At 46.4% G+C, this 1,130,324-nt stretch overlaps 2 protein-coding genes and 1 long non-coding RNA gene across 9 annotated transcripts; all 3 read left to right on the forward strand.

Moving 5' to 3' along the window:
* The first annotated feature begins 48,524 nt into the window (after positions 1-48,524).
* On the forward strand, positions 48,525-714,905 carry MFHAS1 (multifunctional ROCO family signaling regulator 1). Of its 5 annotated transcripts, XR_011280404.1 has the most exons (10): positions 48,525-51,952; positions 320,638-320,764; positions 511,126-511,180; positions 543,098-543,176; positions 596,485-596,550; positions 656,948-657,007; positions 667,369-667,431; positions 668,093-668,201; positions 676,564-676,620; positions 713,733-713,799. XR_011280404.1 is itself a non-coding variant. In XM_069626262.1 (9 exons), the coding sequence occupies exons 1-9, from the start codon at positions 49,099-49,101 to the stop codon at positions 713,906-713,908; spliced, it is 3,537 nt and encodes a 1,178-aa protein (XP_069482363.1). In that variant the 5' UTR covers positions 48,525-49,098; the 3' UTR covers positions 713,909-714,905. The 5 variants fall into 5 exon arrangements, 4 of the variants coding, with proteins under 4 accessions (XP_069482363.1, XP_069482364.1, XP_069482365.1 ...); XM_069626262.1 differs by lacking the exon at positions 668,093-668,201 and having other exon boundaries at positions 713,733-714,905; XM_069626263.1 differs by lacking the exon at positions 668,093-668,201 and having other exon boundaries at positions 596,488-596,550; positions 713,733-714,905.
* Positions 714,906-788,802: 73,897 nt separating this feature from the next.
* ERI1 (exoribonuclease 1) lies at positions 788,803-979,574 on the forward strand. 3 transcript variants are annotated; one of them, XM_069626266.1, is made up of 8 exons: positions 788,835-788,991; positions 821,508-821,671; positions 837,376-837,592; positions 858,612-858,695; positions 884,550-884,642; positions 926,726-926,835; positions 946,316-946,430; positions 979,029-979,574. In XM_069626266.1, the coding sequence occupies exons 1-8, from the start codon at positions 788,926-788,928 to the stop codon at positions 979,269-979,271; spliced, it is 1,092 nt and encodes a 363-aa protein (XP_069482367.1). In that variant the 5' UTR covers positions 788,835-788,925; the 3' UTR covers positions 979,272-979,574. The 3 variants fall into 3 exon arrangements, with proteins under 3 accessions (XP_069482368.1, XP_069482367.1, XP_069482369.1); XM_069626267.1 differs by lacking the exon at positions 884,550-884,642 and having other exon boundaries at positions 788,803-788,991; XM_069626268.1 differs by lacking the exons at positions 858,612-858,695; positions 884,550-884,642.
* A 64,823-nt stretch (positions 979,575-1,044,397) lies between these two features.
* Positions 1,044,398-1,057,262, forward strand: LOC138511065 (uncharacterized). The gene is made up of 4 exons (XR_011280569.1): positions 1,044,398-1,044,682; positions 1,045,113-1,045,229; positions 1,048,415-1,048,590; positions 1,056,855-1,057,262. It is a non-coding gene; the product is annotated as an uncharacterized lncRNA (long non-coding RNA).
* Positions 1,057,263-1,130,324: the final 73,062 nt, after the last annotated feature.

The raw sequence follows: 1,130,324 nt of genomic DNA on the forward strand, positions 1-1,130,324 counted from the left end.
GGGTTAGGGTTAGCGTACTTTGTATGCACACTGTAAAATAACATTTATTTACAAGAAGACAATCGTATTACAATTATTTAAACCGGGATTTGTACTTCACAACCAGCCCTCCTTTGGGTGGACATGGCACAATGGCAATGTTGGGTGGCAATAGATCAGTGCACTGTACAGAAACGTTCAAAATTCCATATCTGTGCTTCTCTAATAGAGCAAAAATAAGGCTTTTGACAAAGTCAAACTCCGTTTCCTCATAGACTTGTTTGATCACCCATTGCTTACTTCTTTTTGAAAAGGCCTTAGTGTAGCGAGGCATCCTTACATTACCCTTAGTCCTAGATTGTTCACGGCCGAGATTCTCGTTATGGGCCAAGACGGCAAGTAGAGTCCTATGTCTCATGGCCTGTATGCTGAAATGCAAGCGCTTTGGCCTGTACTTTAGGCACATATCGTAGAACACCTCCAAACCTCCTGTGTGACAGAATTCTGCCTGTCCCCTCAAATCTCCTGATAGAGTTTTATTGAAAACAATCTTCTCAATGGCTTTGTGTGTCGGTGAAGATGGATTCAACCACTTCTTCTTCCGTGCCTCCACTGGGGACAAAGGGCCATGTTCACATTGGTGGAAATGTAGGTTTTCTGACCAGCGGTGCACGTTGGTACAGTGGTGCATCAGTGACGGCCATTTTTCAAGTTTTGGAGCTCCACCAAAGATGGTTGCTGATAGACTGTGACCACTCTGAAATACTTTCCAAACCTTTTTTTTCCCTGCAGCCGAGATTTTCTTATTGATTGATTTAGCAAGATGCCATACGTCAAACTGATGTTTAATATGTGGGAACTGCTCTCTCATTGTCTTGGCAATTGAAACATGTCTGTCCGTGGCTATGAGGTCGATGTGCATTCCCCTCGATTGCAGATATTCCACTGATTTTATAAATCCTAGTTTCTCCATGGTCACTGAGGATGTACATTGTGTTACCTGCACGACCACCGAACTCACAATTTTCTTACTATCCATGTCCTGAAAGTGGTAGGTGCAGTACTTGGCAGAAAATCCAGGGCTGTTACACTGTCCATCGCCGGCTAGCGTCAATCGTTTGCCTTCGAATGTACTTGCTAGAGACAATTGTTCAATTTTCCAAGCATCACTAATGGCCGGAAACAGATAATCATGTTGGTATTTGTAGTACTGCGTTTTTTAAATGAAATGGAGTCCCACAAACTGAAAGAAAGACTTTAACTTTCTAAAACTGGAGCCACTAAAAAGTGATGCAGCTACACACAGTAGATTGCCTGCTGGCAGTTTCCCCAGCATCGGTTGTGCAGACCATGAGAACGTATGATGTAATCTACAGGCGGCATGTATTGTGACGTTACTGCCTTGTTTTTGACGAGTCACATGAATCAATGGCTTCCCACATACTTTCGCTCTGACGGAATGCCCACATTTCACCATACTTATAATATCCATCAAACAACTGTTGAATACTATGTATTTGCCCTCTTTCATTAGACTGTCATCCGGCGTCAAAGTTGTTTCGGCCTGTGACGTTGAGGACATTTCACCACATTTGAAAGAAATATCGCTGCTATCAAGATTGATGTGTCAGTGAATGCTACTGCTGGTTCATTCTCTGTCATTTCAACATCTGCTACTTCAACATTGATGGAGAACACAACAATGTCGACAGCTTTTTTGGTGGCAGTTTTTTGGCGGGTGTAGATTGTGTAAATTGATCTGCGACTACTTCAGAGCTATCTTCAATACATCCAGAATCATGTTGTTGCGATGCTGCGGTCGTACTGTAGCAATGATCCAATACAACTTTGCTGGATTCTCCGGACACATTAATTTTATTTTCTGTACATTGGACATGAGCATCCCGAGTCTCAACACGCCGCATCTGAATTAATAGTTCCTCCATAGCCTCCATAGTGTAAATGGTCTGGCAAGCAACATCTCTCATTCGCTTCACTGTCTGTGTATGTATAGTTTGTAGACCCACGGGTAACTAGAGGACAGATTGGAAAAGGGATGTTCAGTTTAAACACAAGATAAAGTATAGTACAATTGACTTGAAAAAAACATATAAAATAGTCCCCAGCACAAAGGAAATTCTAAAGTTATGAACTGTTTGTAACTAACCTTATTTTTGTTTCTTTTCTTTGCAACTTTTTTGACTCGACCTTCAACATCTGCACATTGTTGCTCCGATACGTATCCGCATGTCTCCCCTTCCTCTTGCGCTGCAACGACTATATTTTCTGTATCCGCATAGACAGCACAGAATGAGGCTCCATCGACTCCCTGAAACATAGTATTTTCATTACTGTGTATCAAAATATTGTTAGTATAAAACACACGTGAAGACGAACACACATGTACATCTCAATAGCCAAACACGATTTAAACATTGTGTGGAACAATCAAATGACAAGTATTCGAGCTCTTATGACCTAGTTCGATGGAGCTGTCAGTATCCATACCTCTGGCTCTGCATGGACTGCCACGAATGATTATATTGAAGAGGAGGCATCAGCAACTCCCTGAAACACAGTACTTGCGTTAGTATGGTTTTCAATATTGTAAACATAACACACACTTGGGGTCGACGGCACAGGTACATATAAAGAGATAACCACAAATGTTGCATTGTCTAAAAGAATCAAGGAATATTTAAAAATGATCAGATTTAATTGACTTATTTCTCTGATTTCTTTACAGCTGCATCATCTAAATGGGATCTTGTGATTGTAGTGGAAGCTCCATCGTCTCCCTGAAACACAGTACTTGCGTTAATAGGGAAGAAAGTATAGCAAATGGAATCACGTTATATGATCACGCTCAATGGAGCTGTCAGTATCCATACCTCATGCTGCTGAGGAATATCTAGGGCTGTTGTCAATATGGTGCGCATTCCGAAAGCTGTTGCGCCGATTCGTATCCGCATGGTCCCGCTTCCACCGGAATTACTTGAATGTCAGGCTCCGCATCAAGTGCGTGGGTTGACGATTCAAAAACGGCCTGAAACATAGTATTTGCATTAGTAAGGATTACAATATTGAAAACACAACACACGCTTGGGGTCGACCGCACAGGTACATATCAACGGCTAACCACAAATGAAACATGGTGTAGAACAATCAAACGACAAGTGTTCCAGTCCTGATGATCACGGTCGATTGAGCTGTCAGTATCCATACCTTGTGCTGCTGAAGAACATCTAGGGCTGTTGTCAATGTGGTGGACGCTTCAGCATCTCCCTGAAAGACAGTACTTGCATTAGTATGGATAACACTAATTATAACTGAAAACAAACACCAGGGGACGACAACTAAGGTGTATATCAATATTTAAAATTGCCATGTAAGGAGACAGAATACTTGAGTAATGCGCAATATAGCACAGTTACCTGTACCCATTTATAGATTTCGTTTGTGGGTTATGAAATCTAAAAATAATATATTGATAAATGTCATTATTCAAAAAGCTATACACTCATATCAATATCGAAAGTATTACAAATTGGAAACAACACCTAAAATATTAATGAATCCATTCGGCTACCTACACATTACCGCAAGGCCTAAAGCTAAAAACTGACACTTGACTCACCAGTGGCGGATTGTGGACGAATAGAGTGGGGATAGCGTTTGCGAAAAATTTTCGTGCCGATCGCCGTTTATTCTTCTTTGTTACCCAAGATGTGGTGTACATGTTCGAGGGAAAGTGCCGGCTGCAGATGCGGTATCGATCATCCCTCTTGTCCTCAAAGACTTGTTGGACTCTACTTTCCAGCTCAGCCAGTGGATATCCGCAATGTCTGACCCATTCTCTTATTCGATCAACAGTTTTCGGGAATACATGCATTGTTGTGCCTTCAGATTTAGCATGGGTCTTCGAAGGGCAACCGCTAATCGAACAGGCAGGCATTGTTGAAAATTCTGAAAAGTAAATATCAAGATTATTATAAAACCTTGATGAATAAAAATGTCATAAAAAAGTAAATGAACCATACCATGCTCAATGCAGGGTTTGTTTTGGTCGCCTGAACTATACCAGTTCATCATGTGCAGCTTAGTATTTGCATAAGTTACAGAAATGTTTTTAATTATGTGACTAAACTCTGAACATGTGACTCGTCCCTTGTATGTTCTGTCTTGCACGAAAAGGAACCATGCTTACATTAAAGACTGGATCCCCGAAGGATGCAATTCGATGACAATTGACACAGATGAAAATAAATAGATCTATTGATAGCATAACAATTGAAACTCAAGTCAATAGCAATGAGACCAATGACCATAGCTCGATTGGGTACTGTAAGACCCCGTGTCTCCAGGCAGGCCTCCCCCGAGGCAGGCCACACCCCTGCAATCCACATAAGTGTGTCTCCATTCAGCAGTCTTCCTGTGCCTTATCTGCACGCCCCAGGCCCATCCATCCCACCCCCTCTATCAAAGGCGGTTCGCATCCGGGGATGAGCGCTGGCATGGGGAGCTGTCACGGATGCAAACGGCCAAGGTGCCAAACAGCATGTACACTTCAAAAGGTATCCTACGCCCGGGGCCATCGCTCACATGACCGAAATATGACTTGGATACATGGCCTTACCTTGACCAACAAACAGTTGGATTCAGCAGGCCGAGCAGTATGTTGCAGGAGAACAGGTAGATGGCCACAGGTAGCACACTGACGAGTTTGCTCGAAGCGGTCACAGATAGCACGGCGACGAGCAGATTAGCATAGATCTCAGTGCTTCTCAGGTAGAAGGTTCAGGAGTTGACTTGCAAAGCACAAAGATGTTCTCATGAGACACATCAAGTGGTTTATAAAGTATTAGAAACAGGGGTGTGTTTGTGAATGAATGACGTGTGTATGTCGTGGTATTATGTTTATTGCAGGGGGCGGCCTGCCTCAGGGGAGGCCTGCCTGGAGACACGGGGTCTGAGGAGGCCATGTGAGCGATGGCCCCTGGGCGTGGGATACCTTTTGAAGTGTACATGCTGTTTGGCACCTTGGCCATTTGCGTCCGTGACAGCTTCCCATGCCAGCGCTCATCCCCGGATGCGAACCGCCTTTGATAGAAGGGGTGGGATGGATGGGCCTGGGGCGTGCAGATAAGGCACAGGAAGACTGCTGAATGGAGACACACTTATGTGGATTGCAGGGGTGCGGCCTGCCTCGGGGGAGGCCTGCCTGGAGACACGGAGTCTGAGGAGGCCATGTGAGCGATGGCCCCTGGGCGTGGGATACCTTTTGAAGTGTACATGCTGTTTGGCACCTTGGCCATTTGCGTCCGTGACAGCTTCCCATGCCAGCGCTCATCCCCGGGTGCGATCCGCCTTTGATAGAGGGGGTGGGATGGATGGGCCTGGGGCGTGCAGGCAAGTGTGTGGGTGCGAGGGGCCATCAGGCCCCTCTCATCCTTTACTTCTCAGTAGAAACTCGTACCAAGTGCCTCCAGTAGTGGGTTCGCCCCTTGCCCTTATGTGATGTTAACTTTGGATGACATTTGCGTAGATGGGAACACTGAGCAGGACACGGGGCATCCATTTTTGTACCCCCTTTCCACTCCATCTTAGTGACCAGGCCTCACTGCGCAGAGCACATGGCCCCCACCCTCATTCCCACTCTGACTGGAAAACTCCAGAGGTATTTGCAACAGCTAATAAATGTAACACATCACTCTTCCTCTGAGATCACGGTCCTGCATGTGAACCAGCCTGAACTAAGCACATAGCTCGTTCATCTCCACAAACGTGTCCTTGCCCATGCACCCTCGCCAGTGGAAACTTACTGCCATTCTGACCCTGTGTCCCTGCAAGGTATTCTCTTCATGTGCCAGACCACTGACCACGCCATGATGCCCACCTAGCAGATCCCCAACTAACATTAGACCCCTACTGCAGCATATCATTGCCTATCAATAACAAATGTAACATACCGGAGATTCTTGTGAGCACAGACCCACACTTCAAACAGTGTATTATAGTGGTCAAGACCCTTGACCTAAGGCCTGTATAATCCAATGTTAATTGATAGTATAGATATATGTGTGACTTTTATAGAGACATAACCGACTGAAAGACTTTGAACAAGTGTTATTTAGTGCATGCATTATTGATAATATATTTGGTTAGCTTAGATAGTGAACATCCCGCTTCACAGCGACCTGAACTTCACCCATTCCGAGCACAGATGTCTGATGTCCATCTTTGAATGGAGACACACTTGATTCATTTAAAAAATCGAAACAACCGTTGTTAAAATATATGTGGTGTTTTATTTTGTATCTTATTTTGATGACACAAAAATACAAAACTTTACACATTGTACAGTTCAGGTTGCAGCACAGCGAGAGAAAATCCCCTGTACTGACCGCTGTCACTCAGGAACTTTTCTCTTATGGCACAAACGGCACAGGTGGGTATCACTCTCCGAACGCGGTGTCCAAGCCTCCCGTGAAGCCACCATGTAAAGGAACGATAGGCCACCAGCCTGTAGCACCTGTGAAAAGGAATGAAACAAACTGTTTTTAAATGACCAAGATAAGTTTAATAAACGTTTGTTGTCAATGACAATTCTTGTAATTAATGGCATTCTGCTCGGACAAATGCTATCTAGACACTGCACACTATTGAACGACTTTCCTGCGTTACAATGATATGTATATGTAATTTTGGATATAGTAGAAGACCATGAAATAAGAGTGGCATGACAAGCAGAGTATACTTACTCGTTACTTGGATTACAAGGACGAACAGTTGCGCGAAGTTCGTGCATAAGCACCATCATTATCCTCAACACGGACCGTGTGAGGCAGGCTGCTCTGAAGTCTGGCAGCTCGGTGATGCATTGCGGTCGTGGCTCGCCTTCCGAAATGTAGGCCATGCATCCCGAGTTTTCACAGCAGCAGCAGTTCTCGTCCTCGGTTGGCATTAGCTCGCACCGATTGCATGTGCACCAGGTGGAAACACCGTTATTGCGACTAGGTCCAGGCTCTTCAGCTGTTGAATCGTCCTCCCAACTGCCGTCTGAAGACCCATCGTTTTTGTGTGTTTCCCTTTCGAGTAGTTCCTCTCTCGGTATACTTGGGCTCGTACATGTAGGACATTATTGTAGCCATTGTGTGTTAAACAAACTAAAATAATTGATAGCGGTGGTACTGGTATCTGTTCACACAGGCTACAAGCGACGAAGGTAGCTGACCAGAGCACAGAAACGAGTCACAGAATACTCAAAGTAACACAGAGAGAGGAATGGAATAGAAAATCTGCTGCTGTGTTTTGTGAAACGCTCTGTTTATAATTATTGAGGAAAGAGGCGTCCTGCCATTTCCATGGCGACACGTCATTAGCGGAAGCGCAGCGAATGTTGACACGAGACGTGCTTTGGCGTTGTGAAATGGGCGGTACGCGTCTGCTGATGACAGGCTCAGGGCGGGGATATGATTTAGTGCTGCAAAAGCAGGTCAGCCAGGGCGATGGGGGAAATGATAGGATTATCACAAAATGGCAGCTCCCCGATGCCTGTTTTCGCGTGCGTTTAATGGACGAAAACTCGGGTAAGGTCCATAGGAAATTTTTCTAAAATCGAGCGACTTAGGCTTAAAAACACATGGCCGACCCGTAGGGGCAATAAAACATTTTGACCAAACCATTCCTTTGAAGAGCACGGACCTAGCTTCGGGGTGCAACAGAGGGGTGTACAATCATAGGGGGAAGAACAGGTTTAGGAAGCAGAGAAACAAGGCAGTGGGGATCTAACAACAGAGGAGGGAGGGCAATTGTAAACAATAGATATACAAGTAACTAGGGGAGGAGGCAGTGGTGATCGGATCACCCAGTGTCAGGTATGGTGAAGAGTGGACGGTGTATGAGCCTAGGTGTTAGGGAGGAGCCATTCCTTGAAGAGGATGGTCTTCAGATCTTTCCTGAATTGTAGTAGCGAGGGGGCGAGTCGGATGTTGATGGGGAAGAGGTTCCAGAGTCTTGTGGCATAATCAGAGAAGGCTTGTCTTCTGTTTTGTTCCCTTCCTTCACTGGCCGAGTTAAAATCTGCACATGTCCTTCAGGTGCATCGTAGGCCTCCTGAGATGCTGAGTTTCTCAGTGAGGTAGCTTGGGGACTTCTGGGTGCCAGTCTTGTAGGTGATGTAGAAGGATTAGAAGGCGATACAGGCTTGCAGAGGGAGCCAGTGCAGTTTGATGAGGCTTGGAACTGAGTGGGCATATTGAGCCCAAGAACTGAATGATCATAGTGTCTGATATTCCCTCTTATTCAAGGTAGCAGATATGATGCACAGGGACAAGTTTGCATTGCTGCACACAACTTAAGGCCACGGTGCACCCATCCAACTCCATTACGGCTAGCTTTCCCATGCCTGACAATTTACTGAAAGCGCCACCAACCAGCAGACTTTTTATGCATCTCTCAATTTTCTTACGGGACAGTCCTTCCAAATGCTGAATTGGGCGGGACACAGGTCAGGTATCCCTGGCATGTAACCATCATTACTACAGCCCCACGGGGTCTTCCAGATGCAACAGCCGGTTAGAAAATATAGTTTATCCAATGACTAAACCGCTTCAAAGATGCATGCCCTATCTTCAGGTCTTTGGTTCCAATCATGAAGTCATAGCTGGCTGTGCCTGCTGCAGAACTATGTCCTGCAGGTTACAGGCTCAAAGTTCAGCCGGTGCTACCGAGGCTGCCCATCTCAACAGGTTCCAGTAACCACAGGTCACAGCAGGGCAGATATCCTTTAAATGTACATGTAGTTCATCTTAGTCTATTGCTTTTGTATATGTTGCTTAGCAACCTGTTCGAAGTGCTGTAAAAAGCACTTTATGTGGTGTCGTCCTTAATGGGACGCCCCCACATCTCCTCGGCAGCTCTATTACACCTCTAGAGGTAAAGTAGCAGCCCATCCCAGAAGCCGCCTCAATGCAGAGTGTATGGAACATGGCCAGCATTTCTCATGAGGGCAACCGCATCTGTATGAAGGGCGAAGTGCCTACCCTTCGTTTAAGGGCAGGGTAGCCCCACTTCTTGTCGTGTCAGGGGAGAGCCAAGCGACTGAATGGGCACTAAGCATGAACTCCCCCTCACCCTTCTGGGCTGATATGATGCTCACTGCTGAGGAGCTGGAGAAGCGTGCATTGCTGAGAGGGAATTCAGGCCGCATTGCTCCCAGGTGGGCACTCTCTGTGAGCTCCCCCTTTCTCTTGCCGGGGAAGCGGCTGATGTTCCCAACTTTCCGAGGCACCCCCAGCCTCAGTTCCAATTGCTGTGGGGAATGGCCCTTTCAGATGGTAGCAGGGCACAGCCCCAGCACTTTAGACCACACAGAGGAAATACAGCTGATTAACAGCCCTACTTCCAATCCATGTGATTTAGCTCAGTGGATTAATGTACCTGCTGCATGGCTATGTTTCCAATCAGCAGATCAAAGGTTATATTCTAGCTGAGCTGACCTGGCCTCTCACTTCACATCAATAATCACTTTCAGTGTGATGGTGCTGATGGAGGATTGCCCATATATTTGCAATTTTGATAGAGTACTTACTCATTTTTGTGTGAGACAGCTGCTATACCTCAGCTGGGAGACAGGTTATTTATATAAAGCGCGCAGCGCAGACTTACTGACAATTCACATCATTTAATTGGCAGTTAATAGAAAAGCTGCACTACATTAATGGGTCAACGCAAGCACATCTCGGGGCACAACACAATATGCTACTTCCTGCACTTTTCTGCAGGACTCTTGTAGTAGTAGCAAGGCGTTATGAGATGGCGCAGCCAGATGCCGCTGCTTTAATAGACCAGCACTGATATTTTCCCAAGAGGCCCCTGCTTCTATGCGCTGACCTTGACATTGGCAAACATGTTCAGCCAAGCTGCTATTGGCACAATGTTGACTGAACTTCTTGTGTTTAATGTGGCCATGTCAAAACTTCACGGCAAGGTAGTGCAGTGCCAGTGTTCACTTTGAGGCTCATCACAGAGGCCAGGAATTGAATGGGCATGAAGTCTGAAATCCCTATTGAATCTTGCGGGGTGGTATGCCCACTGGTATAGTGTACCTAAACACCTTTTGCAACCTCTCCCCCTTCAGGTCTTCCTATTTGAGTTTTACTGCTCCATCCCTTTTATTTTTTTGCAACATGGTACTGTACCCCATGGGAAACTTGCTATAGGGCCCTCCCTCTGTGCTGGAAAAACAGTCCAAACCGGTTTCCCTTTTAGTGCCTGGTGCCCACCTCTTAGAGCGTAGAACAGCTTGATAGAGGGTTCTCCATGACACCATCCTGCCTTTGGCAGACAAGGACATCTTGTGACACATACACGGCTGCACTGAGCAGCGCTATTTAACCCCTTAAGTGCCAGGCTATTATGCAAGTCACTTGGCACTTAAAATATGCGGACATAAGAAAACATGAAACGGCGAAAACTATCGCTATTCATTTTACTTACTAGTATCATAAGCTTGAGAAGGCAGACTGTGTCTATCTGTTCCCTAGCATCAGCTCTCTCCGGGAAACCTCCCTCCAACCAGCACCAAACAACTATTTCCTACCCTAGCTTCCATTTTAATATTGTAAACAAAGCTCTGGGCAATTCCAAAATGGAACTGTGAATGCACCTGTGTTATCGTGAGCAGAGCACATGGTGACTTTGGGGTATTATCGCAAGCTCGCTGCAAATGATTGCTTAGTCAGGAGCAGAGTCAAGGTGAATCTCAGCGTTATCAAGAGCAGAGCTGTGAAGGAGTCTGAATTTTAACGAGAATAGAATTATTCGTTGAGACTTTAGGAGACAATTATGAGCGCATGCTGGGTTTGGGGCAAAGCGTTGATTGCTTTTGGGGATTCGGGACAGGAATGGGAGTCTGGGAGATTTCTGACGCATGTCTTTCGGCGACTTGCTGTTATCAAGACGAAAGCCATGATGTTACAGCAAACAAGAACAGCACTTTAACTGTCTCGTCTTCAGAAAAAAAGGGAATGAGACTTTTGAAATGTCTCTTTCTTGACCACCCCAATAAACACGGACACGTCACTATCACTTTCGATGCTTTCAGGCGGCAGAGATTACCGGGCACTGCAAACAAATATTTGCCATTATTCCATTCATAATGATGACGAAATACTTATTCCGCTGTGGAATGTTCTAGGGACGGAGTCCAGGCAACACGTGGGAACATGTGGGACATTGTGAATTTATACGATGACCTTATCACATTTGCCTTCAATAAGGGAGACTTGTACGGTAAATGGGTGGTGTAACACCTCTATATACACACAGCAGTTTCTTCTGGTGAATGTTTTGAGGGAATCCCTTGCTGGCCCATATCTTCCTGAAAGGCCTAGCTTGCATTCTACTTTCCGCGCCATTATGACTTTAGATATGATTTTGGTGGGGTGGCATCACTGGCCAGCACCCACACATTGAACATTGTTCCAGCACCACTGCCCCTCCTAAACCCAAAGGTGGGGGGGTGGATGGGGGTTGCACATTGAGTTTGGGTGCAGCCCAGGTATCGCAGGCCCTGATCTGACAGGTGGCTGACCTCAGTTCATGAGAACTGCTTTCAGAGACATACTTGCTAAAGACTGAGCATGAGCTATGTTTACCCCTTTTAAGGACAGAGGCCATAGAGCCTGGGGGTAGGGGCGGGGCGGGGCAGCTTTTCCTTCCTGTGGCAATCTGCAATGTTCGTTACTTGAACACACATATTATTTGATATCTTCACATGACAATTGTGTTGGCTCTTCTGCATATGTAGGCGTGCAGATTTCATTTGGCTGGCGTACTGAAGCAATTTCTATGAAATAGTATGTATATAGAAAAATGGCACTGTGATTATGTTTGTAAAGGGAACATTGATTGACAATTTCCTCTATGTGCTGCAAATGACAGAAATGAAAATAAATGAATTTATACAGTTTCATTATTTTTTACAGAATAGGATTAGACTTCTGGTGCAACAGTGATATGCAGAAAAAAGGGTCTTATAATAGCATTAGTGCCCCTCTAACTCTGGGGAAGGTTTTTATATGGTAGAAATATAAAAGCTGTGCACACTGCATTTGGTTCAATTTACTGGACTTGACCTACAGGAATTAATTCCCTACACTAGACCCGGCTCAGCTTCCACCTCCCCTGGCCTGGGAAACTGACGGGGTGGGCACACTCTCCCGACACTCCCGTGCCATGTCGACTCCTGCAGCGGGGACTCCATGTGTCCACTCCACCTCACCAGGTGAGTCCGCTCTGTTGTACTGCGCTGCCTTCCCCGATTTGCCCTGGGGATTGGGAGACCTAGGCAACCTGGTTTGTGTGGACTGCCCCTCACACCAAACCCGGCCCGGCGACTCAACAGACCTTGACACCCCGCCTAGTCTGGTCCCAGGGCGGGTTGTCTTACCCCAGAGCTGCACCATCTTCTTCCTGGGTCGCAGCCCAGGTCAGAAATGCTGGTTTCCATGGCCTGCCCCGACTGGTCCCGGGGCGGGCCATCATGCCACCAGACTGAGACCACTGCAACAGTCTCTCAGGCCCATATAGCCGGCTTGGGCCATGGCCGTCCATCTATAGCCAGCCAGTCTCCAATTGCTTTGCCTCCTTCAAACATTCGCCCCATGTTTCTATTTCAATGGTTCTCTTTCTTTCTAAATGCTGGTGGCAGGTACATGTGCGTCTGTGACAGAAGAGGCCTGCCTATACTCTACACTCTAGGAAGATTCTAGGTGCCACGCGCGGTACATCTAGACCAGTCAGGTAAGTGAAGTACATTGAAGGAAGGGCAGTACGCTTCTGAAGGTGACAAACCCCAGCGCCATGCCGCTCTCGACGCAAGCAAAAAAATGGATTAAGAATGATATGATATGGCATTTATAACGCGCCTATAGACAAGTGTTTCAAGGTGCGACGCGGAAAGGGAGGGGGAACAGAGGGAGGACAGACAACGATCCTACTAGGCTAAGTGTCATTCAAATCGTGCAAGTACAGGGGAAGGGGGAAGAGGAAAGTGCGGAAAGGGTGGAGGGGTGGGGACAGTGCAGCAGTAGGGCCAACAGGTGGCAACTGCAAGGGTAAGTGTAGACATCAGGTGTCAAGTGCATGTGGGGGACTGTAGGGATACAGATGACAGTCCCCAAGTGCAGAGGTTGCCAGGGAGGCAGTGCGGGTGTGTAACTGGAGGGGGAGGGAACCAGGGACCGAGATCAGAGGGTAGCCAGGTAACCAGTACAGTTTCAGCCAGGGGTTCAGCAGCAGAGAGGAGGATAGAAAGCAGAAGCAAAGAGGAAGGTTTTGAGGTACTTCCGGAAAAGGAGATGGTCCTCAAGTTTCAGGGAGGCTGTTTCAGAGGGAGGCCCCAGCCGAAGAAAGATCTACCACCAACTCGTTGCTTGGAGAAGCGGCTGACCCTGAGGGAGTTGGAAGCGGATGAGCGAAGAGCACGAGAAGGAAGATATTTAGGAAGAGAGAGTTGAAGGTATTGAGGCCCCAGGCCCCAGAAGGCATTGTGGACGATGCAGAGGGTTTTGAACATAATCCTCACAGCTACTGGGAATGTGAAACCTTGGACGTGGGTAAACAGTCCAAGGTTCCATTACAACACTTCTCCCTTCCATGGAAGAACAGAACGATAATAAAAGAAAGGGAATACAGGGAAACACAACAATGAATGTCAAACTATGAACATGCAAGTGCACAGCAAAATGAATAGAACACATAGTAAGAACTTACTACAGTAAATGACAATGGATAAGATGGGCATGGGTTGACCACATCCTACGGCACACCGTGAGCCACTGGCTCTCCCTAACACAATTGCATGCACTTCATCAGAAACATGCCATTCAGCAAACTCCTGCACTAACGCCTGGACACCAATTACATTTGGGTAACAGTACCTCCCTTCCTAGACCTCCACTGCACATAGTCCTTGAACTTGATGGGCGGCAGCCTAATTCTTGTAGGGCGACCCTACACAACACATTGATTTGACCAGGCCCCTTCTTGATCAATCTGCATAGGCGTGATAGAAACCAGAAGCCCTCCTTCAGCCCCATTAACATCTCTTCCTCCACAAAAACTAACATCCACTCTCCTTTCCTCATCAATACCACACCTCCCCCTAAAATACTAGTTGGAATGCCACCTTCTTTAGGACCCCACACACATCCCTCAACAGGAACCACTGGGCCAGAATCAGCCCCCCCTACAGTACCACAATCCTCCTTTTACTACACCTTGCCCCATCATCCAATACCACATAGCCTGCACCCACCTTCACCACAGCGCGGGGAACCATGTATACACTGGCCCCTTTTGGCACACACCGGGGATTTTGCACTCAAACATGATCGCCCACTGACACATTAAGGGGCCAACTTCCTAACTGCTCCTCCCTTACCCTTTCCTGTCATAGACGCACCCTTTCCAAAACTTCAACCATGTTTACATTGGTGCGGAAACCTCCACCCAAAGCTGCAATTCTCAACTTGGAAACCAGGTTTCGTACCCCACATAAGTTCAAAAGGGGAATGTCCAGTAATAACCGATGATGTATGCCTGTATGCCGACAACACTTCAGACACCACCTCGGTCCGGATCAGACCGTTGGCCACCGCTAACTGTATAGCTCCCTTGACAAAAGGTTCATCCTCTCCACTAAACCATTGGCCGATGGATTGTACAGTCCAGTCTGGTGTTGCCTTATTCCCAACTTCCTCAGAAAATCTTGCATACAAACCGACTCAAACTGCACCCTGTTATCAGTAACAATGCTGACCAGCACTCCTTCCCTCTCAAAACTCTTGCCCAGAAATGACACAATCTTCCCAGCAGGGACCATTTCCACTCAACGTGAGGTATGATCAACTTAAACCATGACAAACCTTAACTCTCCTTCCAACACATCCATGGTACCCACAATGTCAATCGCAAACTTTGACCACACATCTTCAGGGATATCCACGGGATACACGGGCTGCAGTCTGAGTACCTTACTCTTATCACTTACAGCACATGCTGTGCAATCTTTCACAACCATCTCAGCCTCCTCATCCATCCCTGGCCACCAGTACGAATCCTACAACCTTCTCTTCATTAATGACCTTCCCAAAGGTCCTTCGTGTGTCAAATTTACCAACTTGGACCTCAGACTAAACGGAGTGACTAACCTGTCCCCACTCACAGGCATTCTGACAACTCACGCCAAATATGCTTGTATCGCGTTCCTACTTTCTTGCTATGCAGTTCAGACACTGCGCCTCTCCGCCTCTGTCCGATCCATGTCGATTCGGGATCTACGGCACACTCGCTGTCCCACTCGTTTTTGTCTATACCAGGAAACACACTGACCACTTGTGTATTTTCCTCAAGGTCCTTACCACCACTAGACAAACTAGGCAAACTAGATAAGCAATCTGCCATGGCATTTTTATCTCCCGGTATGTACTCTACTCTGAAATTAAACTCCTGTAAGTCAGGCATCCATCTAGCAATCCTGGGAGAAATTGAAGACATGCCCTTTGTCGTCAATACAAATGTGAAGGGCTTGTGGTCTGTCCGGACCACATACGGGATGCCCCAGAGAAACGTCCTGAAATGCTTGGACACCCAAACAGCAGCTAATGTCTCTCTCTCTTTGATGGCATAATGCTTTTCTGTGCCCTTAGCACCCTAGAGGCAAAAGCTATGGGACAGTGTTTCCCGTTCTCCTATTGTTCCAGCACTGCCCCCAAACCCACATCACTGACATCCACAGTCAGCATGGTGCTATTACTTAGATTAAATTAACCCAGAGACAAGGCATCGTCCATGTCACTCTTCAAATCCACAAACTCTTTCTGACAACACTCTGTCCACTCGGATTGGGCACTTCTTTTAATACTGCTCGCATGTTCACTGTTTTCTCTGTGTATAAGGGAATGAACCTAACTTAATATTCGGTCATCCCTAGGAATGACCTGAGCTGCTCTTTGTTCTCTGGGGTAGGTGCTTCTCTCATCACCCTTACTAACTCCTCCTTGGGACGTATTTCCTTCTCATCCAATGTGTGACCCAGATAAGTTACACTAGGTATCCCCACATGGCACTTGACAATTTCACAGTTAAACTACTTTTCTTCAAAACACACTTCATTTCAATCACTCTGTCATCATGTTCCTTGCGATCTTTGCCCCATACTAGTATGTCGTCCTGGAAATACTCAACACCTGGCACACCTCCAAATAACGTCTGCATGAGCCTCTGAAATACTGCGGTTTCCGATGCCAACCCAAAGGGCATGTGACAAAATCGATATGCCCCGAAAGGCGTGAAAAAGGACGTCAGGGCACGGGACTCTTCGTTCAGATTTATCTGGTGGTAAGTGGAGGATAGGTCAAACGTGGAAAAACACGTTGCATTCCCTACAGATGCCAGGAGCTTGTTAATGTTGGGTAAAGGATGGCGGTCAACCTATATGTTGGCGTTGAGTTCTCTTAGGTCCACACACATTCTTAGATTTCCATTTGCCTTGCGCGCCAACACCACTGGTGACAACCACTTAGAGCATTAAATCCCTTCAATTATACCTGCATCCTTAAATTTTGTAAGTTCACTTTTTAATCCATCCCTGGCCATCACAGGCACCTTCCTAACTTTGTGAACCTTGGGCACAGCACCCCTTTTTAGCATAATTTTGTGTAAAAAACCATTCAGCCTGCCTTCCCAACTTCTCAGAGAATACAGTGGGAAAAGCATCTTTAAGGTACTCAGCGGTTATGATCCTCCCAATCAATGTCCCGTTACCGCCCTCTACACATAACATGGAAATAGGTTTCCCAGGACGTATCTCTATCTCTAAAGGTTCTTGCTCGTCCCAAACCAGGACTTTGTCAGACGTGTGTGCAACATAAAGCTTTCCCTCCACTGTGCGCCCCTTGAACTCAATATTGGCCCACTCGTACCCTAGCACCCTTATGGGTACACAACCATATGTGTACAGATTTATGTCAGAGGGAATAAGGGAGATCACTTCCCTACCGTAATTCTTGACGTATAGCTCTGGTGACATCATGGTGTAGGGTGACCCTGAATCCACAAGCATTTGCAGCTGAGCACCATTGACTGTTAGTGTCATGATTCACTGTATTCGGCCCTTTTGGTCTGCCTGGAAATCCCAGCGTCGCCTTGCAGCATCCATTTTTCCTCCCAACATGGCCGCCGCCTCTATTACGAGGCTGGAATGCAACGGTCTAGGCTTTTTGGAAACTCCCAAGGCATCATCACATAAGCGCCGCTCGCCCATGTGTTGGTGCATCTCAACGCTCGGTTGTTAGCTTTCAGCCGTGCTCAGCGCTACTATTATCTCCGCTCCTCTCTCTGTTCCCTCCTGGCAGTACCGTCCTCTGACTGTGCCGCCTTCCTCCTTGTGCTTTCTAGCTCCACTGCTCTCTATGCTGTGTTGCCGCTTGCCTTACCCTGCTTCCTGGCTCCGCTGCTCTCTAGCTGTGTTGCTGCTTGCCCTATTCTGTGCTCCTGGCTGCGTTACCTTCCTGGCTGCGTGGCCGCCAGCCTCACCGGTGCTTCCTTGCTTTGCTGCCCTCCTGGGAGCGTTGCTGTGACCATCTTCCTTTCTGCTATTATGGACTACCTCTGTATGCAGATTACGTTCTACTCATTCCTGGTTGCCATTGAGTGGATTATTTCCTGGACTCCTTCCTTCTTGGAATTGACTGCAACTAGAAAGAACAATAAGAACACCTTGGGATGTATCCCTGTGGGATTCCTGGATTCTGGGCGGTTTCCCTGGGTGCTAGCCTGCCTGGTCTTCTGAGCCAGCAGGGTCGCGTCAGGGGAGGCGCGCCCTTTTCTACACGAAACACAAAACTCAGACTACAAAGAAAAAAGAGAAACCCACCACCAAGAAGAAATCAGTAAAGACCAAACAGGTGAGCCAAGAGTTACAAACCTCTAAATCTGACAGTTAGGGTGGCCCATGGCCCTTTCTTTTGTGCATCCACCACACTCAGCAACACTCATTCATGCAATCCTTCACGCAACACTCCTTCACACACTCCCTCACTGATATACCCTACCACACCATCTGAACCTCCTTCAGCATCCATCATCCTCACAGTTTGTTTATCCTCTGTTAGTGTCCGGCACATACGTGCAAAGTGCCACCTTCTGCTATGATTGTATTAAGCAGTGTAATAAAGCTGTTGTAAAAGACTACAGAGCTCACCTTGACAGATCGATGAAACCAAATGGGAGGACCAATGCAGCCGTGAAAGTTTCCCTGAGACAGCCCTGACCTCTCCTACCCAGGATAAAGTAACCCACGAGAAAGGGCAGGACCGCCAGGGAAACCCTCTAATGGGAAGAAAACCCTGGTCGAATCCCTCTTCGTCTGGATCGGGAGGAAGTTGACGTAGAAGCTTCCCCGACGGATGGCAGAAAAGGATTTCACATGGGAGGCTTCTCCTAAGAGTACGGGAAAGGGAAAATTAGAAGAATGTTAGAAGAGGGAAAAAGTAGAACAGTGAAGGGGAAGCAGAAAGTAATCCTCTCACCAACGAAGGAACGAAGTTGGAGGAAGACTGTTCAGAACTGGAGATCGGATGTATCGTGGAGCAGCGGGAGACTCTGGAAGGAATGGACCGGTGAGTAGGCTAATTGGAGAGAGGGGGGAGCCCTAAAAGGACTAAACTTACTCTAACGGAAGTCTAGGTGAGACGGGAAACAAACAGGTCTGCCGGATTGATCTGAATGAATGGTGTGCAGGCGAAGGCTGAAGGGAGATTCTGAATGAGGGGAGAGAACAGAGTTAGCAGAAACAGAAGGTACAAGTAGTTTTGACTAGTGGAGGTAAGTAGAAGTTACAGAAGCGAACTCACGGAACGCCAAAAGCAGAAGTGACGCGAAGCACCATCCGCTTCGATTCCAGATAAAGGATCACGTGAGCAGTTGGCCATACGTCGAAGAAACGTGCAAAAACTGGACCGCTGCAGGTAGCACAGGGAATCTCACGGGCATCCATCTTAGAATTGCTCGAAAGCAGAGTGCCGCACAAACGGGTACGTGCCCACAAAGACCATTTGCAGCGATGTGTAACAGTATGCCCCCTCCTTCGGGGGGGGGCCCGGGTTTACCCGGATGAAGTAGAAAGAAACGCTGCACAAGACGAGGCGCATGAACTCCAGAAGCCGGCTCCCAAGTCCTTTCAGCAGGCAAATAACCCTTCCAATCGGTCAGGAATTGCAATCGACCATGACGGAAGCGTGAGTCACAAATAGCATCCACCTCAAACTCGGGACCACCGTCCTTGGGAATCGGAGGCGGTGGAGAACCCTCATTCCAGAGAAAGCGATCTCGCACAACCTGTTTGATCTGAGACAGGTGAAAAACCGGATGTATCCGAAACCAAGAGGCTGGCAAAGAAAGTTTGACAGCAGCTGAGCCGATTCTGGATAGAACCAGAAATGGTCCAAAGTACCTGGGAGACAGTTTAGACGGAACCAGGTGGCGAGGAAGGAACTTGGATGCCAACCACACCGAGTCTCTGATGGTAAGTTCCCGATCGTCACGACGGTGCCGATCAGCATTCCTTTTAGCTCGATCCTGAGCCATCTGTAAAGATTGCTTAGCCAGTTTCTACCCCTCACGAATGTCAGTAATCAAAGAATCCACACCTGGGCAACCAGAATCAGAAGGAGACACATTCGGAACAAAGGATGGATGGTAGCCATAGGAACAAAAAAAAGGACTGGTCTGGATTGCCGAATGTCTGGAATTATTGTAAGCAAATTCCGCAAACGGATGCAGCTCCACCCAATTATCCTGAGCAGCCGAAATAAAGCACCATAAATAACCTTCGAGGGTTTGATTCAACCACTCCGTTTGCCCATTAGTTTGGGGATGGTATCCGGAAGAGAGGGCACATCTAATGCCCAAAATGCAACAAACGTGTTGCCAAAAGAGAGAGGTGTATTGGGGACCTCGGTCCGACACGATGGTATCTGGTAATCCATGGCGAGAGAAAATATCAGAAAGGAAGATTTTTGCCATGAAATGTGCACCAGGTAGCTTTCGCAAAGGTGTAAAATACGCCATCTTGGTGAAGTAATCGATGGTCACCATGATTGCAGTCTTATTTTCTGATAGGGGTAGATCTGACATGAAATCAGTTGAAATGATCTGCCAAGGCCGGTCTGGAATAGGCATTCTAGCTAGTAATCCCAAAGGTGGTGATCGAGGAGTCTTAGCATGGGCGCAGATTTTACAGGCTGCAACATAGTCCCGGATGTCAGATCTTAAAGATGGCCACCAAAAATGCTGTTGTATTAGTTCTAAGGTGGAGAGGAACCCACGATGCCCTGCAGCTCGTGAGTCATGGCAAGTCTTCAACACTTCCAGTTGTAAGGAAGGGATGGGAATCAGTACTTGAGTTCCATTAAAGTAATATTCAGTTTCCTTGGTAAAATGATGGGTCGAAGCAATACTTTCACATAACGCTTTATTAAGATTAGTAGCTGTTCGTAATTCTTGAAGGAAATCAGTCAGAACTGAAATGAATTGTGCATTGGAAAACATCTTTTCGGAGCAGAAAGTGGATGTCGGGGAATCCTTACGGGATAAGGCATCTGCCCTCAAATTATGTTTCCCAGGCCAGAAGGTGAAACATTCTATCAATCAATCCGATAGGGCAGAAACAAATAAGCCCATCGGGCCTGTCTACTGTTAGTGGTATAAGCATTCTGAAGAACTTTGAGATTTTGGTGATCCGTGCGCACCCTAACTGGATAAGGAGATCCCAAAAGTAGATGTCTCCATTCTTCGAAGGCACGCTTAATAGCCATCAGTTCTTTCTCGAGAACAGAGTAGTTCAGTTCTGCCGGATTGAAAGTCTTGGATAAGTATGTTACAGGTCGTTCATCCCCCTGTTCTGACTGTTGTAAAAGAACAGCTCCTAAAGCATTCTGAGAAGCATCTGTTTCAACAATGAATTGTTTGGATTGATCTGGGGTGATCAAGATGGTTTCGGAAGTAAACAATTTCTTCAACATGTCGAATGACTTCTGAGCCGATTCATTCCAGGAAAATGAGACACCTTTCTTGAGAAGTCGAGTAATGGGAAGAATGATTTCTGAGAAACATGGAATAAATTTCCGATAAAAAATTTGCGAATCCCAAAAACCTCTGGATGTCTTTTATCCCAGCAGGAACAGGCCAGTCCAATACAGCTGATACCTTTCTAGGATCCATAGAAATTCCCTGAGATGATAACACAAATCCCAGGTAGGTTACTTGTTCCTGATGGAATTCACACTTCGACACTTTACAGTAAAGGCGGTTTGCTTGAAGACGTTCCAATACAGTGTTCACATGTTGAACGTGATCTCCCGGTTTGGTGGAATAAACAAGGATATCATCAAGATAGATGATAACAAATCGGAATAATATGTCAGCAAATAGATGGTCCATGAAGCAGAAAGAAATAAGCCCATCGGGCCTGTCTACTGTTAGTGGTATAAGCGTTCTGAAGAACTTTGAGATTTTGGTGATCCGTGCGCACCCTAACTGGATAAGGAGATCCCAAAAGTAGATGTCTCCATTCTTCGAAGGCACGCTTAATAGCCATCAGTTCTTTCTCGAGAACAGAGTAGTTCAGTGCCGCCGGATTGAAAGTCTTGGATAAGTATGCTACAGGTCGTCCATTTTTGTATACAGGGAAGCCCCTCGAACTGCTTCAATGATGTCCGTAATGAGAGGCATGGGATACTTGTCGGCAGTGGTTATCTTATTGAGTCCTCTGTAATCAATACAAGGACGGAGCTCATCAGAGTCTTCTTGGGAATAAAGAAAAGTGACGCTCCCGCCGGTGACACTGATTCGGTGATAAGACCGTTACGTAGATGGGTTTGAAGATATTCTTTCAGAACTGACTTTTCACGTTGAGAAAGAACATACATACGACCAAACGGAATGGGTTGGTCTGGAAGTAAGTCTATGTGACAGTCATCCCTTCTATGAGGAGGCAGAGTAGGGAATTCGGGGTTTTCAAATACCGATCGGTATCGCAAATGACATTCAGGAATCTCTAGTTGATTTATGGAGGATACCGCGGGATGCAGTGTCTCTTCAGAAGGAATGCGGGTCCCCACCGACTCTTGAGAAAGACAATGGTGGACGCAATACTCTGACCCCAGAAAGAGGGTCCCAGCAGACCAATTTATGAACGGGTTGTGAAGTCTTAACCAAGGGAGCCCCAGGATGATAGGGTAATGGGCAGTCCTAATGACATTGAAGACTAGGGTTTCCTTATGATTTGCCAGCATGCACGTAAGCGGAACGGTCTATTCTTTAATAGGCCCAGAGCTTAAAGGACTACCATCCACTCCCTGAATGGGAGTGACAACAGTCTTTGGCACCTGAGGAATCCGGTGTTTCTTTGCCCAATCATTATCCACAAAGTTTCCAGCCGCTCCGCAGTCAATCAAAGCAGGGATTCCCGGTATAATGTTCTCAGATAATATCAGAGACAAAGATACTACCACCATGGACTGGTTAATAGGAGACTTGTCGAGTGACATACTTGTCTGATATGGGGAAGAATGCTTCTGTACGCTTACCGGTCTTCCCCTAACGGTAAGGCTTTGAAGTTTCCCAACTTCTGGTTCGGAGAACGGCGTGGAGGGACTAAGTGGCAATCTTTCAGAACATGAGAGGAAGACCCACAATACATACACAGCTTTAAGGACCTTCTCCTCTCTCTTTCGGTAGCAGATATCGGTCCTCGGACGGTCCCGATCTGCATGGGTTCTTCGGTTTGCGAATGAGACTTTTGGATTGCTGGGGAATACTCAGACTGAGATCGAGTTCCTTTGCTCTTTTTTTTCTCATATGTCGGTTCATGCATACGGTAATCGATTTGCATGGTTAGTGTGATCATATCCGCCAAGTTAGCTGGGTGAGGTACCTTAGAGACCTCATCCTTGAGTTCATCTGTAAGGCCTCTCCGAAAAAGAGTAAGAAGACCTTCATCGGGCCAGCCCAGTTCGGATGATAGTTGTTTGAATTGCGTAATATACCACAGTAAATCTCTACTGCCTTGTTTTAGATCGAGAAGCCTTTCTTGAGTGGCTACAGAGATTTCCTTCCTACCAAACATAGTTTTGAGACTGTTGCTGAAAGCGGAGTAGGAATCAAGAATAGCATTGTTGGAGGTAACTAGAGGGGTTGCCCATGATAATGCAGGCCCAGAAAGATGTGAAATCATATAGCCCACCTTATCTTTATCCGTAGGAAAAAAACGAGATTTAAAGGTAAATTGGATTGTGCAGCTGTCGAGAAAAATTCCTTAAGTTTATATGGGTCACCATCATACATGACTGTATGTAATGATGATGGGGGAGTGTCAGAAAAGGCTCTGGCCACTTGATGTCGCAGTTGTGCATTGTCCTGTTTTAAGGATTGCAACTCTAGGTACATGGCCTGCACTGCCGCCATTAGTTGCTGCATTTGTTGTTCCATTTGGGATATCGACTGTCAATATTATGGTGTTGCTTACTGTTATGATTGTATTAAGCAGTGTAATAAAGCTGTTGTAAAAGACTACAGAGCTCACCTTGACAGATCGATGAAACCAAATGGGAGGACCAATGCAGCCGTGAAAGTTTCCCTGAGACAGCCCTGACCTCTCCTACCCAGGATAAAGTAACTCAGGAGAAAGGGCAGGACCGCCAGGGAAACCCTCTAATGGGAAGAAAACCCTGGTCGAGTCCCCCTTCTTCTGGATTGGGAGGAAGTTGACGTAGAAGCTTCCCCGACGGATGGCAGAAAAGGATTTCACACAGGAGGCTTCTCCTAAGAGTACGAGAAAGGGAAAATTAGAAGAATGTTAGAAGAGGGAAAAAGTAGAACAGTGAAGGGGAAGCAGAAAGTAATCCTCTCACCAATGAAGGAACGAAGTTGGAGGAAGACTGTTCAGTACTGGAGATCGGATGTATCGTGGAGCAGCGGGAGACTCTGGAAGGAATGGACAGGTGAGTAGGCTAATCGGAGAAAGGGGGGATGTCATGATCTCTGCTTCCAAAAGGTCAGGGTTTTCCCAACTCCCTTGGAAGCAGATCCATAACCCAGGTTTCCGAGTGCCAACCAGTCCCAATTGGGACCTTTTGGACCCAGTCCTGGCGCCAGTGGCACCATGCTCATAAATATGCCCAGTCCCAGCGCTGGAAGCGCCGGGCTCATAATGCTTGGGTGGACTTACCTGCAGCAGACCATGCTGCTTACTTGCCTGCCAGTTGAGCCTCTGATCCTCTTCTGTTTGGAACTACTTTTCCTGTTGGGTGGGGCAGGAGCCACTCCCTAGATTCAGAACACTGGAACTCTTCTGGAAAGCAGGAACTCTTTTCTTACCTAGGCGTGGCTGTGGAAGGAGATACCTAAGCACTACAGGAGGCTATTTAAACCACACCCGATGGATGAATCTTGCTTTGCGTTATTCTGCATCCTCTGCAGCAGAACGCTCATCGTGTCTTCTGCATCTGATCCTGGGCCTAAGGAAAAAGGCTTACCATCCTGAATCCAGTCTTCAGCAACACCTATAAAGACAAGAAAGAACAGGTTAGCATTACGGTCTTCAGTGACAGCTCTTCACTTACCTGGTCCATCGGCTGTCACCAACGCCTTGCGCTGCATTCCGGCATCTGAAAGCTTACCAACTCTTCGCACGCTCCGGAGGCCTTCGGCGCTGCATCCCGCATCTGAAAGACAAAACAAGGTGCGTTTAAAGACATTGGGGAACTTTAATACTCACGTGCCATTACTCCATTCCACATCTAACCCAGTGGGTATTCCGGCACCCTGCAGCCGCTCCGAACTTGTACCTGCAAAATAAAAAGACAGTTAGAGCGCATCGTGAAGCAGGCAACAAGCGCTTACTTACGTGCTTCCAGGCGCTTCTATTCATCACACGGGCTCCATCTTCAACTCACTTCAGCCCGGCATCCGCCATCGCCGGAACCCTGCAAAACAAGAAACATCATTACTAAAGACTTTAAAGACATTAGAATTACTCGAAACTTACCGTTCGTGCAGTAAACGACGGACAGCAGTCCTCTGAAGTCAAGAGGCCTGCTCCCCTTATCCAGTGAAGAAACTGGTTACAGCACCCTGCCCCGAGGCAGATGGAGAGCACGGCGTTCACTTACCTAAGGTGAGAGCGTTAACCTTTGGGGTTCTACAGGAGAAGAGAAAGGGAAGAAGAGAGAGACATTCAATAACCCAGTTCCTTAATCTCATATTTTCTATCTGCAGACATCTTACCCTTCAAGTCAGACATACAGTGCACAGAGGCCCAGCCCAAAGAGCCAGCCGTGTGTTACACATCACCTTTGCAGATACGGTATACGCCCAGTCAAGACCGGCGCCTCTACGGGAATCAGGTGAGCGTTACAGAACGCAAAGCCCACCACAAAACTCCCGTCCAGGCGCTATGGAAACCTCGGATACCGACCAGCTAGCCCAGTTACTTGGGGAACTGTGAGGATGTGAGGCTGGAGCGGGACACACGGACAGGGGAGCCCGCTATGCTGCGGGCGGGCGCGACGCTGGGGGCGGGCGCCGGGAAGGTCTCCCTGTTGACGGGAGAGCCTTGTCGGCGTCCCGCGACAGTGCCGGCATTACAGCCGCGGCGCCGCGGGTGCTCACAGCCGCAGCGCCACGTGTGCCCGCGAGGACCGGGTTCACTGGCGCTGCGGCTGGGAGACCCGCGAACGGAGTGTACTTCGGCGGCCTCCGGCGGCGAGCGGCGGCGAGGCTCGGGAACTAGAGGGCCCGACGCGTGCCGACCGCTCGGCGTCGGAGGTGCGCCAGACAGATGGGTAAGAACCCATAAGGGGGAATCAACCCGAACCCCGTCCTTACCTAATGCAGGGCAGACACCAAACAGCAGCATGGGGCCTCAGTCAGGACGGGCCTCCGGGAGGCAGTCCTCGAGGGAGACACCATATTGGGGGGGCGGGGCCAATGAAGGGGGAGTGGCTGACAACAGGGAGGGGAAGCCAGAACCAAGCAGCCAGACTAAAGGAGGAGGTGGGGAGGAGGCAGCGCTTTTTATAGAGGGTGGGTGTCTAGAGTCCCCACCAATCGAACAGGGGGGGAGGGAAGTTAATCCCGATTGGTCCTTTTTCCCTCCAAACACCAGGTATAAAAGGGACTGGCCTAATGGCATTTTTGTTGCTTTTTGCAGGGAGAAGGAGAGGAGAGTGAGAGCAACTGGTGGGCCTATCCGGGTCCGTGATAGTAGGAGAAACTTAAAGAGAAGAGGAATTCCTGGTGCCTTTTCCCTCACAGCGAAGTAACTGTGGGGTCAACCTGGAGTCCAACTACCTTGGTTAAGACATTGTGTAATAAAGGTCTACAAAGCTCCACTTTGGCTACTGTCCTGATTCCCACAAGTGGTGGTAGATCTTTATTACACAATGTCTTAACCAAGGTAGTTGGACTCCAGGTTGACCCCACAGTTACTTCGCTGTGAGGGAAAAGGCACCAGGAATTCCTCTTCTCTTTAAGTTTCTCCTACTATCACGGACCCGGATAGGCCCACCAGTTGCTCTCACTCTCCTCTCCTTCTCCCTGCAAAAAGCAACAAAAACGCCATTAGGCCAGTCCCTTTTATACCTGGTGTTTGGAGGGAAAAAGGACCAATCGGGATTAACTTCCCTCCCCCCCTGTTCGATTGGTGGGGACTCTAGACACCCACCCTCTATAAAAAGCGCTGCCTCCTCCCCACCTCCTCCTTTAGTCTGGCTGCTTGGTTCTGGCTTCCCCTCCCTGTTGTCAGCCACTCCCCCTTCATTGGCCCCGCCCCCCCAATATGGTGTCTCCCTCGAGGACTGCCTCCCGGAGGCCCGTCCTGACTGAGGCCCCATGCTGCTGTTTGGTGTCTGCCCTGCATTAGGTAAGGAGGGGGTTCGGGTTGATTCCCCCTTATGGGTTCTTACCCATCTGTCTGGCGCACCTCCGATGCCGAGCGGTCGGCACGAGTCGGGCCCTCTAGTTCCCGAGCCTCGCCGCCGGAGGCCGCCGAAGTACACTCCGTTCGCGGGTCTCCCAGCCGCAGCGCCAGTGAACCCGGTCCTCGCGGGCACACGCGGCGCTGCGGCTGTGAGCACCCGCGGCGCCGCGGCTGTAATGCCGGCACTGTCGCGGGACGCCGACAAGGCTCTCCCGTCAACAGGGAGACCTTCCCGGCGCCCGCCCCCAGCGTCGCGCCCTCCCGCGGCATAGCGGGCTCCCCTGTCCGTGTGTCCCGCTCCAGCCTCACATCCTCACATACCCCCACCACAGATCCAGGCCGGTCGGGCCGGATCGGACTTCTGGATAAGTAATCCGCCACCAGCTGAAAGCTGGCAGGTCTATGCAAGGTAACGAAGTCGAAGGGCTGGAGGGACAGGAACCAACGTAGAACTCGTTGGTTGGTGTCCTTGTGTCTCGCCAACCACTGTAGCGGTGCATGGTCGGTATATAACGTAAACTTCCTCCCCAGTAGGTAGTATTGCAATGAATCCACCGCCCATTTAATGGCGAGACATTCCTTTTCGATAGTGGAATACGCCAACTCATGCGGAAGGAGCTTCCGACTGACAAAACAGATTGGTCGCAGGAACCCGTCTACCTCCTGCGTCAGGACCGCCCCCAACCCCATGCCAGAGGCATCCGTCTGCAGAAAAAAATGCTTCCGGAAGTCCGGGCATACCAACACCGGGTGGGATGATATACAGTGCTTCAGCCCCTCAACGGCCAGTATGGCTGCGTGATTGGTTGACAGGTCTGGGGAACCCCCGTTTTTCAACGCCTCGGTCAGTGGCGCAGCCAGGGAAGAAAAACCGGGAATGAAGCGTCTATAGTACCCTATAAACCCCAAGAAGGCCCTAATTTGTTTTCTGTTAGTCGGTACTGGGATCCCCTGAATAGCCTCGATTTTGGACACCTGTGGTCGAATCACGCCGCCACCGACTATATGTCCGAGGTACTTGGTTTCCTGGGTCCCTAGTACCGATTTCACTGGGTTGATGTGGAGTCCGGCCTGGGCCAGGGTGCCGACCACCTTGCGTAGATGGGTTAGATGGTCATTCCATGATGCGCTGTATATCACAATGTCGTCCAGGTAGGCCGCAGCGTATCGGTCGTGGGGCTGTAAGAGGACGTCCATCAGCCTCTGAAAGGTGGCCGGAGCCCCATGCAACCCGAACGGTAGCACTTTATATTGAAAGAGTCCCTGGGGTGTAGCAAATGCGTTTTTTTCTTTGTCAGATTCCCGTAGTGGGATCTGCCAGTATCCCTTGGTGAGGTCCAAGGTACTGAGGTAACGGGCAGCACCCAGCCTTTCCAGCAGTTCATCCATCCTGGCCATGGGATAGGCTTCGTATTGGGATATCAGGTTGAGTTGCCTAAAGTCCATACAAAATCGTACAGCCCCGTCTGGCTTGGGTACGAGTACGATTGGAGAACACCACGCACTGGTTGAGGGTTCAATGATATCCAACCTAATCATCTCCTCGATTTCTTTCTTAATGATCAACCTTCGGGCCTCCGGGATCCTGTAGGGTCTCAGCCGGACTGTCTGTCCGTTTAGGGTTTCGATACGATGCTCCATTAGGTCGGTCCTTCCAGGTAAATGGGAGAAGGTATTGCGGTATGGTTTGAGTGTCTCCCGTATCTCGTTCTTCATGTGTTCAGTGAGTGTTTCACCCCATTGCACCTCATCCAATTGGCCGGTTGCGTGTAACAACCCCGTATCTTGGGTGGCCAGAATATTGACCGGTGCAGGCTCGGTCCATTTCTTTAGTAGGTTTATATGGTAAACCTTATATGATGGGCTTCGGTCAGGTTGGTGTATCCGGTAATTCACTGGTCCCACCACGTCCTTCACCACATAGGGACCTCTCCACCGAGCCAACATTTTGTTCGTACTGGTGGGTAGTAACACCAGTACCTTATCCCCTGGTTCTAGCTTTCTTAGGCGACAGCCCTTGTTGTATGTCTTCTCCTGTCGGTCTTGGGCTATACTCAGATGGGATTCCGCTAGTCCCCTTAAAGTAGATAGATGGTTCTTAAGGTCCTCAGCGTACTCGGTGAGGGATGTTTCCTTAGTGTTTTCCCAATCCTCTTTAACCAGATCTAGGATTGTTCTGGGCTGTCTTCCAAACAGCAGCTCGAATGGGGAGAATCCTGTTGAGGACTGGGGTGTGTCCCTTAATACCATTAGGATCAGGGGTATGACTCTATCCCAGTCCTTTCCCTCCGGGCCTGTTACCCTCTTCATCATTTTCTTGATTGTTTGGTTGTACCCCTCCACTAACCCATCCGTTTGGGGGTGGTAGACTGAGGTACGCAGCCTTCTGATCTGTAGTCTTTCACAGACTTGTCGCATGACAGCTGACATGAAGTTCGTACCCTGATCGGTGAGGATTTCGGTGGGTAGGCCCACACGTGCGAAGTAGGGGATGAGCTGGTGACATATCTGGTTAGCCGACGTCCCCTTTAGGGGGAAGGCCTCAGGGTACCGGGTGGCATAGTCCACAATGACCAGCAGGTATCGATATCCACGACTGACTGGCTCTAGCGGGCCTACCAGATCTATGCCTATTCTTTGAAAGGGTATGGTGATCAAGGGCATCCGCTGCAGAGGCGCTTTGGCTGGCTTTTCCCCACTCGTCAACTGGCAGATTTTGCATTCCTTACAGAATTTCGCCACCTCCCCATAGACCCCCGGCCAGTAGAAACATTTTAGAATGTTTTGCTGTGTCTTTAGGGAGGCCATGTGGCCGCCACAAGGGTGATTATGTGCCAACTGGAGGACAATGCCCCTGTGTGTTTTGGGCAGGAGTAGTTGTTCCCTCCGTGCACCTCCCTCTTCCTGGAAAACCCGATAGAGTAGGCCCTGTCTAGATGTAAAACCGGCTCCCTTGGTCAGGTCTGGGTCCCCATTAGTGATGGCCCTTTCGCGGGCCAATGTTAAGGTAGGGTCCGTCAGGGTTTCTCCCCGGATGGAATCCTCATGGTCCTCTGGGTTCCAGGCTATCCGTTGGGTGGCATACATGGCTGCGCACTGAGCAAGGCGAGCTTCCCTTCTTTTCATAGTGGGTCTCTCTCGTCCCTGGGTGTTCGGGGGGATGGGCTCCCTGGCAAAGGGTGCTTCTTCCCACCATCCCTGCTTTAGGGCTTTGATAGTCTGGTGGAAGTGGGGTAGATCGATCCCAATCACCACTGGGGCGGGTAAGGAGGGGAGGACGGCAGCTTTCATCTCTGTAATATTAGGGCCCACTTCTACTGTTATGGATTTCATGGGGTAGGTCCTCACATCCCCATGTATACATCGAATGGGGATACTAACATTGGCGAGGTAGGGAGAATCACTTACGGTTGGTAGTACCGCCGTCTGTCGACTTCCACTGTCGAGTAGGGCTCTGGCTTGGTTCCCGTCTACCCGGACGTCCATCTCGTAGAGACCGTGGCACCTTGGTCGTTGCTCTGTCCTCATGAATCTGATCTCCATCGGCTCGGTGCCTCTCTTCCGGGGACAAAACCGGGCTATATGGCCCCACTCGCCACAGTCATAACATTGCGGTTGTCGATATCCCGTGGACAACTGGATAGATCGTGGGTCGGGACCGCTCCTTTTCTCCTCGGATCCAGAAGGGCGTCCTTCCGTTGCTCTCCATTTGGGAAGCCCTCCTCGCAGGCTCTTGGTTGGGAGGGGTTCCAACGGTGGCATCGGATTGCGAATGGGAGATATGCCTCCAAGGGGTTTACCCGCTCCCCCTGCCTTTTGGTAGGCCGACGCTATGTCCACCGCCTCAGATAAGGTGGGCCTGTGATGTTGTCGGACCCATCTTTGCATCGGAGGGGGTAGGGCCTCAATGAACTGCTCGAGGGTGACTTTATCTAAGACATCTTGGAGGCCTGTTCCCGGTACTTGTAACCATTTTTCGGTAAGATCTTTAACCAGGTAGAAGAGTTGTCGGGGGTTCTCCCCCGGCTTGAGTTTAGTGTCGCGCAACCTCATTCTGTAGGCCTCTTCGTCAAGTCCTAACCGGTCCAATACCGCCTTTTTGATTTCAGCGTAAGGCGTGGTTCCGTTTGGGTTAACGGCCTGGTAGGCACCTTGCATGATGCCGGACAAAAGGGGAGCAACATACTGGCCCCAGCGGTCCACAGGCCACTGAGCGTTTCGGGCGATTCTTTCGAAGGTGGTGAAAAAGAAAGCCGGGTCTTCGCCTTCCTTGAATTTTTGCAACACTGCGGAAGGGACCATGGGCAGGTTTCGGGTGCCGGTGACAGCATCCGTCAGGTGTTTTATCGTCTCTTGGTGTTTGTCCTGAGAAGTGGACTGCAGGGTACCTTGCAATTGTATTGCCTGCTGAAAGGCTTGGCGATCAGCGGCCGCCTGCTGGGCCTGCAGTTGGAAGAGCTGTTGTAACTGTTGTTGCCCTTCTGATAGTGTCTGTATTATTTTCTCCATCGCGTTCTCTCTATCCTGCCGACTACGCCACTTGTGGGAATCAGGACAGTAGCCAAAGTGGAGCTTTGTAGACCTTTATTACACAATGTCTTAACCAAGGTAGTTGGACTCCAGGTTGACCCCACAGTTACTTCGCTGTGAGGGAAAAGGCACCAGGAATTCCTCTTCTCTTTAAGTTTTTCCTACTATCACGGACCCGGATAGGCCCACCAGTTGCTCTCACTCTCCTCTCCTTCTCCCTGCAAAAAGCAACAAAAACGCCATTAGGCCAGTCCCTTTTATACCTGGTGTTTGGAGGGAAAAAGGACCAATCGGGATTAACTTCCCTCCCCCCCTGTTCGATTGGTGGGGACTCTAGACACCCACCCTCTATAAAAAGCGCTACCTCCTCCCCACCTCCTCCTTTAGTCTGGCTGCTTGGTTCTGGCTTCCCCTCCCTGTTGTCAGCCACTCCCCCTTCATTGGCCCCGCCCCCCCAATATGGTGTCTCCCTCGAGGACTGCCTCCCGGAGGCCCGTCCTGACTGAGGCCCCATGCTGCTGTTTGGTGTCTGCCCTGCATTAGGTAAGGAGGGGGTTCGGGTTGATTCCCCCTTATGGGTTCTTACCCATCTGTCTGGCGCACCTCCGACGCCGAGCGGTCGGCACGAGTCGGGCCCTCTAGTTCCCGAGCCTCGCCGCCGCTCGCCGCCGGAGGCCGCCGAAGTACACTCCGTTCGCGGGTCTCCCAGCCGCAGCGCCAGTGAACCCGGTCCTCGCGGGCACACGCGGCGCTGCGGCTGTGAGCACCCGTGGCGCCGCGGCTGTAATGCCGGCACTGTCGCGGGACGCCGACAAGGCTCTCCCGTCAACAGGGAGACCTTCCCGGCGCCCGCCCCCAGCGTCGCGCCCGCCCGCGGCATAGCGGGCTCCCCTGTCCGTGTGTCCCGCTCCAGCCTCACATCCTCACAGGAACTAAGGGCAGAAGTGCATGCAGCCCGTCAGGAAACGAATGCTCTAAGAAGGGAACTAATTATTTCCAAGGAGCGAACAGATGATCTCGCTAGACAATTGCTACAGTCACAAGCCGGACAGACCCCGTTACCCGCATCTGGGGGAAATCTTCCTTCTACATCCTCTATGAATCCAGTGCAGATCAACCTACCTGGGAATGTACCTCTGGCTCCGCCCGAACGATTTTCTGGTGACCCAAAGAGGTTTGCAGTATTTATCAATCAGTGCCGGTTGCATTTCTTATGCCGGCCAGCAGCCTTTCCAACTGATCAAGCTAAATTAGCTTTCGTGCTTTCGTACCTTAGTGGCAATGCGGCAGACTGGTCGATCCCTCTAGTAAATCAAGATGATCCGGTCCTCCATGATTTTCAAGCTTTTCAGCTCAGTATGGAAAAACTGTTCGCAAGACATTCACAGGTGCAGGCCTTGGACAATGAGCTTCTTTCGTTGCGACAAGGTAATCAAGACCTTTTGGCTTATATTGCGTCTTTCAACAGACTGATAGTGGAAACTCAATGGCCTGAGGACAAAAGGATTACGCTGTTTTATAGAGGTCTACGTGGAGAGCTCAAAGATGTGTTAGCCCAAGTAGTGAATCCCCCACAAGATTGTTCGGACTATATAGACTTAGTCGTTCAAATAGATCACAGACTGCAGAACAGGAAGGCCGATCGTTCCAAGTTTGATGCTCGAGTATTTTCCAAACCGCCAACTCCTTCCAAAGGAGTAGACTCCGGGGAACCCATGCAAATAGGGGGTCTGAAAGGTCCTCTAACACAAAAGGAGCGGGAAAGGAGAAAACAGTTGCAATTATGCCTCTATTGCGGAAACTCAGGGCACTTTCTTCGAGACTGTCCGGTGAAACCTGCCAAGAAGTCAGTAGGAGCTGCAGTTACCAAAGTTACAAACTCTGAGCAGGGAAACGACCTCGCCCGACAAGAATAGAGGTCCTCTTGCCGAGCGTGAAAACCAGTTCCGTGACCTCGCATTTTGTGATACCTATGGTCCTCATTAGCCCTGATAATCCGGATCGATTACATGCAATTGAAGCTTACGTCGACAGCGGTGCCATCGGCAATTATGTGGATCATGAAATGGTTTTGAAGATGAATCTAACTCTTTGTCCCAAGGCTGTAAAGGACGTCATTACTACGGTGGATGGTACGGAGATAGCCTCCGGGCCAGTAACGCATACCACTCAAGAGGTGACGCTAGTAAGTCAAGATGGACACCATGAGAAGATCGTGTTCGATGTGATCAAGGCCCCTCAGTTTCAGATTATTCTAGGAATACCTTGGTTAGAGAAACACAATCCTCTGATCGATTGGCGAGCAAGAACGGTCCAGTTTCCAGAATGTGTCTCTACTTGTCACCCTCCACCTGGTGTTGCACTGGCAGCAGTTTCTTCAGAGACTCCCCAGTTACCTCCCGAATACCTAGAATACCAAGATGTTTTCCGGAAGGATCAGGCTAACTCTCTACCTCCTCATAGGTCTTATGACTGCCAGATAGACCTGATACCTGGATCTACTCCTCCTTGTAGTAGATTTTATGCCCTCACCGAGCCTGAGAACCTTCACCTTCGACAATACCTGGATCAATACCTGGCAAATGGGTTTATTCGTCCTTCCAAGTCCCCTGCTTCTTCAGCTTTGTTCTTCGTTCCAAAAAAGGAAGGAGACCTTAGAACTTGTATAGATTATCTCTCCCTGAACCAGATCACCGTTAAGAATAGATATCCGTTACCTTTGATCCCTGAACTCCTGGACCAAGTCAGAAAAGCATGCATATATACAAAGCTGGATCTTAGAGGAGCTTACCACTTGGTACGAGTAAAAGAGGGCGATGAATGGAAGACGGCCTTCCGCACCAAGTATGGGCTATTTGAATATCAGGTCATGCCCTTCGGACTTTGCAATGCCCCGGCCGCCTTTCAATATTTTATGAACGATGCCCTCAGAGAGCTCATAGATGTGTGTGTTGTTGTTTACATTGACGACATCCTCGTTTATTCTTCATCGGAATCTGAACATCGGAAACACGTGAAAATGGTCCTCGAAAGATTGCGTCAACACAAACTTTTCGCTAAGTTGGAAAAATGTGTTTTCAACGTGACTGAAGTTGAATTCTTGGGATTCATATTATCACCTGGCGGAGTGCGTATGGATTCAAAGAAGGTCGATGCAGTTCTCAAATGGCCATCACCATCCTCCGTAAAAGGTGTGCAAAGCATGTTAGGCTTCGCTAACTTTTACCGCAGGTTTATCCCCGAATTCTCTCGAATAGTCCAGCCCATCACTGCCTTGTTAAAGAAAAACAAACGTTTTGAATGGTCTACCGAGGCGGAACAAGCTTTCCAGGATTTGAAGACTAAATTTATCTCTGCACCAATCTTAAAACACCCTCGCCCCGAACTCCCCTACATCGTGGAAACTGATGCTTCAAGCCTTGCCATGGGGGCAGTTCTATCACAAAAGGACCCGGTAACCAATCAGTTGCATCCCGTGGCATTTTGGTCCCTCAAATTCTCGCCTCCTGAAATCAATTACACGATTACTGACAAGGAACTTCTGGCTATCAAGTCTGCCTTTAAGGCTTGGCGGCATTATCTGCTGGGGGCCCGACACACCGTTACTGTGATTACGGATCACCGAAACCTGCAATATTTGAAAACCGCAAAAGCCCAATCCTCTAGACAACTCCGTTGGGCATTATTCTTTGCCGAGTTTGACTTCATAATTACCTATCGACCTGGTACAAAGAACGGTAAAGCTGATGCCCTTTCTCGGATGGGAGTGGAAGAACACAAGATCAACCCTAAACCTGTACCAATCATTCCCGAACAAAGAATTCTGGGTGTAATCGCCACAGAATCCATAGAGGAAGTTAAGGATAAGGCCAGGCAACTTGTAACTCCAGCAGACATACAGAATTGGCATCTGCAGGGAAAGGACTTTGCAGTAAAGGACAACTTATTGTATTTCCAAGAACGATTATACCTACCCAGCACAGATTTACAGAAAAAAGTAATCTCTTGTTATCACGATTCTTTAATGGAAGGACATCCCGGTATGGCCAAGACCTCAGAAAAGATCAAGCGCTACTTCTGGTGGCCGTCTTGGAAAAAAGATATCAGAGACTTTATAATGTCCTGTGGAGTATGCGTCCAAAACAAGAGTCAAAAGGAAAGACCAGCAGGCCTCTTACGCCCTATTGACATCCCACCTCGCCCTTGGCATACGCTTTCTATGGACTTCATCACCGATCTACCTCCATGCTCCGGATACAATACGATTCTAGTAATCGTGGACTTATTCTCCAAGATGGCGCATTTCATTCCGCTCAAAGGCTTGCCAACAGCAGCAACTCTGGCCCGAGAATTTCTCGAAAACATCGTCCGACTGCACGGTTTTCCTTCGGTTCTAATTTCGGATCGAGGTAGTCAATTTATTTCTCATTTTTGGCGAAGTTGCTGTCGGTCGGCTCAAATTGATGTGAGACTATCGACCAGTCACCACCCTCAGACCGACGGACAAACCGAGAGGACCAATCAAACTCTGGAACAGTATTTACGCTGCATGCTGCAACAAACTGAAAAAACTTGGAAAGACATCCTTTGGATAGCCGAATATGCCTACAATAACTCTGTCCATTCGGGAACTGGGAAAACCCCGTTTTTTCTTTTGTACGGCAGTCACCCTCGAACCTCGGAGATGGATCCCCTCCAAGATCTTGAAACACCAGCAGTAGACTACCTGCATTCTACAATCACCCAAGCCTTTAAGGAAGCTGTTTCTCACCTTCAAAGGGCTAAAGAACAATACAAGAAAGGAGCAGATCAACATCGGAAGGAAGCCCCTCAATATCAAGTAGGGGATCAAGTCTGGTTATCCACCAAATATCTACCTCTAAAAGGGCCACGCACATTCAACCCAAGATACCTTGGTCCCTATTCCATCACTACCATAGTAAACCCAGTAGCGGTCAAGTTGGACTTGCCCCCGCACATGAAGATACATCCGGTCTTCCACGTCTCTCTATTAAAACCCGTCCAACCTCAAACCCGACTAACTAAATCTCCAAAACCTATCCTAGTTGATGGAGAACTCGAGTTTGAAGTCAAAAGCATTCTGGACTCCAAGATCTCCAAATCTAAACTATTTTACCTAATTGACTGGAAAGGCTACGGCCCCCAAGAGAGATCCTGGGAACCTGCTGAATATGTCCACGCTCCTCGCCTAATCAAAAGATTTCACCGAACATTTCCTGACAAGCCAAAACCCCCGGAGAAGCCCGGTTTGGGAGGGGCCTTGAGGGGGGGGTACTGTCATGATCTCTGCTTCCAAAAGGTCAGGGTTGTCCCAACTCCCTTGGAAGCAGATCCATAACCCAGGTTCCGAGTGCCAACCAGTCCCAATTGGGACCTTTTGGACCCAGTCCTGGTGCCAGTGGCACCAGGCTCATAAATATGCCCAGTCCCAGCGCTGGAAGCGCCGGGCTCATAATGCTTGGGTGACTTACCTGCAGCAGACCATGCTGCTTACTTGCCTGCCAGTTGAGCCTCTGATCCTCTTCTGTTTGGAACTACTTTTCCTGTTGGGTGGGGCAGGAGCCACTCCCTAGATTCAGAACACTGGAACTCTTCTGGAAAGCAGGAACTCTTTTCTTACCTAGGCGTGGCTGTGGAAGGAGAGACCTAAGCACTACAGGAGGCTATTTAAACCACACCCGATGGATGAATCTTGCTTTGCGTTATTCTGCATCCTCTGCAGCAGAACGCTCATCGTGTCTTCTGCATCTGATCCTGGGCCTAAGGAAAAAGGCTTACCATCCTGAATCCAGTCTTCAGCAACACCTATAAAGACAAGAAAGAACAGGTTAGCATTACGGTCTTCAGTGACAGCTCTTCACTTACCTGGTCCATCGGCTGTCACCAACGCCTCGCGCTGCATTCCGGCATCTGAAAAGACAAAAGCTTACCAACTCTTCGCACGCTCCGGAGGCCTTCGGCGCTGCATCCCGCATCTGAAAGACAAAACAAGGTGCGTTTAAAGACATTGGGGAACTTTAATACTCACGTGGCATTACTCCTTTCCACATCTAACCCAGTGGGTATTCCGGCACCCTGCAGCCGCTCCGAACTTGTACCTGCTAAATAAAAAGACAGTTAGAGCGCATTGTGAAGCAGGCAACAAGCGCTTACTTACGTGCTTCCAGGCGCTTCTATTCATCACACGGGCTCCATCTTCAACTGACTTCAGCCCGGCATCCGCCATCGCCGGAACCCTGCAAAACAAGAAACATCATTACTAAAGACTTTAAAGACATTAGAATTACTCGAAACTTACCGTTCGTGCAGTAAACGACGGACAGCAGTCCTCTGAAGTCAAGAGGCCTGCTCCCCTTATCCAGTGAAGAAACTGGTTACAGCACCCTGCCCCGAGGCAGATGGAGAGCACGGCGTTCACTTACCTAAGGTGAGAGCGTTAACCTTTGGGGTTCTACAGGAGAAGAGAAAGGGAAGAAGAGAGAGACATTCAATAACCCAGTTCCTTAATCCCATATTTTCTATTTGCAGACATCTTACTCTTCAAGTCAGACATACAGTGCACAGAGGTCCAGCCCAAAGAGCCAGCCATGTGTTACACATCACCTTTGCAGATACGGTATACGCCCAGTCAAGACCGGCGCCTCTACGGGAATCAGGTGAGCGTTACAGGGGAGCCCTAAAAGCACTAAACTTACTCGGAAGTCTAGGTGAGACGGGAAACAAACAGGTCTGCCGGATTGATCTGAATGAACGGTGTGTAGGCGAAGGCTGAAGGGAGAATCTGAATGAGGGGAGAGAACAGAGTTAGGAGAAACGGAAGGTACAAGTCGTTTTGACTAGTGGAGGTAAGTAGAAGTTACAGAAGCAAGCTCACGGAGCGCCAAAAGCAGAAGCGACGCGAAGCACCGTCCGCTTCGATTCCGGATAAAGGATCACGTGAGCAGTTGGCCGTACGTCGAAGAGACATGCAAAAACTGGACCGCTGCAGGTAGCACGGGGAATCTCACGGGCATCCATCTTGGAATTGCTCGAAAGCAGAGTGCCGCACAAATGGGTACGTGCCCACAAAGACCATTTGCAGCGATGTGTAACACCTTCCCTTGCACCTCCTACAATCCAAGGTCCAGGCTGGGCATAACTTAGCTCCTGTAGGATGTCCTCTACAACCACATTTCCTGCACACTTCTCTCGTCGCAAATGTCCTTTTGTTGTCTTTACTGGAAAAGTTCTCTCCTCTGCTAAATCTTCCTTTTTATTCTCCAATTCCTTTCTTGGCCATCGCTGCATGCACAACAGCTGCTTGGTTCTCTTTTTCATTCCTTTCACTCACTTCCTGCACGCTCACTCATGACTCTTCAATTGCCCTCGCGATTTCGAATACTTTCTCCAGTGGAGGGTCTCGATCGATTCATAGTCTTTCCCTCACCTTGGCATTACTTGTCCTCATCCTTACTTGATCTCTTATGTATTCTTCCAGACCGCCTGTGAACTTTCAGATGGCAATGAGCATACTGTAAAGACTGGAGGGGGCTTATCTGTACTCCTGCACTCTATATGGCAGAGTAGAAGCACAGAGCACCCCAGACAAGATTCTCTAAGTGGTAGCAATGGACGATCAATCAAGGCTTAGCTCTCAGGAGGTGATGCAGGCTGATTCTTAAGTACAGTGTAGTCCCCAGGCCCCCACAAAGGAATGTCAACAAACTATGTTAGTGATAACACAGTTCTTTACATAAATAAGGTTCAAATAATATACATACACTATAACACACTTTATGCTCAGGCAATACTATAATGATAAATATGTACAATATCTATGTGGTACCACAATTAACTCTTGAGTCCATTAAAATGCACTAACTGCTGACAGTCTCAATGGCATACAAATCAGATAGTAAAGTGAATCAACAATAGACACATGAAGGAAGATAAGTTGGGTTAAACAAATGGCAGAATATTTGTCCCGTTACCCAGACACAGTTCTGTGTGAGGATCCCCCCACCTAGGCAACCTCTAAATAAAGTGTATCAACAAGCCCAGTCCATATATTGTTTAATATATTCTTGGTTCCTTCTAAAAAGGTTCTACAACCCCAATGTACCTGGTTTAGCTGAGTTCTTTGATGGGTCGTCGACAGATCCTTCTTGAGTGAACTCCCTATAAGGCAGGAGCCATGGTTAGTCGAGATTCCTTGAAGAAGAGGTGAACAAATGTCATTGAGGCAGCAGCTTCGGTCCTTGCGGTTCTCATCGACGATCGGTCATGGATATCCTGCAAAAATGAGGCGTGCGGTGCACCTCAATGACACAAGTTTGTGGCCGCAAAAAGTACTGAACGAAGAGTGTAAGCCCAGCAAGGGCGTCAGGTTGTCAGTGTTTGGCGTCGGTGATCGGGACTCGACCACAGCTGGCTTTGGATCTTCGTCAGTGTCTTTGTGGACTTTGGGTGGCAGGAAAACACTGGCGGATTCTCCTTGGTTCGCCGGCGACCTTGACTTTCTCCGGCGGGACAAATCGGTTGACCGAGATAAGCAAGGGAGTCCTTGATTTCAAAGTGTCTTAGGCAATGTAGCGTTGCGGCTCCGGTCGACGAGGTTACAGCTGACCTCCAAACCTCGGTCGACGGCGATGGTCGTCGATGGCCTCGACGTCCTGGCGCTCCACTTCAGATTCCTCGGCAGTCCCCGTCTCCGGTCGGCAGCCTTTCGATGATTGACTTCCAGGAAGCCTTGGTGAAGGTTAGCTGGTGCACAATGTCCCCTCATAGCTCGGGAAGAGGTCTCCTAGTCAGGTCCTCTCTTGGATCAGTCCTCGACTGCACAACAGCTTTCAGATTGCGTTGAAGGAAAACAACAGCCATTCTTCTTCTTCCGGTTTGGCTTCGAGAGTAAGCATCAAGTTTCGACTTCAGCTTCTGAACGATTCTAGTCAGTGAGAGGTCCCCAGATATACCGTTCAGTCTCTCATTCACATTGCTGAGCCAGGCTCAGGCAGCCAATCATTCAGAAGGGCATTCAGCACGCAGGCAGCCCATCAGGCTCACAGTGCATTAAGGCCATTCTTCTCCATCCAGACACTCACAACAAGGAATGTGGATTTGGACAAGCAACCAGCCATTCAGCATTCCACACTGCATTCATAACAGTTTCGGGCAGGGCTGTCTCAGTCATTGTGTCACACACCAGAAACCAGACACCCATAACATGAAATGTATATTGGTCACACACTCCATTCACCCAGGTCCCACCCCAAGGGCGTACCCACAACATACAGTCAATGGGAAGGCTCCAGCCAGTCTGGCCTGGACTTCCCCACAATACCATATATGGAACTTCCACCCAACAGCCAATCAGGGGAAGGGACAGAGTCAGGGCTTCCCAGGACTTTGAGAAAACAAGGGAATAGGCAATAGAAAACAAGATGCCACATGGGCCATCTTGTCTCCTATCAAGAATCAACTGAGTCCAATGTTAGGGACTGGGTATCCCAAAATGAAGGATACTCAGAGCACCTGTCAAATTCAGCATGGAGCTGCCACCAGCCCATACCCTGCTCTGTGGGTCACACACAGGTGCCCAAAAACATACACTAGGAGTACAGGGTTGTACCCCCACCCATGGGTACCATAAGGGTATCCCAAGGGTCTGTTCACCAAACCAAAAAGAGGAAGAGCTGCACTGCCAGGAGTCCCACATGGACTCCTGTGCAGAAAATAACACATAACACATATGATAAAAGGACGACAGGACAAGGAAATGGAGGCCCTATCCCTCCAATGCATTTCCAGCATCACACGTACGCAAGGTGGTGATGTAGGCATCTATCGACTCACCCACTGCTTGGCCCTTGAGAAGAAATGGTACCTTTCTAATACTATATTTGGTCTTTTTCCGAAACGCCCTTTGAGTTTTTGAGTGCACCAGGAACACGTACGTCCTCTCGAGGCAGGTGTCTAAATACGCGTAGCCCTTCTGCCCCCAAACAATTTAACAAGGCTGCTTCTTTTTCATCATCAGAGTATTTGGCACCCCCTGCCGCCCTCAGGTACACCTTACAAGCATCAATTCAGAGGTCCCATGCTTTGGAGATTCCCCTGGGCTAGGCATGAACGAAGGAGGAGGGTGGGCGTTGCTTTGCTGCATTGTGGCATTGACGGCAACTGTGAACTCCTGCTGGAGGTGGGCGTTGCCTTAATTCAAAGTTCAATTTCTACTGCTATTACCTTGCACCATGAATTTAAATTGGTCGTAGGTCCTTAGTGAGATGCTTCTGCTGTCATTGTGGTGTAGGTTCCCTTCACTCAGATTTGAATTTCTGCTTCCACTCCAATTTCACCACAGAATTTCATTTGCACTGCTGATCCCTGGTGAGATGCACAGCCAAGTGTTTCCTTCCACTTTGACTCCCCTGTCGTTCCTGGAGTTTGTGGATAAGGAAACCAAGATTTTGCACAGCTAAGCGTTTCCTTCCACTTTGACTCCCCTGTCGTTCCTGGAGTGTGTGGATAAGGAAACCAAGATTTTGTTCGTGTTGCCTTGGCGACGCCGTGCGTGAGCTAACACAAATAGGGCCTTTCCTCTAGCCCTACCTGAAGCGTTGCACAGTAGCGCGAGGTTAATGGCGCTCCCGCAGGGCTTTTGTCTCTATGGGCTCGCGCTGGGGGTAACAGGGGTTTTCCATTCCTGCACCCTTTCTGTTGGCGGTCTCCGGTGGCCGCCTCCGTGAGCCGCCCACCCCCGTGCTACAGAGACACGGAGACAGCAGTGTTGTCGGTGTGGGCTCCCCGGTGATTGTGTTGTCACCGGGAACGCCCCCTTTATTTAACAGCGCACGCGACGGAGTGAACGTCACTCCGTCGCGTGCATACCCTTAAAGGGCCAACGCCACACTCCTCCTTTTCCATAACAACAAATTGGAAACAGGAGTACCTAACTAGCACACATCTACATAACACAAAACTTTGTCAGTTTCCACAAAAACCCCCATTTATTGACAGCCACCCCGGATCCCCCTTGGGTGCCTGTCCTGGCCTGACCATTAACCCCCGGTCAGCCTCGCCGACTCAGTCCGTAATATAGTCAGTGAGACGGGCAGGTTTCCCACGCCCTGTTCTCAGGGGGTACCTCCTGCCACCGTCCCTGGCTGGTGTCCCTGGACCGGGTCCGCCTCGAGCCGGAGATTCCACGGCGGGACCTTCTCCCCCACCTTCATCCAGAGCACCTTCTCCTTCTCGGCTGTCCGGGCTGTCCACTCTGGGGTCGCCGATCTTCCGGAAGAATGAAGCATTCCTGGTTACCGACGACGTTCCATCTGAGGCTGTTACCATCGAACCCTTGACTGCCACCACGTCTAAAGGAGCGGGTTCATACGTGAGGGACAGTTTTCCATGTGGGTGGCGATTCCTCACCAGCACCTCATCTCCCAGCGCAATGTGTGGGGGTCTGAGGCCCCTCCGGATATTCTCCATTTGTGTCCTGACCTGTCTGCCCTCTTCGACCTGCTCATTGTCGATGACGGCAGGGTCTCTGCCCCCCACTTCCGGTATGACATCTCTCGGGCACCGCTGGAAGAGTGCTTCCGCCGGGGCCACCCCCGTTGAGGAGTGAGGGGTGGTCCGGTATCCACGCAGGAAGATGTACAAAGCCCTCTGCAGACACTCTCCTTTGCCATGAGCAATCCTGAATACCTTGTTGAGAGTGCGCATCATGCGCTCGGCCTCCCCGTTGGCGCGAGGCCACAGTGGGGTGACCCGCCGGTGTTGAATGCCATACTCCTTCATGAGCTCGGCAGAGCTCTCGCCTTGGAATGGGGCTCCGTTGTCGGAGCACAGCACAGAGGGGAGGCCATGAGTGGCAAAGATTTTCTCCAACGCCACCACCACGTTCTCAAACGCCACTGAGTCTATGAACTCAACCTCCGGGTACCTAGACCACTCGTCCACCACCACTAGAAAGTGCGTACCTCTCGATGTGGACCCGGAGTCAGCGTGCACCACTTCCCACGGTCGAGTCCCTCGGGGCATTGCTTCAATGGATGGTTCCTTCTGGGCCGGTGCTGCAGCCTGGCACCACACACACGAGGCCACAAACGCTTCCACCTTCCGCTCCAGTTCAGGGAACCACACCTTCTGACGGAGGCGAGCTTTGGTCTTGGGGGCCCCTTGATGACCCTGGTGCGCCAAGGCAATGACCTGTGCTACTTTGGTCTGGGGCACCACGATCCTTTCCCCTCTCAGTAGCAGCCCCGACTCCGAGAATGTTAGTTCCTCTCTCACTCTCCACAATTGCTCGAGGGCAACTCGGGCCTCACATGTCCTTCATTCCACAGCCTCCAGCACTGTCTTCCAGGTCCCTTTCTGCATGGCTTCCTTCAGGATGGCGAAACATTCATCGCCTCTCGACGCAGCCTCGAGTTCCTCCACCTGCATGGAGTTAGGGGTGGCAGTCTCCACGACCAGGCAGACGTGATCGTCGGCTTCTTCCGCCGATGCCGACTCCTGTGAGTCACCTCTGGGGTGTCGAGATAGGTAGTCCGCCGCATTGCTAGCACCTGGACGATATATCAACGACACTCCATACTCGAGCAGGGCGAGCATCCAGCGCTCAATTCTCACCGGCGGGCGAGATGACGAGCCCGCCATGATCGGCAACAACGGCTTGTGGTCCGTGACCACGGTCACTGGACGCCCCAGAATATAGAGGCGGAAGTGCCGACAGCCCCACAGCACCGCCAGGGCTTCCCTCTCAATTTGGGAATATCGTTGCTCAGTGTCGGAAAGGGCCTTACTGGCGTATGCTATGGGTCGAACCTCCTGGTCTTTCCCCACTTGCGTAAGCACCGCCCCCAGTCCATATGGGCTGGCGTCCACCACGATCTCCGTCTGCAGGCTCGGGTCGAAGAACGCCATGGTATCATGCGCCGCCAACGCCCCTCTGATATCGTCAAATGCCGCCTGTTCCAGAGGGCCCCACTGCCAGGTGACATCCTTCTTGGTGAGCGATCTCAGCGGCTCCGAGCGGGACGCGAGATTCCTGATGAAGCGGCCACAGTAAGTGACCATCCCCAAGAAGCTCCTCACCTCTGCAACATTCTCAGGCGGGCGCGCCTCTTTTATGTCCCTCACTTTGCGGGGATCCGGGGACATCCCATCCGCCTTAAATACGAACCCAAAGAACTCGATCGTTGTCTTCAGAAATTCGCACTTGTCCTTGTGTAGGGTGAGGCCCAGCAAACGTAGCCGTTCAAAGGTCTTGGACAGGCGTGAGAGATGCTCCGTCTCTGATTTGGCATACACCAAAATGTCGTCGCTAATGTTAAGGACACCATCAAGATCCGCCAATGCTCCCCTTATGATGTTTTGAAAAACCTCCGCTGCGGAGGACACCCCAAAGCTCAGTCTCTTGTATCGATAGAGACCCCGATGTGTGGTAAATGTAGTAATATAGCGGGACTCGGGGTGCAGGACCGCCTGATGATAGCCGGATCTCAGGTCGAGCTTGGAAAAGAACTTCGCCCCTTGCAGTTCCGCTATGATGTCATCGATGGTAGGGGTGAGGTGTCGCTCCCTCTTTATGGCCTTATTGGGAAGCCGCATGTCCACACAGATTCTCACGGCATCTGGCTGTTTGGGCTTGCGTGCGATGACGATGGGAGACACCCAGGGGGTGGGGCCTTCAACCTTTTCAATTATGTCCAGCCCCACTAGGTTGTCAAGTTCACGATCCACCAGATCCCTGAGATGGAAAGGAACCCGTCGGTGTTTCAGCGCCACTGGTTGGATAGATTCGTCGATGTGAAGCCGGACCGGCTCACCCACCAGCTGTCCAATGCCCTCAAACAGGGATCCATGTTTGGCCAGGAGGACCTGAATGTCATCTAAGTACACTGAGTAAGCGAACGTGACGATACCCAGCGCCTCTGCCGCGGCACAGCAGAGCAGGGTGTTGTCGCTCACCGGTGTGACATAGAACCTGGCCCGTATGTATGAGTCACCATATTGCACATCAGCCACGAATACTCCATCCAGAGGCAAAGGCCGGTCCCCGACGAAGGCGAATATGCGTGCCTTCGGCGCAGTCAGCGTGGGCGGGGCCTGCATGGTCCTATAATGCTGGCGGGCCATTACATTCACGGATGCGCCAGTGTCTACTAGCATCGGCACAGAGTCTCCATTAACCAGCACGTTGCACCTGGGCTGTCTCTTGGAGCGGGACTTCAGCATGCTCACACTGGACACGAAAAATACGTTTTCCTCGTCCTCTTCCTCCTCCTCCTCATCCTGAGGGGCCCCTTCGTCACCCTGGTCTACCTGGGCAACGTTGGACGTCCTTTGGGGCCGGAAGAAGCCGGCTCGAACTGGCCCCCTCGGTACAATCTTGGGGGCTGCAGACCTGCACATTCTGGCGAAGTGGTCAGCGCCTCCGCATCTACCACACTTGACCCCCGTTGCAGGGCATTCCGCGGGGTGCGGGAGATCGTATCCACACTTCGGGCACGAGGCATTCGACCCCGGCGTGCGCGGGCTCTGAGTGTTCATGGGGCGCCTCACCCCGCGGCCTCTTCCGACCACGCAGATCTCCTCCGTCTTGGCTGGGCGAGCACCAGCTTCCATCCTGGTTGTCCGCAATTCCGAGACTTCATGGCACCTTCCCAGTTCTAGGATGCGAGGAAGGGTGATGCCAGGCTCGCGCAATATCTGGCGTCTCAGTTTCCCAGAGCTACACCCCTGAATGAGTTGGTTGCGAATCATGACTTCAGGGTCGTTCCAGGCACACGGCGCTGACAATCTCCACAGCCGCCCAACGAATACATCCAGAGTCTCGTCATCTTTTTGTCGAGCCGTTCCCATGAGAAAACGTTCATAGTCCGCATTGGCCATCGGCAGAAAATGATTGTGGAGTGCCTCCTTCGCCGCCGCAAAAGATCCGTCTACCGGCTGCAGGGACATGAATACCTCGTGCACCGCTGGACCAGCGGAGTACAGGAGAGTGGCCAGCTTGCCGTCGTCACTTGTCTCCATTGTGGCCCTGAAATACATCTCCAGCCTATCCATCCACATCTTCCACCTCTGTCCCAGGCCTGATGGAGCACCCGAGATATCAAACTCAGGCATTGGCTGTAGGGACCCGGGTGGTTTCGGCAGAGGAGCAGGAGCAGGCGCAGGAGGCACAGCAGCAGCAGCTGCAGGAGCAGCAGCAGCAGCAGCCTGACTCATGGTGGAAAGCGCACAGGCACCCCAAAGGATTGAAAAGAATGGGGCCGCAACTCACCACCAGCCGTGCTCTCCGTGGAAGTGTCACTCCAGCTAGCATGCAGACAATGATGTGTCCAAAAATTGAGTAGAGGAAGAGACCCCTAGTGCAAACAGCAGGTTTCCCATGGAGCCTCCATGCCTCTGCTCGGTAATAGCAGTGAAAACGTCGAAATTTTCCTCTGGAACCGACATGTGCTGTTTTCAGCGACCATCCGCCGCTGAAATTCCCAAAAATTGTGTCCGGATGGCTCACCGACGCTTCGTTATGAAGCCGTGAGTCTCCGAGGCCTATTGATCAAAATGGCCGCCGGCCGCGTGTGTCGCTTCCTTCTCCGCGGTCGGAGTTCGTCGGAGCGTTCACATACGATCATCTGCGCTCCAGACGAACATCCCCGCCTGTCCCAGGAAGCGATCCGGGCCTCGTCGCCACTGTTGGCGGTCTCCGGTGGCCGCCTCCGTGAGCCCCCCACCCCCGTGCTACAGAGACACGGAGACAGCAGTGTTGTCGGTGTGGGCTCCCCGGTGATTGTGTTGTCACCGGGAACGCCCCCTTTATTTAACAGCGCACGCGACGGAGTGAACGTCACTCCGTCGCGTGCGTACCCTTAAAGGGCCAACGCCACACTTTCCTCTACCCCTTTTGGTAGCGGGACCTGCAGGGGAGAGTTGCTGCGTTCACCTTTTCTGTGTGAGGCGGAGTGTCTCCCTCGTCCTCCTCTCTTCTTCTGTCCACACGCAGGGACGCCAGCCTCCTGCTCTCTGGGCACTGAACCTGGTGGTCCCGAACGCCGGAGTGCAGTCTGCTTAGGGGGGGGGGGATTCCTCACAATGGCTTCTGGGCTCACGAAGTGGATCGGGTGAACCGAATACTGTGTGCGTGGTCCTGCCTGCCGGGGTTCGTCATAGGGATCCTCGTCACCAGTGAAGGCAGGGCGGTACGCTTCTGAAGTTGAGAATATAGTATATTAGCTGACGAACGTCAGCACCCTGCCGCTCTCACCCCAAGCAAAAGAACTGATTAAGAATGTGGAACCTTGGACGTGGGTAAGCAGTCCAAGGTTCCATTACAACATACATAAACTAAAGAAAACCTTCGTTTGTGTCTGTGTCTTTATTTCCTGTTAATACCCTCCATCCTACCTTATACTTGAATGTATATGTAACCCCACACCTAGCCCGAGTTACATAATGCGAGTCTCTTTACCCTACAATGAGAACTGCGCAGCATGGGAGGTAAACGTTGGTGTTCGAATTAACAGTATTTACATTGCACAGCTATCTTTGGACGCACGTTTACATGTAGGGAAGTGGACTTGGAAGAGACAAAAGTCCTCGTTGTTTTCTTTGGTTTAGAAGCATGCTTGCTTTGGTAAGGCTGCTGCGTCATTCCGTTACGCATGATTCACTGCTGCCGCCGCTGCGGTGAGGTCATCCCGCCTGCGTTGGAGGCCAGCCTTGCTGTCGTTTGGGTTTTGCTCCAATATTGAGAACCCCGAATACCACCATCGTGGGTAGTCATACTACTGCGCTCTGTGTTGTGTTATATGAAGGGCTTTAAATAAAGTTTTTTTTTCCCATTTAAAAAAAAAATCCAAACACTCTCCGATCCCTCCCTGCCTCCATATGAGATCAGCGGCCCCTCCCCGCCAGTGTGTCTAGAGAGAGAGTGGAGGGCGGAGGCGGCGGCAGGGGAGGGAGGGAGGCACAGCTGCCGGGTGAGTCCTTCCAGCAATCACAGCTCTGCTCTTCCCATGTTCTGTGCGCCCCCTGACCTAGGGTGACCGGCGCTCGGAGGAACACCCTTGCCCGGCAGTATGCCGCCCGAGAGCGGGGAGGAGGGCAGTGCCCGCTTGTTGTCTTTTCGGCGGTGAGCATTTTTCATCAAATTCTTTTTGTTTTTTCCCCCCATGGCACACCGCGGGGAAGGATGCGAGGCTCGCCGGGCATGGTGGCCGCTGCAGCAACCTACAGGCAGGGGGAGGAGATGGGCAGAGGCTGCCAGGGCTGCTGCCTCTTCCGCCCTGCTGCCAGCCCAGCCGGTGAGCATCCTCATCCTGCACCCGCTGCAGCAGCAGCAGCACCACTAGGGGGTCATCCGGGTGGGTCCTGCTGCAGGGCACTGGGCGCCCCCTGCCACCGCCCAATATGTAGCGGGCACCTGCACTGTCCCTCCAGCCTGTTTTGCAGAGGGTGGCCGAAAGGCGAAGCTTGCTGCTCTCCTCGCAGGGAGGATCAGACCCCCCACCACCACCACCACCCAGCTCATCATGCTGATGATGTCTGAGACTGACAGCAACCGGCAGACGGTGAGGCTCTGGAGGGATGCCGCGCTGAGGTCCAGGAAGCTGCGAAGCAACCTACGGCAGCTGACCCTGAGTAGCAGCAACAACCAGAAGATCATCTTGCCCTCCAATCTGGGCGACATCGAGGTGCTCAACCTGGGCAACAATGCCCTCGAGGAGGCCCCGGATGGCCTGGAAGGGCACGCCTTGGCCAACCTGCACGTCCTCATCCTCCGGAGGAACAAATTCCACAGTGTGCCCTCCGCTGTCTTCGAGCTGGGCTGCTTGACTGAGCTGGACATGAGCCACAACCGACTGTCCAGCCTGACGGAAGCCGTGGGCCTTCTGGGGCAGCTGAAGAAACTTTGCCTCAGCCACAACCAGCTGCAGACCTTGCCTGCTCAGGTGGGTGCACTCCAGCACTTGGAAGAGTTGGACATCAGCTTTAATCACATCACCCACCTGCCCGACACCCTTCCGGACTTGGGCAGGCTCAGGACCCTTGACCTGGACCATAACAAGTTAACCACCTTTCCACGACCGGTCTTGCAGCTGGTTCGCTTGGAGGAGGTGGATTTTTCTGGGAATAGGATCTGTGGCTTGCCCGAGGAAATCAAGGCAATGCAGTCCATCAAAATCCTTTGGCTGAGCAGCACCAAGATATCCGCCTTACCCGAGACATTTTGTGAACTGAAGAGCCTTGAGAGCCTTATGTTGGACAACAACAACTTGAACTCACTGCCAGAAATGTTTGGCGCTTTGCAAAAGCTGAAAATGCTTAACATTTCTTCAAATCTCTTTGAGGAGTTTCCCAGTGTCATTTTGCAGCTCAAAGATCTCGAAGAACTATATTTAAGTCGTAACAAATTGACAATCGTTCCTGAACTGATCTCTGACCTGACCAAACTCTTAACTCTTTGGCTTGACAATAACCGGATACGGTATTTACCGGACTCCGTTGTGGACCTCAGCAAATTGGAGGAACTTGTGTTGCAGGGTAACCAAATCGCAATCCTTCCTGACAACTTTGGGAAGCTTTCAAAGATCAACATATGGAAAATCAAAGACAATCCTTTAATACAGCCTCCCTATGAGGTGTGCATGAAGGGCATCCCATACATTGCCGCGTATCAGAAGGAACTCGCTCATTCCCAGCCCGCAGTCAAGCCCAGGTTAAAACTGGTGCTCATGGGCTTGAAGGATGCTGGGAAGACAGTTTTAAGGCAGTGCTTGATTGACGGTCGGAAGAACACTGTTGTACAGCAGGGACACAAAGGGATAGAGGTCACAAACTGGACCGCGGATGCTGAACGGGGGCTCACTTTTATTGTGTATGATTTGGCCGGAGATCAGAGTTATGACTTGATCAAGCCCTTTTTTCTGTCTCCCGGTGCTCTATATGTCTTAGTCGTCAATTTAAAAGCCTATGTTTCGCAGCACTTTTATACATATGTGGGTTATTTTTTACACTTCATGAGTGCCAAGGTCCCGCATGCGGTTGTGTGCATTGTGGGAACACACGCTGATCTGTGTGAGGAGGTGGACCTGGAAGAGAAATGCCTGGACATCCACCATCAGATAGCCCTCCAGGAGAAGAAAAGCTCCGACTTTTTGCATAGCCTTGCGCAAACGGTGGATGAAGCTCTTAGCCAAGACTATGATATCCGCACATCCAGCCCCCATGCTGCTTTCTATGGGGTCAGTGACAAAAACCTGCGACGCAAGAAGGCCCACTTTCAATATTTGCTCAACAGCCGGCTGCAGATCCTTTCCCCTGTCCTACGCGTGAGCTGCCATGACTTTTCCAACATCCGGCGATTGAAGGAGAAGCTGATGTCGGTGGCGGAGCACCGGGAGATCTTCCCAAACCTGCACAGAGTGCTTCCCAAGTCTTGGCAGATGCTGGAGGAACTGCACTTTAAGCCTCAGGAGTTGTGGCTTACCTGGTGGGACTCGGCGAGACTGGGGTTGCAGGCCGGGCTCACAGAAGACCGGCTACAGAGCGCCCTCTCCTATCTGCATGAGAGCGGCAAGCTGCTTTACTTTGAAGACAACCTGACTCTTAAAGAGTATGTATTTCATAATCTAACAAGACTAATTGACATCTTGAATGTCTTTTTTCAGAGGGACGCCACAGTTCTCCTTCAGAAACTTCTTGGCGATACCAACATGGATGACCTGCGGGCCACCCAGCTTCATCACTACGTGGAAGGCTTCCTGCTCCACGGCCTCCTGCCCGCTCACATTATCCGGCTGCTTCTGAAGCCGCACATCCAAACCCAACAGGACCTGCAGCTCATTCTGGAGCTTCTGGAAAAAATGGGCCTCTGTTACTGCATCAACAAATTGAAGTGCAAGCCGCTGAATGGTGCCACCACCTGGTACAAGTTCCCGTGCTATGTGAAGAACGAGGCGCCCCATGCCGAGGCGTGGGTGTACTGCACCAGTTTGTCCGGGCAGTCTTTTGTGGTGGAACAACTGCAGATTGAGTATGGATTCCCGTTCCTTTTCCCGCCTGGGTTGTTTGCACGCTTCAGCGTCCAGATGAACCGGCATGTGGTCCAGCGTTCAGACGGGCGCTTCCAGATCTTTGCCTACCGGGGCAAGGTCCCGGTCGTGGTAAGCTACAGGCCAGCCAGGAGTTCGCTGCACACGGATACCCTGTCCATCTCCAGCCATGCTTCGTTACCAAATATATGGACTGCTTGGCAGGCCATCACACCTTTGCTGGAAGAACTTAATGTCCTGCTTCAGGAGTGGCCAGGCCTGTACTATACAGTGCACGTCCTGTGTTCCAAGTGCCTTAAACGAGGGTCACCAAACCCGCACGCTTTTCCAGGTAAGGCCTGTTTCCTATAGTGTCTCGCAGTGGAATGAGATGTTGCTGCCTATTGCAAAATGTCGTCCCAAAATTGGTTTGTCCAGCCCCGAGGCAAATGTCCTTGCCTTCACATGTTTCAGTATATGAAGTGTGCACAGTTGGGCGTTGAAAAAGGTGCGGGCTGTTGTGGTGTAATTTTTTGCAGGGTTGTTTGTTGACCCTCTGTGCAGGTTTTCGTTCGTCAGACTAGGCCAGTGTTGTGTGGTGCAGCACAACATAACTTTCCCAAAGTACGTTCTAGTTTTCACGAGGTAGTGTGGGTGGGGGGGGGGCGGCGCTAGGCAGAGGGATAATGAAGTTAAACTACTTACTAACAAAGAACACAGGAGATTTGTCTGTAGAGTTGATAATACTTGGACGGCTTTGCCAGAGGAATATTCCCAAGTCTCAAAGTAGTGGCCAAAACAATTCTGCTTTCTGGCCCTGTCTTGAGGCGAAACAATTAGTGGAGGCAGTTTTTTGGTATCATTGTCCCTTTCACTTCCTACATTCCTCTTAGAAAAGGCCTGGAAGCTCACTCATTCGTGTGCGAAGGGATGGTCGTCCCGTTTTCTGTGGTTCTGGCCTGTTTGCCAAATGACTGCTTTCACAGGCAGAAGCTCTAATGGTGGCGCGCGCATTGACTCTGATCTATTAAGATATAAACATGAAACCTTTTACAGGGGAAATGTTTTTCAAATCGTGCTGTGGGGAGATGCAGAGTGGCGCCACTGATGACCACGGCATCCAGTCCAGGATGGAAGGGTTGCAATGGTGTGTGTGGTCCGTCACGCACCTGATCCCTGCACGCAGAGAAGCTGCGACGTCACTCTTCAGTCTAGCACGAGAACAATGGGCCTCCGGGGGAGGAGGCTCGCGCATCAGCTCGGCCTCCGGTGCTTTTTCTCCTCCGAAGCCACGTGACCTGAACAGGTTTCCCCCATTAATGAGACGAGTGTAAGGAAGTCACGCTCGCCACACCCCGCCGCCTTTTCAGCGCATACCTACCTGGAAGACTTTCAGTTGAGCTTTGGCGACATGTTATCATTTTGTTTACTTTTCCCGTTTAGCCCGTTTTCGACTCAAAAGATGAAAACGAGCATTGGCAAAGCTAACCGTTTTGGCTTTCGTATGGGGTACACATTTGCCAGGTATTGCCATAATGACACTACTTGGCTTTGAGGTGGCAACAGCTGGAAATGTTGTGAGCATTTGGGCACATGGTAGAGCCTGACAAATGTCTATCCAATACCTGTGCTGAAGCCTAAACTGTTAGCTTTGTCAGTGTTGTTTTTTTTTTAAGAGGACTTCTGTGCAGCCAACGGATGTGAGGACACACATATTACTCATAAATGAAGTGGCCGTAGACACACTTGGTTACGGCATTTCCTTAGGCATTTCCATTCCACCAGTAACTCGGTACAGCAGCACTTAACACATTAACTCCGAGGACAGCTTAGAAATCACTTTGGCAGGCCCTATACAGCCAACGTTTGCTTCAAAATGAGGTCCCAGAGGAACTGTTATGTCAGGGGAAGGGCAGGAAATTGAGTGGAATGGCAACGGGAATTAGCATGGCCACAGGCAGTCAATGGGTGGGTAATGCTGCCCAAACACCATGAAGCTGTGTGCCCTCCTTTGATCTCCTTTCGATTTCGAAACCTCAATTTCAAGAGTGTTTCAGATTCCCAAATCTTCCCGACTGCTCCCAAAATTGAAGGAAATAATGTGCCACAAGCGGCCCAGCCCTCACAGGGTGCCTTGCTCCATCTGTGGTGACAGCCCCAGCTTAGAGGGCGAAATTGAATGCTGCCCGCAGGGCACCTGACCGACGAAACTGTACGAGACCCAAGAGCCTCTCCTCCCTTCAAACTTTGGCTTAACAAATATGTCAAAGCGTGGAGGAAATGTGCGCATGCGCACGCTGGTCACATCAAACGTGTGCTTCCTGTACACCGGCACAGGTTTTCGTACAGTGCTTTATCTTAGCAAGTGGTCGAAGTGCATGAAAAGAAGTAGTGGAACTATGTTCGCTTCTGGCTTGCCCTGCTCCCCACAAACTGCATCACCAGCCCCATCCCCCTCCCACGCATAATTCAACCCCCAAGCTCCCCCAAACAAATGTTCCTGGTGTTTTGTAAACAAACGTTCAGTGCAGTAGACTGAAGTGCAGGTTTCAACTGCTTCCTACACTTGTATGTTAAAAAGAAACCATTCCGGAATGTTTTTTCTAAAATAAAAGTATAGGAACAGTAAAAAAGGGAGCACTGCTCCCGCCCACTTCGACCACTGATCTTAGCATTCTTGAATACAGTGACACACCAGTTTGAAACAGCAGCTCGGACAATACGTCCTATGATGATTTGGATGAACTAAAATGGCGTGCCTTAATTTTGTGTGCTCTATTAGCGCATGCTTTCTTCTCCTCAAATCTCTCAAGTGTTGAACGGATGCTCCAGCCACCAGTGGAAGCCAGCACTGCACGCTTCTCCTTTCTTCTTATGACTGTGTTCAGCTCTCTAGCCAATCAGCAAGCTTAGAATGGAGGCTGTAACCGCCTGTAAAGGCTGCATTCTAAGCTTGCCATTGTGATGTGTAAAATTGGGGCACTGGGCAAGGAGGAGACCTAGGCAAATTACACCAAGGAGCCCCATTTTTGGCCGACCATGTAAAATAAGGGCCAGCTGGAATGCAAAAGGCGATGACGATGAGTATATGACGAAAAAAGTCAGGATGGTCTTATCCCAAAGGAATATCCCTTCTCAATGTGCGGGTGGTTTGGTTTCGGGAACCTTTGAAAGTCTGACTGCATCACCTCCCCTCCTCCGGCGTGGCATGTTTACCGGGGTCCTGAACCCTCTTCTTCCATCTAGTTAGTTGTAGGCTTTCTGGGATTCCTGACTCTGGCACTATATAAAGTTCTGCATGCTGATTGGTCTGTGTGTCAAGATCACGTCTTACCTTAGTATTAGAGGACATGGTCTTGTGATGTATAATGCGTCCAGTCCCCTGGACAGCCAAAGAAACTCAGAGGATGAAAACTGGTTCCCAGGCCTGCCCAGATGGCACAGAGCCAAAATGCGGGGTAAAAACCTGATGCTTGAGCACGCAAAGCCAACTTGAAGGAGCAGCAGCAGGAGGCAATGAAGTAACGAGAAGGAAAGGTCTCGGAGGGTAACCCACAAACAGGAAATCAGAGGATTGAGGAGCAAGGAGCAGGGGGAGCGAGGGCCAGGACTAGGAAACAGAGAATCAGCCTGTGCACAATAATGAAACTGTTGCGACACGTAACCTGTCGGGAGCGCTGTGCATAAGTAGGTCTGCGGCCCCTTCCGGGTTTCCGGAAAGGAGGACGACACATAGCATGATGACGTGATGCAACGCTCCATGATGGAGTGGGAAGCATCGCCAGCGTCTCCATAGAGACCAGGCAGCAAGCCCAGGGCTGCAGCGATGCACCATGACACTGTGGCTGTCTGGGAGAGCTGTAGAGGGGTTGCCTGCTCAGATTGCTCGAACTCCAGACTCCTTCCCTAGCCCTCCCTAAGCTCTTGGTGACCGTCCTTTCCAGGCCATGTCTCTGCCTAGGGTCGGCCTTGCCCACTGGAACCTGCCACTCCTCGCTGACTAGGCCCTGGTTTTCATCTCTTTATTCTTCCTCACTTCCCTCCTACCCCCTCTGTGCCACTGTCACCCCTGATGTGACTGGTTTCATGACACTCCCGGACCCTGAGGTGCCCGCCAGTCCCAGGTCCCGGAGAGGTTCCTCCTCCTCGCCTCCCTTTTCCACCACTTCCACTCTGCCTGGAGCCCAAGGGTGCCACTCCCTCCACCTCCTCAGCTATTACTACCAATACTCCCTGTCATCCTCCACCACCTGCCATGTCCTGATGTTGCCCCTTCCTCCTGGGTTTAGACCTACTGTCCCCTCTGGTTTATACTCCACTGCCGATGCTGGCTATCCCCTCCTTCTGGGTCTCCCCTAATGCCACTGCACTTCCTGTTTGCTCTCCTCCCTAGATGTTACACTCTCCTCCTTCTGGTCACTCTCTACCACTGATGTTATTAGTGTCCTATCTCCAATTTCTTCTGATCTCCACTCTCCATCCTTGAGGTTACTAGCTTCAACTTGCCATCACCTCTATAGCCTCTTCCCGTCCGCCCAGTCTTCACTGGTCCTGCTCCGTTCGTATCTCCAGCCTCCTCCAATTCCTACCTAGAAACTAGGGCAGGCTGAATTTATGTGGTGGTCACTACTTCCCCAGGGTGGGCCTTATTCTGAGTGTTTGCAGTCCTGATTGGACGAAGGCTGGTGGTAGTTAACCTCCCTGTGCACACCTGGGACTAATTTGGAATAATGGGGTTGGCCCTATATCTGGCCCCTCCGCAGTTGTGTAGTTCGGTTTGTCTAACAAATGGGGTGTGAAGCTAATGTATTTGGGCCCACCGCAGTGGCATTAACATCTGTAAATGCCCACACAGCGCTGCTGAGTGGGCATTTACAGATTTTGCATGGGCCTTACCCGCTCGGGCCTCACCCTGTCTACGCCTTGCCCCTCTGCCATCTTGTATTTTAGACGTGCTGTTCCGACTCTTCCCTGGGGAGCAGCATGGGACTGGGGGCTGCACTGTTTCTAGTATATGGGTTACTGACTGTGGACATGTAGGGTATGCCCTCTGTATTTTTTTGATTCTTTGAGTGCGCGTCCGCCAGATGCTTGGTTTCCTGAGTGTGCGTGATACTCCCTGTGAGGGGCTGCTCGCGACGAGTCTTGGTCATGAATGAATAATGTGTTTTAACTGCCGTGTTGGTCCCGTGTTCTGTGTTCAAGTGAGTCCCTTTGGGCCGCCAGATGACGTCTCCTCCGATGAAGACACAGAAAGGTTTTGCATTAAAGGAACGGTTCCCTTCCAAGCTGACGATTTGGGTCTGGCTAAGTTGTGTTGTAGACTCTCACCTGTTTGGTGGGGCGGGGGGGGGGCAGGAGGGGGCCTTTCCATATTTGACATGTTATTATCGATTTCCAGCTGGACTTTCCCTGATTGTGCAACGGAGTGGGTCAGGATAGGACCTGTACGAGAGCCCTGTGGCGAGACCCTGTGAATGCCACCTACTGTGTGCCCGCGAGCAGGGAGTACTCCAAATACTGGCTGGGGTACAACATGCACTAGGTCGGCTGGCGCCTGGCCCCCAGCCCAGGTAATTCCCAGAATGAGTCAGGAGCCTTTTGTCCTCGGGCTCTGTTGTGTGCTAGAGGACCTGTTCCCACATTAGAGGCACTCGCCTTCAGCTCTGGACCACACACTTGGGCAGCGGTCACCTAGCGCCCATTAGTGCGCTCTGGTGCAGGCTCTAATTCTTCTGTAGTGGTGCCAATTATACAACTTATTTTGGTCATCCCCCATACAGAAGTATTATTTCAAGCTGTATTGTTTCTGTTGCAGTTAAATTTAGTATGATCCTGAATGATGTGTGATGAGAGCGTGTTACAAAGATCATATTTTTGTCCAAATACCATTTTGGCTTACTGCACAAAAACCCAGACTCATTTAAAAGTGGAAAAGGTCGCTTTAATGTGACAGGCCAAAGCTTACAATCAAACGCTTAACTGGCTCCATGGCCTAACAAACTAAAGAAATATTTTAACCACCAATTAAATAAATTAAACATTTTCATTTTCATTTTCCCCCAACAATTAAATAATTAAATAACCCAATTCCTCCCTAATGATCCCTTGGATCCTACAGTCTTCTTGCCCCTTTTCCAGGCGTCCCGCTTTCTCCCAGGGGCCATGCCCCTCCAGGCTCAATACCTGTTCCCCCGGGGTGAACTGCTTGTGCAAACAGCGCCACCCCATCCTTTCCCGTGTCATTCCCCCATTGTGCTTCCCTCCCCCCACATCAAAAGGGGCCATGCCCCCGGCACCAGAAAAACCCTCCCCCGAGGAGTTCTTTCTGCCCCACCCCCCCCAAACTTTTCTACCTCAAACTTTTTACCCAGTCTCCCAGCCCAGAACCTAAGAAGAGCCACACCCGTATCCCTCACCAGATCATTTTCCCCAGCAAAACTAATCCCCCCCATCTGTAGGCCCATAGCTTTCCCTCCCCCCAGCCAACATAGGAAGCAACTAATCCCAGCCCAGCCCCCCAAACCCGGACATTTTACCACAACATCTTTATAGTTGCACCCCAGTTGCCTGCCAACAACCCTTTTCTCGGCTTCTTTCCCCGCCCACTTAACCCTAGAATGTCCCAAAAACCAGATTTTTTGACATCTGACCGGACCTCCTAGCAGCATCTGAAAAAGAAATTACAAAATCACTTACAAATCAACAACATCCTAATAAATGCAACACTCTTGCTACCTACTGAAAAAATTCTATAAAGACCTTCCTTTTGCCCCGGTCCCTGACATACCCTTTGTATCTCCCTTACTCCCAGCGTCCCAACCTTTTCACCTACTCCTCTTAATAGCCCAGCCTGCTACTTTCAGATTCTGCACCCCTCCTGAATGAATGAGTTCCAACCTCCTAACCTTTCCCACACCACTAGTAACACCTCCTCAGTACCCTATCCTCTCTGGCCATCTCCTTAACCTTCTCTGGAAACACCTCAGGTCTTCTCCTCCCGTCCCCCAATATTTCGCCCCTTTCCCTAACCTTTATACAATACACCTAAACCCACTTAGACCCCCTCTTTCCTCTAAACTATTACCCCCCTGCTCCCCCTTTGCCCCCCCACCTTCCATCACCTTATTAGTATTGGCCCTGCGTTGCCCCCCCCTGCACCGGGGGCCCACGTGCACCCCCGTCCATGCAGGCCCTTTGCTTTATTGCTCCTCCCGCCACTGCTCCAGGGGCCAAACCTGCACCCCCGTCCATGCAGTCCCTCCCTTATCACTCATTTCCAAGATCCTCGCGTCCATTACCACCTGTTTACCCCTGCACCAGGGGCCCTAGTGCACCCCCGTCCATGCAGGCCCCTTTTCTTCCTTACTCCTCTACACCGCTGCACCAGGGGCCAAACCTGTGCCCCCGTCCATGCAGTCCATTCCACATAAATTCCTCTTCCAGCACCTTGCTTCGTTGCTCCACTTCTTTCCCCCAGCTGCACCAGGGGCCCTAGTGCACCCCCGTCCATGCAGACCCAGCTCATCACTTCCCCTAGCTGCACCAGAGGTGCTCCCGCACCACCGTCCATGCAGCCTGAAGCTTACTCACCTTGTCGTGCGGCAAGCGTGAGAGCTTCGCCACCGTCGTCCATGCCCTCTAAACGACGGCCACCGCCCCTTAACAATTTCCACAGTTACATCCCCCCTGCGGCCCTCCCCTACCTACGCTTCTTCCTCCTCGCCCTTTTCCTACCCCCTTTAAGTCACCCCCAAAACCTTTCATCAAACCTTGTGCCCCCCCTCCTTTTACGTTAAACTGAGCCCAAACTACCAGCACACCCCAATTTACCTGGCATGCGGTCCTCCCCCCCCCCCACCTCCTTGCCCCGCTCCTCGCCCTGCCCCACTGTCCCCTGCCTGAAAACAATCTGTAACTGGATGCCGACCCGCACACTTGCTGCACTCGTGTTTAAATTTGCACATCCACCTCGTGCAGCCTTCTTTATTGAACGCCCAACATGCTGTCGAAGGCTGTCCTCCGCCCCCTCCCCCCGCCACCTCATGGGCAGGGCGACCAAGAAAGGGCCGGTAAGGCACAGGCAGCCCACTTGCTGTGTGCAATGTCGGGGCAGGCCTCGTTGGGGCCATCCATTGCAGCCAAAGATCCATATCTATCTCCCCCCAGACCGCCTGACTGTCCTCTGCCATTCTCGCTCTAAATTCCTCATCATACCTTACCCAGACAAAGCCCCCAAAACTCGTAAAAGCCTTCCTTATTACATCCATATATTTAAGCAGGGCCACGCAACGCTCCGGGAATTTTTCACAGTACACACTGGCATAAATGCTAAACGACGACGTCCTATTCCCAATAGTCACCGGGACCCTTGGGCGTGAAGCCAGTTCCCTCTCTACCTCCTTAGACCCCTCCTTTGCTCTCACTTCCCTATGGAGCAATTTAAAGACCTCCACAAATTCCCCCGCCTGAATCTTCTCCCTGGTCGCTGCCATCAAGTGCGCCCCCAATGGTTTTGTTATCCCCATGTATGGCAATTTTTTCTCCTTTCTTTTCACTTCACACTCCTTATCTTTTCCGGCTTGCACTTCGAGCACCAATGGCTCCACCACCTTGTCCGTTTTGGACCTCCACTGAGCAAATGCTCTTCTCAACCCCCGTGGCTCCAATGGCCTGCACCCCAACTTCCTTCCTTACACTTTGCAGTCCGGACCCTTCATCCCCTGTCCCCCTTCTTGCGACCCCTCTCTGCCATGCATATGACCATTCCCTTTCCCGCTCACCTCTTTCCACACCTGCCGCCTGTGGTCTGGCGTCCACACCGATTCTCCTCTTCTCCTTTCTTAGAGGGCTCCTACTGTGGGGACAAAACATGTCAGCACACTCATCCAGCCAATCGTTTCCCTGACCCCTTCCTCCCCGTCCACCCTGCACTTCCCCTTCCATATCCCACCTCAAGCTCCTTCTCTCCTCCCCCCTTTCCCTTTCCGCCCCATAATCTTCCACTTCCCATTGCCCCACATATTCCTCCCATCCCACTTCATCACCCCTTAAATACCATTGCGGATGCAAGCTCATGCCCGAGTTGAGTTGATGATCTTCTTCCGAGCCGGGGCGTCCGCCCCGCCACTCCTTTGGCGTCTTCTCGGCGGGGTTGTGGAAACTCCTGCCTGGTCCTCTTCTCTCGGGCGAGGCGTTCCGTCCTCCACCCTGAAATCCTCATTGCTAGGGGCTGTGCTGCGCCCTCTAGGCTCTCCTTGCGCTGACCGAGGAGGGGCCATACTGAAACCCTCTACCTCCACCTGACTAGCGGGGGCTGCGCAGCGCCCTCCGCCTTCCTTCCTCCTACCCGGGGGGGCCATTCCGTGCCCCATTCTAACCTCCTCAAAGGACGGTGACCTCTCCTTCCTTCTCCCCCCTGCACTCTTCTGCAGGTATTTACCCCCTTCTCCCCTTTGCCCTGTCACCCCCCTCTGCGCCCCTTCACTCTGATTCCTTTGAGCCACCTCCATCTGAGAGTTCCTACCTACCCTAGAACTAATACTCGCTCCCTCCCTCCCTGGCTGCCCACCCGAAATCATTTCTCCCTCTGACACCCTCCTATCTAACTCCTTCCTCAACTTCCTGCCCCTGGTTTCCCACACCTCCCCTCTCCCCGCCGATGGGGTGCAAGCCACCACTGCCGCGAGAGCCCCATCTGCCGCTGCTCTACGCTGCGGCCTACCACCACTTGTCTCCTCCTCCCTCGCGACCTCTACACCAGTGACCTCCCCCACTGCCCCCTCCAACTGGGCTCTAGATGCCCTACTAATTATTTCCAAGGCCTCCCTCAGAGCCTTAGCATCCACCAGACCCTTCTTGCTGGCTCCCTGGCCCACCATACTGCACTACTTATATGGTTGCACTACAATATATGTAGCCACTTGAAATTTTTTTCCTAGTTAACCTAAGCCCCTGAGCCAAAATTACCCGTGGACCTATACCCAATTGAACAGCTAGCCTTGAACCTAGTAAATCAGCCCTTCGCCACACCCAACGTTAATATGAATTCCCCAATAGAATGCTCCAAATTATTATTAATTAATAAACAATTTTTTTTAAAAATTTTTTTCCTATACTTACCCCCTAAAATTACAGGCCAACCCCCTAACCCCCAGACCTGGCAATAAGGTGGCACCAGCCACAGAAACCCCCCCAAAAACCAGAGGCCCAACTAACAGGGGCCGATATGCGACCGTGTCACACTGCCCCCTGGCGGCGTGTAAGCCCAACCGCCTACAAACAACAAATGGACGCGGCCCCTTTAAAGGGAGCACACTGCCCCCTACGGCACGCGACGGCCACCGCGCGCAGCCTTCCTTCCTCAAAGCCGAAACCACACGGGACCGGGAGCTTCCCCCAACAACCGACCCGTGCGCGGGAAGGCACAGAAACAAATGCCCGCTGAACCCACCCCCACTCCCAACGGCCCGCGTTCCCCTGCACCGTGCCGAAAACCCCCCCCACTCCCTGCAGCCCGGCCGAAAATGCCGCGTCACGCTGCTGTTCCTGGACGAACAAAACCCCTACGCCCACACACCGACCACGGGAACCAGAGCCTGACAAGTAAGGGGGGTACCTTATCTACGGCACCCCCGGCTATAACCCAATTGAAATTTATTATTATTATTTTTTTTTTTACTAACTATGACTAACCTCCCCCAACTTCTAAAACCCTGTCCCTCTCACCTACGCTAATCTGCCGCCGAAGGCCCAGCTCCTCAGGGAAGGCTCGGGAGCAGGCGACAGGACTGATACAATCATCAAGTCCTAACCGTCGCCTGCCTCCCGAACCTTCCCTGAGCCCTTAAATACCCCCCCAGGAGGCGCTCTGCCCCACGGCCACTCGCTGGCCATGTGCAGCGCCAAAAACTCCCCGGGGGGAAACGCTTCGCGTTCCCCCCGGGACCCCCCTTCCCTTTATCGGCGCTGCGTTTCCAAGCTGATAACCTCAGTAGGCCTTTTAGGGTAGTCAATCGAAACAGTAGGCCAGGCGGTTATAACGTTGAACAACTGCCACTGCATTCATTTCACTTCCAGGCATTGAGGAAGGTGGAGCGCGCGTTAGAGTGTGACATGGGAAGGTGAGCGGGAAGGAGTGGTGGGTTGCCCTCTCCACCCTCCCACCCGTACGCATGACCCTTCTGTCTGACTTTTTCTGACATAAAAGCCAATAGGAAGGCGGAGGCGCTTCTCTTAGGGTGACCAGATTTAAAACGTAAAAAAGCGGGACAGGGCAACTAACATAGAAATAGGACTAACTCTTGAAAGTGGCTGTAGCGGTTGGAGAAGGAGGTTTAAGTGTTAACAGTGAATAAACACATATCATTAATTTATCACAAACTACCACTATCTTGAGTCGTAAAACGCAGAAAGTCTTCTGTGTGAGTCTGTGCATTCATGCCTGCCTGCTATGAAGACGTACTGCCAAAAACCGGGACAACTGCATTTTCCAATGGGAATATAATCTGGAGAAAGGGGGAGAGAGCACCCAATTCCAGGCCAGTCCCAACAAAACCGGGAAGTCTGGCCACCCTAGCTTCACTACCCCCTGTTGCACGTTGTCACGCCCATACCCGGAACGCTAAGGCAAATGGGCAATTGCCCCCAGAGATTGAAGGGGGTGTCCTATGAAGGGAAGGCCAGCATTGTGGAGTTAAGGGCACGGGCCACTACCTCTGTGATTCATGCCCCAGGTGCACCATCCATCAGCCCAGGCCCAGGAGCATTGTGGGTAGAAGAGAAGTGGTGAGTCTGCAACCCCACACCTCCAGCCACGCGCCGGATAGGGGCCCATCCATTGTAAAACTCAGGGTTACCTCTATTGTAATCCAGAGCACAGGGAGCCTCGAGGGTATCCAGGGCTTCAGAAAAGGTTTTTACGTTGGAGTAAATAAAATAAAAGTCATTTTCATTCCCTGCGGGGATGTTTTCTAAGGCAAGTTCAACTTTTTTTTAGCAATGAAAATGATATCTTTTTTGAATCTATGCTTTTTTTGCACATAGAAACTCGTGCTAATTAAAAGATAATGATGGGTTATTTATATAGCGCCTTAATCCAAAGCCATAAAAATACTCCCTAACCTCAAATTGGCTCTCCGGGTGAAGCATAAATAATAGTCGGGCCCCATCCTCTGGCGCTTCTCTGCTGGTTATCATTGATTTGAACGTCTCCCTGGATCTCTGTGGGTGGGTGCAGGGGCAGCCCCTCCTCTGTGTCGCAGGCCTACTGTATATTGTTGGGTGTGATTTTAGTCCAGGCTTATTTTTGTTTTGAGCCCAGTTGAAAGGATTCCTTTTTTTAGGGAATCGGTGTGTGGTATGCGGCTGAGGTGATTTTTTAAAAAAGCAGCAGGAAAAAAACCTTTGCCACAGGTCTGTGGGGGAGGGTGGGCAATGGCAGTAGCACACGCAACGCCCTTTCTCTGCACTACCCCATGGAGCGGGATCTGCCATGATGGGATAGCCACTGTGCTGGGAACCCCTCTACCTGGAAAAATGGCCTAAAGCATGCGCCTCCCATGCATGTGCAGAGCCCAGTTTTTTGAGCCCCCCCACCCAAAAAGAAGCCAACCGGAAGTGTCTAACACCAATGGCTCAAAGCTGCTGCGTTGAGGGGCTTCTTACTGCTGGGTCGGCTATGGGCAGAATTGATGGATAAGAGGAAACTGTGCGCGGGGGGGAGGTTAGGATACAGGAATATTTAGTTTGTGGAACGCCCACACCAGCACCCCATATCCTGCTCCACTCAGTTCCTCATAAGTTTTGAGGTTGGTTGTGGATGAGCAAACGAGCAGAGTGAAGAGATGCGTCCTAGAACCGCACCCTGGGAAGCAAACTCCTAGTGATTTGCACATCTCCCAACCCCTTCCCTTCTTACTCCAAAGAGTAAATGTAACCAGTGTTGGGTGAACCAAAGTAGCAATTGACCAATAAAGCTGTAGTGACGTATTACTGTAGAACGTTTTTCCTGATTTTAAGCACATGGGAGGTGGTTGGGAGCCACGCGTGGGTCACCATTAATGGGTGGACAACTGGTGACCATCAAATGCAGAGATTAACTACTCTGACACTTGCAATAAAACTGAATCAAAAGAAAAGGGTCAAAGCATGCAGAAGCCGAGCTAGGAGCTCCTTCTAGCATGTGATTGGCCCGTTCCAGTGGAAAACCCTGAATTATTGGGGGCACACAGTTGGCGTAGTGTTGAGGTGGGGGAACCAGGCCATGTGCCGACCAATGTTCCCTCTAAATATTTTTATCTATGTGCGGAACTGCTTTGCTGTTGTGCGCACATTATTTTCCATGTGCGTAACTGACTAATGAGGTAAGCCACTTTGTGAGCATGCGTATTTAGTGAACTACTGTTGCAGAAGAGAGTTGGAAAGGAATTTCCTCTTCCCAGTCACTACAATTCTTGACAAATCGTACAACACTTTTTCCAAACACATAGGCTAAAATAAAATGTCATATGTGATTAAACAGAAAACTCATCAACCAGTCCAAGACTTCCACATCTGCCATGGTTCCTTGCAAATGTTTTATGCCACTGGAAAATCACTAATATGTACTACAAAACACAAATATCTCTTGTCATAAACTGATGTAGCTGTCAAGAAATTCTGACAGAATACATGTGCTAAATAATTAATGGCAATTAAAAGCAATGTTACAAAAACATACTGATAGGAGTTCAAGTGCCACTTTAATGATTAAGTAATTCAAGGGCCAGAATTACATTCTTCTAATAATGTGTGTAAGGATGATTATTGCATCAGAATAACTGCACCTCAGAATATGATTTAAAAAAAAATCCTGTGCCTCTGCTTACTATCCACATTCTGTGTCCTGTGGGTAGTGTTAAAACCAGCCTTACAGCTAAAAGACATATAGACCATCCATTTTTACTCCCTGAAAAAATGAAAATGTGCCCAACAAAAACGAGAAACAATGAAAATGTTGTTGCTTCAACCCACAAAGCTCCAATGATCTTTTTTCAAATTGGTGACCAGTAGAGCAGTGGCATAGGAAGGAACTCTAATAATATTAACGCCTGATCTCAACAGGAATTTTATGGGGAAGAACATCTTTTAATAAGCAGAAAATATACCTATTAGCAGAGCTAATTACTTTTTTACTCCCTGAAAAATCCTTTGATTCCAAGTAGGGAGCAAAATCTGATTGGAGCCCTGCTTATAACCCTGACATAGGAAGTTAAATGACAGGGCACATTATAGTTTTGCCCACCCTTCCACACCACAGCCTGGATACAATTAAATAAGTGCCTTACTGAGGTTTATTATGGAGCCCTTCTGAAGAAAGTCACATATATATCCCTTTCCAGTTAATAGCATCAATTTATCAGAGATACAACTGATTGAGTGCCTTCTTCTATAACTATGGATCCCTCTTCTGTAATTCTTTGTTATCAGTTAAATAAGATGGAGGGGGATGCTAGAGACGATACATACAGAGCAAATGGTTATATTGAAAAGCCCTCAGCAGTTGAGCATAGAAAGAAAAAGAAGGAGCTGTTTAGACGGGTACTAGAATTTCCTATCCTTTAGCAAACAAGCAACACATTTCCTTCAGTGTACTGCCGAAACGTCTGATTTTGTTTTTGAAATCTGCTGCTTTGTTCATCAGCCGCAAGGAGTGATGACATGTGCTTTTCCACCCATACCCTTCCCCGGCCCCTGCGTTAGCCTCCAATACAAGTTGATAGAGCACTGTAAAAAGTGAGGGACTGTAGTAGTAAACACTCACTGGGATATTTGCAGACCCACAATACTTTGCAAGCAAAGCGTATTTAATTAATCAACATATTATGTGCATTTTAAGAATGTCATGACTCTGCATGTACGCAATTCTTTTGCAGCGCATACAAGATTGTTTGCAACATACTCCACCCTTATATCATTGTGTAGGATTAGACAGTGCTCAGTGAAACCTTTTTTTTATAGCAGCGAGTTACCATAAAATGTGTGAAGGCCTATGCCCAAAGGAACTCTGTACACTTGGAAACGAGGCAGACTGCGTGAAAAGCATTCTCTTGTCTGAATATCTGGTGCCCTGATACTGTGGACGAGAAATCCCAGGCATAGTCCATACCCATTATCCTTTGTAGGCAAAGTAAATTATATTGCACTGTTGCTCTCCACGTATAAGGTAATGTTAGTAATGCAACAGTAGGAGACACAGAGCATCACATTTGTCTTCTCAAAATCCTTACAGGGCAAATTAATATTTGAGTTTCATAATGTGTTAACTTGCAAGAGGGCCACTTCAAAACACTTGCGTGAAATATGTACAAAGAAGAGGAAGTCTGGGATAAGGTTACACTTCCATGTAGCCTGCTTACAGTCAGTATCCGATATTTGAACAGGTAGTTTGAGTGTATTGTGTGGGTGATGCGTTTGGTAAGGCACAATGAGTAACAGAAACTCTGGCATGTGAATGTTATTCATATTATTCATATTACAAACACACATAAAACAAGTGGATGTAGGTATACATTTGCTAATCTTTCGCAGAGCCAAGAGAGGAAGAGTCAAGGTTGTCAGGTACCATCTTAATGTGTTCTGGGGCAGCAGTTATAGTCATAAGGTAAAAGTGTGGCAGTAACAAGCTTAGGAGTCATGGGTGGGGAGGAAACATTATTCTGTTTATTTGTGCAGGCATATATTGGTTAGATTCTTCTGCTCACGGAGCTAGTTTTTCATTTTAGTTTTTAGCCTCTTATGTGTGTATTTTGCTGCTAGGGTTTTTGGGTGTTCACGGTCACTCTTGCATAGTAGCGTAATGCAAATGAGCTTGTGCCTTATAAAAAAAAATGAATAGGTGAGAATGGTCTGTGTGCGCTGCTAAAAATCTTCTGAGCGGTACCCAGAAGGAAGTTGGGCAAGCGCACATGCGCACAGCTTAGAGGGAACACTGGTGCCGACTAGTGGGGTGGTGCACCATATGCACATGAAACGGGTTCACACTGCAGGTTAGGGGCGACACTGGGCGCAAAGGACCCTTGACCGCTCTGAGTGCGCACCTGGCAATGCTGGTGGGAGGGGCGTGGGCTAGATCTATTTATTTATTTATTTGTTTGTTAGGCGCTGGAAGCCCGCAGGCATCGGCAGGATCCGTCTGGCAGGGCCTTGTGGAGGAATGTAAAACCCTTTACAGGTTTGCAGCCCTTCTGTTCCTAGAGGAGGATGAGGCGGCACAGCTTTCTATGCCACCTCTGTGATGCCCAGATTCGGTTTGTCTCCACTCTTCCTTTTAGGTTGGTATTCGCGTTTGCCTGTGCACAGAAAAAGGGCGCCAATGGGACAAGTTTCCAGCACAGCACCTCAACACAACTATTTTAATAATAATACATATGTACATAAGTTCATTGAATATAAAACATGGCAGAGAAAAGAATTGTTTAATTGGTGCCATACAAAAAAAAAAAAACTAAATAACCATGAAATCTAGTCGCCCATTCAACACACAAGAGAATGTTCTCTACGGTTGTTGCTGTTCAAGTCTGTTTCATGATTAGATATTTTTCTGTATACATGTGAATGTGCCCAAGCGGCCTGTGGCTTCTTTGGTCTTACATCGACAGGTTTTTGTTTGTGGCGTTGTTTGCCGAATATTTTCAGCCCAAAAAACTACTAAAGTTCTAAATGTATAAATAAAGTTTGAAAAAAAAAAGAAAAGCCATGTAGGTGGGGGGCTCTCCACCACCTTAACCTTAAAAAAAAAAAAAACCTCATCGACATTTAAAAAAAGTTTTATTAGGTGGGTACCCGCCAACCACTGCTTCCCTGTTATCTAGTCCCTGTTCCCCACCCCCTCCTCCCCCATGTAACATTGTCTTACCGTCTTCTGGGTTATGGGCAACCTGCCGTTCCGCTTTATACCTTATTTTTTTTCCCCTCGTTTGGCCATTGGTTGGATTTTGGCCGTGGGAACATGGACATTGTTAAATGTATATTATTATACATGGCAGCCTGCAATTCCTGGAGTAATATTTTTTTATTACAGCTTGGTTGTGACATCACTACTGACCAGGAATAAGAAAATGACATCGTTACTTCTCTATAATCAGTTTGTGCAGTTCAGTTATGACATCACAACGCCCGCTGCTTATGCCAACACTGAGCAGAATTCCAGCAGTCACTGCAGAACGTCATTAAAGCCATGGCACGTTTTTCAAATTCCTTTCCTGTAAAATGCCTTTCTGGAACACTTCACAGCCATTCATTAATTGATGAGGAGCCGTTTATGGTAGTATGTTTATTGTATGCATTGCCGGAGTTTAACACATTGAGAGCAAGAATCTATCTGCTTGTTATTACTTATTTTAAAGTGCAAAACGCTTTAAAAGCATTGCATGAAACTGGCCAGAGCATTTTTTCGGCACCACATTAGATGCCGCACTTTGGGGTTTTCTTCATGCAGAGTCTAAATTGATTTTATGTACTGGCAACTTGAATATCTCTTACATTAGAGTAAGCCAGCTGCCAGATAATTAAAGAGGATGAGTGTGTGGCCATGTACTATAGAAATAAAGCACCCATTACCGTACCTAAAAGCACCCATTACCGTACCTAAAAGCAATGTTGCAAGTCACGTTGGCTTTCCGTGACCTTCTAAAATAACTTTTCCTTCAGCCTAGTTCGGTCCGGGAACTCCTTGGTGACTTGCAATATCTTTTATAATGCATTTGTTTGTGTGTGTGTGTATATTCCTTAACGTGAGCAAGCGGTTTGTTACCGCGAATCGTGTCGTTTTCGTGTTGTTTTCTTTTCTGTCCTGGACATTTAATTTATTAAAGAATATTTTTTGGCTTACATTAATGGTTTGCTGCCTCAGTGTTTTGCCACGATTCCTGCATGCAAGACCGATTCCTGGAGTGCCTTCCACCTTCCCTGCACTCTTGTACAGGGTCTACCATATATATATATATATATATATATATATCATGACATCCTCGGGGTCGCACAACTCGCACATCAAAGCACCATTACAGACAAGTGAACAAGCGCCAAGTGGTGCGCGAAACGCGTCTTGTCTAGCAGGATGGCGTCCTGCCTCTTGATTTTTTTTTTTGTCACAGACCTACTGCGTGACATTTTGTTAGTCCCTTTTTAAAAAAATAAATAAACAGCACGTTATTTAACACACGCTGAGTCGGTTTTTCTTCATCTTACTGACTCTTACCTGTGGAGATACCCGTGTTCGCCTGGAGTGCGGTTTGTTTTCCTTTCTTTATATATATATATATATTGCAAGTGATGGGGGAGGGGTTTCCCTTGACTGCTTAACCTGGCCACGTATAGAGTGGCGAGTACCTTACTCCTCCTAGTACCTTACTCCTCCTAATACTGGGTGCATAAGAAACGTACATGGCATCTCAACCTACAATCCAATACCTTTCTGTGTTCTGGCCCCCAAACGTAAAAAGTGTTTTTGCCCACACCCCATCAATCTAAAACCTTCTTGGGATATTGCCCAACATCTATATATTGGCAGGTCCTAAAACGCACCTTGATAGCTTTGAACCTTTTTCATAAAATACTAACCGGCTCTCTTCCACCACCAATGCTTCAAAATAAAACGGATGACTTTCCTTTGAGCTCAGAATCCCCTCCGAGGCTACGCTGTTGCCATCCCAGTTCTGAGGCTGACGTTGCCTCATCCTTGCCTATATACACACCAAAGTAAAGAATTGTACATGCAAAGTCTCGCGTGTGTGTCGCTGTGAAGGCCTGTGAACAGTGCTGTCATTGGGCCGGATCTTCCCGGATCAGGGAAAACATGTCTGCCCCCCCCCCCCCAGCTGAGACCCGGCTCCCAATCCCGGGGAATCCATGTGCACTTCACATTTATTTCCGAACTCAGCGTTGCGTTTTCGTCAGGGTGGAATTTGAATCGTGGTTGCTAAGTTGAGAGGCAGGACACTTCCCCACTTGAGGGTCTGAGCAGGACTGCTCTGAAATACTATGTCAATGTTGCACTCTACAGGAAATATCGGGGTGCCATTTTTTTGGGGGGTTTAAAAGGTGTGCACGTTCTGTACTTTGCTGACATTGTAAGACATTCTATTTTCTATGTTTTTGTGCTTCATCTACTGAGAGGCAAATGTTTATGGGGGTGACTAAAATACCCCCCACCCACACTGCTCTGCCTCTTACACCCACGGTAGGTGGTATCCCCAGTAAAAAAAAAAGTCTGTTTCCACCATTGCCTGTAAGCACTTGCACAACAAATGGCCCCGTAGGACTGGTGGTACACATTGTGGTGGGGTGATCGGCACTTGCACAACAAATTGCCCCATAGGACTGGTGGTACACATTGTGGTGGGGTGATCGGCACCTGCACAACAAATGGCCCCATAGGACTGGTGGTACACATTGTGGTGGGGTGATCGGCACTTGCACAACAAATGGCCCCATAGGACTGGTGGTACACATTGTGGTGGGGTGATCGGCACTTGCACAACAAATGGCCCCGTAGGACTGGTGGTATACATTGTGGTGGGGTGATCGGCTCTGGCCCTGCAGCAATTGGATGAATTTGAATGCACGTTTTGGCAATGATTCACTGTGTTGGCCTTCTTCATGCTCAGCTCTTTAGTAATTTGGCTTAAGCTAGTAGAGTTGGTAACGCCAGTACAGTTCTCCATGTGATGTACCTTCATTGTCCCTCAGTGTTCAAGTATTCCATTTATATGCACCTTTAATTTGTCATTTATGTCCTCTCCTAATAGCTGCTCCCCCATTTAAAAAAAAAACATACCAACTTGTCATGGTCCTTGTCCTCCCGGTGTTAGTTATTTTGCTTTCCCGTGTCCTTTCTCCTTGCTGCCGGTTTTGATTAGCAATTTTTTTCATTTCCTCATTACATCCATTTATTTTTTTGTTTGTTTTGGTCGGTCTTCTTTTTTATATACAAAAAAAGCCCATTGAAGTGTTTCGTTGTACGCTTCTATTTATCTTATGGGAGCACACCACACACTTAGCCTTCTTCTCCCGCAAGTGGGCACGTAGGTTTTTCTTTCAATGCCCACTATGGGAGCACGTCTATGCATTAGGCAAAGCCATCTGTGTTGGCGGGAAGGACGGCTTTTCACAAGCTGCCCAGTTGCAGTGGAAACGGTTGCCGTGAATATATATCTGAAGGGGGTAATTCACACAAAGCTGAGGTCTTATGCAACATCTGATGGCGTCCCATTGCTCTGCCCAGGATTTGACTGGAGCAGGGCGCTCTCGACTTGTTGGGTGCACTAGGCCCACTTTTAACGGGGAAACGCACCCGGTGTATAAGCCTCCCTTTTTTTGTAATTTCTTTTTTTTTTTTAATTGACAGATCAGGTCATAGCATAAGGAATATGACATCTCCATGACAACTCCTACTTGCAGATGCTTTTCCTTTGGAAGTATGTATGATATGGAGATAATGATGTTTACCTTTTATTTTATTTCTATGGCGCCAAAGCCCGCAGGCATCAGGGCGCATTACAAGAAGACAAGGACAACAGAAAAGTGACGGGACAGTAGAGTAAGATTACTGGTTCTGAGTAGATTACATTACATGGACATTAGAATGTATGCAGGTCCTTTATTTGAAGAACAGTTTCTTCCTAAAGGATAGGTATTTCGATTCTAGGCTTAGGCTGTTTGGGAGCTCGTTCCACTTCCCACTTTTCCACGTTCCACATTTGTGATGGACTAACTGTAAAACGACGGTTGTCCTTGATGCTGCAAAGGCCCCAAACTGAAGTCCCATTCACATGAAAGGCAGGATTTTTCAATACTGACACAAAAACCGTTTTGCATGTGTGATTGCAAATGAAAACGGGAGGGCCCTCTGAAAAAGGCCTGCCTGTCATCACCCAAAGAAAAGCAGCATTTATTTTGCAAAGCATGAAGAAAAATCAAAGGTCCCTTTCACATAGAAAAACAGGATTTTTAAACACTGTCACAAAAACAGCTAGGCATGTGTATTTACAGTTTAAATGTGAACATTTTACCACTGCTAACAGAAAAATGTCAGGAAAAAGACATGGTGTGTGTTAACAAAAATTAATATACAATATGTTTCGTATACAAAATACCCGTGACATTTTAAGAGCCTCTTTGTTTTCCATGGAAAAATGTCAGCCCAAGGCAAACTTTTTTTGTTTTGTTGCACAATTAGTTTTTATTCTGTTTTACAGGAGAACATAGTATTACAACAGTTAAACGTTGTCGTTTCCGACACCAATTTACATGAAACCACAACCACTGATAGCAATTATCCCCCTGAGCCCACCCACCCCCATTCCCACCTGGTACTGTATGCTCATTCTTATTGCAGTTTCCAGGCCCAAGGCGGTCGCACAGCCTACCTTCCGGCACCCTTACCCCGCTTCCATTTCATCCCCCTTGTTCCCCCTCTGAGAGGTGTAGAGCTACTCCAGTCCACTACTACTTTCGGGTAGTTCTCTCCTGCAATTCCACATCCCCCTCAGAACACTCATCACCGCGTCTGTGTGTCCGGCATCAAATATCTAACCGTGAAGGAGTACCACTCCATTTCTGTCGGTACCGGCTTTCCGTGAAACCCTGCCGTAATTCTTTCCATCAAGTAAATGCTCTTGGCTACATTGATCCATTCTCTCTTACTGGGTGCATGCTCATCTTTCCATTTGGTAGCAATGCGTGCTCTTTTGGCAGAGCTGCTGCCAATATAGGGCGCCTGGAGTATTGCCCCTCATCCTCCTCCATTCCAAACAAAACCAGAAGGAGAGTTGTATCCCTTCCAGATCCCTAACCAACTGAGGACCTCATCCCAAAAGACCTGTACCCTAGGGCAAGCCCGCCAAATGTGCCAGTAGTCTGCCCTCCCTTCACAGCCCCTCTGTGAAGGGAGGGAAGGCATCAAATCTTAGGTGGGACGGGTCATCAGAATTCTTAATTCTCAAACACCTGGAGTTCTCCCCTCTGGTGCACTTATGCTGATGGTGGCCACAGCTGTTTATTTCTTGACTCCCTAGTCGACCCACTCAATCTTTATATCCGCTATACTGTGTGAATCAACACTGGAGGACTGTGAGCCTGATACAGTCTCTTCTCCAAACGTTAGCAGCTGATGGGGCTGCTGTCTAGAGCCAGGTAGGCATGGCCCAACCTCTTTATTCATCAGGCTTGACGATGACTGACTCTCGCCACCATCACCGGCATGTTGCATGCCCTCACAACTGGCTGGGTATACCCATCCACAACTAGTTGTGCCAAGCAGCGTTCCGAGCATCTTACCAACGGGTCACTTTGGGGTGCATTTTGTACATGTGAACAATGACGTTTAAGTACTGCGACTGTCCTTCAAGGCACCAAGGTTTACCCATGGCATGGGAGTCTGATGACCGAGAGAGGCCATCATACTATCTTACATCTTCTAAAGCGACCATGTATAATCCCACACTTGCCAGTACGTGAGTTGCTCGTCCATTGGCTGTGCTCTGAAGCAGCAGCCACCATCCCTGTGAACATCTCCTTGGATGCGTTTCCGGCGGTTTGGCCGCCGCTCGTGCATGTTGGTTATGCAGATCTAGCGCTACTTGGTCGGCTTCTTGTGTTGGGAGCTGTGGGTGTATACTTCCATTGTAAAACGCTCCCCTGCCTGGCTTTAAGCCTCCAGGTTTCCAATGGCTTTATCCGTGGGTGCAAAAGGTGCTGGTTGAGTTGGGGTTTGTTTAGCAGATGACGCAAATTCGCTTTCAAATGGCAGGAGGGGGACTACTTTTAATAGAAAATACAAGCTGTCCGGCATTTGTGAGGCGCAGCCAACCTTATTTTTTTTCTCAGGGGAGACAGCATAATCAAGGTTGGTAACCACTGCTTTAGTGGTAGAAAGAGGCAGCTTTGGTGTGGCGCAAAATAGAACACTAGAAAGAATGCAGAGTTTTTTCGAATTCAAGGTTGCAGTCTGATTTGTTGACATATCGATAATTTATAGGATGCTCTCCGCATAAAATAGTGTATGCTTTTATTCTAAAAGTAGGAGAGCGAAACGTATGCTTTATATTATAATTGGTTATTCATTCCGCACTTGATACCAAGATGTTTTTAAGCGTGGACCCGGGATCGAACCTGTGTTGCTCTGCATCGTTTTGCTACCAAGGCGAGCGCCTAAAAGAGGAAGCATCCATCAGGGCCTTCACCCCATACGCTTGCCATCTTCAGCAGAAAGCAGACTGTTGGCCCTTGCAGAAGGGAGGTGTCAAAGGGCACCTTTTGTGTGGCAAAGGGAGTCCTGGGGCCACTTTGGGTCTTCCATCCAGGGTCCCGATTGATTAGTGACTTTTTAGAGGTACAAAAGTAGCACTCGATCACCCTGGGTCGAGCCTGGGTGGTAGCAGTGCGCTTTATCAATCAACATAATATGACCTCAATATCGGCAAAGTATATGGATGTGGAATGACACCTCAAAAGTGTAATTTGTGGAAATTGAAAATGCGCAATAAAAGCTGAGTAACATAAATCGTGCATAAAGCTCTATAAGAAGACCTTGGAGAGGACTGCAAGTAGTCCCTCACTATTAGCAAAGTATTCTGAGGACAAAGGAGCCCATACATGTGTCATTCTGGGAAGCTCGAAATTCGCCTTAAAATCGGGGTAATGAAGTTCTGCATCTCCGAGGAGAGGAGCAGATTTGCCCCTTGAAGGTGATGACTCTTGACCTTCTTGCCCCATTACTTCTCTCCTCTTGTGTCCATGCATTCACCTCTATGTGACCAGTCTGTTGTCCTGATGCAGCTAGCTTGGCATTGCCATATCGTTTTCCAGATTACAGGTTGGACATTGCCTACTTTCCATCTGGGCAAGCCTGCATAATTCAAGGGTCACTCTAGCATATCGTGTGTCCATCACACATTCATGCACTGACTCGATTTGGTTTCTTTGGTCAAAGTACTGAAACACACCATGCACCAGTAATGCTCAAAATGTTCAAAGCAGGGCCTAAGTGTCTTTTCTGATCAGCACTTTGTCTGAGAATTTGACTTCTGCCCTGCAGGAGTGCAAGGATAAGTAGAGGCTAAAACACCCACTCGGCCCTCGCACTTCTACAAAACAACAGCCAACACAATCATGAAGGTAAAACGGGTATAGTCAAGAGATATACCTTCCTCGTTTTTTGTGGTAACATGGGATGAGGGAAGGCTATACACTCAGGGTGTGAACGTGGTTCAATAGTAACCGAAACAGTGAAGTATAACAGTCCACAATAAAGGAATGTCCAATCAAGGTTCTATAAAAAAATATAATATATAGACCCACAATTAAGCAATATGGCCCGAGCGGCGGGGGCATTACCGACTCAGGTAATGCCCCCGCCGCGAGGGTCATAATGCTATTAGTACCCCGGCCCGCATTATATGCGTGACCGGGGCACTAAAAGCATTTTTTTCTGTCCCAAAAAGCCGCGGCGTTTCGGGACAGAAAAAAAAAAGACGACCAAAAAATGACCAAGAAAATGGCCGCCGGGAAAGGGAAAACGGGAGCCGTTTTCTCTTTCCATGGCGGCCTTCGGGAGCGGACGTGGGGTTGGGAGGGGAAGGGGGGAGAAAAAAACCAAAAAAAAAACGTACCTTCGTCCCTGCCAGGGGACGATGGAAGCCTCCAGCTGTGTGGAGGTGCAGAGTCTCCACACTGCTGGAGGCTGCCATCATCCCCCACCAGGGACGCAGGAGCAAGAAGGTAAGTGGGGTGGGGTAGGGAGGAGGGAGGGAAGGGGAAAAAAAAGAAAAAAAAAGCTTACCCGAGTCCCCAGCGGGGGGCGGAGGCAGCCTCTCAGCCGTGGGGAGGCTCGGAGCAGGGATGGCCCCGCTTCGAGCCTCCTCATTGGCTGAGGGGCTGCCACGCTCCCGCCGAGGACAAGCCAGCTAGAGTCCCGGCCGAGAATCAAAGGATTATCGGCCGGGTAAGGACCCGGCGAGAGCCAATCAGAATGCGTGTTGCATTCTGCTTGACTCTCGCCGGGTACTAATATACAATAACAACTAACAAGAAAACACTGGAAAAATCCACCCCTGTAGAAAGGACACGGAATATGCCAACCTCCTCCTCCTTCTTGATAGGCGTCTTCCATCTCCCATCAACTTCCTTCCTTCTCCTGCCACTCCTCCTTCTGCCACTGCCCGGCCCGTCAACACCTCCCAGTACACATCATGGGAAGAGCTTGAAAGATGGCAACCACCTTCACTTAGCTACCCTCAAATCTTGCTCTGTCATGAAGCACTCCTCTGACATGGGTCACCTCCTTGAAGACTTTGACCTTGACATCCTTGCTCTCACTGAGACATGGTTCACTGCCAGATCTGTCACTGTCATTGACACACTCCCCCCCCCTGAAGGTTACAAGATTCTCTCCAAGCCCAGGCCTAAGCAGTCTGAAGGCGAAGTGGCCCTGATCTTCCCTCAGTGGGTCCCTGCTACTATCATACCCACTCGGTCCTACTCTTTCTTTAAATGCCTCGTCTGCAGGCTTGTTGTCTCTCCTATCCTCTTGCTGACTCTCGCCACCATCTACAGGACCCCTGATCCAGTCTCGCCCTTCTTTTCGGAGTGGTGTGACCTCACCTCTTCTCTCCTGTCCTCTACCTCCAAACATCTCCTCCTCAGAGACTTCAATATTCACCTTGACTCTCCCGATGTGCTCATTGAACTCTTCTGCAGCCTCTGTGACTCTCTTTCCATCACCCTTCTTTCCTCCGGTCCGACCCACTCAGCCAGACACATCTTGGATGCTCTCATAACAGCAGACATCCTCATGTCCAAACCTCTCATTACACCTCTCTTCTGGTCGACCATGCTCTCCTTTCCTCTCATCTGGACCTCTTGGGTTCCCCGGCTAAGCCTCTGTCCACACTGCCTGTCTCCTTCTGTTATTCGACCAATGAAGCAAGTGTTAGTTACTGCTTTTGCTGCCACTTTCATTCCTCCTCCCAATCCGGCCACTGACTCACACTGACACTGCCCTTGCTAACCTCCACCTCCAACACCCTGGACATCTTTGCCTCTGTCTTGAGGATCCGCATGAAACCAGCCTCCAAGCGTAACACCTGGTATGACCCCGACCTAACCTCTCTGAAACGCAAGTGCAGAGTTGCTGAATGGAAGCGGCTGGCTTCAAGCATATCCACTGACAGACTGGCATGCCGCCTGCTCCAAAGGCAATAGAGACGCTCCATCTGCTCGAAGAAGAGGGCCCATATCCAAGCCTGTATCTCTGCGGCCACCAACAACATGGCTGAACTGCTCAAAATCTGCAAGGAACTCGCCAATCCTACTGCAGTCTCCACTTTGCTTCTGCCATTCCAGGCCCTCTGCACTGGCCTCCCACTTCACAACCAAAACTCAGGACATCCCTTGCTTCCCTCACCCACCTCTACTCTCCTCCTTCACCTGCTTTCAGGCCTCCCACTCCCCTTCCCTCCTCCATCTTGCCCATAGCACCGGACAGGGTCTCTAAACAAGTCCTCTCTGTGAAAGTCTCCTCCAAACAGGTGTTCCCCTGCTCCTCTGGAACTATCAAGTACAGCATTGCTTCTCTTGCTCCAGCTTTGGCTGATTCTGCAATCGCTCCTTTGCCGCAGGCTCCTTCTTATTATCCCTCAAGCGCTCCCTTGTGTACCCTCTCCTTAAAAAGCTTTTGGCCGACCCTTCCTGCCCGGCTAATTACTGCCCTAGCTCCATTACCTCCTTCCTGGGCAAACTCTTGGATAGGTTGGCCATCTCCCAATTGAGCCACCACACTGAATCTGTTGGGACGTCTCCACAACCACCAGTCTGACTTCAAAGCAGCCAGAGGCACGGAAACTGCTCTCCTGAACACCCGTGAAGACTTGCTCTCAAACCTCGATTCCAACTCTCCTTCCGTTCTCATCCATTTTGATCTCTCCTCTGTCTTTGATATGGTCGATCATTCCACCCTTATAAATCGGCTCAGTGATAGCCTTGGCATCAGAGACCTGGCACTGGACTGGTTGATCTCCTTCCTATCTGACCGACCTTTCCAGGTTCAACTGGGCCCTTTCCTCTCCTCCATCAAACTCTCCACCTGCAGCGTCCCTCAGAACGATATCCTCTCGCTGTGGCTCTTCAACAGCTACCTTGCCCCTCTGGCCTACTTGATTGCCGCCTTTTCTACTCACTTCCAGTGTAATGCGGTTGACACGGAGCTCTCCTTCAAGCTTCGCTCCACTTCCTCCTCTTCTTCCTCTCATTCCTGATTGTTATTCAGGCATGGTGCGCTGCTAACAATCCTTGCCATAATTCCAATAAGACAGATCCTTCTCATTGTGACCCTTACTCTATCTTTCCCTCCTACTCTCTGACTGCCCTCCATGAGTCCCCTTCCCCTTCCCCTCCCCCTCTTGTGAGGCTATAAACCTTGGTATCATCTTCAACTCCTCTCCTTCTCTCCTCGTATCGCGGACCTTGCCAAGAACCCCACCACCTCGGAAGCATTCTCCCTTTCCTCACCTTCCCCCAGAAATTCGATGTCTCCAGGTCCTCTCTAAGCTGGACTACTGCAACTGCCTCTTCCTCAGTCTGCCTTTTATCCTCCCTTTGCCCCCTTCAACTAATCCAGAATAGGACTGCAAGACATATCCTTGGCCTCAAGCCCAGGGACCGCATCTCTCCAGCCCTAAAATCTTTCCACTGGCTCCCAAATTGCTGCGAAGTTCAAGACTCTCTGCATCATCCACAATGCGTTCATGGTCCCGGGATCCCGAAAAATCCAATTCTCGCTCCCTAAATACCTCCCTGCTAGAGCCTTCCGGTCTTCTAGCTCCAACTGTCTGCAGATCAGATGTGGGGTGTAGATCTCACTCTTCGGCAGGAGCCTCCCTCTGGAATGGCCTCCTTGGCCCTCTCCGGAAGCTTCTCATGACCCTCCTTTTCTCTTCTTCCTTCTCCCCCTCCCCTGCTAATGCCCCCCACTGCTGCACTGACTGGCTGCCTGGCCCCTTCGGAGTCCTACAGGGCACCCGGCCCTCCTCGCCCAGCCTACCCCAGCACCCCAGTCTCTCTGACACCTCCCCAACCTGCACTTGCCTTTCTGGGCCCCTCTTCTCCTGACTAGACTGGCTAGGTGTGCATCATCCCTACCGAGCCTGGTCCACCCTCACCCTCGCCCTTAGGATGCGGTCCTCACTACCTGCATCCTCTGGCACTTGCCCAACTGGCCTTCCGTTAGCACTGCCTAGCCACAGGGGCCCTCTCTTCCCTTTCTGCCCTCTGCACTTGTATGCCTCCACTCTCCTCTGCACTTCCCTCCCACCTTAGCATATCCCTCCACGTCCTGCACTCCCCCCTACATTCTTCCCCCCTGCACTTCTTGTTAATGCACTTGCACAATCCGAATGACACAAGGCCTAGTAGGAACGTTATTGTCGTTTTCTCCACTGCTCCCTCCCAACCTCTCCTTTTGTCTTGTGGTGCCTTGAAACACCTTTTGTTGTATAGGCGCTTTATAAATACCTAATAAAATAGATACGCCCCAGGAAGCACTATTGACGAAAAGCACTATTGACGAACCCCATCACAGAAGCAGCCTGGATGGAACACTACAAAGATTTTTCGGATAACGCTCTTTGAAGTACTGTTGTTAAATATTCAAAAGAATCAAAGTCGGATGGTGCCGACTTTACCTCAGAATCGATCCTTGTGATCATTAACAAACTTAGTAATTCATGAGCCCCAGAGTCCATGGGTTGACAAATGCAATGTTAAGGCAAAATCCTGTGCACTGGGCTACATTTTTGTCTGTTTTGTTCTTATACATTGCTGAGGCAAGGATGATCCCAGTGTCATGGAAAACATAGATAACTGCCCCCATTTATAAAATAAAAGGCCAGAGGTCGGATCCAGCTAACTATCGCCCAATAGCATTGCTTGACGTGGCCGGGAAGATTTTTGCCACACTACTTTTGAAGACCTTATCCCAATGGACATTAACATCTTGCTATAGGTGACGAGTGGCAATTTGGCTTTGTAAAGGGGGTACGGATGACCCTTAACATATTCATAATAAACATCTTAAAGGCACGATCTGAGAGAAGTAGAGATAAAATGACGTACTTGCCTTTTGTTGATCTAACTCAAGCTTTTGATACCATCAAGCGCACAGCCCTGTGGAAAAAGATGGATCAATGGGGCTGCCCAGGAAACATCATGGAGCCAATTAAAGACTTCTACTCAGACGCAATGCTAGGGGTAAGGGTTAACACCCAGGGCGCATTGTCAAGCCCGATATTTACGACCAAGGGACTGAAGCAAGGGTGCCCGTTGGCTCCTGAATTATTCAACCTGTTTATATCGGATATTGACCAGGCTTTTCTCTATATAAGATGCTTTCCACCGAAGCTGGGAACAGAGGAAGTCGGTCGATTGCTATTTGCTGATGACATCGTTCTAGCCGACAAAACGCCAGTTGGCCTTCAGAGGCATCTAGATGCTTTGCAAGCATATATTTCATCGTTGACTTGCTGATAAATCCTGCGAAGTCAAGGATTATGGCCTTTGGCAAACCTACAACTAGGAGAAAGGACAAAGCAAAAGCACGGTATTTGCAAGGAGAAAAAATACCAGAGGTAAAGTCCATCACCTATCTGGGGGTTTGTTTAAACCCCAGCGCTTGTGATGGACCCAGAATTAGCATCCTTGGAAACAAAGCAAATACCTAAGCAACACAAGGTCGAATACTTCTGAAAAAATGTTGTGGTTTCGCAATGATTCCGTTAGTCAACTTCTACTGGATGAAAGTTACACCTAAATTAACATATGGTGCTGAGAATTCCTTTAACTTTGATCCTAAAAATTGGCAAATAATTGAAGGTTTATTTTGGAAGAAGGTTCCAGGTCTCCAAAAGAGTGTTCCAATGCAGGCTACACGGATGGAACTTTGCCTAATGTCACTCAAGGCAATTGTGACTTTGAAATCCCTCCAGCTTTTTAGGAAATGCATCGAAGACAAGCCGAGGGGTGGCTTTAGGGTCCTACATAAAGCCATAAGAGAGAGCTCGCTAAGATAATGGGAAAATATGTGTAAATGTATGCTATTCGACCTGGGAGAAACAGAACTATCACTCATCCAAAATCCCGATAAGGCAAAAAAAACGATATAGACCGTATTGGATTCAGACCCATGACGAAAGACAGGTTTTTAAGCTAGACGAGGAACAAAATGTAAATTGTCTGCTACAATATCTACAGGTCTTTCCTAATTGGTTCTTGAGGTCTCCATTTTTGAGAATTCGTCTGAATTTGTTCCCGACCAGGGACATTTTGAGACCTTGGAATCGGGGTGGGGGCTTATTGACCTGTCGTCCGTATAAAGTAGTCTCATCATTAGAATCCCTCAATCATTTAGTAATGTCATGTTCTGCAACAAAAGATCTAAGGGTGAAACTTATGTCGGAAGTAGTCCAGAAGTATGGATATAGAACTAAAGAAACATGGTGGAAAATCCTATTAGCAGGAGAGCGAGTTTCAATTACTTTGGCATTTGTCACCCTGGTTATTGCTTTTTTAAAGAAAATTGAACTATTAAAGTTTGCACCTCTCAATCAGGATGGGTAGCAACTAAAAAGACTCAATTTTATAGGGAATGTGCATTAAATGGACATTTGAATAGATTTAACTGTGATTTATATATGTTGGATGAAATGGCTTAAAGGTTTTTCTTTGTATAACCATAAATAGCCAATAATAAATAAATAAAATAGACTAAATGCAGTACTCTGGCTAATGAGACGGGAGAAAAGGCAATTAAGACCACAGTGTTCAAAAAGGGATATGTTCTGTGGTGCAAAAAGGGATAAATGTGACCTAACCAGTCTCCAGGGTCCAGAAATTGACCGAACTGGCTGTTTGCAGTCAATCGTACCTTTTGTGGTTATTGGCGGCCCAACAGTGCCGAATCCGATTACTTGGTGCTGTGCGAAGATAAGGAGAGGGCAAAATGCAGCAACCAAGGCTCCTGCTGGTTCAAATGTGTAGAACAGTTCTTGAAACACGCTCCTAGCAGTTCAACAGCAAAACGCAGTAGGATCCTGGCTGTCTTGGCTCTCATGGTGCTGTGAGTTCCAATCCATGGGCTCGGGGACAAGATGACCTTTTCTCATGCTCCTAAACACTGGGGTGGCTGGCACACAACTGCAGGGGTCCTTCAACACAGTGAGATCCTGGTTACCGCTCTAGCTGTCAGAGAGGCCAGTCCTGTTCCAGCAGCAGATAACCCCAATGATCCCTGGGGATGGCACATGGCTCTCCTTTGCCTTGGAACACATCCCTCCACCTCACAACTGGATGTCTCTGGAAAGGACTGCTCTCTCAGCAGGGTCCAGTGAAATCTTCTCAATTGCTGATCCAAAGATGCTTCGAGATGATTCAAAGAAGTGGTGTGTGAACCCTTCTCTTAAAGGTGAACGCCCACAGACAATTGGACTAAAGCTAGCCTGCTTAAGGGGTCCAATCCCTGCTCTTGAAATGAGTGGACTTTGTCCTTCTGACATCACACCCAAAGTGCTTTGTGCTACAGGACGCAGAAGGGACAAGAAAGGGAGGCAGAATTCTACCCAAACTGTATGGATCTCTCCCTGGCTGCACTAGCCACACTTCTTTCTTTCTCAATAGAAACAAAGGCCTTTAGACATGCAATCACTTGTGTGAGGCCTGTTTCTTTATGAATGGGTGTGCTCCTTGATTCCTGTTCCTAGGCCAGTGTCCTGTGGGGTGGCTGTGCCTGGGAGAAGGGAATTACCTGGCAACACAGAGAGACAATCCCATCAGGCTACATTCTTGCCAGTAAGGCACGGTCTAGCCTGTCTGTGGGAAAACACATAACCCTTCTACAGCTGAACTGGGCCCACAGGGCTGACCCATGGGCAATATCAATTTAATGTTAATGGGATAACTTAGAGATGCTTGTTACCATACCCTAACTGAGGTATGGCTTAGGATCTTCAGATTTGTGCAGTTTTTGGAACCAGGGTGCACATCTTAAATGCAGCACCTGCGCTGCAGAGACTTGGATGTCATTTCAGCTGTCAAGAGGGCGCCTGTGATCTCTGAACCTGCTCTGTGCCATTGGTAGAGCAGGGGCTGCAGACCAGGATACTGATGCAGCAGGGCACATGTATACAGTATGCTTTTGGCATGGAGTTTATGAAAGGGAAATCTGGTTGGCAGATTCCCCTTTCAAAGATGGAAGGGACCACATAATTGTATTTAATACAAATCAAAAAAGCCAGGGCTTTCTAATCCTTGCCAGAGGGCAATTCATCACACTGATACACCTGCTTCACTAATTGCTCTATTATCCACAAATGTTTACCTTCCTGCATAGTCTATTCTTTAATGGGTCACACTAATCCCTCAGGCTGGGCAGTCCTATTAATATTCTGGTGTTTGACCTACGGTATAAATTGCAGGTAGTCCAGGGCAAATGAGCCACCATTGCCCAACTACATCTCAAGCCCCTCAACTATCCAAATATTACATGGTTTACTAATCCTATTCCCCAAATCGGCCTTGTAAAACATTCCAATATGTCCCATATACATTAGAGTAAACCATTAATTCTATGGTCCAACAGGAGTGACATGCACCAAGCCAATCACAAAATGTTCTTCATGCCCGCTTTTCCCCACCCCCTTCTCCTTTTGCATGCATTCCCTCTTTCCAGCCTCTTTTCTTTACCCTTCTCCTTTTCCTTCTGCACTCTAAGGTCAGGCTATCCATAGCATTGTGCTCTGAGACTACTATGGTGGTGATTTGATGCAGTATATGTAATGTCATTTTTGTCATTTGTATGGTGCCTTTTCCCATTGGTATGGCCTCAAAGCACTGTTGGTTGAACGTCCTCATCCAAGGTATGGGAAATTCATCAGAGGAGTTTAGAATGTAAAGTGCATTTTAGCCACTACAAAAGTAGTTGGGGTGGGGGGGGGCAAGAAGTTCCTGGTAGCTACCTGTGTCGAGCTGGCATGTGGATTGGTGCCGAGAGGTAGTCTGGAGAGTGTACGAGTACAGGGGGCTCATTATGTGTCCAGCTAGACCAAATTCTTGTTGTGGGGTTAGCTCCATTGTTATGGCAGAGTTTTTGTGCGATGTGTCTATACTCAACATGCATCTAAATTTAAAATGGGGGAATTCAAAGCACAACAAAATTCAACACGGAAGCTATGCTCAGCATGCAGCTAGATTTAAAACTGGGTTGAATTTAAGGCGCCGCTGAATTCAACATAGTGGCTATACTAAAAAAGCAGCTACTAAATCTGTACAATTCAAGTGTGATGAGATTCAAAAGCAGCGGCTGCCAAATCGGTACGTTCTATCGTTCTATGGTATCTAAATTCAAAAGCTGCCGGTAGAAATTGTAGCGCAGCTGAATTCAAAAGCAGCATTCACTAACTCAGTACATTCTAGAGTTACTAAATTTGACAGCAGCGTTAACGTATGCAGCAGCCAATCATGAATGTGGTGCGATCCACGCCGCAGCATAAAGGGGTGCACTACTTTTGGGACACCTTGGTGGGTGAAATGCAAAATGTTTGATATTTAATGTAACAAGCCTCCTGTTGGAACACATTGGGGAGCACTCTGCAAGTGTGGCACAATACAGTAGTGGTAAGAGTCAATAAAGACTTCCCTTACCTGGAAGAAGCTATAGATGGATAGCGAGGCGACTGACGGGGCTAGGGTGCCAGGTGAACAGGGAAATGGGGATGGTAGGCGCCCTGTGAGGAAGATGGCCCTGCGCCTGTGCTCTTGCAGGCGCCGGGGGAAGGCTGCCCTGGGAGCAGTGTTTAAGAAACGGAGGATGGGAGGGGAAAGGAAGAAATCCACAAACCAAAAAAGCACTAGACCACAAAGACAGGGCACGCTAGGAGCAGACCAGCTCAAAAAATGTATTAGAAATCAAAGTAAAACGCATATAAATCCCTCCAAAAGGCGCTAAGCAGGCTTTAAAACTCTGTACCAAGTGTTTTTTTTTTTTTGTGCAGGATGGCTACCGGTTACTCATTAAGAAACTGTTCACATATCTTGGGCCTCTGTCATAAATATGGAGCATTTAACAGCTGAATCGTCGGCCATACAGGCAAACTGGTGAACCAGCCACTTTTAATCTCCAGAAATAGGCAAATGCTCCCAAGAATGAAAATGGGGAGTAAAAATACTTTTTTTTAACATATAAATATATATATATATTTATGTTGGCGCAGTGCCCCCATTACCCTTTCAGTTCTACAGATATATTGGGATCCATAGTACCAGTGGAGAAGTGCCGCAGGAAGGAGTTCTGTTATTGTTATTACTGCCCAATTAGAAGTGGAACTTTTTGACCAGCTTTTTTTCAGTGATGCGAAATTCTAAGGAAGGGGGTTCCAAAGCTGGGGTGCGAGGGCAACCCTGAAAAGGAAGAGCAGCCAACTTGCTTGTACTTGATTACAGGAACCTGTAACCAACCGTTCAAGGGGAAGAACCAGCGAGAGGGAACAGGATTATAACGGTGTAACTTAATTGTAAGGATGTAGGAGCCGCCACCATAGAAGGCCGGGGGAATAATGCACAGTTTAAAAACACTATGCATTGATGTACAGTGAGAAATTCAAGCTGACGTCAGATATGCGTAATCTTCCGGTATCTGAACACCTGTTAATAATCGAACATCTGTATTCCAAAGGAGAGGAAGGCCGTTGATAAAATACTGGGATTTCACACGTGCAGCTCGTTGTCCTAATCTAACCATGAGGCAATGTTCGCAATTACTACAGTTGTTCGGTAGATTGTGGTATTCGCTAAGGCATGCTCTGCCAGCTTACACTAGGCCAGGGTCCAAAGTTCAGGCCTTCAAATTGTAGCCAATGACTCAGTTTTCTCTTCGAATGGCCCACTGGCAACTACGACACTCCAGCTGTAGTGCCGACCCTTCTGGCTTTCATGGGATAACGGTTCAATGCCGCTTGGCGTGCACAAGACGCTAGCAACTGGCAGAGCCAACCACCAACATTGCATTGCATCGCAGCTGCAGCGTTACCCTGCTGGCAGGAACCAATACAAATGTGCATGTTGGTTTTAAATCTTCTACAGTTTTTGGCAGTGCTCTTCAAATTGCACCATTTGTTGCTAAACTAGCATTGGGTTACTTGGCCGGGTTGGGGGGAGGCAGGGGCCGCGTGAAAGTAAGTTTGCTCCTGCCTGACAGTCTCTGAAGGATGCCCCCTAACCAACCATTTGAAATGTTCTCCCCGCCGGGCTCGGACTGGCCCGTAGGGCAATGGGCCCATGGCCGAACAAAAAACACAAAATGCTGGTGTGGGCACGTTTTTTGGGTCAAAGCGGGCCACTTTTTTATGCCCAATGTGGGCCAGTTTGATGAGTTAATTCACTCTGCGTCTATTCGTTTTGACCAGTGTTGCTGAATAACATATTCTTTAAAATGATCAACTTTCATCACACTTTATCAAAAAACTCCCACTTGGTTACTATTCAAACCGTGTCACAAAAGGAATGACTAGTCATTTGCAACTGTGGGCCACGTTTCCATCGATGCCCGAGGCAATTTTATGGCCGTGTCCGACCCTGCTCGCCACCCTAAACGTCAATATAGTTGTACCCCTGCCAGTCACGTACTTGTGCGTTTATCCGTGCCCTAGTCCCCGGCCGATTGCATCTTTGCTCTTTGGTTGACACACGCCACGGTCTTTGACACGGCTTTCTGGATAGCTTACCACGTCACTGGGTATTCCCCCCCAGGGGACTACTCATGAGGTGACTCGCGCTCAGTGCTCTTGGGCAACGCCGCCAGTCCTCGTTCGTTTCCACGCGGAGGATTCCCCAATTGCCGACCACCAGATTTTAAAGCTAATATTCTAATGCCGCTGCAAGAAGTATGTTGTTATAAAAGGAGTCCCTCTGGAACTCGCCATGCATTCATACTAATGGCGTCGAGTACCCCTGGAACGCTGTAGTCAATGGCTACAAAGGGCCTACGCGCGGCGGAAGCAGACCTTCCTGCGTCATGTAGTGATTCGCCCCGTGTGGGGTCAGGCATAGTGCAGTGGTCTGCCCGAGCGCATTCTCTTTGCCCTGGCAGTGCAGGCCGCAGCCTGGAATGTGTTTATTAGAAGGACTGTTTTCAAAGCCAGTTGTAATCCGTTAGCCTTCAGCTCTGTTTCGAGCAGGACCAGCTTTGACAATTCCCACATGCGCCATAAGGGCTGTGATTTATCTGCATCTCCGCAGACCAAGCAAAGCCTCGCTCGCGTTTATAAAAGCTGCTCGCCATTGTCCGTTCAAGGCAGTTAGTTGCTGCTGCGCGGACCCTCTTGGCGGTGACTTGGTGTATTGGTTTACAGCCTTGGAAAATGTGCAGCAAATGCCTGCCTCAGCTGAAATGTCCGGGGCCATGTAGCAAGGGTCATACTTCCTACTCGCGTTGCATAGCTCCAAACCCGCCCTCTGGGTGTGTGACCCTTCAGGCAGCGATCGCTTTTTAGAGCCCCCTCCTTGAAATAGGCAAAAAGCAGAGCAATGTTGGTTAGCAGTAATGCTTTAAATCTAAACCTTAGGTGTTTTTGTAAATTCCCTTGAATAAAAAATTACACGTTCGCCCTCTGCCCAGCCCTGCGCCGACTGGTTGCATGGTTACCCTCAGTCTCAGTGGGTACATGGCTCCTCTGGACCGGTCTCCCCCGCACTTCCTCTGGGCCTGTCACGCACTAGGGGCTGTAACCATAACCTGTACAGTCCCCCGCCTCCTTGCACTTATCCAGAGCCGCGCTGTCCTGGCTTCACTTTTCCCTTCCCCCACTCTCCTTGCACTTCCCCCGTTGCCCTTCCCCTGCACCTTGTGTTACCCCACTTGCAGGATCTCAATGTCACAAGGCCTAGTAAGAGATTTTCCCTCCCTTGTCTTGTTACGCCTAGAAACACATGTGTACAGGCGCGTTATAAATGACTTATCTATTGGCATTTCAATAGACTACACTGGTTGCTATTGTTGTTGATGCAATCCTCTGCCTTACTTACAACCGTTTCATATAAAAAGGGCCTCAAGCCTCAGGGGGGCCCCAGCAGCTGCACCCATGTCAGCAGTCTTGTAACACTGCAATATACTAATTTCTCAATTTTCCTTCTGGGACTTAAAATGTGCGATTTGCAGCGCTCGCATTACAAGCTGTACTTTCTCTACCCACGGCATATACAGAAGTGTTAACATCTCATTGCCTTTGCCTTCTAACACTGGTTCCTCCATATCAGCAACTTGCTGACAAACAAGAGTTTAAAGCTCTTCAGTGGGCATTTAGTGTTTAAACTGCCTGCTGGCTGGCCGTCTCGTGATAGATAATCAGCGGCTATAAACCTGATCTTTGTCGCCATTGTAATGTATGCACCCCACGGATGCCTCAGACTGCTTTCGCTCTAAGCAGGGAGGCCTCCCCCAACCATCCTGTTGAAATGGGCCCCTACACATTTTCGGCTTGGCAGCAGCCTTCCCTGTTGCAAGGTTAAGTTGGCCTGTGTAACCTACAGCGAGAGACCAGTTTTCTGTTTGTTTATCACTCCGCATCCACTGTGTTAGTGTTGGGTGCACCCACCACAACAAGATGCCAATTTTGCACATAATAAACAGAAAAACAGTTTTGGGACTGCAAAGAAAGTCGTGTTTTACAAATATTGGGTGCACGTATTCAAATCAGTTACCAGCCATTGGTTGAAGGAGTACTCCTCTATGTGCTGGATGGAATGCTAATGCAAACAGTATATGATCTACGAGAGCATGCTTTCATATAACATATATCCTAACACTCAAATATTCATATGGGTGGTGGGAGAGAAACAACCTTTAGAACTAGATTGTATGCAAAATAAACAAAAAAAGTGCCTTGGGAAAAAAAAACTCTAAGGTCAACATACCTGCACCCGCTCGAAGATGTGTCCAGTGAAAGGACTGCTCAAAAGTTACATTTTTTTCTAAATTAATATAGATTTACTCACAAAGATGCATAATAAGCAGCAACACTTTCACAGAATAAAAAATTAAAATAAATATTTTACAATGTTTCTGGAAAAAACAAGATCATGACATTCAAATAATAAAAGATTAGAGAACTAAAATTGGTTCATAGTTGTTTAAATATGTAAATACAATTGTAAATGAAAGTTGTAATCCTTGAGTTTAAGGCCTCGATTTTAACTCTTTTTAACTCCACGCAATTCGAGTTAGCGATTCTTCTTCAGTAGTAGATCTGTTTGTCACTAAAAATATGTTATTGAAAATTCATGTTACTTGCTATTTCTCATCACTTGTCTCTATATACAGAGATAATTATTTAAATTAATAATTTCTCCAGTGATGCCCTCTGTGATGGAATCATTGTGGTTATACCCTGCGCAACAGGGGGCTCATAGTTAAGGTGTACTTGCTTGAAATGCGATTGCTGAATTTCAGGGATTTTGTTGCGTTAAATCTGATCTAGGACTGTATTTTCTTTGTGTTTGATGGTCGGGAATACTCCCATCTTTGTTATAGGGCAAGATAGGAGTTTTTCAACCCCTTTTAAACCATCAATAAAGGTTTAGAAACTTGCAGCTCTTGTGTCAGTGTCTACATGTGATTCGATGCCTCCCTCACACTGGTTCATTCAGAGAGAACTCTGGAACATGGCTCACTCTTGTTGTTTTCAGTATACAAGCAGGCTGCCTATTACAGTTTTCACCCTTTTCAGCTGGACTGAGGAAGGAATGCTAAGGAGTGTTTTGGCTGCCCTCCTCCGCCCGATCTTTTTGCAAAATCCAGCCAGTGGGCCAGAGTATCTGTGACCTCCCCATCCCCCCCACCGGTAAGGTCCTGACAAGCGTCTGTCCTTTGGCCCCTCCTGTTCCTGCTCTACGCCTCCGCTCTTGGCAAACTTTGCTAGTCTTCCAGGCTACAATATCATCTAGTTGCCAGTGTTACCCGAATCGCTGCCCCCTTTTGCTTCTTTGCTCTTTAGGCAGTCACTATTGTGAGCGTACAGCCATCTGCTCTTCGTCACTGTACACCTTTCTTTGCCAGATACTCTACACCACTAACATTGAAGGGTTATTTCATTGGTACTCTGTTCCTTTTAACCAGTGATATGAGACCACAACGCTTTGTCACTTCAGCTGCTACAGCCTCCCGGTTTAACCTACTGAACATCTCTAAAGTATGTCCCCATCTCACCTTTCACTCTGCCAATACACTCATTTCCCCCCTTTACTATCGCAAGAGGGATTTCTGCTGGACCTGCCTCATGGAGCACCCCTCCACACCCTTTTTCCTCCCAACAAGTTATTGCCCTTTGTTCCCCGTGTCATCAACAACATCCGTTGATCCTGACTCGCCTTCACATATAGCCTTTTCATGGAGTGGCAATCCATGCTAAATTGTTCCCTATTCACGTTCCTTCTTGTGTTTAAACCCATCTATTGGCTAGCCCACGACCTGCCCGAATCTAGTTCTCACAGCTTACCCCCTCACACTTTCTACTCACAAGCTTTTCTCAACTGAACTGTCCCCTATCCACCCTGTGCTCACTTTCACTCCTTGTTCCCCTCCATTGGAACTCCCTAGACCTAGACGTAAAGCACTTTCCAACCGCGAGTGCCGTGAACTTCACCCTTAAGAACCACCACTTCTCGCGGGATGGATCCCAGAGTCTATGTGCCATCATTCCCAAGTCGGGGATACCCAGCCACTATCCCCACCCAACAGACAGCATCGCTGTTCTTCTATCTTTCAATAAGAAGAGTCTAAAGTCTGTCTTTCCCCACCCCAGCTACTGTTTCAGGCTCCGTCCTTGGCATGAGCTGGTTAATTGTATTTCAATACGATGTCATAATTATTTTAAGCACCAAGCCACACGGCTGCTCCAGCTAGCCATATATCCTTTGTACCAAAAAAGCTCAAAATGACAGTATTCTTCCCCGTTAGTCTGCAAAGCTGAGTGCTTAGAATGAATTTCATAATGTTTCTATGCAGGACAAACCAAGATGGAGAAAACAATGATCATTTTAAAGTCTAATGCGCTTTCCTTATTGCACTGAATGTGTGGCTAGACCATCACCAACAAATCATTTTGTAGTGTATATTGTGGAAAAATTCCCGAAACCAGATAGATATATTTTTTATAGATGTAGTACCTAAAAAGAAAGTTCTAATAAGCGAATGATGAAAAAATGCAAGGAGAGTGCAATAACTATGGGGGTAGTACCAAAAAGGGAAGATCAGGGCTTCCCACATCAGTGTTCTAATAATACATTAGAAAATCACATTTCAGTTAATACATACATGTATTGAAAAGGAAAACCCAAAGAGAACTCAACGAGGATGGCCCAAAAGAATTGTATATATTTCTGCTGATTTAAAAACAAAAAAATGCAAATGCTACCTGTTCTTAGTTACCCGGTGGAACCAAAATAAATTCAAGGAAACTGAATGCACGAAAACAATGTGCGAGGCCAGAACCTAATTGCCAAGAAATGTTGAACAATGCACTTAAAACGATCACATCAAGTTTTATATAAAATGAAAAGGGCAGTGACAAAAAGTAGACCAGATGAAGTGATAAAACTATGTACAGAATATAATACATCAGTCATCGGGATACATGTAAATCGCTGTCTGTATTCCGACCATTGGCCAATAATGTTTGGAGCCAGTGAATCCTTTGATCTCCATTTATTGCAAGGTGCACCGAATAAACCACCTCGCCTCGGGCGGATCTTTTAGATGCATGTGATTAGGGTCCGCAAGATGCAAGTCCCTAAAGTGAAATGAAAGAGGGTAACTAAGAGCAACATTGCGTATTGCACTTAAATGTTTTTGAATATAGACTTTAAATATTTCTATTGTAGAACCGATAAAACCCAGCCCACACGCCTAAGCAACCCTATAAACCACACAGTTGATGATGCTTTCAGTAGTGTATTCCTTAGGGTTCTTCTATTTTAATGACAGTTTGGCTGATATTGGGCATCCCCACATTTGTGGAAGCCTACGGTTCCCAATTGGCACCTTGCTGCACGCCAGGATGGGCCAACTGGGAGCTAAGCTATAACCTACCGTAGTTTGTGAAAGAAATTGTCTGGATTGTTGGATAGGATGGAAGCTAAATTGGGATCCACTAGCACCACAACCCAATGGTTGGCAAGGATTCGTGCAATATCACGATGGTAGTTATTACATTCAGTGTGATACAGCAAATGTTCATGTCAGATTTCTGCCCGGAGGGCCTATTGTGGTACAGTGTTGTTTATTATTGGGTTTAATAACTAAGAGATGATTGTTTGACATCCACTTTTAACAATGCCGGTTATAAAAGAAGAATAGTAGACCAGACAAAACCCTGCTTTGCTGGCCTACTTGCTAGTGGAGGAACAATGCCTCTTAAAGCAAAGTTGCTCACTATATGGCACACTACTCAATAAATAGTGTGATGTGCACTCTCGTTGTAAACGCTTTGAACTCTGTGTAGGCTCTCAGTGGACTCCAGTAACTTGGCTAAAAGCATATGTAGTTCACATCTTCAAAAGAGGGGAAGGTGAAACGGGCGCATTCTGGCCCATTCTCACTACTGGGTCTGGCTAATCACATCTTTGCAGCCATTTTACTGAGAGGCGTGGCAGATTGGCCTATCGTTTTGGGATGATATCAAAATTGCACATCGGGTATAGAAAACCACCAGGAACAAGCATAATTGTTTTTTTCATGTGAAATGAGGATCTATTAACAAGTCTGCTATGTTTATTAGTTGGGATATTTTCTCTTTTAGGTATGTGTTATTGCTCGTTTGTTCTTTTGGGCAACTAGAAGTTTTAATCATGGATAGATGTTATTCTTGTATTGATGTGAAAGGTTTCCAGTGATTTGTCTCTTTTTATTTGTGAAACTATAACACAATAACAAAAATGGAAAAGCATTTATACAGCTGGAAACCGTAATCGAGTGTCCCTCATTTACAATGATGGTTAAATCTAAAAGTTGAGAAGAAAGCCGACAACGTCCACCTTAATTCCGCATTCACATCCCTGGGATTAAGGTAAGCCTGGCAAGCTTTCAGCTCTTCCGAGGAGCTGTCCGAAATCAAAAACAGATCTCATTTCAGCCAGAGGACTGCATGGGAGACGAGGTGGGGCTCTGCCCCGTAGTCTCCATTTCAGCCAGAGGACTGCATGGGAGAAAGGGTGGGGTTCTGTCACGTAGTCTCCATTTCAGCCAGAGGACTGCATGGGAGAAAGGGTGGGGTTCTGCCGCGTAGTCTCCATTTCAGCCAGAGGACTGCATGGGAGAAAGGGTGGGGTTCTGTCGCGTAGTCTCCATTTCAGCCAGAGGACTGCATGGGAGAAAGGGTGGGGTTCTGCCGCGTAGTCTCCATTTCAGCCAGAGGACTGCATGGGAGAAAGGGTGGGGTTCTGTCGCGTAGTCTCCATTTCAGCCAGAGGACTGCATGTGAGAAAAGGTGGGCCTCTGCCGCGTAGTCTCCATTTCAGCCAGAGAACTGCATGGGAGAAAGGGTGGGGCTCTGCCGCGTAGTCTCCATTTCAGCCAGAGGACTGCATGGGAGAAAGGGTGGGGCTCTGCCGCGTAGTCTCCATTTCAGCCAGAGGACTGCATGGGAGAAAGGGTGGGGCTCTGCCGCGTAGTCTCCATTTCAGCCAGAGGACTGCATGTGAGAAAAGGTGGGCCTCTGCCGCGTAGTCTCCATTTCAGCCAGAGAACTGCATGGGAGAAAGGGTGGGGCTCTGCCGCGTAGTCTCCATTTCAGCCAGAGGACTGCATGGGAGAAAGGGTGGGGCTCTGCCGCGTAGTCTCCATTTCAGCCAGAGGACTGCATGGGAGAAAGGGTGGGGCTCTGCCGCGTAGTCTCCATTTCAGCCAGAGGACTGCATGTGAGAAAAGGTGGGCCTCTGCCGCGTAGTCTCCATTTCAGCCAGAGAACTGCATGGGAGAAAGGGTGGGGCTCTGCCGCGTAGTCTCCATTTCAGCCAGAGGACTGCATGGGAGAAAGGGTGGGGCTCTGCCGCGTAGTCTCCATTTCAGCCAGAGGACTGCATGGGAGAAATGTCCTCCTCAAGAGCAGGTTTATCTTATGAACTATGTTAAGCACTCCACCTTAAGACTATACTCCAGCTCTTAGCAATACCTTACGGCAATTCACTGTTTAACGTTTTCCGTAAAAATACAACTACAAATATTCCTGAAGCGATTGGTTAAGATCTGGGCAAACACAAGCTGTGATTATAACCTAAAGGGATCCTCCCTCCATTCCTCTTTCTCAGGATGGAATGGGAGGCTTGTGGGGGCACCACCAGGAAACCATGGTGCCCCATTCTGCAAGTCTGAGATATTGGAAAAAATCTAAGGAGAATATAAATGTTTTATGAACAACTTGTATGACAAATAAATCTCTCTGTTCTCAATATGACCAAAAGCTCAGTGCGTGCATATATTATAACTGAACCTTGGAAAAAACTCGCCAACTTTTCTAAAATATATTGGCAAAAGTTAAATGGTTGAACAAGAAACTGCTCCAGCACTGCCATCTTTGATCAGGGCAATACAGGAACGCTGTCCACCTGACCCCCTTTTCGGGACCTCGGTTCAACTGCACTCCATTCTCCCACCCCCTACCCCCCGGAATTGTCTCAAAACGTGTGTGCCCTTTTTTCCCCATAGATGGCAGACCTGAGTCCGTGAAATAAGTGATTTGTGTGCGCACCTTCTGGCGAAGGAGTCTATGGCACCTTGAAAGCATATGCATTGTCCCATGCGCGGCTGCTAATCTCCAGTTAGCCGAATAGAAAGGATCAGAACCGGCATTCTGCGCCAGTTTGGGCTTCATCCAAAGCAGTAGACCTTTGAACATAGGATGAACGATATTTCACAAATAAATTACTAAAGAGAGGCCATTTGGCCCTTCTCTCCAAATATGTGGTTCCCAGACTTTGGAAGAACTTTTCAGTGGAAGAACATGAGGACATTTCAGCTGACGAGGCCATATTTGCATTGGCCAGCAGGCAAACTGACCTCTGGTTCCAGCCTCTGAGCACTGCCCCGTCTGGCAGGGAGCGAGTCGCTGCACTGTCCTCCAGCAGTGCAAACATCCAAGTAAAGGGACCCAGAACATCCAACAGTTTATCTTGCTGCTTTCTCAATGCCTTGTATATAACTGTGGTTGGGCAAGAAGGCCACCATGGAGTGAGTTACTTCAGGCATCTGGGGTATCTTGTCCTTTAAAACCAGAATGGGGAACTCTGAACGCAAGTGATTACATTCCTCCTTCCCCTCTGGCCTCCTGGCCCATTGTATCATGAAAGTGGCCCCTGACTGCGATGGACACCGCTCTGCAGAACGCAGATAATGGATATTGGCCGGATTGAAAAAGAACTTGTCCTGCCTTTTTCCCCTCCAATTAGGGTCGGGCATCGTGCTGGGTGAAGACTACCCGGAAACACAAGGAGAGCTGGGCAGTCCAGCCCTCCTGTTTCAGAGTACATAGACATCAGGCAGCCCGCACTGCACGGTTACACCAGGGGATGTCCTTTCTTTTTTTCTGACCCGAAGTGCTGATACCTGCAGGCAGCTTGTGCAACTGTGCAACATGGGCTGCCTCAGGTGTCAGCGTGGCTGGAACTAGTTTGGGTTGGGCCCTGTCACTGGAGCCATTTCTGGAGACTGCTGGTACTCGGCCCGGTCTAGCCCCGGCCCACTTAAAGCAGTGTCTCCCTCAGTGTCACCCAAAGTGAGCATGCCGCCAGAATGTTGTTGAAGTGCAGGAAGGCTGAGCAGTCTACAGGTACGGGTGTGAAGAGGGCACAAAGCAGGCAACCACCGGAGCAGGCTGTCCCCCTTAGAGGGGGGGGGGAGGGAACACACACACACACGCACACGCGCGCGCACGCACACGCACACACCCCCCCCCCCCTCTCTCTCTCAACAAGAGCAGAGTGTGTGTATACAGAACCGGCTTGGGTCACTCACGGGCTGTCTGTGCTCATGGATGTGGTTTTGTTCACAATGTGTTAAATAAAACAGGGCATTCTTTGATGCTGGTTGAGGTCGAGCAGAATGATGATGCATAATGGGAAGCCCCGTCGTGTTTGCCACAGCACAGAATCGGAATGTTTTGTAGGCTCGTCATCTTGTTTTCACACTGGAGTTTTGGCAATGGCGCCTGAAATGGTCCCATGAATCCGATGCATTCTGGATTCATGTATTCCTTGCTCTCCAGCAACGCATTCCCCGCCCTCCCAGAAGTAGGAGTAAGATCCAGACACGGGTGATGGACCCGTTTGGACGAGATCCCCACCGTCCCGCACCCCGTGGCCGCCCTGCTGAAATGAGCAGGCCTGGGAAATGGCCGGCGCGCCCTTAGTTGCTTCTGCTTCTCTTGGCTAATTCCCAGTTTCTCATCCACCCCTCGGGTTGTGCTCGGGCCTCCTCCTGTGACTCCTTGAATGCTTGTTGTGTTTTGTGCTCTTGTAGAGCTCGTTGTTGCGCCGTAGCATGACTTTTTTTTGTAATTGTTGTTGTAAGAAAGATGCATTTGAATGAAGGAACTGCGATAGGCCAGGCCCGGATCTTTAAACGCAGGTTGCGTATGTTATCCCTTGTGAGGTGTGGCGCGAGGCCCAAGGTTTATCTAGCCCGATTAATAAGGACCCACGCTGACACTGCACGGTGTCATTTGGTGGCAGTACAGGAATGTTTACTTTGCCCTGCAATGATGCTTCCTTGTTTTGCTTTCGTATTGCTCAATGCAGGGGAGAAGCTTCCCAGTTGCCAGCTGTTAGCCCTGGCATAAGCACTCGCATCGTGGCATGAATGCCACTTCTGCGCATGCACAGAGCGCGCCATTTCATACTCGCCGATGGTGAATTATCGTTCACTTTCAGGAAAGGGCCAATTGAGTAACCTTTTAAAAACTATACATGCAGGGATGGACCGGGAATCCAAAAAGGCCCTGGAAATAATGTTCAAAGTGGCCCAGGGTGCACAGGCCTACTGGGAAATCTCCAGAGTTCCCTATACGCCAGTCCACCCTTGTATGTATGCAGTTTCGCGCTCTGAAACACTTGTGTATGAGCGCAATAGAAATAAAATATCAATTCAATTGTCCGTTTCTGGCAATTAAAAGATCACCGGGGAACGCACTGGGGGAGGAGGGATAGCTCGGGGGCAACACGTTTATCTTGGAAGCAAGACGATGCAGCGCAACACAGTTTGGAATCCTGATCCCGCTCTTTGAAACCATTCGTTGGTATTAAGCGCGTTATAAAAATACTCCTCGTACCCGCCCCCCACAGTCACACGTGAGGCTGCGCTCTGGCTTGGATTCTGGAAACGCCGCATGTGATCTGGCATCTCTGATAAGAGACTTTTATTTGGCCCCATGACCCCCCTGTCCTCTTCGCATGTGGATGGACCCCGGCTCTGGAAACCCCACAATTCCCAAATCCTCAGTGGAAGAGGAGATACGCGATGGCTCCTGTGCCTTTGCTTGCCCGTTCCCTGTTGAAGATACTATAGGATAGCCCGGCTAAGCTGCAGAGCTTATGACTGTGTTCTCTAAAGACATAGATATATGAGGAGAGGCGTAGGCAGGGTAGGGCCTGAGGGGCAAGGCCCACCCAAAGTCTGTAAATGCCCACTCAGCAGCGCTGTGTGGGCATTTACAGATATTTTTGTCAGTGCAGTGGGCACAACTACATTAGCTTCTGGCCCCATTTGCTAGACAATCCTGGCTATGCCTCTGTATATGAGACATCCCTACTCAGCTGCTTGCTACCCTTAAATTACAACTGCGTTTAAGTAAATGGGCCAATTGAGATATAAAATTGAGGTGGAACTTTTCTGTGGGTCTACAAGTCTTGCTCACACTCTATTTCTGTGTGTGGGTATTGTGAGGGGTCAGCAATGCGAGGCAGACGACCGTTTGTTTGATATTTGTACAATATATGTCATTTTATTAGAACAAAAATATTATGAAAATACCTCACTTGCCCCAGTCTACCGTGGGTTTCCCTAGCTAACCTTCTTCAAGCACTGCACGTACATCAACTGGAACCCTTGGAACCGCAATGCATTGAATACAGCATCAGACCATGCGAGCCCCGTCTTGAAGCTTACTCGCTGCTGGTTCACTGCCTGGATCAATGCCACTTGCTGCATCTTGAACGCGGTCCGACCGCTTGGACAGTGCAGCGAAGCCCAGTTTCACCATGTCAAACCGCCCAAGATGAAGACTGGGGTACTATTGAGCATTCCTGTCCCCTTGTTCAAAAGGACCCCTTTTGGGACAATAGTGACTGATGAGCCCCCTTTTCTTGCAAAGACCTATCCTTTTAAGGGATGTTGCTGCACCTGCCTGCCTGGCCACCCCTTTTTAAGTGGCCAGAGTGCCATGGCATACATGTTACGCAGTTCCACAAAGGTGGGTGTTTGTTGGTGTTTTTCTAGTTAGTTATTTGCATGTAATTGTTAAAACGAAATATGGGTGGGTTGCTACTGTCGCACCCCTCTTGAGAGTGTAGCATGCCTCTAGCCCACATTTCCACACAAGGCAAAGGAGGTCTATCTGTCGGGCGGCATCTGTTTTACCGTTGTGATTGGGATCACTGCTGGTGTAGCAATGGCGTGGGGCTAAGTAGGCGGCTTAGCCACTGCTCACGCCTGCACTCCCACAAAGCAGTAGGCATTTCATCACCCATGGATTCCGTTGATTGACCCACTGTGGTGGGAGACTAGGTGGGATGACCCACTGCTATAGGCCTACGGAGCATGCGTCCTCGTGTTATGGCCAGCCTGGGCCTGTGCTTGAGGTGTTGTCTTGGTGTCCCATGTCCGCTGTAGAGGCGCATGGGTGAGACTGCCCGAGTTGGTCAAGCACAAGGAGTGAAACCATTAGCACCGTTGTTTTGCAAGGTAGGTATTCGACGTGCAGGGCGCATGATTGAACCTGACCCACCACGGCCCGGTTCACTCATACGCCCTCCATGTCAATTTCTGGAGGGACATAAGTGAACCTAGCCTGGTTGGGTCTGGCCTCCGAGGTTCACTTAGAAGCATTGTTCCCTTTATTGTATCCTGGTGGACAGGCTAATTTGAAATACTTTTCTGGAGGTCATGGATTCGTGCAGATACTTGGTATGGATTTCCATAGTTTAGTTGCTAGACTTCTTGGTGTCTTCCGTTGACGTGTGGGCAGAGGCGTAGCCAGGATTGTCTAATAAGTGGGGCCTGAAGCTAATGTAGTTGGTCCCTCCGCAATGATATTAACATTTGTAAATGCCCACACAGCACTGCTGACTGGCATTTACAGGTTTTGGCTGGGCCTTGCCCAATCTGGCCCTACCCTGTCTAATCCTCTGCGTGTGGGACAATTACTACACCAGTGTCGCTGCATTCAAGTGTTCCGGCCAGTGCATATTGGATGAACTGATTTTCTGCAGCTTCTGGGCACCTTCAGGGGAAGGCCCAGTGGGCAATACACAGGGTTTTGTGCTGAATTCTGTGTTCTGCTTGGAACCAACGATTTTGTTTCCCACAGTGCCTGGTCGATGTGCTCTTATCCTTCGTGTCGTAGACTGAGCGAGTTTTCTACTCGTTGATTTGCCAGTGCAAGCGTACGCCCCAAGCGGGTGTAGTTTAGGGTGGTGCACTGCACGAGCAACTGCACCCTTCAAGTTGCAATTCATGTGACACTTCTAGTCCAAAAGCCATTAAATATTGCACATGGGCCTAGTTGCCTTGCAGCCACCCATTACTGATTATGACTGTGCTGTGCTCCGTCCCCGGCCGGCCCCACGCCTTGTTTCGCCGTGCTCTGGGCTGCGCCGGTGGAATGCATTAAGAATGGCGGCAATTCGTCGTCTGTAATGCGGCTGGACCCCTTTGTATCGCCGCGAGGAGCCGTGCCTGCGCACGTGCCCCCTTCCCCCGCCCGCCCTCCTGCTTCCAGCGACGACAGCCCCGCTCCTCCTCCATGGGCCTTTTAGTTTGGTCAGTGAAGCACGCTGCAATGTTTGGCTTTTCTTTTTCTACTTTTGAATCGCACGGGTCTGCCCACGCCGGAGATGACCCATTAGCGCCCGTGGTCCGCGCTGAACTGTCTTTGTGTTCACGGCTGAGGTGGTTGTGGAGCTGCATGTTCCCATTACGTGGTTTAAAGGCTTGCAAACATCGCGGTTATGCAAGCCAGTAAGTGGCTTTGCCCTGGGCGTGCATCAGTCTACTGCCTGGTCTCCAGTCTGTGCTTTTTTTGAGGCGCGGGCACCATATGAAGTCGGGGTTCATTGTTCCCTGCCGACGCATTTTTTTGATTTCTTGCTGAGTTGCTGCAGTGCCCATTTGTGTATTTTTTTAAGAAGCTTTATACCACAGGAAGCTCCAATAGATAGTTAACTACAATCAAGGTTTCTGTGTGAGTTCAAAATCCTGTATGTTCTAGTCTGGCCCGCCTCTCCTGGAATGGTTTACTTCTGCCACAGGACTCTGCCACACGGGTTGCTTCCAGGGTCGGACTGGGACAAGAAATAGGCCTGGGCACCCAAAAAAAAGTGGCACACCCCTCGCCTCATGACCCTTGACCTCTGACATCCTGGGAAGCGGTGAACACGACCTTTCACCCCTTGACAAACAGGAAGTGGCATCAAATAGCATTGGTCCTAAATACACTAAATTACTGTGAATCCAAGCAGACGTCCACGGCCAAATGATATGTTATTGTATAGCACTTACTCCTAAGCTCTTTTTTATAGAACAAATATGCATACAATATCACCCAACCTGTGTTGGTACTCATTTATCGACCTGAGAAAGATGAAATGCTTTTTGAAAAAAAATAAATGGGAAAACATATTTTTTTCAATTTTTGATTTCCAAACTGTCCCAGGCATGGCCAGAAACCGGCCCCCACTCCCCAGAGACTATTTCGGAACGGCCATGGGCCGAAATCCCGAGGGGCCAATCCGACCCTGGCTGCTTCAGTGCACTCATGGTAGGGTGACCAGACATCCCGGTTTGGCCAGGACTGTCCCCGAATTGGGCGCTCTGTCCCTACTTTCTCAGGATAAGTTTTCCATTGGAAAATGCAGTGGTCCCGGTTGTTGGTAATTGTAATTGTTTATTTGTAGAGCACTTCTACAAAAGTGAAGTGTTTCAAAGCGCTTCAAGGAGGGACGGGAACAAGGGAATACAGTCGTCCTTCTTAGGCCTTGAAGATTCCAAACCAAGTAGGTCTTCATAGCCGTCAGGCAGGAATGCACAAGCTTACACAGAAGCAATTCTGCATTTTGCTAATTAAGGTGGTGGTAGTTTGAGATAAATTAACTATAATATGTGTTTATTCACCAATAACACTTATGCCTCCTTCTCCAACCACTACTGAAGTGTAGTGCCTTGACAGCCACTTTCAAGAGTTAGTCCTACTTTTATGTTAGCTGTCTTGTCCAGGTTTTGTAATTTTTTAATCTGCTCACCCTAACTCGCGGGCAATGGAAGGTGACACATGCAGGTAGTGAATCGATTTCTGACAAATGTGCACCCTAGCAATGCACTTAGATGCCGAGCCTGTCTGTATGTCCGTGTTTGTAGCAGTGTGACAAAATGACTACTTCTCGGCATGTGTACCGGGATGCGTGATCGATAGCAATCCTATACAAATGCCCCATGCTACTACAAAACCAGCAGTGATCTCGGGCATAAAGGTGAACAACATCAGTGGTACACCTCCTTCCGTGATTTAAGGTAGCATGGGCCAAGGACAGGCGATGCTCTTTAGGAGTGTGTGTGAGCTAACATAGAAGCATGCAAACGACTATAGTACTGTGACACCAAAATAAACAAATGTCCAAGCAAGGTACTATAAAACATAGGAGTCTGCGTTTCAGCGGGTGGTGCTTGTGGGAAGCCAGTGTCATGATTGATGTATGATATTAATATTGATATTGATGTTTTATTTCTATTGCGCTCGTACGCAAGTGTTTCAGAGCACGACAAGGCAAGGGAGGGGAACAGGGAGAGCAAAACAGCGATCTTACTAGGCCCAGTAACATTGAGAACCCGCAAGTGCATAGGAGAGGGAGAGGGGAAAAGTGCATGCAAGGGAGAGAAGTGGAAAGTGCGGAGCAAAGGTGAAACAGATAAATAAATAAATAATAAAGGCAACAAACAGTGGTAGTGCAGCCAGCAATTGGCAAGTGCTAGGTTTAAGGCAGCAGACAGGGTAGGTCTGATAAGTGCAGGAAGAAAAAGGGGGGCTGTATGGGTACAGATGCATACCCCAGTGCAAGGGGTGGCCCGGAGGCAGTGCGGGGGGTGGCAGGGTGAGCAGGTACCTGGGCCAGGAGGACAGAGGGTGGCCAGGTGCATGGTGCCAAGAGAGAACAGATCAGCAGGTGAGAAGGGGAGTGAAGGTAGAAGAAAAGAGGAAGGTCTTGAGGTGCTTCCGGAACCGGAGATGGTTCTCCTCAAGTTTTAGAGTGGCAGGGAGCTGTTCCAGAGGGAGGCCCCAGCCAAAGACAGAGATCTTGTCACATCGTGGGGTAGATGGCGAGTCTGGGATCGGTATCGACGTGGTCCGCCGTAGATCCGGCCGTCACGTTTATTTTTCCCCTACGTGCTTGCAGGTCTAGTCTTTCTCCGCTCGCGTACGCGACCGGGAGCTTTTAGCCTTCTGCTTCTGGGTCGCGTACGCGTTGCAACGCTCCCTGGTTTTTTGCTTGCTTTTGCCACGCTAGGAAGCCTTCTGTGTTACCTCCGCACGCTCCTGCTGTTTCTTTCTTTCCTTACTTTCGTTCCTTTTCCCTTTTCTTCCCGTCTCTCTCTCTCTCTCTCTCTCTCTCTCTCTCTCTCTCTCTCTCTCTCCTTCGTCCCGTCTGCCCTCCTCTTTTCTCTATCTACTTTCTCTATCTACTCTCACTCTGCTCTACCCTCCTTCCCTCCTGCTTTAGGTCTGCCTCTGCCTTCCGCTGTGGTTAAACATTTTTATCATCCCGTGTACTGACCTTGCCTGCTATTTGGACTGCCTCTGCCTCCTGTTATTGTGAACCGTCATCTTCCCGTGTACCGACCTTGCCTGCTATTTGGACTGCCTCTGCCTTCCGTTATTGTGAACTGTTCATCTTCCTGTGTACCGACCTTGCCTACTCATTGGACTGTCTTCGCCTTCCGTTTATGTGGACATTGGTCCTTCATGTGAAGCTTACCCAACCTGCTTACGGATCACAACCTGAAATCTTCCAATAGGGGTTTTTTGTGCCTTTGGCTTTTTCCCCTCATCCGACGGTCACGGAGGATCTTTCACCGCCTAACCTATACGGTGTCGCGGTGGCGTCCTTTCGTGGCCGTCCATATCTTCATAAAAAAAAAGAGAAACCAGGAAACCAGGAAGGAAAGAAAATCAGGAGAAAAGACAGAGGTGAGGGGGAGGGTTTTGAGACTGAAACTTCATTTGAAGAAGAGGACATTGCTGACCTTTGTGATAGATCTACCCCCAGCTCGTTTCTTTGAAAAACGACTGACTCTGAGGGAGTTAAAGGTAGAGGAGCGAAATGCTCAAAAGGGGAGGTATTTGCAGAGGGATAGCTAAAGGTATTTTGGATCCAGGTCCCAGAAAACCCTGTGGACAATGCAGAGGGTTTTGAATTTAATCTTTGCATCCACTGGGAGCCAATGAAGGGATTTCAGAGCTGGAGAGATATGATTAGTTGCAGAGGGTGGAGAGTAGAGGCAGGTAGATTCAGAAAGAGGCTGTTACAATAGTCCAACCTAGAGAGAACCAGAGCTTGGGATAGCATGAGCTTTTGGGGGAAGGAGAAGAAAGGCAGAGTACCTCTGAGGAGGTGCAGTAGGAAGTTTGACTTTTTAGCAACATCAGAGATGTGGGCAGAGAAGGAAAGTGTGGAATCAAAGGTGACCCTGAAGAGAGGGGGGGGGGGCAGATAAGATAGACATGAGAGGTTTTGAAAGCCTCTGGGAAGGTACCATGAGAAGGATATATTTATGATGGAGCAGGCAACGCTGCCAGCACAGGTCTTTAGAAGGTGAGGTGGGCAAGAATCTCCAGGCCAGCCAGAGGGAAGGTTGCAGAAATCGGTCTGGGTAAGAGTTGTGAATGAAGAGAAAGTGATGTGGTGTCTTATATGTGGATGTTGGTGAGTTCACTTATGCACCCAATGACCGGCTGGTCCATCTGGGCACAATCCTACCAACGCCACTTTTAGAATCGCAGAGATGGAGAATGTTGAGCAGATCTTATTTTTCTGGCTGAATATATTTACCAGAACTCCTAAAATGTCCAAGCAATCTCAGAGATTCCCCCTTGATCGAAATCTGTCACAAGCAGACAATCCAAAATTGCAGGACTGCTCACGGTGGCAGAGGCGAGATGGCCCGTGTGAGCGGCCCTATCACAGGATAGAGCTCGGGAGTGTTGTGTAAGGATGCACTTTTGCAGAATCATGTTTGATATCCTTGACAACGTTTGTACAGTTTCGTTGAATCAGCGTAGCACTGCGTACAAGGGTCAGAGTAACACGGCTGAAGCACGTGTACGGTAAAAGCTCTCCAGGGGCTGCGTAGTCCTTTAACTTCAAGCTTGACTTCTGCTCTGTTTCTTGGGAAATTGTGTGTAAAACGTCAAAGAAAGAAATGTTCATTTTTTAACAATGTGAAACCTAATCCGCTCTTGGCGTCTGTGACATGGTTTTGAAAGGACCATCTTTCAGTGTTTTTCAACTGCTGACCTTTCTAAAGATCCGAACGTATCTTTTTCGTATCATATCTCGCCGCGCCATTGAACACTTCCCTACACAACAAAAGAACCATCATTAAGCACAGACCCAACACGCGTAAACCGATCGCCACACAGAACCACACCGCTCGAGCGTTCCGGAACCGATATCGGCAAGATGCGCAACATTCTTATCCATTCAGAGTAGACCCTGGCTAAGTCTCTCTGGACTATGCTCCAAAACCATCTTCTGTCTCTTTATGTGGTAAGCAGGGCCGGCCTTGGGGCGTGGTCGCCCGGGCGCCACTGCCAGGGGTACCCTGCCATTAGCCCCCCGCCACGGCGGATTGGGGGAGTTTTTCAAGGTCTCCGTCGAGCTGGTGTGGTGGGAGAAGGCGTGACAGGTGCCCTATTGAAATTGAATGTGCTGTGCTCTCTGGAGCATGGGGCATTTACAACAATAGGGCGCTGATGATTTTTCATCAGCGCCTATTGAAAAATTGCCCAATCCCCGCTACTGCCCCACAGGACCAGGGGTACACGCGGGTAGGAGGAGGGGTGCCACATGCTGCCCAGGGTGCTGCCGCCACTAAGGCCAGCCCTGGTTGGTAAGGGTAAAACATGCAATATTTCCAAATTCTTATTTTACTGCTGCGAGTTGCACATACAAAACCTATGGAGAAATGTCCTATGCAGACAACACAACAGAAAAGCAACCATCCGATGCTCATTGCTCTGCTCCCACTAACTGAACTCGCCGAGTTTTCCTGCAGGTCTCAAAGCGCCGAGAGACGATGGGCACGTGTGCTATGTGCAAACCAGTAACACAACCTAAGACGTGACTTTCAAAGAAAGCGCTTTCAGTGCTCTTTGGCTGCTGACCTTTCTAGAACGTCCAAAAGCAGTATGAGTTGGAAGACCGAGTTCTGAGGCCACCTCCTTCAGGCCAAGAGAGCTTGGAAGTGGGTGCCAGAGAGCGCTGACTGGCGCTATGACGCCGACATTTAAACGCGAGAGCAGACTGCAAGGAGCATGTCACTCTAGCGAGTTATGGAGAATAATTCGTGGTGGGCAGGCCAGCTCTCTTGCGAATGATGGCTTCCACCAATGGGAAGCCTAGACCATTAGACCTTATTCTCCAACCTAGGAAATGGCGTTGAATGGTCGCAATACAGCGCGCACTTCATCCTCAATGCTGTGCGTTTTTAACGTGACGTCGCAGAGAGCAGCTGTAAACTTATTTTAATCCTCAGTCTAACGTCGCAAGAAAAGTGAATTCACCTTAACTGTATCCATACCTTGCTTGCCACTTTGGCTTCAATTTGCAAAGAGGTGTTCAGACACACTACTCCTACATACAAATATTTTCAAAGTGCAGTTTCACAACACATTTTTTTTCTTCACTTTACACAAACCTAACACATGTATTGCACAACGGGCCACCGAAAAGGAATGTACAGCATTCATTTTTCTTCTTGCAATACATAATGTCCCATTCGTGAGGGGGAAACAGCCATGCCCACGCAAGCTGCACCATGCCTGTACTACTAAGAGTAGATGTCATGCTCTTGAGAATTGCAAGGCACTTCAGCAATGGGATATCTCGCGCTTCTAAAGTACTCCGCCTCGTGGTGTGTCATCATGTCACCAGAACTCCTCGGTGGCAGTATAGGTCCATGATCAGGGGTGGGCTGCGATCCAACGGAGTACCTGCAAATCATTTGCAAAGTGGCCCCATAGTACACGCTTTCAGCAAGCCCCACCCTCTCCCTATGAGAAAATGGCGACAGCACAAAAGAGGCCCAGGGTGCAGAGGCCTACCGGAAATGTCCAGAGTTCCCTATAGGCCAGGCCACCCCTGCCCATGATAACAGTTGTCTATTGTTTTTTTTTGTCTATCCCTCTATATTCCTGGATTGATCCAGCCGGTTCGTTCGTCTCGCCCAGAAAGCTATATGAGCAATTAATCGGCTTTATTTACATACATTACGTGTACATTGCCGCAGCCACTGGGACCTTTCATCGTTTGTTTCTTTAATGGAGCCAGTGCTTCTGTTGGCTCCTCTTGGTGGAACATATTTCAACTAAAGCATTAGTAGCTACTGGATGGGATGGTGGATATCTACCAATGCGCTGCAATATTCATTAGACGGAATGAAGCTGCAGAGAGGTTTCCGTGTGCTGGGAGGAGCATATGCTGGGATCGATCTATGCAACTGATTCCGTCCACTCCCTTGCATGTGCAACCTTTATAAATGGCAAGAACGTATAGTGCAGCTCTCCGCTCCAGTCCTGCAGGGACACATTCAGCGCTCGGGTCTAGTCTCCAGCTGCAGAATCGACTTGTTTGCACGTTCAGCCTGGATGCAAACAGATCAGTGTGGATCAGTCCCCTTAACTGGTCCAGCTGTTGGAATACTTCCTTGTTGAGTTTCCATTCGCTGGAGTCTTTCAGGTGATGTGAGTTCCAGTCCGCCACTACGTTCAGGGTCCCGGCAAGGTATTCAGCTGTGACAGATATTCCCGTCTGTAGGCAATAGTGGCAGAATTCCTTTGCTAATCCTGCAAGAAGTCTGGCTTTTTTACCTCCCAGATGATTTGTTTATCTGACTGCCAAGATGTTGTTCATTTTAAGGAATATGCAGCAATTGCCTTTTTGTAAAAGCTTTTATTGTGAAATGACCCAGCTAACTGTTCCAGACAGTTTATATGAAGCTGTAGTTCTCCCGAACTCCATTTGCCTCCTGGCTCCAGAGTGCCGCACCGAGCTCCCCAGCCTGCTAGGCTGGCTTCTGAATCTATGACCAGGTCGGGCCTGTCTCTGAAGATGGCACGGCCGTTCCATGCGTCCATGTTCTGTAGCACCAGACTAACTCTGTGTTCAACTCCTGATCTAAAAGTATCGTTTGGTGAAATCTCAGGCCTTGCTGCAGGTGCCTGATCTTTAGTCTCTGTAGGGCTCTGTAATGTAAGGGCCTGGGAAAAATGGCCTGAATGGAAGCAGCTAACAGGCCAACTACTCTCGCCAAAGCTCGGAGGGAGATTACTTGTTTGTCGAGGCAAACTCTTATCTCCTTCTTGATATTCTGTATCTTCTTCACTGGGAGTTCCAGAATCGCTCTCTTCATGTATACTAACGGTGTCGTCTTGAATTGCCATTCCCACTGAATGCTAGAACGGGTCAATACTCTGCATCCACGGGGATAGGCATCTTCAGGTCTATCCTTGTTAGCCATTCGTCCTTCCTTAGAATGTCTCTGTGTATTAGCCAACTGTTTTAATTCTATGAGCTTTATGACTGGCTAGACCTTTTCTTTCCTGTGTACCAGGAACATATTGCTCACGAATATGGGGGTTTGCGTGCATAGGTCGATGGCCTCCTTCCTTTTCAGCTGTATAAGCCTGTTGTGAATGAGTCTTTGCTCCACCTGTGACATAAGGATGGGGCTCGGGCTCGTCCCTTGGATTGGATATTGTATAAACTCTAGCTGCAGCCCTCTGGTCATTTGCAGCACCGGTGCATCGCTGGAAAGCGTGCCCCAGTTCTGCCAGTATCGAAACATTCTCCCTCCTACTGGAGGGTAGGTTATGGGTCTCGCCTGTGCTTGTTCCTTCTAGTCTTCCCACTCCTCTGCCTCTGTGACCACTTGGAAATCTCCCTCTGGCCGGGAAGAAGGAATGTGGTTGCCTCAAATCCCAGTGGTGGGCTGTAGTGCCCTGAGGCCTTCGAGAAGACCCAGTGATCGACTGCTCGACCTCTGTAGCGGCCGGTCCCAGCAAAAACTCGGCTCGGGGATCTTCTTTATTTCTTTATGGAAGCTTGTGATTTTGCTAGTGTGGTGTATGTCCCCACAAATCTCCCCATCTCTTTACCAAAGGCTTCTCCGAATAGTACTCCTTGCGCAGTGTGAGAAACCTGAGGTTGTCACACCCGCTAGTCTCCACAGATCTCTCTCCGGTGGCCAGGGCACGGCCATCACCTTTGGATCCAAACCCTGGGGGTGGACCAGTGCCGGAGGATCACCTGGTTGAAGGCTCCTCGGGGAGTGGGACACTGGATGTGATACGCGGTATGCCTCTCTTCCCTGCAACACCTTTATCCTATCTGATGGTATATTTAGAAACTCAACCCCCCCCCCTGTTTCCTGCACGAACGCTTAAACGACCTAGTCATGACATTCCCTGATGTATTCTGTAAAAAACCAGGGAGAGTACAAGGTACTTATCAATATATCAGAACTCCAAAGGGAAAACTGGCCCATTTTAAACCCTGCAGACTCTCAGAAGCCTGAAAACAAATAGTGGTAGAGGAAGTTAAAAGATGCTGAGGGCAAATATTATCGAACTTTCTTCCACCCCATGGTCCTCCCCTATTGTATTGGTAACCAAACCGGATCATTCGCTGCGGTTTTGCATAGACTTCAGGCCGGTTGACACCATCTCCACGTACGATACCTATCCCATGCCGCACAACAATGAATTAATTGATGAACTAGGAAGTGCCGTCTTTTTACCGACCTTCGACTTGACATGGGGATATTGGCAGGTCCACGTACATGGACCTGATAAAGAAAAGACAGCCTTTTCAATGCCCTTAGGACTATTCAAGTTTAAAGTCCTCCCTTTTGGCCTGCATGAGGCCCAAGCAAATATTTCCAACGGCTTATGGACAGGATATTACAGCCCTATTCCAATTTCTGTGGGGCTTACATTAACGGCATAGTCATTTACAGCAAGACTTGGGAAGACCATCTCTGCCACCTGTATACCATCATGAGAGCCCGGCTTAACTGCCAATCCATCCACATGTAAGCTAGCCCACTCAGCCGTGAAATACCTCTGCTTCTTTGTAGGGAATGGCAGTGTCCAGCCCCAACGAGAAAAAGTGAAAGCTGTCCTAGATACCCCCACACCTAACACTAAGAGACCTCAGGGCGTTCCTAGGATTGATTTGTTATTACCGTAAATTCATTCCTAATTTTCAGATAAAAGAGCTAGATTAACCGACAAATTAAAGAACGCTGAACCCCAGAAGCTTCATTGGACTGATGAGGATGGCATGTGCTACAATCACTTAAAACAAATCTTGTGCCAGAACCCAATCCTAAAGGTGGTAGATTTTTCAAAGGAGTTTGTGTTACAAACTGATGCCTCTCACATGGTTGGGAGCAGTTTTATCACAAATTTGTGATGGATTAAAACATCTTATCCTATTCACCAGTTGAAAACTCTTCCCTCGTAAAAATAACTGCTCCGTATTGGAGTTAGAGGCCCTCGCCATCAAATAGGCAATCGCTCATCTAAAATGCTACCTTTTGGGGAGGAAGTTCATCCTTGTCACAGACCATTCTGGATCCAGACCCTGGGGGTGGACCAGTGCGGGAGGATCACCTTGGTGAGGGGTCCTCGGGGAGTGGGACAGCGGATGTGAGACGCGGTATCCCTCTCTTCCCTGTAACACCTTTATCCAATCCTATCCGATAGGATATTTAGAAACTCGACCCTCCTGATCTCTTTTTCCTGCATGAACACTTTCTCACGGACAGCCCGCTCTTGGAGAAAACACACTCCCACCTGAGCTGTGTACATGACATGTGTCAATACTAAGGTCAGGCAATTATCGACAATCACTCACACCTGACTTCCATTACACTTCCCCACACGGAGAAAAGGCGGAGCACCAGAGCACACTCTGAGCGAGGCAAAACACACTAAGAACAGCAGTTTAGAGTTGGCAGTTGAAAGAGGGGAGAAAGACGGCCAGGCATGAGAGGCTTGTGAGAGGGGCAACACCCATGACCTCCTTGACAGGAAGCTCTTACTCTCAAGAAACCTTCAAGACTGAAACCGTAAAACCAGGCCAAAGAATAATCTATTGTGTGTTAGAGATATGGAGGGTCCTCACGCGTAACTGACCAAGGCGGGGAGGAGCAGCAGACGCTGTGGTATCGTCCATGGCTTCAAGGACAAAGATGCGAAAGAGAACAGCACAGCCAGTGCTTTGGGGAGATAGGTCTTTGTTGAAGTCAAGGTTGCAAGCTTCAACATAGTAAAGTGAGCGCTGGAAGGAACATTTTTAAATGCGTGTGATGAGATACGTGAGTGAAGCTAAATTGCTGGTGAATTATTGAACGTTAGAAGAAAAGATACGATACTGTTGACAGTGGTCCGGCACTGTGAATGTGCTCAATCTAAGGTCTCTGTACGGTATCTTGACAAAAGGAAATGAAAGCAGAAGATCGATGTGAAGTGTAAATTGTGTGAAGTGAATCAAAGTGGTCCTGCGACGGTTTAAGCAAAACCCATTGCACATTCAAAAGTCTTCGATCTGGTTTTAAAAGAGGATCTGAGCCCTCTCAAGGGGGATCCATGGTCCAAGCCCAAATGAGGGAGACCAATCTTGAACTTGTGAAAGTGAAACCTTGACACAGGAAACACACTTGTGTTTTGTTTGCTACATCAGGCCCTCTGCATTAAGGGACTGTCATTGCAAGAGAGACTTTGGCAGAAGGCCCTGATGCCTATGTGTTGAACTGTTACCTCGTGGCCAAGAAGCTAGAGTGTGTGCAAAGTCCGCAGGTGCCGCCTTGTCCCGTGCTGAAAACGCGGGGAATGGGTGCTAACTGCTCAACTATCCTGACATGTCATTTCTTGAACCCTTTTCTTTTGCATACATTGTTATCCACACCATTTTGTATTTAGAGGTAAGGATTGGCAATAGGTTTATTAGCATAGGCCCTTTTATTTTGCCAGACTCCACTAGGACTTTGTTATTATTATTTGATGGTCGCAGCTTGCACCCATCTTTAGATTTAGGTTAGATAGGCGTTCTACCAACCCATTGAAGTTCAATAAACACCCCTGAGCTGTGATCACTTGTGTCTGTCGTCACTCTTCATATCATGCCTTCCTTACATGTGGCACCAAGTCACTATTGTTGCTATTCCCGCGTAACGAGGCATCACTTTTCTGCCAAAGTGTTATATTCATACTCCAAAAAAGGCAGCAGGCGCTCCTCTCCAGAAAGGACATGGCATGATAACCTGTTCTGAGATGAGTTTGCAGCACACACTTTTTGCTCATTGTACCTTGCACAGATGGGGAAATTACCATTTGCATATCAGTCTTTGTCCCGCCCACATGGGCAGTCCACCACCGAAATGCTATGGCAATTCCTCTATGAACAAGAGTACCATATTCGCCTGTTCTTGGCATTCCACCGCAATCGACGCTCAGCACCTAAGAAAATGTAAGAGTTCATTGATCCCCGCCAGGATATTGACCTGTGGCGTGCAGTGCCCCAAACTCACATCGCTGCATCGAGTGCTCAACCCCTGAGCTATCCCTGCTATTGAAACCAGGAGTTTAAAATTTTAGAGCCGTGTTTGCAAGCTTTCCGCTATTTAAAGGAGCCCTGTGTTAGTGCACGTTTCATATTATTCCCACTGTATCTTATCGTATGCAACGGGCAAATATAGTACTGCCGATACAGACCTTGCTCACTAACCCTGAGGACCCTCAAGTGTCCTTAATACCATGAAGTATCCTCCCAACTGGCTGCGGTTCTCTTAATTCCTCTGTACAATCAATACCCTGCTAGCCACAGGATTGCAGGGTCCGGCGCTGGCTGTTGAAGCTTAATGCTCAGTAGCCCACCATGTTAGCTGGTGTTCCGCCCCTTTGGCCGTAACATGCTTTCTCTTAGTTGGCCTTTGGAAAACTGTCCTGGCACTGAAAATGCCCTAATATCCTGCAAGTGGCCCAGGCATCCATAGTGTCTTGTACTAGTAAAGGCCTGGTGACCGACAAAACACCCGGTAACAATGTGCATGCTTTCCACTTTTGGACCCTTGAATAGTACATAAAAACTATATTTTTAAATGGTCAGTGCACTTAAGCTTTCCACCCAATCTTACAGCTGAGCCTGTACCCCGTAGGAGTGCCCCACACCTTACCAACATTCTGGCCACTTCTGCAGTGCTCATGGTCATACTCCTGAGACCAACCTGAGGCGGTCCTCGTCAACCTCAGATTATCTCCATTCCCTAAAACAACACATAAATATATGTTTATTGTTAAACATTGAACCCATTCCCAGAAAGGTGGGCGCTTTACAATCCTGTCTGCATTTCTTAAACCGCTGTGAATGCATACTTGCCAACCCTACCGATTTAGGCGGTAGATACCGCTTTTTAAGCAGTCCTACTGCTTTGTCAACAAATACCGATTATTTTTTAAATTTTTTACCATTTTTTTGCCCACGCCAGCTCGGGGGAGTCTTTCAAGGGCTCCCTCGAGCTGGCCTAGCGGGAGAAGGCGTGGCATGCAGGCTTTTGATGTAAAAAGGCACCCATGGCGGTGGGTTAAATACGCCCCTCCGCCGTGGGTGCCTTTTGACAAAAGGCGGCATTAGCCCCCCACCACCCCAGCTCAGGGGAGTCTTTCAAGGGCTCCCCCGAGCTGGCGTGGTGGCAGAAGGCGTGGCAGGCGCCTCTTTGTCATTGAATGCACCCGCGGCGGCGGGCTCATTCAATGACAATGGGCTGCTGACATGCCCTATTCCTATCATTACCTCCTGGCCTGACTATTTTTGAAACTTTAAGATTCCTAGTGATTTTTGGTCACAGAATGTTGGCATGTATGTCAATGGGCAAACATCTCCCGTGTTTTACCGCGCGCCGGGACGCCAACTCGGGTCAAGAGGACAAAAGGCTGTGACCTTTCCAACCACCCGCCTGTGCGTTTCTGCAACCTTGCCTGTCTTTCCAAAACCCCGCGAAAATGCGCACTATAACCGTGGCTCGCTAGACGTGCTGAGCGCAACCTTTTTGCCATAAAGTGAACAAAGTGGGCGCGTAAACCGTGTTACTATTACATATCATTTGTGTCGTGGCAGCGCACAGTCCATCCCTTTTTGCATAAATCAACCAAGGCCTCGTCGACCGCACCATGACAGTACTTATTTAATAACATTCTCTGAACCACCGTAGCCTTCTCTAAACCCCTGTGGTCCTCCTCAAATCGTGGGGTACTTCAGCCACCGTAGGCCTAGAGCGCTGCACTGCATCCAAAACAAGCAGGCAACTGGTGCACATTATTTTTTCTGCTGCAAACGTGTGATTGATAGAAGGCATAACTGTATTCGCAGCAATCCGTGCTGGCCCAAAAAAGTAGCCAAGATCCTTTCTATTTGTTTACGTTCACCTTGCCCCCTCTCCTATTTAGTGCGGGAAAACGACTGGTTTTCAACCATACATCTTTCTAACTTTTTATAGTGTTTATTTCTAACACGGCTGGATGAAATCGCCATTTTATATTCTCTTAATTTACAAAAGAGCATTTAAAACAAGCGCTTGTCTAAACAAAGCGCTGCGTTTTCCTGCGCCTGTCGGCTCCCACCTGGAACTAATGCTCACACCCCCGCGGTGCTCCCCCAATCGGGAAATGCTACTTTTCAAACCATCCCCACCTGCCAATATTCAAAACGAAATGTCTGGCCAAATTGGGAAAGTCGGAACCAACCAGACTCCAGGGGCCACTGTTGAAACGCGCCTCAGTGTGTGGGGATAAAAATATCAAGAGACGGCCAGCCACCCGGGAGCTAAAACACTAAATGGCCACTGAAAAGCTATCAATCATAATGTGTACTTCATTGTTAGAACTCCTCAACACGCTGAGTGCCAACTAACCGATCCTCTGCCCCCTGCCCTTGAAGCCAGCCACCGAAACCTTTACCTTAAATCTTAAAAAGGGGGTGCAAACAGCGTGGTGCAGTGTTGTCCAACCATTTCCCGTCAACACTTGAAATATACAAAGCAGATGAAACACTGAAATTGTGTCGATCCAGTTTGAGCATGCCTTTCCAGGTATCGGTCCTCCATGCTCCCATGGAGAATATTGTAATGTTATCCCCAATCTCGTGTTTGCTGGCACTCATTGCAAAAAAAGTCAAAACTTGCGGACTTCAACCGCCGGAGCTCAACCTGCTGAGCTGACTAACTAGCACTGCACACCTGGTCCCTTAGCAAACATAAAACAGTTCCCGAAACCAGTGGGGCACCAACAGTCCTTACCCTAGCAGTGTGCCATATGTACATAAAACGTACTTGCCCATCCACACCCTGATTTTATGGGTGACAACCCCCAAACAAAGGTATACTTTGAATGGCCGCGATCAATCACCACAAAACGTTTGAATGCTTACAATCGGGGCTTTAAGTGGGCCGGGGCCAGGCCACTGCAGTCTGCAGAAAGGACTCCCGAGCCCACCCCCGGCTAGGCCCAGCCAGCCGACACCTCAGGCAGCGGTGTATAGGCTGCACAGTTACACAAGCTGCCTGCAGGTGTCAGTACTTCGGTTTAAAAAGAAAAGGCATCGCCTGGATACTTCCTCCTCGCTGGTCACAAACCGCGTCCATCGAAAACGCTCCCCTCCCTCCTCCAGCATTCTGAGAGCAGAATTCCACAGGTGAGGGGCTCACAAAAACGGGCCCTCCTCGCCCATAGAGGAGCGGACTTCATGTGAGGGCTGCGGAAAAGTGAAAGAGCCACCCTAGCCCCTACCTTATGAGACCGGATGTGCCGGACCGGGGATGCCCCTTCCGCCTCCGAGGGGGACGAGGGAGAGGAGGAGGAGAAGTGTTGGATATCCACGGGAGGGGTGGCCAGAGGGGCAACCCTCTATGTAGGCTGTCCCTCTAGCGCCCCCTTCGGGAGCTGGCCAGCCTCTTAGTAGCAGCTTGCCATCCTAACCAAGGGCATTGCCCTGTTCTAATGGTCACCTTTCTGTGTGACAACCTTCTGTCTTTAGTTTGGGCCATGAAGGGAACTTTTTTCTTGGAAGGTTTAGCCATGGCCTTGCGGGCTGTCTCCGGAGGAGGAATGCATCTCTTGCTTTTGGGTGCAGACGCTGCAGTTCCGTGGACTGGCGGCGGCTGATTTAGTGCAAGAGAGATAACAACGCCATGAACGTCAACCTTGTTTCTCCGGGCTGCGAAAATTGTGGAGACAGGATGTCTGGCTGAAGAACGATGGCCCTTAGATATAGCGAGAAACCTTTGTGTGGAGGGAACGCGCTAAAAAAAACAGGACCGTTTATTCCGCTGACAGATGAGTTCCTGCTAGAGGTCGGCCTTTCGGAACTATGAGTTTGGAAGAGGCCATCCTTTGCGTGAGTGCAACGCAGTGACTACTTCCAGGCCCACTGCGGTAAGGACAGGCGCGGTTATTTCATCTCTCCGACAGTAACTGGAGACGTGTTGGTATTAATTATGTACACAGAAAACACTGAATGCATTGCAAACAAACCGAACACGATGGTTGTAATTTGCAAACGGTCTGTAGCAAAAATATATCAAGATAGTTCAGCGAGTTTAGTGCTTGCTCCAGACATCGGTGTTAAGCCTGCAGCTCTCTGGTTCAATGCCCTCATTCCAAGGTCAATACATTGAATACAATTTAAAACTGGTAATAATAACCTAACACTTAATATTATAGCATGTATATATGTGAGGAGTCTGGCATAACCCCGGCATCCGTCCATTTTGGACCCAACACATAACAGTAGCTCATTCCCTTTCTCCCCCAGAAAAGTGTAGAATGAGTCTTGTTTTGCTTTTTTGGCCTAAACGGCCGCAGATTTATTTCAATAATAACATAAAACCACACTGCACACATTAGTGGAAAACACTCAGAAGATGCGGCGACTGCTCCGTGTCCAAAATAACTTGCTTCCCCCTTCCTTCCCCAAGAGTCCCGAGTAGGCTCAACTCTCCCAACCTTTCCGTCCGAGCCTCTCCTGCCCCTGCAGGCGCTCTTGGACGGGGAGAGTGCCGTTACCTTGGGGGAATCTGAGCCTTGGTTGTTCCCCCCCCAGATACCCCTGCCGCTTAGGCTCCAAGGGGCGCTGGTCTGAGAAGAGCGAAGACCCTTCCGGTTTTCTCCTGGCTCATCCGGAGTCTCATGTGTTTGTTCGGCCAAACACCGCCACACCGCCTTGTCATCCTGCGCCGTCGATGACCCGGCTTTTGTGCTTGCACTGTTCGTAGGGTGGGTGGTGGAAAACGTAAACTCCTTCCGTTGGATAGCGGGCGGGCGTCCTTCTGCTGTGGCTGGATGCTGACTGCAGTAAGGAGCCCGCTCGTTATAAAGGGCTAACTCCTCCCCTTTCTATTGTTGCCCTTCGCGGGCTTTCCCAAAGATTCGCCGCGCTTTTCTTTCGCGGGCTTTCCCCCTGTTTTGCCGCGCCTTTGGATGGCGCCTCCCCTTCTTCCAGGAGGGGAGGTTAGGGAGAGGACACTGCCCGGGTTATCGGGGGTGCCTCCTCCATTTTGCTGTGCTGTTGTTCGTCGGCACTGGCACAAAGTGCGTTATAACAAATTGGCACCCGGGGCGGAGGAGGGAGCCAATCGGGTTTCTCGGATCTCACTATCCAATCCCGCGTTCCGTGCAACCTGAAGGCCGCTCACTCTCGCCCGTCCCTTCCCTCCCCACCTCACTTACCTAATTCCTTTTGTGGCGGCTCCACTACCGCCACTCCGGCCTCCTGGGCCACTGTGGAAATGGAAGAGGGGCTCCCCGTGGGGCCCGGCCTTCCATCTCCACGGTGGCCATTTTAGGTTAGTATTTTGATTGAATCAACGGGGCACTGCAAGTGTTTCCCGTTCATGCAAACAAAATACATTGCGGTCAGCACCCCAGATTTTCGATTTGAAAACCCGGGGTGCTAATAGCAATAAAAACCCCATCCAGCCGGATCAAATGGTAACAGTGCCCAGGCCAGAGGTCGAAGTGGGCGGGAGCGGTCGGGAGCGGTGCCCTTATACTTTTTATTTTTAAGTTTCACTGTTCCTATACTTTTATTTTACAAATAAACCGTTCTGGAATGGTTTAGTTTTAAAATAAAAGTGTAGGAAGAAGTTGAAGCTTGCACTTCAGTGCACTTCACTGAACATTTACTTAAATAGCAGGTGTGTTTGTTTGGGGGTTTGAATTGTGTGTGGGAGGGGCGCAGAAATGGGGTGTGTGGAGAGCGGAGCAGGCCAGCAGGGAACATAGTTCCACTACTTCTTTTTGTACACCACAACCACTGGCCCAGGCCCATCATTAAGGCCCTCGCTGTGCTTTGGCCTGTAACTTGGGCCCTGGGCCATTAATTACCACCCGATCCGACCGGGTTTTAATGCTCTATTATTAATAATAAAACAAATGAAATTGGAAGTAGAAAGGCTATTTTGACACCATGGACAAGCTCTTGCAGAAAAGCCAAACCGTGTGAAAACTTTCATTTATTCAAACCATAAAGAACCTTAAAGTGATTGTGGGGAAGTGCTAATAATCCCAGAAGAGCATCTGCTGCGTTACTGAATAAACAAAGTCTCATCGATTCCACGTTCATGATGAAAGTATCAACCAAATCCAAGACAAACGAAACAACCCGGCTTATATCACCTAACCTTCCCCGGCCTGTCATGTGACGCAGCTCCAGAAAGCAAAGGCTGATAGGTGGGAGAGGGACAGTGCGTGACTCCCAAACCCAATTGAATTCAATAGAAAAGGGAGGGAAGCTCCCTCCCAATCAGGGCGCAAGCAGAGTAGTTTGAGCCAAGCAAGATTGCGGGAAGGCAGCGTGCAGGTCGCCTGGAGCCAGAGGAATAACCCTGGAGCTGCTGTACGGAGGCCAATGGATACCTACCTGGCTGCCGCCCGGTGAGGATGATGCTCGAAGAACAGCATGAGAATGCGTAGGAATGCCTAAAGGGGTGCGGAACACCCTGAAGAGCACCTGTTAACCTAAGGAGTGCTCTGACCCAAGAAATCTGAAAGGCGTCTAGAACCCGAGCGCTGCTATGAAGCACCTAGAGTTTGAGGAACCCTTGAGATGGGAGGATGTGTAGGGAATTTAATAGAGGCACTTGAGACCGAGAAGCGGCATGAAGTTGGCAAAAGCCCTGGAACCTGCTAGATCCTGGTAAACCGAGAAGGTATGAAAGGAGTATAGGCATGAAAGGTCCGACTGAGAGATTTAAGTAATAGATGGAGTGAAGAATAACCAGACTACATATAAGACCTCTGTATAAAATAATACAGGCTGAGACAAAATCACTATCCATAGCATGTGCTGGGGGTCCTAGTGTCCTGTATAGTTGAGCTAAGCTGTTTGGGCCAGAGCAAGATTTGTAGATATCCTTACAAACATCTCACTTTTCTAAATTGCTGTAAGCATAATCCTGGGCCGAAGGGAAAAAATGTGAGCTCTGAGCACGTCGGTGCTGTGTCAAATAATGAAAACCCGGTCCTAGGCAGTCCCGCTACGCCTGACGTTGGGGCCGGGAGGACACACGTGCAGCTTTGATGTGCGACAGACGGTTAATTGCATGTACTTTGGGCAATGTTGGTTTCTCGCTCACGCTGGAGAGGCGTGTCAGAAATAGCCGCCCCTTTTTCAGTTTGTACGAGCCCTATCATTGGAGCCTTGGCTGCTTAGGACCACCACATGGGCCAGATTCTCTAGCTGAGACTCTACCAAGCATGTGGGGCTGGATTGGGATACACTGAACCCTCGACGCGCGAGTTCACGTTTGACACTGCTGACAGCATGCAAGAAGGGGGTTGTGTGTGTGAGGACAGATCAGGTTTGGGTTAACAGGTAGTATAGCTCAGTGGCAACACGCAGAGCAACACTGGTTCGAATCCCGGGTCCACGCTTAGAAATCTCTTTGGTATTAAGCAAGCTATAAACAAAATTTCTAATTATATAATTATAAAATAAGGGACAGCAAGAAAAATAGCCTAAGGATGGAGGAGTATCAGGAGGTATAAAGGGGGAATTCCTACTGAGTACCTAATGCCTGAGTATCAAGGTTCCTTGGATCAATTATGACCTACTGTCCAAGTCCAGAAAGCCCTTAAAATAAAGTGTTACGTTCTAATGGATGGCTCCTTTCAGGCTGCTTATTGAGCCAGATGTTGTTGACCTTCAACAGCGGGTCCCCTTCCTTGGCTCCCGTAGTCATCGTACCATGCCTATGAGCTTTCTTTATTTCCCCTGGCCTTAGGGGATTCCAAAGACTTTTACCCCTCCCACCAAAATCCCCCACCCCACTGAGAGGCTTATCAGAGTGTTATGGTATTCTAACCCAAAAACCGGGGATCGCCTCCTGAGGTGGAGCCTCCAATAGGCTCCGTCTTCACCATCTTTCTCTGGTTCCCTGGCCGCTGACAGAGCCTCTGTTGGAGCACTCAACAGGCTAGCAACGGGTCTTTTGTCCTTACTGGTTTTTGGCCCTGGGCAGCATCTGGACTATGGTGTCCAGCAGACTCTCTACAACTTCCTTCCCCTGTTGCCTCACCTGGGTCCTGGACTGAGCTATAGCTGATAAAGTAAGGTCTCCCCTCGCTCATTTCTGCCTGGCACCACTTCCTGTCCTTACTCTCTCCTGGCAAGTTCCTCTCTGCTTTTTCTATACTCCTCCTCTTCCCCAAAGTACTTGCTAGCATGAATGATTGGCAAGGCAATGTATTCATCAAGACCTTGCTATCTCAATAGAGGCAAACCTTAGGCGCCCGTCTTCTCTCATTTGTTTCATTTCTGCGTATGTGGGAACCACAGGATTACCCTTCCCATGGCCCCCCTTCTGAAAAAGAACTGAATGTTTGAGTCCCCAAGTCCACCATTTGTGGTCCGGCAGAAGCTCTGGCATCATCGCACAGCTCCACGTGCTATCTCTGATCAGGCCAGGGGATTGCTTTCTCTCTAGTTGTATGCATACCTTGGGGTTGAAGGCACCTGCACCGGCGCACCTGTGAATGTACGATGAGCCTCTCCCTCCGTTCCCCGGGTACTTAGCGTAGCTCGCAAGCTGTCCATGAGTCTGTGTACCATAGAGTAGAGTATCTCTGAGCCGCGTGGAATCCATGAGCTGCATGGCTTCTCTGCTGAGTGGGAACCGACAATTTCACCCATGCTGCATGGTGTGCTGATCGTGGCAGTGCAACTGCTTGTATAGCTCCCCTTGCCTCCCTCCACCCGCCTCCCTGCCCACCCCTGTCCAGTGATTGGCCAGGCTGAGGCCTATGTTTAATATGGAGTTGCCAGCGCTCCCTGCATGTCTGATTCCATCTCGGCATTGCATGTGAGCGTGGCACTCCAGGTAAGGCTGGGCATGGGCTGCCTCCATTTTGGCCAGCAGTGGCCCACGCCATGCCCCGAAGCGTCCCTCTCCTGCGGCTCCTCTTCCCTCCCTCCTCCCGCCTCCCTGTCCACCCCCTCACCCCTATTGGTCCATCAAGGCTCTTAAGCCACCTTCCGAGGGCAGCCCCTGCCTGGCAGCCCCTACAGCTAAGGACTCCGAGGCGAAGGACGGATACACGAAGTGTCTGCAGGTGTCAGCAGGGGAAGCCAAGGAAGCCAGCAGACACCAACAAAACTGTGAGTGTGGCAGGGGTGGGGTGTAGAGCAATCACCCTACTCCAGAAAGCCCCTGTCACTCTACCTTACGTTCCATAGCGTAGACTGCCATAGACTTTAATAATATATACTTATGAAGACTTGTGACCACTGTAAATGGAATGTAAATGTTGCCATGAGATGAATATGCTAGTGCCACACATGTATGGAACTGAACCCTAGCTTGCGTCGCACCTAGATAGTTGTGTGATTGCTAGCATTTGCCACACTCGGGATTCTTGCCTTTAGCCTGCGCCGCATCTAGATAGAAAGGTGACTGTTAGCATGTGCCACACTCGTATGGAATTCTGAACTTTGGCTTCCGTCGCTTCTGGATGGAAGTGTGAGTGTCGGCATGTGTCGCACCCAGATGGAATCCCCTAATTGCAATATTAGCATATGCCACACTTAGATGGAATTTCTCAAGTTTAGTCTGCGCCAGATCGAGACAGAAATGTGATTGTTAGAATATGCCACACTTAGAATTATGAACCTAGCTTGCGTCACATCTAGATAGAAATGTGACTGTCAGCATGTGCCGCACCTAGATGGAATCCCACAATTGCAAGGACAGAAAGGCCAACTAACCAACCAACTAACAATTCCATCCCTCTGCATACACCTCTCAAACTCTAACCAAACAACCCCAAGCCTAAAAAGCAGCAATCCGCACAAACTTCACAACAATGCAACAACAAAACAAACCACACATAGACTTGCACAACAGCACACGACGACTACGGCCCACAAAACACCCCAAGCCCAGCCAACGGACCCACCGGGCTGAGGCTGTCAACAGCACATCACTGCACTCTTGCACTTTTCCAGCTTATTTCCACTGACCCACCCCCTCTCCTCCCCTTTTTCAGAGCCGCCAGAGCACCAGGGGACCACTTCGGTGGTGATAGTTAAAGGACATTTGTACCGCGCACATTAACATCAAAAGATGGGGTATGTTGGTCTCTATGTGAAAATTCGATGAACATTAGTTGCTTAAAAGCAACTAAAATGGATGGCCTCCCATTTGGGCCCTTCACATGAGCCCCAGACCCCCGACAGTTTGTCCTCTGACCATGAAACAGTTGAAGGAGGAGATGGCCACATTGCAATCATTCTTCTTGATTTCCAGTTGCAGATTTGCTTACTCGCAAGCATTGTGTGATCCTGGGCAAATCCCTTTAGCCGTCTATGTTTCGGGCCTGGAGCAAAGGGAGGAGAGCTGCGCATAGCTCCGGATCCAGGTAGAAAAGATTAGTCCATTGTTTCCTGTACTGGCAATATTGCCGGATAAGGTGAGTGAGACATAGATGGCTAAAGGACGAGGGTTCCACACTGAAAAGGCCGCATGGTTGGCGTCACTCATTTCATGCAGCTTAGCAAGATTTTGGTTATTGTTTGGCCATCGGTGGCTTATTTTTGTTTTTGTTTTTGTTTTTACCACAACCTTTTCAAACCACTTTTGGCTCGTTCCCCAGACTGCCTTCCCGCTGCCTTGTTTTCTTTCTTGTGGAGTAGCCAGTTTAGTCGTCCGAAAGCTACCAAGTTGTGCTATTCTGAAGATCTAGGAATGCAACGTTATTTGGTTGCCGCTTTTCTGCATACAGTGACATCAGTACTCATCGGACACATTGTCGCGTGAGAGACGCAGTTTGGTAGATAGTTTGTCCTGGGCATTGACTGCAACGTGATAACCGATAGCGTGGACAGTCGAGAATGTTCTCAGAAAGGATACAGCAACATAACTAGTGGCTCATAGTAGAAGCTGATGCCTGGGTGCGTTTTCATTGAGGCGCCCACTCTCGAGCACGTTTCTGAAGTCGCCAAAATCAAGGCCTGGTCTCAGCTTTGAAGGGCCCGAGTTCCTGAATTGCAAACAGGTACGTATTGTTTAGAGGTTTCGGACAGGCAGAAAATACCAATGAAAAAGTGGCCCACGTTTGATAATGGCAATTCATTCCTTTTTTGACATGTGATGTCACTTGTGCATTTTAAAGAATATTTATTCAGCAACACTGGTCAAAACTACTAGCTGCTTCATGAAACTGGCTCACATTGACCAGCAAAAACTGGCCCACACCAGCATTTTGCGTTTTTTGGTTTGGTTTTTGGTTTGGTTTTGGTTCCCTATTGTTCTAAGGACCAGCTCGAGCCTGATTGTTTATGCTTTTTCGGTATTTCCTGCTTCTATGTGCGCTTGCTGTAAGGCGTGCCATAGTGTTACTGACCCATTGGCCATTTGGCATGGAACCTAGGAGGTACTGATGGTTATTTTTAGTCAGGGCATCTTTCTTAAGACTTTGAAGCAATTAAATGTAGCCCGCAGCAGCGCGCGCACCTTTGTTCAGTTTCGGATTTGTGGGTTTTTTGTTCTTCTCGACCCTCGGAAAGGAAGTTTCCTGGTTTTGGAAGACCACAGATTCTGTTATGAGGCATCTGATCTTGAATGGGGTCTTGGGACTAATTTCTGCTGCAACTACCAACCTCAGGCCAGGAGCCTTTGAACGAGATGCTGTGATGTCATACATGCCAACATTCTGTGACCAAAAATCTGTAGGAATCTTAAAGTTTCAACAATAGTAGTTGGCATAATCGCAGGAAATGATGTCGCATCAATTTGACCCAATGAAATGGCAGCCATGACATCACAGAAAGTTATGGTCATTGAACTTTGACCTTATGACATCACAGGAAATGAGCTCAAGTGACATATGGCCTTGAAGAGATCACAGGAAAGTTTAACATAATGGTTGGGTACCCCCTTGTGTATAGCCGAAAACAGTCAGAGGCACCTGTGAGGTGCATACATTACAAGGCAGACAGAGAAATACAGGTTCGGGTTAATAGCCGCTGATTATCACAAGATGGCCAGCCAGCAGGAAGCTGAAACAGAAATACCCACTTAAAAGCTGTAACTCCTATGTCAGCAAGTACATGCTGTGGAGGAACCCATGTAAAAAGTCGAGGTATAAAATGTCAGGCCCTTAAAACCTGGCAGGCTAACCCCTGTGACACCACTAAGGATATCTTTCGATCCATCGCAAAAAAGTACAAAGACTCCATATTCAAAGCCAAATCAGAAGCCTAAAACAATAGAATCTCCTCGGCCAACTCACAAACCAAAGAACTCTTTACCACTGACAAAATCGATAAAGATGAAGCCTGGTGCTCCAGCATACAATCTGCTATGCTAAAAAAAATAGACCTCCTCCAGAATAAAATCTCAGACCATTACAAAGCTTTACCTAAACAGAACCAGCAGAAGCAAACCCAACACAAAATCACAGGCATCAACCCTCCTATATTCTCTTTCACTGAAATATCTGAGGTAGATGTTTTAGATATCCTTAAACATCTCAAACCTTCGCTATGCAAGGGCGATGCTTGCCCTCCCAAAATCATCAAAGAATGCGCTGAGCAACTCGCTCCTCTTATTACCGCCTTCCTAAACGCCTCATGGGTCTGTCCACTACTAAAAAAAAAAAAAAAAAACTAGACCCCTCTCAACCTAATAACAACAGTCCCGTTTCTTCTTAAAATCTTAGAGAAGGCTGCCCACAGACAAATCCAACGGTACCTCGAAACCAACTCAATCCTAGGAAAGAGGCAATCGGGGTTCCGCAAAGGACACGGAACAGAAAGCGCCTAACTAGATCTAAAAAATCAAATCACCACCATCCTTGATAAGGGCAAGCCTGCCCTACTTCTGCTCCTAGATCTCTCAGCAGCGTTTGATTTAGTCGACCATAACACCCTCTCCAACCACCTGACGCATGCAGCGCACTTCTCCAATCACGCAGCAACGTGGATCACTTCCTTCTTAGAAGGCAGAGCCATGAAAGTGTTCTCCAATATCGCCAACGCAGAGCCTACTATCATACACTGTGGCGTCCCCCAGGGATCCTGAACCACCCCCACGCTCTGGAATCTATTTACAAAGCCTCTTTTTGATAAACTGGATGCTCTTGGGATCACATACACAAACTATGCTGATGACACCCAGGTGCTCCTTCCCCTCACCGGGAGCTATCTCCAAGATGCAACAACCCTTCAAGAAATGTACTCCACAATCCAAGCTTGGATGGCCACGAATGGCATATGCCTTAATGGGGATAAAACTGAAATCCTCATTCTTGGTCAAAAATCCACTCTAGCCAAACTGGGTCCGACCTATCTAAACTTCTGCATTGACAACTGTGTCATCCCAGTCCTGTCCTCAGTTAAAACGCTCGGAGTCCACATCGATGCTACACTATCCATGGATAAACAAGTTAGCGCCATTGTGTCGGCCTCTGCTCTGAGTACCAAACTTATCAATGCCATAAAGCCATTTCTAACAAAAGACAACTGCCTCTCCATTGCCAGAGCCACCATAGGAGCCAAATTGGACTACTGCAATTCCCTCCTAGATGTTACATAAAAAAAACATAGCCAGACTCCAAACCACCCAAAACAACTCTCTTAGAGCAGCTCTCAATATTCTTAAAAGAGAACACATCTCTCAAGCATGAAAAACTGTGCACTGGCTACCAGTAAAAGACCGAATCACTTTTAAGATTCTCTCCACCACACACAAATGCATCAACTTTATCGCACCCTCTTACCTATCTGACACTCTAGCTAGAACCCAATCTACAAGGCCTACCAGATTAGGGTACACCAATCAATTTACAGTGCCACGAATCGCTAGGGCAAAGGCAGGAGGATTAGGATTCCCTTATCTGGCACCTAAGCTATGGAACGCACTCCCCACAGCCCTCCGAGCTGAAACCTCTCTCCATGCCTTCCGCAAAAGCCTAAAAACTGCACTCTTCAATTAGCTGCTAGCCATTATCTATACAGCACCCAGCTATGCTATCTGCACCTATCATAACAATGCCACTTCCTTTTATGTCATACGTGAATGTAATTAAGCTATGAACATTTACTGTAACCAGCGCCACAATGCCCACGGGCTGCTGTGCGCTTAACAAATGTGAATAAATAAATAAATAAAACACTACTGCATACCCCAAGGGAAGTTACGGCCACAAAGGCTCCCGTAAATGCAGCTTGTAAGGCAAGCCCCAGAACAAAAGTAATATAGAGAGACATATATTGCTGATATAACTGCTGGCTGGCAACATGGGTCAGTTGCTGGGGGCCTCCCTGATGGCCCCTTTCAACTGAAAAGGTTGACAGGCCCTGATGCCGTTCCTTACATGCCAACCCTCCCGATTTAGGCGGGAGAGACTCGACTTTTCAGTGGAAAATATTGCTATTTTTCACTATTTCCCTCCTAAAACAAATGTAGCTCCAATGCATTTCTATGGGAAAATGTAAGTCCCCCGATTACCCTGATGAAATCTCCCTCCCAGGTGCGTCCAAAGGTTGGCATGTATGTCGTTCCTGCCCTTGACAAATCAAATATTTTTTAAAAAGTAACTCATTTACCTGCCTCCGAGAAAAGATGTTTGCAGCTGTGTGTATACAGCACAGATGCTGGGAAGTTCACTTTTCTGCTGTGAGAGGCAGATCACCAGCTCTGAGCAAACACATTACATTATCCCATGGCACGGTGAGCTCAGGCGGGCTGGTAGCTCTCAGAGGCACGGATCATGTGTGCTTGCTTAAAACAATCCCTCCTTTTTAGAGTATGGTCGTTCCAGTCTGCAGTGGCTTGGTCTATGCATCCAACAACACTCCCTTTCGGCAAAGGAAATACTATATGCACTTTATTTTAATCACGCAGCAACGGCCACGTGGGCAGGCAATGCATTTCCTCTCTGTAACGCCTACTGCCGTGTTTGGCAGTGGTTGAAGTGTACGAAAAGAAGTAGTGGAACTATGCTCCCTGCTGGCCTGCACCCACTCCCCACAGACCCTATCGTCACCACACCCGCTCCCACACACAATACAAACCCGCACACACTTGCACCTGCTGTTTAAGGGAACGTTCAGTGTAATGGACTGAAAGTGCAAGTTTTAACTTCTTCCTACACTTCTATTTTATAACGAAACCATTCCGGAAATTCTTTTTAAAATAAAAGTATAGGCACAGTAAAACTTAATTTAAAAAAGTACAGAAGTACCGCTCCCGACCGCTCCTGCTCACTTCGACCACTGGTGTTTGGACAGCAAATAAAAAAGCAAAGTCGTACACCTGGGATTAAAACCTTAATCTCCCGGCGAGCCAATGCTTGGAGTTGGGGAGCCCAGACATTTGTAAGAGGCGCACAGAATGAACAGGAGCCCCCACGTTCTCACAAACCTCTACACTGGGGGAAATGCAGATCTTCAGGTGACGCCTACACGTTTGCTAAAGAAACCCTGGTGTCGTGCTGTGATGCTCTGACACTTGCCCAGACCTCACGGTGCCCAGGCCCGGGCCGGGCAGAATGTCTGTTTACCGTCATCCGTGGCCAGGCAGCAATGCAGTCATCAAATTAATAGCCCATGAATCCCGGATGCTGATCCCATTGTTCACGCTGGACAGGGCTGGCTGTGCCGGAGGCAGGCCGGCCCGGAAATCAGGCGGTTTTCATAACAAAATCTGTAGGCAGTAGGACTGTGTAAAAAGCAGTAGCCTACCGCCCAGGTCAGTAGGGTTGGCAAGTATGTAATGATGTTAAGGGAAATAAGGTCACTTACGCTGTGCCCTAACTGTTACTGAGGAAGGTAAGGGGTTAATCCTTAATGAGGGAAAGAAGAGCTGGACCCATTGCTATTCCCCATTAAATTGGAGTTGATCTGCTAACCTGTCACGAATCCTCATTGTGAAAGCTATACCCGACCCTGGCCAGGGTTGACCTTTTTTTTTACAGTTTGTTGTGCTTGAATTTCGCCAGCTGTTCCCTGCCCTCATGGTGGTAAATTACCTAGGGTTTGCGCCAGGCCCTTTACTAGCGCGCTCGCCCCACAGGTGAAGTCCTGCTTGTCAAGTGAAATGGGCTCTCAAGCCTATATGGTTGAACGGCTAGACCCTCCTATGTGTATAGCCATGGGCAGTAATCATGTGAGGGCGGTCATGGCTAGGAGTGGCCCGAGAAGGCAGCGCTTCCGCAAAAAGAGCTGGGACTCGGGGGGAGGTGGGGGGAGAACGAGAGGGGGGCTGTAGTGGATGTTTCAGGGAAGAACTCGCTGCAGCTGCAAGGAGTCACCATTCAGAAGGATCTTGCTGATATCCAGTCCTAGTCAATCCGGTAGTTCTGCCCATATGCCTTCGGCCCTGATGGAGGTGGTGCCCGCTCCATCTAAGGGTATGGATGCTGTGATTAGTGGTGCAGTTATGCCCCGAAAATAAGGAGTCTAATGCCAGTGTAAACTGGTGTTTTATTAAAGATGAAATCATGCACCATCTGAACCAATGTAAGTCCTATTAGGATTTTGGCAAGTGGGCGGGCTCCTTTGATAAGATTATCTCACACGCTTCCTTGAATAAGAGTGATAAGGCGTGCCAATGTGATTTGAGAGCGCCAGCGGTCAATGGGAGGGATACAGCATATGTCAAACCACTGTGTCTAGGGGTTCCAGTGAGGAAAGTCCCACAAACGAGATCAAAACATCTCGGCTTAATAGCAGGTCCCATGGTGGAAGGGGCGAGAGGGGTATGTGCACCCCCAAATCAAACTGAAAAGCGGATTAATCCTTCGCCAAGAATGATCATGGCTCCTCGCCGGAGAGACCTTTGAGTCAGGAAATCGGGAATGCCTGTAATATCGGCTGTCTCTCGGAGAGATTTGGCTTTGGACTATAGGAACATTATCACCACCTTGTTGAAAAGCCGCAGAGAGTGGAATCTGGAGAGGCGCTCGGGAACAAGGTTTTGTTTTGGCTTAATTCTAAAGTGGGCCCTGGTTGTGTAAGAGGTCGAGACTTTAGACTCCTGCAAAGGATACATATTAAAGAATGGTGCACTGGGGCCAACACTGACTGTATTGTTATTGGCTGTGGCCAGAGCAGCCTTCCTTCATTTCTGAGTCCATCTAATAATTCGACAAATGTACCAATTATTTTGAATGTAAGAATTGTGCTCAATTCATTTTAGTCAATAGTTATTTGGTGTTTCTTGAATTGTTTCTCTCACATAACTAACTCTTGATGGACAGCCCTTTTTTTGTAATCTGTTATATGTTTTTGTTTGTGCTTCTATGCCTACGGGCTCTGTTCCAGCGCGTTTTAAATAAATAAAGGAAAATAATTCAAGGGCTTCGGAAACCTAACAAAAAGTGCCAACATTGTCATGCATTTATCTGACAGTTGTCAAAATGGAATGGGGAGAATTTTCCCCAAGGCGCTAGACTGATGCATTTTTGAGTGAGGTGCTCTGAGTAAGAACGCAATCGGGGCCAGCAATGCGGGTGCAAAAAGTAAGGTGCCTTTTGCAAGGTGCATGGACCTTGGCTGCACTCATTTCTAAAATAGCATTTCCTTAATGGGACCCTTTCATTGCCAGTTCACTGGCTGATATTAAGTGGTCGTTTTCAGAATGTACCTTTCGCTCTAGAACTGCTTGTGCTGTGTATTGGAAGAAGATGAGCCTTCTAGATCTGTGGACTGTAAATGTAACCATTAGATGATTGTACTAGTTGGTCGCGCTTGCCCCATATACATGAAATACAAGCGCAATAAACAATGGAAGTCTGTACAATGATTCATTATCCAAAGAAATGGGTTTATTGTGTTCCATTATTTTTCTGATCACAGCCAACCCGTGTTTCGACACAAGGTCTTTTTCAAGGCGGTGTTTGCAGATTGATCTTGCCCGTTGTACTGCGGGTAATGCTTGTCACAAAATCCCTGGTTGGTTTGATTATCAGGCTAGGATCTTCTCTTAAAGCTCTTTAGCTTATTCCCTCAATTAGTTTCAAGGATATAGCAGATTGTCCTTTCTTATTTCTTGATATATATATATATGCTCCTTGGAATGGAGGATGTCCTGTAAGGATTCATCCTTGGCAACTCGCGTCTGTGGACTGTAAAGGTACGCGTCTTAGCGGTGAAGGAAAATGGAGCCCTTAGGCATAGAAGAAAAATGGCAATTGCTCTGTAGCGGGGCTATTCTGGAGACCAGGGCTAGTGCCATCAGTCATTCCTTTCGCTCACCCAGTTAAGGATCAAGGAATTCCCGCCAACTAAGACATATTTAACAGCGATCTAATCCCCTAGGCTAAGCTGCATATTTTGCAAAACTCTCCTTAAGCCAATTACCCTTTGAGACATTGACGCCGATGGGCATATGGTGGAGACATGTGCACAGCAATTGGGCTCCTGTGTCGCACGCGTTGAAACCTGGTTTGTTCCTCTGTTCATATTATCTAAGGAGGGGTGGGGTTCTCAATCAAGCACCTGTCGCATGTTTCAGATCTGCACCCTGAATGTTCCCAAGCATGTGCCGGTGTTTCAGTTTGCAATGTCTGAGATATTGAAAATGTCCGCTAGAAGCTGACCCGTGGCCGAACCGAAAAACCACAAAATACCGGTGTGGGCCATTTTTTTGTTCAAAGTGAGTTCTTTCACTCCACGGCTAGTGGTTTTAACCAGTGTTGCTGAATAAATATTCTTTAAAATGCACAGTTTGCATCACACTTTATAACAACAACAAAAAACCTTGGTTACTATTCAAACAGTGTCACGAAAAGGAACGAATTACTGTGACCCACTTTTTCATTGGTGCCCGAGACAATTGTGTGGCCCAGTCCGGCCTTGCTAGAAGCTGGGTATGGAGTGGAGGCAGATGCTCTCGTGTGCCGCACTCTTCCGCAGGCAGAGTGGCACGTTCTCTTGCGCAGAGTGGGGATGGTGGCGCATTTCTAAATATGCAAACAAACGTTTTGGCTGCAAGGTATCCTTCGCTTGATTTGATGTTAGTTTTGGCCAAGTGGTGTCACTTGACACCACAGAGGCAGTGTTGATGGTATAGAATAATGTATGGCACTATTAGAGGAGGAATACGGTGCTTTGGCTATGTTGGTGAAATGGTCATCTGTTTGAAAAGCACTGGTATGATTGCAGCTTTCGGCTTTTCCTCAAACAGGAGTGTCTTTCTTCTTCAGCCGCTTGATGTGTAAGCGGTACAGCGTCCCAGTGCACAGAATTAAAGTACTTGGCTTTTCTCATTTGCATTTCTTTTGTACACTAAAACTAAAGACTGGTAGCCAGGGCTTTAAGTGGGGTAAGAAATCGAGGGGGGGGGCTCGTTTGTGGGCGTGGCTTGTGGGAGGGGCGTGGCCTAAAAAGTACACATATCGTAGGGTATACACACAAATATATATAAATGTTATATATTTGTGTGCGTACCTTACTATGGTTTGTGTACTATGCAAGCCATCTTTTCTAAAGATAGAGATATGTAACATAGTTCTACGTTTATAAAAGATGGCTTGCAAAGTACACACACCATAGTAAGGTACACACACAAATATATAACATTTATATATATATTTGTGTGCATACCCTTCGGTTTGACTAGTTTTCAGGCCATCTTTTTTAAACATTTCAGGTTTATAAAAGATGGCTTTGAAAGTACACAATTCAAGCCATCTTTTAAAAAGCTTTGACTACGGACAAAATTGTCCGTCGGCAAAGCTTTATAAAAGATGACTTGAAATGTGTACTTTCAAAGCCATCTTTCATAAACTTCGAAATATGTCGAAGAATCCCCAGGTTCGCTGAGGGTTAAAGACGCCTCAGCGACCTGGGGAAACAAAGGGACAGTAACTGCCTCTGGTGACCTCTCGCGCGAGGGGTCACCAGATGCAGTTACTATGACTGACGGAAGTGGCAGCCAGTCACAGCGGTCGCTGTGGTTGGCTGCCACTTCTGTCGGCTCGCCTGACTTCATTGCAGGCGCATCTCCCGTCGCGGCTGCGGCCGCGACGGGATGATGCATCCCGCCAATGTTGCAGTAGGACGGTAGCATTCAGGGTCGGATTTGGGCATAAAATTGTCTCGAGCACCAATGGAAAAGTGGCCCACGGTTGCAAATGACTATTAATTCCTTTTGTGACAGACTGTTTGAGTAGTAACCTAGGGAGCGGGGGCTGATCAAATGGGATACAAATGGAGCATGTTAAAGAATATTTATTCAGCAACACTAGTCAAAACTATTAGCCGCATTGTGAAGCAACTTATCAAACTGGCCCATATTGGCCAACAAACAGGCCCACACCAGCATTTTGTGTTTTTGGTTCGGTCATTGCCCTGTTGTCCAGTCCAAGCCTGGTAGTATTATGCTATTTTTTGATAAAGAAAAGTTACCGACCAGTAGTCATTTGATTTCATTGGGATTATTTGAAGAAAAATGTAATATGTAAAAGGACTAATGTTAAACAATACCTGTACAAGGGATTCTCTCTCCTATCATACTGCCAACACTGTCGTCGTTGTCAGTAATGGCCGACTATTTATTGTCCTGAAACTACAGATTTCCTAGGAAAGCATATGCTGTAGGAAGCGTATGTACGCATTGATCTAGATGACGTATTTTGTCAACTTTGACCCCTTTCTTGAAGTTTATTGTTCTTTGTGGTAATCCTTTCTAAAACACAAACTAAATGGTGCAAGGACGCATTTAACGAGTTCCCTGTGTGTTCTTTACTCTGGTGCCAAGAAACTGGTCTGTGTGTGCACAGGTGCCCTGCTGGAGGCGGATGCTGTGCGACAATGCCTCCACACAGTAGACCACAGTGCTGTGGTGATAGGGTGACCAGATTTAAAAAAGTAAAAAACTGGGGCACGACTACTAACAAACAACTAACATAAAAGTAGGACTAACTCTTGATAGTGGCTTTAGTCCCCCTCGCGGCGGAACACTAGGCGGACTGTAGCGGGGCGCACGCAGTTCGTGGCGCTTCGGGGGCCTTGGGTTTCGGAGGCGGCAGACGGAGTGCGGGCCCCCGGGGGTTTGGGGATTGAACGTTGGAGTGCGGTCGGCGTGTTTCGGGTCGGTGGTTGGGCTGTTGAGAGGTGTTGCGCGGATGGCGGTTGCGATTGGTAGTGGCGGGAGTAGCGGAGCTGGGGTCGGGGAGTGAGTTGGTGGGGGGCGTTTGTTTGTGGTAGGGTGGCTGTTGGTGTGGATTGGCTGGGTGTGGTTTGTGGTAGGGTGGCTGGTGGTGTTGGATTGGGGGTGGTGGTTTGTGGTTTGGTGGCTGGAGGTGCGTGTGGTAGTGTGGGTGTCGCTCGGGTTGGTCGCGGTGGGTTGGCGGCAGAGCGCAGTGCCTCGCCTGAAGCGCATGTGTAGGCGTACGGGCTGGGGTCTCGCGGGTCTGCGCGCCGATCTCCGGGCTCGCTGGGTGGTGTGAGTTTGGGGTGTAGTGTCTGTTGGTGTGGATTGGTGGGGTGTGGTTGTTTGCGGTGGGATTGCGGGTGGCTGGTGTTGGATTGGTGGGGTGTGGTTGTTTGCGGTGGGGTTGCAGGTGGCTGGTGTTGTTTTGGGGTTGTGGTTGTTTGTGGCTGGAGGTTCGTGTGCGAGTGTGGGTGTCGCTCGGGTTGGTCGCGGTAGGTTGGCGGCAGCACGCGGTGCCTTGCCTGCAGCGCATGTATAGGCGTACGGGCTGGGGTCTCGCGGGTCTGCGCGCCGGTCTCCGGGCTCGCTGGGTGTTGTGAGTTTGGGGTGTAGTGTCTGTTGGTGTGGATTGGTGGGGTGTGGTTGTTTGCGGTGGGGTTGCGGGTGGTTTGTGTGGAAGTGTGGCCTGTGTGTTGATTGGTGAAGGTGGTGCACATCATCCTTTAGGATGGGGAAGCGCCTGCGTGGGTCCGCCCACGCGTTCGTTAATTAAGAAGAAGAAGAAGATAGTGGCTTTCAAGGCACTTCAGTGGAGTTTGGAGGAGAAGGGGGTTTAAGTGTTACTGTTCAAAGAAACACGTATAATTAATTTATCACAAACTAACACTATCTTAAGTTGTAAAATGCATCATTTCTTCTGTGCGATATTCTGTATTCCTCCCTGCAAGCTATGAAGACCTACTACAAAAAACCGGGCCCACTGCAGTTACCAATGGGAGCATAATCTTGAGAAAGGGGGACAGAGCACCAAATACTGGGACAGTCCTGGCAAAACCGAGACATCTGGTCACCCTGTGTGGTGACCCATGCTTTGGCAGTCTATGCGAGCACTGGTCAGTTGATGTGAGTTAACATTCCTTGCAATTCATCTCACAATGCCTGTTTTAAAAAATAATGAGTGGGAAATGGTGCGGATGCCCCCCCTCTACCGGTGGATTCTGCCATTGAAAACACCCAGCCGCCATATTGACAACATAACGCACTCCCTGGATTATCCCTTTGGCCGCTCACTCACAGCTGTCAGAGGTGTGGTCATCCTATCTGACTGGACCAGAGTTCAGGCTACAGCGGGCACACATTTCTTTCCTCAACATGCGCATTGTAGAAGTGCTCGCGTGGCGTGAGCTGCCCCAAGTTCTACGTATCCCAAGCCGTTTCAGGGACCAGGCAATGTGTGGGTGTAAGGCCAAAAGTTTACGATGCTGCATTTACAATGAACGCGCCATGTTTTCAATGAACATGTCTTCCTATGGAGTTTTCCGTTAAATCCATTTACTTTTTTTTTTTTTCTTCCTTTTTTTGTGTGTAAATGTGACCATTGATGGTGTTGTGGGTTTTAAACCGTGCACCGGTGCCATTTGCAGGGCCTCCAGGCACTCTGCCCCATCTGAGCGAGAGAGGGAGGTGAGTTAGCTTAGTTGGGAGGGAGAGAAAATGCAAGATGGCGGTGCTGCCCCGCTTATGTGTGCAGTTTGGATGTCGCTGGGTACTATGTGTGGGTCTCTTTAAGGTGGTCTGTCTGAGGCATAGAACAGTGGGGCCTTGCTGCCCAGTTTACTCGCAGTTGTTAGCAGGGACACCTTGAATTGTCTTCCTGCTACAACACTGAATGGAAGCTCAGCTCCATTAGAACATGTACCTTTTATTTTATAGAATAAGATTTATTTGTCTCTTCAGGGCCATTTCACAGCCACCAGGACTAGGCAGGCGGGCAATTCCAGCTCCCCCATTGGAGTTGCCTGATCTCTGGAGAGAGTTGGCAGGATTGCCTGACATGGAAAGACTTCTTATAACCAAACCGACATGTCAGCCTAAATGTAACACTTTCATCTACTGCCAAACCCACTTCCGGGTTGCGGGTGGATCCTATCGTCTTCCCGGGAAGTACCGCGAGCTGTACAGGAGTGGACACTGTGACTTTCTTCTGAACGGTCAGCAGGGTTGCTTGAGTTGCTTGACCTCTTATATTCCACTGCTTTCTCGAAGGAATGATCTGTGCAGCGCCCCAGCATCAATCTCCGTTAGACCATCCATCCACGCTTCCGTCTGCTTTCAGGGGTGGGTAGATTTGTCGATTTAAAAACGGAGGACTACGAGTCGCACAACGGCTGAACGAACGACGCCTCATGCCCCAATAAGGAAGGAATTGAGAACTCTGCAGAGTGCTCTCCCGATGCAAGCACCCTACCGTGGTGGCGTTAGCATATGCATGACCCCCAATCTCAATTTATGAATACACATGTTTCCAGCCTCCTCGTCATACACAGGGCCTTCAATCCAGAAGTGCCTGATGCTTTCCCTTCCCCTAACCATGCTTGGGATCGGGCACGTCGGTTGGCCATGAGGACAAGTGAACTAACCTAGTTGCAGTGGTGGTTCCGCAGGCTTGGGTCTGTGCTCTTGCTTATTGCAGGGGGGCGCAGGTAAGGGGAGATCTTCAACCCTCATTTTAAACTAACCATACCGGAGGGTGGGGGGGGGGACGGGACACACTTCAAGTTGCAGACTACTACCCAGACAAACGTCGCTGGTCCCTTGGCATGAATGGCAGTTCTCTATACACAAAACACCCCCTTTTCTTACTGGCCAAGAGTGAATTGTACCACGCCTGTGTGCAGATGTTGTGGCATGCCATGCTTGGAGTCAATGACCACCTGGGTGTGCTGTGCCTTCCTCCAAGCCTGCCGGGATACTGTCTGCCCTTGCCCCAACTTTTGCTCACACTGCACCTCGCCTCCATTATATATGCCCCTCCCATACACCCAACCTCACGGCAGCAGGATTAAAAGTCCAATCTAGAAAATGCCCGTCTGAGGTGTTTTCTTCAAAATACTTTGCACATAAATAGCGACAAAGTGACAAAGCCCTAAGTAGCCCCAAATTGGCCTACAGACGCAAGAACATTTTATCCTACAAGGCGGGGCATTTTGTGGCCAAATTGTGCAGGACATTGCCAAATTTGGCCACGCTTCTCAGCCTAGTAATTTACATGCTTGCATTTTGCAAGCGTTTTAAGTGGGGTGAGACATCTAGGCGGGGGGGTTGAGGGGGCTGTAACGAGGGTAATGAAGGACATGGCTTCAAGTGTCCTCAGCATGGGACAATACAAATAAAAAGTGTCTTTCCTCACTACTTTTATTGTCCCGTGCTGGGGATCTGAACCTGGGCCCTGCAGGTGACAGTCCAGTGTTGCATTGCACTGTGCTTTTTCATAGCTGCTCAATTTTTTTTGTTTAATTCAATAGACTGCTTGACATATAAAGCCCTTGATCAATGTTGAGGGTGCCAGGGCTCAGGCCCGGCTCACTTAAAGCCCTTCCTTTTGTTTTTCCGCGCCTCCCGCTTCAGTTAATGGCTTCGGTTTACTTTGGAAATGAAAGGTGAGAGGGGTCCTTACTGAACTCTTAGAATAGAAACAAAAGGGGAAAATGGCGTAGCCTTGCTGGAAGGCTGTGTGTAAGACAAGCTGGCGAAAGCAGTGTCGCGTTTGCATGCGGTTAGTGCATGCAGGGGAGAGGGGGTACTAGCGGGTTCACCCAGCAGCATATAAGGGGCTAGTTGGCATTTGTAGTTTAAGATGGAAAGTAGAATGGTGAACATTATAGTGAGGGGGTATAAACATTCAAGAAGCCCCACATGCATCAATCAAGGAGCACTGTATATAAAGCAGCAGTTGATTAAGGAGCAATATAAATGAGGGGTGTGTGTGCGTGCGCGTGCGTGTGTGTGTGTGTGTGTGTGTGTGTGTGTGTGTCTTTATATATCACAGTCGTGGTACAGTATTCATGAGGAAGCAGTCAACCAAGGCACAATATGCACAAGGCAGCGATCGAGGATAGTACAAGCAGAAGCCACCACAGAATATTCATTACAAAGGTTTCAAGTTGCCAGTTCTGTGTGAAACCTATTGAAGCTGAAGCGGGAGTCACCAGGACATGTGGGTGATGGAGCAAGATAAGAATTTGAACAAGACGAACCAGACCGGCAAGGATAGTGTTGAGCTCAAATTTTAAGGTAATGGACTCGATGCACATTTACAATATTTAACTTTCACTAAATGAATCCCTAAGACACCCATCCTTGAATTAGCTGATGTGACTGAACCCGTATGTTTAGCTGGCCCTTCCAGGGATGTCATTTGGGGGCACCAGGGGTCGCAACTGCAACCCTCTGGCACTGCCTTTGCGACCCCTGGCTATAGCGAAGGGCTTGGATGTCAAAAAGAAATGATTTCTTTTAGAAATCGCAGCCCGCTCTCCCAGGACATAGAACCCTCCGGTTCTTATGCACTGCTGCGCATGACAGGAAGCAGAGCTGGTTCCTTGCGTGCGTGCGTGCTGAAGCATGGCATGCCTGTAGAGGAGGAGCAACGGATTCGAGTAAGGTAAGGACAATTATTTTTTGAATTGTAAATATGTGTGTGTGTGTGTGTGTGTGTATATTATGTAATGTACCTGTGTGTATATAGCATGTAATGTGTGTGAATGAGTGCATGATGGGTGGGTGGGCTTGTATGAGTGAATGGGTGCTTGTGTAAATGAGCAAGTTAATATGTGTGCTTGTGTTAAATATCTGGATAACTTACTGGTAACCTTCATTACTCCTACTCCCACTCTTCCACATCCCAGTACTTGCCTATGAAGCACCTTGCCTCATACATACGTACTGGGACAAGAAGGAGGGATGTGGAGGTAATTGTAAGGAACTCATGGTGGCAACAGTAAAGACAGACACAAGTGATCACAGTTAAAGGGTGTTTATTAAATTGTATGTGCAGGTTGGAGAAACGCCTAATCTAAACCTAAATCTAAGATGGGAGCGAGTTACGACTATCAAATAATTAAGGCAGTCCTAGTGGCGTCTTGTCAAATAAAAAAGGGCATATACTAAGAAAAATCTATTGCCAATCCTTACAACTAGATACAAAAGAGTGTGGGATAATATTCACAAGAAAAAAGTGTTTGCAAATGAGAAGTCATCGTTCTTCGCCTGCCAAGCCATTACAAAAGGGGAAAGACAATATGCAAATCAGGCTTGCTCCTCCCACTCCAGAAGGACAGTCCAGCCCGAACTGCTTGGTCACATCCCTTCTGCGTGAGACCGCAAGCATCCCTAAACATGTATCTGCCCCGTTGGGCCTCATCCGTGAGGAGTAGCTTGGGTCCCTAGGCCCAGCAGGCACGGGACCCACGTCTAGGCGGTTACATGTGATTATGTGGAATCGCAAAATAACGAATCCAATTACAACTAATAGCAAAATAACAAATTCCTAAATAACAAATTCCTTTTTCATTTTTTTGGGGACGGGGGCTCCCACAAATCCCCCTTTTTTTGTTCCTAATACTTTTCCCCCACACCCAAACCACTATTCCCACATTTGTTACTTTGCAGGAGTTATTTTGGATTTGTTGTAATTGGATTCGTTATTTTGTGATTCCACATAATCACTGCTTACCACCTGGGTATACCCGTCCCACCCAGGGTGACTATAGCAAAACAAACGGGTGATGGCTGGAAGGTTTAGAATTCATCCTAACCTCCGGCATTGCTCTGGGCAACCCTGCAGACCATCGTTCTTCAGCCTGCCAAGCCACTACAGAAGGGGAAACACCATATGCAAATCAGTCTTGGTCCCACCCCAAAAGGGGCAGTCCAGCCGAACTGCTACATCGCATCCCTTCTGCACGAGACCACAAGCATCCCCAGACATGTTTCGGCCTCATTGGGACTCATCCATGAGGAGTAGCTTGGGTCCCTAGGCGCAGGCGGCACGGGACCCAGGTCTGGGACCCAGAAAGTAGAGCATGCACATAAACTGCAGGTCTTCCCGCTGGTTTTGCCCGGTCAAGATCCCCTTCACCTTTTGGTTTACTAAATGTCTTGGGAGGATAGCTCAGGGGCAACACGGAGCAACACTGGTTCAATCCCCGGGTCTGTGCTTAGAAGCCTCTGTGTATTAAGCGTGTAATAAATAACCAATTACAATTATAAATAATGTATATGTGACCAGTTTCCAGTGTAGTTGATAGTTTAATGTTTTTTATGATTGAAATGTGTAACTTCAATTTGACAAATTGAAGCTGCTCCCATATGTTTGACTATAAAAAAAATAGCTGCAAGCAGTAGCAAGTATGACTAAAATGAAGCACTTCGGCTTCCATTTCATTGTATTTCTCAGCTATTCACTTGCTACTCTGACGTCACTGGGAGAGGCTGTTTCAGAGAGAGGGTGGCTGCATGTCCTCACGAGGCTGAGCAGAGCGGCAGACGCTGTCCCGGAAATAGAGCTCTCTTCAGGCATGGTGGAACAAGAAAGGCTGGCATGGCCCAGATTTCCCAGCGCGGGAGCTGCTGGCCTTGCCGTTATCCCACTAGCGCAGTCTCTGCATTTTAATATGGGTTGTCTGACACGTGTTTGCCCGTTCGCAGTCATTTTTAAAGAAAGCCCAAGACTGGAAAAGTGTAGCATGGCGTCCGTGCCACCCAGCCACCAGACCGCTGTGTGCAAGCTCCAGGAGCTCAACCCCTTGTCTTGGAGTGCAAGTGCGTCCAGGTGAGCGGATGAGATTCTGGAAAGGGACTCCTTTGGGTGGATTTTTAAACCAGTGAAAAGGCCGGTACTACCTTATCTTGTTGATGAGTCGGTCCTCCGGTAACACTCAATAGAGGGCCTTGCCCCGTTCGGGTGTCTGCTCTTCCAGGGTGCGCCAACGACTTCAGAGGAGCGGGCCAGAGTGTACTGCCTCTGGTCACAAAAAAGGAGGAGTATATAAACATGCTGATGGCAAAACAGCAACGATCTTGTGAATATACTAACGCAGGACACTCGAAGGAAGGGGTTATTTGACTGAGAAGAGAGTACTTCGTTTCCTGTTCCACCCTAGCTCTTGATAGCACTAGTCTCAGCATTCAGTAGTGGATAAGTATTTCTAAAAAGTAGTTGATAATATCTATATTAATAAAAGTAAAACGTGTGGGTTTGTGGCTTGGCTAAAACATGTGTGGGGATGTTCCACACCGTTTCACCAATCTGGAACACATTTTGCATATTTACCTTAGCACCCCGCAGACATTACTGGCTACATGACATTTGGACATCCCGACCCCTTTACCCGGATTTCAGCAAAAGTCAACATTTGTTTGTGGGTTTGTTATTTGGCGAAGCGTTGTTCCTTATACAATTCCACACCGTTTCACCAATCTGCACCACATTTTGCTTAGTTATCCATCAGGACCCTTCGAACATTACTAGCTACATGACATTTGGGTGCCCTGCCCCTTTCCCCGGATTTTAGAGCCTTCACTTATGAGACGGTTGCCTGAAATCGGCGAAACGTCAATGTGGTCGTAGAAGGACCGGTCCTGACACGAGGAACAAAACTCAAAAAACGCAATTCAAGGCCCTACGATGCACAGTTTCTGAGATAGCTGCACCTCAACGAACTGCACCACGCCGGGGTGAGGCGTGGTGCAGGCGATAGGGGTGAGGCGATAGGTGGGGAGAGAGCACAGAAGGTACAACTAAGTAGCAGCACACAAACTCTGTCCTCCCTTACCCCCGCCCCCAATGTCTGCTCTGGGGTATATCAGCCAGCCACAGGCGCCTATTCTCAGTGCAGTTTACTTCAGGGTGAAAGCACATCAAGGGATGAGTGAATTGGAACAGCGACCTACAGGATCATTTTATTTTCCACAATTGATGACAGTGTTATCATGTCTGTCTGCAGAACCCGTTCGGAGGACGGGTACTTTTGCTAGTACCTTAAAATTGAATACAGCTCCTGCCTAATAACAATCGATAGATAGTGCGGCAATCAATATACGGTGGCGAGAGGGACCAGACTGCTTGTACAGCCCCTCAATAAGGGTACGGCGAGGCTGTTTGATGTAAAGAGACTGCGCAGCCATTAGTTGTGCCACTGTGGCACTGATGGGGCGAGTGGATTCTGTTCAATTGTGCTCCAATTTGAGCAAGCAGACTCCATTTTGATTCAGTTCAGGCTCTTAAATTGTGCTCCAATTCGGTTTGTATAGGTCTACAAATTAAAACATTTTCAATCTGTTATTTTTCTCTGAATCTTGCTCAGTGTTTTCTTGCATGTACCATTTCTTGAAATTATTTAATGTGATTTTTTTTCTCTCATTTCTATGTTCACATAGTCTGTCTATTTGGGTGCAGTTTCCATTCAACAGCCTTGTTGCTAGTGATACTTTTGCTTAAAAATAGTTTGGTGAAAAGACAAGCTTTTTACCCCAAGAAAAGGTTGAAAATTAACCTGTTTCCTAACTCGTTTGCATTTACAGCAGAATGGCTTTGCCTGCAGTGTTTCACATCCTGGGATTTCTTTCTTTGGCTTTGAGAGAACCATTGCAGGATTGTGAGGGGTGACTGCGTCTTCGTTCGCCATACCGTAGAGGGTTTGGCCTTGTCCATGGAAGGGAGTGGCTTAGTCTGGTTATGACGCATTGATGGGAGTCTGTGTCGCCAGTGCCACCGCGCGGTTGCAGCCAGAGCAGCAGTCCTCTGCCCTCTGGCAGCAACAGGAGGACTCCTCTGCCCACTTTCCATCCTGATACTAGCTACAGGCCACCGCGGCGCGAGCACGTCCCCTTGCGTGACTGCCTTTTTAACTTCTAAAATGATTCTCCTGCAACATCGAACATCCCCTCCAAGTTGCACCTAGAAATATCTTGAAATAATCTCTAAAGTGCTCCCAAATCGTGGTTGCCCTACCACATCACCATGGCCAGCCTTTTTCCCCTCAACACCTCACAAACTGGCAAACAATTGGAGGGGTTGTCACTATATTGCTTTTTTAATTTAAACAATTTAATATCCCAAACAACTTGTGTATGTGCATTTTTTTTCATTAAAAAAATATTTAAAAAAAGAAAATCCCTGGTCTCCCGGTGGGTAGACCTGTTCTACAGGCATCACAACGCTGTGTGAAGATTCATTCCTCATGTTTGAAAAGGGCAACCCGCCAGAAAACCACTCTATTAAATCTATACAGCAGAACCAATTGGCACAGTACATTTTTTAAAATATTTTCTATGGTCGAAAAGTACTTCTAGAAAGCATTGTCCCTCCAGGTTTTCATGATCCCGGTCTTACGAAAAGGCATGCCTTTCGGAAGAGTTTTCAAATATTCAAGGCATCAATTAGTTTTCAAAAAATGATTAGCAGTTTGCTAATTAAACTATATTTGATTAACAAACAAACCTATTTGACTAGCAATCTTGTACTCATATTTTTAATGTCACCAGGATGGATAAACGGAGCAACATTTATGTGTACCACTTAAGTAAGCCATTAGGGAGAGGAGTCTGTAAATGTAAAGGTTTGCTGCATGAATGGACATTTGTAAAGAAATAACTATTCTTGCCTAGCACTCCCACACAGATCTTTGGTGCTTTGAAGAGTATGGGAGATTCTCTCTATCTCTCTATCTCTCTATCTCTCTATCTCTCTCTCTCTCTCTCTCTCTCTCTCTCTCTCTCTCTCTCTCTCTCTCTCTCTCTCTATCTCTATCTCTATCTCTATCTCTCTCTCTCTCTCTCTCCCTTTGAACTTGCACTGAACAGAAAGAAGGTGGAAAGAGCCATAAGGGCAAGAGAGGAATGCAGGGTGAGTTTGTGCTTTCATTGAACATGGTAATGTAAATAGCTACCTTTGCTACACAAGTGTCAATTTAATTCACAAACCTACAGAATTGCATAGCAAATTGCTATGTCACGCTACTTATTTTATGCCATCATATTATTGGGAAATAAATCCCAACCAAGGTAATATTCTTCTGAAGAGCGAAATAAACAATGAGTGAGTAAATGCCAAACATATTTAAGTGAATCGGTAAAGCTGGACTTGGTGGACTACTGCCAAATACCCTAAGGGTTGAGGGGCGAGGTCCTATGCCGCGGAGGAGGTATTTTTTTCACGTGGGGGCACATAAATAGTTCCTCCGAATTGGTCCAAGCAAGTGATTCTGAAACCATTTAGGAAGGTTCTTCCTCGAGAGATTTTCTTCCTAAATAATGGGGTTGCAGTGGTGCATTTTTACAGCGCAAATTTCAGATAAAGTAGGTTTGAATAAGCCAATCAATTTGCAATCTGTTCTATAGGGGCAACACTTGGAAAACCTTCACCAGTAGATTCCAGGTTACCAGCAATACACAAGTGTGTTTTGCAACAAATTGTGTATATCATTCTACTTATTGCTTTCTATAGCGCTTTGCATACATAAAATTGTATAAATTTAAGTTGGGAGATGGCCATTATATATTCAAAAGAAGAAGGGATGGTTTACAAGTAATACAAAATGGAGAAAGAGTGGTTAAGGACCGAATGTACGGGGTAAGAAGTTCCAGTGTTTTAGTGCTAATGGTGGAACAAAAACGAGATTGGGCGCACAAAGGATTGGGGACAGATAGAAAGTGAAGAGGTTTAGAACAAAGAACGGACAGGAACCTACATGGAACTAAGGGAAGATGTGTAGTGGAGGCCCGGCCATGAATCTATTGAAAAGCCATGCATATAAAGTAAAAGAACAAGTGTGAGTCAAAGGGTAAGACAAGAGATGGATTTGAGCAAGGGAGGGGTGGAAGTATGAATGGAAAGACACAAATAAAACCACAGATGTAAAGATAGCTCTTAGAGGAGCAAGACGATGGTGAGACCGAGCAATAGTTAAGATGTCCTAAGACCAAAAGGCTGTTAAAGATTTGGTTTCTTGAAAGGGACAAGGCTTACGAATGTTAGAGAGGGTAATGTGAGCTGCGGGATACATTAGAAATATGGTTTTGAAAAGAGGGGGGGTGAATCAAAGATAGCTCCAGACGTCTGTGCAGAATGACTGATGGGAATAGTGGAGAGTGGGAAAGAAATAGGAGAGACAAAGGGGATTGAGATTGAGGAAGCCAGGAAAAATTCTATTTCAGTCTTGAATGCATTAATGTGAAGAAAGATGGAATGCACCAAAGATTGGATAGCCAGAAGACTGCAAGAGATGGTGAGGCAAATCGGAAAAAGAAAAGGATTTGGGAGTCATCGGAATGCTAGTGACAAGACAGGCCAAACGACTTAATAATAGAAACAAGGGAAAGTATAGAGGAGAAAAAGAAGGGGACCAAGAACATAGCTCTGAGGAACATCATGCAGTAGAGGAAATGTGTCCACCCCAAGACACTGAGAAGGAACTATCGGTGGGATAAGATTGAAACCATTGACAAACCGAATCAGAAAACGGCAGAGATGCACGGGTCTGTAGTAAGTAAGGTATCATCCGCTGGATCTAGAACAGCTGATAAATTGAGAAGAACAACAATCTAAGAATGCTTTGCATGACAAGCACAAATGATTTAATCAGTAGCGGAGACAAGAGCAGTTTCAATAGAATGTAGAGGACGGAAGCCAAACTGAAGTGGAGAAATTGGAACATGCTGCTCAAGATATGTTGAGACCGGTGTAAACAATTTATTGCAATATTTTAGATCGATAGGTGAAAGGAAGGCATGGGATCAAGAATAGACAGACACAAGTGATCACAGTTCATGGGTGTTTATTAAATTGTATAGGTACGGTGGAAAAACACCTGATATAAACCTAAATCTAAGATGGGAGCAAGCTACGACCATCAAATTAAAATAAGGCAGTCCTAGTGGCGTCTTGTCAAATAAAAGGGCCTATACTAAGAACAACCGATTGCCAAAATATGAAAGAGTGTGGGATAGGGCTCACAAGAAAATAAAGAAGTGTTCACAAACAATATGTCAGGATGCAGCAGTCGTGGTCTCCCTTCTCCATGTTTTGAGCATGGGACAAGGCAGGACTCCGGAGCACAGCACACGCTCGAGCTTGCCCAGCACAAGATGACAGTTCTGGGTTCAGCTATCGGGATCTTCGATGGCCAAGTCTCTTGCTCTATAGAAAGTATCTTGCCTTCGAGAGCTTGATGCATTCAAAATAACAACAAAAGTTCCTTTCTGCTTGTATGTTGGGTGATGGGTGGTTTCACCCTTGGATCCCCCTCTATGGTATTCATGAATCTCAATTTTTTACAGATCAAGGCAGACAACCCTCTGCCGGGTTTACTCTTGTCAACACACAGTTCCTTTGGGAATTTAGACTTCACCCCTTTTCATCGGCATCCCTCTTTCAGCTTCACTCTTGCCAATCTCAGTTCCTTCCAGTTTCTTATGATGTGGTATTTACTTCCCTTCTTCATGATCATCTGCCAGTCAAAGACTTTTGACTGTACAGAGGATTTAAGTAGACCCCCATATGACCACTTTGTCCCTCTTCTCGCCTTTCCCAAGGCCTTCTGGTAATAGTAGTTTCAACAATCCGGTAATCGCTCAGAGTTTCTCGAGTGAGCACCCACATGGTGACTGGCTCATCTGCAGCTGGCTTTCCCCTTTTACATTTACAGTTCTTTGTACATTCTGCAATAAGCCGTTTGTTACTTTTGTTGAACACAGTTCAGTTTCATTATCGGTCCTCCCCTCGACTCACCGGCTGCGATGAACCGCTTGGCTTTCTTCGCATCAGGAGTGAAGGCCGGTACCATGGTAGCAGGCGTCTCCCTCTGTCCTGCTCATCAGTGTAGGCACACTCTGTGTACTGTTGACATGTGCTGCAGCACATTTGGGCTATTGTTCGCGGTCTTACAATTCCTTCCATTGAGGTTTCGCGGGCCCTGGTCGGAAATGGCAAGGTCGCTTCTCTCCTTGTCACCCTCTCGGTTCGCGCCGTCTTTCTCCTCCTCTTGAACTGCCATGCCGGAATAGCTGTCTCGTTGTGTGGTCTGCCTTGCTCATATGGTGCTCCCGTGCTCTATCTTTTATCCCTATGGGAAAGGGAAAGGGCCGTCAGCTGTGTGTGATTCTGGCCAATTGCCTGACCTTGCCTGACCCTTGTGTTGGGACATGTCAGGTAAACGGCTCTGGTGTTTGTCCGTCATCTTTCATGATGTGCGAAAGTGTTAGAGTTGGAAAATGGGTGGGGGGGGTAGAATGTTTGAATATCCTATTGGGTAGGATGGGGAAAAGGTGTTATAAGAAGGGGGATACCGCATCTCACCCATCTGTGTCCCACTTCCACTCCCCGAGGACCCCCATCCAGGTGATCATCCCTCACTGGTCCACCCCCAGGAACTGGATCCAATAGCGATGGCTGTTTCCTGGCCACTTGGATGACAGATCACCGGGGACTAGCTAGGGAGACACAGTCAGGTTTTTTACACAGGGTAGAAGAGATATTAGACGGTAGCTAGAAAGAGTAGTTACATCAAGAGTAGGGTTGTTCAAGATTGTTAGGATTACAGTATATTTAAAATCGGAAGAAATTATAGACATAGACCGAAGTATTGAGGAGTGAAGTAAGAAAAGTTAGTGTGTAAAAATGTTGAGAACAAGAGATGACGTGATAGGATCAAGCGGAGATGCAACTGGGTGCGCCCGGGAGAGATATTTGGCAGCATCAGAGTCAGAGGCATGCAGGCTGTGCCTGAAACAAGACCAAGAATCCGGTTGCAACAATATATGGCAGCATTTCTCTGTAAAACATTCATGCTGCCAGTATTGCCAATGTAAAACATTCTCATGCTTACTGTGCCCAATATGATAGCATTGCCCTAAACACGTTTGCATGTGTATAGGGCAGCCATTGTAAAGCACATTTTCTTGGTGCCCATGCCCACACCCCGTGCACCCCTGCCCCACACAAACACCACATTCCACCTGGTTCTGCTGCCCCACATGCCAGCTCAGGATCATCGTCGCCTATACTGAAAGAGTACTCTGGGAGAGAAGTTGATGGCACTTCCCTACCCGAGTCTTCCTCTAGAAGGCCCGTGGGCGGACACGTGGCCATTGTTGAAATTGACCTCTCAGTAGCATCATATGGGCCATGCAGCCTTGCTCCCCCCCAGTGCCTGCATGCCTCAATGTGGGACAGCGCCCCCACATGAGGGCTGTCAGAAACTAGGTGATTATTCTGTCATTCACAGTCCTCCAGAAGTGGGGTTCAGTGCATAACTGAGACAGTTGTGACCGCCTGTGCATAAGAGATGCGGCTGTGCCCCAACTCCCATTAGGCACCAGACACCACATTCTCTGTCCCTCTTCTCCTCTTACACCAACGTGAGGCCGCAAAAGCAGTTAATTGGAATTATGGGATTATCTCTCCAGGGTTTACATCTGCAAGAAGACAATTGGATATGATTTAAAAATATAAGTTGAGAAAATTCTTTATGTACTGGCTCACTCTTAATTCAGAGGTGACTAACTCTTAAAAAAACAAAAGGCACAAGAAGAACGTTTCTCTTGGCCACTTAGAACTATAGTTTTTTTATTCGTGTTTCCTTTGGTTTACCAGTTACCATCCTAGGTTAATTATAGCTATGGTGCCTGTGTTGATAAAATGATTTGGAACAAAAACAGGAAATTAGTTTGAAATCGCAATGTTTTCTTCCGTCAACTGAGAACCGCAGACAAGCACTCCAGTCCGTGGGTTGCGTGGCCTAGCACACTTTCAAAATAAATGCTGCGACATGGGTTTAGGCCTAGTCTCCTTTCAGCTGCACACAGAAGGGCCTGCAGTTGGCACGGCATTACCGACACTGGAGGAATCCTCCCTGAAAGAAAACGACTACACGCCCGTTTGATAAAACCAGTGGCGTCGCCAGGAATCAAATTTAGGAGGAGCACAGAGGGGGCCAAAGGCAAAAGTAGGGGGGCACAGACAAAAGTAGGGGGAGAACATGGTCACTGCTCGTCTTAAGTAGGGGAGGCACAAGGGGAGGGCACAGGGTTTCACAGGTTGGGCCCGGCCCCCCCAGGCCCTCCCCTTGTGACGCCACTGGATAAAACCGCTCAATTCCGTTTATTTGTATTCCAGCTAAGCAATTTCTTTGTTGAATCTCAAACTTTGTGTGCAGATGTACCCAAGTCCCTCAATTGAGAGAGAAACCTGGAAGAAAAGCGTTCGACTGCAGTGTTGTGATATACGCTTTGACGTAGAAGCGTTGACTTGTGCTTGTCACATGATCAGTGTGTTTTCCTAGTCGCCTCTTTGCTAAATAGTCTATGTGCAATGGATAACAAGATAGAAGGTATACACGCATTTCACTGCGGTATTTTTCATCGCGTGTTTTTTCATCGCCGTTTTTATTTCGAAATCTTTTTTTTTTTGCGGGGGGTTAAAAAATTAAATATATGGTTGTGGGTGTAAGGGAATTAAAAAAAAAAGGGTGGGGGCTGGGGGGGGTAACCCCCCCCCCTAAAAAGATAGAGTTTTTCGAAAAAAAAGGCAATGAAAAAACCCGCGATGAAAAATACAGCGGTGAAATAACGTAGCACCAGATAGAAAGGGGGCTGAACCTCGTGTATGTTATGTTATTTTACTTGGATTTATAAAGCCCACTGCTGCCGTTTGCATGGGCTTCAAATGTTTTAGAGGATCCGAAAGGGGGCTGGAGATTGGTTAGTGGCTAAAAAGGGAGAATGCAAGGTAACTTCAGCGTACTTGCCAACATTCTGTGACCAAAAAGATGTAGGATTTTTCAAGTTTCAAAAATAATACTTAGCATAACAATGACATCACAGGAAATTACAAAATATACATGGTTGGCACCACTGGAGCATTCTAAAATGTACAACCCATCAAACGGCACTACATGGAAAGATGCTCCTATGTTTAAAATGTATAATTGTGAATGGTAAGTTAACACCCAATTTAAATTTTCTAACTTCACAGAAAAAAATCACACAGAGCTGGTAGGCAACGTTTGCCACTGCTCTGTAGCAGCAGCCTGGGCAGTACATATGTACTCCTGCAGTGCAGGTTGAACACTGAACAACATGGGGACTGATACCCTCCTCAGTCTGATAGGCAGATGCTGTGTGATGGTGGTACGCTCTGCCACTTACCTTCACTGGTGGTTCATCTAAGGTCTGTCCTGGCAAGAGTGCAGGGCAGAATCATGTAGCTGTCAGGTCAGTGTAATGAACTGAGCTCATCACTCACATTTATCACTTTCCCGCCCACCGCACAGACAGATTAATTGCCTTCGAGTCACATACATTACCTGCCACTGTAAAAAGCTGTAGGATCTGTCACCCTAATCTGTAGGCGGTAGGACTGCTTAAAAAGCAGTAGCCTATTGCCTAAATCAGTAGGGTTGGCAAGTATGCTTCAGGGTCAGCTCGTCCACAACGGGTGAGGATGCGCCAACCCACCAAAATCCTCACCCCTTGTGAAGGAGCCGTGGGTTAAACTGTCAAAGGGAAACCTGGTTGGAATGGGAGTCGGGGGTGGGTCAGGGGAATAGGAGTACTGGGGACAGGGGTGGTGGGGTTGTCCCCCCCCTGTGACACATCTGGGGATTACGGGCAGGGAGGAAACTGGGGTTGTGGGGGTGTCCCCTGCATTAGGGAAAAGTACAGAAGGCGGTGCAACAGAGGGGAAGACGTTACATGCAGCGCCAAAATAGGGTCTGGGCAACCGGGCTTTGATGAAATCGGCCTGCGGGGAGGGGAGGGACGTAGAACCTGTACTTAATGAGCATGTAAATGTGCATGTGCTGATGTGGGTGTTAGAGGGGAAAGGAGAGATTTTTTTTACAGGCCATCTATGAAACTGTATCATAGATGCACCTGTAAAAATTGTCATGCCACAGTAAGAAATGGGGACATTGTCTACATCAAAAGGCCAGTCTAGCCATATAATAACACTTATCGTGCTTGCAGCAAGCATCGTAAGCATTATTAATTACGTGGCTAGACTACCATATTGATGTAGCCAGTGTCCCTGTTACTGCGGAATAACATTTTTTACTTGGCATCTGTGATAAAGCAAGCATGATAAGCGTTATTACATGGCTAGACTGGCACTTTAGTCATCCAGTCTAGCTATAATATCTTACTATGGCATGGTATTTTTAACTGGGCATCTATGACGAAGCAAACATGATAAGTGAAATTATGTATCTGGGCTGGTCTGCATTGCAGCAGCTAGTTTGAACAAATGTTCTTGTTGTGGCATGGCATTTTTAATAGCAAAGCCAACAAGAGTATGTTTTAACATGTGCATACTGGCATATACTGGCAGAGCCAGCTTGGACGTGTTCTTATGGTGTCATTACTATAAATTATAGTATAATTGATCTATAAATCAATAAAACAAACTGGCACAATGTGCAAAAAAACGGTGCATGTTCTTATATAGGAATACTGGCATATATTGGGGCAGCCAACATGAAAATATATGGGCACAGTCAGCATGAACATGTTTTTTTATACAGGCATGTGTTGTTGGAAAAGGCATTATAAACATGCATTGGGAAATGCTCCTGTGAACTGTTGGTGACCTGCATCTATTGGATTTTTTCATTCATTACTCTACAAATTCGACGGCAAACTCTCTCTCTTTTATACCACTTTTTCACAGAAAGTGTGTTGTATCATGCACCATTTTAGCCGGTTATTCAAAATATTTTCCCAGGAGGAGAACTCGCCAACCCTTGCTTGTTTCGGACGCTCTCGCAGATTTGTGCCAAATATTTACACCCCTCCAGTTAAAAACATTCACCGGGCGCTAGTGGGTGCTTTAGTGATGAATGCGAGGTTGCGTGATTGGCCAGCGTGTTTTCCCACAGTCTAATTACATGTTTCCTTTAAGCCGTTTCCACCGGGCGCGCGCGGATCTGTGTAGTTGGTGGCGGGAGAAAGCCGACTGAGGTTTACACGCCCTTTCTCTACAGAGTGGCGCACTCCTCCGTCACAGTCCAGCTACGCATCTGCCATTTGAGAACAGAAGTGCTCAATGAACAGGTTTAAAAGTAAATAGACCAGAATTGGGCCTTAAGGCACTGCCTATTATTAACTTGCTCGACCCAGCGCGCGCTCTTATATTCTGTGCTGCGTATTTCACCAAAGAAGGTAAGAGTGAGCTCATGCTGCGGCTAAACAAACCCCATCAGGATCCGATTCCCTGGACTAGAAACTGTCTACAAAACAAACAGCCTGGAGGCAGCAGACGTAGCTGCCGCTTTCAGAGTGTTTAGCTGGTTGCTGTGACAGTTCCACTCAAACACTGCCTGAAGTGGTCACTCCTCGAGCACCTGACCTGGTCTCACTGGGGAAGAACCGGGTGCACAAGGCCTGCTGGGAGCTGTGGCTTTGTCGTTCCTAGTTCAGTGAAAGGACATGCTGGACCCAGTGACGGGTGCCTCTCCCAGTTGCCTCCCCATATCTCCCCCTCTCCTAGTCTAGAGTTTGGAGGAAACCCGGTTCTGCTATTTTCTGTTGTTGCCACGTTTTGTCCATCCCATAACGCTTTCCTAATGGCTGCTGAGGAGGTAGAAGAGGGACAAGGGATGAAAAATCTTCCCAGCTGCATCGCGTCAACAGGAAATTCCCAACATGGGGCAAGCAGGAAGAGGCAAGGGTGGGGAAAGAAGCGGCAGCAGTCACTGGACCCAGAAGGCTGATCTCCCCACCGCACGTGGCTCTAAAGGCCACACCAATCTATGGGCCTCATTCCAAAATTGGAGGTAGTCATGGCGCTATTTGCGCCATGAATGCCTCCAATAACGGTACCGCACTGGTGTGGTCCAATGGGGACTTACCGGTGTAGTCCGACCTTTGCTGGACCGGTAAGTCCCCATTGAAAAAGCCATTCCCCATAGGGCTCAATGGGAATGGGGAAGGCGCTAATAACGGTACCGCAGATTGCGGTACCATTATTATCTCTGAAGTCCCTTAACGGGTGCCGTCCATAACGCCTGGTCAGACCAGGCGTTAAAGGAGGGACCCGCTAAGGGACCTCGTAGTAGGGCGGTAAGGGATTACCAGCATCAGTCGCCTTACCGGTGCCCGATATCCCTTACCGCCCTACTCGGAATGAGGCCCTATGGGTTTACCGCCCCACCCCTGTCTACATCAAAAGAACATTGTGGAGGACTGGCTCAGAGGAGCATAGTGTAAGTACTTGTGTTTATTCTATGGTTTGGTTCCTTTTCTTGGTCTCCGTTGCTGCAGGGCTCCCGTTGTCCTTTGTTGCTCCCAGTTAGGATTGTAACCCCACTCCCTAATGCAAGAGGAGTACTGCACAGATGAGTACCAAGCTGAAAGTACTTCTGCAGTAAAACCCTTGTTGTTGAAAGCAATCTAGGCTCACCGGACAAGCTACTGAATGTGGGAAGAGATGTTTGACCAGGATCACCGGACTCTTCTGTGGTTCTATTGGGATAACATCTTCCAACATGGTGAACACTTGGTCAGGCTAATGGCTCTTCCCAGACATGCCAGCCTTTTAAAGGCACCTTCCCAATATGTGACTCTTGTTTAACAGAAGTGCAGGTTTAACAGACTCCCCAATTAAAACTTACCGGAAGGGCGCCGTTGGCTTAGAAAAACATTTTGTTGACAAATCGTGTGCCCTGAAACATTTTTTTTTTTTTAGTTGTGGTGTTGTATGGAATGCACCTGAACCCAAAGGTATTGGCGCACTGCAACAATTATCGAAAGAAAGCACAATTCAATACTAAAACCAATGGCCTGTTAGTTGCAGTGTCTCCAGGGAAACGCATCCAGTGTCACTAACCAAGGGAGGCGAAGCACCAATATAGAAGCCTGAAGGCAAAGACCCCAGTAATGATGTGGATTGTTTTGGCTGAAAATAAAGGCAACCTTCTTTTAATGATATTATTCTTATTTATAACCAAGGCCACGTGACACAGCAGTCACGCCTAGAGGGTCTAGGATGAAGGTACTTCAAGCACAGGAGGGGGAATCTATGGGTAATGGGTTGGGTCATGTTTCCATGGACCACTTTTCTGCAGAACCTCATTAATTCCCCTTCTTGCAACCCCAGCCATCCTCCTCACCGCATCTGCCGGCCACCAATTTAACTGCTCCCGTTCCTTCTCTTTCATCCTCTCACTGTTTTTCCCTTCTGCAGTCGCACACCAGTGGTCGAAGTGGGCGGGAACGGTTTGGGAGCAGTACTCCTCTTCTTTTAATTTTTTTTAATTGTGTTTGACTGTTCTATACTTTAAATATTCCGGAATGGTATCGTTTTAAAATAAAAGTATAGGAAGAAGTTGAAACTTGTGCTCTGCACTGAGCGTTCCCTTAAGCAGCAGGCGCATGTGTTTGGGGGTTTGTATTGTGTGGGAGGGGGCGTGGTGATGGGGTTTTTGGGCAGTGCGTGCAGGGCAGTAGAGAACATAGTTCCACCACACTTCGACCACTGTTTCACACCCGAACCATACTAGGTTTTGTTCAGCACAGGGTGTAGTCCCTTTCTCCTGCCTTTGGGGGCGTGGCTAAAACCACGTGGCCTCCTTTTTTGAGGTTTCTGTGCTGCCTCCCCCTTTCCTATTTTTCCATACCGCGTCATCCGACTTCATGGTCCTGCCTGGCTCCCTTACAGAGTAATTGGAGCTGCAAAAAGGTTGTCTGCGGCATAAGCCATGAAAAGATGACCCCGTCCCCGGCTCACAATGTCGGGATGGAGGATGAACAAAAAAAGATCTGTACTAAAGGGGCATGGTGTTTCAACCCAAGTTAATTTCCCTACTCCAAATCACAGGAGCCCACAGTGGCTGCACCATGCGACCGTCAGTGCCTCAGCATACTGCTTTCGTGACCTCGATGCTTCCTCATAAGGTCATCCCCCGGGTGTTCTACATGTCTTTTGCCTCGTCTTTAGGTTTCAGTAAGATCAAGAGCCTCAAATAATGCCAGGGATTGGCTGGAGCCTGCTCCTCATTAGCTCCAGGTTGTGTCATTGAATAGAGATGTGCGGCCCCACCTTCTCTTCAGGTTTCCTCATCCTGTTTCATCCCTCATATATGTTGTCGCTCCCTGTGTTTGCTGTGTTCCGTCTATCTGATTGATTCAGGCCCCATTGGCTGAGGGCTTCAACGTATCGGCTGCCATCTTGGAATCAGGTGGACGCATTATGGTGGCAGGGTGGGTCCGCGACTTGGCATTCTATTCTGCAGGTGAGCATTCTCCATTCATATGGCACTATTTGCTCTGTGTACCCGCTGCCTGCTTTCTCCCTGGTGTCCTCGGGTAAATGCTCACTATATTTCCCGGTTCATGATAGTCTGCAAAGTTGCCAGGATCCAGGATACCTGGTGAGAGCGGGGTTTGTGGGCTTGTGGCCTCTGTGCTGAAAGGCCAACGCATTTTCTGTGCGGGTTCTTTCCTCTCATTGTTTCCGTCTTGGCTCCTTGACCCAATGCACCCACTGGGGCTTTCATTTGGCTTTAATTTATGAGACCCTGTGTTGCTATCATCGTAATACTTACTATTGGCCGTCAAAGGAGGGGTTGCCTGCTCTTTGGGGCTGGACAGGGTGGGTGTACTCTGAGGGATAACTCCTCTGCAAACTCCATTGGTCGCATTACTTGGCAGTTGACGTCTCCTGGCCACCAGGCCCCCTCTGTCCTTTGCTGCGATCCCCTTATCTTTCACAGCCTACGCAGGAGACTTGGTGGAGTCATGGCAGCCGGCACAGAAGATCTGGATGGGAGGTATTGGCATACTTGACCTAAACACATTTGATCAAATTTTCTTTGGACCGTTTTTCGGTCAAATTTAATTAAATATATATATGGGGGTGGGTAAGGGTATAGATTAGGTTGAGGGGAAGTGGGGTAGGGGTTTGCGGGGGTCTCCCCCCACATTTTAGACCAAATGTTAATGAGATCTTGCCAGAAAGGATCATTTAGACCGCATGAGCAGACCCCACCTTTGCAATAGCAATTGACTCTTGACGCATAAGAAATGGTTTGTTATGTGCACGTGGAGAGTTTTTCTATTATTAGCTAGTAGCTTCCAACTTGAACTGTTTGCTCTTATGCTAGAGAATGTTGACCCACACCATAGTATTTGTGGAAAAGCCATGCTATAGAAAACACCTTGTTAAATGCAACACACAAAGGCAGACTGACGTCTTCGCCCCATCCTGCACCTGGAGGCTCCGAGTCTAGTGACGATATGTGAAGAGAGCAAGCGGCATTGAGCATCGCTAGTGTAACCTACACAACCTACTAAAAAATCGGAGTCAACCAGACTACACGTATGACGGCAAAATGAGGGGGGGTAATACTCCGCTGTGTGTCTTAAATTGAAACGAGATTTTGTTTTACAAACTGTACTCCAAAATACGCATTCCGCAAGAAGACTACCTCTTTGCATTGTGCTAGTTTAGAGATTTCTTGCCACCAATAAAACCATCACTTCTACCGACCTAAAGTAGAACTTTAGTCTCCTTGCCACTGCTTTCAGGATATCTAGAAGCCTAGCCCCTATCTGAAAGGCCTTTGTTGCCACCGCCCCTTCTAGATGAATACCCTCTACACTGAGATCTCCCAAACCCTGCCTCATACATGACCCACCCAACCCATCGGGCCAGGGCCACGGATGAAACTGGCCCGTGTGGCTTCTGGAGCAGCATGAACGGCACAGAACACTTGCGGGGCCTACTATTCACTGTCCTAGCCCAGGGGTCTGTGATCTTTGGCTCCCTGGATTCTTTGCTCGCGTGCATAGTCCATGGTGAGGGAGCATGGGAGTTGTAGTCCAGACCATCTAGAGGGTTCCAGGTTTCAGACCTCTGGCCTAGCACCCCTGAATAACCTGCAGACTCTGGGGTGCTTCCTAGCTATATAATCTCGCCCTGCCAAAATAGCTGACCTGTGAGAGTTAACTGTTCAACAGTCGCTGCATACTTCATCTACACTGGAAAGGAAATTCAGAATAAGCATTACACACTGAAGTGAACCGACTGCTCCTTTCTTGACACCAGCTACTCCAGATAGGCCATGCTGATGCATAGCTCTTGGCAGTACTTGGATTCCCTGAGGAATCCCTTGGCCTCTTGAAAGGCCTCAGACTACATTTACTCAAGAACTCTTCCATGCTAAGAGGCCCTTGGCAGATCAGCAGGTGCTGTTATTACTGACCCATCGGTAGCTGATCGCCTAAGGGAAAATTATTAGAAAATCTACAGTGTGTTCAAGGAGACTCCGGGAACAAGGCATTTGGAATGAGGTCACCAGGGTGCCAAATTTTCCCTGGCCACTAGCCATTGACTGGTGATAATTGACATTTGGGGTAAGAAATGGTGTGCTGGAAGTATATGTAGGATTGAGGTGGCAAATGACTTTTTATAGGCGGCTAGTAGCTTGCAACTTGAAATGTATACCCATGAGGGCAGTATTGCCAGCCTTGTGGACTGGCTCCTCTTCTGAATTCGGATTCTGGGGATCATTATGAACTGGGAGAGTGCATAGTCTAACGTCGGAGCCCCCGCTTTACAAAAACCTCTCTGTTCGTTGCATCCCTCTCGGTCTCTGGCCTCCAGCTGAAGAAGCTCAGCAGAACGGCGTTGAGCCTCGATGCACTCGGATCTGCCCCAAACTGGTCCTGAAGCTTGCCCTCCGATTCCGACAAATCAACTGGCCTATCATCCAGTTGCTGCACTCTTGGAGAGATCTAGAATTCCAGTCCAAAGCCCCAAGGGTGGGAGGTAGTATGTCTGGACTGCAATCCTGCACTGGCCATTGATGCCAGAAGCCCACTACTGGCATCCTTCACACTGGCCTCTTAGCCTTTGCCTCCCAGGTGTGCGACATACCCCACTGTGGGGCTGTTGGCCGGCCTCCACAGGATTCACTACTGCACGCTGCCTCCGTTTAAGCACTTCATCACAAATGACCCAGCTAAGATCTCCTCCTTGGGCAAACTGCCCCGTTGGGGACACTTCCCCACAATGTTGTACGTGCATAGCCTACTCATCTGATTCTCGGGTCTCAGTGGCCCAAAAGGGGCCCTGCTGTTCCTTCCTCCATGTTGCTCCAACTATTGTGGCAGCTATTCCTTGTCTTGTTTGGTTAGTGGTGATACTTGGGAATATGTTGACCCCCTTGCATAGGGCCTGGGCTTTCAACTGCTGGAGCCAGTCGTGCAAGGGACCCTGAAAGACTGTCTGAATGGAGGATGACCGTAAAGCCACAAGTCGAGCAGTCTCTAATGGTAACTCGGCCATGCCAGTTGTCGGAATCTCCCTCTGAATAATATGCACGTTTTGAATTGGAAGGTTTCGGTAACAGACTGGGTAGACCAGGAGCCCAAAAACCGTGATCTGCCAAACGGGCCTGAGATGTGCTCTCTATTAGTTGACCCCCAAAGCTGAAGCTCGGTGCCCACTCTTCACGCTAGCCTCGCCAACCGGGTCCGCCTTGAAAAGCATGTCACTTCAGGTGTATGCTTTACCTTCTCAAGTGGCAGTAAAACACCCACTTTTTAAAAATTCTTTGTATGTACAACCAGCTGCACTTTGGCATCCCCCCCCGTACCTCCTGGTCAATTTAACAAAACCATTTCCCCTTTTTTAAATGGGGTTCCTTTCCAGAAAATAAAGATTTGATGCTCCTGCACGGATGCCTTTACACCAATGCAAAGACGTCCCATTGACCTGGTACCAATAATGTCACACAAGGATGTGCATGGGAGGGATTTTCAGGGTTGCACTGGGGGTCGGTTAAACGCTATCTGAATCCTGAACCATCTGGATCACCTTATGTGCCCACTGAAATCCTTCTCCAAACGTGGATAAACCAAGCTACCGTATCCCCTTTCCACCCCCTAGCCATGTCCATGGCCTGCACTGAATGCTGTTGCCTGCTGTAACGTGGGAGTGGCCACTTCTCCACAACTTCTACTGGGGCAAAATATCTGCATATGCTGCTTGTCTTGCCAAAGGATGCCATTCTGCCCTATTCAGATACCTATGCTAGTGTTGGAACTGGTTTATTTTTCTTCTGCCACGTTAACCCCCAAACAAAACCTTGGACTAGAAGATACTCTGCCTTAAGATCTGGGCTTCAGCCCGGGCCACAAAGGGGACTACACATGTCTAAGTTCCTTCATGAACCGGTCTCTAAACAACTGGTTCTGTGCTCCAAGTCCTGCTGTCAACCCTGCCAGACATCTAAACTACGAGCCTATACTGAGTAGGGGTGTCACGGTATTAGTTTTATGACGGTACAATAACCTTCTTGCCAAATGACGGAATATCATGGTTATCGCGGTATAGCAGGTGGCGTTAACTAATCTTAACAAATATTTTCTAAAAGGTCATACATTGTCAGATTTATCATCACAAACATAACCAGGCACCCAGGGCCAGAATTGGGCTTTTTGCAACATACTTTCCACTGAAATGCCACCCCTTGCTTCCACCAAACACAAACACACGTGTGGAGAGGAGGAGGGGCGGGGGGAGCCCTGCTGCGACTGGCAAAGCAAACTGAATGGCTTTTCTTAAGTGGTCATTTAGGCTTTTAGCCCCCCCCCCGGCTACTGGTGAAGATGAACATGTTGCCATTTTGATAACCTGCATGCCACAGATCAATGGAGTCTGATGGTAGTATACGCTTGTGCGCATACACACGAACACGCACTCTCTCTTTACGTTACAGCCTTTAGTTTACTTGCGGGCCAAAAGGTGTTCAGTAATCACGGACATGTTGCCCTTTGTTATGGCAGCAGGGAATACCCACAGAGATGAGTAAATTTCGCAGTGTGACTTATATGTAAATTCAATGATGGAACCAGGGAAATCCTCCCTTGTCATATGTTTAGAAAACTTTAGCCATTATAAATATATAAACCTGAAAGCCCCCCACCCAAAGTAAACCCTTTTCCTTCTTGGCACTGTATTTATTCTTCCTATTGCTAACATATTGATTTTGTGTCAGGCACGTGTGGTTTATGGAATGGCATTTAAAAATTGCTCCAACTGAAACTACTTGGCAGACGGCACATCCAACAGTGCAAAACCAAGACTGCACAGCACTTGCTTACTGCAGCCTTTCCAAATCAGATTGAAAAGCACACTTAACGGTATGAACGGTATACCGGTATAAACAATGTGACGGTTATTATTGTTCAATTAAGTGGTTCACGGTATCTTTAACGGTATACCGTAATACCGTTACATCCCTAATACTGAGCGGGATCACTACGAGTGTTTCCTTGGTGAGATTAACTCGAAGTACTCACAATCCTCCATCTGCATGAAATTCAGGATTTAGAATTATCATGGCTTTCACAATTCCCGAACTAACTTAAAACACAGTTTTAAAGTAAGCCATTACTATACTTTTTTACCACCAACAAACGCCCTGTTCCCCAAGGATAAGCCCCGCCTCCTTGGGTGGTCAGCGCTTCTATGCTTCCACTTGGAGCAATCCTGTAAAATACCTAATCTATGCTGAGGACTGGCAACTTCTCTTTAAAGTTAAGAATCTCTCTCAACAATGCTCGGACCTCTCCCGGCCTATCATTAATCCAGGAATGGGTGGGAGTAAAAACTAATCTTAAAAGCTAATCCTAAAAGCAAAGAAAAATGATCAGAAACCAAACAAAATCGTCCCTTTCCAGCAACCAATTTGGGATGACCTCTGACCCCAGCAACTTGGGCAGAAAACCTGAAGATCCTTTTTGGTGCAACAATGTTTTCCGCTCCATAAATTAACTCGTGGACCAAAACTGCTTGCCTCCAATTACACCACTTGAAAAAATCCACCCTTTCATGACCAGGGATCAAAAGATGGACTTGATCCAAGCAATAGTGGTAGATATGATGGACTGGAACAGCCTGTATCTAGGCCTTGGAAAACAGCTGCATATCTGCTCCTAATGGCTTTGAATGGTGCAGTGGAACAAATATTTGGCCTCAAGTAACGCGATCGTGCATCAGGGGCCTCAGAATCCTTTCATGTCTTCCCATCAATAAGAAGGTCCTCCTCAAAACACTGATTCTGATCCATAAAATGGAATAACCATATAATAGCCCCCCACCCCCTAACGGATCAGGAACACTGACAATACCAACCGAGCCAACTCCTGTCTGCATTCCACTGCATTTATGGAAAATCATGTTTAGCCATGTAAGCAAAACCAAATCAGACTGCTTTTGATGCATGGCGTATCATTGAAATGCCCTCATCCTATCCATTTAAGAAGATCAAAACCTAAGCAAATTCAGACAAAATGCTACAAGATAAACCATTCGATGGTGCGAATTGCCCCTGGAAACACCTTCCTACCATCTGACGGGCACCTTAACCGGATTACTCCAGACAATTCCCAAGAAGATGTTCTCTGTGCTGTGAATCAATCGTTGTTTTCCTGTATGGTCTACACTATTTAGAATGAATTCCGTGCCTTTGTTTCAACTTTCCTCCTGCCCTTTTCTCGCTCCATCTTTCCCTTTTCTTTGAGTGCTCTTCTGTGTATCCTTTGTTCAAACAAAATAAATAAATGGAGCATTTGTATGAATGAGGAGGGAGGAGGACCTTCATGCTCGACTCATCAGAAATGTCGACGGGGTCCCCATTTGCTTTGCTTCTTCTTTATCAAGGGTCTTGTGAGCGGACCTACCGGGTGCAACCGCTGAGTCCTGGCAAGGCTCTGTCCACACCCTTCTTATGGACATACTACTTTTGGTATACGAACGTCAGTATCTTGGAGTCCAGCTCTGATGTGTTGGCCACTTGGTCATTGATGTCTACACTCCACCATTCCTCCCGCAGCATACTCTGAACTACGAAAGCCAGAAACGTTCTCTGTTTTCTTTGAACTTAATTTGCTACACTCGGGCAGGGCTTCCAGCTGCATGGCCTGGAGTGCATTATCGTATCCAGGTCAAATATTACTTCACTTTCGAGATAACTAACTAACTAAATATTTTTTTATATAGCGCAACTCTCACCCAAGGGTCTCAGGGCTCTCACATGGACAAAAACAACAGATACCAAAACATAAAAGCAGTTTAGGAGAATTGCAAAGTAATTCTTAATTAAAATGGCAAGCCCTGTCATAAGGAGAGGCAGGTCCTATTTAATGAAAGCAGACATTATTTGTCATTAGCCTTCAAACAGAAAGGTCTTCAGCCTTTTCCTAAACTGTTGCAGCATTGCACATTGTTTCAGGTGGATTGGGATCATATTCCAGTTTCTTGGGCCCCAGACTGCAAAGCTTGCTCCGCCTAGTTTTTTTGTGATCATGCGTGGTTGGGTTAATAGCATCTGATTATAGGAACGTAGGCTACGTTGAGATGTTACCATTTTTATTCTTGCTTTATGATATTCTGGGGCACTACCAAGTAGACATTTAAAGACTATGACTAGTCCCTTAAAGGTCAGCCGTTGCTCGATGGAGAGCCAGTGTAGTCTTTTTCCGTGTTCTGTAATGTGGGTTTGACGATTCAATCCACAAACCGCCCGGACTGCTCCATTTTGAATTGTTTGAAGACTCTTTATATTAGATCTGGTGTGCCGATAAAGAGACTATTACAATAGTCCAGTTTGGTATTTACAATCGCAACTGCGATTGATGCCCTATTAGCTTCAGATAGATAAGGACGTATCTGCCAGAGGAGATGTGTAAGAAAGGTGCTAGATGATTTAAGATAACACACATGTTTTTGAAAAGTAAAATGGGCATCAAAAAACAAACACTCTGAGGGTTTTAACGTATTCAGATACAACTATGTTATTGCCATCTATCTCAAAGGACTTATAGGAGTCAACCTCATTTTTTAGCCTGTGAGGTGTACTGATGATCAATAGCTCTGTTTTTTTATTGTTAAGAGCCAGAGAGTTCAGGGCCATCCACTTTTGGATTGCCTCGTAGATTCTATTAATAGTTAGTAGATCGTCTTTATAAACCCCAGATAGTTTGATGACTATCTGGGTTTCATCGGCGTAGTTTGCAAATAATATGCCCATGGATTTTAGCATGTCACAAAGACATTTAATATATATGTTAAACAAAAGTGGTGACAGGCATGATCCTTGAGGGACACCACATTCAACGGGGACATTCTTTGATTTCGACGAGCCCTTGGTTACACAAGCACTTCTAGGACCAAGAAATGATTTTAGACATAATACAGCTTCAGGAGAACGGTGACCTATGTTTAAAAGTCTATCTGCCAGAAGATTATGATCAACTAAATCAAATGCAGAGGATAAGTACAGCAAGAGCAAAAGAGCAGGACTTCCTTCCTCTACAATTTCAATAATACTGGCCTTCAGATCTAGGAGTGCTGTTTCTGTTCCATGATTAATCCTGAAGCCAGACTGCTCATTTGCCAAGATCTTGTTAATTTCAACACATTTTTGTAACTGAGTGTATTCCATTTTATCAAGGATCTTGAGAACAAATGGAACGTTATTTATTTTATTTTATTTTTTTACATTTTTAAAGCGCGCACACAGCCCACAGGCATCGAGGCGCTGTTACAGGAATTGTTCCTTTGTGTAGTTGCGTAATTGTTTTTCTCTTAGTTGCGTATTTATAACGCGCTTAAACACCCAGATGTTTCTAAGCGCGGACCAGGGATCGAACCTGTGTTGCTTCATGTCGTCTTGCTTCCAAGGCGCGCACGTTGCCGCTGTGCTATCCTCCCGAAGCCGTTGGTATTGGGATGATAATTTTCCAGGACTAAGGGATCCAAGTGGTCCTTCTTTAGAAGTGGAGTGATCCAGGCCTCTTTAATAACATTTGGAACAACTGCCTCTTCAAAAGAACGATTTACAAGTTCCGTAACCCATGGTGTGAGGAAGGAAGCAAATTCTTTAAAAAGTGTTGAGGGAAATATATCCCCCTTACACGATGTTGGTTTGGGCCCTTCTATGATTGCCAAGACCTCCTGTTCAGACATCTTAGCAAAGGAGAAGGGTTCTATCTCTTGATCCTGTCCTATCAAGATTGAAGTTGTTGTGTCTTCAACTAAGGATTGTGATATAATTTTTTCCTTTATGTTGGTTTGGTGGAGCTGCGTTTTTTTGCAGAAGCTATCCAATATGTCTTGACACCAGTCATTGTTAATATTTATTCTAGGTTCTATGGCAGGGCCTTTAAGTTCCTTTAGAACCAGAGAAAGTTCTTTGGATTTAATGGAAGCATTTTCAATTCTTTCATAAAGAAATAATTGTTTAGCTTCCAACGTAGAGTCCTTATATTCCTTAGCGGCTATGTTATAGGGCGCTAGAGTAATAGGCGAGGGATGATTGCGCCACTGGCGTTCACATTTTCTTTTCTTTTTCTTCGCAGAGATTAACTTTGGTGAGAAGCGATGTTTATATCCTTTGTTTCTCTAACTGCTTCTCCCATGATTGTGGATCATGACTTTGTTGCCTAAGTCAACCTTGGACTTCACTGTTCCCTCTGGGTCCATGTATAATGTGCACTCAGAAGAAGGTGAGCTTGCTTCCCTTTTGAGTATTGAGTGGTATCTGTACCACCCTTGTGGTCTTGCAATGCTCACGAAGGTCCAGCCTGTCCCTACTGGCCTATTAAGGCTCTCTTTAGCTTATTAAAGAAATTTGGGGCATCAGAGGAAACTGCACGCCCACCTGTACCCACACAGTGGGGTAGAAATGTCCCCTCTTCTGGATGTAGCAGCTTCCCACCTAACAGCGACTAGAGTCTATTGACCCCACAGAACCGTAGGCTCCTTGATCACCTAAGCATCATCGGAGCTTGGGCACGCTCTTTACAGCGGTCTGGGTTGTGGTCAAAATGACTCCCAAAACTGCCATTTTCTTGCACACCGACTTCAAAACCTCTGTGACTGCTCTCCTAGCTGACAGATCCACTGACAAGCTTAGCACCCTTTTGAAAGATTAAGCTATTTCGCTATCCGGAAATTGCTGCTTCTCCTCCAAATCAGAGAAACTGGTAGTGTGTCAGGGCATTAAGTGCGGGTAAGAAATCGAGGGGGTCCCTCATTTGGGGGTGTGGTTTTCAGGATGGGTGTGGCCTGAAAAGTACACAATCCATAATAAGGTATGCAAACAAAAATATATATACGCATGTATATATTTGTATGCATACCTTAGTATGGATTGTGTACCATGCAAGACACCTTTTTATAAACATAGAAATATGTTACATATTTCTATGTTTATAAAAGATGGCTTGAAAAGTACGCAAACCAAAGTAAGGTATCTACATAAATAGATAAATGCTTACATTTATATATTTGTTTGCGTGCCTTACAATGGTTTGTGTACTTCAAGATGGCTTGAAAAGTACACAAACCATAGTAAGGTATGCACACAAATATATAGCATGTATACATTTGTGTGCGTACCTTTATGGTTTATATACGTTTCAAGACATCTTTTTTTTAATACTTTTCAAGCCATCTGTTTTTAAACATTCTATGTTTTTAAAAAATGGCTTGAAAAGTATGCAATTCCAGCCATCTTTTATAAAGCTTTGACAACGACCAAAGTCCGAGGCGTCTTTGTCCGTCGGCAAAGCTTTATAAAAAGATGGCTTGAATTGTGTACTTTTTAAGCCATCTTTTATAAACACAGAAATATGGCACTGAGTCCCCAGGTTCACCAAGGGTCAAAGACGTCTCGGTGACCTGGGGAGGGGGAGAAACAAAAGGACACTAACTTCCTCTTGTGAACCCTTGTGCAAGGGGTCACAAGAGGAAGTTACAGCGACTGACAGAAGTGCCAACCAGCCACAGCTGCGGCTGGCTGGCATTTCTGTCAGCATGCCTGACTCGAAAATGGCAGGCGCATCTCCCGTCACAGCTGCGGCCGTGGCGCGCCAATGTGTCCCACCATGGTGGGACCGGGCGGGCCCCAGCAGGGCCCCGGCTCAGCCCCACTATTTGGAGACTGCCAGGGCCGGCCCCGGTCCATTTGGAGCACTGTAGCCAGTCCTTTAACAGTGTTAAGGCGACCCGACTTTGGAAGAGGGCCAATAAAGTGCACGCCTTGGATGGAAATGGGTTCCTGCCAAATCTGTCCGGGGTCCCTCCGCAAGGCTCCTTTCTGACGTGTTCACCTCTATTCACCACATCTGAAGGGATAATTTCCCCAAGATCTTGCTCCGTGTTTAATAGCAGGGAGGGGACAGGACCCCAAAAATAGAGCACAAGCTGCAGAGAGAAACGCAATTACGGGGGCATGCGGGTCTTGCCACGAGCCACCTGCCCACCTCGCTGCTATAGTGATTGAAAAAATAATTGCGCTGAGAGCAACAGATGGAGTTGGGCAAGAACTCAATGTGTATGGAGACTGGACCGATGACTCGGGTGCAGTGAGTGCTCGAAGTGGATGTGGAGCAGGGCTCCTCTCATTTTCTTTTATTACGTTTTACGCTTCCTATACGTTTATTTTCAAAAGAAACCGGTCCAGAATGGTTTTGTAATAAATAAGTGCAGGAAGTTGTTGAAACTCGCACTTGAGTGCGCTGCACTGAACGTTCCCTTAAACAGCAGGCACATGTGTTTGAGAGTTTGCATTGTGCGTGAGGGCATGGGGGGGGCGTGGTGATGGGGTTTGTGGGGAGTGGGTGCAGGCCAGTAGGGAACATGGTTCCACTACTTCTTTTCGCACACTTCGAGCACTGGGTGAAACACTTCACAATTTCCAATTTGCAGAATGTATTTGTTCAGAGTTTCATGATGGGAGCGCCTTTGTTTTACCCCTGCTGTCCATGGACTCCCCCCGAAACTTCCGACCTATATGTCTAGCGTTTCTGGCACCTTTCCTTGTCTGGCAGGTCACGTGCCGCACGTCACGGAGCAAAAGCGGACTTCCTTGACATTTACTGATCTTAAAAAAGGAAAAGGGATTCCAACGAAATTCTCTCCAGCTAGAAATGTAAACAAATGGCGACTTTTTTTTCAAGCGTGTTCTTTCTTTTCCCGTCGAACGGATGCTGTCTCGTTGTTTTCAAAGTTTCTGTTGCTGGGGACTTTTGGTTTATTCTCAAATAACTTTTACATGCAATTGTACTGAACCCTATTGGATTTAACTTTAGCTTCAAAATAAAAGGAACGTGTACTCCTTCAGAGCCATTGCGACATCAAGGCCCTCCTAGTTGTTTTGCCACTGTGTGCTCCGGTTTATTTTCTCGTTCAGGTTTTTCCTGTGTTGTACCTGTCTACGTACAATTGTTTTTGTTGTGTTAATGTTTCTTTTTCTCCTGAACACTTGTTTGCAGCATGGCCCTGTGCAGTAATATAATGGCGGTACAGAAGTAATCCTCCTGTCTGCAGAGGAATTTAACAAAATGTGGCATTTAGAGATTGGGCCTCATTACGAGGACGGCGGGCTGCCGTCATCCTCGTAACAACAATTCCGCCTCCTGACTTCCCGGTGCTACCAGGACATTACAAACCCCGGCAGAGTGGGAAGTTGGACGGCGGATTTGGTAAGTCCCCATTCCATGGATTCCGATAGGACTTCATGGAAATGGGTTCGCAGAAGCACCGGCACCGTTGCCGGGGCTTCTGTGGCAACTCTGCAGGCGGGTGCCGTTGCGCCCGGCAGGTCAGACCTGCCGGGCATAACGGCCCCCGCTTGCAGAGTCGGAGTGTGGCGGGCTGGAAAGGGTGCCAGTATGTTGCTACCGGCACCCTTATTTCGGACTGCCACACTCCTAATGAGGCCCAATGACAGGCTGGAAACTTTGTGAACCTGCAATTTTATCCATAATGCCCCATTTGGTAGTTGTAGAGGGAACAAACCTTGGCGGGAAGAAATGTGAATGACAAAATAAGGACAGAAATGGAAAAATAATGAAAATAAAATAAAGAGGAAGGAAAAGAGGGTGAAGGACGCGGGAAAGTGAGGAAGCTATTGGCTGCAAAAGCAGCAATAAGCCTGAACCTCTGTATGCAGCCCCCAAATCACACGGGAATCTACTTTGCTGCTATGTAATCCGTAGAATTCATTGAAGCATCACCTGTATAGTCCTCAATGAAAGCATAAGCAAGTCCAATATTCTAGTGCAAATCAGTACGAGGCCCGAGTGTGTGCACAACTGGCATATTTCTACTTTCGGCTTTAGTGATATGTACGTTCCACAACGGTTGACATTTTGTGGCATAACCTACTCCCATATTACGTGCAGGTTTGTGTGGCTATAACAAGCTGCGTGTTTGTTTAGGAAGTCTGGTCCGATCTATCCCAATTCCTAATGCTGGACTTTGGGCTGCCTTAGGGGAGGGGTCCGATTGTACATAGTTGCTGTCAGCGAGGAATACATTGGCACATTACTTGTCAGACATGGCACACCGTTCTCCTCTTACATCTTTGGACATTGCAGCCTTATCTAATGCTGCAAGAACCTCAACACTGAATGACAAGGGGGGTCGGAGGAGGTGGAGAATTGGCCTCACTTAGAGGGTGTGAAGGAAGGATTCCTGCTCTCCCGGAGTACAGGGTTGAGTAGTGGTTTTCAAACTCAGCCCCACACTACTACTAAAATAGCAGTGTTCTCAGAATGAAAGCGGACAGGGTACAACCTGAATGGCATACCTCCTACGGCTCTTTGAGGTAGTATGGGCAAAAAGCAAGCTATGCTAATCAAGACGGGGTAAGCCAGTATGCAAGCATCCAAATAATAATAGTACTGTGGTACCAAAATAAAAGAAATGTCCAACCAATGTGTCATTAAAAAAAACTTGAATTGCAGTAAAATGACATACTTAAAATTCTAGCAACCCACCCTTGTAAGGCAATACACAATTAATGCAATCTTTTGGGTATGAAACTTTTAAGATCTAACCTAGCGTCTTCAGTGTCTCTAGTGGCCATAAAACGAGGCCAAGGGGACAGAAACACTGTTTTATACTTTTTCATTTTGTTTCAGGGGCGCAACTGCGTCAAACTAGGGTTCTGGTTGCTCTCTGTTGGGTGGAGCCAGATTTAAGTGGGTCAAGCTAATTGATGTGATGCATCAATGACTCAAGGGTCGAAGAAGCTTGGGGACAGAAATGTGTGGTTTGAAGGCTCGGCAATGACCCAATTATGGACATGCAGCGACTCCATTTCAGTAGTGAGCCGTCTCGACCTGGTCCATATACATGCTGCGGTTCTGTAACAGCAATCGACTTGAAGAAGATGGGGAACAGGCAGGCAATATCGAGTCGACGGCTTGAACTACTCAAAGTGGTTCCAGAAATTAGAATGTCAAAGCAGGTTCTTGGGGTCCTTGAAGCAGCTGGCAGGGTCTTGAACTTATTCTCAGTGGTTCAGAGATGCAGGGAGAACCCGAGGCTGCTTCCCTTGTCCCTGTGATGCTCTGAGGGCCGCTCCAGGCTCTGAGTAAAGGGTAAGTCATTTCTGCTCTTCCCAGTCCAGACGATTGGCAGGAACTTTTGCAGGTTTGGCAGTCCTGTGTACTAGTGTTCCAACAACAGAGAAGCAGGCTGTTAAGGTGTACGTCTCGCAACTTGGACGTACCTCTGTTTCCGGATGACGTCCGCGTTGGGGAAGCCAGTCTGAAATTCGGATTAACCAGTAGAGAATATGGTACAAGGAAGCGGCCTCAGCCCCGTCCTGATAGTACAGGATTGGACGGGGACCACCCCCCAGCACCAAAGATCTTCTTCTTGTAGTGACCTTGGTTGCTGTAGCTGGCATAGGCGAGACGGGCAACCAGGAAGTCGAGAAGTCCAGAGAGGAGAGAGCTCCGTAGAATGGCCCAGGGGAGAGAGCTCAGAAGATCGCCAGGAGAGCCAGAAACACTCAGTTCAAAGGAGTTCCAAACAACAGTCAATTTGCAGGCTGTGGAAGGATGGTTAGCCAACTTGACGGAGAGAGTCCAGGCCCAGGCACATCCGGAAGGTGTTGAGGTTAAATTGGAGCAGGCAAGTAGACTGGTACCGCAGCAAGGCAACAAGATAGAGACACCAAGGAGGCGGCAGATTGACCTCAGGAAACCTCAAAGGATTTAACCAGGGGAAGGCAGTAAGGGAATAACAGGGAGGCCAGATAAGGAATAGGGAGCAAAACTGGGAAGCGGGTATTCCAGGCAAAAGGAGGGAACCAGGCAGGGAAACCAAGCAACAGAAGGCAGTGGGTCCGGTGGGAAATGCTAGAGAACCAGGCTGAAGGGCTGGACGGCCTGGCAGGAAAGCAGGGACCCAGGCGGGCAAAACTGGAAGGTCTGGTAGTGGAACAAGAAGACCAGGCAAAGGAAGGGCAGGGATCCAGGCAGAGAAGGGAAGCAGGGCTGCAGAGTCAAACAGGAGCCGGCAGCAAAACAACGGTGAGTCAGGAACGAACCGCGTTAAGACGCGATTCGTTCCTGCACCCGATCGCTATTTACGGCCGCGGTGCGGAACCGAGGCTTGGAGCGCGAAGAGAACCACGCATGCGCCGCGGTCCTTCCGAGGCGAGAACGAGGCTTGAAGCGCAAGCCTTCGATCGTCTTGGTCCGCGGCTCACGCGTGCGCCCGTAGCCTGGACCACACAGCTGATTGGGGCATCGAAGAGTCTCCCTCCCACTGATCCGATACCTAGAATAGAGCTGCCAAGGAACGTAGCGACCCACAGCCTTCCAGGTACGTGTCCTAACACCATAACCCCCTCCAGAAAGGCCAGGAGCCCGAGGTTTCCAGGGATGACGGCGATAAAACTCTCTCACTAAACGAGGAGCATGGACATTACCCACAGGTTCCCAAGTGCGATCACAGACAGGGTAACCCTTCCAATCGACCAAGAATTGCAATCTCCCCCTAAGGTAACAGGAATCACATATTTCTTGAACTTCAAATTCTGGCATACCCTCAACCTCAATGGGTGCTGGACGTGAAGGGGAACGACCATAAGGGTCGGGGCGATAGGACTTCAACAAGGAAACGTGGAATAGTGGATGTACACGCCAGGACGTGGGAAGGGCCAATTTGAAAGCCACCGGAGAAACCCGTCTGATTATTTGGAAGGGACCAAGAAATCTAGGAGCCAATTTCAATGGTAAGTTACGGGCCGGTAAGTACTTAGAAGATAGCCACACCCAATCTCCCACTTGAAATTGAGGCGCAGGACTCTGAAGTTTATCGGCGGTCTTGCTCATGCATTCTTGTGCCTGAGCTAGGGTACCAGCTGCTCGAAGGTGGAGGGGCTGAATCTCGGCAACCAACTGATCCGCAGACGGGACTGGACTGAGTTGAACAGGAGAGAGAGGCAGCAGCTTGGGATGAAGTCCAGAAGAACAGTAAAGGGGGCTGAATCCGGTTGCTGAATGGACAGAATTGTTGTAGGCCACTTCGGCCAACACAAGGTGAGAGGCCCAATTAGATTGAGATGCGTTTGTGAAACATCGCAGATACTGTTCCAAAGTCTGATTCGTCCTCTCAGTCTGCCCATTAGTTTGAGGGTGATGACCAGAACTAAGAGCTCGATGAATTCCCAGATGTCGACACAGCTGGCCCCAAAAGGCTGAGATAAACTGAGAGCCCCGATCCGAAATAATCTTCTCTGGTAACCCATGCAGGCGAAAGATGTTTTGTAGGAAAGAGTTAGCCATCTGAGTTGCTGTTGGTATCTTCTCAAAGGGAATAAAATGGGCCGTCTTGGTAAAACAGTCCACCACCACCATGATACATGTGTTGCCTTCGGAACTTGGTAGGTCCACAATAAAATCTGTGGCGAGTGTATGCCACGGATAAGGCGGCCTTTCAGTAGGATGTAATAAGCCCAAAGGTTTCCTGCGGGGAGTCTTGACTTGGGCACAGGTGGGACAGGATTCTACGTACTGCTTGACCTGAGTCACCCAACCAGGCCACCAGAATTGGCGTGCTATCACTTCTTGTGTAGATCGAACTCCTCGGTGTCCCGCAACCTTGGAATCATGTAAACCGTGCAATATTGCTTTACGTAGAGCTTCAGTAGGTAAGTACAGTCTATTTTGGAAGAGCAGCAGGCCTTCTTTCTCACGCACTTGTGGATGTGTTAGCAAAGCAGACCGTTTGGAATCCACTGACGTTTCTTGGGCTACTCTCTGTAAGAATGGTACCAAGGCCAGAAGGAAATGTTTCGGGGCCAGCACTGGCTGATCTCTGCCTTCATGTTTGATGTCATCCTCAAGGGATCGAGACAATGCATCTGCTTTCACATTCCGAGAGTTCGGTACATAGGTGATGTTGAAATCAAAATGTGAGAAAAAGAAAGCCCAACGGGCCTGCCGAGAAGTCCTGCATTAAAGAGATCGTAGAAATTATAGATTGCGGTGGTCTGTGCGTACCTCCATGGGAAATCGGCCCCCTAGAAGGTGGTGACGCCATTCTTCAAAAGCGGTCTTGATGGCCAGAAGTTCCTTTTCAATAACGTGATAATTCCGTTCGCTGGCCGAGAGTTTCCTGGAATAATATGCTACTGGGAATTCCATGTTCAATCTGGATCATGTTGTAACAAAACAGCCCCAATCGCAAAGTCGGAGGCATCGGTCTCCACTATGAACGGTCTATCCTCCCGGGGATGACAGAGTATCGGGGAGGTGCTGAAGGCCTCCTTTAACTGTTGAAAAGAAGTCGAGGCTTCTGATCCCCACTCAAAACCCTTCTTGGTACTGGTTAAACTGGACAGTGGAGCAGTCACCTTAGAAAAAGCCGGTATAAAACGGCTATAGAAGTTGGCGAAACCGAGAAAGCGTTGGAGAGAACGTCGGTCCTTGGGATTCTTCCATTCCAAGATAGCACAGACTTTTGCCGGATCCATATTTATCCCGGAGGCACTGATCATGTATCCAAGAAATTCGATGTGATCCTGATGAAACAGACACTTTTCTGGTTTCGCATATAGATGGTTCTGTTGTAGTCGCTTAAGGACCTCCCTCACTTGAGTAGTGTGTTCCTTCAAGTCTTCAGAGAAAACCAGAATGTCATCCAGGTACACCCATACAGAAACTCTGATTAAATCAGCGAATATATGATCCATCAGACGCTGGAAGACAGAGGGGGCATTACATAGGCCGAAAGGCATCACCCGATATTCGTAATGGCCCAATGGTGTCTTGAATGCTGTCTTCCATTCATCTCCAGGCTTTATGCGCACCAAATGGTAAGCCCCACGTAAATCTAGCTTGGTAAACACTCGGGCTTTGTGCAAGGATTCCATAATAGTGCGAATCAAAGGAAGCGGGTATCTATCCTTTCGGGTGATTTCATTCAGCTGTCTATAGTCGACGCAAGGCCGTAAGGTACCCTCCTTCTTCTTGACAAAGAATAATGGAAACCCGGCGGGAGAATTTGAAGGTGCGATATAACCCTTCTGAAGACATTCCTGCAGATATTCTCGTAGTACCTCCCTCTCTTGGGACGTCAAGGAATACACTTTACCATGCGGAATCTCTGAATCTGGTAACAGGTCTATGGTGCAGTCCAATGATCTGTGAGGAGGTAGAGGAATATCCCTAGGTTCAGAAAAAACTTCTTGAAATTCGGTGTACTCAGATGGAATTGAAACGACAGAATATAGACCGATTCTGTTCTCCCCATCGGTCTGTGTTGAAGCGGGGGCAGTTGTTTGAATGGGGTCACAAATACAGCATTCCTTAGAGCAACGATCAGAACAGAACACCAACGTTCTAGTCTCCCAATTAATGTTAGGATTGTGATGCAACAACCAAGGTAACCCCAAAATTATGGGGTACATAGGTGTCTTAATTACATCAAGTGAAATCCGTTCCCTATGCCCTTCAATCTGTAGATGCAAGGTTTCAGTATGTTGGTGAACAGGGCCTGAAGACAGAGGAGTCCCATCGATTACCTCCACCATTGAGATGCGCTTCTTTTCAAGCAAGGTGATTCCATTTCTGGCCACAAAATCGACGTCAATATAATTACCAGAAGCTCCGCAATCCAACAAACCTAGCACTTCAACTGGTTTGTTACCCGACCAAGAAACTTTAATATGCAGAGCCATGAGAACCAAAGGCTGCATGGGCTGTCTCTCCTGTGTCTTCACTGGAAGGTCTGGAAAAGAAGAGGGGCCTGACGTAGCCTTCCCTACATACGACAGGCCATTTAGTTTTCCGACTTTCGGAGTGGTCGAAGCGGGCAGGTACTGAGGTAATGTCCTGAGGCCCCACAATACAGACACAACCTGAGATCTCTTCTTCTCTTCTTCTCCGCCTCTGATAAGGGGCCTCTGACGGCTCTGAGTTGCATCGGTTCTGGCACCGATTCAGTGGAACCCGATGCCTTGGATAGAAGATTCGGGAATCGAGTAAGTGTTTTCTCCGAACGCCGTCTCTCATTTCTTCTCTCGGCCAGCCTGTGATACATTCGTAAAACCTGTTCTTGGAGAGACTGTAAGGTATCTGGTTCTGGAATATGAAGTAGCTCATCCTTGTACTCTTCTCTTAAACCCCTTCGGAAGAGTGTCTTCTGGGTTACCTCGGGTCATTGAGAATCGGTGGCCAATTGCCGGAAACGACTGATGTAGGAAATAATATCGGTTGACCCCTGTTCTAAGTCCATAAGTAGGTTCTGAGCGGTAGCCGCAAGGTTTGGTGATTGAAATACTTCCAAGAATGCTTTCTCAAAAGCCACAAAATCTTCGGGAATGGGACTCTTGGCTACCACCAGCGGGGTTGCCCAGGCCAATGCATTTCCAACTGAGTTTCCCAAGATATATCCAATCTTGGCCTTGTCTTGATTGAAATGCGTTGGATGGCACAAAAAATGAATCCTGCAATGGTTACAAAATTCGGCCACTTGGCGAGGATCACCATCAAACTTAACTGGACTAGTCTGAGCCATTACAGACTCTGCAGAGATGACTGAACTAGCCCCATGTGCCACTACTTGCTGCAAGGTAAGATTCTCTTGACGTAAGGCTGACATCTCAGCACTTAGGGCTCTGATTTTGTTTCTTAATTCTTCGGTTTCATCCATCTCAGAATCTGAACTGGTGGTAAGGCTTCTTAATCTGTTAAGGTGTACGTCTCGCAACTTGGACGTACCTCTGTTTCCGGATGACGTCCGCGTTGGGGAAGCCAGTCTGAAATTCGGATTAACCAATGAGAATATGGTACAAGGAAGCGGCCTCAGCCCCGTCCTGATAGTACAGGATTGGACGGGGACCACCCCCCAGCACCAAAGATCTTCTTCTTGTAGTGACCTTGGTTGCTGTAGCTGGCACAGGCGAGACGGGCAACCAGGAAGTCGAGAAGTCCAGAGAGGAGAGAGCTCCGTAGAATGGCCCAGGGGAGAGAGCTCAGAAGATCGCCAGGAGAGCCAGAACACTCAGTTCAAAGGAGTTCCAAACAACAGTCAATTTGCAGGCTGTGGAAGGATGGGTAGCCAAGTTGACGGAGAGAGTCCAGGCCCAGGCACATCCGGAAGGTGTTGAGGTTAAATTGGAGCAGGCAAGTAGACTGGTACCCCAGCAAGGCAACAAGATAGGGACACCAAGGAGGCAGCAGATTGACCTCAGGAAACCTCAAAGGATTTAACCAGGGGAAGGCAGTAAGGGAATAACAGGGAGGCCAGACAAGGAATAGGGAGCAAAACTGGGAAGCGGGGATTCCAGGCAAAAGGAGGGAACCAGGCAGGGAAACCAAGCAACAGAAGGCAGTGGGTCCGGTGGGAAATGCTAGAGAACCAGCCTGAAGGGCTGGACGGCCTGGCAGGAAAGCAGGGACCCAGGCGGGCAAAACTGGAAGGTCTGGTAGTGGAACAAGAAGACCAGGCAAAGGAAGGGCAGGGATCCAGGCAGAGAAGGGAAGCAGGGCTGCAGAGTCAAACGGGAGCCGGCGGCGGAACAACGGTGAGTCAGGAACGAACCGCGTTAAGACGCGATTCGTTCCTGCACCCGATCGCTATTTACGGCCGCGGTGCGAAACCGAGGCTTGGAGCACGAAGAGAACCGCGCATGCGCCGCGGTCCTTCCGAGGCGAGAACGAGGCTTGAGGCGCAAGCCTTCGATCGTCTTGGTCCGCGGCTCACGCGTGCGCCCGTAGCCTGGACCACACAGCTGATTGGGGCATCGGAGAGTCTCCCTCCCACTGATCCGATACCTAGAATAGAGCTGCCAAGGAACATAGCGATCCGCAGCCTTCCAGGTACGTGTCCTAACACAGGCTTTGCAAGCAGTAGGCCACATCAAACGTTCCCTTAAAGCAGTTGGTGGGGTGGCGTGGGGCAAGGGGGCAAGGGATTGGGAGAACGTCTGCACCCTCCTTTGAGATACTGATCTTTACACCAATGGCGGGGGACTTTGGACTGATTTTACACCACCTAAATTCCCATGAAATAATCTTCTTTTTAGAGAAATTTTCAAGATGAGCCCACAGATGATTAATTGAAGGGGACTCTCTACCCGCTATATAGTCAGTTTGCCGCTGTGGATTGGTCAGTTTCAATACTTCTGTAAGGGGCCAATACTTGCTGCTGGAAACCAGGGTTTTGCTAGCTGATGTCCGCTCTGGCCTGCAGGAAGTTAGGATGGTGTCACATGAAGCAAGTGCGGCCTGGGCATTTTTGTGATGGCGGGTCCCTTTTCCTGGGCTAAGATCTTCTTTTAATCTACTCTGCCCCCACCCAAATCCCTCGCCCTGTCTAAGATCAAAAAGACACCATTGAGTAATCCCCCTGGTGTGACTTGCCAATTGTGTTGTGCCGCAGATGGCTTCAAAAATCCACAAAGGGAGTAGTTGAACTGTGCTTTATTAAACTTTTAAACCCCTCGCCTGGTAAGGCTGGGAAGGTTGAAACTAATGGCGTCCCTACGGTTCTCTCGACCTCCCAGTGGGCTCCCTCCAGCCTAACCTCTGACTCCCTGACCCTGTCGCATTCGGCAGAGCTCCTTATGAAGCGCACGCTCTCACCTTACCCCTTTTGTTTTGTCTTGTTCCTCTGGCAAATTGTCAAGCCTTCTCAGCGGAGAACAAAGGACCATTCAGGCTGGGCCCAAAATGTTTTGCAGGTTAAACCCGCAGCCACGGACCACAATACACAAACTCTCAAACAGTTGGAGAAGTCGCAGGAAACCAGGTGATCATGAAATCAGGCAGGGGTTTGCTTTTATAACTCTACCTTCTTATAGGCCACTTTCAAACTAGATTGTTTTATTTTTATATTTTACCAGGCCTCAGTTATGCACAATTATATATGATTTGGATCATGGGCGCCCGCTGTCAGAAATCCAACAGTTTAGGTGTTTGCTCGAGCCTCACACTTTGAGTGCGATGGCAGAGAGGGCCGACAGCGTCGTTCCTAGTTTACTGACTAGTAATCTTCATTACTCTGAACCCTACCTTTCATAGTCCTCATCCTAACTTCCTCCTTGCTCCCCGTGACCCCAGGTGCTGCTGCCAACGTTTGCTACATTTAGGAGTTCTGGGCATAGGGGCAGGTAGATGTGGGAGTACGGGGTGTAGTATGTGCACCTCCCGAGTTAGGGAGTTGGTTTTATTAGAAGATTATTGGTAACTGAATATACAAGGAAGAGTTGGGCTCGAAGTTAAGATTATTACTGGTGAAATCGGGTTAGCGATCGCGCTGAGGTTGATTTGATATGGAATTTGTAGAGCGCAACGTATGCCCAAGTGCATCTTGCTGCTAAATGACAAAACTGAGAGTCAACAGGTAAGCCGAACATCGGAACAAACGTGTTTTAAGAGCTCTTCTAAAAAGAAGATGGTCCTCCATAACTCGAAGAGAAGGAGGGAGGGAATTCCACAGTCTGGCGGCCGCAATAGAGAAAGCCCAACCCCCAATCTGAATAAACCGGGCCCGAGGAACAACTAATCACAGCTGGGACGACGGTAGTGTCCGGGCAGGGGCATATCGAACACATTTCTTTTGAATATACCCTGCTCCCTTGCCATGGTGTGCCCAATGGACAATGCAGATAGATTTAAAAGAAATACACTTGTTAACCGGGACCCAGTGAAGGCAGCGAAGAATGGGATTGACATGGCAATAACGGGGAGCAGAGGTCGCCACCTTAGCAGCCGAGTTTTGGAGGACCTAGAGTCGGTGAATCAAATAAGCTGGTGGCTTCAAATACAAGGCATTACAGTAATCCAAAGTAGACCGAAACAAGGATGCAACCACTGGAGCCCTGAAGAGATTGGCGGATATCTTGACGTCCAAGTCTTTAACCATGGTAACAGACACATGAAAGGAACCAAGAGAAGATGGCCAGAACAGAGGGGTCCAAAGAGCAGTGTCATTCAGCATAAACCAACTGCAATTTATACAATCCCCCACAGCTGCCAGGCATGCCCTATAACAAGATGCAGTTTCCTCGGAGGAAAGATCGAGGCGCACAATGATTTGAGTGTCATTGGCGTAGAAATAACAAAGGAAGCAGTGGGAGGAGAGGAGTTTGGCCAGAGGCTGAATGTAGATGTTATACAAAATAGGTGCGATGGCAGACTCTTGGGGGACACCACAGGTGAGGGGGGGCAGGGGCAGACCGGAAGGAAGGAAAGGAAAGAGACTGAGCCCAGTCGGAAAGAAATTAACCGAAAAGTGCCAGCAATGCCTGCCAAGGCGAGGCGCTTCAACAGGACTGAGTAGTTGACCGTATCAAAGGCGGCAGAGAGATTAAGTAAAATGAGAGCTCCCACGCCGCCCTGATCCCGGAGGTGCTTAAGGTCATCCACAACAGCGGCAAGCACTCCCTCGGTCCCGTGCCCAGGACGAAAGCCCGACTGAGAGACATCAAAGAACAAGGAGTTTTCCGAAAAAGAGCTACGGCACGGGACCAAAAGGGATTCAAGAAGTTTGGCCAGAAAAGGAAGAAGCGAGATGGGGCGGAAAGTAGCTAAAATAGAGGGATCCTACAAACGTTTTTTCAAGAGAGAAATAACCAACGCGTATTTAAGACTAGCAGGAATAGTGCCTGTGCTGAAAGAATGATTAATGGCCTGAGTGATAAAAGGCGCAATGGAAGGCATAATATCCTTCAGCACAGGTGACGTAGCTGTCGTAATGTCCTCATCAGAGAAAGTAGGGAAAGAGGACCACTGAGCGCCCAACTCCAGCACGAGAGAGGTACAGGGGGGCTGCATCAGCTGCACCCCAGAGGTACCGACCGATCTGTTTGCGAATGGTGTCAATTCTTTCCACAAAGAAGCATGCGAATCACACCGGGTCGGAGACTGGGCAACAACCGCCAGAGGAATCGAAGAAAGAGCGTACAATACTGCACAACTCTCTTGGCCGATTGAGAGAATCCTCAAGTTGTGAAGAAAAATGAACACATTTAGCTTCACGAACAGCCTTGAAGGATGTAGAGGAGGCCTGCCGCAGCAAAAGCCTATCTTGGAACTATGGGTGATATCTGTCACGCAATGCAGTGTGACTGGTTTCCTGTAGCTTGTCTATGATCAGGTCTGCTTGTGAAGGTCAGCTGTCCCTTTGCTGGAGGTGTTCTTTCCTACAGGCACACTTTTTGCTATACTGACCATTCGTAATATATTCCGAAAAGCAGTGTGTCGAATTACACTGGTAACTCAAGGCGTTGACCAATACTCGTTGCAGCTGCGGGCTCCATTCTTTTCAACTCGTGCAAAACCGGTTCTGGGAAATGCGTAGTTTTGTTCTTTTCATCGGAATTTATTCCGCTGCACTCGTGCAACTCGAGTCTTTCCATTGCTCTCTACTGAGCACTCACTGCACCCCTTATTATCCCCATCACCTAAATATAATGCAATGTCTGGAACAAGAAAGTCCCAGCACACAGGAGCGTGTTGCCAGTGGGAACATTCCAGAAGAAATCTCTTTAGTTTAGCGTCCTTTGATTTGTATCGTTTTTATTTTGCATTCAGCATAGACGGTTCTTTAATGGGGGTTGGGAATGCTGGCTGCCGATGAGCTCAGCTAAGCTGTGCAACAAAAAGCAATCGGAGGATTATTTTCTTGTAATGGCAAAGAAAATGAGTTTCTGCTGGGACGAAGTAGAGTGGGGAGCATGTCCGGTAACTAATTCTATGCTAATTCTATGCTAACATTGCTTTATGTTATCTTATGTTGATTGGCATTTATATAGCCCCTACTGCCTTTGGTATGGCCTTGAAGTGTTGTGAGGATAAACGCCCTTTAGAAGACCGTAGTCTGAGTTGAGGTAGTGAGAGGAGTGGTAAAATGTGTGTGCACATTTCTAGCCTGATCAAAGATAAGTAGGGAATGGCGAGGCCCCTAACAGCAGCCCATATTGACAGGTGTGGGACAGGTGCTGTCTCAAATTATCAAGCGCGACAAATTATGTGAATAATTGGACCACATTTTTTCATGGTGCTCAGTTGTATTCTATGGTTGGTGTCGCTCAGGCCGATGGTGATGTATGTTTAGTTTAGGGTGTAGTCAAATCGTGTGCATGTCACGTGCGAGGCTATGCGAAATGCAATCTAAGTTAGGAGCCCTAGAGAGACGCACTCCCAAGTGTGGCAAAATGCAGACAGTGGCAGTATTGAAACACTAATCTAAAATGGCAACCTAGACCTGCAAATGAGTGTGTCAAGTACAAACAGTGACAGGATTGAAACATAAATGTAAACTTGGAATCCTAGGCCCGCAAAATGCAAGTGTGGCAAGTACAGTGGCACGGCTCAATGAACATGTCCTTTACCTGGAAGTAGCTGTAGATTGATAGCGTGGCATCCTGCGGGGCTGGGGTGGCAAGGCGAACATGCAAATGGGGAAGGTGAGCACCCACAGGTAGGCACCCTTTGCCGGCTGCACTGGAAGGTTGGAAGATATTTTGCTTCTGTATCACGTGGTGAGGGCCCTGGCTAATCATGAGTGCCACGGGGCCAGCATGCAACGGGATGGTGTAAGGAAGGCAGGGGCCCTCATTAGGACCCTGGCGGTAAGGGGTTTGCGCCAGCGTTAGCTGCGCCGACCCCTTACCGCCAACTACGAGTTCCCATAGCGCCATGGTCATTTTTCCGCCCGCTTTTTGCGGGCGTAAAAATCCATGGCGCTATGGGACCTTGGTGTTAATTACGCCACCGTAATTTACGGTGGCGTAATTAACTCCTTCCCCACTCCCATTGAGCCCTATGGGGCCGAAATGGGAATGGGGAAGGGTAAATGGGTCAATGGGGACTTGCCGACCTCGGAATGGGGCGGTAAGTCCGCCATCCGCCATGGCGTAAAGGGACTTTGCGCCATGGCGGAAAAGTCCGCCGACGGCGGAAAAAATCCGCCAGGGTCCTAATGAGGGCCAGGGTGTCAAACAGTAAAACAGACACAAGTGATCATAGTTCAAAGGTGTTTATTGAACTTCAATGGGTTTGTAAAAAGCCTATCTAATCCTAAATCTAAAGATGGGAATAAGCTATGACCATCAAATAATAATAACACAGTCCTAGTGGTGTCTTGTCAAAATACAAGGGCCTATACTAAAAAACCTATTGCCAATCCTTACTTCTAAATACAAATAGTGTGGGAAACAATGTTTATGCAAAAGAAAAGTGTTCAAGAAATGATCTGTCAGGATATTCAAGCCATTGTATTCCCTTCCCCACATTTTCATCACGGGACAAGGCGGCACACTCGAGTTTAGCACAGTCTCTGGCTTCTCTAGCATGAGAATGCAGTTCAAGACTTCAACATCGGGGTCTTCTGTGACAAAGTTTCTTTGCCATTCATAGTCTCTTATTTCAGAGGGCCTGGTGCAATATGACAAACATCAAAGTTCCTTTCTTCTTAGGATTTCACATATAAGAATTCTCAGGTGATTTTATGTTCATCCTGGGTCCCCCTTTGCCGGGCTCAGACCCACTTTAACACAAAACCTTCAATCGGTCTCCCTCTGCCCGGCTTGGACCAAAATCATGTATTTTTCCAAACTTTCTCTATTCCACCAAAATTGAAGACTTTCGACTGTGCGCAGGACCACTTCAATTTACATTTATTCTTTCTCTTTCAATTGGTCTCCCTCTGCCAGGCTCGGACCAAATTTATTTACTGTTATTACTTCTCAGCTGGATGCCTTGTAGAGACCTTCGATTGAGCACCTACGCAGTGCCAAAAATGTGACATCACTTTGCAAATGTTTTTTTTTAGTTTGAGGGCTACCTGTGTGCCAAATCCGCCAGTTTGTGAAAGAGTAGCCATTTTTTTGTGCAGGCGAGTAGAGTAATAGGCAGGGTTCTGGACAGGTATGTAAGCAGGTTCACTGAATAAATGTCATGAGATGATCACGGGCACTTGGTTGTAAACTTAGTCATGTAGAAACCCTAGCCCTTCACCTCCACCCAATGCACAATTTGGCGAGGCTGTTTTTAAATCCTTTGGGAATCGGATCATTATACAAGGTAGCGTCATAATCTAAGCGGCATGTGTGTCAATTAAAAGGGATTGTAGCCAATCGGAGAAATGAACAACACAGAGAGTTTGATAGAGTCGTATGGTGTCTTTATTAAGATTTAGAATTTTCAGATGTTGGTTAGCTAAACACCCACAGGCATCATGCTGTATCCAGGTTTGCAACATTGTGTTACTACTGAATTCTGCAATTGTATTTGCTCTTCCCTCTTGCTTATCCACTCTTTTCGACTGCTTACTCTCTGTTCTCTCCTCCTCTCCCTTTCTCCCTCCCTTTTTCTATCTCCTCCCCTTATTTTCTTCTATGCTCTTACTGTACCAGAATTGTCCGTGGACCTAGTATGATAGCAACTTTGCCTGTCTCCTCCCTCCTCCCCTTAATTGTCCCCACCCCCAGCACTATCTGAAATGTCATCAGGCCTGGGACGCTAGTCGCTTGTTGTGTTCCACCCTCCCTTTCTGCACCCCTCTCCCTCACCTTTTGGTTTTCTCCGGCTCTACCCGAAATGTCGTCGGGCCTAGTACGGTAGTCGCCTGTCTGTTTCCATTTTCCTTCAGACTCTCCCCCTCCCTTCCTTATCTGTGTCTTAGCTCTTGCACTATCTGAAATGTCGTCAGGTCAAGTACGATAGTTAATTCCTCATCCTTACAGTTCATGGCCTGTAATAATGTCATTGGGCCTCATTAGAAGTTTGGTGGTAGTCTTGCCGGTACAACCAGCAGGCTGCTGCCAAATTTCCGAAAATTTCCGGTGCCCGCGAATGGGCAATTACCGGGTCATTACAGCCCTGCCGGACCCGGTAATTGACCTTTCGCATGCGCCGGAACAGAATACTATCATATCATGTCATGGAAATGTTAATGAAATAAGGAAACCTTTAATAAACCAGTGTCAAGGATGACCATCTGTGATCCCCACTGAACGTGGTGCATTTTTCCAACATAAAAAGTATTCCGCCTAGTCTGGTAAGCCTCTGTCCCTCAAACAGTGTGATATTCTTACACCCAAACTTCAAAAGTGATAGCCAACCGAAGTCTTTGAGTCCTTTCAACTCCAGTCTAACCCTAAGCTACAGAAGAGTTTTCAAAGTGTGGCCATACACCTGTCTTTTGAAAGGCCCTCCCTATTCTATGAATAAACCTATACCAGACGTTTTCAAGAATGGATGTCCCTAGTAACTTTCAGTTGGGGTCTTTTCAGAATGATGTCCTTTCCATGGCACCATTGTTCAAATTGGCCTTGCCCGGTTCTCGATGGAATAAACCACTATGTGAACTCTGGTCCATTGTATTCTTTTCCCCTCCCAAAATCTGGTTAAAACACAGTTCTTATGGCTAGGTTCAACTATTACTTTCAAGATCGCCAGGCTCTCTGTTCTGTTGCTCCGGGGTATTGCCAAGTGGGGTTGAGGGCGCTATAGCCCCGGGTCTTTTGGTTGTAGCCCCGGATAGAAGCTCAGGGACTACAACCAAAAGGCTATAGCTAGCCCCGAATCCTGCCAGTCTCGACATTAGCCTAGCCCCCGATCTTTTCCAGACCTAGCAACACCGCTGTTGCTTAATGTAGCGAAACTCTCTCCTGTCTCTTTAAGGGATTCTCTTCCCCAACGGCCGCCTCTTTATGCGTGAACTGTGATTTCTGGCAGGGTTCTCCGCGACCTCCGGTCCCCTGGATTTCTGCGAGATATTTTCTACCGGTTCTTTCCTGTTCTGCCCCCTTATGCATACTCATGGGTCCGCCTTAGCACATTCGATGGATGGCCCTCTTCGGGGCATCTTTCCCTTCTGTCACGTCAGTTCAGAATGGGGAACCTAAAAATGACTATAACCTAGTTCTGTACGGATTATATTTGTCAGGGCCCAAATTGCAGGCTGCGCCAAAATCCCAGCTTCACTTATTAACTGAAGTGTCTGACCTTGGACACATCAGTTTCTCCTACTCTGCCTATCTGCCAACATGTTGCGTTTGTAGAGGTTATTCATACACTTTTTTGAAAGACCATCATAGTTTTAACTGACTATATTGTTGCTCCACTTCAACAATAAAAATGAACATTAAAAAAAATGTGTCTCCTTGTTCAGTTTTTGTAATGTAACTTTCAATGATACACTCGAGACTGAGGTTCCGGGCAATGTCCATAGAAAAGCACATTGGCACACCTTCCCCACATGTCTGTTTGCCATAATGGACCACGCAAAGCCTGGAAGCTGCCCGTGTTTAGGTCTTGGGCCATTTTAGCTTTGCATATTTCCGTGCCGTCTTTTTCCCCAAAGACTACGCGACTGCCTGGCTGCTTTGGGCCAGCACCCGGAAGCATATCTTATCGGGTAGTAGAAGGAACATGCAGGCCGTTATGTACAGGCGGACGGTAACCATGGTAACCGTTCCGCCGCTTGGTTAACAGGAAGTGAGGTAGCCTTGTGGGCAGGTCAATGAATTGCTTACAGTGTCGGCCTCAAGTTCTTATCTGGAAACCCTGGTTACGCAGGACTCCTGACGTGCGCGCTTTTTATTTGCTAGCATGGGAGAAATCGCCGCCTCAGTCCGCCACATAGTGAAGACTGCATCGCACACCGCTTTGCTAGTTATCGGGCCAGACTGGGATTCTTGGCAAGATTGTACCGTGCGCCCAGAATTGCGTCCAGATTTGTTTGGTATGGCAAAAGCTTTCCCTTATAAGGTAAAAGTGGCCTTTCGAGATTACGTTCCCAGTGGCCGAAGTGTATGAAAAGAAGTAGTGGAACTATGTCCCCTGCTTGCCTGCCTCTGCTCCCCAGACACCCCACTGCTACGCCCCCATTACATGCAATACAAACCCCCAAACAAACGCACCTGCTGTTTAAGGGAACTTTCAGTGCGGTATACTGAAGTGCAAGTTTCAACTTCTTCCTATACTTTTACAGTGGAATAGCGAAAATCGCAGTGCAAGTGCGAAAATCGCACGAAAAGCAGCGCACATCGATTCATGGAAGGCCGTGCGTGAGAAAACCATCGGATGTGCGCTAAAAAAGTGCGCGGCGCACGTTGGCGCACAGGCCATCTAACAGCGTGCGCCAGGTCAGCGAAAATCGCACAGGCCACAGCGAAAATCGCACATAGCGCGGCGCACACAACAAAAGTAGGCGGAACACGGGGCGTAACACTCGGAATGGGGAACAACTTGCCAAAATGTGGGTGTCACGGGGGAAGTACAGGGTGCAAGTGCGCGGAACGCCCACACGCTCGCCTACAACACGTATTCATGGAATCGAATAGGGCAAAAAAGCGCACGGTCAAACCAGCGCACAGGCACAAACACGACCGCCACAAGAAAGCAGGCGGTAGCGTCTCAGCGCCTGTAATAAATATGCGCTAAAAGGTGCGCCAACAAATAGCACCTATATACAGCCATGATGAATGTCCTATACTGTGGCCCTCCAGGACAAATGACGTGCAAAGGGGTACCCACAAACACGGACACCCGCTTACTGAAAAATAACGTGTGCGTGTATTCCGGGGTGCGCAGGAACTTTCACACGCGATTTGGCTGGGTACGTGGATCTCAGGGGTGTGCGGGAAGTCCCACACGCGATTTGGCTGTGTACGTGGATCTCAGGTGTGCGCGGGAAGTTCCACACGCGATTTGGCGGGGTACGTGCGCGGGAATTCACACATGCGACTTGGCTGGGTACGTGGATCTCAGGGGTGCGCGGGAAGTCTCACACGCGATTTGGCAGGGTACATGGATTTCAGGGGTGCGCGGGAAGTTCCACACGCGATTTGGCGGGGTACGTGCGCGGGAATTCACACACGCGACTTGGCTGGGTACGTGGATCTCAGGGGTGCGTGGGAAGTCTCACACGCGATTTGGCAGGGTACGTGGATTTCAGGGGTGCGCGGGAAGTTCCACACGCGATTTGGCCGGGTACGTGCGCGGGAATTCACACACGCGAATTGGCTGGGTACGTGGATCTCAGGGGTGCGCGGGAAGTCTCACACGCGATTTGGCAGGGTACGTGGATTTCAGGGGTGCGCGGGAAGTTCCACACGCGATTTGCCCGGGTACGTGCGCGGAAATTTACACATGCGATTTGGCTGGGTATGTGGATCTCAGGGGTGCGCGGGTAGTCCCACACGCGATTTGGCTGGCTACGTGGATCTCAGGGGTGCGCAGGAAGTCCCACACGCGATTTGGCAGGGTACGTGGATTTCAGGGGTGCGCGGGAAGTTCCACACGTGATTTGGCCAGGTGCGTGCGCGGGAATTCACAAACGCGACTTGGCTGGGTACGTGGATCTCAGGGGTGCGCGGGAAGTCTCACACGCGATTTGGCAGGGTACGTGGATTTCAGGGGTGCACGGGAAGTTCCACACGCGATTTGCCCGGGTACGTGCGCAGGAATTTACACACGCGATTTGGCTGGGTACGTGGATCTCAGGGGTGCGCGGGTAGTCCCACACGCGATTTGGCTGGGTACGTGGATCTCAGGGGTGCGCGGGAAGTCCCACACGCGATTTGGCAGGGTACGTGGATTTCAGGGGTGCGCAGGAAGTTCCACACGTGATTTGGCCAGGTACGTGCGCGGGAATTCACACACGCGACTTGGCTGGGTACGTGGATCTCAGGGGTGCGCGGGAAGTCTCACACGCGATTTGGCAGGGTACGTGGATTTCAGGGGTGCGCGGGAAGTTCCACACGCGATTTGGCCGGGTACGTGCGCGGGAATTCACACATGCGATTAGGCTGGGTACGTGGATCTCAGGGGTGCGCGGGAAGTCTCACAGGCGATTTGGCAGGGTACGTGGATTTCATGGGTGCGCGGGAAGTCTCACACGCGATTTGGCAGGGTACGTGCACGGGAATTCACACACGCGACTTGGCTGGGTACGTGGATCTCAGGGGTGCGCGGGAAGTCCCACACGCGATTTGGCAGGGTACATGGATTTCAGGGGTGCGCGGGAAGTTACACACGCGATTTGGCCGGGTACGTGCGCGGGAATTTACACACGCGATTTGGCTGGGTACGTGGATCACAGGGGTGCGCGGGAAGTCTCACACGCGATTTGGCTGGGTACGTGTATTTCAGGGGTACGCGGGAAATTCTACACACGATTTGGCTGTGTGCTCCCAGGTATTCCCTGTACACCCTCCACGGCCCCTGCAGGCAGCCGACACCACAGGGGACTACCCTGCACACCTGCTCATGTCACCGAGCACCCCCACCCCCCAGCAGTGCAGGGGCAGCCTCCACCAGGCCCCCACTCATGGCCCCTATCACCCCCACCCCCCAGCAGTGCAGGGGAACCCTCCACCAGGCCCCCACTCATGTCCCCCTGCACCCCCACCCCCCAGCATCCAGGGGCACCCTCCACCAGGCTCCCACTCATGTCTCCCCCCACCCCCCCAGCAGTGTGGGGCACCCTCCACCAGGCCCCCACTCATGTCTCCCACCACCCCCACAGCATCCAGGGGTACCCTCCACCAGGCCCCCACTCATGTCTCCCACCACCCCCAACCCCCCAGCAGTGTGGGGCACCCTCCACCAGGCCCCCACTCATGTCTCCCACCACCCCCACCCCCCAGCCACCATGGGCATCCCCCACCAGGCCCCCACTCATGTCTCCCACCACCCCCACCCCCCAGCCACCATGGGCATCCCCCACCAGGCCCCCACCCCCACCCCCCAGCCACCATGGGCAGCCCCCACCAGGCCCCCACCCATGTCCCCCACCACCCCCACCCCCCAGCCACCATGGGCATCCCCCACCAGGCCCCCACTCATGTCTCCCACCACCCCCACCCCCCAGCAGTGCAGGGGCAGCCTCCACCAGGCCACCACCCATGTCTACCACCACCCCCAGCCACCATGGGCATCCCCCACCAGGCCCCCAATCATGTCCCCCTGCACCCCCACCCCCCAGCATTCAGGGGCACCCTCCACCAGGCCCCCACTCATGGCCCCTATCACCCCCACCCCCCAGCAGTGCAGGGGCAGCCTCCACCAGGCCCCCACTCATGTCTCCCACCACCCCCACCCCCCAGCCACCATGGGCATCCGCCACCAGGCCCCCACTCATGTCTCCCACCCACCCCCACCCCCCAGCCACCATGGGCAGCCCCCACCAGGCCCCCACTCATGTCTCCCACCACCCCCACCCCCCCAGCAGTGCAGGGCCAGCACCACCAGGCCCCCACTCATGTCCAACTCATGTCTCCCACCACCCCCACCCCCCCAGCCACCATGGGCATCCGCCACCAGGCCCCCACTCATGTCTCCCACCCACCCCCACCCCCCAGCCACCATGGGCAGCCCCCACCAGGCCCCCACTCATGTCTCCCACCACCCCCACCCCCCCAGCAGTGCAGGGCCAGCACCACCAGGCCCCCACTCATGTCCAACTCATGTCTCCCACCACCCCCACCCCCCCAGCCACCATGGGCATCCCCCACCAGGCCCCCACTCATGTCTCCCACCACCCCCACCCCCCAGCCACCATGGGCATCCCCCACCAGGCCCCCACTCATGTCTCCCACCCACCCCCACCCCCCAGCCACCATGGGCAGCCCCCACCAGGCCCCCACCCATGTCCCCCACCACCCCCACCCCCACCCCCCAGCCACCATGGGCATCCCCCACCAGGCCCCCACTCATGTCTCCCACCACCCCCACCCCCCAGCAGTGCAGGGGCAGCCTCCACCAGGCCCCCACCCATGTCTACCACCACCCCCACCCCCCAGCCACCATGGGCAGCCCCCACCAGGCCCCCACTCATGTCCCCCTGCACCCCCACCCCCCAGCATTCAGGGGCACCCTCCACCAGGCCCCCACTCATGGCCCCTATCACCCCCACCCCCCAGCAGTGCAGGGGCAGCCTCCACCAGGTCCCCACTCATGTCTCCCACCACCCCCACCCCCAGCCACCATGGGCATCCCCCACCAGGCCCCCACTCATGTCTCCCACCCACCCCCACCCCCCAGCCACCATGGGCAGCCCCCACCAGGCCCCCACTCATGTCTCTCACCACCCCCACCCCCCCAGCAGTGCAGGGCCAGCACCACCAGGCCCCCACTCATGTCTCCCCCCACCCACCATGGGCATCCCCCACCAGGCCCCCACTCATGTCTCCCACCACCCCCACCCCCAGCCACCATGGGCATCCCCCACCAGGCCCCCACTCATGTCTCCCACCACCCCCACCCCCCAGCAGTGCAGGGGCAGCACCACCAGGCCCCCACTCATGTCCAACTCATGTATCCCACCACCCCCACCCCCCCAGCCACCATGGGCATCCTCCACCAGGCCCCCACTCATGTCTCCCACCACCCCACCCCCCCAGCAGTGTGGGGCACCCTCCACCAGGCCCCCACTCATGTCCCCCTGCACCCCCACCATCCAGGGGTACCCTCCACCAGGCCCCCACTCATGTCTCCCACCACCCCCACCCCCCCAGCAGTGTGGGGCACCCTCCACCAGGCCCCCACTCATGTCTCCCACCACCCCCACCCCCCAGCCACCATGGGCATCCCCCACCAGGCCCCCACTCATGTCTCCCACCACCCCCAGCCACCATGGGCAGCCCCCACCAGGCCCCCACTCATGTCTCCCACCCCCCACCCCCTCCAGCACTGAGGGGCACCCTCCACCAGGCCCCCACTCATGTCCCCCTGCACCCCCACCATCCAGGGGTACCCTCCACCAGGCCCCCACTCATGTCTCCCACCACCCCCACCGCCCAGCAGTGCAGGGGCACCCACCACCAGGCCCCCACTCATGTCCCCTATCACCCCCACCCCCCTGCCACCAGGGGCAGCCTCCACCAGGCCCCCACTCATGTCCCCTATCACCCCCACCCCCCAGCAGTGCAGGGGCAGCCTCCACCAGGCCCCCACTCATGTCTCCCACCACCCCCACCCCCCAGCCACCATGGGCAGCCACCACCAGGCCCCCACTCATGTCTCCCACCCCACAGCCACCATGGGCATCCCCCACCAGGCCCCCACTCGTGTCTCCAACCCACCCCCACCCCCCAGCCACCATGGGCAGCCCCCACCAGGCCCCCACTCATGTCTCCCACCACCCCCACCCGCCAGCCACCATGGGCATCCCCCACCAGGCCCCCACTCATGTCCCCCTGCACCCAGGTCCTCACAATCCCCAATCATGTGCGTTATGGTCAGCCTCCACAGCCAAAAGGCCCTACCAAGTAACCCATTCACCCACATGGAAATGGAAATTACATGTTACACCCCCAATGTTCTTAAAGCAAATGAACCCATGTCCGTCACACACAATGGTTGCAATTGAATGTGAAAACACCCAACATGACATGCATGAAACCAATGAGATGATACCACACAGTGAAGTATGAAAACAAAATTGTATTAAAAAAAATTGAATGCAAATGAAATGAAACAAACTACAATGGCAATGAAAAAAAGATAAGCTGCATGTCTGTCCAAAAAAATCTAAACTACAAATCCAAATCCAAAAAAATGTTGTTCAAAGTCACATTAAAAATAAAATCAATCCGAGAGAGAAAAATAAATGCAAAGACCATTGCTCCATGGAGAATAAATAAAAAATAAAAAAATAAAACAATCCAATGAAGAACTATGTACAAAACATCCAAGGGTCCATGAGCACAACTGAACAAAGGAAACCTACAAAAAACCCTAACTAAAATCCAACTATATACAAAAAGTGGAGCAGTGTCCGTCGACTCCAAATCATAAGAAGAAACAAAGGAAACCTAAAACTAAAGAACTATATACAAAGGCGACGGGCAAGTCCAGCGGCTCACTCCGTGGTGTTCCGGGCCAGGGCATCATCAAACTCCTTGTCTATGTCCCGGAGGCGGTCCTGTTCCATGGCCCCGAGGGTAAGCAGGGACGACGCCATCTGCTGCTCCAACCCCCTGCGGATTGCCTCGAGGCACTCGGCCCGCCTCAGGGCCCTCCGCATGGAGTTCTCCGCCCTGACCATCGTGAGCCGCGCCTCTTCTGCCCGCCGCCGCTCCGCACCTATCTGCTGGCCCAACCCCAGCCACACGGAAGACACTTCCTGTCCTGGGTCCTCCTGCCCTCCGGCCGATGCCTGCCCCTCCAATGTTGATGGCCCCGAGCCATGATGCCTCCCACGTTGACTCTGCTGCTGCCTCCGACGCAACTGCCTCTGCCAGCACGACGGCATCCAGGCTGATGGAATCCACCAACGCCGTCGTGCACGTGCCCTGCCTGATGATGCCGGCACATCCTCCATCTGCTGGGGTACAGTTGCTGTGGTGTCCACCCCTGCTGGACCTCCGACTCCCGACTGTGGCAGGGATGGGATGTCCACCGAGCTGGCTGCATTGGTCAGGGCAGGTCCACAGGGGGCCCTGGTGGCATCTGGGCCGGAAGACGGCAAGGAGAACGACCGGCGTATAGCCTCCACAGAGGAGGAGAGGGCCGCCAGATTGGCCGACACATGCAGGAAACCCCTGAACATGGAAGATCCCGATTGGGCCACGTCGGCACGGTGCTCTTCGTGATGATGTGCGTGCTCCTCCCGGGAAGCACGCACGTCATCACGAATTGCACCCGCGCGCATCGCGACCCCATTCAGGACCTTCTCCATACGGACACGGGTCCCCTCGTCCACAGGTGGAGGGGAGTCAGGTGACATGGACATCCCCTCTACCTGCGGGCGGGCCTGGGACGGGGCATCCCTGCTGGTGCATGGTGGTGCACTCACAGGGTCAGGGACAGCGACATGCACAGGCCCCTCCACGGTGACCTGTGCTGCCTCCTGCCCCTGGACTCCACCACTTGCACCAGCAGGGATGCCCCCACCAGGCCCCATATGTGCCTCAGTGGCGGCCTCCTCCTCCTCTGTGGAAACAACCAACCTGGATGGCTCCTCACCGTCTTCTGCCGTAGCAGGCCCCTGTGGGGGCTCACCCACCCATTCCGCTGCAGCCGTGGGGGCATCCCCGCCGCCTTGCTCCACAGCGCCGTCTCCGCCCTCTTCTTCACTAGCCGCTGCGTAGAGGGAGACATAGAACACAAGCATCAGGGTACTGTTCAATGGTCCCCTAGACAGGAAGCAATAGCAGATGAGTACCACTGTCAAAGTACACTTCCATCATGTCCCTCCACAACACATGGGTCAGTCCAGGCAAAACACACACAGTAACAGGCATGGTGCATGCCATGGACATTTCCATACATGTCCAATGGACTCTTGAAACATACAATGATATGGAACTCACATGCATCATGGGTCATGCCTATCACATGCACACACTTCACCTCAGTCACATCCATCTGGCCTCATACACCCCAAACACAGCGGATACAAGGGTAACTAGGCTGCATCAGTGAATCTGTGCATTGTCACACACATGTGTCATGCATCCATGGCATTCACAAGTCACAGACACGCAGGTCAGGCACACAGACATGGCTACCATATATGTACCCGGCATCAGCACACATCCCTCACCCCCACCCATGTCTAGGAACAGAGACTGGCATGCTCTCATGTGTAAAATCTGCATAGGGCTCCCCATTTCGCATTTAAACACATGCAACAACCATGTGGTTCACACATCACTGTTCGCACATGCATTACCATGATGTCCCTGCACACATACATGCATACATGGCCTATGTCACACATACAGGCAAGTATCAGACAACCAGCACACTGCAACATGCCCTGTCTCACACAGCAATGCTTGGACACTTACCGCTCAACTCCAGACGGGTCTCCCTCTCAAGGATCTGGGCGTGGAGCGCTGGGCGTACACGTTCCAGGACCCTCATCTGGATGGAACTCATGCGGCCCCCCTCCACGAGGCGCCGGGCCTTCACGAGGGTCCTGGACCTCAAGTCCTCCCAGCGCTTCTTGATCTTCTGGACGTCGCGGGTTGCCACCCCCTCCGCGTTGATGGCAACCACACAGTCGGCCCAGATCCTCTCCCGTACTTCCTTGCTGGCGCGGGACGATCCAAAGAGGGCATCATACTGCCCCAGGACATGCTCCACCAGGACACCAACTTCGGTGGCAGTGAAGCTGGTGCCACTCTGCCCCTCTGGCCTGGGGTTGCCACTGGTGCCAGATGTGGAAGTGCCCGACATGGCAACCCCAGAGGCAGGAGTGGGTGGGCAACTGGGTCCTGGGGCTGGGCTGTGGAGCGATGTAATCCCAGTCGGGAGTCTTCTATTCCAGCAGGGGTGGACACAGCAACTGGACCCCTGCAGATGGCTGATGTGCAGGCACCAAATGGCAGGGCACGGTGGCAGCATGCAGGCAGGCAGGCAGCAGCAGATGGCACGTGGGAGGCTGCTCGGGGCACTGGGGGGCAGTAATTCGGCCTTCTGGGCAGGAGCGTGGTCTTCCGTGTGTTTTCGCGTGGCCAGCTTGATACGGAGTGATTTGGCACGTGAAAATCCTGCACGTCAGCGTGAAATTCGAGGAAAGGCCCTTAGCGCGTCAGCACGCATACGCGATTCTATTGGACCAAAGGCCCTCAGCGCGTAAGCGCGTCTGTGACCCGCACGGGTGTTTCCCTCATAGCACGTGATGACGGAGCACACGTGGAAAGACTGCACGTCCGAGTGTCAGCGCGTGTAATTGGACAAAAGTGCGCGTACACGCGATTGGCCTATGTACGTGTATTTCAGGAGTGCGCGGGCACTTACACACGCGAGTACATCAGCGCACGTGTATACCGGGGTGCGCAGGAATTTCCACACGCTATTGGCCTGGGTACTGGATTTCAGGGGTGCGCGGGAAGTTTCACACGCTCGCCTACAACACGCGCAAAGAAACACGTACGCCAGTAGGAAGCAGGCATACGTCGACCCGCGACGCATAAATTTGCGCGCAAATAAAATTACAAGCTCAGACGCCAGGATGAATATACCGTTCCTAGCAGCAGTGGCCGTGGGCTACCAAAGGAGGAGGAGGATAGTCAGGGCCAGAATATTCACACCCAGAACCAGCCTTTTCGGGATGCCTGATGACCAGGTGTATGGGAGGTACAGGTTTCCACCACACATAATACTGGACCTGGTGAGTGAGTGGGAGGATGACCTCACATCACCCACCCTGTGCTCCCAAGCACTCAGCCCCCTGGAGAAGGTCCTCAATGTACTGCACTTCTTAGCCACTGGATCATTTCAGCGGACAAGTGCCATAGTGGGTGGGGTGTCACAGGCCACGCAGTCACGCTGCCTACACCAGGTCTTGAACATCATCACTGCACGCCCATCAGTCCGCAGGCACATATACCTGCCCAGAACACCTGCAGAAAGGCATGCTGCCGCCCTGGATTTTTACGGTGTGGCACGATTCCCCAAAGTGCAAGGTGCCATCGACTGCACCCATGTGGCTCTACGTCCCCCCAGGGCATCTGAGCACATCTATAGGAACCGCAAGCACTGGCATTCCATCAACGTGCAGGTAGTATGTAATGCCAAGGGAATCATCACCTCAGTATATGCCAACTATCCCGGGTCCACCCACGACAGCTTCATTTACCGAATGTCCACCCTAAGCCGGGACCTAGAAGCTGGGCGGCATGGCGATACATGGCTGCTTGGTGAGTATGAATGCCACTGCACATGCATGCATGTCAGATACTGAGCAAGGTCACAACCCCACCAATGATACCAATCACCACCTCCACAGGGGACAGTGCCTACCCTTTCAGCCCCCACATGATAACGCCAATTCAGAACCCCACCACGCCACCCGAGGTAAGATATAACACAGCCCACATTGCAACCCGGGGCATAGTGGAGCGCACATTCGGAGTGCTTAAGTCACGCTTTCGCTCCCTTGACCGTTCTGGCGGGCAGCTGTTATACGCTCCCCCAGTAGTGTGCAGGATCATAGTGGCAGCATGTGTCCTGCACAACGTTGCAACACGCCGGGGCCTGGCCGGTGGTGACCCCACATCCCCAACCACATGCACGGCCGCTGCGCATGGGAGGGGAAAGGGCACGGGGGAGGCAGCCCATACACAGCTAGTGGCTAATTACTTCACATAGAAATCACACCCCTGTGGAGTGCACACTGCCCTGGCACATACCATCTGACAATCAATGATGACTCAACCTGACACTGATCCTGAATGTCTGGAGAATCAACCGTCCAAACCATATCAGCCTGAGATTGTTCACCTGGAAGTGTTACAATGTGTGCATCCCTACCTACACAGACACCACCAATGCAGTTTCGTGAAAAAACACATTCATGCAGCTAAAATGAATACCCACTTGCAAAATGCAACATGAGGACAGTGCCATGTCACCCAACCCATCCCCAGCGCCGCCACACGACACACCGTGCCATGTCATGCTATGTGCAGGTAAACAAAGTAATCCCCACCACATGACACAAGTGTCACAATGTACAGTGTCCCTAATTGAAACTCGCGACACCTGAAATGCTCACAGTAATGCAGGACCAACAACACACTTGAGCAGGTATTTAGCAATAACACTTATCAGCCACTGACCCTCTAAACTACCATTAACATGACATTACGAATGTAAGGAATTAGTAGTCTCACCACCTCGAAATGCCTGCACTCCTACCACTTCCAACTGTACAGTGTTGCCGCCATGTAGAGTTGTAGGTGCACTGCTGCCAACATGGACACCATCTCCAAAGTACAGGGCCTTGTGTAGACATGAGGAAAGGACCTGCAAATTAGGAGGTAGACACGGATGATGAGTTACACATCAATGCAACATGCAGTGTACAACACAACAGCAATATGCACTAGGAATGTATACACAGTATTGACTAGACTACCCACACATGTAGTGGGAGTCCAATGTCACCATGTACGTCAATGTCACTTGGGCACACCCTTTGCAAGCCCATGGAAACGGGAAGCAGGAGGGGTGTGTGTGACAAAAACCCAAGCATCTGAACCAAATACATGACAAGCCTGCATGTGCCCAGCCACAATGCAGCGTATGCCCACAGGAGCCACAGAAGGCAACACATTGTCCCAAAAAATAAATGTAAAGAAAAAAAAAAAATAAAAAAATATAAAAATCAAAAATGGCCATTAATGGGCCCGGGGGGGTTGGGGATGCCACCCAGGAGGTCCGAGGACAGGGTGCACACCAAAACCCACCTGTGTGGATCTTGCGAGGAAAAAAAACACCTCCATGGGCTCATGGCCCACACGGCTACCCTATTGTGGGAGTATCACTGCTGTCGCTATTATCACCCTGTGCAGCTGCATCCGGAGGTGGTTGCACTATGGGAGGCAGCCCACGCAAGGCCCTAGTCTGTTCCTCCATGGCTGCAAGCATGCGGGTGTGGTAGGTCTCGTTCTGGAGGATGAGTGTGCGGAGGTCCCCATGCAACAACTCACGGGATGCCCGGACCTCCGCCCTAGTTGCCTGCATCTCAGCTGAGAGCGTACGGGTGAGACGCTCCAGCTGCTGTTCTGTCCTTCGTTTTTGTTGAAGCCTCAAGCTCAACAAGAGTCGTCCTGAGGTGAAGGAGCTCCAGCCTCAGGGCTTCCCTGTGGCCCTGGGACTCTATGGAGATGGCTTCCTGCAGAGTCGCCAGTGCCGCCCGCCTGTCCCTGTTGGACGCCAACATGTCCTCCCTGTGTGATTGGCAGATGGAGTCGGTTGCCTGCTGTAGTCGCTCCATCAGCCTTTCGGGGGGGACAATGGAAGTGGCCACCCTATCCATGGCCTGAGCCATCATCTCTGATGATGCTGCCTGTTGGGTTGCCATACCGTAAATGGATTGCTCCCATGCGGTATTGCCAGGTGGTGTACGGCCACCACGTCGACGGGCACCACACCTGTCTGGGTCAAGGCGAACTGCGCCTTGCTGTGCCGGCACTGCCTGAGGCTGCAGGACTGCATTCCCCCTCTGATCTGCTGGCCCAGGAACAGGATCAGATGTCGCGGAGTGTGACCCTGCATCCGTAACCACCAAAGGCGTAGCTGCCAACACTGACATCCCCATTGAGGGTTCTGACCCTGGTGCAGGTGGGTAGGACAGAACAGAATCCCTCCCAGGAACACTCACCTGCGACGGCACGTAGGTCTCATCATCCGAATCAACACCTGAGTACAGCTCGGGGGAGGTGCAGCCAGAGACACCTCTTGAGAGCACGACCTGCAGCACTTGTGGGTTCTCACCCACCACCACACCACGTCCCTCACTGGTGGTCGGTCGGCCCTCGGACCCCTCCTGGGTCTGCACCATCTCCACAACCCCAGCAGTATCAGGTGCGTCTTCCCCTGCAAAGACATAAAAGCAAACAAATGGAAACAGGCATTAGCACCATGGCACACAATGAGGGCTGAGAAGCAACAGAACCAGTACTTGATTGACACATGTCCCACATGACCAAAACCCTCCCATGCATGCACCCTCACTGCGTATGAAGGGCAGGCAAATGGCACACACTGATGACACCAAGATGGAAGATGAACACATTTTCTGCATGCTGCCTGGCAGTGGCATCACACATTGGCCTGTGATTGCCAGGTGAAATACACATGCCATCACACAGATGGCATGTACCATTGCTATTGAGTGAAGATGGAGAGGAGGGCAGCACTTATTCATTCAGTCCAGTTCCCACATGTAATAGCTTTTCTAATTCAAACAGGTCTGATTTTTCACCTGGAGCTGCCAGTCCAAAATGGTCCGATTGCACAGGGACATGTGTGAACAAATGATATCCAGGTAACAAAGTCACTCCACTTTACCATAGCCATGTCGGACATGTGACTACAGGACTGAGAAATGCCTAGTAAAAGTGGTGGAATGCAAACAATCTGCCTGAATGAACAGAGAAAAATAAGCAACAATGTTGTGGCAAGGTGACACTTCAAGGGCAACTGGCGTGCTGTTGGGCTAGATATCTACTGTTGGCAGAAGGGATACTGCTATGGCCAAATGCTGCTGCGCAGAATGTATTGCATGAAGCACATGGGTGACCCAAACGACTCGCACATGGGTAACCCAAACGACTCAGGCGCACACACCCTCACCTGGCGCACAAACAGAAGCCCTCACACACACGGGGTGCGCAGGAAGTTCCACACGTGATTTGGCCAGGTACGTGCGCGGGAATTCACACACGCGACTTGGCTGGGTACGTGGATCTCAGGGGTGCGCGGGAAGTCTCACACGCGATTTGGCAGGGTACGTGGATTTCAGGGGTGCGCGGGAAGTTCCACACGCGATTTGGCCGGGTACGTGCGCGGGAATTCACACATGCGATTAGGCTGGGTACGTGGATCTCAGGGGTGCACGGGAAGTCTCACAGGCGATTTGGCAGGGTACGTGGATTTCATGGGTGCGCGGGAAGTCTCACACGCGATTTGGCAGGGTACGTGCACGGGAATTCACACACGCGACTTGGCTGGGTACGTGGATCTCAGGGGTGCGCGGGAAGTCCCACACGCGATTTGGCAGGGTACATGGATTTCAGGGGTGCGCGGGAAGTTACACACGCGATTTGGCCGGGTACGTGCGCGGGAATTTACACACGCGATTTGGCTGGGTACGTGGATCACAGGGGTGCGCGGGAAGTCTCACACGCGATTTGGCTGGGTACGTGTATTTCAGGGGTACGCGGGAAATTCTACACACGATTTGGCTGTGTGCTCCCAGGTATTCCCTGTACACCCTCCACGGCCCCTGCAGGCAGCCGACACCACAGGGGACTACCCTGCACACCTGCTCATGTCACCGAGCACCCCCACCCCCCAGCAGTGCAGGGGCAGCCTCCACCAGGCCCCCACTCATGGCCCCTATCACCCCCACCCCCCAGCAGTGCAGGGGAACCCTCCACCAGGCCCCCACTCATGTCCCCCTGCACCCCCACCCCCCAGCATCCAGGGGCACCCTCCACCAGGCTCCCACTCATGTCTCCCACCACCCCCACCCCCCCAGCAGTGTGGGGCACCCTCCACCAGGCCCCCACTCATGTCTCCCACCACCCCCACAGCATCCAGGGGTACCCTCCACCAGGCCCCCACTCATGTCTCCCACCACCCCCAACCCCCCAGCAGTGTGGGGCACCCTCCACCAGGCCCCCACTCATGTCTCCCACCACCCCCACCCCCCAGCCACCATGGGCATCCCCCACCAGGCCCCCACTCATGTCTCCCACCACCCCCACCCCCCAGCCACCATGGGCATCCCCCACCAGGCCCCCACCCCCAGCCACCATGGGCAGCCCCCACCAGGTCCCCACCCATGTCCCCCACCACCCCCACCCCCCAGCCACCATGGGCATCCCCCACCAGGCCCCCACTCATGTCTCCCACCACCCCCACCCCCCAGCAGTGCAGGGGCAGCCTCCACCAGGCCACCACCCATGTCTACCACCACCCCCAGCCACCATGGGCATCCCCCACCAGGCCCCCAATCATGTCCCCCTGCACCCCCACCCCCCAGCATTCAGGGGCACCCTCCACCAGGCCCCCACTCATGGCCCCTATCACCCCCACCCCCCAGCAGTGCAGGGGCAGCCTCCACCAGGCCCCCACTCATGTCTCCCACCACCCCCACCCCCCAGCCACCATGGGCATCCGCCACCAGGCCCCCACTCATGTCTCCCACCCACCCCCACCCCCCAGCCACCATGGGCAGCCCCCACCAGGCCCCCACTCATGTCTCCCACCACCCCCACCCCCCCAGCAGTGCAGGGCCAGCACCACCAGGCCCCCACTCATGTCCAACTCATGTCTCCCACCACCCCCACCCCCCCAGCCACCATGGGCATCCCCCACCAGGCCCCCACTCATGTCTCCCACCACCCCCACCCCCCAGCCACCATGGGCATCCCCCACCAGGCCCCCACTCATGTCTCCCACCCCCCAGCCACCATGGGCAGCCCCCACCAGGCCCCCACCCATGTCCCCCACCACCCCCACCCCCACCCCCCAGCCACCATGGGCATCCCCCACCAGGCCCCCACTCATGTCTCCCACCACCCCCACCCCCCAGCAGTGCAGGGGCAGCCTCCACCAGGCCCCCACCCATGTCTACCACCACCCCCACCCCCCAGCCACCATGGGCAGCCCCCACCAGGCCCCCACTCATGTCCCCCTGCACCCCCACCCCCCAGCATTCAGGGGCACCCTCCACCAGGCCCCCACTCATGGCCCCTATCACCCCCACCCCCCAGCAGTGCAGGGGCAGCCTCCACCAGGTCCCCACTCATGTCTCCCACCACCCCCACCCCCAGCCACCATGGGCATCCCCCACCAGGCCCCCACTCATGTCTCCCACCCACCCCCACCCCCCAGCCACCATGGGCAGCCCCCACCAGGCCCCCACTCATGTCTCTCACCACCCCCACCCCCCCAGCAGTGCAGGGCCAGCACCACCAGGCCCCCACTCATGTCTCCCCCCACCCACCATGGGCATCCCCCACCAGGCCCCCACTCATGTCTCCCACCACCCCCACCCCCAGCCACCATGGGCATCCCCCACCAGGCCCCCACTCATGTCTCCCACCACCCCCACCCCCCAACAGTGCAGGGGCAGCACCACCAGGCCCCCACTCATGTCCAACTCATGTATCCCACCACCCCCACCCCCCCAGCCACCATGGGCATCCTCCACCAGGCCCCCACTCATGTCTCCCACCACCCCACCCCCCCAGCAGTGTGGGGCACCCTCCACCAGGCCCCCACTCATGTCCCCCTGCACCCCCACCATCCAGGGGTACCCTCCACCAGGCCCCCACTCATGTCTCCCACCACCCCCACCCCCCCAGCAGTGTGGGGCACCCTCCACCAGGCCCCCACTCATGTCTCCCACCACCCCCACCCCCCAGCCACCATGGGCATCCCCCACCAGGCCCCCACTCATGTCTCCCACCACCCCCAGCCACCATGGGCAGCCCCCACCAGGCCCCCACTCATGTCTCCCACCCCCCACCCCCTCCAGCACTGAGGGGCACCCTCCACCAGGCCCCCACTCATGTCCCCCTGCACCCCCACCATCCAGGGGTACCCTCCACCAGGCCCCCACTCATGTCTCCCACCACCCCCACCGCCCAGCAGTGCAGGGGCACCCACCACCAGGCCCCCACTCATGTCCCCTATCACCCCCACCCCCCTGCCACCAGGGGCAGCCTCCACCAGGCCCCCACTCATGTCCCCTATCACCCCCACCCCCCAGCAGTGCAGGGGCAGCCTCCACCAGGCCCCCACTCATGTCTCCCACCACCCCCACCCCCCAGCCACCATGGGCAGCCACCACCAGGCCCCCACTCATGTCTCCCACCCCCCAGCCACCATGGGCATCCCCCACCAGGCCCCCACTCGTGTCTCCAACCCACCCCCACCCCCCAGCCACCATGGGCAGCCCCCACCAGGCCCCCACTCATGTCTCCCACCACCCCCACCCGCCAGCCACCATGGGCATCCCCCACCAGGCCCCCACTCATGTCCCCCTGCACCCAGGTCCTCACAATCCCCAATCATGTGCGTTATGGTCAGCCTCCACAGCCAAAAGGCCCTACCAAGTAACCCATTCACCCACATGGAAATGGAAATTACATGTTACACCCCCAATGTTCTTAAAGCAAATGAACCCATGTCCGTCACACACAATGGTTGCAATTGAATGTGAAAACACCCAACATGACATGCATGAAACCAATGAGATGATACCACACAGTGAAGTATGAAAACAAAATTGTATTAAAAAAAATTGAATGCAAATGAAATGAAACAAACTACAATGGCAATGAAAAAAAGATAAGCTGCATGTCTGTCCAAAAAAATCTAAACTACAAATCCAAATCCAAAAAAATGTTGTTCAAAGTCACATTAAAAATAAAATCAATCCGAGAGAGAAAAATAAATGCAAAGACCATTGCTCCATGGAGAATAAATAAAAAATAAAAAAATAAAACAATCCAATGAAGAACTATGTACAAAACATCCAAGGGTCCATGAGCACAACTGAACAAAGGAAACCTACAAAAAACCCTAAATAAAATCCAACTATATACAAAAAGTGGAGCAGTGTCCGTCGACTCCAAATCATAAGAAGAAACAAAGGAAACCTAAAACTAAAGAACTATATACAAAGGCGACGGGCAAGTCCAGCGGCTCACTCCGTGGTGTTCCGGGCCAGGGCATCATCAAACTCCTCGTCTATGTCCCGGAGGCGGTCCTGTTCCATGGCCCCGAGGGTAAGCAGGGACGACGCCATCTGCTGCTCCAACCCCCTGCGGATTGCCTCGAGGCACTCGGCCCGCCTCAGGGCCCTCCGCATGGAGTTCTCCGCCCTGACCATCGTGAGCCGCGCCTCTTCTGCCCGCCGCCGCTCCGCACCTATCTGCTGGCCCAACCCCAGCTACACGGAAGACACTTCCTGTCCTGGGTCCTCCTGCCCTCCGGCCGATGCCTGCCCCTCCAATGTTGATGGCCCCGAGCCATGATGCCTCCCACGTTGACTCTGCTGCTGCCTCCGACGCAACTGCCTCTGCCAGCACGACGGCATCCAGGCTGATGGAATCCACCAACGCCGTCGTGCACGTGCCCTGCCTGATGATGCCGGCACATCCTCCATCTGCTGGGGTACAGTTGCTGTGGTGTCCACCCCTGCTGGACCTCCGACTCCCGACTGTGGCAGGGATGGGATGTCCACCGAGCTGGCTGCATTGGTCAGGGCAGGTCCACAGGGGGCCCTGGTGGCATCTGGGCCGGAAGACGGCAAGGAGAACGACCGGCGTATAGCCTCCACAGAGGAGGAGAGGGCCGCCAGATTGGCCGACACATGCAGGAAACCCCTGAACATGGAAGATCCCGATTGGGCCACGTCGGCACGGTGCTCTTCGTGATGATGTGCGTGCTCCTCCCGGGAAGCACGCACGTCATCACGAATTGCACCCGCGCGCATCGCGACCCCATTCAGGACCTTCTCCATACGGACACGGGTCCCCTCGTCCACAGGTGGAGGGGAGTCAGGTGACATGGACATCCCCTCTACCTGCGGGCGGGCCTGGGACGGGGCATCCCTGCTGGTGCATGGTGGTGCACTCACAGGGTCAGGGACAGCGACATGCACAGGCCCCTCCACGGTGACCTGTGCTGCCTCCTGCCCCTGGACTGCACCACTTGCACCAGCAGGGATGCCCCCACCAGGCCCCATATGTGCCTCAGTGGCGGCCTCCTCCTCCTCTGTGGAAACAACCAACCTGGATGGCTCCTCACCGTCTTCTGCCGTAGCAGGCCCCTGTGGGGGCTCACCCACCCATTCCGCTGCAGCCGTGGGGGCATCCCCGCCGCCTTGCTCCACAGCGCCGTCTCCGCCCTCTTCTTCACTAGCCGCTGCGTAGAGGGAGACATAGAACACAAGCATCAGGGTACTGTTCAATGGTCCCCTAGACAGGAAGCAATAGCAGATGAGTACCACTGTCAAAGTACACTTCCATCATGTCCCTCCACAACACATGGGTCAGTCCAGGCAAAACACACACAGTAACAGGCATGGTGCATGCCATGGACATTTCCATACATGTCCAATGGACTCTTGAAACATACAATGATATGGAACTCACATGCATCATGGGTCATGCCTATCACATGCACACACTTCACCTCAGTCACATCCATCTGGCCTCATACACCCCAAACACAGCGGATACAAGGGTAACTAGGCTGCATCAGTGAATCTGTGCATTGTCACACACATGTGTCATGCATCCATGGCATTCACAAGTCACAGACACGCAGGTCAGGCACACAGACATGGCTACCATATATGTACCCGGCATCAGCACACATCCCTCACCCCCACCCATGTCTAGGAACAGAGACTGGCATGCTCTCATGTGTAAAATCTGCATAGGGCTCCCCATTTCGCATTTAAACACATGCAACAACCATGTGGTTCACACATCACTGTTCGCACATGCATTACCATGATGTCCTTGCACACATACATGCATACATGGCCTATGTCACACATACAGGCAAGTATCAGACAACCAGCACACTGCAACATGCCCTGTCTCACACAGCAATGCTTGGACACTTACCGCTCAACTCCAGACGGGTCTCCCTCTCAAGGATCTGGGCGTGGAGCGCTGGGCGTACACGTTCCAGGACCCTCATCTGGATGGAACTCATGCGGCCCCCCTCCACGAGGCGCCGGGCCTTCACGAGGGTCCTGGACCTCAAGTCCTCCCAGCGCTTCTTGATCTTCTGGACGTCGCGGGTTGCCACCCCCTCCGCGTTGATGGCAACCACACAGTCGGCCCAGATCCTCTCCCGTACTTCCTTGCTGGCGCGGGACGATCCAAAGAGGGCATCATACTGCCCCAGGACATGCTCCACCAGGACACCAACTTCGGTGGCAGTGAAGCTGGTGCCACTCTGCCCCTCTGGCCTGGGGTTGCCACTGGTGCCAGATGTGGAAGTGCCCGACATGGCAACCCCAGAGGCAGGAGTGGGTGGGCAACTGGGTCCTGGGGCTGGGCTGTGGAGCGATGTAATCCCAGTCGGGAGTCTTCTATTCCAGCAGGGGTGGACACAGCAACTGGACCCCTGCAGATGGCTGATGTGCAGGCACCAAATGGCAGGGCACGGTGGCAGCATGCAGGCAGGCAGGCAGCAGCAGATGGCACGTGGGAGGCTGCTCGGGGCACTGGGGGGCAGTAATTCGGCCTTCTGGGCAGGAGCGTGGTCTTCCGTGTGTTTTCGCGTGGCCAGCTTGATACGGAGTGATTTGGCACGTGAAAATCCTGCACGTCAGCGTGAAATTCGAGGAAAGGCCCTTAGCGCGTCAGCACGCATACGCGATTCTATTGGACCAAAGGCCCTCAGCGCGTAAGCGCGTCTGTGACCCGCACGGGTGTTTCCCTCATAGCACGTGATGACGGAGCACACGTGGAAAGACTGCACGTCAGAGTGTCAGCGCGTGTAATTGGACAAAAGTGCGCGTACACGCGATTGGCCTATGTACGTGTATTTCAGGAGTGCGCAGGCACTTACACACGCGAGTACATCAGCGCACGTGTATACCGGGGTGCGCAGGAATTTCCACACGCTATTGGCCTGGGTACTGGATTTCAGGGGTGCGCGGGAAGTTTCACACGCTCGCCTACAACACGCGCAAAGAAACACGTACGCCAGTAGGAAGCAGGCATACGTCGACCCGCGACGCATAAATTTGCGCGCAAATAAAATTACAAGCTCAGACGCCAGGATGAATATACCGTTCCTAGCAGCAGTGGCCGTGGGCTACCAAAGGAGGAGGAGGATAGTCAGGGCCAGAATATTCACACCCAGAACCAGCCTTTTCGGGATGCCTGATGACCAGGTGTATGGGAGGTACAGGTTTCCACCACACATAATACTGGACCTGGTGAGTGAGTGGGAGGATGACCTCACATCACCCACCCTGTGCTCCCAAGCACTCAGCCCCCTGGAGAAGGTCCTCAATGTACTGCACTTCTTAGCCACTGGATCATTTCAGCGGACAAGTGCCATAGTGGGTGGGGTGTCACAGGCCACGCAGTCACGCTGCCTACACCAGGTCTTGAACATCATCACTGCACGCCCATCAGTCCGCAGGCACATATACCTGCCCAGAACACCTGCAGAAAGGCATGCTGCCGCCCTGGATTTTTACGGTGTGGCACGATTCCCCAAAGTGCAAGGTGCCATCGACTGCACCCATGTGGCTCTACGTCCCCCCAGGGCATCTGAGCACATCTATAGGAACCGCAAGCACTGGCATTCCATCAACGTGCAGGTAGTATGTAATGCCAAGGGAATCATCACCTCAGTATATGCCAACTATCCCGGGTCCACCCACGACAGCTTCATTTACCGAATGTCCACCCTAAGCCGGGACCTAGAAGCTGGGCGGCATGGCGATACATGGCTGCTTGGTGAGTATGAATGCCACTGCACATGCATGCATGTCAGATACTGAGCAAGGTCACAACCCCACCAATGATACCAATCACCACCTCCACAGGGGACAGTGCCTACCCTTTCAGCCCCCACATGATAACGCCAATTCAGAACCCCACCACGCCACCCGAGGTAAGATATAACACAGCCCACATTGCAACCCGGGGCATAGTGGAGCGCACATTCGGAGTGCTTAAGTCACGCTTTCGCTCCCTTGACCGTTCTGGCGGGCAGCTGTTATACGCTCCCCCAGTAGTGTGCAGGATCATAGTGGCAGCATGTGTCCTGCACAACGTTGCAACACGCCGGGGCCTGGCCGGTGGTGACCCCACATCCCCAACCACATGCACGGCCGCTGCGCATGGGAGGGGAAAGGGCACGGGGGAGGCAGCCCATACACAGCTAGTGGCTAATTACTTCACATAGAAATCACACCCCTGTGGAGTGCACACTGCCCTGGCACATACCATCTGACAATCAATGATGACTCAACCTGACACTGATCCTGAATGTCTGGAGAATCAACCGTCCAAACCATATCAGCCTGAGATTGTTCACCTGGAAGTGTTACAATGTGTGCATCCCTACCTACACAGACACCACCAATGCAGTTTCGTGAAAAAACACATTCATGCAGCTAAAATGAATACCCACTTGCAAAATGCAACATGAGGACAGTGCCATGTCACCCAACCCATCCCCAGCGCCGCCACACGACACACCGTGCCATGTCATGCTATGTGCAGGTAAACAAAGTAATCCCCACCACATGACACAAGTGTCACAATGTACAGTGTCCCTAATTGAAACTCGCGACACCTGAAATGCTCACAGTAATGCAGGACCAACAACACACTTGAGCAGGTATTTAGCAATAACACTTATCAGCCACTGACCCTCTAAACTACCATTAACATGACATTACGAATGTAAGGAATTAGTAGTCTCACCACCTCGAAATGCCTGCACTCCTACCACTTCCAACTGTACAGTGTTGCCGCCATGTAGAGTTGTAGGTGCACTGCTGCCAACATGGACACCATCTCCAAAGTACAGGGCCTTGTGTAGACATGAGGAAAGGACCTGCAAATTAGGAGGTAGACACGGATGATGAGTTACACATCAATGCAACATGCAGTGTACAACACAACAGCAATATGCACTAGGAATGTATACACAGTATTGACTAGACTACCCACACATGTAGTGGGAGTCCAATGTCACCATGTACGTCAATGTCACTTGGGCACACCCTTTGCAAGCCCATGGAAACGGGAAGCAGGAGGGGTGTGTGTGACAAAAACCCAAGCATCTGAACCAAATACATGACAAGCCTGCATGTGCCCAGCCACAATGCAGCGTATGCCCACAGGAGCCACAGAAGGCAACACATTGTCCCAAAAAATAAATGTAAAGAAAAAAAAAAAATAAAAAAAATATAAAAATCAAAAATGGCCATTAATGGGCCCGGGGGGGTTGGGGATGCCACCCAGGAGGTCCGAGGACAGGGTGCACACCAAAACCCACCTGTGTGGATCTTGCGAGGAAAAAAAACACCTCCATGGGCTCATGGCCCACACGGCTACCCTATTGTGGGAGTATCACTGCTGTCGCTATTATCACCCTGTGCAGCTGCATCCGGAGGTGGTTGCACTATGGGAGGCAGCCCACGCAAGGCCCTAGTCTGTTCCTCCATGGCTGCAAGCATGCGGGTGTGGTAGGTCTCGTTCTGGAGGATGAGTGTGCGGAGGTCCCCATGCAACAACTCACGGGATGCCCGGACCTCCGCCCTAGTTGCCTGCATCTCAGCTGAGAGCGTACGGGTGAGACGCTCCAGCTGCTGTTCTGTCCTTCGTTTTTGTTGAAGCCTCAAGCTCAACAAGAGTCGTCCTGAGGTGAAGGAGCTCCAGCCTCAGGGCTTCCCTGTGGCCCTGGGACTCTATGGAGATGGCTTCCTGCAGAGTCGCCAGTGCCGCCCGCCTGTCCCTGTTGGACGCCAACATGTCCTCCCTGTGTGATTGGCAGATGGAGTCGGTTGCCTGCTGTAGTCGCTCCATCAGCCTTTCGGGGGGGACAATGGAAGTGGCCACCCTATCCATGGCCTGAGCCATCATCTCTGATGATGCTGCCTGTTGGGTTGCCATACCGTAAATGGATTGCTCCCATGCGGTATTGCCAGGTGGTGTACGGCCACCACGTCGACGGGCACCACACCTGTCTGGGTCAAGGCGAACTGCGCCTTGCTGTGCCGGCACTGCCTGAGGCTGCAGGACTGCATTCCCCCTCTGATCTGCTGGCCCAGGAACAGGATCAGATGTCGCGGAGTGTGACCCTGCATCCGTAACCACCAAAGGCGTAGCTGCCAACACTGACATCCCCATTGAGGGTTCTGACCCTGGTGCAGGTGGGTAGGACAGAACAGAATCCCTCCCAGGAACACTCACCTGCGACGGCACGTAGGTCTCATCATCCGAATCAACACCTGAGTACAGCTCGGGGGAGGTGCAGCCAGAGACACCCCTTGAGAGCACGACCTGCAGCACTTGTGGGTTCTCACCCACCACCACACCACGTCCCTCACTGGTGGTCGGTCGGCCCTCGGACCCCTCCTGGGTCTGCACCATCTCCACAACCCCAGCAGTATCAGGTGCGTCTTCCCCTGCAAAGACATAAAAGCAAACAAATGGAAACAGGCATTAGCACCATGGCACACAATGAGGGCTGAGAAGCAACAGAACCAGTACTTGATTGACACATGTCCCACATGACCAAAACCCTCCCATGCATGCACCCTCACTGCGTATGAAGGGCAGGCAAATGGCACACACTGATGACACCAAGATGGAAGATGAACACATTTTCTGCATGCTGCCTGGCAGTGGCATCACACATTGGCCTGTGATTGCCAGGTGAAATACACATGCCATCACACAGATGGCATGTACCATTGCTATTGAGTGAAGATGGAGAGGAGGGCAGCACTTATTCATTCAGTCCAGTTCCCACATGTAATAGCTTTTCTAATTCAAACAGGTCTGATTTTTCACCTGGAGCTGCCAGTCCAAAATGGTCCGATTGCACAGGGACATGTGTGAACAAATGATATCCAGGTAACAAAGTCACTCCACTTTACCATAGCCATGTCGGACATGTGACTACAGGACTGAGAAATGCCTAGTAAAAGTGGTGGAATGCAAACAATCTGCCTGAATGAACAGAGAAAAATAAGCAACAATGTTGTGGCAAGGTGACACTTCAAGGGCAACTGGCGTGCTGTTGGGCTAGATATCTACTGTTGGCAGAAGGGATACTGCTATGGCCAAATGCTGCTGCGCAGAATGTATTGCATGAAGCACATGGGTGACCCAAACGACTCAGGCGCACACACCCTCACCTGGCGCACAAACAGAAGCCCTCACACACACACCATGCACATGGATGACACACACATGCATGTGCACTCACCGGACAATGCCTCATAATCAGGCAGATCTCCCACGCCTTGGATCTGTTCCTCCGTGACGTAGGTCCCAGCGACTGACTCATGTGGAGTGAGTTCCATGTCTTCTACTGGAGACCCACCTCCAGTCACTAGAGTTGCGGCATGACTTGAGGCCAGCTTATTCTTTGCCCTGCGCTTTAGGTCATTCCAGCGCTTATAGCAATAATTGGCTGTGCGCCTCACGATTCCAAGGGCACTTACGATGTCCGCAACGGTCTGCCAGTGTGCCTGGCGTTGTGCAGGTGTGGTCTTGGATCCTGCAACAATGACCATCTCGTTATCATGTGCGGACACATACTCGACAAGTGCATTCAGTTCGGCATTCGTGAAGCTGGGCATCCTCGACGGGCCGGATTGCGTAGCCGTGTCTGGGGCATCAGCCTGTGCCGGACGAGCACTCTTCCTCTTCCGCTTGGAAGGTGGTGGTGATCCTGAGTGTCCTGCGCCGCTCTGGACACTAGGGGCAGGAGCCCTGGTGGACTGTGTATCAGGAGTGTGGGATTGCACACTCAGCATGGGAGTTGGTGCAGGCATTGGTTCAAGTGTAATGGTGTCAGGGGGAATGTCAGCAGGATGGACTAGGACCGACACTGTCCTGGCTGGGTGTGTGAGAGCTGGGGTGGATGGAGCCGCAGCTGCCCCTGCAGCCTCTCCACCCTGCCTACTTGGGGCAGCAGATGACCTTGCTGCCCCTGATCCACGTGGCCTGATGACATCAACGTGCACCAGCGCACGTGCCATAGGCCTGCTGACCTGGAAGTCAGCCATGGAGTCAGCCAGGTCTGGTGCCACAATGGGCTGGTCCAACAAGGGCTGAGCATGGATGGTGTCAGCCACATCAGCCTCAACCAGGGGGGGGCATTATGGGTGCCCTTGACTGGTCCTCCACACATGGGGGGACAGGGTCACCCTGCAAGTAACGACCACGTCCCCTACCGGAACCACCATGGCCACCACTTGTGGCTCGTCCACCTTTGCCACCCTTACGGAATCCTCGCCTCCCAACCATGGCACTGATGTTAATGTGCGTATGGGAGTGGCTGTAAACTATTGTCCTGGGCAATTGGGGGTCAAAGGGGTTGGGTACCAGATGGTAATTGTACCCTAGTGCTCTAGCAAGGCTGAATGTGACCCCTGGGGAAAGATGACGGGTCACGCAACGCACAGGAAGCCCAAAAAAGGGAGATGACGTGCATGCAACCCCTCCTAGACCACGTGTGCCGAAAAAAAAACCTGCACTACGCTGTGGCACCCAGTAACACAAGAATGAACGTATGCGTGTCACACGCAGCCTAGAATGACCTCTGAAGGGGTAGGCTACACACGGGGCAAGCACAGATGTTAGATACGTGCGTGACTCACCGTCTGCCAGGAAAAAGAGCGTGAAAAAGCAGCACGTTTGGTTGGCAACACCCCCGCCAAAAGAAGATTTGTACGCTGTCTGAGGAGACAGGACAACAGTAGAAGGGAACACTGTTTGAGGGAACAGGCCCAGGAAAACCAGAAAAAGAGAAAAAGCTGTCAGAGGTAACAGGGAGTACGAACTTGAAACGCTGTGAAGTAAATCACGTGTGAAACGACAAGAAGTACAGAATTCACCCACTCGCTCTCCACGAAAAGCACGTACAAGGAAATGGTGTTCTACACGTACCTTTTATGCAGGCCCACACGTCCAGCGTCACTTCCGCGTGTACGCGCTAGGGCCATTTCCACCAATTACAGCTTTGTCACTTCCGCGTGTACCCGCTGTATCCACCAATTACACGCTTTGTAACTTCCGCGAGTACCCGCTGTTTCCACCAATTACACGCTTTGTCACTTCCGCGGTTATGTACTGTTTCCAACAATTACACGCTTTGTCACTTCCGCGTGTACGCGCTTTTTCCACCATTTACACGCTTTGTCACTTCCGCGTGTACGCGCTATTTCCACCAATTACACGCTTTGACACTGGGACGTGTCTTTCATTTTTTTAACACGCAACATTTCAAACGTGTGCCATATTCAACGTGCATGTGACTTCATAGACCCGCAAACGCTGGTGGCCTTTGGGCCAATGAATGTACAGACGTGTGCTGACGCGCTTACGCGCTAAGGGCCTTTCCTCGAATTACACGCAGACGTGCAGGATTTTCACGTGCAAAATCACTCCGTATCAAGCTGGCCACGCGTTCACACACGGAAGACCACGCTCCTGCCCAGAAGGCCGAATTACTGCCCCCCAGAGCCCTGGGCACGCTCCCACCTGCCATCTGCTGCTGCCTGACTGCCTGCTGCCCACGTGCCCTGCCATTTGCTGCCTGCACATCAGCCAGGGGTGCTGTTGCTGTGACCACCCCTGCTGGAACCGAAGACTCCCGACTGCTTTTCCATCGCCCCACAGCCCAGCCCCAGGACCCAGTTGCCCACCCACTCCTGCCTCTGGGGTTGCCATGTCGGGCACTGCAACATCTGGCACCAGTGGCAACCCCCGGCCAAGGAGGCAGAGGGGCACCAGCTTCACTGCCACCGAAGTTGGTGTCCTGGTGGAGCATGTCCTGGGGCAGTATGAAGCCCTCTTCGGAAGGTTGCGCGCCGACAAGGAAGGACGGACTCGGATCTGGATGGACATCGTGACTGCCATCAACGCGGAGGAGGTGGCAGTCCGCGACTAAGAACGTGTCAGGAAGCGCTGGGAGGACTTCAGGTCCAGGACCCTCAACAAGGCCCGGCGCCTCCTGAGGGCAGCGGATGCTAAGGGGCGCCAGGGCCACTTGTCGGAAGATCAGATGAGGGCCCTGGAACGCATATCCCCAGCACTCCACGTCCAGGTCCTTGAGAGGCAGGCCCGTCTGGAGTCGAGCGGTAAGTGTACATGCATACTGATTGTAAGCTGTGCGTGTGGTGTGCCAGGAGTGTGCAGGTTGAACATGTATTTTTATGTGGGCAAGTAGGGGGGGTGTATGGCCGTGAGGGTGACACATGCGAGGGGTCTCATGTGTGACACATGGATGGTGCTTGTGTGTGTGGGCTTGCATGGCACAGGATGTGGAGGAATGATTGTCAGGTGTGACATGGATGTCGATCGGAACACTGCGACAGTTGGCGGAGGTGTACACATGCATGCAAGTTTGGTGTGTGTGCATGTGTAGTGTACTCCCTATGTTGCATGTGATGTGTGGATGACCTTTGGCTGCTCATGCTGTTGTATGTGAATGGATGGTGCTGGCTGTTGCAATATGCCTGTGGTATGGCTCATGTGTGCAAGTTGAAATGACGTGTGTTGGGGATTGTGATGCCATGTCTGAGGTTTACCAATGCCACTCATGTATGACTGTCATGTGTGTATGAGTCCATTGGACAGTGCCCTGATGCCTGTGTTTTCTTTCTCCCTGTCTGCAGCGTCAACTGATGAAGAGGGCGGAGAAGGTGCTGTGGAGCACAGCGGCAGGGGTCGCACCACCAGCCGGAGACGCAAGGCCCGGATCCCCTCCCAGGTTCTGATCTCATCCGGTGCCGTGTCCCAGGCCGCAGCTGCCGAGGCGAGGTCCAAGAGGTGGAGGTTGGAGTTGGACTCCTCGGCAGCAGAAGGGGCAGCTGGGACCCCACAGGGCCCAACGGAGGAAGATGGCACGGAGCCATCCAGGTTGGTGGGGGGTTTGGAGGAGGAGGAGGCCGTGCAAGCGACAGAGGCGGGGTCTGGAGGTGGGGATTCCGCTGGTGCTAGTGGTGCAGTGCAGGATCTGGGACAGGAGGCAGCACAGGCCACCGCGGAGGTGCCTGTGTGCAATCCTGTCCCTGCTCCTGTCACTGCATCATCTTGCACCAGCGGGGATGCCTACCTCCAAACCCGTTCTCAGGGAGGGGATTGGCTTACAACACCTGGCCTTCCTCTCCCTGCGGATGTGGCTATCCTGCACCAGGTTGAGCCTGTCCAGGGTGGGGTGTGTTGCGTCAACGGGCCATGCGAGCTGACCTGCAGTCTTTTCATGATGAGTCTGCACGTCTTCTTGCATGGCTCGTTGACTGCGTTGACCCACTGGGACAGCTCACCAGGGTTGGATTCCTCCGTTTCCTGGACCTTGTGCCGACCCCCTCCTCCACGGAACCCCCTATGCCCCAGTCGTCCTCCATGCCATCTTCCCACCCATGTGTCACCTCGGTGCCCTGTGGAGCTGCCTCCGACCGTGCGGCCAGGCTGGTGGACAACAGATCCCTGCCACAGTCGGGAGTCGGACGTCCAGCAGGGGTGGCCACATCAACGACTGCACCCCAACTGGAGGAGGATGTGCAGGCACCATCGGACAGGGCACATGGACAGCAGCAGCTGCAGCAGCAGGAGGCTGTAGGTGGGAGCCACGATAGCTCGGGGCCTTCAACATCGGAGGGGCAGGCTTCGGCCGGAGGGCAGGAGGACCCTGGACGGGAAGTGTCTTCCGTGTGGCAGCGGTTGGGCCAGCAGATAGGTGCGGAGCGGCGGCGGGCGGATGAGGCGCGGCTCACGATGGTCAGGGCGGAGAACTCCATGCGGAGGGCCCTGAGGCGGGCCGAGTGCCTCGAGGCAATCCGCAGGGAGTTGGAGGTGAACATGTCGGCCTCCCTGCGGACCCTCGGGGCCATGGAACAGGACCGCCTCCGGGACATAGACGAGGAGTTCGATGATGCCCTGGCCCGGAACACCACTAAGTGAGCCGCTGGACTGGCCCGCCGCCATTGTATATAGTTATTTAGTGATAGGTTTCCTTTATAGTTTATTTTTATTTGGAGTCGACGGACACTGCTCCACCCTTTGTATATATTTCCATTTTAGATAGGTTTTTTGGTAGGTTTCATTTCTTGGGATGATGGACCCTGAATACTTTGTACATAGTTGGACTTTGGATTTGGATATTTTTTTTTACTATGGATATTTTTTTCCATGGAGCAATGGTTTTCATTTTCTTTTTTCCCTTCATTTCCTTTTTATGGACTTGAACTTTGGAAGACATTTTTTAGGATTATCATTTATTGATTTTAATTTGAAAAGGGACCGCCAGCTTGATTTTGTTATTTTTTTTACTTGTGTATTTTGTATCATTTTGATTGCCATTACTGTTGTTATTAATACATTATTTGGATTTTTTCATTCTTCAATGTGTGGTTTCATCTCATTGTTTTCATGCATGTCATGATATGTGTTTTCAGGTTCACTTGCAACCATTGTGTGTGTGTGAGACACATGTGTTGATTTACATTGTTTCCATTGGAGTAGTATCATGGGTGCATGTAATACTTGGTTGTGTCTTTGGGCTGTGGTGGCTGGCCATGAGGCCCATGCTTGAGGATTGTCAGGGCCTGTGGGCAGGGGGACATGGGTGGGAGCCTGGTGGGGGATGCCCATGGTGGGTGGGGGTGATAGGGGACATGAGTGGGGGCCTGGTGGGGGATGCCCATGGTGGCTGGGGGGTGGGGGTGATGGGGGACATGAGTGGGGGCCTGGTGGAGGCTGCCCCTCAGAGCTGGGGGGTGGGGTGGTGGGAGACATGAGTGGGGGCCTGGTGGAGGCTGCCCCTGGTGGCCGGGGGGTGGGGGTGATAGGGGACATGAGTGGGGGCCTGGTGGTGGCTGCCCCTGCAGTGCTGGGCGGTGGGGGTGGTGGGAGACATGAGTGGGGGCCTGGTGGAGGCTGCCCCTGCACTGCTGGGGGGTGGGGGCGGTGGGAGACATGAGTGGGGGCCTGGTGGAGGCTGCCCCTGCACTGCTGGGGCGTGGGGGTGGTGGGAGACATGAGTGGGGGCCTGGTGGAGGCTGCCCCTGGTGGCTGGGGGGTGGGGGTGATAGGGGACATGAGTGGGGGCCTGGTGGTGGCTGCCCCTGCACTGCTGGGCGGTGGGGGTGGTGGGAGACATGAGTGGGGGCCTGGTGGAGGGTGCCCCTCAGTGCTGGGGGGGTAGGGGGTGGGAGACATGAGTGGGGGCCTGGTGGAGGCTGGCCCTGCACTGCTGGGGGGTGGGGGTGGTGGTAGACATGGGTGGGAGCCTGGTGGAGGCTGCCCATGGTGGCTGGGGGGTGGGGGTGGTGGGAGACATGAGTGGGGGCCTGGTGGAGGCTGCCCCTGCACTGCTGGGGGGTGGGGGTGGTGGGAGACATGAGTGGGGGCCTGGTGGAGGGTGCCCCACAGTGCTGGGGGGTGGGGTGGGTGGGAGACATGAGTGGGGGCCTGGTGGAGGCTGCCCCTGCACTGCTGGGGGGTGGGCGTTGTGGGAGACATGAGTGGGGGCCTGGTGGAGGGTGCACCATGATTGCTGGGGGGTGGGGTGCAAGGGGACATGAGTGGGGGCCTGGTGGAGGCTGCCCCTGCACTGCTGGGGGATGGGGGTGGTGGTAGACATGGGTGGGAGCCTGGTGGAGGCTGCCCATGGTGGCTGGGGGGTGGGGATGATAGGGGACATGAGTGGGGGCCTGGTGGAGGCTGCCCCTGCACTGCTGGGGGGTGGGGGTGGTGGGAGACATGAGTGGGGGCCTGGTGGAGGCTGCCCATGGTGGCTGGGGGTGGGGGTGATAGGGGACATGAGTGGGGGCCTGGTGGAGGCTGCCCCTGCACTGCTGGGGGGTGGTGGTGGTGGTAGACATGGGTGGGGGCCTGGTGGAGGCTGCCCATGGTGGCTGGGGGGTGGGGGTGGTGGGAGACATGAGTGGGGGCCTGGTGGAGGGTGCCCCACAGTGCTGGGGGATGGGGTGGATGGGAGACATGAGTGGGGGCCTGGTGGAGGGTGCCCCTCAGTGCTGGGGGGTGGGGTGGGTGGGAGACATAAGTGGGGGCCTGGTGGAGGGTGCCCCTCAGTGCTGGGGGGGTGAGGGGTGGGAGACATGAGTGGGGGCCTGGTGGAGGGTGCCCCTCAGTGCTGGGGGGGTGGGGGGTGGGAGACATGAGTGGGGGCCTGGTGGAGGCTGCCCCTGCACTGCTGGGGGGTGGGGGTGGTGGTAGACATGGGTGGGAGCCTGGTGGAGGCTGCCCATGGTGGCTGGGGGGTGGGGGTGATAGGGGACATGAGTGGGGGCCTGGTGGAGGCTGCCCCTGCACTGCTGGGGGGTGGGGGTGATAGGGGACATGAGTGGGGGCCTGGTGGAGGCTGCCCCTGCACTGCTGGGGGGTGGGGGTGATAGGGGACATGAGTGGGGGCCTGGTGGAGGCTGCCCCTGGTGGCATGGGGGTGGGGGTGATAGGGGACATGAGTGGGGGCCTGGTGGTGGCTGCCCCTGCACTGCTGGGCGGTGGGGGTGGTGGGAGACATGAGTGGGGGCCTGGTGGAGGGTGCCCCACAGTGCTGGGGGGTGGGGTGGGTGGGAGACATGAGTGGGGGCCTGGTGGAGGCTTCCCCTGCACTGCTGGGCGGTGGGGGTGGTGGGAGACATGAGTGGGGGCCTGGTGGAGGCTGCCCCTGCACTGCTGGGGGGTGGTGGGTGACATGAGTGGGGGCCTGGTGGAGGCTGCCCCTTGTGGCTGGGGGGGTGGGGGTGATAGGGGACATGAGTGGGGGCCTGGTGGTGGCTGCCCCTGCACTGCTGGGCGGTGGGGGTGGTGGGAGACATGAGTGGGGGCCTGGTGGTGGATGCCCATGGTGGCTGGGGGTTGGGGGTGATAGGGGACATGAGTGGGGGCCTGGTGGTGGCTGCCCCTGCACTGCTGGGGGGTGAGGGTGGTGGGAGACATGAGTGGGGGCCTGGTGGAGGCTGCCCCTGGTGGCTGGGGGGTGGGGGTGATAGGGGACATGAGTGGGGGCCTGGTGGTGGCTGCCCCTGCACTGCTGGGCGGTGGGGGTGGTGGGAGACATGAGTGGGGGCCTGGTGGAGGGTGCCCCTCAGTGCTGGGGGGGGTGGGGGGTGGGAGACATGAGTGGGGGCCTGGTGGAGGCTGCCCCTGCACTGCTGGGGGGTGGGGGTGATAGGGGACATGAGTGGGGGCCTGGTGGAGGCTGCCCCTGGTGGCTGGGGGTTGGGGGTGATAGGGGACATGAGTGGGTGCCTGGTGGAGGCTGCCCCTGGTGGCTGGGGGGTGGGGGTGATAAGGGACATGAGTGGGGGCCTGGTGGAGGGTGCCCCATGACTGCTGGGGGGTGGGGGTGCAAGGGGACATGAGTGGGGGCCTGGTGGAGGCTGCCCCTGCACTGCTGGGGGGTGGGGGTGATAGGGGACATGAGTGGGTGCCTGGTGGAGGCTGCCCCTGGTGGCTGGGGGGTGGGGGTGATAGGCGACATGAGTGGGGGCCTGGTGGAGGGTGGCCCATGACTGCTGGGGGGTGGGGGTGCAAGGGGACCTGAGTGGGGGCCTGGTGGAGGGTGGCCCACAGTGCTGGGGGGTGGGGGTGCTGGGGGACATGAGCAGGTGTGCAGGGTAGTCCCCTGTTTTGTGGGCTGCCTGCAGGGGCCATGGAGGGTGTACAGGGAACACCTGTGAGGACCCACCCAGCCTAATCGCGTGTGTAACTTCCCCCGCAATACACGTACCCAGCCAAATCGCGTGTGATAATTCCCGCGCACCCCTGTAATACACGTACCCGGCCAAATCGCGTGTGATAATTCCCGCGCACCCCTGTAATACACATACCCAGCCAAATCGGGTGTGATAATTCCCGCGTACCCCTGTAATACACGTACCCTGGCTAATCGCGTGTAAAACTTCACGCGTACCCCTGTAATACACGTACCCTGGCCAATCGTGTGTAAAACTTCCCGCGTACCCCTGTAATACACGTACCCTGGCCAATCGTGTGTAAAACTTCCCGCGTACCCCTGATATAAATGTTACCCGCTTTGCGTTCCTTGTTTGGCAGCCCTGTAAACTGGTCCATGGTTAGCGCAGCCCTTTGCGATGATTTAGCGATTTTTTTTATGGTTTTTCCTTGCGCAATGGTGTTCTTGGGGGCGTTACTGGCGCTGCTGCAGGGCCGCTGCGATACTCTGCGCCACGGCTGGTTTGGGAGCCTAAAATCCATGAATACGCTGTGCGCGGAAATCGGTTTTAGCGCACGCGCCTGGCGCAGACAATCGCACGCGGACACTCTGCGCCAGCCGCTTGCGACACTTTTCTGCGAAATTCTATGAATTACCATGTAAATGTATAGGAACACGAAAACGTAATAAAAACAAGTAGAAGAGCACCACTGTTACACGCAGATCTCATCTGTCCACAGGTGTGATGGCCACGCCAGATTCATTGCAGTACAATTATCCTAAATAGAAATTATTTGCATTGCATGTGGTTGCCCAGAAAACATAGCGTGGAGCAGGGGTCAAGTCCTAAAAATGTAAGTGGGGGGACTCATCAACAAACTCGATGGGACGTGACGACGTCGCCAGAAATTAGCATATCAAGGTGAAATATGCACATTTCATTAAATTGGCTTTGCATAACCACTCAAATTGCACAGGACGAATGGCATTTGTCTTCCATAAAATAAACACACACACAAAACCAAAAAGGATATGTTCCTCTAATAGTGTTTTTCCAAGAACCACTACAAATGTTTTCCCTGGAACTTGCAGTACCGAAATGGGACATTTCCCCTTTAGTTATTTGCTGTTTTTCATGAGGTTATATAGTGCAGTGGTGAAGTGTTTGGCCTGCAAGCCTGACGACTGTGGTTCAGTCCCTGAGGTCTGCTTTAATTCAAAAGTTCAAAGAGGACATTCAATGTTTCTCATTTTAGCTGGGGGTGGGGGGCGGGCGGGGCTGAGTCCAACCTCTGAAAAAAGTGGGTGGACTCAGTGCACCGACGTGTACCCTCGACTTTAACCCTGGCATGGAGATGTGCAACTGGGAGACCATACCTGCGCTATTTGGTGTCTGGGTGATTTTCAAGAATCGGAACAGAAAAGATCATCAAAAAGGTGTGACCACTATGGAGTTAGCAGTGGTCTTGCAAAGCAAAGGTGAACCTGGAGCAGGGAAGGCGTTGGGGCCTTCAACATTTTCAAATGAAAGGGGAATCAGTGGGAGCCCCCACTTGCAACCGCTCCCAGGTGGCCAATCAGCATTCTTATAGTATGGCAATCGATTTCTTCATTTGCTGGGAGACCGCCATGTGCACGTTCCAGCACTCGCATTACAAGCTTCATTTGCTGGAGCCGTTGCTAGGGGGCAGAGGCGTTGCTAGGGGGGGCTGAGGGGGCTATAGCCGCAGGTCTTTTGGTTGTAGCCCCGGATAGAAGCTCGGGTGCTATAAGCAAAATGCTAGCTAGCCCCAAGTCCCACCAGTCCCAACATTAGCTTAGCCCCTGATCTGTTCCAGACCTAGCAACACCCCTGCGGAAAGGCTTCAGCAAATGAAGTTTTTAATGGAAGCGCTGCACAGCACACATTTAAAACCCAGAAATCAGCCCATGGGTTAATATCCGCTGATTATCACTAGACAGATGGCCAGCCAGCTGGGAGCTGAAACACTAAATGCCCACTGAAAATCTATACATCCTTCTTTGACAGCAAGGAGCTGATGAGGAGAAACCAGCGTTAAAAGGAAACCAGATGGAATAATCTGATTTAGTGTTTCAGGTCCCTGGTGGCAGTCACGTGATAATCGGCAGCTATTAACCGCTGGGTGGATTTCTTTGTCTCCGTTATAATGTACGCACCGTCCGGGTGCCTCTGACTGGTTTTGGCTCCATGGGCCTCCCCCCAACCATTATGTTGAAATGGCCCCCCCCCCCCTCATCTTCAGCCGGGCCTGACCTGGAGATCAAGTACCATTATTCGAGGAGGTAAAGATGGTGGCACACAGGATGTGCTGGTTAGTATTTGACTTGCACCGTGTTTTAAACGTTTGTCTTGTGTGCCAATTGGTTTACGGAATTGTAGTCGCCAGTGGACTGCCTTGAGGTGGGGGGGGGGGCGTAACAGGGTTTACAAAAGGCACTGATTGAAGCTGACGTGTGCCATCATAGCCTGTGATGCTTTCAGGTGGTCCCTGCCATCTTTATCTTTGACAACAGGAGTTTGGAGCTGAAGCTCAAGGTTTTTGTTTTTCCAATTAGAAGTACCATACGTCTCAGTGTGCAAAGTGATTGCCAGCTGAAAGGGTCGGGGCCAACGGGGGTCATGAAGGATCCTTTGTTTTGGCACTAGTCTGGCATCTTGGCACCCAACGATTATCCTCCTGGTTTACGGAAAGGGACATTCAAAAACGTCATCTGGCAAGGAAGCCTTCATACTTGAAATGCCCGCTTGACCACAGCCCCAGTCTATCATAAAACCATGCATTGACTTATTGTAGCACTGCACAATGCTACCTATGATACATATTTCTATGTTTATGAAAGAGGGCTTGCAAAGTACACAAACCATAGCAAGGTACGCACACACATTTATAACCTTTATATATTTTTGTGCATACCTTTTTATGGTTTGCGTACTTTTCAAGCCATCTTTTTGTTCTTCAAATTACGCTTTATTAACTTTTTTTTAGAACAAAACAATCCGCACGCATCAGGGAGGATGACGGACTAGGTCAAAACACTGTTACAAGGGTCATAACATCTATTGGTAAGACCAAACTAGTCTGCGGCCTTGAGCCGTCAAAAATAACTAACAAACCCCTTAACCCTCCCTGTCCTCCTCACCACCCTCACTCCCCACCCCCGGGCTTTGACTCTTTCCTACTTTAACTCCCTTTGAGGGTTGAGCATTGACACTGTTCACATAAGTTACTGTCCCTTAATGCACTGGTCACTTTCGGGGGGCCCCTATGTCGAGTTTGACCAAATCTGTTCACCTTCCTAAGTGCTATTTCCCACCTATTCTCCTTACATTTCCCTGGTAGTGTGCTGATGCAGGCTACTTCTGTTGTCACATATTTTTGGGCAAAGTCACCCCATGCCATCTCCAGCGATTTCCCCCAACCCCATGAAGCACTGCTTTTATTCATTCCATGGCATACATGCTTTAGGCCACACAAATCCATAATTTTTTTACTTTAGGGGTGGGGGGTGTGGTTTGGTGTATATTTTTCCAACGGGTCGTTAAGCGTGCCCTAGCCGCTAGTAGTAAGCCTGCTACCATTGGTGGGAGTCTAGAACACTCCCCCTCCATTTTCTCTAGACCAAACAGGACCAACAGTGGAGTGTTCTCTCTGACGATCCCGTCCAGTTCCCTGATCCACCCCAAGATTTCATCCCAAAACACTTCCACCTTAGGGCACCATGACCTCATTTGCCAGTAGTCTGCCCTTAGCCCACATTCTCGCAAACATAGGGGGCTGACATTCTGATACATCTTCCAGAGTCTAACCGGGGTGTACTGCCACCTCTGCAAGAGCTTGATGGTGTGGAGTTTGTATTGGTAGGATATCGAGGCTTGAGAGACACCCCTGCAAAGTTTATCCCATAGAGGAAGGTCCAGCCCCCAGCCCCCTTCCATGTCTCTTCCCCCATCTTTCCCTGGACCCCTTGCCTGACTCTACTAGGGCCCTATACATGGCCGAGATGAGACCCTTCTCCTCAGTTCTGGCGTCTCAGAGTTTCTCGAATGGGGTGAGGTCCCTCTGAATCTGCTCCCTCCAGCCCTACCCTGTCAGTGCCTCCTCATGTTTTTGGATAGTAATGAATCCCCTCCGCCCCCAGAGCTGTCCCACCCTCTCCAAGCCCACCTCAAACAAGGACTGGAATCTTTGTGGGTTTTGTATGAGGTCTCTGACTCCCAGAACCCAGATATGTCCCAATGGTGAGGGCCAGGTCGTCGCACCCTCCATATCTCTGCATTGTTTCCAAATATACTAGACGGTTCCCACAATTGGATGTTCTCTGATCCTACGTGGTATCCTATTTTTGGGAACCCACAGCCATTCCCCGACAGTCGCCGGGTGCATGTGTATATTGTCTAGGGCGACCCATTGGAGATCATGCTACGTTTTAGGTGAGGTATCAAGACTCGGTTGTGCAGCCTTCTAATTGATTTTCATATCTGGGAGGCCCACACCTCCTTTTTATTTTGTGATGGTGAGGGTTCCCGCTGGGATCCTCGCCTTTTTCCCCTGCCACAGGAATTTCAGGATGGTGCCCTTGGTTTCCCTAAAACATGAGTCTGGGATCTGAATGGGTAGCATTTGGAACAAATGGTGGATCCTCAGGAGGAGGACCATTTTAAGGTTGTTAAGGCGGCCCAGTCAGTAAACCAGGAGCTTACTCCACTGTTTCAAGTCCTCTTTTAGTTTGGCCATCAGTGGGGTGAAATTAGCCTTGTATAAATCTCCTACGTTCCTAGTAACATTTATACCCAAGTACCTAAATGGTTGGCATGCAGGGTGACATGCATTCCTAGATTTTCAAATCTGGCTACGTTTAGGTCTTCGTTCTTGTCCAGCGGGAGGAGGACCAACTTCGATCTATTGATCTTGAACCCTGATGTGCTGCCATATTGTTCGATCAGTTGGATCGCCATTGGCACTGAGCTTAATGGGTTCGGAACATGTAATAACATGTCATCCGCATATAATACTATTTTGTACTCCTGCCCTCCCATACAGAACCCCTCAACTCTAGGTTGCCCCCGATCCTTTGTGCAACAGGCTCCAGAGAAAGTGCAAAGAGAGTCAGGGAGAAGGGCAGCCTTTCCTGGTGCCTCTCCCCAGAGCGAACCGCCACAAGCACCCACCGTTAACGGCGACACAAGCTTTAGGTAACGGATGCACAGCTATGATCCCTCGCTGGAGCCTTTCCCCCATGCCACATTTAACCAAAACCGCTTTTAGAAAGTCCCACTCTACCCTATCGAATGCCTTCTCGGCATCCACTGAGAGGAAGGCGGGGTCACCTGCTACTCTTGTTGCTTCGTATAATAGGTGCAGTGATTTCCACATCGTGTCCACCTCCTGTCAGCCTTTGAAGAAGGCCACCTGGTCTGGGTGGATCAGTCGGGGCATGTACTCCTCGAGCCTGGCCGTGAGCACCTCAGCGTATATTTTGGTGTCAATATTAAAGAGAGAAATGGGATGGTATGCCCCGCATGTTCTCGGATCCTTCCCCTCCTTGGGTATTACCGTAATGAGTGCCTATGAATAGGATTCCAGGGCCACCCCAGTTTCAAGCATGTCATTAAAGAGCTCTGTCATGAAGGCCAGTAGGACTTCAAGGAATGATTTGTAAAACCCTGCTGAGAGCCCATCCACACCCGGGGCCTTTCCCAGTGGCATTCGCGCCACTGCCCGTCTAATCTCTTCCTCAGTTATGGGGGCCTCCAGGTCCCTGGACTCTGCTCTGGACAGCTTGGACGAAGGGATATCTGCCAGATATGTGTTAATTCTTCCCTCTTAATTCGAGGACTCTGATTTATAGAGAATCTCATAGGAGGCAAAGGCCTCTAGTACCATTTCTGGTGATGACACCGGTACATTATCTTTCCCCATGACTATCGAGACACACCTCTCTGCCCATTGTCCCCGTAGCCTGGCCGCCAAGAGTGCGTCCACCTTATCATAACATTTTTGCTTGAGAAATTGCAAGTTCCGTATAATTTTCCCCTCCTCCAGTAATCTCAGCTCTTCCCTCTTCCCCCAGCTTCCGCCAGGTATTCTTCCCGTCCCTCTTCGTTCTTCGGACGACTTTGCCAGCTTGTCCAGTCTGTGAACCTTCTCCTGCAACTCCCGTTCAATAAGGATCCCCTCCCTCTTTTTCTTCGCTCCTTTTCTCATAGGGATTCATCGCCAAGTCGCCTTCCCCACCTCCCAAACTACTCTTTGCTACTTACCTTGTGTGAATTATAGTGAAGAATGCCTTAATTTCTGTTTGCAGCTCATCCCGGAACACTGGGCCTTTTATCAGGGATTCGTTACACCGCCATCTCAAGCCCTCGGGATTGTTCCATAGCCAGTCCAGGTCCACTGTGACCAGCTCGTGGTCAGACCATGAGATAGTGTGAATCTCCGAACCCCGAGCAATGCCCCAGAACTCCCTGGAGATATAGTCTATCCTCGTGGAAGTTCCATGGGGGGTGGGAAGAATGTATAGCCCTTCTCCTCTGGATGGAAGTGGCGCCAGGTGTCCCTTACACCATGTAGTTCTAGTGTCTCCCCGATTTTCTCAATGAACCAGCCTCGGGACCCCCCGTTCCCTTATGTTCCTTGCCTCTCTGTCCATAGCCAGATGCGCTCCAGTGTTGAAATCACCTCCCAGAACCACGTATCCTGAGCTTTCACTCAGTATCTTGATGAGAGTGCCTTTCATAAATCTCAATTGCCCCTGGTTAGGGGCATAAATCGTGGCAAATGTGAAGTTCACCCTCCTAATACTTCCTGTGACCAGAAGTGCCCTCCCCTCCATGTCTGACCAGACCTTTGCTTCCACCATTCTGAGTGCTGTACTAGGATGCCCACTCCCACTTTCCTGCAGGGGCCGGAACCCCAGAATTCCTGTCTCACCATGTCATTCTGGATCCTCCGTTCTTCTCACTTCATGAATTTGGTTTCCTGAACAAAAAGTATTTCCAAATCTGATTGACGGATTTGCACTGTCCATCTCCCCTTCTTTTTCCGGTATCCCAAAGACCGTGAGATTATTCCTTCTTTCTCTGTTTTCAAAGTCATCCATCTTTAGGGTAATTTTAGCTTCTCTGCTCTCTATTTTGGACATCCATCCATTTGTGTTTCTACTATGTTGAGAGGGGACGGATTGTGCTCCACCTCCTGAAGTCTCTCCTCTATTTTATCGATCCTCGGTGTGATCTTATCAACCTTCCCACCAATATCTGCTCTCATGCTTTTGATCTCGTCCATTATTGTGGCCATGGAGACTTCCTCTTCCCCCGCCATGGTTCCCCTTTGCTCAGCACTCCTTGTGTTAGCCCTCAGGGTATATCCATAGCCTGAAAGCCTCGATGCCCAGTCGATGTGTCACCTCGCACCACTTCACACACTCCTTTGGGTTTGTTCCTGCCTCCGATCTGTTGTTGGAGGGGCTTCATTGGTTTTGCTAAGGTACAGCTCACAACATGAAGACCCCGATAATCTTGGGCAATGCTCCGTGTCTGGTGCCCCTGTGGGCAGGGCGCTCCTCTCCCCCACCACGGGGTGCCGACCTCTGCCTCTTAAGGGGCATCCTTTCTCATGCTTTGTCAGTGTGTTGTGACTGGGGAGGGTCCCCTCCACCCATAGTTCCTGGTATGTCTGCGCCAGTCTCTTCGTTCCACCACCGTAGCCTATTTAAGTCCTGGGTGGAGCACCCCTTGGGTGAATTCCTCCCCCTGTTGCACCCCCTTGCAGTGTTTCTGGGGTCTGACCCTCCCCTGCTTGCTTGGCCTTGTGACCGCCCCTCTCTGCTGTCCTGTGTAGTTGCCCTTCCAGGCCCCGAAAGTCATCTTATAGGACATGGGGTCATCAGCCAGTTCACTCCGGGTGCCCTTCAGCCATGGCAGCTCTTTGCATGTCACAGCCCTCGGGAGGCGGGCCCAGTGGTCGAAATGGGGGCGGGAGCGGTCTGGAGCGGTGCTCCTATACTTCTTTTAATTACATTTTACCGTTCCGGAATGATTTCGTTTTAAAATAAAAGTGTAGGAAGAAGTTGAAACTTTCACTTTCAGTGCACTGCACTGGATGTTCCCTTAAACAGCAGGTACATGTGTTTGGGGATTTGTATTGTGCTTGGGACGGGGCATGGCGATGGGGTTTGTGGGAGCGGTGCAGGCCAGTAGGGAACGTAGTTCCACTACTTCTTTTTCGTACAGTTCGACCACTGGGCAGGACCCGTTACTGGGGCCACCACCTACCTGTGTCCATGTTCACCTAGCACCCAAAGACAGTCTGAGGACCCTATGAGGTCCTCCGGCATTCTCCTCCCACTCAGAGCTTCAGGCTTGCTCCACTCTCTGCCCACTCCAGCCTGTAATTTTGTGGAAGGCTTGCACATTCCCTCCCCTTCCCCCGTGCAACTGTAAATGTCTGGCTATCTCTGTATGTCCCAGGGGGGCGGTGTGGGCACCTGGGAGTGCACTCTTCCTGTCCCAACCTGCCAGCCTCTGGAGCTTAATGCCGCACTGCGCAGTGCTGTGGGGGAGGGGGTTGTCTGTCCGAGCTCCCAGCATGATGATTATATTATGGGACTGGGGCCACCCACCTGCGGATCACTGGGCCGGTGGAGCAGGGCGCTTCAAGTGGAACGCTGCGTGTTCCTCCCACCAGGCTGCGTGATGGACTCCAGGCCTCTCACACTGCCCGCCCTGACCGCAGCGGGTGGGGAAAGCTCTTCTCTCCTTCCTGCTGTCTGCATGGTGGTTAGGATCTCCGCTCCCTGGCCACCAGTCTTTCTGGCTTTTTCACCCCAGGGGACTGGAGGATCTCTGCCAAACTGTCCCTGCAGTCTTACTTCTTGGGGGGTGGGAGAATCGGGAAGTGGGGGCTCAAGCCACTTTCCGGACCTAACATATGAGGAGCACACGTTTAGGCGTTTCAACATCTGTGCGCTCCCTGGTGGCCTATGCAAGCCATCTTCATTAAACATACAAATATTTCTGTTTCTAAAAGATAGCTTGAAAAGTACACAATTCAATCCATCTTTTATAAAGTTTTGACGTCGGACAAAGTCTGAGGCGTCTTTGTCCGTTGGTAAAGCTTTATAAAAGATGGCTTGAATTGTGTACTTTTCAAGCCATCTTTTAGAAATAGAAATTAGCACAGAGACCCCAGGTTCGCCAAGTGTCAGACTCCTCAGTGACCTGGGGGGGTAAACAAAAGGACAGTAACTTTATCCCTCGCGTGGGGGGGGGGAGGGGGGTGTCACAAGAGGAAGTTACAGTGACTGACAGAAGTGGCAGCCTGCCACAGCTGGGGCTGGTTGGCACTTCTATCAACTTGCCTGACTTGAAAATGGCAGGCAAATCTCCTGTTGCGGCTGCAGTGAGATGTTTCCCACCGATGTTGTCTTGGGACCGGGGGGACGCTGGCAGGTATCCCAGTTTAGCCCCAATTTTTGGAGACTGTCGGGGTCTGGCCTCGGTTGGGCCAGGCCCACTTAAAGCGCTGAATTAATAGGCTTGTTTTCATCACAGTCCTCCCTGCAATATAACGTAACAGGTTCTCATGTAGCGGGACATCTGCCTTCGGTAATTTGAGCAGGGGCTTGGGTCTCTTTTAGGTGGTTGATATGCAGGATTTCAGGTGGAAGAGGCAGTGCAAGGGGATGATTAATTTGGTTGTTTTGTGTGTCCTTGCGATTGTATGTCACGGTTGCATTTGAGTTTCCTTCCGAGCTTCCCCCACATTGCCCTCAATGATGAGAAGTGATCAGAAATGGCCTCGAAAGTGCATGCCCCTCACCTTCCGTGTTTGCTTGTAGGGCGGCATGATGTAGTCCATCCTGGAGAAGGCTAGGGGAGTGGCAGATCAGAAAGAGAACGGCTTCTCTCGCCAGTGCCGGTCTCTTCTCCCATTCCTCGGCTGCCGCACCAGCGTAGATGTTGCCAGTTTAGTGGCATGAATTGCTGCACTCTCCTTAATGCTCAAGTGGCTCCGCCCAGGGTCCACACCAGTGTTCAGTTCACCCTTCACTCGCGCGCCTGGTCTGGTGGCTGTCTGCAAAGTTATTCACTGGTGAGTGTTATGGGGATGGGGCTGCCGGCCCCACTGTAGCGAGGGCAGAGGCATAGACATGGTGAGGCCCAAGCGGGCAAGGCCCACCCAAAATCTGTAAATGCCCACTGAGCAGCGCTGTGTGGGCATTTACAGATGTTAATGTCACTGTGGTGGACCCAACTACATTGGCTTCAGGCCCCGCTTGCTAGACAATCCTGGCTACACCTCTGAGTGAGGCTGGGCCATAAAGCAGCCGGCACAGCATGGCTGCAATAATGGACACAGAGCCTAGATTACTAGTGCAGGAACTGCCGCGCGGGAAACCGCTCGGCCCTTTTATTAATCGGTCACCCACACGTGACCAGGCACACGTGACTCGCTCGCACCTCGTGGTGTCGAGCTGAGCTCATAACATCGAGGGAAGGCACATATGCCCACAATATACTCCCCACAATGCTTCCTGTGCGATATATATCACACGCATGGCCTTTTATATCGTCTGGGAGCATAATCGCAATGCACATGGTTAAATGTGTATGCATTACATGTGTACACACGTGCATCTGCCTAGAAAGGTGCCTTATTTTACTGACCTCTGTTTGATTAGAAACTGCACTAAAAAGCTTAATCAATGAGGCACACTGTGCCCGTGTAACCTCCTATCTGTATGGGTACCCATCTCTCGTCCCACACTTTCTCTGGCTGTGAAGTGTCTGTCGAAATTACCCACCACAACCTCGAACCCAAATATCGAGCTCTTCCGTGGCTGCGTGAACTGCTACATAACGGAGCAACCCTATGCGTGCCACTTGTTTGTCAGTGTTCGGTCTTCAAATAATCCCCAGGGTGGGAAGTTCCTCTCTGCCAGTTCTACCTCTCTGCTTCACGGGTTTCCAGCATACTGCGAACCACCGGTATCTTCGCTCCGGGTGCATGTCTTTCTCGCTGTCATTGCTGCACACACATTCACACCACACACACCCGCTAGGACCCCTTTTGCATTTTCCGTGGTGAATACCTTGTTCAGGCTATTGAATTTCGGGGTGGTCATTGTACAGATCTCCAGAAGAGCTTCTTGGTATGTCCTTCTTCCCCTTCTGATTTTGCTCCTCATCGAGTAACCCTCTGCGTTCGCTGCACTCTCCTCTCAACAACTTTTTTTGTCCGATCTTATACACCGTCTTTGATGCCACAGATTATATCCCCCTGTTCTTTAAATTCTATCCTGAGTGTCTGTCACGCACATTGCCACCCTGTACATCTTCCCTTTGTCCCGGATGTAATATGAGGGGATGTGGGTGTGCAGCATTGTTTCATCCTTACCTGGACTGGCAGAGTCGGTTGTGGACATTCAGTTCACTCCGGTGATTGTTTAGGCATGGAGTGAGTGAATGTGTCCATCTTGGCTTGTGCGGTCATTATGTGTGCCCTATCCTTGGTCATGTGTGTTATGGCAAGTGTTTTGTCACAGTTTCATGTGTCTTTCAGTGGTGGCGGGTCACCCACTTGGGACGCTTTTGTCATTGCCTTCAGTCCAAAGCAGGTCCATGCACCTATTCCAACTCGGCCCACTAACTTTGTGGTCACACGTGCCTCTAAATAAAGTTCCTGGTGGGATCCTCTTGCCTCATCTTCACACCGCCTGCGTTTTCCATGGAAAGAAACCCATCTTGCTGTCCTGCTGCTCAGTAGCCATCCAGGAGTGAGAATACGCCCTTCCGTTGGGATTACCGTTCTCTCCGCATATAGATTGGGGTTCATCCGATTGCACCATTGCCCTTTGCGTTGTCTGCTGCTCCTCCTGTGTCCCAGGCTTGGGGACAGCGCCTGGTATAATGCTCTGCACCCACTCCTCCAGAGGTTACCACCCAGGGTCGGGGCTCCCTGCCTTCTTCCATACCCTTAACAGCAAAGCCTGAGCTGGCGTTTTCTCCTGCTTTTTGGAATATAATTATTGGTACTCCATATCTGGTCCAGAAGCTTGCCCGGGCTTGTTCCAGTTGTTCACCACCCTGAATCCTCAATAGATCCGTGTGTGAAGGCGTCCTGCTCGGCGCTTTTTGATGATTTGGCTGGATGGGCTGTAGAGCTACGCGAGTTACAACTGCTTCATTCAGGCACAAGCCACATCCCCGGCGTCAGCTTGACTTCCCTTTCAGTAAATTTTCTTTGATGCTAGAAATTGAACCTGCACATTATTTATTGTAACAAAGTGCCCTACCTTACTGTAGGGTGGTGGTAGTGGACATCCTGGGGCCCTCCTTTAGAGCCACACCCAGCCAAGTTGATGGTGACGGATCATGGGAGTCGTAAGGCAAAACATCTAGAGAGGCAGAAGTTGCCCAACATTGCTCCATGTGAGGGATATGGTGACCAAAGGAGCAGGGTACTGTTGCATACTACATAATGCAGGGCCTGGGAGAGGATGTCTTGCTCTACCCAAACCTCGCCCATGAGCTTGGTAGGGACTTGCCACAAGGATCTAACTATTAGCGTGGCCCCTTTAAAGAAGTTGGTTCAGCCAGTAGAGCTGCAGGGAGGTGCATGATTAACATCTGTGGAGAAGGAGTGATCTTCCCAAATGTGCTCTTTCCTAGAGGACTTTCGCGAGCCAACTTGTTACTAGCATTGCGACTCACAAACCTACAATCATCATTCAAACATACATTACTGCGTGGGTCCAGGAAGGAGGAGAACATTCAGTGCCCGCTTTCTGTCAAATAATCCCTCCAGTTACATGCGTCATCTGCAGGTCCAAGATCATGCACAGTCTCTAAAAGGTGGAGTCTGTAGAGAAGGAAGAGGCAACCTAGAGAAACTAACATCGAGGTCCACCCAGGAGAGATCTGGGGCCAATCAGGCACCAGAATACGCACATCTGAAACCCATAGCCCAAAGACCAGCTCCGCAGCAGGACCGAGAGCGTATAAACGGCAAACAGAGGGACGGGGTACTGTGTGACTTTGAAGAGAGTGGAGACTAGGAAGAGGAAAGGTGGCTGGAGGAGAGCAGACCGCCTTAAGAAAAGGAAGAATGAAGAAAGGAGATGGGGAGAGAAGAAAAACACCCTGAGAACGGCAGTGCTAACGTAGGAGGAATCGAGAACCTCTAGGAGGAAGGCATAGTAGGACCAGAAAAGAAGATGAAGTCTGGAAATGGAAAGGGAAATATTCTTCATCAAATAACCAGTCAGAGTAGTTGCTTAACGCCTTTATTGGCAAATACAGTGAAGCAGACTTGACAGGACAGCACTCCTTGGACCAATCCAAAACACAGGAACACCCCTCCAACATTGGCTCTTCTAGCGTTCATTCCCATTAGCTTCTTTTGAAAGGACGGCCTTATTTGAGACTCTTTCACTATTTTTCTGCCTGGTCATCCTTCAAAGAGGTGTTCATTGTCAATTCTCCACCTCCTGGGCCATGACGATTGACCCAGTCTCATATTTGCAAGAAGCTCTCCTTGGAACGGGTCAGCCCCTTCAAGTTCCAACTTCATTTGTGAAACCTTCAAATTGCAAACACGCTGATATAACAGTATAAATTCAAACGCACTGCCTTGGAACAGCCTTGAGTGAGTAATATGAAAAAAGAACCCTGGCTTACTAAAGCCAAACGGACATGCGCATAAAGCGAGGATTGGTGCAGAATACATGGCAGTACTCGCTCTAAACAGGCCTGTCGGTTAATCATCCCCTAGGCCTGTTCTACTAGTAGCAGCAGCAATGTATTGTTTTGCAGATACTTTTGCTACCTGTGTATCATATAGATGAATGCTAATTCTGTGGATTATGCATCATTCCATTCATGATACCTCATTATACTTGGAGCGAGAGGGAAGGTGTAGCAGATATAGCTCACATCTGCCAGAGTGCCCGCAGTATGGGCACTTGGTGGCACATTGAGGACATGATATGAGCTAAGAGCAAGGAAGAAGGAGGCAGAGAAGACTAGGAAAGCATAGATTAAGTATGCTGAGGAACAAATGTAGAGTCCCGGATCCCTGCGCTTCTTTAGGAAGGATGAAGATCCACACAGTTGTTTGACTGAAAAACACTTGGGTTTTATTATTGTAAAAAAGACTTTTAGTCTTATGTGATCAGCCGACACGTGTTTCGACCTCTAGGGTCCTTTTCAAGGCTGATGTATTCAGAATGAAGCCCGGTGGGTCCTGTGCTGTCCAGACCTGTATAGGACACAGAAAGTAGATTTGTATAGCTGCCCTCTGTGGGTCGAGGCCAGGGTAGGATTGGCCCCTTGGCCTTTTGGCCCGTGGCCGGGGCGAAATCGTCCCTGGGGAGTGGGGCCGGTTTCTGGTCATGCCTGGAAAAAGCCTTTCATCCTTCTCAGGTCGATAAATGAGTACCACCACAGGTTGGGTGATATTGTATGCATATTTCTTCTATTAAAAAAAAGAGCTTAAGCGTCAGTGCTATACAATAACATTATCATTTGGCCTTGGACATCTGCTTGGATTCACAGTAATTTAGTGTACTTCGGGACAATGCTATTTGATGCCACTTCCTGTTTGGTCAAGGGCTGAAAGGTTGTGTTTCATCGCTTCCCAGGATGTCACTGTGGGGTCAGAGGACATCACTTCTGGTGATGTCATCAGAGGTTAAGGGTCGTGTGGCGAGGGGTGGGCTACTTTTTTGAGGAGAGGGGTGGGCCACTTTTTTTTGGGTGACCGGGCCTATTTGTTGCCCCAGTCCGACCCTGGTCGAGGCTGATTAGGAGTCTTGATCAGAGCAGCATACGCGCACCAATGGAGCACTAACAAGCCTATCAGGACTGCTAATCGGCCTATAGAAGATGGAGCTGAGATGGACAAGCAAAGGACCAGAAACAGAGGAAAGGGAAGCCGAGTGGGTAGCGGAAGTGTTCCATGTGAAGGAGTGGAGAACATTCTGGAATCTGAAAAGACGGGTTGTCAGAAGAGAAGGGTCACTGTAAAACAAGCTGCGTTTCTGAACAGGACACAATGTCTTCAACACTGTTGCCAAAATCTAAAGAATCCCACAAAGCAGCTTCCTTCCCTGGCTGTTCAGAGTGAGTTACCCTAGATGCATATAAACTTGCTCATGTACGCCCCTTAACCAAAAAACGGGCGAATAACCATGTAATTATCAAAAATATACATATTTTAATGTTTATCAAAAACACATCACATTCACAATACATTTTTCTTAAAAACAACACAAGAGAGTGATCCGAACACAGTATTTTTATACTTTGACCCACAGGCACAGCCTCTTGCCCGTAGAAAGCAGGGAGGGCATAAACAACAGTGGTGGTCAAAGTATAAAAATACCCCATAGTCCGGTATAGGAAAGGTTTTTGAAGTGTCAGCTTCTATGCCATTTGTAGAAGTTGTGGAATATGTATACACACAGATACGTGGTTCAGAATGTGTTTGGATCACTCTGTTGTGTTGTTTTTAAGAAAAATGTATTGTGAATGTGATGTGTTTTTGATAAACATTAAAATATGTATGTTTTTGATAATTACATGGTTATTCGCCCGTTTTTTGGTTAAGGGGCGTACATGAGCAAGTTTATATGCATCTAGGGTGACTCACTCTGAACAGCAAGGGAAGGAAGCTGGTTTGTGGGATTCTTTAGATTTTGTATTTCATTGTCCTCACCCACACAGCCCCTAAAAAGAGGACTATTGTAGCTCATTATAATTGAGGGTTCAACAGCGTTGCCGCCATTTATCTCCCAGGCAGAAGTGGCACATTCATTTTGTATTTGATTCGCGTGCAGGACACTATAGTTTCATAACAATAATAAGTGCCGCTCTATATGGTCTCTGCTTCATTTAAAACACAAAATATACAGCATTTTACTTACAAATCAAGCATGCTCACTTGCAACACATATTGGCCAGTGTGCGTCTCCGGAAACATCGGACATTATTTTAAGATGTCCAATCTTTTGGCGCATGGATTCAGCAACCTCCCAATGAGTGGGTTAGAGGACAGTGCTACAATTCTCTGCAATTGCATACTCTGATGCCATTTTATTGTCCCTGGAAAAGCCTTTTCTTTGGATTTTCACTCAAAAAACGGATGGCTATTGTCTCCACTCTACATGCTCCACCGTGTTCATTGTCCTAACATTTCCGAATGCGGCCTTAATTTCGGGAAACATCACTCAGCCGTCTATCTTTGCATGTTCCTCGTCTCATTGAACTCCCCAAGAAGACCCCCGCCCCCTCTAGCGTGTCACCATCATTCTGACACTGAAGTTATGAGGCTGGCGGGGTTATTATTTCAAGCGTGACTATGTACTCTGGGAGAGGGGTTTTAGGCCTTTGGGAAACACTGAAGTAGATTTCTGGGCCCCGCCCCAGATCAATTGGCTAACACAGGCGTGCAGAGGCGTTGCTGGGGGGCCAAAGGGGTTATAGCCCCAGGTCTTTTGGTTGTAGCCCCGGATAGAAAAACTGAGGGGTTACAACCAAAAAGCTAGCTAGCCCTGAGTACTGACAGTCCCGACATTCGCGTAGCCCTGGATCTTTTCCAGACTTAGAAACACCCCTGCAGGCGTGTGTTGCCCTGATGGGCAAACGTTTCAGCAGGGCCCATTGAGCGCAGCATCTGAGAAAGTCCGAAAGCGGTTTGAGACTTCACTCGGCCTGCCAACCATCATGCTATGGAGGGTGAAATGAGCACCGGGGGCTCTCATGGCTCAGGCTGTTGGTTCTGTGACTGATGAAGCCCATGCCTCGCATAACCCCATAGCACTTCACTTTGGATGCAGGACCCGCACGCCCGCCCGCCGCCGCCATCATCATCATCATCATCATCATCATCGTCGTCGTCGTCGTCGTCGTCGTCGTCATCATCATCATCATCATCATCATCTGATGAATCCCCCATCCGTGTTGCACACATTGCACAATGCACCAATTTGAGAGATTGAAAGAGAGGGAGAAACCGGCAGGGTTGAAAAGTGATATGGGAGCTGTTTGCAGAGGCCAGTGGTAGGACTGTGGGGAGGAGGAGACTGCGTTATGCTGCCTTGTTGGTCCTTTTTTATGTTTTTCTACGATGCCTAATGCTTTGTCTTTCATGCCTTGCCAAGTCTTATCATAGCTGGCTCGGCCATATTGCCATCGGTGGCTTGATTGTTTGCACCCCTCACTAACTTGCTCACCATTCCCCTTTCTACTTTTCCGCAATTTGGCTCCCAGTATCGCGACTCTGCCCACTGAGATTTGCTCCAATGTGTCGAAGTGTAAATGTGCCCTTGGATGTCAAATTTTAATCTAGTCCCTCTAGGGTTTTGCTTCCTGGTATCCCACTGTGATGTTTGCCCTCTGGTGCCAAATGCAATTAGTTCCCTAACATAACTTTGCTCCTCAAGGGCCTCATACCATGCTGCATTGTTCCTCAAGCCCCGACCAGGACGTGACCCTCGCAGGAATCCGTACTCTGAACTCTTTGCGTACTGGTCTTACCCACGGCCTACTTGGTAGTGACTGCTGGATGATCCCTAGGTTTTCATTCCTCAACATGTCCCTCAACTTCAATCCATGTCAAGTCACTTCACATTGTCCATTCCCAGAGATCCCACAACAGGGTGTCTCAGTTAGGACATATCCTAACAAGTACCTTACCCAAAGTGCTCCACTAGTGACGTCACCATGGACCAACCAGACGCATGCTCCATGTTGCTGACTAGGCCCTGCACTACCTTCCTGAACTAACATTCCTAACCTCTACGCTCAAACACACTACAGGCCGACCAACAAGGTCACTCACACATTGCAATTGAATAACCCTCCCAACAGATATTAACGAAGAGAACGCTACACCACTACAATCAGCTAACGTATCACAATCCCAGCCAATGGCCAATGCACCGAGCACCAGGGTCACACGAGGCTCCCCTCTGGACACCAATTCCTCTATGCCCCCAACATTGAAACAGACCCGCAAACTTCACACCTGCAAACATCAAACTAGCAGTAACGCTATTTGGCTATTTCGCTCTCCCTCTCCCCGGCACCCTAACACCCCCTCCCCTGTTTAAGACCCACTGGAGCCCGAGCAAATGAAAACATTGTGCAGTATAAATTGCCAGAACCTCACATGATACGGGCCACTCATCAGTGCTAGGAGCTTGGCAGAAAGCCGGAAGGTAGCTTAATGGACATGGGGTGCTATAGGATGTCTAGACGTGCTAACACATACACTGAGCTTCAGCAGTGGTGAAGCAAAAACTACCATGCTTAGGTGAGCGGCTTGCCACACTATGAGCGGATGTTTCTAGGCCGCTGTTAGCGGTCTCCCAATCATGCAAAGGAGTGGCACGATGACTGTTGTTTTTGAAATTCAGATTTTGTTTGCATATTAATGCAGTGAGCTAAAAGTGGAGCCAAGACAGGAGACTGGTACATGGGAACGGTGCTCTCCTTCATAAACTATTCATAAGGCACAGTAAATGAGTTGGATGATGCAGAATGAGAAGGCTGGGACGGCGCTTGGGATGAAGTCTCAATATTTTGATTACACTTTGTCTGGACTCACAAAATGTAGTTAGCTTTACGCCTAATTGTCCCAAATTAATCAATTTTCTGTTTTTAATTCCATTAAACATTTCTTGAATCATTAAAATCTGGCTTGAACCAGCTTTTTTTTAAACCTTTGAACCACAGTCAATCCCTTTTTTCCCAGAATCCCTACCTCCAAATCATGAGACCGTTTGCGGGGAGGGGCTGAACGGTCAGTCCAGTTGCTTGTATAGTGATTATGCCTCTCTGGGACTGCTTCAAAGCGGTGTAAGAGGAAAGAGGAACCACGAGTTAGGGAGGAAGGAACCCGCCATTATATCCTCCGGGATGTGCCATTGTCACCATAAAGCTTTTATAACTCATTGCCTGTTACAAGGATTGCAACAAGGACGTGATAGGCAGGAGCTAAAAGGTGCTCCTTGTTATCAGCCACCACCCAGGAAGCAGGAGCTGCTACCTCGTTGGAATGAGGAGCTAGTACCTAGACATCTGACTTGCACATTAGATGTAAACTGCATTTTTTTTTCATTTACATCTGTTCAGATACAGCACGATATCAAAGAGCAAAAAGAAGTACAATACAGTCCCCATACAACCAAGCAAAGCAACTCTAATACACACATTCAACTGTACAAAGAGCCCACAACAACACAACTAGCAACAGAAAGGAAAGAAAAAAAAAACACACACAAACCAGTTGGGCACAATCACACAACCAGACCAGAGCCCAACAGCAGTCATTCAAAAACTACCCGTACAGATCATTAAAGGATGACCAAATCCCCCCCCCCCCAAGCATTTCGGAGCAATCTTTTTTCTTGTACAGCACTTTCTCATATGCAGACAGTATAACCAGAACATGTATCCATTCATCTATCTGATGCTTTTTCCTGGTGTTCCACACCTTTAGAATCTGCTTCTGCGCAACCACCGGCGCTCTAGCCAACCACATGCTGGGGCAGTAAGCTGTTCCCCTGCTACGTCCACTCAACCACAGCATTATATGCTTCGGACATCTTGAAATACTTGCATCCACAACCAATTCTAGGCAATGGTCCCTCCAAAACGCCTCCACTCTAGTACAACCCCACAACATGTGCAGTAATGTCCCTCCCGCCCTGCCACCCAACAACGAACATCGACCTGAAGGCCCAAGGAACTCATTCTATCCGGGGTCCAATAAAGCCTCCCCAAAACCTTCTGTCTTGCCAGCCTCAAGCTAAGATCTGACTAAGAGCCATTCCAGAACTTAAAAAGCACATTGCATTCCGAAAGGCTCTGAAGACTTATTACCTATTTTGTTAGGACAGCAGTGATGTTTAGTCACTTGCTTACAAAATCTTTGAATCGATACTAGTGTCAAAAATTGTTGATTTTCACCATGTGATACATCTGCGCCCAAATACGATTAATTTCCTTCGGTGCACGTAAATCAAAGTTCAGCATGGTAGTTTCTCTAATTGCCCCCTCCAAGTCACTTTCTGACAAGTCACAGTCGAGCTCCGTAGACCACTTGGACCGTAAACGATCCCACGCAGAAGAGACCTCGGACCCAACTGGCATACATAGAAGAACGGACACCACCATCCGTGGCAGACTGTCAAACATCTTGAAAAGATCTGGTTCATCAGCCAGCGGGGCGCGCAACATACCAATCCGCTGAGACAATGGAGTACACAAATACATATATCTGCGGTTCTCACTCATAGCAACATTTTCATGTGACCCATCAAGCTTTCATTCCAGATGTGTCCTAATTAATGCTCCTTTATACACATTATCAAATGCACTGTTAAGGTCACACGTTTCTGGCACTAGGTAGCCGAGGCGTCAGAAGTAGCCCCTGGAAGCTATTGATGTCAAGGGTATCTAGTGTGTATATATATTTCTGAGGCTTGTGGAATCTGCTTAGATCACATGCTGTGCATAGGCCGACATCTAGTGGAAGCTGCGGAGTATTACAGTTTGTTTTTCGAAAGTCGAAAATGGGCGTCGACACAGGCGTGCCAGTAATACTATCCCTAGTGTGACGTCCACTGTACCCAAGATCCCTCAAGCGTCTAGGATCCTCAGATTGTTTTTTTCCGCCATACTGGTCGGAAGCATCTTGCGGAGTTCCCTGGCCTTAGCCATACTTTTGCTGTTATTATAATTATAATTCTTATTCATTCCCTTCCCCACCCCAACGTCGACCCTCGACCTCGACGACGGCTGGAGAAGTCATCGACCGTCGACTGCTGCACGACGGATCTGGGCCTCGGAAGGCCGCTGGCCTCGGCCCGGGCCTAGTAGGCCGCTGGCCTCGGCCCTTACAAGTAGGGAGAGTGGGGGGTGGTACATACTCTTCACTCTTGATATATAGTTACATTTTATATATTCCTACACTTAGCAGCCCGCTGCCTTAAGGTGCGTATGGAGGGTACCCCTTTTCAATTCTGCCCCAAGTGCAATCGCAAATACCCTTGGGTCGACAGGCACGCCACGTGCAATCTCTGCTTGCCGAGGGATCACCCCGAAGCGAACTGCAGAGCGTGTAGTAGGCTTAAACCTAAGACACTTAAGGACCGTTCGACAAAGCGTTGGGCCCACCACGCCAGGCAGGAGGCCATGGCAGCGGAGGGCGCCTTCAGCGATGGCAGCGACGCCGTACTTTCGGACGGCGAGGGCATTACGGCGTCGAAAGACAGCCGGCGAGCGCAGGTCCCCGACCTCGGAAGGTCGTCCGGCAGGGCGGCTATGGGGAAGACCCCCGGCGACGCAAGCGCTACACACCTAACACACACTAAACACACTAAGACCAACCGGACCTCGACGACGTCGACTTCCCGGAAAGAGGCACAAAAAGAACGGTCCGACTCGGTGTCCTCTGGGTGCTCTCGATCGAGATCACCTCACGACGCAAGGCAATCATCCACTCTTGCCAAGAGTGCCTCGCTACACACATTAACGGAAGTTCGATCGTCGGGAGACGAAGACGACTTCCACCCCCAGGCCGCGCTCCAAGATACCGAGACCGCGGTTAACACCAGTGAGGCCCCACGAAAGCACACAGATACCTCTCCAGACCCTCGGCGCCAGGCGTCGAAAGTCTCTGGGGCCTCCAAGGGACAGGGAAAACATTTTTCCACGCACGGGGAGGGGGGGAAACAGCGGAAAGCACAGCCTTCCACTCCTGTAAAGCCATCCTCTCACCCTAGGCAGACAAGCAAACACAAGTCTACCCTTGAAAAGTCCCATAAATCATCACCTACTAAAGTAATACCCTGTTCCAGGGAATGGTCCAGTGAAGACATAGACAGGGTTATGTCTAGGATGTCTTCCTTGGCTGATTTTTATGATAAGAACCCAGAACATTTTCTTTCATATAACCCTCAAGGGGCCACACCCTCAGGCTCCTCCGATCCTATCCCGCTAAGTAAAAAGCCCCGGTTCGAAAGACCTGAACCCTTCGAGGTTCAGCCTTACTCCACTCCATATTCTACTCCACTCCCCAGTTACCAGGGACAAGTTTTCCCTGAAGAGGACCAGGAGTTTGAAATTATGGAAGAACAAACCGGGACAGATTACTATGCAGAGGATGAGGACCTGGAGGAGGGAGAAAATGAGCAGGAAATTTACAGAGTAGATTCCCCAGTACAAAGCGAAGCCCCAGTTACCGACTCTCCAGTTGATAACCAGCCCCTCCTTAACGAGGTTCTCGCTCGAGCAGCGGAACATTTCCACATCGACACCCACGGTGTACAGGAGGAAAGGGACTTCGCGGAGGAGTTTGTAGGAGAAAGGAGACCGGTCGCTCAGACCATCCCTATCCTCAAATCCATCCAACGAAGAATAGATCCTTCCCTGGTGAATCCTAACCTCACCAGAGCTGTCAACCCCAGAATTGAAAAGATTTTCCGGGCAGCCCAGTCTGACCCTCTGTATATAAGGGGACATCTTAAACCAGATTCCCTAGTGGTTACCAACACTAGAAAAAGGGCTGGCACGCCCTTATCTTCATCAGAAGCTCCTCCCGACAAAGAGAGCAAAAAACTTTACGGGTTTGGCAGAAGGTAGCCTCAACGTCCGCCTACCAAGCAAGGATTGCGAATTCCACCACCCTGTTGGCTAGTTACAATTGCCATCAATGGGAGGAAGTCGCGGCGCTCATTGCCTCTGCTCCAGAACCGTTAAAGGGCCAGCTGGCTCAGATCTCGGCAGAGGGGAGAGCCGTGTCTGGTTGCATTTTAAAAGCAACTTTCGACGCCGCTGACAACGCAGGGAGATTGATAGCAGAAGGTACTGTTATCAAGAGACATGCGTGGTTACGGCAGTCGGGATTCAAGACAGAAACCCAGGCTTCTTTAATAGACAAGCCAGTGGAACCCGACCTATTGTTTGGGAAAGCGGTCGAAGACGCACTTAAAAATGCCAAAGATGAATATGAGACTCTCAAATCCCTTGGCCAGCTTACCAACAAACCCCCTAACCAGAGGGGGAACAGTAATTTTCGTCGCCCACGCGGCCAAAATTCACAAAGAGGCAACTATGCCCAGGGACAGGGTACACAATGGAATAACAACCAGCAGTCTACCCAGAGTTACGGCAGGGGTAACAAGAGAGGTCGTGGAAGAGGCAGAGGCAGCCCCAACAAGGGAGGTGGCACGCCTCCACCAAAACAGTGACGCTCAGTTCAGGGTCCCTTGTCACGCAACCCCAGTAGGGGGACGCATTTCCACCTTCACCCAAGCTTGGGAAGGGATCACCTCAGACAGATGGGTGCTGTCAACAGTATCCGCAGGATATTGTATAGAACTACTGCAGCGTCCCCGGAACCATCCTCCACGACAAAAAGTGCACTCCCTAGAGCATCAAAGGATCCTTCTCGAGGAGATCGCCATTCTGCTAGAAAAGGACGCGATAGAACTCGTCCCAGGACACCAGGTAAACAGGGGTATCTATTCAACTTACTTCCTTGTGCCAAAGAAAGATTTGACAATGCGCCCAGTATTGGACTTACGGCCTGCCAACAAGTATGTCAAGCCCCAAAAATTCCGTATGACCACGCTACAAGAGGTAATCCCCCTCCTAAAAAAGGGGGATTACATGGTAACCTTGGATATGAAAGATGCTTATTTTCATATTTCCATGCTCCCAGCGCACAGAAAGTACTTGCGCTTCAAGGTGGACAGTCGCCACTACCAATTCAAGGTACTGCCCTTCGGGATAGCTTCAGCACCAAGGGTATTCACCAAGGTACTGGTGGTGGCAGCTGCACACCTACGCAGGGAGGCAATCCCGGTGTACCCTTATCTGGACGACTGGCTCATAACGGGGGAAACCCCAGGAATTTGCAGGTCAAACATTCAGAGGACTATCGACCTCCTCCACGAATTAGGCTTCTCTATCAACGAGAAAAAATCAAGTCTGGTGCCAAGCACCTCAAAACAGTTTCTAGGAGCTATCCTAGATACTCAGAAAGGATTGACCTTCCCTTCGGAAGAGAGAATTCGGAATATACTTCGGCAAATTCCGCATTATCAGTCAGGTCAACAGATAACAGTACGCAAAGCTATGCGGTTACTGGGCATGATGGCGTCATGCATTTACCTGGTCCCCCACGCGCGTCTGCGCATGCGTCCCATGCAGGAATGGTTGGCGAAACAGTGGTCTCAGGCAAGTGGTCAGTGGGACGATCTAGTGGTCGTTTCGCCAACACTCGTACAGAGCCTACACTGGTGGACAAGAGAGAATCTCGCAAAGGGGAAACCCTTTTACGATCCCGAAGTACAAGCCGTGGTGACTACAGATGCATGCCTGACTGGGTGGGGAGCTCACCATCTCCACCACTTAGCTCAGGGTCTCTGGTCTCACTCAGTAGCCAAGAACCACATCAATCTGCTAGAGCTTCTGGCAGTATTCCGAGCGCTAAAGGCGTTCGAGCCCCGTCTACTGAACTTGTCGGTGCAGATCAGGACGGACAGCACGACAGCCATGTTCTATCTGAACAAGCAAGGGGGGACTCGTTCGCCAAATCTGTCCAAGCTTGCCCAGAAAATATGGATATGGGCACTCAGACAGAACATCTTCCTGTCATCACAACATGTTCCAGGGGAGCTCAATTCCCTAGCGGATGCTCTAAGCAGAGACTCCCTCCCAGAAGAACACGAATGGGTCCTTCACAGAAACGTAGTAGAAGATCTCTTCTCTCAGTGGGGTTTCCCCACTATAGACCTATTCGCCACAAGCGAAAACAAACAATGCCCAGGATTTGCATCCAGGTTCCCCCAGCCGGACTCCCAAGGGAATGCCCTGTGGATGAACTGGTCAGGGATGTTTGCGTACGCTTTTCCACCAACTCCTCTCATCAGGAAGGTGGTGTACAAAATGAACAAGGAATCGATGACGCTCATCCTAGTTGCTCCCATGTGGGCGAGACAACCATGGTTTCCACACCTACGCAGGATGGCGGTCTGCGAGCCCATCAGACTCCCAGCCTGGTACAACCTACTGTCCCAGCAACAGGGTCAAACAGTGCATCAGGAACCCAACTCTATGAACCTAGCAGCATGGCTCCTGAAGTCATAGAGTTTGGACATCTCAAATTACCACAGAGGTGTATGGACATTCTAAAGGAGTCCAGGAAACCAAATACAAGGCACTGTTACTTTGATAAGTGGAAAAGATTCGTTATCTGGTGCCAGAATAAACAAATCAACCCGGTTGATTGCACTCCTTCCAACGTTGTGACATATATGCTCCACCTGCTGGATGCAGGGTTGGTTTTTAACTCGCTGAAAGTACACCTGGCAGCCTTCTCGGCTTACACCACATCCCATAACAAGGTCTTGTGGTGGAAAGTACCAGTGGTTAAAGCCTTCATGGAAGGAGTAAAGAGACTTCACCCTCCTATTTCGAACCCACCGCCAGGATGGGACCTCAACGTGGTGCTAGCTAAGCTCATGGGACCCCCATTCGAACCCATGCATAAAAGTAGTCTCAAACACCTGACTTATAAAACGGCCTTCTTAGTAGCCATTACCTCCATAAGAAGGGTCAGTGAAATTCAGGCTCTGTCAGTGCAGGATCCTTTCTTTACTATCCACAAGGACAAACTGGTTTTACGCACACACCCTAGGTTCTCACCTAAATTCATATCCAAGTTCCATGTAAACCAGTCCATCGAGCTTCCGGCTTTCTTCCAAAACCCGCAAAGCTCGGCTGAGGTGAAACTACACACCCTAGATGTGCGTAGGGCGGTCCTATACTATGTAAATAAAACCAGACCGCTAAGGAAAACAGATCAACTGTTTGTCTCCGTAGCTACAGGCAGAGAGGGGGATCGCGTCTCTAAGGGCGCTATCTCGAAGTGGATTATCAACTGTATACAACTGTGTTACTCTCTTTCTGAAAAGACTCTGCCTTTTACGCCAAGGGCCCACTCTACTAGAGGCATTGGTGCCACTCTGGCTTTCATTGCAAATGTTCCCCTCGACACCATTTGCAAAGCAGCTACTTGGAGCTCTATTCACACGTTTACTCAGCATTACTGCATTGACACTCATTCCAAGACAGATACACAAGTGGGACAAGCGGTTCTAAGACACCTGTTTGCTCATGACCCTTCTCACATCCCACCTCCTTCTTCTGGTACTGCTCGCTAATCTATGCACAGCATGTGATCTAAGCAGATTCCACAAGCCTCAGAAGGGATACATTACTCACCGTAATCGTATTTCTGATGCTTGTATCTGCTTAGATTCACATGCGACCCACCCTTCCTCCCCTCCGAGAGAAGGCGCATGATTGCTTGTAGTCTTACCTTTCTGTCTATCTGCTTGGATTATCTGTACTCACGCTACTCCTCATGCTTCCTCATGTCAGAAAAAATACAATCTGAGGATCCTAGACGCGTGAGGGATCTTGGGTACAGTGGACGTCACACTAGGGATAGTATTACTGGCACGCCTGTGTCGACGCCCATTTTCGACTTTCGAAAAACAAACTGTAATACTCCGCAGCTTCCACTAGATGTCGGCCTATGCACAGCATGTGAATCTAAGCAGATACAAGCATCAGAAATACGATTACGGTGAGTAATGTATCCCATATATATACACACTAGATACCTATATATATATATATATATATATTACAGAGTGGTACATTTCAGAGTGTACCACAACACCGGAAACGCTGCAAATATTAAATAATTAAATAAAGGGTAGTGGGGTAAAGGGGTTAAAATGGGTCGAGGTAAGGTTGGGGAGGTGTTTTAAGGGTTAAAAAAAATAGGAGGGTTGGGGGGATGGAGCCCCCAAATAAAGAAAATAAAATAAATCGGAGTTTTTCGGTACTTTGTCTGTGATTAAATGTACCACTCTGTAATTGTGGTCGGTAAGATCACATATAACCAGTGTCAAGCTAACCAGCTCTTCTAGGCTATGAGGAGGTGCTCGATGGCTCCCAGCAGTTTTGATCCCCGGTGTGGCTGCCGTTGTTTTGTTGTTTGCTTGTCTGCTAAAGGTAGTTCACGCCATCTTTAGTGCACTTTATGCAGCCATGTGATTCTCATCTTTACCCTGCACTTTGCTCTCTACGTGTTCATATTGAACTGTGTAGAAAGTTTTAAATGTAGGTGTGGCGGGGATTGTGCAACTTTACAGAAAAAAGACAACGCGGTGTACCTTTAAAAATCTACTTCTACATGTGTATGTAAGAACGGGGAACAATGGAGAATGCTGTCATGTGGAGATCTGTTGTTACTGGGCAGATCGCGCGTTGGTATGAAGGAGACATTGGGCCTCATTATGACTACCGGAGTCATGAATTTTCCGGCACCCGTCAATGGGCAATTACCGTGGCATTATAGCCCCAGCGGACACAGTATGCCGGGCACCGGAAAAAAATTACTTGCCATTCCCATTCGACTCAATGGGAATGGGGAGGACGGATGCACCGGCACCATTCATGAATGGTGCCGGAGCATCCGTCAAGGTCTGAGAGCGGGTACCTTTCCGCCCGCCAGGTCAGACCTGCCGGGCTGAAAGGCACCCGCTCGCAGAACTCGTAGTTTGCTGGTCCGGAAACAGTACCGGCAAGCTTACCGGTACCGTTGTTTCCGGACCGGAAAACTTGTAATGAGGCCCATTATATTCCCAACAGAATGAGCGAAAAATCGGACATTGGAAAAAGCTGTACATTTATGTTTCTTTAACTGGATTTTTAGAGTAGGCGATATTGCCAATGCTGTTAACCTTTGATAAGATCACCTTAGTAATATTTAGTTTTGAAAAAAAAAATCTGGATTCGTTTCCCCCAATTGCGTTTTTTAAAATGATGATATTGGTCCTTTTGAACTGCTAGATTGGCCTAATTGCTATTACTGTTTTAATGTTCAAATTCTTTTTAACTAATCTATCTTGACTGTTTGTGTATAACACGAAAGGCTCGACCTGGCCGAAAGTACATATGAAATACATTCAAAATAATTCACAACAGAGTTTATTTGAAAATAAATTAGCAATACTTATCACAAAAAGAAATGCTAGCTTTGTAAAGCTCGGCTTTGGAGGAATTTGGCACCATTAATACGTCTGTATAAAGTGTTCTCCCTGTCCAGCGCCTTTGTGTCTCTGCAATGTGTCCCCCACAGCCCCCATTCGTTACATCGCAAATCCCGCGTGCTGCTCTGATTACTTACCGATAATCTTCATTACTCCTAATCCTACTCTTCCTCGTCACCGTACTTACCTCATGAGGCCCCTGCCTCCGACACAGGACCTTCTTCTATTTCTTTAAATCCCTATAACTCCTCCCCCACATCCACGTCACTCAGTTTCATATTACCAAGCCGGAGCATGGGACCTTCCCCGCAGGGAGGGTGAGGAGGGTCGTCAGTATTGTGACGAGGAACAGTAGGACTAGGAGTAATGTAGATTACCGGTAAGTAATCCGAGCATTACCTCCACGCCCACTCTTCCTCGTCCCAGTACTTACCTCATGAGGTATGCCATAGCAGCAACGGGGAAAAGGACCCAATGAGACGCAGAGCCAAAAACAGTGCAGCAAAACACACACCCACAATAACTCTTAATTCACATCCCCACAGACAAAACTCCAACCACGAAGGAACCAACCCCCGAGTCGGAGAAACTCCACCCATAACGGTTGGTGAAAATGCCTAGACCAGCCAAGGCGGCAGCCATACAAATCTCTTGCAGAGAAAACCCTCCTTGCATCGGCCCAGGAAGCCGCCAAACCCCTGGCGGACCACCCCTGATCATGCGCAGGCACAGGAATGCCAGAAGCCACATATGCCCTGGAGATCACAACCCGGAACCACCGGAAAATGGAAACCACAGATGGGTTATGCCCAGTCCCAGCCGGACCACAAGCAATCAGAAGACTATCAGATTGGTGGAAAAAAGCAAACCTAGCCAAATTCTCCAACACGTCCTACACGTAATATGTTTGATATCAATTCCGGAAAAGGGCTCAAAAGGAGGCCCTTGAAGGAACCATAATACAAGAGGGAGATCCCTCTTCTGCACAAGGATGGGAAGAAGAAAAACCCTGGAGCAACTTCCCCACCAACACCTCCCCATCCAAGTGACCATCAGAGTTCCCCAAAAGGAATTTCATGGAGGCCCACTGTTAGGAAAGATTTCGTAATTGTAGGGAATTTTCCTTCCATGTGGCAACCCCTAAACTTTTTGCTATTGTTTTTAACCTTGTTCTTGACTTTGCCAGAAAAGTACAGCCTTCTGCCGCACTTCTCTGGGCTTTCGCTCCTTTTCTTACGGGGAAACTGACATGCCCTTAAGACAGTCAGTACTGGGGAACGCTGTTTCCCGTAGTTTCTTTTATCGTGTTGCGGCTTTAGTGCAACATGACACAAGAGGGCACTGTAAGCTAAATTACAGCTCTCTTGGGTCTCTAGCCTTCTACAGACCCTAGATACTCTTTTAGGATGGTATTTGATCGGTGCAAGTCATTCAGGGACTCGAATGGTGGCAGCGATCGTTTTGTTTATTTTGAGCTCCTTTTGGCGTTCTGAGCACGTTTTTCGCACTGAACCCAAAATGGTGGCCTGGCTCCCAAAATGGCCAGACCACGAGGCTCCTTTGTCCTGTCCACTGACCGTCTTGCTCCCTTCACCTTCCCCAGGTCGGGCGACCCGGGGCCTTCCTTATTTGGGCATGTACTTTCCCGCGAAACGTGGTTGCTTTCGCGGGCTTCTACATGTCGTTTGTGTGCCTCCAGGGTGTGGGCTGGGATGTCTGGTCCCAATACACATCCTGGGTGCCAGAGAGTCTAGGGTGGTGTGAATGCCTGGGACCACCGTGGTCCGTGATTGGTCCACGTATGGTATGTGTGTTGATGAGCGGATCCCCCATTGGCTCCCCTCCGTTTTGGCGCGAAGGGAACCGTGGATAAGAGGGAGCTGGAAACACCACTACCATGTCGATCTCCTGAGTTCTCACGAACGAAGGAATACAGGAGCCAAGTATCCTGCAACCCAGAGGCTGGACCGAGGAATCGCTGGTGACCCGCTGAAGGAATCCTCCTTTGCACTGCTGTCGTCCTGTGAAACCCTTTCCTCCTTGGATCGAACCAGAAGGCCTGTACTGGTGCTTCGACCTTTGGAATAGCAGGAACAGCTATTCCCGGCGACTTCATCATCTCCTGCCAAGTAAGCCTTCGGAAGTGTCTCTGGGCCATCCAGTTGACTGACCAGCTTACAAGGGAGTCCTGCTCTGCAACTGCCGCCAGGTTGTGTTGTATTTCGAGTCCTTGTCACTCTCCCACGCTTCGTACGCTTGGCGTCCCCAGGTCTGAAGGGAGGAGTGTACATTTGGCTTGAATACACACAGCCGCTCCGTTGTCCTGCTGCGGCAACAAAACTGTGCTGGTTTCGTCGATTGGGACGTCTTTTTGCTCTACACGACTTCGAGGCGTTCCCTGCTCTTCTGAACCTGCCAGCTGCTGAAACTAACGTGGAGAAGCCTGGGTCTGCTTGCTTCGGGGACCGGTGAGTAGTTTAGCTAGGATCTGGTCGCCCTCCTGCAGTATCCCATTGCTTTTCCCTGCTGTGTAAAAACAGCACCCTTTTGGCCGTACTCGCGCTCTGCTTCTGCCCGCTGTGGAGGCTGCGCTTGAGTTGCGGAACCTGTTCTCCTTCTGCTGTGCACTAACCCGAACTGCCTGACTTCCTCCGAAGAGCTTCCCCTTTTGCCCGTTGGCACCGGCGTGGCAGGTACTTTGAGCACAAGGCTCCACTCTTCGCAGGGCTCGGACTTCCATCTAGTTAGGTGCCTCTGAAGGCGAACTGAGTCTAAAGCGTTATCGCACTGCCTGTTTTCCTTTCCTTTCAGGTGGACTACATATTTCGTGCTTTAAACGCTTGCGACTGTGTATTTGTATATATATTGTGTTGATATGGTATGTGTTGGTTTAATATTGTGATATTGTGATTTTCTCGCTACGGTCGTTGTTTTAAAGGCCTTAAAATAAATGTGTTTATATTTTTGATATAACACCTGTTTGGAGTAGTTTGTAAGCGCTCTTGCTTTGTGTGCTCATTGTGGGCTTTCAGTCACCCTCACCCCTCTTGAGACCTAGTCTTGACCGCCGCGATCGCTACCTTGATTGGTCTGGCTCGTCCAGAGGTTACCCTGTTCCAAGTAATTAGGTTGGCCTTCTGAACTTCTGCGCCGCCAGGGCAGAGTTCAGAAATCCGTCTTAACACCCACCGAGAGCGAAGCCTGGAAAAAAACTGCCAAGCCCCTGTCAAAACCCCTCCTGGAGGAATCGAAGGATAGCAGAGAGGCCAGAACGCAGGGGAGAGATCCCAGACCGCCCATACCAGTCTCGGAAATGGCCCCAATGCATGCCGAACACCTTCAGAGTGGAGGGTCTAAGAGCATCCATAATGGACTAAACTACAGGATCTGAGAACCCCTGAGACATCAGCCTAGACTGAGCAATAGTCACACTGCCCATCGCATCCGGTGGACTTCCAACCGCAGATCCCCTTGAAGGGGACACAGCCACCTCGGAACCAGCCAAGGTTCCTAGGACCGAAGCTCCAACAGAGAGGGGAGCCAACTCCGACGGGACCACAACGGAGCTACCAACAACACAGTCACCCTGGACACTTTGATGCGCCAAACCACCCGGGGCAGAAGCGGAATAGGTGGAAAGGCATAAAGGAAAACCCCAAGGTCACTGTACAGAGAGGGTGTCAATCCCCCAATCCCCTCGGCCTGAAGCCGAGAGCAGAAGAGGGGAACTTCTGCTGAGGATGCAAACAGGTCTAGAACCGGGGACCCTAATCTGACACAGATCACCGCAAAGACCTGGGCCGACAGGACCAGTTCCGCAGAGTAGTGAAGCCGGCGTCTTAGAAGATCCGTTTGAACATTGTCCACCCCTCTGATACATGAGGCCACCAGAGACACCAGATGAGATTCCTCCCAGGTGCCTATCAGCGCTGCCAGAGCATTCAAGGAGCGGCCGGAACCCCTTTTGCAGTTGACATATGCCAAGGCCATCGTATTGTCCGATCAGACCAAAACCGCTGACCGTCCAGCAACTCCTCAAAGTACACCAGAGTTTGGATAATGGCACAACTCTTGCCAATTGGATGATCGCTGGCTCTCCCCAGATCTCACAACCATTGAGCTGAGAGGACACCCAATGTAGACCCCCCCCAACGCATTCTGCTGGCGTTGGTAGTAAGAGAGGCCACAGGAGGAAGGACCATGCACACCTCAGCTTGTAGACCTGGAACCCCCCGCCACCATAGCAAGGAGACTTGCAGCGCTGGGGACACTGAAAACAAAATTACGAAAGCCGAGATGTCGGGAGCCAGTGGGAGAGAGTATAAAGACACCAGGGGATGTAACTGAAGAAGGGCTCAAGGAACTGGAAAACACGCAAGACACCACGTGCCCCGTAACTTCAGCAACAGGCGAGCCGAGACATATTGCCTTCTGAGAACCCAGCCCAGAACAGCCAGCAAGCGTCCCCCCTGCACAACATCCAGAGTACGTTCCGCAAAGCCCCCACGTTGAAGCGTTCCGTCCGGACAAGAATTGCAGGGCCTTGAGACCCATAAGCAGGTGACACATCCTAGAAGGCATAGGGACCAGGAACACCCGCAAGTAGAAAACTTGACCCTGAACAGGGAGAGGAACAGGCAAGACGGTAACCCACAACAACCATTCGGAGAGAACGGATCCCATGGTCAACTACTTGGACCGTGAGCTGGTTACCAAAGTCCTAACCATGCAAACCTGGACAGGAGGAGACAGGAACGGCAACTGATACCCCCCTCCGGAAGGAGCCCATTACCCAGGAAGCCGAACCCCACCGGTCCCATACACCTCCGATAAAATAGAGACGAGGAGCCAGGGAAAACTGCCAGTCACTGCACTTACACCAGAGGAAAATCATAGGACATTGAAGCAGGCCTGCGCGACAATATAACAGCATGCTTGTCAGCCCACAAAAAGATCCGGCCTATCAAAAGGAAGATACAGGACAACCAGAAGTCCAGCAGACCATGGCCTCCTCAGCCGACAGAGGAGCCATCAGGCTGGCGTCAAAAGGGCAGAGTACTGTCACAAAGCGGGGTAAAGCAATCCATCCCGGATAGCAGACATCAAAGGCAACCCCCTACCTGGGGTATGCCTATACTGGAAAAACCCACTGAAGTGACATCCCCCTCCACCGGCAACAGGGGCTCTGAGAACCCCTCTAAGCACAGACATGTGCCACCATGTGCCATATCACTTCCCACAAGTCTGAGAGGAGGCGTGAAAGCAACACGTCGGCACCGGAGGACCTAGGCCCTAAAAGAAGAGACACTGGGAAACCCCTGCATGGCTGTTACTTTCATGATGCATTTTCTATAATTCCAATGCCGGACAAGGGAAAAGAAAATCATCTCCTTTGACCTTCCCTCGCGCAGTTCAGAGGAAGAAGACAGGACAAGGAGCCTGCGTCCATAGCTAGCACAGACCCAAACACACCACTAACTCGCCACATGACTGAGGGGTGGCTTGAGCCCTGAATCCAGTAGCTGTTAGCCCCATTCTCTAAATTGTTTCAATGCGTCGGTCTAGGAAGGATGAAGGGCTGAGTCAGCACCGCTGAGACTCGAACCCGAAGTGTAGACTATGCCAGGCCGGTACCCTTCCGGCCGCTTGCAGACATGTCCAAATCTGCGCCGTTTTCACTGGCTGCACGCAAAGAATGCAGCCAACATCCGGTGCACCCTGGGCTCTGTGTGTCTGAATAATGGGGGTATGTGACATGCCTGTGACAGAACAGAGCCCCTGCACTTTCAAAGACTCTCTGCCACTGTCACCCCACGACAAGAAGCAGAGAGGCCTCATAACAAAAGGGAAGGCTTAGCCCATAATACCAAGTGCTTGCCATCATTTCCAATAAAGATGTGTACACAAAGCACGAGGAAACGGCCTGTCGAAGGAGTCAAGATGGCCATACCAGCAGGAGAGGGGAAAAATATCAAGCGCAGTCCTCCCCTCTCCCTACCTTCCCCCAGAGAATGCAGCTAACATCCGGTGCATCCTGGGCTGTGTGTGTCTGAAGAGCGGGTGGTATGTGACATGCCTGCGACAGAACAGAGCCCCCGCATTTTCAAAGACTATCTGCCATTGTCACCCCACCACAAGAAGCAGAGAGGCCTCACAACAAAAAGGAAGGCTAGCCCATACTGGCAAGTCGTGCTTGTCATAATTTCCAATAAAGATGTGTACACAGATCACGAGGAAATGGCCTGTCGAATCAAGATGGCCAAAACAGGAGGAGAGGGGAAAAACGTCAAGCCCAGTCCTTCCCTCTCCTTACCTTCCCCCGGGCCGTGCAGGACCCGGGACACAATGCTCACGCTGCGGTCCGGAGCCCAGCAAAGATCCGAGCGAGGCTATCTGGCTCAACTGTGACCCCAAGCCCTGCAGGGGGCCCAGGAGCAGCGCCGCACCTGAAGGAGCCGAGGGCCCCGCCACACAGCCCCCTCGGGGGGCCAACAATCGGTGCTCCCCAGTGCCCCGCACCTGGAAGAAAAAGTCCAACCTGCCGGGGGCAGTTAAAATTAAACTGAGTGACGTGGATGTGGGGGAGGAGTTATAGGGATTTAAAGAAATACAAGAAGGTCCTGTGCCGGAGGCAGGGGCCTCATGAGGTAAGTACTGGGACGAGGAAGAGTGGGCGTGGAGGTAATGGCCTGCGCCCTGCAATGCCGCCTTCAGTTATGTTGGAGATGTCTTGACCGTCTTTCCTATTGCACTTTACAACACATGTTTTGTCACTGGCCAACAAAGAGCGTCTCCCCACCCCCTCACCTCCCAAGACCCACCATGCAAAAGACTGCTTGCGGCGAACGACTGTGGATGTGATTCAACGTGCCCACAGACAGATAATAGGGCGTAAACTGATTGATTCGCAGCTCAGCACGGGCTCATATTACGCCCCTTTCTCGCTTGGCACGCCAGCAGGCTCAGGCTGGCCTATAGGATGGCGTGAACCGGTTTTGTAGGCCGGTTTGATAACTGGGTGCACTGGGCAGTTGATGATTTTGACCAATGTGTGTAGCTCAGCATTCGTTAAAATGGGACCAGTTCCAAAAATGTATCCACAGGTAACACACGCTTTTATTGTATTTTTGGCACCCGACCTTTTTTCTTGCTTGATTCCGACTCTGCTTACTGTGCTCTGCCTGGGGAGCTTCTTCCCTACAGATAGAAGATAAAGGATGCATTCATGAATAACAGTGTGCACCGGACATAATAAATAAAAAAAAAGCAGCAGCAGTACAGCGTTTTGAGTTCCTTGCAGGCCTCGCGTACTTTTTACACCCCCCTTGTGCTCCTGGTTACACCAGAAAGAAGCAACTTCACCTTTCAACCCGTTTCTCAAAGGCATAAAATGGTTTGTTCCAGTGCAGCTGGGAAAGGGTTTCTGTGGCAACCTGCGCAGTTCCTCGCCATGAGGTAACGTAAGCCAGGCCAGCCTTGCGCAAGCGCCTCCTCATTCCTTGGGCTTTGCTGTGATGATATTAGAGACGGAGACCCCGGCCTCTGGGTCCAGAAATAGTCCTCGCTCTCACCCGCGCCTTCATTTCCAGAAGTTCTTAACCTTCTTCACCTAAAGGTCTTCGAAGTACTGACTACGCTGTATACGGAAGTGTCCTCGTGCTGCAACGGGGGTAATTTCAGAGTCCCAAGGCAGCTGCGTGCGCACATACAGGCGAATGTTGGCACCCCCAAAGTTCAGCATAACCTGTCCCCGCCGAGCATTGCGAGGGCAGCATAGCCGTAGGGCGACCAGACGTCCCTGTTTTGGTGGTCTGTCCCCCTTTCTCAGGATTATTTTTCCATTGGAAACAGCAGTGGTCCCGGTTTTTGGCAGTAGGTCTTCATAACTGTTAGACATGCATGCACTCTCACACAGAAGAAATGTGTCATAATCTGTGCTGGGCCTGATTATGGCTATGAGTGTTGTGATGGTGGTGATGTCACTAACATTGGTGATGTCACCAACATTCTAGGTGGAGTGTTGGTGTGGTGATGTCACTGGGACTCTAGGTGGAATGTTGATGTATGTTTGGTGTGCAAGGTTCTACTGGTGTCAGTTGGACCTAAGGTGCTGGGCTAGATGGATGTCCCAGTGCTGTCTCTACTTAAGAACGAAGAGAAATAAACCTACATGTAAACTTACCTTCTGGTGTTCCTGATTGGTCAAGGAGGCACATTTATATCAAAATGCTGCATTTTACAACTTAAGATAGTGTAAGTTTGTGATAAATTAATGTGTTTATTTGAACAGTAACACTTAAACCCCCTTCTCCTTTAACCACTACTCAAGTGTGTAGTGCCTTGACAACCACTTTTAAGAGTTAGGGCCTCATTACGAGTTTGGAGGCAGCCATGCCCTTAAGAAGGCCATGGCTGCCTCCAAACTTGGGTCCGTGGTCCCTGAATGGGGAAATACCGGGCCATTCCGACCTTGGAGGGCCCGGTATTTCCCCATTTAGGGAACACGGACCCGGACCATCCCCATTCCCATTTGAGCCCCCATAGGGCTCAATGGGAATGGGGAGCATGCTAACAACTGTCCTGTTAATGATGGGCCCGTTGTTAGCATGCTGGACCCCTCGGGGGACCCGCAAAGGACGTCTGGTCTGACCAGATGTCCAGAGCGGGTCCCGCGAGGGGACTTTGTAATAGGGCGGTATGGGTTTACCGGCGCTGGCAGCTCTACCAGCGCCGTTAAACCCATGCCGCCAGGGTCGTAATGAGGCCCTTAGTCCTACTTTCATGTTAGTTGCCCTGTCCCGTTTTTTTACCTTTTAAATCTGGTCACCCTAAGCATAGGTGTGTCGTGTTCCTGATTAGAGGTGGGGGAGCCAGAGATTTCATGGGTAGGACCGAGCCTGGGAGAAAGGCCTGGCTCTAGGAGCCCACCACGGGCCAAGCCCTGGTAACGGCTGCACAAAACACTTTTACCAAAGCGCTGTACATGAAGCATATTTGCATGTCGATAAATGTATACCAAAGTTGGCACCCGTTTATCTACCTCGAAAGGATGAAAGGCTGAGTTAGTCTTGCCAGGGGGAGAACCTGCATATCACACACATCACAGCAGCAAGTGCTCAACTCACTGAGCTATCTTACCAGATTTTGTACAGAATTAGGACGCTCCCTGTTATTCTTTAGTATGAAGTTAATAAACAAAGTGATGATGACCTTAACTGCTAGTAAGTACATGTAGGACATGTATTGTGTGCCCTCGTTAATGGCCCAACATGTCATCCTCACAATTGTGACGGCCGAAATGCGCGACTTTTTTAAACACCGCCTTTACACCACATATATATATGTGGGGGGGTATGGGATATTATAGTAATATGGCAGTGGGTTCGGGAGGTCTCCCCCTCGCGTATCTATGTGGTGTAAAGGGGTTTAATTAAAAAAAATAGAAAGTCCGCATTTTCGGCCGTCGCAATTGTGTGTGGTTGCAGTGATCACACATAGATCCTGCGCCCTCTGCTGCATTGTCATGGGCAGTGTTAATGAAGCCTTAGTTCCTGCAAAAAGGGGGAGAATGGGCAGCATTCCACGAAATTCAGAGATGTAAGTGTAGTATACATCATTGGTGCCATACCACTAGTTGTTACATTTCTTTTTACAGTGTGTACTTTTAGTTCAAAGGCTGAAGAAACGCATCCTTGATGCTTTTTCTTTCCCCTGAGCCAAATATAGAATTGGCCTTCAAGCACTGCCAGTTTCCCGGTTCTCAGCTAGGGAGACGCGCACACACACACATAGCGTTTGTGGCTCTGCAGGTCTTTATGGTGCTCAGGTTGCAAACACATTTCTTTTATCAGTGACAGTCAGCGCCTTTCATATGCATGCTGGAACATTTCCAACTCAGAGCTTGCAAAGCACCAGTTACCTAGCAAATCCGTGCTAGTTAACGTGAGCAACACAGAGCGGCCATTTAAAAATGAGTTCTCTAATATTTTGATATGCAAAACAATAAAGTTGCTTTAAGTCACTAATTGAAGGTTTTCAACAACATGAATAACCTGAGAAAAACGGACAGACTGTCTCCACGGCAGCACAGTGCAGCCATGGTAAAAAAAAAAACTGCGCTGAGAGATGCTATGGCAGAAGAGGTTAACAGCTGTTGGATGGAGGAAGCCAGGAGAGTGGTGGAGATGGACGTGCTGTACTGGGCAGGGTACGTTTGGGTCAGGGGGCCGAAATAAAGGCAGATGCGAGTGCGTTTTCTTTGTTTTTCTTTTTTAAATAGAAGTGGGCGAGCACCCTTTGCGGCTCGTGGCCGCCCCCTGCTTTGGGCAGCACTGGCCTGAGAGGGGGGTAAGGCCAGAGCCCTACATGGGGCTCGGGCCAGCCCAAGCCCCGCCGGGCTCGCAAGGCTCTACTCCCGATGGTGGTGGTACTCAGTGCTGGTCATTGGGCCGGCTCTCTGCGGATCCGAGATCCGGCACCAGATGTGTAGCCAGATCTCGGGATCCGGCCAGAGTCGGCCACCCAAGCCCATGAACCACGCTGGAAAAAAAGAAAAAGAAAAAAAAAAAAGTGTCAGCGACTGCAGCATTGCCGTTTACCGCGGCTTTGGCACTGATGTGTAATTCACAATGCTCACTACATGTACAACTGAAAGGAGTCAGTTGTACATGAAGCGAGCATTGTGCTTTACACACCAGTGCCAGAGCAGCGTAAAAGGCAATGCTGCCCTCACGGGCGTTTTTTTTTTTCGTCTTCTTTTTTTGGCACAACAAAATTAGCCAGGGCTCATCAAGGGGGCCTGGCCTAACTGCAGGGGTCCTGTTGGCCCGTTAGGCCACGCTCCCCCGAGGCGCCCCGGCTCAATGGGCCACTGGCACCTCTGCCAGGCAGCCTTTGGAAAGGGTGTTGATCTCTGCATTTATTTTCTATAGGCTTGCCTGGCAGGGGACAGGGCCTCGCCTATTCAGCCTTAATGGTGGCGCTGCCCTTTGCCAGCCAGCGAATCCGCAGGACCTTCAGTATTTAGAAAGCAAGGCCTCTGCTTCCAGCGGCCTCACGTTTTCTCCATAATGGTGGCGCCGGCCCACGTGCCTCACTTGATTAAAGGGATGCCTCGCAGGTGTGACGCCACCATTAAGGCTGAAAGGCATTTTTTTCTGGAGCCTGAAGCACATGAGCGAGAGCTTCAGGCTTCAGAAAAAAATCCTTTTCGTGTAGTGGCCGGGGCTGGCAGGGGAGATTAGTGGGCCCCACAGGGACCCGCCTCAAATCGAAATTTCGGAGCCTGCTGGGGCTGAGCCCCGACAGGCCCCATCCCACTTAAAGCCCTGGCCGGCGGTAAAAGGCAATGTTGCCTTTGTGGGCGCTTTTTTTTCTTTCTTTTTTGAAGTATTTATCTGACTGGATGGCCACTACCAACCCCGCCCCCTTTAGACCACGCCCCCCTGCCCCCCATTTCCTCCCCCACCCCGGCACATGTGCGATCCCCCGCCACATTTTTTCCATTTCCACCACTGGTGGCACTCCGTCTGAAGTGTTACTCAAGTCCGTCTTCATTTATAAAAGTGCCCCTTTTTCTTGTTCCTGACTTTCATTTAAACCAAGCAGCCCCCTTATACCAGACGTCAGAGAGTCAGTAAATCCTAATACACTGCGCTTCTGCTTCAAAATGTAGACTCCCACACCCGGGACCTGTCTTTCTTATGACAAGTTTGGTTAAGGGTTAGGCTTTTCCTTTCTTTTATTCCTTCCAGAGCCAGAAGAATAGCTCATGGGCAGAGTGATGTTAAGCAAGATGGGTCGATCGCCTGGGGGGGAGTCCGGCATTAAGCACAAAATAAATCTATATTTATAAAAGTGAACGTTTGTGTGTTTGTTTGTGGCATTGCGAAGCGTTGTTCCTTATACAATTCCTCACTGTTTCACCAATCTGCACCACATTTTGCATAGTTACCTGTTGGGATTCTCCGGACAACACTGGCTACATGACATTTGGACACCCCTCCCAGTTTCCCGAATTTCAGCAAAAGTCAAAATGCGTTTGTGGGTTTGTGGCTTGGCGAATCGTTGTTCCTTATACAATTCCAAAACGTTTCATCAATCTGCACCAAATTTTGCATAGTTACCAGTTCGAACCCTCCAGATATTACTGGCTACATAACATTTGGACACCCAACCCCTTTCCTCGGAGTTCAGCACTTTCACACATGAGACGGTTGCCTGAAATCGACAAAACCTCAATGTGGTCTTGGAAGGACCGGTCCTCAACCCTAGAATGCATGGTTTCTGGGAAATTTGCACCGCAGCTAACTGCGCCACACCAGGGTGACGCAACAGGTGGGGAGGGAGCACAGTAGGCCCCATTATGCAGCAGCCTCCCCCAACATCTGCTCCGGGTATGTCAGCCGGCTACACAAGCCCATTCTCAGTGCAGTTTACTTAAGAGTGCAAAGCACATCAAGCGATAAGCGAATCGGAACAGCGAGCTACACGATCGTTGATTTTCAACAATTTATGCAAGTGTTGTCATGTTTGTCCACAGAACCCGTTCGGAGAAGGGGTACTTTTTGCTAGTCCCCAATAAAAATGCAGGACTACAAGTACCATAATGCAATTGGACGTGAACCTGCAAGCCAGGACTGGCTGACCATTTTGTACCTCACACCCTGAATCTTGAAATATCTGTATATGGCCCATTTGTTTTCACACCAGAAAAGTTGTGTATGTATTGTTTCATACAAGTGTGCATCTTGTTGGGCATAGCCTGCCTGGTGGCCCCATGGGTGGCCCCATGTCATACGCGCCACCTTCAGCCAGTCCTGTTTTCACATTACATGCCAAGTTTCATTTTATCCATTGTAAGTATAGGCCTACAAGTCCCAGCATGTATCTGTCACTTCGGACATGGGTCCAATTTTGCATGTTGTGAGCGTGGGGAAAAAAGTGTGCGTGCAAGTACACATACGTTTTTAACACATTGTTTTCATGTCAACCAATCAGGCACATCACAGACTAGTTTTACAAAGGTAGCGGGCGCCCCTCTCTCGCAAGAACAGACATGATAACCAGTTCAGTGGTTATTCACCACTTGAGAGTTCGCAGCCACTGCTTTTACTCACTGTGCCTTTCACAGATGGGAAATATCCATTTGCATATCAGTCTTTGTCCTGCCCAGGGGCAGTCCAGCACCGAAATACAATGGCAAATCCAATCTGAACGAGAGTACCACCAGCAACCCCATACACATGTTTCACCCTTGTTGGGGATCATCAGTGAGGTGAAGCTGATGCCTCTCTAAGCACAGTGAGAGGGAGACCACGTCTGGTTGCCCCCAGGAGACCTAGGGTTACCAATCCCAGGTTCCTTAAAAAATAGTTTTACAAAGGTAGCGGGCGCCCCTCTCTCGCAAGAACAGACATGATAACCTGTTCAGTGGTTATTAACCACTTGAGAGTTCGCAGCCACTGCTTTTACTCACTGTGCCTTTCACAGATGGGAAATATCCATTTGCATATCAGTCTTTGTCCTGCCCAGGGGCAGTCCAGCACCGAAATACAATGGCAAATCCAATCTGAACGAGAGTACCACCAGCAACCCCATACACATGTTTCACCCTTGTTGGGGATCATCAGTGAGGTGAAGCTGATGCCTCTCTAAGCACAGTGAGAGGGAGACCACGTCTGGTTGCCCCAGGAGACCTAGGGTTACCAATCCCAGGTTCCTTAAAAAATAGTTTTACAAAGGTAGCGGGCGCCCCTCTCTCGCAAGAACAGACATGATAACCTGTTCAGTGGTTATTAACCACTTGAGAGTTCGCAGCCACTGCTTTTACTCACTGTGCCTTTCACAGATGGGAAATATCCATTTGCATATCAGTCTTTGTCCTGCCCAGGGGCAGTCCAGCACCGAAATACAATGGCAAATCCAATCTGAACGAGAGTACCACCAGCAACCCCATACACATGTTTCACCCTTGTTGGGGATCATCAGTGAGGTGAAGCTGATGCCTCTCTAAGCACAGTGAGAGGGAGACCACGTCTGGTTGCCCCCAGGAGACCTACGGTTACCAATCCCAGGTTCCTTAAAAAATAGTTTTACAAAGGTAGCGGGCGCCCCTCTCTCGCAAGAACAGACATGATAACCTGTTCAGTGGTTATTAACCACTTGAGAGTTCGCAGCCACTGCTTTTACTCACTGTGCCTTTCACAGATGGGAAATATCCATTTGCATATCAGTCTTTGTCCTGCCCAGGGGCAGTCCAGCACCGAAATACAATGGCAAATCCAATCTGAACGAGAGTACCACCAGCAACCCCATACACATGTTTCACCCTTGTTGGGGATCATCAGTGAGGTGAAGCTGATGCCTCTCTAAGCACAGTGAGAGGGAGACCACGTCTGGTTGCCCCCAGGAGACCTAGGGTTACCAATCCCAGGTTCCTTAAAAAATAGTTTTACAAAGGTAGTGGGCGCCCCTCTCTCGCAAGAACAGACATGATAACCTGTTCAGTGGTTATTAACCACTTGAGAGTTCGCAGCCACTGCTTTTACTCACTGTGCCTTTCACAGATGGGAAATATCCATTTGCATATCAGTCTTTGTCCTGCCCAGGGGCAGTCCAGCACCGAAATACAATGGCAAATCCAATCTGAACGAGAGTACCACCAGCAACCCCATACACATGTTTCACCCTTGTTGGGGATCATCAGTGAGGTGAAGCTGATGCCTCTCTAAGCACAGTGAGAGGGAGACCACGTCTGGTTGCCCCCAGGAGACCTAGGGTTACCAATCCCAGGTTCCTTAAAAAATAGTTTTACAAAGGTTCCCATCTGTGAAAGGCACAGTGAGTAAAAGCAGTGGCTGCGAACTCTCAAGTGGTTATTAACCACTGAACAGGTTATCATGTCTGTTCTTGCGAGAGAGGGGCGCCCGCTACCTTTGTAAAACTATTTTTTAAGGAACCTGGGATTGGTAACCCTAGGTCTCCTGGGGGCAACCAGACGTGGTCTCCCTCTCACTGTGCTTAGAGAGGCATCAGCTTCACCTCACTGATGATCCCCAACAAGGGTGAAACACGTGTATGGGGTTGCTGGTGGTACTCTCGTTCAGATTGGAATTGCCATTGTATTTCGGTGCTGGACTGCCCCTGGGCAGGACAAAGACTGATATGCAAATGGATATTTCCCATCTGTGAAAGGCACAGTGAGTAAAAGCAGTGGCTGCGAACTCTCAAGTGGTTATTAACCACTGAACAGGTTATCATGTCTGTTCTTGCGAGAGAGGGGCGCCCGCTACCTTTGTAAAACACATCACAGACTAGTTTGCATGGTTAAGTGTGAAGAAGAGGTTTACCCAGTGCACATTTACTTTGGAGTAGTGCAAAACTGATGGGCTTTGACATGATGGCGCAAATGTTTTCCCCATTATGAATTTTAAACCATCTGGGAATGTCCGGCCTAAAACTTCTATCTTAATAACAAACACATCTAAGGGCCATTGTGGGGATGGGGTTACTAACGGGCCATTGTTTCGCTTTCCGTCCGGCCTCAAGATCCCTTTACTGAAAAGACCCTTTTTGATTTCACCATCGTGCCTAACCTCCCTGAACTCAGGTCCAGTGTTGCCTAATCGCCCTGTAAATGGCATTACCGTGTTAAATGCCCAATGAACAAAAGCTGTCTAGAAATCTGAGAGAAAATCCTGAATCGCATATTGACAAGTTCCACACTGGCTCCGGCATGTGTACAGGGCTGTCTTTCAGTGATTCGTCCCAATGTTATCTCTGCTACTAGACATAATGACCTAACTAACTCCAAATACGATTATATTACTGTTCTTACTCTGAGGCCAAATTCCCCTATGCCGACGATTACAAGTATGTCCGGCAACCTGGTGAGAAATTGCAGGGGATCTTATTGGTTCAACCACTGAATCTGTCAAAATCAACAAATCTAATTCTACGCCACAAATGGAACCCCGAATTCTTGCCAAAAGTGATAGGAGTAGTGGAAATTGCAGTCCTTGTGCCAGTTCTACACTTGAGACGAAATGAGGATTTGACCCTTCTTGCGACTACCACATTATCCCAGAAGGGGTGCTGTCCCCTATGGCAGCTAGCATTGATCCTGTGGGAATACTTTCATGGAATATCAACGGAATGTCCTCCAAATATTTAGACCCCGATCGGCATGATCTAATGATTCGAAACATGCTAATATGCCTCCATAATCATAACACTGGCTATATCGTACTATTGTATTGTCCAGCTACTAAGTCCATTCGGGGCAGAGCCACGGGTGGTCTCCTGATGCGGGTCCATGTAAGTGTAGGTATCTTATGTGAACAGATTACTATAAATCCCCGGATCGGCTATGCATGGCTCTTGGTCTCAAGGGGGGCTCTCAAAATCTACATTTTAAATATTTAAGGCAAAACTACCGAGCAATGTATCAATTAGAGAAAGCCCTTTTTTTAAATTTCAAAACTTTAATTAATGCGGGGTGATTAAATTTCCAAAAACGAAGACAGTAGTCTGTTCAGCTGATATGGCCCTTGATGACGAAGCTTGGGGAAGTCGGCTCTGCAATCTCCATTGCACCTTTACCCTTTTGCAGAGATAGTTCGGTCAATTGTGTACTCATATGGTCTACGAGCGTGCAATGTACAAATGGCTGAAGACTCCCCAGCCCATCCTACTTTTCGTACATCAAATAAATCTAGTGTCATTCATTTCATCTTGGCATCTGTGAATACTTGGGGTCTGATATACTCATTGAATGTTGTGGAGCGTGTGGAAAGTGATCATGATCCTTTCACTGCAAATCTTACCCCTACTGATTGGTTGAATCATTCGTGCTGTATCCAGTGTATCTCTACATCAAATGATATATCAAGTCAGAAACCTAAGAGATGGTCTTCCATTATTGCTGAGCGGAAGCTTCCCTGCTAGAATAGTCTTGTGGCCAGGTTGTTTCACATCTTGACGAGAGAAAATGGAGTGCACCAGGCTACAACTAATGAGGTTCGGGGTTGGTATGATCAAGACTGTAGAAGAGCAAAAACTGCCCTTGCCTATGCTCTTAAAAACCAAGAAGGAAGCAACAAAGGTGAAGTGAGTCTTTTGAGATACGATTACAGAGCTTTGTTAAGTACAGAAGAGGCAGAGCATGCAGAGGCCCAATGGACAGCACTGCGACTGGCAATACACTCGCGGATTAGCAAAGATTTGTGTCGCCTAGTGAGATCAAGACTGACCTTTGCTGAGAGACCAAGTCCAGGTGATATTTCACCGGATGCATGGGCCAATCATTTTCGGACTCTGTATTCCCTAACCCAGAGTTCAATTTCAACATCTTGGCATTAGCAGGATTAAAGGGGTAAGACCCTGTTGAATATCCATCTCAGGCTGCAGTTTTCACCCTCCCTGAAGTCGAGAAAGCTGTCCTTTCCCAACATTACGCTAAAGCTCCCGGCCCTGACTCCATTCCAGCGGACATTTGTAAGAGCGATCCGGGTATATGGAAACCTTTCTTGACCACATTTTGTAATGAAATCAATAGTTCCCTGACTATGCCCGCCAGTTGGGGGTGGGTGGGGGGGTGCAATTATAATTCCAATACATAACAACAGAGATTTAGATTCTCCTTTAAATTGTAGACACATATCCCTCATGGACTCACTTGCAAAAATATATGCGAAAACGGGGCAAGTCCTAAAAATTAAAGTGGGGGGACTCCTCATCAAATGCAATGGGATGTGACGTCACCAGAAATTAGCATATCAAGGTCAAACATGCACATTTCATTAAATTGGCTTTGCATAACCACCCATATTGCACAGGACGAATGGTATTTGACTTTCATAAAATGAACACACACACACAACCAAGAGAGGATACTTTCTTCGAATAGTGTTTTTGAAAAAGGTAAAAGGTGTGCATGTTTTAAACTCCAAGAACCAATACAAATGTTTTCCCTTGGACTTGCAGTACCGAAATGGGACATTTTACCTTTAGTTGTTTGTTATTCTTCATCAGGTTATATGGTGCAGTGGTGAAGTGTCTGGCCTACAAATCTGGTGACTGTGGTTTCGATACCCGTGGTTGGCTTCAATGCATAAATTCAAAGAGGACATTCAATGTTTGTCATTTTAGCTGGGGGGAATGAGTCCCGCCTCTCAAAAAAGTGGGCGGACTCCGTCCCCCCGCGTGTACCCTCGACTTGAGCCCTGTGCGGAAATCTTACTGCAGTGTTTTGAAAAATGGCCCGAGGAACATAACATTCTGTCCTATTTGCAGGTAGACTTTCGCAAGGGAACATGACCAGGCTTTTAGGCTGAATCTAATTGTGCAAAAATGTTACATTCTCCAATCCCAACCCATTTACCTGGTGGTTATTGACCTCCAGATGGCCTTTGACCCCCAGACAGCCTTTGACACTTTTCCAAGAGAGAAACTATGGAAGGTTTTGTCCAGTTTACAGGTACCCCCTTCTCTTAGTAACCCAATCATGGCTCTGTAGTCCTGTAACTATGCTCGCGTCCGATGGGGCCAAGCGGGCGAGCTAACTCATTCTTTCCCTGTCAACCGAGGTGTAAGACAGGGCTGTGTATTGGCTCCCTTGCTACTCCCGCTATACAGCAACGGCTTAGCCACAGATATGGCCGCAGTATCATTAGACACACCGAGGTTGTACCCTGTTAAGTGGAGTCTTTTACTTTTTGCCGATGATGCAGTGCTGCTGTCCAAAAGTCCTGCTGGCCTTCAACAACAACGTGTGACCTTCAGTACACTGTGTGCGACCAAAAGCGTGATTATAAACGCATCAAAATCAAACGTTATGATGTGCCGGGCGACTTCCCTTATCGCCCCCTGCCCAAATTCTATCCGAACAATACCTGGGACTATTGTTTGGCAATAATCTGAAGTGGGCTAAGCAGGTTGAAATAAAAATTAATAAATTCCTGCACCATCTTTGCGTTTTTGTTCATTTTCCCAGCTGGCTCCTTTGCACTAGATTGCTCTTCCCATTTCCTTCCGTTCTGTTTCTGTTTACTCTGTATTTCGTGACTCTTTAAGATCCTACAAACGTACTAGAAATTTAAAGTGGTCTGTGGGCAAGCTAAATCTTATTGTTGTAGACAGTAATAAATATCTAGGCTTGCCATTTTCAGGAAACCTAGGAAACTCTATGGAGTCACTGAAAATGTGAACATTGGCCTCACAGGCATCAGTTTTGATGCGTAAATATGGGAAGTTTACCACAAATCACGTAATGATCTTTTACAAACAAAAAGTGATTCGAATAGTTTCCTATGGCTCCGAAACACAACTGCCCAAAGCAAGGAAATATTGGGATCGCTATGAAGGAAACTTCTGGAAGACAGTCTTTAACCCTTTAAGTGCCATGGGTATTTCTCCCCAGTGCCAGGGCCTTTTTTGGTGATTTTGGTATGTGGCCATTCAATGGCTTGTAACTTTTTTGTTACATGAGGTATCTCGGCCAAATTTGGCTCCTTTTTTTCCCACATGTAGGCGGTCGTAACGCCACCCAGGAATCCTAGGTTGCTGTAGGGGGGTGAGAGAAAATAAGCAAAAAGGGCGAACATTTTGGGTTTTTTCAAAAAATGGCAATAAAATGATGTACAAAGAAGCCTGTGGTTTTTTCCTTGTAAGAGCTAGGAACGAATGGTTTGCTGTGCTGAATTCCCCAATTTCCTGGCTTTCAAGAACAGGTTGAGTGGAAATTGCGCAAATTGCCCCAGTTTTTATTAGCCACAATCCCCGACAAAGTGTGATATTTGGTGGGGAAAAAACACAAGGTTCACTTTGTCTGGGGTTCTGGGTAATAAATTCTGGGCCGCTTTGCGCAAGTCAGACCTCTGCGCATTCCCACGGGTGTCCTCTTTTGGGAAATGCATGGGGTTCCCTGTTTTCCTTGCTGGCTTCGACACCCTAGGGCCAAATCTGTAGGTTGCCCACATGAACAAATTGTGCTGTGGCGAAAGGCTCGGGGTTACCAGCGGGTTACCCTTTTCCTTTTGCGCCCCCGGTAGGTGCACCAACACATGTGATGTACCTTTTTCGTCGGGACACTGATATCTGTTGTTGGCGACGAGTTTCGGTGAGTGGACACAGGGAAATATCTCTGAAATTGGCTGGAAATTAAGACAATTCTCAGACGTTTCGCTCTGGCCACTCACCGAAACACACCGCCAACAACACGTGGCCTACCTTCCCACGTCCCCACACGTGTCCCGATGAAAACGGTACCTCACATGTGTGGGTGCACCTACCGGGGGCGCAAAAGGAAAAGGGTAACCCACTGGTAACCCCAAGCCTTTCGCCACTGCTCATTTTGTTCATATGTCGAAGCCAGCAAGGAAAACAGGGAACCCCATGCATTTTCCAAAAGAGGACACCCATGGGAACCCACACATGGCCAAATTGGAGGGGCGGCCCGTATCATGTAGCCCTCCCCAGGGGCAGATATGGTGGGGCTTTCCTGCACTCCTCCCTGGGCTCAGGCGTCAGTTCCTAGGAGCAGATATCTGGTCCCAGGGAGGGCTGCATGACATGGCACCCACTCCATTGCGGCTGGGGGCGAGGGGGTCAATGCCCCATCCCATTAGAAACTTCCCAGACCTTTTGGGGTGCCCCACAGCCCCCCTAAAAAGCGTTCCACCATTTTCCATTTTTGTCTTTGTTTACGAAACTTCCCTTGGTGCAGAGGGGCACATTGGTGTGCCAATCTGGCCCGGGGTGCCCAAACCCTACTGCCCCACCCACTCGGGGGCCTGTCCCACCATTTTGGGGGGTCCTCTCCCCCCTCACCCCAAATGGGTGGCAGGAGCACCTCATGCAGGCCTCACTGGGCCTCCTACAAACGGCTGCGTGAGATACACCCCCCCTCCATTTGGGGTGGGGGGAAAGGGCCCCCAAAAATGATGGGACAGGCCCCCCAATGCATGAGGCAGTAAGGTTTGGGCACCCTGGGGGAAGATTGGCACACTAATGTGCCCATCTGCGCCAAGCGAAGTTGTGTAAACACAGAAAATAATACAGAATCGTAGGCTGCTTTTTAGGGGGGGCTAAAGCCAACCTAAATTGGCAGCGAATGTTATGCTACAATCGGGGGGTGGCACTCACCCCCCCACCCCAAATGGAGGGCCCCACCTCATGCAACCCTCCCTGGGGGCAGATATCTGCTCCTAGGAAGGGGCATCTGACGCCAGGGAGGGATGGAGGAGGTGGGGCCCACCATTTGGGGTGGGGGGAGAGGGCCATCCCCCGTTACAGTATAACATTTGCCGGCAATGTAGGGTGCCCCTCAGCCCCCCCCTAAATAGCAGCCTACAATTTTGTATTTTCTTTGTTTACCCAACTTCGCTTGGCGCAGATGGCCACATTAGTGTGCCAATCTGCCCCCATGGTGCCCAAACCCTACTGCCCCATCTATTGGGGGGCCTGTCCCACCATTTGTGGTGGCCCTCTCCTCACCCACACCGAAAGGAGGGGGGTCACATCATGCAGACCTTTCTACGAGGCTCAGGGAGGGCTGCATGAGGTGTCCCCCCCAGCCATTTGGGTTGGGGGGGAGGGCCACCACAAAAGGTGGGGCAGGACCCCCAATAGATGGGGCAATGGGGCAGTAGGGCTTGGGCACCCCGGGGCCAGATTGGCACACTAATGTGGCCATCTGCGCCAAGCGAAGTTGGGTAAACAAAGAAAATAATACAAAATCGTAGGCTGCTTTTTAGGGGGCGCTGAGGAGCACCCTAAATTGGCAGCGAATGTTATACTACAACGGGGGTGGCACTCACCCCCCACCCCAAATGGAGGGCCCCACCTCATGCAACCCTCCCTGGCATCAGATAGGGAAGGCCCCACCTCATGCATCCCTCCCTGGGGTCAGATGCCCCTTACTAGGAGCAGATATCTGCCCCCAGGGAGGGTTACAAGGGGTGCCCCTTTCTACTTCGGTTGGGGTGGGAGGGCCACCCCCCCTTTCAATCAGTAAAAAATCCATGGTGGCGAGTGGTCCCCCACCCCTACCCCCACCCCCTTTTCACATCATTTTTTTACATTCCCTGGGGGCAGATGGTCAGCCATCTGCCCCCAGGGTTCATGTGCATGTACCCCCATGCTTTGGGGGCCAGGGGGGAGAGGGCTGCCCCCCCAACTCACAAACAAATCAATGGTGGTCCAGTGGGTTGCTCGTCACGGATCAGCACTCTGCGCTGATCCGTGACCAGCAATGCGTCATATCAGTGATGTCCTTGGAAAGGGGAGAACCTCCCCTTTCCAGGGACACCACTTTTTGTCATATCCCTGGTGGTCTAGTGGGCCCAGGGCCCCAAACCCCCTCTCACCTCCCCCCATCCCTCGATTTTTTTATTTTTTATTTATTTTTTGTTGTTTTCACCCCTGGGGGCAGTGATCATCTGCCCCCAGGGGTCTCTGGTGCTGTGGCCCCATGCTTTGGGGCCACGGGCGGAAGGGAGCCGCTTACCTAGGAAGCAGCCCCCTCTCCCCCCGCGTCACAAACGGATCTGTATTGATCCGGTGGCATTGCTGCCCGCGGATCGCACGCCCTGCGCCCGATCTGCGGGCAGCAATGACACACAATGGGTATCGTTGGAAAGGGGGGGATTGAGCAAAACAGAGTGCCTAAACCGACGAGCCGGCTCGTCAGTGGCACTTAAGGGGATAAACTACCAAGCTGCGCTCCGACTTCTCTCTTGCGATATGAATTGGGTGCTATCTCAATCTACTGTCAGGTAATCTGGAAAATGTTTAGCTTTTTTAGAAAATGCCTAGTAGGTGCATCGGCGAAAAATGTTCTAAACACCATAGCACATTATCTGTTGACCTCAGTTGATAAGTTTCCCAATACCTGGTATAAGTGTGTTTTAACTGCACTGGATGATGCCAATATATCGTTAGAACTGCTGATCTTAAATCCAGCTAAAGCAGAGTTAGTGGTATATCGTCAAAATGCAAAATTTGTGTAAAAAGAATGCTGACTACTCTACTTTAACATTTGGTCATAAAAACTTAGGAGCAATGGAAAAATATCTGCAAAGTGTCCTTCAAGTTATATTAGATCACAAATGTTGAGAATACGGTTACATTTATATACAACAAATGAAATTCTAACTAGACATGGAATTGTACCAAAAAATCAAAAGTGGTGTTTTTGTAAAAACAATAAGTAGACAGAGTCCTTATCTCACCTAGTAATTAGTTGTCCTGTGTTTAAATTTTCTACTGCAAAAATATTTTAAGAACTTACTACATCTTTACTGGTATTGCTCAGAAGAAGAAATTTGGGGGTTTGTAGTAAATAGTGGTAGAACATCAATGCATATTGCACTGGTTCAATTTATGTCTGCTATTTTGCCAAAGTGAAATTTTCCCCCTATGAAAACTGCTTGTATGCTTTCATTTGTTTTAAATGTTCTGTAATTGAAATTTTACCTATAATTAGGATGATGAAAATTGTTTTGTGTACTAATTTTACATGAAATATTTGAAAGGTTGAAACTCAGCCAAACAAATAAAAAAATAAAAAATGTACTTCATTCAGGCTAAATTTGACAGTATGTTTTGCTCATTATCATTCATTGTATATACCGTTTGGTCCTATGTACAGCGCTTTGGGTTAAAGTGCAATATAAAATACAAATCGTCGGTTTCTCCCCTCTAGTGCTCCTTCTGCACCAGTAGCCCTCGAACTGGGGTACATCAAAATCAAAATACAAGGTCATGATCCAACCCCTGTTATGTTTGGCTTAAGATCTGGACCTCGGATGAACCTTCCCCTTATAGAGAGGGCCTTGTGGATGGTCCATCACTGGATGGCGCAAAACCCTTACCGTGGCTGATATGTGACTCTAGACCTTGAGCCCTTGTGGTCCAGACCATCCAGTTTTAGGCCACAGTCCAGAACAGTTCTCAAGGGGACATTGTATGACTAGGCTTTAGGGACTAGGGTAGACATCTGCTATACAGGCCGATTATCAGCAAGTCATTCAATGATTAAATCTAACTTGGCCATGGAGCCCCATTTAGACTACGCGGTAAGAATTAAGAAGCAACCCTTGATTATTAAATTCCGACTGGGCATTCATCCCCTTGCCAAGTTTACTAAACACTGGGAGAAGGGAATGTCTGCTTTTTGCCCAGTATGTGTGGCCGTAGTGGAAGTTGATATGCATTTTATGTTGTCTTGTCCCCTATAGGAAGCTTTGCGAAGTAAGTGGCTAAAACCTTTGCTAAGCCAGTATATGATTGAAACCAGGAGAGGGGCTCTTACACTATTTAAATGATGTCCTTCAACCATGCTTGTTAATGCAGTCTCAATGTTTCTATTTGCTGCTTTGAGAAATAGGGAAGACTTTCTCAAACAGCAGCAGACAAATGCTTCATGTGGCACAGATTTGGTATCTATTGACGTGGAGTATCTTTGCTTGACTGTCTCCAGCCATTTGACTGGATTAGACATTTGCAACTTTTCCCAGAACTCTATGTACTGTGATGTCCTTCTAATCTGTGATAATTGAGGTGGGGGGGAGAGGGTAGATGAAGGTCTGGGGGTTCTGATCATTCAGTCTTGTAGCATTCCAGAACAGGCCAGTGCCAGGGAAGTCGGGAACAAGAGAGAGTACAAGCAAAGGTATAGCAGCCAAGTGCAACACAAGTACAAAAGTCGCGTAGAGGCGAGGCTGAGGCCTCTCCTCCCAAGTGCAGGAGCGAACCAGAGGATCGACACGTGCACCAATGGCAAAGGAGGGCATGGGGATGGGCCAACTCCATGAAACGGTGGCCATTTTTTTAAATAGTATTTTCTTTTGCTCTGATGGTAAGATCATCTTTGCCTCCCCCCTCCCCACCCCCGCCATCCTGAGCCTGCAAGCTACCCCACCTGCTACTGCCTGCTCTGCGGCTGGGCTCCCCCTTTTCTAAACCTGTGGTGAGCCCAACTTCCCGAGCGTCCCAGTTGTCTCCCTGTAATGCCTGTGCAGTGAGACTCTGCTTCCGAGGGGTCATCGTAGCTGATGTGCTGCACGATTTCCTTAGCCTCGTTCTGACCCCCCTCGCTCCTTCTCCCCCCTGCCTGTTTACTGTTGCCCGTTTGAGCCTCTGGTCTGCCGCCTTATCGTTTCCTGTGTGCCGCTCCCCCCATTTTCTTTTTCCTGTGTGCCCCGCCTTATTATGGTCCTGTGTGTCCCGCCCCCCACCCACTTTATTTCTTTTCCTGTGTGCCCCCGCTTTTTCTGGTCCTGTGTGCCCCCAGCTTATTATGGTCCGGTGTGCCCTGTCCCCCCTTTTTCTTTTCCTGTGTGGCCCTCCCCCGTTTTTCTTCTGTTGTGTGCCCCGCCTTATTATGGTCCTGTGTGCCCTTTCCTCCTCCCCCCCCCCTTTTTGCTGGTCCTGTATGCCATCCCCCACAGTCGATAATCAGCCATTGACGAGCAATAACGCGCAAAAGCTGAAGGCGATTCTTTAGCCGAGCTGTGCGATATGGGGCCATGTCGACGCCACGCTGCTGTGCAGTGCTTTCAAACATAAGCCACGCGAGCCTCGCCAATAGCTCATTGAATACTTAGAATCCATGAATCTGTCGAGAACGATGCGCCTATGTCATGCTCCTAGCCGATGTGCTCGTGCGCACGTCATGATGTTGTAAGGCGCGTGCCCGATACAAGGTTGGAGTGTAGCATTGATTTCATGTGTTATTTCCCTTTCCCTGTCTCTGTCTGAGGAGGGTTATATGTCGGCTTGCGTCCAGAAGATGCGAGTGCGGCTCGACTCCGGCCTGCTGGATACCCGTGGTCATGGTCTGATGCCGGGGCAATGGCTATGCGTTTTATGGGGGAAAGTCAGTGGGAAGAACTTGGCAATTCCCTGAAGGGTGTGAGAAGACCTATAGAGACTTATCCCATTGGGATTATTTGGCCACCCGATTCTCAGCATCTGGGAGATGGTTGGCCCAACCATGGAGAAGGACTCGTATGTTAGCGCAGTGGGGAGGGATCCTCTGCGTCAAGGCTCCTTTGGACGCCTTTCCCTTCCAATGAGACCATTGGAAAGCATTGCCGCCAGCCCTGTTTCTCACTGAAATATGGAGGCATGCGCTGAAGTGCGAGACTGGGCCTGCAGGTAGAACGCCGTAGTACGTGCTTTATTTTGGTTGGGAGGTGGCATGCCGATGCTAGAGTTGTGGATTCAGCGTGTAGACACACACTTCTTGTGTGGCTTTAAAGCCGCTTTTATGTTGGGGATGCCACTCGCCTAGCCCTCATCCCTTTCCTTATCGAAAAGACAAGACCATTTTAGTGATGCGCAAAACCTGCATATTCGCTCCCCTGGGATAGACCACTCCTTCCAGTGGTGCCCAGTCCACCCATGCCAACATGTATACATCAAAGAAAAGGACCCATGCCAAGGAAGACTCCATGTAGTACCTGGACGTGCGCCCAGTGGCGGAGCCTGGGTGGCGCGCAACCACCCCACCCAACCCCAGGTACACCATGGGACTCAGGGCGCCGCCCAGCCTCCCACTGGCACCCTAATCCCCCCCACCCCTGTCTGGTACCAAAACTTCCTCCGCAACTGCGTGCGCCTCCAGCCAGACCCTTTGGTTTACGGCTGAGACCAAGCAGACACACTGGCAGTGGACCAGCCATTGGGGGAAGTGTTCTAGTGATACCCCTGCTTGCATGTGCGATTTATTTGGCAGACCTTCCAGAATTTTGCGGCATGAAATGGCAAATTTTGCGGCATGAAATGGCAAATTTTGCGGCACAAACCTTTATTTATTGCGGCATTTTTGTGGGACATTTTGTATTAACTGGAGGGTGTAAGATTGCCACATTGCAGAAAATAGGCATAGTGCAAGGCTACAAGAGAGCCAGGGTATCATTATTATGTATCTTTTGTATTAATTTAATAGGAAGAGTCCCAGATGTCTCTGGCTTGGCAGAACAGTGTTTGATTTGGCTACATTTCTGGTTTAATGTTCATGCCTATTTAATAGTATTAACTAAATTGATCAGTATCAATTGTAATCCTGAAAATATTCCCCTTCTATGTTCTCCAATCCCCCAAAAACCCACACACCTCTCTCACCAACACATCTCACCAACTCTCCATCACAACTTGCATTCCTTAACCTCTCACTCTGTCATACAAATACTCATGTGCTATGTCACACTGTCAAGTCACAATTTACACCGCCCAGCCCCTGCCACACTCCAAATCATACTCCCAAATCACACCTTACACTCTACAATTCCTCCCGCAATATACAGTCCTTCATTCTTTTGTGCTGCTTCTGCATCTTGCATCCTTTCTCCCATTCTATCGCACTCTTCCCTCATCCTTTTTCCCAATCTGCAGCTCACTGCCTCTTTCTGGCCAACCGCTTCCTCTCTGCTTTCTGGCTCACTGACCACGCACTCCCTCTACTTTCTGTACCTCTGCTCGCTCTCAGATTTCTGGCCCACCGCATCACTGCTTACTCTGCTTTCTTGTGCAGCGCTTCCTCCTCTGACCCACTGCTCTCCCTCTGCTTTCTTGCCTATCACTTCACATCTCACCCATCACTCATTTTTCGAATGGTACATTTTGACCCAGTTCCTCAAATAATGGGGCACTTAAAAAAAGAACGGAGGATATGCTATTTTTAGACAACCCATTTTTGGAAATGAGAAGGTCACCTTATTCTCAAAGGTGATCGGCGCATTTCCACAGGCTTAAGCTGTAGCGCAAATTGTGCGCTGTCTAGCTGCCTTGAATGGTGATCTGGGTTGTTTGACCGAAGTGTAATTATTTGCGGCGGAATTGACCGTAGTCAATTTCGCTGCAAATTGATTTGCACTTCTGCCAAACAAGCCAAAATGTACCTTTCACCACCACCCCACCCCCTCCCCACTTAACTGCTTGGTCGCTGCCGCTTCCCCTGCAACCCTGCGGTGCCAGATCCGTCCCTCTAACGCGGGTTGGATCCAACTCCGCAGGGTCCCTTTTTCGTTATTTTCTTTTTTTCTGTCCCCGCCTCCAATTTTGAAGAAAAAGGGGAAAACACTTCTCAACCACCCTAGACCAAAAATACTGAACATGGGGAGCGGGTGACACCCCCGCAACACATGTTCAGTATTTATAAAAATCGATGGAATAGTACTGGACGAAATAGGTCAAATTGGAACATTCGATAGATTTTTGTCATCAAAATGGGCAGTACTTTGAATGGAATCGCTCTCCTGACAGTGTTCTGCAAGCTCCCAGCACCTTTCACAGGGACAGGCCCTCCAGGTGCCTGCCGCTGTAAAATGCGACCCAAAAAATTCATTTTGATCCTGTTTGAGGAACAGAAATGCAAGCAACACAGCAGCGGTTCATACCTTAAAAGAAATGCATGACAGGGTCAGGAAAGACCCTGTCATGCAGTGGCAGCCCCACATCCCGTGCGCGTAGGGTTGCCTACAATTTCTACACATTTAAAAGTGCATCTTGCTTGGAAATGAGGGATGCACTTTTAAATTGACAGAAACGCTACTTTATTTGATCAAGGAGGTGAAAAAGGCCATCTGAATGGGCGCGCATATAAAATGTGCCCATTCATGTGTCCCTTGTGGATTGGGCTGCACTTTTTTGGGGTGCAAGTGATGAGATGCGTTAGCGCATTTCATTTCTTGTGTAAAAAAAAAAAAAAATTGAGAACCAGGCACCCCGAGTATAATTTTTTTTAAAACATTAATTTTTGTAAATTACTTAAAAAAAAAAAGTAAAAAAAAATGTTTTTTTTTAAAGATGCTGTTTTTGTACAAAACGTCCGTTTTCGCGGCATTTTGCGGGATCGCAAAATCGCTATAAGCTGGAGGGTCTGATTTGGGCACAAAGCAGTGGTATATTTCTTTTTGTTCTATCCCTACCATGCTCTATTTAGGAACTGTATGTGAATGAGTGTACTGCGCCCATGACCACAGTAGTGGCCTTGAGAGGCCCGAGGTTGTCCGAGGAGTGGCTAATTGTGACCCCGCCAGGGTGTGATCAGACCTTGGTCTGTGGATATAAAATAAGATTTTGGGGCATGGGAAAGGGGGACAATGAACTTAGTGAGGGGGAACAAATAAAACAAGGAGGCGCATTTCTTATCTGTGATTAGTTATTGGTAAACGTGAGCGAAAGATTAAGGAATGAGTATGATATGATAGGTTATTTATAACGCGCTTAATACTTAGAGGTTTCTAAGCGCGGACCCGGGGATCGAACCTGTGTTGCTCTGTGTCGTCCTGCTTCCAAGGCAAGCAGATTGCTGCTGAGCTATCCTCCCGAGTAGTCAGTTTTACAAGGAAGACTTAACTGTGATGGCAGTTTCTAGACCAGACGATACCTAGAGCTCTGGCATCAGCCTGCCGTGGATGCTCATGTAAGGAAAGAGGGAAAAGGGAGGGCGGTTCCCAACAGACCAGTGGTAGACGCTAGAACAGTAGCTGCTGTTTGCTCCACATGGTTTAAGTTTGTATTATTAATCTATTGTATCTCTGTGCATTGGATCTTTTCATAAATCTGTTTGTAGGGTATTAAAAGTATGTATTTATATATTGCAGTGTGTTGTTTGTAAGCTATAATTCTTTGTACAATAACATTTGATGAGGATTCTGATGGAGAGCCAACAAAGGGAAGTTCTGCAATTGGTGCAAATTGGTCCATCAGCGGAAGAGTTGTGAACTTAGGGTCTGGTCTCTGGTGTATTCCTTCCGGGATATCTGGGCCACCAGAAAACCGGTCCAGGGCCATATGCCTTGTGTGCTTGTGAGGGGGCTGGGCTTCAATGCCTATGCTGTCTGCACCCAACATACACCCAAACAGCCCGCCCCATGCCTAGAGCAAGATGCTTTGAGCTGTACCTCTGCTTGTGAACTCGGATGGGTGCCTCAGCAATGCCATCAAAAAGCCGCTGAAGGGTATGCCAACGGCTCGAATGCAAACCTTTTTCTACAGGAAATTGTCTTTGTCTAAGGGGGGAAGTGCTACTTTATACCACAAGGCTGTCAGGACTATACCGCACTGATGCCCCAAAAACGATGAAACCAGGTATGTAGTTGTCTTTCAGCTTGGCAAAATGTCTGTCTTGGGTTGATAAGCTATGTATAAAGGAGCAATGCTCTCTTAGACAAAGGCAATTTGCATTTGAGCTCATTTGCATACCCACGATGTCTTGCTGACGTGGCTTGGCAATGGAGGTGAACTTCCAGCAGTGGCTACTAGGTGGCATAGTGTAATGTGTGACTTGGCTCAAATGGACTCTCTATTTATATATATATATCTCGTTATGGTTAAGTTGCGCTACTAAAAACCTATGAAAGTCACTAAAAAAACTTTAACAGGACGTTACGGTTCCAAGTAAATCCGGAAAACTCTTGAAATTCGCCATTTATCGTAAGATAAGCAACCATAACTCGTGCCACCATTGTGCACTGCTAAGACTAACACCCAGGACATGAAAGATGACATCACAAATGTCATTGATGACATCACTGATGACATCACATGTCTGGCTCCCCCTTTTTCCTTTACTGACATATCTAGGCCACATACTTTTAGCAAAACTGCTATTTATCTTAAAACGACATCAGCTAAGGCCATCCCTCCTCCCCAAGAAACAGCACCACTGCTGTAATGAAGGAGCATGAGAAACACTGCCCTTAGCTTACAAATAACACATGCACAACATTTTCCCCAGTCCACCTACCCCTCCATATTACTGTTTAGTGCCTCTTTCCTCAGTTCCGTCCACAATTTTCGTTCTTAGCTGTCCTCCCAAAAAACAAACTGTTGCTTTATGATCCACCTTTCACAGTTAAAAAATGGAACTAAAAAAAACGCATAGACTCCATCTACTTTATTCACCAAAGGTAGCAGGCGCCCCTCTCTCGGAAGAACAAGGCATGATAACCTGGTCAGTGGTTGTTAACCACTTTGAGAGTTCGTAGCCATCTGCTTTTTGGTCACTGTACCTTTCACAGATAGGAAATATCCATCTACTTTATATTTCGCAGTAAAGTACATAAACGCAATAAGATTTTCCAACATTTCCATTTGCAGTTTCTGTTATGCTAATGGGAATATTGTACAGTAAGGGCCAGCAGCCAAAGTTATCAGCCCAATCGAAGTGAGAGTGCATAACAAGGTCTCTGGATCATTACCCCCCTCCACCCCTAAAATGGGGGATGTATGCCATTAACAATCTAGATTTCCAAAGCAGTAACCCATGCTACTAAAAAAGATGATTTTTTTTTGTCCGAAAATCCTTTTCCAATTTGGCCACCATAGAAAGGGAATGCGGGTATTCCATACAGGGCCCCTCTTCGCTTTCCATTGCAGGCTGCAAAAAGCAAAAAGGAAACTCTGTGACCATATTACCGTGAGCACATTTTTCTTCCCTTTCAAATGTATCCTAATGTGGAACAACTTTACCACAAAGCCAGTCCCAGGTGGACATGGCCACTTTAATCCTATGTTTCGTCCCTTCTGGTAATGGCCAGTAGCCACATTGTCCGGATCATGACCTTATACCATGACCCTGACATTCTGGCCATTGCCCATGGTTACAGCCTACCCCTCAGTGACTGAAGCTGTACCGCTATTTTTTTTAACTCTTGCCAAATACGAAAACACTGCCACATCTCCAACACCATGCTTTTCGGTCGTTGCCAATCAGTCTTATGCAAATTTACTGTAAATCCACCCAGGTTTTTTTTTTTCTAAACTGGCAAAAGAATACACAAAGGATTTCTCATATTAGGTGTGCACAAAATCCCAACAAACTTTGTAAACTCATTCGCAATCACGTCAGAAGTGTTCCAACCATCAGCATTAATCCTCACCTCCCCACACATTGTTTCAAAAGTTTCACAAGTGCAACGGTCAGAAAATATTATTATCCCGAGGGTTCGACCATGTATTCTTTTTCCAAACGTTGCTCTATCGCAAAAATGTTCATTGCACCTTACCTCATTTTTCCTCTTTTAGACACATACGAAATCTGACAGCAGAGCGTGTCCATCTTGTGCTAATCTTGTCCATTGCTGCATCTGCCTAAGATAAATTGCCCTGACGTCACTAAATCATATGGCCCGCCCCTGACCCTCACATAACCATCCATAGTGATATTCAACACCTTTCTCGATGACGTTCCTCTCCAGCGTAGCCAAATGCGCCCATAAGCACCTACGTGCCGTGACGCAGAACCTGAAAATGAACACACATTGACTTACAACATAGCACATCACAATTTGAAATAATAAACCGTTTTTTAAAAGAAAACAGTAACACTTTACAATTTGTAAAGTACTTTTATTTCACAATAAAGTGTCCGAGAACATTGGACTATTCCCATATGCAAGCAAATTGCAAATTTGTTTCTGCACTCGTGATCGAAAATGTTAATCGTGAGGCACACGTTGTTCTTTTCCCATACACAAAGTATTTGTTTGCGATAAAGGAACCGCTTTGGTCGCACAGTGAATTCCAGGGCGTCAGGCATGAACTTGGGCCTAGACCACCATAAAAGATGTTAGGTTACTCCTAAGCACCAGTGCAGCGTACGGACACATGGGCCCTGCACGATTGTCCCACAAAATAGTCACGATGATCCAACCGTTCATGACTACATGCACCTGGCGTACAGAAAATCCATCACTTGGCATCTGGAATCCATGGCAATCACAGTAAGGCAGCATGTAACTATTTGGAAAACATAACAGAAAATACGTATCAATACACAATCTTTATTACAATACATCTATTGATTTCTTAATTCGGCATCCAGTTTTAACTAACGATTACTACACACAGAAAACAATTTAAAAAAATACAAAAAGAACGTGGAAACTGATACACAAATCAATGTGGTCATGACATTTTCAAGAAATAGTAGCGTTGAACATGGGTGAATCTAGTGATAGTCTACAAGCGCCGAGATTCTGCACTCCCCATAACTAAAATAAAATGACAACTACACAGAAAGATAGTATTACAGTTACATTGCCAAAATTAATGTTCAGGTAATAAAAAATTAAATCTTGTTCCGGTGTAGAGTCGTCAAAAGCAAACTTACACGATATTGACCGTCTCCATTCTCTTCGTGAAACTCGGACAGCAATGTGCTTGCACCAAAGAATCTTCATGAACTGATATTACATGTGCCTTACAAACGTTTGGAATGCATAACCTTATCAAATGTTCTTATTGCAAACTTCCACTCCCTGCATTCTTACTGAATATTGCCTTTTTGCTCAAGTTCAAAAAACAATTGACCATATGGGTTCAGTCCCATGCGTGGGCCTCCTGAGCTCGCAACCAAAAAAGCAAAGCTACTGACCTTCACTCGGAATCCAAATACATTCTCACTTAGCAACAACATGGCTCAACGCATTCATGAGAACTGGTACTCCCATACATTTGCAGACCAGCTGTTTCCATCAAACACTGCAGGTGGCTGCCTCAGATTTCAAACTCTAGGGCGCCAGTCTGACTGCTATATTATTTTAAATACATTGTAACACAGACACAGTAATTCTTCGCCTGTACTTTACAGACATTATATTGAGCAACAACTCCAAATGTACCTTATAACTTTTGTGACAAAAACACCACTTTTTTACTTCCTGCTGCCACATCCCATCCCAGCCTCATTTACCCTCACCTTCAGAGACAGTATTTGATAAGTTTAACAAGTGCAATGTTGTGTTTTTTTATATGTTTTAGCAGCGATGTCCGTGGACACCAAAACACGGATGAAAGATGGCAGGCGCATCGGAACAATCTGACACACTTCACGCTCTTCACCATCCAATGAGCGAACGTGTCACATGTCCGCGGACATGACGCTGCCGATTAGCCAATCGTTATCTTGTCCGCAGAGCAAACAGGGAAGTGTGACTGCGGAGCGGACATAGATATCACACATTTATTGAGACCTACCTTTTGATCATTGGAAAAAAAAAGTACTGGACGGATTTTCACTAAATTTGTAAAAGCACGCGTTTGGGACCAAACCGCTGCTCCTGCCGCAAATTTGGTGAAAATCCGTCCAGCGGTTTGAACTGTAGCCATTCAGTCTAAGGGAAAAAAATACATTTTGGGACCCCCCCTATAACTTTGTTGCCCCTGGACCAAACCTCACCAAACTTTGCAAAAAAATCAGAGTGGGCCATTTACTTTTTTTGCAAACTTTAGTGAGGATTCGTCCAGGGGGAGCGAAGTTATAAGCTGCCCAAAAAGTGCTCTTTCTATGGAAACAGCAACTTAACCATAACTACACGGCCACTACCATGGCTGTGTAATATATATGTTGTTTGCCAGCCTGAAATGTGACCTACATTTTCTCTCCCTAAAAATCCTTTCACTCCGAACTTCACTTAATAGGGAGTAAAATACAACAAATCCTTCTCCGATTTCCTGGAAGCAGGTCATTTGTCGCAAGCACAGGAAATGGGCCGGAACAAAACGGAACACTGCTACATCCCCTAGACCCAGGGGGCCCAGACACATTTGGTGCCTGCATACAGACACTGCTGAAGTCTCACATACAGTTTTGCATCTGTTCAAACTGGTATATATGTCCTGAAATTTATAGACATCTCTTTATTAGGGTGAATATTGTGACCAATGAAAACACAAGAGTCCATAATTTGCTTAAAATGTTTTCTTAATGAATCACTACAAGACATGTTTAACATTTTAAATTGTGGACATTATTTTGTTTGCATAATGCTCTTTGCTTTTATGTAAATCGCAGGATTGGGTTCTATATAGACATCTTTAACATTTTAAATTGTGGACATTGGGCCTCATTACAGGTCGGGCTGTCTGGAATGAACAGTGGCAGTAAACCTGCAGGCGGACATGGAAACACCAGCACCATCCCGAGATGGTGCCGGTGTTTCCACTTCCCCTCCATTCCCATTGAGTCCCACGGGACTCAATGGGAATGGTGATTTACCGAATTCCGCCTCCGGAATTCCCGGGACACCAGGGCTGTAATGCCCTGGTAATTCTGGGAGTCACAGAGGCGGAATGGTAATACGAGTCCGGCGGTAACCAGGCGGGTTTACCGCCACGGTTACTGCCGGACTCGTAATGAGGCCCATTATGTTGTTCCCATAATGCTCTTTGCTTTTATACAAATCGCAGGATTGGGTTCTATATAGGGATACTGTATTGCGCAACCTGGCCTGGGGGCCACTCCCCTTGTCCATGCACCCTCCTTCCCAAAGTCCTGCCCCTCTTAAGAAGTGACGGATCCCCCAATAAATGTTTTCCATTTCCAGCACTGTATGGTCCCTTTGAAGTGGGGAGGGGAGGAGGATGGGGAATTGCTGCAAGTGTACCTACCCAGATGATGGCCAAAGCAGAGCAGGTCTGTTCCAAGCGGCTGCTCCTCCCAGCCCGCCTTTCCTTGGTGCTGCGCTGAAGGTGCCGGACTGGCTGATGCCCACATCCTTTGGCTTCTGCTGTACATTTTGGATAAGAATGGAATGCAAGAGTTCTGTCAATAAATAGACTTGGGGGCCAGGATTCTTTAGTCTAGACTTAGGTGCAAAGTAAAGCTGATCGTCAGCCAACAAGAGTCATGCACTCTTGGCAATTGTGAACCTCCTGTTTGCTTTCTTCTGCACAGCAGCCGTTCCAGGCTTAAGTACTTTGTGTCCACCAGAAGTAAGGATGGCACAAAGAGAGGCCATCCGCCATTCAGCACCATCGCGTTCCTGCCAAGGCCGCAGGTGGCATCTCCTCTGCATTCAGACACACCTGTTGCTTTAATCTTCTGAGCTCAGTGGTCGAAGTGGGCGGGAGCAGTCGGGAGCGGTGCTCCTATACTTCTTTTAAATAGGTTTTACCGTTCCTATACTTTCATTTTAAAAAGAAACCGTTCCGGAACGGTTTCGTTTTAAAATAAAGGTGTAGGAACACATTGAAACTTGCACTTTCAGTGCACTGCACTGGATTTTCCCTTAAACATCAGGCGCATGAGTTTTGGGGTTTGTATTGTGCATGGGACGGGGTGCATCAATGGGGCTAATGGGGAGTGGTGCTGGCCAGTAGGGAACATAGTTCCACTACTTCTTTTCGTACACTTCGACCACTGTCTGAGCTCCACACACGGGCACTGCCAGGGGTGGTGTTTCCTGGACTAACAGACTGCTGATTCGGATCTTCTCTGCCTCGTTGAACAGACGCCATGACCCATCATTTAGTGGGGGAAACTTGTGTTGTTGTGTCCAAATAACTAGCAACATCATTTTGCTCCTTTGAGGTTTCAGTTCGAGGACCTGCCGCCTCCTGTCCTTTAATGTGGCAATACACCTTCTTATGTAAAAACAAGCTGCTGTGACTGCACCATATTACTGCGCCAGAAGAAAATAACCCTGAATCCAGGTAGGGTTATGTGATAGGAAGGTTTAATTAAATTGCCCTATAGATTTCACGTGTTTCAGCAAGATGCCTTTCTCAAATAAGGGCAAATCTAGATGCAATAAATCATAAGTGAAAATGGTACGTATGCATTCAAAAAACACCATATTCCATGTCACATTGCAAAGATCAAAAATGGGAAAGTCAAGAGAAAAGTGCAGTCAGCCATAACATAGAAAAGTTCAGCAATTGACATATTACCCATATGCATTTCCATTAGAGTTAAAAAATGACAGAAAGGGTGGGGATAGGGGAGGATGAATAAGGGTAGAGAAAATCAGAGATATATGAAAAATGAGTGAGTGGTTGTGATGAATCCATTTTGTGCTAAATGTGCAGTAAGGTAAAGGGTCCTTTCTTACCCAGCATTGTTTCTTGTAACCATTACTGAAGATGTAATAACGGGGATCAATCCCAACTGCGAGGTAGAAGGATGGGAGAGGGAGGAAAAACAGTGGCGGTTTTTATCATTAGTTATACCAAGTCTGCTCATTGCGTTCAGTTTCAGTTCAGACCTAAAGATCCTGATCTTGTTGTGTCAGGGGGCAAAGCTCGCGCTGCCCATGGCTCTATTTAAGTGAAAATGCATTTTTAGAACCATTCAGGGTTCTTGTTGCTTGCTCTGCCCTTGGCTCTATTTAAGTGAAAATGCAGTTTTTGAATGCATTTTTAAATACATTCAGGGTTCTTGTTGAGATACACCATTACTGTGCAAGCTACATCGCACTTAGGTATCAAAGAGTCATTGTTTAGTACTAATGCGTATGAATATTTTAAGCACTTCTTTGAATGTTAAAAGCCATGAACTGGCAAGTGCGTTACTAATTACTGCCTTTGTCTCCATGTAAATGAAAATGCATTTTTGAATCCATTCGAAGTTCTTATTGAGGTGCACAGTTTCTGAGCATGCTATATTGCACTTGGGTATCTAAACAAGTCATTAATTGGCACTCGTGTGTAAACAATGTTTTAAACACTTATTTCAATGTGAACTGCCATAAGTGAAGTGGCAAGAGCGCTACTGTATTAACACAACCATGCGTCCGTATATTGCAATTAATGCATCTAAATACGATTGGATATGAGGGTGGGTGGGCTACCATAGATCCCAGGGTTTACCTGAAAATGTCGTTTCCGCGTGCTGTGTCGTGGCGAAGTAGAGCTGTGATCCCTGCTTGTTGTCATGTAATGAATGGTTTTCCTGGTAACTTGGTCCCTTGTTTGTGTCAATTGGGACTGTCTGTAAGTGTATGCGTTAGTGTCGGCCATGTTGGAAGGTGTTCGGGCGTTGTTTTAGAATAGGAAAAGAGAAATAAAAACGCCTAGGCGTTGTACGTCCTGATAGTGGACAGTCACTAGAAAGGAATAAATGTGCGTAACAGATCGTCTATTACCTGGAAATGTAAGGAAAATGGTAGGGGCAAAGTTTGCTCAGATTCTGTTTTGGCTGCTATCTGAGATTTCAACATCCAGAGAGCCAAGGTTGCAGGCCCCGGCAGTTGGCAAAGCACCTTTTTTTTTTTAAATTAGCATTATTCTTTTTTATTATACCTCTGATGCATGCCACAGCCCCCCACACACTGCCAGAAACACTGACACGTTGGTCATTCGCTTTGCTGTTTCAGCCCCAGGGAATATGGCTGCAATAGCTTGCAAATTAAAGTAGTACCTGCTTATATCACAGCAGCACCCAGGCATATGATAGCAATGCCTAGCAACGTAGGGAACGTTTATAGTACACACAAGCCAGATCTATTGGTGTCGCCAATGCTTGCTTACAATGGAAAGCATTGGAAGCCTCCATGGGGGAGGTCAGGCCTTTCCATGTAATGCTGTAAATAGCACTTGTCAAACCCTTGGATGAAAGGACGTTATGAGTGGCGTGACCTTTTTCTCTCACAGTTCTCCAATTCCAATGACCTTTGCAATGGTTTTATTTTGTTCATAAAATGATATAGCTCTTTGGAGATCGGGTCCTGTACTGAAAGGCAGCTATTTTGCTGGTTTGCTTACAGGACATATGATAAATGCAGCAGCCAACGATGTATAAAGAAAACTGCTTTCATTAACACATTACGTGCTTCTCAGAAGCGACTTTATGTCACAACCTTAGGAGAAGTGGGACATTATCATGATTTTATTTTTTTAAGTTCAAGTTAACATTCCTCTTATTACTTTGGGTCGCTTCCGTAGGGGACATATGTATGCCTTTGTTCCCATCTAACATTTCAGATTAAAGTCATTTCTCTACCACAATGGTTAGGGGCGGCCACTCCGATGGCCTGGAATGATAGTGTGAATCTCCAGTGACAGCCTGCTTTCCTTCATGACCAATCCGGCACCTCCTCTGGCCGCCATCTTTTGTTGACCCTCGGCCCTGTTCCTCGCAACCCCTCCCCCCACTCCCCTCAATACACGGGCCCCTTCCGTCTGGGACAGACACAGACCCACCTCACTTACATGGCTGCCACTGCCTTCCTCTCTGCCGCATTGCCCTGCAATACCGGCAAGTAACGCGGTGTCCTTTAGCGCTTCCTAACAGCACATCTGATGGGAGTGAACGTTTCTTTGCTCACTCTTACACCCCCCCACCGCCACATGCACTCATGTTTGCCTTCAAAGTGACTTAACTGTAATGAAGGGCAGACATTACGGCATCTGCTATGGCCAAAGAGTGCTGTGCCACACGTGGATTTAAATAAAAGGCTATTGTGGGGTGTTGGAGAGATTTCATTATCACGTTGATAATGCACTCAGTTTACATAAACGTTCACATTTGAATATTACATGGCCTGCGGTAGCGGCCATGTAGTTATGGTTAAGTTGCTAAACCTAGAGGAAGAGCACTTTTGGGCGGCTTATAACTTCGCTCCCCTGGACAAATCCTCACCAAACTTTGCAAAATAAGTATATGGCCCACTCGGAATTTTTCTGCAAAGTTTGGTGAGGTTTGGTCCAGGGGGGGCAAACTTATAGGGGGGGTCCCAACATTTATTTTTTTCCTATAGACATAATGGGAAAAAAATGTGCTCACGCCTACAGCCCAAACCGCTGGACGGATTTTCACCAAATTTGCGGCAGGAGCGGCGGCTTGGTCCAGAAAGCGTGCTTTTGTTAATTTAGTGTAAATCTGTCCAGTAGTTTCCTTTTTTAAACAACCAAAACGTAAGGCAAAAAATTAGTGATATCTATGTCTGCTCCGCGGACACACTTCCCTGTTCGCTCTGCGGACAGGACACCGATTGGCCAATAAACTTGCGTCTTGTTAACAGTGACAGGATACCCTAGAATCCAGATACGCGCCCCCGGTCCCACCACTTTTCTCTGCTGCCGGAATATTTTGTAGCAATATGTTGTTTCAACCCTCCCGCTTGTTTCAGCCCCCATTCCTTACCGCAACCCTTTACGTGCTAAAGGCATCTATGGTCACCCCAAATTCCCATAAGGAACCATTGAAGGCTCCGCCAACCCCAGCACTTAATATATGCCAAGTATTCTTACTTGGCATATATTAAGACAAAGACAGAATGTTTTCTCTATTGTACCTGGAAAGAAACTGCAAAGCATTTATAATGACCATTCATTGCTTGCTTTAAAAGGATAAGTCACCTTTGTTTGTTTGGCATTTACGGACCATAGGGCGATCTGACTTGCTCCAGGTCCTGCGATTTATCATGTTTGCACCCACCGTCTGTTGAAGGGCAGGTCCCATGACTCGAGGAAGTGAAGTCTGTATCAAAAGAGAAACTCGCAAGTTTTTGTTTCTTTTTTGTCTGGCTGGGAAGCTGTGTGAACTGCGGCAGCACCCCCTTGAGCGTCTTGGGTGCGCCTGATGTTCTACTTGCGACACCCTCTTTCTGCTGCGCTACTGTACCTCAAACTGGGGTCTGCTGCTGACGAGATAGGAGCAGAGTAGAAAATGGGCCAGGAGGGGACAAGCTCTTTTTTGCCGGAGCACCGCTCTGTCTCGGTCCACCCTCGGTCCACTGGCGGGAAATCTACTGCGGAACCCGAGCGTTCTACCACCAGCAGGCTTCCGAAGACTTCCCGGCAAGACTGAAAGTTTAACTTAAGAGCTTTGTGCAGAATCAAGCCTCACATCCCTTGCCAAGTGATCCAAATGGTTATATGTCTTAGATTCGCAGATATTTTTTTAATAGGTTGATTATTGTGAAAAATGAAGGGTAAAAAGCCCAATTTGTATTAATTGATCAGAAGGGTTTCGTGCTGAATCACTATCACAGACCTGTTTAAAATGTAAACTGTGGTCACTCGTAAGTTCCCAGAATGCTATTTGCTTTTATGCAAATTGAGATGATTGGGTTCCTTGAAGAGATTGGCTTATCCTCTACTTGGGTTGGGGCTCTGCCTCTCTACCCAGCCCACGTAGCACCCATCACCCCACAAAGGGAGGAGTGGGGGTTCCCAGTGTACATATTTTCTGCAGCCTTCCATTGGTCCCTGAGACAGCGCGTGGCAGGTCATATGCTTCACCACCTACTCATCTTCCGGTCTGTTTCCACTCCACACATTCCAACACCCAAGTGCCAACAGCCACTCTTGGTGAAACTGCCCCCCTTCCTGCATACTCTGGTCTTATATACACATCAATTCACCCAATGTTTATGACACAGGTCCTCCGCTCTGTAAATCAATGTTAAAAAGTTTTATATGAACATTGTTTTCCCTGTAATTTTCATTAAATAAACTGTTAGAGCCTGTAGGGGTTTTAGTGTGCTGTGCAGCTGGGCGTTTTAACCAATTTTACTGGCCCAATGGTCTTCAAATTTCCCATTTCTCACTAACCGCCCAAAAATGTTACTCCTGGCACTACTCAGTTTGCTGTGTAAAGTCATTAATTGTGTTTCATGAATGTGTGCCATGCCACTTCCTCAACTCACTAAGCGGGTATAGTACTGACCGAAACCGTGCAAACTTTATTCGCTCAAAGAAAAGACACCACAAGCAGCAGAAGTTGAAACTTCCCTGACATACAGAAAATGTACAATATGGGTATCGGAGCAAGTGCTCCTCGCACAAAGAACAGGATTGAAACCTTCCATTACACACTGGCCAAACGCATCGTGGTCAGCAACACTGTAAGTTACTATCGCACACCAAACGGGTGCAGCATGGGAAACGGCAGGTCCAAATCCCTACACAGGTGCACATAAATCATAGTCTGGGCTGCAGTGCTGCAACGTTTCCAAAATACAAGCTTTCTTCACACATACAGCACATACAGTTACTAGATGCATAGGACGAGCACAAGCTTCCCCCACAAAGAGAATAACGGGCAAAGGCACAGCTTCGGTAGCGTCAGCACGGGCTTTCCTCAAACAGGTACCACATAAACCAAGCTATTGCAATCTTTCCTTAAAAGCCCACCAGGCACTGCGTGGGCAGAGCGCGTGGACGCTTTCCACAAATGGTGCCACAAATGGTGCTTCGTGTGCAGGATAACCAGTGGCGTCGCCAGGAATCAAATTTAGGAGGGGCACAGAGAGGGCCAAAGACAAAAGTAGGGGGGGCACAGACAAATGTAATGGGAGAACATGGTCACTGCTTGTTTTAGGCAGGGGGGGGCACAAGGGGGTCACATGGTTTCACAGGGGGGGGCCTGGCCCCCCCAGGACCCACCCTAGTGACGCCACTGAGGATAACTACAAGCTTCCCTGACAACCACTCATGCATACTGCATGGACAGGGCGAGTGCAAGATTTGCTCCCAAGCGGACAAAACATACAAGAGGAAACCTCTCACAAACGGTTTGGCATGGCCAAGTGTAAGTTGCCTCACAAAAAGGTCAATGCAAACGTCCCTCACAAACAAGTACAGGTATCAAGTGGACAGGACAGTGCATGTTTCCATCACAAGCACCGTTAAGTATAGCATGGACAAGTATATTGTTTCCCTAACAAATGGGCACATGGACAGCATGGGCAGGACCAGGCAAGCTTCCCTCACCAACAGATGCATTATGTGATGGGTCACTGCAAGCTCCCTCGCAAACTGGTACAAAGTGGGTGGGGTCACTGCAGGTCCTGTGCAAACGGGTACTGGCACGCATTCCAGGGCCAATGTAAGTGTCCCCTTACAAATATGCACAAATACAGCATAGTCAGCGCAACGGTTTGGAAGGGCCTGTGCACACGTCAATCAAATTGGTCCATTTATGGCACAAACAGGAACAGTGCAAGCTTCCCTCTCATACCAGTACAGATATGCCATGTGCAAGGCCAGTGTGGGTTGTCCTCCTAAACTGCCCAACAGACAAATTACACAGTATGGACTGTAACAGTGCAAGTTTCACTTGCAAAGAAACAGGTACAACATGAGCTCTAGAGCGATGCAGCCAACTAGCTCCAAAGCATGTAGAGAGCTCTCCTTTCACACGACCCTCTACCCCAATCAGCAGCTAACCGTGCTGGCTGGGAAGTGGGGCAGGTACAGGGGTTGCACTCTGTAAATAGCTCATTGCCAGACTTACTTGTGTGGGAGTGGAAAGGCCTGATGAAGAAGAGGCGGTGGTAGGCACAACTGTTGTTGGACTGCACAACACACACACGCACACTACCATTGCTCATTGCAAAACGTCTCCACTCCCAAGACTGCCCAGTATGCTCACTAGCCAATTTCAGGATGTGGAGGAGGTGGGAACAGCCAGCCAGCTGGAGCATATGTGACCATTTGGAGGGCATGTCCACTGCAGGCAAAGTGCAAACAGCATGCCCTATGTTCACTGTCACCCCCGACCCCCCACGCCCCACCCGCCACCCCTGCTGTGGCTTATTAGTTGCTCCGGCCCTGCTTTTAGCATCAATTTGGAGGGTCACACCTTTCTTTCAACTATCAAATTGCTATTATGACTTTCCAAAATGTTTAATACTTTTCACTGTAAGTTTAATGTTTGACCAGCAATTAACATCAGAAGACCCACATAAATATTTGACAGGTTGAGTGCTATGAATTCACTGTCAACATGCACATATTCTCAGGCAACATGCTTATCTTGGATTCGTAACCGGCACTGGATATAAATATACTCGAAAGGATGCAAGGCTTGACCAGAACCGGTGCTTATGGCTTTGAAAGTTAGCACAGAACATCACAAATTAGTTGGGCATCTTTTCTTTTGTCACTTTGCAAGAAATGCCAGAAAATGCTTGTAGCTTTGAATTCACCCAGATACAAATAATGCCAACTTTCAAATGGCATGTGTGCCCAAAATAAAGTCCATTTATTTATTAAGTAGTTTTAAATTTGCATGAATAAATATGCCTTACTTTCGCTTGAGAGCGAACACTGCAACAAATACATTGTGGAAAATACTCTGAGTCAGCCAATCCAGCATTGCTTCAAAAGTTACATCCGGTTGTTCCTGCTAATGAAAATGTTTCCGAGTAAATGTGCTGCAAGCACAGCACACTCTGGCCTATTCCGAGTTTGCGTGGATAGGGCCCTTTTCATTGCTGCTGCACTTGCATGAAGCCCTTAATCTCCACCATCTCCCTCCTGCTCCTACCCTGTGGGTGTACTTTGCCTGGCCCATGCTCTCTGCTGACAGAGGTTCCTGGAGGGTTCTCCCGTGACTCGTGATTTACCTGGTCCTGACCACATGGTTTCAACATTTCTTCTTTCTACGCTTTTAATTATGCCAGAGCATGTACTGTGCTGCTCAAGAACACGCGCCAAAAGGCAATAGCCCTGTTTCCACTGCCATGTTGGAGACTCCTAGAAATGTGAGCACTGTGATTTCTAGCAGGGCACACTTTATTGCAGCTACTTTAACTTGGATTGGTTTGCATGTCTTTTGTAATTCATGAAAGCAGAAGGAAAATGTGCTTTTTGGTGCCTCCTGTTGGCCAGCACCCAAGGCAGCTGCCTAGGGCTGTCCCCAGCCTTGGGTATAAGAACTTCTGTAGTACAGTGGACCATGCTTTCTTTTCTTTTTGACTCATTCACAGGCCCAGGCAAGTTGGGAGGGGGGAGGGGAGGGTTGTCTAGGCTGCTACCACGAGGGAGGAGCCAAATTGTCTTACAAGTAACAATGGCTGCCACTGGGTAATAGAGGAACAGTGAGGCCAAGAGGCAAAAGGACACTGCGTATAGTGGCAGCATTTTTGCACCAGCTCAGTTGCTGGTTTTACACAATGAAGCTGCCAATACAAGGTCAGACTGGGGCAAAATATAGGGCCGGGCACCAATAAAACAGTCACCTATAAGCACAAATTGCTTTTTACTGTTTTGCCACACTTTGAGTACCCAGGCTACGTTTTTGCTTACATCTGTTAAAATAGTACATTTTAATGCACATTGGCCACTAACATCAATCAAAAGTGTAAGTTGAATGAATATGTCACACTGTCCCCCGCAGGCCAGATTGGCCTGCCCTTCTGGCACTGCCCTTCTGGCACTGAGCCTGAGTCTATGTCTGCTCTCAAAACGTTCAGGAGGAACCACGTATAGAGTAGATTGTTCCCCTTGTGTTGTTGGTGTTGAGACCTGTACTTAGAACGTTTTCATCATATACCTGACTTTGAGGGGCGTCTCTAGAATTCAATATTGGGGCAGGGGTAAACCAGGGGGCACAAATAGAAGCTACGGTGCGGGGTGGTGCCACATCAAATTAGGGTCAACAGGCCCAACTGGTTTTAGTAAACATATATTTTATCAAGCTGGTTAAAAAAAAGTAACATTATGCAAGTTAAGAGTATGTTTAATACAATATACGTTTCGCATCTACTCACTATAAGCCCTAAAAGGTTAACTCCTGTTCAACGGGTGCAATAAAGCCCTCAAATAAAATGCCACGGGCATTTAGTGTTACAAGTGTTTTTACTGTGTGGTTTTTTATTTAATACAAGTCATCATTTGTTCCTTTACCTTTAAAACAATAAATGAAACATTGCATAACAAAAGAAATTAAGTCTGCAAATACCACCCGCTCTTCTCCTTCCTGATGTACCTTCAAAGTCCAAGCTCCAGCGCCCTGAATGGCACCCCAGCCAAATGTGCATATTACAACTCCAACATGACTCTTCAACTGTCTTCCTTTAAAGTGTTTAAACCAATAATCCACAGCAATGTTCCATCCAATGTTGTTCCATTATTTCATGTTTAATGTTATGTTATAATGCATTTGTATAGCGCTTTATGTTCCATTGGTATGATCTCAAAGCGCTGTGTGTTGAACGCCCTCGGGGACCGTGGTCTGTATGGTAACTGGACTTTCCATCGAAAATGAATTAATCAAATACATTTCCATCGAATTGTATTCATTGAAAATACTTTCCATCGAAATGCATTTTCATTGAATACAATTCGATGGATTTTAGTCTTAGGTTAAGGTTAGGGCAAGGGTTAGGGTTGGGTTAGGGGGTGACCTTGGGGTTTGGGGGGAACCCCACCACATTAAAAAATAAACACTAAAATGGTACATGAAGCTGGCCTGTGCCGAAATATTTAGAAGTTTTCAGCCCTGGACAGCTCCATGTAACGTTTTAACGTGTAAAATAAATGCATGGAAATGCTATCTTTTACATTTAAAAGTACATATCCATCGAAACGTGTCCATTTCTATATTTGATGGACACATTTTGATGGATATGTACTTTTACATGTAAAAGATAGCAATTCGATGCATTTACATTCGATGCATTTCCTTTGATGGATTTCCTTTTTGATTAAATGTTTTCGTTGAAAAGACCATAAACCGGTCCGTATCAGTTGAGAGAGTAGTGTAGCATGTAGTGCTTGAGTGCACTTGGTATGTGAGCAGCCACAGTGGTTTTCGCGTGTTGGCTGCATTCTAATGCAAAGTGTGTTGCGGTGGATGTGAGAGATCAGTGTAATGTACGCAGCAAGGAAGGTGGTTTCCGACTATGCATTCTCGCCGCCGTGAGGCATGTGTGGGAGAATGTGTGCCGCTCTGGTGATTTTCTTTTTTCGCGGGGTATAGCTGTGTTCTACCAGGCTGTTTAGGTGTTTTATGAGCGATATAGGTATGTGCACAATAACAATAATAATGATATGACATGTTTACCTGGTGTTCGTAGCAGATACCTCTATCGTATTAAGTGCTGTAATGAGCTGTATTACCTAAATTAATGGTAATGTAAAGTGATTTTGTATGGAACATCTCCGAATTGTGTGGTGGCCTTGTGACGAGATGTTTTACCAAAACAAAAGAGGGGTGGTTATAAGGAAGAGGCCGGTACATAAGCATATGACGTTGCGTATTGTAGGACGGAAGTACCAGAGTCCCGAGTGCTGGCATGGCTCTACGTGGTTTGTGCTGTTGACATTTGGGTTTGCATTCTATCTCGAAGGAAAAGCTCAAGACCCAGTGGTAGAGCTGCTGGCAGAGCACAGTATGTGATGGAACCAACGATGTGGATGGCGGAGTTGTGATCTGCTCCCCAAGGTTTCTGTGGTTGGAAGGGTGCTAACGGACACAAATCGTCAATGTGTGTTTTGTTCCTTGAGCATAGTTTGAAGGTACTAGTAGATTGAAAGGTCAAGGAAGTGGGAGGTGGTTTACGGCTCCTTGGGAGTCGTATTAGAATTTAAGGGTTATACTGGATCAGTAGAGTTCAAGCTGCGTTGTTCATCTGGATGATGTGGCGTTACTGTTCTTGATCCCATTTTATGATCACTGTGGGGAGTTGTCAGGATCTTGTGTTATGGGGGAAAGTTGGGGAGGCTGAACCATGTTCCGATCTCCAAGGTGTTACTGAAAAGTGTTGTTTACAGGCATTTTGCCCAAGTCAGTGAGGCTGACCCATATGGGTCAGCCCCGATTTCCTCCTGTTTGCCAGGGTGGTGCTCTGATCATTCTTTTTGTCCAGTTTTCTGATGGCTTCTATGTCGTTAACATCTGAGTGGTCCTTTCCTGGGGATTTCCACAATCATACTGGTTCATCTGAGTGGCTCTGGTGAGTCTTGCAGCCGCAACCTGGCATGGATAGAGGTTGAACATTCAGCCTGGCCAGGCCTGCAGAGGGTGCCATGCTAGTTTGTTTGTTACGATCAAGTGAACAGACACGTTTTGAGAGATTTTCTGAAGACTAGGTGATTGTCATCTGTGCAGAGGCACCTGACATTGAGTTCCACAAGTTGCTTGATCAGGAAGAGAAATCTGATCTTGAAGGTACTCAATTCAGCAACTTCTGAAGGATGAAGGGCCAAGTCGACCGTGCCAGAATTCAAATGTGTGACTTTGGGTTGTACACATGTCACCCGTGAACACTTAATTTTTCCAAAATCATGCAGCCAGATTTCCTCCTTCTTTTATTATTAATAGGGTGTTCATTGAGCACGGGCCTAGCTTTGGAAGCAATGGATTGTTTTACATGTCCTGGGGCCAGGGGTAGTGCAGATTACAAGGGAATACTAGATGGCGAGAAACTTGGGAGCAAGGGATCTGCAAGAAACCAGAGGATGAAACTTAGGCGGGGGGAACAGATCGCCCAGTCTCTGGTGAGGTGGGTTGTGAAGGGTGTGTGGACCGAAGTGTCAGGGAGGAGCCACTCCTTGAAGAGGAGGGTCTTGAGCTCTTTCCTAGTTTGAAAATATCTGCTCACACTACATCTGTTCTGCAGTCCCTCTACTGGCTCCCGCTAAACAGTGAAGGGTTAGCTTGCAAACTTTGGGCTTGACTAACTTGCAGGGAATCCTGAGGTCCACCTTGCAAGGTAAAATGTGTCCAGGATAATCCAAACATAAACATTTCCGAGGCTGTTTTAGGTGCAGCTAGGTTAACTGCATGGAACAAAGGTTGCCAAATATTGAATGTATAAAAGAGGGCGGTGGTTGGGGTGATTGAGGTCATTATGGCATCTCTTCTGCATGAGAGAATCCTTTACTTCTGCTGCTCATCAACTCATTCGCCTTGTGCTGCACTAAACCTCATTTTTTCTGTTGTGGGCATGGGGGGCTGCTTTCAATAATCCTGCACATGAAGCAGTGAATATTAATTTGTTAGCTGGGCCCTTCCACTTCAGCCTACCCTTAAATGGTTGTAGTCGTGTGTCAGAGCGGCGGGTGCAGTCAACTAGGGTGGCAACATAACTACATGTCACAGAAATACCTTTTTCTTACCGGCAATATCCCAACAGTGTGGAAGAATGGCCGAGGGCACAGGACTAACCCGCTGCTGCTGCTTTGAGCTCTTGAACATCTGAGCCCCGAATTGCACAACTCAAGTCCTTTCTTTCAGCACATTTCATTCTGCACTCTTCACCAGCATTTTTGGTTTTAGTTTCAGACACCAAAGCCGTAATCTCATTGCAAAGTACCAGAACGCAATGAGATGATGAGCACTGGCTCAGCATCTCACACCTGACATGCCCTAATTTGAGAAGTCTCTAAACTTCCCACTGGTTAATACACCTGATGGTCACCTGCTCTTAATTGCTGTTTGAGAAAGACTTGAAGCCTGTTGTGCATACAGGCAAGAGCCAGCATACCTTTAATGAGAAGACATTATTCATGGTTCAGATACCTAATGGTATGCACTCATCAAAAGACGGGTTGCTTTTAACTGAAATGGCTATCGCTCCCAGCTCGGCTTCAAACAATATATAGTTCTAGATGGTGTTTAGCAGAATAGACATCACTCCCACCTGAGCTTCAAATAATCTACCACCAAAAACAGTCCCTTTAAAAGAAGAGAGATCACTTATAGCTCAGTTTCAAATGATAGGTAGCCAAAGGCAGTCTGTTTAACAGATGAGGTCTCACCCGTAGCACTGAATAAAGAGGGAAATGGGGCAATGGGGGCATGAACCTCACTATGCCTCTGCAGAAATGGTTACAATGTTCAGTTTCTGGGTGTACATCCTACACAAGACTGTGCCAAGTGTCAGTGGGGCTAGAGATGAAACACTATTTGCTTTAAATTACTTATAAAAAAATAGTGCTGTAAATGCAGTGTTGTGCTAGAGGATGGGCTGGGCGTTTGCTCATATTCAGGGTGGAGGTGGGTGGATTTCTGCCCCCATAATGAAATCAAAAGTTGACACTCCTTAAGGTAAGTTAAGCGCAGACATCCATCTTAACAGGCTTCATGGCGCTGAAGAAGAGAGAACCCAATCGTAAAGACAATTAGGCTACACATATCACCCTCCTATTCCCTAAGAAGCAACCTTCATCACTGAAGAAACAGGAAGGTCTTCAATGTATGTCTAAAATCAAGGTGATGAGGAGTACTCTGGGGAGCCACCCGCAGGGAGTTCGAGTTTTTCAGCCTGGACCAAGAAAGGTCACCAACCCCCATTTTTCCAGCCTCAATTTGGGGGTAACCAAGATATTTTCTGAGGAGGAATAAAGCACCCTAGAGGGTGAATACTGTTTCAATTTACTCCCGTAGAAGCCAGACTCAGTGAGACATTCAAAGTGCCTTGAATTTTATACGTTTGTCCACAGGAAGCCAATTACGAGCGCACAAGGCTGGCGAGATATGATCACTATGACCTCAATTCATCAGAATCTCTGCAGCAGCATTTTGTCTCGGGAGGATAGCTCAGGGGCAACATACTCGCCTTGGAAGGAAGACGACACGGAGCACCACAGGTTCGATCCCCGGGTCCGCGCTTAGAAACCTCTGGGTATTAAGTGTGTTATAAATAACCTATTATATCATATCCTCTGAAGTCTACGAATGGGTGACTTCAGGATACCCAGGACCAGGAGAGCCAGGTCGCACTTAGAGTCTGACCGTTCAGGAAACACTGAATTGAGCACGTCAGAGAGGCACACTAGCATTTCAGTTTTTGAACATTAAATTTAAGCCGATTTTGAAACATCCACTGGTTAATCTGTTTTAGGCATGTCCCAGCCTTATCCCCTTGTGAGCCTGCAGCTTCTCCCATACGAAAGATCTATTGTGTCATCGGAATAGATATAAAATCTCATACCAAATGTTCGGAGTTTGATGGAGCAGTCAGACAAGCAAAAGGCATCTTTAGGAGGATAGCCTTTAAAAAAAAAAAGAGGGGACACAATCACATTGTATTTGTGGGTGTAGTTCAACAAAAAACTAAATCTAGTTGAAGAAAACTTTAGTTTAAAGACAACTGGTGAATTTCAGTTTAAGATCATGCTACACTTTGGACCTGTCACTTTGTTTTAGTTTCCATGGCATTGTAGGCTGCACATTTAGAAAACCATAGTGTGCCCAGCATGTCGAAGTATGTTTTTAATATAGATCACCCCAATGATATTCAGGGCCAATCTATTCCCATGTTGCCTGCTTTAGGCCAGAAAAAAAAGGATGAGTAAATAAAGGGAATGAGCACCTTTACCACTCCTGAAAGTGTTCTCTTCCAGTTGCGGGCAGGGCACCAATTGGAGGGCAGAGAGACGACAGTTGACCCTCTTTTCCACCCATAGGCTCGCCAATGCTGACCTTTAATCAGCCCCTGAATAGGATCCTCCCAGCAAAAACACATAAGCCTCTTGTGTGCCCTAGAGAGAGAGAGAGAGAGAGAGAGAGAGAAAAAACACGGGTTCACATGGATTTTAAGACCATTGTGCTAGGCAGTGACGATGATCTAGATGACTTGAGTACTTCTCAGAGAAAATAGATCTTTCGGGAGCTATGGTGGGGAAGAAACTGATTTTGAGACATTGGAAAACGTCTGCTCCTGTTACAATTGAGATGTGGGTTGCAGAGATGCATATTCTAGCAGAAATGGAAAGAGTGTTGTATCAAAGGCAGAAGAAAAGTGCTTTATTCAACAAGATCTGGGGTGCATTTCTTTTATTGTATTAGGCCTGGTTTTTAATAGGTTGGGACTCTTTGGGGGGTGGGTTTATATGTATATAGTTTGTTTTTCCTTGTTGTGATTAATGCATATTGCTTTATTATTCATGTTTCTCAATATTGGAAATTTTTGAAAATAAAATAAAAAAAAAAAAAAAAAAGCGGAACGTGAAAGACACACTGTTGAATAAAATCAAAGATTTGATGTACATAATGGCCAAACATAGTATAGCTATGAGGTGGAAAGATGCTAAAGAGCCAAGCATAGCCAGATGGCGGCGGGAGTTGGAAACATGGATTACAGCGGAAACAGGAGTATGGGAGAAGGCACTAAGTGACCAAAAAGCCGATGCAGGAATAGATATGCAGCGATGGATAGCGCTAACTGTGACATTGTTTGCAAATGAGAGGGAGGAGGAGGCTGCAGAGACCGCACTGTGAGAGAAGATGCAATGTGATTGTGAATATAAAAGGATATGCAGCATAGGCTAAGTTGGTGGGAGTAGTGTTAGATGCAGCTAAAGTGTTGACACGTGGATGATATACAGGGTAATATTGTGTGGTTTGTTATTTGTTGTTACAAAATAATAAAAATATTTTAAAAAGAAAACTATTATACAGGTTTAGATATGCGTGAAGGAGGAGGGACAGGGAGATGATAAAAGTGACTGTCTTGATGGCTGTAAGTTAGTTCCTGGGCAGACTCACTCTGTGGGTGACTTCAGGAGCAGAAAGGTTGGTAGCTGTCTTCCAGGCTGAGACGGGGAGTGGACGTGATAAGAACTCTCCTATCCTGTCCAGTAGACGGAAAAAGGGGAATATCGCCAACTGAAGCGGTGAAGAGCTATCCTGACCTTGCGGTCCAAGAATCCACTGACCCCAACAGATCTAGGGTGTGAAGGGCACCAATATAACAATCCAGGTGCTATGTGATGACTAATGTCTTTCTGGGGCCGCCCTATGACCGATATGCAGCAGTTGTCCCTTTAATGCAGTAGACAATGGAGATTAAATGTGTAGATGCCAGCTACAAGAAGTTTGTGCACAATATGTCTAACACTACTTGGGAAGGACCAGCTGCAGCTGCACATAGACAGTGGGTTTATCAGACGTGTACAGAATTCGGTTTCTTCCAGAGCACAGATTCAGCCAAGCAGCCTTTCACTGGTTTCCCTTTGAGCTATCATGTCCAGCAGTGTACTGATCTATACGGTCCGGAATGTAATTTTACAATGGTTGTGAATGCTGCCCAGCAAGCCAATGAGAATTACGGTGGCTGTGATATACAGGGAAGGCGCATTGCCTTTCCCAATAGCGGGATTGATCCATGGCACGTGCTTGGATTGGTTCGAAGTACCAGTCTGGATCTACCCATTGTGTTTATGAATGATGCAGCTCACTGTGCTAACATGTATCCTGAGCATGTGGAAGATTTTCTATGTCAGTGAGAAGCACTCGACAGTACATCTATTTCTTGCTTAGGCTATGGCTGCAGGATTAAGATTCGAAAGTCAACATGGCAATATTGGAGTACGTGCTGTATTTTCTGTCTTTTGGGATATGAGCACCTGCAAATGTGACAGGACATAAAGTGGTAGGGATTTTGAGTAACTATTTAACCTGTTCGGTGGAATTGAGAAACCTTCTCAAAGTGCAGCATGGTGCTGTCTCATTACGCTTTAGCCACTTCCAGCTTGTAAAGTCGGTTGGTATTGTTGTATATTCAGTGTCCTAATTTTACCTCCTTTTGTTGATTTTTGGCAAAGTAAATTTGAAATGCCTCTGTGCTGTCGCTGAATGAAATTGTCCACGTTGCTGTGACACTGAACTATTTAAAGCACCCATTGCGATGTCACTGAAGCATGGTGTCCTCACTCAATGTGATCTCATTTGTGACATCACACCGACAGTTGGCCTTCCCAGTGGGGCCACTCTAGGGACACTGGTGCCGCATGACCCAAAACTAACACAAATGGTTAAATGGCAGAAAAGGTAATTGTTCCTGGGACAAAACTAAATATATTGAAAAGTAATAAAAACATGCATGGTTTGATAAAAAAAAAAAAAAGAAAGGGAATGTGTGACGTCACAAACACTCCTGCACAGAGGCTTTTGTGCGCACCAACTACCCACACCCCACTGCACCTCTCCTTCCATCAGAATGCAGGCACAAAACCATTCAGTGACTAATAGCCCACCATTAGCAGTTTTGCATGCTATATTCTAATTGGAGGGCCTGGTTTTAGCTGCAGAGGGAACTCTGTTCACCATTTATTTCTGCACAACGGTACACTATCCTGTTGTTCAGCACCTGGCTTGTGTTACGTTGACCGTGAATAGAGAGCAGCCCAGCTGAGGTGGGGACACAATGGGTGGGGCTGGATTTCAGTGGGGGGACCCAAGCCCCCCCTAGCAATGCCACTGGTCAGGAAGCTATGGTGCAGGAAGAGGGGCATTTTTTTTATTGTTGGCCACTGTTTCCGTTCTGTACTTGAGCGCCAGTGGCAGCGCCAAAAAAGCTAAGCCCGGGAAACAGGGTGTCTGGGGTTGGTTGGTTGTCAAGAGTGGGGCCAATCCGGCTGCAACGTTGAGTTGATAAATAACAGCAAATTCTACCCTTGCCGATCATAATCTGTGGAGTGCTGTCCTTGTACATTTTAACAAAGTAAACCAACTATAAAAGCGCCTCCTTCCTCTTCTTTCGGGCATGAAGGGTAAGGTGACAGGTAGCCTTTCAAGTCATAATGGGGCTGTGGAAATGCCTGAACGGAGCTCTTGCAAAGTTTGTCCCCACGGCAACGTCGCCTGTGCTTGCTTCAGATGAATGGACTGGAAGCAGAAACCGCCAAGTCCTCATGCACTAGTCAGTGGCTGTCCAAATTAGTATATTTGTCCTGCAATTTACAGACTTTTTTTTGTTAGCGTATTTTTACCAATAAAAAGAGCAGAGTTTAACTTCCATTACTCACTCAAATGATTTCTTACTGAATCACTATCACCGGTATGTTTGTCTTCTAAAAGTGTGGGCATTCGTATAGTTCTAAAATGCTCTTTGTATTTATGCAAATTCGCCATGTTTCAGTTCGTTGTAGAGATGTGACCCGTCATGTGACCACGCCCCTAAGGAGTTCAGGGTTCCCAGAGTACATTTTGTCTACTTTCAGCACTGGAAATGCCTCATGCTGAAGTACTGCCTAGTACTATTCCCACGTTGCCTTTTCCAGTACAGATTGCAGCCTTGCGCCCCTCAAAAAGCAGTAAAGCGAGACTCGACGGGGAGGTTTTACTAACATTTTAAGACGCCTCGATATATACAATGCCCGCCTGCGCCCAGGCTAATGTGTACAAGTTACGTACATACGTGTCTGTAGAGCTGCGAGTAAAGCGCAGAGTGCGTGCGCTGCGTGGCTCTCTTGCGCGCGCCTGCGTCTGATGCGGAAGCAGATGTGGTTGTGTTTCAGTCAGGGGAATGTTGCTGATTCAGCACGTTTAAGCCGCGACTCCTTCTGTGGTGCAGTCACGCACGTGCCTTCGTCCGATGTTTACGTAAAAGGAAATCTCATTTTAGGTCTATTGTTTTGTTCGTGGGTGGGAAGGCAAGGTCATCCTCACTCTATACTCTAATGTGCTGCGGTTTTTTGCGTTTCTTGGTGGCTTTTTTTATTTGGATCTATATTTACCGAGCCTGGATTCCTCCCTCGGCAAAAACCCTGCTCTCCCTTATGGATAGAGTGGACAGATTTAGCATGAAGAGTGCTTTCCCACACAATAACTGTGCCACACTATTTACATTTCTTTTTCAAAGAAATTGTATTTGAAAGCAAATTGTGGCAAAATCAAAAAATGGTGTGGTGCCCTAAAATGTATACCTTTTTCGGCTTCACAAGAGCCTTTCTCAAAACAAATACGCCATGATTTCAAGTCACATATTCTGGCCACATATCCAAAACGTGGTAATTATTTTCAAGTGGAAAAAGTTCCACCATATCTTGTTGAAAATTCATGGGTTATACTCCCACCTAACAGCTCGTTACACTCTCTGCACGTCGGACCGACGTGCAGAGATTTCAAATACAATTTCTCTGAAAAAGAAATGTAAACAGTGGCGCAGTTATTGTGTGGGAAAACACTCTTCGTGCAACTAACCACAGAGGTCAGGGTTTTGGTTCCTCTGTAGCCTTCCACACCAACGCAACACGTCCTTACGGAAGTGACATTAGGTCGCAGGCATAAGAAGTTGTACCCCGGACTAACCCCTCAAACTTGGCCATAGTAACATAAAAGTAGGACTAACCGTTGACAGTGGCTGTCAAGGCACTACACTTTAGCTTTTGGAGGAGAAGGGGGTTTAGGTGTTACTGTTCAAATAAATACGTATTGTAATCAATCTATCACAAACAAACACGATCTTAAGTTTGAAAATGCAGCATTTCTTCTGTGCAATATTGGGCATTCCTGGCTGCAAGCTATGAAGACCTACTACAAAAAACTGGGACCACTGCAGTTTCTAATGGAAACATAATCCATAGCTCTCAACCATTTGTGTTGCAAAGGCGGGTGAAATCACCCCATTTTGTTTTTGGCGGGTGAGACGCCCATTGGAATCAATGGGCGTGCAGGAGGCTTGGCGGGTGAGTCAGCCCTTTACAAGGCGGGTGACACCCGCCAAAAGCGTGTGAGTTGAGAGCTATGCATAATCTTGAGAAAGGGGACAGAGCACCAAATTCCGACACAGTACCTACAAAACCTGGACATCTGGTCACCCTATTTTAGTTTCACAATGCCGTGCTAATCATTGAATGCGTGGGGCTTTACAGGATGCGTCCAAAAATTAAGCCGTTCGCTTCTCCATAGCGAGTAGTATATTGATGTGACCTGGGCAGGCCTTTGTCCTTTGCCCCTGCGCGGTTGCTGCCGCCATCATGTTAATGATTGTTTAAAATGTAGCTGGGCGTCACAGCAGAGTGCTGCCTTCTGCCTTAAAGTGAGAGGGCTTAACCTCCCGAGCCTGGTGCTGGCAGCGTCTATGTATGTTAATTATGTTCTTGGTTTTTATACCATGCACCACTTCCATTGGCGTGTTCTGCCGGCACACTGGCAGATCCGGAAGAAAGCTCACAAATCCCTTCCAATTGTGGTGTCTACAGCAGAAGGAAATCCACACATCTGTGGCAAAGTAAAACATGTACCAGGAAATAGTTGTCTAAATCAAAAGACATCGAAGCTTTGGGCAGAAGAAGTAGTCTTGTGTGTAGTCGTGAGACGGGCCAAACTCACTGAAACTGTAGCAACGTCAGTTCTGCCCCCAGCATCCTCAAATGCAGGAAAACGCCTTACCGTTGATTTGCATGCATTCATTGAAAAAGGAATGCACGGAGAAAGGGGATCCTATCCTTCCTATATATGTGTTTCGTTTTTAATGCATACATACCAAGGTTTGCCCAAGCTCTACATATGCCATGGCTCATTGCTGGCAATCCGGGAACATGGGCCCATGAAAGAAGGGCAAATCACGTGGGGCACTGAGGAGGCTTACTGTGTCTGTGGCTCCCTTTTTCACTCCTGGCTTTCCCACTCTGGTAGGTTGCTCGTAACACGGTCATGGCTCACTGGCACTAAGCCTCGGTTCTGAGCTTGTAAGGCTGTTGCACTAACACCCCCCTCCTCCCCATGATCGTCCCGCCCCAACGCTCTGTAAAGAAATAGTATTTCGCACACTTAAGTCATTCATGTCACAATGTCAGGCGAGTCCGTCCACGCCGTAGAAAGAGAGAAGCAGCGCTTTTTCCGGCACCCTCTGTTTCCATGGAGACTTATTTCTTTGAGCAAGTTTTCCTTCCAGGAATGGACGCTCACTCTCGAGCATCTTTTCGGTGAAACCATTATCACGGCAAATGTACTTTGGCATTGCTCTTAATCACTTGGATTTTGGGCCGTGCCACAACTCGGGTGATTAACACCAGCTCAACGGACTTTGACGGCCCCCACTGTGTTCGTGCTGTTGCCTCATGCTGACTTGAAACCGATTCGTACAGGTACAGCCCACCACCCAGGTGACTATCACCACAGTAGATCACTAGCTCTACTGTGAGGGAATGGTTTCCCGCCGAGACCTGCGAGCCCTATGCTAGAACATGGAAGAGGCAAGAGAGGTGCACAGTATAGGGCATCCTAGTTCAGAATTGTGGACTGTTCAAGGTTATGGGGAAGGCCTGGTCTTAAGTGATGTCTAGAATATTATGTGGTTACAAGAATTGGGGAAGGTCACTCAGGTGCTGGGGCAGCGATGGCCAAGGCACCAAGGAGAATCCTCCAGAGCAGTCACAACTATGCTCGCAGCAATACAGTATCATATATGAGACATAGAAAACGTGGGTGTCTCTGCTTCCTACGTATTATTCCTCCCGTTTACCTGTAAACAAGATATGTTTTATCTTCTGTGTGACTAGCGTGCCAGGCTCTACTTCTTAAAATACTGTACATATGACACAGGGCGCACCCCTATGAAAATTTAGTAAAGCCTTCAAAGCAATGCTGTAATTGGTTATTTGTAAGACGCTTCATACCCAGAGGTTTCTATGCGCGGACCCGGGGATCTGTGTTGCTGCGCGTCGTCTTACTTCCAAGGCGAGCGCGCTGCGTGGCCCCTGAGCCATCCTCCTGGCCTGGTAGTAGCGATCGAGAGCAATGCAGCAGTCTGTCTTTTATAGGGCATTGTTATTGGCAGATGTATGTCTAGGGTTGGCCCAAGCATGATGGATTGGGCTATGTTGCTCAGGTCAGGATAGGGAAATCATGTCCTTGTAGAAAGCCGTGTTGTGTGTTGGTCTGGGTGCTTGGCAGTGGGAACTCCTGCCCCACCGGGGCCTACAGTATGTTTGGGTCTGATGACAGGCAGAAAACTTTTGGCCAAGCAAAATGCACCATTTCGATTATAGGCTCTCCTTGTGCTGCACAGCAGGGGGCCTTAATTTGTGAATTGTGGCTTGTGGCATTCTTACCTGAAAGATGATCGTAAGGTTTTGATCTTTTTTTGCCCTGACTGTGCATTCATATTTGAGACCAGATTAATTTTCAATATAACAAAAGAATACTACAAATACATTTTTGGTATTTACCGCTCTCACATCTCTTTGATTTTTATTGAGTAATCAAACATTTCTTTAACTTCGGATGTTTTTTGACTAATTGGAAAGTCCTTTCTATTTCTGCATCACATTTTGCTGTATTTTATTGCTGACTGACACCTTGCCCCTCACTTTCGTGCTTTGGCTGCTGGTGCCACCTACGCCGCCATGCGTTCAGCCTGAGCCGCGGGCTCAGCGGCTCTTGGACCTGATTAGCGGACGGCTTTGCAGTTGCTTTCCTTTCAATCCTGGCTCCTGCCTGCCAACGCTTTACCCAGTGCCTTAAGTGGCACTACAAATCGAGCCGGGGCCCATCGAGGGGGCGTGGCCTAACAACGGGGTCTTGGTGGGCCGTTAGGCCACGCCCCCTTGACGAGCCCCGGCTCAATGGGCTACTGGCACCCCTGCCAGGCAGCCTTTTGTAGAGATTAGCACCCTCTCCCCTACTGGGGAGAGGGTGCTGATCTCGGCATTTATTTTGTATAGGCTTGCCTGGCAGGGGACAGCGCCTGCCTATTCAGCCTTAATGGTGGTGCTGCCCCTCGCCAGCTGGGGAGGGGCAGCACCACCATTAAGGCTGAAAGGGTGAGGCCACTGGAAGCAGAGGCCTTTTTCCTAAATACTGAAACTCCCGCGAATGCGCGGCAGCTCCAGTATTTAGAAAGCAAGGCCTCTGTTTTTTCCATAATGGTGGCGCCGGCCGACGGGAATCTCTTGATTAAAGGGAAGACTCGCAGGTGCGGCGCCACCATTATGGCTGAAAGGCATTTTTTTCTGTAGCCTGAAGCTCTCGCAAACGAGCGAGCGCTTCAGGCTGTAGAAAAAAAATGCCTTTTCGTGTAGTGGCCGGGGCTGCCAGGGGAGATTACTGGGCCCCGGCAGGGACCCCCCTCAAAACGAAATGGCCCCGGCCCACTTAAAGCCCTGGCTTTACCATATCCAATTCCTCAGGATGAGAAAAACGAGCCTGCGCAGGAAAATCAATGCTTTCCCGGGGGCTTCACTGCCCTGGCAGGTAGTGGTGCCGTTGGGGGCGTCGACAGCTGCACAGCACATGGTTCAAAAGTGGAAATAGGTTTTGTTCTTTAAAAAAACTATTCATACAGTGAATTCCACTGGGCAGATAGCCATAATGCCCATACCATAATGTCTAGAATGTCCATGTCAGTCATTCATATAACAACCATTCCAATACCACACGTTTTCCCACTCTTGAAGTTCAATCTAGTAATGGGAACCAGCATGTGCAGAAATGATCGAATTCGAAAATACCTACTACACAATTACCGCATTTTTTAGTCGAATTTGTTACGGATTTGTGTACATTTGTAGTAAAATATAGATGGGGTGGGGTAAGTGAATAGGTTAAGGGTAGGAGGAAGTGGGGGTTGAGGGAGGTCTCCCACCCACAATATTTTTTTAAAAATGTAACCAAAAACATTCGGTCATTTTGCAGTAGGTATTTCATTTTCAATAATTTCACTGTAATCCAATGGAACCTATGCTGCATCCAATCTGCCCCTCCCACCATCCATCAGGTCAACATATTCCAACCTCTATATCACAGTCAAGAACGGATAAATATGGATGCCTCTGTAAATATTCCTAGGGATCACTTCTTTGTGAGTGACTCCATCCAAATATTGTATTAGCTTATCACAAATAGACCGAACAAGTTCGGCGTGTTAGGATAACAGTCTTGACTTGATCCAAATGTTTTCTTGTTGCTGTGCTGAAAACATTTCTCACAGTTGGTTGCGTCATCCTCAAATAATGATTGGCCCTGCCTTGGCTCTCCACAAACAAATGATAGTTCTCTTTTCTGCTATTAGTATTGTATGGATAGCACACTTCTCAATAGATTTAACATGCCATAATTGTGCGCCCTCCGCAAACAAACAACATTTTGGGGAATCGGAGGATACACAAGAAAGTGTTCTTATACATTTCTGAATTATTTTCCACAATGTTTGCACTCGAAGGCAAAGACAAACAATGTGCCCCATAGTTCCTGTGGATTGGCAACTCCGCCAGCAGGATGGAGTCCTTCAGACGCAGTTTGTTCGATGCATCCTCTGCAGAATGCTATATCGGGATTCTCTGAGTATGATCGAGACATCGTGATCAAGTTTCGCAAGGCAACCGGCACCTCATATTGCACATTTAAAGTGGAGAGCAAAGAGGATCCTGATGTATTATCTGGGAGTAAAAGCATATATAGGGACTTTATATCCACATACCTCAAGTCTGGATCCTTCACCATCTCTTCCCAACATATTAGTTTGCGTGCCATGGTAGCTAGGTCAACTTCATACTGTACGTCAATCTTAAGACATCTGTAGAACAGCCAATTTGGGTTTTGTAGGTGTGCCCTTTTCACATCGTACCACAAACTGGAGCAAATCCGGGCCATCATGAACCTCATTAATAGTTACTCTGACTAGTTCACCTGCGACCTTAATGTGCGATTATTCCTTCTGATGTTGAACCCTAGATCGAATGGTGGTGCTTGCTGGTGTGAGAAACCACTAGTCCCCGGGATATGTCGTCCAGGTGGCCAGGACACGGCCATCGCTATTGGATCCAGTTCCTGGGGGTGGACCAGTGGGGGAGGATCACCTGGGCAAGGGGCCTTCGAGAGTGGAAGTGGAACACCAAGGGTTGAGACGTAGTATCCGCTTCCCTGTAACGCCTTTTCCCCATCCTACCCGGTAGGATATTCAGAGGCTCCCCCCCCCTTCCCACACAAACACTTTCTTACACGATTACAGACAATGGACTAACACCAGAGCCGTTTACCTGAAATGTCCCAACACACGGGTCAGACAGAGTCAGGCACTTAACAATAATCAATCACACCTGACAACCCTTTGCCTTCCCCACAGGGATAAAAGGCAGTAAACGAAAGCACACTTCAAGCAAAGTCGAACATACGGGGAGACAGCTGCACCAAACTGGCAGTTCAAACGGAGAAGAAAGACAGGGAGACCTGGAAGGCCGACGATGGAGGGGGGAGTTGCCCTTTTTACCTCAGACCCTCAAAGCCTCCGAAAGGGAAATCATAGGACCGGGAGCTACAGCTGGCATCAGCTGGCATGCAAAGTAGCAGACATCAATGGTACACAGGGGCCTTCTGCTTTGATAACACAGCCGGAGAGTCAAGCTGGCTACTGTGGTACTTTCCTTGACTCCAGAGAACAAAGAAGCCAATGGGTTCAGCACAGCCGGTGAGTCGGAGGAAACTGATAGTAAACCGAACTATGTTGAGCCCAAGGTTGCAAGTGGCAACATTCTGAATGCATGGAATCTAAGAGAAAGAACTTGTGCATGTGTTTGAACTTTAAAGAAAGCCCAGTTGAGGTCCAGGTGCAGGGGGGTCCGCCGCAACATGGGGACGCTCATTCGAAAGACTCTGACCGGGACCTGTTTAAGGAACTACAAAAAACAGAAGACCCTAGGAAAGGGTGGCATGAGGTGTCCGAGTGGTCCTATAAGGGTTACGTCAAAGCCTTAATACAATCGAAAGTCTCTGACCCGTTGCCAGAGGAAAGCTGGGGGAAGGGAACCCCGATTTCCGAAAAGATTGTGAACTGTGGAATAAGGCAAGTGTGAACCTGACAGAGGGATGTCGAGAGAGAGGAAGGAGGAGGAAAACCCTGCTTTCTGATGAAAATTAGCAATACATGAACTGTGTTAGTAATAAATTAACTGTATTAAAGAAAGGCTGTAGTGAACCCGACGGAGGGAGGCCCAAACTGCAAGGTGGAGACTAATACACCCGTGAACATTGTGTCGACAAGAGTGAACCCGGCCGAGGGTTGTCCACAGTGAGAAGTTGTTCAAAAGGGCATTATGACTCTAGAAAAATGCAAGCTGCACTTCAAAGGCCGTAGTGAACCAGATAAAGGGAGGCCCGAGTTGTAAGGAGGATCCAAGCCCGGCGGAGGGAGATCCTGGGGCGAAGAGCAATCGCCCAAGGTGCTTGATCACTGAGAGAACTTGTGAATCAACAGGCCTTCTAAGGCAAGAGACTTTTGCAGGAAATAGACTTAGCCCCTGAAGGTCTTTGATATTGTTGAACTTGAACTGTGAACCGCATGCTGACGAGGCCAAGGAGTGTGCAGTGCTTAAAACTTGGGGAAGGGAGACCCAGCCATACCATCCTGACTTTTCATTTTGTGAACACTTTTTTTTCTTTTCTGGTGAATATTATCCCACACTCTTTCCGTAATTTAGCAGTCAGCATTGGCAATAGTGTATTTTTTTGTTTTTTTTGTAGTATAGACCCTTTTTCATTTGACAAGACGCCACTAGGACTGCCTTATTATTATTTGATGGTCGTAGCTTGCTCCCATCCTAGATTTAGGTTAGGCGTTTATCTCACCAATTGTAAAGTTCAATAAACACCCTTGAACTGTAATCACTTGTGTCTGTCTTTACTGTTGCCACCATGAGTTCCTTACACTGTTTAAAGGGGACATGCTGTGTGTCCAAAGTCGAACCCCCGATCTTCAATGGATCTTAAATGATCAAAATTGAATAACTGAAATGTGTGTTGAACTTAAATGCTCAGGTTGGCCCCCACTTGGTCATGCAAAGGTGCAAAGCTAGGGGCCGTTTTAAGCACACCACGGGAGGTTAACCTCTCCACCAAAACGGCCACCGAACTCCAAAATCTGAAGTTATTGTAAGAAAGGTGTAAGGAAGGCGTGCTATCAAACAGTAAAGACTGACATAAGTGATCACAGTTCAAGGGTGTTTATTGAACTTCAATGGGTTGGTTGAATGCCTATGTAACATAAATCTAAGGATGGGGGTAAGCTACGATCATCAAATAATAATAACACAGTCCTAGTCGAGTCTCTGTCAAAATAAGGGGCCTATACTAATAAACCTATTGCCAATCCTTACTTCTAAATACAAAAGTGTGTGGGACAAAAATGTATGCAATAAAGAAAAGTGTTCAAGACAAAATATGTCCGGACGGTTGAGCAGTTGGTTTCCCTCCCCCACATTTTCAGCACAGAGCAAGGCAGCATGTTTGAACTTCGCACCCACTCTGGCTTCTCGGCCACTAGGATACAGTTCAACGCATAGACTGTGGGGCCTCCTGACAAAGCCTCTTTTTCAATAACAGTCTCTTCCTGCAGAGGGTCTGTCGCAACAAAAAATCCCAAAGTTCTATTCCTTATAAGGATTTTCACATGTACAGGTTCTCGTTCCTAATGATCATCTGGGTCTCCCTCCTTTGGGCGCGGACCAGGGACCTCCTTCGTTCGGGCTTGGATCCTCTTTTTATCACAAAATCAAAGACTTTCGAATGTGCAATGGGTTTTACTTAAACCATCGGAGGACCACTTCGATTCCCTTTACACACTGTTCTTACAATCTTCCATTTTCGTTTCTCTTGGCTGAATACCTTACAGTGACCTTCGATTGAGCATATTCACGGTGCCGGACCACTCTGTCAATGGTATTGTATCATTCCTTCTCAAGTTCAAACATTCATTGAAATTCCATTCTGAAATGGCCGCCCACAACTCGATCTATGTTGCCTAGCAACGTTTGTGTATTTTAGTACACGTTTCCGCCGGCAGGATGAAGGAGCCGGTGCAGCCCTTCCGGCGAAGGGCCACAGCTAAGGGCCCCGTTTAACGCCTGAATCTTCATTGCTGCTCTACACACAGAGAGGGCAGGAGCCCTTCTTCCTTTTTCACAACTACCCGAAACTGCAGGAGCAGCCTTCCAGACGCCAGCCCTCTTCCTTCAGCGCCTCTGGTCTCGCGCTCAGACAGGTTTGAAACCCTGATGCTGATACCTGCTTGTTATTTCTTAGCACAAATCACTGTGCGCATTAACTGCTTACATACCGAGCAAACAAGTGAAATTTCATTCTGAAATGGCCACCCACAACTTGATCTACGTTGCCTAGCAATGCTTGTGTAGTTTAGTACACGTTTCCGCCGGCAGGCGGAAGGAGCCGGCTGCCGCCCTTCCGCCGAAGGGCTGCGGCTAAGGGCCCTGTTTTGTGCATGGGAGTGCGGCGAGCTATCTTCCTTAGCTCCACAGTACGAAAGATACGTCGTCACCTAAACCTCACAAACTCTCAAGGCACCTGGATCCACCTTCATCCGTGGATCCATCGAACTTATCAACAACACTGCATGGTCGCACGCCTCAACTAGATGAGCCGTTGTATAACTCTTGGTCACTCCACCCTTTGTTACTTTGCGCCCGACAGTCATGCTGCTGCCTTTGCTGCTGCAATATTAGCCTCGCCGCAATTGCTCGTTTCAACCCATTGCATATGACATTGTTTCTTACTGGGTTTATGGCGTCTGTGCTACGTTCAGCAGTGCTGACCGGTTGATGCTACCTTCATTAGTCCAAGTGGCGCACCCATACCGGTACCCCACCCTATTTCATGTAAAAATTGCATAAACGAATCCATATGCCCTCTGTTGTTTCATGCCTAAGAAGTGACTCTATATGCTCCATCCTGCCTAATGTAGCTCAAAGCGTTGTTTCACTATCTGTTCTGACTTGAGTGTCGTGTAGACCGATGAGTCCTCTGTCCCCAAGTGACGCACAGGGGAACTTAATAGAAACCCGCTGTGCGACCTTTGAGGCCACAGGTGGGAGATGTCTTCCCAGATCCACGGAGCCTCTGGAACACCGATGCTGCTGTCGAGAAGGAACGGGGTTAAGTACCAGGCAATCACAACACAGTCAGATAAACAAAAGGATCTAAAATGTCTTACCTATTTGGTGTAAGGGTAACCCAGGTAACCTAGTAGAGAGGCTCGAGGCTCAGTTGATGCGGCGGTCCCTGGAATGGTAGAACCGCAGGTTAGCGTGGATGAAGGGCTAGCCACCTGTAGGAGAGAGGGCTTGACTTGAATCCCAAAAAGGGAAAGGGCGTAGAAGTTCAGCAAGGTAACCAGGGATGATCCAAAGGCAAGTCGAGGTGAAGTCCAAAATCCGGCAACAGGTCAACAGTTCCAAGCAAAGGTACCAAAGGGGTGTCCGAGGGAGTCCGAGGTAGAGTTCCGTGATCAAGACAGCAAGGAGCAAGTAGTAACGCCAAACAGGGTCTGAAGCCAGCTGAGAAGCAATGAGTGTTCTGTCTCTCAGACCTTTATACGGTGTGTCTGGGAGTCATGTGACGTCTCTGGATCATGTGACGTCCAACAAGGACACGTGACTCTGGATCACGTGACCGACGTGGTGACGTAACACCGCCCCTTCTGGCATACGCTCTCCAAGGCAATTGCCAATGCAGAAAGGGCTGCAATCGAGCCCGTACACCAAAGCTGGTACGGGGTTTCCGGTTCTTTGGGTTAACCGAATCACCTGAGCCTGGAACCGTGGGAGGGGATGGTGGAGATATGTGAGCAGTGTTCTGATGTGTAGCGAACTGGTGTGCAGAGGATCGTCTAACACTATCACTCGCTAGCAAATTAATTGGATCGTCACTTACTGCACCTGCTTTTTATTTGTCATAGTGCCTTCCTCAACTGTATCACTTGCACTGTACTGACATAACTGCAAGCTGCCTCACCGATTATGTTGCCCTGCTTGTACTCCTTAGAAATGTTCTTCGCCTACACCTAGAGATTCATATGGCACCCCATGCCGATTCAACCAAGTGGTACCTTTTGACTCATTTGTATGATGCTTCCCCTAATGTATATTGTCTTTAGTAGGGCTCCGCACTATTGACCCTATTGCGGCTTTTAGAAAGCAATGACCCATAGTCTATGACTGTCTCCTATGACCAACAAATCTAGTTTTAGACCCAAGACCAAGAGCCACCACCTTTACCTCATTGCAGCTACACGTCTAAGTGCAAAGTACCTCACTCTCATCCCAAGTCTCACCCAACCATTTCAGGTTGGTTAACCTTCATTATGTTCCTGTTCTGTCTTATCCCGAACCTGTACTGGGAACCACTACATCGGTTATAAAAATGGCCTTTCTAAACTGGCTTGCCCCCGGCACCACCCCATCCCATGCACTACTGTTTCTGCCCTTGCTACCACCATTCCCACCTGCCACCAACCACGCCCCTGTCACAAGCCCCAATGTCACCACATATGCCAACACTAATGACACTAAACATCCCACCACTACACATACACTGGAACGCTCCCAGAGACACCACAACTCTGCAGAAAACCACGCTCTCCCTATTTTGGGCGAGGAAAGACGCCTTTGCTGAAGATCACGAACCCTGTATCGTGCCAACTGCCTCACACATGAACATATATCACCGCCTACAGCGCACACCCATCAACGCAAACCTAAATTTAACACTAAACAAAATCCATTTCCAAAACCTACCTCCCCCATGACCGCTGACACCCTTAGGCAGGGGTGTTGCTAGGCCTGAAAAAGATCTGGGGCTAAGCCATCGGTATTCAAACTCTGGGGCGTGACCGCCCAGGAGTCCGCGGGTGCATCCCTGGGGGGCCCTGAGAGCGCAGCATGAAATATTTTAAAAAAAGAATAATCATATTTTTTTTTTTTTAGATTGGAAGAAATGGGCATGGATGGCTCACATGGTCGGGCTGAAGCATGAAACTGTTTCAGGCAACAATGAAAAAGTGGCCCGCAGTTGTAAATGGATATTCATTCCTTTAGTCACAGACTGGGCCTCATTACAACTATGGTGGTAAGGTAACAACGCTACCGTACCACCATAGTAAGAGTTGTGCTCGAGCTCCTCATGCCCATTAAGCCCTATGGGTCTCAAATGGGAATGGGGATCTACCGGTACAGGCACCCGTGAAAGGGCAATTATCAGGTCCGCCTAACTCGGCATGACCCAGTGATTGCCCATTCGCGAGTGTCGGACCCGGATGCAACACCGGCGGCAGCCGTGCCGGTCTTACTGGCACAGCTACTGCCAGGGTTTTAATGAGGCCCACTGTCTCAATAGTACCCAAGGGGGTGCTTTGTGTTAAAATGTAAGTAAATTGTGATATATTCAGCAACAATGGTCAAAATTACTAACTGCATAGTTAAGTAACTCATCAAACTGGTCCACATTGGCCAAAATGGTGGCCCATTTTGACTGGCCCACACTAGCATTTTACATTTTTGGTACAGGCATTGCCCTATAGGCCAGTCCGAGCCTAGCGGCTCTTCCATAATGGCGAGGGGGCGCCCACATAGTGGCCCCTCACCCATTATGGAGGAGCTAAGGAGCCAGCCCAGTGAAACAGTGAGCACTCCCTCAGCTGCTTTTTCCAGCTGATGGAGGGCTCCTGGGCTGGCTGAACTGTCAAAGTTTGACAGTTCAGTTTAGTTCCCCAGCTGCACATGCTCACTGAGCCATGCAAGTGCTAGGGCGTTTTGCTTCGCCAGCATTGCATAGCTCATTGGAAATGCTGGCTGGGGCACTGCATGTCTGTATGTCTGAGGGGGAGCTCCTGCGCCTCCTCGCACATATGGACAGAGCAGCCTGGAGCAGGGCGTTTCAGAACCCACACGCAGGCCAATGCAGAAGGTACGTTTATGTTCATTGTTTTTATTTAAACATGTGAATGGATGCGTGTATGCTTATGTTATGAGTGAGTGTATGGTGATGGATGCTCGTGTGAATGATAGAGAGATTGCTGTATGAATGTGCAGCGCCTTGCATACACACATAATCATGTTGATTGTGTTAGGCCCAGTGGGGCTCAGGGGACAGGGATGGTATCTTTTTACTGGACATCTATCATAGATGTCCAGTAAAAAATGTCACGCCTGCCCCCTGGGCCCCCCGGCACCAATTGCAAACTGTTTGGCTATTTACCCTTTTTTTTTTTAAAGTATGCTCTACAATGCAACATTTTAACCCATTATTTAAAAATAATTCACAGGGGGATTCCCCCCCAAGCCCCCTTTTATTGGCTCGGGCTCCCTCACTATGCTCGGTCGCTATGGCATTTTTTGTGGAAATAGTTATGCCGCTCCACTTAAAAAAATCACCAGCCGCTACTGGCCCTCAGACTGTGTTGGGAACGGGATGGGGGAACCCAGGGACTATGGTGGGAGCACAATGGGCGGGAACCATGGGATAGTGGTGGGAGCAGAGTGGGGAGAGCCCAGGGTGTGTGATGGGGTGAGGAGAGACCAGGGATTGGGTAGGAGTGGAATGAGGGAGCCCAGCGACTGTGATGGGAGCAGGTGACGGCGTGCAATATATACTGTCCATTTGGCATTTCTGGGGCGTCCCGACCTGCCCATATTTTGCTCAGGGGGGCCCTGGCCAAAAAAGTTTGAAGACCACTGGGCTAAGCTAAAGTCGGGACTGTCGGGACTTGGGGCTAGCTACCTTTTTGATTGTAGTCCCTGAGTTTTTATCCGGGGCTACAACCAAAGGACCCGGGGCTATAGCCCCCTCAGCCGCCCCCTAGCAATGCCTCTGCCCCTAGGCAGTCACCCTCAACCACCTTTCAAGGCGCCCTCATAAATGCACGCTTGCTAGGAGCTCATGCCATTGAAATACACTACCTTATTACGGAATAACAGCTTGACTTCTTAGTAGTCACTGAATCCTGGCTTCACCAAGCATCTGGCCCCCTTTTGACTCTCGCTATTCCTCCAGACTACACCATCCTTAGAACTGATAGGACCCATTCACATGGAGGTGGTGTTGCCATTATTGCTAAGAACAAACTCCAGTTTAGACCCTGCCCTATTGAAAATACTGCAGGCTATGAAATACTGCTCGCCAAATTTCCTATACATGAAAAAACTACTATTAACCTAGTAGTGATCTACAGATCCCCAAACTTCAATACCAATCCAGAAATATACATCCCTTTACTACTAGCTCCACTCATAAAACCTAATACCGAATGCATCATCCTGGGAGACCTGAACCTAGGTTTCAATGACAGCCAAGACTCAAAGGTTGAAGCACTACATTCCTCCCTGAAGGATATGAGCTTTATCCAACTAGTGAATGTCCCTACTCACATCAAAGGAAGAACCTTAGAATGGATCCTCTCGCTTAGCACAGCTATAGCCATTGACTCTATCTCTCCTCTAGCTTGGACCGACCACCACAACATCAAGTTCACCCTCAGGCCCATTGAACGCCCATTAATCAAACCCAAAATAACCAATTCCTACGAAACTAGAAGTCCCTGTAAGCTTACTCCTGAAAATCTAGTGCCAGTGCTCTCCAAAGCATTAGATACCGTATCTATTTCCAGTGACAAACCTTGCCTACTAGCAGACGCTTACCACAACTGCCTCACCTCTACCATCAATGCTGTAGCTACTTTTACTACCAAAGCTAAACGTTCTGACAAACGATCATGTTTCTGGTTTAATGATGATCTAGTTACACTCAGGAGAACCAAATGTGCTCTTGAACATGCCTACAGAAATCACCCCACTACAGAGTCTGAAAAAGCTTTCCAGGAGGCAAATAAATCCTACAAAACAGCCATTATCACCTTCAAGGCCAATGCCTATAACGCTCGAATCAGCAACGCTGCCTCCAACTCAAAAGAATTATTCTCAATACTGAAAGAATTGGAAAATCCAGCCCCAGTCACAAACGCAACTAACTCAAGTAAAGAATGGTGCACCACTATTCAAGATGCCCTAGCAGCTAAAATTGAACTACTCCAAAACAAAATTACAACCAAAAAGCAACTACTAGCGGACAAACCCCCCTCTGTCAATCACCTTCTGACCTCTCATGAGAACACCAACCCCCTTTTCCACTTCACCCCAGTCTCCCAAGAATTAGTGCTTGATACCATATCCAAATGTAAAGCTTCAAATTTCAAAGGAGACTCCATCCCTGCGTAAGTAGTCAAATCTTGTGCCCACACTCTCACTCCTATTATAACCAATTTGGTAAATGCTTCGTTCAATACCAAATGAGTCCCAGCTAGTAAGTATTAAAGAAGTATGGGTAACTCCCCTTCTAAAAAACCTACCCTTGACCCCTCTGTGCTCACTAATTATAGGCCAATAACAATAGTCCAGTTTCTTCTTAAAATCCTTGACAAAATAGCCTACAATCAAGTCCAAGCACATCTAGAAAAGAACCAACTCCTTGGAACCAGGCAATGCAGATTCCGTCCTAATCACAACACGGAAACGGCCCTCCTGGACCTTAAAATCCAGATGGATACCATCAGAGACACAGAGAAACTCTGTATCCTCCTTCTTTATTAGATCTTTCCGCAGCGTTCGATCTGGTGGACCATAACAAACTCTGCTCCACCCTAGCCAAAGACTTAAACTTCTCCGCCGACGTTACCATGTAGATCAAATCCTTTCTTGTGGAACAAACCTCTAGGGTCTCCATAGGTTAAGAAGCTGCAGACCCTATCCCTGTCCCTATTGGTGTACCTCAAGGCTCTTGCCTATCACCCACACTCTATAACGCATACACTAAGCTTCTCTTCTCAGCTGTAGATGATATGGGTGTCATCTGCACCAACTTTGCAGATGGCACCAAGATCCTCATCCCACTTTCAGGGAATTACACCCAAGATACTTCGACTATCAACAAAATCTATGCCATAATTCAAAACTGGATGGCTTTAAACAGCCTCTGCCTCAATGATGAGAAGATGGAGCGCTCATCGTGGGACCCCTGTCTAAAATAGCTGCACTTCATCCTGACTACTCTTCTAGCAATATTGATGGCACTATGATACCGGTACTGAAACATGTAAAAACCCTAGGTGTTTACTTGGACGCAAACCTCTCCATGACCAAACACATGAACACTCTCTCATCGTCTACCTCTTATACTGCCAAACTAATTGCCCTAGGCCGCCAATTCCTGACCCCCACCAATTCCATTACTTTGGCCAGGGCTTTGATCTTATCAAGACTTCACTACTGCAATGTATTATTACTTGGAACATCCTGCTCAAACCTTTATAAACTACAGCTAATACAAAATAAAGCCCTGCGGATCGCTCCTTGGAATAAGAAAATCTGACCATATCTCCAAGACCAGAAGAGACCACTACTGGCTGCCTATTAAAGCTAGAGTCATTTTTAAAACACTCTGCATCACCTTTAAATGCCTCCATAATAATGCTCCCATCTACTTGAACCAAGCCATAGCTAAAAAAAGAATCTACTAGATCCCTTATATCCAATAACCACACACTCTTAGCAATCCCCTGTTACAAAAACACCAGAGCAAGTGGCAGTAGCTTCCAATGTCTAGCCCCCAAACACTGGAACACCCTACCTCTCACCATCAAAAATGAGGAAGCCTTCATGAGCATCAAGAAACGGTTAAAAACTTGACTTTTCAACCAATTCCAATGAAAACCACCACCATGCTATCTGGAAATAGGACTGCACTTGCGCTGTACCGCTGCCTATTGTAATAGTTTTGCTTATTTATGTTTTTCCCTTTTTTATGTATGTTTTTGTATGTTTGCTCTGCCCAACTGTTAACATCAGTGTTGCACCACTATTTGCAATTATCTTGTACTTGCACTGTTGCTATCTCTACTGTAACTGCGCCGGAATGGCCTTTCTAATTAATGTTTCAAATAAGCTGTCTGTAACCTTGCTGTGATACCTAAGGGTCTGGGCGTGTAACAAATGCAATAAATAAATAAAGCAGTTTAGCTTTACGCGTGTCTTTCATCACATGCGTTTAAGTTCCAGCGCTCGTTATGCAATGTTGCCGCTTGCAACCTTGACTTCAACACAGACCGGTCTTGCATCCCTTTCCCCAACTCACTGTGTTGATCGCTCTGATATTTCTTTGTTCTTGGACCCAAGGATGATACCATGGTGGCTGCGCCTCCCCTCCTTGGTTAGTTACACGCGAGGGCCTTCGGTATCTCCGACACACAATGCAGGATTCTTCAGTCTGGATTCCTGGCCTTATGCTTTCTGCCTTGAAGGTTTCGTGAAAGCAACAGTTTCTTGACAAAAAGGTCAAGGGTATTTCCCTCCTTGCGAACCCTTTTGGTTAACCATCTTTCTCCACTGGTTCAGCTGCCAACTCAAAACTGCTGTTCCTTCATGTGCTTTGCCTCGCTCAGAGTGTGCTCTCGTGCTCCGCCTTTTATCCATGTGGGAACGTTAATGTAAGTCAGGTGTGAGTAATCGCCAGTAATTGCCTGACCTTGCCTGACCATTGTAGTTGGACATGTCAGGTATACTGCTCGGGTGTGAGCCTGTTTTCTCCCACAGCGGACTGTCTGTGTGGAAGTGTTTGTGAAGGTGTGAGTCTGTGTTCTCCCAGAGCGGGCTGTCCGTGTGGAAGTGTTTGTGAAGGGGAAGGTTGGGGTCAGGGGCGAGTTCCCACATAGCCTATATGGTAGGATGGGGTAAAGGTGTTGAAGGGGGAGAGATACCGCATCTCGCCATCCAGTGTCCTCCCTTTCTCCCCAAAGACCCCTCACCTAGGTGATCCTCCTGCACTGGTCCACCCCAAGGGTCTGGATCCAAAGGCGATGGCTGTGCCGTGGCCCCCTGAGAGAGAGATCCACCAGGGCTAGTGGGTGAGACACCTTCGGGTTTCTCACAAAGGGAAGAAATCAAAAAAAGTTGTCCTAAATCGTTGCACCCATTTCATTAAGATGTCACAGTAAAGAGATATAATTGTGACAATTTTACCTAAAAATCACAAATGTTTTTTTTGTTATCCCAAAATACAGTCACAACGTTCTACTTTTTTTTTTTTTTTACCTAACTCATACCCAACAATAGTTTCTTGCTGCCTCGTCACTGTGCCCCCTTCCTCCAGCCTCTGGATTTTTGTCTTAGAAAGAATTCTCTTGTGTTTTTTCAAATTCATGATTTTGGGCGTGTTCATTCAGCTTTTTGAGCATTCTGTTTTTCATTCATTTGGGTTACCAGTGCCTGTGCATTTCTTTTTCCTTTCCCATCCTGATGGCGAGCTGGAATTAGTCTTGGATTGATAGTGCCACCTATCGCTGGGCGCTGGCTGAGTGTGAAGGGGCTCCATATCAAAGGCCGACCCCAGAATATCCTGTTGTGCCGCTCTGGCTGCATAGATGTCTATGCATTACTTGGATCACTAGGTTTCAAAGCTCCAGTCTTCATGCCACCCACCCCACAAAATAATGCCCTGATCACACTATTTAGTAGGATATCTATTATCTCTCTAGGAGCCGTTCATCTTGCAGTCGTCGCTCTGCCCCTCATCTATATTCCCGCAAAGTCAGTTGCTCTTCTTGTTTCTTTAAAGTCTTAGGTTTGGAAAAACCAGGAGGCATTTGCAAAAGTGGGAAAAGTTCACAATTGATCTGTTTACATTTTAATTTTAAAATAAAAGTTCTCTTCAGTTTCGCTATCATATCCTTATGGACCGAAAAGATGTATAAAAACGTAAAATATTCAATGAAAAGTAAAAAATTACACATTCTATATACACATACTTGTGCATTTTAAATGTCTTCAATACTTCCTTCCATATGTTGGAAGCTGCTGCTGTCACTATTGAATTTGCCCCAAATAAAGTCGACCAAAATTGGTCCATTGGGATTTCCTCAATTAATGCGACGTAATTAATGTCATTAATGAATGCGATGTCCTGATTTATACATGGAATGGGCCCCCCCACACACTCACTTTTTGATGCCTTTCATAAATAATGCAAGGTTTCTTTGTGCAACTTGTTTCAGTCTTTGTAGCTGCCTGCCCTGCACTATCTTACACATTGCACATTTCAAAGGGAATTCTACAAATGTAGTAGCTGAGAAAGGGTCCTCTGTTTTAAGTAGCTCCTATATATGGTTTGCTATAGAGGAAGAGTCTCCTCATAGCACGTGTGGTCCGAACTGTGCCCCCTATGCACTAAAGCCCCTGGAAGAACTTTATTCTGAGTTTGTCAAGTAAAGGGGCTTGTCACATCTTAGTGTTCGTTGTAACAACCTATGATAACCTGTGATAAGCCTGTCCTTTAAGAAACTGCACCCTTTACATTGATTTACTGACATGGTTTCCTTTTTTCTGTCTCTTCCTCCCTACAGGCGAGTTACTGAGTCAGCCCAGGCCCGAGGGAGTCACGGAGATCACCTGCCCGAAGAACGGCAGCGAGAGGGTGAACGTAGCCTTGGTCTTCCCGCCCACCCCGACGGCGATCAGCCCTTGTTCCAAGTGAGCTTTGAAAGATGCACAGATCATTATCCCACCCCATCCCTCACCCCCATATCAGGGCAAATCTGACATCGAACGCACAGGTAGAAATGGAAGGATAACTGATGCAGTGGTTGGGAAGCCTGTCCAGGCATGCAGGCCCATCGCAGCCCCCGTTCTGTGCGATCCGGCCACCTCCAATTCAAGGCGGAAGATATAACACATGGCAACTTTCTGTTTCCACTTTAACTTAATTGGGCAGTTTTATGTTTCTTGGTATTGCCGGTTAGGGACTGTATTGTATGCTCCTTGGTATTGCCGGTTAGGGACTGTATTGTATGTTCCTTGGTATTGCCGGTTAGGGACTGTATTGTATGCTCCTTGGTATTGCCGGTTAGGGACTGTATTGTATGTTCCTTGGTATTGCCGGTTAGGGACTGTATTGTATGTTCCTTGGTATTGCCGGTTAGGGACTGTATTGTATGCTCCTTGGTATTGCCGGTTAGGGACTGTATTGTATGTTCCTTGGTATTGCCGGTTAGGGACTGTATTGTATGTTCCTTGGTATTGCCGGTTAGGGACTGTATTGTATGTTCCTTGGTATTGCCGGTTAGGGACTGTATTGTATGTTCCTTGGTATTGCCGGTTAGGGACTGTATTGTATGCTCCTTGGTATTGCCGGTTAGGGACTGTATTGTATGTTCCTTGGTATTGCCGGTTAGGGACTGTATTGTATGTTCCTTGGTATTGCGGGTTAGGGACTGTATTGTATGTTCCTTGGTATTGCCGGTTAGGAACTCTATTGCCATTTAGAACCAAAGAAATGTACCTGGGAAGGAAAATGCTGGTAATTGATTCAGTGCTGATTTTTAAAATATGTGGGCCCTAGTTTTATTTTGCAAACTACATTTCTGTGATCTCTCACCATTTGTCTAGATTTTTCTTTTTAGTTTTGGATCCTGGGTGGAAATTTAGCACAACCTGGAATCGTTCAGAGCTAATGTGTACTAGTAAAAGGTGCTGTGTAATGCAGTGGACAATGGCCAGGGAGAATAGCTCAGGGGCAACGTGCTCGCCTTGGAAGCAAGACGACACGGAGCACCACAGGTTCGATCCCCGGGTCCTAACCATAACCAATTAGATCATATAAATAACAAATCATATCAGAGTGCTAATCACTTCATACCCCACATTAGTGGGCTGGCAAGGGCCCGGGACCTCGTTAAAGTGCCCTATGGCAGCCTATAATAAGCAGCGTGATTGAGCTGGCATTTTGGGGGAAATAGACCACTTATGATATGATAAGTTATTTATAACACACTTGATACCCAGAGGTTTCTAAGCACAGACCCGGTTATGGAGCCTGTGGTGCTCCGTGTCGTCTTGCTTCCAATGCAAGCACGTTGCCCCTGAGCTATCCTCCCAAGCAGAGGTGTTGCTAGGGAGAATGGGGGGTGAGGGGCTATAGCCCTGGGTCTTTTGATTGTATCCCCCAATAGAATCCCAGGGGCTACAACCAAAAGGCTATAGCTAGCCCCGAGTCCTGACAATCCCGACATTAGTGTAGCCCCGGATCTTGGCCACACCTAGCAACACCCCTGCTCCCAAGTACATATCCTCCCAGAAGTACAGAGACGGGTATCTAACGTTCAGATTGGAGACCCGATGTAACCCACGGGAGTGTATGCGCGCCACGGGACAGGCAAAGAGAACTGCGCCAGGTCCCCTTTTTTCTACTTCACAAGTGACGTTCTTGCAGCCCGCAGCTGCCTTCCAACATGGCCGCGCTTCCTCTGCAAAGCAGGCGTCCTTTGAAGTCAAGGTAATGGTGCGAGTGTGCAGGCGGTGCTCGTGCACTCGCTGCCCTCGGGGGGGAGAAGCATGACATTGCAAAAACGCATTCTCATGATTCGAATCTAAAAATGGACTGCTAATGTGCAAGACCCTCACCGCCTACATCTCAGTCTCCCAGAGAAAGTGCTATCGCAGATCTGTGGGTTCATAAAGGGTCGGATTGGTGCCCATCCAGGTCAGTTATATGCATGGCATGGTTACATGTGATCTTATCGAATAAGTAAACAAAGAATGAATTTTTAAGATTCCAAAACATAGAGAAAAAAAATAACGAATGTGGTTTTTCGTTGACCCCAGCCCCTGCCCACACACAAGTATTTTTCCCACCCCTTAAACCACTTTTCCCGTTCCCAACCACATTCAATTACCCTTCTATAATTCGTTATAACTATTTTCATAGTTTTGGCGTTCTCCAATATTGCATTCTTTGTTATCAATTCGATAACACCACTGCATACTGCGTGGCATTTAGGGCTAACCACTGGTATCAAGTGCTACCCCCGACAATCCCCTTGTTACCCCCCATGCTCCCCTTGCTACCCCTGGGATACAGGCCGTCGCGCGTAGACGTAATGAAGTGATTTATGGCGCAGTGAAAAAACATTGTTGCCTGAAATAAATAACAGTTTTTGACAGTACGCGAGTGCGGACTCCTGCACCTTTTCAAAATTACAACCGTCCAATGGGAAACACCCCCCGACCGGCTAAGGGGGCTATAGCACCGGGTCTTTTGGTTGTAGCCCTGGATAGAAGCTCAGGGGCTGCAACCAAAATGCTAGCTAGCCCCGAATCCCGCCAGTCCCGACATCAGTTTAGCCCCTGGTTTTTTCCAGAGCTAGCAACACCCCTGCCTGCATGGGTGTGACTTTTGTTCATCGGCTGGCATGAGCAAGCGAAACATTGTCTACTATCGCACTCACCATGGCATTTTCAGTTACTGTTGTGTAGGTAGCCGCATTTTGTTCTGTATGATTTCAGTGCGCATGCGTGCACCATCTGTCTTTGCAATTTGCTTAAGTGGACATTTTTAGATCTTAAACCTGAAACTTCCATGTATATTTCATAAATGACACTGTTTTCAGACTGTGCCATTATTTGGGCAACAGTAATATCTGTTCATTATGGTACTAACAATGGAAAGATTGTTAGCCAGCATAGTATAGACACCTAGATAAATAGCCTTCATGGACTTATCCAACACATTCTGATGCATATTTATTGAATATGTTCAGGTTGATCTGCATGTGGTTTGGTGCTTTGCAAATGCCCTTTGGCTGTGTCTATAAAAGAAAGCAGTGCAGAAACCTTATGTTGATGTAAAACAATAGATTTGATGGCAGGAGAGGCGGTCTACTTGGTCAATTGGAGAATGTGAAAAGAGGACACGTGACCAAATGGTGTGATCCTTGGCAAATCACTTTTCCTCATGGGTTCTTATTTTCTTAACTGCTCAAATTGAGACCACTTAAGGGAATCATGTCAGTGTTCCAATCAACAACATGAACCACTTACCCCTAAAATGCCCCACTGTAACACCCACAATATGCCCACTACAGGGTCCTTTATTTTACTTTTACCACTGCTAGGGGCACGGATAACCCAGTGGCTCAAAGCTGCCCTTAAGCAAATAAACCTACACTTTACATATGTCCATGTCACATGTCCATATGATGGACACACAAGGCTTTATTTTACATATGACTATACAAAGCATATCAGGCTGAACTCTCACAGAATGGTAGTACTTGGATGACTCAGGCTGTACTCAGAATTATGAGAGAAGTGATTGGGCTTGTGAGGATGTACCAGACTGTACCTTGCACATGATGCCTATATATATATTTTTTTATTTTGATTTAATTAACATTTTTAAAATGCTCACACAGCCCGCGGGCATCGAGGCGCTGTTACAGGAATTGTTTTGGTTTTTAGTTGCGTAATTGTTTTTTTTTGTCTTAGTTGCCTATTTATAACGCGCTTAAACACCCAGAGGTTTCTAAGCGCGGACCTGGGGATCGAACCTGTTGCTTCGTGTTGTCTTGCTTCCAAGGTGCGCACGTTGCCACTGACTAATTCCTCCCGGGACATATACATATATGGCGAGCGGGGAATAGCTTGCCATAACATGGCAATGCTTGGGTATTGTTAGGTGTGACCCTCCCATGTGTATTGCCCCTTTAAGGGGATGTGTCCCTCCCACGTGTGTTGCCCCTTTAAGATGGGCCATGACTGCGTCATGGCCCAAGATGAATAAAGGGAGCCCCTGCAGGCACGTGAGACAGAACGGCTGCAGACTCCATAAGAGGTTGGTCTGAGTGCGTGTCTCCTTTACAGATGGAGGCCTACACGGGGCGGCACAGGCCTGCAGGCCTGGTTGCCATGGGACCCTCGTGCCAGGACGGTGGCAGAGGTCCGCATGGTCAGGAGCCTGGCAGGCTGTGCCCCCCCACCCCGATGGCGCTGGTGTCCCATAGGGCCACGGGGCCTGCCCGATGTCCATGGTAGGCCCCAAACCCCCACAGGCACTGGGCCTGTGGTGTGCTGCGAGGAAACAGCACCCCGGGGCGCCTGCCGGATGGCCATGGCAGGCGACCCCCAACAGGTATGTGAGGCTGCACTACCCCGGGCGCTGCGGCCGCATTTAGCATACTGTGACGATACCTGGCATGTGACACAGCGGTAACTGCCCATAGGAGGTTGCACTGGCAAAAGAAGGACGTTCTACTGGCCTATGATGTTTCTACTGGGTGTGCCCTTGGCATGGCATGGCTGCAACCTTGGCATATTCAAGCGCAACCATATTTAATGTGCGGCTGGAAACTAAAGTAGCCTTTTGTCTCTTGCATTAATAGTGCATTTTGAAGGTTTCTTTTTACATGGGTGATGTCACTGGGGCACAGGGTCCTACGTGAACACTTCCTGTAACATAATCCGGAGCACAGGTCATGTGACGACCCTTGCTTTGTCATCAGGTGCGCCATGTCACTTCCGCTAACCCTGGTAGTTTGTTGAATTGACGCCACTGGCAAGTTGTGAATGATGGCCCACTTCGTATTTCAACTTCTGCAAGAGACATGGGTGTAGTTTTCGCCCCAGCGGAAGTCCAATGTCACTCTACATTACGGGCAGTAGGATTCATGGGACATGCTGAGAGGCAAACCTACATGCTCCGAACCAACCTCTAGCGGCTGCTACAAATTGCATGGCTCACCTTTTCCATCGTGTGTGCGCCCATGGTCTCTCCCAGTACGAGTCCTAGCATCTACGTGCCGCTTCACGTGCATCACAGCATCCGGTATTGCAGGTGAGAGTTGCTGCCGCAACCTGTGTGCTGTTTGGCTCTTAGAGAAGCGGCACAGTGCACTTTATCACCGGGGGCAATTTGACACGGAAAACCTACCAAATGTGGCAGTGTCCGACTATTCCGCACCCTATTACGTAACTGGAAGAGTAGCTATTTTCGCAACATAACATGTATGACTGACAAAACATCCGAGGACCAGCACCATGTGGCTGTCAACAGTGCAGTGGCTGCATTATGTGTGATTTGTGTGGTGGTTTCATGTAGCACGCATACAGGCGCTGCACTTATGAGGAATGCGCACGCTAACTTTTCTGCTCCTCATTTTTCGCGAAGAACCCTCTGCAGGTTTGCAGCATCGCTCTGATACCTAAGTCCTGGTGCCTCCTCAAAATCTGATGGATTGTGGGTGTGGGGGGAGAAGGAGGGAAAGGGTACGCTGGCGGCAGGGGAGCCGACTTATGAATTTCCCGGGGGGGGGGCGAAATACAGGAAGTGACATCACTGGCAGTTATATGACCGCAAATTTGCATGTAGTCGCGAACTTGGTGCAACGGCGCGCGCGGGGGGGGGGCGGATGTTGGTGCGCGCAGCGCAGAACAGTGGAAACATTGGCTAGCATGCACTTTATATACTAAAGTCAAGAAAGAAGGAGATTTAAGCCTTCCAGTTGCATTCCAGTAAGACATCACTGCCCCTACTCCATCGCTCTATAATCGTTCAGCAACACAACTAGGATGGGAGGATGAAATGCTTGCTAAACAGAAGGTACAGCTGCAAGGTGGAGTACCACCACCAAATAAAAGTTCCCAATTCAAGGGAAACGAGAAGTAAAGACGTTTCCCGATTAAAAACTACCAAGCAAGACGTGTGTGGTGCCATAGTTCAGTAAAACATCAACAATTCAAACTTACAACAGTGCTGCTGTAGATTGGCCAGCCACAAGTGAAATTTGCTAAGATGTTACCTCTGGGTAACCAGATAGAGTTAGGGATGTAGCTTAATCTTAAACATTTCAGTGGACACATCAGATGTGCTGCTGAAGTATAATGCAATCCTGGTTGAAGTATAATGCAATCCTGGCTGAAGTATAATGCAATCAGGTGTGGTTTCAGACTTGGGGGGGAGAGTGTTAACTGCTTTTAACATTGTAGTTTACCAGAAATTCTGGTAAAGTAGTGTACAATGTTAAAAAACAGTTACCCAGGCTCACCATGCACCCAGGTGATGTTTGGGACTGATGGAAGCACTTGCGTCTAAATGTTGTAGCCATGGTTGTCTCCATGTTTTAAAAACTCCCACTTTCCAGGTTTTCAACATTCATTTGAAACACCCCTTATTCACAAAATGAAGGAGTCAGTAAAAAAGCCAATGCTGAAAAGCCTATTTCGCACAAGTAGTAAGACCCAAAGGGGAGGAGCGACTGTATAGCAGACCATGCCAATGTAGGATACTCCAGGATTACCTTCAATCAAAATTCACCCACTGCAATGTTCCTAAATTCAGATTGCAGAGTAGTGTCCGACTGAACCTCAATCAGCTCTTCCTGGGCATCAAATGAATGATGCACCACCTCCTCTGCCAGAAAAGTCTGCATCACCCAGTCATTAATGCCAGCATTTACTTCAGGGAACTATTCATCAAAGCTGGACTTTAATGTTGCTAGGTGGCTTGCCCAGCTCCAACTGTTCTTTTGCAAAGGTCTAGCTTCCTCTTGAAGGCAAATACGTTTTTATTCATTCTTTCCTCTGTGTTCTCATGTCCACAGGAATGCCCCAAAGGTGGGATTGGAGTTTCTGGGGTGGTGACTTCTAGTGGTCTTAGTTTCCTTTATAAAATACACAAATCACATAGTATGTCAACCAGACAATGTATCATTGTATACAGCTTAAAGGGGGCCACCTGACCCAAAGCAGCACACTAGGAGATGTATTTTGGAACAATCAACATTGTAAACACACCTCTAGTTTAGATTGTAAAGAGTGCTTGTGCTGCAATTACAAGCACCCAGTTAATAAAGTCCAGACTTAAAACACTTGATCAGCATTCAGTGAGTAAAATAACCTTATAAAAATAAAATGCAGTTTTGCGTAACATTAGAGAATTTTGGGATTATCAGGCACTGGCAAGTGGGAATCTGCTGTTGCTGTGGGAGAAGTGAGACTTGCAATGGCGACAAATTTAAGGTTAATAGCTGCTGTTTATCACAAGATAGCAGGCCAGCATAGATCTTAACCACTGAATGCCTACTGAACAGCTATAACCCCTTCTATGTCAGCAAGAGGCTGATGTAGAGGAACCAGTGATAGAAAGCAATGAGGTAATTATACTGTACCATATCCCGTGGGAGGTGATGCCCCCCCAAGACTCAGTGAAGGCCCCTCGTGTCAAAAGGTTGAAAAGTCCTGCCGTCTCAGTCCCCACAGTCCTAACTTCTCCCCCGCTTAGAGTGGAAGCAGTCTGCGGCACACAGCTTGTAATGCAAATCACACATTTTAAGTGTCAGGACAAAAAAAAGAGAACTGAATACGTTGCTGAGGTAAATGAGTTCTGACTGGCAACACTGGTTATACCGTATAGCACCACATTATCGCACCGCCCAACTATGAGTTTGAGGGCAAAGGTGGGGGAAAATCTTCCAGCAAGAAGCTGGAGGTATTTCCTCCACCATACCGCCCAAAATAGAACAATTTGGGATATTACCACCAACAAAATTACTACCAGCAGTAATACCGCTGAAATCCACCATGGAGTCCTATGGACTCCAATTAATGGGGACTAACGCTGCCTACCACCACTTGTAATCCGCAGTAATACCGCCAGACCAAGTGGCAGTAATGGTAGTACAGTTTGGTGGTATCTCGGCAGATTTACAGGCCACACAGAGACATCACCTCTCTCCATGTTGTCTTTTATTGTAAAGTGGATTACCAGGTTTCAGACCTGTAAAATACCCCTGTCTCCTCAGGTGACTCAGACCCCCACCATTCCATCCTACATAAACTTGATGCCGCCAGGCTGTTCTTCTAGTCTACTTTTATTCTACCCATGTAGATCCAGGAACGTCATACTCCTGTTACTTTCATGGATTATATTACTTCCTGTTCCTTAAAGCCAGGGGTCTTAAACATGTGGCTCTCCAGATGTTTTGGACTACGACTCCTATGATCCATCACCATTGACTATGCTGGCTGGGGCTGATGAGCATTGTAGTCCAATACATCGGCAGAGCTAAAGGTTGCAGAAGCCGGCGTCCAAGCAGAGGCCTGGAACTCCATACTGCCACAAGCACCTTATCATTTGACTCTGGCTCTGAAATAGAGACTTTATGCCGGCCCTTTACCCACAAACACTGGTTGTTAATATTATACCTTGGAGCTGCACGCGTTAATAGCACTAGTGCAAGAAACGTTCAGGACGGGCAGTAAAAAGACTTCTGTGGGATTTATGCGGCCTATGAGTTCACAGGGTTTGGTTGACCAGGGAATAGCACATGAGGCATGGAGTTGGGACAGGATGGCAGGTTAGCTGCTGGCAACCTTTCAGGTGGCAACCGTAAACCCATGAAGAGGGAGCGGAGATGTGCAGTGCTTCTTTGCCCCCCTGATTCTCTGATTTGTCAGAGCTACATTTTCAAAGCCTCTCTCTGAATGGAGCACGAGTGCATTCATCTCTCAGTTGACTCACACAGTTATTGTTCTGTCTGCGTCTTTCATTTGTTATAAAACAGCACCCAAGGTTGGTGGCTCTCAGGGGGTAGGGAAATTGGGACTCTCCAAGGACAATGAACTGGCAGCCAGGGGTTTTTAGCAATGCGTTACTTTTGTAAACAAAATGAACCCCCAAAAAATCTTTTTTTTGTGACTGCACCAGTAAATCATCAAGAATCGATGACTGGGAGAGAGGCTGCAGGAGAGCGATTCCCCCTTATTTGTATGGTACAGTAGCACAGATAGGAGAAAGAGGTTGGTTGGCTCTCCACTTACATCTACCTGTTCAGTAGCACACCTGGGAGTGGGTAGTTGAACTGGCTTTGGGGTCCCCGTTTCTCTGTGATAGCATACTCTTGAGGGCATACTTTTTTAATGAACATTTAATTGCAACTGCATGTGTATACCAAGTGCTTAATTTGTAAAACAGTAGGTGTCTGTGCCCAAATATGTTCTAGCACTTTTGTGACACTTGGGCAGTTCCACACCACTGCTGCCACCCAGGATCGGACTGGGACAAGAAATAGGCCTGGTCACCCAAAACAAAGTGGCCCACCCCTTGCCTCACGACACTTCACCTCTGATGATATCACCGGAAGTGATGTAATTTGACCCCACACCAAAGTGACATCACGGCAAGCGATGATACACAACCTTTCACCCCTTGACAAAATTGCAAGTGGCATCAAATAGCATTTTATTTATTTTTTATTTCGCATTTTTAAAGAGCTCACACAGCGCGCAGGCATCGAGGCGCTGTTACAGGAATTGTTTGTTTTTTCAGTTACATAATTGTTTTTTTGTTTATTATTATTATTTTTTTTTGTTTTTTTTGTCTTAGTTGCGTATTTATAACACGCTAAGCGCGGACCCGGGGATCGAACCTGTGTGTTGCTTTGTGTCGTCTTGCTTCCAAGGCGCGCACGTTGCCGTTCAGCTATCCTCCCGGTAGAACAGCATTGTTCCTAAGTAAACTACACTACGAAAAATATGGTTATGATTTCACTAAGGTGATATACATTTCATACAAGAATGGATCCCCATACGTATCATTAATATCTGTGTGTATAGATCCATATTGTCAAAATACTGTGACTCCAAGCAGACGTCCAAGGCCACATGATAATGTTATTATATAGCACTTACCCTTAAGCTCTTTTTTATAGAACAAATATGCATACAATATCACCCAACCTGTGTTGGTACTTATATCGACCCAAGAAGGATGAAAGGTTTTTGAAGAATAAAAAATGAAAAAATAAATTTGAAAAAAATGAATTTTTCCGTTTTTATTTTTTCAAACCGGCCCAAGCATGGCCTGAAACCGGCCCTTACTCCCCAGGGACGATTTCGGCCCGGCCAGGGGCCAATCCGACCCTGCTGCCACCACCCATAGTGCGACAGAGGCCGGGCCGGGTCTTTGTGGGGCCTCAGGCTCCATTAGGAGCCTATTCATGAAGACAAAAAAAGCACACACCTTCTTTTGCCGCAATGAGCATCATCCTAATGGAGCCTGAGACCTCACAAAGGCCCGGCCCCTGTCGCACTAAGCATGTGTGGCAGGGGCCGTGGATCGGGCTCCTGCTTATTAATGAAGCAACAGCCCGACCCTTTGGTCATTTATCCTCTTTTTTTTTTTTTGTTTTTCAAACTGTGGATGTGCGCCCCCCCTGGGCATGAGGCTGCGGCCCACTAGAGGGGCGCGCCCCACAGTTTGAATACCGCTGCGCCTAAACCCTCCCCTCCAGGACCATACACCAATATGAGTCCTAGAGGGGAGGGCTTAATCGCACATTTACGCGATTATACCCGGCCAGAGAGAAGTGATGCAGTATCGATGGAAAGGGCCATTGATACTGCATCACTTCTCTCCTGCCGGGGGGGGGGGGGCTCAGCCCCGACTTGATATTGCCGGGGGGGCCCGGGCCCCGGAGCCCCCGCGTACTCGGCGCCCCTGGCTGTCAGAGGCGTTGTCTTTTTTGGCTCTGGGTCTTTTCTAGACCTAGCCCCTAGTCCCGACGTAGCCCCGGATCTTTTCCAGACCTAGCAACACCCCTGGCTGTGGGCTGTGTGAAAGAGGTTTTATGGGTATGTGGGAAACGGCAGTGTCGGCATTTAGGATTCTGGCCCCTGCTCCGACTGCGTGTCAAATGCCTTGCCCTGCCCCCGATGGGCAAAAGTCCCAGCAGGCCATTGAGCACCTCACCTGAGCGTGTTAGTCAGGGTTGAGGTGGCTCTCCGCCTTCCATACAACATACTGAGGAAGGTGAAGTGGGTGATGAGCCCTTTACCTGAGCCACACAACTCTTAACATGTAGCTCAGGGTAATGAATGTAGTTTCCAGACTGCCCTTCTCTCTCACATTGCCAAGGCGCTCTCTCTTTCTTCGCTCTCCCTCTCTCTCCCCAAACAGACCTATGCAGAACACAACGAGCATCTGCGAGTTGACGGAAGAGAGTAAAGGGCAGCCTGGAAACTACACTCATTCCCATGAGCTCCATGTTAAGAGTCCTGCAGTCTGTTAGATCTCAGTGTCTTCCCTATGGAGAACGGATACTCCCAGGTTTTTCTGTCTGGCCCATAGAAATCAGACCAGCACAAAGGAACAAGGCCCTGGTACTAACCATCTGCCCCATCAACACTACACATTTCCCATCTGCCTTGCCCACTGCTGACCCAGGGACGTCATTTAGGGGTCGCCAGAGGTCGCAACTGTGACCTCTGAGGTCTCCCTTGCGACCTCTAAAAAATATATTTATATAATGTAATGCAAGCTCCTGGGCCGTGTCCAGCACCATGAGGCTCTTTACTTCTGAAGTGGCTGGCTTTCTTTTTCAGGCCCCTTAATCAAAGAAGAAAAATAAGAACAGGAGTGCCACAAGTCTAACAGTTTCAGCACTGACCCTAAATAAGAAAGAATAGGAATACCAAATAATGTGTCTTTCTGGAATTCTATACAATAATTGCTAGACTCATTAAAGGTATATTTCAGGCACATTTCAGGGTGTGAGTCACTGATTTAGTCTGTTCTTAAACCCCTCAACTCAACTTTTCATTCTTCTGAGGTCGATAAATGTGTACCAACACAGGTTGGGTGATATTGGGTGTATATTTTGTATACCTAAAGCACTTAAGCATTAGTGCTATATAATAACACATCATTATCATTTGGTCATGGACGTCTGCTTGCATTCACAGTCATTTGGTAATATGGGCCTATACACACTGATCTTAATGATACATATGGCGATCCATTCTTGTAAGAAATGTACATCACATTATAGTGATATCGTAACCATATTTCTCCTAGTGTACAATGCTGTGTGATGCCACTCCTGTTTTGTCAACAGGTGAAAGGTCGTGTTCCATCGCTTCCCGCGATATCAGTTCGGGGTGGGGTCAAATGCCATCAATTCCTGTGATGTCATCAGGGGTCAAGGGTCATGTGATGTCACTTAACGCTACCCCTGGCATTTTGGTGAAATGATGTCCCTGTGCTGACCCCCCCTGTGTGATGGCACGAGTACTGCTCTGCAAGAGTGCAGAGACGAGTAGTGGCTAAAGGGCATACTCGTCCTCACTTTACTGCAATAAAGGCGAAACAGTTACAGCCTTCTAATCTTCAAGAAGGCTGTAAACTGGTACAGGAGCACTCCAAACAGTAGTACCGTTGTACCAAAATAAAAGAATGTCCAAACTCAATAGGATCTTAAATTAAAGTAACAAAAAATGCACACCACTAATTAATAAAAGCACTGCTGGCCCAACCATGTGAGAGAAACCCAGAGAAAGCAGACCTTTTTAGTATAGGAGGTGGGGGGGGGGGGGCAAAGGGGCACATTGGGTTGGAAGACAGGGGTGCTCTTGCATATTGCGCTGGAAATATTTGCCGAAGTCAATAAATGTCTTTCAGAAGTTGGACATGGGTGCTCCAGTCACTAGGAGTCTTTAAGGTGGACTAGCGAGGCATGGCCTTTTCGATTTGCCTTTAATTCTTGGTCTTGGGGCTCAACTGGAGCGAGTCACACTTTTCAGTGGCCAGCTCTATCTGGGCATTTTCAGCACGGAGCCAGGTCAGGGAGCAGCATTAACTGGATCAAACAATGCGGTGTGGTTTAGCAATGGATTTTGGGTCGATGATGCTGGTAAACAGCAGGCGATTTTGGGCCAGCAGCACTGGAACACTTGGGCGCTTTGGATGCAAAGGGCCTGATTACAAGTATGGCGGTAAGGCAACAACGGCGCCAGTATCGCCAACTGCACCATTGCTACCCTACCGCCATACTAGGAGTTCTGGCCGCGGGGGCTCTTGCAGCCACCAGGTCTGACCTGGTGGCCGTACCGGCACCCTCGAGCAGAACATGATGGTAGCACCGGTACCACTATTAACGGTACCAGTGCTACCACCTTCCCCATTATCATTGAACCCTATGGAGTACAATTGGGAATGGGGATGTACCGGGCCCGGCACCCGCGAAAGGGCACTTACTGGGTTCGGCTGGGCTGGAATAGCCCGGTAATTGCCCATTCGCGGGTGCCGTACCCGGATGCGAGTTTGGAGGTAGCCTTTCCGGTAAAACCGGCAAGTCTACCTCCAACCTCGTAATGAGCCCCAAAGAAGTTTCCACTTCTTTGGCGGTGAGCAGGCTCGATTGGCTCAACACTGCATCACAGTACTTCAGCAGCAACAGCTTGGAGCTTGAAGAAGCTGGTAACCAGCCAGGTGGTGTTGAGTTTGGGATGCCAGAGGACTCCGAGCTCTGCTGTAACCACATTTAAGCTCTTCAATATGGATACAGCAGTTCAGTGAATCTCAGAGCTGTGGAGGAGGTGGAGCGTAGAGGTTGGAGAAGAATCCTGCAGTTCCCTTGCATCAGCTTGGGTGGTGTTGTCGGTGCCCAAACCGTCATTGAGATGGTTTGGAAATGCATTGGGAGCCAGGGGTCGCTTCCTTGTTTATGTATTTTGTATTGGTGGATTTGCACCACGTATACCTGCCGGGAGGACCACCTAGGAACCCTGTATCTGGGCATAGACGAGACTACAAAGGACGCCAAGAAAAAGACTCGCTGAAAAGGAAACGTTTCTAAACTTTACAAGGGTATTGGTTTGCAAAGGTCCAACAGAAGCAAGTTCCACAACTTCAGGCCTACAACTGTAAATAGATTAGGAAGGAGTTTTCTTCACACGTGTACATGCGCCACAAAAAAGCTCTCTAGCGCTGAGAAATGGTTGACAATTGCTCAAAGTTTATACTCAGTCTGAGAATGAACGGGGGATGCGAGAAACGCGAGGGACGCAGGAATTTGTAGGAGGGAGTTAACCCATGACGTATCGAGCACAATACCAAGACTGGAAGATATTTATAACAATAAGGTCATTGCCCTGATTTTATAAAGGCAGAGTTTATGCCAAAACACCTGTTATCACATAGGGCCAACCAAATCATAAGACCACTACTCAAATAAACTTTGAGCAACTTTCAACCATTTGTCAGTGCTAGAGAGCTTTTTGTGGCGCACGTACACATGTGAAGAAAACTCATTCTTAATCTGTTACACGAAGTAGAGGAACTCGCGTCTCTGTCTATCTCTTCACACTCATGCAACCCCTCCAAGAGATTTAAAGAGTAAATAGGACGCAGAGGTCAAGAAGTTGATATCCCCAAACAAGTTGCTCACAATTTCTTACAACTGTAAATAGTATATCACCACGAGAGTGGAATCGAGAACGAGGCACCACCAAACGACTCTTGACCTCTGATCGAAGAGAACAGGTTGGACAGTATCGGAAAGCGTTCTTACATAGATCAGGAGGAGCCAGACCATGCAAGAACTGGATCATAAGGCACAGTAATTGGAACATAATTCTGTGCTGGACAGGTAGCCAGTGGTGTTGCCTATGATGGGTAGAAACCTTGGCAAATGTGGGAAGTTTAAAATTAAACGCACAGCAACGTTTTGGACAGATTGCATCTGGTGTAACGGGTTCTTAGCAATACATTTGTAGAGACTGCTAGCGAGGTCAAGGTAGCAGTTTATAAGCGCTCCCAACACTTGAGTATGTAACACAGCAAGTACGAATTGGAGAGCCTTTCTTGGTAACCATAACCTATAAAAAGATATGATATGGCATTTGTAACGCGCCTATACACAAGTGTTTCAAGGCGCGACGAGGCAGGGGGGGAACAAGGGGAGACAGACAACGATCCTTCTACGCCAGGTGTCAGTCAGATCGCTCAAGTGCAAGGGTATAGTCAAACGACTTCAAGAGACAGAGAGAGACATACCAACATCCCACAAAAACCCAATCTTCTTAACCTCTGCACCAGGCCAGATTTCTCGGGTACTAGTACACCCCTGCGAGATAGATGGACAATGAGAAACAAGCCTTTGAACCGACCCCTCCTACTTCGCGTTCAGAAAGTACCCCAAGACTCGCCTGTTTCGCGAATCTGCCATCCCTGGCTATACTGCTGTTATTGCACCTTGCCTGACTTGCACCCCTCGTAACCAGTGCCTAGATGCTCATGGGCTTTGTGCGCTGCTATAAATACAAACATAAATAACCAGTAAGCCAGCAAGAGCACCTTCGAAGCAGCCAGCCAATGGCACATATGCTCCAGCTACGTGGAAGCTGGGTCACGGCGGAAATATGTGAAACTGCTCTGGTACCTGCCCAGGACCATGGGAAGGCACTCGCTCTTCAGCAAAGTTTTCTGTCAGTTGGAAAAGCAGTTGCAAGGAAAGCACAGAGGTCTGTGCAGCATTTCAGAGTCCCGAACATCGTGAGTGACCTCCAGTGCACAGATCCAGGCTATTGGCATGGAGCAATAGAGGCGGGACTTCCGCCTGGTAGCAAGGTGGCCACCAGACATTTTCCGTTTGGGAGAACAGACGAGAAGGTGGAGGCAAATACATAACGTTGGATCAATGAAAGAGCACCTTAGAAAGAGAACCTTACAAAGATAGAGCATAGCTGAGCAACTGAGGCATTAGAAGAGCAACCGTTAGGAAAGGCAGGTGCCCATAAAGAGATGCCAACCTTAGAACCAGATTGTAGGGGAGACCATAGTGGTGGATGCCACAGTTAGAAGGCGAGTTGGTAGAAGTCGCTAACCAGTATTGCAGACAGAAGGAGCCTGATCCAGACAGGTGGCGAAGAGACCAACACAAGGAGCAAAGGAATCTAGGCAGCAGGGCCAGTCTGGGCTCCTTTCCTGGAGGGCGGAGAAAGGCACAGCAACTCCAAGGTGCCCTGCCAGGGAGGACCCTGAAAGCTGTCAAACGGCTAACCTGGAAGTTTCTGGAACCTTCAGGAGAGCCTGCAGTAGCTAGGTCCCCTATGGCGGCCTAGACCGTGGGTCAGGCCCAACGGCAGGTGTGAAGGGCAACATATCCCTCCTGAGTGAGAAGGGGACCATAATTCTTAGGAGAGCGAGAAAGAAAGTTTAGCAAGAGCGTATAGAGGTGGAGGGCGCTATATCTCACTCCTGGGCCAGAAGGCTGCTAAGTACCTTAAAGTAATGAATGATGTAGAAACGAATGGTGGTAAGGGCACCCTATCCTTTATACCTGTTTGACATGATGAGGGAGAGAGGGCGGGGCAAGAGACCCAAGTGGTAAGCCAGCTGAGGACAACCCTTCCCACGTCGTGAACGGAGTGTACTATAAACCTGGATCAGAAAGCAGTGGGTCCGATTCTATCATTCTGGCGTCGGTTGCAAACATCAGCAGGGCACTATACCTTGTGGAGAGGACCTGGTGGCCAAGAAACTGCTGAATGCTATGGACTTTAGTAAACTTGGGAGACATCTAGTCTCACAATAGGAGTAACCCTGATACTTTTTGATCCCATCCCGATTCTTTTGAGTTAGACCAATCCCAACAAGGGCATCCTTGTTTTGTCATAAACATCTAGGCCCCCATAGGCTTGTATCCAAATCCCTTCCTATTTGTAGAGTGAAATGAAATTAAATTATATTTTAGTTATATCGCGCTCGCACAAGTGTTTCAGAGAGTCAATAACGTGTTGGGGCCTAAAACCTTGAGGCTGTGCATTAGATTAAAGCACCTAACATGTCTGGGGTTCCCTGTGGTCTTGTGCAGAAAGGGATGTGACGTAGCAGTTCGGGCTGTACTGACCCCTTTTGGGGTGGGAGCAAGTGTGATTTGCATATGGTCTTTCCCCTTTCTGTAATGGCTTGTCAGGGTGAAGAACGATGGCCTGGAGGGTTGCCAAGTGCAATTGCCAGAGGTTTAAGAAAAATTCTAAACCTTCCAGCCACCACCTCTTTTGCCTTGCTTTGTAAAGGCATTCACTGACCTTTCTTGAAATAGAAGAGTCTGGAATCCAGCACAGGTATTGAAGCTGATAAAATGGGAGCTGGTTAATAGGCTTATGCAGCCTCTGGATGAGTCTGTCCATGATTATGCCTGCATTCCTAACCTTGTCCAACGGCTGTGGGGTATTCGCCCCCTCAAAGCATTTTATATAATAATATCAGTTTGATATAGTGCTTCATGATGGACTCCTCTCACTTGCTAAACTGGTGATTGTAATAGTGCAAGCAATGGCCCTGCGGTTTTAATCAACCATGCACGGGTGGAGGTCTGAGACAGTGCTGCCGGGATTCGAACCTGTAACTGCAGATTGCACAAGGTCTGAGGGAAGTGCTGAGCTTGATCCTTGATCAAAACCAGGAATTTCATGAATCGCTGCCGATGTTGCGGTACCAAATATGGTTTCAATTAAGGTGATTTCGCAGTCCAGGTTTGTGAGCCCTTGAACGTACCTTTCACATCTCGATGATGTGATACACCAGTCAGTTTAGTTGGGTGATGACCTGGGTATCGCGTGCATGGATGAAGTAGGGATTACTTTAAGCAGCAGCTTAACGCAGCTCCTTGGTATCTGGCATCATCCATTAAGCAGGAGCTACCTCACGGGAATGTGGCGCTAATCTGACGCGTGCTGCAAATCCATCTTCCGCACAAGAGGCAAACTATAAAGTTAGGTCCGTTATATAAATGACCTATTCTGGTTTAAAGTTCTAATAGACGTATCCTAATGCTCCTTTAGGCTCATATGCCGGTAAGATAGCTCAGCGGGTTGAGCACTCGCTGCTGCGATCTGAGCGTGAGCTGCAGGTCGCAGGTTTGAATCCCAGCAAGGCCAACTCAGCCTTTCATCCTTCCGAGGTCGATAAAGGAGTACCAATTTCGGTTGGGTGATATTATATGTAAATATGTGCTCTTTAAAGCACTTTGGATTAAGGCGCTATGTAAATAACACATCATTATCATTCTTAAACAGACAGATTTGGTCACATGGGTATGTTTCTATGGCACCAGTTGGCCCAGGAAGTCAAAAGTAGCCCTTGGTAGCTGGTGGTGTCCAGCAAACCAGGCTTTTCTAGGCTACGGGGAGGAGCGAACTAGGCGCAGGCACTTGCAATTTCGAGTCCTGCGGGTAAAAAGCAAGAAAAAGGGATCTCATTAATTCAACCAGTGGACACAACTAAATATTAACTCCTCATACGTATGAGGCCTGTGGTGCCCCACAGGTTACGTTTATGCAATCTGTTTGTGCCACGAATTGTTCCTCGACACCCAGACCATGGTATAGCTTCATCTGTGTGTGAAAACTAGCCCAGGAGGAGATGGGGAGCCCCTGACCAGAGTGCGAAGAAATTGGGCAGGGAGGGTCAGCGGGGAGGGCAGTAAGCAAGCGTTCAGAAAGACCCCTGCTTTCTGCGCATGGGACCCCCCTCTGATGGCGGGATATGTGTCCCTAGCGTACATGCTGCTGCAATAACGGGCTGTAGATGAGGGTAGACCATTGACCGCTAGTGATCCTCAGGCCAGCAAAGGGAGGGCAAGCTGAATATTTCTCACTGTTTGTGGAGTGTTTCTTTGGGTAGATTAAATCAGGCCGCCCGGTTGTTCCAGCCTTTTAGAACAAGCGTCCTAATTCCCACAAGTGGCACCAGAGTTTCAAGTAGAAAACGAGTACAAGACCCCTTCTGTGGTGACCACCGAAGCAAGAGGCTTCCTCGTGTAACCTTTGGTTTTTCTTTTTTATTTACCAGAAGGGCTCCTCGGGTAAACTTCTCCTCCCACCCGCCACACAGCAACCTCCTCCTGCTCCCATCCATGGTGAACTGTTTGTTCATTTAAAACAGGTTCATAATGTGCCGAATCGGTCCATCCTTCAAGAGCATGGCAGCAAGTTGGGGACGGAGCATGGTTGGGGGCAAGGGGGCGGCGAGAGAAGCCGGGGGCCCAGAGGTATTACAACGCATGAAGGAGTAGTTGGTCACGAGGACCCACCAGAAGAGGAAGCCACTTGTTTCAGAGATGCATAGCCAAGGGGGTCCCAAAGAGTGGGAGCTTGAACAGCAAACCCACGTCATCCCACGCCATGCCTAGAGAATGTTACTATGATCAGGATGGCACGGTGCCGCGATCCAAGGAGTGTTGGTGCTTGGTTCCTCTCTCGCAAGATGCCGAGATCCAGGGAGGGTTGAGATTTGAGGAGTGTTGCAGGGGGGTGCGTCCCTCGCACCCCCTTTCCACACTGTTGCATGTATTGCAGTCGCTGCTCTCTGCTGCCCTAAACTGTATAGGGGCAATGCTGTTTTGTAGGTACCAGTGTCTCCCACTGTACCCATCTAATGTATGCCTGTAACTCCTACCGATGCGCAGTGCTCCAATGCTAGGACCGCGCTCAATCCATACCCGAGATAAGAATACATGGATGCGCTTCCCCAGGGATCATCAAGGATTGCTTTCTGAGTGAGGTAAAGAATTTAGCATTCGATGCACAATGGCACTGGACCCATTGTAGTTGACCTCGCGGACGCGAGGCGTGATCATGACGCTTCATGTTGTGGCGTATCGTACAATTCTTCCAGCAGTGTTGCTCTGCTCTGCAATACCAACTCGCATTCCTATGCTGTCTCCACAACAGGAGCTACTAGTACCCTATTTGCCTCGGGGGAGGGCGGGCTGTGGTTTAAAAATAGGCATTTGTTTTTGAACTGGTGAATCCATCTGTTAGAATTGATTTGCATTTGCTTTGGTTCGAATAAGTAATCCTTCCTCTGCATGCTCAAGCGTAGCAACACAATGCGGCAACGTACTGCAAAAGTGAGACGGATTGCTAAGAAGGTCCTGCCTGATTTGAAGATGAAGCATATATCGCACTTCCTGTGCATGTGATTGGCCAACACTTTTTGGGAGTGGCGGTGATGAATTGTATTCTGCTCTGCAGGAGTACAAGGATGAGTAGAGGCGAAAGTGCCCACCCAGCCCTCACACTTCTACTAACCAAGAGCCAACGCAATCTTGAAGGTAAAACAGGCACAGTAAAGAAAGATGCCCCCTTTGCCATTTGTGGTAATCGTGGGCCGAGGGAAGGCTATGCTCTTCAGAGGGGTGTGAATGTTATTCAGTATCGATCCAAACAACAAAGCATACCAAAATAAAGGGAATGTCCAATCAAAGGTCTATATAAATCGATATACTTTAATAAAAAACACACTAAAACCCCCACCCTGAGGAAAGAACAGAGAATAAGTAAGTATAACACAATGAAGCACTCGGAATAATTAATCAGGTGTGTAAGGCAAGTTAAAAAAAAAAAAAGACATGGGGCCTCATTAGGAGTTTGGAGGTAGCCATGCCGTTCTTACCGGCATGGCTACCCCCAAACCTGGTACCCGGTCCGGGTCCCAAAAATAGGGAATTACTGGGCCATGCCGACTTTAGCGGGCCCGGTAATTACCTTTCGCAGGACCCGGACCCGGTACGTCCCCATAGGGCTCAATGGGAATGGGGAGGATGCTAACAACGGGCCCGTTAATGACGGGCCCGTTGTTGGCATCCTGTACTGCTAGCGGGTCCCGCTCTGCATGTCTGGTCTGGCCAGGCGTCCAGAGCGGGACCCGCTACAGACCTCGTAATGTGGTGGCCCGGAATGAACGGTGCCGGTCCCTTACCGGCACCGTTCATTCCGCGGCCGCCAGCCTCGTGGTGATGCCCAATGTTCTTTAAAAAGGATACGTTTCTTGGATGCAAAAAGGGAATTGGTGACCAAATCAGTCTCTAGGGCCCAGAACTGGACCAAGGGGGCAGTTAATAGTCATTAGTACCTTTTGCAGTTCTTGTCTTTCGACAGCGCTGAACCGGACTTCAAATCGCTCGCGCAGCACCAAGAAGATCAGGAGAGTGCAAAGGGCAGCACTGGAGCATCCTGGTGAGTCGAATGTGTTAAAGAGTTCTTGGAAACACGGCTGCAAGCAGTTCAATGGTGAAAACACTGGGATCCCAGCTGTCTTGGCTCTGAGGGGGCTATGAATCCCAAATCCAGGGGCAAGAGGAGTTATTTTCTCGTGCTTCTAAACATGAGGGAAGCTTGCACAGAACTGCAGGGGTCCTTCAACACAGTGAGGTCCTGGATAACACTGTGGCTGTCAGAGAGGCAGGTGCCAGTTCCAGCAGCGGTTCACCTCCACCGGTCCATAGGGCTAGATAGGGGACCGAGCTGTCCTCTGCCTTGGACGCTGTCTTCCCCTCACTGTCAGAGGACTTTGGAAAGATCAACTCTCCCAACAGAGATCCAATAAAATCTTCTTGAAAGGTTGGAGTCCAAATGATGATTTCAAGATGATTCAAAGAAGTGATGGGAGACTCCTTCTTTTAAAGGCAAACCCCTGCAGGTGATTGGACGAAAGCTAACCTGCCCCAGTGGTCCAATCCCGTTTCTTGAAAGAAGTGGTCTTTTCCCTTCTGACATCACTCCTAAAGTGATTTACTCTAGTGGAATTGGAGGGGGCAGGTAGGAGCGGGAGAGCGGCATAGAGAAACAAGATTGCGGAAGTGTTCCGTTCCTGCACTGTACAAAGCCCTCCTGTCTACACTACCCCTGCCCGTCCCTTCTCACCAGGAACAACAGCCTTTAGAAATTCAGCACATGGTTGTGGCTACTCCCTTTGAATGGGTGTGCTGCTTTGATGTCTTGGCCCAGGACAGCTGCCTGTTGAGGGGAAGTGTTGCGGTGAGTGTTAACTGCCTTCACAACGAGATCAAAGTAAAGGCATGGCCATTCAGGTTCCTGTCCTTTCATTTGGCAGGCTCACCCCATCTGGCCAGGATATGCATCACCGTCCACAGCAGAGCTGACTCACAGGAGCACAAAAATGTGTGATATCAAATTGGATCTGGCAGTAATAATTATAAGAATACCATCCATCGTACCCTAACTTGGGTATGGCTTATAAAGATTATACTTCCACCAGGTGGGACACTCATAATTATAGGGTTTTGAAATGGGGGTCATGTCTTAAATGAAGCCCCTGCGCTGCATAGACTTGGCTGTCACTGCAGCCGTCAAATTGGCACCTGTGACCTGCAACCCTGCCCTGTGCCACTCGTAGGGCAGGCTGTGCAAATCAGGCAATTTATGCAGCAAGACACAAGTACACACTATGCTTTTGGCATGGAGTTTATGGTAGGAAAATCTGATAGGCATGTTTCCCTTTCAAAGATGGCATTACCCTCATTGTATTCATTTAATAAAAAATAAAAAGAAATAGGGCTGTCTGTGATTGTTCAGCATTGTCAATCATGTCCTAGTTTTAAAAATATATAAATCTCACTCAAAAGGGAGATGCTGTGGGCATGCATCCTTGCATATGGTTCCTCCTGCAGAATCTACAGATGGTTTGGCATTAGTTACAGCTGTTTCTATTTATGCAGATTGATCGTTGGGTAAAATGAAAGTTGCCACCATAGACCGGAAAAGATTCAAATAAATGGCAAAACTGTTGATCTATGTGAAATAAGACTCCAATGGCCATGAAATATTACTTGCCAATGAATCCCAAGGGCCATTAACTCTGATATGGGCCGCATCTAAGCATTCTGACTTCACAGCGGCCAGTGCATACATTTGACCTGCCTCAAAGGCGCCTTTCTTGGCCCCTCTCTCTCTCAGCAGCCACACCAACACACAGGTAAAGTTAAACAATTGTGACTCCTTCAGCTGCTATGCGCCACTTGCTTGGTGGCCATCTTGGATTGTGTTTCTGTCTAGCCTGGGGCACTGAGCATTATTTACTTGGAGACCATTTTGGGGTGGAGTGCTTTGATTCTTTGGACTGTTGTTTCTCTCCTTTGTGTCGGAAACTGGAAGATGCGGGGAGGGATCTAATAGACGTGTAGACCTTTGGAGAGGCCTCGATTGCATTTGGATATTGGCTGTTCCGTTTTTCCTGTGCTTATGATAGATATTTTCTAGGTGAAACTTACTCTGTTGACATTTTTATCAGGTGCTGGAATCCTCCCCCTTGAAAGTGCTGTAATGACTGTTAATATACCCCAATTTAATGTTACTCTATTTATGGATTTCAGAAGGATGAACAGCAGAGTCGGTCTTAACATTTCGGTGTTAAGAACTGAACATGGGTCATTTTTATTCACCAGGCCAGCACAAGTATCAGTTAGCTGATCAAACCTATGCAAAAGAGAATTAACGTGCCACACAGAAAAGTTTTAACTATTTTCTTTATTTTCGTGTCTCTTTATTTGACACACCAAAACCTTTTCTTTTGTGTACATTACTTTTTAGTTACATATGGCGCATCCCTGGGAAGGTTACGTATTGTAGTGGCTGCTTTGGGGCATGGATTAAATGCATCCTCTCAGCAGCAAAGGTCTTTTAATTGTCTAAATAAGCCAGCCACTGCCTAGTGTGCACACCAGATGACAACTCTATCACTTGGCACCTTGATTAGGAAAGTGGAGTTCATTGTGTGTCACCATGCAGACAGTAAGTAGTCCATGGCAAATGAATGCAGTGATGTGTGCAGCAATTATTTGTGCGCTGCACAAGTCGCCACCCTGTTGGTTAATGGTGTCTATATGGTGCTCATTTATGTAACAACACGTATACCTGTTTATGTCTGATGTGCCCAATGTATATTCAAACAAAAAATCAGGATGGGAGACCCACAATTTTGAGATTCAGGATAATTTTAGGTTAATCTCTGAATTTTGGTGATGATACATATAATATATCAATTGTTAGCATAATAACAGACGGAGGGACAGTTGTACTTTTGATATGTAGGTGTACCACTAGGTACCACCCTCAACAGTGTGGAGGGTGCAAGCCTTCTGATGGTGCAAGATCTCTTGGATACACAGTTAACAAGGGTTTATAACAAAAGAGTGAATGCAGCCCAGGACCTCAGTTGGTCCATGGGTATTGTCATAGGGAAAAAAATACAACAACAGGTGGGTACAAGTATTCAAGGGGTGGAGTTGTGTCATGGATCGACACTGTAGTGTTTCGGCCACAGGGTACGAAGACTGGACGTAGGTGACTGGGATGGCCTCGTTCAGGATGGAGGTGAAGGGATGAAACACTGTCCGTAGGGTATTGTGAGCCGACAAGCGGTGCAGCGGTAAGGGCTTCTGAGAGTCTTCAATCATGCGGGAAGTCAGGTGAAGGCGGTGGCCCAGTGGCCACTGTTGCTGATGGAATTAGTCCAAAGAACCGTATCTGGAACTAGGGTCTACAGATGGCGGTAGCGTCAATCAATGGCGCCAGCAATTGGTTACTGGAGCAGAAGCGTCTAGCTGTAGCGTCGCAATAGACGCTTCTGCTCCAGTAACCAATTGCTGGCGCCCCTGGGCCACCCCCTTCACCCGACTTCCCGCATGGTGGAAGACTCTCAGAAGCCCTTACCGCCGCACCGCTTGTCGGTTCACGATACCCCACGGACAGTGTTTCATCCCTTCACCTCCATCCTGAACGAGGCCATCCCAGTCACCTACATCCAGTCTTCGTACCCTGTGGCCGAAACACTACAGTGTTGATCCATGACACAACTCCACCCATTGCATACTTGTTGTTGTGTTTTTTTCGCTATGACAATACCCATGGACCAACTGAGGTGCTGGGCTGCATTCACTCTTGTGTTATAAACCCTTGTTAACTGTGTATCCAAGAGATCTTGCACCATCAGAAGGCTTGCACCCTCCACACTCTTTAGTGTGGTACCTAGTGGTACACCTACATATCAAAAGTACAACTGTCCGTCCTTCTGTTATTATGCTAACAATTGATATATTATATGTATCATCACCAAAATTCAGAGATTAAACTAAAATTATCCTGAATCTCAAAAGTGTGGGTCTCCCATCCTGATTATTTGTTTGAATATACGTTCACCCTCCTGGGCATATCAGGACCTAGCCAGGCACCCTGTACTATTATCTGATGTGCCCAATGTCCATACAAGAGCACACTGGACTGTTTTGTGTATGTGACTCTGGTGCCCACACTTAAACACATAAAGCAATCAAAGAAGTTGCCTCAAGTGTGTAAATCCCTAGGCCCAACACCCTTTCTACACTGCCACACCATGATTTTCACGAGCTGCAGGCCAGCACGAATAAGAGATGCTAATGCCAGCTCTGTTAGGCAAAGCTTGGGCCTGCTCTTTTTTCATGAAATAACCCCTGAGGCCTGTGCAATGGTGGGGAGGCAGCGGCTGAGGAACTGTGGGCCTTATACCATGCATCAGAAGCCGGTTTTGTTTAAAACGCTTCATTAGCTTCTTTCTGGTCAGGCTAAAGTTTGAAAGAGTTACAATCCTTTCTGTGCATTGTTTATTGGGTCTCTCTTGTGCAGTATCCTGCCTTGTCTGTAGATATAATTCCCTAAAGTTGTTTCTGTATTAGGGCTGGGCATGCCCATACTGAGAACCAGCCCTTCCTCCTCTAGAATTTTTCATAAACAAGAAGAAAAAGAGCCCTTGCACCCCATTTGAGTGGCTGATGTTGCAGCCATTTTATACTCACATCCAAAAATGTTAGCTGTCCAAATGAGCATGTATGGTTCATGGTTACAAACATTTTAATGTTAGGGTGAGTATCGTGAACCGTGATGTGAGCACCAAGCCATGCATCAGTTATGCATTTAGAGATTCACACATACAAACATTTTAACACAGACTTGTTTATCCAATGTAGAGATCACTGATCACTGTTCTAGTCTTGAAATGCTCTGTGATTTAATGCAAAGTATACAGGAATCCTCATTGGTGCTATTTGTCCCCTTTCCCACTCTGAGAGGTATTTTGAAAGAGTACAATGAGAGTGGACCAGGCGGTCCATCATGGAATGATAACCTTCTATCAGAACATAAATCATATGGCTAGTCTAGTATTGCCCCTTTGCGAAATACAAGTGAGTTGGTACAAACAGAACACCCGCAACACAGGGCCAGGTCAGTGAGCCCTTAGACCCTGGCAGGCTGGTCATCCCGCAGTGTGCCAGTACGGACAGTTTGAAACTGCATTCAGGCAAGGCCTTCCCTAAGAGCAGGTGACAGAAACAACATTTACTTGGGCAGAAACAGCTGTGTTTTCACATTAGAATTCTTCTGTAAAGTACTTGAATTACAATGTAATGAAACCAGCTTCATTTGTATAGCAATTATTTATTTATCTTGAGGAGGGGTTTTGTCGCACGACAGAGGTGTAGTTTTGGAGTGACGTGTGCCAGTCGGTGGGGGCAGGGGGGTGCATTCTGATGTTTTGCCCTGGGTACCAAGTTGGCGAGAATCTGCCCTGAGTGGACTCGCTCCCAGCAGGCAGCATTTCGTTATCTCACTCTCCGATTTTTATTTCAAGCGTGTTGACGTTGAAGGTCAAACTTGGCTCAATTCCCAATTATTCCCGGAAATGAAAGCCACATCATCTCGGTTACCGAGGTTGTCAGGATGAAGCAAGAAAAGCATGATTTATTCATTGTTTGGAAGAAACACTGAGCAGTCTAGCTGGAAAGGAAGAAACAAAATAGAAACTTGGGAATTCAATTCCGGGTTCTGGGCCTCTCTGCTCCTGTGGCCTTTGCTCCGAGACCATGACCTCTTGGTCCTATGGATTCCAGACAAGTCTCGGAGGAATGGCATGACCTCGCTGGACATGTGCTAAGAACATGAACATTAATGTTTAAAATGGGGCTTCACACAGGGACGTCAATTGACCAACATGCCAGAGGTAGCGGAAGTGACATCACATGTCCCTTGACCTCTGATGACATCACATGAAGTGGTCATTTGACCGCACAACCCCACCCACCACCGTCCCCTGAATTCACATCACAGGAAGCGATGGAACACAACCTTTCACCCCTTAACAAAACAGGAAGTGGCATCACATAGCATGATTTTAAGTACACTACGAAACATATGGTTATGATATACATTTCATACAAGAATGGGTCACCATATGTATTGTTAATATCAGCGAGTATAGGTCCATTTACCAAATTACTGTGAATGCAAGCAGATGTTCAAGGCCAAATGATAATTATGTGTTATTATTGAGCACTTACTTGTAAGCACTTCATATAGAACAAATATACATACAATATCACCCAACCTGTGTTGGTACTCATTTATCAACCTCAGCAGAATGAAAGGTTGAGTTAACCTTGCCGTGAGCCGAACCTGCAACCTGCAGAGCGCGCGCACATTGCAGTAGCGACCGCTTAACCCACTGAGCTATCTTACCGGCTATAGCTATCAGAAAACGAGGCGCTCTAGAAACACAGAACCCATATGCTGCTGGCCACAGCCCAGGAGCCTCAATACATTTTTTTAGGGGTAGTAAGGTATACCACCGGGGTAGCAAGGGAGACCCTGGGGGTCGCAGGTGCGACCCCTAAATGACGTCTCTGGCTGCACATCTAGTGAGCACTGTGCAACGTATCTTTGCAGTACAAAGTAGGGAAATATTATTCTGACAAGGCACATGGGTTTCTGCGATTGCGGGCTTATGAAGAAAGGGGTGTGGGTTTAAGGCAGCATCATGTGCAAAATACCTGCAAATTCCATCTGGAACCGTGCTCCTCTCAATCAAATGGTTCCATGGGCCTACTAGATTGTGTTGCTTGGGCCTGCATTTCTCACTCCACATAGAACTCACGGATCACACACACTCCCCTAATCAGCAGCGACTTCCTAACTTCCATGGATCATGTCTTGGTGTTTGGCCTAAGTCATTAGGGTTTTGGGTAAAACCCAGTCTACCTCTCCATTAGTTACAAGAATTTACCCCCTTGAGTTGATCGTACCACATCATCAGGGGCCGCCGTCTTCTTTTTTCAGAGCAACGCCCAGGGGACGTTGACATTGTTTTTTTTTTTTTTTTTAAATCAACCATTTCCTGTCGACCTCTGTGCCTGTAGCATACATGCCAACCCTCCCGATTTAAGCGGGATACTCACGATTTTTTCCGTGAAAAATATTGTTATTTCTCACGTTCTCCCACCTAAAATAATTATTTCCCCAATGCATTCCTATGACAACACTTGTGTCTCCCGATTTTTATGACAATCTCCCTCCCAGGTGCACTGAATGTTGACATGTATGCAGCGCTGGCGTGGGCTGGCTCCCTCCGAATCCGAGATCCGGCACCAGATGCGGAGACGGATCGTGGGATCCGGCCAGAGTCAGCTGCCCCAAACCCCTGCTCTGCGTTGGGGGGGAAAAAAGACTACTTTGATACAGGTCACAGCTGCAGGAAAAGCAAACTGTAACTTCCTCTGGTGACCCCGTGCAAGGGGTCACCATAGGGCGTTAGTCCTCAGCCACGACCCGGTTTATTTATTTATGCAATGTTTCTCGTATACATGGACCCGGATTATTTATTTATGCAATGTTTGTCGGATTCCTATATCCGACAAACATTGCATTAATAAATAAATATACAGGTATCCGACAAACATTGCATGAATAAATGAATACCCCTATTAATATTGAACAGCCACCCAACTGCTTTCAGAGAGGAGCTGCACGAGCTGTGCTGGCATACCTGCCTCATCTCCTCAGGGCTTTTATGCTCTTCTCCGGAGTCTCCGGCTTTCTGGCTGTTCAGGACACCACTTGACAAATGAGCCATAAATGAGCAATACATATTCTTCATGTATTAAGCATGCTGCTGCTTGAGCGCGAACACCATGCAAAAATGCATGATTGTGCAATCTGGCTCCTGGTGCTGAACGTTACATGACTGTCCCTGAAAATCCAGTGGTCTCGTTGTCAATTTTAGTGCCGAAAATGGTGTATACGCTTACATTCCCATTTTGAAGGGGAAGCAAGGCATTGTGAAGTCTGGTGAGGAAGAAAACAAAAGTGGACTCATTTACCAGGTATTCCTGTTTCTATTGCAGTTGTTAGCTTGGGGAAAAAACTGCCCTGTTTTTTTAGCACTTTTCAATGTTTCTTTGTAGTCGTGTTTTTTTTAAATATGTGGACGTGGCGGGTGGGCGGAGCTTGGGTGACGTAATTTTCTGGGTTTTTGTTTCTCTAATGTAGGCAGGTATGTGTGCTGGGTGTGGTTCAAGTAAAAGAAAACGTTACTTATGACGAACAGAAATCACCCTGTTTGAATAGTACCTCTGGGTGATTTATTTTTTATAAAATGGGATGCAAATTGTGCATTTTAAAGAATATTTACTCAGCAACACTGGTAAAAACTACTATCCGCATAGTGAAGTCACTCCTCACCAGTGCCATGGAAGTGGTTTAAAAGGGAATTGATATATAGTTTGAAAAAGAAGCAGCATGAAAGAAATAGCGCTGTTTAAACTATTATTTTGGACATTTCCTTTGATCGGAGGTCAACTGCCTGCTTCGCCCCCTAAGCCCTGCCTCCTCTGGCACCACCGACCCCAAACTCTGTCCCCATGACCGCCCTTGTGGGATCCCCCACCATTTTGTTTCCATTTCCACCACTGCATGTATGCTGTCGCCAGATCGTTAAGTCCTGGCCGCGTCAGACTGATTATTGATGTATGAATCGGGAATATCATTCTTCTAAAGTGTTGGGTTCTGTGGCCAATTGTGACTGACAAGTTGTTATGTCGTAGCCAAGGCAGTCATGTTTTGCCCTTCTTTGGCCATCACCAGCACTTCCTTGGTTTCTGAATGTGTCCTCTAGCTACCCCAGATACCTGGCAACGGGCCTTCACACGGTGACGGAAGTACTAACCACAGATAAGGCAGCCTCCCACTCGCCTTGCTCCAAGCCAAATGCTGTGGATGTCCTGTTCGCTGGATTTAGAGAAAATGTATGTTCAGGGAGGTAAGGAAATTAACACCGCTCTGCCCCTTGGCGAGGCACATTTTTGGTAATACTTCGATCGTGGCGGCAGACTTGAACGCAAGATATTTGTCTTCTCTCCACTTGGGGGCTGCCCCAATACAGGATATCGCAACCTGTACCTTGATACTTCTCTTTTGGTGGCACTTCCAGCGATTGCCAGCTGTTCCACTTTACAATGGTAGCGTGCTGGCCTCTCCTTAGTCCTTTAGCGATTACCCATGCAATCTCAACAACTCTAAGCATATTTAACCCTAAAAATATCAACTCTACCGGTGTACCACTGCTCGCCGTCCCAAAAATAAACGTTTTGTTTGTCAACACTTTCAGATCATCTCCAGATACTGCTTCCGAACAGTCTTCCAAACCTAAAAAAAGTAAAATAACTAATTTTAAATGATTAAACATCAGTAGTTTAACAACCACAACTTCATACCCAATCATAATAAATAAACACCTAACCTTTAAAGTATCAAGTTACATCTGGAGGAAGGCCGAGCAATGCTGCAAAAGAAGGCAACAATGGTGGCATTAAAAGGCTTTCATTCAGGATTCATGGTTTAAGGTGGGGCTGGGCAAACTCCTGCAGGAACTAGGAAAATTACCTAAAAATAATCCGTAATCAAAATGTGGAAAAGTGTCACGGATGGGACAACACAAAATATGGTTCTCCAGGTGCTTCCTGTGCCTCCAAATGGTGACTTATTGCCACATACAATCATATCCTAGGCATACAAGAGTCTCCCCCTCCAAGAACACCCAACTCTGTGATCTAAATCCAAAAGAGATGGCCCGCATTAAAGTTCAAGCCTTATCCTAACAAGTTCTATAGCCCCCTGGCTAACCCTGTCCTATAAAAGGAATGTTCTCCAGAATATGGGCCAAAAAATGTGTTTACAAACCTAAACTTTCAATGTCCAAATCTATTTTTAGCCACATCCTGCTTTCCCAATTGACCCTGTGCACCATCGAAGGTCCCTCCTTCATAACAAAGCTTCCTGGACCTACAACACCCATGACCCTTCTTGCATCCTGTCTGTAAGCCATTTGGAGCACTGTGATTTGCCTACACAGGGTCATTTGACTGACTGGATGTTTATCATTTTTTCTTTCCTGCTTTGTCAGTGGACTTTGTGCACCATCTGAGGGCCCTGCATACAAGACTGAGCTCCCCGGGCCTGCAACACCCAGGAACCTGCCTGCATCTAGGCTGGAAGCTATCTGAAGCACTTTGAGTAGCTTCCATAGGATAATATGATCTGCTGCCTCCCTTACTGAGTCCCCCATGGGGTTCAGCCCGGATGTCTACAGCCAATGGCCAAAACCAGCAAATGGTAAATCCCTTTTTAGACCTGTTGGGCTGTTGAGGGACTAGGACCAGAAACCCTGCCGAAGGCAGTACTTTGCCTTACAACTCCCTTTACCTGACTCCCGATTCCACACATAGGGATCCTCCATCCATTGACCGTCCGTTCACAGCGGAGCTGCTATTAGCTCACAGGACCTAGGAACATAGTTGTTTTGGGCCTGTTAACTCTCCTATAGCCCAACTCTACCCCAACTCTGAACATAAACTGGCCTCTTCTCAGCCAATAATCCCCCTCAAGCAACTAGCCTCACCGTCTTGGACTGCACCTTTCTTCACTGTCTTCACTTGCCTATTTCTTCTACTCCCCACCATGCACCTTGACTTCCCTCCATTCTTTGTTGTACGCATCCTTCTCCTTAACTTCTCTCTTAGCTTTGAACCTCAACTTGGTGTAACTTCTGTCTCACTCTCCTGCCTTCCTATCTCCCTCTTTCCCCTCCACACTCGCATTCCTCAAACACAATGATCCTGTTCTCCCAGGATCTTCAACCTAATCTATCCCCATCACCTACCGAACATAATTTGCTCCACTCAACATCCTAGCAGTCTTTCACTTGGCCTCTGGAATGGACACAAGAACCCTGCATCTCCCCTCTTGACTCTGCAACACTAGCAGCTCTCCTCACTGACTCTGCTACCTTCTCCCACTCTCCCTAGCCTGTTGAGCAGGGTGGCGGTGTGGGGTTCCTTACCAATAAGGCCCTCAACACTGCCACATCTATCTCTGTCTGACATCACTTTTTCCTCTTTTTAATATGCCACTTTTCAATTCCTGCCTCCAACTTCTTTCAGTGTGCTAGCTCTCTATCTACCACCATAGTCCTCAACGGCTCCTTCTCCGATCCAAACCTTCTCCTTGTGCCAATTCTTACTGACATCCCCATTGTCATGCGCATGGACTTTAAGCTTCCCAGGCCTTCTGCTGCTACCTGGCTTTAACGTAACCCCCTCCTGTCTGAACACTTCCCCCTTGACCAGCCTGCCCACTCTAGTGGGAACACTCTTGACCTTGTTTTTCTCTGTAAATCTCTTCTCTTTCAATAACCTCTCTGCCTCTGATTACTCTATTGTTCATCTCAGGCCCTCCAGCCTTTACAAGTGGACATTCAGGCAGCATTCTCTTGCCCCTTATCTTGATGATGTGCGTCCCTCTCCCCTGTCTCTCCCTTGTATGCTTCTGCAATTGACTATGATTTTCCTGACTATGACTATGCACCAAGTGGTTTAGGTAGAAATTACCTAAAAAAAAATTGCCGCATTGACCAAAGGTTGTAAAAATGCTACCACCAAAGGTTTGAACACCAAAACCTTTGGTGGTAGCATTGAAAAAAAAAACGGGGGCTGCGGGGGTGTCCCCCCGCATCGCCCCGCTCACTATATTTCATGGTATAGTGAGCGGGGGCTGCCGGGGACACCCCCGCAGCCTTCCGTTACAAAAAAAAAGAAAAGAAAAGGACCCTGCAGTGCCGATTCCCGATCACAGAAGTGAAGGGGAACTGGTGCTGCAGGGAACCAGCGTGAAGATAAAGGTAAGTGGGGTTTGTTTATGTTGGGGCTGTGGGTAAGGGTGTGCTGAGGGTGTGGGTGGGGGGTGTGGGTGTGAGAATGTATGTGTGTTTGCATGAGAAAGGTGCAAACCTTTGGTAGTTCGCACCTTTCTCATGCGAGCGATTTGCCCGCAGTACTTTCAGCCGTGGGCAAATCACTCGGATTCCACCTAGTAGGACTCCCTTTGACCAGCACTATCCTGCACACACATTCACACCATCCTGACATCAACCGTGCATCACTTCTGAGATTCAGACCCTGAAAACGAACATGCACTATGACCTACGACAAAGGTGCAAATTACGGACCCCTACCCTTCACCTTGCCTAAATAAAAATCATCTTTGCACTGGACTCTATCCAAGCCTCCCACTACACAAATCTAATCATCCCTGCAAACTTTCATCTACCCTCCAAACTTTGCTCTTATCTCCCAAGCCAAAATCCATTGCTGCGTCCCTTTCTGTTAATTACTTGTCTCATAACTTTTTCTTCAAAATCTCAAATATTCGTGATTTTCCTATTCCTCATCTCTTCTACTCTTGACTACTTTCTCCTATCTCTCCTATTGAATTGGCACCTATCCTTTACAGCGCCAGCCAATCTTGCACTCCTGTCAACCTCTTTGCTCCCCATATGGTCAAAGACTTGACCTCAATCACCCTCCCTTATCTCTGAGCTTTTTAACCTCTCTGCTGGAATCCTCCCTGCCTCCTTCAAATCCACAACTGCCCAACCCCAATTGAATCTCCCGCTGACTCAATTGTCCCAGAAAACTATCACTTAATTTCCTTCCATCCCCGTTGTTCAATATCCCTGCTTCCCCATTATTTAAAGGTCCTTGAGTGGGTGGTCTTCAGCTGGATCACTCTGTTCCATGTAGATAATGGCATGGGAGATCCATTTAAATCTGGCTTTGGTGGTAAACACTCCATCAATACAGCACTGCTGCATTTCTCCAACTTTTCCTGTGATGCTTACCACTCCAACCTCTGTTATATACCCTTCCTTTTGGACCTTTGTCACGTTTGACACTGTCTACCACGCATCACACTCCAGGACTGTGAGTTTTGCAGATCTGATCTCACCTGGTTTGCCTCTTACCTGGAAGGTTGTTTCTTTAAAATCTCCTTGAACTCATAAACCTCTGACCCCACCCCTCTCCATGTCGGCGTCCCACGCGGGTCAGTCCTTGGACTTTATTTGCTCTTTGCCCTCCATTCATCAGCCATAGGAAGTCTTATCTTGTCCTTTGGCTCTCATGATCACCTCTTTACTGATGACATTCTAGTATTGTTCTCCCTTCCCTCCTTTACTGCAGCCTTCTCAGAACAGATTACCAACTGACTCAGTGCAATTCGTCATTGGTTGGCTCTCTGGCTTAGTATGCTGAACTCTTCTTAAATGGAATTCCTTTTCTGGCTTCCAATGGCATCTCTACCCCCTTCCTGCATGACCTTCTTGCCCCCCCAACCAAGGGCTCGCAACCGTTGGTCCTTTTTGGTAGTTACCTTCAACTGAAACAATTCATCAGTATTGCTGCCTCTGCTGATCTTATTAACCTCGTCAACATTCTACAAATGTGTTAATTTCTCACTAACCACTCTACGAAACCTCTAATCTGTACCCTCATGCTCAACATCCTTGGATCCACACCTTGCCCTTCCTATCTACTCCTTCCTCCCTCTAGGCAAGGTCCTCAACTTTGATATCCGCATACTCTACAACTTACCTAGGTTCTCCCCCTCTTCTACCTACCGACAACATGCTGATTGGCTCTTCATTTACAGCAGCTCCTTTTTCAACGTCCTTCTGCTAGGCTATAAAGCTATCCATGGTCTTGTGCCTCAGAACCTGTCTGATTGTGACTCTTTGCTCGCCATCTCTCCCTCTTCTGCACTCAATCTCATTGTCCCATGCCACCCCGTTCCCCTCCTCTCGCTTATGCTTTTTCTCCATACTCGACCCGCTCCGCTGGAACTCGTTGCCCATCACAATCAAAGCCAGCCCAATTGTGGATTTTTTCAAAGCTCAAATTAAGCTTCCCTTTCTTGCTAAATAGGGAACACCCTCTGCCACTCCCACATCCTTCCAACCTGCCCTTACCGCTCCTGCCAGTGACGCTTAATGGTGTAGTTCTGTATATGTATACAGTACTCCTCTTTAGTTTGAAACATTTGCCCCTTTCGGTAGATGTTACATTTGTAAGTCACCTGTTACTTATATTTGTGTCTGTTTTTGTCTCTGGTATATATATTTTTTTTTGTTTTTATGGCTTTTGTTCACCCTAAAAGTGGCCCAACACTTGTTCTCATCTGGCTCTGGTTGCAGTAAAGCCTCTGTCATCTGTAAATGTGTTATTGTCAGTAATATCTGATCGAAATGACATCCATGTTCTTCAAATAAATAAAAATGAATACACATTTTGATTGACCAAATAAATGCAAGATGCTTCCCTAAGCATTGTCCCCCCAGGAATACTAACCACTCCGACGTCACCAGCTTCTCCTTTTTCCAGCACCTTCTTCCCTCAGGCCTCTCCACATCTCGTTGATCTCAGCACACAAAACTATGAGATCTCTCTGTGGCCTTTTCTTCACAAACATAGTCCTTGAGCATCTCAATGGCATCTGGTTTTCAACCCACATTTCTCGTAATTCGTTTATGGCTCTTCACCGCACTCCGTTCTCGTGGGCCGCTCCACAGTTCTCATAGCTGCAGTGAGTTTTTCTCCCTTTGCCCTCATGCTCCTTTTCCGTCAGCTAACAGTTTGTCTCTCCTGCTAGGCGTTCTTCTCCTCGAAGCTGCTTGGCCAGTGCTTGGTGCTCTCCTGTAAACCTTGCTCTGAGTTTCCTTGCTCTGAGTTTCACTGTCTCCCCAATAGTCCTGGTGGTCTGGTGACTGTCGTGCATCTGCCAAAGCTTCCCTTGCTTCGTTCAATAGGCAGCCTGCAGGTGCATCCAGGGAATGGTGAGGGGCAGACCCGCTTCCTTGCAGCCTTCCCTTGGTGGGTGACTTTGTAAGTCAGCCCAGGATTGGTCTTCCCGTTGGTGGACCCATTTCGGGGCTTCAGTTTGGCATTCTAATGGGGCTTTGTTTGGGTTACATTATTGTTAAGCTTCTGCTATTGAGCTGGATCTGAATTGCTGGAATTGGGTTTAATTGCTGCCCCGAAGGATTTTAATATGCGGTGGACCATTAGCGCCACCTTGGAACTGCTTGTGAGTGCATCCTGGGATCAGCAGCGGTCTGGGTTCACGAATGTTCCAAAATGTACCATTGCTTCAGAGATGCAGCTATGGGAAGTTCACTGAAAGTTTGGGTTGACTTCTTCTGCGGTCTGAGTTTGTTGACGGCTTGCGGCTTGGTTCTCCAAAATCTTCCAGTCATAGCCAGGGTTTGCTGGTACTTGTAGTCCACCGTTTCTGGTTGTGGGATCCTCGCAGTGTATATTTGAATTCCTGATATCGGAGGTGGTTGGGGAGGTGAGCCCAGGGATTCTGTTACCTGCCCCACCAACCCACTTCTGGGTGCCTTTGCCCACTCATTGTCAAGGATGTGTTTTCTCTAACTCGCCACACAAAAAAGAAAGAAATGAAACTTGTCCTCTGAAGAGACACAGCCAATTTGCATGTGTGCCTTTTGAAAAGGATTAAACATATTAACCTGCAATCCAAAACACAACTTCTAATTAAATATTTAAGTATTAGCATGAACTTTGGTGGGTCACATATTACTTTCCCTTACACATACCTGCAGAACTATCCACCCGCTCATCCAATCACTAGCACAGCAGGAGTAAAATAGGAAAGATCAACAGTCGTCAATGATTACAACATTAACCAATACTGGATCATTACATCACAAAGTCCCTCTTCTTCCACTGCTTGTTGTACAAACTGCACATAAGTGGGTTCATCGCAAAATAATCTGCTCACAAACAAAACACACGTACAATTGGTGAACTAACGGCATGGAAGCTTTAGCTTAGGACTCCAAACAAGTCAATAGTACTTAAAAGTTCAGATCTTCGAACAGTGCGAATATGGCGAAGATTGACATTTAAGCACTAAACATAACATGAAACCACCAATGTTGGAATCTTCACAAATGGCAAGTAAAATAATAACCTCGGCACACATGTATCCAGCAAACCAACATACCTAGCAAACTAAGAATATGTTCTTAAACGCACAGTAGTACCACTTAAGTAACAGTGATATACATTTTAAATGAAATTACTCCACAAAATACATTCCAACGTAATCAAATGTGTGGTATAAAACTTGACAGTACATAACTGTGAACCTATGATAATGCTGGCTGTGCACAATATATTCCAGCATTGCCCTATTACAGGTTTTTTTGTGGCCAGTGTTTAATGCAGGCCAAGATCGCCATTGTAGAACACATTGTAATTGTGTCCTGCCCCCCACACGCACACAAACCCATGCCTGGGCATACATACACCTGCCTCGCATGGCTCATAGGACTTGACAAGATCGCCCCAGCAGACGCTTTCTTGGATTCCTATGGACCCTGGTCGCTTGACTTGAGAAGATCGCCTCAGCAGATGCTTTCATGGATTCCTATGTACACTGATGGCTTGACTTGAGAAGATTGACTCAGCAGACGCTTTCATGGATTCCTATGGACCTTGATCACTTGACTTGAGAAGATCGCCTCAGCAGACGCTTTCTTGGATTCCTATGGACCCTGATCGCTTGACTTGAGAAGATCGCCTCAGCAGACGTTTTCATGGATTCCTATGGACCCTGATCGCTTGACTAGAGAAGATTGCCTCAGCAGATGCTTTCATGCATTGTTATGGACCCTGGTCGCTAGACTTGAGAAGATCGCCTCAGCAGATGCTTTCATGGATTCCTATCGACCCTGATCGCTTGACTACAGAAGATGGCCTCAGCAGATGCTTTCATGCATTGTTATGGACCCTGGGCCCTAGACTCAAAAAGATTGCCTCAACAGATGCTTTCATGGATTCCTATGGACCCTGATCGCTTGACTTGAGAAGATCGCCTCAGCAGACGTTTTCATGGATTCCTATGGACCCTGATCGCTTGACTTGAGTAGATAGCCTCAGCAGACACTTTCATGGATTCCTATCGACCCTGATCGCTTACTCCTCATAGTGCCTGCAGAGATCGAAGCCCTCATGGACTCCGTTTCTGGCAGTGCGCCAAATGGGGACCAGCAGGGCCTCTGTACTTAAAGGCAGTAAATAGGTGATCATTCTGTCATGCTCCATAGATGGTTGCTGGGTCTGAAAGAGAAGCTACGACCTATGCATAATGGGAGGGGCTGTGCCCCAAACCCCATTATATTTATTTCTGGTTCACTTGTTAGGCGCTTATACAGGAAGCAAATACTGTTTCAAAGCGCCCACAGGGCAACAGGGAGGGGACAGAGGATGATAGAAAATGAAATTACAACAATGTTAACTAATTAAATACAACAATATAAAAAGAGACAATGGGGAAGATAGGCAAACCTACTATGCCTTGTGAGTGTTCAGAACGTGCAAGGGGAGAGGGGTATGGGCTAGGTCCTGTCGTGCTCATTGAGAGCAGCAGGTGAAGTGCTATGAAGAAAGAAAGGTAGGTTCAACCTCCAGTGGTGGAAGGTGAGCCGAGGCAAGTGCAGGGGATAGACGGCAGCAGGGAAGATGAGATGTCCGAGGTCCTGGCCCGAGGATGCATAAGGGCCCTGCACACCAATCAAGCTATTGTGCGATTAGCAGGGGAGAGTGGGAGGGAATGAAGAGATAAAGAGAAAGGTCTTGAGGCTTTTATGGAATTTAAGGAGGTCCAGCTCAAGACGCAGAGGAAGGGGGAGGCTGTTCCAGAGAAGGGAGCCCCCTGAGGAAAGTAATCGACCACCTGCTCTCTGTTTAGCAAACCGCTTTACACACAAGGAGATGTTGCCAGAGGAACTTAGGTGTCTAGAGGGGGAACATTTAGTCAGAAAGAGTTGCAGATAGAGTGGTCCCTGGCCCCATACAGCATTGTGAATGATGAAGAGGGATTTGAATTGAATCTGGGCTAAGACCGGGAGCCAGTGAAGACTATCTAAGGCAGGAGAGATGCGGCCCCTGTGCTTGAGGCCAAGGATAAGTCTTGCAGCCCTATTCGGGATTAGCTGGAAGGGTCGCAGAGTGGACAAAGGTAGATTAAGGAGGAGGCTATTGCAATAGTCCAGCCTAGAGAGAACCACAGCCTGAGTAACATTGAGCCTCTGGGGGAAGGTGAGGAAAGGCAGAATTCCTTTCAGAAGGAAAAGCTGAAAATGGGACTTATTGGCAATGTCCTAAGTATGAGGGAGGAGGCAGAGTGAGGAATCCAAGATGATTACAAGGTTTCTGGCTTCCATAGAGGGTGCCGGGGTGAGAGCCCAAGAAAGAAGGCCAGAGTGAAGGGAAGAAGTTGGGAACTGGGGTCCCAACAGGGAGGATCTCTGTTTTGCTGGCATTGAGGCAGAGATCATTAGATGTACACCAGGACTGGATGGCTGAGAGGCAGTCGGGGATGATGCAGGGTGCAAGGGCATCTATAGTAAGTTTGAAGAAGAGTTGTGTGTCATCAGCATAGCACTGGAAGTTGAGGGAGAAGGAGAAAATGAGGCGTGCCAGCAGAGTAAGCTAGATGTTAAACAGCCAAGGCAAAAGAATTGAGCCCTCGGGACACCACAGGTGGAGAAGGAAGTAGGGGAAGAGATGGTGCCCATTATGACTTTAGAAGAGCGGTCAGTTAGGAAGGAGGTAAGCCAGTCCAGTGCCCACTCTGAGATACCAAGAGTGTCATGGAGCCTTTTTATGAGGATGGAGTCCTACACTGTGTCAAGTGCAGAAGAGATATCAAGGAGGATGAGGACAGCAGGGGGAGTTGAACTCAAGGGATGCAAGCGGTTCTTCAGGGGTGTTCAGAAGAGCGGTTTCCATGCCTCTGGATGCTCAGAATCCAGATTGATGGTCTTGGAGACCGCCAACAAGTTCAGTATGGGAGTTAAGTTGGGGCAGGGCCAGCTTCTCAAGCAGTTTCCCTAGGAAATGGGTGATGGAGATAGGGCAATAGTTGGCTGGGCAGGAAGGGTCTGCTGACGTTTTTTTTTAATGAGGGGGCGCATAAGGGAGTGCTTGCGGGAGGATGGAATAGAACCAGTAGCAAAGGAGTGGTTACAAAGATCAGCGAGAGCAGGGGCAAGAGAGGAGATGTCCTTGATGGTTCTGGATGAGCATGTGGCAACCTATTTGGAAGGGAAATTCATGGAGTTGACATCTCTGGTGACTTCTTCCGTAGAGAGAGAGGCTTTTCCATCCAGATTTTGTGAGAGAGGGTGGATAGGTGATAGTGTAGCAGTTGGAGTAGATTGGAGAGATGGAGAGTGCCATCTCAGAGCAAGAGGAAAGAAGTGAGAGGCAGAGATAAAGAGTGAAGGGAAGTGGGGGGTGCTGCAGTGCACAGTTCTGACCTTAACTCACAGGCGGCAAAGTGGATGTTAAGAGTAAAAGTCAAAAACATTTTCAAAAACAATGCAGGATGTGAGCACACCTAAGTTTTTTTTTTTTAAACTAACGGACACAAAACAATGCAGGATGTGAGCAACACCTAAATTCGGTTTTCAAAAAGAATGCAGTATGTGAGCACACCTATATTCAAGTTTCAAAAACAATGCAGGATGAGAGCACACCTAAATTCGTTTTTTAAAACGGACACAAAACAATGTAGGATATGAGCACACCTGACTTGTATTTTCAAAAACAATGCAGCATGTGAGCACACCTAAATTTGGTTTTAAAATTAACAGACTCAAAACAATGCAGGATGTGAGCACACCTGAATTCGATTTTCCAAAAACATTGCAAGATGTGAGCACACCTAAATTTGGTTTTAAAATTAACAGACTCAAAACAATGCAGGATGTGAGCACACCTGAATTCGATTTTCCAAAAACATTGCAAGATGTGAGCACACCTAAATTTGGTTTTAAAATTAACAGACTCAAAACAATGCAGGATGTGAGCACACCTGAATTCGATTTTCCAAAAACATTGCAAGATGTGAGCACACCTAAATTTGTTTTTTAAAACTAACAGACACAAAACAATGCAGGATGTGAGCACACCTAAATTCGGTTTTAAAAATAACAGACACGAAACAATGCATGATGCCTAAATTCGATTTTCAAAAAGAATGGAAGATGTGAGCACACCTCAATTCGGTTTTAAAACTAACAGACACAAAACATTGCATGATGTCAGCACGCCTAAATTCGATTTTCAAAAATAATACAGGATGTGAGCACACCTATATTAGATTTTCAAAAACAATTCAAGGATGTGAGCACACCTAAATTCATTTTTTAAAACGAACAGAAACAAAACAATGGAAGGTGTGAGCACACCTAAATACGATTTTCAAAAACAATGCAGGATGTGAGCACACCTAAATTCGATTTTCAAAAACAATTCAGGATCTGAGCACACCTAAATTCGTTTTTTAAAACTGACACAAAACAATGTAGGATGTGAGTACACCTGAATTGTATTTTCAAAAACAATGCAGGATGTGAGCACACCTAAATTCGATTTTCAAAAACATGGCAAGATGTGAGCACACCTAAATTTGTTTTTTAAAACTAACAAACACAAAACAATGCAGGATGTGAGCACACCTGAATTCGATTTTCAAAAACATTGCAAGATGTGAGCAAACCTAAATTTGTTTTTTAAAACTAACAGACACAAAACAATGCAGGATGTGAGCATGCCCAAATTCGATTTTCAAAAAGAATGCAGGATGTGAGCACGCCTAAATTCAATTTTCAAAAACAATGCAGGATGTGAGCACACCTAAATTCGTTTTTTAAAACCAACGCGCACACAAAACAATTCAGGATGCGAGCACACCTAAATTCAGTTATTTAAGACACAAGTACTGCAGCACAGCAGTATATAAGTGGAAGCAGTGGAAGTGAGTGATCAGGAATTGAAGACAATGTAAGAGTTTTTGACTATGAAGTACAAAGGGAAGAGTGCCAGCTGAGCCAGATCAGTGAGAATGTCAGGGGAGCACAGGCACAGAGTCCAGGATAGCTGACCAGCCTCCATTGTGTACAAACGTTCGGTCATATGGATGCTGAGTTACCCTCTCTCCCTTCTGGGAGCATTGCAGACAGGCACTCTGACGTCCTTCCTGGCATCATTCCTTATATAATGTGATCCATAAGTCAAGCTGAATACTAGCCTAATTTGGTGATTTGATTTTGTTTTTTTATTACCATTAATATTTGTTGAACGGTTAGTAGCCATTGGTGCTTGAAACAGAAACTCCTTACATGGAAACAGACACCATCCGTGAATGCAAAGATGATTTGAGCCTCGTCTGTGAAGAGGCGGGAGGAGAAGCCAAGGGAGCGCACGAGCTTTCTCAGGGAGGACGTGTAGAGTATGACGAGGAAAAGGAGCCCCTGTCTTGTTAACGCATTTCCCGCCTCCTGGCCTGCTGCAGGGTAATATGCTGCAGTTGGGGTCTCTTTCTTCCCTTTCTGAATCGGGCATGTGCTCTGCACTCCATCTTCCCTCCAGGCAAAAAGAGCGAGTGAGGAGAGGCACGAGCTGAGGATTTGCACATTTAAGAATGTGACTTTAGGGCAGGGTCCGTGTTTTTTCTAACTTGTGTGACCAGTTGACACATCCAGTTTGGAAAACGGTTTTATGAATCGAACGGTCTGAAATTAGATGAATAGAATAAAGCTTTTTTTCCCATTAACGGGTGAAAGGTCACAGCCATAATACATTTAAAATGTGTCTTGCTGTTTAAAAATCATTGGATTGTCATCAATTTGTAATTTAAAAAATCTTAGGAAAGTGTGTTTTTTTTAATATGGCGTGTTCAAAAAACGCGCGTTCCGCCTTCCATAGATAGACTGGTGGATACCGAAATATTGATGAATCCCAAGTGCTTTTGAAACTAGTGCGCCACTTTGAAACGAAAGATGTTTTGCCTCCATTGGGCGGCCAGACTGGCGTTCCTTAGTTCTGACGCACTTCCGAGCTCCGGCTGCAAGAGCTCCCCTCCCGTTTATCTTGTTTTCACTGGTGCAGTGCAAACACAGAGAGAAACGGGGCAGCACAGGGGTGGGCCCGAGCTCTTCTTGGCCTCTAGTGGCACGGCATGGCAACCGGAAGGTGATTAGTTGCCGCGGGCTCCAGACACAGCAGTGAGTGGTGCCACAGACAGGCTTACACTGGCCTATAGGGCAATACCAAAAACGCAAATTACGGATGTGGGGCAGTTTTTGGGGTGACAGTGGGCCACTTGTGTGGCCAATGTGGGCCAGTTTGATGGGTTACTTCACTATGCAGCTTATAGTTTTGACCAGTGTTGCTGAATAAATATTCTTTAAAATGCACAATTTGTATCGCATTTTATCAAAAAACTCAGCCCTTGCGACAGTTCAAAGATTGTCACAAAAGGAGTGAATAGCCATTTGCAAGTGTGGGCCACTTTTTCATTGGTGCCCGAGACAATTTAATGGCCCAGTGCGACCCTGGTAGAAAGAGAAGAGTCATAAACTACCTCTGTTTTAACCGTGTGTGGGAGGTAAGCAAAGAGGTGCAGGGAGCTAGTTTTAGCAAATGCTAGCTATAGAGGGTCACAAAGAAAAAGTTTTCATATAAAATGTATTTATTCATAGATTTGTACACACATCTAAAGACCATAGGTTCATAAAGAAAAGGTAGAACCTAGTGAGGATTCATTTAAGCCAAAGTAGGCTTAGCACATGATTTAAGCTGTTTCAAACATCACAGTTTAAATGGGTGAGGGTTAGTAACAGATTGTGCCAGAGATTCAATACTACTTAAAAAATAGTAGCATTCATTGTCGACACAAAATTATGTTTCCAGTCCGTGATGGAGTCAGCCTTCACGTGGAAGTAGAGGTGTTTGTTTTGGTGAAAGGTCCGGACTTTCATCAGGACGTGGTTCAGAAAGGGGGGTGCCTAGATGGAGAGATAATGTTTTCTAAAAAACATATGTTGGAAAAGTGTAGAGTGACCTAGAAGAAACCTGCGTTATCAGGGCCTACCTTGGAATATCAGCGGTTAAGCTGGTAAGTAATATGTAGAGCCTGCGTTGTTGTCGAGGCCGGGGCTTTAGCTTGGGTCTACAGGAGAAAGTTGGTAACAATTAGTTACCTTAAATTGAGTTTGTTCAATATTTATAGAGATTAATAAGAGGGTGGCATACCTTAGTTGTAGATATGCTCAGGTCCGGGAGTGGGCCTGGAGTAACGGATTGAATGCCGTTCTGGCCAGTGATCAAGGAAATATGTGCACTGGTTAGGAGTAAAAAACCCAATTAGTAAGGTTTTGGACTGAGGCGGCAAAGCAAGTGAGATGATGCCTTCAAAGTTAAGTGCACAAAAATTGTGTTGGAGAAAGAAGAAATTGACTATTTGAAAGACTGTTCAAAATGCCGTGATGGTAATTGAATAGTGACTATGCAGGTTTTAAGGCTAGCTGTGGCTCGTGGTTGGTGTAGTGTGTTTAATAGCTGTCTGTGATGACTCCATTAATGAGCGTCGAGAGTTGTGGTTGGCAGAATACAGCGATACCTAACTATCAAATAGCTAGTGTGGTTGCTTGGCAGCAGTGGACTTAACCAATGTGAATCATTAGCCCAAAATATTTTTAATTAAGACTATACAGAGACACTATGTGCAGCAGCTGGCTAGACAAGGTGCGTGTCCGGTATTAGTCGGAAAACTTACCTAAAGGTTTAGAACTGCGTTGCTCCAGCGGCGCCGTGTGTTTGCGGTGGAGAGCTGTTGCGAATGCGGAGGTAATGAAAGGAAAACCTCAACATGCTGCGCGCGCATGCGCATAATGGAACACTACCTGATTAGGTATGCGCATGTGCGGGAGGAGAAGCTATCGGTGAATAGGGCTCGCATGCGCGGTGAATCGGTAGGACATGGCCTGCATTAATGTGCGTTATCACTGTGCTTTGTATATGTTAGGTGAAACAAATGTGTCACTCTGGCTTTCTACTATGAAAAAATCGCAATTGATTGCAAAAGGAGATATACAGGCAATTACAAAGCAATTGAATTGGCGGAAGGCATAGTGTAGACGTGGGTCACATCAACATGTACCAACAAACTTCCTCATAATTAACAGATTGTTGTTATTTGATAGCGGATGGAATATTTGTATATAATTAGCAAATAGATCGGCACATATACGCATATATTCAAGAGTGATAAAAAGTCGTAATTGTTTACATGAGAGAACATTTATCAACCTTTAGTAAACAGTTTGCATAATAGAGACAGCAAGAAAAAGATTGAGATTATAATGTGCCAAGATGATGGCATTGAGGTTGTATTGGGGTTAGGGAGGGTATTGTAAGGTTATTTGAAAAACAGGTTCCATTCAATGTCGACATTGAGGCCTTGTTTGACTGAGTTCAAGCGATAAATCCATTGTTGTTCCAAATTGCGCAGTGATAGGTCTCTATCACCTCCTCTAAAAGGATTTTTAGCAATTTGTAAAACGAACCAAAACATGTCGTCGTGTGTGTGCTTTTCCTTTTGGAAATGTGCTACCATTGGTTTATCTGGGATTCCGTTCTTGATACATGAGCGGTGTTCACAGATACGCTGTCGTACCTCTCGTTTGCGCTTGCTGATGTAGAGTAGTTTGCATGGGCATTGAATGGCATAGACTGTCCATTTACTTTTGCAGTTTGAAAATGTATTGAAAGTCCAAGATTTGCCATTTAATTCGATAGATTTCATATCTTTGGTTAAACAACAAATAGAGCAGGATCCGCATTTGTGATGGCCTTTGACCGGTTGCAGGTTCCACAGGGTGGTCTGGCTTTCGGTGGATTTAATGGGTTCCGTGTAGGTGTTAACTAATCTGTCTTTGAAATTTCTGTTTCTTTTGAAGGCAAAGCGAGGCTTGGGTGGTTTAAAAGTTTCTGTGTGTAGAATACTCCAGTGACGTAGGTTGTTTTTCTTGATTTGGTTACTCAAGGGAGAGAAGGTAGTGACGCAAGTCATTTTGTCTTTGCACAAGTCACGCGGTGTTGGAGAGAGACATGATTCTCTGCTTCTGTTTTTGGCTCTTTTTCTTGCTTGGCGGATGATATGGCTCGGGTATCCTCTTTCTTTGAGTCGTAGGGAAAGGTCTTTGCTGGTTGCGTCGTAGTCATCTCGGGTAGTGCAATTTCGCCTGAGGTGTAGAAACTGGCCAAAGGGAAGGTTGTCTTTAAGTGCTGTCGGATGAAAACTGCGAAACTCGAGGAGAGTGTTCTTGGCTGACGGTTTACGATATAAAGTGGTGGCCAAAGTGTTGGTAGAGGTTTTGTATACAGTCAAATCTAGAAACGGTATGGAGACTTTATCTGATTGTATGGTGAACTTTATGCAGATGTCTTTGCTATTAAGCCATGTGAAGAACTGTTGCAGTTCGGCTTCGTTTCCTTTCCACGTCATGAGTACATCGTCGATGTAGCGTACCCAGAAACCTATCTGGTCTCTGGAAGGGTTATCTGTGCTGTAGATAGATTTAGCTTCAAACGAGTCCATAAAGAGGTTAGCTATATCCGGTGCAAAAGTTGTGCACCGGATATAGCTAACCTCTTTATGACCAGATAGCTAACCCTTTCAGAGACCAGATAGGTTTCTGGGTATGCTACGTACTCATGACGTGGAAAGGAAACGAAGCCGAACTACAACAGTTCTTCACATGGCTTAATAGCAAAGACATCCGCATAAAGTTCACCATACAATCAGATAAAGTCTCCATACTGTTTCTAGATTTGACTGTATACAAAACCTCTACCAACACTTTGTTCACCACTTTATATCATAAACCTTCAGCCAAGAACACTCTCCTCGAGTTTCGCAGTTTTCATCCGGCAGCACTTACAGACAACCTTCCCGTTGGCCAGTTTCTACGCCTCAGGTGAAATTGCACAACCCGAGATGACTACAACGCAACCAGCAAAGACCTTTCCCTACAACTCAAAGAAAGAGGATACCAGAGCCATATCATCCGCCAAGCAAGAAAAAGAGCCAAAAACAGAAGCAGAGAATCATGTCTCTCTCCAACACCGCGTGACTTGTGCAAAGACAAAATGACTTGCGTCACTACCTTCTCTCCCTTCAGTAACCAAATCAAGAAAAACATCCTACGTCACTGGAGTATTCTACACACAGAAACTTTTAAACCACGCAGGCCTCACTTTGCCTTCAAAAGAAGCAGAAATCTCAAAGACAGATTAACACCTACACGAACCCATTAAATCCACCGAAAGCCAGACCACCCTGTGGAACCTGCCACCGATCAAAGGCCATCATAAATGCGGATCCTGCTCTATTTGTTGTTTAACCAAAGACATGAACTCTATCGAATTAAATGGCAAAACCTGGACTTTCAATACATTTTCAAACTGCAAAAGTAAATGGACAGTCTATGCCATTCAATGCCCATGCAAACTACTCTACATCAGCAAGCGCAAACGAGAGGTACGACAGCGTATCTGTGAACACCGCTCATGTATCAAGAACGGAATCCCAGATAAACCAATGGTAGCACATTTCCAAAAGGAAAAGCACACACACGACGACATGTTTTGGTTCGTTTTACAAATTGCTAAAAAACCTTTTAGAGGAGGTGATAGAGACCTATCACTGCGCAAGTTGGAACAACAATGGATTTATCGCTTGAACTCAGTCAAACAAGCCCTCAATGTCGCCATTGAATGGAACCTGTTTTTCAAATAACCTTACAATACCCTCCCTAACCCCAATACAACCTCAATGCCATCATCCTGGCACATTATAATCTCAATCTTTTTCTTGCTGTCTCTATTGTGCAAACTGTTAACTAAAGGTTGATAAATGTTCTCTCATGTAAAAAATTACGACTTTTTATCACTCTTTAATATATGCGAATATGTGCCGATCTATTTGCTAATTATATACAAATATTCCATTCACTATCAAATAACAACAATCTGTTAATTATGAGGAAGTTTGTTGGTACATGTTGATGTGACCCACGTCTACACTATGCCTTCCGCCAATTCAATTGCTTTGTAATTGCCTGTATATTTCCTTTTACAATCAATTGCAATTTTTTCATAGTGTAAGCCAGAGTGACACATTTGTTTCACCTAACATATACAAAGCACAGTGATAACGCACATTAATGCAGGCCATGTCCTACCGATTCACTGCGCATGTGAGCCCTATTCACTGATAGCGTCTCCTCCCGCACATGCGCATACCTAATCAGGTAGTGTTCCATTATGCGCATGCGCGCGCAGCATGATGAGGTTTTCCTTTCATTACCTCCGCATTCGCAACAGCTCTCCACTGCAAACACACGGCGCCGCTGGAGCAACTCAGTACTAAACCTTTAGGTACGTTTTCCGACTAATACCGGCAACGCACCTTGTCTAGCCAGCTGCTGCACATAGTGTCTCTGTGTAGTTTTAATTAAAAATATTTTGGGCTAATGATTCACATCGGTTAAGTCCACTGCTGCCAAGCAACCACACTAGCTATTTGATAGTTAGGTATCGCTGTATTCTGCCAACCACGACTCTCGACGCTCATTAATGGAGTCATCACAGACAGCTATTAAACACGCTACACCAACCACGAGCCACAGCTAGCCTTAAAACCTACATAGTCACTATTCAATTACCATCACGGCATTTTGAACAGTCTTTCAAATAGTCAATTTCTTCTTTCTCCAACACAATTTTTGTGCACTTAACTTTGAAGGCATCATCTCACTTGTTTTGCCGCCTCAGTCCAAAACCTTACTATTTGGGTTTTTACTCCTAACCAGTGCCCGTATTTCCTTGATCACTGGCCAGAACGGCATTCAATCCATTACTCCAGGCCCACTCCCGGACCTGAGCATATCTACAACTAAGGTATGCCACCCTCTTATTAATCTCTATAAATATTGAACAAACTCAATTTAAGGTAACTAATTGTTACCAACTTTCTCCTGTAGACCCAAGCTAAAGCCCCGGCCTCGACAACAACGCAGGCTCTACATATTACTTACCAGCTTAACCGCTGATATTCCAAGGTAGGCCCTGATAACGCAGGTTTCTTCTAGGTCACTCTACACTTTTCCAACATATGTTTTCTAAAAAACATTATCTCTCCATCTAGGCACCCCCCTTTCTGAACCACGTCCTGATGAAAGTCCCGGACCATTCACCAAAACAAACACCTCTACTTCCACGTGAAGGCTGACTCCATCACGGACTGGAAACATAATTTTGTGTCGACAATGGAATGCTACTATTTTTTAAGTAGTATTGAATCTCTGGCACAATCTGTTACTAACCCTCACCCATATAAATACATTTTATATGAAAACTTTTTCTTTGTGACCCTCTATAGCTAGCATTTGCTAAAACTAGCTCCCTGCACCTCTTTGCTTACCTCCCATACACGGTTAAAACAGAGGTAGCTTATGACTCTTCTCTTTCTGCTATATGATGCCTTTTTGAGTCAAGCCCCCCTTTAACAAAAAAGAAGGCCCCTAGCCCACCCCTCTTCTTCCAGTGCGACCCTGGCCACAGACCAAGGGATCGCCAAAAGCCTTGACAGCTGATCGATAAGGTAGACTGCAGGTTTATTATACCACATTGGGGTGGGCGGAAGACCAACAAAACAGGATTGCCTCTGAAACAGTGTAAAAGGACTAGGAGATGACATATGAGCGAGAAGTAAGTGTGAGTCCCAGCCCCGCAAAGGACTGTGGTCTCAGTCGAATTGTGCTACTTTCCAACTGTTCATAGTCTTGGTTGACCAGCCCAACTGGATCAAGCAAAGTCACTTGGTTTTTCGGTGCACAGGGGTCCCGGTCACATGCAGAGAATGCTGGCCCTGCTGTGTATTGGTTGCCTGGCTTTCAATTGCCAGTTGGTGTTGTTTCCCGGACTGTCCTGAGTGTATTTTCATGCTGCAGTCATTATTCAGGCCCGCCGGCCCACGGTGAGTCTCCCGAGGATTACTGAGCCCTCCTGGTTCAGATTCTCCACAAGCATATCTTGGTTTCTCTTCCTTGGTTGGATTTGCCTCTCCAGCCAGAGTCCGGGTTATGGCTCGTGGCCAACCTATGCATTCCTTTCCTTCTTTTCTCGTTGGTTCTACCAGGGTCTGGGCCCCGGTTAGCAAGACTCTCCACTACACTTTGCCCTGCACTCTGGCTGAGCCCCAGCAGAGGCACCACCCTGCTTGACACCTGCCTCTCAACACCTCGTTTAGCCTCTGGCTCTCTGCTTTTGGCCTCTGTCTACTTTCACCACCCTTCTCCATCCCGGTTTCCTTGCATCCGATGACCTTCTACTGAGCATGACTTCTTTTCTCCGCTGACCTCCTCCTTGAACACCAATGTTTGTTCCTCCACCTCCATCCTCTCTCTGATGTTTCTCCGTACCTCCTCCGTAAGGAGCCCCTCTTCCCTTTCCATAGCGGCTGTTCTGCGCAGAGAGTGCAGCCGCAATAAAGTAAGCTGGGGGGAATTCAAAATAAAAAAAGGAATGGGGGTGTGGGGTGCAGATGGAGGTGGGGGGAGCTGGCCGTCGCTTGGAAGCAAGACAACACACAGCAACACAGGTTCGAATCCCAGGCTTGACCATGGAAACTAATCCCCAGTATTAGGCGCGTTATAAAAGAACAATTATACAATTAAAAAAGGATTCCTAGTGGTCCAACGCCTAGGATGCTACAGTCGCCCCATCGAGCTGTAGCACCGTCTTGAGATGGCAGGCTCTCGAGTCACTGACGTGGTCTGTGCAGAATAGCAGGCCTTTGAGCTGTGCTGCATAGTTTTAGTTGAGTACGGGCACCATGTGAAAGCCCCAATACCACTAGAAACGGGAATGAGCCGTAATGGTACAGTCAAGGCCAAGAAGTATCGAAAGCTCAAGATACAGCAGCTATGATCTCTGCTCACAGGCTCCACATAGGTGGCCTGTGCGCTCGCTCCCTCCTTCCCTCCCGCTATCGCTCATGTTAGGACCCCGACATTTCTAAGCACTAGGCATCTCAGCTGCTGCAAAGACGCTTCTGCCCTCCCAGCACCAAGATGGCTCCATTCAGAATGCCTTGCTCTCTTGTGTGGGGGGACCAAGTCTCCCTAAATCTAGGTCCATTTGCTCTGCCCTTTAAACTGATTTCTTGTCATTCAGAGGCTGCTTACTGATTTTGGTGTTGGCGGTCCGTTTGCTCTCCGATAGCCTTCAGCTCCTGGTCTCTATCCGCAGGTCAGTGACAGCCAGACTGCCATCAAAAGGGGCAGACTGTCGCAATCTAAGACAAACTGCGCTTATGCCAAGCCACCGGGGCACGCAACTGTAGAAGTTTGCCAAGATAGTCTTCTGCGAAATGTATTTCTTTTGCAGAGAAATATGAATTTTGTGAAAATGCTGTGCACAGTCTCTTCCTGGACAGAATTTCCAAAGGCTCTGTGTAGCTAAAGACTTACAGGTTCCCCTAATTCATTTGCATGTGTATTGACATCACTGTGACATCACAGAAAATGTCACATGGAGGGACCTCAAGCTCTGATGATGGAGGGGCTTTTGAGAAGCTACTTTACAAGAAGTAAACCTGGGGCCAACCTTTGAGGGGTGCAGTACATGAACGGCCAGGCCTGGTATTCTGTATTGAGCAGTACCTTAAGTGAGTTGCCTTGTGTTTGCGTGCAGTGTGACATGAATCAGTCCATCTCTTTCTGGCAGACAAGGCACAGTGAGATCAAAATGATGTTCCCATGATCACTTAATTTAGTTAAAGGATGAAGCTGGATTTGAGACCAGAGTTTCAGGGGGTTGGGGAGTATTGGTGTCAGTACCGCCTGTCCTCTGCGCACCTTTTCTTAGAGTTAGCCTCTTTAGCCTGCCGCCTGGCACATGGTTTGACTTAGGAGCCACTCCCATGTTCCTTGGCACTTGGCCTTGTGCCTTCACGGATGTTATTGTTTGCCTTTCAAGAATACTACATTCTATAGAGATTACTTGCAGGTGCAGTTGTTTTGTTCCCATAATGAGCATAAACTACATCTACCAGAATGCAATGAAGCACTAGGCCCGATAAAGGCCTCTAAATTTTGTAGCTGTACTTTCAAGACCTAGACTTATAACAGAACATACTATCTCATTTGGTTGTCTAGTTGTAGTCGTTGTGTGACAGGGCACGCAGCATATATGCTGTGAAGAAAATGCAAACTGCCACAAACAAGCAAACACGTTTTGTTGTATCAAATAAGTCCATCTGAAAATAGGACACTTTAGAGGGGCTTTTTGTGTGACAGATTGTGTCTTGAAAGAAGGTGTGGATTTGGGTATTTAACTTTTGCTTTGTGTGACCCCGTTCATAAGACAGTACCTCTTTCATAGCTCGTAGCTCATCATACAAGCATTATACCTGAGTAGGGTCTTGTCTGAAACAATGATTAGTCCACTCTGCCATCACTAAGGAAGAGCCTTCTGCTAAAAATGCTCTCCTGTAACAGTGTTGTATTTGTGAGTCTCCAGTGGGCCACAAAGCGTTGGTGGTTGGGGCGGGGGCTCCACAGCATCACAGCTGAAGTGTCGGGGGAGTGTTGACGGGTCCTTATGGGGGCCAAAGGAGAAGGGTCCCCTGGCGGTAAGAAGCCTTCCCCTGAGTATGGGCCTCATCACGAGTTGGGCTGTATTCCCGGCTGTAATACCGCCGACTGTAATAGCCCTAGAACCGACTGGTCCGGTGGTATTACCACCGGATCACGGGTTGGACCGTAACGGTAAATCCCCATTCCTGATTGGGTCCATTGGATCCAATGGGGAATTTCTGGTGCTAATTATGCGGGCTAATACAGCCGGCGGTAATACAGTCGAAAACAGGGGCTTTTCACCTCCAGAGAAAGGCTGGAGGAAAAACAGCCCATTTAGCGCCCAACTCGTGATAGGGCCAGCCCTTAAATGCGGCGGTAATACCGTTGCCACCGCATTTAAGGGTTACAGCCCAACTTGTGATGAGGCCCTATGTCTCCAGGCCAGTTAGAATGCTATCGTCACAGGCCCCAGTGCAGCAGAACAGACTGCCCAGGCTTGCGGCAGGCCCCGAGCTCTTTATTTTAAAAAAGTTGGATTTGATTGCCATGTTTTATCAGATCATCTCAGAAGACTGACTTGGCAATAGGAGCAACTCCGAGACTACACAGCCAAAGCACTATAGTAGCTAGCACTTTAGGCAAACGTAGATTACCATAACCAACCGCTATGTACTATGGACGTACAACAGTGCTGCAAGACGTGCTCAATAGAGTGCATTTTTAATTCTCAACCTGTCTTTTGAATACAGACAACACTGCCATACTCTCTACAATGCAGCGTTTTATCAACACAGTACACTACTTTAATTTTCCCACTTCAACCGCTGCTTTTTCTGTTGCGTCGCTTCCAATAATGTCACCGAGGGCCTGATTCACAGTGTTTTCCTACTGGAGTGCGCCATTATAAAATACTTATGTTAATCAGACCCTATAAATGTGAAGTACAATTGAACGCAGTCTGCTCGTTGAGGCGCAGGTTGCTCCCGCACGGCACAGAGCTGCCATGGGCCCAGGAGCTCGCCCAGAAATCTGCATTATTGCACGCACGAGTAACCCACTCTCCAGAGAGCTTTCAGAAGACTTGGCACTGGAGCCTGCATGCAGAAACTGACACAGCCTCACGTACGGTGTTGCAGCTGTGCAAACTGATATATATGTCCAGCAATTTACAGACATCTCTTTATTGGGGATAATATTGTGACCAATGAAAACAGAAGAGTCCATTATTCACTTAAGAGTTTCTTACTGCATCACTGTAAGACAATTTTAACATTTAAAATTGTGAACATTAATGATGTTCCCATGATGCTCTTTGCTTTTATGCAAATCGCCAGGATTGGGTTATATGAAGAGATACTGTGTTGCAACCTGGTCGGGGGCCACACACGTAGCCCCATCCCCTCCTTCCCACAGCCCCGCCCCTCCAAAGAGGCTGACAGTTCCCCCACTAAATGTTTTCCATTGCTAGCACTGTGTGGCCTATATCCTACATGCATAACAATCCTGCAATTTTACCAGGGTTTTTAATGCTGTGTCTTGGCTGCGAGAAACTGTAAAGGTAATTTAGGCCAACAAAAATAATCTCTTTATAAAAAAGGGTTGTTCCTGTAAAATAAAATGTTTTGCCTTTTTTGTTCCTGTTACTTAGCAAAAGGGCCTGAGGCTGAATGTGAAAAAGAGGTTTTGGAAAGTGAAAGACTGACCTTGGGAGAGAAATTACCCTACGATGGGTATCATTGACGCGCTCGCCGTGCGGGTGTACGTACGTGCGTACGCTCGCCGTGTGGTGGGACGTTTCTTTCTCATTTGCTGGCCACATTTACCACTAGCTCTTGCAACGGTCGAGCAGGCAGGGGAAGATGTATTATTTTACCATAGCGGGACCATCCCCTAATTTGCCCCCTCCTCTATCCCATGCAGAGTCAATAATTACTTTCCCATTCATAATAAGCACAGAGACAATGTATATTTTTGGGAAACAAAAGATCACTTTTATTGCAGTCAAGCAAACAAATTGGGGGCGGTCCCAGCCTCCTTTGACAAAGCAATGTCCCTACAGCACTTTTTAAGAAAGCCCTTTAGATTTGCTGTGTTTGCAACAAGATTTATTGTCCATGGGTGACACTTGACACTACTTCCGCCTCTGGTTAGCAACTGCCGGGCAGTAATAGACCCACGGCCACTGCATACAGTTGACAAAGAGCCTCAACTGTCTGTAAGGAAGTCAGTGCCCGTCGAAACCCGAAGCTGGCTCGAGTGCGGGGACTTCAAAAAAGTGAATTTGGCCCAGCAGCCCCCAGCCTTATAACTGCTCCCCTGAGCCAGTTTTGGCCAGCCCAAAGGAGCACCACTTCCGCCTCCATCAGGAGAGGCATTAGTTACCCCTGGGGGCTCGGCCAGATGGGCAACGCGCTATTCAGGCTGTCCCTCTAGCACCCCTCCAGGGGCTTGCCAGCCTCTTACCATATATTTCTACAGCCTTCAATGGGAACATCCAAATGTGAACGTTTTACGTGACATTTGAAATCTACTTGTTTTCCTTTATCATTACTGGTTTATTTTATTTTTTTACAGCCCTGGGCCAGCATCTGCGTCAACAAATATATTGGACCAATGAAGACTAAAGAATTACTCTGCCCCCTAAATCGCACATTTTTATGTGTGCCGCCAAGGTCAGAGTACCAGTTCCTTTTCTTTTTTTAGTTTTAGTTTGAAAACTCGCTTGTTAATAATTTCCCTTTTTTATAGCACGTATGAAATAACTCGATTGTTTACACTGCTGTACCGAGTTGCACGTCCAGCACACGGTGGAAGTCATGCTACATAGCTAGGGTGACCAGATTTTCAAAACAAAAAACTGGGACGGCCAACAACATAAAAGAGGGACTACCCCATCGCAACCCACCAATTACTGCCCCTCCCCCAACACGCCCCCACAACCACCCCCAACCATATTTTCAGCACTTCTCCTTTCTATAAACTGTATATAATCTCATTTGTGCAGTTTTGTCTGTGAATCGTGGCATGTTAATTCAAAACGAGCGTTAGCTCTAATTGATATTACATGGCTTGCTGTACAATAATTTCCAAGCCAGTCTCTGTGGCACAGTCAGTAAGTGTTCTTTTTTCAAGTTAATTGATTTTTATTGAAAGTTAAATAATTAAGTAGACATTACATACAGCAAGTAGTATGAAAAGTGAAATACATCATAGTAAATATAATTGATGATGCTGTAGTTAACTACATACAATATTAAATATAATAAACCTCATAAAAATATGAAGTAAAACCATAGCATGGTTTGGGACGAACAGGGGAGGACGGACACGACACAGTAAGGGAAGAGTAGGGCGAGGGAAGAGCAATACATGCAATAAAAGGAGCATTTTATGCTAAGTAATCCCTAAAGGCATTCCATTTGTTATGAAACTTAGGTAGAGTTTTTGTTGATAAGGCATACATTTTTTCAATTCCGTGAAAAGAGCAAACAGAGTTCCACTATAAATCATAAGTTAATTTTTGAGCATTTTTCCAATTAGTCACAATGAGATGGAAGGTAAAATATACCAAAAAATTAAATAAATCAGACAAAGTAATATGTGACATATAGGGATTTGCTACAGCTCCAATCATGAAATTACATAATGCGAGAGGTTCCTGAAACGAAAACATTTTTTGTAAGCATTTCCATATATGAGTCCAAAATGTAAAAATAAAATTACAGTTAAAGATTGAATGAATAAAATCTGCGGGAGAAGATTGGCAGGACCAGCGGGTACTTTGACTGGAGTTAGACATTTTGGCAATCCTTTGTGGTGTAAGATATGCTCTATGTAGTATGAAATAGTGCGATTGAGAGAGATTTGCAGCAACGGAAGTGGGAAAGCATTGCAGCCATATCTTAGTCCACATTTCTTCAGTGATTTGTAAGTTCCAATCAGATTCCCACAGGGTATAGAGTTTAGCGGTAGTATCAGTGGGCTGATTGAGAATGGAATAGAATTTGGATGCTTTGGTGGAGTGAGAGTACAAAATTAGTTCTAAATATTTTGAGGGAATTTTATGTGTATAATGAGGAGTAGCTTTAGCAATAAGTTTAGTGAAAATGGAATAGGTTTTAAAATCTGATTCATTTAAATTGTAGTAAGTACAGAGGTCTTGGAACGGTATAGGAGCATTATTCTTAAATAAATGTGAGTCTAGGAAAATTCCGGCTGAGTACCATTTATGTAGAATGCCAAGTTTGGGTTTATGAGAAAAAACTTTGTTAAACCACAAGAAGGCGCTGGAGATATCTTGAATATTATCACATGTTGTAATTAAGGAATTTCATACTTGTTTGAAGGAGTATAGAAGGGGAAGTTTTTTGATTCCAGGCCATGAGGATATTTTGAGAAAGTGAGTAAAGGACAAAGGAGTGATGAGTTTTGATTCCAAAAGAATCCATGAGGGGGTGTTAATAAATTGGGGTTCAGAAGTTAAACATAAGGTAATTTGTCTTAATAAAAAGGATTTCTGGTATTTAAAGAAGTCTGGAAAATTCACTCCCCCGGAAGGTTTACTGGATTTCAACTTATTGAGAGCAATTTTGGCAGATTTATCTTTCCACAGGAATTGAACTAACATTTTGTCTATTTTTTTAAAGAAAGAATTTGGGAGTAGTACTGGCATCATAGAGAGATAATAGAGAATAATGGGCCCAAGAGTCATTTTAATAGTGTCCAGTCTGCCCCACCAAGAGAGGAACAAAGGAGGCGAGTGATTAATGGATGAGTTAATGTTATCAATAATCATATTCTGGGTTAGGTTAAAGGTCGACTCGAGGTTATTAGCGATAGGGATCCCTAGGTATTTAACAGATGAAGTACACCATTTCATTCCAAAAAGAGGTGTGTTTGCTAATGTACATGAATTTGTAAGGGGCAAGATTTCAAATTTGTCATAGTTCAATTTATATCCAGAGACACAAGCAAATTGATCTATACTAGACATAAGTGCTGGGAGGGAAGAGTTGGGATCTGATAAGTAAAATAGAATATCGTCCGCATAAGTAGTGAACTTAAAAGTAAAATCTTTAATCGTGATACCTTTAATGCCATCATTGATGGTAATAATTTGGAGTAAAGGTTCTAAAGCTAAAGCAAAAAGGAGTGCGGACAGTGGACAGCCCTGTCTAGTGCCTCGTGAGATGGGAAAAGCTTTAGTGAAGATGTTATCAATAAAAATCCTGGTTGAGGGAGATTAGTATAGAAGTGACACTAATTTGATAAAGGTAGGGCTGAACCCGTGCCATAAGAGAGATTGAAAAAGAAAAGGCCAAGAAACTCTATCAAAAGCCTTTTCAGCATCTAGAGCAAGGAGGAAAAGAGGATCAGTAGAATCTTGCGCATGTATAAGAGTATTGAAAAGAATTCTTGTATTGGATGAGGCAAGCCTTCCTTTAATGAAACCTGTTTGATTAACGTTAATTAGTTTATGCATAATACCGTCCAGACGGCAGGCAATTATTTTGGCTAAGATTTTGGAATCTGAATTAATTAGTGAGATGGGACGGTAATTTTTAACCAAAGAGGGGTCTTTGTCTGGTTTGGGAAATAAAATAAGAAGTGCTTCTCCAAAAGAGCCTGTGCTATAGCGTGAGGCAAGAAAATGATTGTAGAGTTCGAGAAGTTTAGGAGATAGCAGAGATGAAGAGGAACGATAAAATTCTCTAGGAAAACCATCTGGTCCAGGTGCTTTACCGATTTTAAGATCTAAAATAGCTTTATGTATTTCTTACAATGAAATTGGGTTATCAAGGAATGGAAGATCTATTGGATGTTCGTTGATCTTTTTATTAGAGCTCAGATATTTAAGAATATTGTCGTTGAAAATTGTTTGATCTGCCGAGTAAAGGTGGGAGTAAAACTCAAAAAATGCGTCATTAATTTGTTGCGAATTAGAAACTCTGATATTTTGTTGGTTAACTACCGAAGTTATGACATTTTTTTCCCTTTTAGATATGTGGCTAATAATTTACCCGATTTATTGGATCTGCCATAAAAATTAGCTTTGGATCTTAATAAAGAGGAGCAGACTTTATTTGTACTATATTTGTTGAATCCTATATGTTTTGCAAGAAGGGATTTGAAGGAGTCCTCTGTGGGATTATTCTGTTCTAATGACTTGATGGAGCAAATAAGGTCTTGGGAGAACTTTTCATTTTGTTTTTTTCTTAAAGGATGTATAGCTTATAATGAATCCACGCAATGTGGCCTTAAAGGCATCCCAATTGTTATGTATAGATGTATCAAGGGGATTATTAAGGGTAAATAATTCAGTAATAAAGATATTCATTTGTTGAATAAAATGGGTCATTCAGTAAAAAGGAGTTAAATCTCCATCTGGATGAATGGAAAGGCAAGGGATCTCATTCCAGGACAGTAAACATAGGGGCATGATCAGAAATAATAATGGGGCCAATTTCAGAATGAAGAATTTTGGGTGCAAGAGGGGAGTTAATAAATATATGATCTATTCTTGAAAGTGATTTGTGTGGAGGGGAGAAAAAGCTATATTCTTCTCCTCTGGATGGCAGAAGCGCCAAGTATCAACAAGGGCAAGATCTTCTATAAAATGAAGGAATTGTTTGTGTGATTTTGTATTGATAAATTTGGATGGGGATTTACGGTCAAGGGTAAAATCACAAATTTGGTTGCAATCTCCGCAAATAATGAGACGATCAGAATTTTTGCTGGAAATAGTGTGTTTTAAATAGCTCCAAAATGAGGGGTCAGGAGTATTGGGGCCGTAGATATTAAGAATTGTGACTGCTACCTTGTTGATAATAGAGTCAATAATAGACCATCGTCCCAAGGAATCATGTTGCTGATCAATTAACTGAAAGGACATTTTTTATGTATGAGAATACTAACTCCACCCTTCTTATCAACTGCAGGTGCAAAAAAGGCATGCTTTACCCAAGATTTAATCAATTTATTATTTTCTCCTATCGAATCTAGGTGTGTTTCCTGAATACATGCGATGTCAGGGTTACTTTTCACTAGATGGCTAAGGATTCTTTGTCTTTTAATAGGGTTGTTAAGCCCTTTAACATTCCAAGATATGACTTTAATACTCATAGCTCTAAGGTGTTATGCAGTGATATTTAAAAAATCAAAATAAAGAAAATTGACATATCGAGACCAATGACAAAATGAAATAGAAAGAATAAGGTCGTAATTATTTGAGTCCGTTTGTGTACATTGGTAGTTAGCCTCTCTGATATAACAATATATTTGATATAATACAGATGAGAGCAGGGTATGGAAAACACATGAGGAGAGGTGAAAACCAGAACAAACAAATATTTGATTCTAAAAATGGTAACAATCGTACAAGACAACATAAAGAAATGAGTGATCCTGAATTTGAAATGCAAACCAAACAGGAATCTGTTAGGAGCTGCCGTAGAAGATAGCAAGACGGCACACATTGCATTAAAAAGGCGGGCGGAGTTAAATCTATATGTCTGACAAGATTGGGCTAACTATTGATAAGTAGATGAGAACAACATCTGAGCAAAAATAAACAAGGAGTCAGTAAGTGTTCTGACTAGTACCTGAGAGGTTGGGGGTTCGAGCCAAACCTCCAACTTCAAAATTCTGAAAGTGTTGTAAAAAATAATTACGGTTTTAATTACCGTAGCCCCCCAAACATGCAAACCTCGGACGGGGTTTCAAAAATTAAAAAACTCCCGGGACCCTGGGACGGAGGGTGATTTCCCCGGACTGTCCCAGGAAAACCTGGATGTCTAGCTCTCCACTCCCCCGCCTTGAAAGCAAATGAATCTCCCGCCAAGTCCCTCATACGCCCATTCACTTCTTTGGGCCTCTCGCCCGCCAAAAAGAAAATCGGGTGTTTTCACCCGGCTTGGTGACAAAAAAGGTTGTGAACTATGCGCACGTGGTGCAGGCTTGTCGCGTGAACCGTGTTTCAGTGTCGTAGGTCGTTCTGATAATACTGGTTGCACAGCGCCCCAAACTCTACGTTAGAGATATGATTACGTCTTTATTTCGTTTTATATGTCAGTTACTTAGCAATGGTCGATTTAAAGTCCAACTGAGCAATGAAGGCCCGTAGTTCTTCACTTGTACAAAGGCACATTCTCATCATCTCTGGCCTAAGGCAAGTGTTGGGATAGAAAAAATGATGATCAAAGCCCTATGCTTAAAAAAAAAAAAAAATGTGCCTCTTCACAGGCCAAAGGTGTCAAAATAATGATTCCGCGACTCCCCCCGCAGAGCAAGTTTTTGATATTGTGCATTCTTGGCACAGCAGCTGTCCAAGACCAAAGCTCGGCCGAGACAATGTCTGCCCAGTGGTCAGCCCGAGGCTGCAGCTGCGCTGACATTCCGAACAGGGCGGAGTCTGAAAGGTGGAAGGGCAGGATGTGCGTACGGCACGCAGTGCACGTCAAGTCCAGCCTCACGCGCCAAGCTCATTGGTTAAACAAGGAAAGGGCGCTCAGGCGACCGTATACATCCTCTCCGTGGTTACAACAAATAGCCAATGACAAAATCAGCTGGGGTGTCGGTGTTATGGTGAAAGCATTTTCTCAATGTAGGCACACTTAAGCAGATATATATCTCGAGGGGAAAGCAGGAAGGGTGCGGAGAAGGCGCATGAGGGGTGGATGGATTAATTAGAGATAATGTGGGATTTAATAATTTCGTCCTGCTATTCATGAGTGATGTCCCCCTCAGCCTCTTTAACTCCTACCTTTTACCACAGCACTTTATTGCCCGTCCTGCTGTAAAGAAATTAAAATAAATGAACTAATGCCTTTGTGCACTGGTGGCCCAGGGGAAGCCTTGTTGCCCAGGAAGTGGCAGTGGCCTGCAGGGGGGTTGCCCCAGATTGCTTGGGCAGGGGTCTGAACTGCACGCTTGCTTGGCATGTTGGAGAGTCGTCGCCACCGATCTGCGGCCCAGGGGTCCCGCCAGAGTTTGGCGTGGGGAAAGCGTTGAGATAACATAGTGGCACGGTAAACTGGAGCTCCGGGTTACCCGAGATTTTCTGTACAAGTGGACTCGGTGAAGGGGTCTGCAGGGGCGGGGCTCTCCAATGCAGGGTAACTTTTCTAGGGTAACTGTATCGTCAGATTTGGTCCTCTTGTGCAGTTATTGTGAGTGGTGCTTTTAGTGTGATTGAGAATTAAGTTCTCACTCTGGAGGTGATCCATATGTTACGCAGCTTAGTAGTGGATGCATTAAGGATGGCAGAGATCAACACGCAGCCCCTATTGTCTCTGTGGTTTGGTCATTTGGGTTTGTTTTCAACTCCTCAACCGCCTTCCAAGCTTGTATGTATATTCTATGCACCAACTGCCAATAGCCGCTCGGTTTCACAATGTTTCATCTCTTATTTCTCAAGGCCTGTGTGCCTCACGTCTGCTCATTGGTTTCCCACCTTAATTGTGGTTGCTTCCTTCTGGTTGGCCTTCTAGCACTGTTATTGCGCCATTTTGCTCATCAGGCCTTGTTCCAGGTACAAATCTCCCTTTTTATTTCAAAACTCCCTGTTTCACTGGTCCTTGTTTTTTTGTTCTTATCCTTCCACTTACAAGTGTGTTTTATTTTTCTGTATGGGGAACAAAATCCTTATATGGCAGCTCTTAGCAAATGCGACCGAATCAAACACGCGCAAGACAGAGCAGAAGCAGCATTGCTCCAGGGGCTCTGAATGTGGTTGATGCGGGGCGAAGACGGAGGTTGCATGCCGCGGAGATCCAGTGGTGGGAGTCTGGCTACAAGGCGGCATTTAGACTGGCAGTTCTTGGGAGAGCTTCAGTTCTGGTAGAATGTGGGAAAGCTGCCTCGGACCCGGGTGAAGGGCGGCTCAAGCTTCCATCTGTGTGATGATGCTTCTCCACAGAGCACCACGCGTAGCGTGCGTCTATTTTGAATATGGTTGCTACAGCACTCCTACTTTAGTGGACAGGGTCAGCCTGGTTGGGCGGCGTCTGGAGACCTTGCCTGCTGTGCATGTTGACTGGCTTGGCCTGTGGATGTTCAGGAAGGTTCAGATTTACATGCAGAGCTTGATTGTTTTTTCCTGGGCTGGTAGCCGTTGGAAGCCTTTGAGGGAGAGTGTGGCGCAGGCCCAGCATCGGGAAATGAAGATTAGATTAGACTAGCCGCATTGTGGTGTTTAGTGTCTGCTGCCTACATCTGTGCTCTCGGAGGCCAAGTATACGGATCACAGCAGTCCAGCTGTGGGGGAATTTGGGGCATTGACCTTGGTTTGACAGTTTCAGAAGTATACGAGCTACCACCGTGTCCTCACCTGGGGATGGAGCGGGTGGGTCCTGGTTCTAAAGGCAGAGCTGATGTGTGGGCCACTGTTAATTGGTTGGGTGTTGGCGTAGACCCACACACACCATTACGAGCCGACAAGGAAACTTGGTTATTATCTGGTGTTAACCAGATAAAAAATGCATTTACAAAAATCCAAGAAAGGAATCTTGTGCCCTTGCTTGGTGAACACCTAAATTGGTCTGTCGCACGCTTTGGTTATGGGCCGTCACGGCCACCAAAGCCCCTTTCTCGTGGACTGAACGTCTTTGGTTACCGTAGTAAACTGGGTTAATTATGTTTGTCGGCCAAAGTTTGCTTGTTACTCGCCCGGGGGTCTGCAACCTGTGACTCTACAGATGTTTTGGACTTAAATTTCCATGGTCCCTCGTCCGCGACTTGGATGGGTATAGCAATTTGCAGTTTTAGGCCAAAACAGCTGGAAAGCTAAATGTTGCAGACCCCTTACTCGAACCGTACTTGAGGTCCAAGCGCCCATTTAGTTCTACTGTTCCATGCTTTTACAAACACCAAAGCATCACTTTTCATGACTTGGTCTCTCTCTCTTGTAACTATTTTTCCTATTGTCATATAAATAAAGCATCTTAAAGGATGCTATTTGCTTAAGAAGGGTCCTTGGCCTTCGGACATTGCACGGCTGCCTCATTTACTATGCGTTTTAGCTCACTGAATCATGTATAATGTGCAGATACTTTCTAGCGCGTCCTGATATTGTGCATGTGGTTTCCCCCTTTGCAGGAAGTATGCTGGCGGAAGGCACCACAGCGAGCGGTTTGTCGCTGCGGAGGGGTTTGGATAAAGGCGGCGACTCCATGGACCATTGTTCGCATCTGCTGGCCCATCACATAGTGACACTCTACCTTGTGAACTTGGACAGATGAGAGGCACTGGGAGGCTCATGACGCAGAGTGCCGGGAGGACACGTGGACAGCGTCGTAACCCACCCGGAGCCTCGGGACTGGGATCCTCCATGGAGGAGATGCTGGAGCTGGACACTTGCGGCTTCTCAGGGACAATGCTTGCCATGCACTTCCAAGCCATAGGGCTCCATTGATTGCAGCCGTGGCACTCGTTATCGAGTGCAGGTGAAGATCCTTGGTGACTGGGGTCCACAATGTCTATACAGGTGGCAGTATTTAGAGGTCTCCGGTTTCAGCTGGGTTAAATGTGAGTGGTGGAAGGCCCAAATGTTTTCGTAAAGCGTATACAATACAAACAAAACTGTACGGGCACTTTTATTTTTATATTGTATAAATCTGACAATTTTGCATTCATATCATGTAAAGCTTCTAGTATCAGTTACCAGGTGGTGAGGACGTTTGCATGCAGACCACGCACTCTATGACCACGGCAAAAGTTTCCTTATTTTGAGATGCACTGGCATAGTTCATGACGCGTTGGAAGGCGGCCCATTGTGCATCAATCATTGCAATCATTCCATGGCTTGGTACGTCTACATGCCCAGTGGCTGAAGGCTGTTCATCGTAGTCCATACGGGGACAAGCCATGCCCCTCGGGCGCACATGCCAGTCTTGCGTCTCGAGAACGGGCACAGTTCCGGTTGCTTCGCTTCTCAATGTATCCAAAGGGACTCGTCCTGAAGATTTCGCTATTGTGCTAATAAGGAGGGGTGTTGCACAGGTGGTGATGCCCCACTTAATTCAGGAGGCTGATACACAGGTGATGGTGACACCCTTAAATCAGCTTACTTTGTGGCTGAAGGAAAGGTCGTCACAAACCTATATGGATCCCTGCTAGACAAAAAGGTTTGCAATTCCAGAACATGTTGGGCAGGTGTATGCGCAGAGAGGCCGAGGAGGTAAGTGTACAATGCTAAGCTTATCTTCCATGAGGCATGTCAAGGCATAACGTATCTGCTGGGCTGGTGAAGAGTCAAGAGTCTAAAAGTTGAACTTCATGTCTCGACCAAAATGTTTTGATTTGAAATGCTAGAGCAAAGCTTCTACTAAATTGGCTCCTCCAGACATCATGGGGTATGCTGCACCTCCCCGGTGCATTCGTGCCCAGGCTGGGTACAGTGCCCCCTGCAGCAGAGCGTCTACCTGCACTATACATCCTCTTCTCGTGATCACTATAGACCGGCATGGGTTGTCTACCGCCAGGTCATTTCAGGAGCCAGTAGTAGTGGAAGGTACTGGGGCAACTGGTTGCAACTGATAATCCTGCCAAATTCCAAGTTCTGTACCTCCATGCTGGCGCCCTTAAAGCTGGGCAGAGGAGAGCGCAGAATAAGGATTGGCTTTAGAGCTGGCTTTTAAAAGACCTTCTTTGGGAAATGAATGCTGCGCTCTTTTTGGTTAGAAGACTGACCTTGTGACTCTCAAATGCCAATATGAGGTAATTTCAAAATGGAGTCAAGAAGGACATGCTATTGGTGTGATGCGTAAGCAGTGGACGTGCAAGCGGTGGAGGCCTTTGCGCACCTTCTGGCTCTGCAATGGGCCTACTTGGGTCATCCAAGAGTTGTCTAGCAGTTGCTAGTAATTCAGCAGACTGTCCATTCCACTGGTGACCCTGTGTGCTGCGACCTGTCCAGAGTAGGATGTTCTGCACAATTCACTGACTAGAAATGCAGCTTCAATATCACTATCCTGCTTTCTGGACATTTGGGGATTCCGGAATTGCAGAGTTTGTGTCCATTTTGCAGGGGTCTTCAACCTTTGGCTCTCCAGGTGTTTTGGACCACAACCCCTATCGACCCTAGCCAACATAGTCAATGGTGGGGGGGTCATGGGAGTTGTAGTACACAGCATAGGGCGAGCAGCAGGTTACAGACTGGCAGTTTAGGGGGGGAAGGTTGTTCACTATATTGTTTCTCAGGATCAGACTCCAAAAGTAACGGCTTCACACCAAAAATGGGGCCTTCTAAGATAAGTTATGCCATTGAGGTGTTGCACGGCTTGTGCATAGCAAACTATGTTCACTGTTGGCTTCCACAATCATTTTGGTGCATGCTTTAGAAAGCCTACAATATGTATTTTTGGTTTTGAACTTTTGTCAAAACTACTCAGACCGTCATTTCACATTGAAATGCAGATCTCTGCTCAATTGTCTCTTGCAGCTCCTGGCACAAAAAACGTATTTGTAACGCTGTTTTGTGAAAGCAGGCCACTTAAGGGTTGCACGGGGGTTTGTGTGCCAGTCTGCAAAACCAGGGCACGCTCAGAAAGAGTTGGAAATTAGATCCCCGACATTAGAGGCTACCACGATGGTCCTAAATATATGCAAACCCTTCACAAGTTCCTCAACACACTCGGGCGCATCAAGGAAGACGTGGCAATGGCACTGTGCTAGCATGCAACCTCGCCTGCCAAGCCGAATTCTCGGGAGCGTGATCGTGTCACTATGTCTACTCAGTGGCGTCGCTAGGCGGGCCCTGGGGGGGGGGGGCAGTGCCCCCCATCCTCTGAAATCTCTGAAATCCTGTGCCCCCCCCCGCCCTACCTAAGGCGAGCAGTCACTGTGTTCTCTGGTCGTGGTGTTATTATTTGTGACACTCACTGAGGCAACTGTCTACAGACCACACGGCAATACTCCTTTTGTCTCAAAGTGAGCAGTGATCGAGCAGCTTGCATCCCCTCCCATCAGAATGTAGCTCAAGAAACTGCTAATGATGGGCCATTAGTCACTTAATGGTTTTGTGCCTGCATTCTGATGGGAGGGGAGTGGGTGCAATGGGGTGTGGGTAGTTGGTGTGCACAAAAGCCTCTCTGCAGGAGTGTTTGTGACGTCACACATTACCTTTCATAGTTGCCCCCCCACTTTTGTCTTTGGCCCCCTCTGTGCCCCCCCCCCCCCTAAATTTGATTCCTGGCGATGCCACTGTGTCTACTGCTGCATGAAATATGCGCGAAGACTAGAACGGAAGAATTGGTTTTTCGCAGGAAATGTTTTCGTTGAGCAAAAAGCTGAGCTAACAACCACCGCAAACATGGCGACCCCTAAAATGACAGACCTACAGATCCCGGTGTGAGGTTATTGGCTGTCGTAAACTGCGCCCAGTCCCCTTTGCTCGCAGGCTGTCTGACCGCGCCGTGTTCACACCCGCATATCCTTCGGCATCGTCACCTGCTTGTGCAGGCCGCATGCGCTGGCCCCCGGGGCGAGGCATTCAAGGGCTGCAGGGAGAATCCCTGCGTTCTATGCAATAGTCTTGACGTCTGTATCCTTAGTGAGCCAAGGTTATTAGGCACATCATGCATATACACCAATGCTGTGCACAGCACAGACATCAATGTCTTAAAAAGCTCAATGCATTTGAATAGTGTAAGTGGAAAAATGGTAGTTTACTTTAATAATTTGTCTAAATACCTTCTCTGATACTTTGCACCTGTAAGATTGAACCTAAAATTATTTGCAGGTTGTCCTCTTAAAAAAAAGAGCCCCATTACGTCGCCTTTGCATTTGTTTGCTCTGCTGGTATTTAGGGAGTAAGAAAAGCTGACACCCAGTCTACATCCAACTGCTCTCTGCTTAGGGCACAGTTTTATGCATGCCAATATGTGTCAGTCTTTCTATTCGGGAGCTGGTGGTCCAGTTCTGCCTTTTCTTTGCATATTGGAATGTCGTTCCATTCCCCCACCTCCTCCAATATAAATCCAGGCTAAAAGCTCTAGCATGCAAAGTAAAAACCAGGACTGGACTACCATCTCCTGGGTGGAATGGGTCCATTTGGCATGTTATGCATTTATTACTCAGCACTGGTGCAAATCAAAATGGTCTTGTGCACATTGAGGGAGGACCTTGCACGTGAAGGAACTATGTACAGGCCTGGCTTTACTTTTGTATGGAAGGATGCTGGGCCGCACGTGCATTGCGAAGCCGACGCCATCCAGAAGCGTACCGTGCACACACACATGCCTGGGATGCACTGCTCCACATATCTGCTTCATTCAACCGAAATTGCTCCATTTCCTGTCTGATTACAAAAATAAATTATTAATGCAAAGTTGCAACAGTGGTCACTGGTGTTTTGGAAAGGTTTTTCAATGTTGGTCCGCACCTCTTTGCTTGTAAAGGCAAAGCATTTCTTCAATATGAGTTGGGGTCTTGTCAAGATTTCTGAAAAAACTATAATAAAACATATTAAGTTATTTAAAACTAGTGTGTTGTCTCTTTCCTATAAATCGTTGAATAAATACGTGTTCCTCCTAGGAAGTGACTCTTGACTAGACTGTGCTTTCTTGCATAACCAACCAACCACAAATGGACATCTGGAGATTTGGTTCCCTTTTTCTGATGAACATTAGTCTGATCCACTATGAATGATGGCTCTTGCTGCGCCCCTACTACCACAAGCTTGCAGCCTTCATCTAAGCCCATGGCACCTTCCCAGTTCTCTCAAAAACGAACCTTTTTGGGATTTTCCTTTCCTCCAACAGAACACAAACTGCTTTACCTCCGACATTGGCACAATGCATCACTATCCGGACAAGCCTTGGCATCCTAATGCCAGCACGGAGATGAGTGCAGTATAAATTCATAACATACTCTATAGATCTAGGACCACATTTCTTGTGCACAGTTTGAGACATTGGTACTAAACATTTCTAACTAGCACAAAACGCAAGAAACACACCAGTGCACATGGAGTTGGGGTTATTTGCGGCTGCTCTTTTCTGAAGGGAACGGATGCACCTCCCAAAGTGAAATTCACACGGCTGTGCTCCAGCACTCAAACCAACATTCTAATATTTGACTGAAGATAGAGTACAAAAAGGGTACTCAACACTCCTCTCTTCCATCATTTCAACACTGTTCACCTGAAGCAAAGTTGGGAGCTTGTCTGTTGTCGCTTTCCTTTTTAATTGAACGGATTTGTGAGTACGAGCCAACTGAGACTGATGTTTCCTTGAAGATAGTGTAGTGAAATCAACATTAAAGTAAGCAAAAGACCCTAGGGTGTCGCTCCTTCTGGCACCTCCCACCGCTGATTCTATACTAGGATTAGAACCCCCGTATTTTACAACACATCAAGGATTCCCTGTTCATTGAATGACACAGGAAGATGTTCACACTGGGATAGTAGCAGAGTTGACACCACACACAACGGGAAGACCCAGGGAGGATCCAGGGGTGGGGTAAATCAACAAAATGGACTGGTCTTACTCAGGGAGGCCTTACCCTGTCTTGCTCAATGAAAAGCTATCTGGAATTTAGAAAGCCGTTTGTGTGCTCACGCGCCTACTATATCATTCCATTGAATTCTCGAAGTAGTATTTGATAAAAACGTTTATGGTCACAAAGCTTCTCCACAAAATAGAAATACTGTGCTATTTATCGTCATGGAACAGTTTAAACACAAATCTCAAATGGTTTTGTTATCGTTACATCCAAAAGTGAATCCTGTGGTCGGCTGACACGTGTTCCCAACAGAAAGTATTTTTCAAGGCATAAGTTCTGAATCGTGAAGCAATTTATATGTGTGATTAAAAAATATAAAATAATGCGATGATGTTAATATATCAATATAAGTATATGGTGGTACCTAAAAGTAAAGAAACCATTATACAGATGAAAAAAATATACCTACATGACACAAATTAAAATAAAACATTGTTATGTGTAATCATATACGACAGCCTAGGAAAAACAGGAGAGCAAGAGGAGAGAACGAAAGATGAAAGACATGGTTCATTAAATGTTAATTATTGAAAATGTACTTGTAAATCATTATGAAGGTATAGGGCTTACCCCACAGTGTCCTAAGCTACGCCTTGTTCATAATTATCTTGATAAAGTAAAATATTGAAATTAAGGGAATTAAATCATACAGTATTCTTACATTTGTAATTGAAAACACAAATTCAGGATCATAAACTGATTCTTTGGAAATCATTATTGAACACTGGTAAATCGCTAATATAATCTAGGTCAAAGTGACTCCCCCTTGGATGTTTTCTTCCTAATGGAAATAGTAGCACTCTTATGTTCACATCAGAAAGGATGTTGAAATTCCTGAACAGAAAATAAAATAGATATGTCGTGCTGGTACCTAATCTATCGCTCGCTAAACAAGTATTCTCCATTGTAACATGTTCCTAACAGAGTGCATATCTAATGAAATAAGGGAATCTAGAAATAGATCATTTCGAATGTCTTACCTTAAAACTTTGGATGCTATTCATCCAGGCTGTTAATCAGCAAAGGTGTTGGTGTACCGCGTGCATTGCAGCCGTCATTTTGTATATTTATACTGTGCTGGATGATGGCATTGTGTAAATGCGTGACATCATCCTGCGGTGACATTGTTGTCATCAAGCGCCGGCTATGTGTCACTGTGATTAGTTGTAAACATGTAGTGTACAATTATGTACAAATATAAGGGAATGCATCAGAAACCTTTAGGTGTGACGGATATATATTATCCTGATATAAGTGTCTGTTGATACAATCAATTAACGTTGTATTTGAACATAAATGTTTTATGTTTTATTATTATTATTATGGTATTCAGTCATAATGTCGAATACAATAATGTCGAAAGTCAAAATGTCGAAAATATTTAGTCGAAAATAAAAATGTCGAATTACAAAAATGTCGAATTTTTTTCGAATTAATGTTTAAATAAATAATTAATTAATTATAGTTTATAAAACATAATTTTTTTAAATGGTTAAAGCTATATCCATTGTGGGTGGGGGGATGGGGAGGAGGGGGGGGGGGTTGGGGTAGGGGTTTGGGATGGGGTTTTTTAATAATTAATTATTTAATTAATGTTTTATGAAATAGTTTTTTAAAAAAAATTAAAGGTATATCCATGGGGGGTGTTGCGGGGGATGGGGAGGAGTGGAGGGTTGGGGTAGGGTTTTGGGATGGGGGGCTTGGGGGGGGACCCCCCCAATAAAAAAACGTTAGTATGTGTGACATTATACATAGTTATTTTAACATTGGTTTTTCGATTTTTTTTTCGACATTTTATTTTCGAAATAATGACTTTTTCTATTATATGTATGTGTTTTCGACATTTTTGAATTCAACATTTTTGAATTCGACATTTTTGTAATTCGACATTATTTTTTCGATATTATGTCTATAAACCATTATTATTATGTGAATGGACATTATCTGTAATGACTAGAATAGTCCTATATGCAAATTCTTATGTATCTATAGCATCAGGACAAAAATGCCATTTGTTCGGTGTGTAGAAAAGGAGGATACTGGTATACTTCCAATGAATATCCTTTTGACAAGCTGGAAATAGTAAGCAAACAATAACTACAACATCATAAATGTTAATCTTTTTCCACAGAGTGTTGATCATAAAACATGCAAAATTCTTGTATAATTATAGAAAACTGAAACTTTGTTATCTGTATTGAGTCCAATTGGCGTACTCCTGGATTCACAAATCAGACGTGCTTCTTTTTAAGTTCATGGTTTCTTCCTCTGTGCTTGAACATGTCCCAGCCCCAGAAATGTCTGATCTTCTTTATGACCATCTTGATGCTCTTTGATCCAATGCGCAAATGGTGGCATCTTGGTGTCCTGACTTCCAATCATTCCTACATGCTCTCTCATACGGAACCCAAGTTCCCCAATAGTACTCCAAAGTATTTTTTTATTACAAATTAAAAAAAGTGCGTTTACAACATATTTCGGTATACAGTTAATCAAATCTTGTTTTTAGAAAATCTGGCCATTATTCATTCTGAGTTGTTTGGCATTGTTTGCAGCAAATGTACACCTAGAACGGGTCCCACATTTATAACAACATTGTACATGAAGCCAATTAGTGTTCACTATGTTAGTTTTCATAAAACCTGGGCATAATTTGTTACATAGGGTGGGTGCCCTGGTATAAGTAATAGTGGGTTTATCTTTGATATACTCTAAAATCTTCATCCAATTTAAGTAATCGTCAGTATTTCTATTGGGGTTGACCGAGGGGGGAATTGAGAAATTGTTATGTTATGTTAATGAAATGTATAAAGCGCATGTTCACCCGAAGGCATCATGACGCTCACCTAACAGATATGGGCCAGAGAAGAGACAACAGGAGTACTCCTAAGAAAAGACACGTCTTCAGAGCAAGACGAAAGGAGAGATGGTTGGTGGTTGCCCGCAGCGAGTACAGAAGTGAGTTCCAGGCCTTTGCTGCGGCTACAGAGAAGGCACGACCGCCCATACCAGAAAGTCTTACCTGAGGTAATTAAATCATCAGAGCAGATTGAGAGCGCAGAGCTCTGAGGGGAACCTATGGAGAAAATGTAGTTTGAAGGTATTCAGCTCCAAGTTTATAAAAAAGCTTTATGGACGATACACAATGACTTAAACAATACTCGCTTCTCGACAGGGAGCTAATGGAGCTGGCGGAGAAGGGGGGACATATGTGCACCAAAAGGAGGTTGCAGTACAGCTCTAGCCGCAGTATTCTGTAAAAGCTGCAAGCGGCGAAGGAGATAAGCAGGTTGGGCCAAATAAAGTGTGTTGCAGTAGTCAATTGGGGCTGTGGAAGTCATCAAAATACAAGTTGTATCTCAGAAACCTGCGGAAGAAGAGTGTTTAAGGGAGAGGTTACAAAGTGGGGGCGGAGCTTGTCAGCAGGGGAGCTCATTCCTTTTTCTTTTGTAGATGTGGCAAAAGGGAGCGGTAGGTTCCCCAGATCTGGATCTGCAGCAACTGCATGGTGAAATTGGTGGGGAAGAGGGCTGCAAAGAGCGGTTTCGGTACACAGCTCGGGTGCAGTTATGCGGTTGCAGTATTGAGATGATGGGGGTAAGGGGTTTGAGGTGGGATCAGTTGCTCCCCATGTTGGCGCCGTTTTTGCACGCGGTGAGAAGGATTTAGTCAGGGAGCCAGGGGTGGCTCTGATAAAGAGATTTGGCCAGTGGTTTCACTTCATTGGACAGAGTTTATGCCTAGGAGGGTTTGGACAGGGGCAGTTAAGGAAGGGGCAGTGGAGCCCACATGGAAGAGCAACAGGGAGATGGGGACATTTTGCAGGTCCTGGGGGTGCATGCAGTAGCACACCAGGACATAAAATACAAGGAATTTGATTCATTTCGGGAGGATGAAGTGCATCTGTCGGTGATGAGTAATGAATATTACTTGCTGGATCTGAGGAGGGGGGTGGAAGAGTTGGTAAAAAGATGGAGGTAAAAGGGGAGATGGCGTTGGGGGGGAAAGAACACCTCGTTGGAGGGTTTTTCAAGGTGCTGGGGACATGGTCCTTTGGAATATGGTTGAGGGAAGCAAAAGGGGGTATTAGCATGGTAAAAGAGGTGGTTAGTGCTATTTGCATGGACAGGCTAGCCCGGGGGTACAAGAAGGGTGAAGAGGTATGGAAGAAGGATGGGTGTGGGCCGGTTACCAGTCATTTGGTCGAAAAAAAAGGTCGACAGGACAAATGGTCGACACCATTTGGTCGAAAGCCAAATGGTCGAATTTCTTTTTTTTTTTATTTTCACTTTTTTTTGGGGGGGTCACCCCACCCCGTTTTTTTTCTAAAAAACCCTTTATTCCCCTAATCGAAAACCTAAAATATATATATATAAATTAAAAAAAATTCGACCATTTGGCTTTCGACCAAATGGTGTCGACCATTTGTCCTGTCGACCTTTCTTTTCTTCGACCAAATGACTGGACAGCGTGTGGCCCGGGGGAGAAGTGTGGGAAGAAGGGTGAGAGGACTTGAGGAGAGGGAACAAGGGACATGAAGTAATTAAGGAATTATTGAATTAATTGTTTTGGTTCATTGTTAACAGTCAGTAGTCTGTAAGGCCAAAGAGCCAGGTTAGCATTTGTTATAAGCTGTGGCCTTTCATATGAAAGCAACCTTTTTCAGTAATCGCTAGGCTGGGCGTTTTGTGCAGTTTAGCCAAAGGGGGGCCCCGGGGCGCATGTGTACGTGCCCCCCCCCAACCCTGGGTGATTTGGTTGCTGCACCCTGGGCAGCGAGCGAGTTTCTGTCCAGAGTGCCCCCTCCCAGCGATAAATAGGGGCAGGCACGGTTCGGGAGCAAGCAACGGTTGAGTTTGTTGTCGTGCCTCCCGCCCTCCCTCACCGTTTTATAGGAATCATTTAGGGTAATTTTTTGCAGGGGGGGGGCATGGGTAGAAGGGGTTGTGTGATCAAAAGGGGGGATGGTGGCGTTGGGGAACAAGCTGGGGCATTAGGGGTTGAAGTTGATGTGTAATGTTGCTGATGTGGCCGGTCAACCGGGCTGCGTTAAACAGGAGGAAAGGGGGAGCAGGGCACATGGTCCTTTGGAGGATAGTTGGGGGAGAGGTATGGAAGAAGGAGGGGCATGGCCTTGGGGACGAGATGGGGAAGACGGGTGAGAAGAATTGAGGGGGAGGGGAGGGAACATGGAACATGAAGTAATTAAGGAATTCATTCATTGTTTTGGTTGATTTTTAGCGATTAGTAGTCTGTACGGCCAAAGAGCAAGCTTAGCTTTTGTTGTAAGTCGTGGCCTGTCAAATTAAAGCAATATTTTCCACTACACGCAAGTCTGGAGGTTTTTGTGCAGATTAACCCAAAACATTTTTAAAAATGTCTTTCAAATGCAATTGGCAGAAGTAATTTCAGCAAAAGGGAAGCTTTGAAGCCACTCAGTCATGCTGCCAATGAATGAGCCCCTTTTACCGCAGCGAGCACAAAAGGAAGTACTCTGCGTAACTCTGCCCCTGGGGGAAAATCCTTTGATTTGTTCTATTTCTATTTCTATTCATGTTTCCTCGAATTGTGTCAAGCCGCTGCCAGGATAAATATTGTGTTTCCTCCAGAAGAGTTCTAGCATTAATATCTCAAGCACCGTGTGTGCATTCCACTCCAAAATTAAAAGCTTGGTACTTTATGGAATGCAAATTCATTTTTGGCAGTGTCGGAATTGTACAGATAAACGAAAAATGTGCACAGTGAGTCATTCTATGAGACAAGAGAGACCGCTCCCGCCAACATTTTTTAACTATGAGAGAAGTCTTAGACCTGGAAGTAAGCAGTCTTGTCTGGTGAGGTGATTTGTGGCTGCCTCGCTGCGTGCTTAGAAATCGGGGTCTCTGTTTCATGCTCCAGCTTTCTGAAATGGGTCCCGTTATGTAACTCACCTGTGTTCGTAAAGCATTGGCCGGGAATACTGTTTTATTCAAATAACCCCCACAGGGAAAACGTTTAACTGATGCAAAGATCTTAGTGGCTTTATCTTCTCAATTGGCTTGAGCATGGGTGCGTGGATAGAAGGGTGTGTGGTAGTCTCGGGAGGATAGCTCAGGGGCAACGTAGTTCGATCCCCGGGTCCGTGCTTCGAATCCTCTGGCTATTAAGCGCCTTATAAATAAACAATTACAATGACATGCTCTCTTGCTCACATTCTTTCTGTATTTCCTTGGATCTTTTTTAGGAAGTTGCCACAGTCTCTTAATGTGCCCAAATAGAAGCCCCTCCTTCTTTCTTGGCCATTGGGTAAGGCAGTGTTATAACATCCTGCCACTACGTGGTGTAACGTAGGGCGAACGTGATGTTATGAATGGATTAAAAGGGCTGCCCCAGTCCAAGGCGGTGCTAGTTATATCACCAGATCTCCACGTGTGTATATTCCTTAGACCCAGTGCTTTAAGTGGGCCGGGGCCGGGCCCCGGCAGTCTCCAAAAAGTGGGGCTGAGCCGGGGCCCCCAGTCCCACCGCACGCAACATTGGCGGGATGCATTATCCCGTCGCGGCCGAAGCCGCTACGGGAGATGCTCCTGCCATGAAGTCAGGCTAGCTGACAGAAGTGACAGCCAACCACAGCGATGCTGTGCCTGGCTGCCACTTCTGTCAGTCATAGTAACTGCCTCTGGTGACCCCTCGCGCGAGGGGTCATCAGAGGCAGTTACTGTTCCTTTGTTTCCCCAGGTCGCCGAGGCGTCTTTAACCCTCGGCGAACCTGGGGATTCCTCGACATATTTCGAGGTTTATAAAAGATGGCTTTGAAAGTACACATTTCAAGCCATCTTTTATAAAGCTTTGCCGACGGACAATTTTGTCCGTAGTCAAAGCTTTATAAAAGATGGCTTGAATTGTGTACTTTCAAAGCCATCTTTTATAAACCCGAAAACATGGCCTGAAAACTAGGCAAACCGTAAGGTACGCACACAAATATATATACATGTTATATATCTGTGTGCGTACCTTACTATGGTTTGTGTACTTTGCAGGCCATCTTTTCTAAACATAGAAATATGTAAGATATTTCTATGTTTAGAAAAGATGGCCTGCAAAGTACACAAACCATAGTAAGGTACGCACACAGATATATAACATGTATATATTAGGGTGACCAGATTTAAAAAGTAAAAAACCGGGACAGGGCAACTAACATAAAAGTAGGACTAACTCTTGAAAGTGGCACTGTCAAGGCACTACACTTATGTAGCGTTTGGAGGAGAGGCGGTTTCAGTGTTACTGTTAAAATAAACACATTTTATAATCAATTTCTAACAAACGAACACTATCTTAATTTGTAAAATGCAGCATTTCTTCTTTGCGAGCTATGCCTGCCAGCTATGAAGACACACTACCAAAAACCGGGACCACTGCAGTTTCCAATGGGAACATAATCTTGAGAAAGGGGGACAGAGCAGCAAAAACCGGGACAGTCCCGGAAAAACCGGGACGTCTGGTCACCCTAGTATATATATTTGTGTGCAGACCTTACGATTTGGGTGCTTTTTAGGCCACGCCGCTCCCAGAAGCCACGCCCCCAAATGAGGGCCCCCCCTCTCGATTTCTTACCCCACTTAAAGCCCTGCTTAGACCAGGCCTCCCGCAAGCCAATGTATGGTGCCGCGGAATCACCCCATGTAGCTAAAGGACACAGGCTCATAAGCTAGTAGAGCTGACCCCCGGGACACTGCGGGGGAATAAAGGAGGGAGGCGGCAGAAAGGCGCGCCCTCCCCCTCGCCTTTTCTTTCCTCTGCTGCCTCTTAAGCAGAGCCTGAAACAAGGGGCTAGGGAGGGAAGCCAAATGGTGCTAATGGGCAGGTGGTTGCAACAGTTAGTTTGGGGAAACAAACAAGAAAAGTGATTTTTACAATTTACAACTTTGCAAAAGTGAAAGAGAATCTTAACAAACACCAAGCTCACAAGCACAATGGCACGTCCCCAAAAAGAAATAATAGCAAAACGGGACACCAGCTTGCTAGAGTAGGCTGCAGCTGGAGAAAATGAATTCAGCTGGGCCTGGGTCAGAAAGAGGATGGGCAGAGATTCACAGAAGATGAAGACGGCAACAACAGGGAAGAAGACATGATGCCTGCCAACAAAAAGACATGTGAGAAGAGGGGAGCAAAGATGCAGAGAGGGCCGCAATAACAAACCAGGAGGTCGGAGGAAAGAAGCACACTGAAAGGAAGAAGAATAAAGGTAAAAATGCAAAGAAAATGGGGAACATGTTTAAAACAATGCTGTTTGAACACAAATCACTGCAAGAGTTTGAATTATTGAGAAAGAATTGAAAAATGGTGGCAGGTTTAGGCACAGCTAGGGGGTTAACCAACGCTAAGGGGCATGAACAGATACCACAGGCAATAGGGGAGTAGATGGGGAACGCCTGAGAGCCTGGGGGGGCGGGAGGGGGGGGCAGCACCTGCCACAAGTGAGCAAGGTAACCCCACAGCCAGTGGAGAGCTCATGCAGAGCACGCCAACAATCGCCACAAATGCACAAGTAAACAGCATAGCCAGGGGAGCACCCACCCAGAGCACACCAGCAATGGCAGCAACACACGGTGCCAACAGCCATTGGTTTAGCAATGAGGAATGCACCTTTAACGGCAGATAGCATAAATAACAATGCAAGAACTATGACAGGCCCAGCAAGTTATGGGGCATATATCACAACATGTAGGAGGCCCACATCAGAGCATGAACCACAGAACAAGTTTAAAAGGACACTAGCCTGTACATAGAATTGAAAGTAAAAGAATACATATGGAGAAAAGAGTTCATAGAAATATTTACACTGTTAGAATTCAAACAGAGAGGCTACGACGTAGTGAAAGAGGATAGGAATGAAGAAGACTAAAGCACCACAAAGGGAACACCGGTGGAACAAAGCGTTAAGAAATGGTTGAGGGCCTGTTCTATATTAGCAACCACCATAATGGGAAAATTCCCAGAAGAAGGGGTAGCACTCATGGCATACCGGGACAAGACCCTAGAAGTCAACGACACCTTTGGGGTAGAAGCTTAGCTTAATTATGACAGGGAGCTCAGGATGTGCATGGACAGATCCCCAGAACTGGGCTGAAGCTGATGCAAATGTATACATCCGTGAGGTATTAAAAACGAGATTTGTACCAACCAGTACAAACACAGGGCAACAGGCAGGAAAGGCCTCACAGCCAACCACAGGTAGAAGCGATGAAAATTACCAGCACCACAACAAGGGAGGACAGCCCTTTTGGAAGAAACAGCTCAGGGGGCCTAGGTCAGATACCTGCAACACAAACCCATCAAAAATGCACACCCCCAATGGGAATACCAAACTATTGGGTTACTGCACCCAGGGGAAGGACTGTAGATACAGACACCAGTGCAGCAGATGTGGGGGTGAGGGGGGATACCGCATTACCAAATAAACAAGAACCCCCCCCCCCCAGAACCTCAAACACAGGACCCCTAAATACTAGGCAGACATTGGCCTATCACTCATCAAGGAGCAGGCAATGGAGGGATGGCTGGACACATACCCCGACAGGCAAACCAGCACCTAGTTACATGAAGGCTTCACCCAGGGCTTCACAATACCATTCAAAGAGCACAGCTCAGTTGACATCCCACAGAACCTGAAATCAGCCAGGGAAAACCCAGAAGCAATGAGAGGGACAATCCAAAAGGATTACACCACCTGTCACTTCCCCCAGGCAGGTCAGTGAATGACGGCCTACCAGAGATGGACACAGCAGAGTCTTACACCACCTGTCACTTCCCCCAGGCAGGTCAGTGAATGACGGCCTACCAGAGATGGACACAGCAGAGTCTTACACCACCTGTCACTTCCCCCAGGCAGGTCAGTGAATGACTGCCTACCTCCAAGAGATGGGTTGTAGGACAAATGATCGAATCTAAATGGTTGACAGGACAAATGGTCGATACCAAAAGGTCGACAGGTCAAATGATCAAATTTTTTTTTTCACATTTTTTTTTTTGGTGGGCCCCCCAACCCCTTTTTTTTTTGCTTAAAACCACTTTTTTTCCCTAAACGAAAACCTAAAAAAATATATATAACTAAAAAAAAAATTCGATCATTTGTCCTGTCGACCAAATTGTGTCGACCTTTTGACTGTCGACCCTTTGTCTGTCGACCATTTGACTAGACACCCAAGAGATGGACACAGCAGAGTCTTACACCACCTGTCACTTCCCCCAGGCAGGTCAGTGAATGATGGCCTACCTCCAAGAGATGGACACAGCAGAGTCTTACACCACCTGTCACTTCCCCCAGGCAGGTCAGAGGTCAGTGAATGACAGCCTACCAGAGATGGACACAGCAGAGTCTTACACCACCTGTCACTTACCCCAGGAAGGTCAGTGAATGACGGCCTACCAGAGATGGACACAGCAGAGTCTTACAACAGCTTTCAAGAAGCAATTGGATGAATCAAAAAAAGCAGGAAAAGGCGCACTCCAAGGTGGACATAGAAGCCGCCTTCAGGTTACTACCAGAACAATCCAGATCAAAGCCATTGCTATGTTTTCAATTCGAAAACATGATATATGTGGACAAGTGCCTTCCCATTGGCTGCGCTATCTCCGGCGCTTTCTTTGAGAACTTTAGTTGTTTCCTCCAATGGGCTCTCCAAAGACACATGCCGGAGGCCGCCATGGTCCACTACCTGGATGACTTCTTAGTCAAAGGGCGCAGGGAATCAGACAACTGCTAGATGGCGCTAGAGAAAATGATAAAACTTAGAGAGGAATGGGGCATTCCCTTAGCCCACGAAAAAACAGCAGGCCCTTCCAATGTGATACCCTTTTAGGCATTGAAATAGACACTGAGTTAGGGGAATGCAGGATTCCCAAAGAAAAAATAGAAAGCCTACTGAAGACAATCAGGAGTTTAAAACGGAAGGACAGAGGCAGCATCAGAGAAATACAGTCACTGGCTGACAGTGTCAACTTTGCAGCAAGGGTGATACCGCAAGGAAGGGTCTTTTCTAGAAGTTTAGACCTAAAAACCAGAGGCTTCAGAAAAGCACAGCAACACATAAGATTGGGAGTAGAGGTCAGAAAGGATTTAACGACATGGGAAAACATTTTGAAGAATTTCAATGGGGCAGTCTTATGGCGCACGGCACTCAACATGGAGATGAAAAGAGTATTATTGACCGATGCTGCCGGTAACAAGGGTTTTGGTGCAATTTCAAACAAAAGTTGGTTTGCGGGCCACTGGCCAAAGGCATCGCAAAATCATGGCTTGACCAGGAACATAACGCTTCTAGAAATCTTCCCCATATGGATTGCCTTAAAGCTATGGGTCGAAGATTTGAGCAATAAAGAGCTGGCAGTCTGGTCGGATAATATGGAAGTAGTTAGCATCATCAAAAAACGAACAACATCATGCCAATTGGTTCTGAAAGTACTAAGGGCAATGACCACAGTTTCTCTGAACAATAACATAGAAATAAATGCAAAACTCTTTGCCGGAGCAGAGAATGATATTGCAGATGCTTTATCTCACCTACAGTGGGTTACATCCCAGTGCGACCAACCAGACGCAGGCCAGATGATGACAAGAGTGCCAAAAGAGGTTTGGGAGGTTCTGACAGGGAACTGTTCAAATCAGCTGATTGGTCAATGCCGAACGGCTTGGCCCAGAAGGAGAAGTCAGGTGGCAAACGCACCTCAGAGAAGGGTGCCAATATAAGCCCACTCCCTGTCAGACATCCCGAGCCCCCCCCCCCCCCAGGGGTCTTGATAGAGCTAGCCAGCAAGACTTTAGCAAAGAAAATGGCCAAGCAATGCAGTAAGTTCCTGACTACATTAAAATAAATAACAGATGTTGCATACACAGAAGGCATAAATGAGAAGGAAGTTAACGCATGTGTAGCATGGGCTTATGCCAGAGTAAGAAGAAAGCATGGGCTAGGATGCACTTGTCAGCCATAGCACACTTTGTAAAATTGGCTGGGGGGAAAGACCCAACACACAGACCACTGATAGATTATGCTTTTAAGGGGTGGGGAAAACTTGAAGACTCAACGAAAGACAAAGGATGCCCCCTGAATTTTGAAAAATTAAAAATAATGCTAAACCTGGGTGAAATAGGTTCACACATATGTGAGACTAAACTATTCGGAGCAGCTTTTGCACTGGCTTATTCTGCGGCCCTCAGGGTCAGCAAATGAATAGTCTCTAATACAAGGGTACAAGGGCCAATGATGGTTTAGCCATGTTAGACGTGCACACGCAGCGGGACTGCATGACAATAGAGATAAAAAAGACAAAAACAGGGAAAGGTAGGTTGACCAACCTATACTGCATCGAAGGCAGAGAGAAATGCCCGATATGTACCACAAATGATTTCCCCGCCACTTGCCCCCACCTCGGGGGCCAGTTCTTAATACACAGAGATGGCAAGGCCCTCAGCCGGTTTCCATTCCAGGCCATCCCCAAAAAAGTTATTGCTAAGGCTAGCTGGGACACCACAGAATATGGAACCCACTCCTTCAGAATAGGGGTAGCAACATCTGCTTGGATTGGGGTCATGGGGCCATATGGTGTCAAGAAAATGGGGGTCTGTAAATCGGGGTGTTTTAGAAGATACATAAGGCCAGAGCTAATTTAACATATATTTCTCAACAGATGAAGAAGTCCCCTACAAGCTGCCCTGGCTCGTGGGGCACTCCTTTGTGGATTGGACAGAAAGGTGGACCGAGGAAACGAGAGAACAAAATGACCCTTTAAAAACACCATCACGTCCTGGTGGGGCAACCGGGGCATGAAATGGGATGACATACACAAGAGACTAGAAGACCTAGTAGGTTTCAGAGACCCTCGTGAATACCTAGTAGTACACCTGGGGGGCAACGATCTAGTAGAGGTAGGAAGCAAACAGCTAACACAGGACATCTGTGCACCCCTAACAGGGAGGGGAAGAAGCTGGAAAGAAACTGAGATATTTATGTCGGAAATATTGCGCAGGAAACTATGGAGAGGTGCCTCATCAAACAGCGCTACTGACATAGCTAGGAAGAAGCTGAACAAAAGCATAGAAAGACTTTGCACAAGCATGGCCCTGAATTTCATCAGGCACTGGAGCATGGCCTTCTCTGGCCTGGAACCATTTCACAGAGATGGAAACCACCTGGCAGTGAAAGGGATGGAGCTATTTCACACAGGGATCCTGAACGCTTTAACTACAAGGGGGTGTAAGCAGAGCAAGGGTCCTTTTTGGAGAACCCGAGTGGCCGTGATGCAACTTGGGTGTAGCAGCATGGGCCTGGAAGGAAACTGCCACCAGGCACAGGAGTGCTGCACCAGCCAATTTACAGGTCCCAAATACACAGACCTGGGAGCTCACACTGGTGGCATCCTGAGAGCAAGGAAGGGCAACTTTTGGTTCCTGGTCAAAGTGCCCAAAAGTACAGAACTAAGAAGACACTACACACCTGTTTGTTTGGGAATATCCATAACACTCAGGTATGTTTATTAGTATTATGGGCCTCATAATTTGGCAAAGTGGTAAAATTGGAGATAACTCAGTTACCTCCAATTTGACCACTTGCCGCTATACTCGTAATGAGGCCCATGAGAGTGGTAATTCGGCCGATTTCTGGAGGAAAAGTGGATGATGTACCTACCTCCTGTATGATGCTGGAGGGGAATCCTTCACTTTTCCTCCAAACAATCTGCGGAATTACCACTTGTAATTCCACTAGTGGTAATTCTGCCAAAAATCCCCAATGGAGTCCATGATTTATGCCACCTACCACCACTTGTAATCCCATGGTGAATCCACAGGACCAAGTGGTGGTAACTGTAAATCCGTTTGGTGGTATTTCACAGGATCTACCTCTGAAATACCTACAAACTCGTAATTAGGCCCTATGTATACTAAAAAGCCACTGCCTTTTTATTGCCATCACAAAAATGTTTCTGAGTGATGTTTTATGTATTTACTGTTATAGGATAAGTACAAATGGATGTTGTGTCCCATGGGTCTAGCGGTTCCTCAGTTTATAACAATTTGGCGCCAAAGGTGGTAGGCCGAGCCCAGCGGCAATTGCAACACCGCTGGGCGTCACTGGTGCACAGAGAGCCTCTGCGGCAGCAGAGCGCCTTCAATGAGAAAGGAGCAGGGTGAGAAATCCCGCTGCGGTGAGGCACCAGAGAGTTAGTGCAGGATGGCATAACATACAATTATGCAGGGGCGAGTCACATGCACTGCTCCGAAATGCTGCCAATTGCAGCATGTAAGTCAGGCCCTGTGTTGATAACATAGAGAGCAGAAATAAAAAAAATATGAATCTCTGCTACCCAAGCACATCCTCTTCCATTAGAGCAACAGCATGCATGTTCACCGCTCTGAAGGTGCCACCCATTCTTCACAACAAGGGCATCCAGCATCTGCAGGATATCCGGCTACTGGAGGTGAGAGAAGCGCATCCGCCTATAGACATTGGTGTCAGCGGCTCAGCATAAACAGAGTGCTCATACAACACTTTATTCTCACCTTCCATTTATGATGTCCTGACAAAGGAGTGATGAGGTCGGCTGAGGTAGGGAGGAGGAGGAGGAGGAGGAGGATGCATTATAGTCTACTGACTGTGGCATTGGGGAGTTGGGAATTCTAGTCTTTCGGCTGGGCCAGACTTGGGGGGTGGGGTGAGAAGGAAATGGCATAATGGAAACGGAAGTTAGCATTGAGGAGAAAGGAGGAATACAGGTTGTTCGTTGCTGACCGCTTGAGTCCATATCTTCTTGGCCTGACGCTGTGAGGGTTAAGTGAGACCCGGGAAAGAGGAAGCTGACATTGGCGACAGTGTGTGAGCCTGCGCTGCAGCTGGTCATGGAGGCCTTTGTCCGGCTGCTCATCTATTGATCATACGCACCCGGGGTGCAACGATTATTGTGTGCGGGCGGTACACGGGTGATGCATGGAGAGAGAAGAGGCCTCTGAGGGCGGCCTGGCAGTCCCGTAGCCGCGTTGGTGAGGCTCCATGCTACAGTTGGTCACCGTGCCCTGCCTAGCAGGTGGCCATTTTCGAAAGTCACACAGGCCTACAGAAGGAGAAGGTGAGCGTTTTCTCAAAGGGGTGGCCCAGGAATCAGTTGACGGGACAGCCACAACGAACATTGACACTCCCTAGGGGATATATGTTATTCTGATTTATACCGCTCTCTGATACCACCCAAGGGCAGTCTCCAGGCACTCACATGGATCTGCAATGGCGGGGTTGGTTAGTGAGGGAAGAATGATAGGATAGGTCCAGAACCAGGAGAAACTGGCATCTGTTTGTGTTGGCTTGCAGATGGTAATTTGCGCGCACTGGCTTGTTGGATCTGTACGGGTATGGTCCAATGCCTGGGATGTTTTCTGTGTGGCTGTTTGTTGTGTTGGGGTGTGTCTGTGTGTTTTATGTGTAGATTGGCAGGTTTTAAAGGTTGTGCGCACTGGCTTCTTGTGTCCATATGGGTGTGGTCAAGTGTCTGGATTTGTTTGTTGTTAGTGTGTGTTGCTTGTGTTGGGTGTGTGGCTAGCCCAGTGGGCGTGTATAGTGTTTGGGTGGTGTGTTTGTGGAAGAAGGGTGGTTAATGCTTTGACTACACGCTAAACGTGGCTAATATACACTACCTTATCTGTTGTCTCAAATTACTATTCTCCATAATTCTATATAAGTGTGATTCATGGTTTCTCAATTCTATCTAAATATGAACCTTGGCTAAACTTCACAATTCTGTCTAAGTGTGACGCATGGTTAATCCTCACATTTCACTCTACGAGTGATGCATGGCTAAACTTGACAGTTCTATATAAGTGTGATGTGTGTATATATATATATATATATATATATATATATATATATATATATATATATATATATATATATACACACACACACACACACACACAAGTTCACCAGTGTTCTGGCCCACTATTATACTGACCCATCAGCAAGGACCGACACACATCACATCATGTCTGACCTGGATATCCCTGTCACTGTTTCTGGCACACCACCAGTACAGGCACAGCAGAGGGTTCAAGAATCCCGGGCAGTGCAGCTACCAGGCGTGTTTGATGTCACAGGCATCAGCAACATGGGGCCCAGGTATGCCAGGTGGTTCATGGATTTTGACTTATATGTTGCCTCTATGGGGCCCAAGGAGGATAACAAGCAACAATGCCTGTTAAAGCTGGCAGCAGGCCCGACCACCAGAGACATCATCAATGAACTACCGGATGACTCTATAGACACCATGCAAGGGTTGAAGACTGCCCTCACCAACTACTTCACCATACACACAAATGTGGATTATGAGAGAGACATTTTTCACACCACAAAACAGCAAAAGGGTGAAACAATGGATGCATTTGTAATGAGGTTACAAATCAAACGCAAACATTGCGACTTAAACAATTACTCCAACACAGAGATGTTACACTCCCAGATAATCGCTGAATGTGAATCACAAAACTTCAGAAGGCAGCTCCTGCTAAATTCGAAGATGCTGGAGGAGATCTTAATGCTGGCAAGAGCAGAATTAGCAGTGGAATCACAAGTGGAAGCCATGGGAAACCCGAAGAATTTGCATTCGCACCCGGAGATGGTGTAGAAATTGATGGGGACATCGCCAAAAACCCAAGGGGAGCCATTTTGTTACAGATGTGGATACAATTTTTCCCAGGACGGCACATGTCTGGCACTAGGGCAGCAGTGCTTGGCATGTGTGGGGGAAAATCACTTTAAGTCTGTCTGCCGGATGTCCAGAAATTCAGGGAAAGGGGACAGTGAAGGCGGCAACATGCCCAGGCCCAGGCATAAGGTGCCAACCACGGCATTGGAGGCATCGCAAATTGCAGCCCAAGTCCATGGAAAATACGGAGGAGTATAACGAGAGGAGGATTCAGGAGAAGACAAGAAATTGAATGATCAGAGAAGATACTGTGTCTCGACTTAATGACCAGTGAGACGTTCAAGACGCCATGTAAGATACCTGGTTGAGCAGTCACCGTCAGAAACGGAACTCAGTTCCTCAGGATGTGAGCAAAGGCAGAAAGGATACTTATATGCTCTGGGCAACAAACAGACCACAGAACACAGTCCCATGTTGCTCATGCACCTTAATGTTTTTCGGAAGACAATGGTGCCACGGTAAATGTGATTAGGGAGCACGTGTATAAGACCTGCCCTCACGCACCGAGACTCCGCCGATCAGAAGTGGACATCTACCCATATGCTTCCAAGTCCCTACTAATGTGCCTCAGTTTGTTTGAGGTAACGTGCCGGTACAAGACACAGCAAAGGAAGATTCCGATCCACGTGATGTCATCACGACAGAATGCGGGTGCATCCTAAGCTTTAAGACAGCCATTGGCATGGGTCTAATTCATGTACTGCACAGGCTGATGGTCAACATGTACATTGACACAGTGGACAAGATCGACCAGTTGTTCCCAACACTTTTCAAGGGCATAGGCAAATTAAGAAACAAGCAGATCAAGCATCACATTGACAAGGATGTCCAGCCAGTGCCAATGTTGTTCCACTGGCTGGACAAGGATGTCCAGCCAGTGGAACAACATTGCAGGGGCATTCCCGTCAACTTACAATGACAGGTGGAGGAAGAACTCCACAAACCTCTGGAGCAGGACATCATAGAGCCAGCAGTGGGTCCCACTCCGTGGGTGTCGCCCATCACGCCCACGCCAGAGAAAGGCTCTGAGGCCATCTGGCTGTGGGTAGACATGAGGTGACCAAATCAAACCGTCTACTGAATAGTACTAAGGTGTTTTCCAAACTGGACAGATCACCCGCTGGTCCTAAGCCCGGAGAGCCGCTACATCACTTCGTTTGTGATGCACCTTGGCCTGTACCAGTAGAAAAGCCTGAGCTTTGGCGTCTCTTTAGTGACAGAAATATTCTAGGCAGAAATAAACAATGTGATAAATCACATTCCCGAATTGCATCAACTACAGTGATGACATTCTAGTATTTGGTACGAGTGTGGAGAAACATGATGAGTATGCATGGCATTGGAAGTAGCAAGCAAGGATAGGTGTGAATTTCGAAAAGTGACCCTACGAGTTTTTGGGCACATTTTCTCATAGAAAGGAATGACACTAGATCATCAGAAGGTGGCAGCACTCAATGTGACTCTGCCTCCTACAAATGTCTCAGAGCTTTGGTCTTTCCTGGGGCTGGTAAGATATTTCACGAGATACATGAAGGACTTTGCCACTATTAGTGAACCGTTGAGGGCCCTCATGAAGCAGCAGGTAACATTTCACTGGTCGACTGCGTGTCAAGAGGCATTCACAACCATTCGCCACTGCATCGCAGAGGCTGAAAATATGACATACTTTGATGTTGAGAGAGAGACAGACTTGACCGTAGAAGCAAGTCCTGTGGGACTGGGTGCCATTCTGGCACAAAAGGCAAAAGACAACTCACAGCAGAGACCCGTCATTTCTTACACCAGCAGACGCCTGTTGAAAACAGAACGGGCGTACTTGCATACTAAGTAAGAAAGTTTGGCTGTCGTTTGGGCCTGTGAACATTTTCATTTATTCCTGCACGGGAAGCCTTTTACGATAATCACAGATCACCAGGCATTATTGTTTCTCTATGTAAATCCCCAAGCAAAAATGCCACCTCGAATTGCTTGATGGGGCCAGCGGCTGCAGGACTATGCTTTCAACATAGGCAAAAAGCTGTGGGGAACCTTTTTAATGGACACTCTTAACAGAGGACCTCACCGCCCTTGGTATAGATAGTGATTGTCGCATGGATTGTGCAACAACGGAGAAAAATATGGTTCCTCTACTCCGTTTTAAAAGCTAAAAATGAAGAAGGAAGTTGCACTTATTCCTTCATGCGCCAGTTTCAGTTAAATGAAAACAAGAAGAGACTCCACTCAATTGGAATGTAATAAATAACACGTGTTTCAACGGTCTGCGCCGTCTTTCTCAAATCAGGGCCAATGGTATTGGTTGTAAATATTGAACGTGTCTTGTCAGCATAGCAAAAATATAAATTCACGGGTTAAATCCCAGCCTCTGCAGTCGAAAATTCCGTCCGGAATTGTATGTAGCTCGCATTTTTGACTGCAGAGGCTGGGATTTAACCCGTGAATTTACATTTTTGCTATGCTGACAAGCCACGTTCAGTATTTACAACCAATACCATTGGCCCTGATTTGAGAAAGACGGCGCAGACCTTTGAAACACGTGTTATCACAAAGGGCACTCGTTCTAAATAATACAAATTCACAATAATTACATTCCAATTGAGTGGAGTCTCTTCTTTTTTTCATTTAACTGAAACTGGCGCATGAAGGAATAAGTGCAACTACCTTCTTCAATTTTATGCTTTCAACATAATTCACCGGCCAGGAAAAGAGGCCAATCCAGCTGATTTCCTATCCCGTCATCCGAGGAAGCTGATGCACTGGATGTCACAAGTTTCTCCCCTTCTCACCTGTTTCTCTTTATTTGCGACCTTCTTGGAAGTGGCTTCCTTCTTTCGTACTGTCCGAGACTTGTATAGGCCTGGGCGCGGGTCTTCGGATTCCAGCGTGAGTTCTCCGGCTGTCCTTTGCCGGGTAGCGTTCAATATCCAGGACTTGTAGCCAGAAGGAAGATAGAGTTCCAGGCTAGGAGCGAACCAAAGCGCCGTAGGACCGAGCACAGGAGTAATCCAGGAATAAGCCGCGGATAAGAGGTAAGGAAGGAAATGAACGGGGGTCCAGGAATAGGAAGAAGGGAAAAAGGGAATCAAAAGAGCACGGAAGTGGACTCCGACCACACACGTCTAACTACTCCAAGCAGTAGCATTGAGACGCGCAGAGCCGCGGGGGCGTGGCTGTTTTCTAGGAAGTCGAACGTGATGCGCAAGGGCTGGTGTGCAGCGTTTCGGAACTGTCGGACATGTTGGAAGGACCACTGAGTTCATACCGCGGTGCATCATGGGCCATGAAGTCCAGAATGGATGAATTCGGGGTTCATGACAGTATGCCTCCTCCTAAGCCCCGCACCTCTGGGTTTGCCTGGGTGGATTCGATGATATCTTTGTATTAAACGGGTGGCATTCTAGTTTGAGACAGGTTCCCAGGTGCGCTCGTTGGGAGGATATCCTTTCCATTCAACCAGATACTGGAGTTGACCTCGTCTGCATCTGGAATCACATATCCTGGAGACCTCGAATTCAAGTTGATTATTGATGATTACAGGGGTAGGTCTTGGAGCAGTCCGGGTGGATTGCACAAATGGTTTTTACAAGGAATAGTGGAAGACCGGGTGAATCCTTTTCCACGATTCTGGAAGTTGGAGTCGGAAGGCCACTGGATTAATGATTTCCTTTATAGAGAAGGGCCCATAATACTTGGGAGCTAGTTTATTTGGTCGCAGATGTCGAGGAAGAAGTTTCGAAGACAGCCAAACCTTATCTCCCACTGCATAAGAAGGGCTTGGTCTCCTTTTGGTGTCTGCATATCGTTTGACATCTATTCTGGCCTTTTCCAGTCGTTCCTTGGCATCTTTGTGTACGTTGACCAGAGTTTCAATCTAGGAATCGACCGCAGGAACTGGGGTAGGATGTGGAAGAACAAATGGTAGAACTGAAGGATGAAATCCTTTACTGCAAAAGAATGGACTAGTCTTGATAGCTGAATGATCTGAATTGTTATAAGCGAATTCAGCCTCAGGAATCAAAATTGAGCAATCATCCTGGACCTTGGTGGCGAAACAGCAAAGGTACTGTTCTAGGGTCTGGTTGACTCGTTCAGTTGCTCCATTGGTCTCTGGATGATATCCTGAAGACAACGTGGGCTGGATTCCCAATATTTGACATAGTTGTTTCCAAAACTGGGATATGTATTGGGGTCCTCTGTCAGAGATGATCTTGGAAGGTAGTCCATGAAGCCTAAATATGTGTTCCAGGAAAATTCCATCCAATTCAGATGAGGATGGTAGCTTGAACAAAGGTGTAAAGTGAGCCATATGTGTAATCAAATAGATGGTAACCATTATGGTTGTGTATCTTCTGGATGGGGGTAATTCCGCGCTAAAATCTGTGGCGATGATCTCCCAAGGTCGTGTTGGCATTGCTGGTTGGTGTAAGAGGCCTGCTGGCTTTCTGTTATCATGTTTATTTTGGTTGCACACTGCACAGGATTGGACATAGGTTCTTATGTCGTCTATCATCCTTGGCCACCAGAATTGCCTCTGAATAAGATGGAGGGTGGAGGTGATGCCTCGATGTCCTGAATGGAGGGTATCATTGCATAGATTCATAATCTTATGTCTCAGTTCTTGTGTGGGTATTGCCAGCCGTGTTTCCTTGAAGAGAAATCCGTCGTTCACCATGAGGTTCCTTTGATTCGTCCCTTTGTATTCCTTCCAGAGTTCGCAAGAAGGTGTTTTAGCACAAATGTCCTCCAGGAGAGAAATGGCTTGAGCTACAAACACGGTGTCAGGAAACATCTTAGGAAAGGTCCGTGCTTCGAGGGGCTCATAATCAGGACGTCTGGACCAGGCATCTGCAATGATGTTATGTCTTCCAGGAAAGTGGTGAATTTTAAATTGATATTGGGCAAAAAAGAAGGCCCAACGGGCCTGACGGCTGTTTCTGCACTCCAGGGACTGTAGGAATTGTAAATTTCGATGGTCCGTACAAACTTATACTGGGTGTTTGGCACCCAAAAGAACATGACGCCAGTCGGTGAAGGCTTGTCGGATTGTCTAACAGCTTCTTCTCCCGGACGGAATAATGAGTCTCGCTGGGAGTCAAGGTGCGGGATAAGTATGCAATAGGATGCTCCATCTTGTCCTCAAGTTCTTGTTTCAAGACTGCTCCAATGGCATAGTCTGATACGTCTGTTTCCACCAAGAAGGGTCGATCTATGTCAGGTTGAGCTAGGATTGGAGCTCGAGTGAATTCCTGTTTCAGTTGTTGAAAGGCCGTCTCTTGAGCCGTGGACCATTGAAACGGAATGTCCTCCTTTAAAAGTGTTACAATGGGATGTTCTTTGTCAGAAAACGGAGGTATGAATTTTCTGTAAAAATTAGCAAGTCCCAGGAAGGATTGGATCTGTTTTACAGTAGTGGGAGCGGGCCAAGACAGGATGGAGTCAACCTTGGAAGGGTCCATTCCGATACCTTTGGAACTAAGTACAAATCCAAGATAATGAAAGGTTGATACATGGAAAAGGCATTTTTCAGGCTTGGCCAGGAGCTTGTGTTCACGTAGGCGTTAAAAAACTGCTTTTACATGTTCTTGATGGGCCTGGGGTTCATTGGAGTATATTAGTTTATCGTCCAGATACACAATGACAAAAAGGAACAGCATGTCAGAAAAAACCTGATCCATGAAACGTTGAAAAACTGCGGGGGCATTGGCGAGACCAAAGGGCACTACCAGATACCCAAAATGACCAAAGGGAGTTCAGAAGGCCGTTTTCCACTCATCGCCTTCCCTTATGCGAATGAGATGGTAAGCACCCCTGAGATCAAGTTTTGTGAAAATGACAGCACCCCTCACTGCCTCCAGAATGTCCAAAATAAGTGGTAGCGGATAGCGGTCCTTGAGTGTGCATTGGTTGAGGCCACGGTAATCCAGACAAGGTCGAAGTTCCTTAGTGTCTTTTTTAGGAACGAAGAAGAGGGAAGCACCGGCTGGGGATTTGGAAGGTCGGATAGTACCATTTGTCAAATTGGTGTCCAGATAAAATGAACATTCTCCCGAAAGGAATCACCGCAGATGGATCTGTATCAATGGCAGAATCCTCTGGTCTATGTGGTGGGAGAGCTTGAAGAATTGCTGTTGAAAACACATCTGAGTATGTTTGGTATGCCTGAGGAATTTGGGTAATGTTGGATACAGTTACGGATGGTTGCTGGTGCTCATAGAAGTCCGCTGAAGGACCTTGCAATGTGGCAAGAGATAAACAATGCGATATACAATGTTCTGAACCGAGAAACAATGACCCTGCTGCCCGATTGATGTATGGATTGTGCTTCTGTAGCCAAGGCATGCCTAAAACCATGGGGTAGTGGGCAGATTTTATGATGTCAAATCTAAGTATTTCCTTGTGGTCCTCGGAAGGCACCTAGTTGCATGGGTTCTGGATCTGAGGCTTGCGAAGCAGCTGTTTCCTTTGAGCAGGGATAACCTGTGGCTGCCTTTGGGGATGTTGATTTAGACTTCCTTTTCTCTGCCTTTCTTTCCTGGATCCGGAAATGGATCTGTAGGGAGATGCCCATGAGAGCTTGGAAGGAACTTGGGCGAGCTACTCTAGCTAATCCGTCCTTTATCTCGTCATTTAAACCTCTTCGAAAGAGGCTGAAGCTGACTTCTTGGGACCAATCTGCTTCTTTTACTAGCTGTTTAAAGTGTGTCACATAAGTGAGCATATCCTGAGTCCCTTGTTGGAATTCAAGCAGTCTTTCTTGTGCACTATAAACGAATTCTGGACGATCAAACATAGCCTTAAAGGCTTCCACAAACCCATCGTAATCATCCAGGAGAGGATCACCAGTATTGAATAAGGGAGTTGCCCAGGTTAAGGTATTACCCGTGAGATGAGATATCATGAATCCGACCTTTGCTCGTGCGGTGGAAAAATAGTACGGTTTGAAGGTGAAATGTACTAAACAAGAATCAAGGAAGACACATAGGGTTTTTGATGATCCGTCATATTTGTCCACTACTCCCCCTACCAGGACACTTTCCTTGGTTTCAGAGTCACGAGATAAGACTAACTGCTTTAATGCTGCATTCTCAGCCTTGAGGTTTTGGACTTCAGTGGTTAATTCTTGCATACCTCTCCTAAGGTCTTGAACTGCGGCTTCTATATCTGCTTTTGTATCAGGCTTGAGGCGTCTCAATCTGTCACAAGTTTCTCCCCTTCTCACCTGTTTCTCTTTACTTGCGACCTTTTTGGAAGTGGCTTCCTTCTTTCGTACTGTCCGAGACTTGTATAGGCCTGGGCGCGGGTCTTTGGATTCCAGTGTGAGTTCTCCGGCTGTCCTTCGCCAGGTAGCATTCAATATCCAGGACGTGGAGCCAGGAGGAAGATAGAGTTCCAGGCTCGGACGGAACCGAAGTGCCGTATGACTGAGCACAGGAGTAATCCAGGAATAAGACACGGATAAGAGCTAAGGAAGGAAACGAACGGGGATCCAGGAATAGGAAGAAGGGGAAAAAAGGAATCAAAAGAGCACGGAAGTGGACTCCAACAACACATGTCTAACTACTCCAAGCAGTAGCGTTGAGATGCGCAGAGCCGTGGGGGCGTGGCTGTTTTCTAGGAAGTCGAATGTGATGCGTGATGCCGGTGTGCAGCGTTTCAGAACTGTCGGCCATGTTGGAAGGACCACGGAGTTCATACCACGGTGCATCATGGACCATGAAGTCCAGAATGGACGAATTCGGCGGTTCATGACACCGGAGCCATCAGTGGCAGATTGATATATCAGATACCTGGTGCAGCAAGCAATACCGCAAGGGGGGATACGGTGAAGCTGACTCAGGAGACCGAAAGAGATGTGGCCATACCAATAATCATAAAAGGGCGACAGTCGGGGAGGTGGAGGAGAGCAAAGGAGAGAGGTTGTCTTGAGTCTGAAGAAGTGAAGGACGTGGACAGCCTCCTACAGGTGAAAGATGAATTGGCCATGACAGACAAGGTATTGTTGCTTAAGGGTAACAAGATAGTGGTGCCCACACCTTTGAGGAGAGAGATGGTGGAGTTGGTGCATGACGGACACCGAGGCATTGTGTCGACTAAGAGGATGCTACAGTAGAAGGTGTAGTAGAGGGCTTAGAATGCCCCACAAGTTGTCTTATCGCACCAACGAGGAATCTGAACAGGCTACGAATTGCTGAGCTTCCAAAAGGGGTGTGGGAGGAGGTGGCCGTCGATTTTTTCTGACGCATTGAAGGGGGTAAATATGTGTTAGCTATGAATGATGAAAATTCACGATTCCCTAAAGCACAGATGGTGGCTTCCATGGTGGCCCACCACGTGATACCAGTGTTGAACAGAATATTTACAGCATATGGCATTCACAGGCAGGTAAAGTCTGAAAATGGCTCCCCGTTTACAAGTCAAGACTTTAAGACATTTTCAGAATACATGGGGTTCAGCCACAGGAAGATAACCCCCTGATGGCCTCAGGCAAATGGAACAATTGAGCGATTGATGGCAAATTTGAAGAGAACACTTCAGATATCATATCAGATGGAACAACCTCATGAACAGGTGCTACATCAGTTGCTTTGGGACTACTGGAGCACGCCACACAGCTCCACAGGTAAATGCCCTGCAGAGGTAATGTTTGGCCTCACTATCCACATGCGGCTACCACAACAGACAAAGGAGTCTGAGAAATATGCGGAGGGTGATGCCATTATAGCGAGGGATGTGGTTGCCAATGAAAATATGAAGCACTATGCTGATACCAGGCAGAAGGCAAAGGAATCATCATTGATGCTTGGAGATGTGGTTGTTGTGAAACAACCAAGAACGAGCAAGCACACTGCCACGTTCCACGAGGATCCACTGATCATAACAAGGAAGAAAGGTTCCAAGACCACAGTGGAAGGGGACCAACACCAGCTGACACAGAATTTGTCACACTTCACGAAACTGCCAATGAATGACCAGAGGCTGAGGAGCAGAAGTCGCAAGCAAGAGACCCGGTACTCATCGAATGACTCCTATCAGGGTGATGGTGAGGACTCAGACCGGGCCGAGCGAGATGACCCTGAATCTGTGTCCAGGTCTGGACATTCTGAGGTGAGGTATGAACGACCTCAAAGGGCGAGAGTAAGGCCCAGTAGACTCATTGAGGAAGTTGGGTAAAGAGACACAGTTGGTATTTAAATGGGTGGGGGTTTGTGGCATCAGGGAGTTGGGAGTTGGACATTTAGTCTGCGGAACATGGGGAGTGGGGTGGGAAGGAAATGATATAAGGGGAACGGAAGTTAGAATTAAGGAGGAAGGAGGAATAAAGGTTGTACGTTGCTGACTGGTCGAGTCTGCTTCTTCTTGACCTGACACTGTTAGGGTTAAGTGAGTGCCTGGCAGTCCCCAGAACGAGGGTGCTGATACTGACCTGTGGCATCAGGGACGTAGGGCCAGTACTAGATATTAACAAGGACCCCAGCCCCTTTATACCAGCCCAGACCCTTAATTTCATATGACACGTACACCGATTACACTAGGCCCAAGGTGGGTCTCTGGTGTGAAATACTGGACATGTTTTTCACTGCTGGGATGATACCAAATGTTTGATGCTGTTGTTTTATGCAGGTAGTGAGGCTCACCTACTCTTTAAAATGATCCCACAGGACGATGGGTCGTAAGCTGATAATAAGGCTAATTTGACAAACTATTTCTCCCCAGTGTCAATGTTGTCTTTGAACGATTTCAGTTATAACAGGCACAACAAGACCTGACTGAATTCTTACGCGTTCTATACCAGATTATGTCAACCTGGGTTTATGTGTGCATTCCAGGACGAGGAAGGGGAAATGTGTGGATAAATATTCCAGAAATGCTCCTCTTAGCAACCAAGGACATACATATTGAAGGAATCAGGACTGTCACTAATCTGTATATTGGAATTAGGTATGGCCAAGAATTGGCGAACACAAGGGCAACTCACATGGAGGCCATGAAAGACATGAAGCCTGAAACAGCGCATGCAGCCAAGGTGATGAAATCAAAAGGCTCCATAGCCAGAGGAAAGCGAGATCAGCCGCAGCAACGTTAATACACCTCGAAGACATCGTGTGAACAGTGTGGTGGGTCCCTTTCACATCCCCAGGGATGCCGGGTAATGAGAAGACAATGTGGGAGGTGCAGCAAGATGAATCATTTAACCAATACGTGCAGGGCATTGTGGCCTCCCCCACCATTCTAAAGGTTGCTGGTCCATATGAGCGGATGTCCAGCAAGAGTGGACATTGTTTCCCAGGATATTTAAAAAGGAGAAGAGACTGGGGAAGAGAATTTCGATACAGAGGATGTGTTTTTCATCTCAGCCATTTCCTAAGAGACACCAGCGAAGCGGAGGCAACCACCTTGTGCAGTACATATGTTCCAATATTCCTGTGCTTATTGACACAGGTGCATCCGTCAATGTGATGACAGAACAATTTTACAAGCTATCACCCATGCCATTCTGGGCGGTTCCCAAGATAAGAATATTCATGTCTGGAGGGAAATATCCTCTATCTTTGGAAGGGGCATTCTACACTCAGGTAGTAAATGACCGCCTCTCGATAACATTAACATTCTTTGTCACATGGGCAGCTACTGGCACTTTACTGAGCTGTGACACAACGGAGGATTTGGGGTTGGTGTATTTTGTGTTCAACGTGTAAGCAATGGATATCGATAACCTCTGTTTTGAATTAAATGACATATTGAAAGGAAAAGGATGCTTGAGAGGTCAATTGGTGCAGTTGCACAATGTTGACACAATTCACCTAATAGTCCTACGATATCAGATCGATGTATCCCCTTTCATTTACAAAAACATTACTGGAGGAGATAAGACAGTTGGAATTGGCGGGCATTATTGAGAGTATTGATAGCCACACACCACTGGTGTCCCCAATAGTGATTGCGGCCAAAAACGGAGGGCCGCACGTATCTGTGTTGATATGCGTATCCCAAATACAGCAATACGGAGAGAACTTCACACTATGCCAACTCTTGACGATATCCTGGCAGATCTCCACAAGGCCAACATTTTTTCCACCAGAGACTTGTGGTCTGGCTGCCATCAAATTCCTCTATACCAGGACTCAAGAGCGAGAACTATGTCTTCCTTGCATATTGTTTCGATACAAGAGGGTGAGTTTTGGTACATCAGCCGCAGAAGTGTTCCACCACATGGTGAGAGGAGTTCTAGTAGGGCTATATGGAGGAATAAACGGAAGTGATGATGTGCTCATAGTTGTAAAGACTAAAAAAGGAACACCTGAAGCTACTGAAAGCAGTATTCCTGAGATTACAACAAAAGATCTCACAGTCCATGAGAGTAAATGTCGGTTTATGCAATTAAAGTTCAGTTTTTCATAACTATATTCCAGGACACTGGAATATCGACTGATACTCAAAAAGTGGAAGCAATAAAAATGTTTGCACCCCCTAGATCCGCTGCTGAAATTAGAAGTTTCTTAGGGATGATACCTTTTTGTGAGAGGTTCATTCCCAACCTGGCTATGAAAACGGAATCTCTGAGGAACTCAATTAGTAAAGACTCTGGGCCTCATTGCGAGTTAGGCGGTTAATCGGAGTTAAAACCTCCCAAAAAATAGCCCTGAGGAATTACTGTTACCTCTTGGTCAGGCGGAATATCCACCTGATTACAAGTGGTGGTGGCGGTGTAAATCCACATTTATTTTGGGTCCATTGGACCCACTGGTTTTATTTTTGTGGAATTATCATGGCGGAATTACCGCTGAAATGATTCCGCCAATTCTGCCGATTTTTCTGCATTGAGTTGGAAGATTTACCTCCAGGGTTTTGCTGGAGGTAAATCCGTAAAATTGGTGGTAAGTCAGTTATTGCCAATTTTACCACTTAGCCTAACTCGTAAAGAGGCTAACTGGAAATGAACTGCAACCACCCATAAAGCATTTCAGGATACCAAGTCGGTGCTAGTGAAGGACACAACGCTGGCATTTGTAAATCCAAATTGCAACTCAGAAATCATAGTCGATGCAAGCCCCATATGGCTGGGGTGGTGTTAGCCCAAGTGGATGCGAGCGGGCTAAGACGTCCCATTGCTTTTGCCAGCAAGGCGCTCAGCCCCACAGAAAGACATTACTCACAGATGGAGCGGGAAGCTCTAGCAGTATTGTGGGGCTTCCACATATTTGTATTTGGATGTCCCATCAGGGTGGTCACTGATCACAAGTCCTTTCTGCCTGTACTCCACGTATCGGCACTGCGACTTCCACTCAGGTTAAAAAGATGGATGCTGCAGATTCAGGACTACAGGCTCACTCTGCATTTTGAAGCTGGGGCAACAAATCTGGCTGACTATTTATTACGCCAAACTACAAAGTCTGGACAGGTTTCAACAGGTAAAGGGATAGGCCATCGCTCTTGGATCCTGACCGTGGAGACACAGAAGCAAGGGAAGATCATCCGGGTGGAACGTCCTTGAGGATTGGGAGTGGGAAACTCTTGGGCAAGACATGGTGTCCCCCTTATCCCATTGATGACAAATCTAACCATCCCCCGTCCTTTATGGGCTATTACAAGCCAGCCCCCCTAATTTTTCGACACATGATTTTTGACAGAACTGGGGGATGAGGAAAAGGTGAATAGGTGTTATGCACACCAACAAGCACCACTTTGGTACTGAGATGAAGAAGAGGGCCTCAGAGGTGTACCATTGCAAAGATCAGGCATGTCTTGCTAATTCACCTAACTATAGTCAGGCATTAATGAAAAGGACTCGCACCAGCAAACCCTTTACACAACTCCGTTGTATAAAAGGGGTGTGTGCAGGAAGGAGAGGAGAGAGAGGTGAGACGCTGATGGGAGCCGTGGTGAGCTGTGCTGCAGCTGTAGAAGCTTTTCCGAGGTCCGAAGCGGTCGTATTTCCTTCCATTTAAAGGGCTGCTTGTTCTCCTGTGGCGCTGAAAGAGCTTGAGAGTGTCAGTGTGTCAGAAAAAAACACATTGGAAAGAAGCCACCAATTTTATGGCCTGCACGATGTAGAAGCAGACTTCAAAGAGAGCCGGTGAGTTTTTCAGAGCGAGAAACCTGGTGATACTGTAAACGCGATTCTCATGTAGTGAACCGCTATTGTTAATGAAGTCTGAAACTGGTATAGTGTAGCGTAGTGGTTGCCTGCCTTGTTAAAGGAACAAGCATGTTTTTAAAAGTCTCTGAACATTATTAATTCTTCCTTTTTGAAGTGGTCGCAAACCTTAAAGAAATGTTTTCGGAAGTCTCCAACAAAATAATGAAAGCACTGAAAAGCCACGCACATTGAATACCGAACTAAAAAGGAAAGTTAACATTGAAGCGAACCACCAAAATACTGAATATTGAATGAAGCTGAATATGATGCATTTTACATGACAAATCAACTCAGAATTTAATGCATATTGAATACAGAATTAAAAAGAGAATTCCCACTTTAGCAAGTTAGGCCTTAAACCATCCTGACATATAAAGAGGAAGTTCGCTCAGAAATGCTATTGACCCAATCGACCAGGCATGTATTTTTAAGCATACTGTAATCGATCTTAAAAAACGTCCTATGCATCTTACCTTAGTTTTCCTCACATTTACACATGCGAAACAACGGGTTGGGGGCCACCATCTTGACTAATCGTATCCGTTCATACATCGCCCTAAGTTCAAGTGCCCTTGCAGCAAAAATATAGATTTCCCGCCCCTCAAACTGACATCACTTGTCCCAACGATATGCTCCACCTATTTGCATGATGGTCGTGGCCAGCAGAGCCAAGCATACCCTGTTATCCCCCAGGCCATAACGTTACCTAATGCAGAACCAGGAAGATAAACACACAAATCCTCTCACAGCGCAAAACGTTTCTTTCTTATAACAAATAGAAGAAGAAAACATTTATTTTGAAGAAAACAACAATAGTCTGCAATGTAACAATGTAACAAGTAATTTTATTTTCCACATAACGCTCCAAAAAGAAGATTATGTCCATAATAAAATGTATATCTTAAGCCAACAGAAGTACTAGCTAGCGAACATTGCATGCTTCAAATTTTTTATATAGGCTCCTCATGAGACACCAATTGCGTTCAGCGATCGATTAAACCCTGTGTTTAATTTCTTCTATGTTCGCTGTGTCCTTATGTTACATCGCCGATCTTTGATGAACCCACATGGTGTTCCATTAGTCAGAAGATAAGGAGTTGTTTCACTTTCAGAAGCAACTCCTTCACATCAGCTTGTTTTCACATCATAAACGCTGACAGGTTGCTCCCTATTGCTGCTAAAGCTAGAGGACAGATTGGTCCCTGCTGATCGTCCCACATAATGGTTATCAAAAAAGCGCTGTTGATGATTTATTGTGCAATGTTGTTTGAAGAATCCATCAGACGGTAGCTCGAAACTGTCATGTGCAGAACGGTAGAATATAGCTATGTAAATGACAGAATAAAAGAATATATTTCAGTAGCCGTTTCATAATCGAATATACACATTAAAATGTTAGCTAACAAGTTACATTATAATTCAGTACCAGACGAAAATTAGTGAGCAACACCAACACCACAGGGAATTAACACAGAGATGTCAAGACTGGGGAGCAGGTCACACCATAGCGTGCAGGGAAGTGCACAGAAGTAGTCAGACCACCAAATGCACCCGTTTCCCTTAGAGGCCCCTACCTAGTAGAGAGATAGGAACGTCTTATGTTGAACCACAGACAGAGGGCATTATAATTGAAGTGGAAAGAGTAGCGAGCAAACAGATAACCCAGGGAGCCCAAGGGCACAGTGAAAAGGTTCTGGCCCCACCTAAACGGTGCCCAGAGATGCGATGGTGGCTGCACACTGGGATATGCCACTGGAAAAAGCAGTGTAGACATCATTAGCCTGAACACAGGTTGTGGGTGCAGGTGTTTGAGAAATCATGACCACAATATAGGCCACCTAACAGCCTTAAACCAAGTGGGTCCTTTAAAACGAGGTAACAGTATCTGAGATGGATGGGGGTGCAGATCTTACTCATACATCAATAATCAGACAGACTCAGGAAGTTGGCAAACATCATCTGTTTTAATAACAATTCTTTAAAACAGGGAGTACAGTGGACATCTACGGACGCCGCATAGCTCGCTCAACGAGTTCTCGAAAACATTTCATTAAAAAACACAACTTTATACAAAAAATGTGTCATAAGTGACGTCATACTACGTGGCAAAATAAGAAAACCTACTAGGGGATATTATAGGCTTAATAGAAACAGATACATATATTTTCTATGGGGTATGGGGGTGTGATTGGGTCTCTAAAGTCAGGTGGACAACTAAGCCCACCCCAAGTGCAAGTCATCTTCTGTGTCAGACTAATACACGATGTTCTATTGGCTTCTCAAACTATAGGGCTCCTTGATACGTGGCCCTCTACAAATGGTTGGCACGCTTCTACCCTTTCTGGAATATTCCACTCGCTAGCATCATGCAAGCTGGTACCCCAGGTGCTGGGGGGGTTGGCCTGGTCATGCCTCCCCACCCAATTAGCCCAACATCCATCATCACTCCTGCAGTCTGCCATTCAATTAAATGTGTTTGAACTCGGACTTGAGAAGGCTCACTGTGCCTGAGAATAAAAGGGGAGTGAAGGCATGGCCTTATCTTCTGGTCTCGGTGTAGCTCGCCCCAGAGTTTATTTTCATCTGACCATGTGACTGGAGGCCACATTTTGAGCTCCTATGTTGCTTTTAATAATGTTACATGAAGAAACCTTGACACTTCTAGTGTTTTTCTATTACACCTCAAACAGGAGCTCAGCTCACTTCTCACGTTATTGGCTCTCGGCGGTCCCGACTCTTGACATCCAGATTCTGTACAATCCTATATATATACATTGGCGCATCAAATGCAATCTATTCACTACATAGCCAGCCTTATGATTACTTTGTCTACTTGCGTACAATTGTAAATGGTTTGGCATTTTCTTCAGTGCTACTCCGCACGTGCAATCTTCACTTTGCTCCCGAAATGTCGCTTAATTTGCTACTTCATCATCAGATTCTATAAGGTCTATATCCTTTCTTCATTGGCATCTCTTCTGTGTGTGTCATTTCTGCTTCATGTGACGTCACCAGTCTTCTCTTTCATTCACTTTCACACTTCTTCCGGAACTTCCTCTAGAAGACCGTCATATCTCCGCGTTTACATGTAGGGTTTTCTCAATGGATATCTTGTTTAAAGGACTCTTTGCAGTATAGGTATCATTACTGGCCTTGCGCATGTTGCAATTTCCAGCTGCCAACATATAGGCAGGATGGGGGCAGGACTTCCGGTAGGGGTACTTGGCTTCTCCTCTACACTCCCCCCCTCTGGTTGATTTATCGACCACTCTCCCATCAGTCTTCACATCTAGACATCCTGTTCTGAAGAAGTGCTTCTTTGGAGTCCATATCTTGATCACTCCTTTCAGACATCCTGCTTATTTCACATGTTCATCAACACTCCAGGTCATAAGACTGTATTGCTCATTCGGGTTGCAGTAAATCCATCTTCCCATATACTTCTTGTGGTTCTTCAGATACAGGAACTTTGTTCGTTCAGGAGCATGAATACTGGCCTTTACATAGTTTCTGATTTCCTCATCTGTCAGCTCTTTGGGTCCAAGCCCAGACTCAACATCAATCATGATCTTCATTCCTACTGCCTTCTTTGCTGTCTTCTTGCACTGTGTGATTGTTATCCTGATCACACAGAATCCAAACATGATCATCACCAACAGGGCTCCAAGAAACTTGAAAATATTCGCCATACATTGTGAAACCCATGAGATGATTGACGCAAACCAGCTGTCATCAGCAATGTCTTCCATTTCATCTTCCATCTAGACGTGCAAGTTTGTCAACATCGTTATGGCCTCTTTCAAGGTCCCATTCTCTTCATCATGAGAAGGTATGAATGTGCAACGTGATTCTCTGATTTTGGCACAAACACCTCCATCCATTGCAGTAATCATGTCCAATACATATCTGTTCTTAAGAGTCATCAGTCTTATGGCTCTCAGCCCTTCCTTGATCTCATTGAATCCCTTTTTGGTAGTATTGCTTGTCTGCATAAGCTCCCATCTGGTTATCTGTAACCATTTGCCATCGTCTGGTTCCCTGGCATGAAGATTGTCATGAACTCTGCTGAAGTCTGGCTGAACAACCTGTGTTCAAACGGAATAGAATTGAAGGCTTCTATTGATGCAGCTGATAAATAATTCACCCTCCTCGTTCGATTGAAGAATCAACTTGATCTCCTCTTTCTCAGGTGAGTATCTGCTTTTGGAAACTCACCAATGTTTAGGTCACTTTTTTGGAATCACTAATGCTTGAACATGAACAAGCACTATAGAACACAGTCCTCCCCAGTCTCTGGACAGCTTCATGTATGCTCTGGATCCAGAGGCTCAGCAGTGATCCATTATCACTACTGTCCCATCCTTCATTCCTGGTACATCGAAGATTCGACCGCACTGCTGATTTTCTCCAACTCTTCTTGTGCCATTATTTCTGAAGCATAGCTCTGCACTAGCCAGAGGCACCATCTGCAACAGGCCTCCTTTATCTTCAACCCATGTCAGCAATTGTGAAAGCCTCGGCCATAGAGGTTTGCATCCTTTTTCCACACGATCTATAACAGGTTTGTGATGTCCTGTTACTGCCACAGCTCTGCATACGACTATGCCTTCTTCCCAGCCATCTGGAGAAATTACTGTCCCCTAGATCTGCATCTGGCATCCTTGCATCTTCGTATTTTGTCATCATTGTTTCCTTGGCAATTGAGCTTCTTGTATATCTCCCATCGGATTCCTGCTCACTTCATTCCAGGTTGCTCGTATCTTATCTGATCTCTGGTGTGTGCTCTTTCTCTTGTCTTCAAATCTTGAACATAATCATCTTCTTCTGGGGCCGACCATTCCGTCACCCATACCAAGGATACTGTTCGCCCCTGGAACTGACCTCTTGTATGGCAGAGTGCAAGGTGAGTCAGGCAATGAGATGTTTGGAGGTCTATTTCGATAGCTATGAATATCTTAGACTTCCCCATAGCAAAAGGTAGGAGAGCACATACATGGCAATCCTCCTCAGAGGTTCTCTTTCATAACTCCTTCATGTGCTGTACTGTATAGATAATTATTTAACTCATAGTCATCTTCCCTTGCACTGCTCTTGGGTCTCTTTCTTGCCAGAAGAATGTATGCATAATGTTCATGGAGTATATCAGTCATCATCCTTCCTACAGGGGGAATCATAGGAACAGTTGTCAGAGAAATGGGTGACCTTACATGTGTTACTGGTGTAGGGATAATCACATATGGCCTCGGTCTCCTTGCAACATCTATCTCTGCATAGGTCACCGGAGTGGGGAGAATCAAAGGAACTTCTACTTTTCTGGAACCAACAAGGTAAGCAGCATGGATTAGCAGAAACAGAAAAATAATGATAAATGCTGAGCATACATATATTATGCACCAATATATGAGACCCTACCACTGGCATCTCTGTACACGATGTTGAGTCTGCTCATTTTCTGGAACTGCATTATTCTCAATAATCCACATCAAGCCTGTGTATTACTTTTTAAGGAAGGAAAAAAACTTTTTTAATCAAGCAGCCTTGTTAGCTGCTCAGGTAGCTGCCAAATTTGCTCAATTATTGCTGCCAACAATCTTCTAATCGCAGGGCCATTCGTAGGATCCTGCACAAACGTGTGGATGTCAGTGCTACACTCAGCAGGAGCAGGGTAAGCTCTGAGTATAATAATGAAGACAGCGAGAAGGAGTCTATGGACATCAACGTCAGATAGAACCATTAATCTGACCAAAGAGAAACTCAGTGAGGAAAGAATCGGGGAACTGCTCCCTCTTCCACTCGTCAAAGATAAAATAAAGATGTGCAATTTTTTAGTATATCAGTACTTTCTGAAGTGCCATAGAAAGGATTCCTGTGGCTTAAGAACAGTTATTTTCTCACTCCTGCTAAAATATATATATAAAGAGTGTCTGGGGAAAGCCACAGTCCAAATGCACACTTGCATTTATATAATCAGCAATCTTAGTGTCCTTCTTCCTCGTCATCGATCAAGTCTGCACATGCTGAACTGCTTCTTCTTGTCTTGCTTCTGAATCGGGTGGGGGTGTATCGGTCTCACCAGCATATGGCTTCACATTGCCCAAGTGTATTCGGGCATGCTTTTCTTGAATTTTTACTGCTGAGGGAGTAACATCCTCAACAATGTAAGGTCCACTAAAACGAGGCTCATGCCACTTCCTCAAAATGCAATCTCCAGCAAACAACTTAGGTACAGATAGTTCTTTAGGTCCAGTTGCTGAATGGTCTTCATCTGTGTCCTGAGACCAACACCCCTTCCGCTTGAGTTGATCTGAAATGACAGAGATACTAGCGGTCATACATGTCAAATACGCACGTAGATCATTTCCTAACAACTCTGCAGTCGTTTGGGCATCACTTCTACTCCTTGAAGGAGGAGACAAAGGGCGTTCACATTTGCCTTCCCGTCACTAACTCATGGGGTGTGAGGTGGTGGTCCAACCCAGGCTGATTTCATAATGCATACAATGCAAGGGGCAGGCAATACAGCCATCCCTTTTCAGTGTCAATGTGAGTTTTGCAATTCTTTCCTTGAGCAGACCGTTGAGTCTCTCGCATATTTCATTAGCTTGTGGGTGGTAAGCAGACGAAAACATATGTTTTATGCTAAGCAAAATGCTAATCTGTTTGAATACTTCATTAAGAAAATGGGACCCATTGTCGGATCTCAGCACCTCACATACTCCCCATCTAGGAAAGACTTCTCAGACTAAAAACTTGGTAGCGCAAGTGGCATCAGGGTCTGTACATGGACCAGCGTCTATCCATCTCGAAAAGGGGCACACCACCACTATCATATACCTATATCATATGTAAATGCTGAAAGGGACCATTCAGTCGAGGAATCACTCCTCTGATTGTTGGCAGTGTGTGCCCAGTGGTAAACGTTTTTATCTCGCATCGGAACGAAGACGCAGATGAAGAGGCCTAAAGGGTTGCATATTCTCCTTATTATTCTAGTTTTGGTACTCCAGACGTACGTAAAGGAAATTGTCATGATTATGATTATAAACAAAGGATTTACTCATTTGTCTAGAACACAGTTGATGGAAGTTGAAGGCAGCGCTCCACAGGAAGAGAAAGAGCTATGGACAGGGTCTCATATGTGCACTATAATCAAATACACATGCTTTAACATAGTTACACAATCCCAGAAACTGCTGCATTTGCTTTATCATGTGCGGTTTTGGTGTTTTCATAATCGCCTCTGCCCTTTCAGGCGTAATTTTCTTCCCTTCGTGCAAATTAATAGGCCTATATACATCACCTCCTCCTGACAATATTGCAATTTCTCCTTATCTACTTTATATCCCTTTTCTGTAAGGATGGTCATTAACTGAATGGAATCTTCTCTGCACTCATCTTCTGTCATGCTACAAACTAAAATGTCATCTACGTACTGCAGCACAACACTTGGCAAATCAATATTGCTTAGGTACATCTGCAGGATTCTGTTAAAGATCGATGGAGTCTCACAGTACCGCTGGGGTAAATGGGTACTCTTCAGTTTAGTCTGACAAAACGTAAATGACGTAAGGTCTTGAGAGTCCTTATGCACCGGGATTGAGAAGAACGCATTTTTCAAGTCAATCACCATGAAATATCATGCCTCTGTAGGGATACTACATAAAATCATTGCAGGATTCAAAACTAAAGGAAACTCTGACTCTACAATCTGGTTAATTGCTCTCCTGTCCTGAATTAATCTCCACGGCCCCCCTTTTGATTTTTTCAGAGGGTACGCAACAGTATTACACTGTGACTCTGGTGTCACCAACATACCCTGTTCCATCATAGCTGAGATAGTCTTAAAAATACCCTCATCAGCCTCTCGAGACATTGAGTACTGCCTTGCTCAAGGTAAAATTGCTCCTGGTTTAAGCTTAATCTTAACTCTTCCACCCCCCTCAATAGGCCTACGTCATAGGGGCCTGTAGTCTATAAGGAGTTTGGTACTTTCTCCATGTCCTCATCAAAAAATGCTGGGTGTTTCTGCACTATCACCATTTGCTGTGGGATCTCCCTCCTCTTTATTCTGATCCAGTATGTAGTACTCATCTGGAATATTACTTCCTCGTCTGACAAATCATCTTTAACATATCTTTGTCTGTGACGTCAGTCAATCTATACCGTCCCCCAATGGCAATCGCTGTTCTCCATGGCCTGCCCTCGTCATCAAATCCTTCAAGCATGGCCAATTCCCATTGCATTAAGACTGCCTGCAGCTGTAAGGAAATAATCTGCCCCCACTTCTTCGTCCATAGGTAGCTGTGGCCTGAACAAAAACTCATCAGATATCCTCATAATCTTTACCACTAAGCCAGGTAGCCATGTCAGCAAAATGCATAACCCATAAAGACTTCTAGCTCTAATGGCATTCCTCGCAGAGCTATTTGCCATGTAAATGCCATGATAAGTTTGCCCACCTATAAATAATGTATCCATGGAGTGGAACACACTATGCCTTCATTAGTGAAAGAAATCGTCATGTTAAGCTTCGTCATTAAATCTCAGCCCAGAATATTAACTGGTGTCTGCCTTGATTACAATCATGGAACAGACATGTCACACTCTCCTATTGAGACTGGTAATTTATCAGTAAAAGGAACTCTACTTGTAGCTCCAGAGAAACCCTGAGCATTCATGGCATTTCCTGATAACAGATACTTTCCCTATCGTATACATGAGCGAGTTGCCGCAGTGTCTACTAAAAGAGTAAAGGATTTATCTCCTATGGTAACATCAACCCTTGGTTCTTCTTGAGGATTCAGTGTCACCGATAGTATTGAACACATCAAGTCACCCTGTGAGCTGTCATATTGTGGGTACATGCTTATTCCCGTGCCTGTAAAAGGTCTTCCTCCCACAACAGTGACACCCCCTACTCTAGGTGTCAATAACTGTCCTCTGCTGTATTTGCATGGGTGCGTGCTGTGACTGCCCTTGTGGCAGATTCAATGGTGCTTGCTGTGGTTGCAAAGCCTGTTGTATTTGCAGAGCTTGTGCTTGATACACTGTCTGATCTTGGGCAAAAACCCATCCCTATTTTGTGAGCTATATGCTGGAGGATAAGCTGTCCCACTCTTGAGAAATGCCCATTCTGTACATCCCCTTGGCTGCCACATGTTCACGCAATGTGCCCTGTCATGCCACATGTCCAACATATAGGAGGGAGCCTGCATATTCTGAAACCCCCCCTTTGTTATTTTAAAAGCCACCTTGATTATTCTGAAAACCACCTCTTCCTCCAAAACCCGTTCCTCTACCTCGTAGCGAGAACCCATTCCCACCTTGATCTGTTTGGCGTTGATTATTTGCCAGTGACATACCCACTGCTTGCTGCATTCCCAACCCTTCTCCGCTTGTCAGTACCTCACCTTCTATGGTGTACTTTGACATTTTTTTATGTTCTAACTTTACCTTCCTCAAGTTTCCTAGCATCCTCCTTCTTCTTATTTATCTCTTGCAGCTGCCTGCAATGATGTGTGATAGTCAACTGTATCTCTGCCCATGGCCACTAGTTTCTTAAGCTGTACCTGTATTTGTTCTGGCAATCCCTGACACAGAATGTGGTAAAATACTGGCACTGATTTCCCCCATGGCTCCCTCATTTCCAAGGTCCACCGTTCCTGAATACTTTGAATGTAAGCAAGCAGATCTTCGTCATCTTTCATCTTATGTGTCATTTTAGGCTCTAGGGTTGGAACCTGCCAGTGCTGAGCTCCAGTTATATTGATCATGAGCAAGATCACAGGAGTGATTGTAGGGGTTTAGCCCAAGCCCCTGTTTGGTTGGATAAGAAAAATGGTGGTCTCCTGGTTATCTCGCTTTGGAAGTTAGTGAAGTAATTACTGTGACACTTTGTTCCATACGAATTGGTTCGTTTTTATTAGTGGTGGTTGTACTTGCATTTATTACATACTCATAGTTGTTTTTGAGAAACACTGTTTCAACCTAGATAAGCAAGTTAGGTCAGCCGACACGTGTTTCGACCCGTACGGTCTTTCTCAAGGCATTTAATTCTGGTGTGTGCCCTCTGTGGGGCTCTGTTAGAATGTGGACTGTCCTTACGTCAGTCCAGGCTCCTGTTGGGCCCTGAGTGCTTCTCTGTAGTCCTCGGCGGGTCGAAACACGTGTCGGCTGACCTAACTTGCTTATCTAGGTTGAAACAGTGTTTCTCAAAAACAACTATGAGTATGTAATAAATGCAAGTACAACCACCACTAATAAAAACGAACCAATTCGTATGGAACAAAGTGTCACAGTAATTACTTCACTAACTTCCAAAGCGAGATAACCAGGAGACCACCATTTTTCTTATCTTATGTGTCATAATTGCACCCATATCTGACGTATCAGGATACTGTACCCTGAGCGCTTTTCAAAACAGCCGCCCTACAATTACTGAATTGCACTCCGTCATGCACTGTGTTCTGTGCCGTGACACTTGAATAACCTGCTCTCGTCCAAGTTTCATCAGCCCTTTCCCCAAGAATGGCTGCTGGCAGACCCTTAATGTACCCTAGAGTTAGAGTATTTCCTCCTGTCATTTCTTCTAGCTCATAAATCCATTTTCCCACACCTGCTGTTAAACTAGGGAGTTTACACCATAAATGATCCTTGTCCATCTGAGGCCAAGGGATATACTGCAGTCTGGCCCCTCCTTTCTCCAATAAGGGGAACTGCGTGAACTTAAATCCGCAATTGGCTCCCATCATCTGCCTACCCATAGTGGGGACAATGGTTCCTGATTGCCTTCTACCTGGCAATGACCGCAGCCTGTTCACATATGGTGGCGTTTTCCCCCCTCTCACTATGCTATCTTCCTTTAGGTCGCTCTGGGTACACCATGGGGCCGGGCATCATATCTTTTGGTCTCACTTCCTTTTCTGTCTGTAGACATCCCTCGGGACTGCATGCACTCTTTCCCTCCTCCCCTCTGAAGGTTTCTCTGTCTTCGTCTGACATATCTAGTGCCCAACTAGTATGGCTTTCATCTTTCTCTTCCCTATTTAAAGTCAGCCTGTCTAAAGACAAGCCTCTGTGCTCAAGGCTAAACAGGCTTCCCTCCATGCCTCATGACTGGGCAACTATAGTTCAATCTTCTTTTCCCCTGTTTCTCGATTCCCCTTTTGCCCTCACCTCCTGATCAGCTTTATCGATGCTATCTCTGATGCTTCCTATCTTGGAATTCTCATCTAGGTTTACCCTAGACAGTCCTGGCATTGCTCCTTGCGACAGAAGAAACTCCTCTATGTCGCCCCATGATATTACTGAACTTGGTTCAATCAGCTCTTTCTGAATGTGATCAATGTTGCATGCCCTCTGTCTCCTTTTTCGCTCCATTTCTTCATCTAATTCCCTTCGCTTCTTCAGGTAGTGCGGCCAGCAGCTGGCAAGTGCAATAATTAAGCACAGACAACGGGTGTCTAGTAAATGCAGGTAAGGGGACTCTAGGGCTGCAGATACAGACCCCAGTGCAAGGATTCCCAGGAGGCAGTGCGTGTATGCAGCTGGGTGGGCCCGTATCTGGGCCTGAATTCAGAGGGTAGCCAGGTTCCCAGTGCAGAAACAGACAGAGATCTGCAGGGGAGAGAATGAGAGAATGAGAGAAGGCAGAAGCAAAGAGGAAGGTCTTGAGGTGCTTCCAGAACCGAAAGTTGGTTCTTCTCAAGTTTCAGAGAGACAAGGAGTCTGTTCCAGAGGGAGGACCCAGCCGAAGAAAGGGATCTACCACCAACTCATTGCTTGGAGAAGCGATTGAACCTGAGGGAGTTGGAGGTAGATGTTATGACGTTTAAGAGTTATCCAAAATTGGGACAACATTTAAACTTATGTCGGTTCACGGAACCCTTACCTGCTGGAAAGTAGATGCTTGTAGAAGGAAGGGGAACTTTCCTGACCTCACTCCTGGCCCTGAGGTGGGGAGACAGGGCAGGGGTAAGGCCGGGGAAACCCTCCTGTGGAAGAAAACCTGTGAAGGTAGGGGACTGGGTCCCGGGAACAGGTGACGAATAGATGCAGCAGTAGACTGGACAGTCTTGGAAGGTGGTCAAGTAAGTCTTCTAAATATCAGTTTCCAACACAGCACCCACAAGGGAAACTGAGCAAAGGGAAAAGGGTTAATTTAGCTGTGGGTCTAAGCAATACGCAGCAGGAGATTGTAACGCGAATGTTAAACTAATCAGGAAGTAGGAACAAGTAGTATCACAGAATTCTTACCGGAGATAACTTTTCACCACGTTTAAATTAGAAGCTTGATGCACATGTTGCATTAGTTGAATATGATGAACGTGTTGCGTAGGTAATGCAGTAACAGCTTGTGTTCTGAAAGAGAAGGAAACGCTCTGCCTTATACTTTGCTGCAACCGTTCCAACTCAGAATGTACTAGGAATGGGTAGCAGGATGTATTGCTTTGAATTGGGGACAATGAGGAACGCATAGCGTTTAATTCGGCTGCTGAGGCAGTAATATCTGCCTGTAACATGGTATGAAGAGATACCATGTTAACTTTATAAGGGTTAAAGAAACGTGTATTCACTTTTTCAGAGCGACTGTGCTGTGAAGGTGAAGAGGATATAGCGGGCAGGGAGAGAAAGGCACAAGGAAGGTGGGAAGGGTGAGTCGGGAAGAAAGAAAAGGAAGAATGCATTTACTCAATAGGTATTTCGGGCAGCGTGGCATGGAGTCAAGATTGTAGGAACGCACAGTATGAAAACCTCACAGTGCTTTTAAAGGAATGAATGTGTGGAGTAACTGCGGCCATGATTAAAACCAATAGAACGTGGAAGGTGCATGTAAAATTCAGACCCATTGGGAGTCATATTGAAATGGGGGAAAGGTTTATTTATGACGTCTCCACAAGTTCCATAAAGAATAGCGATGTATGACAGTAGAGGAGCGAAGGGCCTGAGTAGGAAGGTATTTCCGAACGGAGAGTTGAAGGTATTGCAGACCCACGTCACAGAAGGCCTTGTGGACAATGCAGAGGGTCTTGAACTTAATCTTTGCAGCCACTGGGAGCCAATGAAGAGATTGCAGGGCTGGAGGGATACGATCCCTGGGCTTGAGGCCAAGGACAAGCCTCGCAGTCCTGTTCTGGATGAGTTGCAGAGGGCAGAGAGGAGTGGCAGGCAGATTGAATGTAATGAACTGGCAAAATTACTTCCTACGAAGGGTCTGAGGGTTCAGGAGTGTTTCCCTATGACTTTGAAAGGACTTCATTTCTAGTGCCTGATGTTTTGCAAACATGTAAGTATGGGATTTATGTAGGTATTTGGAGTGTGCTTCTGATTTTCCATGAATCAGTGTTCCTTCCTTGGTCACTAACCCCAGAGAGGGCTTCATGAGCTCTAATTTGGGGAGTGAGTTCACATAGGTTGCTCATATAATGGCCCACTGCCACATAACTGGGTCCAAGAGAGGGTGCCCAAGGTATAGTCCCCATATCGCCCTCCAGATCCATCATCGACTGGCACTGGGAGGCGCCTGCATCCTTGAATCACCCCCTTAGTAGGCCTTAGAATTAATTAGTTTGAGGGCTTCATTACATATGAGATGGCGAATAAGCGAGCCAATGCCAGATCTATTCATAATTTAGATCAGGGGGATGGATTTGGTTCTGAAAACCCGGTTGCTTTCTAGCTTGGTCTGTTCAATTACCAAGAAGGGTATAAGGATTTGTGTAAGGAAGACTGAATTCATAATCAGGGTACTCAAAGAAGTGAAAAGCGTGGTTAAGGATTCCTGCCTGTGCACTCAACATACTGAGCATCCTAGGTGGGTTAAATCCAATGTTTATGTTGGGTCCATTGAAGTCTATGGAGGGGAATGGGGATTGCCATGAGTGTGAACTGAGTCCATGGCGGGTGACACCTGCCAAATGCAGGTGAGGTGAGAGGTATGGTTCCTGAATCCCAATAGGATTACAAATCATTGAACATTCAATCGTTCGGTTCTTTTTACAGCTTTTTTTCCTGCCTGCATCGCTGTTTACCCCTCATAGAGGAGGGTAACGGGAAACAGAATAAAGACATGAAAACTGGATCTATATATATATATATATTTTTAAAAGTTGTGTTTGTGGGTTTGTATGTGGCGTTCTTGGGGACGTACCTCCTCATGAGCGGTGTGGTCTGGTGTCATGACTTTTGTATGGAATATTCTCTATTTCATTGGCGAATTAATGCAACTATTTCTGGCTCGATAGGTCATCCCGTTCCCGAGATAATTAATTGTTCTTTCCACTTTGTTTTTTTTTTTTTTGGCATTACGTTTGTGGTGTTACACTGCCACCTACAGGTCATTTGCAGAAAGTGCTCATCATTGTGCATCAAAGCTGAAAACATGATCAATACCTGATTCATTTCATCAAATGGAATTTCTACAATTTGAAGATGACATAGTTGAATCAGTTGGTTTGAATCAGGTTCCATGATTAACAAAAAGACTTCTTTCTTCTGTATTCTCTCATTTCATTAATGCTTTAATCCCACTAATATATTTTTACAGAAATGCCACGAAAAAAGAGAGCAGTATTTAATCCCACCCAAATCAAAACAAATGATCAAAAGCTGAAACATGATCAATGTTCTGAAGAAGGAAGATCTCAAGACCATGAAGCTGATAGAATTGAACATGCTTTCAGACAGAACAATGAAAGTGCTGAAGAACCTAAAGCAAGATTTACTAATCAGAGAATGTGTGCTGCTGAAAAACGAAGCAGCGAAACTGCTGAAGAAACTGAAACATGACTTGGTGTTAAGAGAATTAGTGCTGCTGAACAACGAAAGGAATGAAATTGCTGAAGAAACTCAAGTGAGAATTCCTGATCTGAGAATTTGTGCTGCTAAAAAACAAAGCAATGAAACTGCTGAAGAAACTGAACTAAGACTTACCGATCAGAGATTTAAAAAATCTGAGAAGCCGGGTAGTTAAGCTAGCATTGTTCTAGTTAGTTCTAGTTATTATGACTGACAGAGTACAATCTGAAATGTAGGGTTAAAGTTTAGGTGACAGATAGATAGTTGGGCAGCCACCATGCTAGAACTATCAGGCTGTCCACTAGGCTGGTAATGTATAGGAATAGGATGACCTGGCAGGCTCATCCCGGTATATAGGACAATAGGGCAATACTTTAAAGGCCACTTGCCAAGCAACTGTTGGCAGATTCTTTGGCCCAATGAAGGACCCACTGACCACTGTCACTAGTTAGTTCCTACAACTATTGCTGCCCCAAAGTGCTTCCAAATGGTGCTCCATTTGCCATAAATGATTTCAAAAATACACACCCAGCTAATACTCAAATAGTTCACAAGTGCATAACTTCCAACCAAAGAGCGTGGCTACTTTTCTTTTAGTGTGTGGGCCTATTTTCTGTCCTCTTATGAACTTAGACCTTGTGATCAGATCCATATGAACATAGCTTGGACCCCTGGCAGAGACTGTGCAGTCTAATGGGGGTAGAAGTGACCATGTGGTATAGGGAGGGAGCCATTAAGTTGTTGCATACGAGTTGACTTGTTGAGGGTGGAAGTGGGGGGGTATAGGTACTTTTATGTATTCATTCGATGATTAATGCTGACAAAGATTTACAGAGCAGACTGAAAGCATCAGAGAAGCAGCATCCCAGAGCCACCTTCAGACATGACAGAAGAGAAGTTTGGGGAGCCAAGCGATGGCTCTAGTAATGGCCATGCCACTGGGATATGCATAGTCTAAAGTGTAACTGCACAGACACCCACAATAATCATGAACTTCTTTAGACGTTGATCAGTTGGTTGAGTAAGGTAATACTGAGTGACAAATGGATTCACTGTAAGCTAACTCTAAATTATAATCCCATGCAGTAAATTAAAAAGTATTTATTATTTTATCGATTTACCGTCTACCGATACAAGATGGTTTCCTACTCAGTTGGGCCATGTGCTTTTATGACAATCCCCTAGGAAATCGTCACTGCACCATTTCTCTCATCCATGGGAACACAACCCACATTCAAAATCTAACTGCTGTCCGTGCCCAGCGCCATATTGCCCCATAATGAACCATATCAAATGTACTAACAAAAATACATATTCGGTAACAATATCAATATCTACCAACTGTACCTATATATATATATATATATATATATATATATATATATATATATATATATATATATAGTCAAGGGATAAACTTTAGTTAAAGTACAATTAAGGCGTCTAAACGTAATGCTACAAAGCCCTTGAAATTCAGCACACTGGGAAACTCAGGATGACCCAAACTCAGAGTTCCCATTGATTTCCCCCATAATGCCATATCCCCATATGCCATTTGGTATCGCCATGTGAATCCCTTCTCTTATAATATATGTGTGCTCTTGGGCTTTGCAACAGGGGTTTGGCAGGTCGGGAGTTTCCCAATGAGCTTGATTCCAAGAGTATTTTTGTGTTATGTTTAGTCAGCTTTGGCCATGCCTCTGTATAAGTCCAGGGACCGCATCTCTCCTGCCCTAAAAAGGCTTCACTGGTTCCTCGGTTGCTGCACGGATCAAATTCAAATCCCTCTGCATCATTCAAAAGGCTGTCTGGGGCCGGGCACCACACTATCTGCAACTCTCTCTTGCCAAATACTCTCCTTCTAGAGCCCTACGCTCCTCTGGCACCAACTCTCTGTGTGTAAACAGAGGGCAGGAGGCTGCTCGCATTCCTCAGCTGGATCCCTACTCTGGTACATCCTCCCCCTCCAGCTGCGTCTTGAGCAGGACCTTCTGAAGTTCCCAAAACACCTCAAGACTCTCCTCTTTTCCTCCTCATTCCCTTCTTCCCTCCTCTGCTAATACCACAGTTGCTGTGATTGGTGTCTTGGACCCTTATGCACCCCCGGGGCCTCTGCCCATTCACACCCAATCTCCCCAGCATCTGTCTTCCTTTATCACTTGCCTCGGCACACCCTCCGCACTGGAGATTCGCACTTTCCACCTAACGCGGCTCCTGGTCACATAGCACTTGCCATACCTTGCACTTCATCTGTGACTCACCTTCGAGCACGGACATCACACCACCTAACCCTCTTCCTTCCTGCACTTGCATGTTCTGAATACTCACAAGACATAGTAGGTTCGGCCGCCCCTGCCCCATAAGTATTTTTTGTATTTGATTGTACTGCTATCCCATGTTCCTTCCCTGCTGCCCTGTGGGCGTTTTGAAACAGAATGTATTTCCTGTATAAGTGCCTAGCAAGCAAACAATTAATAAATAAATAAATTCATTGCCCGATCTCGTTTTCTCTGGCAGCTGCGATTATCGGACTGAATAACCGCGACTAGGGGAAAACATTTGTGCTGAAAACTCGGTACCTAGCCCACCTTCAACTCCCAAATTTCACATGGTGCCCCCACCCCACACCTCTAGCATGATGCCATTTAAATGTTTTTCTGCCTCCAATCCATTCTTCTGCTTTTCGTTTTCTGATATTCGCAGGAATAGCCGTGGCTATCTATTGGATTCGAACAAAAATATATGGTGGCTTTTTTATTTTGGAAAAGCCTCTCTGCCACAATGCATCATGCAGATAGCACTATTTTTGGAGGGAAGGGGGCACCCCTTTTCCGTCAAATATTAAAAGCTTCTGGACAGAATAACCCCAAACCACAAGAGGATTGCGAGTCAACGCTTCATGTCCAAGTTGTTTCAGACTGGGTTGAAATGCATCCAGTGGTTTTCGCCGTGAGCTTGAGCAAAAATTGACCTTTTTTGTCTATAGGAAAATTGGCTTTTTTTGCAGTTCTTTATAACTTTCTTATTTTTTAACAAGTCTTTACCAAACCAAATTGTCTCCAGAATGTCAGCTAAATCTATTGCATGGTTTAAAAGTTATTAGCAATTCATTTTTTCAATTCCGTATTGACTTCACAACTCACCTTAACTTAGACAGCAACACCCAATACAGTACACCAAAACTATGACTTAAGATGCCTTTACTTTGTATAACAAATTCATGGCTTTTTCATGGTTCGTGAAAGCATGTGTTTGTCCATCTATCACCAGTGTCAAAGTGGCAGGATACAGCATATAAAATTGGATTTTAAACTCCCTGGCTCTTTGTTTAACTTAATTGAACCACTTTTCTCCACCACTGCCTTTCCATAATCATTAAAAAACATAATTCTGCGGGTGTCTCCCCACATAACGTTCCACAATTCTCAAGTTCGCTTGATTATCATTTCTTTAACTGGGAACCGCAAAAATGTAACTATAAATGCCCTTGTAGGTTGGCATGGGCTGGCTCTGGGGCCTGGGTTCAATGAGCCCGTTCAATGTCTAATACATTTCCTGGTGGAAGGTCCAAAAGTTGAGATAATGCTTTTTGAAGAAATTCAATTGGTCTTCTAGTTTCCACCTTTTCCAGAAAGCCAGTCATTCTAATATTAGACCTCCTAGAGTCATTGCCCTTCTCAGTAGATCTATAATTAGAAGCAATTAATAAAACAAGTCAGTGAAGCAACTTTCCCTCTGATATACATATACTGTCATCTGAGCTAGAAACCCTTTCCTCAAAGTGTTCAGTTTTTGTCCACCATACTGTAAACTTCTTTCATTTCCATTACTATCTGTCTGATCTTCCCAATTGATAAAAATATCCCCTCCATTATCTCCATCAAGTAATCTTCATTGGATGGCCCTTGCCCGGTGTACCATTAAAGCATTCTCTGTCTCATCCTTAAACCTTTTGCTCGGGTGTATCTCACCATTCAAAGAGTTTGTTTGTCCCCCTGATTCTTCCTCTGCGTCCCTCACTCTTCTAGCTGAAGGGGGTCTCCCATCTCCACGAATTGAGGCATTATCAATGTTTGATCAGGATATTCAAGAGGTAGGTGGAGCTAAACTACTATGCAGTGGCTCTCTCTGTTGGCAGTCCCAGAATCCAAAATGCCTTTTCTTGATGTGGGGTTCATGTCCACTCCATGTTTTCTCAGAAGCTCTTAGAGCAGCTCAATGTCAGGGGCCAAGTTGGGTATAAGTCTTTGCAGTAGATTACCATTCCTGAGGAGCTGCTTCCTTCAGCTACTGCCTGCAGGGTCACGGCTGCGTGAATATTCTACAAGTTGGTTGATACCCCTTGTCTGAGAATATGTGTGAAACAAAATGAGTACCTTTCCGCAGGAACGCAGAGATGAATAGTGGATAATACTCATAGTTAGCCCCACACTACTACTGAACCAGCAGTAGTAGCGGCTTGCCCCCTCTTGAACCTGGTTCGACTGTGAGGAATGTGCAGAGAATACCAGTTCAATACTGTTGAACATCCCAGGACAAAGAACAAGGTACTGTTAACATGGCCTGTACCCCAGGTCCACTTTCTGAGACCATAGTGACTTCATAATCCCCTTTTCAATTATTTTCTTGAAAGACATAGGGGCTCATTACAAATAAGCCGGTAAAACAGCATTAATACCGGCGTGCCAGTGTTACTGTTACAGGTGGGGCTATTGTCGGAATTACTGCTGTATCATGAGTCCGAGGGCGCGCGCGCATCCCCCTGCCAGAAACTACAGCAATTTGCCAGTATAACAAGCAGATATGTGCTGATACCATCACAAAAACTAGTAATTGGTGCCAGAATTACTGACAGCAGAGTTACCCGTGCTGGAATTACCCCCAACAGTATTTCCGGTGCTGGAAATAGCATCAATGACAAAAGAGGAAGCTTGCAGGGGGCCATCTTGATAAACACAATCTACTCTCAATCTCCCATTTCCTGGTGCCATCCAGTGTGAAAGGAGACAAAACCCATGTCAGAGAAAAGGAAGGCACGTGTCCCTGACATCAGCATCAGGAAACCAAAGTTTTCCGAGGCAGAACTGACATCATTGGTGGACACAGTTGTCCAGCACGCTGATGAGCTTTTTGGGGCTGGACACTGCAAGACAAGCGAAACGCGGAAGACTGCCATATGGCGTGCAGTTGCGGACAGCGTGACAGCCATGGGGACTGTCCCCCACACACCCAAGGACTGCCACAAGTGCTGGGGATGACCTCTGGCTGAGGGTGCGCAAGATCATCGGAGTAAACACACAATGTGGCATGAATGAAATGCAAGGCCGCAGACGTGACACCCAGAATACTAACAACATGCTTATCTCTTCTCAACAGGCACACAGTCCTCCAACAGTGATGGCCCAGCACCGTCATCAGGCCGAGCAGCTGCAGACAGACCTGCAAAGGCAAGCAGGCCCAGGCAGCAGTGCAGTACAACTGCCACGTCGCAGGCACCATCAGCCCAAGCACCATCGCCACCCACTGCTGCATGTGGCACTGCTGCAACCAGCACACATGTGGCCAGTGGCCCCACTGTCCCTCTTGTGCCCTCCACTCCACCATGGGCACAGCAGCCACCAGGCCATCGTGGCTGTGTTTGCCACAGAGGAGGAGTATGACGAAGGAGCAAAATACCCCTCTGCCTGTTACAGCTCCTTATCACTCCACAGCCCCTTCCCACTACCACTGCCCAGCCTCCATAAACCATCGCTGCATGCATGTGTGCAATAGAGGCCCAGAAGGGGGAATTTACCACCACTGCACAGGATCAGCTCTTATGAGGGAGTGCATGCAGGCCTCTAACTACAAGAGTGCAAAGTCCAGAGGCTGTGCACCTGCAGCCCTCCTCACCCTTGCACAAAGAGTGAGGGAGAGTAAGGAGATTGCCTCCTCCACTGTGGAGGTAATGGGACACGCAGTACCACTCTGCCTGGACAACATGCAGGCTAAGGGGTCAGACCCACCCACGTCGATGACCACCACTGAGGGCTCCCAGCAAGGCCACCCAAGGGGCCGGTCACAGAAGCTATGGCCTGCACAGAGGTCTGGCAAGAGCCCCATGGCCAAGAGAGCCTGCAAGTGATGACAGTGACACTGACCGGGAGCTCTACTGGGTGTGTTTGTGTAGGGGTGTGTGTGGGTAGAGCAGTGTTCGGGTAGAGGAGTGTGTAGGTAGGAGTGTGTTTGGGTAGGATCATGTGCGGGTAGGGAGGTGTTAGGGTGGGGATGGGTAAGGGCGTGTGTTTGGGGGGTGTTCACATTTCTGTTAAATACATTCTTTTCACTTGAAGCAATGACTGGACATTCCATGTATTCAAACAAGTGTTTACTGTGATTGTGCATGATATACAGGAAGGTGCAAGGGAAGTGCTGAGCGGAGGGGTAACTCAGAAAAAGTTCTCAATGAGTTCTTGCCGCCTCATGCATCCATCCCTGACCTCAATGCGCTCAGTGCGTGGGTGCACTTGACCGACTGGCACAGCATCATCATCCTCTGGGGGAGGAATGTACAGATCTGGGGGCAGGGGTATGTTGCGCCTGATGCAGATAGTGTGCAACATTGCACAGGCCAAAACAATCTGTTCCACCTTCTCTGGTCTGTACATTAGCGCACCTCCAGACATGTGCAGGCACCTGAATCGTGCCTTGAGGAGGCCAAGGGTCAGCTCAATCACCACCCTGGTCCTCAAATGGGCACAGTTGTATGCCACTTCCTGCGGCGTCTGTGGATTCCTCAGAGAGGTCATCAGCCACGGAAGCAGTGGGTATCCAGAGTCACCTACAAGGTGGAGAGACACAGGTCTAAGTACTGTTGGCATTGGAATGGCCAGTCTGTGCTGCATGTCCCATTTCACATTGTGCTACAGTGTTTCACATTCCAGTTCTCGCATGCGTATTGCACTGCTCGGAGTGTTGTCCAAGGACATGTATTTGGTGACCCTAGGTGGCCATGTCTGATCATACACTGCCTTTGCAATATGGGAGGTGGGAGGGTGGTGTTGCATCCTGGTCCATGGAGGGCATTTAGTGTGGATGTCTCATTGGGGTTGCAATGGCTTGCTCATTGACTGCTACATCTCAAGTCATGTGCGACTGCTGTGTATTGTGGCCTGTCAATTTAGGGGTGTGCTGGTGGGGCCTCCATGTGCAGTGCACATTCCGGGCATGCATTCATTAGATTGTTACATCCCCTCCCTTGGCTGTCACTCAAGCTGCAAGATAGATGGAACTATGTACTCATCCAACACACAGGCCATTTAGCCTCTGTGGCGTGCCAGGCACGCTGGCAGGGTGCGGTTCTGCGTAGTGGATTGATCCTGGGAACTGGGCACAGTAGTGCATGATGGTGAGGTTGGCGTCACAGGTCACCTGGACTTGAGGGAATGGAACTGCTTGTAGACCTCCTGTGAGGCGTGGGGGGGTACCAGCTCCACATGTGTACAATCCAATACTGCTACTACATTGGGCATGCCGGCAATGGCATGGAGCCTGGCCTTGGTGGCGTTGAGCCAGGGTTCTGGGGAGGGCAATGTGTTGGCCCAGAAGGGCCTCCTGCATCTGCACAAGCACTCTGGAGAATGCAGGCTGCGATATGCCATGCAGCGGGCTCACAGAGTGCTGGAATGTGCCAAAGTCAAAGAAGTGCGGGACCGACAACCGCTTTACCAGTGGTGGTCTGGGTGTCTGATGCCTATCCTATTCCCTATGCAATGCCTTAAGTGGCACTGCTAAATCAGCCGGGGCTCATCAAGGGGCGTGGCCTAATGGCGGGGGGTCGCCTGCTGTCTCATTAGGCCATGCCCCCTTGACGAGCCCCGGCTCAGTGGGCTACTGGCACCCCTGCCAGGCAGCCTTTTGTAGAGATCAGCACCCTCTCCACATGCGGGAGAGGGTGCTGATCTCTGCATTTATTTTCTATAGGCTTGCCTGGCAGGGGACAGCGCCTTGCCTATTCAGCCTTAATGGTGGCGCTGCCCCTCGCCAGCTGGGGAGGGGCAGCGTCACCATTAAGGCTGAAAAGGTGAGGCAGAGTCCGCTGGAAGCTGATGCCTTTTTCCTCAAGACTGAAACTCCTGTGAAACTCCCGAGAATGCGCGAGAGCTTCAGAATTTAGGAAAAAGGCCTCAGCTTCCAGCAGCCTCACGTTTCTTTCCATAATGGTGGCGCCGGCCCACGGGCATCTCTTGCTTGAAGGGATGCCTCGCAGGTGCGGTGCCATCATTATGGATTAAAGGCATTTTTGTTCTGAAGCCTGAAGCTCTTGCACACGAGCGAGCGCTTCCGGCTTTAGAAAAAATCCTTGTCATGTAGTGGCCGGGGCTGCCAGGGGAGACTAGTGAGCCCAGCAGGTCCCTGCCTGAAAATGAGATTTTGGTGCCTGCTGGGGATCGGCCCTGGCTGGGCCCGGCCCACTTAAAGCCCTGTCCCTATGTCCTCCTGGATCTGTGTGAGGAGTTCATTGATGGTCTCCCTGTCAAGGCAGTACAGGGTGATGATTTGTGTATTCATGAGGGTCCATGGAGGATCCCTTGTGCGTGGGATCACTGCACGCCTCCTCCTTCTTGCCACCTGCATCGCCATCTACATCCTCCTCCTCCTCTGCTGGGCCTCCTGTGGCCACTGCTTGTACTCCAGCTTCAGGAGCTGTAAATCAGCATGTAGGCCCTGCAGGTCCATATTCGCAGCAATGAGTGGCGAACTACTGTGGGTAATACCGGCAAACACATACTCGTACTTTGCTGGTATCACTGTTGTCCCAGTAATAAAAGTGCAAAGGGTCTTGGACATCCGGTTGTCTGTTGCCGAAATTACCGGCAACAGTGTTTCCGCCTACTTGTAATTTTCCAGTACAGTAGAAGTGCTGGTAAACGGTATTACTGGCACTTTTAATGAGGCTCAAAGCCTTTACAACCGGGACATTGCTGCAATTTCTTCCCTGACCACACCCACTCAAGTACCCGGAGTGCTATTCAATGTCAATTCAGCATGTTCTGTGTTCTTTCCACAGAGGTGGGTTTTTATTGGTGTTTTTAGTTAGTTCATTGTATTTTTGGCTGTTTAATTAATATATATATATGTGTGTGTGTGTGTGTGTGTGTATAGAACATGGACACTGTTTGATTTCGGAGTCGTTGCTGTTTGGGGTGCTACTGTTTTCACCTCAAAACGCCTCCTGAAGATATAGGGGATGCATTAGGATCGCCGCTGGTCTTGTAGTAGTGTGAGGTTGTGTGGTTTAGACATACTCCTCTCTATAGTCCTGCATTACAGTTGCTTCGTCACACGCAGTGCGTGCATTTGGGTAGTGTCGCATATAAGAGCAGACAGGTACCTAACACCTCTGTTGTGTGTGCGTCTTTGGGTGTCGGCACTTATAGTCATCACAACACAAGCTCAGTGCAACATCATCCAATTCAGAAAATAGTACACTCTGACAGCTTGGTCTTTGCAAGTGTGCTATAAAAGGCTTTACAGGTGTACAGAACGTCATAATAATGTTACTCTTGAGTCGTGAAAAAAAATGTGCGTCATTTTCTGTGTGCACACCCGCTTCAGGGAGTCAAGCACCGAAGCAGGATGTCAGTTCCGTTATTTTAAATTAAAAAGAGGAAGCCAGCCTTACTGGAAGGTGACGGAAAGGGGCTGGGGGATATGACGGTGGAATGTACAGCCTGTTGCAGACACTGGCTGCCGCCAGAGGCCCGTGGCGCCGCCAGTAAATAACCCCACACGCCTGTCATCAATTCACAGGGACCTGGATAGTCACCTAGCAATGCGCCGCTCCAAGGGATTACACTGTACCCACTGGTTCATAAATGCGTGGGGCGGTGCCCCCTCCCTCCCCAGCCCGCATCTCACGCGTTTGGTGCCGAAACGTGCCTGCAGAGCTCGTTGGCAGAGTTTTTGTTTTGAAAGCAACGTGTGCTTCCCCTGAACCCATAGCAACGGCAACAAACACACCCGTGTTATCAGTGAATGGGAGGCCGCCGTGGGGAGGGGGGAGCCTGGGAACCCGATGGCGCCGCCGGCGGCCAGGCGGCAGGCGTCGGTACTGCACCCTGGGAGCCGGAGCATCACATGGGGGAAAGCCTCCCTGTTTGCATTGCTCGCTCTGTGCCGTGCGGGCTGACCGAGCTGCGGGAATGCCCATCTCGTCTGGAGCGGAAGGGCATCTCGGGGTTGGCGTGGACACGCGCATCAAATGGATCCCCGACGGAGGCACAGACTTCCAGACCCCGAGGGAGGGTAATTCCTACCTGCAGAGGTGAGTCGCCGCGCACGCACTGCTGTTTTTTTAATTGGGCTTTAGGGATGCGGTCTACTTCGTTTCTATGGCTGTCATTCATAACTGTGCCGGCCCGGCGCATTCACAGACCTTTCTTATTCCATCCAGCCTAACATATAACCTCTACCGAATTCAAAAACAACTTATAGTGCTTCGAGGCCAAAACAAAATAGCAGTTAGGTACTATATAAATATCTAAATAACATACCATAGGATATAATGGGTTATGGAAAAGTGCTGTAAAAAGAATGATTTAGGGAACACCATGTCACAGTCTCGGGAGGATAGCTCAGGGGCAACGTGCTCGCATTGGAAGCAAGACAACACGCAACAACACAGGTTCGAACCCAGGGTCCACGCTTAGAAACTTCAGGGTATTAAGCGCGTTATAAATAACCTATCATTCGCTGGACCCAGTGACACAGAGGTGCACGCTGATGCTACATTCTCAGTTGCTGTGACGTGTCTCATCGTGGTCATTGCTTTTTATGGCACGCAAGTTTATTTAGGCAGAATAATGTGTTTCTCCTGGTTGATGCCAGTAGTGCAATGTTCAAATTCCCATTGCACTATGGATGAACTGTGCCAAGACTGTTGTGGGAAGTTGAAAGGGTTTGAGGCTGGGTTATAGAGATGCCCAGCATTGAGGGCGTGACTGCTAGTTCTGTTTTATTCCTTGCAGGATCCGTAGGTGGTGATATATGTTGCCTGTGAAGTGATACAATTTTAATTTGGATAAAGGACTGGTTTATTTGATACGTTAACGATTCTATCCTTCTGCATATTTGTAATCGTATTGTTCTAAATGTCTAAGAGGTTTGTATGAACCACCATACATTTAATAAACCTGGTCTAACTTTATTTACACTGACCCGTGGCCCGCTCAACTATCTGCGATGCGGTTCGCTCGATAGCGCAAAGGTAAAGCGGGGAGGGGGTGGGGGGGTTGGCACCGTTGAACTCAGGGATGAAATCAGAGTACATTTGGGGTTCTCGCAGTGATTCTTCATCCAATAGGGAGCCTCGAATCCTCGGTCACGTGTCCATCTTATTCGTGGGGTTTCTTCAGCCTGCCCGGCCCCTCGCGGGCCTATTCATAAAGTGTGCGCAGGCAGGGACACTGCCCGGCTCCAGCATGATCCAGAAAGTTCTACTTTCTTTAAAAGACCCAACTCACGTCCTGTCCCTTTGTGGTTTTGCAGGGCTGTGCTCCAGAGGCGTTGCCAGGAATCACATTTAGGCGGGGCACAGAGGGGCCCTAAAACAAAAGTAGGGGGGCCACAGACACAAGTCGGGGGGGGGGCAGCCTATGAAAGGTAATGTGTGACGCCACAAACACTCCTGCGGAGAGGCTTTTGTGCACACCAACTACCCACACCCCATTGCACCCCCCCCCCCCCCCATTAGAATGCAGGCACAAAACCATTCAGTGACTAATGGCCCATCATTAGCAGTTTTGTGCACGGCATTCTGATGGGAGGGGCTGCTGCTGCTCTGCACACTATGGAGGTCGCTGTGCAGAAGCTGGGCAGGAACACCTGAGAAGTGGCTCGTGCTCATGTTCATACAGCTGCCAGAATGCATTCCAAGATCACTGCTAGCTTTGAGACAAAATGACAGTATTTGCTGTGTGATATGCAAACATTTGCCTTAGTGAGTGTCACAACACCGCAAACAGAGAACACGGTCACTGCCTGAATTAGGGGTGGGGGGTCCAGGATTTCAGAGGGGGGGACATGGCCCCCCAGACCTCCCCCTGGCGATGCCACTGCTGCAGGGATGTCATTTCACCAAAATGTATGGGGTAGCGGAAGTGATGTCACACGACCCTTGACCCCCCCAATGACATCACAGGAAGTGATGTCATTTGACCCAACCCTGAAGTGACATCACGGGAAGCGATCGAACACGACCCCTTGACAAAACAGGACGTGGCATCATATAGCATTGTTTCCAAGTACACTACGAAAAATGTGGTTACAGATCACTGTAAAGTGATATACATTTCATACAAGAATGGATCACCATATGTATCATTGATATCAGCGTGTATACTCCAATTTACCAAATTACTGCTAATGCAAGCAGACGTCCAAGGCCAAACGATAATGATGTTTTATTATATAGCACTTACGCTTAAGCGCTCTATATGGAACAAATATACATACAAACCTGCCGATCACATGCACATTGCAGCAGTGAGCACTCAACCCACTGAGCTATCTTGACGGCTATAGCTATCAGAAAACCAGCCACTCCAGAAACAAAGCGCCACATGCTGCTGGCCCAAAAAGCCACAAGCAGCTGGCCGCAGCCCAGGAGCCTCCTTTTTTTAGGGGTAGCAAGGGAGGCCTCGGAGGTTGCAGTTGCGACCCCTAAATGACATCCCTGCTCTGCTCCAAGGGAAGGAGTGCATAACTGGAGAGTTGCGGTGGCATTCTTGGTGCTTTCAGCAGAGTTTTGAGGAGTTTTGTAGAGTTTTAGGAGCCAGGATTAGTTTTGTGTCTAGTCTGTTTGTCTTTGGTGTATTTCTGTTGTGTAAACATGTTATGTATTGTCACCTCCTATGTGTATGTGATTGTATAGTGTGCGCACACAGAAATAAATCTGTTGATGATGAAGGTATTTTTGCTGGCCAGGGTGTGTCCCTTTGTTTTACTGTCTGTTCATTGTGTTGTTAGTTTCCCCATATTAAAAAAAAGAAAAACAAAACATTGCTCTTTCCTTTTGTGCATTTTCAATTTTCTTTCTCCTAAAAAAAAAGGAAAAAGCCCAATACAGATTTCCTGTCCCTCCGCCTATCTCCTATCTAAAAACATCCAAAAAAGTTTTCCCCATCCGGTTCCCCCCTGTGTATTTGTTGTTGCTGTCCTTTTGTCACGTCTCCGCGCTTGCTGTTCTGTTGGTTTGCTCCCTTGCTGGCCGTGGAATGTGCTAGGAGCCTTTCCCTTGTCCCCGCCGCTGGAGTGGGTGTTGGTGGCAGCTGGGTCCCTAGTGGGCTCAGGTGAGGCAGGGGACTTGTTCGTCTGCTATGTTTTCTGTGCCTCTAGCAAACATGGCTCATCATGGCCGTCGCCCCCGGGGCATGGCCCTTGCCCTTTCCTTTCTGCCTCCACTTCACACCTTTGCAGAGGGGCAGCTTAATGACTGAACAGCAGCTCACAGAAGTACTGGTGGCCAGACAGACTGGCTGCTTACTGCGTCAGCACTGTACTGGATTATCGCCCCTTCCCACGGGTGAATGGTCCAATGGCAAGCCCCTAAACACCTGAGCGGCTGATTGTCCACTGTCTGTTTCCATGAGGACTCTTCTAGATGCCTGAGTCACTGAGGAGGGTGTCCCTCAGAATCTCCTCCTTATAAGCTGCGCCTGCACCTTTCAGCGGGTGTCAGGGCTGTGCTGCCCATTGATGTCACCAATCGTCTTGAGCTTGCGATTCCTGGTGTAGTTGGCAACATTTGCACTGGTTGGTGTTCTTCGTGCTGCCTGCCTCCTTCCTCCAATTGACACTGCAGGCGCTGTAGCAAAGCAACAACTCATGTTTCTACAGCGTCTCCTCCTCGTGGTGTTTTCCGCAACTCCTGCCCCTGTTGAAAGCAGGTCCCTCACCAGCTCTACCACATCAGCATCCCCTGCCAAGGACTGAGCACCCTATCATGGTGGTCAGGCTGGGCTCAAGCAGGTACACAAGAGGGAGAACCTCACTCAAGGGTGGAGAGGGACAGCTAACCCACTTGATGGCCTCCGCGAAAGGTCGTAGCATTGAGCAGACAAAGTGTAGATGGCATTGGCATTGTGTCAACATGCCCCATCTAAAGATTTGCTGGGAGTGGTGCAGCAACCTTGGATGGCATTGCACTGCTCACAGAACTCGTCAAAGTAGAGTTCCAACAGGTGGATACTGAGGTCTTCGGGCTGTGCAGTGCAAACCTGTGGCGCACCAGTGCAGTGCATTGCTGGTATGATAAGCCCCGGCTGAAACGTGAACTGATCTTCTGGGCCACAGGAGCCATTCTTTTCACAGGCGCATATTGTGAAGGGCATGCGCAGTGCCGGGCGCGTGCATAACCATGCCAGTGTGTACGACAGCACACACATTGATCCACTGCTGAAACAAAGCCCAGGGGCAAACTATGAGGCCGTAGCTACTACGCCTCCCCTCGCCCACCTTCTCACACACGTCACTGCTGTGGCTTATGCCATGAAATGCTTGCACTCACACTTTGCCTGGTGCGGAACTGCATACACCTGTTGCACCCTGGCATTACTCTGGGACCGCAAGGAAAGGCCATTCAGCCAGTGTGAGGCGACAGCCATGTAGTCAATGTTTCGGGTTCCCATGCCCAGGGTGAAGTGGACTCCTGTAGTATGCACCCCACTGTAGCTGTACCCTCATTGCATAGTTCCGGAACCACCCTGTGAGAGAGTAGACAGTGTTTGGGACCTTCTCCGCAGCACTTCTATGGTATCTCACAAATAGAGTAGGGCAAGTAGCGTATTGACAACGCTATCGCCAGCTGCTGTCTGTTATGCGCCTTGTGACATTCTTGGCCAGACCCCAAGGCCTCCACAACACTGGGCTGATGCAATGGGGGATCACTGCTAAGCAGCACGGAGGCACAGCGGTAGGGCTTGGTATCCCGCTCCCATGCACTGACGGAGCTGCGCGGTATTCCGGGGTGAATGTGCAGGTTGGGGGAGGCCTGCTGCTTGGCAGATGGTAAGGAGAGTGATTCACCGCATCTGTTTTGACTTCTTTACATCTCTCTGCAGGGTGCTGCAGCATTCGGGAGCACATGGATGTGGCATACAAGTTGCTCCCTGTCCTCCCTCAGCACGCCGTTTCCCGCGGGAATTTGCAAGTGGCCAGGTTCGGTTGCTGTGTATTCTGTGTGAAGTATTGCCAGACTTCTGACCTTGGCTGTGGGCTTTCAACACGTAGGCTCTGCTCATCTGGGCACATTGGTGTTGGTGGGGTTCCGGATGTCACTCGATGGTGCTGGTGGGGTTCTGGATGTCACTCGATGGTGCTGTTCTGGATGTCACTCGATGGTGCTGGTGGGGTTCTGGATGTCACTCAATGGTGCTGTTCTGGATGTCACTCGATGGTGCTGGTGGGGTTCTGGATGTCACTCGATGGTGCTGTTCTGGATGTCACTCGATGGTGCTGGTGGGGTTCTGGATGTCACTCGATGGTGCTGGTGCTGTTCTGGATGTCACTCGATGGTGCTGGTGGTGTTCTGGATGTCACTCGATGGTGCTGGTGGGGTTCTGGATGTCACTCGATGGTGCTGTTCTGGATGTCACTCGATGCTGCTGGTGGGGTTCTGGATGTCACTCGATGGTGCTGGTGGGGTTCTGGATGTCACTCGATGGTGCTGTTCTGGATGTCATTCGATGGTGCTGGTGCTGTTCTGGATGTCACTCGATGGTGCTGGTGGGGTTCAGGATGTCACTGGATGGTGCTGTTCTGGATCTCACTGGATGGTGCTGGTGGGGTTCTGGATGTCACTCGATGGTGCTGGTGGGGTTCTGGATGTCACTCGCCCTCTTGTGTTAGCTGCAGTGCCCTCTTCCCGAGAACATCTCATAAATCCTCACTTCAATTGTTCATATGTTTTCAAAAACAACTCATATCATAAAAACCCTAGTCCATTAAAAAAAAAGTGTATAATTTTACTTCCACGTATTAAACATACACGTGTTAAGTACAGGCAATAGAATCAATTCCAATCTACTTAATTTCCATAAAAATGAACAGGATACATTTCTTTCATAAGTATTCCAAGTGATTCAAATAATGTTCAACTTGGTTAGGAGTCCTGGGTTTAACTCTACACATTTCTGGCAGGTAAACAGCCCTTCATCCGGAGTTGGCGGCCCTACACATTCTGCACTGTACAGAAAAATCCAAACACACACCAATTAGAACCCTATGAGGAACCTAAAAGCAAACCAATGACATTTTTCAGACTCCTCTGCTAGCCATTCCTACTCATACTTACCTCTCATTTGATCATTAATACATTCTCTCCCAATTTGAGAGGCCTTAATCCACCAAACTATGGATATTTGCAAGTTCTATTTTTCATAATCCAATTTCAACAACAGTGGTAACTACAGTCCAGCGGCAGCATTTAAACAAAAATGCTCGAACTGAAATGCCAAATTCGAGAACGAAGTGTCTACTTGATCACTCATAAAAGCAGGATTCAAAACATAATGGCATCCTTTATGTAATGTTTCAGCAGAATAAAGGTGTCTTAGGGGCACTGTTGTGCAGCGACCAAGACGGCCACATACAGCTAGAGTTCTGGCGCTGCTACCCGGCGATGTCTATGGTTTTGGTGGTCCCAGTCAGACTGTGTGACCGAGAGCGGTTCATTTAACGCAGAAGCGCTGGTAGTGGAGAGACGATCACCATATCCGGGCGGCGTTGACTGGGCTGCTGAACGACGACCAGGGACTTGTGGGGCATCGGGCTGCGCTGGCCTTGTCATGCCACCCAACTGAGCGTCGGTTTGCAGGGGTCGGCGAGCCGCTGTGGTGGGGAGGCCGCTGGAGAGCCCGAGCAGCCAGTCCGGACATTTGTGGTAATCTACCGGCCTGAATTGCAACAATGGAGAGGCATCTGAGACCCAAGGGAGACGGAACAGTGGCCTGCAACTTCGGGAGTTTAGGAGCGGCAACTGCTATAGCCCCAGGTCTTTTTGTTGTAGCCACGGATACAAGCTCAGGAACTACAACCAAAAGGCTAGCCAGCCCCAAGTCCCGACAGCCCCAACATTAGCCTAGTCCCAGACCTTTTCCGGACCAAACAACACCCCTGCCTGAGCGGTAGGTGCGTGGGGTGAATGAGTCGGGGTAGACGTTTAATCGAGTTAATGGTAGCGAGATGGGGACGCTGTTGTATTAAATTGTACGCTGTTCCAAGCTTCAAAAATAAAGTTTTACAAAAAGAATAAAAGGTGACTTGGTCTCAAACTCAATCTGAGGACACAACAAAAGATCAGACCTTGCAACTATCAAGATAGATTCATGTTCTGTGCACAACTCTCAGATTGATCATAAACCTTTCCCCACTGAGACCCTCTTCTTACCCCTAGCTCAGTCCCCTCTCACAGTCCTTGCAGTAGCGTTGATGGACGGTCAAATCATGCTCTCTTCTCTCTTTCTATCTGTCAAAATGGCTCCCAGTGGAACGGGACCCAAAAGAGGACCTGGGTTCTTTTTTGCAAAGTGTCTCCATATGCCAACTTGTAAGCATGAATAGCATCTTAATTGTGTGTGCTACATGCAGCAATGAAACAATATGCATTTCCCAGAACAGAAGGCCCATGGTGCAGAGCGCAAGTGCAATTCTTCACGGTATTAGCTCTCGGGCAAAGTTTGCCCTAGTTAAAAAAAACATTTGGGCGATATTAGAAAACCTTTGCACAATTATAAGTGCAATTCTGCATGATATTAGCAGTAGGGCAACGTTTGCCTCTTAAAGCAATGCATTCTTGCACCAGGGCAAGGTTTGCCCTAATGCTAATACGGAAAACCTTGCCCTGGTGCAAAAACGCATTGAAAGTGCATGCGTTTTGCACTGTGGCAGTTTTCGCCCTGGTGATAATGCCATGGAAAATTGCACTTCCAATGGTGCAAAGTTTTCTAATGTGGCCCCTGTTGTTTTTTTTGCAGTACGTCAAAGTTCGCCCTTGTGGTAATACCATGCACAATTACACTTGCAAGTATCTGTAATCTGGTCCCAGGAAGTCTCCAGACTTCTATCCGCCAGTCCAGCACCGCTCTCTGATCTGTGACTGGAAGGCTGTTTCTCAAGAGGCTGTGCACAGCTGGGGGTAGGCTTCAATTAGTACTACATCCTTTATATCTGTGGTGTCATTATCCTCCTCCGCTGTATCGCCTGATTTCCAGCAGCAATACCCGCTCCCGTCTGGATTCCGATAGATCGTCATGCATCTCATTGTCTTGATCACCATCCATCTCTTTGTCTTGATCATCATCCATCTCTTTGTCTTGATCGTCATGCATCTCATTGTCTTGATCACCATCCATATCTTCGTCTTGATCATCATCCATCTCTTTGTCTTGATCGTCATGCATCTCATTGTCTTGATCATCATCCATCTCTTTGTCTTGATCATCATCCATCTCTTTGTCTTGATCATCATCCATCTCTTTGTCTTGATCATCATCCATCTCTTTGTTATTATCATTGTTTTCTGACTTGCAAATGGATGGGTGCGCCAAAGCTAGAGGCGTGGAATCATCAGTGTCTGCCTACTGTTCAACTACACAGTGCGCCTCAACACGACGAGGATACCGCCCAACTGTATTTGCGTTACCGCCTGATCATGGTTTGGGCGGTAACTGTAATTCCCCATTCCCCACTGGGTCCATTGGACCCAATGGGGAATTTTCGGCGCTATAGCGCTGCGCTAATTGTGCCCGAAAATGGGCTTTAATTAGGCGCATTTTCCCCCAGCTTGGAACTGGGGGTAAATGCTGACAGACTCATGCTGTTACCGCCGCATTTAAGGGCTACCGCCAAACTCGTGACGAGGCCCACTGTGTTGCTCCATCCTGATCTTTGGTAGATAATATCCGCAGCCCTGAGATTGTGGAAGAAACTGGCAGTGCCACGTCCTCTGTAAATCTTGGTGGCCATTCACCATCCTGGTGGAATATCTGTACATTTCCTGGACCTCAGAGTGACTTCTGGCTGGGGTGCGGAACATGAGTTGGATGACACCTTTAATCGACCTCATGAAAATCAGGCATCCCCACCCAAAGTCTATAAGGCTGTTAGCACATAGGGCTGGTAACAATAGTTATCTGCACTTATCAGACCTCCCCTGTCTGCTGCCTTAAACCCAGCACTTGCCAATTGCTGGCTGCACTACCACTGTTTGTTGCCTTTATTATTTATTTATTTATCTGTTTCTCCTTTGCTTTGCACTTTCCACTTCTCCCCCCTTCCATGCACTTCCCCCCTCCCCCTCTCCCATGCACTTGTGCGTTCTCAATGTCACTGGGCCTAGTAAGATCGCTGTTTTGTTCTCCCCTGTTCCCTTGCCTTGTCGCGCTCTGAAACACTTGTGTGCGAGCGCGATAGAAATATCAATATCAAAAATACACAAGCTAAGTTATGTATTCATCTATTACCATAGCCCATTAGTAGATGAAACGTGGTTTTATTTAAATGGCAAGGTTGTCTTCATAATGTAAGCAATAAATGCAAAATAAAATAGAAATACAAACAAATGTAATTAAAAATCAGCATTCATTAGTATTAGGGTATTTATTGAGGGCGGACCTGGCTTCTGGAAGCAATGGAGCGCTTTACAAACTTGGGGGGAAGAACAGGTGTCATTAGGTGTCGGGTAAAAGCAATTAGTCTCTCAACAAGAAAGTGGGAGCGTTTTCTTACAGTTTAGCTTTCGCTTTGGTGTGTTAAGTAGGGTGTGTCGTTGGTCGCATGTCCTCTACTCTCTCCAGTAGTCCTCGAGCAGTGTTCTCAAGGGCCTCAGAAGGGCCTAAGAAGTGGTGACGTTTCCCCTTTGCTTGGACTGCACCAGTGGACGGTTGGAGCTCAGAAGAGCGCATGGTGCGCTGGCTATATCAGCTTTACCCTTTCTTTTATTGGGTGCGTTTGCTGTGTGTGTGCTTTATGTTTTTAATATTCCCTAACGGAAACCTTTTTGCATCACCCTTCTTTTAATGTAATGCATTTTTAATGTAAATTATTTTGCACCAGCATAATATATATCAAATACTGTTTTAGCTAATGTGTGACTGTTCTTACTTGCGCCTGGCACTTACTTTGGCAGTGCTGCGGGCATTAAAGTGGTTATAGGATTAAGGAATGTGTTTGTGTGCAGTATACCCTGGAACTCGAGTATGGACAAAGTATACAAAGAGCGCGCACACACTTTGGGTCCCCTTCCATTCTGAGTATTGTGAAGAGGATAGCAGCACAATATCCCACTAATGGGGAAGCGACTAAAAGGTGGGCAAAATGAATAAAACACATAGATGAGGGGAATCTCATGATTAATGAAATTGCCCATCTCATACAGGATGTAGACGGTTGTATAACTCCAGGCCTCAAGCGCCGGAATCCTGGCAGGTTTTCAGGATATTCCTCATTAATATTCATTAATTCCGGATTCCGGCCTACGAGGCCTGGGGTTGGACAACCCTGCGCCTCAGGAGTCCCCCAACACAATAGCACGGAATCACCCAGGGACAAATGGGGTGTTTCCACTGGACTTTGTCCTGGGTATAATTGTATAATCACCTCTAGCGGTGCACTATCCCATATAGATTCAATAGTTTCCCAGGAACTCGCCCCTCGCGGTGAACTTACCTGAGAGCAAGGGAAGAGATCCCAGAAACGTAAAGTAGAAGCAATGCGGGACTTGACCAGGGATAGCTCTCTGAGCCCTATGGCCTCTCTGCCCACCCTTTTTAATGTTGGGAACTCATTGCCCCTTTGCAAAGTGGGGGGCATAGTTGGACTATTCCGGTAGAGGTGCTTGGCACTTGTCAAACTATGGGATGTCGCCCCCAACGGGGCAACAGGAGGCGTGCATAGTTGGTGGGCACTACGGTGGGAATTGATCAGGGAGCCGCGAGCAGGGAATATACATGCCCGCTAGATTTTGCTATTGGAAATAGATCTGATTTACTCTCTAATGAGGGTAGTGATGGGGCATTGGAAAGGTAAGGGAAAAGGCCCAATCGACTATTGGAGAGTATACTGGATAGCCTAGGCGCTCAGGGGAGCAGGAGTGCTACGAAGAGTGTCGGGACCTCTTCCTAGTGTTACTCCAACGCAAAGCCGATGATGAAGCCCTACGCAGGGATTAAATACATCTGTGGAAACAAGTGAAGGTCTTACAAGCAATCGTGGATAAAAATGATGCTACTTTGAGAACAGCCCCTACTACCGAAGTAAATCAGGTTGCAACTGCAGCATTAATTAAAACAACCTCTATTGTTGATAATGTGATCAGGGCAATCAATGATTTCACTGCAAAACACAAGCCTGTGTAATTCTACATAGGAAAGGTATTAGCCCCGACCAATTGGGGATAGCGGTCGGCGCTGCGACCAAAGCTTGTACGATGAGAGGGGCATGAAGCGTTGCATTTACTTGGCGAATGTCCCGAGGGTGGGTGTTGGATTCAAGGAGATGGTGACTCACTGATTAATGAGGTCACACACTGAATCAGCGCGAGGAGTGGCTGTTGCAGTATTATCCGCGATGACATTGTGAGCTGTAAGCGGGTATCCCCAATTGGTCCCAATCGGCTGGATTATGTTAGAGTGGAACTAGCCAGGCAGGGTAAACCCAGGGAAGGCCCTTTGGTAAACATCATCCATGGACCATCCGCTATCACTCAAGCCCTGTCCGAACGCAGAACTGAACTATTGCAGACCCCGTTGCTGCAAGGGTGTGGGGGTAGTGACACTATACGTCCGAGACACGCCACCAGCTCCTCACATTGTTGGTAGACTGGCCACCACGGTCCCGCCTCAGACCCACACATAACAGGTGGAGAGGGGGTGGTGGGCGGCGTCGTTGTTGCACCTCTTGTACTGGAATGTTGCAGGCCAAAGGAGACATCTGTCCGATGAGGACTGGCTGGCTTTTGTGAGGGCACATGGGGTGATCTGTTTGAAAAAAACGCGGGCAATGGAGGCATTAGACCACCAAGGATATACTACATTTGCTAAGCCGGCTAAACAAAGCAGAGGGAGATCAAGTGGGGGTGTTGGTGTATGTGTGGATCCTGCATTGTACCCCACAGTAAAAATGATTGATGGACTTTGTGACCAATATTTGAAGTTATATATCACAGGTGTGGAATGGACTGAATGGGCAGTAATTGATGTATATAATCGCCCTACCACGGAAGGTGGAGATAGGCTTTTTGATATGCTGAAGGCTAGAGTTGAATGCTGGAGGGAGACGCACGAATTGCATCCTAAGATCCTAGTGGCGAGATTGCAACATGCAGATAAAACCATTGGAAATAATGGAAGGATTGAGTGATGAAGAGGATGACCTGCAGTGTGTCGGGGAATTAAATGCAGAGAAACCAAGAAGAAAACTAAAATTAGCAGAAGAGGTCACCTGTTTGCTCTTACTGCCTAACATGAGGGTATGTAATGGCCATTTACTGGGGGACCAACCGGCCCAAACTACATTGCAGGCAGTCTGTCGCTCAGGTTTAATTGATTATATTCTAGTCAATTTAGAAGCCTGGAGTGCAGTTAGGGAGTTTCGAGTCTTATCGCGTGCCGAGAGTGATCATCATCCTCTTATCTTAAGCATTGATTATGCATTTGTGGGAGCAAGATGCATGCCGCCTAATCAATGTAGTGTTGCTATGCAACCAACAGGTCATGCCAGGTGAGCGATCAAATGGGTTAAATTGGATATTGATATCCTCTTACCAAACATATATAGTCAAATCGTGCTTTTCTTGGAAGCATTTGCGACTCTTCCAGAGGACGAAGCTCCTAACATAATACAGGGTTTCAAAATATAATCAAGAGTTTGGGTGAGCACTTCTCGGCACCGAGTACTGCGGTCAAGAAGCAGATCAACAGGCCTACCCCGTGGTACGATGGGGACTGTCGCAGGGCCAGACGGGCTGTGATTATTTGTGCCAAGATGTCTAGACAAGAGGCACACAAGCAGTATGTGAAGCCAGGGCAGTGTATAAAGATGTGGCTAAGAATAAAAAGGAGACATTTACCCAAGATCTCTGGGAAAAACTGCTCTCAGCCGTTAGATGAAAGGACTCGCAGAGCGTCTGGACACTCCTGGGCAAAGGGAAGCCACAAGAGATTGGTCAACTGGAGGGAAGTATCCCGTAGTCTGTGTGGCATAACCACTTTACAGTTCTCTTCCAGGAAACCAGGGCACCCACCAGCTGGGCAGTACAGGATGTAATGTCTAATTCTGCTATGAATGCAAATCTGCTGAAATTGACTGCGGTTGAGATACACCAAGCCCTATTGAGACAGAAAGTTGGCAAAGCCCCTGGCCCTGATAGAGTACCAGTAGACTTCTTTCTAAACGAGCCTAAGATATGGATGAATTTTCTCGGTAAAGTGTTTCATGCTACACTGGAACTGAGGACGGTGCCCCTATCATGGACAGGATCTGAGATTGTTCCTATATATAAGAAGGGCTCTATGGATGACCCAGGTAACTACTGCCCTATTTCCCTGCTCGACCTGGGCGGGGTTGGGAATCTTTGCAAGATGTGTGCTGGGTCATCTCGAAAACATGGATAGAAGAAAATCATGTTATCCACCATCTTTAGGCAGGCTTCCAAAGCTTGTTTACAGTAGACCAATCTTTACGCCTTAAACTGTTGCTTGATAAATTTGTTGGACTAAGGAAGATGTAGTTTTACGCATCCTTCATCGGTTTGCGGACAGCCTTTGACAGGGTCGGCATGTCCAGGTTGTGGGGAGCACTGGTAGATCTTAACATCCCTGGGGTTTTGCTGGGGCCAATTCAAATGTGGTATGGCAAGAATGAAGCAGTAGTTTGCTGGAATCTATATGGGTCCATTACAACGACAATAGATTTACAGATGGGCATACGACAGGGGAGCGTCTTGGCACCCAAGCTCTTTTGCTTATTCATCAACTGGGACATAGATGATCTGTTAAGTACTCCTGCTGACGCACCAAAGCTAGCCCGCGTCAGCTACCCAATCATGCTTTTTGCGCTTGATGTCGTATTGCCATTCCCCACACATGCTGGGCTTAAACTACAATTCCAAATTTTTGAGCAAATCTGTGCTAATAGTGGCCTATCGATAAATGCCCAAAAAACTAAGACAGTGGTGCCCAGGGGTGCCAGGGCAAAAAGAAGAATTGGAGTAAGCCTGGCTCTGGAGGGCCATGTCATTGAGCAAGTGGTCAGTTATGATGACCTTGGCCTTTGGACAACAGATCACTGTAAGTGGACTTCTCAAATTCCCCAGGCAGTTGTGCAGGCAGATATAGTGGTGCATTTGGAAGGTTTGCAAAGGACTCAGGAAGCGGGGCGTGCAGCATCATGCCTGAAGCCTAAAAACTGCAGGCAAGACAGGCTGCCCTTTTTGGGGCTGAGATATGAGGTGCTGGTAATTGTATGAAACTAGCAGCTTTGTAAAACATGTTTTTAAAGAACATTTTAGGCTCACCGCATTGTGCTCCAAGCATGCACAAGGATGTCTAGGATTGAAAATGTACAAATCAAGACCTGTGTTTCTCTGGATCAGCATTTGATCCATGCCAAATTTGGCAAAATATAGCGAAGCATTAACATGTACTCATTGATATTTTTCATACCTCTCTTTCCCCAACAATCTTCCCCTTGTCAAACCTGTGTCATCCTTTTGTTGTTTTTTTATTTCTTATACTTTTTTTTAGCATTTCTGATTCATCATTTACTATTTATTATATTTTGTACTTGAAATTTCGTATCATTATAGTCATGTTTTTGATGTTTATCTTATCATTCTTTTTTCATCAACTTCTGAACAACTTAATGCTTTTCCTAACAATTGCTAACTTTTCTATACAAGGTGCATCTTGACATTTAATGGGTGTTGGTTTAAATCTTTAAATCTGCTTTTGTAACTTCCAGACATCTTGTAAAAATTGATGTGGTTGATAACACTAGCCCAGTTTTGAAAAAGAACTAAGCACGGTCGAAACACGTGTCAATTGAAACAATAAAGTCAAATGGACACATCAGTCGATGACTCTGTTACGGTTATTGAATTAAGATACAAGTCTAGATACTCGCTGAGGAACTGGCACCTCACATGGGCACTACAGCCTATACCTAACATGAAGTCAATGGTGGTAACCTCCCTCTGTGGGCTGAGGACCTGCGGCAGAGGTGCGTGTGACCTCCAGGCCCCAGAATGCAGGGAAATAAACAGGACTGGACAAGCTAGTCACACTTGAAATTGAAAAATGTGAGAACTTTAAATGTGTTTGTACTTAGAAAGCATAAGAACCTCATACTTCAAGTAGCTCTTAATATGGACCCAATCTCAGCGGCAATTCGTATCTTGGAATAATTGCTGTTTAAGTAGAAACATTGAAACCACGTGACACAATATTTATGCACATACCACTCCCTAGATGCCACGGAAACCATTTTGCGTCAGAGATGCCAACTGACTCCATGTCACTGTGGTGCTGTGTCAGAATACTGATTTGCTTTTTCTGATGTATATAAGTCAAATGGTTTTGTGTGCTAATTTTTGTCTTTGACAATATGGCCTTTTTATTTGGGGGTTCCACACCCCATAACTCTTGTCTGCTTTGCTTTCCCAGGCCTCCCCCCCTTCCATTCATCTTTAGCTCCTTCCACCCAACCCCCATTGCTTTCCTCTTTCCTACTAACATTTAACTGACCTTTTTTGTTTTAGGTGCATTTTGGTGGCACAATAACCAAACTATGGTCAAATTCATTGCTACAGAGAAGAGGGAGGCAAAGGGGTGTTAGGAAACAAAATATCTAGTTTCCATGGCAACTGGCAACGATGTGGCATGAATTGGCCAAACTATAACATGCTATTTCTTGTTACACTCTGCTACATGAACCAATGGAGCCTTAACTTTGTGTCGCTCAATAAGGAGCACCTTCGTCATTTAGACGCAGGCCTGGTTTTTCATGTGAAGTGTGGCCATGTCCAGTGTTCTCACCTTCTTCCTACTCCCTCTGCCCTTGCAGAGACGCATGCTCCTTGGCAGCCCCAGCACAGCCATGGACCGCTCCTCCATTTCCCTTTGCCCCCAGCCACCCATAAGCAGAATCACTGAAGTGGTTTGCCAAGGGCCAGCCCCACCGACTACACATCAATTCTGTTTTTAAACAAAATTACATTTGAAAGGATCCTCCACCCAGCCCCACTCAGGCAGCACCCCTTGCTCTGTCTAATGGCAGGAAACCACAACAATAGTACATCGCACTCAATGTTTCTGTTTGTTTAATGCTCCCTGCTTGTCAACACCACAAGCTCCCACCCGCTGCACGCCCCTCTTTCCAGACATGCAGGATCCATCAAGTACAGGCAGTGGCTAATGTCCTACTCTGCTATTTGTACTTATTGTTCTAGACTGCCTGTCATCTTTCTCCTTTGCAGCCCCATGAGGCATGCTGCAGTGCCTCCCTGCCTCACTACAAACCCTAGTCTACCCTAAGTCTCTGTAAACCCACCCTACTCCACGCCTATCCACAACACTGTATGACTGCCTACACCATCCTACTCTAGGCTTCCCGCCCCTAACATTCCTTACCCCACTGCTGACTACCCTCCCACACTCATACCCTACCCCTTGACTGCCTCCCACAACCCCATACCTACCTACCCCACCGCATGCCACCCACTCTATCCCAATCTCACCCCATTCTTCACAACCTCACATCACTGTCCACTCAGCAAACTCTACTCACAGCCACACTGCACTACACTAATCCCACCCATTCTACTCCACCTCTGCCCAATCTACCATACCTCACAGTTCCTTTGCCCTACTCTACCCACACCCGACTGAACTCCTTTACCCCTCACTCCTTTACCCAATACTCAACCTAACCCAGCCATTCAACACCGTCAACCCTATGCCAATTCATCATATGCCCACCTCGCCCCATTCTGTCCACACCACTCTATCCCCAGCCTGCTTCACCCATTTTATCTCTACCTTTCCCCACTCTACCCCTACCCCTTCTACAACCACCTACTCTCCCCTACCACACTCTGAACTCACCCTACCCCACTACTGTATCCTCTTTACCCCACTACCATTACCCACAAAACTCTAGTTTATCCCCCACCCACACTACACCTACGTATCCTACTCTACCCCACGAAACGTGGCCCAACCCTATCCCAACTCTACACAACCCCCTCTACCCTCACCTCACCTAAAGTAAACCCTCTTACTTTATTCCTATCCTACTGTACCCCAACGCATGTACTCTACTCTACCATACCCCACCACTCCACCCAACTACTCTACCCCACCCCACTACTATAGCCCTGCTCCCTATCCAGTCTGCGTCACTCACCTTACTCCACCTCACACAAATGAAACCTGACCCAAACTACACCCATTCACTCTACTCCTACTGCACTCTGCCCTACCCCAATAAACCCACACCCTATCCCGCTAAACCCATACCCTACCCCAATCACCCCCACACTCTACCCTACCTCTCTGAAATCTACACACATCTTAACCCAACACTACCTACATCTCACACCACTTCACCCCAGACGTTCTATCCCTATCACACTATACTGCACTATACCCACACCTCACCCCACTGTACTCCTCCTACTCTACCCCCTAGTGCTCTACCCCAGACAATCCTCCCCAGACAATCTTCCCCACCTCCTTTACCCCACCCACTCTGCCTATACTGCACACTACTCTGCCCCACCCACTCTACCCTTCCTCCCCAACTCTACCTCAGCCTTTCTATCCCTGATCCACTCTCCCCCAACCCCACTCTACCCCCCACCCACTCATCCCCAAACCTTCTAACACGCCAAATGTTCGCCACCTACTCCACCTCACCCACTCATACTCACCCCTCTATCTCCACCTCACCCCACTCTACCTCTACCCCACCCCACCCCCTACTCTATCCACATCCACTCTATCCCACCCCACTCTACCCCATCCTATACTACATTACCCCACCCCATTTTACATCTGCCTTATTACCATACCTCAGTTTACCCCATCCACTCTACCTTACCCACTTTATGCCCACCCAATCTGCAAGCATTCCAGCCGCACCCCACTGCACCCCTAGCCTACTACTCTATCCCCACCCCACTACTTTACCCTATCCCACTATTCTAGCCCACTAATACTCTGCCACCCACTTTGTCTCTCCCACTCTACCCATCCCTGGTATTCCATCGAGGTAGAATTCGTAGAATTCTTTCCACCACATTTTACTGAACATGTATGTGGGTGGGTGGGTTAGGGAAATAGTAAAGGAAAAGGTAGGGGTGATTGAGAGGGTGTGTAGGGGTCTCCCCTTGCATACATCTGCGGTAAAAAAACAATGAATTCTTCCTCAATAAATGCTAGACCTGTCCACTGCATTTGATACAGTGGGCCACTCCATCCTTTTCTCAACACGTTCCAACCAAGTTGGAATTCGAGGTAAACATTTCAGTGGTTTCGCTCACGGGCAGAATGCAAGCTGTAAAATGTGGCCCCTTCGTTTCGCCTTCAGTTCCAATCACATGTGGTGTTCCCCAGGATTACTCTTTATTACCACTTTTGTACAACCGTTATATACTGCATCTAATGACTTTTATCCAGAAATGATGCAGATGGTATTTAACTTCAATTTAAGGTTTCAAGCCCCAAAGAACCTTTTAGTCAACTTCGACTGTGTTGCACACAAATCAAATTCTGGTTGACTAAGAGTAATCTCCGGCTTAATCCCTCCAAAACAGAGGATGTCTATTTTGGCCCTAAGCACCTTTTAACGCCTTTAACGGGACCCCCGTGACACCGTCCACCACCTTCATAGATCAGCCTTGCTCCTACGCTGGTGAACAAGGTAACGGATCTTGACATCATCTGGGATGTGGAGATGACCGTATCTGATTAGATCAATGAATCAGTCAGACGCTCTTTCATTCGTATTCAGCTATTTAAACGCTGATCATGCACCATTAGGCGGAGCAATGGTCAATTCAAAACTCGACTATGCAAATGCCCTTTTTACAGGACTTCTGAAATATCTGGGCTGCTATCCTTGTTTTCAAACTACCAAATTTCCTCTGCCAGATGCAACCTACACTGGTTATCTATAGATCTTTGTATCATCTTCAAGATTCAAAGAGTCCATGGGCTGTCTCCGCTCCGCTGGCTGATACAATTCAACAATTCCAACCTGCTTGCTCACTCCGCTCTTCTGATTGTTCCCAAGAGCCATTGTATTACCAGAAGCGACAGTTGCTTTTCAGTTATAGGCCCACAGGTGGGAAATAATCTTCTCTCTCTTTGCTCCCTCAATTCACTTGACATTTTTCGTAAACATCTGAAAACCTTTCATTTTTCCCAATCTACTACTGCCTGCTCCACCAGCTTCTGGTTCATCGACCTAGGATTATTTAAGAACTGATCCTCTAAGCAACACCTGCACGCAGATGCAGAGATTTCTCAGCTTGGTATGCACAGGTATGCATAATCTGAATGTCACAAGGCCTACTAAGATCATTTGTTTTGTCTTCCCTCTGCCCCCCCCCAGTCTTGTTGTGCCTAGAAACACTTGTGAACAGGCGCCTTATAAATATCTTATCATATCATATGCACAGATGAATATCCTTAAACTCAAACCCCAAAACTACTCACTCTACCACTACCCTATTCTACCCCTACGCACTGTACCACACTCTACTTTATTCCCCTACCCCACACTGCTACTCTATCCCCACAACTACAGCCCTGCCACTCAACCCGTCCACTCTTTCCCCACTCTACCCCACCCACTGTATGTCCACACACTCTATCCATACCCTGCTCTACCCTCACCTCACCCAAATCTACCTCCACCCCATGTGCTATCCCACTCACTCTTCCCCACCTACTCTATCGCACCCACTCCAGACCTGAACCCACTTTACATCACCTCACACCACTCTATCTGCACCCACTCTTCCATGTCTCTCCCACTCTACCCCACCATTTCTATATCTATCAAACTCTACGCCCACCACCTTTCCCCACTGCATGCACTCTACTCAACCCACTCCATCTCACCCCACTCTTTCTCCAGCTCACACCACTCTACTCACTATGTGGAAATCTTCCTCTTCTAGCTTGCAGCTGCAGTGTTCTCACTGTATTAAAGGCACTGCAGAGTTTACCAACCTCAAATAAAACCAGAACAGGTTTCCTGCTACGGTGGCCACAGGACAGCATGACATGGTGGCAAATCAAGACTGTCCAAATCCACTCCCAGGAACCTGCATGCTCATTTCAATGCTAATTCGTAGATCTATCAAATCCTATAGGCCTTTTAGAGGCTAGGCCAACATTTCAGAACAAGATTATCCATTGATCAGCTGGAGGTAAATGGAAATTTGACCTTATTTATGGAGATATTGTGTCAATAATACAGAAATCAAATAGCTCACGGGCTGCCGGGCTGGATCGTACATGCAATGCCCTCCTGAAATTGAATGCTGAGGTTTGTGAAGCTGCACTCCATGTATTATTTTTTAACATAAGCCAGACAAATCTAATACTCAAATCATGGCGAGACAGTAATATTATTCCAGTCTATAAAAAAGGGAAACACAGCACGTCTGTAAACTAGGTTATTGGCGATGATTGACATACCTGCTAGAATCTTTGCAAGAATTTTGTTGAACAATTTTACCAGTTGGAGTGAAATGAATAATATCCTACCGAAACATCAGATTGGCTGTTTGAAGGGTGCATCTACAATCCACAATTTGTTAACTTTAGTCTCACTTTTGGAATATTCTTGGAAATGTAGGCAACTTCCAGTCTGTGTGGCCTGTATAGACTTCAGCGCAGCTTTTCATACTGCCCTATGAGGCAGGTTGTGGAAGGATTGGTATCTATAATTGTCCAGCTTTACACAGTTACTCGAGTATGTGTGAGACTGGATAACATTGGCCAAGTAACCAACTGAATACCTACCCTTTGTGATGTAAAACAAGGGTGCATACTTGCCCCATCTTAATTTAATGTACACCACTCTGATTTAAATTCTTCGTTGGATGTGTCAGCAGGGAATGCAGTTGAGTTTGGCAATCTTTTAGTATCTTGGCCTGGTTACGCTGATGACCTGGCTATATTAGATTACACCCCACGTGGATTACAGGCTAAATTGAATGCATTAGAAGCATATGACACTTTGAATGGCCTCCAAATAAATACCGAAAGAACTATGATTTTTTAGGGTTCCATCTTCATTCATCCCCAGATATATTTTTAGGGAGTTTTTGCCTAAATCATTTTTCTGAAAAAAATCTAATCAAATTTCTTTTTTTTATTATATGGGGGGGTTACTCCCCCAAACCCTCCTTCGCCTTTTATTTATTCTCTATCCTACCTCCATCCCTACTCCATATATGCCATTACCCACCTACCCAAAATTAATCTGTGAGTTTTTTTCAGCAGAAATTATTTGGCAAAAATCTTTTCAAAAAAGAAAACCCGGATGGATGAACATGGTACCGATTTGTAGACCGAATACATTTAAAACAAAAAAGCTTGGTTGGAAGCTGAAGGGTATGAGTGTTGAGCTTCTTATAAATATTTGAAATTGTGAATGGTGATCAACTGAAGTGGAAGTTGCAGTGGGAGCAGATACAAAATAAAGTCTCCCAACAATTGGGGGCTGTGAGAAGCCTGAGGGTATCCTCAGACCTATTCCCCTTGGATACTCTACTCATGTGGCCAGGGAAAGGCCATTGCTTTTGGCACCTGATCCTGGGGGTGGAGATGCGAGAGAGGATCACCTGGTTGGAGGGTCATTGGGGCTTGGGGAGAGAATAGCCACTGGCGAGACATGGTATACCCCTTTTCCTTATGAGAACCAACCTCACCTTCCCCTGACTTTTATGGGCTGTTACAAACCTTCTCCCCTAATTTTCTCTCATTCAAATCACACTAGTACTGGGATGAGGAAGAGGCGACTAGGACCAGTGAACACTAGTAAGTCATTTCACCACTCTAGTACTGACACGAGTAAGATACCTGCAGACTGCTGTAAAGGTCAGGCTTCTCCCGAGTGCTCCACTAATTACAACCAGGCAATTGACAGTATGGACTCACAACCACAACCTGCCAAGTGGCTGCAAGTGTATAAAAGGTGGAGCCAATAAGTTGGAGCAAGCGACCAGCAGGAGAGAGCCCAGGCCGATCGTTGTAGGCCTGGTGGTGAATCCTGCATCCCAGGAGGCAGTCGAGGTGGGTCCTGCAGGAGAGACAGGATGCCGGTATATGACCCTAAGAGACTGTGGAGCCAAGGGCCAGGTGGGCTGCGAGAAGGCCACAGGAGTGGGAGCCTCATTGGTCAGAGGTCCGCAGCCGGAGCTGCAGACACAGAAGAAAGAAACAGTCACTGACATTGCCGAGAAAAAGTAGAGCTGCCAGCAACATGCAGAGAGAAGGTGAAGTGGGAGCGGGGCTCGCGGTCAGAGGAAAGCGTATTGGTGGAACAGAAGCCGAGAGAACAGCCACACAGAGGAGACGCCAGGGACTGGTGAGTGAAAAGGGAAGAGCAATCGAACCATGGTGCTCTCTGGGGCTGCGGGGAAGCCAAATGAGATGCCGAATGAATGGAAAAGTATGCACAAGATTAAATGATCCCAAGGCAACGGGTTGAGAGGAAAATCAAGGACAATATAAAGTGCAAACAGCAGCGTGAAAGACCAAAGTTATTGAATACCAAACTAAATTAAGTATTTTGGCAAAGCTACATATATCGCACATTGAAAGCAAAGCACAAAACGTATGAAATACAGTGGGAAGCAATTATGAAACATTGCGAGAAAGTATGAAAGCAAGGTGGTGAAGGAACAAGAGCACCACAAAGTGAACTGGATGCGAAAACACATTGTGACAAAGTCAAGAGACTGCCATATGAAAGAACACAGTGTGGAAAAGCCAAGAGGCTGTCAAGGAAAAGCCAGGTGAGTGTGAACCATCACACAGGTACAGATACAGAAGAACCTGTGTGGGATAAAGAGCCTAAGGTCCCTAGTTGCGTGACCTGTAATGGGTGGACTGTGTGGTCGGACAACTGCGCCTAGACTGGGGATACCCTATTTGTGAAAGCCAAAGAGGTTGCTAAAGCAAAACAGGAGACAGCAATCTCATTGAACTGTTTAGAAACCAGAAGGAGTATAAAGTTGATCTCGAATTGTCTTGATTTGTTGAACATTGAAAGATTGAGAATAAGTAAAAGTTGACTGTCTTGAACTTGGGGAAGGGAACCATGAGATTCTGTGGAACTGTCTTGAACTTGGGGAAGGGGAGCTGAAAAGTAAATCAGGAGCTGGAAGACGCTCAGAACTTTATTTGTAACACTATTTCTTTTCTTGCTGTCATCCCTGCACATTGTTTAGCTCTAGCTGTGAGGGCACGTATAGGTTTCGGACACAGACCGACATTTAAGATGAACTTTCTAACTCAGACTTACCTTAGTTTCTTTAGATAGGGAAATCCAACCTTAGCATAGCGCAAGTTAGGCCTTAAAACCATCCTGACATTTGAATTAATAAATCATTTCTGTTTGAACTTTGAATCTGTTGTCTGTGTCTTTGTCTTGCTTCATGACCTCTTCACAATGGGGGCTACTCTGTTCAAACTGCCCTCACTATTTATTGTGCTAAAATCTTACCTTGTTTACTCTATGGAGTTGAAGTGTGGGGCAGTACATATATGACTGTGCTAAACATATTGGATGGAAAATTGTAAATAATGTGTTAAGATTGCCTATTTCATTACCAATAGGTTGTATACGATTAGAATGTAACATCTACCATTTGGCGATAATTGCGTAGAGACAATATCTACTGTTGTGTAAGAAAGTTAGGGGTATGGAGCATTAGCCAATATTCTATAAGACATTCAAACTCTGTCCTTTTTGGGGACGAGTAGTATTGGATGGCTGATGCAGAATAGCAGGACCCACTTAGGACCCACTACAGTTAATGTTAGACACATCAATAACGGTGCCTGTCTATAAATGCCTGATAAAGAAACATTTTTAGATTATGTTATGGAGGTCTTGGTGGTAGAATTATCCTCTAAAATTAATAGTGGCCATTTTCTTGAATACTGCATGTCAAGAAATCACATTCCAAAATACTTGGTGGCCTTTCCAGACAGCAAAACCGTTAAGCAATGCTTACATGTAACATGGTCTGGAGATTATGGGTGCAAGAAGAGGTATCCCCCGTAGAGAAAGGCTTTGCATACTATGTGGTGAAACCGCTATTGAGACAAGTGTGCACCTGCTAATCGAATCTGCCAGTTTGGAATATTTGCGATTTCATTTTTTGGGAAAATATATGAATGAAATTCACATTGTAGAAATATCATCTATGGAAGATATTTATGAAAGGTAACGACTGCACTCTTATATTTCATATCATGAAATGTAGTGACTATGCATTTTAGATGAATTGTAATATGCCGAAGTTTTAATTCATGTGGATTATTTTATGTGTATACATGTTAGTTTTATGGCTTTTAGCTTCTTTTGGAAGAAGGCAAATTGTGTGTGTGTGTGTGTATATATATATATGATGGATTGGTGGATATGTGGATGGTGTGTATATAAAGTCTAATTTCTGACTATATTTAGACGTAATAAAAAATATATTCAATCGAGTTAAGCACACCTGAACCCAGGAGTTCCTTGCAATCCAGCCAATCCTTGGGTAGGGTTAATTGTATTTCCCAGCTGATCTTCCCCCAGCCCACTCTACCCCCACTTCACTACTCTACACGACTCACTCTACCCCATAAACTCAATGCTTGCCAAGTCTACGTCCGCTTCACTCCACAATAATCCAATTTCACCACACTCAACCGTCACCTCAACCCATACCTCTACCCCACCCGACCCCACATCTCTAGCGCACCACACTCTACTCTAATCTCACTCACTGTACCCCAGAACAGTGGTGCTCAGAATTGTGGACACCACGGATACTCTGACATGTTTCAGACCACCTGGTGGGTGTGTGACAAACCTCTAGTGTTTCACAGTGCACACCCGGGAGGATAGCTCAGGGGCAACGTATTCGCCTCGGAAGCAAGACGACGCGGAGCAACACAGGTTCGATCCCCGGGTCCGTGCTTAGAAACCTCTGGGTATTAAGCACGTTATAAATAACCAATTACAATACAATTACACAGCGTTACACATCACAACAAGACACTGGACTTGAGGAAACTTGCCATAGTAGATCCCCTGCAAGTTCCACTTAGAAGGGAAGATATGTCATTGGCCCCGGAAGGCTGCCCTAAAGCTTCATCCAAGCCAAACTAATCCGTTCGAGCAGATGAAGGGTGGCGATGCCCGTCTGTCAATGGTTTGACCTTCTCAGAGTGAAAGGAATGGTTCGCCTAAAATTTTTATTGCAAAAATAGACAGGCATTATTTAAAAAAATATACTCGCACTTTTTTGTTTTTTAATTCCTATGTAAAATTTTGAGCAATTTTGAGCTATTCAAGCTCAAAATTTGCAAAAGCAAGCACATGGGTGCATCCATTTTGTGAAATGGATGGCCGCCTGTGCTGGCTTTTGCTTTTGCGGCACTAATGAAGGAAAAGCCAGCCAGCTGTAGTAAACAAAAGCTACCACTGGGTGGCTTTTCCTTCATTGGTGCTGTACGCGGAGGACAGGGACCGGAGACTACAGGCAGAAAAGCTGCAGCTGCATCCCGGTAAGTGCTATTTTTTTAATAAAAATAAACACTAGCTGCGGTTTATTTTCTAAGTTTTCCGGGCTCCTCCAGCCCGGAAAACTTAGAAATAAAACCGCAGCTTTAAAAACGTTGTATTTATGTTTGCGGTAGCTTTTGAAGCGACCGCAAACATAAATACAACGTTATTGTGTTTGAAAACGCTGCAGTTTTTCTTTCCAAGTTTCTCAGGCTCGGAATAGCCTGAGAAACTTGGAAAGAACAACTGCAGCGTTTTCAAACACAACCGCGTTGTGTTTCTGCCTAAATCTGCTTTCCCATCTGCTTTTCCCAGGCAGAAACACTGCAGCATTTAGCATTGCAGAAAACAACCGCGTAGTGTTTCTGCCTAAATCTGCTTTCCCATTTGGGGCTCTAGGGCTCCCGTGGGGGAGCCCTAGAGCCCCAAATGGGAAAGCAGATTTAGGCAGAAACACTGCAGCATTTAGCATTTAGCATTTCCCATTTGGGGCTCTCGGGGCCCCCCGTGGGGAGCCCGAGAGCCCCAAATAGGAAATCAGCTGTAGGCATAAACACTGCAGCATGTAAACACAACCGTGTGTGTTTCTGCCTGCCTTGGCTTTCACTTTGGGCCTCCGGTGTTGTTCTGCGGGAGCACCGGAGACCCAAAGTGAAAGCCAAGGCAGGCAGAAACACACGCGGGTGTGATTGAAAACGCTGCGGTTTTTCTTTCTGAGTTTCTCAGGCTCCTCCGAGCCAGAGGAGCCTGAGAAACTCGGAAAGTAAAACCGCAGCGTTTTCAAACACAATAACGTTGTATTTATGTTTGCGGTAGCTTTTGAAGCGACCGCAAACATAAATACAACATTATTGTGTTTGAAAACGATGCAGTACTTGGAAAGAAAAAATGCAGCGTTTTCAAACACAATAACATTGTATTTATGCTTGCGGTCGCTTCAAAAGCTACTGCAAACATAAATGCAACATTTTTAAAGCTGCGGTTTTATCTCTAAGTTTTCCGGGCTCCTCCAGCCCAGAAAACTTAGAAAAAAAAACGCAGCTAGTGTTTATTTTTATTAAAAAAATAGCACTTACCGAGATGCAGCTGCAGCTTTTCTGCCTGTAGTCTCCGGTCCCCGTCCTCCGCGTACAGCACCAATGAAGGAAAAGCCACCCAGTGGTAGCTTTTGTTTACTACAGCTGGCTGGCTTTTCCTTCATTAGTGCCGCAAAAGCCAGCACAGGCGGGCATCCATTTCACAAAATGGATGCGCCCATGTGCTTACTTTTGCAAATTTTGAGCTTGAATAGCTCAAAATTTTACATATGAATTTTTTTTAAAAAAAGTGCGAGTATATTTTTTTTAATATTGCCTATCTATTTTTTAAATAAAAATTTTAGGCAAACCATTCCTTGAATCATGGTTCCCTGTCCCCCAGGGTATTCTGTTGTCTAGCACCCACAAACAAATCACACCAGAAGATGCGTTAGTTCACTAAGCACAGAATACAAAGAGGCAAGTAATCAGAGCCTGATTTCTAAAACATGTTTCCAACTGGCATGTGCAAAATGTTTGAACAAATTAGAACAAGCATTGGCAATGCCAATAATTTTAGCTTTTGTGTGGACATGGGAAAGGCATTTGTGAGGAGCTACCATAATAGGATTAACTGGCCATTCATGGTAACAGCTGAAAAATTGTAAAAGTACCTGGGCATATAATAGTAGTGTCTGGCAAATGTCTATACACAAGCTGAAACTGTTGGCTGTCCCAATGCTTGTTTTTAACAGTACTTCAGTGACGCATACTGCTTATAAATCAAGTGGCTGAAGGTAGACCTGGTTAAGACATCTTTATTACACCAGTAGTGCGTTTACAGTGCCAATTAAACAACTTACAGAAGACGGCTTTGAAAAAATACTGGCAGCCACCTCGAGTGCAAAGTTTGATTGCAGGACTTGATAAAGTTGGCTCAAAGAGATCCCAGGAGTGTGTGTTATGGGCAGGGAGGAGTAGGAAGTGGTAGGGAATGGACAAAGGGATTAGCAGGCCATAGCCAGTCAATGGGTGGGTGCATAACCAAACAACACCTAGAAGCATTGTGTCCCTCGGCATATGCCATCTCCCCCTAGCAGCGATGCCCTAATGAAATTGTTTCGGTTTATAGGTGGCGCTAAAGCACCACCTTGTACCCCAAACTAAAAAAATTGTGTAATTTCCACATCCTCCGATTCTCAGAATGCTGTTACACTGGAAGCGTTTGCCCTTTGTGCGCTTAGAGTGTGCTCATCCTTCACCAGAAAGGAATGTGCACATGTTCTGCTGGGTGTTTTCACAATGAACGCCATAGCATTGTATGACTGGTCCCCCTGGTGAATCAGGGCTGGGGAACTTGAACCTTCTCTCTGCTGTACAATGAAAATCCAAACATGCTAGTGTCTCATTCTCGACTGACAAAATAGCCCACTGTGGAGTATTGATTAGCAACTCCCCAACTGATAAAGCACAAGAAGTTACCTCGAATTTAAAAATAACCACCTTGACATCTCAAGGTAACATTCTTGTATTCAAATATAGCAAATTTACTTGTGTGCACGTAGTGTCATTCTATCAGCAAAAGGTTGTTCCCATAGTCACGTATGGAGCCGAAACCACATTCCCTAAATCTGATCAGTTTTGGAACAAATTGGAGTCTAAATTTTGGAAACGGCTACTTAACTTGCCTAGAGGCACCCCTACCATGTTGCTGCGATTTGAACTTGGGTTGCTTTCATTACACGTTCAAGTTGTTTGGAAAATGTGCCAATTACTGAGAAAATGTCTGCTTGGTCTCTCTAATCAAAACAGCCTTTCTCTTTTAGCGAACCATTTATTGACTTCTAAGCTAATATTTCCATTGAAGTGGAGGGCTCACATAATTCATGCCTTAGAAGATGCTGATGTGACAATTGATCTTTTGTTAACAAACCCTTTAAGAGTTAAAACTAAGTTATATCAAGCTGATTGGCGTCACACGCAGGAAAAATGCTTATTACTGGTTGACTTTAATAGGAATCTATTTGGTCACAAGAAATTGCGCACCATGGCTGATTATCTTGTTAAATGTCCTTCTCCCCAATTGAGAGCCGACATTTTGAGATTTCGTCCCAATTTATGGCCAGTCAATGATATATTGGCTAGAAGAGGGATAATTAAAAAGGAATTGGCGTTTTGTCGCTTTTGCAAAAGGAAAACGGTTAGGGAAACTCTTCAACACATTATTGGTGAATGTGAGGTTTTCTCTGCACAGCGCCTGATACTCCTTCGTTGCATGCCAAAAATGATTGTTTTAAAAACTAATGAAGAACTCTGGCATGAGAGATTTTCCACTCGTAAAATCTCAGTCAGAATATGGACAATGAACATTTTAGATTTAGCTTTTTCTCAGATAATAGACGCCAATTAAAGTGACAGGAATGTAAACGCTTACTTTGGATTTATGTGTTTAGTGTACTTAATGTAATGTATTTTTCATTTGCAATTTTTACATCATGTGAAATCAATGTACACATTTGTATACTTATTTTATGTAATTTTAAATATTTTTGTATGATTATTTGAAAGGTTGATCAGCCAAACCAAATAAAAAAATAAAAAATAAAAATAGAGCACTGTTCCATTTGCTTTCTTTGGGGAAGCTGATGTCCAAATATATCCAATTTATTTTTTCGCCTGGGATTTCATCTGAACATGTTGCTGGACCATTCCTCCCTTTAATGATGTAAAATTAATTTGAGCTTAGATCCCAATTTCTCCCTTCATGGTTAATTAACATTAAAATGCGATGTCACTGCAGCGCCACTGAATTTATATCAGTAAAGTGGGAACTATATCCCAGAGACTCTGCCTCGGCAAGCTGGACCATGTACTTGTTTTAAAGTGGCAAAGCTGCTAGCTAATTTGGGCATAGACATCTTGAAAGTATGTTTTGGAGTGGTAATGTTCACATATATTTCTAAAGTCTTTTGTACATTCTTGCAACTAGCACATTTGCACAGGTTCACATTTCAAATGCAACGGTTCTACATGTCCCATCCACTGGTTCTTGGCAAGCCAGTCCCAATGTCTGTAAGGCGACGAGACTGCGCACCTGTACACTTTCTGCCGTCAGAGAAACTGAGTGCACGCAGTCACTCTCCTAAAGTGGCAAAGACAGAGACCGCTTGATTGTCTTGCAAGGCAGTCAAGGGAGCTACATGTTTACCAGAACAATTGCCATGGCAACTTGCCCCACACACCAGACCTCCACCTTTCTAGGCCAAGCCCTTGTGATCTAAACTAAACTACAGACGATTCTTCCAGAAATTAAAATCAAATGTATTCTCTCTCGTAAGTCTATCATTGGTGCAGATATATTGTCCTTGCTGGATACATGTATCAGTGGATTGCAGAAGGCTCCTGACTAGACAACGGTCAGAGCCGCCATTTTCCGTCACACACGTCAGTATGTTTCCATTAGTTCTTATGCGAGATCCCAGTCTACACTGAACCACATCACCTGACACTGATGGTGTCTCCTGCATGTGGTACCTGCCCCTTTAAGGGCACACACGCGGCGGAGTGACGCAACTCCGCCTCGTGTGTTCGTAATAAACAGGGCGCTGCCGCGATCACAGCAGTGCAACCGTAGAGCCCGGACAGCAAGCATCGCGTGCAGTGTGCTCTGTGGCTGGGGGCCTCATGGGGTCCGCATGAGTACACGGGCTAGTTGCAACACTGCTCACAACAGCTGACATAACGGTTTTCATGTTTTGATTAAACGGTGCAAATAGTCCCAAAGAAAAAATTTGAAGATTGGGGAAACACAATATACATTAATTAATCGAGCACTGCAATGAATCTGTGCATATTGGCGGAAAAGAAAGAGGTTGCAGGGGTTGTTAAGGGCTGATTATATATGCACACTAGTACATTAAAGCACTCACACGATAAAAGATGAGGACTAACTGAAAAAGAATTGCATCAGAACAGGTGATGGAGAGGTATGGGGAAATGACAGTTGTGGGGCGCTATTTCATGAGTAAAGTTAACAAAAATATCTATCATAGAGGTATAATCTTCCATTCAAGAAAAAAATAGTTAAAAGTTTACATTCAAATTTGCTGCTGGTGGGGGGGGGAGGTGGGTCCTCCTCTCCAGCGTGTGATTAGGAGCAATGATGGCAGACGCCTCACTCTACTGAGTTCCCTGGCCAGTGATTGGCCATTCCCGGGAGTCGAACTCACAGCACAACAGGGGAGGGAGGAGCTTCCACGCTCCCGATCTACAGTCTCTTAAGTTGCTACTGGAAGGCAAAGGTCCCTGTTGCTGGGAAAAATGATTTTGTTACGGGTCGTGGTAGCTCGAATTGTCAGAGAAGGGCTAGCCAAGAGATAAAATGATATTCAAAGGTTTGTGGCAGACATTTTTTTAAGCCTGTTTTTTGTGAAATATGTTGTTTTGTTGCCAATATTTGTTTATCTTATTTGTAGTGTGCATGGACAGGGCCCATAGGCATACGTGCGCAGGGACACACATGTAGAACAAGACAGATTAGGACAAGAAGGCAGGGATTGTGTGGGCAGGGGTGTCCAGCAGAAGAGCAGTGTCTTGAGTTCAAGCCATCAGGTCAGTGGGGGGGTTTAATTCCATAGCCCGGGGGCAGTGTGGGCAAAGGAGCGCTGTGCAAATATGGCCAGTCCTGCCTTGGGAATGAGCAGAAGGTTTGAGTTGTTTCATCTCAAGACCCTTCTTTCTGGCAACTGGACCAGTTTCTGAGCGAGATATCTAGGGACATTTCTGTGGAGACATTGGTGTGTAATACAAAGTGTCCGAAAGATCACTCTCTTTTCCACTGGGAGCCAGTGGAGATTCCTTTGGAGATCTCTCCAGGTGGTGGTGCAGGGAGTGGGGGTTCAAGAGTTAAAAGTGTGAAAGTATACATTGTTTTAAAATTGCAATATGCCAGGAACCCTGGGGGAGCAGTGGGGCCTCCATCAGCTGTTGGTCTGAGAGCAGGACCTTTTAGGTCAAAGGGATTGGAGGTGGTCATGAGTCCAGGGGAAATGACAAGAGAGTCTAGGAGGCCCGGATGAAAGAATAGGGAAACAGGGAAACCATGGCTATACAGCGACTCTGCGGGCAGAGAGAAGGAGCCGTGAAGGATACGAGGGAGTGGTCATGATTTTAGGGAGTGGTGTCTGCTATGCGGATTCAATGCTTTATGAAGCGGTTTGCGGCATGTTCATGTTTAGTCTCTATGGTCAGAAGGCTGCGGTTGTGGAACATGTAAGCCAACCATTACCTCCAAGAAGTGTGACCTTTTGTCACATTTCAAAGGCGTGCGTGGTTCTTGCAGCTTCTCTCCCAAAGAAATATATTTTGTAAATGTATTAAAGAGTACACTTACAAGTGCAATACGTTAGGGAATTATCTGGATTTGATAATATATATGTATTTTTTGAATTAAGATATATGGTTTATTACAAACCTTTATCTGTAAAATCCATAAAAGACAATACATGAGGGAAAGTAAAAGATAAGCCCATTTCATCATTTTCACCATTTCCCTGTAATCTCAGCTTTTACCGTTGAGAATATCACTTTTTAAAAACCTATTTCAAGCACTGAATCGAGCCAAAAATGAATGTAAAATGTTCCCCCAAAAGGATCATCGTCCACCAATCATCCACTGACTACGTTTTCTTTCCCCCTATAACGGAGTCCGAACATCTAGTTCTTGGCCTCGTCAACCCTGTGCATAACAATACAATATGTTTCAATATTTCCTCCTTCCCCTCTATCTCACAAGATCTACAAGTTAAGCTACCCGACATTTTTTTATAGGCCTCTTGAATGTCTTTCATCGGAAAAATGTTCAGACGGAATCTCAAGGATTGATGGCGATATATCGGGCTCTGAAATTTCATCAGGTATCTCGACAGATTATTTGCCCTACTTTACATGCATGTTCTTGCATATATTTAATGTTTCTTACTAGATTGTTCCGTCTGAATCCAGTCCTGCTGCCATAACTTTCTCTTGACTTTAGCGAGTCTTACAATTAGTAAATCTTAAGGGTGTTTCCAGATGAACAAGAATTTTCTTGCATTTTGTTTTCCACTGTTCAAGTGGGAAGTCCTCTTACTTATTTATTTACTTACTTATTTATTTATTTATGCATGTATTACAGTGCACAAACCCTTGGGGATCTCAGCGCTAGTTTCATTGGGGTGCATTAGATACGTACATTAGTTGCATTGGGTTGCAACATTAGAGGTTACATTACTTGAAAAGAGGTGCATGAAAGTTACATTTTACAATAGATAAGTTAAAGGGGGTGGGGCAAGGCAGAGGGGGATGCAGTAGTCTTAGTGGGGGTATAGTCAGTTGAACAGCCAATTCTGAAGGTTTCTGTGGAAGGTCCAGTCAGCCTTTCTTTTCTGAGAGCAAGTGGCAGATTGTTCCAAAGTTTGGCTGCCATGACCGGGACGCTCTTACCCCCTGCTGAGAAGCAGATGAACGTGGGGGACTTCAGGAGGTGAGAGTTGGACGACCTCAGAGAGCAGGTAGGGGTGTATTTCTCTACACACCATGACCGCTAGGTCGGGGCAGTGTTGGAGAGACAAAAGGTGGACCAGGGATAATTTTTTTAATGGAATCTATTCCCTGATGGGCAACCAGTGTGCAGCTCTCCTGTCTTCCGAGAATTGGTCCGGTTTGGAAAGGCCAATGACCATTCAGGGGGTGTTATTCTGGATCATCTGGAGTTTACTTGGGTTGTGTTCGGATGTGCCGGTAAATAAGGCGTTGCAATAATCGAACTTGGCTCCAGTGAAGGCTCTTGCTATTGTAAGGCGGTTAGGAGTTGAGAGGAATATCCTGCTGGCATGAAGCAGTTTGGCTGTGTAGGCCACTGCTGATGCGATTGAGTTCACGTGCCGTGAGAATTTGAGTTCAGCATCCAGGTAAACCCCCAGGGATTTACAGTGGTGGAGTTGGTGATGTGGTTACCATCGATGGTGAATTCTTTGTAGGATGGATCAATGTAACGCAGTGTTGGGATTGAGACGACATTGAGTATTACATTTTTTCATCATTGAGACACAGTTGGTGGGAGGCCATCCAGTTTTGAATGAGCTCATAGACGGTGTTTATGGCTCCTGAGTCCTGGGCGGAGAATCCGGAGAGTGGGATAAGGAGCTTCGTATCAACAGCATAGTTTCTGTATGAGAGGTCTAGAAGGTCAAGGTGGGCGAAGAGGGGTTTAGGGTAAATGTTATAGTGAGTGGGGGAGACATAGGAACCTTAGGTGACTCCACAGGTGACAGGAGAGGGTTTGGCAGAGAAGTCGCTCAGGAAGACACAGGAGGATCTGTTGGCTAAGAAGGGTTCTCACCCAGTCAGAGGCTGATGGCGAGAAATTAGCTTTTGAAGTGAGCTGAGAACAGAGGATATGGTAGTCTATCGAATCGAATACTGCAGAGAGGTCTAGCATCATCAGAAGGGCTGGTTTGCCAGTGTCTTTGATGGCATCGATTTTATTTTCAGATCTAGTAGGGCAGTTACAGTTCCATGATTGGGGCGGAATCCTGGTTGGTGAGTGCCCAGAATATGGTTTTCCTCTAGATGTTGTTGGACCTGGGTATAGACAACACGATTGAGGATCTTCAGGAGGTAGGGAACTGTGGTAATGGGTCAGTAGTTTGTTGAGATGGATGGTTCTAGGGAAGGTGTTTTGAGTAGCGGTAGGACCCATGCTTCCTTCAGGGAAGTTGGCACTGAGTTGGTGGAGAAGGATGCATTGATAATGTCTGTGAAGAGGGGAATGAATGCCTCGGCACAGTCTTTGATGATAGACACTGGACAGGAATCGCCTTTACAGTGTGATGGTTTGAGGCTCTTGAGGACCCTGGAGACGTCCATGTCTGAGACTTGGTGGGAGCTGAACGGGGTGCTGGAGTGGGACCGTGATGGGATTGGTACTGTGGGTGGTGGTGGTTTGGTGAGCATGGTTAGTTGTTTGGCAGCAATTTATTTCTTTGCATTTAGGGCGGTTTGGACTTTTCGCACCAGGTGCTGTCTACTGTCTCGTCTGGCCTTGCGGGGGAGTGGGGGAATTCTAGTTCCCAGCAGATGGTGAACAGTTCCCAGGAGTTGGAGGAAGCATTGCTAATTCTAGGATTGTAGCTATTGGCTTTGGTGGCATGGATTTCCTTTTTGTAGTTGTTGGCAAAGGAGGAGAAAAGGGCTTTGGAGGCAGAGGAGGGTTCTTTTATCCAGGCTACCTCAGCGGTGTGCTTATTGGCGCAGATTTCAAGGAGCTCAGGAGTGAACTAGGTGTTTTTTTTTAGAGAGGGTTTGTCTTTTCTGAGTTTGAGGGGGGCGAGCGTGTTGACTGCCTGTGCGAGAGCATGTAGAGGTCAACTAGTAATGCAGGGTCTGTTACTGAGGGTGGTGGTGGTTGTGTCACGATTGCAAGTAGCAGTGCAAGGTTAGTTGGGTTGAGGTTTTTGGTGCACCGAGCCATGCATGCAGGTTTGGCAGGGTGAGCGGTTCTGGGGCGTTTTGAATGGGGGATTTCGAATGCTATGATGTGGTGGTCCGACAATGGGCAGGCGTAGGTGACGGGGTGGGGATGTTGCAGTTGAGGTCACTTAACCAATATAAGGTGCAGCCTTGGTTATGGGTTGGCTCGCGAAAGAGAACGTTGTGCAAAGCCGCCATTGGTTAAATGCCAAGGCTACGCTGGTGGCCAAGGTATCAGCTGGGTCGTTGAGCCCTAGGTTGAGGTCCCCAAGGATTATGATTTTGGACTCGGGTTTGATGGAGATGAAGATACGCTGCATTAGGTTGACTTCGAAGGTGGGGCTGGGGCCAGGTGGATGATGGACATGGAGGAATGTGATGGAGTCGGTAGGCGACATGGAGCTCTTAGTGAGTAGGGATTCACGATTGGGGACGACATTAGTTTGCGTGACTCGGATGGTGAGGGTGTTCTTAAAGATGAGGGCTACGCCACCTCCTGTTTTTGCGGGTCTATCACATCTTAAGGTGTTGAAACCAGGGGGGATGGCAATGGATGGGGCTTCGCAAGCAGCTGGATGGAGCCACTTTTCCGTGATGGGCAGAGTATTACAGCACCTGGGCATAGCATCTCATACGGTCGAGGCATTTCCAACATAATGCATTGCCTGTATAAAGATAGAGATTTCCACACCATTATGACATATATTGAAATCAAGGCCAATTCATGTCTGATAACTGATGTCGGAACTGTTCTCGGAATACAGAGGATTTGTCTCCAAAATGTGCTCTCTAGCAAGAATCATGTCTCCCACGAGCAGGACAAGAATGCTTCCGCTCCATAAGTCCGAATCGGAATGTCATGTTCTTTATAAAATTACAATACAGGGCAAATTGAGAACTTCCCACACTTTTTATGGATTATCATTCCTTGGGCTGTAAGGCTCTTGATTTTTGTTCTCTGCTGTAATTGGCGAGGGATGTCATTAATGCTGGAGTTTATGCATGTTCCCAAGTATGTGATCTCGTTTATTTCAGGCAGTTCCGTCCCTTCTAACAGACATTTAAAGGGCCGCCTATGTTTTCCTCTCAATGAGCGCAGGACCAGTATATTTGTTTAAACCGCATTTATCTCTAAACCATTTTTTGTGACATACTCCTCCTGCAAGCTGGCTAGTCTTTGTTGGAGGCTTATCATCGTTTCATCTATCAATACTAGATCATCTGCGTACAGGATCCATGCCAGGGGATGACCATTGACTTTGGGTGGAAAAGCTGGAACGGAATTCAGTGTTTCCTTTAGGTCAGAGAGAAACAGATTTAAAAGAGTTGGTGCCAATGGGCAGCCCTTCCTCAGGCCTTTGGATGTTGGAATTTCTTCAGACAGCAGTCCTTGAGAATTCAGCCTTATCTGGACTCTGCTCGATGAATATAGGGCCTTGATTGCTGACAACAAGTGAGAAGGGCAGTTCCATGCCTCTAATTCTGACCATAAGATGTTCCTATCGGCACTGTCGAAGGCTTTCTTTAGGTCAATAAAGGCCAGATAGATTTTAGTGCCGTTTTTTATTTAATGGCTTTAAATTTTAAAAGGTTTAACACGAGCAGATTTAAATGTGTCCCCACACCTTTTACAAACCCTGTTGGACGCGGATCGCATCTATTTGCCAGAGTTACCCATCCCTGAAGATGTCATAGGATTATGGCCGCAAAAAGTTTCCCCAAGACATCCTGAAGGGCAATAGGGAGGTAGTTGTTAGGATCCGCTCTGTTACCCCTATTGAATATTGGGACTACAATCAAACTCCTCCTGGAATCTGGTACCACTCCCAGTCGCATGACCTCCTTAAATATTTTTGACATGAATGGGGTCCAGAGTTCCGGGGCAGCTTCAATCGTTCCATAGGTCAAACCATGTGGACCTGGGGCTGTTAATGAATTTGCTCGAGTAATCAGGATCTCTAAATCATTATCATCAAATGGAATTAGCCACGACCCGCCCTCTCTATTTTTTATTGAGCTATTTTCACTTTTGTTTCCTTCATCGGGCCCAAATAGTTTGGTATAAAATGATACCCAATTGGCCTCTCTCACTGCATTCACCATTTCATTGGTTCCACGGCCAGGATTGATATTTGGTTCAAGACGTATGCTTAATCTTCACAGATGCAAATTAGAAAAGGCCAGGTTTTCAATTCTTATTAATTCGCTATTTATAGCACCAGACTTATATGCCCTTTCGGCCACTTTGTCTTTCGGCCTTTGTGCAGCATTGGTTCTTGCTGATTTCTGTTTACACAACTAGTGACGGCCTAGCTGTCTGTTTTATTGGCCATCACGCAGACTCTAGATGGAATGCGGTACAGTTTGCATACTTGCCTCCGCTGGGCACTGTCTGAGCCAACGGCCTCCTAAATCCAGTTACTCAGCAGGATACAATACCAAAAAAGCAAGAATGTGATCCATTGTTAATACGTTACAGCTGAAAATTGTTTGATCCTTGTACTATTTTAGTGTAGAAATTTCTTGTTGGCCTAAACTTAAAAGCAAAAATCCTGTACTGTCTTCAGAGCATTTTTGTATTGCGATGTTTTTGAGGGTGAGGTTTTGCTGATAGAATCTGCTGAAACTGTTTGTCAATTTCTAAGTACCCCGCCCAGGGATGTCATTTGGGGATGGCTAGGGGTTGCACCTGCAACCCCTGAGATCCCCCTTGCTACCGCTGTGGTCGCCCTTGCTAAAAAAATGTTTTTATACAAAGTGAAGCTCCTGGGCTATAGCCAGTGCCATGTGGCTTTCTTGTTCAGGCTTCATAAAAAAGGGGGTTCCACACAAGTTTAACACTTTGAGCAGTGACCCTAAATAAGAAAGAAGAGGAATAACAAATAGAGTCTTTCTGGAATTCAATACAATCACATTCATCGTGATTGAGGCACTGGGGCTCAGGGTGCAGGTATGGCATTTTATATTGGGTATGCCCAGTAAAGAATGCTAGCACGGTCCGCTGGGATTCCTAGTGCCTCACATGCAATGTCAATCCCGACCCCTAAACCCCCAGCGTCTCACATGTACACACAATAATGTGAGGCGCTGGAGTGCAATGAGGAAAGGAATGCAATTTATTAATGGGCATCTGATGTCCAGTAAAAAAATACCATGACTGGGCCCCCCAGCACCTCGCACCCACACGTGTGCCTGTGAGGTGCTCGGGGCCTCTGGGGCATGGCAGTTTTCCTTGGCATCTATGCCCAATAAAAAATGCCATGGCTGTACCTTGAGACCCCAGCTACTGACAAGCATCTGCCCCCTGAGCCTCCCAGCACCTCGCAATAACACATAATCACATTTATCATTAAGGTGATTATGTCTGAGCGCAAGGCGCTGCCGCACCATGCAGCAGGCATGGCATTTTCTACTGGGCATGGTTGAAAAAGCAAGCATGATGAGTGTTATTATGTAGCTAACCAGCAATTTATGAATGTGGTATGACATTTTATATTGGGCAGCTTTGATAACGCAAGCATGATCAGTGGTATTACAAAGCAAGACTGGCATTTTTTATTCAACCAGTCTAGCCATTTCTTACGGAGGCATAACATTTTGTATTGGGCATCTTTGATAAAGCAAGCAGGATCAGTGGTATTATTCTTACTGTGGCATGACCTTTTGTATTAGGCATCTTTGGTAAAACAAGCATAAGTCTGATTATGTAGCTAAACTGGCTTTTCAATGCAGCCAGTCTAGTCATTTCTTACAGAGGCATGACATTTTTTTTTTGCGTTTTTGGTAAAGCAAGCACGATAAGTGTTATTATGTAGCTCGACCAGCAGTTAAGTACAGCCAGTTTGGACATGTTTTCATACTTTGGCATTCATTTTTAATGGTAAAGCCAACTGGAGTATGTTCTTACGTGGGGATACTGGCATATATTGGCAGAACAAACATGGACATGTTTTCTTATAATATCACTACTGGCATTATGCGCAAAGCAAACATGAGTGTGTTCTTATATGGGAATACTAGGGTATAATGGTACAGTCAGCATGGAAATGTGTGGACACAGCCAGTGTTTTATACTGACATCTATTGCTCGAAAGTCATCATGAAAATATGTTGGAAAAATGTGCTTCTAAAAAGTGTGCTCTAAAATGCACCATTTTAACCCATTATTTAAAAATCATTCTAGGGGGGAGAACCCCCCCGCACCCAACTTTTATTGGTGCGGGCAACCTCACTATGCTTGGTCACTGTAGCATATCTGGGACATATATTTACCCCCCTCCAGTCGAAGAATTCACCAGCCGCCACTGGGCGTGAGAACGTAAAATAGTTGTGGTAGAGGCCCTAGTGGTCTGAGATCTCCTCACCCGATATAGTGGGGGTGTTGGAATGAAAAAGTAGACTTTAATGTGATTATATCGTTAGTGAACTTCGTTTTTTGTGATATGGTTTGTATCAGTTAGAGTAGATTGAGGTGTGACATGGGAAGGGTGAAAGACCTGTGCATATTTCTGTGTGTGGGAGAGGAGGGATCAGTGTGGGCTGTGAGTAGAGGGTACGGTGAAGGGACACAGGTTTGTTGGGGCAGTTCAAGGGTATTGGTAACATTGCAAAAATATTGATGAGAAAGAGTAGTTATCTTGGAGCCAATAACTCTGTTGGATTGTATGTGTAAGGCCCTTCCGTTGTATCGAGACAAGATTATTAAATATCATCGGGAATAGTGCACGGAAACAAAGGGAGGGATATTTAAGCCACAGTGCCAGTTGATGTTAACCAGCAATCATGATGGACGTTGCTCACGTGTGGCAAAGATAAGTGAACGAACAGCAGAACCAATTGAAGAAGGGGGCTATATGTAATCATTAGCATGTAAATAGGAAGCAGCCAATGAAGGTGTGGGATTAATACTTCATATCGATTACATCATGAGTGGAGTGAAGATTTGTCTGCTTAAAACCCGAATCTTGTACGAAAGACGTCAGAGAGCTCTGTGGCAGTGGATTCATAATACCCTGTCGCCTTTCTCAAAAGCTGGTGCACTGAGTCTTTTTCCCTAGAAGTCGTATTTTCGTGGTCTGATTATTGGGAGTTGCCCCACAACAGCAGTAAGGTATGATGGAAGGGAGACCAAAATACCGAAAGACGTTAGCCATGAATAGTCTGGCCAAACGAGAAGCAGAAGGCAATCCTGAACATGGCACAAATATGGCGTATTTAGTGAAGTAGTCCACGACAACCTACACGGTATCATGACCCTGGACATCTGGTAATTCCACAATGAAGTCCATTGATATCATATGCCAGGGTTTATGAGGCACCGATAAAGGACGCAACAAACCAACTGGTCTGGATCTGGCAGATTTGCATTGGGCACAAATAGCACACGTAGTGATGTAATCCTGCACATCGCGAGACATGTTAGACCACCAAGCCCATCGCCGTAGGGATTCCAGCGTCTTCTTTTGACCTGGATGTGCGGCAACCACAGAATCATGAGCCCATTGAAGTGCCAATAAACGAGCCTGACCAGGAGGTATGAAAATACGTTTTTGAATGATGGGTAACCCCTGAGACAGATCCATATTAAGTTCCTGAACCTCCTTCGGATGTTTGATTACCCATTGCGCAATGACATCCCGTAAGGAAGGCTGTACCATCCATCCGCAAATGACCTTGTCTGGGAGAAGCATAGGAGGTTCGGATTTGGACGTGTTACCCGCCGAATGGAGACGTGAAAGTGCGTCAGCTGATACCTAAGCCCTGGCAGGACGATAGGTGATGTGAAACTGATATTGAGAAAAGAATAAGTGCCACCTGGCCTGTCGGGCTGTGAGACATTTCATAGATTTGAAAGCCAAAAGACTTCTGTGATCAGAAAACACAGTGACAGGATGACGCGCTCCAAGTAGATGATGTCGCCACTCAGCGAAGGCATCCCTGATGGCCAACAACTCCCGTTCCGTGATGGAGTAATTCCTTTCGTAGTTTGTTAATTTACAAGAAAAGAAGGCAACGGGATGCATTTCCCCAGTCTGTGGGCATTCTTGGGACAAGACTGCTCCAATAGCGGTACCGGAGGCATTCGCTTCCACATAGAAGGGTAGATCAGGATCGTGGTGTTTAAGTACAGGAGCGGAGGTAAAGGCTGATTTCAATTGGTCGAAAGCCTGTTGTGCCGCAGATGACCAAACGTAGGGGGTTTTGACACTGGTTAATGAAGTTAGAGGCGCTGAAAGAGCAGAAAATCCATGAATAAACCGTCTATAAAAATTGGCAAATCCCAAGAAAGATTGAAGGGACTTAACCGTCTTGGGTGCTGGCCAATCAAGTATGGCCTTAACTTTGGACTTGCTCATACGCACTCCTTGGCTGGTAAGATCATATCCCAGGAATTCCACCTCAGAAGCGTGGAATATACATTTTTCAGCCTTTACAAATAAGTGATTTTCCCTCAGGCACTGAAGTACGGTTTTGACATGCTGAACGTGTTCAGTGAGATTGTGAGAATGAACCAGGATGTCGTCTAGATAAACAACGACATATTGGTCAGATATGTCATGAAATAGATCATTCATGAAAGCTTGAAAGGTAGCCGGAGCATTGCAAAGCCCAAAGGGCATCACCAGGTATTCGTACGGGCCATAACGTGTCTTGAATGCCATCTTCCACTCATCCCCCTCTCTCATGCGGACCAGATTATAAGCCCCTCTGAGATCCAATTTGGTAAAAATCTGCGAGGAACCCAGTTGATCGAGAAGAACAGAAATCAATGGAAGCGGGCATTGATTCTTTATGGTGACTGCATTCAGGGCTCTGTAGTCAATGCAGGGACGCAGATCGCCCTCTTTTTTAGGTACAAAGAAGAGTGGGGACGCTGCCGGTGATTTGGATGGCCTGATAAATCCCATAGCAAGTGCTTTATCGATGTATTCTTTTAACACAGCATCTTCCTTCAGGGTAAGGGAATACACTCTTCCTACAGGAATCTTTGCCCCAGGCATTAAGTCAAGGGGGCAGTCATAGACCCTATGGGGGGGTAGTTTTTCAGCCATGCCTTTATCGAACACATCCAGGAAGTCGGCATACTCTGTGGGAACAGAGGGTAAATTGACAGTAGTCATCGCCCCAATGTGCAGGGAAGAAGAGGCAAGGGCATTGGTAAGGGTGTTCTGGATAACACCATGCAGAGCCGTGCACTGAAGATTACATACAGTAGATGGAAACTGTACCTGGTGTATTACCCAGTCAATAACAGGATTGTGGAAACGAAGCCATGGAATACCAAGAATGACCTTATAAGCCGGAGCTCTGATAACGTCAAATGTAATGGTCTCAGTACATCCGTCATTGGTGCACATGACCATGGGTACCGTCTGATGAGTAACCATTTCAGACACGAGGATAGAACCGTCTACGGAATTGACTGTCTCAGGTTGTTTTTTGGAAACCAAAGGGATCCCTGTAACTGAGACGAAACCATGATCAATGTAATTGCCCGTGGCACCTGAATCAACCACGGCCTGGGCCACAATGGACGGACCGGCTGTCAAGGAGAATGTGACAGGGAGATGGATGAGTTGAGACGAAGCAAAACAAGATGAGTCCTGACTTGAATATCCCGACGTAGGGACTCTATCTACTGTCAGGATTTGGCGTTTCCCGCCTTTCTTTTGGGCTTTTTTGGGCACTCTGGTAATAGATGGTCAGAAGCACCACAGTACATGCAAAGATTGTGAGACCTGCGATACTCCCTTTGAGTGGGCGTTAATGGACGCCTAACAGCACCGATTTGCATGGGCTCGGGAGGAGGCAGAGATGTTGAAACCGCTTCCGCGGTGGGTAGCACTGGGTTAGCCCTTTTCTCACCACGCCTTTCTGCCTTACGGGCGTCAACTTGTAGTACCAAGTCAAGCAAATCCCCAAAGGCTGTAGGTACAACGGGAACGGTGGACAGAACATCCTTAAGTTCCTCAGAAAGTCTTTGATAAAACACTGCAGCCTTTTTCTCCTCGGGCCAATCAGTTTCAGCATCCAGCTGGTTGAAACGAGCGAGATAAACCAACAAGGAGGAATTACCTTGTCGATGTTTGAGTAATTCCAAATCCGTGGCCTGGGTAGTGTATCGGGTATCAAACACTTTGCTCATCATGGAAAGAAGAGTATCGCAGTTGTACAATGCATGACTATTGGATTCAAACAGGGGATTGGCCCAGGCTGCTGCAGTACCACCTAAGTGAGAAAGGACAAAAGCCGCTTTGGTAGTGGAAGTAGGAAAGGAGACAGGACAACATAGGAAGTGCAATTTACACTGATTAATAAACGTCCTGTATTGTTTGGGATCTCCCAAAAACCTTTCCGGAGGAGCCAATGGGAACTGGGTTGTAAGCAACACAGGAGCGTTTTCATGATCGGGTGCTGGAAACCCAGAACCTGAAGCCATAGCCCCAGTGCCTGCCTGTGCCGCTGGAGTAGTGACGAGAGACTGAATTGCATCCATGCGTTGGCGCAATGCTTCTTGTGCACTTGTCAGATCGGTCCGAAGATCCGTGACCATCTGCACAATTTGATTTAAAGCATCAGTAGTCTCAGTCGACATTTTCTTCGAGGCTGCTAATTCTGTTACTCACCGAACCGGAAGGAGTACTTGATTCCAACCTGGATCGAGATGTGAGGCGAGCCGTGGAAGTCTGCAGAAAACCCAGGTCCCCTGATTTCAAAAGAATCAGGCTTCCTCTTAGAGAGGGGCTCTCTTTCACGACGTACCACTCTGCTATTATGTAAAACAAGACAGAGTAGTCTATAATGCAAAAGAGCGGAATTGAGCGCACCACCAAGCAATGCTGCAAAAAAATACAAAAAAAACTGTTTTGAGTATAACGCCAACTTGGTGTGAAAAGGTATACAATTATTGAACACAATAGAATCGCTGGTACCTGAGATAGTGGAAATGAAGGCCTTGAGAGGAAGTCCCGTATCAGTTCAGTAAAGTGTTCAGAGTTCCAAAATGAGGGATGACAACGAAAGGATAAAATAACAAATGGGAAGGTTAGTATAGGTAGGACAACCCGAACGGCACGAGGGACGCACTAGGACCCGGTTGGTGCAAAACTGGAAAGCGTTCGTACTGCACTTTAGTGGAAAATACACATCATCTTCACAGGATGTAACACAGTCAAATAAGTAGGTGAGGTAGAAGTAAATCCTTAATTAGGCAGGGCTGGAAATAGGATTAAACTGATAGAAGACTGAATTCCGCTGGAAGCAAGGCGCTTGCTGTAAGAAGAAAACTGAAGACTGGAATTCCGTTCTCAGCGGGGAATGAAGTGCTGAAAACCCGGCAGGAGGACAGGCTGAGCGGGGAGCTCAACAGGGGCTCAGCAGTGTAAAGAGACTGCGAGCGGATTCACAACCAAGGCAATAGATACCGAAGGACAAATCCAGGAAGCAAAACAGGAGACATAAGCCAAGGTCTGGTAACGGTAGATCAAATACAAAGCAGGATACTCAGAGTGTGATCCGAATGGAACAAGCCGTAGGAAGGCTACGAAAAGGAACGCCGCAACAATCAATTAGCAGCAACGAAGCTCCCGCGGCTGACCGCTTTTAAGGAACAAGGAGGCGTGGCTTCCGTGAAAGCGAGGCACGTCTGATCAGCTGACTAGCAGATCTACGTGACCCAAACAGTTTCCAAGGCAACTTGTAACGCTGCCAGAGCGAATTCCCTGCTTGCGAGATACTCCGTGGGAACGATCTTTTCGGTAATGTCCTTTGTTCCTGCCGTAGCGCATCCATCATGAAAATGTGCATTACAGTGCAACGTTGAAATATATTGACTTTGGATTTAAAGATTATGAACCTATGTTTTACAGTGTCAGTGGTGGCAAATTGTGTAGCCATAAGCATAATGAAAGTATGTCAAAGTGGCAAAGCAATAATATATTTTGGGTACAGACATAATGAAAGTGTGTTTTACAGTGGCAATGCTGGAATTTATTGTGCGCACAAGCATCGTGCAATAGTCATGCAGTGGCGATACTGCAGACATTGTAGTTGCATTGATCCTGAAAATGTGTTGCAAAATTATCCAGTATACTGTTGGTGACCTGGAATCTATTGCAATTTTTAATTTGTTGCCCTACATAACAGAATGTTTAACTTTTTACCAAATTTCTTTCAGTGTGCTGCAATACCCGATGATTTCAATGCATTTTCTTTTAGAATGTCTTAGTGGGAGTACCCGCCAAACCACCTTTAGTTGGTTTGGAAACCCTCCATACACAAGTATTTCCTGCCAAATTGGGGAACTATTTATGCCCCTCCACTCATGAAATGCAGATATATTGTGACCTTTGTTCTGAACAGAGTCAGAGGTCATAATAGAAATGTTTTTATGTGTTTATTTATTTACTAATACAAATGTACTGTTTTAAATGTGTATGGTGCCAACATCCAACCAGGATTTGCTTCAGGGTTCAATGAAATGAAAACAAGCATTGTAAGAATTCCATTCTTTTTACAAACAAAACATAAATCTGTGGGCCATAACATTTACTGATAAGTTATACCGACAAGCTACGGACAATTTGTTAGTATAATAACTGGCTTTACTCAGTGCCTAGAGGTGCTCTAGAGGTGTTCTGGAATCTTCTTGGAGAGTAACGGGCAGAAAATATCTTTCTGTAAGCCTAGTGATTAATATGCATTTCCTTTTTTAGTGATCTTTCAAATCTTTTGTCGTTTTGATCAAGTATTGTATCCTTTGTGATTTTGTTCCAGAGTCTCTGTCCCTGAGCTACTAGGGACCTATTGGAAAAAGTTTTTCTCTTAGAAGAGATGGGCTCAATTTTCCTGGCAGTGAAATATCTGACAGTGGAAGATCCCAAGTTTTGGTCAGAGTGCAATGTTTGCAGCATTTGCACATGTATAATCGGCCTTTTTTTCAGAACGTTTTCAGTTTTCTGCAAACGGTTTTTAGTTTTATGTGTTTCTCCATGTAACGCCATTTCAGATTATGTAGATCTGGTGATATGTGATCATGTTTATTAGGACATGAAATGAGTCTGTCTGCTCTGTTCAGAAAAGAATTGTGATTTTTTGAAGAGTTGTTTGAGTGAGCCGATATAGAGGGCTTTGCTTTAATCCAATTTGCTAGAAATTAAGGGTTGGACTGGCTCAACCTCCTGCTTGCTGGTTAATAGAAGCAGGAGTTTCTTTCAAGTTTAGATGTTCACATAAAAGAGGATTTTCAAGCCTTTTTTACGGCATAGTCTCTCTCAGTGATGTTGCTAGATTTATAAAAGATCCTGCGGTTACACAAATGTCGGGATTGTCGGGACTCGGGGCTAGCTAGCCTTTTGGGTGTAGCCCCTGAGCTTCTATCCAGGGCTACAACCAAATGACCCGGGGCTATAGCCCCCCCACACTCCCTCTAGCAACGCACCTACTGCACGTGGGCAGCCTTATCACACAGTGCCTCTCCCATGCTACTCCAGCTGCCTTTCATAGTCTCTCTTTCTCCCTCGCTCCCTCTCTACTCTCTCTGCACTCACTGAGGAGCATGGCTGCGCTTCATTACTGTTTGTCTCTCTCCTGCTTGTTCTGGGTCTTTAAGTAGGTTTTGGTAATAAAGATAAGCACAGCATTCCCATGTACACTCACAGACACTTCACTTGAACGCGGGACGTGGCAATGATATTTGCAGTTGGGATTGATCCCCATTATTACACTTCCAGTAATGATCAAGAGAAATAAAGTTGGATAAACCCCGATTTGAGAAAGGCACCTTGCCAAAACATGTGTAATTCATAGGGCAGATCAATTAAACTTTCTTATCACACAACAGCAATTGGACTTAGTCTCCAGCATAAAATTTTTTTTTAAAATTTATTTAATTTTGTTTTTTTTCTGGCGCAGTAATAAGGTGTGACCACAGCAGCCTGGTTTCCTAATTAAACTAACGGAGTTGAGGAACTCGAAGTCTCCGTTCTATGGCACACCAATGCGACAGTGCAAATTTCTGCATTTAATCAGGTTGCGGGGGTTCTAAGTGATATCAACCCAAAAGTTCCTTCAAAATCTGTCCAACTCACAGATACTGGGCAATAACGGTCAGGGGGATAGATGGTATGGGGAGGGGTGGCTAAGAGAGGTGCAATGGGGGTTGCTGCGCATCAACCACTTGACATTGCATTTTAAAAATTGGCCCCAAAAATCAATAGTTGCTTTTAAATTTTCTACAAATAAGGTGTGAATGATAGGATATGTACAGAGCTTGCAGGAGTATGCTCTGCCAGAGGTGGTGGTGGGGATGCAGCTATCCCTGGTGGGGTGCGGGGGTAGGGGAGTCTCCAAGTGTGGTCCTCAAGATCTGTTAGGAACTCTAAGGTCCCCAGAGCATATCTTTCTCTCTGCCCTCTTCATGTCCCAAACAGCCTCTCAAGCATCACAGAGACACCGACATACATAAGGGGTCAGAGGCCAAAGCACAAGAGTTGCTCTGGGAGTGGTCATGCCAGGAGCCATCCCAAGAAAATCTATGTTTCTCTTGCCCTTACTGGGACAAGCTATTCCATCCAGAACCCAGTTGCAAGACCTCCGCACAGCTCCTTTCTCCTGAAAGGGTATTCTTCTCAGTAGCCGCATCAGGAACAATTCAGAGATTGACAACAGAAGGACAAAGAGACATTTCCCAGCAGGCAGACGAGAGCCTCATCATAGCATAATCACCATAGAAAAGGGGCCAGATACCCTGAACAATGTCTTTGCAATCTGCTTCGGTTTAAGGACGTCCCCTGCCTGAATCTTGGGAAATGCAGGGGGTAACCAAAAGGGCTGGATTCCTCCCCAAGCAAGAGGAAGATGGGCCCACGGGAGGTATATAGGGATCCCCTTGCCAACATCACTCAATCCTTGCCCTGATGCAGGAGACCATCACATGGGTGACGGTCAGGATGCTGGCCCTTTAGATGCCATAAGAGCCCTGTGGTTTAGAAAGATATATCAATCCCCACTTCCACCATCATGCTGGTGACCCAGTAGCAAGCAGACCCTCATGAATAAGCAACATCACAATAGAAGTACTAGCTCTTCAATGGACACAGCCCCTGGACCTGGGGAGCTGAGATAATATAGAATAAGGGAGATTGGGATCTCCCCAGCCTCAAAACCCAGGTCTTTAGCTTCTACTGAGGTTGGGGCTTTTGTAGCTACTGTTGTAAAAGATTGAATCTCCAGAGATCAAAGGCAATCACACAGGCTGATTAAAAGAGTTACGGTTACTGAGAGCCAGAGCTATATAAAAAAAGCCCACTTCAAAGAACCAGAGATGTTTACCCACAGTCACACATTCCAGTGTGTGATACAAGGTGGCCAATTCGTTGTTTAACAGCAGACTTTTAATTTGCAAGGGAAGCTATTGGGTGCATCCAAACCCAGCCTCTCACCAATTTAAGGGCATAAGTGCAGACCCTAATTGAAAGCCCAGTCCAAGGGGTTGGCTGCAGGACTATTTATACGTTGACCCACAGTCAGTGTGGCCATTGTAAGCAGGAGACGAATGTGTGGTCAGAGGGAGGACCACCAGGCAGGAACGATATTAAGGAAGGAAGCGGGGGGAAAGGAGACCCTGTGAAGATGCTAGTTGCAAAGAACAGGAGGTGAAGTTCAAGCGCCGTTTAGAGTACAGGACTGAAGGGGAGTTCCAGATAGGTAGATAGTGCTGCAAACATCAGAGCAAACCAGAGACCCCGGTGAGGGGGAAGAGTTGGAGACTACAAAGGATCTGAGAGATCTGCAAACCACAGAAAAGGACAGAACCCGCAATGTGAAGCAGAGGCCCAAAAGAGCAGGGGAAAGCAGGAGAGCACAGCGTAGTCCTGAGGGGACAGAGTGGGGGGTGGCTGGAGATCGCAGGTGGAGAGGAGTCCCAAGAGACTGAGGTAAGAGGCATGTTAGGAATGTCCAGGGGCAGGTGGGTGTAGGGTTGTGACCAAAACGAGTAAAGCTCACGAGCCTCACACAGTGAATGTCACAGGGAGAAAATAGGTGAATATCAAAGGGGAGCAAGAGGTAGTTATTGGGAGGAATGACTTGAGTGTCAGAAACTGGAGAATGGTGAAATTCCAGAGGCGGTTGCAGGAAGTGGCAACAGGGGTGAAGAAGAGGGGGCCGGTCTAACAATAGGGCTGTAGGCAGGTGCCCAAAGTGGCAAAAAATGCAAAGTGGTTAAGAGACCAATTTAGGTGACCCCTTGGAAATGTAACAAGTTAATTAAAGAGCCAATCAAGAACTAGTAAGAACAGGATGAGAGAAGACCAGACATCAGTTGGGGTCTGTGGAGGTCAGAGGACACTGAGGGAAGTGTATATGTACCCAAATATTTCAGGTAAGGCATAAGCACAATGTACGTGACCACCCTCTTATCCTACATGCTCTCCTCAGTCACATCAGTGGTAAGGTAAGCCGCTACAACTTCTTCCCCAGCTGTTATGACTTGGATATCAAGAAGCACAAAGGAGAGCAGAGAAAACCCATGGATCCACAACTTGGGATGAAAGAGGCTTCTAGAGAAAGTGTCCCATGAGGGAAGTGGACAAAAGAGAGGAGATCCCTTTATGAAGATTTTGCCTCATACTGGCTGACTAAAAATGTTGTAGGTGGAGCTTACTTGAACCCTACATCCATAGGGCTAGATCAAAGAAACCTGCAGAATTTTACTTAGTGGAAAGTCTTTAGAATCGATCTCTATTAGATCCTAGCTATTTGATTAGTTATCCCTCCCTGTTTGTCATTTTGGCCAAAATATGTGCAAAACCAAAGTAAAGCCATTTGATTCTGAGTCTAGTGCGGGGATGTCATTTCACCAAGATTCCTGGGGTAGCATAAGTGACATCACACAGCCCTTGACCTCTGATGACTTCACAGGAAGTGATGCCTTTTGACCCCACCCCTAAGTGACATCACGGGAAGCGATTGAACATGACCTTTCACGCCTCGACAAAACAGGAAGTGGCATCACATAGCATTGTTTCTAAGTACACTACGAAAAGATGGTTACGATATCACTGTAAAGTGATATACATTTCATACAAGAATGTATCACATATGTATCGTTAATATCAGTGCGTATAGGCCCATATTACCAAATAACTGTGAATGCAAGCAGACGTCCAAGGCCAAGCGATAATGATGTGTTCTTATATAAGCGCTTCATATAGAACAAATATACATACAATATCACCCAACCTGTGTTGGTACTCATTTATCAACCTCAGCAGGATGAAAGGCTGAGTTGGCCTTGCTGGGAGTCGAACCTGCAACCTGCAGATCACACACACATTGCAGCAGCCAGCGCTCAACCCAGTGAGCTATTTTACCAGCTATTCATATCAGAAAACCAGCCACTCCAGAAACAAAGAGCCAAATGCTGCTGGCCACAGCCCATGAGCCTCAATTAAAAAAATAATGTTCCTTTTTTTATTTTATTTTAGGGGTAGCAACTGCAACCCCTAGTGACCCCTAAATGACATCCTTGGTCTGGTGTGTTGTCTGGTGCATTATTCACTGTCAGGTATTTGAAAGATCTCAAAGACCGCTCTTGCTGGAAGCCTGCGGGGAGACTGACCACCCTCATTGTTTTGTTGTTGTGGTCATACTTTATAAGGTGTGACCCAGTGGTGCTACCAGCAAGGAATCCAGAGCGCTTCCAGCTGTGAGCCTATTTTCTAAGGGGTTTGAAATACTTTACATGTGGTGATTGGTATTGGAGGCACTCATTATTCTGTTTCCACTAGTTGATCCCGTGGTGCTGTGTAGATGAACCTCGAATTAGCTTTTGCAATGCTGTCTTATCTTCTCCTCCTGGCAAGCGTATTTCCCTAAACCCTCTTTACTCATTGTGAGAAGAAGGTACTATGTTTTTTTTGCATGTTTCCTTCTTTGTTCCTGGGAAGGTCTCATCTGCTGAGGAGAGAATCTAATAAGAGCCAAAAGCAATGCCATGTTTTCAGGAAAGACACAGAAAATATATAATTATGACAGGCTCTAAATCATGACCCTATCAGGGGGTATGGGGACCCCTGCGGGAAGTGGGTGCCTTGAATTCTGCTAATGATACCACTCACAATCAACTGTGGTGGTCAGAATAAGGACTAGGACTCAAACCTTCCATTTCAACTCAATCATTATTTTACAGAAAAGGTAAAAGGGCCTGACTTTCCCAAAACTATGGTGGTTCCTTACCTAACCAAACAAACTCGTTTGCTCATCAGTCACCAGTGAGTCCCAAAAGAAAGATTTGTCCAGTTCAAACCTAACCTATGCTGACCCTACCACTAACAAAATAACTAAGACACTGGAGAACGGCTCCCTTCTCCTGTGGGTTGTTCTGCAACATTTCACTCTAATAAAGTAGTGAAGATACTTCTGGGTTACTACTTTTATCAAATCATATAATTCATCAATGGGGTTCTTCCATCTCTCTCTGAGGCTTTGCCCTCTTGGTGCTTTATTCACTTTGTTTATTAGTTTCTATTGGTTTACTTTGGTTGCTCTGCTACTCAACAAACCTGAGACGCTCTCTTGATTCACTGTCCAATCCTTTCCCTGTATGGGGCAATTACTACTATTCCAATTATCACCTTCATTCTTCTTATATATTTCCCCTAATGACCTTTTGTATCAGAGTATTTGCTCATATAATGCTTTCGCCCTCCTCTACTCTTGTTTGCCAGTGAGAAGAGTATGAGTAGTTATATAATTTCCATTCTGTCTCCACTCTGGTTCCTCACTGGGACGAGTCTGAGTAACTCAATAATGATTCTAGCTTTTCTTAGGTAGCTGTTCTGTACTGGGACGAGTATGACTAGGAATAACAAACTAAAGGGCCTATAGGGCTGGACTCCTGAACCTCTGACACCCCAATTAAATGTGAAACTCTGTGAAGAGAGGAACTCTACTTGAATGGGGGGAAGCTAACCAATCGCTGTCTGTCCCTGCAAAGACTCTCGCTTTCCTTACATGTGTGGGTGTGCTGTCCCTAGTCAGCGCTGGTGAGCCGCCTATCTAGGTGAAGGACAGGAAGTCATTTTCCCTATCTACTTACTTGTAAAAACACTATTCTCCAGCATGGGGTCTGGCATGGATTCACATGCTCCTGAATATTCCCTGTCGTCAGGTCGGGAATCCTCGGTATAGAAAAAAAACAGTATCAGTTTCGTTTCGGATCTGTCTTTCTTAGTAGTAACCAATCACTGGTCTCTGGGTCATACTGCCCCCAGCCAATGACTGCCCTCTCCCTAAGCCCCGCCTCTGGCAGCCATCCTCAGATTTTTACTGCACGTTCAAGTGTTGGGAGTCCTCGTGCTGTAGCTCTCGAGCTTTTGCTGCGTTTTCGCGCTTTTTCAGGAGATTTTTCTCCTTTTTCGGTTAAATAGAGCCTCAAGCTCCACCGTTTCTACATCCGATCAACGGGGATCCGTTTCGGAGTTTTCTACGCCCCTCAAGGGTGAAGATTTCATCGTGTTATGCTTTTGGAGGATTCCAGAAGTTCCGAGACCTACCCCGGACATGGCCCAGGAGAAAGGAAGCTGGACACCTGGGAAGCTGTTCAGGACCTGCCCTGGATGCCAGCTTCAGAATGTTTTCAAGGAGGACGAGCATTCGTTATGCCTCTACTGTCTCCATGAGGACAAGACGCACACGGAGAAGGACTGTGCGTTATGTGGGAACATGTCGGAGCAGACCATGAAGGACCGCCACCTCCGTCTCGCCAACTGGCTGGAAGGGAAGAGCCCATCAGGCGAGAAGAAGAAAAAGAAGTCTGAGCGGTCTTCTAAATCCTGTGAGGGCGCCCCGGCGACGGGGGCCCAACAAAAGGCCAAGAACCGCGAGTCCGCGGGCACCGGGAGCGCCGAACGGTCGGGCTCCTTGGCTGCCAGGCAGGGCGCATCCTCCCCGGCACCATCAACCACGAGCCAACGCTCTGGCTCGGGTAAGAGGAAGTCCGAGAACCCGGCGAAGCTTCTGGAGAGGCCCCGGTCGATCTCGAAGATTCCGGCAGAGGGGGAGCGAGGCTCGGACCCTCCCCCCAAGGTGAAGGCCCCAGGTGTACAGAAGGTGACGATGGCCTTAATTCACCCTGCTAAGACCTCGATTGAGGATGTCGCAGCGGCCCTGGCTCAGCCTATGGAGGCTACGCCAGTAGAGGCGACCTCAGGACCCAGAGTCTCCCTGCCACCGTGGAGGGAGTCGTCTTTCAGGCCCATTGAGAAGACCCCTACAAAGTCCTCGTTGGGAAAGGTGGGGGAGGGGCAGGTGGCCATCGTGGATACGGACACGACCTCTGAAGAAGAGCTCATCGAAGTCGTGGAAGAGGCCCAGCCCATCGGGAGGGATCCCGACGAGGGCGACGACGAGAGCGATGGTGTCGCCGACGAGGTTCCTCAAGAGACCTCGCGCCCGTCATTTCCGGCGCCGCAGGACACTTCGGTGGCCATTTTGTCAGCGATTCAGTTCTTATGCTCAGAGATAAGGACAAGGATGCCCCTCCCCCCGACGGAGGTACCTGAGCCAGACCCGACGGGGGAACCGGAGCCAGGACCTTCGGAAAGTCTACCGCATAAGAGGAGGAGGACGCATCCTACGCCACCTCTCCCACCTCTGCGGCCTGCTCTGCCTTCCCCCCGGTCTACTACCCATGGGGATGATACAGGCACGGACACGGCTACGACAGGTACGGATGACGACGGAGGCGACGTCGGGACGTGTCCCCCGTCGCCCCCTGCTCGGGCATCCCCGCCCGACGAGATTGGATCCTTTCATGCCATGATTTCCAGGGCATCCAAGCTCTTCCAGCTCTGCCCAGAAGAGAAGAAGAAGGAAGGGTTCCTTTACCAACGGCGCGAGGCTAAAAGGAAGACGGTCCTTGCCGTACCACTTCTTGTTGACATCTGGGATGAGGGGCTCGCCCTCCTCAAGAACCCTACCACGGCGCCGGCAAAGAGGGACCGGTACGAGAAGAAGTACCGGGTCCCCGACGCTGCCCCCTTGTGCCTTCGGGCGCAACCTACCCTGGATTAGGTCATCTCGGTGGCGGCAAAGAAGAAAGCTGGGGGGGCATCGGTCTCGACATCAACTTCCCCACCGGACGGCGAGGGCAAGAAGCTGGACACGATGGGACGACGGGTCATCTCATCCGCAGCGACGACTATCAAGGCGGCCAACGCCCTGGCTATCGTAGCCCGCTACGACAGGGAGTTGTGGTTCAAGATCACCTCTCTGTTGGACTTCCTTCCGGACGCCAAAAGGGCTGAGGCCCTTGAAATCCTACAGGAAGGTGAGATTGCTTCGGACCACGCCATCACGGTGGCAACGGACATCGCCGACACCGGTTTCCGTCAGTTGGGCAACGGCGCTTGCCTGAGACAATGAGGATGGCTCAAGGCGATGGATTTCCGCCAGGATGTACAAACCAAGGTTTTGGACATGCCCTTCGACGGGAACAACCTGTTTGGGAAGGCGGTTGATGAGTCCCTTCAGGCCATCAAGACAGACACGGAAACTGCCCGGGCACTGGGAGTGCTTCAACAACGACGGCCGTCCTTTCGGAGCTCCGGAGGCAGACAAGGTGCCACCAAGGGATCCGGCAGTGGCTTCTCCACATACCGCCAAGCGGCAAGATCTTCGTCCCAGGAAGCCTACAGGGGACGCGGCAAGTCAGGTGGTGCCCGTCGTCATCGACAGGGAGGTCAAGGAGGCAAGGTGGCATCCAAACAAGATTGAACCGACCGTGGGGTCGGGCCCCCACCGAAGCACCCCGGTGGGAGGCCGGCTGGCGAGGTTCGTCAGCGTCTGGGAGTTCATCTCCACCTACCGTTGGGTGCTGGACGCCCTGGCCCAAGGGCACGCCCTCGAGTTTCAGAAGAAGTGCCCTCGCGTTCCCGTGGCCAGGAAGGAAAATCACGTCCCTCAACTACTGTTGCAAGTAAGGGCGATGCCAAGAAGGGTGCCATCAAGCTCGTCCCAAAGAGACTTCGGGGCTCCGGAGTTTACTCAAGGTACTTCCTCGTAAAAAAGAAGACAGGAGGATGGCGCTCCATCCTGGACCTGCGACGGCTGAACAAGTACATCAAGGCACAGAAGTTCTGGATGGTCACCCTCCAGCACGTGCTGGGACAGCTGGAGGAGGGCGATTTCCTGTTGTCGTTGGACTTGGAGGATGCGTACTTCCACATCCCCATTCTAAAAAGACACTGAAAGTTCCTCAGGTTCGTGGTCCAAGGGCGGCACTACCAGTTCAAGGCCCTCCCGTTCGGATTGAAGTCGGCACCCAGGGTGTTCACCAAGTGCCTCGCACCGGTGGCAGCGCGGCTGCGTCTACAGGGGATCCACGTCTACCCCTACCTGGACGACTGGCTCATCCGGGCAAGGACAAGGGAGCTCGCCGTGGAGCACACTGCGAAGACCGTCCAGCTGCTCAGGGACCTGGGATTCTCCATCAACTTTCCAAAATCCCACCTGGTTCCGTCGCAAGTCACCCTGTTTCTGGGAGCCAAGCTTGACACAGTGGCGCGGCTGGCCTCGCCGTCGGAGGAAGGGACCAGGACCATTCTGGGCAAGGTGCTGTGTCTGCTGGCCACGGACATGGCCAGGGTAAGATCTATCAAGTCCCTCCTCGGGATGATGTCCTCCTGCATTTATCTGGTGCGCCTTTGCAGGCTTCGGATGCGCCCCTTACAAGAGTTCCTCGACGCCCGATGGGTCCAGTCGACGGGCAGCTTCGAGGACAGGATCCCTCTCAACGAGACGTTCCGTCAGGCGATCCAGTGGTGGGGTACCCGCTCTCATCTGTCGGCGGGCACCGACTTTCAGACCCCAGCTCACCAGGTGACGGTGACGACAGACGCCTCCCTGGAAGGTTGGGGAGCGCACTCCGGAGATCTTCGCGCGAGAGGCCTTTGGCTCCCGGAGGAGAAGTCACTCCACATCAACAGCTTGGAGCTCCGCACAGTGTTCTGGGCCCTCAGGTCTTTTCTTCCATCCCTCAAGGGCAAGGTGGTGAGGATCTTCACCGACAACACCACCACGATGTTCTACATCCGGAAGCAGGGCGGAACCAGATCCCCTGCCCTATCCAAGGAAGCCCAGGATCTGTGGCATTGGGCCGTCGCTCAAGGGATGTTTCTGGTGCCTCTTCATCTGGCAGGAATAAAAAACACGATCGCCGACTCACTCAGCAGAGAGCTGCACTTGTGCCATGAGTGGGAACTACGCCAGGATCAAGTGGATCGACTCTTCCAACGATGGGGCGAACCCCAAATCGATCTCTTCGCGACGGCGACGAATTCCAAGTGCCGGAGGTTCGCCAGCAGGTTCCCCCAGCCGAGGAGCATGGGCGATGCTTTCTCGTTCCCCTGGGACGGCCTATTTCTTTATGCGTTCCCTCCGCTGCCGTTGCTGCTCCGGCTCATCAACCAGCTCAAGAGGTCCCGGGGCAGGATGATCCTCGTCGCACCGGCGTGGCCGAGACAGATCTGGTTCCCGGACCTTCTGGACTTGTCAACATCCACACCAGCCAAGCTGCCGACGGACGCAGATCTTCTCTCCAGAGAAGGAGGCACCATTCTTCACAACAACCCGGAGTCGCTGAACTTGCAGGCCTGGCTCCTGCAGCACTAGAGTTTGGAGGGTACGACATCCCGGCCGACTGCCGAGAGGTTCTTGCAAAGGCCAGGGCGTCCTCAACTCTCAAGTGCTACGGACATAAATGGAAGAGGTTCTCTGTCTGGTGCCGTGCACAGAAGATTAACCCTCTGCGGATTACGGCCCCTCAAGTATTGCCGTACCTACTGTCATTGGCCAAGGCTGGAGGACTAGCTCATGCTTCCATCAAGATACATCTGGCCGCCATCTCACGATACACCAGAACTACGGGACGGGCGTCCTTGTGGTCTCATCGACTGGTAAAGGAATTTATAAAAGGATTGTTCCGATCATTCCCGCCGGTGAAGGCCCATGCCCTGGAGTGGGAGATCAACGTGGTGCTGACCATGCTCATTGGACCCCCATTTGAGCCTATGCATTTGGCACCATTGAAGTTTCTGTCGTGGAAGACAGCGTTTCTCGTGGCCATCACCTCCGCACGACGAGTGGGAGAGATTCAGGCCCTATCTTGCAAGCCGCCATACTTGACGTTTCACGACACAAGGGTGCTGCTGAGGACGCACCCCTCCTTCATGCCCAAGGTGCCGTCGGACTTCCACCTCAACGAACCCTTGGTGTTGCCAGTTTTCTTCCCGTCTCCTTCGTCGCCGGCTGAAAGGACTCTGCACTCACTGGACGTAGCTAGAGCACTGAAGTTCTACGTGGACCGCACGAAGAGTTTTCAGAAGACATCACAGCTGTTTGTGAACTTTGGGACTGTGAATCAAGGGAAGGCTCTCTCGAAGACTTCCATTTCCAGATGGCTCTCCGGCTGCATCGTGCACTGTCACCGGTTGGCAAACCGACCGCTGCCCGGCCGTCCGAGAGCCCATTCGACCAGAGCGATCGCTGCTACCACGGCGTTCCTGTCTGGTGTGCCCCTGCTAGACATCTGCAGGGCTGCGACGTGGAGGTCGACGCACACCTTCACAAGATTCTACTGCGTCGATCGGGACTCCAGGGAGGAGTCTAGGGTCGGCCAAGCAGTGCTGCACAACCTGTTCGCTTAAGTTGAGCCTGGTGAGGAGGTAAGAGATGCTTAATGTTGAGTTGTTGTATTGCTTAATGTTGAGCCTTTTGCCACCTTCCGTGGTTGTGCATGTGTGTACTGCTATGTATTCTCTTATTCATGAGCATGTAAATCCATGCCAGACCCCATGCTGGAGAAGGAACAAGTTACTTAACTGTAACTGTTGTTCTCCAGCATGGGTCTGGCATGGATTCACATGCAAACCTTCCCGCCTACCCCTCTGCGGCTCTTAACTTGGTCATACTGCCATTTTACGTGCTACCAAATCTGAGGATGGCTGCCAGAGGCGGGGCTTAGGGAGAGGGCAGTCATTGGCTGGGGGCAGTATGACCCAGAGACCAGTGATTGGTTACTACTAAAAAAGACAGATCAGAAACGAAACTGATACTGATTTTTTTCTATACCGGCCTGACCACGGGGAATATTCATGAGCATGTGAATCCATGCCAGACCCATGTAGGAGAACAACAGTTACAGGTAAGTAACTTGTTCCTTGGTTCACAACTGGTCACTACTAATGTGTTATTCTTTACTGTTGTGTCCATTTTTAATAAAAACTTTCAGCCCAAAAATGTATTCTTGTATTCATGAAAGAAGGAAAGAAAAAAGAGAAAAGGAATGAATAAAAGAAAACAAAATGAATCGTTGGCAACAGAAAAGAAATGTAGGTGGAGGAAGAAAACCTCCACCCAGAGGTCTTTTTCCAATAATTTTTTATCTGGTGCGTGTTGTTAGTTCACACATATCCTTAAAGTCTACCGGTTTCTGTGGGTTTGTATTACTTGCACCACCTTAGTCAGGACGCTAGGTTCAGAAAGGTACGTTGGAACCTTCTTGATTTAAGCACTCTATCTGCCATGCTGTAACCCCATCGCTGTGGTTGTTCGTTGTTGTCGGGTTTAGTATCCTCTGCAGAGGACAGAAATGAAATAGAAAATAGAGAAACACAGAATGTTTTGCAGAGGTTTTTATACATTATTTTTTTAAGCAAATGGATCATATTATCGTTTCTATGTGCATTTTATTGCACAACAGAGTTATACCATACTACAGATACAGGCACACGCACATGGGATCCTGTCAGTTATCCCCCGAGCATGTTTTGTGCATACTCAGAATGAGTGCGAAATTACATGAGCAGTGATGATGCTCTCCTTTTCACATCATGGATAGACCTTGAGGTTTTCTTCCCCCACCTACATCTCTTTTCTGTTGCCAATGATCCATTTGATTTTCTTTTATTCATTCCTCTTCTCGTTTTTCTTTCCTTCTTTCCTTCAAGCCCTTAAACCTCTCAATGCATGAACATATGCAGACCTTAGATTCCAACATGCATAAAACAATGCCTATGAAAAGAGAGGTTTTCTGGAATAATTACATCTTTTTCTATGTACCACCCAAACAATGTGGACCATCTGGTGAAAATGGAAGAATAGCAAGGAAATCATGGTTCATTTACACTCAATTATGGTAATCTTTAGGGTCTGATGTATATCATTCAACCATAAGAACATTAATACTTTTCTTTATCACACAAGAACCTTTTGCTAATGTGCTTAGCTGAATGTTACAACATAATTTTAATTGTTTTCTAGTCTTTTGTTTGAGAAGAATCATTGTGTTCTATATTTCTGGTGCAATAAATAATATGATGGCCTATGAGATGTTTTTGTCATACGTGGGTTTGCTCTATGCGAGTATGTTTTGAATAACAGGCCTTTCAAAATCTACTCGACCAGTCACATAGCCGTTTGAAGGGCCTTGCAAAATCTACTAAACCAATTGAATAGTTGTCATTTTTTTATGCAGGTCAAGTACCATTTGAATGTTGCTCAAACTTGTTTTTGAGTACAATGACATTTTGAGAAGTTTGAAACTTTTTCTGACATTTACTGTAAACAAACTTTGCGTGGCTGGCCTCTGGGTGGCAGCAGTGTGCCAAACATGAAGTGGGCTTGTTGTGACATGCACCATTTACAGAAAACCCTTGTAAAATGTTTGTCACTCGTTGCCAAGGATCGAGTAAATAGGTAAACTGAGTTACCCGACATGCAGATCTCATGGGCTTTTAAAGAATTTGTGAGGCCTGCTTGACAAGTTGATGAAGACACTGCTTTTTGTACAATGTTTTCTATGGTTTACTTTGCTGGGAATCTGTCAGGAACTGAGGTCCACGTAGATTTAGAATACCTCAGTCCCCAAGCACCAGTCAGAGAGAGAGTAAATGGACTCGCTGACCGGTTTGAGGCCACACGTGGCAGGAACAGTAAACTCTGTTTCCCAGGTGACTGTAAGGAAAAAACAGGCAAGTTAGACTTAAACAAACAATCTTGGTTTGTTATGTATCCTAATGTAGAAACTATAAGGGCACCTAACAATATGGAGACTGGAGGAAGAATAGATGACACTGATCCCCTCCTTGTGTCTGTGAGAAGTCGTGGTGAAGAATACTATTAAAGCAGCAGGATAGTTGCTTTACCAAGACAGCACTGAGGTGCCACCATAGGGTGAAGAGGATGGCAGGGATCCTGATGAGGGAATGGTTTGGACAGAGGTAGGGCAAAACAAGGGTAAATGTTCAAAGGGTCAATTCCAAAGAAAAGATCCAGTGCAATCCAAAAATCCAAGAGCCAAGGTCAGGGCAGTTTGTGGTAGACTGCCTTAAATAGACGCCAACTCCAAATGGGAAAACCAGGTAGCAAAATCCAAGAAACGTTGCCCGGTCTGAAATCCAAGTAACAAGAAGCAAGAACAAAATGGCAAACGATGTGGAAGAACAACAGCTGAGAAGCGTTTAAGCAGCGTGTTTGACGTCTTTTTATGCTGCCGGCTGTTTGTCACATGTGCGCATGATCGACATGCAGGAAGGCGCACGTAATCGGGAAAAAAATTAAGCCCCGCCCCCGCACACGTGATCGCTCTGCCCGTGTAGATCGTGCAACGGGAGCCCGGGGAACTGGCTGCTGGGACGTCCGTATATGTCATGGCAGCTGCCAATGGCAGCGACGCCAGCACGGAACCACGGAACCCCAGGACGTCATCCGCTGCGGGACATGGGGTTTTATGGTCAGTGGGGGTTTCAGTGGGAGTCTTCAGATGCGCCCATCATGTGAGTGTGCCCTAGTGCTGGAACATGATGAGGGGCATATGGCCTGACCGGGCACAGGACGAGAGGGACGCATGACAGAATCTTAATTGGTAAACAGTACTAATATAAATCTATTATCTGTATTCAGACGCTATGTACATCTAGGTAACATCAATCAAATTCTGTACATCTAGGTAACATCATTCAAATTCCAATCTCCAACCAAAGGGAGTGTGGGAGGGAGTCTCATGCAATTCACATAAGAATTAATAATAGATATATATATAGAACTGCAAAAAAGAGGAGGCAGTGTCTACTACTGCCCTATTTTGTAAGTATGCAATGTTTTGTTGCACTCCCACTGCAGGTCTCGTGGCTGCTTCAATCCATGCATGTGAAGGCTACTGCTAATAGGAAAGTTATGTATTTGGGCACTGCTAAGCGCAGAATGGTTCCTCGTAGCTGCTAAGCGCAGAATGGTTCCTCGTAGCCACCAAAATTGGTGGAAAGAGGACTTGACAATATTGTTGATTTGAGGAACAACTGGCAGCTTGTTGTCAAATGATACACACAGATTGTCTACCATTTTTAGAGTAGAAGGTGTACCCCTTGAAGGGCACCAGCCATTGGGAAATAAAGTAGGTTATTGGCTCCAACCAGCTGTACCTCCTTTTTCCCCCATTGAAAAGCAGTCAAGTTTGTTGCATCCTTTTTTGGAAGCATGTGAAGCAGTTTCTGGCTTGATGGCGGTCTTCAGAGTGCTTTTTGGTAAGCAGCCGCATATGTTTGGCATAGATGTGGAAACTGGTGTAGTTCTCAGTGATACCTGCTGCAAGAACAGGCATGAACATATTAATAAGGGGAGACTAGAAGGGTGATCCTTGAGGATCTCCTTGAGGATCTCCATGCGAGATGTTAGTGGTCTCAGAGGAGAAGGATTCCAGTTGGTCCAGGTGTGTTGGTTTGATAATAAGGACTGGAGCCATCACAAAGCCATACTTTGGATTCAGCATGTCATCATGAGTCGGTCAAGGAACAAGACATTGTTGGTCACATCAAAAGCCATTGAGAAGTCAAGTCTGTGGCTAATGTTCAGGGGTTTTGTTGCTGTTCCCTCAAATCGGCGGAGAATAGTTTGGAAGTTTGTGAATTTGTTTTTTCCCCCAGATTGGCTAAAAATTGTGAGGTGAAAATGATTTCTAAGATTTTAGCGGTGCATGAGAGGGCAGAAATCTGACATCCATTTCTTGTGTCTTAGTATCGCTGTTTGTTTTTAAGCAGTGTGGAGATGAAGGCTTTTTTTTGTTTCGGTGGGACTGTGCTAGTGCATAGGAAGTATTAATGAATTATGAGATGAGTGGGCAGAAAACCTTACTGCCCGACTTTATCATTTTGACCATGTAGATGTCAAGGGGCTGTGTAAAAGGTGTGAGATTTCTGATTGGGGTTCCTCCATTTGACTTACCCATGCAGGCATGAGACACAAGGACAGTCAATGGACAATCAACATTGCCCTCTGGAATGCAAGATCCCTTTGCAACAAGACTGCTGCTGTTCTGGGCATGTTTTTGCGACTTAACCTTCAATTCCTCTGTATTACCGAAGTTTGGATACCTCTTCACAACTCTACTGTATCTGCTTCCCTCACTACCTCCTCTTCCTCCTTCTCTCATGTCTCCCGTCCCTCTGGTCATTGTGGTGGCATCGGTCTCCTCCATCACCCTAATTGTCTTTTCTCCCCATCTACTGCGCCCCTTCCACCTTCCCTTCCTTTGAATACCTGTACAAATCTTTCACATCTCCTCATGCTATTTCCTTTCTAATTGTCTATAGACCCCCTGGTCCCCTCTCTTCCTTCTATGATGATCTTGACCACCTTCTCTCATCTTCCCCTCCCCCTCTCCCCTTACTGTACTCGGTGACTTTAACCTACACCTCCCCTCTTCACTACAACCATCCCCTCTTTTTTCCATTCTTGACTTCTACCTCCTTTCTCCCCTCCCACTCACTCCTCTGGCTCCACTCTTGACCTAATATTTATCTCAGCCATCTCCACCTCCCCAGTTTCTACCATCCCCAACTATCTTTCTGACCATGCTCTACTTTCCTTCTCTCTCTCTCTCCCCCTTCTCTCTGCCCCCTCCCCCCTCTTCCTCCATTTCTTTCACTAGACGGGATCTCTGTAACTGTAACACTTCTCTCTTCCTTGACTCCTGCTCTTCCTCCCTCCCCCTCTTTCTGACTTCTCTTCTCTCTCTGCTGATCTGCTGATGAAGTTTTATCCTCTCTGTCCTCTATTTCTTCTAGTCTCGATCAACTTCACCCCCCTTCCTCTTTCCACCCAACCCGTAAACCCTCTCAACCCTGGCTATCTCCTTATCTTCTGTCTATGCGTTGCCTCCTCCGTCGCCTTGAGTGACGCTGGCTCAAACTCCGCTCTCCTTCTAATCAATCCTCCTATTTCTCCTACCATTCTCTCTATGGCTCTTGCCTTAGCCTTGCTAAACGTACCTACTATTCTAACCTTCACCAATCCCAAGACTCCCAGCCTCGTCGTATCTTTCAGCCATTATCTTGTCTTCTTTCCCCTCCTTCTCCTGACCTCTCTGCTACTTTTCCCCTCTCCCCTTCTGATTTTGCTGACTTTTTCTCTTCTAAAATATTCTCTCTTCGCCAAAACATTCTTTCCTCCCCTTCTTACCCCCCTCCTCCCCTTCAATCTCCCCCCCTTCCTCTTACCTGTCTGACTTCTCCATTGTCACTCCTTCTGAAATCTCCCTCATCCTGTCCAAAACTAACCCTACTGCTGCCTCCTCTGATCCCCTCCCCACCCCGCTGATTCCTAAAATCTACCCTCTCCTCGTTCCCTACCTTACCTCCTTCTTCAATATCTGCCTCACCACTGCCACCTTCCCTTCTGCTTTCAAACATGCTACTATCATTCCTATTTTGAAGAAACCCCCTGCTAACCCCCTCCTTGCTTCCAACTTCCACCCAATCTCAATTCTACCATTCCTCTCTAAGCTTCTCAAACTTTTAGTCTACTCTCAAATCTCTACCTTTGTAACCAATCTCTCTCTTCTCCCCCCTTCCCAATCTGGTTTCCGCCCTAAACACTCTACTCAAACCGCCCTCACCTATGTTCTCAACTCCCTCCTTACTGCTCGCTATTCTAAGCAATCCTCTGTCCTTGTCCTCCTTGACTTCTCTTCGGCCTTTGATACCATTGATCACCTCTTCTTAACACTTTCTTCTTTTGGTATCAGTGGCTCTGTCCTCAACTGGCTTTCCTTCTACCTTTCCAACCGCTCTTTTGCTGTCTCCTGGGGTGGTCGTACCTCTTCCACTCTCCCTCTGGACTTCGGTGTTCCCCACGGCTCTGTTCTTGGCCCTTTCCTTTTCTCACTCTATACTTCTCTTCTCGCCCCCATTATCTCCTCTTTCGGCATATCTCATCATTTCTATGCAGATGACACCTAGCTATTTCTTTCCTTCTCCTCTTTCACCCCCGAACTCCACCATAATCTTTCTCCCTGTCTTACTGCTATTAAAAACTGGATGTCTTCCCACTTTCTTTCCCTCAACTCTGAAAAAACAGAAGTCTTATTCTTCCCCTCCAACGCGCTTCCTCCCCTACCCCCCCTCCTTTTATTCTCTTTCCTCCTACTAACCTCCCTATCTCTGCCTCTGCTCGTAACCTTGGCCTCCACCTTGACTCTATCCTCTCCCTTTCCCATCATATTTCTCTTACATCTCGCGCCTGCCGCTTTCACCTGTTCAATGTTCGCAAAATCTGCTCCTCCCTCACCTTTCATGCTGCTAAAATCCTAATATCTCCCCTTATTTTCTCCCAACTGTTCTACTGTTCTTCTCTCCTCATTGGACTCCCTGCCTCTCACCTTGCTCCCCTCAAATCCCTTTACCACTCTGCTATCCATACCCTCTGTCTTCTTGCACCTCTTGATTCCATTTCCTCCTCCCTTTCTTTTCTTGGCTGGCTTCCCTTTCACTCCCAACTTAAATTTAACTTCCTCTGCCTAGTTTTTAAATCTCTTCATGGGCTAGCTCCCCCTTACCTTTCCTCTCTCCTTTCTTTCTACTCTCCTTCTCGCTCCCTCAGATCCGCCGATCTCTTCCTATTCACAGTACCTCCTTCCCCTTGTGCTTCCTCTTGTTTCCGTTCCTTTCAGCTTCTAGCCCCCCATCACTTGAACTCTTTACCTCTCTCCATCCGTTCCATTTCCTCTTACCCCTCTTTCCGTGCCTCCTTGAAATCTTTCCTTCTTCACCCCCTGCCCTAACTCCCCTCCTTCTCCTATTATCTCCCTCCTTTATCTCTACCCTCTTTCCTACTTCCCCTCTTCTTCCCTTTCTTTCTCATCCCTCCTTCCCTCCTCCTGTTATCTCTTCTTCCCCCGCTCTGACCTCTTTTTCTACTTCCCTTTCTTCTTCCTCTTATCTATTCCTCCTTTAGAACTGGTCAATTGATCTACATACTGTTTTTGATGATTTGTTTCATGTCTTTGTAACTTGATGCTTCTTGTTTACTATGTATTCTTGTTGTTGTATTGTAAAGCGCTTTGGCGTAAAGCGCTATATAAGCCTAATAAATACAGATACAATGTGAGACTGCTTGCATTTCCATGGGAGCCCTGGACTCCATCATGCTGCCCAATATTTAGGGCCTGCCACATATTGGTGATCCAGCTCAGTGAGCGCTAGATTAAACATAGTCTATTGCTTGTGGTAGCAGTAGCTTTCATGATATAAAACACAATGGCACCACCAGTTGCTAATTGTGTTATGTATGTTATAAAATGGGAGTGAGCATAGCTTTCGTTGACATGTCTGCAGTGCTATAGATAAGATTTTGACGTGGGGTTATTTTACACCCTATTTTTGTAAAGTTGAGAGTGAAATGATTTTTTGGGGAGTAACAAAAGGTTCCATTCCCAAATGCATTATTTTTATAAGCGGATAAAAACATGACTTAACTGGAAAAAATATAATGTTTGTAACCTAGTTATTCATGTACACTCAAAGATACAATGTGTCCTCTTCAGGCGGGCATTAATAGTAGTTTCTCCTTATGTCACCGCGTGTACTACTCATACAAGCATGTGCATGGAGTTGTGTGTTTGAAAGAAGGAAACAAGCTCTTATGTGTCTGTATCCTATTTTTTGTTGTGAGTATTTGTACTCCCTATTTTTGTTTTTGGGGTGTATTTGCCTATTTTTAGGGAGTAAAAGAGGCTGATACACATTGTGTCTGTAGGGCGGAATGTCTGCCCGAAAGCAAAACATCCTGCCGATTTCTTCATTGGAAATAATCCAGAATCTGCGAAATATGGTATTTCATGCTTTCTTGCAGTTTATATTTACATAAGGTTATTGACTAACATAATTCATATTCTTTTCCACAGGTACTTGGATTCTCGCCCTGAAGCCAGAAAAAGATATATTGAAGAAAGGTTGCAGGTGAGATAATGCATTTCGAACCGCGGCACACATGATGGAATATTCATAACAACCAAGGACGGGTTCATTTCTTAAATCAGCTTAAAGATCAACACCATTCTGCGGCAGGCCTTTATGTTTGACATATATCTACAATAGAAATTAATTCACAGCTGGGTGACATTGAGATCTGCTGCCTTGAGTGCAGTTAGAAGAGCTAGGCATGGATCAGTGACAGGATCCAGGAGGGAAGATAAAGTCATATTTCGGAGAACATCTTGGAAAACAGGATCTGTTCACATAGAGACTGGACTCGCAGTGGAACAGTCATGCTTCCTGGACTGGGGGAGAGGCTAACAAGATCTGCGATTCATTGGCTTTCTATCTCCGGACATGTGCACATAACTTGTGGACAAACTGCTATGCTTTCCTAGTGCCCTCCTTCTTCTCCACAGGTTCTTACACATACCTTCTCAGCCTCCACCAGTGCTTTTTCCTGCCTTTCCCTGGCACGCTTCTAAGGCCTGCCCAAATTGTTGAGCAAGTCTGGCTTTCCTGTAGACTCCTACCCAACTACCCTCATTAAGGAAATCCCCCGTTTTTTTCACAGCTGTGTAAGATGTGGATCTTTACTTTGTGACAATGTCCTATGTGAGGCCCTTAAAGTGTGTGTGAGGGCGACCCAGAGGGGCATGCCGCACCACCCGCTATGTGATGTTGGGCCAGGGTCAGGACGGATTGGGTCTAGAGCGCCACCCCACAGCACTGGGGCCCTGGGCCAAGGGACAGCCATAATAAGTCCACTTGCACTACAGGGACTTTAAATAATCTAATACAAGAGGCAGAAACAGCTGCTGCGGTCCATGTCCACGCGGACCTATGGAAATCATGTAATGGTACATGGATGTCACAATTCACCAGCTTGAGTCCACAATATGACTTCGCTCCTACAGGTGCAGCAACTTGCCAGAAGGGCACAGAGAAGTAGTGGACCCACTGCCTCCCCATCATATATTGCGCACATGCATGAGCCTGATAGTTCCAAGAGAACAGACCTGTCTATTAAAGAATAGGTATGTGAGGCGAAAAGCCCAGCAAAGTAATCATTTAATACCAGAAGTCTTATTCTGTAACAAATCTCAAAACAAAATATGTACCAGTCACACATGCAAGTCAAACACAAAAGCCTGACCGAGGAACACGGAACACTCCCTGCAAAAGCATGGGCAGAAATAAAGAGGGTGTACATGTTTGGAGTAGTGTAGCAGTGGGGCATGGAGAAGTTGCAAGTGTGGAGAGAGATGAAGGTGCAAAGGGTTGAAAGTGCAGTTTGTAGCTGGGGTGTAGAAAGAGCTGAAGGTGCAGGAGGAGGAGGTGCAGCGAGAGAGCTGAAGGTGCAAGAAGAGGCGGAGGTGCAGTGGGCGAGGAAGGTGCAGGAGGGGGGGAGGTGCAGACAGAGTTCCTAGTGCAGTAGTAGGGGAAGTTCAGAAGAATTTGGCATAGGTGCACATCACAGAGGAGGGGAGAGACACAAATGATCAGAGGAGGTGAAGATCAGGAATTATGAGAGCGAGAACAAAGAAGGGTGAATGTGGCGAAGAAATAGAATGAGAGAATGGGAGATAGACCATCTGAAGTGAGAAGGGAAAAGATCTAGCAAGAAGGAACGGCTAATAATCGGAGGAGGAGAGAAGAAGCTGAATGTAAGACCAAAAGACTGTTGGAAGCTCTTTGGCAGCAGCGATCCTGTGAGAGTCAACCATTTAGACAATGGCAGTCTACCCATTTTCTAGGAGGAGGAACCAGTTTCTGGCAGAATGGTGACGAGGACCGACAGCAGCTAGGTCGAGGATCAACAGTGATACTTAGAGACAGGTCCCCAAGCATGAATGAGCATTGGATCAGCAGAGAGAAAAGTGAGATGGGCTTGGGGTAACAGGATCAGGCCACCGAGGCAGGGAAGAAACATAGGACCAGACTATGTACCTAAAGACCTTCCTGGCCTCTTTCACATAGACTTTGTGGTGCTTGCTGCAACAAATCCTGGAACAGAAACACAAGTGTGTGCATCACCCATGCAATTCTACCCAACCAGGGCCAATAGATCACCCAACAGAGTAGAGTTGTGCCTAAAGACTGTGTCAAAACAGGGAGAGAACTGCAGAGACCTTTTTGGAAACCTTTCTGAAGTGTGGAGTTGTTTTTATTGCTATACTGAGTCCCGGTTAAGTTGCATATTTTTGTGCACAGCCCCTTATAAACCTTTTGAACGCAATCCATGATTTCTCTGTGGAGTCCATTTGACCTTTTGACAGATGATGGTTGAAGTGGGATCCACAGTGGCCCGGCAGGGGACCCTATTATTGTGTCCAGATGCAACTCCTAAATTAGAAAAGATTAGACCTATGGCCTGGCAGCCCTTCCAAGCTACCCCTGAAGTTGCCGGCTTTGACTTCTTCAGTACTCAAAATATGGACATTCCTTCCAGAGTTCGAATGCTGGTTCCTACAGTATAAGGAGGCAGTTTATGGAACCTATGGTGTTTGGGGCCAAGTCAGCACTCACCCTTAAGTTTAGTATAGAAACAGAGACACGTCTAATAGATTGTGACAGTTGGTTAGAGGTCAAGGTGTTACTATTCATTCATAATGACCAGCCTGCTATAGTGTAGGAGGGGGACCGGTATCAAAAATCATTTGAGCAAACACTTCAAAACTATTTGCCCAGCCGACAACTCTGTTCCAAATAATGTCTTTGTTTTTGGTTCCATGTGTCTTCAAAGTAAACCTTTGTAGACAAAGGGGGCCAGTAGACGTTTGCTGGTATCCCACTGGTTATTCCAGCGGAACATCGCAAACTGGCCTACTGTGAATGTCGCCTGATATCCTGCTATTACTCGGATATTACAGGTGGCAGAAAGGGCGGTAAATACCCATTCCATGAAGTCCCATAGGACTCATGGAGGGTATTACCGGCAATCCTCTTGCCTGCAAGCTGCTAAAAGTCCCATATTACATTAACCTCTTATAAGCTACGGCAGGCTAGGCTGCCAGGAGATCAACGGATGTTAATTGCAATCCACTGCTGCAGGCTACTGACTCCTTGAGGTGGTTTAATTGTACACCGCTGCCTCTGACTGCCATCCGCTCCGCCCTGTTGAGCTGTGAGCTGAGTGGGCTTTAATAAATGGCCTGATCACGACCTCGGCGGTAACCCTTAAATCCGGCAGTAGCGCTATTACCGCCGGATTTAAGGGTCCACCGAATCAGGGCTTCAGCAGATTTCGCCCCAGCTCTTGGCTGGGAGAAAACCGCAGAAAATTTGCGCTATTACCGCCGGCGGGAAATCCGCCGGCGGTAAAATCGCGAATTTTCTCCATTGAGCCCAATGGGAAATGGGGCATTCCCGAATGGGCTCAATGGGGAATGGGGACTTCCAAGTCCGCCCAACTCGTGATCCCGCGCTATTAGCACCAGGGGCTATGGCGGTCGCGCTAATAGCCCCCGCGCTAATATCGTTAGCGTTACCGCCGAGGTCGTGATCAGGCCCAAACTCACATTCAGCAGTAGCAGTTGTTCTATCAACTGCCTTTACAGGAGTTCCATCTTTGTGCGGTTTTTGAAACTTCCCTTGCTATGTTGCTTTTGGCTACTAAATCCTGCCTGCTGTAGCTGCTTTTCAGCTCCTGTCTTGTTCAAGCTAATCATTTTTCTGAATGTATTTATATGGCTTTTCTGACTTTCTTCGTACAGCCTCACCTTGTTTCTGCCAAAGCTGCCCCTCTTTCTCTCCGCAATCAAAGTTTCATGATTCACTGTTATTTTCCTATATTTTCCAGTTCCATGTCATTGTTAATTTATTTAGCAGCAACCTGAAGTGTATTAGCTTTCATGTCTATTTCTTTCTTGCTGTATTACTAGACTTCCATTCATAGTTTAAATTCCTGCTCTCTAGTGAACATAGTTTCCTGAAACACGTATTCACTGAATTGGCAGCAACCTCTTGGCTTATCTGTGACTGCTTTGTTTAACTATATTCCGAGACCCTAGGTTTCTGTGTGGCAGCTTTTCTTGCCTACTATGATGCTAGTCCCTAATCCCTGTTCTGATTCGTAACCCATGATTTGCTCTACACAAGTATTTACGAGTGCTGTGTAAGTGAGTGTTTGTATAGCTTCTGTTTAGAGCCTCTGTCTACAATTTCTGCCCTTTGCTTCTTTTCTGTGCCTACCCCCACCTGGTTATTTCTATACAGTTTGCTTTTCCACCCTGATTGCAAATTGGTGCACTGTCTCTGTGGGCTTCCATTATGATCATATAAGAGAAATACTTATGTTGCCTTTGTCTAATCTGTTGGAGTCTTGCCTCTCGGTATGTAGTCTCCAGCTTTACCCTCATACTGAGTACAACCATCTCATCTGCACGTCCTTCCCATGCCATCGCTGTATGATTGTTGTTAAGAGTAATATGTTTATACCAATTCCAAGGGCTTTCCCTAATCTCCCTAGAGACTCCTTAACATATTACAGTACACTCTTTACTGTGGCCAACCCATGTTACCCATTATATTTGCTTGCCGTCTCTTTCTCTCTGTGTCACTTTGCTTTCAACCTGCTCCTTACCGTGTTCCGGCGACTACCTGTCTCTACAAAGGTCAGCCTGGTATGTACCTGTTTCTGGTATATTCTAAGTTTTGCATTCCGAATCTCCCCTAAACTACAGTGTGTACTCACTCCCACATATATCTATTGCCCTGTGCTCTCCTGACAGGCTCCTGACAAGAGCCACTGAATCATGCTGGGAAGAGGTCCTGAAAGAGCACAGTGAAAATATAGAGGTAATAACATCCAGATAAGACTGTGAGTAGCTGCTACAGGAACCGAACCCTAGGAGGTATTCGTTGGTGTTATTAGAATAGAACTGGACTTGTAAAAGTAGACTTGTGAACTTTTGTTTGGGCCAACTTTGGACCATTTCTGTTCGACTAGAATTGCCTGTAGGCTAAGCACCTCTTAATACTATGGATTTGATGTTTCATTGGCCATCCATTTGAACAAATCTTTCTTTATAGACTGGCTTGAATCTGAAAGAGACAACGATTTAGAGGTATAGGATTCCCCTGCAAGGGGGGCGGGGAACACATACCAGACCACTTTACATCGTCCCGTTCCATGGACAGTTCCTTTCAAGAATTATTTTGCTAGTGTTTTACCTCTAGGATTACTAGGTGCTCAACCAACTTCTACTCCTGATAATCTCTTTCAGTGAAGATTGTAGGTGAATCAATGACTTGTGTGTCATGTGTATCACTGCTCAGCGTACCACAATGTCTTGTTGCCCACCATTCAGCTGATGCATGCAGGTTCTTTACAAGACTATGGGCCTCATTACACGGTAGGCGGTAAGGGTTTACCGGTTCCGGTTAAGGGCACCGGTTCTGGTAAACCCTTACCGCCTTACTGCGAGGTCCCTTTGCGGGACCCGACCTTAACAGCTGGTGTAGACCAGCCGTTAAAGTTGGGACCCGCAAAGGGACCTTGGTGCTAATTACGGTACCGCAATTTGCAGTACCGTAATTAGCTCCTTCCCCATTCCCATTGAGCCCTATGGCCGAAAATGGGAATTGGGAAGGGCCATGGAGAAAGGGGGAATTACCGCCTCGCCAACCTTGGAACGAGGTGGTAATTCCCCTTTTCTCCATGGTGGTACCAGTATGGTACTGGCGGCAACCATGGTGCTAGTGGCACCATGGTTTACCGCATAACGTGTAATGAGGCCCTATGCCTCTAATTCCAAGCACACCCATCGGAGGTTCTCTTGTTCTTTCACTTTTGTGTGGCCTAGTGAGTCCCAAGTCATAGAAAGAATTGAAGATTTTGTCAGGTTATGGTTTATATTTCCTTGGTACATATCTACATTCCAGTTTATTTTCTAGCAGTTTGCCACACCAGGCAAGGCAAAAGCCAAGAACCCAGACATCCAGCAAACGCATACAGCGGGATGAGATGAATCTAACATGGTTCCATGAAATTAGACTTGATTTCAAAGGCATACTTGTTATATGGGAGGATGTACATAGTGAGGAAGAGCCCACCCACCTTCAGATGGCATGATCAACAAAACCTGAAGATCAAGCTGGGATCACCCAGAGAAGACCAGGTACTCACTGTAACCATGCAAAACTATAGTTAGAGTATTATGTTCTTGCAGGTAGTCGGCAGTGGCACTGTCTATGTAAACAAGCTCTGCCTATACCTAAAGCCAGCAGAAGTCCCAATGAAACATAAACTCAGAAAAGTCCCAGCAATTGCTCACCGGGAACTCAAAGAATTGTGTATACACGATACCCTCTAACCATGACAGGCCTCAGAATGGTGCCCACAAAAGAAGCAGATTACAACCAATCTAAGACTGAGATTCAGCTTTCCCAGCCTCAACCGTGACATCTGTACTGGAATATTACAGAAAGACACAATAATGTGAGACAGAGGCCCTTGCTTCAAAGGAAGTTCTCTTTTATTGCATTTCGGTCGGAAAGAATTTGCTTAACTGTGTGGTTAACAGAAATGACTCAATGAACACAGGTTTTATCAGTTAATGTATACACAAAGTGGCAGGCTGGTCCGCAGATCTTTTACACGTAGGCACACGTAAGCATAACTTGGTTTACTATAGTTTACAAACAGCTCAGGATTAACAGCACAACCATCGTTTGCAGTTTGCTTAGCCTCGTCAGGAAGGATCCTACATTAATTGGTTATGTTACTGTTGTGTCTTGTGTTCCCTGCCTTGGTGCTGCATTAATGCTTGCTTGAGAGAATGCTTGGTGGAAAGTTATGCCTGTGGAATGTTCTGGTGTGAGTGCCCCTGAAAGTTCCATCAATGGCAGTTGGAATAAAGCAGCCTGTGAGAGAGGAGGCCGGTGGATGTCGCCTGTGTACCTTCCTTATTACTTACTCTTGGACTTAACTGATGTATATACCCTGTCACTGGAACTTAGTAAATAAGTTCATTTCCCTTACCTGCAGTATCAGACTTTCATTTCATCCCGCTAAAGTTACACAAATACAGCTGTGTTGATGAGGCTCAGACCTGTCGCTCTCCCCAAACCACAACACGTTAAATCACCTGACTCTTCACATAAGAGGGATGCCAACACAGAGCAGATGCCAGGTAAACCCAACTACATCGCAATATTTAAAAAGCTAGTCATCTTTATTTTATATTCCTCCCTTCATTCCCCCCTTTTGGTGATAACTATCACTACACCCTAATGACCATGCACTGTATTAGCACAAGGACATGAAGGCGGTGACGAGAGTGGAGGTAAAAAAGGAGTTGTTGGTGTAGACTCAGAAATTCAAGTAGGAAACATTAGACTTGTGGAGGAGAAGCATCTCATAATACAGGTCATAAAACCTGTACCAAAATATAAAGGAGCAGAAAACAAACAATAAAAGGAATAGTATCTTCCGAAGTGAGAAATCCCATCCGGGAATGTTCAATGACCAGCCAGCAAACCAGTCCCCAGTGATACATTCTTCTACAGATAGACGCTTCTGTAGATTATGAACAACTGTGATAGCTAGAGTCAGGGAGCCATTTTCCTGCATCATTATAGCAATGGAAGTACAGCAAGTATTAATTGACAAACTCCTCCTGATGACGCTGTCAAAATGTTCAAGGCACAATACTTTTGAAAAACTGTAAGACGAATACCCCTGAGCTCCTCTTTTATGGCATTTAGAACATCTTCTGTAGCATTGATAAACTGCATCATTGCAAAACGTCTCTCCTTTGGCCATTTTGCATTAGCTGCGAACTGAACACTTGGGGCTAGAATGAATGCAAAAAAAAAAGGATTCTGTCTTGCTGAAGATGTGAAATAATTGTTTCTCTTGTGCCGATGCAATAACGCAATGGAGCTACTTTTTTCAAAGAAAGTATGACTTGGAAAAATGACGACAGGAGCGTCCAAAATAACTAAAGAACATAACCCAACCAGGAAGGAGTCAGCTAATCATATGCCAACCCTACGCTGGACCAAAACACATTTATGAGAACTGCGGTGCCTAGCTGTAAGTCTGGAATGTCCAGCATAGTTGCACATGCCAGATTTGTTTGTGTGGCCAATGTTCCATTTTTTTGTGTTTTATTTTTTGTTTTAGCTGAAACTAGTCAACTTTACAATTTTCTTATAATTCACATAACACTGTCATAAAATAAAACAAGGTAAATTAAAAGAAAAAATCAGCATTTTTTAAAAAAAGAATGAAATTCCAACATACAAATCCAACATTAAAATTATACTTTCTTACAATTTTTGACACTTATCATAAAAAAGTAAAAAATAAAACTTATACACCATCACAGTGGGTTTACCAATTCACTTCATTTCATTACCCTCTGTATGGATATTTAACAGTGGTATGGTTCTTAGGAATCGAATAGTACCAATTCTTAAAGATAGGGACAGTCCAGACATAATCATCATCCACAGAGTGTCTGTAGTTAGATCACCATATTCTTTAAGTGGATGTTTTAGATAGAGTAGTCTTTCTTTGCATAGAGCTTTACATTCTACCAGAACTTGTATTGGCCATGGATTCAATCTTATGCTCAGGAAATCTACCCTCTGGTGCAGAGATGAAGCTTTGATCATATACGGTTCTGGGAGACTATATTTCTTATGCGTAAAGACGCTTCCATCGAAGTCCTGGTACTGCAGGCAAGTTGATCTATTTCTTGCCCAATCCCATTGGAATAGCTTTGTTTTTACACCTATCAGATTGTGTAGCAGTACCTTGATTGAAGCATCTGCGTAGGCCAGAGCATTTATTACTTTGTGATGCCAATTTTCCGCAAAAGCATCTTTAGATTGCAGAAGATAGCGAGCTAAAGTCCCCAGTAGCATACCTGAATCATATGCCAATAGGCACTTCCGAAACATGTTTATTATTTGCCACAAATATCGAGCATATAACGATATTGAACCAAGCTCATTAAGAATAAGCGCAATTGGAGTATAGCCTGCAAGGCCAAGGGTACGTCTCCAGAATTTAGCTTCAAATTGTCCCCATATCAGTTCAGATAGAACTGGCAGACTTTCTGATCCATACAATAAGATTGGTGTAGTTTTTTGTCTAAAAAAGTTAGAATCGGAATAATTGAAAATTTGCCAAATTTTGCCTGGATTATCTGTGATTGGGAGATCATTGTACTTACCTTTGTCTTCCAGTTTGTCATCTGCGCTATATTCGTAGTGCCAGAAATAGCAACACCTAGATATGTATGTTCTGAGCACATTCCAGCTGCGTCCCTTGAATGAACCATTTGCAATTTCTACAGTTGTTTTTCGTGGTTGGATTACATGTCATTACTAGTCTTTTCTAAATTAATTATTAGCAAATTTCTATCAGCATAGTCTGAGAGTGCATCAAGAAGATTTTGTATCCCCACCAGGGTTTTCAATATCAAAACTAGATCATCGGCATAAAGAAGTGCAGGTGTTTTTTATGATCTAACTTAGGGGCATCTGATTGAATTTCACTAAAAGTTTTGCACATATCTGCATATAAAATAACTAAATAGTGCTGCAGCTAAAATGCAACCTTGTCATAATCCTCTATAGGTTTTAATTGCAGAGGATAGGGTGCCTTCCAGATTTAGCCTCACTCGAATACTATTGTTGGTATGAAGAACATGAATGAGTGTAATTATATGGATCGGCAGTTGTCTATGTAGGTCAACAAATACCAAATATAATGCTTGATTGCTGGCCTGGTGGTGTTTAATAATTGATGTCAGAGTTAGTAAATTGACAGAAGTTCCCAATCCAGCAATAAATCTGGTCTGACAAGGGTCACGTAGTGAATGGTTGTTAATCCATTCGTTAAGATCTCGCAATATAAAACGGGCAAAAATCTTGCCTGGTACATCTAAAAGGGCTATTGGTCTATAGTTGGAGGGATTGGCCCGATTTCCCTTTTTGAAGATTGGAATTATTACTGATCTTCACCAGGAGTCGGGAATGATGTTAGTTCCGAGAACCTGGACATAAATGTTGTGCAAGATCTTGGCCCTTATCTGGGGATGTTGCTTAAGATCAAAGTTGCTAAGTCCGTCAGGACCTGGAGCCCTAGAGGTAATAGATTTGTTGATAAAGTACAAGACATCTTCCAAAATCTGCATTTGTTCTAAGCTCCGAATTGAGCTTTGGATTCTAAATTCTGCCAAATTGGTATTAGAGTATAGGTTTGTATAATGTAATATCCAGTCTGCTTCAAGGACCCCATTTATTTGAACTGGATATTGAGTTAAATTAGTTGCCATATTCAGGAGACCACAGATTTCGGCAGTGCTTTTGGAACTTATTGCTGATAGCATAGTTTCACGTCGTTTTGATATAGCCAGATTTTATGGGCTCTCGTCCAGTGTCTATATGTGTTTCTTATGACATGAAGAGCTTTGAATTTTACAGAGATCGGAAGTTGTAAGGCCAGTCTCTTCTCTTTGCGTAAATCTTTTTTCCGATGTTGCATTTCTCTATTGAAACTATGCCTCATTATATGTTTCTTTTGGGAGGAAGGGTGAGGATTCAATTTGTATAGATGTAAGGCTGAAAGATATGTTTGGTCTTCCCAGTTGGAACTTGCTTTTAATCTCAAAAAGTCTCTATAAAGACTAGTTAGCGACTGTTCATTCCATCAAAACCTAATTAGTGAGTTGTTTACATTTAGTCTTGAGGTATATCTACTAGTGTGAGAGTCGGATAATGTACTATCTGAATGCCAATGTGCAGTAAGCATTTCATGATCGCTATTGGAACAATGCACTGCTTCAAATTTGGTCACTAGACTGAATAAGTTGGTAGCCACATAGATATAGTCAATAACAGAGGTATTCATACCTCTCCGCCAGGTGTAATGGGCCCGGATATCATTTTTAATTGAGCCATTAAGCATCCGTAGATTACAAGATTTCATAATTTCTTCGCATTTGACGCACAAATTGTTTCGGTTATTAGATGTCTTCGCCAAACAAATTAGATTCAAGTCTCCAACAACAAAAATATTCGTAAACGCAGGGGATTGGAGTATAAGTTTTAACAATTTCTCTAGCTCTCTAAAAAAGGTCTTATCAGCCAATCCCATGGGGTTTCTGTAAACATTTATTAGGGCCATAATGTTGCCATGAAAAGTTATTTTAACCTTTTGTCAGAAAGGGGTTTGGTTGGGCCCATGGGAAGATTCTGAAACCAGAGTCAATGTTGACAGCTACCATTAGCCCAGACGCTGATCTAACTTTGGTTCCTTTAATTGCATGGGACAGGAGGATTTCATATCCATTCGATACAGGCGCTGTGGTAAACCACGTTTCTTGGAGGGCTATGATGTTATACGTTAGTAGCTGCAAAGAATCTTTCAATAGATGACAGTGGCCACAGGTATTCCAATTTATGATTGAAAATTCTATGGATTTTTTCTCTAAAAGTAGTTGTGAGGTATAGCGTGTATTTGTTTCATCTCGATAATTTGACTGGGAACTTTCTTGCACGGTCTCTTGGAATTACGTTTATCATAAGCATTATATATTTTCAGCTGTTGCGTTTGGGCCGTGGAGGTCATCTCTACTCCTTGGTCATTCTGGCTCTCATAAACTGTAGGGTCAATAGGCAGAATGAAACCCATTGCAAATAGGTCCATTCTGGCCTGTCATAGAACATTACACACAACATTTGAACTCAGCCAAAGTCTGACCACAGACAGATTTGAATCATTCAGAAATTCGACCTGACTAATGTCATTAGAGGTGACATCACTCAGGTCTGTATATCTTCATAAATCGCCAAGACACTGGCTCTGCACAGATCATATGCCTCGAACGGAGCAGCACAGCATTTCAATATAAATCGATGGTTGTTATTTTGATTTAGCATGTGTCTTGACAATTTCTTAGTTAGCATTTGCTGTTTATTTTGTAGCAGGTTCTTTTGTTCTGTGCATAGAGAGGCAGGGTGATAATTACATGTTCTTTTTGGAGTGTGTTCACATCTGCCATCTTTGTATCAATGGTGTTGATAGCAAACTCTTTTTAAAAAAAATATTCATCCATTACATGATGAATTTCGGCTCTAATATTCGTCGGCACAATTCCTATGCAATAGCGTTTTATATCATCTCTTTTGTTAAGGTGTGAAGTCATCTCAACTCTTGATGTTTTTGGATTCGTATGAGGGACTAATTGTGGTGTACAGTCCGACTGTCTTGAAAATTCACTTGGCAACGCTATTATTATCTCCGGTTGAACATCCTCATAAAGGGGTAGGGTGGATTTCAAAGAGTTGGAAGTTAAAGTTGGCTGTTTAAGATGTTTATAGTCTTCCAAAGATCTTTGAATTTCAGCCTGAATCTCTTTCAGGATTTCATCGGAGAAAAGAGATTTATTCTGACTCAATTGTATTTCTTGTGAAATAGTAGATTTTTTCTCTTTTGGACATTGCATAGCAATAGGCATTTTAGTTAGTAGCTCATTTGGATTTTTCTCAAGATCTAAACAGCCTTTATGGATCGGGATGCAATCTGCTACAGGAACGGAAGCAGATGGATTAGCTTTGGGTTCACTGTCTTTTGGGACAAAAGGGGACTCAATCATCGTAATAATCTCATTCAAAGGAGCGTAATCTTTGACATTTTTGTTCAGATTTTCTTTTTTATTTAAATATTTGTACTTATTCTGTATTACTTTCCTTATGTTCGAGTTTGAATTTTTAACCAATGTCAGGCGTTATACAAACTGTTTGACATTCGCACTACTGTTGTGCTTCAAATTCTTTTGATTCTTCGGTTTTTTTTAACGGATTGCTGGATATGACATTTTTGACAGAGTCCTTGTCATTCCTTTTTGAATGTATATCAAACAGGTTGTATACCGTGCCTGGCTTAACAGAAAGGATCTCCATTGATGGAAGAGAGCGTGCTTGTAAAGAGTTGCAAGACTCTTCCTGACAAGTTTGAGGGGCAATCATTTTTTCGAATGCTGGAAGCAGAAAAATGTAGGGCTCCATGTTTAATTCAGAGGATTGTTTATTCTCTCTAGGATTGTGTAAAACGTTTTGGTCATTTTGATCAGTAGTAGCACAATCTTGTTTAGAGTTAACGTTTAGTTTCATGTCCCAGTCATTCATCCACTCAACAATCTTGTCAATTCTCTGCATTTGTTGCATGATTTTTATATCTAATGTTTCGAATAATTTAACCAAAGACATGATAGATGTATTCATTGCATTGAGGGTCATTTCCAATAGAGGATGATGTTTCATCATCATTTTGAGATGTACTAACAGCTGAGACATTATCACTGTAAAAGGAAATATCTTTTATATTACTTCATGCTGGATGGGAACTCATAGACGGACTTACTTGTTTTGTATTTCCGGTCCCTTGCGTATTTAAATCTACAACAGATGCAACAATCACAACATTCAAAGCAAACGCGATAATCTGTGCATCAGAAATAGTTAAGTTTGATGCGTGTGCATCCAATTCATGATCACATATATCATTAATTACAGAATGGTTGGTAAGTACATTGTTACTACAGTTTATATCAGAAAGAGAATCAACAGAAATGCGTGGAGGGTAAAACTCACGAACGGCACCCGTGGCACTTCTTTTTTTCTGATGAATTAGACGGTTGGCCACAAATTTTCCTCTTAAGTGCTATAATTGGAGATGGTTTCAAGGGGTGTAGCTTTAAGATGGACAGACGCCCACGTCAGCATTAAACTGGATGGCATTCCAGTTTTTAAACTATATCCAGCAGCTTTCCGTGACATTGGAATATGTCGGTATTCTACCAATCTTTACCACAAAAGATCATCTCTAGAGCATAGGGGAATTCAATTATAAAGTAAAAAATCAGAGCCAATCTAATATATAAGGTAAAGGGTAGAAGTTTGTGTTACGCTGTCAGCTGAATCAGCTTAACAACGTAACAACGACTTCAAAAAGCGACTTCCTTGAAGCGCACACGCATAAGCACACGCTCAGCCCTTTTTAACAGAGTTATGGGTAAAATGGGCGGAGTCAACCTAAGAGAAACAAAAAGGGGTAATATATTTAAAATATATATTCGTATTGGTCAGTTCAGTAATGTAGAAATTAAGGTCTTCTTTATCTTTGCATCAGATTACGTACTCCGGCAGATCTCCAGTAGTTCATAAAATATCCACAAAGTGTCAGCACGAACAATGTTCCACAGAGCAGAGAATGTTGCAGCGTAACAGCGACTTCCTTGAAGTTACCCCGGTAACGCAACCGAGGTGCGAGATGTTTCAGAGAGAGTGCAGGAGGTGCATTAGGAGCCATCCATGTAACTGAAGAAGCATATTTAGTCCATATGGCAGCACAGGTTTCAAAAACAGTACCAAAGATAACGACACCATTGACCCGCATATGCATTCCTCTGCAAACTATTGGGAATGTTACCTTCACCCAAGCTCCTGGTCCCCACCATAAACTTGCATTGGCAACTAAAAAGGTTGTAATCGACAGTCTGGAAGGGATGCATTCTATTTCAAATTTGGGCCTTTCATACCATGATTGACAACAGTGCTTTTTATTCCTCCTAATTCCATCGAGTGACATTAACTAAACAACATAATACTTGGAAACGAGAAGGGTGTTCATGCCCACCTAAACAACATTGTGCTAAAAGTATAAGACATTTGGAATCATCATATGACAGTTCATTTGGTATTAAATGTGGAGATACTGCAGACCTTACAATAAGAACAACATAGCTTCCAGTCAAAGAGACACCATCATAGAAACAGCATAACAGAAACAGAATCAAGTAGAATAAAAAACATAAGAACAAATACAGTGAAACATTGCTTATTGGGGAATAAGGTCTTTCTCTTCAGGGGCAAAAACAGCCAGTGTCTTTTTGGACTTTGCTATCCTGCATCTGACAAATGGTATTAGGGCTTTCTCTCTTTTATTTCTACTGTAGTAGACGTACTAAGAATGATCTCGAACGGCCCCTCATATCTGGCTTACTTCCATATCCTCACAGAAATGTGTACTATTTATGAAATCCCTTGGAATCATTTGCAGAATTTCTTGTTGGTCACGACTTTCCTTGGAAACGTAGGGAAGAGCCTGTTTGGAGACAAAACTTTACTGCACTGGTTACCTCCCTCAAATATCCACTCATGTCTTCTACCAATACTTTAGCTCCTGATTTTATATTATAAATCTGGCACTGCATGGCCTGAAGCCGGACTGGTCAATAAGGAACTTTACAGTGTTCCCGGTAGGCCTCTGCACCCTGGGCCTCTTTTGTGTGGTAACCTATATTATTTCGACATTTTCTCATAGGAAAAGGGTTGGGCTTGCTGAAAATGTGTAATATGTGGCCACTATGAACATTATTTCCAGGGTCTGTTTTGGTTCCTAGTCCACTCCTGGCCAGGGCCTTCCATTCTGCCAATCCATTACCAATTAGAAACAAGGTCCTTTCCCTGCACATTCAGTACCACTACCTCAACGGGTAATTTCAGTGTTTAAATAAGAAGACAAAGTAATTGACCATGCATGACCAGGGAGCCAATAGATCCTTTTAAAACCTCTCTTTTCCCATGAGAGATCGGCATTCTCTTACTTAGTCATAAAACATTGGAATTCCCTCTCCAGAGAAATGCGAACCATGAAGGACCAACTAAAATTCAGAATTAACAACCCTGACACCACATGAAATGAACATACAACTCAGACGGACTGGGGAGTAGGCCAGACCGGAGTGAAGTGCAGGAAGTAGAGAGGCTCCTGAAAGAGTGCATCTGTCTCCACAGAGGGTCAAACCAGAAACGGGGAAGAGGGAGGTGTCCAGAACTCGGAAACAATGGACCACAGGGCACAGAGAGCACCTCTCCCCTGGAGGGGCCTGTGGGGGTGGTGATTGCTGGGGGTGAAGGGATGTGGGTGGCAATTGGTCTGAACACTGGGGGTGGAGAAGGTGCTGCCACTGAATAGCCATCTTGAGGAACCACACATCTCCACACAACATAGAAGTGGTAAGTGTAGCACACCAGGATGTACAACAGGGGAAGGGATATGTGCCACAGGCAGTCATGACGGAGGCGGTAGGATAGGGTACTGCCAATAACCAACCCTACTTAAGAACTCATACTTTTGCATACACCTCTCAAACTATGAACCAAATACAACCATACCTCTACAGCACAACAACCTGCATGCACGTCACTACACCACAACAACTAAACAACCACACATAGCCTCGCCCAACAGCACATGGTGGCTACCAACCGAAAAACACACCTATGCTCAGCGAACGGTGTGAATCAAACTGAAGCTGCCAACAGCACATCACAGCTCTCTTGCTCTTTTCTCCTGCTCAGGACTACTAGCTTATACCACCCGCCCATGCTCCTTGCTTTACAGATCTGGCAGGTGGCAAGAGTGTGCGGTACAAGTACCTTTAACATAACATAACATATCAACATACCTATTTGTTATTTACTCTGTTTTGGGAATGTGCAGAGTGGAGCCCCTAGGAGGGCCAGCAGATTGCCGGCAGACTCGTAATAAGGGACTATGTAATTTTTTTTCAAACTACGTTATCCCTCAGCAAGGGGTCATTGATTCTACAAACTTCCCATCTCTAACTTGTATTGATAGTTTTCTTAATTAAAATAGTACAAATACGATGGAATTTACAATAAGTATGCATCATTCATGTAAATATTAACTTGGGTATTTGGAGCAGTAAATAGTCACGCACACCCCCTGCTCCCTTTACAGAAAGAATCAGAGAGGTTACACCAAAAGGTTAAAAGGTGATATATATTCTTCTAAATAAGGGATTGTGCCACATCCTAAATATTGGCAGTTGTGAGTCATAGACGTTCCGCAGGATATTAACTATCAAAGATATATAGCTGGTTGCAGCCACACGTGACCGGAACTTATGCAATCAAGACACCTTAGACCCATACTCATAACAAACAAAGCAAAAATACAAGTGCAAGAATGCAACCTGAATACACAGGCCACACTTTACATTGGGTAATTTGGGAGAATACAGTATGACCTTTACATCGCCCACAGAAATGCAGGGTGCATATTTTAGGTTTAATTCAATTTCCCATCGAGTTATGCTCAACAGTAACTTCAAACTTCAATCAGCACTCAAAACAACCGGCTACAGCCTATCTTGAGCACAAACCAGTACAACTTGTAGGAAAAAATAATAGACGTTATTGCATTCAATGGAAAGACACCCTCAAAATGCTAAGACTGGTGAACAGAATGGAGATGAGAAAATACAAGAAGATTACCATATGCATCTGTAAAATAACACCGGAGCTCCTAGAAACACTATGAAGACCTGGACATTTACATATAAACCATACCATCGTCTTCACAGAGACACACATTTTTTTTATCTATTGAAATGTAAGTATCACATGAATCCTAATTCAGACTCTTTCTTTTCCTCCAATAATTCAAACATACCTCTCCCTTTTTCTATTCTTGCCGCATGAGGGAGTAACTCCCCCAATCGTGACCCATTTTGTTTTCTCCCTAAATCCTCTTTTAAGCTCATCATCCTCTGATATGATATGATATGATAAGGCATTTGTAACGCGCCTATACACAAGTGTTTCATTCTACAAAACTCCTTATCTGCTTTTCATAGGGGATCTAAAGCAGCATTCCCTTTTTCATTTCCCCAATCTATCAATGAGAAATCATATTTTTTATCCGTTCTCCCTTTCTTATCTTTCGTTTTATACTTAACTTTGACCTTCTTTCCCTTTCCCTATGTCTCTGAATCGGTATCTTTACTTGCCCCTATATCTTCAGATAGGTCAATGCCTCCCGATTTCCCTATACATTCAGTATAATTGTTAGGATGCTTCTCTTGGGTTGCTGCTTCCCTCTTAACAACCACCCTTCTACTTGTGTTACTGTGAGAACAGTCACCTTGTCCCACAGTATGCCACTACTTCAATGTAACATCCAATGTGACAATTTGTATTCACCACCACAGTTCAGGTACTGCTGCTTCAGTCTTTATATGCAAGAATTATTTGGCATGTATCGATAAAACAAGACACTTCAACCTCTACAGGTAGGCAAGTCACTGTTCCTTTCTATGCTCCAATAAAAGGGCAGCCTCTGCGCCTCGTCCATCTGTGTCCCTGCCACGGGTATATTCTGCCACTGCCCCGAGACTGACTTCCTCTCAGCTTCAGCAGTCTTCAGCATTACAGGCTGTTTCCCACATTTTCTTAACACGTACCCAGCTACCTTCCCCAGTTTTACTCACACCTTCCCTGCTCCAGCAAGCTACCCAGAAGCTGTAGTGCCACTCTTTCAGCTTCAGGTAACAATGTCACACATGTTTCAGGGACCACTGGACCATCAACAGCTTTATCAATTAGGTGGATTGGCTTAAACAAGCTTTGTTTTACTATGGAACGGGTTTGCCTCTTGGCTTGCGTAATGCGTGTTCTCCTTGTCTGTATAATAACTTCTGGTAATAAAGAATGATTGCTCAGGAATTGGGCCTCATTGCAACTGTACCGGTCCAGAAACAATAGTGCCGGTAAGCCTATCGGTCCCAACAGGATTCTGGCACTTGTAGTTTACTTTATCCAAGCTAGATTTTTCCACTTCTTCAGTTTGGCAAAAAAGCATCAAAAGAATGGGATTACTGGGAAAATTAAAAAGGGATTCATCCCAGTCTTTCTGGTCTGTTCCCCCAAAACCCCATGTGATCATCCCGCAGTACACCACCCTCAGGGCCAGGATCAGAAAGTGTCTGCCTTTCCCTGGTCACATGAGGAGGGTCCCAGGCCGGGTTTCTGGGGAGAATCCCATCAGATTATTCACAGTACATAGAGCCTCAAGATCTATCTTCCTGAATTTCGTATGGAGGCGGTGCAGTGCGTTCCATGATACTATGTATTTCAGAGGTTTGTGCATGGCATAGTGTATCATCGCCATGTTCCTTCCATAGTTTAAAAATGTGCAATCACATTTCCCTTTTCTCCCCCTTTATGACTGTCTGTACTAATGTGTACATGTGTTCCAGTACCCTAGGACAGAAAGACCCCCCTTTTGGCCAAGACAAAGTGAGGTTTTCAGTCGCTTGCGCCCATTCTGCACAATACTTTCATATTTTACTTTTATTTGTCACATGAATTTCCAATCGTACCATTTTGCAGGAGAAAAAAGTTCCTGCAGCTCCCTTATTATTCGCCTAAGCAAAAAGCGACTGGCGCCACCCTTATCTTCACCTAAGCACAGAAGTGCTTTGGTGGGTCTCGTATTTCACAATGCCATCACTCATGCAAAACTGGCAGAGTGGATCCCTTTCATTCCCTTTTAAACATGTTCTCTGTCCCTCAGACTATATTGAAAACCGGGTTCACACCTCCTCATATGTCTACACACCCTTTTCCCCACCCCTGGTGTTTAATCACTTGCTTGGAGTTCCCAGACTTTCAGCAGAACAGTCGGTGTCTGGCTTACCTTATCTTAAGCACAGTAAAACTATGAGGGCGAAGCAGCCGTGGATGGCATCTTGGAGGTGGAGAGCACGACGGACGGCTGCAGAACTCCTGGGTTCCTACCCCGGCTCGCCAAATTTGTACTGGACCATTAAAGAAAAACACAATAATATGAGACAGAGGACCATTCTTCAAACAAGTTCCCTTTTATTGCATTTCATCTGGGTAGATTTGCTTAACCATATGATTAACACAAAAGACTCAAAGAACATAGGTTTCAGCAGTTCATTTTTACGCAAAGTGGCAGGCTGGTCAGCAGATCTTTAACACGTAGGCACACGTAAGCAGAACTTGTTTTACAATAGTTTACAACCAGTTCAGGATTAATAGAACAATAATCAGTCAACTTCTCAGTTTGCCTGACCTCGTCAGGAAGTACCCTCCACAAATTTGTTAATTTACACAAATGCAGCTGTGTTGACGAAGCCCAGACTTTGTGTCACTGTCCCCCAACCCACAAACATTACATCACCTGACCTGACTCTTCACCTAAGATGGATGCCAAAACACAGCAGATGCTAGGTAAATCCAAATGGTACCCAACTACATTGCAATATATAAATGATAGTAATCTTTATTTTGTATTTCTCCCTTCACTTCCTTCATGGTGGACACCTAGCCCACATTTGCATCTCTGTGTTGGTTTTGATGCTCAACAAAGCATCTATAGCCACTAAATTGGACATGAAAAATACGGACCAACAGATAAGATTAGACCACAACTCAAAAGCACTCATTACTTTCATCACCCCTTTTGGTGTATTCAGATCATATATAAGCTGTTGAGACTTAAATCAGAGACGGCCTGCTTAGACAAGAATAAGACATGGCCTATTTCAAGAACAATATTTTTAATTACGGCATGAAAATGGAAAGCCATAACAGACCAGAAGTATACAGGAGCCAGGCAGGTTTCACAAACTTTAGTTTATCCTTCAAGTATCATCTGAAGTCCCACCAGCAGCACAGCGTCCCTCCATTCAGTAGGCTCTCTACCTATGAGGCATCCTTCCAATCTAGTTCCCTCACTACTCAACATTCCCTACATTACAACATAGGCACTGTGCTGGCTGGGATCAAGATACTATAAGACCGCGACAGGATGCTGCTTAAAGAGGAGCAGCAATGTTAGCAACACTGTGTTGAATATCTAGGCTGTGTGTACTGTTCCGAAGGGAGATGTGACACCAAAGAAAGACCTAGTCATGGCAATTATGGAAGCTCCTACCCCTGAAAACATGGTTATATGTTATTTCATTGATGGGTGAAATTTCGATGGTTTTTTTGGCGAGTATTTTATACCAAAAAAACTCATAAATTATTTATTTTTTCCCTTTTGGAGGGGTTCCCCCCCAAATATCCCATCCCTTGCTATTTTTGAACTATTCCCAACCACCCCCACCCCATATATATACTTTTCTAACCCCCCTAAACATTTCAATTAGTTTTTTCGGTAAAATGTACTCAGAAAAAAACCCATCAAAATGTCACCCATTGATGAAAGAACGCTATACCGAAAACAAAGAGCAGCTTAATTAGTTCATGGTGCTGTTGGAGTATCACCCAAAGTTATGACAGAAGCTCTGGACACAATTGCCCCTCTGAAATTGAGGAATAGTAAACCAAGAGCACACCTCAATAACTGGTTTACGCCACAATTAAAATCACTAAGAAAAGAAAAAGCGCAAAAGTGAAACAATCTGGAGGATAACACCTTCCGAGCTTGACAAAACCAACCTAATTAACATCTCCACGAAATACAAAATTGAAATACAGCGAGCAAAAAAAGAAAGTTTTGATTATAGAATACTGCAAGTAAAATCAGGCACAAAGTAACTCTTTGCAATTCTGAAGGAATTGGAAAACCCAATCCCTGTACTGGATAATTGTGTTAAAGATAAGACATGGTGTTCCGACATCCAGAGGGCACTCACTGACAAAATAGCTACTCTTCAAAACAAAATCACAAAAAAAAGATTAAACAAACCAACATCTCCCCCTCAAACTGTTAAAATACCCCTCACACCCAAACCAGCACATTGCTTTAAATTTAATAAAGTATCCATACGGGAGGTCAAAAAAATAATACTCTCATTTAAGCTTTCCAACTGCCGAGGAGATAAATGTCCTGCCCAACTCATAAAAGACGCCGCAAGGGACTTATCACCCTTCACATCTAAGCTTATCAATGCGTCATTCACCTCAGGCACTATCCCAAGTAATCTTAAGGAATCTTGGGTTCTCCCTCTCCTCAAGAAACAAACTTTGGACCCATCCATACCCACTAACTATAGGCCAATCACAACTGTGCCATTCCTCCTGAAGATACTAGATAGGATGGCTTACCTACAGATTCAGAAATGCCTGAAGCAGAATCAACTACTTGGTACCTGTCAATCAGGCTTCAGACCACAGCACGGGACCGAAACTGCGCTCATAGACCTTAAAGCCCAGGTTGATGAGTTAAGAGACCAAGGTAAATGCGCCCTAGTGCCTCTCCTGGATCTGTCCGCAGTGTTTGACCTGGTGGATCATAAGGTACTCTACAACCACCTAGAGTCAGCACCGCATTTCTCACAACAAGCCATAGATTGGATCAAATCTTTCCTGAGTGAAAACACTATGAGAGTCTTCTCTACTTCAGCAGCATCTAATCCCATTCCAATCACCTGTGGGGTTCCTCAGGGGTCCTGAGTCCAACTTGTATAATATATTTACCACGCCCCTCTTTGATGATCTGGACTATCTTGATATCACCTAAACTAACTATGCAGACGACACTCAGATTCTCATCCCACTTACAGGGGATTACAATCAGGATGTGGCCTTGGTGAATAGAATATACCTCATCATTCAGGCATGGATGGCACTCCATGATCTATGCTTGAATGATGACAAAACAGAACTCATCATTCTGGGGACCTCACCCAACATTAACAAACTTGGCCATAAATATAATTCCTTTGATATTGATGGAAATTCGATTAAGGTTAACAAGGAGGTAAAAACTTTAGGTTTTTACCTTGATTCTAACCTCACTCTGACAAAACAAGTTAACGCAGTGGCATCATCTACAGCTTACACTTGTAAGCTGATCAGATCGGCAACACCCTTCCTGTCAACAAGCAGTTCCACCACTCTGGCAAGAGCACTTGTGCTATCAAAGTTGGACTACTGCAATGCACTATAGGTTGGGGCCAATAAACACATCACTAGGAAAATCCAAATGCTTCAAAACAACGCCCTTAGAGCAGCATTAGGAATGTCCAAAAAAGAACATATCTCGTCTGTTAGAAGACAGTCCAACTGGCTTGCCACTATAGACAAAATGAGACAAAAAACCGCCTCACTTACATTCAAGTGCCTTAATAATGCAACAACCCCCTACTTGACAGAAAGGTTCAACAAAAGACCCTCGGTCCGACCCACCGGAGCAGCCTATACTAACTGCCTGACAATCCCCACCTTTAAACGAAAGACAATCAGTGGCAATAGTTTCCCTGTCAAAGCCGCCCAACTTTGAAACTCTCTCCCACCTACGAGGGCAGAACAAACCTACCATCATTTTAGACTATCATCAATTGGCTTAAGGCTAATGATCGTTAAACCTACCCTGACTGTCACCTGGGATCCTAGACTTTGTGTCACCTGCACATGTGTACCACCACTGTAACCTTATTTCACCACTGTAACCTATCGTACCGTTGTATATCACCCATTTTGTGTTATAACTATGTAATTATGTAACTTTGTATTTTACCTGTAACCATGTATTTTGTATCATAACTGGAACTATGTAATTATGTAACTTTTTGTATTTTACCTGTAACCATGTAAGCCAAAAATGTACTTGTCCTCTGTGCCCTGATACCTTTGGGTCTGGTGCGCTTTACAAATAATAAAAAATAAAAAACAAACGAAACCCAACATTTATAAGGAACATTTTCATGAAAACCGAGCCACCAATGGCACTGCTCAAAAAAGTGTTATGAGTACCTCTGAAACACAAACATAAAAAAGGAATTTGTAAAAGAGGACATAGGGCCTCATTACACGGTAGGCTGTAACCATGGCGCTTTTAGCGCCATGGTTGCCGCCGGTATTTTACCGTGTCCGCCTTGGTGGATGGCGGAATTACCGCCCTACTCCAAGGTAATTCCCCATTCACCAAGGCACTTCCCCATTCCCATTTTTGCCACCATAGGGCATAATGGGAATGGGGAAGGCGCTAATTACGGTACCGCAAATTGCGGTACCTTAATTAGCTCCAAGGTCCCTTTGCGGCACCCTACTTTAACGGCTGGTAAAACCAGCCGTTAAAGTCGGGTCCCGCAAAGGGAACTCGTAGTAAGGCGGTAAGGGTTTACCAGTCCCCTCCACCTCTGTATTTTGTGCATTGGACCTCATGCTTCCCACATGTATTACAGTGAGTGAGAGTGTACACAGGCTTGGCACAACACACAAGCAGAACATCAAAAGTGGGAAGTAAATAGTACAGATCCGACCGTGGCTGATTTTGCAGCGGCCGGAAAGTTTGCATGAGAAAGGTGCAAACTACCAAAAGGTCACACCTTTCTCATGCAAACACACTTACATACTACGGGGGCTGCAGGGATTTCCCCCAGAACCCCTGCTCAATATACTGTAAAGTATAGGGAGCGGGGTGTTACGGGGGACACTCCTGCAGCCCCCGTTTTTTTTTGTTTGCGGGTGTGCTGCGGAGGTGTCCCCTGCAACACCCTGCTCACTATGCCACACAGTATAGTGAGCAGGGTGTTGCGGGGGACAACCCCGCAGTCTTTTTTTATTTTTACTTACCTGCAATGCTACCACCAAAGGTTCAAACGTTTGGTGTTCGAACCTTTGGTGGTAGCATTTTTCGGTCGTTTTGTACGGTCAGACCTTTTTTTCAGTCTGATCGTACAAAACCAATAGTACATGCTGGCCTGTTCATTGGCTGCAACCTACTTCAGAACATATATTTTGTTCAGGCGGTTCTGTTTCCCTAGGGTTCACAAACCCCAAGGTGGTACCAAGTCATCCATGCCTCACTTGGCATGCCTAACAGTGAGGGTGCACGAATGCCCCTTCACAGCGGAACACATAACCTGTCTCTTCAGGCAACCATTCAGAACCAAACAAGCAGCCACATTCATGTAAGATTGTCACAGCTCGCTCCCTTCGCTCCCGTTCCCGCCACTTGGGGGTATGTTTTGGGGTTTATTCCCTACTGGACATTTCCTCCGAACCTTATGCTACAGTGTTGTGATGAATTGGGAACGCTAAAACCTTATTTTCCAAGTTACTTCCCTTCCGGATCCATTCCAGGTTTTTGGCAGCCAGCATGCTACTTTAATCAAATGACTATGCTTCCCAGAAGGCCTGGCTCACTGCTTCACCTCCTCCCTTGCAGGACAAGGTTGGGTGGAGGATAGGCAACACCTGTGGCTGCAGGTGCAGCAGGCGGCACACCTGAGGGGTGTGCTCGTTAAGCAGCTTTAAAAGCCTTAGTTTGCTTCAGTCCAGCGCTGGTCATTGTCCCTTGTTCCTAGCTTTCGTGCCTAGTTCCTAGTTCCTGTTTCTTGTTCCTCTGCCCTGGATTTTGGATTCATGTGCTTAATTGATTTCTGCTTTCTGGATTTCCCTTTCTGTCTTCCTCTGTCTGCAGGCAGCCTTTCTCTGTGCTTTACCCTTTGATACAGCCCAGTTTGCCTGTGTTCTCTGTTTCTTTGATGCTGTCCTTGGCTACTGAAAAACTTGATGCATTAGTCTTTCCCTTTATAGATTTAGCTTCCTGCCTTTTCTCCTTGGATGGGTGGGAAAGGTTTCCTTTTGTGATATCATTTTCCCTGCTCCTGATCCTTACTTTCTATTGGGATCCATTCCATGTTTTCCATTGCACTTCTGCATTTATTTCCCATTTGATTATTAGGTGTGGGGTGCTGTTGTAACTAGTCCCTGTGTGAATGCCTTTTGTTTTCCTCACTATTCTACAATCACAATTCCTACTTGCCCCTTGACTTGGGTCTTATGAATTTAGTTATCAACCACCCATTGCTGTTATAGCCTTCAGGGTCCCTGTTTGATCAACTGGGTTTGTGGGTTTACTGACATTCAAGTGGTCTTTCCGGTCCTCGTGAGTACTGTTTCTAAGTTCCTTATTCAGTATCATCCAGAGTGTCAGCTCACAGATCCTGTCCTGCTTGCCCTCTACGTGGGCTTAGCGCTGTCAGTGTCTGTAATAGCATAGTGGGTAAGGAGTTTGCCGACTTTCCTTTCAGTCATAAGGAGGTTCTAAGTGCTTACCCCACATCCCTTTTCATATATTGGTATTATTGTTTCACTCTATTTGCACTCCTGGGTTTTAGTATACACGAGTCTTGGGTATTGTATGCACGTTGTTAGATTCAAAGTTGTTCACTGTGCGATTCCGTGCACATTTCCCTTGCCATATTCATTGCCTTCTTCCTTTCTTAACAAAGATGCCTGCATAGTGTCCTCAGTGGAGGACGTTTTCAAGGACACAGGCAGCTCACTGGGTGAAAAATAATGGAGGTCAAGTGTGGAACATGGCACCATCCTGGCAGTAATAGATGGCCAGATGAGTAATTGTAATTCGTTATTTATAATGCGCTTAATAGGCATAGATTTCTAAGCGGGGACCCGGGGATCGAACCCATGTTGCTCCACAAGACGAGCATGTTGCGCCTGAGCTATCATTCCTAACAGCCATACAGGAAAGTAATCACAGAAATGCCAGTACTAGTCGCCCCACTATTGAGGCTCGTACCAACCCTACTCTTTCCCCAACACTTTTTCCCCCTTTGAAGATTTCCTATTGGTGTTTTTTTAAACCCATATCTATGCACGGAATACCAAACCACCCCAAAAATCACAGGCATCTCTCTTTTGGATTGCTTTGACTTTTGGTTGCCTCATTCTTTTATTTGGGAGAAGCATCATGTGCTGCCCCTGGCTGTGATGCAGCATGCAAGACACACACACAAACACACACACTAACACACACACACACACACTAACACACACTAGCTCACACACACACACTCACACACACACACACACTAACACACACACACTAACACACACACACTAACACATGACGTGCACATTTCCACTCCCATATACCACTCCCTACCTTCAAAGACACTTTGGGGCTGGTTCACAGAAGCGTTTTATAATGGTGCAATCCCATAGGAAAACGCTTTGTGAATCAGGCCCTTTATCTCTTGGGTGTGATGAATAAAGCCTGGAAGCAGCACCCACTTACAAACTCAATCACACTGGTACACTCACACACCCACTTGACTCTCTTATATTGGCACTCCCTTCCCTCACTCACACTCTCTCTCACTCAGCACCGCTCTTCCACTCACAGCCTGAGTCATAACCACAGTGTTTACTGCAACCAGGACTGTGGCTGATCTGGCCACTGGTAGCAGAAAGGCCAGCGATGCACCCGAGCCACTGGCATGGCCTGCTGCTGGCGGCGCGATGTCTACTAGACAAACTGCACCATGCGGTGTACAGCCTGTCCACCCTTTGCCATGAATGGCCCCTCCAGAATGCACACAGGCAGCCATCTTTGCTGCGGCTTTACACTCAGAGTCATTTCTTATAAAAGCCCTTTTTTCACTCCCCTAAATAACCCAAAACAATCAAATAAAACGAGGCCATCTTAGAGGTCCTCAGAGTCTCAGGCAACTGCCTGCTACATTTACAAGTGTGAGGCCATATAGTCCTCCACGAGTCTGAGGCTGATAAAGTAATTACGGATCAGGGTTGAAAGCCTGAGATCCAAACGTTCGAGGGAGAAAAGACCGAAGATTATTTTTCCAAAATAATCTTCGGTCTTTTCTCCCCTGAACATTTTCCAACTTGGCCGGGCCCCCACCCATACCCCCACGACCATCCCCATCTACTTTGCGCTGACTTGTAGTGTCCCTGCAACGCCTGCTCCCGTTCACTGCCGTGATCGGGATCTGGCGCCGCAGGGCCCTTTCCTTTTTTTTTTTTTTAATAAAACATTTTTCGGGATGGCTGCGGGGGACACCCCCGCAAACCCCTGCTCACAATATAGTGAGCAAAGGTGCGGGGGACAACACCTCTGCAGCCCCTAGCACCGAATACATGATCTGGTCGAACTTTTCGGCCAAATCACACATTCAGTCATTTTTTTTCAGTCATTTTGGCCGATTCCATAAGTACCATTAAGTTGGGTATTAACATGCATTAACATGCATTATTACAGTACTTAGAAGCGGTCATTGAGGTATGAATGCGCTATATAAAAATGTGGTATTGCTATTGAGAGAGAAGACACTTTCAATTGCTGTAAACTTTGAACTGTACAGAAACGAACTTATTGTCCGCTTCTTAGGCCATCAACAGGTAAGTCAGGCATGTACCGGAAAATTCTACCTGTGTAACAACTTTGCATATTTTATAGTTCTTGGGTTTGCAGCTGTTTATCTGACACCCCACTGCACTCTGTTACCTATAGTTTAATTGTTCTCATCATGAAAATGGAGACACGACAAGTACCAGAATACAAAGAAAAGGAGGGGACTCAAAAGTCATTACTGTGTGAACATGTAACGTGACAGCCCTAGAACTCTGGGGATAGAGTTACCCATTTCTATAGAATGCTTGCTGTAGAACTTGCCCCTTCGCTGGGCAAAGACTCCCCTCACAGCAGGCCATGTGTTCATAAAACCTTTCAAGCAATGGATGGGTCTCGGGCGTGCCTTCCAAGATCTGAATGATATTGAGCTGCGTGAGCCTTGTCACGTGATTTCCGTGCTACTGGGGTTGAGGAGGGATGCGTTAAATATGAGATGGTGGGTGAAGTGCAGTGCGAAGAGTGTGGCTCATCCGGTGCGTGAATGTTTGAAGTATAATTGGAGGTTTGACTATTACAGGGATCGGTGGAGGAGGAAGGGGGGCACTTTTGGGTTTCACATGTGGGAGAAGGGAGTGCAGTGGGGTGTGGGTGATTTGATGATTGTGACAGATACGGATTTGGAGAGAAGGCCGAGGTGGATGATGAGATCTCCAAAGGTGTGTTTGGAGTTGGTGAATGTGGTGTCGAAGAAGAGAGGTATGCGGGGTGAGATCAAAGCTTTGGGTCAGGAGTATGTGGCAGGAAAGGAAGGATACAAGGTGTTTACGGATGGTTCAAAGGATCCTGTGTCTGGGAGAGTGGGAATGGCATATTATCTAGAAAGCATTGGGGAGTATAAAATAGGACGACTGACGAATGATGTGTCTATTTGTACGGCTGAGTTGGTGGCGATTGCATTCGTGATTGATAGGGTGTGTGAGTTGGGGTATGAGAAAGTGGTGGTGTTCTCGGATTCATTGAGTGGGTTGCAGGCGATTGTGGCAGGGGATGGTGATAGGAAGGATGTGATTTTGGACATTAGGATGAAGATTGATCGGTGTGTGCGCGGGGTGTGGATTTGGAGTTGGCGTGGGTTTCCAGTCACAGTGGCATTTCGGGAAATGAGTTGGTGGATCTGGCGGCGGGTGAGGGTATGAGGAGGGGAGCGGTTGATGTGAGGTTGCCTTTGAGGGTGGATGAGGTGAAGGCTGTGATGGTGAGACGCGTCCTGGATGAATGGCAGGAGAGGTGGGTGAGTGGGGTGAAGGGCAGGTGGATGTTCGGTGTTCGTGGGAAAGTGTCGGTGAAGGTGGATGCAGGGAGTTCAGAATGGAGGAGGGGGAGGAGGTGATGCTGAATCGGTTGAGGATAGGTCATGTGGGGCTGAATGACTATCTATTTCGAATAGGGAAGCGTGAATCAAGGGACTGTGCGGTGTGTGGGGTGCCTGAAACGGTGGGACATTTTTTGATTAGGTGTGAGAGACATGTTGCAGAGAGAGAATTGATGAGGGTTCAGTTGACTGCGTTGGGTGTGGCTGAGCTGAGCGGGAGGGCTTTGCTGGGAGGTGATGGGGAGAGAAGCAGGAGGAGGAGTAGTGTGATGATGGATTTTGTGAGGCAGACGGGGAGGTGGGAGGAGTTGTGAGTTTAAATGGAGCTAAATAATAATTAGTGGGTACGGTGCACATCATCCTATAGGATGGGGAAGCGCCTGCGTGGGTCCGCCCACGCTTCCGATAATTAGGAAGAAGAAGAAGACTTCCATGCTCTGCAGGAGTTATCATATGACTGACGTGGGATCATGTGGGCAGGAGGGGGCTCTTTTCCTAGTAATGCTGTAACAGGGACTGGTTATCGGAGATTATGGCATCACAAGGATTGCTAATGTGTGTCTGCTAGGAAAGTGCTTCTCACAGTGCGTTGTGTCTCTGTGTTACAGTAGCACTTCACGCAGAGACGACTGTGCTGGGGCGGGGGCTGTGGGTCTCTCGCGCATGCTGCATCTCAGTGCTGGGCATTTGCTATGCTGCTTTTGGAAAAGAGATTTGTGAGTGTGATTGAACGAGACGACGCACAAGCTTCTGCACTGCCTGAAAGTGTGTAAGTACACCTCCCTCCCCTCAGATGCCTGTTCAGAGGGATCAGGAGGAGAGCAACAGTGAGGCTCGGGTACCTTATCCATATCTTTCTTGGGGGCCATGTTGTAGTGTGCAGAGCGCAGCCCAGGCTTGGGTAAAACCATGATCCCTCCAGGGCTCTCTCTTGTTCCCTGCCCCTCCCTCCCTGCCCTCCCTCCCTCCCTCCCTCCCTCCCTCCCTCCCTCCCTCCCTTCCTCCCTTCCTTCCTTCCTTCCTTCCTTCCTTCCTTCCTTCCTTCCTTCCTTCCTTCCTTCCTTCCTTCCTTCCTTCCTTCCTTCCTTCCTTCCTTCCTTCCTTCCTTCCTTCCTTCCTTCCTTCCTTCCTTCCTTCCTTCCTTCCTTCCTTCCTTCCTTCCTTCCTTCCTTCCTTCCGGCACTGGGCTAGCAGCCAATTTGGCAGGTTCATTGTACAACTAAACACCATGGCAAGGAAAGTGCCATCATAAGCCACAACCTAAGAGCGGACAACAATCGGTTTCTAAAATAGATTATTAATAATAATACAATAATGTAGTGATTAATATAGCGCTTCCTGTATACCTACTGCTTCTCAGTGATTATAATAATCTGTTATAACCCATTCGTTGAACCTGATTTATCAGCCTCAGTCTTACGTACTCTGTATAATTGTCATTTTGCCCTTTATTGTATTACATGATATTAAAGTTATTTTTACTTCACAATGTGTTCTGTTTATATAGTTATTCATATTGATTTATGTAGTTTAGTTTTGTTGTACAGCAGACCTCTGCCTTTGGACACAGTCTGTGCTCTGCAAGATATTTAAATACATGCAATATAAATAGCTCCGTCTTATAATCTTTTCCTCTCCTGCGCCCAAGAAACAAATTGTTCACCCTCTAGTTAAGGTGACCTTAAAGTACGTGTCATGAGATGGCCAAATCTCACAAACCTTTCCTACGCTTGTTGGGCAATGCGGCTCTTTGCTGATAGCTCTTTTGCCGTGATATTGTGATAATGATTTCTTAGATTGTTGACATGTGTGGGTGGCACAGTGTGTGTGTGTGTATGTGGTTTGGCTGGCGGGGCTGACTTGTTGGTTGGGGCATAGTTGCCTGCCCTGTTTGGTTGTTCTAGCCTGTTGATGGCTGATTGTCAAAGCGTATGGCGGTGTGCAACTAACGAGCAGGTGGAGGTATTGCATTGTGCAGATTTTGGTGTCGTGTGACTGACTTTTCCTACTCTATCCGTAGGTTGTGTACAGGGAGACATGGCATGTCTTGCATCTGGTGCTCTCTTTTCAACCAGCATTTGTTTTGTAAACATGCATCTTTCCACAGTCAGGTGTGTGGGCAGCTGTTCCAGGTGAAAGCCGACACTAGGCAGTGGGATCACCCTCATGCCCAACATGACTCTTATACACCTTGTCTTATTGGTTGATCATTAGGCAGCGAGAAGACATGGACACATATTAGCATTTTTATTTAAACCTGTTTACTAACGAACCATTTTTTTTTAGCAATTCTAAAATGGAATTTTCATGAGTAAAGTAGCAAATGAGACAAATGTCACTGTATGCATGTTGTGGGCGGTGGGACGGCAGAGAATAGCTGAAAGTGTTGAAATGTTTTCATTGTTTATAAGTGTGACTTCAGCAGTGATAACATGTATGTAAAGGGTGTGATCACTCCCCAATCATATGAGACCCGTCTGGGTGAGGCAATACCATGTTGCCACAACTGACCTTCATCAGGCACAGATTCCAAATCCAGGCCATCACAATATTATTCCTAGCGGAATCAACACATTCATTGTTCTCCTTCTGTTTTTCTAAGGATTACGTGACCCAAGTTGATGTGCTTCTGGCGGCGCAGGACGCGCTGTATATAACTCAAGATCAAAACGCTACAAAAGGTAAGAGTGCTTTACTAAGTGAACTAAGTGATGCGGGGGGGGGCAGAGTATAAAAAACAGTGAATGGGAGGAAAAAGAGGACAGAAATCCAGTTAAGGGCATGTCTATGCCAAGGCAAAGTCTGGGTCTAACCTTCATATAGAACCTTAGTCTTGAAATTTATGAAGGCAAAGAAAACCCAAAAAAATGCAGTGTCATTCAATTTAAAATATGCATTCATAAGTTAAAAGCTCTTTAAAAAAATCATAAATTTAGGTCATAATTTAACAAATATTGCACCAGTTTTAACATTTTTGCACCCTACCAGTTTAAATTGTAAGGGATCAAGAGTAAGACTTGGACACTGTGGCATGTTAAGTGTTGGTTATAAACCTTTATTGTCAGAATAATAAGAGCGGTTGGGGAAATCCTACTTGTCCTTCGGTCTATGAGGGGTGTCCCTACCGCAACAAAGCTAATGAGCGTCTCTGTCAGGATGTTCGACAAATCAAACGTCCTCTGTCCTGTGTCCAAATCCCCAAACTGCTCCTTACACATTAAACTAAAAGAAAGGTGTAAATGGGGAATTTCTATGAGCTATAGACTTATAGCTTCCTCTTGAACTTCCAAACATGAAGTTCTAAGGTGCAGAAAAGAGTAGGAATAAAGTTCCAACAGGAAAAAGGGGGTTTCTTCTGGTGTTACTTGGTCTGTCCGGCAGTTCGGTAAAGTCAGTAATGTTCCAATGTTTCCCAGAGAGATGACTCTCTCCCTAAGTACTCCTTTTTATCCTCTCTGTTATCTCACAGTTTCGAGGGGGTGAGGGGGTTACGATTCCACCCTTGCATCCCTTTAGTCTTCTGTTGAGTTGGGTCCCTGGCCAATCATGACTCTGAGATCTTCATGTGAGTAAATAACGTCTTTACTCTGTTCCTGGTACATCAGGTCAAGTACATCAAGTCAGGTAAGTATAAGGGACAGAGAACATCCACCGGCATCCTCTCTCAGTGATCACATCCTCTCAACTGACATCCATAGAACCCACTCGTAACACAACTTCTGATGTTTGTTAATCTGCTTAGAATCACATGCTGTGCATAGTCCGACATCCAGTGGTCACTGCAGAGTATTGCATTTTGTTTTTCGTAGTCGAAAAAGGGGACGTCGACATAGGCGTGTCTGTAACACTATCCCTATAGTGACGTGCAGTGTACCCACAATCCCTCACGCATCGAGGTCCCTCAGATTGTTTTTTTCCGCCCAGATATTGGTCTCCTTAATGCGGAGCTCGTTAGAGAGAAATTGCAAAACAACTACTTAACCCTTGGTCGTTATCCTTTTAAAGATTATATAACACCAGATCCCTCTCTCGACGGCGAAGCTGTTCACCTCTGGTTAAGAACTTTCGACGGTGGTGATTTCGACGGAGGCGATCCACCGGCGCTGCCGGACAGGTGGCCTGGCCTCGCCGTTCTATACAGTTGGGAGAGCGGGGGTCGTGGGTCATTTTCTGTTTCTCTATAAGAATGCCTTTCTCTGTCGCCCCCCCTTTCCTTTGAGGTCGTTATCACTTCTAACTGTATCCTCAGCTATGGAGAGGACTCCCTTTAGATTTTGCCCACGCTGCAAGGGCAAATTCACTTGGAAGGACGAGCACAAACGGTGTAACCGTTGCTTACCCCTCGACCACAACGAGGACGGCTGTGCGGCCTGTAAGCTTCTTCACCCAAAGACTTTAAAGGACCGCAGGGTCAAGAGGTGGGCAGCCTACGCTATGTCTAGAGCTGATTCCTCACCCACCGCTGTCGCTGAGTGCGACGAGGACAGTGATAACCCTACCTCCGTTCCGGAGGTTGTAGACCTCTCGAGGGAGCGCTCCCGCTCCTCAGCGTCTGTCCCTGGCCCTGACAAGTCCAGCTCACGCCCAATTTATGGGGATGAACACCCCGGCGACACTGACGCACACAAGAAGCACACACATAAGCACCCAACCCATGGCTCTTCTTCGTCAAAGACGAAGAAAGCACTAGCGCCAACGGAGACGCGGGTCCTACCGGCGGCCTCCACAGACCGTAAGGCTCACAAGCCCTCCACGCAACCGCAGACGCGACTAGCGACTGGGCTACCCCCAGATAAGGGCGCTATCACCAAACCGCCAGGCGACGTGCCCCGTCAGAGAGCGATCATTGGCGAGGGATACGCGACACCGGTAACCTTGATGCCAGATGAACCCTCGACAGACAATTTAATCGCTGAGAGCTTGGCGCGTATAGTTTCCACTGATAGCCCGAGATGGACGGCGAAGGACTCGGCGAATCAAGCTCACAGGGTCAGGGAAACGCCGAAAGTGTCGGAAGGAAGGCAGGGACCGCCCCGTCCGTCGAAGGAAACACCTAGCCTACGAGAAGGGTTCTCAGAAGGCGAAGGGAGTTTATCCTCGACGTTATGGGATAGATCCAGACGGCTACAGGCAGAGGACTTCCCCTTTTCACCTGCAGACCGCTCTGGGTTACCACAAGGGACTCTAGAGAGACTCCAATTATGTATGGATAGGATGGAGAGATTCATGTCTACTCCTGAGCATACTACACCCAAGAGACCAAGACAGGGACCTAAGGAGGACCCCAGGGCCAAATACCTGAGACTATTTAACCCCCTCCAAGAGGATGGTAAAATATATGACCTCACTGAAGAGGACTCACTTTCTGTAATGCTCACCTGATTCCCGTAGAGGCGCCGGTCTTGACTGGGCGTATACCGTATCTTCAAAGGTGATGTGTAACACACGGCTGGCTCTTTGGGCTGGACCTCTGTGCACTGTATGTCTGACTCGAAGGGTAAGATGTCTTAGGTAAGTGAACGCCGTGCTCTCCATCTGCCTCGGGGCAGGGTGCTGTAACCAGTTTCTTCACTGGATAAGGGGAGCAGGCCTCTTGACTTCAGAGGACTGCTGTCCGTCGTTTACTGCACGAACGGTAAGTTTCGAGTAATTCTAATGTCTTTAAAAGTCTTTAGTAAAGATGTCTCTTGTTTTGCAGGGTTCCGGCGATGGCGGATGACGGGCTGAAGTGAGTTGAAGATGGAGCCCGTGTGATGAATAGAAGCGCCTGGAAGCACGTAAGTAAGCGCTTGTTGCCTGCTTCACGATGCGCTCTAACTGTCTTTTTATTTTGCAGGTACAAGTTCGGAGCGGCTGCAGGGTGCTGGAATACCCACTGGGTTAGATGTGGAAAGGAGTAATGGCACGTGAGTATTAAAGTTCCCCAATGTCTTTAAACGCACCTTGTTTTATCTTTCAGATGCGGGATGCAGCGCCGAAGGCCTCCGGAGCGTGCGAAGAGTTGGTAAGCTTTTGTCTTTCAGATGCCGGAATGCAGTGCAAAGACCTCCGGAGCGCACGAAGAGTAGGTAAGCCTTTGTCTTTCAGATGCCGGAATGCAGCGCGAGGCATTGGTGACAGCCGATGGACCAGGTAAGTGAAGCGCTGTCACTGAAGACCGTAATGCTAACCTGTTCTTTCTTGTCTTTATAGGTGTTGCTGAAGACTGGATTCAGGATGGTAAGCCTTTTTCCTTAGGCCCAGGATCAGATGCAGAAGACACGATGAGCGTTCTGCTGCAGAGGATGCAGAATAACGCAAAGCAAGATTCATCCATCAGGTGTGGTTTAAATAGCCTCCTGTAGTGCTTAGGTGTCTCCTTCCACAGCCACGCCTAGGTAAGAAAAGAGTTCCTGCTTTCCAGAAGAGTTCCAGTGTTCTGAACCTAGGGAGTGGCTCCTGCCCCACCCAACAGGAAAAGTAGTTCCAAACAGAAGAGGATCAGAGGCTCAACTGGCAGGCAAGTAAGCAGCATGGTCTGCTGCAGGTAAGTCCACCCAAGCATTATGAGCCCGGCGCTTCCAGCGCTGGGAATGGGCATATTTATGAGCCTGGTGCCACTGGCGCCAGGACTGGGTCCAAAAGGTCCCAATTGGGACTGGTTGGCACTCGGAACCTGGGTTATGGATCTGCTTCCAAGGGAGTTGGGAAAACCCTGACCTTTTGGAAGCAGAGATCATGACACTTTCATGAGGATGAGGAATTCTTAAATAACGAAGAGGAACAAAACCTAGATGAGGAAGGTTTTGAGGACAACCCAGACATGGGTGGTGGGGGCTTTGAAGAAGATCCAGATGAAGGTGCATCACAGCCCTGGCAGTCACCATCAGCGTCTACAGACCCTGACGTCCTGAACCTGTCCCCCCTAAAACCTCACCAGTCAGGAACACGTCACCTATAGATGACCAACCTACTTTCAATGCGCTACTACGTAAAGCAGCAGCACACTTAGAAATTGAGACTGTGGAAATTTCTCCCGACATAGATTTTGTGGAAAAGATCATTAAGGAGAAACCCCCTACTAGCCAAACCATTCCCCTTCTCGCCTCAGTAAAGAGACGACTCATTCCATCGCTGTCTACACCTGCGTTGGTTAGAGGGGTCAACCCAAGAATCGAAAAACTGTTCAGTCCCTCTCCATCGGACCCATTATACATTAGGGGTCACTCAGTACCAGACTCCTTGGTAGTTACTAACACAAGGAAAAGGGCAGGGTCCCGCTATCAACTAGCGAAGCACCCCCAGACAAGGAAGGAAAGAAGCTCTACGCCCTAGGTAAGAGGATTACAGCCTCGGCAGCTTTTTCCACCAGAATTGCCAATAACAACTCTTTACTTGTCAAACTCTGCCGTGATAAGTGGGTTGTTAGCAATATCAATGTCTACCTCCCCTTCCTCCTCACCTGTTTCTTCTGATGAGATCTCTCGCCGGATGAGCTTCTTCTTTGACTTCTTCTTTTTTGAGAAGAGAAACGGTCTTCCGTGGTAGGAAGCCACCCTGATTCCCTGCTAGACAGGGAAGCAGTGGACCCCCTTCCCGCAGAGACCAATTAGAGAGGAAAAAAGCAGCCGCTTAAAAACCTCTCAGAGTATGTTGCTGCAGTAGACTGCCGAGTTGTTTAGAGCTGTCCAGGACTTGATGGATGATAATCCGGAGCACTACTGGAGCGGACGTCCTCAAGTGTTATGCAGCGGTGTCGTATGTAGTCCAGGGCTTGATGGCAGGAGATCCGAAGCAGAAACAGGGCAGGCACCCGGGATGGATGTCGGCAGGAGTAGGAGCTGAGAGGAGCACTCGGGTAAGGAGTACGTTAAATAACGTAGCGCGGGGAGAGCCCAGAATCAGGAACGAAGGAGCAACTGGAGCAGGATAGCAGCGAAGGCACTCCGAAGGACTGAAGCAGCAGCCCGGGAAAGAAATGGTAAAGGGGAAAAAACAGGAAAGGAGCAACACAGAAAAGGAAGAGCGACAGCTCCGAGCAGCAGAGCTGTGCGGTAGACTAGTAAGAGGGAGAGCACAATGGAAGGCAGAAAAAGAAACGAGTAGCGAAATACTCGATCACTGGGAAGGAAGAAAGAGAAGGCAAGGGAGGCAAGGCAAGATGCAAAGCGAAACACAGGAGCACAGCAACGGAGCAGAAGAGACAAAGTTGCAACGCGTAGAGCCCAGAGAGGGGTGTGGCTAAATATGGAAATGGAGCGACAAAACAAAAAAAGACTAGACCAGAAAGACCAGGAAGTAAGAGAGTAAACCTGGAACAACCGAATGGCGCCGCCAATGCCAAGCGTTCCAAAGCCGCCAACGGCAGCCGGGAGTCGGCGGCGTGACATTACTGGCAAGTTATGCAGATGCCCAATGGTGTAAATTACGCCAAGACCTCGAAGAAGTGCCTGAGCCCTTACAAACTTGCTTGTTAACCACTGTAACGGAAGGAACTTTGGTTAACCAGAGCATCATCAAAAATACCCTAGATGCTGCAGAGACGGCTGGCCGGTCTTTAGTCCAGGGGATCCTTCTCAAGCGTCATGTCTGGCTCCGAAATTTAGGTTTTAAACCAGAAACACAAGCTTCACTCATCAATAAACCAATCGAGCATTCCAACCTGTGGATGACGCACTGGAGACTGCTAAAAAGGATTTTGATACCATAAAAACCCTAGACCAGATCTCAAGGCCTCCCAATAAGTGAGGATACGGCAACAAACGCTTTTTTCGAGGCCAACAACAACAACAGCAGCAATGCTCTGCAGGCAACTGGTCCTCTAATCAAGGAACCAACGGACAGTACACCTAGGGGGGACAACGTCGTGGCAAGGGAAGAGGTCGGGGCCCCACCCCTAGAGGTTCCCAGGCCACCAACACCAAATGACCTGAAGGTTCGGGTCCCCTCCCATGCATCGCCGGTCGGGGGCCGGTTAACATCCTTTCTACCAGCATGGGAGGGAATAACAACAGACCGCTGGCTATTGTCAACAATAGCCCGCGAGTACTGTATAGAATTCAGTCTGTCCCCCACATACAGACCCCCAAGGGGACGACGCCTATCACCGGAGCACCTCACCATCCTTCTTCAAGAAGTGGAACTGCTACTAGAAAAAGGAGCAATAGAGGTTGTGCCTCTATCACATGTAACGGAAGGTATTTATTCAGTGTACTTCCTTGTACCAAAGAAGGACTTAACCATGCGCCCTGTACTAGATCTGCACCCAGCGAACAAATTTGTAAAACCTCAAAAATTTCGTATGTTGAATTACAGGAAGTAATCCCCCTGCTATCGCAGGGAGATTACATGACAACACTGGACATGAAAGATGCATACTTTCATATTTTAATGTTGCCAGTGCACACTAAATACCTCAGGTTCACGATAGAGGGCAAACATTACCAGTTCATAGTGCTACCCTTCGGCATAGCGTCAGCGCCGACGGTATTCATGAAAGTACTGGCAGTGGCAGCGGCCCACCTGCGCAGGTTGTCCATCCCAGTATACCCTTACCTCGACGATTGGCTCATAAAAGGGGATTCCTACGAGACATGCTTCTCAAATACCCAAAAGACTGTAGACCTTTTGTTCCAACTGGGCTTCTCCATCAACGAGAAGAAGTCCAGCCTAGACCCCAGCCAAATTAAGCAATTCCTAGGGCTCTAATTCGAACAAAGGACGGCCTCGTCTTCCCCTCCAACGAGAGGGTCCAAAATATGCTGTTTCAGATCCCTCAATATGTAGCCGGTCGAGAGGTGACGGTACGCAAAGCAATGCGATTGCTAGGAATGATGGCGTCCTGTATATATTTGGCACCTCACGCGCATCTGCACATGCGCCCAATGCAAGAGTGGCTCAACAGCCAGTGGTGTCAGGCCAGGGCACAATGGGACGAACTAGTGGTGGTCTCGCAGCCCTTGGTTCTCTCGCTACGGTGGTGGCCGAAGGAAAACCTCATAATAGGGAAACCATTCGCCACCCCCGCAGTGGAAGCCACCCTAACCACAGACGCATCCCTCACAGGATGGGGGAGGCTCACCTATCCCATCAGACTGCACATGGAGTTTGGACTCCGAGTGTAGCGTCCAAACACATAAACTTGCTGGAACTACTAGCGGTCTTCAAGGCACTGAAGGCTTTCCAGGCACACCTGCAAGGGAAGACAGTGATGGTCCTCACAGACAGAACCACAGCCATGTACTACCTGAAAAAGCAAGGGGGCACTCACTCTCCAGGAATGTCCAAGCTGTCCCAGAACATCTGGAAGTGGGCTCTCAAACACAGCATGTTCCTGTTGTCACAACATGTACCAGGGGAACTCAATCTACTAGCAGACAAACTCAGCAGAGACTTCCCTCTGCCCTCAGAGTACGAATGGCGATTACACGAAGACCTCGTCTTTGACGTTTTCACACAATGGGGATTCCCAGAAATAGATCTGTTTGCAAGTCTGGAGAACTCCCAATGCCAAGATTACACCTCCAGGTACCACCAGAACCGCTCCAAGGGGAACGGTCTCTGGATAACATGGTCAGGGAAATTTGTTTACGCTTTTCCCCCCGACTCCCCTTCTCAACAAAATAGTGCACAAGATGCACCAGGAACCAGTCACCATGATACTAGTGGCCCCTATGTGGGCCCGGCAACCATGGTTCGCTCACCTGATGGAGATGTCTCTGTCTCCACTGGTGAAACTACCCTGCCTGTACAACATGCTGTCACAGGACAAGGGCAAGACATTACACCCATGCCCACAGACCATGAATTTAGCAGCCTGGCTCCTGAGGTCATAGAATTTGGACATTTACAGCTCCCTCAAAGATGCATGTTAATGTTAAAGGACATTTGTACCGCGCACTATCACCCCCGGAGTGGTCCCCTGGCGCTCTGGCGGCTCTGAAAGAGGGAGGACGGGTGAGTTAGTGGGTGGAGGCTGGAAAAGTGCAAGAGAGCAGTGATGTACTGTTGGCAGCCTCAGCCCGGTGGGTCCGTTGGCTGGGCCTGGGATGTATGCGGCCGGTAGTCGTTGTGTACTGATGTGCGAGTCTATGTGCGTTTATTGTTTTGTTGTTGCAGTGAAGTGAAGTTTGTGCGGTTTGTTGTGCTGGAGGTTTGTGGTTGTGTTTGGTTTGGAGTTTGAGAGGTGTATGCAGAGGAGGAAATTGTTAGTGGTATCGGTTAGTTGGCATCTCTATCCTGGCTTGACCAGTTGGGCTCACGTAATCTCGCTCGATGGGGTGCTTGGGCACCATGTGCCTCTAGAGGTTTGTGCTCGTTTTTTTTTATTCGAGGCCCCTTGAGCATCTTGCTGCTTCTTCTGCCCGTTCCTTCATCAACGTTACATGTTCCTCACCCCCACCCACATGGCTAGTGCACCTGCCAGTGTCCATATCTCAGTTAGTGCGGTGATTGGTGGTATCTCGCCAGTTACACAACCCAGTGGTACCTAATTGTAGCTATAGGGCGGTAGGGGATGGTAAGGATTGGCTGGCGTTGTTGCCTCCGTCTCCGTGGGTCTCGCATGTGCGTCACCCCTCCCGGTGCCCTGAGTACTTATCAGTCGGTTCTGGGGCTTGTCAATGTCCTTTCCCGTTTAGTCGTTTGTCTCACTGCTGCTTCGGTTTTAGTCTCTGGTATTGAAGAGCCATGTTTTTTGTAATTTTCTGAATTTAAGGTGATCTTTGATGTTCCTTATTTCTTTTGGGATGTTGTTCCAGGTTTTTGCGGCTAGGTGGTAGAAGGCGGTGCCTCCGAATGTTTTCTTGATGTAAGGTTTTAGTTCAAGGCGAATTTCGTTGGTTGATCTGAGGGGTCTCGTTGGCTTGTAGATTATTTTCTTTTGCAGGAATTCTGCTCCTTGTCCGCAGATTGCCATGTGTGTTATGCACATTTTTTGAAGGTGATACAGTGTATTACTGGGAGCCAGTGTAGTGTTTTTAGGGCAGGGGTGATGTGGCCTCTTCTGGATAGTTTGAGGAGTAGTCTGGCTGCTGTGTTTTGGATCCGTTGTAGCTTCTTTAGTAGGTATTCTGGTATTCCTAGGTAGAGGCTGTTTGCATAGTCGATACTTGACATGATGAGGCTGACGATAGTGAGTGTTTTGTGTGTGAAGGAGAGGAAAGGTAGTATTTTTCTTGCCGTGTGGAGGAGGAAGAAGCATTTCTTGACTGTTGTGTTTATTTGCGGCTCTAAGGTTAGGGTGTTGTCCATCAGGACTCCCAAATTTTTTACTACCTTAGATGGTGATGGTGCGATTCCCATTTCCGTTGGCCACTGGATGGCGGTTTCCTTCTCTTAGTTTTTGAATATGATCATGATTTCTGTTTTTCCTGGGTTGATTTTCAGGTTGTTGGTATTCATCCAGTTGTAGACTTCTTTTAGACAGTTGGTTAGGTTTGAATGATCGGCTTGAGTGTCTTTGATTTTGTAGATGATTTGAGTATTGTCTGCGTAGTTGTAGCATGTGATGTTGTGTTTCTTGAAGATTCTGATAACTGGGGTTTGGTAGATGTTGAAGTACAGTGGTGATAGTGAGGATCCTTGTGGCACTCCACAATCGTTAACTCGTGGGGTGGATTTGAAGAGTTTAATCCAGACGGTTTCTGTTCTGTCTGCTAGGAATGATTTAGTCCAGCGTAGCGCTGTGTCGGTTATGCCTATGTCTTCTAGTCTTTTGGTTAGGGTGTCATGGGTAACTGTGTCGAAGGCTGCAGAGAGGTCGAGCAGAATAAGGGCTGATGTTGTGTTGGAGTCTGCGTTTGTTTTTAGGTCGTTCCAGATCGATAGTAGTGCTGTTTCTGTACCTCTTGTGGGTCTGAAGCCGACTTGAGCTTGGTCTAGCAGTTGGTGTTTTTCAATGTATTCTTGTGTTAGTTTGTATACGTAGGTTTCGAGGAGTTTTGCCGGGTAGGGGATGTTAGAGATTGGTCTGTAGTTGGAGAGGTCGTCTACGTCGCCGCTTGTGTTTTTCAGAAGTGGTTTTATGTAGGCTGATTTGAAGATCCTTGGTATGGCGCCTGTTGCTAGTGATAGATTTAGAAGGTTTCTGTAGTATTTTGCTGGCGTTCCTTGTGCGAGGATTGATTTGTAGATGTCCGGGGGACAGGGATCCATCGGTGAACCCGCTTTCTTGCTGTGTTTTACCAGCATTGCGAATGCCTCTGCTGATATTTCAGGAAAGTTATTGAGTTTGTGTTGTGGTTGTGAGGTAGGTTCGTTTTGTTGTATGTTGCTGTTGGTTGGCCTCTGTTGGATGGTTTGTCGGATGTCATTGATTTGTTTTTTGAAGTGGTCTGCAAGGTCATTGCAGAGTTTTTCCGAGGGGGTTGGGGTGTTGTCACAGCCTGGTGGGTTTCTCATTTCTTTAATGATGTGAAACATTTCTTTTTGTGTGTTGGTGGCCTTTGTGATTCTGTCATCATAGTGCCTTCTTTTTGCCTTTAGGATTTCCTTCTTGTATGTACGGATTTGCTTCTGGAACAGTGTTTTTTTGTCTTGGTTGTAATGTTTTCTCCATTCAAGTTCCATCTTTCGGTTTTCCTTTTTCATGGTGCTTAATGGTGGGGTAAACCACTTAGCCATTGCTCTCTTTTTTGATGGTGTAAATGGTTTTTCCGGGGCTATCTTGCCAATTGTATCTGCAATCCATTTGTGTAATATCTCTGCTTTCCCGTATAGGGTAGCTAGTTCTAGTTCTGTTGTTGAGGGTTTGGTTAACTCCAGTTGTTTGAAGAGGTTGCTTTCTTTGACGTCTTTCCAGTTTCTTTTTGTGGTGGGTGAGAGTTTAGGGGGTTGGATTGAAACTTGCATAGGCAGAGTGATTACGAATGGGATAATGAGATGGTCGCTCCATAGTATTTGTATTGGTGGTGCCGTGGTGATTTTCCTCAGCGAAAATTGCGTCCAGAGTGTGTCCTGCCGAGTGTGTTTTACTAGTTGTCGTAGTTTCATGGTGGTGAGTTGTTCAGTTAGTGAGTTTTGGGAGTTGGTGCGATTGTCTTCGAACCAGATGTTGAAGTCCCCCAGGATGATTAGGTGTTCGTGGTTAATGGCTACGTTGGTGATGGCTTCTATGAAGTTGTCGACGAAGGATGCATCATAAGTTGGAGGTCTGTACACCAGGATGAATGTGATGTTGGTTTTTGGGCTCGCTGTTAGGTGTATTACCATGGATTCGCAGTTGAGGATGTTGAGTGGTCTGTCTGTTCTTATTTTAAGGTGTTTTTTGAAAGATATCGCGATGCTCCTCCTCTTTTGTTTTTCCTGTTTGTTTGAAGGCATTTGAAGTTTGCTGGAAGGCAGCTTTGGAGTGTGATTTTGTAGTTGTCGTCCAGCCAAGTTTCTGTGATGAATAGGATGTCAATACCATTGTCATCGAGTAGGTCGAAGATCTCTGTAGAGTGTTTAGACATGGATCTTGCATTTATTAGGTTGCAGTGTAGTTTGGAGGTGTGGTTTAGTTTGGCTTTTCTTGTTAGGGTCGTCTTCTGATCTTGTTGAGGTGTAGGTTTCGGGTTGTCGGCGTCATCGAAAAGTTCTTCTAGGTTTTGTCTTGGGTTTAGGTTTTCATCGAGTTCGTCTCCCAGGGGTTGCGGTTGTCAATCGGAGGGTCTTCCAGCTTTGGTGATGTAAGGTGTTATCGCTTCGGTCGTGTGTTTGTTTTTTCTGGTGGTGTTCATCCTTCTTCTTCGTGATTTAGTTAGGTTGTTTAATGTTGCTGCTTCTGACGTTGCGTTGGTTTGGTTTGGTGCGCCGTTCTCAGCGAGGTATGGAGTTAGGTAGAGGGATTTGTCTCTTCTCTGAAAGTTGGTTCGGTTTTTGGTCCTGTCTTTGGGGGTTTGTTCTGTTGTTGTGGTTCTTAGTTGCAGTTCTGGAGTGTTTGTTCTTTCTTCTCTTCTTTCCCTCTGGGTGGGTCGTTTGCGCGGCATTCTACGATTTCAAGTCGTTTAATCTTTAAGATGAGTTGATTGAACTGTCCAGTTGGTTCTGTTTTGTCTGGTTGTCTTGTGGTGTAGTACTTGGTGTGGTTGCTATCCTCTGCTGGTTTTAGTCTTTGGCTGTAGTTGGTATTTCCAGCTGATGTTGACTATACGTTCATTCGCTGTCTTGGTGGGGGTAGGGGAGGTGGTTAAGGGTTGTATAGTTGGGTGTTGGCGGTGGCGTTCTTAAGTCTGTGTCTCCCTGAACGTGGTTCACCGTGGTGAGTTAGCCATGTGTGTTTAGGAGGGACATGCACCAGCTGTGGAGTGACTTTGAGGCAGAACCCAAGCAGAACTTGAGACCTGTATAGTGGGAGAGAGGCCTATGGGTACAATTTGGGGACAGAACCCCAGGTAAACTTGAGAGACCTGTATAGTGGGAGAAAGGCCTATCAATGCAATCTGAGTATCATACAGTGCAATTTGGGAACAGAATCCCAGCTAGACTTGGGAGACCTGAATAGTGGGAGAGAGGCCTATCAATGGAATCTGGGTATCATGCAGTGTAATTTGGGGCCAGAACCCCAGCTAAACTCGAGAGACCTATATAGTGGGAGAAAGGCCTATCAATGCAATCTGAGTATCATACAGTGCAATTTTGGGCCATAACCCCAGCTAGACTTGAGAGACCTGTATAGTGGGAGAAAGGCCTATCAATGGAATCTGAGTATCATATAGTGCAATTTGGGGCCATAACCCCAGCTAGATTCGAGAGACCTGTATAGTGGGAGAAAGGCCTATCAATGCAATCTGAGCATCACATAGTGCAATTTGGGGACAGAACCCCATCTAAACGAGAGACCTGTATAGTGGGAGAGAGGCCTATCGAAGCAATCTGAGCATCACACAGTGCAATTTGGGGCCATAACCCCAGCTAAACGAGAGACCTGTACAGTGGGAGAGAGGCCTATCAATGCAATCTGAGTATCATACAGTGCAATTTGGAGAGAGAACCCCAGCTAAACATGAAATCTGTACAGTGGGAGAGAGGCCTATCACTGCAATCTGAGTATCATACAGTGCAATTTGGGGCCATAACCCCAGCTAGACTTGAGAGACCTGTATAGTGGGAGAAAGGCCTATCAAGGCAAATCTGAGTATCATGCAGTGCAATTTGGGGCCATAACCCCAGCTAAACGAGAGACCTGTACAGTGGGAGAGAGGCCTATCAATGCAATCTGAGTATCATACAGTGCAATTTGGAGACAGAACCCCAGCTAAACGAGAGACCTGTATAGTGGGAGACCTATCAAAGCAATCTGAGTATCATACAGTTAAATTTGGGGGCAGTACCCCCGCCAGACCTGAGAGACCTTTGTGATTGGAAGAGAGGCTCAACAACGCAGTACAAGTAACGTAAGGTGCAACCTGGGGGACAAAGCCCAGGTTAAATTTGAGAGACCTGTGTAGTGGGAGAGAGGCCTATCAATGCAGTCTGAGAATCATACAGTATGATTTGAGGACAGAGCCCCAGCTAGACTTGAGAGACCTGTATAGTGGGAGAGAGGCCTATCAATGTAATCTCAGTATCATACAGAGCAATTTGGGAACAGTATCCCAACTAGACTTGAGAGACCTGTGTAGTGGGAGAGAGGACTATCAGTGCAATCTGAGTATCTTACAGTGCAGTTTGGAGACAGAACCCCCGCTAAATTGAGAGGCCTGTATAGTGGGAGAGAGGCCTATCAATGTAATCTGAGTGCCATACAGTGCAGTTTGGAGAGAGAACCCCCGCTAAACTTGAGAGATCTGTATAGTGGGAGAGAGGCCTATCAATGCAATCTGGGTATCGTACAGTGCAATTTGGAGACAGAACTCCAGTTAAACTTGAGAGACCTGTAAAGCGGCGAGAGGTCTATTGAAGCAATCTGAGTATCCTACAGTGCAATATGGAGACAAGAACCCCAGCTAGACAAGAGACCTGCGAAGGTCTGTACAGAGCAGTTGCTCAGCGTCTGGGGCAGAGTGGTTGCTCTGCTCCTGACCCAGGCCACTCCTACCTTACTGGTCCTTGTAGTCGATGGTTGACGGCTGGTCACTGCTTCCCCTGCAGACACCTGTCGGCGCTTCCCGGAACGCCTATGTTAAAGTTGTCCCGGGTCTTTGGCCCCTAGCCGTAGGCTGTACGGGCAGAGGGCTGCCCTGGGAGGAGCAGTGATGGGGCCAGGAGGGCCGATGAATGCAGGGGGGCAGGTTGGGTGGTGGGAGGATGAGGAGCAGGAAGAGGGTGAGGATTGGGAGAGGGTCTGCTGGCCTTGAGTACACACAATGATCCCAGACCACTAGCAGCAGCCAGGGGCGAGGCTAACTGTGCTGCAGTGCCCGGAGAGGCTGGGGGCTCGCCCACTCACCTGCACGGCCCGGATGGCAGTGGCGTGCAGGTCGAGGTGGGGAAGATACACCGGAGGAGAAGCGGCCTATCAGGGATGGTGGGATGGAGCGAGGGCGGGCACTGTGGAATCAGGAAGGACGCGGCCTGCGCTGGGGGGACACGCGGGGGGCTTGGGGGCTCTGGATGCAAACGGTGCTAAGGCTCGAGGCCTAAGGGGGCTGGTGGCTCACCCACTCACCTGCACGGCCCGGATGGCAGTGGCGTGCAGGTCGAGGTGGGGAAGATACACCGGAGGGGAAGCGGCCTATCAGGGATGGTGGGAGGGTGCGAGGGCGGGCACTGGGGAATCAGGAAGGATGCAGACTGCGCTGGGGGGACACGCGGGGGGCTCAGGGGCTCTGGGTGCAAACGGTGCTAAAGCTCGAGGCCTAGGGGGGCTGGGGGCTCACCCACTCACCTGCACGGCCTGGCATGGACATTCTTAAGGAGGCAAGGAAACCTAACACTCGTTACTGCTATTCTAGCAAGTGGAAGAGATTTGTCATCTGGTGTAGGGGTAAGAGCATCAGCCCCGTTGACTGCTCTCCCACACAAATTGGTCTTTACCTGACTCACTTATTAAACTCAGGTTTGGTCTTTAATTCTATGAAAGTCCATCTAGCTGCACTTTCTGCATACACCACTTCCCAACAGAAAGTGTCATGGTGGAAAGTCCCAGTTATTAAATCCTTCATGGAGGGAGTAAAGGGGATCCACCCTCCTATAGCAAACCCAGCTCCCAGATGGGACCTTAATGTGGTACTTACCAGGCTCATGGGCTCACCCTTTGAACCCATGCACAAAGCAAAACTTAAGAACCTCACTCTTAAGACTGCTTTCTTAATAGCTATCACCTCCATTAGGAGAGTAAGTGAACTACAAGCGCTTTATATTCTAGACCCCCTTTGTAACAGTTCACAAAGATAAGGTGGTTCTACGCACACACCCTAGGTTTGCACCGAAATTAATTTCTAAATTCCATGTCAACCAGTCAATAGAACTACCAACGTTCTTTCAAAACTCTTCAAATTTAGGAGAAAAAAGCCTGCATACACTTGATGTGCGCAGAGCGGTTATGTTTTATATGGAAAGAACTAGACCACTAAGAAAGACTAATCAGTTCTTTGTCTCGGTGGCAGCAGGAAGAGAAGGAGATGCAGTTTCAAAATCCACTATTTCTAGATGGATTGTACAATGCATCACTCTCTGTTACACTCTTGCTAAGAGAGAACTACTCTTCAACCCAAGAGCACACTCTACTCGAGGCACTGGGGCTTCCATAGCATTCATTGCAAATGTCCCTCTTGAGTCCATTTGCAAAGCGGCAACCTGGAGTTCTGTACACACCTTTACAAAACACTACTGTCTAGATGTCCACTCTAGATCTGATTCCCAGGTGGGACAAGCAGTATTAAGACATCTTTTCTCTACTTTTTCTTCTTACAACCCAACTCCAACTCCGGGTACTGCTCGTTAGTCTATGCACAGCATGTGATTCTAAGCAGATTAACAAACATCCTAAACAATGCATTACTTACCGTAAAAGCATTTCTGATGGTTGTATCTGCTTAGATTCACATGCGCCGACCCTTCCTCCCTGCTCGGATGGAAGGAACATAGACATTCTTGTATATCTCTCTCTTTTCTGTATTCACATCTATAAGGCTCCCTCAGGGCAGAAAAAATACAAACAGAGGGACCTCGACGCGTGAGGGATTGTGGGTACACTGCACGTCACTATAGGGATAGTGCTACAGACACGCCTATGTCGACGTCCCCTTTTCGACTATGAAAAACAAAATGCAATACTCCGCAGTGACCACTGGATGTCGGACTATGTACAGCATGTGAATCTAAGCAGATACAACCATCAGAAATGCTATTACGGTAAGTAATGCATTGTCATTCTCTCACTCTGCATTCTACATCAATCAGTCACCACATTCCATACATATGCAAAAGGTGCAGGTAAAGCTAGATGGTTCTCTTGTCACTCAGAAGAAAGAGGGATTTCTTTCTTCTCCGTCTGATTTCCTTTTAATGTCACAGTTCTTGGAGATATTTAATCTCACTCTCTTTCTTGATCTTGTTCCTCTTTAAAGGAAGGGGCAGCGTTTCCCCTTTTTCACTATTTTACAATTTCAGATTTATTCAATTATCCTCTTACCTCTGGTTTACTCTCCTGCCAGGACTTCCCTGTTTTGTCACTTATTTTGTTTCCTTTATGACCCAAGTGGGTATGGCTATTCCCTTTCTGCATTGACTGTTATGGTTTCTTACTTTTACAGAGGGGTTTTGACCCCAGAGCTTTCGTAATCCTTCTGCTCTCCCTGGTATACTGTAACGCTCACCTGATTCCCGCAGAGGCGCCAGTCTTGACTGGGTGAATGCCGTATCTTCAAAGGTGATGTGTAACACACGGTTGGCTCTTTGGGCTGGACCTCTGTGCACTGTATGTCTGACTCAAAGAGTAAGATGTCTGCAGATAGAAAATATGGGATTAATGAACTGGGGTTATTGGGTGCCTCTCTCCTCTTCCCTTTCTCTTCTCCTGTAGAACCCCAAAGGTTAACGCCCTCACCTTAGGTAAGTGAACGCCGAGCTCTCCATCTGCCTCGGGGCAGGGTGCCGTAACCAGTTTCTTCACTGGATAAGGGTGCAGGCCTCTTGACCTCAGAGGACTGCTGTCCGTCGTTAACTGCACGAACGGTAAGTTCTGGGCACTTCAAATGTCTTAAAAGTCTTTTGTAATGATATCTCTTGTTTTGCAGGGTTCCGGCGATGGCGGATGGCGGGCTGATGAGAGTTGAGGATCGAACCCGCGTGAGGAATAGAAGCTCCTGGAAGCACGTAAGTAAGCGCTTGTAGCCTGCTTCACGATGCGCACTAACTGTCCCTTTTATCTTGCAGGTACTAGTTCGGAGCTTTAGAGAAGCTGAAGGGTGCTGGAATACCCACTGGATTCGGCGTGGGAAGGAGTAATGGCACGTGAGTAATAAAGTTGCCCAATGTCTTTAAACGCACCTTCTTTTGTCCTTCAGATGCGGGATGCAGCGCCGAAGGCCTCCGGAGCGTGCGAAGAGCTGGTAAGCTTTTATCTTTCAGATGCCGGAATGCAGTGCGAAGACCTCCGGAGCATGCGAAGAGTAGGTAAGCCTTTGTCTTTCAGATGCCGGAATGCAGCACGAGGCGTTGGTGACAGCCGATGGACCAGGTAAGAGATGCGCTGCCACTGAAGACCGTAGTGCTAACCTGTTCTTTCTTTGTCTTTACAGGTGCTGCTGAAGACTGGATTCCAGGATGGTAAGCCTTTGTTCCCTTAGGCCCAGGATCAGAAGCAGAAGACACGATGAGCGTTCTGCTGCAGAGAATGCAGAATAACACAAAGCAAGATTCATCCATCGGGTGTGGTTTAAATAGCCTCCTGTAGTGCTTAGGTGTCTCCTTCCACAGCCACGCCTAGGTAAGAAAAGAGTTCCTGCTTTCCGGAAGAGTTCCAGTGTTCTGAACCTAGGGAGTGGCTCCTGCCCCACCCAACAGGAAAAGTAGTCCCAAACAGAAGAGGATCAGGGGTTCAACTGGCAGGTAAGTAAGCAGCATGGTCTGCTGCAGGTAAGTCCACCCAAGCATTATGAGCCCGGCGCTTCCAGCGCTGGGACTGGGTATCTTTATGAGCCTGGTGCCACTGGCGCCAGGACAGGGTCCAAAAGGTCCCAATTGGGACTGGCTGGCACTCGGAAGCATCGGTTTCAACGATGTAGGTGAGTTCTGGGCGAGGATGTTTTAAGATCGGTGCAGAGATAAATCTAGTCTTCAAATTCTGGAAAGCTTGTTCCGCCTCGGTAGACCATTCAAAACGTTTGTTTTTCTTTAACAAGGCGGTGATGGGCTGGACTATTCGAGAGAATTCGGGAATAAACCTGCGGTAAAAGTTAGCGAAGCCTAACATGCTTTGAACACCTTTTACGGAGGATGGCGATGGCCATTTGAGAATTGCATCGACCTTCTTTGAATCCATACGCACTCCGCTAGGTGATAATATGAATCCCAAGAATTCAACTTCAGTCACGTTGAAAACACATTTTTCCAACTTAGCGAAAAGTTTGTGTTGACGCAATCTCTCGAGGACCATTTTCACGTGTTTCCGATGTTCAGTTTCCGATGAAGAATAAACGAGGATGTCGTCAATGTAAACAACAACACACACATCTATGAGCTCTCTGAGGACATCGTTCATAAAATATTGAAAGGCGGCCGGGGCATTGCAAAGTCCGAAGGGCATGACCTGATATTCAAATAGCCCATACTTGGTGCGGAAGGCCGTCTTCCATTCATCGCCCTCTTTTACTCGTACCAAGTGGTAGGCTCCTCTAAGATCCAGCTTTGTATATATGCATGCTTTTCTGACTTGGTCCAGGAGTTCAGGGATCAAAGGTAACGGATATCTATTCTTAATGGTGATCTGGTTCATGGCGCGATAATCTATACAAGTTCTAAGGTCCCCTTCTTTTTTTGGAACGAAGAACAAAGCTGAGGAAGCATTGGACTTGGAAGGACGAATAAACCCATTCGCTAGGTATTGATCCAGGTATTGTCGGAGGTGAAGATTCTCAGGCTCGGTGAGGGCATAACTTCTACTACAAGGAGGAGTAGATCCAGGTGTCAGGTCTATCTGGCAGTCATAAGACCTATGAGGAGGTAGAGAGTTAGCCTGATCCTTCCGGAAAACATCTTGGAATTCTAGGTATTCAGGAGGTAACTGGGGAGCCTCCGAGGAAATTGCTGCCAGTGCAACACCAGGTCGAGGGTGACAAGTAGAGACACATTCTGGAAACTGAACCGTTCTTGCTCGCCAATCGATCTGAGGATTGTGCTTCTCTAACCAAGGAATTCCTAGAATAATCTGGAACTGAGGGGCCTTGATCACATCGAACACGATCTTCTCATGGTGTCCATCTTGACTTACTAGCGTCACTTCTTGGGTGGTATGCGTTACTGGTCCGGAGGCTATCTCCGTACCATCCACCGTAGTAATGACGTCCTTTACAGCCTTTGGACAAAGAGTCAGATTCATCCTCAAAACCATTTCATGATCCACATAATTGCCGATGGCACCGCTGTCGACGTAAGCTTCAATCGCATGTAATCGATCCGGATGTTTAGGGCTAATGAGGACCATAGGTATCACGAAATGCGATTTCACGGAACTGGTTTTAACGCACGGCAAGAGGACCTCTATTCTTGTCGGGCGAGGTCGTTTCCCTGCTCAGAGTTTGTGACCCTGGTAACTGCAGCTCCTACTGCCTTCTTGGCTGGTTTCACCGGACAGTCTCGAAGAAAGTGCCCCGAGTTTCCGCAATAGAGGCATAATTGCAGCTGTTTTCTCCTTTCCCGCTCCTTTTGTGTTAGTGGTCCTTTCAGGCCCCCTATTTGCATGGGTTCCCCGGAGTCTACTCCTTTGGTAGGAGTTGGTGGTTTGGAAAATACTCGAGCATCAAACTTGGAACGATCGGCCTTCCTGTTCTGCAGTCTGTGGTCAATTTGAACGACTAAGTCAATATAGTCCGAACAGTCTTGCGGGGGATTCACTACTTGGGCTAACACATCTTTGAGCTCTCCACGTAGACCTCTATAAAACAGCGTAATCCTTTTGTCCTCAGGCCATCGAGTTTCCACTATCAGTCTGTTGAAAGACGCAATATAAGCCAAAAGGTCTTGATTACCCTGTCGCAATGAAAGGAGCTCATTGTCCAAGGCCTGCCCCTGTGAATGTTTTGCAAACAGTTTTTCCATACTGAGCTGAAAAGCTTGAAAATCATGGAGAACCGGATCATCTTGATAAACTAGAGGGATCGACCAGTCTGCCGCATTGCCACTAAGGTACGAAAGCACGAAAGCTACCTTAGCTTGATCAGTTGGAAAGGCTGTTGGCCGGCATAAGAAGGGCAACCGGCACTGATTAATAAATACTGCAAACCTCTTTGGGTCACCAGAAAATCGTTCGGGCGGAGCCAGAGGTACATTCCCAGGTAGGTTGATCTGCACTGGGTTCGTAGAGGATGTTGAAGGAAGATTTGCCCCTGATGCGGGTAACGGAGTTTGTCCGGCTTGTGACTGTAGCAATTGTCTAGCGAGATCGTCTGTTCGCTCCTTGGAAATAATCAGTTCCCTTCTTAGAGCATTCGTTTCCTGACGGGCTGCATGCACTTCTGCTCTTAGTTCCCCAAGTAACTGGGCTAGCTGGTCGGTATCCGAGGTTTCCATAGCGCCTGGGTGGGAGTTTTGCGGTAGGCTTTGTGTTCTGTAACGCTCACCTGATTCCCGCAGAGGCGCCGGTCTTGACTGGGTGAATGCCGTATCTTCAAAGGTGATGTGTAACACACGGTTGGCTCTTTGGGCTGGACCTCTGTGCACTGTATGTCTGACTCGAAGAGTAAGATGTCTGCAGATAGAAAATATGGGATTAATGAACTGGGGTTATTGGGTGCCTCTCTCCTCTTCCCTTTCTCTTCTCCTGTAGAACCCCAAAGGTTAACGCCCTCACCTTAGGTAAGTGAACGCCGAGCTCTCCATCTGCCTCGGGGCAGGGTGCCGTAACCAGTTTCTTCACTGGATAAGGGTGCAGGCCTCTTGACCTCAGAGGACTGCTGTCCGTCGTTAACTGCACGAACGGTAAGTTCTGGGCACTTCAAATGTCTTAAAAGTCTTTTGTAATGATATCTCTTGTTTTGCAGGGTTCCGGCGATGGCGGATGGCGGGCTGATGAGAGTTGAGGATCGAACCCGCGTGAGGAATAGAAGCGCCTGGAAGCACGTAAGTAAGCGCTTGTAGCCTGCTTCACGATGCGCACTAACTGTCCCTTTTATCTTGCAGGTACTAGTTCGGAGCTTTAGAGAAGCTGAAGGGTGCTGGAATACCCACTGGATTCGGCGTGGGAAGGAGTAATGGCACGTGAGTAATAAAGTTGCCCAATGTCTTTAAACGCACCTTCTTTTGTCTTTCAGATGCGGGATGCAGCGCCGAAGGCCTCCGGAGCGTGCGAAGAGCTGGTAAGCTTTTGTCTTTCAGATGCCGGAATGCAGTGCGAAGACCTCCGGAGCATGCGAAGAGTAGGTAAGCCTTTGTCTTTCAGATGCCGGAATGCAGCGCGAGGCGTTGGTGACAGCCGATGGACCAGGTAAGAGATGCGCTGCCACTGAAGACCGTAGTGCTAACCTGTTCTTTCTTTGTCTTTACAGGTGCTGCTGAAGACTGGATTCCAGGATGGTAAGCCTTTGTTCCCTTAGGCCCAGGATCAGAAGCAGAAGACACGATGAGCGTTCTGCTGCAGAGAATGCAGAATAACACAAAGCAAGATTCATCCATCGGGTGTGGTTTAAATAGCCTCCTGTAGTGCTTAGGTGTCTCCTTCCACAGCCACGCATAGGTAAGAAAAGAGTTCCTGCTTTCCGGAAGAGTTCCAGTGTTCTGAACCTAGGGAGTGGCTCCTGCCCCACCCAACAGGAAAAGTAGTCCCAAACAGAAGAGGATCAGGGGTTCAACTGGCAGGTAAGTAAGCAGCATGGTCTGCTGCAGGTAAGTCCACCCAAGCATTATGAGCCCGGCGCTTCCAGCGCTGGGACTGGGCATCTTTATGAGCCTGGTGCCACTGGCGCCAGGACAGGGTCCAAAAGGTCCCAATTGGGACTGGCTGGCACTCGGAACCGGGGTTATGGGTCTGCTTCCAAGGGAGTCGGGCAAGTCCTGATCTTTTGGAAGCAGAGATCATGACATATACTTTCCTGCCAGGGTACTGTAGTTTCTTCTTTAAAAAGGGTATGGATCTTCCCTCTGGTTACTGTTCCACACTTTGAAGATGGGGGGTTTTAACCCCTTTGTCTCTTCATTTCTCTTCTCCTGGTTTACTCTCCTGCCCGGGTGTCACAACATGTTCACTTGGGTGTGAATCCCAGACTCACTGTTGGCCTGGTTCACTATCCTGCAAGGGCTTCTTTGCTTTCTTTTCACTCTCCTTTGTATCCACGAAACAACACTTCTCCAGCATTGGGTCACTGACACTTTCTTCACAAGCTTTGTATCAATTGCACTGTCTTAACTCAGGTTTTCAACAATGTTAATTTCTGTATTCATTCTACTGCCTTTACATAGGCTTTTCCTAATGTTCCTATCCATATCAATTATACTGCCTTGACTCATTCTTCCCTCACTGTTCGAAGCAATCCTATTGCCTTCACTTAGGCATATCACAATGTTCGTATCTGTATTAATTATATTGCCTTCTTCGTTTGGGCTCCCTCGCGTAGGATGCGATACACAGTATTCACCCTGAAGCGCCCCATTAACCCATGTACTCTCCCTGGGATTACCAGTGTTTCTCTCTGTCTTCAGCATTTGTCCCATTTCTCTGTCGTCTTCGCTTCTGGCCCGCTGACCGGCAGTGCTTTCCGTGGGCCGCTTTGTTCCCGCTTGGCCCCCTTCCATCTTTGGCAGCTGCTCCATGATACAGAAGGGGCAAACTTCTCCCAGCTTGGCTTTGCTGCATGCCGTATCAGCCAAACTCTGTATTGCGTTCTGCACTCCACTCACCTGCAGTGTCCCAAACAGCGTCAGGACAAGTTGGATGCAGTTTCAGGCTCCGTCTCTCCCTCTCTTTGCGCTTGCTCAGCTGTCTCCATGTCCTGGTCTTACTTAGCAGTTTCCAATGACTACAACGTGGCACTGGTTTGCCATGTTTGGTCATCCTCATTAATCCAGCCCTCTTCCTCGTCTCAGTAGTAAAGAAGGAGGGTAAGAGGTGCATAATGTTGTTGACTAGCAAAGCCTGTAAATTCATTATCTACATTACAATAAGCCATACAGGAGTGTTATACACATCCTTGGGTGTTACTAGAAGTTACCACGGAAGGGCTGTTTGTCTAGCATTCTCTTGTCTCTCTGGCGTTTGTCTTCCCAACATGGTCCTCCTGCAAACGGCCACACACAGGGTTAGAGTCGGGTAACTTCTGCCTTTCCCCGGCCACGCAAAGGAAGCTTCTCTCCAGAGAACCGGTGACAACATGGCTAGATTCATCACACAATAGAACTTTTGACTGTTTTTTAAACAGTCCTACAATACCGAAATCAACACAACAAAATTATCAACCTGCATGTTCTTGTTGTTTAAAAAATGCAAGAATAAAAAGTTTCACACTGCTTTTTCCCATGCATTCTGCTATCAAGCACTTGTTAGCGTTTAATCGACTACAACACAGGAATGAAAATTATTGAATAGAAATTGTTTAAAAGTAAAAAAGGAAACTCTCTAACTATGAAAATGATTTTTACATTTCATGTTTTATAATTTATCTATGCATGCTTTTACTAGCATACATTAAAAGCCACATTTAAAGTTTCTGCAATGTGCGTATATATTATATATGATGTTTTAAATGTCAATGTACATTTTTAAACATTTATTAATACAGTTAATAGAATAAGTTACATCATTGTTCAATTTATTTGTTTTCTGTTTGTGTCTATTTTTTTTCGAATGACTTATTAGTTTATACTCATGAGTGACACTTTAGTGCCACATGGTTGCCAAAACTATTGTTATACAGGTCAAGGATCGAAATTGACAGGAGGTATTTAGCTCCTGGTTGTAGCCTAGAGGAGGCGGGTTAGGGTATCTAGCCTTTTTACCAACCAATTTTTATCGACCATTTCATAATGCACATTTTTACCATTTTTCTTTTTGCAGGAAATGGTATATGGTGGGTTTGGGTGAGGCATTTTGGGATGGGTTGAGGTTGGGAGGTCTGGTGGGGAAGGCTTGTGCATTTAGCATAAAAAGCAGGAAATCATATGCTGTAAAAAAATGGGTTGGTAAAACACATGGAGACCTTATTAGTGTCAAGTGAACACCGACCAGGAACTACTTTTGACTCCCCATGTCAACTGGTGTGATACACGCATATCTTCCTGACATGAAAGCGTTTTATGCGAATGTGTATAAAGGAGCATTATGACACTTTTAGAAAACATTTACAGCACAGTGGTTAATTTATAATTGGCTACGGGCCTCATGGCGAGTTTGGCCAGAGCCCTTAAATGCGGCAGTAACAGTATTAATGCTTCATTTAAGGGCTGGCCAAATCACGAGTTGGGTGGAAAATGGCATTTTTACCTCCAGCTTTTTGCTAGAGGTAAAAATTTCAATTTTCGGCCCGTTTTCGGCACTATTACCGTCAGCGCAATTACTGCCTATGGTAATAGCGCTCGCCAACCCCTTTGGGTCCTATGGAGCTAATGGGGATTTACCACCCCCCAGCCCCCCGCAACTTGTGATCCGACACAAATTGCACCGGACTGAGTTGCAGTAGCGTTATTAGCGTTGGGCAGTATCCCTGCGGTATTACCGCCGGGATACCACCTAACCCATGATTAGGCACTAAATGTTATAGGGCCTCATCACGAGTTGGGCAGTATCCCGGCTGTAATACCGCCCAACTGTAATAGCATTAGCGCCCACCGGTCCGGCGGTATTTCCACCAGATCGCCGGTTGGGCACTAACAGTAAATCCCCATTGGGTCCATTGGATCAAAGCGGGCATTTCTGGTGCTAATACTGTGTGCTTATCCCTGTATGGGGCATGGGGTGTTTAGAGTCACCCACTAATTGAAACCCTTGACTGCTGAAGAAGCAACTACAGCAATTCTGACTTGGTCTCTTTCTGTGCCTTTTCTCTCGACAATCACCCACTCGGGGCTGGCATATACCTCTACCTCTGCCTGAGTGTCCTTTCTAAAGCAAACAGTCCCTCCCAAGGTCTACAGGCCTGCCACCTAGTGGTGCACCGCACTCACTGGAGTTCTTACACATACAGTGTAGGGCCGGGACACCATCAGTCATGCTTACTTCCGTTTGGCGTGCAAACTCTTAACTTCTTAAGTGCTGAGGGTGTTTATATGCATGCCAATGTACATAGGAAATCATTGGAGACCATCAAGGATAACCAGAGACTGGCTGAAGCAATGCAGTAGAGTCTTAACATCTAACAACATTTATCATGCAAACATGATAAGTGTTGTCACATGGCTAGACAACTGCATTACTGCAGACAGTATGGTTATGCATTATGGCCCAGACATGGTATTCTTTACTGAGCATCATGGTTAAAGCAAACATGCTCAGAGTTGTATGTGTCTAGACTGGCCTACATTGCTGAGGCCAGCCTGGTTACATTTTCTGATTCTGGAATGGCATTTTCTACTGGGCAATACATTTAAAGCAAATTCTGCTTTTTTGCATTCTGGGGCTTTTCACCTTACAATGGAATGAGTACATTTTTTGGGGTCGTGCAAGTGAACAAAGTACGTAGTGTTGCCGGACTAGTGGTATTTTCAAGAATTGGCGAGTTTTGGTTAAATGGCAAAGCTGGGATTTAAGTCCAGTCTGCAATTTGAGCTCTTGACCACATTGTTTCCCAGTTCTTTTCATATAACTAGATAAAATTGTTTGTGAGTGTACAACTTTCATGAACTAAAATTCTGTCAGATCTGTTTTGCAGACCTAACCCGGAAAGTGTACAAATCACATGATTTAGAGGTCTTGTACGTTTGTACCGTATAAAAAAGTCTGACCCCACCAAAAGACCTAAAACAAACACCACGAAAAGTTCAGACTACCAAAAGTCTGAACTTTTCGTGGTGTGTGTTTAGGTGTGTCAGTGGGGTCGGACTTAGACACCCTGCTCCCTACAGACAACAGCCCAGCCCCTGCAAAAAGAAAAGAAAACGGGGGCTGCGGGGGTGTCCCCCTCAATACCCCGCTCACTATACCCCGCTCACTATGCTATACAGTATAGTGAGCGGGGTGTTGCGGTGGACACCCCTGCAGCATACCCGAGGAAAAACCTTTATTTTTTTTAAACAGGGACCAAATTTGATATAAAGCAATAATATTATTTAGTCTTGCATCCCACCCCTTCTGCTTTGTTCTTGGAGCTTCTTGATCTGTAAGATGAGGAGAGGAGACTAACATAGAGGCAGGGGAGGGGTGCAGGGCAAGATTGCCTTGTTGAACTCTTGATATGTGCAGACTTGAAAGATTGGTGTAAAGTTCTGGGTTCTAGCAAAATGACTTTGACATCATGGTGTGGATGAGTAACTTCTTTAATCAGCTTCCAAGTGTAACCTCCCGTTTCTAGAGTCATTATTCATCAGATGGTAAAGTCCAGTTCTCATGGACAAGCACCGGCATCCTCTCTCTCAGGCTGCATCTCTCAACTGCCTTCAAGAGAACACCAGTCACACATAAACATTCTAACTAGTAACATTCCATTGTCAATCATAACACTCACTCCAGATTCCATTAGGATGCAGGAGAAGACCAAATCCTTACATATCTCCCCTCCTTAGAGATATCTAAAACACAACCAGTTAGCTCAAGCATAGCAGCTATATACAGCACACACACACAAACACCCACAAGTTTGATGCACCTGCATCATCTCTCCAAACTAAGACATTCTGCTAACAACTTCCTATATTCCATGAACGTCCACACCGCCGTGGGACACAATTACAACCAATGTCCCTTCCTCTTTCTACTAAGCGAAGAAGAGGCATCCAACTACCGAAAACCATTACTAACTTTTCACACTTAGAGGCACCCCTACCTCGCATCCAAATCTTAACTCCAACACTCCACAGTAGAACACACACACAACTCCCTGGCATCCTTCAATCACAAACCGATATGTGCCTAAACACACACCACCTCCAACTAGGCTGAGTATCCCTGATACTCGGGTATCTACTTCACTACTCAGTGACTCCATTACCTCTATTGTGCCCATGTTGAAAGTATTCCTCACTCACAAACTCGTTTAGGGAGAACCACACTTCATACACACAAGCATCACACAAACATCAATTAATTCTGCTAAAATCTTCACCCTATCATCACAAAATGCTGTATGGTGTCTAAGCAAAATAACCAAACATTTGCTTAACAATCAACACTACTAAACTTTCACATAACAAAAGTTCCAATATTTCAGCATTAATTAATTAAGTCCCACCTGTGGAGAAAAACATTAGTGCAGAGAAACTCTTCCACAACATATTTTGCAATTCTGACAAAACCACTTCACTTCACTTCACATTAGAATCCATCTGTGGAAAAGAATATTAGTCAATGCAATAACATAGTGTTTCCTTTTTTCAAAATAAATGTCCAACCTGAAAAAAATGTTAGTACAGCAAACACATATCATATCCTTTAAACAACATTGCTATACTCATTTCCAATCTACAAGGTAATTCGCATAAGAGTGCATTACAACCTGTATTTAGCTAACAGAGGCTACGACATACCATACTTCTTGCATTCAATCCAACTCGGCTACAACTACAGGGATGTCAAAATCATATAACAAGCCTCACATGACATTTTACCCAATAAAATTAACTAACCCAAATTGTTGGACCAAAATGTACATGTCATCAAAAGCACAAAACAAATTTCTCCATAAACTGCTCCTCGTGCAGCATCTCATCTGCTAATCCAAACGAACCTTTGGGGACACGGCCCCTGAAATCACTTGACCGTTGGTTACGCCCCTTTACTGCTACCCTTTCCATGTCTCTTCCAGACTAAATGGTGTGAAAATGCTAGTAACCAAACACCGCCATATATGCTCCAGAGCTGCTCCTAGTGCCGGCTCTCTCTTAAAAATGGTTTTACCTTATAGGGGCACGGCCCCACCTCAATAGTCACTGAAGAAACATTCCTTTCACTGAACTCGTAATTGTCGCCACTGAACAATTATTCTGGAAGCTCGCTAAACTTAGTTTAAGTGCCATTATCACTTCTCCCGAAAAGCCGCTTGATCCAACAGTGCTCCATATATTACCTGTTAGGCGGATGACATAACTAATTGCAGCCACATGAGTCTCCCATCTATTTCCTACGCAGCATCGAATTCTGGAAACACCTCCATTATCACATAGGACCACGTAGAAAAGTCCTTTACTTTAAACATTTGAATTGTTCGTAAGCTACGAACAAAGAACATCTACCGTCACTGTGTTCCTAATCACAGATAGCCCATCGCCAACCCCCCCAGGCTCTCCGCGTGACGTCACCATTGCCTCAGAAACATCGGGGAAGACAGAGCTCTCTGCTCCAACCGTCGCAACAGCTTCTACTCCTTATATGCTGCGCATCTCCTCATACAATCCAGCATAACTCATACTCCGCCACATCCATGATCAGCACAGCTTCCCCATCGCCCAGCACACTTCTCAGGTATCTAAAATCTGATTCATTCAATGTAAAGCCTCATTTGTATATTCCTGTGCACTTCAGCCTCCAGTGCATTAACCGTTAACAAACTGACACAGTTAATGTAACACTCACTTGATGTTTATGCAGGTCCTTTCTAAAAAACACTCATGGCTCCAAGCTCCTCAAAGATTCAGCAACCGTTGTTGGTGCAATTCCTGTACTACAAGCCCCCTCTAAAACACAGCTCAGGCTCCAAGCCTCTTCTTGTGCTGTAATGGGCATTTGGCCCCTCCTCATTACCACATTCAGGCTCCCATCCCTTCCAAGTACTGCAAGCGCTGCCTTGGCCTCTATGCTCCTCCGATGTTGTACCATGGGCTCCCAGCCCCTCCAAGTACTGCAAGTGCTGACTTGGGCACTATGCCCCTCCAACAGTGCCATGGGCTCCAAGCCCGCCAGGTGCAGACACGGGCTACAAGTCCCTTAGGTGCAGGTACGGGCTCCAAGCCCCCTTAAACGCTGGAATGGCCCCCAGGACCCTCCTCTGCTCCAGGCGCTTTGCACATTAGCCACACATTTTTCATCCAATATCTAGGCGCAGCTTAGGTTCCCGACCTCTTCTGATGCTGCTGCCCTGGGCTCCAAGGCCCCAGCTGCACAGCATGGCTTCCTCATTATCCAGGCGTAACTTAGACCCCAGGCCTCTTCCAATTGCTACTGCCCTGGGCTCCAAGCCCTCCATGCTGCAGCTTGGGTTCCCAAACCCCTTAAACCAGTCTCTGGGCCCTCAGCCCTGCCACAGCCTCTTGACTTTTTCTGTGCTTGACCTGTCCAACTGCTGACAGGCCAGCTGGCCCCTGGCTCTGGCGCAGCTCCTTATATTCTGCGCCTGTGCCCTTCAGCGCCTACAGCATTAAGCACTCACCCTACCTGAGAGAGAGGGCCTTCCTTGGTTTGGGTGGTGGTGCTTGTCTCTTCTTCTGTGCTGTCCCCCAGCACAGCCAGCATCCTCGTCGCCAATGTAAAGTTCTGGGTTCTAGTAAAATGACTCTGACATCATGGTGTGGATGAGTAACTTCTTTAATCAGCTTCCAAGTGTAACATCCAGTTTCTAGAGTCATTATTTATCAGATGGTAAAGTCCAGTTCTCATGGACAAGCACCGGCATCCTCTCTCTCAGGCTGCATCTCTCAACTGCCTTCACGAGAACACCAGTCACACATAAACATTCTAACCAGTAACATTCCATTGTCAATCATAACACTCACTCCAGATTCCATTAGGATGCAGGAGAAGACCAAATCCTTACAATAGGGCTTTCTGTGGTGGGTGTATATGGGTTAGATGTTTTGTGAGTTTTCTGGAGCAGTGGCCAATGTACGCTCCAGGTGGCTAATGTAAATTGTTTGTGTTGTTGTCTGTGGTGCCTGTCAGAGTGGTGTTTAAGGAGTGTGTAGAGTTATGTTGGTCTATCTGTGTGGTCTGTCGGTGGTGAGTTAGTGTGGTGTGTAGAGTTGTGTTGGTCTATCGGTGGTGAGTTAGTGTGGTGTGTAGAGTTGTGTTGGTCTATCTGTGGTGAGTTAGTGTGGTGTGTGGAGTTGTGTTGGTCTATCTGTGTGGTCTGTCGGTGGTGAGTTAGTGTGGTGTGTAGAGTTGTGTTGGTCTATCGGTGGTGAGTTAGTATGGTGTATAGGAATGTTTAGTGGCAATGTCTTCAGGCTCTGTACATTCCATTGTACCACCTGTGTCATTTCAGTGCTGGAGTTGTGAGATGGGATGTTTGGTCTCTTAGGGTTATTGTTACTATGTAAAACCACCCAATAACAGGGGACAACCTTTTCACTTTGAAAACATCACAGTTGTTCATATGTATTTGTATATATCTATGCTAAACATTTTTTCTCCAGCTGTTATGTCACATTGTAGGATGTTAGGGTAAGTGATGCTATGTCAAGTGACACTATGCCATTGCACAAATTCAAGGCCCACAATGTCTATTCGGCACCAGGGACTGCCCTTCTGACTGCCCACTGACACCTTAAAGACACTCCTACTGTAGTGTCACTCAATCTGACATTGGATTATGGAAAAATGCAGATGGCCATGGACCATAAACTAGCAACTGGCAAAGCCACCATTTGAAGCTTTAGTCTAGCCCCACACCCACGTTTAGATTTAGTTGCGTCCCTGGCCCAAGACATGGCAATCAATGCAGGCTAACCTGTTCCTCTGAAGAATCTCAGCTCACCTTCAGTTCTGCAGAGAATTGTTTGATTTGCAAATGTTTCGCACACAATGCATACTTTTGGTCAACAGTCACTACAAGCAGATGGGTTTATCACAAAGGTTCTTCTGGAGATGCTTGAGTCTTAAACTTACCGAGTTGCAGTGGATAGTTTAAGGAGACCGCAGGTTTTACAACGTAAGGAGTGAAATAATGACCTATTCCTGTCTTTAAATCTCATAACAAAGAAAACATTTATATTTCAAAACATGGTTGCATGCAGGCGTTTATGTGTACATATGTGTATGCACTGGGGGCGCTGTTTGTGGGCACAGAGAGTGACATGATGCAGAACTGGGGTCAGCATGTGCATGCATTGAGATGGAATGCAGCATTCCATTTGGACACTAGCAGCATGAAAGTTTGGCAGCGCGTGCGCATGGTGTTGAGACAGGCCTTTTTTAGGCGCTAGCAGCGTGAAAATGTGTTTTACAGGGGCCTGGTTTCCATTGTTGAGACCACTCTCATTCCTTTCTTTGGGCACAAAAAGCATGAAAAGACGAAGACCTCATGACCTGGTTTGGGAGGCAATGCTGACCTATATCCAATCAAACACTTGATTCGGATTAAAACCATAAAGTAAAAACAATTCATATTGAAACAGGCACATGCAATACATTTCCCATTCTCAAGGATTAATAAGTGAGGCATTTTACATTTAGCCTTTTCCACAGATTCATCCATAAAATACCTCCTAAACGGATAAGAACAAATTAGGATAAAACAGATCATTAACGTTCCATATCAAGAGGAGAGTGAGCTCGCAAACTCCTGTGTTCCTGCAGCCTCCTGAAGTCTCGCAGCCTCCTGTAGTCTCGCAGCCTCCTGTGGTCTAGCAGCCTCCCATGGTCTTGCAGCCTCCTGTGGTCTCGCAGCCTCTGGTGGTCTCGCAGCCTCCTGTAGTCTCGCAGCATCCTGTACTCTTGCAGCCTCCTATGCGCTCGCAGCCTCTTATGGGCTCGCAGCCTCCTGTGAGCTTGCGGATTCCTGTGAGCTTGCAGCCTCCTATGGGCTTGCATCCTCCCATGGTATTACAGCCTCCTATGGTCTCACAGCCTCCTATGGTCTTGCAGCCTCCTGTGGGCTCACAGCCTCCTGTGGGCTCGCATTCTCCTATGGTCTCGCCGCCTCCTGTGGTCTCGCAGCCTCCCGTGGGCTCGCAGCCTCCCATGGTCTTGCAGCCTCCCATGGTCTTGCAGCCTCCCGTGGTCTTGCAGCCTCCCGTGGTCTTGCAGCCTCCTGTGGTCTTGCAGCCTCCTGTGGTCTCGCAGCCTCCTGTAGTCTCGCAGCATCCCGTGGGCTTGCCCCCTCCTATGCTCTCGCACCCTCCTATGCGCTCGCCGCCTCCTATGTGCTCGCAGCCTCCTATGCGCTCGCAGCCTCGTACGGGCCTGCAGCCTCCTATGGGCTCGCACCCTCCCATGGTCTTGCAGCCTCCTATGGTCTCAAAGCCTCCTATGGTCTCGCAGCCTCCTGTGTGCTTGCATTCTCCTATGGTCTCGCAGCCTCCTGTGGTCTCGCAGCCTCCTGTGGTTTCGCAGCCTCCTGTGGGCTTGCAGCATCCCATGGTCTTGCAGCCTCCTGTAGTCTCGCAGCATCCTTTGGACTTGCACCCTCCTATGCTCTCGCAGCCTCCTATGCTCTCGCAGCCTCATATGCGCTTGCAGCCTCTTATGGGCCCGCAGCCTCCTGTGGGCCCGCAGCCTCCTGTGGGCTTGCGGACTCCTGTGGGCTTGCGGACTCCTGTGGTCTCGCAGCCTCCTGTGGGTTCGCAGCCTCCTGTGGGTTCGCAGCCTCCTGTGGGTTCGCGGACTCCTCTGGTCTCGCAGCCTCCTGTGGGTTCGCAGCCTCCTATTTATGGTCTCACAGCCTCCTATGGTCTTGCAGCCTCTTGTGGGTTCGCAGCCTCCTATGGGCTCGCACCCTCCCATGGTCTTACAGCCTCCTTTGTATGGTCTCACAGCCTCCTATGGTCTTGCAGCCTCCTGTGGGTTTGCAGCCTCCTGTGGGTTCGCAGCCTCCTGTGGGTTCGCAGCCTCCTGTGAGCTCGCGGACTCCTCTGGTCTCGCAGCCTCCTGTGGGTTCGCAGACTCCTATTTATGGTCTCACAGCCTCCTATGGTCTTGCAGCCTCCTGTGGGTTCGCAGCCTCCTATGGGCTCGCACCCTCCCATGGTCTTGCAGCCTCCTTTGTATGGTCTCGCAGCCTCCTGTGGGCTTGCAGCCTCCCATGGTCTCGCAGCCTCCTGTAGTCTCGCAGCATCCTTTGGACTTGCACCCTCCTATGCTCTCGCAGCCTCCTATGCTCTCGCAGCCTCCTATGCTCTCGCAGCCTCCTATGCTCTCGCAGCCTCTTATGGGCCCGCAGCCTCTTATGGGCCCGCAGCCTCCTGTGAGCTTGCGGACTCCTGTGGTCTTGCAGCCTCCTGTGGTCTTGCAGCCTCCTGTGGTCTCGCAGCCTCCTGTGGTCTCGCAGCCTCCTGTGGGTTTGCAGCCTCCTGTGGGTTTGCAGCCTCCTGTGGGTTTGCAGCCTCCTGTGGGTTCGCAGCCTCCTGTGGGTTCGCAGCCTCCTATTTATGGTCTCACAGCCTCCTATGGTCTTGCAGCCTCTTGTGGGTTCGCAGCCTCCTATGGGCTCGCACCCTCCCATGGTCTTACAGCCTCCTTTGTATGGTCTCACAGCCTCCTATGGTCTTGCAGCCTCCTGTGGGCTCGCATTCTCCTATGGTCTCGCAGCTTCCTGTGGTCTCGTAACATCCTGTGGATTTGCAGCCTCCTATGGGCTCGCACCCTCCCATGGTCTCGCAGCCTCCAAGGGCTCGCAGCCGACCTATATTTTTGAGCTAGGCCACCTGTTTTTCTCTTTGGGGGACACCCGGGACACCAAACATCAATAACTGATGCAAAATGTCACTGGTGTCGTGAATTGCACCCCTACCCTGCTGGATACTCACCAGCACCTTAAGATGACTGATCTGAATATTGGGTGCTGTTAGAGGTCCGAATTGATTTCAAGAAACCGTTTTTGACCCAAGATGTTATAATTCTCCAAGTTGCCTATTTCTAGACCAATGTGTCCAACTAAAAGCAGCGGGATTTACGCGTAGATATTCCCAGTGCGGAAATCTCATCCGGTCACGTTTGCGTCTGGCATCTGCACTACTACTTTTTCGTAATGACCTCACCACTATTCATTTTTCAGAACTACAAAGCTTTGCATGTACCTTTTAGTCCTACCCATAGGTTTTGTAGTGTGACTTTTTTGACTGGGATTCTTTTGTAATAGTTATTTATTTTGAAATTGCTTTACACTGAATAGGTGTTTTGTATGTTAAAAAAAAGTAGATGGGCTTGGTTCGATCAAATATACGGTCTGATTATTGCGCATTCGTGAAAAGATGGCTTCTTGGGGAGTAAGTGAGAAAACAGCGCCATCTAGTGGCGAAGGTTGGATAACAGTACATTGAATGATGCCCACATATATCATTGACAGGGGGGCAGCGAAGCCACGTGCCCAGTGGTTCAGACAACAGCCTAACAGTGCAGGAGGCCATATATGATGTTAAGTGGAACGTTTCGTGCTCTTTCTCTGGCACAAGAGGTGCCTGTCACCTAGGTTTGACGAAGAGCCACGCCTAAGGCTCACAGAAAAGCCGGCAGGCACAGAACAAAGGGATTCTTGGGTCGCGATGAATAATGAATGGGGTCCCCACCACCTCGTAAATAATGTACAGGAAGTGCAAAGGAGGTTGCTAAGATAAACACGGCAGCGTAATCATTAGGCAATGTTGAGATTCGGACAAGCCTTGGTGCTCTGAGATTTCTGCGAAGGGGATTCGGCTCAATATGAAAAAAATGCTAATTTTGATTGGCTGCATCTTTGCTGGGTTTGTTTTTCTAGCGCTTAAATCGAGTTTGGTGTTTGGATTATTTGTGTAGCATTGAACACAGATTGCAACAACCGTGCTAATTCTAGCGTTGACGCCTGGACAGTTTAACTTTTGGAAACTAATAACCAACTGTAAAGAGAACAGGCGGTGAGGTATTCAGGGATGCCAACGTTAAGTGACGCCTGGGCTGTTACACCAAACATGTCAGACCTCTTTCTATGATATCTCGAAAGCTACCAACGTCTGATATGAAGGCTAGAGCGTGGGATATTCTAGGGGTGGGGGGCTAGGGGCAAGGAAACGCTTACGTTGCTAGTGACGCCACGCACCCCAAAACAAAGTTCCACAGGTCTGAGCGGCACAACATTCACACCTCCATAAACATGCCCTGTAACGCTTTTTTTATGCTAACTCATACCTGTTTAACAGAAACAGTTACACACCTACATTGCAGTTTGTTCGCTTATTGGCCAGTTCGTGCTGACAGTTTTCAACACATTCCCGTGTTTCTTGCTAGTATATTTCAGTCAAAACTGCACAGAAATGCATTCTCCCCAAACCACCCCAGTACGGATATTAACAGCGTTCCAGTCCACGTTGACATCAGACCTACCACTGGTGGAGCCTGGCACTTCTCTGCCCGAATATTTGAAAAATAGTAAAAGAATCAGCTCTCTGCGTTTAGTATTTTTACGAGTTCAAAGGGCTGAGGATATCGCTGTTTGCTGTGGCGAGCGTTACTTCCAAGTGAAGAGGAGAGTGAAGACCGGAGGAGAGGAAAAGAGGTGCGTGTGCCTGTACCTGTGCCTTTAACTGCCTGACTGACTTAGTCACCTGACCAGGCAAAAATGGTACTTAAAGCCGCCTCTTTCGCCCTTGTGGCGCCAAGCCCTGAGGTGCAAAGGGCTGAGGATATCGCTGTTTGCTGTGGCGAGCGTTACTTCCAAGTGAAGAGGAGAGTGAAGACCGGAGGAGAGGAAAAGAGGTGCGTGTGCCTGTACCTGTGCCTTTAACTGCCTGACTGACTTAGTCACCTGACCAGGCAAAAATGGTACTTAAAGCCGCCTCTTTCGCCCTTGTGGCGCTAAGCCCTGAGGTGCAAAGGGCTGAGGATATCGCTGTTTGCTGTTTGGCGAGTGGTGCAAGGTGTAATACACAGATCCTAGCACCAGCAATGGATCCATCTAATCTAATGTCAACAAATCAGATTTTAAGAACTAGAGCCCCAGTGAAATGAACTGCAAATTCAGATGCAATGCCTGCAAAATGATTGAGAACTAAACAGGCGAGCCAATACTTCTCTTGTGGATCGGCAACTGATAAAACAGATTTATCTGAAGATCCATCTGTGGTTCTGACAGAGGATGTGTTTGAACCCTCAAGACCGGAGGAGGAGAATCTGCCTCCAAATTATGCTGCTTCGACGCCTTCGCCCGTGCAGTCAAATCTAACCCCTCCTGCCACAGTGCCTCCCCCTGGCTTCTCATTAGCCGACCTGGTGGAGGAGGGTTTGTTGGTATCATCAAAAAAGAAGAACAGAAAGGCTGCCAATGTTTTCGTCGGCAATAGCAATAGTGAACTTGACTCACCGAGTGGTGGGGCCGTGGTGTCACGATCCCCGTGTGGGTCTGGAGAGGCCGTGTTAATTGATGCAGCACCGGCGACCGAGGACGTTGCTGCGGAGCAGTCGATGGAGGACCCGACACGAGCCCCGGCCGCGGAATCCACGGATGGCGTTGGTAAGCAAGATTGCGGGGTGTGGCCTGTGGCGGCGGGTAAGCCCGGCGCGGCTGCAGAGATCTCGCGCGACGCAAATTTCGCGCAGCGCCGGGTCGCTCCGCTGGATGTGAATGTGAGCGATGTTGTGACTATTCGACCTGAGTCCGCTCTTGGCCGGACCATGTCGCCATGTGAGTCAGGGAGTGCCAGAGCGGTCCCTGCACATGAAGTAAGTGCATCCCATGCTTCACTTATGTTACCGATTCATGCTATAAACGATTCTCAGCGTGAGTCTTTTTCCTCCATTCCTCATGCTATGATCCACATTCCCAAGCCGTCCCGTATGGACACTCTTCATAAAGAATCTTCTGTAAATACAACATGGCAGAAGGAAAACGTCCAGAGTGGGGTGGAAAAGGCTTCTTCTGCTGTGGTTAATGACAAAAGAAATTCGTTAAGGTGGTCTCAGCAGTTTTGCAAAACCTGATAAGCCTGAACAAATCCAGAACCTCTGATCCGTTGGCTGTATCTACTCCAACCCATGATATACCACATAAAGCCACCCAGAAAAGACACTGTATGAACATCACCGATATTAATCGAGATATCTGGGGATCTGATAATCACAAAAGACACAAACTACGAGAGATTGTGTCTCCTGCCGGTTCAGTACAGTCACAGGAGGGAAATGTGGCTGATTCCCAGAAAAGAGTGCCCATCCCTTACAATGCTGGGCTGCCTAATAGGAAGAGGAACCAATTTAAAGAAGTATAAGTTCATTTCATGAAGACTCCTCAGACGATTCTGAAACAACGGACTCCTCGATTGGTGAAAGTCCATTTCCAAAGATCAGGAGAGAAGGGGCATGCTCTAGACGAATCACACGTGATTCACAGGAGAGAACTGAAAGCATGCACCCAGCGTTGTGTGTCCATGTGCCCTCTAATGACCTATTAATAGCTCTAACATCTGCAATGGCAATTTCCCTCACTCCATTCACCAAGTTGTATGAAACATTAAATGAAAATGTCAAGGACGTCACAACGCTATTAGCAATGATGAATTCAAAATTGGTTCACCTAGAGGCAAAGCAGGGGACGGACGGATACAAACAAAACGAAGTGAACCATCAAATTTTGTCAGGCATACAAGCTTTAAATGAAGCCAAACAGAATGATATGCTCGACAAAAAGCTGATCGCAGAAGTGGCGAAGGAAGCCTTGTCTTTATTTCAGAAGTCACATATAGTGCAAAAAAGTGAAGAGTTGAAGAATGATGGAAATCAGAAAGACTTGGGAAGTAAAGCTTCAGTTTCCAACTTATTTGCTGTAGTTAACTTTCCCAAGCTGGCCACGAAGTCTGTTTGCCAAACACAGCCGGCCCAACCACATAACCTTACTCTCCAAACTAACAGGTCACCGGAAATCTAGCCGATTGAAGTGATTGACTTGGTTAATGAAGGACCTAAAGTGGGTGCCTCATTGACGGATCCTGAGGTGGGAAATCAGACGACGGTCAATAAGTCACACGATAAACGGGACAGCCAAACAAACTTGCTTGAAACTTCATTTAATACAGCTTTTCTACAAGCAAAAAACGCATCGAATCCAGCCTTGGTGGACTTTCAAACGGCTTCTGGCTCATCCCCTTGTCAGAAAATATCGGACTTGGTCTCCATCCCACAAGATGCGCCGCTAGTGCAACCAAAGCCGGCAGGTCTATTTCCCATTTTTGGAAACTCAGATGCAGAAGCGCAACCTACTCTGACGGTGGGTATAAAGAAAAATCTCCCCCAAACAAAAAAGCAAAAAAACATGCCAGCCCGAAAAAAATCGCAACAAAAAGGAGCCCAAAAATGTCTGCGTAATCTAAATATGTTTCAATTAGTTGACACGGCTATTTCTACAAGTTTAAAATTAGCAGACACAATTAAAGAGACTAAAATCGCTCACCTCGATCAAGGGGATGCAAAGTCGAATGTTATGGAGAGTCCGCTCAACGAAGAGGAATTGGCTATACAGGCGGACTTAATGGAACTATCAGTCTATGAAGACAAGGTTGAGGATGACGTTGAAGTTGTGAAAGCTCTTGCGGAAACAAGTGACACTCAAAGAGTTGCCGGATCTTCATCAGAATCAAATTCTAAGAACCTAAATTAGTTACCGAGTGTACCACAGAAGTGGCAAGATCTCTCAACCAATCCTACACGGGAGGTTAGAGACAGAGTGTGTGAGATAATTCCTCCTGCTGCAGAGACAACGGATGAAGGCAGTGAACCAAGGAGTCCGGAGTTCATCACATTACAAGAAAAAAGAGATAGACAAAGAACCCAAGAACAATCTAAAACCCTGAATGCTGATGGTTTAAGTCAGCGTCTTCCGAATGGGGTGATTTTGAAGAGAGGAATCGAATTAGTGGCGAGTGCCAACTCAAACGCCAAAGCACTTAAGTTTCAGAAATTGGACTTCCACCATTCAGAAATGCCGGCGCAAAATCAGAAAACCAGAAACCGACTGCCTCCGGCACGATTGGCAGAGCCGTTGTCTCTGATTAAACTAATGTTAGAGCGACTGGAGGGCACCGATAAACTAAACTAATTTTGAATCGAACAAATGTGTTAAGGTTGTTGCATCATGTTGTTCGACTCCGTTCTCTCGAGTCAAAAGACTTGAAAATCATTGAATTTCCAGATGACTCATGTACTGACAAGGTGATTCTACATCTAAACTCCAATTTAATTACAAACGTAATCTTGGAGGCAGATGAAGAGCTGCTGTCGCTAGGTTTTGATACCTACAAAGTGCTGGACCCGAATCGATGTGAAAAAGAAGAGATGAAAATTAGTCAAAGGGAGCCATTGCTTTCTAGCAAGGGTGATTCCGCGCCATTGGAGGACTTGAGAAAGAGGGATCAAATGGCCCAAAACTGGCAGCTTCAATCTGGTAAGAGTGGACTAGTTTGTAATGTCCAACTAACCGCTTTCCCGCTTCAAAGTTCGGCGGCGGTAGAACAGGAGTCGAAAATCAGAAGTCCTATGGAGAAAATCAAAATTACCATAGATAATGAGAGACTATCCGATAAACCCTCTTCTATACAATCTAGCAACCAAAGAGCACACAACCCAGGGGAAGATTGGAACTGGATGGCCTCTGCGTTAAATACAAATTTGAACAGCTAATGCCTAAAGTATAACGTAACTCAGGAATGTTCCTTTGCTTCATGGAACACACGTGGCTTCTTACATCTCTTAAACAACAACTGGGCACACGAGCTACAACTGATCTGTCTCCAGGAAACCTGGATGTGTGAATTACCAACTATCACAGACTTTGAATGTGCGCTGAACCCAGCTATTAAGGCCGAGAAGGGCCGTCCTTTAGCTGGTCTCTTGGCAATGATCAAACGGTCGTCAGGATACCGGTTGCTGAAATCAGTGAATTACACGCCTTACATTCAAGTCTGCGAGATAAGAAAATCCGTTGTTACTCACAAGGCTTGCGATGCGATCCATATTATTAATTTATATTGGAACCACCAACGAACTGGGATACAACCTTTTATTGATCAGGTTACCGCTATTCTTGATCATTTGTTAGAGTCCAGTACTGGAAGCGGCTTGATTGTCTGTGGTGATTTAAATATTGACTTCTTTAATACACAGAGTTCCCTCAAAGGTCATTTAGCAAAATCATGGTTAGACGAAATGGAAGTAAAAGGTCTCTCAATGCTAAACGGCTGCACGCAAGGTGATATACCGGCAAAGCCGATGTGGCAGCGAGAAGGCCAAAGTTCCATTCTTGACTATGTCTTCGTTTCTGACACCATGCATGGGAAAATTAACTCAATGAAAATTCGGACAATGAACAACAGTGACCACGAAATGCTGGAACTAAAATTTCAAGATTTAAGAGGCCCGCAGAGTAAAAAATGGAACACTAAAATTTCAGTGGAACCAAATCGCTTTCGTTTAAAGCTGGAAGAAAAGGAGGTAATCACAATCTGCAACCAATTCAAGTCAACGTCGAAGGAGATAGATTATGTGCCAATCTTGACGCAATTCAAAACAAAAAATATTGGTCTGAAAAATTGGTCTTTTCAGAAAAAACATAGTTTTGATCTTATGATAAAACAACGAAAAAGAACGATGAGAGCGGAAATTCAAAAAAATAATCAAGGCCCAAAGGGAGAAATAGCAGCGAAAAACAAAGCAGTTAGACAATCCTACAAAAATCGGATTAAAAGCCATCGAGCAATATTACACCAGAATGATGCCGAAGCAATGATGAATATTCTAATGAATAAAAACAGTGGTGAGTTCTGGCGAACAATCAATTGCATGGAAACCCCGCAAGTGGCCCTGCAAGCTTGCCCGGTTCCAGAAATAGAGTGGGTGAACCACTTCACAGCTCTATATCATAAAGATCTCGTTCCAAATAAGTCAACTTCTAACATGATATCATGGAATCTACAGTTCTCAAAAGACGACATCCGTGAGATAATCGTGAGAGCAAAAAACTCTCGGGCACCTGGCCCGGATAGGTTGTCGAACTGTATGATTAAACAGTTTCCCGACTTATGGGCTGACCTGTGTTATGATTTATTTGTAAGAATCAACTCGCAAAATCAAATACCAGCCTTATGGAAGACAGGGATAATAGTGCCTATATTCAAGAAAGGTAATAGATCATCACCGAAAAACTACCGACCGGTGGCCTTGCTTGATGTTCTGGGCAAGATTTTCGCATCTCTGTTGCAAATAAAACTCACTGCTTGGGCGAAAACAGCGAATAGAGTGGACGAAAGACAGGCGGGTTTTGTGAAATCTGTTGGGTGCTCTCTTAACCTGCTTGTATTAAATCTGCTGAAAATGGATGCCCTAAGAACAAACACGAGAGTGTATCTTGCCTTTGTTGACTTTTCCATGGCATTTGACATGATCGACCGTGAAGTGTTGTGGCAAAAATTGGAATTGTGGGGCTGTCCAGTCGGATTACTTGCAGCAATTAAAGAACTTCACACTGACACCTCAATTGCAATTCGGCTCGATCAATCTGGGACCTTATCCGCTCAAATCAAGACGCATAAAGGTGTCAAGCAGGGTTGCCCGTTAGCAGCAGCAATTTTCAGCCTTTTTATCTCTGATATTGGTGCAATGATTCAATCTGTGAGATCTTTTCCACCAAAACTCAATTCATCGAAGGAAGGCTGGCTGTTGTATGCTGACGACTTGGTAATCCTTGACTTGACACCAATTGGGCTTCAACGCAAACTGGAAGCAGTTCAAAAATATGTGTGCCAGAACAACTTAAAGATCAATACTACCAAGACTGAAATACTGGTTTTTGAGAACTTAAAAACAAGCCGGAAATCAAGGGGCTTAAGACATGTGTGGTCTTTAAATCAAGATAAATTGCAACTCTCAAAAAGTGTAAAATATCTCGGCATGATTCTAAACTCAAGTATCTGCGACGAGCCTTGGGTAGCAGACTCAAAGCGAAAGTGCGGCCAGCTGGCTTGTCAGGGCCTAGTGATACACAGAAAATATGGGCGCTTCTCAATGCAACCGCTGCGCAATTTTTATGAACAAAAAGTTGTCCCAATCTTGACCTACGGTGCGGAAAATGCTTTTGGATGCCCGTCGACTCACTGGGCCTCACTGGAACATATGTTCTGGACTATGTCCTTAAGCTTACCGCCTGGAATTGCAGCAGCTTGTATAAAATATGAATTAGCTCTAATCTCACTGCACGCTAGGATATGCTGGAACCAGCTAGCACTGTTTCGAAAAACCAGAGCAGAGGAAGGAATATTCCAATTTCAGATATTCCATCATGCTCCATCTGAAGGTCCAGATATCCTCTGGGATAAACGGGTTAAACGATGTGAAGATCTTTTAGTAATGAATAACATCAAGTTGAAAACTCTTCACACAAATCCAACGGCAGCTAAAGTGACATTATGGCGCGCTGACTGGATAAATACATGTACTGAACGTCTAGCTGCAAACGCGATGAAAGATTCACCTGCCGAAGCAAGAGGATACAACATCCTTCAAAAATATCTGACTCGCTTTCCGAATCCGAAAGCTAGAAGATCATTTATGCTATTCCGGCTAAATGCAATGAAAAACAGGGATCGAATTTGTCACTGGGCTTGCAATGTGGGTCTAAATTCCATCTGTCGGTTGTGTAAAAAGGAGCCGGAGTCCCTTAGACATTTAGTCCTTTCTTGTTCAGCTTTGAAAGATGTAAGATCAATTCATCTGGGCCGGTGGCACGATGATCATCAGTCGGCGTGCGCTGATGTGTCGTGGCAGAGCATGTGGAATGGTTTGGACATGAAACTAATCATACCCTTGACCTCCTTCCTGGCCGACATAGAAGAGAGCTTAAAGGACAACAATGAGTAATTAGGAGACGGCTAGACCAAGCGTTCTATGTACTTTAAGAACGATCAAGCAATGTCAAGATTTGGGGATAAAAGGGAGGAGGTTAATTGGGGAGAAATGATAAAGGTTAATGTGTTATTTTTAATTCTTAATTTTGCTTTGTAAAATATTTTAAAGGTTTGAATTTAAACCAATAAAATTAATATTAAAAAAAAAAGAGTTCACGAATAGGACCGCCTTCTGAGCGAACTCTTCGGCTGTGCTTCATGTCTATGCGGAAGGCACTGTGGAGTTAAAGGCTCAGATAAATCTGCCCTTTGTGGTTTTCTGGTTTTAGTTTACACCTTTCATTGTGGGGCAAGCTTTGCTGTGCTCCAGCCTCACTTTTCATGCCGTGCCCATGGCAGTTATTGAGGCCGACCTGCCTTGACTGGGGCTGGCATTGCGACTGATTTCAGAATCCCTGTTGTGCCTTTCTGGTACCGTTTTTTTTACAGTTGCTCACAGGTTGTATAGATTATCCAAATGAAGAACCTTATTGGCTAGTCTGTGTATGTTTATTTAAGGTTCAGAGTCACGTATAACATTATGTCCCGGGGTAGTGACGTGGCACTCATTGGGCAATTTACGGGCCACAGAGCTGTTATGTCTTGGAAAATTATTAGAGCCTTGAAATTGGTCCAAGAGGCAGGGAAGTCATTTCCCCAAAATGCCAAGGGTAGCGGAAGTGACATCACACGACCTATAACCCCTGATTACCTCACAGGAAGTGATGTCATTTGACTCCAACCCGAAGTGATATCACAGGAAGTGATGGAATACGACCTTGCACCGCTTGACAAAACAGGAAGTGGCATCACATAGCACTGTCCCCAAGTACACTACGAAAAATATGGTTACGAGATCACTATAATGTGATATACATTGCATACAAGAATGGATCGCCATATGTATCATTAAGATCAGTGTGTATAGGCCCATATTACCAAATTCCTGTGAATGCAAGCAGACGTCCATGGCCAAATGAGAATGATGTGTTATTATATAACACTTATGCTTAAGCGCTTTATATAGCAAAAATATACACACAAAATCACCCAATCTGTGTTGGTACTCATTTATCGACCTCAGAAGGATGAAAGGCTGAGTTGAGGTGTTTAAGAACAGACTAAATCAGTGACTCACCCCCTGAAGTGTGTCTGAAATAAACCTTTAATAAGTCTAGCAATTATTGTATAGAATTCCACAAAGACAAATTATTTGGTATTCCTGATTACCTCACAGGAAGTGATGTCATTTGACTCCAACCCGAAGTGATATCACAGGAAGTGATGGAATACGACCTTGCACCGCTTGACAAAACAGGAAGTGGCATCACATAGCACTGTCCCCAAGTACACTACGAAAAATATGGTTACGAGATCACTATAATGTGATATACATTGCATACAAGAATGGATCGCCATATGTATCATTAAGATCAGTGTGTATAGGCCCATATTACCAAATTCCTGTGAATGCAAGCAGACGTCCATGGCCAAATGAGAATGATGTGTTATTATATAACACTTATGCTTAAGCGCTTTATATAGCAAACATATACACACAAAATCACCCAATCTGTGTTGGTACTCATTTATCGACCTCAGAAGGATGAAAGGCTGAGTTGAGGTGTTTAAGAACAGACTAAATCAGTGACTCACCCCCTGAAGTGTGTCTGAAATAAACCTTTAATAAGTCTAGCAATTATTGTATAGAATTCCACAGAGACAAATTATTTGGTATTCCCATTCTTTCTTATTTAGGGTCACTGCTGAAAGTGTTAGACTTGTGGAACCCCCGTTCTTTTTTTGTAATTCTGTTTTTTTAAGAGGCCTGATCAAGAAAGCCAGCCACTCCAGAAGCAAAGAGCCAGATGGCTTTTTTCAGGGTAACAAGGGAGATGACAGGGGTAGCAAGGGAGACCTCAGGGTTTCTTAGTTGTGACCCATGGTGACCCCTAAATGATGTCCCTGCAAAGAGGGAAGCCTCGCCATTCCTCCGGGTCACTGTGCTGGCAGTACAGCTCTCAGTGCAGCACTCCCGCTCTTTACAGGAGCCCAGTCTGTGAACAAATGCGGAGCAGCGAGACACAAACAAGTAAGAATACGCACCAGAAAAATATTCCATCTCCCAGTGTCTGGATTTCTCCTGTCAGAGGATTACCTTGTTGGATTCTCCATGGCTACTTCAGGCCCGACAACCACGGCACCCAACAATTGATCTCTAAAGAACACAAGATGGCATAATTCGTAATCAGACTTTAAAGCAGTAGATGAGCTAGTTCAAGAAGCAATCGGGTCGCCCGAGCATTTGGGATCTGTTCCATAGTTTTGAACCACCTCCGAGATCCAAGTTAGAGATGATGCCTCCCATTCCATTTACACAGAATTGAGGCATAATGAGTGTTCAACTTCGTCCTGAAGAAGGTTCGGAAAACCAAGGGCCATCGTTTGAAGCCCAGCGAAACCAACTGAAACACATGTCGACTTGTCGATTACAAACATCTGTTGCAGAACAGATAGACACACTGATATAAGAAAGGGGTGTCAAAAATGATTTGTAAATAATTTGTCAAATGGTCCTATATATTACAAGACCTAAACAGAAGAAGTAATATATGTCTATGAATGAGTGAGTGGGAATGCTTGATGGAGGGAATTGAATTGAGTTTGATTTGTATTTTGATATATGCCTTATCTTTGTAAACCTATGTTGGTTCAGCACCACTAAATGAGTGTCCGAATTGGAAATAAATATATTTTTGGAAATAATCACTGAATAGCTTCTTGCCATCCTCGATCTTTTGTTCCATTTTTTGTATATGCACTGTGTTAACAGCTAGGCTGCCAGTGCCTCATGGCTCTCAGCACGGCACTCCCGTGATGAGAGGGAGCACTGTGCTGAGAGCCATGCTGCAGCGCTACAAAGCTCTCACCAAGGCGCTCCCCTGATGAGTGGAAAGATCACTCTGACAGCCATGGCTCCTGGGGTGGTGCTCTTTCTCATCAAGGGAGCGCTGCGCTGAGAGCCATACGCGCATGGCTCTTAGTGCAGTGCTCCCTTTCTACAAGCGAGCACCACGCTGACAGCCATGCTGTCAGTGCCACTCTCCTCTTCGCCCAAGACACATCTGACAGATGCTCCTCAGGCAATGAAAATAAAACAAACCCCTCTCCCCCACTCCTTAACTTCTTAAGGTGGGTGCCAGGAGCCCCCTGCCAGCGCAGCTCTTCTCCTTGCCCCGGGCCACACCTGACATGGCACGGGTAACAAAAATAACTTGTCCCCCTCCCCTGCTCCTTACCTTGTGAGGGTGAAGGGGGATTCCTGCCTGCAGTCTTCGCCAGGCACCACCTGGCATACACAGCCTAGGTGTTTTCTAAAACGTGCCCCTCCCTTCTCATTAAGCATAATTATTAGTAAAGGATTAGCCTTTTTGGTACTGTCCGAACACTGACGGTTCCATGTAATAATGTCGCCACAAAAATCTCGCCATGCAAAAATATCGCAGAAAAATGGCAGTTTTTTGCCCCTGTCCCCATATATATGGTCACCCATATAATATCGCCACGACCTAGGAATAGGACACCACGAACGAACCAGCAACCTGGCAGAACAGCAGCAGTACTATTTATTTATTAAAGAAATTAAGGAAACACACCTACTTGTAGTCACATTTTTTACACATGTAATTTTGCACTGAAAAAGTCCTATGTGACAAAAATGTGGGTTTTACAAATGAACATAACATATATATTTTCAGATTCAGCCAATCTTGCCACACTTGATGAACACACTCCATCTTGGCAGGAGATTGCAGGAGCAGTCATTTACTGCAGTTTACACAACAATTATAACCGTATCAACCCGACATTTTCAGTGAAGCAATCTAATTTAATAATCCACCAGCCAGTGAGATAGCACAAAATGTGGGTCCCTCCCTGTGAGCCTTTCCTGAGGACCCTCCCCACGCCCCGGCAACAAAACGCAGGTCGCACAACCCTCTAGGCTGGCCTAGACTATCACACCAAGCGCCAAAATCAGCTGCTCAGCCCAGACTAACCTCGATGTCCCTCTTCCTTGTCCCAGTATTTACCTATGAGGCACCTTACCTCATAGGTAAGTACTGGAGCGAGGAAGAGTGGGATTAGGAGTAATGAAGATTACATGTAACTAAGCCATGCATTACATCCACGTCTTTCTACCTTCTCCCAGCACTTGTGTATGAGGCAACGTGCCTCATACACAAGTACTGGGGCGAGGAAGAGTAGGGGTAGGAGTAATGAAGATATTCAATAAGTAACCCAGGCATTAAACACAAGCACACATCATTACCTCCATGTCCCTCTTCCTCATCCCAGTACTGCCTATGAGGCCTCTTGCCTCATAGGCAAGTACTGGGACAAGGAGGAGTTGGATAAGGAGTAATGAAGATTGCAGGTAACTACGCCAGGCATTACATCCAGGTCCCTCTTCCTCATCCCAGTACTTGTGTACTTTTTGCTGGCTACCGATGACAAGCGACTCTGTGTTTGAGTCATTTACAGCCAGTGTTTTTGCAGCCATCCATATCTGTATGTCTTTAAATACTTTATTGACCCTGTCCACATTTCCGTTATAGAACCCCACATAGTTTAAAAACGATCTGGGTGTCATCTGCGTAATTTGCAAACCAGACACCTAGAGAGTCAAGAAGGTCACATGGGGTTTAGAGTGCACATTAAATAGTAGTGGGGATAGGCATGATCCCTGTGGAACACCACAGGTTAAAAGTGATCTTTCTGAGTGGGCATTACCCTTGACCACTTTAGCCGTCCTTGGTCCCAAGAATGATTTGAACCAGCTTGCCACCAGGGGGGTGCATTTCGCTACCTTAACCAGTCTATTCGCCAGAAGTGCATGGTCGACCAAATCAAAAGCTGATGAAAGGTCTAATAATAGAAGTAACATTGCACTACCTTCCTCAATAATACCTCTAATATTGGATTTTAAATCCAGGAGGGCAGTCTCTGTCCCGTGATTCATACGAAAGCCAGATTGTTCAGTAGCAAGGATATCATTCTGTTCCACAAAATTTTGATATTGGGTACAGGCTATTTTGTCAATTATCTTTAATATAAATGAAAAGCTCCTAATAGGTCTATAGTTCCCTGGGACTTTTGGATCAAGGTTCTCTTTCTTTATCAATGGAGTTATCCATGCCTCCTTGATATTTTAAGGAACATAGACCTCTTGAAAGGAGCGGTTAACAAATTGTGTAACCCATGGAGCAAGTGTTTTGGCAAAATCTTTGAAAAGCGTTGCCGGAAACATATCCCCCTTGATGTAGGCTTCATTCTTTGTATTATCTCCATAACCTCATTTTCTGATACCACTTTAAATGTAAAAAACATAGGGCCTCATTACGAGTCAGGCGTTAAGGGGTTAACGGCGCAGTAAACGGCGCCGACCCTTAACGCCTGATTACAAGGTCCCTTAGCGCCATGGTGATTTTACCGCCTGCTTTTTGCAGGCGTTAAAATCCATGGCGCTAAGGGACCATGATGCTAATTACGCCACCGTAATTTACGGTGGCGTAATTAGCGCCTTCCCCACTCCCATTATGCCCTATGGGGCAAAAATGGGAATGGGGAAGGGTAAAATGGGAAATGGGGATTTACTGCCCCACTCACCTTGGAATGGGGCGGTAAATCCGCCATCCACCATGGTGTAAACATAGTTTACACCATGGTGGTAAGGGTGCGACCCAGGCAGTAACTTACCGCCTGGGTCGTAATGAGGCCCATAGTGTGTGAAAGAGTTGTGGAATCGGAAGATGTTGAAGAAAGATAAAAGGACTGTAACAATTTAACCTGATTCTGAATGCTTTGTTGATGTTGTGCTGTTTTTTGGATAAAGCCTTCATGAATATGTTGACACCGATCATTGTCTTCGACAAGAGATGCCTTAACCGTAATACCTTTTTAATTCCTGTCGCACTGTAAACAATTCTTTAGGTTTTGATTTATCCTCTTCTACTCTTGCATTGAAATTCTTTTCTTTGGCTTTAAAGCGTATAAGTCGTTGCTCTCTCGTTCGACGGATGTTTCCAACAACTGCGTTCTGCTTTGTTTCACCCCTTTGGCATGCAGAACCTCTGCGGTAAACCGCTGATTAAAGCCAACCACTTTGTTCCATTTCACTTATCTTAATGGAGCCAGGGAGTCAAATGCTTTGTTTGTCGATGTTCAAAAAGAGGCTACGAAGACATCAAGGGGAAGATTCTCTTCCAAAGAGGGTAACAATGGTAGTACTCGATACTCGAAGGCCTCAATAGAGACGTTTTTACAGTTACGAGTTAGGAATGAAGGTCTAAAAACGTTTAAAGGTTTAACTGGAAGGAGAGGGGGAAAAAAACTCAAAAAAGAGGGAGAACTGATCAGACCATATACATTTTTCCACAGATGTTACCAGTATCTTCTGGTTTTTGGATAAAATCCAATCCAGGGTGTCTCCCCATTATGTGTTGGGGCCGAGACATGTTGGTGAAAAACAACAGATCGGAGTGTTTGTAACAGTGACAAGCTTTCTGATCCAAAGGATCATTAGCCCATAGACTGAAATCCCCAAAAATAATCAAACTTGTTGTATCTTTAGAGGCCCCACCAATAAATGCCAAGAGTTGCTCTTCGAAGAACGGTGTTGATCTAGGGGGTCTAAATAATAGCAAGACACTAAGCGAGTTAACAGAGTTGGTGTTCAATTGTATCAACATGGCTTCCCATTGATCAAATTCTGGCAGGGCAGCCACATAAAAATTCAACTCTTGCTTAAAGAATACGGCGACTCCCCCTCCCCTGCCTCCCCGACAATCAGTGTGGAGGCAGGAGTAGCCAACGGGGGTGGCCATAGTCACAGCATGATGAGCTGCCTCATGAAGCCAAGTTTCAGTGATGATTAAAGCATATTTCCGATATTAGGTCTGATATTTCAACAGCATGTTGAACTAGCGACCGAGTATTAAGTAGACAACATTTCAGAATATTGCATGGAGCCTCAATAGTTGAATTGGAACTAGTGCAGCTGCCATAAATATAAGCATTGCCTTCATGTCCTAGGATATCTGAATGGGTCATGATAATTTCATTTTGCAAAACTGGTGGAGGTAGGCTACAAGAAGTGTTAGGCAAGCCTGGCTCCATGACTATAGTTCCTGTGGTTAGTGAAATACAGTCCTCCCAGTTACTATCCTCAGACATGGCCCTAAAACGCGCCCTACGATTTCTTTGGGTTGCAGCAATTAAACGATGTTGAGTAGCCATGTATCACTATATAGAACTTCTAATAGTAGAAGAAATAAATATGAAGTTTTATCTAATGAAGCAAAGTGGATAAGTGTTTTATTCAAGTTTGATAAGAGTTATTCTTTATAGTAATATGATAATTGTTTGATGCACTGTTTACATTGGGATCATTGTTAGTAATGTTTTTATTGTGTTTAATTGTATGGAATGTTTACTTGTACTGACCGTTAATGGAAATTGTTGTATCTGAATAAAGACTAACTGAATGAGTTACAGCTAACCTTTGTACAAGCTGTGAAACCTTGTGCCAACTACATACTAGGAGCTCACACTCTACCTGTTGTCGTGGGAAGCAGCTTGATGACACTGAGTGCTTGCAAGTTGGCCTACCTGCAGGTGAGGTCTGGTCGGTGGTTGCTTGTGGGCACAGAACACCCCTGCGCCCCATAACATTACATACAATTAATTCCTCTGTGTATGTCAGAGGTCTCCTATGGGAGAAGAGCCCTCGACAGAGGAGACCTCGACAAAACAGATTCCCTACCCCAAGCCACCTTCTCAGACAGATTTCCATATCCCACTGTTCAGCTGTCTCCACTTGGGAACATGGAACCATGTTCAGCATAAAGTAGGCCATAGACCTTTGTTGCCCATTCTTATCTTACTGTAGGGGCAGACATCTTCCCATGCTCCAGCCATTAAACCTGGAAACATGGGGCCTCATTACACGGTAGGCGGTAAGGGTTTACCGGTACCGGTATTTTACCGGTACCAGTAAATCCTTACCGCCTTACTACGAGGTCCATTTGCGGGTTGGGGAATTTAACGCCTGCTTATTGCAGGCGTTAAAAATCCAACCCGCAAAGGGACCAGGGAGATAATTACGGTACCGCAATTTGCGGTACCGTAATTAGCGCCTTCCCCATTCCCATTATGCCCTATGGGGCAAAAATGGGAATGGGGAAGGGCAATGGAGGAAGGAGGAATTACCGCCTTCCCAACCTTGGAATAGGGCGGTAATTCCCCTTTCCTCCAAGGCGGTACCGGTAAATTACCGGCATGAACCATGGCGCTAATAGCGCCATGGTTTACCGCCTACCGTGTAATGAGGCCCATGGACTTTTACTATGAAAGAATTGTTTCTTTCTCCTGCCATTATCTAGATACAATGATTTCACTGAAGTGTTCCAATCATATGCGCAATGGGTTTACCACAAACTGAGGGCAGACTCTGAAATGTTTTAAATGTTTAAAAACATCTGTTCAGAGTTTGAGATTTAACATCGATATTTTGTGTTGTGTTCATGATGTGATCTCATTAAAAAAACGGGGAGTGGGCGCCAGAATTAATGTGTTGAAATTAAATCTATTCTGTTGATTATTTGGTCCTGTAGCCAAAAGTTGCCCCCCTTGCACTGGGGGCAAAATATCAACGCAAATTGTTTCTTGATCTGGTAAATTGGAAGTACTTTACATGTGCACAACCTCTGATATTTACCATGATTGTATCCAATCCTCAACAATAAAAGATCCATTTTAGTTCATAAATCCTACTTCTGGTATGTAACAAGCTGGTTACAACAATAGTGAATATTATCAGACACAGGCAAGCAATCAGGTCCAATGCCACAGGGCAGCTTCAATCGTACACGCTTTTTTTTTGCGGCACCATAGATTTGAAACTAAATGGGAAAGAACTCTGCAAGTTGTAGTAGTTATGAAGGCATGGCATGAGATGGATTTAGGCAGGCAGATTTTGGCCCTCGAGGATGGACTTGAGTCCGGAATGCATTGGACCTGATTGTTTGGTTTAGGTCTACTTGATCGAAAATATTTGACCTTTTCCAATTTGACCTAATTTCTTTTGGTCATTTTGTTTTTGGTCGAAATTGCAGGAGGAGAGCCCCTGAAACCCACCCCCACTCTCCCTGCCTTCATCTGTTCCCTTACCCCTCCCCATATATTTATTTTATTTAATTTGACAGAAAAAATGATCAAACAAATGTGGTCAAATTGAAATGGTCAAATGTTTTTCGATCAAGCATGCACATACCAATTGTTTGCCTGTGTCTCATAAACACATTCACTATTGTGTTTTGACATCATTGTAATTGGATTGTTACATCCCAGAACTAGGATTTATGACTGAGAATGAATCTTTCATTATTGAGAATTAGATACAATCATGTTAAATATAACATGTTGTACACCTGCAAGGAGGTCCTTCCAATGTTCTGGGTTGCCAGATCAAGAAACAGTTGCATCTTATTAAAATCCATATTTCGTACTTTGATATTTTAATGGGGTTTCTTTGTGGACTGTTAGAAGTTCTGCAGCAGAACAACATCTTCTGCATAGTACCGCCATAAACCAATGAGCAGAAATAACAGAGTTGGGGAGCAGTTGTGGCTCCCAGATGAAAGTGATTCAGCAACCAAACCCAAGCGATGAGGCTAAGATTATCCCTCTCAATTCTCCATTTGCTCTCTATTCATCTCTGGCTCAAGCCTGCTCATTTAAAGGTGCCAATACATGCAATAGGCAGGAGTGCATTCCCAATGCTATAGTATTTGCCAGGCATGCTACTATGTATGTTCTTAAATGCAGATTCAAAATTAGGAGCAAGTTGTGCAGGAAGCCACCCAGGAAATAACGGAACTTTCAGATCTGCCACAACATGGTAATAATAATTCGGTAAGACCGTACACGTTATTGAAAACTTTTCTCTTCTTTTCTTGTCAGCAGCTGGCAATACCCACAAGCGGAACAATCATCAACAAGAAAATCCAGCAATTCCAAGGGACCCCGGTATGAACATAACTTTCACTCTTTATGACAGCAGCATTTATATCAGTTATGCTTGATTAATTATTGCAATGACACATTTCCTGAATGTCTAATGATGTTCTTGTATTTGCTAGAGACAGGGTGATTCGGCTGCAGGATCTATGTAATGGAGAAGTTATGTTGCCAAATAGCTGTACTCAATATCAGTTGATCATTTTAAAATATGTTTCCCATATGTTCTGGTATGCTTGTTAAAAACTATTCATAGAGAGAGGCAATGAAGAAGAAAATACAGACACTTCGCCTCCTGCCTTCGTCACAGCAAGTGCTGTACATTTAGGAGTCTTTGTTATGTCATCATTGTATAATGCACGCCAGGTAGCTAGAGAAAGTAACAATACATGCACTCCATGTTCATCCATTAAACCTATTCTGTCGCCAGTGTGTTCTGTCATCTGTGACTACCAGCCGTAATGTATATCTAATTCATGATTTCACCATCATGGCACTACCAATATAAACAATAGACATATTTTTAAAATGTCAATTGGTGTTTAGTGCCTTTGTTTTTGTTGTTGTTGTAAACGCTATTGACGTGAATGCTGTGGCAAGCTACTGGGATTACAAGAATTTGCCCCAGAAGAGGACACCAGGATCTTTGAGACTTGAGGGCACGCAGACGCAGAGGTGCAGTATGGTATGGTGAGACATATACGCACTGTGGTGAATTTAATATCAGTCAACATAGCACATTAATTTCTGCCCATCAACTTTATGGGCCTCATTACACGGAACGTGGTAAAATACTGCCCTTACTGGCATGGCGCTATTAACGTGTCCGCCTTGGCAAGAGGCCGCTAATTGCGTGCCATTATGAGTATGCGGACACGAGCACAGCGCCATGCCGGTAATGACCCTACCGCCATGCCGCTAAAGACCCCAAAAAGACCCTTAGCGGCACCGACAAAAGTGCTGATGGCACTTCTGACCTCCAGCAACACGCAAATAGCGGTCACCGCTATTAGCGGTCACCGTAAAATTGCGGAAATGGAAATAGCGTCATCGCACAGGAACGGGAAAGAGCACGGCGGCCATCTTTAAAAACACAATTCATTGCCATCCTCTGCCCCCAGGACCTGTTTCCAAACCAGTGCCATACCAAAGCATCACGGATCCCCTCACAATGCCCAAGGCAATCAAGAAAACAGCAGATCACCAGCACAAGGAGAAATTCACAAATTAGGAGCTGATCATGCTGACGGAGACCCTTGCTGCAAATGCGGATGTTGTCTTCGCGATTGACATGCGGCATAAGACCCTGATTTAAAAAAAAGGCCATCTGGGCAGAGGTGGCCCAGAAAGTCAGTGCGGTGGGCATCACCACCCACACCGTTAAAGACTGCAGGAAACGGTGGGATGATCTCCGCCGCCAGGTCCGCAGCATACTGTCATCAAATCGTAAGCTGGCCATGGCCACAGGAGGTGGCGCTGATTCCCCCATCAAACTCAGGGAGTGGGAGGAGACCTGCACCAGCACGATTGGTGTAGAATCCATCGAGGGAGTCGGGGACATGGAGCGTGGTGCGCCCACAACATCAGATGGAGGTGAGTGTACACATGAAACAATGCACTGTGCAAGGTGAGGCACCCCCCAAATGTGAGCCCATAATCACCTCATGGATGCGGCCACAAACATACATGCACACAACCCTGCCCATGTGAGTGTCACACCCCAACACGCACACATGCACGCATCACCACAGACTCGTGCCACACAGACCCAGGCATGGATGACCCACCCAACAGCCCCATGACCTGAATCCCCACTAATGAAGTCCCAATGCACAGAACAGCATGATGAACAAAATCTGCATGAAGCACGTTGAACCATCACCAATGCCATCCCCCTCTTTGTCCCACATAGGCTCACAGACCGACAGCGACACAAGCTCCCCCTGCCAAAAAACAAGCCAGGGCACAGGAGACAGGGAACACCGCCACCACATCAAGGGGCACAGGGAGGAGTGAGCACCTGCAGAGGGGCAAACACAGCAAGAGAGCCACTGCACCAAGACCTGAAGCTACGGCTGCAACAATTGCTGCACCCACGGCTGTGATCCCCCCAACACAGGAAACACCCACAGAGGGCCCACTCTCTGCTGTCACCAGTTTGACTGGTGAGGCAGCAGCCACTGCGCCACTGTCTGACGTGGAGGAGACCAGTGACTTGCCCATGCAAATGCAAACCCCCAGGATCCAGAGAAGCAAGCCCACGGCCAACACCACGATCCAGTAGCCATGGCCAGTCTGGCGACGAGACCATGGCAGGGTGCTGGAGCCCACAGGTGCTCTCACCTGATGGCCAAGACATACACCAAGGTGCAGCAGCCACCCCACGAGCTGGACACAGTGGCCATGACCTGGCCACCATCGGGCAGCGCTAGGAGGATATTACAGCGCTGGCTGGCCAGCATGTAGATGAGGCAGCCCGTCTGAGGTAGGACTTCAGGGAGAATGCTAGGCAGTCGAGGGAGGGCATGGAAGCCTGCACCAACAGGCTCTGTGAGGAGATGCACAACTGAGGCAGGTCCTCACCCGCATAGCGGACGCGATGGACCGACAGTACCCACCACCACAGAAACAACGAGGCACCTCCTCCTCTGCAAGTTCAAGGCAGACAAGCCCCCGCCGCCGCTCCTTGCGCACCATGAGGCGCACACCCTCCCAACCTCCTAATGGTGGTGATGGGCATGGGAAGTAGGGCCAGCAGGATCTAGCTGGCACATGTGCAGTACGACACCAACGTTGTGCAAGCCACACATGGATGTGTTGTGGGGGGAGGGGGAAAGGGTGTTTTGGGAGTGTTGTGGGGGGAGGGGGGAAAGGGTGTTTTGGGAGTGTTGTGGGGTGAGGGGGGAAAGGGTGGTTGCATATTCGGGGCCATGCACTTTTCCTTCTCAAAATATGTTTAATACACTGGTGACAAGTTAAGACACAGGCTTGGACTTCATCATTGTGTATGTGAACTTTATTGGGGGACAGGGCCCATTGTGCGCTTCACCACAAACACCAGTGCACTAATACCCACATCCATCCAACAGAGTTGAACCATGTGATTCAGAATATTTGGTTGATCAGATGCTGACGCACATCGCGTCCCTCCTGGGCATCGCCTCTTGCATGACCTGCAGCCCCATCCCCTCCCTCCTCATCCCCATCATCATCCTCAACAGATGGTTGCCAGGGCCGGTCTTTGTGTCAGGCAGCTCACTTGAAGTGATATAGATATGCGTGTTTGCGGCCGTCAGACTCTCAGGACAGGCAGACTCAGTCTCATGCCTGAGAGTCTGACGGCTGCAATCACGCATATCACTTCAAGTGTGTACACTGTAGTACTGTAGTACAGTGTACACACTTGAAGTGATATGCGTGATTGCAGCCGTCAGACTCTTGAATCTAACATTTGAACATCTTTCCATATTGTGCTGTTTGATGGGTTGTGTATTTTAGAATGTTTCAATGGTGCCAACATTGTATATTTTGTATTTTCCTGTGATGTCATTGTTATGGGAATTATTATTTTTGAAATTTCAAAAATCCTACATCTTTGTTGGCACCATTAAAACATTCTAAAATACACAACCCATCAAACAGCACAATATGGAAAGATGTTCAAATGTTAAAAATGTATAATTCTGAATGGTAACTTAACACCAAATTCAATTACCTAAGTTCACAGAAGGTAATCACACAGAGCGGATAGGCAACGTTTGCCCCTACTCTGTAGCTGGAGTCCAGGCAGTACATATTTATTGCAAGTTGAACACTGAATGGCATGGCGACTGGTACCCCCCGCAGTCTGATAGGCATATGCTTTGTGATGGTGTTACACTCAGCCACTTGCCTTCACTGGTGGTTCACCTAAGGGTTGTCCAGGCGAGAGTGCAGGGCATAGTCAAGTAGCTGTCAGGTCAGTGGATTGGTCTGAGTCCAATCAAAGTAATCACCTACCATTCCACTGCACAGACAGACTAATTAATGTGTTGCATGCTTTGTCAAGGAGCCTGCCTTAGAGTCACATAAATGACCTGCCACTGTAAAAAGCAGTAGGATCTGTCACTGAAATCTGTAGGCGGTAGGACTGCTTAAAAAGCAGTAGCCTACTGCCTAAATCTGTAGGGTTGGCAAGTATGCATTAATGCAGCACCCAGGCCATGTCTCGTGGCTCGGCCCGGGTGCTGCATAATGCATTAATGGAACAACATGAGAGTCTGATGGCCGCAATCACGCATATCACTTCAAGTGTTACACTTGAAGTGATATGCGTGATTGCAGCCGTCAGACAATGAGTGTCTTATTCACCGCTGGGATGGCATCACTGGACGCTATTGGGCCCTTACAAAACAATTAACGGCTCTGGTTTTGATATATTTGTGATGGTTCTTTATTTTTACAAGTATTTTCTGATAGTACACACTTGAAGTGATATGCGTGATTGCGGCCGTCAGACTCTCATGCAGACTCAGTCTCATGCCTGAGAGTCTGACGGCCGCAAACACGCAAATCACTTCCAGTGTACACTTGAAGGGAAATGCGTGGCATTTGGGGGGCCCAGCAACAGTATTTTAATCAAGAAGGGGCTCAGCAACAATAAGTTTACTCGGGGGGGGGCTCAGCAAAAAAACCTTTGACTAGCACTGTGTTGGGTTATGAACACCTGTTGTTTACAATGCTCCTAAACAGCACATTCTTTAGAATCTCGGGCTATGTAAAAAAACTGTGATGCTGATTTAATAGAGGATAATAGAGTGACGGGGCAGAGAGGGGAGTCTGTCAAGGCGTTCGTTATTGGCCCTTAAGCCTGCAACGTGAGTGGGGCACACATATGCAGTGGGATTCGGCCAGGGTAGTCAGTATTGTCCATGAAGTCTGCCAACTAAAAGCCACTCGTAAAGCTTGTTACTGAATGGAGCGGATTGTCAAGGTGCAGAGAGCTCTGGCTGCAAAGAGCAAGGTTTTTTTTAATGTTTTCCATGAATCAGAGAGCCCTATAAACCCAAATTAAACAGCTGTAGCAGCTGGATTCCCAGTTTGCTCAGTTGTGTGTATATAATGGACATGGGCAGTCGCATAAGCAAGGGCCTACAACACATCAAGGGCAGAATTTCGCACTGCGGATCCAGAATGATCCAACACTCCGGCAGGTTAACTAACTTAAAGCGCGCCTTAGAATTAAGGAAAGAAAACATTCACTGAAAACAATGGGCGGAGGGGTTACCCAGATTGGCAAGAAGAGGCATCTGAGAGACAGAATGCCTTCTACATTAGGGAACTAAACTATTTGAATGCCAAATTAAGGGGGCAAATCAGATAGGTAACAGGGGGGTGATTAGGGGAACGGATGGGGCAGTCAAACGTTCTACTGTGTCCTCAATTAGTAAAAGATATACAGAATGGTTATTGATATTGATATTTTATTTATATTGCGCTCGTGCACAAGTGTTTCAGAGCACAAGGCAAGGGAGGGGAACAGGGGAGAACAAAAACAACCATTTTACTAGGCCCAGTGACATTCAGAACGTGCAAGTGCATGGGCGACAACACTTGTAACACATTTTTTGGCTGTCATTTTTGTTGGGGTCGGGGTTAGGGGGGTGCCATCGATGCTTCCCGCCTGGGGTGCAATCTGGTGTAAGACCGGCCCTGGTGGTTGAATTTCGACGTCAGGGGGCAGTGGCACATTCCGTCTGATACACATATTGTGCAGCATGACACATGCCATGGTGATCTTGGCCATCTCCTCATGGCCGTACAGGAGAGCCCCACCCGACCTGCTTAGGCGCCGGAACCGTGTCTTCAAAAGGCCAAATGTCTGCTCAATCACAACGCGGGTACAGGTATGTGCACGATTGTATTCCTCTTCGTGCCTGTTCTGTGGGTTCCGTACAGGGGTAAGGAGCCACCTCTTCAGGGGATAGCCAGCATCACCTGCATGGGTGGAACAATGGGGACTTGTTACTGTTCACCTCAAGTGCAACCTGTACATATCACACTTTGCATTGTGATTGGCATCCACGAATCCCAGCATGCGTGGAGACGATCTGTCTAACTGCAATTTGAGAAGGTGAGCTAGTCCCTGCAAGTGGACATGCACCATGCATGCCTCTGCCAGTAATTGCCATGTCCTGGGTGTGGACAAGTTTTAGGTGTTCCTGGGCCCAGGCAAAATTGGTACCACACTGCTAGTGTACTGCCATTCTGAAATCGATGTCGCCATGCTGTGAAGCGTCACTTCAGTAGTGGTGTGGGGTGTGGTTCAGGACAATGGCTAGAGGTGATCCCTTCGCATGCTCTCAAGGGCGCATAGCTGTAGTGATGTTGTGCAGCGCAAATTTTCTAATCGCATATTGTTGCCATGTTGCTGATTTGTGTCATATGGGGTGTGGTATGATGTGCAATGTGCATGTGGATGGATGTGTCATGTTTGGCATCTTGGATTGTTTTCAATGTTGTGTTGCTTCAAATTGCATGTTGTTTTGTTTCCGGTCAATTGTGGCCTACCTTGGTGGACATTGGCCTACATCTGTTTGTCCATTTGTTCTACAGACGACAGTCCACACCCAGTTGGAGTATGCATCTCTTCCCCCTCCCCAATCACACCCAGTTGGAGTATGCATCTCTCCCCCCCCAATCACACCCAATTGGAGTATGCTTCCCTCCCCCCCCAATCACACCCAGTTGGAGTATGCATCTCTTCCCCCCCAATCACACCCAGTTGGAGTATGCATCTCTTCCCCCCCAATCACACCCAGTTGGAGTATGCATCCCTCCCCCCCCATCACACCCAGTTGGAGTATGCATCTCTCCCCCCGCCCCCAATCACACCCAGTTGGAGTATGCATCTCTTCCCCCCCAATCACACCCAGTTGGAGTATGCATCTCTCCCCCCCCCCCATCACACCCAGTTGGAGTATGCATCTCTTCACCCCCCCAATCACACCCAGATGGAGTATGCATCTCTTCCCCCCCAATCACAACCCACAGCACACTGCCATGTGCTTGCCCTGCTACTCACCAAGTAGCCACGAACGTTGCCCGGCTTGTCGCTCCATGTAGCGTAGTATCGTTGAGTTCCGCAGAACCATTGAATCATGGGTTGATCCGGGATATCGGGCACACCAATGTGTGATTATCTTGTTTGAGTCACATACCATTTGGACATTGATGGAGTGGAATTGCTTTCTGTTTCCGTAGACTGCTTCATTGTAATGTGGGACCACCAATTCCACATGGGTGCAGTCAATGGCCCCGATGCAACTTGGGATGCCTGCCAGTGAGTAGAAGCCAACTTTGGTGTGGGAGATCTCCTGGGCAGCCCGTGGCAGGGATATGTGTTCACTTGTGTGCTTGAGGAGGGCATCGAGCACCTGAGTCAGCGTGCGTGAGAATACTGGTTGTGAGATGCCATGCATCTGCCCTACTGTATGCTGGTAGGTGCCTGTGGCCAGGAAATGGAGCACAGTTACCACTTTCAGTAGAGGGGGGGTGGCAGTTCGGATGTCTATGAGGCTCACAATGTCGTCATGTATCATGTCCACGATTCTGGTGATGGTATCCCGGTCAAGGCGGTACAGGGTGTGTATCTGCTCAGGGGTTAGGTTGAATGGACTGGCTCGGATCCTGGGGATTGCTGGCTGCCTCTGTGGTATTACTAGGTACACTGGTGGGGCTTGCTGTGCCTGTCTCGCCCTCCTCCTCCTCCTCCTGCGTCTCCTCTGTGCTGCCTGTTGTTGTTGGTGCTGCAATGCAATCATGTCCTCCAGCCCATGTAATGCTGCTAGTATTGGAACCATCTTGGTGTGGGAAGGGGTGTGGGAAGGGGTGTGGTGTGCTCCTTTTGTGCTGACACAATCTCCATTGCCTCCACCTGTGCTGATTGTGTCCACCTGTGGCAGGTGGGAACACTGCTAATTTCTCTAAGCGGGTGGTTCGCGATGCCGGTATTTACGCCATGCCGGTATGGGCTTTTTGGGGCTGTTCCATGCCGCTATTAGCATGTCCGCATGGCTTGTGATGGTGTGCTAATAGCGGCATGCCACTATTTACGGGATGAGGGGTCACGCGCCTGCAGACTAGCCGCTATTAGTGGCACCGTTCTTAGCGGTGCCGCTAATTGCAGTTGGCTGGGTCGTAATTGGGAAGGGTTTTTAACGATACCGGTATTCCCTTACCGGTATCGTTATTCCCTTACCGCAATCCGTGTAATGAGGCCCTACGTGGTGAAGAAACTTAGGTTGTTGAGTCAATTAATATATTTTCTTATATTCTTTTACCATGATGTGACCAAGCACATAAGGAGAAACATCGCACACATGCGATCATATTTTCGAACTGTACCCCTGCAGAGTTGGTGTACCGCTCTCTGCTGCAGTGATGGCTCAAAGAAATCCCAGCCACATCCTCAAGCGGACACAATCAGACAGACAACAAGAATCAAAGATGGCAGGCTGAACGTTTGAAGGTGGTTCCCCCCACATTCAAGAATCCCTAAATCATGCACCATAACACCTGCAAGAAATCCATCTCTCATCATAGGCTCTCAGAGGCTCCAGGTGCAAACCATTACCTAAGGAAGAGGTTCAGGGAAGGACTGAGTCACTATGTAAACCCTGGTCCTTGACAGAAGTGGGTGGGTGTTTGAAGTTGGAGCTGGTGGAAGGATCCTATAGGGAGTGGGAGAACAAGGAAGATGTTCAGTGGGAGAATGGCGCAAAATGGAGGTTAGAGATGAGTGGGGAAGATCAGTCATCAATAGGAGGCAGGTGTGAGACATCAGGAGGAGGTTGGGTTTGGACATCAGCAGGATGTTGGAGGTGGACATTAGAAGCAGATAGAAGGCAATTTCAGGCAGAAAAACAGGTGGCAAGCTAACAAGATCAGGAAGTAAAGAGAGGGGATGCTTAGCCCAAGGCACCGGGGAAGGGTTGAGACCCATATCGTAAAGGGTCAAGCCCAAGGTGGGCGAAGGAATGAGCAGGGGGTGTGGCTTTGGGAAAAGTCGGCCCAGTGAAGGAAAAGAGATGAAGTGTAGAGGGAGAACGTAAAGACTCTTAAGAGAGAGACACAACTACAAGCAATCTCCAGACCAGTTGCACCATACCCTAAAGTCAATGGGCCTCATTATGACCCAGGCGGTCCGGAAATAACGGTGGCGGTAAACCCGCCGCCACGGTTGTTTCCGGACCGCCTGTGTCCGACCCCTGCAGGCGGGAGGTGATGTTCCCGCCAGGTCTGACCTGGCGGGTTTAACACCTCCCGCATGCAGGCGGACGAGGAAACACCGGCAGCATTACGAGATGCTGCCGGTGTTTCCATGATCCCCTTTTCCATCGAGTCCCATAGGACTCAATGGGAATGGGGATTTACACTATTCCGCCTCCGTGATTCCCGGAAAACCGGGGTTGTAATGCCCCGGTAATTCCGGGAATCACGGAGGCGGAATGGTAATACGAGTCCGGCGTTAACCGAGGCGGTTTTACCGCCTCGGTTAACGCCGGACTCGTAATGAGGCCCAGTGTCTTTTTTCATATAAATTACAGTAAATTGTGACAAATTCCAATTTTCGCATATGTTCTTTACTGGTTTGTTGCCAACACGTGTTTCGACCTCCTACTGAGGTCCTCCTCAGGGCGTTCTCTATAGTAATGTCGGATCCAAATCCTTGCTCAGTCCTAATGGTGACTCTTCACCATACTTGTCTTAATTCTGGCACGGTTACCAAAAATATCCACAGAAAGATCTATAAAGATCTCGACATTGGAATGAAAAGATACAAAGTCAAAGGACTATTGTAGACCATAAATCTAAAATTGTGAGCACAGAGGATTTAGAATCAGATGAATTCCATTTTGGGAAATCCCAGTCTACTAGGACAGTGGGAAGTGGGAACCAAACCCCAAGATTGACAGCGTGTTGCTGAACCTAATATTGCAATACCAGAAAGGTATAAAGTGTGCTAGAACGAATCAGTCGGAAATAGATATTTTTGGTAACCATGACAGAATTAAGACTAGTATGGTGAAGAGCCACCATTAGGATTGAGCAAGGATTTGGATCTATAGAGAACATCCTGAGGAGGACCTTGGTAGGAGGTCGAAACAAGTGTTGGCAACAAACCAGTAAAGGATATATATATCATAATTGGAATTTGTTCGAATTTACTGTAATTTATATGGAACAAAGACACTAACTTTAGAGTGTGGCGCAACTGGTCTGGAGCTTGCTTGTAGTTGTGTAAATCTAGTGATGTAGGATTAGGGGTCACATATCTAGATCAGTGCTTGCCCCCCTTAAACTTGGAAACAGTATATGGCTGAAACATGGTAAGAGGTAGCTCCTTGGGGTACTTACCCATTCCTTGAATAAGACGTCTGAAGAGAGAGAGGTAGCAGAGTCCCCTTAAACTCCATTTTGAAAATAATGCAAGCGAGGTGGCTGTCTCTTTAAATTCAAAAGCTACACTGTTTACTAAATGTAGTGGGGGAATAGTTTCTGGGAATACTAAGTGAGAGACAGGCATAGGCGGGCAAGGTGATGCGCTTCACTATACTTTTGTACAAGTTGATAACTTCCTTGCCCCTCCTCTTGCCTGTCTCATGCGCTCAGACACTTTGTGTAGTCTGTGGGTCACCCACAGGTTGTGCCACATTGGGTAGGTAGGTAGGCAGGGTAGAAGAAAAGCAGGGAGCAAGGACAGGGTCCCAATCATCTAAATAAAGTGAAATATTAAATTCATACACTAACACAAGAATATGCAAACCCGGAGACAACACATTTGGCCTCATTATGACCCTGCAGGTCTGGAAACAAAGTGATGGAATTTCCATATACTGGCACTATTCCAGACCAGCAGAATACAAGTTTGCCGGTGGGGGTTTACTGATTTACCGTGAGCCAAGAGCTGGAGGTAAATCTAGCCCCCACCAGCAAAAAACTGCCGGTATTACCGGCACCAGTATTAACGGTGCCACCAATACTGGTAATCCACCCATGGAGACCTATGGACTCCATGGAATGGGAATTTATCTACCGTTTCCGGCACCTGTAATATCCTGGTAATACCGGGATATCAGGCGCCGGTAACGGTGGGTCTGTTTGCTGGTATCCTGGCGGATTTACCCCCAGGACACCGGCAAACTCGGGATGACTCAAGAACTACAATGTCGCTTGTGTGTGGCTTCTTTTCGTGCTTGTGAAGGTCTGCAGAGCCTCCAGGTTTGCCCTGGATAGCAGTAAGCCAAACCACACCCAGTACACCAACGTGTATCCATACTTTGTAAACCTGGGATGAACACACACAAATATCTTAACATTTTAACTACCCTAATTCTGAAAACCTACTCCTAATGAAGCGTCTGCATAAGTTTAAAAAAAAGTATGTGCTGTCTCTAGAGTGTGAACATTTTGTAAACAAATGTAAGTAAAACATATAAGGCTCTTTACTTGTTGCAGGCAGATTGGCAAGGACTGCCTAGTTGCTGTCTGAGTGCTGGGGTGTCTGTTGGAGGTGAACTACTGGAGGCACTGGAGTGAAGTGGGGCTTGCACCTGATTGGCTGGGAGTTGGCAACAGCATGCACAGGTGTCCGGGCAGCAGTGGGAAGTCAGCTCGTCAAGATTAGCAGGGAGGCCCCAAATATTCTTTGACCCGGGTTGCATATGCCAGGTGAGGCCTGGGTAAACACTAAATGTGGGCGGGCCCCTGGAGAACACTTGCCAAGGTTGCACATGCCAGATGTGACCCGGGCGCATAGTGCAGGCTGTGGGCTCAGCAGAGATTCTATGCCATGCCACATACCTGATGTGGCCCAGGAGCTGTCGATGGGCCCGTTGACAGAAAGAGACGGGCCTGCAAACTGCGAGTCCCGCCATGCTCTTGCTGTACAGGGAGCACCACGTATCCTTTTCTGAGTCCTGCGCCTGGAGAGGTGACAGAAGCGCGGCACCCCTTTGAACACAGGGCACCATGTTGACAGTTGGAAGTCCAGTCTATGGTGGCGACTGATGTGTTGTCCCCATTTAGCTCATGGGGCACCACAGTGGCAATCTCTGGTAGAGTCAACTAGGTATCTTGCCAGTGGGTGCAAAACGAGATGCAGGCTCGACCTTCGGAAGAGAGGGTTTTGCTTCAACTGTATTAACAGTGCCCCAGCACTTGATCAACATTCTCTTTTTTTTTTAAGGGTCCTTCGCATGTGCCTGAAGGACCCTTTATCTTGGTGAACCCCCGGAGGGATTCCGGGCTGTGCCACTATTCTAAAACATATGCTCTATTTAATACTAAGCCCCCTCTTAAGAGTATTTGGGGGTTACATATAGCTTGACTGGTAGTACCCTGGAACCTTATGGACCATGCAAGGAAACGATTGTACTGTTGATAAACACTATAGCTACCTTTTATGTTTTGAGTCTGAACCAAGAGGAGACTTTTTTATTGAATACAATGTGATCAGCCTTTTTGTGGGCCCAATTCTGCTTCTTGACGGTCCCCACTCTTCAATTCTCGATACTAGCCCCTTAACGCGCACTCTGTGAACCGTCTATTCCATGAAGAAGTACAAACGTACATGTTATAAAGACATGGTGAGAAAGTGTCTGTGTAAAGAGTTCGCTTTTTCATTCACAGTGAACTAAATGCTAAGGTGACACTACACTCTCACTCTCCCTCCCCCCCATAATGCTCTGATGACATCACAAACTACATCACGTTAGATATCAGGAATAACATTGCATAGGACATGGCCAATACCAATTGTCAGTAATGGCATTTGGGACAGCAAGACTGGAAAAGGCAGTGCTGGTTTCAGGTTGTAGATGTATTAACAGTTCAGTGATACAATTTGAGGTCAAGAAGATGGACTAAATAGAAAAACACTGTCAAACAAAATGTATCAAGCCTCTTCTCTAAGACTTCACGTCTCATTATGAGTTTGGTGGTCATTTGGCTGTAAATCTGCTGAATTACTGCCAAACTCTATTACTGTTAATGCCACTTTATCTCATGGATTTACTGTGGGATTACAAGTGGTGGCAGCGCGGTATTAAACCCCATTTTCAGAGTCCCTTTTGACAAATCTTGGTGGTACAGTGAAGGATTTACCTCCAGCTTTTTGTAGTATAGCAGTGCGGTAATGTCACAGTAACGGAATTACTGCCTCATTACCACCATTTTTCTGTCACCACCTTACTTGTAATGAGGCCCTTAGTTCTTCTCGCTATCCTACAAAATTCTCCTTCAGTTGCATAAACCTGTTCCTTTCCCAAACTGACTTAAATGTGTTCTGATGCAGTTGCCATGGTAGCAGTACTTCTACGGGATAACTTTTGCATCTTCAAAGAAATGTCTTTCAAAGTCTCACCTGGGTCTCCCCATAGACACTTTGGGCCTCATTAGGACCCAGGCGTTAAGGGGTTTACGGCGCCGTAAACGGCGCTGACCCTTAACGCCTGATTACAAGGTTCCCTTTGCGGGATGGCTTTTAACGGCTGCTTTTTGCAGCCGTTAAAAGCCATGCCGCAAAGGGGACCTTAGCGATAATTACGGCACCGTAATTTATGGTGCCGTAATTATCGCCTTTCCCCATTCCCATTATGCCCTATGGGGCAAAAATGGGAATGGGGAAGGGGCCATTGGTGAATGGGGAATTACCACCCCACTCACCTTGGAATGGGGCGGTAATTCCGCCATCCACCATGGCGGAATTGCAACCTTAGCGGCATGGACCATGGTGCTAATAGCACCATGGTCCTCCGCCAAGGTTGTAATGAGGGCCTTAGTCTCTCACAGAAGAATTGCTCTGACATGTGGTAGATACTCTGATTCCATCATTATGGGATCCCGGATTGCTCACTCCCGTCATCGTCTTTGGCCAGTCATTGCCAATGGAGAAAGCCTAAGTTGCCGAATAGGAACTTGCACATGCCTCTTTGCCGCTCCAGGAGCTAAAGTGCAATGATAGTTGCTATCTGTGGATTTGGGATATTGCTGCAACACTTCTTATTTGCTCCGTGAAACTAAGGATGGCGGTTTCTTCTGGGGACATCTTGATATAAGACGCACAAATTAGGAAACCAGCTAAGCAGCCTTCCCTCTCCCATATTTCCCAGCAGGGCCAGACTGGGACAAAAGCCAGAAAAAGTTGCCCATATTCACAAAATACAATTATGACATTTTTCAACAAAACTCTTATGTTATTATGTATTTCTGTTTTATATTGGACAACTCTGGACCTTTTCATGGTATTTTTGCATTTTGGGAACTGCAGATTGATAGGCTGGTTTGGGTCTGTATGAGCAAGACAAGCGGTGCAAGATGGCTTTGCCGTTGAGTTGGTCTATCCAGATCCCAAGGAAACGGGTTGTCTGTGTGTTTGATAAATGGCATGCCAAAAGCACCCAGAAGTTTATTGAGGATGTCCTGGCAATACCCTCAGGTGGAGAACATGCATGCAATTTAGAGTATTTGGTTGATGGCTGTGATGTTAAGTTTGTCCATTGTGGTTGCGTGGGTTGTTCTGCAGGATAGTGTTTTGATTCAGACCTGGGTTCGTGTGGTGATCTAAATCCCTTTGTGTATGTCTGGTCTATGCCTTGTAGCAGTTTTGTCATTGTATTTGGTGTATAGTGCGACGTGGTGTGGTCAGATATGATGTCAGCTATGATGGGAAACGGAGAAAGTTAGTATTGAAGAGAATATTCCTGACCAGAATTTCTGTCCAGTTGAAGCTGCGCTGCCCTTATTAATCTGGTGTGGGGAACGCCCCAACAGGCAAAATCACCTGGTAGGAATAACAGACACAAATCTTCAACAATTTTGGGGTTTTATAATGAGCCAAATTACCAGGATCAAGGATTTGCTTTGAGATACCAGGCAGAAAAGACCAAGGAAGAGGGGTCGGGGGCTAAATGTTTGTAAGGTGCTCATTGGTGGATTTACGTCTCAAAGCTTGAGTTGAGCTATGCCCATGTGTCAGACTCTGCAAACCTAAACGGTAGCAAAAGCATGGCTTAAGATCCTTTCGGAATTTCAGATTGTTGAACTCCACCTGATCACTGGGGGTAAGTTGTTCCACGTGTTTGATTTGGATGCTGCTAGAATTCTTCTGCCGTGTCGCAGAGGTTTGTATGGCGGTATTGTGAGTTGGTTGCCTTTGAATGATCTCAGTTCTGTTTTAAGGATGTGTTTGGTGGCGCTTGCAGTTAGGTAATTCAGGATCCATTTGAATGCTCTTGATTTAGGCATATCCCAGATCTGGAGCAAAGGCCTTTCCTTGTCTTGTGGCTAAACTATTACCTATGAAAGTAAGACAGAGTGAGTTGTTATGTTATCTTATGTTAAAGGTTCTTATGCCGTGCACTGTTGCCACCTGTGTGGTTTCTTATTGCTCTGGTGGATCTTTAAAGCAAGGGGAGAGGTGGGTAGGTTAGTAGGACTGAGTGGGAGTCAAGAGCAGAGCACTGTGGTGTGCTCTTTGCCAGCTTGAGTTCGGTTGACACCTTTCACTGAGCGTAGGTGTGTTATTCGGTTGGTAGCCGCCATGTGCTGTTGAGCGAGGCTATGTGTGGTTTGTTTCGTTATTGTGGTGTTGTGAAGTGCATGTGGTTTGTTGTGCTGAAGACGTGTGGTTGTGTTAACTTCAGAGTTTAAGAAGGTGTATGTGGAAGGGTGAGTTTTTAGTAGGGTTAGTTAGTGGCAGTACCCTCTCCTACTCCCGCTGTTCTGACCAACTGTGACCCATATCCCTTCCCCTGTCGTACATTCTGGTGTGCAGCAATTGCCACCCCCATAAGTTCCTTCAGAGGTGATGTTTTCTGTGCCCTGCGGTCCGCCTGTGCGAGATGCTTCTCACTAGCACAGATGAGCTAAATGCAAGATTTTGGCTCGCTAACATAAATGGGCTAAGTGAAAGATTGGCTCATCAACACAAACAGGCTAAATGCGAGATACTGCTCACTAAAACAGATGGGCCAAATGCGAGACATGGCTCTCCAACACAGAGGGGCCAGATGCAAGGTAAGGCTCCAACACAGATGGACCAAATGTGAGACATGTCTCACCAACACTGATGGTCTACGCCCATGGAGAAACACCTAATTTCTTTGAAATCTGAACATGAGACACAGCGACAACCAGAAAAGCACAGATTCGAGACACAGCAGAAAATGGCAAACTTGAGACACTTGAGCAGTGGGAGAACAATGGAAAGCAGTGCTTGGGGAAACAATCCAAGGAATATATGTGGAAGGGAGTAGGTTTAGAAATTACATTGGCCATTGTCATTGGTCAAAATGACTAGATGCCTGGTGCACAAAGCCATTGAACTGGTCCACAGTGGTCCACAAACGTGATGTACACATGCTTGTTAGAGCAGCGCTTTGGGCACAGATCTATTACCCTATATTCATGCCCACCCCTGTCTCCCAGCATGCTCATCAAAGGTGTGGTAATTTAGACCCTCGCCTGTCGCTCCATAGTCCTTCAAACATGAATAAAGGTAATGTAATAAAGGGTGCAATAATTGATAGATACCACTGGTGATGTCACAGGTGATATGACGAAACAAGACCAATTAACTATCTGTGCGCAGCTACCTTCCGAAAATAGCAAATACAAGTCGGAGCTGTCCTTTATAGGAAACGGACAGACCTACTGTTTGCACAACATCCCACTTACATTAGAAATTAGAAATCTTGGGCAAGCATGAGACATGCAAATAATTGTGCAACAAGGTCACTGTAAGGTAAAATACCCACTGCGATTAAGATAGTAACATCCAATGTGATACTGGCAGCCTACATCTCTGATTTGGCGCAAATAATAAAAGAGGACAAGGTGTTAGGGAAACATCCCCACTTGTATCTTTTGCAGCCTACAATATTTCCCTAATCTTTCAACTGGTTTTTTAATATGACATCTTGAAAACGGTCTATTACTCACAATTGCAGGGACCAGGCCATTTCCCAGCATAAGGCACACAGGCTCCCTACAGTAACTGTTTATGGACACAAATCCCAAAGGCTGCCATAAAACTGCCTATTTGAAGGGTTTACTCATCTGCAAATCCAACACTGGGCCAGATGGCCAGATTACACCTTTGGAGGCAGTGGTGGAGGTATTCCAAATGCTGCAGGTTTTAGGTAGCAAAACTTTCTGCTTGCTTTTCTGTGGAGGAATTACCACAGGGCAATACTGCTTTGTGTCATGCGGCAATGCCACATGTCCTGGATGGATTCCTGTGTACTCCCAAATAGGGAATAATAGCTTGGAAACCATGAGCACCCTTTCATGCGCTGCATGTTTATCACATAAGGCAAGGGTAAATGAGTTTGGCAGTCTTACCATAGTAAGAGGGTCATTACGGGTTTGCCGGTAACCCGCCTGTAATACCGGAGGGTTACCAGCAAACCCACCTTACCATTACCGGCGCCCGATATCCCGGTGTTACCAGGATATTACAGGTGCCGGCAACAGCGATAAGTTCCCATTCCATGGGTTCCATGGAATGGACTCCATGGAATGGGCTTGCCTCAATCGCCGACACCGGTAGTACGGGTGCCAGTGATTGGGGCAACTCTTTGACATTAGGGGCCTGAACTCCCAGCAGGTCAGGTCTGCCAGTAGCTCACTGCCCCGACCGGCAAACTCTGAGCGTGCTGGTCCGGTAAAAATGCCAGATCCAGTATTACCAGCATTTTCCCCAGCATTTTTACTAGACCGGCATACTCATAATGAGGCCTGAAGACTTTGTTTGGTAAAGTAAGAGTTTGGCAGCCTTACCATATCGTCAAACTCGTAACCACTGCAATTGTGCATAGTGTTCATCTCATTAACTGCAACACATGTCCTGAGGGCTAATGCACAGGCAAAAACCACACAGCCTCTTCAAATCAAAACCAACATTCATTGCTGCATAAAAAACAAGGCGCTCAGAGCACAACACCTGTTACACGTCGACATGCTCTGGAGAAGGACATAGCATTCAATTAATCGGCTTTACTCTTCCATTCCAAAGCACATTGGAGAGGTATACCTGCTAACTGAGAATGATAGGAGTACTCAGATACTTAAAACATGGACATAACCTGGATGTTGGATCTGTGACACCACATGGCAATGGCTAGTTTGTGGTGGTGTGAGGTTCAGAGATTGCCCATCAGAGTCCTGAATCAGAGACATTAACACCTCTGGAGAAGTGGTTATGCAGTAGCTCTAGGTTTGCTCGGAATGTGTATTGCTCTTGCACACCCCAGCCTGCAGTTAGACCTCTTTATTGTGTCACCATAAGCCTACCGACCGGACCTGGATCCCCCGGCCTCATTTATTCTCTTAAGGTCATGAAACAAAACTGACTTCCTGTCCGAATTCTAAAGGGAAAGATCTATTTTGAGCACTAATTGATGAGAAGAAACCTACTGTATTAAGCATATGCACGAGGAATAATTTTCTTTCCCAGATTCCTGTGCAACTCTTTGCATGACAGACCTCCCCACTCCTTCTTTCCCTCTTAATAATACACTGCATTTTTGGACAACCAACGTCTCCTGTAGGACATGATAGGTCCTGAGATGTGTTAACATTTTATAGTTGTATTTTTACACTGACATATTACTTGTAGTGATTCAATATTGGGTATTTATGCCTCAGCAGAAAACATTTACTGCTAGACCAACAAGAGGTTGAAAATAATAGTTTTTGCACAGTTGTCAGAAGAGTTTTTATGTCCAATGAATATAAAATTATCTTTTTCGACACACATTTTAGTTTCATCTGTTGAGCAGACACTTCAAACTATAAGGTATTATATTTTAAGAAAGGTTAACGTGATGGACACACACATCCACATTTCTGGTGGTGAGCAGACCAACTCTTACAGTTTGGTGTGTGGTGAGGCCCCACCTTTTGCACTGCCACCAGAAAACAGACTGACAAAAAAAAAAGATATCTTTTAAGTGTTTAATGTCACAGAGGATATTCCTGGATGCCAGCCCTCCAGAACCGTCGTCCTACTTCTCTTCCCTAGGCGACAGTAAACCATTGGAAGGGGTGTACCAAGAAAGGTGAAATGGAAAGATCTCGTGTAGACTGGGGGCCATAAACCTAGGGACCCCATAGATGGTAAAGGGGCCATTAAGGAACCTACTCCTCCAAGGTATTTAAAGACTGGGCAAGATGTGCAGAATGTGCCTGGCTTTAGATGTAACCTGCCCCCAAAGGCTGCACCTCTGGTTGTGGTTTTGACAAGCATCCCTTTCATGGACAGTTATCAAGCTGGGCACACAATTGGGCTCATTAACAAGGTAACCCACACCATAAAAAGGATGTTGTGCTCTTTCTGGGAGGGAATGTCTTGATGGCAAAAAGATCTAGCTAGGTTGGGCAGTGGATAAAATGCCCAAATGGAGATTGTGTCACCATTACCCTTAATAGTCCTACCAACGTGGCAGATCTTCTATGGAAAGACAAACACTGTTGAATATCGCAATCTGCCGTTGAGTTTTACCCTTTGGGATTTTCCTATCAACCAGGCTAGGGGGGTTATTCAGAGGCATATGGGAGTACATATTAGCAATTCTCGGTACATACCAGATCACCTGAGAGTAGACCTTCAGGAATTCTAAATAATAAGCCCAGTAGTTGTCAAACAGGATTGGTTAACAGTTCTATACCCCCGATTAACAGTTTTACATGTTTAGAGTCTCTGAAAAATGTAGATTGACAGAGTGATACTGGACATGGTCTGAATACCCCCTCTGGATGTGGAAGTGATGCAACCAACGTGGAAGATCTGGTAGCCTGGTGGGGCGGGGGGCTGTATGACTCCAGTCCAAGACCTTATGGGGGCAAAACATATAAATATTCTGGTTTCAGTGTTGCAGGGCTGTGATCTAAGATTCTGGATACAGAGGGGGTATCTTTTATTATGAGCTACTAGATACTGTTTTTCCAAGGGACATGGTTATTGGAACCAATTCATTTGCAATGGTATTTATTATTCTTTATTCCTGCCATGAAAAGCAGGCCAAGAGGGTGCCCATCCGGAAGAATTTCCATCTATGTATCAATGAATATAACTAGGGAAGCTAGACCCTCGAACAAATCCAATGGCAATATCTAGTTCCTGACATTTAGGGGACAAGAACGTCTGAGCCTAGGGCTGGTTAATTTCTATAATAACAAAACTGAGCAGGGATCTATAGATCTGTTGACATTAATTAAGGTACTTATGCTAAGCAACCCACAGGCTAATTTTACAAGTATTGTGGGGGTAGACATGAAAATGCGTCTACGGATGGAAAGGACCTATTTACACTTACAGAGGAAGAGCAAGGGTACTCTGTACCTCCCGTCTCGCTGGCTGACCAAACCACATCTGATCAAGCGTGGTGCCTATGGAAAATGTTGGCAGAGTCAGGCTACAGGGTGGCAGGTCTACTCCATCTACAGCTGGGGACTACACTTTCAATAATGGTAGATTCTAAAGCATTATTGATTATATACTCATACCAATGAGGTGATGGGATGTATAGATATTTTTTAAAATCCCAATAGACCTGAAAGTTATCATAACCCTCTAGCCCTTAAATGGGCAATTAACAAGGGCATACATAGGACTCACACTGCTCACTATGCAGCTAGTGCCCTTGGGCCTAAGTTCAGGCTGAGACACTGGAATTAGAAAAATGACTTTGAGCTGGGAACACGAGTTATTAAGGACACCAGACGGAAACCGATGATATGTTTAGCTAGCAACTCCAACCCGAATGCTATTGTTGGGGCGTTTGGAGATTTTACTTAGGTGTGTAAGGATATCTTCAAGCCCTTGGTCTCAGATAAGAGGAAGGGGGTCCATCATTTTAAAACCCAGCTCTCACATTGTGGACATAAATGAACTTCGGTTAAGGCATATGGAATACAAGTCTACACTATCAGATAGGAGGAGGGAAATTGCTAATCTCAATTGGGAAGCTTTGTGTGGGGCAGCAGAAAGTTCAGATATTAAAACATTCTGGAGTATTGTGGCCAGGAACACATAGCAGAGGAAACCTGGCTACGACACTACAAGGAGCCGTTCTGTATTGTGAACATGAACACGAACGGCTCCAATGGCTCTATATGGAGCTGGCCAGGTACTCGGGGGCACATAGACCTGGTGATGTTGAAGGAGGGGATTTATGTCCTCCGAAGACAGAAACCTCTTAAGTCCCTGGGAGTTGATGGTGTCCCTAATAATTTGTTCTGTTGTTAGCCAGATATGTGGGGACACTTCCTATCACAGGTCTTTAACACTGTCATTAGAACAGAACAAATTCCTGATAGCTGGAACATCGGAATGATTTTTTCCAATTTTTTGAAAGGGCTGTAAATTCTGACCCTCTTCCTATAGGCCTATTACTTTATTAGACAGGAAGTCAAAGCTGTTCTCTGTTGTTATTTTGAGGTTCCTGGAGGACTGGCTGACAGATAATAGTATTCTGTCCAATACGCAATCAGATTTCCATACAGGCACTAGTACAATACACCAGTGTCGTAATCTGTACCTCATTCTGGCAAAACATGTGCATGTTTTGGACTCTCCTTTCTACGTGGCCTTTATGGACCTTAGTTCGGCCTTTGACCACGTGGATAGGAGCGTACTTTGGAAATCCCTACATGGTATAGACATACTAGCCCCTCCAATCCAGATGTTGGACCCACTCCATGAGAATACAAGAGTCTGTGTGCGCTATGGCCCATATGGAGAATTATCAGATTAAGTGGTAAAGAAGGGGGTCCGACAAGGATACATTCTTGCTCCTATCCTTTTTAATTTGTATGTTAACTCATTGGACCCATACCTACAGTCACTTACTACTATTGACGTCCCTTGCTGTGGTTCCAGGAAACTGCCAGTGCTCTGCTATGCTGATGACGCTGTTCTCCTGGCAAAGACCCCTGGGTCATTACAAGCGTTAATCACAGAATATGACAAATTCGTGAGGGACAGGGGTCTACGGCTTAACAGTTGCAAGTGCTTTGTAATGTGTGTCTCTAGGAAACCCAAACGGTGCTTATTGATGTTTTAAGAGGGAAATCAGTTTGAGTTCTGTTCCTCCTTTGACTATATGGGTATTAGATTCAATAAAAGGTTAGGGGGAGCTGGTGCGCGGCTGGAAGATGGCCGCTGCCTGAGAGAGCTCGCTCACAGTGCCTTCATTGATCCATTCACATCCTGCTCTATCGTCCTCCTAATGCAACAGGGACGACGGCGCTGCACCTGAGAGACTGAGCGCTTCAACTTAATCCCTTTTCCGACGCTCGGACGACCATTTTGAGGTTCGTATGGTGGCCACTGCCTGGATCCCCTGTGGCCTTGCGGCATACATGCTGTTGTGCGCCACCTCTCTCCTGGCTTGCTGACACTCTGTTCTGAATGCCGATAGTCAACTGGGGCATAGCGTGACTTCTGGATTTACCTCCTGATGGCTGGGACGCCGGTGGCTGCCTTCCCGACAACATCGCAGTGAGTCGTTGCATCTCCCCCCGCAGGCCCTCCTCCGCTGCCTACTGGGACTCCAGCCGCTGTGCAGCACATGTCCCGTTGTTTGGCCCGGCCATGTCCCGGGCTTCCACCACCGCCACGTACCTGATGCCCCTTGCGGGAGGAGAGAGGCACCAACAACTCCCTTTTTTCCTGCTCCTGGGCCCTTTGTCCACGGTGTGTGGGGGACTGCCTGACACCTCTCTCATCCATAGAAGCGGGGAGTGCGGCCAGGGACCCGGGGCTCTTCCTGCCATTCCTGCCTCATATGCTGGGAGCGCTGGCTAATTTATTGTCACCCAATCTATGGGCTGGTATGGCTGAACCCGGTGCGCCCGCCGCTGTGGTTGAGTTGGTCGTCCTGCGGGCTGAGTGAGGATCCATCAACCTCTTCTACATCTACTCCTTTGCTTCCGGCCTCCTGCGCGGTTCGGACCGATGGGGGAACTGCCGGGTGCAAGCCTTCCGCAGGGCGTTGTAGGGCACAGTTAGTGGGCCAAGCCTCTCAATGCAACGTCCTTATTTTAAATTGGATCCACCGGCTGACCCCAGATCGCATATACACAGTGCCTCTGTGCCTGTTGGGTGACGCCACACATAGTGTGCGCAACCTTACTGGCGTCCACCCACTGCTCTCCATTGCCCTGCAAGGGACTATCCTCCCCGGCTTCTTCCTCTGAGGTTGTCTGTGCCAGTGGATGTGACTGGCGTTTCAGTGCTGAGGCGTGTGCAACAGTGTGGGGGCCTCCCGTGTCCACACGCTCTGGTGGCTACATCTGGGGGGGGGCGGTTGAGAGATAACATCACTTTGGGGACCTGCTGGTCACCTCCTTTAGATGGTAGAAGCTAAGGAAATAGCAGTGGTACTCCAATCTTTGACCCTCGCAAACTCCTGGTGCAAAGTAACACGATGGGGAACAATAAAAAACACAATTTAACTATATTGTGTGTTTTATATTATGATTTTGGTGTATTTTAAGCTTGTGGTTGTATGAATTCTGTGATTTATGAAATGTGATAGAGAAAGGGACCTAATTGGTGTGTGTGATGAATTTGTGCCTGCCCCTGTACCCGTGTGAGTTTATACACGCCCGTGGGGATGCAGCTGCCGCTCTCATTCTCCATATGTCGAGTTCTGGGCCTCTCAACGATTTCCCTGGGGCCATAGCTACCCACTGCCTGACAGTTTATTTACAATGGTCAAGGAAAACATATAGTGTCAGGATAGTTGACAAACTATATAATAAAATGGTATGTGAAGAGTCAGGAATGAAACTCAAACACAAGTTAGCCATGATTTTGGTTGAAGACTTTTATTGAAAATAAAAGGGGGTTGGGAAACTGCCTCTGACCCTGCTCTAAGAGGAATTTCCCTACCTTAATCAAAACTAAGGATCTATTGTTGTCAAAATGTCCAAACAAAAGTGTCCCGTGTCCAAAGTTCTATTCTGACCCTCATGCAATAAACTTTATTCTAAGGTGAAGATGGAAATGTCTTTAACCTTGGGTGGTTTAGAAAATGTCAGGGATGGCACTCTTATTAAGAGTGGCACAGGACACCCAGAAAGGTTTTGGGTGGTTGTGCCAAATAAAGTGGACAGATAAGAACACACACAGTGGAAAGGAAAGAGAACAAAGAGTAGGCAAGAGTAGCAAGGGAAAAGACACAGAATGAATACCCTCTTGGGGTGTATGCAGATATAGGAAAAGAGTATTCCACGAACCTTGGAAATACTCTAGCCTTCTGCACAGTTTGCTATAACAGAGGCCCACGCTGTTTGCTCATGACTTGGAACAGCAGCTATGGGTGTCTGTAATGTAGAAACGAGACAAGGGAAGGGGCAGAGGTTGACTGATGGAAACCAACAGACAAGCTCTGTACAAAAGGGTCTACAAACAGTACAAGAGAAGATACTACAGACAAATCCAGGAAAGGAGGTGATAGCAAACTAGCAGAAGGAAATGAAGGGAAAGTCGTGTAACAGGATAGGATAGCAGAGGACAGTAAGGAACAAGGTTGAGAGCTCAGAGGAGCAGGAAAGCAATGAGTAAGCCCACAGGAGTAGGACTGTAAGGTAGAAAGCCCAGAGGAAAAGGGCTTAGGGCAGCAGAGTAAAGCAGACTGCACGGCAAGGATCCCATAAGGGCCGGGCAGTAAGGAGTGAACCCTGAGGGACAGGGCCGCTGAACGTAGAAGGTAGCAGAGGACTGTAGAGGGCTGCTAGGCCGAGAACCCAGCGGAAAAGGTAGGTAGTAGGTAGCGGAGCGTGATAAGCTGCAAAGTAGGAAGGCCCAGAGGACAAGGGCTGTAGGTAGCCAGAGTGAGGTAGGCTGCAGAGCAGGAAGCCCAGAGGACAAGGGCTAAGGCAGCCGGAGTGAGGCAGGCTGCAGAGCAGGGAGCCCAGAAGACAAGAGCTGAAGGCAGCCGGAGTGAGGCAGGCTGCAGAGCAGGGAGCCCAGAGGACAAGGGCTGAGGCTGGAGAGCAGCAGAGCGTGATCAGCTGCAATGTAGAGAGCCCGCAGGGCAAGGGCGGAGGCTGGAAGGCAGCAGAGCGTGATCGGCTGCAATGTGGAGAGCCCGGCAGGGCAAGGGCGGAGGCTGGAAGGCAGCAGAGCGTGATCGGCTGCAATGTGGAGAGCCCAGCAGGGCAAGGGCGGAGGCTGGAAGGCAGCAGAGCGTGATCGGCTGCAATGTGGAGAGCCCGGCATGGCAAGGGCGGAGGCTGGAAGGCAGCAGAGCGTGATCGGCTGCAATGTGGAGAGCCCAGCAGGGCAAGGGCGGAGGCTGGAAGGCAGAGCGTGATCGGCTGCAATGTGGAGAGCCCGGCAGGGCAAGGGCGGAGGCTGGAAGGCTATGGCTGTAGGCAGCGAAGTGTAACAGGCTGCAAGGCAGGAAGCCCAGAGGAGCTGGACTGAGGCAGGGAGCCCAGAAGGCTAGGGCTGTAGGCAGCAGGGTGTAGCAAGCTGCAAGGCAGGAAGCCCAGAGGAGCTGGACTGAGGCAGGGAGCCCAGAAGGCTAGGGCTGTAGGCAGCAGGGTGTAGCAAGCTGCAAGGCAGGGTCCAAGCAGGAGTGATGGCAAACAGCATACAAAGATCCGTAGAAAGACGCGAAAGGTGGAGGAAGGACTCTCAGATGCAAGAGGCTGAGCCACTGCAGGCAGCAGCCTTTTATACTGCCTAGCCCAGCACAGAGGCAGGCTAATTGGTTGCACCTGGCTAAGCACACCTGCAGGCAATCGGCCACCTCCCTTTCTGTTCCTGGGCTGGTGGAAGCAGAGCAAATCCCTAAGGCTTCTGGGGGGTGTAGTTCCTTTGATGACCAATAGGAACAGCCGGGAATCAATGCTTGTAGCCAAGTGCATTATGGTATGCGTAGTTTGTTGGAAAAAATAATAAAGCACCAAAGTCTCGCAAATGGGAAATAAAGTTCCCAAAGTAAATATAGATGGATCCAAGAGTCTGTTGTAAATAAATGATAAACAAATAGTCCATATTGAGCGTAAATGGATGCGCCCATGGCGCAGGCATGACAGAAAAGTACTCATAAAGAAAGCATAAATGGCTCTGACACAAACATTTCTTCAAGGATAATGGACCTTGCTCCAGGGGGGTTTGCGGGATCCCTTCCCCTGAAATCTCTCTCTGAGGTTTTCCAACATAAGTTATTTGGGCCTTTCTTGGACCATAACAACACTTGTACACAACATTGCAACAATGTCTGGCTTTGTAATTCTGTCTCTTGTAGTACTCCTCATATACTTGTCTGCCGCGTGGCGTTACTCTTTCTTGATCAACACAATCCGTTTCATAGTCCGGATGTTTCTTCTCAGGACTTCCTTGGGTCTAATCAACACAATCCTTGTTCTAGACCTGATGTTCCTTCTCAAGACTTCTATGAATCTATTGAACACAACCCCTTGGCAATAAAAAGGAAAATCCAAAATGAAGATTGGATACTGGCCCAGAATCTGAAATCCTCCTACCGGTTGTCAATTAATTGTCCATTTGAAGCCCGAAAATTAAATGATTTGCCCCATATCTTCAACATTTTCCTTTCCCAAAGCTTTGTGATCTCTTTTTGCGATTCAGGCTGAACCTACTCCCTACATGTGAACTTTTGGGCCACATGAAACAATTGGGAGACTTACCAAACACCTATCGCTTCTGCCATGATATGCAACAGGTAGAAACACTACGTCATATAGTGTTGGAATGCGAAGCCCTGGCCGAATTGAGTCATAAATACATTGCACGTCTTTCTCGAACTACCATTTTGCGTACCCCAGAAGGATGTTGGAACTCTATATTGTTAGGTGAAGAAAAGACAGTGATTTTTGCAGTCCTTCTATTTTGGCTTGAACTTTCGAATCCTATGGCCCACTAGTGCTCAATGAGAAATTATGGCCTTATTTTCTCCTCTCCTAACAGTCCGTCCACTGACAATTCATATCTAATATTTTCTGTTCTGTCCCTTTCTCTTCCTCTGGTTTTTCCTTCTTCTGTAGGTTCCTGCGTGTTCTGGGACCATTTTTTTTTTATTTCCGATTGTTACTCACCACTCCGTAGTAGGTAAGAATGTGGATGAATGACCTTGGAGATGATGGGTGTACAGGAATCGATATTCAGCCTTCACTTCCAGTTCCCCTGATTACAAGACTCAGGCTTCCTCAAAGAGGGGCTCTTTTCTACAACATACCTCTCTGCTGTTTCGATTGGAACAGGCAGAGGTGTCAATTGAATAAAAGAGCTGGGAGAACTCACACCGCCAATGCCAATGCTGTAAAGGAATACAAAGATATTACACAGTGTTGAGAGAACCCAAACAATCAAACAGCAGTATATTACAGTAAATATCTAGGCAAGTATTGGAGTGGAGCTTTCCTGGGATGGATCTGAGAGAATAAGGAATTAACTTTAATGAGTGGAAATAGTCTAGGGGACGTATCCTAAATTATTGAACCAAAAACAACAGACCTGAGTTGTGGGTATTACGAGGGTTGAAAAATTTCCAGGATTGGAGACTACGGCAGGAGAAAACAACAAACAGGAATATTAGTACATGGAAGTAAACCCGTGCGGCACGAGGGTCGCAATAGTGTCGGGTTGGTGCAGAATCAGGAGAGCGTTAATATGCACTTTGATGGTGAGTTCACAAAGTCTGATATTCCAATCAGTGTCCCAGAATTCAATATAAGGAAATACCCCACAGAGCAGTAGGTAAATGGTACATTAAAGACAGAGATGGCGGTGGCAGGGCTCACCCGATATACAGCTACAGTGAGTTACCTGAGAACACACACATTCAGGCGAGGAGCGGAGTAGCTGAGGTGTTCTGGGTGGCTAGTAGCGGACAACCTGCGAGAGGCAGCTGGAGCAGGACGATTAACGTTCCACGTCTGCTGTCAGCAAGCCGGAGAGGTACCGCGAGAGGCAGCAGGAAGAACAATCCAATAACGTTCCGCGTCAAGAACCAGGAGAGTACGACAAGGACCAGGGGAAAAGCAAGCAGGTCAGGAGCAGTCCGGGTCAATGCCATAGCAGTCAGTAGAGAGTGCCAGAAAAGGAGAAGGAGTTTCAATCCAGAAGTCAGGCGTGGGTCAGAACCAGGTAATCAGGTCAAGATCCCGTGGGGAAGGTTTCACAAAGGAAAGAACAGATGTAACCGCAGTAGCTTGTAACACTAATTAGCAGCAACGAGCCCCTTGAAAGACAGTGGTTTTAAAGCCGTATGGGGGTGTGTCTTGCCGTACGTCTTCCACGTAAAGACGTGTCAGCTGACACAGATTCCGCCGTAGTTTGTGCAGGCGCCATGGCAGCCTGTACCTGCTCCACAAAGGAGCTTGCAAATGAGTCGAACTCTGCAGGGGAGCCCGAAGTGTAACACCGATATTCTGCTTTTTGATTCTTATTTTTTCATCTATTTCTGATGATGATATTTTCAACAATGAAAAAGGTTTGTAATAAACTACATTCATTAAATAAAAATAAATAAATAAATAGAAAATTAAACAAAATCCTTTAACTGCCTGATGTACTCTCTTGCCAGAGCTTCTGGTTCAAACACTTGAATTTGCCTGGTATACTCTCCTGCCAGGGCTTCTTGTTCTCACACACTTGTGTTTGTCTGGTATACTCTCATGCCAGGTCTTTTTGTTCTCACACACTTGTAATTGCCTGGTATACTCTCCTGCCAGGGTTTATTGGTCTCACACACTTGTGATCGGCTGGTATACTCTCCTGCCAGGGCTTCTTGTTCTATTGCAGTTATAATTGCCTGGTATCCTCTCCTGCCAGGGCTGCTTGCTCTCACAAACTTGTAATTGCCTTGTATACTCTCCTGCCAGGACTTCTTGTTTATTCTGTGTCTTTGCCAGCTCCCAGAGTTGCATATATATTTTGTTGGATAATGTATCCTCCTAATATATTATCCTATCCTGTTTTCCCATGCACTTGCACTGTGTGCATTCACATACTTGTAAAGGGTTTCTTTATAGTTTAATTCCCCCTTTAAATGTCTGTTTGTTTTCTCTCCCTCAGTTATGTTGTTCACAATTATTTGCTTTCGGCATTGTTGCTGATACACCCTGGGTCCTCTCTACCTCTCTGGGTGGACTCACCGGCTCTTGTTGGCGGTCCTGGTTTCTCTCGCTGTCAGCCGGTGAAGGGTTTCTGTCTGTGTACTTTTTGCAAATGCCTTTACTTCGTTCTCCCGTCCCTCGCGGCTACCACTTGTCACAGCGGCTTCGTTCTTGGCTCCAGTGAAGCGCTGCCTGCTATCGTCTGCACATGCTCAGCAGTCTATGTTCGGCTCCTGGCGTTCCCACGGTGTGCCCTGGTGGAGCAGCTTCTTCCTTCTTTGTTGGCGACCTGCTTGGCTCCACCATGCTGGTTCCAGCCTCTCTTCTCTTGTTCCTTGCAAAGTGGTGCAGCTCTCCCCCGCCAGTAGCCGCAGCAGCAGACCTCAACTCTCTGCCTCTGCTGCTTACATTTCCCGGGCACAGGTGTATGCGAGAAATAACTAGAGTGCTTGCTGGGCTTGTGGCCTCCTGCGCTCTTCACTGCTCAATCCCTCTTCCTCGTCCCATTATTTTGAGAATTCTGAGAAAGGAAGGTCATTGTTGACAATTGACTCAAATATTTTGGATAAACATATTCGAAGGTCTTCAATGACAAGTCAATTTTTGATGCTTCTAGGTGGAATTGGAAAAGGCGGTTTCATAGGTTTTACAAGACGGACCAAAGCTGGAATACTCTCGTGCCAGGACTTCTTGTTTATTCTGTGTCTTTGCCAGCTCCCAGAGTTGCATATATATTTTGTTGGATAATGTATCCTCCTAATATATTATCCTATCCTGTTTTCCCATGCACTTGCACTGTGTGCATTCACATACTTGTAAAGGGTTTCTTTATAGTTTAATTCCCCCTTTAAATGTCTGTTTGTTTTCTCTCCCTCAGTTATGTTGTTCACAATTATTTGCTTTCGGCATTGTTGCTGATACACCCTGGGTCCTCTCTACCTCTCTGGGTGGACTCACCGGCTCTTGTTGGTGGTCTATGTGCTTGGTAGAACGGTTTTCCTTATTCTTCATTGGAGAAGGAGTAGATACATGGCAATAGGCCATGAGGGTTTTGGATATGCAAAGGTTGTTTTCTAGGGAAGATAGGGGCTACCATGCCCCACACGATGAAGCAATTACATCTCCTTGGACGTTGTCGACTCCCATGTGATCCTCCCTCATATAGCCACCCCCACGGTCAGGATGAGGTAGCGGCTGCCGTCCCCTGGCCACATGGAATGAGGCCACCGCTGGAAAATCAGTGATGATTCCACCAGATTCATCACTGTTAGGATGATAAAATGACTCATAATAAAGGGTGGAATGAGGCTTCCAAAAGTCTGTCCCAAATGTGAGGGTCACGCCAAGGGGTTTCCTAACCCAAACATTGAAAACAATATGACCTCCCCTTTTATGCCAAAGAGTTTCTTCACTGCAATGTCTGGTGTACCAAAAGTCCAACAAATATCAAAAAACTGTGGTAACCGAAATCCCATAGCTCAAGTAAAGTTCCACTAGTGTTCAAACAAAGCTATATTAGAAAAGTCTCCCAAGGAGGCTATCTCCCCTTCTTCTTTGGGCACCACAAAGTAATTTTGTATTTCAGATGGTGCTTCATAAATCAACAATTAATAACTAAATGCATTCTCTTGCACCCAGAGCAGGAGGCTTTCACCTCTGACTCTCTCCTTGGCCTGCAAATAGTCTTCTGCCACAATTCCACTGCTCTTTGCAAGAGACGTCTTTTGTGGCTTGCAAGACCTTTGCCTTCTGATTCTCTTTTCCCAACCTCTCAGTTGCTGGGAAGTCTCGCTGGCTATGGTGGGGCTTGATGAAGAAGCGGGGCACTACTCCTAGCCACCAACTTCTGCCTATTTTGCTTCACATGCCTTTCTTTCTTCCCTTTCCTCTTCCTAGTCTCTCCTACATGACTGGAGAAGTGTCACCATCTTGAACCTCCTCCCACTACTAGGCTCTCCCATGGAATGAGTAGAAAAGAGGGTTCAGCCTTTGAAACAGTGTTGGCGCTCTAAGTGGAGAATATTGCAAAGATACAGAATGGTAATGATAGAGATGCTGCAGTAGAGAGATGCCACAGAGGCTGACCTGGGCTAGGACAAACTTGGAAGAGAAAAGCCCTCCTGTTGCGCTTCTCGAAGTTGAATTAAATACTCAAACAAAAATGTTCAGATTCCTTTTAGTTTTATTTAAATTATAATTCTGACAAAAATTGGCTCATTTACGCCCAAAAGTAATGAAAATGTTTGTTTAGGCAAAAATTAATTGTTTTGAGAGTATCAAAAGTGGAAGCTTTTAGGACAATGTGAAATCTTGAGTTGTTTTCACTAAGATTTAGTCTTTATCCTTTGAGAAAGTCCTGTGAAATCTTGAGTTGTTATCACTAAGATTTAGTCTTTATCCTTTGAGAAAGTCCTTAGTTAAATGCACTAGGTCTTGTTTGTAAGTTGAAATAAATCTTTGTTAATTTGGGATCTTTATTGGTTTGGAGTCCTTAGTTCAATTCACTAAGTCTCATAGGTTAAGAAAGTCCTTGTAGGTTGAAAAGTCCTATTGAAGTTTAGATCAATGCAGTGAGTGTTCCCTTAGATTCTAATAATGTGGAAACCACGTTCCTTGGCTTGAAAAAATGTTAGTTCCTCAACACGTGTTTCTCCGCCGCACGGTCGCGGTGGTTCTTCAGGAGGAATACGAGAATATCAAAGGGTGTCTGAGAGGAAGAGGAAGAGGGAGATTAGGGTTAGCTTGAACAGTGAGTCTTATGCTGTTGGTTCTAAGTGGTATGGGTAAGTGAATGTATCAAATAAATGTTTTACTTACAGAATTATGGTCAAGTCAAATTGGTTGATGGTGTTGATTCACTTCAGTTTCAATAGAATGAATAGATTCCGTCTGATCTGGTCTGTGAAAGTAAGAGGCACTATGTTATGTGTGCTTACATTTCAAACTGAACACATTCAAATACTTGAAATGTGGTACATTGCTGTGTTGGTTAGAGGTGCAGCAATGATTTAAATTTTAGTCAACAAGTGGAGGTGTCTTTATCAAATTACAAAGGGTAAGTAACAAGCAATGCTTGAAGTATGGTTTAATGCAGTGTTGGTTAAAAGTGGAATGATGTGGTGCTCAGGAACCTCCTTTTTCTTCTCTCTGCCTCTCTTGCCTGGTCCGGATGGTATTGCACCATCCCCCACTTCCTTCTCAGTCTCACTCCAACCATTCTTACTTTGATGTGTCTGAGTTCCCTGTCTCTCCAGGTAATCTCTCTCCCTCTTCTCAAACCACCAAATCTCTCTCTCTGTCAGGTCTCTGTCTCCAGTAATCCCTTTCATCTCTTTCTCTTCACAAGCAGGTTCGTCCTTTCTCTCATTACAACCACTCTTGTCTGCTCCTGTACATTTCTGTGTGCCTCTGTCTGTCTGGCATACATGTGTTTTCCTCATAAAGAAACCCTCAGGTGCTCCTGGAGAATTGTTGCATACACGTTTCTTCTTCTGCCGAATGTTTGAGAATTTGCAACATTTTATATCATGTGACACAGGTGCGGAAGCACAATGCTCAATACCTTTTTAATTGTGTGTGTGTGTTTGTTGTCTTTGACTTAGCATGGGAAGAAATTGTTACAGTGCAGTCCTGCGTGTCACCAGGCCTTCATGTTGATTTTCCTTGACAGACCTGCCAGGGAAAACTGAGTAGCAATCCCATTGTTTGGGTTGCATAAATGTATTTTGTTCATGCATATAAAGGGATTCTGTCTCCAGTCTGTGCCCGTAGATTAGGTTTGAATATAGGGAGCTTTTCTTTCCTTTTTACATCTACTTACTTTACTTGAAATGGTGCTTTCCGGCTCGGGGCTCCCTAGTGGAGACTTGAAGTGGTATACCATGACAGGCAACAGCACAAAATGAGGTAATCACTAGAAAACTATTTCTCCCTAAATACACGTCCCTCACCAAAGAACTCAACTGTAACTGCCTATAGGTGCCTATCCTTAGACTGGAGTGCTGCCTCTCTAAAAGGGGGGACAGGACGGAAGAGAAGCTCTCCCTCCCTACAAATTCAAAGAGTGCCAATTAAAAAAACATCCTATACTGGTGTGGTAAGGAAACTATTTTATTCATTCTTATGCGACTACCCAGAAGGAAAACTTCAAAAAAACAAAAGTAGATACAGAATCCGGTATCATATTCGGTATCTAACCCTAAAATAATCTAGCAGTAGCTCCATTTATTTGGAGATCACAATTTCACAACACGATCGACCGGTTTCAGTGGTATATTTAAATGCACCGCCTTTTTCAGGACCAGAACAGCCCTTCTTTTCCCACTCGAGCAATACCAGTTTTAAGTTTTGGCGGCTCATATCGATGCGTCAAATTTATAAGCACTAATTAGTAGTGAGGGTAGTGTATATTGGCTTTCGTACTCCATACACCAGCGGACCACCATAGATTCTTCTGACTTTTGCTGCTTTTCAATTCTAAACAAGACAGAAAACACATAGGGAGAGGTCAGTTAGAATTTGATCTCAATCTGTGCAATCTGTGCATCATTACATGAACAACAACCAGAATGAAAAACATACCTGAAATTTGTCGATGATTTCATTAACATAAATATCAGAGGAGATAGCTGTGGAAAATAATATGTACTGAGTAGTAATTTCACATAAATCTCAGTGGAAACAACCTGCTATTTTCATGAACAGAACCCGACAAACATAGCCTAGTTCATTTCTGTATCGAAAGTAAATCTAAAGTCACTAGTTCCTAAAGTGATTGACTACCATGAACCAGTACTCGCACAGGTGGATACATGCTTTTATGCCCTGCAGTGCACACTTTTGCACACTCCATGGCTGACGAGCCAAAATGTGTTCACCCGAACGGAAACACCATTATCTGTTTGTACGCATTGCATGTATTCACTACACATGAGTAAGTGAGTTAATTGGAGAGGAAGCCATCACACAAACAGCCATCTACATCACAGTGCTAGACTAACATAGTCTCTAATTTTTAAGCATCTTTTGCCACATTATGCCACATGCTCTATTTTACCCAACTTGCAGGTTCCGTTCACTAAAGTCAAGGTCTTGGTCTATTCAACCGTACCTAAAAAGAACATCGTATTCCTTCCTCCTCTCTGTGAAGGAACTTGCATACCGTTTTGCTGTTCTTGAGTGTAAACTGCTGTGACGTGAATGGTCGTGATCTTGGCTCGATGTCACATGATGTATCATGAGTCAGTTGTTACCACTGTCGCGGACAGGGCACCATCTTGGACTAGTTTAGAAATCCCTGTTTATATTGTATGGCATTGCAAAAAGGCACACATCAACAGACACTCGCACATGCCGAGTCAACTTCTGGTATTCATCTCACTTACCATCATACCTCGACCCACCTATTGCAAAAAGTGGATGATGTTACTTTCTCATTATTTAGCTACGTCCTCTAATCAGTATCATATATACCCTGAAATAACGAGGCACTTACTCCCCAATGCACTCCATGCACTCCATTTTTATGTGTGACGTACCTCATCTTAGTTAGAGTCTCAAGTGCTTAAAGAAAATGGCCTAAAAAAGCAATATATATTTATATATTTAGTATGACTCTGCCAGACTTAAGCAAGTCGCACATGGCAATGGTAAGGAATGGGTACGCATCACCTCATATATCATTATCATTGCTGGGATGGGAAGAGAGATGCACAATCTGCACGTCTTCAAAGAGGGTACACCAGCGTACTTGAAGACCCGCATCACTCAACCCTTAGCCACTCTCGCTCTACGTTCCGCAAACCTGGGAACGATTAACCAGGACAGGTTCAAAAGGGCGGGAGGACTAGGGAGGGCCTTCCCCGTGCAGGCTTCTATGATATGGAACTTTCTCCCTAGCACTCTCCGATTGGACAGAAATGTGAAAACCTTCAGCGCTTCGCTGAAAACCATTCTCTTCAAATAAACTGCAGGTACGATGTAGCCACTCCAGACCTAGACTGATATTGTTAAGTCCTGTGTTTTTTGTTCGCCCATTGTATTCATGCTGCGCCGAGATGTCTGCGGGTTAACGGCGCAGTACAAATTAATAAATAAAAAATAAATAAATACATGGCAGGCTTTAGTGCATAACTGCTAACTGTTGCCAAGGAATGACCTAATTCATACCATGCACGTGTGATTTTAACCTACAAATCCAATGTTCTTTTTTGAAAAGGAGAGAGTTGGCATCTCAATCCAATGTTCTTTTTTGAAAAGGAGAGAGTTGGCATCTCATCCACGTGGTGGGACCATAACCTTCAGAAGTATGTCCATTTTAGGTCCAATTCATTATGACGTGCCTCCAAAAAAGTGTGACCCCATTTGGTGCATGTTCCTTCCATTTGCGTATGCATGACTGAAGCTCCACTATGTGTTGGTCTGTTAGTCATCCTTACATAGGGCAAGTTACAGGGACAGCGGATTAGGTAAATAACATTACAGTGTTGCAATTTGTCAATTTTAGTTGTTGCCAATGATGATCACTGCCAATATCTATTTCAGTGCTCAGTGATGTTTCATTACATATAGAGCAAGAGGTAGACGGGCCATGCCCGCGTAGGGGAGGCAGCCCCCAAAGTGTTCTTTGGGAGTTTGTAAGAATAGACCCAGATTGGTGCCAGGACACCAAACTGTCTCTCAAATTCTTCCTTCTTTTTATTGACACTCTTGCCTCTGCAAGGGGCACTGGCCCCGTATTAAGAATAGGCCAGAGTTTCTTTATAACTTTTTTTGATTTGATTCAGAAGTGGTGAATAGCTCAGAATGGCTATAATCTTATCTTCTGTGTGGTTTCTTTTATGTTGCTCCAAGGCGGTGGTCCTTGGGACATTGCCTACCCTTTTATATGCTTGTTTCAACCGCTTCCTTGGGTTGCAACGGCTGGGCAGGTTCTCTGTGAGTTGACAGGCTTGTGTGTCTACATATGAAGTACTGTCTGAAGGGCAAATTATCCTTTAGATGTTGGGGGTGATAACTGTCATACATTAGCAAAGCATTTGTCAATGTATCGCACCCAAGTGTGTAGCTTATGACAGAAAGTATCAGTTGCAGCGTAGATGCATTATTCTTTAAACTCTGAAACATACAAGTTTGCCTGGCTGGGTGAAAACGTTGCACCCCTAGCAGTCCCTGATATTCGTTGAAAGAATTCATCCTGGAACAGGAAAACATTCTTTGTAAGTTGTAATATAAAATGAATAGGGATATCACAGTGCCTATGTTGTTCCTCTAATTTCCTCTGCACCGCCAGAAGAGTTTTGCATTCTGGAATCTTGGTATATAGAGCTTCTATATCAAACATAACTAGAATTTCATCTTCAGAATTGAAGATAACATTTTCCACAAGTTTGAGGGCTTCAGTAGAATCCTTTACAAATTATTGCATTTTCAGGATCTCTGTCTTGAGGATGTAGTCCACATATTGAGAGAGTGGCTCTAGGATAAAGCCAATGCCAGACACAATGGGTCTATATGGTGGTGGAAGTCTGCCTTTATGTATCTTTGCCAACGCATACAATGTAGGTACCATTGGATGGGTGGGAACCAAGAATTTGGGTTCCTTAGAGCTAAGTAGACTGTCCATCAGGACTTCTTCCACAATTTGGTCTATCAGGATTTTCAATGACTCAGTTGGATCCCTGCCTACATGAAGGTAACTCGAGGTATCACTCAAAAGGACCCTCACTTTTCCTATATATTCCTCAGTATCCATTAACACAACTGCACCTCCCTTGTCCGCAGGCTTCATAATCACCCCTTCCTTATTGACTAGGTTCTCTATTGCCATTTTCTCCTGTTTTGAACAATTGCATCTTGGATTTTGCATGTTCTTCTCTAGTTTTTCTAACTGTTGGAATAGTAAGCGTTCAAATGTACTAGATTTAGCCGATATATTCCCAGGAGGTGGGCCAAATGTGGAGGTTCTATGGCCCCGATAAGGTCATTCTCTGGTTCTTCCATAATGTCTGCATACAACTGTTTGAGTCTGGCTTTTCCCTGATTTCTGTGATGCGGGGAAAGTGCAAGCGCTGACAGGGAAGAACAAGCGGGATCTCGGGAGTCTACAATGGTATCTTGGCATTAGCTACAGGAAGTTCTGCAGGTGCAGATGTCTGGAAGGCACAGCAGAAGGAACCAACTAGAGGAGGTTCAGAGTGAGAGGGACACAGGGGAGACCAACTATTCACTAGGCCAGAGAGGAAGAGAAAAGCAGCCAAGCAGGCTAAGGAAGACCAGGGGAGAAGGCAAGGGCAGATTGCAAAAGGGCAGGAACTGTCAGGAACATCCAGAAGAAAGCAAGTAAAGGAGTACCTGGTAGCGAAGCACAGTTCAAGGGCAAACCGCGCTGACAAATGGAGAACCGACAATAGCTGAGGATAGATATAGGACAGGGGGTGAAAAGGAGGCTTGAGCAGCAATCTGCTGTTGCCAGACACCATCGCCCGTGTATGCATGGTCATGGAAAGATGGTTGTGCCCTTCTGGAGCTGAGCCTGTACCGAGCTGACCTACAGGAGATGCCAGCAAGGGTACAGCCGCCACATCGTGGATAGACGAGGATGCCCCTGTAAGGTAAGTGGCATGACACCTGGAATAGAACTTTTCTTGTTGTCCCAGGTGGTCCTGTGGTGTCTCGTGGCACAGTGTGTTTGTATAACAAACAGGAATGTTTGGCAAATCCTGAAAAGAACCCTCCACCCAGTCAGAAGAAAACCTCCTTGCCTAACGCTGACAAGGCCCTGAATTAAAGTAAACCCTTCTGGGAACTAGTGAATACTAATAGAAAGTCGGACGGTTGCAGGAGCCATAAAGTTTCTCTCAGAAGGGAACACATCATCCAATAAAGTGCCTTAAGGCATACCTCCTGGGCACAGCTCGCAAATGTTCAGAATCCCAAGCTGCAGGGGGGATCAAGCATGGGCGAGGCTCAAGTGATGCACGATGGTAACAAGCCTGTGTGCAGGCTGTGTGGCAAGAGAGAACGGGCTCAGGTCATGCTCCGCAACAAAGCAAGCGAGTTCAGGGGACCAGCTCCACAAGTGACAAGAGTGAGCATGTATGCAGAGCTGTGTCACAGAAAGAAGGGAGGTTTGGGCATGAAAGGGTAGCGGGAGCCTATGCTAAGCTTATCCCAAGCTTAGTTTAAAGGATAAGCAACAAAGCAGTGTCCATGTATGTGAAATTGCCTTGTAATGATTCCTTGTCAGTGGGGGCTAAAATCATTACTGCACCTTGTGACATGGAAGGATTTGATTATACTTCCTGTCCGCCTCTAATCCCCAATAGCGCAATCTTGGAGTGCTGTCCATTCCTACTGATTGTATTGTTTCCTGTTATATAAGCCCTTCCGTCTCATCTTGTTTAAGCAATTTCCAATTCTAATATATATTCCACTTATTCAGTCGGAATGTTCATGCCATGGACTTTTCATCCTTAGGCTACCTGTCATCCTGTCATTTGGCTGGTAAATTAACTATTATTTAAACAGATAGCGGCTAAAGTTTGACATCCAAAGACTAACCCATGTTGCTATCCTTTCTGAGTATTCCCCACCCTTCAAAGGTTTAGTCGGTCGGGCAGTACCCCTTATTTGGCCTTTAGCACACACGTCCAAATAAATTGCGGGAATAAATTACACAAACATTTCAGTATCAATTCATAATAGACAATAATATAAATTCATTGTGAGTAACAATATTAAATGCACGATTCATAAGATAGTCCTCAGTAAATGGCCTGCAAAAACAATTAAAAAGGACCAGCATGAGCACCTCAATTGGATTAGGGCAACATCCTACGCAATCATGCACAGTAGATGTATTTTGCAACAAAGTATACGTCGTTCAATACAGCCGTAGATTTGCATAAAATAATCGCTTCCTGCGTGGTTTTCACAAATGCTTTTCTAAACAGAGGTAGCAAATAAATCTTCCTCAAATTACAGTAGCACTCGCAAAAGAGTAGACAGTTTCGGTTTCTAAACCACATTTTGGACAGGTTTCTGTATTTCTACTCCATCCTCTTGTAAAAGAGGCCACCTGTAGTGTACCAGTTCTGAACTCCAGAAATAGGGTACCTGCCCGGGCTCATAGGTTTAGGTCTTGTCATGTGAAAGGGATATTATTCATAGTTAGCAAGCGTGACTTCCTGTTATTCCTGTTTACATAAAAGTCTTGCTCCAACTCCTGTATTAAATGCAGATTCGTCACCTATACAAGATTACCCCTTTGACTGCTAGACCCTTCCTCCCTAGGGCCCATATATATATGGAATTACACAAAAATATAGTTAAAAAACCCTGAATGGTTGAAATGATCAGATTTTGGCTGTACCAAAATTACATACTGCTGGAAATGCCGAACATTTCAACCATTCGGTTTTCATTCTAGCGAACAAGGGAAGCAGGGGTTGCAGGGGTGTCCCCCGCCCCCTTGTTTGCTATAATGGAATCAGGGTGGCGGGGGTATCCCCCGCATCCAAAACAACGTTTTCAACCAAAAAAGGACCCTGCAGCACCGGTTCCCATCCACGGAAGTGGCGCTGAAAGGACTCGGCGGCACACAGCAAAGTGTACCGCCAAAAGATAAGTAAGGGGGTGGGGGGAACGGGTCTATAAAGGCCATTTTGCTGTGGGGTGCTTATTTCGAATACGAACATTTAGAATTCGACCTTTCCATCTTTGAAATGTTTGTATTCGGAATAATCACATATATATTATATGCCTCCATGAGATGAGCAACTTGACCATAACTATACAGCTGCTACCACCGCAGGCCGTGTAATATATATATATAAACATATATATTTGTGTGTATATATATATATGTATAAGTATATATATATATATTGAAGAGTAGGGGCTAACCCGGTCTGTCAGTGCGCGTAAGTAAAGTTCAATGTGTCAATCATTTCTATGTGAATCTGGATAGCTGCAGTATCTGGTATACTGATACTCCGCCCCTGCTTCAATCAAACAGCTGTGTAAAATGTTGTATACCAGAAAGAATTGTGCTTGGCCCAAGCTAGTCTAATTGGATATAATCTAATGTTTTATAAGAACCAAATACAATTTAAAGTATTGAAAACAATCACTGATTTATTGTTCTCCTTTCAAGTAGGAGTTATAGTTTCAAATGCGCCCAGCCGACTCGTGTTTCGGCCCTAGGTTTTTTTCAAAGCTCGTACATGCATTTTTTACAGAATAACAAATTCTCTGGTTTCTGAATTATATTTGTAACCATATGTAGACATTCAAATTATACAAATCATTGACATTTAAAAAAAAAATGCAAATGAACCAACATAAGGATTACAAATAAGGAGATTTTCAGTAAGGTAAAAGCAGAGACCGTGTATTAAATATACACATGCAAAAGGAACATTATATAATATTGTATTATTAGAGATAAGGAGAGAACATGAACAGGTAAAAATAAAAATAAAAAGAGTGAAAAACAAAGAAACACAATTGGTCAAATGTTTTTGCCAATATTCTAATATCATCGTAATCTGATGTCATTGGATACCATCACCAAATATGTTATATAGCTAACATAATGATGTGGGCTCATTTCCTTCAAATGGCCCTTTTGGTGACAATATGTACTTATGTATTATCGTTCCTAGACTTGAGAGAACCTGTGCAACCAAACTAACCACGTGGGTCGAACACACAAAGTGTAGCCCAATTACGTGCAGGCATGCTCACTATTGAGTCATAGGTGTATTAATATGTTGATTAACAGTCCTAATTAGTGCAGTATCCATTATTACTGTTCTCTCACCAAGCTGTGATATATTATCATTGAATCACTCACCCTTAACTCCATGTTTCCAATATGCAAGCTTAGATCATCTAGCAATTTTGCTTTCTCTAATGTGAGAGTAAACATTTCTAATTAGTATATCCGTTGTAAATAATCATTCTACTACCACTGTGAAATTATAATTCTCCAGCATGGGGTCTGGCATGGATTCACATGCTCATGAATATTCCCCGTCGTCAGGCTGAGAATCCTCGGTAAAGAAAAAATCAGTATCAGTTTCGTTTCTAATCTGTCTTTCTTAGTAACCAATCACTGATCTCTGGGTCATACTGCCCCCAGCCAATGACTGCCCTCTCCCTAAGCCCCGCCTCTGGCAGCCATCCTCAGATTTTTACCGCACGCTCAAGTATTGGGAGTCCTTGTGCTTTACCTCTCGAGTTTTTGCTGCGTTTTCACGTTTTTTCAGGAGATTTTCTCATTTTTTCGGTTTAATCGAGCCTCAAGCTACACTGTTTCTACTTCCGATAATGGGGACCCGTTTCGGAATTCTTCGAAAGTTTTTGTCGAGTTTACGCTTCTTGGAGGATTCCGGAAGATCTGCGGCCTACCTCAACGGACATGGCCCAGGACAAGGGAAGCTTGACGCCCGGATCCAAGCTGTTCAGGTGCTGCCCTGGATGCGGATTACAAAACGTTTTCAAGGAGGACGAGCATTCGCGATGTCTCTACTGCCTTCATGAGGACAAGACGCACGTGGAGAAGGGCTGTGCATTCTGCAAGAACCTTTCGGAACGGACCAAACAAGATCGTCGTTCCCGCCTCGCCGCCTGGCTGGAGAAGGGCACAGCAGGTGAGACGGCGAAGAAAAAGTCCTGTGAGGGTGCCCCAGCGACGGGGGCCCAACAGAAGGCCAAGCACCGCGAGTCCGCGGGCACCGGTAGCGCCGAAAGGTCAGGCTCTTCGGCTGCCAGGCAGAGCGCAACTTCCCTGGCACGTTCAACCACGAGCCAGCGCTCTAATTCGGGGAAGAGGAAGTCCGAGAACCCGGGTAAGCTGCTGGAGCGGCCCCGGTCGATCTCGAAGGGGGAGCGAGGCGCTGACCCTCCCCCCAAGGCGAAGGCCCAGGACGCACCTAAGGTGGTGAGGGCTTTGATCCAGCCGGCAAAAGCCTCTATCGAAGTGGTCGCTGCGACCCTGGCGAATGCTGGCTGAGACTACGCCAGTGGAATCGGCCTCTGAGCCCAGAGTATCCCTGCCACCGCGGAGGGAATCCTCTTTCCAGCCCATCGTTAAGACCCCCGTGAAGTCCCCGGCGGAAAAAGAGGGGGGGGCGGTGGCCATTACAGACTTCGGAATCAGCCTCTGAGGAGGAGCTGGTGGAAACCGAGAAGGGCCTCAACAAGAGGCTCATAGGCCTCAACGAGAGGTTCGAGAAGGTTCGATCCCAGGGGGCGGTCCCCGCTGACGTGATGGAAGATAACGACGATGGCGACGAAGAGGGCCCAGTGGAGCGGCCATCACGTCCGTCGCAGCCATTACCCGAGCCCCAGGATAGCTCGGCGGCCATTTTGTTGGCGATCCAATCCTTATGTACCGAGATAAGGACGAGATTACCGCGGACCCCGACGGAGGATCCAGAACCGGGCCCGTCGGGAAACCCTCCGAACGAACAAGCGGAGGAGAGTCCACCCCTCTCCGCCCTTCGTGCCCGCGAGGCCTGTGGATCCCTCATCCCCCTCGCCGGACCCTAGAGAGGATACGGTGACGGATACAGCGACGGGGACGGACGGCGGCGATGACACAGTGGACATCCCGTCATCACCCCCCATCGGGCTTCTCCAGCCGACGAAATTGGCTCCTTTCACGCCATGATAACCATGGCATCCAAGCTCTTCCAGCTCTGCCCTGAAGAACAAAAAAAGGAAGGGTTTCTTTACCAACGACGAGAGGCCAAGAGGAAGACGGTCCTCGCAGTGCCTTTGCTCGACGACATCTGGGACGAGGGGCTTGCTATCCTCAAGAACCCTTCCACGACACCCGCCAAGAGGGACAGGTATGAGAAGCAGTACTGAGTCCCCGATGCCGCCCCCTTGTGCCTCAGGGCCCAGCCCACGCCGGACTCTGTCGTCTCGGCAGCGGCTAAGAAGAAAGCAGCGGGTGCGGCGGCTTCAACTTCCACTTCCCCGCCAGACAGCGAGGGCAAGAAGTTGGACTCCATGGGACGACGAGTCATCTCGTCGTCGGCGACGACGATTAAGGCGGCCAATGCCTTAGCGATCGTTGCCCGCTATGACAGGGAGCTCTGGTTCAAGATAGCTCCCCTGCTAGACTTTCTACCTGACGACTTGAGGCGGAGGCCCTACAAATTCTGCAGGAAGGCGAGGTGGCATCGGATCACACGATAACGGTGGCAACGGACATTGCCGATACCGGATTTCGCCAATTGGGCAACAGAGTTTACCTCTGACGATGAGGATGGCTCAAGGCGACAGACTTTCGCCAGGACTTCCAGACCAGAGTGTTGGATATGCCATTCGACGGCAACAACCTATTTGGTAAGGCTGTGGACGAGTCTCTTCAGGCCATCAAGACCGACTCGGAGACGGCCCGGGCCCTAGGGGTCAACAACAATGACCCTTTCGGAGCTCCGGAGGCAGACAGGGTCCCTCCAAAGGATCCAGCGGTGGCTCTTCCACTTACCGCCAGGCGGCCCGTTCCTCTTCCCAGGAGGCCTACAGAGGTCGCGGCAAGCAAGGGGGATCCCGCCGTTGTCGCCAAGGTGGCCAAGGCGGCAAGGCCGCCTCCAAGGAAGACTGACCCGGCCGTGTCGTCGGGCCCCCACCAAAGCACCCCGGTGGGAGGCCGGCTGACGAAATTCGTCAGCGTGTGGGAGTCCATCTCCACCGACCGTTGGGTGCTGGACACCCTGGCCAACGGGCACTCGCTGGAATTCCAAAAGAAGTGCCCTTGCATTTCTCCCGTGGCCAGGAAGGAGAATCACGTCCCTCAACTGCTGTTGGAGGTAAGGGCGATGCTCAAGAAAGGTGCCATCGAGCTCGTCCCCAGGAGGCTCCGGGGCTCCGGAGTGTACTCAAGGTACTTCCTCATCAGAAAGAAGACAGGCGGTTGACGCCCCAGCCTGGACCTGCGTCGGTTAAACAAATACATCAAGGCGTATAAATTCAGGATGGTCACCCTCCAGCACCTGCTGGGACAGCTGGAGGAGGGCGACTTCCTATCGTCGTTGGACCTGGAGGATGCTTACTTCCACATCCCCATTCTAAAAGGGCACAGGAAGTTTCTCAGGTTCGTGGTTCAGGGACGCCACTACCAATTCAGAGCCCTACCCTTCGGATTAAAGTCGGCACCCAGGGTATTCACCAAGTGCCTGGCACCAGTGGCGGCGTGGCTGCGCCTGCAGGGGATCCACATCTACCCCTACCTGGACGACTGGCTAATCCGGGCAAGGACAAGAGAACTTGCTGTGGAACACACAGCGAGGATTGTCCGGCTGCTCACAGAACTGGGGTTCGCCATCAAGTACCCCAAATCCCACCTGGTTCCGTCGCAAGTAGCACTGTTTCTGGGAGTGAAGCTCGATACAGTGGGGCAATTCGCCTCCCCGTCAGAGGAGAGGACGAAGACCATCCTGGGCAAGGTGCGGCGCCTGCTAGCCACGGACGTGGCCTGGGTGAGGTCCATCAAGTCCCTCCTCGGGATGATGTCCTCATGCATCTATCTGGTACCCCTTTGCAGACTTCGGATGCGTCCGCTACAGGAGTGCCTCGACGCCCGCTGGTTTCAGGCGACGGGCTGCTTCGAGGACAGGATCCCTCTCGACGAGGAGTTCCGTCGGGAGATCCTATGGTGGGGTACCCGTGCTCCCCTCACTACAGGCACGGACTTTCAAACCCTGGCGTTTCAGGAGACGGTGACTACGGACGCCTCTCTGGAGGGTTGGGGGGCCCACACAGGAGATCTCCACGCAAGAGGCCTTTGGTTCCCAGAGGGGAGGTCTCTCCACATCAACATTCTGGAGCTCCGAGCAGTGTTCTGGGCGCTCAAGTCGTTCCTTCCGTCCCTCAAGGACAAAGTGGTGAGGATCTTCACCGACAACACCACAACGATGTTCTACATACGGAAGCAGGGGGGCACCAAATCCCCAGCCCTATCCAAGGAGGCCCAGGATCTGTGGCACTGGGCCGTCGCCCAGGGGATGTTTCTGGTTCCCTTCCACTTGGCAGGAATAAAAAACACCATCGCCGACTCACTCAGCAGGGAGCTGCGCTCGTGCCACGAGTGGGAACTACATCAGGACCAGGTGGATCGGCTCTTTCGACGATGGGGCAAACCCCGGATCGACCTTTTCGCGACGGCGATGAACTCCAAGTGTCAGAGGTTCGCCAGCAGGTTCCTGCAGCCGTTGAGCATGGGCGATGCTTTCTCGTTCCCCTGGGACGGCCTGTTTCTATACACGTTCCCTCCGTTGCCGCTCCACCTCATCAACCAGCTCAAGAAGTCCAGGTGCAGAATGATCCTCGTCGCACCGGCATGGCCGAGGCAGATCTGGTTCCCGGACCTTCTGGACTTGTCAACGTCCCCACCAGTCAAGCTGCCGGCAGACGCGGATCTTCTCTCCAGAGAAGGAGGCGCCATTCTCCATCACGACCCACAGTCGCTGAACTTGCAGGCCTGGCTCCTGCAGCACTAGAGTTTGGAGTGTACGATATCCCGGCTGACTGCAGAGAGGTTCTTGCAAAAGCCAGGGCGTCCTCAACTCTTAACTGTTACGGTCATAAGTGGAAGAGGTTCTCTGTTTGGTGCTTTGCACAGAAGATTAACCCTCTGCGGATTACGGCCCCTCAAGTACTGCCGTACCTACTGTCACTGGCTAAAGCTGGTCTGGCTCATGCCTCTATCAAAATACATCTTGCTGCCATCTCCCAATATACCAGGACTACGGGACGGGCGTCCTTGTGGTCTCATCGCCTGGTGAAGGAATTTATGAAGGGACTATTCCGATCGTTCCCGCCGGTGAAGGCTCCTGCCCTGGCGTGGGAGCTAAATGTGGTGCTGACCAGGCTCATAGGGGCCCCATTCGAGCCTATGCATTCGGCACCTCTGAAGTTCCTGTCATGGAAGACAGCGTTCCTCGTGGCCATCACCTCCGCATGACGAGTGGGAGAGATCCAGGCCCTATCTTGCAAGCCTCCATACTTGACTTTTCATGACACGAGGGTGGTGCTGAGGACGCACCCCTCCTTCATGCCCAAGGTGCCGTCGGGCTTCCACCTCAACAAGCCCTTGGTGTTACCAGTTTTCTTCCCGTCGCCTTCGACGCCGGCCGAGAGGACTTTGCACTCGCTGGATGTAGCTAGAGCGCTGAAGTTCTACGTGGACCGCACGAAGAGTTTTCGGAAGACGTCACAACTGTTTGTGAACTTTGGGTCTGTGAATCAAGGGAAGGCTCTCTCGAAGACTTCCATTTCCAGATGGCTCTCTGACTGCATCATGCACTGTCACCGGTTGGCAAACCAACCGCTGCCCGGCCGTCCGAGAGCCCATTCAACCAGAGCGATCGCTGCTACCACGGCTTTCCTGTCTGGTTTGCCCCTGCTGGACATCTGCAGGGCTGCTACGTGGAGGTCGACGCACACCTTCACAAGATTCTACTGCGTCGATCGGGACTCCAGGGAGGAGTCCAGGGTCGGCCATGCAGTGCTGCGCAACCTGTTCGCCTAAGGTGAGCCTGGTGAGGAGGTAAGAATTGCTTAATGTTGAGTTTTGGATGTAATGCTTAATGTTGAGCCTTTGCCACCTCCTGTGGTTGTGCATGTGTATACTGCTATGTATACTTTTATTCATGAGCATGTGAATCCATGCCAGACCCCATGCTGGAGAAGGAACAAGTTACTTACCTGTAACTGTTGTTCTCCAGCATGGGTCTGGCATGGATTCACATGCGAGCCCTCCCACCTACCCCTCTGCGGCTCTTCACTTGGTCATACTGCCACTTTGCGTGCTACCAAATCTGAGGATGGCTGCCAGAGGCAGGGCTTAGAGAGAGGGCAGCCATTGGCTGGGGGCAGTATGACCCAGAGATCAGTGATTGGTTACTACTAAAAAAGACAGATCAGAAACGAAACTGATACTGATTTTTTCTTTACCGAGGATTCCCAGCCTGACGACGGGGAATATTCATGAGCATGTGAATCCATGCCAGACCCATGCTGGAGAACAACAGTTACAGGTAAGTAACTTGTTCCTTCTAAAATGCTCACCCCTCATCCTCATGAGGCGATCCAATTTGGTGTTTGATTATCTACTGTCATAGGTACATGACCAAAATATATGGTATAGCTGTAATAAAGATCAGATGATTGAAATGTTAGAATTACTTGAGCCAGTCTCTCAATTTACTTTATTAGTATACTTGTGATTATTTCCAATATGCCCTAGTCTTAAGGTAACTCAACTGATTTCAGCAAACGATAGATCTAGTGGGATGTCCTGTAAGGAATAATCTTTTTCATGGCGTGCCGCGTGTCAATTTCATGCGGGCGCAATTTTGAAAGTTTGTTTATGTAGCAGTGATGTCGCGCGTATTTGGCGCGTGATGTCATTTGCATCACTTTACATTTCAAAACAAACAAAAAGGCAATCAATTTCGGATGTGCCTTGTCCTGTGAATGTCTCCTGGTTTCAATCACTCACACTATACATTCAACCACTCCTACGGAGTGAATGCCTCAATAATTGAAAAACCATTTATCATTATATTTGCTCAATGAATATATCGAACAGGTTCCGTAGCTAGTTATGATTAGGTCTATGCCACTGATACCTGTTTAGTGCCTCAGTCAATAGAGGCAAATACAATATTCCCATTCATGATTACTAAGGTCTAACTGTAACGCTCACCTGATTCTCGCAGAGGCGCCGGTCTTGACTGGGCGACTACCGTATCTTCAAAGGTGATGTGTAGCACCCGGTTGGCTCTTTGGGCTGCACCTCTGTGCACTGTATGCCTGACGTGTAGAGTAAGATGTCTGCAGATAGAAAATATGGGGTTAATGAACTGGGGTTATTGGGGTGTCCCTATCTCTTTCCTCTTCTCCTCTCCTGTAGACCCCCAAAGGTTAACGCTCTCACCTTAGGTAAGTGAATGCCGAGCTCTCCATCTGCCTCGGGGCAGGGTGCTGTAACCAGTTTCTTCACTGGATAGGTAGCGCAGGCCTCTTGACTTCAGAGGACTGCTGTCCGTCGTTTACTGCACGAACGGTAAGTTTCGAGTCATTCAAATGTCTTTAAAGTCTTTAGTAATGATGTCTCTTGTTTTGCAGGGTTCCGGCGATGGCGGATGACGGGCTGAAGTGAGTTGAAGATGGAGCCCGTGTGATGAATAGAAGCGCCTGGAAGCACGTAAGTAAGCGCTTGTTGCCTGCTTCACTATGCGCTCTAACTGTCTTTTTTTAATTTTGCAGGTACGAGTTCGGAGCGGCTGCAGGGTGCCGGAATACCCACTGGATTAGATGTGGAAAGGAGTAATGGCACGTGAGTATTAAAGTTCCCCAATGTCTTTAAACGCACCTTGTTTTGTCTTTCAGATGCGGGATGCAGCGCCGAAGGCCTCCGGAGCGTACGAAGAGTAGGTAAGCCTTTGCCTTTCAGATGCCGGAATGCTAACCTGTTCTTTCTTGTCTTTATAGGTGTTGCTGAAGACTGGATTCAGGATGGTAAGCCTTTGCCTTTCAGATGCCGGAATGCTAACCTGTTCTTTCTTGTCTTTATAGGTGTTGCTGAAGACTGGATTCAGGATGGTAAGCCTTTTTCCTTAGGCCCAGGACCGGATGCAGAAGACACGATGAGCGTTCTGCTGCAGAGGTTGCAGAATAACGCAAAGCAAGATTCATCCACCGGGTGTGGTTTAAATAGCCTCCTGTAGTGCTTAGGTGTCTCCTTCCACAGCCACGCCTAAGTAAGAAAAGAGTTCCTGGTAAGAAAAGAGTTCCTGCCTTCCAGAACAGTTCCAGTGTTCTGAATCTAGGGAGTGGCTCCAGCCCCACCCAACAGGAAAAGTAGTTCTAAACAGAAGAGGATCAGGGGCTCAACTGGCAGGCAAGTAAGCAGCATGGTCTGCTGAAGGTAAGTCCACCCAAGCATTATGAGCCCGGCGCTTCCAGCGCTGGGACTGGGCATATTTATGAGCATGGTGCCACTGGCGCCAGGACTGGGTCCAAGAGGTCCCAATTGGGACTGGTTGGCACTCGGAACCTGGGTTATGGATCTGCTTCCAAGGGAGTTGGGAAAACCCTGACCTTTTGGAAGCAGAGATCATGACAGTACCCCCCCTCAAGGCCCCTCCCAAACCGGGCTTCTCCGGGGGTTTTGGCTTGTCAGGAAATGTTCGGTGAAATCTTTTGATTAGGCGAGGAGCGTGGACATATTCAGCAGGTTCCCAGGATCTCTCTTGGGGGCCGTAGCCTTTCCAGTCAATTAGGTAGAATAGTTTAGATTTGGAGATCTTGGAGTCCAGAATGCTTTTGACTTCAAACTCGAGTTCTCCATCCACTAGGATAGGTTTTGGAGATTTGGTTAGTCGGGTTTGAGGTTGCACGGGTTTTAATAGAGAGACGTGGAAGACCGGATGTATCTTCATGTGCGGGGGCAAGTCCAACTTGACCGCTACTGGGTTTACTATGGTAGTGATGGAATAGGGACCAAGGTATCTTGGGTTGAATGTGCGTGGCCCTTTTAGAGATAGATATTTGGTGGATAACCAGACTTGATCCCCTACTTGATAGTGAGGGGCTTCCTTCCGATGTTGATCTGCTCCTTTCTTGTATTGTTCTTTAGCCCTTTGAAGGTGAGAAACAGCTTCCTTAAAGGCTTGGGTGATTGTAGAATGCAGGTAGTCTACTGCTGGTGTTTCAAGATCTTGGAGGGGATCCAACTCCGAGGTTCGAGGGTGACTGCCGTACAAAAGAAAAAACGGGGTTTTCCCAGTTCCCGAATGGACAGAGTTATTGTAGGCATACTCGGCTATCCAAAGGATATCTTTCCAAGTTTTTTCAGTTTGTTGCAGCATGCAGCGTAAATACTGTTCCAGAGTTTGATTGGTCCTCTCGGTTTGTCCGTCGGTCTGAGGGTGGTGACTGGTCGATAGTCTCACAACAATTTGAGCCGACCGACAGCAACTTCGCCAAAAATGAGAAATAAATTGACTACCTCGATCCGAAATTAGAACCGAAGGAAAACCGTGCAGTCGGACGATGTTTTCGAGAAATTCTCGGGCCAGAGTTGCTGCTGTTGGCAAGCCTTTGAGCGGAATGAAATGCGCCATCTTGGAGAATAAGTCCACGATTACTAGAATCGTATTGTATCCGGAGCATGGAGGTAGATCGGTGATGAAGTCCATAGAAAGCGTATGCCAAGGGCGAGGTGGGATGTCAATAGGGCGTAAGAGGCCTGCTGGTCTTTCCTTTTGACTCTTGTTTTGGGCGCATACTCCACAGGACATTATAAAGTCTCTGATATCTTTTTTCCAAGACGGCCACCAGAAGTAGCGCTTGATCTTTTCTGAGGTCTTGGCTATACCGGGATGACCTTCCATTAAAGAGTCGTGATAACAAGAGATTACTTTTTTCTGTAAATCTGTGCTGGGTAGGTATAATCGTTCTTGGAAATACAATAAGTTGTCCTTTACTGCAAAGTCCTTTCCCTGCAGATGCCAATTCTGTATGTCTGCTGGAGTTACAAGTTGCCTGGCTTTATCCTTAACTTCCTCTATGGATTCTGTGGCGATTACACCCAGAATTCTTTGTTCGGGAATGATTGGTACAGGTTTAGGGTTGACCAAGTGTTCTTCCACTCCCATCCGAGAAAGGGCATCGGGTTTACCGTTCTTTGTACCAGGTCGATAGGTAATTATGAAGTCAAACTCGGCAAAGAATAATGCCCAACGGAGTTGTCTAGAGGATTGGGCTTTTGCGGTCTTCAAATATTGCAGGTTTCGGTGATCCGTAATCACAGTAACGGTGTGTCGGGCCCCCAGCAGATAATGCCGCCAAGCCTTAAAGGCAGACTTGATAGCCAGAAGTTCCTTGTCAGTAATCGTGTAATTGATTTCAGGAGGCGAGAATTTGCGGGACCAAAATGCCACGGGATGCAACTGATTGGTTACCGGGTCCTTTTGTGATAGAACTGCCCCCATGGCAAGGCTTGAAGCATCAGTTTCCACGATGTAGGGGAGTTCGGGGCGAGGGTGTTTTAAGATTGGTGCAGAGATAAATTTAGTCTTCAAATCCTGGAAAGCTTGTTCCGCCTCGGTAGACCATTCAAAACGTTTGTTTTTCTTTAACAAGGCAGTGATGGGCTGGACTATTCGAGAGAATTCGGGGATAAACCTGCGGTAAAAGTTAGCGAAGCCTAACATGCTTTGCACACCTTTTACGGAGGATGGTGATGGCCATTTGAGAACTGCATCGACCTTCTTTGAATCCATACGCACTCCGCCAGGTGATAATATGAATCCCAAGAATTCAACTTCAGTCACGTTGAAAACACATTTTTCCAACTTAGCGAAAAGTTTGTGTTGACGCAATCTTTCGAGGACCATTTTCACGTGTTTCCGATGTTCAGATTCCGATGAAGAATAAACGAGGATGTCGTCAATGTAAACAACAACACATACATCTATGAGCTCTCTGAGGACATCGTTCATAAAATATTGAAAGGCGGCCGGGGCATTGCAAAGTCCGAAGGGCATGACCTGATATTCAAATAGCCCATACTTGGTGCGGAAGGCCGTCTTCCATTCATCGCCCTCTTTTACTCGTACCAAGTGGTAAGCTCCTCTAAGATCCAGCTTTGTATATATGCATACTTTTCTGACTTGGTCCAGGAGTTCAGGGATCAAAGGTAACGGATATCTATTCTTAACGGTGATCTGGTTCAGGGAGCGATAATCGATACAAGTTCTAAGGTCTCCTTCTTTTTTTGGAACGAAGAACAAAGCTGAAGAAGCAGGGGACTTGGAAGGACGAATAAACCCATTTGCCAGGTATTGATCCAGGTATTGTCGAAGGTGAAGGTTCTCAGGCTCGGTGAGGGCATAAATTCTACTACAAGGAGGAGTAGATCCAGGTATCAGGTCTATCTGGCAGTCATAAGACCTATGAGGAGGTAGAGAGTTAGCCTGATCCTTCCGGAAAACATCTTGGTATTCTAGGTATTCGGGAGGTAACTGGGGAGTCTCTGAAGAAATTGCGGCCAGTGCAACACCAGGTGGAGGGTGACAAGTAGAGACACATTCTGGAAACTGGACCGTTCTTGCTCGCCAATCGATCAGAGGATTGTGTTTCTCTAACCAAGGTATTCCTAGAATAATCTGAAACTGAGGGGCCTTGATCACATCGAACACGATCTTCTCATGGTGTCCATCTTGACTTACTAGCGTCACCTCTTGAGTGGTATGCGTTACTGGCCCGGAGGCTATCTCCGTACCATCCACCGTAGTAATGACGTCCTTTACAGCCTTGGGACAAAGAGTTAGATTCATCCTCAAAACCATTTCATGATCCACATAATTGCCGATGGCACCGCTGTCGACGTAAGCTTCAATTGCATGTAATCGATCCGGATTATCAGGGCTAATGAGGACCATAGGTATCACGAAATGCGAGGTCACGGAACTGGTTTTCACGCTCGGCAAGAGGACCTCTATTCTTGTCGGGCGAGGTCGTTTCCCTGCTCAGAGTTTGTAACTTTGGTAACTGCAGCTCCTACTGCCTTCTTGGCAGGTTTCACCGGACAGTCTCGAAGAAAGTGCCCTGAGTTTCCGCAATATAGGCATAATTGCAACTGTTTCCTCCTTTCCCGCTCCCTTTGTGTAAGAGGACCTTTCAGACCCCCTATTTGCATGGGTTCCCCGGAGTCTACTCCTTTGGAAGGAGTTGGCGGTTTGGAAAATACTCGAGCATCAAACTTGGAACGATCGGCCTTCCTGTTCTGCAGCCTGTGATCTATTTGAACGACCAAGTCTATATAATCCGAACAGTCTTGTGGGGGATTCACTACTTGGGCTAAAACGTCTTTGAGCTCTCCACGTAGACCTCTATAAAACAGCGTAATCCTTTTGTCCTCAGGCCATTGAGTTTCCACTATTAGTCTATTGAAAGATGCAATATAAGCCAAAAGGTCTTGATTACCCTGTCGCAACGAAAGAAGCTCATTGTCCAAGGCCTGCCCCTGTGAATGTCTTGCGAACAGTTTTTCCATACTAAGCTGAAAGGCTTGAAAATCATGGAGAACCGGATCATCTTGATTAACTATAGGGATCGACCAGTCTGCCGCATTGCCACTAAGGTACGAAAGTACAAAAGCTACTTTTGCTTGATCAGTTGGAAAGGCTGCTGGCCGGCATAAGAAGTGCAACCGGCACTGATTGATAAATACTGCAAACCTCTTTGGGTCACCAGAAAATCGTTCGGGCGGAGCCAGAGGTACATTCCCAGGTAGGTTGATCTGCACTGGATTCATAGAGGATGTTGAAGGAAGATTTGCCCCTGATGCGGGTAACGGGGTCTGTCCGGCTTGTGACTGTAGCACTTGTCTAGCAAGATTGTCTGTTCTCTCCTTGGAAATAATTAGTTCCCTTCTTAAAGCATTCGTTTCCTGACGAGCTGCATGCACTTCTGCCCTTAGTTCCCCAAGTAACCGGGCTAGGGGGTCAGTATCCGAGGTTTCCATAGCGCCTGGGCGAGAGTTTTGCGGTAGGCTTTGCGTTCTGTAACGCTCACCTGATTCTCGCAGAGGCGCCGGTCTTGACTGGGCGACTACCGTATCTTCAAAGGTGATGTGTAGCACCCGGTTGGCTCTTTGGGCTGCACCTCTGTGCACTGTATGCCTGACGTGTAGAGTAAGATGTCTGCAGATAGAAAATATGGGGTTAATGAACTGGGGTTATTGGGGTGTCCCTATCTCTTTCCTCTTCTCCTCTCCTGTAGACCCCCAAAGGTTAACGCTCTCACCTTAGGTAAGTGAATGCCGAGCTCTCCATCTGCCTCGGGGCAGGGTGCTGTAACCAGTTTCTTCACTGGATAGGTAGCGCAGGCCTCTTGACTTCAGAGGACTGCTGTCCGTCGTTTACTGCACGAACGGTAAGTTTCGAGTCATTCAAATGTCTTTAAAGTCTTTAGTAATGATGTCTCTTGTTTTGCAGGGTTCCGGCGATGGCGGATGACGGGCTGAAGTGAGTTGAAGATGGAGCCCGTGTGATGAATAGAAGCGCCTGGAAGCACGTAAGTAAGCGCTTGTTGCCTGCTTCACTATGCGCTCTAACTGTCTTTTTATTTTGCAGGTACGAGTTCGGAGCGGCTGCAGGGTGCCGGAATACCCACTGGATTAGATGTGGAAAGGAGTAATGGCACGTGAGTATTAAAGTTCCCCAATGTCTTTAAACGCACCTTGTTTTGTCTTTCAGATGCGGGATGCAGCGCCGAAGGCCTCCGGAGCGTACGAAGAGTAGGTAAGCCTTTGCCTTTCAGATGCCGGAATGCTAACCTGTTCTTTCTTGTCTTTATAGGTGTTGCTGAAGACTGGATTCAGGATGGTAAGCCTTTGCCTTTCAGATGCCGGAATGCTAACCTGTTCTTTCTTGTCTTTATAGGTGTTGCTGAAGACTGGATTCAGGATGGTAAGCCTTTTTCCTTAGGCCCAGGACCGGATGCAGACGATGAGCGTTCTGCTGCAGAGGTTGCAGAATAACGCAAAGCAAGATTCATCCACCGGGTGTGGTTTAAATAGCCTCCTGTAGTGCTTAGGTGTCTCCTTCCACAGCCACGCCTAAGTAAGAAAAGAGTTCCTGGTAAGAAAAGAGTTCCTGCCTTCCAGAACAGTTCCAGTGTTCTGAATCTAGGGAGTGGCTCCAGCCCCACCCAACAGGAAAAGTAGTTCCAAACAGAAGAGGATCAGAGGCTCAACTGGCAGGCAAGTAAGCAGCATGGTCTGCTGAAGGTAAGTCCACCCAAGCATTATGAGCCCGGCGCTTCCAGCGCTGGGACTGGGCATATTTATGAGCATGGTGCCACTGGCGCCAGGACTGGGTCCAAGAGGTCCCAATTGGGACTGGTTGGCACTCGGAACCTGGGTTATGGATCTGCTTCCAAGGGAGTTGGGAAAACCCTGACCTTTTGGAAGCAGAGATCATGACACTAACTAGTTGATGCCATCAACGTTGATATTTTAGTTATACTGTCACATCACATTTTTAAAGCTTTTTCGATCCTACTCTAATTGACTATGCTTGATGTATATATTATGTATAAGTGTCCTTGCATGATGAAATCATATATCTAATTTTTGTACACACCTTATATTGGTATCATAGTTTTGGGCCATACAAATACAGATTAAATTCCATGTTTGCCAGCATTTGGTATTATCAACATTGAAGTCTACCGTACTCAAGTGAGCAATGTTACATTTTTCCACAATCAGCACATTAAAATAGTATCCCCAAATGTAACTAGATTTGGTGGTCTGAGTGGGCAGCTTCTCTTTTACAGCTTTACCTGTTTAAATGAAACTTTCAATTACAATTAGCTGCAATTTGCTGACTAGTTACTTTTGTCTACTTTATCATATTTAGTCATATCAATATTACTGTTTCGAAAGGATTAGAATAAAGAGATGTTGTGCTTTATACAGGTTCATCACACTTGTTTGGTATTCATTATTCATAACTTATGGTCTATATACAGAAAAGCTTTTTTTTTAAAACATTAATCTCATGTTCTCGATTGAGACCTACAGAGTTACAGTGAAGTCTACATATCATTCTGGATTCCATCTGTATAAATAGCAATTTTTGGTCACCTCCTCTGGTTCCGCACTTCACTCTCTGCAATACAAACCATTTTGCTGTGTTGTTTATCATTAACACGAATAAAGTTAGTCTTTTTGCAATAAAGACATGGTATCCGGATGTTTTTTGTCCTACAACTACGGAGAGTGCCGCTCACCCTGCCTGATGATTATCAGAGTTAAAATATGTATTTTATACAACCGCAATGGTTTTTTTGTGGGTGGTTTCATATTTTAACCCTATATTTCTTTCCCCAGATGACACCTCTCTACACAGCCTACAATTGAGTATTTGATTCTAAATGTATTTTGATGTTATTTATTACACATGCCAACATACATCCCTCATGGTGATTTAATTGTGGCCATATGAGACGTTTGTCGAGCACTAGCCTATCAAGGATAATATGGTGTTATGCAGAAACTTGGTTTTAGTAAAGCACTTGCACTTTAACCTATGACTATGTTAAATATTTCTGGTCATCACATTCTGCTGCTATAATATTTGCACCATTGTTGTGCTATGCAGTTATTCTGTTTTTGTTTTAGATAAGCACTTGCACTTTCTATGATGACCATAACATCACTACAGTCATCACCTCATGCTGCTAGATGGTTTTGCACTAAGCACTAGCACTTTATTAGAAAATTGTTTCTGCCTATAGGACTACTGAACGTCATATAATTGCCTTTCTTCTTGATATAATGGTTACAGGATTTTATCTATGTCCATACCGCTATGTGTAGCGTCACTATGACGTAAACAATATTGCCCGAATTATCCATGTTGGCCGCACGGCAATTTTAAACTATCAAAAAATATCTCTTTGATGAAATTGTAATCTAACGTCTATTGCATATCAATTTGAGGTTCTGTTGCAAAATTGTAATAGAGGTCTATATGAATATTATCCATGAGGACGGTATGAAATATTTTGCACTTTGCACTTTCTAAGATGGCGGAATGTAAATACTAGCATCTGTGTAAGTCACCTTTTCTGTGTTCATTGATGTGTCATGGGTTAAAAGAACTCCCAGAACAGGGCGGAGTTACTGTGAACAAGCCACAGGTGTGTGGCGAAACGCGTTAGCTAGCCTCCCTGCTACTGGGAAGCCATTTTTTATTGTAAAATTTATTGAATAAAAAATTAGAATTTTTAAAAAAAGCAAACTGTTGCATTGCAGTCGTTCGCTGTTGGCTTTCCCTGGTTGGACCTTTGGACAAGCTACTTCTGCAGGATATTTTTTTAGATTTCGTTGGTGATGGGAGTGCAGCTTCCTAAGAGACAGGACCATGCGGTCCGTGTCTGCTTTCTTTTCCATATATATATATATATATATTATTGTAAGGCAATGGATGGTCATTATTTTCTGACATATACATGCATCCTAAGGATAGAGAAAGTTAATGCAGCCTAAACTTGGTTAATTTTTGGAATAACATTGTTGAAATCTAGAGTGATCCCAGAATACAGATAAGATATGATGAGCAATATGTATGGCGTCTGGATCAAATTGGCCACAAGCACCAAAGATTTGGTCCTTAGGTATTGTCAGCATGAATAACACTTGGAATTAACACCATGGGGGTCATAGCGAGATAAACGGTTAGCCGCTGGTAGTACCGGTGGCTTACCGGCAATCTTGACTTACTGTTTCCGCCACCCAATATCCCGGTATTACAGGCAGCGGAGTAACAGTAAGTTCCCATTCCCATGGTGTTCGATAGGACTCCATGGGATGGGAACCACTGAAGCACCAGCGTCTTTGTTGATGGTACTTCAGTGAATTATCTGCCGGTAGAGTTCTGTATTACAGGCAGATAAGAGCTGCCGGTAGTTCACTGCCCCTACTCGCAGACTCAGAGTAGGCCGGTCTGGAAAAAGTGTCGGTACACATTGTTACTGGCACCTTTTTCTGGACCGGTATACTCATAATGACCCTGCAGATCTGAATTTGAGCTCCTCTGAAGCCTTCGCCAAATCTGTCCCCGATTTGGCTTTGATATAATGCCATTAGCAGCCATCACTGCGATTTAGGAAGGTGAAAAATGCATATGTTCCTGTGATCCTCCCTGCATTGATGGCACAGAGCATGCCTTCTGTAATGTTCTGTCTTATGGCTGTAAAAAATCCTGGGGAGTGGAGAATCTATTAATGAAAGCACAACACCGATCTGATATCTGCAGAACTCCCTGCGTCCATTGTGAGAAACCAGAAGTTGTCTCACCTGCTAGTCCCCAGGGATCTGTCATCCAAGTGGCCAGGACACGGTCATCGCTTTTGGATTCAGTTCCTGGGGGTGGACAGGTGAGGGAGCATCATCTGCGTGAGGGGTCAGGGAGCGGGAGAGAGAAGCGGCACCCCCTCTCCCCCAGAGCACCTTCACCACATCCTACCAGGTAGGATACATGGGAACCTCAGCCCCCCTTCCCTTCTCCAACACTGTCACATGGACAGCCCGCTCTGTAGGAAAACAGACTCACACCCGAGCAGTGTATCTGACATGTCCCACTACTATGGTCAGGTGAGGTCAGGCAATTACTGACAATCACTCACACCTGACTTCCATTAAACTTCTCCACACCGGTAAAAGGCGGATCACGAGAGCACCCTCCCTCTGAGCGAGGCAAAGCACACAAAGGAACAGCAGTTTTGAGTCAGCTGCTGAACGAGGGGAGAAAGACGGCAAACCAAGAAGGGTTCGTAAGAAGGACATTACCCTTGACCTTTCCGCCAAGACGCTGTTACTTTCAAGAAACCTTCAAGGCAGAAAGTGTAAGGCCAGGAAACCAAACTGCATTGTGTGTCGGAGATACCGAAGACCCTCCCGCGTAAATGACCAAGGTGGGGAGGAGCAGCAGCAGCCACTGTTGTATCGTCCTTGGCTCCAAGAACAAAGAATTGCCAGAAATATCAACGCAGCCGGTGAGTTGGGGAAACTGCTACAAGACTGGTCTGTGTTGAAGTTAAGACTACAAGCAGCAACATTGTATAATGAGCGCTTGAACAAACATTGTTAAACGCGTGTTATAAAAGATGCGAGTAAAGCTAAACTGCTGATGAATGATTGAACTTGAGAAGGAAAGAAACAATACCGTTGACAGAGTGGTGCGGCACCGTGGATGTGCTAAATCGAAGGTCTCTGTAAGGTAACCCGCCAAACAAACGAAAGTAGAACATTTATGGGAATAATTGTGTGAAGTGAATCGAAGTGGTCCTGTGACGGTTTAAGCAGAACCCATGGCACATTTGAAATTCTTCGACCTTGATATCAAGGAGACCCGAGTCCGCACCAGGGAGATCCATATCAACAGTATCTGAGGCCAAATGAGGGGAATCCATGGTCCGAGCCTGAACGAGGGAGACCAAGTGGGAACATTGTGATAAAAGGGGGTCTGTCTGAAGGAGGAAGACCCATGATGAACACTGAAAGTGAGAACTTGTGCATGTGAAAATCCTGATAGGAATGGAACTTTGAGATTTGTTTGTCACTACAGACCTTCTGCAGTAAGAGTCTGTTATTGGAAAAGAAGCTTTGGCAGAAGACCTTGATATCTGTGCTTTGAACTGTATCCTCATGGCCAAGAAGCCGGAGTGTGTGCAAAGCTCGAACGTGCCTCCTTGCCCCGTGCTGAAAACGTGGGTAAGGGAAGCCAACTGCTCAACCGTCCTGACATATTATTTCTTGAACACTTTTATTTTTGCATACACCATTGTCTCACACACTTTTGTATTTAGAAGTAAGCATTGGAAATAGGTTTCTTAGTATAGGCCCTTTTATTTGAGAGAGACTTCACTAGGTCTGCGTTATTATTATTTGATGGTCGTAGCTTGCTCCCATCCTTAGATTTAGGTTTAGATTTGAAGTTCAATAAACACCCTTAAACTGTGATCACTTGTGTCTGTTTTCACTGTTTGATACCATTCCTGATGGTTTGATACCATGCCTTCCTTACACCATCCACTGCGCAAAAGGGCTATCTGTTACCAATAGGCCACCCTTAATTGCTTGATGGGCCAGTACCAGTATCTCTATTACCTGCCTCATGTTGTGATGGTTTCGCTACTTCCAAGTAACATTTAAACAGTAATGATGGCATTAACATGATTGCACTAAATAGAAAGTATGCTCAATATTATAGATTCATGTGTGATTTGTAGGCAATTTTGATTAATTGTGTAATGTTGTTTTATGGACCATGATACTCCAGGGTATTCTACTGGAGGTTAGCCAAGCATATATTTATATAAAAATTATATATTTATAATGTATTGAGTGCACACACGACATACTACATTGTATCTTGGCCCTTGATAATAGGTGTTATCATTATTCAACTCACTGGTGCTCAATGTATTGCCTTTGGGATAATGAACGGCTGAGACGGCTGTGCTGGAAATCGATTCTGGCGGTTTCATGCAGATGCACCCGCTCAACTTACAGTATTGTTAGTAACACACTCTGCTCTTTGAGTACCCGTATATATGCTCATCAAGTACAGCGGGGGAAAAAAACTGACCAATGACGCGGGGAATCATTATGCAAGATCAAATATATCAGTCAAAAGATAACTCTGTTTTTTATGACCAGATGGCAAAACCCAAAAGCGGAAAAATCAACAGGAAGATTCGGCAAGTCCCAGGGAAAAAGGTCTGTACAAAGTTTTAATGTTGGAAGTACCAGTGAATATATTGCCGGAGCTTGTGTATGAAATGTAATATCACTTTAAAAGAACAGTATAAGTTGTCCTTTTATCATAATATGTAATGCCTTGAGTTTAGGAACTCCTGTAGAAGGTGGCAATTAATGCTACGTAAATGGGAAAAAAGGGTGTGTTTCCAAATAATAATTTGTCATTTATGTAGCACATTTGACAAAGTGCTTTCCATAGAACATTTTTATAATAAATTATTATTCACAACTGAAATTCATACACACGTTGTCAACCTCGGACGTATGATAAAATGAGTTGGTCTTCACGGAATTTGAACGGGTACATCACACACAGATGTCAACAAAGAACTAGCTGAGCTGTCTTGCTGGCATATCTGTGAATTCTGCATCGAAGGTTAAGAACAAATGGGTAACAACATAAGGTGATGCCTGCAGTTCTGGGCCCAGGAATGTATCCATATCACTAACCAGCCTCCTTCCTTGATACTGTGAGAGGCGCAGACCGAATACATATTTGAGAGTCGAGCACACGCCCAGCCCCTTAATGTTATATGGAGGGCCAGCTGAGCAGCAACGTGCTGAACATCTAGCCTCTCACAATACACAGGTCCCATTAGTGAATACAGCATATGGGCATTGTACACGCACTGTGTAGATTAGCTCCTTTGTTTCAGAACTCCCCCAAAATGTGTGCCTTGCTCTGATCTTAAACCTATATCATCAGGCCGAATATATCAAAAGGGAATACTAGTAGGCTGCGTAGAAACTGCTAGTAATCGAGTGCCGGGGGCAATTGTTTGGACATCCAATTGCCAACTCACCATTACCTGCTAAAAATCTGAAAAGGTTCATTTAGCAACAGCTACAGGACCACATTGAAAGCAGCAGCCTACTCAAGGAACCTGAAGATCTGTTCCAGATTCAGACCAACAAGCAGAACAACACGAATGCAATCTCATTTAGTGCACACACCCTACTGTACATCTTTGCCACTTTTGAAACCATCAGCCATGCGATCCTGCCGCAGAGATTAGAGGTCACTGGATTAAAAGGAACTGCTTTATAGTATGCATCTGGAAAAGAGCAGAAATGAAGAAACAAAAAAACCGAGACAATAACAACGAACAGGAAATAACATACAAGAAGTAACTGTATGCTCATGGAATACTAGGGGACATTTACATCTATTCCAAACGGAACGACCAGAGTTAAACTCAGCCGAGGTGATATGTTTACAAGAGACATGGTTAACAACTCCCCCAGTATGTGAAGGATTTCTAACATACATGAATCCTGCTATTAACAACAATGGAGGCAGACCGTCAGCAGGACTTATTACCCTAATTAGTCAAGAATTGACAACAAAAATTATCAAATACCAGAATATTGGAAATTGGGCGCAAAACACATTAATCAAAAGACAAGCGATGCTAGAACTACAGTGGAACAAAGAGTCCATAAGGACCCAATATCTAAACATCACCAATATATATTGGAATCCAAAGAAAGTACCAGAAGAAATGGTAATAGATTCTATCTTCACTAAGATAGACAGCATTGCACAGGAGCATCAAGAAGTAGAATTCATTATATGTGGAGATCTCAACCTGCATATATTTGATGAGAAAGGAGATCTAATAGCAGATCAACTGTTGGAAAATAGAGCACGAAGGTGGATAATAGAGACACGCAACAGAAACTTCGAAAGATGGGATGCCCTCAATGCAGCAAAAAAAACAATACCAACATGGTCAAGAGGGGAAAACAAATCAATCATAGATTATATCTATACTAGCAACATTATTTATTACATACTAAAGCGCTCATGGGAAATGAACAAGGAAGAACGATGCAAAATAAATATCCTCAAGTTGACACTAGTAAATAGAATGAACCGGTTGAGAATCCCGCACAACAGACTAACCGAAATAACAGAAACATTAATGAATTCAAAGAAAGAGATTCCAATAAAATCAATTATGGGTGGTTAACCGACCAATTCCAAATGAAACAGCGATTGAATCACCCATCCAAACCTGAACGAAAATATATTTACAACAAAGATATCGCAGAAAAGAAAAAGGAAAAAAGGAATCCATTAAAAGAGCACAAAAAGAATCACCTCAAACCAAAAAAAGAATAATTGGCCAAGCAAAAGAAAAATTTAAAAATTGGCATAAAAATGCCAAAATGATGCAAGACCAAGAAAATGCCGAATCCATGATGGCCTCCCTGAAAAATCATAACACCAGACGTTTGTGGGAACTCTTGAAATTGAGTAAAAAGGCTGAAAATGCAATGATAGTGGATGTTCCAGAAGCAGCGTGGATAGAGTATTTCAGAGCTCTCTACGAAGAACGAACAACAGTAATAAAGAAAACTCAACAACATTTGCCAAAGCAATGGAACATTAGATACGACATTGAAGATATTACCAACATAATAAAAAAAACTAAATACATCAAGGGCACCGGGGCCAGATGGCATGTCGAATGCAACATTAAAACAAAATCCAGAAGGTTGGGCACAATTCTGTGGTAAAATTATAGATCTGATTAACCGCACGAAAAAGGTCCCAGAGTCCTGGTAAATAGCAACACTAATCCCAATATACAAACAGGGATCATCAAAAGAACCAAAGAATTATCGTCCACTGGCGCTCCTGGATCCGCTAGGGAACATTTTTGCTAACCTTATACTGACAAGATTAAACATTTGGGCAAAACAAACAAAACATCAAGCGGTGCGCCAAACGGGATTTGTGTGCAATGTCGGAACAAATGTGAATCTCATGATTCTAAATCTGATGAAACAAGAAGCAGAAAGAACAAAAGCAAATACAATAGTAGCGTATGTCGACTTGAGCCTTGCCTATGATAAAATCAATAGAGACCTGCTGTGGGAGAAACTAGAACAATGGAGATGCCCTAGTGACATCCTAGAACCAATTAAACTTTTGTATTCCAACACAAAAATACAAGTAAGAATGACAGCAGATGGAATAATAACAAAGCAAATAAACACCTGGCATGGCCTAAAGCAAGGGTGTCCGCTAGCAGCCGCACTGTTCAGTTTGTTTACATCGGATTTTGAAGAGGCTATAAATACACCAACCATCAATCCACCAAAATTAAATGTGACTGCAGTACCTTGTTTGATCTATGCAGATGATATCATCTTATTAGCAAAAACACCGTGCGGATTACAAAAAGCTCTTAACAAAACCTATGAATACATGGAACAAAATGAACTGACAATAAACACTAAGAAAACAAGAATCATGCACCTAACAAAGAAGAATACAAATGGGAAAAAAACATTCCAATATTACCTCCAGGAAGAGAAACTGATCCAGGTTACAACTTATAAATATCTAGGGATATGGATCAACCAATCTCTGACAGAAGCACCATGGGCAGAACAGCTAAAAGAAAAAACCAGAATGTTAGCCAGACAAGGCCTGTCAATACATAAGAAATTCGGAAAATTTTCGCTTATACCAGCGGTAACCTTTTATAAGCAAAAGGTGACAGCGATCCTTGCATATGGTGCGGAAACTATGATTAACCATGATAGAACCATATGGATGAAATTGGAAGCGATTTATTGGCGAAAAGTACTAAGTCTACCCCAGAACATGCCTATGATACGGATACGCTATGAATTGGGCCTCCAATCATTAGAATCAATAATCGAATGGAAAATAATAGACTTCTACAGGAAAAATGAACAGCGAAGAAAAGATACCGGCATTGGAAATCCTAAGAACTTCAAAAGTACACGTCAACAATGTTACACTGGACAAATGGAAAGAAGCAGCCATGTGTATATGTAACAAAAAAGGAATCACACTGGAGACGTTGATGAAAATGCCTCAAATCGCAAAAAAGAAGCTGAGTAGAACCGATTGGATTGAAACTCAAGTGCAGAAAGATCAATATAAAATGACACTCAAATGTGAGGGAGAAGAAAGAGCACTTAATCAACTTCCAAATTACTTAAAATTATATCTGGATCGAAGAATCAGAGACATGTTCCTAAGATTTAGACTGAACCTACTGCCAACAAGAGAAGTGCAGGGGAAATGGAGCCAAAATAAAAGTGCAAATAGCGACTGCAGATTCTGTCAAACAAGAGGGAAAACCGAAACGCTCTATCACGTAACTATGGAATGCGAGGCACTAAACCAAAAGAGACTGCTCTTTAGCGCCAAATACTTTAGTGCCACAGTAGAAATGGAAAAAGAAGAAAGATGGAGTCACATCTTAATAGGAAATAATAGAAAGATGGTCGCAACCATAGTTCACTTCTGGGAAAACATTACGCTGGACAATAGTAACAGTAATGAAGAAGGATAAAAGATAAATGATGTCTGGTGTTTGTTTTTGAAATTTTTTATAAGGAGAATAATGTAAACTGAATGTGAATGATAAATGTAAGGTTTAAGATGTAAACCAAATGCATTTTAAATAAAAAAAAAAAGTATGCATCTTCAATTCACACTGACGGGACTGAAACTTCACATGTGAAACACCCGAAGGAGGTAGTCTTTTGCCCCTGCGTTTTAATATTTTCTTAACCTTTCTAGCGGAACTTATCAGCAGCTTATCCCAGACGTGCTTAGACTGCCAGATGATCAGTTATCTACAAGCTCACAAACAAATCTACATCAGACATACCAGATCTTAGATCATTCCTTGTGACCGTGTCCTCCTGGAGGACAACAAACAGACTAAAACCTAGCCCACCCAAAGCAACGCTTGTGATATATGGCACCACACTACCAAGCTGCTGACCAATCCCCTGACCCTAAGAAATGTTAACCTGCTCTGTTTGTGTGGCACAAATCAAAAACGTCACACTCTTGATGGACAGCAGCCTCACCCAGGAACCACAGGTTCAAGTCATCATAAGGAGCTGATTTCTCCAACTCCACATGTGCCGGCGCATTATGCCCTACCAGACCTTCAGGCACGGGCCCAGTGCAGTGATCACACTAGTGCACTCAAGATTAGACTAAACCTGCAGCCTCTAGTGGGCCCTCCTGGGTTACCCACTGAACAGACTACAATGAGCCCCAAACATTAAAACAACTTCAGAAACACACATACACACGTCACTCCAACCCTCCAAACACCCCCTGGCTCCCAATCAAGCAGATGATTCATTTTGAAACCCTTTGCATAGCCCACTGCACATTGCATGGCAGTGGCCCAAATGCATTACAAGGAAATACTTTAACTACAAACCATGAGGGATAGTTCAATATAGGAATGCACTCTTAGTAACTGTGCCAAGTGTCTATCAGAAATGCAACTGAGGCTCTCCCTACTCCTTCAACTCATTTAAACTCTGCAATATTATACCAAGATATCTAAGCCCAGAGGAAAACCACCCGACGTTCAAAAACCCGGAAAGCCTGGCTGTTGAACGGTTACCAGCACAATACCAGTACATCGTTCATATCCAAAACAAAACCAGCACACTTTCTGTAAGACTCATGCCCACCTCAAGTTGCTTCAAACTGCATCACCACCCTTGCTCCACACCAGGTCAAAGCCATCAACTCCTGTCTCTCACCTGGTACAAGCCCCACCAAACACAAAACTGGAAAACTCTCCCCGTTCACAATAAACCATCCCTTGACCACGTGCTCCATGAAAAAATACCATCCCATCCCTATCCAACCATACCTCCCCAAAATCATGGACCACTTCCTCACAAGCCAACTCCAACACAACATCACCACAAAATACCTCCTGAATCCCTTCCAATCAGGCTTTTATACAAGCCAAAGCACCACAACTGCAACACTCTACATCTCAATGACCTCCATTACATCACTGATAAAGTACACAACCCTCCTCGGACTCTTGAACCTCTCCTCAACCTTTGACACCATGGAGCACACCATTCTCTTAAACATCCTATCCCACATGATGAAACTCTCAGGCACTGTTCTTGACTGGTTCACCTCCTTTGTCACCAATAGGACACGTTATCTCCATGCCCACTATCGATTCATCCCTAACCCAGTCAAGTTTGGTGTTTCACAAGGATCCCCCTGTCTCCCCTCCTCTTCAAACTATATCTTGGACCCCCCAGAAAAACCCTTAGCAACCACAAAATCCATGTTTACCAATATGCAAATGACACACAAATATACTTACAAATCCCATACCCTCAAAACTCCACACCCTTAAAAGCTGTCCCTCCATCACTTCATGGATGGCCACCTACTTCCTCAAACTTAACCCAACCAAAAAAGAAATATCTCAACTGCCACCCCCTCAACTCAGTTACAAACCTAATCTCATACCCTAGGTCAAATAACTCACCATAGACAACCCACACACACATCCCTCTCGAGTCGCGACACATGTTAAATCCTTAGGCTTCACCATCAACCTCCAATTATCCTTCACACACCACATAGCATGCAACCTACAACTACTCCTGTTATGGCAGATAAGACACATCATTCCACCTGACGACTCCACCCAGTAGCCTAAGCACCAGTTCAGCCCAAGTTGGACTACAGAAATGTTAGCCTTATTGGAAGCCCCAACCGCACACACACACCCTGCAAGCCATACAGAAAACAGCATTAATATTCATCCTGCCCCTACCCAAACACTCACACATCACCCCAGCTCTCTCCCAGTGGCACTAGTTCCTAGTGTCCCAGACAATGGCTTTCAAAGAACTTTGGATCGTATAGAAAGCCATCAACCTCAATAAACCATCCTACCTTCAGAACAAACTGAAACACATCACCCACACAAACATCACACTGGCCAATGAAGATCTCCTATGTATTCCACTATGAAAGCTAATATGTACAGCTTAACAAATTGCTATATAACACAGGACAGCCTGAAAAACCCATATAAAGGTTTGTAAATAATGTTCTTATTAGAAATCTAATCCTTATCCTATTAGCAGGGGCCCAGTACCACAAAGGAATACCCTGAGCACAATGGTGATCCAGAGATGCAGTACAAAAAATGGAGTCATTCAAAGGTCACAAATCTAGTAAAAATAAACACCAAAAACACAAGCAACTGATACCCTGGTCAACAGGAGTAAACGCAGTTGAGGAGCGCATGCACAGCAAAATGCAAGATTTTGACATCTGTATTAGTATAGGCACTATGCAGTCATGGTGCCAGATTAGCTGAGTACTCAGTTCACGGGGTGATATCACCGACACCTGGACCGCTGGAACTTGTAGTTCTGTGAACATCCTCAGGCACCCAGCCACCATTTCAGCTGCCAGCTTCCAGGTCTCCAGCATCCGTGTTGCTGATTTGTGCACCAGGCTGCAACACCTGGCCTCTACAGCAGACTTTGGTGCCTCTAACAGCACATGCCTGAGATCTCTGTCACCTGATTTGGCCCAAGCCACATGCACAAACTGGTACTTTGTGGCAGCAGTGGAGCAGGTCTTCACATATCCACTCACCGTCCCTCTTCCTTTCCATGCTTGATAATCCAGGAAATCCCAAAAAGAATGCAAATATGAGATCCTGTGGCAGTGGCGAGGTCCCCCTCATAGCCAGCTCTGAAAATACCTTCTTTCCCACAAAGAACATACCAGTGAGTGTGGTAGAGAAAGATTGATCAGTTGACATAAGCAGACAGCGATAGATTGTTGAGGAGGGGACCTGTCCCGCTGGTGCCAGGGATCAATCACCAGGACAAGACAGACATGTAGGCCAAACTAAGGTTCGTTATTGTTCTCAAGGGAATATTGGTTGTGGAAAACAGCAAAGCTGGAACTAAAAACTTAACTCACATTTTTCACAAGGCTCCCATAACCCTTTTGCAGCGTTCCTCTCTGGAGGTCTCCCTTGCATCTCAAGCCAAGCATTAGAGATTCACACACCCTTTGCTCCTCTTCTTTCAGGGGTTCTATTTTATGTGGCAAGCCGGGCTTTTAGGGTATCCAGAGCACTTCATCTCAGTCCTTTTCAGGGTCCTTTGTTCCATGGAGTCTCCATTTTGGGTTTAAGTGGTCCTTACATCATTCTTCTCTTGGCCCTGGCCTCCTTTAGCTCTTAATCATTGTTTAAAAGGGTTCCGGCCCAGTTCTCATATGATCCTTTTCAGCTCTTCTCTTTGCTTGGTGCCCAGCAGTGGGTGTAAGGGTCTCTCACACGCTTTCTTTGTAAAACTGTGGATGTTATGAGAGTCTCCATCACTTCCCTGACCAAGGGTCCTGATTGTTATTCTCTTCACCAACCTACTGCTATGGTCCTGCTCATCCTTGCCGCTGCACCACATGATGGTTCCTCCTGCAATCTGTGGGCTTGACTCCTTCAAATCCGGTGTCTCTCCCCTCTAGTCCACCCAGTGGTATGTGTATTCTGGCGCCCAGGCACATGTGTGTAAGGAGCTAGTAGCCATTGGGTGTGATAATAAAGCACCTTTCTAGGCTGCACCAGTTCCCTACAAGTATCAGGCGTCTTTGTGCTGCCAGGGACTGAACACGGCATTCATTGAACGAGTTGGAAAGCCAGGTGAGTGTCAGCAGCAATGGCGTTGAGATTTTTATGTCTGGGTGGGTTTGTATAGAGACCCACAGGAACAGGTTTGCTCGGTGGGTTTGCTGTACGCGGGTCTGCAAAGGCACTTGCGTGAAAACATTCTGTTTGGTTTTGCAGTCTCTGCATAACGTTTAAGCATATCTGTTGTAAATGGCAATAGTGTGTCTGGAGTGGTACTCCACTAGTGGCGATGGAGAACAGGCTTGTGAGCCACATGTTTGCTTCGTGTTGCTTAGCCACATTCCCTTAATGGAGCCATGTCCCTAGACTAATTATATGGCTTCCATATTCCGATGGGGAACAACGATATAGCCTGAATCTGCTATGCAATATTACATTCTGCTCCGACTCTTTAAAATAGACGGTATCATCAGGCTTTATGTGACCATATCCTCCTATATGGAGAAGACTAAGTGGGTGTTAAATACCACCCCAGGGCCTATCACCTGCTATCTTGGGGAGGCACCCAACCACCATGGTCACCCCGCTAGATGTCCCCAGAAACAGACAGGGTTTTGTCAGCATACCTCAGTAACCTTCATGGTGCTAGGAATCTTTAAAGGTGAGACAGAAGAAAAACAACCTTGGATTATTTGCTTTGGTGTGTGAGACACATGCTTCAAATCTGTTTAGAGTTTCAACTAGCCTTCATACAAGCTGAGCAGCCGTGTGCCCGCTGCAGACTAGAGGCTCAGACTCAATATGTTGCTGTGAGCAGAGTGATGACATGGAGTGCTTTCAAGTTGCCTGCCTGCAAGTGTTTTCCAGACTGGTTTTCCTGTTAAGCACAGAACACCTCTGAACCCCCAAACACTGAGTAACATGACATAACATCCATTCTTCTATCTATTTATTAGGTCCCCTGAGTGAGAAAAGCCATCTTCAAAACGACCCCCCAACCCACCTACCCAGACTAATGTCCATCTCCCACACTGATCTCTCTCTACTATGGAACTTTGAAATGTTATCTTACTTTATGGTCCAACTAAGGAACTTTGAAATGTTATCTTACTTTATGGTCCAAAATCTTCCCATGCTCCAGCCATCAAACCTGGGAAGATGTACTTTTACTACGGAGGAATCTTTGCTTTATCTCCCTTCATCTAGTGGCATAAATAATTTGATTGAGGTATTTAATTCATATGCACAATCAGTTTACAGCAACTGTTTAAGAACTTCTGTTCAGAATTCACAATTTAACATAGAAATCGTGTGTTGTGATCATGATGCGATCGCAATAAAATATGCATTTCACACTTTTGACGGGGTTGTGATTGTTGGGTCTTTATTTCTTTTGTGATTGTTGGTTGAAAGTTCTCCAGCCCACAAACTCCCACATAGTGCAGCCATAAACCACCCAGCTGCCCTATCCAGGGATAACAGACATGGAATCAGTCGTTGCCCCCCACTCCCCACACCCCTCTCCCAATGAAAGTGATTTATCATCCAAACAAGAGCAGAGTAGAGAACAAACAGGATAATTAAATTTCTAAAACCTACCGAGGCTGCTATCCTTTCTTAGTTCTTCATTAGCTCTCCCTCCTTAAGCCAGCTCATTTTAAGGCTCGAAAGGCAGGAGTGCATTCCCAGTGTTGTAGTTTTTGTCAGGCATTCTACTATTTATGTTCTTAAATGCAGATTCAAAACCAGGAGAAAGATCTGCTTGTCCAGGGAGCTCACTTATACCCACTCAGGAAATAACAAAACAGTCATATCCAAAACATGGCAATAATTATGCAAGATTGTATGTGTAATTCAGAATATATCCCTTCTTTTTTTTATGTGCAGATTGTAATACGCAGAAGCGGAAAAATCAGCAACAGGAAGATCCAGCCAGTCCAAGGGACTTAGGTATGAACATGACATTGACTCTATATCAGCCCAGCAATGATATCAGGCATGCTTCATTCATAAATGTGATGACACAATTTCCTGAATGTCTTACGATGTTCATTTATGCCCTTGGACAGTATTTTCCCTAGAGACAGGGTGACTCTTCAGAAGAAGCTGTGTGATGCAGTCAAACCGCTGTACTCCATACCAGTTGTCCATTTTAAAATATTTACTTTTCCCTCTTTCTTCTAACACACTTCTTAAAAATTATTCATGCTTAAAGGTGTGCAGGAAAAAAAGACCACATGTTTCGCCCATCTGCCTCCATCAAGGAAAGCTTGTTTAGAGGGCATTGTTATCTCATCCTTATATAATGCACATCAGATAGATCTAGATTTTAACAGTCCTTCATAAATGCATTTATTCCATGTTTATCCATGTTCCCTATCCTTTCATCTGCTTAGACAGTCCTTCTAGCAACTTAGACCATCCTTTCACTTGCTTAATCAGTCATCTGACTCAAGACGAGGTCTGATCAAAACAGTGGCTCCTCAATACGACTGTCATAAATATCGTTCATGATTTTACATTCATGGTACAACCAACATAAAAAAGTAGACATATATTTTAAAAATGTCAATTGGTTTTTGAGTGCATTTGTTTTATTACTTTATGACAGAACTGGTTGCTGTGGCCAGCTCCTGGAAATGCAAGGGTTTGCAGCGTGGGGGAATCCCGGGGCGTGTAAGCCTCAAAGACAGGCAGACATGGGAGCACAGTATCGTTTGGTGAGATACATATGCATTGTGCTGCATTAAATATCAGTCAAAATAGTGCATTTGTTTCTGTCCACCTACTTTATGTCCATGAAGAAATTAAGATGGTAAGTCTCTGAATATACTCCCTTATATTCTTTTAATATGAGCTGTGATGAAATCCCCGACCTGGCTCTAGGGGTGATCAGTTGAGTGTTCAAAGGGGCTTTGAGCTTCCTCAAGCTAGTGGATTATGGGTGATGGAGAGATATGAGGAAGATCCATTGGTCACGCTCACATAGCCACTGCCAGTGGGCAAGGAACAGCCATTTGGGGCGCACAATCAGTGCTGGCCTTTAAGGAGTATTCCCCATGTAGTTCATGGCCAAAGGACTGCTACTACAGATATCAGCTTTCCCCCCTTTTGACCAAGCATATAAGGAGAAATATCACCCAATTCATATTTTCAAACTGCACCACCGTGGAGTCCCTCTTCCCGGCTCACTGGTATAGTCACAGCTTCTGTAAAGTGCAGAACTCACAAATTCCTATGTCATGTACTGTAACACCTGGGAGACAGGAAACATTTAGACAGGACCCATTCCCACACAAAGCTAATCTGAGGCTTCAGGTGCAACCTTTACCTGAGAAGGGGCAGAGTCACTATATAAGGCCTACCCCAAACAGAAGGGAGTGGGGGTGTGGAGTAGGAGTTGGCGCAAGGAGTTTGGACCAAGTGGAAGTGCGACAAAGGTGGTTGGAGGGAGAGTAGAGAGGCGAGGAGTTACAAAACCAGCAAAGGAGATCATATATCAGGAGGAGGTTGCTGTGAGACATCAGGCGGTGGTTGGTTGGATACATTAGGGAGCAGCTGTTTGGAGACGTCAGGAGGAGGATGGTAGGAGTCATCAAAGGGAGGTTGGCTTGAGCCATCAGGAGGAGGTTTGGTCAAGATATTAGCAGCATGTTGGCTTGAGGCATCGGGCGGAAGTTGATTTAAAACATGAGGAAGGTGTAGGTTTAAGACATGAGGAGGCTGAAGATGTCCATCAAGTAGTGTCTGGAAAGAAAAATCATAGGGAAGAGCAGAATGCAAGGAAGATCAGGAAGGAAGGGAAGGGCACACTTGGCTCAAGGCATGGGGTAAGGTTTAGACCCTGGTTTGAAAGGGTCAAGCCCATGGTAGGAGGAAGAATGAGCAAGTGGTGTGGCATCCAGGAGGAATAGGCCCAGAACAGAAGTAGAGAAATGGTGCAGATGGATGACGTCAGGACTCTAAGAGGGATATGTGACATGGTTCTCTTAAGCAGACCTGTTGAAACTGGGGAAGACAAACCCAAGTGGTTGTCTCTTCAAATTGAAGAGAAGCTATACTATCACCTACAGCTTGTGGAGGAGACACAGAGATAGTCACAGCAACTACAAGTCAAACTGGAGGTGCTCGTGTCTCAGCCACAATCAGAGCTAAGCAGGAATAAACCCAGAGAGAGATTACCTCAGACACTGTGACCTACCAGTTGGGACCCTGGAAACGTATGAACCTTATAAAGGAACTATCACACTGTTGAAAGAGAATATACTGACACTTCATGTTTTGAGTTTGAGCCAATTGAGGACTTTGTGGACTCAATCCAGCTACATGACAGACCCCTCTCTTTAATTTTCAATACTGGCCCATCACATGCAGTCAGTGAACATTAATGTCCATGAAAGAGTAAAACCTTAATATAGCTTTCACGCCTCGGCTGGGGAGCGGACATGGGGTTTAACGGCACACAAGCTGGACCTTTGGTAGGCCCGAGCAGCGGGCCATTAAACCCCATGTCTGCCGCCCAGCCGGTGCGTGAAAGCTGTTTGCACCCCGGAATTTACTGGGGTGCGGATAGTTTTTATTTTGTTTCATCCAATGGGAGATGAGCCCTGTGCAAGCCCATATCCCGTCTGAGAAAAAAAAATGGCATTGAAATGGAAAAGGGACTAGGTCCCTTTTCGGATGACGGCGGCCATGGAAAAACATGTTTCAAAATGGCCACCGTCATCCACAAAGGGACATAGTCCCTTTTCTATTTTGATGACCGGCAGATGGGAGGAGCATCAGGGAGGTAAGTTGGTGTGGGGGAAAGGGAATTGGGGTTTTCTAACGTGGGAAGGCAACAGGGAGAGCCTCCCTGTTGTCTCAGGCTTTAGGGGGAAAAAAAGGAAAAAAAGCACCCTCCAGAGAAGGGCTTCGGTGGCTGGAACAGCAGGTGGGGACTGTGTATCCTCGCCCGCTGTTCCAGCCACCTGATTGGCTGTTCCCGAGGTGCAAATATGGCTTTCATGCCCTGCCAGGAGGGCGGGCATGGCCTATAATGGCCCACCAGCCCGAGCTATGGCAGGCCCGATCTCCCAATGAAAAATAGAAAAGAAAGATGACCACTATATGGAAAAGAGACAGACGGGAGGAGCTCCGGGACCGGAGCGTAATGCTGCAATCCCGAAAGGTAAGTGGTGGGGGAGGGGAGACAACAGGGGGAGGCTCCCTGTTGCCTCCCAACAATGAAAAAAGGAAAAAAAACAGCACCACCTTGGGAAGGGCCTCCAGTGGCTGGGATAGCGGGATCGGATTGTGTATTCTCGACCGCTATTCCAGCTACCTGATTGGCTGAGCGCAGTTTCCTGTGTGCGAATAGCTGAAAACACATGTTGTAGAGAATGCATAACTTAATTCAAAGTAAACTAAGTGTAGAAACTTAGAAAGGCCTTAGTTTACAATCACACTCGCACTTATCTTTAGATGCTGATGACATGATGTTGCTTGTTGAAAACCCCTGCAAAAACATAGCACCAATTATGCTGCATATACAAAGGCTCGAGGAATTCTCAGGGCTAAGAATAAACGTGACCAAACTGGTCCTGTTCCCTATTACAGAAAGTGCAATCCAATTGTAGACAGGACGAGATTCCTTTGGGGTGGTGATCGGCAGGTTTCCTAATTGTAATTGGTTATTTATAACATGCTTATACCCAGAGGATTCTAAGCGCAGATCCGGGGATCGAACCTGTGTTGCTCTGCGTTGTCTGGATGTCTTGGGTCTCCCTCTAGACATTCTTAGTATCTCACATATGAATCGGCCCTCCTTGTCTTAAATCCTCTGATTGCATCATTATGGTTTCCTGGTAGCAAGGGTGTCATTCTCTCCCGTCATTGGGCAGTCAATATAAGAAGCCCACCAGGTCTTCAACCAGTGTTAACACACAGCCCACATTCCTTTCTAGGTAAGAAGCAGCTACATTATTTGCACATTTTGGATGGCCAGCTCTTGGCTACAGGTAGGCTGAATTAGAGGCTCTGGACCTACCACGACCAACTACCCTCTGGCCTACAGATCCTGATCTCATAGAGTGCCAGCCTGCTCTTTCTTTCCTCCTCCTCTTCACTCTGATGTCTGCTTGTGCCTCAGAGAGCCTTCTCTAAACCTACCTTGTCAGCCTTGTAGGTAACTCCTGTGAACCCCTTAAAACATGCTACATGCTTGTTCCTCTTCCCACCTCACTAACCAGACATAGGTGTGTGGTATGTGACTCCCCCTTGGTTCTCCACTCCTCTCCTCTTCCCCACTGTTCTTCCTCAAACCCTTCTTCCCTTTCCCCTTCTCCTCTCAGTCCTTACCCTCAGCTCTTTCTTCCTTATTAACTCCTCTTTCCTACCCCTCCTCCTCAAGTATTTTCTTCTCCACTTCCTTCATCTCCTCCTTTCACTACCTCATCCGCAACTCCTTAGGTCACTCATTCATCTTTATCTCCTCCTTTCACTGCCTACTCTATTCCTCTTCTTACCACTGCCAGGGTGTTAACATTTTTATTTTCACAACAGCAAATACCAACAAAACATGACATTAATCCATAAATCACACTCCTTACCACTGCCTTCTCGTCACCTCCCCTTGACTCCAATCTTTTCTCTTCCTCCAGTCTCTCCTTTCTCTAGCTGCCTCCAGACTCACACCTTTCACCCACACACTACTCGGAATACCTATCCCTCTTATAAGGGTCAAGCCCTCCCCTAAATCAGCCCCTCTAGAGAGTGAAAACTAGTCTGTCTCTTTGCATGGATTTATCACGCTGATCTTTGCAGGTCGATTGATTCCATTTACAAGCACAAGGGTGAGAGTACCTGGAGCGGTGCGACAAACCTTTAAACGGCATGGCCAGGCCACCATCTTGGAATCAGTGGCCATGAATGAGGGTAGGCCATAGCAAATTGCTCATTCCTCCGGCTTCTAATGTGACTGGGCTGCCTCCGCTTCTCAGTCTCAATACGGTATTTCCTTGAGATTGCAAGAGGTGTAAGCTGCTTGTGTGAAGGCCTTTGGTTTTCTCTTGTGGTGGCATTACATATGGGGGTAGGCTGGAGAACATGGCAGTTAGGGGATGCATGGCAGCCTTCACTAAAGGGCCTACAGACCTTTCTAAACTAATGTGATGTCAAACAAGGCTTGGTGTATCATGCCTAAAGAGCCGATGGAACTTCTATGGCACATGTGTTGAGCCCCTGACCTTTAATATCATTGTTCTGGAGGTGACCAGGGAATCCTCCCAACATCACTGCCAAACTCTGCATCATGGAGCAGATGGCAGCAAATCCCCCGCACCCCCCACATACACCATGGTCATCCCCACCCCATAAGTCAGACGGGGGATATCATCACACAACATTGATAGCATCACTGATCAATTGATAGTGACTTGCATGCTTGCAGTGTAAACTCCTTTTGAGAGGTGACCACAGTCTGACGTCACATTTTAAACGCATTAACTCCTTTGTAATTTACTTGATGTGGTGTTAAAAGTAGAAGTCAATCCTGAGCTGTCTCCTCAATTGCTTAAATGCTAAAATGTGGCATAAGAGGCCGTGGAGAGGACTCTAGCATGTGCCCTATCAACTATAAGGTGTAGTAGGGAAGTAAATAAGTGTGGCTTCTCTGCTCTCGGGTCGCTAATCTTCTCCTTTGGGTTCTCGTACCAACTCTTTTCGGACGACAACCAAACCTTCTCTTTTCCTGAACTCTCCTCGGATCTCCCTATCAAAATTTCAAATTGCCTCTGTGCCATTAAATATTGGATGGCTTTGCACTCTCTGATGTTAAACGCTTCCAAAACAGAGGTGCTCTTCTTCGCTGCCAAATATTCTCTCTCGTCTGTTCCCCTGCCTATCTAGGACCTACGTGACACTCCGAAAAAACGGGCTCACATTCGAAAAGTGCAATGTGTAACATTTTGTTGGGGTAACATTGGTAGGTTACAGTGTTTTCTAAAGCACAATAGCGGCCCTTTTCATGCTCTCTTTGCATTTTGGGAACTGTGGGTTCATATGTTTCTTTGGATAGTATGAGCCGAGCACGCAGTGCAATATTGATTTGCTGTTGTGCTGATGTGTGCTAATCACAAGGAAACAGTGTGTAATGTTGATTGCTTTATTTCAGTTATAAAAACATGAAAGTACATAACATAAAAGAAAACAATTAAAACACACATTGCGCTTCATTACGACCCTGGCACTCCCGTAATGAAGGGTGCCAGTACGGGACCGTCACCCTTCATTACGGGAGCGCCTATTACGAGGTTCCCTTTGCGGGACTTGAAACAGATGCCTGGTAAAACCAGACGTCATTTCCGGGTCCCGCGAGGGGAAGAGGGAGCTAATAACGGCCCATTTGTAATGTGCCCGTTATTACCTCCCTCCCCGTTCCCATTGAGCCCTATGGGGGCTCAAATGGGAAGGGGGAATGGTTCCTTCAAGGAGGAATTACCGGGACCTCCAATGTTGGAATGACCCGGTTATTCCTCATTGCAGGAACCCGGTTTTGGAGCCCGGTATGGAGGCAGCCATGGCGCTAATAGCACCATGGCTACCTCCATACTCGTAATGAGGCCCACAGTCTTAATATACATCTTAAAAGACCATCATAGCAAGACCATTCAATATAGGCTGTATCCACACAAAGTTTTGAAACACGGGTTAGCCAAAGTCTTAGTGCCATCGTGATAACAGAGCGTACAAGTGCCCTTGCAGCCGAAATGTCTGCTATTTGCTGAAGACGGGCAAGCGCTACGGTGCATTGCCCTGTTCCTTGTGCTGTAAGTTGTGGCAGAAGAGTAGCAACCCTGATTTGAGTGAACCTGGGACACATCAGGAAGTCATGGATTTCTGATTCTTCCTGCATCATACAAAAAGCTCATGTAGCAGGAACATGCTTCGCAGTCCTTCCTCCCCAGGGCCAGCATTTTTCAAAAAGGGAGCATCAAAGATCTGAATTCTGTCAGCCAACATTTGACGGCCGATTCCAAAAACCACATCAAGCAGCCCTGCATCTGGGCATAGCAAGAGATCATACTAAGGGTATGATTTGTAGTCTTATTCAATTTCATGCAATCCCCATAGGGCTGCAATTTCTCCATAAATCTCTTGAAACCAATTTACCCCTTGTCCACCTTCATTCAGTTCTGGTTTAAAGAACAAAGAATAATGCTGGACTGATGTCAGAGCACTCTGAAAACAGGCGAAGCAAGGAATTTTGTGGAGATTATCTCTCAAACATAGGCTTTTCACAGTGTCCCCTATTAATACTGCAGGGGTTGGCCCACAGTGGTAGCCAGAATGGAACAGATTTAATTTTAATGTGATCTTAAATATAATCTTCTCCTCGCTCATTATGTACAGCCCAGTTGGGTGATGCTGTAGGTAAACTATGTAATCTTAAAAAAAGGCACTTTCCCGCTCTTTTCGGGCAGTACTGTGAGAACATAGGCCCGTAGATAGGAGCCATAGAGCCCGATGCCATCGACTTTGCCTGATCGAGACCCGTGACCCTCCACGCCTTCCTGTATAGATGGATGAATGGAAGGCCATCAGCAGCATTTTTGCTTGCATCAGCAAAATGCTGGCAAATGATCTGAAATAAATTAGGGCTTTAAACTCCAATGCAGGCAAGAGTGAATTCTTCAAGAAGAGCTTTTTCTGACATCTGGTATCCGGGGAAGCAAGGACTGAGGCATGCCAGGTGGTGCCCACCCTCAAATCATGGTAACATGCGGCCTGTCTTACTTTCATTCACTAACTCCTTTACTCAAACCCGCCACCCAAGCGTGGGGAGTGTACCCTCAATGTGACTATGGGCCTCATTACACGGAAGGCGGTGAACCATGGCGCTATTAGCGCCATGGCTCATGCCGGTAAAATACCGGCACCGCCTTGGCGGAAAGGGGATTTACCGCCCCATTCCAAGGTTGGAGGGGCGGTAAATCCCCCTTCCGCCATTGCCCTTCCCCATTCCCATTTCTGCCCCATAGGGCTCTATGGGAATGGGGAAGGCGCTAATTACGGCACCGCAATTTTGCGGTGCCGTAATTAGCTCCGAGGTCCCTTAGCGGGTTGGTTTTTAACGCCTGCAAAAAGCAGAGCATAGCCGAGTGAGGTCAGCATGGCAGGAGCTACGCAGTGCCTGCAGAGCTGGCGGGAAGAACCAGCGTGTCAAGGATTTGACGTGCAAATGAGTGGGGTTGGCGTGGCAAGTGGTGCCAAACAAAACGGTGGACAAGAGCCGGCGTGTCAGGTAAGAGGAGAGGAAGAGCTGGGCCGCCAGAGCAGTGAAAAGCTGCCTGTGCCTTATTCAAGCCGCATGCATCATTCACAAGCAACCAGCAAGTACATGGTTTAAATAGAGTTCCTGGTAGGCTTCAAGCTAGCCGCCAGGGACTCTGGGTAATATAGTTCTGGGCAATATGGCCCTGAACCTCCAAGGCTTGTTAGCGTTACTGTAATGGGACAAGCCATAACACATTATTGGGCCTCATTCTGAGTTGGGCGGTAAGGGTTAACGGTCATCGGCAATGATGCCGGTGCCGTTAAACCCTTACCGCCCAATTCGGATGTCCCTTAGCGGGAACCACAAAGGACGTGTGGTCTGACCACACATCCTTTGCGGGTCCCACTAAGGGACCAGGGCGCTAATAACGGGCCCGCTGGGGGCTCAAATGGGAATGGGGAATGGTCTACAGAATGGGGACTTACCGGGTCCTCCAAGGTCGGAATGACCTGGTAAGTCCCCATTCTGTCACACCGGACCCAGAACCTCTAAACTCCAAACTCGTAATGACCCATTGTCCCATGCCCCGCTCCTCCTAAAATCCTGAAAGCAGTGAAGTCAGTGAAAGGGTTAAAGCCTGCTCTCGAGTGACCTTCTCAAGTGATGCATAAACACAGATTTTAAAACCAGGCACAAAATTGGCTCATACAGCTCACGCCCACATAGGGCTTAGTAAAATTGCTGATTAGTCGTATGTATAATAGAGGTGATAGATCTGTTAAAAAGTGAAAACTAATGAAGAAATAATACTTATTTTTCATGACCAGATGGAAAAACCCCAAAGCGGAAAAATGAACAACAGCCAACAAGTCCAAGGAAATCAGGTACGAACAAGAGGCTGATTGTTTACAAACCAGCAATAACCTTGTTTTTTAGGAACAATCTAGGTGGTCCCTAGCCTACGTCTCCGATGCAGTGTAATGTAATGATAGGTGCCTTCCAGACCCTCAGCCCCACTTGCTACCTCCTTTCCACACCCTTATATTCATCACCCTGATGTTCTAGGCTTCCTCGCCCTTCCGTCTACTCTCCTTCTACCCCCTACTCTCCTCTGTCTCTCCCTTTCTGTCCGACCGATGTTCTTGCTCCTCTCCTACTCTCCTCTGCTGTCTGGCACTACTCTCCCTTCTCCACACTACTACTGGTCAATTTCTCATTCACTCCCTACTCTCACTCATTAGCCCCACTCACACATCTTTCACGCACACTCCACCCCAAGCCAATACATCACCCTGTACACTCCTTCAGCAATCCCCCTCTACAGTCCTCTAATCGGTCCTTCCTCCACCTGGTGTCTTGGTTCTCCATCTCCCTTGACCGCACCTGAATAACCCACATCTTCCTGTTTCCTGCGCCACTTTTTAACCTCTCCCTTCCCTCTTTATTCACGGTCCTCCTCAGCTGGTTCCCCGGCCAACCTCTGTATTTATTCGATTTTGATTTTGAGAAATTTGTAACGCGCTGAAAACGGACCTAACCGTATAATGGCGCAGATGGTGTTTGTTGCTTAGGAGTAGATAGCACAGAGTGTATTCATAAGCATATTCTAAAGAGGAATAGAACCCTAGTCATAACCCCATGATCAGATATTATGTGAACAGAAAAGTTTTAGGGCCTAACGGAAATTAAGCAACTTCCCCACGAGGTGCTACAGATGATCAAACACATAAAGGGGTCTTAAGACCCGTCTTCTTCTTGTATGCGGGTCTGCTGCCTCTAGGCAATGCCAGCCCACTTTAATCAAAGTCACTGTTCCAGTTTGTGTGATGTATGTGCAGTATGTTTAAGATGGCCGTTTGCCGAGGGCACCGTTCCACGGGCTCATCTCAGATAATGATTTTGCCTTTGTGTTTTTTTTTGCTGGGCACTTTGAAATTGCTGGCATGATGAGTGGTCTGCTCCATACAGTCCCGAAAGCTGGAGTCCAATTTCTGGTGCTGGTCTGTCTCATGGGTCGTGCTTGTTCTGTCAGGCTGCTGAACGGGTTGATCTGGAGCATGTCCGCTCCCTGCTACCCCTCTTCCTGGCAGGTTGCTTGAGCGTTCTTCCAGTGATATGCATAGAGGATGTTGAAGTCCTACAGCACAGAAAGGAGACTGGCCAGCATTGCGCAATACAATTATGAGGCAAGAAAAGTTGGAACTCATTTCATGCAAGCAGGCACAAGCAGAGGGGACAGGGAATGTGGCGCTCCCAACTGTCACACCCCACCTCTGGGACAGGTCTAGCTCTGGTGAACACCTTTGTAGGCCTCCTACTCCAGGTTGGGTTGGGTGGGGTCCCCATTCCCTCCTGACAGGATCTGTTCCCTGGTCCTGTCACAATATGCCTTAATTGCCTTTATTTGTGTGTACAACATACAATAACAGGGCAGGGGCAATGCCATGATAAGTGGGGAGTCACAACATTCTTTGTAGGAAAAGCTCTCTACATTTATTATAATAATAACCCTCCCTCAGTAGCTCACTAATGTAATCGGGGAACGTTTTTCGTACAAGTAAACAAGCATCTGAATTTGTATAATGTTGTTTTTTCAGTGTAATCCCACTTTTCCAGAGTGGTTTACGGTTCATAGCCCTGCTCATGTCAACTTGGAAGTTGTTTCAACTAAATACTGTTCTGAAAAAGAGTACTCATTTACTTAGAAAATGGATAATGACATCCAATTTCCAAAGAGCTTATAAAAATGCATCGGGAGAGGTTTTAAGAGAGGGTGAACATTAGAACCGATCTGGTTAGAGGTAACGGCATAGATCCGCCCCCTAGAGATCAGGAGCTTTAGGTGCGACACATGAGTAAGACATAGGAGCTCATTTTCGAGTCTCCTTGTAATTCCACAGCAGGGAAATGTATGTTTACACTTTTGTAAACCTCTGAGTGCAAAAGGGGAGGGTAAAGAAAAGGTGCCATACACGCTTGTTTTCTTCCCTTTTGCACTCCCCCGTAAACATTGTGGAAATGCTGCCTGCCATGTATACATTGTAATAGATTTCTATGCTGGTGGAAAAAGCCGGCATTCTCCATAGAAATCCACAGCATTTGAACCAGCATGAAAATCCCTGTTGACGCAAATGCTGTAGTATTTGTAAGGGGAAGAGAGTGCGGGAAGGTAAATTATGATCCGCCCCTCCTCTCCGCCATACAAGTAAATGAAAATGAGCCGTGATGTGAATGAATGGCGTAAAAGCCTGAAACAAGGGTTTTACCCCACTTATTTACGTTACAGGCTCATTTAAAATGAGATCCAGGATGTTGCATATATCTGCCCAACATTTCATATATTGTCTGACCTTTTTAAATATAATCTTTATTTCCCTTGTACATGTATCTTCATACAATCTTCTAAGGTTCATTTGTTCACGCTCACAGGAATTATTGAAATGCTTGCGAAAGCCTATAGGCTTCCTTAGGAGCACTGTGGTTCTTTATAAGCATCATTTTATTTATTTATTTTAAGTGCCATTGGCCTTTTATTGAAATCGGTTTAAAAAAATTAAATCAGCTGATCTAATTATTGAAACATTGTTTTATTAATTTGTGATCATTTTATAAAATGTGTAAGGTTTTGTAAACCAATCGCAATAAGACAAATAAAGAAATACAAATGATGGTGATATGTTGAAACCTTGAAACACTTGTGTTTGCACCTTGAAACACTTGTGTATAGGCGCGTTATGAATCCCATGTCTTATCATATCGATCTAAGATACTAAAAACAGAAAGGTGAAGATAGAAAAAGAGTGATTAAAAGTCCCATTTGATATAAGCCATCTCATATATACATTATTTAAAAGTTATGTGCATTGTTTGTGCATGAAAAGGTTGTCAGTGATGTCTTGCAAACATGCAAATGAGAACCTGCCCATTAACAATGAAACCACATTTACCGCCCACTTTCACCATCCTCACCTAAAGTCTGAACTCTTGGTAAACGTAAACCGTGATTTCATCGACTTAAATTGCAAAGTGGTAAGTTACTTTGCAGTAGGTTTCATGCTGGGGGAATTAGATGGATATATGTAGAGGGGTAAAGAATGGGGGGTCTGGAAAGAGTGAGGGGGAGGTTGGTTAGGGTGTTGAAGAAGGGGGACGGGGACCTGAGGCCTCCCAATAAAAGAAACAAAGAAAAACCCATGATTAAAACCACCACAAAGTAACTTACCACTTTGGAATATTATGTTTGAACAAGCGAGTGTTAGAGGAAAAGGTTTTTGTGAGCTCTCAACCAAAAATCATTAAAATAAATAAAGATAAAAACATATTTTCCATAGCTTGGAAATCTTTGATACACCTGCATTGCCTATTCAGAGTGATTAGAATATGTGGGGCAGGACTGTAGATATTTGTATATCAAAGGGCCCGATTGTTGCTCTAGATACTAAGGTCTTCTCAATATTTATACAGTCCTCCATGTTCATTTCATTTTTTTTAACATGCTTAATAAAGGATAAATGGTTAAAAGCAAAGGTGCCTAGAAGCATTTTTACAGATTGACATTTACTCCAGATTGATAAACAAGCAATGAAAAGCTTGCAGGGACCATCTGTATGTGGGTTTTTGAGGATTTTTCTAAAGAGCAAACCTTGTTGTGAACAAGCAGAGTCCTCTAAAAGAAAGTGAAGTTACAAAGGAACAGTGGATGGGTGGGGGAATCAGTGATTTTGGGTTGACTAGCTGTTCTTTGAAGAGTAGAGTTTTCATTTCCTCCCTGGACCTATAGTATGGATGTAGCTGTCCCAATATGTGGCGGGATGTTGTTCAAAAGTGTGGATTTCTAGCAAGAGGAGACTCCACTTCCTCTTTATTAGCTTTCTTGACTTCCAGCCGAGTGATGCAGAGGAGTCTAGTCTGAGGCTGGCTAGCAGAAACTGAGAGATTAGTGGCCAGGTATAGAAGGAGGGCAGCTTGGACATCACTGCTTTGAACATGGTTCAGGATATACTGAAGGTGATGGAGCACTTTTATGGGTAGCTAATGCAGCTCAGTGGCGTGACCAGGAATCAAATTTAGGAGGGGCAGAGAGGGGGCCAAAGGCAAAAGTAGGGGGGGGCACAGACAAAAGTAGGGGGAGAGCATGGTCACTGCTAGTCTTAGGTAGGGGGGGCACAGGGTTTCACAGGGGGGGCCTTGGCCCCCCCAGGCCCCACCCTAGCGACGCCACTGACATTGCAGCTCCACGAGTATGGGCAGGATACAGTCAAATGTATTTCCCTCTGTGATGGGTCGAGCATCATGGTGGGTGGATTTCAGCAAGGTAAGCATGTGTCACACCTCAGGGAACCTGGCGGCTTTGGTCTAAATGGAAGCTGCGTCCTCCATTGCTGGTTCCTTCACGCACGGCGAAGTGCAGAGTACGGGTCTAGTCTTTTGCTCTACGCATTCCGACGCCGGCTCTTTAGCCTCCCACTTCCGGTGTCGGATGCGTTGCAACGAACAGTTTCTCTGATCGCCTGCGCTGCCGTACTCCTCGTACTTCGTTCCTCAGACTTTTGTCTCCTTCTCGGTTCTAGTCTCCCCGTTCTATTCATCCCTTTCTTCTTTTCAGCTAATCCTCTCGCCTCTGTTTTTCCTTGCCCTTCCTCCTTCTACTTTTCCGCTCCCGTCTTCCGCCCGTCCCTTCCTCCCGTCTTGTGTTGTTTTCCCTCAGGCTTGTCTTCTTTCACTCCTTTCTACCACGCCCCCCCCCCCCTCCTGCCTTCAGTCCTCTGTCATCCAGTGTATCGACCTCTGCCTGTACTATGGACTGCCTTGCCTCTTCCTGATCGGCTATCCTGGTTCTTTCTGTGTACCGACCTCTGCCTGTCCAACGGATTGCTTGCCTCTTCCTCGATTGATTTGTTACTACCGGAACTTTCTACCTGTGTTTCTCTGGCACTCAGCTGCAGTTCATACGTTGTTGTTTGCTACCCCTGGAGTTTCCTGATCGCAACACATCTCATCAGCAGAGGAGTACCTTACTGGGGTTTTTTATGCCACTGGCTTTTTCCCCACTGTTCAACGGCTGAGGAGGGCAGCCACAGTTCACCCATTGGGTGTCACTGTGGCGTCCTTTCACGGTCGTCCTTATCTACATAAAAAAAAGGTGAAGACTCAAACCCAGGATAACCCGAAGCTTGCATTACACCGGAAAATCAGAGGTGAGGAGCAAGGGGAGGACAGGGAATCAGACTCTTCTCAAGTGGAAGAGGATATAACAGATCTATCTGACAGCATGGCATCTGTAACATCTGCCAGAAGGGAGTTTCCATAGTTTAGGCGAGAAATAACAAGGGCTTACACTACAGGGATGCTGGCCTTGATCTTGCAAAGAAGATGTAAGCTGTTACCCGGCCATTTGGGTTTTCTTTGAGTGGACGTATTTGAAGGAGAGGTTGCCATCAACTGTGAATCCAAGAACATTTGTGCCGGTAGATTGTTGACGGTGAATACATTAAGCATCATTTCCGACAACCAGGATTAGATTTGAATGTTCTTGCATGACGGGCGGTGCAGGGAGAAGCTGTTCTTCTTTGGGATCAGCTTCAAGTAGGGATTTGCCTCCAAGCTTAAATAAGGAAAAGGCAGTCTTTGAGATGGTGGATCTTATTCACACAGGTGACCTTCTGAGAGAGTGGTGTGTTGTATGAATATTGGTGTATCGTGGTGCCATCATTTGTAAGGAGTTTACCAAGTGGCTCCATGTATAGAATCAAGATGACTGGGGAGAGGATGGCCCTCTTTGCGACCACACATTATGGGATGCCCTTGGGACATGATGGATTTGTTTGCTGGGTGGGAGGCAGACCATTAGAGGATTTCTTTTACGAAACCCAGGCGGGACTCCAGCATGTTGAGGAGTGAGTTTTTGTTGACCTTGCCAAAGGCTACTTAGAGGTCGAGAAGCATTAGAATGCAGAGTTATCCATTACCAATGATGCAGAGAGCATTGTTGAACGCCTGAATGCGGGCATCTATGTGCCTCACCAGGGTCTGAAGCTGGATTGTGATTCTTGGAGGAAGTTGTGTCTTGCGATCTTTTTGTGTAGCTGGAATGGAATACTTCTTTTAACGATCTTACTGAAAAATAGTACATGTCTGATGGGGTGATAGTTTGCTAGACCTCCATCATATTAGGGAACAGGCCTTGTGAGACAAAGGCATTGATGAGTCTATCTCCTGAGAAAATATTTAGTATTTAGGTGGGAAAGATGTCTTTATGGGTTGTGGCGCAGAGGTTATTGAGGCTGTTTGTCAGGTTGTCCACAGTGATTATGATTTGATCGTATGATTGTGCATGGGGGGCGCTGTATATGGTGTCATATGCGATATTGGAGCTGTTGATGTGTTGCCTGGTCATGTTTATTTTGTCCATGGAGTATGTATTAATGGCACTGCATTTTTCAATGGTCTTGGGGAGTGTTGGTTTCGGTAGAGGGCTCATGCAATGTTGTATGCTCTGTAACAAAGTCATGATCCTGACCCTTCTCTACCTGGGACATGGGGCCTAGCAGGGTGTTTTCCACAGCCAGACCTGCCACAGAGGTAGGGGGACAGAGCTGGCAGGGCATCAGTCTGCAGCTTGAAGAAAATGCCACCTTTTATCACCCCATGCCTACTGTACAACATGCTGGCCAGTGTTCTTTCTGCTTTATTTCGGATTCCTCTATGGCAAGCCTGAAGCTGTGTGACCCGTGACCCATAAGCGACAGAGCCACTAAGGGAACTCCAGCTACCAGGACTCCTGGCAGTGAAACAAAGATGCTATGACTTTTGCGACAGAGAAATGAGAAAAGAGACTGAAATGTCCCTGGCTGAGATGCTGAGACCGACAATTCCAATAATAGGCCGACAGCATGTTCTATGTGATTATCCCGAATATTGGGAAATGCATCAATTCCTCCCCCTGCCCAATGAAATCAGGGGCTCCACCCCTGAATCCCCTTCAACCTCTGCCTCACCCCGTCCCCACGTCATACACACCTTTCCCCCAGACCGCCACCTCACATACAAATACACACACACACACAAAGATAGTCCTTCTCTCCTGCCCCCTCCCCACCACAAATAGGTCCCCTTTCATACACGCACGCATTAAAACACACACTTTCGTGAAACCAGTCTTCTCCTGCACATCTTGGTCAGCCTGTCAGCCCCTGCGCACACTCGTGTGTGCGGCAGGGGCGTGACAGTAGATTTAGAAAGACCGCTCTGAGCGTTCTCAGGTCAGTCTTTCTAAATCAGTCTTTTAAATTTTTGCAAAAATGAAAAATACTTTTTCACTTAATACCATCACAGGGGCTTACCGCTGGGAAAGGGGGTAGGACTAGAAGGATATTTTATTCAATTCCTGCAGCACATCCCGGCTCCTGGGGAAAAGGTAGCCTGTGATTGGTTCATGGGGGCATGTTATGGCGGCAGACAATGGATGGGGGAGGAAAGGGTTACATCAGGAAGGAAGTACTATGGAAAGGGGGCTGTGAAGAGTGGGTTCTTCAGATGAGTTCAATGTAGGAGAAGGTGGACACCATTAGGAGGAAGGGCAGTAGAACGGAGCGTGGTAAATACTTAGAGAGTGTGTACAAGGTGAGGGATTGGGTGGTGAGAGAAAGTGGTACTTTGATGTGAGAGTGCATGTATGGTTAGTAAGCTTAGTGAGTGAGACTAAGTGAGAGTTGTGAATTCATCCCTTCTCCCCAAGGGGGAGCCCCTTCTGTGTGTGTCTTAGCAGGTGAGCCCACTCAGCAACTCCCTCCCTAGGGGTAGAGGCAAGTGGCACCTCACTGGGAGAGAATTCCCCCCTTTGGGGGACAAGGACTCCTGTTCCTCCGAGGAACTCCCAAAATAACATACCAAATGGACCTCTTCAGACATATCCTATAATGGTTTCTGTGAAGAAAATGCCAGAATGTGCTATTGTAAACTAGAAACTGTAGCTGTTCCTTTAGCTAAGAAAATCGCAATAACTGAGACAAGGAGGATCACCTGTGGAGGAGTAGAGAAGCCATGTGAGACAGAGAGGAAGGAATACGAAGCTATGATGGAGAAGTCCCACAGCTGCGTAGCATATGAAAGAGGAGGGGTCTGGAGACTCAAGCAAGTAAACATGCGAGTTATAAAACGGTTCACACATCGGCTCTGAGCTGAGGTTTGACACTCCGAGTCCTGATCTGGAGAGAAACCAGGAAACTGAGAGAGACATGCAGCGTCTCACCACAATTGGAAAGAGAGAAGAGAAGTCGGACATACAGTGTCAGAGATACGGGAAGTGAGTCAGAAGGAGAGTGGTGGCATTACCACAAGAAGCGAGTGGTGGACGAGGGGTCCTGGAAACAACTCTGAGACTGCTCTATTTACACGGGACCAGCGGTAACTACAAGACCGGAGTATCTTCGAATACCGCAATACGGAGAGAAGGACGCCAAGGAAACAGTAGAAACCAACCTGGTGAGAAGAAACGATCAGGAGAGAACCGAGAACTCGGTTATGTTATCCCTAACAGCCCAAGGTAACAGGGAAGAGGGGAGACCCGGGAGTGGACGAAGAACCATCATTGGAAAGCTCATACTCGTCTCAGTACAGACGAAGGGGATATAATATTGAAGCCCCCTGAAGCAGATGAGAATCATCATTGGCATGCTCATACTCATCCCAGTACAGATAAAGGCACTGTAATATGGAAACCCAAGGAAGCAGAAAAGGGTCATTATTGGAACGGTCATGCTCATCCCAGTACAGATAAAGGGACTATAATATTGAAACCCACGTAAGTGGATGAGAATCATTGTTGAAATGCTCATACTTGTCCGAGTACAGAGAAAGAGAGTATAATATTAAAACCCAGTGAAGCTGATAAGAATAATTATTGGAAGGATCATACTTGTCTCGGTGAGAGAGAGGAAAGTATCTCAGTGATATCCCTAAGAGGGATTGAATCTCAGACTTGAAGTGACCATATCGTAGTCATCAAGAAAGATTAAATAAAAAAGAAAGCCAAAGAATAAGAGAAAAAAACTGAAGAAAAGGCTGGAATAAAGTATAGAGATAAAGAACATTTTCAGAATTATGAACTGTGTGCAGAAAGAACAATGGTAAAAGAGCAGACCTGCAAATGTTTGATAACGCAACGGAGGGAAAGTGAGAAAATGTAATATTCCCACAGAAAGTCAGAAGGACTCGTAGGTACGCAATTAACAGAGAAAGTGTGAGCAGCAGGGCCTGTGTGCTCAGGTCCCAGGAAGAAAAGAGCAGGTGGTAAGTAGCAGCTACCAGGTTTAATGGAGGATGCACTTCCGGACAGTAAGGATGCTAGGGGACCCACACTTCACTCAAGGAGCCGACCAGAGCTGGCAGACCAGCCCTAAAGATAAAAGAATTGTTTGACGAGGCAGGTCTCCAGTTCTTTCCTGAATCAGGGATGACTTTCCTCTTCCCGGAGCGCTGGTCGTAAGGGGTTCCAGAGATCAACCCACATAGTTTCTCGCGCAAACTGCCACTAAGTATTCTGCACTTAGAATGCCGGATGGAGAAGGCAGATCGTTAGGGCCCATGAGGAACAGTACTTGGGGACCATAATCTAAGGATACTATAGATAAGAGAGAGACAGTATGTAAAAATGTTCGGAGGAAAGGGGGAGGAGCCCACCAATCTAAAAGAGATGTTGTGCCATCAGGGCATGAACAAGCAGGAGAAGTGTACGTTTGGCACAAGAAGAAGGGTAGGTGTTAAAGAGACAAGGGGAATGAATGGAGCATTGGGGAATCTCCCAATTCGAGGGAATACGCTGAGAGAAATGGGTCACACCTAACCTGCACCAAATGTTTCTAGAAAAAGGAAAAATTAAGTGTCTTTGCAGCCAGAGTGGTTTTCTAGGTGATTAAGCAGAGTAACATTTTGACAGTGTCAAAGGCAGAACACAGGTTAAGGAGGAAACGGATAGTAGGACAGTTATTGCTACAAGAAAGAAGGTGCTCCTCTCTCATAGACAGGAGGGCAAGCTTAGTGGCTCTTGCAGGCCGAAAACCAGGGTGCTACTCCGGAATTAAACTATTGTGTTCAATGAAGACATGGGGTTGGGAGATTACTGTTTTTTCTAGGAACCTGTCAATAAAGGGGGTGATGGGGTATCTAGTCAATTCATCTAAAACCATTCCATCTAATACCATTCCATCAAAACATTTCCATCTAAAACATTTCCATCTAATGTATGTTTTTTGGGGGGTAAAGGGTTCATTTTTGTTCAGGTGTATTTTAAAGGGTAAAAAACAGGGGTTTGGGGGGGTCGGGAGGACCCCCCCAAAAAAGAAAGAAAAAATGCATTAGATGGAACATTTTTAGATGGAAAAATGTCGATGGAATGGCATTAGATGAAATGACCATAAACCGGGTGATGGTAATAGGGCGGTAGAGGGAACCCCCCCTATAGAAGGAGCTGTTGCAGACGGTGACTAAAGCTGGGACCAAGTTGACAACGTTAACTTTAATAGTTCTGGATGGGTAAGAGAACACCTGTTCAGATGACACCACTTTCCTGGCAGAGTTGGTCATATCCGATGCAAACATCAGATTGAATGCGGCAAAGCAACAGTGGGTCCCAGTGACATTAGATGCATAGAAGGGGTGTAGGACTATGGATTGGGAGGCAGTCAGCTAGGTATGTGTGAGAGGGCTTCTTTTATGGATTCGTTATATACAGAGAAATTGGCCACCTGCAAGAGTGATGTCTTATGGGGATTTAGACAAAGTGAAAACCTGCGAGGAACAGTATGGGAGAATAGCAGTAAACGTAATGACTCAAGCAGAGCTCCCTCTACATTTGATTCAACCAAACATAGAGACAGGCAAATTCCTCTGCAAAGTTCTTCTAGATTAAGTATGGGTATCAAAGACCAAGCTCAAAACATCTGACCGATGTGCCAGTGGATTTATGACACACAATGGAATTAAGAAATAAAAAAACAAGAATACATTAACACAGAGAAATCATTCTGCCACCTGTGGGAAGAATGGATTCTGGGATTCACTCACCCAGGGATATAAAACATATCACTCCGAGAAACAACCTCGTCTCTTTGTTTAACCAAGAACAGAAAACATGACACATGTAGTAAGGACAAGTTCTGAGCAGTCTCCCATAGACATAAAAGAGGTCAACTGTAGCACAGCTGGGAAAACGGTTGACCCCAGGAAGGATGTGATTATGCAGGGAATGAGCATCTGACATCTTCAGAAATAATGGGTCTCTGCATTCTCACCAGAGTCTGGGAACTTTGCATATAGACAGATTTGCATCTGAGGATTCACTCAGCAGAAATGGAACAAGTCACTTCAAGAAAGCATGGTTTCTGAGGTTTTTGGTTATTAAGCCTATCATATAGCTTGGCAAGATATGCACATGTGTATTTAGCCTAGAGAACACAGATTCGATCCCTGGCAAGTACAACACAGCCCCTCGTCAGTTTGAGGTCTATAAATGTACTACCATTACAATAGCGAATAACAACACCTATTATCACAGGACGTAGAGGTGGGAGGAAACTGGCAGGACACACTAGACAAAACAGTGTTAATCTAGTATCAGATAACATCTCAAAACATGATATTCCTCTGTTATTAGCACAGAGGTACATATCCTCCAGTCTTTCATACTGGAAGGACCAGAGTACTGTCACAGGGATACAAATGCTCCCCAGCCAATATAGGGTGGGCTGAAGTGGTTGACCCAGGGGGGTCGGAGCTTTTCACCTTCAGTGTAAGATGGGTTCAGTGGATCGGAGCACATATACAAAGGCTTTGACCTCAAACAGTGGATAGGTCCAATAACACTGGAAAGAGACAACGGATTTTACAAAGAAACAGAAGTGCATTTCTCTGAGACTAAGTCGATTCTGAGGTGTGTCCCAAAACACGGGGTCTGTCAATATAATCTCTGACTAAATACATTTAGGAAATTGGCACAGGGATTGGGGTCATATGAACACCACCCTTAATTAAGACTGGAAACATTTATAGGAATTGCACAGGGATGCCTAATTCAACACACCACTGTTTGAAAGGCTCAAGACTGAAAACTACCAGTTAGTTGCTTCTTGGTCTCCTTCTGAGGCCTCTCATTGGGGTTGTTGAGTGTACCTGTTCATCCATTCTTTGGCCTCTCTCTAAAGATGTGTACTGTTTGATTTATTATTACAATACCTGGACTAACACTCCTCTAGAGATGAGATGTTCTGTATTCATGCACTTTAAGTCCAGTCTAGGTGCACACTTTATTTCCACATATATCGCCTGTTATCAATCCATGCTCCATCAGTATGAAGCCCTCTTCACCTTCTCCAATGCTAGTCCAGTTCTGCTCTCTGCCCACTCATTCCCATGACCCCATTCTATCATCCATTAGCATCACTCTCCATGCACTACCATAGTCCAATTTAGTTGAGCTATTATGGTCCAATTACAACAGCACTTTATTATCCCAACAGTCTTGTTTTGTTAGCTGACCCCTCAGGCATGAAAGGAGTGAAGAAAGGGAGCATTTTATGGGGTATGGCTTTAAGGAGGCCCTGGGTTAAACATGTTAAATGAAAACAAAGAAAGCTATACTGCAGAGAAGAACGTGGTCTTGTGAGAAGCCCCAAAGAATTCGTTTTTTTTCTCATTCTTTCCCTACACACTTTCTGAGTGGTACAGCTGCTCGACTCAGCATTTTAGAGTTGTGAATTTGGGGAGACTTTCTTTAATTTTCAAGGATGACTTGATTGGTGGCCTGTGGCTGGGGTTGCCTTAGTTCTCTACTGTGGTAGGCCAGAAGCTTGCACCTGTGCACGAGCAGACAGCGCTGAGCGAGATTGCTGAGCTCACAAATAGTTATAGCAATTTTAACTAGAGTTTGGGAGCCCCTCTACTGAGAATGACCATGGTTCAAATAACCTGTTCTATTGCATTTCTTCCACTCAGGAAGATTTACAACCACATTTTAGCTCACTGCACCCTTCACAGAGGAGAGATGCCCATTTGCATTTCATTGATATCAGTCTATTTGATCTGATCCATAAGGGCAGTCCAGCACCAAAATGCTTGCCAATTCTCCTCTGAACAGAAGTACTATCCGCAACCCCAGTCATTTTTTGGGCCTCCTCAGTGAGGTGAAGCTGAGCCTCGGTAAGGCACAGTGAGCATTGCCCAACATCTCCATTATCCCTGTTGACTTGGGGTGAAACTGAATGTGTTCAAATAACCTGTTCTATTGAATTTTTCCCACTCAGGAGGGTCTACAATCACGTTTTAGCTCCCTGCACTCTTCAGAGGAGAAATATCCATTTGATGATCAGTCTTTGTCCCACCCACAAGGGCAGTCCAGCACTGAAATGCTAGGCAAATTTCCTCTGAACAAGAGGACCTACAGCAACCCCAGACACGTGTTTCGGCTTTGTTTGTAGCAATTTTACCTGGGGCACAATGGCAGGCCCCTATGCAGAAGGATTTGTGTTGGGCTTTTAATGTGACGGTCAGATGCAGAAGTCAAAGCCTAAGTAATACACACATCATAAGTTAAATATAATCAGAAGCATGTTGAAAAGAAGATGTGCAAATCTGGATGGTTTATCGTCATGACAGTGTTCTAGATGGGTCAGCACAGGATTCCAATTAAGATTAAAGTCGGAGTGTCAGTAGCATAACACAAAATGAGGCGGGGCTGTAAACCCGGCTGAGGGATCCTGCCAAGCTCCTAGAAGAAGTGCATACTGCACCCCAGGCTCCGAAGCTGGTCTGGACCATCGTGAATGCACAATACGAATGATGAGATGATTATGCTGCCATATGGGAAGGTTCTATGTGATTTCCCTGCCAGCTGCTTTCACCGAAGCCCATTTCACCCTGCCCGGTGTCGGCGCTGCAGGAAATCACATCCCCTTGAAAGGCCCTTTTTGGATACGGGGGGGGGCGCACCCCCCCTGCAATCCCTGTTCCCTCCTCCCCCCACGGACTGTCGGCTGTCCGGCGTGGTGACACCCCAGCCACCCCCAAACCTCTGACCTGCCACCCATTCCTAAATCTTAATACATCTGTGCACACATGCATTCACCCTACACACATACATATATAGATTCCCTCCTCCCCAACTCCGCTGCTTCCCTCTCCGGTGCAGCGAAGATACTTCCTGCTCCTTCACCGCATGCGCAGTAACTACACATACAGTGTTTCCCGACAGGCCGCTGTTCAGTGAAAACAGCCTATCAGGGAATATTTATTGATGAAATTGGGCAGTTCCTATGCTGTATGCTGCACTAGGTGAAATATATATTCGCACTCGGGGAAGGGCACTCAGCCAATCAGGTGGCTGGAACAGCAGGTGAGAAAACACAATCCATGCCCCCTATCCCAGCCACCTGAGGCCCTTACCCGGGTGGCACTTTGCTTTCTCCTTTTTTTCATTGTAGGAAGGCAACAGGAAGCCTCTCGTAAGCCTTTTACGCCTTATGTTTACATCAATTTTACTATAACACACCTTTTGAAATGAGCCCCATTAATCTAACACCTTCATTCTGTGAATAAATCACCTGTGACAAAGGGGAGAGGGACAGAGGGCACCAGGCTGCTTTGCATAAAACAAAGAGCATCTTGGGAACATCAGAATGACCACAGGTTTTTTGGTTTAGCATATATGTTTGTGATAGTGATTTAAGATGAAATCCTTCTGAGCACGTAATGTTCACTGAGTTTGGTGAACATTTAATTTGTCACAACACTCACCCTAAAAGTGAAATGTCTGTAAACCTTGGGGCATATATATGTACTTCCTGCACTAAGTGTGCACAAATACTTGAGTTCACCTTTTGTACTTGGCCATGAAATGTAACGTCACAGAGTCTAGTGCAGCGTGGCTCCCTTTTGGGTGGCCTGCTTGCCTTGTGAAAGAGCACTGTACAGGAAATGTGGAAACCCTTGCTGTCTAATGGCTGCTTGAGCAACTCTGAGATGTAATTTCCCCACGCAATCTATGGACATTTTTGTGAATGCGTAGACCTAAGTGAATGGCGCATAGCATCGCCTTATGCTGATCTACTGAGTTCTTTTTCTCCTTGGGGGACCTGTCCCTGGGGGCAGTGATAACCTCGGCATGTGTGTGCATTGCCTAACTAGGCATTGCTTTTATATGTGTAACCTGCAGCTCTCCCAGCTTATTTACAGTTAAAGCTTGCTCGTCTTGTAAGGGTTCCTGAACCCAAAATAAAACAAAGAAAGGTAATAGAGGAAGATTTCAAATCACTGATTAGTGTGTTTCTAAGGCTGACATCAATGTTTACATTCACTATTGTCTTGACCCATTTCCTTCTTGATGCAAAAGGGCAGTATTTAGTTACAAAGGGTCTTATTTTGGTTTATTTGAGCTAAGTGCATCCTTGAGTCCAAGATAGGTTCCACATATGATGAGGATGCACGTGTTATCAAGGCTACAAACAGCCTCCATTTCTGGTAGTGTAACCTAAGCCTTGCTCAGTACTTATTAATTTTGCTTAGTTGGGATAAACCATATTATGGCAAGGCACAATCCTGCTGAACGCTTGCAGGTCCTGACATTATCTTAATGATGCATCTGATATTTAACATACAGGACGCGTTTTGTTATCCAGCATCATTGAGACCCCGATGAAGCAGAATTAACACATATGCCAGATAACAAATAACCCAAAGAGTCGGTTAACAGAGCAAAAGAGCTAGATTACAAAGCTTCCTGGTCTTTTATTCCGTTCGTCAGCACTCTATCATCCAAACATTCGGTTATTCCGCATGGAAAATGTATCTGGCATCTTTTTAACCAGAACGGTTCGATCACTGGCAATTGGTGATCCCAGCTGGATTACAGAACATTCTGCGAATGATGGAAGAATATATGAATATATGAAGCATAATGAACTTCAAATTAATGTCACAAAAACAAAAATAATGAAATTAACAAAACACACAACCAAACATATCCGGAGATCAAAATTTACTCTAGATGATAAAGACCTAGTAGAAGTAAACATTTTCAAATATCTCGGAATTCTAATAAATCAATCTAAATCCGAGAAGGATTGGACGACAAGCATAGAAGGGAAGATTCTATCCTTAGCCATGCAAGGCTGGCTACTACACAGACGATATGTAAAGTTTTTGCTTAAACCCATTATTGTGTATTATCATCAAAAAGTTATACCCATCATAACTTACGGGACTGAAGTGATGCTTAATGCAGCTCAGATAAACTGGCAAAGGATAGAAGCCTCTTCTGGCGGAAGGTTCTGAAATTTCCTAACAATGTTCCAATGGATAGAATAAGATTTGAAGTAGCAATCCAGTCATTAACATCCATCGTTCTATGGAAACAACTAGAATAATGACAAAATCCCGGCCATCCAAATACTTCGCTACATTTCCAATGCAATGAATAACACCATATTGAAAGCTTGGAAATACGACTTAGAACATCGACTGCAAAACGAAGATATCTCCACAGAAATGCTTATTAACCGCCCTCAACATACATGCTAAAGTTAAGATACAGCATAACGACTGGATCAAAACAATACAAGTGAAAACAACATACACCATGAACCTCCAATGTGCCAGTGATATCAGAGCCATCAATAAACTTCCTAGGGACCTGTGTCTCTTTCCGGAACAACATATTTTCGATTTGTTTATGAAAATTCGCTTCAACACTATCCCGACTCGGTATCGGTTAGAGAAAACAAGACAACTTCCTATGTCTGACCAATGCTGTTGCTTTTGTCTGGATCAGAAAACACCAGAAACGTTGCAACATATCATCATGGTCTGCCCAATACTATCACAAAAGAGGTGCCTCTTTGGAGACTTCTTTAAGATCTCCGTGCAACAATTAGATGCCGACGCCAGATGGGTCATGATATGGAGGGGTCATGATAAAAAACTAATATATACCATTGTGCAATTTCTTTGCCATATCCTGGATCTTGACAAACCACTATAGTAATGCATCGGAATTCTGTTCAAAGCTACTGGTGATGCTTCTTATGATTTTTTGTTTCTGTAGTAGAGATAAAATGCACAAATACTAATTCAATCAACACAAGTTTCTTAGAATTGCATGTAAATGAAAAGTTTGTTTAAACTACATCATTTTAATTTAAATAAATACATGAATGAATAAATTGGTGATCCCAGCTATTAGAATATGCTGTTTAACAAGGTGCTGGATAAGAAAGTGTTTACTGTAGAAGGAAAGCAAGAGTGCATTCCCTACGTGGCAGTATTGCTGGAGTCCCGCCGTGTCTACTTTTGTGGCTAGAAACCCAGATTTGAAACCTAGAACACAATGACCTCATCCAGGGCAGGGCAGGAAGAAGAAATGCATGTCCTTCAGGGAAAGGCTGGAATATTCATATGAGAATTTAAAAAGTAATCCACACACTCCTCATTTTTCTTTTATGACCAGATTTTAAAAACCAAAAGTTGAAAAATGAACAACAAGAAGATCCAGCCAGTAGGAGAACATCAGGTGAGACCAAGAGCTTGATAGTGTACATTTCAATATCACTTTGTTAGAAGAACAGAAAGTCTCCTTTTGTTGTCTGGTGTATTCCTCAGAGACGGGAGCTTCAGCTAAATATAGATGTGTGCTGAACACACCGTACCACAGCAGCTATGCTCAACAAAGTAGCGTAACATGGCACTAATCACAACCCAACTTCACTGTCTCCGTTTTGAAGATTACCTTATCAGTCTCTGACTGTATTATTTTAACCTGGTTCATGTCTAATATTGTGCCTTTGTGTAGCCTAGTGTTCAGGGTCTATGAAGCCCCATCATACACAGTAGGGAGATTGCTCATTCGCTCAGCTCACATCCTTCCGGCCATATTACACTATTTAGTCTCTAAGAAGATCTTTTAATTAATTAAATACAACTAAACAAAAATCAATGTGCTCCACCCAATTAACCATAGGCTGGACCTCAGATGTAAATGTCAGCACACAGCGCCTGTCAATGGTATTTGGAGCAGTCAGTGACACAGTGGTAAAGTAAACACATTATCCCTGTTCATATTTTAGTTTTTCTCCAACTTCTGGCAGAATATCCCCCATTACCCTCCCTTCTCTCAATCTAAACGGTTACAGATCTGATGTTCAGAAAAGGTTGTGGTAACCTATGCGCTAAAGGTCTGCCCCATTCCCTGTCATTGAGATGAGTCAAATACTACACTGTGTTATTCATTCACAAAGATACTTACAGTGTCCTAGGTTTATAAGCTATCGAATTCAAGTTGTTGAGACTCAGTATCTCCTGGCAAACCCTTTAACAGCCAATAGAGGCATGCTGCCTAACCCTATTATAGCCTCCCTCAGGAGTGGGCAATTTGCTACACCCTCCAGCTGCTCATGAGCACTTCATCTTCTCCGCTCAGATCACTATTCTTAGTTTGATATCCGTGACTTCCCAGAAGGTGCGCTTGCATTATTCTTGCATTTAGGCAGTTAACAAATAGGCTGAGCAACTGCTGTGGCAGTCGGTCTTTCGTCCTTCAAAACGTACTCTTCTTCACACAGCAGGATCTCAACCATGGAACCGGTTGCGGTTGTTCTAAGAGAGGAAATGTGTCTTCTTCCTCTGCGATTTCTTTTTGGCTAAACATTTTTGTGGGGTTTTATATCATGAAAATATCAAACTTGCACAGCGTTAAATGAATACTTTTAACTGTACTGTAAATGTATTGCAGTGCTGGATATATTAAAAAGAAATATAAACATAAGATCATGGAGGAAAGTTAGGTGATGCAGTGAATATCCTGCACCTGGGGTTTCCAAGCCTGCTGTTCAAGAGCCGGATCCGATCCATGTTTTCAGGCTATTCACCATGATGATGTCCCTTCCTCAGCCCTTAGGGCGTTTGTGGAGGCGCCCAAGTGAGCTAGGGCCCACCACCACCTGACGTGTGACTGGGGGGAATATAGTATCCCAGAGATTTCTCCACCTCATAGGGATTTGCAGGCAGGTGATTATCATGTTGTAACCACCTCAAATGACTAAGGAAATGGTTCCTTCTCAATGTGTGCCTCAGCAAATGCTGGCCTTTTATGGAAGGACCCACGGTGTCAAGAGTCCATTGGAAGAAGTATGTGTAGAGGCAAACTATAGCAGAGTAGCACTCCCCAGGCATGCCAGGAATAGGAATTCTTTTGCAGATTGGGCCAATAGGCCACTTGCTGTTGTCACAGCAAGTGACACAGGACAAGCAGAGGGAGCCACGGAGCTTGGAGGATCCCTTGCGGAGCCCAGCATCTGCGCGTCAATGGGCCTGGATGATCAGACCACATTCAATATAATGGACTAGCCTATTGACGGCTCAGTCCGCGGCCGGAGAGAAAGGCACAGAATTCAACCACCCACACTTGCGGTAATTTACATGCCACACACACCAATACCAGTGAGGCCATAATTATAGTTCCCAGCTGCAGAACATTGTGGGAGACCTGGCCAAAGGGGAGGGGTTAGGCAAGTATATAAATGAGCAGTTGCCATAGGTCAGTGTTGGGTACCAGAGTAGTGTGGTAGTGAGCATTGCAGAGAAGCGGTGGGAGCTAATTGTGCAGGAGAAGGAAGAGGAGCAGAGAAAGTTGGAGGTGCAAGTGGAGGTAGAGGTCCTGAAAGATCTGAAGGTGCAGCAGGAGCGAAAGCTGAAGAAGGAGCAAAAGCTACAATATAAGGTAGAGGGGCTGAAAGACAAGAAGGCAAAGTAGGCGAGAGGAGAATAGAGAACGCTGGGAGTGTAGGAGGAGGTGAAGGGAAAGAGGGCATGTAAGAAGAGGAAGGAGGTGGCAGAGGTGATAGGACTGGAAGAGCAAGAGGAAGAGAGAGAAGGAAGGTTGGAGGTGAATATCTGGCAGGAGAAGGAGAGAGAGGAGAATAGGTGGAAATGACTTCAGAGCAAGCAGGATGGAGGACACCAGAAGGGGATGGTCAATGTGCAAAAGGAGGAGGGGCTGGGGAGGAATCGGGGTTCATGGGAGAGAGCTAAGAAAGAACTATTAAAGCCTCTGAGTTTAGAAGGAGGGGACGACCAGGAGAAAAGAGAGAGAACAGCAGAGAGTAAAGGAGGAGAAGGGAATGGGAGAGGAACAGAACGTACAACATCAGAGGGAGGAAAGGAGAGGAGTGGGCAGGATAAGGAAACCCACTATTGGGGGAATCATAAGAAGGTATCATAGAAGTCAAGGGGTACAGGGGAATCTCCCTGGAGATGCAGGGCCCGAGCGAGAGAAACAGGCATAAGGACATCGCCAAGCTAACTGTTAATCAACAGGAGTAGAAGGAGGAACACGCTTGTGGCAGAGAGGGAGGTCAGCTGACAGATAACCAAAGGGAGACTCATAAGCCTCAGAGACAGGTCTTCAGAAATGAGTGAGCATTGATTCAGCGAAGAGGGATGCAAAACAGGGTTGGCTCTGAAAGCCAAGCACCTAGGAAAGCAAAGTCCAGAGCGGCCAGATCAAGCACATTGGGACCCATTGAACATTCCTTGCCTTGGAGGGAGAGTGTTGAGAGGGTTGGAGGAAGATTGGGCATCATCTGTACGAGCGATTTGGACGTTGGTGGGAGAGTATTGAGGAGGCTGAAGGCTGGTGAGACCATTTCTAGAGAGAGAGAGGTTGTGGGGTTTAGAGGAAAGGAGTCATCATGTCTCAAGGAGGTTGGAGGAGGATAGAGCCACTAAGATCTGGGAAGAAGAACAGTGGAAAACTAGAGGGAGAGACACTGCTGCTATGAATGAGGAGGTGGAGGGGACAGGTCCCCTATTAGTGAGCGAGAGCAGAGCAGTTCAGGCTGGCTAGGTCAGTCAAGGACCGACATGAGAATATATGGTAGCATATATAAGATGGTCACAATAAGGAAGAGTCTGGGATTACAAACTGAGTGTTTGTGGCACTTGAGCAGCCCTCTCTCGCTTAATCATGGACCAAGGAGATCCTCTCCGATCAGATGGACTACAAAGGAAACTGGTATTTGTTACAGGACTCTGAGTAAAGCCAGGAAGAGACCCAGGAAAATGTACTTTTCTGATTCCCAAAGATTTTGAGTTTGAGCATAACAGGGAAATCACTGACAACCCAAAATGGTGGAAATGGAGATACACCGAGGGTCCCAGAGACCCATGAGAACCTTTATTAGCACAAGCCAGCATCAGCCAGAGAAGAAACCTGGAAGAGGTTTTGTTTTGTTTGCATTTTGGGTCTAGGCACCTGGGAGTACCAACTGAAAAAAGTCCTGGAAAGCCATTCAGAAGTATTCCTACCCCTAGTTTTACTTTTTCTCATTCTGTCCATCTACTGCAAAGCCCTTTACCATTTCAGGCCCCTATCAGGAAAGTACAAATAACAATCGTTTTTGCTTAAACTTGATATCCAGTTGTCAAATGTTCCCTATAACCTTGTGACACCCATGATAAAGTCCCTGCCTATCCTTGGGCACCAACAGTGGGGTGGTCAAATGAGCAGAGGACCACCCCAAGTTAGTGGATGCTGGACCTAGAGGAGGTATAAGGGGGATCCCCGGACCACCCAAAAGGGTCTGTGCACTAACGCAAGGTACAGTCACAGGACCGATTACACCCCCACCACCTTCACACACACTAGTGGCTACCAAAGGAAAAGCCGAAATCCCTTATGCTACCTTTTTTTCATAGGGTTGACACTCGTATAGAGTAACTCTACCTATTGGCCAGACCCTTATACCCAGAGTAAAAATAAAGCCTTCCCCTTTCAATGAAACCAAATGTACAATTCTTTAGACTCTCCAGCAACCAGGTAACAACTGGTTCTTTCTTTGTTTGAAGGATATTGGTGAGCTAGAGGTCTGATGAGAGGAGTGCTGACTGATAAAGGGGAAGGTTGGAAAGAGAGCATTGAGGAAGTTGGAGAAAGATTGGGCACCATCTGTAGGAGAGATTTGGCAGTTGAAGGGAGAAAGTTGGTAGGACAGATTGTACCATTTAGAGAGAGACGATAAGTGAGAGAGGGAGAGCGAGAGAGAAGAATGACGGGAAGCTAGAGGGGGAGATACAGCTGCTATACCTGAGGTGGTTGGGTGGGTGGTCAGGTCCCTCTGCTAATATGAGAGAGACAACAGAGGGATTCATTCAGACCAGGTCAGTCCAGGTCACGCTTCAGAAGATATGATAGGAGGTGTGAGATGGAGTAACCTCACTAGATGCCAGGGAGTTCACAACAAGGGTTATCATAAAAGGGACCAGGAGCCTAGATCAAGGAGGTAATCAATTAACAGCAGATTTCCTAACCCCCTCCCTGAGATCCTGGGAGAGAAAACCAGTTATGGTTGAGATTCACCATTACCTCAAACTTCTGGAGTAGAGTCTTCAGCTGCTGCATGTTCTGTCGTTGGAGGGCCTCAGACCTTTCAGAAGAGGGCAGAGAAACCAGAAGTACCCATAACCTGAAGACAAAGAAAAGGGTAATCTGTTGTCCAATCAAGTGGGGCGAGAAGGGTTTCAATCTGGAATGCAGTGAGAGACCTTTTCCTTTTATCCCAATTGTTCTAGGAAAATCACCTGCCATTTCTGTTTGTGGTGTTAATAGAACAGTAATTTGTTAATAATCACATTCTTGTGTCGACATGTTTATGCTTCCCACTCCTGTGACAAATGGTGTCAGAAGTGTGATGCACAAAGGCTGTTCCAGAGTCTTACCTAAGTCTCCAAATAATCTGTGACTCAAGGATGACCCATGTACCAACTAGAGCAACCCCTGCCTCAGCAAGTTTGAACCAATTCAGTATTGATCACGTGGCGATTCCTCTATAAGCTCAAGTCTTAGATGCCACTAGTTTGAGGGCTGCCTTTCCCAAGAGGGCATATGGACCGATACCCTCGCTTTTAGGCCTAGAAGTGAGTTATGAGTTTGATGTGGGTACCAGGGTGATTGACAGAGGCTACAGAGGCATAGTGAATGTCCTGTGATTTAACCATGGGCCTAAGGGTGTTATGATAATGAAAGGGGATGCTATTGCACAGTTCATTGCTGAAGCTTATCTCCCCACAGAGACTGGGGGAAGTTCTCAGATTGGAGGAAACAGAACAAGGGGACACTGAGGTCGGTCTCCTAGAATTGGGGCTCAGTTTCCTGAGTTTCATAGAGAGCCACACACACCTCCTGAGCCACCCCGGTCCAACTCCCTTTCACAACAAAAAAAACCTAGGTATTAGGCCAAGGGAGTTTGGGTATCATCAGCAGAAGAAACCAGTGCGATAGGCCACCTTTATCATGCCATTTTCCAAGAACAGGTTCTCTGTGAGATATAACCATACATTTTAGAACAGTGAGGCGTGCTTTCCTGAGTAATGGATGATCTCTTGGAGGGGGGCCATACACTGAACCAGCTGTTGGCCCTTGTAAAGTACTGGAATGCAGACTTAGATTTAGAACACACTCAGCTGTCACCTCAAAGATCATCATCAAGGGCTGACCAAGATGCAAGCCGTGTTCTCAGCCAGTTCATTTGACTAAGGGTTTATCAGGAATTTCAGCAATACTGCCTAAAGCGCTCTATCTGCCAAATGACCTCTCGAAACAGCTGTCAGGCTCCATTACTACTTCTCCCCATTATTGATGTTCCCTTCTTGCATATTGGGATGGCTGTCATGGGGCCCTAGAGTGTAGGGAATCAATACATCATGGTCATCCATCATGGACTATGCAACATAATATTCAGAGTCCTGCCCTATGAGAGGTATGTGGAAAATCCTGTGGATCCTCGCTAAAGCCCTGCCTAAAGTCTACTCCCAGGTGGCCAGGAGAGGGCAGATTCTTCCTGATCCCAACCCTGGGGGTGGTGTACTGCGGGAGGATCACATCGGTGGAGACAGGGACCAGGGTCATGAGGAGATTCTGTGGGATGAGACATGTTATTTTTCCTCTGAAGGGGATATTATTACCTCTATGCCAGAAGAGGTTCTGGCCTATTGTCATGTTGATATCTCTCAACGTCCTGGTAAAACTGAGGTGGTAAACCCTAAGGTTGTAACCCCACAACATATTATACCAAAAGAATACATCTTTTTATCTCTAAAATCAAATACCCTCCTCAATACCAAACGTAAACTTTAAGAAATGGTGGAAATGTTGCTTTCTCTACACCTTATTCCTCTAATAAAGTTAAAACCTACAGCCCCTCTGTTAAAATGACTGAGGGAAATAAATCCACCACTAAAAATATACAAGAAGTAGAAAAACCTAACTTTGATTAAGTGAACTGCACGTCCCAGAATCCCATAGGGACTGAGACGAAGAAGGGCAGTGAAGAGACATGTAGAAGTGGAGGACAGGCAATTAGGCATAACAGCCTTTGCAAAGGTCAGTCAATTGACATTAATGGCCTGCACCTGAAATCAATTGCCCCACCTAAGAGGCATAAATGGCTGCAGCAGGCGAGGGAAGAAAGAAGGAGCTGGAGTAGGAGCTAGAATTCTGGCAGTAGTAGCAGGAGCAAAAGAGCACAAGGCTGGCAGTTCATGAGGAAGTGTGATCACTTAAGGGCCGCTGGGACATGAAGAAAGCAGATTTCACCTGCAAGTTCTGAGAGGGTCCTGTGTTAACAAACCGTGCCTTGCTGTGGCTGCACTGAGAGAGATGTACTGAGAGTGAAGGTCTTCCCAGGTGCGCCTGGTGGCGGTAATTGCAGAGCCGTGACTGTGCTGAAACCTGAGGCCTGTAGCAAGAAGCAAGTCAAGGGACAGAGGAGTGAAGGTGACTCCCAGTTGGGGTGGCAGGACCGAAGACACTGGTGCTGCAGAGAAGTGTTGGTCCCAGGTGTGCCCAAAGCCATAGTAGAAGAGGAAGAAGCGGGGAAGTGGAAGCTGCCGACAACCAGAGTATTTCTGGAGCCGGTGAGTGAGGCTTGGCATTCAGGTTCACTCAGAAATCCTTGCCGGTAACTGCTACCAGCTCTAAGGTGGCTTGCGTAACAGTAGAAGCGAGTATAAACTGTTTGTCGTTGTGAAAGATATTCTTTACAATGGAAATGTATCACACGCACTTCTAGTAAAACCTATAGTGCTCGCGTAGAAGAAAAGCATTTAATTTCCATTGTTGAACTCTTAATGTTACCGGAGTGGTTGCGTGTCTCTAAAAAAATTGGAACACGTTCTAAATTACTCCGAAAAGCCTGACGTTAACTTTCACAATTGTTACAAGATCTTATGGCATCAAAGGAAGGTCGTGTGTGGCCAATTGTGATTCCCAACGGGAGTTAGAAAGTGCCTCTGTGTTAACACGTGGGAATGTAAACACTTACAGGTACTTAAGGTTAAATACCTACTTTAAAGAGTGGTCACGTGTGCGTACATATGTTTCTGCTTTGAAGATTGAACCTTGAACATTAAGAACACGTTTTCATTAACCTCAGAAGTTGTTGTATTAATGAGAAGAACAAGCATTACCCAAGCCAAGAGGCAACCCCTTTCTATAGTGAAGAAAACCCTGTTTATACCTATCCACCTAACTGGTGAAATCGTTAAAGGTCCAGTGTCCTCTGATACAAGTGTGACATTGTTATCTGAAGTTGGAAGTGTGGCAATACAGCTTCAAAGTCGCTACTGGAAACAAGAAGGTGTGAACAAAGCTGAGGAAGGGAGCTGGGTGCTTGTAAAAAGATTGAACAAATAATCTGTAATGCTGGGACTGTTGAAGTTGAGAGAACGTCTTTCTGGAAGATATCCAGGCATTGTTTCGAAAAAATAGTTTTGATTGCCAAATGTTTTGACAAAAATGCATCGAAAAAAAGCATTTTCTTTGTGGGTAAAGGTTTTTTTTTTTTTAACTAAAATGGGTGTTAAGGGGTAAAAAAACAGGGGTTGGCGGGACCCTTATTTTAAAAAAAAGAAATGCATTTTTTCGGCGCATTTGTTGTCGAAACTTTGCCATTCGAAACTATGGCTGTTGAAATAATCACTATAAACCCGAGTTTATAGACAGGTTATCTTTGTGGCAGTAATGCAGACAGAAGAGGCAAAGAAGCTGCCCTTTTCCTGGAGCATAGAAAAGAAGAGTGCATTGCCTACCTGAAGAGGTCGAAGTGTCTTGTCTTTAAAATGCTTAACCATCCTGAAGTATAAAGTTGAAGAAGAAATACCAGAACTATGGTTGTGTATATAATACTGTCATTGGATGTCACATTGAAGTTGGTTGAAGTAGTGGCATACTGTAGAATCAAGGAGTCTGTTGCCGCTGTAACAGTAGTAGAAGGGTGGTTGTCAAGAGGAAAGCATCAACCCAGGAAGAAACATCCTGACAATTATACAAAATGTATTGCAGAGGTTATGAACACTGGTAGATTTGGAGAAGGAGAAATTGATCATCTATTCTTTGAACTGTGGCCAAACAATCCTGGAAGGAGGTCCTCCAGGATTACCATTGCTGCTATTTTCTTGGATGGAAATGGAAGGTGGTCTTTTCAACTGAAAGCTGAAGAACTGTTACCAGTGGATTTTTGTTTGGTGTATTTGAAATGTACACAAACTGTTTCAAGACTTTCTTTTTCTTTTTGAGCATTTGGGGAAATTGACTTTAAATAATCCTGGGAAGGGATTTACCCAGGACAGGTGAAGGTCACCCAAATTACTGGTGGTTTGTTATTCACTCTTTTATCTTGTTTATAATTCACTTTGAGTGTTTTGTTGTTTAGTGTGAGGGCGAATTTGTTTGTTAGGAGTTATTCCCTTAAAAATGAAGAAAACAGCAGGAGTGCACAGGACTTTCCCTTCCCCGCGCATATCCGATTTGTGTTGTATATACAACCAAACGTTCAGTTACTCACATACTCAATTACATAATAATACTAGAATTTTTCTTTAAAAATTAATTGAGTATGGGAGTAACTGAACGTTTGGTTGTATATACAACAAAAATCGGGTGTGCATGTGACGAGAGAGTCCCACAAGAGTGTGGACTCCTGCTGTTTTCTTCATTGGTTAGTACAACGTAGTGTCAGGGTTGATTTTCTCCCCGGCAACTCAATACTTGTCTGAAAAATTAAAAATTGTATTAAGGGCCTGTGTGCTCTAGGCTAAACAGATAATAGGAGTTATTCCCTTAGCTTTAAGACTATGTAGGGAATTCCCTTATAAGAGTAGGTTTAGCAAGGATCTATTTGAAACGTTTGTCTTTAATACAATGTTTACATTCTGAGACAAACACAAGCAGCTGTCCACCTCGCATTACTGACCCCTCACAGGTAACACTGTTATGGGCACCCTTTATGTTGTAGATCATGGCAGACATTAATCCCCCTGAAATTAGGTAGCCTGCACACATCTATTTATCACCCCAAAACCAACGAGTTGGTTGAACACTTAAATCAAACTCTAAACATCGTCCTTCGGAAACTGGTCCCTGAAGACACGCAGAACTATGATGATCAGATACCCAGGGCCAGTGTTTGCTGCTAGGATGAGATCTCAGCCTTGTTTCCAGTTATTCACCATCTGAGCTTGTGCATGGCAGGAAGCCATGAGACATATTGGACATCCTGAAGAAAGGCTGGGAAGGACAAGAGGAATGGCAGGGGGCACTATCAAGTATCTGAGCATCATATGAGAGATTATGTCTGATCCATTCCATGGCCCTACAAAATCCGGAAAGTCAGCCAAGACAAACAAAAGAGGCAATGTGATCCGGAAACTTTAGTGTGGGTTGCTTTGTGTTGATTCTGCTGCCTATCTTCATGAAGAAACCAACGGCAAAATGGCATGGACCGTACAAAGTGATACGGGTCCTTAACTGCCACAACTACTGCGTTCAGGAAGATGGCCGGAGGTAGACCAACCAGATTTACCATATAAGTTGGTTAAAAGCTTGGAGGAGGGCAGAGGATATGGCCTTCAGTGCCCACTTACTGACGGGCAAGCACAAACAAGTCCTGTCCCACCAGAAAGGGCTCATGGCGGACAACCTGACACCAAGCAGACCTGCGAGTTGGAACAATTCCACCCACAATTTGCTGATGTCTTCATTTGAACTCCAGGGCAAGCACAAACCGAGACAGATAGGTTTTTTGTTGATGTTTCACAGTGACAACTGTTTACGGACCCATCACTGTGAAATGCGCTCCTAGCAACGATGCAAGTACTGGGAGCCTCTAAAGCACGCTCCCAACACTAATATATGTAAGGTGGCTGGCCGGCACATCATTTGTGCTGATGCACAACCCCTGTGAAATGCGCAGGTCCCCTTCTAGAATAGATGACCTGCGTATTCCCAAAAATGGGGCATCTAAAAACAGTGCATCCTCTGAACTATGTTTAGATGCTCCACTTCTTTGCTAATCTGCGGAAATAGGTTTTGTCGTTATAAACCAGGCAGTGCGTACAGGGGAGTATGCCACCGCCCTGCACACGTCTCCACAGGTTTGTTAATGCATGCTATAGGAAGCATTATAAATTACGGAGGATACAATTAGCTAAAGTACTGCCACTCAATTTCAAGTTCACAGATGATCATTTTGCATGTGTTTGGAACCTGTGAAGTGTAGGTTGCACACACACACTTATATAGCAGGTACAGTAACTCACTGAGCATTTATGACACTTTCTGTGTTCAGCCATGCATTTTCCTTAAAGTGATGTGCACCACAAGGTCAGAGAATAGTTAGATTTCCGTAACAAGTTCCTGGAGTGCCCTGGGGAAAAAGAGAAGGGGGGGTGCATTGAGTGCTCCCATTTTCAAGTATGGTTCCTGGGCTGGGCCTCTTTCAGTGGGAAGTGATACCCGTGTGCCACAGGACATTGCCCATTCGATTTCCATATGAGGCTGCTTTGCCAATGGATGGTTCAGCCATGAACTGTTTATGCATGCTCAAACAATTGTTGGACTGCTCTGCGATATACCAGCATCAGGAGAAACAGCACAAGAGTATTCAGGTACTATGGGCCCAGTGGGCCCCTGTTATGCTCTGCTCCTTCACTACTGCTTTGTGTGCTGTGTTGCTCTGAATTGTAACGCCAATTGTATATTTTTTTCACAATTTACTAACCACTGCAACTATATGTCATGCCTGTAACGTTCTTCTAAGATATGCGCCCGGTTGCCCTTGGGCCTGGTCTGCACTATATAAATAAAACAAATACAAATACCCACATCTAGAGATAACTCGGGCTGAGGTAGGAGCATCTTTCCTGCTGCAGCAGATCCTGGGTCTCAGTAAGTAGGCACTCCGGTTAGGCTCACTGAATTGGTTGAAACTTCCATTAATCGTATAGTTGCCTTTAAAAGTGCCAAACTTGGTTGGACACAAACCAAATCACTTTGGTGGTTTGCTTACACTCTGCAACAAGAACATTTATCAGCTTTTGTCAGGCCTATGAATATTTCAGGAAAATACTGCTCTTATTTTTCATATATTTAACTGGCAGTGAGGGAGGTGTGGGGTTGACAGATAATTGGTTAGGATATTGAGAAGATTGACAAATATTGGCAGTGAGGGAGGCGGGGTTCAGAGATTAATGTTTAGGCTGTTCCGAAGGTTGACAGATACTGGCAGTGAGGGGGGAAAGGTTGAGAAATGATTGGTTAGGCTGTTGAAAAGATTGTACGCTGGTAAACAGTCCTGTGTGTAAGTCAGATGCCAGAAGAGTCAGTCAGAGGAGATCAGACAGTAAACATCAGAGAAGAATGTGCAAAAGAAAAGGTAACCCCAATCTAGGGGGCACTTTTGTGGGTTTCCTGTCTGAGCCCTCTCCTCCTTTTGGGGAGGAGGGTCCAAGGTGCTTCTGAAACAGACCTCCAGATCGCCTCACTCTATATCATTCACAGCAAACCAACTGTGAAAGTGGCAGTTATATTGAAGGGGCTGACTGGGGCCATGGAGGAATTTGGGGCTCTATGATGGTGTAGACAGCATGATCTGAACTGACTGACAGTTTAAATAGGAGGTTTAAAAGTGTCAGAAAACAGAGTGTTTGTATACAAAGTAAAAATCCGAAATGACAGAGCATGAGTCAACACAAAACAACTGATTTCTGGCTCCAAGCAAATCACAGAGGGACATCACTCCTCCTAAGTCAACGAGTATCAACTCCACCTCTTGCAGCTAATGACCAAGCTCAATATTTAACTGAAAAGATTTCCAAAATTAAAGACTCTCTTCTGACCATCCTCACATTCCCTCCTCTACATTTTACACTCCACCAACTCTACCATCATCCTCTGAAGCCATCTCCCACTTTTGTCCCACTAATACTGACAAAGTGCTATCTCGACTGATGATGGCTAACCCTTCTTGTGCCCCATCAGACACTCTTGCTCCTCAGCTAGTCAAGCCTATTGCCCCATTAGTGCCCTCTCACCTTGCTGAACTCTTCAACCTGTCCTTCGACTCCGCTTGCTTTCCCTCTATTTTCAAAATAGCCGCGGTCATACCTCTCCTAAAAAAGCAAGGAGTTTACCCAAACCTACCGGCTGACTTTTGCCCTGTGTCATTCTGCACTCCTCTAAAGGGCTCACAAGGGTTGTGGTCAAACGTCTTACCAATTCCTTAGACATCCACAACCTTTGAGACCCTCTACAAGCAAGTTTTCGCTCTGGTCACTCCACGAAAACTGTTCTCATGAAGTGTCTAACTTCATTGCCTCTGCTAAGCACTCAAACCTATCCTCTATCCTAATTCTCTTTGACCTGTCTGCTGTCTTTGATACTGTAGATCACTCTGATCTCCCTAATACTCTCTTTCTTCTTGGGATTCACAATCGAACCCTTTTCTGGATTGAATCCTACATCCTGGAGCAACAACACCTCTCAACTCACTCCTATTGGTGTTCCACAAGGCTCTGTCTTGGGTCTGATCCGCTTTACACTTCACACCTCTGCACTTGGGGCACTAAACTCCTCCTTTGGGTTCTCATACCAACTCTGCGGACGACACCATAATCTTCTTCTCTTTTTTTGAACTCTCCTCAGATTTCTCTATCAAAATATCCAACTGTCTCTCTGCCATTAGATATTAGATGGCTTTGCACTCTGATTATACTCTACCAAAACAGAGGTGCTCTTCTTCCCTGCCAAAAGCTCTCTATTATCTCTTCCTCTGCCTATCCAGTTCCCACCTGACACTCTCACGTACTCTTCTTCAGCTGGAAACCTCTGCATCATCTGACACTTCACACACCTCTCCTTTAATTTCCAAAACTGGAACAGCAACTCGCCTCAACCTCCCAAATATTAGGAAAATCAGGCACCTTCATTTCAACACCACTAAGCATCTCTTAGCCACCATTGTCTTCTCTAAACTGGACTACTGTGCCAGCATCCTCTTTGGTCTCCCAACTATGCTTTATGTCCTCTCGACAAGATCATTAACCTCACCACCAGCACTCTCTTTGAAACCCTCACTTCACACATACTTCCTCGTACCATCACCCGGTTGGATGGCCGACGATGCAAAATAGGGCCAGATTTAAATTTCTTCTCCTGGTTCACAAATCTATCCACGGTAAGGCACCACTATATCCTCCACTCTATCCTCCTCTATCCAACTCTACAAGCCTTCTCGTAATCTCTGCTCTGACTCCTCGTCTACCCTTGTGGCTCCTCGCCCTCCTTGTGCTTCCTCTTGCTTCAGCTCTTTCTCTCTTCTTGCGCCATTTGCATGGAATTCTCTTCAGTCCACGTGGATTTGTTCAAAGCCAAACTAAAAGCCTAGCTTCTCGCCTCCGAGGTACCCTCTAAACCTACCTCTCATCTCCCTTCTAGCTAACATTTTTCCCCTCGCCTCTAACCTGCCTGCGTCCCTCACCTCTTCTGTCTCTGCTCTGGTACTTCATCCATCATTGTCACAACTCGAGCACAGCCTACCTGCACGTCAAAATCTCCAATGTTCGTTGTATGTCCACTTATGTATTGTCCATGGTGCCTGTTCCATTTACTCCCGTCCACAACCTGGTCAGAATGTCCCTCAAAATCCCCCCATTGTAAGAAGCTCACCAATTCCTGTCAAATCTAATTTCTTATCTATTGTACGTTCTTTTGTGATCCAAAGAACATTGTTTCTGCTGTTTATAAATACATTAAATAAATAGGTAAATTAAAACATCGGAAAATAATCTTTATCGGAAGAGTACCCCATCTCCCATAAAGTGTTGCTGAGGAACATGGTTATTCCCCAGTATGAAATAGCTGAATTTGTGAGACTAGGCCTCCTAAAGGGGCCATAGAGTTAGACAGCAATACACATCTGTTAACTGTTTTTAGCACCAGTATACCTACCTGGGGGTGGATGTGCACTCCACAATTACATCTGTTACATTATGCTATATTAAAAGAAAGCCAGATATAGTATTCCAGCACTGGGGCAAGGAGTCAAAAACGACTCATAAATCCGAGTTAGTTACTTCTTTGCACGAATTTGTTTGACTTTATTCCATTGTACAAATCAAATATGTAATTTATTTATTTATTTTGCAATTTATACACGGTGGCATCTGAGCGCTGTTCTTACAGCAATGGTTATGCATAGGTACACGTTGCATCATTACAGAGTTGGTCATGGTTACAGTTACAGAGTTACAGTTACAGAGTAACAAGTTACATAGTTATAAAAGTGTCCGTCATCCAGGAACAATACGAGATGGTACACCTGTGGTTACATGCTGATGTCCGCTAAGGAGAGAATAATAGGCGCTGTGTGAAAAGTAAAATTGGCTTAAGGGTGTTTCTTGTATTGCTAGCTAGCGGGTTGTGCGGGGAGGCTATGAAGGTAGGATATGCAGTTATTTACACATGATCTTTATAATAAGTTATTTTATCTGCTGTAGAATGGTATATTGTTCACCCCCTGTTGTTTTTTTACGCGTGTGCGACCAGTGGTCTCTCCAGATGTTTTGGGCATTTCTGGAGAACCACAGGTTGCGGTCCCCTGCAAGGCTTTGTCAGTAGACTGCTTGAGCAAGGGAAGGCCATCTTCCTGTCTAAGGCGATGGTGTTTGTTGAAGATGGCCGCCTTTGCATGCCATGCTGTAACATTTTGGAATGCCCTTGTAGTGCATCTAAGGCATCTAAGACAACCACTTCCTTTTTGGGAAAAAATTCTAAAGACCCTCCAGTTTACACCTTAATCCTCTGCTGTCAATGGTGTTGTGGTGAGTCAAAAGACTTAAGCACCAATTGGAAATGTGCACTCTGTATGCGTTATTATCATTCACATGGCAACTTAATGCACTACATTATATATCTTATGCACCACTATTCACTTGGGAGGTGTATAAAGGAATGCCGGGGGCAGTAATGAGCACTATGGGTAAACGTACAGACCAGCGCGATATGAAGTGTGGCGTATTGGACTAGGTCAGCGTTGGAGCTGTCTGTGGACTGTGTTCTCTGCAGAGCCATCTACGGGGGAGTTGCCATTGATTTATATGGGCAGAGTGTGTCACCATATGGAGTGAACTGGAAGGGCCTCTGAGGTTAATGCAATTGCTACTGCACTTGCCAAGCTGTCAGAATCAAGCTGAACCAGCCACAGGCTGCCATTTATTCTTTGCGCCTCACTCTAAAAAGAAGGTGCACAGGCACGTGCAGAGTCTTCAGAGGGAATGTCTACAAACCTACCAAACATTCCCTATTGTATCCACAGCAGCCAGATCTGTAGACGGTTATGATTTCTTCTTAATGCTTCAATGGAGGTGTTTTTTTTTCTCTATACTGGGTGGAAAGAGTAAAAAAAATTGCATAACTGTAAAACTGCAGGATTTGGAGATCAATGAAATTCCTAAATTTCATTGACTGCCAAGCTGAAATGAAATGAATTAAAACATTCCATCGCATTACTTGAAGAGGTTGCTGAGAGGCTCCCTAAATTGCTTGAAACTTCCATTAATCCTATTGATCCCTTTCCCCTAAAATGTGCCAAACTTGGTTGGACACAAACCAAATAACCTTGGTGTTTTACCAACACTCTACAACAAGAACTGCCATCAGATTTCATGAAATGGCTGCTCTTACTTTGTGTTTATTTTGAATGAACAGTAAAGGGGGCAGGGTTTGCTACACCATTGGTTCTGTTTGATCATTGTCACTCATTATGTGGCCCTTCAGACGTCACAGCGAGTGGCAGAGGCGCTGCGGCTGCCTGGATCCATACTGGACAAAAGACTGGACAACAGACTTGGAGCAAGTCAGCGATGCTAGCGTGCTTCCTGCTTGCCGTACCAACTGCACTAATGGGCAAACACCAAAACAGAGGAACCAGGTACACAGTGTACCTCATTACGAGGCTGGCGGTAGCCGTGCCTGTATTCATTTTTTTCCGGCACCCAGAAAAGGGCAATTGCCGGGTCATTACGACCTTGCCGGACCCGGTAATTGCCCTTTTCTGGGCGCTGGAAAAAATTCTTCCCCATTCCCATTTGAGCCCCATTGGGCTCAATGGGAATGGGGAAGGTGGTAGCACCGGTACCGTTAATAACGGTACCGGTGCTACAGTCCTGTTCTGCTTGTGGGTGCCGGTACAGCCACCAGGTCAGACCTGGTGGCTGCAAAGGCACCCCCAAGAAGAACTCGTAGTATGGCAGTACGGTAGCAACAGTGCTGTTAGCGCTACTGGCACCATTGTTGCCTTACCGCCATACTTGTAATGAGGCCTAGTATCTTGAATTGAAATGAAATTGTGTTGAAGCCAAGAGTTCACCAGACAAAAACAGAAAGCGTCCTTTTCAGAGCTCAGGAACCTGGACCATGCTCCAGTAATATCTGCTACCTACATCACCAATGCCATTCCTGGTTTTGGAACTCCTATTGGATGCCCCCAAGATGGAGGCAGTGTTCCTTGGACTCATAGAGCCTCTGGAGGAGAACTAACAGCGAGACGAGCTTGAGACCAGAAATAATAGATTCTAATATGCACTTTTCGACTTTAAAGGCTGGGATTAGGCCGTTGGACAGAGTGTAGCTCAGTATTGGCAAAGTTGTGAGATTAAATGGAGTGTATGTTTGTGTGCCAAAGTTGTTAAGTGTTTGGCGTGGACTCAAAAAACATGTTGATATGTACTCTTCATTTTGTGGGTCCGGCATAGGAACGCTGGGGTGCTTATCTATGACTCCAGAAAAGGGGCCATGGTGTGTTCCTTCCTGGCGTTGGGGACTCGGTAAGGGTTTGAACATTGCAAAGATCTGGACACAACCTGCGGACAGTTTACTAGAGGTGAAGTAAGAGCAATTGCCTTATTGCAAGGTGTGTAACAAAGGCCTGTTATGAATATATATACACAAGCATTTCAATCTTTGCAACTCACTGAATGACGTAATGAGAAATGACCCTAAAAAGTCCCTTTTCCCTTATTGGAAATGTAACCCTTATTGCAAATGTCAAATTTGAGACAACCAGTTCCTGTTGCATGCCAAGGGTGCCTGGAAAGCATATAATTGCGTACTTTGTTAATGAGCTGTAGACAGGGTGCATGTGACCATGGGGCTTCTGCCTGTACCCAGGTTAGTAAATCAGATGTAGGTGGATATACTGCAAAAATACAACCACACATTGTATTAGCCTGGAGAGTCAAGCAATTCACGGGCTTGGGCGACTAAGAAGTCAGTCCCACAGTTGCAGATGGCCCAGCCTCCTGTGTATTCAATGTATGGTTGTGCCGCAGTAGGACTGGGTCTTGGTCTAAGTCACATTCCATTGGTGCCACCATTCGTTTTGCAGCTGTCTTCCAACCCTGACCCATAAAGTATGAGGGCTACTGAATCTGCTGAGGAGTGTGGGAGCCCCTCTGCTGAGAACGAACATGGGTCAAATACCCTGTTCCATGGAATTTCCTCGACTCAGGTCTACAACCACATTTTAGCTCACTGCACCCTTCACAGAGGAGAAATATTCATTTGCATATCAGTCTTTGTCCCACCCACAAGGGCAATCCTCACTGGGGAAGCCCAACAAGGCCGAAACATGTGTCTGGGGTTGCTTTTGGTCAGAGGAGAATTGCCTAGCATTTCGGTGCCAGACTGTACTTGGGGATGGGACGAATACTGATATGCAAATGGTTATTTTGCCTCTGTGAAGGGTGCAGTGAGCTAAAACATGGTTGTAGACCTGAGTCGAGGAAATTTCACAGAACAGGGTATTTGACCGATGTGTGTTTTCTGCAGAGAGGCTCCGACATTTCCTTTCTACTGAATTTGCTGCCTGTGTTTCATCTATCAGTGCCTGTCTCCCCTGGTGTACCAGACCGTGAGGGTGGTGTGGGCAGAGGAGATGGTGCCGCCTGGTAGTATGTAATGGAAGAGCGTAGACCATGGACCGATAGCCGGCCTGCACATCCAACCTGCCGCTTCAAAGAAAAGGGGCTAATTGGCATGGAATTAGTCTATAGAGCTTCTTTCCATAAGCATACAGGAGCACAGTTGAATTTCAGCAAGTTAGGACTCGGATATCAGGACATCAAGTGCTTTGTGGGGGGTGCCTCTCACTGGAATACACATTCCCAGGGGTATCATCTCACAACACCATATTGACCTTCTGGCATAGCCATAATCCCAGTGCATTGGCCTTCATATTGGCAACAGCAGAATGGGCTGGTTTGGATTTGGGGGGGGGGGTCCCTGCATTGCATCTAATCATCCTCGCCCACATGCCCCTAAGCTCTGTTCTCCCCATACACTGCTGTTACATGTGTTGCACTTTGCCACAGTACCATTCTCTCTATTGCTATTACTTCCACACCAAACTGATGAATTTTTCGCAAGAGATCATTTGAATTCAGGATTTTGCCTTTCTTCTGCTGAATTTTATAAAATAAATGCACTGCTTTAATAGTTAGACTGTTCTCTGGACAAGTCTGGCCTTTGCCCTTTTAATCTGCCTAAAGACTATTTGTGCGGTCGACCACGCACCTGTTAAATAGTAATTAATAATATTCTAACTAATGGCTTCCTTTCTTATAGAACACAAGACCCTTCGTGAAAATAATCAACTTGAGCAAAGGAAAGAAGTACCAGTGGAAGCCCGAGCAAACAGCCCGACTAATGCCAATTCCACACTCACAGCCAATGCACAAGGATCCACCAAGGAGAAAGGATCCAAGCCTGCCACTAAATCATCGACCTGCACCGTGCTGTGACCATCGGCCACTCACTGCCCAACCACGGATGCCGACAAATCCTTCAGATCCTTCAGTGTTGGACGAAGTGAGCGCTTGCCTACCCATGATGTACTCATCGTACCTTCCAATGATGCCCACCAATGTCTTGATAAAGCTGCAGGGACCAGCAGAGGGAATGAGATAGGCAGAGACATTGCACAAGGAGAAGGGTATTGATGGTCGGGATACCTATAATAAAAAAGGACTCATCAGAGGTGACAGAATCATTTTAGATCTACACTATTTTGGCGTCGTATTTGTCTATGTCAGGCCTTAAAGATATCAATCAAAATTGAGAGATGGGAAAAACTATTATGACATATTTAATAAAGTTAATATCATGGATCACTCTATGATAAATGTTGGTTGAATGGGCCACCTTCTTCAAGGTGACAGGCAGCATATTAAACAGGTCTGATGGCACCGGAATATCTGATCACCCCAAACCAACACCCAAGGAAGTTCATGATTGAATGGGAACCACCAGATGTGTTTATTATGTTCTGATTTTCTCACTCTAAATATGTTAAGTTATTATTTTGTACTGAACAAGAAACTGAAAAAATAATGGTTTTATTCCATGATCTAACACTCTTTTTATGATTGCATCTCTGTTTTTATGATGAGATGACTGGGAATCTCGAAGCAAATCTTCAAGAATAAAGGCTCATTATTTGAAGCATTGATTCCAGATTGAACAATGAGCATGGCCACAAGACACCGGATAGGTGCATTGTACCCCAAAAAACATGGTCTATTAAATCTGATTATGACTTAGTGATTGAAATGTTTCCTGTAATGAAGGGCACATTTCCCAATCTACAGTAAGGGACATGGCCTCAAATATGGAAGAGGTTGTGATTTAAGGTGACCAATGACTTTAGCACCCAGGGTGCTACTTGGACCTGTGATTCCCATAGGAATGTTTAATTGTGTTCTAGAGCGCCATTAAATAAATTTGAAAAGTTGGTAAAGAGGAAGCTCTACTAGATTCAATTTATATGTATATTTGTCATGCCGCGAGTGTGGAATCGCTGGCGTTTTAGTCCGCCATAGCGTTTCCCTTCACGTCTTCTCCCCACACCGCTCTAGTCGTTGCAAGCGATCGTGACCAGGAGGTATATAGTACTCCACTTCCGGGTCACATACGCGTTGCAACGTTTCCGGGTTCCCTCCTGTGTTGCTGCCGCTCCCGCTACTGTTGTTATCCTGCCTTCCTGCTCTTCGTTTTCGCTGTTCCCGTACCGCAGTTTTTCCTCCCTTTGGCTGCCCTGCCTTGCGCAGTGTTTTGTCCTTTTTTCCTTATCTCCGCCTTCTTCCCCGTTTCCCCTGCTTACTTCGTTCTTTGCCCTTCCCTTTTCCTTCCTTCCCAGTTTCTTCCGTCTACCTATTCTGCTCCTACTAGACCTGTGCCTGTTTACCGGACTGCCTGTGCTTATCCCTTGTACCTTGTTGGATCTTCTGCCTACCAGACCCGTACCTGTTTACCGGACTGCCTGTGCTTATCCCTTGTACCTTGTTGGATCTTCTGCCTACCAGACCCGTGCCTGTTTACCGGACTGCCTGTGCATATCCCTTGTACCTTGTTGGATCTTCTGCCTACCAGACCCGTGCCTGTTTACCTGATTTGTTCCTCCTTTTCAAATCGTCCGTGTGCGCACTTGCCTTCTCCGATCATCCACCAGAAAGACATCTTCTAGGGGTTTTTGTGCCTTCTGGCTTTTTCCCCCTGTGAGGCGCTCCCGGTGGGATAACCCCCGTTGTCCCTATCTTAGTGGCACGGTGGCATCCTATCGAGGGCGTCCTTATCTACACAAGAAAAAAGAGAAGCCTCCAAGACGTAAGGAAGGAAAAATCAAGAAGAGAGTGGAAGGTGAGGAGTTGGGGGAAGGGGGAGAATCTGATATTTCATCCGAAGAAGAGGATATAACCGGCATTAGTGACAATATTATACTATTAGGGGCACTGACCATAATAAGTCCAAGTAATACTGTAATTATGAGGAAAAAAAAAGATTGCCTTACAGAGCAACTCAAACTTATCAAAACCCATTGTTCAACAAGTACAAAAACTATGGCCGTGCGGTGTAGTTATTGGGAAGTGCCTGTAGGAAAAAAGATAGAGGTGTAGGGCCTGATTTACAAAATGTGTTCAATGGGACTTTCCCATGTTAAAACATTTGTGTAAATCAGGCACTTAGTCTTTTCATTGCTCTTAACTGACGAAGTCATTTCTAATTTATCTGGTGGAAGGTTACTTTTCAGGCTTTACAGCCACCATAACTGTACTTCTTAATTATGCGCTAGCGCAAGGCATAGTTAAGGTTAAGATGAATTCCATATGGCTTTTCAGGAAAATATTTTCCTCAATAACTTGCGCACGCTTGCATGACAAAATCTGGAAATATTCCACAGTAATAATTTGTGGCAGCAACCTATGCATGCCTAATTTCAGAATTGTACTTAAACTGCTTCATAGTTTAAAACATTTACTTTGGTCCAATTTTTAACAGCTTTTAACATGGGGTTTTCCCCATACCAGAAGAAAAAACGTCAGCCTAAATATCTAAAAATTGACTGCTTCAGTTTTCACTATTTTTTGCAGGTGCCTAGATTTCATCTGGAATTGGTGCACTGAAAAAGAATTTGAAAATCGACTTTGCCAATTTTGAGGTATTATAGTTTGAAATGTATCTATATATGATGCATGCCCAGAACGAATTTGCATATTTCATACTAACTGTACACATAGCGTATGAACTTTACAGTTTGTACATTACACAATCAACATCTCCCAAAAGCTCACATCAAAGGAAAGTGTCAGTTGACTTTTATGTGAGTTTTAAGGTGGTGAAATAAATATACACTTTTCATATGAACTGTACACAGAGCATATGAATTTTACGGTGTGTACATTACTCAATTAACATTTCCTAAAAAATCACACCAAAAGCAAGTCACATCTGGCTTTTTTGTCAGTTTTAAGGTGATGGAATAAATGTACACTTGTCATACGAACTGTACAGAGAGCGTATGAGTTTTACAGTTCACACATTGCACAATTAACATTGCCTAAAAACTCACATCAAAGGAAAGTCACATATGACTTTGATGTCAGTTTTAAGGTTATGGAATAAATGTACACTTTACACGCAAACTGTAGCAAAATGAGTATGAATTTCACAGTTTGTACAATACGAGGTTTACATCCGAAACCACATCAAAGTCAGGGCTGATTTTACACAGGCACCTACTACACATAACATGTGGATGTACAACACATGCTCTCACATGCACCTATGACACATGCAACTGTGGAACATGCTCCTATGACACAGGCTTTTATTACACATGCTACTATCACACACTATTATAACACACACTGCACACTCTTATGGCACACACTGTAATGATACACACTCCTATAATGCATACTCCTACTGCATGTGCTCCTACAACACATGCTGCTGTGACAAGCGGTCCTACAACACACAATCCTTTGATACATGTTCCTATGACATGCGCATGTACTACACAGGTGCCAAGTATACAAAACATCTGGATGTACAACACATGCTCTCACATGCACCTATGACACATGCTTCTATGACACATGCTACTACCACACACACTTTTACAAAACACACTATCTACACATGTGCCTACTACACATAACATCTGGACGTACAACAAATGCTCTCACATGCACCTACCACACAAACAACTATGGCACATGTTCCTACGACACATGCTTCTATGTGGATGATGCAAAGGGTCTTGAATTTGATCCTTGCGGTCACCGGGAACCAGTGGAGAGATTTTAGAGCTGGAGAGATGCAGGCCTTGGGGTTGAGGCCAAGGATAAGTCTTGCAGCCCTATTCTGGATTAGTTGAAGAGGGCAAAGGGAAAAAAGCAGCAGATTGGGGAAGAGGCTGTTGCCGTAGTCCAACCTAAAGAGAACCAGAGCTCTTGAGACACTGAGCTTCAGGGGGAAGGTGAGGAAAGGGAGAAGAATACCTCTGAGGAGGTGAAGCTGAAACTTGGACTTCTTGGCAAGGTCTGAGATGTGCAGGAAGAAGGAGAGAGAAGAGTCATAGATGACCCCAAGCTTTTTTGCCTCTCAAAAAGGTAAGGGGAGGGGACCCAAGAAGGGTGACCAGAGAGAGGGAAGGAAACAGGGAGCAGGTGTCCAAATGGGAAGGACCTCTCTCTTACTAGCATTAAATCAGGGATCATTAACGGAGCACCATGCCTGAACAGCAGTCAGGCAATCAGGTATGAGAGGAAGGAGAGAAGGTAGAAGAGAGCTTAAAGCAGAGCTGAGTGTCAACAGCATAGCACTGGAAGTGAGGAGACAAGGTGGAGATCAAGTGGGCCAGAGGAAAAATGTAGATATTGAAGAGCCACAGCGATAGGATAGAGCTCTGTGGGACGCCACAGATAGAGAGTGAGATGGAGGATAGGAAAGGGCCCAATTGCATTTGGGAGGGTCAGTTTGAAATGGCGGAAGTCAGCCATGCCAGTGCCTGGTCCATGATGCCAAGGCTATCACGGAGACGATTTATGAGGATGGCATGAATGACTGTGTCAAAGGCAGAAGAAAGATCGAGAAGGATCAGAACAGAGGGAGAGTTTGAGAGCAGGTCTTGTTTATGTGCCTCTGGATGCTCTGATGCCAAACTGGCGGTCATGGAGGCAGGCAGCCGATTCAGTGTGGTGGGTTAGTTGGGAGATGACCAACTTCTCCATAAGTTTGACCAAGAAAGGGGTAATAGAGATAGGGTGATAGTTAGCCGGGCATTAAGGGTCTCCTTTAGGAGAAGGGTGCACAAGAGAGTGCTTGAGGGGTTGTGGGAAAGAGCCAGTGGCAATGGAGTTGTTACAGAGGTCAGCCAATGGGGGAGGAGGCGAGGAGGGAAATGTCCTTGATAGTTCTGGAAGAGCAGGGGAGCATCTGTTTGGAGGAGACTTTCATAGAGCGGACTACTCTAGAGACCTCATCCGGTGCAATGGGAGAGAAGGAGGACAGTATTGTAGGGATATTGGGGACAAGGTAGGCAAGAGAACAGAGGGTGTGGGGGGAAGTTGAGGACAGTCCGGATAAGATGTCCTGAGCTTTGAAGGAGAAGTGGGAGGCCAGTGCAGTGCAGAGGGCCTGAGGGAAGAGTAGAGGAGGAGACTGCAGTTAGATTGGCATGTTCCTTGTAGATTTTCAAAAGTTCACCAGTGTTATTGCTGGCCCCAGAGATGCAGACTTGGACATGAGCCATCTTTTTGGAGAGGATGGTGAGACGATATTGCCTTTGGAGCAGGCAGCAGGCCAGTTTGTCAGAGGATGTACCTGAGGCCTACCACTTCTGCTCAGCAGCTTTGCACTTGCGTTTCAGAATTGCCAAGTCGGAGTCATACCAAGAGTTGCATTTGGAGGCAGGCATCATGCGGATCATCATGACGGGGAAGGATGACCAGAGTGTTGGCGATGGAGAGATGGAAGTTAGACAGTGCAGAGTCAGAAGAAGAGTCAGTGGTAGGGGGAGGTGGAGGGATGAAGGTGGTGGCAAATGCAGTCGCTGACACGCGCTTCATCGGTCAAATGATGGGGAAGGAGACTGGCAGTGCAGGCAGAGGCATTGACGCGGCCAGGGAGCTTAGGGTGGGAGGAAAGGAGAGAGTGGTCACACACGGAGAGAGGCCTAGTTAGAGGGTTAGAGAGAGGGATGTCTGTTGAGATGAGATCATCCAGGGTGTGTCCGGCAGAGTGGGTTGGGCCAGAGGGAAGAATAGTGAGAGAGAGGGAGTCACAGAGGTCATGAAAGACTACAGAGCCCCAATCCTGAAACTCAAGATGGATATTAAAATCCACAAGGAAGAGAATAAGTTTGAGGGTGGAGGCCAGGAGAGAGGAAAAGGTCTGCCCATTCTGAGAGGAAAAGGAGGGTAGTTCTGGAGGGCCTGTAGATAGTGGCGAGGGAGAGGGTAGGAGAGACAGACAGCTTGCAGACGAGGCATTCAAAGGAGGAGTAGGATTGAGTGGGAATGATGGTGTCTGGAGCCCACTCAGGAAAAATCAGGGCCACTCCATCCCCAGAGCGAGTGGTCCTGGGATTGGATAGGATATTGTAGCCATCAAAGAGAAGGGTGTCAAAAGCAGTGACATAGCTGGCCTTGAACCACGTCTCAGTGAGAGAAAGGATGTCAAGGTCTTCAAGGAAGAAACAGATGTCAGAGGCATGTTTGACTGCAGAGCGAGAGTTGAGGGTAGCTAAGTGTATCTGCTTGCCCCCATTAAATGTTTTCTGAGGGGGGGTACAGGGGTGGGGTACCACCACCATATGGGGGAAGAAGAGGGGTAAGAGGGCAGTGGGGATGCCGTAGATGGGGGGGGGATTCAAAAGAGACAGTAGACGCCTGTCAAGAAGGAAGAGGTTGGGCTGAGAGGCCTGGGCCATGATAGTGCCATTACGATAGACATTGATGATGCACCTGGATGACGAGAAGTGAGCCAAAAGCACTTCCTATCTGGTCCTATCATTAATGGGAGAGAAAGAGAAAGGGGATAGGACAGAGACCATATGAGTTCTTAGGTCAGGAGAAGGAAGGACAAAGAGAATTTCAGTGACAGTCTGTCTGGAGATAGCATTGACGTACGTGTCTGCAATGGGCAGACCTGGGTTGGAGACCAGGAGAGCCTTCTTAAATTTCTTCCTTCCAGACTTCGAGAGAGAGGGGGATAGGTGATGGAGAACCAGTTGGAATATATATGAGAGATGGAGAGCACCATAAGCAAGAAGTGGGGGGTGCGTTGAGGAGGGAGAGGGACAGAACTGCACAGTGCACGACAGAACTCACCCTGCGGCCTAGTAGCCAAACGGAGCAGAAGAACAGCACTAATAGCAGGATCCCAGTGAGGGCAGCAGAGCTAGAGGTACACGAAATGAAGGCTCAGCCATACATGAGGACTGGCAGAGCACAGACATTTTGCACAGAAAATAACCAAAATTTAAAATCATTTAGTACAGAAAACGCCAGAGGTACTTTCTAGTAAAGCACTAAAATGAAACAGAAAAATAATTCATACGCAGGTTTAATGTCTAGCTAGATTCGACTTTTAAGTCAGAGCCCTAAAAGTCAGCAGAAAACAAATCATGCGCAGGGTTGATGACATTGCTAGATTCTAATTTTAAGCCAGATCCCTAAAACGCAGCAGAAAACAAATCATGTGCAGGGTTAATGGCACAGCTAGATTTGAATTTCAGGCAAAGAGCTAAAATGCTGCAGAGAAACAAGTTAAAGTGCTGGTTAAGACACAACAAGATGCAGGTTGCTGAACCAATAGAAGCAAAAAGGCTTAGTGAATCAGCGAAAACAGTCACGGCATATAGGCAACACATTTTGGCAGTAAGATAGGAGAGATGAGCGGAAAGGGGGAGGGAGACACAGTGCGCAAGCAGTGTTAAAACAGAATGAGGCACCAAGTTCAGCAACACTGTGAGGGGTAGTAAAGGCTTCAGTGTGAGAGTTCAGGTGGGATCCACAGACGAAGGTCAAGTAGCGCAACGTGAGAGAGTCACAAGATCAACATAGAGCCCACAGAGTTTTGCAAGCATGTCCAGGCAAAAAGTGTAATGCCAACTGCATCAGTCCTTTGATACATGTTTCTATGACATGCACACTTACCACACACATGCTTTCTAAACATAAAATGTGGAGGTACAACATGTGCTCTCAAATGCATATAGGATGCATGCACCTACGGCACATGCACCTACAACATGTGCTCCTAGAGCACATGCTCTTATAACACATGCTCCTACCACACACATTCTGATGACAAACACTCTTCTGACATTTACTCTTATGATGCACACTTACCATGTACTGTTATGACACACAACACGTGCTCCTCCAACACATGCTCCTCTGACATGTTCATCTATTAGACATGCTCCTACTACACACACTCTCCTACGCCACATGCTTCTGCAACATGTGCTCCTATTTAATCTGCTCCTACAACACATACTCCTCTTCTACCATATAAGCACCTACAACATGCGCTGCAATCATGTACGCAGAGCGTATGAGTTTTACAGTTGGTACATTACATAATAAACCTCTCTTAATGAATCACATTAAAGGAAATTCATACTAACTGTACACAGAGTGTATGAATTTTACTGTCCCCACATTACACAATTAACATCTCCTAAAAAGTCACATGAAAGGCAAATCACAGCTGACTTTGATGCCAGTTTTAAGGTGATGGAATAAATGTACAATTTCTAAACAAACTCTACACACAGCGCATGAGATTTACAGTTCGTAAATTACACAATTAACATCTCCTAAAAACTCACATCAAAGGCAAGTGAAAGCTGACTTTGATGTAATTTTTAAGATGATGGAATAAATGTACAATTTTCACACACTGTTCCAAGAGGTGTATGAGTTTCACGGTTCGTACATCACGCAGTTTACATCTGAGAACTAACATCAGTCAGGGCTGATTTCGATGTTACTTTTCAGTGGATGTAATAAATGTAAATTTTTCATACACACTGTATGGTTTATGATTTTTGAAGTGCACAGATTAAGCAAATTACAACTTTTGAAAACTTACAGAAAAATCAGGGCTTACGTTTGATGTGGGTTTTCGGGTGCTGTAAATTGCATACAAGTATGAAATGGAAAAGTTACATACGCCACTCATATGTACTAAAAATGCACATTAAAGCATACCAAGATAGCCGCCGGGATGCGAGAACCATGAAGAGAGGGCTCCCACTTGGCGCCACCTGAGTAATAAAGATATTGCAGTGCAAACCCCCCCCCCCCCCCCGTGGTGTGGCCCAAGCAATGTTTCAGGACTATGAGAATCATTTGTTGAGCAGAATATGCCTGGTTATTGAGGGATAAGCAGCAAACCCCTCCAGCCATTTTGGAGCCAGGCCTGGGAAGGCTACGGAGGGGCTGACTGTTCTCCCCTCCTACAAGTATCAGCGGAGAGTTCAGATTTACTATGGTATTGGTCCCAATTCCTCGCACCTTATTTCCAGCGGAGGGTGGACTCCTCGGAACACCTGTGTCTGTCTTTCTGCAGTGATACATTGGGCAGAGGGCAGTGAAGGAGGAGGTGACCTGTGGATTGAAGGTCTTTGGCAACAGCGGAGACAGGAGATGACTGGAACACGCTGCAAGCTGGATTAAATCTAAGGTGGGTGCGGAGGGGGAGAAAGTGTGCGGGAGCCCACGGTCGTTGGCAGCACTCCCAACATTAGGTGGCGATTCTGAAAGAATCTGTATCCGTAGACAAAGGTGGCATGGGACCGTGGGGAGACGCACCCCTGATAGCAGGGAAAGGGAAGGTGATCTCCAGATAGGGCTCAGCTGTGGTACATGTGGAGGAGTATTGGTGGGCCTTAATCGAGCGAGTGAGGGCGGTGGCTTCAGCCTAGTGGAAGCTCCCAGGAGTAGTGATTTACAGGAATAAGGCACATCTCAGACTAGAAAGCTATTGGGAAAGAACAATATCGTCCTACCCCCCGCTACAGCAAGATGGGGTGCTACAGAAGCTCTGGCGGAAGTAAGGGGAAACAGCTCTAGGTGAAGAACAGACCCCCCCCCAGGAGCAGGAGGAATCGGGAGGGTTGCCAGTTTGGATAACTGGGCAAGCAGTAACCAAAGAAGTGTTTCAACAATGCTTTAACGAGTTCAGCGGGCAGATGACAGAGACATTACCGTCCCAGTTGAGTCTGATTAGAACGGAGCTAGCTCAGTCCTTGCAAGAGGTGAATGGGGACATCATTGAATTAGGGGAAGGACTTGATACCACATAAAAGGCCATTCAAGAGCTGGCTGAGGACGCATGCAAGATAGATTCATTAACAGACTAACTTTCAATGGCTACACAAAATCTAGAGATTCAGACTGAGGACCTCGAAAATTGCTCGAGGAGAACTAACATTAGGGTAAAAGGGCGGCCCGAAGGAGTGGAGGACCGAGACTTAAAAGACATGATGCAACATGTTTTTGCTGATCTGCTGGAGGTGGGGGGGAGAGGTGCCCTTGGATCGTATTCACAGGCTAGGCCCTAGAAGAGTGGAACCAGGTGCCAGAACTTGCGATGTTGTAACGGCTTTCCAATGATACAGACAAAAGGAGACGATTCTACAGGCGGCCAGAAAGGCAAGTCCCATCAAAGTGAGATTGCGTTGAAATACAATTATATCAAGACCGAGCGCAATCCACATTGGTGAAGCCGAGAATGATGGGGCCGGTGGTCAATGCTCTGTCGCAGGCTCAAATATGATACAGATGGACGTTCCCATTTGGATTGTTGTTTTCATGGGAGGGACGCCAGCACCGCATTGCCTCCTGCGAAGGAGGACTTAGGATCATGAAAATGGAGGAAGATGGAGGTGTGCAACAAGACTTGAGGTCGCCATGAGAGACAGTAAAGATTAAACAATGGGAATGGAGGAAAGTATGTGAGCTACCGTCGAAGAAGAGGGCTCTGAGTGGTTCCGCAAAACAATGGACAAACCCACTCGCCCGTGAGGGCAAATAGTTACATTATGGCCTGGGTCCTGAGGGAGGGGGTATGGCCTGGAATAGCCTAGGCAATGTTAGAGTAATTAACCACAGGGTGGTAGAACGGTGGAGGGCTAGCGCTGAGGAAGGTGGTAAGTGACCTCGGCGTCTGGAATTAGGGTACGGTATGGGTCCTAGTGCACCCGCACAAGTTATCTCCCAGTGTTTAGTGAGACTTAACCCCATGGCTTGTTACATGGGTGGGGGGAAAGTGTTGAGTCTGACCAGCGTGTTTGGGAGGACAGAGGTGGAAGAGCGAGTTGGGATGGGATGGGGGGACAGCTGCTATTGAAAGAATTAACATGCCAAAAGGTCTATGGGGGTAAACGAGGGGTCCAACTGTTGACACTGAATGTTAGGGGTTTCATCTCCCTGTTTAAAAGAAGATTTCTTAAGGCACGGAAAAACGGACATTGTGACTCTGCAAGAGACCCACATACGTAAGAGTGATAGCCACAAATTAAGGATCAACAGGTACCAGCATGTTGTGCAATCCAACAATAGGGAAAAGACAGGAGGGGTCCTTGTAGCTTTTAAGAGATTGTTAGGTCTGAAAATAAGTGCGATAGAGGTGGACAAGGATGGCAGATATATCTTGTCCAGTATTCAGTGGGGGAGTTTACGGTATACGATAGCCACCCTATACGCACCTAATACAGGGCAAGATGGATTCCTGCAGGTGGTGTTGGCCAAACTTGAAAAATGTGCGGTGGGACAAATCATAATAACAGGCGATTTCAATGTAGCATGGGATCCGTTGGTGGACAGGAGCGCGTAGTAAACTCAACCCACAGGGGCCCCACGCAAAAAAAGCAAACATGTATGACCCAATTAGCAAAGGTAGATTCCTGGAAAGAAACTCAGAGGGGAACTAAAGGGTACACATTCTATTCTCATGTCCATCAGTCATTTTCACAGATCGATTATGTATGGGTGTCAGCTACTTTATTAGGGCAAGTACAAAAAATGGTCTGGGGCCCATTAGTTTATCAGATCAAGCTCCCATATTAATAGATATACAGCAGGAAAAATGGAGGGTCCGGGCTTCGGCACTGGAAATTTACAAATCATCTATTAGGGGACCCAGTCATAAGCAATGAACTACAGGGTAAAATTGAGGATGTTTTCTTAATGAATAGCACTCCAGGAATGCAGGAACAGACAGTGTGGGACTCTTTTAAGGCAACAAAGAGGGGTGAGTTTATTGCAAGGAAGGTTCTACGAGAGAAGCAACGCAACTCAATGCAAGGCGAGCTAGAATCGCAACTCAAGGGGGTGATGAGTAGACTGGAAACAGATAGGGGTGACTCTAAGGAGGGAATATAGGCACATTAAGGGACAATTGGATCTACTACAGACTAGGCAGACTGCGAAGTCCTTACTATTCCTAAAACAGCAGTACTATATTAAGGCAAACCAGGCAGATCGTATGTTGGCGCGACAGGTGAGGAAGAAGGAGGAAGCAAGGGCCATCCTCTTTATCAGAACGGGACCAGGAACTTTTAGCTCTTCATCGGAAGATATAATACAGGAATTTACAGAGTACTACTCTGCACTATATACTACTTTGTCCCCAGATGAAGAATCTCAGGTGGCATATTCGAAGCATTGAAAGTTAAATAAAATTGACCCAGGGGAAACTGAGGGGTTGGAAGTGGAAATTACTCCAGAGGAAGTATGAGCAGCCATCATGTCTTTATGATATGATATGGCATTTATAACGTGCCTATACACAAGTGTTTCAAGGCGCGACAAGGCAAGGGGGAACAGAGAGAGGACAAAAACAACGATCTTACTAAGCCTAGTGTCATTGAGACCGCGCAAGTGCAACGGGAACAGGGTAGGGTGCTGGGGGGCTGGAGAAGTGCAGGACAAAGGAACAACAGGAAACAAATAGTGCAGCCAACGGGTGGTAAGTGTAGGTGCTCAGAGGTGCAGACAATGTGCGTCAATAAGTGCAGGAGAGGGGATTGTAGGGTTACAGATATAGGCCACAAGTGCAGGGGGTACCAGAGGCAGTGCAGGTTTGCAGCTGGACAGGCAGGGACCTGGGCACGAGTTCAGAGGGTGGCCAGGTGACCAGTGTGTGTAACAGACAGGAGATAAGCACGGGAGAGGAAGAGAGAAGGCAGAAGCAAAGAGGAAGGTCTTGAGGTGCTTCCGGAACCGGAGATGATTCTGCTCAAGTTTCAGAGAGGAAGGGAGGCTGTTCCAGAGGGAGGCACCAGCCGAAGAAAGAGATCTGCCCCCAAATCTTTGCTTGGAGAAGCCACTGACCCTCAAGGAGTTGGAGTTGGAGGAGCGGAGGGCTCGAGTAGGAAGATATCTCGGTAGAGAGAGTTTGAGGTATTGCAGTCCCTGGCCCCAGAAAGCCTTGTGGATGATGCAGAGGGTCTTGAACTTGATCCTTGCCGCCACTGGGAGCCAATGAAGAGATTTCAGTGCTGGAGAGCTAGAATCCCTGGGCTTGAGGCCAAGGACAATCTCACAGTCCTGTTCTGGATGAGTTGTAGAGGACGGAGAAGAGAGGCAGGTAGATTTAGAAAGAGTCTGTTTCAGTAGTCTAGCCTAGAGAGGACCAAACCTCTGGAGACACTCAGCTTCTGGGGGAAAGTGAGGAAAGGGAGAATACCTCTGAGGAGGTGCAGCTGGTAGTTTGACTTCTTAGAGACATCAGAGATGTGAGGAGAGAGGGAGAGTGTGGAGTCGAAGATGACCCAGAGATTCTTAGCCTCACCGGTAGGAGCAGGAAGAGGGCCCAGGGTGGGTGGCCAGAGAGTGAGAGGAAAGGAGGGAGCTGGTGATCCGATAAGGAGGATTTCCATCTTACTGGCATTAAGGCAGAGATCATTGGCGACACACCACTCCTGGATTGTGGACAGGCAATCCAGGATGAGAGAGGGAGAAGAGGCGGCTAAGGGGAGCCTGAAAGAGAGCTGAATATCATCTGCATAGCACTGAAAGTTGATGCAGAGAGCAGCTATGCGGTGGCCGAGAGGTGCCAGGTATTGGTTGAACAGCCAAGGAGAGAGATTAGACCCCTGGGGAATGCCACAGGTAGAGAGAGAAATAGAAGAGAGGAAGGACCCAAGTTGGATCTGGGAGGGTCGGTCAGAGAGAAAAGGGGTCAGCCAGGCTAGGGCCTGATCAGTGATACCCAGGTTATCACAGAGCCAGTTGTGTATGATGGCATGGTTGACCATATCAAAAGCAGAGGAGAGATCGAGGAGGATAAGGACAGAAGGAAGGTTAGTGTCGAGGTTTGAGAGCAGATCTTCACGGATGTTCAGGAGAGCAGTTTCTATGCTTCTGGCCGCTCTGAAGCCATACTGATGGTCATGGAGACAATCAACAGATTCAGTGTGAAGGTTAAGTGTGAAGGTTGACCAATGAAAAAGGCCCCACGACTGGATGGTTTTCCTGCACTGTTTTATAAAACGTATAAGGATATATTAACCCCTGTGATGACTTCTCTTTTTAACTCCTTTACTATTTCGGAATGTATTGCTCAGTGGAGGAGGCAAAAGCAGTGTTATTTCCCAAGCCTAACAAAGACAGAACACAATGTGGGTCATATCGACCCATATCTCTTATTAACATAGATGCAAAAATATTTACTAAAATATTAGCGACAAGATTGGAAAAACGAATTCCTAAACTCATCCACCTGGATCAGTCAGGCTTTGTGAAGTAGGCAAACATTTGACAACACAATGCACGTGTGACATCTGATCGAGAAGGTAAACAAATCAGGTCTTTGCATGGGGGTATTAATGTTAGATGCAGAAAAAGCATTTAAATGGGTGGAGTGATCTTTTTTGTTTCGCACTATGGAGGCAATGGGGTTTGGGCTGATATTTGTACAATTGGTCAGGGCTAACTACCAGTCACCTGTTTTGCAGTTAGCCATTAATGGTTATGTATCACAGTGAATCAAATAAAAAAATGTGTAGTTCCTATAACATGCGCTGTCACATTAGTGATTGTGATGAGTCAAGAATATACAAAACAGTATTTTATTTCACTTTTGCCACTATGTGCCTAGGCGCATTGATGGCCTATTCAAAAGTGAATCAAGGTGTCTCGGGGTACAAAGCAGGGATGCCCGTTGTCCCCGGTTTTGTACGTGATACACTTGGAGCCGTTTTTTGATCTAAGATTCAGGACGAGAAGAATATCTGAGGAATACGATTTGGAGGAGTGGAGCCCAAAGCAATGCCGTTCGCCGATGATTTACTTATCAGGGAAACGGATTTAGCTAGCTCAATGCCAGGGTTGACCAAAGAACTTGCAAAATTTGGTGAATTGGCAGGCTTGAAAATGAACACCAATTCAGGGGGACACAGGGGACAGCTGTGTCAATGGAACGGTCTTTAGACATGGGTCAGTATATGATGACGGATAAGGGCCTACGATATCTGTGAGTGAGGATAACCCACTCCTTAGAATCTTTGTATCAGGCTAACTTTCCCCCTTTGTTAGAATCCATCAAAAAGTGGCTAGAGGAGCGCAATCCCCTCTCAATTTCATGGATAGGTCGTATTAATGTTATAAAAATTATTGTGCTCCCAAGGGTTTTGTACTATTTCCAAGCTTTACCGTTGACAGTCCCTGAGAATTTCTTTAAGATTCTAAACAAGATGGTGGGGAGTTTCATATGGAAAGGAAAAACACCAAGGGTGTCTTGGAAAGTACTAACAGCGCCCACAACGAGTGGTGGGATCAGGGCTCCAAATTTTAAAACGTTTTATCAAGCGGCCCAGTTATGGATAATACGGGAATGGTTTGGGGGTATCAAGGAAAGATTTTGCTGTGGATGGATAGAGCGGTAGTTGACAGGCCCCTAGAAGTTCTCTGGTGTCAGAAGGCTGACAGACCTGCATGCATGTATAGGAGTAAAATCACAGCTATGATAGGGGACGTATGAGATGCTGTGGTATGGCGGGTGGGCATCACTATGTTTCCTTCCCCATGTATGCCTCTTTTTTTGCAATACTCAGTTTTCACTGGGGGGAGAGCAGGGAGCCTTTATTTGATGGGAAGAAGATGGGAAGTATGGTGCAGTGCAAGGAGATTAGGACATTCCAACAATGCAAACACTTATTTGCTATACTTGAGGAGGAAAGGTTTAGATGCACACAATTGGGACATTGGCTACAGGCTTCGAGAAAAAAACAAACGGCCATGAGGGACATCACCCCTTTGAAAAGTAGCTGACCACACATTTCGGGGCACTCTCATATGGTAGGAGCACTATATAAGTTGTTCACGGATATCCCATCTCATTTGTACTAGGGGTATATGAAACAGTGGGAAAATATCTTAAGCAAGCCTATATCAGAGGAAGAATGGCAGGAGGTGTGGCAAGGGATTCCAAAACTCATGAGAGCACTCCAGATCCGAGAGATGTGGCTCAAAGTAATGGTGCAATGGCACTCGACACCCGAGAAATTACATATATTTTACCCAAAAGTGTTGGGTGAATGTTAGTGGGATGTAAAGATAATGGGACATGGGGGCAGATATGGTGGGCGTGCCCAATTTTGAAACCATTTTGGAACAAGGTTAATACAAGTGGGTGGTGGGGGAATGTTTATGTTATGATAAATTAAATGCTAATAAAAATACTTTTTTTAAAACGCACATTTAAGTTAAAGTGAACTTTAATGTGAGCTTTCATACATATAGCAGGCATAAAAAGCAAAAGAAGAATATGACAAACACTACACACTCCTACAACGCACTCCTACACCACGTGATCCTGTGGCATGCACTCCTACGAGACACACTCCTGCGATCCATGTTCCTATGACATGCGCACCTACTTCACACATACCCCACTACAAATAGGATTTGGATGTACGATACGTGCTCTTACAACACATGCTCCAACCACATGCCCTCTTACAACACACACACTTACGATGCACCCTTAAAACACGCTCTTACAATGCACTCTCTTATGACACACACTCCTACATCACACGCTCCTACAACATACTCTCATATGATACATGTAGTTATTACCAGTGCTCCTACTACACACACGACACATGCTCCTACAATGTGTGCTCCTACAACACATGGGACTACGACACACACTCTTACAACACATACTCCTACCTCACGGTCAGCTACAACATACGCTGCAAACACATATGCAGAGCGTATGAGTTTTACAGTTTGTATATTACAAAATTAACATCTCCTGAAAACTCACATCAAAGGAGGGTCAGGGTTAAATTAGATGTCAGTTTAAGGAGATGGAATAAATGTACACTTTTCATATGAACTGTACCAAGAGGCGTATGAGTTTCAAAGTTCAGACATTACGCAGTCTACATCTAAAAACTCACCTCAGTTAGGGCACATTTTGATGTTAATTTTCTGGGGATGCAATAAATGTACCTTTCTGTATACCAACTGTAATTTACATCTTTTGAAAACTGATAGTAGAGTCAGGGCTTACTTTGATGCTAGTTTTCAGAGCTATAAATTACATACAAGTACGAACTGGCGAAGTCATGTTTGCCACTCATACATATTAAAAAGGTGCATTAAAGTTGACTTTAATGTGAGATTTCTTACATATAGGGGGCATATAACGCATGATTAGATTAGGGGTACATTTTACATCAAAACCCTACACGTACATTTGTGATATTAACATTTTATATATTATAAGAGTGCAGAAGTAAGAGTCTGACACAAAAGGTGGTATGATTCTTGCCAAAGACTTTTATTAAAAGGAAATAAGGGAAAATCCTACCTAGCCCTATTACTAAGAGGGGTTTCTCTGCCTCAAACCAAACACTAAGGACTGTCAGGATGTTTGTCAAAAGTAAATAGTTCACCGTCTTGTGTCATGAACATATTTCCATCCCTTACACTTGAAGCTAAACTAAATAACTGGTAGCTTTCTTGACTCAGGATTGTCTCAGCAGTTCAACAAAGGTGGAGGAATGTCCCCCTTCGCCTGGCCTTTCTCAGACTTCTCTCAGCTGTTCACAACATCAGACTTCTTAACACAATTAAAAAAATCAGGCTTCTTAGCACAATTCAAACATCAGGCTCCTTAATACAGTTTATAATGCCAGGGGAATGCCTCCCTTCCCCTGGGATTTCCTTCCCAATTGTTAAGTCTCTCGTAGGTTCCAGACCTCTGCTTCTCACTTTTTCTGCTTGGGCCAACTTGGTTCACTTACCTGCCAAGTATGATCCTTAGGCAACATCTCTTGTAGGTCCCAGACCTCTGCCTCTCTCTTTCTCTGCTTGGGCCAACTTGGTACACTTCCCTGCCAAGTATGATCCTTAGGCAACATCTCTTGTAGGTCCCAGACCTCTGCCTCTCTCTTTTTCTGCTTGGGCCAACTTGGTACACTTCCCTGCCAAGTATGATCCTTAGGCAACATCTCTTGTAGGTCCCAGACCTCTGCTTATTTATCTTCCTGATTAGGCCAACTTGGTTCACTTACCTGCCTGGTACGGTCCTTAGTAAATTGTTCTGTGGTTTCCCTTTTTCTCATGAGAGTGGATCCCAGACCCCTCTTCTTTGCGTTCGGGTACTTGGGGCCCTTTCCTCTCAAGTACTGCCACGAGGAAGAAGACTCATGTAACTTTTGTTTGGTGGGTCCCAGACACCTCAACATTTCTCTTGTTGCGGTACAAACCTGGTTCACTACCCTGCCAGGTATCGTGACTATGAAGATGCTGATTGCGCCTTCTTAGATTCCCACCAGCCAGCCAGAGTGTTCCCCCTGCTTCTATGGAGTGTTGCCATGGGCTCTGGTCTGTCCAGGAACTCTGGAGTCTCAATCTTTCTATGGGCAGCGCTGCCTTCTTTCACACGCTTCCCAGTCTTCAGGAACACTAGTTGCTTCTCTCCGCAAGTTCACCTTCTGTTTCATCCATCATGGACTGGCCCAGGTCCTTCCAGATTCCTTCCTGGCATCCTGGTCTGCTTCCTTCCACCTTCCTGCACCTTCTTGGCTCCTGCAGCTCCTCCAGAGAGTACTAGACAACTGATTCCAGAATCTTTCCTCCTTGTCTACTCTCCTTGAACCAATGAGCAGCCGGCAAACACTAGACCACTCATTATGGTTCTTAAGAGTAATCTTCATGATTCCGTTACTCCTCCTCATCTCAGTATCTGTCTTAGAACTCTACCTTGGGTAGAGTAGGATCTTCTTTATCTCAGTACTTGGTAATGAAGCTCTATGTATGTAGTTCCTATTCTTCTTTGTCCTGGTACTTTTAAAGGGGTCTGAGGTCTCAACCCCACCGACAGACATAGGGGAGTGTGAAAAAGGGACGACATTCACGAATTCATCACAATATGAACACTAATAACACCAACTCTTACGATGTATCCTCTTGCAACACACACTCCTATGACACATGCTTATATAACACGCACTCCTATGACATGTGCTAGTACCACATGCACTCCTATGACGCATGCTCCTACAACACACAGTCATACGGCACACTCTTATAAAACATACTCCTTTGACGCAAGCACCTACATGTGCTGCTACTACTCACACTCTTACAACACGCACAGTTATAACACATGCTCCTGACACATGCTCCTATAAACATGTGCACCTACACCACATGTATCTACAACACATGCACCTCTAGCATGTGCACATATCACAACTGCACCTACAACACATGCACCTCAAACACATGCACCTGCAACATGTTGGCGTATGAAATGCACTCTTAAGGAACATACTCACATTACAAGCCATCTGATGAAACACACTCTTATAACACACTCTGTTAAGACACACGCTCCTACAACATGTGCTACTACAACACACACTCCTACACACACAGGAACTTACAACACACACACTTATGACATACACTTGCGCCATGGGCTGTTATGCCACATGCTTTTATGCTGCACACATACTACTTGCTATTACAACACACGCTAGTTGTCAGAATCCAAGGTAGTTGAACTCGTAGCGTGGCCGTAGAGTTCTTCCTACCAATGTATCCCTCTGGATGGATGTAACATGCAGAGGGATCTATTAATCGGAAGAGGAGGATGCAAGACAAACACCAGACACTGCAAAGGAAAAGAGCACAATCAATGGATTGGTTGTCCAAGCTTCTTGCAAGGCAGAACAATAGTCACACAAGGCTAACCTGTTTAGAGGTGGTAGACTGATGTATTACAAAATAACTCATCTTCTTCTACCTTACTCAATGTGGGTAATGCCTGCAAAACATGATAGGGTATCGTGGCAGAAGGATAGACAAGAATATACTGGATGAAAACGGATCTAGGGAGTGTGTGTGCTTACCGTCTGTATAGTGTAGGAGGATGAATAACCACAGTCCAATGTCCACAGCAGATGTCCTCAGCAGAATGCGGAGAAGAGAAGGCAATCCAAAGCAACCTACCACCCGACGGCACGAGGACGCCTGGTTACGGATAGTGGCACTAAGTCTCTAGTCCAGGAGCCACCTGTACCGACGAAACGAGGATGCCTAATGGCACTGCGCACTGGATTACTCTCTCTAGTCCATGCGCTGGAGAAGTAGATGAGGAGGGCGATGGATTTCTGTGAGGCAATGAACGTAGTTCACAAAGTGAAAGGAGCAAGAGCACTTTTGTAGAAGTAGCAAACAATTGAGAAACATAGGAAGTCCAGAAGTTCGGTCTGGGCTATAGCCGTAGAAGGTCATAGTACCAAATCAGGAGGCAAGAATGTCCGTGATGCAGATGGAAGTCTAAACCAGGATATCGTAGAGCAAACAAAGGGGCGAGAGGAAGGCAATTCCCGAAAACAAGCAAAACGGTCTGGTAACAAGTACGTAATCCAATGACAAGAAACAAAGTAACAGCAATTTCAAAATCAGAAGCACCCAGCTGATGGACTACGAAGGCTAAGTACTGGTGGTCATGTGACTGCTCCTTGCGTAGCTCCCCACACAGAACGCGTTGTGCCGTGCGTGCAGAGGACGCCACTGTTTCCAAGGCAACCTCCAAGAGAAACGCCTGATTTCTCTAAAGCGTTTCCAAAATTGGGCATTCGGAAACCGGAGAATAGAGTTCCCGCAAGCACCACAGTGAGTATACTGGGCCGGGTGACTAGTATTAGGGGAAAACTGAGATGTGGGACGGCGTAGCAGGAAACAGACCTGCCGTTACGCAGAATCCTGACACTAGTATTACAACAACAAAATTAATAACCAGGTAACAGTAAAAAAAGTTGAAATTACTTGAGAAATTCATTTTTTACAAAAGAGTTAAGTTTAAACAAAAACAAACTTTAAATCTACAAACATCAGAAATAATAATGTTAAGGTAGCATAATACGCTTCATTAATAAATTAAAATAAATATATTAAAATCAAATATTATACTCATACATACACTTAAATGCCTGCAATATTACTACAAAATTATAACAATTTCCCACGGATAAAAACAAATAATTATATAAAATATCAAATCATTTAAAAGTACATTCAATGTAGACCTATAATATATGTTAAAAGAAAGTATAACATATTGTTGTACACCAAAAATACTACATAATAACAAACTTAAAATATTATATACACAAGCATAATTCCTTCAACAAGTTGCAATTTAAAAAACAGAATATTTTACAAAATATATTTACAATAATAAAATATACATAAGCATTCAAGTGTCATACTTTACATATACAATAATATCAATTAACAACATACATTTCAAGTACATTTAATTTTCTAAACATTACATTATAAAAGAAAACATACATTAAACAACAAAACAATTGTTAAAATATATACAGTTGAAGCTTAGCAACATTTAATTCTACAAATAACAATATACACACAATGTTTATAGTCATTACATTCTCCATAAAAAATGCAAACATGCAAAATGTGTGCTAATCTAAACTTAGTCAATAATGCAAACTGTAAATACTAACAAAAGCAGCAAAAATGTAATACACATTGAAAACATAAATACAGTTTGACATTTTTATTGAAAACAAATGTTTACACAACACATTACATTACTTTCACTATGAAGCGTTTTAGAGAAAAACATTAAATATTGCAAAGCAAAAATAGGGTGAGCTAGGGTTACCATGATATTGAATTGTTGCAGAGTACTGCAGTCTGGCTACCTGGTTGGAGTGCTGTTTTTTTTTCTCCTGAGCCGAGTCTGTTTGCTCTGTCTACACAAGCAAGTGGGAGGACCCACTACTAAAACCCTCCATACCCACGGAGTGGCCGCTGAGTGCTGCAGAGTACTGCAGTCTGGCTACCTGGTTGGAGCGCTGCTTTTTTTTCCTCCTGAGCAGAGTCTGTTTACTCTATCTACACAAGCAAGTGGGAGGACCCACTACTAAAAACCTCCATACCCACGGAGCGGCTGCGGAATGCGGCAGAGTACTGCTGTCTGGCTACCTGGTTGGAGTGCTGCTTTTTTTTTCTCCTGAGCAGAGTCTGTTTACTCTATTTACACAAGCAAGTGGGAGGACCCACTACTAAAACCCTCCATACCAGCGGAGCGGTCGTGGAGTGCTGCTGACTACTGCAGTCTGGCTACCTGGTTGGAGGGCTGCTTTTTTTTTCTCCTGAGCAGAGTTTGTATACTCTGTCTACACAAGCAAGTGGGAGGACCCACTACTAAAAACCTCCATACCCATGCAGCGGCCGCGGATTGCTGAAGAGTACTGCAGTCTGGCTACCTGGTTGGAGTGCTGCTTTTTTTTTCTCCTGAGCAGAGTCTGTTTACTCTATTTACACAAGCAAGTGGGAGGACCCACTACTAAAACCCTCCATACCAGCGGAGCGGCCGTGGAGTGCTGCTGACTACTGCAGTCTGGCTACCTGGTTAGAGGGCTGCTTTTTTTTCCTCCTGAGCAGAGTCTGTATACTCTGTCTACACAAGCAAGTGGGAGGACCCACTACTAAAAACCTCCATTCCCATGCAGCGGCCGCGGATTGCTGCAGAGTACTGCAGTCTGGCTACCTGGTTGGAGTGCTGCTTTTATTTTCTCCCGAGCAACGTCTGTTTACTCTGTCTACACAAGCAAGTGGGAGGACCCACTACTAAAACCCTCTATACCAGCGGAGCGGCCGCGGAGTGCTGCAGAGTACTGCAGTCTGGCTACCTGGTTGGAGTGCTGCTTTTTTTTTCTCCTGAGCAGAGTTTGTATACTCTGTCTACACAAGCAAGTGGGAGGACCCACTACTAAAAACCTCCATACCCATGCAGCAGCCGCGGATTGCTGAAGAGTACTGCAGTCTGGCTACCTGGTTGGAGTGCTGCTTTTTTTTCTCCTGAGCAGAGTCTGTTTACTCTATTTACACAAGCAAGTGGGAGGACCCACTACTAAAACCCTCCATACCAGCGGAGCGGCCGTGGAGTGCTGCTGACTACTGCAGTCTGGCTACCTGGTTGGAGGGCTGCTTTTTTTTTTCTCCTGAGCAGAGTCTGTATACTCTGTCTACACAAGCAAGTGGGAGGACCCACTACTAAAAACCTCCATACCCATGCAGCGGCCGCGGATTGCTGCTGAGTACTGCAGTCTGGCTACCTGGTTGGAGTGCTGCTTTTTTTTTCTCCCGAGCAACGTCTGTTTTCTCTGTCTACACAAGCAAGTGGGAGGACCCACTACTAAAACCCTCTATACCAGCGGAGCGGCCGCGGAGTGCTGCAGAGTACTGCAGTCTGGCTACCTGGTTGGAGTGCTGCTTTTTTTTCCTACTGAGCAGAGTCTGTTTACTCTGTCTACACAAGCAAGTGGGAGGACCCACTACTAAAACCCTCCATACCCGCGGAGCAGCCGCAGAGTGCTGCAGAGTACAGCAGTCTGGCAGTCATGGCAGCACTGGCAGCACCAGCGACGATGATGGCATTGGACGAGGAGGAGGGACCCCATTTACGGAGCTCCAAACAAACGCTGAACGGCAGGGAAGAGGAGGCAGCGCCCAGCCGACTGCAGAGACCCAAAATTACCCCTACCACTACAGACCTTGCAGAGAATGGAGTTAAGGGTGACCTTGGCAGCCCCCGCTTGCCGGGCTCGCCTTTCTAAACTTTGCTACCTGTCCGTGCAGACTTAAAGAAGCAAGTGATTTGACCGTTGAAAGACTCAACAAATAGCAAGCTAATCAAAACATCTAAAAAAAAAACCTGTTAAGCTTCTCCCTCCCGCGGAAAATCCCTGTGAGTTCACCTGGGATGGTGTCCTTGGAAACGGGCGGGCCGGAGGGGGCGGCAGCTTCGACCCCCCACGCTGACGAATCCTCTGCGGGTGGACGACCCGTTACGCGACGAGCCAGGATGGGAGGCGTTCGGTGCAGCTTCGGCGGAGGAAGGTGGAGCCGAAGCTGGAGAGGGTGCCTCCCCTGATCCCCAGACAGCGCCTCCCACTCGTGAGACTACTAACGGCAGAGGGGGAGTGGAGCATCTCTCCAGGCGGGGCAAGCCTCACCTGTCACACTGTTGCCGGCGGCTCTGGGTTTGGAACCATCTCTTGCCCCACAGGTCATGCAGACCCAAACAAAAACGATAATTGAAGTTCACCCAGTCGTGGAGATGGCCGACTTAATGAGTCCCACAGAGGATCTCCTCCTCAAGATGGACCTACCTCAGAAAGACCATCTTGAGGAGTCCAAGCTCGACCTTGGGGCAAAAGACTTGGAAATATTGACAACACTGCAACTTGACCCTAGTGGAACTAACAATAACATGAAAGCACAGAAACCAGAATCACTAAATATAAAGCTAACTAAAACCATAATTCCTATATCCGAACTCGAACCACAAGGATCAGCACAAACACACTGGGACTCAGATGCAACACTCTCTGGTTCAGACAGTGGATCAACCCCGACGAAAGAAACAAAGTTAAAGAAAAATAAAAATCGCAAAAAAATAAAAAGTCCATACACTAAGGCGAGGAAAGGTCTCCAAACAAAAGCCAAAAGATCTAATAACGGCAAAACCAATCAAAAAGCCATTGCCAACGGCAGACCTTGTAAAAGGGGGGCCCCCGTAGGGTGACTAAGCTCAACGAGGCTGAATTTTTGGAAAATTTCTTCAGAATGAAAGGTCTCACAATAAACACCAACGCAAACAAAATTTCTGATGCCGAAATTCTTGAAGGTGGTGAATTGCCCATGATTGTGTCCTCTACTGCAAAAAAAGATACACTGAAGGTGATCACCCCTCTGTCATCAATTCCCCCAAAAAAGTTGGAAAAAACTTCACCCCTATTAGATGGCATTTTGGAAAAGGCCCAACTAACCCGACAATAAACCTGGTAAACCTAGATTCCCAAAACCACATGCGGGAAGGTGTGAATGGGAATAGCCATAGCCATGGAAATAAGGAAAAAGATCCATATACTCCATTGCCTGCAACCATGGAGAAGGAGCAAGAGAAAGCAGGAACGCTAGAAGTTCCAAAGCCGATAACTCACATTCCAACCACTCAGGAGCTAACCACCAGACCAACAGGTCAAAACCATTCTGAAGTACCCTTGTGTGAACCAGGAGCAACACCATCCCGGAATTTAAACAAGATTGACTATTTCACCTTCCCAAAGCCATCTATCGTCCCAAGTACTCCAATTCAACCAAGGAGACAAAGTGAAATAACACTACCGTTAAAGAAAGAGACACCACAGAAAAAAGTGGAGCTAATGATTATCATGTCAACTGTGACGATCACTCGCACCCCGTTTAGCAAACTCTATGAGGCTCTTAACGAGACATTGAGAGATTAAACAACAATGATAGCATATATGCACACTAAGTTAATGTTTTTAGAGGGCTACATAACGGCCAGAGAAACAGGAAAACACGATAAAAAAGATCCAACCTCGAACTCCCAAAATAATCACACAGAAGAGCTGACTTCTGAGAAAACCAACCCAAGTAACGTTAAGAGTGCTGCCACTCCAGCAGGACTACAGACAATGGAAGAAGCGTCATCAAAGAGGAGCGAATCAGAACCGTCAAACGAAGCTTGGGGACTAAACAAAATCAGACTACCACCCTTAATTAAGACTAAAACCATTCAAACCCAAACAAGGGTCCCTCAGGCAGAGTGCAAGCCACCACAGGTAAAGAAAATCCTCCCACAAAAAAAAGAACAAATGGCTATATAAAGACCAAACCCTCAGAGCCACTACTAGAGATGCCGTAAAACATAAAGACTGCCGCAGAAACTGGAAGAACAAACCCGATAAAGGGATTTTGTTTTGGGACATTCATCCAACAAAAGCAAGTAACTAAGGGCCAGGCTATTTTGAAAGCCACCAATAAGTCCAAAACTCAAACTGAATCAAAGATCCACAGGAAAACTGAGCGACCTGAAAGAAGCACTACTATTGGTAGGACGGAAAAAAAAAGCACCATGAAGGGAACCACCAGTAATACTAAAGCAATCCACCACTGAAAACAAAAAATCTTCTTCGACAATTGAACTAAGAAAAGAGGAATCCATTGACTTATTGGATCTCAGCACCTACTCGGTGGAAACTTCAGAATCTGAATTGTTAAACTCGCTGGGTCTGAAAAGGAAAATTGAGGACCTTGAGGAGAGCAACCTGACGAGCCAAGTTTGAAGGTAGTGATGATCGACGACTTCTCTCCGACATTCAAAACACTTGAAGACAGGGGGCATGGCCAGCATGCGAGCAGACAGGACGTGAGTCCCACCTGCTCCGGTGGACCGCCAACATCATCCTGATAAACATCCTTAACGGCAAAGATAATACTCGTCAGGAGATCAGATGCTGAGACGAGATGACCTGGGGCGTCTCAGTGTGAAGTGGCAGATCCTGAAATAGCCCCGAATCGAAATATACAATGTTATTTTTCTGCCTCCTAGGGTGCAAATCCCCTGCCAAGATGGCCGCCACAGCCTGAAGCCCGACTCGGAGGTCTCGCTGCGGCTGGGAGGCGACCAGAGCAGAGAGAACAACGACATCTGGATTCAGTACCGGACCGCGATCGAAGCAACCAACGAACCGGAGCGACCCTCCTTGACTGGCAGGTGGAGCGCATTAGCAGAGGATAACAAGTAGAGCAGTGTCTGTGGAAGGCTTGGAACAACAGCTGGAAGCTCTGGCGGACAGATGCATCCGAGGGGATCAGAGGCGTGGCAGAGTGACAGGAGCACACCAGTGGAGCACACCGGACTGAGCGACCCGACGCATGGGTGGGCCGCCTTTCCAGGGCCCGAGCGGCCAGCGCCTCCCCGGTGGTGCTTGCTCCGGGGCGGGCATGCTGCCCACCGGTTCCGGACCCGCGGCTCCCCTTTCTGTGTCATAAGGATCGATGCTGTTTGGAGGGCACCTGCACGGGTACCGCAAGGCGACTCCTCGAGTCAAGCAAGGTAAGGACCTCCCTGTAAAGAGATTACCCGGGGGGGGGCGGCACTGGAAACACGCGGGCTGCTGGACTGATTACTCATCCAATGGCAGCGGGAGGCCACACCCTTGCCCCTCCTAGATGCTGGGGGGCCCAGAGCAGCGTCTGCGGATGGTGGGGTTACTCCTAGACCCCCGTGTGAACACCAGTGGCAGCAGCTGGAACACCCGCCGGGACACACCGTGGGAGGCTCTGGCAGTGATCATCTCCCTCCAACCAACAATCCCCTTTACAACGCTATAACGAGCTGGAACCGGACCGGATATAAGAAGGCAGAAGTGGCACGGACCGTGTGGCACGGGCTTGCATTAAAGACCAGCGAACATTTGCAGCCACAAGTAGTCACCTTTATACAGGGCTCCGGTCCCTGATGCAAAGAAACCTGGGGCGAACCGTCCTACCACCGCTCTCCTATCTACAACAGATACAGCGGCTAGGGGAATAGAGGTCATACCTCTCTCCTTAGTATTACTCTTACCTGATTCAGAAACCAATTCAGGGACTGACTTATCCCTCCTCTAGCCCTATCACTGGCAGAGAAGATTCGTGTAGGGCCGACGGACCAAAAGGGACTGCAGCTGTATAATATATAAAAAGAGCATAGCGAACAAGCACCCACAGGAGCTGCAGTACGCGGTGAGGCATACCGGAGGGGTGCCCAATGCAAAATACTGGGATCATAATTGTTGGCATTCAAAGACTCATCCAGATCAGCAATCCCTGACTCTTCAGAATGGTGTACGGGATCAGAGCCACCATGGTATCGCATAAGGTTACCATAACACAGGCTGCGACGCAAATAACACAGGAATACCCACAAGGTTTGGCCGGACCTGCTTGTGACTCCGCCGCTGAGTTGGGAGCCCTGGTGGGTGGCACCACTAGTACCCACATTTCGGTGCGGAGCAGAAAAACGGACTCGAGCTCCACTACACCGGTGAACTGTGTGGGGCGTCACCATGGGTAAAGACAAGAATAAGAAAACATCGATGCAGAGAACCATGGACCAATATGCCATGAGTACGCCTAGTGTACCGGCGGATCCGGAGCCAGAGATGTCCTCCTCCTCGTCACAGGAAACATTGACACTGAAAGATGTGATGGCTGCCATTGCCAATTCCCGCTCCTCAATGGAGAAGAAAATGGACGGCATCTCGGCTGAGGTGTCCTTCCTCCGACATGACCTTCAAAAACTTTCGTCTCGAACTGGAGAAATAGAACAAAGAGTATCCAGAGTGGAGGATGACCTTGGAGGAATACACCATCAGTTATCACAGGCGTTGACCCGACTGAAGACCTTGGAGGCGTGAGTCGACGAGGGAGAGGGCAGGTCTCGTCGGAACAACATCCGCATCCTCAGTCTCCCTGAATGAACCGAGCTGCCCTGCATGGAACTTTTCTTAGAACAATGGTTGGCTGACCTCTTCGCGCCAAAATTCTTCTCCAATTTCTTTTCAATAGAACGCGCGCATCGAATACCAGCGGGAAGACCGATACCTGGCGCGTCCCCAAGGACCGTTATTGTCAAACTCCTCAATTACAGCGATAGGGACGCAATTCTGCAGATGGCACGAACGAAAGGAACGGTCACATACAACGGAGCCAAAATCACCTTCTTTCCGGACTACACCCGCGAGGTCCAGAAAGCCAGACAGTCCTTCGAATATTTGAAGAGGAAGCTCCACTCCATGAATGTGAAGTACTGATTACTCTTCCAGGCCCAATTAAGGATCCAGCATTGTGGCACCATGGTGCACTTCACTGATCCGCAAGAAGCCTGGAAATGGCCTGAAAACCTCATTGATGGGGACTGGACAAAGACTGATCCGAAACCCCGGGGAAGACCGGGTCCACAACCAATGCAGGAGAACCTCCCCGACAGCCTGCACCAGAGGTCCAGGATGACCCAGAAAAGGCCCCGGACCCCTAACATCCCCAAGACTTGCATCCTACAGGCACCATAACAAGAAGTGAATGGGAGGCGCTCCCTGGGAGCAGATTGTCTTTCAGTGACTCATCTAGGAACTTGGTAGCATAATTAGACGATAACAATTTGGCGGCGACTCTGGCCTTAGAGCTAGGAGGAGGTAACTGCTTGTCATCTTCGCCATTGGACTAAACCATGGGCAGGCACCAAAGGAACCCCTCCACCCGACACGGTGGACGCACGCTAAGGGCAGTAAGTTTGTGGGACACCGAAAAGCGTTTATACTAATCAAGTTGGCTGGCGACCTAGGTTTTTTCTTCTTTGGCCGTCAGTGGAGTTCGGGTGACAGACAGATAGTTCATGTTGGGGAGGAGTATGGGGAGGGGGGAGGGTAAGTTGCTGTTCATTGTTCAGGTTTTGGGACGTTACCTCATATTGTTACCAGCCCGGTGTTTCCACTCATCTTGTGTTTGCTACTCATGCCCCCACTCTGCATGATTATCATGTCTCCAGTTGCAAGCTCACCAGTCGCTCATTACCCACCACATATGACCCTCTCCGAGATAGCTGCCACCACCACACAATCACGGTCTCCCCATGGCAGACACACAAACTCCAATGGCCATCACTGACCACTGCAAGTCCCTCAAACTCCTCACCTGGAATGTGAATGGTATGGGTTCTGGTATCAAGCGCCGTCTTATATTCCAATATCTTAATAGACACTCTCCTGACGTGGCCCTTCTTACCGAGACCCATTTGGCAGGCTCTACCTGCAATTTCTTCCATAGAACCAACTACCGATCGGCGTTCCACGCGGGGCACGCAAGGGGATCCAGGGGAGTTCTGATCCTTTTGCATAGGCGTCTTCCATTCGAGATGCGTGCAGTGGAGCAGGACCCCTCTGGTCGATTTGTGATGTTGCTGGGCACGCTTTGGGGAGAGACATTGGCCATACTTGCAATATACTCCCCGCCTGGGCTGGGAAACACTCTTCTGGGAGATACAACCACCTTATTAGCGCACCACCATCCAGATATGTGGATCTTAGGGGGGGACTTCAACGATGTGATGTGCAACACCCGAGACCGTACTCACACCCGGAATCGCAACCCGAATATGCCCACAAAATTGGCAACTTTCGCATCTGCATTGGACCTCTGTGATGTGTGGAGGAAACTCCATCCCACAGATAAGGGTTACTCTTTTCACTCGGGGCCCATGAATCCCTGTCTAGGTTAGATCTTTCTCCCTACCTCTGAAGCATACAGGGTAACCACAGCAGAACTGCTCCCCCGGGGTATCTCCGATCACTCACACTCCGCAAGGAGCGGCCACTGCCCCCAGGACATGGAGGCTGAATAACTACTATTTGGGTTTCCATGAATTTGTGGAGCATATCACAGAGAAATCTAATGAATATTTTGAAATAAACGCGGGCACAGTAGACAACCCCGTTACACTGTGGGAGGTACATAAAGCCGTGCTTAGGGGGGAGATGATCACCTGGATAGCCAACAAACGAAGAGAGCATCACATGAAAGTTACAGAGGTGGAGGCGGAGGTAAAGCGATGGGAAATTAGGTATGTACAGGATGCCACTCCAGAGACACACTGCTTTCTCCTGAAGGCTAGAGAGACCCTTAACAACACAGCGTTAGATAACGCAAGACAGGCACACTGGGAATCGAGAACTAGGGTTTATGAATGTGGTGACAAAGCCGGGAAGTTACTGGCCTGGTTGGAGAAACGGGGGGGGGGGCATCGACACTTCTGGCAGATTATTGATAGCCAAAACGGGCTGGCCCAAACAGACTCGGATATAGCAGAAGCATTTGCCAATTATTATGCTGCCCTTTATAGGGCCCCAGAATCCCTAATGGACTCGTCCTTTTTGGATATGATTGTGCTTCCGCAATTGTCGGAACTGCAAAGAGCACATCTTGATCAAGACCTAGAAGCAAATGAAGTTGCGGAAACCCTGGGCCAGCTCCAATCTGGGAAAACACTGGGTCCCAACGGATTCCCGGCCGAGGCGTGGAAAAAGCTGGGTAGCAACAAGATAGCGGTCGCCCTCTATAAAATGTTCCTTGCAGTCAAAGAACAAGGCACCCTCCCGCCAGATTTGCGGAAAAGCCAGCATCATTCTTATTCCCAAACCGGGCAAACCCCCCTACTTATGTACATCATACAGGCCGATCTCACTTATTAACAGCGAGGCCAATGTCCTTGCCAAACTGCTAGCTACTAGACTTCAATCGGTTATCTCCTCTTTAGTACACCCCGACCAGTGCGGCTTTATGCCGAACAGGTCAACGAGAATGAACATACGCCGCCTTCACCTATTGCTGGAACGGACCCCAATTCTGGATCCGCCTCTCGCTCTCCTCGCAATCGATTTTGAGAAGGCGTTTGATTCGGTGACATGGGGAAGTCTCTCGGCGATGATGAGGCGCATGTGCTTTGGTCAAACTTTCCTGGGCTGGGTCAAACTCCTATATGAAGCTCCTAGCGCAGAGGTTAGAGTGAACGGCTGGTCCTCCAACACCTTCCCGCTAGGCAGGGGCACGAGGCAGAGCTGTCCTCTCTCTCCCCTCCTCTTTGCCTTGGCAATTGAGCCGCTAGCCTGGTGGCTTCGACAGGTCGCCACATGGTCCGGATTCAAGTGGCTGGAGGGTGGAGAGGACAAAGTCTCGCTCTATGCGGACGACTTATTAATCTACCTGAGTGACCCGAACCGTGCCTGCCCGATAATAACCCAAATGCTGACATCCTTTGGCGAATTTAGTGGCCTGAAGGTAACTTGGGGAAAATCGCTATTTTTTCCAGAGAAGGGGGGGGGGCCTGGCAATTCCCCAGGACTGCCCATACCGAATCGAGAAGGAGGGTTTTCGCTGCCTGGGGATATGGGTCTCTGGGAATCTTTTGGATTATGTATCTGGTAATCTGCACCCACTAACCAACTGCTTTGCACAAGATGTGAAACACTGGATGCTCCTCCCCCTCACGCTTATGGGCAGAGTGGCACTCTTTAAGATGATGGCTCTCCCACGTTTCGTGTATGTGCTGCAGAACGCTCCACTAGAGATACCGGAATCGGAGTTCACCCGAGTCGAATGCCTCCTTCGGACGCTCTTATGGAAGGGCGGGCAACCATGCATCGCACTAAAGAAGCTACAGAGATCCATCTGGGAGGGAGGTATTGGGGTCCCGCATCTCCAGTCTTAGTACTGGGCTAGCCAATTATCAGTGGTTAATGACCTTCTCCACGGGGACCGGGAACTTCCACATATTAGGGCAGAGACACCTGGCACCCATAATACCCTGCCAATCTTAGTACTGTATCAGACCCTTTCTAGACCCCCCCCACAAACAATGGTGGCACATATAACGGTCAACTGGAGACATGCACACAACCACATAGGCTGGGGGAATGGAATAACTCTGGCACAACCATTGTGGCATAATTATATACTCACTGAATTACATAAGCTCTCAGACTGGGCCTGGTGGGTGGAGACTGGGATAACCACAATAGGTGATGTGATAGTCGATGGTGCAATTGTCCCCTTTGAAACGTTGCAACAGAAATTTGGAATTCCTGCTGTGGAGCATTATCACTACACACAAATGACGCACGCCCTTAGAGGGCACCTCCAGGCACTCACCGATGCACCAGACTTCACACCAATCGCCTCACAGAACATATTCCCACTAGAGTCGCCTCTATCCTATATAAGGTCATAACTGCCTTCTCCACACCAGAGTTGACTTGCCTGAAAGCTAAGTGGGAGAGGGATGTTGGCACCATAGAACCAGAGGACTGGATCCGAGTTCGTATGCACCCGCGTGAAATTGCAATGGACTCAAGGATCCAGTTGGTGCAACTTAAGATACTTCACCGGGTTTACTACCCCCATGTGACCCTGTTTGGTTGGGGGCACGCGGAGGAGGGCACCTTCTTAAATATCCTCTGGGTATGCCCCAGAATCAGGACCTTCTGGAGGCAGTGCTGTCATACATTGACAAGGATACTGGGTCGGACAGTCGGACAGTCCCACTGGATCCAGCGATATTGGTGCTAGGGGTCTCGGATGAGAGTATTGCAAACAAATGGGAGGGAGTTTTCCTCTCCATGGCACTGGTATTGATTAAGCAAGACATCGCATAGAAATGGGGAGCCCCGGATACTCCGTCCCTTGCTCAATGCTCTGCGGAAATGGACATTTGTGCAGCTAAAGAACACAGAATATATACTGCACGTGGATGTCCGGCGAAAGCTGCCAAGATATGGGGAAAATGGGAAGGGGGTACAGACTGTGAATTACTTTGTGAGAAGGGGGGGGCGATTGGGGATGCATAATGGGTTATGGCATGGAGTCAGCCACTTACAGGGACGAGTGTACAACGGCACGATGGGGCGGCTTAAAGGGCCTCTTAAGGTTGGATGGGCGGTGGGGTAAGTTATTGATGTTGTATGTTTGTAAAAAAAAACAATAAAATATTGGATAAAAAAACACTTGAAGACAGGAGAGAGAAAACAGCGCAGACATCGACACGCAACGACTTACTTGGCCCTCACTATGATTGGTCTGGCAGAAAACATCAAACACAGAGACCTGCCAACTCTGGGCATAACTACCAATATGAGGCCAATAATCCTGATACGCTCAGACCGAACAAGAGGTCTCCAACTCCGAAGCATCAAAAAGCTACTACGACAATATCACCTAGACCGACATCAAGACAAAAACATTAAAACTATAGTGGAAAGTCAAGACCTTCCTCCTCAGGCCGTCAAGACAGACGTTACGACGTAAAAGCTCGATCTAAAAGATACACCACAAAAAATATTGAGAGTTCTTCTATATTCAAACTGGAATGCATACCTGACTCAGATGCAAACGTGACATTAAACAGAAGAACTATACTCAATCTCTTCAGGCACATTCCAAGCTTAAGACAATTTAAACAACGCAGATCTGAAGATCATAGACCCTAGAGAAAATGGTTGATGCGATTGTTCGTATATCCACATAGACTCAAAAGGCGTGAGGAACTTATTTCTGAAGGCAACAGAAAGTCTCCTTATCCTGGGCTATGACATGAGAGAAACAGAGCAAGAGAGGTCAAGATCGAAAACCTCTGATCCAAACAACCTAGAAACTTTCCAGAGGTAAGCCCGGACAGGAACACTTGAAGGGTGCGGTTCAGCCCTGAAAACATAAAAACAAGGAACCAATCGGCTATCAATCTGCCCCAAGAAACAAGCACAAACAGACAGATCAACAAGGCAAGGAAAATCAATCCTGATTATGCGAGATCCAACTTGGCCAAACATGAAACCAAAACAAAACGCACAGTTCGTTGGAAGAAGAAAAGTACCCCAATGACTCAAGAGATTTGGACAGGAGGCCACATGGCCCACTAAAGAAGTTAAAAGTAACAGTAGATCACAAAACCCAGAATGGAGACTTAATAAAATCACCAACTAATAAAAGGAGTAACCAGAAAGATTTAATTCAAAATAATGGACATGGATTTCCTCAGCCCTCTCAGCAAACTTCCAGAACTAGCAACTAGGGAAAAAGTCGACAAACACATCACCAAATTCCAACTTGGCCTATATTCCGTCAATTCCGTCAATAAAGAAAAAACCCATCTTAATGGGCTCCTGGAACACCAGAGGCTTTGGACATCTAGCCGTAACAACTGACATCAACTTGGGGAAGTTTGACGCCTTGTGTCTACAGGAGACTTGGCTGACCAGCAAACCACACTTACATGGTTACGATATATCCTTTACTGCAGCCCAGAAAGGACTTACTGGCCGCCCCACTGCTGGCCTGCTGACGGCAATACTCTCAGGGAGTGGCCTTAAACTCCTTACCCAGATAAGTTCATCATTATTGCTACAAGCGTCCCTGATCAAATGGAAATATCTATCTGGGCCAAAGAACGAGGAGCTCGTGGACACTATCCTTATAATCAACACATACCGGAACCCCAACGCACTCTCGGATGACCAGTATCTGAAATCAATGGAAACGGCTCTTGATGAAGCAAGTATGACTTATCAATACAACCATGTGATAATCAATGGTGATTTTAACGCCATAACCAAAAACTACACTTACAGAGATCATCCTCGATATTCGAGAGAGGCAGGAAATGGGAGGCCTTAATGATCGAAAGAGACCTTCAAAACTTCCACTGGATGAGAAAAAAATCAAACTTATTGCTACCAAGATGGGAACAAGCAGATCAAAGCGGAACTATAGACCATGCCTACGTCTCGAGAGAATTCTTAGCTTTGATAGTCTGTTTTGAAGTAATAAGGACACAAAACAGAGACCATAACATTTTGGCCACTACCTGGCTAACGACACAACCACTTTAACAGCATATGCTTCAAGATATAGAAGTAAACACGGGTGGAAATCGTATAAAATTATCTGGAAAGATAATCAGGCAAATTTCAGCAGCATACCAAGAAAACTCCATGAATATTAACAACCCTCCTAAAAACAAAGATCTGGAAGTGGACTATGTCCCTCTTTTGACAACTTACACGGCGAAAAAAAAGAACAAGCAGAACCAGCCAACTTCTCAAACCCACGTTTATAACCTTCAGCTGGTAGAACAAAGAAGAGTCTTGCGACAAACAAAATAGAGCACTAAAAAAGACAAATTCTACAGAAAACCAAAGCAGGTTCAAGTCAGCAAAAACACTCTACAAACGGTGGTTGACTCAACATCGCTTAGGACTATACCAGCTGGATTCAGAAACCATGCTACAAATAGTCTGCCAAAGGAGCACAAAAGAGTTCTGGTCAGTAATAAAAGGAACCGCTACCAACAATAACGACCAGCTCCAAAACAACGAAAGTGAGTCCCAATGGGTCGAACATTTCTCAAACCTGTACCAATTACCGATGAGAGCAACTGACACAGCTCAAAAATAGAACTCAGCAGAGGATGCCTGGGAAATTCCATGTGATGTTGAAGCTATCAGGAGCAAAATCTCAAAACTCAAGAACTCGAGAGCTCTCGGCCCTGACGGGTTTCCAATATAGACCTAAAAAAAATATCCGGAAGACTGGGCAAACTTGATCGGGAAAATCTTCCATAACTGTAACCGGAGTAAAACAATCCCACCATCATGGAAGACCGCAAACATTGTCCCCATTTTTAAAAGCTGAGTAAAAGAAGGCCCTCAACAATACCAGCCCATAGTACTACTGGACGTGATTGGGAAAGTCTTCGGTTCTTTCGCCCTAGATGCCTTCCAGACTTGGCTGAAAGAAGCCGAATGTAGCGATCCGTTTCAGGCCTGATTGATCAAAAACATAGGAACCAAAACAAACATTCTCCTATTAAGTAGCTTGAAGGCCATAGCACAGCAGGGCAGACCTCCGATCTACATGGCCTTTGTCGACCTGGTACAGGCGTCCGACCGGGTCGACAGGGACCACCTCTGGGAAAAATTGGAAAAACAAAACTGTCTGCCATCTGTAACAGGACCGATCAAAGCATTATATCAAGACACATCCATGAGGATAAGACTCAGCCGAGCAGGCCACCTGTCAGAAGAAATCAGAACGGCCAGAGGCGTAAAGCAGGGGTGTCCCTTCGCCGCGGCTTTATATAACGACTACATTGCCGACCTTGCTGAATCTGAAAAAGAAGCAAGAAGCTTCCCACCATTATTAGGAGACACCAGGGTCTCCAGACTTTTGTACGCAGATGATATAATTCTGCTGGACTACACCCCTATTGGCCTTCAAAGGCAATTGAACAACCTGCTGACCTACTTAGAGTATAACAACTTAGACGTAAACAAATCAAAAAACTAAAATTTGTGTTTCGGGAAAAACTTGAAGAAACTAGAAAAAGCAAAATAGTATAGTGAAGGAGTTCAGTTGGTGAAGGTGACCTCCTTCAAATACCTAGGAGTAATGCTAAACAACAACATAAGAGAAAAGCCGATTAAAGACAAGCTGTAACAAACCAGGCGATGGCGATAGATAAAAAATGTGGCCGCTTCTCCCTGATTGCAGCATTCCATTTTTTAAGGCCAAGGTGGTGCCAAGCCTATTTATTATATGGCACAAAAGCCATGCCCCAAATCCCAAAGCAAATATGGATGAAATTTGAGGGATACTTCTGGAGGCGGGTTCTTGGCTTACCTCATTCAACTCCAATATCTCTCATCAGACGCAAATTATGTTTGACATCGCTAAAATCAACAAACATCAGAAACTCACTAATGCTATACAGAAAGGTCATTCTGCAACCAAGACCAAAAATACAAGATACAATAAAGAAAGAAATTGACAACGGCAAGAACAAGATGCTGACAAGTGGAAAATAACAAACTTTTAGAAGACCTATGCACAACTGAAGAAAATCTCCTAACCAATCCTACCATGGTCTTAAAGAAATTGAAAGAAATGGACTGGATAGAGACTCTTGAGTCAGCAGAGACATATAACTTAACCAAGAATTTTCCAACAGTCCCAAAGAAAGTAAACGAAGTGAGAGGATACTTAGGAAAAATCCCTGATAAAACCTGGGCAGACTATTTCTTCGATTTTGCCTGAATCTGTTGAAAACTAACGAAATAAAGGCAGTAAGAGTTCAATCTAAATCAAACATATGCAGATTCTGAAAAGATACAGATAAAGTGGAGACCAGCCGACACTTGCTGTTAACATGTACAGGAACACAGGCAACGAGACCTAGATACCTGGGGAAAATACTAAACTCGTTTACAACCTTTGACAAAGAGGCATGGTGGAACTTATTAACAACCAGAGAAAACACATAAACCTGGAACAATTTGACGCTTGAGTGGACTTACTGAGTAATGAGGGAAAAAGTAAACATGTTTGCTGTATTTTGTAAAAATTGCCACGCAATTAAATCAAATAAAAGAATAAATAAATAAATAAAATTGTAATGATTTTTAAAATGTATTAATACAGTTTATTAGATTGTTACATTAACAGTGTTATTTCTGATGTTTGTAGACTTTAAGTTTTCATTGGTTTAACCTTAACTCTTTTTTAAAAATGTGTTTTATATATATATATGCTATTGCTAATAACTATTGACTCACTGACTGGACCGATCTGCAAATTGTTCCAGGGTTATTAAGCATAGATATCACTAGGAACTAAAGCACACTGATGACATCAAAAATGTAAGAACTTATGAATTCACTGAAAGTAAATGGCAGTATAAAAAATGTATATCTTTTATTTAAAGAAATTTGAAAAATATTCTACAGCTAGACATTTAGGTTATGCTACCAAAAGAGAAATATGTACTTACAGTTTGTCAAGACTTTCAAAATATACATTAAGGTTCTGAAAAACTCGAGTTTCCTATACAAGTAGAAATATTGCAAGTTTTAGTACACAACAACATCATCTTCCTCTGTCCTAACAACCTACTGCACCCCCAAACATATAACTATAGTTCCTCAAGGCTGGCCTTTATTGTCATTGTTATTTGTCATTTCGCATGATACAGGGCTGCGTTCTCTATGAAGGAACAAACAGTTGTGATATAAACAAAGGTATTTGGTAAACTGTTCCCTCACTTTCATGTTACTATCATCCTGTAGAATACTGCAATGTCATAGTTATGCTATGCAGAGGTTCTTTTTTTATTTCATCATCATGCTTTAAAAGAGTAAGGTGTCCACATTTTAACATATCCTAAAGGGAGAAGTTTTGCTTTTCAAACCGTTTGATTTTGCAACTTAGTAAAAATGGCTTTCATGCAAAATGTATGAATTTAGGAACAGAGGGCTTCAAATCAAGTAACTGCAATGGATTTTTTTTGATTAGGAGATTTTCTCCTGTTTCTATCTGACTCAGGACTGTTAGAATCTGATGGCAAAAAAGTGACACTAAATTGAAGCATGTGGCGGGAGATGTGAAATTAACTTAATTGAGTCCTGCCATCCGTTACATAATAAGTGATAACTTAAGTGATGTAATCAATGATGTAATCAGTGATATCATCAGTTTGCTCTAATTTCAGCGATCAGTGATTGCAGAGTGTTGTCATATGTGATGTATTTTGTGATGTCGTCAGATTGCTGTAGTTTCCAGTGATTTCATTCATGAGGACATAAGTGATGTCATATGTGATGTTACCATTTTGCTAATAGTCTGCGCAACAGGGTGGCTCAGAGTTAAGGTAGAGTAACTTCCAACCCTGCCAAATTTCAGGGGTTTTGTTGCATTGAACTGGCACTTTAACGTTGTGTGTGTGTGTACAGCTTCATAGTTTAAAAGTGTTGTTTTCATTGCATTATGAATCGTTTTTAATATGGGGTTTTTCCATCAAGAAATGAAACAAAGGCTCAGCCAAATATAATAAAATGGTCTGCTTGGATTTTCAAGAATGTTGGCATGAACCTATATCTTATCATGATTTAGTGCAATTAAGCCCATTTTTGAAAATCAAGCTGGCCAGTGTCGAGATATTCAAGTATTAAAGTTTATCATTACTTGCATGTGCAGAAAGAATGCACATAATTTACACTAAATGTACACTGATTTGTAGAAGATGTGCATTTCATATATTTACACTACTATACCTATAAAACTCAAATCGGTGAGGACTGACTTTGATGTGAGTTTTTACTATGTATATCAGATTTAGAGGAGAGGTCATTTTGCATAATGTATGAAAGGTACAACTGCTATATGCCTCCTACACATACAAACTCACATCAAATGTCACTTTAACGTGAGCTTTCATACATATAATAGGTTTATAAGGTCTGCAGAATGAATGTGCCTCTTCTATACAAACTACATGGACATGCAGGAGATGTACATTTTGTACATGTACACTAACATACATATGAAAATTCACATCAATGTTTGGACTAATTTACATGTTGATTATCATATTTATAGGAGATGTATAAGAGATATAAATTGCATATATGTTTGAAATGTTAAACTCTTATAAGCCTCCTAAATGTACGCAAACTCACATCAAAGTCAAATCTCTTTTTAATATAAGTTTTCATATGAATAGGAGACATATAGGACATGTGAATTTTTTAACTTTACACCAAATAGCACACACACAACACCACATTTACAATACACGCTCTTATGCAACACCCTCTCCTGTCACACATTTTAATGATACACATTTAATGTACAGATTTTAGACACACACATTTAAGACACACACTCTTACGGCATACACTCCTATGCCATGTGCTCTTTCGACACATGCTCTTATGCCATGTTCTCTTACTCCATTTGATTTTGTGCCACTTACACTTACAGCACAGGGTCCTATGGCACATGCTCTTAAGACACACACTTTTATTCTACACGCTCTTATGCCACATAATATTACAGCACACACTCTTATGATACACTACACTAACATATGACACACTCTTACAACACACTCTTACTCTGTGTACTCTTATGCCATGTGCTCATATGCCACACATGTTTATGACAAATGATTTTACACCACAGAGACACTGATGACATGCTTTTGTATGCCACATGCTCATAGGCAACACTTTTTGCACCACACTTTTATTCCACATGCTCTTACACCATATGCTCTTATGCTATGTAGAGTTATGCCATGCGCTTTTATGCCATGTACGCTTACGGCATGCACTCACAAAACATACACCCACAAAATATATACTGACATAACATACACTAACATGGCATACACTGACCCATCAAACGCACATAGCCCATACACCTGGCACTCATACGCCAGACTCTCATATGCCACAAACTCACATATCAAACATTCATATGTCACAAACTGAAAGCCATACACTATACACCATAGTGATATGTGATATATGGCATAAACACCTAACGTTACACTTATACATCATGCACTCATCTGTCATATGCGCTAAACCCAACATTTATACAGCACAAACTCATATGCCAGATGCTCACATACCAAAAAATCATGCACTACTCATGCACCATACACTCATATACTATGCACCATATGTCACTCATACACCATGCATTGATATGCCATACACTCATACATCATAAGCACAGACAAGAAAACCATACAACATAAACAAATATGCAATACTCTCACAAGACTCTCACAAGACATACAGCATACACTCATATGCCCAATGCAATTCAGTCATACATCACACTCATATACCATACAGCCATACGCACATATGTCACTTACATGTAAGCCATATGCTGTTAATTGCATTGAAGCCAATGGACCTCATTACAAGTTGGGTGTTGCAGGTAAAATGCAGAAGAATTACCATATACCACAGCATTACCGGACCACCCAACTATAAATGTGGTGTTAAGATGTAGGATTCACCTCCAGCTATGAGCTAGAGGTAAATCTGCCAACTTTCTGCCCCAATTTTGGTGGAATTACTGCATGGTATTCTGCCAAAATGTCCCATAGAGTCCTATAGACTTAAAACTAAGGGGACTAACACCACCACTGACCCTTATAATCTGACGGTAATACCACCAGACCAAGTGGTGGTAATGGTAATATAGCTTGGTGGTATCTCAGTGGATCTACCGCCGGCATACCACCAAACTTGTAATGATACCCATGTCGTAAGAATGTTATAAAAACCTGTAAATAAGTGTTTCTGTGTTTACAAGGGAGTGCTGCTATTAAAGATTTCCTGAACTAACCTACCCGCGATTCGAGTGCCTCATATGTTTCCCACAACAATGTGTTTTTCTGTCTAGGAGTTTAAGGTCTTATTTCTTCCGAGTGTGAGAGGTCTTTCATAGTTTGTAGCATGTATAGCTTTCAATGGTTCCCATGAGCTGAGCCTGTGAACCTACTTGTTTCTGTAAGTTGGTGCTTGCTAAAGTTACCTTGCACCCTGCAGAGCTGGTTGTGGTGTGTTGCGTATTTCTTCTTCTCTCTCTGGTGTCACTCTTCTTCCTTTAGATGATATTATTTGGCCCAAATATATCACTTCCTTTTGACAATATGGAGGTTTATCTTTGTCTACATTCATCTTCTGTGGTGCTGCACACCAATATCTCATTACCATATTGTATCACTTCACTCTGTGTTTGTATATTCGCTAGGTCCATTTGTAGCACTCTGTTAAACACACTGGGTGATTCACAGGCGTTAGGCCTGTAGGACCCTTATGTGTGCAGCCAGGCCAGTTTGTCGTGGGATATAGCTGTGTTTTATTAGAATGATGAGGTGTTCGTGGGGTAATGTTCGTATGTGAGCAGCTAGGCCGAATGATCGAGGGGTGTAGCTGCACTCTAATTGTGTGATGGTGTAGAGTAGAAAGTAAGCATAGTGATATGGGAGGAGAGTGTTTGCATGGAATATGATCTAAGGAGATTGATATTCTGCATTTCAGGCATGCTGTTGCTTAATAGTGAATTAATAAGTGTATTCAGTGATTACATTGCTCGGGGTCTCATTGAGCATTAACCATCAGGTTGCTAGGGTTCAAATGCTTCAGAAGGTTGTGGTTGGTATTAGGGAAAGAGGCACATAATACCATATACCATTAGAAAGATCAAACCCCTATTTCCAAGAACTAAAGATACCCCCATCTCATTTCCCATACCAGGGCCCCATTTGTACCAGACAGCTTTCCCAACCTTGAATATCCTATTTATCACTTGTTGTCCGATACTCGCTGCCAACGCAAGTGCAAAATCTTTTAATTGGGTCATGGGATGAATAGTGGGGCTTATGGGGCTCTGTCTGCCGGGGATATTTTCTTCTATTTTACTGTATTTAGTACAGGGTGTAGTGGCACTAACTGGCCATGGTGTCAGGAATCACAGGTGGAAGCTGTGGCATAGCTGGAAGCATTAGCCTTAGGAACAATTTTCCCGCTCTAGTCCTCATGTCATCTTAGATTTTCTCATACTGACCTGATCTTATTGTAGATCCGGTTCCTAATGATAGAGTGTACTAGCAGCTTCTGCGATCTTACTCTCTGCTGTTAGGCTGGAACAAAATCGTCCAATCCTTCTTTTATGCCATGTGCTCCGTATCTATTTTTCTACAATAGAAAAACACAAAGCGCACTGAGTTTAACTATTTTTGGATTGTGCACTTTTTGGAAGCCTCTCTCATCACTCACTAGCTGCGCCGGTTTGCTGGTCATACCTGTGTCTTTTCTTTTCTTTTCTGCTCATTCCAGGTTCCACGGTTTCAACTTTAGCCCCGTCTGTCTCGGGCTGTATCACGTTGTCTCACACGGCTGGCGTCTCTCTCCACCTCTGGCCATTTGTGGTTGCCTGCATTCCCTTATGTTGTCCGTCTTTATATACTATTTCTCTGACCATGTGACGAATTCGTCACAAGATCCAGGGACGCTACGTTCACCGCTCACCTCCTTTTGAACTCATTTATTGACATTGGCTGCCTTCTGCCCCCTGCTCCTCCAACTCGAAGGCTCTGCAGCCCAGGCAAGACACCGAGAAACCGACCCCGCGCTCTTAACCAGACTGCGCGGCGCCCACACTCGCCACAATCCCCACGTGGACTCCCGCGCTGTGCCAATCCCGATGTACCGCGGCTCTGCACGCTGCACTCGACATCGCTGTATGTTCGCACTATGCAGCAAAGGTATATTTTGGCGGCTGCCATATGGTATATTTATAACACTGTAACAACAGTACGAATGTTCCGGCAAAAAATATATCGTCAATGCTATTTCTCCTTTATTTTACTTCTGTGAACCATCCAGTTTTGTTCTTTTCCTCACTGCGGAGCACTTATTAGTAATGCACACTTAGTTTATTTCAGTTGGTCCAACTCCTATCGACCTGTCCGGTCTCAACATCTCTTCACTTTGAAACACCTGGAATTCATGTTATAGTTGATGGTGATCTGGCCCTTAGTTTGATTATTTTAATTTTTTATCTTTGTAGGATCTGACCCCCTTTCCATTTTTTCTTTTTTACCACGGGGCCATCTTACTGTTTCACCCATGTCTTTAAGGGGTCAGGGAAGTATCACTCTCTTTTCTCATTCAGACCCAACTCTATGCTTTTTGTAAGAAAAATCAATTCTTTCTCTTTTCTAGCTAATTTTCTTCTGTCAAGATTAGAGTCATTTGTTTGCCTTACCAAATATACTACTGACCATCTCAAATCTTCCACTTTATATACCATCTCTATAAAGTGTTCCACTAGGGGAGCGGAATGCACTCTATTTTTTATGCAGCTTTTGTGTTCTGTGATGCGTGTTTTGATTTTTCTTTCTGTCTTCCCTATGTAGATCTTTTTACAGGGGCACCAGATCACATACACTACAAAACTAGAGTTACAATTCGTCAGCACTTTTTGTTTCCAAAGGTTTTCTAGACCTAAGTCAATTTCTGTTGTTTTTTTGGTTTGTTGACAGCAGACACAGGACCCACATGGATAGTGTCCTTCTGGAGCCCGCAATCCCCATGTTTCTGTTAGGGTCAACTGTGGTTTGATCTGCTTAGTTATGTCATTTCTCATGATCTGATCTTTTATCGACCTGCTTCTTCGGAATGCCATCAGTGGTCTCTGTAATGGTACTTTACCTTTTTCCAGAATTCTCCAATTTCGATGGATAATCTTCTGTATTCTGTTAGAGAGGGTACTATAAGTGTTAACAAACACTAGGTTCTCTTTGTTTTTTCTTCTAGGATTTTGTTCCAGAATTGCCTCTCTGTTCTTATTGTCGGCTCTCTTCATGGCCTTTTTTGTCAGCCTAGTAGGATAGCCTCTCTTCTGTAGATCACTTCTCAGTCTCAGGGCTCCTTCTTTATAGTCTGCATTATTCGTGCTGTTCTTTTTCAGCCGTAGAAACTGGCCAAAGGGTAAATTATCCCATGTGTGTGTCAGATGAAATCTGGTATAGTGTAATAGGGCATTACGATCCGTGGGCTTTTTATATGGTTTCACGTACAGTTCTCCCTTCTCTGTATCTACTTTGATAGTCACATCCAGATAGTTGATCTCCACTTTGCTTAAATTTTCTGTGAATTTCAGATGTTGGTTTTGTCGGTTGATCCACTCGAAAAACCTGCTAGCGGTATTTTCTTCTCCTCTCCAGATAATAAGCACATCATCTATGTACCTTCTCCATAGTAGTATATTTGCTTTATATGGATTGGTCTCATTATAGATGCAGTGTTTCTCAAAAGCCTCCATGTAAAGATTGGCGATACTTGGAGCCAGGGTTGCCCCCATGGCTGTACCTTGTACTTGTTTATAAAAAGTACCATTGAAATGGAAGTAACTTTCCATCAATGTCATTTCGGCGCACCACATTATGAAAGACACTGGGGTGTTGGCATTCATTGTCTCTGTGAGTAATCTTTCTTCCAACACTTCAAGCGATGCTTTCTGGGGTATATTCGTATACAGGGCTATTACATCCAGACTAATCAATATCTCAGTAGCATTATCAAATGGTCTACCCTCGATTTCTTTTATAATCTGTGTAGTGTCTTTTACGAAGGAAGCCATTTCCCTGACCATCGGTTGCATAAAATGGTCTGCAAATTTAGATAATGGCTCTAAAATGGAATCGCACCCTGACACTATAGGTCTTCCTGGTGGTCTAGTCAAGGATTTATGTATTTTTGGGAGTATATAGAATTGTGGAATCCTTGGTTTATCTACTATTAGGAAGGCCGCTTCTTTTTTCATGATCCATCTTCTTTCCTCCGCTTTTATCACTTTGTGATGGATTAATCTTTCCAATTTTTCTGTTGGATTCTCTTCCAGTTGTAGATAGTTGTTTTTATCTCCTAGTTGATTCATACATTCCTCTATATAGTCTTTTCTGTTTAATACCACCGAGGCCCCACCTTTATCTGCTTTTCGAATGATTATCGAATCGTTGAATAGCAGCGTCTTAAGGGTAGCTTTTTCTGTCTGGTTAAGATTGTGAAAAGTTTTCTCCATTTTAGTTTTCTCTTCCAATGTCGCAACTTCTTGTAACACCCTACTTTCAAAGATCCTGGCCTCTGCCGTTTGGGTTTGTGTTGGAGGACAGAATTCCGATTTCCTATGCAACCCACTATCTGGTTCATTATTGTCGATTTTATCATCGAAAAATTGCTTCAGGTGGATCTTCCTCATGAATTCGGAGAATTCTTCTCAAAACTTAAAGCGATTATGTATGTTAGTGGTGACAAACCCTAGGCCTTTATTCAAGGCCTATGTTTCTTCCACAGTCAATACATAATCGGATAGGTTTACCACAGTGTCTTCATACTGCGGGTCATTACTCGTTGGTCTGGGTCCCATTCCTGTTGGTCCTGTTCTAAAAAATGTTGTTGTCCACTTGTGTTTCCTCTATTGCTGTTCCTTCTTGTACCGCCACCTCTTCTGATGCCTCTCCTCCCTGTATTATAATTAGAGGCTCGTCCTCTTCTGCCTGTGTTGTTGCCTTCCCCCGTGCTGTCTTCACTGGAACTATGCGAGGTTCCTCTGAACCAAACTCGTCTTTTGGAGTTACCTTGTTTCTGTGCTTGTTCTTCTTGTTCTTTAGTGAAATAATTATTTTGGGTAAACGGGAAGGCTTTCTCATGGGTAAATTGTTGTATATCTTTTTTTAGACGCCTAATTCGTTTTTTTGTTAGATCATCTTTGAATGTCTTCATTTCGCTCAACAATTCATCCAATCTCTTTTTATATTGTTCAATAAGGACGATCTTTTTGATTTCTTCCTCCAATTTTTTAAGGTCTATGGCTATTTTTTCTGTTGTCTGTTTTGCGGTATCGATTATTAGAATGACCCAATCCCTGCCACATTTATTACCAATGTAGCTCCACTGCAGCAAAAACTCCTTATTTTCTAAGAAGATCCTCGGCTTGTTTCTTACTACGAGTCCCATTGGTAGTATGCTATTTCTCAAATATTCTAACATAATACTACCATGCAATTCCGATCTAATTAATCTCTTTTTAATCTGAGTTAGTTCGTCCCAACTAGTCAAATTAGACATATCAACTTATTCACCTCCAAATATAGTTGAATTGCTAAGTAGTTCAGTGATGTACTCATCATCATAGCTTTTGCACTTTTCGGCAGCCATGTTTGTCCCTGTGTTCTATATAACCTGCTATTACCAAATGGATGACGGCGTTCTCAAATGAATGTGCTAACAATCAATGTGTTTTGTCTCACGGACATGCAGCCGTACAAACTCACAATAAAACTTGAAGAGACCGGAGGTACTTTTTTACCGACCACTTATAAACCGCCCTCTATCGAACTTTTGATTAAACAATACACTATGTTTATAGGGTCACTTGCTTCCCCACTGTCCTTTTTTGATTTTTTCTCTCTTACATATAATTTATAATCATTATGTTGTCATATACCACACCAGTTTGTATCAAAAATAGTCATTTATTATTTTTTAAACACATTGTTAATAAAACACTTTTTTACAATTTTCTTTTCTATAATTGTAGGAATTCTCCATACAATTGTTAAACAAACAAACATATATCTCAATGATTTACAATTTCACTATGCACATCTAATAACCTGTAGTAATTCAGTCTTTAACAATTTTTTCAAAATAAAAATTTCATAGGGATCTGTTGTTTGCTCCCCTCTCTCATATAGAAGTGCATCCCAGTCCATAAAGCATTTCACTCTATATTCATATCACCCATGCTTACTTTCATACTGCATTCAAACCATACCCGACATGTTTCATTCCTTACACACTTTCATACAACTCACAAGGAAATTCTTCAGGGGTAAAAACTTTTTTTATACCACATTTCATTTCGATGTACAATTATGTTTGTCTTCTTTTAGAATTTTTTTCTAACGATCCACTATCTATGAGGTCCATTCCATGAGGTCCAACCATCAAACGGATAACTATGGGAAGCAAGAATGGGATATTCAAATTTTAGTGTTCGAATCACATCCCGGTTTACATTTCTATTATGTATAACCTACTGCCTTTACTAGCAGCACTAAGGAGTAAATTATTGAACTAGCTCCTTCTACACATTCATTAAAACACTTCGTCTCTCCATCTAATAAAAGCAGGCTACTAATCAAATATTCCACAGCTGGGTAGACTTTCCAATATTTAATTCAATTAATCTCAGTTTGGTCTCACCCGATAATTAACTGATGTCAATTATTAATTATCTAGGATAACTTCTCATCCGATTACCTCAATCTTATTCACTTCTTCTTTTTTTGTCTTCTTGGTCTGTCCCTTTTAGAAAAGTTGTTCTGTTATGACGACCTGGATAGCTGGATACTGTCTTGGAAAAACCTCTGTGCTCTTCCCCTATTTAAAGTAAACAGTACTTATTTATCTTTACCATTTTTCTATTGTTTGCCCATTTATCTTTCATTAGCTATTCCCATCTTGCATCATGTCATCTTAGATTTTCTCACACTGACCTGATCTTATTGTAGATCCGGTTCCTAATGATAGAGTGCACTAGCAGCTTCTGCGATCTTACTCTCTGCTGTTAGGCTGGAACAAAATCGTCCAATCCTTCTTTTATGCCATGTGCTCCATATCTATTTTTCTACAATAGAAAAACACAAAGCGCACTGAGTTTAACTATTTTTGGATTGTGCACTTTTTGGAAGCCTCTCTCATCACTCACTAGCTGTGCCGGTTTGCTGGTCATACCTGTGTCTTTTCTTTTATTTTCCGCTCGTTCCAGGTTCCACGGTTTCAACTTTAGCCCCCTCTGTCTCGGGCTGTATCACGTTGTCTCACATGGCTGGCGTCTCTCTCCACCTCTGGCCATTTGTGGTTGCCTGCGTTCCCTTATGTTGTCCGTCTTTATATACTATTTCTCTGACCATGTGACGAATTTGTCACATGATCAAGGGACGCTACGTTCACCGCTCACCTCCTACAGAACGGCCTCATCCAAGAATCTAAGTCATCTTGTGGTTCATCATTGTTCTTTATTCCTAAGAAGGACTCCTCTGAACTAAGGCCATGTATCGACTATAGAGGTCTAAATCAGATTACCATCCGAGACCGGTATCCAATGCCCTTGATACGAGACATTTTGGAGGCTGTGCAAGGAGCGGTCTATTTCACCAAACTCGACCTAAGAGGGGCCTACCACCTGCTGAGAGTAAGGAAGGGTGATGAATGGAAGACGGCCTTCCGCACCCCATTGGGTCTTTTTGAATACCGAGTGATGCCGTTTGGGTTGGTTAATGCCCCAGCGATTCTCCAAAGGTTTATGGACAAGGTCTTTGCTGACATGTTGTTCTTGTCTACAGTAGTCTATTTGGATGACATCTTAATATTTTCCCGGAACTTACAGGATCACTGCCATCAAGTGAAGCAGGTATTACACTGCCTGCAATCACATAGACTACTGGTTAAACCAGAAAAGTGTCCGATCGAGGTTACATCAGTATCTTACCTGGGATTCGTTCTTTCTAAGGAGGGCATCGAGATAGATCCCAGCAAGATCAAGGCAATACTAGAATGGAAGGAACCCCAGAACGTTAAGGAGATGCAAAGATTTCTTGGGCTAGCAAAATTTTATTGTCGGTTCATTCCCAACTTCTCCAGAATAGTGTTACCCATCACATCTCTTCTCAAGAAGGGAGTCAAGTTCACATTTGATCAGGAACCCAGAGATACCTTCCAACATCTCAAGAGACTGTTCACTTCAGCTCTGGTTTTGGTACAACCGGATCAAGGCAGACAATTAATACTAGAGACAGATGCTTCGATAGGTGCGGTTGGAGCCATCTTGCTTCAAGAGACCGCGGATGGTCTGGAGCACCCGGTGGCTTACTTTTCTAAGACCTTGACCAGCAGTGAGTGCAACTACTCGGTTCTCGAAAGAGAACTATTAGCCATCAAGTTAGCCTGCCAAGAATGGCGCCATCTTCTGCAAGGCGCAGCCCACAGATTTCTTATTCGGACGGACCATCGCAACCTTCGAGTACTGCAACAGATGGAATGTTCCAATGCACGCCATGCTAGATGGGCTTATTTCTTTTTACAGTTTGATTTTCTTATTACCTACATTCCTGGGTCGGAAAATAAGAAGGCTGATGCCTTATCTCGCTGTCAAGGAGAAGACTCTGGGGTTTATCATGGCCATGAAAGGATATTTCCGGAACTGAGAATAATCGCTGCAGCATCCCCATTTCTCCAAGAACTGGTACCACTTTATCAGGGTCGGACAAGCCTTCCCTCTAAGGTAACACCAGGTATTGATGGGCTCTATTACCATGGTTTGGCACTCTATGTCCCCACAAAGAAGCTTCAGGATCAGGTCCTTTCCTGGTGTCACGATTCACCATTATCAGGACACCGAGGGATAAGGAAGACTTATGAGTTACTCAGCAGAGGGTTCTGGTGGCCCACACTCCGAAGGGATGTAGACGAGTATGTGTCTTCTTGCCCCGTTTGTGCACCCAGTAAATATCAGACGGGTAAACCTATTGGGTTGTTGCAACAACCTCAGTTACCAGGACGTCCATGGGAACACATATCCACAGACTTTATTGTAGACCTCCCTAAATCTCATGGCATGACTGCCATTATGGTTACTGTGGATTCCTATAGTAAGTTGGCCCACTTTTCTGCCTTCTCTCAGATTCCTTCAGCCCCTGAAACAGCGGCCACCTTTCTAAGGGATATTGTTCGTCTTCATGGTCTACCAAGAACTATAGTGTCCGACAGGGGTACTCAATTCACCTCTAAATTTTGGTCTGCCCTATGTCGGTTACTGGGTATTCACAGAGCTCTCTCATCAGGATATCATCCACAGAGTAATGGGCAGACCGAACGACTTAATGCCAGCCTCGAACAGTATTTAAAATGCTTCTGCAGCTCCCAACAGGATGAATGGTTTAGTTTTATACCTCAAGCAGAATTTGCCTGTAGTAACGCATTCCACACATTCATCCAGATGAGCCCATTCTATTGCACTTATGGTTATCATCCCCAACACTTACCTTGGTCCAGCATGCAATCTACGAGTGTTCCATCTATAGACAGGGTGCTTAAGGACCTGCGCGATGCACATGATCTAACTGAGAGGGCTCATGTGGCTAGCCAACTGTCACAAAAGAGATGGGCAGACAAGAGAAGACGTGCCAATCCTGACTGGAAGGCAGGCCAGTTGGTCTGGTTATCTTCCAAATTCCTGCCCAAATGGATTCACTCTGGCAAATTTTCCCCAAGATTTTTGGGTCCTTTCCCATAGAATCTCAAGTCAATCCGGTGGCATATAGACTAAATTTGCCTAGGAATCTCCAGAGGGTGCACCCCGTATTTCACACTTCCCTCCTGAAAGCATACAAGGAAGACCCCTATCAGAGACACTGTCGTAGAGTACAAACACCCACTGTTCAGGTTCCAGATGAATACGAAGTCGCCTATCTAGTTGATTCAAGATATCGCAAGGGCCGAGTACAATGCCTGGTACATTGGAAGGGGTACCCTACTGCGGAAAGGTCTTCGGAACCGGAGAGTCACCTACATGCCCCACTATTGGTGAAGAAGTTCCAACGGTTGCACCCTGGAAGACCGGGGGGGTCCCCCGAGGGGAAGGGGGTATACTGTCAGGAATCACAGGTGGAAGCTGTGGCATAGCTGGAAGCATTAGCCTTAGGAACAATTTTCCCGCTCTAGTCCTCATCCAAGATGGCGGACTTCAGTATTTAAGCAGACTCCGCCCCCTACTCTGGGCCTTGTATCTGTTTTTCACCCTACAGTGCTCCACTGCTTACTCTGTATTCTTACCAGTGCCTTCCTACCATTTTCGTGCTTTTTCCCTTTTTCATTAGGGAATTCTGCTTCTGAGCCCTTGCGGGTTTTTCTGCTACTTTATCCCCGCTTCTGTTAGTTTTGTTTGTTTTTCCTTGTTCGAGCTTACTTGGCGTCTGTGAGCTGTAAGCCGCTCACATTAGCCCCCTCTTCCTTCTTAATTTTCTGTGACGCTTCCGCATTTCTATCGGGTAAGTGTCCACGCCTTCTATTCCGGCGCGGCTTGTTTATCTATCACTTGGCATTCTACAGCCATACGTTCTTACCTGACACCTTCCTTGGTTTCGGGTTTCTTCCGCGGCTCTCTGCGGCTCCATCTGTGGAAGAGGTTGAGTGCCTTACAGTCCTTCAGGTCACTGCTCTGCCATTTCGGTTTCTTTCTAGTTTTCACAATATGCCTTAGCCATCTTTCTCTCTTAAACCTTACATTATTTTTTCTTCTTGTATTTTCACCCAGGAAGTCTCTGCTCCTCTTTCCTGGAGGAGCAGACTTTCTACAGCACACTATCATTTCCAGTCTTCTTTCTTATTGACTCCTACTTTTCTCTCACCTCTGTGTTTCCTTTACTTTCATTCATTCTTTTCTATTGCTACTTGAGGGTATTTACCTTCAAAGTGTCCCTGTGTTGTAATTCCGGGATTTATCACCTTTACCACAAGTTCCGCTTCACCCAAGACTACAGACATCTTCCCAGAGATCTTGGATATCAGGGTTTTTTCCCGCCCATTAGCTTTTTCCCTGACTGGGGGTTTGGCTCCTCGGGGTCCCCCAAGGGCAGGTGCCAATCCCTGCCAAGGTGGCCTCCGAGGGAGCCAGACCCTACTTGCACGACCGAAAGTCTAAGGAGAAACAGCCCGCAGACAAGAGGAAGTCCCGTAAGAAGACAAGTTCCACCACCAAGGACAAGTCCTCCGAAGGTTCAGGTATTTAGTATTTAGTATTTTATTTATTTCTATAGCGCACCAGGCCCAGGGGCAACCGGGCGCTTAACTTAGTTACAACAAGATGAAAGCATGACAAGGCAATGTGACAGAGTATTACAGAATTATTACAGGAAGATTTACAAAATTTACAAAATATACATTCAAATGAATATCGATACAGGAAGATTTACAAAATTTACAAAATATACATTCAAATGAATATCGATAAGGCAGTGATTTACAGGATAGTTAATAAGGGATGCAGGTGAGGAGGAGGTTTGGGAAGGAGGACAGAGGTCTGACACATGGTGACACTGTGTATTGTGAGGAATCTGTGGGCGTCCTCACTTCTTTCCTCCTTATATCTTCCCCCCCAGGTGACCAGGGAAAGGCTGTTGCTTTAGGATCCTGACCCTGGGGGTGGCTATGCGAGGGAGGATCACCTGGCTGGAGGAGATTTGGGGAGTAGAGACGAGGCACCCTTGGGTGAGACACAGTACCTCCATTCCCCTTTCACAATGTGTCCACCATTTCCCAGGACTTTACACAATGTTGTCAATCCCTTCCATGGTTTTCCCGAAAACTCTTTCCCTAATAAACACCACTCTGGTACTGGGATGAGGATGAGGGATGCCAAGTACCAAGAACGTTATATTATGAATGAACATTGCCTACACCTGAAGCCAAGGGGACGATATAAATGGCCCGATCAAGGAAGAAGAGGCAAGACAGGTGTGTCGGTTGCATGACCTGTAATGGGTGGACTGTGTGGTCCGACAACTGCGTCTAGACCAAGGACACCTACTTATGTGAAAGCCTCTTAAAATACCTGCAAGGAAGCTTATAATTGAATATAACAGAGATTTGGTGAACTGACGTTAAGGAACTGTACTTTGTGAAATTGGGGAAAGGTAACCAAACCAGAAGAGCTGGAAAGTATCACAAAGAACTGTGTTTTGGAAAAGATGAAAGACTTGAAAGCATGGGCAAGGGAACCCCTTTGCATTGTGAACTATCTTGAAGCTTGGGGAAGGGAACCCCTTTTGCATTGTGAATTATCTTAAACCTTGGAGAAGGGAAACCCCTTTCCAAGCTACGAGCTGGAAAAAGCACTGAACTTTTATTTGAACACTTCTTGTTTTGACATTGACATCCCTACACATTGCTTACAAATAGCTGTGAGGGCAAGCTTAGGTTTTGGATACAGACAGACTTTTACCTTGGAATTCCTGATGCAGACTATCCTTAGTTTATTTATGCAGGGAAATCCCACCTTAGCATAGGGCAAGTTAGGCTTTTTTCCAATCTATTTTTTGTTGTTGAATACAAGTTTATAGCCCAAAACTTGAATTCAGTTGTCTGTGTCTGATTCATGATGCCTTCGCAAATGGTGTTTGGAGTGGGATGTGACTCAACCAAAACAAGTTGGGGAACTCTAAAGTTTGAGAAGTTAAGTCCCAAAGCATCAGACACTTCAGTAGCCACTGAAGGCTCTATTGGGTTTGATATTTGCAGCAGTAGGGAAGAGATAATTCCCCCAGGTGAAAGAAGACCCACTGATCTAGTCTTGATTCCACCCCCAAATACATACATCAGATTGGCTCCCAAGTCAGAGTTAGCATGGAAATTTGAAATGTATGTGCTAGCAGGGGTTATAGACCCGACTTCAGGGGAAATATAAAGGTTACTACAAAACCATGGGAAGGATCCCTTTCAGATGTGTCCGGGGGATAACATTGTACAGGGGGTGCTCAAAAGAGCAATGTTTCCTAGGGTAAAGGAACAGGTAAAAGAGCGAGGTACCCAAGGCTTCGGAGCAGCTGACGAAACACCTGACACCCCACAAATAACTGAGCCCATAAAGGTTATGGAAGAATAAGTAGAAATTCTTCCCGACGTAGCCTTTGCCCAAAGTAATGACTCACTGTTATCTGAAGCCTTCCTGCAAATCATACCAGAACAAAAGGGCCATGAGAAAGGAGGACCCTTTTTCTTTCTAAATCATGTGTTGATGTATTGGGGAGACAACTCTCCGGCGGGCCTGGTTAGAACAGAGATAATTATACGCAAGAGTTGTAAACAGGTTGTCCAGGAGATAGCCCATTCCCATCTGATGGGCGGTCACTTAGGACAGACAAAAACCCAGGCACAAATCCTCAACAAATTCTACTGGTACGGAATTCACACAGATATTAAGACCTTTGTGCAGTCTTGTGCAATCTGCCAAAACACCAGCGCCCATATGCACCACTAGTTCCCTTACAACCACAACAAATCATTGAAGTTCCATTTTCTAGCATTGGCATGGTCATTGTAGGACCCCTGGAAACACCGAAGTCAGGGAACAAGTACATACTTGTAATAGTGGATTATGCCAGGCGGTATTCAGAAGCCTTTCCCCTTAAAGTGAACATGACTCAGCAGATCATGAAAAACCTACTCCCCTTCTTTTCAATAGTAGGTTTTCCCAAAGAACTCTTAACAGATCAGGGCTCTACATTCCTGAGCAAACTCAGAATGAAGTGAAACAACTATTACACATTGCCACCTTGAGAACTTCAGTATACCACCCACAAACAGATGACCTTTTAGAAAGGTTTAATAAAACCTTGAAGATGATATTACAAAAACTAGGGGAACAAGATGGAAGGAATTGGGATCAGATGGCAGCTTGGGCTTTATTTGAGGTTAGGAAGACCCCACAGGCTTTGACAGGAATCTCCCCATTTCAATTACTCTACGGACGAGAACCCCAAGATATCTCGGATATTTTGAGAGAGACCTGGGAAGAAAGGGGTGAATACCCAATTCCACTCTCCCAAACAGTTAACCGTCTTAAAGAACACATGATTGTAGTAAGATCTTTAGTCCAAACCCATATGGCCAAGGCGCAAGAACAGCAGAAAATCTCATGTGATAGAAAGGTCACCCTTAGATCTTTCTCAGTAGGACAAAGTGTTGGTGTTGTTCAGGGACGTCATTTCACCAAAATGCCAGGGGTAGCGGAAGTGACATCACACGACCCTTGAACCCTAATGACATCACAGGAAGTGATGTCATTTGACCCCACCCTGAAGTGATATCGCGGGAAGCGATGGAACACAACCTTTAGCCAGTTGACAAAACAGGAAGTGGCATCACATAGCATTGTACACTACGTAAAATATGGTTACGATATCACTATAATGTGATGTACATTTCATACCTGAATGGATCGCCATATGTATCGTTAAGATCAGTGTGTATAGGCCCATATTACCAAATTACTGTGATTGCAAGCAGACGTCCATGACCAAATGATAACGAGGTGTTATTATATAGCACTTAAGCTTAAGCGCTTTACATAGAAGAAATATACACCCAATATCACCCAACCTGTGTTGGTACCAATTTACCGACCTCAGAAGGATGAAAGGCTGAGTTGAGGTGTTTGAGAACAGACTAAATCAGTGACTTCACCCCCTGAAGTGTGCCTGAAATAAACCTTTAATGAGTCTAGCAATTATTGCATAGAATTCCAGAAAGACACATTTTTTGGCATTCCTATTCTTTCTTATTTAGGTTAGGCTCAGTGCTGAAAGTGTTGCCCTCATGTTCTTATTTTTCTTCTTTTTTTAAGGGGCCTGAACAAGAAAGCTAGCCACTCCTGAATTAAAGAGCCACATGGTGCTGGCCACAGCCCAAGAGCTTGCATTGCAAAAAAAAAAAAAAAAAACTTATTTTTTTTATTTCTTTTTTTAGAAGTCGCAAGGGAGACCTCAGAGGTCGCACTTGTGACCTCTGGCGACCCCCAAATGACGTCCCTGGTGTTGTTGCCAGCCTCCGAGAATAAATTAATATCCAAATGGCACGGGCCTTATGAGGTGCTAGTACAGACAGGATCCTGTTATTACAAAATGTCCCAACCTGGCCACCGATTAAAGACCTAGGTATACCATATTAACCTTTTAAAGGAATGGAAAGAAAACCCTACAGAGTCCACTACCAACATTCTGTCATGTTTACTACCTGATGACTCTAATGGAAAGGTTCTTATACCTCCCGAGCTTAGTAATAACCAGAAACAAGATCTGTATGATTTATTCAACAAATGTACCAATGTATTTAAAGAGGAACCAGGCAGAGTGAAAGGATTTTACCACAACCTACGCAGCCCTGAGGGCAAAGTGGTACACCTAAAATCTTACAGACTACCCAAGGCAAGGAAAGCAAACATCTTCCAGGAAGTCAAGCAGATGCTTGAAGTTAATATTATTGAACCATCTAATAGTCCCTGGTCTTGCCCCATCGTTTTAGTGGCCAAACCCAATGGGAGCTGGAGGATGTGTATTGACTTCAGGAAATGCAATGCTGTATCTGCATTTGATGCCTACCCAATGCCTCATATTGATGATCTCATTGATCAGCTTGTTAACGCTGTCTATCTCTCTGCCATAGACCTTACAAAAGGCTATTGGCAGGTTCCATTGTACAGTCCTGATAAAGAAAAAACTGCCTTTGTCACACCCCTAGGTTTGCTCCTCTTTAAAGTCCTCCCATTTGGACTACATGGGGCCCCGCAACATTTCATCAGTTGATGGATAAGATCTTACAATCCTACTCTGATGTCGGTGGCGCCTACAAAGACGACATTGTGATCCACAGTAGGGCTTGAGAAGATCATATCTATCACCTTCATACAGTCATGAGAGTCTTGAGAGCAGCAGGGTTAACAGCTAATCCTAGGAAGTGTAAATTGGCTCAATCTGCAGTAAAGTACTTAGTACTTAGGATCTTCGTGGGGAATGGCACAGTACAGCCACAACAGGAGAAGGTGAAAGCAGTCCTAGACACCCCTATGCCAAAAACAAAAAAAGATCTTAGTGCTTTCTTAGGACTCATCGACTATTATCGTAGGTTCATCCCAATTTTTCGAGTAAATCGCTAGACTCACTGACAAGTTGAAAAATGCAGAAACCCAGAAGATTAGGTGGAATGATTGATTGTTTATTTATTATGCACTTATAGAAAGGTGTTTCAAGGTGCAACCATGCATGGGAGGGGAAGATATAGGGAAGACAAGACAAGCGATCTTACTAGGCATGGTACATTCAGATTATGCAGGTGAACAGAAAAGGAAGTGCGTGGGCGGGGCAATAGGGACAAGTGTGCCCAGTCCTGCCAGAACATGGGTTAAGTGCAGAGAGATACCACTCTCATGGGTTGTAACCGAACTGCAAGAGTGCTGCGGCAAGTGCAAGGCACGGGGGCAAGTGCAGGAGACTGGCGAGGAAAGCTTGGGACCTGTGAGCTCTAAAGGTACACCAGGCAGCCAGTCAGCAAAACTGAGCAGAAGTAGAGGAGAGAGCGAAAGAGCAGAAAGAGGTAGTAAGAAGAGAAGAGGGAGAGAGAAGGAGGAAGTGAAGAGGAAAGTTTTGAGAAGTTTCCAGAATTTAAGGAGATCCAGCTCAAGACGAAGAGAGGCAGGGAGGCTGTTTCAGAGGGAGAAACCTGCAGAGGATAAAGATCTCCCCCCAAGTCTCTGCTTGGAGAAGCGGCTCACCCACAGAGAGTTGGAGGACGACGAGTGGAGTCCTCGGGAAGGTGAGTATTTAGGAAGAGAGCGTTGCAGATACAGTGGACCCAGTCCCCAGAAGGCCTTGTGGACAATGCAAAGGGCCTTGAACTTGATCCTTGCAGCCACAGGAAGCCAGTGAAGGGATTTCAGCACCAGAGAGATACGGTCCCTGGGCTTGAGGCCAAGGATAAGCCTTGCAGTTCTGTTCTGGATGAGTTGAAGAGGACAGAGGGTAGAATAGGGCAGGTTGAGAAAGAGGCTGCTGCTGTAGTCCAGCCTAGAGAGGAACAGGGCTCTGGAGATGGTGAGCCTCTTGGGGAAGGTAAGAAAAGGTAGAATATCTCTGAGAAGGTGCAGTTGGTAGTGGGACTTTTTAGAGATGTTCGCGATGTGAGACGAGAAGGAGACAATGGAGTCGAAGATGACCCCCAGGATTTTTGTCTCGTTGGTAGGTGGAGACGCAGAGCCAAGGGAGTCCGGCCAGAGAGAAAGAGGGTAGGCAGAACAGGGGTCGGGATGAAGACAATCTCTGTCTTACTGGCATTGAGGCAGGCATCGTTTGCGGCACACCATGACCGAATTGCAGACAGACAGTCAGGTATGAGTGAGGAAGAGGCCGAGGATAGCCTGAAAGAGAGCTGCGTCTCATCCGCGTAACACTAAAAGTTGGAGGTGAAGGTGGCTATCATACGGGCCAGGGGGGACATGTAGCCATTGAAAAACCAGGGGGATAGGTTAGATCCCTGGGGGACACCGCAAGTAGAGAGAGTGATAGGAGAGAGGAAAGACCCCAATTCCACCTCGGATGGGCGGTCGGAGAGAAAGGAGGTTAGCCACGCCAGGGCCTGATCAGAGATGCCCAGGGTATCACTGAGACATGCGATCAGGGTGTTGTGGTTCAATGTATCAAAGACAGTGGAGAGGTCGAGTAGAATGAGGACAGAGGGAGAGTTACAATCAGTATTTGACAGCAGATCTTCATGGGTGTTCAGTTGGATAGGATCTTTGGAGTGTTCTTGAGGGCTCAGCAAAGACTTGGATAGATACAGCCTTTCCTCGATGAAGCACTAGAAATGGGCAGCAGGTCTCCTGTTATTGGGGTTCTGCAATTCTGGAATCTTACAGGACCTTGGGAGATGGCTCCAATCAAAGTTCTTCTTGGGACTGGCTGTTCCCACCAGTCAAAGGGAAGGAGTCATTCTCTTCGGAGCGCCTCTCTCAGACAGAAAACGGGGTCAGGACAGCAGTGGTCTCTTCAAAGTGTTGCAAAGGGTCTGCAGGCATCTCTGGTTGTCTTCCTCTTCGTTTACTTCAGCTTCCAGTGGTCAACTTGCTTTTCACTCCAGGAGCCTCATTTTGTATACAGTTACAGTACTCACTCCTCTACAATCTTCAGCAATTTACAGAAAGGGATGTTTGGGTGTCCAATCAGGACAGCCAGACCCCCAGTGGGAGCTGGTCCCATTCAGGCACTCTGTCAGACAAAGGACAGGGGATGGAACACTACTCCCCCACTTCCTGCCTACCCAGACACTCTGGAACCTAGGGACACCCAAGGGTTCCCACCAAAGGCAAAACACACACACAGGCCGCCCCCTCCCAGAATGGTAGAAGAAGGTCTGACAAATAAAAACCATGCTAGTAATGGTGAAAAAAAGAAGGGAGGCCCCAAGTTAGTACTTCTGTGCCCCTATTGTGCACTACCGAGGCCATGGACATATCCTGTGGTAAAGAAATTACACAATAGCTGGTAGATCACGTCCACTGCCACCAGCCATAACTAGGAGATTGTCTATGTGACTAAAATGTCACAGGAGCAGAGAGAAGGGGAGTACTAGGTATCCCTTTGGCACTCCACATATGGTGGTGTGTGCCAATCTCTCAGACTAAAACATTTAAGAGAGATACTAAGTATCTCTTTATCCTTAAGAACTGTAGTTACTCTACAATAAAGAAAAGGAATCTCAAAGGAGGACCCTAAGGATCCTCAGCAACACTGCCCATAAGGAGCTGTGTGCTGTAATAGTAAAATAGAGATGCCTTTAGGTGGAGGAAAACAGACTCCATAGGATAGGTACAATACAAAGAATAGAGTTCCAAAAAGACAGCCCATGAGAATGAATGAGCGGAAAGAGGCTCCACTCATTCAGGATTTTTATAAAAATGTCCAGAAGTCCAGCAAAAGGTGCTGGGGGGTCTCACTAGGAGAGGGGATGAAGCATAACAATGATAAATCTCCCTAACACTCTGGAAAATTGTTTTGTGAACCAGTACTTTAAGCTTGGGGAGAGGAACCCTAAGCTGCATCTGAACTTTGTATACTGAAATCAAGTGTGCTTGAAACTTGGGACAGAGAACCCCAAGTCCTGAAGAAGGTTTATAACTGTCGGAACTGTATCCTGAACTTGGGGAAGGAAACTAGAGACTGCTCCAGACTTTATTTTGAACACCATTCTAGTTTGAATATCCCTAGAATAACTAAACTATATTTCTGTAGCAGACATGAGGGCAAGCATAGGTTTTGACACAGACACAGACTCATGATTTGGATTTACGGACATAGACTTCCCTTAGTTAAGCAAATCCCCACCATAGCTATAGGGCAAGTTTGGCATTACCCTCATCCTGATACATAATACATATTCTACTGTTGAAGTCAAAAATCTGTTGTCTGTGTCATCTCTTGATACCATGCCTGTCTCCCAAGGAGGAGAGAGAAAGAGAGCAAAGAAGAGAAGAGAGGGAAAAGGAAAGAAGAGATGAAGAAGAAAGGGAGAGGGAAAAGAAACAAGCTGGAGAAAGAGAAAGGGAGGAGAGACGAGAAGAAGGAAGGAGAAGGAATAAATGAGGAGATGCAGAAAGGGAAAGGGAAAGGGAAAGGAAAAAGGAGGATGAAAGGGACACAGAGAGACCACAAGATGCGGAAAGAAGTAGGGAAAGGTACCAAAAGGAAGTTGATGAGATTCTTAGAAAGCATACTCTTCCAGACAGAGAAGAGGAAGGAGCTATATGAAGGGACATTGATAACCTGTATAAGAGCAGGAGGGATGACACCAGCACAAGAGGGAGTCGGGAGGATCTCCTCAAAATGAAGGAAGGAATACATTGGAAGAAGTAATGAGTGGACAAATCCCCTTGCAAGACTACAGTTTCAGGATAGAGAGGATGAAGAAGACAAAGACAGTGAAGATACAATGTTCGAGGATCAAGATGAAGAGGGGGGAAAGAGGAAGCACAGGGGCCCCCTCCACGAGTATGGAAATAGGGAGAGAAATAGCGTGGTTATATTTAGAAGAAACGAAGAGGAGGCCAGAACCCATTGAAGATCCAAAGCACCTGAAGCTGCGCTCAAACAGTCTAGAAGAAAGAATGTTGTATGTGAATTTACCAGGATGAAATATGTTAGCATGACAGACGCAGTGATGAAGACAAAGGGTGTGGCCGCATTGAGATGAGGCACAGGGCTTACACAATTCCCCTTTTTGGGGAAAGAGGAGGACTACCACAATATATCCTGTGGCCACAAATGGACAAAAACAATGCCATCACTCACATCAGGGGCAGGCATACGGATCTATGAATTGGAGAGAATGACAGCTCGGATGATCTTCGCAGTAGACGACGTAAAAAGCCTGCTTGCTGCCATATACGGGGAGCAATCAGATAATATTTGGAAATGAGCAGGGAATGCTGGGGTGATGACACAAAATATTAACCATGACAGGATGCCTTTTAACAATTGTCAAGCTGACGTATGGAGATCACTTAGGGTACAATAACCAGACTCATCAGACATGAGTGGAATTATGACTCGTAAAATGAGAGCAGACGTAGATCTGGCTGCTTTTCTACAGGACATTCAAGATGAATGGTAGCTAGAGACTAGAGAACCATGGGACAAAAACATAATTATTGTTTATCATATTTTATATCAGGGACTTCCCGAAGACGTGCAAAGACAGGTGCCAAAGATTGTGGGAATGGAAGCGAAGCAATGGTCGAAGATACAATTGACTATTGTTCAACATTGTCAATTAAAACAAGAGAAAGACAGAAAGAACGTTGGGGAAAGAAAGATCGAGGAAGCAAAATTGCTTCGGAAGAAACTGTCGGAATTGTCAGTGGAAGGTGCAGTATTGACAAGTGGGGGAGAAAGTTGCCATGTACATGGGGCACAGCAGGTGCAGCCAGGAATTAAATTACATTTTGCAGGAAGAGGAGAGTATAATTAAATTCCCAGGACCAAGCACCCTGAGGCAGATGGTTTGGGTTTCAAGCTCCGCAAGGAGGAGGGTTTAATGGAGGACAATCAAGATTATGAGGACCAACAGAACAGTGTTGGACATGTGGAAAGATGGGACACATTTCACAGGTATGTAGAAGCAGGGGAGAGATTAAACGGAATTGGCAAGCAAATTACCCGAGAGGGCGGACAGCATACCCCCACCCTATAGTGCAGAGCCACCAGAATATTATGCCCAAGATCACACACAGTATCAGACACAAGCTCCACAAATACAGCATACGTAACAGGAAAGTCAACCCCAGACTCAGCAAGCACCCATGCTGACACTGGCACCAGTACAACAGAATGCAAAGCAAAATGCAGTAACACCATAGAACGCAAACATAATGCAACAGACATCCACACCTAGAATAGGGGGTGTGACAGTGGTGGGAGGGAATCCTTTCACCGGCACAGGGCTGAATATGTACCCCCAATAGGACAGTCCACAGAGAAACTTGATGCGTTCAATCCTATCGATTACACAAAACCCACAAGAGGAACCAAGGGTCGGAATAACCATAGGTGACAAAACATGTCCCTTCTTGGTAGAAACGGGGTCGACTCGATCTTTTGTTAGAGAAGGGAAGTTCCCAATGTCAGGCATTGCCATGATCACACAAGGGTCTCTGGGGCAACAACTAAGGTTCCTTTTACAATCGATCTACCCACCATCATAGGAGGACATGACATGTCTATGGCATTATTATAATCTCAGAAGACACCAGTTAATATATTGGGGAGGGACTTGATGAGTAAATTAAACATGACAATATAATTTACTGACCAGTGGATAATATGTTCTATCCCAAGGATCCATTATGTGAATGCACAAGAATTCATAACAGCATTTTATGGTCAGAAAGCACAGAGAGGTGTTCCACTGGACCCAGAAGTATTCCTTTATGGGTGCATGTGTTATTGGCATGACTTACCCAAATATAAGACTGAATATTGAGGTTACCCGCAGAGTTTTTATTCAGACCAGAAGTACCCTGAGACGTGCAGGAGGACCATGTAATTACTGTTGAGCTAGAAGCAGCAATAGTAAGGGAAGACAGTCATTTTGCATGGAATAGAACAGGAAGGGGTAAATTGGTGCACAGTAATAGCACTCAATGAAGCACAAATACTAACTGACCTGACAGATGAGGAATTGTTTACAGATGAAGACTCAGATGATGAAGTGATGTTTAACATCAGTCTTGCATCTCGGGTACAAATTGAGATTGATAAATTTCCTTGAGAATGTCATTAGCGAAGACACTATGACCCTTTCTACAAGAGGATTTGGCACATGTGAAGAGCACACAGTAGTCCAGCAGTCCATATAGCGTCAGTCTATTAAAAGGAGTATGAGCAGTCAAGATTAAACTCAATAAGTGAGCTATTTTACCATGGGTAAGACAGTATCTCATGTTAAAGGAAGCTGACAAGGGTACCTATGAGACTATTGCTACCTTAGTGCAATAAGGGATATTAGTGCCTTCAGAATCCCCATGTAACACAGCTTTGTACTATGAAGGGTCAGTAATGTGAGGCGGACAACTGCTTGTAGTTTTCTCAATACTTGACATTTTATTTCAATGTAAAAGTGCACATAAAACCTAACTAAGCCTACTCTACCTGGGAATTCCCTACCTAGTCTAGGATCTAAGGGGAAAACTCCTAGCATATGCAAAACTGGCCCTCACTCTAAACAACAGAACAATTAAAACAAAGCATAAACAACATTAATAAAAGAGTACCATATAACTAGTGTCTAGGATCACTCCTAATTGTCCTGGGTAGATTTCATTCCCCCAGAAATGTCCATAGTCAACTTCCTCCAGGAAATAGTTCTAAATGAGTACAGGCACAGTTCCAAAGAAACAAAAAAATTCCCCCAAACTAAAATCCACTGGTAACAGTACCTTCTTTGGTTGTTGAAAGGATGCCCTTCCCAAGTTCCACAAAGAACACAGTACAAATGGCGATCCTGGATAACCTCCTTCCAGGATAGAATGGAAAATGTCATAACAAAAGTACCACTTTAACTTGAATAACAATTCTTCTTTTGTAACCTCTGCAGCATTGTGAATACAATTTGTCAGGATGCTTCTTCCAAAGGGGTTGTTTTTCCAAAGCAACCCCCTTCTACAAATGGTACTGTGAAAGCTGGCTCCTTTGCTTCACAGTCTACTACTGCTTCAACTTCATTCAACTGAAAATGTTCTGGCAAAATTATAGACAACCACAGTTCCACTGCTTCTGCTGCAACTGGCTTTAAAATTATATAAGGGAACTTCATACAAGACTCTTTGACCTCTACAGGTTGGCAAGGCCCCCTTCCCTAAATAATTATAAGAAAGGGAAGCCTCTTTGCCTTTCCTTTCAGTCTTGCAGCGATCACAAAAATCTGTCTGAGCTATTCGACTGTTTTCCTCTCTCTGCTTCACCAGTCTCGGATTTACAGATTTAGTTCTTTCAGCAAACACCCAACTCCCTTCCCAAGGTTTAGATACACCTTATTGCTTCCAGTAGTTTACACAAAGCTGTACTGCCACTCTTCCAGCCTTGGATAACCTTCTCACCCTTGTATCAGAGGACCTTGGGTTTATAGCAGCTTCAACAACTTCAAAACCATGATGATCAGTTCTTAATTGTGCTAGTTTAACCTTAAGAAGGCCCTGGGCCTCATTATGACTTAGACGGTAGCCGTGCCGGTAAATACCGGTACCGCTGCCGCTGGAGTCATTTTTTTACTGGCACCCAGCAATGGGCAATTACCGGGGCATTCCAGCCCCGTCGGACCCGTTAATTGCCCATTGCCGGGTGCCGGTATTTATTACTTCCCATTCCCATAAACCCCATAGGGCTCACTGGGAATGGGGAGGCCAGTACCGCCGGCACCGTTGGTAACTGTGCCGGCACTACTGGGTAGGTATGCTCACGGGTGCCGTTCCGCCCAGCAGGTCGGACCGGCGGGGCTGACAGGCACCCGCGGGCAGACCTCGTAGTTTGCCGGTCCAGTAACAACGGTACCGGCAAGCTTACCGGTACCATTGTTACCGGACCGGCAACCTTGTAATGAGGCTGCCTGTCTACTGGCTTGGGTAATACTTGTTATTTCCCCAACTTCAAAGACTTCTGCAATAATTAAAATGTTTGTTCTGAGTGTCACAAGATGCAGATTTCCCGGCAGAAACAGATTTAGGTATACGCAATCTTCTTTTGATGCAGAACTTCAACTTATAAACTTGCGTTCCCTTTTGATTCAAACAGCGTTCTGCTTTAACAGGTATCGGAAAACAAAATACCTTACACGTGACCTCTCTTTGATTAAATGTTCTTGCAACACTTTGGGAAAGTCGACTTTAGCTTTTTAAACCGTAACCGATAATGTTCTCCAACTTAATAGGAGACACACGGCCTCTCTGGTAATGAATATTGGGTAACAATGGGAAAAGGAAAGATTTCTTCTTACGCAAGCACTTTACTTAACGCTGAACAGGCGTGTGGTACAATTCACTTTGTTAATCAGGACTTCCCACAACTGTGAACAATTCCACTCCATTTCATTTCTACGTGACTATAAACTACAGTTACTGGCAAAGTATTTTGAAGTGATTCGGAGTACAGAGCTTCACTCACCAGCTCTGAAATCACAACAGTTGCAGACTGCTCCCACCGGCCGACTTTCTGACTTTGGCTACTGCTGCTACAGGCTCTCTTGGAACCCACAACCCTCCACAATACGGGTGTCTCCGATCTGGCCTTGATAGGGGAGAGTCTCCTTCTCTACAGCGTCCCTTGGCTTGTTTCTGCACATGGGCCTTGGGTAAACGCACAGCTTCAGCTCTGCATTCACAGCAATTAGGCACACCTGGAAAGACTCCCAAATGCTTCCAGTCTCTTCCAGTGCTTCCACAGCCAAACGGGTTTGTGAGCACAGGACCAACTCAGAGCCTGCAGGTGAAATCTGCTCTTCCTTTGCTCCGGTGTCCATTCTGTGGTCACACTTCCTATTGAACTTGCAGCCTCACGCTCTGCTTCCCCTTCTGCTACTGCTGCCGACCTTGCAGCTCCTGATCCAGCTTCTTTTTGATACACCCTCCTGCAGCAGCCTTTTATGCCTCTCAGGTGGGTCAGCTGGCTTCAGGTGCAGGCCCCTCATCTTAATTGCCTGACAATGACAAAGGCTGTTAGGCGTGCCTGCCCATCCTTTAGCTCTACATACCTCTTCAGCCCTCTTCTTTGTCATAGTCTGAGAGGGATTCTGGGTCATGTGGTGCTTTTTAAGGGGATTCGGTTTTTCCTATTCCCTTACTACTTTTGATAATAGTTTCACTTTCCCTGATATTGTTGGAAGAGGGATTGTGGGATTTTATATTTTTGAAAACAGGTGTAGCATGAAGGGCTTCATTTCCATCATCCTTTTTGGTGTGCCTTTGATACTGAGGAGTACATTTAGGGATAACAAAGAATTGTTCTGAGGATGAGACAGATTTAATTTTAGGTTTAGGTTTAACCATAGGCGAAAACCTTCCTCTGACTGCAGCAGGCTATAACCTCTCTCGGAATAGTCTTAAAAGTATCTAAGGAAAAATACCATGTCTCACCCTGCAAAATATCACCACTATCCTGGGCCTTGTCTCCAACCAGGTGATCCTCCTGCAGTACAATGCCCCCAGGGTTGGGATCAGGAAGTGTCTTCCTTCTCCTGGCCACCTGTGAGGAGACTTTAGGCAGGGCTATAGTGCGGGATCCACAACATTCTCCACACACCCTTTGCCTAAAGACCTGAGCTTGCAGTTCAGGTTCTATTTTCCTTTCTACCGTGGCCACCCCCGAATGTTTAATCAGTTCATCAGTTTTCCAATCCCATACAGAATTTTCTGCAAAATAAGCCCAAGAATACTGAGGACAACATGAACTTATCATACAACCATTTAAATTCTGATATAAATTTTCAAAATTTGGGAAATCGTGCCAATAAGGAATTCTTCTGGCAACCCTGGTGGAAAGACAGCAACATTCATTCTGACAACTGACCCTCGAATTGAAAACTGTAATAGGTCAATTTCATCAAATTATTTTTAGAGGTTATTAAATTAGGTCTTATAGCTGTTTGGCTGCTTCCGCAATCAATTAAGACTCGAACGGGAATACTGCTTATTAAAGCATGGTCATTTATTCGAACTGTTTCACCTCCTAGGAATACATTATTTATAGCTTCTATGGGATGAGCCTATTCCTGCTCTTCCTCAAATTCCTCTTCTTCCTGATTTTCGACCACTGTCATGCCTGCGCCATGGGCGCATACATTGGCGATCAATATGGACAAGTTGTTATTCATTTATCTGCAGAAAATTCTTGGATCAACCGCTATTCTCTTCTTGGACCTTATTTCCCATTTGCGAGACTTTGGTGCTTTTCTATTTTTTCCAACAAACTACACTTACCACAATGCACTTGGCTATAACTATCTATTCCTGGCTATTCCTATTTTTCATCATCGGAACTACAATCCCCAGAAGCCCTAGGGATCAGCTCTGCTTCCACCAGCTCAGGAACAGAAAGGGAGGAGGCCGATTGTATGCAGGTGTGCTGATCCAGGTGCGAGCAATTAGCTTGCCTCTGTGCTGGGCTGGGAGGTATAAAAGCTGCTGCCTGTGGGAGCTCAGTCTCTTGCATTAAGAGACCTTCCAGCACCGTTTTGCTTCGAGCTACGAATTTTTGTATGCTGTTCCTGCTTACACCTGCTTTTGATCCAGTGCCCTGCCGGGCTTTCTGCATTGCAGCCGATCATGCTCTGCTGCCTTCTGCCTTCCGCCCTGGCCCTTCCGGGCTCCAGCCTTGCAGCCGATCACGCTCTGCTGCCTTCTACCTTCCGCCCTGGCCCTTCTGGGCTCCCTGCCTCAGCCCTGCTCCTCTGGGCGTCCTGCCTTGCAGCCTGCTACACCCTGCTGCCTACAGCCCTAGCCTTTTGGACTCCCTGCCTCAGCCCTGCTCCTCTGGGAATCCTGCCTTGCAGCCTGCTACGCCCTGCTGCCTACAGCCCTTTTCCTCTGGGCTCCCTTTCTTACAGCCCTGCTCCTTTGGGCTTGCTCCTTCCTGTCCTGCTCCTCTGAGCTCTCTACCTTGCACCCTACAGTCCTCTGCAATCCACAACAGTTTACCTGCATTTATTACTTTCAGTTATTGCAGCCCCCTGTTTCCTGACTGCTTCTCCTTTGCTTTCTTCCCCCTTTTCAACCCTTAGTTCTTTATCCCTGTCCAATTCAGTTCTACTGCTATCCTTTTATTTCCTTCTGCTAGTTTGCTCATCGACTTCCTTTTTCTTAGATTTGTCTGTTATTGTCTTCTCTTGTATCGTTTGTAGACCCCTTTGTACAGGGCTTGTCTGTTGGGCAACCTCTGCCCCTTCCCTTGTCTAGTTTCTGTGTTACAGACACCCACAGCTGTTGTTCCCAGCCATGAGCAAACAGCTAAGGTCCGTGGAACACTCTTCCCCATATCTGCATACACCCCAAGAGGGAATCCATTCTGTTGTACCTTATTTCCTTGCTACACTTGCCTACTCTTTGTTCTCTTTTACTTTCAGCTGTGTGTGTACTTATCTGTCCACCTTACTTCAGCACAATCGCCCAAACCCTACCTGGGTGCCCTGTGCCACTCTGAGTGCCATCCGTGACAACCATATATCCAGTCTCCATAGATTCTTCCTTTCTATTAGAGGGGCAATGTCTAGCTAAATGGCCCACTTGCCCACAAGAAAAACAAACGTTGGTTAAGGGTTTTGGGCTCCAAATTTCTTCCACCCTTGGACTCCCTTCTCCTTTGACCTCAGAGGTTCTTTTGGGCTCACTTCCACTATCTCTAAGAGAGGGTTATGAACGATTTCCTTGGGGTTTTCCCCTCTCTACTTTATGAGAGGAAGGTGGTAACATTTTAGATTTTCTTTTCATCTCATCATTTTCATGTAGACTTCGGGCATGTTGTCACGCTTTATAAGAGATGTGGGTTCTAGCTTCTCCCCCTCCTCCTCACCTGTACCACCTTCTGGAGAGCTTGGAAGTCTTCTTCACTTTTTTCTCCAAATTGGGTGTTTTTTCTTGTAGAGATATGGTCTCCCTCGGGTAGACGCCACCCTGCCGTCTTGTTAGAGACCAGATCAGCAGGGGACCCCTTCCCGCGAGAGCCGTAAGATAGGAAAAAGCCCCAAAGGCAGAAAAAACCTCTCAGGAGTATGGCAGTCCTTGCCTCGATTTTATTGACGGAATCCGGAAACAAAGGATGATGTAGAACTCCCAAACCAAACGGGAACCGAGAAAGATGGTACTTGTCCACTGAAAACGAAGACTTGAGGAGCAAATGGTGGGAATTGGCAGTCCAAAGATCCCAGCTGAGAAGCATCCAGGAAGTTGTTTGAAGATACAGAACCCCAGAAAGACAGGGGAATATACGAGGAAAGGATAAGATGCAGAGACAAAAGAAAGGAAAGAAAAGGACCCGAAGAGCAAGAAATGACACGAGGTAGAGATAGCGGATTAACGAGAGGAGGTAAGGAAAAGACAGAACAAGCCAGGTCGGAAAATAGAGGAAGCGAGGCAGACCCTGAACGGGAACCGAAACCAAAAGTAAACAGAACAGGAGAGACCGCGGGTTGCGGGAAGCAGTGACCACAGACGGGCGAACCTCAAAACAGGTAGACAGAAGTAGAATAGAGGGACTAAGGGCAAGAAATACAGAGCTACGGCAAAAAGCCATGCGTGTAGACTCAAGGACAAGCGAAGGGTTGCAAGAGGGGGCGTGGCTTAAGAGTCGAAGCTTCCGTAACGAAAAGAAACTAGACCGACACACCAGGAAGTGGAAAAAACAACATGGGAACAATCAATGGTGTCTCTGTTTCCATGTCCCCCGTAGAAGCCAGGAAGGGAGGCGTGTGACACATGTTTACTCGCTTCTAAAAAATGTTGTGCCATTTCTACAACCAAAGATAAATTAGGTTTATTGATTTGTAGAATGGCTTTTGTAAATAATGAGGAACCAAATTAATAAATTGTTCTATATTCAATGTTTTGGATATTTCCGCGAAGGTCTTCTTTACTAACCATAAGGACAAAGTGTTTTTAATCCTAGCAACTAATTCTATATGAGTTTCATCCGGATTTAATTTGATGTTACGTACTTTCTGCTTATGGAGGTTTTCTGTCTGACACACCTTCTTTAACAAGCCCTCTTTCATCTCAGAAAAAGGGGTAGTACCATCTGGATTGAAAAGATTATTGATAAGATGATAAGAATTTTGACTTTCATCTTTAAGAAGGGTAGCCAAATAACAGGTGTTTAATTTTGGGCCCCAATTTAACTGGTGGGTTAACCTTTCAAAGTTGAGAAAAAAAAATCTGAGGTTGTCCCCTTTTTTATATGGTTGCAACACGACGTGTGAAATCACAGGTCTCTGTGTAGATGCTATGATTCTCTTTAGTCCTTCTTGAAAACCTAGTTTCAGCTTGGATCTGATGTTCAGTTAACTTCACCAATTGGTAATTTATTGTGGCCCTAGTGACAACTCCAGATACTAATTCTCTATAGAACTTTCTTCAAGATCCTCAGGAGGAGGAGCAAAGCCCTCGACACTGTTCTCTGACCCGGATACTTTGTATATTTCAATAGGTTCCTCAATCTTAATTTCTCCTGATATCTCGGGGTCTTTGTCCCCGCTAATTTCGACATCAGGTGGAGTGGTAGAAAGGGAGAGAGAAACTTTAATTGAAGGTACCAATATCAAAGTAAGTTTACTGTAAGATTTTAAATGATCATCTGATACCCTTTTGTTAAAAGACAATGGTTTTTGACGGAAATATAATTTTTGGTGGTCATGGATAAAGGCCTTTTCCTCAACTATTTGAAGAGAGCGTCCCTGCAATGCCCCTCCTCACCCCCATGAACATGACGGCCCGAAGAGTCAAAAACGCACGAAGCCACTCACTATTCAGACAGCCCCCAGGAGGGCCAGTGACATCCACGTATGCGGAAAGATATTCTCTTAGACAGATGTGCAAACCTTATCCAATCAATGTCTTTATGGATATAGGTGCTTCAACATTAGTCATGGACCAAAATGCCTCAATGGATGACGTTGACTAATGCTGAGAAACCACTGTGCTGGCGTCACTAGTGACACCACGACATAGCAGCGTTAGTCACAAAGTACACTCGCAGCCATCCACGAAGACACACAAACATACACGTGAACACACAAAGAACATGCTTACACAATTCTGTAGATAGAGGACAGATACATATACATACCATTAAAAGCTTTTATTATTCTCATTAGCTAAGTGCAAAAAGGCTGAACACAAGACAACAAAGAGATGCAGGGCAAGCTTGCAGATGCGTATGGCAACTAACACTGTTGAACTACAGGATCACATAAGGAGCCTGGAAGGACCAAATACACGGTATAGATACGCTTGGGAATGGTGATTCTGGGAATTTACGAATGTCCTGTATGATCCCTGTTGGTTTGTGTAATAAACAACAGTTCTAACTTGTTCTTGGCTGAGTTCTCCATGTGTTACTGGGGGGTGCTGCTGGGCACTGGGAGCTGAATGGGTACGCCCGTAGTAACCCCCAGACCTCTGGCATAGCTAAGCCAACAAATTGGTAGCAGAGGTAACTACTCCTGTTTGGCGTAAGCCGCCTCTTCCGCTGCGCGCCTGGAGGGCGCCTCACAGAAAGCGAGTCGACAGGGAAGTGCACCCCCGTGCAAAGGCCGCCAGGAGCCAGCTTGGAAATATCCTGCCTGCGGTCCGTGAGGAGTCCAGCAGACCAGAAGGGCGGTGTGGCAGCTTTGGGGGAGGCGGTAACCGAACAGCGTCAGTGAATCACAGAGTGTAAATATTGACTCAGTCACACAGCAACTAAGAGGAGTAGGAAAGTAACAGTGGGTGCGGAGTGGTAACGAGTATTGTTGAGTACCTTTGAAGTATTGTTGATTGTTCTTTAGTAGTGTTGGGTATTGTGTAGCATAGTAGGGAAAAGAGAGAAGGTAGATGTAATTTCTGTGGTTAGGGAACATTCGGTCTTGAGGTAAAAGTTTCTGTTGAATAACCTAGACTATTGACTTAAGGGAACGGATGACAGAAGTTATGTGAATATTGGATACCCTGTGAACTGGGCAATTTAGCTCGGGTCATGGATGATGATATCCCCATGTAAAGGCTTACCAAAGGGAGCTAGCCTAGATTGCGGAAGGTGTTCTTCTGGTTAAGTCTCGCAGAGGCGTTTTATCTACAAGGCAACGCTGTAGGTACAGATTGAACACGAGAAGCATTGGTATCCGCTGTTAGGAGGCAGGAAGACAGCTGCTGGTTTATGTCGGGGTTGCGAAAATATGTGTATAATGGGACATTGGCCTTGTGAGCGTTGTAAGTGATTCTATCACTCCCTTGTTTAGTGAAGTGGTGACGTCACCCATCAGGTCTGTGCATGGGACTTGGAGAGCACGAAGAGTTACAGAAGTTGGTGTTCAGAACTTAAAACTGACGGAGAAGGCTGTTCAGTGGCGGTGTGCAGAAAGCGCCTGCGCAAGACTGTGGGTGTGCCTTGCAAGGCAGAGAGTTGTAGAAGGGCGGTGCGGGGAGCACGACTGACAGGTTATTTGGGAGCCAGAGAGGCTCAAGAAGAGTTGTTGAGAACTGGTATTTGTGCAATAAAAAAATCTGAGTTGCAAGTATTCATTGTGTTTGTGTAATAACGGAAGTGTCAAAAGCCTTGATTTGAGGTCAAGTAAGTATAAAAGCAATGTATCAAGGGAAGTGCAGGGGTATACGCCCCTGCAGCACCTATGTAAGGCCGTTCTGCGATATAAGGACAAGACTTGTAAATATAGTGCAGAATGGACGAAAAGCACAGAGGGTAAATTGACTAAGCCATGGCCACAATGCAGAAGTTTCTCCAAAAATGTGCAGCAACCATTACAGACACACATACAAGACACTTATAAGGAGAAGAAGTTGACCAATCTTAAGGCGATATTTGAGCTCTGGAAAATGTTCCAGGAGGACAAGGGGGAAATATCGAAGCGTCAATGGATGCTGAGCCAGCAGGAGACACGGGGAGCAGCACCCTTGGCCCCCGCTCACCCACCTCCTCCTGAGCACAAGAAAGAAGGGGCTGCAGCAGAAGCGCCGGGGCTATACCATATACGGGAGCGAAAGGTAGCAGAGAGGTACACAAATCCAACATTTCAACCTCCACCATACACCAAGGAAGAGGGGCAGAAAGGGGTCGGACAGACAGATGGTGGGAGAGGAGAACACAGCGAGACCCAGAGGAACACTAGTGGGTATTAATATAATGGCAACCCAAATGCCATACATGCCAACCCTCCCGATTTCATACATGCCAACATTCCGAGCCACCTGGGAGGGAGATTTCCACTGGAAAATCGGGAGACCTACATTTCTCCATAGGAATGCATTGGGGCTACAGTAATTTTTGGTGGGAGAATGTGAAAAATAGCTACATTTTTCACCGAAAAATCGGGAGTCTCCCGCCTAAATCGGGAGGGCTGGCATGTATGCGATTTAGGTGGGAGATTCACGATTTTTCTGTGAAAAATAATGCTATTTTTCACGTTCTACTTCCTAAAATAAATCTTTGCCCCAATGCATTCCTATGGGAAAATCCTTGGCTCCCGATTTTTCTGACGTAATCTCCCGCACAGGTGGGTTGAAATGTTGGCATGTATGCAATGCAATCCAGTGGGTGGATTCGGTTCTCCAGATTTCTGCGAGACAATCTCTCTCCAAAGTCAAGCAGAATGTTGCCATGTATGTCTCCATCCTAAAACAATCCGGACCCCAACCAATGGGAACATTTTATTGTCTGCTTTCTGAGACAAAATCTAGCCCCAAGGCAAGGTGATCCAAAATGTTGTCATGTATGTAATTCCGCTGCTGGATCATAATTCCACCTCTTACATCACATACTCATCATGATGACATCACAGATCAGATTTCCATGTGTTTCTTTTGAAGTAGAACTTCAGCTGCCAACAGTGTTTGAGACATTGAGATTCACAATAATTGAGAATTCTATTCAACCTAACTCTGCTTGAAAAAAAGACCAACTCATTGATTCCATTTTATTTTTGAAAGTATGACTTATACGAACATAACATCGAGTCTACAATTATGTTGGGGCAGCTAAAGATATCAGTTACAACACTTGGGGGTACCGTTAGAATATTTATGTTATGAGAACTTGGTGCTGGTAATGAAGTAAAAGACAATATTGTCCATTTGAAAATGGCCGTTCTCTGCGTACAGCTATTCGGAGCTCCTACGAACGAACATATGATGCGTGGCGTCTATTCTTTGTTTCCATGGCTCTACCAGCTGGCGTTTGACATACGAGCGGAAGTGACGTTTGACGTTTCGCGCGCGAGTCTGGAATTGTTATCAAAGGAGGTGATTGGTGTCGGTGGTTCCTCTGATGATCCCGGGCAATGGAGGAGCAGAAGGAGAACCTGCCACAGGATGGGGGCAGTGAGCTGTGTGGCGCTTCTACACCGGTGAGCGCTTCTATGAGGAGAGGGCGGCTATATGGTCTTTGTTGACAGGCACTAACTCACGCTGTCACTGTCCTCATCTCACAGGTGCCTCCCCTAACTGCCCTCGCCCTGTCAGTGAGGCGTTGGGATTGCCGGTGCTTCCCGATCTTACGTTTTCCTCAAGCGACGCCCGGAGAGTGAAATGCAGGGACACTTTTCGCAAACGAGTATACCAATGCAATCATCACATGCAGGGATCGACTGTACTTAAGGCGGCATGAAAACATTGACTGAGCATGGAGGGTAGTGCTACTCAAAGTGTCGGGAAAGGGGTGTGCCTTTAGAAGCGAGTGGCAGTGGCTTAGTCTTAATTGTTTTCCTGAAGTTTCATGATGGGGGTGGCAACGATCTCGTTGTGGCATAATTCCGATTTTAGTATGTGAGGAGTTGACATCTGGCAAGCGTGTGGAAGTCCTTGCTTTATTAATGTTTTCATTATATAATACAATGGTGCAGGTAATTATATATCAGAAAGGGTGGCCTGCCCACCAGGTCCTCCCTTTTTACTAAGCTCAGTGCCAAACACGTAGTGTACACCTGTACCCTGCTGGATCAGTACCTGCTCTTTAGTGGCACAAAGGAGGTTCGGGGGCAACAGGTGCCCTCTTGACAGCTACAGTGACAGTTGGACAAGTCTTTGCAGTGCGGGTGATCAAGGGTGTAGACTTGTGTCCCAATGTAGTGTATAGGGACTTTCACCTTTCTCCAGGGTGGTGTGGTGGGTAGGGATAAATGGCTCTGGAGAACCTGCATACTCTGCGCCCCTGCAGGTGATGCATTTAAGACATGCACTCCTGAACTATGAGAGTTACTATGCTGGTGGCAGTTGTACACTTTATATGCCATGCCTGAGTTTAAGTTATAGTGGCATAGTCTCTTTCATTATTATCCAAGCCACATAAATCTGATGTTAATGTGTCAGCACTGTGATCCCAGCTCAGCTGTGGAATGTTTGTGGATTCTGGTCAAACAGCCTCAACCTGCTAATTGACAGGGCAGAAGACTGGATGGCTGGGTGACTATGCCTCCCCTATTGATCCTTTGTGAGGTCAGGTAACCACTCTCTCCAGTGAGCCAGCCTCCCAGCAGGAGCCGGCTTGGGAAACTGGAATCAAAGGGCACACCCATCCCAAATGCACTAGGCTCTCACCAGGGCGTTGCATACCAAAAGGACTTTTGGTGCTATTGACAAGGGAAAGGGACAGACTCGCTTGAGGAAGATTCCACCATCTTGTTTTCTTTCTATTTCTCCCTTCCTGTATCTTACACTTCTTTTGAGACAACGTACATTGAGTATGATGTCAGATGGCTAAGCCCGCTTGTTCCAAGTACAGATATTAGATGCCTAAAGCAGGCTTGCATTAGTCAAATCACCTGTGGGCTTTAGCTTTTAAAAGAATGGGTCTCCTGCACCTTCTTTGATTAATCTCTGGACTTCAGCCTAGTTGAATTTGTTTGCTCTGTTGGGAGAGTAGTCCTTGACTAAGTCCTCCATTTTTGAGGTGGGGACAGGTAGTCCAAAGAAGAGCTAAGCTCTGCTCCCTAACCATCCGCAGGGCACATTGGCGGTGACCTGCTACTGGTGCAAAACCTGCCTCTCTGCCAGCCACAGTGGTACCCAGGCACCATGCTGAAAGATTCCTGCTGGTGTGTGCCAGCCTCCCCTGTGTTTCGGAGCCCCAGAACAAGGTCTATTCTTGCACCTGAGACTCTGGAGTGCGACTCACTAAACCAGAGAACCAAGACAGCCATGATTCTTGCAACTTCCTCATTCAAACACTGCAAACCGAGATACACACATGTTCAATCCGTTTCGAACATCCAGGAGCTGCATTTGGCAATTGCTGATCTTTCAAATAGTGTCCCTCGTTTGGAATCTGTTTGCGGCTGCACCACACCATCTGAAGCCCATCATTTCCTTGACCCTAACAAAGAAGCATGGCTGCACCATTCGAACCACCAGCCTTTTCTTTGCCGGTCCCGTCGACGGTCTGGTGTTTTTCTAAAACCGTGACTTTTGAGCACAGCATCAAACACTCATCTTCCACATCTTGACCTCAGCTCATCTGCTGTCGAACCTTGACCGTCCAACTGAACCTGGTGATCTGCATAGCTTTGAACGGCAGCAACTTTCAGTTCGACCCCCGACTTGACATCTGCTTGCCACCTGGACAAACATGACTGCCGTATTTGAACTCTAATCCAACTGCCAGCCCATCTCTAAGAAGCCTGGTTTACCGTTGCCGAACCTCCAAAGCAAAGATAGTATTACCATATAACTGTCACCTTGATGCATTTCTGCACCCTAGCAACTGGCTAGGTCACTTTAATCCCTTTTGCACCCAAGAACATATCCTTTTTGAAGAAAATGTTGGTTTCTATTGCCTTTTTCCCCCTGTGTCATTCACACGCTTTTTCAGAGTATAGCTTTCACCCGGCCATGTTACTACAAAAGGCGAAGGACGTGTATCTCTTAACTGTGGCTTTTTTACCTTTTTATGATTGGGTTCACTCTTGGTTTGTAGAAGTGTCAGGGCTGAGTAAGCACTTTAGCCTCAACTCGTTGTACTCCTGCAGGATGGAAGTCCATTTGTCACATAGTTGCAGTTTCAGTACACCCAAAGTTTTGGTTAAATTAATTGGTTACAATTATTGCTCTTAAAAGGGGGAACAAAATGTTCAATTTTCTGCCCAGTCATGGGTGCAAACTACAAGTCAGTAATTCTGGCACAGGGCATAGTGAGGAAGCTGTACCCAATTCCAGGTCGAAGCACATTTTGCAGCAGAAATTGGACAATAGCTGTAGGATTTACGGCAAGGACTGGAACTTTTTTATAACCTCTCAACAGCAGTCTCCTAAACTGCTGAGTTGTCTTTGCAGCATTCTGATTTATGGCGCTTACACCCCCCCCGTGCTCCCCACCCACACACACTTCTGCCCCCCAACTCATTACTACTTCTGCACCCACCAAGCAGCTTCTGCCTCACCTTCATCACCTCTAATCAAGGCTAGCTTCATGATTGATCGGGTGGCCTTCCTGCTTTGAAGTTCGCAGCACTTGCTAATTTTGCAAGATGCATGCCAACAATTCACCAAGCCTGATCCCAGCAGGAGAGGAGCCTGAAAAACGGACACACCCAGTGACCTATGAGCACTGCGTTCAATGCAGATGTTTGTTCCGCTTTCATTTTTGGTTGTCTCATGCAAATACTGGCAACATCTCCATGAGGGCAAAATGACACTCCTGCCTCCATTGTTCAAAGATAACGGGGGCAGCTGCCCTCTCTGCTCCCATGTATTCTGCGACTGTGCTCCCTGTTTCCAGGGGCGCTTGGGTCTGAGGCGCAAGCTGGGAGTTAGAGGATAAAAGGAGCAGTGTGTGAGAAATGCAGGTCTGTGCACACGCAAGTGCACAGTTTGGCAGCATGTGAATGAGGCATATGTGGAGATAGAGCAATAAGACCTCTTCATAAACTTATCCAGTTTTATCTGGATTCACATGCATGTCAACATTATCCGGTCCATTCAGAAAAAGCTAGTCCAGTCCTGATTTCAACATTTAATTTTTGGACTCGTAGCCCGAATTTATAATGTGAAAATCCAGGACTTCAAGCCACAGAATGCAAAGTGAAAACCAGGACTGGGCTAACCTCTCCCGAATGGAAAATGTGGATTTGTAATACTGCACGCTGCTGTTTGCATGGTCACATGTTATCATAGTTTGTATGCAACATTGTAGCCCCACAAAATTGACATTTAAATTATCCATTCAGGCGTGCCCAGACAGCCCGTTCTGCCATTTTGACATATTTTAATAAACTTTTCGCCTTATTTTACGCTAGTGACTTTTAGATTACCTCTGTTCTGAGCCTAGTTTTTTATGGTTAACTGGGTTTTTTATTATAGATGAACGTTTTACTAATTGTTCACATTTGCACAATTCTGCGTAATTGTGCGTAACTTTGCACAAACCTGTATTGATTTGCACTTTATTGTATAAATTAGTATACCTAGATCCCTTTTGACATGATTAAAAGGAAAGGGACATCTCCTGTCTTGCCATAGGACCGGCAGAAAAAGATATCCAAAATGTGAATTCCTATAAAGGATGTGAATACCTTGATCACTGAAATCAAGGATCTAATCCAAGATATTGACTATTTTGACACCAGTGGGAGGAGGTGCGATGAGAGGTCTGGGGAGCATTGAATTAGTTAATACTGCGTCTCTAATTGTGCCATAGTGGGGGGCGATGTAGAAATTGGGTTATATGACCTGCCGGTATACATACACTATCTGGGAAGTACCGCAAACAGGGTCCCTTGTGGAAATAGAGCTGTAGAATTAAATGCAGACCCACTCAAAGCATTTGAAGTTGGGAAAAGTGACAGGCAAGAAGGGGGAGGAATTTTGTATTACTGGCCAATGTGGTGGGGGCTACGCGGTGCTCTGTGGGAGAGGTACTGTGTGATTGTTATTGGAGTGTATGCCCATCAGGACACACATGTGGTGCCCACCATAATCAATACGACTGACCTCACCCCCAACAGAAGTAGTTATTGAGGCAGATAAAAATGTTTTGAATACGGGGCAGGTAGATGGTAAAACAAAAGAAAATATTATTGTAATTGACCCCAGTGTCTTGCTGTTTAACAGGTTCCCAGCTCTGAGCCAACAGAGTACCCAGCATGTTGAGGGTCGGACTAAGCAGAGCAAGTGAAGAAAAGTATGCCGGCCCACCCGTAGCACAGCCCTTAAAAAGCGTAGACTAAAGAGAGATAGGAACCTTAAATGCATCAACCAAAAACTTAAGCAGATTGTTGAAGAGTAAGTCATTCTGACCCCTGCCCTCAAAAGGTGCAGCTATGTAGTGCTCCCCACTCGTATGTGGATGGATTACGGGACCCCATGGAAGACCCAAAATTGGGACAGATTGTAGCCCTACTTCAAGAGATGGCGAAAGAGGTTAGATCCTTGACTGGTATTAATCACCTGGGAAGGAAGATCGACTGCAGAACCAGAATGGATCCTTATGAACCTCCACCAAGGGAAAGTACTGTAAAGGGCTTGTTCACTGAAGTAAGACACTTCCCCGTTCAGGGTCATGTCAATCGGACTGAAGCCCTACACACTGCTGCTGTCCCCAAGTGGGCAAGTAAGCCAAACGGGCAGGGTAACAAGGATGCAGTTGTGCTGCAGAAGTGTTTGGCGGTGCATGAATGTGGACGTGAATGCTGCTACCCTTCCTTGTGTGTTTTTAGGAGCGTGGCTTTGGTCCTCGCCTGCTCAAACATTCAAATTGAAAAAGACCGCAAAGCGCAGCAGAAGTGTTTGGTGGGGTGTGGGCATATGGATAAGCACACAGTTTGCTGTCGAGGACCTGTGTGCAGCCGTTTGCCTTGTCTTTGCCGCCAGCACTGCTCCCACCCCTTGAGCCGAGCATTGGGCAGCGAGAAGCCAGAAAGAAGCTTGATCTCCTCATGAAATATATGCCCAGACAAACTAGTGAACATTTCCGAGGAGTCTGCTGGAGCGGAGTAGCTTGTGCAGTCTGCTCAGGGCAACTGGGGAGTGTCCTCCATTTAACACGCTATTGTATTATTGTGTAACTCCCCCTCAGTCACAATTGACTAGAACTTCGACAGTAAACCATGTCCTATGTATGACCTACGGAGTGGAAGGACTATCATTTCTCTCAATTCTAGCCTTGCTCCCATTTCGGATGATGAGATGTTGGCAGCGATAAACTTACCCCTGCTGCATTCACCTGAGGTTGTGCTATTTGGCAATTTTATTTATGACGAAAACGGGAGAAAGTAGGAGTATAGAATTATTTGCGCCCCCAGATACAGCAGTGAATCCCTTTCAGATCAAACCCACCACTTAACTGATTACTTCCTCTATTTTGCCTCTATTTTGCCGAAGGGTAAACGGATGGGGAAGACGTTGGATTAGCCACTCTACCCGTAAATTTGGCTCCAGTTACACAAACTCATGGAACCCTCTTTTTGTGAACACCCACGATACGGAAGAGCAAAGTTTCATAGATACGTTGCCTGATATAGATCAGCGGTATCTCCTGGACTTTGATTAATCACTTTCTTCAATAGGATCAGTGCCTCCTTTCCTCCCTCCAAGGAAAATGCATGTTCCTTTTTAATGTGTAAGGAGGGTGCATTGCCTTGGGAACAATCACTGGTGGAAATATATTCTGGTGTTATTATTCGAAAATCTTAAATCGGAAACCAACGCAAACTCGGTGATTCTGTAGTCGCTCCTCTTCGATGATCTAAAATTGTATGCCCCAGCAAAAGAATTTTTGTTTTCCCGGGACTTGGTTAATAAAAAGGACAGAGTTAATTTGCAAGTAGGTCATACTTCGAAGAGGAATGATCTAGGCATTATACATGACCCAAGGGTTGGCTCTCAGACAGCAGAGCCCCCAACAACAGGGGCTCCAGCGGCCCCGTGCGAGTCGGGGGCTGTGTTGAATTCTTACTCGGAAAGTGTCATTATTTGTGCAGATGACTCCGTTCAGTTAAAGGTGGGGAGTTTTTTGCATGAAAGGGGATGCTGGTCCTCATGAGTGGTGTTGTTTCCTACCAGGGTTATAAAAAACCTCCTTTGCCTCAAGCACCAACATGGGGAGAAGGGGCTATTACTTTGGCCCAAGAAACCGCAACTCTGGGAATGATTTATGCTTTCCAAGAGTGCCAAAATGTGCTTCACCTCGTATTTCAGCAAAGGCATCCAGATGGAAAGCGCCAATGACGAAAAACAAAAGTTCTGCGTTTAAATCTAAACACCCAGGCATCTCGACAGTTTTTGTGACATCTTCTGTCTCAGCTGGTAGTAAAAACGACCCTTACTAAAACTGTCACTAGAGAGCCCTCACATAGTTACGGGGAAATGCTGATAACTGGCTCTGGTGAGAACAGTGTAATATGGTGAACACACCCTTGGCGGGTCCTTAAAGTATGATTATTTCTGGTAATGATCTAGGGGTGCCTGACCTCAGCTGCTTTGAGTGAGTGACTACCTTCAACGATGTCAGCCCTACAGATAAGGTGCGTATCTTGGCTTTATACACACGTACCGTTTACGCTGTATTTATTTTCATTAAAAAGCATACTTTCCTCCACTAGATGGCAGTAGAGGGCAATAATCTCCATATCTGAGTGTATTACACAACTTCTTTTATTAAATCACTGAAAGTACAGTGGGGTTAACTAGATTTTTGCGACTTCTAGTTTACCATTCAGGCTTAACATGTTGATGTAAGGATTTACATGTTGCCGTGTGGTGTTATTATGCAAATTGTGTGTTTGGAAGTAAACTCTTTAAGACATCATCACTATAGGCCTTGAAATCCAAACTATTTGTACTGAGTAACGCTTGGAAATTTGCAGAGTGGATTAGAATCCCTGCTTCACTATTCAGACAAGGTTTGTGATCCTGGTCCCCTGTCCCCATACTCCACCCTGCCTCCCACCCCATCTGTCCCGCCATCCTACTCCCTCCTTTTTGGATGCAACCAGAGGACCACTAGTTCCTTTTTTCCACTTCCACCGCTGATGTGATTAGCGGCCATGGGCTGAATTTGCTTTGATGCGTGTTATGTCCGAGATGCAGATTCTTGGCTATCTAGGAAGAAACCTATCGGGCAATCAAGACTGCTCTCCTAGGATGGAAGTAGAAGATGGGGGAAGGTACAGACAAGTCTTTAATACTCGAGCAGTTAATGTGAAGTTATATTAAACAAGCAGCAAGGAGTAAGCCAAGAGACATAAACTTTGTCATGTGCATTATATAAATGGTCACTACTATTAATGCTACAGGTCGAACAGAGGCCAGTCAGGCTTTTTTAGTAGTAACTAGTTGGAAATAAATCACTTGTAGTAGCAATTTCTATTTTTGCTAAAAAGGCACAGTGACAAAAGTATTTGTCCAGGTTCACACACTTTAGTGTTGAAGTAGGGCTTTGGGACCAGTCTTCAACTTATGCACTTGCCTGCGTTTCTTCCTAATTGTAATTGCCAGAATTATGGTTTTTGGCTTTGTACACAAACAAACCAGTAAAACTATAAATATGCCTACCATAATGCAATTCAGCTTGCATGCACTTTTGGTTATTAGAAGTGATATTGCTAACTAGTGTCTGGCGATCCACATTAATTTCCTGCAGCAGACAGCGGGAAAGGTAGATTAGCAGTTTGTGACTTTTGCTAAGATTATGTGTGCAAGTTCCTCTAAGTATATCATATGCCAACAATTGCTTATTCACACTCCCTCTGCAGGCAATACATCAGTCTCAATCTATAGTAGTTTTTAACAGAGTTTCTAGGCTCCTAGAATTTTGAAAATTAAGCTGTGTAAGTACGAGGTACTTGTAAGTTATTTTATGGCAGAATATTTTCCACAAGTGTAATAAAATGGTTAAAGCCAAGCCAGACAACTTTGATCTACAACTCTTTTGGGCTACGGGTTTGATTTTACGTATGCATTGGGTGTATGTTGGATACGTTTTACTCTCTTGCAGAGGAGAAAATTAATTTTTACTCTCTTGAAATTGCATTTACGCTCTAATTTGAAAAATCATGCATAAAATACTCCCACCTCAAAATCTTATCTGGAGCACTGAACGGTGTAATACAACCCAAGAGCTACAGCAGCCAAACCTTTGATCAGCAGTAGGTACAAACCCAAACCCCAGGGCAGACATGTCTGGATTGCATCCCCAACGAGTATTTAAAAATTATGCTAATAATGGGGGTGTTGGGGTGGGGCACTGGCCCATGAGTCGGAGGAGGTTGGGTGGCACGTGCAGTGTGGGCAAAGGCCCAGGGGCAGAGTCATTTGACCTAGAGCCTAAGTTTGGAATTCTATTTGAAGTGTGATTTTGGATAATCTATCCCTAACTCCTCTGATGCCCCATGTTGTTTCTTGCTGCCCCTCCTGATGCCCCGTGTTCTTGATGTCCCCCACCTCCACCTTTGCCCTGTGTGTTTTGTGTAGTCCCCCCTCCCCCTCTGATGCCTGGGTTGTTTCTGACGCCCCCATATGATGTCTGTGCTGTTATGTCCCCCCCAATCCACCTTACGCCCCTGTTTCTCTCTTCAGCATTCATGTGTGTCTTACTCACCTTCAGCTTGTCTCCTTCTTCTGACCTGCTGCAGATGCCTGGATTTTGTCTCCTAAATCACTTGATTTTTGGTTTCCCACCCTTCTCAACTCACATTCCTGCACTGCTGGGTTTGCTGCCCTGGTTGGCCCTGACTCATATGATGCCTACTGTCATTGTCCCTCCCGTACTAAACCCCTGGGATACTGTCTCTATCCCCCCCCTTCCTCTGTGTCCCCCACACTTAGCACTTACGTCTTTCAACTATGGCACCTGAACTGTTAGTTAGCTGCTTGTCTGTCTCCCCCCCCCCACCTTTTCTTCCCACCTTCCCTTCCCCCTCCAGTACTATCTGAATTGTCAGACCTAGTAAAGTAGTTGCTTGTTCTGTTCATCTCCTCTCCTTCTTTCCAATTCCCCCCCCACTCCCGCACCCACCTTTTTGTTATATTCCGGCACTACCTCAATTGCCATCTGGCATAATAGTGTAGCTGCTTGTCTATCTCACTCTCTTGCCCACCCCCAGTCCCCTCCCTTCCATTGTTCAATGGCTCTTACTACTTTAATGTATGCCCTACAGATCCATCTGATAGCAGCTTGTTTGTCTCCCTCCCTTCCCCCCCTCCAGCACTATCTGAATTGTTGTCAGATCTAGTAAAATAGTCTCTTGTTCTGTTCTTCTCCGTCTCCCTCACGCCAATCCCCTACCCTTCCCCCCACTCCTCTCGTTATTCTTCCGGCACTACCTCAATTGCCGTTAGGCATAGTAATGTAGCCGCCTGTCTGTTTCACTCTTTCTTCCTGCCTCCCTGATTATGATAGTTGATTTTTGTTTTTCACATTCTGAATGTATCAAGGACTGTAAGAATGTTCACTGTATAATTTTCCCATGTTCCCTCCCCTCCTTGAAGCGCTTTGAAACACATTGTGTGTAGGTGCTATACAAATAAACTATACACCAAAATCAATCAAAACCTTGTATCGTACGAACATTTTACGTTTACTTGCGGAAGTGCCAGGTTTAGTGGATTCATCTACACATGATGTAAATAGGGTGTTTAGTTTATTTATTTGTATGGGGCTCCAAGCCTGTAGGCATCTGGGCACATTTCTTACATAGTAGGTTACAGATAGTACAGAAAGTTTACACAAATTGCAGAGCATACATTTACGGGAAGCGAGTTACATAATGGTAGGAGTATATAACTTACAATTTACAAGCTATACCTTTTGACTGAGATAAAAATGTACAGGAAGATTACATCATTATAGGAGTATCGTTTCTTATGTCACGCAGTTTGTAGAGCAGGCGACCGTTAGGGTTGTGGACAGATGGGTATCTAGGATTCTCGGGCGAGGAGCCAAGTTTTGGCGTTCCTCCTGAATGGGTGGTAGGCATGTTCGGTTCTTAGTGATACGGGTAGAGTGTTCTATAATTTGGCTGCAAGAACGGGGAAACTACTCCCTCCTGCCTTTTGTAACTTGAAGTAAGGTACTTTAAGGCAGTGTGCCTGCACCGATCTCATTGGGCGGTCTGAGGTATTACGTGCAGAGTTCTTGGTCCGGTATCTTGGTGCTAGGTTGCCGAGACATTTATGGGTAAGTGAAAGGGTTTTGAAGGCGATCCTTTGCTTAACCAATAGCCAATTTAAGTTACGTCTTATCTCAGATATATGTTGTGATCTGGGGATATTCAGTGCTGCCCTAATGGCATTGTTTTGCAGAACTTCCCTGATAGACATAGGCTGGACAGATCGGTGGTCTATTTTAAAATTAAAAGTCTTTGATTTTGTCCTACAAGAATGTGACTCGCTATGGGTATTTGGCTTTGATTTAACTAAATATGTGGAGAGCAAGTGTGTGGGCACTGCAGCTAAGGGGTGTGACTGACTAATATATTAGTGAGGAAATGCTGGCCCTAAAATGCAAAATGAAGAGTTCTGAAGAATCTAGGGACTGGTAGTGGCTACTGAGTGCGATGCGAGGTTAAACAGCAGATCAGGAGTCAAACCTCGGTGAAAGTGAGTCCCTTCTCAATTTTTTCATGCAATACACAGGGCCATTCACTTATTTACTAGCCCAGTTGTGGGCCGAGAATTTAAGTCACAAATAGTGGTTTGCCTTCAGGAGACCTGGTTATTAAATCAACCTGTGTTTGATGGATAAATTGTAATTACTTAAGTAGGAAGATGCGGGTTGACCGGCCGCCCATATAGTGGTCTTCTAACATTGATTAGATCGGAGAGTAGCCACGTACTGTTGGACCTTTCCTTTGGTATTCAAGCGATTTCATGTTAAAATGCTGGGAGAGGTGATCTCTCCCCTTTTGATTTTAAATGTGTATTGGCATGAGAATCTTGTGACTAGTCTCTACACTTGATCACTCAACAGGGTTTATTAATGCTTGGTGTGAACAAAACGCTGGTGACCAGATCATTCTGGTGGGCGATCTTAATTCCGACTGTACTGATAATAATTCTCAATGGAACATCACTGGGTATGTTTTGTCCTCGTCAACAAAACAGCATACAGGCCATCAATGGCTAAGATGCATGCGGGGGTTGGGCATGTATAGATTGATTGGATCTGTACAAGGACACATTTCATATAGACTGACCTGGTCAAATGGAAAAGTGTATTCAACCACAGACTACATTTTTGTGGGTTGTGGCTGGTTTGAGAACTGCTGTTCGATGAGTGTCTTTCCTTCCCCATTCAGTGATCATGCCATGATCAATGGCGAATTTTGAACTGGGTAAAGCAGTCTAGGGTCCAGATGTTTCAGGCACCGACTGAGTTGTGTACTAACCCAGCGGGGTATCGTAAAAGCTAGGGTGAATCTTTCTTTGGTGGACATTCTTAAATTTTGTTCTGTGGATTGGAAAAACTCTGTATTTTACTTCAGCAACTTCGAGGCCACTGTGAACTATCTAATACAGTGTAATCAACGCCCAGTTACGCTAAATCTGACAAAAATGCAAAAACTGTGGCAAAGAAGCGTAATCTAGGGAAGCAGGTTAGGTCTTTAAATCAACGGGCTGACATCCAACATGAAGCAAAAAGGAAATTGATTAGACGTTCACGCCAAGTTTATAGGAATTGGTCTAGAAATGGCAGTGGGAAGAAGTCTGGATGATGCTGAGGCAGTATTCACAGTCTTAAGAAATAAGAATGCTCAGCTATTTTGGCGACTTTAATAATACTGATCGGGGAAGCAAATCAATACTGAAGCCGAAAAGTAGTGTGTTCAGCACTTTTCAACCCTGTACGCACGGCCTACTGCGGATTTGATGCACTCACCGTTGGAGTGTAGCCCAACTGATAGGATGAACTTGTCCTCTTTTGAATATAGTAGCATACTGGAGGTGATGAGGAGGATCAGTCCATCCCGTGCGACCAGTCCAAAATAAATTATCTGATTAAAAATGATCCTGAAGCATGGGTTATAGCCCCCAACATCCTGCTTGAGCTTGTGGTGAGCACAAATTGGTTTCCTATTTCATGGTCCAAGGCACATATCGTTCCTATACATAAGGGCGCAAGAACTTCTCCCCTAAATTACAGACCAATTGCCCTTGTGGATGTGGCCACAAGGATTATTGTCTCAATCTTGCGGTCCCAATTGGGAGGCCTTGGGCCTAGAGGTGGGCATATTGGAGAATTGGCAAACTGGATTCCGTGCCAATCTAGGAACCTCATTAAATGGTCTGATAGTGAAAAGTGTTAAGCAATTGCCATTGGAGGGGGAGAAGTACGATCAAATCTTCATTGCTTCCATCGATTTTTAACAGCGGCATTTTACGCGGGGAATCACAATGTATGGTCCAAACTGTATCAGTGGGGCGTCCCCAGGGGCTTATTTAGGTCAATTGGTTTGTATTCACACTTCTCTATTTAAGTGCGGTTGAACTATTCTGGTGCCCTTTCGCATAAGGTCTCCACGTTTTGTGGTGTCAGGCAGGGTTGCGTCTTGGCGCCCTGCCTGTTCAATCTCATCTATCTGACATAGGTGACCATCTAAAATCATCCGTATTTATTACCCTGAGTGTTCTCCAGTTAAAGCTTTTTTGGTTGTCCTACGTGGATACTTTTCTTATCGATTGTACTCCCGAGGTTTATGGATGTTTTTGCAGTTTACATGCACAAGCATGCTTTTGAACATAATCCCTCAAAGACCAAAATTCTGCAGTGCTCAAGGGGTCGGAAGAAAACCTTTCGATGGCATTTTGGTTCTGAACTGGTGGCCAAGGTGGAGTCCTTGATTTATCTGGGTTTCTCTCTACAGGCAAGACCTGTCCAGACAAGGCTAAAAGTGGCTTGGGAAGCGAACTATGCCATTGGTCAACCAATTACAGTGGGTTCACTTGCGGTACAGGAAATATACACTGAAACCATGCATAAAATATTATGAAGGGAAAATTGTCCCCAAGATCCTGTATGGTATGGATATATATTATCCCCTATCATTATTGGAAGTGTTGCCAACTCTGGAAGCTATGGTTTGGCATAGAGTCCTGCATTTGCCCACTGTTATCCCAATTCATGCAATCCGATAGGAGTTGGGCATTATCTCCGTTGCCACGAGAGCACAGTGGAAGATTTGTCTCTTGTGCAGGAGATCGTTAATCCACAGTTGGTTCGCTTTTTGAGGATCTGAAAATAATCCTTGAATCAGAGACCTGCAAGTGGTTGAACAAGGTGTTTGATTACTGTAGTGCTCGCTTGTTGGAGGCTGGTAGCTCAATCGTTGCGTTAATAGACAATCCTTGTAGCGTTCAACTCTTCAGTTTGACTGGATTTGTTCATTTGAGAATACTCCCAATTATTCCTCTGTGTCTCGCTTACAGGGTGATCACAAGACAATTAGGAAGGTTGGCTCAGTTTCTGGCAATCTGCCCAGCTCATTGTAAGATTGGCTTTTTTTAGAACTTTTCCCATTACGCGGACAACCCCCAACTTTTCTGTCGGGACCCCTCCCAACTTGAATTAGGTAAAAAATACTGTGTAAGGCGTTTTCGTTGGAATTTGTACCTGAACAAACAAATAATTATTAGATTCAGCCATTTGGATGCAACTCGTCGCTTTCGTAAGGATGAGGTAGAGTATGAAACCCTTAAACATGTAATAATCTCTTGTCCTGTTCTGGATTTCAGGTGGAATTGCCTCTAAATAATTCTTGCCATGCTTCGAAGTGGGGGATGGTGAACAGGTTTGGTCTGCTTGTTTGTTGGGTCACGCAACTTCCGGGGTTATTGCTGTTACCAGCTTCATAAAAGCTTTCAGATTGGAAGAGTATCCTGGGTCAACACTGCTGGTGTAATGTCTAGTTGAGCAGATTCTATAGAAATGTAACGTATTATAAATGTATCTTTTTATAGGGTTTTATAAGTATTATGCTGTATTAGTTAAAGGTTACATTATTTTTACCATAAACATTTTTTAAGAAGTTTCAACTCCTAGATTAATGCAACCGTTAAACCCCCTGAGGCCGATCATTGAAGTAAAAATAAAATCCCAATTGCAGTGGAACATTAAATGGGAGAGACAACACAATCTCTACGACATGACTGGGCAGGTGCTCTGTGGGATAGCTTGACCCTATAAAATCTGGAGGCCAAGGGGAGGACTGACCTTTTGTGGTGATGCACAATGTACCAATGTTGCCCCAGGGCTTCTTTGAAAATCAGAACTCTCTGAGAAACAAATATATTTATTGGATAAGGAGCATAAAGGGGTGTGGTTCAATAATTTGTGAAGATATTGTTAAGTGCACACGGACAAGAGGGAATGGCGGTCGGGCTGACTGTATTAAAATATTCTTACCCAACCCTTACCTGACGTAATGTCTTCTGTCTATAGACCGTCAAACGTATCCACCCCAGGAAACAGCAATAATTCTTCAGGCCTACTTGCTGGCAGGTGAGAGGCCAGAGGGTAATAAGGGAGGGCCTGGGTGGAAAAAGAGGGCTGTGAAGAGTTCAACCTACCTCAAATCTGACAACCAAGGGAAATGTATCACTAAGAAGACACAATTGTCCCAAACACTGTGCTTTCCTGCAATATAGCTGGCCTCCTTGAACACACGTCTGTACCAAGCTGGATTACCTTCATTGGGCAATTCCAGCTAGTATTGTTACAGGAAACATGGGCTTTGGATTTTGTGACTTGTGGAGCACAGACATATCAAATCCCTGCCCTCAAAGGTATTAGAGGCTGCTCCAGTGGTAGATTATTGATCTGGGTTGACTCAATCCTGAATTGGAGGGTGGAAAATTGCATAACAGTCTGCAGTTCTACAACATTTGGTAATAACAGTCCAGAAAGGACAAGGCATATACATTTTTTATGTTTACAATAGGCCAAATTCCATGCTTGTCATCTGAGAAATACATGAACTGGCCCTGTTAAAGCGAGGATTCAATACCAGAAGTGGATTTACAGTCGTTGCAGGGGATTTTAACATGCAGTTGGAACCACTCTTGGAACTTGGGACCTGGGAGGATCGGGATGAGGCATGGGATACCCCACCATTGATATTCTGGCGCCCTAGGAAAGTTCATAGATTGGCAATCAACTTAATTAGAACATTGCATGAGATGGAGCTAAGAGCCTGTAATGGCCGTTTAACAGCAATCACCCTACAAATAAGACCTACATAGGGCCAAGAGGCTCAACATTAATCAACTATATATTTGTATCAGCTGGCACCTGATTGAAAATTATTGAACTAGTCTGTTTTGAGCCAAGGAAAAAAGGTACTAAATCAGGCCACAACAGTCTCTGGGCATGGTCGCAGGAGTGTTAAGTGGGCAAAATTGGATCAGTGATTTTTAGACCGCATCTTAATGATGCTTTCCTCCCTCATATTGAGAAGGTGTCCTCAAATTGAGTAAACGGAATTGAGGTCCTTGAAGATTTTGGGTAAAGTGGTTAGAAAAATATTCCCTTTTTGTCACCCATACTAATCGTCAAATTAAACATAACGTTCTGATCACAGTTTAATGGTATACCATGAGTGTGAATCTGCAAAGCAAGAGTTGGTAGGAGTCTTGACAAAGGGACCATCTGTTAAACTCTACTCCGGCTAAAAATGTCTGAGTACAAGTCAATTGTAAAAAGAAATGTATTTTAAATCCAAGTGGGAGTCCCTTGTATTTGCTCTGGACCCCAGGGACTACATTACTTTCTGGAAACTGATGTCTGGTGCAGAAGTAAAGGGGATGTAGATAACCAGTGCAGCATAACTGCGGGGGCATGCTTGGAAAGTGCTCAGCTTTTTATGGTGGAGAAGGGGAGATGGACACAACAAGAGCTGCTACTGCGCTACTCCAGCAGAATGACAGTGGGCTTTTAATCCACATTGAAAATGTGGCAGTGGCAGTTGCTATCAATTCACAGAAGGCAGGAAAGAGGGCTGGCCCCAAAAAAGTGCTGATAGTTGTAGTGTCCCTGAATCATGGCACCTGGCTGGAATATTGCCAATCTATAAAAAGGGAGGGGACGGAGTACCTGGCAAACTACTGTGCTATGCTAGACAGCTTGGGCAAGGTATTCGCTAGGTTGTGTTTTTGGGAACATTTAGTCTTGGGCAACGGAAAATTAGATCATAAACACCCTAGAGTCCAGTTTATGATCCCCCACCTCCCTGTTTGATATTAGAAGAGGGACCAGACAAGGATGCTCTTTGTCTCCACTTATTTTTGGCATCGTCATGGAACACTTTGCTGATTTGATGCACCATAAATATTCGCATAGGGGGATATGGCTATCTGTGTCACCAGAGATTTTTTCTCTCTATGCAGATGATGTGTTATTGTACATAAGGAATTCCGAGCATAATCCCGTACCTTTTTTATGCGTGATGTCGCCTACTCTGGGTCTTTATCAGGCCTTCGGATAAACTGGGCCAAATCCGAGCTTTTTCCCCTAACCAAAACCACTGTGTCCCATGAGGACCTCATGGGTTTCCTGTGGGCACCAGAGGAGATAAAGTACTTGGGAGTCAGTCACGAGGTGCCAGGACTCCTTGTAGGAGTGCAACTATGGGAATTATCTGCAACAACTCGGTCTCAAGCGGCTCACTTGGGCAAAGCTGCCCGTCGCTCTCGCTTGCAAAGTCTCTGCTCAAGATGGTGGTGCTGCCCCAACTGCTCGATCGTTTTCTAAATATCCCATTGTGGTCTGGCGCAGTACTGTTTTACTAGACTCCGATGTGAGTTCAATAGCTTCTTATGGCATTCTCGGGCGGTTAGGCTGAAGTGGTAAACTCTGCTTAAAACACATGAATAGAGTTGAATCGACGCTAAAAGTAATTTTGCATAGATCGGCAGTTAATATAATCCTTCTTCTACATAGGGGTAGATTCTCTCCTCTCTCCTCTCTCCTCTCTTCGTCTCTTCGTCTCTCCTCTTTCTTAGTGTATTGGTTTGGTGTTGGTCTACCTTGAGGCACGTTCTACGAGCGGGGCACACTGGTTGGTTGGTCGGACCTTTGTGGGGGACTGGGAGGGCTCCCATCTGGTTGGCTGCAATACGCCGGTTTGAGGTGTGCAGTTGAGCGGTGGCCAGAATTCCCCTCACAGCCCCCGGACAATCCACTATTGGCAATCGTGTTGGGTGCGGCTGGTCCTTCGGGCATGGCATCTAGACTGTACCAAATACTTCAGGAAGGATGTAATAAGCCCCTAACTAAACTCTGCGAGACTCCGAGTAGGGACCTCGGAACTGAGATGACTGTGAAGAGGTGGGATGCTATCCGACGTTGCGTGTGCGCAGTGTCCCTGAATGCCAAGTTCTGTCTGATTCATTTTACGGTATTGCACAGGTATCACCATACACCTTCTAGATTGCACATTATGTCTTGGGATCATTCCCCTCTCTGCCCCAGATGCCATGGTGAAAATGCAGGGTACCTTCACATGGTCTGAGCTTGCCCTAAACTGTCTGAATATTGGGTTAAAGTTTGCACGGACATATCAGTGATACTTGAGCGAAATGTCGAGCCGTCTCCCTTGAATTGCCTGTTCCACGAGTTCATATCAATTCAAGGGGCCAACCGCAGGCTAGCTAGTCTTTGTATGCTGTTAGCAATGCGATGTATACTATTGTTAGGGCTTCGGCCTGCTATAGCCACTATTGATCAGTGGCTTTATGCTGTCACCTGGGCGGCAGACACAGAGGAGTGCTGGATATCTATGCAGCCATCTAATTGCAGACACTGAGATACATGGCCTCCATTTCGGTCATATTGACAGACTCTAGCCGACCCCAGAGGAGAAGAGGCAGACGAGTCAACTCCAACATGTCTCTCTGATTCGCCTGTAGTAGTATGAACCTGGTCAGACCCTCCAAACTGATGTTGTGCCCAATGACCTACTGTATGCGATGTACACATGAAACTTGCAAATGTACGAACCTTTATTACTTTATGTATTGATCTGATTGTCCCTGTTGCCTTGTCAAGCAATAATAAATAAAGGTTTAAAAAAAAAAGCGGTGCGATCAAATTGCAGCAGGTATTCATGGATATGCAAAGGAGAATTGGTTGATTTCTAGGGCATGCTGGATTGGTGCTGGTCAGAGAAGGTAAAACTGAGGTATGCCTGCTGAGCAAACAGAGTTCAATAATGTAAAGTGTAAGCAATGGGAATTCCCTTTAAGCGCAAATCTACAATAAGCATTGGGGAAAAACAAGAATTGCAAATGTATGGTAAGCCTTTTTGCCCTATACATGCTTTAAGAAAACATATCTTAATTTACAAAAACCCAGATCTGCTGGCTTTGCCATTGGTTGTCCTGATAGTGTGGTATTGCTGGATGGGTAATGCTGCATGCAGTAATGGATGTGTGGAGGAATTGTAGTCCTCACAAAAACAGGCAGATCTATTTATTTTTTTCTTCTTAAATGATGGGTTTCTCCGCCCTTAACTTTGTGGAACATTAAAACATGTGGTATTTGCGAATGCTGCACATTTTAGTATTATGGACAATCTAGTAAACCAGGTCATTTTATATTTGTTTTGCGTTCCTTTGTCTATGCCTATTACTGACAAGTACTGCAGGGTTGTATTATTCTTTGCATCACAGATCTCCCCGTCGGAATTATGCAAGTCCTTCATGTTGAGGACTTGTACTGTGAAGGCAAAGGGTCAATCTGTATACAATGAATGCTAGAGGTATAGCATCTGGTACGAAAGAAAGAGAAAATCTTTATTTGGAAATATAAATTCCCATCAAAGAGCACACTTGACAATACTGTACAACAATTTAAAATACAATATAAATCCTGAGATCCACAAAAATAAAATGTGACACGGAGACAACTCTATAAATATACATGATTAGCTGTCAGTGGGTCCGGCACTGATAGTAAAAACCTTAATGCTGTGTGAGCATGTCTAAACCTGCACGCTTTTAGTATCGGAATTAGGAGATCTTTCCTTAATTTTTACTAAAGTAGGACAAAAAAATAGCAAATGCAGCAAATCATCCCTGTCACGTTCACAAGGGCTGCTCCTCTTCTCAGTTCAATTCACTAATGAAGAAAATGCCATCTCCCCAGCGAACAGAAGATTTGCTCTAAAAGCCATAATGACTGCCCTTTTTTTTGGGGTGACAAACCATTGGATATAACCTGACTTGTCAGTTTTTTGGAGCAAGATTGCAGTGGTAGAATTGCCCACTTTGCTTCCGCAATTTGCTCTCACTCCTCAACTCCCCCTGGTGGCGTTACCTGCCAGTAGCTCACCACTGAACAAATGCCTGAGGCCAAGCTCTTGAAAAGATAATTATATGTATTTTGACCATCGGGGAAGCTGCACAAGATTTTGAGATCATTGGGTCCCTCACCAATGCCTTGGTTACTGACAATTGGGGCAACTTCCATAGGCATAACTAATAAATTGAAGTACTCCTACGTCCCGTACCCTTTCCTCCATACTTGTGGGACATTCCGTCCTTCGGGACGGGACCGGAGCACTTTTGATATAAAGCATCAAAATTGAAAAAATGTTGTCCTTCTCTTTTTACACGCGGCCGTAACCCCGCCCTCCTAAGCTCTCACCAGCACATCGCCCTTCAGTCCTTTTCTCTGCGCGGTTGGGGCTGGACGCACTTGTATCACCGGGAAGAATGTTTTCATGTTACGATTGTCCTTTTCTCCTGTTCCGGTTCTGCGGTCGCTTAGTCCTCGTCTATGCCGGAGCGTCTGGGATTTGTGTCCTGTTTTTCATGAGAACGTTGCTTCCCTAGGGCGGATCCTCATGCTCTCTGCTTGGAGTCTCTCTGGCTGGACCATTGCTGTGATTCATGCTTCTACTGCGATTCCCTTTCCATTGGGGCACTCCAACGTTGTCTTCTGTGGGAGGACGTCTTTCACCGTGTTCCACCTCATCTTCAGCTATTCATCAACGAAAAGAGACGCCCGGTAAATTACTTACTTTTTAGGGCAGCCCGGCCGGGTATTCCTTCCCGGGGTCTTCTTGGTCCGGGAGGGGCTCAAGCAGCTCTACCACCAGGATTTCTCCTGAGGTGCCTCGCAGGCCTAATGGGTGCACCAGAGTTTTCCCCAAGGGTTCCCACGACGGACCGGCCAAGACCGGAACACGTTCCGAGGTTCGCCTCTCAAGGCTAAGATGTTACTAAAGTCCCCTGACCAGCCTGAGGAGACGATTGCCTCATCTACGCATGTGACGCAGTACGCTTCAGGCATCGTCAAAACGGCGGCCCAACCCTCATGGTCCACGGTGGCCATTTTGGATTCTTCCCTTATACCTACGTTCTTGACGGCAGGTGCTGGGAATCTTAATTTTGGGGCTGAGCAGCCTTTTTCACATCTGGTGGAATGTCAAAATCAGTTCCGCCCTTAAGACTGGCTTGCTCGGATGCCGCTGCCACATACTGTCTTGCTTCTGCCTACTTCTGCCCTGCTAGTCTATACGGACCCAATTGGTGGTGGGTCTTCTTGGCAACATCCTCATTTCGTGCGTGGGGGTATGCCCCATATGAGAGGCCTTTGTCTACCCCAGCGCCTAAATGTTCATCAGAGAATGTATTGAGGAAATTTAAGAGGCTCATGCATTCTGACCCTATGAAAGAGTACTTTAAGGGTGTTTTCAAGGAAATCTACCCCGACCCTCAGGCTCCGCCTTCCGCTTCGGCGACTCCTGCGGTGGTACCACCTCTTCCTATCTGTCTGCCTCCAGCGCTTCCTCCCCTACCCCTGCTGTCTCCCATAGAGAAGACACCGGTAGAGCAGGATAGCACTTTAAAACTTGTGGCGGCCGCGCCATCTGCTCCTGATTCGCTGGATGACCCTCGACCAGATAGCGATGAGCAGCCCCGCTCTGTCAGAGCATTCCATGACCGGGTTCTGGATATGATGACCCTCCTCGACATTCCAGTACCTGAGCCCCCTGCTCCACAGGAAGGGGTGCTTTCGGGAGCGCTTACCTTGTCACCACAAGCGTACCGGCCTATTCCTCCAGAAGGACGTTTTGGCTGAGGCCCGTAAGGTCTGGGATAAGCCCTACACCAGACTGCATATCAATAAGAGAATCGACGCCCGGTACAGGTTTCACACCTCTGAGGAAATAGCCTTGGCGTCTTGTCCGCTCCCTTCCTCACCTGGGGTAGCTGCGGCCAGGCTTCAAGCCGGTCTCTGCGACCTCTGCGGCTCAGATTCTCTCCAAGGAAGACAACATTCTGGACTCCTTGGGCAAGAAAATCTTTGTAGAACTCAGCACTGCAACTTTGCCAAGCAAATACAGAGCTGATCCTATCCTGGCGGCAGCTAATATGAAGCTGTGGAAGGAGTTGGTTGATTTCCAAGAGTGCATTCCTACGGATAGGGTAGATGACTTCCAGGCCGATTTGTCGGACGCCAGGGTGTTGGCACAAGATTTCCTGGAAGTTGCGGCACACCATGTGGATACCTCGGCTCGAGGCATGATGGTGGGAATTGACCCCTCCTGCCAAGCGTGGCTCTATGCGACAAACGTTTTCGAATGAGGTGCAAGATAAAGTTCTGGACCTTCCCTTCGATGGCAAGTAATTGTTCCATTCCTCTAGAGATGACGAAAAGGCGAGCACCCAAACCGCCAAATCTTTGTCAGTCCTGGCAAAGGTCCCAGCTAAGGCCCCTTCTACACAGAGGGCAGGGTCTCGTTCTCGATCCTTCTCTGGCTTCAGAGGGTTTCAGGACTGCCGGGTGCGCAGAACTGAACCTCCCGGTTGGGGGCACCCATCGAAAACAACGTGGTTGGGTGGTTTTTCTCTCTGCCATCAGCCTCCTCTCCAGGAGCAGGTAGTCTCCCTGCCGACAAATCTGCAAAATATTTTTTGTCGGTCGCACGAGACTCCGGTGGGAGGACGAATCTCGTCTCATCTGGAGGCGTGGCAGACCATCACCGAAGATCGGTGGGATTTGTCCATCGCTTGGGCGGGCTTTTGCTTGCCCCTACCTCACCCTTCAACTGTCCTTTCCGACACCCTCCCTCAAAGCCGAGGTTCAGAAGCTTCTAGACCTCAGGGCAGTGACCTGTTCCCCTCGCGGAGCAAGAAGAGGGTTTACTCTTGACTGTTCAGTGCCCAAACCCAACCAGGCTGGCCTGCACACCAACCTCGACCTTTCCCAGTTCAACCTTTCTCTTCCCCAAGAGAAATTCAAGATGATCACACCCTGTCAAATAAAGTCCTCTCTTTGTAAGGGTGACTGGCTCGGTGTAGTAGACCTTCAGGACGCGTATATGCACCTCCTGATATGGAGACCGCATCGAAAGTATCTGTGGTTCTCCCTGGGATGGGAACACTTCCAGTTCTATGTGCTCCCGTTTGGTCGCAGCTTGGCGTTGCGTGTCTTTACGAAGATGTCGTTCATCGCAGCTTTACTTCGGCTACAGGGTGTTCATGTATATCGGTACTTGGGACGATTGGCTCCTGCGCAGCCCTTGTCCTCCGGCTGCTTCACCATTGCGATGAGCAGATGTGGCACCCCTCCCCACAATCGTTCAGCTTGGCGGCCTGGTGCCTGAATTCAAAACACTAGCGCAGTTTAACCTGTCTGAGGACAATATGTGGATTATCCAAGTGGCCAGGAAGCCTTCTACAAGGTCTCCGTATAGGAGCAAGTGGCTCCGTTTTTGTCACTGGTGTTTAGCTAAGCAACTAAACCCCAGACATGCTACGAGTGACACTGTCCTTCCGTTCATTTCTCATCTGGCTGCTTCAGGTATTCATGTCTTGTCTTGCAGGACTTGTCGGCGATTGCCTCCTGCCTGTCCACTTGACACCTGTTCCTTTTCTTTGACAAACCCAGTCATTTTAAAAGGCATTTCGCAGGTTTATTATCTTTTTCCACCTGTACGCAATCCTCATCCAAAGTGGGATTTAAATGTGGTCCTGACCTCCTCATGCCATAAACCATTTGAGCCCATGTCTACGACAGATCCAATTACCTTTCTTGGAAGGTTGCCTTTTTGATTGCATTGACTTCGGCAAGGCGAGTAAGCGAGCTTCAGGTCTTGTCCGTGGAACACCCGTTCCTTACCTTCCGTAAGGATAAGGTTGTGCTCCGCACTCATCCTTCTTTCCTTTCTAAAGTAGTGACTGATTTTCATTTGAATCAATCGATCTAATTATCCGTCTTTTTTCCGAACCCGGCCTCAGATGCCAAGAATATTACACAATTTAGATGTCAGACGAGCTCTGAAGTTGCAGAACAACTGAACTCGGGGGCTCCTCTCATCTCTGTTGCTTCCCGAGACCCGAAAGGGAAACCTGCTTCAAAGGCTACTATCTCCTGATGGATTGCCTCCTGTATTTCAGAAGCGTATACCATTCAGGGCCTTCAACGTCCGAAGGGCATTCATGCACTGGGAAACCATTGCCAAGGCAGCTACGTGGGATTCCCCATCAACTTTTTGTAAGCATTGCTGCTTGGACCTGTGCTCCAGGGCCGATGCTCAATTCGGCCAGACTGTTCTTAAAAACATTTTTCATTAAGGGAGTTCCATCCACCTATATTACCTGTGAGGAATGCTTTGGAATCTCCCACAAGTATGGAGGAAACGGGACAGGACGTAGGAGTATAACAAAGTTACTCAACGTAGTGACTACCTTACTCCTAGTCCATAGTCCCCTTTCCTCCATACGCCCGCCGCCCCCTCTAATAAGTATCCTCTATTATTGTTTAAATGGTCGCAGACCTGACAATAGAAAAGGACTGAAGGGCGATGCGTGGGATGGAGCTCAGGAGGGCGGGGTTACGGCCGTGTGCGGTACTTTGCATAAAAAGAGAAGGGCAACATTTTTTCCATTTCTATGCTTTTTTCATCAAAAGTGCTCCAGTCCCATCCCAAAGGAGGGAATGTCCCGCAAGTATGGAGGAAAGGGGACTATGGACTAGGAATAAGGTAGTCACTACATTGAGTAACTTTGTTAGTTGTTCTGCTATGAGATACTCCACATAAATTAGTTTGAGTTCTTTATGTAACAAATACCCTGGGAACGCCTGCGGCAAACTCATAATGTTACTGTGAAACAAATATTATTATTTATTTTATTTTTTTTGGATAATGACCCCATGCAGCCACTCCATAAATCAACAAAGGTAGTGTCTTTGCCGCATACATTCGAAGGGTATGATCTATGGGTAAATGGCCCAATTGTACCCTGAATCTCAGGATTGAGCCATTAGTTTGAGATACCTTTTACATGTGAGGCACAGCCCAGATCATGAGTGTCACCCCAAGGTAACAAAATGATTTAACCCATTCAAGAGTTTTCCCCGCTTCTGATATGGCATTCCCTCTCGGTTTACTATTACCAACACACATGACCTTTGATTTTCCTGCATTCATTGCCAGGTCTTTCTCTTTCATATAATCACAAAATCAATCTACCAATTTTTTGAGGGCATGTTTTGTCCTAGCCATCAGGGCGGCATCATCGCATACAAAAATGCACACGCCTTTTGGTTAGCTATCCTCGGGACATCACGCACCAAGTCAGCTACAACATGCAGTCATTAATATATAGAGTTTAAAAATCAGTGGAGCCAAAACACATACATGTCGCACTCAACGGGTGATCTTAAATGCCTGTGTTTCTTGGCCTTGGTTTCCCAACCTTACTTTTGCTGTCAGGTTAGGTTAGTGTACATATGAACCAAGGTCTAATGGCTCACCTGGCATTCCCATATTGTGTAATATGCCCCAGAGCTTACCATGATCAACACAATCGAAGGCAGTCAAGCGGTCCATAAAAAAGCAGATTGTGCCTGTAAGGGCACAAACGTACTTCTGCAGAACCAGACCCGAATTTATTATCTGATCAACTGTTCGAAAACCACATTGTTACTCCGAGAGCATCTGATTCTCAGTGATCCAAGACATTGGGCCTCATTACGACCCAGGCGGAAAACCATGGTGCTATTGCACCATGGTCCATGCCGGTAACTTACCGGCTCTGCCATGGAGAAAGGGGGAATTACCACCCCTTTACAAGGCTTGCGGGGCGGTAATTCCCCCTTCCTCCATGGCCCTTCCCCATTCCCATTTTTGCCCCATAGGGCTCAATGGGAATGAGGAAGGCGCTACTTGGCACCAAGGTCCCTTTGCGGGTCCCTACTTTAACGGCTGGTGTAGACCAGCCGTTAAGGTCGGGTCCCGCAGGGACCTCGTAATCGGGCGCTAATGGGCTAACGGTGCCACAGCCTTTTACGGCGCCGTTAACCCATTAGCGCCAGGGTCGTAATGAGACCCATAATCTTTTGATACAATAACCGGCCAAACCACTTTGCTCATTTATCAATAAGTGCAATTGGGCGGTAACAACCTGGGTCGGTTCGATCTCCCTTTTTAAAAATTGGAACAATGACCACCTCCTTCCATGAATCTGGGAATATCTTCGAATGCAATATTATATTAAATATCGAGGTGATAACTGGCACCCAGATCGCCTTGTCGTATTTAAAAGAAACTCTATTGGAATGGAATCCGGATCTGCCATTGCAAGAGCCATTGCTACCTCGTCCATTGACGCCACCAGTGCCGGACCCACACTATTCTTATCATAAGGGACCACTCTAAATCTTATGCCGTCCACCTTCTCAGTCTCTGTACAGTGCCGAAAAATGCTTAATCCATCTTGCCTCCACTACCTGCTCAGCGCGCCCCTCTGTTAACGTATTTGCAGCACGAAATCAGTCTACAATTATTATCCAAATCCCTTTAATTGCCTGACAGGGTAGCCCTCTTCAGTTTATGCCAGGCAAATTCCGCCCGTTTTAGCTTGCTGGACTTTAAGGCGTGCTTATACAACATCCTGGCTGCATGTGTGCCTCGGTCTATTCTGGACCTCGGCGCCTGTAGGAATGTGTGTTTTTTTTTTTTTTTTTTTTTTTTTTTTTTTGCCAACCTGCATTCTGCATTAAACCACGCCAACCTTTTTGGACCCAGTTGGCGGGTCGCAGAGGTCTTCCTGAACTCCTGAGAAATGCAAGTCATTATGTGCCCAAGCTTCCCATTTAATCTCCGTGGGAGCCTCTGGGTTCAAGCATCTCGCCAAGTTGTCTATGGCTGTATGCATCACCTTAGGTACTAAATATTTGGTATCCACCATATCCCACTGCAATGTTTTATACGCATGGGTGTCGAGCAGTTTCACCCCTGTTAGAAACCCCTCATTCCCAGACCATAGCACTAGAACAAGTGTCATGGTCGCTTTCAACCCTGGGGACCACCCGAAAATCCTTTATCCAATGCCAATCCTCTACACCTAGGATGATATAATCAATTATCGAACAATATTTCGTATTTGCGAGTGTGCTTACCCAGAGTATCAAATGTAAATCTCCCATTCACTGCTCTAAACCCCAGCCTAATCAACACGTCCATGAATTTTCTGCCTGAAATGTCTGGTACGAAAGACTTTTAGAGCTCATTTTCCATTGAGCAATAATGCGAACGGAAGGCGTTAAAGCTTAGAGGAAGGCTATAACTCATTCCATTCACGGCACAGCTTATTTTCTATTACTTTTATGGTGGAGAGGGGCGCAATGCAACTTCAGTTTCCGCTGCCTCCGTCCTCTCCCACGGCGCAAATGCTGAAGCGTTTGAATGGCGATTTCCCTGCTGGTGCAAATGCTAGAGATCCCTATCGGTCTGCCAGCCTTGTTCACAAGCATAAAGCAGACGGACCCCATAGGTATCCATTGTACACACTGCCTGCCTTTCTCTCTTGGCCAGCATCTTGTGCAATTGCAATTAAAGCAAGCATGTCGGGCAGGGTTTAATTGTAATTGTGAGCTCGGATTATCATTTGAGCATGACGAGCAGCGCTCGCAATTAAAAGTAAACACTGCCTGGCATGTGAGCATGCCAGGCAGTGTTTACCCACTTAAGTGCAGGGCAAAAGGCAGCATACACACATGTATGCCACCTTTCACTCTGCACATTTGCACCCTGCCGTGCAAATGACGAATATTTGGCAGCGGGGAGCCATTTACATTGCAGTGCAAACGTAACTGCTCCCCACCACCAAAGACACTTTTAAAAAATAAAATAGGCTCTACATGTTTAGGAACAGGCACTGTTCATAGCAAGTTAAAAAGCTGCATTCCTTTTGTCAGACTTTTACTGCAGATTAAGGCACAGTCCTGTTGATGAGTGCAAGTTCACCATATAATGGGCTGTGTGGAATTTGGAATGGGAACCTTTTGGAAGGAGGATTGTTTTTTTCCTTGACCATAAGATTTACTTCGATCTAGCCATACTTTGGTCAGAGTGTTTAAAAAGACAGATATTTGTGCATTTACTCTTTATTGGAACTGTCCAAAGTCCTGAAAAACACGATCTGAAAAAATTACTTATTGGTCATTAGTGTAATGAGCAGCCTATATAAGCCGGGGTACAAATAACTAGTTGTAAGTTACTAGCCAGTGGCAAGTGTACATTTTAGACAATCTATGTAGTGTCTACTCCAATTGCTCCAAAGTTATTTTTCAGGTGGGATGCTCTCTTCAGTTGTTTCCTTGCATTTCAGTGAAAATAAACTGACATACGTGTGTGTGTGGGCGTGGAGCTGTTGCGCGTGTGGCGCTGTTGCAAAGCCAAAGCTGAAGTCTGTAGTTTTTGCTTTGACAGGGATAGACCCATGTAGTTTATTTCTTTGGTACAGGTGGGCTGAAAACCGAAGCAGGCTTATTTTCGGAGTAAGCTGTTTGTGCCATCATGGGTTATGTTATTAACGTCACCTGTTAGAAGGATTCTGAGTCTCGCCCTGCCGGTGCGCTGGCGAAAGAGCGAGACAGGGCCTGCATAGGGACCGGGTTGAGGAGCTGAACAAAGGCACAACACGCGTGGTGTGGCTCGTGGCCGGAACTGACCTGCTTCCGGCAGGGCGGGTGCTTTATTTGGATGCGCCTTACGTCACGCTTGAGGGTGAGGATGTAATCACTGACATTCAGCACTCCTGGGATGCCCTGTATTACCTCGTGAATGGCCTGCTGGAAAACCTCTGCGGCTGAGGAGATGCCAAAACTACATCTCTTGTATCGGCGTGGGACCATGTGCGTGGCGAATGTAGTGATCTTGAGTTGTGATGTAGTTTTAACTGATGGTACCCAGCGTTTAAGTAAATTTTCGAAAACACTTTCGACCCTGTAAGGTCTAATTTCATCCAGCGTGGGGGTGTTGTGCCGTTCTCTTTGATTGCGTCATTTGGAAGGAGCATGTCAATGCAGATTCTTATTTTCCCCGGCTGCTTCGGCTTCTTTGTCACCACCATGGGTGACGCCCATGGCATCGGCCCTGTGACCTTATCGATAATTCCGGCCTTTTCAAGTCCTCGCAGTTCCTTTTCAACCAGGTCCCTCATAGGGAATGGGGTCCTTCTTTGGCGTACTGCCCGAAGCTGTACTGTCTGGTCGATGTAGAGCTTTGAGTTTTCCTTTTAAGCATCCGATGCCCTTGAGGACGCCCGGGTACTTCCCCAGGAGGCTGGAGATGTCAGTTGAGTCTGTGACATCGCAGATGAAATGGATTAATCCCAAGTCTTCCGCTGCATCCCCACTGAGTAGGCATTCGATTCCTGCATTAACAACGTATATCTTTGACTGGAGGACTCGGATCACCCCTGCTTAGTGTTGTTCTGAAGCGTCCTTCCACTGGTAGTGGGGTCTTGCATCCGTAGGCAAATAATAGTGTCAATTGGCTTGAGGCCAGGATGGGGACGCAGTGTCTGCAACATTGTTGCCGGCATTGTGTTCACTGATGCTCCAGCATCGATCGTCATTTGCGTCTCCTGGCCCTGTATGGACACTATCCCTTCGTCGACTTCACGCCTCTGTGTTCAAGTGCAGAGACCAAGTAGACGTTTCTTCTCCTTCTCGTCTGTCCACTTCCCCCATCTTTCGATGGGTCGCCATCGTCCTCCCCGGGTTCATCGTTTGACTAGTTATCAGTTTCTACGCGGCGGTTGTTAGCTTGCTGCTTCTTCTTGGGGAGGCATTTGTCTGGTGCGGTTGGGGGCTTTGTGAATGCCCTGATCTGCAGACGCGCGTGCTCTGCAAGTGGTTCCTTGTGCTGGGCAGTTTCTTCTACCGTGACGTGCACCTCCTCACCATCAACACTTGGTAGGCCCCGCGATCCTTAATTGCCACTGTGGTGAATTGGTTGTCTCGTTGAATTCCTCCCTTGGTGATTGGCGGTTGGTGATTTGAGCTATTGCCGCGGTTGTTGGCATCAGTTCGAGCTTCTGCAATGTGGTGCCCATGTGTGCTTCCCTCGCGTGCGATAGCTCTGACGCCCATATTCGAGGATCCTGGTTAGCGGAATGCCTTTCTCACCCAACACCATTCTGCAAATTGTTTTTGGAGTACATACCATTGATGATCTGGCACCTTTATCTCCTTCTCAACGTTGTCGAATTCACACGAGTGCAAATTCGAGTCTTGTGTGGTAGGCATCAAGTGTTTCCTCCTCCATCTGAATCGTGGTGCAGAAGATGAAGGTTTCGTAGTCTGGGTTCAACTGTGGCATGAAATGTGCTGTGAGAGTGTCTTTGGCCAGTTGGTAGATGTCTGCACAATCGCTGATGACCAGCTTGTTGAAGATGCGCAGGACGTCGTCACCCACGTTGAGCAGAAGGTGTGACTTCATCTTCCTAGGTATTGTGATGTCCTTGCAGTGCATCGCCATCTCTAACTTCTGGATCCACAGCATCCACCGGGGGCCCACTGACAATCGATCAGTGTAGGGGTAAAACGGCCCCAGTGCAGCTGTTGTCCCACCATGAGGTTGAGGGGATGGTGCCGTAGGCATAAACGACACTGCAATTCTTGACGGCGTACTAGGCCTGGGTGTGGAAAGGCCAGTCATCATGTTGTTCCGGTGCTGGAGTTACCACGGTCGATGTGTGTGGCTGATGGGTCTCTCCTAACCTTCGTCACCTTTGTGTCAATGTGGCACTGAGGCACCAAGCAGCTCCTCTTCGTTGTAGCAGGTGGTGCAGTGGTACTTCTTGTGTCACCTGGCTTGAAAATTGAGGAGCAGGCAAGCCAAATGTTCTCATCTACCTCGACTGGTTTCTTTTTCTGTGCTCTGTGGATGTTGGAGCATTGGTGGAGAAGAGAAGTGTCTCTCAAAATTCGCCCTTGCCGAGGGCTTGTGTGCCGATTTTATAGCTGAGGAAGCTGGTGTTTCCTTCATCCGTCCCTCGTCGCCAGTTTTGAGTCTCGCCCTGCCGGTGCGCCGTCGAAAGGGAGAGCGAGTCATGGCCTGCATGGGGGCCGGGTTGAGGAGCTGACCAAAGGCACAACACGCAACGTGTGGCTTGTGCCCGGAACTGACCTGCCTTCCGGCAGGGCAGCACTTTATTTGGATGCGCCTTATGTCGCCGCGCTTGCGGGACATAAGGCGTACATAACAGCATCCTCATGGGAGGTTTTGAGGTTTTCCCTGAGTTTTCTCATGGTGCTAAAGTAACATTACGTCGATGTGCCTGTAAGCTTGTCGGAGTTCAGGGAAGCAGTCTGCCACAGTAATTCTATCCATGTCCCGACTTCGGAACCGAGTGAAAAATAGACTCCTATTTTAAGGTCCAGTGCAGGTCTTCACGATCCCAATGGCTGGTCCATTCGCATCCCTGGTGGCCTGCTACACTGCAGCATGAAGCTAGGAAGAGGGGGGATACTTCACCAGAGCTCCCGGAGCCACTTTCATGGTTTGACTGCTGTAGTCTCTTGACTTTGCCAGAATTGCTGGGTACAACATCTGTTGGATTTGTGTGTCCCTTAAAATTGGAGAGTGTAGCGATCAGCGACCTGGAATACACCACTGTTGGGCTGAAAAGGCTGCAAGCTTGTGCTCTCATAATCCCCTCTACCTCCCACCAAACCGCCATGGTTATCCGAGGCCATCAGTCCATTTTAAAAAGCATGCTGTGCCATGAAGTCCAACACATCCAGTGTGTGAAATAAGATCACAAATTTACTTTTGGTGAGCCCTTGGTTTCTCTGGGCCCCCTTCCCTTGTATGGCTGCAAAAGCGCACTCCTGTCATTTCAAACACATTGCACAGTGCAGTGTCGTATCCAACACTGCACTGTGCTCTTATTATAGCTGAAAACCAGTTCCATTGCCCCAGCTAGAGCCTTTGACAAAAAATTGTAAACATCCACATATCGTGCCAGATCCAACGGCAGGTTCTTCTGGTGCAACTGTCACAAAATTGGCTTTGTGTTGAATGTGAACTTCACCAATTAATATTTTCCAGAATAACTTTTAGAAAAGTCTTGATTCTATTAAAGATACAGAGGCGAGCGTTATGCTTCTTTCTTTAATTTAGCATTCACATCTGCTCAGCAGCAAGATTATAGCAAAGCAAACGTTCCCAGGAAAAACAAAACTTGCATATGTGCTGAAATCCTCGAAGAAAAACGTTCCAAATGTAACCTGAAGCTTCCCTGAATTCCATTTCCCAGAACTGTTTAGCAAATTGAACTATGGCCGCGAAACGGGACCTCAACCAGCCAATCCTGAATACACATTGACCCTCAAATAACTGCAGCTCTTCCTCCACTTCCTCTTCCGATGCTGCAAACTTGCCAGACCAGAACACATCTAAACTTGCCTTAATCGCTTCAGAAACCGTCCACACATAAGATGGCTTTACTGGAAACTTAGAATTTTAATGTGATGTGTCTCAAGGACCCTTTTTGCTTTCATCCGTTGCAAACTGATATTCTTCTGTAGAGTTTAATGGGGTTTGAGAGCGGGTTAATGTTGGCAGTTGCGCAATTGAAAGTTCAGTTGGTGCATGCGCTCTTTTTGACTTTTTTTTTTCCTCTTTTTCAACAGAAATGCACACATGATGGAAATGAAGAAAAGGGAAACCATCCCAGTACTACCACACACTACAGTAATCCTGTTTTCAAAGAAATAGCTGTTGCAAATGGCTACATTAACCGAATGAGTAAAGACGAGCTCCGAGCAAAGCTGCTAGAGGTCAAGTTGGATACCAGGTAAGCCTGAAGGGAACCAGATTGGATCCTGTTCCATGTATTATTTTTGTTTAATTTACCCGTTGTAAATTGCTTCCACTGTGTGTTCTTTTAAACAATCATTTCTTAGAAACACGTGCAAGGTCACTGCAGGTGCTGCCAGTCACTTATGCACGTAATGACATGTGGCAAGTTGATGGTAAAAGCTTTTTACAGATTTTAAAATATATATAAATTAAGTCTGCTTTTGTTCCTTCTTCCGCAATCAACCTTTCTCCTCTTACCTCCACCCAGAGGTGTGGGTTTCACTTTGCTGGCCTCGGGCAGAGAGATTTGCTTTTACCTCAGGAGCTGGTGTGAAACTGCTGCAGTTTCCCAAGATCATCTTTTCTACCCTTAATCAGTACCAGAACAAAAACGAGCATTGGCCATGCCAATAGTTTTTGGCGTTTACTGTTATTTCAATTGCATTATGTATTGGGTGCAAATAGGAGAGTGCAACGTTTGAAAGGGATGTCGTGTGCAATAGAATGAGATGGAGGGGGTGGGGGGGGGATAGAGCAACGGAGGAAGCCATTGATTGAGGGTGCTGATGAGCAAGAGGAAATGTGCGACAGAGAGGGTAACTGTGTGTGTGTGTGTGTGTGTGTGTGTGTGTGGAAGGATGAGAGGGGGATGAATGAATGAATTATTGTTTATTTGTATAGCGCCTATACACAATGTGTTTCAAAGCGCTTCAAGGAGGGAAGGGAACAAGGGAGAAAAAGTTACATTCTTACAGGTCCTTGAAACAAATCAGAATGTGAGAAAACTATCATATCATATAGCAGATAGTACAAGTGCATGGAACAATAAGGGAGAGGCGAGGAAGGAAAAAGGGAGACAAAACTAGCAGTAGCATTACTATGCCTGACGACAATTGTTGCAGTGCAAGAGTGACAAGAGGAGGGGGAGGAGGGTTGGGGAGGGTTGGGGAGGAGAAGGGAAAGGAGAGCTAACGGAACAAATGACTATCTTAAGGGTCAGTGACTGACCAAGGTAGTGCTGGGGAGCGCGAGGGAGGAAAAGACAAAGGGGAGGAAAAAGGGAGGGGGACAGAAGCTATTATCAGAGGTGAAGGACAATAAGAGTAAGTGCTAAGATAAAAGTGAGGTGAAGGGGGGATGGGAGGGCATTTAACAGCACATGGGGGGCAGGGGTGGTGAGAGGGGGCATACACAGGCACACGGGGGGCTGGGGTGGTGAGAGGGGGCATACACAGGCACAAAGAGGGTCAGGGGTGGTGAGAGGGGGCACACGGAGCAGGGGTGGTGAGAGGGGGCATACACAGGCACAAGGGGGCAGGGGTGGTGAGAGTGGGCATGCACAGGCACACGGGGGGCAAGGGTGGGATAGGGAGAGCAAGTAATTTGAGTGGTTGGGGGAAACTGGAGTAGGGTGGGCATGTGTGGTACTAAAGGGTGTCGGTTGGGGCCGGGCTAGAGAGAGGGGGTAGTGTGTGGTGGGATAAAGAGTAGGTAGGATGGGGTGCCTGTGGGTAGGGAGAGGGGAGATTGGGTGCATGGCAGTAGAGGGAGTGGGTTGGTGGGTGGTATTAAAAGTGAGGGCATTGTGGGTGGGGATAGAGAGTGACTACATTTGGGTCCTTACGCAAGACAATTATTTTGTTCAGAAAGTAGTTTTTGCTGACGTGTTTCGCGCTTGTTGTAGCACTTCATCAAGGCTTTAGGCATTTCAGTGGTTTCATATTGGTGTCCAATGTAAAAAGTGTGGCATTAAAGAGGTATGGATTGTATCCTTTGTTGTGGTGATGCAGCCGGCTTTCTGAAGGCAAACAAAGTCTCTTGTGCATGTCCTCTGTTTAGCACTCGTTTTGTCCAGTGGCAATGGGACACGGATACCAGAACCACGTTTTGCCTGTAGACACTTTAAAAACCTTACATCGCAGCAGAAAGCATATCCAGCAAAGCCCACTGCCTGCATTTGCTTTCCCTCAGAGGTCCAAACGCTGAAATCCCAGTATATCATTGCCCAAAACCTGCACCTTGTTGCGAGACCGTAGTATTTGCTGTGTCCACAGCCATCTCACGGTCGTACATCGGCCATTACACTGCTTGCATTCAAACCCAGGACAAACTGAAAGCGAGCTCTCAAGTTCTTATCCACGGCTGCATTACACAAAGCGCCAAGCATGCGTAGTTTAATAGACTAGTGCTGCTCCATATATTATAATATTGACACTGCGTGACACAGGCCGGATTGCCTAATATCACTCGAGGCAATGCCAACTGTGAGCCATGATTCTGTTTGTAGATTAAGGGAAATGCATGATGTTGGTGGGTGGAGATGAGAAGGGGTATTTGAGTGCTCTGCAGAATTCTTGGTGCGAGGCATGAAAGGGTGTGATTGCGTGTAGATCCATCCTGCAAATGGGTCTTTGCATTGAAAGTTACGAAGGCACTGCAACGATACTGAAACATGCATAATTGAATTATAAAAGTACTTCAGCTAGTGTTTTCCAAATCGCCCGCCTCTCCTCCTCGGTGGGTTGCACTGCATAGATTTTGCAATCCTTTCAGACACCCACTTTGCGCCCACCTCCCTAATATTACTAAGATGAGTCACTGCACTCGCCTGTACTGTGCCATGCCGGTCCCAGTGCTTTGGCCACCATGGACACGATGACCAGTCTGCAGGACACTGAAGACACAGATGTACTGGATACAAGTACCCAAGCATGAGCGTGCAGGCAAGAGGCAGAATGGGGAGCTGAGCCCAGCTTAGGGCACGATGAGGCAGGTCACAACACTATGGAAAGCAGACACAACACCAACTGTGCGCCAGCGAAGCCTTCACATCACAAAGAGTGCAATCGGCACAATGCATACCCTCCACAAAAATCATAGCAATGGCAAGCGGGAGAGATGCGGGTAAAGGACAGACACCACTAAAAACTGCGTAGCCTGGCTTCACATCAACACAAACCGCTGTTAACAGCATGCACTCTTCCCTAAAAACGAAGAGCAAAGCACCTTCGGAATTAAAAGGCTAGTGAGCGGCGGAGTGAGGGAGAAGTCCTCAAACTCTCTCACCAATTCAGACTACATATGACTTTGGCTTGGCTTTCTGGAACTACTCACAGCTCCCTACCAATTGGCTGCTATGCAACTCTCTGATTGGTGGGTATTATACACTACTATCTAGTGGGCTTTTTTGTTCTTGAATTGTTTCTCCCGACGCTCACAATAACGCCCGGGGGTGAGGCTCAACCTAGGTGCTCCCTCCGCCCGGTGTTATTCCGTGTCCGCTGCTCTGTTTTAGGGTACAGAGGGATCGTACCACCGTGGGAAGTACAAGGGGAGAAGATATGAAGAAGGGAGGAATTCATTAAAGAACGGGCAAAAAATAGCGGAAGCACAGCCCTCCTTGAAAAAACAAGGCCCAGCTGGTGCCTTGGTCATTTCGTGCCAAGTTGACATGCCAACGCCATAGACTGCTCCCGAACTCCTCCTTTCACTTTTACAGTAGCAATGATTTGGGCATTAAATCTCGCTAGCACCACCAAATGCTCCAAAACCAACTAGTAGTCCCAAACATAAGTTGTGAGTGCTTCTGCTTTACTTGAAATTAACAATGTGACCTATATACGGGAAGTGTGTTTTAGTACCCGTCTCTCCATCTTATAATCTTTTTGCTTTTACCAAACCATTGGTTATTTTCAGGAATCCGCTGCTGGATTCTCTATCTCGAACCGTTTTCAAACCGGTTTTTAACAGATGTGAGATTTATTCTTGGAAAATTAGTAATTTATGCATTTGTAAAATAGCCACCGTTAAAGCATTTAAAAAAAAGTTTTTTAAAGAAACTAGAAAATCACAAGGTGAACATATTGGAACCAATTTTTGCACCTCTACATGTATGTATAATGTGCGTGGTGTACAGTACACATGTGTAGGATCACAGATAAATGCACTTGGCACATGGTCTTTTTATGACTGCATGTGCCCTCATGAGATACGCATACACACTGGTTTGACACCGGTTTGAATGGTTTGTTAAATTCAGTTTGTAATCTTCACCTTTTTCTGAATCTGGCCCCTTTGTGATTATGGCTTTGGTTTATCTGCTGGCGTCCTAGTCTTCCTTTTAACAGGGTGCAATCGTTTTTGTAATTCCCCTCTTTCTCCTTCTCTCTGTAGTCTTTAAACTTTAGCAAGACTGTGAATGTACTGCTCCAGTTTGCCAGAGGAACACTACGTAGTTTTAAATCTTTGTGGTTCTGCCTCGTTTTTTCTGTGTGCTTATTTGCAAATTTAGCATGAACACCTAGGCCAACTGCCTGCATTATTGTCTAGAACGCCCTGGGTTCTCCACTACGCTAATTAACTATTCTGGCCGGAATGCTCTAAACCATAACAGCCAAAACTACACTGGTAGGAGAGTTTTCCATTTTTATTTTATTGAATTTATATAGCAACTTCGCCAAATCACTCCACAGGGTTTAAAGAAAGGTACCAACAAATCGAGGGTTATAATTAAAAATTAAGTTTTTAGTAATTCGGTAGAAAACAAGACTTTAGCTGCGTATCGAAAGTGAGAGGGACAACGTTCCAGTGCTGAGGGAAGCGAACAAAAATCAGATTGGGCACACAAGGGGGCTTGGGAACAGTAAGTATCAAATCAGAGTGAGAGGGCCTATACAATGACCTAATCAAGGCGAAGAGAAGACTAGAGTGAGAAGCAGTCGTAATCGAAGAATGAGAAGGGCCAAAGAGAAGCTGAATAGCCGAGTTGTAGATGGAATGAAGAGGGTCAAGCTGGTAAGCCAGAAGACAAACTACGAGTGCAGGCCAGAACAGTAGTCCAGGCAAGAAAAGGTGAGCAAAGTGGTGAGCGCTTTACTGGCATGGAAAGAGAAAGGATGGACTTTATGGATGCGAGAGGTGAAAACAAGAACGAGCAGTGTTCGAGATGTGGTGAGGAAGAGTGAAGGGTGGAAAATAACACATAGGCCGAAGAGAAGGGAAGGTGGAGGGAATGAAGGAAGAGGAGGATGAATAAGCAAAGCAAGGAAGAGGAGAGCCTCAGTCTTGGAAACATTGAGATGGAAAAGATGGAGCTTCCATAGGCCTTCAGTTTCCACATTTGACAAGCAAATCCTTGTCTTCTCTTGGAACGCCCTATTTTATAGATGCCCAGTCTATAAGTAGTCTCTAAAGGATGTCTCACTCAAAGTTCCAACACCAAAACTTGATAAGTGCTTAGCCTCCGGGCTACTCTAAGCTTGTAAAGCAATGTCCAAAAGTGTGGCCCAAAGCAAAATCACAACCTATTCATTAAAAGCCCATCTCAATTCTAGCACAAAAAAAAGTTCTGGCAAGGCTTTTGTGGTTACTCAGTCGGGTCTCTCTTCACATTGTACCTCGAGCCCTCTCACAGGGTGTCCATAGTCTTAGTGCAGACTTTGTAGCCTTATGTGGTTTCATTGTTTCACAACACATCTTCGGTTCAGACTTCCCTTTGTCAGAATTCTCAATAAGGCCCCTCCTTGTAACTGGAGACCCACAGGCATATTGATTGCTAAAAGTACTATTTTCAGGGAATCCTAATCGGATGGAGTAGATTCAGCAAGTCTGGCATCGGTTTAAGTAGGTAAAGCCACATTTTTATGATGGGCAAGCTTTACGTCCGGCAGCACTATAGCAGAGGTCCTTTTTCTTGAAAGTGCTTCACATGCTGCGGATCTGATCATTCAATGGACAGAGCAGGTGGCTTAAAGGGTCAGACATATGCATACCTGTTACTTCTCAGTTTCCCTTGGGATTGTTGTCCTATTTTCAGGTGTATAATACACACAGTGCATATCAGGAGCCCAAACCTCTGGTCAGCAGCAACTCTACTAATCTGTGCTTCCAAACCAAAAAGCCTGTTTATGGGTTAAATAGCCCACCTTCACCAGAAAAAAATGTGTAGGCACCCCTTTGCATCTCCCCTGCTCGCCTCCCAGAAGAAAACAGTCTTCTGAAAGGAGCCTTTACTTCCCTTGCCCCAACTATTTCCCCCATCATACTCTTCCTCATATCACTCCTTCCTTGTTTTGATGCGGCTTGCTCTAAATGGTTCTTGTTTTGAAACATCAATAAACACTGATGCTGATCAAATGGTTGTAGAAGAACATTTCCATTGTTAATGAAAAGGAGACCACGTTGGAACTGAAGAACAATCGTTGAGGTTTTATTTGAAAAAGGAAGGAAAGTATGATGGAGCGACCACCAGCAACGCAGATCAAGGTTTAAATGAAAGGGGTAGTTGACACTTATTGCTCGGTAGCTGCAAATATGTTTTGAAATGGAAAATAAAGCTATGACTGACCTGGCTTTGTGTTTTTCTTTTCAAGCGCATTAAATCTTTCTCCTTGAGCATTGAAAGTGAAGTACTTCCCATTACGCTAGTGGTCACAATATCGAACTCTGCCTGCAGAGACGAAGGTATCCATTTTCAGGTTTGGCTATTAGATGGCTCCTAATGACCAAAGCTTTTGCATTGGGAGTAAAGCGGCAAAGGACATGCAAGGAGGGACATAGCCTGTGAGTGCTTGGCTATTATTATTATTATCTTGTTTTTGTTTTTTTTTACAAACCTTTACAAAAACTTTTTTCTTAAGAACCAATCATTATCATATTTTTAAAACACAATTTTTCAATCATTACAGTACCAACATTATATACACTTTTTTCCTTAAGAATCCATCATTGACTAATTTATAAAACACAATTTTTAAATCAATACAAAACCAACATTAAATATACTTTCAAGACATAAAAAATTACTAAACTGTTTCAGAATTAAAACTTTGATCATTTAGACGTTTCATATTTTCTTTCTTATACTTTTAAAACCTGTTAAAATGACAACATTTACAGTAATGTCCATCAATACTCAGCTATTTATGATTTTTTTTTATGATAGTCTGGATTAAATTTCAGGTCTCAAGAAACATCACATACTATTCTCAGAAATTCACTAATGCGTATTTTCAGTATCGTTGAGTTTCCATGCATCATCTCATATCATACATTTTCCCTGTTAACATTCGAAGTATCATTAACAAACTTGGAAACATATTCTATTCTTTGTTTGAATGAACTAGGACATATCAGTAACAGATGTATTAGCGTTTCTTTCGTTCCTAATATATTACAATATCTACAAGTTTTAAGAGTTGCATCGTTATTCGCTCTGATACTCTGTATTTCATAGGTGTTCATAACATTGAATCTAAATCTCATTGTTGAGTTGCGGAAAGATCTAGCAGGGTATTTCATTATATACTTCTCCGGAACTGCGTACCATTTCCAGAAGGAAATCACTTGATGATATAGTGTAGAATTTAACATCACCACGTTATTCTCTAGCCAGTCATAGGCTTTTATTAATTCTTTTACCTTCTGGGGATTTGTTAGTAAAGTCTCATTTGTAAGACCTAAATCCCGTAGTTTCGTATCACATATTTCTTTTAATTCTTTCATGAAAACTCCCTCTAGATCGTTTCCTAAGCATTGATACATGGTATTATTTTTATCAATGATACATTTACGTAATAACAGCTTTTTCCGATATAGCATACTTTTCAATGAAATTAGACCCAATTCGTATCTTATTGCTTCTATTGTTAGACATTTTGGTAGATGTCTTAAGACTCTGCACCATATGCAGGCTTCAACTGTTTTCAAATGTGGTATCAAATTATTTGAACAGAGTTCTAAGCCATAAGTCAGTCTTGGGATGGCTTTGGTTCGATAAAAAAGGATACATGCACTTAACGTGAACTTGCCATTTTTTTTTCAATTACCATCATTTGATTAGCGATACATACGGCCTTCCTTTTAAGATCCTTTATCATGTAACTAAGTGTGTATTTAGCTGTATAGGTATATCCTAAATATCTAAGAACAGAATGATTTCTTATTTTTACACCATCACAAAACATTACCAGAGAGTCCTGTTTTATTGGTTTCACACCAGTGTGAAAGATCACCGTTTTGTTTGGATTTACCAATAGTTTCCTTTCTTTTATAAAGTTTACAAATGAGTTCATCATCCTCTGTAAACCTACTTTCGTGCCATCAAATAAAAGAAAGTCGTCTGCGTATGCTATCCACTTTATAGTGGACTTACCTATCTTTGGTGAGACCAAGCCACTTACATCCATAGTTTTTCCTATTTGTGATACGTAGAGGTTGAATAGTGTTGCTGCTAGCCTACATCACTGTCTTAGGCCATTATTTGCTTTTATTTGTTCTGATAAAGTGCCCCTGTTACTTAAGCGCACTCTCAATACCGTGTCAGAGTATAACAAAATTATTAGTTCTAATAGACCTTTATCCATTCCCAGGTTGTCTAGAGTTCTCCATAGCGTCGCTCTATCTACTTTATCAAATGCCATGGAGAGGTCCATTGAGGCTATATAAAGTGCATGATTACCTTTCACTGTAGCCTTTGCTTGTAGACTAGCTACTATCAGGCCTCCTATTTCTGTTCCCATGGCTTGTCTAAATCCTATTTGTCTCGGGTCTAGTATATTGTTGTTCTCGATTCAAATATTTATTTCTTCCAATACTATTGCTGTGAACATTTTTGATTCTACATCTGATATCATTATAGGTCGATAGTTTAAAGGGCTTAAGGGATTTCCCTTTTTAAATATTAGAATTACATATGCCATCTTCCAAGAAGTCGGAATTTGTTTAGGTGTTATAATCTCTTTAAACAGGCAATGTAAGATGTTAGCCCATAAATCAATATTATGTTTTAAAGTAATATTGGATAGATTATTTGGACCCGGTGTGGTTGAGGATTTAACTTTTTTTATATACATCGCAATCTTCTTTACAGAGATATCCAAACACCATGTCTGATTGCAATTGTAGATATCCACCATTTGTACCTCTGAGCTCATATATAATTCTTCAAAATAGTTCATCCATATGTCTCCTGCTATCGGGTTTAAAGAAAGTTGCAATTGCGTAGTTTCAGTGCCATTGATCAAAGACCATATTTTCCTTGTATTGCAATCCTTCATGGCAATCAACATAGCTTTGCCATCTTTTTGCGCCATATGTGCGCGATGTGATATTATCCAGTTTTTGTATATCTGTTTGCATTGCTTAATTTTTTGGGTAATTTCATCTATATTGCACTTACATTTTTTTAAGTTACGCACCTCTTTACGCAGTTGCGCCTTTCTTTTTTTGACATCAATGTCGAAAACTTGAGCGTTTTTGATAACAGGTATTTGAACATATGTTTTCTTTACATTGCATTTATCTAGCGTTTCTTGTATATAATCTTTGAAGACTCCGATAGAGTATGTAGATATTTTCCATTCTAACGGAAAAGACATATAATCATGTATTAACAAGGAATTTACCTTTTCAAGGTTATTTGGTGTCCATTTCACTCTGTTGCCTGCTACATTTATTTCTATACGCATATCATATTCCTCTTCAATCACTTTTAGTTTGTTCCAAGGCATCTGTATTGAGATAATTGCATGATCACTTTCCTTGCAGCTTTGCACTTTCATATCGCAGCTATTTAGAAAGAAGTGGTTACTGGCTATTATGTAATCTAAGATAGAGCTCAATCCTCTGGCTTTCCAGGTTGGGCTTATATTATATATAGGTTGTAAACCCCAATTCGATGCAAAATCCATCCAAAGACTACCTCTATATCGTTTACTAAGGGCTGTTGCCGAGTTAGGATTTATAGATGCGAGTGTCCATGAGATATCTGAATGTCTTATCACAATCTGCATTCAAGTCTCCTGCCAGTACAAGCGCACCCATAGGGTAAAGCTCTAGCCAGGCCGTAATTCTATCATTTAATAACTCCAGAACATCAATCAGCTGATCATTTGAGTGGATGGCTGCATTCCAATATATGTTTACTATCATGATATCGATTACCATTTGTGTTGTTCGTATTTTAAATGTGCCAACCATTATGCTTTCTAGTAATTGTTGATTAGTTATCATGGTAATATTCATGTCCGATTTGTACGCTATAATCATCCCTCCACTAGGTCGACCTATTGGTCCTTTGGTTGCTTTACAATTTATGATTCCGTACCCATCCCACAACAAGTTATTAGTTGCCCATGTTTCCTGTAATAATACAAAATCATATTCTTCAAGTTGACTCACAATCTTTTTATTCGCCACAATATGTGAGTATCCCCTTGTGTTCCAGGACACTAAACTAAATGGGATCATTTTATCAAAGTGATATTTTTGTTGATTTCAGATTCTCAATGGAGTCTCGCAGCGACATGGCAAGTGCCCTCCATTCCTGCATGTCAATCAACTGAGACCTGGCAATGTCTGTTACTAAACTGTCTTGCATCTTAGTAGTTGATACCTGAGTTACTAATCTATCAGTGCTATATCCTACTACTTCTTGATTACTATATCCTTGTTTTCTTAAACCATCATCCCCTTTTGCAAATTCTTGATATTTTTGTACATCAAAGCCTCTCTTCTGTAGGGCACCCGCCTCCTTTAGTATCAGAGCCCTCACCAATGGAGATGTTATGATTAATCTAACATAGTCATACCTCTCGTTGTGTATAAAATCCACAAGCTGGATATCTGAGGTTGTTATTAGACTTAATTCTGGTATCTCCCCAAATAAAGATAGGAGGTATGGTCTATTGAGAGATCGTGGGCCACCCTCGTCGAATACATAGTAAATGACTATACTTGGTTCATTTGGAGAAGCCGGTCTTCTTAAATTTTGTGTCACTGATCTTAGGCTCTTTATTCCAATGATACGATTCATGCACAGCGCCTAGTAGCGCCCCATTCTTTTTATGATCTAACTCATCTGATACTCCATCTTCAGGTAGTAAATTACTTCCATTCCTTAAGCTTTGAGCATTTCCCTTTGGCTTTGTATTTAAGTCATGCAGCGATCTTTATACTTTTGTTTCAATAAGTTTTCAATTATCAAACTTATTGCATCGCTGCTCAATTGCGAGTCTTTCAACATGTGCCTCTTGGAGTCATCTAAGGATTCCTTTTGTTTAATTTCCTGTGACTCTTTAGGATGAGCTATTGAGGCTAATATCTCTTTGGGTTCTTGCAGTACATTCAAACTCGGCAATGATTTACTGACTGATGATTCAGGGTTCGTAATTGATATAGGTGTATTAGCCCTTGATGGAGCATCTGTTTTTTTAAAAAATGTCAAAAGATGTCTTGGACTCCTCTTTCTAAGACTCTTAAGATTACTATCAATCCTTTTGGATGTTGCTTTATTTTTCATGTCCTCTGAGAGCAGGAAAGATCCTTCACTGTAACTAGATTCATCTGTACCACCATTTCCGGCATTACTTTCAGTCTCTATTTCTTTGACTATCTCATTGTTTGTATAATAAATCATTAGATTTATTTTTTTCCTGATCTTTCTTATTTTTGTCAGCTATCTGACAATCAGTCCAAGGCTTACATATGTCCACATTTCTTAGAAATGTTCTTGAGGATGTGTTACTCGCTTTCACAATTTTGGCCTGTTTTTTCCTTTGCTTTTTTTCTTTCCTTTTGGAGATTTTTTTCTACGAACATAGGGTTGTCGTCATCACTTCTTACAGTCACAGTGGCAGGATTATTACTACCTGCTTCTATATTTCCCCTGGTTTCTATCAATATTGCCTCCATGTTAGTCTCTGGCATGTTGTCATTTTGTTCGCCTATCATGGGCATCTTGATTGGAATCACAATAGATTTTATAGCCTCACTATTGGTTTCATTATCGTGTGTGGATTCTCTGTCTATACCATCAGTTCCAGTATATACATCTTTGTGAGCAGACATGGAATTTTGCATTTTATCTATTACCTCGCATCGTGTCTTGTTCATTAAATCATTAATGAAATCCGGTAATGCTATAAATGCCATTACCATTTCTTTTAGGAGGTTCGATTGGGATTTCAGTTCAGCTAGTATTAGTGCTTGTGTCTCATTATTTGAAATCTCTGGTGTAAATCTCACTCTCCAAATCATTCAGCATGTTCTTATCCATATGCTGTGACAACTCCAGCAAAGAACTATCAACACTGTGCAAGACTTTGGGCGTGTCAGCGTACTCCCTGCTCACATTATCCACTTTTTCTATAATATTTTCAGGGTCATCGTTCTGCTGTAATCTATTTACATCTCCATCTTCTGCAAACAATGATTGTGAGCTTTCAATTAATTCGGCATTAGTGCCTACCTCTTGAGCTATCTTATTCATTCTTTGCTCTAAAGAACACTGAATAGCACATTCAATAAGATCCTCGGTTAAGTACGGTGGAGTCTAAATGACTCGCTGCAGCAGCGCGAGCTACGCTCATCCTAGTGGTCATTTGCTTCATGGGCGACGCTATTGTCAATTGCTGCTTGCTTATCACAGATTTCTTTGCACTCATTTTTCTCTACACCACTTCTTAAAATCAACTAAGCAGTGACTGTAATCATACGTAAGATGCCGCTCCCTGTGTTTACACTTAGTTGGGGAACAGTCATTCAGGACTCAAAACTTCTTACCTAACCCGCAGCCACACAGACTAAACAGGCGAAACGGGCCACTTGAGAGGCCACTTGCTGAGGCGCGCACGCGCTGATGGCGCGCGGCCTCGTACTTTTATGGGGTCCTCCCCTTCAGTGGGCTTTGCCTATAATATCGGATAGAGATCTGTGTTAATATTATAAACAAGTGTGTGTGTGTGTGTGTATGTATATATATATATATATATATATATATATATATATCATGTAATCACCAAGTCTTTGTCACGTGTTCACACGAACGTGATGTTCTTTCTTCCTGCACGCAACCGTTGGAAACGAAGAATCGAAGGGCTGAGAGTCAACAGGCGAAACAGGCCACTTGCTGAGGCGCGCGCCGAGTGCTTGGCTATTTAACCAGCCATTGAGCACCCATGGCCATGCAAATCCCTATTGCCATTCAGCCAACTTGCTTCTCCTCCTGGGATCTCATTTTGCTATCTCTAACAAGCAGGAATATCAAACTTTAGCTTGACGGCGTTATTTCTAAGCAGTCTGCAGAGAGTTCATGTTAATTGCAGCTGTAAATGTTTTATTGGTGTGATAAAAAGGTCTTGACCTAGTGTGCCTTCAGCCCCTTGATTTTATATCTGTCCTTACACGGAAGTACTATATTCGTTCCAATACCTATTGTGGCAACAAGGGATGAATTGACTGGCTAACTGGTGCAACAGTGGTTGCTATATAGACTATTACATGAAAACCAAACCCATCTATCCCCAGCTCTAAGGGGGCTTCCCTCCATAAACTAAAGAAACTCTGGTGCTCGTCAGGAGGTCTGTCAGTCAAAACAAAAATGCACCGTCTTGGTCACAAAGGCACCTATTCTATCCCTGTCACTACAGCAAAACACCATAAAGTCCAGCTACTGTTCGTAATCCAGGACAATGACTCCCTTCTCCTGGATGTAAAGCTCCCAAACGTCTCCCAGGTTGTTCAAAGCAAAACTTCCACAAAAGTTCTGGGTTCTCCGTAACCTAACAGAAAATGCAGAGTCATGGGACTAGGAGAATAACTCCCTTCTAGCTGGTTCCCTGATGTCTTTCTCTTTTAACAAAGCTTATGGAGGTTTTCAGTCTCTTGGTTTTGTACAGTTCTTGATGCGCACCACTGGGACGATGAAGCTGTTCCTCTCGACTCCTCAGTAACACCCTCCTATGGGACTGGCCAGGGAACTATATCTCAAACATGATTTACTGTCTTCTCTGCTTCTTTGTGACTTCTATACTCCAAGGGGTTCTTGATTCCTTCTGGTTTTTCAGCCGTGAAGAAAATGACAAGTGTTTTCTTTGTGTCTTGAGGAATGCAAGGTTAAGGCATGAGCTGCCAAGACTGGACTCTTGATAGGACCTGGTGTTGACCAATCGTCAACGTAGAACAAACTGACGACAAAAGGTGATTGGGGTTTGGCTCAGTGGTCCAGCCCTAGACGATTCTGGGGTGCGATTCTCTCCTTTGGCAGTGGTTTCCCCAGCTATTTGATAAGCTAAAGGAGAGCATAAACTATCCCTCAGCCCCCAACCCTTTTAGGCCCCTCGGTTCTTCCTTTTCCATTGTCGATAAGAGCACCCCCTTTTATGGCATTTCAGGGAGTTGGGAGGGGGTGGGGGTCTCAGGTTCATGGGCAACGTGGCTCCTCAATTGCTGAAGTAAGTGATCTATGTTAATACTATTCACTGTTCTCCCTTGTTTCCTTAAGTTTCTAAAGAGTTTCTTAAACAGTTTGTCTACTGCCTCGCAGACTTTCATGAACTCCTGTATTGTGGTTGGGATGCTTCACTGGGTCGGTAGGATTTTCGGATAACTGTCATCCTTCTCTGTGCAGGGCGCCAATTCTGTTAGCCTCGCACTGCTAGTTTCTCTGACGTCGATCGTGGCTTCAACTGTCCTTCTCATATAAGCCCGGGCGCCACTGCAGTTTTCCCTGACTCATTCTCACTTCTCTCTAGCAAGCATGGGGTAGCAGTATTGGCGTAGTTGTTGGACCCGATGGTCCGCCCACTACAGGTAATGCTGCTGCCGTACACTGTCTTTTTGTTGGCCCTCTGAGCATTCTCGATATTTTCTTCCTCTCGGTACCTAAATGTCCGGGTGGTTCGATGTTTCCCAGTAAAACATGGTTTATGTCATGAGCTTAGACCCATAAGGTTTTGGTCCTATCGTCCGCCTACCGGGTTGTAATTTAAAGGGATTGTGCCTCCCAATTGTGTCCTTATCCCTCTCTCCATTGAGATCCTCCTGCCTGTTACCACCCTGAGGGGGGCTAGTTGGCAGCCTCACCTCCCTAGCCTCATGGAGAAAGCTTCTCCCATCCATATGAAGGATCACCACACTATATACAAACCAAACAGTTTTGGTTTGTGTATAGGTATTGGATGTCCATCGGCCAGGCAATGATATCATATGCCCAAGTAATCGCACCATTTTCCAGCTGTTGCCATCTTATTCATTAATTTTGTCATTTGTTATAGCGCCTTTCACCAGAATTATGGTCCCATTCCGCTTTTGTTTGAACGCCCTCAGTGGGACCGGAGTCCAAATATGTGGGAGCGTTTGAGAGGTGTGTGTGTGTCACAATCCCCCTCCCTCCCCCCATAGCCGATTTTGTTTAAGGAGATAGTTATGTGGGAAGCTACAATTGGAGTGTGTCATTAAAAGTAGCTTCATTCTTATGGCAGAGGTGATGTGCAATTGTGTTTGTGTTCTATGTGCATGTAGTGAGACTGTGCCTTACACCAAGTTGCGGTGTGCGAGGGGAGAAACGGGTTAGCTCTACAAACATCATTGTCAATTTCCTGGGTTCCAACTATCTACATGGAGCAGTGCTATGTTTCAGAGGCGATCCAAGTGCCCGAAGAATGGAGAATACCCTCGGAGTACAACCTTATGGCCTGGTTGGTCTATTTTGGCAATGCCTGGTAAATGCTTATTCATGCCTACACAAAAGCAGAATGATTGGCTTTGCCAATTTCTATTTTCAATATTGTACATCATTTAACATTATTGCTCTGTTGAATCAAACTCTCATTGTAATGCATTTTGCTTTTTTTAAAGATATGTCAGCAGTGGAATATGAATGTAGAGATAGTGATGTGAAGGATTTCTTTTGTTCATCAGGGGAGTGAAGGATGTTCTAAAGAAGAGGCTGAAGAACTATTATAAAAGGCAGAAGCTGAATCACGTCTTCCAGGACTCCAGTAACCATGACTCCTATTACGACTACATCTGTGTCATAGACTTCGAGGCAACTTGTGAAGAGGGCAACCCTTCAGACTACGTGCATGAAATAATAGAATTCCCCATCGTCTTGTTGAATACTCGCACCCTGGAAATAGTAGGTGTATCTGTCCCTCATTATGTATAGGAGTCTGATTAAAAGCAAATGCTATAAGATGCCGCTGTAATTGTTTACATGGATTTAGACCCCTAAATGCTGACGGCGCAACACTGTATTAATGATGTTGCTGGTCTGAGCAAAGTAGATGTTATTGCTAGACATGAAATGTTCTGGGTGCTGAACAAAAAATGAAACCCACTGTTAGTAGATGACCCAAAGGCACTCAAGGGGAGACCTCCCCTAATGTGTTCTTTTAGGTAAAGTTTCTCACAAAGACAAACTGGCAAATATATGTAGACAAAGACTCATGACATTCTTTTCATGTACCAGTATTTATATTTGCCCAAAAATATATTTGAGCAAATCAATTGTTCCTCCACCAAACATATGTTTCAAGCTACGTACAGTGTAGATGTGCCAATTTCAGAAACCACAAGTAGATACAAAATAAGCTCTGTTTCTAGAACTCAGTATCCTCAAGTGTTAGCGAATCACACTGAAAACATTGCTATTTCAAATAACCAAACTATTAACATTTTCATCAACTGAGGTAAATCTTTAGATGTTACATTAGATTCCTCAGAAAATCTTGCCAATCAGTTTTGGATTACAAATCCATCTTCAGGGCATGTTCATTGTTCTTCTAAACTTGTATATGTATGTTAAAGGTACTTAAATAGCGCACAGGCGCTCTGGCGGATATGTCAACCAGGAGGAGGGCGGGTATGGTTGGTCGGGTGGAGCGGGAGCGGGAGTAGGAGAGTGGGGAGAGGTGGTGTGCTGTTGGTGGCTTCAGCTCGGTATACACAGAGTGCTGGGCTTTGCAAGTATCTGATCGGGCGAGACCTTGTGTGCTGTAGGTGCTGTTAATGTGTTGATGCGTTGTGGTGAAGTGAGTGCGAATTGCTGGGAGAGAGATGGTTGTGTGAGTTTTATGTGTTTGAGTATGCAGAGATTTGAAGGTTGGGTTAGTGGGGTCTGTAGCCTGATTCTGATGCTTCTGGTAGCACTCGCATTTCTATGTAGAGGTGATGCAGGCTAAAGTTAGGGATTGGCACATGCTAATATTCATAATCTTATCTAGGTGCAACGCGGGCTAAAGTTAAGAATTCCATCTAAGTGTGGCACATGCTAACATTGTTACACCTGTCTAAATGTGAGGCAGGCTAAGCTTCACTATTCTCTCGAGGTGTGGCACTAGTTAATATTGGCCAGTTAACTAGTTAACATATCCTCAACCTATAAAACATTATATAAGATTACTCCTTAGTATCACTAACCTTTCTGGTCATTTCAATAATATAAATAATATCCTATTATAACTTATGTTAATGTTAAAGGACATTTCTACTGCGCACTATCCCCACTTGAGTGGTCCCCTGGCGCTCTGGCGGCTCTGAAAGAGGGAGGGAGGGCGAGTTAGTGGGAGGAGGCTGGAAAAAGCAAGAGTGCAGTAATTGCTGTTGGCGGCCTCAGCCCGGTGGGTCCATTGGCTGGGCCTGGGGTGTTTGCGTCCGGCAGTCGTTGTGTACTGTTGTGCGAGTCTGTTTTTTTTTGTGTTGTTGTTGCGGTGTAGTGAAGTTTGTGCAGTTGGTGTGCTGTAGATTTGTGGTTCTGGTTTGGAGTTTGAGAGGTGTGAGCAGAGGAGGAAATGGTTAGTGGTTAATTGGCATCTCTATCCTGATTTGACAAATTGAGCTTGCGTAATCTCTCCAGATGGGCTGCAGGGCACTCTGTGCCTCTGGCTAGGTCTGGGTTTGTCCTGCATTTGAGGTCCCTTTCACATCTCGCTGCCACCTCCACTAGCCTCCCTAACAAACCCACATGTTCCTCCCCCAACTACATGGTAAGTGCACCTGCCAGTGTCCACAACTCGGTTAGTGTGGTGATTGATAGTATCCCATTATGCAGATTACTCCTATTCTTGTACCTAAAATCAAAATTGGTAGTATCCCATTATGCAGATTACTCCTATTCTTGTACCTAAAATCAAAATTCAAAAGGGAATATATGTGGGCATTCATGTTTAAAAGGTATACATCATTGCACTAGTTACTAGAGATTCGAGAAGCTAGTATCTCACCAATGTTATCTCTCTGATCCCCAATGGGCTAACAAGGCTCTGAAAGTGATGCTGTTGTCCACACTGTACACAATTCCTCTGGGGAAAATATACCATATATCTTAGTTTCTATTCCCTCCATAGGTCCATTCTAAATAATGTTGCCTCATTCTCTTGCTTACAGCAGCAGCGTTCTCTGTCCTCTAGCACGTGCTCAGCTGGATAAGTCTGTCTGATGTGGTGTATCCCTTTTTTCACTATTCACAAGGTACTTACGGCCCGCGAATATGGCGGCCATCTTTTAAGTCCCTAATCATGGTAATAGACTATAACCTTGATCTTTCTTGAATGCATTAAACCGCACAATTGGCTCTGTTTGCTTCAAATTCCCTATTTTCAACAGGTAAGTATTATCAACAGCACATATTGAAATTAAACATCCAATATGCATACCTTCACTTGTGATCAATCTTGCATATCCAACAGATATAGATTTTTTTTTTAATGACAATTCTGAGCCATAAATCCTTTAAATGAGACCCAATCAGGCATTCCGGTAGCAGCCTATGTAGTACAAACCCTGCAAGCCGAGCCACTCCCACGCCGAAATTGGTACTGCATGCCATATTGAAGCTAGTTATTTTTCTTTGTAGTTATACGTGAACCACTCTTCGGTTCTTTAATAGTTTGAAATCATATCCTGACACTATCAGGAAATGGTTCCCACAAGTGTTGATATTAAATATACTGCTACTCGCATTTGACATTGGCTTAAACCTTTACTTATTTAAAAGTTTCAAAAGCCCAAAGTGAGTCAATGGTGCTCAATTTCTACTGTTCTCAATATGTACACACCCCACATTCAAAGCATTGCACTTTATATCCCTGTCGATTGTCCTAACATCTGCCTGTTTTCTCCCAACACCATTGCTAAAACAGTGTTCACATCAGTACAATCCCATGCTTAGTTAGCCTGCTGTCAAATCCTTCATTTCAAAAAATAACATGCGGAAGACACATCTACCATTGTATAAGGCAGTGGTCTTCAAACTTTTTTGGCCGGGGCCCCCCTGAGCAAAATTTGGGCAGGTCGGGACCCCCCAGAAATGCCAAATGGACAGTATGTATTGCGCGCCGTCACCTGCTCCCATCACAGTTGCTGGGCTTTCTCATCCCACTCCTACCCAGTCCCTGGTCTCTCCCCACCCCATCACACATCCTGGGCTCTCCCCACTCTGCTCCCACCACTATCCCATGGTTCCCGCCCATTGTGCTCCCACCATAGTCCCTGGGTTCCCCCCATCCCGTTCCCAACACAGTCTGAGGGCCAGTGGCGGCTGGTGATTTTTTTAAGTGGAGGGGCACAACTATTTCCCCCAAAAATGCCATAGCGACCGAGCATAGTGAGGGAGCCCGAACCAATAAAGAGAGGTTCGGGGGGGGGTTCCCCCTGTGAATTTTTGTTAAATAATGGGTTGAAATGTTGCATTGTAGAGCATACTTTTAACAAAAAAATGGGTAAATAACCAATCAGTTTGCAAATGGTGCTGGGGGGCCCAGAGGGCAGGCATGACATTTTTTACTGGACATCTATGATAGATGTCCAGTAAAAAGTTACCATCCCTGTCTCCTGGGCCCCACTGGGCCTAACACAATCAACATGATTATGTGTGTATGCAAGGCGCTGCACATTCATACAGCAATCACTCTATCATTCACACGAGCATCCATCACCGTACACTCACTCATAACATAAGCATACATGCATCCATACACATGTTTAAATAAAAACAATGAACATAAACATACCTTCTGCATTGGCCTGCGTGTGGGTGCTGAAACGCCCTGCTCCAGGCTGCACTGTCCGTATGTGCGAGAAGGCGCACGAGCTCCCCCTCGGACATACAGACATGCAGTACCCCAGCCAGCATTTCCAATGAGCTATGCAATGCTGGCGAAGCAAAACACCCCAGCACTTGCATGGCTCAGTGAGCATGTGCGGCTGGGGAACTAAACTGAACTGTCAAAGGGAAACAGGGTTTCCCTTTGACAGTTCAGCCAGCCCAGGAGCACTCCATCAGCTGGAAAAAGCAGCGAGGGAGTGCTCACTGTTTCACTGGGCTGGCTCCTTAGCTCCTCCATAATGGGTGAGGGGCCACTGGGTGGGCGTCCCCTCGCCATTATGGATGAGCCGCCAGGCTCGTACTGGCCTATAGGGCAATGCCTGTACCAAAAATGTAAAATGCTAGTGTGGGCCAGTCAAAATGGGCCACCATTTTGGCCAATGTGGACCAGGTTTATGAGTTACTTAACTATGCAGTTAGTAATTTTGACCATTGTTGCTGAATATATCACAATGTACTTACATTTTAACACAAAGCACCCCCTTGGGTACTATTGAAACAGTGGGCCTCATTACAACCCTGGCGGTAGCTGTGCCGGTAAAACGGGCACGGCTGCCGCTGGAGTTGTATCCGGGTCCGCCACCCGCGAATGGGCAATTACCGGGTCATGCCGAATTGGGCAGACCTGATAATTGCCCTTTCGCGGGTGCCGGTACCGGTAGAACCCGATTCCCATCAGAGCCCCATAGGGCTGAATGGGAATGGGGAGCTCGGATGCACCGGCACCGTTAATGGTGCCGGTGCATCCGACGAGCTGTGCTCACGGGTACCGCACGGCCTGCCAGGTCAGACCTGGCGGGCTGTCAGACACCCGCGAGCACAACTCGTACTATGGCGGTACGGTAGCAATGGTGCCGGTAGCTTAACAGCACCATTGTTACCGTACCGCCATAGTTGTAATGAGGCCCAGTCTGTGACTAAAGGAATGAATATCCATTTACAACTGCGGGCCGCTTTTTCATTGTTGCCTGAGACAGTTTCATGTTTCAACCCGACCATGTGAGCCACCCCAGCCCATTTCTTCCAATCTAAAAAAAAAAAAAAAAAAAAAAAAAGTTTTTTTATATAAAATATTTCTTGCTGAGCTCTCAGGGCCCCCCAGGGATGCACCCACGGACCCCTGGGGGGTCGCGACCCACAGTTTGAATACCGCTGGTATAAGGTGATGTACTCTTATCTATATACAGTAGGTGCGGTTTAATCCATTCAAGAAAGATCAAGGTTATAGTCCATTACCTACAAGATGGCTGCCATATTCGCAGCCCGAAAGCACCATGTGAATAGTGACACGGTGTGTTGGGATGTGAAGGAATGTTTCAAAAAGGGATACATTACATCAGACAGATTTATCCAGGTGAGGACATGCTAGAGGACAGAGGGAACGCTGCTGCCTTTAGAGAATGAGGGGACGTTATTTGGATGGATGGATGGATGTATGGAGGGATGTATGGAGGGATGTATGGAGGGAATAGAAACTAAGATATGATATGGAATTTATAAAACGCCTATACACCAAGTGTTTCACGTGGTATATTTTTACAGAACGGTTAGCTGGTGGGGGATCAGAGAGATAACCTTAGTGAGATACTAGTTCCTCTACTGTGTAGTAACTGGTGCAATAATGTATACCTTTTTAAACATGAATAGTGTAAGGTACTCATGGTGACACAGTAAAGACAGACACAAGTGATCACAGTTCAATGGTGTTTATTGCACTTATAATGGGTGAGATAAACACCTAATCTAAACCTAAATCTAAGATGGGAGCAAGCTACAACCATCAAATAATAAGCCAGTCCTAGTGGTGTCTTGTCAGATAAAAAGGGCCTATATTTAAAAAAACGATTGCCAATCCTTGCCACTAAATTAGAGTGTGGGATAATGTTTGCCAGAAAAGAAAAGTGTTCACCAAATGATAAGTCAGGATGGTATGGCTGGGTCTCCCTTCCCCACGTTTGAAGCATGGGACAAGGTTCGACTCTAGAGCACAGCACACTCCTTGGCCTAGTCAGCATGAGGTTCACAGTTCAGGCCAAGTCTCCTTCTTGCAAAAGTCTCTTGCCTTAGAAGACCTGTGGTGTTTCACAATGACAAAACAAATAAAAAGTTCTCTCAGTAACCTTGCCCCTCGGGTGATTGCTCTTGCCCCAGGATCTCCCTCCGTCAAACTCAGATCCTTCTCGCAGTGTGGACCTTCCTCTGTCGGGATCACTACGGCCTTTCTTTAACACAGTTCATGCATTTCTCCTTTTCATCAGAAAGCAAGATCTTCCTTCTCCTAGCTTTCTCCTGGCATCCCTCTGTCGGGTTCACACTTGCCACGTTCACAACCTTATTGGAAAGTGGGGGTTCCCTTCCCCTAGCTTTCCTTTTGCAACGTGTCAGACTTGTGTAACCCTCATAGGACCACTCTTGATGCCTCATGCTACCCTTCCATAGGGCCTTCTTGTTCTGTAGTTTCTAAACGGGTCTCAGTCAGAGCCTTTAAATGAGCGTCTACGTGGCATCAGAACACCTCTGCTCCTGGACTTGGACTGGGCTTTCTTTAAAGTTCAAAACATGCACACAAACTTTGTCTTGTGAATTTCTTGCGTTCATAAATGTTGCTACATGCAACCTTGGGCTCAAAACAGTTTGTCCGGCTATTGGGTTCCTCCGACTCACCGGCTGTGCTGAACCCATTGGCTTCTTTGATCTCTGGAGTCAAGGATAGTACCACGGTAGCCAGCTTGTCTCTGGGCTTGCGTTATCAATGCGGGAGGTGTCCTGGTCTTATTTTTCTTTTGGAGGTTTCTTGGACATAGTTGAAAAGGGCGAGGGCAATTCCCCTCCCCCACACCACTCTGTCTTTCTTCTCCGTTTGAACTGCCGGTTTGTTGTATCTGTCTCCTTGTGTGTTTGGCCTTGCTAAAAGTGGGTTTTCATGCTCCGTCTTTTATCCCTGTGGGGAAGATAAAGGGCCGTTGGGTGTGCGTGGTTGTCAGTTGCCTGACTCTGCCTGATCTGTGTGTTGGGACATGTTAGGTAAACGGCTCTGGTGTTAGTCAGTTGTCTGCTACAGTGCAAGAAAGTGTTTGTGTGGGTAAAGGGGGGGGGGGGGAGCGCGAGGGTCTATAGCTTCTAAATATCCTACCGATCTGGATGGGGAGAAAGTGTTACAGGGAAGGGGATACCGCGTCTCAACCCTCAGTGTCCCACTTCAATCACCGAAGATCCCCCTCACCCAGGTGATCCTCCCCCACTGGTCCACCCGCAGGAAGTGGATCCAATAGCCATGGCCGTGCCCTGGCCACCTGATCACGGATCTCTGGGGACTAGTGGGTGAGACGCTTTCAGGTTTCTGAAATAGGCCACATGTATTCTGTTTTGAAATTTTATTTTAGGTACAAGAATAGGAGTGATTTATCTGCATAACGAAGGTCAGTGTAAATAATGGGATATTGATTTATTATTGAATTTACTAGAAAGGTTAGAGTTACTCTGGAGTAATCGTATATATGGAGGATATGCAAGTTTAGAAGAACCATGAACATACCCAGAAGATGGATTTTTTTTTTTTATCCGAAACGCGTTAGCAAGATTTTTAGAGGAATCTAATGTTACATCTAAAAGTTTACCTCCGTTGATGAAAATGTTTATCGTTTGGTTATTTGAAAAAGCAATGTTTTCAGTGTGATTAGCTAACACTTGAGGATACTAAACATTAGAGCTTATTTTGTATCAATTTTTCTTTCTGAAATTGGCACATCTACAATCTGTACGTAGCTTAAAACATATGCTTGGTGGAGGAACAATTGATTTGTTAATATATATTTTTTGGAAAATATAAATACTGGTGCATGAAAAGAATCTCATGAGTCTTTGTCTGCATTTGGGTCATCTACTGGAAACAGTGGGTTTCATTTTTGTTTTCACTTTTTGCCATCTCGTAGGCCGGGGAGCGACACCCAGCTGCACCTGAAATTCACAAACTGTTTGGATTCCTTACTTCGTATTGAATATTGAACAGAATACTTGTTGTGCATCTCACACCCTGTTTTGGAGTATTTGTTCTATGTGCTACCCATTTTTCATTAATTTAGCAATGGCCACTGACTGTACCACTGGGGTGTTGTGAACAGAAGCGTACAAGATAATACTGTATGTAAAATGTTAAACCTGTTTTTAGTATTGGCTGATGAGAAGGCACGCTATTTGAGAAAGCTGAACATATTTTACAGGATGCTACCAGTTTCCTAGTTCAGGAAGCCGTTTACGGCGCACATGGCTAAGGATGTAGTGAAAACTGTGTAGCGGTTCTTGCCTGCTGCTCTATTCTGGTGCAAGCATCCCTTGGGGAAATGAAATGCTTATGGGTTTCTGGATACCCAGTTTCAGTAGAATAGGAATTTTTGTCTTAAAACACAAAAGTCTGTACATAAAAAAATAAAATAAATAAATCAAACAAATGTAAATTCTACCCATCAGGGCACAAGTCGAAGGTACAGATGGGTGGACGGAGTCCACCCTCTTTTTTTCAGATGGTGGACTCTTTCTTCTATCCTACCCCCCAGCAAAAATGAGAAACATTGAATGTCCTCTTTGAATTTACGAATGAAAGCCCATCTCGTGGATCGAGGCTGCAAGGCCAAAAACTTCACCACTGCACTATATAACCTGATGAAAAATACTAAAGGTGAAATGTCCCATTTCGGTACTCCAGTTCCAAAGAAAACATTTGTATTATTTCTTGGAGTTTAAAACATGCACACCTTTCAACATTTTCAAAAACGCTATTGGAAGAAAATATCCTCTCTTGGTTTTGTGTGTTGATTTTATGAAGGACAAAAGCCATGCAATTTGGGTGGTCATGCAAACTCAATTTAATGAAATGTGCATATTTAACCTTGATATGCTAATTTCTGGCATCGTCACATTCCATTGCATTTGTTGATGATTCCCCCACTTTAATTTTAGGACTTGAACCATGCTGCCGATGAGTCTTTGCATTCTATGCGCTACCCTCCACCATGCCCCATTGATCGAGTGGGTATTTGGAGAATTCCGGACTAACTTATTCTTTCCAATGCAAGTAAAACTTCTGCTTAAAGTAGAGTATATGGCATACCAAAATCCAATTTGAATGCAACGTCTGTTGGTCGAAAGGCTGAGTTGAAAACAAAATGGATCTGCATTGTTTATAACCGGTTCCAAAGCAAATGCTTTTGTTTCTTTGGAAAATCAAAGTTTAAATGCAAACAGACTCCATTTGGAAGTAATGCATGATTCCAAGCATGTAAAGGTTGTATTCAATGGTATGGGTCTCCCAAACTTTGATGCTCAGAACTCCGGCACCCAAACACTGGAGAATGGCTATCGGCCTGCAATGTTAACCTATGCTTCAGGAACCCTATCGTTAATGTTTTAAGTAGAGTGAAGGATGAATTATTACCTTGTCCAAAGGAGTCTGTTAACTCTTGTCATGGACCTTTTTGAATGTTGTGTCTTTAAAATATTTTTGTGATTCCAAAAATGTCATCAATTAAAAATGGCCTTCTTACGAACAGACTAGATTTAAATCCATCAAGAACCCTAAACTGAAATCATCCATAGATGTAGTGAATACATTGACTTGAAAATGACAGGGCTGGAGCTGCATGACGAATACCATTGTCTAAAAATATTGGATGCAAGTAAGTTCGTCTCAGGTGTATTGTATCCACACATCGCCATAAAATGTGACGCTGTTTCTATGCAAAATCTGCAAAGATGGCACCTCACAGTGGCTCCCGCCCTCCATAATAAAGTGGAAGCAGCCAGCGGTAATATGCCAAGTCTGAAGCTCAAAAACAATGATCTCTCTAAGGGCAGAGAGATAATATCCAGATATGCTTTAAAACCACTTCCCAGCATGGAATTCAAATCTTCTCGGCCCAGTTTTGAATTGGCCATATCGGCTATTAAATTCTCAAAGGCTCTCACATTCATGCATACTTTAAACTGCTTGATATCCTGGGGGTGCAAGTCCCGTGGCTTTTCTCATTGTTCCAATCTGTTCAGGTTCGACAAAGTTGCTTTCACATGGCAAGCCACTTTAGACTCTTTCCCCCCATTTTTGATACAATATACGAGTTAGCCCATTACAATATCTTTCTAAACCTGTGGAATTCCACACTCTGAACCAATACAAAGCAGGTTTAAGAGAACCTGTGCACTACAGGTAAACAATTAAGTTCCAAGTGAAACAGAGATGAGGGGGCACTAACTGGGAGCATCAATATATATTTTTTAGAAACTTGTTTCCACACAAGCTTATTCTATTGATACTTGTATAGCCGCTGAGCTCAGCGCCAAATAGTGCTGCTGGAAAAGCCCGTTTGTGATGTAGATCCAAAGCCGGCAAAATCGCCCCACTACAGTGTTTGTAATAGAAGGACAAAATACCACCACTCTATTTTTCCAAAGTAATCCTTAATTTCAAAGACTGCGCTCCCCAACCCCCATTATCTTGGAAACGCATACCGAAGTAATCAAAGTGGCCAACTTGCTCCATACCAGTATCATTGGCTTTTAAGGCTATGGATCTATTTTTAGAAAATGATGGCTTGAATACCATCACTTTGTCAATGTTCAGGTTTAAGCAGAGAGACTTACACTGCTTTTGAAAAATAGCCTTTGTTTTAGGTCTGTGTGTGGTGGCCAATAGCACGGCATCGTCCGCATAGAAGAGGGCAGGGACTTTATCGGAATCCAGCCTTGGAGGGTCCTGGCACCCTTCCACCAATGCATCAATAATTTCTTGTACATAGATGTTAAAAAGGAGTAGTGGCAGGACATAAACCTGCCTAACCCCCACAGAGGCATCAAACTCCTTTGTCATCCCACCACCTAATCCAAAGCGGACTGTAGCTTTGTCAGAATATCGAGAAGAGATGGTGGATACCAAATCGATAGGGGCATTGCGTGGTAACATAATCTGCCACAGAAGATCTCTTGAGACTGAATCAAAAGCCGTCCTGAGGTCTAGGAAGGCTGCATAAAGGTACATTTTGTTGTGTATTTCTGAATGAGCATGAATAATAAACAGTGTTCCATGGTGCCTCTATTCAGCCGAAACCCGGCCTGGAGATGGCTAATCACATTGGCACAGTCGGCCCAGCCCTGTACATGATTAAGTAGAAGTTTGCCAGATAGCTTACTGGCAGCCTCCAAAAGCGAGATGGCCGGTAGTTGGCTTGTTGATCCTTGCCTCCTTTTTTATAGATGGTTATTATTGCCTTTCTCTATGATTTCGGTGTTGAACCACGGGCCAAAATGACCAAATAATCACCTCCTCTTTAAATGAGTCGGCTGGAACTCGATCCGTACTGGCATCTTTATGATATGATAGGTTAGGTTATTTATAACGCGCTTAATACCCTGAGGTTTCTAAGCGTGGACCCAGGGATCGAACCCGTGTTGCTCAGTGTCATTTTGCTTCCAAGGCAAGAACGTTGCCGCTGAGCTATCCTCCCGAGACTTTATGATTTTTTAATGATTTGAGGGCACACACTACTTTGCTGATGGAAAAGACAAGACTTGTAAGAGAAGAAAGATTGGCAGCAGCCAAACTAGGGCCCACCTGGGGCCCATCATCGTATAAAGTAGAAAAATGGTACCACCAAGTATTTTCACCTATACTACAGCGTATGTCCCTATGCCCATTTAACTCTTTTTCTGAGACCAATTTCCAGAAGAGGCAAGCACCCCCCCCCTCCCTTTGAGTGCATGATCTAATAATGACCATTTGTGTTTGGCAACATATCTCTTTTTAAGGGAAATTAACTCTTTATAATTAGATCTTAAAATATGTAGGGTAAGCTTGTCAACCACTGTTGGGTGGGCTTCGGTTGCCCTTATTGCCATGCGACAATCATTGGCATACCAAGTTTTCTATATTTTATGTTCTTCATTTTCCTGGAATCAACTAACATATAATCAGGTTTTCATTTAACTTCATATATTCCTCCATAACAGTACTGTCACTGGAGTGCTTCTCACCAATGACAAGGTTATCTTAAATTGATGCATAGCTATCAGATTTGTCAACCTGATTTAACACATTGGTCCATCTGATTGACTTTCGAGAGTGGCCAGTGAGTTCCAAGGGTTGGGTGGAAGAGTGATTTACTGTGGCTTTCCACCCTAGATTTTCCTGCAAACTAAAAATCTTTGGCCACAAGGGTAAATGTTGGATACAAGACTAGGGGGGTGGAGGAGGTGCAGGGGGGGTGGGCATATTGTTAAAGGTTCTGGAGCAGACAAATGTTTACAAACCCAAAGTTGGTCTATTATAAATATAGAGATGCATCACATCACCTTTGGCCATCCAGACGAGGAATAATTGCAAGTCAGGAGAGCCTGTATCCCTAAATTCAATCTTCCACCCCAGTGTGACATCCACCCACACTAATAGGCCACCACTTGGTCTACTGCGTTGTCCTTGTATGGCAGCAGAATGGAAAGTCTGGTAGCCCTGTAGAAAGACAGTATGAAGGGCCCAAGTCTCTTGTAATGTTATGACCTGAAGATTGTGTATATAGGCATACCAGGTTGGGTCTGCCAGAAGTCCATTCTCGCCTGCTATGTTCCAAAATAGCATTTTAAAACCACCCTTGGCCTCTACATGATAAGCCGGGGTCCCACCCAGTTCATCTACCAACTCCAGATCTGGCAAAGGATCATTCAGTCTCCTAATTGGCTTACATCCAGAGAGTGATGCAAAGCAATTAGAAATTAGAGCTGCGGAGTCCTCTTTTTTAGGGGGCTGTGTGGCAGAGGACTACTATAGACACATGGGTGAAGAAAATGCCACAAAAACAGCTACCCGCCTACACACGTACTAGGTGTGACTGGTTGCAAACTGTGCTACCTTTCATGTCGGTTGAATAATTACGACAGAAGTAATGGAGCTATACATCTTTTAATTTATAGAAAACGCTCAATAAGATTTATATTGAAAAAGAGACAAAAATGCATTTTGTTTGTACATAACTTCACATACAAAACATATAATGGAAATCAATATTTTCAACCAAAAACAATTTTTTTAAACTTAACACAATCATCGTGTACTGGTGATGTTGTGAGGTTAGTAAAAGTGTGAAGTGAACATCTTGTTGTTGAATGAAACATCAGAAGACACCAGAGAGTGTGTTTCTGGGTCCTAGCGGAAATTAATTGGACAAAAGAACAGGCTTTGTAGCTGGTTTTTAAAGATGCTATCAGGCGTGTGCTAGACCCGTCTTCAGGACTTTCTATGCAAATGTTCAGAATTGGATGTCAAAAATGGTTCATTGGTTGATTCCCTTCACAAATGGCAATCTAAAAACCAAAACGAAAACAGTCGTATTGGCAACAGGATAAAAGTACAACCGGAGTGTGGCATCTCTATTGGTGTGCACATGCAACTGGTTCCACTAACCTTTTAATAACTTGGTTGACGTGTGTGCCTTGAATTAGATATGAATGTGGACGAAATTCAATGGTCCAAACTGTGATTCTTCACAATAATTAGAACTGAAAGAAACCAATAAACTTAGAAGATATTTGTTTCCAATTTTTTGGACTTAAATCAACATTCTGTATTTAATGAATTATCTATACATTCTCTATTTATCATATGGAAAACCTCAACAGACGGGGGATATTTTGGTAACATTTTTTTCCTCGATTGAACAAACTAGAGGCAAAGAAAACATCTTGGATTTGAACGAAATAACGATTGTCTCAAGTACTGTCTAAAACTGCATCTAGCTATCGTCTAGGATACATTTTATCCGTGTTACTTTAGTGAATGCATACCTTTCAAACCGAACGAAATGTGATTGTATTCAGCTTCAGTGGACCGCAGGCACGGTTTTACGTGTCCTGTCCCATCGTGTCGAAGTATGGTGGTCGCCTGATCTGTTAATGTAAATACAGAGGTGTGACAGCCCGTAGTTATAAAAAAGGGCCGTCTATCAAAGTTTACACTGTAAATACCTTTGTGCGGGATTATTGAGAAGCGCTCTCACTCTTGAACGCTGTTAGTGCTTAGCTGGAGTCTCATCCGGTGACTGCCGAGTGTCTGAGCGCTCGCGTGTCGAGGTACTAGACCCGCGTTGTGCATGCATGAAGACTGGTTAAGAGCGTCTGCCATCTTGGAATAAAAAATGGCGGGCGCAACCAACGGAACAAAGGCTGGCATGCAGAGAAACTGATACATAATGTCTGCCATATTGTGACAAGCAAAGTTTGTTCAAGGCACGAAACAAAGGGCGACTTAATTGCCATCTGTAGTTTGTTATAATTTACCAATATGTGAACATATTTACTGAATAAATGGTGAAAGGCTGCCTGGCATCTATGCATCTTTTGTTCAAATGAACGATTAAATTAACTGTTGCAAACATATCGCAACATTTCCATATGACAAGTGAAGTTGTTAAAAAAGCCAAAGTATTCAGACATATGCCAAATGTGTATTTTTCCTTGCTTAACATGTAATAGTAAATTCACATGTGTTAAGCCTGAGGCATATACAAAGATGATAGTGACTTACTTGTGTAAAAAAAGACTCCATTCCATTCCAGTGTTAAGTCCAGATTGAACAGTGTCCAGATTATAAATCCATTTCTGCTCAAGCTGTCCTAACCTGCGATCACGATCCCCTCCTCAGGGATGTACTGGCACTGTTTGGATGATGTACCATTCAATATCTTCAATGGTGTGTTTTGCTTTTGCGAAGTGAGCAACTAAAGGTTTGTCAGGTACTAGGTTCTTAACACATGACCGATGTTCGCAGATTCTCTGCTTTACCGGTCTTTGTCTTCCCAATGTATATTAACGTGCATGGGCATATGATGGCATAAATTGCCCATGGTGTATTGCAATTGGTGAGGGCTTTTAGGTGCCAAATGAGGCCTTTTAAGTTGACAGTTTTCACATTCTTTGTCAAGCGACACACTGAACAGTTACCACATTTAAAATGACCGCTCACTGGTGGCAAATGCCAAAGTGGTGTTTGTTGTGAAGCAGGAGTTGTTTTTGACAATTGGTAGGTGTGTGCCAATTTGTCACGTAAGTTTGGCATGCGCTTAAATGCAAAGCGTGGTTTTTTCACAAAAAAATCTTCAGTTTGGATAAGGGGCCAGTTTTTCAAGATGCAACGACGAAGGTCATTGCTAATCGGAGAAAACGTAGAGACACATGTGATTTTGTCCTCTTGTACTTTGTGTCGTTTTTCCAAACATTGGTCTCTATTTGTATTGCGTGCCCTTTTTAATGATCGCCGGATAATGTGAGATGGATATCCTCGTTCTTTTAGTTTTTGCGACAAATGATTGCTGTGGAAGTCAAAGTCTTCCTTTATTGAACAATTGCGCCTGATGCGCAGGAATTGTAGTGATTGCGGATGGAAACTTTTAAATGACAGCAGTGTATTTTTGTCTGTTGGCTTCTTATATAGGGTCGTGATTATTGTGCCTTGAGGTGTTTTGTGAATCTTAGCCTAAAAAGGCTATTTTTTGATGGTCTAGATTCAAAATGAACTTTATGCATGGATTTTGTGAATTTAACCACGCAAGAAATTCTGTCAGTTATTTCACTTCCATGCCATAGAAGGAACACATCATCTATATAACGATGCCAAGCTTTGATGTTTAATTTGAAAGGATTGTTTTCATGGTACACAGATGTTAGTTCTAAGTTGTCCATGAATAAATTCGCTAAATCGGGAGCGAAGATGGCACCCATGCTCGTTCCGTGTAATTGTTGGTCAAATCTATCTTCCACCATGAATAAGCTATTGACGAATGCTATTCTGATGCATTCACAAATGAACTCTGAAGGGACCGTAAGATCTTCTCTGGTTTCAAGATATGAGTGAATAACTTGAATACATTGCAATTGGGGAATGCTGGTGTATAGCGATTCTACATCCAATGTGACCAAAATATCATTTGAATCAGTGGCGAGTTTATTAATGATCTTGATCATACTAGTAGTGTCCTGAACGTACAACCTCGTTTTTAATACAAAAGGTCTAAGGAAAGAGTCTGTATAAATTGACAGAGGTTCGAGTAGTGAACCAATAGCAGCTACTATGGGGCGCCCTGGTGGATTGCTGGCGTCTTTGGTTATCTTTGGCAAACAATATAGAGCTTGAATAGTGGGCTGATTTGTTGCAAGAAAAGCTTTTTCTTCCTCATCTATCCAGCCTTCATGTAATGCATGAGACAAAAGGCTGCTGATTTCATCCCATATGGCATTGGTGGGATTTCCCGGGAGCTGTCTGTAAAACCTGGGCAATTTATGCCATCATCTGCCCATGCAAGTTAATATACATTGGGAAGACAAAGAGACCGGTAAAGCAGAGAATCTGCGAACATCGGTCATGTGTTAAGAACCTAGTACCTGACAAACTTTTAGTTGCTCACTTCGCAAAAGCAAAACACACCATTGAAGATATTGAATGGTACATCATCCAAACAGTGCCAGTCCTTCCCCGAGGAGGGGATCGTGATCGCAGGTTAAGACCGCTTGAGCAGAAATGGATTTATAATCTGGACACTGTTCGATCTGGACTTAACACTGGAATGGAATGGAGTCTTTTTTTTTACACAAGTAAGTCACTATCATCTTTGTGTATGCCTCAGGCTTAACACATGTGAATTTACTACTACATGTTAAGCAAGGAAAAAGACACATTTGGCATATGTCTGAATACTTTGGCTTTTTTAACAACTTCACTTGTCATATGGAAATGTTGCGATATGTTTGCAACAGTTAATTTAATCGTTCATTTGAACAAAAGATGCATAGATGCCAGGCAGCCTTTCACCGTTTATTCAGTAAATATGTTCACATATTGGTAAATTATAACAAACTACAGATGGCAATTAAGTCGCCCTTTGTTTCGTGCCTTGAACAAACTTTGCTTGTCTCAATATGGCAGACATTATGTATCAGTTTCTCTGCATGCCAGCCTTTGTTCGGTTGGTTGCGCCCGCCATTTTTTATTCCAAGATGGCGGACGCTCTTAACCAGTCTTCATGCACAACGCGGGTCTAGTACCTCGATACGCGAGCGCGCAGACACTCGGCAGTCACTGGACGAGACTCCAGCTAAGCACTAACAGCGTTCAAGAGTGAGAGAGCTTCTCAATAATCCCACACAAAGGTATTTACAGTGTAAACTTTGATAGACAGCCCTTTTTTATAACTACGGGCTGTCACACCTCTGTATTTGCATTAACAGATCAGGTGACCACCATACTTCGACACGATGGGACAGAACACGTAAAACCGTGCCTGCGGTCCACTGAAGCTGAATACTAGCACATTTCGTTCGGTTTGAAAGGTATGCATTCACTTAAAAAGTAACACAGATAAAATGTATCCTAGACGATAGCTAGATGCAGTTTTAGACAGTACTTGAGACAATCGTTTGTTCAAATCCAAGATGTTTTCTTTGCCTCTAGTTTGTTCAATCGAGGAAACATATTTTACCAAAATATGCCCCCTCTGTTGAGGTTTTCCATATGATAAATAGAGAATGTATAGATAAATCAACATTCTGTATTTAATGAATTAAGGCAAAATATTGTAAACAAATATCTTCTAAGTTTATTTGTTTCTTTCAGTTTGAATTATTGTGAAGAATCACAGTTTGGACCATTGAATTTCATCCACATTCATATCTAATTGAAGGCCACACACGTCAACCAAGTTATTAAAAGGTTAGTGGAACCAGTTGCATGTGCACACCAATAGAGATACCACACTCCGGTTGTACTTTTATCCTGTTACCAATACGGCTGTTTTCATTTTGGTTTTTAGATTGCCATTTGTGAAGGGAATCAACCAATGAACCATTTTTGACATCCAATTCTGAACATTTGCATATAAAGCCCTGTAGACGGGTCCAGCACATGCCTGATAGCATCTTTAAAAACCAGCTACAGAGCCTGTTCTTTTGTCTAATTTCCGCTAGGACCCAGAAACTCACTCTGGTGTCTTCCGAGGTTTCATTCAACAAGATGTTCACCTCACACTTTTACTAACCTCACAACATCACCAGTACACGATGATTGTTTTAAGTTTAAAAAAAATGTTTTTGGTTGAAAATATTGATTTCCATTATGTTTTGTATGTGAAGTTATGTACAAACAAAATGCATTTTTGTCTCTTTTAATATAAATCTTATTGAGTGTTTTCTATAAATTAAAAGATGTATATCTCTATTACTTCTGTCGTAATTATTCAACCGACATGAAAGGTAGCACAGTTTGCAACCAGTCACACCTAGTATGTGTGTAGGCGGGTAGCTGTTTTTGTGGCATTTTCTTCACCCTTACATCCAGGGAGACGAGCCTCCATTGGTCGTGTATAGAGACAATTAGTTTGAACATTAACGTCTGACCAAAGAAAGGTAGCTATACAATGATTGAAAAACTTAAATGATTTAATGCTAGTGGAGGTCCCCTCAGGAGGGTAACATCTGAAGTCAGTAGATAAAAGACCATCAACTAGGTATTAAGACAGCAAGAACACACGTATATAATCCTGATCAGAGTTTGGGATAGACCCTCTGATACAATGTCCTTTCTAATAATGGAGAGACAGCCCCTAGTGTGACGAATCCAAAAAATGCATTTGTTTTCTGGGCTGTCAGTATCTTCATAGGCATTCAGAAGAAGCTTTGGCGCGTTAATCACTACAGAAGGACCATCTGAGTTATTCCCTTGCCCACAAGAACTATTTGGGGGTTAGTGATTTGAGAGCTTGGGTTGACAACACAAGGGAATTACATTTGGGCCGGACAAGGGTGGGTGCTGATCAGTTCTAACAAGCATCTTCCCATTTGAAGAGCTCAGAAATGCTGAATGCACCATAGGTCGATTTCTGATAGTAATTTGGTACCTCTTGGCCGTCAATCGTGGAAAGCCCCTGGGTTGCAGAGTCGTTGGTGACAGGTGTAGACTTGGAGACGCCTTGGGCATTACTACTAGGGGGCTTGGAAAGGGGGCTGAATGATTAGTTGACCCCATCTCTTGGCCAGGGGAGCCAAATGTTCCTTAAGTCTTGCATTCGGTAACCATAGTGGGCATTTTAATAACTGTCTGGAGAGTTGATTCAAAAGCAGGGACCAAAGAAGACTCTGTATTAATGGCTGTAATCATGCAGTCACTGCTAGGACAATAGCCCATTTCAGAAGCCCATGTCTACCTTTTCACTTCAGTGGTTAACAAGGGGCAAACCATTATTAGGCAAGCCCCTCCCTTTTTTTTTGGCAGGAGTACCCTACAAGCCTTTTTGCGCTTGCTGTAGATCGGTTTGCCAAGGTTGACCCTCTACAACAACCCTAAGTGATTCAGCGGAGGAAATCCAGTTGGCAAGTGGTTTGACTGATTAGATAGAGGTAAAACAGAAATGACTGGTGGTTCAGTGATCAAGGGGGAGCAATTCTCTGGGTCCTCTACTGGAGCTATTGAGGAATCGATCCTTTAGGGTTGCAACGGGGCAGCGGGGACCTGTCGGACACCTGGTCGCCTAGGACCCTGTGATTTCAATTCGCCAGGACAACATTTCTACTGTCCACCTGATTTGATTTTTGGGCTATCTCTAATTGCGCCAAGTGATTTTCCTTCATAAAATTCACTCTTTGGCCCTCCCTTGGTTTAACAGAAAACCCAGCAGGATCACAAAAAGAGATTGTCGTCACAATCGGGGACCACACACCACACAATTCGATCCAGGAGTAGCCCTGATGCCCCTACCTTTCTCTTGCACTTTTTGGCTGGGCTCACTTTCCCTACCAGCATTCATTCTGTCTATATCGTACAACAAGTTCTTAATTTCAATATTTAGTAAATTAACATCAGAAATTAGCTTAACCATTCTAGACATTTTGTTGCCTGGCCCTGCCCCACCCCGAAGATTAAGCCTTCTGCTTTCCTTTTCACCATAACCTCTGCTATAATTAGATACTATAACAGCGTTAAAAAGTTTGAGACGGATTAAACAGATGACGAAACCAGTACCCGGAGCTTTGGAGGGATGAGGAAATTGCACATGCCTCCTTTCTGAAGGAGGACATAACTGCTTCTGTCCACACTTGTCCTGACTCCCCATGTCTCTGCTTCTGCCTTTCCGGAATCCAGTCTGCCAAGACTTTTCAAGCAGACTGTGCCACCGGAGCAGCTGCTTATTCCTACCACCCTGCTGCTGCACTGCTCCGCTGTGTCTGCTTTTCCTTGCCAGCACCAACATATCTGAGACTGCAACCTCTGCCCGCCGAAGTATGACCGCTATGCTAGGTGGGCATGCCTAATTTTCTCAGTTTGCAATCCAATCTGCAACACAGTGGATTACTATGTTATTGGGGCATAACCCATTACAAACCAATGTGGGTAGTTTCCCATCTTCAGATTGGCAAAGAAGGGAATGTGTCCAATGATTCTAGTTGATTGATGCTCTGGATACAGGGATACTGACTTATGGTTAATCAAGATTTCAAGTGCTTTTTGGAAAACCTACAGAGATGCTAATTGTATCCACTTGACAAAACCCTTCTACATGTGTAGCTTGTTGCCTCTACTTCAGAGCACAACCTTATGGGTACTGCCAGGTGCAACCAACTGTGTTTTTCCACAAGAGCTTTGAACAACGGTTCTGGGACCAGGAAGTAACTTGAAACCATGCTTATAAGCTTTAGGGGTGGACCAGTTTCAATTTAAAATTCTAATATCCAATAGCCCATTCTGGAATGAATGGCGTTTCAATGAACGCTTTTTTGGCTAATCCAAGGTGATCTATTTCTATCTGTATAAGCGACATGCATGTATTCAAGAGAACTCTTGCATGTCATTTAGCAACTCTCTTGCGTTCCTGAGTTGTCTGTTTTTAAGTAAGCGCTTATTTGAAGAATGTGGTCTTAGTGGTGATACTACTGCCGTTTAACCTATATGTAGAAAACTGCTTATTCAAGGGAACACTATCATGACCATTTTTTTTTTTTTTGTTTTTCTTCTAATATTTGCCTTTCGTAGGAGGATACCTTTCAACAGTATGTGAAGCCAGAGCTAAAACCTGAACTATCAGATTTCTGCATTAATCTCACTGGAATTACTCAGGTACTATCAGCATCCCCAATCAAATACTTACTGAAGATACACTGATAATGTTTGTCCAGTTACAAGTACTGAGTTCATTTTAAACCTGTCACTTTTACTTTCTTGTTTAACCTATCTTTTTGATAAGTGTGTTTTTAGCTGCCTTGAAAATCACCTGAGAATTAAGAATTAGTCATGTGAAATTGGGAAATCTGTTCAAGTAACTCGTTTTCGGTTGTTTTCTGAATGGATAGTGATGTAGTCCTTTATTTGGAGCAAGTTTTAAAGTGATTAGTCACCTGCTAAGTGGGAAGACTCCCCAGCCATTGTGATATCCTTTTGTAATTTGTATTTCTGGCCTTTTTTACTATTAACCCCATAAAGTGATAGACCTGGTGTTTCATTTAGCTAACATATCTTAACCACTGGTAATTGCTGCAAGTAGTTTTCCATTCCAGCTTTTCTGAGGTAGTGTGCACCATTACCGAAGCGGATAGATCATTTGCAAATTAGTCATTACCGCACCTCCTAAAGGGATAAGTTCCACCCAAACCTCTCTGCCATATACTCATCAGTTAAGCACATTCAGAACTAGACAAATGTACATTATTGAATCTAGCTTGCCCAAGACCTACCAGAGGTAAGAAAAGCATGGTCGACTGGATGACATTTTTCTCAAAAGTTGTTTCACATGCTAAAATACCTCCACTAGCTTGTCTCTATGCACTTAAATACGACAAATAGTACAACAAATAGTTGAATTGGATATGCATTAATGCAAAGAGTTGTGCTTGATCATTGATGCAAAATAGGTTTGGCCTTGGGAAACCTCTTACCAATTTGCCTTTTGCGGATTCATAACATGATCATTGTTGCAAGAAGATATTTTACTTCCCCACTGCCAAAGTAAAGTTTGTTTTGAAGAATCATAAATACAAATTCCTTTCCACTTTCAGCATAAAGTGGAATGAATTGCGTTATACATCATGCTGTTATAATCCTGGTTTCTTGGCACCATCCGTGAGAAGGCTGCATGATTATTGCCCTCTTGAGTTTCTATGTAGTGTGAGGAACCTGATGGTATTTTCCCACCTACTCCCCTGGGATCTTCCAGTGGCATCGGAAGGGCCCTCGCTTTTGGATGCCGACCTTGCGGTGGACAAGCGAGGGTGTATCACATGAGTGGAGGGTCATGGGGGGGATTGGGAGGAGAATACCCAAGGGCGAGACATGGCATACCTCCCCCTTCCCAATTGTACACCAGCCCACTCTCCCTCAGCCTTAATGGGGTATTTCCAATCACTCCCCATTTCCAATAAGTACTGGCATGAGGAAAAGGCGAGCGAGAGCAATGAGGATTACCCATAGAAATAACATAGGGATACAAAGTGAGGCTTACCATTTAACACCTTTGAATTGTCCCACTAATAGTCAGGCAAGGTCATGCACTTTTCCGAACTGTGCACACCTGACTTAACTCTCACCTGAAGTATAACAAGCATTGGCAATGCCAATAGTTTTGGTGTTTACTGTTGTTCTTTGCACTTTGCATTTATAGGCACCTAGCTGCAAGGAGAGTGCAAAGTTTGAAAGGAGGATGTGATGAGGGGTGCAGATGTGCAATAGAACAAGAGGAATAGAGTAAGGGAGGAAGCTATTGATGGAGGGTGCCATTGATGAAGAGCAAGAGGAAATCTGCAAGAAAGGGGATTAGTGAGAGGGTAATAAAGCAAGTGTGAGAAGGATGAGAGGGGATAGGGTGAGAGAAGGTAGAATGGGGAGGGTGGGTGGTTGGGGTAAAGAGGTGGTAGGGTTGAGTAGAGAGACTGGGAAGGGTGGTAGATGGGGAGGAGGATATGGAGAGGGGGTGGGATGGTGGAGGTAGAAAGTTAGGGTTGAGAGAGTGGGGGTAGGGTAGCTGGGGTTAGAGAATGGGGGTAGGGTAGGTAGAGGAGGTGGGGGCTAGAGAGTGGGATGTAGGGTGTGGGATTAGGGTGGATGGGTATAGGGAGTGGCAGTGGAGTGGATGGGATTGGTAGAGAGAGAAGGGTGGAGCTCCGCAATTAACGGGGGGAAAGGAGAGCTCCATCAGACCGGGTGATGTGGTGGGGAAGGAGAAGAGAGCTTGAGGACTTACATAGGGGACACTCTGGGCTGACTGGAAAGAGAACCTCAGGAAGATGATTTTGAAATGGTGATCCCGGGGCTGACCAAGTGAGAGTTGCACATTTAGAATGTGAGCACCCCAGGGCTGTTTGAAGAGGTGGGCAGAGAGAAATGCAGGGCTCTGTACTAAACGAGCAAGTGTACTGGGACTAGCTACAGCGAGTCAGAGGCCCTAGGCTGGCTGCAAAGGTGGAAAAAGAGCAGTACAGATGTAAGTGCAGAAAAAAAGACAAGCTCGTAACTCACCGCAGGTGGGAGTTTGTGGCCTCAGAGCTGGATGTAGAAAACGAAAAAGTGGTGGGAGAGCAGGAGGGAGTTGTTAAAAAGATTCGGGCCTCATCTTGCAGACCTGGATAGAGGGGAGTAGACCGCTCAACAGGTAGACCCACAGGCCTGTCTACAGTGACTGCTCTGCCTGGCTGCACTGTAGATGAGGTCTTCTGCAAAGGAGAGGGTGCTGATTGTCTGTCTTTGCAGATAGAAAGTGGCAGTGACTACATCCCGTCTGTAATTTACGGGAATGTGCACTCTCATTAAGAGGGGTCCAATGCACACGCGAGTACATACATCCAGACGAGCACCTGGGTCAGAGTGTCACAAGGGGAGAAGAGCGAGCAAGAGAGGAGAGTCTGGACTAATGCACTTGTTTGGGACAAACTCCCAGGTAGGTTCGAGGGCTACTGGGAGTTTGCAGATTCTCGGAAGGCCCAACACTTTTCCCTCAAAAGGAGCGTAGACCCAGCCAGACAGCAAGTTCAAACTGTGGTTTATTCCAGCCAAAACCAATCTGGATCAGTAAAAGGATAGAAGAAATCCAGACATCTCGACGTCTCCTGGCTCGCAGGCCAGCTTTGTCCAGAAGTGGCTTCACCGTGATGCCACAACCTGGGCCCCTCTCCTGAAAACCTATCTGCCTACTGGATTGGTCGTCAGGAGCCTAATAACCTATATGATCCCCTATATGACTTATTCTGCTGGTTCTCGCATGTCAGATGGCTGGCCTGGTCCATCCCCAAATTACTATCTCTAAACAATGTTGCAGTGTGAAGGTCTTAACATGGTTCTTGCCCGTTGCTACCCACCCCTAGGAGCCTTAACTGTGATTGGCTAGAGCTGACCTCTCCAGGCCTGGGATCCGCAATGGTTCTCAGCTCTTGGTGTACCTTCCAAGGTAATAGGAATTACTGTGTCTGCATTGTAACTTGTGTGCACCACCTTAGACTGAGAGTGCTCGTTCATCTCGTGCAACGCTTGTCTCATGTTGTAACATCTTTGTTGCAAGCTTTTGCCTGGCGGCATGAGATCTACTCTTTCCCAGCTCTGGTTTCTATTCATTGTTTGAGTCGCCGGGTCATGTGTTCGGAGACCATGATTTGGGGCTTTTACAGCTCTGAATTATGAGCAACTATTCACATTTATTGCAGCTGGTGTTACTGTCGTTCAAGGAATGGAATGTCGTTTGTATCTGGTGGCTTTGGCAGCGGGTCCTGTCTCTCACGTTTGCTCTCGTCCAGCCTGAATACACCTCAGCTCAGTTCTTGCTGAGTGGCTTTTGGCCTGCTGTAATTTTCCTAAACCATAATGTGGCATCTACATGTTCGTGCTATTCTATATTTTCCATATGTTAGTCACAAGTGACTGTCAGGTCCCATAGGTGCTCCCGCAGTTCCATAAGGTTAATTGCATATAAACATCTGCGAGCTTTATTCAGGCTCTCTTGCTTCTTGCAGTTTCTGCGTTGCTGCATTAAGCTCATGACAAAATAATAAAAGCAACGACAGTATGTATATGTATCTGTCCTCTAACTATAGAACTGTACGCTAGTGTTCTTTGTGTATTTTAGTGTGTGTTTGTGTCCAATGTGCGGATGGCACGTGTGCTTCCTGTCTAACCCTGCCACGTCGTGGTGTCTCTAACGATGTCAGTGGCTTGGCTTCTCAGCGCTTCAGTCGATACTGAGGTCTCTTTAGTTGCAGCCTGAGGCTCCTCGTCCACTCTGGGGAAGATGTGTACTGTACCTGGTCTGTAGGGCTGGCTGAGTGGGTACCTCTCGACATACTTAATAATTATTACAGCACTAGGAATTGGTCCAAAATAGTATGGGTGTTCATAATATCTCCTTGCCTTTTGCCGCATCATGTACCTTATAGGAGGGGGTGAATGTGCCCATCCCTCTTCAGTCCTCCCTCTGGTTGACTTGTCGACCACATCCTTATATGCCAGTCCTTTTGCTTGGGGCTGCCATATATATCTTTGTTATTCCTGTTAGGGGTCCACAATAGTTTGTGTGGTCATCAAATGACCAGTGCATGAACAGCATAGTCCTTCGGGATTGCACTAAACCCACTTCCTTTCATAGAACTTTGGATCATGTGGATTGTGAACTTTTATTGTTCCTGCAGGAAATAGTTCACACTGTGCGATCTTCGATCTCAGCTTGTCTCGTTCTGCAACATTCTCATCCTGTGTTCCCCCATGTTCACGTCTATCAGGATCTGCATTCCAATAGCCTCTTCTGTTTTCTTGCACCTTGCCATGCAGATCTTGATCCCACACACTGACTCTGCTCCCAGCACGAGAGCATCTTCAGTCCATCTGACAGCCATGATGGCATCCATGACCATATGTATGCTAGCCAGCTCTTGCCCTTCCCTGTTCCTTGTGCTTCCTTCATCTTGGCATGCATCTGTGCCAACTGTGCAACTGCATCTGAGAGAGTTCCGTTATCTTCGTCGTTAGCTGGTGTAAATGTGCAACAGGAACTCCCTATCTTTGTGCAAACTCCTCCTTCCATGGCCATGATGAGATCCAGAACAAATCTATTCTGGAGCGCCACCAACCTTATCGCTTTAAGCTCTTCTTTTATGGCGTTGAACCCATTCACTGTAGAGTCAATCATTACCATCAGCTCCCAATGAGTGATCCGTAACCATTTGGCATTTGTGTACGTCTGTATTCCTGGTATTATTGATGCAAAACATATTTGTTCTGCTGGGATCTCATCTAGTGCTGTTTCTGATGCCTCTTAAAAAGTAATTGCCCCCTTGTTTCTCTCTGCTCAATCTGGCTTGTTTCTCCTCCTTCTAAACCTGGGCTATTGGTGCCACCTTGACCAATCTCCTCTTGTCCATCTTTGGGAAGTCATCGAGCTTCACATCCTTCTTGGGTACTCCCAACGAAGGCATGTTGATGTGTACCAACGAGCATACTCCTCCCCACTCGGGTGGCAGCTTCTCTTACGCCTTTGAACCACATGCCATCCATTAGCATTGCCATTGCTGCAAGATGTTCAATTGTTTTGCATCCTACGTTCTCGCCAACTTCAACATCGCCATTGTTTTGAGCACAGGGCTGGCTTCTTCAGGGGAATTATTGGCATCGGTCCAGCTTCGTTCTCCACCCATGTCAGCAACTTTGCCCTTGCATCCCATTCCTTCAGGCACTTGTCATTTTCTTCCTGCTCCTTGTTGTGCCGACTGTGCTAATGTCCGTGTCTTCCTTCTCACCACTCCATCCTGCCATCCATCGTTGGTGTACACTTGTCCATACACTAATATCTGTGGCCTTTCCCAGCATCCAGGCTCTCCTCGTATCTCCTTTACTCTTGTCCAGGGACACGGCAATTCCTTCAGGGTGATAGTCCTTCTCTCCTTTCTCAGGTCTGTCAGTTATGTACTGCAACCCTTCGTCTAGCTGCCAGTAATTGCTCCTCATTTCTAATGTCTTTATTTAATTGTCTTCATATGGGAATGCCCTTTGGACATCAATCTAAGTGTTGCTGTTCTGCCTTGGAATCTTTCTCACGTTTGCACTATTGCGAGATACATCGGGCACTGTGCTCTTGCTGTTGGCATTTCAGTTGCTATGAACGTTCTGAAAGCAATCATGGCGTAGGGGATTAAAGAGCAGACATAACCGCTCTCCCCAGAGATTTCCTTACATACTTTGGTCATATGTTTATACCATATGTTAGATACTCATGCTGTGTCAGTGAGATGCATGTCAACTCGATGTCTTGTCAACACTGCGTTTACCTCTCCTTACCTTAGCAGCAGTGTCTTCTCGTCCACCTGACCTGGTTGTCCCTCCTGCTTGGGTCAGGGGAATGTTAGTTAAGGGTACAGCGGAAGTGCTAATAACAATGTATAATTGCCAAAATACAAATCCCATCAAGCCACTGGGAATGAATAGACACGCCATGATAATAATGTTCTTTGTTTCTTTCATACCCACTTGCGCTGCTTGATCCTTGCAGCCTGGTGATAAAGTTGCCCGCCTTAAATTTGCTAAGAAAGGCGTTACTGTGTTAGTATTTGTCATTACCCTCAAGCCCTGCGAACTAAATAGTCACTAATGGCGAACTCAACCACATTCTCCCAAACCTTTCTTACGGAGGGGTCTCAATGTAGGCAGACCTGGGAATTTGCTGTGTTCAGGTTGTGGGCATGCTTGGGCCAAGTATTCTACAAAAACAAGGAAATATACTTCATGGGATCGGGCTCTGAACCTGCTCCGAACCTTCTGTGTCTCCTTGTATAGTGCACAAACTGGTTAGAGGAACTTTCAGGGTGATGGATGGGAGGTAACATCAGGACAACAACCTATACAATCTTTAAAACATTTGCGTCAACCTGCGTGTGCGAAAAGAAAAATAACGGTTTGATCATCAATCTGTACAAGTGTTTCAGTTGCTGCTTCTGCTGCCTAGGATCGTCGAACCATGGGGTGACCTTGTCTCCCTAACTCAGTGTGGTCCGCTCGCACTTGAAGTTCGAGATCCTGAACTTTGGCCCGGTCGGTCACTACTCGGTTGCCAGCTGAGGCTACTGCTTTGTAGGGCTTGACGTCTTGAAGATGATTCCAAACAGACTTCCCTACTAATGTAAAAGCTCTGTCTGCGAACTCTTCTACAACATGAGGTCCTGTAAATCTAGGTGCATTCAGCCACTTAAAAAATTACGTAGGAAGACAATGTCGCCCACTTTCCCTAAATGCTTTAGTTCATTGTCTTGTGCTGTCATCGCTGTCGATGTCTTCGTTGTCTTCTGGCCCCCTTGGATCAGCTGTATCTGGCGAGAGAAAAGGAGCACTAGAAACCAGAGAAGTGATGTTAGGACAGGAACTGTATGAGTACATCTGCACTGTTCTCAGAATCTTTCAATGCCCTTGTGGGAGGAGCCAGGGGAAGATGCATGCGCTGTCCTGTCACCACCTCATGGGGCGTTAAATGGTGGTCGGACCCTTGCTTATTGCACAATTCAAACCAGGCCAATTGTAAACAATGAAGTCAGTTTTTCTTGGTGCTCTGAGTTCTGGCTATGCACTCCTTTAGGAGTCTATTCAGGCGTTCACACACCATTTGCTTGCGGGTGGTACGCACATGCGAATTTGTGCTTGATGCCTAGCAAGGTTGTGATGTGCTGAAACAGTTAATTGGCAAAGTGAGGGCCGTTGTCAGACCGCAGGACCTCGTACACGCCCCATCTCGGGAAAACCTCCCTGACTAGAAACGTAGCCGCTCTAAGGGCATCGGTGTGAGAACAGGGGCCAGCATCTATCCATCTAGAGAATGGTCAACCAACCACTATCATGTAGCGGTAAACCTGGCAAACTTGAACCATGTCCACGTAGTCCATGTGGAGATGCAGAAATGGGCCTACAGGTCTTTGTATGGCTTCTCTCAAAGTATGTCCTGCTGTAAACTGCTGGCAGGTCAAATGATTGCTAATAAAATCAGCTACATGTTCATTCAAATTTGGGCAAAACCACTTATATCCAATGCGTGAGGCAATTACCACCTTCTCTGTGTGTTGGATAATGCAATTGTGCTAATGCTGTCTTTAGCAACTCCAGTGGCATGACCAATTCCCCTGTGTGAGACATGGCTCATCCTCTTTATCCATAGCTCCTTCTCCTCTTGGGGTGTAGATCCCTGCACTTCCATAATCTGTGTCTCTGGTAATGTATTGTAGGCTTCCCTCATCACCATGTTCCTTACACCTTCCTGAGCTTTTGGTCTCTCCTCCAGCTCACACAGTCGTCCAAAGTACGCTGCGCACTTTGCCTCATAATCTGCTGCTTCGGTCCCCCTTGAGATAGGGTCTTCCCCTTTCTTGTGGGCGTGGCCCTTCAATAGTGCTACCTGTTTTGGATATGCAATTACTTCAATCAATTTGCCCAATAGCACATGGTGCACTGGCGTCCCACCTGCTCTGCTGAACCCCCCCCCCTCCTGAGCCATCGCGCCAATCCTGAGTGTACTGTTCACGTTACGTAAGCGGAGTCCGAATAAATTGTCACATAGTGTTTTCTAGTGCTAATATAAGAGCCACTAGTTCTGCTGCCTGTGCTGAATAATGGGATGGTAGCCATGCACTCGTGATCACCTTGCTTGTCCCGTCCTCTTTCAGTATTACCACTGCAGTCCAGTTTGATCAATTGTCGATGAACCGTGAATGTACAGTACGTCTCCCCATTCAAGTGCGTCTTCCTCCACTTTGCGTGTCTCACTGAACATCTCTGTTTGAGCAGTCATGTGCATAGTCTTCTGCCTTGAGAACATCAGCCAAGAAATAGTGCTGGGTTTACAGTCCGACATCTTACTATCTTCAGTCCAACATTCGATAGCATCACTTCATAACCTGATGCTCGCTGTGTGGTCAGTCTGCTCTTTGGCTTATGCAGTATCGCAAAGAGGGTGTGCTCCACGTAAAGAGTAGTGGTACACCCCATTGTCACTTCTGATGAAGGCTGCAGCTGCCAATGATCGTTCGCAGGGATAATGTCCTCTCATTACTGGGTCAAGTTGTTCACTGTAATAAGCAATTGGCTTATGGCACATACTTGTCTTCTGTGTCAGTACCGCCGTCATCACTAGACCGTCAGTGTGAAACAAGCAAAACTCCTTTTTGTAGTCTCGGGTCTCTAACACTGGCGCTGTATTTATGGCTTCCTTCAGTTCCTCAAAGGCCTCAGTCATCTCTGTGGTCCATGTCCGTGTCTTTGTTCTCCTTTGTGCCTCTTTCAGAGTACCCATTAGTGGCTTTGTGTATGTGCTGTAGTCAAAGACCCATGCTCTGCAGTAATTGCACAACCCCAAGAACTGCTGCATTTCCCTTACTGTCGTGGGCTGGGGTGTTTTACATATTGTCTCTGCTCTCTTTGGGGCAATGTGTCGGCCGTCTTTAGATATCATTGTCCAATGTATAGCGCCTCCTTCTGACAGTGGTGTAGTTTGGCCTTGTACCCCTTGTCCGCTAACACTGTCAGCATGTGTACTGAGTCCTCTCTGCACTGATCTTCTGTCTTGCTGCAGATCAAAATGTCTACATACTGTAAAACTGGACTCTGTCTCTAAATTGCTTAGATCCAGCTGTATCACTCTGTTAAAGATGGATGGTGACTTGCAGTTCGCTTGTGGTAAATGAGTGTGTTTCCACTTCTGGTTTCGATAAATAAAACTGGTTAGATCTTGTGTCTGGGTGCAGTGGCACTGAAAACAATGCATTCTTTAAATCATTGACCGTGAAACAGGTTGCTTCTGCTGGAATGCTGCACAAAATTGTCGCCGGGTTTGCTGCTTCAGGATACCCTGCTTCTACAATATGGTTAAGAGGTCTTAAATTCTGAATAAAACGGCATGACACCCCGTTGGCCTTACGCATGGGGTACACTGCTGTGTTGCATGGAGATTCTGATGGTACTAGAATGCCTCGCTCAATGAGGTTGTTAATTTTCTCATAAATGCCCTCATCTGCCTCCTCGGTTAAGGGATACTGTTTTACTCTTGGCAAAATCGCTCCTGCTTTCAGTTTAATAGTTACCCCTCCTATGCTCTTCATGCACCCCATGTGATAAGGACTTGTGGTCCATAAACTGTCAGGTAGCTTGGCCATGTCTTCCTCCCAAAATGAGGGCGGCGCCTCCTGCGCCATTGCCATTCTCTGTGGCACCTCTCTGTTATGGATCTGTAACCAAAATGTTACAATCATTTCAAACAGCACCTCCAGTTCCTGTCCTCATCTGTCGCTGTTAGCCTGCACCCTTCTGCAACTGCTATTATGGCTCTCCATGCCCTTCCTGTGCCATCCTTTTGCATGTACTGCAATCCAGTCCTCCCTTGCCAACAAGACCTCTATTTCTATGGATACTATTGTCCCTTCTGGCTCGTCCAATGGTGCCTCTGGCCTAAACAGGTATTCGTTTGGTACTCGCCACACCTTCCATGCGATTCCTGGCATCCATGCATTGGCAATGTCAGTCCCATATTGGGTCATCTCTGGGTCCACTGGCACCCCCCCTCTGTACCATACGATCTGTTTTACATTGAACATGTGTATGCCTGGTGTTGAGCACACTATACCTTTTGTCTGTGAATGAAATGGTCATGTTTAGTCTGCTCATGATGTCTCGTCCCAGTAGGTTTACAGGTGTCTGTCGACAGTAAAGATAGTGATAAATTGTGATCGCCTATAGATAGTGAGATTATCAGTAAAAGTAACCACTTCTTGAACCCCAGAGAATCCATGGGTGTTCATGGCATCGCCTGACAACTTAAATGTTCCTTCCCTAATACATGGTCTAGTCGCCCCAGTGTCCACACGAAAAGAAAACCTTTTGTTACCTATCGCCACCCCTATGCGAGGTTGGGTGTAATCGACAGGATGGGACACATCGTCTTTGGGCTGTCCTATTGGGTGTGCCTGGATAATCAGTTTCCTGTAAAGGGGTTGTTCCCCACCATGGTAACTCCTCCCAGTCGTTGAACTGGTACTGTCGCCACTGTGTCCACGTGTGCTGGTGTCATCGTCCTGTGTGCAGACTGTTGTGTGCTTCCCCTGATCTCTGGTGCTTGTAAATACTGTGGTAGTGGTGCTGCCATCTGTGGTATCTGCGTCTGTACCTGTGGCTGTGCTGGTGTGTGTGTGGTTGTGCCTGTGTTCATGCTTGTTGCATCTGCCGAGATGTGCCTTGCCTTGCATCTGCACTTCTAGCTGTTCCTGTACATAATCATTTTCTTGGCTTCCTTGATATGACTGCTGGCCTTGCTCACCCCAATTCTGTTGTCCCCCTAAATCGGTATGCTCTTGAAATGTGTCCTAGCTGCCTGCAGATCCAGCACTGTGGTGGCTCTCTCCCTTGTCCTGGAAACCTTCCTGAAAAATCCCCTGTGTTCTGCTGCATCTGCTATCCCTATCCCCGAAATCCTCCTGAAAACGCCTCTTGGTTGTGATGCATCTGTGGCCCAAAGCCACCCCCCTTTGTAAACCTCTCCTTCCTCGGAATCCCTGCTAGGGGCTGACCCGCCCCATGTACCCGCCTCCCAAGGGCGGTGCAAACTGTTGTGGTTGTTGATACTGTGGCTGTGCCTGTGGGGTGGGGCTGGTTATAACCGCCTCTTCCACTGCATACTTGCATATCTTCCACTGCACTGGTTTGGCCTCATCTGCCTTGCTATCTGCCGTTTTTTTTGTTTAACCTTCTCCTGCCACAATCTACAATGGTGTATTATTGTGAGCTGTATTTCTGGCCATCCCTTTGCTTCCATCTCCACTCATTTCTTCAAACTTCTGTCTTGGCTCTGGTAGTCCCTGCACTAAAATATGATAAAATATTGTTATTGTTTTGTCCCAGGGCTCTCGTGTTTAGAGGCGCCAAGCTCTTGTATCTCCTGAATGTACTGTACGGGGTCTTCATCTTCCCTCAATATGCGTGATGTAATCACCCCAATGCCTGGGTATTGTGTTCATAATGCGTGTCATACTGCTGCCCTGCAGTTTGCAAATGGTGCTCCATCGTGCTCTGTGCTGTCGTCATCCCTGGGAACCCCGCCCTCTTCCATACATCTGCTCTGTCTCCTAGTATCAATGCTAATAGTCCCTTTACGTCACCTACTGCTAATCTGTGAACAGCCGTCATTTTCATCTCATGAATCCATTTCCCCGCTCCCACGCTCAATGACGTAACCTACACTTCATTCTCCTTGTCGGTGTGCTTCCATGGCGCGTACTGAGGTCTCGCCACCTACTCTCTCTAATAGAGGCTTCTGTGAATATGCCGCCCTCTCCTCCAGTGTCCTTTGGTTCAGTCTAATTTGTCGAGGCCCTCCCTCGTCCTCCATGTCTGTGCATATATTGCTGGTTCCAATGCGGGTACCCTTCCGTTATCGTCATAAGCTCTAGACAATCTCCCCTAGACAATCTCCTACGTCCTGGGAGATCCCTTAGTCCATTAACATGTGTTGTCTGTGGTGCACATGTCATTTGTCTGCAGTGCTTGCTCTTCTGAATCAACCCCTCCTTCTCCTTGTTTCTAAGTCCTAAATTCCATGATGCCCATGTCTGTCCCCGTGGACTGTGACCGGATTTGCTCCACCCTCTCGTCCCCACTGTGTTTGTCATCTGTTGGATCCTATGTCCATGTTACTACCAAAATCATTGGCAAAATGTAGTCTCCTCGATGCCAAGTCTGTTAGGTTTCATGATAAGATCGATGTCTAGTAAATCATACTTGCTGCCTCCAGTCTAGGCCCCTACGCCTGCTCCACTTCTTTCTGTCACACTCCTGCCTCATGAATTTGTGCTATCTGGCTCAGTTTGTCCTCATCGCACCTATTGTTTTCCCTATCCAATGCTGTCTGCATCCTCACTGCCCTTATTGCTCGTAGACTTCCTCCCTGAACGCTTGTTCTTTCGCCATCTGTCCAACTGCAATTTCCTCTGTTCCCTCTCTGCTAACTTGTGTAACTATCTCTCTCCGCCTCCCTGCCTTCTCCAGTTCTCTCTCCCTTTTCTCTCTCATCTCCCTTTCTGCTCTCGTCCTTCCCTTCAGATCCCTTTCTAGCCTTTCTTCTCGTTCTCATTCCAAATGCTCCCTCTTTTCTTTCCTTCTTTGCTCCCTATCTTCCCGCTCCAGTTTCTCCTCTCTTCTCTCTGTCCTCGCGCTCTAACCTCCCTTCCCTGTCCTTCTCCCTTCTGTCCTCCTCTTCCATTAGTTTTGCCCAGTCTGTTGCGTTGCAGTCCCTTTTCAGGCTTTCTATTGCCTCGGTCGCCCCTTGTCTTCACTTGACTTTTAAGAGTACCTGCGTTTCTAACCATTAATTCGTGCTTATGCCTTCGAACTCCTCTTTTGCGCGCTGCTGCACGTCACTGCTCGCCCCTGCATCATTAGCTGGCTGTCCAGCACCTTTCTGCTTATCCTCTTTAGTGTATGGTGGCGGTTTATGTCGGATTTCAGTACCCCTCTGCTGCCCTTAGTTCTCTTATTGGATACATTCCCAATTCATAGTCTGTATCATTAGATACTACACTTGGAGGTGCAGAGGGATGGGGTCCTTGGTCCTTCACCTCCTGCTGGCTTAGCATCCACTGACACCTTGAAACCTGAAACATGTGCCACAACGCAAACATGGCCATGCATTTGGTCAATTTCTTCCCCTTGTAAGCACCATGTATGTGTGTCCATAGCGATTGCTGCACCTCTCAAGTTGGCCATGGTTTGGTTAATATACCTTCTGTACTTTTGGACCATTTTATGCTACATTTGCAGATTTTGTCCTCATAAGACGGAATTGTCTTACAAATGCTAAGGGGAGTAATACCCCCACTGTTACTTGATATATTTCAAAACCGCTTACCTGACCTCAAGTCAAGGGTTTTGATAACCCGCTGTTCAGGGATAAAAGTCACAATGCAATGATGATACTTTCCAGTCTCTACGAGCCCCTCCGGCTCCAAAACTAATCTGGTGTGCTCTGCACCGCCCCTCCTTTGCAATCGCTGCTTTCTCGGGCACACAAACAAAATCCTGCGCAGGCGCCTTTCGCGCACCGCCACTGGTTCACCTCGTCTGCCAATCTCAGGTTCTCAACACTAGCTCCTCACCGTCTCAAACTCTGAGTCCTAAATGCATACCTCAGGGTGATGTCACCAAGCTATCGACGCAATATAGGTAAATCAAATATTGTGCGCACACATTAATAGCCAGTTACTCCCAAATCTGCATAAAACCCCATAGCTGTCTTCCTGCTCTCCAGTATACCAATATTCTTTTGTGATCGAACTGCACCCATTGCGTCGCCCAATGTGTGAAACTCCTCTCTCCTGCAGACTTAACCAGCCAACTTGCCTTCCGCAATATAGGCTAGCTCCTCACGGGGATACCATCTATGACCCGAGCTAAAACGCCCAACGCACAGGAATACCTTATTTCAACATAACTTTTGTCATCCAAGCCTTTAAGTCAATAGTCTAGGTTATTCACCAGAACCTTTTACCTCGAAGACTGAATGCGCCCTAAACATAAAACCTGGCTGCTCGACTGCCCGCTCCCGTTCTGGTCTGCCTGGACAACTTGTCGATCCCGGGCAGGATGATTTCCAAGGGGCTCCTGACAACCTTTAAAACGGGCAGGAGTTTTCCAGTCTCTCGAAATATGCAAGGGTCCTGCAGCCTCTCGGGTTTGGCAGCGAAGGAGTCGACCTCGTGCCGGGCTGACGCAGCCAACCATCCTCTGGCTACCAACTGGTTGGGGACAAACTCCCAGGTAGATTTGAGGACTACTAGAATTTTGCGGACTCTCGGAAGGCCCAACCCTTTCCCCCAAAAGGAACATAGACCCAGCCAGACAGCAAGTTCAAACTGGTTTATTACAGCCAAAACCAACCGGGATCAGTACAAGGATAGAAAAAATCCAGACATCTCAGCGTCTCCTGGCTCGCAGGCCAGTTTTGTCCTGCTGTAGCGTCGGTCACGTCACAACCTAGGTCCCTCTCCAGAAAACCTATTGGCCTACTGGATTGGTCGTTAGGAGCCTAATAACCTATATAATCCCCTATATGAGTTATTCTACTGGCTCTCGCATGTCTGGTGGCTGGCCTGGTCCATCCACAAATTACTCTCTCTAAACAATGTTGCAGTGTGAGAGTCTTACCATTGGTTCTTGCCCGTTGCTACCCACCCCTACGAGCCTGAACTGTGATTGGCTACAGCTGCCCTCCCAAGGCCTGGGATCCCCAATGGTTCTCAGCTCTTGTTGTACCTTCTCAAGGTAATAAGAATGACTGTCTGCATTGTAACTTGTGGCACCACCTTAGACTATGAGTGCTCGTTCATCTGGTGCAACACTTGTCTCATGTTGTAAAATCTTTGTTGCAAGCTTTGTCTGGCGGCGTGAGATTGACTCTTTCCCAGCTCTGGTTTCTATTCATTGTCTGAGTCGGCCGGGGTCATGTGTTCGGAGACCATGAGTTGGAGCTTCTGCAGCTCTGAATTATGAGGAATTATTTGCATTTATTGCAGCTGGTGTTACTGTCATTCAGGGAATGGAATGTTGTTTGTATCTGGTGTCCTTGGCACCGGGTCCTGTCTCACACGTTTGCTCTCATCCAGCCTGAATGAGCAGCTTGTGGTCTGCTGTAATTTTCCTAACCATAATGTGGCTTCTACATATTTGTGCTATTCTATATTCTCCATATGTTAGTCACACATGGCTTGGTCAAGTCCCATAGGTGCTGCCACAGATCCATTAGGTTAATTGCATATAAGCATCTGAAAGCTTTATTCAGGATCTCTTGCTTGCTGTTTCTGCATTGCTGCATTAAGCTAATGACAAAATAATAAAAGGGGTCTTTTTTTCCCATAGACTGAATTGGGGGAAAAACTTTGCGCATGGCTACAGGTCAAACTGCTGGACGGATTTTCACCAAATTTGCGGCAGGTGCAGGGGCTTGGTCTAGAAAGCGTGCTTTTGTAAATTTGGTGACCTTCCGTGCAGTACTTTTCATTAAAACGACCAAAAAGTAGGTCTGAAAAAATTAGTGATATCTATGTCCGCTTCGCGGTCACACTTCCCTGTTCGGTCCACGGACAAGATACCGATTGGCTAAGGGGCTGGCGTCATTACTGCGGACACGCAACTTCTCTGCCGATTGGCTGCAGCGAGACGTGTTGAGCGTCAGATTGTTTGGATGCGCCCGACATCTTGGATCCGCCGATAGCGGAGCAGCAACATGCTATATTTATAAAACTCTTTTGCTGTGTCATAGAGCGTTGGGGAAAGGTTCAGACAGTAAGACTTGGGTGATGAATGTATTTGTTCTGGCGGTCGGTCTTCATGATGTATTTTCTATGGCCACCTTGTACGCACAGAAAATGAGGGGTGTCATAAGGGTAGCATTTCAGTCCGTGCAGTGCACAGGGAACTTGTAACTGTTGTAAGGACATGCGTGGTGTTAGCGAACATTGAAATTGATAACATGCCGTAATTGCATTACTTTTTCCTACGGGTATTGTATTCATTAGTACACCGCCATGGGTATGACATGCTACGTTGGTTGTGGCCAGGGCTTAGAGTGTTGGATGCATGGCCCTCGGCCAAAGACCTTACTTCCAAGACTGTAGGCCCTGGCCACAACCACCGCAGCATGTCACACCCCTGGATACACCTGTAGTAATGCATATCGATTGCCTGGTTGTGGGGAGTGTGTGCAGTCTTGGGTGCATGGCTGAAGGCCATGCACCCAATAACAAACTTGTAAGCACTGGACGTCCAAGCCACTGCACACCCATACCATGTAATATCTATGGACATACAGCTAGGACTACAGCCTCTGGCCAGAAGCACTGGAGGATACTACACCTATAGAAAAACCCCGACTTCCACACATTACTAAGGTGGTTATGGGGAGACCCAGCACTTTTGGGTGCATGGCCAAAGGCCATGCACTCAACAAAGTTATACCCTCTTCACTTGAAAGCCAACATGGGTTTTTTCTAGTGCAGTGGTTGTGGCTAAGATGTATACTTTTGGGTGCATGGTTGCAGACTGTATGCCATACACCCAAGCATGTACACACTGCCCACAACCACTGCAGTTTATCACATTTATACTTCACACCCACACAATCGATTATGTATCTGGCAGGTGTGGCCATCTCCTACAATGTTGGGTACATATTCAGTACATGCTACATTTACTATGTTTCCTTCTATGGGTGTGCTACTGATTTTTAAGCAACCATGGGTGTAATATGCTGCGGTGATTGTGGCGAGGGCCTACAGTGTTGGGTGCATGGCCGTAGGCCGGACGCCATACTTCCAAGACTGTAGGCCCTGCCCACAGCCACCGCAGCATGTCACTGCAATGGGTACACCTGTAGTATTCATTTTTGATCAGATGGTTGTGGGGAGTGCGTACAGTGCCGAAGGCCATGCACCCAAGAAGAAACTTCAAGCACTGGAGTTATAAACTACTTTGTATGTAGTGAAATTACAAGGTACAATGGTTCTGATATGCTGTGGTGTTTCTGACCAGGACCCAGAGTCTTGCCTGCATGCCCAAAGGCCATGCACCCAAGACTGAAGTCATAAGCAGTGGGGTTATGAGTGAATATGGGTGTGGTGTAATGCGGTAGTTGTGTGCACGTCCTAGCGTCTTGGCTGCATGGTTGCAGACGATGGTCCCAAAAGTTAACTTATAAGTAGTTAATTTACAAGGACCATGATTTTGATATGCAGCAATGGTTGGGGTAGGAACTATACTCTTTGTACCTTGGTCGTAAGGCGTAGGTGGTAAGTTACACAACCAAGATGCAAGGGCCAGCCTACAGCCACTGCAGCATATTAGTACCATAGATTAGACGTGTAGGTTCGCATGTGTACAAATTGACTGCCAAAATACTTACTCCTCACTTTGTTGAGAATCCATATATGTGTTAAATGCCTTTAGTACTTGGCGGAAGTATCCTTTTTTAAATTTCTGTGATAAAAGAAAAGTATGTTAGTCTTTGCATTTTATGAAAATTTACTACATTGCATAATAGACAGTTAACTTTTTTTTTTTTACCCTCATATTTAGTTTACAAACCAGTGTACTGTGTATTCTGCTCAGTTTCTGTGTTTGCTTTTCTAATCCTTGGGTCTGGAAGAAAAAAAATCCATGTCGGATTAAAAAAAAACTTTATTTTCTATGGTCCTAACTACTTCCTTGTTTCCTTGGAGTGTTTCCTTCATCTTTCTGAATAATCTTGCTGCCGATTTTTAACAGCTAGATACCTGTAGGCGTATTTTAATTGTGCTTTTGTTCTTACAGTTCTGTAATATTCATTTATTTGTGTTGTTATATCCTCTTGGGCAGTTGGATACCTGTTGGCGTATTCTAACTGTAGTCTTTTCCATAATTTTTTGGTAGTCTTGAAGTACACATCATTTATAAAATTTTGGCTTTAGGAAGATTAAATACGCATTTGTAAGATTAGCTGGCAATCTCTGCTTTAGAGTAATGGTGCTATCATTACATTCGAACCATCCACATCTCTTTTTAATGTATGCAGTGTAGTGACCTGCATTGGTTGTAGCTCCTGCATGGTAGATTATACCTACTGTTGTAAAGGTTTTCTTTCCAAGTGACACTTGACCTTGTGTGAATCCAGTCAGTTTGCAGTTGTTTTTGGTACCATCTGCATTTTAACTTAGAAGCATAAGTATTATGTAGGCACTATGCGATTGTATCAGTAAGGTGGAGCGATTGTCTGAATTGCAAATAGTACATAATCTGCCTGGTTTGCATTCTGTACAAGTTGCTAAAATGGAATGGATTCACAATTAGGTATGGAAACATACACACATCGCTCATTTGGGATTTGTTCCTGTATCACATTGTTACAGAGTGCATGTATGTTTCCGCATACCTGGAAGATTTCATTTACAGGTATGCTTTTATTTTCCAATATTAGTAGTAGTAGTAGGTTGCACTGATCCTCCTATCCTGCCTTATTTTACCATCTTTTTGGCTCCCGTGCGCACAGGATTCCTGTGGTTCTATTGTGTTTTTTGTTTCTTTGTTGGTTTCTATTATCTGTGGTCTGTTTTCTTTCTTCTCCTGCGTGCGCCCTGAGGCCTTCGGGTTAGTGGCGCAATACAAGAATATAGATAGATGGATAGATGGTAAGTACATTAGACATTTTTGTGAGTTCATAGTGAATCTCACCATTCCCGCACAGTAGTCCACTTCTTGCCTTATTCCATGAACACTGTGTTGTCAGGATTGTTTGTTGCATTTCTATGAAACACTAACATTTGTACACACGTTTGGTCTGTACTGTGTAAGTAAATATTGTTAACAATTGGTGGCAATTGAAATCGAATATTCATTGCTACATTTGCATAGCAATTTACCCCGGTTTCATTTGCAAATTTGAATGGACCAGCTAGTTCTGTATCTGAGTGCATTTTTCGGAGTTTCTGTTCCTTCTTTGAAGACGTACCTGGTTTACATTCCCTAATAGGTTCTTCTTTGTTTGTGGTAATTGATGAAGCTTTAGCTTCTTTTGTTTTCTTTGAGGGATTTGCTGTTGGATTCTGTTGCATTTCTGTTTGATTTAGTTTTCTTTTACCACGTTTCACTTTATCTGGAACAGGATATTGTATCAGATGGGGGGTGTACAATGAACGCAGTCTATTGTATTCTAGAATGCAAGGAATATCAGCTTTGACTTTACTTGCATCAAAGTTCATTAGCAATAGACCGTCAAGTGTACGTAAGTGTGATAATGCTACGTAGCTCATGCCTACTTTAAAGACTGTGTTTTACCTATATCTATCAATGCATTGTCTAGGGTAAGACCTTGGGATTTATGAATGGTAACTGCATATGCAAGAGTTGGAGAAAATTGCCCTCTACGTACATACATGTCTTTGAAGAGAAGGAATCGAGCAATTGAGCGTCCTATCCTTTTCACTTCTGAAAGTTTATCAAAGCTAATATTGACATACTGAATGTTGCTGTCACGTGGGTATGATTGAAAGCCAACAACTGTACCCAGTGCTCCATTAACTAGTCCTTGCTCGAAGTCAAGGTTACATGTAAGCATTACTCTACAATTTAAGGATAATTTTAATATTTTTTCCAACCCCGCTGTGTTGGAGATTGAATTTTCTAAACTATTTAGTCTTGTTGTGGCTTGCTCACACATGGGTACTGTCATACCATGTAAGTCTAGTTTGTCTGTGGCGCTAATTTCAATTACTGGTTGCATTTCTTTATTTAACATTTTCATCGAATTTGAAACAGCTTGCAAGAGTTGGCATTAAGGCCATATAATTGACATTTTTGTGCAGTTTGTTCCATAACATCAGTTGCACATGCATTATCACCATAAAGTACAGGAATGTGCCGGTCTTTCAATACTGCTTGTGCCTCTTGGGATAGTACACCAACTCTAATACTTTTTAAGATGTTGGCATAAGTGAGATCTGCAGATTGCCGCATGTTCTGTTAATTCTCTGTATTGGAAATGTTGCCAAAGGTTGACATTTCCTATGCTGCAAGCAGTTTTACGGCGGTTTGTAACCTATGGTTTTAAAACTAGGTTCACCTTTCACTGGTGTCAATTGTAGAAGATCTCCGAAAACAATAATGTGTTTCCCTGCAAAGAGTTCTTCGTTGTTACTTTTAAGTACTTCTTGCAATCTGAGGTGAATCAAAGCCAACATTAGGTTGGAGACCATGCTCACTTCATCTATTAGTAGCATTTTCATTTGTTTTAATACTCTGTGTACTTCCATTGCAGCTTCTGCAGAAAGTTTGTAATAGTCTAATTTATTTTGATGCTCTACTGGAAGCAGTAGTAATTGGCGTAAAGTGACACCGTCTATTTTTTAGGCAGCTAAACCTGTGGGGGCCGTTACAACAGTTGAGTTTGTTTGTCAATTGTTGAAGGAACTTGCTGATGATTTTAATTACGAATGTTTTTCCTGGTCCAGCTTCACCACTCACGTACAGCAGTATAGGTTTGTAATTTTGGCAGATACATTCTTTATTTTCGTGTTGTACACCATGTACAATTTCTTTTGTTACGTCTTCAAAAATGGTGCGCTGATCTTTAAGTTTTGCTTGTTGTACAGTTAAGTCTTCTGTATCTTCTTGATACTGATACATGGTGTTTTCTACTTCTGCCATAGCTACTTCCGCCTCATTTGCTATTAGTGGTTGTCCTAGTGGTTCTTGACTTCCTGTTACAGAAGGTTGACTACTGTCGGAAGAGTCCTTATCTAGTTGGGCCTGAAGTTCCTCTTCCTGTTGCTGCTCATTGTGTAACATTGTTTTGTACTGTGTAAAGTCACATCGGTGATAGCGCTTTGATTTGCTTTAAACACATCTTCATAGCAGTCAGTTATCTAGTATGTCTTCCTCTTTTCTCCATGGTTTAAAAAGTTGTAACAGAGACCTGTAATATAGTTCTTTCTGTTGAGTTTTTAATGATAATTTTACATGATTAATTAAGCTTTGTTTGTGAAGGGAGTTTAGGGAAACTTACCAATCGGTCACTCTATCTACCTTTTGCTTTCATCAGGTTTTATATTATTTTTGTATGCAAAGTTTTTAGCTATGTGGTATAGAACCATGCATTCCAAAGTGCTACTCCTGTTCGGATAGTAATTGTCCAGTAAATTGTTTTTTAGAATGTCTTTGCTGTTGGGATCATTTCTGGCATTTGTTTCTATGTCCTCATATGATTTCAGAACTCTTTTTCTAGATTTAGCAGGACCAATACTTAGCCATACTATGTTGTCTGATTTTCCATACAAAGCAGTACCGGTTAAACGATCTGCTGCTTCATAGGCGCCTCATTCTCTGAGAGCATTTTTGTCTAGGCTGTACAATTTCTGTGATAGTGTTTTGTCTGATGCTAGTTCATCCCAGAGGTCTTGAAGCTCTGTTTTTCTGCTTTTGTTAAGTAGGCTGTAACATATCGTGCAACAGCAGTAGAATTGTCTGCAATGTACTGCACGTCTGTGTTTGCATTCCATAAGAGGGCAATGATTGCATTGTAATCATTGATATGTTTTGATTCTTCTGTTCTTTTTATGTAATACGTGTTCTTAGGTGATTTACCTTTAACACTGTCGAACTGAAGACGTGAAGTTGTTTACTTCGCCTGTTTCTGTAACTGGTCTAGGGAAACCAAAGCAGCATTTGGTGTAGTATTTACCTTTGTTTTTGTATTTGCTGCAACAATATTTGCCACATTTGTGTCTTTGAAATTGTAAAATCTGCCCATGCAGTTCACTGTGTCTGTTGTGAAGGGATTTCACAAGTGACATATTTTTGGATAAACTGCAAAACAGTGCTATCACTGTCGCGACCAAATTTAGGTGCACCTTTGATCCATAACAGCATGTGAATATGTGGTGCTCCTCTCGCTTGATATTCTTTTCCCCAAAAGAAGTGTTGCACTTCTCCAAGGGGAGGAACAGTTTTATTGCAAATAAAGTGTAGCATGGCAATGAAACGATGATGGAAATATCTTGACACATTGACTGGATCTAGAGAGCAAAGTTCTCCAGGCGTTAATATAGCTACGTTGCTTTTGTTGCCGTTTGCTATGCGTAGGAACTCATGTAAATCTACCCATGCATATTCTGCACAACTTAGTGTAACAAGCCAAGTCGGTGGTCCAATGTTTCTGATCATACAACGCACGTCTCTGTGCTGTCGGAACAGTATTCATTTGTACCACGCATTTTTGCAAACAAATTTGTTATACTTGATTGTAAAACCTCATCTTTTTCCTGTACTTTTTGTATTCAATGCGTAGTTAACATATTTTGAAAGTGGGTTCCAAATTTCAAAATGTATGCAACTCCGTAACATATCGTTGCTAATTCACTTTCATAGAGTAGGTGGAATATGTATTCCACATTTTGTCTAAATGTGGGATCTTGCGAATACATTCGTAATGAGCGGTATTCTGATGCCCCAATCTGAGTGTGTCTATCGTCGTATCTTCCAGGAAAAGCACGTGCTTCTATACTTTTTTCCCATATACTCATTGGTGAACCTTTGGTTTGTTGCATTTGGTAAGTTTCTAGTGCATCATCTATGCTTTCATTCGAATGCAATGGGTGAATTGTGTGCTGGTCCAAAAGAGTGGATACTGTAGCAGGATCCAGAAGTTCGAATTGTCCAGTTTCTCATGGCTCTTGAATTATTTCAGTTGTTTCCCTTAAGCTTTCTTCAATATTTATTTCCTTGTAGTACTCGTTCTTGTCTTTTAGATATTGCAATGCTGGTCTAACTTTATGTAAGTCCACCAGTTGTTGCCAAATTTGTTTGTCTGTTGGTACACCATTTACCAAGACTATTAAAGAATGCTCTATTGAATGTTGCACTCTTTGAGTGTGTACATTTCGGTTAGATCTAATGGCAAATAAACTACTTTGCCACAAATGCCTTTCACCAATTCAGAGGGAGGTAATTTTGCTGTTTTTGGATGAAGGCGTATAATTGCTTGAAACGGGTGAACTGTTTGAATTATGATGCTCTCATACAAATTGAGTTGTTGCAGGATTTTTGGTAGTGGCAACAATTCCAAATTATTTGTAATAGCACGTGAAGGAGTGTGGTTGTTGTCTAATTTTGTAGTACAGTAACTGCAACATATTAGGCGTTCAGTTACTTCATATTTGCTTTCTGCTAAAAGGTAGAGAGCTAATTCAAACCATTTGGAATCTTCATTGTCTTCTATTTTGTATGCTATGTCCACATTTTTTGTGTTCCTTTTGTAAAACGTTCTGCGGCAACACACACACACACACATGGTTTGGTACTTCAGCCGATGCCTTTTTAAATTTTAGTATTTCTTTTCTGTATGTGTAATAGAAGGTTGATATGTGCAGATTTGTTGCTACTATGCTCTAAAACTATTGCATTTTGTAAGTGGCTTTCACTTCCAAAATACTTTCTCTGAATACGGTCAATTTCTTCTTGTAAGTATTTGGGTGTACCATGCAGAAGAGTGTTTCAAATTGCCTAATTCTGAAGCTGGACTTTTTGCATAGTATATTTTATACACTAGAATTCTTACATTTGAATGATGTAACCTTTTGATATCATGGAAGGTGCTTTTGTAAATAGGCCCATAAATTCAGGCTAATGAATGTCCTTGTAGTCCTGTGTATTTGCGCAGTGGACAAATATCCATATTTTGCAGCACTTTCATTTTACTTTTGTCTTTCCCTTTTACATACAGATTGAGGAACTGAGGTAAAGATTTGAAAGCTTTGTTTGGAATGGCACACATTGATGTGCACGGCCATTTGTATACTGGACGGTGTGGTTCTGTCAAATCGAGATGTACTTCTGAGTTTTCAGGGGATACTTTTGTAAGCAGTGCTTCTTGTTCCATGATGGTACTATTGATTATTTTCATACCCTCGTCCACTGCTATGGATAGCAATTGTTTGTTTGATTTTGTTTGTATGCTTCCACATTAAAATATGGTTCTGTGGTTGTCGTGTGACTCCATTCACCTCCACACACATTAGAAATTATTTTTGTTCACATTCCATTTATTGCTGAGTTTCTTTTGTAGTTTGGTACTTACTTTTGTTAGTGCTTTCATCCTACTTAACAATAATATAAACAATTTCCTTTTGAGAAGGATTGCACGGTCCACGAGAGCTTGTAGGATTAACTTTCTACGGTAGGTTTTAAGGGGCGAGGATGATTTCGGCCCTCTTCTTAGATTTTGAAGCACTCTGTGACGAAATATTTTTGCTAAAATACTTTTTTTGCTATGGGTTCTTGTTACTATATCAGGATTATTAGGAGCATTGTTAGCTGTACTGGTAGCAGATTTTGTTTTTTTAATTTATTTATTTTTTGCCACACTTTTTGTGTTTTGTGACACATTTTGATGGAGGAGGTAAAGTTTCGGTAGTTGAAGCTTCCTTTTGTTTTGCTAAACGACTGCATTAGCTGGTTTGTTCTAACATTCTCTACAAGCTCTACTACAGATGGATGCTTAGATTTTATTTTTATTTGCTCTGCTTCTGCGTTCCTTTCTACGAAGTTGCTTTTTGGTAGGCATTCTTTGGTGTCTTCTGAAAAAAGAAGGCATGCTTTGGTCTGTTCAATGTATGTGTGCTGTGTGCATGGGGAAGCTCTTTGTCATGGTGTGTGAATGTGCATTGGACTCTTACAATTATTTGGTAAGGCTATTTTACTGTTTGTATAACATTACAATGTGCTTCAGATAAGAGTACAAAGTGGCCTAGTGGTGACGAGAAGCATTATTAGTAAACAAAATGCCATAAACTTGAAACAGCAACTTCTTTTCCAGAACTAACCTTCTAATGATTCTGTATGTTATTTGAGTTCCAAACACACAGGGATTTGTGAGCGATTCTGTATGTTATTCTCTGTTTAATAAATAGGTATTTGTAGGTAGAATGGTTCAGAAATCAATGTTTGCTTTGGTGTACAAATTAAATAAATAACCCACGCAGCCCCTTTGAGGAATAGTTACAATATAAAGTTAGTACTGTGCTTACTTTTTTTTTTGCAAAAATGACCAGGTTTCTTCGGATATGTCGTTTGCAGTGTAGATGCTGTTGATTCTCAGGAGAGTAGTCTTCACTGCGATAGAAAAAAAAAATGAATTACTTTGTGTGTTTACGGCAGTGATGATACTGCACACATTAATTGTGCATCTTTCGTCCGAACATTCTCCTTTCATATTTCAACCCAGTGCACTTCACTTCTCTTTGCTGCTTTTGTATGTTACTTGCAATGTTACTTGCAAGTCCTTTTGAATTGAGAACAATTTTAAGGTAATGGTACTGCCTTGTTTTTTAAAAGGTAAACTATAGGAGAGGTTTGTAAGCGATAGGGCAGAATAGTAGACGTGAACATTTTTTCTACTTTCAGATTATAAGCACGATGCCGACACATCGGAAGACCCTTGGAGGAAGATGTCACCACAGCAATCGGGAGCGCTTATTTTTCTCATACCATCACATTGCAAGTACCATTACTGTAGGCCGTAAACAGGAGACAACTCCGACATTTTCTAATGCAAAATCGAGTTTCGCCCTAAATAGGCATGCTTGTAACGTATGTATAGGTTATGCGGAAGACGGTAAGAAATTGTGCGGTTTGTCAATGATAAATCGGACATCTTGCACTTAAAAGGGGGAGCGTTGGTATGTATTGCCTATGCACATTTAGCGGCATTAATTTATTTAAATTGCATCATAAGGGTTGCACATGTTCTTTGATTAAAATATGCATACCTGTACTCTATACTCCTGCATGTGCGCATGCATGGAGCTGCATGTAGAAATCCGCAACACTTGCACAGTAGTTTGTGAAGGAGGTGCTTTGCAATGATATGCGACTTCCAGTCAGAGTCATCGACAGTACATTTGAAGTGCGCAATGTTGATGACGCAGTTAGATTTAGCGATGTTCAATGTGATTGGTGGATGGTTGTGACTGCTTAGTTGTGTCCAATGAGGGACTCGATTTGCTACCGATGTGGAAATGGTAGAAGGACTGGGTAAGAGCTACATAGGCAACGCTTGTCCGCGGGTAGGGCGTGTCACATACGGGTTTCTACAGCAAATCCTGCATGGAAAGGGGACTATAGGCATCAGCCAATCAGATGTTCACATTACTCTTTTGTGTCGAAAGTCTGTGCCTATACTGAAGATGGCAGAGGTGGAGAGGGTCAGGGTTTTGGTGCTTGGAGACATTTTTGTCCATGTCTTACAACACTATGTCGAGAGTAGGCATGTGGCACACCATTTCGATGTGAGAGGAGTGGAGGTGGTGGGGAGCGCTGACACTGATGCCAATGCTGCGGCACTTCTGCAAGTTTGCAGAGACATGCGTACGATGACCACTCCTCATGTGCTAATTTTGCACTAAGGTGCTTGCCATTTGGGCTACGTGAGTTCACATACTTTGTTGGCAGATTTGGGACAGTTGGTTGAAGCACTCATGAACATCTTCCCAACAACAAAAGTAATTTTTTCTGGTTTACTCCCTAGAGTAAAATGGGACAACAATTCTGTGTTCTGTCCAGATCAAAGTATTGGGAGGTGTATCATCAATCGCGGCATGCATGCTTTCATGTTACTAGCTGGTATGTTTTTCTGCAGCCACGATAACATTGCACCAAGTAATGCGGATTATTTTGAAGCAGATGGTGTTGCGGTATCTTCTTTGGGAAATGCCATGTTCTTTTGGAATGTAGGGCTTGCTTTGGAGAAGGTTCTGTAATGGTGGTAGGAGTACAGTAAGCACAAAAAATACAAAAAAATAAACACCATAACAGATGTCTGTAAGGCATCTGCCCAAAAAACAAAAAAAAGCTCTTTTCAGAGCCCGCCTTGAAGGGGAAAAAGGGGAATAATACTTTAATGTACCGTTGTCACGCTCTAATCCCATACATGTCCGCGGATATGGCGGTAGTTTGCAGGCTGCGCACATCACCACCGGAGATTCTGGGGTGGAGAGACATGCAAATGAGAATGAGAATGAGCAGAGCTAGGGATCGGCCAATAAAGCTCAGTAGGTGTTCTGAACGGCGAGATTCAGTAAGACCATCTTCTCCCTGACAGGAGACCACACAGCCATGGCTCTGCGTGCTCAAACAGATTATCTGGATTTTGGGAGACTCATGGATACATTGGTTGAAGGTGCATGCAGAAAGCTGCCGTCTATCTGCAGATCTCGGATTTCCTCATGTGGAAGTGCACTGGCATGGCGTGCGTGGAATGAGGTGGCTGGACTTGGTACCTCTGTGTTACTTTACTGACAGAGCGTCCTCCAGATATACTTATTTATTGCGGAGGCAACAGTTTAGGCCATGTCTCTGGAATTTCTTTGCAATTTGCAATGAAAGAAGGGCTTGCAAAGGTCATGGACATGTTTCTAAATTGTCAAATACTTTTTCCCCGTATTGCACAAAGACAAATATGGCTGCGTTCTTCTGTATTTGGCCTACAAATGGAGAAAGCGAGACGCAGTGTGAATAAGGCTGTTTGGGCCTTCGTAAGAGATGTTGGCATGTCCTCATTCCACAATGAAAACTTTGTTTCGCAGCTCTTTTCTCATTTTCAGCAGAGATGGAGTCCATCTCACATATGCTGGCAATCAGATTTTTCTTCGCAATGTACAAAATGCATTGTGCCCTCTTTTGCATTCACAATAACCTATGTGACGATCAGTTTTCTCCAATCCAGTTTTTGACCCACACAACACACCACCGAAAGGCTCTTTTCAGAGCCACCACTTACTCAAGCGTCCACTTCATTGGGTTTGCTCCGCTTGCACACTCCTTTTTTGTGTGTCCTACGACTGTCTGCAAACTTTTTCACGAATGTGCAGGGGCCTAAATCGGTCACTTGATAGTTCTATTGTTAAACTGAGAAGGGCGGCTCTGAAAAGAGCCATTTTTTTTTAAAAAATGTGTTTTCGACTTTCCTGCTTTTGACCACACGGCACACTAGGAAAGGAGGACAAAAGAGGGTAAGGAAGGGACACCAACCACGGGGATAAGAAATTGCAAGTGCACAGAGAAAGATATAGGGTGAGCTTCACTTGGGTAAAGAGCAGATCTTCTGGTGCTCCGTGACCGTAGCCTCAACAAAAGCACTTGGAAAACTCTCCCCCCTGCAGAGTACTGCGTCACAATACATAGACACTATTGTCACCTTTGAAAGATAAGGGTCAGCAGCATCGCGAATGGCTTGAGGCAGCTGGAGGAAGCCGCTCCCCCACAGGAGTGTCTCTTGTGGTGGGAGCATCGGACACGAAGGATGCTGTGGAGGAACTCTCGACTACGCTCTTCACATGGCACCACCTTGTAAATGTCCGCACTGTGGAACGAAGTGAGGTGTCGCTTCATGGTTGTCGTACCAAAGCTGTATGCACCAGGTCTCCCGTGACTCAGCCCCACCTGGCAATGGTTACAGCTCACCAGGTTTGCACATGCTTTTGGTACGTTCCCATACACGGAAAACAACCGCCACACCCACGACTCCTGGCGAGTGCTTGTAGTGCGGAGTTCCTCCACCTCATTCTCTTCTTCCTCGATCTCTACATCCTCAACCATATATCTCTCTGCAGGCCCTTGGGGAGGTGGTGGTGGCGGGTTTGGGGGTGGTGCAGAGGCTAATGAAACAGCAGCCATGGATGCCATACCGATTACTTTCCTTTTGGTCACTACAGCAGTAAAGGCAGTACACCTCAATCTGCTATAGCTAGAAGGACAATAAAGATGCGCTTGGGGGTGTGGCCATTTATTGTGGTGGACGGGTGCGCCTCGTGACCTTCTTCCTCATTGAAAAGCGTTCCGAAAATTTTACACATGTCCACAGATAAGCTATTGTCTGGGATCTGTGAAATGATATTTTTAGACTGTACAATAAATTGCCTTGTGTACATAAATTCCTTTTGTACTGTTGCGGAAACACACTATGCGCAAATTAGTCCACACGTCAGTGTGGGTGCGGTCACATGATGACGTCCTGAACACATCCACGACAGAAATGGGTGTCCGCTGGACAGCAAATGCAGACTAACAAACTTCCGTAAGTGTCCTAAGGACAGTGTTCGGGTTCTCAAACGAATTCAAAGTGCGACAGAAGTGAGACGGACAGTTAAGGTCAGGCGCGATGTTCGATGTACTTATGGTTGTACTGCGCATGTGCGTACATGAGATGTCCACTGTCCTTAGGACACCTCCATTTTGTTTGACTACGAACTTGCCGGCCACCGCACCTGTTCTATGGACGCCACCATCTTGCCTGCAGACAATACAGACAGGTATACTGTCATTAACACACCCATTTTGCTCATTCACTTCCATCCCGGACACCTGGTGTATTCTACGAACATGTTTTATCTCGTTTGTCAGCGGTACGGCGAGTTATAACGTCCTTAGGATGCCCCTTTCTGTTCATGTACGCACAACTTGCACAGATGGTACCGTCAATCATCAACTCCATCGCACTTGACATTAGTAAGGGTAGGTGTACTGCCATCACCACATCCACATTCCATTCCTTACGGATAGGTCGAACAGGGGCGCTGCTCGCGAACATTTTAAGTCTTTTAAAAAAAATGTTTTATTCCTCAACCTCTAACTACAACTACTATACAAAAACATTCCAAACACATACACACACCTTTCATTCCAAAGAAATTTCGGGGGAAGCAGATACTGACACAAATATAGGGGGATTAGGATTCAACACGGGCTGGTTATGAGGGGGAGATTTGTGAGGGGAAGAAGGGATGGATGTTTCATCGAAACGTCTTTTTTCTCCTTGAAGGTTTGGGAATGGTTGACTAGGGAATGGAGAAGGGGGGCAGGTACAGGTGGGACAGTGGTAACGTACTTTCCCTCTCACACAGTCCTCCACAAACTCCCTTAAACTTTTTCTTTTTTTAAATTCTCATTCAACGTGTCCATTTTCAGCTCAATCCTTTTTATTCTGTCTCCTTCTGTCTCGTTTGTTGGCCTTTCTTCTTTTCTTTCCTGGTCTGTAAAATATATAGCCCATTACTTTGCATACACAGAGTGCTGTCTACCATTGCTATCGCTCTCTTCCGACATTTCCCCATGCGGAAAGTACTCTTCCAACCACTCCAAAGTACTTGTCGTTTCTGTGTCAAAACAGAAAGGCATTATTATTTCTGCACCACATACCGAAAAAATACACACTTATAAAAAAATGACCTTCACTTACTATTTTGATATTTCCCTGCGCCCTACTGCGTCCGTCCACTGTCGGTCCAGGCTGCAGAGTTTCTGTGAAGTAATTATGGTGGAGGCATCCCCTTTTTTTTTTTTTATTTTTTTTTTTTTTATGGTACCATCCATTTCATTCTACATGGCTATTAAATGCATCTTTTTCATTTCACACGTTCAGGTTTCTATATTTATTTCTTTATACATGTCTTCCTGTCCTTCAACATTTTTCTTTGTGTAAGAAACTAGTACATTTTCAGATACCCCCTGCCTGTTTGGGTACTGTTGACCTCGTCCGCCCCCGTCCACAAAAAGGCGCTCAGTCCGTTCCTTTCTAATATCAATAGGGAGGGGTTTCTGTATGTTCTGATACATGTACATCAAGTACGTGCATTATACTACATTTCTCCCAAGATCACATGCCAATAGTGTACATTCAGCACACACAACTTCATTAACACAATCTTACCATTAAGTTCCCCTTCCAAAAACCTGTAAAATTCACTACAAAAAAAACTGTTAAGGGGACGTTATGGTTAAGTTGCCCTACAAAAAACCTGTGCACTTCACTACAAAATACAACCTCCCCCTTATGCTTCAAAGTAAAACCGAAAAACCCCTGAAATTCGCCAGTTATGGTACAGTAAGCCACCATACCTGCCATCACCACTATGTGCTGCTAACACTAACACCAGACCATGCAAGATGGCATCTCAAATGTCATTGATGACATCATTGACGACATCACATGTTTAGCCCCTTGTTTACATTCACTGCCATATACATATATGTACATTCAGTAAAAAAAACTTTAATAAAGGGATGTTACACATCACAGTGAAACCAAAAAACGCTGCACATTCCCTAATTATGGTAAGCTAAGCAACCATAACTCACACCACCTATGTGCATTGCTAACACTAACACCCAGGACATCAAAGATGACATCACAAATGGCATTGATGACATCACTGATGACATCACTGATGACATTACATGTCTAGCTGCCTCATTTTTTATTCACTGACATATCTACGCCAGGTGCCTTTCGGCACTATTAGTCAGTAAGTAAAAAGGTGCTATATTTGTAGTTGTAACCCTTCTCAGATGTTCTTAAAATACTTTCCTTAGGGTACAATGACATCATATCTTGCATATACATCGGATAAGAAGGAATCCTGAAACACAGCAATTTTTTCTGTGCATGAAGGTATTAAGGACGGTTATGAACAGGTTCTGGTAATATAGGAGGTTGTTATGCTTACGTTACGGTCCCTGTATATGCCTCTATTGTGGTCTGTGTGTTTTGTGCGTAATAGTACAATTATGCAGTAAGGGAAGCATTCGTAGATGTTTATGTTGCACAGTATGCAAAAATCTGTAATCGAAGCACATATCAATGTAGGGGTGGCGCGGTGTGAAAATGAAATGAACATGTGAAGTCATCAGTGATGTGATCAATGACATTTGTGATGTCATCTTTGATGTCCTGGGTGTTAGTGTTAGCAATGCACGTAGGTGGTGTGAGTTATGGTTGCTTAGCTTACCATAATTGGGGAATGTGCAGTGTTTTTTGGTTTCACTGTGATTTGTCCCTTTAATAAAGTTTTTTTTACTGAATGTACATAAATGTAAATGGCAATGAACGTAAACAAAGGGGCTAAACGTGATGTCAGTGATGTCATCATTGGCATTTGAAATGCCATCTTGCATGGTCTGGGTATTAGTGTTAGCAGTGCATAGTGGTGATGAAAGGTATGGTGGTTTACTGTACCATAACTGGCGAATTTCAGGCAGTTTTCGGTTTTACTTTGACGCATAAGGGAGAGGGGGAGGTTGAGGTTGAAAAGTTTTTTGTAGTGAAGTGCACAGGTTTTTTGTAGGGCAAATTAAGCATAACGTCCCCTTAACAAAGTTTTTTTGTAGTGATATATATATATATATATATATATATATATATATATATATATCTATCTGACGTTGTTACATATACCATGACGTAGCATCGTTGGACAGGAAGCACATGTGCCATCCGCACATCGGGACACAAACTGGAATACATATTTATATTTATATATAAATAGTATCTGTCCTCTAACTAAAGAACTGTACGCTTGTGTTCTTCGTGTATTCCCGTTTGTGTCCCGATGTGCGGATGGCACGTGTGCTTCCTGTCCAACGATACTACGTCATGGTATATGTAACGACGTCAGTGGCTTGGCTTCTCTGTGCTTTAGTCGATACTGTCAATTGAGGTCTCTTTAGTTGTAGCCGGAGACTCCTCATCCACTCTGGGGAAGATTTGTACTGCACCTGGTCTGTAGGGCTGGCTGAGTGGGTACCTCTCGACATACTTACCTTGCCTCTACTAAAGGTGGCATGTTTTTTCATGGGCCATACCTTTACTCGTGGTGTTATGTTCGTACAACAGGTACTCTCGAATCATTTAGGCTGTACCTCGACTACAGCCAGTTTTGAAGTTCCAACTCACTCTTCCAAGTATTGGAACAATTGTAGTGCCCCATCCCTTAGTGCTGCAGCAGCGCGGTACACACTTTGTCTGCCTGTGCTAAGTGCTGTATTGCCAATGTGGGCAGGAAGTAGGGAGAGTGGCAGTACTTGATGGTGGTTGTCCCGGTGAAGCTGTGCTTGCAGGTGCTCCTCTCCCGTGGTGTGCAGCCGCTTCCCCTGCCTGCCTGTCCCCTGATCGCACTGTGCTCAGGGTGACTCCCTCTATTCCGGGTCTGAGCCCACTGCAGCCCCGAAGCTCCAGCCATCTGGGAGAGCGGTCCGAGGCGGAATGGGGAAGCTGGCGAATATCTACCCCAGGTTCCAAGCGCTGTAGCCTGGCTCCGTAGACCACCCGTCCTGGGTGTTGCAGGTCTCGCATCCTGAATGTCAACCGAGGAGTTTAGCGCCATGTTAGAGCAATGCAGCCTGTCCTCTAGGAGGCACTTGTCTATAAAGGGTAATTCAAAGAAGTAGGTGCGCTCGCACCTGCGTTCGGCGCTAATTCTCGAGAGATGTGTGTGAGCCCATCACGACATTGCATGATTAAAGATCTGATGCTGGGAGCAGAGAGCGTTGTGTGAGCTGGGTTGGCGATGTGAGACCGCACTGTGCGACACCCTGAGTGGTGGGCATGGTTACTGGCCTGACGCATGTCGGCAACGCCATGCCGTTCGGGAGAGGCAGTCAAGTCCTGGTAATCACGGTCAGATTTCTAAGTTATAAATCCTGACGCCTGTGAGAGAGTTGGGAGGGACAGAAGTATCATGAGCTTGGAACTGAATGATGCACTGTCAAATAGCGAAAGCATTTACCGCACCTGAATCGAGGCTGTTCGGAGTGAACATGCAAGAAGTAAGTCTTTCCCAGCTGTTTTGACTGTTTCAACGGCAACGCCCATGACCACTGCAGAATAAGGTGGTGCCAGGGCATCATAAAATGGCACAGTTTTATGTGGCAATTAGGCTCTCACTGCACAGACAAAGTAATCTCTCTGTCAGTGTCTAGGAGTACTAGTGCAGTGCGCAACTGTTTGCAACCTTTTTTCTCTGCTGGTGTTAGCAGTAGTGATTGAGGCATAACTCTGTATTTGACTAGGAGGTTTGACTCTAAATGTGCGGCTCTTGTTTGAATTAATATGTGCAGCTGTGCAGTTGCTGAAGCCTGCTAGGTTATTATAACATTAGTGCCGCTGCCTGCTGAAACCATTTGGAGTTCAGAAGACATCCACGCTAGTAAATAAAAAATATCCCTACCTAAGGTGCATGCTGAAAAAATCAATTCTGCAGTGCATAAAGAAACAGACTGGAGAACCACTGACATCACTCGCTGCATAGCCAATCAGGTGCTCCTTACAACAAAAACACTTCACTAATCCCCCACAAGTTACGAGATGTACATTTTCGTAGCCATTTTAAACCAAACCGTAACTATTACACTGCCTTGTTTATTTTTAATAAGAAATGCTGTGAGATATGTAACATAACCATTAACAGATGGCGGCAGCCATTTTGGAAGTTAAAATGTGACGCATTCATCACACAATGCATTTTCAGCCAAAGGGTGCAAAAAGAGGTATGTTGTAATGGAGATGGGTTGTAGTGGAGATGGGTGGGAGTGGGAGGAAAACCCTATAGATTTCACTTAGAAATGTGCAGGACACACACCCAAACTACATAATTCCATCCTCCTGTATCGTCTGCATTGAAAAGCATTACAAATCTGCATTCAAAGCCCCCTATTTCAAGCTCTTATGTTAATAACAATAGTTTCGGCTTTAAAGGTAGCGCTTTCAACCCAACTTAATAGCCAAAACTAAAAAGGGTGGTTCTGCCAGAATCATTGAGTCAGCTGGGGTTGCTGAATGGAACCAGGAGGCCAAGGAGCAGAAGTCTGCTGGACGAGGAGCCCAGTAGGACCGGTGGTGTGCGGGATGCCGAGACACTGGCCCGGTGTGTTTGAGGGACTGTAGCGTGGCGAGGGAGCTGTGTCTCTAAGGAGCAGGATGGAAGGCAGTCTATTGGCCTGGTTCAGGCCAGTGCTCGTTCCCCTGGGACATGTGCGGGTCCAGGTGGTGAGACCCTAGCCTCGACCCAAACCCATTTGACCTGCTCGCCAGCGCTGTTACTGTTGGTCAGTTTCGTGAGCCAGAAAGAAACTCTGTAGAGTGCGGGTGGCTGGAGCGGGAGCAGGAGCTTTGTTGAAAGTGAAGAGCCCGGTGAGCGAAAGTGGGAAGAAAGCAAGCAAAACCTGGAAAGCATTGAAGGGAAAGCAAAACGCAGTGACAGAAAATGTGCGCTAGAGGCGTGGAAGTAACGAAAGACAGCAAAGTGTGCTGGTGGTTCGTAAACAGCCAAGAGTGGCTGCGAGAGACCCCGAAATTAAGGAGAGGGGTGCCAGCAACCTGGAACTGATAGACAGCGAGAAGTAAAACAGACAGTAAAGAGATGGTGCAAGCGACCCACAAGAGAGCACAGCAAAAAGCAAAGAACTGTGCAAGTGTGCATAACAGGAAAAGGTTTGCAGGAAGCACAGTAAAGTAAAAAAGGATAGAGTGAAAGGGGCACAAAAGAGGAAAGAGAGGGGTTTAGAGGTCAGAGTTGTCACGTCTGGGAGGAGCAAAGAGCCCAGCGTTCTCGAATCTTGTACAACCCTGTTAATTGTAATCATAAAAGCTATCATCCCGTGACAACAAAAGGCTGGTAAAAGAACTATACAGTGAAGGTACATCCTGACAAGAGGAATGTTTGAGACCAGAGGGGCCTAGACTCGGGGAATGGAACCCTGAGAGGCCTAACAGGAACTGTCTTTTTGTTTGGAACTGGAAGGATCAAAGCTTGGGGAAGGGAGCCGCAAGAGACCCAGAGAAATTGTGAACTCTATTGACTTCCGGTAAGCGCACTACGTGGCAGGCTCCAAGGGCAACCCCTTTGAGTTGTACTGTTTTTGAACTGGCAGAACTACCTTTTGGTAAGACTACCTGAAATCGGCCATGGTTTCCATTTTGTTTGTCACTGTTTTTCCTTTAAGACGACACCCTATAACATTTGGTTTAAGAGTGCGGTCAAGCATACGTTTGTACTCAGACAAACTTTGGTTTTGTATTTACGGACATCGACGGCCCTTAGAAACATCAGTTGAGGGAACAATCCCCTCAGAGTTAGGGCCAGGTAGGCATTACACCTACCCCTCAAAGGTTTTCCTTTTTACTTTGAGTCTGTCTCTCTTTATACCATGCCTGTATCACAGTACACACTATCCTCTCCCGTCCATGGTCCCTTCCCAGGGTGAGTCACACTCCATGTGCCGTAGTCATTTATGTGCTATACACTACCTGTCCTTTTTAACCTGATAAGAAACCTTAATAAGTAAATGGTTGTGCTGTCTGTAGCACAAATCGTTCTCTGGCGTCTGCTTTGTTTTGAATGGCACACACTCTTGATGCAGTGGACTTCAATTACCTTCCTCCTACAATTTATCTTTTACATGGGATCTCTGTGGGAGTTCTTCTATTTAAGGTGTTCATTAACAAACCGGGAGTTGGGTTCCAGCCTCAATGCTGAGTCCTGTCTAGTGGGAACATGTACCTGTTGGTCAGCAAAGGAAATCCGTAGCACACTGGCCTCAAATTTGAACTTCCACAATTTGTGGAAAGACTGCTGTGCCCGCATCTCTGTAGGAGATGTATAACTGACTGGCTGTGGGTACACACAGGATACTTTTTCCTTGAACTCTACCTTTCCAAATGGTTGACTGTCCTGAACTGTGGTCCTAACAGTGCGAGTAGTATAGCACCATCAGTCATTTCTTTTCCCAGTAATTGGTCACTGCTTCCGTGTGCCAAAATCCATTCAAAGGCAAAGAGATTGTCAGGCTAACCACTTAAGCCTCCCATTGGTGGCTCTCCAAACTGGGCAATTCTGCTTTTCTTTTCTTCGTTTTGGGGCTTGCAAGCTAAATGGAGTGACTCCTCCCTTGCTGACAAGGAGGGGGCTTTCATGGCTGCAGGATCAAATGACAACTCAAAGCCCAGATTATTCAGTTCAATGTTCTTTATTACACAGCACATAAGCTAAAGGATTAGATAAAACTAGAAAAACGGCAATATGGAACTTTGGTCCGTCAGTCAAACCTTCTAGAGAATTGTTGTCTGAGCTCCTAAAGCTGGCAGTAAAAATGTCCCTTGGTATTTGGGGTGTAAATGCCCTGTCACTTATTTCCTGGCTCTTGTAGTTAGAAGCTTCATCTTTCATCAAACCTGTCAGGATGCCCTCCCCAGTAGTTGTGAGGAGGGGTATAGTTGATTGGGAGGGTATATTGGTGGGAATGGGTACAGTAGAGGTGTGGAGCATTTGGGTGAGGGTAATGAAGTTGGGAAAGACTATTTAGGTGTGTTAGAATAGTCAGGCTAAATTGTGTCTGGCAAGGTGTGGGTAGAATGGGGATGTGGGTTGATGAGTGATGTAGTTGGGGGGTAGAGTAGTAGGGAGGTGTGTAGTAGGATAGAGTAAAGAGCAAACGGAGTTGGTGTTGGGTGTGTGGAGACAGGTCAGGAACATCAGTGACCTTTGTGTGTTTGTATTTTTCTTAATTCATCTCACAAAGTTAGTATACAAAGATTGGGAATAACCTAATTAAGGTACACTCACATTACACCACTTTCAACCATGAAACTCTGAAGCATGGATGACATATATATATGTACATGTGTGTGTGTATATATATATATGTGTGTATATATATATATATATATATATATATATATATAATTTTTGCACATGTATACAAGATGTATAGGAATTACATTTCATACAGGTATGAAATGTAAGGGCCCTATATACCTTAGTTGTAGTGAAAACTTGCATCAAAGTTGGTCATTTTAGTGATTTTTTTCATACTTGAGGTATAATACAATAGCAGAATGAATGTACATTTTTTGTGTACGAACTGTAAACGTATGTGTGGGAAATGTACACGAAGTCTGAAAAACTCGCATAAAAGTCATACCTGTCAGTTTTCACGAAATGTAAGCTGCATTGTTGTACACACTGTACAACTCTTATACTCATTCAATGCCTATAGAAAACGTACTTCAAAGTCAGACCAGACTTCAAATGTTAGTTCTCATGCGTATAGAAGGCATATGGGACATGTGCATTTCATAACTTTATCCCAAACACGGTATACAATTGCATGGCAGACACACCCCGATGATGCATACGCCTTAAGGACATTTATAATCTGAAATGTACTGGATTCAAATGGCGTACATGTTCAATTTGTTAATTTCTGCACACCCACCAAACACTCATATGCCTTACTTGATACTCTTAAGACACATGTTCTTTCAAAACACCCCCTTGTCCCCCCACTCTTATGAAACCTGCTTATACCAAGCTACTTCAATGTATGGAAGGGCTAGAAGACATACTCTAAATTAAGGTACATGTTCTACACAAACTCTATACACATAAAAACTGACATTAAAGTCAGGACTAACTTTAATGTTAATTTCCATATGTACAAAAGATTTACCCAAAGTGTAAATTGCTTAATGTATGAAATATAAACCATATGGCTTATACCATGTATTCAGTTGGTAAAAAAACGTATACAACATAGTGACAAGTTACACTATATGCCATACTTCCACAAAAAACACTGACATTGGACATAAATAAAAAGCGTTTTAAATGTAAGAGATAAGGTTAATCTCACAAAAGAGTGCAATACCAGTTATAAATACTCGCTGCATACCGTCAAATGCCCTGCATACTGCTGCAAGCTCAACATTTTAACACTCACTTCAAGTATTAGACTGATCAAATCAATACCATAGTAGTGTTAAGATCGCTTTTGTAGAGATATGGGGTGATTATACTTCAGAGCCATGTTGTGTACATGCACTATACACTCTGAAGTCACTTGCTTGAGTCTAGGGGATAGGACTAGGTTAAACCTAGGGGCTCTAGATCGCATCAGTCAGTGTTGTAGGACCCCAAGGAGTCTTAGTTAGAATCAATCGGGTTCCCCAGCCCATCCCTTGTCTTGAGTTTATGGATACTTGCAGCAGTCAAAATTAAGATTGCAGTAGTAGGAGCTAAAAGCAGCTCATAAAGGTATCCAGCATTAATCGGGTACCAGGAGCTACCAATGGAGAACAAGGAGCTAGTGCAGAGCATTCTGCATATCTAACTTCTGCATAAGATGCAAACTGAACATTTTGTCCATTATTTATGGCACATAAGCTTTAAATGTTGTCCTAATGTGCATTTATAAATTGTCCCAAATGCACAGAATTAAATTCATAGACATTTGTTCAGCATCCGATTGCCTGGGGAGCCAAAAGTAGCTCCTTCTAGTTGTTGGTATTAAGCAAACTAGGATCTTGAAGGCTACAAGCATAATCTAAATAGCTCCCAGCTCCGATCAATTTCGGCCCCTGTACTTGAGAAGCACAAGTGTTACAGTACATATGCTGGGAGGATGACTGAGAAGCCAAGCCCCTCGTGGACCCACCATGCAAGGTGCTTGTGAACCACACAGCACAAAGTGAGAAACTTGGTTAACCGAGAAGCAGAGGTTTGTGAGCAATGCTCACTAAAGGGACCGTGAACCCCATGTGCACCTCCCACAGGGTCCTGCGGGACCCAAAGATGAGGGAAAAATACTTAGCAGAGATGCAGGACACAAGAACCAGCGCGCCTCCGGGAGGGTTGGCAGATTTCAAGCTGCCAGCAGAGTGAATCCGAGATGGCAGACCGATGTTTTGTAACACTGGTTAGCTGAGCCACTGCACTGCATGTTAGGATATTTTCTACTTCACATGTTACTATCACAGAGCACTGTAATGCCATGAACACTCCTGATTTCGGTCAGGTTATTGTATAACGCAATTTATATAGTCCACGCTTAACACTAAGGGTTATAAAGTTGGAGTGGCGCATAAGGGAACCATGTTAGTTGGAGAGCGGCGCAGTTGCAGGAAAGTGTGATCAGGTTATCTATTGCCACCAGGCGAAGAAGCCTAATAAACCTAGGGAGGTGGGGGCGGCAAAGGCTTTGAGTCCACACCACACCCCTATCAAGGTGACCGAGGCATAAGGGGACACAGTGCTCCATATAGGATTTTGGAGTGAGTATTTTACTCCCAATTTTTAGAAGTGGAGAGTAAATCCAATTTTTCAAGTGAGTAAACATTATTTTCTTCCTTCGCAAGAGTAAAAAGTGTCTGACAACTATTTATGCGTAAAATTAAAACTTTGTTGGAAAACATAAGTGACAAAACAGCTGTATTTCAAAGTGGTTCTAGATGTTGTATTGCAACTGTGGAAAACATTTTCCCCACACAAGAACCTTGTAGATGCATACTACGCAGCTTCATCTTCATGGTACTTGGGCATATACTCTAAGAGTTACTAAAGCTGCCCGCTAGTTACATCAGGTGATTCATAATAAAGTCCCTCACTCTACCAGCATCACTTCTCTGCCTCTCTGGCCTACTTTTGCTACTTGCCACTACCTGCTTAGCCACTCCATGTGTTAGCTCCACCTCTCCTTCCCTTTGCTACTTTGTTTCCGTCTCACTTTCTGATGCTCTGTCTCTCACCCTTAAGTGTTACAATGACACATTTTGTGGACCATTTCTCTGTCACCTTGCCTCTCCCATCTCTGCATTCCATTGTTCCTTTTTCCCCTCTCCTGTATCTCGCTGTATCGGTTGATATAACTCCTCTTCCTTGTGGGATATATTGACCCACTCAACAGTATTTCCCCACATCACCAAGCTGCAGTTGCACAGATACAGTGAAATGGCAGTGCTGGGTCCTGTGAGCGCCATGGCCTCAAAACTGCGTTTTGCAGCAACAAATAAAATGGCTGCACCGTCCTGCCAAGCACACATCAGGCAGGATGGAACCAGAGAACACACAGAGCGTGCCAGTGTGTTCTGACATACAAAAGGAAGAAAGTGAAAAAGCAGCGTTGCTTTGCTGCAAACCCCAACATCCCCATTGAAAAGGAAACTTTTTCACCTTTAAAAAATGCTGCTTTGACGCTAATTCCATCTGTTCTTTCTGAAACCACTGTGATCAATAAGGCCCTGCCAGGCCCAGGATATCTCATTGTGCTTCAGCAAAACCAGGCATGATTCCTGAATGACAGGCCCTGTCAAAACAACTCTTTGAAAAATCAACAAGAAACTTCACTTTCTGCCGTGCACAGGAAACACTTTGTAGCACAAAATAGTGTCAAAAGAATGAACACTGCAAAAGAAATCATAGCTCTGTGCACATGTCCATTCCAGGAGTCCTTTGCATTGTACAGACTGTTGTGTACAAGCAACTAACTATGGCTGCAAGACAATATTGGGAAGTCAGGTGGCAAAATCTAATGTGAAAGGAAATGCTAGCAGTTTTCACCACATGTGTAAAATGGCCATTGCAAAGAAAAATAAATGCCTGTTTTAAGGGAAAAGTAATATGTTGAATGACAGCTTGTCTGTGCCTAGCAATGAGAAGGCGTTGGCTGCTGGGAAACACATATGGGCTATTTGTTTATTCCACAGCCTTGTTTTTTTTAAGTTCAGGACCAAATAAAAGAAAATAAAGGCTTTAAATTGACTTGGCTAGATTTTGCAAGCTTCTAAAAACAAGTTATTCTAGTTGGCAGAGCTAAGGCTTCCCCCAAGGAAGGGAGCCACTATAAACGTCCAGGAAACGAAAGTGATAATTGCTATGTTGGAAAACTGTGACTGACCAGGACAAAGAAACTTCACATACTAATCAGACTTCAGTCTGGGCAGGGATCTCTTGCAATAGAAATTCTGGGACATCAAAGTGCGAAGTGGATAAGCAGCAATAAACCTTCAATCAAGCTGTAACACCCACCTTGCTCTGGAGGAAATGACAGCTTGTGGCAGCGGAAGAAAGAAAAAAATGGTCCAGTGACAAAGGACTGCCATTTGCTTCCAAAAACTATTTTATAAATAAACGTTAAAGACTTTTATCTCTGCAGCAAGACTTTGTAAAAATCGCGCACTTTAAAAGTGATTTTGTGTTTTTATAATTTAAGACATTGTAGAAGTCACTGACACCTTCGGATTAGAAATGGCAGAGTATTGGGGATTATAAGAAAAGTATGAATGATGCCAATGCAAATTTGTATGCTTACATCCATTATGATAAACCACACATGTGTATAAAGTTATGGAATTTTAAGCCAAATCTTTCATACTCAAAATTACCAAATTGTATCAGAGGAGCGATTGGAGTGGAATGATCTGCATAAAATGTGTAACCTGCTCATGTCATTGGATAATATGCAACAACTGTACAAATGTGTTAATTCTGTTATGACTGATTTCTGGCAAAAAAGTCTGTGGGAGGTCTTTTCACATCATAAAAGTACAACCCCTAAACTGAGTCACATCCTAGGGGAGGCAGCCAACATTGATTGTCCAATCCAGTTGGTAGAGGCGGGTTTAGCAGACCCTGCCCAGCCATATACTTCGATGATGTCACTATGCATTATAAATAAGAGTCCCTGACAAGACTCTAGACGCACACTCTTCCTGAAGTTCCTGTTACATTAATCATCCAGATTCCAGACCCCACTACAAGGCCAAAGCATTGCTGACCCTACTCCAGGGCCCACTGCAAAACCCAGGCAGTGCTGATGCTATTCCCAGCAAGGCCTCAAGTCTGAAAACCCACTAATCTCCCATTAAAAAGGGGAAAGCTGTGCTACCTTTTGCATCCTGAACCAGCCTAGGTTGCTGCCCACTAACTGCATGCCCGCTACCATCCTTCCATCCTGCTGACCTTTAGTATCCAGTGACCAGAATCGCCATTCCAGTCCTTGCCATCCGGTGACCAGAACTGCCCAGCTGTTTGCCAGGCACGCTGCCGTGTAGTGACCAGAACCCTTGACGGTCCAAAATCACAAACTAAAAGTGGACTGTACGTTTATTCCCTACCCCATAGAAATCCATAGTCTGCTTGTCTTGCATTTGTCCATTATCCCACTCTCCAAGTCATCCTATACTTATCCTGATGACTTGTAAAACTGTCAGAATTATCCGTGCAACCATGCCCTTGATTTCTAGTGCTAGCGTCATCTCTTTTCAATTTTGTCTTGTGTAATCCTATGACTAATGACATAGGATTACACATTTCGAGTGATCGGACTGGTTTCTGCCAGGGTTAGGTGCTGGGGTGATAGGGTTGAACTTGTGAATCAACCTTGGATCTTAATGTGTCTGTCTTTTGTGGCCTAGCCTGAATACTCTAGTGTAGAGTAAAACTTTTTTTCACAACTGATTTCCTTTCTTATTTCACGGCTTCACTTTACTCAAAGCGCACCTTTTTATCTTGAATAACTCCAATTTACCAGCTAGAGACTTTCACTTCCAAAATATCCCTGTGATATACCTCTATCCCTCAGCCCAAATCTGTGTATTTCACCTGATTTTATTAAAACCGTTTGGGTAATTTAAGGCGGGAATTAAGAAAATGCAACTTTTGCACGTGTCATTTTGCTGCAATCTGTGGGTTGAGGGAACATTGCAGGGGGACATTTTAACTTGGGTGCTAGCTTTCCTAAATCAAAAAGTGCTCTATTCCGCTGTGCTGTGTATATGTTCCACTAGAACGTTAAACCCAGTGCATTGCTCCCATTCTCATTGCAATTATCACCCCATTGGTGATTGCTGCCCCATATTAAAAAGTGTAAGATTTCTTTTGAATTTTAAAATAAATAAATATTGCATTTTACCAACCAGCATGGTTCATGTCCATTGTGACCCGGGGTATTTGAAAAGGGTGTGTGATATGAGTGGTGTACCATCTAAAAATTGGATCTGCATAAAATAAGGAGAAAAGCATCTCAATTGTGCGCTACATACTAGGCCCAGACCAAGGTGTGTGTTGATTGAAATCCTTAACATCCTCTCTCTTGTCATTACTCTCGCTATGTTTTTTAATTTTCCCGGTTGTGGTTGCTACTACTTTTGATTAACTTTTTTGCACTGTCTCTTATGTTATATGCCTGCCCTTCTCTAGTCCCGCTTTTCTATTTCCATCTCTCCCCACCAGCTGTTGATCTGTGTTTTTTTTATTTGACTGTCTCCAAATGTCTCTCTTGCTCTGCTTCTATCCCTCACTCCTCTTGTGTGTTTGTCCGATTAACTCTGTTTCCCTTCTCCCTTTGTTTGTTGCCCTATCATGTAGCTCATTGCACTCTCTTCCTGTTGCTCGAATTCCTGTTTTGGATTGTCTAGTATGTTCTCTGTCTCCCCGGCACACCTTTGTTCTTCTGTATTGCTTAGTTTCAGAGTTGCTCTTCCTCTACTGTTTTTCTGTTTGTCTTTTAACATAGCACCAATAAATATCCAAAACGCTGAAAATGCCTTTTCCATTTAAAAAATCTAGTGCAGCTTTACCATTGGGTGCTCCTTTTCAGATGTGTACAAACCTTTTGGCCATTACGCTGGGAATTATAGAGTTAGAGGTTTGTCTGACCAGAAGCAGCACTTGCTTATAATGCAGCTGCTTTACCAACACTGTATGCCATTACAAGTACAAGAGCTTACTTGAGATGTAGGTTCTAAGCCATTACAGGTATAGCAGCCTCAATGAGGTGTGTATACTGAGCCATCACAAGTATAGCAGCCCTGATGAGATGTCTGTCCTCAGCCATTACAAGTATAGTGGTCCTAATGGGATGTGCGTGTTCTACTTCTGAGCCATCACAGGTATAGCAGCCCTGATGAGGTGTATGTTCTGAGCCATTACACATGTAGCAGTCCTCATTGGGTGTGCTTCTTCTCAGCCATTACAAGTATAGCAGCCCCAATGAGGCATGTGTTTCTGAGCCATTACAAGCACAGCAGCCCTGAAGAGTTGTTCTGTCAGAGGTTGGTGGGAAGAGCTAAGACACTGCTCCTGCTCTGTACTTTAGCTCGCTGCAGAAAATGCAACACATGTTCGTGCTTTCTTAACAGCAGCACTGTTAAGAAATGCAGGTACTGTCCCAAAACATAGCAGTCCTGCTAAGAAATGTGGGTATGATGTAATCAGCGCTGCTGTGAATATTTGACATTGTGCAATGACATGCGCAGGCCATAGCAGCTCAGTTGAAAAATTAGGCTACTTTGCCTGAATATATAGCAGTCCTGTGGAGCGTTACAGGTACAATATGTGCCACTGAAAATATATACAGCACTGCTTCTACCTGTATCTGTTATACCTGCTTGCGGTGGGTGGTCAGAAAGGGAGTTAAAGTTCAGACCACATGCCTAGCTATGCAATTGGTGTGCTTCTGTGATGCAAAAGTATTAAATGCCCATGCTGCTGCGACTGTGCTGCCTCTATTAAAGCGAATTAAACAGAAATGCAGACCTTGTTTAAGAGAATTATTTGTTTTACACAATACTACCTGTGTCCTAAAGCAAAGTGAAAAGCAGGTTCATGATTCAAGATGCTTTAATAACACTAACCTACAAAATGCAGGCAGGGATGGACTGGGAACTAAAAAAGGCCCTGTAAATAATTACTGGGGACCAAAAGAGGCCCTGGAAATAAAGTTAAAAGTGGCCCCATATGACACATTTGCAGCAAGCCCATTGCTTTTCATAAGAGAATATTTGGAAATACCACACAAGAGGCCCACGGTGCAGAGGCCCACCAGGAAATCTCCCGAGTTCCCTATAGGCCAGTCCACCCCTGAATGCAGGCAGTTGAACAAAGTGAACACAAATTCCCTTTCACATTACTCAAAGTATTATCTCGATATAATCATTAAAAGAGGAGAGTGTTAAAAAAATTAAACAGACTAGGACTCATCCCAGTCTGCCCATTGATTCTGTCCGTTCTTACCAAACCGAGCATAACGGAATCTAGCACTATGCTTATTATTGAAAATGGTTTCAGTACCTGGGAATAGAATGTTAAGTGGTGCGATTGTTTTGGTGTTGATGACAATACTTGGCAAATGTGAGTCCTCGCTGGGGTTTTCATACCGAAACCTTGAAATGTTGTGAATACCTCTGCGCAATAGTGGTGACTGTACACCTTTTGTTCCTAAGTGGGCCCAAAGTCATTCCTATCAATGCAGTCAAAGGCACTTGTGAGGTCCATAAATGCTAGATTTGTTTGCTTTGAGACCCACTGTGTACTTACTAATAAGCAAGTATAAAACTTGCTTTTGGGTGTCCAGGCCATTGCAGAAACTGTTCTGGACCCTTGACATTAGATAATGTACAGGAGTCTCCTATTAACTAACCACCCAAAAAGCTTTGAAACATTCAATAGAGGTATCTGAGATATCACCATTGGTCTTAGAAATCCATCCGTTAATTGCGGTGTCACATGAGATAATAGACGTTTAATGCTTGGTATGAGAGGAAGGTTATCCCAAGGTGAAATCCTTTAAAAGCTATTAATTACATGAATAATTCATTCCTTTCATACACCATGTGCCTCATAACCTATGATCTTCAAACGCTTTCAAAAACAGCGTGCAAAATTGCACAGAATGGGTTGCATTTTAAAGGCCCATTTATTTACTAAAATTGTCAGATACCATATCTGCCAGAGAATTGTGAAGTACAATTTACAGTTTGTCATAAAATGGTTCCTCAAAATAAGAAAAATACATATTTAGAAAATGTGTGTCTCCGTATTATCAGTAAATATTGTATCAGTAAATATTAATAAAGCTAGTTTGCTGTGCGTTGCAGGATTCAGAAGGTAGTGTTGTAACCAGCACATGCTTGCAAACAATCGTATTCATACAATCCAATATGGACACACATGAAAAGTGCAATCACTTCTCCCCAAGGGGAGCCCTTTTCTATGAGACTAGGGAGGTGCGAGCGCTACCCAATAATCAACCTAGGGTAGGTTTAATGCGGCAAGACCTCATGGGAGGAACTCCCCCTTTGCGGACCAGCATGAATCATCAAGGGCACAGCCTGTTGGCCAACCTCACACCCCAACCTTCCTAAACCCTCCCCTCCATTCCATTGTTCGACTCCCCTACCCCCCCGCACACCTCCTCTCCACACTCTGCTTCACGGGATTTCAGACACCCAGACCCACACACACGTTTCCTGGTCCTGCAGAGCTCGTCAGCCCCTGCCTGCGCCAGGGGCGTGGCAGTTCGCTTTAGAATGACAACTCATTGCGGTCACTGATTGGTCTCACTGGGAACGGTGGAAACCATCCAGAGCAGGAGTTCAAATCCAGCAGGCTGAGTGGTGATGCCGAAGAGCTGAGGACGCCAACACATTGCTGAGGGATTTCTCTTTGGGTCCAGCTGGAGCGGACCCGAAGCAGAAAGTGAGCTGAGTAATACAGGAGAGAGCAGAATGAAAGGAGAGAAGCCGGAGAGACTCGCCCCAGTGGCGTACCAAGTCCCAAAGAAGGTAACCAGAGGTACGAGCGACCCAGAAGGGACACTGGCTGGAAGCAATCCCGTTTGTTGGAGGGGGCAGTTGCCTGGGGAGCAGAGCTTAAGCAGGTCAGGAAGCGGGAGAGCGCAGGAACGGGCCCACCCAGACAACTGCTTCTGAGCCTGCCAGTCAAGAGTTAAGCATTCTTTTGTTTCCAATCAAGGAATGCATATTCCGAACGCAGCCTCCAATATGCTCTGGGGAGATACCCTCCGCCCACCCTCTACAGTTCTGTGTTGACAGAGCCTTTAAAGTGGGGCAATTTATAAGTGATGGCTCATTGTGATGCTGGAAATGCATTGGAGGGAAAGGGACTCCATCATGTCCTTATCGTGTACTCCTTTTATCATGTTTGTTCTGTGTTATTTTCTGCACAGTAGTCCATGTGGGACTCCTGGCAGTGCAGCTCTTCCTCTGTTTGGTTGTGGTGAACAGACCCTTGTGATACCCTTATGGGACCCATGGGTGTTGGTAGAACCTTGTACCCCTAGTGTATGTTTTTGGGCACCTGTGTGCGGCCCAGAGAGCAGGGTGGTGGCAGCTCCATGCTGAATTTGACAGGTGCTCTGAGTATCCTCCATTTTGGGATACCCATGCCCTGCCATTGGAATCAGTTGATTCCTGATAGGAGACAAGATGGCCCCTGAGGCCTCTTGCCTTCTATTGACCATTACCTTGTTTTCCCAAAGACCTGGGAAGCCCTGACTCTGTCCGTTCACCTGACTGGCTGTTGGGTGGAAGTTCCATATATGGTATTATGGGGAAGTCCAGGCCAGACTGGCTGGAGCCTTCCCAATGACTATGTTGTGAGTACACCCTTGGGGTGGGACCTGGGTGAATGGAGTGTGACCAATATGCATTCCATGTTATGGGTTTCTGGTTTCTGGTGTATGACACAATGAATGAGACAGTCGTGCCTGAAACTGGTATGAATGCATTGTGGAGTGCTGAATGGCTGGGTACTTGTCCCAATCCGTATTCCTTGTTCTGAGTGTCTGGATGGAGAAGAATGGCCTGAATGCACTGTGAGCCTGATTGGCTGACTGCCTGCCTGAATGCCCTTCTGAATGATTGGCTGCCTGAGCCTGGCTCAGCAGTGTGAATGAGAGACAGAACAGTAGATTTGGGGGCTTCTCACTTACTGGAATTGTTCAGAAGCTGAAGTTGAAAATTGATGCTTGATCTCGAAGCCGAGCCGGAAGAAGGTTAACTGCTATTTCCCTTGACGCAATCTGAAAGCTGCTGTGCCCTCAAGAAACTGATCCAAGAGAGGACCTGGCTAGGAGACCTCTTCCCGAGCTACGAGGGAACATCGTGCACCAACTAACCTTCACCAAGGCTCCCTGAAAGTCCATCAAAAGGCTGCCGACCGGAGACCGGACCGCCGAGGCATCTGAAGCTAAGTGCCTGGACATTGAAGTCCATCGCCGTCGACGACCATCGTCGACCGGAGCCGCATCTCTCCATTGCCTAAGAACATTTGAATCAAGGACTCCCTTGCTCATCACTGTCAACCCCTTTGTCCAGCCGTAGAAAGTCAAGGTCGCAGACGAACCGAGGAGAATCTGCCAGTGGGTTTCCCACCACACAAAGTCCACAAGGACGCTGACTATGATCCAAAAGCCAGCCATGGTAGAGTCCCGATCGCTGACGCCAAACGCAGATGACCCGACGCCCTTGCTGGGCCTGCGTTCTTCATTGTCTCTTTGTGGCAACAAACTATCGTGGTCGAGGTGCACCGCACACCTCATCTTCGCAGGACGTCTACGACCGATCGTCGACGAGCACCGCCAGGACTGAAGATGCTACCTCGACGCCATTGTTCACCCTTTTCTTCGAGGGATCTCGACGATCCATGGCTCCCGCCTTAAAGGGAGTTCACTCAAGACTCTGCTAAGCAATATATGGACTGGGCTTGTTTAATTTATTTACAGGTTGCCCAGGTGGATGGAAACCATCAGCAGTTGGTGCATTTAATGGACTCGAAGAGTAATTATGGTACCACATAGAAAACGTAAATTTTATCATTATAGTCTTGCCTGAGCACAAAGTGTGTTATTGTATGTGTATATAACTTGAACCTTATTTATATAAAGAACTGTGTTATCACTAACATAGTGAGTGGACATTCCTTTGTGGGGGTTTTGGGAGCACTGTACTTAGGAACCAGCCTGCATCACCTCCTGAGAGCTTAAGCCTTGATTGCTCGCCCATAGCTACCGAACAGAGAATCTTGGCTTGGGTGCTCTGTGCTTCTACTCTGCCATAAAGGGGGCAGGAGTACATAAACGCCCCCCCGCCCCCTTCCAGTTTTTACACTTATTTAACAAGCTATTGCTTTTACACCACAGTGATGAGAACTGAACATGGGAATTTTTATTATGAAGGCCAGCACTAGCTAGCTGACGAAATCTACGCATTCTTCCAAGAGAATAAACGTACCACACATAAAAATAAAGAACTTTTCTGTCTTTGATGCACCACAATGTGTTTTTTGTTTAGTTACATATGGCCCGTGCCTGAGAAAGTTAACTGTCATTTACTTGCATAAGTGGTCTAGTGGCTGCCTTGTGACATGGACTAAATGCATCCGCTCAGCACTTCTCATTTTCTTAACACGTCAACCACTGCCAGATGACTCCTCAATGTGACTTGACACTTTGATTAGGAAAAAAGGTTTCATTTCGTCAACGTGCAGACTGTAGGCCATGGCAAATCAATGCAGTGATGTGTGCAGCAATGATTTGTGCACAAGTGAACACCCTGTGAAGTGGTTTATGTGCTGCTCCTCTATGTAGCTGCATATATGACTGTTATTGTCAGTGTCTCATAGCTATACAATAGCACACTGAAATTGTTTGTGCATGTAACTCTGAGTGCATCATACTGTCCCCACACGTATCAGGCAATCAAAGACGTGGCTTCAAATCGCGCATCCATTAGTTCAAACACACTTTCTACACTGCCACACCATGATTTTCACTAGCTGCAGGCCAGCACTAATAAGATACTAATGCTAGCTCTGTTAAAGCATGGGCCTGCTCTTTTTTGCAGAAATAGCCCCTGAGGCCTGCGCAATGGTGAGGAGGTAGGGACTGAGGAACTGTGTACCATATCCCATGTATCATAAGCTGATTTTGTTTAAAATGATTCATCAGCTTATTTCTGGTCAGGCTAACGTTTGCAAGAAGTAACATCCTTTCTGTACATTTTCCGTCTTTATTGGGTGTCACTTGTAGAGTATCTGTTCTGATCTAGAGATATCATTCCTTAAAGATGTTTCTGTATTGGGGACTGGGCATGCTCAGACTGAGGACTTACCCCCCCTCATTTAAAATTCTCCAGAAACAAGAAACAAAAGAGCACTTTACCCTCTTTCAGTGGCTGATGTTGCCGTCATTGTATCCTTGCACCCAAAAACATAAAGATGTCTGAATGAGTATGATATAAGGCATTTATAACGCGCCTGTACAGAAGTGATTCTAGGTGTGACAAGACAAGGGAGGGAAGACAGAGGGAGGACATGACAAACCATCTCAGTAGGTCTTGTGTCATTTAGATCGTGTGAGAACGAGAAATGCAAGGTGAAAGGGGGAGGGGAGGGAAAAACAAGGCAGCAATGCTCGAAGTGCAGCGTGGCTCTCGGTAGTGCAAGGAGAACAAGGGACTGTAGGGTGGCAGGGCCGGAGGCAGTACAAGGGTGACTGATCAAGAAAGAGCCTGGTAACAAGTGAGACTGAGGGTAGCCAAGCAACCAGTCGGTACAGCAGACGGGTAGGTCAGCTGGGGAGGGAGAGGGAGAAATCGGAGGAGGAGAGGACATTTTGTTAGCTGCTTCTGGAACTTCAGGTGGTCCGGCAAAAGTTTGAGAGGTGCAGGAAGGCCATTGCAGAGGGAGGCCCCTGCAGAGGAGAGATCTACCCTCCCCTCCCGCCCTCTCTGCCTGGAGAAACGTCTAACCCTTAAAGTTGGAGGTAGCTGAGCGAAGGGCTTGAGAAGGAAGATATTTTGGAAGAGAGCGTTGGATGTAGTGCGTGCCCCGGCCCCAGAAAGCCTATTTATGGTTCATGGTTACAAACATTTTAATGTTGGGGGCGAGTGTTGTGAACAGTGATGTGAGCACCAAGCCTTGTGTCTGTTGTATTTACTGATTCACACATACATCCCTTGACTCACATACTTATCAAATATAGAGATCTCTGATCATTGTTATATTTCTGAAAATGCTCTGCTATTAATACAAAACAGACAGGAACACTCATTGGTGCTATTTGTACCTTTTCCCTCTCTCATAGGGGTATTTTGAGATGGTACAATAGGAGTGTACCAGGCTGTCCACATTGGAGTGACTCCTTAAGCAGACACATGTTGGCCCCAAAAATTGAACTTTGCTCTGAGAGACCTCTTCCGACAGTAGAACTGGCTGAGTGTGAACATCTTTGCATATCAGAAAAGGACATGTCTGGAGCGCACCACCAGGGAAGGGTGTGGGGAAGCCAGGTTCCATTACGCACTCTCATTCAGCTTCCTGCATTTCCTGGTTGCGAAGGTGATCCAAATTAAGGCACAGCGCAGATTGCTACATGACTGTAATTGCAACAATGTGGCACAATCAGTTCAAGGCCTTCGTCATGCTAGATCTCTTGATAGTGCCTATACCCACTCAGATCTCTTGTCTAATATTGAAGGTCCCATTCTTTAACCCCATCACCGGCTCAAAAACACCATCTCTGAGATAGTCCAAGGGTTATTTCTTCAAATGTTGGGGGTGGGGGGGGGTAGAGGGTCTTTAAGGGCCATCCGTCTATCTAATCTAGAGATGAGTGTTCCCTCTCTAACCATGACATCTCTGGTCATGAGATCAGTGACTCTCCTGTCTAATGCCTATCTGACTGGTGATGGCTTACTGTCGCAGCAGTGACTTTGGTTGTATCGGGAGCTCTGACCATGGGTGACATTTTAAGGGGTGGGATAAGGGTGTTTGTGTCCCACCCCCAACTTTGGTGGCACACCAATGTATCAGCTTAATTTAATATCTGGGTGGAGGGGTTGGGGCCCAGTGCCCAGGCTCCCAGTCGCGGCCCCTGGTGCCGCCCCATCCTGTTTGGGCCCTGCGCTTCTGCTCTCAACTCGGTTGGTCTGACTAAAGTCAGAAGTCAGGGTGCTGGACTGGGTGGTGGTGGGGCCCACTGCAGCTAACTTCTGCTGGGCTGCAGCATGCCTGATGTTTGTGGAGCATGTCGCTCTCTGGGTGCGCAGTAGCACTTGTGGAACAGGAACCAGGAAGCTCTGAATTATGTCTGCATGGAAAGCGCACACACAGAGGAACTAGGGGGAGCAGGCCAAGTATGACCGAGCATCTCTGGGTCGGCACTGAAAAACGCAGGTACAGTCTCTTTGAAAATGTGTGTCTGTAATGTTTGTGTATGTATATAAATATGCATGTTGTGTGCACAGTGCATGCGAATGGTGTGTATGGGTGTGAGGTGCCTATGTGTGTAAATGCATTTTGTTTGTATGTTCTGGGTGCGCAGCCAGTGCTTGGAGAGTGAAGTGTGATAATGTTATGTTGTGGCTTCTAGCTGCGCGTATGAGTTGCCGAAGGTCATACTCTGGTGTGAATGGGTGAAAAGGTATGAATGTTTGTGTTTGTATACAAGAGGTGCTTGTGGCTTAAGGGGCAGACCGACCATATCTTTCTTTGTCAATGTCTGTCATGACATTAATTATGAGGTCATTGTTAAGATGGATTTCTGGAATCTGGCCCGGTGGATAGATTTTAGGCGGCCACCCTAGTTATAGTGAACAGGAAACTGAGAGGTTAGCCTCAATCGAGGTAAACGCCGAGAGCAGTTAAGGCTTTTCTCATGAGTGAATCTGGTCAGGGGTCCACAATGAGTCCACAGTGATGCACACTATTTCAATTTAGAGAGGAATGTATAGAAATATAATGTATATTTAGGCCTTAAACACACACTAAAAAATGAAACTAGCAGGTGATACTATCGCACAATACTCATTAATAAACATATTTACATTCACCATAGGTTCTTAAAATGCATTAAAAAATGACTTGAACACTAAAAGAGGTATGTAAATAAATGCAGTAAAGATGGAACCAAGTCACAAATGAGTTTCCCTAACTTCAGCAGTCCCTAAGAAGAGTGGGGCGTTATGCCCAAATGTCACAGTAGCCACTGTGCTTCTCCCCAGAATGTATCTGTTGCCAGTAAATTACTTGTGTTCGTGATTGTTCGAAAGAAAATAGGCAACAAAGGTAATAGGTAAGTAAAATGTGTTCTTATCTTTCAGATGGTACTATCCAGGTTCGACGAGGAGGTACCCAGGAGCTATGGGTGCAAGGATTCTTCTGGTCCGGTCCAAATGAAAGATGCCACACCCTGGCAATGAAGAAATTCAAGATTCACCAATGCAGGCCTCTTAAGGACACTGGAAGGTGAGTTCCGGGGTCAGCAAATGCACACAGACGTCGGTAGGTGTCCTCCCAGTCGCTGTTGAAGAAGCAGCTCTAGGAGAGGACCCCTTGAGGCTGGGACGCTAATATTTGCAGGGAACGGGACTTGTACCACAAGCTGACGACCACCGAAGTTCCAGGTTCAACCACAGTATGGTGACACTTAAGGCAAGGTAGCCCACGAGAGTTGGTCAGTCCATGGGTTGGTCCTGGGACACTTCCGAAGGCTCAGAATGGCTGGATCTTTGAAGACGTTGAGATTAGTTGGTCCCACTAGTCACAGGGCTGAAACACTGCAGGGTTTTCAGAGATCAGGTAGTCAACAGTGCTTCACCGGGTCAGATGCAGGAAGGGATGCCAGGCATCCTCAGGAGTCTTCTTCGGATCTTCAGTCGGCTGTTGGTCTGAGGGATTATCGTCGCCAAAACTGATCTGAAGAAATGGCTGCAGGAGTCCTCTTATCCAAAATGCAGCATGGAAGCAAGTCCAAGCTCACCATTGGTTAGGATGTGTAGCATTGAAATGGTGAGTAGTTGTCCAATCAGGGACAACTATTCGTTTCACTTATGCCACTCACCTAGACTCTCTGGCACCACCTAGCTCCCCCGGAGGGGTGTGGGGGGGGAGAGAGAAGACACACACACACACACACCTCCCATTGAGGCTAGGGAGATGAGCCCGCTCAGCAAGAGCTCCCTCCCTACCCCTCCCAGTGGTCTGGGCATGTGTGGCCTCACTGGGAGTGACTCTTACTCTGATAAGGAACTCCCTTCCCGGAACATGCTATCTTCCTACTTTGGAACTAAAAAGACTGTTACTTCTATTTTGAATTCACTAAATAGTGGCATTCCTCTTACCTATTTGGCTTCAGGTAATGCTGGATCTCACCTGAACATCAGTCAAAGGACACACCCTTTTTGTTTGTGACAACATGTATACAAGTACGAGGAACTTTGAAAAGAAGACTCCTAACGAGCGAGGGGAGTCGCTACGCAGAGGAGAGCATCTGCAGAATAGACGTCCTGGATGGGCAGATCCGTGGAGCCTGTGGCAGCAAGGACGACAAGTGAAGCGCTAGCTCGAACGCTGGCATTCTACCCGACTAGGAAGTTGAGGTCGGAGGAGAGACAAACACAATCATCTAATCTGGTGGAGTAACCACAAAGCTGTGGTGTTTACCGGCAGCTCGGGGTCCCCAAGCTCCTCACACGTCGGACTGTAGCTACCGAGCCAAGTACCACTGGAGTGAACTGACGAGGTTACAGGAGCCTGAGAAACCCAACAAGAATATAGTACAAACATTGTAACACCTGGAAAAGCTGTGAAGGTTATGGGAGCCTGAGAAACCAGTGTGCAAACACCCTACGAGAGGGGGATTGAGAGTATGAACGTTGTGAACAATGGCTGGAGAAAACTATCAAGGTTAAGGGAGCCTGAGAAAATCTGGTTGTCCAAATACCTTTTGAAAGGAAGGAGAAAAAAGATATAAACACTTTGAATTAGAGCTACGCAGCCCACAGAAGTTATTTTGAACTTTGACTAACCAGGGTGGACAGCCGCCCTATGTAAAATAACTTGGGTGAAAGAAAAGTAACTGGTCTGAGGATCTCGCAACTTTGGAGAGTCCCAGGTGGAACTGAAATACATTATTTTTTTCTTTTGTTTCCAAGAAATTCTGGAGGATTGGAAATGTTCACAACCAAAGACCCCTTTCTTTGTTAAAATGGGGAAGAGTGAGACCCACCACTAGATAGACGGGGAAGGGTATCCTACTATGTTACAAGAGCTTTGAAGAATGTTGAACAATCATAAAATCCTAATGTTGGATCAGGCAGAAGTCTCCCCCAGAGGCTGTGTCCCAGTCTCTATTCTTTTGTTTGATTTTTCTAAAGTGGCAGAGCCAGTTATCTGGTTATGATTCGGATGAAGGACTTTTACTTTTGGACTTTAACATACACCCGTAGCTTTTATTTTGTTAGGTCGGGACTTCCCTCATAGAAATGGGGCAAGTTGGGCCTTTTGACGCTTTGATTTAGAATAAATTCCTTGAATGTGTCACTAACTTGTCCGATCCCCTCTGCACTGCATTGTAAGATGCTGTGTGCAATGTTAAAACGTTTAAAACATGTAAAAGTTAAAAGGAAAACACGTTTTCCAGTATTGTTAGTCTGAAGACTGGATCAGTTTCCCCATAACAAAAAGGGCAAAATGCAGGGGAAGTGAAGCTGAAAAAAGTAAGAACAGGTTACAGAACAAAGCAAACAGACTGGGGGTCCATATAAACTATGGAGGGAAAGTTGCCAAAAGAGCAATCTCTCCTTAGACATCGGTCAGCAAGAGGGTGCTCTTCTCTGCCTTAAAGTGCTGGGTTGGAGGGACGTCATCGGGCATTACTACTTCAAAGCCCTCGGCACAGCAATTCGCTTGTAGATTGTCAAAAAGTTCTTGCAATTGGAATCACTACGTTAAGCGATGTTATGTTGATGAAAATTAATCCTGTTTAAAATGCTTTTGTTCCAAAACTTATGCTTGTGACCGGAATTCTGAGTGACATTCGGAGACTAAGCAACTGACCACACTGCCCACCTCCACCTATCTGGAAACATGTCCTGTTAAGCTGAATGGAAGTAGAAATTCAGCTATACAGGACTTTTTTTTTGTTGTTGTTGTGTATAGCTGAATTTCTACAATACATTGAACTCTAAAGGCACAGCATTGCTATCATTTTCATAAGACAGGGGTGTCTTTTATGCAAGTCTTATTAAACTTATATAACAGCGTCGGCAAGTGACTTGTGTGGACTAGTGGTTAAGTGTCATCCCACACAGCCACTCTGCTCTTCCTAAACACTGCCCCTTTCCTTCAGATGTCGTGTCCCCCCCACCCAACATTTTCTGCAAAGTTACTCTACTGACTCTGACCCCCTTGCTCTTCTCCTTGCACGCTTTACTACTACTCTCCCTTTCTCCTTCTACACTTCCCTCCTCCCTTCCTACCCCTTCCAACATCTTCCCTCTCACCATTCCACTCCCTCATCTGTCCCGCTGATGGTCCTCTTACTACTCCCCTCCACCCTCTGATTTTACTCCCACTAGTCTCTCCTCTGCTTCTTCCCTCTAAACCCTATTACTACTCTCCCTGCCTCTCACCTACTGCCCTCCTCCCCACACTACTACACCCATCTCTGCGCCACTACTACTACTTCCATCTTCATACCACTATTGCTCTCTCCTACACTCCCGTCACAAAACACTAAATTTCCCATCTTCTCCCACACACTCCTTTAATTCCTTCCAGTCATTTCACACGAATCAAAATCCGCTTTATTTCGAGTAGACACCCATAAAAGCACAAGCATTTATATTCGGGTAAAACAATGTTTCTCCCCACATAATAAATATAAATGCACATTTTGCATAGACTGGGAAAGTTCAGGCTTTCAGATATTTGCTTCTCCTGACCCAAGCATCGTTAATGAAACTGCCAACTGCAAATATAACATCCGGTAAGAGCGCCATCTTGCATTAATTATAGCTTGCGTCATATTTAATTGAAATTGGGATCAACTACTATGAAAGTTTATTTAGAGTAACAACAATGTCAAGCTCTGGAAGATTTTAGGATCAGCCACCTACCCTGTCACTCAAACTTCCATACTATGCTCTCTCACCAACCAATACGTCCCCTTGCATGCTCCGGATTAATCTCCACGCTCCTCTGCGTGTCCTTTCTCCAGCTGGTGTCTTGGTCCTCCTGCTCCGCCCTTCCCCTCACCTGAAGAATCTACCTCTTCCTGTTTCCTGCCCTCCCCTTTTATTTCCTCCCCCTCCCCGTCTGCCATGGACTCACTTCTGCACCTGGTTTCCCTGGCCAACTGCCAGCTGTTCTGTCTCCCGACCTGGTGTTCGATAGTGAACAATGAGAAAATCATTATAAGCCACACACCCTTTTTATTCTCGGGACCTTTGTTCCACGACATAGGAATATGGTTGGCGGGCCAGGAACCCTCTTAAGATTTGAGGGTTGCTGTCTTCATTCCAGGCCATCCACACTAATTGAGCACGACTGGGTATAAGCTTGAATTTCTTTCCGGTTAGATAGTACATTAGACTATGTACAGCCCACTAGCTAGCCAGGCACTCCAGCTCCACCACCAGGTAGTTCTCCCTAGGAAATGGCATTCAGCATATATACAAGATTGGTTTCTCTTCTCCCTTGTGTATTTGAGTTTGCGTTGCTCACAGACCTCCAAGGAGGCATCTGTAATATGAATTCCTGTGTGAAGTCGGGCATGCTTAGGTCGGGACTTTACATAGGCTGTTTTTCAAATTGTCAAAGGCTATTTGAGCCCATTGTCTCTTTGCACAGGTTTGGGATGAGCTTTGGTTGGCCTATTCGTACTGGGTGGAGGGTGCAGCCAACCCAGAGTTTTGGGATGAACTTCCTGTAACCACCAATCTCAAGAGAATGAAGGATTGCCTTGTACTCTGGACGGCCTCTGTTTTGGGTAATACCGGACAGTTTCCCACCTGAAAGCTCAGATAGTTGGATGATCTTCATATGTGGAATTTTGCAAGATTTGCCATGAGTCCCTATCTTACTGAATAATTGGACATCAGTAAAGTGCTTTATGTGGTCTTCCCAGGGTGTAGACAGAATTTGGAAGAGGACATGTGTGGTAGAGGAGGCAGTCTTACTCTTTGCCTCACCATTGAGAGGGACTTGCCAGTACCCTTTTGTTGGGGCCATTGTGGAAATGTATTTTGCAGGGCCCAGTATCTCGACCGGCTCATCTATTCGCTGCATAGGGGTAGGCGTCACAATTGGAGATTTAATTCAGTCCCTTAAAATAAATAACTGTTGTCGAGCTTGGGGACCAGCACAATGGGGGAGGATCATTGACGGTCTACTCTTTCTATTATGGTGGGTCCAGCATATTTTTTTTTTTAGGTCTTCTAGGATGACCTTTTTTTTTTTTTTTTTTGAAGTTTTTTTTAACTTTATTTTTGAATTTTCAACAGTAACAGAAAAACGCAAAAATACACAACGTGGTGTCTGATCCTCCCCCTGCCCTCCATAATCCCTGAGCAGCATCTTTTATGAGCAGGACAGTTGTAGCGCATTTTGTAAATTGCTCAAAAAAGTTGATTGATTCAATCCATTTTCCAGCTGTTTATCAGGTCGAAGTTGTCAGCAGATGGTGACTATAAGGTCCCCAGACATCTGGAGGACGTGCATGGAGGGGCAGAGTTCTAATGAATGTTGTCTCCATGTCGTGGCAGTACGCAACGTCCTGGAGCCACAGCCGTGCAGTGGGGGGGGGGGGGCAACCTCTTCCCCAAGTTATAGCCACCCTCCCATGTGCCAGCACCAACAGTAGCCCAGCCAGTCTCCTTACAGTAGGTTGTAGGTTTTTGGTGCATCCTAGTAGTGCTACGAGTGGACTCTGCCCCAGTTGTTCTCCAATGATTCATGAAGCTGTGTGCAGTACTTCTGTCCTGAAACGACCTACTGTCGGACATTCCCAAGCGAGGTGGCGAAAGCCTGCTGGGGTACTACCACACCTCTTGCATGCCTCTGATATGGACAGGCGTTGTCTGTGGAGGCTGGCTGGAGTATGGTACACTTGGTAAACAAAGTTAAAATCAATCAGTTTTTACCTGGAGTTGAGGGAAACCCTCGGGCTGCCATAGTATGTATGCCCAATCCTCTTCTGCAATAGGGCCCCCAAGCGCCGCCTCCCACCTTTACTTGGGGGGGGGGGGGGGGGTTACTAGTCTACCCGCTGTGTTCGCTAGCATTTCTTTGTAGATTCTAGATATCAGTCTACCCTCTCCTTGTGTTTGCATCGCCCTGTGTAAGAGTTGCCATGTTGTTGGATGACCCTCTTGTGTGCTTCTTTTAACTAGATGACTTCTTTGAGTTGGGGCTTACGATAGGATGTACTGCCCCTTTCACTTTTCCTAGCCTGGGGGAGAACATATCAGGCTATCTCCCTAGCAACTTGACCAGATTACTCAGCCTGAGCTTGTAGCAGATTCTCACTTCGGTTATCTTCATATAGTATTGGATGTTCTGAATTGCTGTTCGATTCCGTATGGCCCATGCCATCTAGTAAGTAGTTTCTCTCATCTGGAAGGAACTAGTCATGTGTTTGTTATAGCCCTTCTGCTGATAGCGCTAATCCTCTTGTAGATGTTCCTTAACCTGCTTCTGGACCTTTTCCCATATAATTCCCTTATATTTTGAGTGTTTGAGGGTGATGAACATACTTTCTCAAAGTCCCTTATATTCATGAGATCCTACGTCTCCCCCATCAATGTTTACATGATGCTTCCTTTGTCACTAAGGATTTCTGTTGGGAAGGGTACAAAGTATGTTACTGGCACCATGAGTGTTGCCCTGGTCGTGTTAGGTTGTGTGGTCGAGAATGGCTTCTATGTATCGAGTGGCATAATCCCGAACCAATATATACTTGTTCTTGGTTGGTTAAGGCTCCGGTGGCTCCACTATGTTCAGGCCTATTTGGAATATGGGACCTCTATGATTTAGAGTGGCTGGAGGGGAACTCTTGGCATGTCAACTTGTGAGGTTTTCTGATAAGTATGACGGGTCGCACAAAAATGTGCATTCTAGACCTACATCCCGGGCCAATAGAAGTGGATGAGGAGAGACTTTAGTTTTTGCTCTAGTCCTAGCTGTCCAGTCAGAAGGTTGGAGTGAGACAATTAAATTACTGCCTTCAGAATTGTTTCGGGACAAAGAGTTGCTTTTGGCTGGTATCTCTCCGCCCCGAGGCCACACATTGGTTCTGTACAGGAGCCATTTCCTATCTAATGAAATGGGTAATCTTCAGAGTTTGGCTCTCTGCTTCGCATACTACATTCTTACAGGCCAGTCCCAGAAGCCAATCCGTTCTCTGGGCTTCTGCAAAATGAACTGATGCCGGTCTGGAGGCTACGGGGGGGGAACCTGCAGTCTTGTTGGCCTTTGTAATTTCTCCAAAACTGGCGACTGCTCTTTTGGTCATATCTAGGTCTTTTACTTTAATGTAGCAACTTTTTTTTTTCTCAGACCAGTTGAGCAAAGGGTTGGCCAGGTTTTAAAATGTGACATTTCCCTACTTTGAAGAGCACCACCTTGACCCTCCCCTCCTGTAGTTCTCATTGATGACTCTGATGCCGACATCCATGGAATGTTTGTGGTCCAGTCATGATTTTGGCGCTTTCTGCCCATAGACTTCTTCTGGCACTTCCAACTTCAATCTTGTGTTGTCTAAGGCCTTGCTTTGTGGTGCAATGACTACCTCCTTGTCTCCCTATAGGTCACATCCAGTGGCCCTTAGAGTGGGTCTGGTAGGAATTTGGTCTGCCTTTTGTCAGGCCAACTAACCCCAGCATTTCATTTGGCTGTGGCTGACCTCTTTGTTAGGGTTTAGAGAATCCCACTACTGACACGTTTCTAGATGGCCTCAAGAACGCACCAGCTCTTGGAGACAGTTCAATGGTTTTGTATTTCTTCAAATATCAGGGGGTTCTAAGGGCTGTCCCTCTCTATTTAATCTAGAGATGGGAATAACCTCCCTAACCCAGGCAACTCTGTCCCAGGATGGTCACTAGAGATCAGTAGCCTCTTCTGTCTAATGCTCATCTGGCTGGTGGTGATGGGCAAAAGGCAAATGCCTGATTTATCTAGTTTCCCTCTGGGAACAACGTAGGCAATCCCTATTCTACCATCCTCACAAGGATTTCAGTTGTATTAGCTGTGCCTTCCAGAAACTAGCTCCTCTTTCTCTGCTCCATTCACGCTCAACTAATCTCATTGTATCTTACTGTCCCTCTCCCTTTCTCGTTCTACACTTCGCTCCTCTTTCCATTCCTCCCACCATCTTTACTCTCTACCACATCCTAGTGTATCCTATCCCATGGTCTTCATTTTAATCTCCTCCACCCTCCGATCTTATTCCCTACTGCTCTCTTTACTGTATGTCTACACCCTGCTGCAACCCCTCTCTCCACACCACCACCACCACTACTCGGCTACCTCCCTCAAATTCCACCTACACCTTCTCCCACAGTCATTCTCCTATCATTCCTTCACTTGCCTTCCTTCCACTCCCTACTCTCCCCATATTAAGAACACTTGCACACTTCTCGTGCACACTCATAGTCAGTACCACTCTTCCACAAACCAATAGCTCACCTTGCACACTACTTCAATAGATGTCCTCCATGCTCCTCTGCTACGGCCTTCCTCGAGCCGGTGTTTTGGTCCTCCTGTTACTCCATTGACCTCACCCAAATAGTCCACACGGTTCTGTTTCTTGCCGTCCCTTTTTATCCCCTCCATTGGCTCACTTCCTCACCTGTTTCTTCAAGCCAACTGCTGATTTTTCTTTCCCCGGGTAGGCGTTGGACAGGAAAAGATGACAAAGGCTTGTAAGACCTGCTCCTATCCATGAAACCACAGTTCCACTGTGTGCTATGGCGTCGCCTCACAAGCAATGACCAGGCTCCAGTGCGGATCCCCAGCGTCCGGCGTGCCAGAATTGGGAAGGTGCTGCCACGTGGCTTACCTGTGTTTTGTCCACATTAGTCTTCGTCTCACCTGGCGCTCTGTGGCCAGGCTTTGGCTGGCATTCTGCTGGTGTGAACTTGTAATTAGTGTGTGGGTTGTAGAAGAGTGCCCTGCGCTCCAGCACGTTGTGTTATCTTATAGCAGTGTACTGTAGCCCTGCTGCTGCGTGGCTCCTTCAGCTTCTTGTATGCAAACATTGTTCTCTTTCGCGGAGTGTCTCCTGCTGCTGGTGTCCTTGCTGAAGGTGTGACCAGCCCTGAAAAAGGATACTTCCAGAATGGTACTGTGCAGGACTGGTTGAAAGGGCGGTATCTAGGGCCTGCTCAACTCCCACAACCCACTTCTGGGGAAGGACTGGCTATGGTACTAACCTTGGTAGGCAGTCCGCCCCAGGCTGAGGGATACCTGCGCCCACCTTATGGGATAGATATTTGGCCCGGTTACAACCTTCCTAAAACCATGACTTTAGCTGCCTAGCACCTGAGCGCCTGATGTACAATTGACTTGATCTTTCGAAACAATCTGAATATCCTGAAGTCAGCCAGAAATGATTCTATTCATTCCTGCGACTGGACCAGGCTCTGCTACTGGGGCTCAGTAGGCAGACTAACATTCACCTGTTCTCTGGTCTCTCCTTTCACTCCTCAGTTCTCGCCAAGTCAAGAATCACATTTGTCTCCTGTATGACCGATCTCTTGGCTATCACTGCCTATTGCTCCTCAGGATCCATATATTCTGCTTCACCTCTCTTTACGCTTTAATGGTTTAAATAAATGCCGCATTTGCAATCTCCACACCCTTTTTGGGATCTTAATATAGTTCTTTCACTCACAAACCGTTTAAGCCTGTGACATTTGCTGACATCAAATTAAAATTGTTTCCTGGTGGCTGTCATCTCGCCACATAAGATCAATGAACTGCAGGCCCTCCACTACACAACCCTTTCTTTTTTTTTCTTTTCACAAGGACAAGGTGGTTCTTAGAATGGACCATTACTTCCTTTCCAAAGTGGTACATGAATTCCACTTAAACCTAAACATTTGGTTCATGCCTACACGTAAGGGGCTTCATGAATTTCTGGTAAGCTTTTAAGTGGCCTTCCAAAGGCAGGTCTCCATTACTAGTGGAATCTGGTGTGCGGGTAAAATAACCCAGCCAGGGAACCTTCACACATTGTGGGAAATGTTCATGCTTGTCAACCCATGGATTCAAGTTTTCTAATGGGCACAGGTCTGCTGTCAGGGGAAAATCTAATTTCACATGAGTTTAATCAAGTAAATTAGATGGCACAAATTCTAATGACTGAACTCACTCTGCATGTGCCCATCCCTGCTCCAGGACAGCAGCTGATGGTGAAAGGGAGGCAGTCTCCATCCAACAAAGTGCACAGTGGACCTTTTTGATTGTGTGGTGAAAAATAAATGAAGAAAGTGTTGGGTGTAGTACATGTAGCCCATAAAGAAAAGGGTTTGCCCAAGATCAAACCTTTTTGCCAAAGTAGAGGGGCTGTGATTAAGATTCATAACTTCTGGTTCCAAAGTAAGCCATTTGGCCCTCACATGTACTCAATTATCTCACTGTGGTTTTACTCTAATTTCAGGCTTCAAACTGGTATTCAACAGTCCCACATTTCCCACACATGGCTGATCGGAAAACCGGATTAGTTGGGAAGGATCTCTGCACAAGATCAAACATTAATTGCCAAGTGGTGAAATTTGGATCTGAATCTGTGGTATTTATTCCCCATATTCGGAGTATACAAAGGTGTCGCCTCAAAGATATCAATGAAAGGGACATCAAATGATCCTTCACATTCAAAATGAGCCAGACATTTTGTGCATAATTTCTCAAATGAGGGTGCGTCCTGTTCGTAAATTGTGCTTGACAACTGGCATACAAAAACTATTAAAAGCCTTAATGTATTTAGCTTTTTGTAGATAACTACTGCCAGAATTATATATTCAAGATCTTCTAGTTCTGTAGTCTGTAATTTAGCTAATTAACCACACCTTCTTACTAATGTTCCTGGTGTAATATTTTGCTCTAGACTTGTGTTCACTTTTTTCTAACCACTCAAAAATGTTATAATCAATCAATAATAAGTTTATTCGGAAACAAATTGTCCATAAACCGCAAATACAACATAAAGATACAAAAGCCAATACAAAGTTCAATTCTACATTTTAAAAATCCAAAATATAAACTTACAAACATTGCATATAAAAAGAGATAAAAAAGTGCATGTGTGTATTTCAATTAGTATCCATCAAGAGACGTCCAAATTGTTCGTTAGATTTTTCAATGTTCGGTCGAGTTTTGAGAGATAAATTTAGTTCTCCGGTGCCAGGCCCTTCCCAGATAGTCCACCGAGCCCCAAGCCACTGACATCGTGGCAGCGGAGAGCAAATAACATAGAGCAGGCCTAGCTGAAGACATGCCAGCAGACCTGAGAAGTGGCAAAAGTGTTTTCCGTCTTAAATCTGTACGTTTGTTTGTTTGTTTTTATTTGTATTGCGCACCAGACGCAGGGGTATTCGGGCGCGAAGGCAGGAAGAGGGTTGTCCAACTTAGGTTACAGATTAAACATGGAGGTACAGCTACGGTTACGAAGCTGTAGACATGTATAGTCAAGGAATCAAAGATGTATATACAGTAAATTACAAGAATGTACGTGTGACATATAAATAAAGCAGAGCAAATAAATAACAAATAATGTATAATATGGGCAATACAACACAAAGTGTAAAAGGTCCTCCACCGGCATCAAGGGCAGGCTGTAGGTTGTACATTATGAGACCAGCTTTTTGTTCCAGCCCCTAACCATAGGCAGTCAAATCGGGCTCGAGTCGGGGCCCAACGGTCTGTGGGTTTGTCACTGTGGAGCAAGTACGGCTGAATGGCATCTGCAGTTGTTAAAACAATGTTGTGCCTTCTATTTGCAGAAATGCCCAGGGCAGAGGACTCCCTCTATAACACAAGAATGGATTTAAACATTTGGTTGTATGTCCTTGAGCACACAGGGTCAAAGGTTGGGGGGGCAGATGAGGTTAACACAGTTTAACAGTCACATTTCTGGATGTATATAAGCCACAGGATCTTCTTTACAACTGGACTTCTCACCAATGCTCTTATGATCTTATGTGAGAGAGTGGCTTTCTGATTTGACCATAATGCCAGCTAATGCAAAACGGGGGCCAGTCACCACTCTTCAGCAATGTGAGGGCACCCCAGTTCCAAATGTGTACCATGGTTTGGGGAAGACTGCGAGAAGTTTTAAGAAAAGAGTTCTTAACATTTTCAATATTTGAAATCTTCTCCATGCCCCACAGCGCAGCCCCGTAGTTAGTAGCAGTTTTAGTTTGTGCCCTATACTTTTCGAGGATTAGTTTGATTGGATGCCCCACACAATTATGCTGAAAGTGGGACAAGCCCCCAAGATCCTGTCTCATCCTCATACATTGTTTATAAACATTGCCCAACCCTCGCCAATTCTTGGTAAAGCGATTCCCAGGTATTCGAAACTAGTAACCCTAGGAATGGGTTCACCACCGCTCCATATCCTACGTATCTTGAGGTGTCCGACACCAGTACTTTTATATGCCATGATGGCTGATTTTTGATTTGCCCAAGATCTAATCGTGCGAGTGGGGCAAGCCCTGAGTTAATTGTGAACAGTTTCGGCAAGTAATAATTGTCAAATATTTAGCAAACCCCCATTATAATGACCACCTATATATTCATGGCGATAATTCTTATTCTATTAAGACGCAGGTGAAAATCATGTAGAACTGGCTGCGTCTGCCTTCTCCTTTTCTGTCCAATCGTTTTACTTATTTAGTTTTTTACTGATGTTGGTTCCCTTAGCAATGGATGATGACACTGCAGTACAGCTTTGGTCAACTGGTGAAACGGGCATTAGAATACATATTTTCTGGTTTCCACATTTGCAGATTATCTACTGGATCATAGCCCTTCTCCACTTTGTCTTTCTGATTCAATAAAGCCCTTCATACTGGTGTCCATTGGGTAAACTGGCATTAGAATCCAGATCTTGTGATTCCAAAATGGACAATGTATCCAGTAGAGTGTCCCCCTGTTGGTTTGAGTGGAGGGAGAGTATATGCCTATAAGTGGTAGGTGTGGGGGGGATGTTCTCTAGGAAAGATATATGTGGTAGGATTTGTGTGTTTTTATGGGGTCAAATAGTGGTCTTATGCCTTTGGTGGATATAGAAGGTGGACGCAGAGTGGGGAACTCCATGTGGGGCGAGTTGGTGAAGTGTGAGACTGTGTCTCTCATCATTGGACAATTTTAACTCCAAGGCTAGCAGAACCATCACCATTCCAGGTTATATGTGATTCAGGCTTTTGAGTAGATTTTACAAAGGAATAGTTGATAAACTCCTCCTTGGAGTACAGAAAAACCAACCACTCTTTAAAACTGGTACAAGACTCTCCATACGTTGTGACATGACAGCCAGGTATGCAAGTTAATTTGCATATTAAAAATGTGTCCATGGTGTACCCAGACCCTAAAGGGATTTAGCGTCCATAGGGGGCAACAATGGTATTTGCGTATTTTTCCTGAAAGTAAGACCCATCGGGGAAAACCTGGGTTAATCAACAGGACAGCAACTTACCAGGACGTTGCCTCAGAGATGCACTTTTGTTCGCATGGAGGTTCTCTTGCTTTGTGAGCATCTGCTATGCGGTTTTCATGTAACAACCAATGCAGAGTTCGGGGCCTAAATCTTTGTGGAGAAACCCCCTTAAACCGATTTCAAATAGTCATGCATGCTTGCCTGGTGACCTCCTAATGTGTCTCAAAATGGGAACTATTTCACAGCAACACATGGTTTGTGTAAAATGTTTGGCAGATTATTTTGTAGGTTTGAGTTCCTTTATGAAATCCGATCCTCTTGGCCTTAAGCTGCTCTGTTACCTTTTACCTACCCACCTTTTCTGGTAGAGCTATACACTGTAGTGATACTACTTATCGGGTTTATGTAATCAAACTATAAGGTTGATTGCAGGCAAACATCATAGACGTTATGCGTCCTCTGCCTGTTTAGAAATGGTGTGGTTTCAGTTTTCATACTACTGCAAAATGTGTTTAGATTGCAGCAAATTGCATTGAGTACTAGAATTGCTACTGGGGTAATGACCTTTTCTCACTTAGGATAAATACAGCTGCATAGATCCTTTGTCTGTAATTGGGGCTTTGTTAGATACATTTCAATGAGCTCTTACTTTTGTATTGCTTGACTATGTTGTTTAAGGCTCTTGTGAACAGTAATAGTTATTTTGCTTCATAGGTTCTATTTGTTTGCAGGATATTGTAGATGCAGCAGACTCCTTTCCTCAGGTTCTCCAAAACGTGGTTGACTGGATGAGGCAAAAGGAACTTGGGATGAAATATAAATATGCCATTCTGACAGATGGGTATGTATTAAAAAAGTGATTCATGCAATTGATGTTCTCTTGTCTCGAACTATTTTAAACATAGCAGTAATGCTGCAGTATAAAGGTTATGAATATTCCGGTTTGCCCAATCTATTGACAATTAATATTTATTATGTCTTCATTATTGGATGCATACATTTCTTTTGTTTTATAATTCTGATATTGTTTGTGAACAGACTTCTACCCTATGTAGGAGAAACAGTGGCAAACCCTTGCCCCTCCCCCAGCACCACCCACCCCCGCCCCACCCCTTTAGCTCCCCATTCATATCTACTGTTTAGTACGCAGAGCAAATTTAAAGATTTCAGTAGATTGGAGTTTTGTACCTGGCGTACGTATCTGTGGAAGCGTTTCAATAAATTGAGGTATGAGACCATAGACAAATGGGTGAGAGCTTTTTGCACTAGATTCTGAGTACCACAGGAAACGAACGCAGTGTGCAGTTTTATTGGGGGAGGAGTGGTGGGAGGGGAGAGATGCTTTGTAATTATGACAGAGCAGTGTTTTGGAAGGTGCAGATTGCACTCTTGGCATTGTAGCTGTAGTTTATTTATTGAAGGTTGGGGTATCATTGCAACCAGAACTAATTTACTTGGGGAAAGAATACAGGAGACCAAGGCCATCCTAGAATGGGCTGCCTTTTAACAATATATTGAGGGTTATCTGGGAATGAGTTGCCGGTTGTTGAAGAGCACTGGTATTGGGATACAGAAACCTGTGGCAAGGGCAATATAACTGACATGGATACGCATAACAATATATACTACTGTACAAATGTAACTGACATGGATGCGCATAATATTTCTGAGGCTTGTGGAATCTGCTTAGATCACATGCTGTGCATAGGCCGACATCTAGTGGAAGCTGCGGAGTATTACAGTTTGTTTTTCGAAACTCGAAAATGGGCGTCGACACAGGCGTGCCAGTAATACTATCCCTAGTGTGACGTCCACTGTACCCAAGATCCCTCACGCGTCTGGGATCCTCAGATTGTTTTTTTCCGCCATACTGGTCGGAAGCATCTTGCGGAGTCCCCTGGCCTTAGCCATATTTTTGCTAATTATTGCAATTTACAATTATTTATTGACATCCTTCCCCACCCCAACGTCGACCATCGACACTCGACGACGGCTGGAGAAGACATCGACCGTCGGCTGCTGCACGACGGATCTGGGCCTCGGAAGGCCGCTGGCCTCGGCCCGGGCCTAGTAGGCCGCTGGCCTCGGCCCTGCAAGTAGGGAGAGTGGGGGGTGGTACATACTCTTCACTCTTGGTATATAGGTACACCTTATATATTTCCTACACTTACCAGCCCGCTGCCTCAAGGTGCGTATGGAGGGTACCCCTTTCCAATTCTGCCCCAAGTGCAACTGCAAATACCCTTGGGTCGACAGGCACGCCACGTGCAATCTCTGCTTGCCGAGGGACCACCCCGAAGCGAACTGCAGAGCGTGTAGTAGGTTTAAACCTAAAACACTTAAGGACCGTTCGACAAAGCGTTGGGCCCACCACGCCAGGCAGGCAGCCATGGCAGCGGAGGGCGCCTTCAGCGATGGCAGCGACGCCGTACTTTCGGACGGCGAGGGCATTACGGCGTCGAAAGACTGCCGAGCGCAGGTCCCCGACCTCGGAAGGTTGTCCGGCAGGGCGGCTATGGGGAAGACCCCCGGCGACGCAAGCGCTACACCTACACACACTAAGCACACTAAGTCCAACCGAACCTCGACGACGTCGACTTCTCGGAAAGAGGCACGGATAGAACGGTCCGACTCGGTGTCCTCTGGGCGCTCTCGATCGAGATCGCCTCATGACGCAAGGCAATCATCCACTCTTGCCTAGAGTGCCTCGCTCCCTAGATTAACGGAAGTTCGATCGTCGGAAGACGAAGACGACTTCCACCCCCAGGCCGCGCTCCAAGAGACCGAGAGCGCAGTTAACACCAGCGAGGCCCCACGCTCGAAACAAGATACCTCTCCCGACCCTCGGCGCCAGGCGTCGAAAGTCTCTGGGGCCTCCAAGGGGCAGGGAAAACATTTTTCCACGCACGGGGAGGGAGGGAAACAGCGGAAAGCTCAGCCTTCCACTCCTGTAAGACCATCCTTCCACCCCAAGCAGACAGATAAACATAAATCTACTGGGACATCAACATCCAGCAAGGGTACCCTTGATAAGTCCTCTAAGTTGCCTACTAAAGTCATACCCTGTTCCAAAGAATGGTCCAGTGAGGACATAGACAGGGTCATGTCAAGGATGTCTTCCTTAGCGGATTTTTATGACAAAAACCCAGAACATTTCCTTTCGTATGACCCACAAGGGGCCACACCCTCAGGCTCCTCTGATCCTATCCCCCTAAGTAAAAAGGCCCGGGTCGAAAGACCTGACCCCTTCGAGGTGCAGCCTTACTCTACTCCATACTCTACTCCACACCCCAGATACCAAGGACAACCTTTCCCTGAAGGGGACCAGGAGTTTTCAATTATGGAGGAACGAACCGGGTCTGAATACTATGCGGAGGATGAGGACCTGGAGGAGGTAGAAGATGAGCAGGAAATTTACAGAGTAGATTCCCCGGTAGAGAGCGAAGCCCCAGTTACCGACTCGCCAGTTGATAACCAACCCCTCCTTAATGAAGTTCTTGCTCGCGCAGCAGAACATTTTCACATCGACACCCACGGTGTACAGGAGGAAAGGGACTTTGCAGAAGAGTTGGTGGGAGAGAGGAGGCCGGTCGCTCAGACCATCCCTATCCTTAAATCCATCCAACGTAGAATAGATCCATCCCTGGTGAATCCTAACCTCACCAGAGCCGTCAACCCCAGAGTCGAAAAACTTTTTCGGGCAGCCCAGTCTGACCCTCTTTATATAAGAGGTCATCTTAAACCAGACTCCCTAGTGGTTACCAACACTCGGAAGAGGGCTGGGACACCCTTATCGTCGTCAGAAGCTCCTCCCGACAAGGAGAGCAAAAGACTGTACGGGTTTGGCAGGAAGGTAGCCTCAACGTCCGCCTACCAAGCAAGGATTGCAAACTCCACCACCCTGTTGGCAAGTTACAACTGCCATCAATGGGAAGAGGTCGCGGCGCTCATAGCCTCTGCTCCTGAACCGTTAAAGGGCCAGTTGGCTCGGATCTCGGCAGAAGGGAGAGCCATGTCTGGTTGCATATTAAAAGCAACTTTCGACGCTGCAGACAACGCAGGAAGATTGATAGCAGAAGGTACTGTTATCAAGAGACATGCGTGGTTACGGCAGTCGGGGTTCAAAACAGAAACACAGGCTTCATTAATAGACAAGCCGGTGGAACCAGATCTATTGTTTGGGAAAGCGGTCGAAGACGCACTTAAGAATGCCAAGGACGAGTACGAGACTCTCAAATCCCTTGGCCAGCTTACCAACAAACCCCCGAACCAGAGGGGGAACAGTAATTTTCGTCGCCCACGCGGCCAAAATTCACAGAGGCAACTATGCCCAAGGACAGGGTACACAATGGAACAACAACCAGCAGTCTACCCAAAGTTACAGCAAGGGTAACAAGAGAGGTCGTGGAAGAGGCAGAGGCAGCCCCAACAAGGGAGGTGGCACGCCTCCGCCAAAGCAGTGACGCTCAGTTCAGGGTCCCTTCTCACACAACCCCAGTAGGGGGACGCATTTCCAACTTCACCCAGGCTTGGGAAGGGATCACCTCAGACAGATGGGTGCTGTCAACAGTGTCCACAGGATATTGTATAGAATTACTGCAGTGTCCCCGGAACCACCCTCCACGACAAAGAATACACTCCTTAGAACATCAGAAGATCCTTCTCGAGGAGATCGCCATTCTGCTAGAAAAGGACGCGATAGAACTCGTCCCAGGACACCAGGTAAACAAGGGTATCTATTCAACTTACTTCCTTGTGCCAAAGAAAGATTTGACAATGCGCCCAGTATTGGACCTACGGCCTGCCAACAAGTATGTCAAGCCCCAAAAATTCCGTATGACCACGCTACAAGAGGTAATCCCCCTCCTAAAACAGGGGGACTACATGGCAACCTTGGATATGAAAGATGCTTATTTTCATATTTCCATGCTCCCGGCGCACAAAAAATACTTGCGCTTCAAAGTGGACAGTCGCCACTACCAATTCAAGGTACTGCCCTTCGGGATAGCTTCAGCACCAAGGGTATTCACCAAGGTACTGGCGGTGGCAGCTGCACACCTACGCAGGGAGGCAATCCCAGTGTACCCTTATCTGGACGACTGGCTCATAACGGGGGAAACCCCAAGAATTTCCAGGTCAAACATTCAGAGGACTATCGACCTCCTCCACGAGTTAGGCTTCTCTATCAACGAGAAGAAGTCAAGTCTGGTGCCAAGCACCTCAAAACAGTTCCTAGGAGCACTCCTAGATACTCAGAAAGGGTTGACCTTCCCCTCGGAAGAGAGAATTCGGAATATACTACTGCAAATTCCACATTATCAGTCAGGTCAACAAATAACGGTACGCAAAGCAATGCGGTTACTGGGCATGATGGCGTCATGCATTTACCTGGTCCCCCACGCGCGTCTGCGCATGCGTCCCATGCAGGAATGGTTGGCGAAACAGTGGTCTCAGGCAAGTGGTCAGTGGGACGATCTAGTGGTCGTTTCGCCAACACTCGTACAGAGCTTACACTGGTGGACAAAAGAGAATCTCGCAAGGGGAAAACCCTTTTACGATCCCGAAGTACAAGCAGTGGTAACTACAGATGCTTGCCTGACTGGGTGGGGAGCTCACCATCTCCACCACACAGCTCAGGGTCTCTGGTCTCACTCGGTAGCCAAGAACCACATCAACCTGCTAGAGCTTCTGGCAGTATTCCGAGCGCTTCGGGCGTTCGAGCCCCATCTACTAAACTTGTCGGTGCAGATCCGGACGGACAGCACGACAGCCATGTTCTATCTAAACAAACAAGGAGGGACTCGTTCGCCAAATCTGTCCAAGCTTGCCCAGAAAATCTGGATATGGGCACTCAGACGGAACATCTTCCTATCAGCACAACATGTTCCAGGGGAGCTCAATTCCCTAGCAGATGCCCTAAGCAGAGACTCCCTCCCAGAAGAACACGAATGGGTCCTTCACAGAGAGATCGTAGAAGATCTCTTCTCTCAGTGGGGTTTCCCCACTATAGACCTATTCGCCACAAGCGAAAACAAACAATGCCCAGGATTTGCATCCAGGTTCCCCCAGCCAGACTCCCAAGGGAACGCCCTGTGGATGAACTGGTCAGGGATGTTTGCGTACGCTTTTCCACCAACTCCTCTCATCAGGAAGGTGGTGTACAAGATGAACAAGGAATCGATGACGCTCATCCTAGTTGCTCCCATGTGGGCGAGACAACCATGGTTTCCACACCTACGCAGGATGGCGCTGTGCGAGCCCATCAAACTCCCAGCCTGGTACAACCTACTGTCCCAGCAACAAGGTCTAACAGTGCACCAGGAACCCAACTCAATGAACCTGGCAGCATGGCTCCTGAGGTCATAGAGTTTGGGCATCTCAATTTACCACAGAGGTGTATGGACATCCTAAAAGAATCCAGGAAACCAAACACAAGGCACTGTTACTTTGACAAGTGGAAGAGATTCGTTATTTGGTGCCAGAATAAACAAATCAACCCAGTTGATTGCACTCCTTCCAACGTGGTAACATACATGCTCCACCTGCTGGACGCAGGTTTGGTTTTTAACTCTCTGAAAGTACACCTGGCAGCCCTCTCGGCTTACACCACATCCCATAACAAAGTATCGTGGTGGAAAGTACCAGTAGTTAAAGCCTTCATGGAAGGAGTAAAGAGACTTCACCCTCCTATTTCGAACCCACCGCCAGGATGGGACCTCAATGTGGTGCTAGCTAAGCTCATGGGCCCCCCTTTCGAACCCATGCATAAAAGTAGTCTCAAACACCTGACTTATAAAACGGCCTTCTTAGTAGCCATTACCTCCATAAGAAGGGTCAGTGAAATTCAGGCTCTGTCAGTGTAGGATCCTTTCTTTATTATCCACAAAGACAAACTGGTTTTACGCACACACCCTAGGTTCTCACCTAAATTTATATCTAAATTCCATGTAAACCAGTCCATAGAGCTTCCGGCTTTCTTCCAGAACCCGCAAAGCTCGGCTGAGGTGAAACTACACACCCTTGATGTGCGTAGGGCGGTCCTCTACTATGTAAATAAGACCAGACCGCTAAGAAAGACAGATCAACTGTTTGTCTCCGTAGCTACAGGCAGAGAGGGGGATCGCGTCTCTAAAGGCGCGATCTCGAAGTGGATTATCAACTGTATACAGCTGTGTTACTCTCTTTCTGGAAAAACTCTGCCTTTTACGCCAAGGGCCCATTCTACTAGAGGCATTGGTGCCACTCTGGCTTTCATTGCAAATGTGCCCCTCGACACCATTTGCAAAGCAGCTACTTGGAGCTCTATTCACACTTTTACTCAGCATTACTGCATTGACACTCATTCCAAGACAGATACACAAGTGGGACAAGCGGTTCTAAGACACCTGTTTGCTCATGACCCTTCTCACATCCCACCTCCTTCTTCGGGTACTGCTCGCTAATCTATGCACAGCATGTGATCTAAGCAGATTCCACAAGCCTCAGAAGGGATACATTACTCACCGTAATCGTATTTCTGATGCTTGTATCTGCTTAGATTCACATGCGACCCACCCTTCCTCCCCTCCGAGAGAAGGCGCATGATTGCTTGTAGTCTTACCTTTATGTCTATCTGCTTGGATTATCTGTACTCGCGCTACTCCTCATGCTTCCTCATGTCAGAAAAAATACAATCTGAGGATCCCAGACGCGTGAGGGATCTTGGGTACAGTGGACGTCACACTAGGGATAGTATTACTGGCACGCCTGTGTCGACGCCCATTTTCGAGTTTCGAAAAACAAACTGTAATACTCCGCAGCTTCCACTAGATGTCGGCCTATGCACAGCATGTGAATCTAAGCAGATACAAGCATCAGAAATACGATTACGGTGAGTAATGTATCCCATACTACTGTACAAATGTAACTGACATGGATGCGCATAACAATATATACTACTGTACATATTTACAGCTGAACATGGGGATCGAGTATTGTGGTTGGGATGGACTGGAGACATGGGGGAGGGACGAGTACCTTTGCAGGAAAAGCTTGTCTAGTCTCAACTCAATTATACCTTCTGAGACTGTCACTTACCTAGCTGATCATCCATCCAGCTTTGCCATTTTTAATTTACTTCAGATTTCCCTCTCAGGCAAACTCAATGATGTTTGGAAAACAAAATACACATAAAAATAGTATAATTTTTACTTCCCCTGTATAGGGGAAATAATAGAGTTAAAAACGTTTGATTTCTATTATTATTATGGGTAAGGAGTCCAGCACATTGCCCACTCTAGTGGATTTGGCAAAAAACAAACCGACGTGAACCTCGCTCATTTCATCCTGAGCTCCTTTCGAAGTATTTTAATTGGTTTACCACAGAGCTGTGACAATTAAGAGGTATGCCATGGAAGTAGTGAAAATAATGATTTGCCACAGCTTAAATTAATTTGCATAATTCATTTAAAACTGTTGAATCAATTTAACTAAACACATTTCTGACTGCATCACAAAAGCCTCCATAACTCAAAAATAAACTTTATAAAATGTTTACATTTAGGATTTATGTGATAATCTTGTAGGTTACTGTGTAAACAAAATTCAGGCCATGCATGCTCACTTGACTGAGAAAAGGAGAACAAAGAAGGCAAGGTTCATAAAATTTGCCTCGTGTTACTAACCTCCTCCTAGATGAATCTGCTGCTAAGACATAGGCCTGATCTTTTTGTCACAGAGCAGGCGCTTTTCCTGCTTGTTAAATTGCTGCCCATTTCCCCCTTAAGGTATTTAAACAGATGCCCAACTCTTGAACCATTCAGACTTCAATAAACCACTTTGAGCTTGGAATTTTCCCTAACTGTTTGAAGCATGATGTAGCAACTTCACTTAAAGATTAAAAAATAAAACATGCATCCGGATCTGTCCAATTTTAGACCATTGTCAAAAATATATTTTTATAAACCAATGAGGGACAAGGTTTCACTCCGGGCTTACCACTAATAGGAAACCATCTGCTGCTGCGAGGTCTTTAAGAAAACGATGTCTTAATGTCGGATTAAATCCTAATCATTGTAAATGATTTCTTTAGAATATTTGGACTTTTTTGATGTATACTATTTCTTACCCTGGGTGTGATTTGTATCATTACCACCACATATACTATTTACTTATTTTAATGAGATGATATGGTGTCTTCACTCTGGCCCCACTAACGTTAAAGTATTGGAAGGTCAAACCTTTTGCAACATCAATCATTGGTTTACATCTGAGCTTGGGTTGCTTAAAAGGACTGGTTGACAACTGGAGAGGTGTTGGTCTGTTTTAGCCCCTGAAGACCAGATTGCTTGCAACCAGCACCAAGCAGTGTATACAAAAGCTATATTGCTAGCTATGAAACGATTTCTCATATATTGGTGGCATTATCTGAAAGTGCAGAGTTGTTTAAAATCGATCATATCAGGAGCTTGTCACATCACATGAAGATTCGAATAACGTAGTCCCCACTCGAGCATTATGCGACGAGTTATCAACATATTTAATAATGAAAATTCTAAATCACTGTGGTCATCAAGGCTGAGCCAATATTGCACTGTAGGCCCCCCACATCCCAGATCTTCGATCTCAGGGCCATGTGAATTTTACATGTTTTAAACTGCTGTCTAGCGCAGACCTAATAAAGAGGGTATTGAGCATGGAAGCTTCTGGGTCTTCCTTGGACCTGCCACCTTCACGATTTCTTAAAGAGCAAATTTTATTATTGGCTGATATTGCAATCGTCACCACTGCCTCTTTTCAGAGAGGCGTATTCCCTGTTCTGCTGAAATTAGCATCACTTGAAAAAGGCTCACTTAGAACAAAAATTGGCTGGATTATTAGAAGCTATTTCAAATGTGCCCTTTATAAGCAAAATTATGGAATCTGAAGCTACTTATCAACTTTAAAGATCTTTAGTAAATAATCCTCTTCTTGCAGATCCCCATTTGGGCTTTCACCCTTCACATAACACTGAAACCATGGTTATGTTTAAGTGGGGAAAAAGTGCTTCGCTTTAAGGACAATCGTTAACCAGCAGCACTTAACCTCTTAGATTTTGCCAGAGCTTTTGACACCGAGCAGTGTCCTACTGAAACGCCTACAATCCTCCATGCATAACTGGATCAGCACTGACCTGGTTGAATTGAGATTTTAAGAGTCGGCTGCAGAGGGTACAAGTAGGAAGTTTATCTTGTTAAGCTCTCCATAATCTTGCGGAGTCCTGCAAGGCTCTGCCTTGTCCAGTCTTCTTTTTAATGTATACATGTGCTCTTGTGGGCCAGCTGACACCTGAAATCTGGTCGACCTCTACGGCAGAGTGATGGAGAATGTTTGGCTTGAATTCAACTCTGGATGCAGAACTAATATTAAGCCTCTTGGCCCAGTCTCCTTTACCATGTCTTTGGCTGTCCGACTGGCCTGCCTGGGAGCAAAACGTACCCTCTTGGAGTATGCTAGGAATTTGGTTATTCTATTTGATAGCAAGTTGTCCTTCTCTAAACAAGTAGACGCAGTAGCCAAAAGTGCACATTTCCATTTCTACTCTATTAGCAGGTTTAATGGCTTGCTTATGCAGGAACATCTTAAAGTATTAGCTCAAGGAGTACTGTTATCTAGAGTACAATACTGCCTATTGGTCGATCTTTGCTTATCCAAGAAACCTCTGCTTGAGGCTATGCAAAACTGCACAGTTCAGGTGATTTTGAATCTGAAAAAGTTGTATCATCTCTTGTGCACGTAGGTCGCTGAACTGGCTACCGATTGAGAAACAAATTCAATTACGGGCCCCTACCCTAATAAGGAACATTGTCAATGGACTAGCACCGAGATCTACTTCCTCAGTTTTCTGTTCCTGCTTGCACACTTGGATCCAGTATGAAGCAGCGGTGAGGAGGCAAAACCGAGCTTGTTTGGAGGTTGGATGTTGGGCTCCCTTGGATGCAAACTATGGAACAAACTACCAGTATATGTTAAAAACCGTATGCTCATTTCTGACTTTTAAATCTTGGATTAAACAGTATTTCCTTGCCACTGACGTTCGCTGAAGTTTGAATGTAGAACTCGGCCCAGATTGCAGTGTTACAGCCCTGTATTATGCTTTAGCACTGTTGTGATGTGTTTTATGCTGTTAATAAGGTTATGCCATAGATCTATTTTGGTTTTTGTCTTTGTTTTTAGCTCTTTAATACTGACTGGCTTGCCGGTGATGTTTTTGCACTTAATACATTTATTTACTACTACTAATGGTGACCAAAATACGGATTAATATTCTGTTTTTGGTGCACATTGCAGATTATTTAATGCATACAAAATTGAAATACTATCTTTTCAATATCTGTAGATGTTCAAGTTTGATATACGCTGTCTTTTTGTAGATCGCAAAGAGTGGTCTTCAAGATAACTAGTAATTTGGTTGAAAACTACTCACGTGAGGATTTTGGTTAGAGCGCAGGGGGAGAGGCATGTCTGTAGAGTTAGTGGTTGCTTGGTCAGCTGGCGGTTTCTTTAGAATGGGAATGGTGGTTGCTGTTTTATAGCAATCGGGAAACGTTCCAGAAGGGCAAGAGGGAGAAGTGTAAGGGGGCGAATGGGGAAATTGACTAAGACATTTGAATCAAGGACTCCCTTGCTCATCGCGGTCGACCGCTTTGTCCCGTTGGAGAAAGTGAAGGTCGCTGACGAACCGAGGAGAATCTGCCGGTGGGTTTCCCGCCACCCAAAGTCCAGAAAGATGACGACGGAGATCTGAAAACTAGCTGTGGTCGAGTCCCAGTCGCTGACGACAACCCGATGCCCCTGCTGGGCCAAAGTTCTTCATTGACTCTTCGCGGTAACAAACTTATCGTTGTCTAGGTGCACCGCACTGCTTACCTTTGCAGGATGTCCACGGCCAATTATCGACGAGCACCGACGGGACCGAAGCTGCTGCCTTGACACCATTGTTCACCCTTCCGACGAGGAATCTCGCCGATCTGTGGCTCCTACCTTCAAGCAAGTTCACTCGAGGGATCCGTTGACGACCAGTCGTCAGAATCTGCCAAACTAGGTACATTGGGGTAGTAGAACCTTCATAGAAGAAGATAAGACTACGATATATGGACTGGGCTTGTTTATTATCTTATTTACAGGTTGCACAGGTGTGGGGGGGGATGCTCGCACAGAACTGTGCCTATTGGTAGGGGCACAGTATTCTGCTAATTGTGTAACCAACTTGTTTTCCTTCCCAAGTCTACTGGTGGTCCACATTAATTGATTTGTATGTCATTTAAAACTGTCTACAGTTGATGCATTTTAATGGAATCTAAGAAGTAATAGTACCACATAGACTGTATATATTTATCATTATAGAATTGCCTGAACACAACGTGTTATTGTATGTGTACATAATCAAAACCTTATTTATATAAAGAACTGTGTTTTCACAAACCTAGTTTGTGGACATTCCTTTGTAGGTGCTGGGGGACACAACTGTATTGAAGAACCAGCCTGCATCACCTCCTGAGAGCTTAAGCCTTGATTGCTCGTCCACGTTTACCAAATAGTGAATCTTGGCTGGGGTGCTCTGTGCCTCTACTCTGCCATATATAGAGAGCAGCAGTACAGAAACCCTCCCTCCAGTCTTTACACAAGATAATCAAAGTAACAGTTTTATTAGCAAATGTGCATAGGTTTGGTCAAAATAACAAATTGTGCCTGAGAAGTTGTCCGAATGGATCTTCTCGTTGGTGGGGCAGTGCTGTGGGAAAATGTATCTTAAGTTTGTATTTAACAAGAGACGCTCTTAACAAGTTCTGACAGTGATCCATAAGTTCAGGACTGGAAGTCCCTGCTAAATCCAAACAATGCTTGCGAGTTCAGCCCTGGGGTTGAAGGGTTTACTGCACCCTAGTTTCCACCTTTCTTGTGGGTCTCTCCTCTTCTGCAAAGTCTGTTTTTTTTTAAGGGTTTCTGTACCCTGTTTTCCACAGTTCTCAAGAGTCTTTTCCCACTGGTCCCTAGTGCTGTACATAGAGCCTGTGGTTGGATTCTATCGATGGGATAGTGAGAGGTGGGCCTTCTTGGATGGATTGGAGCTAGAGGACGACAGAAGGCTTCCTTAACACTGGGACAGGGTTCTCACCAGTCACCCCAGCCACCTGCCCCAATCTTTCTACCCTGGAGTCTTGTGTTAAGTTTCACTCCCACAAAGCTTTCTTTTGTTCTCTTTCTAGAGGTTGCACTTTTTGGCTTTGCATCTACATCTTTTGCCTCACCAAAGTTCCCCTATGCAACTCTCTGTAGTACCTCCTCCTTTAGTCCATCACTAGCCTTCGCCTCCTTCCTGGAAGATATATAAGGTATCCCCCTCGCTTCTTTCTGGCAACCCTTCTTTCCCAGAAGTCGCCACTCCAACTTGTTCAGCACTTCCTCTAGCCCCTCTGTTTCACTTTCATCCATTTCCTGTTCTTACCCATCTCATCTCGATCTTCTCACACCAGCTGTCGCTTTCACCCTTTTGGGCACCACATTCACCCCTTTAGGCACCTCTCCTAGAACAATTCAGGATTTCTACTTCTCCTTCACCTTCACCTCCTTCACCACTTTGGACACCTACCTTGAACAATTCACATTCTCCAGTCCCCCAGTGTGCCTCTTCTTTACCCCTTTGGTTACTGTGGTGAGAAGGAAGGACATGGACACAGTGATGGCATTTGTAATTAGTGTTTTATTAAATAAGAAAAAGGCTCATCTTTCCCTGTTTCTATGTGGGTGTTCCCTGCCTAAGTAAATAACTAGGTGCTCGTCTTTCGTCAGGAAATTTCCAAATGAAGAAGTCTGCTGTCCCGAAACTAAGTCTAACTGACCCACCCACTATTCTAACAAACTAACAAACTAAGGTCGGGACAATGCTTCCCTTCTGATTCTCTACAACTAGGGGTTGTCCTACCCTCTGAGTCAAAAGAATTACGTATAATTGAAGTGCAGAATGGTTTTTAGACCATTGTGGGTGCCCGTACAGCTGGGGCAACCATTGTTAGAAACAACGCTTTTGCTACCGATAAACACATATCTCTTACTCATGCAGAAATATCAGCTTTTTATTATTAATAAGCTGGTGCTTTTTCTTTTTGCAAAATCTTTAAATATGTATATATACATGACAATACATGATGACCATTGTGGTGAATAGGCACATTGTTATGTTGAAAAACAATGCAACATGTTTACAGATGTCCTAAGGTGTAAACCAACCACTTGTACAGTTAACAGATAGCTTTCTAGTAAGTGGAATGTGCCTTGTGGTTAGGTACAAAAGACACAGGATGGAAGTGTAGATTGAAGGAGACGTTGATTGTAGGTCTCCTATGCCTGGCTAAAGTCTGACCTCCTATTTGGTCTACATCTGGGTGGGATGTTAGAAGTATGAGTGCAGCATTAGATGCACCCCATGAAGATTCTGGGTCTGCATGCTGCTGACGTTTCGGCAAACCTAGATGGAAGCCTTCTTCTGGGGCCAAGGAAGTCAGGGAACTCGCTGTATGTGCTGTGAGTAGGGGCGGATGAACAAAACAAGTTACATCGCAGGGCTGGCAAGAGAAGCAGGGGACGCCATTGGGGGCAGTGGTTGTAGAGGCGTTTGAGGTGTGGGCGGGAAGCCCGTTGGGAGCAGGCGAGTGCCCCCCGGTGGTGGGACCAAGGTTCGGCCGGATGTTGAAGGCAAGTGTCCCCAGATAGCACGACCCTCCCCGCAATGAGAGACAAGAATGGACTCTCCCACGAATGGGAATAAGGCTAGGACCAAGTGCGGGTGAGCTTAAGGGAAGCTTTATCCAAGTCAAAATAGGGCATGCAAAGAACTCTGCAATCTCCGAGAGCGCTCTGTCCGACAATAGCAAAGACAGGCGTTTTTATTCACAAAAAGCGTCATAGGCACCTACACACTATAGGGGGCACATGTACATGGGGATTGGATGGCGTCGACTAACTATATGTGCAGCCGTGATGCGTCTCTGCGTGGTTGGTGGACACCGCCGGGTGCCAACGTGGGGTGGGCAGGTCAGCTGGGCTCATCCGGGAGGCGCTGTCCGGTCAGGCGTGGTCAGTATCGTTGATGGACGTCTTTCTTGGCTTTCTGCCCTAAGGGCCAGGCACACCCCATTCATTCAATGCTGCAATGTCAGTTGTCCTGTAAATCCTACAATAGGTTATTCTACAGGTTAATGTAACACAGGAGGAATGCGCATTAGGTGGGGTACTTTGGCGATACATCAGTACAGGGTTGCTATTATCCTGTTGACTAGGAATCATAGGCCACGGGGTCGGGTCTCAGGGCATGGGGTAAGCTGTCCAGGCTTTGGGTCTCGTTAGAAGTCCTGATGGATGCTTTTACACAATGTTGGTGCAATATTGGGTGTCTTCTTTTACAAGCGCCATTAATCTGGGGTGAACTAATGGGTCGTGGGACCTATGAGGGGGCACCTCTGGCCTCTGGTTGTGGCCGGATTCTGCTGCTGGCTGTAAATAATTCAGATGGCTGTTCGTAGCCATGTGAGCTGCGGGGGAAATCATGAATGCCTGAAACGGCTCCAGCTGAATTGGGGGAGGTGAGGCGGTGTCGCTCGGGCCTTTGCTTTCTCTGGCAGGCATCAATGGGAAGGGAGGAGAGGTGGCCTTGGATATGCCCACAGTGATGGTCTTCTAGCGAGCTGCAAACTGTAAAACGAAGGGATTCGCATAATATAAAATGGCTAAGGGGTCACACATCTATAGCATTTACAGCAGTACATATTAATTTCAGAATGTGTTAACTATATCTACAACTCCATTAGTCACTACAAGGTATGTATTTACAATTCTAGCATTTTTAGCATCACACTGCAAACACGATACGTGAGGTATCATTAGGGTTGGTGGAGCACGCAGGAGCAACAGACCAACACGGTTGACAGCAGTAATGCACATTAAACCTGTACATTTGCACTTGATGGCATTCTATGTATCTTGTTTACATGAGCTCACAATACTGTCGCACTTGTGTTCCTTTGTACTCTAGCAGCATCAGGGTAGTCGTGGCATAAGCATTTGGTATCACTCACTTTGCATTACACCTAGAGAAGCACATAGTAGGGGACTAGAGGCCCTGAGTGTGGGCGCATACTGAGGGGGTTTGAGTACTATGGCCATGTGGTCGCACACTGACACATTCTTCGGTTCGTACAGGGTTTGTAGATTTTTAACACAGAAGTCGTGCACGAGGGATATCATTGGAATACAATATATGCATAAATATTGAGAGCTGTTTCTTGGTGTGGGGTTAAGGCTTTTGTTTCGAGGACGGTTTACAGTTATTTTCCAAGCCAGCCCGGGTCACGCTGAGGATAATGATGCACTGCAGAAGGTGAAAGATAGTGTTTGCTCTAACACTAGCTCATGTCCGACTTGTCGTGGGAACGGGCTTTCAGCGGATCTGCCAGGGAGCGGAGGCAACGGGGTAGACGAGAACTCTCTAAAGGTGGGGGCCGTGCTGCAGCGCACAAGGAGTCATGTCTTAAGATGGCGTTCTGGTTCTCAAAAATGGTTCCCTGGGTCTAACCTAATACAGTATGACTAGTCGATGTGTCGGCCAGTGGTCCACCCACCACCTGGGCCCTGGTGGCAGAGGGGCCCCTGATGAGTCATGGACATTACAAGGACGGGACTGCAGGGGAGGGGGGCTCTCTTTGACCTGTCCTCTCATACAATGTAAAGGACCTGGGAGGCACTTTGTGAAATAATCAGTGCTGGATGGGAGCTGGAACAGTTAGTGTAGCTGGATCCAGGGTGCAGTCAAAAAGAAGTCATCAGGGCTGCAGGGCCGCTGTCTGTTCCGTCGAGTTCACCCTGCACGAGTCGAGGCAAACTGGAGGAAGAGGAGGGCTGGCATCTCGAAATGGCACCTGATTCTCTTCAGGAACTGGTTCTCCTTCTGCTTGAGAGTTCTTGGTAATAGGATATTCTTAAATAGTCTCTTGCCACCCTGAGTTATTGTAATTCTTTCACTGGGTCTTTGGGCATTTACTTCTCTTTAGGGGTGTTTCCCCGGGAACCCCTATTTGCACTTTGCTTTATCCTTTTGATTCAGGCTTGCAGGTCTTTGAGGTTTCTGTGACATACTTTCTTATGAGTGGTATGCTGTCTTGGCAATTAATGCACCCCCCTTACTTTCTGGGGTTTGTTTTTTATATCCTGTCTCTTATGGGTGTCTCTGGACATTACATCAGTCTTCTTTCTGATGTTTCCCATTCTCTGTTTCTCAAACTTGGGAATACTTTCCCTCCTTGCCCGGGTGTTGGTAGCCAGATATTCATGATCTTTCTCAGATTCAATCGTGATCTGGTTTCTCACATTATAGTTCACCTTCATCAATTTTATATTCAATACTTAATTAATTTCACTGGGACGAGTTTCTCCTATTGAATAACGATTCCCCGGCGGCCTCCTGTTCTTCCTGTTACCTCTGGTCTTACAGGGGAACTTCTCTGGGGCCTGCACTTGCTTGTTCTGCCTGTGTCTCTGTTTCTACCTGTTCGCCACTCTTCGACCTTGCTCGCTAGGTGGCGTCCCGTGATCACTGCGCGTAAGATGCTTGTTCACTGAATGCTCAGCCTGATGGGTGTCCGTGTCGTTGGATGGGCGTACTACCCGCCACTGTCGTCGTCGTCGCGCCACCACCAAGAAATGTATCCCCTTCCGCCTCTTGCTCCGGGCAAAGATGGGTCTCTAGCCCTCCATTCTGACTCTGCAGCTCCCCTCGACTCCCCCTCTCGGGTGCTACGCATTCAGGGGGCCTCCCCTGCTTGCATGTGTCTCTCTTCCTCGCCTTGGCTCGGCATGTCCTCCTTTTTCAGCACACTCCTACCTGTTGAGTGGATGTCTCTTTAAACAGACAAAACCCTTTTCCTGTTTGCAACATGTTTTACCTTTGCCTGATTACTTTTGCCTGTAGCCAAGTGTCTGACCTGAAGAAAATAAAAAAATAAAAAAAAACAGTCCCATGTATACTACCATGGGGAATGGCTCAGGATGTTCACAAAGGAACGGGAATCCTTGTACGTTAAGGGGAAGTCTCTGCCAATAAGGTCTTGTTTGCCCAAGCCCCTAGGGAGGGTCTTGCGAAGCAGGCTCATCTCCCTAGCCTCAATGGGGAAGGCTCCCCCCCTTTGGAGAAGGGACCAATTCCCTCGATTTGTCACAGTACAGTACCATCTCCGCTCCACTCTTCTACTACGTCCTCCTGTCACCCTGGGTCAATCTCTTCCCAAACTCCTTGACCTTTTCCTCCCCGGCCTTCTGGTTCTTCCTCCTGCCATCCCACTGGGTCTCTTGATTTCCCCCCCTCCCACCCCCATTTCTTTGGGCCTGTCTTTACCCTACCTCCTGCAGCCTCCTGTCTTTACTCCATGCTTCAGGGCCTCCAACCTTCTGCCTCCTACAATCACAAGGCTCCTGGGGTTCTGCTCCTACCCCAGCTTCTGCTCTGCCTTTTTCCAGCCAGCGCCGAAGGAGCTCTTCTTCCTATCGCCACCACCTACTGACTTTTTATAGGGATTTGGCCCCTCCTTCCACTCTCCCACTGGTGGAATGGGAATCGGGTGTGACTGTTTTGTATAGGGAGCTTGGGAATCAGTTCTCTGGGCCTGGATTGATCTGGACTGCAGTTTTGGGAAACCACATCCACCCTATTGGAATGCGTACCTGCCACTTCTTGAATCGACACGTCGGTGCACCAACGCTGACTGCTCCGCGGGAAGGCCGCCTCTCGAGTATCCTAGAGCGCACATTGAAGTGACAGTGACCCTATAAAGAAGTGCCTGTTTTTGCAGCCCCATCATCCATTAACTTAAACAGGGCACTTTGTTGTATTTGCTAGAGACAGATAATGTAAGGGCCGACCCCTAACATGGGGTACTCGCTGAAGAACAGGAGTGTTTGCTAAAAGCTGATACCTTGTACAACATTTTTGCAGATTGGCAGCATCCAAATATGCATCCAAGCAGTTCCCAAGCCATGAATTCAGATTCCCTGAGCCAACTTCATGAGGCAATGCCTTTTTTCGGACCAGGATCACATTTCTTTTTCTGTATCCATTGCCTTCTCTTCCTCTGCTATAACAGGACATGGCCACTCTAGCCCTGATGATTGATTGTACTGGAGCTGGCTTCACCAAGACATTGACTACCCTACTAAATGTCATTGCACACAAGTGGCTGTACACACATGATCAAATAACAAAGATGGAGGAGTTGACTGGGGAGGGCAGCCTGTTTCACCTAATCACTCAATTGTTTAACTTTGCAGTCTGACTCCTTGGGTCCTCCAATGTGGACTCCCTCCTGTGATTGAAACAATGGTTGCCCTGAGCAGCAATTCCACATAAATATGGAAGGCCTTTTTGTTACCTGTACAAAATTGCGAACAGGTCTGCAAGCATAGACGAATGCTTTGAGCTGAAGATCTAAAATGAGAAAGCCATACTGTCTTCCACGACACAGCCTTGTGGCGAACTGCCTGTAGAAACTGGAATGCCTTCTACCTTTTCGGTTTCGAACCAGCTGTGAATCATCCCATAGAGTACAGACCCCGATTATAGATGCCTAAAACATGAATACTTAAACAGGAATGGATTCATTATTGTCCTTTTTCTTCGCAAAGGTAAGGCGATGCTTGACATATATGCAGATACAATTTTGACCAACTAGAAATGGAAACATCTACATAGGCGATAAACACAGCTTTTTAGAGCCAACAGTAGATGTATCAAATATCAAATTAGCAACCATTTGAGCTGTTAATCAAATGAACGTTTGTTTTTTGCCTTGAAAAAGCATTTGCAAAGGTGAAACCGATGGCCATATAGTCAGCAACATGCATATGTATCGTTCACTAGACCGCATGTGATTACTATTGTATGTCACCATTTACTAACACACCATGAGAATAGGAATTGAAATGCTGAAGTGCATACAATTCCCTATGTAACTCAATACACTCTTATAATCAAGTGATTGCCTTCATTGTCTTTCTGATTGGGAGAGTGTTCTGAGAGAAGAATTTTGCAAACCTAAAGTTTATTGCCTTCTTTTGGTGACTTCTGTGCTCTTCCTATCATGTGAAGGAGGACTTCAAAATTGCTTTTGAGATTCATTGATCGGTAGAGTAGTTTTTATGACGTTTAAACGGTACAAAACGATGCATCCATCTACCTGTTCCTGATATTTGTTTTTTCGCTTTTCCCTATGAACTATCAACTCAATGTTTTTGTTTTGCTTTTCCGCTTCCTTTTTTAGGTCTTGGGATATGAGTAAATTTTTAAATATGCAGTGTCGTACCAGCCGGCTCAAGTTCCCTCGTTTTGCCAAAAAGTGGATTAATATACGGAAAGCTTATGGCAATTATTACAAGGTCTGTATTATGCTGGTAGTATGAACTTTTTTTTTTTTTTAAAGTAGTATTGTCCACATTTTAGACCAATTCCTTGACCATTTCACAAACAGTTGCTTTCTTGTTGGTTGAATTAAGGTTTTTGTTTCAATCCTCTGAGGACAAATCCTCAGTGTCACATCTGCTTACATGGGGAAGGGAACACCTGCAAGAAAAATAGATGTATGAAACCCAATTCCCTGGCTTGGGCACTTTAAAAAAAAAAAAAAAAAAAAAAAAAAAAGATGCATCTTCGCCCAATACCAAGCCACTCATCCACAAATTCCTGATCACGAGTGATAAATCGTCAGTGACAAGATCTACTCGGAAGTGCCTGTCCACAAACCCATTGACGCACCAACTGTCTTGCTGTTTGTGCTGGAGGATCCATTTGTACCCCACTGTTGATGAACCAATACATCTTTAATGAGAGAATTATCAATGGGAATATCTGGTATTGATCCATCTGACGTCCTTGTCAAAGCATAGCTCATCAGTGAAAGCCTCAACAGCTGTTGTAGTGTCTTTGTCGATTGAAGACTCCCCAACAGTAGCCTTCAGGACAAGGCTAAAAAGATAAATGAACAGGAAAGGGAAATGACAAAGCAAATGGGACAGGCAAGTTTGTGAAGGCATAACTGTGAAAGACTAAAAGAGCCTTTTCCTGTAGGCTGATGGAAAACGCTGTCACCAATACCATACGACAGTGTGCCTCCCTAGAAAATATTGGAGCACAGATGGTCTTTGAAGTCCCCTGGAGGACTTCTTGGAAGATAATCATGACTTTTAGCTAGAAAGGCTAATGCCGTAAAGTCCTCAACTCTGATGTTGCAGAGCTATTGCTGGAAAGGCCCTATACCTCACTGCATGATTAAGATCTCCCGTGCTCTATTCGTATCATGCCGTTCGGTACATCACATGTATGGGGTATTTTTCACTGCAACTCTAAAACTGGAGAGAACCTATTGGAAAAAGAAGCCCTAGGGCTCTCTACCTCGGTTGCCTGCACTGAATCCAGTGACGCCGAACAAAGGCCAAACTAGAGTACACATTGCCCTCAGACCTCCGATGGACTAGTAAGATAACCTAGTTCTTAGAATATTTAGAAGATGACATTGTATGATTTTTGGATGATCTGATGGACAAGCCTTAAAGTGACCACGAACCCAATTTAGAGCAATGCTGTGAGGAAGAACTATTAACCATGAAAACCCCCTTTTGGGCACAATTGGACAACATTAAAGCATTTCAGACATCCGTCAGAAAATATGTCAACCTTTCACGACCTTGCTCTGTTCCTCTCTCGGGCAGAGAATGCATAACCGCTTACTCATTTGGTAATCCAGTGTTTGCAATGTGAATTTCCAAAGTAAATGCTGCTAACAGCTGAACGCTAGGCCGTTCTCGGCGTAGACAACTTAAATCGGCTTATCTTGTTTAACACTGAGGTCCCTTGTGATGTATCTGAGCTTTATGAATCCAAACTAACTTACAAAGACAACAGTGCTTTTAACATATGTGTGATGCATTGCTCCTTACGCGAGAGGAAAAGCAGCAAGTTGCCTTAAATTAGGTGTTCCATCAACCTTTATGCTCCACGATTTAACCGCTCCATGTGGTGGCTTTCATCAAAAAGTAAATGACTAAATCCAAAATGGCAGCCCATGTAAATGTAACCTGACCTCCCCCTCGCATGTGAAAAATAGGGGAGGAGAGGGTTAGAGCTAAAGCCCCAAGAGCCAATAGAATTGTTAAGAAAAGGAAGGGATGCTAGTTACGATCGGGATCAATAGAGGTAAGATTGCTGCATGGTAGTCCTTGTCTCGAGTTGGGAGGCAGAGTTGAGTAGATGTGCGGCAAGGATGATGGTGATGACTCTGATGCCATGGGCCTGCCTTACAACCTCATGCTCCCAAAATCTGTAAGGCTTTATATACTCTAAAAAGCACCTAGAACTGGAGATGTTAAGCACACTGAGAACCTCAAAGAAACCTTGGCAAGTGCCATGAACCCAGGGGTGTTGTGAACCCTAGACACACTTTGAACCTGAGAGGCACTTGGATCTCTACAAGTGCCTAGTGGGTTGACCACTCCCCCTGTGATCTCTGGAGGATTCTAATCCGGTTTGTTTACCCGTGGTTCACATTTCTCTCAGCTGGGTCAGTCATTTGCTCTGCCTACTTTCTTTGCCACTGAGGTGAATGGGCTTTCAAAGTCACTTCCTACTTTGGATCTCACATCTGCACTGCATGGAAAGAGCAAAGTAAGGTCAAACAGTCGTTTGTTGGATTTTGATCAAGCAATAAAGGGATGGGCCATCTTCAAACCATGGCTAATAAGGTGGATTACAACTTGTGTCATATATTATTGCAGAAAAGCTAACAGACCAATTGCAGCTGGGTGGATTGGATCCTGAAAGAGAAAGGGCTGCAGAGGTTGGTGGGTAATCGGACTACAGGATTTTTGAGCGGCCATCCTCAATGTGATGCACACCTTTGCCAATCATCGCGTCAGTATGCAAGCAAAGGAGTTTAGAGTGGGGCAGGGTGTGCCGAGGAACCGTTTTTTATTTAAGGTATACCTCATTACACATTTCTGTGTTGATTCCTAATGTCGAATACTGTTCGTTCATTAATGTCTGAAACTCAGTTGCTTGAAGAAAGTAGCTACTGTCCTGTACTTGTATTTTTCCAGCATTGATATCTGTCCAATTCACATGCAACCCATGATGCATCCTCTGAGGCTCATATGTTGTAGATAATAGTGCCTTAACATATTCTGAAGAAGCATGCTTTGGGCCTGCCCAGCTAATTGTTTATGGAAGAAGCTACTGGGTTTGCTTCCCTAACATATATTCATGTTACAACTCAACTGAGAATATTCAGAGCTTGAGCTTGCCAATCCTGAGGAACTATAGTTATAGATAAGTAAAATGTGTCTTTTTAATGGTGACACTCCTCAAAATCTATTTCTTGCCGGTGGGAAAGTGACTTTGTATAATGGACCTGAACTATTCCTACCTTATTATCCCTTCTTTTGTTCATGGTGGGAATTTAGGCCATAGCTGTAGTGGCATCGCGCTCGCCTCATGGTGAGATCCATATTTACATGTACCGAGATGACTTGCTTGTCTGGACAGCCAGTCCGGAGGTTCCATCCGCAAGTAGAAATGCACAGATGCTCTCCCTTGGTCTGATGTACAAGCCCAAAAAGACTACACCGGAGTTGTCACGCTTTACCTTATCAGCACTTGGAGGAAGATCCTAGTGTTGAAGGCCATGTGACCACCTTTTTACGTCAATAGGTGGTAATCGCAATGTATGAATAGATTTCTTGGCCGTCTTTCCTCTTGAACATGTGGTGCCATTTAACTGGGTCAAGAGATTGAGCCCATCTATGTTTTAACTTGTTGTAAATGAAGCTTACACTTGCATAACCGCCATTACTTGTCACGTGCTGGTAGGCCTGTGTGGGTGGAGTTAGGAAAACATGTTGACATCCCTTTTCCAACACCACCCGTCTTTTGAGACACCAAACCGGTGGTCTTGATTGAGTCTCTTGCATATTACTATGGAGTCAAATTGGACCACCTGTGAACCAAAGCTTAATGAGCTACATTTTGGGCATTTCTTGCATCAGTGAGAAATGTCAACATGAGCCCTACCAACATAGCCACCATTCATATGCAACATAACTGCGGCTAATTGCAGCTGATGTCTGGCACCTTTCTGGACTGTGGTCCAGCTGCAAGGGAGTAGTAACAAGTAGTAAAATAACCTTACTCGGAATGTAAACATTCCATAAAACAATCTACATAATTTCATAAAACAGTAAAACGTTCATAGAGAATAAGCTCAAGACTCTAATAACAAATCGCACAGTAGAAAATACTAAAATGAACATTCAGATCATCAATGGCAGCCAAATAGATAAAATCTAAATACAAATATAAATCCTTACTCGACCACTGAAAGCCTGCACTTCCTAATCATCATCAAATTGTTCCAGGGACCACCGTACTATTCATTCGCCATCAGCAGATGATAGTAAACCACTCAACACTGTCTAAAACCAAGAATCTTTAAAAGTGGAATTAAATATTTCCAGCACAGGTGGTCATAGCAAGGGCAAAATAACAGAGCGTGCATATTAGTCTCTACTTGGGTTATCACACTTGGTTAGGTTCCTTTTCCAGTGCTTTTATTGATTGCAAAAGGGAGCTGATTGACTCTGTTTTTTCTTTTGTGCTTTTCACTTCTTCGCCGATTTATTGTAAACACAAAGCAGATAGAATTTGTTATTTAAATGTAAGTGCATGAATGGCAAGTGTGTCTCAACACTTTGACATCCTCTTTTAATCCTACAAGACGTAATTGCTTCTTAAGATCTAAAATCACCTTTCTTCTGAATTGGCAGAACAGAGTGGTGTCTTGACCAGGTTATAGCATCCTATACTATACAGGGCGTTAAAAGGATAGCTAACCCAGCTAGATTTCTTTTTACTCTATTCTCTAGTTGGAGAATTCTCGCAAGGAGTGTGGAGTTTACCCAGGCAGCCTCCTCCCTGCAGCGCCTTTTTGGTTGGAAATGATTCAATGGTACTTGCCTTCAATGGGAAAAAATCGATGGAAAGACTAGTAACCCTCTCAGGCGACTAGTCAACTGGACTCTGGATCAGCAACTTGTCTGCCTCGCTTGGGGACCTGTGGACTGCTTCTCATCTGGGTTTTCCCTCCGCCCTCGAGATACTCCATTCTCACGCTCATGGTTGCTCTGGACTGTTCCTGCTCTTAGTCCACAGTGCCGGGCAGCACTCTCGTAGTGCGCACCACGGGCCATGATGCCATGTCTGACGTTCTCGCTCCCTGACCTGCCATACCTGTCCTGGGCACTTTGGCACTGTTTAACTCGGTGGGCTTTGCAGAAACTCTCTCGCTCTCTGGTCATGGGTTCCTTCAATGATGTTCCTCTAGGGGGCTGGTTTACTTGCCTCCCTGCTGTCCTCCATATATGTTGGACATAGCATGGGTCAGAAGCACAGTAGCCATTTATTAATGGGGTTATGGGATTATCATACACCCTAGTGCCTTATACCGCTCTGGGTTTTTCCTGTCCCCTAAGGGGAAGTCCCCTCCAGAGAGATCCCTCTTACCATGTCCTCTAGGTGGTGTTAAGCATAGCAGGCCCACCTCCTTAGTCCCAACGGGGTGGCTCCCCCTTGGTGGGAGGTTATGATCTCCTTGGATTTGTCACACAACCCAAGCTAGAAACTGTCAGTTGTGCAGGGAGTGATCTGAAAGATTGTGTTAACTTCAACATCCTGTTAAGACCTTGGTACACATGGATGAGTGGAAATGGGGTGGATGGAGAATTGAGTGAGATGTATCTCCATGCTAGTCTTGTTTTGTTTGATTCTGTCTTCAACCGAGGCCCATCTCCTAACCGTCATTGGCCTTACATCTCACAAATTGGTCTAGTGACATTTCCCAATGTCTTCATTACTGTAATCAAAAAAAGTCTTATAATTTTAAAGCCAAAAAATATGAAAATGTTTAGTGTGCAGAATGATTCTTTTACACGAGAAAATGCATGTCATAGGATTTTTTATAAATGAGATTGACCTTCATGAGGTGTTAACTTCGATTCCCGAGTCTCTATAGATTAAGATTGGATGAATAGGAGCTAAACGAAGTAGAGTTCAATAGGTCCACTCCAAGTTAAGAAGTCTATGTTGCTAATGAGTTCAAATTAAAAAATTCCGGGTGCTGGGGAGGAATACAGGCTCTGACACGGGGCGTGTGCAAAACATGAACAAAAACAGTGTCAGAAACTAGAGACACTCCCGTCCCCTGCACACCATTAAAGCTGATACACAATCAGTCAAGTCTTAACAATTACTTTGAAAATTATCAATATATACAAAAGTACATTCACAAAATAAATTCAATCCAGAAACTTCTGGTTAACAATTGAATTTCAAAACATTTTTTTTTTTCAAAAGAAATTCAAAAAAACGTCACGGGACAGAGAAGTCTACAATTAGTCTTCTTGAAGTAAACTGAATAAAGATATCTTTATTCAGTTAACTGAGTAAAAATTGTTAAGACTTGACTGATTGTGTATCAGCTTTAATGGTGTGCAGGGGACGGGAGTGTCTCTAGTTTTTGACACTTTATTTTTGTTCATGAATAGGAGCTAAAAGCAGCTTCTATATATCCAGTGTTAACAAGTGAGCAGGAGCTACTACTGGCGAACGAGGAGCCACTACATAGCTTTCTGCAAATTTCACATAAGATACAAACTTAACATTTTGCCCTCTATGGAGAACCTCTTGTGCTTTAAATGTCTTATAGAAGTGTCCTAATGCTAACTTTTAGATTGTCCTTAATGCTTTTTGTTTGGCATGAGTTGGCTTGGTGAGTCAAGAGTAGCTCCTAGTAGCTGTTGGTGCCAATCTAGCCAGGCTCTTATAGGCTACAAGCAGGAGCTAAATGGCTCCCAGCTCCCCTCCATTTTGAAACTTGGAGACTAGAAAACACTGAAAAAAAGTTGGCTTATGGTATATGTAGGTCCATCAATAAATATTTACATAACCTGGTACCAGAATAAATGGCAACTCAACATACTTGGATGGATCCTAGAACTTCTGGTGTTGGGTCCACAGCAAATGATAAGCTAATCACCCTTTTGGGTGTTCAGGGTTGGAGGGTTCTCTTGTCATAACTGATTTCTGTCGTCCTGCTCTCCCACCTTCCCAACTGGTTGGGACGTCTGCATTTGCAGGCGATCGAGGAAAAAGCTGGCGTCAAAAGATAGTTGCCCCTTAAAGAACTTAAACCAAGTTATGTGACTCTTACGTGTGTACATACTTGAGGGATAATCTCCCTTTCGGGCAATTTCTCCGACTCAAACGGAACAGCAGTGAGAAAGAAAGGTTTGAGTCGGAAGCTTTAGATTTGAGCCATAACCTGCTTCAACGGGGATATCCCACAAAAATTGTGAGGAGATCGCTGAAAAGGGCCTCCAATAACCATCGGGAGGCCTTGCTAGAATATAGACCAAAAACCAGCCCTTCGAAGTCGGACTCTCTAGTTTTCGTGAGTACTTTCAACCATCTTTCCAATCAGGTGGTCAAGATTGTCAAAAAACACTGGCACCTGCTGGCACATGCTAAGATACCAGTGCCTTCTCCGCGGTGCGCCTTTAAAAGGGGCCGCAATGTTAAGGAGATGGTGTGCAGGAATGACATCAGTAATAAGCTTAACAAACAAGCCACCATCACTCAACAGTGGGGATTACCCAAATTGAGGGGACATGCCCCGTGTGGCATGTGTGTATGTTGTCCCCTGACTAGACGGTCCACCGAGGTGGATATCGGACTTCCAAGACTCTGGGAGCAAAGAGGCTTCACAAATTGTAATTCAAGCTTTGTGATATATGCCATTTGGTGTCCGTGCCGTAAAATATACATCGGCAAAACCGAGCGAAAAATCAAAGTTCGCATCAGTGAACATAAGAGCTGCATTAGACTCAAGAACTTAACAGCCCCGATGGTAGGGCATTTCATAATGCGCAACCATAATTGTGAGGACCTGAGATGGACTGTATTAAAAAAGATCATGATAACTAATAACGCCGCTGTGGATAAACAGACTTTATCTAAGGAAGAGACCAAACTTATTTTTTTGAGTAAAAGCCATGTGGTGGGCTTAAATGAGGCAATAGATTGGAATTTTTAATCTATTATCTGATTGGGTTACATCCCGGGTTTCAGAATGCTGGCTCGGTTGTCCCCTTTGATAGTTACCATCTATTGATACACGTTATAGCCTTTTGAGTTTGACAGGATTGACTGGGTTTTCATTTCACAATGTACTGTAGAAGTTGTCTGATGTATGCAATTGTATCCAAGACACTGGTGCTTGTTCCCCCTGCCACTCGTGTGCTATTCTGCCCCGGTTTTTGTTTGTCTCCCCTGGTGATAATCATGGGTCCCTTATTCACACATTTGAGACACATGGTCATTTTTACTAACGGCACCTTATCGGCACCTTATTGGCTGTATAACTAGCCGTGCTCCTATTGAACCGAATAGAGACGTTCCGTGCCGGCTCGACACACGTTACGTACTAATCATGCGTACGTCACATGACACTACGGGGCGGTCCTTTTAAATCGGATCCCCCGAGCTGGACTGATGGTGACGCCGGCCGATTGGATGCAAGCGGCCACCCTGGATAGTTGTCAGTAACCAACCATTGAGGTACGAACAGCTACTGGGATAATTCCCTTTGTAACTCCGCTACATACGTAATATACTCGAGCACGAGCGCGGAGATTATGTTATGATTTGTTGCCTGTTATCGAAGAGTTACTGAGGTCAGAGTAGTCTTAGGGATAGTTCCCTCTGTTATTCCTCTTTTTGTACCAGGCATTTCTTGTTCAAAAACCAATACTACGGTGTATTTGTCTCGACTTCACAAACCGTATAGACTTGTAAATACTGGACGCACGGTACACTCGTGCGTCTTACACCCGTGGGTGTTGACCCTTGCTGTAGAACTTTTAGCGGTGAACGCACTTTGTGTATCAGATGTTTCGAGCATAGATGTTATCCTGGTACCCATTACTTTAAGGAATATGTGACAGTTTAATTATCATCTTCAGGTCCATTTCCTTCTATGATTCTCCTCTTCTTTTTGTCGTTTTGTTTTTTTGTCCCAGAATTAATTACCTTCTTGGTCACGATTAACTTGGCAACTGCGGCTGATACTATTGTATTAGAAAAGCTCCTTCTTGATACTATTGAGACTCTTGCATCGATTGAAAAGAGGTCGACCACTTTATTGAGGTGAGTTTGTCTCCTGCCGGGACTCTTAGGTACTAAGGAAGTATATTGTGGGGACCGGCATTTCTGATGGGGTTACTTGTAACTTATCTGCCCTCCAGACTTTACGCTAACATATGGTATTGTTCATGTAGTTTTCCACGGATCTACATAATGTATGGTTTCTCACTGTGTTCTCGTTTGTGTTTTCCGCTTCTGCGTTCACAGACAAGTATCAAGTTGCCATTTTCCTTGTACTGAGCACAGGTTGAGGATGCTCCTCCTAATAATCAATTGAATGGACGCCGGGTGTCTCCGCGGTGACGCAGTGCTACCATCGGTGTGATATTGTGAATCACCTTTGTTTGGGTCTTCCCATTACAAAATCACAGAATACGAAATGTAAGTGTCGTTATAATGACGACTTTCATTGTGGAACTCTTTTTCCACTTTTTCTCTACTTTTTCTCAACTTTTCTCATCTCTTGACGTTTTGACTATATGGACTTCTTTGTAACTCGAGGTTTTTCCTTTCGGCGAGGTATTGCTTGGTGAATTGTGAGTATCTGAAGGGTACCACGTGGTGTTGGTGATGGTGGATAGATTGTGGAGACCCTAATTTATGTAGGTGTCTCATTGATTTGTGGATTTTGTCCGCTTTCTGTTTCCCGTGTTGAAGAGAGCTGAGAGGTATTAATAACCTCATCTACGCCACGTTAATTTGAAATACGATGGCAGTAATGGTCAATCATGTAATTTGAGCAATTTAGCCTGATTGACTGAGTGTTCTTTTGCTTGCATTTAGGTGTACTCTGTTGGTGTATTCTACAAAATTCCTTCTTTCCCATGTACAATTCATCTGACCCCGCTGGACCATATTGCCCCTGAAGAATTTCTGTCTACTGGATGATATACAGAAAGAAACATGTCGGGTTGGGGATGTATTGTTATTTAGTAGCAAAATAAGAAATCAATTTTACCCGAGCCAAGGAAGTCCATAATAACATGGAATATGCTCGTAGGTGTTATATCAATGGTTCGTACTAATAAGTGACTAAATGCGGTACAATGATGTCTTATATTTGAGATTTTATTGAGGACAAATTGTTTTAGTATTGTAAGGATTGTGAGTGAGCTTTTTGAATGATTAGTGTATGCATGTGGTATGGTTGCAGTGGAGTTGGAAGTGGTTTATGGATTAGAACGGTGTATCAGACCAGTCCATCAATGAATTGTAGAGACTGGTCCACATGAATTATTATTATTGTTGATACTAATGTCGGTGTATGTTTTTATTAAAATATGACTTTTTCTAATGATTTATTTAATAAATGTTAATAAATTACATATATTTAATTGATCAAGCGTCTACTGGGTTGAATTTAATTGTTTCACCTCATGAGAATTGTTGACTAATAGACGTATACACCCCTTTGTTGCTGTACATACTCGATATTTAGTATGAGTCTTTAGGTTTTGTTGCTATACCAACAGAGGCCACCGGAACACTTTACTACTCTGACCCCCTTTTTTCAATTTTTTGCTAGTCCTTTCCAGGCCGGGTCACAGTAATTGGATATTCCTGGTATCCCCTGTTACTCTTGTTTTTGGTACATACTTCAGTGTGCCAGTCCAACCCTTTACCCAGAGGTCACCAACTGCAACACCCAGTTCCTGGGTTTTTTCCACCACCTGGGCAGGTCAGAATTGCTTTTTGGGGCGTGTCAACTTTTTTAAAATTTGGATTTGTGTGGCGCCTCCCTGTAACGCATGCCGTATACCACGATATTCAAGCAATGCATCCGTTGTTGGAAGCAGTACTTTGCTTCAGATCCCCCTCATGCCTGTGTCCGATGCCTGGGGATCTACCTCCTGGCGAGTTCATGCATATTTTGCTGTGGAATTCACCCGAGATCTCGGCAAAGTTTTCTTCTTTCCATTCCAGAGCTGGGACTGAGGACTTTGTAAGAACCAGGAAGGAGGTCAACATTGGTAAGAGGGAGACCATACCTGCAGGTGGGCTACTTTTTTCAGCACCAGCCCCTGGTACCCAGGTGAAGACCGCCACCCCAGTTCCGGGGTATTCACAGGACCATTTAGGGGGAAACCCAGGTGTTTATATCTGCAAGTACCCCTTGGTGAGAAAATGCTCCGAAAGGATCCACCCATTCATTAATGGCAAAATCGTTACGGTGCAAGGAGGAGCTCATCTGCCTTGGATAACAACCGAACAGGCAAGAATAGCCTTAAAGAGGCTAAATGCTCCAAGCTTGAATCGGTACCGACTGGCTCCCCTGTAACCGCATTGGTACCCAAATTGGCTACTGCAGACACATTTTTGGTACCGAAGACAAGTGAAAAAACCTCACAGGAGGCACAAAGGGCATTCTTGGCCGGTACTGGGCACGGTACCGGCTTCTTCTCCAAAAAGACACAAAATAAATTGTCAAAGGAGAGTTACAAGGAAAGTGTATAGATACGAGGGTTCTAGATGAATATGTAGATGAATATGTAGATCTCATTTCTGATTCTGATGCATTTGATCCATCAAAGTTCTTTACAATACCACCAGAGGAACTGTTTGGCACCCCAGTGAGCTGCTACAATTTGAAGATTTTGCCCCAATTTTCTCCAGAAACTCATGAAATTGTGGCTCAGCTGATCAATCTACACCACAATTTAAGTTCGACAAATAAACCCCGAGACCTGTGGTATTTAACATTTATAACCCATCAAACATGGTACACCAGCCGGATAAAGTAGATTCTTTTACATAGTCTAGGAGGACAGATGAAGATCAAGGTGAACTCTGAAATGGCAAAGGACATCCACCTTTCCTAGAGGTGTTGGAACAACGGATTAAAGATAAGACGGGGACTTCAGAGGTCCCACAAAAGTTGGGTTCTGCTGAAAAAACACCATTACCTACATCAGTACTGGTAATCGCTGTTGAAGGGGAAGCTGCTCCTCCGAATAAGGAGCAGAAAGTGTAGAGAGATGGACACCAAATCAATTCAGATGGTGAACATCTAGTTCACATTCAAAATTAGTTCACAGTCTCTGGAGATTGTGCTAAAGGACAAACCGAAGTCTTCTGGTGTGTTTGGGAAATTGCCTTCTCATCATTCAAAATGGTTATTACCGATCGAAACATCAATGATGGAACAAGCATTAAATCATTAGTATAAACCTCACTCATTTGCATGTTTTCAAAGCACTGGATGCCAGATATAAGGTTCCAATGGCACAACCATTTGTACTAATGGGGAACGTACAGACTCGGTCTTCAGTGGTGTCTGCAGCCTTGGGATCAAAGGGCAAAGGGCCAGCACCATCACATTATGATGTTGGACAAGAATGCTAAAGCCTGGGAGGCACAGGGTTAAAAGTCCTATGCTAATGATTCGTTGCAACTGGGATCGATCAATGAGGCCACGGTACCCTCGTTTTAACATTCTAAATTGGAAACATTTTAGATCGCTTTGCAGAATTTCTCCCACAAGAAGTGGCAAACAAGTTAGCCTTTTGGGTCTCAGAAGGGAGAGAGGCTGCTATACAGCTGCTACAAGTCATAAAAGACTGGAATGACACCACAGCAAGGGCTATGACGGGCAGGCTGCATGCATATTTGTCCCCTAATTCTTTGCACTAGGACATTCAATAGAAGGTGTTAGACTTGGTGTTAGACTTATCCTTTGATGTGAAAACCTTGTTTGATCCATCAAGTGACAAGGTTTTGCAATAATGTACAAATAATAAACAATGTAAGACAACTGTGATGGCAGCTAAAAAGTTCTATTTCGGTGAGAGCACCTTGCCATCAACATTTCAGGTCATTTAAAACACATACTACAAGTAGTAGTAAAGCTCCCTCTTCTACAACCAAACCTAATTACTTGGCATTAACAATGGAAGACCGAAGGTACAAGTGGTACACCTTAAACATCTAAATAACAGGCTACAAAGAAGTCTGTTTATCTTCCATCCAGGGATGTACGAATCATCTGCTCCAATCTACATCAAGGAGCATACATCCCCGGTAGCAAGAAGAATTGTGAAATTCCTAGAAAACCGCAGGCAAGAGGATTGGGTATTGAACATCATTCGTCTGGGTTACTCTGGCCCTTCCTGTTACACCACCATGTTCACTGCCAAAGCTCCAAAAAACATCTTCGGAGCTTCTCAGAGATTCAAAAACTTCTCTTTGGGGGCGATAGAATTGGTCCTAGAAAAAGAAATCTATCTGGGATTTAATTCCCTGTATTTTAGCATTTCAAAGAAGAATTGTGGAATAAGAGCCATTTCCTCCTAGCAGAGACCTTTTACATGGTGACAGTACCTCAGATTCTAGCAACACTCCAACATGACTGGATTGCGTCTCTAGATCTTCAAAACCCGTATTTTCCTATACCCATATTGATGGATCACTGTCAGTACTTGAGGTATACTATAGGAAAAGTACTTTATCATTACACCAGTCTTCCATTTGGACTGAATTCAGCTCCCAGAAACTTCACCGAAGTTTTGGGTGCAGTGGCAGCCCACCTGCGGTTGAATAAGGTACATCTTTGTATCTCTTGTTTTTTTACTGTGTCTGTTTAATTTTTGTTGCTAGTTACATTGTTGCAGGCTTCTGTTGTAGTTGGATAAATTTATTAGATTCCTTCTCATTCTTATACTATTGTATTACTGATTTTGTTGACTTGTGGTTCCGTCAGCATTTTTTAGTATTCTTGATCTTGGTTTAAAGCGAACTGCCTTTTTTTTTTCTACTCTGGAAGAGGTTTTGCAGACGGTGCAGTTGACCTGCGACACACTGTTCGAGCAAGGATTCTTGATAAATGTGGCCAAATCAAAATTAATCCTGTCCAGAGGAATTTGTTTATTGGAACAGTGATGGATACTAATCTAGGAAAAGCTTTCCCTCCTTTAGGCAGGGTTTTGGTAATACAACAAGTAATCTCCCTTTTCATGGCTTGTCGAGTACTGTCGGCCTGGTGGTACCAAAGACTCTTGGGTCTGATGGCATGTTGCAATCATATTATGCAAGACATTGGACGAGAGCCAATCAATGGCACCTCACTAGTTCACATCAATTTTCTACTTTTGTTTCTTTTGGTGGGATACTTTACAGAGACCTTCGATTGAGCACATTAACAGTGCCGGACCACTCTGTCAATGCTATCGTATCTTTCCTCCGCAAGTTCAAACATTCATCAGCAATTTAGCTTAACTTGTGTCTTTCATCACACGCGTTTAACAATGTTTGTTCCAGCGCTCGTTATACAATGTTGCCGCTTGCAACCTTGACTTCAAAACAGATCGGTAGGCCATCGGTCTCCTCAACTCACCCGCTGTGTTGATCTGTCATTTCTTTGTTCTTGGAGCCAAGGACGATACCACAGCGTCTGCTGCTCCTATCCGCCTTGATCAGTTACTCATGAGGGCCCTCGGTATCTCTGACGCAATGCAGGATTCTTTAGTCTGGTTTCCTGGCCTTACGCTTTCTGTCTTGAAGGTTTCTTGAAAGTAACAGCGTCTTGCCGAAAAAAAGGGTGCTTCCCTTCTTACGAACCCTTTGTGTTTTGCTGTCTTTCTCCCCTCGTTCAGCTGCCGACTCGAAACTGCTGTACCTGTGTGCTTTGACTCGCTTTTTATCTGTGTGGGAAGTTTAGTGGAAGTCTGGTGTGTGTGATTGTCAGTAATTGCCTGACCATAGTAGCGGGACAACACAGGTGCAATGTTTTCTTCAACAGGCTGCCGGTGTGAAAGTGTTTGTGCAGGAAAGGGGCTTTTGAGTTTCTAAATATCCTATCAGGCAGGATGGGGAAAGTGTTACAGGGGGAGGGATACCATGTCTTGCCATCCGGTGTCCCACTCCCGAAAGACCCCTCACCCAGGTGATCCTCCTGCACTGGTTCACCCCCAGGGTCTGGATTCAAAGGCGATGGCTGTGCCCTGGGGGGGGGGGGAGTAGAGTAGGGGGACGGAGAGGAGAGGAGGGGTGGGGTGGGGTGGGGTGGGAGGGAGCAGTTTCCATGCTTCTGGCAGCCCTGAAGCCAGACTGATGGTCATGAAGACAACCAACAGATTCGGTGTGGAGATTAAGATGGGAGATGGCCAGTTTCTCCAGGAGCTTGCCCAGGGAGGGAGTGATGGAGATTGGGAGATAAGAGTGTGCACAAGGGAGTGCTTCAGGGGGGATGGGAAGACTCCAGTGGCGAAGGAGTGATTGCAGAAATCAGCCAGGGCAGGAGCCAGGGAGTCGATGTGGTCCTTGATAGTTTTGGAGGAACAGGGGTGAACCTGTGAACCTGACAAGACTTTCATAGATCGGACTAGTCGAGAAACCTCGTCTGCAGAAAAAAGGGGAAAGGAAGAGAGGGAGGGAGGGAGGGGGTGTGGCAGCAGAAGGGCCAGAAGTAGTGCAGGGAATAGAGGGAGGGAGTTGATAGGAGGAGAGTGAGGACAGGATGTCCTGAGTTTTGGAAATGAAGTGAGAAGCCAGTGCCGTGCAGAGGGACTGGGAGGGGACAGGAGAGGTAGAGACTGCAGCAGGAGTGGCCAGTTCCTTGCAGATTTTAAAGAGTTCAGCCGAGTTGTTGGATGCCGCAGAGATCCTGGCTTGGATATGGGCTCTCTTTTTGGTGAGAGCGGAGAGCCGGTATTGCTGTTGCAGCAGGCGGCAGGCCAGTTTGTCAGACGATGAACATGAAGCGTGCAATTTCCTCTCGGCCACCCTGCACTTGCGTTTAAGGGTGACGAGATTGGAGTCATACCAGGAGTTCCACTTGGCTTTGGGCTTCAGGCGGATTCTCATGACAGGGGCAAGGATATCAAGAGTATCGGATATAGCAGAGTGAAGCATGGACAGTGGGAGTCAGCCAAAGGGGGAGGAGGGGTGAGAAGGTGGCGGCGAAAGCCTCAGCTGACACGCGCTTCATAGGTCGGATGACCGCGAAGGTGGGTGGCAGTGATGAAGGTGGCTTGGCCTGAGGGGTAGGGGAGTATAGGAGAAAGTGATCACTCCAGGAGAGAGGAGTGGAGAGGGGAAGGTCAGAGGAGATCAGAGCATCGAGAGAGTGCCCTGCAGAATGGGTTGGCCCGGAGGGAGAATCGTTAGTGAAAGAGAGTCGCAGAGGTCACGAAAGTGTCCAGAGGGGGGACGGGAGGCATCCAAGTGTATGTTGAAGTCTCCAAGAAGAAGGAGGAGTTGAGTGGTTGAGGCCAAGAGAGAGGAGGAGAGGTCCGCCCACACGGAGAGGAAGGAGGAAATCTGACCAGGTGGTCGATATATAGTAGCCACGGTAAGGGAATGGCTAGGAGAGAGAGAGAGAACCGGCAGACAAGGCATTCAAAAGAGGAGTAGGTCTGCGTAGGAGTGACAGAGGCAGGAATCCACTCAGGGAAGATAAGGGCAACACCCCCACCAGAGCAGTTGGGCCTGGGCACAGAGAGGATCTTGTAGCCGTCAGGTAGAAGCATGTCAAAGCTAGTGACAGAACTGGTCGTGAACCAGGTCTCAGTGAGACCGAGGACATCAAGGTCAAGTTGTTCGAGAAGGCGGCAGATATCATAGGAATGTTTGACAGCAGAACGAGAGTTGAGAGTGGCAATGTGGAGAAGGTTGCCATCCTTGAAGGACTTCCGAGGAGGGGTACAGATCAGGGGTACGCCCTGCGGAGGTGTAGAAGGAGCCCGAGAGGGGGCAGAGAGGGAGGGAGAAGGCAAGGTAGCCGAGGAAAGGGGAGGGGGGACAGCAGGAGAAGAAAGTAAGTTGATGAGGCGCGGGAAGCGTCTATCAAAGAGGTGAAGGTTGGCCTGAGGGCCTTGGATCAAGACAGTCCCATTAGAGTAAACATTAATGATGACCTTGGAGGAGTGGAAGGAGGCCAAGAGGACATCCCAACGGGTGCCACCATTAATGGGAGAAGAGGAGAAAGGAGCGAGCACAGAGACCATATGAAGGGTCCATAGGTCGGGTGAAGGCACGACAGAGGATGTCGGTGAGTTTCCTTGGAGGAGGCACTAGTGTAGGTGTCAGTGATAGGGAGGCCTGAATTGGAGACCAGGATGTCCTTTTTAAACTTTTTCCTACCAGATTTAGTGAGGAGAGCAGGATAGTCAATAGAGAAGCAATTAGAGAAGATGGGAGGTATAGAGAGCACCATAGAGTAGGGATTGGAGAGGCAGGGGGGGAGAGAGGAAGACACAGGAGAGAGCAGGCGGACAAGATAGTGGGTGGCAATCGAGTAGCGCAGGAAAACAGACTCTCAGGGTTAAAGAGCTCCAATGCTCAAAATAAACCGGGGGGAAGCCACCTAAGTATGAGAATCCTAAAAAGGGGAGAAAAGCCTAGTTTCACAGTGCAAATTTAAATCTGGTACAGTGCGTATTAAGCAACTTAAGTACTTGGCCAATGCTGCATCTTCCCTAACTGATACCAGATGGCCAATCAGTCTGTTCTTTATCGTAGTCTTGGAAATATTTTGAATACTTTGCAGATCTTTTAAAAAGAATGATGACCAGGAAAGGTTGCACATTAAAGAGTTGGTGTGCTAACCGTCCTACTTTATTTGAGCCCTTTGTAGCAGGCAGATTGAAAATCCAATCTTTAGTTACAAGCTTCTGCTTGTCAGCCCACAGTCCAAACGAGAAAACAATCGGTTTTATGAGAATATTATCTGCATTATGGAACAGAGCAGTCTCCTTATGTATCGAAAGAACTGGTGTGAATGAAGGGATCATCAATAGTCTTTTCTAGAAGAAATGTTCAGTCTTTTGAAGACAGTCCGCCTTCGCAAAACACCCATACCTCATACACATTCATTCCCGTTGGTATTGCCTTCCCCTCATATACTTTGAGCATATGGAGTATTCAAAAAACACCACCAATGGCCTGAGTCATTTTTATGTTTTGCTTTCAAATATGGTCATCCCACTTATGTTTGTAATTCAATCTGTCTGTTTTAGTCTCTGGTTGCAACTGGATTGGCAGTTTGCAGTGGCAAATATCCCAGAGTGAGGCCGAGTGGCTCACTTGTGGTGACTGTATGGTGATGGTAGAGCTAACGATATGGTAGTGGGGGCTAAACATGTGCTGTCTCTTACAAGGGGTAGTAGTTGTAAAGAACCCAGCCACAACTTTCTCTTGGCCAGGTGAAGAAAATATTACTCAGTATAGCCTGTTATGAATCAACTGTCCAGCAGATATTTAAACATTTGACATTTTTTGGGCTCCCTTTTTGAACTGTTTTTAACTCTGTATAAGCATGTGGAAGGTCCTGGAGGGTTGGAAAAGATGGATTGTGATTCCGAATTTTAAGAAGGGTAATCCTGAATGCCATGGACCATCTCAAGCTCAAAGAAGATAGAAGAATTCTACCTAAATCTCAGACATTCCGTTTGGTTGCCATGAGGGGCTGGTGCTCCTGTCAGTTCAGACATTTTAAGGTATGGGTCCCCTATTTTATTGTCTTTCATGGACCTTTTGAGCACCTTCGTGTCAATCATGCCTACCTTTAGGAAATTCTCTGTTGAAAATATTTGCCCTCCATTCTGAAAATCTTAAAAGAAATCAAAGTGGATCTGGAAGTTAGTGGGGTATGGTCTTGATGGCAAACTTTCTTTACTTTTTCGATCCATGCGTGGGGTCCGTCAAGGGAGCTTCCTAGCACCATTATACATGGATGACCTTGATGAGTCTCTCGCAGCTGTTGGTCTGCAAGGTTTGCCGGCACTTGCTGCAAATACTTCTATATGCTGATGACGCAGTATTGCTTGCTCGAAGTTCGAAAGCTTTGCAGACCCTGATGGTGAAGTAGGCTCTAGAGGTCTTAGAGTAAAGAGGCAAGTCTAAATTAATGTGACTGGATAGATGCAATATCCTTTACCCAGTGATGTATAAGGGAGAAAAAATTGACTGGGTCCCAGCATGTGTACATTTAGGTCTTACAGTTAATTATTCACTTAAATGGGATGATCATGTGTGTAGGTAGTTGGCAAGAATGAAGTAGTCCGGCTTTGTACTTTTGCGGTCTGTTAATTTCCAATATACTTTGCCCGGTAAACCCCAAGCATTGGTTGGAATGATAAAGAGCGCAGAATCGGTTGCGATGGGGACTGACATTCAGTGTTTGAGGTCCCAACTAATTGTAACCGAGAATGATTTCCTCTGCTAGCTTTCAAGACCCTCATCCCCTGCTTTGTTACACTAGGATTTGGCCCTGAGCGACCTAGATTTATATAAGAATTAACTCATTATTGTGATGGTCTCTTTGTCCCAATCCGTCTGCAAATCTAATCGTGAATGTTCGCACAACATAAAATCCCCTGGTTATGGTTTGTCAGGAAGGCTGTAAGTTAGGTTTTATACGTTTCCATAATCCTAAATAATGGACAAGTCACACTAGGTTGTAAAGTACAGATACAAATCTCACTAAACCTATTCTACGTTATTTTATTGTGCCCTACCAATGATTCTATTTTAAAAATTGTAAACTGGGATGCTACCATCAATTTGCGTACAACACAATGCTATTCTTGTTTACACAATGAATACACTTTTCGTTTGCTGTTATTCGGATCTCTATTTCTGAATGCTTTGGTGAATTAAGCACATGGTATGTTTTCATATTATATTTTTGTGAAAAATAGCCATCCATTTTGAATGCTAACAGATGTGTATTATCAAATGCTACAGACCTTCCTTGGTTTTAAGATGGCTGGGCGGAGTTCAATTTCCTGTCAATGGTCCCATCTTTAACAAAGGCTTACTGGAAAGACCACACAATGAATAGCAACAGATCATTTACTTTAGCCAATGCGAGGAACAATTTAGACAGTACAACGTTTTTGTTCTCTCCTAGTCCATAAGAAAATATATAGTGTTCAGTAGAAATAAATTTATGTAACAAATGTAGCGCAAAGGTTGGCATTATGATATGACCTTTATAACGCGCCTGTACACAAGTTATGATTCCTGAAACAGTGGGGTCAGCTGAATTCACGATGCATGCACCATTTCATGAAGTGAACACCAGGATATAACTGGTCTTCAATCTAGCCTGTGTGAATCGGATACTGCATTAGCCCCACTAACCACCACAGAGCATGTGTGCTTCAATGCCTTTGTTCTTTCAGACTCCTACGTCTCCCTTTCTGCACAGCGCGCATATGCAAAACTATCGAGATGCGTGTTTTCTTTTTAAAATCACTTCCATTTTCTCTTCTGCTGGGAGTCTGACGTGCTAGGATTTGGATCGCAAAACTCGAATATTGTCCAATGAAGGAAAGAGCTCTATAGGTTTAACCCCGAGACAAACTTTATGAAACCTCATTCATTGTTGTTAAACACCTACTGATGAGCAGACAGAGTGGAAGTCCTGGCATATTAAAGGATGCTCGCGGATGGGGTCCAAATTGTTTAAAAGGGATTCTGCCGGCTGAGATGATTATCTGGAAACTGGTGCAGTTTTTGAATGGTTGAGTATTGCTTTTCTACTCCATGGGAAGAAGAATGCTAAATGCGTTTGTACGAGGAGCACACCTTTTATTGGCAGCTGAATGAAATGAGCACGTGTTTGAGCTTTTAAAATATTGTCCAGCAAGTTTATCTGACGAGACGTTACATTTGGCTTTGACATTTATTAACTGAGAAGTGAAATATTGTGTTTTTAAATACATGTTGCATTGCACGTTGCTTTTTGAAATTGCTATTCATTTGTGAATCGATGTGGTTTATATACGCATACATTGCTTAGTGCTAGAGGAAGTTGCCTGGCTAAACCATCTATTTCAGGTGTACTTTATATAAACCAGGTATGTGTATTAGGAGGACAGGATGTTGTGGGATCGGAGAGCTACTCCGAAAGATGATTGCTTCGTTTTCTGTTGTAAAACGAGCCCTAAGGCTTCGAAATTGATAAGTTTTCCTGGCTGTTACCACTTCAATTAGATGATTTGAGGTCTTCTCCTCGTCAGTGAAGCCTCCTTACTTGCCCTTTACCCGGAAAGTCACCCTGAGGGTTAGGCCTTCTTTCTTTCCCAAGGTCCTAACCGAGTTCGACCTTTCATCAAAAATCTATTTGCCTGCCTTTTTCCCTCTGGTGCGAAAGGCTTGAAGCATGGCTGCTTTTTGTGATGTTGTTGAATTGTCTTTTGCATCTTGGAATTCTCTTGGAGTCATTCATTCTATCGGTCCAAGATTAATGCTCTTGAAAGTCTGTTTCCTATGGTAGCTGTCATGTGGTCTGTCACACTACCATGGTGGCTTAAGAAGCTCCACCTGAAAAGAGGCATGGGGAGATCAGCCCTGTGAGGAACCATTTCTCAGCTATGTATGGTGAGGGAGCAATCTAGACCAGATGCCTAGTTGCCCCTTAACCTTGGACAGACCGGACCGGTGATGCCGAGACCACGAGTGTCAGAGGGATGAGAACTGCTGCTGCCTATCTGAACGTTTTGAGGCGGTGCACCTACCTGTGGGGGTGAGAAAGCCAAGCAGGGTGAGTGAGCCTGCAATCGGGCAAGGGAATGGAACTCCTGTGTGAAAGTGTGCAGCTACTGAAGGGCAGAGGGGCACAACTGCATTCCAGGGGCAAAGAGGTCCATGTAGTAAATAAAGTTGCTGGTTGGGAGAGAATGAGCATGTAGCAGCAAACCAAGCATAATTTGGATATCTGGGAGTGAACCGCACCAACTACACCTTCATATTGAGATGTCCTGCCCAAATTTCCAGAGATCACTAATGAAACTACACGATGGTAAGGTTTCGGCCAAAATGACCGCATCTAAATGTCCTAACCAACCAAAAAGTCCGAAAGAAGGTACGATTAACTGTTCAACCTTCTTTTGGACTTTTGGTTGGGTAGGACATTTTAGGGATGCAGAGGGGTGCCCCCCAAACCACCGCTTACTATACTGTGAGCAGGGGATGCGGGAGTGTCCTGTGCAGCTGTCCCGCAGTCCAAAAAAATAAATAAAAGGCTGCAGGGATTGCGGGGGCCACCCATGCAGCTGACCCGAAGAAAGAAAAAAGGATAGGTCCCTGCAGCGCTGGTTCCCGATCACGGAAGTGAAAGGGAATTGGCATCTCGGGTCACAGTGAGATGGAAGTTAAGCAAGGGGGCGGGGGTGTGTTGGGGGTGTGGGTAGGGGTTTGGGCGCATCAAGAATGTTCAGGGGAGAAACCACCAAAGATTATTTCGTACAAATAATCTTCGGTCGTTTCAACATTTCGTACGTGGTACAACCCAAAACCGCTGGGAACACACTGCAAATGGCAAACTGAGTCCCTCTTCTCAGCGTAAACTGAAGTAGATCGATACTGAGAAACCCCATTATGCTGTGGCACTGAACTTAAAGACAGAGGGCAAACTGAAAGAAATGGTGGTAGAGAAATCGCTGAAGACTGATAAAACTTCCAGAGAAAATGATTCTCATTGGCTTCGAAATTTCTGCAGGTTGGGATGTGGAAGCTGGAGCTTGACGTGAGCGGAGGAGGGCCAATTTTTAATATCTGTTGCATGTTGATAATTGCGTTCAGCTACCCACCATGAACTGAATATACCCACTATTATGCTATTTTTCTATGTTGGGATATTGAATTCAGATTCCTCAACACAAAATGAGAAAGACCAACACAGAATAATACCAGTATTTATATAGCGCTAGCTCACCCGAGGGCATCAAAGTGCTGTAATAAGAGTTGATATCATTACCAGATCTAGTCCAGTTTATTTTTTTTTATTAGCACAAACTGATAGACCAGCCAACCATACCGAAAGAAAACCAACTTGACCGAATTCCCATTCAAAATAATAGTCTTGTTGAAATGTTATCACAATTGTCCCGTCTTTTTTTAATTTAATTTTTAATTTTTTTTTCTCCACAAGAACATCATGACGAAGGTGCTAATGGCCATTAGGTCTAGAGGTCTAGCATAAATTTAATCTCTTCCGAGAAATATTTTAGTTGTGCTAGGCTAGTAAACCTGTGCAATGAGAACATATTTCAAATGCATTTTATTAGATTAGGCTTTTTCTTAGATTAATAGGCTGTACACAATGAGATTTAGTCACTCAGTTCTCCAAAAATCTGTTTTGGGGCACTATACTCTAGCCTCACTCTTCCTCTGTGCTCCTTTGATGAGGAAATTATGGCAAAAGGATATCCATTAGATTTGAAAAACTGATTCTTATTTGGCAGTTCCGTGGATCCTTGTCCTTGGAGTGTGTGGAAAATTGGTGAAATGGAGCACAAGCGGCTCCATGCATGGATCACTGATGCCCTATCCAGTGCTGAGGGTGCCAAAAACCAGCAGGGCTGCAGTGCATTCCGGAGACATTCTCTGGTGTCTGATGGAAACGTTTCTGATCCAATCAGGGCCTGGTAATACAGTTCAAAAGATTAGCAATTTGTGGTAGGGAAGACCCTATCTCTCATAAAGAACATAGTTCTTTGCCTGGTTAGGACCAAGGTGATCTGGTCTACGGGCAAGTTGTTAATCACTTATTAGGGTAGTGGACTCTGTCAGTCAAGCAATCCTCCATTGTCAGGTGGATTGAATTTTGGACACCAAGCACTGCCCCTAAACGTATGCATCCTCATTCAGTGGCCTTCCAAAGAGACTTGGGCTACTCATTGATATTTAGCGATTATTCTGCTTTGGATGCAGGTTTTGGAGCAATGCTACTGTTTGGTCAAGTGGTTCTACAAATCCTCTGTCGGAGCTGCCCAATTTGCATCTGAAATGTGAAACAAGAGCTTTTAGATATCGTGGGGTAAATGTATGGCATAACTTCAGCGCCTCACACAAACCTAACACTCAGAGGTTTTGGACAAAGCAGTGAAATCTGTCGTTGTGCAGGAAACTTCACTTGTCTGTGGTAGGACGAGCTGCATGGTAGTAATCCCACGTTTACTGTAGCACTTTGTTAATATACCCTTCAACATCCCTAAAAGGTTTTTGGGTCAGATGGCATTGCCAGGGATTTCATATGGGGGTGAGGGGACAGAGGAATAGGATTGCTCAGAGCACTTTGCAAAGGGACTATAAGAATGGCGGGAGCAGGTTACCCCACTTTGAACTGTAACCTCTCGCAGGGCAATTGCAGTTTGTTGTGGGTTGTCTGGCGGATGAGCCCTCTTTAAATACCATCTTACTGCACCTTCTATTAAACAATGCATTTTGAAGGAGGCACTGTGGGTACACGAGGCCCGATTCTCTTATTTGCCCCACCTATTGGCATTGGTAAAACTCTATGGTATAGGGCTTGGAGACTAATGGGAATTACTGAGCCCTATTCCCCCAACACCCACCTGGTAGGGTTACGAGATGCAAAACTCAACTTCCGTACAAGGAATTGGAAGGTCAGGGCGGCTACAGTGGGGGATTTGTTGCAGGAAGGCAAAGTGATAGGCTTGTGTCTTTTGTACGGATTTCTGGTCTATAGAGAGGACAGGTTTTATTGCACGTGGACTTGCTTAAAGGGATCGAAAACAGATGACTGGAATTTCGAGGGGTCAGGGAGTGTGACCCAATACTGGAAGCCATGTATGACATTTCAGAAGGAGGCCATGTTGTCTCCAGGGTAGATGAGTTACTTTCAAACAAATTGAGCGAGCTCATCTTGTGTGCTCGCAATGGAAAGCAGACCTGGGTAGGGCCTTCAGGGACGTAAAATGAGCCTGTACCCTGATTTATAATAAAAAGGTCTCCAGGAAAGCCTGATTAAGGTGATCACAACTGTACGTCGCATATAGGGCAAACATAACCCCACACAAAATATCCCAGTTCCATGGGGCAGGTCTGCGGGATTGACCTAGATGTATGGAAGATAAAGTAGACATCATGCACATGTGCTGGACCTGCCCAGTGGTCCAAAGGTTCTGGCCCGCAATTGCAGATAAAGTAGCTAAGCAAGGAATTGAGATGCATGCCTGGCGTCCCAGAGGCTTGCCTATTGGGAATGTTCATGTGGGGAAAGAAACATGCAACACACTTCAATAGGATGAAAGATTTGATTTGTGTGGTTCCGAAACGCAGGATTACAATGGCCTGGAAGTCGAAAGAGGGACAATGTTGAAGCATGGTGGAGGGATTTACGTAGATGGGCGATTGCGGAAACCTCTGTTTGGCACAAAGCAGTGTACATAGAAATGAGAGAGGTGAGTGTTGATGTGAATGAATGAAACGCCTTGGCGCAGGCAATATTTGCCCCTTTGGACGAAATGCCCCCTTAGACGACTAATATTGGACGGTATATGATCTTGGAGATTTACTCTATACATGTGAGCCCACCACCCTTGAAGGATTAAGGGGATGTAGGACCGGGACTGTACAAGCAGGAACTATTTTGTGAGTTTCCTTTGGTTGTTTTTGCTTTTATTGTTGGAAGGGCCTTTTGAGTATCGCACTGATCACTGTGACTGAGGCAAGCATAGTGTAAGGGCACTGGTTGTATTTGTTGTATGTTGAAATGGTAATAAACTGTTTTCTTTTTTTTAAAACGCTATTCATTAGATGTTTTTTTGACCGATGGAAAATGTTTGACTGGCAAAGGTGGGACAGAGTGAAAAGCGGATGATGCCTCATTTGCCACACAGTGGCCTTTATTTTCAAAAGGATTATGACCCCCATAGTATTCTGGATTAAAGAAAACTAAGAACTAGGAATAAAGCAGCCTTTATAATTAGTAACTTTCTTTACTCCTGACAGTAACCACCCTTTCAAATGGATTGTGTCCTCTCGTGTATCCCTCATATTATGATAATTATCTCTCCAGCTGTTCAAATTGATTTTCGACAGGGGGCGTTGTGCTGTCTCGTCGATCTATGTCCCTCGACGGCCTCCGTTCTACTGTTGACATCAGTATAAGTAGCGCATGCAGCACCTGTTGGCTTCAGTTCAGTTTTTCTGAGCTAACGCTTCTACAGCGCGCTTTAGTTCTTCTATGAAATCACTAGTCATTTTAGTTTCTAAAATGTCTTCTTCATTGGCACCATCGACGCATAAGCCTGGCTTCAAGAAGTGCCAAAACTGTGGATCGAAGATTTCGATCACCAACTCCCACTGCGTATGTATGTGATGCCTTGGTTCTGGGCATCGTTCCTCCGGCTGCGGCTCCTGTCAGGCGATCACCGGAAAGGCTCTCGGGGATCGCAAAGGTAAATTGGCTGTGGGGAGGTTATTTTCTAAGTCTCCTTTGAAGAGTTAAAAAGACAGAGGAGTCGAGGTATTCCTCTCGACGTAAAAAATCAAAGCGGTCTCGATCGAGAAGTCGATCGTGCCATTCTTCTTCTTCGAAGCAAGCCAAGATACAGCATCATAGGTCTCCTTCGACCTCCAGTGATTCCTAGGGTGAGGTAATCGAGTGTCCAACAAAATCCGACTCCCCTGCGAAGTGTGATGTGTTTCGTACTGAGATGCTGAAGATCTTCGAGGATGCGGCCTCGACCCCCTCGAAGGACAAGCACTAAACCCCTGCCCCTGTCGATCTGCAAAAAGACGACAAAGGGAAGTCAAAGACAAAATCTTCGAAACCGAGCCTTAAGCCGGTGCTGCATCGAGAAAGATCTCGATCTGACGAGAAATCGTCAAGGGCTTTGAGGAAGCACAAGTAGTCGACTACATCGACGCCTTTGCTGACTCAGTCGGAGCCGTCTATGCCGACTAAGGTGATCCCAACTTCGAGGTCATTGTCAACAATTACTTCAAAATTGTCGAAGCCAGTTGTGGTACAGGAAAAGATTTTCAAACCTTTACCTAAAAATACTTTAAGTCTATCAGCCATCTAGGAGGAAGATCATCCTTCTGATAACGCACTGCCTTTTGGACTAGAGTTCGGCACCCCTAATGTGCCAGAATTCGGCACCCCTAATGTGTCATCTCGGAGTCCAGATCAAGGGATTTATGACAACCTTCAGTCAGCCAGTGGGTTAGATACCTCTCCCGTGTTAGTTTGGCAAACCAGATCCAACTGAACATGCTGACTCCTCCATATAGAAAGCTAATGAGTAAGGTTATAGAGTTTTTAGGCTGGAGCCGGCCTACTCCATTTGAACAAATGATATGACCGACGTATTGGACCACAGTCCCCAGAAAGATCCAATGTTACCTTTCCACACTGCATTACAGAAAAGGGTCTCTGCAAATTGGGAGACACCAGAAACTGTGGCTGCAGTAAATGAAGGTTTTGCCAAAAAAACAGACCATCCCGTAGTGACCCAGAGTATCTAACTTAACACCGAACAGCAGAAAGTTTGGTGGTTCAGGCTGCTACATCTACCAAGCAGTCGGCATACACATCCATCCCCCCTGATGGGGATAAGATAGTGGATGCCTGAGCGAAAAATGTTTTTACGGCTGGCAGTATGGCATTAAAATCAATAAATGTGACTTTTACTTTGTCAAGGTTTACGTTTACTTTGTCGGACTGCGTAGCTGTGGTGGCTGACCACATCCCGAAAGGGGAGGAAAGAGACGGCTTCCTGGCAATCCAGGATAGTAAGGAGGCAATGGGTGAATGTCTCCAGTCAGGACTGGCGGCTGCAGACAGCATCAGATGTGCAAGCTAGGCTACTCAACATGCCCTTTGATGGCTCGAGGCTGTTTGGCAGCAAGGTGGATGAGAATTTAGAAAAGCTGCAGACCTCGAAAGCGGTGGCTAAATCCTTTAGCGCCACCATTGGACATCCTCAATACCCCTACTCTGGCTCATCTTCCTGGAGGGGTAAGTCCTTTCGTTTATACTCCTCAATTGGAAGAGGAAGAGGACAAGCCGCAAAGAGGTCAGAGAAGATTCCCACGTGGTGGACGAGGGAGAGGTGCTAAGCCAACCCAAGCAGCAGCAGCTTTACACTCAGCCGCTGCTTCAAAACCACTATGAGGCCTTGACTCACAAGACCCAGGTGGGAGGCAGACTTACTCAGCATCTGAACGAATGGCGAGGTATTACTTCAGATGCTTGGACACTGGAAACTGTAGCCCAAGGTTACTGCCTACCTTTCCAAAGAAGGCCTCAGGACCATCCACCGGGGAACAACTTTCAAAATCCTGGATCTGATCCTTGTGCAGGAAACGACCCTGCTAGAGAAAGGTGCAATAGAACATGTACCTGTAGCGGAAAGGAACAAGGCTTGGTATTGCCCCATATTTTCTGATTCCCAAAAAAGACGGAGGATCGAGAACCATCTTGGACTTGAGAAACTAGAGCAAGTTCCTCAGGAAGGACAAGTTCAAGATAGTTACCCTTTCTCAAATACTTCAGGCTCTCCAACTCCAAGACTGGATGGTGGTGTTGGACCTTCAGGATGCTTACTTTCATGTGCCTATCCATCTCAAGCACAGAATGTGCCTGAGGTTCGCAGTTGGCGGTTCCCATTATCAGTTTTGAATTCCGCCATTTGGGCTGACCTCTGCCCCAACGGTTTTCACTAAGTTGATGGCGGTAGTGGCAGCGAGTCTCGGGAGTGTGGGATTCATGTCTACCCCTACCTGGATGATTGGCTGATCAGGGCTCGTTCACCCGAGCAAGCCCAGGGACATCTCAGCGTAACCTGCCACTTGCTCCACAGACTGGGCTTCTCCCTCAATTACAAGAAATCCCACATGATACCATCCCAAAGACTCCATGTATTGGAGCAGTCCTGGATGCTTCCTCAGGAAAAGCCTCGCCACCCGAGGTGAGAGCTCAACACATTCTGCAGATGGTTACCAAATTCCAGAGTGCCCAGCATCTTCCAGCCTTCAATAATTTCTTTTGTTTTTCTAGTATTATTTTTTTTTTTTTTAGGTTGCTCGGTCTCATGGCATCCTGCATTTTTTGCTGATGCCAGAGGCTTGCCTGAGAATGAGTTCCTTCCATTGGGCTCTCAGGACTCAATGGTCTCAGTTTTCAGGCAGAATTTCAGACCACCTGAAAGTTCCAAATAGAGTCTCTAAGGACCTTCTGCGGTGGGCTTGTAAGGACAACATTCTCAAGTGAGAATCTTTTTGGCAGCCATGACAGGAGAAAACGGTAGTGACTGACACCTCACTCACGGGGTGGGGAGCCCACACCAGCAGTCGTTTGTCTCCATTGGAGTCAAAACTACATATCAACCTTTTGGAGCCGAGGGCAATCGGACTAGCGCTGAAGGCCTTTCTGCCCTCTATACGGGAAAAGAATGTCCTGATAATGATGGATAACACAACGGCCATGTACTACCTCAACAAGAGGAGTTGTGCAGAGGGGCAATGCAGCTCTAGTTCTGGACAATGCAAGAAGGAATCTCCCTGTTGGCAGTTCACCTAGCCGGAGAGGAGAACACAGTGGTGGGCCGTCTGAGCAGGCAGAGCACAGTCTCCCACGAGCGGGAACTAGCTCAGGAAGTCCTTCAAGAGACCTTCACCCTTTGGGTAACCCCTCATGTTTGCGACCAATGTCAAACGAAAGTGCAAACCTTTTTGCTCCAGGGAATTTCCTCCAAGAGGAGCTCTAGGGACACGTTCCTGGTGGACTGGGAGTTTCCACTCCTGTACGGGTTTCCTCCAATCCCAGTCATTCCTCGCGCGTTCAGGAGGTTCAGACAGTTCAGGAAATATGTGATCCTAATTGCTCTTGATTGGGCCTGGAGGACGTGGTACCCAGACCTTCTGGACATGTCCATCGGCGCTCCAATGCGTCTCTCGAGGAAGATCGAGATCCCCACCCAGAAGTCAAGACACTCAGCCTTCACGCATGGTTTCTGAAAGGCTGAGATATAAGGATTGGGACCTTCCGGATGACGTAATGTAGATTTTGCTTTCAGCCAGAAGGCCAGCAACACAATCTTTGTACCGCTGCCATTGGAACAAATTCAGCAGCTGGTGCAGGGATAAGAATGTGTCTCCCTTTCTATGCGACACACCAGGGTGCTTTCCTTTTTGTTACATTTGGCAAATCTGGGGCTCCAGATTGGAACAATTTAAAGGTTACCTGGCGGCGCTGTCTATTTCCAAGCGCTCTTCAGAGGAGGATTCATATTTTAACATCCCTCCAATTATTCAATTCCTAAAAGGCCTTACTAATGTATTTTCACCAGTTTCATTCAGTGTACCTGTATGGGATTTAAATCTGGTGTTAAAAATCTTAACATGCATTCCTTTTGAGCCTCTACACACATGCCCATTAAGATTTTTGACATTAAAAACTATTTTGCTTATTGCAATAACGTCAGCCCGCAGGGTAAGCAAGTTGCAGGCCCCGTCCTGTAAGCCTCCTCATATGGTTTTCCATAAAGACAGTCATTCTCAAGGTGAAACCTTCTTTCTTACCGAAGGTAGTTTCCGACTTCCACTTGTCGCAAAAAAATACTTTACCAACTTTCTGTCCACCTCCCCATCCGGGGAAGGAGGAGGAAAGATTACGCAGACTGGACCCAAAAAGGGCTCTGTTTTTACATATTCAGAATGGCTACATTTCGCCCAAATTACCAATTATTAATTGGCTATACTGGCCCCAAATTGGGTCTAGCTGTTACTAAACAAACCATATCCAGATGGATTATCCTGGCCATTTGTGAATGTTACAGATTAGCAGGTAAGGACCCGCCTGAAGGCTTAAGAGCACGTTCCACAAGGGGCATGGCAACCTGCTGCTCTTCAAAACGGTGTCCCAATCAAAGACATTTTTTAAGTGGCCACTTGGTAGTCTATGCATACTTTTGTGAGACATTACTGTCTGGACCCGTCTTCCAGTCAGGGAGGACACTTTGCAAAAGCAGTCGTTCATTTGGTCCATGATTGGAACGAAATTTTTAATTCGTACTCGCACCAAATTATTACTGCTTTGGGAGTCTATCATAAGTTGAGGAATACGTGGGAGTACACAATCCATTTGAAGAACAAGTTACTTAACCCCTTGTAGCTTTCTTTTGATTAGATGTTCCTCTCGCGTATTCCTCATCGCCCCTCCCAGCCTGCCCCGCTGTACAATTTACGTGTTCTTACACTTTACTTTTTCTGTGAGCCTACGGTTTAAGGTACGCCTAGTAATTCCACTTTAGGAGTTGAGGGAAAAACAGAACTGAAGCCATAGGGCGCTGCGTGTGCTACTTCTGAGGGACATCGACTCGTCAAGACGGCAGACAGCGCCCCCTGTCGAAAAGAAATTCCGAAGCTGGAGAGATAATTATCATAAGATGAGGAACACCCAATCGAAAGAATGTTACCAGGATGTAGGTAACTTGTTCAACTCTTCCACCCACCCTTTATCCCCTTTGGAGTGTGTGTGTGTGTGTGTGTGTGTTAGTTATTTGCTCAATATAATTAAAGGTACCAGATACAGTACTGAAGTACTGCGGTCACTGTTGTGAGAAATTTGTACTGTTACCAAACTCAATAGTACTCATTTAATCTTACCCAAAAGGAAGAAGGGCTGAGAATGCCCCTTGGAAACAATCTTTTGACTGGTATGTAGCAAACAAAGGTATGAATCCATTTGCCTTGCCCTGGCCTGGAAGAATCCTGGATGAAGTGAACCTGTTCAGTACAGGTGTGTGCAAACACAAACTCATGACAAGAATTTAGTTCTGAAAAATAATTTCAATTAAATCAATACTGGAGCTCATACAGGAATCATTGATTGACCATACTGTAGGAATAAAGCACATTTTATTAATTATCAAAATGTCTAAAACCACAAACCCATACCAAATCCAAATACATCCCTACAAATACAAATTGGTTCACATAAAAGACACAACAATCAAAACATGAAGATCCTGATGCAAATTCTTAGGTTTAACAAAGATCACAGTAACTATAACCTGTTCAATCAGTACATGGTAACTATAGATCCTGTTATAGTTACCGTGGTTCCTGTTAGTCAGGAATTGGGTCCACAGTCTCTAATTTATGCACATTTACTGTGTATATTATGTGACATTTTGCACTAGTAATTTTTATAACTGTTAGCACTTTTTTGTCTTGATATACTGATATACTGATTACCTAGGCTAACTGCTCTTCTTTCCTGGCTAGAACCTGTATGACTTATTGTGAATTTATACTTCACATGGTCACTATTTCTGCACTTGATTTGACCAGCTGTTTTGAGTGGTTGACGTTCATATTTGATGTCTTATGTGAATCGATTTGTTTTTGTAGGGATGTATTTATATTTTGGATGGGTTTGTGGTACTAGACATTTTGATGATTTATTTATTCCTTGAGTATGGCCAGTCAACGATTACTGTATCGGCTCCAATATTGGATTTAATTGAAATTATTTTTCAGAACTAATCAACTCTTGTCGTGAGATATCAGTTTGTTTCCATTTGGTTCTCCCCAGGTGTCTGCGAATTAAAAGGGGTGTACCCATCTTCTGTCCTTAGAGTACAGGTGTGTTGCACTCTTCCTTCGTCTGCCTGACCACGCGTTACTACTTAGAGTTTCTATTCTTTTTTGAGATTACAGAATTGCCAATAAGCTGGTGAACTGCAGGTGTATATATTGAAAGTATGTGGTTTCGAGTAATGGATCCCTATTAAGAAATAGAACATGTAAAATGCGTTGTGGTTGGGTTACCAGATGTATCACTACCAATTGCCACAGTTCTGTCCCTTTCAGAATGTTATCTTTGTCTTATGTTTGTATGAACAGAGTTCAGTAATCATGTACAAATTAAATTGGATGCATCATAAAAATTACTGGTTCCCCGTTTCAAAGAACAATATACAGTGTCTTTTTTCCGACAATATTGATGTCAAATGTTGTTCTATTTTGTTTAGGTCACAAGAACACAAACTAAATTGACAATGATGCTGGAGAAGCTAGGGATGAGCTATGATGGGCGGCCGCACAGTGGACTGGATGACTCTCGAAACATTGCACGAATTGCTATACACATGCTTCGGGATGGCTGCGAGCTGCGTGTAAATGAGCGGATGCACGCAGGGCAGCTAATGACTGTTGCTAGCTCTTTACCTATAGAAGGAGCCCCAATACCACAAAGTCCTCATTTTAAGACCTAGAAATTGACATATGGACCAATCTATAATCGTTGATTGATGAAATGCCAGGAACAGACATTGAAGACCCATCCTTGTCAATGCTGTTTATTCTGAAGAATAACCTCATCATTTTATCAGAAGAGTCTGTGTTTGTTTGTATTTAGACATCTATGTATTTGAAACTCATGGTATATTTGTTTAGCAATGTACTGCTTATCAGTCACTGTTAACTTCACCCATACACGGTCAACAAAGTATCACCCATTGATGCGAATTTTAGGAGCTTGTGAACTTCAAATTAAATGAAAACCTATTTTTCAATAATTTTCTTTTGTCTTTTTATTGACTCTTCCCTGTGATGCTTGTACTAAAATAGCATTCACCCTTAATTTGTTTTCATCAGTTCATTTATAAAACAAAGTATTATTTTTATTCCCGAATTCCGATAATTTCAAGTAATGTATTGGTTGCAGGGAAATCTTTCTAGACCTACACAGACCACCAAGTCCGGGATTAGGATAATGGGAACCTTTATTCTCCTGCAAGCCTTTCCCTTGCTCACTTTGGAGGACCTGTGGCTGAGCAGTCCAGATACACCCATAGGAGGGGAGCAAGAGTACGACGCAGCATTACTTAAAACTGCAGACCATCTACACATGTTATTTAGGTGACCTTGGTACAGGGAACATGAAAAGTCTTGTCTTTCACCTACTAACCAACTGGTTCCAATGATCCACAGAGCCAGCTTGGGAGATTTGCCATGACCCAAATCTGCCTTTGTTGGTGATGAAGGGAGTTGAAGACTCCACACAGTGCAAACGACTCTACCTTGGACGCACCAGTTACCAGATTTATTTCAATTAATCGCATTTGCCTGTCACCTTGGCCAACGCAGTGATCAAAGCAAGCAAGGCTTATGCAGCACAACGGGTCCGAGCCAGTAGTGTACTGAGCGGGGAGGTCTTTTAAGAGCCAAACCGGGACAATGAATGTGCAGGAGCACTGTGTTCCTGCACAGCACCCTTATTGTCACCATTCCTGTCCATGTGGCAGTTGGAGCCCCGGGCAGAAGAGTGGCTCTCCCAGGGAACTGATGCGCTACTCTGTCAACGGAGCATTCAAATGGGAGTCATTATGCACTGATGGGAGAGAGGGGGCAGCTATTAGCAGGCACTTTTGTAAACGTGGATGATCCGAAGCGACAAGGGTGCATAATGCTGCATGTTTTATAAAATGTGTTAGACTCACGTTAATCTGTGCATTGCTTTTGTGACTTTGCATGCAGGGTGGGGAAAATGAAACAAAAGCCATGCTCTTATTGCTCCTCATTTTTCTATGAGGATGTATATAGTGTAAAGATAGTTTACTATGAAAGGCTAGTTTATTATGTAATGTGGTTTGCAGCAAACTCTGCCTGCTGAGGACACCGTCGAGACGCGAGCTCCGGTGACCTTGCGAATTGGGACCTACTCTGGCCCTATCCGGCTCACTGAGGGACTTTGGCCTTCAGGAGACCACTCTAAGTGCAACACGCACCCGCAATCCAGTAACCAGTTGAGGATTGCCCACAGCCTCCCACTGCTACAGCAGCAGCAGATACCACGGACTACACCGCTACTGGTGTCCATCCTGACGAAGGCCAACACACAGGCTCCAATCAAGCCCCATTTGGCCGAAACACACCTGTGTCGATCCCCTGTGACACAGCTGTACCATCCCTCTCTTGTGTATGTTTTTTGTAAATACTGTTGTGTACACCTTGTGTAAAATATGCCTGAGACCACGTTCTGTCCCAGGCGCTCCCTTGTCTAATTCTAACTGTAGGTCTATCCTACCTCATTTCTGAATGTGCCTCTATGTGAAGTTTTTAACCTCAATATCTCTGAGGTTGACACTTACCTGTTTTACCACTGAATACAATCACTCTTGTCCGTTTTGCTCTAAACTTTCATGCTTATTGAAAGTATTGTAAAGTAATCATTCAGTCACTAAAAATGTTCTATCTTGTTGTGAAATAAATATCAACATTCAGAACGACAAACAGCTTGTAGGATCTTTCATCCTGATTATTTTTTATATGGATACATGTACCCAACGGGTAAATCAGGACTCCACCAGGTGCCCTCTTTTTCTACTTTATTCAAGTACATGAAATGCAAAGCAAAATCTTGTGTTCAGTTGCTTAAATTGTCCACATCCCGGTTTCACCATTTTACCAAAGTGTGTGATCCTGGCCAAATCATTTAATCGCACTGTGTCTCATCTGCAGCTTCGTAAGTGATTCACTTCATAGCTTATATTAATATATCCTGCTATTATTAAAAAAAAAGCCTGACTATAGAGTTGCTCCAAATATAATAGTTATTTGCCACTTGAGCCTTACTTATGGCAACTTATTATATTGTTATTTCCATGGTTCCTACACGTATCAAAGACTGATGATGCTCCTTGCAATGTTCTTTTCTGTGAAGTGGGTTCTGTTGAAGCAATCCATATGCAAATTAGGAGGGTTGCATGTATGGTTTGTGTTATTGCTTGGCTAGACTGGCATTTGGGGGGGAGCCAGTCTAGTCCCTTCTTACCGTGTCTTGCCTTTTTTCTGTGCATCCTTTCTTGGACAGCAGTGCTGCTGTGTTCACCTGCTCAGCCTGGCTGCCTGTAGAACAGCGGTCTGGAACAGGACACGGACAGCAGTGTGGCTGTATGCTCCTGCGCTGCACCCTCCATGCACAATGGGGGGATAGCAGGAAGACACTGTCCCACGTGACTTGATGCAGTGCCAGATGCAGAGCAGGAGCACACCGATCCTTCTCCCACTCTTGTCTGAATGTTGCAGGGAGAGGGTACACGGTCAAGTCATCATGTGGGGGCAGTAACGATTGTATGTCAGTTTAGCATTCTTTTTCCAAGATGCATTGGCGTGGGGGAAAGTAGCAGGTTCTTTTTTTTATTTCTCGTAGCTCACAGCCCCCCCAATCCCTCTTGCCCCTCTGGATACTCCCCTTGTCCGATCCAAGCCCACCCAATTTTGTTCTCTAGTAATCCTAGTCTGCAGGCATTCTTCTGATACCCTTTTCATTTTGTTTTTCCTCCTCTTTAGAGCAAGCCCGCACAGAGCTCAGCAGCAAGGCTCTCGGTAGCAATGATTCTTTGAGCTGACAGCGTCTGCTGCCCTTGCCAGCACTAGTGTGTGAGCGCTATACTGGGCCTTTTTACCCTCATGTACTCTGCTAAAAACCAAACACTGGCAGAGCTTCTGGGCGATTTGTCGCTTCTGCATTTCAATACTTGTGTGTGGGCTGATCAAGAGTAATCGTTCGAAATATTGATGCTGGCTCTTGGGGGGGTAAATAGGAAATCGGAAGTTGAGAAGGTACCTCATCGGAAGTTGAGAAGGTACCTCGCCCCAAATGGTGTACTGAGTGTGGGGGAGAGGGAGCAAGCTGCCACCCCCCCAGCCCCACCTGGGGCTCTTTTAAGAGCCAGATCTGAACATTTGTCAGGGGGACACCTCTTCTGTTCTGCACCTCAAGGAGCTCTGAGCAGCAGAGGGGCTCACACTGCTCTGTGTCAACAGAGCATTTCAATGTGAGCCATTAGGCACTGATGGGATGGAGGGTGGGGCTATTAAGGACTTTTGTCACTCTAGAAATGTGAATGGGCGGGAGTGATCAGAAATGAGAAGGGTGAATGTTGCATGCTTTATGAAATAATGACTATGACTTTAAAACCCGAGGAGGATTTGTTAGGCTCACATTTATCTGCATGATGCTTTTGTGACTTTGCATGCAGGATGGAGAGAATAAAACTAAAGTCATAATCTTATTACACAAGATATTTTTATGATATATATATATATATAGTGTATAAAGTTTACTGTGAAAGGCTAGTTTATTATGTAATATGTTTGCTTCCAAGGTATTGCTATAAAGTATTATTAGAAGCGCATGAAATGCAAAGCAAAACCATCTATCAACTAAACCTGGGAAGATGTGCTCAGTTGCTTAAATTGTCCACATCCCGGTTTCACTATTTAAGCAAAGTGTGTGATCCTGGGCAAATCACTTAATCACACTATCTTATCTGCAGCTCTGTAAATGATTCGGATTAAGTTCATAGCTTGTTTTATATTTCATATTTCATTTTTTATTTTATTTTTTATTACCATGTTATACAGAAGTTCTTACAAAAAAACATTTTAACACATGAAAGAAAAAGAAACGAAAGAGGAAAGGCCACATAAAAGGAGAAGGAGGCAGCAATTGGGAGTGAAACAAATTTAAGTATATTTTCCGGCCTACTAGCCCTGGGTAGCCAAAAGAGGAGCTACCTTTTTCCATAAAATGGAAAAAACACAACAAATGGTTTATGCCCCCCGCCCCCACACCCACCTGAAAAGATCCCAGAGTGCCTCTTTGGAAATGGACTGATCTAAACAAGCGGCTAGCCTGGCCACTTGCACTGAAGCATCAAGTGCTGCACAGTTTCCATGCTTCCACTGCTGCATAACCTGCATAGCCGTAAAGGCCTGGGGATGTGTTCCCACGCCCCCATTACTTCCAAGGTTTTAACGGAGTTGGTTTTCAGCTTCAGATAGTCCCCATATCAATGAATTGCCCACAAATTGCTCAATATACTGGGGGGCATTGGTCCTGGCCAGGATGTACTCAATGAACAGTTGGCTATTATGTTTTTTAGCAGCTGTTCAACGTACTGTTCACAAAAGTGCGCTTGAACCACCTTTTTCATGGCTGTTTTAAAGCGTGGATAAGACCAACAAATGGAGACCCCAGGGGCCACTGACAACCATTGTGGTGAAGATTGCACAATACGATGCTGTTAATGACTCAAATCAAGCATTCCCACTAGGTCAGTGCCTTTTCTGGGATTGCTCCAGGGAAGCCCTTATTTATATATTTTTATGACACGTTATACTCTGGATGATAAACCCTTATATAACGCCCCTCTCTTAGAATCCCCCTGACCCCACTGAGCCAAGAAGTAGGTTTGTTTTGCAAATTGAAAAGGTTTATTTGAAAAATTAAACAATAGATATATATCACACTTTATAATAAATTAATATTTGATATCACACTTAGACATATGACAGTGATCAACAATGGATGATGTTATACTAGCACACTGGTTTAATTACTTAGGAGTAGTATAGAGGATAAGGTAGCTGAGAATGCTTTATATGGTACAAGGAAATGCAAGGTGGAAAAGAAGCAACACAGGGATAAACTTGATATGATTTCAGCAAAAGATAATAGAATCAATTTTTCTCTGACAATTCACTTCTCCCCCCCCCTCCCCCCCCCCAATGCAATGTAAGGAGATGGAAGTAACACATACAGTCTTCAGGAATACAATCACAGTACATTACGAATTCAGTTCCCCCCCTAGCAAGCTTAGAGAAACAGGGATGATTTTAAAAACAGGCAAAGTACTTTAAAGGTGGTATGCAAAGAAGGAAAAAATATGCTAAACATGATTTTGATTCCCTCTAGAGGTTCAGGGTGAGTGAGATACTTTAAATCAGTTCAGGCCAGCCCTATCAATGATTCAGGGATGGTTACGGAATTGCGTAATGGAAGCAAAAGACAAATGTTTTTACACGTGGCTGGAATGAAGCAAAATGTAAAATCGCGGCAATTTAGTCGCATGTGTCTAGCGCAATTACGGAGGAAGTATAAGGAGTAGCAAGTCTCGCTTCTATCACAAACGGTTCAAGAGATACGGATGATTTAGCGGAGGTAGATTTTCAGAAATGAAATAAGTCACAGAAGGACACACAATTCTATGATGCAGTCTCAATAGGTTAAAACAGTTTGAATTAGATTATTTTAAACTAAGAGATTGGTTTTGCACAGTTCTGGCTGAGTACTCACTGTTTTGGACAGGAATGCTACTTCGTCACGAATCGGGTCAGGATTGGCTGCGGTTCTCTCGCCACTGGGTACCGGTTCTGCGCACAGTGATCTGGGTCAACTCTCAGCACTGCACAGCGATCTGGTCTCTCTGGATCTCTGGTCTCTGGAGATTGATGGATTTGAAGTCTGGAGTCTCCCGGCAAAGCGTCCCGCAAGAAAGTGGAAAGTGAAAGTCCATACTTGGGTTCCAGTGGATCTTTTTATGTCTTTAGAACATGGGTATGGATGCTAACTTTCTTTGCCCAACCCACTCACGATTTGATAGGCCAAGGATTTCTCTTTGACCTGATTTGAGAAGGGAGCAGTGAGTCATCCTATGTCATCAGGTGTCATCTTTATGGCATGCAGAAAGAACACTCCCCTTTGCTTCTACCTTAGAAAATCATTTTCATAACTAGACACATTTCCCAGATACACAAGTGGTTGACATTACATGTACAGGTTTCAGATGACTTGAGGTACATTCTTGTTCAACTCTGATCTTCCTAAGAGCTTGCATTCAAAAATGACAACTTATTTTTGTTTTTAGTTGGTTTACCAATATCGGACGTTTACCAAAAATGACACAAATGTACACCGCCTTTCTACACATATTCCAGTAAATTTCCATGTCTCTAGCTTAAACCCAGTGTCTGCAACATGAATAAATTGTGGGGTTCGGTCCCAGAGCATCATACGGAATTAAGTTTAGACTCAAATTGTAGGTACATTTATTCCTGTCATCTGGTTACAATTAGTTATCAGTGTTTTTATAAAACATATATTTGCCTTCAATTCACAAAGTGTCTGGGCCCGCCCCCAGAAGCTTGGAGAGTCAGGGATCACATGTCTCTTCTTTCCCAGAGCAGTGTGTTGACAGTAAACACCCAAATCAGCATATCCTATTCAATGGAAAGGGTCTATTGTGTTGTGTCCTGCAGGCTGGAGGAGGAACTCCTCCCTCTCAATCAACAGGGCCATGTGATATCCTGGCTTCTTGTGTGGAGTTCTGAGGTGAGAAGGTTTCCCAGCCTCTTGGACTGTTAATTGAATCAGCCTGTCTTCTGTGAACAGGTGTTTATGAATTTTAATTAACCAAAAGGCTTTGAAGTTTCCAGCTGGCTCAGGATTCTTTGGCAACTCCTGAAGTACAGTTCTACTGTCAGAGTTTAGACCGCTAGCGCCGGTTTGTGGAAAATGCTGGTACTGCACCCATTCTTGGGATCTGTCTTGAATTAATGCATTTCAAAAAGGGGATTTTGCTTGATAGTATATGATCCTTGCTTAACATGGTTTTGATGGGAATCCTTACAGTAGAATAAAGTAGAACACTCAACCAGGGTTGAATTTTTGTTTGGTGGTTTCGTGCCCATGATTTTAGCAAATTTTTGACAACAAGAAAATGAATTCCCAACAGTTCTGGGTTGCTTTTGGCAATCAGCATTGCCATTCCCAATGGTTTCAGGTTACTGTGTGTGTAGCACAATGGTGGTTTTAGGCAGTTCCCTCCTGTGCTCACAAACATAGGCAAAAATGGGTGGCAGCCTATTCTTCAAGTTTTCCCTGTGCACTTTCTGGGGAGTTCTGGCCATCATGTTTTCAATGCCAGTAATGCACAGTTTTGTGGTAGGGCTTGGATGCATGGGTAAAAACATCCCACAATGCAGTACTTTGCCCCTCGTGAGCAAAGGTTTTCTCAAAGCTGCCTTTAAAAATGATGTAATTGAGCGAGCCGCCCGCTGCATTGGCCACATGCCAAGAGGTTCAGCAAGGACATCTGCAGTCTTGCTTTGCAAGAGAATATCTCAAGACCAAGGATAATGGTCTGTACCGGACTGTGTAGAGGCAAGCGGAATAGTGCCAGCATTCAGCAACGTACAATAGCATGAGGCTAATCTTAGTCGAAATTAACAGTCAGAATTCCAGCAGAGTAGCCCCCTGATGCGTGCTAGCCTCCCTACTGATCCAATTGTCTGGGCACATCTGACCTTATGATGGGCAAGATGAGTTACCCCTCAGGCCCTCCTCAATGTTGATCCCCAGGTACTTGTGTTCCCTAATCACCGCAAGGAAACCCTGTCAAGGTTCCACGGAATGGAAATCCTGCAATGGCCTGGTGGATGAAAGACCAGAATCTTGGCTTTCAGAATGTTAACTGTAAGGTTCAAGGCTTTGGATAACCTCTTTTGGGAGTCAAGTGAGGCCCGTTGGAGTTAGTCCAGAAGTCACTGTAAGGGGAAATCGCCCAGCTTGGGTGGAATCGACTTGGAATTAGCCAGGACAGGCCCCATATTTGCGTGATATAATATGAACAGGAAAGGGGTGCGATAAGCCCTGTTTCAGTCCCTGTGTTGTTGAAATCCAGTTAGAAAAATACCCTTTTTGGTTCCGTCAGATCTTGACCCGAGTGTGCATCTGGGTAATCATGGACAAGAGCCCTGCTGGAACATTCCAAGCTAACAATTTCTGCCAAAGTTTATCCTGATTTACAGTGTCAAAGGCGGCACTATAATCGATGAAGGTGGCGTATACGGGACTCTGGTGAGTTGACCATGCCTGTTGGATTAGAGCATGCAGTGCAAGGCAATTAGTCGATGTGCTTGAGGCGCGTTAGTACTGTTTAAGTGTGATAATGTTAGCCTCAGTGGCTGACGAACGCAGGTAGTTGAGTAAGAGAGTAAAGATCTTGGAAGATACGTCGAGCATTGCCAGAAGCCGGTAGTTACTAGGGGGAGATTGACGGCCCTTCTTCCAAATGGGGACAATGATGCTGCCTCTCCAAGAGCGAGGGATAAGTTGTGACTCTCCAATGCTCCTGAACAGGCAAGCCAGTGCAACAGCACAGGTGTCTGCATCGTTCTTGCCCACTTTGCTACCGAGACCATCCGGGCCAAGGGCACATGAAGGATTAAAGCTGGTGATAATTCTCAAGATGTCAGCCGAGTTAGTAAAGTAATACCATCTTGCTGGCATCAGTGCCTCCACTTTTTCGCATGCTAATAATCCACACAGGGTTTTCTCCACATGCTCAACCCATGATGATTCAGAGGCACCCAGAAGATCGCGCTCATGTTGGTCACCGTTTACCAACTCCCAGAATCTGTGACCGCCGTTGGACAAAGCGGCTTCCACCATACCCAGTCAGCGGTAGCACTGTTTGTATGGATGTAAATTCGTTTTTTAGATTTCGTTTTTATTAAGTTATTTCCATTTTTAGACAAAGAAACAAACTGTACAGCAACAAAAAAGGGTCACCAGACCCCCCCCCCCCGCATCCCCTAGTCCTTGCATGGTATTAATTTCACATATATATAATCAACTGATATCGAGAATACACAAACATTGGGGGCAATGTTGTAAATTAAAGTCTGATTGTAAAAACCAAGCACTTCTGCCCATTCAGTGGAAAATGTCTATCCACCCTGGATTGCATACGTGGTCCACTCCATTGCCACATAGTTCCAAATCCTATAAAACCATTCGGTCACCGTTGGAGGATCCTTGTATTTCCACTTTTGAGCAATCTCCAATAAAGAGGCCAGCTGCAGCACCACAAATGTTGTACATTTTTGCTTTGAGTTTCCTTGCATTGCATATCGCAGTCAAAAATCAACAGATTAGCTTTCATAGATTTTTCGGTTTTGACATACCAAACAGTTGTTGCATATGATTATCAATCTCTGCCCAATATCCCGCTAACACTGGACAATGCCACCAAACATGACCCCAATTCCCTATTGCACCACATTGTCTCCAGCACTGCTCCGACAAAGAGGATTTCATCTTGTGCAAACGGGCAGGCGTATAATGCCACTGCGTTAACAATTTAAGCCAACATGCCCTCAATTGTATACAGCTGGTATATTTAGGTATATCCTTCCATAACTCTTCCCACTGTCTGTGACTGATGCCCCAAAAGTTAACTGCCATCTGGATTTGTAATTCAAGGGGAGGTTGGGAGATAAACCATTAAAAATTGTGTTTAGATTCGATATTAAAGCCCTATTGCCTGGATTAGAAAGAACACATTTCTCGAAAGGAGCTGTTCCCTAACTGCAGCCAGCCTGAGTGGGGGGTGAGGCCCAGTATCCAGCGGCGTACCTGATAATATTGTTAGTACTCTTATCGCCCAATCCAAAAACAAGCTTACACTGATCAAATGTTTTGAGATCCATGACAATAAACAAATCCCGGATTTTGTTGCATCCTGCCTGCTTCGATTTCGAAAAATGCCAGAGGATCACAACCCGGAGTAAACTCAGGATTTGAAAATATTGGGGTAAAGGGGGAGGGGAATGTCGTTGAACTATGCCTTGTAACCACCCCATCCCAAACTTCTTCGACCAGATGCGTAATTTTACTCTTATATTAGGGGGGAGGTTCTTTTTTTTTTTTTTTAATATGCCACAGAACTTCTCCTAACTTTGCCCCCCCCCCCCCCAATGCCCGATCAATCTGCAGCCAGCATTTTTCTTCGTCTGTTCCCCACCAACCCTTAATAATTCTAAGTTGAGCTGCCTGGTAAAATCTATAAATATCGGGGAGGTCCAATCCTCCTCGCAGTAGGAGCAGTTAAAACTTCATAAGCCACCATTGGGATTCGAATCGGGAGTGCCTGAAAGAAATATAGGATTTTAGGAAAAATAGTCATCTTTATGACATTCATCCATTCCAGCCATGAGATAGTTAAAGGGCCCCAGTTTCCAAATTGGTTCGCAATTGTTTTCAGCAAAGAGGAGGAGGGGGCAGGGGGAATTGGCCTCATAAAGACGTTCCAAATTGGGAGTTATTTTAACTCCCAAAAGTTTAATACATCCGTGTGCCCATCCAAATTTGGTTTGTATATCTAAGGTGGATAGGGTAGAGGGGGGACAAAGATAAGTTTAAAATTTCTGATTTATCCAAATGAACTTTTAGACCCGTCACCGAGCCATACTGCTCCAATTCCCTCTCTATTCCCGCTAAGGATGTAACCGTTTCCGAGACTGCCAATAACATATCAGCGTACGCCATGATTTTGTGTTCTAGCCCCTAAAAGTAATATACCATGTTTATCCTGCGTGTGTCAGATTGTTGCAAGAAAAGGCTCAAGAGCTATGTCATACAATAATGGTGACATATGACAGCCCTGTTTTGTTCCTCGCTGCAGGGATATGGGGGAAGAGTTTTCCATTTATTAATAGCCGGGCCACCGGGAAATTGTAATTAACTTTGATTCTTGCTATAAACTGCGAGCCCAATCCCATTTTAGCCAAGACCTGAAGGAGGAATCCCCATTCTACCCGGTCAAAAGCTTTTTCGGCATCCAATGATAAGAGAAGTGCACTGATATGTCTAAGTGCCACTTTTTCTAGAATATGACACACCCGCTGTACATTGTCAAGTGTCTGTCGATTTTAAAAAAAAATTTGAAATGTATTTTCATTTTTTTAATTTTTTTTTTATAAACCCTGACTGGTCCAGACAAACGACAGATGGAAGCAGACCGTCCAACCTATTTGCCAAGACTTTTGAGTAAATCTTGATATCACGGCTAATTAAAGCTATAGGTTGATATGACCCACACCGCCCGGGGTTCTTACCTGGTTTCAGTAAAAGAATGATCTTCGCATCCTCCATAGAGGAGGAAATACTGCCTGAGCACAAGAACGAATTGTAGAGATATGTTAACCTTGGAGCCAAAACAACACTGAACATCTTAAAGAAGGAAGCGGAGAACCCATCAGGTCCAGGGGATTTATTAAGGGTGTATTGATTTAATGACGGTCATTACCTCTTCAGAAGAAATTTCTTTTTCCAGGACATCCCGCTTCGATCGTGAGATCTGAGGAAGCTGCACTCTGCAGATACTGATCTTACATCTGGTTCCTCAGTATGGTAAAGATGTGAGTGGAATTGTGAGATTATTTGCGACGATTCAGTGACTATAACCCCATTCGGCAGTTTTATCGATCGGATACTCTGTGAGGTGATCTTCTGGCGTAATTGTCGCACCAACAGTCTATCCACCTTGTTGGCTTTGACGTACTAGGACTGGCGTAAGTACAACAGGGATTTCTCTGCTTTTTTAGTTAGAAGTAAGTTTAACTTGGCTCTAGCAGTTACAGAAGCTTTTAAAATTGACAGAGCTTTGCGATTTTCCATCTTCCTCATCACTTGTTGCAATTCGGCCTCCAGTGTTTCTACCAAAGCAGTTCTGTCACCTTTTTCATTACCGCCTCCGCAATGAGAGCGCCTCGAATAAAAGCGTCCCATACCACATTAGCAGAAATATCAGATGTTGTATTAATATCAAAGTATTCTATCTTTGCTTCGATGTTCCCACTCCATAACCACTGGATCCTGAACCACCTCCGACGGAAATCAGCAAGGCCATACCCATTGGGTCATCCCTTCTATCTGTATTGTCAGTGGAGCATTATCAGAGAGCGCAATTGGATGGCAAGTCTTGCATGTAACCCCGCCCATAAGAGTATTGGAGAGCCATACATAGTCAATGCGGGAAAACGAACGATGAACATGCGAATAAAATGTGTATCCTTTCAATTCCCCCTTTAGGAGCTGGCCACGCATCTACCAATGCCAGATGAGTAAACTTTTATTTTAAGGAATTCAAGGGTATAGAGTGCGCCGATAAGGTGACTGCACTCTGGTCCCGCAAGGGGTCCCAAGCTACATTGACGTCACCCTCGCAACGTTTCCACCTGGATAAGTACTGATTTCAGAAAGCTCTCTTGGCCTGTATTTGGAGTGTATGTCGACGACACGTTACTTTTTTTTAAGCCTATTTCCAGAATGGCAAACACATACCATCCTTCTTTATGAACTGCGTTTTCAAAATTTTAAGTTGGGGGCCTGGTTTCAAAGCCAACAGCACAACCGCTACTTTTGCCTTTGTATTTGCCTGTATCAGCAGTGGGTACCAACAAAGACGCAGTTTATGCTTGTCTGACATACATAAATGCGTCTCTTGGAGTGTCACCAAATCCGGTTTGGTGATGCCCCAAAAGAGCATCCAGCTTCCTGCGCTTGTGTGTTCAAGCCCCTAACGTTCAATGTAAAACACTTAAATTGACCCACTTCATTGCCAATAAATTTCATTTAGCTTACATACCCCAAAATCGGACCTATATGTTTACTCCAGAAATACCATGCAGACCCACATGCCACCAACTCCCTACCACAACTTGTCGCAAACAATCCCCTCCCATAGTCTCCTGGTGTGAGCCACAGTTCCTAACAAAATTCCAAGGCACCTGGCCCTGGCCATGAACCCACCAATCCCCCAGGACAACGTGCAGGGTATCCTAAGACCCCCATCTCTACTATGACAGATAATTCCAAAATGAACCACTGCACAAACTGCTCATCTCATCCTCCATCTTATGGTGATATTTAGGCTTCATCAGATCTGTAAACTTTCTAGACTTGCACCTGTGCCCCTTAATCAGTTTCTTCGGGAGTTGGGCCTCTCAAACGCGCCTTCCAATCTTCCTTCTGCTGCTGATGTACGACGCGACACCACCGACCATTCTCAAGGTTTTGATTGCTCGGATGAGCGACCAACTTCCGAAGTGGTTTTTTAATTTATTTTTTAAACTTCTTTTTATTGGTGTTTAGGTTATAACAGGCACCATGAGCCAGCATTCCAAACCCCCTTGCCCCCCAAGGACTTTCCCACTTTTCACATTTTACATGTTGTTCTTTATTCCTTGGATCATATTCACCACATACAGTATTACATTGGACTCAACATTTCTGACGGGCAAACACGAAGTGATCGTCATAGGGGTTCCATAGCATAATCTTCAAAACTGGTTCACGCCCTCATTCCCTGTTTTCAGTTAAGGCGAGGAGGGTTCTCTCTCTACATCTTCAGTTCGTCTGATCAGAAAGTGAGTAAGCATCCCACATGCCTCTGTCCCCACACCGGTTACAGGTCATTGATCCCCATCCACTTTTCATATTGTTACAATATAGGATAGCCTTCCATTGAGATCTTTGGGCTCCATGCCCCTCTCCACAGCATTGCCACCGTCGCTTGGCCAACGTCCGGTGCAGACCTGCGAGTTTCTGAGTGTGTTTAGGAACCATTTGGGTGTATCCTAGCAAGGCCAATAGCGGATCTGGGTCTATCTCCTGCCCTGTGACCCCGCTGATCGTATCAAAGACCCTCTCCCAGAATTGGCATACACCAGAGCATTCCCAAGCCACATGGAGAAAGTCCACCTGACCGCTGTTGCACCTGGTGCATCTCCCCGAGGTATCCGGAAGTATTCATTCAGTTTGGCCGGTGTATAATAGAATTGGTGCAAATATTTTGAATGAACAAGTTTAAACCTTGCATTGATGGCTCCCTTTCTAGTCATCTCGCGGCAATATGTCCACATTTCTTCCGGGATCTCCCTCCCCAGGTTCTCCTTCCATTTCCTCTGAGACGTGGTTCTGACCAACTCCTCTGGGTTGAGGCTCATAGCATACTGTCCAGATGTTACCATTCTGCCCAGCCCTCCCTGAAGCAATCTGTCTAGTATGCGTGAATCCTGTGGCTGCTCGGGGAAAGTGATGAACAGCTGGCTCACGGTTACCTTCAATCTGTAACACAAGAATATATCCAGGGCTGATAGTCCCCCCCCCCCCCCCCCTCCCCTTCAGCATGTCCAGTGTTATATACATCCCATTGGGGAATAGTTTCCCCGAAATGTGCCACTCCCAATCTTCACCAGTGCCACAAACCCCACCTCACTGGTGATGGAGATCCCCGGGACGTTTATTATGGGAAGTTTAGGGGAGTAGAGAACCTCCCCCTGGTCATATGTTCTATGTGGGTCCAGGCTCTACAAGTTAAGTCTACCATGTTGTATGTCCGATGTGATCTATCCGGCGCAATGAGGATGACCGATCGCGGCCAGGCTGGCGCTGCGATTGCTCTCTATTGTAGAGTGTCTCCTGTCCCTCTGCACTTCAAACCAGTAGCGAAAAAACCCCGCTTGTGCCACATTATAGTAGGTTTTCGAACAGGGGTGTTGCTAGGTCTGTAAAAGATCAGGGGCTAAACGAATGACGGGACTAGCTGGACTCGGGGCTAGGTAGCATTTTGGTTGCAGCGCCTTAGCTTCTATCTGGGACTGCAACCAAAAGACCCGGGGCTATAGCCCCCTCAGCCAGGCCCCCTTCCTGCATGGGTGCTGCCAGTTTATCCCAGGATATCCTCGCCTGTTTGCCCGCCCAAAGGAACTGTAGTATTGCTGATTTCAGTTCTTGGAAATATTCCCTGGTACCGCTATTGGTGCGTTCAGAAAGACATACCGAAACCTGGGGAGTAACGTCATTTTAATCACTCATACCCTGCCATATAGATTAAGAGGGAGATTGTTCCATCTGGACATAGCCTCCTTCGCTTGCTCCAGGACTGTTATATAATTGCTACTATATACAATGTATTATCCCTGGATATGTTGATACCCAAGTAACTGGTTTGAACCATATGCCACTGGAATCCCCACCTATCTGGGTATCGCTCAACCTTGCCCATCAGTGGAAACAGGAAGGACTTTGTGGTATTTACTTTAAGCCCCGAAAGATCCCCTAATTGTTGCACGTCTTGCATAATTGGGTCCAGGTAAACATAAGGATCTTTGATGTACAGCACCATGTCATCTGCGTATAGTGATATCACTAATTTATGGGAGTGTAATTTTACACTGCGATGCATGTGCATCTCCCTATCAGCTAGCGGTTCACTTGCCAGAGCAAACAGTAAGGAGGAGGGGGGCACTCCTGTCGCCCCCCCTTCCCAATGCTATAGTCTGTGTTAGCAGGCCATTCACCCTTATTTTGGCCACCGGTTGCGTATATAGTAGTGAGACCATGGTTATGAATTGTTTCCCCATACACGCAGCACAGAGAATAAGAACAGCCATTCAATTGAATCAAATGCTTTAGTAGCGTCCAGTAAGGCGGCTACTATTGAATCCTGAGCGTGAAAACAATAGGGATCCCAATCAAGAGTGCGCATGCGCTTATGGGTTGTATGTGAAAGTAAACGTACGGGAGATAACGTGGACCATTGGGTATGCTGCAGTATCAGTGGTATTGGCGATTTCCCTATGTCACCTTGGAAACAAAGTAAACAAAAACAAGATAACCTCTGCTAACTGCGCTCTCCAACTGTGTGATGTTGAATTGCTAAAAAGAAAAAAACAATACTGGATGCAATTGTATGCTTGTGTGGCTGTATTTATTTGAAGAAAAGTCCAAAGTAATTAAAAACGGAATCCACACTCAAAATGGAAGCACTTTTAGTTAAACTGCCTGAAAGTATGCTTTGTGCAAAATTGACAGTTGGTGAATCATGGGACTCTGCCTGCCAAATTCCACATGAACCATATTCCACCGGCCTTGCTGGTAACCAAAATGAGAACACTGTTGGGTCAAACACATTCAGTGTGAACCTTATGCAAGATAAGCACATTTTGAAAGCATATTTTTGAAAGCATTGGCATCTGCTTGCCAAATGTAAAGCCAGCCTCTTTGGTAACCACTGGGAAAACACTTAGTCAAAATGCCTCAGTGTGTACATTATGAACAATAGGTAAACAAATTGTGTGCCTGCCGACACGTGTTTCAACCTGCTGAGGTCGTCTTCAGGGCTGCACTTGTTATAACCATTGTTAATTATGTATTTTAATCCATTGAAGTCACATATGATACGATTTGTGGCAAATTTCGACAGTCAAAAACCCCAGAATGGGGTAAAGGTGAGAGAAGCCACAGGGAAGGGAAAGCGGCCAAGAAGAGGGGAGGGGAAATGTAAAAGAAAGAAAGCATTAGGTGAGTGAGCCATGTTTGTAGCATGGGAACTGTTTGATTCTTTATAAGTTGGAAATGCATACTAGGGCTTTTTTTAAGTTTACTGAAGTATGAGTTACTTGTGCTGTTGCCATGTGGCCTTTTAGTCCTAAGTACTTGAATACTGGAAATAACACCTGAACTGCCATGTTTCCTACACATTGGTCATAAATAATAATTGTATAATGTTCTGAATTCAAGAAATGCATGCAGGCGTGCAGTAGGAATACGACTAGGAAATTGCTATTTTTTAAACTATTTTTTTATTGTCTTAAAATTGGGCATTTAATAGAAGAACAGCTAACTACCCAGTCTGACAGTTATGGCAGAACAGAAGGGCTTACCTGTTGTGTGGTTTAAATATGTGCCGATTTACATACATGGAATTACAATATATCCTACCAAAAAAGTTGGGATTCAAGTCCTGTTGGGGAGATAGGAACACATTGGGACAGTATTAGTTGCTAGCGCATAAGTGATGGGATGACTCTAATCTGAGATGCTGCTGTGTCACAGGTAAAAGTGCTTACCTTATATTCGCATGAGTTGTGACCATTCAGCAGATGGGAATTGCTCTGCAAGCCGCCCCGTGGCGGTCCCAAAGCGAACCAGTCCAAAGGGGGGATGTTCGAGTGTCCGGCCAAATGCTGAGATTGCAATGTAGTGATAGAGTATTTTCAAACATGAAGTCGGCGGGTAAATAAGATAACTGAATGTTGTCTAAAAATTAGTTGGATACGTCTTGGGCAGTGTGCCAATGCGAAAAATAACACATGGCGATTGCGAAATGTGGGCGCTTACCTTGCTCAATTAGTCTGAGGGCACGAACAATGTATGCTGCTTAGAATGCAGAGGACATTCCACACAGCACAAGTGAAACTGATGTCTGAGGCATCCAAGTATTTCTGCATTTCACACAGGTCACATGCTTAGTCATGTGATCTGTATACTGTTTCCAAGGCAACAAGCGTGAAGCACGGAACTCGAACGAAAACTCAAATAAAAATAAATATTTATGAGCGAGATTGCTATTTGGTGCTGGTAGGGTGAAATTATATCAAGTGAAGAAAAGAGGTTGTGGGAGTAGGGCCCTTATCAGGAATGCGCAAAACTGGAATTTTTGTTAAAAGGAAGTTAAGTAATGGTTGAGCTGCTGTCATGTAGGTGGTAAGGTGATCTACTACTATCACCTTAAAGTAAATCAAATTGTTGAGGATTACCATCTACACAGGCTGCGCTTGGTAACCATACAGAAACCACTAGATGTGGTAAGTTTAAACAAAGTAGATGGGGGAAGTGGTCACAAATATGACACAGGTGTTTATTTTTTTTAAGTTTTGATTTAACAAACACATGGAATGTGTCACTTTTCCTGTGAATGTATAACACACCAAAGCTTTATGGAACGAGGATACTGCCAAGGCACCATTGACAAAGCGGCCAGACTTACTCACCAAGTGGACTGAAATCTGCTACTAAATGTAACCAAACAAGCCAAAACGAATTTGCCAAATCAAGTGAACTTTATCACCAAATATTCAAATGATTGTGAAGTATCTGGAACAGAAATGTACAACCATTGGCACATGCTACAAGTAGATTCGTAACTGACAGTATATCTCAGCACAACCAAAGTTTGTATTTACCAAATCAGCCACCTTGCGTAATGCACTCAGCCCCTCTTTCCTCAAACCTGACACCATGGAACAGTCAACACGGCTAGCCACACAGAGCAAACAAGCAGGTTTTCACAAATGCGGCATGTCAACTTTTGCACATTTGCTTTATCACCAACTAAAGTTTTTTTGTTGCCATGGAGGGCTTGAAGTTGTCATCACAGATTTTATCAATTGTCGCACAAAATATGTAATCTGTGGAATAAGGTGTGTATGCAACAAAGATTATGTGGGTAGCACCATTCGTGAGTTGCGTGTCAGAATCAGAGAACACTTGTCAAACCTTCACCGTCAAGATCCAAGACTCCCCTTTGACCAAAATTGGCAGAGACAACATCAACAAGACAACACTAGGGATATCCGGTTCGTTGGACTCGAACACATCAAAGTCCATGCCCGAGGAGGAGACAAACGACTACAACTACGGCAATGTGAGGCAAGAATGATTTGCAAACTTCGCTGCATCCACCTCGCCCTCAAAAGAGAACATGAGTTAAATGTCTTTCTGTAAAAATACTCAACAGCCTTCTAGGGCTTTCCTTCTATCACATTTACGCATGTTGTTACCATGACTATAAGTTCTTGTTTTAGCCTGTTTGCAATTATGGGTGTTCAAACACCTCTATTGGCCGATTTTCCAAATATGTCAGGTAATCCGTTTGAGACTTTTCCCATTACAAGAAGTTTCTCCCAAGGTAACACGTTCCGACAAGTTTCCACACTGTCCCTTTAATTTATCCAAACAAGCTTGTCGGGCATCATTAGTTATTCAACTCATAAAGTCTAATCTATTATAAGCAGGCTGCGGTAATGAATTGAGGTTCAATTGCTAGACAACTCGGTCCCCAATCAAGTTAAGGTCTCTCTTCACTTTCCCAATAGGAACATATATAACATTATTTCTTCAAGAGACTTCTTGCCCTCACGACCAATCCAAATTAGGTGTAACGTTCACCCAAGAAATCAAGTAAATCGATAGGTTCTTTGAGGCTTATTTGACTCATCCAATAACCTCTAATGTTTAAAATCCTACTCATCTGACTAGTTGTGGTAGAATTCGTCATACCAGCACCAAACAGCGTTTTCGCTTATATTTTCGGTTTTTCCGTGTTTCACCAATGTTAACTTTTTACTATTTAGATTCATATCCATTCAATTAACTCGATATAATTTCATCCTACCAGCACCAAATGGCAATCTCGCTCATAAATATTTTTTTTAATTTGGATTTTCGTTTGAGTTCCGTGTTTCCTTCTTGTTGCCTTGGAAACAGTATACAGATCACATAACTAAGCATGTGACCGGAGTGAAATGCGGAAATACTAGTATGCCTCAGACATCAGTTTCACTTGTGCTGTGTGGAACGTCCTCTGCAATCTAAGCAGCATACATTGTTCACGCCCTCAGACTAATTGAGCAAGGTAAGCGTCCGCATTTCGCAATCGCCATGTGTTATTTTTCACATTAGCACACTGCCCAAGATGTAGCCAACTAATTTTCAGACAATAATTTTTAGACAACTTTCCGTTATCTTATTTACCCGCCGACTTCACGTTTGAAAATGCTCGATCACTGCATTGCAATCTCAGCATTTGGCCGGACACCCGTACATCCCCATTTTGGACTGGCTCGCTTTGTGACCGCCATGGGCGGCTTGCAGAGCAATTCCCATCTGCTGAATTTTCACAACTCGTGCCAATTTAAGGTGAGCACTTTTACCTGCGACACAGCAGCATCTCAGATTAGTCATCCCATCACTTATGCACTAGCAACTAATACTGTCCCAATGTGTTCTCATCTCCCCAACAGGACTTGAATCACAATTTACGTGGTGGGATATATTGTAATTCCATGTATGTAAATCGGCACATATTTAAACCACACAACAGGTAAGCCCTTCCATTCTGCCATAACTGTCAGACTGGGTAGTTACCTGTTCTTCTATTAAATGCCCAATTTTAAGACAATAAAAAGTAGTTTGAAAAAATAGCAATTTCCTAGTCGCATTACTACTGCACGCCTGCATGCATTTCTTGAATTCAGAACATTATACAATTATTATTTATGACCAATGTGTAGGAAACATGGCAGGTGTTATTTCCAGTATTCAAGTACTTGGAACTAAAAGGCCACATGGCAACAGCACAAGTATCTCATACTTCAGTAAACGGCAAAAACGCCCCATCATGCATTTCCAACTTATAAAGAATCAAACAGTTCCCATGCTACAAACATGGCTCACCTAATGCTTGCTTTCTTTTACTTTTCTCCTCCCCTCGCCTTGCCCTCTTTCCCTTCTCTCACTTTTACCCCATTCTAGGGTTTTTGACTTTGTCGAAATTTGCCACAAATCGTACCATATGTGACTTCAATGTATTAAAATACATAATTAACAATGGTTATAACAAGTGCAGCCCTGAAGACGACCTCAGCAGGCTGAAACACGTGTCGGCAGGCACACAATTTGTTTACCTATTGTTCATAATGTACACACAGAGGCATTTTGACTAAGTGTTTTCACAGTGGTTACCAACGAGGCTGGCTTTACATTTGGCAAGCCGATGCTTTCAAAAATATGCTTTAAAAATGTGCTTATCTTGCATAAGGTTCACACTGAATGTGTTTGACCAACAGTGTTCTCATTTTGGTTACCAGCAAGGCTGGTGGAATGTTTCATGTGGAATTTGGCAGGCAGAGTCCTATGATTCACCAACTTTTCATTTTGTACAAAGCATACTTTCAGGCAGTTTCACTAAAAGTGCTTCCATTGTGAGTGTGGATTCTGTTTTGAATTACTTTTGACTTTTCTTCAAATAAATACAGCTACACAGGAATAAAATTGCAACCAGTATTGCTTTTTTCTTTTTAGCAAATCAACATCACACGGTTGGAGAGCGCAGTTAGCAGAGTATCTTGTTTGTGTTTACTATTGAATCCTCTTGTTGTACTGCTGTTATTAACCCAAACATTCTCCTGAGCCCATATGAGGTGGAGTGCCCCTGTAAGAAGCCCACCTGGTCTGCCCTCACCATTGTTTACAGCATGGGCGATAATCAAGACGCTAGGATTTTTGCTAAAATGTTATTGTCTATGTGAAGAGATATTGGGCGATAGGAAGAGCATTTATTGCTGGGGTTATCCGGTTTTAGTAATACCACTACAGTTGCCTCCCTCAGGGTTTCTGACAGTTGTCCTTCTTGCGAGCTATTTTGAAACATCTCCAGCAGATAAGGGGCAAGCCTGTCAGCGCAATGTTTATAGAATGCTGAAGTGAGCCCATCGGATCATGGTGATTTCCCGCTGGGCAGGAACTTGATTGCGTCTCACTTCACCAGTGTCAGTGGGCGGCCCAACTGCCCCCTTTGTTGGTCCCTGTAGCAGTGCAAGGCTCCCTGATCCAGATACGTATCGACCTCTGCCTGGGAGGCACGCGTTTGGGAGGAGTATTATTGATCGTGAAATACAAAAAACTGCCGTATTATCTCCTTGTCCTTGAATCTATCCACCCCTTGATCATCTACTATAGCTGGGATTCCACTTCTGAGGTTGTCCATTTTAGTTGCCCTTGCTAATTTCCTACCCGGGGCTTGTCCCTCACCATATTGGCGTATTGCCACCTGCCCCCCTATGTATTTGACTTCCCTAAGTGCCAATGCCTGGAAGTCCTGCAAGTGCTGCAAATCTCTGCTTGTTCTTGATTTGTCGGTGTGGGTGTGGCCATTTGCAATGCCTGTATCTGGCTTTCCTTAGCAGCCAGTTCCCTTCTGATTTGCCTTAGTATCCCCGATTCCTTGGCTATGCATTTCCCCCTGATTACAAACTCAAAGCATTCCCAGTGTCCCGGTAGATCTCACAGAACCTGCGTTGATTTAAAAAAAAAAAGGTATCTATGGCTGTTGTTAAGCTCTCACGAAACACTGTGTCTGTAAGGCTCTCACTTTTAAAACACCAAGGGAGCCTCTCCTTCACCTGGCCCGACAGCTCTATGGACAGTAGTACAAGGGCATGATCTCAGAGTGTGAGCAAGGATATCTATCTCCCTCATCTGTTCCAGCACTGACTGTGATACCAAGAAATAATCTAGCCGTGATGCTGAATTATGAGGCGCATAGTAGCATGTATATTGCCGCTTGCCTACTCGTGCCCTTTCCCCCTGCACTGTGACCATCCCCAGCTCAAGAGTATATATAACGGCACCTGGCTATGCCCTGAAAAACCCAGGTGGGCGTAGTTGAATAAACCAAACAAAATGGGGTGAGAGGTCACACCAATCCAGTAGTCTAACAAATATGAAAGTCAATACTGCAAGTATTTCGACTTAATATAGTTAATTAGCATGTAAATGACAAAATACAGGGATAGAGTACCCAGGAGTATTGGGAAGACAATACAGGCAAGTATAACCCATTGGAAATTAACTGGGTTTAAATGGATAACAAATTCTGCTGATATTGGAAAACATATTGGGTTATGTGGATGATAAATTGGCATATGACTAGCCAGTGTGGAAACGGGTAAATACCTGAAACGACATGAAGGGTTCTATGAGGGACCTAGTTTCAATGACTAGTTTGAAAATGGTGGTAAACAGGTAGAGTCTTAGGTCAAGCGGTAAAGACTGTCATCAAAGTATGATGAGGGCAGAGTCACCCACTTCTTAAAGTGGCTGCAGCTTGTACAGACGGTCCAGGAATGGCAAAATCTGTGTATGAAATGGCATGTCCTAGTTAGGCTGCTGTCATATTTAAAAAGCAAAAGCTAAAGAATCCGTGCCATTTATAACGGCACTTTTTTGTTAAAAAAATGTCCAGAACATGCTGGAAGCAGCAGGACTGGATCGCGTGCTGGAAGGCAGAGGGCCGCAGCACGAAAGGAAATGCTTTTGTAAAGTTACTTGAGTTCTTGTCTGGAGCTGCACGGCTTCGGCGTCTCTGATGCGAGGAGTGAAGCTGTTTCCATGGCAACTGCGTGTAAAAAAAAAAAAGAAAAAAAAGAAAAGCAGCGTGTTGCCCTGATTGGGCAGTGTCAGGCGCTCCCCTGGTGGCGTGTCATCATTCAGATAACAAATGGCACACTGCCACGTTGAAAAAAAGTTGAAAAACCATGAGGAGTCACCAAGCGCCGCAGCAGCACCACCAATGGATGAAACGAAACAGTAAAAAAGTGTGTACTGCGTGCATGCTCACAGGCTCATACAAAGAGCTAATCTTGTGGAATGCTAGCTGGGTTGGCGGTAAAACCGGGCTAAACCAGGAGGAAGAACCTGATCTCATGGGGTGTCTTTCATGAATGTTATAAGTCATAGTGATAAACATATTTTATGGGCGTCGTGTTGTAATGACCAAATTATTAAACTGCACTTATTTCAAAGCTTTAGCATACGGCAAGGGTCAAGATGACAAACCAAGACATACATTTGGCATAGGTGTAGCCCAAGCGGAACCTCATGTGTGTCATGGAACAAAGACAACATTTTTGACAGCATGTGTTACGAGATTGAAATATATGAATGCAGATGCTGTAATGGCAACCATAGACTTGCTGAAACATACATTTGTCATGGATTTGAAAAAAGGTGAGTAACACATTGTTTGTGAAATACAATGTATATCGACTCTCAAAAAACTTCGTACCAAACTAGATTTGACAGCCCATATTTCAAACATTCAGATATGGCAGGATCATGATGGCAGACCAAGGCAAACATTTGGCATGGAAATGGCACCAGGTGAAAACACACGTGTATCATGCGACAAGGGTAAATATTCCTGGCAGCATGTATTCTATAATTCAATAGATGAATGTAGTTGCTCAAATGGCCAAAGATAGACCCGCTAAAACATACATTTGGCATGGATGCGATAAAAATGAATGCAATGTGGGTCTTACAACATACATCTTGACTCGCACATATGGAGGACATAGAGCCCAGTGTGTGTGGAACAAACCAGGGGTGCCCCCTAAATGCTGATACATGTGGTTGAAGCATAAAGGGCTGTCTATGAGTTAAAAAAAGGGTGGAGAAATGGGAATGTGGTACAAAATCCCCTCATATTGGGACGAGACAGTCCTTAAAAGGCACTACATGTTGGTCCATCTGTTCTGCTCACGGACTGTAGAAATGTTTCCATTCAACAGAAATATTCAATCCTGTCTTCACGGTGTCGAGTTTCTGGACCAGTTGTTGTTCTAGTCTCGTGAGTGCCTTGTCCCTGTCCCCTCCTCTTTTCTGTGGAATCAGTTGTTGTATGATGGTCCAGGAGATGTCATCGTTGGTGTGTCCTAATCGGCTGAAGTGTTCAACCATAGGCTTGTTCAGTATTTTATTCTTAATGCAGGGCCTGTGTTCTGATTTCCGCTGCTTGACTGGTCTGGTGGTCTTGCCTACGAATAGCAGATGGCAAGGACATTTTATGCCGTAAATGACAAACTTGCTATTGCAGTTGGTATGGGTCTGGAGGATGCGGTGATAGTCATTGTGGTCAAAAGTTTTCGTTGGAGTGGTAAAACAACACGCCACACAGCTGCCACATCGGTAATGTCCCACAATGTTCGGAAGGGCCCATAGTGTATTGGTTTTCTTGATCTCTTCAATATATGTGTGGACCAAGGTATCTCTTAAGTTCTTATTCTTCTTGAAGGCAAAAATAGGCTTTCTTTCCAGAGTGCCTTTGTTTTTAATCAGGTGCCAGTGTTTGTTTATTGTTTGTTTGGTGAGGTCGCTCAAAGGGCTGTATGTAGTCACACCTACCAGTCTATTCATCCCAGTTTTTCCTTTAGGTGTAAAGCATGTGACCCTGTCTGTGTCGAGTGCTCTTTTGCATGCCTATTTGATCGATTTCTTTGGATAACCCCTGTTTTTTAGGTGGCATTGTGGGCCGTTGGCATGAAGTTCGTATTTTTCTTTGTCTAAACAATTCCGTCTAATCGTAAGAAACTCGCTGTATGGTAAGTTGTATTTCAAACCCTAGGGATGGTAACTGGTGAAATGCAGTAAGCTGTTCTGATCAGTAGGTTTCCTGAAGAGTTCGGTTTTCAGGCTGTTTCCTGATCTGTAGATATGCAGATCTAGAAAATCCATAGTCTGGTGGCTCCAATTAATCGTAAACCGAATATGGTCATTGACTTTCATATTTGTTAGACTACTGGATTGGTGTGACCTCACACCCTGAAATTTTGTTTTGTTTATTCATCCCCAGTTCGATCAAGAGCGGGGTTCATGACTGCATTGAAATCACCTGCCCAGATTATCTCCCCTGATAGTTATTTCCCCAACTGCTGTTCAATCCAGTCTAGCGTGTCTGCTGTGTCTTGATTTGGGCTATAATAGTTAATAAGTGTATAGTTTCCCCTGAGTAGGGCCTTGCATCAGAAGAGCCCTACCCTCCCTATATTTGACAATGTTTGTCTGACGAAACCCAACCGCGCTATGTGTGCGGGTGCACACACCCCTTGCATATGAGTAATACGACGAGAAATATCTGACAGCCCCAGTTCTTCCAAAAGTTAGACTCCACTTCCGGTGTAAATGAGTCACTTGTAAGAAGGCTATCCCTACCTGATGCCTGTGCATGTACGGTAAAGCCTTCCTGCATTTTGACGAACAGTTCAACCTCTTTACATTCCAGGTATTAAGTGTTTCTATCGATCATTGATAAAATATTGGCATCTCTTTGGGTGTGAATTCTCTGATCCTTTGCCTCACCTGTTCCCTTCCTTTTACACCGTATGAGCCCGTGTATGTGGTGTTGTGCTAGCACTGTCCTTGTCCCCTCCCCCACAGACAACCCCAATTCGTCAGTATTCTGCAGGCCCATCTGCCCCTTCCCCCTCATCCTCCCCTCACCAACAATATTCTGGACTACCCCCCCGCCCACCTTCTGCTGATTCCCCCAGCTCATCAGCTATTCCCTACCCCAACTGTACACAATCCTGAGCTTCGCTTGAGGGGAAAGCTAGAAATCCAGCTATATCCCCACACCTCTAAAATAGCATGGTTTCAACCCACCACACTCAGATCATTTATCTGCTAGGCTCAAGTGACGTGTGACAAAGGATATGCATTATCAGACCAGTTATCATCCATAGTTCCCACATTGCTGGGTTTCTTGTGGTTGCAGTTCCAAAAAAGCATTGGCCTCCACTGGGGTATGAAAAAAGACTTCCTGCCCCTCATGTTCTAATCAGAGTTTGGCCGGGAACAGCATGGTGTAACAAATCCCTCTGTACCTTAATTGCTTCTTCACTTCCAGGAATGTTCTTCTGGGGTCCTGAACTTTATCTGAAAAGTCCAGAAAGAGCCTTATAAGTCACTGTCCTCTTTTCTTGAGGTTTGCGGAGGGCAGTGTCTCTGTCGCAGTAATTTAACATTTGTGCTACGATTGGGTGAGGAGGCACCCCTGGAATTGGCCTCTTTCCACTAGGGACTCCATGTGCTCTTTCAGTTATGTACATCGCTGAGAATTCCTATGGTCCAAGTGCCTCCCGTAGCATCTCCTCCACTAGAGGTTCCATACTTCTCTGGTCCATTGACGCTGGTACTCCAATTATTCGTAGGTAGTTCGTCCTGGACCATGATTTCAGGTCTTCCTGCTTGCCAGCAAGCTCCCTCAGTGCCTGTTTCACAAGTGTCATATCCCTGGCCACAGAGGTGGACTCATTCTCCACAGTAGACACCCTCTCCTCCACCCCATCCAGCCTCTCCCCATGTTTGTCCAAGCAGACCTGCATGTGGTCAACCTTGCAGGTGACCATGTCAATTTTTCCGTCAAGACTGTATACTGGATTGTAGTTGATTGAACAGATCCTTTATGTCCTGGAATGCCCTGGATGGGTCAGTGGATGATAATTGGGGTCTTGCCTTTGGAGAGCCCTCCATTGGTTTGTTGTTCTTTGCCTTGCCCCACTTGCCGGATTTGGACATCTCCACCATACTTGATATTTATATATCTGGGCTTACTGTATCATGTTGGGCACTGTATCTCAGGCGGCGCCTTGTGGTCTGGTGCTTTTCTACTGCGCTCCATGCATTCCGCACAGACACTACCCAGGGCTTTGTCATTGATGCACTGCGAGAGCAGATGAGGTTCCTGGCTGACAATGGGTTCCCCTTCCACTGTGTTATCCTGTCCGCCACCACCACCTGCATGTTTCAGTCCTTTCTCTCAATTAGTGTATGGTCCCCGCCCCGATTCTGATCTGGGCTTGTGTTTCTTTATTTTATTCAAGTGTCCATTGTTATTGGGCGTTCCCAACTCCTGTGACCGTGGTCGGTGGTGCCCCCCCAGAGGTCTTCGGGGCATGCACCCTTTCCACCCTTACCGTTACTAGTGTCTGTTTGTGCATGGCGAAGGCAGAGGTCCCCAGCGGCTAGTGGGGATCTGCCCCAACCGATGAGCTGCATGTTTGCAGTGCCTGTTGGGAACTCGCCACAGAGCTGATCAGGATTTGGTAACCCTCTCTTCTATTCGAGTGCCCATGTTATTACACTTTCCTCGTGGGGCTGCTTTACTCTGCAATGTCCTGGTGGCACCACTGTGCTATATTATTGCTCCTTCTCCTTATGACATGCAATGTCCTGCGACCATTCCCTTCAGTGTGCAGCAGGGTCATTACCCAGTAGCGTTTTATGTGTTTTCAAAGCCAACAGTGACATCTGATCCTGGCCTGAATGGGGGGTGGCTGGTGCGCACCCACTGGGCTTGCGAGCAGTATGTATAACTCAAGATCTCTTGCGGCTCTGTATGTTGCTAGGCCATTCAGTTGGCGGTGTCTTAGTGTGTATGGTTAATGCAAGGACCACCATTGGGTGACGGGGATCCTCCTCCGCTGGTAGATCTAGTGTCTATCCCAGGGCAGCTGATGGCCTATTTCACTTCAACGTTCTCAGTCAGGTTTCTTCCTTAGCTCAGGTCAGCTTCTGGTATCACCCTTCTCATATTCAAGTGTCCGTGCGGTTGTTTGTTTTTTTGCACAACTTCTGTAGCGGCAATGGTCAGGAGACACCACTGTGTTGTGTACTGCAGCCTCGCAGTGTTGTGCGCGTCCCTGCACTCTCTGCCACAGTATGCAGCCAGAATCACCCTTCAGTAATTCTTGTATGATATGCACACTGTCTGTGATGTGCAATCACTGATTCTTCATGAAGGATGGAGGGGGGGCTGTACTTCTCAAGCATAAAGGCCCTGCACACAACCCAAGCTCACTCTGCCACTCTTTATGTAGTAGGCCCATGCGCCTCCTGCTGCTAGGGTTCCTCCTGTCTGGGGTTCCTTATGGGCCCGGTGTCCCCAAGGTGCTCGTCCCACTAGTCGGGGTCGGTCAAAATTCTCCCCCCCAGCTTCTTGCACTCCTATCATACGGTGTCTCTGGTTGTTCAGTAGGGGCTCTGTGTCCCGATCAGTGTTGCTGAACATTCCTCTCTTATTTCGCCCCTCACTCACCAGCTGGTTCAGGTCTGCCTGAGGTCCCACACAACACAGCAGCATCTGTGCTGGCGAGCTACTCGCTCTGTGTCCGCTCCTCCCACGGGTAGCTCTGCAACCCCGCTGGCGGGGGCCCCAGCAGAAGAACAAGCTCTGTGGGTCACAGACCTGTGCTGCCGCCCCCAACCTGCCAGGCCGGTGGAGCAGCGTCGGAGAGGTCAGTTCTTCTCCCTGGGCACGTGCCGCTGAAGCCCAGGTGCCCTCCTGGTTGTGGTGTCTGGCTACCTTCGGATGCTCAGCTCCAGCCTGCTGCTGGTATCATGGGAGCACGCTCCGCTGGGAGACAGACTCCCCCCCGGCCCCCACCTCAGGCTGCCAGCCACCAGATCTTCAACTGTACTGTCCCGTAGTGCTCTGACAACAGGTTGCATTTTGTGCCTTTTCTGGGCAGTGATTTGCGACAAAGCCTGAAAAAGCTGAATTTCCATACTGTTGTAGATAATCGTTGTTTGTTCGCGGGCCTTTCTTAAAATCTGCTCTTTTCGTTGATATGAGGTACACACAGCCAAGACGTCACGTGGGCAGCCCCTGTGTCGCTCCTCTTCGGACCCGTCATGTGTAGACGATCAATAGATATTTGTGAATTCGAAGGGATTGTATCCTCTGACGTATTCCACATCTATGACAGTTGTGTCCCACAGCTGTGCACTTCGGAAATGTTTCAGCAGAGGGCGTCCAGCATCGATGGTGTCGATCCCATGTCCCTCAAGGGCCTCCGTCGAGGGTCGACATCACCGGATGTTATATATAGGACGCACGGCGCCAGTTACCTCAGTTCAGTTTTTTCCAACAGCTAACGTGTTAACTTTGTGAAACTCGGCGCGCCTCATGGATTCTTCGAATCTCTTATGATGTCTATTTCTTCAACCCCTCCGACTCCAAGGTCCGGGTTTAAGACTTGCTGAGACTGCAAGTCCAAGATGTCTTTGACCGACACAAACAGTATTTGCTTATGGTGCCTGGTTGAGTCGCACGACACCGACGACTGCTCCAAATGTCAGTCTCTTACAGCCAAGGCCTTGCATGAAAGGAAGGGGAAGCTCCGTGCAGGTAAGCAATCAAAAAAGTCCCTTAAAACCGGATCGAAGTCTAGGGTTTCCACCGGCGACTCTCCGCGTCGGGAAGAAGCTCGAGGTTCTCGGTCCTGGAGTGGTTCCCGCCATTCCTCGTCTTCGCGGCACTCTCTTCTGAAGTGCCGCCACCGGTCACCTTCCCCGTCCCCGTCCTCTTCGGAGGATGGTGCCGTGCGTACGGTCGCCTGTCCCACGAAGTCCTTGACACCGGAGGAGTGGGCAGCGTTTAAACAACAAATAATGGAGATTTTTCAGTCGCAAGGCATGGTTCCTGTTGCGCCTTCTCACAAAGCTGGCAGAGAACGCTCTCGATCCGTGGCTCGCACGCCTTTGGGCTCGCGTCGTGACTTGGACCAGGAGCCCTCGAGGTCCTGTGCGGACAAGAGCAGTCGCAATAGCTGTGCGTCCAGGTCTCTGTCCTCGTCCCGAGCAAGACTGGTGCAACCTGTGGCGGTACCGATGCCAGCGTCGACTCGTTCAGCAACGGTCCAGTCGGACTCGGACGATGCTGTTCCATCCTATCAGCCCACGCCGGTAGCGGCGTTGATGCCGAAGGTCTTGCGTTGATTCCATCGGGCGGATTCCGGCGTCAAAGCCTTCGGCAGTCTCACGGTCGATGTTCTCGATGCCCTCCCCGTTGAGGCTCTTGGCGCCTTTGGCGTTTTTTTGGCAGTACGGTGTCTGAGGAGTTTCCTGGGGCTTCCTCTACATCTGGGAGGCCGGTATTTGGCGCCAAGCCCTCTTCTGTCACTGGGTTTTCCAAGCCTTTGCCTGACATTTTTGAAGAGGAGGAGAGATCAGCCATTGAAGATCCTGTTGCTCAGGAGGATGCTCCAGGATTGTTGGGTTACAGTCCATTGGAGGAGTTGCAGCAGTCCCTACATGACGCCAGTGGCCTGGATATTTCTCCGGAAGTTGAGTTTGGAAGGCCTTAGCCGGGGGCTCATGCATACTCTTCCTATACGCGGCTCATGTCTAGGGTTTGCGAATACCTGGGGTGGTCCAGTCCTCCTGAGAATTTTGTTCAGGATGACCTTACTGACATCTTGGACCAAGGTCCCCCCCCTCTGACTGGGTATTGCCTTTCCATCTTACGTTGCAAAAAAGGGTGTCATCAGCTTGGCAGGCCCCGGAATCACTTCCGGCGGTCAATAAGAAATTGGCAAAAAAGTACTGACCATCTGTTAGTGACCCCAGCTATTTGTCTACTCACCCCACTCCTGAGAGTTTGGTGATTCGGGCGGCTACAGCCATCTCCAGGCAGCAGGCGTACCCTACCATCCCTCCGGATAGGGACGACCAGTGATTCGACGGATGGGCTCGGAAGGTCTTTTCGTCAGGGAGCATGGTACTGAAAGCTGTCAACTCGACATGTGCCCTGGCAAGATTTACACACACTATGTGGACCTGTTTCCTATGCGGCTGAGATGGCTTCCTAGCCATCGTGCGTGACGGCAAGGATGCTATGTGTGAATCCTTCAATCGGGGTTGGACACGGCAGACTGTCAGCTGGTCCATGGCTGCGAGCACCATGCTACGCAGGTTTGCATGGTTGCGGAACTCGGGGTTGGCTCCTGATGTGCAATCCTGTCCTCTGAACATGCCCTTTGATAGCGTTCATTTATTTGGCAGCAAGGCTGATGAGAGCCTTGAGAGGTTGCAGACCTCCAAAGCTGCAGCAAAGTCTTTGAGCGCTGCGGTACGTCAACCTCTGCCTATTCGTCTTAGGGGACAGCAATGGAGGGGAGGTTCTTTTCGTTTCTACTCCTCCTCCTTTGGTAGATCGAGGGGAGCTGCCAGTCAAAGGGGCCACCGTAAAGGTACCCGGGGTGCAAAACAGGGTACTAGGAGTGCCAAAGCTGCTCGGGCAGTTGCCTCTTTGCAATCCGGCACTGCCGCGTCAGCTCGGTCATGAGGCCATGTCCCATGGTTCGCCGGTTGGGGGCAGACTTGCACAGCATCTTGGAGAATGGTGTGCCATTACTTCGGATGTGTGGGTTCCTGGATATCATAGCCCATGGCTACTGCCTTCCCTTCCTTCAGCGGCCTCACCACAATCCACTGGGGAAGCTCTCTTTGAAGCGTCCGGATCCGCTCCTTGCGCAGGAAATCCTATCCCTGCTGGAGAAAGGCACCATAGAACTGGTGCCTGTAGTGTAGAGGAACAAGGGATGGTATTCCCCTTATTTTTTAATCCCAAAGAAAGACGGGGGATTGAGACCCATCATGGACTTGCGTTGGTTGAACAAGCTTCTCAGGAAGGACAAGTTCAAAATGGTCACTCTTTCTCAAGTCTTCCAGGCCCTTCAACTTCAGGATTGGTTGGTGTCTCTGGACCTCAAGGATGCTTACTTTCATGTGCCGATTCATCCCAAGCACAGGAAGTACCTGAGGTTCGCGGCTGGCGACTCGCATTTTCAATTTCGGATCCTGCCGTTTGGATTGACCTCCGCCCTGAGGGTCTTCTCCAAGCTGATGGTGGTGGTGGTGGCAGTGTACTGTAGGAGAGGGGGGATTCACGTCTACCGCTACCTGGATGATTGGTTGATCAGGGCGCGTTCTCCCGAGCAAGCCTTGGATCATCTGTCCGTCACCTGCCATTCCCTTCACAAGCTGGGCTTCTCCCTGAATTTGAAGAAGTCGCATTTGACACCTTCCCAGCGGCTCCAATACATCGGAGCAGTGCTCGACACGTTTGTGGGGCAGTGCTCGCCTCCCTAGGTGAGGGCTCATCACATTCTGCAGATAGTGGACAAGTTTCAACGTGCCCAGAGTCTCCCGGCGATTCAATTCTTAAGGTTGCTTGGCCTCATGGCATCCTGCCTTTTTCTGGTGCCAGAGGCTAGACTGCGGATGAGTTCCCTACAGTGGACTCTCAAGATGCAGTGGTCGCAGTTCTCCGGCAAGATGTTGGATCCCGTTCAGATTCCGATCTCGGTCGCCCAGGATCTTCTATGGTGGGCCGACGAAGGGAATCTGTTGAAGGGGGCACCGTTTTGGCAACCATGGCCGGAGGTAACAATCGTGACGGATTCCTCCCTCACAGGATGGGGTGCACATGCCAACGAGTTGACAGCCAGCGGCCGTTGGTCTCCATCAGAGTTCGGAGTCCAGACTCCACATCAATCTCTTAGAGCTGAGAGCCATCAGGCTGGCTCTGAAGGCTTTTCGGCCATCTGTGTGGGGGAAGACTGTCCTGATTATGACGGACAACACAGTGGCCATGCATTACCTCAACAAAAAAGAGGGGGCAGGGTCACTCCTGTTGTGCAGGGAGGCGATGCAGCTCTGGTTCTGGGCCATCCAACAGGAAATCTCGATCTCGGCGGGTCATCTGGCTGGAGACGAAAACACGGCGGCGGATGCTCTGAGCAGGCAGAGCACAGTCTCTCACGAGTGGGAGTTGGCTCAGGAAGTCCTTTTGGAGATCTTCGCCCTTTGGGGAACCCCACAAGTGGATCTCTTCGCCACCAGTGTCAACCGGAAGTGTGAGAGATTCTGTTTGCGGGAATTTCCACCAAGAGGAGCCTTAGGGGACGCGTTCGTAGTGGAGTGGCCCTTCTCACTGCTGTATGCGTATTCTCCAGTCCCTTCATTCCTCAGGTGTTGCGGAGGTTCGGTTCCCGAATGATCCTCATTTCTCTGGATTGGGCCAGGAGAGTGTGGTACCCGGACCTTCTCGACATGTCCATCTGCCCACCATGCCGTCTTCCCTAACGAGACGATCTGCTCTCACGAGAGGGGGGGGGTCAGGTTCTCCATCCAGAGGTCAGGTCGCTCAACCTTCACGCTTGGTATCTGAAAGGTTGAGAGATAAGGATTGGGACTTCCCAGATGACGTGATGGAAGTGTTTCATTCGGCCAGGCGGCCTGCAACAAAATCCCTGTACCGTTGCCGTTGCCGGAAGTTCTGCGACTGGTGCAGGATCCTTTCCAATGTTCCATTCCTATGTTGTCTTTTTTTTGCTTTTGTTAGCCCACAAGGGCCTTCAAGTGGGTACCATTAAGGGTACCTGGCGGCGCTGTCTATATTTAAGCGCTCGTCTGAAGAGTGTTCTTACTTTAAGATTCCTTTGATTTCACAGTTTCTGAAAGGACTGTCTAATGTGTTTCCACTGTCCCCTATCCAAGTGCCGGGTTGGGATTTAAATTTGGTTGTAAAGTTCATGATGGGAGCTCTGTTTGAGCCCTTACACTCTTATCCGCTGAGACTGTTGTCTTTTAAAACTGTGTTTTTAGTTGCACTTACTTCTGCACGCAGAGTGAGTGAATTGCAGGCACTTTCTGCCAAACAACCCTTTACTGTTTTCCATAATGACAGGGTTGTCCTGCGGGTGCGACCTTCTTTTCTTCCGAAGGTTGTGTCTGAATTTCATTTGAGCTAGAAGGTAGTTCTTCCGATTTTTTTATCCTCCTCTGCATCCTGGTAAGAAAGAGGAGAGGCTCCATAGGTTGGATCCTAGGAGAGCTTTGAGCTTTTATCACGATATGAGGCAAAAATCTAAACTGAGGCAACGGGCGCCATGCGTCCAATATATAACATCCGGTGACGTCGACCCTCGATGGGATTGATGCCATTGACGCAGGACGTCCTCTGCTGAAAAGTTTCCTAATGGGCACAGCTGTGGGACACAACTGTCATAGATGTGGAATACTTCGGAGGAACATCTCATCGAAAGAACATTACCAGTTTGGTAAGTAACTTGTTCTTCTCTTTTCCTGGGAGTAAGTCTGCAAAGAATTTAGTTGTGAGTCTAGGACCGTTTCCGGTCGATTTCGTACCCTGATATTTGAGCGACGGGACCTATTCTCTAGCTCTTCATATTGTAGTTCCAGGTTTCATGTTGCCCTGGCCAGTTCCTCTAAGGCTATGTCTGTCATTTTGCTGTCTTGTGAGAGCTTGCATTGCCAGTTTGTAGGCCTCAACCCACTCACCATGGGTAGCGATGTCTTTGCCAAAGTCCGTTAACTATTGTTTTATTTCTGTTGAAAAGGACGTAAATTGTGCTTGAAAGGTGGCTTAGAATTTTTCTTGTAATGCTTGAAAGCATGTAGCGAAGTCCTCTTTAGCCACCGCCATTTCCTCTTCTGGGGAGCTGGTACTATAGTGCTGAGTGAGTTGCACCACTGGGCAGGTAGGGGCAGTCTCCAAGCCTGTTGCTCCCCAGAGCTTTTGCAGTGGATTGTGTTTACCCTGCGAGTCCTTGGGAGACAGTGAATGATGTTTTATTTTTATTTACTTGGATTTATAAAGTGCCATCGGCCCGGGGGCATCGTGGTGCTGTTACATGGATACTTGCTTGTGGTACAGTTTATATTTACATTTAAAAATGTACATTATATTACATTCATTAGCATACAATCGATTCGGAGGTTGTTGGCCCAGTCCGGTAATAGTATTTACATAGGTGGTTTAGTATACAATATACAGTAAAGCATGGGTGCTAGGTTAGTGCAGGGGGTACTGATTGCGTTTACCGTGGTAAGTGGATAGCAGCATTCTCCTAGGACCAGAGTGGTGTAGATAGGTCTCGTGGTAGGGTGTGGCATCCTTATATCATTATTGGAAGACTTGAGTTTTGAGAGCTTTGCAGAAGGAGGAGATTGAGGGTTCTTTTCTGAGAGCAGGTGGTAGTGTGTTCCAGTTCTTAGGGGCTAGTACTGTGAAACTGGACGCACTAGCTTTTAGTCTTTTGTAAGTTGGGACAGAGAGTAGGTTGCAGTGTTGGGTCCGTCTGGGTCTGGTGGAGCTGTCTCGGTGTATGGCTTCTGACAGGTAAGGTGGGGCTGTTTGGGATAGGCATGCGTGCGTGATGGAGAGTGATTTGAAAAGGATGCGCTCCCTTACAGGGAGCCAGTGAGAGTTGTGTCTTGCTTGGGATGTGTGTTCCCTTTTAGGGAGGCTGAGGGCTGCCCTTAGTGTGTTGTTTTGTGTTGTTTGAAGTTTTTTTAAAGTTTTTGGCGGATGTACCTAAAGATGTGTTTTTTTTCTTTCCCCTTGGCATATGACAGATTATTTCAGCCAGAGCGCTCCTGCAGGGATTGGAGCACTGCTACATCCATGCACGGAGGCGCTATGCTATTGTCTGCACCACGGACTTGGTTCATACCATATTGCAGTTTTGGACTGAAGGTGTTTGCGATTACATGCCACCACGCCCTATGAATCTGTCTGAAATGTAGGATTTCACAGGTTAGGCATGTGTTTATGGTCAACTGTTATTCCCACAACAGTGACAGTCTATTGCTGTGAATGTGCCAGCAAATACTTTACTGCTCTGCTATCACTGTCCTCTGCCACAGTTCCTACCCAGATATCTGCATTTTGCTTGCCTCCTGGGCGGGTGACAACTAGACTGATCTGCCACCTCTATCCGCTTATGGGGCTTACTGCCCAGTGGTTTCCCACTGGATTTGGAGGGTAACACCAAGGCCTGAAGGTAGCGCTTTCTTTGATATCTCAGCGATTTCCCCACCCCTGGCTATGTTAATAAGGAAAAGCACCCAAGCGAGCACCAGACCCTGTGCCTTAGATTGCCTCAGTCCCAACCTCAATGAGTCCATGAAGGTGCTGCTTGCGCAAAGTTATGTATGTTGCCAAAGGTCTAGTGGCCAGTTTCTAATATGCAGGTTAGCGCTGAAGGTAAAGTTTCTAATTCTATTCTTACCGGAGTCTTCTGCTGTTGCAAAGGTAGAGGATGCAGCCTGTCGCCTCCGCTTTCTTGAAAAGTAATGCTGCTTTATCCGTTCAATCCCTTGTTTCTGTTTCAGTGGTCCAAGTGAGGGAAAGTCAAATTAGAAGGGTAATGTGCCCACCGGTATGCGTACCGTTGGATCTCTCCTCCGTGCCGTAGATCCCAGGCTATCCGTTGTCCATAATCCACCCAACGTTCCGTTTTATAATGCTCTTCCCCATCTTTGCAATGATTGCAGTCCCGTGTTATGATATGATGAGGCATTTATGACGTGCCTATACACAAGTGTTTCAAGGCGCGAAAGTGTTTTTCTCTACTGAGGCCTGGCACAGTTTGTCCACCTCATCCCGGGCTTTTCACAGCCCAGCCGGCGAAAGCACTCCCTGCAAGGCCCACTCCAAACTGGTGCAGGCACTGGCAACCTCCTGTGTGGCGCAGTTTAAAGCCAATCTGCGTCCCTGCTACCTATGCTGGTTCTAGTGCCTACCCGAAGTGCAGGGTCCAAAGTCCAGCTGGGGCCCCACGTTCTCCACAAACAGATTTTGCCCATGTAGGTGTCTGGGGCCACGCCCTTTACAAGCAGGGTGCGCTGCAGGCCAGTGTACGAGGAAATGTTAAATGCATTCAATCCCTCGCCATGGAGACCTCTGCATCGAATCCTGATATTCTTCTAGTTTGCTGCTGCATTCCGTAGTCCTAATAAATGTTCAGATGGCCTGTAATATAACTGTTTACGCCCACTCCTGATAGCTGCAGGGGAGGAGAGACATGAAGACATGTCTTCAGACAACGGTGGCCATCTTGGAATCGTATAAATGTAATTTTAGCCTTTTCCGATAAATGCACTTGCCTTTATTTAGACTTAGCGCACGGATATTGGGCTCAAGTAGAGTTTTCGCAATGATATGCAGCACCGTGCGCAATTCCTTCCTCTTAGAGACTTCTGTGCCATCATATTGATGCCGGTGGTTACCTCGGAGAGTAGTAGATCTATTTCTCCGACTGGTGTTCTTTCTGAAAACATGATCAAACACAGAGCCAATCACTTCACCAAAGTCACAAATAACTTCAGGAAGACTGAGACCACCGGCATCAAGAGCCTTGTTTTCAGAACGGCAGATAAAAGCATCTAGAGAGCGGCTTGTAGAAATGCTGAGGCTGCAGCCAGACTATTTTCATTCCAAGAGACACGAGTTAAAGAGTTCACCTTTAGATTACCAGTAGGCACAAGAGCAACCAAAGGTTCGCCAAAATTCAGAAGCAAAACGAGTGATCGCTCTCGAGCTGTGGACGAATCTCCAGGTCGGCCACCAATCCAGCACCATAGGACTGGAAGCCATTGTCCAGAATGCTGCTAGAATTGGGGCCAAAACGGGCGAAATTAGGAGGATTATCTGAGTGGGTGGCACCATTTATCATGACAAGTCTGTGACAATAGAGGAGGGTCGCCCATTCCAAACACCAGCTGCAGGTACGAGAGAGCGGACTATCATCAATAACGGGAGAATAACGTTGCTCAGAATAGTTTCCAGCTCCGACAGAACAGAACTGTGTGGCTGTCTATAAGGTGGATCATAAATGTTGATGACAAATTCCCTACGTTCCACCCCTAATGGGGTTGTGACCTTGGCCAGTAGAACGTTGGGACTGCTTGTTTGGATTTCCACCAGTTTGTAGATGTTTCGGGCACCCACTAAGAGGCCTCCTTTGGGCCGCCCACGGGGGACTTAAGCAGCCGGGTTGTGCACAAATTGCCATCCATCCATCACAACAGGGTCAATCAACCAAGTTTCCTGGAGGGCCACTAAAGAGAATCATTCCAATTCGTCCAAAAGCCCACCCTCTTTAAAAAGATGGACATGTTCACGGGTATTCCAGCTAATAAACTGCACAGCACCAGAAGTAAAGGGAGCTAAAGTACTGGACTCTTCCCCTCCAACCCCCTCAGAGCAGCTAACCTGGTCAACCAAGCCCAGTGACACTCTTTCCCCCGCTCTTCGACCGTGCCAGCCCAGCACCCGCCAAGCAAGCAAGGTGGGAGCAGAGGCGGGCAGGCAGCCGAGGGTCAGAGAGCTGGCAATCGGTTTCACAGGGCAAAATGTTTTCCCTTATTCAATCGATAAGCTCACATTCATGTCCGAGACGATTGAAAGAAGCGGCATGCTCAAAAATATAATCCATAGTTTCGGGAGAGTAGAAGTAGGCCACAGCTATTGCTTTGGGGAATCGTCACAAAGGTCGACCGTCCTAATGCCATCACTCCGTATGATGCGAAGAGGGATGATACAGTGAAACAAGTAGAGTAGCCGTGATCGATTTAGGAAGTGTTCCTTATCTTCACCAAATACACCCTGAAACAATAAAGTCTTAGATTTAATGTTACTCGGCAACCAATTCAGTAAGGTCACCCTCAACCCTGCTGGAAGAAGGTGCAACCCAATTTGAGACCATGCCCAACCCCCTCCCCCACCCACTAACAGAAGCCGAAGGGGCTGTTGTTACAGAAATCCGGTTGGAGGGGGGCACTGTTGCAGCTACAGTGGTTAAGCCGCCCACGATAGAAGACGGGACATTGTCATAGGGGCACACACAACATCCGAACAGGGCTTGGACAAGGCAGAAAAAACACATTTTGTGTTTTGTTGGGGTAGCCTTAGCGGCTAAGCTAGTGTTAACAGTAAAATCCTTGATAGTTGCCCTAGAATTACTGGTTTGGGGAAATTGTGCAGCCGGGTTGAAGTCAGGCAGTAGCAAGTCCAGACTGGCACCCCCAAGCACCACACAATTAGACAGGGGGTGCTGTTCTCAGCGACAAACAAGGGTGCATTTGGGGGCACAAGGGGTTATAAAAAGGAACAGAAGCCACTGTGCCCTCCCCCCGCCACAAAGTCACTCCAACCATTCTGCTCTTGGTGAGCGTCCCCTTTCTCTTCTTTTTTTTCTGCTAAGGGTTCGTACATGGATGCATTGCTGGTTCTCCCATGGGGCCGTTTCCTTTGGCGAGATGGATTACGTCCTGGATTCGCACCAGAAGACAAGGGTGCTTGGCGCCAGGTGCCGATATGATGGGTGGCACTGGCACAACTGAGGGTGACGGCTTGGAAGAGGAAATGGGATCCATGGAAGCAGGGAAAGGCTGAGCACAATGCGACTGCAGCCCTGCCCAGTTGGACTCAGGCTTGGCTAGAATGGAAATCAGACTCTCCACCATGGCTAGGGTTTTTAAAATATGTAGTGTCTGGGCTTCCAGTTTGGCGCTCGTCACATTGGATTTGTTGGAGAGATCGGAGAGAGCACATTCCAAAGCATAAAATAACGTGGCAGAACTACTGCTGTCATTGCAGAGCTTGTAAAAGTAGAGGAATTAGAGACAGAAGTGAGAATGCGATTTTCTCTGCATGCAGAGGCAGCAGGTGGCAAAGAGTCCATACGTGGGGGTGATAGTCGACGGGAGACATTGAGCGAAACCTCAGACTCACAGAAAGTGGGGAAGGAGTCCACTGGGGACTTTGTCCTCAGACAGGCTGCTTGCTGTGTGTACTTGTGCCAAGCACACCACGCCCCCCACCCCACCACGCTGGGGCCTGCATCAGATGCCTCTTCCTCCAATGAGGGAATAGTCAATCTGGATGAGCCAGCATCTGTGGTGCTGCACGTGGTTGTAACTGGGAGAGGTGCCACAATGGATTCAGACGGTGTCCCGGGTGTGCAGTCCACAGGTGAGGGCTATGGCAACTTTCAATGGTCATCGAGCCCAAACAATGAAGGTGGTCATTCAGTTCTGCTCTTAAATCCTCGGCGCGAGTCCTGGTAGAAAAGGCACTTTCAGTCTTAGCCTTGTTGCACAAGGGGAAATATGTAGTCATTTTAGATGCCTCAGAGGTATTTTCTGGGAGTTTCAATGTATGTTGGGGGCAAACCTGCTTTATACAGTGGGTGTTCTTTGCTGGATAATCGGCGCATTTTGGATTCGCTAGGCCTGTCGTAGTGTTTGCATCAGGAGAGACCTCAGAACCCGCCCCTTGCCTGGGCCCCCCAATGGTAGGTGATCCTTCAGTGGTAATGGTCAAGAAGTTCATCCTTTAGATGGTGTAACAGGAGGAGGAGCAGTACCAGAGTAGAGAGTAGATAGTTCATATCACTATAAGGAGACAGTCAGATGGGCGGGGGCGGGGGGGGGGGAGCAGCCTGAGGGAGACTCATCGAAACTCGCCAAACTGTAATTCACTTTCTCCCTCACTTCCACACTTGCCAGCAAGGTTTTAACAGGAAGCAGGAGGAGCCAGAGCCAGCCGAGCACCGAGCTCCCAGGCAGGCAGGAGCAAGTGAGTGTAGAAAGAAAGCAGGCGGTGCTGAAGTCCACAGCAAACGAGAGAGCCACGTGGAGTGGAATCTGCAAAACTGCAATTCACTTTCCACTTTCTCCCTCACTTCCACACTCATGCTATTATAAAAAAAAACAAATCCTAATGACAATAGAGTGGCACCATATATAATTGTGTGTGTGTGTGTGTGTGTGTGTGTGTGTGTATATATATATAAATATATATATGTGTGTGTAGTATATAGTATATAAATAATTTAGATATTTTGCACCACAAAGTTATTTGCCACTTGTCTTACTTATGGAAACTTATTCTAAAGTCACTTCCATGGTGTCTAAGTATACGTCTCATGATGCTCCTTGTAATGTCCTCTTCTGTTTGGGGCTATCCAAATGCATATTGGGAGGTTTGCATGTATTTTGCCCCTGGGCCTATGGACAGATCCCTAATAGATAACTTTCCTGCATCTGTTATGAACCGGCGGTTTTATTTATTTAGTTGTGTTAAAATGCCATCTGCCACTAATGTCACCAAAAACTTAGATTGAGACAAGGGTGGCCGGTTTCGGGGTACGGATGACACCATCTGGAATTGTGCGCACTGCTTTTGGGGGGCGGGGGGGGTAGCAAAACTTTTTTTTCATGGCCTCCACCCCCACTCTTCCGATGCTGGATACTCCCCTGTTGACCCCAATCTGGGTTGCTTCCACTTGAACACTTCTCAGCAACCCAATCAGTGGGTGCTGCCACATTCACCTTTTCCTGGGCGTTTGCTTGTGGCTTCCAGGTCGAAGCCAGGCACTTTGGTCATAAGCTGTGGAGCCGCTAGTTCTAGGGGGGCGGAGGGGTCATACATTCTACCCAGTAAATACATAAAACAATACGCAGAAACTTGTTTGTGTTGGCAATAAAAAGGCAGTGGCTTTTTATTAAACATAATTCTAATAAAAACATAACTTGGGTATTCCCCAACAAACTGGTGTGCCATGTTTTCTTAGTTCTGTACTTTTGGACACTTGGGCCAGGAACTGGAAGTTGCCCTTCTTTGCCCACTGGGTGCACCCAGTGTGAGCTCCCAGGTCCGTGTATTTGGGACCTGTAACTTGGCTGGTGAGCACTCCTGTGCCTGCTGGCAGTTTCCTTCCAGGCCCATTCCGCCCTCTCTGCTGTTCTGTTCCACGACTTTCAGACCACAACCGTTGTCCTGTGCATGACCAAAATGTACCTTTTCTAAGGGTTGGTGGAATCCGGGCAAACAAGAAGATGACCTGCGAGTGCAGAATCCAGATGCACTCAGAGCAGAGTTTTTTCTGCAGGGCAGCCCTGCATATATAGGGCAAATATGCCATGGGACCAGTGCCAGCATATGGCTAGTGGCCACCCAAATGGCTGGCCTGGCTGACAGCCACTTCGCACTTATGTGCGTGACTTCCTGCCTGTCCCCTCACATAGTGTTGGTGTTCTCTCCCCCCTTTGAAGAAGGGGAGAGACACTGGTGGCTTTGATGCAGGTGCCAGCTGCTTATTAGCACCCTCTGTTGGGTCCCGGATCCCCTCCCTGTCCGTCTCTTCCTGGGAGCCCATCAGGAGAGGTCAAGGGGGGGTGCCTTATGGCCGCCTTTCTTCCCCCATTCCCTCATCTGTACTCCATGGGCACCTCCCAAGCTTAAGGGCCTGTGCCTTTTGAGCTACATGGTGGTCCCCCCCCCTCATTCCGCGACACTGGACATGCGTTTCCTGCAGCTACAGCCCTTACTTGTTATGTTGTGGGATTGTGTACTGGATTGATAGTGGTTGCCTGTAGGGACCGGACACCCTCTTAGTAGAACCTGCACCCCATTAGAGTCAGAGTCTGAGGCTGACAAGTGCAGGCGGAATGGGGAACCCAATGCAGCTAGAGGGCATGGGACATTAAGTGGGGGCAAAAGGGCCAAACATGTACATACGAAATATAATAGAACCACAGAAAGCAAGGAGAAAGAATCACCTCCCTCCCCCCACCTTTCCATCGCCCACCTCTGCTCACATAGTGTGAAGATAGAGCTGTAGCAATATACCAGCCAGACCACATAGAGTATTCACGCCAGAGCGTAAGAAAGGAGGCACATTAACACAGAACTAAAGGGTTTTTCGCAATTAGCAACATGGCGGAAGGAAAAGGAGATAAGAGCAAACAAATTAATAAAGAGACACAAAAGAAAGAACAGTCATGTGAATAACTGTCTGCGCCAGCCGGCCGGCTTGGGCCTCCAAGCCATGACAATATGCATGGCCTCAGGCCACATTTCTCCAAATATAAGGAGGGCCAATGGGAGCTGTTCCTCAGCCTGATCAGCACTCTGAAAGGAGCGCAAGCAAAGTCATCCTGTGGACGCAGGAGACTGTTTTTCTTCATTTAGTATTGTAAGCTCTACGAACGGAGCGCAAAGGAGCCTATCTGCGAACGCAGAAGATTCCTCTTTTTTGACCTTAGCATTGTCCTGAGTTTGTAAATACCGCATTGAGCATTTTGCGTTTCTCAAAGCCACCGAATCACTTACTTGCAGCCTTTTTTCCATTCCAGAACATTGCCCCGGTATTATATGGGCACTACAAGCAAGATTTCTGCTTTACAAGAAGCAAGCAGTGCCTCTGCCCCACGATCCGACAGCACGCAGCAGGCTGGGTAATCTACAGCCGCGTGCCCAGTTAGGAGTAGAGCAAAGACATACAGAGCGCTCTGGCACAGACACTTTACCTGGAAGTAAGAAGAAGAGGCGGCAGCATATCCAGAGGGGCCAAGAATAACTAATCCCCCACACTAACGTGAGATGGGGGTTTAGATTCTATTAAAGACAAGGAGGCGATTATTATGCATTACAATCTTTACTCTGAAACCACAGCAGCAAAGAAAATACTTTTACAAACAAAAAAAGTTTCCACAACACAACTAGATAGAGTTCAATGTCAATGTATGGGGAACTCCCCAATCCATCATGGAGGACAGGTCATGCCCTGCAGGGGACCAATGAGCAGGGACCCTCTTCTATATATGTCCATTACTCTAACCCCAACCCCTCTTTCTGCAGCTGTCTTGCACCAGAAGTCCAATGAAACGGTTGAACTGCGTAGCGCAGAGAAAGAATCCAACGAAACTGGAGATCTCCACCTTCTCGCAGCCTGAATCTATGCCGAAGTTCTTCTGGATAGGACTTCTCATCCAAAATCACGCACTCCACAACTTGTTACTGCGAGCCACACTCCTGATGAGAACCTCAACTCGTGGCTGTAAGAACAACAAACAAGAAGGGTGGGAGGTTGGGAAAAACAACAAACCAAAGAATGTTCTCTCTTGAACCACCTGTGTACATGGGTTTCACAATTGTCATATCACATCATATCCAGGGTGGGTGGGTGGGATAATAATCGCCTCCTTGTCTTTAATAGAATCTAAACCCCCATCTCACGTTAGTGTGGGGGATTAGTTATTCTATGACAAGACAGGAGGCTCATATTATGCAAGTTCAAAGCCCTTGCATCTTATTAGTACAACATGATCCATACAATAGAGCCAATATAATAAAATATAATAAAATAATAGGAAAGGAAAAAACATTTTTATGCCTTCATGAAATCAATCAGCTGATCGCAAGAGAATTGACCAAGACTAGTTTGCCCGAAAACTGTCTTATAAGGCATCGTCAAATGCAAGAAAACAGGAAATTGTGCCAATTCCAGTGTTCTTTACAGGCCGCCAAAACCAACTGGTTAAAGAGGGGAAAAAACCCTTAAACAAAGTTTTCCTACTAATAGGATAGGACAAAAACTCCTCTGTAAAAAAACGCCTCTGTTGTCCAATAAAACATTTAAAACATTTAAATTAATATCATCTTTGGGAACCTAGAAAGCAAACCAAAGAAAATAAGCACAGAGCTCTCCTGGAGATAAAGAAAAAGTACCCCAAAGGGGGAAAGTCTTTTAGGTTCCATCCCATGCATTAAAGGAAGATATTGCATTAGGATCAGGGCATGTCACATAACTACACTGGGGAACCAAGAGGGAAACACAAATCTTCAAAAGGTAAAATGGGAGTAAAAATCATTTTATAAATTTGTAACAGGATGACCCATCCTGAGCAGAGCTGAAAAACCATAGACTTAACCCACAATTGTCTTCAGACATATGTGTATATTAAGGAGGGATGTCCTCTGGAGGCTTAAGCAGAATGGAAGAGAGGGGCCCCCCTGAGAAGCTAAACCTGTCAAACCGCCAACCGGAGACCGTCAGACCTTCCGAACACTTGAAGAAGAACTCTGCAACCATGACAAGAAGCAGATATTTACAAACCTGATCCTTAAGAGGCCAAACCTGGCAAGGAGAAAAAATGTATCTTACATCCAATCGCTACCATCATAGTGACATCCAATTCCAAGTCTTAGCAAGACTCTAAACTGCAAAGAAGCGATCACTAAATAGTTAAACTGAAGCTGCACACCAGAAGAGGACTAACCTCTATTTCAGTCAAATTGGAGAGCCTTGAAGCTCACAGCACCCTGAGCTGGCACCTTATTGTAAAAACAAACTCTTGTGAAAACCCAAAGGTCCACCTGCCATGCAGGTGACTAGGAGAAGCAAGTCATTAACTGAATATAAATATCCCAGCCCTCTGGGAATCGTACTGGCAGACACCTTCTGACAGTTAATGTAGAGACGCTGGAACACATTGTGATAGAGGGTCATAATAACTTGGAAGGGAGATTAGTATCACTCCCAGACCCCTCTATCTCACCAAGGGGAATATTGAGCCTTCACAAATGAGGAGAACCTTCCCCAACTTAACCAAGGGAAAAACCTTGCAACCCAGAAGAAGGCTACCCTGAGGACCACATTACAACTCCGCTTTTAACACCCTTAAGAGAAATAAATACACTCTAACCAACCCCCTGACCGTGGACAGGCTCCGCTTAACCTGTTGAAATACCAGGAATAGCGTAAAGGAAAGTAACTGACGGGAGGGAAATGCTTAGTGCGAGTCTGCACTGGCCCTCAGTCTGAACTCCTGCAAAAGAAAACCGGAAAAACCATCGGGCGATACTCCACGTGGTGTATATCATGATACAATATCCCCCAAGGATGACGAGCATGGGAATGAGGGGGAAAGATCTCAGGGAAAAATGATCAATGCCTCGTAAATACAGGTTGTGAAAGAAATCTGGGACCACTGTCCCCTCCAACCCGAGATCTGAGTCTCTGTATTCGTGTGAGGCTGACTGGCCACTAAGGGAATCAGGGAAAAAAGAAAATGAAACACATTGTCCATAGCAAACAGTACTTATACAGTACTACGAACCCTCAGGTATATGAGTGGTGCATATCACTATTACGAACGGTGTGTAACGTGAAGTGTTCACTTATCGATCTCAGCAGGATAAAATACTTATTTAGACCTCTCCAAAATTAGGAACCTGTATCAGTAGGGTCAGTACGGATGAGAAAAAACCAGCACCCTAATCGGTGCACTGTAGAAAATGTACATGTCTATATATATATACACAACAAAAGAGATTAAGCAACGCTCTTGAGGGTACAAAAACCTGCCTGAACTCCTCGAGCAGAGGAGAAAGTGCAACACACTGCCAGACGGTTAGTTGAACCACAGGCCAAGATTTGGGAGGAAAACCCATGGGGCAAGCGCCCTAAAGTTATTGTTTGGCAACTCGTATATCTGATATCATCAAGTGTTTCCCAAACACTTTCTCCAAGTAGAACACGGTTGCTCAATTTGCCATGCAACAAAACTGAACAGTTACCCACGAGCTGACCCTGTCTCCACCAACAGTTCAATAGTAAAAAGAATGTCCAATGGGACAAATAGTAAGGGAAACCCCGTCCCCACTATAGAGAGCCTCCAGCCCTGCAGACCTCAACAGAGGCATAACGCATCATCTGTTTCTTCCTCATGATGGGAGAAAATACAGCAGCTTAATCAGCACAGGTGTTGGGTGGAGCAATTGATATCGGGGAAAGCAAGACCTAAGGAAGGACTGAGTTGTCCTGAAACTAACTACGGTAAAGGGCGACAGAAGTTTAACTAAAAGACGAAGGTTAACACCAGTGTCTATAGAGGAAGGTACAACCCCCCACATGGGTCTGTTTTACCACAACCTCCACACACTCTTTTCTTTAAAGTACTTAATAAATTATATAAAATAGACATATAAAATATCCAAAGAAGAGGGGTTACGCCCTCACAGGGGTCCAAACCCCCCCGGCCCTTCTATAAGCTGCTACTTACCGAGCTATCCGGGCCACTGACAATTCTGAACACTCCAATGTGTTCCATTCATCACTTAAACATAATGTTAAGCAAAAGAGAGCACTGGGCAAGTGCACCTTAACTGCTCACCCTAGCAGGGTGTGGCAACCAGCAGTACACGAGGGGGTCCCTCGCCGCTGAATCCAGGCAAAGCCTGAAACCAAGCAGGCTACGGTGTGCTTACCGAAATAATGACATCTGCCATATGCAGCATCTAAACAGACTGCTAACCATAAGGGAGGAATACCCTGAGCAATTGTGCCTTCAACTGTTTGTCCGAGCAGGGCGTGATAACCAGCAGTACACGAGGGGTAACCTTGCATTAGAACTGAGGTAGAAAACCTGAAACCAACAGGTTATGGCACACAAACCGTTAAGGTAATCACCAACGCCATATGCAGCACACCGACAAAGTTGCCAACTTTAAGTGGGGAATACACTGATGAAGTGTACCTCAACTGCTCACCCTAGCAGGGTGTGGAACCATCAGTATACGAGGGATCACCTCGCAGAAACACAAGCCAATCCTGCCACCGAGCAGGTGACGGTACCATTCCAGAGCACCACCAGAGTACCTGAAGCTAAACCGGGTATAGCACTTACCAAGAAGGCAAAGCACCCTTCAGTAGGCGAACTGGTGTTAATATATACTGAAAATATCAATTTAAACACAAAATAAAATATTAAATATATATATATCATATGAATAAATATAAACATTAATGTGAATACCTATAAATAAATACACATTCGCATCCACATGTGTATACCGCCAAAGGCGGGCAGCGAACCGAGGCCCCTCGGCCTTGTAAACCTGCAAACCTCTCCTTGAGCTATGCCTCTTGTGGGCTGAAACATCCCTCACCACCATAGAACTATATAAGTTAAATGTAGAAATACAAGCGTTTCACTCTAAAAAGAGGACACAGCTGCCCTTTTCAGGAATGCTCATGGAAGTTACTCCCATCAAAGGAGGGCCTAGCAAACTGCCCCCCCCCCCAGCCGGATCCCCAGGACAGGCTTAGCCTGTATGCAACTAATGACAATGCGCATGTAAACATAAAAACACACACACGCGACGTGCGGGAAGTTAATGAGTAAAAGAAACTGCAGCCTTTACAGTCATGGAAAAAAATGCGCGCAGGTTCCTACTGCCGCTTACATAATGAACTTGTAGAAAAACAAAAACAAAACTTCCTCTCAAGTGAAAAGAATTTCAAGCGTTCCCAAAGCACCTGTGGGAAACGTGCACTGGCTCTGGGGCTGGGGCAGCTGCTAAAAATAACACTGCCTGGAGGGAAAGAATTTCACACATAGCCGCAGCCTGATTAGAAGGCCTCTCAGGGCTGAAGAAATATAAACAAACACTGCAGAAGCAGAAGGCTCCCAGCGGAGCATTACAAAGCATGAATGTGACCTGCAGGTCAGCGTTCGCACACGAACACGGCACTCAGCCAGTTACCAAAGGAACATGAAAAATACATGACCATTTCCACAGTACAGTGTAATAAAACCCCAAACTCATCAAAATAACATTAATAACATAAATAAATAGCACTCTAAACTCCATAAATTCAACACGAAGTCAAGAACTAGGAGGAGTGATTTAGCTTGTGGATTTCAGCAGCAAAGAAAGAGGGGTTGGGGTTAGAGTAATGGACATATATAGAAGAGGGTCCCTGCTCATTGGTCCCCTGCAGGGCATGACCTGTCCTCCATGATGGATTGGGGAGTTCCCCATACATTGACATTGAACTCTATCTAGTTGTGTTGTGGAAACTTTTTTTGTTTGTAAAAGTATTTTCTTTGCTGCTGTGGTTTCAGAGTAAAGATTGTAATGCATAATATGAGCCTCCTGTCTTGTCATAGAATCAAGAGGCCTGCAACATGGCGGTGGAGTGAGGCACGCACGTCGCACAGCAGAAAAGCCACACGGGAGCGGCCTGAGAGTTCTTCTGGACGTTCTGAAGGGGATTGGCAGCGGGCCAAGCGTGCAGACAGAGGGGAAAGGAATGCCCAGACATGGTTGCTAAGCAACCTGGAACACTGAATCCGGCAAAGAAGTAAGAAAACAACTACGTTGCTAACAGACGTGCACTGCTCACAGAAGAGCTGACATTACAAACAAAATAGAAATTGATTAAGCTGCAAAAGCACCACGCCCAGCGCCCCGAGGGGACAGCTTTCAGTGCCCAAGGGCAAGTTTCCTCTTGCAGTGCTGTTAATTTTAAGAGAAAGCATTTTATAACACACCAGGAAGCGTGGACTGTTAGCGCGACGCATGGAACTCGACGTCAGATCAATGCCGGCAGAATCCCAGCTGCAGAGAGGGTGGAGTAGGTGGAGCAATGCGAGGGAAAGGAAAACACCCCGACAGGGTTGTGAAGCAACGAGGAAACTGACACTCTAGCTCTACGCGAAAGCTAAGGCTACAATTTGCAAACACTGTGGTCGCCAAGACAAAAGACTGCATTTCAATTTCAGTTCACGGCATAAACATTTTGTGGTAATTTCAATATTTTAAGAGGCTCTGCTACATGGCGCGCTTTTCAACCAGCCTAAATATACCAAGCAACCTGAATCACTGATAGAGCCTGCAGCAAGAGCTCGAAACAGCAAACCAACAGCGCAGCCAGGCAGACAGTTCTATAGCAGCATGCTTGGGGTGTGCAGCTCAGAAGCAGACAGGCAGAAAGGCACTTGGGGGTGCAGGAGGCTCCATGCTGGGGCTTGGAGAAAAGAGAATATGCCTATTTCAACTTGAGAAAGAAAGAAGCAGGTTTTCTCAGCAGTGTTGGGGGTCGCCGGCCATGTCCATCCGGCAGGCGACCCCGGGGTGCTGCTTCCTCACAGCACCAAACAGGCCCAGCGCCTGTGGGAGTTTGGGGCCTGCCATGTCCATCCGGCAGGCCCCTCGGCGCTATGGGACACCAGCGCCATCAGGGTGGGGGCACAGCCTGCCAGGCTCCTGACCATGCGGACCTAGGCCACCGTCCTGGCAAAGGGGTCCCATGGCAACAGGACCTGCAGGCCTGTGCCTCCACGGGTAGGCCTCCGGCCTACATCAGTAAAGGAGACACGGACTCAGACCAACCTCTCATGGAGTCTGCAGCCGTTCCGTCTCACGTGCCTGCAGGGGCTCCTTTTATTAGCTTGGGCCATGACACAGTCATGGCCCATCTTAAAGGGGCCATACACGTGAGGAAAACACATCCCCTTAAAGGGGCAACGCACACACAGGAGGGTCCCACCTAACACTCCTCCTTTTTCATAACGAACAAAAACAAACAAATGTTGAAACACACAGGCATCCCACCTGTTATAAAACAATGACATTCTTGTCGGTTTAGAACATGTGGGGTAGACAAATAATAAGATATTCCACCACCACATACTTTGCTTACTCAAGCAATTAAAGACCTAACGCCTACTAATTACAGACTTAACATATATTGTCCCATTTCTTAACACCCTCAACAGGTGACAGTCGTGGCAGGTGGGCTGCCAGAGGACCACCGGCCTTTCCGCCACAGTTTGCAAAACCCTTTATTAACCTGGGGCTCTGAACGGTAACATAGAAACAAACGCCGTGGTTGGCGGTTGGTATTACATGCACACCTCGTAACTGTGGGATCACAGCCTCACCTTATTATTCTTTACTGAGACCACTTAAAGCATGTAGTTCCTCTGCAGGTCAACAGCATCACAACACAAGAATATTGAGTCCTCTTTAAACAATCGCGAGGCAGCAGGAGACATCGTCCATTTCCCAGCAGCGTCCGTTCAGGAGTCACTTCCCGAGTTCAGGTCCATTGATGGTATAGTTCACGGCCGGCAAAGCCGCACCTGGCGGGTACCAGGGGCCACATCGGCATAGTCACTTGACGTTCAGAGCAGAGTAGCGAGACGCCGGTCACAGGGCATCCAGGCTGCTCATGTGCTGTTGACAGATCACTGTGGTGTTGATCGAGTGCGGAGTGACATGGCAGCACTCACCCCTTTTTGTTGGCGATGCTCCCCTGATCTGGCACATCTCTTTCCTCCAAGGGGCACAGCAGGGCGCACAAGCACTCATGATGAGCTGCAACCCATTTCTCGACTGATGCACTGAGTCTTGGTTTTAGGGCCCAGAGCTGCCTGGTCAATTGTTCACACCCCAGGTGTCGATTGAACTCAGGGATCCGGCCGGTGTCTTCACCAAACCCCATTGAGCTTGCCCCTTCGATGGCATCGCACGCAGAGTGTCATTAGCAGCAGGCAGCCAGGGTGTTCCCAGTAGCGGACAGTCCGGGCTACTAATATGTCGAGCAGAATCGCTTGTGTTCGATGGCGTTGATCCGGGAGATGATCACTCCTCTGCTGATTGACCCTCCTTTCCCGGTCCTGGAGGGTCTTTTCCTCTTCCTGCCCTGCCAGTGCCACATCCCCCGCTGGACCACACTGGCACCGAATGTGGGCAAGGATACCCGGTTTTACGGAGGGCCCGGTAGTACAGAATGTCTCCTGTCCCATGTAGCACCTCCTGGAGGGCACTGTTAGTCCGGTGTACAGTGCACCGATCGCTCCAACGTCCTGGCCTGACACCTCAATGAACATGAGAGTGGAGGCCCTCCGGTAGAGGCATTGCGGCTCTGTGGGCACCGGCGCCGCAGCTCTGTTACGTGTCCCATGTGCTCAGAGCGGGCCGCGCCGTGGGACTAGCTGCTGGGGCACCTCTGTCCCAGAGCCGCTACCTCGATTGCCACCCGGCATCTTGGGACCTCGCGGGGCTCTTGATTCTTACTGCCCTTGCCCGGCGCGAGATCTTCCTTGGGGTACTTTGGGCAGCACGGCCCTCCCCAGGCACCACCTCAAGTCTGGGCCCTGCAGAGCAGGGATGTCGCATTTGCCCATCTTTGTTTGTGTGCTCTGGCCCTCATGATGGTCACCGACTGTGGCCAAGATCCCACTGGTGGTCGCCCAGGATCATGCCATGCACCCACAGGTGCCTCTTCATGCTGGAGCACGCCTTTTCCTTCACCGCCGGGCCCGATATCATGCTGGGGGTCCAGCAGGTGTTCAGTCTGCCCATCCCTGAGCACTGCGGCCCTGCCCCAGAACCAAGCACCCTCCAGATGCGCCCACCGCCGGGCCCGAAGACAGGCAGGGGCTCTCCCCAATGCCGCTCTGAAGTGGGGCACCATGCCATTCGTTCACCACCACGTGGCCCGGGCAGCTGGAACTGCGTCCGCTCCGGCAGGGCCTAGCATTCTAGTTCTCTCGTCACCGCCACGTGCCCCGGGCCTTGCTTCAGTGGTGCTCGATCTAGCAGGGGGCATACCTTCTTCCTCCCCTTTCTGATCTTCCTCAACGCCGCCACACACACCGCCCGCGGCCCGGGATCACTACGGGGGCTCCGACTGCGGATGATACTTGAGTGCGGCGGACACTGTTAGGGTGTGGGTTGGATCCTCTCCCCAGGTGGAGAGTTCTTTATTAATTCGTGGCATCGCCACCAGCACCTCCTTCCGTGGGGGCAGCAGGCGCCCCAGTTCTTCTTGGGGGCTGCTGGCGGCATCGGCTGTCTGACATCTTCCTTAGGGCCGTGGGCGCACCAGCTCTTCTTGGGGGCTGCTGGCGGCATCGGCTGTCTGACACCTTCCTTAGGGCAGCGGGCGCCCCAGCTCTTCTTGGGGGGCGCGGCCTCTCACATCGCGGCAGATGCCGCCCAATAGGTCTCGATTGGGGGTGGGGGGCACAGCCTCATGGCCACGGCGGCTCATTTGTCCCTTTTTTGGGGCACAGCCCCCCCACCCACGACAAGGTGTAGGCATGCTCCGCCGCCCCCGGCCGCACGAGCACCCTCCTCAGAGGGCCGCGGCCAGGGCGGAGACATGCAGGGCATATCCGCTCCCCGCGGCGATGGTGTGCCGCTCATTCTCCTTGCGGCTGCGACCGTGGATGCACCATTCCTTCCTCTGGTGCATCCGGGGCCACACCCGCAGCGCCAGCACAGCGTGCCACGTGGGTGGGGGAGGGGCAGGCAGCTCACCTCACTGCCGCGGCCCCAGCGGGGGAGGCGGGGATAGACATCCTCGCCGCCGGGCAGCCGGCGGTCATTCTTCACCCGCGGGAAAAAGGTGGGCAGCCACCTTCACTCCGCCCGACATTTCCTCCTGCTCCGGTTCCCGGAGCACCACTCATTCTTCGTGGGCCCTGATGGTGGGGTTTCCGGCTCGCGGCGGGGCGGGGCTCCGTCTCCCCCGCACGCGGCAAAATGCCGCTTGTCTTTGCATCTTCGTGCGGCCGACGCCGCGGACCAAGCCTCCCCCACATGGTTGGGGAAGGCAGCTCCATCTGCGACTCCTTTGCGGGCCCTGCTGGGAATAGGCCCGCACCCAAATTATCCGGCGATGTCCGCCGCTCCTCCCCGGCACACGGGTGGGGGGGCCTCAGCGCCTCCTCCTTGCTTCTTTGCGGTGAACACCGCAGGGAGTGCGTCCCACCGCGGGGCAGCCCGGGCCCACACCGCCCACGCAGCGGCAGTGAGGCGCAGGCCACGCTGGACCCGGGGTGGGGTTGAATGTTCCTCTTCCCCCCCCAAACCACTCACTGGCAGCGGGGGGGGGCCACGTGGACACGTCCTCGTCGCCAATGTTGGGGGTCGCCGGCCATGTCCATCCGGCAGGCGACCCCGGGGTGCTGCTTCCTCACAGCACCAAACAGGCCCAGCGCCTGTGGGAGTTTGGGGCCTGCCATGTCCATCCGGCAGGCCCCTCGGCGCTATGGGACACCAGCGCCATCAGGGTGGGGGCACAGCCTGCCAGGCTCCTGACCATGCGGACCTAGGCCACCGTCCTGGCAAAGGGGTCCCATGGCAACAGGACCTGCAGGCCTGTGCCTCCACGGGTAGGCCTCCGGCCTACATCAGTAAAGGAGACACGGACTCAGACCAACCTCTCATGGAGTCTGCAGCCGTTCCGTCTCACGTGCCTGCAGGGGCTCCTTTTATTAGCTTGGGCCATGACACAGTCATGGCCCATCTTAAAGGGGCCATACACGTGAGGAAAACACATCCCCTTAAAGGGGCAACGCACACACAGGAGGGTCCCACCTAACAAGCAGCAAAAGCGAAATAGAACAAGTGAACTTTCCTGCAGATGAATCGATTCCCATAGACTCGCCATAAGAAAACATGGAACGGCATTGGGAAACTTTCCCAGCTACAAGGAGATCCCTGACTGTCGTACTGCAGTATGTGGGGCATCCTCTCTTCATTACACGGATCCAAACGGGAAATTCAAAGCATGAAGAGCAATTTACGGGAGTGGCCAACAAAGGATGGCACAACATGGCCTAGGAAGAAACTCAGTGCAGAAAAGGCAGAAAAATGTGACTACATCAGCACGGAAGTAAGCAGCGAGCCATCCAGCAAGAAATCACAGGAAGAGACGTTTTACTAATGCAGAGATGACCAGCACAAACAAGGTCGGCAAACGGAAGAAGCAAGAGAAGAAGAAAACGTGTCAGATTGACAAAGAACACATGGTTAAGCAGATACAGGCCATGTTTTGCGAATAAAAGAAGAACCCGCAAGAGATGTTCTCCAGTTCGCACAGGACTCTGAACGGAGCACAACCAATTTATTCTGTGCATGCAGAAGACTGCAACTTACTACTACAGCAACAAGAGCACCGCACAGTGCTGTTACAACCCTTCAGGTGCTCATGGAAACGCAATGTCCGGCAAGTCGCAGGGCGAATGCAAGCAAGATTCGTTAAGTAGACAAGGAAAGTAGGTGACAAATAGTGTGTGCTCACACAAAAAAGGTGTGCTGTGAATTATACTACAGACTTAATTTGCTATCTTTTAAAATTACTCATTGACCGGCTCCGACCCTGTTACTACTTTTGAGATGTATGATATGATATGATAAGGCGCGTTATAAATGCCATATCATATCATTCATCTCAAAAGTAGCAACAGGGTAGGAGCCGGCCAATGAGTAATTTTAGTAGATAGCAAATTAAGTTTGCAGTATAATTCACAGCACAACACCTTTTTTGATGTTGTGTGCCATACAGTGGCATAAGCAGCAAATGCAAGCGGTATTATCTGGAAGGCTGGCGGATCAACCGCGACCACAGATGACAAGTGTGTGAACATTTGTCATTAAGCACACAATTTGTTCGCATAGTCCAGCTGTTTTATTACTCTGCTCTAGTGGGAAACTTGAACTTGTTGGAGTATGGGCATTTGTTCAGTACAAGTTTACAAGGCAGGTTGGGGGAATCATTGCATCTGTTAGCATAGAACGGAGTGTCTACAACACCACCCGATCCACAGAGTGTTGTTTCATACCATTAAAGTTCCTAGGGCACCACAGGGCCACCGCGGAAACGCACAAGTGAGTCTGGTCATCCATCAGGAAAACAAAGTTGATCCCTGTGTACGCCTAATCCATCTTTAGTAGGAGAAAGCCGGGGTGTAGCACGGATGTTAGAGCTGAGCAGATGTGCAGCAAGTTGGCTTTGCATGAGGCTTAAGACGAGCTGTGGAAGGCAGGAATAGCAATAGTAATCATAGCTCAGTTTGGCAGAAGCAGTCCTGAGTCTCCAGCAAGGAAAGGTTAAAGGGGGACCAGCGCCCGGGGAAAATTAACCAAGCAAATGTCAGCAAGGTCTGCCCTGATTGTCATGGTGCTTACCTTGCAAATCAGTGATGGTTAAAGTGAGCAGCACAAAGTGCCCATTTAAAAGAGGCAGGGTTTCTGCTAGCGTGACATACCAAATAAATTGCCATCAGTCACCAATCAAAGGTTTGCAACATTCGGAATGGCAACGAGCGGGAAATCGGTGACAGAGAATCTGCATATCTAACCTGGCTGTTTACACAACGTTTACAGGACAGGTATAGAATCACTGACAGTACAGTAGGGTAATAAAATGCTGGGATTTATAGGGCACAGGTAAGATGTAAAATAAAATTAAAGCCATAGTTCTATTCGTTAATATAACATATTGCGAGAGGAATTTTTACAGGTTGTGCATTATTAGATAAACGCTATAAAGACACTATTACCATAATCCATAAAAGCTAACTATTTGAGACAAAATCGGGAAGACGACGAAATAGCTGAAAGGTTGTAGTACACAGGTGGCTGAGATCAAAAGCGTTCTTAGTTCAGTTTGTATGTCAGGCTAATTTACAGCACACAGAGCCATCACTCAAGGGCATGCATAAGTAGCTTGTGGCACGAGTGTTGGGGAGGGTACTGTAAACCTCAGGAGGGGAGTGTGGGAACGCCAACAACTGGCAGTGGTCGGCCTCAAAAAAGGGGGTGTACAGGGGCATGTTGAAGCTAAAAGGGGCTGTTCAGACAACAGAATGTTTCACAAAGTGACAAATGGATCGCAACATATGGTGGAGTTTTAAATAATGTTAATAGCACAGACAGCACAGCGACACGTCTTAAGTGCGGTGGCTTTCAATTAGGCTGCAGCCTGACCGTTGCTTTAGCGCAAGACAATTTGCCTGGGCTAAGATGCAGCTTCCTAAAGTGGTGAGAATAGTTATACCAAATACATCCAACGTTGGCAAGTACATAATGGTGGGTAATGTAGACAGTTTCTCCACCCACCACCCGGTAAGTAATGAAATTAAAAGTCGGAAGCTCAGGGAGGAAAGTTATTAGGGCCATGATTGGCAGCCCATGGAATGGCTATGATATGGATAGACCAGAAGCATTCCACTACTGGGAAGCCTCCTCACAAGATTGCCTAAAGCTATGGGCCACACAGTAAAGCTGCTGTTCTGGCCCTCGGTCAAAGGCATGGCTATGATATGGATAGAGAAGAAGCTGTAGACTACAGGGAATCTTCCTCACAAGATTCCATAAAGCTATGGGCCACACAGTAAAGCTGCTGTTCTGGCCCTCGGTCAAAGACATGGCTATGATATGGATAGAGAAGAAGCTGTAGACTACAGGGAATCTTCCTCACAAGATTGCCTAAAGCTATGGGCCACACAGTAAAGCTGCTGTTCTGGCCCTCGGACCAAGACATGGCTATGATATGGATAGAGAAGAAGCTGTAGACTACAGGGAATCTTCCTCACAAGATTCCATAAAGCTATGGGCCACACAGTAAAGCTGCTGTTCTGGCCCTCGGTCAAAGACATGGCTATGATATGGATAGAGAAGAAGCTGTAGACTACAGGGAATCTTCCTCACAAGATTCCATAAAGCTATGGGCCACACAGTAAAGCTGCTGTTCTGGCCCTCGGTCAAAGACATGGCTATGATATGGATAGAGAAGAAGCTGTAGACTACAGGGAATCTTCCTCACAAGATTGCCTAAAGCTATGGGCCACACAGTAAAGCTGCTGTTCTGGCCCTCGGTCAAAGACATGGCTATGATATGGATAGAGAAGAAGCTGTAGACTACAGGGAATCTTCCTCACAAGATTCCATAAAGCTATGGGCCACACAGTAAAGCTGCTGTTCTGGCCCTCGGTCAACGACATGGCTATGATATGGATAGAGAAGAAGCTGTAGACTACAGGGAATCTTCCTCACAAGATTCCATAAAGCTATGGGCCACACAGTAAAGCTGCTGTTCTGGCCCTCGGTCAACGACATGGCTATGATATGGATAGAGAAGAAGCTGTAGACTACAGGGAATCTTCCTCACAAGATTCCATAAAGCTATGGGTCACAGAGTTGGTAAAGTCGCTGTGTTGACCCTTGGCCAAAGGTTTGGCTATGATACGGATTTGCCAGAAGCCCTAAAATACTGAAAAGCTTTCCCACAGTGGCCCTAAAAACAAGGGCTGCACAGTAGGGAAAGCGATAAAACACAGAAGACCAACACTGGGAAAAAAGACATCGAAATAAAGAGTAAAACGCTGCGAATCTAGGTAATCCAGCAAGGGAGTTAAAAGCTGCTGGTTACACATTGCCAAACGGCTGGGTGTAAAAGGTGGCTAGTATAAGCTAATCCATTCATTCATTAATGTAAACTCTATTTAGCACTATGGTTTGGTCTGAGCGATCATGGATCAACATTTGCTGAGAGCCAGGCAGAATGATATAATGTAAATATAGTTGTTATTATGTATAGCGCAAATTCTAGTTTTCGAAAGCGCTAAATGTGGTCTGTTTCTGTCCATTATGAATCAGGCTTTGCTGAGCACACAAGGAAATGTGTTCATGATAAATGCTGAACGCAGCTGAACACAGTGTAGAAATGTTATAACAGTGATTCTCTTGGCAGACAGTCAGCTATTCTGAGCGCAGAGAATATAGCGTTGACTGTGAAGATCGCATGACTGATGTTTTCGTTTCAACAGCGTTAGGATGTCTTTTTCGAAAGACCAGAATGTTCGTACAATATGCCTTGTTTTCTTAGATTATATGTTCCAGCACAGTACGTGCTATGATGAAATGCTTCTACACAGGTAATGTATGTCAATGCCACTATGTAAAAACAGTGGATTTCTGTTCAGTAGAGGAGCAAGTAGGGTAGTGTGTGGTGTGTGCTAGTGCCAGAGTGTCAGTACTAGGGACCTTGGCTTGTTAGTGAGCCGCTGACTTCCCCTGCCATGCATAATAACCTGTTTTCAGTTGAATATCTATCTCTGTGTCTCTTGTGATCTTATTTTATTTCCATAATATATAATTTTGTAACTTACACTACAGCAATATTATTTTCTATGTTCTATTGCATTTGTAATTGAAAGCACAGCAAGGTCCACCATGAAACATTTATGTGGCTTAAATAATTTTTTAAAAATATATTTTAGTTTAAAAAATATATATTTGGATCACAGAGAACATTTATCCAAGTACATATATTCATTGTATTATTTTATAGTGTGTAATTTGACAACTGAGTGAAATGTTGTGAACTTTGATGTGTGTGTGTTTGTATGACATATGGCAGTGCTGAAGATGGTCCGGATTCGGTGTCCAGCAGCAACACGTCTCAGCAACTTCCGAAGCTGTGAACATGCTTGTGTGTCCTCTGAACCTCTTCAATAGACAGCACCATCAGTGATGGAGCAGTTCTCGGCGCCCTGAGGCACTCCGAGCTCAAGGGCGCTGCTCTGGCTTGTTATTTTTATTTGATATGAACTTGAGCACACAACAGCAGTAAGTGACTGGGAGTGGCTATTGTGTGTCAATCAGTAGTGAAAATTGAGAAAATGCGAATGGGAATCCCATAAAGGCTGGAATTTGGAGGAGGGGCGGAGTTCAGAGGGTCGAGGGGAAGCTGGCAGTGAACTCTGATCATAGGTTGTTCTAAATAGTTTAAAAATGGAGCAATTTCTTTCATGGCTTGAAAAGTACACAACCCATAGTAAGATATGCACACACATATATAAATATTTCTTCCTATGATTTGTGTACTTTTCAACCAGTAGATATGGAAGGAATCCCGGATGACACTAAACAAACAACAAGTTGGAAGTGTCTGTTCTATCTATATCCGGGGTAGGATAGACTTTGAATACCAATGAAATAGAACAGGTTGTGACAGGTCTAGTTAGGTGCTAAAACAGCATAAATAACATTAAATATCAAAAACACATAAGTTTAATAAATTAAAACAAAGATAAAACAGTATTAAATCAATAAACACATAGATAAGCAGTTCAACGCTAGTTAAGTTGCTAAAAAGCAATTTATAGGAATACAGAAAAAAGCCTTCAAATAGCACATATTCAGATAATGAGTATAGTTGATGCAAGGCAATTTATCATTGCATACAGTTGTCAATGAGTTTAGCAAATATTGTTAGTTTAGTAACTCTGATAAAGTAAAGAGAATATGGTCTCGACATGTTTCATTTCATAGGTGTGTTGAATACAGAACTTTCTTCAGAAGAAAAAGATTCAAATCGAATTCCTATTCAGCAAACAGCTGGCGTGAAGATTATAATTAACATGACCTGTCAAATTTAAAAGAAAAAAGAACAGGATCAGCTATAAGTGCATAATTATTCTTGGGGTTCTATAAATGAACTCAGAACCAGCCTCCAAAGGTAAAATTGACGTGGAACGGTTCATGTGGGGGCGTACAACTCCTTAGGTCAGTTGTAGAAGGATTTCTTAATAATCCTTAATTGTGTAACTGCAAGCAAAGCAAATAGATTGTTTTTTAATCGCTTAAGGTGCTGTATTAGTCTCTCAGGTATAGCATTTAGAGTAGGCAGTGGATAAATATCCAAAAAGTCAGGTAGTGGACCCACCTGTAGTCCAGGGGTGGCAGTCCACAGTAGTTGTGAGTCCCTTCCAAGTGAGTTAGCTCAAACCATTAGGTTCTGCTGGAGGGCTAGGCAGTGTTGCTAATTATAATCCCAGTGGAGTACGTGTTTCAGAAATGTCCTAATGGTATAAAGAGACATGTGTTCGTAATGAATAACATTTCACTCTCGTGGTTCAGATATTCAAGAGACACGAGCACGTCAGGACAAAACAGAGATATTAGTTTACCTGACATAGGTTGATAGCAGGATAGAGGGACGGTGGTCTAGCGTAGAGCTGAATAGACACCAAAATGCTGAAGTATTGAGTTACGTGTACCCTCGCAGGGTCATCACTGTCAAAGAAATGGCATGACATAACGAAGTGAGTGAAGCTCGCGCTTTGTGTGTCATGAAAATGCTGGAATCGCTGCGGCTAAAAAGTAAATTAAATTTAGCGCTCTATGAAGTACCTTGACTTTGATGATGCTGACCTTGTTCAAATCCTCATCAAGGCGAGTATAGTAGTGGTTTCAAAAACCTGAGATTCAGGTGAGTAACTGTGACTGGGAGGGCAGAAGGTTGAAGGATTGCGTAGACCAGTATAGTTAGTAGCTCTTTCCATCGTTTCACCTTGGTTTTGTTCAAAGAAAGTTCTACCAGATGTCACTAAACTGGAAAAGACTAAACTCAAACCATTCCAAAATTTAAGCAAACTGGAAAAAGACGCTATCCAATCTCTAGCTTCTAACCTTACTATACTCATCAAACAGGCAGATAAAGGTGGTGCCACCGTCATTCTCAACAAGGAAGACTACATTAGGGAATGCGAGGGCCAACTTTCTAATATCCACTACTATACTCGCCTTGATGAGGATCCCACTAAGAAACTACAACTACTGATATCTACAAAAGTCTCCAAAGGCAAAGATTGTGGTTGGATTTCAAAGCAAGAAGTAGAGTATCTCATCAACAGCAACCCATCAATTCCTACGTTCTACTGTCTCCCTAAAATTCATAAAATGCTCATCAATCCTAATAGGAAGTTCAGAGGACGAGCTTGCAGCCAATCCAACAAAGACAGCAAAAAAACTGAAAGAAACCGATTGGTGCGACACACAGCTGAAAGCACTAAACTACAAATCAGCTGCCCATTTTCCGCCATTTGCTCAAAAAATAAACGAGCCAATTAGCTACTTATTGAAGTTTCCAAACAAGACCTTCCGCTCGACGTTCCTGAGAGCAAGACTGAACATTTTAAAAACAAACAAGGTTTTGAGAAGCCGAGGCAAATCTGAGACCGACTCTTGTCGTTTTTGTTTGAACCAAGACTCAAAGGAAAGTCTAAAACATTTGATTCTCCATTGTCCTGGTACCAGTGGCAACAGGGAAGTCCACCTAGGTCATCTCTATTCTAAATTGTCAAATCTGGATGAGGACTACTGGTGGACTTTCTTGATGAATGGACTAAGTCGAAGACCAGTCATCGCTTTGGTAAACTTTTTGCACAGTCTGAACTTGGACACCATCCGTTAATGAATGGAAAAAACCCTAAAGGACTTAGCCCTTTCGTTTCGTTAATCAACTTCGTTAATTAACTTGTCAATCAACTTGAAGAACCATAATGGAAAAAAATAGAAAACACATTAAAAACATTCGATGAAACGGGATTTTTCTTTATGTAAAAACTGTTAATTCGGTTAACACAATAAAACATTTTTTTTTAAAAAAATGTAATGCTATGTGTGCCCACATTGTGCTCGCACAGAGCGGTTTACATTATGGTGCCTGCCAAGCTGGGGGCTCTAATCATTGTGATTTCCAAATGGATTATGCTGTGTGCACAGTGCGCTTTCTGCTCTGTCACAGGGTCTTTGACCCTCAGTGAACCTCGGGACTGTCCTTGGCAGGGGTGTATCTAGCATTGCAAAGGTTGGGTGGGGGATTGGGGGTAGGGTTATGTGAGCCATGAAAAAAGTTACCCCCCCCACAAACGCAGTGCGTGCAATTCCATACGGTCTTGTTCGTGCCCCCAAACTGGCCACCCCCGCCCCAATCTACTTTTTTGGTAATATTAGTGGCAGATGGCATTTTAAAAGAACAAAAAAAATAAAACTGCATGATCTTTACAGATGCAGGAACCTCATCTATAGACGGCTGTCTGTCCAGGTGCTCTGGGGCAAAAAACAGGCAAACCTCCTAATTTGCATATGGATTGCACCAACAGAAGTGACTTCACAGAAAAGGACATTGCAAGGAGAATCATCTTTGATACTTGGAGGCACCATGGAAATTACTTGAGAATAAATTGCCATAAGTAAACCAAGTGGCAAATAACTTCGTGGTGCAACATATCTAAATGGCATTATATATGGAGCAACTCTATAGTCACTGGCTTTTTTTTAAAAAAAATAATAGCATGATATATTAACATAAGCTATGAAGGGAATCTGAATTACTTGTAGAGCTGTAGGTAAGACAGTGCGATTAAACGATTTGCCCAGATCACACACTTTGGTTAAATGGTGAAACTGAGATGTGGATAATTTAAGCACATCTTCCCAGGTTTAGCTGATTTTGCTTCGCATTCCATGTGCTTAAATGATACTTTATTTATAGCAATGCCTTGGAGGCAAACCACATTACATAATAAACTAGATTTTCATAGTAAACTAACCATACACTATATACATATACATTGTCATAGAAAGAAGTTGAGCAATAGGAGTATGGCTTTAGTTGTATTCCCCCCATCCTGCATCCAAAGTGAGCCTAACAAATCCCCTTGGGTTTTAAAGCCATAGTCATTATTTCATAAAGCATGCCACATTACGCACACTTATCACTCCCGCCCATTCACATTTATAAAGGGACAAACGTCCCTGCTCATAGTCTAGCCACCCCCTCCCATCAGTGCCTAATGGCTCACATTCTAATGCTTTGTTTACACGGAGCAAGATGAGAGCCCCTCCGCTGACCACAGCTCCTTGGGGCATTGTCCTGGCAGAGGGACACCTCTCCTGTTCAGAAAAGTTAAGGTGTTGCTCGGCACACATTGTCCTGCCAGCAGGACACCATTCCCGCTGGTCACCCTCACTGAGGGGCCGAACGGGAGAGGTGTACCACTGATAAATGTCTGCAGCTCGATATGTCACAGGGCCTCATGATGCAATGTGCTCTTTGCAAGCGCACTGTCCCGGGGAATTACGTCACCTGAGCCCCGCCCACATTGTCATAAAGCTTCTCCCACATATGCACCCACTGGTACTGAGTTCACTGAAATTGCGTAATTAGTTAACTTGTGTCCAAATTAAATGAAAATGTCGATATCCCCGTTATGTTTAACTTAACTCGGTTTTAGAAACTGCAAGATAATAGTTACACGAATTGCTGAGCTTGCCCTATAAATCGGGGTCAATTGCAACTGGATCTAAACATGCATCAATCATGTTTTGTAAACTCTGTCAAGATAATTGAGTTTACTTGAAAGGCAGCCTGCGAGAAACTCTGCTTTCTCAACAGTGTGGAACATGTTGGGCAAACAGGAAGTCTGTGCCTGTCGAAGGAAGCTGGAGCAGTTTATCATTTCTTTTCGCAGAAGCACAAATGTAACGGTCTTGAGCGGGAGGAAGTGCAGTAGGGGTTGGAGCCGAATATGGCATGTGTCATGTGCCAGTGACACGTGCCACTGCATGTCACTACTACAAGTGACACGTGCCACTGGCAAGTGACACGTGCTACTGGCAGGTGCCACATGCCAGGCCCCACAAATATCAGATGTACCTCATATTTGTTTGTTTTTCAAATTATAATCCTCTTTTTTAAAAATAAAAACGTGAACCTCCAATTTAAAAAAAAAAAAATGAGAAGCTCCTTGTTGAATTCGATCAGAAGACCTCGTGGTGTTGAAACTAGCTCTTTCTCCACTAGACTATCACGCTCGTGGCAGGAGTTTATTTCCTCTAACTTAAAGTAAGTAACAGGTGTCACATGCCGGGCAAAACAAATATATGTCCCGCGTGTCGCTTCCACAGCAAAACAAATAGATGTCCCGATGTCGCTTCGTTTTTAAAATGTAATCCTCTGTTTTCAAAATAAAAATGGGAAGCTCCAATTAATTATAATCCTATTTTAAAAATAAAAATGGAAAGCTCTTAAGGGGATTCGATGTCGGGGCTAGCTCCTTAACCACCAGACCAACACATCCCATGGAAATCAGTTGTTCAGACGCTAGTGTGAACTTTCATGTGTTTTAGTGATTGTCCCTTTTCTAGTTTGAGTTGGATTCGTAAACTGCACATGCAATTATGAGTCCTTCAAATTCTTCCTCTAACGTGAACGGTCACATGGTTCAGTGATGGTCCCTTTTCTATTTTGAGTTACATCTTTAAACAAACTGCACGTGCTATTCTGAAAGTTTGCAGGATCGAAACAATTTAATGTAAGTATTTGCATCTTGTGCTTTTCTTGAATAGTACTAAACTTAAAAAACAGTTCAATCCTAAATCTGTTATTGTTTAATGCTTTAAATGTCAATTGTATTGTGTAAATTTTTTCAAAAACAGTATGGTAGCAATATTAAAGTGTGTGTTGTTGTACATTAATTCATGCATTTCACACTTGACTGTACGAACTATGATAAATACAAAACAACCATATCCTACTGATAATATTTATAACTTTTATTTCTGAGTATATGCATGATCATGAAAACATCATTTACAAATGTTGCTAAATATTCAGATTTAGTTTAAACAGCCCTTAGATATAACACATTCAAGCTTGCCCCATGAAAGTTTTCAGAGCCTCTCGAAAGGTCATATAATGTGATGTAATTTGTCATTTGTATAGCCCTGCCTTTTCGCAAATGGTGAACGCCCCTGATGGAGCAGAGTCCAAGGTATGAGACATTTGTTCTGATGATTTTAGAATGGTTTTGTGTATTATGGTCAATACAAAGTAGGATAGGGGTAGTCAAGTCCCTACTACCTACCAATATCAAGGTGGCATGTGGATGGGTGCAGTACGATCATCGGTATAGTATGCAGGCGCGGCAGATTCATTATGTGTCCATCTAGACTGAATTTTTGTCGTAAGCGAAAGCTGTATTTTAATGGCAGATATGCTGTGTGTTGTATCTTAAGAGTGTTGTGTGTTGGCAGATGTGTGTGAGTTGGTGGCGTTGCCATCGGTTATTTTCCATGAGCATGGAATGTGATACCTACCCTTGTGTTTCGGCTGTTTTCCTGGTTTCGCAAATGTTGCGTGCATTCTGTCCTGTTTTCTGCTGGACTTTATTTTCTCTGTCGCCTGTTACAATTTATTTGCAGGTTCATTGCTGCCCTGGCTTACCTCAGAGGTGGTTGAATAACTGTTGTGGAGGGCCCCACCAATAAAGTACGCCACATCAAGAAGAAACTTCGAGGAGGTTTAGTTCAAGAGACAGGGTAAGACAAACCCCAGCCTGGAAGCCAGACACAAACTCCCTGCAGAGCTTCAACCTCCAACCCCCCACCATTCCACATTCCGAATCACAACAAGTATACATGGAGACCGTAGTTAGGCACCAAGTATTCTAAGAACAAACAGGCCCCTAAGATGAGGCTTACAATAGAAATCAATGTAAAAGAACTATATACGGCATGTTTACATGGAGAGATCCACATAGGTTGGATCCTCTCCTAACACTAACCCAATGTGAATCATGGACTTGTTGCCTAATTGCAAGTTTTTTTTGGGTTGGTAATTGATGAGGTTCTTTTGGAGGTATTCTGGGCCTGTCTTGTGGAGGGCATGGTGGGTGATGCTCATTGTTTTAAAGTGGCTTGTCACCCTATAGAAAGCCAGGGAGGGCACGGTCGGTGGGCGTCATGTGCTCTCTTTGGCCAAGGTCCAGTAGGAGCGTAGCTGCAGTGTTTTGGGGGATGACCAAGGGGTGGTTTGGGGGAAGAGAGCTATCTTCCCGCAAATTATGATATCTGTTTTTCCTGCCTTGAGTAGGAGGTGTTTGCTGGATGTCTGTAGATGAGTAAAAACTGTGTGTAAGATATGGGTTGATGGGAAATGTCACAAGGAAGGATTTGCAGTCTGTGTTCCAGGCTTGTTTTGTGGAGTGTGAAATGAAGAGGTTTGGTTTGTGGAGGATGCAATCCAGCCTGCTCTGCTAGTTCTGTTATGGCTGCTGTGTGTAGCCTGGGGGAATGCCTCGTGTGCGATGGATGAGAAGACATCAGAGAACCAGGTTTCTGTGATGAAAGTGAAGTCTGGACTTTCCGAGGGAATTAAGTTGTATATGATGTGTTTCTTTTTGCCAGCAGATTTTGTGTTAATGAGTATGCATGAAAGTAAGCAGGGGACAAGTGGTGTTTGCCCGGAGATGTGGGCCAAATAGGGCTTGTGGGGGTGGGTGTGGAGGGCAGGGAAGGGAATACCCTGGTTGTGCCCCAGTAGGGGTGGGTGGGTGCAGAGCAAATAAAGGAGCAGGGTATGAAATTTGTGGAGGGTGGATCCATCCTTCTGAAAACAGTGTATCACTGATGTTACAGTTTTCTTTGGAGTGTAAAGGTCGGAAATAGGTTTTGGGCACAGGACATTTAACTATTTGCTTTTGATTGACATTCTAACATCATCCTTATTGTTATTTGATACAGGGAAACAAACCCCTCTTAGTTTTAGGGACAGATAGGGTTTTTTGTAATTCTTTTGGTAAATATGAGTTTAGGCCAACAAACATGCCACCTTTTTGTCCCGCTTCTACTTCTACTACCTAACAGTTCTTAAATATGTTTGCACTTTTGGTCAGTTAGGATTTCTATCGCACAGAGGAACAGACATCATCAATCAGTATAATGATCTTATTAGCACTTTTCAGGTGACTACACCAAGTAATTATTTCCAAGTACCTACAGTAATCCATTGAGTGAGTGTTTTTTGAAGTCTTCCTAAATATATTAATTCCCACCCAGTGCCTAATTACTCTGTTACCTTTATGTTATTATTTAATGAATATTTCTTTATACGTGTTCCCTAAAATTAAGTGTGCAGTGAAGCAATGATTGATTGCAATTGTTTCCCCAAATGTTGATATATTCATACATACTTTAACCAAAACATGTGAGGGGTGGGGCATTATGAAATGATGTTAACCACTGACATTGCTCTGTGCAACTTTCCACACCATATATTAAGCATGTGTTCACTGTTGCAAAAAGGAACCAGCTATATTTACATTTGCTTTGGTCCTACCATTAATGTAAGCGGTGCAGCCTGAATTGCAGACCACCCCTCTGCACAGAAATGTAATCAATCCCACACATGTTTCAGCCCAGATGTGGGTCCAGAACATGTTGTGCCTAGAGACCCATGTAATACCTTGCTGATGACGCAGAATGAGTCTGAAATATGTCTGTGGTTGCTTGTTGTCAATGGATTTTAAAAATGTGTCCTGGATAGACTTCCCCTTTTTTGTGGAAAAATATTTTATTTGTACATGTTTTTCTCCCCTTCTGTAAAGGCTTGGCAAACCGAAGAATGATTGCCTAGAGTGTTTCCTCGAGCAATGCCAGAGGTTACGATTAATTCAAAAACTTTTAGCAATCACTCATTTGCTCTATTTATACATTAAATCCCATAATGTGCTTGAAAAGCAATGAAAAGAAAACAGTCTTTTAGTTCGTAAATATAATACACCGCTGTACTAGATGTCCCACGTTGCATTCTGTATGATTTGAAACATGATCACATTTTAACAAAGTGTTTTCTAGGGCTACACATATATTGTGCACTGGCTGAAGTATTCTTAGTAATATTTACTCATAATTTTAACTAGCATTTGTCCACAATGCTAAATGGCTAGGAACGTAGGCAAGTACCAATACGGTACCCTTTTTTTGGGCACATAGTACTACAATTATTTAATTACAAAAACAGGTTTTATGGCACAATCCATTTGGTATTTAAGATTCAAACCTTTTTCCGGGATCTGTGCAGATACAAAGTAGTGTTGCTAGCACGTGACAAAGGAACACCACCAAAAGGAAAAAGGTACTCTCCCTCTTTCTTAGAAAATGCTAATCCCCTCCAAGCAGGTGTTGTGGATGTTACACATGCCTTGCTCCGTTTTTCCTAAATCATCTATTTGTTATACAGAACATATGTGACTAGATTATTTCTGCAGTGCATCTGAAAGAATGGATAGCTTTAAATAACTCATTCCAAATGTGTTGTTAAGATTATAGAGGAAGAGTCACATCGTTTTTCAAGGCTAAGCTTTGAATTTGACACCACGCTTAATTATTTGTCCAAAACAAATTATTAAAGAACGGCTCTCATAGAAGGATAGATGCCACTAAATATCTCATGCTATATTTACTACTTTTGTCTTTCTTTGCATGCCAAAGGCCTAAAACATCATCAATGCTTCCATCAGTCTTCAGAAGGCGGATTGTAGTTAATAAGGCAAGGGTTCTAGTGTGTTCCTTTTAGGCCTTATAGAGGTGCTTTTGCAAAGTTAAAAGGAATTGCTGCATTGGCAATGCACATGAATTATAGGTTTAATTTTATTTAGATTTGTATTCATGGTGTTTTCTTTTTGTTATTTAATTATATTTTAAATATTGCATGTCATTTACAGATCAACAGATAAAAAAAGAAACATGAAGTTTGGATTTTCAGACCAACATGATTTCATCTTCATCTGCAGCAAAAGCGACATCTGCACATTTTGCAAGAAGAAAGTACAATGTACTGAGCAACATCTAATTACTCAACATTGGAAATTAGCAGTGCTCTTTACCAATGGTTCAGAAGGTATAGTATTGCAACAGATTACATTTTCATAACATTTATTGTGGGTCTGTTTTGACATCACACATTCTTCACTCTCTGTAATATTTTTTAAAATAAAACAGATCCATCTTTATCCCTCCTCTGATCTGTCTCATTTTCCACCCCCCTGGAGACTAAGGTCTGTAGATTCCACACTTGGTCGCAGTGCGCCATTCCTGAGGCAACCCTTACCATTGTTATCCCATTAGTAACAAAACTCTATAAATAGCATAACACATCAAGGTGTTTTCTTCATTATTGCTGTTTGTGTATTTTTATATCACAATATGCTCTTCTCTATGTCATGAAGTCCAATGGTAAGTCTAGGAGGGTATTGTGAGGTAGCCACAGGTGCCAAGTGACCACTCCTGCTATGGATGCTTAGTATGTAAGAGGTGTGTAGTGTATCTAATGCCCTATCCCACCACTATCCTGCACCCTTAATAGATTCTCCCAATATTGGTATGACAGCAACTTTCTCAGCACCTTTGTCATACAACTGTCCAAAATAGTCATACCATACATGCATAATGGGCCACCCATCTCCCAAAGAGAGTGTTTTAGGACAATCATACCTCTATGCCTGATAGTACTAAACAATGTCTCGCTTTCCGGGTTTTCCCCAAAGCCCTTTTTTTTCTCCAAAACACCTGCTTTATCATTGTCTCTGGTGGATGTCTGTCTGTTCAATTTGTTCATGTCTTCCATAACCTTTTAGGCTCTCACAGATGTGCATACATCTGTTTGGCCCTCTCAGCGGCATTACCTCTTCGGGAGAATCTTCTCTACTTTTTCAACCCTGCTCGTCAGCTGATGCGCCTTTCATGCGCCGATAGGGGAACCAATCACTGCTGCGGTCTGGACTCTGTTTTTGTAACGGGCCCTAGGGCCACCACGACTTCTGTGTGGATGCTGCACCGAGCGGGCCTTTGCTTTAGCATCTCCGTCTCACTCTCTCTACTTTGGCCTAATTTCCATTCAGGACGCCAGTCTTCTAGTATCTTGCTAGTGATCATCTCACGTCCCGCGCTAACGCCGGGTCCGCATCTAGTTTGGCTCTGCCCCTCCATGACATCCTTTCATCGTAGGATTACCTCTGCATAGGATTCTCTCTCTCTCTCTTTTGAGTTATGTACTGTGAAGAACTCATGGTGACAACAATTAAGACAGAACACAAGTGATCACAGTTCAAGGGTGTTTATTGAACAATGAAAGTGGTGTGATGGTTGGAAAAACACCTAATCTAAACATAAATCTAAGATGGGGACAAGTGTCGACCATCAAATGACAAATAAGGCAGTCCTAGTGGTGTTGTGTCAAATCAAAGTGGCCTATACTAAGAAACCTATTGCCAAACCTCACAACTAATACCAAAAGGGTGTGTGAGATAGTTCTCATCAAAAGAAACAAGTGTTCTCAAAATGATACATCAGTATGCGGTGGCTTGGGTCTCCCTTTCCCATGTTTTAGACAGGGAATAAGATGGCAGCTTGCAGTACAGTACATTCTCGGGATTCTCTGTCATGAGATGAAAGTTCCAATGGCTGTTCTCAGGACTGTCAATTTCCAAGTATCGTTTCCTCTGAAAGTCTAATGCCTTCAGGGTTTGATGTATTCAAACAACAAAAACAAAACTTCCTTTAACAAATAAAAGTTTGTTTAACAAATAAAAGTGTGTTCTCAATATACACTGGGTGATGGGCTCACCCCTGGGTCCCCCTCTTGTGGGCTGGCCCTTCTCAATTGTAATCCGAGATTCAGATAGGGTGGCAACTTCACCCCTTTGTCTGCCTCTTCTGGGCTGACCCATTCACAATTGTATTTCTTTGTATCTCTTATTCTTTTCTCATTAAACTTTGGATGATAGCTTCACTCCTTGGATCTCCCTCGTTCGGGCTCGGGCATCTCTCAACTTCCATTGCTGACTTTAGCTTCACCCCGGATCTCTCTCGTCCAGGCTCGGACTCTTCTTAGTTTCTTAATCTTTGTCAAACAGTTCAGTGGACCTCCTTTTTTTTGGGTTCACTTTAACACTCTATTTCTCGGGACTTTTAGACTTTGTCCCCCTCCTCCGGCATCCCCCCTCCGTGTTCATTATTGCCTTTTCAAAACTTTCTACTGGTTTGAAATGTTTGCAGGATTCACGTTCCTTTCCTTCATTCACAATTCGGGACTCACTTCCCTTACTTTTAGCCAACTTACGAATCAAAGTCTTTTGATTATACAGGGCTTTTGCTCAACCCTCACGTATGACCACTTTCTTTTTGTGGCCTTCCTATGGCCTTCTGGTTTCTGTAGCTCTATTCTAGCGGGGAGTAAACAGCACTTCTCGAGTTAGCACCCACATGGTGCGGGTTTCCCTCTTCAGCTGGTCTCCCCTTAACCACCTTTTACAGTTCAATCACAATTCAATTTAATATGCTTAAACTTGCCACTTGTCGCTTTTCACTCAACACAGCCAGGTGCTTATTGATTCTCCCCTCGACTCACCAGCTGTGTTGCACCGCTTGGTTTCGGCTTTCATTGAGTCAAGGACGGTACCACAGGCGCGGGAGCTTCCCTTGCTCCTGGTTATCGCCATAGGTTTGCCCTGTGTACCGTTCACATTTTTTTCAGGACAAGTCAGTGAAGGTTCTGTGGGTCTGGAACGAAAAGTGCAAGTTTACCTTCTGCCTCGCCACCTTCTCGCTTTCTGCCACCTTTCTCCTTGGTTTGAACATCCGCTTGTTAGCCGTCTCGTCGTGATGTCTGCTAGGCTTGTCTTTCTCGCCTTGCTTGTACTGCACTCTTCTGCTCCACCTTTCATCCCTGTTGGTAAAAGGAAGGGCCATCAGGTGTGTGTGGTTCAAGTTAATCTCCTGACTTTGCCTGACCCTCTGGTTGGGACCTGCCAGGTACACAGGTTTAACATTACAAGTCTGTTGTATGTCACACTGGAATGAAAGGTTCAGAGTGGAAAAGGAGGGTGGTATAGTACCTGCGTGTCCTACGGGGTATGATAGGGAAGGTTTGCAAATTGGACAAAAATGACCCGGATATAGAACAGCACATAGGAAATTGTGGGAATGATAGTACTCTGTTCCAGGAGATTGGGATTTTCCGGAAACAATAATCAGAAGGACGGGATTGGCTGGGCTGGGGAAATTAACAAAGGTGATTGTGGGAATCGTAGTGTTTTGTCAATGCAGTATACTGGGGTTTCGGGAAATAATAATTAGAGGAATGTGAAGGAAAATGATGGGGAGCATTTGAATAGGGAACAGGAAAGCAAGGATTCCTAGAAATATTGTTTCTGAATACAACAGGGTTTGTAATATATTCAACAGAGGTGGAGGGGATGATGGATTCTCGAAAGGGAATTGTATCGGGTGGAAGGTAGGTCAATTTACTACAGCCCATAAAAGCCTCGGGGACCTTGTGGTCCTCGTCCCTTTCTCCGGTATAATACCGCATCTCACCTGGGGCATTTCCCAGAGTATAACCCTGGGATCCCCTACCCAGATGACCCTCCCCCACTGGTCAACCCCCAGGAATTTATCCAGCAGCGATGGCCGTGTCCTGGCCACCTGAATAAGGGATTCCCGGGGTCTAACTGGGAGAACACCCAGGGTTTCTCACAGTATGTCATGACAATCAAAAGGGGATTGTTGCTGCTCTTTAACTGTTTAGTGCAGCATTACCTGAAGCCAAAGCAATTGAAGAAAGGTAACTATTTGTAGAGTCCAAAACAGAAGTAACAACAGTCTTCCCGATTCACATGTAGGCACACATTGTACTCTGTGCAGGGAATTGCTTACATGAATGTGTGTGCTTGTCCCCAAAAGGGGAGTCACTCTCAGTGTGGTCGCAATTTCCCTGCCTCCTAAGGTGGGTCTTGCTTAGTCTGCTTACATCACTAGCTTTAAAGGTGGTGGCTCCGCTCTGCAGAAAATGGACGAATAGTCCACATTCATCACAGCAGGTGCTCTCTTTGCTTTTGTCGTGTGTGTGTGTGTGTATTTACATGTTGTACATGCTGTGTACAGTTACAATGGTACACATCTGTTGTATGCCTACCTGATTGATCCTGTTTCCATAGTCATTGATGAATGACTCCTTTCTGTATGTACTCACATGTTGTGCCTGCATTGAGTAGACACTTTTGGCTGCATGCCATACATGCTTTCTTTTTTGTCATGGGCTTGTCAAATGCATTTGTCGCACAAGTATCACAACCCCTCTGTAAGCCAGTCAACCGCTCCATTTCAATAATTGGCTGCACCTTTTCCTCCTCTGCTGTCCAGATGGTGGCTGTTTCCCATTTGTCAGAGTTCAGTGCCTCTTGGTCCTTTTAAATCTGCTAGCCCCTTTTACGCTTCATATTTGTCCACTGCTTGTGTATCATAACAACAAGCTTGTTGGCCATGTGCTATTGTCCCAGCGCAGTTAAATTGTTTAGCATTGACATGGCATTGGTGGTACAAACTGATTCTAGTGCGATGTAACAAATAGTATGTAAATATTTTATTTAACCATTAAATGTGGATGATAATTCATGGTATTAGATCACCGTTTGTATGGATTACAAAGAGAGAAGAGAATTATTAAGAATAAAGTTCATAGTGAAATGTCTTTCGAACCCTGGACATACTAATGTAAACATATATGGAATATGTACTTGCTTTAAAGCTTGTAGCTGGAATCTGATTATTGAAATGCATTTATCTATCACTATGAAATAAGAAATGTCTCAGAAATATATTGATTTGCAAATTCAATTTTACAAGGCTAAAAGAAAAACTTGAAAATGAAGGCATAAAGAATTTACTGAACAAAGATGAAATAAAGGCATGTATAAAAGAATTGTCATATTCATTGCTTAAGTATTGGAATTGTTTGAAAAGTGTACTGTAAATGTTGATTAAAAGTAAAAATAAGATAGTTATTTTCTACATGCAAAGAAATGTACTTTACTGATATAGTAGATTTTAATTATTTTAAAAAAGAATTAATCTCAATATGATAGCTGTATTTCACACTTCCTTGAACATTAATATTTTGGGAGGACAAGCAAAACAGTCAGTCCTCAATGTTTTCACAGCAATTACATGGATCCAGTCTTTTCTTACCAATTGTTCTAAACAAATCAGTGTCGGTCCCTACTTATCTCAAGCGCATGCCATGAGATGTGATGTCTAACAGGGTTAAACCCTTTCTACCATCCACAAATTGATCTTTTACATGAAACTGAGGTATCCTTATTTAATAATGCAATAACCTTATTATGGTTGACTTAAAAGGGGGTGATGAAACCACCTGTCAAAATACTGACTAGTCTCTGTTATAGAGTGAAGCACTCTAACTCATTAAAGATCAATAAAAGCAAATCCAAAATGTTTGCGGAAAATGAAAAGCCTAAAAGTTGAAGAACCCTCTGCTGGACAACCTCCTTGGGTAACTTGCGAAAACAGAAATGTGTTGTTAAGAACCTAGGCATTTATATTGATTTTAAGCTACTTTAAAGAGTCAAACCTCATCAAAAACTAAATTATGCTTCACGTTAATAGGAAACATCTGATATATCCTTCAGTTTCTATCTCTTTTTTCTCTCTCTCCAGTTAATGGTTATAAACTCCATCTGCTCTCATGTGGAATATGGAAACTCCTGCTACCTTGGGGTTCCCAAAATACGCTATCACTCTACTTCAGAGAGTGCAAAACAGAGCTGCAAGATTGATAATTACACTTAATAAAGATGACCATGCCAATCAAGCGCCACATAATATTACACATGAACAAAATATGATTTTCTAATACATTGCAGTACAATTTGTATCGGAGACTGTGAAATAATGAAATTGCTGGTTGTGAAAACCACAGTCTGTTTTGTTAATGAATGTTTATGATGAATACAGGTATATTTAAATTGCAAACTGAGGTAGACCACCTCTTAATGTGATGACAAATGATGGGGGTGTAGACTGTGAATGATAACTGTTAACAAATGTGAAACCTAACCAAAATTCTATGTTCTTTTATCTTAAACAGGAACATGCATCTAATATTATCAAAGGTAGAAAGAAATCAAACCGAATGTTTCTCTTCTCAAATCCAACATATATGCCAAAATTAAAACAGGAACTGAAAATGAGGATGACTATATTCAGCGAAAGTGATGTGAGTAAAAAACGTTATTGTTTTGAAAAACCCTTTGTCTTGTAATTGTTAAAATAACCCCTAACTGAGAATTAGTTAAATGTACTATATTTTATTGTAGACAAGAAGTTTGATGGAAGCAATTAAAAAAGCTCTGACATTTTCATTGTCCTGTAGAAATACATCACTCATGGTCGATGTGTTAATACCAGAGGTAAGGTGATACATGAATGTAAAATAATTAACCACAGCTTTTTATTAAAAAACTGTCAAAGCTTTCTTAAAAAATGCCTAGGATGATTGGGGTGGTGCCGTGTGTGGGCAGTTACCTGCTGTATTGTTTTATCCCAACCGAGAGAGGAGTTGCCTCCCCCAATTCCATTCAGGTGCCTAGGAGAGCCTATTTCAGCTATTGAGTTACTGGTACCTGCCAAGACTGATAAACAATCATTTGGCATAGATAAGTTCCCTGTATTGATGTATGCCAGAAATGTAATGCTCATCTCCTTGACTCCATCAGTACTACGAAAACAATTCCATTTACATTTGATGGCCATGGACTGATGCTGAATCGTTCAAAAACAAAGTGCATGGTGTTTAGGCCACCAAGAAGCAAGTACGTGAAGCAAACCATTCAGATCGAGGGAAATACAATCAAACAGGTCAAATCCTTTGACTGTTTCTGCCTGAGGCTCACACACTGGAAAGTAGTTCAGCCAGACTGAGAAAGCTATTTTTAGGCAGATACAGCTAAACCATAAAAAGGGTTATGGGTGGCAGCCCTTAGGCCTGTAATTGATATCTATAAGCTCCCTTGGTGCAAGCATGTGAAAAACTGCTTAATTGAACTAGGCTGCCAGCAGCTTTGGACAAACTCACATAACATCATTCGGCAGGGATAGACGAACAATGACACATGAAATCCACCAGAAGACACAGGAGGATGTTATTGCCATGGGAGAGGGATTCCGCTCAATAGGTTTGTACTGGGACTCAAATTGTCCAATGGTTATGAACAGTATCTGGACTGACATGGTCCTGAGTTAGCAAGGGCGCTCTTGGTTAGATTTACATGTGAAAATGTACCACTAGCTTTGAGTACTCACTGCTGGGGACTGAAAATGACAGATGCATATCCTCAATGCACAAATATCAGAGAGGTAGGGTTGAAAGACTGGCTGCATAACGCTGCTATGTTCTAGGCCGCTTTGTTGATCTCAAGCCGCCCCTTTGCACTTTTGAGGGACATGTGCACCAACCACCCCACTGTGCTGACACCGACGACACACTCCCATCCACACCCATGCCATGCCGCCAACCTCCAAAGACAATTACCTGTTTTAAGCCAGCACTCCGTTGTGGACGCATGTCACACTCTTGTCTGTCTGTGAGTCTTTTCATGGCATTGTTGTGAGTGTTGCACTTCCCCTAGCAGTCTGCAGGCCATATTCAGGTTATTTGTATGTTTACAATGTTTATTTATTTATTTATTTATTCAAATTTGTAGAGCGCACGTCAGCCCGGGGGCATCGTGGCGCTTGTTACAGACAATGTCTTAGTTACATAGGATACAATATTTGCATACAAATACAATATTTACAGTAGACATGTACACATTAGCTATGCAGTATATTTACATGGAATCCTGAGGGTTTCATGTTATTTTGCAAGGAATGCGGTTTTCAGTTTCCTGCGAAAAATAGGGAGTGAGTTTTCGGCTCTGATGTTTGCAGGAAGAGCGTTCCAGGTCTTGGCTACAATGTAGGGGAAACCTAGACCTCCGGCTTTGGCTTTTTTGATGCTTGGGATGCAGAGTAGGTTGGAGTATTTCGTTGTGGTGGGACGGGAGGAGGATGGTTTGAAGATGGTTTCTGATAGATAGGACGGGGCGGAGAGGGAGAGGCATTTGTGAGTGAGTGTGAGGATTTTGAGAGTGATCCGCTCTTTGACCGGGAGCCATTGGGCTGAGTGCTTGGCATGGGTGATATGCTCTCTTCTTGGGATACTAAGAGCGGCCCAGAGAGCATTGTTCTGTGCTATCATGTTACACAATTGATGATCAGTTAAAGTAATAGTGACCGAAATGTGGCATTTTGTTTACTTTTTTGCAGATGACAATCAAAATTCTCCAAAAATGTGACGGACTGAACCGCTATGAAGCTGAACGTATGCTGATCTGTGGATGCACTTTAATTTGTGGAGAAGACGAATAAAAAGAAAAGTAGTAAAAGAAGTTACTATTTATTATTGGTAGCACAGTTTAATTAGACCTTTGCAGGTCAAGTGGTGGTATGTAAACCATTGACTAAGCTGTGATGGTCATGCTCTGCTGAGACGACATTAATAAACGTGATATATATACATTCTACGTAATGTTTTTACGGTTCATTTGCACTATCATTGCACTATTATATTTGTTATATTTATTTAAATAATAATTATTGTACATTACATTGAGTTGTCATAAGATGTGAGAGTCATGCTCTCGTGAAAATAAATATTTAAAATTGGGGTGTCATGTATATAATGTATATATATACATATATATATATACATACATAATTGTTAAATACAATGCTGTAATGGTTTGTTTGCACTATTATATTTGTTTTATTATCTATTTATGTATTTAAATAATAAATAATTTTACTTTAATTGAGTTGGTGCAGTTTGATATTCATTCATGTTTACTAGAAGTATACAGAAAATTGATTGTTGAAACGGCCAAGAAAACAGTAAACTAATCCACTGTAACAAGCGTTTATTGCGAGCATTTCAGTAAAAGATTAAAAATAAAAATGTTCTGCATTTTCAGTTGAGATTCTCATTTTAGATAAGTGATTAGTGAGGTGGGGTAGCAACACTCGCTGCTGGGATCTACAGGTTGCCGGTTCGAATCCCAGAAAGGCCAATTTAAAGTTTCAACCTTCTGAGACAGACAAATGAGTAACAACTTTGGTTGGGTGATTTTGTATGCAAATATGTTATATGTAAAGCGGTTATAACACATCATTATTGTAAGTTTGAAAGCAGAGGCAGCCTTATGATAAAGTGAATAGAAATTAAGACAATGAATTAGAAAAATAAGCACACGATTAGCATCTAGATCAGCTAATATGCCATAAATTAATAACAATTACAAGGGCCACATTAATCTTAATATATGATTATTGTATGCAAGAAAAGATAATTTAGTAGGAACAAGGAAAGGTTTAAATTAGAGACGACCAGTTTAAAAAAAAAGTAATTAGAAATTAAACAGAAGGTTATAACAAGGAAACATGCTTTCAAATTAATAATACAACTGAGACTATGGTAAAGTGACCATTGTTATTATGAGATGGACATTTTAATAAGAAATGTACGCCTTTCATCCTGTGTACAATACATAACAGATTTCATTTAATACAATTTGGATGATGCTTAATTAAAATAAACATTTTTAAATATTGAAAAAGAATGAACTATGTAGTTGAAGACAACTGCAGAATGTTTGAAGGCCTCCTTTCTCTGCTTTACTCGCTGTCAGAGGATTCTACTTATACCCAGGCCATATTGTGTCATGCACAGGAGATAGACAGCTAGCAGCCGCAAGGTGACGTACAGGCCTTTTATTATTAAATTAAATGTATAACGTCTCTCAATGGTCGTGAGGCTATTTCTTCACTTGTTTAATGTCTTTGATTGATTCACGGTGCGTCACCCGTTCTCAACTCTCATGCTGGACTTCCTTTGCATCTTGTACTCGTGGTGGCCCTGAATCATGCTGTTTCCATCTTCATCTTGTATCCTGGCTTGCAACATTATGTGTTACTACTGACTTCTGCAATTGTATTTGCTCTCCTCTCTTGCTTCTCCACTCTTTTTGACTGCTTACTCTCTGTTCTCTCCTCCCCTCCCCCTCCCTTTTCCTATCTCCTCCCCTCCTCCCCTTACTTTTTTCTATGCACTTACTCTATCAGAATTGTCCCTGGACCTACTATGATAGCAACCTCGTCTGTCGCTCCCCTATCCCCTTACTGTTGCCCCCCCTCCCTCCAGCACTATCTGAAACATTGTCAGGCCTAGTACGATAGTCATTTGTTTTGTTCCTCCCCTCCCTTTCTGCACCCCTCTCCCTCACCTTTTGTTTTCCTCCGGCTCTACCAGAAATGGCGTCAGGCCTAGTACGGTAGTCGCCTGTCTGTTTCCATTTCCTTCCCCCTCTCCCCCTCCCTTTCTTATCTATGTCTTAGCATTTGCACTATCTGAAATGTCGTCAGGCCAAGTACGATAGTTAATTTCACATCATTAATGTTCATGGCCTGTAAGAATGTCGTTGTATTTTACCTTGGTCCCTTCCTTGCCTTGAAGCGCTTTGAAACACATTGTGTATAGGCGCTATATAAATAAACTATCATATCATATCATATCATTTGAAGTCATTTAAACAGTAAATTTGACATCAGCTAGTCCCGAGAGCGGTGACATGCTGTGGCATGCTGGAGTTCCAAGTGCTTTCAAACATTCAATTGCTGGAAGGTATGAAACATAAGACAAGAGACTAAGAGGTGAGATGCCTGAAGTAATTTTGAAGCAATGAAAACACTGATTTGAAGGAGATATAAGACATATCTAGGTGGCATGCCACGTTAGAATTGACACTGAAAAGGGACTGTTGGGCCCTGCTGTTTGAATAGGTCATAAGAACTGGCACCGGACATTTCCAAATAAAGCATTGATGCAACTGTAGAACTGAAGACTACAGTGCATGAGGTTGAAAGTTCTAGGCAGCTGTCAGAATCTGCATTTTTTATTTTTTTATTTGATTTATTAACATCGCAAAAGGATTGTGAGGCTTTTAACTCACTTGTTTAATGTCTTAAAAGTCATTTAAACAGTAAATTTGACATCAGCTAGTCCCGAGAGGGGTGACATGCTGTGGCATGCTGGAGTTCCAAGTGCTTCCAAACATTTAATTGCTGAAAGGTATGAAACATAAGACAAGAGACTAAGAGGTGAGATGCCTGAAGTAATTTTGAAGCAATGAAAACACTGATTTGAAGGAGATATAAGACATATCTAGGTGGCATGCCACGTTAGAATTGACACTGAAAAGGGACTGTTGGGCCCTGCTGTTTGAATAGGTCATAAGAACTAGCACCAGACATTTTCAATATAAAGCATTGGTGTAACTCTAGAACTGAAGACTACAGTGCATGAGGTTGAAAGTTCTAGGCAGCTGTCAGAATCCACATTTTTTTTTTTTAATTTGATTTATTAACATCGCAAAAGGATTGTGAGGCTTTTAACTCACTTGTTTAATGTCTAAAAAGTCATTTAAACAGTAAATTTGACATCAGCTAGTCCCGAGAGGGGTGACATGCTGTGGCATGCTGGAGTTCCAAGTGCTTCCAAACATTCAATTACTGAAAGGTATGAAAAATAAGACAAGAGACTAAGAGGTGAGATGCCTGAAGTAATTTTGAAGCAATGAAAACACTGATTTGAAGGAGATATAAGACATATCTAGGTGGCATGCCACGTTAGAATTGACACTGAAAAGGGACTGATGGGCCCTGCTGTTTGAATAGGTCATAAGAACTAGCACCAAACATTACCTATGTGAAGCTTTGGTACAACTGCAGAACTGCGGACTACAGTGCATGAGGTTGAAAGTTCTAGGCAGCTGTCAGAATCCACATTGTTTTTTAATTATTTGATTTATTAACATCGCAAAAGGATTGTGAGGCTTTTTACTCACTTGTTTAATGTCTTAAAAGTCATTTAAACAGCAAATTTGACATCAGCTAGTACCGAGATTGGTGACATGCTGTGGCATGATAAGTACTTAAACTATGCATTTGCTGAAAGTGTTTCAATATAAAACAATCCCACAATGATTGAGAGGGTATTTTTCACTTGTACAATATGTTTGAACGCCTTAAAACTGCACATTTTCCATCAGCCAGTCCAGAGATTGGTGGCATGCTGTGGCACGCTGTGGCATGTGCCACATGTCACATTCGGCTCCTACCCCTTCTCAGGAAGTGACAGAAGTCGCTGGCCTATTAAAACTCCATAATAATAATACAAAAAGTGGAGGCGGTGCTGTGTGTGCAGATGGCCGGCTCCCTGATGCCTGTGCCAGCCTCTCTATCTGCCTTTCTGTGCTCAGATTGCAGAGGCAGGGCCCGCCATGTCTCTCGCAGATTTCCTTTCTGTCAGCACAGAAGTGCCTTGCAGTGGGCCATTTGAAGTCTCCCGGCAAACCCGGAGACTCCACGCTCTTGCCTGGAGTCCCAGAGAAGAGCGTAAGAACCCGGAGGTATGGAGCAAAGGCAAGCGGGATCCCGAGATCCAGCTGGACCACTGATGCCGTATCTCGGATCCGGTCGAGAGCCGTACCATTAGCCATTACTGGTCTCAATAGGTGCAAATGCTGGTTGGTAGTGGGAGGGATGCATAAAGATGCGTCCTGTGCGATACTGTGACTGAAACAGCTGCTTTTCTTGGATGCCTCCTAATTTCATAGGCAATGTTTTAAACTTGCATTTATCTGCATGCTGGTAATGGTAGGCCTCCATTCAGGATGTCGTAAATCAAGCAGGATCATACGGTTTGCTCAACTACTTTAGTCTTCTCTGCGCATTTGAAGTCCTCTGTTACTTCTACACTAGTGTGAGACATGGGATGCCACTGCACCCTCCTCATGAAATCCCAGAGTAATGTTGTCCCATTGCCTGCACTGCCATTCCATTTCAATAAACGCGTCTATTTCTTCCTGTGCTGTGTGAATTAAATGAGACCATTGATTCAGGCTACAGACGATCGGGCAGGAAGTAGTACAATCACTAAATGTCCCACCCTCAAGATAAACTTCCGTTCCCTGGACGCCAATCAAGCATTCTTTCAGAATTTGTTTCCAGTTGACGAGGCTGTACACACACAAGAACAGTGTAATTGGGCAGGAAGAGTTTTGCTATAGGAGTGGACAGTGCTTTAAATGGAAAAGAAGAAGCGCAGGTACTCGCCAAGTTATGAAGCTTGACATTCTGCCACAATGATTTTAGCGCCGGGTGTTTAAAAATGAAGCATGAAATTGCTCACCAAACAAAGAAAGGAGGCCTCGCCTGTTAAAACACTCAATAGGTAAAAAGCAAAATCTGTGCAGTCCTTTTCCAAAGGAAACATGACATGGTCACCTCATCGCCAAACTAAGAAAGGATGCCTCGCCCATTATAAGTAAAATGTCTGTAAAATGGTCACCAAACAACGAAAGGATGCCTCGCCCATTAAAACATTCGATAGGTAAAAAGCAAAATCTGCGCAGTCCTTTCCCAAAGGAAACATGACATGGTCACCTCATCGCCAAACTAATGAAGGATGCTGTTACGAAATCTAACTATGTGTTTATCTGCTTTCCTTGTGGCACTGCGCAAGAAGAGGTTTGGGCTGGCACCAGCAAGGTCACAGTGGCTGTGGAATGCGTGACAGACACCCCTTCTGTGATGGGAAACCATTTCTGGGAGAAGTACACGCCGCTCGTGCCTAACAAGCTGCAACAAGAGCCCAAGGTTGCACTAACCTGTGCGCAGAAAGACATTCATTCTGAGAACTTGGACACTTTTATCACTTGTCCCCTGACTGTCCCTACAAACCTACGTGCCGTACATGGGCCCAGATGCAAGCCGTAGGCACCCCTTGTGACATGAGTAATGTGATGAGGACTGGAGTAGCCACTTTATCGGTATATAAGGATGTAACCGGCCTGGGAGGGCAGAGCAGACCACCCAGGCGGTTTGGATACATGCTTTCAATATATGCTAAACCTTCCTACCCCAGGTCTCCTGTGTCCTTATTTCGGTGTGGTGCAGAATGTGCTGGGCAAAGGGAATTTGCAGGGGGGAGTAGGATGGACGCCTGTAACAGATGCCTCGCCCATTAAAACACTGGATAGGTAAAAAGCAAAAGCCACACAGTCCGTGAAATGGTCACCAAACAAAGCACGCCTCGTCCTTATAACACTGCATAGGTTAAAAAAAGAAGTTCCACGCTTAGCACAAACACACACGCCCTTACACACAAATGGCACGTAAGGATGCACAGCCCTTGGAGTATAGAACAAATCCTGAGCTTGGCAAAAAAAAAATAAAAAAACACTGCTTCAGCCTCCCTTTTTCTTCAATGGACCGTTGTGGCAGCGAGCAATGGGCAGGAAAAAAAGAAACCGCACACGAGTCCCTGCAGCACGGCTCGAACTGGACTGGTGGTGGCCTTTTCACAAATGGAAGGCAGGCACAACAAACTACTGGATTTGCGTCACGTGCCCAACTCTACCTATTTGTTTGGAAAATTAAGTGGTGCTTTAATGCCACCACTAAGCCAAAACTATTGCATTAGAGTACAGATAAGGAGAAATGGCATGTGGAGAGGCACACACAGTTTGTAGGTGTTTGGTTATTGGCCCACCCATTGACTGCCCATGGCCATGCTAATCCCTATGACCGTTGTCACCCACTTCCTGGCCAAAACGCCGCCTTGAGGGACCTCTTTCAGCTCACTTTATTCAAGCCTTACCGTCAAATATGCACTCGAAAGGCCTGCCAATGTTTTTTCAAAGCCACCTTTTGAGAGAGAATGGGCCTCATTACACGGATGGCGGTAAGGGAGTATCGGTACCGGTAATCCCTTACCTCCTTACTACGAGGTCCCTTCGCGGGTCCCTACCTTAACGGCTGGTTTTACCAGCCGTTAAGGATCGGAAACGCAAAGGCACCTTGGAGGTAATTACGGTACCGCAATTTGCGGTACCGTAATTACCGCCTTCCCCATTCCCATTGAGCCCTATGGGGGCTCAAATGGGAATGGGGAAGGGCCAATGGTGAATGGGGAATTACCGCCCCGCCAACCTTGGAATGGGGCGGTAATTCCGCCATCCACCATGGCGGAATCGTTAAGTTACCGGCGGCAACTGCCTTCCGTGTAATGAGGCCCAACTTAATTGGAGTTTTAAACTCGCTACCCATTTCTTAGCTAGGTCTACCTTCAGCTACTCTGTCTGTAAGCAATGTGTGTGTCTATCACAGAAGTCCTGTTAAAAACAAGTGTTACCAAAGCCAACAGTCTTGGCCTGTGTACTGTAAGTATTAGGCATGTGCCATACACTGCTATTAGAGTCCCCAGTACTTGCACCATTTTGCACCTGCTACCATCAATGGCGAATTGATACCACTACGGTAGTGCCTGGCAAGTGCCTTTCCGATGTCTACACACAAGCCCAAACTGTTGGCATTGCCAATGCTTGATGAATGTCAAAGAACGTTCCTTGCATAGAGGCGCTTCGGCCTGCCCATGCTGGCTGCGTCCTCTAGCTTCATCTGAGAGTGTCTATTGCCTGGGTCTGGGCGAGTTTCCTGTATGGCTGCACATTTTCTTTCTTTCGGTTTCTGCCAACAACTCCCGAGCGCCCGCAGCCACGGTCCCATTCCTAAAGGCCGGGAGGTGTTGCGTTCAACTCCTGTACATGCCCTTGACAAGGGCTGACTGTCAAGCAATTGATTTAGTGTCTGAGCCCCAATCTTTACCTGGCACTCTGTATGTTCTGTGACACCCTTCCCTTAGAGCACTGACTGTGGTGAAAGGGCGGCGGGCAGCTGTCCTACACGGTCCTTTTTGACATGGAAGGACTTTGTAGCATCCAAGAAAGGGAGTTGTTATTCCCACATTTTGTCTTCTGCACCTTGCTGAGATTACCTATTCCTGGTCCTCCGTTCATGTTCGCCGGGGGTCAGATCTCTTAGCACCTGACCACCTCGGTACCTAGAAAATCCCCAAGATGCACCTGGCTTGCATTTGCAGTTCAAAGCCTGAGGGTTTTAAGAAAGCTAAACGCCAGATGGGGATAGCAACTGACCCCAAAGGCATCTAATTATTTTGAGTGTATGATTCCGAACACATGGGACTGATTGGTTGACAATGTTTGGGTTACTGATTACATTGAGTTGTCGCTTAACAGTTCCCTTCCATCCAGAAATCTGCAAAGATGCCAGCGCTACTGTCTGCTCCCATGGACATATGGAGTTCTTACGGCTCTATCAGTGCAATCATTCATTGTTTTTTTGCAGGATCAATGGGTGTCTTCACTTTGACCTCTTCAGGAGTCCTTGACAAGGTAGTCCCATCAGTCAGTCGAGAGATTTTTTGATGAGTGTCAGAGTAATGCACTTTTTGACCATGAAGGCCTACTTCAAGGATATTCTTAAGGCGACATGCCCGCCTGATCCCTTCTGGAGGATTCCTCGGCTCCCCCCTATCGAGTAGATTCCTGGCTGGATATTTCCTTCTAGTGTGGGGCCTATTAACCCAGTGCCCTCTGCTCGCTACCCTTCTGCCAAAGACTGCACAGCTGCCTCCCTGTATCACCCACCTCCAAATTGAGGGCACAAGTTCCGTTGTGTCCTCAGATCTGAATGAACAATGGGATCCCTGGTGGAAGTGTGAAGGAGTTCCCACTTTGGACAAGACCTTTCCCAATCCCAACATAAGTCATGAAAGACTTGGATCCTAAGATTCTGGATGCGCCAGTGGTGGAAACTGGTGTTCTAGAACCGCTTCTATATGGATGATGAGATTGGTCATGCATTCCAATTCAGAATGATGCACCAGAAAGCGTTGGGGCTCTGTCAGAAGCTCATGCAGCAAAAGCAGGAAATGCAAAAATCTAAATTCCCCCAGCAAATGCAAAACAAATTGCTTAGTGTGCCATCCTCAGGCTTAGTCTTCACTGGTGTCTACAGTAACCCTTCAGAATAAGGTTTAAGCAAACTCGTCACCTGGTTTCCTAAATGAGGAGAAAAGATACCCAGAACACATGGGAAGTAAACTCGCCACTCCATCATGACCAAGTCATTACAGATGCTATTTTAGTTTGTGTGACTAGAGGCTTTGGAAGGGAAATGCAGAGTTCGCCTAATTCCGCCCACTGAACAAGTAAATGTGGTTAGTGTCCAAAATATCGATGAAACAGGTGTCTGCGGATTTGCTGGAGTTGGTCCATCACATTGTAGTGACGTCCAGGGGGGTATGCATTGGAGTGACTGTCCGGAATAAAGCCTGTCTCTGAGCAATTAATGTTAGAAGACGGCCCAGGAAACCTGGCTAGATCTCCCAGGAAACCTTGCTAGTCCTCCCAGGAAACCTTGCTAGATCTCCCACGAAACCTTGCTAGTTCTCCAAAGAAAGCCCTGCCAGATCTCCCAGGAAACATTGCTAGACCTCCCAGGAAACCTTGCTAGACCTCCCAGGAAACCTTGCCAGATCTCCCACGAAACCTTGCCAGATCTCCCTTTCGAGGGTGTGAATGAGTTTTACTCCTACCTGAAAAAGAGCTGCTGAAGGACCACACAATCATCATCTGCCTTGATGAAATGCCCAGGCAAAACCTTTCTGACATCACATTCAACAAAGCAGGACAGGTTCAAGTGCTTTTTGTAGGCTTCTGTGACTTTCTGGAACGCATGGCAGGTCTTCATCAATCCCCTGTGTGTTCTGCAAGTCGTAAAAAGCTTAGGACTTCTTGCTGCCTTTCTCACAGGGCCCGAAGTCAGGGAATTATTGCTTCCTTCTGGACCAATTCCACTCCCATGTGCGGAAGCAATACATTTCATCTGGTAGCCTGGAATTCAACATGCTTTAATCCCTGAGTGCTTTAGGCAACGAGCAAGGGCTACAACCTTCCTATCACTGTTTCTTCCTCTCATCCCTCTTTCTCTTTGCAGAGGAGTTTCAGAAGCTAATGTCAATAAGTGCAGTAAAGGACATTGCCTCTTCCCTTAGGTCACAGGGCTATTTGTATATTTGTGCTGGAATGATCCGCCTTCAAACTTTACGCAAGTGGACATGTTTCCACTGGGAATAGATCGCTTGTCTCTTCTGCAGAGGGTCTGGGGGTGTGCAGTCTCTCTGAAGGATGTGTGCTGGTATACCACTATTTGGGTACCTCGTAGGTGTTTCCAGAGGTTCATAATGGGGGACCGCAGTATCAATAAAAGGTTCTACCCATCGGGCGGGACACAGCCACAAGAGTTTTCACAAAACAGATTGCAGCAGTGACCATTCCCCTCAAGAAGCAGGGGATCCACTTTTATCCCTCTGTAGGTGATTGGGAAGTCAAATCTTTGTCCGCAGACATGTCGGTAGCACTTAAATGCATGCTTTATCTCTTTTTTGCCCTTGGTCAATGAGAAACAATTGACCCCTGACTCGTCAAGCACTTGCCTTCAATGGTTATTCCTGGTACACCTCGCGGAGCCGCATATTCCCAACCGAGAATCTCATCAGGAGCATTGTCGGCTGCCTTACACTTCGTGCCTTGGTGGCTCAGGAGGTCGAAGCTACACCTTGTGGTCAGCCGGAAGTAGTCGTCATGATGTTTAGCTCCTTTGGATCTTGGCACGGACATCCAATGATTGAATTATCAGGGCGGGCCCTTGGAGTGCTGCCCCTTCCTCAAACCCGACCTGCCACTTTCTTCAGGACAGGCTCCACCCTCAAGTGATGGTTGGCCCTCACATAGCTGAGGTTACACGACTTGTGGTTCTCAAACCCTCACCTAACCCCAAAGACCATTTGCAACTGAGCAACTTGTTGCAATATGAAGTCATTCTTTTTTGGGGGTTTGGATGGCTTTTGAAAGACGTTCTTCCCTGTTTACATGGTGTTGATCCCCAATGACAAAACTACAGACCTTTTATAGATCACCAGTACAGAGGGGATTAAAAGGCCCCACCCACTATGTGACTAGCACTGGCGTTGTGGGAGTAGTATCTGGGGCCAGGGATTCAATTCAAAGTATCCCACTTCAGTGGAGTGATCCATGAACATGTAGACTCTTTGACCCGACTGCAAATGGCAAAGGGACCAGGAGATTTTAGGGGATATGTTCTGACAGTGGATTGTCTCCAGGTGTACTTGCTTTCCATTCTCCTAAACCCCAAATTCCACTATTCTGTGCTCTATAAGCCAGGGGCCTCTTTCCCAGTGCTTAAATTGTGCCAGTGGTTGCTGGTGGGCAACACTGGCACTCTTTTTGGGCACCGGCACTGATGCGGGCCGGCGACATTACTTGGGTAATCTGATTTGTTTGTTTGTTGTTTCATGTTTGTTTAACATTTGCGCTCTGCTTGCAGGCGCATTGCTGGCTGGGCCAGGCCTACCACCTGCCTGACTACAGGGACGTGACACGTATCCCACTCCCACACTGTTTTCTTTGTGGAGCTTAGGCTCGTAGCTCTGCTCCAGGCACTTAGAATATACATTTATATTCTAGTTTACACAGACGGTGCAGTGAAAGACAACAACAGCCAATTAAAACTATACATTCTGTGTTACTATGCAGTATTTGATGAAATGATGTATAGTAACACAGAATGTACAGTTTTCACTGGCTGTTATATGTTGTAATGTGCATCTGAGGTGAGGTGGTGACATCACTGTTACATGGAATGTTGTGATGTCAGAGTGAGTGTAGTGTTGGGATGTAAGGTTCTGAAAGCTGGGTTCTGAGATTTACGTTTGTGATCAATCAATTTTGTTCCTGGCAGCTAACATGCAATAAACCTACTAATATCTTACCTGCTGGTCCGGGTGTTACTTCATTTACCAAGATATTACACTGGCGATGTGGATGGGATCCTGTCGAGGAGGGGACAGTCTAGAACCAGGAAATATTGCCCTGCAGTGAATTCATGTCCCAGTGTCGAGCTGCCAGCAGGTTGGGGTCCAGAGTTGTTTTAGTTGGGTGGGGTATGACTTTTCAGCAGGCTGAGTGGTGCTGAATGGAGGAGCGGGGTCGGCACACAAGTCAGTGTGCAGTGCTGGTCAAGTACTCCAGCTCTAGGTCCATCTGATCCCCAGTGTCCGGCTGGTGCCTTGGGGAGCCGAGCGGCACACAGATTGGTGTGCGGTGATGTAAGGAGCATCTTCCATTAAGGCCCAGCTTGCCGGGTGGCGCTTGGGGCTGGCAGCGTGTGTTCCGGACCAGCTGTTTCCCCGCACGCACATTTCCCTGTGTTGAGGATGCTCCTGGTGTTGGAGCGGTGGTACGTGTCTTGGCCGGCGTGGAAGTCGTGGAGGATCGGATGCCACGTTGATAGTCGTGGGGGAAAGTCCCTACGTGGGTGCTGCCAGGAGGAAGATATTTCTAATTGTTGGCCGTGGAGGAGGGCGTCGGGGGGTGAGTGCCCCGGTGCCGTGGACTCCGGAGAGTCCGAGGCCATCAAGGAGCTGCAGAGATGTAGCCCCGGCGGTGACTTGGGCCAAATGATGATGTTGCCCTTTGTGGGTCATGTGTTCCAGCGCGAGAAGCTGGAGCGCAGAGATTTTCTTGAGAGAGTGGCCGAGCGTGGTGCTGTAATGATGTTGCCCTTGTTGGGGAGTGCGTTCCAGCGTGAGCAGCTGGAACGCAAAGAACAATTACATTGCGTAGGATGTGCCGAGTGTGGATGACACGCTGAAGTATGGTTTTTAGTCGCGGGTGATGTTGTGGTGGTTTGAAGAAATGCCTGGGAAGGCACAGATTTTTGTGTGTGGCCTCGGAGTTCAGGTATTCCTTGACATGGGTTGTGAGCGGTCATTTCCCCATTTGGAATCTGGACTGTCATCTAATGGTGTCGAGGACTGCATACCCTACGATCTGCCTTAGTGTAAAGGAGTTTCTGTCAAGGTTCGCCAGTGTCGCTGCAGTGTTTTCGGGACCATGGAGGAGTAGGGTTCCAAGCATTGCAGCTCGAAGGGAGAAGGAAGGCACTGGGCGTTTACTGAACTATCAGTGAGCCTATTTGTGTGCATTGAGGCTAGTGTATGGTGTCTTGTTCCTTTGTGATGATCTTACATATGTTGGTTGTTTGGTGTAACATGGGCCTGTGTGAGTGTGTGTGGATGCGCGCATTGAAAAGTTGTGTATGTATGTGTCTGGTTGTGTGTCATGGTGATGTGCAAATGCGGGATTTGAGTTGTATTGTTGTGTTTTAAGTTACGGTGCTTTAAGTTACGGTACAGTAAGATGCCAAAATTGCATTGCACTTTCTTGTGGAACGTATTTTATATTTTTAGGTGAGACTGAACAGCGGGGATTATGGACTTGTGGGTGGGGGTACTCACGTATAAAGTCACGTGCTTGATCTGTAACCATATTTTCTTGCAGGTTGCTTGTGGGACTGGGGTCTTTACGGACTCGTGGTGGGGGACTCATGGGAGGTATGGGTTCCATTGCACATTAATTTCAGTGCGGTTAACAGTTCCAAAACAATTTTACTGTGATGATTTGTAACATTTGTCTTTCAGCGGGATTGACATTGTATTTCTGATGCCATATTGTGCACTTTTGCATATATTTATCGACAGTGTATTTCTGATGTCATTTTGTGCACTTTTGGGTATGTTTACCAAGTTTTTGTGTTAATATGCCCGCCTATCATTTGCATGGCAATGTGTGAGTATGGAACGTGAGGGCATCCTCTAGGATGCGTGTGTGGGAGTGTATTCTGCTATATGGTATTTGCCATTATGGTGTCCCGATGGTAACCTAGTGGGGTTTTCCATTGGTTAGTACTGGTGTCTTCTTTGGTAGTGTTAGGTGTGCTGCATGTGCAGTTCGGCATGGACTAGGGGTCCAAGGTGTGTATGTGTGGGTGTACTGCATTTTTGCAGTTGGCTGGACTAGGAGTCCATAGGTGAGTGTGGTTGCGCTGCGGTGGTGCAGTTGGCTGGACTAGGGGTCCAAGGTGTGTGTGCGTGTACTGCGGTTATGCAGTTGGCTGGACTAGGGATCCTAGGTTTGTGGTGTACTCGTATTGTGTTGGTTTAAGGTGGGTGTTTGTGCAATCCTATTGGATTGGGTTTCTTAGGTGTTCTTATTGTGTTGAGTGCCCTGTTGGGGTGCTGTTGTGGACTGATCTTGGGATGGTGTGCTTGTTGTTGCTAGTGCTGAGCTGGGTTCGTGCCCGGGGGTGGCAGCCCTGGTGGCCTAGGGTGCAGACTAGGGTGAAAGGTTTTTTGTGCAAGGATGGTTTGGCACGTTAGGTAGTGCATCTGTGGGAACACTGGGTCGTGGCAGGTCCTAGGTTCCAAAGGGCAGCTTGGAACAGGTGGTAGTGCTTAGTTTATTGTTTTTGTTTCTCAAGGGAAATTCTAGTTCTGTTTATGGGAGGAGTTAGCCCTTATTAAATTGTGTTGGGTTCCTCATTGTGTGTTTTTAGAGGGAGTAGTAGATGTGGAGTTGGAGTTGGGTGTCTTGGTTGACACGGGTTGATTTGTGTAGTCCAATTTGTAGGTGGCACAGTTGGATAGTGTATTCTTGGGGTGCCATGTAGGTATTGTTGTCCCATGGTTTTGTGGTTGAGCACATTTCCCTAGTGTCATACATCTGGAGTGTTGAGGGTCATTGGTGAGCTCCGGGTGGCAGTTTCTTGTCATCAGAGGAGTTTGGTTAGTTGGTACTTATCGTGCTGACCACTCGTGTGTGTTGGGGTTTGTGTCAGTGGTGGTTTTAGTAGAATTTTTCTCCTTGTTCAAGAAGTGAAAGGAGGGAGAGGTGTTGTAATGTGCATCTGAGGTGAGGTGGTGACATCACTGTTAGATGGAATGTTGTGATGTCAGAGTGAGTGGAGTGTTGGGATGTTATGTTCTGAAAGCTGGTTTTTGAGATTTACAGTTGAGATCTATCCTGGCTTGAGGGGACATGCCAATTTTTTTCCTGGCAACTAACATGCAATAAACCTACAAATATCTTACCTGCTGGTCCAGGTGTTACTTCAGGTACCAATATATTACATTATACACAGCCAATGAAATCAAATATGGTCAGGTGGGGTGGGTGATGGGCACAACGCACCTTCTCATTTTATAGTTTGTCTCCTGAAAAGAGTCTGCCTGAGCCAGCCCAGCCACGTGCAGTTGCTGGCTGCCCTTGCTTTGAGTTTGGTGAGGATTGGAAGCAGATCGTGTGGCCCCCCCACCCCTGGCCTGAATCATCAGAGATAGTCTCCCGATGGCCGCCGACCGACTACGGCAAGTGTGCTGTTGAGGGGTCAGTAGTTGGGGGCTGGGCCCGGGCAGTAAGGGCAAGGGCAGGTGAGTTGAAGATTTGAGTACAGGGGTGAAAAGGTGAATTTTAGGGATGTTGGAACCAAAGGGCAGGGGGCACATGGAGCCTGGTGGGTAAAGTTGAGGAAAGGAGAAGGCAGGCGGCAGACCGGGCCCAGGACGGATAGACATGAGCACAGGCGGGCCAAAGAGAAACATTGCAGATGGCAGGTGGGATGGGTAGGAGCAGTCTAGGTCAGGAGTGTCAAAGGCAGATGGCAGGGAGGGGGCAGAATAGAAACATTGTAAGATGCAGGGCAGATGGGCGGGGCTTGTGGGGTGTGGCGGGGCAGGTTATATAATCAAGATGCGTGTCCCCAACCACATAGACCCAGGGGAGTAACTAAACAAGCAGCAAGAGGAAGTGGGGTCACGTGAAACGCACCACTAGAAAAATCAAGTGGGGAAAATTGCTCTCAGTATAGGAGCTCAATGAGGGGATAGGCCAGATCAAGGATAGTATAAAATCAATCAATCTTTATTGTTCACATATCAAATTGCATTATACAAAAAGCTGAATCCATGGTAAAACAGCATACAAACAAACAAATAATGTTAGATATCTACAATTAAAGTGCATCATTATCAAATGAACCTCCTGCAATGCAGGCTGGACATAAAGTGCGCAGTGCAGATACAATTTTGAAACATAGTGCGCCTAGGCACAATCCAATGTCAAAAGGTTATAGGAGCAGGATGTGATTCGAATGTCCGCCATGGCGTGGTTGCAGCAAACACTGCGGGCTGAGACCGCGTATGGCTGTATGCATGAGCAGGCAGGGACCGGGCAGACTTGCGCTGAGACACTGCCCGTATTTTGGGGCCTCTCTTTTGGGAGGCTGCAAGTTGCTGCAGTGGAGTCCAGGCGACGGCAATTCGTTACCCCCAGCCTCAGACTGGCTCAGGCAATTAGCCTCATAATGACTGGTGCGAAGAAAGAAAGGCCTGCTCAGAAATGATTGCTTAATTTACCCCAGAGGCGTAATGCGATTTTCCAGACAGTTTCAAATTTGGAACCTTTCACCTCACGCTCAGAAGCATATTCTCGCACAGCTGCAGAATGAGATGGCTACAGGACAGGATTACAGCACACTGGCAGAGCTGCGTCTGTGTGCGAGCATGCGTGCATGCACGGGTGTACAAACAGGCATGCAGGTGTCTGTGTGTATGCACATGTGTGTATGTGGGTGGTGTGTGCATGTATGCATGTGTGTGCTTGTGCTTGAATGGATGTTGGATTGTATATGAGTTTGTGTGTGTGGCTGCGTGTATGAGTGTGCATCAGTGTACACTTACACGTGTGCATGTGTGTGTCGACTTATGTGTGGGCCTGGGTGTGTGTGTGGAGAGGTGTGTAGAGTGTGCGTGTGTGTATCTGTGGTGGTATATGTATGCACTGTTGTGTGGTGTGTGCATGTGTGTGTGTGTAGGGGTGTGCATGAGTGTTTGTGGGGACTGTCACAGGGTACTGTCTGAGACCAAAAAGGAAATCAATACTAATAATCAGCTGCACTTCACTATCTTTTATTTGAGGATTTCTCACAAGAATGGGTAACACCAGTAATCCAGACACCTTCGATTTTATACTGCTTATCCTTATTTGCATCTAGTTCCTATGAAGGAACAACACCTTTCCCTGATTAGACCTGTAGTTTAGAACAAGCACCAGTGGGTCCAGCAAGCACAAATGAAACCAGGTAAAACATGCTATTTGTATTTATTTTAGTTCGATAAATTTGATCAGACATGCCATACTTTACTTGCATGGATGGAGTTGGAAAAATAAAGCATGATTGTGAGGAGGCAGGGAACATTTATTTTTATTATGATGTATTTTGTTTTGTAATGCACCAATTCTTTTTTTATTGATCTAGTTGAAACAAAATCAACCTTTCAATAGTTTACAAAAGATAAAACAAATGTTGTTACATTATTTACAATTCATCATTAAAAAAGAAAAGAGAAGATTCCAAGATGTCTGCCGGATGAGAAGCCGCATCTAAGCCGCGCTCCGCCCGGGCCGCCGGTAATACAGCACATTTGAAGCTGTTTGCAAGCTCAAAATAAACTAACCACCCCCCCGGCAGCAGTAGACCCCCCCCGGTGAGATAATTCGGCACCGACTAACTGTCGGCAACGGAGCGGGAGCGGAGTGTGTAAGCGGCCAGCCCCCTCCCACACCGAAGGAGATCGTACCCCTCCCGGGGCCTGGAGAAGAGAGTAGCGGCGGGGAAGGAGAACAAGACGGGAAGGAGAGGGCAGAGGCGCTGTGACCCCCCCCTCCCTGCAGAGCGAGGATCGGAGAGCCCCGGATCCAGGGGCACCGCTGACGGCTGTGGCGTGGGGCCGCCTCGCTCCCCCAGCAGACGGACGGGCGAGGAGGCGCGAGGAACGCCTGGAGCAGGGAGGGGTGGCGCCGGGCCCGCTGGGCAGTGACAGCAGGAAGGATCAGCGTGGAAGGCCGGAGAGGACAGCCTAGCTAGAGCAGACCGCTCGGAACGCAGAGCGGGGGCCACCCGTGGAACCAACATCTCGACAGAAGAGGTGACCCCGCGAGGGGGGACAGTGGGAACACCCGCACACCAGAAACATTGGGCAATACCCCGGGGGGAGCGGGGGGAACAAAAGCGGATATGAGAAATAAATCAATAAATAAATAAATAAAAATAAGGACAAACAACAACAACAACAAAAAAGCAGCCCATTCGCCGCACAGGCCCAGATGGAGGGGATAAAGACCCTGCATGACCCAGTATGGTTTACAACAACTAAGGGCAGACTGATGGGGGGTTACCCTACACCTTAGAGCGCCACATCGCAAAGCACGACAATCCTCCATGCTGATCCGGACTACAAAAGAACGGCTGAAACACCAATGAGGCCCCCCCCCATAGAAGCAGCAAAAGAAAGCATAGTGGACCTGGGACGGCGGAGGAGGGGACACAAGAGGAACACGTCAGGGGGAGCCAATAGCACCATGCAACAAGGGAGGGGAGAGCCTGGGACACTCCAACCACCAAAAGCTTGCAGACACAGAGAGACCACGGGAAGGACACAGAATTCATTCGGAGCACACAGGCTTGGAAGCAATCGGGACTCGGATCACATAATCACTTCAAAGACTCTAATCGGTGGATAGCCAGGCAGACGGCAGCAGGACAGCAGGAGGGGATTAAGGCCCTAACGACACCCCAGCACAGATAATCTGCCATGTCAAGAGCTAAAGGGAAAGGCAACTCCACGCAACAGACACCACAATCAACAAAAAAAGACACAGACATCTTGCAAATGTAGTCAACAGAAGGCTCATCGCAACCGAGAGGGAAATCCCAGGGAGATCCCCAGGGGGAGAGCGAGACACCTACCCAACAACAGCAACCGACCAACGAGAGCAGACATGCAAACCTGGTTTCTGGACTTGCAGGAAAAGTTCATGTCTACAGTTGAAAAACAATTCACAACTATGAAAAACGAAATTAAACAGGTGGTGCATGACATGAAAATCGACATGGCCAAACTGGAAGAGAAAACTGATATAGTGGAGAGAACTATTCAGAGCATCGAGGAAGACCTGAAACAGACTAGTGAAACACAAGAACATCTGTTAAGACTCACCCACAACCTGGAAATACAATGCGAAGACTTGGAAAACTGCTCCAGACGCTCCAATATACGCATCAAAAATATGGCGGGATCTGTACTCGTTAAAGATCTAAAATCGGCGGTGAAGGAGGTTTTCAGAGATATCCTGGAAGCTCAGAACACAGAAGAAATAGGGATAGACAGAGTCCACAGGGTAGGACCGAAAAGAACCGGGGCACCGGGAGAAAGACCACGTGATGTCCTGGCTGTTCTTTCCTCATACCCACAGAAAGAACAGATTCTGAGGAGGGCAAGGGAACTGGAGCATATTAAAATGAATGGACAAGATATACAATTATATCAGGACTTAGCTCTAGTAACCCTTCAAAAAAGGAGAGCCATGGCCCCGCTGGTCAAGGCGTTGGTGGCGAAACAAATTCGCTACAAATGGACCTTCCCTTTTGGGTTGCTGTTCACGTGAGAAGGTCAACAGAGAAGGGTGACCACATGGGAAGAAGGCCTCAATGTGATGGGACTCCAGGACAAGGATATGGAACAGGAGGAATCCACAGTCAGGAGAGAACGAACAAGGAAGCTAAGTGGCTGGGAAACAAGTAAGCAAAAGAGGGCAAACTCAGGAAGGCAGAACCGGAGAAAATTTCCATGAGAACTCAGGAAAAACAAGGACACTATGGGAAACAGCACAGAGACAACGAAATAAAGACCCAGTTGGGGGGGACAGGCGAGAACGGAGCAGCTAAGAATCACATGCAGACGGCGGTCCGGTAGGGACCAATCGGCTTGGATTCCGGTAAGGACAGTTGGAACAGTGGGGTTTAGGAGCCCCCACAAACATCCTCCGATAAGCGTAAAATCGCTGATCTCAGCTGTGGTGATAGAATCATATTTGTGTATTTCTGCAGAGCACTAAGGCTTTGAGTTTTTTTTGTTCGAATGCAGAGGCCTGGAAGTCCTTTTAAGTAAGCCATGATCTTCTTGTTTGAATCCAGTCAAACCTATAAAGTTTATCCTTGGCTCAATCCGGATTGGTGATGAGAATGTCAATGGTCACATCAGCTTTTGCCAATATTTTAAGAATACATGCCAACCAAGTTTGGACAAAAGTATGTGATGACAATAGCATATAAGCAGACAGAGTTGCTAAGATATTGTCAGTTTGTGTATAGATTAGGCATTTACGAAATAAGGCACATAGTTGCCAATTATATTCAGCCACCAATGAGGTGAGTCGCAACTCATATCGCAGCAAGGGTCCTGGTATGCATTGTGGAAGATGAAGGACAAAGCTCCAAAATCTCACCTCTAATTTATTCAAAAACAATGCCGAAATTATGTTTTTCGTCTCTAAACCATAAAGAATCATAGGCATGACTTTCTGGTGCCAGTACATCACGGCAGATTTAATTGAAAATTTGCCGTATTTGTATAGGATTAACCGTGTCTGCGATATGGCTGAGATTAGCTTGTGAACAAGCATTTTTAGTTGTGAATCAACACGTGGCACTCCATCAAATAATATACCAAGATAGAGATAGGTTGGAACAGTCTCCAGGCTCACATTTGTGATCTTCCAATCCAATTTAGCTCTGTTGGTTAACCTTGGAGCATTTAACACTATCTGAGTTTTCTTCAAATTGATGACTAATTTGTTGTCATCTAAGTAGGCACTTAATGCTGGCAAAAGATGTTGCAGGCCTGTCAGTGTTTTTAGATCAAAACCAGATCATCCGCGTACCACAAAGACTTGCTCGCAACACCGTTTATTTTTGGAAAATCCAAGCACACCTGAAGAAACGCATGTGTCACATCATGTATAAAATAGTTAAAGAGGGCCGAAGCAAGGACACACCCTTGCTTCAACCCTCTTGATGTAACGATTGCTGCAGAAAGAAGGCCCATTAGTGACAACCTAATTTTTATAGTGGCCGCTGAGTGCAAGGCATAAATGATGTCACATAGGGTGGCTGGACAATTTGCATTCATCAATTTTCTCATTAACTTAACTCGTGAAACTGAGTCGAAGGCCGAGTGTAAGTCAACAAACGCAAAATAAATAAGTTGTTTAGACGTTTGTGCTTGTGATTATTGAATTTTCTGAATAGTACAATAGTGTAACGCTCACCTGACTCCCACGGAGGCGCTGGCCTGGTTCGCGCTGCTGTGACCTCTTCTAAGGTGATGCGCAGGGTTCGGAAGATGGACTGGACCGGGCCCCCAAATCTGGCTTGTCTGGCTCGCAGAAGTATCCTTCTGTAGGCGAAAATAGGGGATTAACTGTCTGCGGGGTAATGCAATCAGCCTCCCACTTTCCCCTCTCACCCTCCTCGAAACCCTTCTGTGATTCCTCGTAGCGTCTCACCTTAGGGTCTGGAAGGACGAGCTCTCCATCCTGCTTCTGATGCAGGGGCGCGTTGGTATCCAGTTACTTCACTGGATTTTCGGATTGTTGAGAACCAAACTTGCTTGGCTTCCAGGTAAGTTTTTTGATAAGAGGCTCCCCTTGTGTCCATGCATTAATGTACTAATGCTAGTGTCTTTTTCCCCATAGGGGCCGGGGTACGGAATGCCGGGGAACAGGCACCAACCCGAGATGAGAGGTGAAATCCTTGTAGAAATCAGGTAAGTCTTTAATGAGCGTTTTTTGGTAATGTCTTTTCATTCGCTCATTAACGCTGATGTCTCTTTTTCCCCTTAGGGGCCGGGGTCCGGAAATGCCAGGATGCGGCGCGGACCCGAAATGAAGAGGGAATGAATCAACAGGTAAGTCTTAACATGGAGATTTAGCTTTCCTTATTCCCTTCTCTCTCTCACCTTTTGTTCTGGTCTTTTTCTCCCTAGGCGCTGGGGCGTGACTGCGAATCCGGATGATCGCTGCTGAACATGGAGGCGCCCTGTAAAGGTGAGTGGAATGCGGCGCTGCAGCGATCGACGCGATGAGCTTTTAAATAAAAGTCTTCCTTTTCAGGATTGTCGGCGAGATGTCTCCGGGATGCGGTTTTAGCAGGTAAGGACTTTTCCTTCTTCTGTTCTCTTCTTCTCTTCCTTTGCAGGTGATCCAGGATGCTGGCAGGCGTGGCAGAAGTCAGGATGCAGGAGCAGACACAGTGAGCGTCCAGCTGCTAGATGCAGAACAACGCGAAGCACGTGTGGCTGTTCGGGTGGTGTTTAAATAGCCTTGGAAGAAGTTCCAGGTATGTATCCTTCCTCCAATCAGGTATGTATCCTTCCCCGACCACGCCCGGATGGTAAATTAGTCCCACAGGTAAAGTAGTTCCTTTCAGGCCTCAAGGATGCCGGGATCCTGCAGCATGGTCTGCATCAGGTAAGTGCACCTAAGCACTTCCATAATGAGCCTGGCGTCTATGGCGCCAGAACTGATGTCTTTTATGAGCCTGGCGCCATAGGCGCCAGGACACTGTCCAAAGGGCCCCTATATGGGGTTGCTGGGTCCTTCCTTGGGGACTGGATGTCCGCTTTCGGGGACGCAGGGCTTGAACCGGCTCCCCGGGAGCGGGCATCATGACAAATAGTGCCTTAACAGTTGGCAAGCTGGGGTTTTATTTGATCATTTGTAAGGCTCTTTATACAACAGAATTGTGTTTCAAAGTGCGACAAGGCTAAATGGGAAGTGAGCAGGGGAGATAATACCAGTGGTAAGAAACAAAAAGCAACAATAATATATATACAATCGTGGTCCTACTAGGCCTTGTGGCATTCGGCAGTGCAAGTGCATTGATGAGAAGTGCGGGTGGGGGGGTGAAAGGGGAAGCAGAGGAGTGGACAAGTGCTGGAGGAGGGCCCAAGAGGGAGGTGCTAAGGGGGGCCAGGAAGGGCATTTCAGGCTAAGTGCTAGTGCAAGCGGCTCTCAACGGTGGTATGTGGAGCCACCATGAAGGGGCCGGCAGGGCAATGTAAGTGAGGGCTACTGGTAATGACGGGGAGGAAGGGCCTGAGAATCATGAGGATCAGGCCACCGGTCACAGCGGCAGTGGGGTGATTAGCAAGGAAGGGAAAGAGGGGAAAGAGGTAGAGAGGAGCAAGGTTTTGAGCAGTTTCCAGAGAAATATTGCCCCAGATTTCTGGTTGGCTATCAAGATCATGGCATCAAGCAGTGGGCGCGTATAGCTGTTACTACTCAATGTAATGACTTGAAATCTGCCCTAGACTTCCAGGTATCATGTACACTGGAGCCGAAATTAGTTTGCATCTTCCCAGCATTCAGAAGCATCAAAGAGTTTCAGCTCTCCATTCGCCCCAGTGGCCTACAAACCCTGGTGAGCATTTGTTTAACCCAAGAGAACCCTCCCCCCCTCTCTAAAAGGGGACTAGGCTGCAGATGAGGTCATACAACAGGGAGGCAACACGGTTCATTTATGAAAACTATTTGCAGTGCCCAAGGAATATGGTCTGGTAGATATAAAAAAACACTATTTCCCCCCCTCTTGCTTGGCATCAGCTCTTCAACCCAAAGCTGCTGACACAGGAGTGAGGCATCAGCGTGGCAATGACGTCAGCCAGGTTATGGCTTCAGGTGAGCCTTGGGCGAGCAGTGTGTGGATGTCTAATTGATCACTAGTCACAATAGTGTGGGTCAGTCTCTGATGAATGCCCTGCAGTTCATGTATATTACGCAATGAGGTCACCGGTACACCACATTCGTCCTGCTGAAGGCCTGGTTGCACACTTAAGGGCTGCATGAAGGACACATCTCCACGAGATCAGAATGTTTTGCGTGGACCAAGATTACACTGCAACAGTTCCCATATTGGAAGACACGTACAGGAGGGTTGGATAGCTAGGTCTGGTGAGTTGGTTGTACAAGTGGCGTTCTGTAGGCGGGCGATACTGCACATTTCAAATGTGATTGTGAATAAGTAACGTGAGGTTATCGGTGTTTACTGGCAAGAGAAAGCATGGGTGTACATGTGGGGGCATACAACATTTTGTTCTCATCTTCATTGACAAAACCATCACCATATACCAGATTTGACTTTTCTAGTAGATTAGCAAATATGATAAAAGTCGGGCTTAGTTCCTTGTTCCAATGTATTCCAGTGCCTCGCACTGGCCTCTTGGCTTTGCCAGGCAAGCCGTCTTCATGCGGCATCGCCAGCCTTGTTGGACAAGTGTTAGCCTCATAGGATTAGCATCAGAGATGTTGACCACTGGTTTGTTTGGCCTTGTCAGGCAAAGATGCCATGCAAGGCTGTCAGTGGCAGCAACCTCCTTCCATCCTCTTCTGCCCTAGGTGGCCTGGTGCTCCTCCGGATTCCGGCCGATGCTCTGCTGGTTTTCCTTCCGGATAGCTCCTCTTCTCTGAGTATTCCGTACGTTCCCTTTTTGACTCCATATGCCAGCTTCCCATTGGTCTGGGAGTTTAGCTTAGTTTTCTGGTTGTGATTGATTTTTGGGGCCTCCAGCCCGCCACCCACACCCCATCATTCTTTGAGGTGTTTATCTTGGCATGTGGAGAGGGAAACAAAAGATACAAAGGGGCTGTTTCATGGAATTTGTGCGCCAAAAAAACAGGGATGTGTGCGCCATTCTGCCCGCAAATCCCCATTTGTTAAACAGGGATTTACGGGCAGAATGGCTCACAAATCCCCGTTTTTTGGCACACAAATTCCATGAATCAGCCCCAAAATGTAAAGTTGCCATTTTGTGTGTGGTTTCTTTTTGGTAGTAAGATCAAGTGAGAACATTGCAGTGCAAATCCATGACCAAAGCACTCCATTGTAAGCAATGGGGCATAGCTTTAACTGCTTTCCTCTAGGGTTTTGCAGAATAGCATATTTAGTATTTGGCTGAATACCGAATAGTTTGGGAACTATTCGGCAGAAGCCGAATAGTTGCTTTAATTAATAAATCATGTTCCAAACTTGAAAAAACATACTTATTGAAAAGCAAAATAAAGCACCATTTTCAATGCTTTCTATGCTTGTATTTCTCTTCATTGTAATCAATGCAGCATCTTTATTTAAAGTATAAAAGCCAGAAAAAAACAGATTTAAACTTCATTGTCTGATTGCTCCGGGGAGGTGTAGGGTGTTGCCTCTCTACGTGGTCTTGAGAGGTGCGAGGCCATGCAGGGATTTATGTTTAGTAGGGACTGGCAAGCAGAATTCCATGTAGGGGATTTGTGTTGTTGGGGTGGGAGGTGGAATGCTATGTATGGTATTTGTGTAAGGGGTTTGCTGGCTCCAAGTAGGAAGTTTGTGGAGGTGTTGGGGAGGCAGGATGCCAGTAATGGGGCTTGCACGGTATGCCAGCAGAGTGTCAGCAATGTGTCTTTGGTTCCAAGACTAGCGTGCTCATTTTGCCGGTTCAGCCGACGTTTGGCACTTGGCGACAAGCCGGACTCCAAGGCTCGGTCCGACTTGGCCCGTCCCAGGAATTCTCTAGCTCTCCCAACTCTGCATCCTACAAATTCCACCATCAGAGCATAGCTCTCTGACTGTCTCATACAGAGTCCTCACACCTATCTTTACCCGCTGTCACACACTGGCCCACTTTTGAACTGGAGAGATTAGCCAACTTAAATTCCTCTGAGAGGCCTGTCATGTCAGGCAGAGTAATATGCCCTCGGGGGGGGGGTAGTCTCCAACTCCACAAGGATCTCCTATGCTTTTACCAGAGGCAGCAGCACGGGGTGGCCAAGGGGGACCACGGCCGCTCTTATAAAAACGCTGCCCCCTCGTCCCAGCGGCCTCTATGTGTTTGTTTTGGTGTGCCACCCCAGTGACCTCATTGGGCCACCCCTATGAAACATGTTTGCGGGCACCACTGGCTGTTACCATATATTCATTGATAAAGATGGCGCCTAGTCTGGGCCATTGTGAACTATAGACACTGAGCAGCCCTGGCCTGCTGGTCAGACCACTATCCCTTCAGCAAAGGAATGGTGTGCATTGAACCTTAGCATGGGCTGTAATGGCAACATGGGGCTGAAGAGTTCGTCATTAGAGACAGCCTTCAATATCTTTCACATCTGAGATTGACTTAAATACTATGGACTGAAGTGTGAATCATTTGGATTGTCTTTTTGCTTGGCTGGAGAGTAACAGGGCTCGCCTCCTCCCCCACATCTTGTCTAAATGTCTGTAAACGCCAGTTCTGTTATTCAAAGTCGGTTTTTGTAACATTTCTGTTTTTTTAATTGACGATTTAAGTTGAGCTATAGCACATGTACAATGTATTCCAGCCAAAGCAGGTTAAGACCTTGCTGCATGTTGGGATGCCCTCATGGCACTGGCATGTGTGCTGTTGGTTATTTTTCCAGGATTAGCCATTCCATGCGCTCAGATCACCATCCTGTGTAGCAACACGTTTCTCCTTCAACTGATTATGCCTACTCTTGTTGTGTAATTGACTTTTTCTGATGTTGTGATTTTGAATGCCATCCTACACACTTCTTGAGAGCAAGCACCTGGTTGCTGCGCTAAACAGAGTAGGTGTCTTAATGCCACGCACCCAAACTAGCCAAACGTATTAAATAGAACATCTTTCATGTGAATTATTTTCTCAGACATGTTAAGTCAATTTTAAAATCCAGTATCAGCAAATGCCAGATTCATGTTTTCATACAAGAGCAAGATGTTTGTCTGCGGGGAGTATACATCGTGAGCGCAGCGGCTAAGGCGCGCATGCTCTTTCACCTCACACAGTGATTTGGGCGCTATCACATCGGTGACTAAAGTGATCATGCTGAAAGTGTTGTTAATTCTAAGCAGAAAGGCATAGTCTTAAGTGCTGCCACTTGCGAATGCATGCCCCAGTACAAATTTAGAGTATGGCCTCCCCGCTGATGTGGCCTGGGCTGTCCAGTCTAGGTCTGGGGATGCCACTGATTAGTCCCCCGTGGAGTCCTACAGAACTCCGACACCAGAATTCTCAGTAGTGCCACATATCGCAGCAAGTCCGGGGTTTGATACTGTCTTTAATCCACCCCAATCAGTAGGATTTCATGTTGAATGGAAACAACATGGGGAAATCTTGCAGTCTGTTTGCAGGTCTGGAATATAATCCGCTGACAGAGGCGCCCATGATGGTGGCAGGACTCAATGCTGAAAAGGCTTCTGAATCCTTGAGTTGGGACTACATATTACAGACCTCAAGTAGATTTGGGCTAACGATGATCGGACAGAGAACATTACTACCTACAAAACTGACTGCTAAAATCAAGACCCGGAAACACTTCTCCTGCTAGTGGGAACTGCAGTGCTGTGCATGGCAAGGGTGTCCCCTTTTGCCGCTTTTATTTGCATTGTCAATGGAGTCGATGGGGATTGGAGTCGAGGGGAAATTCTCGGAGAAGGGACTGCCAGTGGTGGGGATCCTCTGGTAACCTTGCCGTGTGGCAATTATGGCCTTTAAACTAGGTGTAAGCCGGAACAAACATTCCAAGAAATGCTGGAAGAGATGTAACATTTCGGGGTAATAGCACTACTTGACGCTCTTGGTAAAGCTTGGAAAAGATGGAACATTTTGGGGTATCGTTTAATAGCTCTACTTGATGCTCTTGGTAACGCTTGCAAGAAATGTAACATTTCAGGGTACCGTTTAATAGCACTACTTGACGCTCTTGGTGAAGCTTGGAAGAGATGGAACATTTCGGGGTACCGTTTAATAGCACTACTTAACGCTCTTGGTGAAGCTTGGAAGAGATGGAACATTTCAGGGTACCGTTTAATAGCTCTACTTGACGGTCTTGGTGAAACTTGGAAGAGATGGAACATTTCGGGGTACCGTTTAATAGCTCCACTTGACGGTCTTGGTAAGGCTTGGAAGAGCTGGTACATTTCGGGGTACCGTTTAATAGCTCCACGTGACGCGCTTTGTAAAGCTTGGAAGAGTTGATTCATTTCGGGATACTGTTTAATAGCTCCACTTGATGCTTTTGGTAAAGCTTGGAAGAAATGGAACATTTCGGGGTACTGTTTAATAGCTCCACTTGATGCTTTTGGTAAAGCTTGGAGGAAATGGAACATTTCGGGGTACTGTTTAATAGCTCCACTTGATGCTTTTGGTAAAGCTTGGAAGAGATGGAACATTTTAGGGTACCGTTTAATAGCTCTACTTGATGCTCTTGGTAAAGCTTGGAAGAGATGGAACATTTTGGGGTACCGTTTAATAGCTCTACTTGATGCTCTTGGTAAAGCTTGGAAGAGATGGAACATTTTGGGGTACCGTTTAATAGCTCTACTTGATGCTCTTGGTAAAGCTTGGAAGAGATGGAACATTTTGGGGTACCGTTCAATAGCTCTACTTGACGCTCTTGGTAAAGCTTGAAAGAGATGGAACATTTCGGGGTACCGCTTAATAGCTCCACTTGACGCCCTTGTTAAAGCTTGGAAGAGATGGAGCATTTCGGGGTACTTTTTAATAGCTCCAGTTGACGCTTTTGGTAAAGCTTGGAAGAAATGGAACATTTCGGGGTACTGTTTAATAGCTCCACTTGATGCTTTTGGTAAAGCTTGGAAGAAATGGAACATTTCGGGGTACTGTTTAATAGCTCCACTTGATGCTTTTGGTAAAGCTTGGAAGAGATGGAACATTTTAGGGTACCGTTTAATAGCTCTACTTGATGCTCTTGGTAAAGCTTGGAAGAGATGGAACATTTTGGGGTACCGTTTAATAGCTCTACTTGATGCTCTTGGTAAAGCTTGGAAGAGATGGAACATTTTGGGGTACCGTTTAATAGCTCTACTTGATGCTCTTGGTAAAGCTTGGAAGAGATGGAACATTTTGGGGTACCGTTCAATAGCTCTACTTGACGCTCTTGGTAAAGCTTGAAAGAGATGGAACATTTCGGGGTACCGCTTAATAGCTCCACTTGACGCCCTTGTTAAAGCTTGGAAGAGATGGAGCATTTCGGGGTACTTTTTAATAGCTCCAGTTGACGCTTTTGGTAGAGCTTGGAAGAGATGGACCATTTCGTGGTACTGTTTAATAACTCCACTTGACGCTTTTGGTAGAGCTTGGATGAGATGGAACATTTCGGGGTACTGTTTAATAGCTCCACTTGACGCTTTTGGTAAAGCTTGGATGAGATGGAACATTTTGGGGTACCGTTTAATAGCTCTAGTTGACGCTCTCGGTATAGCTTGGAAGAGATGGAACATTTCGGGGTACCGTTTAATAGCGCTACTTGATGCTCTTGGTAAAGCTTGGAAGAGATGGAACATTTCGGGGTACCGTTTAATAGCTCTACTTGATGCTGTTGGTAAAGCTTGGAAGAGATGGAACATTTTGGGGTACTGTTTAATAGCTCTACTTGACGCTCATGGTAAAGCTTGGAAGAGATGCAACATTTCGGGGTACTGTTTAATAGCTCCACTTGACGCTTTTGGTAAAGCTTGGATGAGATGGAACATTTTGGGGTACCATTTAATAGCTCTAGTTGACGCTCTCGGTATAGCTTGGAAGAGATGGAACATTTCGCGGTACCGTTTAATAGCTCTACTTGACTCTCTTGGTAAAGCTTGGAAGAGATGGAATATTTCGGGGTACCGTTTAACAGCTCTACTTGTTGCTGTTGGTAAAGCTTGGAAGAGATGGAACATTTTGGGGTACCGTTTAATAGCTCTACTTGACGCTCTTGGTAAAGCTTGGAAGAGATGCAACATTTCAGGGTACCGTTTAATAGCTCCACTTGATGCTTTTGGTATAGCTTGAAGAGATGGAACATTTCGTGGTACTGTTTAATAGCTCCACTTGACACTTTTGGTAAAGCTTTGATGACATGGAACATTTTGGGGTACCGTTTAATAGCTCTACTTGAAGCTCTTGGTATACCTTGGAAGAGATGGAACATTTTGGGGTAGAAATCAGTAAAAGCAACTCAATTTTAAGGGAAACACAGGTTGACTTCAGAGAATCTAGTTAAACTACTCATTGCGCCTCATTATATGAACGGTGCCGGTAAAGCACCGGCATGTTCATACCGGGCCACCACATTACGAGTTCTGCTTGCGGGTGCCGCTCTGCACGACTGGTCAGACCAGGCGTGCAGAGCGGCACCCGTGAGCAGAACAGGATGGTAGCAACGGTACCGTTATGAACGGTACCGCTGCTACCATCCTCCCCATTCCCATTGAGCCCTATGGGGGCTCAAATGGGAATGGGGACGTACCTGCTCCGGGTCCCGCGAAAGGGAATTACCATGCCCGCAAAGGTCGGAATGGCCCGGTTATTCCCCTTTTGCGGGACCCGGTGCCGGACCCGAGTTTGCGGGTAGCCATGCCCTTACTAAGGCTATCTCCAAACTCGTAATGAGGCCCATTGTCTTATCAATGCACTAATGAAGGACACCTAAAAGAAAGATTATTTACCTTTTAAATGGGGGCGTTTATGGATTTCTTGTAAGCTTCGATACTGTGTCCTGTGACTACCTTTGTACTCAGCTACAGTGCTTGGACTTCCAAAAAGAGTGGCTAAGATTCTATAGCAGCATTCGGTAAGAATTAGACTTGATAATGAAGGTGCAGTGACTCCCCCTTTTTTACCATTCCTGGGGTGAAAGAAGAATGTGACATTGCCCTGTCACTTTTTCACATTTACCTAACTGAGGTTCAAGACAGACTTAAGGAAGTGCAAATATTTACACCTAACTTTGTGGATGTGTATATACCATAACTTGGGTATAGAGATGATGTCATCTCATTAGATCAGGTACCTGTAGGTCTACACTACGCTTTGGGAGTTTATGCGCAGGACAATCACCAAACCATCAATTCTGCCAAGACTAAAGCTGCAACAAACATCAAACCGGGTACCTAGCAGATGTGCCATTGAAAGTGGTGACAGAAATAAAATACCTAGGACTTGAAATCTTCGCGACATCATCAACGCATGAAATAATGTCATAAAAGTAAATAATCCAACCAATATTAACCTTAACCAAGTCCCCTCACACCGCAATCGGTTTTCCACCGTCATTTGTATATATATTGTATGTATTCTTACTTTTGCTTTACTGTGTTCCAAGTATAATCTAAGAGTATATTACCCATTGTCTGTAACTACGCCCTGATACCTCCGGTCTGGGCGTATTATAAATGTAATAAATAAATAAATAATATAAAATAAGGGAACACAAATTAAAGGTTTTTGGGGGATTAGATGTACAATTTCTACTCATTTGGGCAGGAATATATATATAAAAATGAATTAACCTTTTATAACTTGCTTAATAACACAGACTAGTCTCTAAGCCTGGGATTGGAACCGGGATTGCTCTGTTCCAAGACAAACGCATTGCCCCTGAACTATCCTCCCAGCCCATAATATCTAAAACTCCACTGAGGTATTTGGTTGTTCTGGTTGGATCATCCCGACAGGCCGCCCGGATCATCCCAAGACTCTTCATGCCATATCAAACCCTAAATGTATTGGTGATCCATGGCTGTGTAGATATTAGGGTGAAATGGTAACAGAACCTTTCTGCCACGTTCACTAAACCAGAATGGGGAAGAAAGTGCTTTCAAGTCTAAACTGAGCATGAGGCTTAAAATGATTCAAGTCAAGATATTGCACACAAGTTACTTGTCCTCCTGGGGGGTACTGTGATGAGGTTCCCTGTCAAGTCCTGGGGGGCAAAGGGTGGGGGAGATATTGAGGCTGGGTGCTGTCACCCACTAAGCTCAGCTTAGTTTGGGGGTGATATGGGGAGGAGATCCTGCCTCAACCCTAGGCTAATCTGATCGCGTGGCACAGGCTTGCCTCAGGGAGCCAACTTGTGGTGCAGTCGTTGTAAGGATACTTTGTGTCGAAATCCATGCGAGCAATATTTACCTCCCTGTGGGCATGGAATCCCAGCTCATGCATGGAAATGACGTAATAACTCCTCCATATCATCTTTGCAGAATGGGAAGTATTTCCAATATGAAAGGGCTATTAGCGCAAGTGTCACAAATGGCCAGCGATTGTGCAGATACACACAAGCATGTGCGAGTAATCAGGCTCAGAAAGCCTCCTTTTCGGCAGTTTTAGTTGGTAAGTGGAAGCAGAAGAACCTCTTAAGAATCCGGAGCTTGGAGCTCCAGCACACCCACTCCCCTCTGTAGAGGTGCGCGTCACAAATACAAGATGGCGGCAAGCCAATTTAGTGTCTCTGTCTGTGGAGCCACACACAAGGGGTGTGGGCCCAGGACTTGGCAGGAAAGCTGAGGTTTAATAAAACACAGCAAATCATGTCTCGGCATGCCTAGGCCCTATTAGTGAAGGGAGGCCCCCAGAATTTGGGGTAAGGCTGCGAGATAAAACCTGGGGATTGGCAGAAAAGCGTGGGTATTCAGACAAAGTGGAGATGCAGTCAAGTAGGCTGGATAGAGGAGATTAGAGAGAAGGTGTTGAAGGTAGGAAAGAACAAGAGGACACGTTGGAGAGAGGAGGACTGATAGTAAGAGGGGGTGCAGCGGAAACTGAAAGGCATCCGGGCGGTGACAAACATGGAGGGGGAGACTGAAGAGGAGAAAAGGGAGCTGGAAGCAGAGGAGAACCAAAGGATGCACAGGAAACAAGGACGGGAGGAAGTTGGGGTTGTGCCCGCAGGGGGAGAGAAGTAAGAGGCTAGCCCAGGAGAAGCTACAGCATGCATAGCAGAAAAGCAGGCACCGTCTAAACCTGAGAGATGGGAAGTGAGGAGGAAAAAGAAGAGTAAAGCTAAGGAATGACTGACCACATTAGGAAGGAAAAGTCCTGACTCATCATCAAGGATCCCATGGATGTCTGTGTATTGGGGAGAGAGATCTGTCCCCCAGACCGGCAGAAGATCAGAGCAAGTTTTCTGGTCCCTGGTGGAGGCTTTTTAGGCCCAGCCTGGCGTCTCTTCAGCCTCCCTAATCCTGCTGCAATGGCCTAACGTGGCAGTGCATTCAGGCCCGGAGGAGGGGTCGCTAGAGAACCAGAGAGCAAGGATGAGAAGATGTGAGTAACCGAAAGGCGTCTGGAAGAGAACCCAAAACTGGGAGTCTTTGCCTAGAACAAGAGAAGATGTCCTTGCTTCCAGAGACGATTGCCTTAATATAATCCATGGAGAAATCATCTTTTTCTTTCTTTCTTTATTTAATATATTTAATGTATTTGTTTTTGCATTTATTTAGAGTGCACATAACCCGTAGGTATGTAGGCGCTAGTTTCATTGTGGAAGGGCAGGTTATTTATAACGCGCTAGTTTTTTTTGTTTTGAAGCGCAGGTCTGGGTTTCGAACCTGCGTTTGCTCAGTGTGGTCTTGCTTCCAAGACCTGCGCGTTGCCACAGAGCTATCCTCCCATCCTATTTTTGCCCAAAAATTATCCTCCCATCCAATTTTGCCCAAACTATTGTATCATTTCACAATCTGTTCTGCTAACTTGAGAATCTCAATGTCCATCACTGATTGACTCTGCTTGGCTTCTTAACAGAACACAAATTCCTTCATGGCCCACCGCCCCTTGCTGAAATATGACATATATGGTCATGACACAGAGCACTACCTCTGTATGATATGGCCATGTGCACCCTTACAGAATGACTATTTGACAACATGGATGTCCTGCGGCCTCCTACATGCAGCTAAGACATGCATTTTAGAATGACTGCCAGTAAGAAAGGATAAAGTCAAGAGTACATTCAATTTACTGGGGTTCATTGAGATGCAGCCAGTCCCATGTCACTAAGAGAGCGCCTTGTGGGCAGGGCTTTAAGTGGGTCAGGGCAGTGCCCGGCCAGTCTCCAAAAAGGGCTCCCCAGCTGGGGCCTAGGGGTACTCCACTCCAACTAGCCCCAGCTACCCCGACATCTCAGGCAGCCCATTTAGCTGAAGTGCTGCACAGTTAAAGGGCTGCTTGCAGGTGTCAGCACTTCGGATTAGAAAAAATAAGAGGCGTTGACGCTCCGACCCCTCTCTTTGATTTAATAAAAATATCCTACTTAAAGCACTACTTGCAGCCCATTTAAAGGTGTTGTCAAACTTCTTTATTTAATTGGTTTTTTATAACACACTTAATACCCGGAAGTTTCTAGGATCGAACCTGTATTGTTCAGCATCGTCTTGCTGCCAAGGCGTGGGTGTTGTCCCTGAGCTATCCTCTCTGAGCTATTGGAAATTAGGTGCCTCTAGGGATTATGTCCTCTATACAAGCCTGGTATCCATGTTCCAATACCACTGAACATCTTGCAAGGAAATTAGGGGTTGCTTTGAAGAGCTTTATCCCAGTTGGTGCAGGGGCCTTCTCTTGTGGGTAACATAAATTGCAGGCAGAGGTGGAGCTCAGTGGTGGCAAAATGGCTGCCCCACAAAATTGCTCTATGTGGCCCAGCGGTACTTTGGGTGCCTCCTAGTAACCCCTGGGAGTGGAGAGCAGCAGTGTTATGCTGCATTCGTTGGTGAAGCTTTGATGCCGCAGCAGGACTGGCGGACAGGTAGAGGCCTGGATCAATGAAGCCACACTGTTTGGTACGAGTTCCACTCACCCTCTCCTGAGGTATACAGAGGCTTTCGCTGACAATCTGTCAGCACTGGGAGCTCCTCACTTTTTAATGCTCTGTTAACATATCTTGCCACAGCTGCAATTTGGGTGGGTGGAGGTGTCCACTGCTTTTCCTTTCTTCCTCGGCACAGTGATTGGCACTGAGCACCCAGTTAAGCGCAGTGGCACTGTGAACCCAGCAAGGCAAGGTCGTAGTCAGCAGCACACTGTTGCAGCCAAATGATTTAACTCATAAAGGAAGGCGGACCTGCGTTTGCTGAATGCGAGCAGAGGAAACGGAGAAAAGGTGGTCAGATTCTCTCTGCTTTAGTTATCAAGGAGACAAAGTCATTGTAATGGGTTTGGGTTATTTATAACGCGATTTATAGCTAGAGCTTTCTAAGCGCGGACCCGGGAATCGAACCTGTGTTGCCCAGCGTCGTCTTGCTTCCAAGACGAGCGCGTTGCCCCTAAGCTGTACTCCGGACGTCACCCCATGGCTGCCTCAGCTATTTGCCTGTATACACTGGCCACTGGCTCTTGTAAACCACAGCTGTATGCGCTGCACGGTTAATCAGGGTGCAGTCGCCATTTCTCTCTTTTTTCCACTTCCAGAAGGATTTCAGCACAGCATGGACTGCTGGTTCATTAAGGTTTTGGGCTTGAAATGAGACCGTTGCCTGCCCTGTCCAAGTGCCGCCATGTTCCTGGACTTCTGACTATTCTCTTGTGCCAAGAAGACCTCAACCGTGGATGGTGCGTGCACTGTGTAGGCACTTCCGCCTCCCCTCTGCTCTATTTATTCGAGTTGACTGAATGCTCAGATTGGCATGGAGGCCAATGGAGCAATTCCCACTTGTAACCAAAAGACATCATTTCGGACACCACATGCTCGCCTCCAGGTGCTGCATAGCTTGCTGTGAGGCGCCACGAGTTGCCATTCAGGAACGCGGGCCGTGTGTTTTTGTCCCTGCCCGACACTCGTCCATTGGAACCAGCCAGCAATTTTGGGTTTCTCCTCGAACGTGAGTAGCGGTTCTCACGTGAGTGGCGTCATTGCTAAAGAGCCCTCCAACGAGGCAGTGGAAACTAAATGCCTCCTGTCCTGTCTGTGAGCAGGAAGGGCTTCGGCGTTCCTGCTCCACCAAAAATGCCAGGGGCTACTTAGGTGCCGCAATATGTTTATTAGATGAAACCAGAATGGTTTTTTGTCATACCCCCCCAGATTCTCTCTTCCCAGCAACGAAAGCCCTCATTTGGATCCTGGTGGAGCATATATGATATGATTGGTTGTTTATTATGCACGCGGACCCGGGGATCGAACCTGTGTTGCTGCGTGCCGTCTTGCTTCCAGGGCGAGCACGTTGCCGCTGAGCTACCCTCTCTCGTCTGAGCTCGGTGCACCCATCACCAGATCTTGTCACCTTCTTGGCAATCCTACCTCAACGCAAGTGCCACCACACATGTTCCACAGGGACAACTATGACCAACCAGTCAGAAAGCATTGTCACGCCCACATAATAAGAGAAAGGTATTTGGCAGAAAGTCCAAACACTGAAACACTACCGTTGATATAATAGGTTATTTATAACGTGCATTATACCCAGAGGTTTCTAAGCACGGACCCAGGGATCGAACCTGTAGTGCTCCATGTCTTGCTTCCAGAGCACGTTGTCCCTGAGCTATCCTCTCGAGAATGGAACCTTCGTGCACCAGATTCAAAAAACGACTCCAATCTTGGCTGTTAACTATTAAAGTAGAACCTGTTGGTGCCTTCTTGATCCACTGCTCCTTCGATTTGTTGGATTGTGAGACTAACCAGGGCTTCATCTGTGGGGGTGTTTGCCAGGGCTCTACCCTGGCACTTATTTTTGAGCCCAGTCATTATATCAGACCCACTTTAATTATGAAGTGGATCCATCAACCACAATGTGCAGGTGCGAGCTGCAGTATAACCCCAAATATGTCGACACTTGGGGGAGCAGCTATGGGTGGTGGAAGCAGTGGCAGGGACCTGCCCACCTTCAGTGCCACTGGGGTGCCACAAAATATTTGGCCCAGGCACTTATTTGTTTTACAAATTAAGCACTGCGGCTAACCCAGCACGGTTCCCAAAGCCTGCTAGCACTGCCCCTGCGTCTCTCACGAGGAGAGTCTTGCGGCTAACCCAGCACGGTTCCCATGGCCTGCTAGCACTGCCCCTGCGTCTCGCACGAGGAGAGTCTTGCGACTAACCCAGCACGGTTCCCATGGCCTGCTGGCACTGCCTCTGCGTCTCTCACGAGGAAAGTCTTGCGACTAACCCACCAGGGTTCCCAAAGCCTGCTAGCACTGCCCCTGCGTCTCTCACGAGGAGAGTCTTGCGACTAACCCAGCACGGTTCCCATGGCCTGCTGGCACTGCCCCTGCGTCTCTCACGAGGAGAGTCTTGCGACTAACCCAGCACGGTTCCCATGGCCTGCTGGCACTGCCCCTGCGTCTCTCACGAGGAAAGTCTTGCGACTAACCCACCAGGGTTCCCAAAGCCTGCTAGCACTGCCCCTGCGTCTCTCACGAGGAGAGTCTTGCGACTAACCCAGCACGGTTCCCAAAGCCTGCTAGCACTGCCCCTGCGTCTCTCACGAGGAGAGTCTTGCGGCTAACCCAGCACGGTTCCCATGGCCTGCTAGCACTGCCCCTGCATCTCTCACGAGGAGAGTCTTGCGACTAACCCAGCACGGTTCCCATGGCCTGCTAGCACTGCCCCTGCGTCTCTCACGAGGAGAGTCTTGCGACTAACCCAGCACGGTTCCCATGGCCTGCTGGCACTGCCCCTGCGTCTCTCACGAGGAAAGTCTTGCGACTAACCCACCAGGGTTCCCAAAGCCTGCTAGCACTGCCCCTGCGTCTCTCACGAGGAGAGTCTTGCGACTAACCCAGCACGGTTCCCATGGCCTGCTGGCACTGCCCCTGCGTCTCTCACGAGGAAAGTCTTGCGACTAACCCACCAGGGTTCCCAAAGCCTGCTAGCACTGCCCCTGCGTCTCTCACGAGGAGAGTCTTGCGACTAACCCAGCACGGTTCCCATGGCCTGCTAGCACTGCCCCTGCGTCTCTCACGAGGAGAGTCTTGCGACTAACCCACCAGGGTTCCCAAAGCCTGCTAGCACTGCCCCTGCGTCTCTCACGAGGAGAGTCTTGCGACTAACCCAGCATGGTTCCCATGGCCTGCTGGCACTGCCCCTGCGTCTCTCACGAGGAGAGTCTTGCGACTAACCCAGCACGGTTCCCATGGCCTGCTGGCACTGCCCCTGCGTCTCTCACGAGGAGAGTCTTGCGACTAACCCAGCACGGTTCCCATGGCCTGCTAGCACTGCCCCTGAGTCTCTCACGAGGAGAGTCTTGCGACTAACCCAGCACGGTTCCCATGGCCTGCTGCCACTGCCCCTGCGTCTCTCACGAGGAAAGTCTTGCGACTAACCCACCAGGGTTCCCAAAGCCTGCTAGCACTGCCCCTGCGTCTCTCACGAGGAGAGTCTTGCGACTAACCCAGCACGGTTCCCATGGCCTGCTGGCACTGCCCCTGCGTCTCTCACAAGGAGAGTCTTGCGACTAACCCAGCACGGTTCCCATGGCCTGCTGGCACTGCCCCTGCGTCTCTCACGAGGAGAGTCTTGCGACTAACCCATCACGGTTCCCATGGCCTGCTAGCACTGCCCCTGCGTCTCTCACGAGGAGAGTCTTGCGACTAACCCAGCACGGTTCCCAAAGCCTGCTAGCACTGCCCCTGCGTCTCTCACGAGGAGAGTCTTGCGACTAACCCAGCACGGTTCCCATGGCCTGCTGGCACTGCCCCTGCGTCTCTCACGAGGAGAGTCTTGCGACTAACCCAGCACGGTTCCCATGGCCTGCTGGCACTGCCCCTGCGTCTCTCACGAGGAAAGTCTTGTGACTAACCCACCAGGGTTCCCAAAGCCTGCTAGCACTGCCCCTGCGTCTCTCACGAGGAGAGTCTTGCGACTAACCCAGAACGGTTCCCATGGCCTGCTAGCACTGCCCCAGCGTCTCTCACGAGGAGAGTCTTGCGACTAACCCACCAGGGTTCCCAAAGCCTGCTAGCACTGCCCCTGCGTCTCTCACGAGGAGAGTCTTGCGACTAACCCAGCACGGTTCCCATGGCCTGCTGGCACTGCCCCTGCGTCTCTCACGAGGAAAGTCTTGCGACTAACCCACCAGGGTTCCCAAAGCCTGCTAGCACTGCCCCTGCGTCTCTCACGAGGAGAGTCTTGCGACTAACCCAGCACGGTTCCCATGGCCTGCTAGCACTGCCCCTGCGTCTCTCACGAGGAGAGTCTTGCGACTAACCCACCAGGGTTCCCAAAGCCTGCTAGCACTGCCCCTGCGTCTCTCACGAGGAGAGTCTTGCGACTAACCCAGCACGGTTCCCAGGGCCTGCTGGCACTGCCCCTGCGTCTCTCACGAGGAGAGTCTTGCGACTAACCCAGCACGGTTCCCATGGCCTGCTGGCACTGCCCCTGCGTCTCTCACGAGGAGAGTCTTGCGACTAACCCAGCACGGTTCCCAAAGCCTGCTAGCACTGCCCCTGCGTCTCTCACGAGGAGAGTCTTGCGGCTAACCCAGCACGGTTCCCATGGCCTGCTAGCACTGCCCCTGCATCTCTCACGAGGAGAGTCTTGCGACTAACCCAGCACGGTTCCCATGGCCTGCTGCCACTGCCCCTGCGTCTCTCACGAGGAAAGTCTTGCGACTAACCCACCAGGGTTCCCAAAGCCTGCTAGCACTGCTCCTGCATCTCTCACGAGGAGAGTCTTGCGACTAACCCAGCACGGTTCCCATGGCCTGCTGGCACTGCCCCTGCGTCTCTCACGAGGAGAGTCTTGCGACTAACCCAGCACGGTTCCCATGGCCTGCTGGCACTGCCCCTGCGTCTCTCACGAGGAGAGTCTTGCGACTAACCCATCACGGTTCCCATGGCCTGCTAGCACTGCCCCTGCGTCTCTCACGAGGAGAGTCTTGCGACTAACCCAGCAGGGTTCCCAAAGCCTGCTAGCACTGCCCCTGCGTCTCTCACGAGGAGAGTCTTGCGACTAACCCAGCACGGTTCCCATGGCCTGCTGGCACTGCCCCTGCGTCTCTCACGAGGAGAGTCTTGCGACTAACCCAGCACGGTTCCCATGGCCTGCTGGCACTGCCCCTGCGTCTCTCACGAGGAAAGTCTTGCGACTAACCCACCAGGGTTCCCAAAGCCTGCTAGCACTGCCCCTGCGTCTCTCACGAGGAGAGTCTTGCGACTAACCCAGCACGGTTCCCATGGCCTGCTAGCACTGCCCCTGCGTCTCTCACGAGGAGAGTCTTGCGACTAACCCACCAGGGTTCCCAAAGCCTGCTGGCACTGCCCCTGCGTCTCTCACGAGGAGAGTCTTGCGACTAACCCAGCACGGTTCCCATGGCCTGCTGGCACTGCCCCTGCGTCTCTCAAGAGGAGAGTCTTGCGACTAACCCAGCACGGTTCCCATGGCCTGCTGGCACTGCCCCTGCGTCTCTCACGAGGAGAGTCTTGCGACTAACCCAGCACGGTTCCCATGGCCTGCTGGCACTGCCTCTGCGTCTCTCACGAGGAAAGTCTTGCGACTAACCCACCAGGGTTCCCAAAGCCTGCTAGCACTGCCCCTGCGTCTCTCACGAGGAGAGTCTGCCCGCAATTGTCTTGCTTTGGGCAGTGATTTCTTAACTTTTAACACCGTGGGCCTCATAACGAGCTAGGCGGAAATTCTGAGGTAAATTCTCCAGAAAACAGCCCTGAGGAATTACCGTTACCTGCACTTGGTCAGGCGGAATTTCCGCCTGATTACAAGTGGTGGTGGCCGTGAAATTCCCCATTTATTTTGGGTCCCTTGGATCCAATGGGGCTTTTTTTGCAGAATTACCGCTGTGGGTAATTTCCGCCAATTCTGCAGATTTTTCGGCGTTGAGTGGGAAGATTTACCTCCGTGCTTTTCCTGGGGGTAAATCCTCCACTCAAAACCAAAACTCATAAATTGGCGCGGTGGTAAAATTGGCGGTAACGTAGTTACCGCCAATTTTACCATTTACCGCCTAACTCGGAACGAGGCCACTTGTATTTTCCTGCAGCTCCTCTGAATCGCCTTGTTGCGCTGTTGCACTGCTGCACAGCTGTCAAATATCATAAAAAGAATACAATAAATACGCCAACATGTGATTCCCGCCGATTATTGAAGATCTGGTTCGAGGGGGCGGGGCGATTTATTTCTCCCCTGTCTTTCATTTTGGCCTCTGTGATTCCTGTCAGCCATAATGATTATACAAGCTGGAAAAGCCAGGCCCCTTCCAGGTCGTCTTTTTGTGGCTATGCAGCTCTCGAACGAACCCACTGACCGCTCTGCGACAGTGGCCAGAACACAGAGTCTAACGCACGGGCACGGCCCCATGGCCCCATTTGCGCTTTGCACTTTGGAGCCACTGACAAGTCCAGTGTCCAGGCTGTTTGCTAACCTTTTACAATGACATAGATCCGCTGACAGCAAACAAGGGTGGACGCCAGGCATTAGTGTTAACCCCTGCAGGGGTTGACTTCCACGCTCGTGTCCTTCACTGTGGTGCTTTAAAATCAGAAGCATTTCTGGACCCGGCGGGTCGGTCATTCGATGGCGGTGTAGGGGCGGGGGAGGCGGTGGGGAGTGGGATGCCCTCGCTGTTCTCTCAAGGCACACGCGATGCCTTAGTGGGTGTATTTGCAGTTTCTGGAGAACTCTTCCTCCCCTGTCTAGCTGCATCGGTCCCCTTACAATCAAGAGACTCCTGGGTGTGCGAATGCTCTCTACATTTTCTATAGAATGAGGAAAAGCACCTGTGAATTCATTTTTTGTTTTTGTTGTTGAGCCAGGCCTTATGGGTTTCTTTTCTTTTCTCAATATATGTGTATTTAATGAAACAACTTAAGTTAATGATCATTTAAGGAAAGAAACCTATCGCAACAAAACCCCTGAAAGTCAATGCATTGGGGAACTCCGGACCGGCTTAACTCTGTGCGTCCCACTGTCCATTTTCATACATTACCAGACCACTAGCCATGGCCTTCGGCAATGGCCAGTGGGCACAGGCTCCTCCAGTGCTCCGCCAGTGCCCACTCTATTTTTTAAATGACTACCTGGTCACGAGCCATGCCCAGTGACCATTTCAAAACACTACCAGACCACTAGCCACGGCCAAACATGGCCAGTGATTTTTCACCCCCAACCTCACTTTATCTGTTAAAATTACTAAAAACTTAAAAAAAAACTTTTTCCCCAATATCCATGGGTGTAATTATAACTAGGGTTTCCTGTTTTTAATGTTGACTTTTTGTACTTCTGGAGGTGTTTTTGCAGTGTTTCTCCAAAAATGCACTGTTTTCTCTTGTGTCCCCTTAAAACAATAACAGATAACTGTTTTTATGGCCGGTCTCTTGGTGACTGTTGTGATACATCGACAACCCCAACGAACCGCATTTAAGCAGCACGGAAAAGGGAAAAAAATGACGAGCTGCAAGAATAACACAAGCCCAGGTACTATGCCCCCCATAAACAAATATACGCACAATAAGTGAACATATATTTTAAAGTGAAATATACAAATGCAGTTCAATTGATATTCTCCTTAGAAGAAAGTTTGCAAGACAAAATAGCATTGGACTTTTTTTTTAAAAAAGTAATGAACACCAGACAAATAACCTGAGAGAGGAAATGTTCCAATAAATATGCTGGCAAAGTATAAAAGGTGCTCACCTTTTAAACCCAGCAATCTGTAGTGACATATTCCCAGGGAAAAAAAAATCCCAATATGAAACAAGGGCTTGTGGTCTTGTGGGTAAGTGTCTGTACTGGTAACATGACAACCCGAGTAAAATCCTAGTAGAGATATACTTGAGCAAGCTTGCCACCCAATAAAAAAACAAGGGGTTGCATCCACCTTCTGAAGAAAAGTTACGCTGTCCACCCACATTTAGCCTTTACTTGTGCCCTGAAAAGCAGCCACACTCAGGGAAAAAAAACTGCACCAGTGTCCAGGATTGCAACATTTCTTGCCACATTGTGCGCAAATGCTCATGACTTACTTGCCCTCTCATCATGCCCCCCCCCTCACTCCCACGTTTGGCTCTGAACAATACTCTGCTTTATAAAGATAACTTGAAAAGTACACATACCCTATGTCACTGAAATATATAAATCGTTATAGAACTATGTTAGTCAAAAAGTGTACACTTGTGTCATTATTCCCCCCCATCTAGACTGGGAGACTACAAATACCAGAATGCAATTCAGCAAAAGCCAAGCAAATAGTCTCTTAGAACTCTCAGAGAGCACCAGGAGCATATTATACTAAATCTGACGAAGCCTCTTTAGGGTGAAACGCGCTATATTCTGTCCAGGACTATACACCATGGGCCTCATAGCTGCCGCCGGTAGTGATTTTTTACCGGGTCCAAGAAAAGGGCAATAACCGTGTTATGCCGACCTTGGCAGACCCGGTAATTGCCCTTTTCTTGGACCCGGTAAAAATCAATCCCCATTCCCATTTGAGCTCCATAGGGCTCCATGGAAATGGGGAGGATGCTAACAACGGGCCCGTTAATGACGGGCCCGTTGTTAGCATCTGGCCTGCTAGCGGGACCCGCTTTTCGCATCTGGTCAGACCAGACGTGAAAAGCGGGACCCGCTAGCAGGCCTCGTAATCGAGCATCCTGTAATGAATGGTGCCGGTCCCGTACCGGCACCGTTCATTACGGGAGCGCCAGGGTCCTCATGAGGCCCCATGACTTTAATAAAGAAAATTATCCATAGCTTCTAAGGAGTCAGTATTTACTTTTGGAACATACTGCAAGAGTGCCCCTGCTTCTTGACTGCTTAATGTCTGCAATTCGACTTGGTAATACCCAATTACGAGTAGCTGCTTTATTTTAGTTTAGTTTATTTGTAAAGCGCTCCCAGCCCTGAGGCATCTGGACGCATGGTTTGCAAGTTGCCTAGTTACATTTTACATATTCAATTTATATATAAAACATATTGGCCCTCATTACGACCTTGGCGGAGAACCATGGTGCTATTAGCACCATGGTCCATGCCGCTAAGGGTGCAATTCCGCCATGGTGGTTGGCGGACTTACCGCCCCATTCCGACCTTGGCGGGGCGGTAAGTCCCCAATCCCCATTTACCCTTCCCCATTCCCATATTTGCCCCATAGGGCATAATGGGAGTGGGGAAGGCGTTAATTACGCCACCGTAAATTACGGTGGCGTAATTAACTCCATGGTCCCTTAGCGCCATGGATTTTAACACCTGCTAAAAGCAGGTGTTAAATCCGCCATGGCGCTAAGGGAACTCGTACTCAGGCGGTAAGGGTCGGTGCTGTTTACGCCGGCGTAAACCCCTTACCGCCTGGGTCGTAATGAGGGCCATATACATTTACACATAGGTTAAATAATGGAATGGCAGGTAGCAAATATACAAGTACAGAAGTGAGGCAAGGAGGTATGAGGCTTGGGAGTTGCCAAGTTACATTTAACAGAATGACAAATGTACTGAAACATTAAAGCTAGTGGAAATATTGGCCGGTGGCATACATACAGGTAAGTTACAGCAAGAGTTGTATCAGGCAGACAGTATTTATAGATGAACAGCGGTTTTGCTGAAATAGCCAGCGCTTGCTATTTATTCTGAAAAGGTGGTATGAAGGTTCAGATCTTAGCATGCTGGGAAGTGCGTTCCAACGTTTGGCTGCAAGGACAGGAAAGCTGGACCCTCCTGCTCTTTGTAGGTTAAACGGCGGGACCTTGATGCAATTTGTCTGGGCATTTCTGTCGGGCGGGTTGGAATTTGAAGTTTAGATTGTTGGACAGGTATTGGGGTGCGCTGTTAGTGAGACACTTGTGAGTAAGGGAAATGATTTTGAAGGTGATTCTTTGCTTAACGGAAAGCCAATTCAGCTTGCCTCTGATTTCTGAGATATCTTTTGATATCAGGATATTCAGAGCTGATCGGATGGCGTTATGTTGAATAACTTGCATCTAGTTGAGATGGTTCCTAAGTAAAGGGCATTGCAGTAGTCCAATTTAGGTAGGACTAAGGCTCTGGCTAGGGTAATGCAGTTGGCTGGTGTTATGAAGGGTCTGCAGGCTGTAATGAGTTTGCAGATATAGGCAGTTGAGGATGTAATAGCATTGTTTTGTCTGGTGAAGGAGAGGGATGAGTCTAGGTAAATGCCTAGAGTTTTTACATCTTTGGATATTTTAATTATATTATCATCGATGTTAAAGGCGGTGAATTGATCGTCTAATTTGTTTAATTTAGCAGGTGATCCAAGGAGGAGCAACTCTGTCTTATCATCATGAAGACAGAGTCCATGCTTGGCCATCCAGGCTTGTATTATAAGGTAAGTGTTGTTGAGTGTTTGGCTAGCAGTGGCGTAGTTACCCATGATGGGGATGAGTATTTGCAAAACATCAGCGTAATTCGTGTAGGTGACACCCAAATAGTCTAGGTCATCAAACAGTGGTTTGGTAAACACATTATAGAGCCTTGGGGAACACCACACATTACTGGAGTAGGTTCAGCGGCCGCTGATGGAGCAAAGACCCTCATGGATCTGTTGTTGAGGAAGGACCTAATCCAGGCATTCGCTTCGTCTGAGAAATGTGCCGCAGATGTAAGGTGGCTGCAAAGGATTTTATGGTTCACAAGGGCAAACAACGCCAACAGGTCAAGAAGGAGGAGCAGGGCAAGTTTGCCTTTATCTTTGAGGTGTTGGATTTGCGACTTGAGGTCAATCAAAGCAGTTTCAGTCCTGTGCCTGGGTCTGAATCCAGATTGTCTGAGACCCAGAAGGTTATTAGATTCCAGGTGTTGTTGGATCTGCAGGTAGGCTGCACAATCCAGGATTTTTAACAGAAAAGGTACTGTAGTGATGGGTCGATAGTTTGCAGGATTGTTGGGGTCTGGAGTGGGCTTTTTTTAGTAGTGGGAGTGCCCAGGCATCTTTTAGGTTGTTGGGTACAGTACTGGATTTGAAGGATGCATTAATGTGGGCTGTGATAAACGGGCGAGTTCCTTTGCTGCCTCTTTAATAACACGGGCAGGACAGACATCTCCCTGGCAGTTAGATGGTTTTAATTTCAAGATGATCCTTTCAACTTCTTTGGTTGAGAGGGGTGAAAAGTTGAATTGGCTATGTGTGTTCCTGTCAGGTGGAGTGGGATTGGGAGCACGTGGTGTATCAGATAGATGGAGTTTTTTAGTTTCTATTTTGATTTGAAGCAAGGTAATTTTGTCTTGTATTGCCGACTGAATGCTGGTACACCAAGAGATATCTTTATTGCAAGTATCCGGGGGTGGGGCGGGAGATTCTAACTCTTTCAAGATATTAAAGAGTTCCTTGGTGCTTGATTTCGCATTGGTGATACAGTCGTTGTAATTGTCTTTTTTGGCCTGGAGAATAGCTCATTTGTAATTAAGGGCTGCTAGAGTGAAGTAATCTTTGTTGGCTGTAGTGGGGGTACCTTTCCATAATGTTCCTGCATTTCTTTTCAGTTTCCTTAGAGATCTAAGGTGGGGGTGTAGCAGGAATTGAGGTGCGCTCTAGGTTTAGATCTGCGAGATTTTAGGGGTGCTAGCTTGTTAATGGCTTTAAGAAGAGTATGGTTATAAAGGTCGACTAGAGCAGCAGGATCTGTGATAGCTATGTTGTTGTTTGTTTATTTTATTTTATTACACGCCCAGACCCTGGGGTGTCACGGCGTGGTTACATTGGCAAAGGAATATACGTAGTTACATTTGCATAGGTATTCAGAGCATTATTACAAGATGGAAGTTGGATATAGTTACACAGAGAGAGTTGCAGATTAGATATGATAAGCAGTGAAGTGGGAAGTATGTACATATAGAGCGATCTCGCTCCCAAGAATGAGTAGTATCTGAAAAATTGGGAGACTGTTGAGATCTGAGGATGTAGATATGTCTACAGGATGGCTAGAATTTGTTAAAGAGCCACGTTTTTAGTCTTTTTTTGAATTTGGGGAATGAATCTTCCTTTTTAATGTAGGTAGGGAGTGAGTTCCAATGTTTAGGGGCGGGGACTTGAAAGCTACTTCCTCCTGCGCCTGCTAATGGGCTGGAGCAATGCAGGAGTTTCGCCAGAGTTATATTTTGTTTATTTCTCGTCATCATGGGAGGGGACTAGGCACAAATTGTTAGAGTAGGTGCTTTCTTTTATAATGAAAGGGATTATGTGATGGTTTGACCAGGCACATGGTGTATTTGATGTGATATTTATGTCATAATTGTAGTCGGCTAACCAGTCCAGAGTTCTACCTTTGTTATGGGTAGGTTCGTAAATTCTGTATAGAAATACTAATTCAGATATGGTGTTGGCAATGTTGGGGGTTTTCGAGTCTTTATGGTCCAGATAGGCCAGATTAAGATCTCCCAAAAGGATTACTTGCGATTTGAGTTTGGTATTGGCCGATAGGAGCAGTGATATATCGTCCTCGAATGAAGTCGTGGGGCCTGGTGGGCGGTAGATGAGGTGTATAGTAATGGTGTTGGATGGTGAGGTGAGTAATTTGATGGATAGTAGTTCCGCAGATGGTAGGGTTTGGTTGGCAATGGGTCTTAAAGGATAGTTCCGGGACTTTTTTTTATTGTCCCTACGGTTCGGCCATGTGTTTTTAAGCATAAATCGGTAGATCGTATAAAACTTTCCTATGGACCTTACCTGACTTTTCGTCCATTAACGCACTCGAAATCAGCTGCCATTTTGTGATAATCCTATCACTTTCCGCATCGCCCTGGCTGACCTGCTTTTGCGGCACTAAATCAAATCCCCCGCCCCTGAAACAGACTTTATCAAAACATTCATATTCCCTGCCTCTATCCGTGACGTGACTGTGCTGCGTAGGCAAACGCGCCCAGGCGTCTTCTACGCGACTCCACACAGAACCCGGAAACCAACACAGATCAGCTCACAGATCAGCTCACAACACAGCGCGCCACAATTCGGAATATGAAACTGTACTTTCAAATCAAACCGCAAGATTGTAAATTTGGTGAAGTACATTTATTTGACATCAAATGTTTAGAGAATATTCAGCGATTTGCATTTTTATTTGCTCTCGATCCAAAATAGTTCGTCTTGAGGCAAGCGATGTTCGTGTGCAGTACACAGGGTGTTGGTTTACGATAAAATAAGCTCTTCGGTCGCACTGATCATTGCATGGCTGTTCCAACAACGAGGCACTAGGCCACCACAATGGTATGTATGTTGCATCTAGCCGTTAGTACCGCGTAAGGGCATACTTGTACTTGGCGATCGTCCCATAAAATGGTCAGGGTGGTAACGTTGTTCACGCGGAGAAGCAACTGGCGGCTGTAAAAGCCATCCGCCGGTGTCTGGTACTCGTGACACGGACAGTAATGTAGAATGTACCTGTTTTAAAAACATAAAAAATGAAATTAGTCTCACCATCAGATCTTTATTAAAATTATTCATTTTATATATTAGGTCGAGAAATTGTTTCATAGCTAGGACAGTGCAACTGGGTATTATACGTCATTTCCAGTAACCCACCCCCTCTCCTCCGCCTTTTTCAGAGCCGCCTGAGCGCCAGTGGACCACTTCGTCACTGATGAAGTGTTTCAAGGCGTGGCGAGGCAGGGGGGGGGACAAGGAGAAGACAGACAACGACCCTACTAGGCCAGGTGTAATTCAGATCGCGCAAGTGCAGGGGTAGGGGGAAGGTAAAAGTGCAAGGGGAAGGGGAAGGGGAGGGGGGAAGTGGAGTACAAGGTAAGTAGCATAAAATAATAAATACATAGGGCCAGCTGGTGGCGAGTGCAAGGTAAGTGAAGAACAAGTGCTGGGAAGGGGGGGGCTGTAGGATACTGAGACAGTCCCCCAGTGCAGGGGTTGACAGGGAGGCAGTGCAGGTGGAGAGTGGAAGGGCCCAGGACCGATGTCGCAGACAGTGGACCAGTTGTAGCAGGGGAGAGGGAGAGAGAAAGCAGAAGCAAAGAGGAAGGTTTTGAGGTGCTTCCGTAAAAGGAGATGGTTCTCCTCAAGATAGTGCGCGGTACAAAACAATATGCCACATAGAACGAACAAGTACACCTTAACCCGTCTTTAAAGCTACTGTATAGTAATTAAATTGCGGTATAAACTCATCTAAAGAGTTACTTACATTATATTTGCAATTTCCATTGTATCTGTGTGTCGGGCAGCCACGAAATACCACTCCTTCTATGCCGACGTGATTTCTTCTAATGAACGAACATTAAAAGGCTTTCGTTTCGGAAATTATATTCATTATCTTTCACGTTACTGCACCACACCCCCAAAAAGAAGTCTTTCGGGATGGTCCCGGCCTGTCAAGGTCAAATAACAATAGAACCTTATACTGAGTCGTGGGCCATTCCGGCACCCGAGCAAAAAATCAAAGCAGCTGACCTTCACTTTGAACGAGCACACATTCCTAGTTAGCTACATTCAGTGTAAGGCCATCTCACAGGACTTGAAATTTACACTGCATCTTTGCATTTTGTCTGCGTGCTTTGCAGCCCCAGGAAACCATAAATACGGAGACATTCTATAATTTTTGAAAAATGATTTATATTACTGTTTGGTTTAATTTAATGCGCAAATGAACAAGGTGGAATAGACACATTGCATGTACACTGAGCAATCACTTTTATTTACACAATACATAGCTACACATATTCAATGGGCCTGCGACATGAGGAGACTCGAGAGCAAAGTCACAGGTGACACCCGGGTGGTTCGCACTACTGCACGGTGAAGGGAGGGGCAAGGGTGGAGAGACACATTGCATGTACACTGAGCAATCACTTTTATTTACACAATACATAGCTACACATATTCAATGGGCCTGCGACATGAGGAGACTCGAGAGAACAGACAATCAAATTACAATCATTTAAACCGCGATGTGTATTTCTCAATGAGCTCTGCTTTAGGTGGACATGGAACAGAGGCAATGTTGGGTGGCAATGCAGTTGTCCCCTGTACAGGTTTGTTCACAACTCCGTGTATGTGCCTATCTATGACATCGACAATAAGTCTGTCAATAAACTCATATTGCATATCCTCAAACACTGGTTTGATCACCCATTGTTTACTTCTTTTGGTGAAGGCCTTATTGTAGCGAAGCGTCCCTAAAGTTCCGGTCGTCCTACTTTGTTGACGGCCAACATTATGGTTATGTGCCAAGACCGCTAGAAGAGTCCGATTTATCATGCCCTCCATGCCAAAATGCAATCGTTTTGGCCTGTACTTTCGGCACATATTGTGGAACACCTCCAAATCTCCTGTGTGGCAGAATTCCGTGAGTCCCCTAAAATCTCTTGTTATAGTTTTATCAAATACAATCTTTTCAATGGCTTTGTGAGTGGGTGATGAAGGAATCAACCACTTCTTCTTCCGTGCCTCCTCTGTGGACAAATGGCCATGTTCACAATTGTGGAAATGTTGGTTCGTGTTCCAGCGGTGAACGTTTGTACAGTGTAGCATTACTGACCGCCATTTTTCCAGTAGAATTTCCAACGACCCTCCACATGTTTTTGAGCTCCACCAAAGATGGTTGCTGATTGACTTGGACCACTGTGAAATACCTTGCATATCTTTTTTTTACCTGCAGCCGACATTTTTTTATTGATTGATTTTGCAAGATGCCATACGTCAAATTGGTGATTTATATTTTTGTACTCTTCTCTCATTGTCTTGGCAATTGAAACGTGTCTGTCCATGGCTATCAGGTCGATCACCATTCCCCGCGATTGTAGTTCTTGCAATGATGCTACAAAGCCAACTTTCTCCATGGCCACTGAGGTTGTACTTTGTGACACCTGCACGACCACCGAACTCACAATTTTCTTACTTTCCATGTCCTGAAAGTGGTAGGTGCAGTACTTGGCTGAAAATCCTGGGCTGTCGCACTGTCCATCACCGGCTAGCCTGAACCATTTGCCCGCAAATGTACTTTCAATAGACATTTTTTCCATTCTCCAAGCTTCGCTAATGGCTGGAAATAGATAATCGGTTTGGTATTTGTAGAACTGAGTTTTCGCAATGAAATGGATTCCCACAAACTGAAAGAAATACTCTAACTTTTTAAAACTTGAACCACTAAAAAGTGCGGCCGCTGCACAAAGTAGATTGCCTGCTGGCAGTTGCCCCAGCATGGGTTGTGCAGACCATGAGAACGGATGATATTGTGTACAGGTGGCATGTATTTTAAGGTTAGTGCCTCGAATTGCACGAGTCACATTAATCAATGGCTCCCCACATACTTCCCCACCAACCAAATGCCCACATTTCAGCATAATAATAATATCAATCAAACAACTATCGAATACAATGAATTTGGCCTCTTTCCTTATATTGTCACTCTGCATCCCAGCTGGTTCGGCCTGTAACGTTGAGGACATGTCACTCACATGAAAGGTAGAATCTCTGATATCATCTTCCGCTATGTTCAGTGATATTGATGGTGTTTCATTGTCGTCCATTACATTCTCTTCCATTGAAACATCTGTTCCTTCACCGGCGATGGGAGAAAAAAACAATTTCTTCAACTTTCTCGCGGTCTTAGTTTTTGCGGGTGTGGATTCTGTGAATTTATCTCCGACTGCATCCGAACTACCAGGAGGACATTCACTATCAATGACTGGTGGTGGTATAGCTCCGTTGTCAATCACTTCATATTCTTCCCATTGGCACGATGCATCTCCAGTCTCAAGTCCCTGCCAAAAGGTTTGACAAGCAACATCTCTCGTTCGCTTCACTGTCTGTGTAGATCTAGTTCGTACACCCACTCGCAACTAGAGGACAGATTGGAAAAGGGATGTTCAGTTTAAACACAATTTACAGTATTGAACTATTAACAGTGAAAAACAACATAATATAGTGACCAGGACACTAACCTTCTTTTGCTTTCTTTTCTTTGAAACTTTCTTGCCTCGAACTTCAACATCAGGACGCTGTTGCTCCGACTCGTGTGTGCATGTCTCCACTTCCTCTTGCGCTGCAACGACTATATTTTCATGATAAGCACATCCATCACGCACTGACGCTCCATCGACTCCCTGAAACATAGAACTTTCATTAGTATGTATAATAATATCGAAAACACAAAATGTACTTGGGGACCAATACACACGTACTACTCAATAGCAGAACACGAATGAACGCTTTGTGTAGAACATTCAAACGACAATTATTCACGCATTGTTGATCTACTTAGATGGAACTGTCAAGATCCATACCTCGGGCTCCTCATAGACTTCCATTGATGATATTATTGAAGATGATGCTTCAGTAACTCCCTGAAACACAGTAATTGCATTAGTATGGTTTTCTATTTTGTTAAAAAGAACATAAACTTTGTGCAGGCGTCAACAGCTCATCTAAATAGACCTGCACAAATGATCAGTTGTCTAAAATAAATAATGGATATGTAAATATGATTCGATTTGCTCGATCGTTGGAAGTGTCACCACCCAGAGATCTGCATCAACTACTAGGGGTGATGTTCTTGTAGAAGAAGCTCCGTCATCTCCCTGAAACATAGTACTTGCATTAATAAAGAAGGAAGTATAGCGGATGTAATCACGTCATATGATTTCACTTGATCGAACTGTCAGTATCCATACCTCGAAATGCATAAGAACATCAAGGGACGATGTAACTGCGGTGCACACTTCTGCAAGCTGTTGCGCCGACTCGTAACTGCATGCTCCCCCTTCTTCTTGGACTAATGCTCCATCGACTCCCTGAAACATAGTACTTTCATTAGTAATGAACACAATATTGAAAAAAGAAGACACATAGGAGGGCGACGACAGAAGGACATATCAATGGCTAAAAACGAAAGAAACATTGTGTGTAACAATCACGCTACAAGAATGCAAGATCTGATGATATCCATCGATGGAACTGTCCGGAAACGTACCTCGAGCATCTGAGTGACATCAACGGTAGTCGTCAATACGTTGGACTCCTCAGCATCTCCCTGAAAGACAGTACTTGCATTATTTTGGATAACAATAATTATAACTGAAAACAAAGACTATTGGACGAGTACAAGGGTGTACCATTTGGTAAAATAATTACACGATAAATTAAAACTATTGATTTACATGCCTAAAACAAGTCAGTGGCAGAATAGCCAAGTAAGATTACCCGATAGGCGCTTGAAGTGGCTGATGACTGCAATAACGACACGGATGGAGAATCTTCCGCCTTCATATTGAGTGGATACATAAATGGGGAAATTATTGTTAGCTAATGCTACACACTACCGCAAGGCCGAGAGATAAATACGTAAACTTGACTCACCAGTGGAGGGATGTGGACGAATAGAGTGGGAATAGTGGTTGAGAGCAATTTTCGCCTCGCTCGCGGTGTGTTCTTCTTTATTAGCAATGATGTGGAGTACATGTCTGAGCTAAAGTGCCTGCTGCAGATGCGGTATCGATCACCCCTCTTGTCCGCAAAGACTTCTAGGACTCTACTTTCAAGCTCAGACGGTGGATATCCCCAATATCGGACCCATTCTCTTATCTGATCTATTGTCTTAGGGAAAACATGCATTATAGTACCTTCAGATTTATTATGGGTCTTAGAAGGGCAACCGCCAATGGAACAGGCAGGCATTGTGGAAAGTTCTGAAAAGTAAAGATCAACAATTCTCTATGAATACCAATGTGTTAAAAAATTAAATGACACATAAAAGGTCCAATGCAAGGTTCGTTTAGGTTCTTGGAACTATACACGTTATTCACATGCGGATAAGTATTTGAATAACTTTAAAAAAATAGAAAAATAATTTGACTAAACTCAGAACATGTGACTAGTTCCTTGCATGTACTGTCTTGAACGATAAGAAAACATGGATGCAATTTGATGACTACTAGCAAATAGATATACATTTAAAAATTGGACGCAAAATGATTATGGTACATGGCCTTACCTTGACGAACAAACAGTTAGATGCAGGGATCAGAGTAGTTTCTTGTCGTAGAACAGGGAGCAGTTCACAGGTTGCAAACTGGCGAGTTTGCTCGAAGTGGTCACGGAAGTTCACAGAGACGAAGAGCAGATAACCAGCACCTTCACGGGTTGACTAGCAAAGCGCAAAGAGGTTCTCATTCGAAATCTGAAGTGGGTTATAAAGAATTCGAAACAGGGGTGTGTTTGAGAATGAATGACGTGTATATGTCGTGGCATTATGTGGATTGCAGGGGGCCGGCCAGCGTGAGGGGGGATGCTTGGCAGGAGACACGGGGTCTGGAGGTAGACATGGGAACAACAACCCATGCTCTATAGACCACTTTGAAGTGTACATGGTCTTTGGCACCTCTTGGCCTTTATCGCTCCCCGACAGCTCCACTTGCCAGCGCAAGTACCCCGGTGCGAACTGCCTTTGATAGGGCGGGGGGTGGATTGGGGCGGTGGTCGTGCAGACAAGACACAGGAAGACTCGTGAATGGAGACACACTTATGTGGATTGAAGGTGGGCGGCCAGCGTGAGGGGGGATGCTTGGCAGGAGACACGGGGTCTGGAGGTAGACATGGGAACAACAACCCATGCTCTATAGACCACTTTGAAGTGTACATGGTCTTTGGCACCTCTTGGCCTTTATCGCTCCCCGACAGCTCCACTTGCCAGCGCAAGTACCCCGGTGCGAACTGCCTTTGATAGGGCGGGGGGTGGATTGGGGCGGTGGTCGTGCAGACAAGACACAGGAAGACTCGTGAATGGAGACACACTTATGTGGATTGAAGGTGGGCGGCCAGCGTGAGGGAGGATGCTGGCCGGAGACATGTGGGGTGACAAGACAAGGCACAGGAAGACTATTCAATGGAGACACACTAGATTCATTTAAAAAATCAAAACAACCATTGTTAAAATATATGTTGGGTTTTATTTTAGATCTTAATTTCAATTGAACATAAATAATAAACATTACACGTTGTAAAGTTCCGGTTGCAGCACATCCAGGTAAAATCCGCTGTATTGTCCACTGTCGCTGGGGAAATGTTGTCTAATGGCAAGTACCGCACAGGCAGGTATTACTCTCCGAACGCGGTGTCCGAGCCTCCCGTGAAGCCACCAAGTGAAGCAACGATAGGCCACCAGCCTGTACCACCTGTGAAAAAGAAAGATGCAAACTGTATTAAAATGACAAAACTTTATTATCAATGTCCGATTCAGGTAAAAAATGTCATTCTGCTTTGAAAAAAATTCTATCTAGAAAATGCACAATATGGAACCAATTTACATGTGTTCGAATGATATGTAGATGTAATTTTATATGTGGGGGACGACCATGAAATAGTAGTGGCATCACTGACATCACAACCAGAGTATACTTACTCGTTACTCGGATTACGCGGACGAACAGTGCCGCGAAGTTCGTGCATAAGCACCATCATCATCCTCAACACGGTCCGTGAGAGACAGGCTTCCCTGAACTCTGGCAGCTCGGTGATGCATTGCGGACTTGGCTCGCCTTCCGAAATGTAGGCCAAGCACCCGGAATTTTCACGGCAGCAGCACTTCTCCTCCTCAGTTGGCATTAGCTCGCACCGATTGCACGTGCACCAGGTGGAGACGCCGTCCATGCGACATGGTCCAGGCTCTTCATCCGTTGACTGGTCCTCCCAACTGCCGTCCGAATCCCCATCGTTTTCGCGTGCTTGCCTTTCCAGTAGTTCCTCCTCGGTGTACTCGGGCTCGTACATATACGGCATTATTGTAGCCATTGTGTGGTAAAGAAAGTAAAATAATTTACAGAGATGGTACAGGTGTTCACAAGGCCTAGAAGCAGCGAAGGTAGCTGACCAGAGCACAGAAACGAGTCACAGAATACTCAAAGTAACACAGAGAGAGTAATGGAATCGAAAATCTGCTGCTGTGTGTTGTGAAACGGTGTGTTTATACTTATTGAGGAAAGAGGCGTCCTGCCATTTCCATGGCGACACTTCATTAACTGAGGCGCAGCGATTGTTGACACGAAACGTGCTTTGGCGTTGGGAAATGGGCGGTGCGCGTCTGCTGATGTCAGGCTCAGGGGCGGGGGATTTGATTTAGTGCCGCAAAAGCAGGTCAGCCAGGGCGATGCGGAAAGTGATAGGATTATCACAAAATGGCAGCTGATTCCGAGTGCGTTAATGGACGAAAAGTCGGGTAAGGTCCATAGGAAAGTTTTATACGATCTACCGATTTATGCTTAAAAACACATGGCCGAACCGTAGGGACAATAAAAAAAAAGTCCCGGAACTATCCTTTAAAGCAAGAGTTGTTTTATAGATAAAGGTGAAGCCCCCGCCTTTCCATAGGTTGTGGTCACGGTCTCGCCTGATGATGGAATATTTGTCAGGGATGGCAAGGGTGAGGGACGGTCCTGAGGCAGCATGGAGCCAGTCTCTGTGATAGCCATGAAGTCAAGGTCATGTAGTCGGCTATATCAAGGGCATGGGCTGGCAAGGATCTTGCACTGACTAATGCTCCTTTGATTACAGGAGGGGTACTGCCTGGTGCACATTTATCTGGAGCTGGGCATTGTTTGGGTAAAGTGACAGTGGGTGGCGAGTTCATGCAAGGGTTATCTCTGTGAGAGGTATATTTGTTGATAGAAAATGAGTGCCTTAATAGGAGTCTCGAGCATAGTAGAAGATTCCTATTATTGAGAAGTCAAGGAGTACTGGGTAATGGTGTGTAATTCCTTTGATCGGATCTTGTGGGAAGAGTGAAGCTGTAGGGTGGGTCTTTAGAAGCTGGTTCAATAGTCGATGGTGCTTGGGGTTGTCAACTGGCGTGGCTGTAGGTGGTCATTAGTGTGTAAGGTGCCGAGTACGGGTAGGGCTAGTGGTGAGGTGATTTTCACTTCGGTGTGTAAGGCCGATGGAAGGAATCCTGATGGGGTAATGTCAGGTGGTGATAATTGTGAACATGGTGGTAGAAAGTGTGATGGTGGTATATGTATAGATAGTAGTAAGGTAGGTGCCATGGATAATCGACAACGTGTAACAAGATTAGAATGCATAGTGGATATCAATATGTAGCAAGGTGTGGTGATGGGTAGGGTAAGCGGGTGTAGAAGTGTAAAGCAGATTAGTATGATGGCTGTGGTTAGAAGTGGTATACACATGGTTGGGCACTGCAAATGATGAGCTGGGGCCGATGATAGTAAAGTTTCACTGGGCAAATGCTAAATTTGTATGTGGAGAGCAGAGTACATAATATGCAATGGAAGGGCTATATGAACTAATCGCTACATGGTGGCCGGTTAGGAAGTGCCAAGGTACAATCAAGCGATACGTGGGCACATGGTAAACAGTTCTGGTGGTTGCTATATTAGGAGCAGCTCTAAGCAGGTAACAATCAAACCTTGCAAATGCACATAGAATACAGTTCTAGATGTCGCTGTGTTAGGGAGCAACACTGAAAATATATCATGCAAACGTTGCAAAGGCACCTAGTATACAGATCTAGTGGTCACTATGTTGGGGTCAAATTTGTATAAAAGATTTTGTGAAATGTGTTTAAACAACTGTGTTAAGATGGCACTTATTTTTTGGAGCACCAACCAGCGTGGTGTACCAGTCCCTTTTCTATTTTGTATTTGAATTAGTATACAAATTAACCACACAATGTTTAAATGGAACGCTTGTGATTTCCCATGTAATAACAGGCTGATGAAGCCCCAGCAGGAATGGAACGCGTGGAGGTTTTGCTTTAGAAGTGTGTACACTCTGCTGCCATGCTCCGGGCCAGTCACCGCTTTGGCCCGTGTCAACCTACCTGGCAATTCTATTCATGTTGACGGTTAGGGACGAGAGGAACCGGCAGATGTTTTTCCGGAAGTGGATCCTTGCACGACTTGGAACGAAGGAGTCGGCAACCCTGCAACGACTACATAGCGAGCGCTGCCATTTCTCATTGCAGTGAGCATGCACAGGACCAGAATGCCGCTCCTCTACACCGGAGTTCTACAGGTTGCGTCCCATGTCACCGTGGAAACGACGTTGACTGTGATGAATGATCCTCAGGGGCAGCAGTCTATTTAAACTCCCTTCTGAAGGGAAGGGACGCGTCTTAATGCAATCCGTATGTTTGCTTGTTCTGGTGAGTTGCTGAGTGTCTGTTTGGCTCTGCCGCTCATTAGTTCCTTGTCCTTGCTTTCTGCCTTGTTCCTTCCCTAGCCTTTCCTCTGTCTCCTCAGCCCGTACATAATACTTCTCATCCACTGGAATACGGGAGAACAAGGGAAGAACCAAGAAAGAAACAGCCCGTCAGCACGCCCAGGCCCGACGTGATCAGGTACTTGACAAACTAAGATGTCAAGGCACCCCTGATACCATGGAGGCTGTGCAAGAACTTAGAAATGAGCTACAAGTTCTCCGATTAGAGCTAGAAGCTGTAAAACAAGAGAATGCATTGTTACGGTGAGCCCTGAATAGGGACCCAGCGTCGGCATCTGCCGAGACTACCATTGCCTATGGCACAGCTTTGAAATACGATGGTGATCCATGGAAACTGGTGAAATTGTGTAACCACAGCAAGATCCACTTTTGCTTCCGCTCACAAGTTCTTCAACATGATAAAACCAAAATCGGCTTTATCCTGAATAACCTGAATGGTAACGCCCTGGCTTGGGCAACTCCATATATCTCAGCCCAATTCCCAATATTGGAGGACTTTCGTGAAATTGAAAAAGCCTTCTTGGCAGTTTTTCAATCACCCAACCTTGCCGCCACAGCTCAAAATCAACTTCTCGATTTGAAACAGGGACACATGGACTTGTGTCTTATTTAAGCTGTTTTCGTTAGTTGGCCGCAGATTAACAGTGGCCAGAGGTAACACAGTGTACTCGCTCCGACGAGGACTTTGAGAAGACTATAAGGATGAATTGGTCCATTCACCTGAGCCAGAAACACTTCAAGGGCTGATTGACCATTTTCTATGAATAGACCACCGTCTAACTGAAAGAAGAGGGGAGGACAGAAATCTGGTGAAGGTACATACCTCAACCATCTCCTTGGTGGTCTACATACGGTGGAGGTACATACCGACCATCGCAATTTACAGTACATGAGCACTCTTCGGTGCACCAATAGCCGTCAAGCCCGGTGGACCTATTTCTTCAGCCAGTTCGATTTTGTTATTACCTACGTCCCATGTTCAAGGAACATAAAAGCTGATGCCTTGTCCCGTTTCTATGATCAAGACGAATCCAATCCAACTCAGATGCAGTCTGTCTTGCCAGAAAAACATTTCCTCAGTATCATTACTCCATTTCTGCAACAGATCAGAGAGGCGACGACTCGTACCCCGGAAGCATCAGTATTGATACGTGATCCCTTGGTAAAGGTTTCTGATGGTCTTCTGATTCAGAATGGTCACCTTTATGTCCCTTCTGAAACCTTGCACTCCAGTCTATTATCAGGATTTCATGTCTCAAGTCTTGCTGGCCATAGAGGTATGACGGCAACTATGGAGTTACTTGCATGTCAGTTTTGGTGGCCAGGGCTCTGTCAAGATGTACAGAACTATATCCTCCAATTCCCAGTTTGTGCTCAAAGTAAGACCAGCAGAAAACATTGTGTAGGAATTCTACAACCCATCGAAAAACCACATTATTCCTGGCATACCATTGCCATTGATTTCATAGTGGAACTACCAGAGTCTTCTGGATTCACCTGTGTCATGGTTGTTGTTGATTGCTATTCCAAGATGGCCCATTTAATTCCATTACCTGCATTACCGACAGTTGTACGCATGGCTCAGGTGTTTTTACACAAGGTTTACAGACTGCATGGAATACCTGAAAAGACCATATCCGATCGAGGATCTCAATTCGTCTCTTGATTCTGGAAAGCTCTTTGTACTCTTTTTTGGTATCCAACGTGGCTTAAGTTCTGATTACCACCCGCAGTCCAATGGACAAAACGGAACACATCAATCAGACCTTGGAGCAATATGTCTGTTGCTATACCAATGCCCTGCAAACTAATTGGTTGGACTTCATGGACACTGCTGGGGTGCCGTATAATGCCCATCATATGGCCATCAATTGCAGTTAGTTTGTCTGTACCTTTGTTCAACATCCTTAGATTCTGCCCTTGTATCTTCCCACGCAGAGTTCTGTGCCCACCGCGGACACTCTGGTGCACCAGCTTGCATAGGTTCCCAAGACTGTCTCTTTGGAGCTTCAACAGACTGGGTCTGCACAAAAGACTATGGCTGACCGTAAACGATCCGTAGCTCCTGTGTATCGGATCATTGACATGGTCTGGCTGTCCAGAAAGGACTTACCTGTTCGTAACTTGCCTGTCAAGCTGGCTGTGCGATTTCTGGGTCCTTTTTGGATTGTGGCTGTGATCTCTCCAGTGGCCTTTCGTCTTCAGTTTTCTGCGGCCTGGCGTGTTCACCCGGTGTTTCAAGTTTCCTTGTTCAAGGTGTATATGAAGGACTCACTTGGTCGTGCTTCACCTCGCCCACCTCCAGTTAATGTCAATGGTCTCCCAGAATGAGGTCCAGGACATTTGTGACACCAAATTTCAGCATGGTCGCTTGTACTTTCTTGTTAACTTGAATAAGTACGTTGCTTGTGATCGTTCTTGGGAACCTGCCAGTGCCGTGCATGCATCCTGTTTGGTTTGGCAGTTATATGTGTGATTCCCCCGGAAGCATAGTGCTCTGGGAGGGGGGCATAGTGTCATGCCCTGGGCCTGTCACCACCACGGCCCGCGTCAACTTACCTGGCAATTCTATCTGCATTGGCCGCAAGGGTCATGAAGCACTGCCAGATGCTTTTCCAGCAATGGATCCTTGCCCAACTTGCAGCTAAGGAGTCGGCACCCCTGTGGCAACTACGTAGCGGGTGCTGCCATTTCTCATTCCAGTGAGCATGTGCAAAACCAGAATGCTACTCCTCTACATCAGAGCTCTGCGCATTGTGTCCCATGCCACCATGGAAACTACGTCCGCTGTGATGAACGCTTCTCTGGACCAGTGGTTTATTTAAACTCCCTTCTGAAAGGAACAGACATGTCTTAATGCTCTCTGTATGTTCGTTTGTTCTGGTGAGTTGCTGAGCATCTGTATGACTCCGCCGCTCATTAGTTTCTTGTCCTTGCTCTCTGCCTTGTTCCTTCCCTAGCCTTTCCTAGGTCTCCTTGACCCCTGGTCTTACTTGCCCTGCTTTCACCTGATCCTCTTTTATCCTTTTCTCTTCTAACTACTATCCTTGTGGATATTCGCTGTTACCAACCATCTGTCCTGGCCAGTGCTCTGTGCTTTCCCTTTGCCACGTAAATCTGGGAACAGCTGTCGCGGGCATGGAGAGTCAGACCCCAGGGACCTGATCTGAAGTACTATTGCAGTGGAGGGCCTGGTGGTTGACTTATACGTCAAGAACCAAGAAAGAAACCGCCCATCAACATGCGCAGGCCCGACGTGATCAGGTACTTGGCATCTGCTATGTTTCTGTGCTTTTCCATTATGAAGTGAATCCATTAAAACCTACTATTTTAAATGATCAGATGAGTGCCGTGAATAATATTTCTTCCTGGGACTTGTAAGTATGCCTTGCATAGTCTAGAAGGAATTGGTTGTTTTCAGATATATATATAGTCAATGAAAAACGGAGTTAAGGGGACCTTATGGTTAAGTTGCACTAATAAAAACCTATGAAATTCAATGGAAAAACGTTGTTACAGGGACGTTATGGTCACAGGTAAAACGGAAAAACCTCAGAAATTTGCCAGTTATGGTAAGCTAAGCAACTATAACTAGCGCCACCACCGTGCACTGCTAATACTAACACCCAGGACATCAAAGATGACATCACAAATGTCATTGAAGTCCGCAAATCCAACATGGCGGAGCCAGATATCACTCATTTCTTTAACCTACATTTTCCCTGTTTTTTTAAAAAACTACTGGATGGATTTTCACCAAATTTACAAAAGCACACTTTTGGGACCAAGCCACTGCTCCTGCCGCAAATTTGGTGAAAATCCATCGAGCAGTTTGGACTGTAGGCGTAAGCAAAGATATTTCCATTCAGTCTATGGAGAAAAAAAAGATTTTGGGCCCCCCACTATAACTTTGCTCCCCCTTGATGAAATTTCACCAAAGTTGCCATATGGATTCAGAGCAGGCCATATACTTTCTTTACAAAGTTTGGTGAGGATTCGTCCAGGGAGAGCGAAGTTATAAGACACCCAAAAAGTGCTCTTCCTATGGGTTTAGCAACTTAACCATAACTACACGGCCGCTACTGTCGGCCGTGTAATATATATTACACAGCCTGTGGTAGAAGCCGTGTAGTTATGGTTAAGATGCTCAACCCATAGGAAGAGCACTTTTTGGGCAGCTTATAACTTTGGTGCCGTTTGGCGAGTCCTTACCAAACTTTGGATAAAACGTATTTGGCCACCTCCAAATGATTATGCAATGTTTGGTGCAGTTGGTTACGGGGGCAAAGTTATAGGGGGGGGTCTCAAAACTTTTGAAATCATCAGAGACATAATGGAAGAAATGTTTTGCGCATGCCTACAGCCCAAACCACTGGATGAATTTGCACCAAACTTGGATAAGGAGCGGCGGGTTGGTCCCAAAAGCATGCGTTTGCAAATTTGTTGTAAATCCGTCCAGTAGTTTTTTAAAAAATTGGCCAAAAAGTAGGTACAAATAAATTTGTGATATGTGGGTCCGGTCCATGGGCTCACTTCTGGATTCTGTGTCATCTAATGCACAAGCTGATTGGACATTTAATAACATGAGGTGCCTCAAAACCTTTGAAACGGACACCATGTTGGATTTGTAAACTGCATCTGTAGTCTACGAACATTGCAGTAAAAACATATAAAAACACATTATACTTGTCAAACCAATTAAACAATATCTGGGGAGGTGAGGGGTCAGGGGCGATGAGAATGGGATGGCATATGGACATAAAAAGCCAAAAATCTGGTGTTTTTTTTTAGATGTTCGGGGACAACACTTTGATGTCTGCGAACTTGCCAAAAGTGTGAGGACATCCATGCATATTTCTACATTATAAGGTCGGTGAAAAGCATTTTTTGGATGGCTTATAACTTTGGTGCCACACAATGAAACTGCATGAAATTTTGCAATATCATTTTAGGCGAAACCCCGAAAGTGTCTGCAGAGTGTGGTGCTGTTTCACCAAGCGGTGCCAACATTTAGAGGGGGGTCCTAAAATGGTTAAACGGCCTATACATTTGGTGCCGTTTGACAAATCTGCGTAAAAGTTTGCAAAATGATTTAAGACCCAACTTGGAATGTTTCGCAAAGTTTGGTGTAATTCTGTCAAGAGGGGGAAAAATTAGAGGGGGGTCTCAACATTTTTAGATGGCTTATAACTTTGGTGCCGTTTGACAAATCTGCACAAATGTTTGCAAAGGATTATAGACCGCACCTTAAATGTTTGTGGGGGCTAAGTTATGTGACGATGTTTTGTACGTAGTTTAACACTTTTGAAAAAATTAAATATGGACGGATTTGCAGCAAACTTGTGCAAGGAGCATTGGCAAGGACCCAAAGCATGTTTTTGCAAATGTGCCTGTGTTTTATTTTTGGAAAAGTGTCATAATGTAGGTACACAAAATAGTGATATACCTTTGGTGGCTGAGCCTGTGGCCATGGTCAGTGGCCAGATTGTCCGGGTCACCCGGACAATCTGGCCACTGGGCATGACCATGAAGGCCTTGGCATTGCGGTTAAAGTGGGCATGGCCACCAGGGGGTATGTGGTAAAGTCTTTCAAAATTGAGATAGGGTTGAATGGGAAAAACAATTCTGCTCGTGGCTACAGCCCAAAGTTCTGGACGGGATTGCAGCAAACATGTGTCAGGGGCATTGGCAATGACCTGAAAGCATGGTTTTGCAAATCTGCCCTGTGTTTTATTTTTTCTAAAGTGTCAAAATGGAAGTACAGAAAATAGTGAACCAAACTTTGGCGACAGTGGGCCTGGCCCTGAGCAAGGACAAATGTGTTCTGTTTGCAGCTACAGCTGGAAGTGCTGGACAGCATTGAAACAAACCTGCGTGAGTAGCATCAGCAAGGATATGAAAGCATGCTTTTGCTAATCTGTCCTGTGTTTTATTTTTTCCAAAGTGTTAAAATGTAAGTACAAAACTAGTGATATAACTTTGGCGTCTGGCCAGTGGGTCTGGCCCTTGGCAAGGAGAAATGTGTATTCTGATTTGCTTATTGGGGCATGCCGAATGGCTGAAGCCCTCGTTTTGAATGGGAAAAATAATTCTGCTCAAGGTTACAGCCTGAAGAGCTGGACAGGATTGCAGCAAACTTGCGTGAATAGCATCAGCAAGGACCTAAAAGTATGCTTTGCAAATCGGTCCTGTGTTTTACTTTTTTCGAACGTGTCGAAATGTAAGTACAAAAAATAGTGATATAACTTTGGTGCCTGGGCAGTGGGCCTGGCCCTCGGCAAGGACAAGTGTCTACTCTCATTTGCTAATTGGGGCATGCAGCATTTTGGAGAGTATTCATGGCTGCAACCACGAGCACTGGCAATTGTTCACGTTATGAGGGTTTAGGGTCACTGAACTAGGATGCAGGGTAGGTGCAGTGGATAACGGGGGTGGTTTGGTGGGGCTGGGGTCAAGGTCGAACCTCATGCCCTAGGCAATTCAACCATGATTTGCATCCCCAGCATGCGCTGCTGATAACGAAACACATCAGTATGCGTTGCAAAAAATATGTTTGTTAAAGGAGGTTTATAGTTCTTTCATATATGTTAAAAGAGGAATTATAATAACTTATATAATGTGCTATAACCTCATGAAATATTTTCACTAATAAAAACCTATGAACTTCACTGAAATAAATGTGTTAAAGGGATTTTACGGTTAAGGTACACTAATAAAAACCTAACAAATTCATTTATAAACACGCTGATTCTTCTCAATTTACCCGAGATATAGCTAATTATTTTGGAGAAGAGGGCACCCCCTTTTTCCTCAAATATTTTAAAAAGTGCTGGACGGAATAACCCTAAACCAAGCATGGAGCGCGAGTCAACGCTTCCTGCCCAAGTTGTTTCCGACCTACTCCAAATCCGTCCAGCGGTTTGGGCTGTGCGGCCCGGCAACAATGTACCTTTTTTGTCTCTGGGTAAATGAATGGGGAGTAGGCCGAAACTGTGTTTTTTTTGTTTTTTTTTTGTAACTTTTTTATTTTACAAAGAATCTTTCTGAAACCTTGCAGTCTGGGGGCACAGGGGTGGGGTGTGTGGTGTGGGGTGAAGCAGCTCAAAACAAGCTTTTTTTTGCAAAGTTTCAACCAAATCTGTTGATGAGGTCAAAAGTTATAAGCAATTGATTTTTGCGATTTCCTATATATATTTTGTTACGTTAGTTCTCGATAGAGACAACAGTTTGCAATAGAGCCACAGATAAAGCATTTAAACACACTAAGAGCCTCAAGTCTTCTATCAAAAATGACATTAGAAACCACTGAATACAGTATATAGTGGGAAGGGGAGACTAGCCGTCACGATTAACGTTCAGAAGATGTCAGACATATACATTAGGCAACCGGCCAGGTTGCCAAACATGTAGGCGCTGTGGTTGTGAGAGGAGCATTGCATTGGGTACATACACTGCTAAACCCAGTTAGTACAAGGTGGTTGTTTAGACATAAAGATCAAGAAACAAGTCCCTTATTTCACCCCCGCTCTTTGTCCCCTTAGGCTGAAGGACACCCATTCCACCTTTCCCCAAATTACACACTTCCGTTAGCCATTGCTCAATTTTCAAAGTGTGTTTTGTTTTCCAATTCCAAGATTTAGTTTGATGCAATAGTTATCCATACATCGCAATTACGTAGGCATTTAGCCCTGTCATCTGTCTCAATAGTTACTAAAAACACTGCTTCCAAGATGGGATGCCAACAAATCAACGGGAGGAGCATAGAATAAAGCATGCCGTGTTGCGGCTAGCCCGCGGGATCTCCGTGGACGTCTACTTAGGAAGCGAAGAAACGGTTGTCACCAAGTGAGAGGTCGGCAACCTTTGGTTCTCCCAGAGGTTCAGGGCAACAAATATTATCTGCTCTTGCCTGGTCAGTCAATGCTGAGGGATCATGGGAATCATAGTCCAAAACATTTGGCTAGCAACAGGTTGCTGACCACTGCACTAGGTGAAGACACAGCATTTACGTGTTTGGGCACAGCGTTCAAGGTACACTGCCTAGTGCCTTGACTACGGAGTACTTGATAACTGAACCAAATTCAATCTCTGAAAATACATTTTAGAGACAAGTGTATTTGGAAATGAGTACTGCTCCGTCACAAAATAAATTGTTCTTGGTAATGCTTTTTGAGTGACTGTTTATTAAAATTCAGTGGAAAAACCACAGAATCTGTCCTTTTACTTGTAAATGGTGTGTGGTGTTTAGATGGGTGTATTAGAGGTGCATGGATGGACGTTTGGTTTGGGAACTGATTTTGAGCACGGGTGTTTTTATGAATCTGAATTAAGAATTGGATTGTTGTGTAAAGGGGCGTATCTGTCTTGTAGCAACCAACCATATGCCCCTGTTTCACAAGGATTTTTCTGGACTATGCACAATGTGAGGCAACTCAAAAAAGTGTCAGAATGTCAAAAGCATCCATAATTCACATAAGGGGTTCTCTGAAGGTCTCTCCGCAGTGACACTCAGTCGCTTGTGCAAAGTCACGCCATTGAATGATATCTTGCTGGGATAGTGGCCTCCCCTGGCTGGCCAGTGAGTCGATAGCATTGCCAAAACGTCTCTGGTACTCTAGTTCTGGCCTCTTCTTCTTGGGAAGGTTCTAGAGTGCTTCCTAGAGATGAGGTGGGGCCGGTGGGTGTCTAGGTGAATGGTTGGGTTCCGCTTCACCTCCTGGCCTTGTCTTACTGCCTTCCTTGCTGAGTCAATGCTTGCTAACGAACAGGGGCCATGCACTAGCCCTCCAACTGCACCTCCAACTGTTCTGACTTGAGTGTCGTGTAGACCGTTGAGACCTCCGTCCCCAAGTGACGCACAGGGGAACCAAAAGAAACCCGCTGTGCGACCTTTGGGGCCACAGGTGGGAGATGTTACTTCCCGGATCCACGGAACCTCTGGAACACCGACGCTGCTGCAAAAAGAACGAGGTTTAGTACCAGGCAAATACAATATATCACAAGAACCAAAGGATCTGAATAGTCTTACCTATCCGGTGTTTGGAAAACCTGGGAAACCTAGGAGGGAGGTTCGAGACTCAGATGAGAGGCGGTCCCCAGAACAAGAGGGAACGCAGACAAGCGTGGATACAGGATAAACCACCTGTAGAGCTGAAGGCGTAACTTGAATTCCCAAAAGGGCAATGGCGTAGAAGTCCAACAAAGTACCAAGGGATGATCCGAAGACAGGTAGGGGTCGTGTCGAGATTCAGCAATAGGTAAGCAGTTCCAAGCAAAGGTACAAAAGGATAATCCGAGGGAGTCCAAGTGAGAGTTCCAAGATCAAGGTAAACCAATAGTGTTATCAAACGTAGCGCCAAACAGGGTCTGAAGACAGCTGAGAAGCGATGAGTGCTCCGTGCATCAGGCTTTATATACTGTGCGCTTCGGGGTCATGTGACGTCCACCAAGGTCACGTGGGAAACGCCGCTCTGAATCACGTGAGCAAATGAACGATCGACGCGGAGATGTTCTGCCGCCCCTTCTGCTGTATGTTCTCCATGGCAACTGCCAATGCAGGAAGGGCTGCAACCGAGCACGTAAATTGTACCTGGTACGGAACTTTCGGTCCTTTGGGTAAACCAAATCACATGAGTCTCGAACCCTGGAGGTAGTCGTGTGGGAACCCGAGGAAGGTGTTGTGGAGATGTTAGCAGTGTTCTGGTGTGCAGAGGATCGTCTAACATAGCCCCCCCCCAACGGCCCACAACCTCGTGGGCAGGACGGGTGATCCCTTTACAAGGAACAAAGCGAGCCATTTTTGTGAATGTGTCCACCACCACCCAGATGGTGTCAAAACCCCGTACCTTGGGGAGATCGGTCACGAAATCCATCGTCAGTGTATGCCAAGGTCTTGGGGGTACCAGAAGCGGAAGCAGTAGGCCAATTGGACGACCTCTTCGATGTTTGGCCTGAGCGCAAACAGAGCAAGAGTTGACATAGCATTCCACGTCGCGCTTCATAGAGGGCCACCAGCACCAGCGCTTTAGGAGATCCATAGTACGCTCCTGGTTGGGATGGGCATTAAAGGGGGCATCATGAGACCATTCAAGGGCCAGGTTACGGTTGTCAGGCGTGGGAAGGAACAGGCGATCGTGCACGAAAGGCAAACCATCACAATATACGGGATCCCAATCCCGCAGTTGGTCAGAATGATTGCTCGTCCATGCTCGCACAGAATCCAACAGTGACAGAGAGGGAGTGCAGAGACAAATCACATGACTCTTACCAAGAACAGTATCGGGGAAGGTTGGCAACTCGACTCCACCCGGAGAGCGTGACAAGGCGTCCGCTTTTCCATGAGTGATTCCAGGACGATGAGTAATGTGAAAATCAAAGGCGGAAAAGAAGAGATGCCACCGGACCTGTCTGCTATTGATGCACTTTAAGGAGGCCAGATCCTGTAGATTCCGATGATCGGAGTAGACAGTGATTGGATGCTTAGCCCCCAGGAGGTGATGGCGCCAGACACGAAAGGCGTCCATGACAGCCAGAAGTTCCTTCTCCGTTACAGTATAATGGGTCTCAGTATTGGAAAACTTGCGGGAGTGGTATGCCACCGGGTGCAACTTGCCTGTCGTAGGACATGTCTGAGACAACACCGCACCGAGGGCAAAAGAAGAGGCATCCGCCTCGACTATGAATGGAAGATCGGGATTGGGGTGCTGGAGAATCGGTGCGGTGGTGAAAGCGGTTTTCAAAGCCTCAAAGGATTCCTGATGTTCCTTTTGCCACCGATAGGGTACTTGAGGGCTGGTCAGAGCCGTAAGTGGGGCCACAATTGTGGAAAAGGACGAAATAAAGCACCTGTAAAAATTGGCGAAGCCCAAAAAGGCCTGCAAGGCCTTGAGTGTCTGAGGAAATGGCCAATCTAGGACTACCTTAACCTTGGATTCGTTCATGGATAGTGCCACAGGGGTAATGTGGAAGCCCAGAAACTCAACAGACGTTTTATGGAATTGACATTTCTCGGGTTTGGCAAATAGGGAATGTTCCCTCAGACGGGATAAGACCTCCTGAACATGCTTTACATGGTCATCAAGATTCCGTGAAAAGATCAAGATGTCATCCAAATAAACAACCATGTATATGTCCAGAATGTCCCTGAATATGACATTCATAAAACGCTGGAATGTTGCCGGGGCGTTGCATAGACCGAAGGGCATGACTAGATATTCATACAAGCCGTAACGGGTGCAAAAGGCAGTTTTCCACTCATCGCCCTCGCGAACGCGCACTAGATTGTATGCGCCGCGAAGATCCAGCTTGGTGAAAACGGAGGAATGGGATAAGTGGTCCAGATGAGGGGTGATCAAAGGAATTGGATACCTATCCTTTTTCGTGATGGCGTTAAGACGCCGGTAATCCACACAGGGACGTAAGTCACCCTCTTTCTTAGGTACAAAGAAAATGGGACTTGCAGCTGGTGAAGTAGAGGGGCGGATGTGTCCTAGTCGTAAGGCGTTCTGTACATACTGTTTCAAAGCTTGTTCTTCCGAGGGGGACAGAGAATAAATCCTGCCCGAAGGAATGGTAGAATCCGGGATTAGTTCAATGGGGCAGTCATATGGTCTGTGTGGAGGAAGCACCACGGAAGAACCGCAATCGAAAACTGACTCAAATGCTTTGTACTCAGAGGGAATCCCGGTAACTACCCCTCCGATGGTGTGGGAATTCACAACCTCTGATCCACCATCATTCAATGTGAGTTGAGCAAGAGCTCCCAAGGCCCGTGAAGGAGTATCTGTTTCTTGATGGGTTGGGAGACAATAGTTCTGACAGATATCCGACTCAAAGAGCACCGTGCCTGTTTGCCAATTAATCAGAGGATTGTGTTCACGCAACCATGGTATTCCTAATATGATACCGAATTGAGGTGTGGTGATCAAGTCAAAACTTAGCGTCTCTGTGTGAATGTCTTGTATGGTCAATAATAGAGGAGCAGTTTGGTGTCTAACGGGACCAGATACTAGTGCAGTGCCATCTACGGCCTGAACCGGTTCAGGTCGGGTTTTTACCACTAAAGGTAGATTGAGAGAATGGGCTAAAGCAATGTCTATGTAGTTCCCAGTGGCACCAGAGTCAATGATGATCGTGACTGCGTGAGAGATACCCGTAGAGGGACAAAGAGTGGCCTGTACAAAGATGGGCTGGACACGAGCAAAAGCAAGAGTGGGACCCGGAGATGAGGACTGGAAACTCGACCTGGTCTCCGGATCTAAGGTCGAGCTGTCCGAAAAACCTGGGACTTCTTGGGACGTCGAGGGCATTCCTTAACATAATGTCCCGTGGTGCCACAATAAAAGCATGCATTATCCACCCTCCTACGTTCTCTCTCGGATGTCGTGATAGGACTACGTAAACCTCCCACTTACATAGGTTCCTCAGTGCTGGAAGCAGGGGTACTGACAACTGTAGGATGAGAAAGACCCAACTCAGCTCTGCGCTCTGATCGACATGCATCTACCTGCAGGGCAAGATCCACTAGTTCCTGATACTGAGTGGGCACGGAAGGAATCACTGCTAAGGCATCTTTCATTGAGTTATTCAACCCCCTATAGAATATGACCGCCCGCTTGCTTTCTGGCCATGATGTCTCGGCGACCAATTGGTTGAAATGGGTGATGTAATCTATCAAGGTCCCTCTACCCTGGGTTAGCTCTAACAACTCCAGATCCCTAGACTGTGCCTTGTGTCGGGTGTCGAAGACTCGCGACATCTCTAAAACTAACAAATCAAAATCATAGAGAACCGGGCTATTGTTCTCCAGTAAAGCATTAGCCCAAGCGGCAGCTGTTCCGGCCAGGTGGGAAAGGGCAAAGGCCGCTTTAGCGGTGGAATTAGGAAAGGCCAGAGGTCTACACAGGAAGTGTAACTTGCACTGATTGATGAAAGTCCTGAACTTCTTGGGGTCGCCTTGATAACGTTCAGGAGCGGCCAAAGGAGAAGGGGTTGGGAGGACCACCGGAGTTGGAGCTGGGGTACTTGCCAACGGAGGAGGTGTGGTTGAAGTGGCAGCATCCCCGAATTCAGGGTCTGCAGGAAGGGAATGCTGGACACTCTGTATGGAATCTAGCCTTTGGTGAATCACCGTGTTAGCGGCGGCCATATCTGCCCTTAATACTGTAATTGCCTGAACTAAAGCAGCTATGGGTTCTTCCGTGGACCCCTGCATTATCTAACATGACTAAATGGCTTCTCAGTCTGTTCTGACTTGAGTGTCGTGTAGACCGTTGAGACCTCCGTCCCCAAGTGACGCACAGTGGAACCAAAAGAAACCCGCTGTGCGACCTTTGGGGCCACAGGTGGGAGATGTTACTTCCCGGATCCACGGAACCTCTGGAACACCGATGCTGCTGCAAAAAGAACGAGGTTAAGTACCAGGCAAATACAATATATCACAAGAACCAAAGGATCTGAATAGTCTTACCTATCCGGTGTTTGGAAAACCCGGGAAACCTAGGAGGGAGGTTCGAGACTCAGATGAGAGGCGGTCCCCAGAACAAGAGGGAACGCAGACAAGCGTGGATACAGGATAAACCACCTGTAGAGCTGAAGGCGTAACTTGAATTCCCAAAAGGGCAATGGCGTAGAAGTCCAACAAAGTACCAAGGGATGATCCGAAGACAGGTAGGGGTCGTGTCGAGATTCAGCAATAGGTAAGCAGTTCCAAACAAAGGTACAAAAGGATAATCCGAGGGAGTCCAAGTGAGAGTTCCAAGATCAAGGTAAACCAATAGTGTTATCAAACCTAGCGCCAAACAGGGTCTGAAGACAGCTGAGAAGCGATGAGTGCTCTGTGCATCAGGCTTTATATACTGTGCGCTTCGGGGTCATGTGACGTCCACCAAGGTCACGTGGGAAACGCCGCTCTGAATCACGTGAGCAAATGAACGATTGACGCAGAGATGTTCCGCCGCCCCTTCTGCTGTATGTTCTCCATGGCAACTGCCAATGCAGGAAGGGCTGCAACCGAGCATGTAAATTGTACCTGGTACGGAACTTTCGGTCCTTTGGGTAAACCAAATCACATGAGTCTCGAACCCTGGAGGGAGTCGTGTGGGAACCCGAGGAGGGTGTTGTGGAGATGTTAGCAGTGTTCTGGTGTGCAGAGGATCGTCTACCACCAACTCCATTTGAACCTCCAACTTCCCCTGCACCTCAAACTCTTCTCCTCGGCTCAAAGCACACTAATATTGATATTGATATTTTATTTATGGTTCTATGGCATTTCATCGCCTGCAATTTCATCCCCAGTCATTTTAACGTGTACATTCTAAGGAAATTGCTCATTGTTTGTTTTTGGGTTTTTTGGGGGGGTTTTCTCCCCCTTCCAATCCCCCCTCCTACACTTATTTTTGGCTATTGCCTACCCCCCAAACCCTTATCTGCCCTTTCCCATCCCGCTAAAAAATTTGATGAGCATATTCGTTGTAATATGCACGTTAAAATGCCAGGGGATGAAAATGCAGGCGATGAAAGGACGTTGTGTACCTTATTTATATTGCGCTAGTACACAAGTGTTTCAGAGCGTGAATCCCACACCACCATTTTTCTTGTGTGGATTGTTACAGCGGCTCCTCTCCTGCTGGGCCAGGATTGTGCAGCCAGTTGTGACTCTTCCCTATTCAGGGATTGGTTGGGCTGTCTGCACGTCAAGCCCCCATGCGTATTTACTTTGACTTTACAGGCTTTTTGACAAACGTGGACAGAGCCTCTAAAAGGCCAGTTTGCAATCTTGGATTCAGCAGAAATGTGCATGCGCACTGGTGGGCACACCCCAGGATCCAGAGAGGAGCTGACTGGGCCAGCGAATTTCAAAATAGTCTGCTTTCTTAAAGGGCCAGTAGCACCATCGTAAGCCACATGGCAGTGCCATTCCCCAAGACCCTTGCGGTGTTGGTGATAGAAGGGACTCCTCCCCATGCCATCCATGGACCCCTCTCCATGTAGGCGGTGGTTACGTCCGGCCTCCTGAATTTCCCTGACACACGCACCCTAAAGGCCAATCAGAGGGCATTATCACAAATGGTAGTCCTATTATAAGGTTAGATACTCTACTCATATGCCAGATGTTTGCCAAATGTGCGTATTTACTTCAGGATCTTAAACCATATGCTGTATTCCCACCTCATGCCAAGTATTGCTGTCTGCTTTATTATGCCTTCGCTCTTCCTCTCCCCTGCTGATTTGCTGTCTGATACTGCACTGGTCACCTGGCTACCCTCTGATTTCGGGCCCAGGTCACTGTCCGCTCAGTTGCACACCCGTACTGCCTCCCGGCAACCCTTGCACTTGGGTCTGTATCTGTAACCCTACAGCCCCCACCAGCTCTTGACACTTGATGTCTGCACTTACCCCTGCACTTGCCACTGGCTGGCCGCACTTTTACCTACGGTTTTTATTTATCTTATGTATGTTATTGTTGATCCTATGTATTGCACTGCCCCCTACCCCTCCACACCTGCACTTTCCCTTTCCCCCCTCCCAAGCACTTAAGCGATCTCAATGTCACTTGGCCAAGTAAGATCGTTGTATCCGTCCGCCCCATATTCCCCCTACTTTGCCTCGTCACACCTTGAAACACTTGTTTATAGGCGCGTTACAAATGCCATATCATATCATATTGGATAGTATTATTTCACAAAATATGCCCATGTGTTGCAACCTTATGCCCAAGTAGTTGCCTAGTTAGCCCATGTGGTCCCGTACATATTTTCCGATGATTTGCCCATGATATGATATGCCCATTAAAGTAGGGTGACCAACTTATTTTGCGGGACTGTCCTATTTTGGAGGACTTTGTTCCGTAATAGACGGGAAAAGTCCTGCGTCCATTCAGTTAGCAGTCTCGACCCAGGCACCTTTGCGTGGCTGCAGATCGCGCTGCTCCCGACGCACTTGAAGGCGCGCTGTTAACGCGCTGCCAGCGGCTTGATTACAATGCTATTGCTTTGTTCCTGGTATTGTGATGGTCATGTTTACAGCTAAAAAAGTCACCGACACCCTCCAAGGGCAAACCATCAGCATCGCAATGAAGCCAGTGCTAGAGCATTTAAAGCCATTGACCAACTGTTTAAATAACAAAATGACCAC

Source organism: Ambystoma mexicanum, chromosome 6p, assembly GCF_040938575.1.
Source record: "Ambystoma mexicanum isolate Mex_15411 chromosome 6p, UKY_AmexF1_1, whole genome shotgun sequence".
Taxonomy (NCBI): domain Eukaryota; kingdom Metazoa; phylum Chordata; class Amphibia; order Caudata; family Ambystomatidae; genus Ambystoma; species Ambystoma mexicanum.

Coding starts and splice junctions, on each gene's coding strand:
- MFHAS1 (XM_069626262.1), top strand. CDS start 49,099: ATGCTGATGATGTCTGAGACTGACAGCAACCGGCAGACGGTGAGGCTC. Junction 657,008..667,368: donor GGCAAGTCCCAGGGAAAAAG/GTCTGTACAAAG, acceptor TTTTATGTGCAG/ATTGTAATACGCAGAAGCGG. Junction 676,621..713,732: donor AACAAGTCCAAGGAAATCAG/GTACGAACAAGA, acceptor CCTTTCTTATAG/AACACAAGACCCTTCGTGAA.
- ERI1 (XM_069626266.1), top strand. CDS start 788,926: ATGGAGGAGCAGAAGGAGAACCTGCCACAGGATGGGGGCAGTGAGCTG. Junction 837,593..858,611: donor ATACTCGCACCCTGGAAATA/GTAGGTGTATCT, acceptor TGCCTTTCGTAG/GAGGATACCTTTCAACAGTA. Junction 884,643..926,725: donor TTTTCTCATACCATCACATT/GCAAGTACCATT, acceptor ATTTGTTTGCAG/GATATTGTAGATGCAGCAGA.